The sequence below is a fragment of the Schistocerca serialis genome, chromosome 6 (assembly GCF_023864345.2).
Source record: "Schistocerca serialis cubense isolate TAMUIC-IGC-003099 chromosome 6, iqSchSeri2.2, whole genome shotgun sequence".
Taxonomy (NCBI): Eukaryota; Metazoa; Arthropoda; class Insecta; order Orthoptera; family Acrididae; genus Schistocerca; species Schistocerca serialis.
In genome coordinates, this window is record NC_064643.1 from 708,709,171 (window position 1) to 709,862,603 (window position 1,153,433).

Below are 1,153,433 nucleotides of genomic sequence, written 5' to 3' on the forward strand. Positions count from 1 at the left end.
AGTGAAAAGTTATATGGGAAAGACAAAGTTAAAGAGCAGATTATCTTTCAATAAACGGTTTTACATGTGAAATGTGGTGTAAACCTTTACTCTTCCTAGTACGCAGGGTTTCAACTGAAAAGCAGTTGTCATGTTTTATACGTCGGTAAGGAATGCTAAAATTTTTCTCAAGGTTAGCGTCTATGTTATTTTTCTCTGAGCCACCTGGCGCACGCGGCTGCCTGCTGTGCGAGTCATCGTCTGTCTCTTTGTTGCCGCCCGTCGTTATTGGGATTAGGAGACCTAACTTCTACAAATTCACTTTGACGGGAAGGCCCTGCCCTGTTTGAAGCTCGCCAGTTCTGATGGAATTCAGGTCTGTCGTTTTGTCGGTAGTTTACACAGTTTCTTTCTTGTCGGCCACGTGGTGGAGAATTTCTCCCTGAATCGTAACTGCGTGCTGAACTGTTGCGTCTGAAATTATTCTGCCTCCCTTGACAATAATAGTTCTGGTTACCATATTGTCTATTTCTATGGTTATCTCTGTCATATTCATTTCTACGGAAATGCTATCTTTCTCTGTAACTATTATTCTGCCAGCGGTTGTCATAAGGGTGGTGTCTGTTTTGGTCACGATTTGTGTTGTGAGAATAGCCTTGTCGTGTCCAGTTATTACTTCTGTCGTCACGGAATTGTGACGGGTGTGACCTGTAGTGATTGTTTTCCCGGTTTCGCGTTCCGCGATTGTCAGTGTCAATTTCTAATTCTTGTAAGAGTCCCTGAAATGCTTCAATGTCGTCTTTGCAACGTCCTGCCAAAATAATATGTCGTAAATGTTCAGGCAGTTTGATTAAGCAAATGCGGATGAGTTCTGAGGGGCTGTATGGGTTTGAAAGATACTGATTCTTATGCAACATGTCTTCAAAATATTTCATAAGACTGGAAAATTCATATTGTTCGAAACGTTTCATCATTATGATGCTATGTTTTACTCGGTCTTGTGTGGCTTGAGACCAATATGCTGAGAGGAAGGCATGGTAAAACTCTCCTTCACTGTGGCAATCGTGAATTACCGATCGCATTCTTACAGCTGGTTCATTCTCCAAGTAGCCACACATAAATTCTAATCTGTGTTCTAACGACCAGTTGGGAGGAAAACAATGCGAGAATTGATGGAGCCATGCTTGTGGATGAATGTCGTTGCCAGAATTCTTAAATGTTTTGAATTTACGTGTAGTAATGAACAGCTTATAGTCAAAATCATCATGCCGGCGAGTCGCATATCGGTCATTGTTAGGTCGTGTCGGCCGTTCCATATCAAAATTCGGTGCACATTGCCAATTTCTTTCATAACTTCCGAAATTCCCTGTGTTATTATGTTGTGGCTGTTCCGTATTTCTGTGTCCCTCTTCCCGTATTGGGGCGCGAGTATCCTCTGAAATACGTAATTCTTGTATTACCTGTGTCAGCTGATCTTGTACTTCCCGGATTTCTCTTTTGTACTGTGTATTGATTTGATTTTGATTCTGTTTGAATTTTCTAATTTGTTCATACTCTTCTGTGTCAGTGAAGGCTACAGGTCTTGTGTCATTCAGATCATCATCTACCTTTGTAGACAAGTTAGTGACCTGATCCGAAAGTTCGGCTACTTTCTCCGATAGTGAACACATTTCCTCAGTGTGTTTTTCTGAACCAAGTTTCAGAGTGTCCATTTGTGTTGAAATCGAATCTACTGTGTCCTTTAAGTTTTCATGAGTTATTGCAAGTTGCGTAACCGAATCGGTAGATGCAACTGAGTCAATTTTAGCCCACAAGGTCTCATGATTTTCATGAACAATGGCTTGCAGTTCTTTTATGGCTGCTTCGTGATTCTGTAATGCATTTTCATGCCGCGAAAAAATAGGTTGAAAATGCTCACAAATTTGTGTTTTTACGTCATTACAGACTTTTTGACATTTCGATTCAATGTTATGTAACTCAGTAGTTAAATCTTCACGTGTCTGTTCAAGTGTGGTGTCTAACTTTTTAAGATTTTGTTCCACTGTGTCTAACTTTTTAAGATTTTGTTCCACTGTATCTAACTTTCGAAGATTTTGTTCCATTCTGTCTAACTTTTGAAGCTTTTGCTGTGTTTGTCCCATTTGCTGTATTAATTGTAATAACAATGCACTGGTGTCTGGAACATGTTCCTCAGCGCTTTTCGGCAGTGAATTTGCACCGGAAACTTTCACATTTTGACAAGCAGAAAATGTGTCTTGACTTATTTGAGAAAACGGTGAGGATCCAAAACCTGAATCTACAGTATTTGCGAGATTGTTTCCTGTCATTTCGGATTCCTGAGGCGAGCTGTTGCCGACCGATCGACGATAATGCTTCCCTGTTCTCTAATTGTTTCACTGTCTACACCATTGTTTGCCGCCCGCTCCATTTCCCTATGCACAATTACCAAATTACTACTTTGAACATTAGTTAATTCATTACACTGCGGCGCTAACACACTGCTTTCGTCTTCACTGTCATTTCTCAATTTACTTTGGAGCCTAGTATTACGTTTTTCACACGCCATTATTGTCACAATATTTCACGATAACACAGAAAAGCACAATTTGAAGAGCAAAATTAAGAGAACACATTAACGTAACACTGAAAATAATATCTAGTTAATTGCAGCTGCGAAATACTTGGTGCAAATCTACATGCATGCCACAACTGTTTTACTGTACAACAATGAAAGACTGCAACTACAAAGGAGATTTTCTCTACAATTACGCGCTAGCAATAAACAAAAGCTACACTAATTACACAAACTACAAGAAAAAAAAAATCAGAAGATTCCAGTGAGGTATCCTCGGCTAAGGGTCGACATATGAAACGTCCCCTTTAAACAATTATACATGACTGTGCTTAACCTGACACACAATATTTTTAGCGCAACGCAATCTGACTTTCAGAAATCCCTACAAAAGAATGGCCCTGACTAACATTAAACTATACCTTTCACAAATCACTTACCTCACAAAAATCTTCGCTGCTCAAGCTACTGCAATACAGCGAGCGCCACTACTGCCAGCTAAATAAAAGATTCAAACTATGGAAGGCACTAACTACTGATAGGGATAGTTAGCAAATGAAAGATATTAATAGAGAACAAACAATGTATTTACCTTGATATCATCATATATATATATATATATATATATATATATATATATAGCAGTTCATGACAAATTTCAAAACTCCGCCATCTCTCTCCCCACATCCACCACTGCTGGCGGCTCACCTCCAACTGCGCAACGCTACGCGCTGTTCACATCCAGCTGCCGCTGCCCAACACTACAATGGCAGACAACAATGCAAACTGGCCACAGACTGCACACAGCACAGCCAGTGATTTTCATATTGAGCGCTACGTAACGTTGCCAATAAGAAAACATAAACAGCCTACTTACATAGAGAAAACATAAACAGCCTACTTACAACTATATCTCACATAACTCATGGCAGTGAAGTGATGCGTAGGGGTAGGCCGAGTTATAGCATCGATGCCATAAGCTGTGTCGACGTTGACACCTGAGAGAATGCCTGAAAGGAGCTATGATAAAACAGTGGTAGGAAATGCTTCATTACAGCAAAAAAAAAAAAAAAAAAAAAAAAAAAAAAAGAACAAGAAAAAATGTGGGTACTTAAGTGTTCTACGTGCACTTGACAGAAGGCGAACTTACCAGTTAGCGGAATAAGGCGAAATCACAAAACATTCAAGATATAAAACCAAGTATAATAAATTACGTACGTCATAACAATGATGAAGAAAGAGACAACACAAAAATCCTAAAAATAAGAGTGAATGTCGACGTGGATAATGCCCAATGTTGTATCGCTTGCGAGTAACTCGCGAGAACGTAGATCCACCAAATCCCTTTGACTATTAAATAGGAAATTTGGAAGATCCCCTACAATCTTACAAACACGTGTATTTGCTGCTCAGGCAGAGATCTGCTACAAATAATAATCTAATATTTACAGACAGCACATGACATTCATGACACAAAAGAATTATTTACATATTGTAGTGACAATGTTTCTTGGCAATTTGTGTACGGTTCCTGTGAGTGTATGTAAGCAATCGTTGCATTGCTCGTATTGAAGCAGCAGGTGGTGTAATCAATTTTAAATGGTGGTGGTGATCCAGAGAAAGAATGAGAGGACCTACGTACGACTATTACCGATCGACATTGAGGGTTTAACGCCTAATTGGACCAAAATTTTATACGACTATAATTCATATTTGTTTCATTAGAGTCGGTTCGTTCGGAAACATTTGTTACAAATGTTCATGACTGGCTTAACTCCATGTGGGAATAGATATGGCGCTCTATGTCTTACCTTCCCGTGTAGCGAAATGTTTCACCGTGAACGTCTCCGAATCTTCTAGTAGTGGCGGTCAAACTTCTTACATCAAGCAGTTGCGATTGTTCTCAGGAAACTTAATGTCTTCACTGATGTTCCCCATCCAATTGTTATCCCCGTTATCCGTGCACTCTCATAGTTACAGCTACGCAAGCGCCGAAACAACGCTAGGCAACGGCACACGTTGCTTCAGGCGGTATTCCATTGTTGAAAGTGTTGCCTGTGATCGATACTAAACATAAATTTACTACCCTTCAGAAAATTCCAAATTGTTTCACTTCCACGTTCATAAAAAGCTAAACGATGATGATGAATTTATCACTATGATCCGTGTGCGAGATAAAGAAATTTACAGCAAAAGCGGTTAAATTTCGGAACATAACCTCACAGACATATCCAGCGAATAATTCTAATCACCTATTAGATTAGTGGTCATGTAACTGCAATGCACTTAATGACGGCAGCTTGATGCCGTATAGCGTAGTTCTAATAAATATTAAGAAGTAACAAGTGAAAGAAGTTGTGAAATTATTTCGTTAATATTTTTGGCAATGTGCACAGCTCTGTAGTGCAAGTTGGCACGTCTATGATTTACTCGTAATATTTCATGAGATTATTAGTAGTCAAACTCACTGTTACAGCAGGAAGCAAGTTTTCGCAGACTAGAAAATAACTTAATTCGCATAAAAGTGGAAAGTCACCTATCCCTAAAGAGTTTCCTGTGGTTTCTCTAAACATGATGGGAAAAAATTTGCTACGCTTCTAGCAACGGTTTACCGTAGGCCCTCACGACTGGGAAAATGTACAAATGTTCAAATGTGTGTGAATTCCTAAGGGACCAAACTGCTTAAGTCATCGGTCCCCAAACCTACACACTACTTAAACTAACTTATGCTAAGAACAACACACACACCCATGCCTGAGGTAGGACTCCAACCTCCGGCGGGAGGGGCCGCGCAGTCCGTGACAGGGCGATTCAAACCGAGCGGCTACTCCGCGCGTCTGAGAAAGTACAGCTCGCTGTCTTTTTTAAGAGGAGACATCAGACAGGGGCACATTATTCTAGTCACTGACATAAATGTGTTTTAGATCTACACAACATGTATTATGCACATACTTTATGACGTTCCTAGAAAACCCAAACCAACCTCTGTAAATACGAACATGTATTCTATGAACTGAGATGTTGTCAATGTCAGCTCGCTCTGTTCGCCTTTGGTTGGCCTGGCCAAGATTTGCGCCACCGAGTCTACTGAGCTCTCAGTTTCTCCCACCACTCTGCTATTAGAAGGAGGCGTGCGGAAGAGAGGGCTTTATGCTAAGACTACACATGTTTGCAACACAGTGCGACCGTCTACAGCATGACTACGTTTTAGAAAATACATGGTAACTTTGTGGTATTGAATTTTACACTTTTATTCTGACCGGTTTCGGTTTTCAACCATTATCCAACGAAAAAGTACTATATTTCATATGTCATGCTATAAACGAATGCCATACTACATGGCGTGTGGCTTGTGACGTTATGAGGAAGGTACTGATATACATATGTGATGTTACAGATAGAAAGTTGTAACAAATCATGTTTCAGCAAAAACTGTAACGGACCATGCTACAGCAAAAATTGTAACAAACCATTTTACGGCAACAGTTACAATAAATCACATTACACCAAAAGTTGTAGTTCGTTGGAACAAATCTTGATGGAATGGTTAAGCTGGACATTTTTGTACCGAAAATGGTTACATTGGTAAGCAATTAAAATAGATAACAGTTACACAAGTTGCTGGTTACAATGGAAAACGGATACGCAGGAAGTAGTTAAAATTGAGTTACAGTGTAAAGCTGCTGAAGTGTAAAATGGTTGCACTGGAAAATGTGTACAACGGTTACACTGGAGGATAACTGGTTACAATTTGCCTTATGATAGGGCAGTTGGTTGCTGTAACATGACGATGTGACTTGTCAGTACTATCAGCAACTAGACTGACTACAGCATGGCTACGTGCCTCCGGATGCCATGAAGAGTACAGGGTGAAGTAAACGGCAGGTGGTGGCTCATGTCTGTACCAATGACGTGTGTCGCTTTGGATCAGAGGATATTCTTTCTGGTTTGGGGGGGCTAGTAGAAATGGTGAAGACTGCCAGGTTTGCTTGCGAGATGAAAGCGGAGTTCACCATCTGCAGCATCGTCGATGGAACCGACTGTGGTCCTTTGGTGCAGAGCCGAGTGGAGTGTCTGAATCAGGGGCTCAGCTTGTTCTGTGACTGTGTACGCTGCAGATTCCGTGACTTGGGCCATAGGGTGGTGGATTTCCGGGTTCTGATTAATAGCTCAGGAGTCCACTACATACAGGAAGCGACTACACGGATAACGGAGGCTGTGTGGAAAGCACTGGGCGGTTTTTTTTTTTTTTTTTTTTTTTTTTTTTAGGGCGGAGTGTCTCAGGACATCACAGAAAAGGCATCCGTCTAAAAGGAGGCAGGTAAACCACAGTAAGGTAGTTGTCGAAAAGATCGGTATTGTAGTTGTAAATTATCGTAGCTATGTTGGAAAAGAACCAGAGCTCCCAGCCCTAATAGAAAACACAAACTCAAATAATTACACGTAAGGAATTTTGGCTCGAGCCGGAAATAAGTTAAGCCGAAATTTTTCAAACTATCTGACATGTTCAGAGAGGATATATTAAATACATGTGGTGGTGACTATTTATTGCTGTCAGAAGTAGTCTACCTTGTAGTGAAACTGAAGTAGATAGTTCCTGCGAAATAGTGCAGGTAGAGGTTATACTTGAAAATCGGACTACAATATTAATTGGATCGTTTTACCGACCCACCGACTCAGAAGATATAGTTCTTGAACGGTTCAAAGTAAACTTCAGTCTCAGTTCAAATAGGTACAACTACAGTCGGTGGTGACTTCAATATACCCTCTATATGCTGGAAAAATCTTACGTTTAAAGCCGACGGCAGGCATAAAATGTCATCCGAAATTGTACTGAATGCTTTCTCAGGAACTTATTTTGAACAATTAGTTCGGGAGCCCACTAGATTCTTAAATGTATGTGAAAGCATACTTGACTTCTTAGCAGCAAATAATCCAGGATAAATAAGGAGTATCGTGACGAATTTAGGGATTAGCGGCCACAAGGCAGTTGCTGCTATGCTAAATATCGTAACATCTACAGCCATCAAAAAGAAACGCAAGGCATGTCTATTTAAGAAAGCTGATAAAAGTGCTTTTAACGTCTTTTTAAGAGACAGTCTTCAGTCCTTCAGATCTGATTATGAAAGCGTAGAAAAGATGTGGAATGATTTCAAAAACATAGTTTCGACGCCTGCTGTGAGATGTATATGGTTCAAATGGCTCTGAGCACTATGCGACTTAACAGCTATGGTCATCAGTCCCCTATAACTTAGAACTACTTAAACCTAACTAACCTAAGGACATCACACATCACCCAGTCATCAAGAGGCAGAGAAAATCCCTGACCCCGCCGGGAATCGAACCCGGGAACCCGGGTGCGGAAAGCGAGAACGCTACCGCACGACCACGAGCTGCGGACGAGATGTATATCATATACATTAGTAAGTGACGGTACTGATTCCCCATGGTATACAAAACAAGTCTCATCGCTATCGCAGAAGCAACGAAAAAGCATGGCAAATATAAAAGAACGCAAAATCCAAAAGATTGGGAGAGCTTAAAAGAGGTTCGAAATATAGCGGGTACTTCAATGCGAGATGCTTTTAATAATTACCACAAAGAAATTCTGTCTCGGAATCTGTCAGGAAACCCGAAGAGATTCTGGTCATACATAACGCACACCAGTAGCAAGACGCGATCAATACCTTCTCTGCGTGATAACAACCGTGAAGTCACCGATAACAGTGCCATTGAAGTAAATATTCCTTAATACCAATCAAGAACAACTGCCAAGATGAGAAACATAGAGGTAGATATCCACGGTGTAGCAAAGTATCTTAAATCACTGAATAAAGGCAAGTTCTCCCGTAAAGATTTTATACCATTCAGGTTTCTATCAGAGTATGCTATACAATAGCCCCATAGTTAGCAATTATATATAACCGCTCACTCACAGAAAGATTCGTACCTAAATACTGGAAAATGGCTCAAGTCACACCAATATCCAAAAAGGGAAGTAGGAGTAATACGCTGAATTACAGGCCCATATCACTACTGTCGATTTTTAGTAGGCATTTGGAACATATGCTGTGTTCGAACATTATGAAGTACCTCGAATAAATCGATTTGTCGACACATAGTCAGGACGGATTCAGAAAATATCGTTCTTGTAAAACACAACTAGCTCTTTATACGCATGAAGTAATGAACGCGGTCGACAGATGTCAAATTGTTTCCGTATTTTTAGATTTCCAGATGGCTTTCAACAACATTCCTAACAAGCGACTTCCAACCAAACTGCGTGCCTATGGAATATCGAATCAGTTGTGCGAATGGATTGGTTATTTCCTGTCAGGGAGGTCACGTTACTTAGTAATAGTCATGTAGTAAACGGAGGTAATATCCGGCGTTCCACAAGGAAGTGTTGTAGGTCCTCTATTGTTCCTTATCAAAGTTATCGACGTAGGAGACAACCTGAGTAGCCTCCTTAGATTGTTTGCGGATGATGCTGCCATTTACTGTCTTATAAAGTCATCAAATGACCAAAACGAATTGCAAAATGATTTGGATAAGATATCTGTATGATGCGAAAAGTGGCAATTGACCCTGAGCAAAGAAAAGTGTGGAGTTATTCACGTGAGTACTAAAAGAAATCCGCTAAATTTCCGTTATGCGATAAGCCACACAAACTTGAAGGCTGTAATTTCAGCTAAATACTTAGGGATTACGATTATAAATTAGCCTAAACTGGATCAATCACACAGATAATGTTGTGGGTACGGCAAACCAAAGGCTGCCAATCAATGACAGAACACGCAGATGGTGCAACAGGTCTAATACAGAGACTGCTTTCACCCCGCTCATCCATCTTATTCTTGAGTACTGCTGTGCGGTGTGGGATCCACATCAGGTGGGATTGACGGATGACATCGAAAAAGTTCAAAGAAGGGCAGCTCGTTTGTTTTATCGCCAAATAGCGTAGATGGTACACAGAGATGGTAAGATGGTTCAAATGGCTCTGAGCACTATGGGACTTAACTTCTAAGGTCATCTGTCCCCTAGAACTTAGAACTACTTAAACCTAACTAACCTAAGGACATCACACACATTAATGCCCGAGGCAGGATTCGTACCTGGGACCGTAGCGGCCGCGCGGTTCCAGACTGTAGCGCCTTTAACCGCTTGGCCACCACGGCCGGCAGATGGTAAGATAAATTGGATTGGTAATCATAAAAACAAAGGCGTTTTTCGTTGCGACGGGTTCACCTCATGATATTTCAGTCACCAGTTTTCTCCCCGGATTGCCAAGGCATTGTGCGGGCACCCACCTACATACGGAGAAATGACTATCAAGATAAAATAAGACAAACCAGGGTATAGCGTCTCCAGTGCTATATTACGAAAAGACTTAAAAAACAGTATTTATAAAGAAGAGACATTTAAAAATTGAATAATATATTTTTATCATGTAGCCGTAAAACAATAATTTCTCTGTCGAGAAATGCAAGGAAATGCAATGCAAAGAAATAATTTTTGACAAAATGATCTAAAGAGACGACAAGATACGCTTTTTTACTAATTTTTTTAGTCGATTTCACTTCCTATCTCGTCTTTGTTGTGTATAGACGGACATCTTTCGAGTGCTGGCAAATGTAAGCATATTTGTATGAGTTAAGCAGATAATATATTAATTGAATATTATTGTGCACTTTTAATTTGTAAGAGGTGATCCCGATTTCATGTCCGCCTTCCTTGAATTAAACTGCATTCAAGTAATTTACAGTTCAACAATCGCAGCGGCCGATGCAGCCAACGACGCCATTACGTGGCGATATTGACTTATGAAAAATTAGCGGAAGCGGAAAACACGCCCGCTATTAACATAATATTAATTTTTCTCCACAGCCGCACGAAGTTGCAGAAATAAGTAGCTTTAAGACTCTTATTTTCAGTACCATAGCCGAGAGCCAGAGCCAGGACTCCGACTACAATACAATGGTTAACGGAGGTAAGAAAAATACTCTCGCGCGTGTGTGGGCCGCAATTGTAATTAATAACTAAAGGTCCTTTGCTTTAAAGTGAGCTGACTAGCCGAGGAAATTAATATGAAAAGTTTATTCCAATGTTCAACTTATATGCTCATGTTTTAAGATTCTGCTAGTCTAACATTCATTAACGTAACAAATAATTTGAGATTAATATTGTTAAAAAGGAGAACTTCAGGAAAGCATTTAATCGTAAAATCAAAATTAAATGAAATATCATTTTTATTAAGGCCCACCACGTAAGTCGGCAACAATCAAAAAATAATAATAACAATAAAAATATATATTAAATTACGACGGCCGACGGACGCGAGAAGGGCTAGTGTAGAAAGATTTAGTGCTCATTTTTCCGGGTCGCCCTTACAGTGGAACGGTCGAGAGACAGCTTGAGGGTGGTTCATTGAACCCTCTGAGGGACAGTTTATTGTGAATAGCAGAGCAATCACGTAGTAGTAGATGTGTATAATATGTGTGGAAGTATGCCCCATGATATAGTCAAACATACGGAGCTACGAAATTTTAAATCTGTTCAACTAGAACGTTTTCTCGACTTTGTCAGTTTCATGACAGAAAAAAAGACGTTTGGATACATATGTTGCACCGAACACTCAAATAACTTTACAGCCTGTCTACACAGTAGAGGCTATTGCTCTCGTGATATCATTTTATAAAAGTCTTGTGAATTCCTGGGTTGAGCTTGGCGCTACACTATACTTCTGTCAGCTAACGCTCTACATAAGGAGGTGCACCAATAGCAGAAAACGAGAAAGGCCTCACAAGCAAATCGAAATCTGACTTCAGTCATGTAAAGTCTAGTTATCTCTTCGAGGAATTACGACGAAATTTTTCCATAACTGAAACGTAGTGGTCCACTAATGACTTTCTTGAGTTCGGGAATATGTTTCACAACACGATCTTGAAGCTGAGTATTCCGTATGATTAATTTCTGCTCGGTATCATCAGTCTTGTGCGCCATTGATTACCAAGTGATATTGCCCCTACATTAAGAGACTTAATGAATTCAAATACGTAGTTCTGTCCACCTTAACAGATTTTGTGAGTGTTCCGTATATCCTTAATTCGGTTCGTCAAAAGACAAGTCCAGCTTTATCGTATCTTGGGCTAGTGTTTAATGACTATTCAGTGAGACTTTTTTTCAGTTCACATTAGTGCTGTTGCATATTGATAGCCATTGTAACAATATGAAAATACAACAACTCAATTTTTTTTTTACTTGTTTTGGACGAATGAATAGATGTCATTGTATTCATAATATAAAAAGCACTCCGTCTTTAGGCTACGGGAGGCCTACCGGGACTATCCGACCGCCGTATCATCCTCCGAGAAGGATGTGGATAGGAGGGGCGTGGGGTTAGCACACCACTCTCCCAGTCGTTATGATGGTATTCTTGACCGTAGCCACTACTATTCGGTCGAGTAGCTCCTCAATTGGCATCACGAGGCTGAGTGCACCCCGAAAAATAACAACAGCGCCTGGCGGTTGCATGGTCACCCATCCAAGTGCCGGCCACGCCCAAAAGTTCTTATCTAGGTGATCTCATGTGAACCGGTGCAACCACTGTGGCAAGCCCGGTGCCTTGTATTCGTAGTGGGGAAAATAAATGTAATTTACCATCGGTAGTGCGGCTAGTAAAGTGCTTGGCGTGTGACAGGGCGACTGTCTAGCACCAACAGCGTCGAGCTGCAGCCATTTCCAGTTCCTTCTTCCCGCCCACTGCAGCGTAGCGCTTGCAGAACTCGGCAGGAGCACCGCCGAAGCGCCCACTTCCTCAGAACGCTGTCTGGCCAGGCCCGCTCAGTTGAACCCGAGGTACCGTATACAGAGGCATATACGTATTAGAAAATTAGTGACGCTAGCGACACTGTTAATGACCTTCAGTCTCAGTTACAGCTCCGTACAACCATTACGTGAATTTTGACAGCGCCATCAGTGGAGTTGTGTTTTTGTTGCGCGTTACGACAATGGAATAGCGGAATTTAAGTTTCATGCTATTCCGGTTCTTATTATACTTGGGGAATGCGTTCCGGCTGCTGTTTCCGAGCGGTTTTAGGCGCTTCAGTCCGGAACCACCCGGCTGCTGCGGGCTCAGCTTTGAATCCTGCCGCGGGCATGGATGTGTATGACGTCCTTAGGTTAGTTAGGTTTGAGTAGTTCAAAGTATACTGGACTGATGACCTCAGATGTTAAGTCCTGTAATGTTTGGAGATATTTGAACCATTTCAATTTGGGGAACGCGTGAGTGTGACCTTTGAAACGATGAAACAGGTCTGTGAAAAACACTCCTCAACAAGTGCTCAAATATTTCGCTAGGACAAATCATTTTTGAAAGACCGAGATCACGTCGATGATGAACCTCTCTTAGGGAGACCTTCAGCTTCAAAAACCGACGAAAACGACTCGCATGTGTGCGTTCAATTGTGAGATCGGACCGGTAATTGACAATGAGGATGGTGAGTGACCTGTTAAACACTTCCACTGTGCATCAAATTTTGGCTGAGGATATCCGCATGCTAGAGAATTGTGCCAAAATGGTGCCGAAAAGCCTCACGACTGAGCTGAAGGATAATCGGAGAAATGTGTGCGTTGATATTGAGAGGATCGCCAATAACCAGGCATCGTTCAGTTTTGTGATCACATGTGGAGAATCGTGGATTTTTTGGTACGATCCTGAAAGAAAGCAGCAAAGTGAGTAGCGGACACTGAGACGTCTCCTCGACCGAAGGAATTCGTAATGAGAAAACCAAATATAAGAAAAGCTGGTTTTGCGTTTTTGATAGTACAGGGTCTCGTATTTTCCTCCACATGAGTGTTCAAAATATGGCTCTGAGCACTATGGGACTTAACATCTGAGGTCATCAGTCCCCTAGAACTTAGAAGTACTTAAACCTAACTAACCTAAGGACATCACACACATCCCTGCCCGAGGCAGGATTCGAACCTGCGACTATAGCGGTCGCGCGGTTCCAGACCGAAGCGCCTAGAACCGCTCGGTCACAACGGCCGGCCCACGTCAATGTCAACCGAATGTTTTGCAAAGATGGCCTTGATAGGCTCAGGGAAATAGTGAATCGCCGGAGACTGGACATTGGAGGAAGTGGATGCTGCATCACGGCATCACGCTCCAAGTCTCGTGGCTACTTCCGTCCCGTAGTTTTTAGCCTCAAAAGGCTTTCCTGTTATTCTACAGGTCCCATAGTCACCACATATGAGGGCTTGTGGCTTCTTTATTTTCCAAAAATAGAAAAATTTCTGAAAACTGCGTAAAATGGGGCTCTAGAGAACATTCAAAAGAATGTGACCGACATGTCGAAGGGGCCTACCAGTTGAAGCCCGTAAGCGCTGCTGCTAATACTTGGATCAACGTCTCCGCCGGTACACAGCTGCCAAAGGGAACTACTTTCAACGGGACAATACTATTGTCGGAAAACTGAATACAAACTTTGGTAGATAAAAAATTAATCTCACCAATTTCTTCACGTATTTCGTTGTTCATTCCGTGAGTGTTCTTTAAATTTCGGAGGGCTTTCGATACTGTTGTTTGCTGTTGTTTAGTGAAAAGAATACGATCTTACTGAATATAGGAGATGATTTGTGAATTTATTCACATCTCCTCATCAGACAAAACACAATGCGTCGTTCGTAACCCTAGATTACTAAACCTTCGTAAGATTTACGATTGCAGTAGGGTATAAAGCAGGACATTTTGTACTTGTTTTGGTATGTAACATTCCAAGGAGATCTATCAACCGTAATTAAATAATTTCAAATTTTGAGTTTGTTCGAATAAAATATGGAGTAGTAAAATTTATAATCGTTTATATGATACTTCCATAAAGTAGGCTGTTAATATTGTTTGAAGTTGGAAGTGAGAAAAAGTGATTATGATGATAAGATGAACGACGAAAATCGACGAAGCCTATGTTGAAGGCCTGTCTTCAGCATTGAAAGATGATTAATCGGTTTTTGCGGTAGAATTAACTTTATAATGAAATGAGCTTATAACTCAGCATCGGATTTCGTATCGATTTAATTAAATGAAGCAAGGTTCGTTTCGTGGAACGTGCTGTGAGCAGTTAACGCTGGGATGAAGGCGGCCGGTCCATTGCATCATCGTATTACAGCGATCAGCAACAAATATTTGCTAAATAACATCAAAAATTAATCAGTGACTACAAGGAGTAAAGTAAATAATACAAATGAATAATTGCTCCAGTTCAGTATCTCTAAATTAATACCGTAAGACACAACTCCTTATTACATCTGTTCACTGAGACGGCTACGACAGAAAAGAGGGTACAACACAGTCTTGAAACACTAGAGTTTTTCGTTAAGGAAAATCATATCGTAAGTAAGTCACAGCACATCCTTGAAATTGGGGAGCTGAGATACTGTGAGGTTACCTTTAATAGCTATAAAGCATTTTCCCCCTTTACTGTTCTATGGTTAACGTGATGAAATGGCCAAATGTAGGTGTACTTTCTCGATGGAGTTTTATAGGCCCATTACTCCTTAAAATATACGTAAGTGATTTAGTGGAACTCGGAAGCTTCATGAAGCTGGTCAAAGATGGAAGTTGCATATAGAACAGTGAAACGAGAAAAAAGTGTAGCGGAATACTGGAACACCTACTTAGGATAGGCTGTCAGCTTACCCTGAACGTAAGTTAATGTAACGTACAGCGCTCAAGTAGGTGAAGAGACCTGTTCTTTTCCGATTCTGCTCTTAGAAATAATGCAATGGGAACTGTAACGATAATGTGTAATATACCTAGCAGTAATCATTTGGTGTGACCCAATGTGGAATGCTTAAATAAACCTAACTGTATGGAAAGAGGATGCCACCCTGAGATACATTACAAGAATACTAAGCAAATGTAATTCATCCATCATCCCGCGGCGTTCTACGGTGCAGGGAATGTGGCGTACCGGGTAACTTTTCCTTGCTGGCATGGTACCAGTCGCCAGTTCAAACCCGACCACCAGCAGTTATTTCTTATTTAGCACCTGTCACTTCACGTAAGGTCTTGAACCATCTTATGTTTGTATATTCTGGAATATTCGATGAATCTATAAATAACAGCGTTTGTGTAAATAGCTGCAGTCTCCAGCCAGGAGTACTACTGTGGCAGTGCGTTGCTGGTAGTAATTAAATGGGTTCCAGTTCTGAGTGCTGTGCTTCGTTGACGGCGCAGCCTTCGGATTTAGACTTTATTGTGATTTACACGTGACAATGCAAGGGGACTAGATAGACCGATTGATGGCTGATACATATTGGTGTGAAACCCTCACCAGATCGGATTAATAAATAAAGGAGACCCTTGAAAGACAGGCTCGTCCCCTTACGGGATGGTCTTGTGAGTACAAGAACGCTTCGGACTTAGAAAACATAATTCAAAAACAACGAGCACTTTACTTACATGAAGTGCTGAGTGCTATTGATATGGCGTTTCAAATTGATTCACTATTTCTAGGTTTCCAGAATGCTTCCTACAGTGTACCACACAAGCGGCTTGTAGTGAAACTGCGTTCTTGTGGAATATCGTCTCAGTTATGTAACTGGATTCATGATTTCCTGTCCCAGAGGTCCGAGTTCGCAGTAATTGACGGAAAGTCATCGAGTAAAGCAGAAGCGACCTCGAACGTTCCCCAAGGTAGTATTGTAGGCCCTCGCTGTTCGTTATCTATATAAACGATTTAGGAAACAATCTGAGTAGCTGTCTTAGGTTGTTTGCAGATAAAGCTGTTGTATATAATATAGTTAAGTCATCAAATGATCAAAAAAACTGCAAAACGATTTAGATCGGATATCTCTATAGTGCAAAACTTGACAACTGATCCTAAAAAAAGAAAAGTGTGAGGTCATCCACATGAACAATAAAAGGGATCCGTTAAACTTCAGTTACACGATAAATCACTCTAATCTAGAGGACATAAATTCAACTAAATACCTAGGAGTTACAATAAAATTACGAACAATTAAAATTAGAAAAAACCATACAAAATGTTGTGGGGAAGGCTAACGAAAGACTGAGTTTTATTGGCAGGACACTTAGGAAATGTAAAGGATCTACTTAGGAGACTGCCTGCACTACGCTTGTCCGCCGTGTTTTAGAATACTGCTGCGCGGTGTGCGATCCTTGCCTGACAGTGTACATCGAAAACGTTCAGTGGAGGGCAGCACGTTTCGTATTATCGCGAGATAGGGGAGAGAGTGTCATGGACATGATACAGGATTTGGGATGGACAACATCAAAACACAGGCGTTTTTCGTTGCGGCGGAATCTTCTCACGAAATAGTAAACACCAACTTCTGCCTCCGAACAGGAAAATACTTTTTCACGCCGACCTACACAGGGAAAAAAGATCATAATGATAAAATAAGGGAACTCAGAGTTCGCACGGAAGGTTATAGGTTTTCGTTTCTTCCACGCGTTATTCGACATTGGATTTACAGAATTATTGTGAATGTGGTTTGATGACCCCTCTGCCAGGTACTTAAGTATGATTTGCAGAGTGTCCTTGCAGATGTAGATGAAGATGTAGAATGTCCAAGAAACTACATTGGCATGCGCTACGTGGGAGACGTTAAGTCTGACGGAGATCTTTTTTTGTGGAAATTGCGAGAGCGCGTACGTCGGTGGAAAAGTTCATCAACCTATTGCTTTCTCCCACAAATTGCACACGAACTGATCACCACGAGTAAATAGAAGAAATCACGCTCCATGAGGTGGCTAACGGTCAGTCATTCTTACAATGCGCCATGCCCGAAGGAGCGCCGAAGGGTGACATGTCAGTCCCGTAAATACCAGCCGGCTCAGACCATAAGGTGGGTTGCAGGGTATAAGTGTAGATGTAGAAAGCAGAAAATGAAAATAAAGTCGGCAGAAGAAGACAAAGAAAACACTAAAAATCCATACTCGCGTTCATGATGCATATGAACCATGTCGTCCGGCATTTCACTCAACGAGAGCAGTGCTGTAGCGATAATCTCAGCATTTCTAGAATGAAAGACGGACACCATGACCTATTTTAACAGGTTTCTGAGAAGTAGTTAGAAGCAAGTACCACCCTGAATGAAGGTTTAGTCGATCGACGCGTGCCACATGGCTGCAAATACTCACCGATTTTGGTTTACGGCCGTCCTATCGTACATTTCGCAGCGCACTACTATCATGAGAGCAAACTGACGAACTTCTTTCTTCAGACAATGGCCATATTTCAACCCGACTCTGAACCACCATGTAAAAATATTTTACAATCTGTAACAGTGTTTCTTAGTGCTTTTCATTTTATAATTCCGACTGAAATTTTTTGTTAGCACTACACTAACCATAAGATCGTAGATCATTTCAAATACGATTAACTTTACAGTGAATTATAAACAATTTACTGTTATTCGTTACAGATGACAGCCATACTGGACATCAGATACATCGATTCTGAAATCGTTAAGAGAGTAACACTGGAAAAGAAAGGAGACTGCGTTACAAAATGAATCGCTACGGAAGAAAAGGCAGACATAGGGTAGCTAGATCGTTACGCAACGAACACACAGAAGACACATTGTGTCGGAAATGATGTACAGTAGATTTAAACTGTCTTCAAAATTACTACACGAAGACCCTGAGTGCCACAGGAGGGCAGTACACTTGATGGCAATTTTCTAAAGGACCTAAAGCATTCTTTCTGTGATATCGGCCAGCTGATGTTAGAATGGTAATCTCCGATTTTAGCCCCTTATCGATCGCAGTTGCCACATGTTTTTCACTATATTTCTTTTTTATTTTTAGTGCAGTAATCATTTGATTTTACGGTTCCAGTTCCCCTCTTCAGTGATACACTATTCGTCGGCATTGTAAATCTTTAATCAACCTCCCTTCCACTCAATGCTCATGAGCTTTATGGATGAATCATTCGAGAGAATCGAGGCATGGAAGCAGAGGTTGACATGCGCATGTTCTCGGTCTGTCTTTTCAAGGTGCGTTATTGTTCGGCACAATCAAGTAAAATTTACAAAGATAGATGTTGTTTTCAGACATCATCGCAAATATTTCTTTCTAAACAGTGTTCCTACATTCCTATACTTAAGTCACGAAACTTGGAGGCAGCGTAGCTAGATTTATCTTCTTACGTTTCTTCGTCACGTTTCACAGAAAATTTAGTAAACCTGGCAGAAAAAAGTATTGTAAGAAACACAATATTTTGTTATTATTTTCTGGTATTTGACCCTAACAGAATCATATCGCTATGTCATGTTTATTTTAGCTTGCTAAATTTTGGTGGACTAACAGTAAATTATACATACGAGTCTCTAATTAGAGCAAATCGCTACAAGTGTATTAATGCGTACCCATAAACGTAGTACTGAATGGTTACGACTTCAGATGTATGAGTCAACAGATATTCACGACAGATCATCGGACAATCTTTTAGGCCTACGAGCTTATATAATGGTGCGGTTTCAATCTCCCCAGTGTTTAATGTGGACATCAATTAATGCTCTTTGTCTGCTGGGAAATGTAATGGTCAGCAAACAGGAGTTATAATTCGTTTCATTGTTTCAGTTTGAATGGGTCTGGTGTAACAATGCGCCATTAACCTTCCCAGTGTCCGGGAGCAACAGCACACCATCGCCCGTGAGAGACAAATTGGTTGAAAAGCACAGCTCAGTAATCATGTTTACAAATGGCGCTTACATCAGATATATATGTTGATGATTCGTAGCCCTCTCACCAGTACCGCTTGTAATATTTTCCTCACTAATGCTCGGAAGGCAGAAGATAGGCAAGGCATTAGGTTATCATTCGTTATTATAACTGGAATAAGAGTTATGTTATAATGAGTTTATTTTCAGTAGCACCAAAGCGAGAGTAATGTACAGCGCATGCAACATCGTTTTTGTAAGTAACATTGTAAACAGAATGAATATTTCACATTTCAGTGGAGCCTTTGCTGATCTGAAACTTCATGGCGGATTAAAAGTATTACAGAAGTGCTAGACTAACCTGGAACGTTACTAATTGTGGACGGCACTGCTGTTACCAGTTGAGCTGTCCAGTTATAACTCACAACTAGATCTCAGAACTTAACTTCCACCAGGACCTCCCTCCTGACTTACAGTCTTCAACGACCACCGACGCGCAACTTATAGATCCAGGATTCGTGGAAGAAGGAATGCAGCGAAGAAATGGCTCACTCAGGAACCAGCGGATTTGTTCCGGGTTCAAAACACCGCACATTACGCTGCACAGTGAATGAATCATTGTAGAAAAAATGTTTTAGACTTCTTCAGGAATGATACTCCTGCACCGTTTGCAGGAGAGCTGCTGGGATGTGTCGAAAGCGGGATGGAGGTACTGGTGTAGGCTGAGCGAAGGGATCGTGAGTTGCGTGTGCGAGAACATGAACAGCATTTGTAGTAGGGTGGTCACGAAGGAAAGCCGTGTATCGTCACGAGAACCGACATGACTTCGATAAACGTTGATCACGCTTTATACCTCTATTGAAAATGTTCCCTGGGCGAAAAATTCAAGTTCCTTGTCTGACTCGCGCGTCGTTTGGCATTTCTCAGTATTGGACTCAAGCCGGCCGGTGTGGCCGTGCGGTTAAAGGCGCTTCAGTCTGGAACCGCGTGACCGCTACGGTCGCAGGTTCGAATCCTGCCTCGGGCATGGATGTGTGTGATGTCCTTAGGTTAGTTAGGTTTAAGTAGTTCTAAGTTCTAGGGGACTAATGACCTCAGCAGTTGAGTCCCATAGTGCTCAGAGCCAGCCAGCCCAGCCCCCGAGCCTTGGACTCAAAATTACTTGTGTGAGACTCTCGATATTGGTAAAGAACGGGATATTACGGCCAGTATCACCTGATGATACGCGACAGTGAACAAACACTCTTGAGAAATAACAAAGAAAAGAGACTGTGAGTAGGCTGTTTACGTTTTCTCTATGTAAGTAGGCTGTTTATGTTTTCTTATTGGCAACGTTACGTAGCGCTCAATATGAAAATCACTGGCTGTGCTGTGTGCAGTCTGTGGCTAGTTTGCATTGTTGTCTGCCACTGTAGTGTTGGGCAGCGGCAGCTGGATGTGAACAGCGCGTAGCGTTGTGCAGTTGGAGGTGAGCCGCCAGCAGTGGTGGATGTGGGGAGAGAGATGGCGGAGTTTTGAAATTTGTCATGAACTGCTATATTTATATATGATGATATCAAGGTAAATACATTGTTTGTTCTCTATTAATATCTTTCATTTGCTAACTATCCCTATCAGTAGTTAGTGCCTTCAGTAGTTTGAATCTTTTATTTAGCTGGCAGTAGTGGCGTTCGCTGTATTGCAGTAGCTTGAGTAGCGAAGATTTTTGTGAGGTAAGTGATTTGTGAAAGGTATAGTTTACTGTTAGTCAGGGCCCATTCTTTCGTAGGGATTTTTTGAAAGTCAGATTGCGTTGCGCTAAAAATATTGTGTGTTAGGTTAAGCACAGTCATTTGTAATTGTTCAAAAGGGGACGTTTCAAGACTTAATATTTAGCACGTTATTTAGCACGGTTTGTGAGTACATACCAAACAAGAGCACTACGAGGTGTGGCTAGAAAAAAACCGGACTAGTACTGGTGAAACAATAGAACGAATGCAATAAGGCTGAAAGTCGCGTGGCCTGTCACGTGACTCTCGCTCCGCCTACTGCTCGAGTTTCATCTGCCTCCTGCACTCAGTCTGCCCGTGGCGTCTGTTTCAAGTAGTTGACGTTTGGTCTGTGCGTCGGAAAATGTTGAGTGTACAGAAAGAACAGCGTGTTAACATCAAATTTTGTTTCAAACTAGGAAAATCTGCAAGTGAAACGTTTGTAATGTTACAACAAGTGTACGGCGATGATTGTTTATCGCGAACACAAGTGTTTGAGTGGTTTAAACGATTTAAAGATTGCCGCGAAGACACCAGCCATGACACTCGCACTGGCAGACCATTGTCAGCAAAAACTGATGCAAACATTGAGAAAATCGGTAAACTTGTTCGACAAGATCGCCGTTTAACAATCAGAGCAGTGTCTGAGTTAACAGGAGTTGACAAGGAAAGTGTTAGGCAGATTCTTCATGAAAGTTTCAACATGAACAAAGTGTGTTCAGAAATGGTTCCAAAGTGTCTCACAATTGAACAGAAGGAACGCCGAAGAATGATTTGTTCTGACAACCTGGAAAACATTGAAAGTGATCCCACCTTCTTACAAAATGTTATTACTTGCGATGAATCGTGGTTTTTTCCTTACGATCCCGAAACTAAACGCCAATCGATGCATTTGAAAACTCCCAGTTCTCCACGACAAAAAAAAGCACGAATGTCAAAATCGAAATTCAAGGCAATGATGATTGTTTTTTTTTGACATCAAAGGGATTGTGCACATTGATTGGGTACCAGAGGGACAAACAGTGAATCAGCATTACTACATTAGCGTCCTGGCTACCCTACGTGAGCGAGCACGGAGAAAACGGAACGATTTGTGGAGAAAAAAGTCATGGATCCTTCACCAAGACAATGCCCCAGCTCACAGTGCGTTGTCAGTGAAGACGTTTTTGGCAAAACACAACATTCCCATCTTAGATCATCCACCCTACTCACCTGATTTGGCCCCCTGTGACTTTTTTCTTTTCCCTAAAGTCAAGTCAGCTTTAAAAGGAACTAGATTTGAGACTGTTGAAGCAGTAAAAGAAAAAGCGGCGGAAGTAATGTATGGACTTACCGAAAATGATCTGCAGCATTGCTATGAACAGTGGAAAATTCGTATGGAGCGGTGTAGAGACCGAGGAGGAGAGTACATTGAAGGAGATAACATGAATTTGTAAATAATTGTAAATAAATGTTTTTTCCAGCAACAGTCCGGTTTTTTTCTAGCCGCACCTCGTATTTTGAGACCATCAATGTGTTTTTTTTTTCATGTCTTCATTTCAGTATGTATAGAGTTTAGTTAACTAAAATTTCCACAGGTCAGTTTTACCTACATAGCTTTGAAAAGATCAGTCATATTGCGAAGATAAATTTTACATGCTCATTCTCTCATAGAACACGTTTTTTTAAAAATATAAAGTAGATTTCGTTGTAATATTTACACTCCTGGTTACTAATTGGTCTAATTAGTGTTGAAAATGAGGTCAAATTATATATATACATAGCACACTGAAACTGAGGACCATTTTCACAAACGTGAGGAACTACAAAAAACAAAATTTTTGGTTAATACATTTTACTGAGTTACATAAACATTATACGTTGATTGTGTCCTACAAAATTATTTTCACAAATAAACTCTAGATACATAATACAACAGTAGCAACATATTGCCGTCAGCTTTCAATTGCAAATGAAAAATATACAAAATTGATGATTTTTCAAAACTGAACACATACAGATTAATTATTTTATAGGAATAATATTCTGCTTTATTTTAACATGCTGAAAAAATAATAATTCAACAGATTGGCTCATTAAAGTACGGTGCTTCATTATTTTCATTGTCATGTTCATCATAACACTGTAGAGCCTTCGAATATAATTTTCGGGCTTCCGATTATATCAAAAAATCTCTTTTGTTTCTTTAAATGGTCTTCTCGTCTGACACTATCGAGGTATCTAAGTTTCATTATAACAGCAATGACTTTGAAACGCTCTGTGTTAGTTTTCTTCATTTTAACAATGGCTGGAGAGAAAAGTATGTTGTTTCTCGTTCGCAGATGACACTACTTTTGTTAGGAACCAGAACTGTGGCTTCAGGCAAAACTTTGGTGACTCAGAACCTCATGATAGTGTGTTGCTAAGCTTGTGGTTTTAAATTATCTCAATTCCTTTACAATGATAACGAATACCCTGTCAGGGGACAAGTAACTGTCACCCAACCTTGCAACGTTGGGAACTAGTGAGCTGCTTTATCGAAAACTAACTATGAATGTATACCAAGTCACATTTGGCGATACTCAATATTTTTGCAAGTTGTCGGGTTCACAAAAACTTTCTGTTTTGTGTGCAGAATGAAACAGGCCACAGAAAGTTTTCGTAAAATCCGTGTACTGTAATGGATACGTCTCATTTAGAAGTACACTAATATACAGAGTGTCCAATTTATCTTGACCACCATAAATAACTGTTTGTCCAGATGCAAATTACAAAATGTTTGTTTCAAGCAAATGTTAATTAGCCAACAGGGGGATCAGCATGGTTGCCTTCGCTGTAGCTTTGATTCTTTTACAAAGATATGAACAGCGATATGACTTTCCTAAATGGCACCCTGTATTTTTTATTCGGTAATTAATTTCATCTCCTAAAGACCTATTCAAAAATGTATCACAGTGTACCATTCACTGAAACACAGCGTTATTAATTACATAACACCACATTGACGTTGACCCTCACGGTGCTTAGTGTAGGTACTCGGGATAATGGAACACATCCACGAGCTGACGTTGACAGAGGACAAATGTAAACATAAGCAGAATGCACACACATCATTCCGTCAACCATCGTCAGTTGAAGAGATGTGTGAGTGGAATATACACCAATGAAGGGAAGGTAGAAGTGCTACTCATCTATGGGGAATGTAAGATATCAGAACAGTAATTGCAATACTGTTTTCTTATGTATGGGTTTATTTAGTACAGTTGTTTCGTCCTTTTAAATACGGTCGTGTAGAGTAGTCGTACAGTAAAGACTGCCCTTCCTACAAACTGTATCGACATAATTTATCTTTTATTGTTGTTGTTGAATATAGAAGAAATGTTCCGCACGCACCATAACTGTGCAGGGAGCGTTATCCTGACAAGAACCCACCTTCCCGACGAACGTTTACTCGTCTTGTTGCGACGCTTCAGGAAACGGGAAGTTTCAACCCACGACAACGCAATCATAGTAGCACTTGCACAGACGAAGCAGCCAAAGTTACTGTTCTCGCTTCCGTTGCTATGAATCCACATGCGACCACACGGCAGCTTGAAGACGAGATTGGCATTCCTACAACCAGTGTATATGGTACTCTTACAAGTCACCGGTTCCATCCTTACCATGTACACCTACATTAAAAATTACATGGGAATGATATCCAGAATCGTGTACAGTTCTGTCAGTGGGCACAGCAACAAATCCACACCCACCAGAACTTCTTCTCCAATTTCCTATTTGCCGATGAATGTTCCTTCTCTAAAAAAGGACAGGTAAATACAAGGAGCATGCATTACTGGACCAGCGACAACCCACGATGGCTTAGACAGAGGAACATCAGCGTCAGTGTATAGTTAACGTCTGTTGTGCGTTGCTTGGTTCTACAATTACTGGCTCTGTTTCATCAGTGGTAGTCTAAAAGGCACAGCGTATGCCAACTTCCTCAGATTAATTCATCCTCCTCATGTGGATGAAGTGCCGCTAACAACCAGGATGCTTATGTGGTGTCAATGCGATGTATGTCCAGCACATAATGCCTTGCGTGCACGTCGTGTCCTGAACCGAAGGTATCCTGCCAGATGGATTGGTCGAGGGGAAACAGTTACTTTACCTGCTAGGTCTCCTGATTTCAATCCTCTGGCATTTTTGGTTTGGGGATGCATTAAAGACGTTGTCAATCGGGATATTCCAACAACTCCAGAGGACATGCAGGAACGTATCGTGCTTGCTTGTAATTCTCTTCAGCAGGCAACACTGGAAGTAGTAAATATTTATTTCATTCAATGAGTACACCAGTGCATAGTTATCCAGGGTCGCCACTTGGAGTATCTTTGAATATTCTACTCCTTGGCCATGGTACAGGAGAGTCAAAGTAAATTTTGTGTTATGATTTTACTTGGATTTCATCGGTTTTCTGATAACTCCAGCAAGTGGACAAGATTTTGTGCCCAGGCTCAAAGTCAACGTTGTATTATGTAATTAATAATGTTTTGTTTCAGTGAATGGTACACTGTGATACATTTTTGAATAGGTCTTTACGAGAGGAAATGGATTACCGAATAAAAAGAAAGGGCGCCAGTTAACAAAGTCATACCGCTGTTCATATCTTTGTAAAAAATAAAGCTACAACGAATGCAGTAATGCTGACTGATGTCCCCCTGTCGGCTAATTAACATTTGCTTGAAACATTTTGTATTTTGCGTCAGGACCAACAGTTATTTTTGGTGGTCAAGATGAATGAGACACCCTGTATCTATAACTCATTTTTTCCAATTTTGCAGTTTTTGAATTTTGTGTAAATGCCCATTTAATTATGATGAAGTAGAAAAACTAAATTAAGTTTCTATTTGTCATAATAACTATGTACTTTTCGTGGATACAGATTGAAACAGCTATTATAACTCTTCTAATATTTTATGTATTTAAAGTGAATAACTTGAAGGATGGATTGACAGTGATATGCTTTGTGCCAATATTTGTGCCACTGCGTGCCTCATTGTATTTCATCGCAATGAAATACTTTTCGCAGTATCCAGGATCCAGGGGTAATGTTTTAAGACGCGTGTGGTAGCCGTGCGGTCTTAGGCGTCTTGTTTACGGTTCGCGTGGCTCAACCCGTCGGAGGTTCAAGTCCTCCGTTGGGCATGGATGTGTGTGTGTTCTCCTTAGCGTAAGTTAGTTTAAGTTAGATTAAGTAGTGTGTAAGCCTAAGGACAGATGACCTCAGCTCTTTGGTCCCATACGAACTTAATACAAATTTCCAAATGTATTTCAGCAGTAATCAAAACGTCCTGGATAATAGGCTGAAACGTAGCCACTGGTTAAACTCTAGATAAAAATGGTGAGCATCTTTAGTCAAAGACTGCCTTTTGCTATCGTAGCCGTCGTTCTGCCAACGGCTTGTCAAGGAGGGTGGAGGAGCAGACAGAGTTTAAGGGCAATCTGCTGCCTTTGGGGGTCTAAAAGTATCTCTAAATTGATAAATCAGCATGAGGATGCAAAAGGAAATTGAAGCCACGAAGTTTATCCACAGGACTTGTGGCCCATAGTCAAAACGGGAGTTAAGAACGGATTATGATGTATCTCATGGCAAAATGTTACAGATTACACTCACATGCTGTTTTCCTGTATTCGATTGTAAAGAGGCAGGTAACCATGAGAAAAATGTTCGAAACCCAAGGTGAGGATGACATACAGCGTTTTGTAACGTGGAAGCCAAAATTTTGAACTTGGAGGTGATGTGTCCCATGCAAAGAGATGGCCTCCCGAAATTAAAGTTCAGGTAGATAACGGATAACCATTTTATTAAAATAAACGCAAAATGAAGTCTTTGGCATGGAGATTTAGACCATAAATTCTTTTTTTTTAATCTGCCGGCGAAAAGATACATAAAATGCGCTTACCTGGCAGAAGGCCAAACTGAATAACAAAAAGTCCTATTACTGGACACACTGAATTGAAAATATAATAACGCGGCCCAGCAATAGTCAAAACACCAACGTCCACAAATGTCCTCGCTACAGGCCAAGACTCAGCATATCTCAAAGCCAGATTCTGGCTGCTTCATGTTGTGCAGGGTCCCAGCAGAAAAAATTAGGCATCGGAGACATGGCTGCACAACGATTTCACTCAAGTGTTTAAATTCAGCTGTAGCAGCGAGCGGTAAGACCCTGACATCTCGTCCACAGTAACTGATTTGACACCTCCCAAGAGCCGGCTTAAATATGAGGGTATCACTAGTGTGCTGGCAAATCTATTTGCAAAAACAAGACCCCGCAGAACCAAGTAGGTACGTGTGGACAGCGAGCCTGCTGTCCCCTGCTGATCTGCCGTGGATTCGAAATTTCTGTGCTGGTGACTGTTGACGTAAACCCTGCCGCAAGCGTCATACGCCATCCGCAGTTCCTTACCATTACGTGCGTGGGGGGGGTGGGGGGGGGGTGGGGGAGGGGGTGTCAGCGAGGAGCTCAGATCTCAGATACGACATTCTCTGCTCTCCTACACCACCCCCCAACAGGAGAGAGATGGTGACAAATGTCAGAAGACTAGGAGGTGGAAGTCCCAGTGACAACGACCTGTGAGGTAAGCGAACCAGAGGGCTGTCTGTTGTCGAAGTCCAAAGACGGAGGTGCCAGGTCAGCGGGAAGATTGGTCACTTCAGTTCAGGCATCCATGCGGCCAAGAGTGAACCCGGCTTGTGTCCGCTAAGAGTGCTTCTGGGTGTCGACGTGTCCAGCGCTGGAACAAAAAATTGTGGGTGATTTCCAAACTGTGCAGTTGATGCCTTTGATGGTGCACGTGTTTGACACGTACTTTTCAGCGGGAGCCTTCCTAGAGTTGTATTCTGGTTAAATGTGTGTTCCATGAGCTGGAAACTGCTGTTGGCAACCATGGACAGAAATTAATACCGAGATATCATTCCGGGAGGAATACTGGTGTCAACTCAAACACTGGGGACGGGGGTGGTTAGTGATTGCATAGACAACAGAGACTTGGGAGCGACGCGTACTGCCATGGTATTTTTGTGGTTGGAATAGACCCTTCTTGTGGGGTAGCGAGGGACATTAAGAGGCCAGAAACGCAGTGAGTGCTTCACCAAGACTCTAGCGATGGAGCTAACTTTCCAGGTGCCTCTTGAACATGCGAAATAACTTACCTACTAAACCACAGGAAATGGGGTGGAATAGTGCCGTATGAATCAACACATTGCCTCGGAGCACAGACTAAAAAATGAAGCCGATGAGCCGGCCGGTGTGGCCGAGCGGTTCTAGGCGCTTCAGTCTGGAACCGCGCGACCGCTACGGTCGCAGGTTCGAATCCTGCCTCGGGCATGGATGTGTGTGATGTCCTTAGGTTAGTTAGGTTTAAGTAGTTCTAAGTTCTAGGGGACTGATGACCTCAGATGTTAAGTCCCATAGTGCTCGGAGCCATTTGAACCATTTTAAGCCGATGTTGACTGTGCGTCCTTTCTGTCACGATGGTTTAGGTGAGCCCTTCAATTGCAAAAGTGCGAGATAAGGTGTGATTGCTTAGTAATAGAGTGTCACACAAATCAAAAGGATGGGAAAGATAAGACAGTACATCCGAAAAAATTTATTCTGACCATATTTTAGTACTGTAATGAGTCAGTAGTGGGTAGTCATTTGGGGATTATGAAACCGAGGATAAATGTAAGAGATTTTTTAGCGGGAAGGTAACGGATAACGATATTCAGTGCATGGCTGGTAACTGTGACATTTGTAAGGTCTGACAACTCAGAGAATAAAATGATCGTATGACCTTTTTGGCCAGAAGAACACATCTGGGATTTTCAGTCTCTTCAATTGACGGCATTTCGGCAACTTCTACATCTACATCTACATCTACATTGATACTCCGCAAGCCACCCAACGGTGTGTGGCGGAGGGCACTTTACGTGCCACTGTCATTACCTCCCTTTCCTGTTCCAGTCCCGTATGGTTCGCGGGAAGAACGACTGTCTGAAAGCCTCCGTGCGCGCTCTAATCTCTCTAATTTTACATTCGTGATCTCCTCGGGAAGTATAAGTAGGGGGAAGCAATATATTCGATACCTCATCCAGAAACGCACCCTCTCGAAACCTGGCGAGCAAGCTACACCGCGATGCAGAGCGCCTCTCTTGCAGAGTCTGCCACTTGAGTTTATTAAACATCTCCGTAACGCTATCACGGTTACCAAATAACCCAGTGACGAAACGCGCCGCTCTTCTTTGGATCTTCTCTATCTCCTCCGTCAACCCGACCTGGTACGGATCCCACACTGATGAGCAATACTCAAGTATAGGTCGAACGAGTGTTTTGGAAGCCACCTCCTTTGTTGATGGACTACATTTTCTAAGCACTCTCCCAATGAATCTCAACCTGGTACCCGCCTTACCAACAATTAGTTTTATATGATCATTCCACTTCAAATCGTTCCGTACGCATACTCCCAGATATTTTACAGAAGTAACTGCTACCAGTGTTTGTTCCGCTATCATATAATCATACAATAAAGGATCCTTCTTTCTATGTATTCGCAATACATTACATTTGTCTATGTTAAGGGTCAGTTGCCACTCCCTGCACCAAGTGCCTATCCGCTGCAGATCTTCCTGTATTTCGCTACAATTTTCTAATGCAGCAACTTCTCTGTATACTACAGCATCATCCGCGAAAAGCCGCATGGAACTTCCGACACTATCTACTAGGTCATTTATATATTTTGTGAAAAGCAATGGTCCCATAACACTCCCCTGTGGCACGCCAGAGGTTACTTTAACGTCTGTAGACGTCTCTCCATTGATAACAACATGCTGTGTTCTGTTTGCTAAAAACTCTTCAATCCAGCCACACAGCTGGTCTGATATTCCGTAGGCTCTTACTTTGTTTATCAGGCGACAGTGCGGAACTGTATCGAACGCCTTCCGGAAGTCAAGAAAAATAGCATCTACCTGGGAGCCTGTATCTAATATTTTCTGGGTCTCATGAACAAATAAGGCGAGTTGGGTCTCACACGATCGCTGTTTCCGGAATCTATGTTGATTCCTACATAGTAGATTCTGGGTTTCCAGAAATGACATAATACGCGAGCAAAAAACATGTTCTAAAATTCTACAAGAGATCGACGTAAGAGATATAGGTCTATAGTTTTGCGCATCTGCTCGACGACCCTTCTTGAAGACTGGGACTATCTGTGCTCTTTTCCAATCATTTGGAACCCTCCGTTCCTTTAGAGACTTGCGGTACACGGCTGTTAGAAGGGGGGCAAGTTCTTTCGCGTACTCTGTGTAGAATCGAATTGGTATCCCGTCAGGTCCAGTGGACTTTCCTCTATTGAGTGATTCCAGTTGCTTTTCTATTCCTTGGACACTTATTTCGATGTCAGCCATTTTTTCGTTTGTGCGAGGATTTAGAGAAGGAACTGCAGTGCGGTCTTCCTCTGTGAAACAGCTTTGGAAAAAGGTGTTTAGTATTTCAGCTTTACGCGTGTCATCCTCTGTTTCAATGCCATCATCATCCCGTAGTGTCTGGATATGCTGTTTCGAGCCACTTACTGATTTAACGTAAGACCAGAACTTCCTAGGATTTTCTGTCAAGTCGGTACATAGAATTTTACTTTCGAATTCAATGAACGCTTCACGCATAGCCCTCCTTACGCTAACTTTGACATCGTTTAGCTTCAGTTTGTCTGAGAGGTTTTGGCTGCGTTTAAACTTGGAGTGGAGCTCTCTTTGCTTTCGCAGTAGTTTCCTAACTTTGTTGTTGTACCACGGTGGGTTTTTCCCGTCCCTCACAGTTTTACTCGGCACGTACCTGTCTAAAACGCATTTTACGATTGCCTTGAACTTTTTCCATAAACACTCAACATTGTCAGTGTCGGAACAGAAATTTTCGTTTTGATCTGTTAGGTAGTCTGAAATCTGCCTTCTATTACTCTTGCTAAACAGATAAACCTTCCTCCCTTTTTTTATATTCCTATTAACTTCCATATTCAGGGATGCTGCAACGGCCTTATGATCACTGATTCCCTGTTCTGTACATACAGATTCGAAAAGTTCGGGTCTGTTTGTTATCAGTAGGTCCAAGATGTTATCTCCACGAGTCGGTTCTCTGTTTAATTGCTCGAGGTAATTTTCGGATAGTGCACTCAGTATAATGCCACTCGATGCTCTGTCCCTACCACCCGTCCTAAACATCTGAGTGTCCCAGTCTATATCTGATAATTTTAAATCTCCACCTAAGACCATAACATGCTGAGAAAATTTATGTGAAATGTATTCCAAATTTTCCCTCGGTTGTTCTGCCACTAATGCTGCTGAGTCGGGAGGTCGGTAAAAGGAGCCAATTATTAACCTAGTTCGGTTGTTTAGTGTAACCTCCACCCATAATAATTCACAGGAACTATCCACTTCTACTTCACTACAGGATAAACTACTACTAACAGCGATGAACACTCCACCACCGGTTGCATGCAATCTATCCTTTCTAAACACCGTGTGTACCTTGTATGTCGATGATGATGAAATGATGATGACAACAACGCAAAACACAGTCTCAAAGTGGATAAAGTCTAGTACTCAGTCCGGAATCGAAACAGGTCCCCCACTTGACAGTCGGTTGACAAATGACAAGGATAACGCCTGTACAGAAGACAGACAAGAGCAGTGAATTGCATTTGTTTGGGACTGGTCTACTTCAAGAGAACGCAACAGACACCTTATTTTCAGAATAAAAGCAGTCTTGCCTGCGACATTTTTCAATTTCAGTGACGCGTTTCACACTTTTGGGTCATCATCAGAGAGTCTATGAAAACCAATTAGCAAAATATAGAAGAATGGGCATGGTTCTACCTTACACCACTTCACAAGTGAAATGAGCTGAAAGTAATACTTACGTAAAAGCCGGGGGATATATACCACATCCATTACATAAAAACTGAAACTAAACTCCGGCCAAACAGGTCATGAATGCCCAATTGTACAGACCGGCTACCGTGTCGTCCTCAGTCCACAGGTATCACTGTATGCGGACGTGGAGGGCTTGTAGTCAGCACACCGCTCTCCTGGCCGTATGTCAGTTTACGAGACTGGCGGAGCCGCCGCTTCTCAATCAAGTAGCTCCTCAGTTTGCCTCACAACGGCTGAGTACATCCCGCTTGCCAACAGCGCTCAGCAGACCGGATGGTCACTCATCCAGTTGGTAGTCAAGCCCGGCAGCGTGTAACGTCGGTGATCTGACGGGAACCGGTGTTACCACTGCAGTAAGGACGTTGACCCCTCCGTCATATAGCCATATAACATGAAAAATTGACACTTCACAATCTCTGCAATCAAGTATACTGCCTTAAACTGCATACTTATTCTTTTGGGGGCGTTCATTGTAAATGTAATTATGCCGACGATTATTACCAGTAGTGAAATCAACACAAAAACCCAGGTTCTTAAAAAGCTTAGCCAAATCATAAGAGACATTCTTCACGAATTTGGACCGCGAAAAATGCGAGACCTTTGTGCTCAGCTACTGATGTTTTCTCTTTGTATAGCCATCAACAGTCGCAAGACTGTACCCACTATTTACAGCGATGGATTTCAAATTCGCTAACCGTTTAGCAGTGGAGGTTTGACTGATCGGTGTCTCACTAATTCGATGCACCATAGATTTGAAAAAAAACTCACCTTGTACCAATGAGGGTTACAGGAGGAAGCATGGTGCGTGGAATCGTCAGTCGTGGGTTTACGGAGGATTTCAAACCGCAGCGCTGGCTAGCCGCGCAGTCTGGGGCACCTTGTCACGGTTCGTGTGGCTGCCCCCGTCGGAGGCTCGAGTCCTCCCCCGGGCATGGGTGTGTGTCTTGTTCTTAGCGTAAGTTGGTTTAAGTTAGAGTAAGTAGTGTGTAAGCCTAGGGACCGATGACTTCAGCAGTTTGATTCCGTAGGAAGTTACCACAAATTTAAAAAAATAAATAAATAAATAGATAAAAATTAAAAAATTAAAACCGAAAAAAAACATCAAAACGCTGTAGTTGCAAGTCTAAGTAATTAAGCGTTCTGTTATGGTCCATCGCTTCGAGAGTGAATACCATCTTTTCGAGCAAAGCATTAAATTCCTCAGCTAGCAAGGTAATGTCAGAAACAGGGTAACCAGACCTATGAGTTCTAATTTGGGCACGTAGGGCCGATGTCTTAGGTTTCATCACTTTCATTTGTAGCACAAGATTAGGACAAAAAGTAGTGGGACAACCGCCTATACACATATTGAAATGGTTCAAATGGCTCTGAGCACAATGGGACTTATCATCTGTGGTCATCAGTCCCCTAGAACTTAGAACTACTTAAACCTAACTAACCTAAGGACATCACCCACATCCATGCCCGAGGCAGGATTCGAACCTGCGACCGTAGCAGTCGCGTGGTTCCGGACTGAGCGCCTAGAACCGCTAGACCACCGCGGCCGGCACACATAATGAGTTCATTCGCGTATATTTCAGTGGGATCACACTCTGTTTGCTGGATGTTGTGTTCTCCCAAAAAATTTGTACTATTTAGTGATTTCCTATAAATGAGGACCGATGTATTGCCCTTATCAGCCCGTACAACTAAAGCCTCTTCTGACTTCAATTTCTTATTAGCATTTGGACCATCTGATTTCTAGTATCAGATTTTTTATGGGGCGCCTTTTCAACGAAATCACTGACCTTATACATATTTTCTTAATTTTTCTTACTTGTTGCATGCAGTAACATCTAGCGCAATTTTTAAATCTGCTACCAGAACCAGAACCATCCTATCATCTAGCCACGGTTGTATGTTATACTTAAGCCCCTCATTTAATAAGTTTTACTGTTGTGTATCAAATTCTATTCCAGTCAGACTTACTAGAAACTCAGCGAAGGGAAAGTCCGTATCGTATCTATAAAGTGGGAGACAGTAAACTTTCCTTAACTTTTGCAACTTACCTTCATGCGTCCGAGTAAAGAACTGAGTATTTTCTCAGACAGCTGCATACAATACCCTCCTCATATCATCTAATAGATACTTAGGCGAAATTTTCACTGAAGACAAATAAGCGTCAAAGGTTAAAAAATTGAGACTATCTTTTTCTTTATAAAGGGATCTCATTTCTCTACCAAAAAGTGTCCTTGCGCATTTCAGTACAGCCTTGCTAGGATATTGGTTTCTACGTATTCTGAGACTTTTATCGAGATAAATTGGGATGATATTCTAACTGAGTAACCGTGTATTGAACCCTTATATTCATAGAATCCTTCATTATCTTGAATTTAGTTGTAAGGACAGTATCACAAGCAGAATGATGATCTAGCCATGGGCAAATGTTTAGCACCGAATCTCACGGAAATTTTTGTCTGTCATCTAAAGTGTAAATATTTTCGACAGAAAATAGGCACAATTTTATCGCCGGTACGTAGATGGTATTATTATTGTCTTCAACGGCCGTATTTCTGATGTTACGTTGCTAACTGAGGAGTTTATGCTTTGCACGAAAAGATTTGATTCATTCACAAAGTCATGAACCATTATAGGACGATCAGTTACTTACACTTGCAAATTCAGCTTGTTGGAGGAGGTTATTAACTAGATAAAGAAAAAACTTCATAGCAGAGCACAGAGGTGTCCCCGTCCCGCTGTTTTCGAGGTCCACATTTGTGAGATGCTAATAATACATTACACAAAGAACTTTGCCTCGAAACTTTTCAGAAAATCAAAAGAGAATCTGGTCGTATGTAAAGTTTGCTAGCGGCAAGACACAACCAACGCTTTCTCTGACGGATAACAATGGAATTACTATCTATGACAGTGCTGCTAAACTAAACACAGCCGTTAGAAATTCCGCCACCAAAGAAGATGAAGAAAATACTCTAGAATTCGAATCACGAACAGCAGCCAGCGTAAGCAACTTAGAAGTAGACATCCTTGGAGTAGTGAAGCAACTTAAATCGCTTGATAACCCGTCAAGACTGTATACTAGTTAGATCCCTTTCAGAGTATGCTGATGCAACAGATTCTGTAACATATATTGTTTCTGACCATTATGACTTACCTGGAAGAGTACGACCTATTGTCACACAGTCTACACGGATTTAGGCAACATCGTTCTTGTGAAACACAACTGGCTCTTCAATCACATGAAATGGGGTCTTCAATCACACGAAATGGTGAGTACCGTCGACAAAGGATTTTATATTGATTCCGTCTTTCTAGATTTCCAGTAGGCTTTTGACACCGTTCCTCAAAAGCGGCTTGTAACCTAATGGTGTCTTTGTGGAGTATCGTCTCTGTTATGCGACTGGATTTATGGTTTCCCGTCGGAGAGGTCATAATTCGTCGTAACTGAGAAAGTCATCGAGTAAAACAGAAGTGATTTCTGGCATCCCCCAGGGTAGTTTCGTAAACCCTCTACTGTTCCTTATCTACATAAACGATTTAGAAGACAATCTGAGCATTCATCTTAGGCTGTTTACGAATGAAGCTGTCGTTTATCGTCTAGTAAAATCATCAGTCAAAACAATTGCAGTATAGTTTGAAAAGGTATCTGTATGGTGTGAAAATCGGAAAATCATCACAAATAATGAAAAGTGTGACGACATCCTCATGAGTGCTAGAAACAATCTGATAAACTTCCGTTACACGATGAATCAACCAAGTCTAAAGGCTCTAAAATCAATTATACATCTAGGAATTATTAATTATTCTTTTTTATATAGGGTACATTAAAGTAGTTAGGTTTCATGTGGTTGCTTAGGCATCCTTATATCTTTCTTATTTTATAAGGTTTATGTAGTTTGTTGGTTTAGTAAATGTACCTCACGCCGGTAGTGCAAGCCATATAGTCACCTCATGGCACACTAAGCGCACTGTTTGCATGTTGGTCTATCACAGTATTATTTGTGTGCACGCCAAAGGACATACTGCGTTTATTTTGTAAGCATGGCCCATTTTTGCACTACTACGGTGGTGACAGCTGGTGTTTTCCAGGTAATATGCGATAGGCGGTGAAATTTTTCTGCTAAGATTCTGCACATTCTTAACGACATAATTATCCTCTTCTTTTATTTTAACTAGGTGCTCCTGGCATCGTATATGTTTTAATGAAGGGCGGATTACATGTCCAGTTACAGATGAGTCCATTTTCAATTTTATATGGCTATATGAGGGATGGGTTTTATGTCCGGCTACTTTTCAGTAATTTTCTATTGATTTCAGTACCTTTTACTTGCGTAGTCGTGCAACATGGGACCTCACCCCTTACCCTCTTAGTACCTTGGTTGGTGACTACACAGCCTCCATTTAGCCTAGGAATCCGCAGCTATCTCTTCTGAGAGTGCTGTTCACCACACGATCACAGGACTCCTATCCGCAGTCCTCGATCGCTTGAAGAACAAATAGAAATTCAGAGGCTGAAGTGATACTTTATCACCACCGCGATCACAGTAGGTGGAATTAACCACAACCATGGATTAGTTTTGCGTTTCGCCCTACTGCTTATGAATTTCATAATACAGTTCATCTTGGCGTACATCTTCAACTCCCTAATTTCCAACTAACGGCCCACCATGATCATTTTTCTGAAGACAGGGCCCCAGTGTGATTACAGAAAACTGGAAGTGTGCCAAGGCCGATGTTCACATCACCCACGTTTAATAGACGTAATGAAGGCAGGCAGCCGAACTCGTTTCTTCTTTGGTAGAAGTGAGGCCGTAGGTAATTTAACAAATAAAAATAAAATAAAATAATAATAATTTTTAATAATAGTAATTATTGTTTGGATAAGTAATTGAGAGATCAAAGTTTGTTTCGCCTTTAGGATTGGAATTGAATTTCTTAATCTTTCATAAAATCGGGAATCTCAAGAAGGTCGGTGTTGAGAGTGCTACATCAACATCGATTGCACCCATACCATATTTCTATGCACCAGGGATTGCATGGCGACAACTTTGAACGTCGTGTACAGTTCTGCCACTGGGCAAAAGAAAAATTACGGGACGATGACAGATTTTTTACACGCATTCTATTTAGCGACGAAGCGTCATTCACAAACAGCGGTAACGTAAACCGGCATAATATTCAGTACTGGGCAACGGAAAATCCACGATGGCTGCGACAAGTGGAACATCAGCGACCTTGCCGGGTTAATGTATGGTGCGGCATTGTGGGAGGAAGGATAATTGGCCCCCATTTTATCGATGGCAATCTAAATGCTGCAACGTATGCTGATTTCCTACGTAATGGTTCATGTGGCTCTGAGCACTATGTGACTTGACATCTGAGGCCATCAATCCCCTAGTACTTAGAACTACTGAAACCTAGCTAACCTAAGGACATCACACACATCCATGCCCGAGGCAGGATTCGAACCTGCGACCGTAGCGGTCGCGCGGTTCCAGACTGTAGCACCTAGAACCGCTCGGCCACTTCGACCGGCTCATACGTAATGTTCTACCGGTGTTACTTCAAGACGTTTCACTGCATGGCAAAATTGCGATGTAATTGCAACATGATGAATGTCCGGCACGCAGCTCGCGTGCGGTTGAAGCGGTATTGAATAGCATATTTCATGACAGGTTCACCGCATCTGACGTCACCGGATTTCTTTCTGTGGGGAAAGTTGAATGACATTTGCTATCGTGATCCACCGACAACCCCTGACAACATGCGTCAGCACATTATCAATGCATGTGCGAATATTACGGAAGGCGAGGTACTCGCTGTTGAGAAGAATGTTGTTACACGTATTGCCAAATGCATTGAGGTTGACGGACATCATTTTGAGCATTTATTACATTAATGTGGTATTTACAGGTAATCACGCTGTAACAGCATGCATTCTCAGAAATAATAAGTTCACAAAGGTACATGTATGACATTGGAACAACCGAAATCAAATGTTCTAACGTACCTACGTTCTGTATTTTAATTCAAAAATACCTACCTGTTACCAGCTCTTCGTCTGAAATTATGAGACATGTGTTTGTGACTATTACAGCGCCATCTATCACAAAGCGAAAAACGTGGTCCAACTAAAACATTCATATTTCTTTACGTACTACACGAATATGTAATAAAAATGGGGGTTGCTATTTAAAAAAACGCATTTGATATCCGTTTGACCTATGGCAGCGCCATCTAGCGGGCCAACCTCCGCGCCATCTGGTTTCCCCCTGAAAGCTAGAATAGTTTCGTTCTTTCTAGTTTTCTCGTTTGACGCGTATTTCGTGAGTTATTTGGCCCGGTCACGATCAATGGTCCACCTTGTATATGTGTGGAATTAAAGTGGTACACACAAGAGTATCCGAAGTCACTGTAACAAGAGGTTCGCTTAAGGCTCTTCACAACGTTAAGCAACATTCCTTGTCAATGGGCCAAACAATTTCCTAACCTAAAACCTCCTGGCACATTAGAACGCTGTGCGGGATGGCGCACAGAGATTCAAACTCGGGACCTTCGCCTTTGAGTTGCAGGTGCTCTACCGACTAAGCTACCACAGCACGAACTGTCCCCATACTCTTACTTCAGTTAGTTCCTCCTCTCCTACCTTCCATCCTTCACTCACGTTCCCCTGCGAAACTTGCACGACTAGAAGCCAGGCACAAAGGCTGTGGCTAAGCCATGTCTCCGTAATATTCTCCCTTCGAGGGGTGCTAATCTTGCAAGTTTCGCAGGACAACTACTGTGGAAGTTGGAAAGCTGGAAACGAGATACTGGCGGAAGTACGAGTGTAGGGAGATATCCCGCATCGTGCTTTGGTATACGCGGCAGAGTAGCTCAGCATGTTTGGTCAGAGGGTTACCAGACCTCTGTAATAAAAACCTCACCTAATGGAACGACGGCGAACTTGGACAAGCGTTATGGGACGTCCGCCACGAACAAACAGAACGAATAATCACGAACAATATGCGATCAAAAAGAAAAAAAAAAGTCGGTAGAGCACATGCCTCTTAAAGGCAAAAGTCCCGCGTTCGATTCTGGGTCCGGCACACAATATTAATCTATCAGGAAGTTAACATCTCAGCACACATTTCGCTGTAGAGCGAAAATTTCATTCTGGGAATATCCAAACCTTCCGCTTCGACACTCGAACATTTCATATATATCGCTGGCATAGTGAGCGCAACTTCGATACTCCAGGCCTCTTGGAAATTGTCCCTCTAACGACGTTGTCGCTTGGATGGTCTCTTAACGGCGTGATGGTATTTTTGCTGTTTACGTTTATATATAGAGAAATTGTCAAATTTTTTTAATTTAACGTCGTGTCATTGTTAATTTTTGAACCTATATGGGAAAGAAACAGATATTAATGATATTATCATACAAGTGGTCCAGCAACTTCCACTTCTGAAAATAAATAAATTTTACTTCTATTTATAATTCTCAAGTGGAATTTCAAAAACTAGAATGCACCGCTTCCCAGACCAGTGCTCCCTGTCGACAATGGCAGCAGCGAGTTGTTTCATATTGGCGCCGGACAGTAGTTACTACGTACCTTTGTGGTATTGTCAATATATGAGTCATTCTCTATTTGAAAAATAAATGCAAGAGGGGAGACAGAGGGAATTATCGAGGAATAAGTCTAGTACACACAAGAAAAAAATTTATGAGGAAATTATTAATAAAATATCGCAAGCTGTGGCTGATTCAGTAATCTCAGAAGAACGGTCAGGTTCCAGAATGAGACATTCCTATAACGACCGTACATTTATAATAGAAGGAGAAGAGAGCGTCGGGAATTTGGCTTTATTAACTATGAGAAGGACTTTGATGAGGTAAAAAGAATCCTATTCTGGATAATGATTGAAAACAGAAAGTTGTCTTAAGTACCTTACTAATACCAGAAAGAGTCTGTATGTAAATACAAAAACAGTTATAAGTTCAGGATAGAAAATGTGGGATGACATTTTAATAAACCAAGCTGTTTGACAAAGTTGCAATCTATCAACCACTTTATTTATATACGGGTGTCATAGCTACGAAATGGAAACAAGAAATATAGTTAGGAATTGAAATACGGTCTAGCTTACCATTAAATTGTCTGTTATGTGCTGAAGATCAGATAATTATTCAGAAAACACAAGATAATTTACAGACAACAATATATATATATTGTAAGTAGGCTGTTTATGTTTTCTCTATGTAAGTAGGCTGTTTATGTTTTCTTATTGGCAACGTTACGTAGCGCTCAATATGAAAATCACTGGCTGTGCTGTGTGCAGTCTGTGGCTGCTTTGCATTGTTGTAATACTCGCCATTGTAGTGTTAGGCAGCTGGCTGTGAACAGCGCGTAGCGTTGCGCAGTTGGAGGTGAGCCGCCAGCAGTGGTGGATGTGGGGAGAGAGATGGCGGAGGTTTGCAGTTTGTCATGAACTGATATATATATATTGTGATGATATTAAGGTAAATACATTGTTTGCTCTCTATTAATATCTTTCATTTGCTAACTACCCCTATCAGTAGTTAGTGCCTTCAGTAGTTTGAATCTTTTATTTAGCTGGCAGTAGTGGCGCTCGCTGTATTGCAGTAGCTTGAGCAGCGAAGATTTTTTGTGAGGTAAGTGATTTGTGAAAGGTATAGTTTAATGTTTGTCAGGGCCATTCTTTAGTAGGGAGTTTTGAAAGTCAGATTGCGTTGCGCTAAAAATATTGTGTGTCAGGTTAAGCACAGTCATGTAAAATTGTTCAAAGGGGACGTTTCATATATGAAACGTCCCCTTTGAACAATTTTACATGACTGTGCTTAACCTGACACACAATATTTTTAGCGCAACGCAATCTGACTTTCAAAACTCCCTACTAAAGAATGGCCCTGACAAACATTAAACTATACCTTTCACAAATCACTTACCTCACAAAAAATCTTCGCTGCTCAAGCTACTGCAATACAGCGAGCGCCACTACTGCCAGCTAAATAAAAGATTCAAACTACTGAAGGCACTAACTACTGATAGGGGTAGTTAGCAAATGAAAGATATTAATAGAGAGCAAACAATGTATTTACCTTAATATCATCACAATATATATATATCAGTTCATGACAAACTGCAAACCTCCGCCATCTCTCTCCCCACATCCACCACTGCTGGCGGCTCACCTCCAACTGCGCAACGCTACGCGCTGTTCACAGCCAGCTGCCTAACACTACAATGGCGAGTATTACAACAATGCAAAGCAGCCACAGACTGCACACAGCACAGCCAGTGATTTTCATATTGAGCGCTACGTAACGTTGCCAATAAGAAAACATAAACAGCCTACTTACATAGAGAAAACATAAACAGCCTATATATATATATATATATAGTTAAAACGCGATGTATTAAAACTTTAGTATATCTGCAAATGAGACAAAGATTACGGCTTTAAAGTAAATGAATGCTATTAGATCGAAAATAATAATAAAATGATAACAAGCATTCCACTTCAGTTATCTACAACGTGATATAAGTGTTATCTATGCAAAAATCTTTGATAAGGGAGTTAATTAATATCAAGCTATCTGCCGAACAATTGAAGAACCCTGAGACGAGAAACATCGAAAGAAAACACAAACAAAATTCTGTCAAGTTCACTTTACCTACTGCTGTAAGTGGCTCGCAATGATGGCCAGTAACAGAAACGGAAAATGGCGTACACAGGCAGCAGAGATGAAGTTCATGAAATGTGCAGTGGGCTACAAAATGGACAAAATAAGCACTGAAACGATAAGATCAGATTTGAGAGTATTTTCGGTTAATGATAAGAAAGCAGCGAATACAGGGTGTGTGGAAATACCCGTCACAAACTTGTAGGAGTTGTAAAGGGAAGTGAAAAGACAATATTTTGAATTGGAGCCGTTTCCCGAAAATATACTGCGCTACAACCACTTGGTCCGACGCTCGTGATCTCGCGGTAGCGTTCTCACTTCCCGACCACAGGGTCCCTGGGTCGATTCCTACATCTACATCTACATCTACATCTACATTGATACTCCGCAAGCCACCCAACGGTGTGTGGCGGAGGGCACTTTACGTGCCACTGTCATTACCTCCCTTTCCTGTTCCAGTCGCGTATGGTTCGCGGGAAGAACGACTGTCTGAAAGCCTCCGTGCGCGCTCTAATCTCTCTAATTTTACATTCGTGATCTCCTCGGGAGGTATAAGTAGGGGGAAGCAATATATTCGATACCTCATCCAGAAACGCACCCTCTCGAAACCTGGCGAGCAAGCTACACCGCGATGCAGAGCGCCTCTCTTGCAGAGTCTGCCACTTGAGTTTATTAAACATCTCCGTAACGCTATCACGGTTACCAAATAACCCGGTGACGAAACGCGCCGCTCTTCTTTGGATCTCCTCTATCTCCTCCGTCAACCCGACCTGGTACGGATCCCACACTGATGAGCAATACTCAAGTATAGGTCGAACGAGTGTTTTGTAAGCCACCTCCTTTGTTGATGGACTACATTTTCTAAGCACTCTCCCAATGAATCTCAACCTGGTACCCGCCTTACCAACAATTAATTTTATATGATCATTCCACTTCAAATCGTTCCGTACGCATACTCCCAGATATTTTACAGAAGTAACTGCTACCAGTGTTTGTTCCGCTATCATATAATCATACAATAAAGGATCCTTCTTTCTATGTATTCGCAATACATTACATTTGTCTATGTTAAGGGTCAGTTGCCACTCCCTGCACCAAGTGCCTATCCGCTGCAGATCTTCCTGTATTTCGCTACAATTTTCTAATGCAGCAACTTCTCTGTATACTACAGCATCATCCGCGAATAGCCGCATGGAACTTCCGACACTATCTAATAAGTCATTTATATATATTGTGAAAAGCAATGGTCCCATAACACTCCCCTGTGGCACGCCAGAGGTTACTTTAACGTCTGTAGACGTCTCTCCATTGATAACAACATGCTGTGTTCTGTTTGCTAAAAACTCTTCAATCCAGCCACACAGCTGGTCTGATATTCCGTAGGCTCTTACTTTGTTTATCAGGCGACAGTGCGGAACTGCATCGAACGCCTTCCGGAAGTCAAGAAAAATAGCATCTACCTGGGAGCCTGTATCTAATATTTTCTGGGTCTCATGAACAAATAAGGCGAGTTGGGTCTCACACAATCGCTGTTTCCGGAATCCATGTTGATTCCTACATAGTAGATTCTGGGTTTCCAGAAATGACATGATACGCGAGCAAAAAACATGTTCTAAAATTCTACAAGAGATCGACGTAAGAGATATAGGTCTATAGTTTTGCGCATCTGCTCGACGACCCTTCTTGAAGACTGGGACTATCTGTGCTCTTTTCCAATCATTTGGAACCCTCCGTTCCTCTAGAGACTTGCGGTACACTGCTGTTAGAAGGGGGGCAAGTTCTTTCGCGTACTCTGTGTAGAATCGAATTGGTATCCCGTCAGGTCCAGTGGACTTTCCTCTATTGAGTGATTCCAGTTGCTTTTCTATTCCTTGGACACTTATTTCGATGTCAGCCATTTTTTCGTTTGTGCGAGGATTTAGAGAAGGAACTGCAGTGCGGTCTTCCTCTGTGAAACAGCTTTGGAAAAAGGTGTTTAGTATTTCAGCTTTACGCGTGTCATCCTCTGTTTCAATGCCATCATCATCCCGTAGTGTCTGGATATGCTGTTTCGAGCCACTTACTGATTTAACGTAAGACCAGAACTTCCTAGGATTTTCTGTCAAGTCGGTACATAGAATTTTACTTTCGAATTCAATGAACGCTTCACGCATAGCCCTCCTTACGCTAACTTTGACATCGTTTAGCTTCCGTTTGTCTGAGAGGTTTTGGCTGCGTTTAAACTTGGAGTGGAGCTCTCTTTGCTTTCGCAGTAGTTTCCTAACTTTGTTGTTGTACCACGGTGGGTTTTTCCCGTCCCTCACAGTTTTACTCGGCACGTACCTGTCTAAAACGCATTTTACGATTGCCTTGAACTTTTTCCATAAACACTCAACATTGTCAGTGTCGGAACAGAAATTTTCGTTTTGATCTGTTAGGTAGTCTGAAATCTGCCTGCTATTACTCTTGCTAAACAGATAAACCTTCCTCCCTTTTTTGTATTCCTATTAACTTCCATATTCAGGGATGCTGCAACGGCCTTATGATCACTGATTCCCTGTTCTGTACATACAGAGTCGAAAAGTTCGGGTCTGTTTGTTATCAGTAGGTCCAAGATGTTATCTACACGAGTCGGTTCTCTGTTTAATTGCTCGAGGTAATTTTCGGATAGTGCACTCAGTATAATGTCACTCGATGCTCTGTCCCTACCACCCGTCCTAAACATCTGAGTGTCCCAGTCTATATCTGGTAAATTGAAATCTCCACCTAAGACTATAACATGCTGAGAAAATTTATGTGAAATGTATTCCAAATTTTCTCTCAGTTGTTCTGCCACTAATGCTGCTGAGTCGGGAGGTCGGTAAAAGGAGCCAATTATTAACCTAGTTCGGTTGTTTAGTGTAACCTCCACCCATAATAATTCACAGGAACTATCAACTTCTACTTCACTACAGGATAAACTACTACTAACAGCGACGAACACTCCACCACCGGTTGCATGCAATCTATCCTTTCTAAACACCGTCTGTACCTTTGTAAAAATTTCGGCAGAATTAATCTCTGGCTGAAGCCAGCTTTCTGTACCTGTAACGATTTCAGCTTCGGTGCTTTCTATCAGCGCTTGAAGTTCCGGTACTTTACCAACGCAGCTTCGACAGTTGACAATTACAATACCGATTGCTGCTTGGTCCCCGCATGTCCTGACTTTGCCCCGCACCCGTTGAGGCTGTTGCCCTTTCTGTACTTGCCCGAGGCCATCTAACCTAAAAAACCGCCCAGCCCACGCCACACAACCCCTGCTACCCGTGTAGCCGCTTGTTGCGTGTAGTGGACTCCTGACCTATCCAGCGGAACCCGAAACCCCACCACCCTATGGCGCAAGTCGAGGAATCTGCAGCCCACACGGTCGCAGAACCGTCTCAGCCTCTGATTCAGACCCTCCACTCGGCTCTGTACCAAAGGTCCGCAGTCAGTCCTGTCGACGATGCTGCAGATGGTGAGCTCTGCTTTCATCCCGCTAGCGAGACTGGCAGTCTTCACCAAATCAGATAGCCGCCGGAAGCTAGAGAGGATTTCCTCCGATCCATAGCGACACACATCATTGGTGCCGACATGAGCGACCACCTGCAGATGGGTGCACCCTGTACCCTTCATGGCATCCGGAAGGACCCTTTCCACATCTGGAATGACTCCCCCCGGTATGCACACGGAGTGCACATTGGATTTCTTCCCCTCTCTTGCTGCCATTTCCCTAAGGGGCCCCATTACGCGCCTGACGTTGGAGCTCCCAACTACCAGTAAGCCCACCCTCTGCGACTGCCCGGATCTTGCAGACTGAGGGGCAACCTCTGGAACAGGACAAGCAGCCATGTCAGGCCGAAGGTCAGTATCAGCCTGAGACAGAGCCTGAAACCGGTTCGTCAGACAAACTGGAGAGGCTTTCCGTTCAGCCCTCCGGAATGTCTTTCGCCCCCTGCCACACCTTGAAACGACCTCCCACTCTACCACAGGTGAGGGATCAGCCTCAATGCGGGCAGTATCCCGGGCAACCACAGTCGTAGTCCGATCAGGGGATGCGTGGGACGAGCTGGCCATCCCCGACAAACCCCCATCCGGACCCCCACAGTGATGCCCATTGGCAACAGCCTCAAGCTGTGTGACCGAAGCCAACACTGCCTGAAGCTGGGAGCGAAGGGATGCCAACTCAGCCTGCATCCGAACACAGCAGTTGCAGTCCCTATCCATGCTAAAAACTGTTTTGCAAAGAACGTCTGAACTAATCTACAGAGAGCGCAAACAAATCGACAAAATTTAAACGGTTATTAAAATACAAGATTGCCTAGTAAATGCAGTAATGCTGCTACTTGCGCACTGCTGACACTGCTCGGCGGCGGAAGGAGACTAAGCGAAATTACACTATTCAGGTACTAAAACACGATGCTACACTCTCAAATACTATAATACGCCCGAAATTTATGAATTAAACAATGCAAGAACCAAAAACACGCAAAGAAATTAAGAATTAAACTATGTAACAAATGAGTGAGCTAGGAGTATACGACTTGCTGCTGCAGCTGCTTATCCAACGGCGGCAGGGAGCACACTGACTGCGACCAACCGACACTGGCCGTTCAAAACAAAACAGTAGACAAACGACTACGCGAATTTACACTATTCAGGTACTAAAACGCGATGCTACAACTCTCAAATACTATAATACGCCCGAAATTTATGAATTAAACAATGCAAGAACCAAAAACACGCAAAGAAATTAAGAATTAAACTATGTAACAAATGAGTGAGCTAGGAGTATACGACTTGCTGCTGCAGCTGCTTATCCAACGGCGGCAGGGAGCACACTGGCTGCGACCAACCGACACTCGCCGTTCAAAACAAAACAGTAGACAAACGACTACGCGAATTTACACTATTCAGGTACTAAAACGCGATGCTACAACTCTCAAATACTATAATACGCCCGAAATTTATGAATTAAACAATGCAAGAACCAAAAACACGCAAAGAAATTAAGAATTAAGCAATGTAATAAATGAGTGAGCTAGGAGTATACGACTTGCTGCTGCAGCTGCTTATCCAACGGCGGCAGGGAGCACACTGACTGCGACCAACCGACACTGGCCGTTCAAAACAAAACAGTAGACAAACGACTACGCGAATTTACACTATTCAGGTACTAAAACGCGATGCTACAACTCTCAAATACTATAATACGCCCGAAATTTATGAATTAAACAATGCAAGAACCAAAAACACGCAAAGAAATTAAGAATTAAACTATGTAACAAATGAGTGAGCTAGGAGTATACGACTTGCTGCTGCAGCTGCTTATCCAACGGCGGCAGGGAGCACACTGGCTGCGACCAACCGACACTCGCCGTTCAAAACAAAACAGTAGACAAACGACTACGCGAATTTACACTATTCAGGTACTAAAACGCGATGCTACAACTCTCAAATACTATAATACGCCCGAAATTTATGAATTAAACAATGCAAGAACCAAAAACACGCAAAGAAATTAAGAATTAAGCAATGTAATAAATGAGTGAGCTAGGAGTATACGACTTGCTGCTGCAGCTGCTTATCCAACGGCGGCAGGGAGCAGGGAGGGGTCAAGGATTTTCACCTGCACCGAGATGACTGTGTGTTGTTGTGTCGTCTTCATCATCATCATCATCATCATCATTAATCCCCCTTAATGTTGGGCCCGGGTTCGATTCCAGCCTGCGGACTGGGTTTTGGGCTGTCCCCATCATCATCATCTTCTCATCCTCATCGACTACAGGTCGCCGAAGTCGCGTCAAATTGAAAGACCTGCACCCGGCGAACGGCCTGCCCGACGGGAGGCCCTAGCCACACGATTAAACTAAAAAAGTCCCCCTTAAGGTAGGAGGAAGGGAACGGCAAAAACCACCTCCATCAGAACCTTTCCTAGTACGACGGTGCGGGTCTCCCGCATCCTTCCCCTACGCTCTGCCAAGAAGCATGGGACTTCATTTCCGTTCTCCACAACCACTTGAATACAAGTTGGTAACGCGACCACTTTTACAAGTAACTGTTTAGGGGTGACCCAATACATCACTTGTTTAACAGCTGTACTCATTATTAGCCAAAGAAACTGCTCGTGTACTCGATGACGGGTTCTCTTCAACGCGATGCAGTACAGCCTCTTCCAATTAAAATGTACGGCTTCGCCTTGGAGCACCACATTCACGTCTGTTGACGGTGAAGACACTTTTTCTCGAAACCGTTGCCTAATTGTGGCGAAATGGGTATGCGATGGAGTTCGACGTTGTGGTGAGCGATCTTGAGGCGACGAGCAGCTGTTTCATTACAATGGGCTTCGCCTTTCCAAAGGGCCGAGTCGCTTTGTTCTGTGAACGTGTATGCAAAATGGCTCTGAGTGCTATGGGACTTAACTCCTGAGGCAATAAGTCCCTAGAACTTAGAACTACTTAAACCGAACTATCCTAAGGACATCACACATATCCATGCCCGAGGCAGGATAAGAACCTGCGACCTTAGCCGTCTCGCGGTTCCAGACTGTAGCCCCTAAAACTGCTCGGCCACACCGAAAGGCGAATGTGTATGCAGCTATGTTGTAGTATCACTCACAGACACGTGAATGAAGCTCGAGACAGATCATAGAGGTAGGACAGATATCAAATGACATAAGCAGATCCGAAGTAACCACCCCACAACATCAGTACTCTGTTGCATAGCTGGCCAGCAAAGATGTTTCCTAACGGCTGTAGCTCGGTAACGGTACGTTTCCGGACAAGGATTCCTGTTCAGAATATTATGTGGTCACTCCCATCTACAATTCCTAGAAGCTTGTAATGAAAATTACTGAAAACACTGTAGAATAAAATAGAAAGATAATGTTGATAGAATTGCGGAAAATAGATAGCCAAAAAGACACCTTTATGAGTTATTGGCCTACTAGCAAGTGAGAATTGGGTAAATCTCGTAAGAGATGCCTAGATGGATGACGGAGACGGGATTTTGTGACTACATCATCTAATGTTGGATAGTTGCGGTGATGATTCTTTAAGGAAATTGTTACAGCTCATTTGGTTCAAATGGTTCAAATGGCTCTGAGCACTATGAGACTCAACTTCTAAGGTCATCGCTCCCCTAGAACTTAGAACTACTTAAACCTAACTAACCTAAGGACATCACACACACCCATGCCCGAGGCAGGATTCGAACCTGCGACCGTAGCGATCGCGCGGTTTCAGACTGTAGCGCCTAGAACCGCTCTGAAACCCGGCCCGCCAGCTCATTTGAAACCCAGGGACGAAGCAGGAGTATCGGATCTCAAGGGGGAATATATCGACTGCAAACTTACAATACGCGGCATGTCAACAGAAGGTAGACTGAATGACCACACACTATACTAGACTGCGGGCAGCATTTGACCAACTTGTGACCGTTGCTCCGGAACAGGTTGGCGGAATGAGCCCCCGTGTCGTTTGTTGTCGATTCCAGTTTCGGATTAACCGTCTAAGATGCGTATTAAGCCATTTAAGTGCACGTTGCTCACTATTACAACCGAATTTGAGATCTGAAACCCTGAGATTAATGACCTGGAAGACCGAATAAAAATGGTTCAAATGGCTCTGAGCACTATGGCACTGAACATCTGAGGTCATCAGTCCCGTAGAACTTAGAACTAGTTAAATCTAACTAACCTAAGGACATCACAAACTTCCATGCTCGAGGCAGGATTCGAACCTGCGACCGTAGCAGTCGCGTGGTTGCAGACTGAAGCGGAAGACCGAATAGTTGAGCATTGTGACAGAGTTAGGAATTTGTTAATTAACATGAGCTCGCGCATCGACCACGTACAACAGAACGTAGGTGATATTTCTCGAAGTGACTTACATGTAAATGACACACGCATAGTTTCCTCAGCTGTGTTTCTTTGATAATTTTGCAAGACTACCTAATCAGCTATTGCACCTTCATTAACGTGTGGGATATTTGCCAGTAGACTCATTTAGGAAGTTGTCTACCGACTACCGTTCAGCATCAGTCGCAGTCGAAATTCGCGCTACTGGGTTTACGTTATTTCAAGTTATTCTTTTGGTCAGTTGGTAATCAATATAGCAATTGTGGCTTGTGTGGTTTGACTGCGTGTTGTACAATTTCCACAACATTAAAGTAAAACTAGTTACTTATCGTTAATGTAACATGAGGTTTTATTTAATCACTGCTTTTCCTCACTACTGATCGTTATTTTGTTAAAGAAATCTACACCTGGGTACGTGTTGCGATGTAGTCTGTCAAGCAGTTGTCGGGCGGCGGGTGGAAATAATTGTTATTATAAAAATGTTCCTATTATTTATTTATTTAATGCTGTTGTTTGCCGTTCTCAACACTGGCCCTCTAACTACAATATTGGCAACCAGAAAGTGATTAGCAAAACGTGAAGCATGTAATTGGAATTCCTAGTGTCCACTTCATCTGAGAAATACATTTACAGCTGCAGCTTATAGCTCTGAGGAATTAAGAGATTGTCTGTGATTCATAATCAAAAACCATTCTCTCTAAAATATTGACTATATTCTGTAAGTCACAGACCAAAAAAAGAATCCACACAATCCAACTACAGAGCAGTTCAGAGTCTAATGCGTTAATGCAACTGTATCTGTTCAAATTAAAAGTTTAAGTGAATGCTCGCCATAATTTGATGATAATGTTTATCAAACGCCACGCTAAATAATGGTAGAATGTCTGTCCCACAGCGGCACGTGAAAATACGACATACGCAAACTGAAGATAGATCATTAAAGTCATCCCAGAATTAACACTTCACTCGAAAACGATTTCATGGTTACGCATATCCCGAGTAACTTATTACGGCATCCGAGGCTGTTTATAGCAATGATACCGACGCGACGCGACTCCCGGCACAGGTGGTGCGCTAATCAGCGTCTGGAGAGAACTGGGGCCTTTTTTTCTCCCGCAGCGTTCTTATATATACAGCCGCGGTGCGGGCGGCTAAGGGAACGCCTGATCAAATCCACTCTCCCGACTAGCCGCTGGGCTAGTAATGCACCACTTTAAGTTATCGAATAAATCATTGCTTCCTTTGCTGATGGCCGAGGAAGCTCTCAGTTTAAATGTGCAATCACCACACAGGTAAGTAATCATAATAAAAATCAGATGTGGCTAAGTCAAATATTTCGGGCGAGAGAGTTAATTTAAGTACACTACACACATTAGACGAGATCTGAACTTGTCCTTTGAAGATACGCTATAGCTATAGTTTTATATTTGTTCTGTTGAAACTTCTCACATCTTTATGATTATAGCGGATCTCCCTTCTACTTACATTTAAACATCCTAGCTTTATTTATTCGCCTACTTAATCTATCTTGCTTCCTTAATTTCTAAGACAAAAACCAGAAAATGATGAATTTCAACTAAAATTTTAATTTGTGAGATCCAGAATACTGTTTCTACTAAATTATTATGAAAAAGAAATCTAAATATAATTTTTTAAGTTTCTAGCTCTTTTCTGTTGCGCTAATGATTTTTACAGAAAAGCGTCCAAATATCGAAAATGGTTAAAGATATTGAACTGATATTCAACACATATTGATTTAGCATTACTCCTGACATGCTAGAAACGTTTCAGGTTATTTACTTGATTTTTAAAGTATTGTGCAACATTTATGACGTCAGAGCTAGTTACAGCGGACTAGGCTGGCAGACAAAATGGAAAGACTGATGTGAATTTTTTATGGCGTGAGTAGGCTGCTGCCCTACATCACCCTCTACTTAATTTTTTTATTAATGTAAATGGAAGAAAAAAAATTAATTACAAAAAGGGAAGCTAGAGTACAGTTTAACTCCTTATGAAAAATTAAAATTTAAATGTAAACATACAGAAATATTAAAGGAAAACTTATTACCTACTTCAATTATTTAAATTGCTGAGATGTTCACTGCTTAATAAGCAATAATATCACTCAAAATTTAAGCAAAATCAATGAAACACTTTGGCATACATATTGCCTTAGACAGACAAACACATAAAAATATGTAAATCTTAAATCCATTTAATACATTTTTACATACACAAATTCAAAGAAAAGAACACAGTTGTTCATAATACATAAACAGATAATTATATCTTAGCAATCTATTCTAAACCTGAACGAAAATTTCACAAATCATGACAATTTCATTTTTACACACGTGGTTGTAGCCGCTTTGGCTGGCGTTCTATACTTCCATTCACAAGGAAAGAGGAGGGGAAGTTGCTATCGTGTTCGTCATTCACGTTCACTCTAAATTACATGGGGAAAGGGGAGGGGTCACTGTCAGTTGCGTCCAAGTCACTCCACGCTTTCACGCAGCTACCAGGCTGCCATTATCTGGTTTGTCCTGTAGAACAAACAAAAAGAGTGCCTCAGACCCTGTTCACTTAATATCTAAGGGTGGGTCACAATGAAATGGGGATATATACATTTTATCTTTCAATATGTTACTGGAACAAAGTTAACAGAACTTTTTCAATTTTACTCTCGCAGTTACTTAACTGTTATAAAATCGATAAACAAATGGCTCAACACGCCGTTAGTCACTTACTAGAGAAAATTTATGCTGAAGGCATACAATCATAAATCCTATTTAATCTCAATTTATTATTTCTGGGCCAGAACACTGAACCAATGCTCGGTACATTCCTGACACATTTGCATTTTATTTACTTAACTGACTCATCTTTCATTACCTTATTCTTAGAGATATTATGAGTATATCTGATTAGTAGTTGTCTTCTCAGCTTCTTTGTGCATGTGAGTAACTTGTGGTAACAGTTCTGAGTGTTCAAAACACTCTACGTTTAGTTGACTACTAAATCCACTTATTGGTCCTCTGCTGCTGTGTCAGTTCCACATCTGCAATTATATACTTGCTTCATCGAAGTGTACTTATGCTGAACTATAAATAGTGTTTCACATCTGCCATTATGTTACTCAATTATATTGCTAGTGTATGTACTTATTTAACACTCACTCTATTAACATTTAACGCATAGGATAGCACATTTATTTCATATCTATAGTGTATTGTAGCTGATCAGTTTGCTCACGTGGCAATCCATTTCCACTCGATCGGACGCTGAAACCACAGGTAGTCTCTCTCAACCTACCACTAAAGTGCATTAAGTAATTATGGACGAGCGTAATGCTAAATTTCTTACACCTATAGGACACCATGAGCTGCTCTGTCTCATCTAACATAAGGGTACCTATGGTCGCATTCACGCCTCCTACTCATAACCTCAATACGTGTAGGTGTGTTCTGTCACACACTACACCAAATAACGGCCAGCTCCAACTTTATAAATATTTCAAGGACGTGTCCTTCACGTCTCAACCACAAACACTGTTCAATTCTATTACACTGCCATTCCTTGCTACACAAGGTGAGTTCATTTTTGCAACTTATCTGCATATTTTTCATAACACTAAGCAATCTCTTTTACTATTAATTAGTTAGCTCTACAGCATAGAATAGGTTTCACTGCCACTTCAGATCCTGCTTGTACACGAATTTGTATATCTTTTTAAATTACTGTTGGTGGACCATTTCCAATAAAACAACAACTTTGTACTTATAATATTACCAGGATTCTATACATACTTGTTACTCAAATACCTTTGTATCTTAATTACATCATACTTCTCTGTTGTTTATGTCACTGTTAGGTTTGTCACATTAGGTATTTTCTTCACTAATTGGAGGATAGAATGGTTACAGAACTCACTGCTTGATAGCCATGACGGAAAATTTTTGTATTGCAAAGAAGGAGTCGAAACTTTGGTAGATAGGAAAGATGAAGATTGAGTGAGACCTGAAAAGGAAAGAAGATCTCACACAGCTGGGACTGCACAGCTGCTACACTGTGTAGAGGTTACAGAACAACCTCCTCCCTACAGAATTCATTCACTACCTATGAACTTCTTTAGGTCGATCACGTTCCTGAGACCTAATAGCTTTTTACTCTTAGGTTACTCTAGCCTATATGCATTTTCATGTGGTTTTCCTATTATCCTGAAAGGTCCTTGGTATACGAACACGAATTTCTTTGTTTCTGCATTTATTTTCTCTGATTTTTCCTTGGTTTTGACAAGGACTAACGGACCTATTTCAAAACTGATGGGTCCAGCTTTTGCGTCATGACGCTTCTTCCTTTCCGATGCTCTTTTTCTTGTATTTGCCGTAGCCTTTAACTTCTTCTCCTCTGTGGATATTTGCGTTAGAATTGGGAATTCTACCATATCTGCAATCACATTGTGCGGTTCTTGGCCAAACATCAATTCGCAAGGCGCAAAACCAGTTGCATCATGCCTTAAGTTGTTAATTACATTCTCAAAGTACTTCATGTGCTCTGCCCAACTGAAGTGTTTCCGAGCACAATAAGTCCTGCAAAGCCTATTCAATTCTCTCATAATACGTTCACTCATATATCCTTGGGGGAAATACGCAGATATTTTCAGATGTTTCACTCCGGCCTTATCCAGACATTCCTTAAATCTATCGGAAGTAAATTGAGGCCCATTGTCTGACAGCAATTTCTTCGCAACGCCAACTTTCACGAAGAAATCTTTTTCCAACTTTTCTACCAACGTTTTTTCATTTGCTCTTTTAGTTGGGTATAGCTTAACATATTTACTAAATCCATCCACAACAACAAAAACATGGTTGCACCCGCCTCTCGAAGCAGGAAGAGGGCCAAACAAATCACAAGCCAGTAATTCTAGCGTTTCAGTTGGCTCTACTGAATGCATATTCCCTTGTATTCTGGCGTTAGCAGCACGGACTTTCTGGCACACTACACAAGATGCTAGACGCTTGGCAAACACGGCGGTACACGTTGTCAAACACAACTTTCTCTTTAAATTTTGCAATGCACTTCTTTGCACCGTAGTGCCCATACCTCAGGTGTACATAATCGATTAGTAAGTTTACATATTGTGAGGGAAAGCACAGCTTCCACTCAGAAACACCTACCTTTTTCCTTGTAAACAGAATACCTTTATGCAGACAGTAGTATTACGAAACCTTATAATAGTTCGCATCTCCCAAATAGCTCTTCACTAATTTCAGCTGGTCATCTGCTTTCCGATCACGTCTCAAGTTCTTAATTACCCTCTTTAATGCACTTTCTTCCTTTACTTCGTGCAACGCAAACATTCGTACTTCACTTAGGTCTGTTGCTGTAATTCCCGCGTCGTCACAGAGTTCCGCACTTCTAGATAACCCATCAGTTACCAAATTATCTTTCCCTTGAATATATCTAACCTCAAGGTCAAACTGCTGGAGATACAGTGACCATCTTACCAAACGAGCATTCCTCAACTTACAGGTCTTTAAAAAGGTCAACGCCTTCTGGTCACTGTAAACAATTATCTTGTGACCTAATAGATACTGCTCAAATTTCTGTACCCCAAATACAATTGCCAATGCTTCCAGTTCTGAGATGCCATAATTTCTCTCTGCTGCCTTTAAAGATTGACTTGCGAAAACTATAGTTTGTGCACTTCTTGTTCATTCTCTATTTCTACTTGGAATACCTCCACAGCTATACCATAGGCACTAGCATCAACAGACATACAGAATGGTTTTTCAAAATCAGGATGATGTAAAATAGGACTATTAATTAAAGATTGTTTAAGCACCTCAAACGCCTGTGGACATTCTGCTGTCCAAACCCAAGGGGTATTCTTTTTCAGCAGGAGGTGAACACAGGGCGCATTAAAAGCCTGATCACTAACAAAACGCCTATAGAAGCCGAAATTACCGTACATCGATCTCAACGGCATCTTGTTTCTGGGAGCCTCAAATTTTTCAATGACTGCTAGCTTCCCTGGGTCAGGCAGAATACCTTTTCCACTTATCATATATATCCCAAGAAACCTATTTCCTCTTTAACGCACTCTGTCTTTTCAATCTTTAGTTTCATGCCACCTCTCTCAATAGCCCCTAACACTTCCTCTAATAAAACTATGTGTTCTTCCCAAGTAGGAGTTGCTATTAACAGATCATCTACGTAGACTGTTATTTTATTACTTAAGGTTGGTCCTAAAACATGGCACAACACACGTGCGAAGGCACAAACAGAGACATTAATTCCGAAAGGTACCACACGGTATTGGTAACAACCTCCTTCGTACAAGAAAGCTGTGTACTTCCTTGAACTTTCCGCCAGGGGCAAATTCCAATATCCACACGTGATTTCCATAGAAGTTAAGAATTTTACTCCCCGAATTTTTGTAATAACTCGTCCATGTTCTGCGGTCTATCACTTTCCCTAACCACTATTTCATTCAACCAACGAGCGTCCAAGACCAATCTGACACTCCCATCTCTTTTTGGTACAACAACAAGACGATTATTGTACTCACTGAACGCTTTTTCAATCACACCCCACTCTAGCATTCTCTGTATCTCCTTTCGAACTGCCTCCTTCCTAGCTACATGTATTTGGTATGGCTTCCTGAAAAACACTTGGCCAGGTTTCACCTTTAATTGACATTCATAACCTTTGACCACCCCAGGTCGATTTGAAAATACCTTATGATACCTTTTTAAAACCTGTCTCAGTTCTTCCTTGTGATTAGCTGAAATATTATCGATTTCCTGCAATTTAACTTCTATTTTGTCCAAAATAATTGCTTCTTCTTCTTCTGTGTTTAGCTTACTTTTACTAAGACTAACACCTTCGTCCCAGTACCTCCTATTTTTCAGAACACGTATAGGCAGCTCCCAAGTTTCATCATTAGTTACTACATGTTTATCAATAAAAGGTACCGTAATTACTCCGGTTATCGGCAAGACCATTTTTAACTGGCTTCTTTCAAATTCAACAACACTCTGATATTTTGACAAGAAATCTATGCCAATTAAAACCTCAATGCTGAGATTGTGTACAATTAAGCATGGATGATGAATTAAATTACCATTAATATCAAAGGGCAGTAAAGCTTCTTGCTTTACCGTTTGTGACACCTTGCCAGTAGCACCAATTATTCTTAGTCCTGATACCCTCATTACTGTAGGCTTGTCTTTACCAGGTAATGCATCAAAGAAGGACTGAGATATCGCACTCACTTCACTTCCACTGTCTAAGAGACAACGTACATTGATACCCAACATATTCACTATTATTATAGGGTGGCTTATTCTAAATTTTACAGGTGGTTCCTCAAACTCATCCAATAGTTTCTTTTGGATTCTTCTGCAACTAAAGTGATCGACATCTGCCTTCATTACATTTAGGTCAAAGTGTGTAGGGGTTTCCTGAATTACATTTTCAGCTGCCTTTTCCTGTCGGTCTATTAATTTCAAATCGAAACACCACACGACTTCACTACATTTAGTTTGCTGAACAAGACCCAAATTACTGCAGTCTGAGCGATTCTGCGCCTCCAGACCGGGCATAACACTAGTTACAGCTAAACCACTTTCACTATTATCGTCGGGTTCCTTCTCAAGTGACAACTGGTCACAGCTACTGGGTTCATCGACCCCCAACAGGCTATTCTCTACATTTTCACTTACCTCCTGTTCTAAATCTATTAGTACAGTACCAGCATCCTTCACAGGCACTTTAGATAAGAGCACATCATCCTCATCGTAAATATAAGCATGAATTCCTTCTGCTTCTTCACCTGACAATTCAGTATTTTGTAGCTCTTCCCTACCGTTACACTGCTGCGCCTTCTCTTTCTCTTCCCACTTAGAAAGCCTCTCTAACACGGTATCTATCAAATACTGTGAGTGATCTAATATTTCTGCTGTATCCTTAGATGCTACCGACCCCTCATCCCCATGTTCAGTCTGAGTATTCTGATCTGTCTACCCATTACTGGCTTAGGTAAAGTAACCGCCTGGTGAGCTCCAGTGTCCTCATAGACGGGAACTTGTTTTCCTGCCTCGGCGTACTACTGTTTCCTTTATTTCCATTATAGTTAACTGGCACAGTATTGCTTTCCGCAATGTTGTTTACTTGCATAATTTTGTTCTGAACAAAATTACTATCATTTGGATGCCATTGTTGGTTGTAATAATTATTTCTCCAATTCCTACCTCTCTTAGGATGGCGAACACCTACTGTTCTGATGTTTACATTGCCATTCTGCTCGTTCTTAAAATTACTACTAGTGTTATTAGCATTTCTGTTATTACGTGCTTGCTCCTCATTGGCAGCCACACGCTCTACACGTTCCAAATATTCAATGAAACGATCCAGATTGTCTCTAGGGGCAGATATAATTCTAGTTTGCCAATACCATGGCAGTTTGGCTTCAAGAACTAGTATTATCATTTCAGGTTTTAGCTTTTCCGCCAAATGTGACAAGCGTGAGATCCATGACCTAGCAAACTCTTTAATAGATTCCTTGCCTGCATTGAAGCGTTTTCCACTCCAAAATTCTCTCAACGCTTCAGTTTGCTTATTACTAGACCAACACTCATTAATGAAAGCTGTTTTAAATTCCGCTAATGTTTTACACTTCAACATAACATCAGCTGACCAACGCATGGCGTCACCTGCTAAATGACTTCTAATAAATGAGATTTTCTCTCGTTCAGACCAAGTTGGTGGAATCACATCTTCAAAATCGTTGCCGAAATCTAGCGGGTGGATATTTTTAACAGGAGCGAAGCGCAAGAACTGCCGACACCCAATAAAAGCGGCGTTTGCAGCTACAACTTGTTGCATACTACCATTACCAGAAGTTACTGAAGCTACTTTACTCTCAATGTTAGCAATGTTAGTACTAATATTTTTTACTCTCATTTCAACATTATCTACTCTTTGCACAATATGAGTAGTATCAGTTTTGATTGCGTCTACTTCTGCTTGACATATGTTTACTTTTATATTAACATCTTTAAACCTATCTGAGCACAGTTCAGATTCCGCCGCGATCTTTTCTGTTAACTTGTGCTCCAGCTTCGCATCTTCCATTTGGAAGTCTTTGCGAACCTCAGCAACTTCGGATTTTTCTGTTTTATACATTTCAGAAAATTGTTGAGCAACCTTTTTCTTAATATCCTCATGATTGTAATCAATTTTATAATTCAAACTGTCCAGATCCTCTTTCAACTTATTGCATCCAGCCTTGAAGGTATTGTCCATTACCTCCAATCGTTTATTGAAATTAGTTTGGCTGGCCACAATCCTGTTATTTATCTCAGTTATATCAGATCTTAACTCAGCTGTCATTCTAGCATTACTGGCTGACAATTTTGCATTACTGCTTTTGACCTCAGTTATTTCAGACTTTAATTCAGCATTACTGGTAGCTATTACTTGTAATATAACATTCAAATCAATAGCCCCAGTATCTTTGGGTTGCTCACTAGCTGGCTTTTTATCACACTCAGGTGACGAAAAACTAGCTCTAACACCAGAATCATCAAAACTAAATGAAACTTCTGATTGATCAATCATATCTAACTTCTCCTTTTTAAATTCTACCATCTCTGATGACTGTTTCATTTTTAATTCATCAGAGAAACTATCATCCAATAACTTAACAATTTCTGTTTCTGCTTTACTACAGGGGTCTCTATTATTGAGTCATTGCCCCTTTTCACACTACTGTCAGGAGACAATACTTCAAATATCCCTTTAACATTACTATTTTAATGCATATTTACACTTGAACCGTTGTCTGGATTTACAGTTCCCTCAACAGACATAGGTTCTGATTTACAGGGTGTTTCAAAAATGACCGGTATATTTGAAATGGCAATAAAAACTAAACGAGCAGCGATAGAAATACACCGTTTGTTGCAATATGCTTGGGACAACAGTACATTTTCAGTCAGACAAACTTTCGAAATTACAGTGGTTACAATTTTCAACAACAGATGGCGCTGCGGTCTGGGAAACTCTATAGTACGATATTTTCCACATATCCACCATGCGTAGCAATAATATGGCGTAGTCTCTGAATGAAATTACCGGAAACCTTTGACAACGTATCTGGCGGAATGGCTTCACATGCAGATGAGATGTACTGCTTCAGCTGTTCAATTCTTTCTGGATTCTGGCGGTACACCTGGTCTTTCAAGTGTCCCCACAGAAGTCACAGGGGTTCATGTCTGGCGAATAGGGAGGCCAATCCACGCCACCTCCTGTATGTTTCGGATAGCCCAAAGCAATCACACAATCATCGAAATATTCATTCAGGAAATTAAAGACGTCGGCCATGCGATGTGACCATCTTGCATAAACCACGAGGTGTTCGCAGTGTCGTCTAAGGCAGTTTGTACCGCCAAAAATTCACGAAGAATGTCCAGATAGCGTGATGCAGTAATCGTTTCGGATCTGAAAAATGGGCCAATGATTCCTTTGGAAGAAATGGCGGCCCAGACCAGTACTTTTTGAGGATGCAAGGACGATGGGACTGCAACATGGGGCTTTTTGGTTCCCCATATGCGCCAGTTCTGTTTATTGACGAAGCCGTCCAGGTAAAAATCAGCTTCGTCAGTAAACCAAATGCTGCCCACATGCATATCGCTGTCATCAATCCTGTGCACTATATCGTTAGCGAATGTCTCTCGTGCAGCAATGGTAGCGGCGCTGAGGGGTTGCCGCATTTGAATTTTGTATGGATAGAGGTGTAAAACTCTGGCGCATGAGACGATACGTGGACGTTGGCGTCATTTGGACCGCAGCTGCAACACGGCGAACGGAAACCCGAGGCCGCTGTTGGATCAACTGCTGCACTAGCTGCGCGTTGCCCTCTGTGGTTGCCGTACGCGGTTCCCCTACGTTTCCAGCACGTTCATCAGTCACGTTCCCAGTCCGTTGAAATTTTTCAAACAGATCCTTTATTGTATCGCTTTTCTGTCCTTTGGTTACATTAAACCTCCGTTGAAAACTTCGTCTTGTTGCAACAACACAGTGTTCTAGGCGGTGGAATTCCAACACCAGAAAAATCCTCTGTTCTAAGGAATAAACCATGTTGTCTACAGCACACTTGCACGTTGTGAACAGCACACGCTTACAGCAGAAAGACGACGTACAGAATGGCGCACCCACAGACTGCGTTGTCTTCTATATCTTTCACATCACTTGCAGCGCCATCTGTTGTTGAAAATTGTAACTACTGTAATTTCGAAAGTTTGTCCGCCTGAAAATGTACTGTTGTCCCAAGCATATTGCAACAAACGGTGTATTTCTATCGCTGCTCGTTTAGTTTTTATTGCCGTTTCAAATATACCGGTCATTTTTGAAACACCCTGTAAGTTTAACCTCAGTTTCTTCTGCCGGTTCCATCGCCGACAGTCTTTTAGTGCAGGTTAGTAAAATTTTAAACAGCTTTTCGCTTAACTTAGTTCCTTCTGCACGACGTATGGCGTTGCCGGCGCAGCGTACCTGGATTACTCATGCCATGCGGCGTGTTGAACTGCAGACGGCACTTCGACGGCTGCTGTGTGTTTGCGTGGCCCACAACTGCAGGCGCAGCTCCGGTTGCTCCGGCAGACGACTGCGGTGAGGCGAAACTGGCTTCTCGCGATGCAGGCAACGACGCTAGACTCAGTGCCAGCTCCATCAATCCAGATGCATTGTTAATCCAATGGCGTCATCCACATGCACACGTAACACTATCACTGTTCTATTATTCAGTTGCATGTCGCATTTCTCTCCCGAATCCGAATATTTAAAAATCACTTTCACTTTTACTCAGTTTCTTTCACAGACCTGTGCACCATATGTGGGGCGGCGGGTGGAAATAGTTGTTTTATAAAAATGTTCCTATTATTTATTTATTTAATGCTGTTGTTTAACGTTCTCAACAATGGCTCTCTAACTACAATATTGTCTGGGATTCATAATCAAAGACGATTCTCTCTAATATGTTGACTATATTCTGAAAGTCACAGACCAAAAAAGAATCCACACAATCCTAATACAAGAGCAGTTCAGAGTCTAATGTGCTGATGCAACTATAACTATTCAAATTAAATGTTTAAGTGAATGCTCGCCATAATTTGGTGATAATGTTCATCAAACTCCACGCTAAATAATGGTAGAATGTCTGTCCCACGGTGGCACGTGAAAATACGACATACGCAAACTGAAGATAGATCATTAAAGTCATCCCAGAATTAACACTTCACTCGAAAACGATTTCACGGTTACGCATATCCCGAGTAACTTATTACGGCATCCGAGGCTGTTTATAGCAATGATACCGATGCGACGCGAAACCCGGCACAGGTGGTGCGCTAATCAGCGTCTGGAGAGAACTGGGGCCTTCCTCTCTCGCGCAGCGTTCTTATATATACAGCCGCGGTGCGGGCGGCTAAGGGAACGCCTGATCAAATCCACTCTCCCGACTAGCCGCTGGGCTAGTAATGCACCACTTTAAGTTATCGAATAAATCATTGCTTCCTTTGCTGATGGCCGAGGAAGCTCTCAATTTAAATGTGCAATCAGCACACAGGTAAGTAATCATAATAAAAATCAGATGTGGCTAAGTCAAATATTTCGAGCGAGAGAGTTAATTTAAGTACACTACACACATTAGATGAGATCGGAACTTGTCCTTTGAAGATACGCTATAGCTATAGTTTTATATTTGTTCTGTTGAAACTTCTCACATCTTTACGATTATAGCGGATCTCCCTTCTACTTACATTTAAACATCCTAGCTTTATTTATTCGCCTACTTAATCTATCTTGCTTCTTTAATTTCTAAGACAAAAACCAGAAAATGATGAATTTCAACTAAAATTTTAATTTGTGAGATCCAGAATACTGTTGCTACTAAATTATTATGAAAAAGGAATCTAAATATAAATTTTTAACTTTCTAGCTCTTTTCTGTTGCGCCAATGGTTTTTACAGAAAAACGTCCAAATTTCGAAAATGGTTAAAGTTATTGAACTGTTATTCAACACATATTGATTTAGTATTACTCCTGACATACTAGAAACGTTTCAGGTTATTTACTTGATTTTTAAAGTATTGCGCAACATTTATGACGTCAAAGCTAGTTACAGCGGACTAGGCTGGCAGACAAAATGGAAAGACTGATGTGAATTTTATGCGGCCTGAGTAGGCTACTTCCCTACACAGATAAAAGGGCACTACGTTCCTGCACAAACGTAATTATATATAACCAACAAACAAGCTACATGTATTATAAGTAATCTGAACTAAACGAAAGTAATGATTTTTAGTAATTTTCAGTGCTGCTGTATACAGTCCCTTTAGTAGTTGCAGATCGTTTATTGAATTTAACGCTCCTGTTATTCGAGGTGGCAACACTTTTCTTTAAGCAAAATGAACAGTTTTGTCACACAATATCACATGCACACAACACTATTTTTTCCTGTCAAAATATTTCGCAAAAGTAGTTAGGAATTAACCAGGCTTCATACATCAGCAGACAAGAATTTATATCAAGTAAGATGCCATTTGCATACATTTAAGTTCATTGTATTCACAGTCTAAGTGGAATTTATTACCTCAGAGTGGGTTCTGGGCCACCCATACACAATTAATATCGCAATTATGACCAAGAAAATTTATGCCTGTATAGAAAATCACTTTAAAACTGTCGCTGTAAAATTTTACCAAGATGGCGGACAACAGAAGACAATCACTTATTCTGCCTCAGGCCCCGCTTTACCACCAACAAATAACATATAATAATTCCTCTTGCACCTTCACTAGATGCATCAACATTTCAATCACGCATAAGCCCTATCTTTCAGATATTAAATTAACAACACCATACAGTTTTTTACCAACTTCTGTATTACAGTTTATAACAAGAAGAAGGATTTTTCTAGATGAAGAAGTATTTTTCTAGATGAGTCATATGTAACAAAAGACTGAGATTTTCGTTATCTTTTTCCACGGGTATTGTCTGAGATATAAGCTTTTACAAAATATTAAATTATGTTATTGACAATAATTACTTATTATTTTACTGACGATGAAGTCCTTTTTATTAATATAACGTGGTTATGATTGCTGTTCATTCACATTCCACATACAATGCTGTCATGAATATTATTCTAAATAAAATATAGGCGTGGATATTACAGTGCCCCTTTGGCTTAGAAAATAAAATATAGGCGTGGATATTACAGTGCCCCTTTGGCTTAGAAAAGAAAACTAGTTTCAGTATTTTTTTTTATCAGTCCACCATTGCTTATCGTTCGCTTTCACTTCATTAACACATTGTTCTCATCATACAAATGTTCAGATATAACATTGAGTAACTCACGAAACAATTAGTCTTTATGTGACTGCAAAATCTTGGAAAATGCGGCGGACACTTCCCGGATTACCTTATTCCCCCTTCCCCCTCCCAATCTTTGCTCAGGATTCACTGGATCCGGAAAACCGGGAACAAAACCTTCCAAGGGGCATCAAGAAAATACAGTTACCTACTCTTATGTGTCAGGCTTGACATAATTATAGCTGGTAATATTTTGAACACGAGTATGTTTATGTTTGGGGATAGTTCTATCAGAGCTCAAGGGATTCTTTCACCAAGGTTTAACATGGGAGTTTATGTTGTTCAAAATAACGGAAGTTCATATAAGGATTCCCCGACGACATCGCATAGCCTCCCCCGCGTCGAGTCGCTGGATCGAAGGCAGGTGGAGACCGCTGCTGGAACGCCCCCGACCGCGTGAATGGGGCGTCGGCTGCCGTCGGCTGCGCCCCGGTCTGGATCTGCTGCTGTCTGGAAGTGTTACTGCAGCAGGTCCTGCTTCGCTCTTTCCACGTCCCTCTCGTGCAATGTGGGTACATGAAATGTTGAAAAGGAGTATCAGAACCAAGTTATTTATTACATTCATGCTGTGGAAGAAGTGGTATTTTCAAGTTCACTTTCATTCACGCCGACTAATACAGTTTGTTTTCAGATGATGTCCTGCATCTTAACACCGTTCATTTAAATGTAGTGATTCATTGTCAGCCTTAATTAGATGTGTACATATAATACCCTGCACCGTGTTTGATTGTGGTGTCCGTCATATGCTCTGTTTATTTTCTGCTGTAAAGAAACATTTCCGCAAGGCACTACGTAGCCAGCGTTCCAGTATATTGTTGCCGCGCGGATGCCTGTACAGTCGGTCTCATAACATTTGACACGCGAAGATGACCCGTAATAACTTTTTTCGAGGTCTGAAATTTTACATCAATTTTTTTTATACTGTTAATAGTTTTTCAACGTCCATGTCGTTGCTGCCAATATTAATACTCTAAGAGCGTTCATATGTTCAATGATTTTAGCTACAATGACTGTTCATCACTTTCCTTAAAAGAAAATACAGTTGGTCCCGTGTTCTCCAGACTTTCGTAGTTCTCGTGAGACACGATTCATTGTCATGAATGCTGCTAGTGTTTCACAATCCACACAACAGACAATCTTCTATACAATTGTAACTTTACAAAGTAATGATTTTTGTTCGTGTTCACATTGTTCCATATTGCAATAACATGGTAACAATCATTATACGCTGCCACAAAAAATTTAATATGACAAGATTTTTGTTAGAATCCTCCACATTGTTCTGACCATAGGATCATCATTGAACTGTATTGATACCAGTACATTTCCACATTTGATGACATACATTTTATTTATGTTCAGTTATACGCATTCATTGATATTCTTATTAGAATTATCACCATATTATGGAATAGATGTCCACGTTCGGTTTACTTAAGAAGACAAAAGCTCATGAGAGCAGACGTCAAAGATAACCGCGTATGGAAAAAGTACCCAAAACGGTACACAACAGGAAAATGCTGCATAAAGATACAATGCGGATACAGACAAACACGAGAACTCATACGCAATTAACGTCCATCACATGCATTTACGTAGGTGAGGTTCATAGAAATATTCATGACTGATTTACCCTTGTACATGAATACACAAAGTATCTCTCTCTCTCTCTCTCTCTCTCTCTCTCTCTATATATATATATATATATATATATATATATATATATATATATATATATATATATGCAATAACATTTTCACTATAACTCCTATTTACATATTTATATTTGTGCATTTGCACTGGACATATTATTCTCTTCACAGAGACGTCGTTTCGTACTGCAATTATTTCTTAATGTCTATTTGACACTACAGTCATTTACGTTCACTGTACTGACATCTACTAGTACGTTACATCCGTCATGTATGATAGACATTATTTGAAATGGTCCTTTGTACAATAATTTCCATTTTCTATTCTTCCTTTTGATTAGCGATGTCTTTTCATGCGCTCTTGCAAAACCAATTCATCGACACAGTATTCCTGTTTGTTAGTAAGTCTTTTATCAAATTTCAATTTGTGGAGCTCTGCTTGGCCATGTATATTCTGTATGCAGTTTCTCCTGATGTGTTAATTTTTCTTCTTGGATCTTCCGATAAACTTGATATAATTGTTTGTTAATCTTTTCCCAGTGCTGCTGGTAGTTAACGTCCGGTTAGTAAACAACTCATACACTGCTAGGATATATTTCAGGCCCCCTCTAGCAATTGGTAGGGCTCCTGCAATGTCGAAAGCTGCGCTATGTCTCTGACGTCGTTCAATAATGGGATGCAATGCAGTGTCCCTGCATACATTGCTTGGTTTCACTTTCTGGCAAATCTTACATATCCTTATAGGATCTTGTATCTGAAACAAAATGGGATAGCAATAAAACTGATTAACGTTCATTGTGAATTTGATAATGCCGAAATGCCCCCATGTTCGAGTAGTTAACCAAATTAGGTCTTCATGTTGGTCAGATGGAATACACACTCGCCAATTACTGTTAGGATTATGTGATTTGTAGAACAGAATATTGTTGCTTATCTGATAACACCAGTGAAAAGCATTGTCACTTTTCTGACGCGATATGTCTTTGATGTTGTTCCACATCAGATAACCTTCTTGGGATTGCTTCGGTTTTCCCACAACACTGGATACTTTTTTTCTATAAAGTTTGTCCTTTACCAGCAGGATCTTATATTCTGTGGAGTTTTCGACTAAGGCTGCAAACTCTTGTAAACCTTGTGGTAGCCTGGATAATGCTTCGGCAACAACATTATCAGGTCCATGAACGTGCCTGATTTCACAGTCATATTCTTGTAGAGCTACAGTCTACCGTGCTAAACGGCCATGCAGTGACTTGCAAGTTAACGCAAAGGTCAAAGCCTGACGATCACACACGACGTTAACATGCTTCCCATGTACACTGTAACGGAATTTTTTAAAAGCAAATACAACAGTAAGTGGCTCGAGGTCAGTCATTGTGTAGGAGCGCTCACATTTGGTTAGTATTCTACTGGCAAATCCGATCATTTTGACTTCCAGTTTATCACCTGTCTGTTAAGTTTGAAAGAGGCATGCCCCGATTTCATAATTTAAGGCGTCTGATGCAGTGAAGAAATCCTTTGACATATCCGGCTGATGGAGAATCGGTGCATTAATGAGTGCTTTCTCGATATTGTAAATGTCTTCCCTGCACTTCTATGTCCTGCACCATTGTGCACTTTCCTTTAACAGGCTCAGTAACGCTTCGCTGTTAAGGTGCTAAGTCTTCAGAGCTCTTCGAAAAAATGCTAACGCAATTGAAACTTATGAGTCGTTTTTTCGTCTGTGGATACGAAAAATTATTGTCCAGCACATTCTGTATTAATTCAAGGTGTTATTTCCAAGTGTCTGTCGCTAGCAAAAGCTCACGCACATAATATGCTGTGACCTGATATAATAGCTGAGGTCCTAGTAGATTATCTCAGGCTGCTATGAACAAGTCAGCAAGCCAAAGAGAAGGAAACAGAACAAGTCAGCAAGCCAAAGAGAAGGAAACAGAAGTGGTAGATTCGGCCCCCAAACACAAAAGCAGGATACTGTCTAGATTCCTCAGATAATAGAATATGCCGAAATGAAGAATGCAAATGAAGTCAAATATTTCTTACCAAAGAACTTCTGAATATGCTTGTCGTGGCTTTCAGAACTCGTTCGCACTGTAACAATAATCCTGTTGATGTTTCGTGCGTTGAGAACTAAACGTATACTTTTATCTACCCCAATGTCATTCACGGTATTGGGTGCATGATTGTTTTGGTTAGTATGACACATTTGTGGGTGATCACCAACAATTTTTGTTTTCCGACAGATACATCTAATCCTCTTGTCAGCGGAAGGTTCGCACCGAACTCCCAATTTAGCTTCACCGTTATTGGTCGCTGCCGGTACTTAAATATACACGTTCTCCGGGTATATCTATTATAGACTCTCAGTCCCGTAAAAACTCAAGTCCCAGTAACGCCGGTACTGATAAATTTTCCAGGAACGTGCATATAACGCTATCATTTCCAAAGGAAACCTCAACCTGTGGCTGGTAATTTATAATTTGCGCCTTGTTTTCCAACGCTCCTGCAACATTGCAATTCGTAACAGGAGAAATCAGCATTCCTTTAATTTGCGTTACCTTCGTGAAAAATTATGCGTTCAACACTGATACACTGGCACCTGTGTCTAAGAGAATAATGGTTGCTACTCCATTGTTCCGTTGATAGTTGGTGAAAGAAATTGCCGGGGTAGTACAGACTGATTACCGAAACTTGGTCTATTATACACTGCAGTAAAGGTTGTCAGCAAATTTTTCAGTGGTCTTTTGCCTGTCAGTACCAGCGTCCTCGTTGCTGTGTGCTGACATGGTTTCAAGATTGTGCTTTTCGATGTTCAGTGCCTTGGCTACTTCCATTCGTACTAGTTTCTGTACTTTTATGGGAATATCATTCTGTACTGACTCCACAGTCAAACCTTTGAACTGGGTTTCTAACTTATCTACTTCGTTTTGAAGATTATTCCCTTGAGTTGGTGTCTTTGACGATGGTTTAATACTCCTGTCCAATGCACTGATTTCTTTGTTGAAATGGGTCGTAATTGCTATATCGCGATCGACTAACACCTGAGAATCTCTGGACACTTTCCTTATCTCCTTCTAAAAAATATTGTTTATTTCTTCCGTGAATGTCGTATCACACTCATGCTCCCTGTGCTAGCGTTGCTGTTTTTCTATAGCCTCTTGTTGCCTACGCTATTTCTTTTCCTGTTCAAATAATAATGCTAGCATTTTATATCCGGTAGTGGCATAGCTTGGGAATTGCTAATTTCGGTCCCTTGCCCGGTAGAAATATCATAATTCACTTCTCAAAGTTTAATTGACAACTCCTCAGTTTCATTTTCGCTTGGAATATCAGATAATAAATCGTTATCATCTATATTTACATTATCAAGGACATACACTTGCTTCTTCGGTCTAACCATGTTTGACACTAATATTGCACAAAAATATATCACTGACAATAACAATAAATCCCACAAAATATCTTGCAGCTAGCACATAAACAAATAATACCTAAATGGGTGACGTGTACGCACAAAATAACTGTCAGAAATATTGTATTTGAAAATATTACACTCGCAGCCGGAATACCAAAGCAGTGCTATTTAATACTACTGTCACTTCAATTGAACCATTATGATTGACATATCAGTGATCAGTGGCAGTTGCGTGAATGTGCGTCGTATTCGAAGATTAACATGATTATCTGCACCTACCTTAGTTTGGGTTGTCGGTTGGTAATTCAGCTCAACCGCTTAATTGCCGCTTGCAACATTTCGGATGCCTTATATGTATGCCCATACAGTAACCTCTCTCATGTCAGACACCCCATGGGAGTGGGGCGTGAAGCAACTTTAAAATTTCAAATGAGAACCCCCATTTTTTATTGCAGAATCAGATTGTACCATAAATAACTACGGACCTTCGTTTTGAATCTTCGTTGTTGCCGCTGTAATTCAAGAAAATCGATGTTCTCTTTTTTGCGTGGAAAATGGTTACGGATAAATAGAAAATATTTATGTACTTCGTAAATTTTGTTTCGCTAAAACTAAAACTCTCCCTGTAGGGTGGGGTTTGAGAGAGTGGAAAATAGAGTTTTTCAAATGTGGAGCCACATATTAATTTGTTGCGCAGATTCGGATAAGCTTTGTTTCTTTCGTGGTCATGAGGCCACACAATTTTTAATTATCAAACAAATCATATGTTTTAGCGAATCATTTGTGAAACTCTAATTCCTCTCTCTCAACCCCCAACCTACAGGGAGAGAGTGAGAGTTTTTGTTTTAGCGAATCAAAATTTACGAAGTAAATAAGTATTTTTTGTTTTTCCGAAGCCATTTTCCAAGAAAAATGTGAACATGGGTTTTTCTTGAATTACAGCGACAACTACCAAGAATGAAAACCAATGTTTAGAACAAAATGTACGTAGTTTTTATGTAGAATCTGATTCTGCAATAAGAAAAGAGGGCTCCAAATTGAAATTTTAAAGTTGCCTCCCGCCCCACCCCCATGAGGCTGGGGTGGCGGGCTAATTTTAGCACCAGCAGATGTTCCCCTCGAAAATAATCGTACTTGGATTCTACACATTTTTTCGTGTGAAGCTTATTTTTCGCGTTATTCTGGTTTGTCAACTTAAAATTTACACCCTGTATAATACACCCCATTGCACCTTCACTACATGCATCATCATTTGAAAAAATGACTTATTGTCAATCGCTTATTTTTCAGCATTTACCAACAAACCGCGCTGCACATCAATAACGCTAATGGCTGCGCTCCTTTGTATCTGAGCAGAAAACATAACATCTATATAGGACGAGAACTACAATGAAAACAATCTCCAAACAAAGAAGATTCATTTCAGTGACATATAATGTCTGTTTTACAAATATTGAATTAACAACATAATACAGTTTTTTACAGACGTCTATGTTACGAGATATCAATCACATCCTATCAGTACAACAGTTCGATCAAGAAGAAGGATTTTTCTAGACCAACAATAGAAAAAGATGCTCACTTTCATTATCTTTTTCCATGGGTATTTTCTGAGATGACTGACAATAATTATTATGAAGTCCTTTTCGTTAGTATCACGAGAATACGATTAATGTTCATTCACGTTCCATACACAGTGCTGTCGTGAATATTATTCTGAATAAAATATAGGCGTGGATACTACATAATGTCTTAGCTGTTTATCGTTTCCCCATCTTCTAAAGTCCTTTATTTATTTGTTGTCTATCTACTGAGTCGTCTGATAATTTGCTGTGTAAGTTGTCCAGTAACTTATACTTGTATTAAATAAAGTTTTCTGCTCTTTGTGTGTATCACGTACAAGTTCATAAACAGACATGTTCGGTTTGCCAAGCCACTGCCCTCTACAGTTCCAGTAATGATTACACCATATGGTGTATCAACTGGAAGCGAGCGAAGTGACGCAGTGGTTGGCACACTGGTCTGACATTCGGGAGGACGCTGGTTCTATCCCACATCCGCCCGTCAACATTCAGCATCTCCGTGTTTTCCCTAAATCGCTCAGGCAGATGGCGACATGGTTCCATTGAAAGGGCACGGCCGATAAACTAAAGCTTCGTGTCGTTTGTGCTGTGCACGGTGGCACTACACAGTCACAATTGGTGCCAGAAATTAGGTCAACATACAATGAGTCGCTGTGGGACACTTGAAGCCGAAGGTCACCGCCAGTATCTTGTGCTCAAGACGTCACTTCCGCTGACGACCTGCGTCCACATCACTAAACTGAGTGGCTGATAGCTTTACGTTTCACATCCTCCTTCTCCATGCCCCAGCAATGGTAATTCTCACGTGAAGGCAACTTAAAAATGAACGCAATGCAAGAGGCACTTTCGCAATATAATAATTGGTTTCCAACGTACGTAAGCAATTGACCTTTGTGTGAAAACTTCTGTTGTAATCTAATCTTGCATTTTCAGAGACTACTACGGATTATTTATTTAACAGCTAAAATCGTAAATTAAAATATACTTTATCTCACTTTTACATTCATTTTTACTCGAAAACCATTTCCCTTTTCATTAAAGCATGCACACCAACTACTGCCTTTTACTGTATTAGTAAACTATGTCATTTGTTGGACGAGAGAGGCCAGCAATACACAGCGGAGAATGCTTTTAGCCAAACAATGGCGCCTTTCAGAATGCTATTGTTGGAGTGGCTCCCAGCATCGTGCACAATGCTTATTGTTTGCCTGAGACGCCTGCTTAAGGAGGTTTCCAGATTTCGAGCTTCACATTTTATAAAGATCACAGATTTTAGCTGGCTAAATGTTACCCTGCTAAGAAACTAGTTTACAGATTAATCTTGCTGGGAAATGTGTGAGTGTGTGCGTGTGTGTGTGTGTGGTGGGGAAAGGGGGTGGGGGGGTGTTGGGGTGTTAGTTTCGAAAAGGATGGCGCTACAGAACAGCACTGAAACTGATAGCAAATAATTGTATTGGTAAGAGGATAACAGTAAGATGAGCAATTTGATGTAAAGACATGTCGAAAGGAAACGTTATTGCAGCTATACTCATTTCATGAGACGCATTCCTCTGGGACTCCTCAACATTTTCTGTATGGGCACTAAAGACTCCGGTTTTCGTCTTAAGCCGCGGCCATCAGATAGAGTGTTGCCGCTAACCTATGGCACTGTCAGACCACCGACCTCATGAAAGTGCATTAACTCCCAGACTCCAGAAATACCGTTTTCCTGAATGCACAGTATTAGTTGCTCTTCACCAGAACATCGAGAATGCACTTGTCTGATAACTGTAAACTACATAAATCATTTAAAAGTATTCAAATCAGTTTTATGTTACTGGAATAAAAACTAACTTGTAGGAAATAAACGCGGAACTAGGCCTTAATACATGGAAAATAATTGTTTCAGAACAGTATTGTAAGAGAAAACAACTGAGCCGTGGTACGCCTTTTCTGGCACACCAGCTTTTTGGCACGTCACTATCGATTACCCGGCTATGATACGATCTTTGACACTGTTGTGATCTGGGGGCTGATATGCCATCGCGGAGTTGGGGTCGGACTCGCTACGAGGCGGAAGGACGTGCTCGCGGGGACGGAGTAAAACACGCGGGCTCGGCCAGCAGCGGCGCGGCCGCTGTACCTTTCAAGACGGTCGCGAGTTTGTGGTGCACCTGCCTGATGTCACAACTCCGGGCGCTGTTAGTCGCATTGCCTTGGCGCCTGTTTTCTCGGAGAGACTCATCCCTCGATACCATCTCGAACAACGGTCTCCATCGAAGGTGTAAGTCATTTTGGTGCCTTCGTTTCATTGAACGATTTGCGTTGCAGCGAGTGTACTTGTTGGTCGGTTGCCCTAACCACCTGTTCCTGAAATAAGAGCAGCCGGCAAGGTGTGTGACTGCATGTAGAACAGCAGTCACTAGTACCTTTAAAAAATCAGTGTTCCCAAATGTGGTAGTAACTGAAAGGTATTGAAGTTATTAGGTCATAGTCTAGTTGTAATTTTCTGCATAACAAGCTAACAAAATTGGCAGCTACATTGCATACCTATGCAACCAAATTAAAGTGCACCAAACGTAGTATCATTGTGAAGTTGTGCATTGGAATAACGTAATATTATCTTGAAATTTTTTCCATTTATCTTTGTACACATTGTCGGCCTTAATCATATGTGGAAATATTGTTCGGCAAATTATGAGAGTGCAATAGTCTGATGCTATATTTTCAGCATTGTATTTGTGTACAGTTCTTAGTTTCAATGTTTTACAGCATTGATATTGCTGTAAAACTTGTCACTTGTATTGAAAGCATTTATTGGTTCTTCATTTATATTGTTGTTTAGAGAGCTCTTAAATTATATTAATTGATACGTGCTTGGCGTTTGCCGTGTTTTCTGCGATCTGTTTGTGTTTCAGTTTCCTGCGTGTTGGGGTGTGTGGGACACGCGCCACGTTCTGCTTCGGTGCACTTAAACTGTGACGTGTCGTCTTATGGGAAGTGACTCCCGGTTGGCTCCGGCACCTAGGTGTTGGTTTGGACGGCTGGTCTTCTGCTTCTGGCGTTTCAAGTTAAGTCAGCTTTTGCCCAGGGCAGCCTCGCGTCACTGCCCGTTTTGTAGACATTTAACCTGTCATGTATAGGTTAAAAAAGGGGTTTTTAATTTGCTTGTGAATCAGTTGTATTAATTAACATGTTGTGCTCCTTGTCTTATTTGGCTTCGCAACGAACTGGTGTGGATGTAAATCAATTTCATATTTCAGATTATTGCTTAAGAAAACGTATCTGTGCCACCTTTTAAAATCACCTTCAGATTGTAATTTATGTTTCTTAGGTATTTAAATCTCCGTGGCTCATCTTTTAAGTCATGTGATGGTGTATTTGATTTTGTTTTAAACACGGCCACGTGTTGATCGCCTCTTATCTGTTTTATAAAAGCTTGTTTTGAATAAATTGTCAATTATTGATTTGCTAGTTGTTGTGTTAAGGAGTGACATAGTAGGAGCCTTGGCATTCCATGCTAAGTGTACCCCTAATCCCGACTTTGTAAGTCACAACAAACATTACTATAGTTGTGGTAAAAATAAATTTCTTGTGAAAATAACACACATTACAATAAACATGAATTATAAATTGAAGGAAATTGAGAGGATTAGACTATTGAAGACCAGACCGATATATAACGTTGTCCGTAGAGATCTCTTTCATATAAAGGGACTAGATTATTAGACATTCGTACCTTTTAGGAGTTTGTGTTTCCTATAAAAAACATTGCATAAGAAGACCCCTACGGACACTAACAGGATCTTGCATTTATTGCAGCGTGGAAGCAAAAGTGTCTCAATATTACCACATGGAACTTGTTGTCATGACAGAAACATATGCTGTGTCATACCAAGAAGATAGCCCCGGGAGGGAGAGGGGGGGTGGGTGGTGGTGGATGGTTTGATAATACGCGCCTTCCCGCTTCGTCGCAGACCTCCTAAAAATGTGACATAATAGTGGACGGGGGACAGGCATTTGTACTGTGAAACGAAGCGTGAGCTGTTGCTGTATCCTGTTGCCATATGCACTTTGAGTGACGCAGGACGAGAAAACACTCGTCGCCACTGTAGTGGGTCCTTATATTTCCTTCTGGAGGGGGACGAGTTGTTACTACACACACCCAAAATATAAGAATACTTTACTTAACTTAAAAAAATGAAATACTTAACTTTGAAACAATTTATGTCCGCGCGGATGTCCTGTGTGTTTGTTACTGAACACTAACTTATCATTTGATAAGAAAAAATGTCTCTTCTCTGAAAGTACAACTGACAATATATTTAGATACACAGATGTGTGTCTAACACAACTCTCACATTGCTGGCACTGTAGTGAGACGACGCTGTAGTCTTCGGCGATGAATGCAGAGCGGGGGTTGAGCAGCACTCAGCTGTGACGTAAGTAGCATGCTGCAATCTTGGCCTATGGAACTCTTGGGGGCGTGCATACGCCAACGTCTGTCACACGCTGCTGCGAGATGCGGCGACTGGTCTTACTTGTGGTTCAGTCACGAGGTAGCAACTTTGCCATGGGGCCTCGTTCTCCAGACGACACCTCAGTTTGGCTCTCATGTCATGCGTGGTATGACGACAAGTTTCTCCATTTATACCACATATTGGTAGACATTAACATCCCTTCAATCATCTACGTGTACATACAAACCCCACAAGCCACCGTACAGTGCGTGGTGGAACGTACCTTGTACCTCTACCAGCCATTTCATCTCCTGTTCCCCTCTCAAATAAAACTAAGGAAAAAGACTGTGTAAGCATGTGTACGGATCGTAATTTCTACTACTGTATCTTCGTAATACCTATGCGAAACATATGTTGGCGGCAGTATAATGGTTCCGCAGTCAGCTTCAAATTTCTCTTCTATATATTTTCTGAATAGTGTTCTTTGAAGACAACGTCGTCTTCCCTCCAACGACTCTCATTTCAAATCCCAAAACATCTAAGTGATACTCACAAGGTTATCGATTCTACACGTAACAAATCTAGCAGCCTGTCTCCGAACAAATTCGATGTGTTCTTTTAGATCGACATAGCGAAGTATCCAAACACCCGAGCAGCACTCAAGAATGGATCGCAGTAGTTTCTAAACGCCTTCTCCTTTACCGATGAAGCACACTTTACTGAACCTCATCCAATTGAACGCAGTCGATCATTCGAACTTCCCTGCTACCATATTTCCCTGCTCGTTCGAGTTGCTTTGAGGCCTTAGGTCTCGATATTTAAGCTACGTGACTGACAAGAAGCACACTACTTATGTTGCACTCGAACTTTACTCGATTGCTTTTCCTTCTCATTTGCCTTAACTACATTTTCCTACCTTCAGAGCTACCTGCCATCCATCGCACCAACTATAAAATCTGTCATCCTGTATCCTCCTAAAGTCAATCAATGGCGAAAACTTCCTCTAAACTGTAGCACCATAAGCACATAGCAGCATGTTGCTGCTCACCATATCCATCATATCACTTATGTATACAGAGAATAAGAGCGCTCCTATCACACTTCCCTGAAGCACTTCTGACGATACCCTTGTCTCTGATCAACACTCGTCTTCGAGGGCAACTTACTGGGTTCTGCTACTGAAGGTTACGTCTTTGTGTGTTTGGAATTTCGGACGCTCAATGGCCCGGTTATCAGCGTACTTACAAATATAAAGAGAATCACTCAATCCCTCTCTCCTCACTCGTGTTGAAGAACTTAATCACTCTGTCTCACATGAATTAACACAACGCAAAAATTAAAAAAATTGTATTCATAGCTTTAAAGCACAAGTAAAATGACAGAGGAGCTCAAGTAAGGTCACAGGGAAATGTGACTGGCTGTCTGCTTACAAAAACCTGTGTGACACAGTCACCTTATTAACACATTAACAACATCTTTCTAAAATTTTTTGAAACGAGTTGGGCATGCAACAAAAACTTATAACTTCCATCACATTCGTTTGAACGTCACTTAAAATAGAGAGCAGTTATGTCGGCAAGGCTACCGCTGCCATCTTGTCTGGAAATATAACGCTGCCTAATAAAATGTGCCTCACAGTGACCTCTTCACCACAAACACCACACAGTGGAGGATCCTCTCGCCAGAGCAAGTAGTCACCAATCATGGTGCTGTGGCCATGCAAAGACGCTTAAGGAAGAGCTCATTCCGTCTTCGTGGCTGGAAGGACGCACGACACATCATCGCTGCGGACTTTACTAGACGCCGCTTAGTGTCTATCACTTCCAGCCGCCGGTCGGGGTAGCCGAGCGGTTCTAGGCGCTTCAATCTGGAGCAGCGCTACCGCTACGGTTCGAATCCTGCCTCGGGTATGGATGTGTGTGATGTCCTTAGGTTAGTTAGGTTTAAGTAGTTCTAAGTTCTAGGGGACTGATGATCTCAGATGTAAAGTCCCATAGCGCTCAGAGCCATTTGAACCATTTGAACTTCCAGCCACTCTCCTGCTCATCGGGGAGTGACTCTGTACCTCGACAGCGGTGCGGCAGCATGCAAGAGGATGGCACAACGCACAAGCTGAGGATCTCGCCACGCCTCCCTGACAGCGACATTCGTTCCGTGCAATACTCATGTGCCCTGGCACCCACCAGGAACCACCTCTTTCCTCTGCCTTTGTAGTAAGAGGAGGGTGTCCTGCATAGCATGGACTACGTTTTCCGCTGCCTTCAAGCGTTGTAGAGAGTGAAGGGCAGTCGGGGAATCGGAACGGACAAGGATTTACCTCTGGAAACACCTCACCCAATTCACTCTTTCCAAGATCGTGTATAATTCCGCGTCGAGTTCTGCGAAGAATGGCGGTGCTTACTAGTCCCCTGTACTGGAGCCGAAGGGTTTCCATGCCCGTACCCAGCAAATCAATGCTGAGCCTCTGACAGTTATAACTTTATAAGTCTTCGAGACACTCACATATCTGGAAACCTGCTCCACATGTTCATACTTTCCTTAACAATCTGCAGTGGGGCACCATGTGAAACGATTTTCGGAAGTCGGAGAAAATAAACTCTGCCTGCTCTGAATGCTGCCCTTATTCCATGGGACGCAGGCTATTACATGAGAAAACGGTAAGCTGAGATACGTGCAAGAGACGCTTTCTAAAACCGCGCAGATCTGTAGTCTGAACTGATTCCGTCTCAAGATAATTTATTACATTCGAACTGAGAGTATGTCAAAGAATTCTGCAGCCAAGCGATGTTAAGACTATTGGTCTGTAATGTATTCTACAGGAATGGAACCTTGAAGTATCAGGCAAGTACCATCTGGTTAAGTTTTACATTGTGTAACATTTTCACTCCCATAACAGAGCTCCTACAGCCGGCGCTTCTAATGCTTAATGTTATGTTTTTAACTGAGTCATCAGTCTACTGATTGGTTTGATGCTGTCCGCCAATACTTACCCCACCACCCCTACCTTTTCATCTTAGATTAGCACTTGCTACCTACTTCCTCAATTGTCTGCTGGATATAATCTAATCTCTTTCTTTCTCTACTATTTTAGTTCTACAGCTCCCTCAAGTACCATGAAAGTTATTCCCTGACGTTTTAGCAGATGTCCAATCATCCATATTTTCTAAATATTTCTTTCCTCGCCGATTCTGGGAAGAATCTCATCATTGTTAACTTTTTCAGTCCAACTAATTTTCAACATCTTTCTGCAGCACCGCATCTCAGATGCTTCAATTCTCTTCCGTTCCGGATTTACCACAGTCCATGTCTCATGGCCATACGATGTGCTGTCCTCCGGGAGGACATTCTCAGAAATTTGTTCTTCAAATTAAGAGCTATGTTTGATACTACGAGACTTCAGCGGTAGTTTGCTTTTTAAGTCCTCCTTGCTCCGACCGTCAAGCGTTGTTTTCCTGATTATGTAGTAGAGTTCCTTAACTTCATCTGCTTCGTGGTCACTAATTATGACGTTATTTTCCCATTTCTGCTACCTCTCACTAATTTCGTCTTTCTTCGATTTACCGGCAATTCATGTTCTGTATTCATTAGACTTTGCGTTCCATTCAAAGCATCCTGTAATTCTCCTTCATTATCACTGAGGATAGCATATTAAATTCAAGAGTGCAATTAAAATCCATTGCGAAGGGATATCAAGGATAAGATTCGATGATAACTTTCTCAGTCTCTTCATCGTCTGCTTGTGAGGGTCCTGAACTACTGTTGTCGGTGTTGGTTTCCTGTCGTTACTGATGAGAACAACATTGTCACTGAACTGTTCGCATTAATTCATTCACTGTCTTACCTTTCTGTGCATATTCAGTCCTACTCGTTATTCCAATTTCTGTTGATGTTGATATTACCCTACACTTATATAACCAAAAATTCTTTTCTCCTTTCTATTTCAATGCAGTTGTGTAGAGCGATCCTTTGTATTTTCATTTTCAGATTTTCTACTTTCACCACTACGTTGAAACTCGTGTTATTCCACGCCCCGAGTCGTAGGACATTATCATTTCGTTGCTTATTCAATCCTTATCTCATGATCACCTCCGCCTTGGAAATCCCCTCACGGAGAGCCGAATGGGTGGCTAGTCCGGAATCGTCTTCCAATGGAGAGATCGTCATGACCCTTTTTCAGTTACAGGGCACACGTGGCAGGTAACTGATATGATATTAATAGGAAATGGTGTAATGAAGTTCAATTGTTATGGTCAGTATATGTAATTAATGTAAACCAGCAACTCGAGCAAGTTAGGGATAAGGAATTCTTGTCCTCATACGGAGTGAGTAACATAATAAAATTAAAAGGCTCATAAAACAGCAGATAATCGCAAACATAACAACAACAAATGACCGCATTATGAAATAAGTGTCATTTCGATAGTAGTGAAGAGTTTAGATGGTCTCTCTTTTCTTCCTTTGATTTTTTTTCCGGGACTGTCCTATTTTTGCGTAAAAATAGTCCTTGCAAGTAGCAACACAGCCGAATGGGAAAACCAATTGTCACGACAGTCAGCTGTGAATTTAAGGAAATGTTAATGTACGGAAATCTATATGTTGTCTGGTTCGTCCTGTTTCGTAAATATTTTATTTGTTTTGGTTAATGTACGTCATTTGCCATGTCGCTTCCTCAGTTGCAAGCCCCGTACTGAAGTGGATATTTTCAGACTATTTAGAAAGCATGAGGCGTTGTTGTGGGCATCTGTCGCATTACTGCTTTGATACAGCTCTCCCAAGAGAGGAAGACTACATAACAGTGAAATTTGTATTGAATATTGCGAAATACCTCTTTTCCGGAAATGTTTTTCTTGCTGTTGATAGCCTGTATTCCTTCGGCCATCACCAGTCATTTTCCGGCCCGAATAACATTAGTCATCTACTTTTAGTGTCTCATTTTTCGTTACAATTTCCTCTGCATCATCTGAATAAACTACACTTCATTCCTTTAAATATGTTTTAAATTTATCGACGTCTTTTTTAATCTCTTTTCAAGGAAACATCCATAGAGCTCACCCATTCTTTCAAATCCTTTGTCATCTATGAGAGAATTACAGTGTCATCGACAAAGTCTTTTATGTCTTTCCCTGACCTTTAATTCCCTTTACTAATTTCTCTTTGGTTTCCTTTACTGCTTGCTCAGTATAAGCTACAAACCTGCCTCTCCATCTTCTGAAACACTACTTCGTTTTCATGCCGTTCAATTAGTAAAAATGTAGTCTTGTTTCTGTACAACTATTTAATAACATATTTCTCCCTGTATTTTATCATTGCTGCCCTCAAAATATCAAAGACGGTGGTTCAATAAACAAAACCAGAAGGTTCCTTTAAATCCAGACTTCCTGTAAATATAGGTTTACCCTTCTTAACTTGTTCTCTTTGATAGGCATAATGCATAGGATCTATTTTCGTGATTCGTTATATAAGAGAATGATTAGAAGCGTTGATGATAGACAGCTTCAACCACTATCACATTTTAGAAATCATTCATCCATTTAAAGCTTGTATGTTTTCCGGTTTATTTTAGGTATTCAATGAAAGTGATATGAGCTCTCTTTTTAATCGATGTATCATACTTCAAATTTGTACACAGGATATTTCTCACGTAGAAGTCTTCAGTAGTCGATATGTTACGCCACAGTGGTTAAGAGTCTAACAATGCGATCTTTGGTTGTCAGTAGCATTTTGGAAACGTGATTTAGTAAATATTGATTTCACGACTGCGAAGATTTTGAGACACTGTTGTTGCTACGTTGCTTGCTTACACCCAATTTATAACGTGTTTGGAAAGGGTAAACTTTGTATATTGGTTTCCTTTTTTGGTTAGAGTTTGTTTTATTGTTCAGACGTGATTAAACAAAGTTATTGGTTCACATAGCTTGCGCTCACAGCTATAAATGTACGACTCCCTTATCACTCAATTAACTCATTCCATCTCAGAACCACATTTATTGTTGAAAGGGTGATTGTTGTAAATATGGTGGCAGTTGTTAAGAAATCAGTCTTACTACAGTGTTTTAATTCTAGTCTCTTCTATATCAATCAGCAAATTCAGTTGGCCTAAGTCGAATTCAGGCCTCCATCTCCTCAAAAATATTTGGTTTTCCTATAGCGTGTCGCGGCATTACAATCAACGTAACACAGTTGCACAAAAGTAAAACTAAAGCTTTATGTGCTTGGCAATGTTGCATGTCATTGCATTGCACTACACAAAGCTTTCTTTTCTTTAATTTGTTTGCTACTGAACTGTGGTTTAATATTCATCTCTTCCTAGCGGTACGGAGATTCTGTGGCCACAAGGTAAGTCAAAAATTTTGTTAGGGCCAAATGAGCATCACAGTCGGGATACAACGAGTTAATTTACAATTTATCCTCGCATTTCAAATTTGTTACCAGGGCCAGTTAAGTACTTTTTCTTCAAATCTCATTGATCTTGGCAGACAGTCTTATCCTTACAATGCAGTGTAACGTGTTCGAGTGTGTATCACGTACTGTTCGGACTTATTTACTCAGTTTTGGTACGTAAATTTACAGGCGATATTCACAGAAGTATTTAGGACATTTAATGTTTCAAAATTCGGTAAGTAATTTTTATGTATAAGTTTTATCCTGTTAGTTTTATGTGTTGGACATGGGAGTGAAGTTCTGTAGTGAAAGATACTTTCACACTGTTCTCTGCATTGCACGATACAGAATTTAACAGGACAGTTTCTTTAGGATGCACTTTCAGATTTTCTAACTAATTTCCTAAACGTTAATCCAAATACAGTTATATACAGTTTCAGATAGTTTTGTTTACTCATTTTATCATACAGCGTTTACGTGATCACAGCACTAGCATTGTTCAGCTTCACATTCAACACAGACACTCGTCCGCAGCTTGTGGTCGTGCGGTAGCGTTCTCGCTTCCCACGCCCGGGTTCCCGGGTTCGATTCCCGGCGGGGTCAGAGATTTTCTCTGCCTCGTGATGACTGGGTGTTGTGTGCTGTCCTTAGGTTAGTTAGGTTTAAGTAGTTGTAAGTTCTAGGGGACTGATGTCCATAGATGTTAAGTCCCATAGTGCTCAGAGCCATATGAACCATTTTTTTGAACTTTGGTGTCAAAAAAATGTCGATTCTATTTCTGTGTTAACAGATGGTGTTCTGTTTACTGTCAACCTAGCCGCACTTTCCCGTTTCCTGTACTTGTGCTCAGTACAATGATTAATTGTGGTTGTAAAAATTCAGCTGACAGTTTTTACTATATTTGTGGTGAATTTGTGATTAAAAACACCAATGAAACATTACAGAGTTTGTGAAAAAGGTTTATATATCGTACTTTGGATCTAAACTTGGTGATCAAGATAAATTTTGGGCTCCACGTAAGGTATGTTATTTCCTATGATATGTAAGGCAAGATAAGAAGAGAGAGCAGCAATTTTCCAAAATTTTTCAACAAGGTGATTTAGTATACTGCTCAGACATTCCCGGCCTGATGAATGAGTTTGGAATTGAATACAAAAAGGATTCATCCAAATCTAGTTTAAAGGCTGTTTTATTACACAATGGTAACATGTATGCATAAGTGCCTATTGGACATTCTGTACATTTGAAAGAAAGCTATTACAACCTAGAAATAGTGCTAAATGAAATAGGTTATTCTGCTCATTGTTGCATGATACGAGGCGATCTAAAAGTAACATGCATGCTCCTTGGTCAGCAAGGTGGATTTACCAAATTTCTATGTTTCTTGTGTGAATGGGACAGTAGGGTTAGGGATCAACACTGGTGCAGAAAGAAATGGCCTGTGAGGAAATCTTTAAAATCTTGTGAGAAGAACATTCTATGCAAAAACCTCGTATACCCAAAAAACGTACTCCTACCATCCCTACATATAAAGTTATGTCTAATGAAACAGTTTGTAAAGGCTTTGCCTAAAGATGGACCATGTTTTAAGTATCTCTGACAAAATTTTCCACACCTTTTAGAACCTAAACTAAAAGAAGGCGTCTTTGTCGGACCTGACATAAGAAGAAGTTAACTTTGAATCAACAGTGACTTTAAATCAGAGAGAAGCATGGATATCATTCCAGTAAGCCGTTAAAAAGTTCTTAGGACGTGAAAAACTCCCAAAATATGTGTCTAATATAGCTATAATGTTAAAGAAGTTTAAAATTTAAGGATGTTTAATGAGCCGGAAAGTTCACTTTTTGAACAGTCACCCTGATTACTTCCTGGACGACATGGGAAATGCTAGTGAGGAGCAAGGAGAGCGCTTTCATCAGTACATTAATGTGACGAAAAACGCTACCAAGGCCGCTGGAACACCAACAAGATGGGAGACTTATGTTGGTCACTTAGCCGATAAGTTCAGCAAGCGGCTCACTGTAGAAAAAGCAACACAAGATGCTTCAAAGAAAAAAGAGAAAGAAAATACAAACCAAATCCACCTGACAAGTAAAGCCTCTATTAACACATATCATTGTTTTAAGCAGTTTACTGTAAATACAAAACATGCTTATGTTGTAACAAAGTGTTTTATTAATTTCCCCATTTACCTTATAGCATAGGATTTTTATACTATATAAGAAAAAGCATACAGCTCGAAATCTGTGTGTGGTAGAAACAAACTAAGGCTAGATTTGGATTCAGCTCATAAAAATCTATAAGGATCAAGCTATCAAAGCAAAAAAAAAAAGTTTTTCCAAAAAAATGTTCATTGGCCTGTGTTGTTATTTGATTGTGGAATGTGTATTGTAATTTTCACATTGGATTGTAATGCAGAGAGTATTTGGTATTTTGTGCATATTAGGTCTACAGCTTTGCTTCCACGGTTTTCACAATAGATGGCAGCAGTAGCAGTGGTATTGCAGGTCGTCGGTCGTAAGTGTTGTAGAGTAGGTGTAGGCATTTGTAAACACTCTGTCATCACAGTATTAGTCGATTTGTGATTCCATCATAAAACTGCTCCGTCATTTGGGGGAATTTTTTTATTTTTCTACTTTGACATGAAGAAATCTACCTGTGAGACTCATAATATGCTGCTTAAGACCTATAAAGAGGCAACTATTAGTGAAAAAAAGCTGAGAATGATTTCAGCGCATCATGAATGGCGGTTTTAATTTAATCGACCACCATAGAGGTGGAATAAAGAAGCATTTCGAAGCTACTGAAACGGATGGAAATAATCACAGCAGATCGTAACCGAAAGCAATCTATGGGTTTGAACCGAGTACCGAAAGAGAGACGGCCACAATACAGCGATAGGCATGAAAAGGTGATTTTGCTGCACGGAAATGTCGTAAAACCCGTCAAAACACTCTTGGAAATATTGCAACGGAGATACCTACTCCAGTGCCATGTTCCCCATACATTGCTCCCTCTTACTACCATCTCTTTTTTTTTATCAATACCACACGAACCGGCCGACCAGCATCGCTGGACATGTGATCAAGTGCAAAATTGGATTGATTCATGGATCTCTTTAAAACACGCCCAGTTCTTCCGCAGGAGAATCCTGTGCTGAAGAGAGAGGAGGAAATAGTGTCCAGTGGTGGTCAATGCTTTGAATTATAAATTTTGTATCAGTTTTGCGTAACAAAACGACGAATTTCGAGATAAAGCTGAGGGAGCTAAGTTGTTGACCTATAAGTATTTTGCTATGAATTGAATATTATTTGTATAATTATTGGAAATATGTTAACAAAGAAGGTTATGGCAAGAAATGAATTTTAATGAATGTTACACAGAAGGAAGTAATCACAATTCGGCTAATGGAAACAATGGAGGGAGAAAAGTTTGAAACTCACAGAATGATCCATATAGAACAGAATAATATACAGAAGCCGTTTACTTTTTTCCCTGCAATATAAACATCAAATTAGATTTTTCTCCTATATATATATATATATATATATATATATATATATATATATATATATATATAAATATGGCATAGTTTAACTTTTAATGTTTTAAGACGACGTTATGTAAACACATTTGCTTACAGAATTTAATGAGAATGAAATTCAGGGTCATAGGACATGGTGAATCTAGATAAGTAGTGTCTCGTTCCAAAGTGAAGTTCCAAGCTGGAGGAACAACAGACCAGTTGAAAATAACTTTACATTCTGTTTAGTGTGCTCAGGGAATTTAACTGTGGACTGTTGACAGACTAGAAACGTGACAGCGATTTAGTGAAGTAATTTTGTTATGGAATTGTAAATGAAAGTAAGAGTAGAAAAAGCCATGGTGATAAGAGGTACCGCTAAACAATGAGAGCAGCAATGGTAATAAGAGGTAATGATAAATGATAAGGAGGAATGTGATAAGAGTTAATGAAAGTAAAAGTAAATGAAGTTATGGTAATAAGAAGTAATATGCTTTGTAGTGAAGAGAAATACGATGCATATTTGTGAAAGTATATGGAAGAATGGTAATTTGTGGTAAGGAATGATGTGATAAAGATTGGCTAAAGAATTGAGAATGCATAAAGGTAGTGGACTGAGAGTGAACGATGGTTATTTCACTTCTGACTGTGCGTTACTATTGTCTTTAGCCAACTTATATTGCAATCATTCATTCTGGTTAGAAGATGAAGCAACAAAAAGATTATTTATAACATTATTCAATCAGCAAGTCAAGTTTACTTTTGAATACCATTTAAACACTTTCATTAGTCGTTGTTAGTATAAGACGATTTTTCTACATTTCTTCTTATGACTCACTGGTGACTAATTACTTTCTATCAGAATCCTTCTTGCATATAATTCTCTGAATGCATTCAATAAGCTTTCTGTAGTTAGTCGAACCATGGTTATTACCTCTTTTCTTATGTATTTGTAACTTATTTCTTCGCTGTCCTTATATGAATCTGTAGTGGGTTAGTAATAGTTTGTATTTAGCATTTAGCTGGGTGATGTGAGATATCTTAGATGAGTGCACATAAATAATATTTGTTTTTCAGTCTTTCTTACCATTAATTAATGATTTGTGATATTTTGACATTTATTGCTATGAATATTTTCGTGTGCTACTTGTTTCTTAACAAGTGATACATCTTATCCTCATTTTTTCTTTTTTCCATCGTTCCTTAATTGCTTCAAAATTCATGGAGGTACATTCCGTCTATGTAAAGAACTGAAGGCAGTTTGTCTACTGCTATACGCATTACGCTTCTTCTATTTGCGAAGCATTGTCAGTGGTCTGTAATACATGTTTCTTTTTATACACACAATAATGTATTATGTGGTAGTTACAATATGTTGCTATGTTACGTTTTGTTATCTTTTTCTCTTATTTCACTGACTACAATGACTGTTGTAGCACAAATTCCGTGATGTGAAATTATTGTTCGTTGTTACTTACGATTTCCTGCGTTCTTAGCCCATATGTGTGTCCCTGTACGTGTGTTCATTAGTGTCCAGTAGGCCGATTTCCACCCTTCTTTCACCCTCAGGTGTTTCAGCACAGCATCACTTCACTTTACGTTTCTTGTTCAACATGTGTCTGCCTACGGACTGTAGTGCTGGCAACTGCCGCTGTGAGTCTCTCTCTAGTCCTTTCTTTGTGTTGTGTGTGGTTTGATATTTTTCGTTTGTTGTGTGTGTATGTGTGTGGCGTGTGTGTGTGTGCGTGTGCGTGTGCGTGTGTGTGTGTGTCTCACTTTTACAATTACTTCGCATATCACTTTATCTCATTTCTCTTGTCATGATTACATCTGCAGCCTCACTTCAGTATCTTGTGGATGATTACTATACCAAATTTTTGTATCTGTAGTAAGTATTTATGAGCAATTTAGTTGTTTACACTTAGGTACACCTGTTACCGTACATGTCGATTCTCGCATTCCAGACCTTTATTTTCGTTTTATACAGATTAATTATTTATAGATTGTGACTTATGTGTCTTATTATGTTTCGTGGTAGTGTTTTCTTAATTTCAACACTTGCATTGTTCAGCATCGCAATACAGACACACACACGAAGTTAAAGAATAGGAATTCAGTTCAGTTCAGTTTCGTTAAAAATACACAACGACAAACCTAACAAATTACGAACTATGAGTATTTAGCCAACTTTATTTTGAACTGCATGTAGAGTAGCTATCTTCCAGTTTGCCCATGTAAAGTGACAGGCAGCGACACGGAGTAAGAGGGAGAGAGGGAGGGGGGGTGGTAGGCAGCCAGGCAGTAGTCTTGGCTCGCCTCGGCAGCTCTCGTCGTTAGCTGCGATACCTTTCAAGGCGCGCTCTGCAATTAGTGGTCGACGCAATCCAATTAAACCCGTGCCGCCCTACCCATTCTGCGCCCGCCGGAAGGCGGTAATTGAACCGACGCGTTTCCGGATGACAACGGCCAGGCGCTGATCGCGGAAACACCCTCGCCCGCGCGTGCCTTTGTTAACCAATGAGTACACAGCCTTAACGAGCGGCTCTGCGGATATAGTGGACACTTGCGGAGGAAATCTTCGCAGCCTCACACGGCGCGCAATAAGGCGCCTACGATCCCATCACTAGCCGATCGCTGAGTGTTCTTTATGGCTGCTTTCGTATAATCTACGAACGAGACACCGAATTACGGAGGTGGTGGTGTTCACACAGCATGAGTCGAAGACAGAACAGAAATACTAATCCACTATCTGTTAACAACAGTCGACGTAGTCTGAATTCAGTCAGCTTCGTACACATTGGGCAGTCACATCACTGGCTGCATGAATACAACAATTCAGTTAGCTCGACAATGAATCAAATAAGGGCCAGTCAAAAGAAAACGATAAAGACGAAAAATGTAAGTGAACGGTTTATTATTTCTAAAGCAATCACCAACGTAGTCGAAACGATGTCGTTACATTTACATGTTGCCAAGTTTGCTTCGGCTATGCTGCAGAAGTTTTGCTTTGACGCCCTTACAAAAGTTCCATACAGTTTCTATCTATCCAGACCCGATCTCTCATTCTGCAATTTAGATATATCTAGAGCCATGAAGAATGACATTGGTAGCCGTAGATTTTCTTCGGAGGTAGAGATCGACAGGGGTACAATCATGTTTACGTGGACAACCGCAAACAATTTTACTCGAAGGCATTGATGATGAAGGGTCACACAAAAAGACAAATACACTGAAGTGTGAAAGAAACTGCTATATGCATGCGTATTCAAATACAGAGATATATAAACAGGTAGAATACGGTGCTGCGGTCGGCGACGCCTAAATAAGACAAGTGTCTGGCGCAGTTGTTAGACCGGTTAGTGTTGCTACAATGCCAGGTTATCAAGATTTAAGTGAGTTTAAATGTGATGTTCTAGTCGGTGCTTGAGCGATGGAACAAAGCATCTCTGAGGTAGCGGTGAAGTGGGGACTTTCTGTATGACCGTTTCATGTGCGTAGCTTGAATATCAGGAACCGGTAAGACATCAAACCTCCGAAATCGCTGCGGCCGGGAAAAGATCCTGAAAGAACGTCGCCAATGACGACTGAAGAGAATCGCTCAAAGTGACAGAAGTGGGACCAGTCCGAAAATTGATGCCGATTTCATTGCTGGACCATCAACAAGTGTCAGCCTGCGAATCATTCAACAAAACATCATCGATATGAGCTTTCCGAATGAAGACACACTCTTGTATCCGTGATGACTGCATGACACACAGCTTTACGCATCGCCTGGGCCCGTCAACACCAACATTGACTGTTGATAAATGGAAACATGTGCCCTGGTCGGACGAGTCTCATCTCTAATTGTATCGAGCGGATTTACGTTTACAGGTATGGAAGCAACCTCATGAATCCATGGACCCTGCGTGTCATCAGGGTACTGTTGAGGCTGGTGGAGGCTCTGTATTGGTGTGGGGCGTTTGCAATTGGAGTGATGTGAGAACGCTCATACGTCTAGATACGATTCTGACAGGCGACACATACTTAAGCATTCTGTCTGATCACCTGCATCCGTTCGTGTACACTGTGCATTCCGACGGACTTGGACCATTGCAGCAGGACAATGCGAAGCCCCACACGTCCAGAATTGCTACAGAGTGGCTCCAGCAACACTCATTTCAGTGTAAACACTTCCGCTGGCCATCAGACTCCCCAGACATGAACGTTATTGAGCATATCTGGAATTCCTTGCAATATGCTGTTCAGAAAACATCTCCATCCCCTCGTACTCCTACGGATATATGGACAGCCGTGCAGGATGCATGGTGTTAATTCCCTCCAGCGCTGCTTCTGACATTAGTCTAGTCCAAACCACTTCGTGTTGCGGCACTTCTGCGTCTCGCGGGTGCCCTGCACGATATTCAGCAGGTGTAGCAGTTTCTTTGGCTCTTCAGTGTATCTTAACAGTAACGGCGATTACATTTGAAATAATGAACAGATTACCTACTTTTTCTATATGCCTTGTTTTCATTTCACTGCCCCATATATATTACACCTCATCTGATGTTTTGCCTACACGTTGATCCAACCTGTGGCAAGGGACAGGTACTTTAGAAACGACTTTCTGATGGGGCACCGTCCATGTTGGCGGAGGAGGTGTTCTCGTTCCAGTGATACCTATAGCTGATGAAATGGTTCCCCAAGCCTCAGAACTGTAGAGACACATACTGTGGGATCATATGCATCTGATGGTTTGCTTGTAGAGTGAATGAAGATAGATAAGGCTTTAGCGACTCGATAACGATGACATCTTTAATGTCAGACTGGCCTGGATGAAAGACGAAACCACAGTCATTCAGTAAAATCCATTATCCTTAAGCGATTTACGGAAACCTTAAAGGAATCTTATACGGAAGCTATTGACTTCTTATGTACAGCCATATTCTCAAATATGATTAGGAGAAGATCATAATAATAATAAGCAAAAATAGAGCGAAAAAATTAAAATTGACCCAAAACTACTGTATATCGTGCTCCTTAAGACTGGCATTCCTCACTAACATAATCTGCATGTAGCACATATGCTGTAAGTTAGGCTGTCTATCTTAAAGTGCATGAAATATTTTCTGGACCTGCTTTTTTTGTCCACATTGTAGTAATCATAGTCCGAAGAACCCTCTGCCAGGCACGTAAGTGTGAAATGCAGAGTAACCATGTAGATGTACGTGCCCATTGCGAAGATCTGTTCCAGACATTAGGGATCGAAGCTATAATATGCGAGTAAGTTTAGCAATAAGTTACGCACTTGAAAAATAGCCTTGATAAATACTAAAAAATGGTTCAAATGGCTCTGAGCACTATGGGACTTAACATCTATGGACATCAGTCCTCTACAACTTAGAACTACTTAAACCTAACTAACCTAAGGACATCACACAACACCCAGTCATCACGAGGCAGAGAATGATAAATGCTGCACAAACAGCAGCGAGAAGTTACTTTTACTTAGGAAGCCGAGACATATAAAGCGAGACAGAATTGTGTGTCAGTATATGAAACTCTAAAACAAAAGAAATTACGTATGGAGATTAAGGATATCCCCAAAAAATAAACTTATTAAAAAAGGCAGATAAAGCGAACATGTTCGGCAATACAGTCTGTACAGTGAACATTCGCTTACGTAAGACATGGTACTGCCGTATTAAACAAAATATAACAGAAATAAAAACGCTGCAATACGGAAGAAAGACGAACCACAAAGAAACTACCCGAATTTGGGGAACTGTTTGATGTGATGTACATTTATAGAGAAAAGAGTAATTACAACTTCGGAAAAAATGTATGATTTATTCAACAGAAACAGCATCACAAGGTCAGCAAGTCAGTATCGCGTCGTCCACGTCTGGTCTTTATGCAAGCAGTTATTTGACTTGTTATTGATTAGCAGGTTTATTGGATATCCTCCTGAGGGATATAGTCCCATATTCTGTCGAAGCGGTGCGTCAGATCCTCAAAATCCCGAGCTGGTTGGAAGGCTCTACCCATTATTCCCAAAACTTTTTCATTTGGGATGAAAAACGGCGACGATTTTGGCCTAGGTATGGACTGAGGAACCACGAAGACCAACATTAGAAACCACTGTGTGCGGACGGGCGTTATCTAGCTGTATTGTAAGTCCAGGATGCCTTGCCATGAATAACAATCAAACGGCTCTTAGGATATCGTCCTACCGCTATGATGTAAGTGCGTCGCGGGCGACAACCACAGAGGACCTACTACTAAACGAAATGACACTGGAGACCATCGCTACTGGTTGTCAGGCCGCGTGGAGGGTGACGGTCAGGTTGGAATCCCACCGCTGTCGGGAGCGCCCCCAGAAGGGTCTTCGCTGGTCATCGGGGCTCTATTCGAATGGGGGCTCATCAGTTAAGACAATTATACTCCAGTCAATGACATTCCGAATCACTACTGTTTCATCTAAGTACTGTCATATACACTACTGGCCATTAAAATTGCTACACCAAGAAGAAATGCAGATGAGGAACGGGTATTCATTGGACAAATATATTATACTAGAACTGACATGTGATTACATTTTCACGCAATTTGGGTGCATAGATCCTGAGAAATCAGTAACTAGAACAACCACCTCTGGCCGTAATAACGGCCTTGATACGCCTTGGCCTTGAGTCAAACAGAGCTTGGATGGCGTGTACAGGTACAGCTGACAATGCAGCTTCAACACGATACCACAGTTCATCAAGAGTAGTGACTGCGTATTGTGACGAGCCAGTTGCTCGGCCATCATTGACCAGACGTTTTCAATTGGTGAGAGATCTGGAGAATGTGCTGCCCAGGGCAGCTGTCGAACATTTTCTGTATCCAGAAAGGCCTATAAAGGACCTGCAACATGTGGTCGTTCATTATCCAGCTGAAATGCGTAATTTCGCAAGTATCCAATGACGGGTAGAGCCACGGGTCGTAACACGTCTGAAATGTAGCGTCCACTGTTCAAAGTGTTGTCAATGCGAACAAGAGGTGATCGAGACGTGTAAACAATGGCACCCCATGCCATCACGCCAGGTGATACGCCAGTACGGCGATGACGAATACACGCTTCCAATGTGCGTTCACCGCGATGTCGCCAAACACGGAGGCGACCATCATCATGCTGTATACAGAACCTGGATTCTTCCGAAAAAATGACGTTTGGCCATTCGTGCACCCAGGTTCGTCGTTGAGTACACCATCGCAGGCACTCCTGCCTGTGAAGCAGCGTCAAGGGTAACCGCAGACACGGTCTCCGAGCTGATAGTCCATGCTACTGCAAACGTCATCGAACTGTTCGTGCAGATGGTTGTTGTCTTGGAAACGTCCCCATCTGTTGACTTAGGGATCGAGACGTGGCTGCACGATCCGTTACACCCATGTGGATAAGATGCCTGTCATCTCGTCTGATAGTGATACGAGGCCTTTGGGATCCTGCACGGCGTTCCGTATTACCCTTATGAACCCACAGATTCCATATTCTGCTAACAGTCATTGTATCTCGACCAACGCGAGCAGCAATGTCGCTATACGATGAACCACAATCTCGATAGGCTACAATCCGACCTTTATCAAAGGCAGAAACGTGATGGTACGCATTTCTACTCCTTCCACGAGGCATCACAACAACGTTTCACCAGGCAACGCTGGTCAACTGCTGTTTGTGTATGAGAAATCAGTTGTGAACTTTCCTCATGTCGGCACGTAGTAGGTGCCGCCACCAGCGCCAAATTTGTGTGAATGCTTTAAAAAGCTAATAATTTGCATATCACAGCATCTTCTTCCTGTCGGTTAAATTTCGCGTCTGTAGCACGTCATCTTCGTGCTGTAGCAATTTTAATGGCCTGTAGTGTATAAGGCCTTTGTAAACAGTATTCAAAAACCGACGTGCTTCCCCAATAATAGCACAAACATTTTCAAGTTTTTTTTAGAATATTACGTGAACTCTTCTTTTTTCTACCAACAATGACCGATAATAAAATATTTTTGTGAACAAATACGTATTGAGGTTAATTAATGTATTTCTGTGAAATAATTAAATTCATACTAGTGTAAATATGTTCCAAGCATCGAACATATATATCCCAGCTTTACAGAAACTGTTAAAAATTAGGTACTCCTAGTATAGCGAAAAACTATTTATAATTTTATGAAGATGGTATCTGTTCTTTCGGAGATGTCCATTAGCATCCGCACGTCCGAAAGAACAGATACCATCCTCATATAGTTAAGGCTAACCGGCTATTGACCTTCTTCTTCCGTGCGGATGCACACGTATTGCCCGATCTCTTACGGGACTCGGTAAGATTGTCTGCCGCGAGTAATGAGTGTATTGGGTATGGGCACTACGAGTGTAGTGTGTGGACGTTAAGTTGGGAATGTGGGTCTCACTGGGAGCGTGAAAGGGATAAATCCCGGCAGTCGCTCTATCCTCTCCCCTCGGTGGCTCAGATGGATAGAGCGTCTGCCATGTATTCAGGATATACCGGGTTCGAGTCCCGGTCGGGGCACACAGTTACAGATGTCCCCGTTGATGTATATCAACGCCTGTCGACAGCGTAGGGTATTGATTTAATTATCATTTTATTTATAATTTATCTTACGACAAATGCATGCAGTCATGAGTGGAAGGATGTACAAGGAAGGTTAGACTATACCGTGAAACAATCGTCTAGAAACTAAGTTATAGTGATACTAGGATATTTTGTAAAATGATTTGCCCTATGCTAAATTCATGAGTCATACTAATGCATGCAATGTACAATTCTTCCGTTTTAGATATAATGAAAATTTTCTAAGGCGGTAACTATACAATCGCACATCACATAAAGAGAATGCCACTGAAGACATCACGAAATCTTTCACAAAACGTACTAATTCTTCATGAAATGGATAATATTGCAGCGAATTTTATTGTCATTACTATACCCGCCCAATAACGCTGGATACTAGATAGTAATTAATGGTGATTATTGTAAATGAATGACCTTACACCATGGGTGACTGAAACCTGTCTTACACTTCTGGCTGTAATTGATGTACAAGGTTCGTGTAATAGGAATTTTACGTACTGAAACGCAACTATGCTACAATACATTTTAGATTACACTTCATTATATTCACATCTTTTCACAAACGTCAATAGACTGCTTTCAAAGCTCCACCAGTGACGTTGCAGCAGAACAGAAATATGAGGAATTGGTTAATTGCTGTTTCTCCCATCAAAATATTCACACAAAAAAAGAAGAAATGTATCGTTCATGGGCTCCCTCCGTCGGAAGTTCAAGTCCTCAGTCGGGCATGGGTGCTGGCAGCGGTGGCCGAACGGTTCTAGACGCTGAAGTCTGGAACCTAGCGACCGCTACGTTCGCAGGTTCGAATCCTGTCTCGGGCATGGACGTGTGTGATGTCCTTAGGTTAGTTAGGTTTAACTAGTTATAAGTTCTAGGGGACTGATGATCTCAGATGATAAGTCCCAAAGTGCTCAGATCCATTTGAACCATTCGGGAATGCATGTGTGTGTGTTGTCCCTAGCGTAAGTCAGTTTCAATTACAGTAAGTAGTGTGTAAGCTTAGGAATGTAGTCGAATTAAGTCGGGTTATGCTGAGGGAATTAGATTAGGAAATCAGACACTTCAAGTAGTAAAGGAGTTTTGCTATTTGGGGAGCAAAATAACTGATAATGGTCGAAGTAGAGAGGATATAAAATGTAGACTGGCAATGGCAAGGAACAAATTTCTGAAGAAGAGAAATTTATTAACATCGAGTAAAGATTTAAGTGTCAGGAAGTCGTTTCTGAAATTATTTGTATGGAGTGTAGCCACGTATGGAAGTGAAATATGGACGGTAAATAGTTTGGACAAGAAGAGAATAGAAGCTTTCGAAATGTGGTGCTTCAGAAGAATGCTGAAGATTAGATGGGTAGATCACGTAACTAATGAGGAAGTATGGAATAGGATTGGGGAGAAGAGACGCTTGTGGCACAACTTGACTAGACGAAGGGATCGGTTGGTAGGACATGTTCTGAGGCATCAAGAGATCACCAGTTCAGTATTGAAGGGCAGCGTGGAGGGTAAAAGTCGTAGAGGGAGACCAAGAGATGAATACACTAAGCAGATTCAGAAGGATGTAGGTTGCAGTAGGTACTGGGAGATGAAGAAGCTTGCACAGGATAGAGTAGCATGGAGAGGTGCTTCAAACCAGTCTCAGGACTGAAGACCACTATAATAACAACAAGTTTTTGTTCCATGAACCCAGAAATGAAATGATTCTATTGGGTGTGGAACAAGTCAGGAAGTATAACATAAAAGACATAAAACATTTGAATATAATATTCACGACCATAATGACTTGTCACTAGATTGTCAAAATAGATGAATACATTACGATAAGCTGCAACTGCTGATATTTACATAATTAATACACTGTGAGAATGAAACATAGTTAAACACTTTTCATAAGTTTGTCACACACAAAACACCGAATTTTGATTCTTGTATTGAAGTACTGTCAAAACTGAAACGTAACAGACATTTTTACTGAAGTTGGTCTAACGGTCACTGTTAAGATAATCATTTACAGAGTGGAAGGATTTGCCTATCAGAAAGTCTTTCAAACTCTGCTTAAATTGCGCTCTATATAAAACCAAGTTTTTAATTGTTGCTTGCGTTCCTGAATGTTGGACCCCTTTTTGGACCAGGGCCTTCGTGTAGATTGATCTTAGTCCTGGTATTGATACTATCTATGGAGCTATTGTTTGGGAATAGAGATCTATTACTTGCAACAAATTTCATTAAGGGATAAATATACTGAGAAGCAGTGGTTAGAATAAAAAGTTCCTTCATCGGGTATCTACATGATGTTCTTGAATTTACACCACAAATATGTCTTAATACACGTTTTTGCACGCTAAAAGCTTTTGCTCGGTCGACGAGCTGCCCAGAATATTATCTGGTATCACACCCTAATAGCAAGCAAGCAAGAAAGCAAGAAAAGTTAGCAATTCTTTTGTATTTATATCTCCTAAGCCTGATATCGTTCTCACTGCAAATACAGACTTGTTTAGGCGCTTCAGCAGTTCTGTGTTACGCCCTTCCCAATTGAATTTATTATTGAGTACAAATCCCAGAAATTTAACACTGTTCGATCTGCATGTCTTCAAATGTTTTATACATGCAGGAAGGAAATCTACAGGTTCTGAGCTGCATCTTGTGGATCCTTCCAAAATTTAATGTCACTGAATTAGCTTTCAACCATTTGTTAATGACAGTGAAAATTTGATTAGCAGCCATTTCTAAACCTCTAATTGACTTCCTACTTATTGCCATATTTGTATCATCTCCAAACAAAACTATCTTAGTATACGGCAATGTAACGGACAAGAGGTCGTTAGTGTACACACAAATAGGCAAAGGACCTTAGACGGAACCTTGAGGTACACCACATGTTATTAATTCCTGATCAAATGAAGACTGTCTGCTTATTACACACGTATTTCGCAACGACACCTTTTGCTTAGCCAGTGACACCATAACATTCTAATTCCCTTAAAAGAATGCTGTGGTTCACACAGTCAAATTCTTCGACAGGTCACAGAAAATGCCAGTGGCATCTGATTTGTAGTCTAATGGATTCGTTGTAGCCCCGCTTGGCTAATGTTACGAAGAGAAAGATAAAACTGTTTCACAATCTGCTGTACAAATTTACTTTGCATTTCCTAATGCTCTAACATTACATGATTTTTCTTCGTGTTTACAACAACAACGTGTAAGCTTTCTTGGCGGATGCAAATTTGGTAGCACATGTTGGCGTCTGAAAGTGTTTAGTGCAATTTGCTGTGAAGAATGCGTCAAAAGTACAATCCCACATTTTCCTAGGATGGAACCTTGAGGTGGTTTACGATTTAACCACTGACATTCGCGCGTCATGTTCAGAAACCGTATGCGAAAACATTTTACCATTATCATATTAATAATGTCAGTGAATACCAGAGTTCAAACTTCATGGCAACACCCTGCCTATAACAACAAGTACAGAGTGCCCAACGAAGGAGTCCCTGATCACAGAATACAACATCCCGGAAATCAAGATCGATAGCCGACTGCCACAAGCTATTTTGAAATTTATGTACGACTTCTGTTTTAAATTCTTACAGCTTTCACGATAAACGTACCTTATGTACATCGATCTTAGTTTTAGAGATGTTTAATTTCGAAATCCGTTGCTCCTTCGCTGGACACCATGTAAGGAAAGTACAGATTACAGCTAAGTCTTCCTTTCTTAAGGCAACAGAGAGAGGATGTGAATGTACTTAGTTACGCAATTGTTCATCGTAAAAGGTAATTAATTTATATATTCACAGTGATAGCTACAGGACGTTCGTCGATCTTAATTACGAGAAAATGTCACCCCATACACAGCAGATATATTCAACGCTTTCGTACACATTGTCACGGTGATGAAAGTGCCCTACCTTAGCGTCAACAATCTATTTTACCCTACACGTGGTGACAATTATGCGAGAATGAAAAGGCGTAAGGGCTATATCAATGTCTGATATGCCTTCTAGCCATTACATCATCCCTTCTTACAACAAAAATTTCGAGTGTGACCTCTACAGTTTCTGTATTCAGTGCACTACACTATCGCCATGCTGAGTTTATGGACAGCATGCTAATTTACTGGCAAGCAGTCGAATAACCTACCTACCGTAGTCACGGTTGACATCAACAAGAAGGAAAGCAAAACAAAAAAATACCTCTGGTGATGTTATCCAGCGATTATCCTGTCACCACCTCCACATTGCATGGCATGCACTGTTACCAGTCGCAACGTAATGTTTTCCGGACACGCAACTGTCGTGCTACAACTTCTGTTGGCGACAAGAAAGAACTCTTTACTCAGAAGAGCTAATGAACCGCTAGAAATATTCAGAAGTAGAAGCGGCCCCCATAAAACTGTTTGAAACACATTTGCGATTATTTCTGTCAGAGTACATCATACTGCGTACTGCATACTGCATACTGCGATTGCAAAACTGGTTCACGAGATAACGTATCGTTCAGTAGGAACTTCCTTCGTATGTTAGCCTGTGGTAAGACAGTATTAATTTTCTATTTTGTGGTATCACTAACAAGTCAAATTCGAGTTCGTGGTTTATATACAACTGCCATTTTCATAAAACAAGTGTGTCAGTTTTCGTTGTGCTTCTACTGTCATTTGGAACAGTCAGTGTAGTTTGTCACAAAAAATAATGCGAAAGCAACAAATACCTAGAATTTGGTGGCAATAATACAGGGAAATGTAGAGAAAGTGAAACTAGTAGCCCGGGAATTTCGATGTATTTTTCGAACTCTGTATACATTTTACTGCTGTTGCAAAATGCGAACGTAAGAATAGATACCGGAGGAGGGAAATTACGCGAAACTGCGCCCGAGGAGTTGTTGGTACAAGGTTCAAATGGTTCAAATGGCTCTGAGCACTATGGGACTTAACATCTGACGTCATCAGTCCCCTAGAACTTAGAACTACTTAAACCTCAGGACATCACATTCATCCATGCCCGAGGCAGGATTCGAACCTGCGACCGTAGCGGTCGCGCGGTTCCAGACTGAAGCCCCTAGAACCGCTCGGCCGGGGTTGGCACAAGGAAGTCAGAATAAAAGTGAAGATAGAATATTGATCACATCTTCTCCAATCGAGGAGAACGATGAACCTCAATTCTGAAACCATCCTCCAACATAAGGCAATCAGCACCAGAACAAACAGCAGCGAAAAAACATAAATCTGATAACAAAACAAGTTCACTAAGAGCATCGTGAGCGATGTCCTACTAATTTTGCGGATAACATGCGTAAGTCGCATATTTATTTACCCAGAGACAGAGAGCAGAAGCATTAGAAACTCGTTTCCGACTAATGAGTTCATTTTGACTAATGTTTCACGATATTTACTGCAAAAATATTCACACTGTAGAATCATACTAATTCTGATGAATGGGGGAAATATCGACAGCGATTAGCACCTTAACTATCGCACATCTGATGAAAGATGCTTTTCACTGGAAGCAGGAATACTGCAAAGATCAAATCAGTCTTTAATATCTATAACGGAGGTGCAGTGACAGTTGTTTTAGTACTTAGTTTACGAGAAACACTTGACATTTACGCATTTAATAAAAAAAAAATATCGAAGCAGAAACAGAAATACAGGGTGTTCGAATGCGCAAGGGATATGACAGGACCGATCATTCGAAGCAAAAAGTATAGTATGAACTGATGAGCAAAAAACATTGTGACCACTGCCCACCGCAAATTTCTGATGCTGATGCTGCAGACACTTCACGCAGTAAGGAAAGAATGAAAGCGGAAGAGAGACCAACAGACAGTCACGATAGCGAAGATACGCAAATGCGAAAAGCCCGCTGATATAAGTGGTTTTCACAAAGGGCACGTTGTTGTGGCTCTGCGGCTGGAAAGAAGGATCTCTGAAACGGCAAAGCTGGTCGCCAGTTGGCATATTACAGTCAGAGCACCTATGGCAAGTGATTGAAGGATGGTAAACAACGAGTGTGCTGAGTTCGGCTTCCACGGGATCATGACAGCGGTGAACTACGTAAACGGTATGGCGGACCATCTGCAGCGCTTCACGCTTGATGTCTCCCCCTACGCAAATGACATCTTCCAGCAGGATAACTTTCCATTTTGTAGGGTCTGAATCGTGCTACAGTACTTTAAGGGGCGTTACTGCCAACTCACATTGATGTCTTGGCCAGCAAATGTGCCTGATCTGTAAGCACTGGAACACATATCGGGCGCCAGGCATGTGGCCGTAAAACCACCACACCTGTGGGTACACATCTGGTCACACATACTTCTCAAATCCTGTCAAGGACTTGTACAATCCATGCAAAGAGAAATCTCTATTCCATTGTGTTCGGAATGTGGAACAGCACGATGTTGAACAGGAGGTCATAATGTTTTGACTCATCTGTGTACATGGGCTCTAAAATGTAAACATTTTTAACAATGAGCAATTCATCGTCTCCGTTGCTGTGAAAAAATTCTCTTCTACTGAGGGTTTCTGGTTTACATATTTTGAGAGATTGTAGTATGGACGAAACCAGAAGAAAGAGTCCAGTAAATACGGGTTATAAAGCACATTTCTTAAGTGCTATGACCATTGGTTTATCTTCGCTACTGTGAAGTACATTTTTTCTACTAAACAAGGGCTCAAGGCTCTAAAGGGTATGTATTTTAGAATCGATGATTGCTGGACATATCTACTTGTTTTGGTCCATACCACCTACTCCCAAACTATGGAAAGCAAAAGAGCTTGTAGTTGAAGAGTGTTGTTTCACTGTATCGAAGGTGAAAATGTTCATACTACTTAAGGTATGCAACTACCTCTACATCTACACGGATATTCTGCAAATCACACTTAAGTGCCTGGAAGACGGTCCATCGACCCACCTTCAAAATTTTAAATGAACACCTACATTTTTCCGTGTGACCTCTAGTTTATTTTATTACGATCGTTTCTCCCTTTGTAGGTCGGCATCAACAAAATATTTCCGCATTCGAAGGGCAAAATTTGTGATCAAAATTTCTGATAAGATTTCACTGCAAAACACCCTTGTTTTAATTATGTCCACCGCAATTCCTTTATCGTATCAACGACATTCTCTCGACTATTACTGACTAATACAAAACGTGCTGCTGTTCTTCGAATTTTCTCGATGCACACCGTTAATTTTACCTGATAAGGATCCCACACCAAGAAGCAGTACTCCAAAAGAGGACGGACAAGCGTAGTGTAGGTGGTTTCTTTACTAGATCTGTTGCATCTTCTAAGTGTTCTGTTAATAAAACGCAGTCTTTGGTTTGCCTTCCCCACAACATTTTCTATATGTTTTTTTTCCTACTTAAGCTGTTCACAATTCTAATTCCTAGGAATTCGGTTGAACTCACGGCCTTAGATTTGACTGATCTATCGTCTAATAGGGGTTTAACAGTCTCCTTCTAACATTCATGTGAATGACCTCACACTTTTCATTATTTAAAGTCACTTGCCCATTTTCGCACCATACACATGTATTTTCAAATCGTTTTGCAATTTGTTTTGATCTTATGACGGCCTTGGCCGGCCGCTGTCGCCGAGCGGTTCTAGGCGCTTCAGTCCGGAACCGCACGACCGTTACGGTCGCAGGTTCGAATCCTGCCTCGGGCATGGATGCGTGTGGTGTCCTTAGGTTAGTTAGGTTTAAGTAGTTCTACGTTCTAGAGGACTGATGACCTCAGATGTTAAGTCCCATAGTGCTCAGAGCCATTTTATGGAGGCCTTATCAGACGATAAACAAGAACACCATCTACAAACAATCAAAGACGTTTGCTCATATTGTCTCCTAAATCGTTCATATTGATAATATAGTGCACAGGGCCTGTAACACTACCTTGGGGAACGCCAGAGGTCAATTCTGTTGCACTCGATGACCTTGCGTCACTTACTACGGACTGTGAATTCTCTGACAGTAAACCGTGGATCCAGTCACATGAGGCGATATTCCAAAAGCACGTAATTTGATAGCAAGCCGCTTGGGTGGTTGTTGTTGTAGTGGTCTTCAGTCCTGAGAGTGGTTTGATGCAGCTCTCCATGCTACCCTACCCTGTGCAAGTTTCTTCATCTCCCAGTACCTACTGCAACCTACAGCCTTCTGAATCTGCTTAGTGTATTCATCTCTTGGTCTCCCTTTTTTTACCCTCCACAATGCCCTCCAATGCTAAATTTGTGATTCCTTGCTGCCTCAGAACATGTCCTACCAACCGGTCCCTTCTTCTTGTCAAGTTGTGCCACAAGCTTCTCTTCTCCCCAATCCCATTCCATACTTCCTCATTAGTTATGTGATCTACCCTTCTAATCTTCAGCATTCTTCTGTAGCACCACATTTCGAAAGCTTCGTTTCTCTTCCTGTCTACACTGTTTATCGTCCATGTTTCACTTCCATACATGGCTACACTCCACACAAATACTTTCAGAAACGACTTTCTCACAATTAAATCTATACTCGATTTTAACAAATTTCTCTTCTTCAGAAACGCTTTCCTTACCATTGCCAGTCCACATTTTTTATCTTCTCTACATCGACCATCATCAGGTAATAGCAAAACTCATTTACTACTTGAAGTGTCTCATTTCCTAATCTAATTCCCTCAGCATAACCCGACTTAATTCGACTACATTCCATTATCCTCGTTTTGCTTTTGTTGATGTTCGTCTTATATCCTCCTTTGAAGATACTGTCCATTCCGTTCAACTGCTCTTCCAAGTACTTTGCTGTCTTTGACAGAATTACAATGTCATCGGTGAACCTCAAAGTTTTTATTTCTTCTCCAAGGATTTTAATACCTACTCCGAATTTTTCTTTTGTTTCCTTTACTGCTTGCTCAATATACAGATTGAATAACATCGGGGAGAAGCTACAACCCTGTCTTACTCCCTTCCCAACCACTGCTTCCCTATCACGCCCCTCGACTCTTGTAACTGCTATCTGGTTTCTGTACAAATTGTAAATAGCCTTTCGTTCCCTGTATTTTACCCCTGCCACCTTTAGAATTTGAAAGACGGTATTCCAGTCAACATTGTCAAAAGCTTTCTCTAAGTCTACAAATACTAGAAACGTAGGTTTGCCTTTCCTTAATCTTTCTTCTAAGATATGTCGTAAGGTCAGTATGGCGTCACGTGTTCCAGTATTTCTACGAAATCCAAACTGATCTTCCCCGAGGTCGGCTTCTACTAGTTTTTCCATTCGTCTGTAAAGAATTCGTGTTAGTACTTTGCAGCTGTGGCTTATTAAACTGATTGTTCGGTAATTTTCGCATCTGTCAACACCTGCTTTCTTTGGGATTGGAATTATTATATTAATCTAGAAGTACGGAGTCAATTTGAAATCCCTTGTCGACAGTTCTCAACACTTCCTGTGAGAAAATACACTCCTGGAAAATGGATAAGGAACACACTGACGGAAGTGAGTAAGACCTCCCGTACTTGCAATGGACACTAGGAGAGGGCGGTGCATGCGAAGATCAAACGCGCTGCGCTGTGGGCACACACGGAGCAGCATTATCGGTCGGGGAATGTTGGTAGCTGTGCAGCGGTTTGTCACCGCCAGCGCCATTGACAGACAGTTTGCCGTGGCATACGGAGTTCCGTCTGTGACTGCAACATTGTTAGCATGCCGTGACAGCGTGTACGCGAACCGTTTGAGCGAGGGCGTATAGTGGGCATGGGAGAGGCCGGGTGGACGTACCACTGAACTGCGCAACACATGGGGCGTGAGGTCTTCACAGTGCATCGATGTTGTCACTAGTGGTCAGCGGAAGGTTCAAAAAATGGTTCAAATGGCTCTGAGCATATACAGGGCGTTTCAAAAAGAAAGAGCAGATTTCAAACATTTATTTCTCAAAAACTACAAATGATAGAAACACAATTCAAACGTTTCTTGTCAGAGAAAGGTTCAAAGTTTTTCAATGGTCCGCGCAGAAGTTCCATGCAAATCCGCAGTGGCGCTGGCGTTTGTTTGTAGGAAAATGGCGACGACACCACAGGAACGATCATTTTGTGTGCTGCAATTTGCAAAGTTAGAGTCCATTGTTGGTGTGCAACGTGCATTCCGCCGTCAATTCAACAAACAGCCGCCTCGTCATAAGCAAATTTATGAGTGGCATCACAGATTCGTAGAAGATGGTTGCATCTGCAAGCGAAAAAGCACGGGTCGTCCACGCACATCGGATGAAAATGTCGAGCGTGTCCGTGCAGCTTACGAAAGGAGCCCTAGAAAATCCACGACACGGGCAAGTCACGAACTAAACATGTCTAAAACAACGGTATGGCGCGTTCTGAGTAAGCGTCTGCACATGAAGCCGTACAAACTGCAGTTATTGCAAGCATTGCGTCCTGACGACCACAACAAAAGGTTCGAATTTTCAACTGCAATTCTACAGGACATGGAAGAGGACAATTTTGCCGAACGATTAATTTTTTCAGATGAATCAACGTTTCACATTTCTGGTAAAGTTAATCGGCATAACGTACGAATTTGGGCGAGTGAAACTCCGAGGGACGTTATTCAACATGAAAGAGACTCACCAAAGGTTAACGTCTTTTGTGCAATTTCGGTAAACAAAGTTTATGGACCTTTCTTTTTCATGGAGAAAACTATCACAGGAACCATTTACCTGGACATGTTAGAAAACTGGCTATTTCCTCAACTTCAGGAAGATTCAAATCACTTCATCTTCATGCAAGATGGCGCCCCACCACACTTCTCTGAACCTGTACGACGGTACCTAAATAACACCATTCCAGGACGGTGGATTGGAAGAGCAGGAGCACAAGATCAATGTCATCGTCTGTGGCCTCCCAGGTCACCAGACCTTACTCCCTGCGATTTTTATTTGTGGGGGTACATAAAGGACTGTGTTTATGTCCCACCTATGCCCGCTACTCTTCAAGAGGTACGACATCGAATTGTTGCGGCCGTGAATTCGGTAACTAAAGACCAGTTGCGTCGTGTGTGGCAAGAAATGAGATACCGGTTTGATATTTGTCGTGTAACAAATGGTGCTCATATTGAGGTACAGTTTTGATATTTGTTGTGTAACATTTGGTACTCATATTGAGTGAAGGACCGTTGGAATTGTGTTTCTATCATTTGTAGTTTTTGAGAAATAAATGTTTGAAATCTGCTCTTTCTTTTTGAAACGCCCTGTATATTAATATATTAAATATATTTCGTATTATAAGATATTTTTAGTTTTGGCCGCTTTCTGCATGAGCAGAGCTTTAGCGAACGCTAACTTCTGCGTCTAGCGTTTTCCTAGAGCCAGCTGACACTAGCACATTCTAGCGCAAAACTAGAATTAGACAGATGCAAATAGTTCTGCTGTATGCCGTTAGACTGCGCGCGCTGCCTCTTTGCAGCTGACAACTGACTGTCACTTTACAAAGAAACTCGCATTTCAGACGACAATCGGCCATTGTTAATTTATTTCCAGTGCTTTCACAGACCGTAGTGTTTACATATTCAATAATCTGTATTAAAACAGTTGAGTTTTTAAAACGTAGTTTTTTCGGGAAGGTACAGTTCGCGTAGTTAAAAATGGACCGTTGGTTAAAAAGTGGGCATGCAGCTTTACTGTACGAATAAATGATGCCGTCCTCTTGGGTAAAATATTCCGGAGATAAAATAGTCCCCCATTCGGATCTCCGGGCGCGGACTGCTCAGGAGGACGTCGTTATCAGGAGAAAGAAAACTGCCGTTCTACGGATTGGAGTGTCAGATCCCTTAATCGGGGAGGTAGATTAGAAAATATAAAACGGGAAATGGATAGGTTAAAGTTAGATATAGTGGGAATTAGCGAAGTTCGGTGGCAGGAGGAACCAGACTTTTGGTCAGGTTAATACAGAGTTATAAATACAAAATCAAATCGGAGTAATGCAGGAGTGGGTTTGGTAATGAATAAAATAATAGGAGTTCGGGTAAGCTACTACAAACAACATAGTGACCGCATTATTGTGGCCAAGATAGACACGAAGCCCACGCCTACATCAGTAGTAGAAGTTTATATGACAACTAGCTCTGCAGATGACGAAGAAGTTGATGAAATGTATGATGAGATAAAAGAAATTATTCGGGTAGTGAAGGGAGACGAAAATTTAATAGTCATGGGTGTGGTGTCACCACCAGACACCACACTTGCTAGGTGGTAGCCTTTAAATCGGCCGCAGTCCGTTAGGATACGTCGGGCCCGCGTGTCACCACTATCAGAGATTGCAGACCGAGCGCCGCCACACGGCAGGTCTATAGAGACTTCCTAGCACTCGCCCCAGTTGTACAGCCGACTTTGCTAGCGATGGTTCACTGACAAAATACGCTCTCATTTGTCGAGACGATAGTTAGCATAGCCTTCAGTCACGTCATTTGCAACGACCTAGCAAGGAGCCATTACCAGTTACAATTGATGCTGTAAAACATGTACCGTCAAGAGCGATGTTCACCATTTATGAATAAAAGTTAAGTATTCCACAGCTACGTCCTTTTTTGCTAGTCTCATTTTCTAGACCTGTTCCAGACCTCACGCCAGCCTGCGTGAGCTAAAACGCGTGCCTTTCGGCTTCCTCTCATAGTGGGTTGGCTGTCTTGCCAATCCACAACAATAAGTGATTGGAATTCGAGAGTACGAAAAGGGAGAGAAGGAAACATAGTAGGTGAATATGGATTGGAGCTCAGAAATGAAAGAGGAAGCCGCCTGGTAGAATTTTGCTAACACTTGGTTCAAGAATCAGGAAAGAAGGTTGTATACATGAAGAACCCTGGAGATACTGGAAGATATCAGATAGATTATATAATGGTAAGAAAGAGATTTCGGAACCAGGTTTTAAATTGTAAGACATTTCCAGGGGCAGATGTGGACTCTGACCACAATCTATAGGTTATGAACTGTAGATTAAAACTGAAGAAACCGCAAAAAGGTGGTAATTTGAGGAGATGGGACCTGGATAAACTGAAAGAACCAGAGGTTGTAGAAAGCTTCAGGGAGAGCATAAAGGAACAATTGACAAGAATGGGGGAAAGAAATACAGTAGAAGAAGAATGGATAGCTTTGAGGGATGAAGTGGTGAAGGCAGCAGAGGATCAAGTAGGTAAAAAGACGAGGGCTAGTAGAAATCCTTGGGTGACAGCAGAAATATTGAATTTAATTGATGAAAGGAGAAAATATAAAAATGCAGTAAATGAAGCAGGCAAAAAGGAATACAAACGTCTCAAAAATGAGATCGACAGGAAGTGCTAAATGGCTAAGCAGGCATGGCTAGAGGGCAAATGTAAGGATGTAGAGGCTTACCTCTCTAGGGGTAAGATAGATACTGCCTACAGGAAAATTAAAGAGACCTTTGGAGAAAAGAGAACCACTTGTATGAATATCAAGGGCTCAGGTGGAAACCCAGTTCTAAGCAAAGAAGGGAAAGCAGAAAGGTGGAAGGAGTATATAGAGGGACTATACAAGGGCGATGTTCTTGAGGACAATACTATGGAAATGGAAGAGGATGTAGATGAAGATGAATTGGGAGATATGATACTGCGTGAAGAATTTGATAGAGCACTGAGACACCTAAGTCGAAACAAGGCCCCGGGAGTAGACAACATTCCATTAGAACTACTGACAGCGTTGGGAGAGCCAGTCCAGACAAAACTCTACCATCTGGTGAGCAAAATGAATGAGACAGGCGAAATAACCTCAGACGTTAAGAAGAATATAATAATTCCTATCTCAAAGAAAGCAGGCGTTGACAGATGTGAAAATTACGGCTGCAAAATACTAACGCGAATTCTGTACAGACGAATGGAAAAACTGGTAGAAGCCGACCTCGGAGAAGATCAGTTTGGATTCCGTAGAAAATGTGGGAACACGTGAGGCAATACTGACCTTACGACTTATCTTAGAAGCTACACTAAGAAAAGGCAAAACTATGTTTCTAGCATTTGTTGACTTGGAGAAAGCTTTTGACAGTGTTGACTGGAATACCCTCTTTCAAATTGTGAAGGTGGCAGGGGTAAAATACAGGGAGCGAAAGGCTATTTATAATTTGTACTGAAAGCAGATGGCAGTTATAAGAGTCGAGGGACATGAAAGGGAAGCAGTGGTTGGGAAGCGAGTGAGACAGGATTGTAGCCTCTCCCCGATGTCATTCAATCTGTATATTGAGCAAGCAGTAAAGGAAACAAAAGATAAATTCGGAGTAGGTATTAAAATCAGTGGAGAAGAAATTAAAACTTTGAGGTTATCAGATGACATAGTAATTCTGTCAGAGAAAGCAAAGGACTTGGAAGAGCAGTTGAATGGAATGGACAGTGTTTTGAAAGGAGGATATAAGATGAACATCAACAAAAGCAAAACGAGGATAATGGAATGTAGTCGAATTGGGGGATGCTGAGGGATTTAGATTAGGAAATGAGACACTTCATGTAGTAAATGAGTTTTGCTATTTGGGGAGCTACGTAACTGATGATGGTCAATGTAGAGAGGATATAAAATGTAGACTGGCAATGGCAAGGAAAGCGTTTCTGAAGAAGAGAAATTTGTTAACATCGAGTATAGATTTAAATGTCAGGAAGTCGTTTCTGAAAGTATTTGTATGGAGTGTAGCCATGTATGGAAGTGAAACATGGACGATAAATAGTTTGGACAAGAAGAGAATAGAAGCCTTTGAAATGTGGTGTTACAGAAGAATGCTGGAGATTAGATGGGTAGATCACGTAACTAATGAGGAAGTATTGAATAGGACTGGGGAGGAGAGAAGTTTGTGGCACAACTTGACTAGGAGAAGGGATCGGTTGGTAGGACATGTTCTGAGGCATCAAGGGATCACCAATTTAGTATTGGAGAGCAGCGTAGAGGGTAAATATCGTTGAGGAAGACCAAGAGATGAGTACACTAAGCAGATTCAGAAGGATGCAGGCTGCAGTACGTATTGGTGAGATGAAGAAGCTTGCACAGGATAGAGGAGCATGGAGAGCTGCGTCAAACGAGTCTCAGGACTGAAGACCACAACACCAACAACAGTTCGCGTAGTTAAAAATGGACCGTTGGTTAAAAAGTGGTTCGTTAAAACGAGATAGGCTTGGAGATGAAGAGGAAGATAATGCATTTGTTATACTAAACACGCAGATTTGAAAACAAAGATTTTGAGCAATAATCAAAAATTTAACAATAACAATGATAAAGCACTCCGTCTTCAGGCCACGAGTGACGTACCGGGACTATCCGACTGCCGTGTCATCCTCCGTGGAGGATGTGAATAGGAGTGGCGTGGGGTCAGCACACCGCTCTCCCGGCTGTTATGATGGTATTCTTGACCGAAGCCGCTATTATTCGGTCGAGTAGCATCTCAATTGGCATCACGAGGCTGAGTGCACCCCGAAAAATGGCAACAGCGCACGGCGGCCTGGGTGGTCACCCATCCAAGTGCAGACCACGCCCGACAACGCTTAAATTCGGTGATCTCACGGGAACCGGTATAACCACTGCGGAAGGTCGTTGCCACAATAACAATGATGGCTTTATTGAAAAAGTTTTAAGCTCAATATTTTTTCAATAATAATAATGTCAATGTTTTTTCTAAGTACCAAAAATAGAAAACGTATAAAAATACTCTTAATTTGGCTTTTCTAGGTACTTGATACTGTGACATTACAAAGTACCAATGATGCTCGAGAAAATTTTGTTGGGAGCCCCTGCGCCAGGGGTATCAGCGAGAACAATTCGCAACCGTCTCCATGACTGCAGCTACAGTCCCGCAACATCGTTCAGCCCGTCGCCAGTGGTGTCACGATAGGCATTTGTGGAAGGACTTTGATGAGAGTATGGTTCAAATGGTTCTGAGCACTATGGGACTTAACTTCTGAGGTCATCAGTCCCCTAGACATAGAACTACTTAAACCTAACTAACCTAAGGACATCACAGATATCCATGCCCGAGGCAGGATGCGAACCTGCGACCGTAGCGGTCGCGCGGTTCCAGACTGTAGCGCCTAGAACCGCTCGGCCACAGCGGCTGGCAGTGATGAGAGTAGCTTGTGCCTTGTTGCCAGTGATGTTCGTATGCATGTGTGGCGTCGTGCAGGTGAGAGCGAAAATCAGGAGAGTATACGACACTGGCACAAAGGGCCAACACCTGGCATCATGGTGTGGGGAGCAATATCGTACACTGGCTGTACTCCTCTGGTGATCATCTTGGCTACATTGAACATACCATCATCCAACCTATTGTGCTACCAACAGGACAATACACATCCATATGTATCCCGTGCCACTCAACGTGCTCTTTATGGTGTATGTCAACTACCCTGGCAACCACGATCCCCAGTCTGTCCCCCGTTGAGCGTGTTTGTGATGGGATGAAACATCATCTTGCACCGTCTTCACGCCAGGCACAAACTCTGGCCCAGCTGAGGCGCCAGCTGGAAACTGCATGGCACTCCATTGCACAAGACTACATTCAGCACCTCTACGATCGTCTCCATGGGAGTATTGCAGTCTGCATTGCTGCAAGAAGAGATTTTACATGGCACATTTTGCACACTCTTTTGATTGTACTCGTCTTCGTATGGCTCTGTCTGTGTTATCATGTGTTGTATACGTCCTCAGGGATGTGTCAATAAAATGTCCCCCTGCTGGGGCGACGAATGTTAATTATTCATTTTCCAGGAGTGCAGTTAGTTTTGTTTCACAAGAACGATGCCTTTTAGAGTCCATGTCCACTACACACTTTGCTTCGGATGGTCGTTGCTCTCGCATCCCTTAGGGTTGACCATTCATCCTTCGACACTCCGAACGTGCATTGGAGGAAGTGCTTCAGATTATACGACGGTACTGTGTTAAGGGGAGATTTAAATCTTTTGGTTCAGAAAATCGATTTTTTTTAAGTTGCATTTTTGGATCCATAAAAGTGTTTAGAATCCACCACTGAATTTCCGAATACGGAACGGAAATGTTTGTTATTCGCAGTTGAACAAACCAATGCACCTGCCTGAAATCAGCCTTTTTCAGGGACTAGTTTTTGCTTTCGGAGGACGTGTTCTTGTACCGGTGATTGGGAGGAAATACACTAAATTCAAATGAAAGTTTGAACGCGTGTGTTTGGCAGTTATCCCCCAAGCATTTGCATTCTGTTGCGAAGACTGTGGAGATTGCGACTTTCGTGGCAGTGAGCAGCTTCAACGAAGGGTATTCAGCAATTCTGAAGACTTTGACAACGATGGACGTCACCCTGGGATTCTATTCGACGTAGTTCGCCAAGCATTCGGATGACTACCGGATTCAAGCGGCCGAAAATTGCTTGTCACCGGCCGTACGAGTGGCTCTGGAGCAGCGCAGGATGGCCCAGATCGAGCATAACGCCATCTATGAGGGAGAGGAAGGACTAGTTTATGGACCTGGAATAGCAGATTGAACGTACGTTGCATAATATTGCATTTACATGTAGTCAAAGCTTCAAACGCGTTTTTCTCGGAGTGACTTTCATTTTAACGCGGGGTACGGTAACTTCAAATATACTGAACCGATTGGCACGATTCTTTGTTTCCGACGAAGATAAGTAAATTGTCTAGGAGTTGTATCACTTTTACTCATATCCATTGTCGTGTAACCGACAAACACCGCACTTGCCAAGTGGTGGCCTTTAATCGGTCGCGGTCAGTTAGTATACGTCGGACCCGCGTGTCGCCACTATAGGTGATTGCAGACCGAGCGCCGCCACACGGCAGGTCTAGTCTAGCGAGACTCCCTAGCACTCGCCCCAGTTGTACAGCCGACTTTGCTAGCGATGGTTCACTGGCTACATACGCTCTCATTTGCAGAGACGTCAGTTTAGCATAGCCTTCAGCTACGTCATTTGCTACGACCTAGCAAGGCGCCATATTCAGTTACTATAATTATTTCAAGAATGTGTTCTGAACAGATAATATTGTGAATCATGTACCGTCAAGAGAGACGTTTATCATTAATGGATTAAAGTTAAGTATCAAATTAATTACGTCCGCTTTCTGAATTCTCATTCCTTGTCATATTCCAGACCTCACGTCAGTATAGTTCTTCCCTCCTCACGCCAGCCTGCGTGAGCTAAAACGAGTGCATTTCGGCCTCCACTCGTAACACGGTGTTGGCTCTTCTGCTAAAACAAAATCCATCATCTATAAATATTTTTACTCGGCCGACGAAGTCAAAAAATCGACAAACCCCAATTGTTTTCAAATGGTCGCCATTTTGTTTCCTATGGTCCAAACAACTTAAGCGAGGTACAACTCCTAATGAATCTTGTAGACTTCGCTAACGTCAACTCAATTTTGATTTCAGACGAGCCGGCTGACCTTGTGACATGCCGCGCGTGGAGATCTACATCGAAACTTTGTTTCGTTCCGGCGGCACTTCCGCCTTCGCTCTTCGACATTTCTGGTCGAAAAAATTCCAGTTTGTAGAGGAAATATCAATAAACATTTTGACCAAATTTGACGTTGATATTTATAACACATCCAGAGCAGAAAAAGTCTCAAATAACATGCCTTTTACCGGCCAAAGATAGTAAACCTCCCCGTAAGAGTACTTGAATGATATTGCAGCGTTTTCCCTGCCGTGGTTACAGCAACAATCCGGGGGCAGGGATTCCCGCCTGCGCTTCTCGCTGCGAGGCGTGAGGATCCACTGCGTTCTCGCGCCTGGGATCCCCCAGCCACTGCGCATGCGCCGGCCAGTTGGCGACCAGCGGGAATCCACCGGCGCCTCAGTTGCGCTTCTGCACCCGGCTCACCAAGGTGGGGCGCTCGACGCAGGTTGGATATGCAACGTCATAAACTCACGGACCTGGAGCACTGCACACTAGCATGGTGATCGCGATCGCGTTACCACGTGCAAAAATAGAGTGTAGCCCCGTACTACACTGAGATTTTCGTTTAGCCTATCTGATAATTGCGAAGCAGTCTGCGAAGGAACCGCTAACAGCAGATAACAGCCGTGCTTGCGTGTGTCACAAACGGAACGCAGTTTTGACGATAATTTTTAAAGTAACATGGAGAGTGATTGTGTGTATATTACTGCAGAGGATTTGTAGACAGTCGAGAGGGAACAAGAACCAGGAAGAATGACACGGCTGGTATTCGTGTTCATCGCTGTCTTCGCACTTCACACGTGCCTTGATGGTAAGTTAATCACGACGCAAAAGCAGTGAGAAGTTATTGTACACCATTAATAATTTATTTGAAAGATATGTGTAATATTATCGAAAACTACTGCCGATATATTTCAAGCAACGTCACACTGCTAACGCCTGAAGTACTTGACTAATATAGTGCTTAAACATACAAGCAGTTTAGGTAACCTCTTCAGTAACGTACCGTAGTTCTGAACAGTTCGTCGATTTCGTTCACAGGTCGCATGAACTTAGTATATTTTATTTGGTACTCGTAATTGCTATAGATCTACAACCATACTTATAAAACACTTACTGCACGGACATGCACTACCAATAAAACCAAGACATATTGTTTGATAACCGTAATTAGAATTTTGAAATTTTTCGTTCTAATTCATTCCTCATTTAGAAAACTCAAAGAAGTTAATGATTTACATGGCAACCCAAGTAACGAGAACTTACCATTTCCGTGCTATAAGAAGAAACAAATTAAACGTAGCACACTTCTGCATCTGTTGTAATTTTGAGTGAGGCTGATAATTACCATTTTCAGAATCATCTTACATACATTTTAGCAGTTTTCATTGTTGAGGTACAGACAGATATCGCTCTCACGTGCCACATTACAAGGTTTCTTCGTCCATTCATTGCCTACATTAAGTTTGCCTCCTACGTATCAGTTAATTAGTTATAAATGTGGAAATTACTGCCTCCCTCCCACTGGATCCCGTGTCTTACGCCAGTTCTACTACAACAGGGAAATGGTACCTCCATTACACAACGTCGCACTAATTAAAACCACAACTCAGTAACATTCTTCCCGTGATGTTCATTGGTAAGTGGAGTTTGAAAATTTACTGTACACGAGAATCGTTTTAGAGAAAGCAGAAAATAGAAACGTATGTAACACTCCCACAAAGGACTGTAAACGCTATGTACCATTAGTCCAAATGAATCTGCAGCGCTCCGACGAGATAAAATAATTTGTAGAACATGTGTTCTTGCTACTCCTACGTAAGCCATTGTTACAGGACGTTAATCAAGACATTACAATGAAGATGGATGATATTCGCTATACCCAAACTCTCTCAATAGTTTGGACTTGACCATCACGCCAAGCGTTCATTGTTTTTGTAGAGACTTCGGAAAGTAATAATAGAATTTTAAGGCAACGTACGGTTGGTAATTTGAAAAGTGAATAACGGCGAGTACAATCAGTATTCGGGTAAAAACATGGATAAGCGCAAAAATCAGTCAGTCGGGCATTATGGTCTTTGTTAGCGAGACTCTTCATGTAAATCTCTAACGGAACAATGCGTTAAGGCGTAACATGCATATGTAAATTTGTTACTACATACAGACAGTAAACAGCTAGCTCCAGACGACGATCACCATGAAATTTTGAGTATGTACTTTCTTAAGAGTCGGAAATGAAAAATATAGTTCGCTATTTTACATGTAAAGCATAAAGGAATGCTACCTACCCTTGGAGTATGTTCGTATCTACTTTACTCTACAGAACACTTCTTCTAACATTCAGTTCTGGAATCGCTCAAATATCCACTTTCGTGGTTCAGAGGTCAGCGGTTTTGGCTCCTAAACTAAGACCGCAGGTTCTAATTCCGGAAATGGTGAGTATGCGTTGATGGGAGTACTACAACGTGACGCAGTGAGCCTGAGAGAAAACTTGGATAGTTGCTGAAGAAAACGTGCAGGCTATGAGTTTGAAAGTCGACAAGAGTGGCGGGAAGAGCATTATACTACCTATGTCTCTTCAACACTGTTACCCAGTGTTCTACAGGATGCTAATATGACTTGTTCGTTGGGTTGCTGAATTCAGGAACATTGGTAATTGTCGGGGCAATCTCTCTATCCACCGCCAGATTTAGAAAACAATGAGTAATATGATTACACAGTTCGACCGATATTGATTTCAATCATTATTTTAAACTACGTAACCTCTTCTGGCTCTAACGTAGTATTTAAGTTCGACTGTGCATACAGCATTCAGAGATGAGAACGAAGTTTTTCGCGGCGGCACTTATGTATAAAATATTCTCGGTATTCTTGCCACGTCAGTTCTGGATAAAATCTCGAGCTTTCGACGATTACCTCCATCGTCATCGTCAGGAGCTGACTGTCTCTACTGCTGCTATGGTAGCCTCTATATAGCCCGAAGACGGCTTCTGATTGGTCGGATTCTGATTGGTCGGCGATTACGTGCTGCTGTCTCAGACGGTGTCACTGTGTGCGCCGGTGGCGCCACCGCTTCCGTTTAAACGTAAACCTTGGAAGGAACGTCTCTGCTGCTTCTCTGCATCAAGCGCTCGTTTCCACGCACAGCTCAGATGGTATCCGCTATCGCGGTTAAAGTTCTTTTGGCTCATTCTGATTTCAACAGCCTCCTTAATAACAGAATCCCAGTACGTGGAGGCATGGGACAGAATTTTAGTTTCATCGAACAATATTTTGTGTTTGTTCGTGAGGCTGTGCTCCGCAATTGCCGATTTCTCAAGCTCTCTATTTTTAATGTGGCGTTGGTGTTCTGCACAGCGGTCGGAAACGGTACGAATAGTCTGACCTATATAATTGCTTCCACACTCACAGGGTATATTATAAACACCGGGGACCCTGAGGTCGAGATTGTCCTTAACAGGGCGCATCATCTCCTTAATTTTCTTAGGAGGACGAAAAATCGGTCTAATACCACGTCTACGCAGGACTCTTCCTATTTTGCTGGAAATTGCGCCACAAAAAGGAAGAACCGCAATCGGTGTTTCATCCTGTGAGGTTGCAGCATTATCACGTTTCCTTCTTTTGGAGAACGCTGCCTTTACATAGCGTGCACTATAGCCGTTCTTTCGGAACACGTTCTTTAGGTGATTAATCTCGAACCTTAAGTGGTCCTCGTCAGAAACAGTTTTGGCTCTATATACCAACGTGTTCAAAACGGCTCTCTTCTGAGCAGGGTGATGGAAACTCTGTGCGTTAAGATATAAATCGGTATGCGTCGGCTTACGGTATACAGAGTGGCCAAGACGCCCGTCCGTCTGTCGTTGTACTAAAACGTCTAAGAAAGGCAGTCTCCCTTCCTTCTCCATCTCGACAGTGAACTGGATGTTCGAATGGATGCTGTTCATGTGTTCAATGAATTCTTTAAGAGCTTCTTCGCCGTGTGGCCAGATCATAAATGTATCGTCAACGTAACGATAAAATAAGGACGGACGGAGGGGAGCCGAATTTAGTGCACGTTCTTCAAAATTCTCCATAAAAAAGTTAGCCAATGATGGAGACAACGGAGAGCCCATTGCCATGCCGTCTGTCATTTCATAAAATTTATTACCATACAAGAAGTAGGTGGTCGTCATCACGTGCCGGAACAATTTTATAGTTTCAGGAGGAAAGAGATCCGCCAGCATTTTCAAAGTGTCCTCCACAGGAACTTTTGTGAACAGCGACACCACATCCAGGCTGACTAAAATGTCATTAGGACCAACTCTAATATCTTTGATTTTCTCAATGAACATCTGGGAGTTTTTGATGTGATGTTCACACCGGCCAACTATAGGAGTCATCAACTTTGTTAAGTATTTGGCCAGCTTATAAGTAGGAGAACCAATTGCACTGACAATAGGTCTCATGGGAACATTATCCTTATGGAGCTTCGGTAGTCCGTACAACCTAGGCGGTCGAGGAGCTCGGACTCTGAGATTTTTTGTAATATCGTCTGGAAGCCCGGAATTCTTCAGTAACTTCATGGTTTTTCTGCTGTACGTCAAAGTTGGGTCCCGTTTAAGACACTTATACGTACTGTCCTCCAACAGTGAAGTCATTTTTCTATGATATTCGGTAGTATTAAGGACCACGGTGGTATTTCCTTTGTCAGCTGGTAATATGACAAGATCTTCATCCTTCTGAAGTAAACGGAGCCCCTCCCTCTCCTCTCTACTAATATTAGACCTGGGAGGCTTAGCTGAGGCCAAAAAGCGACTGGTAACAAGTCTCACTTCGTCGGCGTCGTGCTGTGCAAGATGCCGCACAGCCTGTTCTACTCCACTGATAAGATCCACGATGGGTATAGTACGTGGTGTAGGAGCAAAGTTCAAACCTTTATTAAGGGCCGAGATGGCTCCTTTGTCCAGGTTCTTGCCCGATAGGTTGACGACAGTGCGTGCTGGACAAAGGAGCCATCTCGGCCCTTAATAAAGGTTTGAACTTTGCTCCTACACCACGTACTATACCCATCGTGGATCTTATCAGTGGAGTAGAACAGGCTGTGCGGCATCTTGCACAGGACGACGCCGACGAAGTGAGACTTGTTACCAGTCGCTTTTTGGCCTCAGCTAAGCCTCCCAGGTCTAATATTAGTAGAGAGGAGAGGGAGGGGCTCCGTTTACTTCAGAAGGATGAAGATCTTGTCATATTACCAGCTGACAAAGGAAATACCACCGTGGTCCTTAATACTACCGAATATCATAGAAAAATGACTTCACTGTTGGAGGACAGTACGTATAAGTGTCTTAAACGGGACCCAACTTTGACGTACAGCAGAAAAACCATGAAGTTACTGAAGAATTCCGGGCTTCCAGACGATATTACAAAAAATCTCAGAGTCCGAGCTCCTCGACCGCCTAGGTTGTACGGACTACCGAAGCTCCATAAGGATAATGTTCCCATGAGACCTATTGTCAGTGCAATTGGTTCTCCTACTTATAAGCTGGCCAAATACTTAACAAAGTTGATGACTCCTATAGTTGGCCGGTGTGAACATCACATCAAAAACTCCCAGATGTTCATTGAGAAAATCAAAGATATTAGAGTTGGTCCTAATGACATTTTAGTCAGCCTGGATGTGGTGTCGCTGTTCACAAAAGTTCCTGTGGAGGACACTTTGAAAATGCTGGCGGATCTCTTTCCTCCTGAAACTATAAAATTGTTCCGGCACGTGATGACGACCACCTACTTCTTGTATGGTAATAAATTTTATGAAATGACAGACGGCATGGCAATGGGCTCTCCGTTGTCTCCATCATTGGCTAACTTTTTTATGGAGAATTTTGAAGAACGTGCACTAAATTCGGCTCCCCTCCGTCCGTCCTTATTTTATCGTTACGTTGACGATACATTTATGATCTGGCCACACGGCGAAGAAGCTCTTAAAGAATTCATTGAACACATGAACAGCATCCATTCGAACATCCAGTTCACTGTCGAGATGGAGAAGGAAGGGAGACTGCCTTTCTTAGACGTTTTAGTACAACGACAGACGGACGGGCGTCTTGGCCACTCTGTATACCGTAAGCCGACGCATACCGATTTATATCTTAACGCACAGAGTTTCCATCACCCTGCTCAGAAGAGAGCCGTTTTGAACACGTTGGTATATAGAGCCAAAACTGTTTCTGACGAGTACCACTTAAGGTTCGAGATTAATCACCTAAAGAACGTGTTCCGAAAGAACGGCTATAGTGCACGCTATGTAAAGGCAGCGTTCTCCAAAAGAAGGAAACGTGATAATGCTGCAACCTCACAGGATGAAACACCGATTGCGGTTCTTCCTTTTTGTGGCGCAATTTCCAGCAAAATAGGAAGAGTCCTGCGTAGACGTGGTATTAGACCGATTTTTCGTCCTCCTAAGAAAATTAAGGAGATGATGCGCCCTGTTAAGGACAATCTCGACCTCAGGGTCCCCGGTGTTTATAATATACCCTGTGAGTGTGGAAGCAATTATATAGGTCAGACTATTCGTACCGTTTCCGACCGCTGTGCAGAACACCAACGCCACATTAAAAATAGAGAGCTTGAGAAATCGGCAATTGCGGAGCACAGCCTCACGAACAAACACAAAATATTGTTCGATGAAACTAAAATTCTGTCCCATGCCTCCACGTACTGGGATTCTGTTATTAAGGAGGCTGTTGAAATCAGAATGAGCCAAAAGAACTTTAACCGCGATAGCGGATACCATCTGAGCTGTGCGTGGAAACGAGCGCTTGATGCAGAGAAGCAGCAGAGACGTTCCTTCCAAGGTTTACGTTTAAACGGAAGCGGTGGCGCCACCGGCGCACACAGTGACACCGTCTGAGACAGCAGCACGTAATCGCCGACCAATCAGAATCCGACCAATCAGAAGCCGTCTTCGGGCTATATAGAGGCTACCATAGCAGCAGTAGAGACAGTCAGCTCCTGACGATGACGATGGAGGTAATCGTCGAAAGCTCGAGATTTTATCCAGAACTGACGTGGCAAGAATACCGAGAATATTTTATACAGCATTCAGAGATTTATAACTGACGTTCTTTTAGGCGCCGATGCTAACTCTTGATAACTTACAGGAATCCTCGTCAATGTGAAAATCTCCATTAACTGGTATCGATTGTGGCAAATTGTTCTCGGCAATTTACTGATCGACATCCTACAAACATCTACAGCAAACAGGACGTGACAATGTGATTCCCGAAAACTCGTAGACACCCTCCGAATAGTAGCGGCTAAAATCTCGAGAAGCATTAGTCGTCATATGACGACAACCTCTACCAACACATTGGAGAAAGTTGAAGACGCATCCACAGCGGCTTCTACGGAGTCTTCGAATTTGATAGCACGAAAAGCAAGCACAAGGTGAAACCTGCACGAAAACAATCCTGAGGTACAGCCACGGCGGATACACTAATGATCTAAACTTTTTCTTCTGAACTTGAGAACTTCTCATTAGTTATCTAGACCAATATCCACAATATAATGAAGTATGCTGATTTTCACAGAAATAAAAATATCCCGAGAGCAAATCACGTTCACGCATCCTGGACAGCTGTTCGTACTTATTCAACTGACAGTATACTTTTCATTGACCTGTATTCATATTAAGAAAAAGAACAATGAAAAGAAATCCATTTCAGAGAAATGCGCCATTCCTCAACGCAGTAAATTAGTTCTAGCTCCGTGAGAGCGCCTGGGCATAATTTAGAGTAATACAGGTAATCCAGACAGACGTGACGCTACGACAAACACACTGACTCGCATCAGCAGGAGTGGCATTAAATTTATCACCTACAGAGTGAGATTTTTCTGTGAAATTCCCGTACAGTTTCAGGTAACAGATTAAGTAGCTTCTTTGACTGTTCATAGCTTCTTCCTTAATCCACCTTCTTGTCTTACAGCTTACGCTGCGTGTCTCATGACTAATTTATCGTCGTAACGCTAATCTCTTTTTTTCTTTACTTCGAGTACTCAGTCGATGTGGAGACAGCTTGCCATACAGTTTGTCGAATCAACATATAAAGGAGAGTCGGGTTGTTACGTTATTGTGATTGTGTCTCGATGAAGTATTGACTCTACAAGCTGACAAAATTGGCAGAACTGTCAGTCTTGGATAAGAGAGCCACGGAGGCAATGAAACATGGTATGGAAAACGTCATGGTAGTTGCCGAGAATGCCAACATACGTTTGAGCGTACGCGTTCTCAGCGCAATGCCGTAATCGTAAATTATAACTGAAGGGAAATTTGTGTTCTCATTACAAATTTGCGTTATTTACATCTGAGTGAGGACTGAATCTGTGTGCCGTAACGAAGTAGTGACACATGCGACGTAATTATGTTTCCTTCGGATACCATCAGTTGTCGCTCTAGTTGTCTTTTTAGCGTGCCTTTTCTTTCCTCCTTGCAGCGTTTTAGGGCGTGCCTTTTTTTGGCTATTGCAGGAATATACAAGACAGTGTAAGTACAGACGCAGTACGCTTATCCTCATTAAGCCCCTATTCGAGTCTGGTAAAACTCATAAGTGGCAATGGAGTTCTGAAACGACGCACGTGCCAGACTATTCATGTAAGAGGTCTGTGACAACGTATTTGGCGTGAATGAGAGATTTGGAATCATCTGGTGGTACTGAACGCAGTAGCTTGTAGTCACATGATTACTTACCACACCAGCAACCATAATCCAAAAAGTCACAGTCCGTGACAAAAGCTTTTCTGGTACTACCATCATATCCGTGCTTTACTATTCCGTTCTCGAATGTGGAAAGGTGTCACTAAATCGCTGTAAACTCTCGAACTTTACGTTTTTGGAACTTAAGAGATATATATACAAAGGGTAGTAATCAGATCGAAGCACCTTAAGTTCTGGTCCAGAGTGTAACCAGTTAGCCCCCTATCTGAATATGCTGATGGAACTACTCCATTTTTAGCTGGCCGGTGTGGCCGTGCTGTTCTAGATGCTTCAGTCCCGAACCACGCGACTGCTACGGTAGCAGGTTCGAATCCTGCCTCGGGAATGGATGTGTGTGATGTCCTTAGGCTAGTTAGGTTTAAGTAGTTCTAAGTTGTAGCTGACTAATGGTCTCAGATGTTAAGTCCCATAGTGCTCAGAGCCATATGAACAATTTTTTACTCCATTTTTTGCAATCATATTCAACATCTCGCTCCCAGCGCTACAAAAGAGGGGGAATAGAAGTAACCCGCTGAGAGTTAGAGACCCACATCATTAACATCAGTTTGTAGTAGGACTTTGGACCACATATATTGTTCCAGCTTTAGGGAATACCTTGAAGAAAACGATCTATTCATTCACAGTCACATGGGTTAAGAAAATACGGTTGTTGAGGAACACAGCTGTCTCTTTAATCAAACGAAGACATCTGTGCTATAGACAAGGATCTCAAGTTGATTCCATTTTTCTAGACGTCCAGAATGCTTCTGACACAGCGTCTGTAAACAAATGGCATGCTATGGAGTATCGCCTCACAAGGAGACAATCAGACCAGTTAATCACCGATTTTAAAGAGTCTTAAGTATGTTTTAGAGATACCCGTCTACAGCACCTGGCTAGTGGCTCTTCGTGCGTAGGCCCGTATTTTCCGAAGAAATCAATATTTAAGTTTAATACGTACCTTCTGTACCTGTGGCATTATGCAGTTTTTACTAACGCGGAAGAGAGTCAGTGGTTAAGATTCCTGGCTGTAGTGCTGGCGGTATAGGTTCAGATCCTGCCCGTGTACTTCCTTTTTCTCCTGTTCATGGCACAGAATATTATTAAATAGCAAAATGCTATATTATTGAAAAGAAGTCTTTTCGGGGTAGTAATATCACTAATAACTCAGTCATTGCAGCAAACGTTCTTCAAATGTTTAATCCGTTTGTTGTAGAATATTTTGCAGGATCGTCTTAGGCGCTACTGTTTGCCGTGCTAGAACAGAATTCCGAATGGTATCTGCCGTAGAAGTAAAATTGCTGCCTTTCAGGCACATGGATGTTTCAGACTCGATACCAGAAAACACAGTTCGTTTGAATTCAAAGAGTGTGTTCTTTCTTCGGTCAATTCCGATGCGAGTCACACGTATTTGATGATTACTGCGAAAGCAGATACAGTCAACTTAGGCAGAAACAAAGAATATCATTTTATATAATCTTCACTAGTATGAACACCTCCATTAGTCTTGAGCAAGTTGTGAGCAGTTAGAATTTTCTTCTGTTTGTAAAAACAAACATCACCGATTTGTCAAAGTGGGGTACATCTGGGTCAGATATGTTTTACGGTCTAGGTGCACGCTTTTCAGTCATGCCTGCCGTGTTTGCCCTACCCAGAATCAAGTGGAAGTTGTCCAAATGTTTGGAATATCAACTACGAACCACAAACGGAGCACACATTTGAAGAACGTTTGATTTATTGATGATTGATTTATTAAGAAAATAACAAAGTCAAAAATTAATATTTTTCAATAATTTAGCATGACATTTACCATGTAATAATATTCTGCAGGATGAAACTGAAGGAAAAGAGGAAGTACTCAGGCACAATTTACCGTAGCGAGTGGTCGGGTAGCAAGGTGCGCAAAAACTTCAGCATCGATTTTCTCTTAAACTAGGGACCTTAGGACGAAAACCCTCTAACTTAGTGGCTCAGTACAGGTCCATCTACGACATACTCGATCATCAAAATCCTTGACTAACATTACTGACGGTCAACTTGTCAATTGCGCCACTGGATCCGTGACTTCCTGTCAGGAAGGTCACAGTTTGAGGTAATTAAGGGGCAGAGACCGAGTGGAACTTAATTTATATCTGAGGTTCCCATTCGAAGTGATATAGGACCTCTTCGGTCCTTAATCAATATAAACGATTTCTGATAAAAACTGAGCTGACCGCCGATAAAGTTATCAGATGGAAATTGGAAATTTATGGTAAGTTCTATGCGACTAAACTACTACGATTCCTAGCCTCACACGCTGCTTAGTGTAACTTAAACTAACTTAGGCTTACGCTAAGAACAACACACACACCAATGCCCGAGGGAAGACTCGAACATCCGACGGAGAAAGCTGCGCGAACTGTGGCAAGACGTCTGAGACCTCGCGGCTACACCGAGTGGCGGTTAGCAGATGGAAGCTGTGGTCTACCGTCTAGAAAAGCGTTCAGAAGATCAGGATGAAATACAAAATTGCTTAGATGAGAGACATCATCTTACTGCGCAGACGGACAACGTTGAAGAATGCAGTAAGATCCCCCCCACCCCCCTCTTGGGTACTATTTCCGTAGATTTCAGTTACAGATAAATAACACAAACTTAAATGATATGGATTACGCTAAATACCTAGGATTTACGTTTAGGAACAACTGGAATCATCACATGGTAAATGTTGTGCAGATAGCGTATCAAAGACTGATATTTATTGGTAAGACACGTAGAAAGATACTGTCTGCACTTTGTTCGTCGTCTTGTGGAGTATTGCTGCATGTCCTTACCATGATTGACGAAGGACAACGGCCGGCCGGTGTGGCCGTGCGGTTCTAGGCGCTTCAGTCTGGAACCACGTGACCGCTACGGTCACAGGTTAGAATCCTGCCTCGGGCATGGATGTGTGTGTTGTCCTTAAGTTAGTTAGGTTTAAGTAGTTCTAAGTTCTAGGGGACTGATTACCACAGATGTTAAGTCCCATAGTGCTCAGAGCCATTTGAACCATTTGAAGGACAACGCTCAAATTTAAAGGAGGGCGTCTCCTTTTATATTATCACGAAATACCGTACCGCAAGTCTCTAGAGGAGCGGAAGGTTCCAAATAATTGGAAAAGAGCACAGGTACTCTCAGTCTTCAAGAAGGGTCGACGAGCAGATGCGCAAAACTATAGACCTATATCTCTGACATCGATCTGTTGTAGAATTTTACAACATGTTTTTTGCTCGAGTATCATGTCGTTTTTGGAAACCCAGAATCTACTCTGTAAGAATCAACATAGATTCCGGAAACAGCGATCGTGTGAGACCCAACTCGCTTAATTTGTACATGAGACCCAGAAACTATTAGATACAGGCTCCTGGTAGATGCTATTTTCCTTGACTTCCTGAAGGCGTTCGATACAGTTCCGCACTATCGCCTGATAAACAAAGTAAGAGCCTACGGAATATCAGACCAGCTGTGTGGTTGGATTGAAGAATTTTTAGCAACCAGAACACAGCATGTTGTTATCAATGGAGAGAGGTCTACAGACGTTAAAGTAACTTCTGTCGTTCCACAGGGGAGTGTTATGGGACCATTACTTTTCACAATATATATAAATGACCTAGTAGATAGTGTCGGAAGTTCCATGCGGCTTTTCGCGGATGGTGCTATGGTATGCAGAGAAGTTGCAGCATTAGAAAATTGTAGCAAAATGCAGGAAGATCTGCAGCGGATAGGCACTTGGTGCAGGGAGTGGCAACTGACCCTTAACATAGACAAATGTAATGTATTGCAAATACATAGAAAGAAGGATCCTTTATTCTATGATTTACTTCTGTAAAATATCTGGGAGTATGCGTAAGAACGATTTGAAGTGGAATGATCATATAAAATTAATTGCTGGTAAGGCGGGTACCAAGTTGAGATTCATTGGGAGAGTCCTTAGAAAATGTAGTCCATCAACAAAGGAGGTGGCTTACATAACACTCGTTCGACCTATACTTGAGTATTGCTCATCAGTGTGCGATCCGTACCAGATCGGGTTGACGAAAGAGACAGAGAAGACCCAAAGAAGAGCAGCGCGTTTCGGCACAGGGTTATTTGATAACCATGGTAGCGTTACGGAAATATTTAGCAAACTCAAGTGGCAGACTCTGCAAGAGAGGCGCTCTGCATCGCGGTGTAGCTTGTTCGCCAGGTTTCGAGAGGATGCTTTTCTGGATGAGGTATCGAATATATTGCTTCCCACTACTTATACCTCCCGAGGAGATCACGAATGTAAAATTAGAGAGATTCGAGCGCGCACGGAGGCTTTCAGACTGTCGTTCTTCCCGCGAACCATACGCGACTGGAACAGAAAAGGGAGGTAATGACAGTGGCACGTAAAGTGCGCTCTGCCACACACCTTGGGTGGCTTGCGGAGTATAAATGTAGATGTAGATGTAGAAATACGAAAATTCGTATCCCTGATATAGTGAGACGGGCTACCAGATAATAGAACGAAGTTGTTTTAGGTTGATGCGAGAGCTTTTCACAAAATTTCAATCGCAAACTTTCTCCTCTGTGGCGAAAATACTTTTTGATTCCCACCTACAAAAGGAAACATAGTCACTTAGGTAAAATTACAATAATCACAGCTCGCACCGACTGATGTAGGTACTCATTTTTCCCACGTAGGATTCGAGAGTTCGATAAATAGTCTGAATCTGCTTCTATGAAAGCTGTACGAAACACTTAAGTCTGAACTGCAGAATAATCGCCCGTTTCGAACGGTATATCTCGAATATGTTTACAGTAACCGTCTCCAAGATTGATAAATGTTCCGTTCACTAGTGTTCGATGGGTACTTTCGTAACTCTTTCCCTTCTGTCCAACGATCCTTCGACAGAATGCGTTACTCTTCTTTCGATCTTCTCTATCTCTCCTATTAATCCTGTCTGGTAATTATTCAAAGCTGATGATCAGTACTCGATAAAACGTCGAACGAATCTTTTCTAAAGGTTCTTATGTTATGGAAGAATCACTATTTCTTAGGAAATATCCGAGGGATCTGTGTGGCATAAACTATTTCGACAAACTTTTTCTGTTGCTCTTCCTCTTTGTAGCGCGAACAATGTATACTCCTAGATATTTTATGGTTATTGCTGCTACTATTGCTTGTTTGCCAATATTGTAATTGAAGAGCAATGAGACTTTACTCCTTACTTCTGTATGATGCGTTACATTTCAAGACGTCAAGGATCCAATGGCCGTCCCTGCACCATCCGGCGATCCTACGCAAGTCTCTGTGCTCTTTGGCGCAGTTTTCTGGTATTGTAACTTTGAAATACAGCACAGAATCACCCGCAAACGACATCAAGGAGATCCTTCGTTGTCACGACGCAATTTATAACCTATATACTGAACAGGGATGACCCTACAATACTCATTTCGAGTCCTTTGAAACTTCTTTTCACGTCTGGTAATTTTTTTCCCTAACACTTTTCAGTCGGGATCTTTCTAAAAGGGAGTTATGAAGGCAGTCACAAAGCTGAAACTAATTTCCGTATGTATAGCACCAGCACTTCGTCGTGAAAGTACTTTGTTATACCACTGTCGTTGTTCGCTTTCTGCTTTCGAGAATAACTAAGCCCCCTTCAAAGTGTGGAACGGATAACAGCCTGAAAAACTGGACTGAAAATACTTACAGAGCCAAACGAAAATCTGGTGAGAAATATTTAATTTGACATAGATTTATTTTGCTTATCAAATTCGTATGACGTAACAGTTCTGAATGCCAAAATACATCGAGACGAATAAACCGTTTCGAGAGTGAGGTAAGCACATAACTGAAGCTCTGAAAATAGTTCGCAGGTCTCGCCTGGGAAGCCCCGTATGAGACACGTCGGATTAGAGTCCTGGTTCCACTTTTACACTTTTATTGTTTCTGGAAATTTCAGTTTTACTTTTTTTTTATATAAATTGTTTCACTTATGACAAAGGCCATTTTCGGATCAATGTGCCAGACAGTAGTCGTAGCCTCTTTCTGACGTGCCAGGCTGCTAATCAATGTGAAGACAACTGTGCCACACACTGATGCGAAAGTGACGGTCTGACAAGGTTAAACCAGTAATATATAACTGAAAACGCAACTGCGCCTGCGAATAAAAGTTCTTTGAACAAAAATAATAGTATACATCCTTATACGAAGAAGTTCGTACTGCACCAGAGTTTCCACAGTTGGATGTTTGTGTATGTGAATTTTACAATAAGAGTGTGGCTGAGGAAGCACCATCATGTTTTTTTCTTTCTAAGTGGCCTGATAATTTAATTTTGAAGTTGAAGGGAAGTTTCTAATTCTCTAGTTACGTAAATTAAGGGAAAGCCATTCCAATTGCTAGTAAACTTATTAGCTGAAAATACAGGTGCATAATCAGCACATTCCGGGCATCAATAAGTTAATGAAGTATTGAAGTTAATGTATGATTCTTTTTCCTTCAGGCAGGTGGGTGTATGGACATTTTGTCGGATTGGCCATTCCATTTTGGCACTCGATATTTTGATAATTATAATGTACAGTATCCGATTCTGATCAAGCTGTCACTATGTAAAGGTTTGACTACGTCGTCGCGACGAAGATTGTGTGTGTGTGTGTGTGTGTGTGTGTGTGTGTGTGTGTGTGTGTGTGTGTGTGCGTGTGCGTGTGTGTGTTTAGATACAAACATTTCAGCTGCAAAATAAACGACGATAGTTGATGTCGAGAAGATACAAAATGCTGAGTGACAGTAGCAAGGAAAGCATTCCCGAAAAAAATATGATTCTTAACATTGAATCTAAACGTCAGCCTTAGGAAGTCTTATCTGAAATTATTTTCCTTGCTTTTAGCATTGTACGAAGGCAAAACGTGGACTACAAAGAGTTCAGACAACAAGAGAATAGAAGATTTTGGATTGTGGTGATTCAGAGGAATGCTGGAAATGGGTACATGGAATAAATAATATGGAGAACTGAATGAAATTGGAGAATAGAGGAAATGAGGGAAGAACTTGATGAAAGGAATGCTTCGCCTAATAGGACACATCATGAAGCATCAAGTGATAGCTGATTTGGTAATGACGGAGGGAAATATGTGTTGGGGGGGGGGAGGGAGGGGGGGGAGACAGTCATGGGGTGGTGTCGTAGGATGGCTTCACTGAAGTAACAGCTTCAACAGGATTTAGGTTACTTTATTTATGGAGAGATTAAGAGGCTCTTACAGGATAGGCAAGGGTTAAGAACTACGTCAAAATTAGGTTGTGAGGAGCGTTTAATGCTGATGGTGATAAGTATCGCTTTAATTATCACAGCAAATGACACCGTTCTGCGTAGTGATGTCGAAGACACTAGACTGCCTACAATGAATAGGATAGGTTCGAAGGCGTTGTTTTCGTGGCAATCCTTGCGTTAACAGAGGTGATACTGTTTCCAATGTTGGTACAGCGAAGAGTGTTTTCCCTGTTTTTGGCTTTTTAATGAGATAACCTATCGTTGAGTTTGAGAATACTTTTATGTTTATAATTGAAACACATTCGTATCCCTTTGGCACCATTCCTCCGCGATATATGTTGTGTCTTGAATTGTAATTGTTAGATGTAAATAAAACCCCGTGGCCATTTAATTATGGTGGAGACTGGAGATGAAATACATTGCCCACAAATTGTAAAAGCTGGGTTAACTCCTACAGAACAATTTAAAATCAACCGTCATGAGTGCCTTCACAAAACGGGATTGCGAAGAGGATTTTTTTTTACCCATGATATTCGTACACATTTTTGTGTTCAGTAACAGCGCCGTGAAAACCCTCATTCTTTCTTTCATTATGATGATGACTTAGAAGTAATAATGGCTGAAACGGCCCACCATTTTCTGAGTATACTACTTTATTCAGGGAGGTGAGTACGTAATCAAGAACCTAAAACTATGTCAAATAGACATTAATTGAATCATTGCACAGAATGAAGGGTATTATTCATTAATAAGTTGAGATTTTCTTTAGCGATTCTTGAAGCACTTTGTTTCTATGATAATCAAATCGGAATTCTGCATCACAGACGAGACAGATTTGGATGTGTAGTGTATATTTTCCCAATGATTAGTTTCCCACGACAAGTGCTACTTTATATCCTCGGAAATCCGTAAAGCTGCCCAACCTATTTACATACGGCAGTAACAACGGATAACTGTTTAACGTACCTATTCGGCCTGATAAGGTTTGCCACTGGGTACTAATTGCTGTTATTTCAATGCGGAATATAACTAATATGGAGGCGGATCAACAACGCAAGCCTTTTTCTGACAATAAATTCATTCTCTTAGCAAGTAAAATTTTTATCAACATTTTGCTAGTCATTATATTTTAACCAATATAATTGTAATTCGTTAATTTATTTCTTTAGTCTGGCATTTATTTCTTAACTGGCGATATAAAGGACAACGGGAAGAATTTGTTTTAGGTATCACGATAGGAAGTATTCACATTAAGCTGCTTAATTAACCCAGTATCTTACCTGTAGAGCCTGTATCCTTACATTATGTGTCTAGCTGTCCTTTCTATAAGGACATAAACTATAATCATGGTAAATTACAAGTAATCTTTTTTCTGTTGAGAAATTATAATTTTAATTTAGTAAGTAGCTCTAAAGCAACATAATTAAGACCAATGGAAATGGAAATGCCGTGTGGCTAGGGCGTCCCGTCGGGCGGACCGGTCGCCAGGTGCGAGCCTTTCGAGTTGACGCCACTTCAGCGACTTGCGTGTTGATGGGGATGAAATGATGATGACAAGGACAACACAACACCGAGTCCCTGAGCGGAGAAAATCTCCCACCCAGCCGAGAACTGAACCCGGGGCGAAAGGTACGACTTCTGCCTCGCTGACCACTCAGCTACCAGCGGCGAAAGTAAGAATAATGACCTATATCTGTGGTATCTGTTCTTTCGGACATGTCCGACAGTACTGACAACACATACATAATTAAGGTGAGGCTGGTCAGTGATCCCTGCAACTCTTACGGGAATCAGCGAAACGCCAAGAGTAATTAGGATAATATACAGGGGCACTACATCAGTAGTGGGTGGCATAAGTTGGGAATACTGATCATAGAAAGCAGCCACCTGCGCTTCCTGCCAGTTCTCTACTCTGATCTGCAGTTTGTTGTCTGTGCTAAAATGTTCTTTTCATAGTCAGAAGTTCATGTGGGCAGAGATTAAAATCAAATGCAGCCAAGTCCGGCCTATTTGGTGGGTAATCAAACACGTCCCATCGAAAACGCTGTGGGGGTGTCCTCATAGCACTATCAGTTTGCGGCCGAGAATTGGCATGAAGAAGGAAATGCATTACAGTTTCGTTGCGTGCGCTGCATTAAATCAGGCGAAATCTCTCCCAGGCATTCATACTTGGCAGGAGACACTATTTTCTAGGCATTTTTACGCACTCACTGTGCGGTCAGAACTGAAGAGATAGACGTGACACCATCGATCGGCATATGAGAGACACTACCCCATAAATCTGTGAAAAGCTTTATCGGATTTTCGCTGTGGTTTCAATTTCGTAATCGATCGGACGTTTCCTTCTGAATAGCCCTAATACTACTGCCCCTGCTACCACTGATGGTAATAATATTAATAACGGCAGTGATAGCGACAATAATACCAATTATCATAGTGGCAGGTATAAAAAGAATTTATAGTTGTACAAAATATATGTTTTCTGAATAGTGATTTCTGGTGAAATGAAATGTAATTAGACTGCACCAGCTAAGAATACTGTGAAATGGGGAAGATCTAGTTGGAAGGAAGTATGTACAAAGGTAACAAATGCGTACAGGGACAATGCTTATCATAGTTGTTGTTTTAGTAGATACGTCATTGAATGTCTCTTAAAGATGGAGATTTTATTCTCTAATGTAATAAGAGAGGTTTCCTGCTACTTAGAAGTAGTTTGAGAAAGTGTCTGAACGGTGGTGTGGGGCAGAGAGGATTTTACTCTGATGGAAACCGATGCTTCTGCTCTGTTGTTCAGATAACTGCGTTAAGGTCGAGATGACAGATGGTGGACGGTGTACGTTGATAGAACAGTAGAGAAGACAGAGCGTAAGGAAATATCTGCGCTTGTCTGCACGCAGGTAGGATAGCTGCTCATATGATGGTCAAATGTGACCAGAGATTCAAACATCGCAGATATAACAAACACAAGCATTACTATGGAGTTCCACGCGCACTAAGCTTTCCTCAGAGATACCTCGCAGGGTAACATCGCTGTGATGAATAATTGGAAGTAAAAGTTGCTTTACACGTTTCTTTTGCACGTCAAGAGAGAAGACAACATCTGAGTACATATGGCATTTAAAGTAGGACAAAATTCATGACACATCATTGGCATACAATGAAAAGCGTGTACTACTCAATACCGAATCCTGGGAGACGTCTGATATTACTACCTGCCTTCATTATGACTTTACAGTGGCCGACGTGGCACATTGCTTTCGAGACATCAGGTACGAGCGAAACCATTGTCCTGCACTTTCCGAGGGATTTTGGTTATTAAGTGTGGCAAGTAAGATTTCGAAGTCGACAATGTCAAAGGATTTGATGAAGTCTAAGAAGCACATAGTAATATGTTGTTGTGCATGCAATGCAAGCTTCAAGTCTATTCAATACCAGACTTCCGTTCATGATGACTTTGTGGTTCTAATTCTTCAACTGGAGAAGTGGGATATTAAACACTCGTTACACCTGTTATATTCATTAAGGAAGCTATTGTGCTGCGAGCTTTACGGAATCTTCCAGAACCTAACGTGTGGGAAACAAGTTTTAGTTTTAAAGAGCCGATGCGGTATCTGAGCTTCGATTTCGATCCGAAGCTTAAATAGCTCTGACACTTGAAAATTCGATCCCTCAAAACCTTTAACATTTTAAGATACGTCGCATGCCAGGTAAGGGTAACAGACTGATCATGTCTCCTCCAGTTTTACAGAACGTGTTTTGCTCCCAGTCTGAATATGAGTGCCTAATGTACCAGCCGGTTAGATCATCGTACCTAAAGGTACCAGGCTGAATCCACCTTGAAGGCCTTAGATGCGCAACAGGTGTGTTTACGATGAGCCTCATTCGCAGCGTTAGCGCCGAAGGTGACAAAGTCACCACTTCCAGTCACAAAACAACTACAAGGCTCACTGCTGATGTTGAACGAATAAGTGCATTGTCTGGAAAATTTTATCGTTGACGATGTAATTTGTTACTATGTGACAACAGTCCGCCGCTCGTGGTCTTGCTGTAGCGTTCGCTCTTCCCGAGCACGGGGTCCCGAATCCAATTCCCAGCGGGGTCAGGGATATTCTCTGCCTCGAGATTAGTTGTTGTTGTGTCATTTTCATCATCATCATTCATCCCCGTTACAGTCGGAGGAAGGCAACGCAGACCACCTCCATTGGGACCCTGCCGGGTATGGCGGTGCGGGTGTCTTGCATCGTTCTCCTACGCTCTGTCAAGAAGCGTTGGACTTCATTTCCATCTGATAACGGCAACGATTTGACGGATTTAATTATCTGAAGACCATTACTTCATAACGGCTCATGTAATGTTACAAACGATTTTATGAACTTGTTGATAGTCTGTGGACCTAAATTAATTATTAAATAAAGAAATTTTATCAGTGTCTGTTGGTGGTAATCAAGATACTCTTGAAAGATACTTAACAAGCTGATGTGGTACGTGATAAAATGTTTACGGATTTTCTTTAACCACTCCAGTTTAATAAAACTTCGTAACGGCGTTCAAGACCGCGATGTCGTGTACCCAGCAACATGTATCATAATCATGATCAATATCAACTTCAGTCCGAATACTGGTTTCATGCAGGCCTCTCCCTTAGTCCATTCTCTACAGATCTGCTGCACATGACATCCACTCTAAACTGACTACTGTAGACTAACACTGCTGTCACTCTACAATTTTCGCTCGCCACGCATCCAAGAACCTTGCGATGAATGGTGATGAGTATTTAGGATTCATTTCGAGCCTTTCCTGTTCTGTTCGTAAATGGTGAACGCAAAGTACTACAACTGTCGATAATTCTCTATCCTCTGACTCTTCCTGTCATGATCAATGGCAAGGTTCGTTCGAATAAATGCTTCCTAAATGACCTAGTCACGGGCTGCGCACGTCTCATTTCTGTTGTTTTCATCTCATCTATTCATCCTACCTAGAAAGGATGCCGGAATACAATAGTCGCGACTCGGTCTAACGAGTGTTTAATATCCCACTTTTTCCGTTGAAGAATTAGAACCACTAATGCATCATGAATGGAAGCCTGGTACTAAATAGACCTATAATGTGGAATGTTAGTTGGAGCTAGATGCGTGGGACATTCCATTTCCGAAATCTTTAGGGAGTTAAAATTCCGAAATCCCCAGTGTCAAGCGTGTGTGCTGAAAATACCAAATTTCAGGCATTGCATCTCATGCAGACAACGCAGTAGATGACGGCTTGCACTTAACGACCGAGAGCAATTGCTTTTGCGTAGATTTGTCAGTTCTAACAAACGAGCCACCTTGCTTGAAGTAACCACAGAAATCACAGTGGGACGTACTACAAACGCATCCTTTAGGAGATTTAGCGGAAATTTGGCGTTACTGGGCTATGGCAGCTGACGACCGACCCGAGTGCATTTGCTAACAGCGCGACGTCGCATATTATTTGGGCACTAAACGACTGGAAAACCGTCGCCTGCTCAGGTAAGCCCCGATTTCTGTTGTTAAGAGTGGTGCTAGGATTCGAGTGTGGTGCATACCCCACGAAGTAAGGGACCCAGGTTGTCAACAAGGCTCGTGCAAGCCGGTGGTGTCTCTATAATGGTGTGGGCCGTGTTTACATGGAATGGACTGGGTCCTCTAGTCGCACTGAACGGCTACTTGGGGACCATTTGCATCCAATCGTGGACTTTATGTTCAGAAACAATGATGGAATTTTTATTGATGACACTGCGCCCTGTCAGCGATCTACAGTTGTTCGCTATTGGTTTGAAGAACATTTTGGACAATTCTAGCGAATGACTTTGTCACCCAGATCGACCGATATGAATCCCGTCGTATATTTATGGGACATGACCGAGAGGTTAGTTCGTATACAAAAGCTGCACTGGCCACACTTGCAAAATTATGGACGGCAATAGAGGCAGCATGTCTGAGCATTTCTCCAGGAGACTTCCAACAACTTGTTGAGGCCTTGCCCCGCCGAGTTGCTGCACTACACGAGGCACATATACAAAATGTTCTTCAGCCAGTGCTGCTACAAGGACTGTATGAAAAGGAGTTGCTCGTCAGATCATCAGACGCACGGTGCAGGAAACGGCAATGGAATCTCAATGTAGACAAATGTAATGTGCTGCGATTACATAGAAAGAAAGATCCTTTATCATTTAACTACAGTATAGCAGGTCAGCAACTGGAAGCAGTTAAATCCATAAATATCTGGGAGTAGGCATTAGGAGTGATTTAAAATGGATTGACCATATAAAATTAATCGTCGGTAAAGCAGATGCCTGACAGATTCGTTGGAAGAATCCTGAGGAAATGCAGTCGGAATAAAAAAGGAAGTAGGTTACAGAACACTGGTTAGCCCACTGCTTGAATACTGCTCACCGGTGTGGGATTCATACCAGATTTCGTTAATAGAAGAGATAGACAAGATCCAACGGAGAGCAGCGCGCTTCGTTACTGGATCATTTAGTAATCAAGAAAGCGTTACGGAGATGATAGATAAACTACAGTGGAAGACTCAGCAAGAGAGCCGCTCAGTAGCTCGGTACAGGCTTTTGTTGAAGTTTCGAGAACATACTTTCACCGAGGAGTCAAGCAGTATATTGCTCCCTCCTACTTTAATCTCGCGAAGTGGCCATGAGGATAAAATTAGAGGGATTAGAAACCACACAGAGGCATACCGACAATCTTTCTTTCCACGAACAATACGAGACTGGAATAGATGGGAGAGCCGCTAGAGGTTCTCGAGGTACCCTCCGCCACACTACGGCAGGCGGCTTGCGGAGTATGGATGTAGATGCAGATGTAGATCTACAACCAGGCTTACCTAAGAACGCACAAAATTTGTATATACACTCCTGGAAATGGAAAAAAGAACACATCGACACCGGTGTGTCAGACCCACCATACTTGCTCCGGACACTGCGAGAGGGCTGTACAAGCAATGATCACACGCACGGCACAGGGGACACACCAGGAACCGCGGTGTTGGCCGTCGAATGGCGCTAGCTGCGCAGCATTTGTGCACCGCCGCCGTCAGTGTCAGCCAGTTTGCCGTGGCATACGGAGCTCCATCGCAGTCTTTAACACTGGTAGCATGCCGCGACAGCGTGGACGTGAACCGTATGTGCAGTTGACGGACTTTGAGCGAGGGCGTACAGTGGGCATGCGGGAGGCCGGGTGGACGTACCGCCGAATTGCTCAACACGTGGGGCGTGAGGTCTCCACAGTACATCGATGTTGTCGCCAGTGGTCGGCGGAAGGTGCACGTGCCCGTCGACCTGGGACCGGACCGCAGTGACGCACGGATGCACGCTAAGACCGTAGGATCCTACGCAGTGCCGTAGGGAACCGCACCGCCACTTCCCAGCAAATTAGGGACACTGTTGCTCCTGGGGTATCGGCGAGGACCATTCGCAACCGTCTCCATGAAGCTGGGCTACGGTCCCGCACACCGTTAGGCCGTCTTCCGCTCACGCCCCAACATCGTGCAGCCCGCCTCCAGTGGTGTCGCGACAGGCGTGAATGGAGGGACGAATGGAGACGTGTCGTCTTCAGCGATGAGAGTCGCTTCTGCCATGGTGCCAATGATGGTCGTATGCGTGTTTGGCGCCGTGCAGGTGAGTGCAGGTGAGCGCCACAATCAGGACTGCATACGACCGAGGCACACAGGGCAAACACCCGGCATCATGGTGTGGGGAGCGATCTCCTACACTGGCCGTACACCACTGGTGATTGTCGAGGTGACACTGAATAGTGCACGGTACATCCAAACCGTCATCGAACCCATCGTTCTACCACTCCTAGACCGGCAAGGGAACTTGCTGTTCCAACAGGACAATGCACGTCCGCATGTATCCCGTGCCACACAACGTGCTCTAGAAGGTGTAAGTCAACTACCCTGGCCAGCAAGATCTCCGGATCTGTCCCCCATTGAGCGTGTTTGGGACTGGATGAAGCGTCGTCTCACGCGGTCTGCACGTCCGGCACGAACGCTGGTCCAACTGAGGCGCCAGGTGGAAATGGCATGGCAAGCCGTTCCACAGGACTACATCCAGCATCTCTACGATCGTCTCCATGGGAGAATAGCAGCCTGCATTGCTGCGAAAGGTGGATATACACTGTACTAGTGCCGACATTGTGCATGCTCTGTTGCCTGTGTCTATGTGCCTGTGGTTCTGTCAGTGTGATCATGTGATGTATCTGACCCCAGGAATGTGTCAATAAAGTTTCCCCTTCCTGGGACAATGAATTCACGGTGTTCTTATTTCAATTTCCAGGATTGTATGCTACGTAGCACTACTGCTTGGGCTATTTCTGCTGAGACGAGGTCGACCGTATACAAACAGGGTTAAACGAATAGCACTGGACGTTATGAAGCGCCATATGTTGCACACACACACACACACACACACACACACACAGTCCAAAGTGTCACACCAGTCCGAACTCCCCGAAAGAGCAATGGTTATGGGCACCACGGAAAAACCAGACGACCCTTGCTTCTAGCCCTTGGGACTGCACGCTCTTGCTGTCTACTGGCCACGGCCAATTCGTTCCTCAGGTGAAACTCCAAATCCATGCTGTACCATTTTCCCACAGCATTCTCTCTCAGACTCCAAGGTAACAGCGGGCGTCCAGTCCTCCACACACACAGAGCCCTATCACAGCTTGCCAGCAGTCAACTCCCACTCTGCTCTTCAGGTACACTCTCCCACACTGCGCGACTCCGCTGCTGCGTGACCAGCTGCCGTTCCAGAAGACAACGGCCGACCAGTGCTCCTTGGACACCGGGCTACACACTTGTGTTGTTAGCTTTCTGACTACGACTCGTCTCCCCGCCCGTACTCCCAAGATCAGATGGCACTGCTGTTTACCAACCAACCCTGGAACCAGCCACTCTGGTGCGACACAACACTGGACAGCAGGCCCACCATGCGTCTGACGCCGACACGAAATTTTGTGCATCAGCTGACAGCCACGGCCTCGACACTAACGTCAAGTTTCTGATCCGCTGTCACATGTATGATTCACTGTCACGCACCAGATCCCTTAATACTGCCGTTTTTTTTCTGTTCGTCATCTCGAAGTGGCGCTGCAGCTGACTGCATTGCTGCCGAGAGTGCTGTCAGCCGTGGCAGGAGCTCATCACCATTTCTGCTACCAAATGGTGAGCGTACACTTAAACTGCAACACGCGGCGCTAAATTATGGCGCAAATATTAACCCACTGTAAACGGCGAGACGCTTTCCATGTGGGTGCTGTGTTAATCTGCGAAGATCTGACCGATGGTGAAAAGTCCTAAGTGACGTCAGCCGGGTGTCACTTATTAAACAATATGAAATAAAGTAGACATAATCACTGAAGGGTTAGCATTAGGACGTTCAAACAGCATCGTTGGCCTCGGGGCATGATGGGAATTTATATGCGCTTCATGGTTTGTTTTAGTGACGAAGTCCACTTTCATTCGGATGGCTACGACAATAAGCAGAATTGGCGCATTTTGGGGACTGAGAATTCAGGAGGTTCTCGAGAGCATCGATGGTCCGATTCTTGAACGGGTCATTCGGAATTTCGCTCTCCGTCTTCGCCACATCATTACCTATGATTGCAGGCATATGGAACATGTCATAACCCAAATCCGAATATCCGTAGTGACGTTTACATGTTGAATAACGTGTGTGCACGCCGTAGTCTGTAACTAATTTACAGTTTTTTCATAGAGTTCTTTAATTGTCATCCCGTGCATGCTAATGAGGATCATACACAGTAAAAGCGGCCATGATGACTTCTAGGTCATAAACTGCTGGAAACAGTCGCAACAGATGCTCAGTCGTATGTGCATAAGTTTAGTCAAAACTGTCATTATCGAACTGAAGGGAGAAATCATCTGCGTTAATGGATGTATTTTATTGTAATAATCGGTTTGGACATTTGAGGCACGTTATCCATAGATTCAAAAAACTAACTATCTTAGTTAAAAGGAAATTCGTCATATATTGTCAAGTAACAGCGGTCTCTTATAATAAAAATGTAATTATAATTCACTCTAATAATAATAAATACCACTTTCATAATTGCAAATCCCACCTTCATAATTGCAAAGAAGATGGCAGAACATTTGACTGCACGATAAGCAGTGGTAAGACGCGCAATGTAAATATATTTCAAACAGGTTTGGGACTGTAGAAGCCATAAAAAGTTAATTAAAGCAAAACACACGCAAACACACTCACTCACACACACACACACACACACACACACACACACACACACACACGAGACATAATACATTAACAATAATATCTCACAGCTAAACAGCAGTCACATACTTAGACAAACAGTTACAGCAACATAGTAAACAAACGATAAACACAATTCAAACAGTAGTGTTGAGAGTAGAAACTGAAAGTAAATAGTACCAAAATGTTAAATAACATCAATACAGCAAATACTTCATTTTATGTTTAATGCAATAATATTCGCTCTATGGAGAAGATGGTGCTTCATATACCTCTTTCCACTTGCAGATGAAAATTTTTTTGCGAAGTAACCTGCAGAAGACAGATAGCAAGACAAACAACAAAAATGTGTGCTTTAATCGAATGAACCATTTATTATCTACAACAAGTGCTTTAAAGATGTACATGTTATTTAAAGTTTTTGAATGATTTGATCACAATTCCAAACTAATATATTTCTACGTAACATTTACTTATTGTTCGACAGAAGCTAGCTTCGTCAGCAAAAATGTGGACAAAATTCCCGAAAAACGAGCTCATCAGGAAAGGAAATAGCTAGCATGAAGTATAACTGATCACCTGTCGTAAACCCTTCTTTTGGTAATCAGTTTCGACAGTGTTACACACACACATAATTCAAAACACTTTTTCAATATTAGAAAGAGTTTCGACATCAAAGAGCACAAAAATCGTGAATTCCTTCTGGACACCACGCTTTTCTTGTGTGTGTGCGATATTATTACTGTTATCGTGATTCCATGTGGGTGCATATGGATGTATTTGAAGCCATGATCAGAAATTAATGCTTCTGCAAATACTGCGATTGTACGAGTATACTTATTCAACACGTAACCAAATGGTTGACTTAATATGACAACCGCAGCGTTGATTCAGTAATAAATGTAGTCAGTATTGCAATATGCAAATGTTTTAATTAGACAATAAGCACAAATTCTGTAAACTAATCAGGTTATGTTTAGGTATTAAATTGTATATGGACTATAGACCACTTGAAACATGTTTTGAAGTTAACAGTTAATTTGTGTTGGGCGCCACATACTCTAGAGCAGGGGTTTACAACAAAATTATCTGGACGACCCCCTCATTGAGAATGATTGGTACCTTGTCATATCACAGTATCAAGTACCTTCTTCTTCTGGCAACAGCTACAATGGCAGCTTGTCTCCATTCTGTGCGTGTTTCAGCTTTTCTCTTTATTTCTTTATAGTACCTAAAAAATTCAAATTAAAGAGTCTTTTTATACGTTTCCTATTTTTGGTACTGACATATTCATTATTGAAAAAATATTGAGATAAGACTTTTTCAATTTAGCCATCATTGTTATTGTAAAATTTTTGATTATTGCTCAGAATATTTGTCTTCAAATCTGAGAGTTTAGTATCACAAATTCATTACCTTCCTCTTCATCTGTAAGCCTTTCTCATTTTAAAGAACCACTTATTAACCAACGGTCCATTTTTAACTACGTGAACTGTAGCTTCCCCAAAAGCAACGCTTTACAAACACTACCCTTTTAATACAGAATATTGAATATGTAAACAATACAGTCTGTGAAAGCATTGGAAACAAATTAACACTGGGCGATTGTCGTCTGAAATGCGAGTTTCTGTGTACACTGACTGTCAGTTGTCACCTGGAAAGAGGCAGCGCGCGTAGACTAACGGCATACTGCAGAACTATTTGCCTCTATCTAATTCTAGTTTTGCGCTAGTGTGTGCATTTGGCTCTAGGAAGACGCTAGACGCAAAAGTTAGCATTCGCTAAAGCTCTGCTCATGCAGGAAGCGGCCAAAACAAAAAAAATCTGTTATAATAAGAAATATATTTATTATGTTTTCTATTCTAATAGCATCTTGCGGACTCTCTGGCATAGCTCGCGGACCCCTGTGGGTCCGCGGACCACCTGTCGGGAACTTCTGCTCTAGAATATTCAAGATTATAAACGGCCCCAGACAGACGTAAAACAAGGTTCTTGCAGTTATTTGCAACATTTGGCCCAGGGTTCCTTACTACGTTTATATCTATACTCTCCATGAAACCTTTCGTTGTGTGGCAAAGGGTACTTCTGGTTCCACTATGATATCCTCCCCTTTGCAGTTCCTTTCACGAGTGACAAATGGAGGGAACAACAGCCAATAGTGCTCCGTATGAACTCTGACTTACCAATTATCCCGTCAAGGGCTCATGGCCCAAGGTCTCCTCGGTCCTACAAATCGGGCCTACACTGCAGACAAGGACCGCAGAGGAGGGTGGACCGCTGCTGACGCAAGTCGTGGATTCCAAGCGAGCGACAAAGTACTGTGAGATGTGGAATATAAAGCGGCAGTGTAAAATACGAGTGCGTGCTTCCACAGAACCATGTGGAACTCCGGTTCTACCCTTTCTGTTACCCACTGACTCACCAAGGCGTACACAAAATTCAATTAAAAATAGCAAGATCTCGTATTTCTCAAACCGGGTGCATAAATGCATCCAATCACTGCTCTTTGTTTACAGGCGTAGGCTTCTCCAACATTTTTAATGTGGATGAAGGTATGGAATTAAAAACTTTGTCATTTAGTGATGTCGAAAAACGATTCGGCTCCTTTGGCAAGCTGCTTTCATCAGGTTACCATTATGATAACATGGCGTGAACTACCATGGGCATAATCGTGTGCATGTTCCGTTCTCACCACAGCCATTAAGCTCCTGCACGAATGTAGTGCTCGTACGTCACGTCTTTAGGTGCGATAAATTTTCAGTTTCGACTAGTGTCATTCTGCAAATCTGGTAATGCAAACAGAGTTACCGTAATGTGTTGGCTCATTCACGAATCTCCAGAGCTAACAACTTCTAAATCAGTGCCGCCTATAACATTTGTGTTTCACGAAAATCTTGAAAATTTCACGTTCTGATTTTGGTATTCGTTACCGTCCGTTTTAATTTTACGCGATTTTTTAGATCTTTGCCAAGACTTTCTACTGTCAGCATAGTTATTGTTTCTTTGTAGTTTTTTATAGTCACGAAAGGTAAAGAGCTGCCAGTGGCGTGAGATATCTGTAAAGTTATAGTCAGATAGAACGTTTCACAGATGATGGATGAGCCAGGCCGTTGGTCTTACGACTCCCTAGTAAGAAAGCTCTCGCTCAGATAAATGATGAATCTCTCGAGTTAGTTTCTTCCAGGAAAAACAGGCGTCTTTCATCGTACGTAACTTACAGATAGAGCTACCGCAGTTTTTATAACTGTTTGGCTATGTGTTACGTGCACAGTATGTTTTGAAGATACCATGAGCAGCTCAAAACATACATTACTGTACATACCAGTTAAATTTGGATATTCATCGGGAGATCCGATGCGTTTAGAACGTCCTCTGCATATGCGCAATTGCAGCCAACGAAGAAATTGCCTAGGAAAATTGTTCGATAGATGAAAATTATGTCGTCTGTGATACGGAAGAGTCACAAATCTCAAAGATTTTAAATTAATCCACGTAACTTTCATTCTTCTCTGAAAATTTGAGACTCTAAACATACTACACAAAGCGAAAAGCCTCTGTCTTTTCTTCTGCCAATACTAAAATCGGATTTATTCACCATTTTCTTATTTTACAATGTTTCTACTTCATATTTAGGTCATGGCTAATTATTTCCTGCGTATGATGAGGTCGCAAATACTTTAATATCACTTAATTTTCTTTAATATGTTTTGTCGACTAATCATAAGTCACACTTGGCTAACCTGAATCAAAGCATTGTGCTTACTTCAATATGTCTAATTCATTTAAGCAAAAAGCAGTTTGTGAGCGCTTCTGGTACTCCATCATTATACTGACACTGCTTTTATTACGCTATATGACCGCGTAGCCAGCACATTACGTGCTAAACCACAAAATGAAACGTGCGTGGTGCTTCTGTATATTCGCTAACGTCCAACAGGAGCACCACACAGTTTGTATCACTCACTCAGCTATCAACGGTACGTAGGATGTAATTTTTCACTGTCCACATAGAAACAGATTGTATATAAAAGTGTTAAATGGCTACGAATGCCCTTTTGACTACTGCTACTCTATTTTTTACGTCGTTCTTGCTCAGACAGTTAACCGTTGTTTTTCCGCCACATAGTTTGTAAGAACTGGCTTCGTACTCTGGTAAACACATTTATATACTGAGACCACAATTCTGCTACGGAAGTTTTCCAGTGATAGCCTCACAAATAACAAGAGAGCAACTGATGTTCGAGTTAACGTAAACAATACGAGCACCACTACGCATCTTAATTAGCGAACAGAGCACATTTCTATAAAAATACTCGTCTGATTCTTCACATTATTCAAACCATACTGCAACAAAGTTTTTGTAGAAACATCATCACTCTCGGAATAACATGATTTACATTATGCGACGCCAGTGTGCAGCTGCTTTCGTGCGTCTTGACACCCACTGGTTGCAACGTTTTCGTGCTGGCGGCAATAACCAACTTCGACGACAAAGCCTCGAATCAAATTACAGGCGCCGATGCGCTACTTCATTACTCAGCTATTGCCTGAAGTGGGATGGCAGTACATTTCATTGCCCTGGAGTCATATTAACCCATCCTATCTTTTGTAGTTAACTTCGAATTTCATTAATTTTTATCTCTGACGCGGCGTATATAGATAAACTGTGACTTACATTGATAAGAATAGTTCGTCAAGCACTGAGTAGTTATGTATAAAGCATAACAGTTCGTGATGGGTGAGACATCTTTCCTCCAGGGTGTACAGTGATCGTAACCAAACTTCTCGTGGAACAGTCATGATTCATAAGGGATGTACAGTAATGCATTCCGATGCTGAATGAAACGTATCTGGCTATCAAAATGATAAAGTATGGAAACCTAAGCACGTACCTGAGCCGAATCTTATCAAAAGGTCTCTCACAAAAGCCAAATAAATGCAGTTCACATGTAAAGGCTTCGGTGGTAGTGCCCGATGGGACTGTTGTAAGATTCTCAACAGAATCTTCGGTTGAGCTACCTCGCTACAAGAATGAGAGCAGAAACGTTCCCCGGAACTGCCATTTAATGCAAGGTGGCCCAGAATAGGTGTTAGCATGTTTTTCTCTAGTACGACATACTAGAAGGTGTCCGAGTCATGTTAGGTTTATACTACAGCAGACAACCTGAAATTTAACATCAAAAGTTTTCAAAGAGCTTCTGTTCTGCAGTACTGATTGCGTATAGCCTGGAAATGAGTAGCGTCATGACTTTCTGAAGAACATAATTTTGGATCTCATGAATCCCTTTGTAAACTGGAGTGTTGCAGGTGCATCTTTGAAGAGTCTGTTTCTTAGATAACCTCCTATAAGAAGTAATCGCACGAGTTCCTATCAGGAATAAAATGGGGCCATTCCACACCACGTCCAGTGAATGCTGTGGTGTCCAAAAACAGCGATCCGATCTGTGAACATCGCCTGTAGGATATCGGAGACGTCTGAAGGAAAGCGTGGACGTGTTTCATCTTGCATAAACCAGTAGTTTCGGAGGTTTTCACGGCTCCCTGCAGCCGGGCAATATCATGTTCCAGTACCTTCCTTCATTCGTCTTCTGTAACAGGTCCCTCAGTAGAAATTTGCCCAACTATACAGTACGCATTGATTACTCACCAGACAATGACATTTTGCGGATGAAGTAGAGCAGTAGTTGGAACCTGTGGATTCCCAGTAGCCCAGTGGCGCCAGCTCTGTTTATCGACGTACCTAAAGCAGAACTAATCCCTGTCGACTATTCCATCTTCATAGGCCAGAGTCATCTAATTTGCAAAATAATGTCACCAACCCACACCCTTGTCCTTCAAAGATTGGTAAAGTTCAATTTTGTAAGGGTAAAGGTTAGGTTTCTGTTCCATTATGCTCAATAGAGATCGTCGTGATATCCTCAGTTGCTACGCTACATGTCTTGTTGATATAGTGGAATCCTCAGGGAACGGGGTTCTCACTCGATTAACATTCTCCAGAGTTACAACTGAGGCTGGTCGTCAAGAGAGGCCCTTCCTGGTAACAAGTTGGGATCCGATCTTTCCAAAGCGTTTCATCAACCTAAAAAATACACGGAAAACATTACACAGAATCCGTGGCAGAGGATATTTTCACTATCTCATCACAAATGGACTTCCATTACGTACTTAAATCAACCAAGAAATAATTATTTTGAGTGGTACTGGTCTTAGACTGAATATAGTGTCGAATGTACGTGTCAACGAAACGATATGTCCAGATTTGCATAACAGTCTTTAAGATAAATAAACGCTCTTCCATTGTTAATGTTTTCATTCCATAATGCGAAATGAAACATTGGTGAATAAGCTATAAAGTTTTAGGGGCTATTGTACAACAGTATCACAAGCTGTATCATTTACACTATAGAATTAAACTGCAGCAGACAAATACTTTATAATATCTATTTTGCTCCACCCTGTTTCACACACCCGTGGAAGAACCTTGAAAGCACTATCAGAATCCAAAAGCAATTATGTAGCTGAAAAAAATACCTCCCCCATGACGGATGGCATGGATTTCGAAAGCATCGAACGTGAGAAACACAGAGCGCTCTTTTCTCAAATGACATCTTGAGTCATGGGTTGAGAGAATCATACAAATGTAATGTTTCTTTGCTTTTAAAATAGATTTGAATTTGTTCCACGCCAACATTTAGCAACGAAAGTAAGATCTTATGGGGTATCAAACGAAATTTTTAACTGATGTGAGGATCTGTAGGAACGACAGAAGTAAAAGGAACATCAGGCGTTCCCCAGGGAAATTTATTAGCACTCTTACTGGACATGTTCTACATTAACCATCCAGTGGGCAAGGTTAATAGGAACTCCTGATGTTTTGCAAGTGATGTAGATACATATAATGTCGTACTATCTGAAGGAAGCTGCACATATATCAAATCATATCTCGTAAAAAATCCAAAGTAGTGCCAAATGTTACAGATAGCTTCAAATGCACACAAAATTAAAATTGTGCACTTCACTAAACCCAAAACATGTAGTATCCTATGACCACAACATCAGTAAGTCATTGAGTGACTCAGTCAAGGCATATAAATACTTGGCCGTAACTATTTCTGAGGATATGAAAAATAACGGTAGCACAGGCTCAGTCGTAAGAGACACAGGTTGCAGAATTCGGTTCACTGGCAGGATACTGAGAAAATACAACCACTCTACGAAGTAGAATGCTTATCGAACTCTCTTGCGTCACATCTTACGATATTCCTCAAGAGTGTGTAACACGTATGAAGTAGGACTAACAGGACATATCGTAAGCGTGCAAAAAGGACAGAATAGATGAAAGGCCTAATTTGGAAGATCCTTGAAAATAGCAGCTAGTTTTACCATGAAACCATACATAAATTTTAGGAATGAGTACTAAGTGAAAAATCTAATAATATACCACAGTCCAGTTTGTATCACTCCTGTAGAGACCACGACGTTCAGCGTACGCTCATGTATTCCACCCGCAAATGGAACGGTTATGAACCATCAAAGTTAAAATGGTACGCACGCTCTGTCGTGTCTGTAGATGTAGATGAATACAAATACAAAATTGTTGACTCTGTTAAGTGTTCCCACGAATCATGATTGATTAAGATAGTTGTTTAGAAGTATTTGTGAATGTAAATTAGAGCTTGGCAGTATTTCGACTTTGAAATGAATCTTTATGCTACCACAAATTTCATAGAAAATTATCATTTCAGCGGCACTACACATGCACTTTACTACTTATGTAAACTTTCGTTCTATTATGGACCTATAAACATCTGAGTATATTATAGCTGGGCACTAGACGAATGCAACATACACGCAGTCAAGTTTGTAGCTGTTCATGGTGAGTAGTGCCAAATGTAGAAGCGACCTTCACATAAAGGTTGGTTAGTACCTCGAAGTACGTATGGACAACACAAACCATTTCTATTCGTTTTCATCAGCTCAGGTACCGAAGTGTGGACGTCGGGACGCGAGAAGCGTAATCTATAATGGCAGCTTTATTCCACTTCACGGTGCAGTTACGACCTTGCAGAAAACAACAGCTAGTACCAGTGTGATGTGTTTGCGGGAAGACGGTTAGGTACAGAGAAAAGATCAACTGTCTCACTAAAGTGAGTATATAAACACTTAATCTTCCTTTTCACCTAACATTTCACCAGAATATTTGTTGTGATTATGAAGGCGTAATCAGACTCTTGTTGTTGTAGTCTTCAGTCCGAAGACAGTTTAGGTGCTGTTATTGACCCTCCACCCACTTGACACTACCTACTCCTTTGAAGCCTTGGTCTCACTGTATTTTCAGCACCAAAACTGATACTTGCTTGGTGCTTCTGGATGTGTTATACCACACGATCCAGTCTTTTAATCAACTTGTGCCACAAAATTTTGTTTACCCAAATTTGCTTCAGTATCCCCTCACTTCCTGGCCGATTTATTCATCTAATTTTCAACATTTGTCTGTAGCACCACATTTCGGAAACTTCTGTTATCTTTTCAACAGAACTGATTATCATCCACGTTGGCTTCCACATACAGCTGTACTCCACACAAATAAGTACACAAAATACTCCCTAGTAACTAAACTTGTATTCATTGTTAAGAAACTCCCCCTTCTTGGGAATGTTTTTATTACTAATCTGTATTCTATATCCACGTTACGTCAACTAACAATTATTTTACTGCCCAGAAAGAAAAACTCATACACTACTTTTAGTGTCTCATATCTCAATTTACAAGGAGCGTTCAATAAGAAATGCTAATCCACTTTTTTCTCGGCCGATTTCGGCTGAAAAAATGCGAAATTTGCTGTGGAACATCATGAAATATTCACATCGTGGAATAATACCTCTTCACCGCTATAGTTCCATCAAGTTTCGGCAGGTGTGACGCCATATGTAACCTTCAAAAAGGCGTTCTGTGACAATGGTCCATTCTACGAAGAGATCTGTCGTAGAATTCCTTTTGGCGGAAATCAGAGCGTCGCCGATATTCTTAGCCGCTTGCAGAATGTGAACAGGAACATGGCAGTGAACATATTTGTACAGTGTCGTGATGGGTGAGGCATGTTTTATCATCGTAACAAGATCGTGTAAACTTTGCCGATCGCCCGATTGCCGGGCGGCCGCGCACATCTGTGAATATCGCTATGTTGGAACGTGCCGACACTCTATTCGATACATGAAATTTATTCGCGGTTGCGAATATGGAAAACCGTAAACTGTGTAATGGAATGAAGCCAGTGTAAGCTTGTGTTGGTCCAGAACTCGATCCCGGATGTCTCGCTTATCGCGTATAGTGTAGTTGGGAGACACATGGTTGACGTCATTTGGAGGTTTGCGTCTGGTCGTGAGATGTGCTCCCATAGTCCAACGGTAATGCAACAGCTGGCGATAAGCGCGAAATCCGTGCTCGTGTTCCAGTCCGCCACAAGTTTTATTGTCATCATTACATTATATAGCTGCTGCTGATCCATATTCCCAACTGCGAGTACCTTAAGTGCTGTTCTCATGGCAGTGTCAGTTCCTTCCGATATAATTGCAAGTCCGAAGGAACATTACATCGCACTTATGAATAACACCAGCACTGCAACATCTCATATACTCCCATTCGATGTGAACGACGGTTTACAGTGCACACCTTGCTGCACAACTGGACGTCTGTGTTGGTAGTGCAGACACTCGTCCGCCAGTTGGGGTATTCAAAGGTATGTGCTCGCTGGGCTTTTGGCCGCATAACCAAAGACCATAAAGAACAATCAGTGACCATATGAGCGGAACTGATTGATTTTTTATGAGGCTGATCGTGACAGTTCTTTGTCGAACATCATCACCGGTGATGAAATATGGGTTCATCACTTTGAACCGGAATCAACACGGAATTCCATGGAGTGGTGCCAAGCCACCTCTCCACTGAGGAAAAAGTTCAAACTCGCACCATCAACCGGGAAAGTCATGACGATGGCCTTTTGGGGCTGTGAAGGGTTATTCTGTTTGATATCCTCCCTCATGGTGTAACGGTCAACTCTGAACTGTACTGCACTACCCTTATGAAATTAAAGAAACGTGTTCAGCGTGTTCGCCACCACAAAAATACAAACTACTTCTTCCAACATCCATCGGTTTGACCCAATGAAGAATGCGCTCCGCAGGAAGCAGTGTATGGATGATGCGGAAGCTACTGATGCAACAAGACGTTGGCTACGATGTTGACCAGTTGAGTGGTACCATGTGAGCATACAGGCCCTCACATTAAAGTAGGGTAAGGCCGTCACACTGGAGTTAAAAAATTGGGTTTAGTAGCAGAAGAATGGGGAGTAAAATGGTGTATTGGAATCCTGAAAGAAAAAAACCTGCTCGCAGAAAAAGATATGCTACATTACGTCCCTCCTGAATCCCTCAGCAGCGTATGATTTGTTTCACTACATTCTATTGCCCTCGTTCTGATTTAACTTCATCTTATAACCTCTTTTCAACAGATTATCGATTCCATTCAACCACTCTTCCAATTACTTAGCTCCCTCTGAAATTACAATGTCATCGTTAATTTTCGTTCTTTTTGTTTATTTCATCTAACTGAACATTAAAGCTCTTTCAAATTGTCTGCTTGGTTTCTTTTATATCCTGCCCAATGTTCAGACTGAATAAAATCTGGGATAGGATACAACCTGGTCTACCCACTTCTCCACTACTGCTTGCCATTCACTCGTTCGACTCTTATAACTGCAAAGTGGTTTCTGTGCGAGTTGTGGGTAGCCTTTCGCTGTCTGTATTTTACCCCTAATATCTTCAGAATTTTAAACAGTCCAGTCAACATTCTCGAAAACTTTCCCTAAACCTACAAATGTTTTGAAAGAGGGTCTGCCTTTCTGTAAGCGATCATCTTTGATAAGTCGTAAAGACAGTATCTCTTCGCGACTTCCTCGTGTCGCCAGAACCAAATCTCGTCTTTCCCGAGTTCGGTATCAACCAGTTTTTCCATTTTTGTGTACACAATTCCTTTTTAGTATGTCCTCATAAAAATTACAAGTGAATGTAAAACCACTGTGACGGGGATCGCTGTGGGCCTCCAGCACACAATGAAGATATGAAATGAAAAGGGTGTTGCGATACGCCAGAAAAGACATTCCTGTACAGCTGCAAAATAAAAAAAAATAAAACAGTACATTAGTAAAAGGTATGTTGCTACGTCAGAGAATAGAGAACATTTTCTTACTTGTAACTACAGTAGAAATCAGTGAATATCATTTTACGTTGTTAATAATTATATTAGGTCTAATGTAGGATAAGGAGACTCGCAAGTATGAAACCCCTTTACTGTTGATGGTTCGTCGCAAACTGTCATATAAATGTTATCATGTTACGTGGACGAAGAGTTATTTATGGTTCTTGTAAGCCATTAGTTTAACTGGGTCAAATTGATTCCGACGCCGAAGTAGGAACCATATATAGCACTCGGTAAATGCGTTTCGTGTGCGCCGTAATGCGTCAGCGCTGACCCGATGTGATGTACTACAGACCGGCTTTCAAATCTCATCGTTGTCCGACACAGCCATTAAACTCTTGTGGCGTCCGAGCCAAGGAGCGTTGTGCTTTTAGATCAGTACGTTCAAAAGTGGGAGCTGTTCTAGCTCTGTTTCCGTCATTATTCTGATAAAGACAAGTGAAATTTAGCAAGAAACGGTTTAGAGCGTCTACTACAAGCAGCCCGATCACGAATTTGTCATGAAAGGATCCGCAAACGTTTGATTCTTATACTGCTACAGTCCTCGGGATACTGTCCTCAAAATCTTCTATCGTTATGTTACAAACTGTGAATAACATTAAACTCTCCAAAACTGCTGAGTCAGTTTAATAAAATGGTTGTTCGTCATACAACAAGGCGTCAACAATCTCTCTTACACTCTAATCCAAGTAAAAAGGAAATTACATCAAAACAAAAGCAAGATGATCTCGTGGATCACAGTATAACAGCAGCGCATAGCCCCCACGCTAACTGGAAATATGACGTCTGCATTTGCCGATGCCGAGGAGAAAATAATGGAAATGTCGTGTGGCTAAGGCCTCCCGTCGGGTAGACCGTTCGCCTGGGGCAGGTCTTTCGATTTGACGCCACTTCGCCAACCTGCGCGTCGATGGGGATGAAACGATAATGATTAGGACATCACAACACCCAGTCCCTGAGCGGAGAAAATCTCCGACCCCGCCGGGAACCGAACCCGGGCCCTTAGGATTGACAGTCTGTCACGCTGACCACTCAGCTACCGTGGGCGGACACCGAGGAGAAGAAACCTTGTCAGATCATCAAGCTGGAGATCCCCGTACCAAAATTACCAAAAATAGACATAAATGATTCCTATTATCTATTAATTTGTGAAAAATTTTCTGGAACGAAAACATCCATACGAAGTTTCTTCAGTACATATTGAAATAGATAATGTCTCAAGGAAATGAATCGATCTGTCGTATTATATATTCTTCGGGGTCTACAAACATCAATAAGTCTGGTTATTGAGAATAATATCTACGTAATAAACATTTATGATCACATGATGAAGAAATGTGACATATCCTTAGTCCGTTGGTAAAATGAAGAAAACTTTTTCTCTAGCAGAACGAATGGATGCTCTTGCAGAAGGAATGTATTACCTTGGCGGCCGACTCACGCGAAATACGTGGGGAAACTCCTGCCAGATTTCTTCTTAGTAACCTCATTTTAGCTAATTGAAAAGAACAGGCTATGTTCTGGTACAAATGTTTTCCTGATCGCGTTTCCTATCGTCTTTGCCAGCAAAGAGCACAGCAATACACTTTACGAACACTCGTCGCTCTTATGTGATTACTGTGGAATGTAGTCTCTTGTAGCTGCAGGATCGCAATCTCCTCTGCCGAGAGGCCAGTAGGGGAAGAGAATTTCCTGGGCACTGTTGTCGGTGGAGGTGGTGATGTGGGGGGCGGTTCCGTCCAACTTTGACACTTCCTGCCCATCCTCCTCTCTGGCTGCACCGTCCTCACACGGAAAGGTTACTGACTAATTTGCGCAAATGGCCCCGTCCCCTGTAGAGCTAAATTGAAAACCCCTGACCCAGTTGACGCATTCACTCGTATTTCTACCGATTCTCTGAAGACGTAAGGGTAGCATCAGTCATGTAATTGTAAAAGATCACGTTGATCAGGAATCGGACGCTTCACAACGGCATTACGAATACAAAATGACCCAAGACAATGTAGTCAGTAAAATTCGCTGAGATAGCCTCAATTTTCGTACCTTTTTTACTTTCGTCGACATTATTTAATTACAAGTACCAAATATGCCGCCGATAAGCAGAATTATCTTTCTGTTATCAGCTATATGGCAAGCCAGTAAGATACAATTTTGTTGTCGTACATGGACCTAGGCGTTACTTTTGATAACCTTTCAAGAAATATTCAGTTTTCACATGCAGGATCAGCCTGTTAAATTCGGGACATGAAATTGTTATGAAGATCACAACATCGGTGCAGGAAGGCGGGAAGCGGTTTCTTTAAACGTACCGAGAATCCCAATATCATTTAACACGTCAGGAAGACGATTAAATTGTATATATTTTCTTGTCATTGGATTTTGTTGTACGTGACATGTAGCTATAAATTACGAAAGTGGTACAAACGACACTTAAAAATATTTTACGGAGTGCAGAGCACAGAGTAGCTGTTAATAACATATTTCGGCACCTGGAACTATATGCTGTTCTTTTAGGCTTGGAGGAAAAAAAGTTAAAGAATTAGCTCGGAAATGAAACTGTTAGATAATCAGGTATGCTTGCGTAAGGTAAATGTTAAGCATCATGTAGGTATGAGGGTGTCTTCTGCAATCCTATTAATTGATACCCAATGTTTTTGGTTGTAACCTGCACTTAAATATAAGTGCAGTAGAGCTTTTAGCTGCTGTACCTTTTACATTAATTAATGGTTGATTTGAAGCACCTAAAATCACCACTTTGATGTTGTGTCCCACGAAGGAGTTGCGATGTTGACTGTAGAGATGTCGGGGGAAATATCAGAGCATTGTTTTACTGGACGTCACATATAGTCTGTTCCGATATCGAATGTGTTAACCACGATCTCATAGATATGGGAGATAGTGGGTTTTATCACTGACGGCTTCTGCATTCGTTCCCGCTCTTCTCTGCCCTTGCTGTGCGCTCTCGATGAAATTAAGGCAGTGCTCACAGCATTCTATGACCTTCGAAAGACACTTACCGTAACCATCTGTTGAAGTTTCTGATGCAGTGGCATCTAGAAGAAGTCCAAACACGATGTGCTCGTAGTTCAACTATCTGTTGAATAATGTTCATTCGATAACGTGGAAGTGTGGCGTATGATGCGACTGTCGGAATTCACTGTTTAATAATCTCTCTTTATTAAAAAGTGTAACAGTGAATACATCGGACGACCGAACAACGTCTTATAGCGAAATTTTTAATATACTCGGTAACATTTTACTTTTACGTGCACGAATTTATAACTTCACGTTAGAAAGACAAAAAACAATAACGATAATAGGAAAATTTACTTACGTATTTCTAATTATGTATTCTGCTGCTGCGCATAATACATGGCACCATACCATTTATTTAAATATCACTCACACATATTCATTCAACCATATTACTTATCATGCACACATTGATAATAACGTACATGAAACAATGCAGCTAAAAATCTATTAGTTTACGGCAATGGCTGAAAGTGAAGTTCGTGAATCGACTTTATATTCTAGTGCCAAACTTTAGCATACGACCAACATAACTTTATGAAAAGACGTTGTAGTCAATAAAAGATGCAAGTTCTCCACACCCCATTTAATTTACAAATTTCGAATCTTGAACGGAAGACATATCGAGAAACTGCACTTGACAAAAGAGTGTCGGACTTAGGTAAAAAGTTCTCGTGTTGATGTGAACGTGACACATTTTGATAGAACCTCCGTGGCCTAACAAAATAAATTTCTACTTCTCTGACTAACATATCGCCTCTGCAAATTATGACAAGCTGCACTTCTCGTCCAGATAACACATTTTCATTCGCCTGTATTTCAATCAACATACATTGGCGGAAAAAAAATTCCAGCACTAAAGAATAATTAATGTGTAGTAATGAAATTTCGGGTATACAAGTGTCTCTGTAACATACTTAAGTGATTGTCGTTGCAAGTTCACAGGTTAACGTAAGCACCGGAAAAGTTGTAGCAATGTGAAATGCTGGTACACTGGTAAGCCGTATAACCGCCAGAATGCTGAATAAAAGCATGAAAACGTGCATGCGATGTGTCGTACAGCTTCCGGACGCCAGTTTAAGGGGTGCAGTTCTCTGCTGTTTGCACATGTACAGTCAATACCGGCCGGCCGTTGTGGCCGAGTGGTTCTAGGCACTTCAGTCCGGAACCGCGCTGCTGCTAAGGTAGCCGGTTCGAATGCTGCCTCGGGCATGGAGTGTGTGATGTCCTTAGGTTGGCTAGGTTTAAGTAGTTGTAAATCTAGGGGACTGATGACCTCATTTGTTAAGTCCCATAGTGCTCAGAGACATTTGAACCATTTAGTCAATACAGGTTAATGGTGACTGTAGTTGACGCTGGAGTTGTCGTCCGATGATGTACCACACGTCGTCAACTGGGACAGATCTGGCGATAACACAGACCAGGATAACATATCGACAACCTCTAGAGCAAGTTGGGTTGCAACGGCGGTACGTAGGCGAGTGTTATTCTGCTGGAAACCAAACCCTGGAATGCTGTTCATGAATGGCAGCTCAGCAGGTCGAATCACCAGACGGACGTACAAGTTTGCAGTCATGTTGCGTGGAATGGCCAAGAGCGTACTCCTGCTATTATATGAGATTCCTCGTCAGACTATAGCTCCTGGTGTAGGTCCACTGTGTAGGGCAAGCAGATATCTTGGTGGCAAGCTTTCACTTTGCCTCCTTCTGACCAACACACGGTTACCACTGGCACCGAGGCAGAATCAGCTTTAATCAGAAAACACAACAGATCTCCACTGCACCTGCTAACGACTTCTCGCTTGGCACCACTGAATTCGCAAATGGCGGTTGTTTTGGGATCAGTCGAATGCACGCTACAGGGTGCCTGGCACGGATTTGTAACTGAAGTTTTCGATTTTCAACAGTTCGTGGCTTCGCCGTGGTGTCAGCAGATTTCTGCTGCAGGTTCAGTACAAAGCGCCGCAGCCAGGAACCGAACACGACCGTCTTCCCTATTGGTAGTGCCACGTGGCGGACCGGAGCCCGGTTTCCTTGCGACCGCGCATTCCCGCGACCACTGCTGCCGGCAACCAAGTACACTGGCTACAGTCCTGCGAAGTCTTTTACAGCTTCTCGTAGCCTCTCACTGGACCTCGTTAAAACTCAGTGAGCTGTTGATAATGGCGTCTTCGTCGTCCTAAGGGGTGTAGGACGTCAAACGGGACGACTAGGTGCAGGAGAGGCACCACAGGACATTTTAATTTCCACTGTCTATACTTTCACCAACAAATTTATAAAACTTTGTCAGCATGACCAGGAAGGATTCAGGATTCACACTCATAGCAGTAGAAGTTCACAGACATGACAAAATAATTTTTTTTATACATGTAAAATTTCATCATTTTTTCAGTTACTGATGGCAGAATTTGTTGCTATAGGTACAATTTTCTTCATAACTGGGAGAGATTCTTCGATGAATTATGCACAGCATACAAACCATACTTACAGGACTATTAAACTCTAGAATTTATTTAATTTATGAAAAAAATGAATAAGCTGTTACATTTCAAATTTCATGTTTAGAACAAACTCAAATTTTATAATTGTATATCTCAATTTTTACCACAATTTTTAATAGATTTGGAAAATTCTAGAGTTTCATACACCTGTAACAATGGTTTGTATGCTGTGCAAAATTCATTGAAGAATTTCTCCTAGTTATGAAGAAAAGTGTGCCTATAGGAACAAATGCACCCAGTAATAAGTGAAAACCTGATGAAATTTCAGATATAAAAGATATTTTGTACTGTTTTTGAACTTCCATTGCTAATCCTGAATCTTCCTGGTCAAGCACCAAACTTTTATAGATCAATTTGTAAAAGTATAGACAGTGGAAATTAAAATGTCATATGATGCCTCTCCTGCTCCAAGTCGTCCCGTTTGACGTCCTACCCCCTTAAAGGAAATCTTCATTAACGTCAACTCACTACGTCCAGTCTCAAAGTTAACTGACGGTCACGACCGTTATAGCGGGTATGTGAAGCAAACCTGATTTGTATCTTCAGTGTGCTACCAAATGTTCAAATGTGTGTGAATTTCTAAGGGGCCCAACTGCTGAGGTCATCGGTCCCTAGATTTACACACTACTTAAACTAACTAATGCTAAGAACAAGACACACACACACACACACACACACACACACACACACACACACACACACACACTCATGCCCGAGGGAGGACTCGAACCTCCGGTAGGAGGGGCCGCGCAATCCGTGACATGGTGCTTCAAACCACGCTGACACTCCGCGCGGCAACGTGCTATCGAACGAATCACCACCAGCGGCTGTTGCCGTTGTAACAACGTATACCAGGTTCTGCCTGGTCAGAACGCTATGTAACCTTCTTTCACTTCGCTTACAGCCTTTGACGACAGTTGTTGATTAATGCGTATCAGAAGCAATCATAGTTACTACATTCGCAAAATACGCAGTGCTTGCCACTGCTTGAGAGATGGATCTTATTGTATAGTGCACCGCTCTTCCAGTTCCTTGTAGAGCGTTGACACATGGTTTCGGATCCGTCTTAAGCTTGAATACCCAGGAATCACTACTAAGGCTGTGTTCAAATGCTCAAACGTGTGTCAAATCTTATGGGACTTAACTGCTAAGGTCATCAGTTCCTAAGCTTAAAGTCTACTTAACCTACATTATCCTAAGGACAAACACACACACCCATGCCCGAGGGAGGACTCGAACCTCCGCCGCGACCAGCCACACAGCCCATGACTGCAGCGCCCTACACCGCTCGGCAAATCCTGCGCGGCACCAAGGCTGTCAACAGCACTAATACAGCGTTGAGAATCACGATAATTGTCTCAAAGGCACTCAGCTTGAATTGATCGGTGTGAGTCGGGCACGAAACACTGATCGGGCCGGCCGCGGTGACCGAGCGGTTCTAGGCGGTACAGCCTGGAACTGCGCGACCGCTACGGTCGCAGGTTCGAATCCTGCCTCGGGTATGGATGAGTGTGATGTCCTTCGGTTGGTTAGGTTTAAGTAGTTCTAAGTTCTAGGGGACTGATGACCTCAGTAGTTAAGTCCCATAGTGCTCAGAGCCATTTGAACTATCACCGATCGGTGCAACTTCCGTGACAACTGCAGTGGATACTGCGATGCCCAGGTTAGAAAACTTCATATTGGTGAACTGACTCCACAGACAGCAATAGATGTCGACCGAGGGCCCTCTCTTTATACAGTTAATCTATTGTAGGTGTTGTCAGGTGTACGTTCCCTGGCTTTTCACCAGATATTTACAATTTTGTGTAGTTGGAGTCAGCCCAAACAAATAGTTTTCGTCAGGGAACCATCTTAACAAACAGGATGATTCTGAAATGGGAGATTAACGTTCCAATTTTATAGAGCGGTCAAAGAAGAGGCTAGTGCGATATTCGCTTTGTCGATATGTATTTAACAGGGACAGTAATATACGAAGAGTAAACAGTACTCCAGCAGCGGCTAAGCAGCGCTGCAGCAATGGCGGCAGCAGTCGCTGTGAGCCAAGGCAGTGCTGTCGCCCTGGAAATCTGGGTCTTTTTCAAGTTTTACTGTCCCTCTTAATATATATTAATATATATTGATAAAACGAGTGTTGCAGCAGAATAATCTGGGACCGCTCTATCGAATGGTGACATAAAATTCGCTTTAAAATCATTTTGTTTCTAACGGGAAACAAACCAACGCTTTCCCGCGGCATAGGCCATCACATGAGGAAACGCGATGAGCACTCATTGTTCGGACTAATTCCAGATACACACTGAAAAAACGAAATTATAAATATCAACTGAAACGCCAGAGAAAAGCCAGACGGTGTGGCCGAGTGGTTCTAGGCGCTTCAGTCTGGAACCGCGCGACTGCTACAGTCGCAGGTTCGAATCCTGCCTCGGGCATAGATGTGTGTGATGTCCTGAGGTTAGTTAGGTTTAAGTAGTTCTACGTTCTAGGGGACTGATGACCTCAGATGTTAAGTCCCTTAGTGTTCAGAGCCATTTTACCAGAGAAAATTCACCTGATGACTCTTAGAAGAGACATTCTGTATGGCCAGAGTGTCCTCGTCCGACATCTATACGTCTGTTAACCATTACTGAATATTCATTCTATTCCGAGCATCACACCATCCACTGCAGTTGTCACGAAAGTTGCATCGATCGGTGATTCGTGCCCGACTCACATACAACGAATTCAGACTGCGTGCTCACGAGACGATATCAGTGATTCCCCCGTTTCAAAAAACAGACGGCAAGACAAAGGAGAGGACTTCGTAGGACGTAAGATTTTTCCAAAAATAACTAGAGCTAAGACTCTATTCTGAAGAAATGACGTAAGAAGAAAATACAACAAAGTAACATCCTTGCCTTTCTACTATTTCATCGTCATTTCAAACAAAAGATTCGTCATTCTCTTATTCTATTATTTTAAAAATTGCCGTGTAAATCGAAATCAGCCGGTTTGCTCAACTCAAAAGTACCCATATTCGAATCCTGGTCCTGAAAGAGTTTTCATCACAAGCAAATGGCCGGAAAGGGTGGGATAAGTGAAACAGGGTGGGGCCAATAAAAGTGGCCTACAGAACAGAACTGCAGTGTACAGCATAGTGAGCCGTGAGCCCGCGTTTAATTTCGCGTAATTCCCACCGATTTGGAATCTCTGTGGCCGCAAGAGCGCGTGTCGCCGGTAAGGGGCAGGTCGCCGTAGAAAGTAGATAAGGGCTGCTGCGACCTGGAGAGAAGAGAGTCTGACACGGACAGCGAAGAGCCCAAGTGAGGCGACGTGTTGTGGCCAAGTCTCTACCGCGACCCCTTGGCAAGTGTGGTGCATTTGCCCACTGTGCGTCTGGCGGGGACGAGTGTTTGTTACATTGCTCGTTAATGGCTACTTCGGCAGGACGCACAGTATTCTGCGTGTCCTCTACTATTGAAGTTGCGAGCAGTTTGTGTCCATTGTGATGGGTTGGAGTCCCGTCTGACCTTTGCAAGTACTGGACGCGGTGGCGTCTGCTGCATGATACCTGTGAGTTCTCGACTACGAGTAATCTTCGTTACATCCTCCTCCCGGCGCTCTCTTAGCAAGTGATTGTCAATGGACGTTGGATTTTACCAGACATTACGGTCAGCATCCGATTAGTATGCACTCAACTTGGTGTCGTGTGGTGACCATTTTAACTCCGTATCCTCGTTGCCCGTTGTTATGGTTATAAATGTGTTACCTATGAAGGTTTTGCCTGGTACTACCTGAGCTCAGTTCTGTCAATGTGTGTCGGATTTTGGCTGTTACTGTTTCAAACTGATAGTAGAATCTAAGGGTATTGAGAGCAGGTGAATTTCTGCTGATTTACGAATTGTACTTTATATGCAGTGAAAATTGTTGAATCTAGCTACCTTATTTCTTAGGAATGTCTATAGTTACATGTTGGCCAGTATCACGAGCTCGAGCAGTTTACCAAAATGTTTGCATCTCCAAAAGAAGCTAAACAAGAAATCTGCATTTGTAGTATCTTAATTTTTAATAAATAATTAACGAGTTGTTTCTGTGTTACAGGATAAGTGATTGTATCTCTTGTTAACTGTGGTCTTGTTTAAGATGCATGAGAACCATGGCTGAAGCCCGCCCGGTTGACCGTGCGGTCTAACGCACGGCTTTCCAGGCGGGAAGGAGCGCCTGGTCCCCGGCACGAATCCACCCGGTGGATCTGTGACGAGGTTCGGTGAGCCGGCCAGTCTGTGGATGGTTTTTAGGCGGTTTTCTATCTGCCTCGGGAAATGCGGGCTGGTTCCCCTTATTCCGCCTCAGCTACACTATGTCAGCGATTGCTGCACAAACAAGTTCTCCACGTACGAGTACACCACCATTACTCTACCACGCAAGCATAGGGTTTACACTCGTCTGGTGTGAGACATTCCCTGGGGGGAGGGGGGAGGGTTCACGGGGGGCCGAACCCCACCATAACCCTGGGTTCGGTGTGGGGCGGCGGAGGGGTGAAGTGGACTGCGGTAGTCGTCGTGGGGTTGCGGACCACTGCGGCTGCGGCAGGGACGGAGCCTCTCCGTTGTTTCTAGGTCCCCGGTTAACATAACATAACGTAACCAAGACTGAAATTTTTAATGAATGTTTCTTTTACTGTGGTAGCGTCAACCGCCGTTCTATGTTAGTAGAGAAGGAGTAATTAATGCTACTCGCGTCGCCTCTGCCACCGCATCTATCATCATAAATTTGAACCACCTTTATCAGTAATTTTTGCTACTTCGAAGGCAATGGCATTTTGATAATTACTGGCAATAGCCAATCGTTTATATTTGTGACATAATCATTTGATCCTACGTTTTGCTGCTTGTAATGTAAATGTATTGTTTTTGCTTCATTTAATATTCTATACAAAAAAGGAGCGATGTGTTGCCCTTTTGAGGTGTTTGCCATCAGTTACTCATTGGAATTTAGTCTTTTCACTTAATGTTATTCTTGGATGTTTGTTTTTAAAATAAATTCATTAGCGTTTTTGGAAACGTTAATAAGTTCATTGTGGCCTAGTATCTTTCCATTCAACACCAACTCACTACCGAATTTCACAAAGGAAGGGAAATAAGAGAAATGCAGAACTATTCGCACTATAACAGATGCTGAAAGTGGTCACCATTCTTCTCTAGGCACTTTTGGGCCCTGGTCACTCAGCTGCTGAAGGTGTATCGAAGCCGGACTGGTGGAATTGCTACAGTCTTAACCGAAATGTTCTGCTGCAGTTCTTGAGGACTATGAGGGTTGTTGTGGTACATCTAAGACTTGGCAGCTCCCGCGCGAAGTAATCCCACAAAGTCAGACCACGTGACATGGGTAGCTAGTTAGGTCTGCGATCAGACTGACCTCTGCTAAAAACTATCTTAGCCCTTAGGAAGGCATCCGACAGCACTATCCATGAATGCAAAGCCCAGTAACTACTTGCATAAGGGTCAGAGGTAGACCAACGCGACTCTTAAATAAATCACCCAACTCTTCTGAATTTGTTATCATTTGTTTGTCTTTACTTGTACGTCCAATCTGCCAATTCACATCCCATAAGGATACTTCCTTCATGGTGAGTCGTCTGTAAGATTTTCTTTGTCCTAGAGTGTATTATATAAAGTTCTAATCATGTGATTTTGTATTTGGAGTTACTGAAATCACGGTTATATAACTGTCAGCGTGCGTAATATCGACAGTCTAGTTGGAGTCATAAATTAACAGCTGTCGTTTTATGGGATTGGGATTGCTACTGATGATAACAGCTTGTTAGCGTACAACAATGTAAGTCTTTCTACACTGTACGATGAAATCTAATAAAATGTGGGCCGACATGTTGCACAAATGTCACAACACGAATACATGGCCGAGTTCTAGAAAGGAAGCGTCGGATCACACTTTCTTACTTTTTCCTCTCCCCTCTCCCCAAGTATACGTCGCTCTACCTCTCATTTTATCGTACCTAAGTTGCCTATGGCGTAATAACATTGACAATAGTAAATATAAAATAGCAGGATGTTATGACTCAAATCGCTCTGAGCACTATGGGACTTAAAATCTGATGTCATCAGTCCGCTACAACTTGAACCTAACTAACCTAAGGACATCACACACATCCATGCCCGAGGCAGGATGCGAACCTGCGACCGTGGCGGTCGCGCGGTTCCAGACTGAAGCGCCTAGAACCATTCGGCCACACCGGCCGGCTCACTATGTTATAATATATTACTACTTTACTACTAACTGTGTACAAACAAAGTTTTCATACAGTACCCTCATTATTCCAGTGAAATCAACCGCAAAATTTTATCGTTACGCGAGGCATAGTTAAGGAGGTGTGCCCCCATTTACATGAATCGTGAGAAAGTGCCGCATCACTCACGACGTTCTAATTTATTACTTATTTAATGTAATCAATATTCCCAACCCATTTTGCAGACATCACCGTGAATGTACAGGCAAAATTATACTGTTATACTACATATAGTTCAGCAGGTATTAAGTCATATACACTGAGTTGCGTGAGATATTGCTTGATCAAACATGACGTTTTAATTCAGTTCCTCTTTCCTACTAAGTCTGTTGGCAATGCGTTATCCTGACAGTATCCACATCTACATCTACGTGATTACTCTGCTATTCACAATAAAGTGCCTGGCAGAGGGTTGAACGAACCACCTTCAAGCTGTCTCTCTTCCGTTCCATTCTCGAAAGGCGCGCGGGAAAAACGAGTACTTGAATTTTTTTGAGCGGGCCCTGATTTCTGTTAATTTATCGTGGTGATTATTTCTGCCTTTGTAAGTGGACGGCAACAGAATGTTTTCGCAATCGGAGGAGAAAACTGGTGACTGATATTTCATGAGAAGGTCCCATCGCAACGAAAAACGCCTTTGTTTTAATGATTGCCACTCCAGTTCACGAATCATGTCTGTGGCACTATCTCCCCTATTTCGCGATAAAACAAAACGAGCTGCCCTTCTTTGCACTTTTTCGATGTCATCCATCACACCCACCTGATTCAGATCTCACACCGCACAGCAATACTCCAGAATAGGGCGGACAAGCGTGGTGTAAGCAGTCTCTTTAGTAGACCTGTTGCACCTTCAAACTGCTCTGCCAATGAATCGCAGTCTTTGGTTTGCTCTACCCAGAACACTATCTATGTAATCGTTCCAGTTTAGGTTATTTGTAATTGTAATCCCTAAGTATTTGGTTGAATTTACAGGATTCAGATTTTTGTGACTTATGGTGTAATCGAAATTTAGTGGATTTATTTTAGTACTGTAGTGAATAACTTCACACTTTTCTTTATTCGGGGTCAATTGCCACTTTTCCCACCATAGACATATCTTATTTAAATCATTTTGCAATTAGTTCTGGTCATCCGATGACTTTACAAGACGGTAAATGGCAGAATTATCTCCAAATATTCTCAGACGGCTACTAAGATTGTCTCATATGTTGTTAATGTAGATCAGGAACAATAGAGGGCCTATAACACTTTCTTGGGGAACGCCGGATATTACTTCTGTCTTATTCAATGACTTTCCGTCAATTACTACGGACTGTGACCTTTCTGAGAGGAAATCACGACTGAGGCGATATTCCATTGGCACACAGTTTGGTTAGAAGACACTTGTGATGAGCGGTGTCGAAGGGCCTTCTGGAAATTTAAAAATGTGGAATCAATTTGACACACCCTGTCGATAGCACTCATTACTTCAGACTTTCCCACTGAATGTGCCAGCAAAATTAGATCATTGTACGAGACATAGTTCAGAAGATATGACGTCATAAACACTGAGATGCGTGAGAAAGTAGATTTGCTTAAAACGGTTTGCAAATCGCCCAGATTATATACACTCAGTGTTTGATTTAAAGAGAAGTTATCGGCTTCAACAAACCTTGAGCACCGCTTCAAATCTTTTTTACAATTTTTCTTGCTTACATGCTTAATGTCAAATATTTAACATATTAAGTTATTTGTAAAATAATCAATGGTTTGAATCCATTTTACACAGCAGAGTTCGTTTCTACAAAGAACTGGGCGCTTACTGGTTACTTACATCTATAAACAAGCTGTGCGTGGTTAAGGACCAACTACATCCCACAGTTGTGGGAATGAAAACGTGGTGAACCTGAAGCACAACTCAGGAAGACTTGAGGGATTTAAGCCAAATTTGTTAGGTACACGACCTCTTACGTGCCTAAAATGCTGTGGGAGTAAGATTCCTCAGTGCCACTAAGTGTGGATGAAAGTATGAGATGTGGTGACGTAAAAGTGTTCGAAAATGACATGTTAGTACTTATTTCCTGTATTTAGTTGACTTCGAATGCTTTCAAAAGTATAGAATACAGTGTTTCTCTTACTTGTTGCATTCATTGTGTCAGCTACTAGGAGGGCGATGCAGTGAGCCATTAAATGCTAGCATCAAAACTAAACGGCTGAATACCACAGACAAATTCAAAATCTCCGGAGACCTGTGGTGTAAAACAGCGGAGATTCAGGCGAATATCTGCGGAATATACGAGTATGTCACATTCATGTTTCTTCAATATCTCCGTCTAAGGCCGCTGGACACATGTGAACCGAACTTGGTTCATAACTGAATATCTGAAATGAGATACTGAGGGGATAAAAATCATTAACTTCGCATTAGGGTCGGGATGGAAGTGATAACGGGGAGATGGACGAAGGAAGGGGGCGGAGGAGGTAGTCAGGAAGAGGTGGTGAGAAGATGGACAGAGGTAGGGGGAGGCGTTAATGGACATGAGGAGGGGGTGAGAAATGTACGGTAGAGGGGAGAGGGAGGAGATGATGAATGGTAAAAAGAGGACGGAGTAGGTTTACAGAGAGAGGGATGTGAGGAGGATCAGGTCAGAGATGGGGGATGGATAGAATGTAAGGAGGAAGAGGAAGTGGACAGAGAGAGTGGAGAGAAGGAGATTTACAGACAGACGGTTGAGCAGGAGAAGGCCAAGAGAGAAACTATGAGGATATTGACACAGAGAGAGGGAGAGGAGGGGATGGGCTAATAGAGGTCTGTGATAAGCAAGTACACTGGCAACACTGTATTTCTCAGTTAATACGTTAATAATAATACTTGCAGGAAAGATTAAATGAATGGAACTCCAAGTAACAGCTGACAGAAAGCAAGAGCAAAACTGTAGCAGTGATTATCTGTAAGGCATCTGCCGAGGACAATCTGATGATAAGTGGAGATAAAATTAAATGTTTGGACGATTTCAATTACGTGGGAAGTACAATATTAAGCAATGGACTGCTAAATCAGAAGCACGAAACACAGTGATAAGGGAATCAAATATTTTTCATCAAGCGCGAAACACACTGTGGAACAAGGGAATACCTGTGAGAGCCAAACAGACCACGCTTAAAACGTATCTTATGCCGATTATGACAGGCATTTTGGAGTGTTGTGTAATTAATAATGTTGCTTTAAGCTACAAGCATGAGAAATAAAGTTTTAGCAATCAGTCTTGGAGAAGCGTAGAAGAGATAAAATTAGAATGAGGACATCAGAGGAGAGATACAAGTGGATCTGTCAGTGACTAACAGACAGAGAACTGCACTACTCAAGTGGTTTGTACTAGTGAGAAGGTTGAAGGATAACGCCCACCAAAACAATACTTGGATATAAATGAGTTGAGGAAAAGACCTTTAGGGCGACCCAGAAAAAGATATCTGAGTCGGATTAAGAAATATCTGAACTGTACAGGGGAATACTGGGAAACTATATCAAGATAAGAAATACATCAAGGTAGGAAAAATGTAGGCAAATTGTTCGTCAACACCCTACCTGGCTCGCTGGAAGAATACGCAGAGGATGATGCTTACATTAATGCCTAGCGTAAGTTAAAGGAATAATACTTTAAACGATTTAAAATCAATGTGTGCTCTCACCATTATCTTTATTTACTTAGTCGAAGAATTATGAACACGCCTCCGCAAACTATAACTTACCGATGGTGTATTTGGTGGGAATATTGTTTTCTATAGTGAGGATAGGTAGCGTTTTTGTTATCAGCTCTTGGTGGAGGACCTTTTCCTTTCTGTTTTGCCCACTCAGCCTGCTGTGGTTTTCCGTGCGACGCTTTGAACGCAAGTAGCGGTGTTGATAAGCTTGTAAACGGCCTGCTGTTGCCGGCTAGCCTGTTCACAGCAGCCGGTGAATCCGCAGGCGAAACCATTTGGACCAGTCTCCAAAGAAATAACAAGGAAGTACCTTGCATTTAACACAGCTCGTAACATTCTACAACTGTTTACCTCTTTCAGAAGGTTATCTTACTACTTTATTTTTCGATAATGAGCTGTACGGCTTGGACACAATTATGAGAACACCGCGACAACTGCATGATCGAACATAAATGCCGTTGCTAGCCAAGCCTCTGCTGCTGTATTTGAGTACCAACGACACGTGCGCAGTGTCCTCAATATGTTGCGAGTATCAGTCGCGGTCAGAACAGTGTTCTGAGTAGTTATGTCGCAACTGCGTGAATTCGAGCGTGGGCAGGTTTTTGGTGCTCGTATTGTGGCTGCTTCCGAAACCAAGACAGCCGAAGTGCTTCAAGAGGCAACTTATCAAAAAATTATATCGCATTCAGGAGAAGCGGGAAAACGCAAACCACTGAGTCACAACGCGGACGAAGCAGTCTACTGAATGTTGGTGGCAGACGGTCATTGTAAGACAATGTGACGGAAAAATAAGAGGAACATTGTAACCTCCCCACAGTAAAATAATATGAATAATATTCACATTTAGTGTAACCTCCCAACAGATAAATTCCGTAACCTACCAATAATACAATGTGACTAACCTCTCAATAAAATTGTCGCTCACTTATAACCTTTCAATAATGACTATGAATTTAAACTGGTAAATTTTGGACGTCAGCAGTGCTGCGTCATTGCCCTGTAAGATCATTCTGAATAAATTGAAAATTCTTACCTCAATAAGGTCGCCGGATAGCGCATATATATCTGCTCCTATAAGAAATTTTTCTGGCACAGCCGAGTGCAATGCTGGCCGATAGATTTGTCATGTATAAAAAGAAACAACTGATTTTTCTTTTCAATAATCGGGAGGACCAAGGACTGGAGAAATTAGTAAATTCTTTAAATTGAAATGAATGATTGTCAAAAGTTACTTTTTATGAAAGAGATTATTATTAAGAGATTTCTTTTTAAAAACATTTACACGGGACTTGATATAACAATCTACATATGCGCGAGGCTGCTTTTACCTTATACTACAACGCTAAGGCTCTGCCATCGCTCCACACGACCGGCCCAGCCAACTCCAGACACAAGACTGCTCGCTAGCAACTACTACAACTGCCACACAGTTCCTACTGCTGACATCACTGCTCTCTGGTCTGAGATTCTCTTATACCTTTCATATCGCAGGCAGCGCGTGAGCAATCCATCGAAATTACATCTTCTCGAGTGCGCTAGCAATCAATTCCTTAATCATGGGCCTCTTACAACATGGCCGCAAAAGTCATTGCAGAACTGAATGTCCTACTCGAACACCACATCAGCAACAAAACAACACCAAGAGAACGTCGTCATCTTGGAATCCACGGTGAGATGTAATTAAAAAACCACAAACCGTAAAAGGGAAGCGTGGTATCGAAGCCACAAAACATGGCCTATGGAGCAATGGAAGCATGTCTCACTGTGATTTTTCAGTCGCTCCCGACGTATTTGTTGATCTGACTGTCCACTCATGTTCTAGCAGTTCTTAGTGTCCTAGGGGCACAAATTTAAGAGAGCAGATATGTCGCTCTGAGAACTCACCTCCTGATGATGCGTGGCGGACTCATATACCTCCATCCGCGAGCTGTTCCCTCCGCGATCCGCGCCCGCTTTTGCACGCCGCCGGTCGTAGAGACAGCAGCGCCTGTGCCTGTGGTGGCGCTGATGTTGCTATGTCCTCCCTGGTCACCGTATCATTTTATTTGTTGAGAGTCTTCTTAATTAAACTGGGTGCTGGTTCCCTAGCATTGCTAATATTATAGCCGCAATATCGTTTGATGAGATCTCCCCTGGTGCGAGTAGCTATGGCCCTTCTAATGACGCTGTCCCAGTATTTGGAAGTATTTCCCAAGATCCTTGTACGTTCGCACTCCATCGCTTGATTCTCGGACAAACAGTGCTCTGCGACCTCTGACTTCGTATACATCACTGGAGTGTACCACCGGCGGTCTCGGCAACGATCTTCAACGATGCGCTCTGTCTGTCTAATATGTCTTCCCAGTTTAACACGAAATCTCGTACACTCCGGCCTTCCGAAAGCCGTGATAATCTTCGACGCTTCGCAATAATGCTCGAGTTTTATTGGGAGGGCAAAAGACAAATTTTACTTTGTGCTTCATCAGCGTGCCTCCGATTTTTGTCGTTAGTGCCCCAATGTACGATATAAAGACAGCAGCTGCCTCTTCCTCGGTGACTTCTTCTGCCTGTAGACGTACTGTTGTGGTGGAGTGGAGAACGCGCCTAGTTTGCCATTCTCGGCATTTTTTTTTAAATAATAGAGTTATGAGGTGTTCCAGCTCCTGTGGCACACTCTCTGCTTCACAGACGGTGCGTGTCCCATGCACTAGTGTTATTAGTACCACGTCCCTCTGCAAAGTGTCGCAGCAGCTCTATACATGCAAACGCACGTCAGCGTACTTTTCCTTTCGATACACACCGTGGTCCAGGGTGCCATCAGCTCTTCTCTTGAACATGACGTTCAGGAATAGTTATCTTCCTTTTGCTTCTGTCTCCATAATCAATTTCATTTTGGGATGTAAGGAGTTCAAAGGCATCAGGACGTCAAGGATATCGTCTCGTCAATGGGGCCAGATGACGCCAAGGCTTCCTCGAAATACTCCACACACAAATCCACGGACACAGGTGAGAGTGGGCTGCCCATTGCAACTCCTCCTGTTTCTTCATAGTAATTTCCATTAAAGAGAACATATGGTGAGTTTATGACAAGCCTGAAAAGGTCGGTGGTCTTCCAGTCAAATTTGTGTCCAGTCAGCTCTAGTGACCTTCGTAGAGCTATCCTGGTGAACAACGAAACGACGTCAAAACTCACCAGAGTATCTTAGTCTTTCACCCTGAAATTGTTGAGACGTTTTACAAAAACCATAGAGTAGCGTATATGATGAGAGAATTTGGGTATTTCCATTTGATAAGTAATAATCTAACTCTCCATTCTTCTTCTGAGTCCACAGCTCGAGGTCGTGCGGTAGCGTTCTCGCTTCCCATGCCCGGGTTCCCGGGTTCGATTCCCGGCGGGGTCAGGGATTTTCCCTGCCTCGTGATGACTGGGTGTTCTGTGGCGTCTTTAGGTTAGTTACGTTTAAGTAGTTCTAAGTTCTAGGGGACTGATGACCATAGATATTAAGTCCCATAGTGCTCAGAGCCATTTGAACCATCTTCTTCTGAAAACAGTTCCTGGAAATGGGCTTGAAATCTTATTTATGCTATGATCCATCTCACTGGTGGACAGAACGGTAGAGAATAATTTCATTAATATAGGCTAATCCTTGACTGCCTAAGAAGTTGTTGTGTAGTAATGTCTTTAAATATTCATTCTGGAGAGTCTACATAAGTAACGCCAGTAACGGAGCCGTCAGAGTAAGTGCCGTATTATAATGGACACCAATAATATAAAATGACGTCGTTTGTGGCAGATGTGAAACTCCACAGGAAAACCTTGGGTTAGGTCATAGTGAGGATCGTTGGCTGTTCCATTCCAATGTTGGAGGTATGGATCCAAGGAACTGGGAGGGGGTTATATCCCCCTATCCTTAATTGCAAGAAGATATTATGAAAATCGTTTATACTTGTAAGTATATTATTTTTCAAGATACAAAAGGTGGGAGTAATATGTAAGAACCACAAACACAACACGTTACAACTCTTAATATGGTGTAGGAAAACAGTTAGCATTCAAAACAGCTTCTCACCGTCCCGGAATGGATAAATACAGCTGAGGTTTTAAGGGGGAAACGTATACCATCCTTCTACCGAAATAGTCGCAAGTTCAGGTAAAACGATGGAAGTGGATAGCGATAACTCACAATTCCCTTCAAGACAGACCTCAAATGCTTAAGAATATTGTGACTTTGTGACAGTGATAGCCATGGTACATGGTCCTGTGGCTTAAAAAACACAAAATCCCCAAGATTGTGCAAAGTTTTACAGAAGTTCGAAATATGGCACCTACTTCAATGCGACATGCTTTTAATAACTTCCACAACGATATTCTGTCTCGAAATCTGGCAGAAAACCCGAAGAGATTCTGGTCATACATAAAGCACGCCAGTGGCAAGACGCAATCAATACCTTCACTGCGCGATAACAACGGTGAAGTCACTGATCACAGTGCCACCAAAGTAGAGTTACTAAACACGGTTTTCCGAAACTCCTTCACCAAAGAAGGCGAGGTAAATATTCCTGAATTCCAATCAAGAACAACTGCCAAAATGAGAAACACAGAGGTAGATATCCTCGGAGTAACGAAGCAGCTTAAATCACTCAATAAAGGCAAGGCCCCCGGTCCAGAATGTATTCAAGTCAGGTTCCTCTCAGAGTATGCTGACTGATAAAATAGCTCCATATTCAGCAGTTATATACAACTACTCGCTCACAGAAAGATCCGTACCTAAAGACTGGAAAATTGCTCAAGTCACACCAATACCCAAAAAGGGAAGTAGGAGTAATCCGCTGAATTACAGGCCTATATCACTAACGCCGATTTGTAGTAGGGTTTTGGAACATATACTGTATTCGAACATTATGAAGTACCGCGAAGAAAACGATTATTGACACATATCACGGATTCGGAAAATATCGTTCTTGTGAAACACAACTACCTCTTTATACTCATGAAGTAATAAGTGCTATTGACAGGGGATGTCAAATTGATTCCATAGTTTTAGATTTTCAGACGGCTTTCGACACCGTTCCTCACAAACGTCTTCTAACCAAACTGCGTGCCTTAGAATATCGCCTCAGTTGTGCGACTGCATTCTTGATGTCCTGTCAGAAAGGTCACAGTTCGTAGTAATAGACGGAAAGTCATAGAGTAAAACAGAACTAAGATCCGGCGTTCCTCAAGGAAGTATTATAGGCCCTGTATTGTTTCTGACCTATTTCAACGACATAGGAGACAATCTGAGTAGCCGTCTTAGACTGTTTGTGTGTGGTGCGAAAAGTGGCAATTGACCCTAAATAAAGAAAAGTGTTAAGTTATTCACATGAGTACTAAACGAAATCAGCTAAATTTCGATTACGCGATAAATCACACAAATCTGAACGCTGTAAATCCAACTAAATACTTAGAGATTACAATTGCAAATAATCTAAATAGGGACAACCACATAGATAATATTGTGGGTAGCGCAAACCAAAGACTGCCTTCATTGGCAGAACACTTAGAAGGTGCAACAGGCCTACTAAAGAGACTGCTTACACCACGCTTGTCCGCCCTATTCTGGAGTATTGCTGTGCGGTGTGGGATCTGCATCAGGTGGAACTGACGGATGGCATCGAAAAAGTACAAAGTAGGGCAGCTCGTTTTGTACTATCGTGAAATATGGGAGATAGTGTCACTTGGAGTGGCTATCATTAAAATAAAGGCGTTTTTCCTTGCAACGGGATCTTCTCATGAAATATCGATCACCAGTTTTCTTCTCGATTGCGAAAACATTCTGATGGCACCCTCCTATATAGGGAGAAATGATCATCACGATAAAATAAGAGAAATCAGGGCTCGCACAGAAAGAATTAAGTGTTCGTTTTTCCCGCGTGCCGCTCGAGAGTGGAACGGTAGAGAGACAGCCTGAAGGTGGTTCATTGATCCCTCTGCAACGCACTTTGTTTTGAATAGCAGAGTAATCACGTAGATGTGTATGTTGGGAGCTATGTGAACAGGGGTCCTATTTTCTTGGAACACATCGTCAGCAGTGGGGAACAAATAACATGCTCTGGTATGGACTCGTTCAGCTTAAGTGGTCACAGGATCTTTGGCACTAACGCGATATTCCAGAGTAACCTTTGAGTCCATGGAATACCACGAAACGATATGACTGCCCGTATTATGACCGAACCCCCGCGATGTCTCACACTTGTGACATAAATGAGGCCAAAGGTTTGGAAAATATGTGCAAAATACTCATCCCATCGAATGTGCCCTTAGATTATTGCATATTTATGGCTTTCAGCACCACGTTTAACCGTTACGGAGATTTGTATCACTGATGTATGGTTTTGAACTTTCAGCTTGCCCTGGATTTCATACCTTATGGAGTTCCCTTGGTGTAGTTTTGGTGCTGAAATGTTCCAGAGTATGACATTAAGTCCTGTAACGACGTTTTCTGCTGCCGTCCTCTTATTTTTTCTTCTAGTGGATTTCAACGACCAACTGGCACGATAACACACACTATCGTTCGCGTTGTCACTTGGCGACTGATGTTTCTCCGCTTTCCCTGTAAGCGGTATCAATCTTTCAATCTTCGATATGGTTACACCAAGCACTACTTGGTTAAGGAAACATATACCATACACTCACCACTATACAGAACACTGGTTCTGACCACGTCTTACATTTGTACCGTATTGAGAACGTTGCTCTGTCACCGTTCTTGGTCAAATGCAACGGCGCAGGTTGGAAGCCCGAGTAGTATCTGCATTTATTCGAGAATGCATTTTCATGAAGTTTCCGGATTTTTGTCCAACCCCTGTAATGACTAAACATTTCGTAGTTGTTTATTGAAGCACTACATGTTGATTTACAGCAAAACGTACCATCGCAAGAGATGGTGCTTCATGTACTCAAGTTGCCATCTTTTGAGGCAATTCCTTGTAGGTGGACTTCAGTGGCAATGCCAGTCCATTAGTAGTGTTTCAGCTTGTCTCAATAATTTTTCGAATGAACAGCAGGCCCATTTTAGTATCCGTCCTCTACCGATTACTTCTCACAGTGAGGCATAATTTAGGGAATGGTATTAAACTCTCAGTTATCCAGTCGGAAAGAAACAGCTGTGACCATGAATCTTGATGATCTTAGTCCTTCTCTCCAGGTCCATGCTTCCTGGTGACACTCGTTTCCCATAGATGACTTGTCAGAGATCTCTGCGTAAAAAAAAACCATTTGGCTTTACAGGAAAAACACAACTTCGATAGTTGTCTCTTCCCATTATGGAAATACCTGCCACTGAACGATATGTCCATATGGGGAAGAGGACAAAAAGCACTGGACGTCAAATATGGAGATTGAAACGCAGGGTCAAAACATAAAAGTCCAAAAAGAAACAACCTGCGTGACTGACTGTGTGCTGCATTTCCGAAAAAAAAAATCCAGAAAATTTCTCTCTCTCTCTCCCAGTAGCGCAATGGCGGCACCGGAAGTCGAGCTTTCCATCGGATCGCGCATAGTTAAAACTCTAGCGCGATCCACCGAGCCCTAGCGGCAGCCAGGCGAAACTCGTTCAAGGTCACCCGCCTTGTGCGGCGTTATTGAACAAAAGCACACAGCCATAGAAAACACCCACCCACCTCCCCAGGGGTCGTAACCCCTGCAACCCACAGAAGATAAAGATGCTTCAGTAGCTGGATTTTTTTTAAGGAAAGGAACTTTATTATGAGTGGTAATACAAAGTAATATCTCCTTGTACAACAATATACTTGCTTAACACTCCACTGATCTTGCACCATACATTTAGTCTCTCATTAGCATTGATTTTCCTCCTATTCCTGCCGGCCGAAGTGGCCGTGCGGTTAAAGGCGCTGCAGTCTGGAACCGCAAGACCGCTACGGTCGCAGGTTTGAATCCTGCCTCGGGATTGCATGATGTCCTTAGGTTAGTTAGGTTTAACTAGTTCTAAGTTCTAGGGAACTAATGACCTCAGCAGTTGAGTCCCATAGTGCTCAGAGCCATTTGAACCTCCTATTCCTGGTATACAATGAAAATGGTTTGTCTGTGGTTACTACACATGTACCATAATTCCTGTTTGGTAATACACCAATAGCAAAAGTACGAAAGGATATTATATCTCTCTCATTATAACTCTCAAGTCCTCCAAGTGATGAATCACCTCCTCTTAATATAGCAATCGTCAACCACGAATTGCCACTAACAACCTATGTAGTTGTACAAGAAAATTGGATCTTGCAACCTACAAAGGTAATAGGCCCTTGAAGTAGGTCTTGTTGGCCAGTCTCATTTGGAGTAATAGAAAAACTATCCACACTCTTGTAGACAGGCATCTTGCATCTTCTTGTATATCTTCTCCTCCTGTAAGGCATGGCTCTGTGCTTCGGCATGAGCAGAACACTGTCCACTAAAGTTTATAGACTAAGTGTCTCAAGGGTACAAATACGCCGGCCGAAGTGGCCGAGCGGTTCTAGGCGCTACAGTCTGGAACCGCACGACCGCTACGGTCGCAGGTTCGAATCCTGCCTCGGGATTGCATGTGTGTGATGTCCTTAGGTTAGTTAGGTTTAAGTAGTTCTAAGTCCTAAGGGACTGATGACCTCAGCAGTTAAGTCCCATAGTGCTCAGAGCCATTTGAACCACTTTGGTACAAATACAGTGATAGCACAAATGTGCGTTTGCGCAGGAGATTATTTCTGCCCAAGAAAAAACAAAAACAAAAAAAAACAAAAAAAAAAAATCGTAAAGTGAGAACCTCCGCAATGTTATAGAAAATTCACAAGCAACCTAATGCCACAGGATATAGCCTCTGACTCTCGCAGTATTGTGATAATACTCCAAACATTTTCTAAAAAATATAATTACACTCATGGAGAACATTATAAGCATCACAATACGTTGCCTTATTTACCATAATCGAGATAGACAAAATCAATTTACAGTACCATCAAGGAACTGACTGATTAGAGGTGTCAGCATTGCGACACACGAGTAAAATTTAGTCTTTGTTATTGACTGGTAAATAACAGCTCAATTACCAATACTTAAAAAATGAGAGTGAACTGCAATGCTCAATTATATCATGTAACTCTATTTCGGAGTCTGTACAGATCCGACTGGCTACAAAATCCGGAATTTTATCTGCCCAAGTTTGGAGTCTTAATTACATCTATATGTTAAAAAAAAGCACAAAATTGTAAACACTAAATTTTACAACGCAAATTTGTGCATGTAACCTAATTTACGTATAACGTAAGTAAGCAGGCTGGGCAGAACTTATTTTAATGAATTACGGAAGCAGAGTCTATTACTTGTGACACATCTTACACGAACAAATAATTGAGTTCACAAAATTTTTAAAAACGTTACTCAGCCCACATTCGCAGTAAAATAAAATGAATCCAGTGGATTGTACTAGTAAGGTTAACAAAACCACATGGAAAGGTCACTTATGTTAAGTGCAACAACGACCTATTGCTCTGACGCCAAAACAAATGCCAGCAGTGATGCAGATTACGAAATTAACTGCAGCTGTGACGACCTCAAGGCTGGAACCCCAAGCCAGCATGTAAGCTTTCAGCCTAAATTGCCTTAAGTACAAACAAATGACAATGTTTAGTAACCAAGATTAAACAAAATTCTAACGTTTTGCAATATTACACTGTACAACTAGCTCCTTTGAATATACTGTCACATTAGATGGTAACTGTAATGATTGCCAGGAGCATGAAACACATCCCGTCGCCACGCTAGAAAGGACATTATTTTCAGAACAATTTGGGAAAGCGTCACCTGCAACTTATGACAACGGTTACAACAAAATACGCATCAGTACCACAGGTCACAACAGGCTGTGTTAGTTTTGAAGCATAAAGTTAGCAAATCAGCACATATGGCTGTACTGCACATGAACTTCAAACAGACTTACACTACGATAAAATGTTCTCGGTTTTCAAGTCGCGTCTCTTCAAATAAAAGTCTCGATTTCCGAAGGCTATCTGCGACATCGTCGTCAGGAGTGGAACCACTGCTTTCCGAGGCTGCTGCTAGTTTTTTTTTTCTTTATTGTGATTTCATTCCCCTGCCCCATATGGGCAGGGGAGGGCTGTCAGCAGCACAATCCGCTGCTCTTCAGCCGAGTGACATGACAACTAAAACAAGAATAAAATAATACATACATAAGGAGGTAAAAAAGGGGAACATAAAACAGAGTAAGGGGAGAAAATGGAGGTAAAAATACACTGACATGTAGACGTTCATTGGGGACAGTTAAAAAAGTCACCAGAAAGTTAAAAAACGCAGTTGGCGATTCTTAAAACACAGAGAAGACACAGGATGCGCATGCACAGGTTAAAAGTTGGCCACAGTATTAAAAACACTCCGAAACAACAAACTTAAAACCCACTTGGAGCACACACGACGAGGAATAAAACTACCAGGTGGGACCTGCCGAGGGAAAGGTCAGAGAGGATGGAAAAGGAGGGGAGAGCATGGGGCAACTGGGGAAGCGGCGGGATGAAGAGAGGAGGGGCAACCGTGGGTTCACGAAGAGGCAGGAGACATAGGGGGCGGGAGAGGAAAAGGGAAGACAGGGCAGGAGGGAGCGCAGAGACACTGAAAGAAGGCACAAGAGATGGAGGGGGAGTAGGAGGGGAAATCCGCTCAGGGAGGGGGGAGGAGAGGGAGCCCTGAGGAGGAGGCAGGAAGAGGGGGTTAGAGTTGGTAGGAAGGGTAGATGTCAGGGCGAAGCTCATCATCCGGGAGTGGTAGACGGTGGAAGTTGTGTTGGGAAAGGAGATGGAGGGTGTGGAGATGGAGAGAGGGAGGGACACAACGGTAAAGGTGCGGCAACGGGTTGGGAGTGGAGAGGAAGGGAGACACCAGGGGGTGAGGGGGATCAAGGCGGCGGACAATATATAGTGTGCGGATTTCAAGGAAAAGGAGAAGGTGGGGGAAGCGGATGAGGTCATAGAGGATGCGCGTGAGGGACGGAAGGCGGACGCGGAAAGCGAGGCGGAGTGCATGGCGTTCGAGGATTTGGAGGGCGTTATAGAATCGGGGAGGGGCGGAAATCCAAGCGCTGCTGCTAGGATCGTTCTCCACTTGTATAGCCACAACAGCGACTCCTAGCACCAATCAGAGAGTGCCAAAACGACGCACGCACGGAAGGTGATTGGGCAAGTGGTAGTGGCTCCGGCCCGCCGTGGGCTGAGTGACAGGTGCAGGCAGTGGCCGGGACCATGTTTGAGACTGCCGCTCCCGCCTTTCTACAAGGGTCAAGCATGTGTCGATGCTTCCTTTCCACGTCCAAAGCTCGCCCACCCCCCTGCTAAGAGTGTACCCTTGGTTTATGTTAAAATTGTTGCTGTTGTTGACGACACAGCTCCTCAAGGGCCAATTGTATGTGGTACAGCAGCATCTACACTGCTGGCCACCGTAAATGCAACACCAAGAAAGACAAGAGGTAGCACAACAAAATTTATTTTGTAGATAACATGTTGACCAAGTATCAAATGATTACGTTTACAGACGTCTGTGACATGTGGTTCCTGCCAGAATCAGTAGCCAGAGTAGCCGCCATTGTTGGAGATCACCGCTGCCACACGTCTCGGCATTGAGTCAAAGAGACGTTGGATGTGTTCCTGGGGTACAGCAGCCCAAGCAGCTTCCACACGTTGCCAAAGATCATCTGGTGTGGCAGCTGGGGATGTAATATGGATCACTCGTTGAGCAACCATAGACCACATGTTTTCTATCGGCGAAAGATCCGGAGAGCGAGCCGGCCAGGGAAGCTATTCAATCTGGTTATTGACGAAGAACCTTTGGACAATGCATGCCACATGTGGTCGCACATTATCCTGTTGAAACGTGGCTGTGGCCGAGCCCTGAAGGTAAGGAAGGACAACTGGCTCCAGCACCTCGGATATGTAGCGCCGGCTATTTAAAGTACCGGCAATGCGTACTAGAGGCGTGCGAGAGTAATATCCAATACCGCCCCATACCATAATACCCGGTGCAAGACCAGTGTGGCGGTGCATAATGGAGCTGTCCAGCTTCCTCTCTCCACGGTGTCTCCACACTCGAATCCGACCATCGTGGTGCTGCAGACAGAAGCGTGCCTCGTCAGTAAAGACAACGCCATTCCATTCTGCCGTCCACATCCGTCTCTCATCACACCATTGGCGACGGAGACGTCTGTGGTTCTGCGTCAATGGAAGAAGAAGCAATGGACGTCTTGCGGACAGACCACTCTTGTGTAAACGGCGTCGAATGGTACGCGCAGACACTGGATGATGCGTTACAGACGCAATGTGCTGTGCTATGGTTCGGGATGTCACCGAGCGATCCGTCACTGCCATGCGCACAAATTGCCTATCAGCACGTGCAGTGGTGCACCGAGGTGAATGAGATCGACCACGTCGGTCCGTCGTACCCTCCTGCATCCAACGGTCACATATCCGCATTACAGTTGTTTGGTTTCGTCCAACACGACTAGCGATTTCTCTGTATGATAATCCACAATCTAGGTAAGCCACTATCCTTCCTCTGTCGAACTCGGATACTTGATCAAACGATGTTCGCTGTTGTCTACGAGGCATAACTGATCGTCTTGTGAAACAACCACAGGGTAAACACACGTGCCGAACGTACACTCGTCGAAATCGCCAAGCCTTAAATGGCGCTATGAGGTGGCGCCACAGGCGCGCGTGATGTGCGTCTGCGCTGAAATTCTAATCAGTTGCATACCTCATCGCTGCAAACCCATGGTGTAAATTTCACTTGATTCGGATGTTTCCTTCAGGGTGTTGCATTTACGGTGGCCAGCAGTGTATATAGGTCAGAAAATTCGCACAGTTGCAAAACTTTGTAACGAGTACAAGCGACATATTTAACAGATCGAGCTTGACAAGTCCGCCTCAGCTGAGCATTTCCTGGAAGACGGGCACAAAACGCAGTTTGAAAGCACGAGATTCTTGGCTCATTCATCAACACACTGGGATTCCGTTATAAAAGGGGCGACTTGGCGCTCACTTCATACTCGAAACGACGAAATGGCCAAGCTATTCTCAGGCAATCACGACATCCAGGAAGAAAAGCGAGCTACACGTACCACTGCCGCGAGATACACAAATTTAAACCACGACCGTTAATTTCCCAACGGCTGTCTATCACGGGCTCTCCCTGTTCATCCAGATGCCTCTTGGATAGAGTACTCGAAACACCTGTTCCGCTCATCGCCATACTAATGAATGCATCAATGTATAAGCTGTATCGCACAATTGTGCATCAAAAACTCCCCATTCGACAACTTGCAACTATAAATCCTCTTAAAAGCTTGCCGCTGCCTCGTCAGATATCGAAGCTTTCCTCCCGAAACAATTTACCCCTTATGAGCGCCGTCTGGTGCCATCACACAATGGAAGAACCCCCCCCCCCTAACCCCCCCCCCAAAAAGAAATACTGCAGGTCGTCCCTTTGCTATCCTATTATTGTCTTCTAAATTACTAACATTTATTCTTTTAACACTCCGTTTCCTACAACTAACTACATTTTTCAGTTTTGAACTTGGCTGTGTTTCAGCACCGCATATAAGTTTCAATGGAGGTTTCGATACCTATTAACATGTCTTCATCAAAATTAAAATTTAAAAGCCCTATGAAATAATACATAGTAAAATGAGCTTAATAAAGACATTAACCAATGTGAAAACGTCTTAACATAGAAAGATTACTTACGCAGTGGTACGTTGCGATAAGAGATAGTCAAAGTTTAGAGCAGACACGTTCGCGTCAAAAAATTAAAAAATATGAACGTTGCAGCCTTTGATACCCCCACTTTATAAGGAACAACATCAGACTGAGTGACCCAGTAGCTTATACTGCTGCTACGAAAACAAGATAATTGGCGCAACTTGTATCTTATGTCTGTAGCAGCAGTGTAAGGTACTTGGTCGCCTCAATCTGATATTGCTTCTCCCTGGATGTACGTACCAAGGGCTGCAGCTTTTATAATTTTCATTCTTTTTGTTTAAGCATGTCTGCTCTAAGGTTTGATTGCCGCTTTCTAGCAATGTAACTTTACGTAAGTAACCTTTGATTGCTATATTTTCATCTTCTGTCAAACTTACTTACGGTGCAGTGTTTTATAGGACTTTTAATAATTCTGATGAAGACATCCTCAGATGTGTCGAAACTTAGGTAAATATATTAATCAAATACTTGAAACCGGTTGGCTGTATCATTTCTCCATTGCAATTACATTTGTGTACTAATTGTTATTACACCTGTTCTTATTGCTCAAAACAAAGTTTGCTAGTATTTTGGATCAAGATACTGTTACATGTAAAATTGTGTTAAGTACGACCTACTTTTTAAAATGTCACGCAGCAGATCTTCGAATTGCAATAAATGAAATGAATCCCAAAAACACTGTCACCTTCGGCCGATAATGGTTTGGTGTTCTCCATTCTCGGAGTGATGAATGCTCGTGTAGTCGTGGAACGCAGCACATGAAGACTCTTTCTTATCTTCAGAATGTCGAGCTAGGCGCTCGAAACAGATCTTTGACAGATCACTGCTTTTTCCGCTATCCTCTAGCGATTCCACGCCCTTCACCGATTTGTGATGTCTACAGTTTCGTCATTCAGACTTCTCTGACCCCAAGGAAACCATCTGATGGTCTAAAAACGGCGTGAGCATTATTGGTCTAGAGTTTTAAGAAGACAGTATGGAATATTCCAATGGTGTTCCCGTTCGAATACAGAAACGACTCATCACACGATATTCCACACTAAAAATATTTTTTTTTCTAATAACAATAAAGGGAAAAACCTAACAATGTTTTCGCTTCTCTAGTTATGGTACACATGCGCATTTATTGCAACGAGTGCCAGTATTACAAAAGTGTAGCCGAATAAAAAAATTTGAACAAAAAAAGTGTGAGGTGTAACTTAAACTTTTTTGACTACCCCTCTCATATTCGTAATACTCTGAATTGTTGTGGTTTCACTGCGAACACTGGGATTACAGAAATGTAACGCATTTAGGGGGATAGTGAGAGCTGGCGCTCGACAGTTTGGCGGGTTCTTCGTACATGTGGCGCCATTACATGGAGCGCGGCTGATTCCGCAACTCACGATGAGCGACGGGCGCATGCGCGGCCAGGTCGAAGATGCGCGGGAAGCCGACAGCTTCCAGTGGCGTTGCGGCGCTCGTCCCGTGCAGATGTATGCAGCGCGCGTAGTGAAGCCACACAGCAGCGGCATTCGCGACGCGTAGTATAGCGTTCAAAGTCTGCAGCGAAATCACACTCGTCGTAAGACGTTCGCTTTTGTCGTTCATATCGGATACAGACAGACCATTATTTATACGTATACAAGTTTACTCCCCTATCGTTTTGAAACAGCTGGCTGTCAAAAGACGTAGATTCCACTGCAGCCGTAACTCTTTAACCCGTCTCTCACACACTATGCGACTATGTAGAATCCACAGTGAGTTGTTACAGATGTGTTTGTAAACCCGAGGACCGTGAATCAGTGTCCAAGGATGAAACGCATTGTTGCCGCATTCACCAATCTGCTCGTGCTACAAATTCTCCTGGCCGGTAAGAGAGACCTTGTTTCATAGCCCGCACAGGAAGCGTGCTAAATGAACGTAATGTTAAGTGTAAATGATGGACAGTGTATCCTGAATATCATTATTACAATTAATATACCAGGTAAACAATTCCGAAATTTAAAACTGGGAACTTGAATCATAAATCTTATTTATTAAACAGTAGCGCTGGTTTCGTTGATTCAGGAGAACACCCAGTGAATCTCGACTTCATACCAGTTACATTTTCAGCATTTGATCATAGCTACATTCTATGATTATTCATGTTGTATACAGCTTCAGCAATTTACGACGGATGCTGTGATTGTTGGAAATGACTCTTTGACTCTTCCGTGAAATAGCTACATGGTACTATTACTGTTAAAGTTTTTGTCTACAACAGTGCTGAACTGATCTTTCAACGTGTAACACATTTCCACAAGGACAATGAATATCTAAGCGAAACTAATGAAAAAAATCGAATATTTTGCCACCTGTAGCCGTTTATTAGCATATTAACAAACATTATTTTATCTCTCAATCGTCTAATGTATCAAATTGATGTCATTGTTAGTTATTTAGCAAAGTGTTTTGAAATTCACCAACAGTCATTTGATATCAAATGCTTAATGAAGGCCCCTCTGGACTGTTAAAAACTTTCTGGTATTCGGTTGTGTGCTTCACAACACATCAAGTCATCGCCTCTGTCCTCCCTCCCCTCTTGAAATCCTAAAACGAATTTCCGTGATCTATGTAATGTGCCGTCGCATGGCTACAATCCCCGCCACTTTTTATTTCATCCAAAATTACGTTAAGCGCTCCAGTTTACTCCATGATCTGTTCGTCTCTCATCCCGTCTCTCCTATTAATTTGCAGAATGCGTATCATTATTGTTTGAACTACTGTCAAGTTTTGAACGATTTTTGTACTAAAATTTCATGTATCACTGCCGTTAATAAAAGCTGGTAATAAACACTGATTGTAACCATTCCTGTTCATACTAGAGTCCACTATCACTTTTCTAATTTATTCTTCTGTTCAGTAATTCAAACCCAAAATCCCATAAACTGATTCTGGGCCATAATTGTTTACCAGTACCATTTTCTTTCCAATGTATTGTTTATAAATTATAGTATTATTATTATTTATTACGTAGTCCAGTTTCAGATTTATCGCCTGTTGACACATACCGAACAGTGTCATGAAGAAAACAAAATTTTTGAAGATATGATCCACTGCACTTATTATGCCTTTGAATTTTTATCTGAAAACTTGCCCTGTGCTTTAGAAAATAATTTGGAGATTTGCAGTCCATTTTTAACTGAGTCCTTCTTCAATTCTTAATTTATCATTAACCTCACGAAGACTAATGGAAACTGTAACTCTGGCAGGTGGATTATTCAGCATAGACACGTCTACTACGTTATTGCCTTAGTCCTCAAGGACTGACTACTTCCCTAATTAAAAATAATTACGTAGTAATAGTCAACGGAACAGTATATTCTAAAAGAATGGGTTTCGTCCAAATTCATACCTACCACTAACTTAAACCCCAATAAAAAATTCTTATGTACGATTATCCATCTTTGAAAAATGGCATATATTGTTCCCTAATCGTTACAGTATTGTGAGTAAAAGTGATAATGCTGTTACAGTTTGCTGACAATTTAATACTGTTGAGAAAGAACACTATTAGTAACTGCAGACGTAGGTAATGATAAAGATCTTGGAAGCTCAGATTGTAGTTATTTCCTTGAGCTAAGGATTAAAGAATAATTCTTATTTCTACACTTAATACTTGGCAACAATTTAACAAAGTTTCTAATATTAGACATTAGACATCTGTAAGATGTACAGGAATTTTTTATATATACACATAGGGTCCTTCGATACGATGTTATTAGTTAATGCATCAACTACCGGTTACCTAAAAACGTAAAAAAATGGTATCGTCAATCTCATCCATTAAGAAGGCGTATTTTGTACTGAGTCAATACCTATCAGATACTGAAGTTTTTTTCTACAATGACGGTGTCCTTATAAAGTTTTTTTTAAAGTGAAATACGATAAGTTTCTTTTCATAATTACGACCGTTTATCTTTTGTGAATGAAATTGGTGTAGTATCATGCTGCTGCTACTTAACTGCTTCAATCATATTTGATATCTTGTGTGTACAGCTTCCGTATATCAGAAAAAGTATGTAGCATGGCAATGTGATAGTCACTTAATGTGTGGTATCACTCAGATATCAATGTAAGCGACAATAATCTATTTAGAGGATATCATTCAAAGTCGTCTTGTTAATTGTGAGTATTGCGATGAGGATAAGATTTCCAAAGACGTGACGCACTGTGTAGATCTATTACACGTGCTCATTTTTATTGCATTTCCATTTTCCCATATTCATTTTATCTTTGTAATTATTCTCTTGAACGAACAACGTTCCTAAATGGCAAATTTCCATACTGCCTTGCCTTCGGATATCTATGAAGACGACACCGAGAGGTGTTGAAACTCACAGTTAATATTACGCCGCAAGTCAACAAGTTTCATTGTTTAGTATTTGATATGTTTCTCTTTTTCTCTCTTTGTGTATGCAATGAGTCGCAGTCAGTGTCTCATTATATAAGCGTGAAGGATAAAATCTGTGATATATAAATTTGAGATGGCATCCTAGATGATATCAGAATAGATAATTTTTGTATTTTCTTTCTTTTTCTGTTTCGTTAACGACCTTTCCAGATGGGTTTCTTCTAATCATAAGCCTGAGAATGTTACTTTATTAGGTTCTCATTGAAAGAAAATTGTATAGCGGCATTGAAATTGTCCGGCTGTTTCTATGCTTACTGACTCCCACACTACACTCCATTTGTAACATTCGGAAGCAATGTGGAAAAAGTGGCTACTGTTACATTACACGAGCTAACGATCCTTTGATCCTCGACGTCAGGATGAATGTAATGTACATCATTTCTCCCATGTATTCCCACAAATACAAAATTTGAAGCTACGAGAACGGCAAACGTGCGTCCTGTGGAAATGATCCTCCACATGAAAAATATGTGTGATGACAGACACCAACCATTCCAACTCAAATTATATGAAATATCTGTTGGAACCATACTACGTGGAAACCAATGTAAGGGAGTGTACTCGGCTGGATGTTGCGTACTATCATTCAATGAGATTAACAGCAGATTTACGAGTATTTGTATGCCCAATGTTGTGGCGAGCCCCCCGGTTGCTGTTTGGCCATGAACTAAGTGCTGTGATGAAAATTAATTTTGAGTGGCACCTGCTGAACATAGTATGTAGTCTGGACTAGTACAACTTGTACTGTTCTCATATTAGCGCTATTTCTTGTTCAAATGTGTCGCTGTCTATGTTGCCACCCTGCCACTTAGTCTTAGAACATAGTTCTCAAAATTCTGTCTGTACTCAGCGGCAGTTCGTATTCGCTGCTCACTACTGCACTTCTGTCCAAAATTATAGCAACAAGCCTCTCTATTTCCGTCCCGCGTCGAATTCACAAAATAATCTTACAAACTGTCAACATATGTCCGTACGATCGTGTCCTGCACAGGAGATGGTATTCCCGTCAAAGGAAAACCACGCCAACAATGACGTTGTTGTTGTTGTTGTTGTTGTTGTGGTCTTCAGTCCTGAGACTGGTTTGACGCAGCTCTCCATGCTACTCTATCCTGTGCAAGCTTTTTCATCTCCCAGTACCTACTGCAACCTACATCCTTCTGAATCTGCTTAGTGTATTCATCTCTTGGTCTCCCTCTACGATTTTTACCCTCCACGCTGCCCTCCAATACTAAATTGGTGATCCCTTGATGCCTCAGAACGTCCTAGCAACCGATCCCTTCTTCTGGTCAAGTTGTGCCACAAACTTCTCTTCTCCCCAATCCTATTCAATACTTCCTCATTAGTTATGTGATCTACCCATCTAATCTTCAGCATTCTTCTGTAGCACCTCATTTCGAAAGCTTCTATTCTCTTCTTGTCCAAACTATTTATCGCCCATGTTTCACTTCCATACATGGCTACACTCCATACAAATACATTCAGAAATGACTTCCTGACACTTAAATCTATACTCGATGTTAACAAATTTCTCTTCTTCAGAAACGCTTTCCTTGCCATGCCAGTCTACATTTTATATCCTCTCTACTCCGACCATCATCAGTTATTTTGCTCCCCAAATAGCAAACCTCCTTTACTACTTTAAGTGTCTCATTTCCTAATCTATTTCCCTCAGCATCACCCGAATTAATTAGACTACATTCCATTATCCTTGTTTTGCTTTTGTTGATGTTCATCTTGTATCCTCCTTTCAAGACACTGTCCATTCCATTCAACTGCTCTTCCAAGTCCTTTGCTGTCTCTGACAGAATTACAATGTCATCGGCGAACCTCAAAGTTTTTATTTCTCCTCCATGAATTTTAATACCTACTCCGAATTTTTCTCTTGTTTCCTTTACTGCTTGCTCAATATACAGATTGAACAACATCGGGGAGAGGCTACAAACCTGTCTTACTCCCTTCTCAACCACTGCTTCCCTTTCATGTCCCTCGACTCTTGTAACTGCCATCTGGTTTCTGTACAAATTGTAAATAGTCTTTCGCTCCCGGTAATTTACCCCTGCCACCTTTAGAATTTGAAAGAGAGTATTCCAGTCAACACTGTCAAAAGCTTTCTCTAATTGTACAAATGCTAGAAACGTAGGTTTGCCTTTCCTTAATCTCTGACGCCAGGGCACCTATTAAGAGGGATGGTGTTTGTCGGGTAGTGGCACATCCCACATCCACAGTCGCTGTGCACACAGTCACAGACGGTGCAGTGCGGCACAGAGAAGACGCCCACCAGGCTCTCTGCAGTTAATGGTAAGAATGGCAGCAGGAGAGTCGCAAACTGATGTTGCCCGGTGGCTTAAGGTGAATCGTTCTGTTGTTTATCGGATGTGGCGACAGTTTACAGAGATCGAAACTGCACCCCGAAAACCAGGGCGCAGCCAACCGAGTGTAACGTCACAAAGAGAGAAGAGTTATTAGGCAGTAAGGGCACGATGCTACCGCCTTAGTACTGCACTGCAACTGACATCTGACATCGCTGTATGTGAGTGTCGAGGCAAACGGTGTACAGAAGGCTTCAGAGGGGTGGCCTTTATTGTGGGAGACCAGCTATATGTGTACCTCTGATGCGTCTTCACAGAAGGGAACATCTAGAGTGGAGCCGTCAACATGCCATCCGGACGGTCGAGCAGTGAGCCAATGTTCTTTTCTTAAATGAGTCGCGATTTGGTCTGGACAGCGAGTCTCAACGAATTCTCATCTGGATGGGACGTGGAAGACGATTTCGGGACCCAAACGTTGTGGAAAGAAACCGATATCGAAGAGGATCCCTAATGCTTTGGGTGAGGATTTTGTTGACCTCTCTTCATGAATCTTTATGGTGAATCGGTATGGTTTAACTGCTGTCAGGTATCGTGACGAGATCTTAGGACCTCACGAGAGGTTATTGTGAGGCGTGTGGGCCCAGACTTTGTATTGCTGGAAGATAAAGCTCGACTTCATAGAGCGTGGATTGTTGATGTTTTCTTGGATACGGAAGATTCTGCACGCATGGCGCGGCCTGCCCTTTCTCCCCATTTGTATTCTATAGAGCAATCCTGGGGTGCACTAGGGAGACGGGTTGCATTACGTCAAAATGTAGAAACTCACTCTTCACAAAACGTTCGGTTTGGAGGCTTGTCTGCTCTGTAAGGTGGAATAGATGGTGATCAGTGGCAACTCTGCCGAAAGAGCGGAGTGCTGGTGCACGCTCAATTGTTTTGGAGCACACTATTCATCGTACACGGAGCTCCGGTGCAAACCACATCAGCGTGTTCACATGTTGACCCAACGACTTCGTCGTATTACAGTGGACACGGAACCATCGGGATTCTATCATTGAGCAGCGGAAAACGTGTCGGTTCTTTGGGTGGTTTACATCTGTCCTATAATAGGTCAATGGTTGTCTTCACAAACGCCATCATCGAGGTGAAAAGTGGGTCGAAACATTCAGCGCGCCACGGACGCAAGTTGGTGGGAGCAGTACTTTGTTATGGGAGACGTTATCTTGTGCTTAGATTGGACTTTGTGTCAGCAATCGAAGACACGCTGACATGTACGGACCACCTGTATCCCTTCATGCTTGGTTTCTTCACCGACGGCCATGTCATCTTCAAGTGTCGTACCCAGAACCGTGCTACAGTGGTTTCAGAAGTGTTATAGTGAACTGACGTTGATGTCTCGGCGACCAACCATTTAGCGCCTAGTGGTTATTTCACAGTCCTTCTACCATATTCCGTAGACGCTCACAACAGTAGCACGTGAACATTCGACCAGATTCACCGTTTTCGAGATACTCGTTCACAGTCTACGCGTAATAATAATGTTCCTTTTGTCAGAGTCGCTTATCTCATTTTATTTCCCTTTTTCAGCCCATATGTTTGCTGAGGTGATACCCCGTTCGTGTCTGCTCCGCTTACGTACTTTTATTACCGCTCCATGTGCGCGCAACGACACCAGGCCGTATCCAACGTCGCGGTGTGCAGTGATCTTGTGGCTTATTAGTGTATACAAATGTAATGTATTGCGAATACATAGAAAGAAGGATCCTTTATTGTATGATTATATGATAGCGGAACAAACACTGGTAGCAGATACTTCTGTAAAATATCTGGGAGTATGCGTACGGAACGATTTGAAGTGGAATGATCATATAAAACTAATTGTTGGTAAGGCGGGTACCAGGTTGAGATTCATTGGGAGAGTGCTTAGAAAATGTAGTCCATCAACAAAGGAGGTGGCTTACAAAACACTCGTTCGACCTATACTTGAGTATTGCTCATCAGTGTGGGATCCGTACCAGGTCGGGTTGACGGAGGAGATAGAGAAGATCCAAAGAAGAGCGGCGCGTTTCGTCACTGGGTTATTTGGTAACCGTGATAGCGTTACGGAGATGTTTAATAAACTCAAGTGGCAGACTCTGCAAGAGAGGCGCTCTGCATCGCGGTGTAGCTTGCTCGCCAGGTTTCGAGAGGGTGCGTTTCTGGATGAGGTATCGAATATATTGCTTCCCCCTACTTATACTTCCCGAGGAGATCACGAATGTAAAATTAGAGAGATTAGAGCGCGCACGGAGGCTTTCAGACAGTCGTTCTTCCCGCGAACCATACGCGACTGGAACAGGAAAGGGAGGTAATGACAGTGGCACGTAAAGTGCCCTCCGCCACACACCGTTGGGTGGCTTGCGGAGTATCAATGTAGATGTAGATGTAGATGTATATTGAGCGATGGTGACCCTCTGCCTTTGACGTAGATTGTGAGAAAAGGTGAGAGGACGACAGCTGCTGCAAGAGTCCCAGCTGAACTGTCTCACTCGCTAAACCTGTCAGCATCAAAACAGAACGAGAGTGCTCTGTAAGCAACTAACCGCAGGCAGACATGGAATTCTGAAACCACACAGCAGTGAGGTAAATTCCAGTAAGTTAGTGCCGAAGGCATAAAACCTCGACCGTGGAGCAAGAGATGAAGGTCATTTGGTCGGATGAGTCATGCTACACACTGTTTTCGACTTCTGGCCGAGTCTACGTCCCAAGAGAGAAATATAGCGGGGTTTCGGTGATGACCTGGGTAGCCATATAGTGATATTCTACATGTCCCTTGGCTACTATGGAAGGCCGCATTACTGCCAAGGATTATGTGAACAATTTGGCTGGGCAGGCCCATCCTATGTCACAATTTCGGTTCCTCAATGGTGATGCTGTGTTGAAAGATGATACGGCTGTTCGTACAGCTCTCTTCGTTCAGGCTTGGTTTGCTAGCATGGGGATGAATTTTCGTATTTGCCCTCGCCACCACAGTCACCAGGTCTCAGCATCACGGAGGCTTTATGGGCCACTTTTGGAGAATGATCGCTACCCACCACCGTTATCGTCACTGAATCTGCACTATTTAGAAGGAGGAATGGTGTAACATTCCCTTGAAAATCATACATGACCTGTGTTAACCATTCTGAGGCAAATGGAAGCTGTTTTGGGATGCCAAAGGTTTTCCTTCACCGTATTAGACATGGAAACGTATTCTGCTTGTGGTGTTTCCCTGTTTTTGTCCAACCTCTTTACATACACACCAAGCCACTAAACAGTGCATGGTTAGACCCTGTATGTTACGAATATTATAGATTTTCTCCGCTATTTCATGCGCGTCTTGAGTAAGGGAGTGACAACTATGTGTGTTGCCTTTGTAGTGCGAACGACTGTATGCCTTCGTTGTGCGCAAACCTGCCTTCCCTTATTCTCCGGATCTTTAATGGAGACATAAGACGACGATAGCATGATGACCACACAGTCTTCTTCGAATACAGGGCCTGCCAGCTTAGGCAACGAGCTTTCGAGTGGACTTCGTAGTCTTCCTTCCAAGCATTCCTACATATGCAGACTGAGATTTTCACTCTGCAGCGGAGTATGCGCTGATATGAAACTTCCTGGCAGATGAAAACTGTGTGCCGGACCGAGACTCGAAATCGGGATCTTTGCCTTTCATGGCCAAGTGCTCTACCAACTGAGCTACCCAAGCACGACTCACGGCCCGTCCACACAGCTTTACTTCCGCCAGTACCTCGACTCCTACCTTCCAAACTTTACAGAAGCTCTACTGCGAACCATGCAGGACTAGTACCCCGAAAGAAACGATATTGCGGAGACGTGGCTTAGTCAGTCTGTGAGGACAGGTCGTGAGTCGTTCTTGGGTAGCTCAGTTGGTAGAGTACTTGCCCGCGAAAGGCAAAGGTCCCGAGCTTGGGTCTCGGTCCGGCATACAGTTTTAATCTGCCAGGAAGTATCATTCCTACTTATGCTCCCTGAGCATTCCTGTGAAACTTTAGTACGGGCTACTCAGAACTATTACAGCAACGCGTCTCTGAATTTGATCGATGTCTTCGCTCTGTTTACCTGATAACGTTTCAGAACACTCGAACGACTAAAACTGGTCGCCCTACTGTCTTGCATTCGATTTCCTTCGCAAATGAACAACATGTTCTCAGAACCCGTACTAAGAAATCCAAGTTCCACATTCGCTTTTCCTAAAAGTGATTTTATGTGACTGTCCCATCTCATTTCACCTCCCATTAATTACCCGTATACCGTTTGACGTGCATAAGGTGTTCACTAGTGCACTTGTAGTCAGACACTGTCGGGTTTCTTCCCTTTGTTGTAGGCATTGTCTTAATTTATTCATATCTAAAGATAGCTGCCTGAGACATAGAACCTATATAAGTCGGACGGCAGCGAGCAGATAGTTTCATTGATGAGTCATGGTTCTAGCACGACTGATGGGCTCTAACGATGCAGTAGCTCTTTATAGTTACGGCTATGGCCGGAACTTGTCAGTGTAAAATGGACTATAAATCATTTACAGTGAAAAGAGCATATTTTGGAAACAAAAATATATCTTCTGTGAAGATTATGACTTCTATTAATTACTCATAATTGCATTTTTTCAGTTATTAGTGAAAATGAACTGTGAATTCGAAGCAATGAGCGGAAACGAATACTGACATGTGTTTTAACTGAATACACGCTAGCGAGAGAACCGCGGCTGTGCAGAGCGTATCTGTCATATCCTTCCGGCAAATTTGTGAAATGTAATTCTCTGTTGTATGGTACTTGTGAAACCAAAAATATTTTACAATAGTTCAGTTAACTTGATATCTGTGATAATATGAAATGCTTTAAAGACACCGTTGTGAAGTCTGTCCATAAGAACCATGTAAACAGCGATGCCTCAGATTATCAAAGGAATCGGCCATGCCACAAGAACATAGGTGATCACAGCAGTCATGTAATTAAGCTTTAATATACGTACAAACATCTGTTAAATTTCTTACAATGTCAGTGTAATCTGATGATGAGGTACCACCTCGAAACACGTAGCTAAATAAAAAAAAAATTAGTTGTCAAGAAATTTTGTACACTGGTAGCGCTAATTGTAAACCTTGTCATATTTTTGATATTTGTGTGTTTTCTAAATTTATTCTTTTAATAAAATACTAGTAAAGGCTATTAAATTGAGACTGATCAGATGCAAATGACACAGGATTGCGCGATTTAAAACGAATAGCGGATTGGCTGCGATATATATATCAGCCAGTCAGAGCACAGCGTGCCCGAGCGTATTTTGTGGGCTAGAGAACTGCTTTGTGTAATCCAAAGAGCGCGGAGCATAGCCTTCACAATGATATGATCTGAGTGTAACGACCTCCTAGCAGATGGCACGATTTTGCGGAATAATGAGTAGAACTTGACCATGTAGTGCCGCAAAGTAATCGCGGACAAGTAGAAAAGGTGAACTCAAGAAAGTTTGTTTTTTATGTGTGAACTGTAACTTTTGAATCAATTAAAATCCTCGTCACATATTTTGCAAGTTGGGACCGAGAACTGAATGTTAAAAGCGATCGACTAGGATAATATTAGAGCGAGCCTATGATCATAGGTGGTCACTTTTGTAACATTTTTGGTAAATCGTTCTGTTAGATTCGCTAAGATGCCTACTACGAGTGACTCTGAGGGCGTGTGAATGTTAAATGTGTCAGTTAAGACTAGTACGGGCTAGGCAGTGTTCCTGTATGAAACGAGTAAGAATATATTGAAGTTTTCCCTCACATACTATCTATCTATCGTTTAATAGCTCAGTTAACCTGATGCCAGAAAGCAACTCATGCAACCTGCAGAGATGTGAAGTGCTGTTAAAGTGCGCGTCATATATCTTGGCGGCCGAGTTTAGGTTTGTTCTGCGCATCTGACGTCACAAAACACAATCAGCCAATGAACAGAGAACGACGTTGCCAGATCTCGACTGCAGTGCAGAGCAGGGACGAGTGTCTTCAGTTTTAGAAACGTTCAGTCATAAATAAAGTAATAGAACAAAAGCAATGTTTGATAGCAGACTTTCTTTTATAGAAAGTTTGGAAAAAGCATTCTTTATACCAATTGCTTCATATTCTATTAATTAATTAAACCAAACAAGCAATAAGACTCCTAATTCAGACGATATCAAGGAAAGGTGTTTGTTTCAATCTCACGAACTGCTTTTTCGCAATAAAGAACAGCGGTAATTGTTTATTTCCTATTGTACTTCGACGGAGCGTGAGTAATTCATAGTCATACCAACAGTGTTTATAAGTAGTTGCGTGAGCTGTTAGAGTCATTATTGAGTTACAGTGCTCGATGAGCTGATGTAGCGGAACGGTTAAGGTGTTGGGCCACGAAGTGAAAGGTTATGAGTTCAAACCTTGTACAGTGCGTAATATTTTCTTTATTTAAAAACAATATTGGAGTGCCTTAATTCACGAATTTTATTCGTTTGAATGAAATTTCTAGTGCTTTGCCTCTTCATTAACTTTTTCGCTGCTGCAGACACATACTCCCCGCATTCCGCGCTGTGCGCGATTTTGTCATCACTGCACTTCTTGCCTGTGCAGACACATGGTGTTCCCACTGCTTTGACACACTTATTATTCGATTTCACTAAAACTATTTGGCCAAAAAATTTGATTTTTACACGTCTTCTTGACTGATACCTTCCCCCCATAAATGACTTAATTTTGTTTTGATGTGCAGCATTAAATGTAGTAAACCATTGAACGAAATTTTGAAGAGTTTACAGACGTAAAAGTCCATAGCGTATAGTTCCCGTAAGGTCGATTTTAGTTGCCACAATGTTGAGAATGAAATGTGGACAAGTTACCTAAATTTCATATAATATTTACTGTATAACAATATCTCATTCAATTTAAGTACCACATAGGTGTCGTATGTAATATTGAGAAATATTCCGTCTTTCGCGGCTGTAATAAAAGTTTTATATACACACGGCGCGTTTGGCTTTATTTTAAAGCACTTCCATCGATGAAAGGTATGGCACATACACAATGGTATTCACGTTATATTTCTTGTTTCTGTTCCACAGTCGCAGTTTTACCAATGGTATTGTAATATATCCCTCTTCTGCAACTGTAATAAGCGACCTATATAGACCAGACGCGTTTCTCTCTTTTGAAGCATCATAAGAGGACTGTATTTTGTGTCCTCCATTGCCAAGTCACCTTTCGTAGTTTTGTGCTGCGGTAGCACAATATTCAACGTTTGTGTTGGCTCATCAGTGTTTTAGCAAATAAAAGCTGTTTGTGTGTGCCACACACAAAAATTATATTTGACATAGCTCTGAGCACTTCACTGACAGAAGGTATATTCAAGTCCTAATGTTTTTGTAAGTCCACAGTTTTGTTTAATGTATTTTGTCTACTTCCTTTTGATTGATTGAAGTGCTTTAAAATAAAGCCAAACGTGCCCAGTGTAAATAAAACTTTTGTTACAGTCGCGAAAGATGGAATATTTCTCAATGTTACATACGACACTTATGTGGTACTTTAATTAAATGAAATATATAGGTATCTTGTCCACATTTCATTCTAAACATTGTGGCAGCTCAAATCGACCTTCCGGAAAGTATACTCTATGGACTTTACCTCCGCAAACTCTTCAAAATTTCGTGCAATAGTTTACTATATTTAATGCTGCATAATAACTGCGTTGAACATCGAAACAAAATTAAGTCATTTATGGGGGGAAGGTATCAGTCAAGAAGAAAGGTAAAAATCTAATTTTTGAGCCAAATAGTTTTTGTGGAATCGAATGATAAAGAGTGTCAAAGCAGTCGGAGCACAATGTGTCAGCTCAGGCGAGCAGTGCAGTGACAAAATCGCCCACAGCGCGGAATGCAGGGAGCACGTCTTTGTAGCAGCGAAAGGGTTAATGCGGCTGTGGTGGCTATACTTCATGAACTGCGCGCTCCCCCCTAAACGTAAGCTTGCGAACTATGCTATACTATGGCGCTGCTTCTCTTGGCGCGTGCGTCGTGTGCAACTGGCAACGCAGCAATCTCCCGCGTCTAGGCGGGCATGCACGAGCCGCCAAGATAAAAGAATTGAACTATAGTTTCCGCTACAGTTTTCTCTAGTTGAGGAATATTGCGCATTTTCTAACAGTAAGGCGTGTGGGGGGAACCACAGAAAAAGAAACTCGCCGCAAGGTGAGAGGAGAGTTTTCAGTTGGAAGAACAGTTACTTGTGCCACTGCACGCCATTCAGAGGTTCTGCAGTTCTTTACTATCGTCCAACGACAGTACTCTCCTGTAGACAACGGGGGATCGTTAGGGAATACCGTTACAGTGTTCTACATCCTATATGATAAAAGGTTTACGTATACTAAACTGATTAGAGGCCTTCGGCACTCACCCGGTGTTAGTTTCGGTTCTTTGGAACATACAGCGTCCATTACAGCGCTCAAAGATCTATTCGTCAAATATTCTGAATGCCTCTCCTGCCCATTAGTATGCTCTTCCCAATTTTCTACGGTCGCAGGCTCGAATCCTGCCTCGGGCATGGATTTTTGTGATGTCCTTAGGTTAGTTAGGTTTAACTAGTTCTAAGTTCTAGGGGACTAATGACCTCAGCAGTTGAGTCCCATAGTGCTCAGAGCCATTTGAACCATTTTTCTTCCCAATTTTAGATTCTCAAAAAGTCTCTGTTGCGTACGTTTCATACACTTGGTTACACAAAAATCTTACTTGAACATCCTCACGACTTATTATCCATCAGTAGTCACACGGACACTTTGTACAGCTTCCTGTACCTTGTTTTAAAATATTTCATGGCTGCGCGGTATTAGCTGAGCGGTCTCAGGCGCTGCAGTCATGGACTGTGCTGCTGGTCGCGGCGGAGTTTCGAGTCCTCTCTCGGGCATGCGTGTGTGTGTTTGGCCTTAGGATAATTTAGGTTAAGTTATGTGTAAGCTTAGGGACTGATGACCTTAGCAGTTAAGGGGCTCCGGAACGCCCTATACTTGCAATGTTAAAATTACGCTTATAAATTACATCTTTCCTCACAAAGTATTTGAGGTAGGAAGTTGAACTTTTTACAGATTATTTATTGGAATATGGGCTACAACACAACTTAACACAGGGATTTTACAAAATTTTAGTTCAGCTATTAAAGATGATTATTTTTTCAATTGTAATGAAAATTCACAACATTTTTTTTGCAATTTTTTATTTATATATTCAAAAATATATAGTTTTTTGGAAAAAGGCTGTGTTAAATTATGCAGAAGGTACTGTGTAACATTAACTGAAAGTTTGAAACAAATATGTTTGGAAGATCCTTAGAAAACATGTAATTAGTATGAGAAAATAAAAGTATTGGGAATCGAGCGACAAAGACTGGATTAACTTTTTAGTGCATTCCAGGTCCATAGGATGGATTATCTTCATCCTCTGCAAACTCCTCCTCCAGCTTCCTCTTGTTCCTCCTCCTGTTTACTCTTGCTTGTATTTCTAGAGTCTTTACAGCCCTGTCTGCAGCCCGAAGGCGTTCCTTGTCTAAAGCAAGCATCGCTCGTTGTTGTGTTCGTAGATTTTGCTACCATTTTCTTCAGTTGCAGTTACTGCAACACTGTTCCAAAAGGTGGTCATGTATGAACACTTATCACATTTCAGTTGTATTTCACTAGCAAGTCCTACGTGATTTATTATGGAGAGTTCCAGACCAACTTCACTACAATGAATACATCTTACACAGTTTGAAAAAATTCCTTTGAGAACCGACATATCAAATATTTCATTCACATCCGATTCGCCCATAAAACATTCATAGTTTTCACTCATTGAACCAAGCTTCTTCTGTGAAGTATTTTCTTTCCCACTTTGACTGCTATGGGCAGGTGTACTTGAGAGGTTAGGTTCACTCACTTGGTTATGGCTCTGAGCACTATGGGACTTAACTACTGTGGTCATCAGTCCCCTAGAACTTAGAACTACTTAAACCTAACTAACCTAAGGACATCACACACATCCATGCCCGAGGCAGGATTCGAACCTGCGACCGCAGCAGTCGCGCACTCACTTTGTTATCGTCTTTATTGTTTACAGAATTAACACATACCTTTGGCTTTCCAACATTTCTCCTTTTCTTAAAAGCCTTCAGAGGATTTCTAATTACTTTTACTCATTATCATACTTCAACAAAACAGAGACTCAAGAAACAGAATTAATTACGAATATTTTCGAGATAACGACAGAGTAAATAAACATGAAACAATCGACAATCACACCAGCGATATATATTGAACCATCACAGGTTAGCCACAACACATACTTTATCTCACATCACTAAAATGTACCTGATGATCACGGACGTTAATAATAACACCATTTGACAGCAGTTTAACAGCGCCACAGTGGGTCAGGCCCATGTAGAACACATTTCAAAAAAAATTTAAAAATAGTTGTAGTCTTCGGAATTGAATAAATTATATATCTATTAAAAGGTAATAGTCTGCAGATTCAGAAAACGCAAAAAAGTAAAAATTGAACTTTTCATGATTTTGAGCCTTTCCGGGGCCCCTTAAGTCCCATAAGATTTCACACACGCGTTACAAAAAGTATTTCATGTTGTTATTTATATCCTAATAAAATAATTTCTTTTCACTTGAGAACGGACTAATTGCAGAAACCAGTTACGAAGCAAAATTTGTTATATGCAACTAGAGCTGCTATTTCATTAAAAGTAAATTACTCTCTAGTCATGATTGTTCGGTAAAAGTTATTGCCCCTTGGAGTGGCTAGTCACTAGTTGATACATAATTACAGGACTGAATCTTATAATGCGTCGATTTGCAAGGAAACTATCGGTGACACAGTTTGGTTGTCGCGAGTAGTTTACTGGTTACATTACCGAGTCTCGTAGCGCATTTGCTCCATCTTTATCAGTTATTAATTTAGCGTTTGATGCTGTTAGACATTCAGAAGTATGTTAACAGTAATAAATAAAAATGATAAACAAGTAGTTAGTTAAAATAAAGGGAAAAGTCAAATAACATTCCAGGTGTAACAGGGAGCTTCGGGGTGTTGAACCGAATTGTTTCGTTTTTCTGCACAATGATTCGATTACCTACCCATCCCTCTTCTTCAGGTGTTGCGGGTTTTGCTGCTGTGTGTACTGTCTGCTTGGACTTCAACCAGAATGTGCCGCTATTTACATCCGAGTACGATTCTGGATGGTCCTTTGTTTTAGACAGCATGCACTGGTACTCCGTGAAGGTCAGCGAGGATTTAATAAACTGAATGTGTCACTCCCAAGTTTTATTTAAATTGAAACCTCCATCCCTGTTTATTAGCTTTTTCCGACATCTTTATTTCGACAGACTCTTTAATTACACCGTCCCAGAAACTTGGCGTTTGAAGCACCACAGTACTGTTCTCTTTGTATTTCATAACGTGATTATACTCGAGGCTGCTCTCGATGGCAGATGATTTGCTTTGTGGCTTTAGTGAAGTGCGTCGCTGATGCTCCGTGCACCTAACCTCCACTGCTCTGGCAGTCTGCCCAACATAAGGCATGCCACGTTCGCAACACCTTTCCTCGACGTTTTACTTAAGACCGGACGGATCTCTGGGTCAAATTTTATACAGAAAAGCAGCACACAGTGACCTGTTCTGCACGTCTCAAGCCATCGCCATCCATCAGAAAAAAATTCGGTGCCTGTGGTCCATAGAGCTCGAATACTTTCAGACAAGGCGGACGAGTCCGGCGAGTTACAACACCTATGCGAAAGAATTGGTACTTAGAGTATAAAACTGAACGAGCGCTGCAGCGAAAGTAAAGAACGCCTCTGAGAGACAGGTCGAGACCGAGAAAGGGAATCCAAAAATCGCTTACCTGCTTTATTTTGTTCCAATATCCGGAAATACACTGATTAGCCAGAACATTATGTCTATCTACCTACTAGCCGGTATGCCCACCTTTGGCACGGATAACAGCGGGTACACGCCATGGCATGGGAGCAATGAAGCATTGGTATGTCGCTGAAGGGGTTCGGCCCAACATCAGCACACACTACTCACATAATTCCTGTAAATTCCGAGAACGGGGGCGATGAGATCTGACGCCACGTTCAGTCACCTGCCAAATGTGTTCTATCGGATTCAGATCTGGCGAGTTGGTGAGCCAGAACATCAATTGGAACTCGCCAGTGCGTTTTTCGAACCACTGCGTCACACTTCTGGCCTTGTGATGTGGTGCACTTTTTTTTTGCTATTAGGGCGGGGGTCAACTGTCTCCTGACTAGTTTGATGAGGCCCGCCACAAATTCCTCTCCTGTGCCAACCTACGTCCTCAATTATCTGCTGGATGTATTCCAATCTCTGTCTTCCTGTACAGCTCTCTAAAGTTCCCTCTAGTATCAAGACGCACTATCTCCTTGAATAATGCCAGAGGGACAGGGAAAGAAGATCGTCTTTAAGGGGTGTACGTGTTCTGCAACCAGTGTGCGATACTCCTTGACTGTCATGGTGAATGCTACCGAGAGCCGTCGTCAGCTTGTCTCCATCAAGAAGTATAGGTGCAAAGGAGCTTTCCCCCTGAAAGACGAAGGATTCGCGCTCTCCCATCGGCATGATGAAGATGGTATCGGAATTCATGAAACCATAAAATGCTCTGCCATTGAGCCAGCGTCCAGTGCCGATGATCATGTATGAGTTTCAGTCCTAGTTGCCGATGTCGAGGAGTTAATTTTGACACATACATGAGTCGTCGGCTGTGGAGGGCCATCATTATGAGTGTACCGTGCACTGTGTGTCCAGACGTGCCTGTACTTTGCCCAGCTCTAAGTTGCCTACCTGTCCTATTTTGTCAGTCTGCCCAGCCTACGACGTCCGACATATGTAATGAAGGGTGGCCGCCCAGCCTCACGAATGTCTGGACGTGTTTTCGCCTTGGTTTCGTCACGTTTTGAACACACTGAGCACAGCATAACTCGAACACGCGACAAGTTGCGCAGTTTTCGAAATGCTCGTGCCCTCGGTCAAACTCAGATGGATCGCACGTTCGCCATTCTACAGACGGACAGCAGTCTCACTGACGCTACATGCACCGTGTGTGTGTCTGACTAGCAGTCAGTTCTCGCCAGGTGACACCGCTGTCACCTCGATGGATTTGTATCGACGGTAGCTCGGTGTCCAAATAGTCTGATTGGTCAATGTATCTTCAGGCAAACATAGTATCCAGTGAATTTCGATTCCTTCAGCTAAGGCAAAAACTATTCTTTGTAATGTTAAAGACGATGTCTCCGATAGCCGTGTGGGTATCGCATTCTGTACGAATGTGGCGTGTCTTACTTTAGTCAGGTAGTCAGAGCACTCGAGGAGAGATGATCAGAACATCAGAAACCTACTCCATTAAAGACACCAAGCAAACCGGTTGTCGTCGATCACTGCCTCGAATATAATCATGGAATATATTACGAGGCCAGCATTGCAGTGCACACGCCAAGTTCCTGGGACAGTGTAATTAAGGAGTCTATCGAAATAAAGAACAGCTAAAAAATAAAACAGGGATATTCAATTTGTTGAACCCTCGCCGACCCTCACACACATTACTGTTGGAAAACGCTGAGGAAATTTGAGTTTCACGGTAGACGTAACAGTACAACATGTAGCACCAGAAGCGGAAGGCTGGGTCGGTCTTCAAAACATCGCGCAGAAAGTAGAAACAACTCTGCTGAACACCCGGAAGCTCACTATTAATCAGTCACGCCGGGAAAACCTGAGAGATCACTATCCACGCTATCCAATCGCTCAATATCTTTACAGTTATCTTTATATAAGTCTTCCAAGCATCCAGCGAAAGTAGTCTAGTCCGCAGCTCGTTGTCGTGCGGTAGCGTTCTCGCTTCCCACGCCCGGGTTCCCGGGTTCGATTCCCGGCGGGGTAAGGGATTTTCTCTGCCTCGTGATGACTGAGTGTTGTGTGATGTCCTTAGGTTAGTTAGGTTTAAGCAGTTGTAAGTTCTAGGGGACTGATGACCGTAGATGTTAAGTCCCATAGTGCTCAGAGCCATTTGAACCAAAGTAGTCTAGAGTAGCACCTCTCTGTTCCACATCCGAGTAGGCTCAGTTTGCACCAGGTAACGCGAGTAAATTAGAAGCCAGGGGCGTTTGATAGTTGTGTTTTCGACTCTTAATAAGCCTTGCTAGGTCTAAAGTTACCATTCCAATTTTTAGGCAGTCGCAGGACTGTACCTTCGAAGCTCCTTGGTGAGATTTCATTGGAATGTAGAATCTTGCTGAATGATATCAGTTACAACAAGAAACTGATTACTGTCCATAGCCGAGTGACAGTTTTCTTTCTCCTTAACTGAGGTGGAGTGATGCTGATCAGCAGCGAGAGCTACTGAACAGGCATAGGCAGAAGCGTACCAGGTAAGGTGTGTCTCATAAAGAACATAACTTGTGAGGGCATTACAGCATACAAGTTTATTGATGATACGAATAAATATACATATTGTTGAAGTGTATGCTATCTGTGATTATGTATGAAACATAAGGTTACTGAAATTCCCTCGACTACTCTGTAGGCACTTTCTTTCGATGAAATTTTTCACGCGTTTTCGGTATTTTTTTCTCTATATTTGAAATTAAACGCCGAATCTCAGACATTAACTGTGGAAGTGATCGCGGCTTGCTGGTGTCCTCACAAGATTTCAGATTCGTCCACAACAATAAATCTCGTGGTGTCAGATCACAATAGCAAGACGGCCAGCTTGCGTCACCGTTACGAGAAAGCAGTGGCCGAGGAACCTCGCTCGTAACAGTTCCGTTGTTGCAAACGATGTATGACAAGTTGCACCACCTTGTCGAAAGTAGACCTCTTCAGCATTCGAACGATCCGGTTCAAACCTGGAAACACTCTTACGATACTGCGTTAGAGTTCCTCGTCCCCTGTTAATGCGTTTCTTGTGGCGTCCTCGGAAAAGTACGGCCAAATTTCGACTAACACGAATATGTCCCCAGGTCTTAACGATTACAACCGAACTGCTTTTCTGAAATTGAACCATCAGTCGCGTCACAGTCGACTTACCTGGCGCATTGTATTGAACAAACATTTTACGGAATTTGTGAACAGTCTTTGTACATTTGCACTATGGTAACGTGCTGTTTCATCGTGAAGTGCTCTATAAAGAAGCACAAAGAAAAAAGAGAACAAAATCGCGCGACTTGAAGTGTTACCAATGTACCGGAAGAGAATGGCGGGAATTTAAAAAGTAGGGTTTTTTATGGGTTATCCTACGCAATGCGCGTATCCTGTCGAGATGAACCTTCACCTACATGTGTGTGGGAAATGCTGAGCCATGCGGCTGAACAGACTAATCAGCTGTTCTGGGGGCTACTGCAGGTTTTTTACGGAACAACAGCACGAACGGAATTCCTCTTCTGATAAGAAGCTATGAGGAATGAGGAAATGTAGGGAACATCACATATTCGTGCTTTCGATATCCATCTGACATCTTTAAAAGCCGCGATTCCATAATTGTTACACGATTTTAGGAACTGGAAAGACACCAACAACGAACTAAATTATTTTATTGAACCATATTGGCAATATGTATCTTACGTATACCAACTCGACCTTAAAAGGGAAGAGGGACTGGAAACGCCCTCTCCAGACCCTCTAATTGTGCCTATGAGATAATTTCAGTTTCACCTTAACTTCGATCTGCACATACTTTTCATACTGAGATCTTTGCAGAAGCAAAGAGAAGAAACATAAACATCCATTTGCCACTGAGGAAAAGATATCATGGAATTCTCCATAATGAGAGGGGTAACATTCTAGCATAGACCATACAGAAGGACATATCCATCCAGTACAGATCCCTCACACTGATATCAGACCTACGATGAAGAAAGCTCACAACTATGACCGGAAACGTAAGTGGGATGCATCACCTCGTCTTATGGGAAGACTGTTGGCGGCTGTATAGGAGGACATGTCTTTCTCGTCATGGTTCGACTATGCGAAGCTAACGTTACGTAGCGTCCTTCATTCGCACGGTGTTGGATACACATATTACTCTGCACTTTTACACACAGTCAGGATCACAGCGTCTGGAAGCTACCACTATCATCAAACGGATGAAGCCGAACTGAATCACATGATATGCGAATATGCAGAATACAAGAACGCACAAGAAGTACTGTATAGAAAATTGATTGCTACGGATTTTCCCTTACCGCTAGTGTTACATTCTTACTTACATAGAATCCGAAGAGTAACTTCCATTTCGTTGCGGAATGCTACAGATGATTCGAAATTTTATACTCAGTGTTCACTCGGTTCAAGTAATCTTAGGACGACAGCTCGGCTGATGCAATAATGTGTTCTACCTCTTGTAACTGTTTTGCTTTTTGCTTTTCGTTTGTTGTTGTCGTGTACGTAAACTGGTTTCCTACCCTTTAACTTTCATGCTTCTCAATATTTTAGCGCGAACCTGAAAAATGCAAGTACTGTGTTTACGGAAATGCTTTCTGATAAAAAGAGTGACCACATACACCAGGAAACGAGTAACTGTAGCGTAGTTAACTTTTCCTACAGTGGCACTCACCTGAAGATGGCCAGAAGACTCTGCGCTGAAATATCGTGGCAAGACGTTACTGATATCCGGCAGTCTCCCGCGTTTTTATGGAGAATCGAAGCCATTGACATGTGTTGCTACAAAAAATCGTTGGAGGTGGGGGGGGGGGGGGGGGGCGGAAAACACTGACAAGGAGAAGTGACAGGATGATAGGACATCTGTTAAGACACGAGGGCATGATGTCCATGGTACTAGAGGGAGCTATAGAGGGCAAAACTGTAGAGGTAGACAGAAACTGGAATACATCCAGCAAATAACTGACGACGTAGGTAGCAAGTGGTACTCTGATATCAAGAGTTTGGCCACGTGATAGGAATTCGTGGCAGTCCACATCGAACCACATGTATCTTATCTGTGTTCACTGCAATGCACGATACAGAATTTCACAGGACAGTTTTTGTAATATACAGATTTACGTTTCGCATTTATTCTTTGAAAAGTTAACTGCGCTAAAGTTACTCGTTTCCTGGAGTATGTGGTGACTCTTCTTATCAGACAGCATTTCCATAAACACAGTACTTGCATTTTCCAGGTTCGTGCTAAAATATTGAAACGCACAAAAGTTAAAGGGTAGGAAACCAGTTTACGTATACGACAACAACAAACGAAAAGCAAAAAGCCAAACAGTTACAAGAGGTAGAACACATTATTCTAACAGCCGAGCTGTCGTCCTAAGATTACTTGAACCAAGTGAACACTGAGTATAAAATTTCAAATCTTCTGTAGTATTCCGCAACGAAATGGAATTTACTCTTCGGATGCTATGTAAGTAAGAATGTAACACTAGCGGTAAGGGAAAATCCGTAGCAATCAATTTTCTATACAGTACTTCTTGTGCGTTCTTGTATTCTGCATATTCGCATATTATGTGATTCAATTCGGCCTCATCCGTTTGATGCTAGTGGTAGCTTCCAGAGGCTGTGATCTTCACTGTGTGTAAAAGTGCAGAGTAATGTGTGTATCCAAAATCGTGCGAATGAAGGACGCTACGTAACGTTAGCTTCACATCACAACAAAACATCGCTTCAATTCTCTTCTCCTCCGGTTTTTTCACAGCCCACGCTTCACTATCAAACAATGCTGTACTCCAAACATGTATTCCCAGAAATGTTTCCTCAAATTAAGGCCTATGTTTGACACTAGCAGACCTCTCTCGGTCAGGAGTGCCCTTTCTGTCTCTGGTAGTCAGCTTGTTACGCCCTCCTTCCTCCGTCCGTCATTGGTTGTTTTATTGCCTAGGTAGCAAAATTCCCTAAGTTCATTTACTTCGTGACTATAGGTCTTAATGTTAAGTTTCTCGCTGTTCTCATTACTGCTAATTTTCATTACTTTCGTCTTTCTTCGATTTACTTTCAGTCCATATTCTGTAGTCATCAGATTCTTCATTCCATTCAGCAGCTCATGCAATTCTACTTCACTTGCACTCAGGATAGCAATGTCATCAGGGAATCATATCATTGATATCCTTTCACCTTGAATTTCAGTTCCACTCCTGAAACTTTCTCCTATTTCCATCGTTTCTTCTTCGATGTAGTGATTGAACATTAGGAGAGAAAGACTACATACCGATCCAACAATTTTTCATCCGAGCACTTCGTTCTCCGTCGTCCACTGTTATTATTCCCTCTTGGCTTTTGTACATACCGTCTAATACCGGTCTCTCACTACAGCTTATCCCTACTTTTCTCATTATTTCGAACACCTTGCACCATTTTACAATGTCGAACGCTTTTTCCACGTCGACAAATCCTATGAATGTGACTTGATTTTTCTTTAGTCTTGTTTCCATTATCAACCGCAACGTCAGAAGTGCTTCTGTCGTGCCTTTAGCTTTTCTAAATGAAAACTGATCGTCGTCTAGGTCACCCTTGATTTTCTTTTCCGTCCTTCAGTATATTATGCTTATCAGTAACTTGGATGCATCAGCTGTTAATCTGATTGTGCGATAATTCTCACACTTGTCAGCTGTTGCAGTCTTCGGAATTGTACGGATGGTATTTTTCCGAAAGTCAGATGGTATGTTGCCAGACTCATACATTCTACACACCAACGTGAATAATTGTTTTGTTGCCACTTCCCCCAATGATTTTAGAAATTCTAATGGAATGTTATCGATCCCTTATGCCTTTTTATCTTAACTCCTCCAAACCTCTCTTAAATTCTAATTTTAATACTGGATCCATACTTCTTCTGTCACATCAGACAAATCTCCCTCAAGAGGCCTTGAACGTATTCTTGACACCTATCCTCTCTCTACTTTGCATTTAACAGTTGAATTCCGGTTTCACTCTTAATGCAACCACCCTTGCTTTTAATGTCACCGAAGGTTGTTTTGACTTTACTGTGTGCTGAGTCTGTCCTTCTGAGAATCATATCTTATCCGATTTCTTCACATTTTTCATGCAGCAATTTCATCGATCAAATAAAGTACTTCTTCTGTTACCCAACGTTTCCTCGCACTTGCTTTTTTGTACCTATGTTTCAATTTCCTACATCTATTACGGATCCTTTTAGTGACGTCCGTTCCGCTTCAACTGTACAGCCTGCTGAGTTATTCCTCATTGCTGTATCTATAGCCTTAGAAAACATCAAGCGTATCTCGCCACTCCATCTGTATACCACTTTGCGTACTGATTCTTCCTGACTAATCTGTTATACATCAGCCTACTCTTCATCACTACTATGTTATGATCTGAGTCTATATCTGTTACTGCGTACGCCTTACAGTCCATTATCTCATTACGGAATCTCTGTCTGACCATGATGTAAACTGAAATCTTCCCGTTTTACCCGGTCTTTCCATTTAAACCACCTCTTCTTGTGATTCTCGGACAGAGTATTCCCTACTACTATCTGAAACTTGTTACAGAACTCAATTACCCTTTCTCCTCTGTCATTCCTTGTCCCAAGCCCATATTCTCCTGCAACCTTCTCTTCTTCCCCTACAACTGCATCCCACTCTCCCATGACTATTAGATTTTAGTCTCCCCTTACGTACTGTATTACCTTTTCAATATGCTTGTGTACCTTCTCTATCTCTTCATCTTCAGCTTGCGACGTCGGCTTAAATACCTGAACTGTCGTTTTTGGTGTTGGTTTGCTGTCGATTCTGATAAGATTAGATTAGATTAGATTAGATTAGATTAATACTATTTCCATGGATCATGAATACGATATTTCGTAATGATGTGGAACGAGTCGAGTTTTCCAATACATGACATAATTAGGTTAATTTAACAACATACTTAAGTTAATATAACTACTTTTTTTTGTTTTTTTTTATTTTTATTTTTTATTTTTTTTATTTTTTTAATATTTTTTTTCTTAATTTATATCTAAAAATTCCTCTATGGAGTAGAAGGAGTTGCATTCAGAAATTCTTTTAATTTCTTCTTAAATACTTGTTGGTTATCTGTCAGACTTTTGATACTATTTGGTAAGTGACCAAAGACTTTAGTGCCAGTATAATTCACCCCTTTCTGTGCCAAAGTTAGATTTAATCTTGAATAGTGAAGATCGTCCTTTCTCCTAGTATTGTAGTTATGCACACTGCTATTACTTTTGAATTGAGTTTGGTTGTTAATAACAAATTTCATAAGAGAGTATATATACTGAGAAGCTACTGTGAATATCCCTAGATCCTTAAATAAATGTCTGCAGGATGATCTTGGGTGGACTCCAGCTATTATTCTGATTACACGCTTCTGTGCAATAAATACTTTATTCCTCAGTGATGAATTACCCCAAAATATGATGCCATATGAAAGCAATGAGTGAAAATTGCGTAGTAAGCTAATTTACTAAGATGTTTATCACCAAAATTTGCAATGACCCTTATTGCATAAGTAGCTGAACTCAAACGTTTCAGCAGAATAACCTCATCAGTGAACTGTCCACAGTAATACACTATGAGGTCTACCTTCCTATTCATAACGAATGCTACTCCCGTTATACCATTTTCTGCTGCTGTTGATATTACCCTACACTCATCTGACCTGAAATCTTCGTCTTCTTGCCGTTTTACTACACTGACCCCTGCTGTACATAGAATGAACCTTTGCATTTCCCTTTTCCCGTTTTCTAGGTTCCCTAGTTATCGTTTCATTGATTATTCAGTCTTTCTTCCTTGGTCACCCTCCCTTGGCAGTCCCCTCCCGGAGATCCAAATGGGGGACTATTCCCTAAACTTTTGTCTGTGGAGAACTCATAATGCCCCTTGTGAACTACAGGCCACATGTCCTTTGGATACACGTAACATGTCTTTAATGCAGTGGTTCCTATTTCATTCTGCATCCTCATGCCGTTGTTCATTGCTGATTCTTCCGCCTTTAGGGGCAGTTTCCCACCCCTAGGACAAGAGAGTACCATCTCTAATCGCTCTTCCGACCTCTTTTTGTCAAGGCCATTGAGGGTGACTTTTATGCCGAAAGCCTTCGGCTGCCAATGCTGATTATTAATCAAAATTTAAACGGTGGCTTGATTCTAACCGGGGACCAAGGACATTTTTGATTACTAATCAGAGACGCTAGCCCTAGACCACGGATCTATCACCTTCTCTTTACAGTTTCGTAATTACAAAAACTAACATCCTTTGCGTCTGCGTATTTGTGTTCTGCTACTTATTTCCAGACCGCTCAGCAGCGTGACCAACACCAGAGTCTCTCTCACTCAGTGAATGCCTCAGTCCCAAGGACAATGCTACTGACCACCAAAAATCACATTAATGATTTTACTGTTGTATGGAGCCACAGTCGTATAAAACTTTCTGAAAGATGTAACGGCGATTTGACTGTACAGCCTGCTGTACAATCATATTGCAATTATATCTTTCAGGAAGATCACATTGCTTGTACTAAGAACCTCAGTGGCGAGACATATCGACTATAGAAGACCTCTTCTACTTGTAAAATATACTATGTACGAATATGAAGTATGACACAGAGAAGAAAAACAGAGCTCACATGACTTTCAATTAAGACGAAAAATAAGCTAGAAACCTTACACTGTGAAGGTGACAGCAAACTATTCTAAGTTCTACATGCTGGAACTTGGAAACTATTTGAAACTCTGCTTGTCTCATCCCCTCTTTCGTATTACATTCGCGACTGCCACATAGACATGGTAGTCGGCAACCTTCCGAATTAGCTTTAGTGTCTCGTATTTTCTCGTTGTGGTCATTTCACGAGAGTTTTAAGGAGCTAAGTAAACAATGTTCAACTCTTCCCGGAACGTACACTCACGTTTAGAAAGAAACAGAACACCTTGAACAACGAGAGGGAGAGGACGTTCATATTCAACGGACGTGTGCAATAGTATGTTCTGCTAAAGAAATCAACATTTCAGTCATCTCGGTTCAGCATGTGTCCTGTTGCCTAGTAGGCACAGGGCCCCCATGTGCCCTGATAATTTGGTCAACCCCTGATGGCATCGATGCGTATAAGGCGTGAATAGCGTCCAGCGTCCTGTGCAATATCCATCCATGCTGCATTCACATGGTTCCAAAGATCGTCTGTGGTGGTTGGCATGGTTCACAGGGGTGCACCTGTCGTTTCACCATATCCCACACATTCTCGATTGGCGACCAGTCTGGTGATCTCGCTGGGGGGGGGGGAGGGGTCAGGGGGAAGGCTGCTGCCGTTCTGTGACACCAAAAAGGCATGTGTTCGTGCAGCAGCATGTGGTCTTGCATTGTGTTGCTGAAAAATGGCTTCTGTGGTGTTGTGCAGAAAGGGTATGGCTACGGCTCACACGACGTCATTGATGTAGGTCTCACTGGTCACAATGCCCTGGACACGCACCAACTGGGATTTGTGGTTTTAGCACCCCACACCATGAGGCACTGAAGTGGCGCTGCGAAACATTATCGATTTGACTTTCGGAGCCGAAGGCCCACTCGTGTACCCTTGATGACTGCACGACACAAAGCTTTACGCCTCTCCTGGGTCCGTCAACACTGACGTTTGACTGTTTACGATTGTGAACATGTTGCCTGGTCGGACGCTTCTCGTTTCAAAATCTATTGAGCGGATGGACGTGTACGCGTATGGTTAAAACCTCATGGATCCATGGAACCTGCATGTCAGCAGGGGACTGTTCAAGCTCGTGGAGACTCCGTAATGGTATGGGGTGCGTGCAGTTGAAGTGATACAGGACCCCTGATACGTGAAGATACGACTCTGACAGGTAACGCGTACGTAAGCATCCTTTCTGATCATATGCATCCATTCATGTCCACTGTGAATTACGACTGAGTTGGGAAATTCCGTGAAATGTGACACCCGACACGTCCAGAATTTCTACAGAGTGGTTCCAAGAACTCTCTTCTGAGTTTAAATACTTGCGCTGGCCACCAAACTGTCCAGACCTGAACAGTATTGAGCGAATCTGGGAAGGCTTGAAACTTGCTGTTCAGAGGAGATCTCCACCCCTCCTACTCCTACGGATTTATGGACAGCCCTCCAAGGTCCATGGTGTCAGTTCCCTCCAGCACTACTCGAGACATTAGTCGAGTCCATGCCGCGTCGTGCTGTGGCACTTCTACCTGTTCGAGGGCGCCCTACACGATAATGGGCAGGTGTACCACTTTCTTCGTCTCTTAAACGTAGGAATAATCCATGAATTTCATAAAAATGAATGTAGTATATTATCAATGTCATCACCTCAACCACAGGACTGATTTCGACGAGATATGGTGGACATATAATTTATTGTCTTGAAGGACTCACCATGGGGATAAAGACAACCCATCTGTCAATGGAATGAGGGTGGTCGATAAAAGCAGAGTCGCCCAAAAAGTGAGAATAATCGTATCCAGTATTTGAGAAAGAGAGCACTAAGAGACATGCAACAAATGTAACAAACAATTTCCAACTTCGGCAAAAGTTTTTCTCGCTTACGACCCCCACAAAATGATGAAAGGAAGAAAGTACATCACCACTTACTTAAATGATGCATGACGTTTTAACTCATTATTTCTTTACAACTAATTGTATTCGTGGTGTATTTTGCAATCAGCAAGCAAATATATAATTTTTTTTAAATGTACCAGAAAAATCACATCATTCTACGATAGTTAGTTGAGGAAATATGTCTCTATAAACTCTGAAAGCGCGAAGAACTAATGCATTATGCAAGACATTTAACTTTATAACTTCGTTGCCACTAATTTTAATCGCAAACCTTTTCACAGGCATTATCTGTATGCCGCTGATAGTAAATACCAGAATATATCATTGTACGACATATAGTTCAGGAAATGCAATGTAAAATACTGAGATGCGAGAAGAAAGTCCCGCATCATGTGTGACGTTTAACTCCTTCTTTTCTTCCAAATCTATTCACAGTACATTTCGCAAACAATGGGCACATATACCACTGGATGTACCTGCGTAATTATATCGCCGTACAGCTCATGGTTCAGGAGGTATGACGTCATAAGAATTGAGTCGCGTGAAAATGAAACTGCAGGACGAAATTCGCTAGACATTCTGGTGAAATATGTATAGAAATACGAGTGAAACGCGTTAAATACGAGGCAGTTCAATAAGTAATGCAACACATTTTTTTTTCTCGGCCAATTTTGGTTGAAAAAACCTGAAATTTCTTGTGGAATAATTTCAAACATTCCCGCTTCGTCTCGTATAGTTTCATTGACTTCCTACAGGTGGCAGCGCTGTACGGAGCTGTTAAAATGGCGTTTGTAACGGATGTGCGTTGCAAACAACGGGCAGTGATCGAGTTTCTTTTGGCGGAAAACCAGGGCATCTCAGATATTCATAGGCGCTTGCAGAATGTCTACGGTGATCTGGCAGTGGACAAAAGCACGGTGAGTCGTTGGGCAAAGCGTGTGTCATCATCGCCGCAAGGTCAAGCAAGACTGTCTGATCTCCCGCGTGCGGGTCGGCCGTGCACAGCTGTGACTCCTGCAATGGTGGAGCGTGCGAACACACTCGTTCGAGATCATCGACGGATCACCATCAAACAACTCAGTGCTCAACTTGACATCTCTGTTGGTAGTGCTGTCACAATTGTTCACCAGTTGGGATATTCAAAAGTTTGTTCCCGCTGGGCCCCTCGTTGTCTAACCGAACACCATAAAGAGCAAAGGAGAACCATCTGTGCGGAATTGCTTGCTCGTCATGTGGCTGAGGGTGACAATTTCTTGTCAAAGATTGTTACAGGCGATGAAACATGGGTTCATCACTTCGAACCTGAAACAAAACGGCAATCAATGGAGTGGCGCCACACCCACTCCCCCACCAAGAAAAAGTTTAAAGCCATACCCTCAGCCGGTAAAGTCATGGTTACAGTCTTCTGGGACTCTGAAGGGGTTATTCTGTTCGATGTCCTTCCCCATGGTCAAACGATCAACTCTGAAGTGTATTGTGCTACTCTTCAGAAATTGAAGAAACGACTTCAGCGTGTTCGTAGGCACAAAAATCTGAACGAACTTCTCCTTCTTCATGACAACGCAAGACCTCACACAAGTCTTCGCACCCGAGAGGAGCTCACGAAACTTCAGTGGACTGTTCTTCCTCATGCACCCTACAGCCCCGATCTCCATATGTTTGGCCCATTGAAGGACGCAATCCGTGGGACGCACTACGCGGATGATGAAGAAGTTATTGATGCAGTACGACGTTGGCTCCGACATCGACCAGTGGAATGGTACCGTGCAGGCATACAGGCCCTCATTTCAAGGTGGCGTAAGGCCGTAGCATTGAATGGAGAGTACGTTGAAAAATAGTGTTGTGTAGCTAAAAGATTGGGGAATAACCTGGTGTATTTCAATGCTGAATAAAACAACCCCTGTTTCAGAAAAAAAAGTGTTGCATTACTTATTGAACTGCCCTCGTATGTGTGAAATATATTAGACATATGTATGCAAACAACCTCATGGTTAAAAAGCTCACTCTAAAGTACTGGAATAATTTCAGTCAAATATGGTACATACATTAGTTAGAATCTGCTAAGAAATACTGTACGTGTAAGAAGCCTTCGTATTGGCATGAGTATGAAAACGTGAAGAGAAAAAAATGTTCAAATGTGTGTGAAATCTTATGGGACTTAACTGCTGGGGTCATCAGTTCCTAAGCTTACACACTACTTAACCTAAATTATCCTAAGGACAAACACACACACTCATGCGCGAGGGAGGACTCGAACCTCCACCGGGACCAGCCGCACAGTCCACGACTGCAGCGCCTTAGACCGTTCGGCTAATCCCGGGCGGCTAAACGTGAAGAGAGAAAGGAGGACGAGGAGATGGACAGACTGGAAAGGGACGGAAGAGATGGACACAATTAGGAGGATGAGGAGGAGCCGACAAGTTAGAGGAGGGAAATTAGAGAGAGGGGAGAGGAAGAAATGGACACAGAAAGAAACCAGAGAAGATGGATTGCGACAGGCAGGTGAAGAGAGTCCAGAGAGATGGAGGAGGAGGAGTTGAACAGACACAGAGAGAAGAGGAAATTGATGCCTAATGGGGGGAGAAGAAGATGGACAGAGATATGGGAAAGGAGGAATGGATAAGAAAGAAAAGGGGAGGATATGAACCCGGAGGTTGTGGAGGAGAAGATAGGTACAAAGAGGGGGAAGAGGAGATGGGCAGAGGGACGAGAAGAAGAAGGTAGGTAGAAGAGAATATTGAAAAAGAGTGGGCTGATGAAATGAACAGAGGGGGAAGAAGTAGATTTATTGAGGAAGGAGGAGAAGATTGACACAAAGGGGAGAAACGAGGAGATGGACAGGTAGAAGGGCAAGAGGAGATGGACAGAGAGTGGCGGTGGAATAGGCGGACGAGACGGACAGATTGAGAGGGAAGGATGAGATGGACTGATACAAGGTGGGAATAAAAACATATCCGGCCAATATAGGGTACTCTGCTTGTAGTAAAATAAAACCCTCATCTGAAGAACGAACTGAAGCCAGAGCAGCAGCGGACAGACGCAGTTGTATTGATATCCTGGACCTCATGACGACGACCTTGTCAGGAAACACGATCGAATAAACGTACGTCTTTGCCAGCTTGCTTGGGGCGTACAGGAAATTAGGACAACGGCGCCTGCGGAAGTCGCTGCGGCAGCCGGCGTTACTGCGCTGCTACGCGGGCTGCCTGCCTCAGCTACACGCGGCGTGCGCAGGGCTGCGTGGCGAGTGAAAGCAGACTCTGCCGGCCCGGCGCAGCGCGGCGCGTTGTTGGCTTATGCAGTGCTGGGCCCCGGCCGGCCAGGTGCGCTGCGGCGGCCGCTGATGGATCGAGTCAACAGATGCCGCGGCGTGCGATCCGCCGGCTAACACCGTTAGCGCCGTGTTTACACACCGCAGACACCGGATCATTACATACTGCGGCCGCGCCGCTCCGCTCCACTCCGCAGCGAAGCACGGTGTTCGTGGTGAGGGCGTTGCTACCGTATTCTGTGGTATCTCTTCGGCCGGCTAGAGGTAACTGCGTCAACCGGTCACACGCTGTATTCGTACGTATCGTGAAACTCACTGTTGTTGGCTCTAGTGTTAATTATAATCATCTCACTAGCAGGTGGAATGCATCTAAGTAATTTTTAAGAAATAAATCATTCATCTGAAACAGGGAAACCACAATTAGTAAATAAACGTAGCAAAATTTTTTATATTTGGATAAGAATCTTGAACGTAAGACAGTGATTGTACGTTAGACCGTATTCTTACTATAAGTAGACGTTTTCAACTAGCACTGCTCTCATATATTCATAAAACTTTAACTCCATATTTAATGTGAATTTAATGACAGAATTTGATTGTCTTCTCATGTTGAGAAATCAGAAGGAGCGATCTGTTTTACTTGATCAAAACGTCCTAGATCCTAAATCACATACAAATTTCTTTATTTGCAAGCAACCTGTTTCGACAGACTTTATGACTGAGAATTGTGCTGTGAGGCGGAGACCCTTTAAGTTGTAGCTGTGATTATATATAACCGACATTTTGTGCCCGTCCTCAATCTCCTTAACGCAATACCAACGAATTTATGTCATAAGCCGTAAGAAATTATTTCTGTATTCTTTTTCCGGGCTTGCGTGGATTTATTAACTGTTGCGAACGTGTGCAGTGACCAGGCTGGCGAACCATCGAAGGAGGATCAACGGAGTTTCCAGTTACAGATATTAATGTAGGTGCGATATGCCCATTAGTTACAAAAATGGTTCAAATGGCTCTGAGCACTATGGGACTAAACTGCTGTGGTCATAAGTCCCCTAGAACTTAGAACTACTTAAGCCTAACTAACCTAAGGACATCACACACATCCATACCCGAGGCAGGATTCGAACCTGCGACCGTAGCGGTCGTGCGGTTCCAGACTGTAGCGCCTTTAACCGCTCGGCCACTCTGGCCGGCCCCATTAGTTAAAGGAACAAAAATGCGATAACATGTTACTTAGATCGATACCATACAAAGCTGTACATGAATCATAGTTACTACATGCCGTGATCAAACACAAGTAGAGAAAACGTAAGATGTTATAAATAATATACATGAGAAATTGGATGCTCATATCGGTGCAAACACGCTGCAGATCACTAGTCGCCCATCGAACTGGTTACTATTCAAGTACAGGTGCTGCAAACGATAACTAACTGCAACCCCGAAATCAGTATTAGTTTTACTCGACAATTTGGACAAACATTATCGATAGTTAGTAAAGATACTAAGCCCACGAAACATTTACAAGATGCGCAATATAGCCCCGCGAGCTTGCCACGTAGCGACCAGCATAAGTTTTTAGAGTTAGCGTTTTCATACCAGAAGAAAACGTAACATTTACAAACCTGTATTAATATAAAGGTAAGCTGAAGATTTTTCTCCATGTACGTCAAGAATAATGGAGCATTACGTCACCAATACCAGAGCTTGCCATGTAACAAATGTAGGGCAGTCGCAATAGCTATTCTTCGTTCTAATGCCAACAATAGAGTGAATACCTATTAACACAAAGCGTTTACCTCCGTTTCCAGCAACGAAAGTCGTCCTCATGTTCCTTGACAAACTTCACAGAGCAAAACCAAACCCTAAAGCACGATTGACCTGTGACCGAACAATAACCTGCCGTCGGGTGTATCAGCTGTACAAATCTCAGTGTTTTCATACACTTTGCCTGATGAAGAAGTAAGACAAAACTGTAGTTGTTGTTGTTATTTTTGTTGTGGTCTTCAGTCAAGAGACTGGCTTGATGCAGCTCTCCATGCTACTCTAACCTATGCAAGCTTCTTCATCTCCGAGTAACTATTGTAACCTAAATCCTTCTGAATCTACTTAGTATATTCATCTCTTGGTCTCCCTCTACGATCTTTAACCTCCACGCTTGCCTCCACTACTACATTGGTGATCCCTTGAGGCCTCAGCACGTTCCTATCAGCCGATCTGTTCTTCAAGTCAAGCTGTGCCACAAATTCCTTTCCTCCCCAATTCCACTCAGTACCTCCTCATGAATTACGTGATCAACCCATCTAATCTTTAGCATTCTTCTGTAGCAGCACATATCAAAAGCTTCTATTCTCTTCATGTCTAAACTATTTACGTCCCTATATCGCTTACATTCATGGCCAGAAAGGATTTCCTGACACTTAACGGGCTCCGGAAAGGCTCAGAATCATTAAAATTTTACTTTTTTGCGTTTTCTGAATCTGCAGACTATTACCTTTCAATAAATTTATAATTTATTCAATTCCAAAGACTACAACTATTTTTAAATTTTTTTTTGAAATGTGTTCTACATGGGCGTGACCCACTGTGGCACTGTTAAACTGCTGTCAAATGGTGTTATTATTAACGTCCGTGTTCATCAGGTACATTTTAGTGATGTGAGATAATGTATGTGTTGTGGCTAACCTGTGATGGTTCAATATATATCGCTGGTGTGACTGTCGATTGTTTCATGTTTATTTACTCTGTCGTTATCTCGAAAATATTCGTAATTAATTCTGTTTCTTGAGTCTCTGTTTTGTTGAAGTATAATGATGAGTAAAAGTAAAGTTATTAGAAATCCTCTGAAGGCTTTTAAGAAAAGGAGAAATGTTGGAAAGCCAAAGGTATGTGTTATTACTGTGAACACTAAAGACGATAACCAAGTGAGTGAACATAACCTCTCAAGTACACCTGCCCATAGCAGTCAAAGTGGGAGAGAAAATACTTCACAGAAGAAGCTTGGTTCAATGAGTGAAAACTATGAATGTTTTATGGGCGAATCGGATGTGAATGAAATATTTGATACGTCGGTTCTCAAAGGAATTTTTTCAAACTGTGTAAGATATATTCATTGTAGTGAAGTTGGTATGGAACTCTCCATAATAAAGCACGTAGGACTTGCTAGTGAAATACAACTGAAATGTGATAAGTGTTCATACATGACCACCTTTTGGAACAGTGTTGCAGTAACTGCAACTGAAGAAAATGGTAGCAAAATGTACGAACACAACAAAGAGCGATGCTTGCTTTAGACAAGGAACGCCTTCGGGCTGCAGACAGGGCTGTAAAGAGTCTAGAAATACAAGCAAGAGTAAACAGGAGGAGGAACAAGAGGAAGCTGGAGGAGGAGTTTGCAGAGGATGAAGATAATCCATCCTATGGACCTGGAATGCACTAAAAAGTTAATCCAATCTTTGTCGCTCGATTCCCAAAACTAATACTAATTACATGTTTTCTAAGGATCTTCCAAACATATTTGTTTCAAACTTTCAGTAAATGTTACACCGTACCTTCTGCATAATTTAACACAGCCTTTTTCCAAAAAACTGTATATTTTTGGATATATAAATAAAAAATTGCAAAAGAATGTTGTGAATTTTCATTACAATTGAAAAAAAAATCATCTTTAATAACTGAACTAAAATTTTGTAAAATCCCTGTGTTAAGTTGTAGCCCATATTCCAATAAATAATCTGTAAAAAGTTCAACCTCCTACCTCAAATACTTTGTGAGGAAAGATGTAATTTATAAGCGTTATTTTAACATTGCAAGTATAGGGCGTTCCGGAGCCCCTTAAATCTATACTCGATGATAACAAATTTCTCTTCTTCAGAAACGCTTTCCTTGCCTTAACCAGTCTACATTTTATATCCTCCCTACTTCGACCATAATCACTTATTCTACTAACCAAATAGCAAAACTCATATACTCTTTTAACTGTCTCATTTCTTAATCTAATTTCATCAACATCATCTGATTTAATTGAACTACACTCCTTTATCCTCGTTTTACTCTTGTTGATGTTCATCTTGTATCCTCCATTCAAGTCACTGTCCGTTCCGTTCAATTGCTTTTCCAAGTCTTTTGCTGTCCCTGACAGAATTACAAAGTCGTCGGCAAACCTCAGAGTTTTTATTTCTTCACCCTGAATTTTAATTCCTACTCCAAATTTTTCCTTCGTTTCCTTTACTGCTTGCTCAGTATAAATACATCGTGGACGGGCTACAACCCTGTCTTACTCCCTTCGCTACCACTGCCGCCCTTTCATGCCCCTTACCTTATGTAACTGCCATCCGGTTTTCGTACAAATTGTAAATATCCTTTCGCTCCCTGTATTTTACCCCTGCCACCTCAAGAATTTGAAGTAGCGTATTCCCATCAACATTGTCAAAAACTTTCTTCAAGTCTACAAATGCTAGAAACGTAGGTTTGCCTTTCCTTAATCCATCTTCTGAGATAAATCGTAGAGTCAGTAATATTTCGCGCGTTCCAACATTTGTACGGAATCTAAACTAATCTTCCCAGAGGTAGTCTTCTACCAGTTTTACCACTCGCCTCTAAAGAATTCGCGTTAGTATTTTGCAGCTGTGACTTATTAACCTCATAGTTTGGGAATTTTCACACCTGTCAGCACCTGCTTTCCTTGGGATTGGAATTATTATATTCTTCTTGATGTCTGAGGGTATTTCGCCTGTCTCATACATATTGCTCAGCAGATGGTAGAGTTTTGACATGAAGGGCTCTTTCGAGGCTATAAGTAGTTCGAATGGAATATTGTCAACTCCCGACGCCTTGTTTCGACTTAGGTCTTTCAGTGTCCTCTCAGACTCTCCACGCAGTATCATATCTCCCATTTCATCTTCATCTACGTACTCTTCAATTTTCATAATATTTCCCTTGAGTACATCGCTCTTGTATAGACCTGTATACTCCTTCCACCTTCCTGCTTTCTCTTCTTTGCTTAGGTCTGGCTTTCCATCTGAGCTCTTGATATTCAAACAGTTTGTTGTCTTTTCTCCAAAAACCTCTTTAATTTTCCTGTAGGCACTATCTATCTTACCCATAGTGATATATGCCTCTACAATCTTGCATTCGTCCTCTAGCCACCCCCGCTTATCAATTTTCCACCTCCTGTCGATCTCATTTTTGAGTCGTTTGTATTCCTTTTCGTCTGCTTCATTTACTGCATTTTTATATTTTATCCATTCATTAATTAAAGTCAATATCTCTTATATTACTCAAGGATTTCTACTACCCCTCGCCTTTTACCTACTCGATACTCTTCGGCCTTCACTATTTCATTTCTGAAAGCTACCCATTCTTCTTCTACTGTATTTATTTTCCCTGTTATTGTCAACCGTGCCCTAATTTTCTCGCTGAAACTCACTACAACCTCTGGTTCTTTCACTTTAACCAGGTCACATTTCCTTAAATTGCTACGTTTTTGCAGTTTCTTCAGTTTTAATCTGCAGTTCATAACCGAAAAATTGTGGTCAAAGTCCACATCTGACACTGGAAATGTTTTACAGCTGAAAACCTGGTTCCTAAATCTCTTTCTTACCATTATATAATCTACCTGAAATCCTCTAGTGTCCCCAGGCCTCTTCCACATATACAACCTTCTTTCATGATTCTTAATCTAAGTGTTGGCAATAATTAGTCTATGCGCTGTGCAAAATTCTACCAGGCAGCTTCCTCTTTCATTCCTTACCCTAGTCCATATTCACCTACCACTTTTCCTTCTCCTTCTTTTCCTACTATCGAATTCCAGTCCCCCATGACTATTAAATATTCGTCTCTTTTAACTATCTGAATAATTTCTTTTATCGCATCATACATTTCTTCAATCTCTTCATCTGCGGAGATAGTTGGCATATAAACTTGTACTACTGTGGCAGGCGTGGGCTTCTTGTCTATCTTGGCTGCAATGCGTTCGCTATGCTGTTCATATTAGCTTATCAGCATTCTTATACTTTTTAATCATTACTAACCAACCCCTCCATCACCCCTATTTGTATTTATAATCTTGTATTCACCTAACCAGAGGTCTAGTTCTTCCTGCAACCGAATTTCACTAGTTCCCACTATACCTAACTGTAACCTATCGATTTCTCTTTTTAAATTTTCTAACCTACCTGCCCGGTTAAGAGATCTGACATTCCACGCTCAGATCCTAGAACGCCAGTTCTTTTCCTCCGGATAACAACGTCTTCCTGAGCAGCAACGGTCCGGCTATCTGTATCACTAAGGCACGCAAGCCTCCCCACCAACTTCAAGGTCCATGGTTCGTGAGGGGAAACTCTCAAGAGTTTTAAGACAAAACTATTGAGAGTTATCTCATATTCAGACATTTTTTGACCTATGTACGAATCCAAACAAATGACGGAAGGAAACAACTAGTTTGAAGTATTAGTACCATTTATACTTTTCCCATGTAACGAAATAATGTAGCGTCAACGTTTTCTAATGGTATACCTTTTAATACTAATTGAAGCATCTTGGAAGGAACAGTAAAGTTTTTATTTTTTAGCTGAGTACTAACTAATTCGTAATGTTGCAGGTATGCAGCCACAAAAACTCAAATTCTTCAACTGATATTTCAGTCGTATATTTTTAGCCCATCTTTCAACCACCGAAAGAGGTCCCACTGTGGTTGGCAAGCTATACTTGATTTCTGGAAAACGACGGTTCTAATCCTCGTCTGACTGTTCCGATTTAGGCTTTCCATGATTTATCTAAATTACTCCAGGCAAATTGTGGGATGTTCCCCTTGAACAGGGATGCAAAAACGTTCCCAGTACCTTTAAAATTCATCATAATCAGTTATCTGCTATATTAGCAGGTCCTTTGCCCCTCCATTTTCTGCGATCCATTGCTTCCTTCTTAAGGCTGCTGTATTTTGTACCGTCCATCATGTCATCCAGTATCTGGAATCTCTTCCTTCCTCGCATCCTTTTCCCTTCTGCATAACCATCTAAAACTGTTTTTATGAGTCCGTCATTGTTTCTTAATATATGCCCAATCCAATTTCTTTTTCTTCTCTTTATTACATCTAGTAACTGTCTTTTCTCTCCCACTCTTCTCAGTACTTCTTCATTTTTTACTCCGTCCATCCAACTTATTCTTTCGATCTTCCACCATGTCCAGATCTCAAAAGCCTTTCTCTGTCTCTTTTCCTCATAGTCCATGTTTCAGCGCCATATAAAAGAACACTCCATACAAGACATTTTATGAGTCTCTTTCTGAGTTCTCTGTGCAGACCGCTGCAGAAGATTCTCCTTTTCTTATAAAACGCCTCTTTTGCCATTACTATCCTTGCTTTAATTTCTGTGGTGCACTTCCAGTCGGTGTCTATCCTGCTTACAAGATACTTAAATTTTGCACCTGCTCTAGTGTTTCTCCGTTCAGCACAATTTTTATTTCCTTATATCCTCCTATTGCCAATACTTTTGTTTTATTTGTGTTAATTTTCATTCCATATTTTTTTCCGTTAGTGGCAATGGTGTCCACCAAATCCTGTAATTCTTTTTCCCCTGTGGCTAGAAGGACCATGTCATCAGCAAATCTCAAACACCCTACTCTTCTTCCTCCTATTTCTACTCCTTTGTCATCTAATGAGCGTTGGTCAATTATATTTTCCAAGTAGAGGTTGAAAAGAGTAGGTGATAAACAGCATCATTGTCTTACTCCTTTCCCTAGTCTGATCCAGTTTGTACTTTCTCCTCTCACTTTAACTGAAACTTTTTGATTAAGCTATAATGAGTTTATAAGTCTTCTGGTTTTCCAGTCCACTCTCTTTTCCCTCATAATATTCACCAGCTTGTCCCAAACCACATTGTCAAATGCCTTTTCTAAATCGATGAAGCACATATATAGGTCTCTTCCTTTCTCAATAAACCTTTCTCCCAAGATGCGTATGAGCCCTATTGCATCTCTGGTGCCCGTATTCCGTCTAAAGCCAAACTGCTCCTAACCGAGATTCTCCTCTATAACTTTTTCAAGTGTTTTATTAATTATTCTTAACATCACTTTGGCTGCATGTGAAATGAGGCTGATTGTCCTGTGCTCGCTGCATTTCTTGGCTCCTTGTTTTTTCGGTAATGGAATCATTACTGTTGTCAAAAAGTCCTCAGGCCATTCACCACTGTCCATATTTTTCTACATAACCTCAATATTTCTCTTATTCCACTGTGGTTCAAGCATTTTAGTATTTCTCCCGGTATTGTATCTGTACCTACTGCTTTGTCATTTTTCATTGCAGCAATGGCAGACTTTACTTCTTCCATTATGATGCACGGTCCTTTCTCTTCATCACTTACATTGTTGTGTGATTCAAGTTCCAGAGTTTCTGGTTTGCTATCTGTGTCATGTAGAGCTTTTATATATTCTTCTCAACTCTGGAGGACATCGTCATGATCTTTGTACACTACCTCTTCGTCTTTACTCAAAATTTCCATTGTAGCACTTCCAGCTCTGTTTTGTTCCCCTGTCATAGTGTTTACTCTGTTGTATAGTAAGTCGTATCTTCCCATCCTGTCCAGTTCTTCAATTTCATCACATTCCTCTTTTAGCCATTTTGTCCTAGCCTGCTCTGTTTCTCTTCGCTGTTCGTTATTTAACCTTCTTGTATATCTTTAAATATATACCTTTAAAATTACAGAATCAATATTTCACAGTGGCTACACATTTGCAAAATGAACCACTGAATTAACAGCTCTTGAATGCCTTATACCATTTCAACAAACGATATCTGAGATAATAACATTGCACTGTTAAGTATCGTACAAAAAAACTGCGTAATCGTATCTATTGTATTTCTTGCCTTATTGCGTTTCTTATATCTTTTCAATTTGTACATTTGTACATTTTTGTCACAACATTATATTCACGACAGCAACACAAAATTTACAGCACGAATACATCAAATCTTGTTATAATTCTGTATTTTACAAATGAATGATACTATTATTGCCACTTATTTATTTAAATGTTGATTACTATTGCTAATACGAAATCATGGAAATTTAAGAAGTTATTATTTACGTTTGTTAGTTGACGCCACTATTGAATAGAGAACCGAAAAACAATTCTATCAAGCAGATGTATATAATTGCCTAAACAATCTTTAACATCAGTTTCTGGCCGTGTAACATGAGTGTACTTGTGCAAGAATACTAGCATATTTATTTTTGAAGAAACCTTTATTTTTAATTATATGAATTATCTGAGTTTGACCGAATGTTTATAAAAGTTATTTATTTTAATATTGTAAGAATTTACTGCAGGAAGTGGTAGAGTCAAATCAAATCTGTAGAACTTAAGATAGTTGTATTCTTGGTGGGGATGACATTCAGCTAACGGAGAAGCAAGCAGTGGTGGAAGACCACAGGGGTCAAGCGAAGAGAAACTTTCTTTGTGGTGCACTTAAGGAGGTGATTCTGGACACTTTTAGTTCGGTTCTAGAAGAAGGAAAGCCTGTTGGTCACACGGTGGGTATTTCGGGCGAGTGAGCGATTGGTTGTAGGGGGTGAATATTTTTACTTTTGAGGCACTTTTAAGTCTGTTGTGGAAAAGAGCAGCTGTGACTGAACTAATGTGAGTTGTTCAGTCGTATAGGTGATTGTTCCTGGGGGGTGAAAGGCCGTTACCATAGTCTACGTTTTCCCGATTGCATTACGGTACTGAGGATAGACGTATTATGAGTTTCTACTCGGAATCTTGCCTGTGTTTATTTGTAATTCACCATGTTGCATTCTGAATAATTGTGAGCTGGTTAACTGCTCTGTAGTGTGATCGCAAAATAGACTTAATTTTCGCTCGTCTTGGATGACTATATAGCATGGGGCTTTTAGTGCTCTCAAAATTACTGCAATTGACAAGATTATTTTCTGTCCGTATTTCAGTTTGATATCGTACGACCACTTACAGTTTGTTTGAGCTTTACTTTCTTCAACGAACATTATTCAACATAATCTCTGTCGTGTGCATCAGTTACAGGTAGAATAGAGCCCTTTTTGTTAAGATATTTGTTTACATTTCATTTTATGCAATATTTCTGCTCGACCGTACGCCATTAGTGAATAATTGTACTGAAGAGCCAAAGAAACAGGTACACCTGCCTAATGTTGTGTACTGCCCTAACAGCACGCATAAGTGCCTCAACACGACGTGGCATTGACTCGACTGATGTCTGAAGTAGTGTTGGATGGAACTGACACCATGAATTCAGCGGCCGGCCACGGTGGCCGTGCGGTTCTAGGCGCTGCAGTCCGGAACCGCGGGACTGCTATGGTCGCAGGTTCGAACCCAGCCTCGGGCATGGATGTGTGTGATGTCCTGGGGGTTAGTTAGGTTTAAATAGTTCTAAGTTCTAGGGGACTGATGACCTAAGATGTTGATTCCCATAGTGCTCAGAGCCATTTTTTGAATTCAGTAGGACTGTTCATAAATCCGTGAAGATTACGAGGGGATGCAGATGTCTTCTAAACGGCACGTTGAAAGGTAACCTAGATATGCTCAATAATGTTCATATTTGGGGAGTTTGTTAGCCAGCGGAAGTATTAGAAGGGTGTTCCCGGAGCTACTCTGTACAAATTTTGGACCTGTGGGGTGTCGCATTGACCTGCTGGAATTGCCCAAATCGTTAGGAAAGTGCAATGGACATGATCAGACTGGATGCGTACGTATGTGCCACCTGTCGCGTCTAGAGATATCAGCGGTCCCACACCACACCAACTGCACTCGCCCCACACCATTATAGAGCCTCCATCAGCTTGAACAGTCCCCTGCTGACATGCAGGGCCCATGGAGCCATGAGGTTGTCTCCACACCTGTATACGTCCATTTGATCGATACAATTTTGAGACGAGACTCGTCCGACCAGGGGACATGTTTCAAGTCATCAACAGTCCAGCGTCGGTGTTGACGGGCCCAGCTGAGGCGTAAAGCGTTGTATCGTGCAGTCATCATGGGTCTGGAAGTCCATATCAGTGAATGCTGGTTACAGATCTACTACCTATAAGCAGAAAACCGTTAGGTAATGTCGGAAACCCTAATCTTCCTTCGATCCTCGTGTCTTCCAAGTAAGCTGAGAGGCTGAAGCTACTGCACTAAAGCTACAGCACTCTCATCCGTTACTTCAAACAAGGGAGCAGCGCCACTCCGATTGTGACCACATAACACAAATGATGATGTTCGGCGTCAAAGAGCTATGTATGAAAGTAATTTCTCGTTCGAAACTCGATCAGTGTTGGGATATCGATGCACTGTAACGACGTCTCGATTTGATTTTTTGCCTCCTTAAAAGAGAGAAGGAAAAGAATCATATGGACCTCGTAGGAGTTGCTGAGGTAAGACGGAATGGACATGGAGAGTTGCTGTCAGATGAATATGTATTCTACTTCTCAGGAGGAGAAGTAAAAGGAATTAATGGAGCAGCAATGATTATGACAAAGGAATTGGCTAAATGTATGGAATATGTAGACTATGCAAATGACCGGGTTATTGGTGTAAGGCTGAAAGGAGCACAAAAAGATTTACTGATTGTCCAGGTGTATATGCCAACTTCAGAACATGATGACCAAATTGTAGAGGAAACGTACAATGTAATAGAGGGAATAATGGACGAAAAGAAAACATGCTGCAAAATAGCAATGAGAGACTGAAACGCCATTGTGGGAGAAGGGAAATAGGGAAACATAGTAGGCAGTCATGGTCTTGGAAAGAGAAGTGACAGAGGCGAATGGTTAATTGACTTCTGCAGGGAAAGGCAGCTGATAGCGGCAAACACATGGTTCAAGAACCACAAGAGGAGGCTCTATAATTGGAAATCACCAGGGGATAAATACAGAAACCAAATCGATTTTATACTGGTAGAAGAAAGATACAGGAATGGAATCAAGAAGGTGCACACATTACCAGGTGCAGATATAATAGTGACCACAACTTACTTGTGGCATAAATAGAAATAAGAATGAAAAAACTGAAGAAGTCAACCATGGTAAAGAAGTGGGATTTAGAGAAGATAAGATCCTACAAAGAACAAATTGCAGAAATGCTGTCTCGGGAGTTTCTAAACACATTACGAGACAAAGAAGCACCTGATAATGCCAACAAGTACTGGAATATGCTGAAAGAAGGAATCATTAAAGCAGGACAGCATCCAAGGTGGAGGAGAGAAGAAAATTGTAAAACAAGAACACTGAAGATGCAAGAAAGATATACCGAAGCTTAAATAATGAACTGCGAAGAGGAAGAGAGCAGGCTATTAAAAAATGGCTAAAAGAGGAATCTGATGAAATTGAAGAACTGGACAGAAAGGGAAGATACGAGTTAATATACAACAGAGTAAACTCTATGGCATGGGAACAAAACGGAGCAGGAAGTGCTACTATGGAAATTTTGAACAAAGATGAAGAGATAGTGGACAAAGATGGTGACGATGTTCTCCAGAGATGGGAAGAATATATGAAAGAGCTATATGACACAAACAGCAAACCAGAAACTCTGGAACTTGAATCACACTACAGTGTAAGTGGCGAGAAAGGACCGACCATCATAATGGAAGAAGTAAAGTCTGCCATAGCTGCAATGAAAAATGGCCAAGCGGTAGGTACAGACACGATACCAGGAGAAATACTAAAATGCTTGAACCACGATGGAACAGGAGAAATACTGAGGTTATGTAATAAAATATATGACAGTGGTGAATGGCCTGATGACTTTCTGACAACAGTAATGATCCCACTACCGAAAAAACAAGGAACCAAGAAATACAGCGAGCACAGGACAATCAGCCTCATTTCACATGAAGCCACAGTGATGTTAAGAATAATTAATAAAACACTAGAAAAATTAATGGAGGAGAATCTTGGCGAGGAGCAGTTTGGCTTTAGGCGGAATACGGGCACAAGAGATGCAATAGGGCTCCTACGAATCTTGGGAGAAAGGTTTATTGAAAAAGGAAGAGACCTATATATGTGATTCATCGATCTAGAAAAGGCATTTGACAGAGTGGTTTGGGACAAGCTGGCGACTATAATGAGGGAAAAGAGAGTGGACTGGAAAACCAGAAGACTTATGAACTCATTATATCTTAATCAAAAAGTTTCCGTTAAAGTGCAAGGAGAAAGTACAGACTGGATCAGACTAGGAAAAGGAGTAAGACAAGGATGCTGTTTATCACCTACTCTTTTCAACCTCTACTTGGAAAATATGATTGACCAATGCTCATTAGATGACAAAGTAGTAGAAAATGGAGGAAGAAGAGAAGGGTGTTTGAGATTTGCTGATGACATGGTCCTTCTAGCCACAGGGGAAAAAGAATTACAGGATTTGATGGACACCATTGCAACTAACGGAAAAAATATGGAATGAAAATTAACACAAGTAAAACAAAAGTATTGGCACTTGGAGGATATAAGGAAATAAAAATTATGCTGGATGGAGAAATACTAGAACAGGTGCAAAATTTAAGTATCTTGTAAGCAGGATAGACACTGACTGGAAATGCACCACAGAAAGTAAAGGAAGGATAGCAATGGCAAAAGAGGCTTTTTATAAGAAAAGGAGAATGTTCTGCAGCGGTCTGCACAGAAAACTCAGAAAAAAACTCATAAAGTGTCTTGTATGGAGTGTTCTTTTATATGGCGCTGAAACGTGGACTATGAGGAAAAAAGACAGAGAAAGGCTGGAGGCTTTTGAGATCTGGACATGACGGAAGATGGAAAGAATAAGTTGGATGGACAGAGTAAAAAATGAATAGGTACTGAGAAGAGTGGGAGAGAAAAGACAGTTACTAGATGTAATAAAGAGAAGAAAAAGAAATTGGATTGGGCATATATTAAGAAAGAATGACGGACTGATAAAAACTGTTTTAGAAGGTTATGCAGAAGGGAAAAGGATGCGAGGAAGGAAGAGATTCCAGATACTGGATGACATGACGGACGGTAGATCATACAGCAGCCTTAAGAAGGAAGCAATGGATCGCAGAAAATGGGGAGGCAAAGGACCTGCTAGTATAGCATATAAGCGATGATGGTAATGATGAACGACGTCTGTTCGGGACGATCAAGGAATGTGGCGGATTCTATGATCTGTCCAGGCTGAAAGTGTTCTATTATTTAATTCTGTTAATACACTCCTGGAAATTGAAATAAGAACACCTTGAATTCATTGTCCCAGGAAGGGGAAACTTTATTGACACATTCCTGTGGTCAGATACATCACATGATCACACTGACAGAGCCGCAGGCACATAGACACAGGCAACAGAGCATGCACAATATCGGCACTAGTTCAGTGTATATCCACCTTTCGCAGCAATGCAGGCTGCTATTCTCCCATGGAGACGATCGTAGAGATGCTGGATGTAGTCCAGTGGAACGGCTTGCCATGCCATTTCCACCTGGCGCCTCAGTTGGACCAGCGTTCGTGCTGGACGTGCAGACCGCGTGAGACGACGCTTCATCCAGTCCCAAACATGCTTAATGGGGGACAAATCCGGAGATCTTGCTGGCCAGGGTAGTTGACTTACACCTTCTAGAGCACGTTGGGTGGCACGGGATACATGCGGACGTGCATTGTCTTGTTGGAACAGCAAGTTCCCTTGCCGGTCTACCGAGCGAGGTGGCGCAGTGGTTAGACACTGGACTCGCATGCGGGAGGACGACGGTTCAATCCCGCGTCCGGCCATCCTGATTTAGGTTTTCCGTGATTTCCCTAAATCGCTCCAGGCAAATGCCGGGATGGTTCCTCTGAAAGGGCACGGCCGACTTCCTTCCCCATCCCCCCTAATTGGATGAGACCGATGCCCACGCTGTCTGGTCTCTTTCCCCAACCAACCAACCAACCAACCAACCTTGCCGGTCTAGGAATGGTAGAACGATGGGTTCGATGACGGTTTGGATGTACCGTGCACTCTTCAGTGTCCCCTCGATGATCACCAGTGGTGTACGGCCAGTGTAGGAGATCGCTCCCCACACCATGATGCCGGGTGTTGGCCCTGTGTGCCTCGGTCGTATGCAGTCCTGATTGTGGAGCTCACCTGCACGGCGCCAAACACGCATACGACCATCATTGGCACCAAGGCAGAAGCGACTCTCATCGCTGAAGACGACACGTCTCCATTCGTCCCTCCATTCATGCCTGTTGCGACACCACTGGAGGCGGGCTGCACGATGTTGGGGCGTGAGCGGAAGACGGCCTAACGGTGTGCGGGACCGTAACCCAGCTTCATGGAGACGGTTGCGAATGGTCCTCGCCGATACCCCTGGAGCAACAGTGTCCCTAATTTGCTGGGAAGTGGCGGTGCGGTCCCCTACGTCACTGCGTAGGATCCTACAGTCTTGGCGTGCATCCGTGCGTCGCTGCGGTCCGGTCCCAGGTCGACGGGCACGTGCACCTTCCGCCGACCACTGGCGACAACATCGATGTACTGTGGAGACCTCACGCCCCACGTGTTGATCAATTCGGCGGTACGTCCACCCGGCCTCCCGCATGCCCACTATACGCCCTCGCTCAAAGTCCGTCAACTGCACATACGGTTCACGTCCACGCTGTCGCGGCATGCTACCAGTGTTAAAGACTGCGATGGAGCTCCGTATGCCACGGTAAACTGGCTGACACTGACGACGGAGGTGCACAAATGCTGCGCAGCTAGCGCCATTCGACGGCCAACACCGCGGTTCCTGGTGTGTCCGCTGTGCCGTGCGTGTGATCATTGCTTGTACAGCCCTCTCGCCGTGTCCGGAGCAAGTATGGTGGATCTGACACACCGGTGTCAATGTGTTCTTTTTTCCATTTCCAGGAGTGTAGGTTTTCGTACATCATCTTACAATATATATGCCAGTGTTGATGCAGTGCCCAGCCACAGCCAACTGATTTGGCAGCAAGACAACGTCGATTCTTCAAAATTATCGTAATCACTCTGGGACTCTAAATTTTCGTTAGGAAAGGATATAGTGGATGTTGATGGTGGTTTCAACCTCATCGACAGCTGCACAGTTGTCTTTTACATGAAGCTCCTACTGATGCATCGGATATCCCAGCATGGATCTAGCGCCTAACCATATATTCAACGGACATGAAGGTATTAGCCCTTTCGTATTCAGCAGCTACAAGCGACGTGATTCAGCTGTCGTGTTTGGAGTAACGCCTGCGGATGCTCTAACTTCGGTATGTCAGCTAATTCGTAAGATGGCCGAGAGGTATCTGGCCGAAATGTGAACTGAATATATGATATATTTGTAGCTGAAGCCCCTAAATGTAATGGATACAACTTTGGAAGGGGTGCAACCTTTTTTGCATGAATACGTACATGAATTTCAAAGTATAAATGGCAAGAGAGATTGGCTTGACACAGTTTTGTAAACCCCGTGGAAGTCCTTAAAAAGTGAGTGTTACAAGTGAAATTATTATGGTCTTCTATGTAATGTCGGACTAAACACACCATACTACTCGGTTTGGAAAGTTTGACGTAGTTCGTCATTCGTTATGGTGTAAGTAATGATGTGTGTTAATTTTCTCGGACAACAATATTTACTGGAATCTACCCACTTTAACTCACACAAAAACCTGAAAGGAGATCCTGAAGTATTTACGAAGTACCACATTTTTCACTTAATTCTCATTCCAACGGGTATTTAGAAAGAGATGATCCACAGTTCAGTTGTCACTCAGTTCTCAATCTATCGGATTTATTGAAACATTTGATTAAAGTATAATAAATAGGAGGAAGGAAGTATAAGTAAAGCTCTGAAGCTTCCAAGGCTTTTTCTCTGTTACTCCACGACCAGTGGCATACACTTTCCTGGTTAGACAACATGTTTGTTAAGTGAAGTTGTTACAATAGATATTTTTGCATTGTGAAGACGAATCATAATCGAAACTGGTAGTGAATGAATGTATTATAACATAGCATAGTGTGAATCGTGCATTTCTCTAAGTGTATCAATGCTGTTGATAGTTACCTGAAGAAAAAATTAAACTGAGTATACCACAACTGATATAAATGAAATGAAACCCAACGTTTTGCTTTTCTGCGCTTCGTAAAATTGAAAACTGCATAACGAGAAATAGGAGAAGGGGGATGAAATTTGATTCCAATGAAGCCACTCTCAGACTTTGCTAAAGAAGCCATGAAGAAATCATTCACAGGATAATGTTCGAAACATCCTGATGAAAGACGACATTCGTGTTAGGAATTGGAATCCATGGAAATCAAGATTACACATGTAATCTTGTTATTAGGATAGCTTATTAATTACGGCTAACAATCTAGCTATCTTCAGGTTATAAAACATTCTTGATTTGTGTTGGTGCCATTACGGCTTCAGACATCGTTACATTCTATTCTAAAATGACAACATCCATACACGTCGTGATTAAAAATAGCTTTTCATCTTTCGCGTCCAGTGCAATGCAACGATGGTCACAAAACGAAGACATCATTTTGTAACAGAGATACAGGTATCATCATATGCGAAAAGTACCACATCAAAGCTTTCTCTCTCTGTTCCTGTCTCTCCTCTCCTTCCCTCCCTCCCTCTCTCTCTCATATATATATATATATATATATATATATATATATATATATATATATATATATATATATACTGGCCATTAAAATTGCTACACCAAGAAGAAATGCATATGATAAACGGGTATTCATGGCACAAATATATGATATTAGAACTGACATGTGATTACATTTTCACGCAGTTTGGGTGCATAGATCCTGAGAATTCAGTACCCAGAACAACCACCTCTGGCCGTAACAACGGCCTTGATAGGCCTGGGCATTGAGTCAAACAGAGCTTAGATGGCGTGTACAGGTACAGCTGCCCGTGCAGCTTCAACACGATACCACAGTTCATCAAGAGTAGTGACTGGCCTATTGTGACGAGCCAGTTGCTCGACCACCATTGGTCAGACCTTTTAAATTGGTGAGAGATCTGTGAGAATGTGCTGGCCAGCGCAGCAGTCGAACATTTTCTGTATCCAGAAAAGCCCGTACAAGAGCTGCAACATACAGTCGTGCATTATCCTGCTGAAAGGTAGGGTTTCGCAGGGATCGAATGAAGGGTAGAGCCACGGGTCGTAACACAACGGAAATGTAACGTCCACTGTCAAAGTGCCGTCAATGTGAACAAGAGGTGACCGAGATGTGTAACCAATGGCACCCCATAACATCATGCCGGGTGAATACGCCAGTATGGCGTTGACGAATACACTCTTCCAATGTCCGTTCACCGCGATATCGCCTAACACGGATGCGACCATCATGATGCTGTAAGCAGAACCTGGATTCATCCGAAAAAATGACGCTTTGCCATTCGTGCAGCCAGGTTCGTCGTTGAGTACACCATCGCAGGTGCTCCTGCCTGTGATACAGCGTCAAGGGTAACCCCACACATGGTCTCCGAGCTGATAGTCCATGCTGCTGCAAACGTCGTCGAGCTGTTCGTGCAGATAGTTGTTGTCTTGCAAACGTCCCCATCTGTTGACTCAGGGATCGAGACGTGGCTGCACGATGCGTTACAGCCATGCGGATAAGATGCCTGTTATCTCTACTGCTAGTGATACGAGGCCGTTGGGATTCAGCGCGGCGTTCCGTATTACCCTCCTGAACCCACAGATTCCATGTTCTGCTAACAGTCATTGGATCTCGACCAACGCGAGCAGAAATGTCGCTATACGATGAACCGCAATCGCGATAGGCTACAATGCGACCTTTATCAAAGTCGGAAACGTGATGGTACGCATTTCTCCTCCTTACACGAGGCATCACAACAACGTTTCACCAGGCAACACCAGTCAACTGCTGTTTGTGTATGAGGAATCGGTTGGAAACTTTCCTCACGTCAGCACGTTGTAGGTGTCGCCACCGGCGCCAACCTTGTGTGAATGCTCTGCAAAGCTAATCATTTGCATATCACAGCATCTTCTTCCTGTCGGTTAAATTTCGTGGTGTAGCAATTTTAATGGCCAGTAGTGTATATTGACCAGTAGAAAACTGTTCCCAACGGGGAACAAAATATGGGAATATGTTCCTATTGATTTAAAAAATTCTAACTGAGAATGTCGGGTGCCAGTTGCCAATTTCTACCTTCCCCGGTACCTTTAAAATATTTCCCAGACATTTCGGAATGCGAAAATATACGCGATTTTTAAACAAGTGACATCTCAGAATCCCACAAGATCCCCTAACTACATCTCAGCCACACTCATTCGCTCACTCACACCCACTAGTCCATCGCTGTAAGTCCCTCATTCCAATCCTCTCCATATCTCATGCATTCATTCAGCCCAACTTGATGTCACTATTTCTTTGTGACTCTTTGTCGTTGTCTCCTACGACACAGCTGCAGTGCCCTTCGTTCTGTCCAACTACTATAGTCTCCTTTCGTTGTCGATTTCTTGCTCGTGCTCTCTCTTACAGCTGAGCGGTCTAGGGTGCCTTGTCACGGTTCGCACGGCTCCCCCCTCCGAGGTTCGAGTCCTCCCTCGGGCACGGGTGTGTGTGTGTGTTATCCATAGATTAACATAGTTTAAGCAGTGTGTAAGATTAGGGACCGATGCCCTCAGCATTTTGATCCGGTAAGACCTTGTCACAAATTTCCATATTTCTCTCTTACTGTTGATATCTCACTCCCTTTTTCTTACAGCTGTTGTCTCTCCTTAGTATTATTATAGCTCTCTTCATCTTTGCCATTGACATATACTCTGTGTCTCATCGTCACTGGCTCTTACCCACTTCCAATTCCCCACCCCCGGACACGGTTTCCTTCACTCTTTCCCTAGCACTGTTCTATCTCTGTCAACGACTCACACCCACTGTGTCACTCTCTGTCTCTCACTCTACCATTGTCTACTGCGCCCTTTCTATAACACGAATATAGCCTACTGTCTTCCAGTGTTTAGTAATTCCCCGCCTCTTTGATACTGCCACTGTCTTCTTCTCTCCCAGCACAAAGAAGCGCAAATATATTCGTAAGCTAAACGTACTGGGAAATTTTTAAAGGTGCTGACGAAGGTAGAATGAGCCAACTCGTATTTATAATGCCGCAGGTCACTGTAGCCGAGCGGTTCTAGGCGCTTCAGTCCGGAACCGCACTGCTGCTACGGTCGCAGGTTCGAATCCTGCCTCGGGCATAGGTGTGCGTGATGTCATTAGGTTAGTTAGGTTTAAGTAGTTCTAAGTCTAGGGGACTGATGACCTCAGATGCGAAGTCTCATATTGCTTAGAGTCATTTGAACCTATACTGCCAGCTGATACCCCACTTTCCAGTCAAACTCATTTAAACAGGACCATATTCGCCATTTTCGTACTCCGATAGAAGCATTTTTCCGCTGGTTCAGTTTTTCTCCCTGCTGCAGTAGGGCATGTAACATGTATGAAAAGGAAATTTTTTGTCAGTAAAATTTAGGTAATTTACTTACGTGAAATTGAAACAAAGCAAATATAATATTACGCCTCAGACCGAATTTTACGTGTAAAAACTTTTGCATATGCTTCAGTACTAAAACATGGTGTTCCCAGATGATAATGGAGACATTTTACAGCATATTTCCCAGTGCTACGTCACTTTATAAATTACGTCTCTACCTCACACCGGATTTCAAGTACGTACTCGTATTATACGTGTACAAGTTGTGTAACTTTGAACTTCTGCATCTCCGAAAAAGATAAGGATACGAAGAAAATTTACAAGGCTGTTCGTGATCGAGATCTTAGGAATACATCGTACATATTACGTCCATTTGCACTCTACAGCCACCTCGGAAATCGCATCTGGATTTGGGAATCCACCGCTCCTAAGCCTGCCCTCTCCACCCCGCCAAAAATAGTTTTTCCGGTGTTTCTCGATAAAGGATAAAGAGTTTTGAAAACGACGAGATGACTCATGTAAATAAATACCTAGGCAATACGATATTAAAATTTTAACCATTTATTACTTATATTTTACGTATTACCAGATTTTACGTGTACATGTAGGGTAGCTTTGAACATCTTAATCTTGGAAACGGATGTAGATATGAGGAAAATTTATAAAATTGCTCGAGACAGGTGTCTTAGTAATATATCCTACAAATTTCAGCCTTTAGCTGTGCATAGCCGTCTTATAACCTTCATCTGGGTGAAGGTGAAAATATAGTGAAAAAACCATTTTTGTGACGATTTACCTAGGAGCCGCCCATGAACTAATGGCTCCCCCCCATCAATACCACCGTAGATAACATCAGTTGCGAAAAGAACCAACTGATTTTCTCCGTTTGCCTGAACAAGAGGGGCCCGTTGATCTAGGACACTGACTCTGAAAGTATCGTTCTGTTTGGAGTTCAAATGCTTCCTTTTAAGCAATTGCTTCTACCTTTTTGTCAATAAAATTCCCATTTTTATGCGCGCGTTTTGGGAAACGTCTTACCCATACGAATTGTATCAGCTACAAGTTGTATAGCGTAACTCCTTTGTCTTGTGACAATCGTTGAATTACACTGACCACGAACGATGGAAAAACTGTCTTAAATTATGTCATGTAAGGATGTTGTCATTTTAAGGAAGATATTAACGATGTGTAAAGCCGTAGTGGCTACAAACACTAATCATGTGTGTTTAATAATCTGAAGATAGCTAGCCTGTTAACCGGAACTAGTAATCAATCCAAATAAGTAATCAATCCTAATAAAGAAGAGTTCATGTCCGATCTTTTGTCATTGGTTTTCAATGATGTTTTGTTTAATTTTGTAACTGTTGATATATTAACAACAAGAAAGAGAGAGAGAGAGAGAGAAGCTAATGGTCCACTAATGGCTGTCCTCCAGCTTCAGGTGGTTAAGACAAATCTACTGCGTTTCACTACACTCATTCCACCAAAATGTATTTCCGATTTCTTAGAAAAAAATATTACGTCGATGTAAAGTTTACGTGGTACCAAAATTGGATCATCTCAGCACGTCAAGGCAGATCACACTTTCATCATATCTTACGCTTTGAAACAGTAACAATTAGGTCAGCAAAACAAGATCAAAATTTCAAAATTTTAAATATCCATTAGCATCAGTTATTGCAGTTAGTCAGCTATAGGAGTTACGTAATTCGACAGCAGAAAACTGAGTGTAATCTGATGCATTTCGTTACTTAATGGAATCGGTGTACATTTGTAAACACAGGTATGCGATACGAATGATGTAATTATAATCATATCAGAAAAAACTATCGCTGGCTAATTCTAGCAAAAATTGACTCCTTCTCCATTGTAAATGTGAAACAATATACGGAATAAGTAACATACAATGTTAAATTTTCTAGCACCGTATAAGCGTCGGTAATGCTGACATGGTTGGTCAAGCTCTGGAAGCCAAATGATATGGAGATTCAAGCCGGATGTAACTATTTACGTGCAAATCATTGCACGTCTTTCATTTCCGTATTATTGCTTACAGAAAGAAAAAGAATTAAATAATACGTTTCCTGCGGAATCACGGTACTTTATTCTGGTACATTCCACGTGGATAAAACGTACATTACGAACAATTGTTTTTGCTATAAATCGAAAACCGATTCTTTTTAATTAAAAGCATCTCTACTTTTTCTGTAGTTTCTTTTCAGCGATTTTAGAATCCAGTTTATTTTCTGTCTCCCCCTCGCTGTGCATGGAGGGGTGGAGGGAGAGAGGAATATAGTACTCCGAGTTGTTGCTTACAGTTGTGGACAATTTAAGATCTGGTTCATATTAAACGCAGACAAGCATGTCAAGAACGGGAGGTGCTTGGGAAATTCACATTGCAATCAATTATTTCGTGTTCGTCACGGCGCATCGAGTATACACTTGGTGAACCCCAACTCCAGAGCAACTTTTCGTGGTTTTTTGAGGGATATTTTCAGTTCATTTCGGTAAAAGGGACGCGTGGTGTACGATCGGTCGTTACAGAGTAGTTTCATTTCGATTGCTTTCTTATACAGTTTCATCTTTGCACCTGTTCTGCTCTGAAAGTATCCTGAAAGCAGTGCTAATGCCGGCGGCAAGCGCTGTGCGTTTTGTTTGGATTCGAGTTTCTACCATCCACCCACAACACTTGCTGTTGACAACAGTAATGTTAGCTGTACTCTTAGCACTCGAGCTTGCTTTCAGTGCTGTTCGGTTTGTTTATCCTACGGTGTTGTACGTTAACAGTGGTAGACAACAGCATGTGTATGTTTACCGATCTAGATTTGGCCGATATGCACTTCGCCTGTGATTTCGATCAAAGCAATGGACGAACAGCTAACGACGCCATACTGATCTGTTTATTAGAGATGGCAATCAAAATACAGTACTTTTGCATCTGTCTTGGTGTTGTTGTACTATTCTTTACTTTTGTGTTGAACGTTTCGGTTATTGCACATAGGTATTTTATACAACAAATCAAATAAACCACAATTAAACCGTTACCGGAGGCAATGCGTCCCTCAGAAAATATCCCTGAAGAAGCTGCGAAATTCTAGCGGTAGGGTTTGGATCCACCTCGTAGATTAGACAGTAGCTATCATGTTGTGTTACCAATAAATGCGTTAACAAAATGAAATATGAAATTCAAAATACACCGAAATTTCTTGACCAAATTGTTCATTAAAATAAGCCTTCAAAAGACGTACGAAGAGTGTGGAAAACTTAACTGGCGTTATGTAATTCTGCATGCTGCATTAACGCGATTGTTTTTCGTTATGTTGTAAAACATGTATGAAAAGTATATATACAGTGTAAATTCAGTGGTGTATTGAGTATGCTGTCAGCTGTCAGAAAGGTTACAAGTATTTCGCAATTACTAGCCATTATTTCGTACCAAAATGGATCAGAGTATTAGTAATGAATGTATAAAAATAAAAGCAATGATGTAATTCACAGACTCATCACCGCCCAGCCTAAACCGCTAAGGACGGAAACTTGAAATTTAGAAAACGTGTTGTACTGTAGGCGTCGTTTAAGAGCTGATTTTTCGAAATTCCAGCCCTAAAGGGGTGAAATAGGCATGAAAGGATTCTTAAAAGTATATCGCTAGTAAGGTAAGTTTTGAAGATAAACTTACTAAAATTGGTATTCGTATTCTCATTGAGAAATGAAGGAAAGTGTTTCCGCGTTTTTGGAAGTTTAACCCCTAGGAGGTGTAATATATTCGGTGGAAACTTTTTTAAAAATAAGTCACTTTTTAGCACCTACTTACTTCTTTTTAAAGCTACATCTGTGACTACTGGTATTTGATTTCACGGGTACAAATAAAATCAAATTCCTGTTCCAGTGTATTACGAAATTCAGTCCTTTAGGGGTAAAGTAGTGGATGATATGTTCCATGGAACTAGTTCATTGTGAAAGCATTTTTAAAGCTACATCTATGAAAATAGGTATTTTACTTCTCGCTTCGAAATAAAAAATATACTTGTTTAAGAGGTTTTGAAATCCAACCCCCTAAGAGAGTAAGACAGGTGATGAAAAGTTTTATGAAATTATTTCATTGTGAACATATTTTCAAAGGTAAATGTATGAACATTTTTATTTGACTTCTGTGCTGTAAATTAAAAAATGCTAGTTCTCTGTTTTCGGAAATTCAGTCACTAAGCGGATGAAATTGAGGATGCCAATTTTTAAGAAAACGTTTATTGTATTCTATAATGGTTAAAGTTAAATCCATGAAAATTTCTGTATCATTTCTCGGTTAGATAGAAATATGTCTTAGGGAATGAATGTTTCAATGGAAATATCATGACCACGACGTAAAAGCATCATTAATAAAAGCCATGGACTCCCGCTACCAGAATCGCTTTTTGCCCAGAAGTACATTCTGAAAAGGCCATGCTTCTATGACCTTAATTAGATTGAAAACTTAGGTGTTGCAATTTGAGAATAACATAAAAATTCCACTAAAGATAAAAAAATGTGCAGACAATACGGTCTACGAGAGCAGTGTAGCGGACGTTACGCTAGTTTGGATATAAAAACGCAATAGGGTGTAGCAATGTTTTACAAATTTTACACGTCGATTTTAGTGGATCTGGCATTTACGAAAGGTACAAGCGTTTCGAAGAAGGCTGCAGAGACAAAGAGGACGAGCACCATGGAGGCCGCAGCCCAACACCAATCCAAGAAGTAGTAGAAAAAGTGAAGGAGAAGATTATATGAGCGATTGCCGAATAGGCAATCGCCAAATCACTATCACAGAAGTCACTGCTGACGTTGGTGTATCAGGTGGCTCATGCCCGGGTTTGGTATGAAATGTGGAACAGTGAACTTTGCTACGAAATTATTAAATGTTGAACATATACAACGACGAGTGCAATGTGGTCAGGAGTTTCAAGATGAAGTTAGCAACGATCCATAAACACTGAATGCTCCATTATAGTTGATGAGACATGGATCTATGGACATGACATCGAAACTAAGACCCAGTCATCTCAGTGGAAGAAATGTCTATCGGCAAGTTAGCTGTGGTCAAATGTGAAGTTTATGCTGTGTTCTCCGATTTTTTAACTTCATATTCCACCTTGAGTACTTTCTACAAGGTTGAACAATCAGTAAGGAGAAGTACCCAAAACTCCAGGGCCGTTTTCACGGAACAATCAGAAAAAAAGAAAAGTCGCTCTGATTTGTGGCTAACAGTTCAAGGCTTTTTTTCCTACGATAATGCACTTGAATTTAATCTGTTGTTTGATTGCGAATTTGTGGTAAAAAATAATACGATAATAGCGGACCAGTACCATATTCGCCAGATATGGCCACATATGATAATACCTGGTTTTATAAGCTTATACGAGATTAGGAACACTTCACTCAGAGAGTGAGAAGTTCTCCAAATAATCAAGTCCAAGAAGTGTTTTGGAGAATGGAAAAAGGCGCTCGCATAACTATATACACTGAGGTGAAAAGTTATGGGATACCTCATAATGTCGTGTGGGACCTGCTTTTGACTCACGTAGCGCAGGAACTCCACGTGGCATGGACTCAACATGTCGTTGGAGGTTTGCTCCAGAAATTTTGCGCCAGCCGTCCATAATTGCGAAAGTGTTGCCGATGCAGGATTTTCTGCACTAAATGAGCTCTCGATTATGTCCCATAAATGTTAGTTAGGATTCATGTCGGGTGATCTGGCTGGCCAAATCATTCGCTCGAAATATTCTGAACGGTCTTCAAACCAAATGCGAACAATTGTGGCGTGGAGATATTGCACATCGCCATCCATAAAAATTCCATCGTTTTTTGGGAACATGAAGTTCGTGATTGGTAGCAAATGATCTCCAACTAGCCGCACATAACAAAGGACCCAGTCCATTTCACGTAAACACAGCCCACACCATTTGGATTCACCATTAGCTTTCACAGTGCCTTTTTAACAACATTGGTCCATGGCTTCATTGAGTTTACGCCACGCTCGTACCCTGTTATCAGCTCCTACCAAATTAAATAGAACTCATCTCACCAGGTCACGGTTTTCCTGTCGTTGAGGGTCCAACCGGTATGGTCACGAGACCTGGAGAGGCTCTGTGTGTAAGTGTTGATCGCAACGGCTCTCACGTCGGTTGCTGGCTGCTGTAGCCCGTTAAAAAAAAGGTTCAGATCGCTCTAATCACTATGGGACTTAACATCTGAGATCATCAGTCCCCTAGACCTATAACTAGTTAAACCTAACTAACCTAAGGACATCACACACATCCATGCCCGAGGCAGCATCCGAACCTGCGGCCGTAGCAGCAGCACGGTTCCGGACTGAAGCGCCTAGAACCTCTCGGCCACAGCGGCCGGCTGGAATATTTAACAGGGCTCTTATGTAGACGAGTATAGCTATTTCCGTAAGTTTCCCGTTACTTTTCCAGCATATCTTGCAACTTTTTTGAGAAGTTTGTAGTACAACTGAGAAAGAGGCAAAGGAAAAGAAAGGAATCGAAAATAGATAGAGCTATCTGTCATTAACACACACGATTAGCGACGTACCTATCTTTTTACTCATTTACTGTTGCCCATAATACTGCTGTGTTTACGTGATCTGGACTGGGTCCTTTGTCATGTGCGGCTAGTTGGAGACCATTTGTAACCATACTATACATATACTCTACTACGCTGATTTTCAGGAACGCAGCCGTAAGCCGCCTGAAGAGACAGTGGTCTTGATGAGTCGCTCTAGATGATGCCAGTGATGTTGCACTTTCCATATCTTATGTCTGTAGATGACCTGATTTAGCCGAATAAAGCCAAAGTAATACTAATACATGAACTGTTCTTTGCTTGTAGAACTTACAATACATATTTACTTCCGTACATCAATTCATTCTCTGCAACGATCTGTATTCTAGAAATGATACCCCCATTTCTCAAGGACGGAAGTGTGTAGGTGATAGAGGAGCTGAGAGACTAGTCATAGAGATAAGGCCACTGCAATTGCAAATGATATGAGAAGACGCTTTATCAGTTGATTGTGACAAGGAATGTTGCTACGTCCAAGGCGTTCATCAAAAGAAGTTCGTACAAAAGATGTGTATAAACTAGGGGTTCCCACTGCGTGTGTATAGGCATGTCCTCCTGCGTCGGGATGTACATCGTGGTCATGACTTTTTTAACAACCTTAGCGTCAGCGCGATAGAATGTCAATCCGAAGGTCCCGGGTTCGATTCCCGTCAGAGTCGGAGATTTTCTCCGCTCGGGCACTGGGGGTTGTGGTGTTCTAATAAAAAAACGCTGGCAGCTGAGGCCGATCGGTTCTGGGCGCTTCAGTCCGGAACCGTGCTGCTGCTATGGTCGCAGGTTCGAATCCTGCATCAGGTACGGATGTGTGTGATGTCCTCAGGTTGGTTAGGTTTAAGTAGTTCTAGGTCTAGGAGACTAATGACCTCGTATGTTAAGTCTCATAGTGCTTAGAGCCATTTGAACCATTTGAACAGCCGTAGCTTACTGATTACGATATTTAACTATGAATTTCGGTTGAGGAGATCACGAAACGATAATGAGGACTACCTCCTGGAATAACAGATTTGATGCTTAACGAATTTCCGTTTAGGTGCAAAAGCCAAGGAAATGTACTAAAAAGAGTAAATGCTAGGAAAGCGGGTTAAAAGATACAAAATACATTACACTAAATTGAAGATATGACAGAATCCGCCAGGAAACACAACGAACTAGGACTAGGGGAAAGGAAATACTATATCATTACGATAAGTGAGTGAGAGACCGATTAAGTCTTCAAAAAGGAAGGCTGATCTATCACAACATTAACGAAATGTCAGCAGGTTTACTAGACACGACTTTTCTTCTGGGGAACATACAGGGTGGAACGGCGACCAACAAACAGCATTGACAAAGTATTTTTCACAGCTGATTAACTCTACTGCCTCTCAGTACTGCTTAGAATTTTTGGAGCTGGCTGGCTCTGAGCACTATGCGACTTAACTTCTGAGGTCATCAGTCGCCTAGAACTTAGAACTACTTAAACCTAACTAACCTAAGGACATCACACACATCCATGCCCGAGGCAGGATTCGAACCTGCGGCCGTAGCAGTCCCGCGGTTCCGGACTGAAGCGCCTAGAACCGCACGGCCACCGCGGCCGGCCCATCATTCCGTGATTTCATTGCTCGCGTTGTCCAAGATCACTCGGCCGTCATGTGAATATAAAATCGATGCGTTTAGCTGGGCCATACTTCACGCGATTCAGGATTACGACAACCCCACATGACTTGCGACGGAGATGGCAGACTCATTGCTCACTCACCCATGCTGGTCACAAAGCCACTTCACTTAGCTCAGGCGTCGCCTACGAGATACATCATCGCCTCTGCAAGCCTGCTTCCCACCCTTGGCGTTTGTCGTAGTTAAAGTTAAGCCGACAGATGTCATATCTAGTCCCTGTAGCTTAAAGCTGTGGATATACGATTCCTGTATATTGGGAAAGCTATGACTGCTATTTTTCTGATAGGGTTTTTAATGTTGCTCTCCAAGAACAAGATTATTAGTAAGCAAGCTGTTACGTAATAACAGATTCCCGAACTCGCGACATATTTTTGGTATGAATTATTATCGTAGCAAAATGCACGTGGAGTCAAACGCGCGTGTTTCTGACAAAAAGTCCAATCAGTTGATGTGTTAACTACATCCACACAGTACATGCATTAATAGCAAAATGCAAATAGTGATGTACGGTACCACTTACTGGACACAGGAGAGCGTTCTAGTTGCAATTTCCCACCCGCTACTGGGATAAAATCTCAGTATTTGTTTTCCATGTGTGTCGTGTAAAGGAAAACGTGCTGTTACAATATAATACACCACATGTCTCTAGACATTTAATCGAATTATTATTATGTCCTGTATATAGAATCAACCTTCTTAGTTTTCTGTATTTATTGCAGGACACTTAACGAATACAGTATTTAAATGACAGATTAGTAAAGAAGCAATAATGGTGTATTATTACGTTCCATTGTGTAAAAATGAAGACGAAAAAGTGGTCGAGCCGGTTTTGCCGAGCGGTTCTAGGTGCTTCAGTCTGGAACCGCGAGACCGCTACGGTCACATACTCGAATCCTGCCTCTGGCATGGATGTTTGTGATGTCCTTAGGTTAGTTAGGTTTAACTAGTTCTAAGTTCTAGGGGACTGATAACCTCAGAAGTTAAGTCCCATAGTGCTCAGAGCCATTTGAACCATTTTTGAGCCTCAGTCCATAAATTTCCAGCACATGACGACTTGCGTGAAAATGGACTAAAGGTTATTTCATGAGACAGAGTAGAGGAAAACGGTATTTGGTGGACTTCCAAGAAATCGGTAGTATGTAGTCAGAATTGATATGATAGTTGCGTTAGTATTTCTACAAATACTAGAAGGCTTCTTTCCTATTCTATTCCTACAATTTTCCTGGATACCCGTCACATAAACAGACAAAAACTGAAACTCCATAGAGAAAACTAAATTACTTCAGAGCTTTCTTCAGTGCGCACGAATGTAATCTCTGGCATTTGTCCAATGGTGCACATGATAATGTGACAATAGAAACGGCAGCTGACATTGTGAGACATGCTTCAGTAAAGCAGAGGCTGCAATTCAAGTTGAAATACGAATACCTTGTAAGTGTACCTCTCTTCTAGTAAGAATGTGAAAATGAGCGTTTGGCGTTTTTGGCCGGGAGGCCCCTTACGGGGCAGGTCCGGCCGCCTTGGTGCTGGTCTTATTACATTCGACGCCACATTTGGCGACCTGCGGGCCGTATGGGGATGAAATGATAAAGAAGACAACACAACACTCAGTCCCTGAGCGGAGATAATCACTGACCAAGCCGGGAATCGAACCCGGGCCGTTGAGGACGGCAGTCCGTCAAGCTGACCATTCAGCTATAGGGGCGGACAATAAGAGTGTGGGAAAGGATGGTTCACGAATCATTGAAAGGAAAAACAAAACTGCACACTAACGGTAAAACTCCAAGCTAAAAACGAAAAAAAGTTTGAACTCATAAGGAGCAATAAGGATAGTGTTCCGAATTAGTACAATATTATCCAGCATTTTAATTGTCTATGATTATATTTCACATTAAACTAATCTGTGCGAAAAAATAACGACCTGTACTACGCTCACTTTAAATTTTATGTTTTCTTTCGAAATATGAAAGATTTCCAATACTACGCCATTCTAACGCGTAATGAAGTACAGGGAAATAAGATGATGTCGAACGGCCGTGTCGGAACAGCAGGTGCGCTGCCAGTTACGGCTCCAAGAGGCAGCTCGATGCGCAGGCCTTACCGTACCTCGTAGGCAACGGCCCAGGTCAAGAGATCGGCTTATCAAAAAATGATTCAAATGACTCTGAGCACTATCGGACTTAACATCTGAGGTCATCAGTCCCCTAGAACTTAGAACTGCTTAAACCTAACTAACCTAAGGACATCACATACATCCATGCCCGAGGCAGCATTCGAACCTGTGACGCTAGCGGTCGCACGGTTCCAGACTTTGGCGCCTAGAACCGCTCGGCCACTCCGGCTGGCGATCGACTTATCAGCAGCAAGATAGGCACCAACATCGACAGTGTGCCGCCATATGTAGCACCACGTATTACCAGGCCGCTTCCCTTGAAAAATTAGCTGGAAGAGACGCCCCGACAGTGGTGCGATTAACGACAAGACTGGGAGCAGGACTCAATGCAAGTCGTCTTCTCAGACCAGTTGCTGCTTACAGCATCACGATCAACACACCCTAGTGTGGGATCTCCAAGGAAGTCGGTCTTTGCGACTTTGTGTACCTCATCGTGAAACGGGTGTAGCACTTGACAGTTTGGTGCCGTAGGATACACAACACGATCACCTCTGCTTCACGTAGCCGGTAGTCTGGAAAACGGCAGGTGATATATTTTTAATGTCTGAAGACCAGTGGCTTTGGCCCGTCTTTGAGGTCACCGTGACGCTAACGTTCAGCAAGATATCGCTAGACCGCTAGTTGTGTGTGATGTCCTATCGTCTCTGCATATACAGGGTGTTGGTCTATAAGTCTGGTGAGCAAATTCACGCTGCTACTCGCCAGCCACCACGATCTGCATGATTACTCTGCAGTTCACAATTAAGAGCCTGGCAGAGGGTTCTTCGGACCACGTTCAGACTGTTTCTGTACCGCTCCACTCTCAAAGAGCTCATGGGGAAAATAAATACTTAAATCCTTCTGTGCGAAATATGATTTATTTTATTACGCTGGGCCGCGCGGGATTAGCCGAGCGGTCTCAGGCGCTGCAGTCATGGACTGTGCGGCTGATCCCGGAAGAGGTTCGAGTCCTCCTAGGGCATAGGTGTGTGTGTGTGTGTGTGTGTGTGTGTGTGTGTGTGTGTGTGTGTTTGCATTTAGGATAATTTACGGTAAATAGTGTGTAGGCTTAGGGAATGATGACCTTAGCAGTTAAGTCCCATAAGATTTCACACACGTATTACGCTGGTCATTTCTTCCTGTGCAGGAATTTTCACATTCACTGCAACAAAAATCGCCTACATTTTCATAACTGCCACCCTAACTTTCTTATGAAACCCGTGATACTGTCTCCTGTTCGGCAATACTGCCCTTCCTTCGACTTTGTCGCTGTTCCCTGTCAATGCCGTCTGCTAAGAATCCCGTACCGCACAACAATACTCTAACAGAAAACGGACAAGCGCAGTGTAGGCAGTCTGTTTAGCCGATATATTAATTCATTAAAGTGTTCTGGCAATAAAACTCAGCCTGTGGCTTGCCTTACCCGCAGTATTTCCTAGGTGATAGTTCCAGTTTAAGTTGGTCGCAATTGTAATTCCTTAGTATTTAGATCAAGCAGCAACATGAAAAAATTTTTCATTTAATGTAGCTTTATTATCACTGTAAGCAACGAATAAAAGAAGAAACTGTCGAAAAGAAAAGAATCAATTTTTGAGAAGGTGGCTGCACTTTAGAATATAAATGTAAGATATTTTACAAACTAATCTTTATTACTATAGAAAGAAACTAATATAAGACAAGATTGGCAAAAGGAAAGCAATCTCTTGTTTTAAGGAGGTGGTTTCACTTTCGATCCACTTTTACACAGCACACGATCCCCCATCATTTCATGTAATGTGTCTAAAAGGAAATTCACGTTCTTCCTAGACAGTATCCCACATCTGGAAATTTTGAGGCACTCACTATGTGTAAAACAAATTTCAGTCCTAAATAAGAAACAAGAATATTCCTAAAGTGTAATAAATATTGATCACAACTGCGTACTCTTCCGGTGGTTTCATTTCGGAAATACTCATAAGAGCACTAATACGAACTCAAATTTACGATACAATAATTTAAATATAATTACTTAATCTGTCAGTCATCTCCTCAACTTTACTGTGGAAGAACTGCATGTCATTATCTTCTACAGTGACATATCACAAACCACGCGCCGACTGTTGCGTTCAACGTTGAAAGTGAGCGGAACAGTTCACTACATTCCCAGAGATACGTCAGTTTACCATCAAAGTCTGCCTCGCAGTAGCATCGGTGATTTCATGCGAAACGCATTGGTACTTGAAAAAAGAAAAAAATGTGGTTTCAGGAATAAACCATTGGGGCTCAAAGGGTTACATTTGTCTCATGTGTCGTGGAACAAAAATTTACAGCATTCCTTTTAGTACTAATGTGCATGACCTCACATTTTTCCTTGTTCAGAGAGAATTGACAATTTTCGCACCATAAAGATATTTGTCTAAATTTTGGTATTGGTTTTGGTGTTGTGATGACTTTACTATACGTTAAACGACAGCAACATCTGCCTACAAACAATATCCTGCTGAACATATCTCCTAAATTGTTAAATACATTTGGAATAGGAGAGGGCTTATAACACTTGGTTAGGGAAAGTGGGATATAATTTCATTTTTGTTCGACGATTTTCTTCATCTATTACTATGTACAGTGACCTTTACGACAGGAAATCACGAATCGAATCGGACCAGTGAAGTGATACTTCATAGCAACATAATTTGAGTGCAAAACATTTGTGAGAAATTTTGCCAAAAGCCGTCGGGAAATCTAAAAATACAGAATCAGTTGAGATTTAGGGCGATAGCTTTCATTCGTGCGAAAAAAGAAGTGGTCGTGCTTCACAAGAACGGTAATTTCTGAATCTGTGCTGAGTATGTATCAATACAAAGTTCTCTTCAAGGTAATTCATAACGTTAGAACACAGGATGCGTTATATAATCCTACCTTTGCCGATCTCTGATACAAATACCACGGAATGATGTACTCGCATCTGGTGTCCAAGCTACTTGTTACTATGTTATGCCGGATTAGATCCGTTATTGCGACCAGAGTCTGCAGATCTGTGTACAATATTTAACAATTTATTCACTCCAAAATCACTTACAAATTTAAAAAATTCACGCATTTAACACGATACGCTATTGACCCTGGCGTTCAATCTTAACTGCAAGCAGTGTAACCCAGAAGATGTGGATATGTTAGGTAGATACCCACAAACAGTATGTGACCTACTGCTAAATTTTATGAAATAATTTGAATTACTGCCAAAATTAGTTTAGCTAAGAGCCTATAGAAGAAACTGCGTGCCAATTAAAGTTACTCAAGAAGAAACTGAGAATTTGTACAACCACTAGAAAACAGGGACATCATGTCATATGTATTATTTGCCATTTTCTTTGAGGAGATTGAGAGAGGCTTTGCTGAAACTCCCCCAAAAGGGCCCCAACTATAGTATGTAAATTTTACTGCACTACCCAACCGGAATTATGTAACATTAAAGGGAAATTTGAGAGTACATGTAAGCAGAATGATGCATAACTGTATTCAAATTCCTGAGAAAACTGGACTGTGGGTTACAGAGGATAAGATAGAGCTCGAGGTCACAAATAAGAAAAACCTACACTACTGGCCATTAAATTGAACAACATGAAGATGACGTGCTACTGACGTGAAATTTAACCAACCGGTAGAAGATGCTGTGATATGCAAATGATTAGCTTTGCAGAGCTTTCGCACAAGTTTGGCACCGGTGGTGACACCTGCAACGTGCTGACATGAGGAAAGTTTCCAACCGATTTCTCATACACAAACAGCAGTAGACCGGCGTTGCCTGGTGAAACGTTGTTGTATTGCCTCGTGTAAGGAGGAGAAAAGCGTACCATCACGTTGCCGGCTTTGATAAACGTCAGATTGTAGCCTATCGCGATTGCGGTTCATCATATCGCGACATTGCTGCTCGCGTTGGTCGAGATCCAATGACTGTTAGCATAACATGGAATCTGTGGGTTCAGGAGGGTAATACGGAACGCCGTGCTGGATCCCAACGGCCTCGTATCACTAGCAGTCGAGATGACAGGCATCTTATCTGCATGGCTGTAACGGATCGTGCAGCCTCGTCTCGATCCCTGAGTCAACAGATGGGGACGTTTGCAAGACAACAACCATCTGCATTAGCAGTTCGACGACGTTTGCTGCAGCATGGACTATCAGCTCGGAGACCATGGCTGCGGTTATTCTTGACGCTGCATCACAGACAGAATTGTCTGCGATGGTATACTCAACGACGAATCTGGGTGCACGAATCCAGGTTCTGTTTGCAGCATCATGATGGTCGTATCCGTGTTTGGCGACATCGCGGTGAACGCACATTGGAAGCGTGTATTCGTCATCGCCATACTGGCATATCACCCGGCGTGATGGTATGGGGTGCCATTGGTTACCCGTCTCGGTCACCTCTTGTTCGCATTGACGGCATTTTGAACAGTGGACGTTATATTTCAGATGTGTTACGACCCGTGGCTCTACCCTTCATCCGATCCCTGCGGAACCCTACATTTCAGCAGGATAATGCACGACCACATGTTGCAGGTGCTATACGGCCTTTCTGGATACAGAAAATGTTCGACTGCTGCCCTTGCCAGAACATTCTCCAGATCTCTCACCAATTGAAAACGTGTGGTCAATGGTGGCCGAGCAAGTGGCTCGTCACAATACGCCAGTCACTACTCTTGATGAACTGTGGTATCGTGTTGAAGCTGCATGGGCAGCTGTACCTATACACGCCATCCAAGCTCTGTTTGACTCAATGCCCAGGCGTATCAAGGCCGTTTTTACGGGCAGAGGTGGTTGTTCTGGGTACTAATTTTTAAGTATCTATGCACCCAAATTGCGTGGAAATGTAATCAAATGTCAGTTCTTGTATAATATATTTGTCCAATGAATACCCGTTTATCATCTGCATTTCTTCTTGGTGTAACAAATTTAATGGCCAGTAGCGTAATTGATCCACATTTCACTGTTACCGAATTAACATTCAGATGATTTGACTTCTTCATGTACTTCGGAAATCTCTTCTGGTTGGACAGGTGGACAGATACAGATGTAGCAGGCAAAAGAACCGTTTAGAATGTTCTAAATAGCCCCATCAAAAAGCATACTTAGCACTAAACTTCTAAAGTCACTTATTCCAATTTATTATAATGCCGGTATAATTACACGCATCTTAAGTTTTACGAATTAGGAAGGAACGTGAGGAAAAAGCTGTCAAGGATCTATTAACATTGTAAAAGGAAATACGAAAAAAAATTTGGGAGCTGTAAGTGGTAAAAGTATTAGGGAATGGGGAGAGGCTGAAACAAGAGAAAGCTGAACTGGACTGTGTATATAGAATGAGGGCCCTAGAATTTTAAGTGTATGATAACATATTCTTGAGCAACAATTATTCTGCGAAACCTCAGTAATTGTCAGTGTAAGATAACATCTTCTGGAGCAATAATTAATCGGCGAAACCTCATTACTTATTGACACCAGATGCGGGATGACAGTATGGATGGATATCATCTCAAATGCGACTACGAGGGGCGTGGTGTTGACGTCAGTTTAGGTGTTAAGGAAGTAGGGAATAAATGGGAACGAAATAACGTAGAAAGACTTAACCACTGCTAGTGTTTGTCACGTAGATAGTTCGAACTTATTGTTCCTTGTTTATTCCTAATTATGTTCCCTACACATGCCCCAAGGGGCTACAGACTGCTCGGTTTAGTAACATGAAAATACACTGTATGAAATAAAGCAACTGGCCACAAGCTTTTTAATCACTTAAAAAAAAACAGCTTACCTGCAGCGTAATTAACGAAACCAGCTACGGTGTTCTCTAACCAAAATGGATAGTGCGACCTGAAAATACCCTGAAAGCGTTAAATGTAGTCGTCTGTCCTCCTTTTGGCCTAACGGAAAATATTTCTTATGGCATGGTACATGACAAGTAGGTATGGTTTCCATAATTTTAAGTCCATTCTGATAAAAGTGAGTACATTATATTTTCTTAATTCTATATCGAAAGCAAGCTGGTTACTAATGAATAACACACAGCACACGGCTGGTTTCAGAGTTAGAAGTCGTGCCACGTTTCCACTGTAGATGTTTGCGAATTTATCTGTTCTTCGGCCATTTACTTAAGCCAAATATTTCTTCTCTCAAAAAGTGGAAAGCTGCGGTGCACTTCATTCGCCACACGGTATTTCCAGAATGGCGGCACAAACAAACCTTCGCAAAATACCAAAATACAAGATAATCCGGTAACAGTCACATTAAAGCTCTTGTAAACATCACTCGAACATTCGGTTCCGGTAAAACACCAGATATTTACATTGACCCATTTGCGATACGAAAGGCACCCGAAGCTCCCGAGTTTCCTTTCAATGGCGAACTTCCACGGTGACCTGCTCTGGAACGCCTCCAGCAGTGATCATGGATGCGGACAGAAGCGGAAACAGAGGATAACTCTTACAAGGTCCAACAGATTAGTGGTTCAGAAAGTCATCTCAGAATACAATATTTTGAATAAGTTTCACAGCAGGGATTTTGAATTAATTTTAAATTTGTCTTTATTTGAAGACTGTTTTCTAAATAAACTGAACGAATTAGAACCCTCCACTGGAAAGGCTACGGATCTCTCCTTTCCGTATCGTGTAATTCTTTACACATTGCACTTTAAGAGATGGCACAGCTTCACGATTTTACATTCGGAATACGATGCAGAAATTTTTAGTTTTTAAGTTAAACCAAAAAGGATAGTTAATGTACATAGTTTTTCGTTCTCACACCAATTAGCATTTTACGAAATAAGCTAAGATATAATGACTGCATCTAAACAGTGTCCTCAGACTGATGTTTACTCGACCACGCACGTTACTAAAGTACCAAACTCCTAAATTCCTTTTTTTGTAATTCAACATTTTGAAAACTTATTTTTCTTAGAAGCTATCGATTGAACTGGCGTCCATCATAGCAGCTATTACTTTCACGTAAGGTAAAAGATATTAAGCTATATATTGATGTAAGTTAATGTCAGAGATTTTAGTGATGAGTTGCTACACAATCACTAGTTGTTAGCAGCGTGCTTCGGCATGCGCCATCTCCGACAACAGACAGGGGAAATCCCTGCTCTCGCGGCACTCAGTGACTATCAGCAAACAGACAGCGAATGATAAGCCATATTTGTACATACCATCGTATCACACAGAAAGAAATAGCCTAGGGTCGTGCAACATATGATCGTTAAGGCGCCCACAAGAAGAACTATATAAACTGTGTGACGGTGCAAAGGATCAGTTCCTGAGAACATGTTGTTGTGGTCTTGAGTCCAGAGACTGGTTTGATGCAGGTCTTCATGCTACTCTATCCTGTGCAAGCTCCTTCGTCTCCCAGTACCTACTGCAATCTACATCCTTCCGAATCTGCGTGTGTATTCATCTCTTGGTCTCCCTCTACGATTTTTACCCTCCACGCTGCCCTTAAATACTAAATTGGTGATCCCTCAGAACATGCCCTACCAACCGATCCCTCCTTGTAGTCAAGTTGTGCCACAAATTTATCTTCTCCCTAATTCTATTCAATATTTCTCATTAGCTATGTGATCCACACATCGAATCCTCAGCATTCTGCTGTAACACCACATTTCGATAGCTTCTATTCTCTTCCTGTCCAAACTATTAAACGTCCACGTTTCAATTCCATACATGGCTACACTCTGTACAAATACTTTCAGGAACGACTTCCTGACACTTAAATCTGTACTCGATGTTAACAAATTCCTCTTCTTCAGAAATGCTTTCCCTGGCATTGCCAATCTACATTTTATATCCACTCTACTTCCACCATCATCAGTTATTTTGCTCCCCAAACAGCAAAACTCCTTTACTGCTTCAAGTGTCTCATTTTCTAATATAATTCCCGCAGCATCACCCGACTTAATTCGACTACATTCGGTTATCCCCATTTTGCTTTTATTGACGTTCATCTTACAGCCTCATTTCAAGACACTTTCCATTCCGTTCAGCTACCCTTCCAGGTCCTTTGCTGTCTCTGATAGAGTTGCAATGTCATCGGCGAACCTCAGTAATTTTATTTGTTCTCCATGGATTTTAATTCCTACTCCGAATTTTTCTTTTGTTTCCTCTACTGATTGCTCAGTATAAAGAATGAATAACGTTGGGGATAGGCTACAACCCTGTCTCACTCCCTTCCCAACCACTGCTTTCCATTCATGCCCCTCGACTCATATAACTGTCATCTGGTTTCGGTACAAATTGTAAATAGGCTTTCACTCCCTGTGTTTGACCACTGCCACCTTCAGAATTTGAAATAGCGTATTCCCATCAACACTGTCAAATGCTTTGTGTAATCTACAAATGCCAGAAATGTAGGTTTGCTTCTCCTTAATCTATCTTCTAAGATAAGTAGTAGGGTCAGTATTGCCTCACGAGTTCCAGCATTTCTACGGAATCCAAACTGATCTTCCCCGAGGTCGGCTTCTAGCAGTTTTTCCATTCGTCTGAGAACATTTGACGACAAATACTTGATGAGGGGATCACCAAACAGTAATGAGGGCTACCCTTTTGATCCACTGAGTTTAAGAGGCCCAAGCAACGCCGAGACTTAGTCATCTTCTCGATAAAGTATTTCTACAACGAGAATCGCACGAAATCTGACCATATTTACAGTTATCTGTCGAGTTTCCAATACGTTGACCTTATCACCAGGAGCCAAACATTAGTGAAATATTGAATATGTGGATTCAATGTTATTTCGACGATCAATAGAGGGCTGTGTTGTTGACCTAACTTATATTTTCTCCCTTATACAAAAATATTTATCTCTTCTCCCTCTTCTTTCATCTAGGAGAAATCTAGAAACTTGACAGCGCACATCCTATCGTCACTAACTGATTGCCTCCCCCTTCTCCCTTTTTATTAAAGAAGATACATCATGCAGCCCAGATGTGTGTACCTTGATGGGACGACAGACAGTCAGTGAAACAACGCTCAACTCTACATAACGAGCTGTGTTTCGATCCAGGCCTGCGAAATATTTACAGATGTCAACTCTCCTGCTCGCTTCTTTTTATGTATATGGACTAATCTTAGGAACTGATGTGGACATTTTGGTACAGGTAGATGTATTTACGAAGAAGGATTGCACATATAATTTATAAATATTACGTAGCAGTTATCTGAGCTATGATGAATTTGCAAAACGCTCTTGTGAAAACGATACAATTACCATCTATCGGTGAAAGACAGAACTCCGTGGATCCACAACTCTGCATAGCGTTTTGCAGCCAAGGCTAAACTGAGAGCTCGTAAACGCTCTGCTTTGTTTGATGTACCATACCGACTACAAGACAAACGTGCTGGCTCAACAAAAAAACGCAACAATTCTCCAGGTCACGACTGCATCACTTATCGACACCATGAAGAAAACCCCCTCACCTTTCCCGTCAGCCTTGAAACCCTTTACGTCACTATCGTCTCCACAAGTTACTGTCTTCAACAAGGGAAAACATTCAAATTAATACGTTTCCTCAAACCACACAAACTTCCTAATGATACCCCCTCCTACTGACCCATCTGCCTCACTCTAGTGTTTATCTAGGTCATCGAACCATCCTCCCCAACGCCTGCATCAATACCATGACCAACACGACCTCTTTCCCGTTAACCAGTGTCTCATCCATCCCAATTTCTGCTCTGATGACCAGCTCCTGCGTCTCACTCATCTACTATCCCACTCACTCAAGACCCTTGAATCTGCCACTTTTGTCTCTCTCGACCTAGAGAAAGCCTTTTGACGTATATGGCATATAGGTCTTATTGTCGATCTCCACGCCTACGCTCTTCCAGTTAACTATGTCCGCCTCATTGCATCCGTCCTGTCTACTCTTCCCTTCTTTGTCACTATCACCTATAACAGTTCCTGTATCTTCCATTCAGGAGTGTAGCAGTGCCCAGAGGCTCCGTCCGTTATTCTCTCTCTCCTCCACTGCTAGTATACCCAAGCCACCCTTAAGAGACCACCTTCTAGAGTCCAATAACCGAATTGTCTACCCTCTGATCACCAAACTCGGTATGCTGCCGTGCCTTCACAAACACATCCCTCCATCCCTAAACTAGTACACACACAGACACACTCCATGTCCCATTTCGACGCAGTTTCATCCATTCCCTTCCTTTTCCTCTTGTAACCACTACCCTCCCCACATGACACACTACTCCTGACGCTGTCTCTCTCCCACTGCTTTCGCCCCATCCGCCTCACTTCCTACCTATCCTCTCTGTACATTTCCTACCTAAGAGCCCCTACCTCTTTAGCCGCACCCCTCAACCATATGAAACGTACCCTCTCCTCCGAAAACACTACTCACCCATTACAGACCCTTCTGATTTTAAGTTTATGTGATAGTGGAGTGCTTCAGTTTTCTTTTTTTTCTTTAGTAGAAGAATTTCACCTCTCTGTTACGGATTTTTAAAATGTATACATATTCGTTGTTTAGCTGTGTGTTTTTCATTTTTTTTTTAAATTCCGTTTCTCATTCCATATTGCCGCGTGGGGTAGCCGCACGGTTCGAGGCGCCGTACCTCGGTCCGCGTGGCTCCCCTCCTCGGAGGTTCAAGTCCTCCCTCCGGCGTGGGATCGTAAATTAGTTTAACTTAGATTAAATAGTATGTAAACCTAGGGACCGATGACCTCAGCAGTTTGGTACTATAGGAACTTATCACCACCATTCCATATTTTTTTAATTCACTTGGCTGTGAAGGGCGGAATATTGTACCGCATACATCCGTCCCCCCCTCCCGCCCGTTAGGGGCAAGAGAGATAAAATAACAACGAAGGAAAAAAAAAGAATGTTCTTGGCTCGGCGTAGTCACTGTGGACGCTACTTAACGTACTCAGATACTTCGAAATTAAGCTATATTTTATGTGCATCGACTGGAAAGTCGCAGCATTGCTCATAAAAGTTGATGATTCGTGAGCTTCTTAAAGAGGCAAGAAGAATTGCAATGATCTTCTTGACACCTTCAAACTAGAGAATGTTATGGCGTCCATCTTCTAAAGATGATTGAGGAAGGCATTTACAAAAAAAAAAAAAAAAAAAAAAAAAAAAAAAAAAAAAAAAAAAAAAAAAATTAATTCCAAACTATCAGTTTCCGCTTCATTCACATATCCCATCGCAATTCGTATTCATTGAGAACAATTGCATACAGAAAAAAATGGCTGAAAAACCACTTTAGCAAAGGATGCAATTTCGATTCCTTTATATAAATAAAGGTTTATCACTAGTGAAGCAGACGATTCAGCTTCAAACTTTCTGGCTCATTTGTATCAAACCTAGATGCAGACTCGATAAGTCTGACCCAACGAGTCAGTGACAGAAATGCGACAAGGAGTCTTAACAATATGTCAGTGAGTATTAAAGTTTAGAAGACGAGAGGTGTGTCGAGGCATACATTTAGATTTGGCATGTTTGTTTCTATTTTTTAATTTGTGGCCCACTGACATGATGCACTGAGCCAGCCTCCAATACATGACATGCTACAAATTCAAAGGCGTGTTAGAACACCCACACCCACCCATAAACCAACACACACACACACACACACACACACACGACTCAAATAGAATAGCTACATATTGATTAAATTATAATGTGCTCACATCTACGCCACGAGATGTCCCTCCAAACGTCAGTTACATATTGTATGCGGCAGGTAATCAGCTATTAGACAAAACTTCATAAAATAGGTGAACGCTGTCGAGTCAGTCCTGTACTTGCAAAATACAGAGATATGAATTCGACTTTCTTCTGGCACAAGGCTGTAATTTGTCAGTAAATGCAAGAGAAAGTTGAGTGAAATTATTTCATTGATAAAAGTAACTTTTTCTCACAAATAACCTCATATCAGGAGCTTCCATTTGAGGTGAGCACTATGATTATTCCGGACGTGTCTCCAGAAATATTGTAGTCAGTCAGTTGTACCTATATCTGTGACTGAAGGAATCTTCTACGATCATTTATAGTAAGGCGGGCATGTACAAGTTCCCAGTGGCTCGCAGAGAATCTTCGGAGATTTATGGAACGTATTCAAGTGCTTAAAAACCCACTCCCCCTCCAACCACTCGCTCTCCCTTTCTCACTCATTCTCTCACTTATTATCTGCTTGAATGCGCCTCTTCTCCCACCTCCTTTTTTTGCCATCGTCACCACGCCTAGTTACCTCTTTACGGACGGCTCTTTCAGAATCGCCCCACTTCTGTCGCCACTTGTTGAACACGAACGGCATCGCCTCCCCATTATTACCAAAGCAGTTGTCTTTCAGCACGGCACGCCGTCGGGGAACAGCCTATCCACAATGTCTTCAATGAATCGTCCCAATTCTGCTACTGGGAAGTGTAAACCAGATCAATTTCTTCGGTGTGACAAAATGAATTTGATGGCAGTCCCATTCACGAGTGACATGCTATTCACCATAACTCTCTCTCTCTCTCTCTCTTATCTTCTGACAAGTTTATTGCGCACTGGTTCTCCTGTGCCTACATCCTCTTCACAGAGTAGCATTCATGTCCAATGTCGTTCAGCATTAGTTAAGTATATATTCCTATCTCTGTCCTTCCCTGTAATTTAAGCCCTGTAATGCACCCTCTAGAACCACTGAAGTTACTTCTGATGTCCTAACTCATGTCCTAGTTTCCTGTTCATTCTTCTAGTTATTCATTCTGATTTTCAATTTGCTCTTCATTTCTTTTCTTATCATTGGTCTTAGCTTCTCTAAAACCTCATATTATTCGGTTCCATTATCTTCTTTTCCGGTCTCTGCTGTGATACTTCCTTTGAAAGCCCACGGTCGATCCCGTTCGCCATGTTTGAAACATTCATTTATTGTGCTGTCCCTCTAATGACCTCGATGTTGACGGGACGTTAAACAGCAATATTCCTTCCTTCCTGCCTTTTTCCAGTTTTCCGCAGAGCATGATTAATTTCCATTCGGCGTTGTGTTCCAGATGTATGTTCTCAGAAATTTACTCTGCAAATTAAAGCCTATGTTTGATACTAGTACACATCATTTACTGATGGCTAACCTCTTTGTTTATGGTGATCTAGTTCTCACGGCATCCTTATTTCGTCCGTCATGCGTTATTTTCTTTCAGAACTAGCAGAGTTCCTTAACATTTTCTACTATCTAGTCCCCAGTTTCGATGTAAAGTTTATTGTTTATCTCTTCTCTGCTATTTTCATCTTTCTTTGGTTTCCTTTCAGCCCATATTGTGTGTTCCTTAGACTTTTCATTCCATTCAATGGGTTGTCAATTTCCTCCTCGTCATCGCTCAGGGCACCGATGACATCAATGAATCTTATACGTTCACCCTGACTGCTAGTCAAGTTTCTGAAACTTTATTTTTCTTTTCGTCTTTGCTCCTTCGCTGTAAAATTCGAACATCAGTAGAAAATGATGACATACTTATCTTAAGCATCATGTAATTCGAGCACTTGTCCCATATTCCGTTCATTTTGCTTTCTTATTATTGTTCTCTATACACTGACTGGAGTAAACCCAAACAGCAAGAAGGGGCGGTGCGACATAAACGAAAGCTGGTAGGCACGTGTCTACGTCTGCAAGATGGTGTGCATTCGTACTTAGCGCCAGCCACGTAAGAACGAGGAAGAAAATAAGTTTTTCCTTAAATATCCTCTGCAACGGTCGTGAGCGTTATTTACCTTTGAGATAGGATGTTAGTCAAGAATGTCTTTAAGACGACAAGATGCCGTTACCAGCACATCGCTCAGTTTGAACGAAGTCGAGCAATAGTGCTACGAGAAGCTGGGTGTTCCTTCTGCAATAATGCAGAAAGACTTGTCAGAAATGTAGCCACTGTACATGATTGCTGGCAGAAGTGGTCACGAGAATTTACGGTCACAAGAAGACAAGGCTTCAGATGGCCACGTGGATCTCCGAGAAGGAAGACCATCGTGTTCGGCGTATGGCCCTGGCACATCGTACCGCTCCTGCAGCAGTAAAATGGCATCGGTTGGCACCACAGTGACACAAAGAACTGTTATAAATCGATTACTTCAAGGACAACTCCGTTCTAGATGCCCCGTAGCGCACATTCCACCGCCCCCAAAACAATGCCATATACAGTTTCAGTTATGTCAAGCGAGGGCTCATTAAAGGGCAGGGTGGAGGTCAGTTAACTTTCTGATGAAAGGTGGTTCTGCCTCGGTGCTAGTGATAGCCATATGTTGGTTAGGAGGAGGCAAATTGAGGACCGTCAACCAACTGGACCTACACCCGTAATTTTGGTCTGGGGTGCGATTTCGTATGTCAGCAAGACCACTCTCGGGGTTATGCGACGCACCCTGACAGCAAATCTGTTCAACCTGGTAATTCGAATTGTTGTACTACCATTCATGAACAGCATTACAAGGGTTGTTTATCAACAGAATAACGCTGCATACATGCCACTGTTGTAACCCAATCTGCTCTATCACGAGTTCTGCCTCTAGTTGAGCACTTATAGGTACATAATTAGATGACAACTCCAGCGTCATCCACAAACAGCATGAACCGTCCCCGTATCGACCGACCAAGTGCAACATCCATGGAACTCCGTCCCACAAACTGACATCCAGTGTCTGTACCACACCATGCATGCAGTGCTTACATTCAACATTCTGACGGTTACACTCGTTATTAGTGTGCCAGCATTTCACACTTGCAATGGCTTATCTCGCGCATACATTAACCTGTGGTCTTACAAAGTTAATCACTTAAATATGTTACCTAGATAAATGTATTCATGAAATGTCAGTACTCTACATTAATTTATTGGTGTTATGTTTTTTTCCGTCAGTGTATTAGTTCTTACAGATATATGCCCGTATCTTGTAGCAATATTTCGGAAATTTTGGCGTCTGAAATATATTCTCTGCGCCAACAAATCCAGAGAAACTGTTTTCATTTTTCATACGTCTGGGCTCCGTTAATAGGACCATATCTGATGCCTCTATCGTTCATAAGAACAGAATGTTCAATAGCTGACTGGACAGTCTTTTTTGTTTGCACTCCTCTGTATAATATTTTTTATCGTTATTTTGGTCAATCTCTGTCTTAATGTCCGTACACGACAACTCCGAATCATTCTTGTCAATCATTTTTATGTGTCTAATTTAGGACACCTGGAGTTTATCCATTGCAATGTTTCATTTACAGAAATGTTTATGCAGCTAACTATTGTGGCTCATACCAAGGAAATGATGGAGACTTCTTTCTCAAAACTTTGAGAACCATTTTCGGAACCTTTGGCAAACCTAGTGTCATCTATATTCAGTGAAACTACCGTGTTATGTCACTCAACGTTGACAACACACTGAGAATCTTATAAATTCTTTTTAAGGATACAGGGTACTTTTCTGGCTCAGTGTTATGTAAAAATAAACACCTTTTTCTTTCAGGCACTGTTTGTAATATATATGTTTTACAATGTTTTTGTTGATATCAGGTAATGCAGCACACTTTCTAAGCAAATTAGAAGTATCTGGAATATTTTTGAATCTGCTTAGGGTTATTAAAAAAGATTACAAAGAAATTTATGCAATTATTCTTGCCAAAATGCTTCCTCATATTGAGGTACCATTTAATCCAATGTTCTACTTTTGAAGGAGATCGAATTTTTACCACACATGCATGACATGATGGCTGAGGTATTAAATCTGTTTATTTCCGGCTATTATCTATATTACAAGGTTAAAAAATATCGCACCTTACAGTTTAATCTTTATAATTTTTTTCCTAATAAAAGTGTCATTATTTATATAATTTAGTTGATTCTTCAATAAAGCTTATGTCTACTACATAAATACGGACTATTTGCAGGTTACGGACAAAAATTAGAGCTATGCTTTATAAACTTTACGATATATTTATACCTGAATTCTGAAAAATACAATTTGCGGGAAGTTGGAAATGAAGATGTAAGCCCAATTAAACTGTGCCTCAGAACATTCCTGAAACATAAGTTTTCATCCTGCAGCATCTCTTCATCTTCAATCTTCCTCTTGGCATTCCTTTTAGCACTTCTTGCCTCTTTGGTAACTTGAAGAGAGAATCTTTCAGCTTCATGCACCCATTGTCTGTCACACGCAAGCAATTGACATTCCATATTAGAGCCACATTTTATGCCTAAATTTCTCAGGACTTCCAAGCTTCCTATAACTCCATCACTGAAACATATCATTGCATTTATTACACCAGCTTTTATTGTCTTCAGTCCTACAAAAACATTCTTGGGTAATCTTTCCCATATGCAATGGTTGAAACTTTCATTTGTATTCTGAGTTCCCCCATGAAGACTTTTACTAATAAAAACAGGGTCTCTGACGTCTTTAAAAATTGGTTTTATTTCACTTACAACAGGCTCACGAAGAGAATGCTTATGATGGTACATCTGACCATTTTATTTTGCTTTTTGGTAACCGCACCAAGAATCTGCTCCTATAGGGTAAAGTCCGTGAACAGGGTGGTCATCTGTGGACAACTTATGAAAGTAGGTGACCCATACAGCTTTTCTCAATGCTGTAACATCATTCAAAGGTGCAGTTCATCTAATGGCCAGTCCATAAAAACTCTGAAGAAGGTCTATTTCAGTTTCTGTTAATATGGCCCTGTCAGACAGAAATTTTTCATTAGATAACAACTTTCCTTTCATTTCTCTTCGTAGCTTCTTCAATCTAGCACCCATCCTCTTTTGCACATGTCCACAATACTCGAGTTTTGCTACCAAAATATCACCATAAAGATTAAACTCATTAATTTTATTGAAAGCTTTAGGTTCTTCGTTTATCTAACGTCGTAAACGGGTACCGACCCCTGAAATATTTGTAGAGCTCCATCACACTCCATACCCCCACTATAACCAACATAATTCCTAGAATACTGATATTCAATATGTCCTTCAGTGTTACCATGGCAGGTGTGGCAGTACTTAGATAAGCACTCAACATCAACAGCTTTTCCATTTTCCAGAGAACACCTTTCAAGGAACGATGTCCTCGACGTTGTCATGTCCTGCCAAGTGCAACAGCAGTGTCACTGGTTCCACTAATATTTACAGTATCTTCTACTGCACGTTTCATAGATGCTTTACACAAAACGGTCAAGACACCTAAAAGTATTTTTGTGTAGTTGCTGAACGTACTGGGAGGACAAGGAAGGTCCATAAAACCACAAAACGTCTGAGCAGTCTTTTTTCCTTTTCCTATTGCACGCATTGCATACACTTGTAACGCAGCAATTTATTACGAGATAACATTGGCTGCAGTAAGGTACGCAGCCGTATAGTACAGTAGCTGCAGGAAGGCTATTTTTTTTTTTTCGGTTTGCTCACAGCACAGCTGACGCTGTCTGCCGTGAGAACTGCATAGCGTAACATTCATTCGATACGAACATTCATACCCTCTACGAATCTAAATAATCCATATTAGTTATTATACGATTTTATTCCAATTTGGTACACAGCTTTTTGTTATTAATGGAATGATTTCAGATTTTTGTTTATTATAGTTCTGGAGATAAATAGAATTACCAGAAACTCCTAAAATCTGCGCTTGCTTTTAAACCCAAGTTAGGAACAATAACAGATTGACATTCATTATCATTTGAAGCCATAAAGTGCATAAAAATCAATTAATTAGTATTTTTTTAACTTTAGTCACTGTGCATTTCTTAATACAAGAATTGGTCAAAATTATTGTGCCAGCCGCTGAGGTGGACCGGTTCTAGGCGCTTCAGTCAGGAACCACGCGGCTACTATGGTCGCAGGTTCGAATCGTGCCTCGAGCAAGGATATGTGTGATGTCCTTAGGTTAGTTAGGTTTAAGTAGTTCTACGTCTAGGGGACTGATGACCTCAGATGTTAAGTCCCACAGTGCTTAGAGCCATTTTTGAGAATTATTGTTTGATTATATTTTGCCGTGTGATTACGTGAGAATGACAGAGAGTGTACGCGAGACATACGTCAAGATTTTAATATCACATTTCTCGTAAGACCATGTACAAACTGACCGTGGGAAAGTTTTGTTGCAACCACGATTCAGGGGCCTGTGTTGGTGTGTGCTTTGTTTTTTGTATAAAAGCATTCAGAATGGAAGTTAGAGGTGGAATAATTTTATTTATCAATTTGAGGACTATTTCGGTCTTCGCTTATTTTGATTAAACAAAATACAAATATTTCAAGTTTCGCTGACATTAATTACTGTCAAATTAGTGATCGGATATGGCAAGTTTTGCAGCGAGAATGATCTGGAAGGAACGTTCTGGTTGGTCATTTGGATCAGTAGCCTATCAGAATTAAGCTGTTCCCGTGCGAAGAGAATACTGGGCATATAGGAGAGTACTCGAGAAGAGTCCCTTGCTAGCCGGTCTACGGATAACACGATGTCAGATCGCTCCTTAAAAATAGAAGATGAGGAAACAGTGAGCTAATTTCGATTCGAACATATCGTGACGGAAGCGAGTGGTGTTACGAACATTTTAATCATAGTTTGGTGTTTCTAAATTAAAAAGTTTGAAAGGTATGAGCGTGTGAAATTTCTGGTCGTAGTAACAACTCTGCGTGGCGCGTTTCGTGCTCTGTACGGAATATTTTGGCGAACACCTCTTACGAAGAAGACCAGTGAAACGGCCGAATGTTTAAGTCGTGAATAGTTGTGGGTCCGTGACTGGTAGAACGTCAAAATTAGTCGGGTCGGACTTACTAAAATTCTGGCTTCTTTTCGAGTGAATATTTGTTATACAGACAGTAAACTTTGAATGGTAACGTTTTACCATATTAAATACGGACTTGATATCCATTTCATGTGTTTCAGTATGAATAAAAAGCAGAGTTAACGGGATTTTAAGCGCTTTTCTGCGAGTAGACTGAAGATCCCGAACGCCCGATTTTTTAATCATGAACTTTCAGGAACTGACTTTCAAGTATATTTACACGGCCTCTGTGTGGCAAGTATTAGGTGGTGGTTTCATCAACGTTGCTTTACACTGCCTAGCACGAATCTGCTACCTCACGGTGAAGGAACATCGGGCAAGAATCCAATCCACGTAGGTGGACTGAACGATAGCGTTAACAGAAACGTGGATTACCGACTCCGCCCCGCCGTACACTGACTTCAAATTCTTATCATATGAATTAGGCACAATGTTCGGGGTAGATTTATTGCAGAATCTACACAGAACAACTATTTTTGACGCTAAGCCCTTCCTGATACTTTGTTGTTCAGTTATTTCCAGACAGCCCACACCATCACATTGTTTACATTTTGCCACTTTCCTTATCAAAGAAGATGCCCAAATCAACAACAACAAATGCACTACAAACAGCGTCATTGTTAACAATAACATTTGAATCACCAGGAGGCATGCCGTGTGGGAGTTTCATCTCTGAAGAACTGATAAACAGGTTACTTTCAACAGTGTGGCTTGCTTTGTTTGTGAACTGGTTACCACGGAATTTCCTTTTACTGAATATCATGAACCGTGGCATAGTTAGTATTTATTGGACACTAAAGGATATGTACTTCCACAAATATATGTAGCACTCGGGCAACAAACTTTCAGTAACTGCTTCAGCGTAACAAAAGCAAACACTAGCAAAGATAGTCTGGAACCGCACGACCGGTACGGTCGCAGGTTCGAATCCTGCCTCGGGCATGGATGTATGTGATGTCCTTAGGTTAGTTAGGTTTAAGTAGTTCTAAGTTCTATGGGACTGATACCTTAGAAGTTAAGTCCCATAGTCCTCAGAGCCATTTTTTTGAACTAGCAAAGATAATCATTTACAGACACTAGAAATCTACACTGCTACCAACATATACAATGTATCATACGTATAATCGCTGGAAACAGAAAGTTCACAGTTCTTTTCGAAATAAATTGGTTCGTTTGACAGAAATAAAGGGGACGTGGTGGGATACATGACCGTAAAGTTAGGTATATATAGGTCAGTTTTCATTTGAAACCCTTCAATGCATATATCAATGTAATCAGGAAAGACTACAGAATTTAATAAAGTAAAATAATCTCTATTTTTCCACCATTTATAAGTACTCTAGCAACTGTATAATGTGTTCTCCTACAAAATGTTGTCGGGTAAATTATTTCCATACTAGCCTTGGGACGCCAATGTGTTAGTTATTTTGCGAGGAAGGAATAATGCGTCTGCAAGCAGGGTATTCATATTGTGTGCTATTGTCTACAGGACAATAACACTTGTGGAGTTCAGAAAATACAGAACGTGGACTGTATTTCCTATTGGTGCACTGTATATCAAGATAAGTATCAGTAGGGAACCCGGTTTCTGCCCGTTGCAAGATAAGCAATATGCCTCTCGTGCTTGTTACACCGTTTTGGGATGTCGGAGTAAAACTGTGAATATGTATTGATAGTTTTTTAATGAAAGTGTACTGCTTCAATAAACGGAATCGCAAATGAGCTCCTAGGACAACTATTCTCACGATCTGCTTCATGTTTATTATTGTCGCTCACTCAGCGTGTACGAACTGACATCTGAGATAGTCACGAAATCGTCTGAAGAAACGAGACATAGTTCACTCGAAACGCACAGTAGATTTGTGGAAACGGTATACGAGAAACATTGTGAAACGTTTCTGCGGCCTCCAACATACGTATCGGCGTACGAACCATAAGGCAAGTGGTATCACGTGGTGTGCTATTCCATGTATATCGTATTATAATGTATACAGACGAAAGCAATGAATTAAAATTTGCACGAAGGACACGATTCTAAACACGGTCTCTTTGTCACTAGGCAAATGCGCGAACCACTGCGCCACCCTGATACTGTGGCTAACACAACTGCACGAATTACCCTTAGTACGTTTCCTTCCATAACACAAACTTCCGCAATTGGTACAAATTTTAATTCATTGTTTTGGCCTATATTCATTATCACAGATAAAGCTCACACTTAATATGCCCCACATTACTTAATTTACGTGATTTTCTCTCTTTATCAACTCGAATAAAACGGGACTGAAGTTGCGAACAAAGGTGTAACTGTGCAATTCCCCAAACTTTCCTTCGTATGTGCGGATTTTCATTCGCGTAGTGCGCTATGGGGAGCAGCAAATACGTGCCCTGAGGCTACCCTCATTGATAGCCTCCTATTGTACACCTCTATCTAACAACAGCGTAGTCTTTTACCGCTGTCGGTCTTTCAGTACAGTATCAGACATGGCACACGCAGCTCCATAGGAAATGGTCGAAGACCTACCTTCTATTGACAACTGCATCGCCGGCTTCTGTGGCCGAGCGGTTCGAGGCGCTTCAGACCGGAACCGCGTTGCTGCTATGGTTGCGGGTTAGAATCCTACCTCGCGCATAGATGTTTGTGGTGGCCTAAGGTTAGTTAGGTTTAAGTAATGCTAAGTCTAGAGGACTGATGACGTCAGATGTTAAGTCACATAGTGGTTACAAGGGAACTTCCCCATCGCACCCCCCTCAAATTTAGTTATAATTTGGCACAGTGGATAGGCCTTGAAAAACTGAATACAGATCAATCGAGAAAACAGGAAGGAGTTGTGTGGAACTATGTAAAAATAAACAAAATATACAAACTGGGTAGACCATGTGCAAGATAGGCAACACCAAGGATAGCCTGAGATAGGGAGCGCCGTAGTCCCGTGGTTAGCGTGAGCAGCTGCGGAACGAGAGGTCCGTGGTTCACCTCTTCCCTCGAGTGAAAAGTTTAATTTATTTATTTTCAGACAGTTATTATCTGTCGGTCCGTCCGTCCAATGCGAGGTAACTGCGCCGTAGTATGGGGACGCTACACCTAAACAAACATCGAAACACAGGACGTCAGTCGACTACAGCGCACGGAAGGAAGTATTCATGCTATCGAGGTTCTCTGGCTGGCAGTTGACTGTTCGCTACTTTGGACGAGAGTGCATTAAATACATGAAATGTATTCCGTGGGCAATATGAATCCAGCAAATATAGTTTGCGACTTCAATAACAATCGCACGGTTGTGCGGTGCGGCCGCGAAACACAGACACTAAACTTATTACAGTGAACGGAGACGTCAATGAAGGAACGGACAGATCATAACTTTGCGAAAATAAAGAAAGTAAACTTTCACACAAGGGAAGACTTGAACCAAGGACCTCTCGTTCCGCAGCAGCTCACGCTAACCACGGGACCACAGCGCTCATTAACTCACACTCTCCTTGATGTTGCCTATGTTGCTCATGGACTACTCAGTTTACATATTTTGCTTATTTTTCTCATAGTTCCACACTTCCTCCTTTTTCCTCGATTGATCTATGTTCAGTTTTTAAAGGCCTATCCACTGTGCCACCTTATAACTAAATCTGAGGGGGGTGCGATGGGGAGGTTCCCTTGTGAGAGCCATTTGAACCATTTGACCGAGATTCACCTGGCTGACAGACGAATGGCCCATACGATGCGTCTGAACGTGATGACCGATTTGGTGACCATATTATCAATGTGGTCCCCCAACCCGACACGCCGCGCCTCTGAAGCATCCATTACACAGCGCTCAAGATTGTACAAAGGCAACCTCTACCATGATATACACTCCTAGAAATTGAAATAAGAACACCGTCAATTCATTGTCCCAGGAAGGGGAAACTTTATTGACACATTCCTGGGGTCAGATAGATCACATGATCACACTGACAGAACCACAGGCTCATAGACACAGGCAACAGAGCATGCACAATGTCGGCACTAGTACAGTGTATATCCACCTTTCGCAGCAATGCAGGCTGCTATTCTCCCATGGAGACGATCGTAGAGATGCTGGATGTAGTCCTGTGGAACGGTTTGCCATGCCATTTCCACCTGGCGCCTCAGTTGGACCAGCGTTCGTGCTGGACGTGCAGACCGCGTGAGACACGCTTCATCCAGTCCCAAACATGCTCAATGGGGGACAGATCCGGAGATCTTGCTGGCCAGGGTAGTTGACTTACACCTTCTAGAGCACGTTGGGTGGCACGGGATACATGCGGACGTGCATTGTCCTGTTGGAACAGCAAGTTCCCTTGCCGGTCTAGGAATGGTAGAACGATGGGTTCGATGACGGTTTGGATGTACCGTGCACTATTCAGTGTCCCCTCGACGATCACCAGTGGTGTACGGCCAGTGTAGGAGATCGCTCCCCACACCATGATGCCGGGTGTTGGCCCTGTGTGCCTCGGTGGTATGCAGTCCTGATTGTGGCGCTCACCTGCACGGCGCCAAACACGCATACGACCATCATTGGCACCAAGGCAGAAGCGACTCTCATCGCTGAAGACGACACGTCTCCATTCGTCCCTCCATTCACGCCTGTCGCGACACCACTGGAGGCGGGCTGCACGATGTTGGGGCGTGGGCGGAAGACGGCCTAACAGTGTGCGGAACCGTAGCCCAGCTTCATGGAGACGGTTGCGAATGGTCCTCGCCGATACCCCAGGAGCAACAGTGTCCCTAATTTGCTGGGATGTGGCGGTGCGGTACCCTACGGCACTGCGTAGGATCCTACGGTCTTGGCGTGCATCCGTGCGTCGCTGCGGTCCGGTCCCAGGTCGACGGGCACGTGCACCTTCCGCCGACCACTGGCGACAACATCGATGTACTGTGGAGACCTCACGCCCCACGTGTTGAGCAATTCGGCGGTACGTCCACCCGGCCTCCCGGATGCCCACTATACGCCCTCGCTCAAAGTCCGTCAACTGCACATACGGTTCACGTCCACGCTGTTGCGGCATGCTACCAGTGTTAAAGACTGCGATGGAGCTCCGTATGCCACGGCAAACTGGCTGACACTGACGGCGGCGGTGCACAAATGCTGCGCAGCTAGCGCCATTCGACGGCCAACACCGCGGTTCCTGGTGTGTCCGCTGTGCCGTGCGTGTGATCATTGCTTGTACAGCCCTCTCGCATTGTCCGGAGCAAGTATGGTGGGTCTGACACACCGGTGTCAATGTGTTCTTTTTTCCATTTCCAGGAGTGTAGCTATGAATGACGATCGGCTGCCTGGTGCAATCTGGCGACGCTGCCTGAGTTCATTTGACGAGCAATTGCTCAGAACCTCGAAATCTTTCACTTAGCGTCAGAGAAATGTATTTAAAGGGAGAGCATGGCGAGATCATTGCAACAATTCCTAAACCCCAGAATGCATTCCACTACAAGTACGATGTGTGTGAGAGCAACAGAAGAGTTCCTGAAAGCTGTGGATAGGGCGTAATAGCGTACTTCGTAACGGACGTTTCCAGGCCTACTCGCAAGAACCAACTGATTTCTGTGTATATATATGTATATCTTTTTTTATTTTAAATTCAGTGCATTAGTATTTGTAACATGATTCTTTCATATAGCGTTCATTAAGAAATGACGACCATGCCGCTTGGGACCTGTGGAATGGTACATTAGCTTACTTGTATGAGTTGTAAATACTTGTCATATATTGTTGTTTTTCTGACATGTTCTACATCCTGGAGGACCTCCTCACTACGGATCAATTGGAAATAAAGTAAATCTAATCTAATCTCGTACTGTTGTGGTGGTGGTGGTAAGTTCCTATGGGATCAAACTGCTGAGTTAATCGCTCCCTACAAATTCCTTAATGTAAGTTAAACTAGCTTACGCCAAGGACAACACACACGTCCATGCCCGAGGGAGGACTCGGCCCTTCTATGGAGGGAGCCCAGTGAACCGTGGTAAGGCCAGTGACGGAACGTTTCACCAGAGTTATCACTAACCACTGTCAGATTCAAACTTTCCGACGCCACAGTGTAGCACTCAAAGAGTTGGTTGGGATTTCATTGCCTCGAAAGATGAAGCATACAACAGACCTTTCTTCATTTTGGAGATGGATTCATTATCGTCTGCAGCTGGAGAAACAATTCCAGGTTACAATAGGATCCATTGTAGCACGTTACGACAGCTCACAGGGAGAAATAAAGAAATCCTCACTTAGCCTCACGGAATGTGGTGAATTTAATCCCTCTTTTGGAATCTGGAAGTACATATTGCATTTGTAATCGTAGTGTTATCCTCGCCAGCTGCCTAGAAAAGACCTGGATGAGGGTGGTTAACAGCCGTTTTGTCCAGACCTCAGAATCAGGACCTGCTTTCATTGTCGTCGCAGGGCGTAGCACACCACATTTGGTAACCTACTGGAAGCGGGTAAACGATAGGATTACGGGTGCTAGCATAATCTCTGCCATTATTTGGATGCAAAACCTCCTAGGAAATCTCCACGGACGTGTCTTCCTCATTGCGCCGTTCCTCTCCCTGCGTTATTTAAAATATTGAGTCGGTGGCATGCTCTCAGACTGCTTCGATCAAGAGGACGGTGTCCGTTAACAGTAGTACTCTAAGTGCGACAGTCCTTCGGGTAACTACTAATATAGTAGCAGCTGCTGTAAGACTTGACCACTGCCTAATATTCTTTGTTTGTTGACTTCTCCTCCGTCTTTTGATCGCCCTTCAGTCTTGCAATAGTAATCCGTAATCAAAGGAGACTTTTATGCTGGAGTAATGGGTGCTGACGTTTAGGTGCGTGAGCTAGAATCGTTGAAATTATGTTTTTAGCTATCTGCAATATAATTGAGTAACGCGTTCTTACTTCGAAACAAACGGCGTGGTTTAGAAGGCTGTTGTACATGAGGCTCCTGTCGTAGTCACAATTGAGACAAATGAAAGCATGTTCACAAAAGCACATGATTCAAATTGCATTTCTCTCATTTCAAGAAGGCGCAGATGTAACGTGCTCAGATTTTGCGGGGCTTTCTTGCGATCCCGGCTTCATTATGGATGTAGTGTATGTGAGTACCAATGATTAAAAATTTTGAAAGTGGTGCAGTATGAGGCTGTGGTGTGTTTCGGGAGCCATCGCTTTCTATCAGGCGGCGGGCTAATTAAACACTACACACGCAACGCTCCCGTGCGTATCACAACGTTGCAGGTAGAATGAATAATCAACACACTGCGACGAGTAAGGAAATTTTCGATCCGCAAAATTGTCCGTCTTTCATAGACGAGTGTGTCTGATTTTAAAGTTCTACACCAAGATTGGAGAAACGTTTTTCCTTGGATTCATAAGAGCGCCAGAATTAATTTAAATTTTCCAAGCTATAAGAATGAATGCACGTCACGTTTAACTTTCAGGTCCTTGTCTTATAACATTTTAGATAAGTGTAACAACTTTATTACCGTGGTTCGATGCAAAGGGACACCCCTGGCTCTTCAGGACGTAAACAGCAACCACGATAAATGGGACACCCTCTTCCAATTCATCGTCGCTGCGTACAATTCTAAATTCCATCAAAACATGGGCTTATCTTCCTATGACGTTGTTTTGGGAAAAAATGTCCTTCGCTTTCGAATTGTTCCAAGCTTTGTTTTCAGGATTCGATCTCCCAATGAAGACACTATATTAAAGCACTGGAACAGATAAGGCGCCATCAAGGCATGAAGTGTATCCTCTGATCAGATTCCCTTTTCGCACAACAAATGTTACATCGCATGTATCCAGCAGAGAAAGTGAAACAGAAAATACGAGACTGAATGCTGCTAAGTGCCAGAGCAGGTGGTATCTGCGGAAATCAGCAAACAGACATGCAACAGGAGGTCTTCAGGCTGCACAACGCGACGAGGTGTTCTGTTTCCCTGCCGGCTATGACCTCGCTGTTCGGTCAGGGGTCCATGAAACAGTGAAGATAAGAGTGACTGGCACTGGGGAATAGCACACTGCGACCGACGTATCTGACTATCCAGCCTCGGTGTACGGGCAGGAAGAAGTCATGATCAGACTCCGAATAGGATACTATTTTGATGGCTCCGTACTCTATGTAGACAAGCAGACAGTCTATGATACCAGTGTCATAATAATCGCTGTAAGATACATTTTGAGATAGTGCATTCCTTATTGTCATGAAAGGGTAAAATCAAATCCTAATGATGATCTACTCTCTGTTTTAGATGACGATGGGTGAGGTAATACGTTTATAAATTTTTATAATTAAGGGGGACCGGCTCATCCTGTAGTAGTCCAGTCATTAGCAAGACTCTTCTATCTCTTTTGGTAATTTTTATTCTTGTCAATTTTTGCTGTTCATCACTTTTAGACACCCTAGTCTTATCAAAGTAAAATATTGGGGTTAAAGATTTGAATGCGTAGGGACCATACCAACATATCTGCATCATGCCACCGCCGTGACTGCTAAATCCAGTTTACGTCAAAAGTAACAGAGAAAGTATGACAAACACAGGTTTACAGTTTTTGGTTTTTTAGCTGAGAATGCGTGTGTATCCAGCACAGAAGAAGAAGGTCAATGGCCGCGTTGCCTTAACTGTATTTAGGTGGTATCTGTTCTTTTAGGACCGGTAAGATTGTCTGCCGCGAGTAATGAGTGTATTGGGCGGGAGAACTTGGAATGTAGTGTGTGGTCGTTATGTTGGGAATGTGGGTCTCTCAGGGAGCGTGCAAGGGATAAATCCCTGCAGTCGCAATATCCTCTGTGCCCTCGGTGGCTCAGATGGATAGACCGTCTGCCATGTAAGCAGGAGATCGTGGGTTCACGCCCCAGTCGGCGCATACATTTTCAACTGTTCCCGTTGATGTATATCACCGCCTGTCGACAGCTTAGGATGTTGACACAATTATCTTTTCATTATTCACGTTGGTGCGTAGAATGTGTGTTAGTGGCGACATGCCATCACACTTTCAGAAAAAGTCATACACTCCGTTCCGAATATAGCAAGTGCCTACAAGGGCGAGAATTATCGCACAATCATTTCAACAGCTCATGCATTCAAAATACTGACACGAACAATACCAATAAAAATGGAAAAGAAAATTAAGGATTTGTCAGGTGACGATCGTTTTGGCCAGAAAGTGTAAAGGCAAGCAGACACGCAGTTTTGACATTGAGGTTGATGATGGAAGAAAGGCGGGAGAAAAATGAAGACAAGTTCATAGATTTGTCGACCTGGAGAAAGAGTTCGGGAAGGTAAAATGTACATCTACATCCATACTCCGCAAGCCACCTGACGGTGTGTGGTGCAACATGTGCGAAATTCCGAGAAAAATAGATTTAAGCTGAAGGGAGAAACGGTTAATATACAATATTACGAGGGCAGTTCAATAAGTAATGCAACACATTTTTTTTCTCGGCCAATTTTGGTTGAAAAAACAGGAAATTTCTTGTGGAATATTTTCAAACATTCCCGCTTCGTCTCGTATAGTTTCATTGACTTCCGACAGGTGGCAGTGCTGTACGGAGCTGTTAAAATGGCGTCTGCAACGGATGTGCGTTGCAAACAACGGGCAGTGATCGAGTTTCTTTTGGCGGAAAACCAGGGCATCTCAGATATTTATAGGCACTTTCAGAATGTCAACGGTGATCTGGCAGTGGACAAAAGCACGGTGAGTCGTTGCGCAAAGCGTGTGTCATCATCGCCGCAAGGTCAAGCAAGACTGTCTGATCTCCCGCGTGCGGGCCGGCCGTGCACAGCTGTGACTCCTGCAATGGCGGAGCGTGCGAACAAACTCGTTCGAGATGATCGACGGATCACCATCAAACAACTCAGTGCTCAACTTGACATCTCTGTTGGTAGTGCTGTCACAACTGTTCACCAGTTGGGATATTCGAAGGTTTGTCCCCGCTGGGTCCCTCGTTGTCTAACCGAACACCATAAAGAGCAAAGGAGAACCATCTGTGCGGAATTGCTTGCTCGTCATGTGGCTGAGGGTGACAATTTCTTGTCAAAGATTGTTACAGGCGATGAAACATGGGTTCATCACTTCAAACCTGAAACAAAACGGCAATCAATGGAGTGGCGCCACACCCACTCCCCTACCAAGAAAAAGTTTAAAGCCATACCCTCAGCCGGTAAAGTCATGGTTACAGTCTTCTGGGACGCTGAAGGGGTTATTCTGTTCGATGTCCTTCCCCATGGTCAAACGATCAACTCTGAAGTGTATTGTGCTACTCTTCAGAAATTGAAGAAACGACTTCAGCGTGTTCGTAGGCACAAAAATCTGAACGAACTTCTCCTTCTTCATGACAACGCAAGACCTCACACAAGTCTTCGCACCCGAGAGGAGCTCACAAAACTTCAGTGGACTGTTCTTCCTCATGCACCCTACAGCCCCGATCTCGCACCGTCGGATTTCCATATGTTTGGCCCAATGAAGGACGCAAACCGTGGGAGGCACTACGCGGATGATGAAGAAGTTATTGATGCAGTACGACGTTGGCTCCGACATCGACCAGTGGAATGGTACCGTGCAGGCATACAGGCCCTCATTTCAAGGTGGCGTAAGGCCGTAGCATTGAATGGAGATTACGTTGAAAAATAGTGTTGTGTAACTAAAAGATTGGGGAATAACCTGGTGTATTTCAATGCTGAATAAAACAACCCCTGTTTCAGAAAAAAAATGTGTTGCATTACTTATTGAACTGCCCTCGTACAAGAGCAAAGAGGGAAGAGTAAAAAGCAAGACAAGAACTAAGTGCTCGAACTGAAAGTGGTGTGTGGCAAGGATTCACTCCTTCGTCCCTAGTATTCAACATAGACATCGAAGAAACAATGATAGAATTAAAAGAAATGTTCAAGAATTTGATAAAAATTCAAGGTGACAGTATGTCAACGATAAGATTCGCTGATGACGTTGCTGTCCTTACTCAAAGCGAAGACCAGTTGTAAGGGGTGCCCCAGGGTTCTGCGTTGAGGCCACTCCTGTTCCTCATTTATATAAATTACATGCCCCATACTATTACGGGTAATTCTAAAATATTTCCGTTTGCTGATGACACTAGCTTGGCTGTAAATGATGATGTGTGCAACATTCTCTCTGTTTCAAATAGTGCAGTTCACGACATAACATCATGGCTTGTAGACAAATAAACTAACGCAAAACCACAGTAAGTCTCAGTTTTTCCCGTGTCTGACACGCAATTCAACAAAACCCGACGTTTTAATTTCACAGAATAGGCATATGGTCAGTGAAACTGAACATTTCAAATTTCACGGTGTTCAGGTAGATATTAAACTGTCGAGGAAAGCCCAAGTTAAGGATCTTGTTCAAAGACTTAATGCTGCCAGTTTTACTACTCGTACGGTATATGTAGTTAGTGATCGTTCGAAACGAAAATTAGGCTACTTTGCTTATTTTCATTCGCTTATGTCGTATGGTATTATATTCTGAGGTAGCTCTTCCCAATCTAAAAGGATATTTTTGGCCCAGAAATGGACAGTTCGGGCAATAAGTAGTGTAAGTTAGCGAACTTCTTGTCGACCTCTTTTCATTAGCGTGTGTATTCTGACATTCCCCTCTCAATACATACATTCTTTACTGTCGTTTCTTGTTAACAGTAACAGTTTGGCCGGCCGTAGTGACCGATCGGTTCTAGGCGCTTCAGTCGGGATCCGCGCGACTGCTACGGTTGCACGTTAGAATCCTGTCTCGAGTATGGATGTGTGTGATGTCCCTAGGTTAGGTAGGTTTAAGTAGGGGATTGATGACCTCAGAAGTGAAGTCGCATAGTGCTCAGAGCCATTTGAACCTTTTTTTATTGTATTTAGGTAATATTATGGCTTGACTTGTTTTGGGTACATAAACATTTTATGTTATCTAGTATTAATTTTATGTCGTAATTTCATGTACCGATACGCTCCATGGTCTTAAAGATTCGCTCCTCAATTTGGTACAATGGAACTAGACGTGCAAATAAAAATAAATAAATAAAGAATGAACAGTCTAACAATTTCATAATACGGAGACAGAGTAAATCGAAGAAAGACAAAGTCAACGAAAAGTATTAGAAATGAGAACAGCGATAAACTTAAAATCAGATTTGGCGATTACAAAGTAGAAGAAATTAATGAATTCTGCTACCTAGGGTTGTAGAATAACCCATGACGGATGGAGTAAGGAGGACGTCAAAAGCAGACCATCCCTGGCAAAAAGGGCATTCCTCGCAATAATAAGTCTACTAGTATCAAACATAGACCTTAATTTGAGAAAGAAATTCCTCAGAACAAAGATTTGAAGCACAGAATTGTATGATAGTGAAACATATGGTGAGGGGGAACTGGAACAGAGAAAAATCGAAACATAGGAGACTTGGTACTACAGAAGAACGTTGAAAATTAGGTGTACTGATGAGATAAGGAACGAAGTGGTTCTCCGCAGAATCGGTGAGGAAAACACTGGCATTTCGCCGCTTGTCATCGGAGGATGTCTTCCGCAGTCGAAGGCTAAACGATAGGGGAGAGTTTTCTGAATGGACCACGGCATCTGAACCCGAAAGTGTTAAGTGATTTCCTTCCTAAATTGTTTGTATAATTTAACACAACATTCCTGCAAACATGGTAATCTCTGTGTCCTGTGACTTGCAGTGAGTATAGATGGTATGCATTTGGAGAGGTGATTTTCGTGACCCGTGAGGAGGTGGTTTTATCTGGTACAGCTACTCTACGATTGTTGTCAAGCGTTTGTCAAACGTTCAAATGTGTGTGAATTCCTAAGGGACCAATCTGCTGGGGTTATCGGTCCGTAGACATACACACTACTTAAACTAACCTAGACTAACTTAAACTAAGAACAACAAATGACTCTTAGCACTATGGGACTCAACATCTTAGGTCATAAGTCCCCTAGAAATTAGAACTACTTAAACCTAACTAACCTAAGAGCATCACACACACCCATGCCCGAGGTAGGATTCGAACCTGCGACCGTAGCAGCCCCTCGGTTCCGGAGTGCAGCGCCAGAGCCGCACGGCCACCGCGGCCGGCTAAGAACAACACACACACCAATGCCCGAGGGAGGACTCGAACCTCCTCCGGGAATGGCCGCGCAATCAGTGACATGACGCCTCAAACCAGGCTGCCACTCCGTACGGCTAAGCGTGTATCTGGCGCTGTCTGTGCGCTGTCGAACTCCGCTCTAGATGAAGCCTACCCGCATTGCGGATGTATGATTGCCCCCAGAGGTTGACTGTTATGACGACGGTTTTCCTTGCTTTCAGGAGCCCATCGTGTAAGCTTCAGGCAGGGGCACCCAAATTCCGGTCGCCATCGTCTGCGCTGTTACAGCTCTTCGTATCCATCCTGCAGTGCAGTGTTACGGAAACGGCAGTGCATTTTGTGCTGACATCTACGTCACACAATAAATCGAACTGCAGGGCGTTTCAAAAATGTTATTCCGATTGCACGAGAATACACGTTCAACATGAATGAGATAGAAAAGTGTGGTGGTTTTTGACTTAAGCATAGAAGCTCGAAATTCACCTTGGCATCATTTGTGAGTTCCTGTTCGTGGTGTTTGCCAGTATATGCGTCCATGGGGTGGTTTCCACCATCAGAAGCTTTCTTGTTCAGTACCTCTCTCACTAGCCAATGTTGATCGAGACGATACGGCGGTAATACAGCAACAAGTGTGCAGCGCACTTTCGTCGAGAATGCCGGTATGAAAGCTCCTACAGTTCACGGCATTCTAAGACGCCACCATTATTTTCAAGGCACTAGTTTTAGATAAAGGGATATTCACACGTGACTCCATGCTTGAGTTCAAAACGATACCAATAGACTTTTGCATGCAGTCCTCAGAGGTGTACTCAACGTTCTAGCCGAGAGACAGGCACTCCTTTTGTGTCTGACTGGCACGTTTTGTGACAACTTTTGTGTTTCAAAGCGTACAGTATTCCCCTGTTACAGGCATTTCGTGACGAGAAAAAACGACGTCCTGAATACAAACGACTTTCTACGGAGGCCAACGACTGGACGGAGACATTTTGAATAATAATAACAACACTCTACACTCAATAACCAGTCAAATTATCGCCATAATTTTAAGAACTAAAGAGTCAAGGAAGATGAGGTGTTTCCAAAATCCGCATAGATGTATGGAGGTGGATTACTCGCAACTAGCGGTTTCACGTCGGTCTAAACGCGCCTCCAGGTTTATAATGATTATATTTCCACAATGTAGATGGACTGTTACGGAGTCCTACCTTTCTGGAACTTAGCCACGTAAAGAGTCAAACCACCATGGTGTGTTGTCATAATAAAGTTGAGTACATACAAAGATGCTTTTAAAAAGTACAAAGCGTGACTGCTGAATGGGACAGGTGGGACAACATCCTTTAAGATATATTATAAGATCCGGTAGACACCAGATGTATAACGAAGTGAAACTTAAAATCCCATGTAATTTGCGTACTTCCGACGCGTTGGTAGTAGGTCGTATACTGTTAACCTACACGGGCTTCTTAGACTACATCGGCCTATTAGCAATGCGCCGGAAGTAAGCACATAACATAGGATTATAAGTTTCATTCCATGTGCTCTATATATCTGGTTTCTACTGGATCTTATAATATATCCTAAGGGGGGTTATCCAGCCCGGCTCATTCAGCAGTCACGTTTTGTACTTTCTGACAAGCATCTCTCGATGTATTCATTCTTATTGTAACCAACAAACCATTGTGGTTTGATTCTTAACGTGGATAAGTTCCAGAAAGTTGGGACTCTTTAATAGTCCGTCTACATAAAGAATATATAACGATTATACACCTGAAGGTGCCTCAATAGTGACGTGAAACCGATATTTGTAAACAATACACCTTCATACAGCTAAGCAGCTTTTGGAAACATATCATCATTCATGACCTTTTAGTCGTTATAATTTTTATGATAATTTGATTGCTTATTAAGTATTGTTATTGTTATTCATAAATTACAGAAGTTTGTGAATTCACTCTAGGCGTTCAGTGCACCGCGATTTACGTACATTCATATAAAAGATGTGTTGAGCTAACGTTAACTCCCTCCAGAGGCTCGAGGAGCAGGCCAGTCGGTACTGACCGACTGCCGTGTCATCCTCCGTCAATGGCGTCATTGGATGCGGGTTCACCACACCATTCTCCTGTCGGTTTGCAGTTTTCGTGACCTCGAGCCGCTACTACTCAATCAAGTAGCCTTTCAGATGGTAGCATGAGATACAGTACGCGGAATTCCGGTCCTTCCTCCAAGGAATAATCGCTGACAAGTCCAGGTAACCGAACCTGGGTACTCCGCAATGGAGTCAGCCGCTCTTCCCGCTCAGGGGCGGAGGCAGGCTTGTACAAGGTATACCCTTCTAAAATTGGAATGTTCACCTGAAACTAAAAGCTATGTAGTCCTCTGCGTTTACGTTTTTATTCATTTACACGATTGAACCTTGTGAAATCGGATGAATCATTGGAAATACCATGTTGATCAGTCATCACGATGATAAGAGCGCTCTTTTCTTCAACGAATAAGTCATAACTCTGTCGCTAAAGACTATATAGAAGCAGTTTAGCTGTATGCCAGCTCATGCGAAATCGTTTTCTGCCTAATTCGTGTTTTGCCGTAAAATATAGCTGCGATTCGTTCTGTCATGCTGTAAACTGATCTCAAGAAAGTCTTTTGTGATCCAGATCTCTTGCTTATCAAATAACACGCGCCAATAAAACTTTATGGACTCTAATAGATATTGTTGTACTAGTAACATTGTTGATGGCCAGCAGACCCAAAGTGACGTCGTAAATGCATCTCAGTATGAATCGTAGATATAAAAATGCGCAGTCAGTCTATGATGGTAAGAGGCACGAAACATGAACGTGTATACTACCGCACTTAACTGACGACAGATTCTGGTAACTGACATTTAGAATTTAGAAATTCAAATGGTTCAAATGGCTCTGAGCACTATGGGACTCAACTGCTCAGGTCATTAGTCCCCTAGAACTTAGAACTAGTTAAACCTAACTAACCTAAGGACATCACAAACATCCATGCCCGAGGCAGGATTCGAACCTGCGACCGTAGCGGTCTTGCGGTTCCAGACTGCAGCGCCTTTAACCGCACGGCCACTTCGGCCGGCTTTAGAAATTCCTTCAGTATGCTAGCCACCTCAGTGAAAATTTATTCTTTTCAGCTTCTGTTGTGCTAACGTTATTTAATTTGCCATTCAGTCATAATGCAATTATTTATCCTTCAAATTTCCGGGTTTAAAGCGAGCCCAAGTTTCCTGATACCTTTTATTGGATGTATAAAATTGCTGTAGGAGAATAAAATTCTTAAAGGCAGAAAACAAAGAAAATTCATTGGCAACAACAAGCTCAATTAAAAACGGACTTTAAAGATGATGTCGTGCACTAGAACGTAGTTCTCACTTTAACGTATTTCCAGCACAGAGACTGTTTATGATATTTCGTTTACTAATGGGAAAGAAGGTTGTCATTATAATAGGCGATACTATAATCATTCTACGAGTGAAAAATGAAACAGGGTGAAGTACTACGTGGATGATCGGGCTAAGTATTGCACTTGACAGTACCCAAAAGTATTTAATGTTAATATACCTTAAATTTTCGAAATATGTAAGCTTACTTTTTGTATCACGTGTGTTCAACTACTGCTCGTATCGAGAATCTTGTGAGCCTCGAATCATTACCCGGTAATAAATATTTTGCAAGGCTATCCTCAGGAGCTATTTCTCCACATGATGTTCATGCTCACCAGGTCTCTAAATCTATCAATCTATCTATTTCTTCTTCTACATTACTTTAGTTTTGTGATTTCTTGCACTATCGAACAAAGATAGGAATATTTCTGCTTATTTTAATTCCAAACGAAACGAAGAGAGAGTGAGAGAGGAGGGGAGGGGAGTGGGGGAGAGGCCAGAGGAGTAGAAATATTGCGATTTCAGTCTATACCTCAAATCACACACCATTCTGTGGTACAGTTAAAACACTTAAATATTGTAGTTCATAAGCTCTAAAAGAAGTTGGAACAATTACGAATGGTCACATTATTTTCGTTCATATCGCATTCTCGATCTCCCGTTCACATATGCACGATACACCTTCTATGTCGTGTAACTTGGTGCGGAAACTTGTACCGGTTTGCGTGCTACAGCGACGACAATAAAGGCTTGTAGTGGTAATGCCTTGTTATTTGGGTGCCCTTTGAACGTCAGAAACTGCCCGAAGAACTCCAATTCAAAATAATGCGTTGCTTTCCATTATAAGCACGTGACAACGAAATGACAACGTACGCATTCTATAAAATTGTAGTGGCAGTTTGATAAACCCCACTCTGAACACCATTTTTTCTAGTGATCAATTTGGCAACGTCATATGAGAAAATTAATTATGTAGTGATGGATTATTTCATGTTATCATTCTATTCAACATAATTTTCGATAAACACTTATTTTTTATAATTTTACCAATGCATTTGTAAATAAGGTTCTTATTTCACAATGGGTTGGTTTCTTGGATGGTTGATTTGGAGGAGGGTACCAAACAGCGAGGTCATGGGTCCCATCGCATTATGGAACGATGGGAAAGGAAGTCGGCCGTGCCCTTGCAAAGGAACCATCCTGGCATTTTCTCTAAGCGATTTAGGGATATCAAGCAAAACCGATGGCCGGACGCTGGTTTGAACCGTCGTCCTACAGAATGTGAGTCCAGTGTGCTAATCAGTGCGCCAAACCGCTCGGTAATATTTGGTTATGATACTACTATGTAACAAGGTAACTGCCATCAGTAAAGGTGTACTCATGGTGTAAGAATTACTTGTCCGAAGAAAAGCAGTTGTGATACATATTTTGGTTAAATTTCTACAGCAGGTCACTTCACATGTTCATTTTCATTGTATTCAATGGCTGCACTCTCCTCTGATGCTTTGTGTTATGTATGACGCAAAAACCGATAAGCAATGTTATTACTCAACATCTGTCTATTGATCCACACACATTTTCGAAACAGTTCCTGCATTTGCCACAATGTGTCAGCATACACTAAGAAGAAAAGAAAAAAAGATTTACACAACGTCTTAACAACAATTTCAAGGTCATTGTGCTGAAAGTTGGTTACTACTATCGCTCTAAAGGGCACATTGACAAGCAGTCTTTCAGTGGCGCGTGTCAAAAAAATGGCTCTGAGCACTGTGGGACTTAACAGCTGAGGTCATCACTCCCCTAGAACTTAAAACTACTTAAACCTAACTAACCTAAGGACATCGGACACATCAATGCCCGAGGCAGGATTCGAACCTGCGACCGTAGTGGTGGCGCGGTTCCAGACTGAAGCGCCTAGAACCGCTCGGCCACTCCGGCCGGCAGTGGCGCGTGTCAGCGGATATCATTAACAAAAGGCAGTCCTCATGTTGACGGCATCAGCTGTTCCCTGGCGCTCATACTGCAGTATCTGCAAGTAACAGCTGACAAAGAACCCCTCTAGCGTGAGATCACGAAAAGCCAATGATATTTACGCATTCGACATGCCACATATTTTGGACCATGTGACCTCAATACTTGGTGGGCGCAGGACTGGAGGTATCCACTGATGAGCACGGAATGATGCTACGGATCGTAGTTGAACTATTTAGTCAATGTGTAACTCTCAACAGTGCTACATTCGTAGTGGTATTGATACAAAGCAAAGAAATGGCAAGGATAAACAGAGCAAACAATGCATTCAGTCTACAATAACAGCTGCCGAATTGACCTTTCCTCAGAAAGGAACCTATGGAATTTCGCAGAGTGAGAAAGAAATGGCAGATGAAATATTAGCTTTTCTGAAAATACGTCAGAGGAATGTGTGGTGTCACACACTGTCGACAGTGCGGGCAGTCCACTAGAGTAGTACAATGATGAGGACACGTTATTAACAAGCGAATGCGAAAGTGAAAGAGATGTCGAGCCTTGTCGGACAGGGAGCCGCAAATCCCGTCTCCAGAGAAACGCATTAAACAACAATCGTTGTCCTTGAAGCGAGTACGAAAGGTAATTACGTACACGGAGGTTTATACGCAGCGAGAAAAAGAAAAGTTATTCATAGATTTCGAATACGTGTCGACATAAGAAAAATTGGAGATATTTAAGGGAGGACAAGGCACACTTGTTACAAAAACTGGTGTTTTTCCGTTTCAAGGTGTTGTGGCGTAGGTTAACAGCCACGCCACTCGGAAGTAGCCGAAAGGCACGCGTTAACTCACGCAGGCTAGAGATAGGTCTGAAACAGGATACGTAATAATGCTATAAAGAAAAGTACGTAGCTGCTGGAATACTTAACTTTAATCCATCCTTGTTGTACATCGCTATTGACGATACAAGTGAGACTCTGTAGATTCAGGCAATAAACTACTAATGGCGCCTTGCTAGGTCGTAGCCATTGACTTAGCTGAAGGCTATTCCAACTATCTGCTCTGCAAATGAGCGAGGCTTCGTCAGTGTGCATCGCTAGCTACATCGTCCGTACAACTGGGGCGAGTGCTAGTCCGTATCTCGAGACCTGCCTTGTGGTGGCGCTCGGTCTGCGATCACTGACAGTGGCGACACGCGGGTCCGACATGTACTAATGGACCGTGGCCGATTTAAAGCTACCACCTAGCAAGTGTGGTGTCTGGCGGTGACACCACACAAGGTTTCTCGATACAATTTACAGGATGTGCATAATACTGACGTACTACGTCATGGATACGATATTGCTGGCGACATAGGTTACAGTGGTTGCATGGGAATCAGTGGATGGTTGTATAACTTCCAACATTGTTAGAGAATTGGAAGACACAAGATTACGTAGTTTCAAACAATGCTTCATCTTGCCGATGCACATGAAACTGCAGAATCGGCCGTAGATGAGATAATAAACTTATCCCATCGTTCAGTAAGGAACATGTTTTCAACTCAGACCTTCGGGATTTGAAGAGGAAATTACGTATGGTAGGAACCCCGGAAATGAGAGGTAGCAAGAGTATTGTATATAGACAAAGTAACATCAATGCCTTAAGGCATTCGTATACAATAATGCCGACTGTTAATCTGGATGGTTAATTCACTGGAAAGTTACTTCTTGTTCTGCGAGTAGTAGGACGCGCTCTGCTACTACGATTCTTTCTCATGTGCGTGATAAATAGCGAGTATTTACGTCACACCAAGCAAGAGTAAGATAATGGGCATAATATCTTACGAGCACTGCTTTTAGCCAGTAGTTAGTCAAATAACTTTCTTGTACTTGACTCGTAGACTGTATATAAAAATCATATACCTTTAAACCAAACCATCCCTCCTGAAAAATATGTGGCATTGCAGTTCGTACCACCTGGGACCATCGGACAAATTCAGCCTGTGAATGTTTGTTTCTTCCGTCCCTTTAAAACATATTACTACATTATCTACAGTTAGGGCTTGAAGAACAGCCAGTTTCATGATAGGATCCACGGCAGACTGTTTCGCATTTGGTTGCATGCTATCACATTCCATCAGTTCTCATCGTGCCGTTACAAGGACGTCACTGTATGTGTATTCTTTAAGAGTGGATACCTAGTGGAAGGCCCTGCACGGTTTGTAACTCCCAAGGACCTCATCTTCGATCTTCATGTTGCGAACCTTCGAGATTAGTGTGGTACGCCATTTTCCATTCGGTGCCCACGATCAAAGTTTTTGTTTGTTTTGAATATTTCTTGAATGTTGACGTCTATTTTGTGAAGTGTAATACGTATACTACATACGAGGTTGATTTCTGCATCTCCCGGACACAAATTTTTTTGTCACCCTCCTGATGCACGGGTTGAATCATTAGCAGCTAATACTTTTCCTGTAATAATTGCTACGACAACACTTTCAAATGAGCGTTACTAAAGACTGAACTTGCGACCTCGCACTCGATGTGTTCCTTCTGAGTCAGACTCAAGCTCAGTCAACTTTCACCATTGACTCAACGTGATCTGCTTCGATTCACAATAAAGATTTTAGGCGACCTCTCGGAAGACATTGGTTGAAATGGTTCTGAGCACTATGGGAGTTAACATCGGAGGTCATCAGTCCCCTGGAACTTAGAACTACTTAAACCTAACGGGCCTAAGCACATCACACACATCCATGCCCGAGGCAGGATTCGAACCTGCGACAGTAGCAGTCGCGCGGTAGCGGACTGAAGCGCCTAGAACCGCTCGGTCACCGCGGCCAGCTCGGAAGACACTGCTGCTATGTTAATGTGACACTCTTCAGATTGATCTATCACTCGCCGGGCACTTTCTAAAATTCTCTCCGGGGTTTGAATAGATTTGCCTTCCCACCGGAGGTTCGAGTCCTCCCTTGGGCATGGGTGTGTGTGTTGTTCTTAGCATACGTTAGTTTAAGTAGTGTGTAAGACTAGGACTAATAACGTCAGCAGTTTGATCCCTTATGAATTCACAAACATTTGAACATTTTTTGAATAAATTTGATTGGGAACGTTGATTCCTCGCGTCGCCAATAAAATTATTTCCCGCCAACTTTCGTTGCTCTTGAGTAACATTATATTTCAGTGTGTAACCTCCTTCCAAATAGACCTACTAGACCGAGCTACATCTGACTGTGATCGTGTATGCCTAATGAAATTTTGCAGTGAGTAAGGCTATCGTTACCGTAGGAAAATAGCAGCGGCAAGCTGGTGGAAAGTGTTCGACAGACTCTTGTGAAGGCAGAATCTGTTGTAAACTGAGGCTAAATACTGATGATAACTTCGAAATTGGTGGAATAAAGTGCAATCGCTCACTAACCACACACGGGGGACAAGGATACCACGTAATATTTACTAGAAAAGTTACTGCAAATACAAAGAAAACAATGATTAGCTAAGAAGGTCACCAGCCCGCTATGGCACTGAATCTCCAAAATCTTAAGAAAGGAAAGGGCAAAGAAATTTAAGTATATAATCACTGTCGTGCCAACAGAAGATGTTGACGCTTTTCCACAACATAGGAGTTCACGAGAAAATGAATTAGAATGCACTGAGTTTGCAGTTACTTACTCTGAAATACTAAATTTGGAAAGTAAAGTTACATGGAGTTACTGGTTAAATAAATTACTGGCTTAAATTATTGTTGGCTATGTAATAAGTGTCTTTCAGTAACTTCAGTGTAACGTAATGCGAAATTTAGAAAAAGGCAAGCAATTAAGTTTTGGTTACAGAAAGACTGAATAGAACTTACTTTAAGCAAATGAGCAACTAGTTTTACTTTTAAAACAGCGGCAATGAATTACACTACTGGCCATTAAAATTGCTACAACAAGAAGAAATGCAGATGATAAACGTGTATTCATTGGACCAATATATTATACTAGAACTGACGTGTGATTACATTTTCATGCAATTTGAGTGCATACATCCTGAGAAATCAGTACCCAGAACAACCACCTCTGGCCGTAATAACGACCTTGATACGCCTCGACATTGAGTGATACGCCTGGACATTGAGTCAAACAGAGCTTAGATGGCGTATACAGGTGCAGCTGCTCATGCAGCTTCAACACGAAACAACAGTTCATCAAGAGTAGTGACTGGCGTATTGTGACGAGCCAGTTGCTCGGCCACCATTGACCAGACGTTTTCAGTTAATGAGGGATCTGGAGACTTTGCTCGCCAGGGCAGCAGTCGAACATTTTCTGTATCCTGAAAGGCTCGTACAGGACCTGCAACATGCAGTCGTATGTTATCCTGCTGAGGTGTAGGGTTTCGCAGGGATCGAATGAAGGGTACAGCCACGGGTAGAAACACATCTGAAATGTAACGTCCACTGTTCAAAGTGCCGTCAATTCGAACAAGAGGTGACCGAGACGTGTAACCAATGGCACCCCATACCATCACGCCGGGTGATACGCCAGTATGGCGATAACGAATACACGCTCGAATCTGCGTTCACCGCGATGTCACCAAACACTGATAAACAGAACCTGGATTCGTCCATCGCAGGCACTCCTGTCTGTGATGCAGCGGCAAGGGTACGGGCAGCCACGGTCTCCGAGTTGATAGTTCATGCCGCTGCAAACGTCATCGAACTGTTCGTGGAGATGGTTGTTGTCTTGAAACGTCCCCATCTGTTGACTCAGGGATCGAGATGTGGCTGCACGATCCGTTACAGCCATGCGGATAACATGCCTGTTATCTCGACTGCTAGTGATACGGGGCGGTTGGAATCCAGCACGGTGTTCCGTATTACCCTACTGAACCCACCGATTCCATATTCTGCTAACAGTCATTGGATATCGACCAACGCGAGCAGCAATGTCGCGATACGGCAAACCGCAATCGCGATAGGCTAGATTCCGACGTTTATCAAAGTCGGAAACGTGATGGTACGCATTTCTCCTCCTTACACGAGGCATCACAACGACGTTTCACCAGACAACGCCGGTCAACTGGTGTTTGTGTATGAGAAATCGGTTGGAAACTTTCCTAATGTCAGCACGTTGTAGGTGTCACCACCGGCGCCAACCGTGTGTGAATGCTCTGAAAACGTAATCACAGGCATATCACAGCATCTTCTTCATGTCGGTTACATTTCGCGTCTGTAGCACGTCATCTTCGCGGTGTAGGAATATTAATGGCCAGTAGTCTACATGCCAAGCCAGGACAAGTCGCTCTCTAAGCGAAATACAGAATAAATGAAACAGCGCACCCTTAATTAGTGCTGCATCTTTAGTCATTAGTTTTACCAGTGGAATTTTAGGTTCATTTTAATGAATGAATTAATACACAAAACAGCAAATTATATGAGCCTCTGTTACGCAATGCAAGAAAGAACAGTTACTGAGGCAGAAGAGTTAGACTGAAACTGGTCATTAGCAAACTAACAAAATTGGCAGTAAATAGTTAGAAAATTTTCATATTCTTACGTCAGTCGGAAGTTGCATGGAGAGGATAGGACCATGCCTGGTAATAATGTCAACACCGTTGCGTACATGTCCTAACTATTACAGCTTATTATTCGATTTAGTCGTACTTTGTGAAAAAAATTTCGCTGGGTGATGCCTACGTAAGTTCTCAATTTTTCTCTTAACAGTCTTACGATGTTGTAGCTTTGCGGACGACGAAGAATGTAGCCGACGACAATGCTGAGCTGCCGCTGGTGCTACTGCTGTTGCTGGATGAGAACCCCGAGTCGTCTCGAGAGCGACGGATCATTATGGGACAGGCAGTAGTTAGAGTAGCAGCTTCCTGCCCACTCCTACCGTCCTCTCAATGGTCGCATGTTAATGAATCAGGCGGCCATACCCTAGCCCGATCACAGCTGCACCCCGCGTCTGCGGGTGCGCCCAGCAAACACTTCCGCACTCTTTCTCGATTCAGGCTTATCTGAATCCTCTCTGCTAACAACGATATAGAGGCTCTCAATACGCAAAGACAAACGATGGCACAGCTACTGCCATTTCATCGTTGCCATCCATACATTTAAAAAAAACGTTCTCTTGGCTATTACCCAGCAATTTGCAATATTTTCATCATGATTACAATCAATTATATACTGTCAGAAGTAAATACGTTATTACATCGATTACGTATTAAATACACTTCCTGTAATAAAGCTTACAGATTCAGAATCAGAAGTACAGCACAAATTATCAATGGATATTAAACGTCGAAAAATTTTCGATGGTCAGAAGGTATTATATCTGCAATGTTGGTGTTACAAGTGAACTAAAAAAAGGACATGGCTAGATATTCCTCTCAACAGCATTCCTGCATTACTACTCGCTTGCTCATATCACGAAAGTTCCTGTTCTGTTAAGTCATAAATCTTGAAATGTACTCTACGTCACTAATCTGGCATGTTTCCTCTCTTTCTGATGCCCTCCAGCCTGTCAATGGCCAGTCGGGAATAGTATAGTATGTCTCTAGTTTCAAGAAGTACTGCAATATATAGTCTGTTACTACTAATCCAAGAACATTTTAAATTTACTTCCTGCTCCGCCAGGGGAAGAATCCCTCTACACCTCATGCCTGCATCTACTTGAATCCCATGGTCGGATGCAACAGCGATTATCAAAGCATTTGCACATTGAGCCTCTGAGGCGGAACATAGGATCCAGGCCGATATTGTCCTAAATAGATGTGAAAATCCGCCTAAAATCTACTTCCAGGCTGGCCGCAAACAGGCGCTCAATCCTCTTTTGTCGTGCTTGTATGTATACATAAGCTGGCCCTTTAACGCGCTTCGTACGCCTATCTGCGCGAGTCTACTCCGACCTGTCTGCCGTGCATTACTGTCTTCATTGTTCTTGTTGTTGTCGTCTTCAGTCCTGAGACTGGTTTGATGCAGCTCTCCATGCTACTCTATCCTGTGCAAGCTTCTTCATCTCCCAGTACCTACTGCAGCCTACACCCTTCTGAATCTGCTTAGTGTATTCATCTCTTGGTCTCCCTCTATGATTTTTACCCTCTACGCTGCCCTCCAGTACTAAATTGGCGATCCCTTGATGCCTCAGAACATGTCCTGCCAACCGATCCCTTCTTCTAGTCAAGTCAATAACTGTCTTCATATACTGACGGAAAAGAAAAGATCTCTTCTATTTGCACAACACCTTAGCGGGGATGAGCGTGACATAGTTGTTTGGCGAGGTGATTCCTTTTCACTCCCTGCACTGTTAGCGACACATAAGAATGTGGGAAGATCATTCCTTTGATATTTATAGTACGTTTATGTAGCACGGATGGATTTCTGAAACCACAGCTCCCACAGATGTACACTGATGAGCTGAAATACCGTTTGGTGACATTGCGGACAAGTGACGAGGTAAGTAAACAATATAGGAGGAGTAGAAAAGAACGAGGAATCGTGAGGTCATTGTGCGGGAAGAATAGTTACGGTTCCGACCTGGCACTCAATGTAGCACCAGGTTGTACGCTCTGTAGAGGAAGCTGCCGCGTCATCGATCGTTGCGAGGAGTTAGATACGTCTTTCAGGAATTCTCTAGAGCCTGACGAAGATGTTATTAGACCAACATCGAACTGAGAAAAGACAGAGAAGAGATCCGACAGTGCCCTTTTCATATGTGCCGTACGGGACGCCCACCCACGACTCCACCAATACACGACAGACCTTCTCTCTTGGACTTGAAGCCACTGTGATTAAAAATCGTTTATGATTTATTTTATTTATTTATCTTATGATGAAAATAATCCCGGACAAGCTAATGAGAATAGTGAAACATGTTTGGATGGGTCAAGAGCAGCACTGCGTTTCCGAGGTGTCACGTAATAAACGTTCGAGACTCGTCCACGTCTCAAACAAGGGTACGCCCTCTCAAACGTTCTGTTCAGTGTCATCTTACAGAAAGTAATAAGGGAATTTAGGCTACAGGAATGGGCTGGACTTCAAATGGACAGTCGTTCCGATTGTCTCGAATATGCATACGATATACGAGGGCTATCCACAAAGTACATTGCGTTTTGGAATTAAAAATAAATAAAGTATTGGAAATTTTTATTATTATATACCGATGAAAGCCACACTTAAATACTACTTTTCTACATAGTTGCCATTTAAATTAAGGTACTTATCGTAGGGATGGGCGAGCTTGGAAATTCCTTCGTCGAAAAATTCGGCCGCCTGCGCCTTCAACCAAGTAATGACTTTTCGGACAAAAAAGGTGTGATTTTTGTGGATTTCCTGGAAAGAGGCACTACAATAAACTCTCAAAGGTATTGCCAAACTCTGCACAACCTCTGAAGAGCAATACAAAACAAGCGCAGGCGAAAGTTGGGCTCAAAGATCTTGCTGATTCACGACAACGCCCGGGCCCACACGGCAAATGCCACTCGTGAAGTTCTCGAATCTCTTAAGTGGGAGTTGTTTCCTCATCCGCCGTACAGTCCCGACCTGGCACCGAGCGACTTCCACTTATTCCCAGCAATGAAGAAGTGGTTGGCTATGCAGCGTTTTGATGACGACGCACAGCTTCAAGAAGAGGTAACCACGTGGATGAAGGCGCAGGCGGCCGAATTTTACGGCGAAGGAATTTCCATGCTCGTCCATCGCTACGATAAGTGCCTTAATTTAAATGGCAACTATGTAGAAAAGTAGTATTTAAGCGTGGCTTTCATCTGTATATAATTTAAAAAAATCCAAAACATAATGTACTTTGTGGATAGCCCTCGTAATATTGCTAAGTGAATAAAACAGTGAGTTGAGAGAAATGTACCAAAAAATGGAGAAATACGCATATATGTTTAGGCTAGAGGTGAATCAAGACAAAACGGAGCTCATGCAGTTAGGAAGATGAAAAGAGGAGCAAGAATTTCATGAGGCAGATGGCATGAGGTTCAACAGAGTTCAACAGTTCAGATACTTGGGATATTGGTTTACCTGCAACAGCATACAAATGGGCGTCAGGGAAAGATTAGCAGCGAGAATGAAGTGCATCCTCAGGAAGATGCTCAGCTGAAAATCAGTATCAGCAAATACTAAGATGAGAATATAAAACGCAGTGATAAGGCCAGCAGCGATTTATGCCTTAGAAGCCTGGAGCATGACAAAACGAGAAAAGGAAAAATATTAACTTTTTGTAGAAGATAAATGAGGAAGATAGGGGAATCGACCTTCGGTAAAGGAAAATGGAAAGGGAGGTAGAATGATGAAATCTACATCTTAATGCAAGAACAAACGATACTACAGAAGTTGAAGAGCTAAATAATTCTTTGGGCAGGCCACGTAACCCATAATCCAGAAGAAAGACAGGGCAAACCAACCACCAGACGCTTCAAAGGACGACCAAGACAGTGCTGGAAAGACGATGTGGCGAAGTACCTGGCAGGCCTGCGAATTCAAGATGTCTGAAGGAACCGAGCACAAAACAGAAAGGAATGGTTGACTGCAAGGAGGCAGGACAGTCACAGGCTACAGAGGTAGCTCATCCCCACTTGTGCAGCTGCCTTCTCTGTTTCCAAAGACGTTAGTCTTTGAAGATCGAAAACATGTACCCGCATGGAAGGGTTCTCGGCTAGATATTTGTTGACTACAGATGACTGGTCACTCTGGGGTTTCCATGAACTATTGACTTTTACTGAGGACGCAACTAGTTGTCTGCTGTGCACCACAACGGTTTCCTCGATTTAAAGCGTTGGTGTTCTGCTTGATCCTTTTCAGACATTCAGGAGAACATTTTTAGAGCTGGAAAATGAGGCCGTAGGGTGTTTGCTCTCCGAATACATCCAGTAGTTGTTCGTATAGTCTTATCGAGCTGAACGTTCATATTCTTAGTATGAGCACTGTTGAGCCACTTCGAACAGCAGCCGTCTCAGCAAAAGAGTATTAATGGGCTAAGGTCGTGGATATCACAAGACGAATATTAACTCACCATGAGGTACCAGCAAGTATATGTTGTTCGCTTCTTCTTCTTTTGACTATCTTGTTGGTGTTGTTGTGGTCTTCAGTCCAGAGGCTGGTTTGATGCAGCTCTCCATGCTACTTTATCCTGTGCAAGCTGCTTCATCTCCAAGTACATACTGTAACCTACATCCTTCTGAATCTGCTCATTGTATTCATCTCTTGGTCTCCCTCTTCGATTTTTACCCTCCACGCTGCCCTCCAATACTAAATTGGTAGTCCCTTGATGCCTCAGAACAGGTCCTACCAACCGATCCCTTCTTCTAGTCAAGTTGTGCCACAAACTCCTCTTCTCCCCAATTCTATTCAATACATCCACATTAGTTCTGTGATCTACCCATCTAATCTTCAGCATTCTTCTGTAGTACCACATTTCGAAAGCTTCTATTCTCCTCTTGTCCAAACTATTTATCGACCATGTTTTACATACATACATGGCTACACTACATACAAATACTCCCAGAAATGACATCCTGACTATTAAATCTATACTCGATGTTAACAAATTCCTCTTTTAGAAACGCTTTCCGTGCCATATCCAGTCTCTACTTCGACCATCATCGGTTATTTTGTTCCCCAAATAGCAAAACACCTTTCCTACTTTAAGCTTCTCATTTCCTAATCTAATACCCTCAGCAACAACCGATTTAATTCGACTACTTTCCATTATCCTCGTTTTGCTTTTGTTGATGTTCGTCTTATATCCTCCTTTCAAGACTCTGTCCATTCTTTTCAGCTGTTCTTCCAGGTCCTTTGCTGTCTCTGACAGAATTACAGTGTCATCGGTGAGCCACAAACTTTTTATGTCTTCTCCATGGATTTTAATTCCTACTACGAATTTTGGTTTTGTTTGCTTTACTACTTGTTCAATACACAGACTGAATAACATTGGGCATAGGCTACAACCCTGTCTCACTCCCATCCCATCCCTGCTTCTACAAATGCTAGAAACATAGTTTAGCCTTTCCTTAATCTATTTTCCAAGATAAGTCGTAGAGTCAGTGTTGCCTCACGGGTTCCAACATTTCTACGCAATTCAAACCGTTCTTCCCCGAGGTCGGCTTCTAGCAGTACCTCCTTTCGTCTGTAAAATATTCGTATTAGTATTTTGCAGCAGTATCAAATTAGATTGATATTTCAGTAATTTTCACATCTATCATCGCCTGCTTTCCTTGGGATTGGAATTATTATATTCTTCTTGGTCTGATGGTTTTTCGCCTGTCTCATACATATTGATCACCAGATGGTAGAGTTTTGACTGGCTCTCCTGAGGCTATAAGTAGTTCGAATGGACTATTGTCTACTCCCGACACCTTGTTTCGACTTAGGTCTTTCAGTGCCCTCTCAGACCCTTCACGCAGTATCATATCTCCCATTTCATCTTGATCTACGTCCTCTTCAATTTCCTTAATATTTTCCTAGAGTACATCGCTCTTGTATAGACCTATATACTCCTTCCACCTTCCTGCTTTCTCGTCTTTGCTTAGGTCTGGTTTTCGATCTGAGCTCTTGATAGTCAAACAGGTTGTTCTCTTTTCTCCAAAAGTCTCTTTAATTTTCCTGTAGGCAGAATCTATCTCACCCCTAGAGAGATACGCCTCTACATCATTACATTTTTCCTCCAGCCATCCCTGCTTAGCCAATTTGCACTACCTGGCGAGTTGATTTTTGAGACGTTTGTATTCCTTTTTGCCTGCTTCATTTACTGCATTTTTATATTTCCTCCTTTCATCAATTAAATTCGATATATCTTCTGTTACCCAAGGATTTGTGCCGGCCCTCGTCTTTTTAGCTACTTGATCCTCTACTTGCTTCACTACTTCGTCCCTCAAAGCTACCCATTCTTCTTATACTGTATTTCTTTCCCCCATTCCTGTCAGTCGTTCCCTAATGTTTTCCCTGAAACTCTCTACAACCTCTGGTTCTGTCAGTTTATCCGTATCCCATCTCCTTAAATTCCCACCTTTTTGCAGTTTCTTCAGTTTTAATCTACAGTTCATAAACAATAGATTTTGGTCAGATTCCACATCTGCCCCTGGAAATATCTTACCATTTCAAAACCTAGTTCCTAAATCTCTGTCTTACTATTATATAATATATCTGAAACCTTCGAGTATGTCCAGTCCCCTACCATGCATACAACCTTCTTTTATTATTCTTAAACCAAGTGTTGACTATGATTAAGTTATGTTCTGTGCAAAATTCTACCAGGCGGCTTCCTCTTTCATTTCTTACCCCCATTCCATATTCACCTACTACATTTCCTGCTCTTCCTTTTCCTACTCCCTTCACCAAGTGAATAATTTCTTTTGTCTCATCCCACATTTCATCAATCTCTTCGTCATCTGAGGAGCTAGTTGGCATATAAACTTGTACTACTGTGGTAGACGTGGGCTTCGTGTCTATCTTGGCCACAATAATGCGTTCACTATACTGTTTGTTCTAGCTTACCCGCACTCCTATTTTTTTGTTCATTATTCTACCTTCTCCTGCATTACCCCTATTTGATTTTTTATTTATAACTCTGTATTCACCTGACCAGAAGTCTTGTTCCTCCTGCCACCGAACTTCACTAAATCCCACTATATCCATTTCCCTCTTTAAATTTTCTAATCTACCTCTCCGATTAAGGGCATGGGACATTTCACTCTCCGATCCGAAGAACGCGAGTTTTCTTTATATTGATAACGACGCCCTCCTGAGTAGTCCCCGCCCGGTGATCCGAATGGGGGACTATTTTGCCTCCGGTACGGCTATCTGTATAGCTGAGGCAAGCAAGCCTCCCCACCAACGGCAAGGTCCTTGGTTCACTGGGCGAGGGGGGGGGGGGGGGGTTGAATACAGCAGATGCTTTGGAAAGATGCTTGTAAAGTTCTGTCTCGTATTATACTTGGGTCTTTTCGTGTACAGTTGTACGCCATGTCTTTCTCTGAATCTGACTTCTGGTTTGTAATTTGCCTAACTGGTAGCGTAGATGAAATGCAGATTTAAATTTTTTCTGAGGGTTTAGATGGAGTACTATTACTTAAGGATACATCGAAGACTTTAGCATAGCAAATGTTTTCATAATTTTATATAAAATTTTCTGAGAACAGCAGTCTTATTGTGACAGAGTTATTTAAAAGCAGTCTTCATCGTAGCCGATGTTAGTAAAAGTTTGTAGAATTGGACGGTCCTTTCTTATTACATTCGTTGATTTAATTCCGTGTCAAACGACAAGTGGAACCCCACTCTTAATGAAATGTTACGAAAACGAAAGTGGGGTAAGGCCATCGCACTGGCCACCCATTATGTTTTAAACTGGGGTTTTGTAGGCAAAGGAATGGGGAATAATTCTGTTTGTAGGAATCCTGAATAAAGCCAAACTGCTTTCAGGAAAAGAAGTGTGTTGCATTGCTTACTGAACGCCCCTCGTAAGTAATTCCTATATATTTCGTTGAACTAACAGCCTTCAGGTATGTGTGATTTATCATGTAACGTAAATCTATCGGATTCCTTTTAGTATTCGTTCGGATTATGATATATTTGTTGTTACTTGCGTAGCCTCTTTAAGTGCACTTCTGCCCTCCAATAATTGCGATGTTATTGATGACAGGCTTCCTATTCACTGTAAGGAGCTTCGTAAACCAATTCGATTCATACAATTGGACCTAATTTCTCTCCTTATTACTGTGACACCCTGTTTCCACGGACGATACTCTCATAACCCTGTTCCATTCTCACGAGGTAAGTGCAAGCCAGTCCCCACACATATTTTCAGAAATATCGACCACAGGGTCCGGCGGGTAACGTCCTTATGGTCGGCCTTACTGTGAGGGACGTGTTCCGGAAGGATCAGGTGAGAGTTACCTGTGAGCGGACCTGAAATCATGACACGAGCGGGCAGGTTGTCCGCCGCTGTAGCTCACGTTAATAAAGCCGATGGCCGGCCGGCGATCACTGTGCGCTTGACGCCGGCGAACCGTAGGGAGACACCGCCAGCGCTAGCCGATAGCTGGGCTTGCGCGGCAAGCGGAACCCTCGCCGATTTACCAGCGGACCATTAATTTGGAACGAAGGCTAATGAACGCGGACCTGGCGGCGGCGACGGCTCGAAAATGCGCTTATCTCCTCGCCGGGATTAAGCGCGCGCTCTCCGGCGATCGCAGAGAAAGGGGGGGGGGGGGGGGGGGGGGAGCGGTGGCGTAGCTTCCATCCATCCCACGCCATTCTGCTAGCTAGCGTCCATTCTGCCGGCGACTCCGGCCGCGTCACCTGTGTGTACTAATCCCCTTGAAAGCGGTTAATAATTATGCACGGATTTGGAGAGAAAAGCGCTAAGCTGTACTTATCGAAAAACCTGTATGTGCTGCTTCTTTATTACATAACGCTCTCTTCCTAAGTAATATAGGATACTTAAAATATCATCCGATTTCACAATATTACAGAGTCTACATCAGTTAAGATGCAAACTGAGAGTGAATTTTAACTCATGGACCTACATCTATACTCCACAAGCGACCCCCCCCCCCCCCCCCCGCCCGGCGAAATACCCTCAGACTTCAAGAAGAAAATAATAAATCCAATCCCAAAGACAGCAGCTGTTGACAGATGTGAAAATTACCGAACTATCAGTTTAATGGAAATGGAAATGTCGTGTGGCTAGGGCCTCCCGTCGGGTAGACCGTTCGCCTGGTGCAGGTCTTTCGATTTGACGCCACTTCGGCGACCTGCGCGTCGATGGGCATGAAATGATGATGATTAGGACAACACAACACCCAGTCCCTGAGCGGAGAAAATCTCCGACCCTGCCTGGAATCGAACCCGGGCCCTTAGGATTGACAGTCTGACACGCTGACCACTCAGCTACCGGGGCGGACATCAGATTAATAAGTCACAGCAGCAAAATACTAACACGAATTCTTTACAGACCAATGGAAAAACTGTTAGAAGCCGCCCTCGGGGAAAATCAGTTAGGATTCCGTAGCAATATTGGAACACGTGAGGCAATATTGACCTTACGACTTATCTTAGGAGAAAGATAAAGGAAAGGCAAACCTACGTTTTTAGCATTTGTAGACTTACAGAAGGCTGTTTAACATTGTTGACTGGAATACTCTCTTTCCATTTCTAAAGGTGGCAGGGGTAAAATACAGGACGTGAAAGGCTATTTACAATTTGTACAGAAACCAGATGGCAGTTATAAGAGTCGAGGGACATGAAAGCGAAGCAGTGGTTGGGAAGGGAGTGAGACAGGGTTGTAGCCTATCCCCGATGTTATTCAATCTGTTTATTGAGCAAGCAGTTAAGGAAACAAAAGAAAAATTCGGAGTAGGTATTAAAATCCATGGAGAAGGAATAAAAACTTTGCGGTTCACCGATGACATTGTCATTCTGTCACAGACAGCAAAGGACTTGGAAGAGCAGTTGAAGGGAATCGACAGTGTGTTGAAAGGACGGTATAAGATGAACATCAACAAAAGCAAAACGAGGATAATGGAAAGTAGTCGAATTTAGTCGAATGATGCTGAGGGAATTACATTAGGAAATGAGACACTTAAAGTAGTAAAGGAGTTTTGATATTTGGGGAGCAAAATAACTGATATTGGTAGAAATAGAGAAGATATAAAATGTAGACTGGCAATGGCAAGGAAAGCGTTTCTGAAGAAGAGAAATTTGTTAACATCGAGTATAGATTTAAGTGTCAGGATGTCGTTTCTGAAAGTATTTGTATGGAGTGTAAGCATGTATGGGAGTGAAACATGGACAATAAATAGTTTGAACAAGAAGAGAGTAGAAGTTTTCGAAATGTGGTGCTACAGAAGAATGCTGGAGATTAGATGGGAAGATCACATAACTAATGAGGAGGTATTGAATGGAATTGGGGAGAAGAGGAGTTTGTGGCACAACTTGACAAGAAGAAGGGACCGGTTGGTGGGACATGTTCTGAGGCGTCAAGGGATCACAAATTTAGCATTGGAGGGCAGCGTGGAGGGTAAAAATCGTAGAGGGAGACCAAGAGATGAATACAGTAAGAAGATTCAGAAGGATGTAGGTTGCAGTAGGTACTGGGAGATGAAGAAGCTTACACAGGATAGAGTAGCATGGAGAACTGCATCAAACCAGTCTCAGGACTGAAGACCACAACAACAACAGCAACAACTATGCCTCGCGGGCCTCCTTGTGCTCTCGAATTAAATTTATATTCATGATCTTTTTTTGAGACACATTTAGGGCTTAGACCAGATACCTGTATGGTACAGAAAGTGACATCGACATGAGTTCAAAAAGAAGTACGCTAAAATTCGTTTGCTCGATAAATCTGACAGATCTGTAATCTGTCAATTCAAATAATTAACTTGTGATAACACTTACGAACAACTTTAATTGGAACTATAAGACAGATAATGTTGCGGGTAAGATGAAACAAAGTGCGTTTTACTGGCAGAATGCTTACCAGGGGACTCCTCATCGCACTGTGGGGCGGCGGGTTGATTATCATACTAATCATTACAATTCATTGGTGGAAATTGGAATTATTGTGACTTTTGTTCTTCGTCTTTTACGAGAGCAGTGCAACTATATCTGCGGTCACTCAGAAAGCGACGGAGAACAAACTGACCATAGTTCCCAATTTGCAATTCCACATTCTTTACCAGAACACTGAAAGAATTGTTTCCATTACGTATTTGCTCAGAGGGGTGAGGAATATAATTACAAATGGAGATTTTTAAATCTAATTTATACTTATATATGGTGCAGTTTCACATTCCCAACATTGTAATATTCCTTTGTTCATACTGGCAGTAAATTTCCCCATCATAAACAGCACTACGAGCAGTTCAGAGGAGACCTCTACAGTAAGTTCCTCCTAAGTTGTCTTTCGCCGTGATATCTGATAATCAAAATAAATGCTCGCCACAAAAGTGGAAAATAAGTGTCACCAATAGCCATGCGGATTTGTTAACATTCCTTTGTCCATACCGGCAGTAAATTTCCCCATCATAAACAGCACTATGAGCAGTTCAGAGGTGACCTCTACAGTAAGTTCCTCCTAGATTGTCTTTCGCCCTGGTATCTGATAATCAAAATAAATGCTCGCCACAAAAGGGGAAAATAAGTGTCACCAATAGCCATGCGGATTTGTTAACGTTCCTTTGTTCATACTGGCAGTAAATTTCCCCATCATAAACAGCACTATGAGCAGTTCAGAGGAGACCTCTACAGTAAGTTCCTCCTAAGTTGTCTTTCGCCCTGATATCTGATAATCAAAATAAATGCTCGCCACAAAAGTGGAAAATAAGTGTCACCAATAGCCATGCAGATTTGTTAACATTCCTTTGTTCGTACTGGCAGTAAATTACCCCATCATAAACAGCACTATGAGCAGTTCAGAGGAGACCTCTACAGTAAGTTCCTCCTAAATTGTCTTTCGCCGTGATATCTGATAATCAAAATAAATGCTCGCCACAAAAGTGGAAAATAAGTGTCACCAATAGCCATGCGGATTTGTTAACATTGCTTTCTTCATACTGGCAGTAAGTTTCCCCATCATAAACAGCACTATGAGCAGTTCAGAGGTGACCTCTACAGTAAGTTCCTTCTAAACTGTCTTTCGCCCTGATATCTGATAATCAAAATAAATGCTCGCCACAAAATTGGAAAATAAGTGTCACCAACAGCCATGCGGATTTGTTAACGTTCCTTTGTTGATACTGGCAGTAAATTTCCCCATCATAAACAGCACTATGAGCAGTTCAGAGGTGACCGCTACAGTAAATTCGTCCTAAACTGTCTTTCGCCCTGATATCTGATATTCAAAATAAATGCTCGCCACAAACGTGGAAAATAAGTGTCACCAATTGCCATGCGGATTTGTTAACATTACGGGCGGCACGCTAACAGTTACTTTTGCGAAATCTAATTGAGCCGGGGAGGTGTACAGTCCTCGCGAGTTCACTTTCTTATTATTACTGAAAAAAAGCGTTTTGTAACAGCCTGTCTCTGATGTCATCCGAGGCAGCGCGCACTCTGGCGTTTGACAGACGCGGATATTAAGGTATTTGGGAGGGAAGTGTAGCCTAGGTTGCCTCTCGGGCTGTATTTAAATACGTGGCGCAGCGGACGCACAAGAGAACACCGGCTGTCATCCGCCTTATGCACACAGTAGCAGTCTCTAATTGACGCTTTATCGGACACACAATATGCATTAATTTTGAATCTTGGCGATTTTTGCATGCATGTAGGTATGTTGGTTAAAATCACAGAGAAAGTTTTAGATCGCATGCATTAACACTTAGCTTTCTAGAATTTTTAGAACGGAACTGACAGTAGGACATGTCCTCCGAACTATAACTTTAAGAGATCTTGTACTGGTTGTTACTAAAATCAAGGTCCTAAGGCTTGTTATATCTGTATTGTTTAATTATGTTCATCACGTGCTGTAACCAAAACTTTCTAGCATTAATATACCACTTGAGTCTGGAACCGAGCGACCTCTACGTCACAGGTTCGAATCCTGCGTCTGGCATGGATGTGTGTGATGTCCTTTTTTAGGTTAGTTAGTTTTAAGTAGTTCTAAGTTCTAGGCGACTGATGACCTAAGAAGTTAAGTCCCATCAGTTAATTACTCGAAAACTTTTAGAGGCAGCTAGATGCAGTCAGTAGTTATTCTTATATTGAAGAGAAGCGGCATACAAATTTTCACATTTCTAATTATCTAGTCAACAGCCATTTTGCACCAGGGAGCCGGCCGGTGTGGCCGTGCGGTTATAGGCGCTTCAGTCTGGATCCGCGTGACCGCTACGGTCGCAGGTTCGAATTCTGCCTCGGGCATGGATGTGTATGATGTCCTTAGGTTAGTTAGGTTTAAGCAGTTCTAAGTTCTAGGGGACTGATGACCTCAGATGTTAAGTCCCATAGTGCTCAGAGCCATTTGAACCATTTTTTTGCACCTTGGATGTGATACATCAACTAGTATGTATTTTGGTGTGTAGAATCCGAATATACCTTTTAAAACGTTCTAGCACGTACCAGTTTGGACTTTTTGAAGGTTCTTTATTTCCCGTGTTCAGTATTTCGATTTTTGCTGTTCTTCTGTTTTGATGTTTAATTGTTTTTTATGTGCTGAGGAGAGGTAGAAGACCCAAAAATCGTCTGTAAAATTCAGTGGTGTGAGAGAGATCCTCAGTGAGCGTTCCCTGTGACAGATAGTGCAAATGTTTAGTGTTTAAAACTTACAGTAAGCAAAATGGCAACTAGTAAATCTCGTTGCTGTCCAAACCACCCCGACAACATTCCGTATGTGTGTGAGCAATTCACTCTAAAAGCCCAAAGAAAACCAATCACTGGTTTGGTTAAGGAGGCGTATATATTATATTTTGATTGTCCTGTTGGTGAGCAACAAAATTTTGCACCTCGTATTGCCCACATAACCTGTACTACTACCTTAACCTAGTGGTTGAAAGGAAAACGCCGAGCCATACCATTTGCTGTTCCGGTGGTGTGGTGTGAGCCTAAATACCATTATTCAAACTGTTACTTCTGTTTTACAAATACTTCGTGTTATTAAAACAAAACTAGACATAAAATAAAGTGTCCAAATGTATCTTCAGTTCATCTGCCTGTGCCCCAAGAAGAGGGGTTACCAGTTCCTGTGTGTAACATGAAAGCCTCGGAACCAGACACCATGTAATGTGAATCAGAAAGTATTGAACATGTAGAAGAGTACTGCCCTCAATGTCATGACACTTCGCCACAGTTCTTTAGTCGAAAGGAATCGAACGATTTGGTTTGCGATCTAAAACTTTCGAAACAGGAAGCTGAACTCTTGGGGTTGAGACAGCAACAGCGGAACCTAGATCCAGGGACAAAAATATCCTGTTTTAGATCAAGAGGTGCTTCCTTCGCTCAATATTTCGATATGCAGAATTCAATGTGTGTTTATACCGATGTCAGTGGTCTGATGATGCAGCTAGGTGAACAACATAATCCACAGCACTGGCGACTATTTACTGACTCCAGTAAAACCAGCTTGAAAGCAGTACTACTGCATAATGGCAATGCATTTCCATCGGTACCTTCGGCTTACGCAGTAGACACGAAAGAAATTTAGAAACCATGGCTTTGCTCATACAGACAATCAAATATAAGGATCATGAATGGTAGCTTTCCTGTGATTTAAAAGCTGTGGCACTCCTTACAGGTTTACATGCTGGATCCACGAAATACTGATGCTTATTTGGCCTTTGGGAGAGCCGTCACACCAAGAACCACTTAACAGTTAAGGAATGGCCTATAAGATAGTCTTATGTTCCAGGAAACGTAAACCTGAACATTACAATATTGGTTGAGCCCCATAAAATCATTTTGCCTCACTTTCATATCAATTTGGGCCTTATCAAGAACTTTATAAAAGCTCTGGATAAAGAAAGTGAGGGCTTCAGTCACTTAAAAGAACAGTTTCCCAAATTAAGTGAGGCAAAGCTGAAAGAGCGTATATTTGTTGGACGACAAATAAGAAAATTTCTGAAATATCCAACCTTTGATTTCATACGCACAGATACCCAATTAGCTTCTTGGTCTGCTTTTAAAGCAATTGTGAAGGACTTTTTGGGTAACAGAAAAGACAAAAACTATGCTACCATTGTAAATGAACTGCTGGACAACTATGAGAACATGGAGTGTAGAATACCGCTTAAAATTCTCACCTTGATTTCTTCCTGGAAAATTTGGGAGCCAATAAGGGATGAGCATGGTGAACGCTTTCACCAAGACATTCTTACCATTGAATACCGTTACCAAGGCCATTGGAACCCTTCGATGATGGGTGACTACTGCTGGGGCCTTGTTAGGGAAAGTGATGAAACGGCAAAGAAAAGAAGAACTTCGTCGTCGCATGTTTCAAAAACCAAAGACGATTAAAGGTGAAAATACCTCCTGTACTAATTAGGACCTTTTATTGGCATCATGCCAAATATACGTACAAAATAATATTGATTTAAAACGTTCTGAATATACCTTTGTTTGACTTAATTGTGTCAGTTTTCGGTATTACCATTTTCTGTTCTGCTGTGTCTAGGAAATGTGACGCCCTAGTGAAAAATTGATTTTACCAGCGTAGTCAGTACCCCAAAATTAGGTAAATGCACCCATTTACAACCAGAAAAAAGTTTAAATTTGTTAACTAGTGTATTTAGCGCCTTCAATTTTTCTTAAAAACGTGTCTTCTGACCAAAATATTGCTTTAATCAGGTTGAGACTGATACTAGTTAATTTGCACATACATCTGCGCATTATGACCAACTTTTGGCTTCCTAGCTTTATTATTTCGCTTAATTTTTTTTTAATGCGATGTACTTTAGTAAAATATTAACTTAATCAGTCTGATACTTGACAGTTATATATTATTACACTAAAGCATATGTTGGCAAAGTTTGAAAAAGCAACGTTAACTTTTAATTTCATTTTTAATTGTGGTGCAATACTTGTGTGCAACTGGCCGCAGTGGCCGAACGGTTTTAGGCACTTCAGTCTGGAACCGCGGGACCGCTACGGTCGCTGGTTCGAATCCTGCCTCGGGCATGGATATGTGTGATGTCCTTAGGTTTGAATAGTTCTATATTCTAGGGGACTGGTGACCTCAGATGTTAAGTCCCATAGTGCTCAGAGCCATTTTGAACTTGTGGGCTACGCACAGACGAGTTATGGTGTCACGGCGCTAGTAGCTGTGGACTGGGGTAAGTCCCGGCACACTCACTTGTCTCTGTATCTCTTAATTGATACAGCGGTTATTTCGCCACAGCACCTGCCGAAGATTTAATGGTAAGATGGCCCAGTGCACTGCCCCTCAAAAACTGAAGATTGATCAAGCACGAAACAGGAAGACGGTGTACTAAATTGTGAAAAAAGAGGCAAAGTAGAAATAGTGAACGGTCCAAATTAAAAATATTGTAAGTGGGTAACGTTTACTTGTGTGTGTGTGTTATCGTAAATACAAACCTGCGAATGTAGACTGACAACGTAAATGTACTATTGAGCTCAGATGTTCAAATGTGTGTGAAATCTTTTGGGACTTAACTGCTAAGGTCATCAGTCCCTAAGCTTACACACCACTTCACCTAAATTATCCTAAGGACAAACACACACACCCATGCCCGAGGGAAGACTCGAACCTCCACCGAGACCAGCCTTACACTCCATGACTGCGGGGCCTTATACCGCTCGGCTAATCCCGCGCGGCACTGAGCTCAGAGCTACATCACTTACATTAAATTGAAAAGAATCCTGTGTGCGTGAAAACTGATGTCATTCACAAGCAAATAAATAAGCAAACAATAATTTCACGCTTAGTAGACTTGGTCAGTGCGAACTGTTTGAAGAATACATAACGGTATATTAGAAAATGAGTCTAATGTCGGCCTGTATAAGAATGTAACCTGAAACGTAAGGAAATTTCTGCGCTGACATATGGCCCTGATAAAATAAAGAAACTGACGGAACCAACACTGCTCAAATGAAGCGATACAATCACCTATTATGAATCTCACCTGCAAAATGAAGTACTCGCGGAAACAGCAACACAGTAAGACTCCGCAACAGCTAAAAAAATGTTCCTAAAAACTAATTACAGTTGGTCGAGGCATATTTGGTTCACAAACTTGACACAGAATGCCAATGGAACACATGACTCAACTTTTATGTTCCGAATTTTCAGTTAGGAAGGAACTTATCAAGGAAAACAATTATAGATATTACTATGAACATTCATTTAATCTAATAACTCCCGCGGTATTGGAAATTAACTCTTAAGGTCGATCAATAGAATAATTATCAGAAACTAAACTGTGACGAAGGTGAAGTTGACCAACAACGCAAGTCCACAAAAGTAAAAATGAACTTTTTAGCTCATCAAATAATACTTTGTTTCTCATTTCGAAACCCTTTTTACGTCTGTATGCCATCTGTCCAAGTTCTGAGTCATCATCCCTCCTCGTAATAAATCTGCAATTCACGTAGTTCCAAAAGTGCGTCCATGCATTGCACTTTACACACAACGAGCCCCATCTGCTGCACACCACAGCTATCCGCTACTGACTGTCAAATTCTACGACTCCAAAGTGCTGCCATCGAAGGCAAAGAGACTGTTGCCTAACATCTGTTTCTGTGACCACAGTTTCTTCAAATATATAATTTTCCTTCACAAATATTAAAACAGCCAATAACATCATCAAAAAATAGCTATTTTTCAATATGCAGCAGCAAGAATGCCTGCGTAGCCACGGCGTCGTGATTATGTGATTACGGTCTTGGACAGCGAAAGGGGAGTTTCACGTTTGAATCTCGCAAATGCCCCAATCTTTTTTTTTTTTCTCCTAAAATTATGAACTGTCCGTCCGGATACTGACGTGTTTGTTCGCTGTATTCAGATTTTTTCTGTGTTGTGATGTCACTTCCGTTTGCAACAGCGAGGTGTAAGAAAGGAGCCTTCAGATGTACGTACTTCCTATTTTTTTCTGCACAAGTGCCATTTGCTACGACTCTTGCTTTCTGGAAGTTTTGACTTCTGAATTCCTTTGTTCTAACATAGATCACACCCGCTTATTTGTTCTTTTCATTTCTGTGAAAGGTCGGTCCAGCATCTCCCCTGCTCTCACTGTTCATCACATTTACTTGCGACGCTTGTACAGGGTTATTACAAATGATTGAAGCGATTTCACAGCTCTACAATAACTTTCTTATTTGAGATATTTTCACACACATGCTTTGCACACACATGCAAAAACTCAAAAAGTTTTTTTAGGCATTCACAAATGTTCGATATGTGCCCCTTTAGTGATTCGACAGACATCAAGCCGATAATCAAGTTCCTCCCACACTCGGCGCAGCATGTCCCCATCAATGAGTTCGAAAACATCGTTGATGCGAGCTCGCAGTTCTGGCACGTTTCTTGGTAGAGGAGGTTTAAACACAATCTTTCACATAACCCCACAGAAAGAAATCGCATGGGGTTAAGTCGGGAGAGCGTGGAGGGCATGACATGAATTGCTGATCATGATCTCCACCACGACCGATCCATCGGTTTTCCAATCTACTGTTTAAGAAATGCCGAACATCGTGATGGAAGTGCGGTGGAGCACCATCCTGTTGAAAGATGAAGTCGGCGCTGTCGGTCTCCAGTTGTGGCATGAACCAATTTTCCAGCATGTCCAGATACACGTGTCCTGTAACGTTTTTTTCGCAGAAGAAAAAGGGGCCGTAAACTTTAAACCGTGATATTGCACAAAACACGTTAACTTTTGGTGAATTGCGAATTTGCTGCACGAATGCGTGAGGATTCACTACCGCCCAGATTCGCACATTGAGTCTGTTCACTTCACCATTAAGAAAAAATGTTGCTTCATCACTGAAAACAAGTTTCGCACTGAACGCATCCTCTTCCATGAGCTGTTGCAACCGCGCCGAAATTTCAAAGCGTTTGACTTTGTCATCGGGTGTCAGGGCTTGTAGCAATTGTAAACGGTAAGGCTTCTGCTTTAGCCTTTCCTGTAAGATTTTCCGAACTGTCGGCTGTGGTACGTTTAGCTCCCTGCTTGCTTTATTCGTCGACTTCCGCGGGCTACGCGTGAAACTTGCCCGCACGCGTTCAACCGTTTCTTCGCTCACTGCAGGCCGACCCGTTGATTTCCCCTTACAGAAGCTTTAAACTGCGCATACCATCGCCGAATGGAGTTAGCAGTTGGTGGATCTTTGTTGAACTTCGATCTGAAGTGTCGTTGCACTGTTATGACTGACTGATGTGCATGCATTTCAAGCACGACATACGCTTTCTCGGCTCCTGTCGCCATTTTGTCTCACTGCGCTCTCGAGCGCTCTGGCGGCAGAAACCTGAAGTGCGGCTTCAGCCGAACAAAACTTTATGGGTTTTTCTACGTATCTGTAGTGTGTCGTGACCATATGTCAATGAATGGAGCTACAGTGAATTTATGAAATCGCTTCAATCATTTGTAATAGCCTTGTATATTCTTACCCCACGACATATTGTATAACCAACTATCAAGACTACCTAAAGAGAAAAGACACATCAACGACTGGACGGAAAGTTCATAATTTTGTGGGGAGAACAAAATAGGAGCTCGGGCAATATTTCAACACGGGTCATCGCCTTTTGTAGTCCAACACCGTGACCACGTAACCACGACGCTGTAGCTGCACGTCTTTGCTCGTATACTGCACATCTTGAGCTTGGACCGTTCACTCTTTCTATTTCGCTTCTTTTTTCACAGTTCACTACACCTTCTTCCTGTTTTCATGCTTTGACCTGCGTTAAGTTCAGTTGACGGCCTACCCACTGGGCTGCCTTACGGCTAAATCTGACGGGATGCAATAGGAAGGTTCCCTTGTTAGAAGATGCAACAAATCCGGAAAGACACTGCCGACACTACACTTCTCCGTCCTCTGTACTGCTGTGCCGTAGGGGATCCCTACCACATACGTTGACACAGTTAAGTCCAAAGATGGGCAGCTCCTTTTCTGCTATCGCGAAACAGGAATGAGGGCGTTAAGGGTATGATACCCGAGCTGGGGTGTGAGATCATTTAAAGAATGGTGATTTTCAATGCCTCGACATGTTTTCACAAGACTTCAGTCACCAACTTCCTCCCCCAAATATGAAGCTATTTTAATGATGCACAAATCATTATGGTAATAAAATAAATCAGAGCCTGCACGAAGCGATTTAATTGTTCGTTTGTTTCGCACGCTTTTCGAGATTCCGGGGCTAGATAAATAATGTGAAATATCTTTGATGAACTCTCTACGTGGCACTCAACTTACAATTGCAGAGCAGTCATGCAGATGTAGATTTAGGACGAAGCAGTTAGTTGTTGACTCATATAGGAACATACGCTCTCGGAGCTTTAACATTAAACCATGCAGTGATGTAGAACGGCTGCCTTTGCAGCGTCTGCCTAAGGAGCAGTTTGATCATTTCTGTAACGCTTTCGCACTTACTGAATGAATCTGTAAGGAAACACGCTGCTCTTCTTTGGATCTTCTCTATCTTCCCTTTCGATCCTATCTGGTACAGACTACAGATTGACGAGCAGTATTCAAGTATTGGCCGAAAGAGTGCTTTGCAAGCCGCCTCAGATTTTCAAACATAATAACCATGCTGTTTTAAATATCTACCAGCTTCTTTTCAAATAATAATGAATTTATTTTCATGAGCCATTAGCTCGTTTCACAAAGTGATGGTGACTTTAAGAACGACTTCCCTTGAAAGAAACCTTAAGTTCACCAGTGCAAGACCTCGTGGTCTCCTGATCTTCATGGCTTACATATTCCGCCCTCACAATCATATTCCACAAATCAAGACGCTTCACTCGAACCCAAACTCGATAAGATAAAGTCAATGTTGTATGAATTCATGTAAACCATATGCAGATAACTAATAAATAGCAAGTGCGCACCGTGGTTGAAATACTCGAGGCTGGCGTACACATGTACATTCCAGACACGGAGCTTTTCGTTCGAGAGAGGCAACCGCACGCCAGGAGACCGGTCCCAACCCATCTACGTCAGGCGGTGACCGCCCGTAGAGCAGACATCGTTTGCCCGAGCGAAAGGGAGAACGACCCCGTGTTCGGCTTAAAAGCAAATTCTACTGCATTGTGTGGGAGCGCCGAGCCTACGCATTCTTTACAAACATAGCACGCAGTTTCAGAGATTTTCACAGGGAGACAGCAAACGCCAAAAGCCGATACCACATATTTCCGGACTGGTCGTCATTCTCCCGTTTTAGAAGAGCAATGTTGATTGGCAGACGATATTTCTGACGCCTTGAGCTGAAGGAGTAATGGGAGAAAGCACTCTGTCTTCAGGCCGCAAGCGGCCCATCGGGACCATCCGACCGCCGTATCATCCTCAGCTGAGGATGCGGATAGGAGGGGCGTGTGGTCAGCACACCGCTCTCCCGGTCGTTATGATGGTTTTCTTTGACCGGAGCCGCTACTATTCGGTCGAGTAGCTCCTCAATTGGCATCACGAGGCTGAGTGCACCCCGAAAAATGGCAACAGCGCATGACGGCGGGATGGTCACCCATCCAAGTCCCGGCCACGGCCGACAGCGCTTAGCTTCGGTGATCTCACGGGAACGGGTGCATCCACTGTGGCAAGGCCGTTGCCAGTAATAGGAGAGACCGAAAGATATACCCCTTGACGTCGGGCGTCGAGAGGGGCCGTTCCGTTGTCGCTCTTGGAGCGAGAACACGTAACGAGAGCGTGCGCGCTCGTACGTGTACTCAAAGAGCGAAGAACAAATCTCTCCTCAGTACTTCACTAGGAGAGAACCTCTGTCGAGAGTGAATCGACGTGTGGCTCTATACTGAGTCCTTACGATTAAGCGTTGTTCACTGTGTTGGCAGCCACACTTATTGTGCGGTGTGAACGAACAGAATTATAGTTAACCGCCTGCAAGCGAATTTTTGAGTGGTATCGCAGTGGACTGGTTATGTGACCGGTGTACCACGCCAATAGTTAGACTAGGGGCGAATAGGAGTCCTTGACTTCAACAGGGCGTAGGGGGAGTTTGATTGGCGAAGGTCAATCCAGATAGAACGGGAGTTATCATATTTGTCAGCAGCGAGCGGCATAGACAGCAGTAATTGCATTTTACGGTATTGTGAGCTACAGCTCTTGCGTGCCCCATATTTCCTCCACAACAGTACACTTCACTGCATTTCACACGCGACAGCCTCGACCATACCTAGCAACATTCTAACGGATAATTATTCAAGTTGAGTAGGCGCGGCTCTCAGCCATTCTGCCAAGCAAATAACAAATGGCTCTGAGCACTATGGGACTCAACTGCTGAGGTCATTAGTGCCCTAGAATTTAGAACTAGTTAAACATAACTAACCTAAGGACATCACAAACATCCATGCCCGAGGCAGGATTCGTACCTGCGACCATAGCGGTCTTGCGGTTCCAGACTGCAGCGCCTTTAACCGCATGGCCACTACGGCCGGCCAAGTAAATAACAATCTTTAACCTCCTATAGAACTTTCATTAGCGAATCCTATCCTTGAGAGGTAACTTAACATTCCGAAAAGAACCAGGAAATAACGTCTTCAGTTCATAACTAAAAGTGCCATTGTGATTTCTCAGAATTTTTGCAAAATAAATAATAACTTTCGTTAGTTTCATGTTTTTCTTACACTAACTAGCACTACTCCAGTACCCAAGTATCCCACTAGTTACGTAGGAAATTTTGTGAATTTTTGTGTCTTTTCCTTACAGTGGACGACTCCAGAAAATATTTATTGCTGAAAGTTTTTCAGGCATTTCTCTATAGAACGTTAGGAGCGTTTGTGTGACTTCTGTAGCAGTGTGGGGATGGAAATTGAATCTTGCAGGAGCCACAGGGTAAAGGGTACGTCTCAGATTAATCCGTTGCGCGGAATGACAGAATAGCAACCCACACGCTCACGGACCAGAAACTTCGCGATGAATTCGTTTTACTGAGCCTCCCTGTCTTATTGAAGCTAGTTAGGCGATCGACAACATTTCCTGGACATTCTTACAATGAATCTCAGCCTGGTATCTGTCTCGCCTGCAAATACTTCTTTGTTGTCGTTCCGCTTTTAGTCTCTTCGTGCATGTACGGCTAGATATTTTATGAAGTAATTGCTTCCAGTGACTGTTCTGCAATCATGCAATCATGGGTCGTTTAGCAATTTTGTGTGCAGTGTGCTACCTTCGTTTACGTTGGAAGTCAGCTGCCACTCACTACTCTAAGCGTCGAGAATGTCCGAAAAATGTTGGATTACGTTAATGTCGGGAAACGTGGGTGGCCAAGTCATTCCCTCGAATTGTCGAGAACGTTCTTCAGAAAAATCTGAAGAATTGTGGCCGGGTGAAATAGCTCATTGTCGTCCGTAAAAACTCCAACGTTGTTTGGGGATACGAAGTCCATAAATGGCTGTAGATGATCTGAAAGTACCAGAAAATAACCCTTTCCAGTCAATGATCAGTTCAGTTGGACTACAGCTCATTGTTGACTACCAGGTTCCATGGCACCGTGGGATCTGCGCCACACTGGACGCCTACCATCAGTTCATACCAATTGAAACCGGGACTCATCTGACCACGACACGTTTTTCCAGTCGTCTAGGATCCAAGCGATATGAACACGAACCAAGGATAAGTGCTGCAGGCGATTTTTTGCTGTTAGGAAAGGCACCCGCTTCCACCGTCTGCTGACATTGCCTATTAACGCCATATTTCGTCCCACTGCCCTAACGAATACGTTAGTCGTACGTCTCACACTGATTCCTGCTGCTATTTCCCGCGTTTTTGCTTGTCTGTAAGCACTGACAACTCTACGCAAACACCGATGACTTAATAGTAACTACCACATTACTTTCTTAAGCGGCAGGAACGCAACTGACGTGACTGGCTATCCATGACGTTATTCCAGAGACGGTGGGCGTTGCTTCAAGTATTTAATTAGCAGCTGGCGTCCTTGAAGTTGCAGTACTCCAAGAGCCACAAGCAAGAGGGTTGCCATACGCCACCGTCTCCGGCAGACATCTAGCGTATACCAGCGTTATTTACTGTTTTATCAATATACGAATTCATCCTTTATACGTTTATAAGGATTCTTGTGCATTGTAGGTCTGAAAATTATCTTAAAATAAGATCGAAACCGGTCACCGCATTAAAAAATTTATGCGATCAAGACCGTTTCCAGTTTATTTATAATAGTTATAGATCGCTGTTTCCTATAATAAGAAGTACTTTCTTTAAAATATTGAAATGTATGTCACACACTAAGTTCTACAGTACCTTGACGGTGTAAATAATTTAAGCTAAGATATGGCCACATGTCACGTATTTTGACACTCGGAAATTCACTCATGAAAACCTACAGATTGACTATCTACGAACATATTCATGTCAGGCCTGTTGGTCTGGCGGTGAGAGAAGAAACTGCGGCAACTATCTTGTCGATTTATATGGTAATGCTTTACATTTACACTACGTTACAAGATTCTGACGAAGGAGGAAGGAGGCTGCTCTCTCTCAATATCTCACGCAGGGCGTCAGCTTTGTATGTCCGACGCATGATTCTGACTGTTACCCGAGAATTGCATACTGTCACGTCACGACTCTTCATTGTCATACCGACAGTGAGTCTTGCTTCGGATTGTCCACGTAGGTAGCATTCGTTTCAGATTGCCTCACCTTCGATAATTTTACACTGCGGTACGCTATCAGGGGATTGCTCACGCCACCGACATTATCCTGAGATAGGTTGAATACTTCTTCTTTCGAAAGTCGTAGACTAATTCGTGATGTGGTTAATTGCTCATTTTGTACATTTCACTGTTGCTGGCGTGTGTGTGTGTGTGTGTCTGTGTGTGTGGTGGGGGAGGTGGGCAGGGGGGACCGATGACTTTCTGACGTACATTCTTATTGCGTATTGGGAGGCCTTGTGTTTGCCCCGATAGTGCGACAATTTTGCTAACACGTAAATTTCAAGTTTATCAGATATTTTGGAAAGCTGTTCCGCCTATTGTGTCCTGGTGCATATAGGGAAAAAGAAATATTTGGTTATCGTTGAGGCATTGTTGTCGGTTGATCGCTGGATCGAGTCCCACTCATACTTTTAATCTCCCTCTCTCTCTCTCTCTCTCTCTCGCTCTCTCTCTCTCTCTCTCTCTCTCTCTCTCCCCTCCCTTTCCCCTTCCCTCTCTCTCTCTCTTACTGTCAACATTTCTTGTGTTGTGTCGTACACCAAGGTGACATAAATCTTGTGAAATCGCTATGCTCATCTACTGGTGGCGGTAGTATACCGTACAAAAGTTATAAAAGGGCGGTGCAGTGGCGGAGATGTCATTTGTACTCAGGTGATTCTTGCGAAAAGATTTCCGACGTGATTGTTGCCGCATGACAGGAATTAAGAGACTTTGAACGCGGAACCGTAATTGGAACTAGACACGCGGGTCATTCTATTTCGGAAATCGTTAGGGAATTCAATATTCCGTGATCCATCGTGGCAGGAGTGTGTCGAGAATACCAAAATTTCTGGTTTCTCCTCTCACCACGGACAACGTAGTGGCCGACACCCTACTCTTAGCGACCAAGGGCAGCGGTGTTTGCGTAGGGTTGTCAGTGCTGACTGACAAGCAGCACTGCGTGGAATATCCGCAGAAATCAATGGGAGACGTACGACGAACGTATCCGTTAGGACAAGTGGGACGAAATATGGCGTTAATGGGGCAAAGGCAGCAGACAACCGACGCGAGTGCCTTTCCCAACAGCAAAACATCGCCTGTAGCACCTATTCTTGGTTTCTGAGCACATCGCTTGGATCCTAGATGATTGTGAAAACGTGGCCTGGTCGGCTGAGTCCCGATTTCAATTGGCAAGCGCTGATGGTAGGCTTCCAGTGTGGCGCAGATCCCACGGAGTCATGGAATCCGTTTGTCAACAATGAGCTGTGCAACCTGGTGCTTTTCCATAACGGCGTCGGATGTATTAACACGGAATGGACTGTGTCCTGTGATCCAATTGAACTGATAATTGACTGGAAATGGTTATTTTCTGGTTCTTTCAAACCAACTGCAGCCATGTCTGGACTTCATATCTCCAAACAACGATGGAACTTTTGTGGATGACAATGCGCCATGTCACCGGGCCAGAATTTTTTCGCTTTTTTAAGAACTTTCTGGACAATTAGAGCGAATGATCTGGCCACCCACTGGTCACAAAATCCTACATCGACAACACTTTCGCAACTATGGACTGCTAGAGAGACAGTATGGCTCAGTAGTTTTGCGGGGACTTCCATAGACTGTTGAGTCAGCCCCGAAGTCGATCTGCTGCAGTACGGCGCGAAAAAGACTGTTCGACGCGACGTTAGGATGTATCCCATGACTTTTGCCATATCTTTGCATGTATGGCATTTGAGGTATAGTGTACTGAAAGAAAAATCGCGGTAAACAGCGTAAACATGTGGTAGAACGCTAGGCTTGAAATGTAAAGGTTAAAAAAACCGTTAAATTCCGTGTATGGTAACCGAAGGACCACAGGATCCAGTGTTGACCCATGGATTTCTCAGTTTTTGTTTTAACCTACCATTCAACTCTCACCGATGTATGGAATCGCCAGAAACAACACATGGTTGAGATTCCACGTTAAACGACGTGTCTTCTCTGCCCGGTACGATAAATGGGTAGGTTAGAGGCATTCAAGTCGCTGAAGTGACGTCCACTAGAAAGACTTTCACCAGGCTGGTCAGCCACACGACATTATTATAAATGTTATCCATATACCGGGTGATCAATAAGTCAGTATAAATTTGAAAACTGAATAAATGATGGAAGAATGTACACTCCTGGAAATTGAAATAAGAACACCGTGAATTCATTGTCCCAGGAAGGGGAAACTTTATTGACACATTCCTGGGGTCAGATACATCACATGATCACACTGACAGAACCACAGGCACATAGACACAGGCAACAGAGCATGCACAATGTCGGCACTACTACAGTGTATATCCACCTTTCGCAGCAATGCAGGCTGCTATTCTCCCATGGAGACGATCGTAGAGATGCTGGATGTAGTCCTGTGGAACGGCTTGCCATGCCATTTCCACCTGGCGCCTCAGTTGGACCAGCGTTCGTGCTGGACGTGCAGACCGCGTGAGACGACGCTTCATCCAGTCCCAAACATGCTCAATGGGGGACAGATCCGGAGATCTTGCTGGCCAGGGTAGTTGACTTACACCTTCTAGAGCACGTTGGGTGGCACGGGATACATGCGGACGTGCATTGTCCTGTTGGAACAGCAAGTTCCCTTGCCGGTCTAGGAATGGTAGAACGATGGGTTCGATGACGGTTTGGATGTACCGTGCACTATTCAGTGTCCCCTCGACGATCACCAGTGGTGTACGGCCAGTGTAGGAGATCGCTCCCCACACCATGATGCCGGGTGTTGGCCCTGTGTGCCTCGGTGGTATGCAGTCCTGATTGTGGCGCTCACCTGCACGGCACCAAACACGCATACGACGATCATTGGCACCAAGGCAGAAGCGACTCTCATCGCTGAAGACGACACGTCTCCATTCGTCCCTCCATTCACGCCTGTCGCGACACCACTGGAGGCGGGCTGCACGATGTTGGGACGTGAGCGGAAGACGGCCTAACGGTGTGCGGGACCGTAGCCCAGCTTCATGGAGACGGTTGCGAATGGTCCTCGCCGATACCCCAGGAGCAACAGTGCCCTAATTTGCTGGGAAGTGGCGGTGCGGTCCCCTACGGCACTGCGTAGGATCCTACGGTCTTGGCGTGCAGCCGCGCGTCGCTGCGGTCCGGTCCCAGGTCGACGGGCACGTGCACCTTCCGCCGACCACTGGCGACAACATCGATGTACTGTGGAGACCTCACGCCCCACGTGTTGAGCAATTCGGCGGTACGTCCACCCGGCCTCCCGCATGCCCACTATACGCCCTCGCTCAAAGTCCGTCAAATGCACATACGGTTCACGTCCACGCTGTCGCGGCATGCTACCAGTGTTAAAGACTGCGATGGAGCTCCGTATGCCACGGCAAACTGGCTGACACTGACGGCGGCGGTGCACAAATGCTGCGCAGCTAGCGCCATTCGAGGGCCAACACCGCGGTTCCTGGTGTGACCGCTGCGCCGTGCGTGTGATCATTGCTTGTACAGCCCTCTCGCAGTGTCCGGAGCAAGTATGGTGGGTCTGACACACCGGTGTCAATGTGTTCTTTTTTCCATTTCCAGGAGTGTAGATAGAGAGGTACAAATCGACACACATGCTTGGAATGACATGGGGTTTTATTAGAACCAAAAAAATACAAACGTTCAAAAAATGTCCGACAGATGGCACTTCATCTGATCAGAATAGCAATAATTAACAAAGTAAGACAAAGCAAAGATGATGTTCTTCACAGGAAATGCTCAATATGTCCACCATCAATCCTCAACAATAGCTGTAGTCGAGGAATTATGTTTTGAACAGCACTGTAAAGCATGTCCTCAGTTATGGTGAGACACTGGCGTCGAATGTTGTCTTTCAGCATCCCTTGAGATGTCGGTCGATCACGATATACTTGCGACTTCAGGTAACCCCAAAGCCAATAATCGCACGGACTGAAGGCTGGGGACCTGGGAGGCCAAGCATGACGAAAGTGGCGGCTGAGCACACGATCATCAACAAACGACGCGCGCTAAAGATCTTTCACGCGTCTAGCAATACGGGGTGATTTTTATTGGGGGGGGGGGGGGGGGTTATAATAATACCCCTGTCATTCCAAGCATGTGCGTCAATTTTTACCTCTCTATCTACATTATTCCGTGGTTTATTGAGTTTTCAAATTTATACTAACTGTTTGATCAACCGGTACATAATTAAGTTTGTGGGGAACCCTCAGAACCGAGTTCTGCTAGTATTGGTCCAACTTTCTTGTCTTTGTTATCCGCAGTCTGTCTCCTGACTACCGGCCGGAGTAGCCCAGCGGTTAAAGGCGCTACAGTCTGGAACCGCACGACCGCTACGGTCGCAGGTTCGAATCCTGCCTCGGGCATGGATGTGTGAGATGTCCTTAGGTTGGTTAGGTTTAAGTAGTTCTAAGTTCTAGGGGACTTATGACCACAGCAGTTGAGTGCCGTAGTGCTCAGAGCTATTTGAACCATTTTTGTCTCCTGACTGGTGACGCGAGACTCATTACGATATTCGCTTCCGTGCCAGTCAGTTTCTTTCAAGTTCGCACCTACTCCCAACGTTCTACGTTAAGTAAGTGGTAGAAAGTCACGAAGAGTATTGTCCCGTTTAGAAGAAGAGCCATGTTGGATGCTCGAGTATTGATGCCATAATGCGGAGTACGGGGCTACTGTACACATGTTATCCGAGATACAGACAGGTTTGTAAGGAATCGCGTGGTGAGTTTACAGATTTTGAGCCTGGGACGATAAGTGTTGTAAGACGCGTGGATAGACAGTGGATTTTCATCTTCGTAGAGACGTTTCCAGACGCACCAACCACTGGTTGGAAACATGTGTTTAACGAACAGACGGAACGGCTCTTCTTCTCCAGAGCCATATTGTGCAATTGATGGTCTGTCGTCAGACTGCCGAAAATTTGAACGTTAGCCACTTGGAATCAATTTCTAGCAGGATTGTACAGACACAAAAGCACCGACACTTATCCTTTCGCTGACACCCCGACATGGAGCCCAACGATACGCGGAAGTTACATAAATGTTGTGTGTGTGTGTGTTTTAATTGATTAACTTTCGCATAGTGACCGTACAGCCATCTCTGGACAGGATATGTTGCATTACAATTTGTTTTGACACTCCATGGCAGGCATTAGTTAGTTGCATGGACTCAATATGGGACTAATTCGACATAAAACGAGTTTTACAGAATATACTAAAACGAGTAAACAGGACAAAATGTAGCACGAGACACACAGTGGTAGCATGCTTTAAAAATCCTACTGGTGTCACAATTAGAAATGAGAAATCTTCGTTGGCCCACTTACGGAATTCCCAATTCAGTACACATTAATGATTATATTAATAGAGTAATAGTGTTCTATGTATATCCTGTAAGAAATGTTTCAAAAGCTACGGATAATGAACTGAATATTCGTGCAGGTCTAAACGTGTCATCTAGACAAAAAGGGGGAAAAGTTTACAAGAACCAGATCTGTGTATTACAGCCACTCTTATACAGACAGATATTCAGACGCATACTAATAAGAGACGTGTAGTGACATATATTTAGAGGATGAGCGTTGCTTGTTCTGTTGAGTAGCACATGGTAATATTGTTCTTTAATTATGGTTTGGCCCTCCCCTGGCGTTGTAATTACGAGAACAATAGATCAACAGCTCAGGGAGCTATACAGGAACGTTGGCACTGTTGACGAACTCGTACAATAGTTTACACGATACTGTATCGTTTGATGCTCACAAGGTGAGGAGGTTGCTCGGGAACTGATGCGCAAGAGCCCGAAGGTTGCTTACAAGCCCGTGTATGCGATACGTGTTCCGAGGACATTGAAGAAATATATTTTTTGGATCGTCTTCCTGTCGGTAATAACATAGAGGTGTAGGACTTAGATTTAGTCGATAGGGGTGTTTGTTAAGCTTCCTGTGATTAAGTTGGAGCTGTGCTGTTATTGTAGGAAAGCTCCTTGATGTCTGTGCCTCTAAGAATAATGGAACTGCTTCGATTTTATTTGTCCTCGACCATCCTGTTACCAATTCGAGTATATCCGCTTTATGAGCATTGGTATCATATCTGTTAGAGGGAATTTATCACAGCCTCATGGACAGATGCCTGTTTTGCTAGAATATATATTGTTCATTTCCTGATATCCCAGTAACCCCGGTTTCAGTTGTGTACGAGCTGATGCGTCCATTGGAGTGTGAGGAATTCCCACCATGAAGCTATGTGATTTAAATGTAAAGATGATTGTGTCCAGGCAGAAAATGGCTCAGTGACGGTTTGGGCTATGTTCGCAGCGTCATATCTGTGCCAATGAGATCTGCCCGGCCACCGGATCTCAACCTAGTATTAAATTTACATGATGCTATCGACTGTTCTGTAATGTCGAGACGTTACGCTCACTAATGCTAACACCTCTGAACACAGAGCCGATATTAGTAGCAGCAGCTCGTATCAGGGATATTGACATTATTATCGAGGAATATTGGTAATAGGACTGAAAGGGTGTGTGACAGATTTTGTTATCGTGATGGGTACTAATAAACCGAGTCGATTATTTGGAAGGGCTCAAGAGTTTACTAGAATTTTGTAGTCTACAGAGGCACATTAAACATACATACTTCTGATATTGTCGCTACTATGACATTATTATGAAATCACTATCAAAAAGAAATTTATGTGTGTAGGGTTGTAACCTCCAAGACTAATACTGAAGAAGGCAGTTAATCTGTTCTCAAACTGAAACAGTGTGATATTTTTCAATGTTGGGCTCCATAAGGTGCCCTTTCTGTGCAGCGACTGTGGAATACACAGTTATAAAGAATGTAGCAACCAGTCGCGGAAACATAATTTATTTGTCTTGTTGCAAATCGATTTCGACTGATATCAGTCATCATCGGTGCATTTTTCTAACCGATACATGCCACAAGTGGAAGTACTGTCCTTATGGCATGTATCGCTTAGAAAAATGCACTAATGACGACTGATAGCAGTCGAAATCGATTTGCAACAAGATAAATAAATTATGTTACCCCGACTTGTTGCTAAATTCTTTATAACTGTGAGATATGTTCATGGGAAGCTCAGGTGTGTTTATAATTGGGTAGCATCCACACTGACAAGTTATGGGCCATATAGTAGTAAAAGAAAAAGAGGAGAGAGGTTTTTAACTGCCGTCTACATTAGCATCAATTTCGTCTTTCCGAATGCGACTGTCTACTGTGAGCTGCAACGTACGAGTGCATCTGCACCAGTATTTATGTACGCCGCAGCTTAAGACCGTCAGCCCGGCCACGAAATGTTCAGTTAGTGATTTTTATGCTCATCTTTTAATGAACGCTGCGTTTGTTCTTGTTACGCACGTAGTCTTACAAGCTTCACTCATCACGAAAGTCTAAAGCATTCGTAGGAATCTCGAACGGCTTTACACAGCGAGTCGAGAATTACTTTCGAGTTATGGGACCCATCACTATGAGAAGGAAATATTCGAAACATCACGACAGTGAACGGTTTAGTTCTTTACTACGGTGTAAGTGTCACGTACACTTGAGATTCTTTCATGAATCACACAAACAGATACTGCAGCACAGGAAGAAGATACGGCGTAATCTGTTTGCCTATACAGCTGGTGTTTCTCAGTTCGCTGTAATTGGGTTGCACAACGATAGAAGCAAAGTATTTGTAGATTACGTAGTAGAAAAATGCCACAATATCTTTTGCAGGACCATTAGTCCTCGGAAGGTTTCCGTATTTTCGACTCATTGCGAAGTTTGAGATTTCTCTGTTACAAAGAATTCACTCAAAGGTAGGAAACGCGCTTACAGTGAGCATAGATGTGTATGATGTACCAACATACCACAGGATCGGATCACTGTAGTCTATATACGTTGACGGCGTCTAACCACAAATCAAATAAATAAAATTTGTCAAAGAGGTGATACTGACAATAAATTAATTTTACGTGTAAATAAACTTTCACATAATGAGATTTTCACTCTGCAGCGGAGTGTGCGCTGATATGAAACTTCCTGGCAGATTAAAACTGTGTGCCCGACCGAGACTCGAACTCGGGACCTTTGCCTTTCGCGGGCAAGTGCTCTACCATCTGAGCTACCGAAGCACGACTCACGCCCGGTACTCACAGCTTTACTTCTGCCAGTACCTCGTCTCCTACCTTCCAAACTTTACAGAAGCTCTCCTGCGAAACTTGCAGAACTAGCACTCCTGAAAGAAAGGATATAGCGGAGACATGGCTTAGCCACAGCCTGGGGCATGTTTCCAGAATGAGATTTCACTCTGCAGCGGAGTGTGCGCTGATATGAAACTTCCTGGCAGATTAAAACTGTGTGCCCGACCGAGACTCGAACTCGGGACCTTTGCCTTTCGCGGGCAAGTGCTCTACCATCTGAGCTACCGAAGCACGACTCACGCCCGGTACTCACAGCTTTACTTCTGCCAGTACCTCGTCTCCTACCTTCCAAACTTTACAGAAGCTCTCCTGCGAAACTTGCAGAACTAGCACTCCTGAAAGAAAGGATATAGCGGAGACATGGCTTAGCCACAGCCTGGGGGATGTTTCCAGAATGAGAAACATCCCCCAGGCTGTGGCTAAGCCATGTCTCCGCTATATCCTTTCTTTCAGGAGTGCTAGTTCTGCAAGTTTCGCAGGAGAGCTTCTGTAAAGTTTGGAAGGTAGGAGACGAGGTACTGGCAGAAGTAAAGCTGTGAGTACCGGGCGTGAGTCGTGCTTCGGTAGCTCAGATGGTAGAGCACTTGCCCGCGAAAGGCAAAGGTCCCGAGTTCGAGTCTCGGTCGGGCACACAGTTTTAATCTGCCAGGAAGTTTCATATCAGCGCACACTCCGCTGCAGAGTGAAATCTCATTCTGGAAACATGCCCCAGGCTGTGGCTAAGCCATGTCTCCGCTATATCCTTTCTTTCAGGAGTGCTAGTTCTGCAAGTTTCGCAGGAGAGCTTCTGTAAAGTTTGGAAGGTAGGAGACGAGGTACTGGCAGAAGTAAAGCTGTGAGTACCGGGCGTGAGTCGTGCTTCGGTAGCTCAGATGGTAGAGCACTTGCCCGCGAAAGGCAAAGGTCCCGAGTTCGAGTCTCGGTCGGGCACACAGTTTTAATCTGCCAGGAAGTTTCATATCAGCGCACACTCCGCTGCAGAGTGGAAATCTCATTCTGGAAACATCCCCCAGGCTGTGGCTAAGCCATGTCTCCGCTATATCCTTTCTTTCAGGAGTGCTAGTTCTGGAAGTTTCGCAGGAGAGCTTCTGTAAAGTTTGGAAGGTAGGAGACGAGGTACTGGCAGAAGTAAAGCTGTGAGTACCGGGCGTGAGTCGTGCTTCGGTAGCTCAGATGGTAGAGCACTTGCCCGCGAAAGGCAAAGGTCCCGAGTTCGAGTCTCGGTCGGGCACACAGTTTTAATCTGCCAGGAAGTTTCATATCAGCGCACACTCCGCTGCAGAGTGAAAATCTCATTCTGGAAACATCCCCCAGGCTGTGGCTAAGCCATGTCTCCGCTATATCCTTTCTTTCAGGAGTGCTAGTTCTGCAAGCTTCGCAGGAGAGCTTCTGTAAAGTTTGGAAGGTAGGAGACGAGGTACTGGCAGAAGTAAAGCTGTGAGTACCGGGCGTGAGTCGTGCTTCGGTAGCTCAGATGGTAGAGCACTTGCCCGCGAAAGGCAAAGGTCCCGAGTTCGAGTCTCGGTCGGGCACACAGTTTTAATCTGCCAGGAAGTTTCATATCGGCGCACACTCCGCTGCAGAGTAATCTCATTCTGGAAACATCCCCCAGGCTGTGGCTAAGCCATGTCTCCGCTATATCCTTTCTTTCAGGAGTGCTAGTTCTGCAAGTTTCGCAGGAGAGCTTCTGTAAAGTTTGGAAGGTAGGAGACGAGGTACTGGCAGAAGTAAAGCTGTGAGTACCGGGCGTGAGTCGTGCTTCGGTAGCTCAGATGGTAGAGCACTTGCCCGCGAAAGGCAAAGGTCCCGAGTTCGAGTCTCGGTCGGGCACACAGTTTTAATCTGCCAGGAAGTTTCAAACTTTCACATAATTTGACAGATATTTTAATGCAGTGACGTAGTAGCGAGTAGTGTAAAACAATGACCTTTATACTTTCCATTCAAATGTTAAGCGTCCTTGCAAGCTCACAATAATTATAAATAAAATTGCGGTTCCTGGAATAACGGAAATAACACTGCGATTTTAATTAACTATTTACAAAACAATTTCTGCGTACAAAATATTGTTCTGCTGCGTTTGTGAATGCAGCAATCGAATGAATATTATTAATAGATAAGTAGCTTGTAATTAAAGTCGTCAGATGTGTTAAAGCAACTGGAATTCAGTTTCTGGTTTCGGTTATGAGTAAACAGTCACTATGCACACGGAATGCCAGCAAGCTAATCTGTAATTCATACTACGTGGTACAGTAACAAAACTTCCTATTATAGAATATATAACGCATAAACGAATAACAGCAGTTTCCGCTTGAGATATATTACTTCTAGCCCACTAAAATGTCAAATTAAACTAATTACGAAACAAGTAATTAATCTGAAAGTGTTTATGACGCTGCCGCCTACGAACGTGACGTTCCATTTCCCAGCGTCTCTCTTCGTATCCCTGGCTCCGACTCCCGATCTACGATGTCGTTATTTCCCCACCCGCTGAAAAGTTTGATCTACGCTTTTCGGCGCCAATCCATCATCAGTGACGTTGGAGAAAAAAAAAAGATAAGCGGCCAGACACGGACAGGAAATTAATTCCGATCACAGTGATAAATCAGGATTCCTCGCGTTTAGTTCCTTGACTGAGAAATACGACCAGAGAAGAACAGCGTCGAAATCGAACCCAGGAGCAGTAAAAAGATAAGGAGACAATATCCTGTCTTATGTGAGGACTTCTAGGTGGAAACCGCAGCCGCGCGGGATTAACCGAGCGGTCTAGGGCGCTGCAGTCATGGACTGTGCGGCTGATCCTGGCGGAGGTTCGAGTCCTCCCTCGGGCATGGGTGTGTGTGTTTGTCTTTAGAATAATGTAGGTTAAGTAGTGTGTAAGCTTAGGGACTGATGACCTTAGCAGTAAAGTCCCATAAAATTTCACACACATTTTTTTTTTTTTTTTTTTTTTGGAAAAAGCACACATATTGGAAAAACACGTAACGGTACGATAGACACGGAGAGCGTCCCACTGAATGCACATCAACCTGTAGCATAGATGCCGAGGGAAGCGACGGAGTGAATAAAACAATCGTCCCGTTACTCGCATCATTACTGTTGGATCATGGTTATCTCCTACAGGGTACGGCTTGTCGTGTCACCGTGGGTGCTTTAAATAGGCTACTTGCACGTTTATTCTTGTCTTTAAAGACCATGCCATCGAACAGAGATTAAAGGATAAATGTTCAGTAATGATTTATCCACAAAACTGCAGTTCCTACTGAGCCGAAATAGTTGTTATAAAGTGTCTCATTATTGATGGTGTGCACGAATCACTAGATTGCGGAACTACTTTTCGAAACAGTGATACCGACCACTGCGCGCGAGTTGTGCTACGCTGTGGAAGTCGCTGGTGTAAGAAAACAGTTACGGTTTAGTACAACCGCTGCGGTCTCAGGTTCGAATCCTGCCTCGGGCATGGATGTGTGGGATGTCCTTAGGTTAGTTAGGTTTAAGTAGTTGCAAGTTCTAGGGGACTGATGACCTCAGCATAGTGCTCAGAGCCATTTAGTACAACGTTGACTTTACGAAAGTGGTGATTGCGTGAGGTTAGAGGTTAGGTGTTGTGTCGGTAGCGCGTCATCAAAGTTCTGTATGAAATGAGGAACGGACAAAGTTGTCCGCTTCTCGAACATCCATGCTACGCACGGGTATTTGTGGAACTTCAGTGGTACTACAGTAACGAGCCGCCCCGTGTTCCTGCACATGAGACAATACGACGTGACATGATTCCTCGACTTGCGCCATAGGGTGGTGGGGTTTCGGGTTCCGCTGGATAGGTCAGGAGCCCACTACACACAGCAGGCGGCTTCACGGGATAGCAGGCGTTGTGTGGCGTGGACTGGGAGGTTTTTTTAGGTTAGATGGCCTCGGGCAAGTACAGAAAGGGCAACAGCCTCAAAGGGTGCGGGGCAAAGTCAGGACATACGGGGACGAAGCAGCAATCGGTATTGCAATTGTAAACTGTCGAAGCTGCGTTGGTAAAGTACCGGAACTTCAAGGGCTGATAGAAAGCACCGGAGCATCGTTATAGGTACGGAAAGCTGGCTGAAGCCAGAGATAAAATCTGCCGAAATTTTTTCAAAGGCACACACGGTGTTTAGAAAGGATAGATTGCATGCAGCCGGTGGTGGCGTGCTTGTCGCTGTTAGTAGTAATTTATCCTGTAGTGAAATAGAAGTGGATATTTCCAGTGAATCATTATGGGAGGAGGTTATACTCAACAAACGACCTAGGTTAATAATTGGCTCCTTTTACCGACCCCCCGACTTAGCAGCATTAGTGGCAGATCAAATGAGAGAAAATCTGGAATAAATTTCACGTAAATTTCCTCAGCATGTTATGGCCTTAGTAGGAGATTTCAGTTTACCAGATATAGACTGGGACACTCAGTTGTTTCGGACGGGTGGTAGGGACAGAGCATCCAGTGACATTATGCTGAGTGCACTATCCGAAAATTACCTCGAGCAATTAAACAGAGAACCGACTCGTGGAGGCAACATCTTAGACCTACTGATAACAAACAGACCCCGACTTTTCGACTCTGTAAGCGAAGAACAGGGAATCAGTGATCATTAGGCCTTTGCAACACTCCTGAATATGGAAGTAAATAGGAATATAAAAAAGGGGAGGAAGGTTTATCTGCTTAGCAAGAGTAATAGAAGGCAGATTTCAGACTACCTAACAGATCAAAACAAAAATTTCTGTTCCGACACTGACAATGTTGAGTGATTATGGAAAAAGTTCAAGGCAAACGTAAAATGCGTTTTAGACAGGTACGTGCCGAGTAAAACTGTGAGGGACGGGAAAAACTCACCGTGGTTCAGCAACAAAGTTAGGAAACTACGGCGAAAGCAAAGAGAGCTTCACTACAAATATAAACGCAGCCAAAACCTCTCAGACAAACAGAAGCTAAACGATGTCAAAGTTAGCGTAAGGAGGGCTATGCGTGAAGCGTTCAGTGAATTCGAAAGTAAAATTCTATGTACCGAATTGACAGAAAATCCTAGGACGTTCCGGTCTTATTTTTAATCAGTATGTGGATCGAAACAGCGTATCCAGACACTCTGTGATGATAATGGCATTGAAACAGAGGATGACACGAGTAAAGCTGAAATACTAAACACCTATTTGCAAAGCTGTTTCACAGAGGAAGACCGCACTGCAGTTCTTTAAATCGTCGCACGAACGAAAAAAATGGCTGACATCGAAATAAATGTCCAAGGAATAGAAAAACAACTGAAATCACTCAACAGAGGACATTCCACTGGACCTAACGGGAAACCAATTCGATTCTACACAGAGTATGCCAAAGAACTTGCCCCCTTTCTAACAGCCGTGTACCGCAAGTCTCTAGAGGAATGGAAGGTTCCAAATAATTGGGATAGATTACAAGTAGTTCCAGTTTTTAAGAAGGGTCATCGAGCAGAGGCGCAAAACTATAGGCCTATATCTCTTACGTCGATCTGTTGTACAATTTTCGAACATGTTTTTTGCTCGTGCCTAATGTCATTTCTGGAAACCCAGAATCTACTCTGTAGGAATCAACATGGATTCCAGAAACAGCGATCGTGTGAGACCCAACTCGCTTTATTTGTTCATGAGACCCAGAAAATATTAGATACAGGCCCCCAGGTAGATGCCATTTTCCTTGACTTCCGGAAGGCGTTCGATACAGTCCCGCACTGTCTCCTGATAAACAAAATAAGAGCCTACGGAATATCAGACCAGCTGTGTGGCTGGATCGAAGAGTTTTTAGCAAACTGAACACAGCATGTTGTTCTCAATGGAGAGACGTCTATAGATGTTAAAGTAACCTCTAGCGTGCCACAGGGGAGTGCTATGGGAACATTGCTTTTCACAATATATATAAATGACCTAGCAGAAGGTGTCGGAAGTTACACGCGGCTTTTCGCGGATGATGCTGTAGTATGCAGACAAGTTGCAGCATTAGAAAACTGCAGCGAAATGCAGGAAGATCTGCAGCGGATAGGCATTTGGTGCAGGGAGTGGCAACTGACCCTTAACATAGACAAATGTAATGTACTGCGAATACATAGAAAGAAGGATCCTTTATTGTATGATTATATGATAGCGAAACAAACACTGGTAGCAGTTACTTCTGTAAAATATCTGGGAGTATGCGTGCGGAACGATTTGAAGTGGAATGATCATATAAAATTAATTGTTGGTAAAGCGGGTACCAGGTTGAGATTCATTGGGAGAGTCCTTAGAAAATGTAGTCCATCAACAAAGGATGTGGCTTACAAAACACTCGTTCGACCTATACTTGAGTATTGCTCATCAGTGTGGGATCCGTACTAGATCGGGTTGACGGAGGAGATAGAGAAGATCCAAAGAAGAGCGGCGCGTTTCGTTACAGGGTTATTTGGTAACCGTAATAGCGTTACGGAGATGTTTAGCAAACTCAAGTGGCAGACTCTGCAAGAGAGGCGCTCTGCATCGCGGTGTAGCTTGCTCGCCAGGTTTCGAGAGGGTGCGTTTCTGGATGAGGTATCGAATATATTGCTTCCCCCTACTTATACCTCCCGAGGAGATCACGAATGTAAAATTAGAGAGATTAAAGCGCGCACGGAGGCTTTCAGACAGTCGTTCTTCCCGCGAACCATACGCGACTGGAACAGGAAAGGAAGGTAATGACAGTGGCACGGAATGTGCCCTCTGCCACACACTTGCGGAGTATTAATGTAGATGTAGATGTAGATGCAGATGTAGAACACGCATGGTCTGACGACAACTAAGCGGAAGAGCAAAATTCATTCTTTAGACACGTATAAAGTAACATATTTAATTAAAAATAAATCTTTAATACAACACGTCTTTAATAGGACTAAACAGTTCAAAACAATTTCTCTTAGTCTCATACAGGTTCCTTATCTCAAAGAGACAGTCCTGGAAATTCATGCTTATGAAATTGAAATAGTTACACGTTTAACGTTTATAACGAAAAGCATGGAAGTTGCAACACTCAACCAAGCACTGTATAAATATTTCACATTATAACTATTACCTACTGCAAGAGACTCATGACAGTTTGTATGGATTTAGAAATCTGTATGTTGCTATCACACACATTATAGTCCTATTTAAAAACGACTTACATGAACTATTATCTATTTAAATAACTATTTCCTGTTTCTTTGTCTAACGTGTGTGAATTTACTCAGGCGTTTAAAATGTTTTGTTGGGAATATATTTTTCTAAAATAATTATTAGCGTATACGCCAGCTTTTTACCAGTGGCTTAGTCCATGTATGCGGATCTTGTAAATGAGCTAGGTTTCAAATGTCTATTGAAAAAGCAAGAATGAATGTTTGTTTCGTAAACAGCTCACCTTAAATTTTGACTCTGTCTTCTTTGAGGTATGTAAAGGTTTGTTTAGTCTTTTTAAAAAGGCAAAAAGAATTGTTCGTTTCCAAACAACTCACGTTTTTATTCTCGACATAGTCTCCTTTTAGGGATAAACGCATTTGATAACTCTGTTAAAAAACAGCAAGAAAGAACTTTTGTTTCGTAAATAACTCACCTTACTTGGCGGCATTGTCTCCTTTGAGAGATATATAATTCTTACAAGTTTGTTTAAAAAAAGCAAGAAGGAATGCTTGTTTCGTATACAATTCACCTTACTTCTCTACATTGTCTCCTTTGAGGGATGTACACTTGGTCCAGCGATCTTTTTCATCCCATCGGAAAAATAGGTTCTATGAATCTACAACTACTACTTTCGTATTTGATGTAAATTTCTTCCTAGAAAGCCGAATTCTGATGTTGGAGAAGAGGAAGAAACAATGAGGAACTAAGTCGGGTGAATAGGTTGCATGTGGAGCAAATTCAAAACCCAGCCCATGCACTTTCGCCACTGTTATCGTGTGGGATGGTGCTTTATCTTGGCAAAAGACCATCCTTTTACGTAACAGACGATCCAAAAATGAACCATAATAGAGTGCTGTTGTGGTTGTGCCTTTTTACAAGTAGTCTATGAGAATTATTATTTGGGAATCCCGAAAGACAGTTGCCACTGCGAAGTTGACTAACTAATTGAATAGCAGCTTCAAGACTCGTGATTTGTATAGAAGCGTCAACTCCAATTACTTGCTTTGATGTCTATGTAACATGTACTTCGGAATTTTGATACTGAATAGATGTCTTATTTTGCACGTCGACCCGTGCTTGTGGCACATCTGTGTAACACGAAGTCAAATATTGAAATTATCATTTTGTAATAGAACTCATTAATACGATTTGTTTGAATGTTGTCTTGCGATCCGAGAAGCCAGGTTTCATAGGCGCCACGTATTTGACGATTAGGCTGGATGTAACAGATTAATTCAAAATCAATTACAAAACTTGTACCAAACTGACAGGCAGACAAGAAACCGATCTAATAAAAACTTGTCAAAATACGAGAAAGTAAAACATCTGGTTGTGGAACACACAACCTCTATTGCAGAGACAGAAAAGCATCGCAACCTGTGTGGTCAGAAGTTTCAGTTCTGCTGAAAGTATTACCCCAAATCTTTCTTCCTTGTTGATTCATTAATTTTATTATGAAGAAACGTGAGTTGCTCTGGTGATATTCGCAGATGGTTGAAATACCTTCTACGTAATTCTATACGTTTTCGATCAGCAACGTCACTGAGGGAGTGACTTGACGTCCGGCTTGAACCAGCCATTACTATAAACATGTCTCTTATTTCCTTTCTAAAGCCTTGATTTCATGCAGACTAGTATTAACTACACCTCCACTTGTGCAATAGCGTCAAGTTTCGTTTCAGAAGCAAATCCAGTTTAAACCAAATGTCGAAACTGAAGTGTAGACTGGTGTCGCTGTGTCTTTCTTGAAACGAGATTCGCATTTTAATTTCATCGTGTAAAATAGCCTCAACGCCTTTAAAGGACTGAGTTATTATTTTCGAATACTGTCGCTACCTTCTCCCACTTTTATTCTACTGCTTGGTTTTGACGTACTTTGCTACTATTATTGTTACTGTTGTACCAATGGGGATTACTTTGCTAGGAGAATTTTACATCTCTCTTTGTGGTTCTTGTTTCCCAAAGCTTTTCAGCAACGCGTTATTGTCTTCGTTGGAGTCAACCGATATCTAAATGTCATGCCACGGAAAGGCGATTAACGTAAAAAGTCAACGCAGTAGGTTGATCACAATTTGCATTTTTAATTCATGAATATGTCATTGTTCTACCTAGTACACGGGGAAAGAGTTTTTAACATGAAGCATTAATATTTATGGCCGTTTAGCGCTTGTTATATATCGTCAGAACTGTGGCTAAATTCCGAGCAGTTATTGCTGGAAAGAAGTCTATTTTCCGAGAAGAGCGGTTTTCTGCGATGTGGATTTTCTCTCTTTCTGTATCGAAACCTTTTTCGATCTATACACTCTCTCGCAAATAGCAGCACACGTGTTTACCCGTTCTGATAGTTAAGGTCAAAAGCTACATACGTTTTGAGCGCCATTTCCATGTTAAACATGAAACAACACATTAAAGTGAACTGCCTGGAGTTATATATTAGTTCTCACTTCCATATCCGTTTTCCTCAACACATGTTAATCGTACAGGGATGAATGAGGTATCGTTAGCTTGGTTTCTTAACCGGCTTCTAACGCTGAATACCGAAGTCGCTCTAAAAATTGTTATTTGTGGAAAATTCTAACTTCAAAAGATTTTTAACTGTTGTAGGCAAAATGGCATCTTGGCTGTCCAGCTTCATACCTATATTTTACGAAGCTACCTTACTAATCAAGAAAAATAGACTGCCTTTTAATACTATCTCATTATCAACACGATTTTATTTGCTTTGAAGCACTTATTAAGTGGATAAATTTCGTACTGCACTGTGACGGATAGTAGCCGTGGTCACTGCGTTAGTCAGTTATCTCTACCGGTTCCACGAGTTGACTTTTCTGAACGAATATACTTTCTCGAAACGACTAACATATTTGCCATCTTCGAGTTGAGCTGTGATTTACCTATTGCTACTAGGTTCTAATGTGCTTAATGTAAGTAACTGAAAATGTTTGTCACGTAACGTTATAAGTTACGTATCTCTGTTGATAACTCCTGATCATTGGCCGTCGTACAAGCCGGGACAAGCGTTTCGAATGCAAAACAAATTTTTTGACACAAGGTAATGTGTATACAAAGATGTATTATGGATTAGTGACTATTATTTCATGTCGCCTGCTTCAGTTTTAAAGACGTTCTCCCTTGATTCCCACAACTAACCTTTTCCCAGTAATTACAATTATGCCAAATACTGTTATTATGTAAAACTGTAAAAGTGTGAAAGTTTCGGACCGGTACCTAGATTAAAAACAAAAATCAAAAGTTATGATGAATGTGAGAGTTTGGAAGAGTTATTTTATGTATTAGTTTGTCCTTGAAAAAGGTGCAGATTAAAATAAATTACGGATTTCTGCCTACATAATGGCTTAGATAATGTATTTACTTTCCTCTCCTAGCAAGATTTTGACAATGGGGTCCTCGTTTGTATCTAACCAGACATTCTGCAGTTAATTAAAGACATGTAGATGAGCTGTGCGCTCTAACGGCAATAAACATCAGAGGAGAGATGAAAAAAAGAGAGGAGTGTGACAGAAACTCAGCAATGGGAGGGGAAACAAAGTGACGTGATTGTCTAGGAAACGAAACATGTTGCGAGCATAACTGGGAAAGGATGGGAATATTTGCTTTATACAGGGTGTTACAAAAAGGTACGGCCAAACTTTCAGGAAACATTCCTCACACACAAAGAAAGAGAGTATGTTATGTGGACATGTGTCCGGAAACGCTTACTTTCCGTGTTAGACCTCATTTTATTACTTCTCTTCAAATCACATTACTCATGAAAAGGAAACACACAACAGAACGTACCAGCGTGACTTCAAATACTTTGTTACAGGAAATGTTCAAAATGTCCTCCGTTAGCGAGGATTCATGCATCGACCCTCCGTCGCATGGAATCCCTGATGCGCTGATCCAGCCCTGGAGAATGGCGTATTGTATCACAGCCGTCCACAATACGAGCACGAAGAGTCTCTACATTTGGTACCGGGGTTGCGCAGATAAGAGCTTTCAAATGCCCCCATATATGAAAGTCAATAGAGTTGAGGTCAGGAGAGCGTGGAAACCATGGAATTGGTCCGCCTCTACCAATCCATCGGTCACCGAATCTGTTGTTGAGAATCGTACGAACACTTCGACTGAAATGTGCAGGTGCTCCATCGTGCATGAACCACATGTTGTGTCGTACTTGTAAAGGCACATGTTCTAGCAGCACAGGTAGAGTATCCCGTATGAAATCATGATAACGTGCTCCATTGAGCGTAGGTGGAAGAACATGGGGCCCAAACTAAAATGAGCTCTAACATGGAAATTAAGCGTTTCCGGACGCATGTCCACATAACATCTTTTCTCTATTTGTGTGTGAGGAATGTTTCCTGAAAGTTTGGCCGTACCTTTTTGTAACACCCTGTATAAACGTATTTTTTTTTAAAGTTCGTAAATTATAAAACACACGTGATTCGGCTTTTACTTGAATTCAACGGAGCATGGATCTGCACTTAGACATCATATTATCATGTTGTTGCAGTGGGACAGCAGTTACCGAGAATGAATTCGTGAATACTATTGTTTATGGATTTTCACGTATGGGTACTAGATAATGAAAACAGTGTCTTTTGTATGACTCTGTAGACCGATAATTAATTAATACTAGCCCTTTCTGACAATTCTGAAATGGCATTAGCATCCTGAAGGTATGATCATCGTAAAATTCGCATTAGTGATTTTAATGATTTGCCTGTTCCTTCGTTTGAGGTATTCCGTTTTCTTTTGCTATACAAATATGATGATGCAGATGTGAGAACCCCAAATCTGAATGGAAATTTCCGCGTGATGAGTGTGTAACACATCACAGACATACGTTATGGCTGAATATAATCTATGGTACTGTGATTTATTAATATTAAACCGATCGATAAGACACTCGAACCCAACTTTTAGTAGCCGTTTGTATGATGCAATATTACAGACCTACCAACGGATGTTTAAGCCATTAATCCAATGTCTTTAGGTCACTGTACAACTTGTTGTTAGCCCGTCAGTGCCCATGCATACTTTGCACAGTTTGCTAAACCCGAAAAATAACTGCGCGCAAGGAGCTTTGTCCTGTTATCGACCAGCCAAGAGAATTCCAGTATTTTCAGTGGGCCAAAATTCGTGTTTGCGTAGTCGAGGTTCTTTTTTTTTTAGGTACATCTGACGCAGTTATGACAGTTTAATTTGCTATGGGGATTGTCGGCCTTGAATGCACATCCGGAATCGGTGCTATAGATCGGTGGATAACAACGATCACCCATGTTCAGGATGCGATGTACAATTTTGTCCACAATATCTAATATTTTCCTCAAACTGGAGGGAATTTAATATTACACAACCAACGTAATGTTTAATTTCAGGGAGATCTCATTCGAACTCTCAAATGTATGCAACGTAAAGAGCCTGTAAACTAAAATTAATTTATCCATCTTTTTGATCTGCAGCGCCTTGTATTGGCCGTGTTTGCAGTTAAAATTTTTGGATGTGAGGTCCGCCAGTTATGCAAAACACCGTTTATCTCATTACCAAAATATGTTTCCGGACCACTGTGCCATCATCGGTGGGTTTCCGTTTTTATTTGTTCTTTACATTTGGTGTGCATGAATTTTCTGGATCACTTTTGTGTTAGTTACTACAGGTAGCTTGTCATGTTTTCGGGTGCCAAGCACTTCCATTCTCCGCATGATGCTGAGATGTTGTGATGCATACGTAACTAAAACAAGTGTATTGAAAAATTGTTTTCCTACGTTATTTGTGGAAAGTACTTGTTTTTGTTACGTATGCATCACAACATCTCAGTGTGATGCGAAGAATGGAAGTGCTTGGCACACGAAAACATGACAGGCTACCTGTAGTAACTAACACAAAAGTGATCCAGAAAATTCATGCACACCAAATGTAAAGAATAAATAAAAACGAAAACCCACCGATGATGGCACAGTGGTGCCGAAACATGTTTGGGTACTGAGAAAAACGGTGTTTTGCATAACTGGCGGACCTCATATCCAAAAAATTAAAACTGATTTGCCTGAAATATATTTGAAAATAGCCTACACCTCACCGCTCGCACCACCTACCCGATGTTTTACCAGTACCAGTAAAACTGTTCGTATGTTGCAACCTAACTGTAGAAATTTGTGCTGCCTCTGTTAAAACATCGCTCTGGACATAAAGGAAACAAGTCAGCTCTGAAACTGGACTGCTGGATTGAGCGTTCCGATCTGTTCAGCGGAGTTCACAGTAGTGTAACGCAGTTGTGTCCACGAACGAGTAACAAATAACTAGAGATAAATTTTATGGCAGTTTGAGAAAACCGAGTAATTTCCTAGCAGCTTGCTTGTGATACTTTAGCAAGTACAACAGGAAAAGACAACCAATCGCAACGTCATTCCACAACAAATAACAGTTAGCATATAAACGAAAAACGGTGGCTCTTATGCCCAGTGAGCAGTAATCATAGTCAGTGACGGTCCTTCGCTATTGATTTTTAGTGATCAAACGTTTGACGCACAAGGAAAGTGTGTGTGCTCCAACAAAATCATTTACACAACAACCCCGTGAGGGATCGTTTAAGTGCCCATACTGCACCGGCGATATTCGTTTATATCCAAACTCTGCATTCGTCCACTGAAGGCCGCTGAATATGCCATGCCAAATTCGACATTTGCCTGTCACTACCACAGAAGAGCCAGTAGGGTTACTACAGCGCGTATGTGAAGTTGCATTTAATGAAGTTATTAGCGTTTTGATATGCCAGATGGGTCGGCGATTGGGAATGAACACTACTAAACTATTGCTAATGTAATGAGGTGAAGGTCGGCCGCGGTGGTCTCGCGGTTCTAGGCGCTCAGTCCGGAACCGCGCGACTGCTACGGTCGCAGGTTCGAATCCTGCCTCGGGCATGGATGTGTGTGATGTCCTTAGGTTGGTTAGGTTTGAGTAGTTCTAAGTTCTAGGGGACTGTTGACCACAGATGTTAAGTCCCATAGTGCTCAGAGCCATAATGAGGTGAAGTTACGACGAAGCAAGCGGAAGAGGTACGACAAGCTCGGGAAGAGGCGACGGGGGCAGTGAAAGTGAATTTCAACCTTCTCCTGATAAAAAGTTTGAAGTCAAAAGTGTCATAACGGTGTTTTTTGTAACAACACGTTGGAGAAAACGTATGTGATCATGAAGCCGGTGGGTCCAACATATATGATCCAACATATATGACCAACTACTGATAAGACACCATAAGCGATGGCTAAAATCAATATTAAAAGCGTACTGGGTGATGTGGCAGAGAAAAGAAGCGTAACGACGAAGATTTATGAAGCATGAGAATGTGGTTCGTCCGTTCACAGTTGACATTTACAACAATGGGTCTAGGATGTAGCCAGAAACCTTGGGCGCACAAACATCTAAACATAAAAGGCAATTTCCTGACTGACTGACTCACTCATCATCGCCCATCTCAAACCGCTAAGGATAGAAAGATGAAATTTGGAGAAGGTGAGGATCTTATACCGTAGGCGTCATTTAAGAAAGGATTTTTCGTACTTCCAAAACTGAGAGGGTGAAATGTGATATGAAGGGTTCTGTTTGAGAAATGTCGCAATTAGAGCAACTTTGAAGCTGGACCTACGAAAATTGGTATTTGGCTCAAATGGTTCAAATGGCTCTGAGCACTATGGGACTCCACATCTGGGGTCATAATTCCCCTAGAACTTAGAACTACTTAAACCTAACTAACCTAAGGACATAACACACATCCGTGCCCGAGGCAGGATTCGAACCAGCGACCGTAGCAGTCGCGCAGTTCCAGACTGAAGCGCCTAGAACCGCTCGGCACACCGGCCGGGTGGTATTTGGTTTCTCGGTCAGAAATAAAGAAATATATGTTTCGGAATATTTGGAAATTGAACCATATGGGAGTGAAATATTGAGTGAAAGCTTGTTTTGAAAATATATCATTATTAAAGGACTACTAAAGATCGTAATGCTACATCTATTAATGTTGGTATCTGACTTATCGGTTACAATTCAAAATATACGTGTTTCGGTATTTTTTGGAAATTGAACCCCTAAGAGGGTGAAATGGGATATGAGACTTATCACAAAAATGTTATTATGAAAGCAGTTTGAAGACTAAGTCTATAAATATTTATATCTGGCTTCTCAGTTAGAAATAAAACAATATGTGTTTCACTGTATTCGGGAATTCAACCCCTATGGGAGTGAAAATGAGGACGCAAATTTTAATGGAAATACATCATTTTGCAAGCAGTTTTGAAGCTAAATATATGAAAATTTGTTCTAGCTTCTCTGTTAGAAGTGAAACACAAGCACATCACTGTTTTCAAATTCCACCACTAAGGGGATGAAATAGGGGATGAAATTTTTATAAACATATTTCATTGCTATAGCATTTTTCGAGCTAAATCTTTGAAATATAGTGTTAGGCTTCTTGATTAGAGATAAAAATTACTTGCTTCGATGATTTTGGAAATTTAGCCCCTAAGGGAGTGAAACAGGATGAGAATGGTCCACTGACGCTTCATCGCCCAGTCCAAACCGCTAAGGACATAAACCTGAGGTCTGGATAGGTTGTGGGTCTTATACTGTAGGCATTGTCTAAGAACAGATTGTCCAAAAATTCCACTCCTAAAGACGTGAAATGGGAGACGCTTTTTGAAAGTATGTCACTATAAAGGGAATTTTGAGCCTAGAACTACGAAAACTGGTATTTTGTTCCACAGTCAGAAAAGAAAAAATACTTGTTTCATCTTTTTCGGAAATTCAACTACTAAGAGGCTAAAGTAGTGGGTGAAAGCTTTTCCGAAAATAAATAATTAGTAAGGAAATAGTAAAGGAATTTTATGGCTACATTTGTGAAAATTGGTATTTGACTCCTTAGTTAGAAACAAAAAATACGTGTATCAGTGTGTCTGTAAATTCGACCCCTGAGGAGTGCAATAAGGGATTTTTAATAAAATAAATCCTCATATTAAAAAATTGTTAAAGCTAAATGTATGAAAGTAGGTATTCCACATCCAGTTTAGACATAAGGATATATCTGTTAGGGGATGAATATTGCCATGGAAACATCTCCACAAAAAAAGCAAAAGGCATAACGAACAAAACTTTGGGCTCCAGCTACCAGAATCGCTTTTTGGTCAGAAGTACATTAGGAAAAGACCATGCTTATATGGCCTTAATTAGTGTGAAGGCGACGTAATTTGTGAACTATATGAAAATTAAATACAAAGTAAATACGAGGAAAAAAATCTGTGCAGGCCATACAGTTAACGCTAGCGAAGCAGAGGGCGATAAGCTAATTTAATAATATTTTGAAAAATGTGTTTAAATGAATTAGAACCGTACAGCTATGCTCCAAGAACGAGAAGATAGGAAGGCGAAGAAGGGTTGTTTCATAGAGCTCAAATATTCGTTGCTGACGTCTATGCGCAGATTACTAGAGAAAATATCCAAATGGTCTTTATGAAAAGGTGATCAGAGCTAGTTCAGCTACGAGCTTTCTTCCGAAAGAACGCTATCCATGAGGGAGGAGAGAAACACTCCAGCGACGTTGCACTCAGTTAACAGTGCACACAACAGATGTTGCGGCATAAATAGACGGACGATTGGTGAACAAACTCTGTACCAAGTCATTTGTTAAAACGAAGAAAAAACTTACTTAATGACATTACTCCGAGTTTTCCATTCGAGAACACAGTACTGCCAGTCTTAATGACGATAATTGACATGAAAACACTTACAGTGAGCAAAATGATAATGTTATTATATTTTAGAAATGCCGAACCTGTACCTTTTAACAATTTTTGAATAAATAACACACATATAACTTTAAAAAATAAATATTGGCTTTTTAAAGCTTCTACCCTGTTCTACTGTTTAATTATGCTTGAAGAGGGAATTAACAAGAGAAACAAGTGTAACAAATTCTTATTATTTCTTTAATTTGGTATTATCTTCCATCAAAGCGTCCTTCAGAATATCATCATAAAATTAACTGCAGCTTTCATTTACATCGTGTACCGAACGATTTTGTGTTGGTTCTCAATCTTTTGCTTTTTTGTGTGCACTTTACCACTATAATAACATAATTCCTAGGTAGTTCAACATGCTGGCTTAGGTCAACATCAAAGGTATGTCTGGTCAGAAAATTGATGAATGCCCATCTTACAGTATAGCCAGGGTTGTTGGAATCGTAAATGAAGCGATGAAGTAAGCTTATGCTAAAGCGAATTCTCTTATTCCTTTGTTTGGACCAAGTTGCTATGGAAACAGCAGTACGCTTGTAGAACTGATTTAAGTTAAGAGACAAAAATATTAAATAGTTTGAAATTATCTGCAGTCATTGCAAATTACTTTAAAGTCCGCATTTTGACAGAGGAGTTCTTATAATGTGCTCCTCTCAGCCTTGCTTGCTTTATTATATTTCTCTTACAGCTTTGGGAGTTGGATTTCCTTGCCCCTCCAAGAGCACATCCACCTTTATCTGAGGGACTCATGGTGTTTCATGTGCTTTCAAACGGTAAAATTTACATGCAATAATGGGGATTTTATAATATACTTTTATGCTCTGATCTAAAAGGGGCCAAGTATTAACAACACATGGCTTTGGTGTGTTCTACACTAACGGGTGACAAAATTTGCTGCCAACTCAATAACAAAGTAACATTAAGTATTTTGTCAAAATCGCATATGTCCAGAACATTTGACTTTTAAGAAAATACGAGGAGATGCGAAGGAAATAACAGCATTTTAAAACTTACTTGCGATTTTTATATTTCTGCCCTTTCAACATTGAACGGTAGGCGTAACTTTATGGTTTCGTGATCAGTGAAAAAGTGAAAGCATGAAAAATGTGACGGCCGCCAACAAATGGCTGTTCATACATACTTCAGAGAACCAAATTCGGAGTATGGACCCCGTTTGTCAAGGGAAGTAGAAAAACGATACCCTCCCAATATTTGTGATTTCTCTTCTGGACATAAGGATTAACAAGTACTTCTGGAAGCCTCTCGAGGAACAAATGTTGTTTTAAACATCGTTCCGCCTAAGACTACAAAATATTCACTACTACTGGACGTGTATTTATTCGGGAAATATAAAACAAATGACAGGAAAATAACAGACTTTCTTAAACTATCTTGCAGGAACGTACTGTCGAAACAGCATAACGCATTCTGTCATTTACAAGCAATCTGCCGAAGTGTACAGACCGATGATGGCCACGATACTGGCGAATCTGTGGACAACTTCAAAAGTGTCTTTGACGTGGCGTTCAGCAGTGATGTGAAATGTGCAGTTATGACATGTGTTCAGCCTGCTTTTCTTCTCTGTGCGTTTGTAGTTACTCAAATTGATTTGAGCGGTTTACTGGAAGTCCTCGCCTGCATTTGTAGCTGAGATACCTGCTTTGTGTTTCGCTTCTACGATCACAGACGCAATATCATCTAGAGCACGTTTCCAGAGTCTTACAGTAAAACGACAGCTACCAGCACAATGAAAGGTACATAATAGTCCTGTAACCAAAACTGCGCAGAGATATATTCGTTCGAAAGCAAATACTTTTTTTCTCGGTTGGGAACTTGTCTAGATCGCCCTTTGTAATGCAGCTTAGTGTTTGCTCTAGATAACAATGTTTACACTGTTTGTCGAATTTAATACTGACAGTCACAATGCGTAACGTCATTAATAATAACCAGGATAGCTGGAAGACAACGTAATAACTGGAATGGAATAGTCTATCCAAAAATTAAGCGCAATCTTACACAGATATATTCGAATGTTTAGACCATGAAATATGGAATCTACTGTTGCTGATTTATGATAGAATGTGGTCACCCGGTTTCGACATGTGGGACTGAGACATAAAGCCTATTGTAATGAGCGGAGTTGGTATGCGCTCGTTAGTTGATCCCATCAAAACGCGCATCTACGTAATGTGGCAGGCTGACAGATTGAAACAGCAGAGTTGAGCTTATTTCCAACAGATTTACCTCAATTCTGCTGGGGACAGACAACAATATTAACGTCACATAACAAACTATGTGTATCAGCGTTTTTTACACGGTCAAACACAAAGTGAAGTTAATGCTCAAATGCTTAAACAGTAATGAGACGTAATAAAGATCTGAAACTATCATCTTATTCTTTAATACGACATACAGTAATTTTGCAATGACAGTTTGTGCAAACATTATATTATTTAGAAGTTCATGTACCTGCTACTATTTAACATAGATAAATGCTACAGATTTGTCGAATGTGGTATTTCAAAAATATTCTTTTGGCTTCCGTACTTTAAAGACGTATCAGCCGTGTCATTAAGTCAGAGCTGTTTTCTGGGGGGCTAATTTTACAACAGAAACTCAGCGAAGCCAGAAGCGCGAGATACAAACGTCATTAAATGAAACAGAACAAATTATGCTGGAAATTACTGAAATATTTCATATTTACGTAAGTACCAGAACATTGCTTTGCGCCTCTGAGGTTTGACTTGTCTCTCAACCTATGCTCCAATATTGTTCCTCTCTGGCGCCACGTCACACCATTGTTTTGATATATCGATTGGGTATTGATGGCCGAATAATTATAGCATAACACCACGACCGTTACGTAATTGCAAACGTCAGCTTACGTTTCTAGCGTCAGCGCGTCCCTTTTGACAAGACGGGCACACGTGTCTACGGGCAGTGGGCACGTGTCACCGCGGGAACGTAATTACTGGCGCGGCATTCGTGAATTATGCACGGTTTGGTCGACCTCTGACGGTCAAAGGTCGCTCACGTGAGCATGTTTGAGCACTTCGTATGAGGTTTACCGCTTTTACGTTCGACATCATTCTCCCTCGAATGACATGTCGTTTTATGTAACGACTGTAGTAAACTTCGCTGTTTCGCCCCGGATCTTATAGCGATAGGGAACACTGGAGACAAATCCTGGAGAAATATGAAAATTTCCAGTACTGTTAGTAGACTCTAATCCTGCCTCGGGTATGGATGTGTGTGATGTCCTTAGGTTAGGTTTAAGTCGTTCTAAGTCTATGGGACTGATGACCTCAGATGTTAAGTCCCATAGTGCTCAGAGCCATCTTTGAACCTTATCATGAAGCTAAAAATGTGAAGTAATTTTTTAACCCAGTTTCCTCTAGATCGATGCTCATTGTCACACATTTTCTCTTGAGCCTGTAGCAACCCAATGGCGCGAAACTGTAAGTTCTTTAAAATACCTGTATGTTGCTACCAGACCCACACGTTTTCACACCAGAAGTTTCGTTAGAAACGTGAAAATGTCAGTGCGTTCAGGCATGGTGAACAGAGTGAAAGTTAAAAAATTAGGTCTTAACATAGCTTAGTTCTCACACCGCGGATGATCATTATGGAGATAGAGCATAATTTTTTCCCATTCAGTTCTGCTTAAAACACAAATTTTTGGGGAATTTTTGTCATTCAGTTAGTGTAAAGCAGTTGCGTGAAAATTGTTTCATCCGTTAGCAGGTATTCAACAGGAATAAAATATTTTTCATCACAGATTCCAACGTTCTATTGGTCAGTTTGGGACCTTACCAAGCAGAACTAACGGAGAGGATGCAGATATGCATCGCACGTCTCCCCACTAGCCTATAGCCCAGACGCTACGAGAGGGATTTTCGGGCCTTACGGAGAATTTGCCATGAAATTGCTAAACAAGTCTAGAAAATATTACTTGCGCCTACGGGCATCATACTAAACAGCCACAATGACAGAAGTGAAGAAGATATCGTTCACACGGAGGCTTAACGGCACACCTTGTTGCAAAGAAAATCTCATGCATAAAACACAAAGACAAGAAAAAGACAGTGGTCCGTTTTGCGTCATCGTTGGCATTGTAGAGTCTTGTACCATGGTAAGCTAGGAGACGATGTTGTTTGGTACCCAGTATCCTTTTTCTGCGACACAACTGCACAGTTTGTTAAAAGGGTTCTTTATTTATCAGAACAGAAAGCTTCTTGCCTTTCAGCTACTCCAAGAGTTGTGGTACAAGCTGCACTGTAATCACGTTAACCTTACTGCTGACGAAGTACAAGTCCCACTATAGACACTAAAGTCTCACAGCTGGTGATGTGAACTGACAGATGCCAACTAGCATAGTAACTCAGCTAGTAAGCTGATTGCGACTGCGACTGACTCTGTCTGCGACTGGGCTGACTGTCTGTGACATTCAGAAACAACCGTAGCAGCCATCTTGCAGAAAGTCATTTCAGTGTTCGTTCTAATTTATTATCTTTTTAATCGCTGCTCATCCACCGCGCAATTTCGTAGATCATACACACAGACAGACAGAGAGAGAGAGAGAGAGAGAGAGAGAGAGAGAGAGAAGAAACAGAGAGAGCAAAGTCCAAGCTGTGGGCGTTGCATTAGCCCGCATTATCCCGGATACCTGCACTATGGGCTAGTACATTCGTGTTTACGTGAATGGTAAACTGTGAAACCTTTTTGAGAAGGTCTTGAGGGTAGGAAATGGAATACCAATTACAAAGGCACGGTGCTATTGAGAAAAAAGATGTATTGCTTTTCAAAGCTTTGTAATGCATAAAATTACAGCAAAGCTGCTCTAGTGGTTTAATGTCCCTCAGTAGATGAACAACTTGCGCTTGATTCATTTTAATTTTCTTTATGGAGAGAAACTAATTTAGGTCATTGACGATAAACAGGACGGTAAATGTCTTTCGCCAATCAAAATGAAAGCTTCTAAAATTTGTTTGGTTCTTGAAGAATTTGTTTTTAATAATTTTGTTAAATATAACTTAAGAATACGAGAACAGCTGTCAGAGGTAAAAAACCCAGAAATTGGTTTTATGTGCTGTAAGATATCTTACCTTGTAAGGCACAGACCGAGTTTGACATGACATATCTTACACGATTGTGACCATTTTAGAGGTCCTAACAGAGGTAACACACTGGCAACTTTTTCTAAGGCTCCTGCCAGTTTTGTCGTATTTACGGGTCCTTATTCGACTAGCATTATCTCATGGATCAGGCTAGTTACCTTTTCTAATGAAAATACGTCGAGAGGTACGTCACGGTTTCACGAAATGCACAACAATTTGGTCATATTTTTCATCACGTAGCCACGTTAATACGACCAACGATCCCCTGCGTCTACAAGGTAGGCCATGCGGGCAAGTAACCTCCATCCCTACATCCTCCATACTGCGTCTCACTGCCGCATAAAACCTTCACATTTCACTGGCTAACCCACTAGCAAGCATTTTCCCAATACTATCACCAAGACCATATGTCGGCGTCAGAAGAATCAGATATTTCCATTTTCAGACGTCGATGTTAATGGTGTTACTCACCGAATAAAATATCACCATGTGATAATACAGAAACCAGAGACTGATTATATTTATGAATTTTACTTCGTTAAGACTTCTCTACAGAGATTATTTAATCAGGGATAGATATCTATTGGACAAATCTGTATAGCAGCATTATGGTTTTATTCTCAGATGGTAAAGGGATGTGAAGGAGAGGGGGGGGGGGGGGGAAGGGAAGGGAGACAGTATGTGCTGTATGGTGTGCAAATTTTTGAAGGAGTAGTAGCAAGTGTTCTTTATGTATTTCCAGTTTACTTTATAACAGTTATTCACGTATAAAACAGCATTGCACAAATGTTTAAATCGTTGGGAAATTATCAGTAATAATATTCCTTATCCATATCTTTCTAGACTTTCAACTCTGTTGTATTGTAACATTTTAATTATCATTTTAGCAGTTTGTTAAAATGAGATACCTAAAAATCTTATTAAATTCGGTGCGAATAAGTAAACAACTGTCTTTCTTCTTCAGCATGAGGCACTAAAATACCAAATGAACATCCAGAAAATATACCAATATTGCTGGTCCCGTACGTCGTATAAGAATTTTACTTTGACAAAGGCTTTTCACGTCTTTCCAGATATCTACCTCCTCTGAGTCACCACTGATTATGTGCCACTGTTCCTGTTTGTAGTGAGAATACAGTACGCAGGATGTGCCTTTCTCCTCTCTGAGTGAAATGCATGGGGTTCCTGATAAAGTTGAGGATGGCCGCAGTCTTTTATGTCCGTTGTCTTGGGGATATAAAAAACTGTTACCGAGGAATAATATTACTTAAATGACTAATTCTTTAACATTTTTGGGATACCACTCGGATTTATTCCATAGACTCTGCGACTTACAACCTCCATCCACAGTCTGTTTAAGAATTCACACGTCATTAATAGTTTCAAAAGTTCCCTTTTTTAACACCAGCAATTGTTCACACAGTTACTTATTCTCTTCACAGTTCTAGAATTAACATTTCCTCAAAGAACTGGAATACAACCAACTGCACCAGACATTGTGTCTGTGTCTTATAAGTGCAGGGGTCCGATTGACAGGAGGTGCAAACCACTTCGATTGGGCGCTCTTATCAGGCGGAACCCGAAGATAACCGGTGTGCTCCGTCTGCGTTGTCATTTAACTTTTGCATTTGCGGCTGTTTTTTTGAGTCGTCAGTCTTCAGACTGTTTTGACGCGGCTCGCTGTGAGTTCCTCTCCTATGCCAAACTCTTCATCTCAGAGTACCACTTGCAACCTTCATCCTCAATTATCTGTAGGATGTATTCCAATCCCCGTTTTACTCTTCAGTTTTTATCCTCTAGAGTTCCCTCTAGTACTATGGAAGTCATTCCCTCATGTCTTAACGGATGCCCTATCATCCTGGCCCTTCTCTTTGTCAATGTTTCCCACATATTCCTTTCCTCTCCGATTCGGCACAAACCCTCCTCGTTCTTACCCTACCAGTCCACATAATTTTCAACATTCGTCTGTAGCACCGTATCTTAAATCCTTCGATTCTCTTCTTTTACGGTTTTGCCACAGTCCATGTTAAACTACCATACAATGCTGTGCTCCAGACGTACATTCTGAGAAATTTCTTCCTCAAATTAAGGTCTATGTTTGATGCTAGTAGACTTCTGTTGCCCAGTAATGCCCTTTTTGCCAGTGCTAGTCTGCTCTTAATGTCCTCTTTGTTTCGTCAGTCATTGGTTACTTTTGTGCCTAGGTAGTGGAATTTCTTAACTTCATCTACTCTGTGACTATCAGTTCTGATTTTAAGTTTCTCGCTGTTCTCGTCACTGCTACATCTCATTACTTTACTATTTACTCTCATTCCACATTATGTCCTCATTAGACTGTTCATTCCATGCAGCATATCACGCAATTCTTTTTCACTTTCACTTAGGATAGCAGTGTCATCAGCGAATCGTATCATTGATATCATTTCACCTTGAATTTTGAATCCACTCCTGATCCTTTCTTATTTTTTGATCATTGCTTCTTCGATGTACAGATTGGACACTTGTGGTGAAAGACTACATCCTTGTCTTACACCCTTTTGAATTCGAGCACTTAGTTCTTGGTCCTCTAGTCTTATTATTCACTCTTGGCTCTTGTACATATTGTATATTACCCGTCCCTCCCTTCTTTCAATGTTACCTCACTGACCCCTGCTGTAGCAAGAATGAGTATTTGCATTTCTCTTTCGAGATCTTCTAGCTTCACTATCACGCTCAAGCTCCTGACATTCCACACTCTGATTCATAGAACGTTATCTTTCTGTTGGTTATTCAGTCTTTTTCTCAAGATCACCTCGCACTTGAGATCCGAATTCGGGATTATTCTGGACACTTTTCCCAACCTAGGGATCATCATATCACTTTGTTCAAAACTGGTTGAAATGGCTGTAAACACTATGGGGCTTAACATCTGAGGTCATCAGACCCCTAATTTTAGAACTACCTAAACCTAACTAACCTACGTAAATCACACACATTCATGCCTGCGGCAGGATTCGAAACGTAACAGCAGCGCGGTTCCGGACCGAAGCGCCTCGAACCTCTCGGTCACAGAATCCAGCTGACACTTTATCATTTACAGGCCACATTTCCTGTAGATACACGTTACGTATCTTTAATTAAGTGGTTTCCATTGCCTCCTACATCCTCATGCCATTGATCATTGTTGATTCTTCTACCTTTAGGGGCAGTTTCCCACGCATACACAAGAGACGGCCCTTTACCTCCGTCTTCTCCTCCACCCTCTCTTGATAAGGCAGAACGAGGGTGACTTCTTATTCCGCAAGACTTCAGTCGCCAGTGCTGATTATTAATCAAAATTTAAGTGGAGATTGGTTTCGCACCCAGGACCGAGCACATTTTGATTGGTAATCGAAGACGCTATCCCCCCTTTTCTTTCACACCCCCTTGACCAAGGTTCCTTTCTGCCTAACGGGCCAAATATATACTGATTTGACAAACAACATGCACAGTTAACGACATTCACAGCCGGCGCTTACTACTGAACTACAAGTTTATGTCAGAGCCACGAGAACGCTGCAGCAGACTTTTATCCCCTTTCACTCGGCATAACTCCCGCTTGACGATAAAACATTCCTCAGATATGCCAATGCACTTACTATATAATAAAATTGGATCGGTTACCGGCATATATTATAATTATACTGATGAAGAACTTATTTTGTGTGATAGTGAATGAGGTATAGTATAGTAAGTTTGGGATTTTATCATACAGTAATCCATTTGAGGCGCTGATAACCGTAAAGCACATCATCGTCGATTGTGAGCCTGTAGCGTTTTTTCATGCTTCTAGCATCACTTAATCGGATGGTGGGCCTGGTTTATCTGTACTATAGGCCCACATTGCACGAATATATGAACATTCATGAACAGCTGTCTCACTGTTTACTCGGATATTCACTTAAATATGGGGTGGAAGACGGTATACTTTTGGCCCTTATGGCTCTCAGAGCTTCATTTGTGTTCTAGTTGAGGTGACCTTGGTGGTAGAAAGTAGTACTCGAATTTAATCACTTCCGAAAACGACAGTTTGTGCTTGGAGTTGCTTGTCTACTGTGCAGGAAACGGCTTTCCTGTGCAGCATTAACCTGTACTATGTTGAATCTGTTGTAAGTGCTCGCAGAAAACAAAATTACCGGCAAAACATAGCCATAAAGGAATTAGGGTCACTCAGGCCAGATCCGTTGTCTGAGAAAGTTAGGGCATCAAATGAGCGTGGCTATAAGCGAATATTTAACAAAGTAGTTAGGTAAGTTGTTGTGTGAGTGCAACGTGAGAATGTCTTATTTTAAGTCCGGAAATTAATTCGTTAACTAGTACATGTATTAGGGATCTTGTACATTTGTAACGAAACAAAAAAGCATGAAAACTCCCACTTGCAGAAAAATGCGAAGCGGAGAGTAGTGAAAGGTTAAACATTATTTTGTTCTTGCCGTCAACTGTACTTAATTATGTATAAAACATTAAAATTCCACAAAACTACTCTTTCTTTGTTGAGAAAAGTTATGCATATTATTACGGTTATTACTGACAGCGACTGAAGATATAGAATGTAACGGGACATTCCCCTACAGCATTACTTTTCCTCAACACTAGTTGTCGATACTAGTATTACATTTCGAATTTTGGACTGACCAGGATAATCTTAGTTGATTTTCTGAAAAATTCATATAATTTCATACCACTATGTTACATTTCAAGGTAAAATTTAAAATAAGTAATTGCTTTGTAATCATTTTAGTTTCGATGTTATAATCGGTAAGTACTAATTCTGAACGTACAGTTAAAATTATTCTTTTTTAAAACGTCTGAAATTACGAAATATTTCACACTTAAAATTTCTATTATTAATTATGCAATCCTGTAATGTTTACTGTGTTTATTTATGATTTAGTTTATGAAATAACAATCGAAATTAATAACAATGTAATTTCGAATTTGTTATTGTGGAAAATCAAAAGCCTGTATGATCTAGTAAATTTTGAGATAATATATTTATGTAAAACAAAAACTCTGCAATAACATTCTTCAAATTTATTTTGTTTAATTCAACCGGGAGGACCTAAAATGTAAGACGTTCACCTTCAATAATCACACCCCTAGACAAGATGAACTGGAGCCATCTCAAACTGACAAGCTAAGTACACTTGAAGGTTTATTGAAATCTCCGCTGTTCTCTAATGTTCATAAAAAATTAATTTAGACAATTGATGCAAGTAGGAATGAGAGGGTGGATTATAATAAATATATTAATAAGCATAAGTGCTATACACCACACGCTATTAATTTCACACCGTCGTATTTACCTGAATTTATAAATTTGTGAACAACCTGAATGTATACTAACGAGCCGTTAGTGAGCTTTTGTTCTTAGTTTTGCCTCTTATTATTATGAATTTTGAAATAACTGGGAGATTCCCTGCTATTTAGAGGTGCCTGTATTTGACTTTCGAGTAAATTTAATGCATAGATTTTGTAGTACAATTAACGGTGAAAAATTAGCGTTTTGGCTCCCTGCATCCGAACACGGCAGCCATTCGCAGTCTTTACCACGAAAGCGGTACCAGTCATACCATCTGCTACTCGCACCTCACACTAATTATTACGTCATCTGCTTTATGGTGCAATGTCAACTGCTCTGAGAAGAGGCTCTTGGAGGTGGATATGATGGCTGCTATACCCTGAAATATTACAACCAGCAAGCCTGTGGACGCTATGCGATCGAAATTCGTTTTCTATCCTGAGCGGTCTATTTATAGGTAGCCGCCCTCGTGCGCATCTCGAGATTCTGGTTCAGCTGCTATGCATACTAAGACGTTGATATCGTCTCTCTCTCTCTCTCTCTCTCTCTCTCTCTCTGTGTGTGTGTGTGTGTGTGTGTGTGTGTGTGTGTGTCCCTCTCTCTCTCTCTCTCTGTGTGTGTGTGTGTGTGTGAGTGTGTGTGTGTGTGTTGTCTGTGTGTGTCTCTCTCTTTGTCTCTCTCTCTCTCTCTCTCTCTGTCGCTCTCTCTGTCCCTCTGTCTCTCTCTCTCTCTCTCTCGCTCTCTCTCTCTCTCTCTATATCTGTGTCGGTCTTTCTCTCTATGAAGTGTCCCAATAACGCAATAATTCGTCTCGAGAGGTACGCTGTGATCCACGTGAACCAAGTCAGGGGATGAACGCACTCTTTACTCTCTCGGTAAATCACATTTCCCCTGTCAGCGACACAGCAGCGGTGATGCGCAGTAATCTTCATGCATCTCAGTAACATTCACAGAGATCTACGTCCACCGCAATGTAATACCTAGCACTGTATTGCAGACACAGTACTGTTCACCTTGTGTCCAGTATCGCTCTTTGAAGTAAACTATTATTAGCCGTAGCACTTCATTCTCAGTAACATCTCTGGCTTGTGATAAAATAGTTTGTGCAAAGCACCAGTTTTTAGGAACAGTGGATTGTAATCAGTGGAATGTGCTGCAAGGGATTATGAACAAACAGCCTGACTGTCTGGATCGTAACTTAATTGCTAGCTCTAAAAAAATCAGAAGTTGATCTCTACCACTTTTGCCCTTACCGATATTCTCTGCCAACATTAAAATTTCATATTTTCGTGATGAATGGGTTTACAGTGAAATATATCCCTTGAAAGGACATAATGCTATAGTTGTATAGGAGTTTTGGACTTAATTTTTTTGTAAAAGTGAAGAATTTGGTGAATTATTGATGTGTAACTGAAACTGCAGTCAGAATTTTTATTCTCATGAATTACACAAGCAACTATGTTGTAATTTTCTTTTATGTTTCTGAATTATGTAAGTAAGAGATGGACTCACGTCTACGTTCGCCTGAAGTAAATACAACATTTAATTTGAGTATATCAGGCGACTGGTCTCGTTATATTTCAAGTGAAATTCAAAAATACCGATTTCACGTCCATTCTGTGTTATTTTATACTGTGTGGTGTAGGATTTCGATATAATATTGTAAATATTGCCTGTGATTTTCTGACAGTCCACAATACCTAAAGATATAATCACCTCTGACCATACTCTTACTACGTAAATGTCAAACATGTGCGGTGTGAAGTGTAAACATATTACATGAAATATTTTCTATATATTACACGACACTGTATAAAACAGCACAAAATCGACATGAAATCGGTATTTTAGAATTTAACTTGAAATATAATTAGACCAGTCACAAAATACAGTTACACAAGACGCTATGTATATTTCAGGAAAACGCAGACGTAAGTATCCCTCTTACTTACCTACTTTAGAAATATAAAATTAATTACAACACACTTCATAGAATGAAGGCTTTCACGACCGGTTGACATAGCTGCTCGTAAACTTTTCGGGACGTGAGGTCGTGGTCCGAGAAATTCTTCCGTTCCTGACGTTTCGTCCAGGACTGCGTTGGACATCTTCATAGGTGTTCTTCCGGTGAGTCTTGCCGACTGATTGGTCGGACGTCCGAGAGCGACATTTGTACAGTAGGAAAGGGGGCGTGGTCGAAGTAACACGTAATGAGCAGAGATAATCCTCGTCAAATATAAAACTTAACTATGGATTGTCGTCTTGTCAAAGATAAGATTTTATCTTTGACAAGACGAAAGGTAGCCCTGCCTTTGATGGGATAGGTGATGTTAGTGACCGGACTTGAGTAGGTGGTGGTAGGATTATGTATGGGACAGGCCTTGCATCTAGGTCTATTACAGGGGTATGAACCATGAGGTAAGGGATGGGGAACAGGGGTTGTGTGAGTGGAGAAGTGTATTGTGTAGGTTTGGTGGATGGCGGAATACCACTGTAGGAGGGGTGGGAAGGATAGTGGACCAGACATTTTAGGGCACCACGAGAGGTAATCGAAACCATGGTGGAGATCTTAATTCAGTTGCTCCAGTCCCTGATGGTACTGAGTTACGAAAGGAATCCTCTTTTGTGGCCGAACTGTGGGACTTTGGGAGGTGGTGGGAGACTGAAAAGATAAGGCATGGGATATTTGTTTTTGTACAACCAGTCATGTGATTTACAAGCTAAGATGCAACCACTGTGCTGCATTATATGTAGGCCTGACAACCAACAAGCTGTCTGTCTCCATGAATGGCCACCATCAAACTGTGGCCAGAAGACAAGTGGACCAACATGTTGTTGAACATGCTACCAAACATGATATCCCTCATCTCAATGACTGCTTCACAGCCTGTGCCATAGGGATCCTCCCTACCAACACCAGCTTTTCTGAATTACACAGGTGGGAACTTTCTGTGCAATACATCCTACGGTCCCGTAACCCACCTGGTCTCAACCTTCGTTAGTCACTGTCCTCACCCATCTATTGCAGACAAAGGCCTTAATGGCCGAAAGTTATAATTGTGTGAATCTTTTTGTTGTGCCTATCGCGACCCAGCATCTCCGCTATATGGTGAGTATCAATTTTGCTCCTCCAATACTGTTATATATATATATACTTACGTTGCCTGCAAGAGAAATTAAGAACTCAGAAGGGTACAAGGAAACGAAATAAAACTTCTCAGGCTGAGAGGGTATGTAGTGTTATATTAGTGATTAAGATATCGAGTCAAATTTAAAAAGAACTTGTCAATATGTGCCCCCTTATCACCATGCCCTTGATACCCTAGAAACTGACATTGGGACGGAGTTGACAGCCGAGTTGGTCCCACATATGTTCTATCGGAGACAGATCTGGGGAGCTTGCTGGCCACTGGCGTATCTCAGCATCACGTGGAGATTTCACAGTGACAAGGACCATGAGTGAACGAGCGATGCCTGGTTCAAACATGGCACCTCGATATTGTTGCATGACTGGTAACACAGGAGAAGGCAAGAGGTGCATTATTTACCGTTGGGCCTTCAGGGTTCTCTCTGTCGCTTCCAGCCGTGACCTGAGGTCATACTGGATGGCTCCCCACTTCATAACGCCAGGAATAACACCACTGTGCATTCGATGAATGGAACCTCTCCCCAGATCGCCACCATACCCGCCGTCTGGAGTTGGGCAGAACGGCGATTGGATGCTGAACACTCTGCGACCTTTTCGAAAGCAGTCAATGCTTCTTGGTGACGGCACGTCTCCAGATGCAGCCGATTATGTTACGGTGTTCATGTCAGCCTATGCAAGTAACGGAAATGCCCCAGTTCAGCTGTTGATAGTCTCAGACAACTGGTTCAGGACGAGACAGAGTACTGCAGGGGGTCCATGATCTCTTTCTCGAATGACAGGCGGAAGAGTGAAGAGGTTACGACGTGTTTACAGCACAACACAGCCACCCTCCGTTGTGGTGGTCAGACATGGTCAACTTTAACCTCGACGACGAAGCTGCCTGCCTTTACGTTCTCTTGCAGTCCGGCATTGGACCACTGTCACATCGGAATGATCCACAAATCTGGACAGTGCACGATACGAACAGACGGCCAAATGAATATCCTCACTGGGACCCTCTTTCAAACTGCCTCATACGTGAATGCTGTATTTCCGTGTCTTTCACAGTGATCACTTACATATGACGCTGCTCGGGCCCCTTATAATCTCTAACAGGCATGGTAACTACACTGAAAACATGAGCAACACTAATACACCCTGGTGGCCATTCTGCCTCTAACGGAAAACTGCAGTTCTAATCATTTACGCATTCATCGATGGGGTGTGCATGTAGAAGGTTACGTTGACATCCGACCATAACCTCTTTATGTTCGTCTTTTTAGTCAGGCCATATATGTATACAACGAGGCGAATGATGTGAAAATTTCATCACTCCTTAGCAGCAGTCAGAATTACTTGCAAGTACAATTGTTTCAAATCAGATGATCGTTGAATACGGTCATTACAAAGCAGACATGGTCACTTTATGGATGGTATTCCATAGCCTTTTCCTGATCCTGGTGTTACTGGAATATCTGTAACATAATGTGAAATTCTGACACCGACGCCAACTGGAGAATTATTGACAGGTTAAAACTGTGTGCTAAAACGGAAAAGAATCTTGAACATCGTCTGTCGCTGTTAGTTGACGTATCCAGCCACGAAGCACGACCATTCCTCTCCCCTGTTGAGCCGTCTTCACAGAAATTCTCTTAAACATGGAGGTGGACATTTACTAGCGGAGGAGAGAACAACGCGAAGAAAGAGTTTAACCACACATAGAGCAACGGAGTGTTTGCTAATGAATAGAAGTGCATGTTGGGCTGGAAATGAGACCAGAAAACCGGCAACTGCACTCTCCCTAAATGGCAACATCTTTGTTTCCCGTCCTTTCTGTCGATAAGTATGAAAACGGCTCACACTCTGTTGCAAAATGAAAGATTCCTTCTAGAAACAACAGTTACAGGTTGTTTCACATACTCCAAGCATAGACACTAATACAAGTCAGCAACTAACAAAATGAAAAGAAACACAGAGCTTGCTTTCTTATGATCTTACCTAACTTCAATACTTCGTTCCTATAAAACAATTCCAGGTGCTACACAAATAAATAGGTGCAGTAGAACCATTCGGCAGGCTCCATGGCGTAAGTGAAAGAAACCTGTGACGTTCAACAAGCTGTGAACTGTCACATGAAGGTACAGAACGTGCAAGTTATGGAGACATTTTTGAGTAGTATTTCGCCGTAAAGGTCAGTGACCATGCATTTATGTTGAAGTTACAAATTACTTACCGAACCTTGATGTATGGAGCGAGACGTCTCCATGAGGCAGGTGCAGATTCAGGGTTCTGTGGTGGGAATTGGGACAACGGCACAGTCTGTCACTGTCTCCCCTCCCCCCCCCTCCCCCAATCTCATGAATAGCCCACTGTCAGCTCCACCTTTAACTTGCCATGACAATCCAGAATTTTAAGAAATAGGATACGTTTTAATACAATAATAATTTTTTTGTACTGTGCATAGTACATCTCTGTAGGATAACTTCAAGTGATTGAAAAGATTTAAATTAAGGGACATGTATCACCTGAAAGGCATTTACCCGAATATTTGATAGGCACATGTGTCATTCAATTCCTTTCTGAGCTGTACTACGAGGGCTATCCACAAAGTACATTACGTTTGGGAATTAAAAATAAAAAAGTATTGGAAATTTTTTTTATTATATACAGATGAAAGCCACACTTCAACACTACTTTTCTACATAGTTGCCATTTAAATTAAATCACTCATCGTAGCGATGGACGAGCTTGGAAATTCCTTCGTCGTAAAATTTGACCGCCTGCGCCTTCAACCACGTGGTTACCTCTTCTTGAAGCTGTGCGTCATCAAAACGCTGCATAGCCAACCACTTCTTCATTGCTGGGAATAAGTGGAAGTCACTCGGTGCCGGGTAGGGACTGTACGGCGGATGAGGAAACAACTCCCATTTAAAAGATTCGAGAACTTCACGAGCGGCATTTACCGTGTGGGCCCTGGTGTTGTCGTGAATCAGCAAGATCTTTGAGCCCAACTTTACCCTGCACTTGTTTTGTATTGCTCTTCTGAGATTGTGCATAGTTTGGCAACACCTTTGAGAGTTTATTGTAGTGCCTCTTTCCAGGAAATCCACAAAAATCACACCTTTTCTGTCCCAAAAGGCAGTCACCATCACCTTCCTTGCCGATATTGTCTGCATGCATTTCTTGGGTTTTTGGGGGAAATTTGTGTGCCCCCACTGCATTGACTGCAATTCTGTCTCGCAGTTCGCATGCTTAACCCATGTTTCGTCACCAGTAACGATGCGCTCGAGTAATGAGTCGCCATCTTTGTCGTAAGCGACCAAAAACGTTAACGCTGCAGCCATTCGCTGATTTTTGTGAATCTCTGTCAAGATTTTTGGTATCCATCTTGCACAAAACTTGTGGTAACCAAGCTTTTTGGTAATGATTTCGTGCAACAAACTTCGTGAAATTTGTGGAAAACTCGTAGAGAGTTTCGTTATTGTGCAATTACGGTTTTCACGGACCGCGGCATCGACTTTTTCCACTAGTTCGGCAGTCACTATGCTGGGTCTTCCACTTCGCTCTTCGTCGTGAATGTTAGTTCGGCAATTTTTAAATTTTATGACCCATTGACGCACTCCACCTTCAGTGATTATGTTGTCCCCATACACTTCACAAAGCTGCCGATAGATTTCTATCGGTGTACAGCTTTTTGCCGTCAGAAACCTTATTACAGCACGCACTTCACACTTCGCGGCATTTTCAATTAACGCTGACATTTCAAACTGTCACAGTAACTCAACGGAGTACAGCACGAACCTCTCACTAGCACGGCAGGATGCTGACTGAGCGGCGAAATGCCATGACACCAAGATGGCCGCGCTAGCCCCGCCCCTAACGGACACAAACGACAAAGTAATGTACTTTGTGGATAGCCCTCGAATTAGGAAACTTTCTCAACTTTGACAATGTCCGCAACTTGTGGTCTAGTGGCTAGCAGTGCTGGGTTTGATTCCAGGCCGGGTTGGGGATTCTCTCCGCCCAGGGTCTGGGGGTTTGTGTTGTCCTCAACTCATCATCATTCCGGTAGTGGCGAGACTGGAAATAGAATGATTGGAACTTGTAGAGGCGCTGATGACCACGATGTTGAGTGCACCACAAACCAACATCATCAACATTGTCGATGTTGTAATTCACTCGACATATGATGGTCTTCGTTATCACAGTTTTACTTAGCTGTAAAATAATTGAAGACATGGGCTGTAAACAGAGGTCATGGGGAAGCTGGTTGTTTTCAGAAATTACACTAACAGTATTTCCACAAAACATCGTAAATAAGTTATTTAAAAAGCATGAAATGTACTATTTTATTCGGAGATGTCATTATTTCAAACATAGTTACAAAAACAACATATTTTTAAAATGATAAATTTGCGCAAACTCTTATTCTTAAAAATCGTTTACTGGTAAATTACATGAGTTAACATTCAATTGGCACAGTTTACTTTCTGCACGAACTAATGAAACATTTTGCGAAACCTCAGAAAATTACAAACTGAGTAGGTCCAAGTTACTTCAGTTTTATGTATTAAGATTTCCATTCAAAATTTTTGCAATAATAAACCATAATTTATGATTCAGTCCAATACAATATTAATTTTAACAAGCACCTTGGTACAGTATTTAGACAAGATTAATGGTGGCACTTAACAATTTCACCGTCTCCTTGGTATGTAAATTAACGGAAATAGTAACAAGAAACACAACAATGTTTACGTGCTTAAATAAACTAATTACGACCAACTTGTGCAGAGCATTTGGCGTTCGGTAACATCAGAGTCGTAGTTATCTATATCGTCCTCAGATTCGTAAAAATCGCTCCATGAGAAGCATTTTACTGGCACGAGCACCGAATGGCTTAGTACTTATGGCAGTTACGTTTCTGGCACTAATCACTGTTTACATGCACATGTCCTAACAAAATCACCATTTGTGAGAATCTTAGATGAGAGCTGCCATTTCTCGGTATACCTTGGAAAACGAAGTAGCACGAATACAACATATCGTTTACCGTGTTTTTCGTGCAATATCTCTGTTTCTTTTCAACTGTCACTTACTGCTGTTCACAGTCGAGATCATTAAAAGTGCACGTAGGCTACAATTATGTTCGTGATTTCTTGTAATCTCCCAGAATTTCTCTTCATTTTTGGAACTACCAATTTTCATGCGACGTTATTCTTCGAAGGTTGGTTGACAAATTTGGAAAGTGATACACAAAACAAAATATAAATTCACTTAGAACCACCCCTCCTCTCGATCGTACCTGTGATAGCTACTATTTCAGTTATAAGATAGATGAGACAGTAAATATCTCTTTACATCTCTCTGAAGTCTATATTATATACAGATTTATACAGCTGTGAGATATCCCCCAGTTTACGGGTGAATTTGGAAGCTGATTAGGCTCGAGTACCTTTATAAGACCCTTTGGTCAGCTGTTGAACACTTCCCTCTTTGGTACGCACAGATACGCTCCTCTCCACTGCCGGTATGCAGGAAAAATATAGGGCCTCGCACAGCCGCCGAAGCCCCACTCCCCCCTCCCAACGCAACATGCGTGTGTGGAAGAGGAGAGCCGATTTGCTGAAAGCGGCTTTCCCATTTTCCGAGGCTGGCAGAAAAATGCGGCACCGCGGGGAGCAAATCACTTTAGTTGCTCTTTTGCGTAGTCATTGCACGTGGCGGCGGAATGTCGCACCTTACGCGAAAGAAAGGCGGCGTGGAGAAGGTGAAAAGGACGCGAAGAATGAACAGCGGCACAAGGCCGAAAAAAAACAGGAAGGAGTGGAATGAAGTCGAGACCAGAAAGCATTCTGCACACTGTGCACAAATCTGATTGTTTCCCTGAGGATTTACTCCACGCTTCGGCTAACAATGGCCCATGGAATGCTTTGAAACGGGTACAAAATCACGGCGAACAGGGAAGTAGGAATAAAGTATTTCAAATATATGTTAAGTGTTTTCAGGGCTTAATTACCGCCGTCAGACGTAGAAACTTTGGCCCTGGTGTTTACAAAATTTGTTATGAACATTGTATACAGAACTAATTGGAAATTCACTCGCAAAACGTCTGATGTTTTTCAGTGATATTTTCTGAATACTTTAATCTCAGGAACCCGTCATATCTGGTGGCTTGTTACAGAATGCTAGTGTAATTAATATTTATTCGGCTCTTGGTTGCAATTCCACAACAGTGTACTGCACAGTCATCAGAACATAAAACGCAAAATTTTCAGAAATGGATCTGCCTTCAGACAGTTGAAAAGTACTATGACGTGGTAGCCGACATTGCGGTAACATTTCAGCTTAGTGTTGTTGTAGCGGTCTTGCTATGAATTTATTGAACCCATACACAAGGTACATATCGGCCATGTTATCATCAGTGACCTAACCATATACCTGTGTGTCACCTTTGAGGCGCAACTAAGACTACCAGAGAAACAAACCCAAGACCGAACTGAGTAGTACTGAATGCAAGTTTCAGAGTTAACAGTAAATTTGTTATAACTCTTGCTAACACCAACTACCGTTAGTGAATGGAACAAGTGTACACAGCTCATACTAACGACATTTGCGCTGTTGAGCAGATATTTTCATTGTAACGCAGATACGAAGATAAGCAGGAGTAAATAAAACGAAATGCAGTTTGTCTGTAACGCGGCACTAGAGAACACGTGTCCCTTGTACTAAATATTTAGAAAATATCTCTGAACAACCTTCGAAATTTTCTCGGTGTGGTTAATGTTCCCCCCAGTAGATGGTACAGGATCCCGTACAGGATACACTGAAAGAAGGGAATTATGGTTGGAAAAGAGTACTGGGATTTTTACTGACATAAACTGCATTACTTCTGTAGTGAAAGGCAAAGCTCAATTACTTAACAGTGTTAGCCGCCAGCATACAGGGTTACAATTAGTGAACTATTTGCAATAAAATCGTCATAACTTCAGAATGGCCTCCATTAGGACGTTCAAACTGCACGGTTGGCCGCGGGGCATGATGGGAATTGGTAGGTGCATGCACACGCGGCTTCTCGTTGTCGGTCAATTTCATTTGGATGGGTTCCTCAATAAGCAAAATTGGCGCATTTGGCGGACTGATAATCCGCATTTCACGATCGAGAAGTCTCTTCACCCTCAACAGGTGACAGTTTGGTGTGCAATGTCGAGTCACAGAATAATTGGTGCGATATTCCTTGATGGCACAGTGACTACGAATGGTACATGATGCTTTTGGAAGATGATTTCACCCGCATTATCCAAAGTTACCTGATTTGGACAAGATGTGGTTGATGCAAGACGGAGCACGACCCCATCGAAGCAGGAGATAGTTTTATGTCCTGGAGGATCACTTTGAGGACTGAGTTTTGGCTCTGTGGTACCAAGAGGTCACTGGCGTGGACCTCGATTGGCCGCCATATTCTTCGGATAAGAACATATGCGGCACCTTTTTGTGGGGCTATATTAAAGACAAGGTGTACAGCAATAACCACAAAACAGAAATTCAGGTCATAGGAAACATCGATGTTCCGATTCTTCAGCGGGTCATACTGAATTTCACTATTCGTATGCGCCATATTATCTCCAGTAATGTCAGGCATATCGAACATGTCGTAAACTAAATCTGGATATCTGTAGTGACCCTTACATGTTGAATAAATTGTGTGCATGTCGTTGTTTGTAACTAATTTAGGTTTTTTACATATTGTTCAATAATTGTCACCCTGTATTAGCTACTTCCTGTTGCACCAGACGTTAAATACATGTCTTCAGGATCTGGACAAGCGAAACAGTTCACTCCGACAAATGTCAGGTTCCGTTAACACATCGATGACGACTTTCCAGAAACAAGTAATCTTACCGCCAAGTGAGACAATAATCTTGTACTACCGTTCTCCAAACAAAGCACAGTTAGCAGTATGCATATTTATCGACAGGACAGGTTTCAACAGAATTATACCATAAATAGGCACAAAAGGGTGCGGCCCATATGATAAGCAATGTTTTACTAGCAGAGTCGTAGCGATATTTTCTTTATCCACAGAAAATTCTTTTAGGAAACATTCATTAGATCGAGTGCTGATTTTAGCCAGACTATCTGGGACCACAACCGAGTACTGTTGGTGGGAAAGAATTGATTTACAAAGCGGGAGAGCGTTACGGAGATGATCACCAAACTCGAGGATATATACAAGCATTGTGCATCATGCTTGCCTTGAACATTCGCAAGCGGTAGTTCATAAAAACGAGTCCCTTCAGATTTAAATTTTTTCTACGTCCCGGCGGAGGTTCGAGTCCTCGCTCGGGCATGGTTGTGTGTGTTTGTCCTTAGGATAATTTAGGTTAAGTAGTGTGTAAGCTTAGGGACTGATGACCTCAGCAGTTGAGTCCCATAAGATTTCACAGACATTTGAACACATTTTTTTCTACTTATATACCACCAGCTAAAAAGTCATGATTAGAATGTCAGTGAAAACAGAACCCATACGAAGGAGTGGAATGGAATAAAAATTCTTGGCGAAAAGATACAAATGACGAGATTCACTGATGATATTGCTAGTCTGCGCAATAGTGTGGAACAGAGAACAACGCCTTGAATAAAATAAATGGGCTATGGAGAAAATAATTTCGATTATAGAGAGAGCCAAAGATAGACGAAAGTATTGAGGACTACTAGGTTTGAGCCTAGCGACTAAGGCGTGTGTCGGCGGCGATATCCAGCGGTAACCGGTATGGGACCAGACCATGCTTAGTCATGATCTTCACTGAAACACAGTTCCTTTTTATAGAAAAATAAACTTGGAGCAGTAAAAAAATTTGATTAAAGTAATGTTTTGCCACTCAGTCTGTCAGTCCACAACGCACATACCAGTCTGTGGATGAAGAGACTTGCTCAGGAGAGAAAGTCGTGGCTGAATGCATCCAAACTAGTTTGCGGATGACAGAAAAGAAAAGGAAAACTACAGAGAAAAATTTAAACGTGAGTAGGTACAGTCGCCAGAGAGAGCGAGGAATGTGTGGCTGAAATAACTTAAGAAACTGAGAGATGCTAACCACGGGTTGCGTAGTATGTGCGCAGAGGCAGGGCCGAATGACACCGCTTCGTACATTGTGGAGCCGCGGGTAAAAGGAGCGTGAACCCACCTAAGCAACTACCGTAGTTCCTACGCATATCCTAACGTGAAACATGCTGACCAAACCAACTGCCAAGGTGATGGAATGCAATGCTTGCTCACCAGAATGGCGATCGATCAATGCCGCTCTCTTACTATCTTCACTGTGTACTCACGCAAATTCAGCTACCGAATGGGGCTGGAGATTGTCTGTCCACCGTAGTGTGACTCCGCAATCGACAAATATGATCCCGCTGACAACATGACAGAGGGAGGGAACGATCCATAGGTGCAATCTCGCTCTAGCAAGTGACTACATCTCTTCGACCCTCATGTTGGTACAGCTGTTTGGTTGCCAATTCCCTGAATAAGGGATGAACTGGTATGTCCCAGTCACTGTGTTGTTTCAACTTAAATTGAAATGTAATGGGAGGGAACGCTTAGACGGTTTCGTTACAATGAGTATTTTCGACGTTGAAGAAATGTTGAATGTGCAAATTGCATCACTCTCTCCTTTTGCTAGTTCTCCATGTACCAATGCATGAGTAGTATTAGTTGACCAGGGAAACTTTTCCTACTTGCGTAAATTGATCGATTAATTTTTATGAGATTTTAATTAATAATCCTGCAAGTCTGACATTATTATCAATAAGCTTCAAATTTTGTAGCCAACCCGACACTGTGAATTATGAAATTCATTTTATTGTTCTCGCTTCCTCTGTAATAGGAATTTGCCTTGTAATGTAATAAAATAAAAATAGTTGTGACTCTTCTTCTATACTACCAGTGTAATGTAACAGAATGAATACGAGCCGCATCTTATATAAAAAGAAACACACATTAATTCAATGGCTCAGCGTTAAAGAGAAATAACTAAAGTAGGAATATTATCAACAGTGTAGTATGTTGTTTAATTTAGCCCGACGCGTATAAGCACTCAGTAAACTAGCTCAGTTCTCAGGGGTTACGGAATTGTAAATACTCATTAGTTTAACTATTAAAACACCACGGATAGTCCTCAATATATGCCTAGTCGACGTCAAGTTGAAAGTCGTGTGCTTATACCACCAGAGAATATTTCACCAGTCCGTTCACTGTACAACAATAAATTCCCTAACTTAAAATCATAGTTTTGTCTTGATTCCCAATATAACAACGGTAGCTTTTGCATATAAAATCTTATACCAGAACTGGAATCCTGTGACCAGGCCTTCCTGCCTAGGATGTTATCTTGCAACTTTGAGAAAATCTGAAAGTGAATCTTATTAAATTATTTTCAGTGACCGCCAGGCTCGTAGAATATTGGCTGAGACGACAAGATGAACCTTCGTTAAACGTTCCTTACGGTTCGCGTCCAGATTATAAACCAAGAAGAGGAATAGTAATGACAAAAGAGATCAGAGATCAAACACAGAATCTTAATTCAATGGAATAGGCATACATTGTAGTATAATATACTGTGCCTTGATAAAACCCGCACCTTACTCATACAATACTTATCGTAAAAGCATGTAATCTACACATTTCACATTCATGTCCACCCAGGACAAACAGTACAGCCTGGACAATTACTGTTGTGGCCAAGTTATGGGAGTGTCTTCAAAAACCCCGCATAATATAAAAAGATGACATTCGTACCAACATGGCGAAAGTTAGTTGCCACATGAACGAAAGTTGCTGGTCTGGCCATTTTATAATGGTAACGTGTGGGCTTGCGTATCACCTGTAGACTACAGTGGGATGAAAAAGTCATGGGATAGCGATACGCACATCTACACATGAGGATAAGGTCACGAACACAAGGTATAAAAAGCAGTGTATTTGTACTGAGGTGATTCATGTGAAAAATTTTTCACGTAATTATGGCCGAACGATGGGAATTAAGACTTTGACTGTAGAATGGTGCTTGGAGCTAGACATTCAATTTTGGTAAACATCATGGAATTCTATATTTCGAGATAAACAGAGTCAGGCATTACCCCCCACCTAAGAGCAAAGTAGTGACCGATGGCCTTCACTTAATGACCGAGAACAGCGGCTGTTGCTTAGAGTTGTCAGTGCTAAAAGACAAACAACACGGGGAAATAACCCCAGAAATCAATGTGGACGTATGAACGTACCTGTCTTTCGTTAATGGGCTATGGCAGGAGATGACGGGTGCGAGTGCCTTTGATAACAGCACGACATCCACTGCAACGGCCCTCCTGGTGTCGTGACCATATCGATTGCATCGTAGACATCTGGAAAACAGGGGCCTGGTCAAAGGAGTCCAGATTTGCGTTAGTAAGAGCTGAGTGTACGGTTCGAGTGTGGCGCCGACCCCACGAAGCTACGGTCCCAAGTTGTCAATAAGGCAGTGTGCAAGTTGGTGGTGGCTCTATAATTGCGTGGGTCCAACTGAACCGATCATTGGCTGGGAATGGTTATGTACGGCCATGAGCCATGTTGTCAGGCCACAGTTGTTAGTGACTGATTTGAGGAACATTCTGGAGAGTTCCAACCAATGGCATGTTGACCTCAGATGTTAAGTCCAATAGTACTCAGTGCCATTTGAACCAGAAGCCGTCCTAGTCACAGAAAACGGACACCATATCTTCGTGGGAGGTCTGTAGGTACGGAACAACTTCGGCCGTGGGGATCCGCTGTAGCGCCATTGTTTTTGTTGTTCCTTGGGTTCCGTGTCATGAATGTAACACAGACTTTCGCCGTCAGTCACTAACCTCGCCAAAATGTCTCTGGATATTCAAAATGGTGCAAAACGATTTGTGATGTCTCAATGTTTTCCTTGTGCTGATCAAATTTGAAACCTTTCGGCCTGTATTTCGCCGAAAGCTTGCTCATGTCTTGTATGGCGGTGATAACGAAACGAAAACGCTTCTATCAGATGTCCAGTAGCTCAGACATCTTCACCGAACGAGGTGACGCAGTGGTTAACACAATGGACTCGCATTTGAAAGGATGACGGTTCAAATCAGCGTCAGATCATCCAGATTTACGTTTCCTGTGATTTTCCTAAATCATTCGAGGAAAATTCCAGGATGGTTCCTATGAAAGGGCACGGTCGATATCCTTCTCCACCCTTGACACAATTCTAGCTGATGCTTCGTCTCTAATGACCTTGATGTCGACGAGAAGTTAAACCCAATTCTTCTTTCCTTCATCCATCTGTTTGGCGGATATTCGTCGGTCCTGAAGAATCAGCTCCTGGACAACATCGGATGTTGCAGTATCTGATGCTGTTTGAGTAGGAATACTGTGAGGCTCGTATTCAACAGTGAAATGGCCAGTCTTCAAACGAGATATCCAAGTTACCACAGTGCTCTTGGAAGCACACTTCTCTTCCAGTGTTTGTGACATCTCAGTGTGAATGTCTTTTGTCGACTCTCTTGGGAGAAACAGAAAATTCATAACGGTCTGAAACTCCAATGACGAGAAACTTGCTTTTGGCTCTGCCATCGCAGCAATCACCTGCAGCAGAATAAATTATACGAATAATGAACACGTCATATTTACAACAGTTCCATCAAGAGTTATAAGTTTCAAATGAGACCCCACCCTCATTTTTTATTTCAGTTACAGGATGGGGCAAATAAAAGGGGCCAGGAAGCATGGTCACGATTGGACGTGAATTTTTGCATATAACCACACCACGTGCCGCCCACACTACGTGTGCGCCCGCTACCTGATCCACACCGGTTCAGAGCGTTATGCAAGTTGTGTCAGGGTGAGTGGGACAGTGGAAAGGAGGCGATGGTACTCACAGTGGAGCAACGGGTGTTCGTTGTGAAGTTACGTGACAACAACGTCGTGTAATCGGTGTGGACAGTTGTTTAATGGTGCATCGCGTAGTCCGAAAATGGTGTCAGACAGGATATGTTTTGAAAAAGTCAAAAAACATTCCGATACGTGCCAGCACACCAGAAAATGCTGCTCTAGTTCACCAGAAAATGCTTCATAGTCCTTCCAGAACAACTAGAAACATGTCGCAAGAGACCAGCATATCACGTCGATCATGCTGACGAATACTCCACCTGGACCGGCACATACATCGCTACAAAGTGTGTGTTGTGCATTCATTAAACCGCGCCTGGTAGCCACGCGGTCTGAGGCGTCTTGTCACGTACCGCGCGGCTTTCCCCGTCGGAGGTTCGACTCCCCCCTTGGGCACGGCTGTGTGAGTCGTCCTTACCGTATGTAAGTTAGATTAAGTAGTGAGTAAGCTTAGGGACCGACGACCTCAGCAGTTTGGTCACGTAGACCTTACCACAAATTTCCAATTTCCGTGCATTAAAACCAGCAGATGCTCCTCAGCGCCAACAGTTCTGTGAGTGGATGTTCACTGATATAACAATTAATGGCTTGAACATGGATCTGTTCTTAAAGTCTGATGAAGCGTTGTTTCGCGGGAGTGGTTATGTCAACTCAAAAAATAACATGTTCTGGCCGCGCGGGATTGGCCGAGCGGTTTTACGCGCTGCAGTCATGGACTGTGCGGCTGCTCCCGGCGGAGGTTCGAGTCCTCCCTCGGGCATGGGTGTGTGTGCTTGTCCTTAGGATAATTTAGGTTAAGTAGTGTGTAACCTTAGGGACTGATGACCTTAGCATTAATGTCCCATAAGATATCACACACATTTGAACATTTTTTAACATGTTCTGGACTGCAGGGAATCCCGCTAACTTCTCCGAAGCACCATTGCATCATCAGAAGATAGCAGTTTGATGAGCAGTGACTGCACGCCGCATTATTTGTCCGATCTTCTTTCATCGGACGCTGACTTCGGCGCGTTACATTGCAAAGATTTTGAAACCATTTGTGGCAGTATTAACGTAGGAGGAAAAGACCGACAGTAAATTCGAACAGGATGGAGCAACTCCCTATGTAGCCGACCAAGCCTTGGAGGACATTTACACGCCTGGCAGAGTTGTTGGCAAAGTTCAGTCTGGTCGTTGCCCTAGCTGGTCACCCAAGTTACCTGATCCGTCAGTGTTCGATTACTTTGTGCAGGGAGGCCTAAAGTCTGGTAGTGTTCAAGAACTGCAGTAGAGCATTTCGAACGGCAAGCAATTCCGGCAGCCCAGCCCCGATCCGCCTCCAGTAACCTGCTGACCAGTGCCAAGCCCGCAGCTCGTGGTCGTGCGGTAGCGTTCTCGCTACCCACGCCCGGGTTCCCGGGATCGATTCCCGGAAGGGTTCAGGGATTTTCTCTGCCTCGTGATGGCTGGGTGTTGTGTGATGTCCTTAGGTTAGTAAGGTTTAAGTAGTTCTAAGTTCTAGGGGACTGATGACCATAGATGTTAAGTCCCATAGTGATCAGAGCCATTTTGAACCAGTGCCAAGAAATGAAGAATGGTCACTTTCAGCATCTGATATAGTCAAGTTAGTACTGTTTCCAGAATGAGATTTTTACTCTGCGGCGGAGTGTGCGCTGATATGAAACTCTCTGGAAGATTAAAACTGTGTGCCGGACCGAGACTCAAATTCGGGACCTTTGCCTTTCGCGTGCAATTGCTCTACCATCTAAGCTACCCAAGCACGACTCACGACCCGTCCCCACAGCCTCAAGGTAGGAGACGAGGTACTGGCAGTATTGAAGCTGTGAGGACGGGTCGTGAGTCGTGCTTGGGTAGCTCAGATGGTAGAGCACTTTCCCGCAAAAGGCAAAGATCCCGACTTCGAATCTCGGTCCGGCACACATCTTTAATCTGCCGGGAATCTTCAGGTTAATAGTGTATTTCCTTGCCTCTGCGGTGTATCTTCGTGTCCTGTAACTCTGTTGTCTGGGCCACTTTTACTTGCCCTACTGTGTATAAGGGTACAGACCAGGATCTTCTCAGCACCGTAGATACTGCAGAACCCACATCCGAACTTGGATTTTGGTCACTCCATACACCTAAGCTATTCAAATGGCCACTGACACCACCACGAGAAACAGACTGACCGCGCCAGCTGTTCGTAGAATACTTCCCCCAAATTCTTTCGCACAACGAACATTTCTTTCGCTGTCGGAGTAAGGCGGACCGTAAAGGAACGCTCAAGAGCGCTTGCGGCGTCGGAGAAGTTCCGGCGCACTCGTCTACTTTGAGCAACCTCTTTTCGTTTCTCCGCCTGCCACAAGCTTCTGAGGGGCTTTGTCGGTCATTATGCTCAAAGACTTTGCACCGGTGCACTAGTCTGGCGTCCTTTTAAACTGCCGGAGCAATTACGGCGCCATTCGCAGGCGTTGCCTCTGGGAGGAGAAACCTGCGGATGAACGGAAAAGAAGCGGCGGCACCGGAAGCGAACGGCGAGGGAAGGCCCCCTGGGCTGTGGGATCGCACGCGGCGGCGCTGTAGCGGCGCGGAGAGGCGGGAATTGCCGAACAAAGCTTAGAAGCGAATTTAATGAACGTTATTAAGCCAGCGGCTGGCGGGCAGCGAGCCAAACGGAACGGAGCAGAGCTGTGCGCGTCCGGCCCTGGCGGATCTGCACGCGGGGAATGTTCAATATCGGCCGCGGAGGAGTGTCGGCGCAGGAGGGATATCAGAGGTGCAGGGATGGGATGTGGTAATTGGGAACGGTGCTGGGGGGGGGGGGGCGCCCCTCCTCCCCTCTCTCTCTCTCTGTGCCTCCACCTACACCTGGCGCGCCTTGACCTCGACTGTGCACAGCAGCAGGCCGTTGCGAACGCGGCTAATGAACTGCTGCCACAGTAGCCTTTGTGCTGACGGATCTTTGATAAAACACAGTGTTGGCAGATGCGGTTTGGTCGGAAACTTCAACTTCCTCACCAGATGGAAATCTGTTAGTCGATAGTTTTAATGAGTGTAATACACATATGAACTAGTATTGTAACACCCCGGTACTTCTTGGATTCGTGTTGCTGTTCTGACGGTTCCTGTGCCCATCGGAACGTCACCCCTGACCTGTCATTGTAAGGGGAGGCGAGAAGAGCTGCGTTGTCAGGTGTGGATGGGTACCAGTAGAGTGGGTTGGAAAGGTGAGCTCGGTGACTTCGAACACAGACTAGTCTTTGGATATCATCTGAGTAACTAACCAATCAGGGAAATCTCAGCTCTTCCAATGCTGCCAAATTAGACCGTTGGTGGTTTGAGCGTGAGGCGGAAACGCGAAATAAAGACCACAGCTAAACCAGGATGTCAAATCAAACACCTTCCAGGCGTCTAATTTTCAAAATTATTTTGTTTGTCTACTACTTTCGGCGCTTTACTACGCCTTCTTCAGACTTCTGATCGACGTGTTGGAAGATTCTACCTCGGTTCTGGAGAACGCAGGTGCCAGCATTCCAATACTGGTATCTGCAAATTTCTTGGTGCTATAGCAATCACTTCAACCATCAAAGTTATTTTATTTGTCTACCGGTTTCGGTTCTTTACTACGTCATCTTCAGACTTCTGATCGAAGTGTAGGAAGATTCTACCTCGGTTATGGACGAAGCAGGTGCCAGCATTCGAATACTGGTATCTGCACATTTCTTGTTATTTTTATCAATCACTTCAACCATCATCATCCGAGTCCCGCAACCATATCCGAAAAGATGGACATGCAGAGGCAACTAAACCAACGCTAGGAAGGCCTCATGTACTGACGTATAGAGGTTGCATTGGATTGTTTAGGGAAAGAGACCAGACAGCGACGTCATCGGTCTCATCGGATTAGGGAAGGCCGGGGAAGGAAGTCGGGCGTGCCCTTTGAAAGGAACCATCCCGGCATTTGTCTGGAGCGATTTAGGGAAATCACGGAAAACCTAAATCAGAATGGCCGGACGCGGGATTGAACCGACGTCCTCCCGAATGCGAGTCCAGTGTCTAACCAATAATTCAAGAACAGTCTTAATCGCATTTATTATTGTTATAATACCGCTAACTGGTTTCAACCCGACGTAGGGGTCATCTTCTGGGCGTTTACACGATTGGTCGACTTCTGGTGGTGTCTCTCCTGTCTACATAACGGCAGGAAACTATGTAGACAGGAGTGCCACCACCAGGAGTCGACCAATGGTCTAAACGCAAGATGACCCCTACATCGGGTTTAAACCAGTTGGCGGTATAATAATAATAATAATAATAAATGCGATTAAGACCGTTCTTGTATTATTGATTAATCATACTAATCGCTGCTTCTCTCCACAACCATGTAGTCCAAAAATCTGTGTCTAACCACTGAGCCATTTCGCTCGGTTGACGGAGAGAGGCAGACGAGCATTGCTGGATGCGGGAAGAGTTGTAAAAAATTACTTGAAATCGGCCAAAAAATTCAGTCGTGAGTTCCAAAGTGCTACTAGCAGTCTAGCCAGGGTAGTGACTGTGTGTGTTGGTCAGCGCCACGTAATTCACTAATTTCTGTAGTACGGTTGAAGCTATGTAAAGAACGATGCCAGTGGACACTGAATGACTGGAAAGTAGTGATTTTGGGTGGTGAATGACATCACATCGTAACCCACCAGGGCAGTCGGAGCGCTAAGCCGCACGGAGTAGCCGCGTCGTCTGAGGCGCCTTGTCACAGTCCGTGCGGCTCCTCTCGTCAGAGGTTCGAGTCCTTCCTCGGGCATGGGTGTGTGTGCTGTACATATCATAAGTTAGATTACGTAGTGTGTAAGCTTATCGACCAATGACCTCAGCAGGTTGGTCCCATAAGACCACAAATTTAGAAAATTTTGCGAGAGCGCTAATGCGCTTCATCCTGGACTCGGGTAGGCGCGTTGGCCAAGTTTCGAATCAGCCTCGCGGATCACCGTCGAGGGCCGGTTTTGCGGGCCAGCCTGGATGTGGTTTTTAGGCGGTTTTCCACATCTCGCTAGGTGAATACCGGGCTGGTCCCAACGTTCCGCCTCAGTTACACGACTCACAGCCATCTGGAGACGTTGGCACTCTCTCGTGATTGACACTGGACGCCGACAGATGGGGTACACTACTTATATACCAGGCGGTTCGCGTGGCGGCAGGAAGGGCGTCCGACCACCTTCTGTCACTAACGCTGCCAAATCCGTCATAACACGGCCGACCCCGCAAGACGTGGGTCAAGGCCCAAAGAAAGAGAGAAAAATCACACCATATCCTGTGACAATATGATGAAAGTTTTTGTGTCTGCCGAATGTCTGGAGAACATTATCATCATGTGGAGTGCCAGCAGGGCCGCCTTGGTGACCATGCTTGTTAAAGGGCCAATTTTGGGAAGGCGACGGTCTGAGGCGCTGCAGTCATGACTGTGCGGCTGGTCCCGGCGGAGGTTCGAGTCTTCCTTCAGGCATGGATGTGTGTGTATTTGTCCTTAGGACAATTTAGGTTAAGTAGTGTGTAAGCTTAGGGACTGATGACCTTAGCAGTTAAGTCCCATAAGATTTCACACACATTTGAACATTTTTTTTTTTTTTTCGGGAAGTCCAGGGGAGCTGGAGGCGGTTTAACGACGAGGATTGGTGTGTCAGCCATACTGGATGTAGTTTTTAGGTTGTTTCCCAAATTCCAATAGGTGAGTAATGGGCTGGTACCCAAGACCCATCTCATTTACGACATTGGCAAACATTTAGCAACATTTCGCTCCCTTACACAAGACTATTGCTACAAGTAGACAATTCTGGAACACATATTCCGTCCTGGGGGTATTTAAGTGGCTTCAGGAACGGCATCCGGCCACCCCTTAAACTAACTACACCTAATCTGTTTATCGGCATGCCGACCCTGGGCCGATGCGGATTCAAAATGGCTCTGAGCACTATGGGACTTAACTTCTGCGGTCATCAGTCCCCTAAAACTTAGAACTAATTAAACCTAACTAATCTAAGGATTAAGAGTAAATCGAAGATAAACGAAAGTAATGAGAAGTAGCAGAGATGAGAATAGCGAAAAACTTAACATCAGAATTGATGGTCACGAAGTAGATGCATTTAAGGAATTCTGCTACCTAGGCAGTAAAGTAAACAGTGACGGACGGAGCAAGGAGGACATCAAAAGCAGGCTGACAATGTCAAAAAGGCATTCCTGGCAAATGGAAGTCTACTAGTATCAAACATAGGCCTCAATTTAAGGAAGAAATTTCTGAGAACGAACGTCATGGGTACAGCATTGTATGGTGGTGAAACATGGACTGTAGGATAACCGAAACAGAATAGACTCGAAGCATTTGAAATGTGGTGCTACAGACGAATGTTGAAAATTAGGTGAACTGAATAATGTAAGAAATGAGGAGGTTCTGCAAGGAATCGGAGAGGAGATGAATACATGGATAACACTGAGAAGGAGGACATGATGACAGGACGTCTGTTAAGACATGAAGGACTGACATTCATGGTACTAGAGGGAGCTGTAGAGGATAAAAACCGTAGTGTGGAGGAAGACAGAGATTGGAATACCTCCAGCTAATAATTGAGGATGTAGGTTGCGATAGCTGTTGCAATCGTCGGAATTGTGTTGATGATGCTTTTCCGAAAGTCAAATGAAAAGTCGCCGTACTCATACATTCTATTCACCAATGTGAATAGTCGTTGTGTTGCCACTTGCCCCAATGACTTTAGAAATTCTGATGGAATGTTATGTATCCCTTCTGCCTTATTTAATCTTAAGTCCCTCATAGCTCTTTTAAAGTCTCATTCTAATACTGGATCCCTTATCTCTTCTAAATAAATTCCTGTTTCTTCTTCTGTCACATCAGTCAAGTGTTTCCCCTCATAGAGGCCCTCAATGTATTCTTTCCACCTATCCGCTCTCTCCTCTGCATATAACAGTGTAATTCCGTTGCACTCTTAACGTTACAACCCTTGCTCTTAATGTCACCGAAGGTTGTTTTGACTTTCCTGTACGCTGAGTCTGTCCTTCCGATAATCATTTATTTTTCGAGATCTTCACGTTATCACGCAGCCGTTTCGTCCTAGCTTCCCTGCACATCCTATTTATTTCATTCCTCAGCGACCTATATCTCTGCATTCCTGAGTTTCCCGTAACATTTTTGTACTTCCTCCTTTCACAGATCAAGTGAAGTCTTTCCTCTATTACCCATGGTTTCATCATAGTTACATTCCTTGTACCTGTGTTTTCCTTCCCAACATCTGTGATCGGCCGTTTTAGAGATGTCCCTTCCTCTTCAACTCTACAACCTACTGAGCTATTCGTTATTGCCATATCTATACCCTTAGAGAACTTCAAGCGTATTTCGTCATTCCTTCGTACTTGGTGTCCCACTTCTTTGTATACTGGTTCGTCCTGATTTATCTCTTAAACGTCAGCCTACTCTTCATCGCTACTATATTGTGATCTGAGTCTATATCTGTTTCTCGGTACTCCTTACAATCCAGTATCTTATTTCGGAATCTCTGTCTGACCATGATGTAATGTAACTGAAATCGTCCCGTATCACATGGCTTTACCAAGTATGCGTCCTCCTCCTCTTGTGATTCTTGAACAGAGTATTTGCTGTTACTGGCTGAAATTTATTACGGAACTCAATTAGTCTTTCTCGTCTTTCATTCCTTGTCCCAAACTCATATTCTCCTCTAACATACTTTTTACTCCTTTCCAGTCCTCCATGACTATTAGATTTTCATGTACCTACCCTGAATCTTCGTATACTTCCTCTGTCTCTTCATCTTCAGATATAGATGTCGTCATGTGAACCTCAACAATCGTTGTCGGTGTTGGTTTTCTGTCGATGCTGATGAGAAGAACTCGGTCACTGAACTGTTCACAGAGTACTATCTGCCCAACTTTCCTATTCATAACGACTCCTACTCCTGTTACACCATTTTCTTGTGTTGTTGATGTTTCCCTATTGTCATCTCACCAGAAATCCTTGTCTCCTTTCCATTTTACCTCACTGACCCCTACTGTATCTAGATTAAGCATTTGTATTTCCCTTTTCAAACATTCTATCTTCCCTACCACATTCAAACTTCTCATACGACTCACTCAGAATCCTAGAATGTTATCCTCCTGTTGGTTATTCAATCTTTATCTCATGATCACCATTCACTTGGCAGTCCTTTCGCGGAAATCGGAGTGGGGGAATATTCCGGAATCTTTTGCCAATGGAAAGATCATCATGACGCCTTGTTATTTAGAGGCCATATGTCCACGTTATGTGTCTTTAATGCTGGGGTTTCTATTGTCTTCCGAATCCTCATGCCTTTGATCATTGCCCATTACTCCTCCTTTAAGGACATTTGCCGACCCCTAGGCCAAGAGAGCGCCCTTAACCTCTGTACACTCCTCCGCCCTCTTTGACTATGCCGTTGGTAGAAGGAGGGTGACTTCTTACGATAGAAGTCTTCGACCGCCAGTGCTAATTATTAATCAAAATTTAAGCAGTGGAGTATTCGAACCCGGGACCGAAGACTTTTTTCTTATTAATCAAAGACTCTACTCCTAGACCACGTGGTCTACTAAGCAGACGAACTTATTGGTAGAGAAGGAGCGGTTGATAAATATGTATGACCATACAGAAAAGTATATTATACTGGAACTTAAGTAATATATATTCGCTACAGCAAAACACGAAGTCAGGAGAATGACCTAACTAGCTGCGAAAAAGTTATTTTCTCTGCATTGAATACATAGTATGTATTGTGTAAAGATTTGTTTAAATCTGGGGATATGGGAGGGAAAAGTATCGGAAAAACCTACTCGTGTGTACTCGTTTATATATTAAATTTCCTCTCTGAAGTTTTCAAAAAATGGCTCTGAGCACTATGGGACTTAACATCTGTGGTCATCAGTCCCCTAGAACTTAGAACTACTTAAACCTAACTAACCTAAGGACATCACACACATCCATGCCCGAGGCAGGATTCGAACCTGCGACCGTAGCAGTCTCGCAGTTCCGTACTGAGCGCCTAGAACCGCGAGACCACCGCGGACGGCTGAAGTTTTCATTCTGAGCTACACGGTAAGGACGTGATATACATGCGAATATTTCTTTGATAATTCACATATTTTGTGTCTTGATATCACACGATGGTAAAGAATTCAGCACGTGAAGATTTATTTTTTCAGTCTGAAATATATAGAACCATATTCATTAACTGTATATTCAGATGAAACAACTATTATTCGTATTCATGCAGCGGTTGCAACGAAGTACTTGTCAGAGAACACTGGAGCTTAGAAGTATACGACAGAGTACTTTCATCCTCGATCCTACGTTTTTGGGCGTATCTCAGTCATTTCTAGACCGGTTGTGGAATCGAGAATCCTCCAGTCAGTAAAGATTTCTTTGCTTTTTTGACAACGAAGTCTGATGTCGTAGTTCCGTCAGAGCTGTTCTGTGTACATCGAATCTCCCCACCGCAAGATGTCAGGCTCTGCCGTTTTTGTGGTATCAGAGATACGGAAAATGGCACATTTGTTCGTGGAAGCAAGCAATACTGGGCTGCAGCAAATATTATTACGAATTTTTGTAACTTTTTATTCTTATTCTTATTACTGCTATTGTCATACTTCAGGTCCAGTATGATGTAACTGATGTTCGCGCCTTACAATAAACGTCTTGCATTTCAAAAAATGCGGCGACATTCCTTTGTTTCATACCATGGAGATACGCACTTTCACTGAGCTAGCTGGAATCAACTATATGGAACTAATAAGTTTATAATTTTATGGGCTGGTGTGTCACAAAGAAATAAAAATATAAATTCGATAACAGTAGTTTAATACAATTCATAAACAGGAACGTTAACATGCTTACCCGGCTGAAAAATTAAACCATGTTTTGTACAGAGTTCTCGGTTATATGAATATTTTTCTTGATTCGCGACTCCATGTTGTCTTGTGCACTACGACCAGGTAACAGGTATACTTCAAAAAAGAGACAGCATTGGTCGTATATTTTTTACTATTGCAAAATCGATTTTCTGTCACTGAGTGACCATCTTCAGTGCTATATTGTATAACTTAAATTGGGATGCACTGTTGTCACTAAGCTTACGGCAATCACATAGACTCATAGTCTATGTGATTGCCGTAAGCTTAGTGACAACAGTGCATCCCAATTTAAGTTATACTATATAGCACTGAAGATGGTCACTCAGTGACAGAAAATCGATTTTGCGATAGTAAAAAATATACGACCAATGCTGTCTCTTTTTTGAAGTATACCTGAATATTTTTCGCTACACATTAATATTAATGGCCTAGAACAAGAGATGATTTATATACCCTACTACAATGCTACAGCACTCACCGAATGGAGACAAGTAGCTGTTAGTTTCAAACAGTTGAACAATGTGGTCGTTGTGAACTATGGTCTTATGATCCATGTCTTGTGTGTTAAGGAGGAATTTGCTTCTAATAGGCCGGCCGGAGTGGCCGTGCGGTTCTAGGAGTTACAGTCTGGAACCGAGCAACCACTACGGTCGCAGGTTTGAATCCTGCCTCGGGCATGGATGTGTGTTATGTCCTTAGGTTAGTTAGGTTTAATTACTTCTAAGTTCTAGGCGACTGATGACCTCAGAACTTAAGACGCATAGTGCTCAGAGCCTTTTGAACTTCTAATAATATAATTAGCGGTAGACTATAGCATGTAGAGACCAACGAAAGAAATTTTTTACGTTAGCACAGTTTTATTCGCAAATGGTGTTTTGACCGAAGGAAATAGCGCGTTTAAAGGCAATGGAGATTGCGCTCTAAACTGAAGTAAAACATCCATACTGCAATAAACAGTCAAACTTATGTGTTTAAAAATGTTGTTTCAGCCAATGACGTAGATGCCCACTAGACACTGAAGTTCCTCTTCCTTCGAATTAGAAGCCATAGATGTGGATAACTGAATCGATAAATCGGCATCTTCGTATACAGCAGATCGTCAGTTAACTTCTCCATAGCTGACGATGGCGTCCATCAGACAGCTTGTTCTACCTGCCAACGGATACTGTCAGCAGAAGACAAATGCAACGCACCAGGCCCATTGTGTGTGGACTTTGTGCTCAGTACACAGGTTACGGTGACGTAAATAGCAAGTGTTTGCGGGACATCTGCCAACAGCGTTCCACGGCGGATGAATGACAAACGGCAAGTTGAGATCGATATGGTCTGCTGCATAGCAACGGAATTACTGTACATGCATCACGAAAGGTACAAATTCCGTAAATCAGAACAGCATGTAGTGATTCGATTCGTGCGCTTGACCGAAAAGTCGGCAGTATTTTTCTAGGAAATGGATCGTCAGTATTTAATATTCTCGATAATTCTGATTTCAATGGCCATGTTAGCTTCAAGAGCCCTTAACGACCCGTAACAGCAGTTGATTATATGTTAAGTAACTCTAATTACATACGAGAAATTAAAGAAAAAGAGAAAGAAGTTTGTGGTAGTTTCTAAGCCAGGTTGACGATATATATTAAAAGTCTTGGACGAAACATTAAAGGAAAAGAGTAAAACAGATGTTGCGAGCTAACATACTAAAGATGTTCGGGCTCACTTGCGGTTCCTCTTCGTCGAAGTGCCTTGGCTGAAACTCGTCTAGAGGCTGAACTGCACGCCCTAAATTAGACACTTGTGGCCCTTGGGTTAAATTGTCTGGCTGATGACAAGTTTGCGAAATACAAAGTTAACGTAACATATAATAATAGTGATAATAATATCGGGAACAAAATTTTTCTTTTTTTTGGTCATCAGTCTACTGACTGGTTTGATGCGGCCCGCCACGAATTCCTTTCCTGTGCTAACCTCTTCATCTCAGAGTAGCACTTGCAACCTACGTCCTCAATTACTTGCTTGACGTATTCCAATCTCTGTCTTCCTCTACAGTTTTTGCCCTCTACAGCTCCCTCTAGTACCATGGAAGTCATTCCCTCATGTCTTAGCAGATGTCCTATCATCCTGTCCCTTCTCCTTATCAGTGTTTTCCACATATTCCTTCCTCTCCGATTCTGCGTAGAACCTCTTCACTCTTTACCTTATGAGTCCACCTAATTTTCAACATCCCAAATGCTTCGATTCTCTTCTGTTCCGGTTTTCCCACAGTCCATGTTTCACTGCCATACAATGCTGTACTCCAGACGAAATTAATGACCCACAAATGATGTAGGCCACAAAGTTGCGATTTGGTTAGAATAATTAAGAACGCAAACGAATAGCGAAAACGGTCGTATGTAGAGCTACTGTTACACTCGAGCGCATATCCATTTGACACAGTTCGATCGTTCACAATCTCATCGCGAAATACATGTTATCTACGCGAAAAGTTAGAGTTCACACCAGGCGCGCAGCTGCTCACCACTCGGACCCTAAGTCCCGCGATACTACACAACGCGAATTCACTAAGTAGTTTCACTTCCCAGCTGCGTAAAGACTGACTGTCCGCTTTCGCGTCTCAATCCCAGCTGTCCCATTTCGTATCTGCAGCCGAACTGTCTGCTTCGCGTCTGCACCAGCAGTGTCTCTGCCCGTCCCCGGCCACGTTTTCCCGCGCGCCGAATATCTTCGCTGAAGTAAGGCAGTTCCCTTTCCTGAGGCCGTCCATCTGATTGCTTACAGCTTATTCTACATTATTTTGAATTTTAACATATGTAAAGAATCAAAGCTTGACGACTTTCACTTTTTAAATAAAGTAACAATAATATCCATTACCTCATAAACGTTAAATTCTATAAAACCAATACAATTTCCTTCTTAGCTTCGAATGTCACGGCCACTAGCCATGCATCCATGTGCTTTCTGATAAATAAATAAAGAACGTAAGTAAGTATTAATCACTAAACTCTACAGCAAATATTTTATTACCTAATGATTCAATAAGGTGTCATGCTATCTTCGTTCAATGTTTTTTGTGTGGAGGAAATGATGATCTGATTAACTGAAAATACTGATGATTTAAGTTTACTATATCTTTCCAACAAATAAAGTTACGGAGTTGATATTTACCACGTTTGTCATTTTAATGATGCGCTTCTATATGAAATGTAGATCTTAACGATCGACCAAAGCGTTCAGGTATTAGCATTCAGGAATTTGCAACAAAACTTGTTAATTTCACTTTAACAGTAAATCCTAAACTATTACAGATATGATCAGTATTCAAGTTTTAAGGCGATCACCATGAAAATTTATGGAGAATGGTACAGTAAAAGAACTGTGGTTTAATTACCGGCATTACTACAGAATTAAATAGTTTTCGTAAATGTTTACCTTTATGGCCGATCTTAGGTCTGCCTTATTTAACACTGCTACATTTCCTTGGCCACAAACGGCTTCTACTGGGTTTCCCTATGACGTAGGTTCTCATCTGAGTCACTCGCACACTACCGACAATAGACGTCTGTGAGTTTCCCCATCTCGTGGTTAATCTGCGCCTTTTGTGGCAGGCGGTCCTGGACAGCAGGGTTCATTTCACAATTCCTGTAGGCAGACTCTTTCAGCCATATATTTAAAAGAGAGCGCATAGCTCGTTAATCACAATGTGGGAGTTTCTAACACATGTTGACGATATGTATTAAAGGATATGAGTTACCTCAGTACCAAATTAGTCCTAACGTCCAATCCCTAACTTTATTACATGAAACTTGTATGATTAGATTCCTGCAAACCAACGAAAGGAATTAATATTCTACTTGGTGTAGGTACTGTTTTGCAGCTACCTAGTCTTTGAGTGAAATTGTAATCTTTAGCATAAGTAATGAGAATTTGTGTGGAAGCCGTCTAGGAGTGTTTCGCTAAGCGCTGCGAGCCGGTGGCTCCTGTTTATGACAGGTGGGTCACAACAACTGACAGGCGATTGGGATGTGAAGCCAGGATAGCTGAGCGAAGCAGAAAACTATACCGCACATTGGTTGCCGTGTTGCCAGCACGGGGTGTCACCACAGCAAGAAAGGTGTCGGGTAATGGGCAATGTGGCTAGTTATCATGCCTTAGTCAAACAAATGCACGCCAGAGGCATAAACAGGCTAGTCCATTGATAGTGACCGGGCCAAATATCTCACGAAATACGCATCAAACGAAAAAACTACAAAGAACGAAGCTCGTCTAGCTTGAAGGGGGAAACCAGATGGTGCTATGGTTGGCCCGCTAGATGGCGCTGCCATAGGTCAAACGGATATCAAGTGCGTTTTTTTAAATAGAGAAACCCCATTTTTATTACATATTCTTGTAGTTGCACCTGTCTCACCTGCTTTGTCAAAGATAACTGCAAGAATTTTCACTGTCATAACAGGTGGTGGTGCCTCAGATGTCGTCACACTATCAGTGTGGTTACTTTTCTTGCCGCCAAAAAGCTCGTTTCTTGACTCGCGTTATGTGACATTGCTGTACAATGTCGCCTGACCAAGCATAAAATATGTAAGCCCTATATTACGCAAGTGTAATGGGTCCATTGAGGTATTTTTCATAGGGTATTGCCGTCCTGAGCTCGTCGATTTTACATTCATGAGACAGTCAGATGATTCTTGTCACTGTGAGCCACAATATTGAGGAACCATAAACTGGAGTCCCGATACTCCTGCTGCTGTCGAAAGTAGCCATTGTTGGTAATCATTTATCTTCCTTTCTCAAGGTATAACACGATTTTCTCACAGTCAAGTTTAAAATTCAATTTCTGAATGTGAAATGCCTTTCTTGTACACACACTGATGATGGGGGGGTTACTTCTTCTGTCCTCTGGTAATGTTGCCTGGAGATTTAATAATTTACATAACAGAGCATGCCTTAGACTTCATGTCACTTTGAAGTTTGATGCAACCCACTCCTGACATGGCAGTTTAACGGCCTTCTCTAGAAATGCAACTGACCGTTATCTGATACTAACATTCCTGGTGCTTATATAACTGTATGCAACACATCAGCAAAGTAGGCAACAGATATAATTTGACATCGTGAAAGGGTAGGTGACAGTGGTCTTCAGCAGTGACAGCGTAATAAGGTTAGAGGTAATAAGCTGAGTTATTCTCATTTCACTTTTGGGATATGATACTTTAAATCTTGCAACACGCTCCACCTCCGTTAGCAAAATGAATAGACTGCCTCCCAGAGTAAGTGGATCTCTGAGCACATGATCTCAATGAACTTTTACAATGGTTATAGTGACATATTGTTTCCTAGGGCACTGAGGCGTAGAGAACCATTATGTATGAGGGTATAAAATACGAGGAAGAGCTAGTAGTGAAAGCACAGGTGGTAAGAGAGATTTAGTATGACACTTACGTGCAGTTCCTACAACAAATCTGCGTCACTCACAACGGGGGAAAGGAGAAGCGATTAGCGGATGAGTGTGTGTTCGCTGACTAGAAGCTTGTTAGACAAGTTTCTTTGATCTTTCATGACAGCGGCAGAGAAACTGATAATCGAAATTCAACAGTTAACGCATAAACAATGTATTCGTGAAAATTGTGCGTCTTTTGTGATCTATATAAAACAGACGATATTGTTAATAGTAAATATAAATTACAGCTAATGAAAGCTAGGGATTTTTGCAAAGAACGGCGTACATCAAAGTCCCAAGTAAAGACTAAGTGGATAAGATACTAACCCTTTACGCTGGGGGTCAGAGCTCAAAACACAATTTTGGGGTCATAGTTTATAAATATGTAGTTTCCTTAACATAATTTGCAGCATCTTACTAGCGTCATTCGTTCATTGTCTTTGTCTCCAACAAGATCATCATCGACAACCGGTTAATCCATGTACGTGTTTCGCATTTCAGCAGCTAGAGTATATATTTAGTTCACAACAATTCACACACTGAACACAGGAAACACACACACACACACACACACACACACACACACACACACACACACACACACATATATATATATATATATATATATATATATATATATATATATATATATATATATATGCTAGCCAAGCCTGAAGCTGGCGTGTCGTATTTGACGACGAACGGCACCTGTGAGCGTCATCAATGCTTTGCAAGCGTCAGTCGTGGCCAGAGAACAGTGTTTTGTGTAACTGTGAGTACATTATGTCACAGCAGACTAAATTCTAACGTGCGAAAACTGTGGGTGCTGCCGTCGTAAACAAGTTAGCCGAAGTATTTGGTGTTTCAATAGGCACTGCATCGAAGATTTGTACCACATACAGGGAAATCGGAGAAACATAATTCAATAAGTCAGAACGCATACGAAAATGTTTATGAGTGATCGTGACAGACGGTCATTGAAGAGGATCTTGACGACGACAACTTGAAACATCACTGCAGAACTGAATGTGGCTCTCGCGAATATTGTCATCACCAAAATAACACAATCGGAACTACAGTGCGAGGTGAAATGACAAAACAATACTTCAGTAGTGCAACTGCCCATAGTAGAAAAACGTGGCGCCGAAAAAATAAAACGTGGACTATGGAGAAATGGGAGAAAGCCCTTTGGTTGGATGAGTATTGTTTCACACTGTTTTCAACTTCAGCCCGGGGTTACGTCTCACGCATGTGTCCCAGGACTCCAATGGAGCTACCAAAAATGAAACTTGGCTGGGGTTCGGTGATGATTCGGATAGCCATTACGTAGTAGTCCATGTGCCCCGTCGCTACTTTCCAAGGTAGCTTTACTACCAAGAATTATGTGGCAATTTTGGTTTTTGAGATCCACTCCACATTAAGATATTTCTTCCCCAATGGTCATGCTGTCTACCAAGGAGAAATGGACACTGTTCACGCTGGTAGGATCGCCCAGGACTGGTTTTGTGAGCCACCACAGTAACCAGGGCTCAATATTGTACAGCCTTCGTGATTTACTTTGGAGAGAAGGGTTCGCGATCACTAGTCACATCATTCGTCGTTACCTGAATTTGCCAGCATTTTGGGGGAAGAATGGTAGAAGGTTCCCTTGAAAGCCATACGGGGTCTATATTTATCGATTCCGAGACGACTGGAAGTCAGTTTGAATGCCAACAGTTCTCCTGCACCTTATTAGGCATGGTAATTTATTGTGTCTGTAGTGTTTGCATGTTTTTGTCCACTCACTGTAGCTCGACCAGTCATCTAATAAACTACTGTCTTTTATTTATGAACTGAGCTCAGATATATAAACAGGTTCATGATCAAGTAATCATTTCGCTCTGGTGTGGAGCCACACTCATACAAAACTCTCTAAAAGATGTTACCGCCGTTTGAAAGTACACCAGGTTTTATTTCACAAGGCAGATATCGGCCATTGGCCATTTTAACTGTTACACGTATCGTAAATCATTAAACTTGAATAGAACACAAGTCACAGCGGAAATATCTATCTTTGGTTATATAAACCAATTTTGGAAAAATTTAATGCGAGAACGCTTATGTAATAGGCGAATTTACTGGAAATTAGCGTGACCTATTCACTTGATATGTTTGTGGAATAAAGTAGGAGACAAAACACAAGTTTTTAACTTCGCTAAATCGTTTCTACTCAGCCACTGACATAAACAGTTTGCACCATGTGATCTTGGGTACCACGATTTTTTTTCTTTTCTTACTGATCAGTCCTCTGCATGGTTTGATGCGACCCGCCTCTCCGGTGCCAGCTTTTTCATCCCAGAGCAACAGCTCCAATCTACATCCTAAATTATTTGCTGAATGGGTTCGAATCTCTGACGTTTCTCAACAGTTTTTCCACCCTACAGCTCCCTCTAGTACCATGGAAGTTATTCCCTGATGTCTTAACATATGTCTTATCATCCTGTCCCTTCTTGTCAGCGTTTGCCATCTTTTCCTTCCGTCGACGACTCTGTGGAGAACGTCCTCATTCCTTTCTTTATGAGTCCACCTAATTTGGAACACTCTTCTGTAGCACCACATCTCAAAGTCTTTGAATCTCTTATTTTCCCGTTTACCTATAGCCCACGTTTCACCATCATACAATGCTATGCTCCGAACGTAGATTCTCTGAAATTTCGTCCTCAAATTAAGGCCTATTTTTGGTACTAGGACACTTCTCTTGGCCAGATGGATGAAACGGTGGCTGACGGTAACAAGAACGTAATGACTTCCGTCTTTCAATCACTGGCGTTAGCGTAAGAAAGCTAGTGTGGAGGGTAAAATAATATCCAGATAAACTAGTTTATAGGTCACTGATTCTTTCGTTTTGATTAAAATGAGAACGTATGTAATGGCTTGCACGCTAAAAAATAAAACAGCTGTAGTTTCTAAGTGAGGAATAAGAACGTTGAATGTCGATGCAATGACTACTACGTATGATATCTCTTCCTTCTTTTCTTAGACTCTTATGACCCTTATCAGCAATATGCATGATCTACAAACCTCTCATGTTATATGTTGATTGGAAATTCAGTGTGGATATTCATTCATTCATGAAACATGGACGATAAATAGTTTGGACAAGAAGAGAATAGAAGCTTTCGAAATGTGGTGCTACAGAAGAATGCTGAAGATTCGATGGGTAGATCACATAACTAATGAGGAAGTATTGGATGGGATTGGGGAGAAGAGAAGTTTGTGGCACAACTTGACCAGAAGAAGGGATCGGTTGGTAGGACATGTTCTGAGGCATCAAGGGATCACAAATTTAGTATTGGAGGGCAGCGTGGAGGGTAAAAATCGTAAGAGATGAATACACTAAGCAGATTCAGAAGGATGTAGGTTGCAGCAGGTACTGGGAGATGAAGAGGCTTGCACAGGATAGAGTAGCATGGAGAGCTGCATCAAACCAGTCTCAGGACTGAAGACCACAACAACAACAACAACATTCATTCTAGCTGCGTCATCATAGATAGTTTCTACACAATGTACCTGTTGGTCTTTCTGTTCCTCCGTATCCATCAATTTATCTAGAGGATGCTATAATACATAGTCTCTCCTACATTCTCACTATATTACTAGACTTCACGTCTTCAGTTTTGTGAAAACGTAACGATGTTGGTACAGCTTCAATAGTTTTCTGGCGACATCGCCAGTTACATCTCCTAAAATACTTTAATGTAATCTTGTTACGAATGTTACTTGATTCTCTTCTCTTCTTCCATATCGTTAAATCTTCATATCCACACAACAACAAAAATCAGCATTATAAACGATTGCATAGTAAATTTTGAAGCTGCCGCTACGAGTTCTTTACCGTCTTTAATCCCACTCATATGACATATGAAAGAATACGGACTTGAAACGTTGTGGGAGGAATCAATAAGTGTCTTCCAAGAGATTATGAGACAAACAACGAGTAATACAGAGAAACTGGAATGCAGTCGAAAGAAACGAATCAATGCTGAGACAATTGGAAAAAAAAACCGGAAGTTTCGTCATTTGCCCAGCACAATAGCTCACAATGGCACGTACAGAGGATAACAGGTGCAAACCAGAGATAAAAAAAAGTGTCTCTGAAAAAGAGAAATATGAATTTAATCGTTAGGAAATCTTCTCTCAGGATGTATCTCTGTAGTGTTAGCTTGTACCGAAGTGACAGTTGGGCAACAAACACTTCAGATCTAAATTTTGTGCTATGAAGGTATGCTGGACATTAAATTGGGCGATCGTATGTCTAATGAAGCATTGTATTTAATTGGGGAGGTATGACATTATGGAATGATTTAAAGAGGACAACGGTCCATTTGACATATCTGCATCTAAGTCTATACGTAGCAAGCCTACTTATTGTGTGTGGAGGAGTGTACTTTTGCGTGACATTATCATTTCTCTCCTTGCCCGTGTCGGCCGCGAATTGCGTTTGGGAAGAACAAATGAGGGTAAGAATCCGTGTAAGCTCGAAACTAGCTTAATCTTCATGGTCTTTCACGAGATGTATTAGATGAAGTAATCTGTTAGTTTACTCTGCTGGGAAGGAAAGCACACAAAATTTTACCAGTAAATCACAGAGAAATCCACAGGCGCATATCGCTAATGTCTGTCTGCTGTGGAATGCCTGCCTTATTGCATCTGTTACTGGAATTTGAAGAGGATCTCCGTGACATTTAGAAACGAACCTGCGGTGAAACGTGCTGCTCTTCTTTCGATTTTCTCTATTTCTTCTATCAACTCTCTTCTGTATGGGTCTCATGCTGAGGAGCAGTACTGAAGTATTAGTTGTACAAGGGTTTTGTAAGCTGCTTCCTGAGAATTCTTCCAATGACTCTCATTCCGGCATCTGTTTCTTCATTGATTTCATGTGATCAGTTCACCTGAAATCGATCCATAGATTTACTCCAAGGTAAGTAAACGGATGTCGCTGCATCAAGTACATGTTTGGCAATTGTGTAGTAGTTGAATAATGGGCATTCCTGCCCCATCATGCACAAGACTTTAAATTTGGGGGGAGGGGGGGAGGGGGGTTGAGGGGAGAATGACCATCTCTGCACCAAGAGTCGATCCTCTTCAAGTCTTCTTGCATTTCAGCATAATTCCCTACCCTTGTAACATCTTTGTATAGAACGGTACCTTCTAAACACAGCTTCCTGGAGTTTCGGAAGTTACTCAGGAGTTTATTTGTATGTACTGGGTGATCCAAAAAGGAAGAACAGATTCCAGGTGTTTATTACAAATATAGAAACACATTGCGCTTGTCACTGTATAGTGGAACGTTCAGAGTTTTGGTACAACTACTTTGCTGTTTGTTTGTAGCAACACAGTCATAATATCACAAGAGAACCTAGTTTGCGAGAAGTCAATCCACTGTTCACGTGTAACGTGCTTTGCGCCTTCGATTGAGCAAGAAGACGCCTCTCCACAAGCAAATTTATGACTATCAAACAAAATTGTTGGAAGTTTGCTGCATATGCAAAGAGAAGAGCACTGGTCAGCCAAACACGTCTGATGAAAATGCCGAGCGTATCTGAGATCAGGTCGCAAGGTGCCCTTGAAAGTCCGCGATACGGGCAGCGCAGATTCAACTGTTCAAATGTGTGTGAATTCCTAAGGGACCAAACTGCCGTGGTCATCGATCCCTAGACTTACACGCTACTTAACTAAGTTGTGCTAAGAACAGCAACACATCCATGCCCAAGGGAGGACTTGAACCTTCGGCGGGAGCGGCCACGCAGTCCGGGTTATGGCGCCTCAAACTGCGGGACCTCTCCGAGTGGCGGGCAGCTCAGGAACTTCAAGTTCCTCAAACAGTGGTGTCGCGTGTTCTGAAACGACACCTGGGTAAGAAGCTAAATGAGCTGTAGTTATTGCAGCAGCTGCCTTCCGGAGACCATAACAGGAGGTAGATTTCTGAATTTCATTTCTCCAGAATATGGTACTTTTTTGGAACAACTCACCTTTTCGGACGAACCGAAGTTTCGTCTGTCGGGCAAAGCAACCCGCCAGAATTCAATAACTTCAGGGGCACAAAACCCTGGCGTCATCGTTCAACACAAAAGAGACGCAGAAACTGAACGTTTTGTACTGCTTCTGTTCACAAAGTTTATGGGCCTTCCTCTTTGGAGGAGGAAACTAAGATAGGAATGTCATACCTGAAGAAGCTCCAAAATTAGTTGTTTCTTCAACTTCACGGAGATTCCAAAGATTTCGTACTTGTGCATGACGGCAACCCGCCTCCCTTTAAACTTGAGGCACGGCGGTGTGTTAACGACACCGCCGAACGTTGGGTTGGAAGAGATGGACAAGGAGATCTTGTTCATTGCTTTTGACCTCCAAAATCAACATAGCTCACGCTTTACGATTTTTTCTGTGTGGGGGGAGGGGGGGGGACGTAAGGACAGAGTCTTTGTCCCACTTGTGGTAGCTTCTCTGAAAGATTTGAGAAATCGAATTTTTGAAGCTGTCGATTCAGTAAACAGGGACCTGTTGATTCGGGTGTGGAGTGAAATGGACTAATATTTCGATGTTTCTCGAGCAACAAAAAATGGTTCAAATGGCTCTGAGCACTACGGGACTTAACATCTGTGGTCATAAGTCCCCAAGAACTTAGAACTACTTAAACCTAACTAACCTAAGGACATCATACACATCCATGCCCGAGGCAGGATTCGAACCTGCGACCGTAGCGGTCGTGAGGTTCCAGACTGTAGCGCCTAGAACCGCTCGGCCACTTCCGCCGGCTCTCGAGCAACACATGGTGCTTACGTTGAACGTGTGGTATAATGCTTGTGCGAACATGGAACTTTGAAGCTTAGTCTGTCCAATGATATGTGCATGTGTTTCAGTCTTTCAATGTTTGAATGTAATAAAAAACTGAAATCTGTTCTTTCTTTTTGACGCACCCTGTATTGTGCTGCGAAAACTAATGTTTTTATAGCACGCACTTGGAATCGGTCCGAAGTTACTTTTACGTTGAGTTTATGTTAAGTGGCACGTTTGTCTTGCTCACCGGCAGAGAGTTATTGTTGTTGCGCTGGCGCCGTGAAAGGCTGCCCGCACCCACCCGCTGTTGAAGGAGGCAGCGCTGGCGCCGAGGCGGAGCTGTGATGGACGGATGGCAGTAAGTTGTCGCACGGTCTACAATGGGGAGCCTTCTCCAGCCTGGTACCATAAGGAGCTGTCTGTTGGACATCGCTAGCCATCAGCCCTGAGCGTGGCTGCTGTGTGGACTCAAACATACCGATTGAGTGGTTGGTCTTCTTTCTTAGGGAGAGAGGACAGCGATTCGAGTGAAGACGAAGATAAGGGTTTCTGCATTTCAAGATGTAGTTCTACCTGTATGATTTAATACCCGGCAGCTTAATACAACCCGCCTACTTGGCAACATAGCGCTTGCGCTTCCATCCGTCCCCTCTCCCCCCCCCCCCCCCCATGTGGCTGAAGCAGCACGTGAATCACAGAGACAGCGACCGCTCTCGAGTGTTCTTCTGTTCAAAATCTTATCAAGTAGAAATTGTTAACCTGGCTTGCTAGCATTCAGCATGACTAGGAAAGGTCCGGATTTAGGCATGCCATTTTTAATGGTCAGTGAGAAGGGAAGTCTGTTGGGAAAGCACTGTGGTGAATATGCCGATCTACCGTAACTACCGAAGCATCGACAGTGAGCCGTCACAATGAAAATAAATATTCCTCAACACACAAGGGATTGTGGACCGGAAAGGTGCAAACTGATCACTAAATTAAAACCACAATTGTCACAATGTCAAGCGTAAGCCTTCTCTTTACTTTTCATTGTCGAAAAAAAAAAATCTTTTTTTTTAATTCTAGTCATAGCAATACAAACTTACGATATTCCTCTTTAGATAATGTTGTTAAAGCAAATTATGAGACTGTCTTGTGTGATAAGATTTTAAAGTTCATTATTGCTGTTGTTGTCCTGGAGACATCTGAGCTGAACTGCACATCAGAAATCGCAGTTCGAGCAAGCGGTATTGTTGCACCGAAAATTGCATATGTGGAAGACCTTCCAAGAACGGCCAGTTTGTAAATGAGTGTTTTGTAGAATGTTCGGAGGTAATATGATCGTCTTTAGTGGCCCAATTAGAGGCGTTAAGCTTGCCTGACTGTACAGTTTCTCGAAGAGTGCAAGAAACTGGTGCGGAATTAAAGGAGCAGTTGCGCAATAAATGGTGTAATTTCGTAGAGTACTATATTACCCTCGATGGGACGACCGAGCTCAACTTGGAATATTAACAAGGGGCGTCGAAAAAGATTTCATTGTTACCGAGGAACTGTTGGGTGCTATTTCTTTGAAAAGTACTACAAACGGTGAAGGTATTTTTGAAGCTGTAGAAGAGGTTTTGAAAAATACGCATTTGTTACACGAGAGTCCGCAACTGATGGGGCCCCTGTAATGTTTTCTGAAGCGGTAAATTTTTTAGGGCATATGAAAAAAGTGCGCGAAGCTGGCCTTTCCCCAATTTTGACAGTACACTGCCTTTTACATCAAGAGCATCTACGTGCTAACTTTTTCACAAGTTTAGTGCAATCATGAATAAACTTGCAAAAATTTTGGAAATATACAAAGTAGATCCTAAATTGATACAGTTGCTAAACATTGTAATGAAAAATTGAAAAACCACACTTAATATCCAAACATATTCTAATAATATCACATCACAGCCAATACAGATTAAGTGTGGAATATACCAAGGAGACTCATTAAGTCCTTTTCTGGTTCTGCCTTGCTCTGAACCCACTATACTACATGCTAAATAATACAAAGTATGGATACAATATTACTGTAACATACCCACACAAAATCACACATTTGCTATACATGGATGATCTAAAACTATTGGCAATAACAAATCAACAACTCAACCAATTACTAATGATAACAGAAGTATTCAGCAATTATATAAATATGGCTTTTGGAACAGACAAATGTAAGAAAAATAGTATTGTCAAGGGAAAACACACTAAACAAGAAGATTACATATTGCATAACCACAGCGACTGCATAGAAGCGATGGAAAAAACAGATGCCTATAAATATCTAGGATACAGACAAAAAATAGGAATAGATAATACAAATATTAAAGAAGAACTAAAAGAAAAATATAGGCAAAGACTAACAAAAATACTGAAAACAGAATTGACAGCAAGAAACAAGACACAAGCTATAAATACTTATGCTATACCAATATTGACCTACTCATTTGGAGTAGTGAAATGGAGTAACACAGACCTAGAAGCACTCAATACACCTAAACGATCACAATCCCACAAATATAGAATACATCACATACATTCAGCAACAGAAAGATTCACATTAAGCAGAAAGAAGCAGAAAGGAAGGAAGAAGGGGATTTATCGACATAAAAAACCTACGTTATGGACAGGTAGACAATTTAAGAAAATTCTTTCTAGAACGAGCAGAAACTAGCAAAATACACAAAGCAATCACTCATATAAATACGTCGGCTACACCACTGCAATTTCATAAACACTTCTACAGCCCTCTAGATCACATAACATCAACAGATACGAAGAAAGTAAATTGGAAAAAGAAAACACTACATGGCAAGCACCCATATAATCTAACACAGCCACACATCGATCAAGACCCATCCAACACATGACTAAGAAAAGGCAATATATACAGTGAGACGGAGGGATTCATGATTTCAATACAGGATCATACAATAAACACCAGATATTACAGCAAGCATATTATTAAAGATCCCAATATCACAACAGATAAATGCAGACTTTGCAAACAACAAATAGAAACAGTAGATCACATCACGAGCGGATGTTCAATACTAGCAAATACAGAATACCCCAGAAGACATGACAATGCAGCAAAAATAATACATCAACAGGTTGCCTTACAACATAAACTTATAAAACAACACGTTCCCACATACAAGTATGCACCACAAAATGTAGTGGAGAATGATGAATACAAATTATACTGGAACAGAACCATTATAACAGATAAAACACCACCACATAAAAAACCTGACATCATACTCACCAATAAAAAGAAGAAATTAACACAACTAATCGAAATATCCATACCCAATGCAACAAATTTACAAAAGAAAACAAGAGAAAAAATTGAAAAATACATCCAACTGGCTGAGGAAGTCAAGGACATGTGGCATCAGGATAAAGTTGACATTATACCAATTATACTATCAACTACAGGAGTCATACCACACAATATCCACCAGTACATCAATGCAATACAGCTACATCCAAACTTATATATACAACTACAGAAACCAGTAATTATTGATACATGTTCAAAGTTCCTAAATGCAATATAACATATACCGTACAGTTAAATGGAAGTCACGCTTGATCAAGGTCCGCGTCACTTTCCATTTTTGACCAGACATAACGTCTGAGAAAAGAAAGAAATAATAATAATAGTTATTATTATTATTATTATTATTATTATTATTATTATTATTATTTTCAAAACCGGTACGCCACCTGACGCTCGATTCTTTTGCCCAGCCGTACTCACGAGACAACAACACGACGACACCCGTCTCGCTAAGCGCTGTCCTACCACTGGCACAGCAGTACCATGTCTGCCTTCCCCACCTTCCCCCACACCACCGGCGCTACAGCAGGTGCCGACCAGTGCTCCTGAAGCATTGGCCTGCTTGACCTAATGCGGGGGTGGACCTTTAAAAGTGGCAACTGTTTTCTTACAGCTCTTAAAAAATAGATACCTGTTTCAAAGTTTTACTGACAATGAGAGCAGTCACCAGCATTGTGTATAACCCGTTGCCCGCGATGTGGGAGACGTAGGTTACTCTTATCAGTGCCAGTTGTGTTGACACTTTGAGCGGCGCGGACTATTCCCCGACGACTTTGTAGCAGTTGTAAAGCGAAAACCGTGTAGTATTTGCTTCAGTTTAGATATGGAGCTGCACTTACGAGGGCTTAAGTCAGGGGAATGCAGTAGGTGTTATTGCACTGAGGAGCCCCATCAGCCAAAGAAATCTGTAACAGCTTGCACTGTACGTGCTTGAGTATTGTCAGAAGTGATGACACTTTCTGCAGGACCTGGCCATCATTTTCCAGGACTATGTTTGACTGATGGGGCTGCTAAGTGCTATACCACCTACTGCACTCCCCTGCATTAAGCCCTCGTAAGTTCAACTCGATTTCTAAGCTGGAGGAAACGCTTCACGGTATTCGCTTCAGAACTGCTAGAAATTCATCGGGCACTAGACCGCACCGCTCGAACTGTCAAAACAACTGGCACTGCTAAGAGAGTCCTACGACTTCCACGTCGATGGCAACGGGTTATACACAATGCTGGTGACTACTTTGAAGGTCAGTAATACTTTGAAACACGTATCTATTTGGTACGAGTTGTAAATAAATAGTTGCCACTATTAAAGTTTCAACCCTCGTATATCCTCTTACTGAAGAGTGATTGAAATCGCTTGCAAAGGATAGTATTACTAACAAAAATAAACCTGTGTTTTAATGTACTTGGCTTTCTATACACACAACTACATACAACCGATATACATCTCCTGTCAACCTGTCTCTGATGTGCTTACACGAGGAACACAAGACTCGTGATATGAAGCGGTGTGAAGACCTGGGACGTTACTGGGCCGGTGCTACCAGCGTCTGACAGCTGACGTGCCGCTGGTGCAGACCAGGACGACCTGGGCTGCGTCTGCTGATGTGGAGCACTTAGTCGAAACTGCTTTTACTGCCGAATGGTGGCGCTGGAACAGAACTCCTGTTGCGACCGAACGGAACTGCTGGTACTCCCGACTTCCGGCCTAGGACGTAACTGAATCTGAAAAGTCTGGCGGTGGCCTAAATAACTGGGAGTGGGTGGATATCCGCATGGCGCTGCGACGGAGCGTGACGTGTCGTAGCAAAATAGTGCCCTACCGATACTGCTCTCTGCTGAGACAGACACCCTGGCTGTCGGTGAGGTTGGTGCCCTCATACACTGTGAGAGCGACATGTACCTCCGTGGTAAACAGCGCAGGTCCAGCTGGGAAGTATCCTCGGTGCCTATGAAAGCCGTTTAACCACGTGCGGTAGCCGGCCTAAGTCGCCGTGCGGTTCAAGGCGCTGCAGTCTGGAACCGCAAGACCGCTACGGTCGCAGGTTCGAATCCTGCCTCGGGCATGGATGTTTGTGATATCCTTAGGTTAGTTAGGTTTAACTAGTTCTAAGTTCTAGGGGACTGATGACCTCAGCAGTTGAGTCCCATAGTGCTCAGAGCCATTTGAACCATTTTGAACCACGTGCGCCTTTCGGGGCGGCTGCCCGCACGGCAGCCCTGTATGCAGAGGAAGCGAGTACCAGACGGCAACAAGAATACGTTGGTGGTTAAGTTAACCAATATATAGTGTACAGTACAGAGTAGAAACGGTACATTGAGTGAGTTGGTTAACAAGTAATATTACATACGAGAAATCAGTTGTTATAGAGCGACAAAAACTAATTCCATTTTGTTAATAACAAGCGGTGAGCACGACTGATTAGTATGTTTTGTAAGAGAGATGATCTCGCTTTTATTATGCTTATGAGCATGATTGATTTTTTTGTCCCATTGGCACAAAGAAAGTTACTTTGTTACTTTGTCCTGTGGGAGTCCTTCATTTATATGTTTTGCAGTAAAGAAGATTGTATTGAGATTCCTGTATATGTGAAGGTACTGGTCATGAGAGTAGTTGTAGGTCAATATTTAGCTTCATGCTATGTGAGATACCTCAACTAAGCCTGAGAACTGTCTCAGTGTCATATGGTTAACTGCAGAAGCTGTATTTTTTGCCTTTTCCAATCTGTGACCTAGACCCATATATCCCTGATCTTATGTCCTGGATCAATTCTAATTTTAATTCAGTTTAACTGGATTTTATTTCATTGTGTTGAAGGAATTTGAACTGCTATTTCATGGTCGAGCCCTGCTTCCTATAAATATACTTGGCTGCAAATTAAATACTGTATAATTGTTATCGGTTTGTCATCAAGAATATGTTATTTTTGATATGTTACTTGTTAAATTAAGCCTACGCCTACACGAACCCCAGACCGAACCCGACTCCGCCAAATCCTACACTACAACGTTTACAATTTCTTTCTGTTACGAATGATGTGCAGTGTCCTACTGGCTAGCAGTTTTTCGAACTAATCAGAAACCTGCTGTGATACTACCCACGGTCATACTGTTTTCATTAGCCATCGATGCAGTAAGGTATTTAGTGCCTTTCACAGTGCAAGGAAACGAAATCAACAAAGGCGCCAGTACAGTAGTTTCCGCCTTTTGGGCCTCGTCGGTGAACAGAGCGAGTTGGATTTCGGACGGTCATTGTGGAATCCATGTTGATTCCCACAAAGGAGATTTTCCGTCTCCAAGAAAGCGTATACCCTGTTGTAAATTCTACAGTAGACTGAAGTCAGCGATATACGCCGGTAATTTTCTGTCTTTCTTCAATGATCCATTTTGAGAACGCCAATACTTTGCGGTTACTTATAACCATCACGAGCTTTTCGTTCCAACGACGACATATGGTAGACAGTTGCCCGAAGAAGAACAATGTCTTACTACATGGTAACAAGAATTGTAAAGATATGCTATTAATTTTTGAAATTCTTGATGAACACAATTTCCTCTTGTGTATCATTTTCTTCATGGGCAGCTTCAATCATTAGATAGTATTCACAGTGTTCTGCACGTAAAAAGAAACCAGTCAAAAATAGAGAAACCTTGAGATCACACAGTAATTCTTGACGAAAGCAGATGGCACTCATGCGTTTATATCACGAAAAGAACAATGAATGAGCCGGCCGAAGTGGCCGTGCGGTTAAAGGCGCTGCAGTCTGGAACCGCAAGACCGCTACGGTCGCAGGTTCGAATCCTGCCTAGGGCATGGATGTTTGTGATGTCCTTAGGTTAGTTAGGTATAACTAGTTCTAAGTTCTAGGGGACTAATGACCTCAGCAGTTGAGTCCCATAGTGCTCAGAGCCATTTGAACCATTTGTTGAACAATGAATGACCTTGAGAACCGTAAAAAAACATAAGTATTCTGCACTGCAGCACTGACTCATGTAACAACAAATAAACTACTGATAATCTAGTATACAAGTGCGATCTAACAGGTCAGAAAGTTAAAACAAAAATCATAAGGTCAAAGACAATCTCAGATGTACAACATGAAATTTCCACATAGAGATATAACATTAGTGAAAAAACGAACTATTAATCGAACGAGGATTGTACTTACTTTTTGTGCCATTTCTTTCAGTTGATCTCTCTCAATCTATCACACATAGTGTATGGATTGATCACTAATAGCTTAGAAGAACGAAGTTAGTTAGCAGTGGAACCTTGACAGAAATGTATAAAGATCTTAATTTTAAATGATGTTATTAGACTATTAGACGTTTTGCTTACATACGGCTTCACGTAAGAAATAACGTTATTATTGGCGATGCCCTGTGGTCCATGTCTCTTCATATATTCTCATTAAACTATATTTTATGTTATACCAATGCATAAATAGTTTTCCTATAACACCATCATAGATTATTTAAATCTTGATTCTCCTCGTACATCAGATTATTCGTTTAGGTTTACCTAGACTGAACATCTGAGCAATTTTTGTTACACATTCTTCATCATCTTTTATGTATAATCTAACTGTTTTATATGGAGATAAAATATTTTATTTTTGTAACATTACTTTTATTACTCTTCTTTTGATTTGTACACATATAAACAATATAAACAAAAAAATAAAAAATGACGTACCGAAACTGTTCTTGTTCGATTAAATGCTCAATTTTCCACTGATGTTTTTTCTGTCTGTGACAGTATTATGCTGTACTTCATTTAATGTTCTCAATTTGTCTTCACGTGTGGTGTACCTCTGTGCGCTAGATTTCCACACTCCTAAACATCCCTAGGTCCACTGTTTCCGATGTGATAGTGAAGTGGAAACGTGAAGGCACATGTACAGCACAAAAGCGTACAGGTCGGCCTCGTCTGTTGCCTGACAGAGACTGCCGACAGTTGAAGAGGGTCGTAATGTGTAATAGGCATACGTCTACCCAGACCATGACACAGGAATTCCAAACTGCATCGGGATCCACCGCAAGAACTATGACAGTTAGGCGGGAGGTGAGAAAACTTGTATTTCATGGTCGAGCGGCTGTTCATAAGCCACACATCACGCCGGTAAATGCCAAACGACGGCTCGCTTGGTGTAAGAAGCGTAAGTTTTCGACTTTTGAACTGTGCAAAAAGGTTGTGTGGTAACGAATCACGTTACACAATGTGGCGATCCAATGGCAGGGTTTGGGTATGGCAAATGCACGTGAACGTCATCTGTCAGTGCGTATAGTGCCAACAGTAAAATTCGGAGCCAGTGGTGTTATGGATTGGTCGTGTTTTTCAAGCAGGGGGCTTGTACCCCATGTTCTTTCGCATGGCACTATCATAGCACAGGCCTACATTGGTGTTTTAAGCACCTTCTTGCTTTCCACTGTTGAAGAGCAATTCGGGGATGGCGATTGCATCTTTCAACACGTTCGAGCGCCTGTTCATAATGCACGGCATGTGGCGTAATGACTAAACGACAATAACATCCCTGCTAAGTAGTGGCTTGCACAGAGTCCTGGCCTGAATCCAATAGAACACATATGGGGTGCTTTGGAAAGCCGACCTCGTGCCAGGCCTTACAGGCCGACATCAATACCTCTCCCCAGTGCAGCACTCCGTGAAGAACGGGCTGCCATTCTCAAAGAAATCTTCCAGCACCTGGTTGACCGTATGCCTGCAAGAGTGGATGCTCTCCTCAAGTCATAGGGTGGGCGAATACCGTATTGAATTCCAGCATTACCGATGTTAGCTTGGAAGTCATTTTTAGCTAGGTGTCCGGATACTTTTGACCACATAGTATAATTTTTAAGGTTTTTTATAGTCATTCAGTTTTCTTCAAGTCTTATAAAACCATTAATGACATGTGTTTCTGCCTGTCTAAATAATATTTCCTGTAAGTATTTAAAATCTTCGAGTACGATTCCTGTCTAAACTGTGTTTCGATTTCGAAGTTTCAGTGTTTTCTGTTACATTTGTTTTATGTGTGCAACACTATGATAATGATATTAAATCTGAAACCGACCGTGAAGAGATTGATGTACAAGACAGCATTGTGTTCAACATGCGTTTCAGCAAATATATTGCTGCTGCTAACAGTTGCCTCAAGAAAGTGTTTAATATACTATCAGATCCAGCTGATTTTTTTTTTTTTTTTCAGTAGAGCAATTTTAGTTGCCTTTCTATCCCATTGTAACATCTTTCGTAGTCTTTCATTTTGAGGTTTGTGTGATGATTTAAAAGACGAACTGCATTACGATCTTCCTCAGCGAAATAATTTCGCAAAAAGGTCTTTAATAATATGGTCCTCTTCTTTTCGATGTTATTATGATTCGTGAGAGACTGAAGAGATGATTTTGATCCGTTTGCTGTGTTACATGATACCAAAACTTGGTACAGTTGCTTTCCAGATTTGTGTATCAGATTTTATGTCTTGAGACCTTAAAAACGTCAAGTTGCGAAACCAGCTCTTCAATACAGCAAGCAGATTCAAATGGATATAGGTTTGAAAAGTTCTCTAGAGATGATGAGAGTTGTACAGGTCAGACTGTTGTGGATAGCTTGAAAAGTATCTGCTAGATGTGCGTATTTTTCAGCCACCTTAGATTCAATTTGGCAACGGCCTTGCCACAGTGGAAACACCGGTTCCCGTGAGATCACCGACGTTAAGAGCTGTCGGACGTGGTCGGCACTTGGATGGGTGACCATCCAGCCGCCGTGCGCTGTTGTCATTTTTCGAGGTGCACTCAGCCTCGTGATGCCAACTAAGGAGCTACTCGATCGACTAGTAGCGGCTCCGGTCAAAGAAAATCAATAACGACCGGGAGAGCGATGTACTGACCACACGCCCCTCCTATCCGCATCTTCGCTTGAGGATGACAAGGCGGTCGGATGATCCCGATGGGCCACTTGTGACCTGAAGACAGAGTGCATTTTAGATTCAATTTATTCTCCATGTGACCAGTGATCTCCATGTGGTCTGGAGTTCGACTCCAGATGTTTGAACAGGCCGGCGAAAGGCGGTGGTATTTAGTCTCTTGCATAGTTACTATATAACTACCACAGAAAGCCACGGAACGCAAAATGAAAATAATTTTCGATTGTGATCCCACATGATCCAATTATATCGGATGTTTACATGAAGTGAAACCTATAAATACGCAAAGAATTTAATCACATACAGATACTTCGGAAAAATTTTGTCCCACTACAACATGGCGGACTATGCAGATGAGAAGAATCTACCGGCACGCCGAAGTTGCATTCTTTCTGGTCGGACACACATATCAAAGTAGTATAGAGATCCACTGGTCTCGACTATCCGTGAGCAATGTTTGCTCTTGTCATCGAACCAACTGATCGACTTTCGCTGTGGTGTTTCTTACCAAAGTGTTTTTGCTGAACGGTTTATAAGCGTGAGCGGCCGAAGGGAATGAGGTAGAAGGCGAGCAGACAATCAAGCATGCTTTGACGTATTTACAAGGTGAGCTTTCTCACTGTGTGAAAAGATGCGGGCTTGAAAGTTGCTGTACATGTACATGACGACAAAAGTAGAAAGAGAGTAAATAGTATGAAAGAAACAAGGCGTTTGCATATACCAAGTGTTATACTTACAGATATATAGATCCTCTCGAAAATTATTCTGTATTACAAGGTAAAATCGTTACATAACTAAGTATTTGGTGAACCAAATTGGCTTGCCGTGAATTTGCTGCGTCCGGCAGTAAATATTGTGGCAGAGAGGCCGATGTGATTACCACTGAGAGGAGCTGATTTTGTTTACGAATTAGATTTAATGCGCGATCGGCTTTAGCCAGTCGATATTTTGCTCACTAAATAGGTTTATATTTTCCACGTCTTTTCTAACGCTGTTGTGAGTAACCGTAATAGGTTTGATCTATATAAAGTTTCGTAATTCTGGAGTAAAATAATAAATAGAAAGGTAATGCAGATCTCGTATCTTGATTTTAGATATGTATCTTTCATACTGTTAATTGGCTGAGGTACCAATTTAACCAGGTAGTAGAAGCTAGCTGGTAAGGGGCGCAGCACAATGCTTACGTGGAAGTAATTAAAATAAATATTCTCGTGCCTAATGGAACAGCTTTCACAGTCTAAACCATTTCTCTTCGAAGTGGATGCTCGCAAAGCACCACTCTTTGGGTTAGTAAACTATTTTCAGATCACAGAAGGTAAACTGGCTCGAAAACTGCGAGATGGCGGTTTATTCGACGTTTTGTTCACTGAGTTTGCTGTACAGTGGAGGTGCTAGGTCACTTCCACAAAATCCGATAATTTCTTATGAGAAAGCACAGTTCTGACGTTTTTTGCCTTGATTATTAGGGTAAGATGGCCTCCGGAACGGGAATGTTAACAAATATGCAACGTTATGATATTTCATATGTTACATTAAGTATGCAGTACGTAAGCGTTGGTGTCTCTAGAACTGTAAGTTAAAACAATCACATTGCATTTTGTTAACCACAAAGTGTAGCAGCTACGAGTAAGGTCGTAAGTAACAGTTGACCGGTTTAACAGACACCAGGAGAAAACCAGTGGTGAGACTGAAGATCACAACAACACCAAAAAAAAAAAAAAAAAAAAATTAAAATAACGAAACATAGTTTCCTAATTTAGTTAAGCATCTTTCTGTGCAAGAAGATGGTTCTTAAACGGAACGGTTTCTAGGAGGTAATTAGTCTAAAATCACTCAATAAGAATATTCACGATAGGGTGATACTTTCATTTGGGGGGGGGGGGGGGCACACTATGTTTAGATGACTTCCGCAGTGGTTCTCGCAACGCTCCGTAGTCCGACCCACATCCCTTACGTAAAAGCCTGACCACTTCCGCCGCGCTGCTGGTCCGTCATTCTGTATCCGCGAACATCGATCTGGCCGCCTCAATAAGCTAATAAAATCCGGCGCTCTGAGAAGCGGCTGACCTCGTCACGGCACGCCAACTGCCGACTCGAGTCGCCACGTCACCGCCCGTCCACAGGCAGGACGCGACCCGCGGGGCGCGTGACATTTACGACTCCTGTCAACCGCGTTGTCCACTAACGCACAACAGTATTTCTACTCTTCATCAGACTATACGATCGGATGATTACTTTTGACAAAACTGCTCGCTATGTAGCGACTCTAACTGGGATCTCTCACATCTGCAGGAATTTGAAGACAAATTGCGTTATCCGCCTCCTGAGAAGAAACGCAAGCATAGGAAAATCGAACCGAGGCGATGTGTGAGTCGTGAGCATTATGCAAAACTTATGTTTTCTTTTGAGGTTAAATTATTAAACAATGCACAATAAATATTTATGTCGATTGAGGAGATCACTGTGGATGACTTCTACAGTTAAGCCGTTGGTCCAGTGTGGACATGGGACAACGGCTGGTCAAATATGGTCAAATACTTAACAATGGAATTCCCCAAACAGCCGTGCAGTTGAGATATTAGTTTATTTTCGCCACCAGTTTCGGCAATTCGTTATGTCATCTTCAGGCCCTTATGTAACTCTAAAAAATTATCGCTATTTGCCTACTGACTTTATAGACATAGAATTAGACACCTATATAACACCAGAACAAGACTTAGAAAACAATGGCTTTCGACTCCTAGATGTAGATAACCGAACAATTATTCCAATAAATACAGAAGTACGAGTATTAACAAGAGCATCAGACGTTTTTCACTCATGAGCAGTACCTGCCCTAGTGGTTAAAACTGATGCCACACCAGGTCGACTAAATCAAGGAACATTTACAATAAACCGACCTGGACCATTTTTCGGCCAATGCTCAGAAATTTGTGGAGCAAACCACAGATTTATACCGATTGTAATTGAAGGAACTTCCGTAAATTTATTCAACAAGTGATTATCTAAGCTAATCTAAGGACTTAGTTAAAATATGTAACATTAGAGTGTCAATCTAAAAGAAATAAACAATTAGTAGACCTTGAAACAGATGACTGAAAGTAAGTAATGCTCTCTTAAAACAAACAATAGTAAATTAACGACTACTTCTTATTGGGACATTTAAATCCAAATCCCTCAAATGTCTCCTCCCATAGGATTCTCTCTATTCATTATATTTTCAGCTACTTTAATCCTATTCAATCAAACATACATTTTCTCATTTAAACCTAGCCTTATTAAAAGAGCAGAAAAAAGAACAAATGAGATAAAAAATCTAAACTGAAAATGGTAACAAACTTATTCTCAACATTTGATCCATAAACTTATTCTCAACATTTGATCCATCAACTTACGTCTTCAACTTCTCATGAAATTGAACTATAACATTCTTAGGATTATTATTAATCCCATCAATGTTCTGACCTACACCATCACGGTTTTATATTCTCTGAAATAAATAAACTTCACCTTACACAACGAATTTAAAACCTTGTTAGGACCTAAATAATTTAATGGAACAACATACATCTTTACTCAATTCTCATTATAATACTATTCAATAATTTCATAGGACTATTCCCTTACAATTTTACTAGAATAAGTCATTTAACATTAACATTTGCAATCGCTCTCTGTATATGATTAATATTTATATTATTTGGATGAATTAACCATAGTAATCACATATTTACACACCTTGTACCACAAGGAACATCCCATGCATTAATATCATTTATAGTACTAATTGAAACAATTAGAAATCTCATTCGACCAGGTACATTAGCAGTACGACTAGCATCAGATATAATTGCTGGACACTTATATTAGGAAACACAGGACATTCTGTTGCAATAATTATGTTTCTGAATGATGCAGTCAAATCTTGGAAGGAAGCACTTGACTCCAACATCCAGAAACATATGGCCCCAGTATGCCAATACAGATTTTTTTGAGAGGTGCATATGGGTCCTGAAGATGGTATAATGAATTGCCGAAACTGGCAGCAAAAGTAAAATAACATCTCAGTTGCTCGGCCGTTTGGAGACTTTCATTGTTACATTTTTATCTCTTCTGTCCTATAATGTTGTGTATTCGTCCAAAACTTACAATACAAATACCAAATGAAAGATGCAGCAATACGGAGTAAGGAGATTTTTAGATAATTCAAATCAATATGCAGCAAAATACTTTTTGAAAAACTTAATGCATCGTGCGAGGTACGTTCAATAAGCAACGCAGCATTTTTTTTTCTCTGGAACGAGGTTGGTTTCATTCAGAATTTAAATATACCATATTATTTCCTACTCTTAGGGCTACAAGTAACTATTTTGCAACACAATTTCCGTTCAATGCGACGGTCTTACGCCACCATTCTGCGAGGACCTGTATGGCCGTATGGTACCACCCCACTGGTCAACGTCGGAGCCAACGTATAGTCGCATCAATAGCCTCCACATCATTCACGTGCTGTGTTCCCGCGGCGTGCATCCTTCATTGTGCCATACAGATGGAAGTCGGAAGTTGCGAGATCCTGGCTCGTGTGACCTCGTTTCCGCTGCTCAGACTTGAGTGAAGCCTCGTTTTGCCGTGGAACAAGAGAAGTTAGTTGGCATTTTTGTGATGATCAACAAGCTGAGTCGTTTTTCAACCTCCTGACGGGAACACAATACACTTCGGAATCGATCGTTGCACCACGAAGACGGATATCAAAAAGAATAACGCCTTCCATGTCCCAGAAGACCGTCTCCATAACTTTACCTGCTGAGGGTGCGGCTCTAAACTTTTTCGTTGGAGGAGGTGTGGATATCGCCATTTCATGGATTGCCATTCTGCTTCCGGCTGGAAGTCATAAACAAACGATCCATCGCTTCTGACGAATTTTGCAAAAGACTGCCACGATCAGCCTCTGAACGTGCAAGAAATTCCATACAGATGGCCCTTCGTTGCTTTATACCCCAACCGATGGACGAATACGTCAGCGTTACCAACGGAGATGTCCCACTGAGCAGCGAGGTGTTTGACTGTGATCCATTGATCACCACAAATGAGTGTGACCTGTGAGGTAACGGGCGAGTTGTGGTGCCCTGGAAATATTCTAATTCGGAGTTTGCGTGGCCGCACGGGCCGCTCGGAAAGCCAGGACCCGGCAGCAAACACGTGATGCCCCAGCACGTGGTCCAGACCAAGCACGAGGCTGGGAATCCCTTGGTGATGATGTGTCGATGAAAGAGACTTGTATACCGAGAGTGCCAAAGACGGCGGACTTTGTGAAACCATCATGGCAGACATTTCACAGTTCCTATAGAAATTAATAATAGCCAGAGGAATAATGACACCTTAAATATAAACATGTACAATACCATTATTTGCATAACGATTCTGATGGTGTAACCAGATTTTCAATATCTTTAAGAGTTTAAGGTTTAGTACCTGCTGTAAATTATACAAGTAACGCCCAGCAACGAATTTCCAAATTTTAACGGTTCATCTCATTTTGTCGATCGACATGTCTTTAGAAAGCTATTAGTGTAAAGCTTAATTGGTATGAACAACAGGCATGTAACTTGAGTAGTACATGAGTTATTGGAGGTGAAAGTGGCCGATTGCTATTGATTACGTCAGTCCATAAGTACTCCACAGTTACACGGAAAAACGGTAGCAGCATGCTTATCAATACATTTATTCGTCTATGTCTTTGTTTATATCCGATTTATAATATTCATGAAGAAATTGGTTAAATGTTTACTGTGTCTTAGATAGCACAGAGACATTAGGCTACTGGTCTACCTTATCTTTCTATTCCTTTGATATATGTTTAATTGATTTGTTTATGTATTTGATTATGTGTATTAGAGAGTGTTTATGGTCCAGCCGTAGGAACATTTCTTTAATTTCAAGTTATCTAAATATAAATCCAGTATTTGTATTTGTTACTATATGATTGTAAGTGTGCGTTGGCTTCAAGACATGGCGGGAGTACTCTATACCAATCAGAGCGGTCGTGAATGGGACACTAGATGGAAGTGGGAGAAGAGCATCCTTTCGAGACAGGACAGAGGAGTTCTGGAGAGTCCGGGACAATATGGCGCGGAGGATCCACGGTCGCGGCAGAGACTTGGAGAGTGTGGAGCGCTTTGCGCGTGGTCGCGACGGATAGAAATACTTCGGAGTGCCGACTTGTGTTTTTCTGAGATTTCCGTGGCTTCTACAGTGTAGACGTAGTGTGTGGTTAGAAGTCAATACCTCGCGAGTAATGTTGTTGTTGATAACTAATTACGTGCGGTAGGAATCCGTTATTTCCCTGTTATTCAACTTGCTGTTGTTGTGATCTTCAGTCCTGAGACTGGTTTGATGCAGCTCTCCATGCTACTCTATCCTGTGCCAGCTTCTTCATCTCCTAGTACCTACTGCCGCCTACATCCTTCTGAATCTGCTTAGTGAATTCATCTCTTGGTCTCATTCTACGATTTTTACCCTCCATGCTGCCCTCCAATACTAAATTGGTGATCCCTTAATGCCTCAGAACATGTCTTAGCAACCGATCCCTTCTTCTAGTCAAGTTGTGCCACAAATTTCTCTTCTCCCCAATCCTATTCAATACCTCCTCATTAGTTATGTGATATACCGATCTAATCTTCAGCATTCTTCTGTAGCACCACATTTCAAAAGCTTCTATTCTCTTTTTGTCCAAACTATTTATCGTCCATGTTTCACTTCCATACACTCCATACAAATACTTTCAATATCGACTTCCTGACATATAAATCTATACTCGATGATAAAAAATTTTTCTTCTTCAGAAACGCTTTCCTTGCCATTGCCAGTCAACATTTTATATCCTCTCTACTTCGACCATCATGAGTTATTTTACTCCCAAAATAGCAAAACTCAATTACTACTTTATGTGTCTCATTTCCTAATCTAATTCCCTCAGCATCACCCGACTTAATTCGACTACATTCCATTATCCTCGTTTTGCTTTTGTTGATGTTCATCTTATACACTCTTTTCAAGACACTGTCCATTCCGTTCAACTGCTCTTCCAAGTCCTTTGCTGTCTCTGACAGAAATAAAATGTCATCGGTGAACCTCAAAGTTTTTATTTCTTCTCCATGGATTTTAATATCCACTCCGAAATTTTCTTTTGTTTCCTTGATTGCTTGCTCAATATACAGATAGAATAACATCGAGGATAGGCTACAACCTTGTCACACTCCCTTCCCAACCACTGCTTCCCTTTCATACCCCTCGACTCTTATAACTGCTATCTGATTTCTGTACAAATTGGAAATAGCCTTTCGCTACCTGTATTTTACCCTGCCACCTTCAGAATTTGAAAGAGAGTATTCCAGTCAACATTGTCAAAAGCTTTCTCTAAGTCTACAAGTGCTAGAAACTTAGGTTTGCCTTTCCTTAATCTTTCTTCTAAGATACGTCGTAGGGTCAGTATTGCCTCACGTGTTCCAATATTTCTGCGGAACCCAAACTGATCTTCGCCGAGGTCGGCTTCTACCAGTTTTTCCATTTGTCTGTAAAGAATTCGCGTTAGTATTTTGCAGCTGTGACTTATTAAACTGATAGTTCGCAAATTTTCACATCTGTCAACACCTGCTTTCTTTGGGATTGGAATTATAATATTCTTCTTGAAGTCTGAGGGTATTTCGCCTGTTTCATACATCTTGCTCAGCAGACGGTAGAGTTTTGTCAGGACTGGCTCTCCCAAGGCCGTCAGTAGTTCCAATGGAATGTTGTCTACCCCTGGGGCCTTGTTGCGACTCAGGTCTTTGAGTGCTCTGTCAAACTCTTCACACAGTACCGTATCTCCCATTTCATCTTCATCTACATCCTCTTCCATTTCCATAATATTGTCAAGTACATCGCCCTTGTATAGACCCTCTATATCCTCCTTCCACCTTTAAGCTTTCCTTTCTTTGCTTAGAACTGGGTTTCCATCTGAGCTCTTGATATTTATACAAGTGGTTCTCTTTTCTCCAAAGGTCTCTTTAATTTTCCTGCAGGTAGTATCTATCATACCCCTAGTGAGATAAGCCTCTACATCCTTACATTTGTCCTCTAGCCATCCCTGCTTAGCCATTTTGCACTTCCTGTCGATCTCATTTTTGAGATGTTTGTATTCCTTTTTGCCTGTTTCATTTACTGCATTTTTATATTTTCTCCTTTCATCAATTAAGTTCAATATTTCCTCTGTTACCTAAGGCTTTCTACTAGCCCTCGTCTTTTTACCTATTTGATCCTCTGCTGCCTTCATTATTTCATTTCTCAAAGGTACCCATTCTTCTTCTACTGTATTTCTTTCCCCCATTCCTGTCTGTTGTTCCCTTATGGTCTCCCTGAAACTCTGTACAACCTCTGGTTTAGTCAGTTTATCCAGGTCCCATCTCCTTAATTTCGCACATTTTTGCAGTTTCATCAGTTTTTGTCTACAGTTCATAACCAATAGATTGTGGTCCGAGTCCACATCTAACCCTGGAAATGTCTTAAAAATGAAAACCTGGTTACTAAATCTCTGTCTTACCATTATATAATCTATCTGATACCTTTCAGTATCTCCAGGGTTCTTCCATGTATACAACCTTCTTTCATGACTCTTAAACCAAGTGTTACCCATGATTAAGTTATGCTCAGCGTAAAATTCAACCAGGCGGCCTCCTCTTTCATTTCTTAGCCCCAATCCATATTCACCTGCTATGTTTCCTTCTCTCCCTTTTCCTACTCTTGAATTCCAGTCACCCATGACTATTAAATTTTCGTCTCCCTTCCCTACCTGAATAATTTCTTTTATCTCACCATACATTTCATCAATTTCTTCGTCATCTGCAGAGCTAATTGGCATATAAACTTGCACTACTGTAGTAGGCGTGGGCGTCGTGTCTATCTTGGACACAATAATGCTTTCACTATGCTGTTTGTAGTAGCTTACCCACACTCCTATTTTTTTATTCATTATTAAACCTACTCCTGCATTACCCCTGTTTGATTTTGTATTTATAACCCTCTATCCACCTGACCAAAAGTGTTGTTCCTCCTGCCACCGAAATTCACTAATTCCCACTATATCTAACTTTAACCTATCCATTTCCCTTTTTAAATTTTCTAATCTACCTGCCCGATTAAAGGATGTGACATTCCATGCTCCGATCTGTAGAACGCCAGTATTCTTTTTCCTGATAACAACGTCCTCTTGAGTAGTCCCCGCCCGGAGACCCGAATGGGGGCTTATTTTCACCTCCGGAATATTTTACGCAAGACAACGCCATAATCATTTAATTATACAGTAAAGCTGCGTGCCCTCGGGAAAAATTAGGCTGTAGTTTCCCCTTGCTTTCAGCCTTCGCAGTACCAGAGCAGCAAGGCCATTTTGGTTAATGTTAGAATGCCAGATCAGTCAATCATCCAGGCTGTTGCCTCTGCAACTTCAACTTATATTTTATTTAATTGCCGGACCATCGACACCAATAAGTGTTTTGAAGAAATATACCGCATTCTCAATAGTAGTTCTACTATCGTACTCACCATTTAAAGTTGTTAAGATAGTACCTGCGGATTTCATTTAACTGCACTCTTTATTTATAAATTACTATGTTGAATTAAACATTCGCAATTGTCGAGTGATAAGAACCTTGGACCATTCGATTCATGTGTATATTCATATTGTATACTGTATTTGGCTCGTAATGCGGCAAATACGCATCCCAGCCCCTAGACAACGACACCAGCCAAAACTTTTAGTGTTTCAACTCTGAGTCAGAGAGTAAGTAGGTGAGGGCTATCATCACCATTTTTCATTTATCTTTTGAAAGCCCACAGTCCCCACGTTTCAACATTGCGGAAGTCAACTGAATGCGGACGGCTGGCACGTGGAAAGTCAGACAAGTTTGCACGACCTTGTGGCGATGATGTTGGTCGCATCACCCAGCGTCCCACAGTGCTTTCGTTCACTGCCAGCTCTCCGTAGACACTCTGTAAGCGCCCGTAAATATTTGTGACGCCCTGATTTATCGCCAAAAGAAACTCCATGAGAGCTGTCTGCTTGGGACTCACCTCCATTAAAGACGCTATTTGCTATGCTTTCGACGAGCAGATCCATGGTTCTAAGCGATATTACTTCACTCAGAACATACACTGGTGAGACAAAACATTTGTCCACTAACCACGCAGAGTCTGAAGCCTCAGAGGGCACTGCGGGTACCTGACGAGGATAGGATAGTACGTAAGCGAAGCACAAGCGAAGGGCAAATCATTCTAGTTCCGGAACAGACCACGAATCGGGAGCTCCTCTAACATTACGAGGTTATAAAAAGGGCAGATTGTTACCGCCAGGCGTGTAACATGTGAAATTCTACCGAGTCCTGCCACCATACAGTGACGTCAGCAATCTTACATGGTGTCTTGCCGAAAGCTGGGAGGAGAGCAGTCATACATAAGATCCGTTACGCACAACACACCCCACGAATCGACATAAACAACATTAAATTTTATTCGATCTTTTTCAAATTCCACATACAGATTTCTATGAACAATAAAACTAAACTGTAAAAACCTCTGTTCAGTGATTTCAGTACTTTTTGAGATATAGAATTTACCTGAAAGGCATAACTTTGCTGGTACTTAAAAACTGAAGTATGGGCTGTACGGTATTTGTTTGGATCTCATTTGAAAGTAAAACCAAATATTAAGCTCATGTATTCTGTTTTGCTACAATTTTCTTTTCTTTCACTACAGTAGCTTGTTGACGTAATAATAACCGTTTTCAAAATTATTTAACTAGCTTAGCGGCCGCTGCCTCGCTCGCGTAGACCGTGTGGTCTGCATAGACTTTTTCTTTACGTACGTAATCAAATTTTTATATTGTTCAGAAATTTCAAAAAAATGTTCAAATGGCTCTGAGCATTATGGGACCTAACATCTACGGTCATCAGGCCTAACTAACCTAAGGACATCACACAACACCCAGTCAGAAATTTCAACCATCTAGCTTTTCACGCTAATTACGCCACAGGAATGTGGTCTTTTCCGTGACAAAAAAGCGATTGTGGCACCAGGAGTCCAAGGTTTCTTTTAATAACTCCTTTTGCAATCTTGTGGTGACATTCCATAGAAACATTCATCCCATAATACACATTTACTCCTATCAAACCGAGAAGTTAAATGTCAATTTTCTTAGATTTAGCTTTAAAAACTTTGTAATATAACGAAATAATTTCATAAAACTTTTCATCCCTATTTCATTTCCCTAAGGGATGAATTTCCAAAAACAATGATACACGTATTTTTTTTTATTTCCTACTCAGAAGTCAAATACCAGTTTTCATAGATGCAGCTTTAAAAAGGCTTTAATAGTTATTTAGTAATGATTTGCTTTCAAAAAAGTTTTCACTCACAATTTTACTCCGTTAGTGGTTGAATATCCAAAAATGCTCAGTCACGTATTTTTTAATACCTGACTGAAAAACCAAGAACCAATTTTCTTAGGCCCAGCTTCAAAATTGCCTTGATAGCGAAATTTTTTCCAAAGGCCTTTCATACCCTGTTTAGAGCCCGTAAGTGTGGAATTTGAAACAACACCGTCTGTAACTCGCCTACTGTATAAGATCAACCCTCATCTGTTCCAAATTTGAATTTCCTATCTTTACTAGTTTCGGCTGGGGCACGAGAGGTCAGCCGTGACACTACCTTTTATATATAGAGGTTATGTTTGGGTGTTTAAGTGTCGTGTAGAGACAGAGTATATGTAGCACATACGTAAAGTTTTGAGATCTTACTTTATTAAAAACTATGTGTAACGTATGTGTGGGGAAGTCATTGTGCAAACATGAATCATGTGACGTACGCCCCGGTGTGCATGCTTTTATATAAAATCGGCTAGAGGATAATTTAGATGTTAAATAAAATAATATTTCCTTTCTGGGGATAGTTCTCATTTGTTTTCATCCAAATTAAATTTGATTTCGTAAACACTGAACTTCTTCTATAAATTGCTCTGTGTAATCTTTTTGGAGGACTTAGGAATTATCGGTACTATCTGAGTGCTGCAGTTGTTATGACTGGCTGCCTAAATCATTAGCCAATACGAATTAAGCAGTTCCATAGCATTGAGTGGGGCTAAGTGCTATAATTGTGTGTTTCTAGCAGTCCCTCGGGAACCGTGTCATGGTACACATCAGTGTCAAACGGCAGGTGCACAAATTTATGCCAGGAAGAAGTAAATATTACATTTTGTCGGTTCTCGTGGCATAATTATAAAGCGACTTCAGTATTTAACATTTTAGTGGATGTATGGATTTTTAAGTGGTTTTGTTTGGAAGTTATTTGCGTGTGAACGTACCTGCCGTACACAAGCTCTACGTGGGGATTTTTGTGGACATCACTGAATATTTTAGCGAGAACTTCTTAAGAAATTATCTGAACGACTTGATGTGGTAACTCGCGAGTATCTGTGATTCAGAGACCGTCCTTAACGTGAAAACCATTAGAGTCGAACTAGAGAACTTCTGACTGCATTTGTGTGGAGAACCTGTAGTAAAAACAGTCATTAACTTGCACGACTGATAGTTTGGCAGTAAATAAATACTTGACAGCCATTTAAAAAATGTTCTGTAATGAATACATCCTAACTAGTTGAACTCTGAAACATTTTCAAGCTATTTCCTCAAATACTCAACACCAAAAATATTACGAACTTGTAGATGCTGTTTCCAAGCTTGAGTTACGCGGCCTTTGGTGGTAGATACTTGGTCGATGTTTCTTCAACGCTGCTATCATCAACTGAGCCAGTACCTATCAACGCAGAATGAAGGGGACGAACCGCAAGAAACTTAGCTAGGAGGGTGGACTATTTTGTCACATAAGGATGAGAAGTTATAATCCGCCACGCAAGAGGTTCCTCGACACGGACATCTCGGAACCGGCGACTTTGGTCGGGTGTTCGCGTTCTACTATCGTGAGCATCTTCGGAAAGTGGTTGAAGGACGGTGAAACCACTATATCGTCCGCCACGAAGTCCTACAGCATTGCCAATTAGTCATAATTGCAAATGTTAGTAAAAATTTTCCGACGAAAGTTAGGCACCTCTACTTTTAGTACAGAACATTTTGGAGTACTTTCCAAAAGAAAATAGTTACCAACTGCCAGCTGCTACGAAAAAATACATAAATATCAACTAAGGTTACCAGTAATTTTGAAGGAAAATTATTTTTTACTTTAGCCTGTGGAAAAAGCAGAACTATTGACATATTTGAACTGAAAAAATGTATAAATATTCTTAAAGTTTATTTATTTAATCGTTTGTCTCGGGCCCCCTGTCGGGCAGACCTTTCGTCGGGTGCCGGTCATTCAATTTGACGCCACTTCCGCGGCCTGTAGTCGATGAGAATGATTGTATGATGAAGAGGACAACACAACACCCAGTCCCTGGGCGGAGAAATTTCCCCGACCTTGCCGGGAGTCGAAGTCAGGCACAGAGGATTGACAATACGTCACGCTGACCATTCAGCTACCAGAGGCGGACATAAAGTTTATAGAGGCATGCGATACATATTTTAGCGTTTAAACGTGGAAGTATTCTGAGATAAAAAATAAAATACCATAACAAGTATGTTACTTTTCTGCCTGTGTAACAAAAAAACTCGTCGCTCATGAATTTCTATTCCGTTGGACTTTGTAAGAACTTCCAGCGAGAAAGTTGTTAAGAAACTATAAAATTAATTTTGGCAACGTCTGAGACTTCGTTATTGTACCGTCAGCTATGGAAGAACTATATTTGTGAGAAACACCATGCGCGAGAGCGTGCTAGTATTTGCGTGCCTCCGCCATGATTTTTGTTCCGTCCTCTGGCCTTAATAGGGACGAGAATATTCCCAACCTCCCAAAAATACTGTACCTGCAGCTCTCCTTGACCATTATACGCTTCACCCATTGCCCAAATTGACGATATATTCTATACAAAAGTAACTGGACATACTTTCAGGCCAATAATTCAGCTGAAGTCAAGCAACATATATTTGTGTGTATGCTTTTCGAAACCGAAGTTTTATGCAAGTATTCTATAAGACTATTAGTCTCAGCATGCAGTTTAGTGCATTCTAAACATAACTTTGTTTTTGCTGCTGCTAAGTCTGTGTACTCCACAAAAAATTTTGTCCATCACTTTCTGAATCGAAAACCAAGCTAGTGGAGTAGGCAAAGATCACAGGTCTCTGATCCAGAATAAACAATTTTTCACAGAAATATCTCTGTATTTTTTTATCAGTCTGGTAATTTCCTCAGTCGTAGTATGGAAGTAAAGTTCTACCCACTAAGATTTTGTCACAACCATCAAATTGTCTAACTTACGTTTTCTTTTATATCGCTTTCCTGGAGCATCAAAACACATGCTGGCGTCTAGAGATTCTGGCTATGTTACTATTCTGTTTATAAGGAATGTAAACGATTCCGTCTCAAGGTTCTGTTGTATTTTATGAACCTGCTCAAAATTTAATTATTACTGGTTTCTTCACTACTGTTGGCCATACCAGTAAAAAACTTCAGTATGTTCGAATGTCTTTTCGCCCTCTACACACACCGACTGGTGCAGCCCTCTTTACGTATGGGCCCTTACTCCTGTATTTCTCTCACTCATAAACACACTTGACCAAATGAAATTGAGCCGTGCTGCGGTTCGCGTTGGTGCTGTTTGTAGGTTCCTGTCCTCTGTTGGTGGCCAGACCGTACTCTTTAGGTGGCACGGTTGCTGTTGTTTGTCTTCTTCTCGTCCTGACTGGCGCCACTCGTTTAGATACCGTTGCCTGTCCGCTAGTGGCAGCAGCGGCGGTTATCAATATGTAGTAACTGTTGCCCCATATTTGGGGTGACGTCGTTATTTTTGCGGTTCGTGTGAGTGTGGCAGTTCGGTTGGGGACTCAGGAGCAGCCAGGTCCGTGCAGTGCGAGAACACTCCGGGACTGCTGGCAGCGCGCATGGATTGCTGTATGGAAGGGCTGTGGTCACGAGGGTGCACGACCTCTCGTAAACCGGATCCAGCAAGCTTTAAGATGACTGCATTTCAGTCCAAGCAGAGCGGAGTCAGTCCCCTGAGTGGACCCCGCAGTGCATATGTGATGTTGTGACAGATTATCATTGCACCGTCACATGCAGTTTGGTGGGTTTGCGTACCGCTTGGTACTTGAAGACTCTACTGTGTTAAAAGCACTTGGCTCAGCGATTAGACGGTGTGGTTACTCAACTGTGAGTTAATAAAGCAGTGAAGAGATTTGTGTCATTCTACCAACTGTCGTCATAGTTGTCACAGTCAAATCAGTGTGCGTTTGTGTACCTAATGAATTTGATGTCACTTATTTGGTTCTTGGTTTTGGTTCTCTTTGCGATTGTTCCCGGAATGACGCGAGGTTGCTGCTTCTGGTTGGCTACGTTTCGGTTTTGCCTCGCACGCAAATCGAGTGGGGGTTTAGCTACTGTTAGTTTCTCTGGTGTTCTGTGCTGTGACTTGTTTGTCCGGATTTTCGGATTTGTGGAATCGGACGGAAAATCTGGTAGTGGTTCCTTTCTCGCTCCGGGCGCTCTAAACACAGTATTCTGGGGACGTAGTGCAGACCGCTGGCTCCGGTTTTGGCCTATTGATCCATCGTTGCATTTGGTTTATCGGGCGTCAGATAGCTTCAGCAAGATTATCATTAGCCATTCATTAGACTGCCACTAGTCTGAGTTACCGTCTTGTGAAGTGAATGCAACTCTTGGATGCTTACCTCATCGCTCGCGAAAGTGTTGGTTGCCGGACCTTCTCAGAGGTAGATTCCTGGTCTTTGTATTTTACTATTGTATTATTTATTATGGTTATGTATGTCTGGTAAGTAGTTCCGGTCGCCTTCTGGAATAAATATAGAAGTGTAACGGTTCGGTTACAAGGTTACCATCATCTTATTTGACCGGTTTGGTGGTGTGTTGACTGTCTCTTTTAATTAATCTTTGCCTGTGTTTGTTGTTTTACTGCAGCTTTGTAAATTTTTTGTATAGTTGCCGTTCCTGACGTGTAAGGCCATCAGCCGTGATTGCGGTCATTTGCTTTGAAAAAAAAATTGGATATTTGTATTTTAACAGTGAGCCATTCCTGGCGCGTGATACCTTCTGCTGTGTTTGTGGCCACTTATTTTAATACTTCAATCCCTGTAAGTTGTAATTGAACCGAGTTCTTAAACATTGTTAATTTATTGCCATTCTTGGCGTGTAAGGCCTTCAGTCGTGATCACAGTGGCTTGTTGGTTTCTAAACATTATCTGTATTTTATGGTGATTGTAACGCATAGAAAACACTATTATTTACACAGTTGTTTATTCCTTAATTAATAAGGTGTGGTATTTTTTTTATTTATTGTTGAGTCTGAAATTACGGTTTTAAAAATAAATATGTGTAACTGTAAAAGGCAACCAATAGTAACTTTTTATGGCCCCGTCCGGAATCGTAACCGAATCCTGTCTTCTCTTGGGTGTCAGGGTTTAGAAATCGCATGGAAAGAAAGAGCAATAAGCTAGTGCTGATCTCCTGCACTGTTAACAGTGTACCTCTTATAGAAGTGTGAAACCGGAATTTCCCTTTAGATAAAGCTAGCCGTCAATATAGGGCCAGGGACACCATGTCTGCAACGTCATCTGCTTCCCGTAACGGCTAACGACGAATGTCAACACACCAGTAACCCAAGTTCCATACATCAGTATCTGTTTCAAACCCGTGTACATGTCGACTACAAGTCCTACGAACTACGATTTGCGGACAGCATTGGTTTTCTGTTCTCATTTGAAAAAAACTGCTGCAGAACCGCATCGAATGTTTGTCGAAGCTTTCAGCGAACATGGTTTTGGGAAAATGCAGTGCTTCGAGTGTTTCAAAAAATTCAGGAGCGGTGATTTTGACGCGAGAAACGACGAGCGCGGGAAACCTCAGAAGCAGCTCGAAGACAACGAACTGCAGGCCTCATTGGATTGAGTTGATACTCGGACGCAACAGTAACTCACGGAAGGATTGAATGCGATGCTGAAAGCCATTTCTCTCCGACTGAAAGCTATGCGAAAGGTGCAGAAAATTGGTTCCGCATGAACTGAATCAAAGACAGCAAGCAAATCGAAAGACCACTTGTGTAATGCTGCTCGCCAGATACAAAACAAAGTCGTTTCTCCATCGAATAGTGACAGTTGATGAAAAATTGATATTTATTATGAGAATCCTAAGCGTCGTAAATCATGGGTGAATCCAGGAAAATCATCGACATCCACTACAAGACCAAATCGCTTTGGAAGGAAGACAATGCCCTGTGTTTGGTGGGATCAGAAGGGCGTCATCTATTATGAGGTGCTAAAACCTAGTGAAACCGTTAACACTGATCACTGCCAACAGCAAATGAAGGATTTAAGTCGAGCTTTACGTGAAAAACAACCGGTATATGAACAAAGGCAACACATAGTCATTTTGCTCCATGATAACGCTTCATCACATACAGCAAAACGGATCAGGGAAACGATCGAGCCGTTAAGTTGGGAAATACTACGGCACGCAGCATATTCTCCCTACTTGGCTCCATCCGATTATCATCTATTTGCACCACTGGGACACACTCTCACTGAGCAACGCTTCAATTCGTATGAAAATGTACGAAAATGGCTCTTTCACTAGTTCGCTTCTAAAGAAGAACTGTTTTTTTTGGCATGCCATTCATAGCCTGCCGGAGAGGTGGGAGAGATGTATAAATAGCAGTGGAAATTATTTTGAATGGAATATTGTTAACCAAACAACAGAGGTGTGATCATTCCAACCAAATTCCGGTTTCATACTTCTACACCTGGTACATGCTGCAACTAATCACAACGCTTACCATGTGCGTACTGCATTCAGCGCTTGTGGCTTTGAAGTGTGTACTTTCCTGACTGTCACTCTAGTAGTCAAGTAGTTGTTAGACGTCCACACCTGGTGGAGTTAGCACTGGGCTGTGGAGAATAGCATCTGAACTTCCATGGGACGTAGTAATCGAGGCAGTGAACAAAATGAGCATTACCGTGGACAACCTCTATCCCTTTGTGCTTGATGTCTTGGTCTCGCCAGACATTATAACTGTCCATGCCACAAAGCCGTAACCGTGGTACAGTGGTTTCAGAGGTACGACAGTGAAAACGCCTTGATGTCTTGGCCACCGAATTCATCTCACCTAAACCCAATGGAACACAACTACGACGTCGACACAGAGCAGTAATTTGTGAGAACTGCAGATAGCCATCAGGCGCCAAGTACCATCGAAAACGAACAAAGGATGAATTCAATCCATGCCACGCAGAGTGACTACCATATCTCCTGAGGAAGATGAATCAACACGGTGTTATGCAGATGATCATATTGCCGTAGCTCACTGGTATACGTTCAAAAGCCAAAGGAAAATATCTGAAATGTAACCAAGCAGCTAATAAAGTTAGTAAGGGCGTTAAATAAGTAATATTAAACTTTGGTAAGATAAAAATAACAAAAAATAATAGAGCGAAGAGTAGACGCTACTGCTTTGCTTAAAGGCCACACTTGATGAGTTCAAAAGGCAAACGGCAGTACGTAACAAAATATTACATAAACAACCAGTTTAATGAGTTGTAGCAACAATTTTTACTTCCTCACTGTCCGTTTTTCGGAGTCTTATGTCATTTTCAGGTGACAACTGACTAGTGTAACCGTATGTGAGGTAACATACCACAAGCTTAGATAAAACTTACGATATTTGAAATCATTAAGTTAATGTTATACACAGAATTCGTAAAAGGAAAAATGCCACATTTTAAAAAACTGATTTTATTAAGAGTTATATAGTTATCTCGTACGTGCGTAAATGTAACTTAACTTAAGAAGAGGGTGAAGGTAATCAAGAAATAAATTTCCTTTTCGTACCACAGGAACTTTCAGATTGTAAGCGGAGAACTAAATTTCTCCATAGCTATATGAAACTTATTCTCCTTTATTTCACTGAAAGGAATTATACATCTTTTAGTATCTTCTCCGTGATATACCGCACATTAGCTAATACTATTACTAACTACACAGGAAAAATAACACTGAAATTTAACTACGCAGAGCGACAGGGTGGTGTTTGTTGTGGATGTAGCACGAAGATATCATAAAACATATAACTCACCGATACAGTGAAATATGAATTACCGTTTTAGCGGGATTTAGATGTTTTGGATGGCTTTCAGAAATCCGTAATATAAACATTTAAGAAACGAGTCACTGATTCAAAATGCAGTAAAAAATGAACAATATACACGCCAGTGCTACACCTTTCGTTGCAGTTCATTAGGATACAGAGAAATATATAAGTGAAAGAACAAACTTGGAATTATTATGTCGGAAAACTATACTATAGTGCCCTACAGGAACTATCGAGTTAACTGACAGAACTAACAGAAAAACATTTATTCAAAGAAGTTTCCGGCTTCCTGCTGGGCTTCTTTAACTGTAAATCACGACGATAATTCTGGACACATGTCAGCTATCTTCCGGAAAGCCAACGGACCTTCGAGGGCTCACCTCGAAATGACTGGAGGTCACAGTTAAAGACGACCAGCATGAAACCCGTAAATCTTTGGAATATTGAGATTGGCGGGAAAATTTTAAAATTTACAGATAAATACTACTTCACGGAACATATCTGAACCTCCGTTTTCTTGACATTGTGCTGTTCGGCACTAGCACTGATAAAACGCCAAAAGTGGAAGTTAGGACCTAATAGTTCAAATTACAAACGGAAGTTAGAGAACCGACTGCTGCTACTTTAAACTAAGAATGAAGTAGTAGAACTGTTGGTGAGTTTTGTTATAACATGAGCATTAGACTGAACTTTAACCCGAAAACCCTTAGAAATATTAGAAATTCTTAGCTAGTAATACAGACTGGGATTTTCTTGGAGAAATAAGAAAACAGTGCAATGACTCGGGCAACGGACTGGAGTGGAAATTGTAACTGCTACAACAACTGCAATAAAACGAAAGACTGGTCGAAAAATAGGTGGTAAATAAAGGATTATTATTTTTTATTTATTTACTTGTGGAGTCAAAAGATAAGGAAATATCTAGACGGTCTGAGGGGAGGCTAGGCTGATAGATATGACTGGAAAAACTGCGGTATGGATGCTTAAAGTGAGTTTAGTGGAAGAGTCTGGAAGAGAACTTTATCCAGCAGGAGCGTAACATGTGGTGATGACGTCAACCAGTGTGATCATAACGATGCTTATGGTGACGATGACGATGATGATGATGACCGTGGTGATGGTCACGTCGATTACTTCAGCCAATTGTCTTATTGATTAATATTGGTTTTAATCAACTTGTAGTCTGAATGATTAAAACGTATTTATCAGATGCTGCGTCTCGTTGAAGTGCAAGAAATTATTACGTTCACAAAACGTTTCCAGTGATTACCGGTGTCTCTGAATGACATAAAAATTGGTCCACTTTAAAATGTATCAGTTTCAGAAATCTCTCACAGCAGTACCTTCGTGTTTTGTGCTTTTATCCCTCACTGCAATGAAGCGAGATTTTCAGAGAAATATCTTGGGAAAAGGTGGGATATTTCATTGAAGTACAGTATTTTCTGGCTATATAGGATCGTTTCGTCTTCAAGCAAAAATAGGAAGCACCATAAAGCAAAGAAAACTGGGGTGCAGGAGTATAGCCAATGCAACATCTTGTACTATCATTGAATAAAAGGAGCAGTTACGCAAGAAACACCAAGATGTTGCTGTACAGTGTGGCGGAAAGCAGGCTGAAAAGCCTATAAGAGTGTTCAGGGGACATTTTGCTAAGAAATAAGTGCTAAGAAAAATATTCGACCCGATGCACCATTTCCAAGTCATTTAGCAATGACGTTAGCCAGTGAGATCGTCGCGCTCTCACATTCTAAAATGAGGGTATGCACTGGCATCCGTGGGTCCGTGAGTTACCACTACTTCAAATGATATTTACCAATTGAAATGTGCTTGTTCTGATGTGATAAATTTACATTACTGAGCAACATCCTGATTGATTGACGTTAATGCGAATTAATTTGGAAACTCCGGAATGTATCGAATTTTTCCTTACCAATTATTTCTCACCACAACCTTCACTGAAACCCCCTTACAGGCTTTTCATACTGTTTCTGACCACACTGTATATATGGCTGGCACATTAAAACTGGCAAAGAAAATATTTCGTGCGCCTTAAGGCAGCATCCCAATTTACGTCATCTGCCCCGAATGTGGATGACGTAAGGTGGTTAGCCTACCTCAATTTTTTTCCGAATAATATTTGTTCATAGACTTAGTAACTATATTAGTTTTCCTGTTTCTTCATTTATTTCTATTTATTTATTTGGACCAAGATGAGGTAGGCTTACCTCGTGTTTTGTGAGTATGAAATATAGTACTCCAGCAAGAAGAGTGACACAATCACAATGCACTATTTGAGAGAAATCAACTCAAAGAGTTCTATAAAACTATACTGAAATAATATATGCGTAATCTAAATTTCATGCAAGTAATTTTGACAGTAAATTCCATTATAGTCTATACAATAGTAAATTACATGTAACTCTATTCTAGTCGAATGTTAGGTGATCCAGGTAATCACTAATTACTTATTTGAGATATGTCACTGTACCTGATTTTGTAGAAATTATTTCTATATTGTTATGACCCTTCATGTAATATTTCTACCACTTTTCGGCACCAAGAACATTCATATATCCTTTGGAGAAAAGTAGTACTTAAGCTGAAATGCTAAATGGGAAAAAGAAGTTGAAAGTGTTGTGTTAGGAAACTACAAAATGCTAAATTGTAATTTACGAAGATTAATAAAACTTAATAAGAAACATAATTTATAGGCAAATTAAGGAACACAATGAGGTATGTATACTTTTTGCAAAGAAAAGGATTGAATATGAACTTTCTTCATAGCAGAGCTGTTCATTTTTCTCCTTGTACACTGCATCGCAATAAGTTCGTAATATTTACAACAGCTGTAATCGTCAAAACAGTGTCTGTTTCTCCAGAGTCACATGGATATGTGAAGTGCATTGAAATGTAAGGTACAGACACTGTGTAACTACTGAAAGAGCCACAATCAGTTATATTAACAGTTACAGTCAACCAACCAGTTACATGAAAAGTTTCACAACTCCGAATGTGCCGCTCTTCTTGAATAATACATGCAACCTGCCAGTTGCAACGCTGAAGTGACTCTCTCTCTCTCTGTCGTGGCACATCAGGAAATATCCTACATCGCTTCAGGGAGTATCCTACAACAAAACCGACGCAAATGTCAAGACGTAGACAAACCGTGATATAGAGATGTGAAGTTTTTCGTGTATAATGGGGCACTCCACACGTAGTTTCTTGTGACCAAATCTGAAAACTGCCGTTTTCTGACCTGTGCCACTTTTCTCGCCAGGGTGCGACATGTGATTAGATTCAATTTTAGTTCCGTAGACACATAAAATGAGATGATTCTCGTGGGTGTGGAACATGTCAGAAAGTATAACATGAAAACATAAAACATTTGAATATAATACTATGATCATTTGTCAGGGGATTGTCGAAATAGGTAAAAATGGAAATGTCGTGTGGCTGGGGCCTCCCGTCGGGTAGACCGTTCGCCTGGTGCAGGTCTTTCGATTTGACGCCACTTCGGCGACCTGCGCGTCGATGAGGATGAAATGATGATGATTAGGACAACACAACACCCAGTCCATGAGCGGAGAAAATTTCCACCCAGCCGGGAATCGAACCCGGGCCCTTAGGATTGACAGTCTGTCACGCTGACCACTTTTTTTTTTTTTTTTTTTTTTTTTTTTACTCTCATTTTGTTCGCTTCATCTGCTCGGGGCGGACGTCGTAAGACGTCAATTGAAGTTCGTTGTTGATCGATTAACTCAGTTTTTTATTACAGAGGGCAGCTAACCCTCTGGCCGAACACGCTGAGCTACCGTGCCGGCGAATTTCAAACTCTGTTTAAATCAAGTTTTATCTGAAACCAAGTTATGAATGGTCAAGAACTGAATTTATTATCGAGTTGTAAGCCCAGGAATTTAACACTATCAACCTCTTTGATCTGCATGGGCTCATATGTTGGAAGGAGATCTCTTACAGGTATTGAACTGCATTTAGTGGGTCTTTTCAAAGTTTAATGATAGTGAATTAGCCGTAACCATTTATTAATGTCACTGAAAATTTGATTAGCAGCTGTTTCTAAATCTGTACTTGACTTGGTACTTATTGCAATGTTTGTATCATCCGTAAACAAAACAAATATACCACCTGGCAACTCGGGCATGGATGTTTGTGATGTCCTTAGGTTAGTTAGGTTGAACTAGTTCTAAGTTCTAGGGGACTAATGACCTCAGCAGTTGAGTCCCATAGTGCTCAGAGCCATTTGAACCCCCCCACCTGGCAATGTAACAGACGAGAGGTAATTATCGTACACAAGAAAAAGCAATGGATCCCAGAGGGAGCCTTGACGAACACCACATGCAATTCATTCCAAACGAGATGAAGACAGACTGCTTACTGCATGGGCATGTTGCAACGGAACACTTTGTTTCCTCTTAGATAGATGAAACTCAAACCATATCGCAGCATTGACGGTGGCACAGTAATTTTCTAATTTTCTTAAGAGAATGCTGTGGTTAACACAGTCAAAGGCTTTTAACAGGTCTCAGAAAATGCCAGTAGCCTCTAATGGAATGTGCTGTACCAGAAATGCAAATTTACGAAACTAACAAGCCAACGTCACACTGGCGCTCTAAGTAAGAACCGAGGCGTCAACAAACAACACCCGCCTTGCCTCACAGTTAATACGACCAGCGCTGCCCTTTCAGATGGCAGCAGAGCCGCTCGCTGTGCACACTTCCTCCGACCTGAAGAGCCACTTGATTGATAGTCTTCCGACAGAGCGACTATTTCCTCCCTGCACGCCAACCAGGATCGCCCACGTGACAACGAACCAGGGTTATAGCGTCGCCATTTCCAGCTATCTGCGACAGCCATTTGTCACGGGTTGGGCGCCTGTCAGAGTGCGGACCAATGTGTTGTGGCCGAAGGGTCGGGTGGGGTGGGGTGGGGATGAGGGGGATGGGGAGAGAGCAGAGGGCTGGATCTATGGACGGTGCCATTGACTGCCGAACAAACAAGCGGTGCGTCGTTCTTCCGAAATTGCGTGCAAGCGATTTGTACACAAGGACAACGCTTGAATGTCTTTCTCTTCGATTTACCCGGCTGCTCTGCGCATAAATATTTCTACAGATTTCGACAAGAATTGTAGTCTTTGATTAACGACAACGTTGAAAAACCAGGTAGCTGGTCATGGTTACATCTCTTCAGTCGTAAAAACAGGTTACGTGATTCCTTGCATATTTTGAAAGAGGAAAACAGATTGAAAATGTCACTGGTGACTCCAAGTAAAATCGCAAGAAGTAGCAAGTGATATGTAAGAAGTACCGACAGTAGTAATGTGTCACATACTTTGTCTGCGAGATACGGCTGTCTATTTGTCAGAAACGCACTTACAACTCTTATTACTTAAGTTGTAGCACGTGTCTGAATCATTAGTGCATATTGATATGTAAGCTCGCATATCCATTTGCTGTGTGTGTTTCATATGTGTGTGAGCGTCTGTGTTTCGTAATGTGTCCTTGTATTCACGTTAAGGCTCTTGTTAAACTCTGTCGAAGCAGAAAATAAACATGTAGGCTGACGTTGAAGCGTTAGGTCTTGTGAATAGCGGTAGAAGTCATCCTAGGAAGTTTCAATTACCTTGACTGACGGAGTTTGCAATCAAAGTTGTCACATCAGATCAGTATGGCACATTTGAATCACTTTTGCTTTCAGATGGCACTTCCACTAATCTGCCGTTAACGTCTTTCTGCTTCGTGTGTATCGTTGCTACTTCTTCCTTTCGATGTGCCTTTGTCCTGCGTCTTCTCTGGGTCGTCATGGCTATGAACTACTTTGGCATGGTCAATTTAAGGGATGGCTGGATCTACATCTACATCTACATGGGTACTCCGCAACATTAAAATTAAGTGCCTGACAGAGGGTTCATCGAACCACCTTCACAATTCTCTATTATTCCAATCTCGTATAGCGCGCGGAGAGAATGAACACCTATTTCTTTCTGAACGAGCTCTTATTTCCCTTATTTTATCGTGGTGATCGTTCCTCCATATGGAGATCGGTGTCAACAAAATATTTTCGCATTCGGAGGAGAAAGTTGGTGATTAGAATTTCGTGAGAAGATCCCGTCGCAACGAAAAACGTCTTTGTTTTAACGATTTCCAGTCCAAATCCTGTATCATTTCAGTGACACTCTCTCCCATATTTCGCGATAATTCAAAACTTGCTGCCTTTCTTTGAACTTTATCGATATACTCCGTCAGTCCTATACGGTAAGGATCCCAAACCGTGCAGCAGTATGCTGAAAGAGGACGGACAAGCATAGTGTAGGCAGTCTCCTTAGTAGGTCTGTTACATTTTCTGAGTGTCCTTCCAATAAAACGCAGTCTTTGGTTAGCCTTCCCCACAACATTTTCTATGTGTTGCTTCCAATTTAAGTTGTTCGTAATTGTTATACCTAGGTATTCAGTAGAATTTACGGCTTATAGATTAGACTGATTTATCGTGTAACCGAAGTTTAATGAATTCCTTTTAGCACTCATGTGGATGACCTCACTCTTTTCGTTAATCAGGATCAACTGCCACTTTTCGCACCATTCAGATATTTTTTTCAAATCGTTTTGTAGTTTGTTTTGATCTTCTGATGACTTTATTAGACGATAAGCGACAGCGTCATCTGCAAACAACCGAAGACGGCTGCTCTGATTGTCCCCCAAATAGTTTATATAGATAAGGAACAGCAAAGGGCAAACACTACCTTGGGGAACGCCAGAAATCACTTCTGTTTTACACGATGACTTTACGTCAGTTACTACTAACTGTGACCTCTCTGATAGGAAAACACAAATCCAGTCACATAACTGAGCCGCTTGTGTGGTACAGTCTCAAAAGCCTTCCGAAATTCCATAAATACGCAATCGATCTGAAATCCCTTGTCAATAGCACTCAACACTTCATGTCAATAAAGGGCTAGTTGTGTTTCACAGGAACGATGTTTTCTAAACCCATGTTGACTGTGTGTCAATAGACAGTTTTCTTCGAGGAAATTCATAATGTTCGAACATAATATATGTTCCAAAATTCTGCTGCATATCGACGTTAACGATATTGGCCTTTCACCCTTTCGTCACCCCGTTACCCCACTACCTCCCCCTGACACGCGCCCCCAAACCCTCCTCCCGCCCCTACACAGTACGGAATATGTGTACCCCAACTGTCTGCGTGAAATGCTATTCATGTAAAAACAGAGAAATTTTCTCAGTGTTTGCGATTCCTGTAACAGGTTGAAAAAATGGCTCTGAGCACTATGGGACTTAACATCTATGGTCATCAGTCCCCTAGAACTTAGAACTACTTAAACCTAACTAACCTAAGGACAGCACACAACACCCAGCCATCACGAGGCAGAGAAAATCCCTGACCCCGCCGGGAATCGAACCCGGGAACCCGGGCGTGGGAAGCGAGAACGCTACCGCACGACCACGAGATGCGGGCCCTGTAACAGGTACCAGCCCAGTATTCACCTACGGGGATGATCGAAACCGCCTGAAAACCTCACCCCGGCCGGTCAGCACACCAACCCTCGACATAATCCGCTGGGTGGATACAATCCCGGACCAGCGGACCTCCCGGTCCCTGACGGGATGCGTAACACACATAGCTCTGCGCGTGGATTATATACATTTATTTGTCACATTATGTCTATATTGAGTACCTCATCCCATTAATGTACCTATAGTTGTGCAGATACCCACAGTTTTCATTTTCAAATATAATTCCAACGTCGGAATAGATCAATACGAGTACTGCACTACTGCTGTGTTGGTCACTAAACAAGAACCGTCTCCAATGACCTCGTTGTCGATGGGACGTTAAACACTAATCTCCTCCTCCTCCTAAACAAGTAGCCACAAGCTGATAATCCAATAACTTTATTTGACACGTTTCGGATAGAACCCATCATCAGATTGTCTGCAAACCAGAAGTACACAGCAAGTAACAGAAACTGTAACTATACACTGAATACACATTAGTGTGGAACTGGAATTATCGTCAAAATTAAACAGCTGAAATGCGCACCACGAACATCTTGATAATCAGTCACATAAACAGAGTATGTAACAACCAATTTTTTCGTTGTAGACTAGCTGACTAGCTACAACACGATAACCCATTCATGGTTTTGTAGTTTTATACTCCTGTATATTCTTTGTATCGCTACATTTTCTGCTATTTGCTATGCATGCCTGCTGCGAGCGCTGGTTCGAATCCTGCCTCGGGCATGGATGTGTGTGATGTCCTTGGGTTAGCTAGGTTTAAGCAGTTCTTAGTTCTAGGGGACTGATGACCTCAGATGTTAAGTCACATTGTGCTCAGAGCCATTTCATTTCCGTCCTTATATCCGTTTTGACGCTCGCTATTAGCTGAGGATTGTTTGTTGCTGAGAGGTGATTTATGTTTTCACAACCGTTTACTATTCGCTTGAGCTAATGAATTAACTACTCTAAATAATTTTCACGGAATGCATTTAGCAAAATTTCTGTGATGTGCCATGCGTACCTCCACATTTAAACATGCATTTTTGCCAACATATTAAAGGTAGTTGAAAGTCACCACCAACTATAGTTTTATGAGTCGGGTACATGTCTGAAATTAGACTCAAGTTTTCTTTGAACCTTTCAGCAAGTGTGGAGGATACTCTAGTGGTGTAATGAATGGCAGCGCTCTTCAAATGACGATAACTTCAAAATGATGCTTTTAACTAAGAGAAAAGGTCGACAGTACCCGATCACTAGATTTTCGGTGAACGTCTGGAGAATTCCCGTCGATCATACATATGTATTGGGGCTTACGGGCAGATTGTGATGTATGGAACCCCAGTAGAAGCCGAAGAGTGTGTGATTGATAGTCTGTTAGCTGTCTTTCCCGTTGTACAACAGGCAGCAGAGGTACTCGAGCCACCTTCGACATATTATATGAGCTGTTGTTAATGTACGGAATGAGACTTTACACAAGTATTATATCCGTAATGTTGTTAAGTGACGAATTAGTAAGGAAGCGAGAGAGTAATATTTTCTAAGTTCGAACAGTCGGCGTACTCAGTCAGTGGTAGTATCAACAGCTGCCAGCTACAAAACATAAACATTTCAACTCAGCTAATCGGTCATGAAGACAGACGCACTGACATTCTTGAGTGGGACTACGGCTGAGTTCAGATGGAACTCATTACAGGAGTGATGACGGAATTGCCTTCGGAACGTTATCTAAGAGACACTAGGCAGGCCGCAACGTCACCTAGCTTTGGTACTGGTAAGCAGTAAAGATAATGTAAAAGATTCATGAAGCACATTGAGCGAAACTGAAGATCGGTGATGACTCGAGAAGAGCAGAACCGTTTCGATCATTACGAATGACGTCGTAGAAGGGAGACTCTACTCGACGACATAAATACTCGACCCCCACCAGCCTAGGGCACTCGATCATCGATGGTGTTCGTGTCATACACACTCGATTCTCTGATTACGGTACGTTAACTTCTTGTGTGAGATTGTTCTGGCGTTGGTCTTACACTTGCTGCCTTACGGGATCAGCGATCTATAGCCACAGTTAAGTGCAGCACCCAGTACGGAGGTCTGTGCAGAACCAGCAGCGATGTTAGGACACCAAATTGCACTGTTGGCTAGTCCAGGAGCCTACCAACACGGCTCGGGTCCAGGGCAGAAGCTGCCCTAAAACTCTAGGGTTGCACAAGTCTGACTGTCTACCGTTCCAGTGGGCCAGGTTCAGCATTCAGTACGACATCACGGCACCCTGTAACCTCCCCCTCACTTACCGACCTTAATGACAGTGAAAAATGAAACCGCGTGTACCTAATGGGAGTTTTGGAAAAGCAATCGTCACCGAAGTTAACCTGTCGGTAAAGAGGGAGGAAAGGGTTACATCTAAATGAAAGGAAATGTGCTAATAAAACTGGTGGAAATTAATTTTGAAAAGGGGTAAAGTTAATAAAGAAAGTAAATGTGCGGCCGTTACGTTAACAATTAACTAGCGGTAATTAGATATTTGAGATTTGGGGAAATCACGGTCGCCAGTCCTAAGGACAATTACTATAGTAACTGAAAAAGAAAGGTTATTACACATATAATTAGCACTAGAAGCGTGGCAACTGAAGGTTGACACGTGTAGTGTGAAAACTGAAAGTTTGTCAGAAGTAATAAATTTCGCTACACTCTGACTTAATTTAGCAAAAGAATTAATAAAACCGGAAAATCGAAAGTTGATTTAGTGACTGAAGTTAATAGTGAGCTTTCTTTCTGAAGCACATCGAAATACAGTTAGTCTTGGACTACCTCAACAATCATTTCAAAAGCTACTTGAATCTACGCAATTTAGAAATAAGAGATTTAACTTTGATCTTGAATTAAATGATTCTGAACAATTAACAATAGTAAAATGTAGTACGTACCAAGCTGAGCTGCAGTCACAGGTAAGCTAAAATACGGTAACAAAGCTCGCACTCTTAATTCGTGCTTGTGTAATCTGAATATCGTAGCCAGCTCTGAGACTTTAACTGAACTTTGAAATTAAAGCAGTGAAATGGAATTATGCTGGCGTTTGAATTTCAACGATACTCGGGTTCATTTCGGAAAAGGAAGGGACCCTGCTTGGCAATGAAATTGGGACAATGAGCAACAAAGGTTCATGCTAAGTTGCTGTAATTTTGCGAGACAAATGGAACAATTTGAAAAGCTGAGGTCTGCCATACAGTTCTGAAACTTTACGTGCTTTTAGTCTTCCTTGTTGGTTGATTGAAGGTTTGAAGCCGTCGGTCGAGGAGGTGGCGACAGTCACTCATTGTCGACCGTCGCTGTTGCAGAAGCTGGATGTTGGCGCGCCTTCTTCTCGACACGGTCACCAGACGAAACGGGCTCTTGATGTGCGCTAGTTAATGTTTCCCGTCCGCGACACCATGTCAGAAACTATCATCGCAAGTCGAGCGCAATTACATGCTGCCAAACCCCGAAAGCGCGGCAACTCGCGGGAGCGTCACACAACACACCTGCTCCACTCGCTACTCCCGCCACACTCTCACTGCCCGCGCTCCACGCGGCAGAGTTCACACTACCAAAGGTCCTACACACTTTGATTCTTCACACGACCTATCGATGTAATCGTTCGATAGCAGTTTTCCCTAGGCAAGACCCAGCGTAAAAATACAAATAATATTTACGAAACAAACCAATTATACATCGACATGAGTGCATAAATATATATATACAAACAGTAAAACAATTACAATATATAAAGAGACAGAAATGTCATATCTTGAGGTAACAAAACAAGGAAAAAATAATAGTACAATAGATGGAAATAGGAGGATATGCATTTCCGGCGTTACACGTGCCCCACATTGTCTGAGGATGTTCGTGTAACGTAAACAGACTCAGAAAATGTCCCAAAAAAGAAACAGCGGAAATGCATATGCTCAAAACATCATTAAAATTTAGCATTCGTCTAATTAATCATAAATCAATTTTTAGACCATAATAATTGAGTGGAGACACTCCTAATCTTATTCCACTCTGTCATCTTGCACAAAATAAAACAGGTTGACAACGTATTAAAATTCATAGAAGATATAGAAAATGGTTTAGCTATTCCAAAATCGTCAAAATCCGTAACACTATCATGAAATGGAATACTATTTACAAAATTAATCAGAGTACATGGTCACAAAAACAGGTAGATCAAAATACGCAAATTAATTATTAATTACATAGAATACAAATTTTATATAACCTTTTCGTAATTAATACGCTTGCCATGAGAGTCCACTTAATGCTAAACAAGAAAATAATATTCAGTAGATCGAAAAAAACATAAGTATTGACAGCAGAATTCTTTCAGCTGTCCAGGAAGAAAAACAATTCCGCCTTCCGTACTCGCAAGTACAAAGAATGCCGACAGCGGCCCAAGAGCCAACAGCGGCACAAGAGCCGACAGCGGCTCGCCTCGCCAGTATTGTTGCGCCCGCGTGTGCGGCACGCTTGATCTCACTCGCCCTTGTGATGGCGTTTCCAGAACGTCCGTTCCACTGAATTCTTTAGGAAAAACTCACTCCCGAGTAATCTCAAGGAGTCCCTTAATACTATCACAGTGGATAACTCAACACTGTCCATCATCACACGCATGTACTAGCCTGAAACTTAAAACAGCGTCTAAGTACATCGGCAATGACTAGTAAATCACATATTTATGAAATCTTACAGCTATTTACAAAATCATATTTACATTCCTTAATCTACTGTGACTCAGCTGAAAACTTAAACTAGCAGCTTGGATTTTTCAGTTGATTAGATCATGATTAAATTGATTAAAAATAAATTGATTAATCAAAATTAATTACTTATTAATTACAACTTCTTTAATGACCTTGGTCAGTCAAAAGCATGGCAATCTAGCAAATCGTTAAATCTTACACTCTATTTTACATACTGTATAAATTACCCATTGTGTGGTATTAATCGATCCTAGGTTGGTACAATTTCAAGTCTACAATATTCCGTAAGCATTTGTGTGAGGCATACCAATGACTTTATATGGTCCATTATAAACAAACTTAAATTTAGAGTTTTCATGGTCTATCTCGCTCGATTTCTCATGAGCTTTTACAAGTACTAAGTCTCCGATTGCAAACTTAGCAAAACGCGCTTTAGCGTCATGACGACGTATGCGAGCATCGGCTTTTAGCTTCATTACTTCTCGCAAACGATCTTTTTTCACACCAATACTAATGTTAATCCGTGGAGGGAATTTGATTATCTCTTCCAATTCACTTTCTACACTTTTGTCAATGCCGAAATTCCTCATGTTATGGCAGTTCAAACTCATTCCTACGTCAATGTCATCCGGCCAGTTAACAATGTGTATAGGCTGGTATTGCCTATGCACACCGTCTCCTGCCTCGTCAAAACCAACTACCATTGTTTTATCCAGTGACATACATGTCAAAGTTTTGCTTTCGCAGTTAATCACTGCACGGTACTTTAATAGCCAATCTAACCCGATAATTACTTCCGTAGTTAAGTCTGGCACGACGACAAACTCTTGTTCAAATCGTGCCCCACATATCTCGAAGTTGACAAAAATCTGTTTTGTGACCGGTTTACTGGCCTTCCCAGTAGCACCGATAATTTTCACTCCTGTTACTGGCATAACTACGATGCCAGGTCTGTCTTTCAGTAACTCAAATATTTTCCCAGATACAGCACTCAATTCTGCACCGGTGTCAATCAACATGTTTAGTTGTAGGTCGTGCATATTAACAGACACTACTATCTGTCTACACTTGTCCTCGACTGTTTCTTTATTTTCCCACAGTAAATCCTCGTCTATATCCAGGTCATTCCAGAAAAAACCATCCGGCTTTGATCCTAAATCCGATTTATCTGGCGGCTTTTTCAGCCTCTGTTTACATACAGTTTTAATTTTAACACGTTTGTCCTGAGGCTTAGTCTGTAGCTTCGCCTCCAATACCGAAACCTTTTCCTGTAACTCGTCAACTAGTGAGTGTTGCTTTGCTATCAATTCACTAATCGTCACCTTCGTTGATTCCACTTTGGTCAGATTAATCTCATCCGCCAATCTACCTGGAGGAATGTGTCCAGTAGTTTCTGCAATTACTTCCGCTAGATCTGCGCAACCCACACTGCTATCGTCTGACCGTATAATGTCAGCTCTAACCTCATACACGTTGTAATCTATGTGCTTTTCTACCAATCGTGTCCGGCTATAACTAAAATTTTCGCAATCTTTCTCCTTAATACTCTCGCAATGTTTAAACTGGAGGTTTGCGTCGGATGGGTCGGTTACTTCTACCACTGAAACTTTCGGTAAGGTCTGCCGGTTAGGGCCAGAACTTTCCGTTACTACTTCAACATCTAACTCCTGCGGGACGAAACACGACGAATCTTGCTCGTGCTCCCCCTTAACATCAACTATTTCTAGTAAAGTCTGCCGATTAGGGCCAGAACTTTCTATCATTTCACAAACACTATCTTCCTGCGGGACGAGACGCGGAAAATCCTTCACGCGCTCCCCATAAACGCTTCTCCCATACAGACCCCTATAATCTCTTAGTTCGTCGTGTAAGCGACCGAACTGCCTTAACCAGACCTCATCCCTCTCTGCATCCCCTCGCTCGATGACGGACATGTTATCCGACATCTGATCTTCTCTCAACAATTGCGAATCATTCTTAAACTCAATCTCCAGTTCCGCTGTGGGTATTACAGCTGCCACTTTATAATCGATTTCCGGAACACTACTTAAATTGTTCTCACTGACAGTGAATGTACTACCTACTGCCGTGTATACTGCTGATCTACTACTTGTGGGCGCACTCCTTTCTCTTAACACTGGCACACTCTCCCGCCGTTGATTATTCCATACGGAATTTTCATAACGGCGACACCTGGGTTTTCTCTTGTTATTGGGCCGCCAAAATTTCTCCACGCCCGCTCGGCCCCTCACCGGCGCGGCTAATGGTTTCCCTGTCTCGTCCCAGCAGATACGCTCCCCGGATACTGCTGAGGCGGCTGGTCACACCCTCTGGCATTATTACTATTCTGTGCAGCCCGTATCACGCTAGTATGATACTGGTTTCCGTCATTCCGGTTATTATTTGCATTGTACCGATTGTTATTACGGTCCGAACCATTATTGTCATTGCTGCGGTATGCATTATTCCCATGGTTATCGTTGTTATGGTTGGGGTGGTACCCGTTGTTGTTACCACGGCCTCTACCACTGTCGCGATTATTGCGCCAATTGTCCTCGTCCTCAACTCTTTCCAGGAAATCATTGATTGTCCTGTAATTGCTTCCTACGTAGCGTTTTGTATCATCTGGAAGCTTCTTGTAGAGTTCCCAGACTATTTCGGATTCCGTGCGGCGATCACGCAAATATTCCAACTTGCGGATCCAGCCCTCACAAAACTCCCTCATCGAACCGCGCGAATTCGCATCGAAAGGCCTCGATACGACAAATTCGCGCCAGACACTTTGCTGTTTTTGCTCTGACCAGTATTCAGCCAGAAACAAATTTTTAAACTCGTCAAAAGTCAGGTTCGTAATGTCGAGGTTTAAGCCCCAACGCTTGGCATCACCAGCCAGCACATCAATAACCGCATTAATTTTTCTCTCATTAGTCCATGATCTGGGTAAAACTCTTTCACAATTCTTAATGAAATCCGTCGCGTGTATACCGCCTTTTTTCAAGGGGTCGAACCGCTCCTCTTTCGTCAACAATTCCGAACTATGTGCACAGATTGGCACATAGCTCTGTTTTTCATCAAATTTCTTTTCTAATTCCGACACTCTCGTAATCACTTGGCAAGTGGTTGTCGCAAGCGTTTCCACTTCCCTCTTTTTCTCTTCGCAGATGTTAGCCTGCTTCGTCACTTTGGTATCTACTTCGGATACTAAAGCCTTTAAAGTTTCCACCTTCTGTTGATCCTCTTTTCTCACTATTTGAATTTGTTCCGTCACCTTATTCTCGATGATCGGAGCAACTGCGTCTCCTACACTTTTCTCGATTCTGCTAATTTCGGAATCAAAACGAGTATTTATGCTCGCAATTTCCGCCTGAACGCCTATCATTTCCTGTTTAAGGTTACCGATTTCGGTATTAATCACGACAATATCGTCTTTGATTTTATCAACTTTTATGTTAACAACTTCAACATTGTTGTTAACAACATTAATAGCTTTGTTCTGATTGTCTAGCATTCGTACAATTTTTTCAGACTGAGCTTCTTGCTTGGCAGATAGAGCTATAATTTCTGCCGATTGACTCTTGATTTCATTAATCAAAACATTCAATAAATCAGTTAAATTCCCGGAAACTACCGGTTTCACTTCCGTAGCGGCTTCCTCTTTAATTGTCCCCCCGTATTCGTCATCAAGGGATTCAGATTTGATTTTCACTTCCGATTCCGAAACATTTTCTAAAGTTTGGAATTCCATTTCTGCCCTTTGTTGCGTTTCGGCGGTCGCGTCTTTCATGCTAGCCGCCTGCCCCTGAACAATGGGTACCGCGGTGCGCGTTTCCCACTGTTCGACCGATTGTTCCGTATCCAAGTCTACCAAATTTTGGTAATTGTTGCCTTCACTCATTTTAATAATTTTCAATATAAATGCCAAACCTCAAATATAATTAGGATTACTCCCACTACTTATTCTCGCTGACGTAACGGCCTGTACGTAACCAGTACTTTGTTACGAGATTTGCACAATGCAAAATTCGTGTCCAGAACAACCTCAAATCCGAAGATTGTCCTGTCACCAGGTCGCCACGTGTAACCTCCCCCTCACTTACCGACCTTAATGACAGTGAAAAATGAAACCGCGTGTACCTAATGGGAGTTTTGGAAAAGCAATCGTCACCGAAGTTAACCTGTCGGTAAAGAGGGAGGAAAGGGTTACATCTAAATGAAAGGAAATGTGCTAATAAAACTGGTGGAAATTAATTTTGAAAAGGGGTAAAGTTAATAAAGAAAGTAAATGTGCGGCCGTTACGTTAACAATTAACTAGCGGTAATTAGATATTTGAGATTTGGGGAAATCACGGTCGCCAGTCCTAAGGACAATTACTATAGTAACTGAAAAAGAAAGGTTATTACACATATAATTAGCACTAGAAGCGTGGCAACTGAAGGTTGACACGTGTAGTGTGAAAACTGAAAGTTTGTCAGAAGTAATAAATTTCGCTACACTCTGACTTAATTTAGCAAAAGAATTAATAAAACCGGAAAATCGAAAGTTGATTTAGTGACTGAAGTTAATAGTGAGCTTTCTTTCTGAAGCACATCGAAATACAGTTAGTCTTGGACTACCTCAACAATCATTTCAAAAGCTACTTGAATCTACGCAATTTAGAAATAAGAGATTTAACTTTGATCTTGAATTAAATGATTCTGAACAATTAACAATAGTAAAATGTAGTACGTACCAAGCTGAGCTGCAGTCACAGGTAAGCTAAAATACGGTAACAAAGCTCGCACTCTTAATTCGTGCTTGTGTAATCTGAATATCGTAGCCAGCTCTGAGACTTTAACTGAACTTTGAAATTAAAGCAGTGAAATGGAATTATGCTGGCGTTTGAATTTCAACGACACTCGGGTTCATTTCGGAAAAGGAAGGGACCCTGCTTGGCAATGAAATTGGGACAATGAGCAACAAAGGTTCATGCTAAGTTGCTGTAATTTTGCGAGACAAATGGAACAATTTGAAAAGCTGAGGTCTGCCATACAGTTCTGAAACTTTACGTGCTTTTAGTCTTCCTTGTTGGTTGATTGAAGGTTTGAAGCCGTCGGTCGAGGAGGTGGCGACAGTCACTCATTGTCGACCGTCGCTGTTGCAGAAGCTGGATGTTGGCGCGCCTTCTTCTCGACACGGTCACCAGACGAAACGGGCTCTTGATGTGCGCTAGTTAATGTTTCCCGTCCGCGACACCATGTCAGAAACTATCATCGCAAGTCGAGCGCAATTACATGCTGCCAAACCCCGAAAGCGCGGCAACTCGCGGGAGCGTCACACAACACACCTGCTCCACTCGCTACTCCCGCCACACTCTCACTGCCCGCGCTCCACGCGGCAGAGTTCACACTACCAAAGATCCTACACACTTTGATTCTTCACACGACCTATCGATGTAATCGTTCGATAGCAGTTTTCCCTAGGCAAGACCCAGCGTAAAAATACAAATAATATTTACGAAACAAACCAATTATACATCGACATGAGTGCATAAATATATATATACAAACAGTAAAACAATTACAATATATAAAGAGACAGAAATGTCATATCTTGAGGTAACAAAACAAGGAAAAAATAATAGTACAATAGATGGAAATAGGAGGATATGCATTTCCGGCGTTACAACCCAACATCGCTTTTCACCTTATGGGACAATGCTGTCAGTGATCTGTGAGGGACTGAGTACTCCCCGAAATGTCGTCTGAATGAAATCGCACATCGCGGTCACAACTATCACGGAATAGGTATACTGACGGGCGTTCCTATTTCGCCAGTGAGTGACAAACCACCGCACTACAGTGTGATCGACTTCCATTCCCAGCTGATGCAGCGTCCCCCGGAGCCGTGAGTCCGTTGCTGGATTCAGCGGATTCTTCTCCGGATTAAGTACCCACCAGCCGTCGCGGGAGACACGGAAAGACTTGCATTCCCAGTAATAATTATAATAACCTTGAATGCTGTTTCATTCCCTCTAGCGACGTCACATATGTCGTCGATCTGTATCCTGAGAACACTGTAGGCATTTCCACCCAAGCAGCGGGCGAACAATACAATTTGTTGCTGTAAGGTGTAATGACTAGGTGTCTGTAAAAAACATATGACAGTAGATCGAACGGTCGCTGTGTTATGCGTAAGTCGCGATATGCATTGACAGTGGTGTGGGTTACAGTATCCTTTTGGTTAGATGGTTAAGCGACGCACAAAAAAAAAAAACTGCCTGACAAGAAAATTGTATCACCCAAAGGGAAGGAGGAAGAGAAATGAAACACTAGGGTATGTACTTGTAAATTATAGAATGCAACAATCAGTCGTCCTTTTTAAATCTTCTTTTTACTGTGCAGATCTAGATTTCGGCCAGAAGCTAGCTATTCTCAATGCAGTATTATTTTCGCTCGGTGTATGTAAGTCGTTGTTGATCGGGTTTCACCCACAGTTCAATAAACCGTGGGTGAAGCCCGATCGGCGGCCGGGGTGGCCGAGCGGTTCTAGGCGCTACAGTCTGGAACCGCGCAACCGCTACGGTCGCAGGTTCAAATCCTGCCTCGGGCATGGTTGTGTGTTCTAGGGGACTGATGACCTCAGCAGTTAAGTTCCATAGTGCTCAGAGCCATTTGAACCATTTGAAGCCCGATCGACAGGGACTTACATACACTGAGCGAAAATAATAGTCCATTGAGAATGGCTAGCTTCTAGCCGAAATCTAGATCTGCACCGTTTAAAAACAAAACAAAAAAAAAGAAAACCACGACTGATTGTTGGAACGTCGTCGAGTATATTTAATATAACAGTATAGTCAATATAACAGTCGCTGAGTGCAACAGCTGTCTGAATGGAAGGTAACCTGCCATTAGCGTATATGTTAATCCAGTGACTGCAATATCGAGTGAAGTTTGTTCAGATTTAGGCAGTAAGGCGTCGCATCTCCTCTGCGCATTCAGTGATTCGATAGGGAGGGCTGTCAAACGGCCGTTCTATCTTCTCCTGACGGATACTATCCCAACACTGTTGTAACTGGTCCTTCATATATCGGACCTAGATTTGGAACAGAGTTCACGTCCCAGCTGGTACCACACAAGTTATATCAGGGACATATTTTGTGAAACTATGGCCATGGGAATACCTAAGCACCACACAGGCAGTTCATTGAGACACATTCAAAGTGTCGATGAGCGTTGTACTGTTGAGAAATAGCGTCACGATACTGTCACATGAGAGGTGACACAAGAGGGCTCAAGAAGTCCATGCCGTGCAGTTTGGACGATAGAGGTCCCTCAGTCATTACCAGCAGTCATATCCACAGTGGAAGTTCGCGCCACACCAAGATTCTAGAAGTAACACTGCTGTACTTTCTTCTTTTAACGATTCTCAGAAGTATATCTTCTGTTAGCCACAGTTTCTTCAAAGTTACCCTCTTTGAATCTAAACTTTTGTTTCCGTCTTCTGTGACCCCCCTTTTCAGTGATGTCAATTCTTCTTCAATTGAACTGTCTACTGAGCTATTCGTTATAACAGTATCTAAAGCCTCGGAGAACTTAGTACTTCCGAATCCCTCTTCTTTGCATATTGGCTCTTGCTGACTAGTGTCTTAAACTTCACCATGCTCTTAAACACTACTGAATTGTATGCTGAATTTACATCTGCTCCTGGGTACGCCTTACGACCCAATATAGGCTATCGGAATCTCTGCCTAACTGTGATGTAATCTAACTTCTCCCCGTATCTCCCGGACTTTTCCATGTATACTTCCTGCTCTTGTGATTCTTGAACAAACTATTCGCTATTACTAACTGAAATGTATTGCAGAAGTCAATTACATTTCCTCCTCTCTCATTCTTACTACCAAGCCCATATTCTCCCATAATCGTTTCTGCTACTCCTTCCGCCACAACCTTATTCCAGTCCACCACGATTAATAGATTTTCCTCTCCCTATATCTACTGAATAACACGTTCAATACAGTCACCACCTGCTTACTATGGAGTTGAGATAACCACTGCGTCACCCGAACATAGTGTTCATAGCAACTTTGCGGACTATTTCTGCACGCCTCTCAGACGACCCGAACACCCACACAGCAACAAGTATGCGCAGTCCCTGTACACGTCCTCCATGCTCGCTACCGCGAGATTCCCGCAGGGGGTAGGACGAAATAGTGCATCCGCACTGATTCCTAGCCCACATCAGGTCAAAACAATAACATGAATGTGTGGTGTCTGTTTTTTCAGACGAGTCCGGAGGAACAGACACTACACATTCATAAACAATGAAGAGCCAAGCAAACTGGTACAACTGTTTAATATCGTGTAGGGCCCCCGCGAGCACGCAGAAGTGCCGCAGCACCACGTGGCATGGAATCGACTAATGTATGAAGAAATACTGGAGGGAACTGACACCATGAATCCTACAGGGCTGTCCATAAATCCGTAAGAGTACGAGGGAGTGGAGATATCTTGTGAATAGGACTTTGCAAGCTATCCTTGATATGCTCAATAATGTTCCTGCCTGCGGAATTTGGTGGCCAGTGGAAGCGGTTAAACTGAGAAGAGCGTCCCTGGAGATACTCTGTAGCAATTCTGGAAGTTTGGGGTGTCGCATTGTCCTGCTGGAATTGTCCAAGTCTGTCGGAATGCACAATGAACGTGGATGGATACTGGTGATGAAACAGGATGCTTAACTGCGTGCCACCTGTCAGAGTCGTATCAAGATATATCATGTATCCCATATCATTCGAAATGCACACGTCTACACCATTAGAGATCCTCCATCAGCTTGAAAAGTCCCCTGCCGATGTGCAGGATCCATGGATTCTCGAGGTTGCCACCATATCCGTACACATCCATCCGCTAGATAAAATTTGGAATGAGACACGTCCGACCAGGCAACATGTTTCCACTCATCAATAGTCCAATGTCGATGTTGATGGGTCCAGGTGAGGCGTGAAGCTTTGTTTCGCGCAGTCATCAAGGGGACACAAGCGTGTCTTCACGTCTGAAAGCCCATATCGACGATGTTAAGTTGAATGGTTTGCACACTGACACATGTTGATGGCCCAGCACTGAAATCTGCAGCAACCTGCGGAAGGATTGCCCTTCTGTCACGTTGAATGATATTCTTCAGTCGTCGTTGGTCCCGTTCTTGCAGTACCTTTTACCGGGCGCAGAAGTGTCGGAGATTTGATGTTTTGCCGAATTCCTGACGTTCACGGTACGCTCGTGAAACAGTCGTGAGGCGAAATCACTACCTCCTCGCTATGTCGGAGATGCTGTGTCCCATCGCTCGTGCACCGACTGTAACACCACTTTCAGAATCAGATATTGATAACCTGCCATTGTAGCAGCAGTAACCGATCGAATAACTGCGCCAGACAGTTGTCTTATATAGGTGTTGATAACGCAGCGCTGTATCCTGCCTGTTTACATTTGAACACGCATACGTGTACCAGTTTCTTTGGCGCTTCAGTGTAATTTATTCGCCTGGATGGGCGCGATATAGGCCACGCAGTTGTCATAAACAGTGTGTCCGTCTGGCTCAGTGGTTAGCGCAATTGCCTAGAATGTAGATGATCAGGGGTTCGAATCTGGGTCCGGCACACATGTTCAATCGTCGCCGCTGATACCGCTTAAGGTCCCGATGGAAGTAACAACAGTGATCTCCTCCCTTTAGTTTTCCTCCTCCGCCTTCACTTTCCATAAAACGTATCACAGCTGCGGATTCCATGTACTATCTGTTTTCTCGGACATATCCGAAAGATCAGACACCACACATTCAAGTAACAAACGACTATTCGTGTTACTGTGTAGAATGTATGAAACTGGCGACATAACATTAGACTTTCGGACAATCATCATCCTCACATTTCCTAAGACTGAAAGGACCGACAAGTACGAGTATTATTGCACAACCAACTTAACATGTCATTCTTCCCAGTTCCTGACAAGAATAATACACAGAGGAATAGAAAAGAAATTTGAGGACCTGTTAAATGACGATAAGATTGGCTTTACGAAAGGCAAAGGCAGCAGAAAGGCAGTTCTGAAGTTGCAGGTTGATAATGGGAGCAAGACTGAAGAAAAATCAAGGCAAGTACATAGGGTTTGTCGCTGCTCAGCGCAGAATGGTGCAAGGTGTTCAAAATTTTGAGAAAAATCGGGGTAAGCTGTAGGGAAAGGTGGATGATGTACAATCTGTACAAGAACCTAGAGCGAACAATGAGAATGGAAGAGGAAGGACGAAGTGCTCGGATTAAAAATGGTGTAGGATAGGAATGTAGTCTTTCGCCTCTACTGCTCAATCGATACTCGAAGAAGCAACGATAGAAATAAAAGAGACTAATGACCTCCGCAGTTTGGTCCCATAGTCCTTACCACAATAAAATAAAGGTTCGAGAGTGGGATTAAAATTCAAGGGGAAAGCCTGTCAATGAGAAGTTTCGCCGATGACATTGCTATCCACAGGTATAGTAAAGAAAAATCACAGGATCGTCTGAGTGGAATGAACTGTGTAGTGAGTACAGAGTATGGATTGAGAGTAATTCGAAGAAGGATGAAAGTAATGAGAAGTAGCAGAAGTGAGAGCAGCGACATATATACCTTCGGGATTCGTGATCACGAAGCAGATGCAGTTAAGGAATTTTTCTACAGGTACACGGAAATAACTCATGGCGGAGGGAGGAAGGAGGGGATAAAACGTAGCCTAGGGGCGGCAAAATGGAAACTGGAAATATGTGGTAAGGTCTTATGGGACCAAACTGCTGAGTCATCGCTCCCTAACCCTACATATTATTTAATCTATCTTAAACTAACTTACTCTATGGACAACATACACACCCATGCCCGAGGGAGGACTCGAAACTCCGAAGGGGGAAGCCGCACGGACTGTGACAAGGCGGCAAAATGTACATTCGTGTCCAAAAGAAGTCTACTAGTGTGAAACATAATCGTTAATTTGTGAAAGGAATTTCTGAGAATGCACGTTTGTAGCAAAGCATTGTAGACTAGTGAACATGGACTGTGAAAAGTCCAGAAAAGAAGAGAATCGAAGCATTTGAGATGTGGTGCCACAGAGGAGTGTTGAAAATTAGGTGGAGCTGATAAGGCAAGGAATGAGGAGGTTCTCCGTAAAACCGGCGAGGAAAGGAAAGCATCGAAAACATTGACATGATGGAGGGATAGGATGGTAGGACATCTATTAGGGCATCACGGAATAAGTTCCATGGTCCTAGAGGGAACTGTAGAGGAAGACAGAGATTGGAATACTTTCGACGAACAATTGAGGACCGAGGCAACACTAAATACGAACAACACTAATGCTCTGAGATGGCCATTCTACCTCTTATGGAGAATAGCAGCTGTAATCATTTATATTCCCGCCAGTGACGTGAACGTATGCGATGTTACATTGAAATCACACCGTGTCTTCTGGATACTTCATTTTTATTATGAGGCTTTATAGCGCTTCAGGAATATGAATTCATTGAATGAAAACGTAATAACTATGGATCAATGTACAAAGAGAAATTTAGGGCATTTTTCACAATCAATAATGAAATTTTACAGAGCTTTATAATAAACGGGTAGATGTTCCTGTAAACGTGGGTTCTCAAACGAGCCGTTTGTTGGATATGTAGTTTCGTGTCACCACTGACATTAAAAATGAATATTGTGCCATTTAGTGCAAACATATTTGAAATGTGAACTGTTGGATTGAGTCCACCTTCCAAGTAGATTCAAATCCGTAACTTGACTTCGCAGGAAATATTATACTACTTTATCAACTTGCATGTTACAATCCGCTGTACAACCGCACCTGTTACAGGAGGTGATCCACGTGTCTCAGTTGCATTTGGATGCAGTACAGCACTTCATACACCATCGAATTCGTCCATACACCATCTAATCATCTCGTAAAGCTTATCAAGACGGAAACAACTAATCATGCGAGGAACAGTTTGGTTATTCAGTCACGACACGATTAAAATAATAAATGCAGGTAATAACAGCCCAAGGCTGTCTCATTCTTATAGACTAAATCGTTCGATACCGGATTCTCAGTAGATCAGTCGTCCGATACTTCTTGTCGTCGAATTCTCACTATCTTCAATCTTCGATCAGAAGCTAAGTTTTTAATTACTTTCGTCCTGGTTTGCTATTTCACTACACGTTTCATACATTATGAAAATATTTTAGTGTGATTTACATAAAAATACAGACACCAAATGGGTAATAATCATGATATTAATCACGATCAGTTTAAATAAAAATAAATGGAATGATAGTGTAGAAAGTAAAAATATATTTTAATGTAAAAAACTGTTACATGAAGTAAGACTGTCAATTTAATTGAATCAACTGTGGGTTCTTGGTGAAACGTTGTAAATTAACTAACAAACTTTTTTTTAGCCTGTTTTAACAATTTATTATCAATGCTATTGCACAACCTAGGTTTCGGGTTACAAGTCCCTTTTCAAGTACATTACTGACTCATGAAGATGATAATGCACAGACGAACACGATGACAAGGCAAAGATAATCTCAACTTCTGCAGGTATTGACCCATACTTAATGTACAATTACATCAATGACCATTTTTAACAAATTACATCCATTATCACACATTCAGTAATTATACTGCAATTACCTGACTAAAGTTATGCATCAGCCAAGATATTTTTACTACGGTGGACTGGGGCCCACAGTGTTGCTTCTGTCGTGCGGTTGCAATCTCATCAAAAAGAGGTGAATAATTTAATTGGGTTTGCTCGTTTAATAATAGGTTTCTCATCAACATCGTTTGGTTGCAGATGACAAGCTACCTGTAGTAATTAACACACAAGTGATCCAGAAAATTCATGCATACCAACTGTAAAGGTATTTACAAAAAGAAACGATCTGTTGTTTGATCTGATGATGCACATAATTTTATTATCATGTATGAAAAATGTTCACATTGCCGAATAAATAAAAACGAAAACCCACTGATGATGGCACAGTGGTCCGATATGTGTTTGAGTACTGATAAAAAACGGTGTTTTTGCATAACTGGTGGACCTCACATCCAACAATATAGAATCTTGTTCCAATGTTTGGTGTCTTTCTCAGGTAGATGTACAACAGACATCAGACGAATCCAGACCCGCAGTGGTAGGATCGCGACAGTTCGGGGTCGCCCTCAATAAAGTGTCACTGAAATGCTAGGGGATCTGAAATAGGAATTCGTATAAGAAACGCGACGTAGTTACTGCGAACTCCAGTCGGGTATATTTAGAAACATTCGAAGATTACTGTGTGACGATTATGTTTCCACCAACGTGTATCTCGCTTAAGGACCGTGAGAAAAAGGCAAAACCGATTATGGCGCGTAAAGGTGCACACAGACAGTTATGATTCCTCGTCCACAGCGTTATTGGAACGGGAAGGTAAAGCAATAATATTAGTACAATTAACACCACACCCCACCATGGATCGTGGCTTGCGACATATTTCTGTAGAAGTTGGCTACAAAATTTGCTTCTCCAGCTCTTCAACCATGTGTCGGAACACAGTATGGGAAACTATGTTTTAGAGGCCAACGTAAACGCCGCGATCGAGCTCTTTGTCTCAGAGCGTGCGTATTAGCGCGATAGATGTTGTCCTAGATCAGCAGCAAATTGTGATTGTGTGCAATCATGCGCGTTCTACATTGCGCAACCACGAATCATTGATGCGTTTCGAAACCCGATTAAGTGGACATATTATCGAAAAGTCTGTATTAGATGCATTCAAACAGAAACGAGCTGGAGGCTGTAAAATGAAAACCGCTGTAGCGATCGATATGTCATTGTCTACGTAAGAAGATGTGGTCCCTATAATAGCGCTGAAGCCCCTAACTCGCTGTTTGAGACACATTGGTCCACACCCACTTGACGATTGGTCAAGGACCCATGTGTCGACAGCCCACTCCTCCCAGCAGTGCTGAGAACAGAAAAATGGAGGTTTTAAAAGTAGAACAAAGGAGTGTAGTGCCCTTCCTTACAGGTAAAGGAGTGCAGCGAATGGAAATTCTTTAAGTGGGCTGAGACTCTGAATTTTTGTTGTTTCCGAGGCTCAGTCCGACCTACGGGGCAGTTTCTGACACCATAACTCTCCAGCCTTCAATAATGCGGGAATGTACCTGCTGAGCAATGTTGGTATCGGTAATGCCATGTTGGGTTCAAGATCATGCGACATCCAGAAACGACGTCAGCCCTTTCCAGAATTGCTTGTACGACACCTTGACGCTTGAAGTGGACACGCATTGGTCTCTGCGTACTTGTGTCATTATTTGATCAATTTTCGTTCCCTTCAGGCCTTACACTGTAAGGAAACGCACTGCATCCCTTTGCCCTTTCTCTGAAGCTTCCATTTCTCTGTTTTCATCACGGCCGAGTGCTAGGCGTCAGCGCTCTTATAGGAAGCACACCTTCTTCCATAGGCTGTGGCATTACATCTCCAACGGTTTTTATTTTACAGGCTTCGGCTCGTTTCTTCTTGAATGGCGCTAATATTTCATTACATTTGTAGTTCCTAGTACCATACTTCATACCGATGTCAGTGCTGTAGCTTATAGTACTCTAACGCTGTAGATATACCGATAAAGAATAGCTCAGCAGGCAGTAAAGTTGAAGAGGAATGGACATCTCTAAAAAAGGCCATCACAGAAGTTGGTAAGAAATACTTAATTACAAAGAAGGTAACTGTGAAGAAACCATAGGTAACAGAAGAAATACTTCAGCTGATGGAAGAAACAATAAAGTACAAAAGTGTCCAGAGAAATTGGCGAATACAGATATACAAGTCGCTGAGGAGTGAAACAGACAGGAAGCGCAGGGAATCTAAGCCGAAATAATTGCATGAAAAATGTGGAGAAATCGAAAAACAAGTGATGATGGGAAGGACTGACTCAGCATATCAGAAAGTCAAAACAAACTTCGATGGTATTGAAAACAAGGATGATAACATTAGGACTCCAATGGAAATGACACAGTTAAATACGGAGGAGAGAGCAGATAGGTGGAAAGAGTACATTGAAGGCCTCTATGAGCGGGGAGATTTGTCTGATGTGGTAGAACAAGAAACAGGAGTCGATTCAAAAGAGATAGGAGATCCAGTATCAGAATCAGAATCTAAGAGAGCTTTGGAGGACTTAAGATCAAATAACGCAGACATTCCGTCAGAATTTCTAACGTCGTTGAGGGAAATGGCAGCAAAGCGACTATTCACTTTGGTGGGTACAATGTATGGGTCTGGCGACTTATCAACTTAACTTCGGAAAAGTATCATCTCCACATTTCCGAGAACTGCAAGAGCTGATAAGTGCTGGGGTCATCGCAGAATCAACAGCTCATTCTTCGAAGTAGCTTACAGGAACAATATACAGAAGGATGGAAAAGAAAACTGAGAATCTATTAGATGACAGACAACCTGACTTTAGGAAAAGTAAAGGCATCAGAGAGGCAATTCTGGCGATTGTGAGGTAACGGGCGAGCTGTGGCGCCTAGGAAGAATAATATGTTCGGAATAGGGGCGGCCGCTCAGGACGCGCGTCGAAGCCGGGACCCGGCAGCAACCACGTGGTGCCAAACGATAGCCGGACGAGAGGGGCAGCCCCAGCGCATGGTCCAGCCGCGTGGCTGGGAATTGCGCTGTAGAGAGGACGGTGCTTTGTGTCGATGAAGGAGATGTCTACGCAGGGAGTGCCAAAGGTGGCGTATTTATGAAATCTTAATGGCAGACATTTCACAGTACGTACAGAAATTAATCGTAGCCAGATGAATTTGCACGACGATTCTGATGGTGTAATCAGATTTTCAATATTTTTATTAGTTTAAAGCTTAGTATTTGGCGGTAAATTTTACAAGTAACACCCAGCAACGAATTTCCAAAATATAAACATCTCATCCGATTTTGTCGATCACCTTGTCTTTAGAAAGCTATTAGTTTAAACCGAAATTGGTATGAGTTACAGGCATGTAATTTAAATAATACATGAGTTATTGGAGGTCAAATGGACCGATTACTATCGATCGCGTCAGGCTCTGAGCACTATGGGACTTAACATCTATGGTCATCAGTCCCCTAGAACTTAGAACTACTTAAACCTAACTAACCTAAGGACAGCACACAACACCCAGTCATCACGAGGCAGAGAAAATCCCTGACCCCGCCGGGAATCGAACCCGGGAACCCGGGCGTGGGAAGCGAGAACGCTACCGCACGACCACGAGATGCGGGCTAATCGCTTCAGGCCACAAGTACTACACAGTTACACGAGAAAATGATAGCAGCATGCGTATAAATATATTTATTCATCTATGTCTTCGTTTATATCCGGTGTATACTATGCATGAAGAAATTGGTTAAATATTAACTGTGTTTTAGAAACACAGAAACATTAGGCTTCTGGCCTATCTTTTTCTTCTTTTGTTTTGATGTATGTTTATTTAATTGTTTATGTCTTTAATAATGTGTGTTGGAACGTTTTTATGGTCCAGCAGTAGGAATATTTATTTAATTTCAAGTATTTAAATGTAAATCCAGTGTTTCGAATATGTTTCATTATGTTTTTGCGTGTGGGTTGCCTTGAAGACAGGGCGGGAGTGCTCTAGCCAATCACAACGATCGTTGCAAAAAGGACACGCGGAGAGACTGTAAGGAAGTGGGGGAGGAGCATCGTTTCCGGAGAGGACATGAGGGAGTTCTGGGCACGGCGGCAGGTCGGGGAGTACCGCACAGAACAGGGGAGGTGCTAGATCCGCGTCAGAGACTTGTAGAGAGTGAAGCGGTTTGCGCGTGGTCGCGGCAGATAGAAATACTTTGGAGTGCCGACTTGTGCACTTGTGAGCTTTCCGTGGCTTCTGCAGTGCAGACGTATTGTGCGTTTAGAAGTGAATATCTCGAGAGCTGTGTTGTAGTTTCTAACAAATTGCGTGCTGTAGGAATCTATTGTTTCCCTGTAATTCAACTTATATTTTATTTAATTGCTGGACCATAGGCACCTATGTGTTTTGCAGAAATATACCGCATTCTCAAAAGTAATCCTACTATCGTGCTCATCATTTGAAGTCATTTAGATAGTAATAGCAGATTTTATTTAATTGCAATCTTTCATTTATAAATTTATATGTTACTTTCATAATTCACAATTGCCGAGTGATAGAAACCTTTGATCATTCGATTCAGGTGTGTATTCTTACCGTATACTGTAGACTCAGCAGTATTTGGCCTCTAATGCGGCAATTACGTATCCCAGCCCCTAGACAACGAAACCAGCCTAAACTTTTAATATTGCAAATCTGAGTCGGAGGGTGCGTAGTTGAGGGTCACCATCAACAACTCATCACAATATTGATAGTACACCTTCACGATGCGGTTGATAATGGAAGCACGGCTACAGAAAAATGACACATTCATAAGATTTTCCGAATTGAAAAAAGCATTTGGCAATGTAAAATGATGTAAGATGTTCAAAATTCTCAGAAAAATAGGTGTAAGCTGTAGGGCGAGACGGGTAATATACAATATGGACAAGAACCAAGAGGGAATAATAAGTGTGGGCGACCAACAACGAAGTGCTTAGATTAAAAAGGATTCACTGGCAGTGATGTAGTCTTCGCCCCTACTTTTCAGTCTTTACATCGAAGAACCAATGATGGAAATAAAAGAAAGATTCAGATGTGGAATTAAAATTCAGGGTGAAAGGATATCAGTGTTACGATTCGCTGATGACAATGCTATCCTGTCTGAAAATGAAGAAGAATAACATGATCTTCTGAATGGAATAAACGGTCTATTGAGTACGGAATATGGACTGAGAGGTAATCGAAGAAAGACAAAAGTAATAAGAAGTAGCAGAAATGAAAACAGCAAGAAACTTGACAACAGTATTGATAGTAAGTGGATGGAGTTAAGGAATTCTTCTACCTAGGCGGCAAAATAACCAATGACGGAAGGAGCAAGGACGACATCAAATGCAGACTAGCACTGGAGAAAAGAGCTTTCCTGGCCAAGAGACGTTTACTAGTATCAAGCAAAGGCCTTTGTTTCAGAAAGAAATTTCTCAGAATATAAGTTTGCAGCGCGGCAATGTATGGTAGTGAAATAAGGACTGTGGGAAAACCGGAACAGAAGTGAATCGAAGCTTTAGAAATGTGGTGCTACAGACGAATGTTGAAAATTAGGTGGACCGGTAAGGTAAGGAACGATGAGGTTCTGCGAAGAATCGGACAGGAGAGGAATATGTGGAAAACACTCAGAAGGAGAACGGACTGGAAGGGAGAACATCTGTTACGACGTCGGGGAATGAGGTCGCGTGTTTACACCTATGCTGTTTTCGCAGTTCAATATGACTCAGACTCTATGTATAAAAAATGTTTCATTTTCCCTTAAAATTAAAGACCAATGTAGTGGAAAATGTGCCTGAAACAACATATCTCTCTCAAGTCTTGTCCGGGAAAGCTAAGACTACGTCACGCTAGTATGGAACTGAACTGGTGGATATTCAAGATCCACAGAAAATTGATCTGATGAAAATGCTGTCTTCCAAAGGAAGAACTTCACGAGAAAACACGTGCTGAGGCCGTCGGTTATCTGACATTTGAATTACTTACTTTTGAGTACAGATTAAATTTCCTATCGCAGAATATAAAATTTGATTACAGAAACATTTTCTCGGATGCGCCTTGTAGGCTAAAGATGCGCTTTCAGCACACTGGGCTCTCGGCTGTAATTCAGAACATTTCTTGATAAAGAATACGATAACACAGAATTTTCGTACAACATTGCGTGGAATATGGCTAACAGATGCTGTTTGAAAGTTCTGAAAAAATTTACTAGAATAATGCGAAACTTCTCACATAGTTGAAAAGAATGTACGGCTTAAAAGTAATTTTCATACAAGCACTAATGATGCTGAAGGCAGTAGACCTTATTCATTTGTCCTTACTATGCGCTGCACCAGTGCACGTTCTCATGGAAGCTCAAGAGACCATTGTTATGGAAATGTCCAATTATACTTAAGATGATGAATGGACATCATGTAAATAAATGTAAAAGTAGCGTAAAATGTCGATAGTTATCAAACCCCAAATGTCGCAGTTAATTCACAGGAAACATTACACTTACCATTACAAGAACCACGTGCTACCATACCGTGGTAAGAGGAGGGCTTTGTGTAACCAGCAGACAATCGCAAAAAAATTACGTGAATGAGCAACGCGTAAGACAAGCGCCATACAAATCATACCGAATAGGAAGGACGGAATCTGATCAACAGTGATCGGAATTACAAGTCCTCCTTTATTACACGTACTATCTACGCACCTACAAGAACCCCTCGTTTCAACATGACTTGCCAAACTTATAACTGCATCAAAAATGTTACCTCGTCCTCCGGCACTGATGTACAGAGAAATGCAGTTCCCAATTCGCATTGTAATTTCACACGTACAAACAATCATATATAATTGTGGGTCCTTTTGCGTATGTTTCAGAGCAGTCATGTTTCTTACCAGTCACATTACACATAATGACAGTACAAAACAGAACGTAGGATAGAACAGAGAATTCGAATCCTTTGTTCCACCGCAAAAGCGCAGGACCTACTGTCTTCCCAGAAACCTTCGAATTGGCTGAGCCCCTCGCACCTCCGTGACTTTTACTAAGACGAATCGTAGCTGGAGAAACCGAAGTGAAGATGCACACAGTCGATTAGTAGGTACAGCTACTACAGTAGAAGACAGGTCGCGAGTGACAGACGCGTAAAACATAGTACATGGAAACTGACAAATATTACTGAAAACTTCCAAGCGCTTCTTAATACCAGAAATTACGTAACTTCATTTCATCGCCTAGTTACGGTCGCTGCAGAGTATACTGTAGTTATAGCCACGGGTTATTCTCCCCCGTTTATTTTTCTTCTGTTACTGACGAGTAACATCCGTCCATGTTAGAAGCACTGAAAGACGTTATTTGCAAAGAACCGGTTTCCATTACTACTCACACTTTATAACAGTCCCTCGTCGCTTTTTCGGCGAGCCTCATTTTAACGCATATTGCCCTCTTACCGCATTATTACTCTGCCTTGTCATCCTTTTACTGCCGACAACTTCCATAGAATATCTCGAGTCTCATTTGGTACTCAAATTTGTCGCAGTCTTTCTTTAATGACATTCACTTTACAGATATGTCCAATGCTATGAGGAGTTTATACAATCAAAATTGACCTGAAATGCCTTCATGTTTTACAAACGATCTTATATAAGTTTTATTTCAAGCACTTATAGAATTATTAATCTGTGTTAGCGAACTGAAGATGGGCCAGTATCTTCAATTTAGTCCATTGTAATTTAATCAGTTATGAAGAGTACATCGCTGCCTTTTTCTCTCCTGAAACACTTATTGTAACTAAGTTCCACTCCCTATTTGTGTATTCTCTTAAATTTTGCTATTTGGTTTTGTGGCCATTGTATCATACATCAATGTGACGCCACGTAGCGCTCTGTATGAAAATCACTGGCCGTGCTGTGTGCAGTCTGTGGCTGGGTGGCATTGTTGTAATATTCGCTTTGTAGTGTTGGGCTGTTTGCTGTTAACAGCGCGTAGCGTTGCGCTGTTGGAGGTGAGCCGCCAGCAGTGGTGGATGTGGGGAAGTGAGATGGCGGATTTTTGAGAGCGGATGATCTGGACGTATGTCCATCAGAAACAGTACATTTGTGAGAATGGATGTCATGAACTGCTATATATATTATGACTTTTGAACACTATTAAGGTAAATACATTGTTGGTGCTCTATCAAAATCTTTCATTAGCTAACTATGCCTATGAGTAGTTAGTGCCTTCAGTAGTTTGAATCTTTTATTTAGCTGGCAGTAGTGGCACTCGCTGTATTGCAGTAGTTCGAATAACGAAGTTTTTTGTGAGGTAAGTGATTTGTGAAAGGTATAAGTTAATGTTGGTTCAAATGGTTCAAATGGCTCTGAGCGCTATGGGACTTAACTGCTGAGGTCATCAGTCCCCTAGAACTTAGAACTACTTAAACCTAACTAACCTAAGGACATCACACACATCCATGCCCGAGGCAGGATTCGAACCTGCGACCGTAGCGGTCGCGCGGTTCCAGGCTGTAGCGCCTAGAACCGCTCGGCCACTCTGGAAGGCGTTAATGTTGGTCAGGGCCATTCTTTTGTAGGGATTATTGAAAGTCAGGTTGCATTGCGCTAAAAATATTGTGTGTCAGTTTAGTGTTGATCAAAACAGATTAAGAGCGAAATGTCTGAGTACGTTGAGTTCTGCTCAGCTGTTTGAAAATGAAATAACGTAATGGATTTACCAGCGCAGTAATTTACAAATTTTTCTAAGGGGACGTTCCAAGTTCTCGCCTATGGCGGCAAAACACCTAACAACGGAAGTGGTATTATGTATATAACGACAGACAGAAAAAATAAATATTAATTGCAGCCGTTGGTTTGTAAAACTAAATAAGTTAGTTGGGTGGTTGATTTGGGGGAGCAGTCCAGACAACGAGGTCATCGGTCTCCCATCGGATCAAGGAAGGAAGGGGAAGGAAATCGGCTGTGCCCTTTCAGGGAACCATCGCGGCATTTGCCTGAAGTGGTTTAGGTAATTCACGGATTACCTAAATCAGGACGCGGGTTTGAAATGTCGTCCTCCCGACTGCGGTTCCAGTGACCAACTTCTGCGCCACCTCGCTCGGTATAAATAAGTCATTTGCATGTAACAACATGTATGCTAATAGTATGGTGGCAAGCTCAAAGGAGGTCATTGAAAATGCAGTAAAATGTGCTCTTGTTGCATGCATTTTGCTCGTTAAGTGACATCTCCAATTCTTTTAACACGTGTTATACATTTCAAGCACTACTGCATCATTCATTAAATTGCGTTTTAGAGTACGGTTAAATAAATGCTGACTGTCATGTATACTATAAACAATGTGTTTGGATGTAAGGTGCCTTACGGAAGTATATTTAGCCATCTCCGTGCCCCCAGAATGTTATTAAATTAGACGAAACTAAAAGACTAAGCACATGCAAGGGATAATACAGTTATTTAACCTTTGATTAATTTGTTCTATTGTAATAATTTGGTTTTAGTTATTTCCATGTATCATCGACAGACATATTCACAGGCTGTAACATAGTAGAGGATTGAAACAGTGATCCAGAGAGAGTAGAATAAATTTGTTTAATTTGTGTCAGTGATCACAAAGCCTTTTCATCGCTAGGCATCCGGCTTCTGACAGCGGTGACCGTCTTCAGATTTGAAGCAAATCAAGAAAAAACTGGCTCTGAGCACAATGGGACTTAACTTCTGAGGTCATCAGTTCCCTAGAACTTAGAACTACTTAAACGTAAGGACATCACACACATCCATGCACGAAGCAGGATTCGAACATGCGACTGTAGCGGCCACGCGGTTCCAGACTGTAGCGCCTAGAACCGCTCGGCCACCCCGGCTGGCGCAAATCAAGAGAACAACAAATACAACGACTGGAAAATTTACTTCTTAAAGCAATAAAGTGTGCCATAATGAAAAATACTAATGTCACCTATGTCAACATATGCTTTTAAAATGTGACGACGCTTATCAGTTTGAGGCCATAATGTTGTCGTCAGGCTATAGCTTGTTTGCACGGATTGAAAATACTGTGTAAACTCCGTCACAGTGACGGCGGATTCATACTGTTGACAGTGCTAATCTTCAGACCATACTGATTCCCAGTAACCAAAAACTATTTTTGTGTCACAGGCACGTCAAATGTCGCTGCTATGATCTTGATCATATTCGTCAGTTTTATCAATCTTCAAAATAAAAAATGCAGTAGGTAAATTGTATAATGAGATCGTGTGAAAGCTATTGCATTGATAAAATGTAACAGATTAAAACACGAATAAAGTTAAGTCTCAAAATTGTTAAAAAACAAAACAGACAATTTCTCATTCAGAGACACTTTTGTTTCGATTTTAGATAAGAAAATAATAAAACAGACAAGAATGATTTAGAACAAGTGTGTCCCACCAGCGGGCTGCATACGACTCAAAACAAGCATTAATCCGTCCCGTGAAGTGACCATAAATCAAACGCTCTGCGGAAAAAAATCCATAAAACTCTATTTCCTCGCACGATGCTATTCACTCATTGGTCCTTCCCGTTCTTCTCTCTCTTTCTCTCTCTCTCTCCCCTTCTTATTTACCAGTGTTGGTTGTTAGTGTTCAGTACATTACGTGTCACTCAGAAAGGCTAGTCACCTTCCAATGCGGCCCAGGTAGCTGAAAGGTTGGACGATACTGATTTAGAATGTTCCAAGTTTGCACAGCTAAAAAAAAAGCTATTTACCATAATTGTTATGTCGACGATATTTTGCTGCTGATAGACGGTGACACCAACGAGGCTTACGCATTTGCCAAAGCAATAGGCAGCATGCACCCAGAAACAACATTTACTACGGAATTAGAAGAAAACGACTGCATTAACTTCCTCGACATTACTATTAAGATAGTTGACAACAATTTTCGGTATTCAGAAAAGCAATGATTGCACATAATATCATCAATGGCATCAAAAAGCGTTCTTCTCCTCAGTGATTCGCCGGTTCCTTCACTTACCTTTCACCGACGATGGAATATGTAAAGAACTCAGAATTTTAAAGCAAATTGCAATAACCAGTGATTTTTCTGCAAACGAGGTTATGCGTTCGTAAGTAGGCTAAAGAAACAAAAATAAGTAGTTGATTAACGCGTGCTCACTCAGGGAACAGTACCTAATAAAGATACGATGAAAACTATCCTAAAGCAATATCTAGGCAATATGTCCCAGCAAACAGAGAAATGTTTCAGAAAATCTAATTTTAGGTGTGGTTTTCAAGTTAACAGTACCCTTAAACTTCGTCTGAAAAACGAGCTGCGAAGTAAAAATCAGAAATCTGATAGCTGTAGCTTATACGGGATTGACTGTAATAATACTGATAAGTATTATATCTCTCGAACTTTCAGGTCTTTTAAAATAAGGTTTACGGAGCATTTACAGCCAAGTAACAAACCTGCCTTGGGGTTGCATTTGCAGAAATCTGTCATACTATAGGGAGCATTGGGAAAAGTTAGCCTATTCTCCACAGGGAGCAAGAAGGCCGTACTCTCGATTGACTGTAAAAGCTTGAGACTTATAAAACAGAGAAATAGGAGCCAGAAAGAGTGTTCAGTGGCCAGCGTCATTTTGCACCCAATGCCTGCTTTGCTTGACAATGTTTTAAATTAACCACTGAACGCGCCTTGTTTATATATCTTCCCATGCCGTTACCTTGTATAGAGTGCATCATATATCTGTTTCATCTTCTTGTGTTGATCACATTACTCATGTGGTTGATGGTCCCTTCTCTCTTATACAGTGTATTTCCTAGACTATATAACCTTATTAATTTACTGGTACAATGTTTTATTATCTGTTTCTTGGTGTGGTTTGTCGGGGGCAGCGAAAGCCGCCCCGGTAGTTAAGGACCTGCAACTACTTCTCACATATGCTAGCGTCTGCGGCATCAGAGGGTGCTGATTACATATTTCGGCCTTTGTATCACCCACATCTCTTCATCTTCTAGTTATTTTGTTAATAACATTGTTTAATATTTGCATTTTGTACAATCATAAAATTGCTGAGGCTTACAGTAGCGACATCTGTCGATCGTATGACAAGTTTACGACCATATTTTGGCCGCTAAGCTTTAGTTCTTTGAACAGTAGCGTTGTTAACAGAATTACTCCTCAGGCACTGTGGTAGAGTTTACGAAATATTTTAAATGTGTACGACTAAGCTCAGTTGATTTTGCTGATTTTGTGCATTTAACATGTCGACGTCACTATGACTTCATTATATTACGACATGTTCGTAAAACAGTCCACTACTTGTATTTGTTTCTCCCTTTCTCTTCTGCCAATCTGAATACGGTCGTCGTTGAGCGAAACCGGCAGTCCAAGGATCAAAATGTTTTGTGATCATTGACGAAATTAGAAGGGGTGCCGGGAGAGAAATATATTAGTATACGGAAAGTAACTGCGAAAAAATGTTGGTTAACGCAATAAGAAATTACAGAAATGTCCAGGAAGTGTAATAAATACAGCAATATAAGTCACTTACGAACGCAATTGTGTCGGCAATCCATAGCCACGAGAGAAATATGAAGAAACGAAATGGAAATTGTTTTCGGAATGAATAAACTCAGTAAATACACTACCTGATGAAAGTACACCTGAATGTCTATTATCGGACATTAATGTGGCGTGCGTCAAACCTTCGTCTCTGCTGGTGACGCTTCATATGAGATGACTGAATGTCTGTGCAGGAATGACAACCCTTTGTTCCTCAAAAGCAGGAATCAGGCAAGGTAGTGATGTTCGATGCTGGGGTCTGGAGCTATTTCGACTTTGTAACTCATTCCCGAAGTGTTCCATTGGGTTCAGGTCGGGACTTCGGGCAGGTAAGTCGATTCAGGAGTGTTCTTCTTCACAAAGAATTATTTCACAGTTGCTGCTTTATGACAGGATGCATTGTCATGCTGACAAAAACCATCATCCTCTCCGAAGAGTTCCTCTAGTGTGTGCAGCACGCAATACTGTCAGAGGTCTTTATATAATTGAGTATTATGCACTTTCTGAAGTGAATAAGGGGTGACACCACAACGATGGGAAAAATCCCCATACAGTAACGCCACCTTCTCTATCCTTCGCTGTTGGCATTACACATGATGGCAGTAAGGTATCCAGCCATTTTCTCAACCCAGACTCACCTACAACATTGACACAGGGTATAGCGAACGTCTTCTTGGCCTTAGCTTACCTGTTGTCCCTTCGCACTTTTCACTTCACAGTTACATCACCAACAAGCGATTCAGGGAGTTTTAGAATCGTTGAAATGTCCCTGATACGGATGTAACGTTAAAAGACTATTCCCCGTTCAAAGTAACTGAGCGCACCTGTCCGTGCAGTTTCAGCTACTGTTTCTCTACTGACGAGACATTACTCGCCGACTCCTGTTTACCTATGATCATGTAGTTTACAAGTGAGTAACGAATCTTTGCTGAAATTAAAAAGAGATGTGTCAACACTAACGGTACGCAAGGAACTTCAGTTTTGAACGCATAGAAAGGGGCAGATTGGTGTAAGGAGTGTACTGAAAGCCTCTACGATAGAGTTGAACTTCCAGATGAGACGTAGCAAAAACTGGAAGTCGATTTGGCTGATTGGTAGACCAGTTAAAGACTTAAGAGAGATCAAGACGTTTTTAAAGGATTTGTCGATCTATTAATAGAAAAAGTGTTAGATGACGAAAAATGAAGCAAGATACTTGAAATTCTCAAAAATGAGGGTGTAAGCAAGAAGGGCAATATACACTACTGGGAGAAAAACTAGTACGCCCCTTTAGAGTTTCATAGTTGGTATGTGGACGAGTGTTATTCATTCGGAACAGCACCTCACTTTCCTGTTGCAAGAACGCACAAGAACAGGTCTAACAACACTCTTCACGTACCGATCTCTGGCTAGCGTCCCACCAAGGATAAAGGAGAGTTGAAGCACACATGACTTGCCTGGGGTGGAGCCAGTGTGACTTTGATGAATGCACTGTAAGAGACCGCGCTCACCAGGTCTATGTCGTACTCACAAACGACCACCAGTTTCGTGCATGCAGGCTCTGGTTTCATCGCTGAAGACCACGGAGTACCATTGCATCTTCGCCGGCCGGAGTGGCCGGGCGGTTCTGGGCGCTACAGTCTGGAACCGAGCGACCGCTGCGTTCGCAGGTTCGAATCCGGCCTCGGGCATGGATGTGTGTGATGTCCTTAGGTTAGTTAGGTTTAAGTAGTTCTAAGTTCTAGGGGACTGTTGACCTCAGATATTAATTCCCATAGTGATCAGAGCCATTGCATCTTCCAAGTGATCCGCTGACGGCACCAGTCGAGCCATGCACGTCGATGATGTGGCATGAGTTGAAGACGGGATAGAAGTGTACGTGCCCGTAGTCTCACTGCTATTGACCAGTTTGTGACAGTTCGTGATAACACGTCTGGGCTCATAAGCCCTCTGGTAGCTGAACTATCTGACACTGCTGCCCTTCCAATACGACGATCCTGGGGGGGGGGGTGTCTATACTGCTTAGACGTCCAGAACCTCATCTACAGGTGTGAGAATGATCACGTGACCACTGATACCAGCACAGTAGCACAACTGATGCAGCACGTGCAACTTGTGTGACAAAGTATCCCGCCACTCAAAAGGCCACAATTTGACCTCTTTCAGACGCGCTCAGTTGGCTGGAGGACGCACGCGTGCGTGTCTCTTGCATGGTTGCCTGCTTGCTTCACAAGTTTGCTCCGCACTGAATCTTCTGGCTGCAAGCATTCCCTATTAAAGACTAGAGACATATTGCGTTTTGGTAGCTGTGCCGCTACCCTATCTGTTGGTGGACGACGTTGAAACCATTATCAGTAGAGGAAGCGTATCAAATGTGGAATACTAAGATACAAATATGGGATACTAGTGTTCCATATTAGTGACACAACCATCTTTAAATTCAGAAACGCTAATAAAATTGTAAAGTAAATTAAAATAGGCAACAAACACCACATTTTTCTGCTTAATCTATTTGCTAAACAAGTGTTTACTAAATATATAAATAATTTATACGTTATTACAAGAATAACACTGGAAACCAGGAAACTGCAACATTTACGCCTCGTAGTGAGTTCATTAAAATGGCTTCAATCACCCGCATTGGCTGCCAACTGTAATATGAATGTATGCAAAAGCAGTCTGCAGTTCCTAAACATAGTTTTCGAGGAGATCACAGAAGTGCGGCACCTACAAGGCGAGAAATCAGAGTGTTCGATATCCTACCCGTATTCCACATTCGTACGTCTTCCTCTACAAAAAAATGGTTCAAATGGCTCTGAGCACTATCGGACTTAATTTCTGTGGTCATCAGTCGGCTAGAACTTAGAACTAATTAAACCTAACTAACCTAAAGACATCAGACACATCCATGCCCGAGGCAGGATACGAACCTGCGACGGTAGCGGTCGCTCGGCTCCAGACTGTAGCGCCTAGAACCGCACAGCCACTCCGGCCGGCTCTTCCTCTTCATCTGGTGGCGTATGTCTTCATCTGATCGACGTCGCCTTTCCAGGTGAACTTATTTCTTTATTCCTTGCAGAGTAGAAGAGGTACAAGAACCGTTAAGGTACCGGAGAAGGAACACCAGGAAGGAAGTGCTTGGGTTAGTGTAAGACATGTTCAAGACGGGAATTAAAATTCAGTGTGAAACAGTATCATGAAAAGGCTTGCTGATCACATCGCTCTCTCTAAGTAAATGTGGAGCTATTGAAACATTGAGTGTAATGTAAAAGAAAGAGTACATACACAGTTTTCTTACCTCGGTGTTAAACTTAAGAAAACACCCAATTTCATCACTTTCGTTTCATCTTCCGCGGTGGCGTCCCTGCCAGCAGAGATTACTAATAATGCTACCAATTAGTCACGTTTGGATTTTCTTTCATTTTGATCTGAACTGATTTAAATAAAGTATCCTCAAGGAGAAGATTGTCAAGCGATAAACTGCGCTTTACAACTGTCATGTAACTGCTAACTTCGGACACGTAAGAAATGAATATTAATGCTTTAATTACGAAATCAAGCAAACATTATAGCAATCGCTTCTGTGATACAATATACTGTAATTCTCGCCGATACATAACTGATATACAAACATAGGACGTGTGAAGCACAGACTATCACAAAAAAGAGAGACTGCTTTCTAGTGTTCTAATAAACAGAAAATTCTGCGATAAGCTTAAGGTAGATCTAAAAGGTAAGAGGCAGCGGCACTTGTTGCCACTGCGATAAGGGCCGCCGAACCGGACCTGCTTAGTCGTCACCGGTCACGCCAACTCTCCGCTCATGCTCCAGCTACACTCTGCAGTCTCTTACGGTGGTTAGCAGCTCGTTCTAGCAATTTCTGTTGCCAGTTTGTATGTATCTTGTAAGGGTGAGCTCCAACAAAGTATGAAGAAAGAGAAGTACGTCATTTAATTCAGTTGGTGATATTCGTACTCCGGAATACATTTTCATTAATATCTTTATCCCTAAACATAGAACATTGATGTAATCATCATGTTCAGATTCTATATTATAAACGAATGACACGAACACGATGTGTTTTTAAGACTAGGTGAATTCAAGCAGTGAGTGGATACATAACTATATTTTATTTATAGTTTTATTTAGTCTGATTATAGTGAGGCTATCACACCGTCTCAAGCACTGAACCACGAAATCTATGTATCTAACTTAATAAAAAACTGTTATAATTTCTATGATTACTTAACGGTCACTTACGTATCCCGTCGGTCCAGAAAGTTTCGAGACTGGATTAATAACAAATATAGACAAAAGTTAAGCCTGTTGGCTTCCGTTTCGGGATTTTTGGCCAACGCTTGTATGACAATTTTTCTGATATTTCACTGGCACAAGTGGTTGTCATTGTCAAACCTACACCCTGCATACCTGGCGGTAAACTGGAGTCATGTTCGCGGCCGTACATTATACACTGGAGGCCAAAGAAACTGGTGCACCTGCCTAATATCGTGTAGGGCCTCCGCGGGCACACAGAAGTGCCACAACACGACGTGGCATGCACTCGACCAATTTCTGAAGTAGTGCTGTAGGAAATTGACACCATGAATACTGCAGCGGTGTCCACAAGTCCGTAAGAGGACGAGGAAGTGGAGACCTCTTCCGAACAGCACGTTTCAAGGCATCCCAGATATGCTCAATAAAGTTCATCTCTGGGGAGTTTAATGGCCAGAAAAAGTGTTTAAACTGAGAAGACTGTTCCTGGAACCACTCTGTGGAAATTCTGGACATGTTACCTTGTCCTGCTGGAACTGCCCAAGTCCGTCGGAATGTAAAATGGACATGAATGGGTACAGGTGATCTGACAGGATGCTTACGTATATGTTACCTGTCGGAGTCGTATCTAGACGTATTAGGGTTCCGTTCCCACTCCATCTGCACACGTCCCACACCATTGCAAAGCCTCAGGCAGCTTGAACAGTCCGTTGCTAACATGCAGGGTCAAACGATTCACGAGGTTGTCTCCATATCCTTACACGTCCATCTGCTCGATAGAATTTGAAACGAGACTCGTCAGACCAGGCAACATTTTTCCTGTCATCAACAGTTCAATGTCGGTGTCGACGGGGCTAGGCGAGGCGTGAAGCTTTGTGTCGTGCAGTCATCAAGGGTTCACGAGTCGGCCCTCGGCTCCGAAATCCAGTAGCGATGATGTTTCGTTGAACGGTTCGCACGCTGACACTTGTGGATGGACCAGCATTAAAATCTGCAGAAATTTGTGGAAGAGTTTCACTTCTGTCACGTTGAACGATTCTCTTCAGTCGTCGTTGGTCCCGTTCTTGCTGGATCTTTTTCCGGCCGCAGCGATGTCAGAGATTTGATGTCTCACCGGATTCCTAATATTCAGGGTACAATCGTGAAATTGTGGAACAGGGAAATCTCCTCTTCCTCCCTATCTCGGAGATGCTGTGTCCCATCGCTCATGCCCCGTTCAATCTATCGTTTTGGTAACCTGCCATTGTAACACCAGTAACCGATATGTCAATTGCGCCAGCCACTTGTTGTCTAATATAGGCGCGGCCGACCATAGCGCCGTATTCTGCTTATTTACATATCGCTGTGTTTGAATACACATACCTATACCAATATCTTTGTCACTTCATTGTCTGTATGTGTGTGTCCATCGTCCAAGGGGATTTCCGTGATCATTTCCGGTGCGGTTCTCCTCTTGCTACCTGCAACGATTGTTCGCTGCAACACAGGAATCCAGGATCCGTTCAACTTGAAGCTTTCTTATTTATTGTTGAAACTTTTGTCATGTTAATGTATTTCTGTAGCTTCTCTGAACAAGCGTCTGTGATAGCTGCTTTCTACAGCCAGAACTTCCGTGTCGGCGAACTTTACTATTCTGTCGGTCTCAGATAGTGCATACTCCGCCACGGCCGTTTTCTCCACCTGTACCAACCTGCACCGTCGCTTATGTGTTGTGATCATGGTGTTGATTGATCGTCCAGTCATTCCAACATAAACTTTTCCGCATATGCATGGTATGCGATATACGTATTCTCGACATTGCAAGTGGGTCCCTTTCCTCCATTACAGATCCGAGACACACTTCGATCTTCTTCATCGATTTAGAAACAGTGTCACGTAGAAGAAGGTTCATTCAGCACTTGCATATATAAGAGCGCGGATGGAACGGGCTCCGGCCAAGACACATAGAGTATATATACAGCTGCAGAACATTCCAGTACAATGATTCTTGACATTTGTGGATACTTCTAGAATGTACTCGAACCTAATATAGAAATTAGAATTGTACAGTCAAAGTGAGTTCTGAACTCACGATCCTCCATGCGACAATTTAGTATCGTAACCACGACACCACGGTGCTATTAAGCTTCTTCTCTGAAACTGCTCCGTCCTTAAGAGAAACAGCGTCTCGGTGTTACGGCCTCCTAGTCCGGGTACGAATCATCGGTTCTGCATACTCCGACTCCCGATGACTAATTCTCGCCCTGGCGGTTATCTTCTTAGAATTTCTTTTGCCGCTACGCTCTTCGCCAACATTCCGCTTGTTGCCGGTCGCTGGAGCTTCGAATTTACCCTGTGATGCAGGATCCTTATAGGGCTTCATTCTAAGGACGTCGACAGTATCTCTGATCTTTCGTCGTCTTGTGTCGGGATCGAAATCTTCAACTTCATAAGTAACATCACACAACTGTCTCACAACCTTATAAGGTCGAAAGTAGTGCCTGAGGAGCTTCTCAGAGAGACCAACCTTCCGAACAGGAGTGAAGGTCCAGACGAGGTCACCAGGCTGCTAGACAACAGGGCGGTGGCTCGCTTCATACCTTCTGCGACCCTTTTCTTGAGCCTTCAGCGTGCGGAGTCGAGCCAACTGCCGAGCTTCCGCAGCTCTGGTTAACACCTGGCCGATGAAGTCGTCGTCCACGTCATCAGGATTTAACGGAAACACAGTGTCCATTGTCGTAGTTGCCTCTCGCTCATGCACCAGGAAAAATGGCGTAAGCCCTGTGGTGTCTTCTTTGGCGGTGTTGTAGGGAAACGTCACGAACGGTAGCACCTCATGCCAGGGGCTCTGCTCAACATTGACGAACATTGATAGCATGTCGGCCAACGTCTTATTAAGGCGTCCAATAAGACCGTTAGTTTGCAGATGGTAGGCAGTCATCATGTGATGAGTAATTCTGCACCGACAGTTTATCTCTGCCACAAGATTCTATTGAAAAACTTTCCCTCGATCCGTAATTAACGACCTTGGGGCACCGTGTTTTAATACAATGTATTCTATGACGAAAATTGTCCACCTCGAAAGCTTCGGCTGTTTTCACGGCTGTTGTTATGGCATAGCGTGTCAGATAATCAGTGCAAACAATAATCCATCCATTGCCACTAGCAGACATTGTAAATCGTCCGAGGAGGTCAATACCAACACGCTGGAAAGGCGTTTCGGCTGGTGGTTTCCGTACGAGTCGGAGAGGTGGTTTCTGGGTAACTACCTTTCTCCTCTGGCACTCTCGACTGTGCGACACATAGTGACGGACACTCCTAAATAAACATGGCCAGAAAAATCTCTTGCGGATTCTATCGTATGTCTTAATAAATCCTAAAGGTCCCTCCCTAGGTGTGTCGCCGTAATAATTGCGCAGTTCCGCCTGGAATACTTCCCAACTTGTCCCAACCTGTGAACTTCTCCTCGTTGTTCTCATACCATTGCTTGGCAGTGCACTCCAAGTAGAAAAATACGTTAGCCAAACACACGATGTCATTCCACTTGTTAGATTTGGCAATACGCTCATGTACCTTCAGCCACTTATTTGGAACTTGGCCATCGTCACCAGAGAACCCGGAAGGATGTGTATGTGGGAGCACATGGTTGCGTCATCGTAACGTTCTCTTCTGTCTCCGATCGATTTCGATCTGTTGAATATGGCTCGAACTCGGGTTTCTCACTACGTAAACGGCGGCTATGTCGTGGCCTGATGGGAGCCACTGTGTCGTTGATAATGTGTGCTATCACAAGTTCCAATACCCAGCGTCTCCACCAGAATAATGTGACGCAGAAGAAGGTTTATTCAGCACTTGTACATACGAAAGCGCGGAGCGAACTGCCTCCGGCTAGAACACATACAGTATATATACAGCTACAGAACATTCCAGTACAATTATTCTTGACATTTGTGGATACTTCTGGAAAGTACTCAAACCGAATATAGAATTTAAAATTGTACAGTGCAGATGAGTTCTGAACTCACGACCCTCCATGCAACAGTTTAGTGTCATAAAGAACACACCACGGTGCTGATCAGCTTCAGCCGCGACAATAGATTTTACATTACGTTTGCGCAGTATACGACCGATTCTGCCCGTCATTCTGGGAATGTATAGCAGAAAGATCGCACCACATATTTCCTTTTAGATATATCACTTTACTTAGTTTTTGACCCTGTTCCTCTTCTTATATACACTCCTGGAAATTGAAATAAGAACACCGTGAATTCATTGTCCCAGGAAGGGGAAACTTTATTGACACATTCCTGGGGTCAGATACATCACATGATCACACTGACAGAACCACAGGCACATAGACACAGGCAACAGAGCATCCACAATGTCAGCACTAGTACAGTGTATATCCACCTTTCGCAGCAATGCAGGCTGCTATTCTCCCATGGAGACGATCGAAGAGATGCTGGATGTAGTCCTGTGGAACGGCTTGCCATGCCATTTCCACCTGGCGCCTCAGTTGGACCAGCGTTCGTGCTGGACGTGCAGACCGCGTGAGACGACGCTTCATCCAGTCCCAAACATGCTCAATGGGGGACAGATCCGGAGATCTTGCTGGCCAGGGTAGTTGACTTACACCTTCTAGAGCACGTTGGGTGGCACGGGATACATGCGGACGTGCATTGTCCTGTTGGAACAGCAAGTTCCCTTGCCGGTCTAGGAATGGTAGAACGATGGGTTCGATGACGGTTTGGATGTACCGTGCACTATTCAGTGTCCCCTCGACGATCACCAGTGGTGTACGGCCAGTGTAGGAAATCGCTCCCCACACCATGATGCCGGGTGTTGGCCCTGTGTGCCTCGGTCGTATGCAGTCCTGATTGTGGCGCTCACCTGCACGGCGCCAAACACGCATACGACCATCATTGGCACCAAGGCAGAAGCGACTCTCATCGCTGATGACGACACGTCTCCATTCGTCCCTCCATTCACGCCTGTCGCGACACCACTGGAGGCGGGCTGCACGATGTTGGGGCGTGAGCGGAAGACGGCCTAACGGTGTGCGGGACCGTAGCCCAGCTTCATGGAGACGGTTGCGAATGGTCCTCGCCGACACCCCAGGAGCTACAGTGTCCCTAATTTGCTGGGAAGTGGCGGTGCGGTCCCCTACGGCACTGCGTAGGATCCTACGGTCTTGGCGTGCATCCGTGCGTCACTGCGGTCCGGTCCCAGGTCACGGGCACGTGCACCTTCCGCCGACCACTGGCGACAACATCGATGTACTGTGGAGACCTCACGCCCCACGTGTTGAGCAATTCGACGGTACGTCCACCCGGCCTCCCGCATGCCCACTATATGCCCTCGCTCAAAGTCCGTCAACTGCACATACGGTTCACGTCCACGCTGTCGCGGCATGCTACCAGTGTTAAAGACTGCGATGGAGCTCCGTATGCCACGGCAAACTGGCTGACACTGACGGCGGCGGTGCACAAATGCTGCGCAGCTAGCGCCATTCGACGGCCAACACCGCGGTTCCTGGTGTGTCCGCTGTGCCGTGCGTGTGATCATTGCTTGTACAGCCCTCTCGCAGTGTCCGGAGCAAGTATGGTGGGTCTGACACACCGGTGTCAATGTGTTCTTTTTTCCATTTCCAGGAGTGTAACTCGTGGAGTACGCGCTGCTCCTCAGAAAGCTTTCCTGGTGTTGCATCCCGCGTCTGAGTGCTGCGGTTTGCACGTTCGTCTTGCTCGCGTTACGAGCGTATTAATCATGACTCTTTTCTGGTTCTTGTAGTAATTTGACACTCTGAGCAGGTATCGGTTTGTATGTGTCGGTTTTCGATATACGCTATGTCCCAGGTTTTCGCCATCTCTTGTTATCACCACATCTAGAAAATGTGGCTGTTTGTCCTTTTCTACTTCTATGGTTAATTTTATATGAGCGTGGGAGCTGTCCAAGTGTCTGAGGAAGTGACCGAGCTATTTCTGTAGCCTATATGTTTCTGGTGTTCTACTCGTCGCCTCCGCCCCCCGCCCCCCAACCCCCCCCCCCCCCCCCACCTCCCCACTCACACAAATCCATTACCTCTTACTTCCTTACATCCCCCTCCAGTTGAGTGCAATGCACAAAACGTATCATGCAACAGTGTACAACTTCCAGAAAAATCCTATTATGTGATGTTGCTCGACTTACGTGTCACATTGTCTTCAGTGTAAATTATGTCAACGAGGCGTTGCACCTTCTTGTTAATTACACCTTGTTGTGTCCAGACAAGCCTTTGCTGCTCATACAGGCTCATTTTGAGGCGGGACACATCACCCAAGACAATTCTACTCCACGTAATGAAATTCCAGGACTAAGATGTGTCTGGAGAAGCCCCAGACTGCGGTGAGGTACCAACCATACTTTCGCTCGCTATACGACCCGAAAACCAGCTGTGATGGTCTGGATGCCATTTAATTTCGTAGCAGAATCCATTTGGTCATCCAGGACCCGTTTTATTACTCCTCATCCCAAGCCATCCTGGACTTACATTTCAGCAACACAATACCCGCCCGCACAACTTGAGAGTTTCTGCTAGCTCTCCTTGTGACTGCCAAACCCAACCTCGTCCACCAAGGTCGAAGGATCTCTCACCTTTTTGTTTGGTCATTAGCCTTATGACTGGTTTGATGTGGCCCACCACGAATTCCTCTCCTGTGCTAACATCTTCATCTCAGAGTAGCACTTGCATCCTGCATCCTTAATTATCTGCTGGATATATTCCAATTTCTGTCTTCCCCTACGGTTTCTGCCCTCTACAGTTCCCTCCAGTACAATGGAAGTCATTCCCTCATGCCATAATAGACGTCCTATCATTCTGTCCGTTCTCCTTATCAGTGTTTTCCACATGTTCCTTTCGTCTCCGATTCTACACAAAACCTCCTCATTCCTTACCTTATCAGTCCACCTAATTTTCAACATTCGTCTGTAGACCACATCGCCAATGCTTCGATCCTCTTCTGTTCCGATTTTCCCACAGTCCATGTTTCACTACAAAAATATGCTGTAATCCAGACGAACATTCTCAGAAATTTCTTCCTGAAATGAAGGCCGATATTTGATATTAGTAGACTTCTCTTGGCCAGGAACGCCCTTTTTGCTGGTGCTGGTATGATTTTGATATCCTCCTTACTGTGTCCGTCATTGGTTACTTTACTGCCTAGGTAGCAGAATTCCTTAACTTCATCCACTTCGTGAGCATCAATCCTGATGTTAAGTTTCTCACTGTTACCATTTCTACTACTTCTCATTACCTTCGTCTTTCTTCGATGTAATCTCAGTCCATACTCTGTACTCATTAGACTGTTCAATCCGTTCAGCAGATCGTGTAATTCTTCTTCACTTTCACTCAAGACAGCATGTCATCAGCGAATCATATCATTGATATCCTTTCACCTTGAATTTTAATTCCACTCCTGACCCTTTCATTTATTTTCATCATTGTCACTTCGATGTACAGATTGAAAAGTAGGGGCGAAAGGTTAGATCCTTGAATTACACCTTTCTTAATACGTGCACTTCGTTCCTGGTCGTCCACTCTAATTATTCCCTCTAGGCTATTGTACATATTTTACACGACCCGTCTCTCCTTATAGCTTACCCCTAATTTTTTTTCCAGAATTTCGAACATCTTTCACCACTTTACGTTGTCGAACGCTTTTTCCAAGTCGACAAATCCTATGAACGTGATTTGATTTTCCTTTAGTGTTGCCTCCATTAATAACCGCAACGTAAGAATTGTCTCTCTCGTACCTTTACCTTTATTAAAGTCAAACATATCGTCATATAGCGCATCCTCAATTTTCTTTTCCATTCTTCTATATGTTACTTTTGAAAGAGGTTTGGATGCATGAGACGTTAAGCTGGTTGTGAGTTAATTCTCGCACATGTCAGCCCTTGCCGTCTTCGGAATTGGGTGGATGATACTTATGCTAAAGAGTGTCATCAGACTCATACAGTCTACTCGCCAATGTGAATAGTTGTTTTGTTGCCATTTACCCCAATGATTTTAGAAATTTTGATGGAATGTTATATATCCCCTCTGCCTTATTTGATCATAAGTCCTCGAAATCTATTTTAAATTCTGATTCTAATACCGGATCCTCTATATCTTCTGAATCGAATCCTGTTTCTTCCTCTATTACATCAGGCCAATCTTCCCCCTCAAAGAGGCTCTCAATGAATTCTTTCCGCCTAACCACTCTCTCCTCTGCATTTAGCGGTGGAATTCCCGTTGCACTCTTAATGTTATCACCCCTGCATCTGATGTCACCGAAGGTTGTTCTGACTTTCCTGTATGCTGAGTGTGTCCTTCCGACAATCATTACTTTTTTCAATGTCTTCACATTCTTCCTGCAGCCATTTCGTCTTAGCTTCAATGCACGTCCTATTATTTCATTCTTCAGCGACTTGTATTTCTGTATTCCTGAGTTCCCCCCAGAACATTTTTGTACTGCCTCCTTTCATCGATCAATTGAAATATTTCTTCTGTTACCAATGGTTTCTTCGCAGTTACCTTCTTTATACCAATGTTTTCCTTCACAACTTCTGTGATGGTCCTGCCTACTGAGCTATTCCTTATTGCTGTATCTATACGCTTAGAGAACTTCAATCGTATTTCGTCATTCCTTTGTACATCCGAATCCCACTTCTTTGCGTATTGGTTCTTCCTGACTAATGTCTTAAACTTCAGCCTACTCTTCATCACTACTACACTCCTGGAAATGGAAAAAAGAACACATTGACACCGGTGTGTCAGACCCACCATACTTGCTCAGGACACTGCGAGAGGGCTGTACAAGCAATGATCACACGCACGGCACAGCGGACACACCAGGAACCGCGGTGTTGGCCGTCGAGTGGCGCTAGCTGCGCAGCATTTGTGCACCGCCGCCGTCAGTGTCAGCCAGTTTGCCGTGGCATACGGAGCTCCATCGCAGTCTTTAACACTGGTAGCATGCCGCGACAGCGTGGACGTGAACCGTATGTGCAGTTGACGGACTTTGAGCGAGGGCGTATAGTGGGCATGCGGGAGGCCGGGTGGACGTACCGCCGAATTGCTCAACACGTGGGGCGTGAGGTCTCCACAGTACATCGATGTTGTCGCCAGTGGTCGGCGGAAGGTGCACGTGCCCGTCGACCTGGGACCGGACCGCAGCGACGCACGGATGCACGCCAAGACCGTAGGATCCTACGCAGTGCCGTAGGGGACCGCACCGCCACTTCCCAGCAAATTAGGGACACTGTTGCTCCTGGGGTATCGGCGAGGACCATTCGCAACCGTCTCCTTGAAGCTGGGCGACGGTCCCGCACACCGTTAGGCCGTCTTCCGCTCACGCCCCAACATCGTGCAGCCCGCCTCCAGTGGTGTCGCGACAGGCGTGAATGGAGGGACGAATGGAGACGTGTCGTCATCAGCGATGAGAGTCGCTTCTGCCTTGGTGCCAATGATGGTCGTATGCGTGTTTGGCGCCGTGCAGGTGAGCGCCACAATCAGGACTGCATACGACCGAGGCACACAGGGCCAATACCCGGCATCATGGTGTGGGGAGCGATCTCCTACACTGGCCGTACACCACTGGTGATCGTCGAGGGGACACTGAATAGTGCACGGTACATCCAAACCGTCATCGAACCCATCGTTCTACCATTCCTAGGCCGGCAAGGGAACTTGCTGTTCCAACAGGACAATGCACGTCCGCATGTATCCCGTGCCACCCAACGTGCTCTAGAAGGTGTAAGTCAACTACCCTGGCCAGCAAGATCTCCGGATCTGTCCCCCATTGAGCATGTTTGGGACTGGATGAAGCGTCGTCTCACGCGGTCTGCACGTCCAGCACGAACGCTGGTCCAACTGAGGCGCCAGGTGGAAATGGCATGGCAAGCCGTTCCACAGGACTACATCCAGCATCTCTACGATCTTCTCCATGGGAGAATAGCAGCCTGCATTGCTGCGAAAGGTGGATATACACTGTACTAGTGCCGACATTGTGGATGCTCTGTTGCCTGTGTCTATGTGCCTGTGGTTCTGTCAGTGTGATCATGTGATGTATCTGACCCCAGGAATGTGTCAATAAAGTTTCCTCTTCCTGGGACAATGAATTCACGGTGTTCTTATTTCAATTTCCAGGAGTGTATATTGTGATCTGAGTCTATATCTGCACCTGTGTACACCTTGCAATCCAGTATCTGATTTCGGAATCTCTCTCTGACTATGATGTAATCTAACTTAAATCGTCCTCAGCTCGCAGTCTCACGGTCGCGTTCTCGCTTTCCGAGCACGGTGTCCCGGGTTCGATTCCCGGGGGGTCAGGGGTTTTCTCTTGCCTCGAAATGACTGGGTGTTTGTGTCGTCCTCATAATTTCATCATCATTGGTGAAAGTGGCGAGTTTGGTCTCAGCAAAGGTTAAGAATTTGAATGGGTGCTGATAACCGCGCAGTTCAGCGCCCCACAAATCAAACATCATCATCATCTAACTGAAATCTTCCCATATCACTCGTTCTTTTCCAAATATACCTCCTCCTCTTATGATTTGCGAACAGAGTATTCGTTATTAGCAGCTGAAACTTGTGACATAACTCAGTTAGTCTTTCTCCTCGCTTATTCCTTGTCCCAATCCCATATTCTCCTGTATACATTTCTTCTACTCCTTCCTCTACAACTACACTCTTGTCCCCCATGACTATTATATATTTTCATTCTCGTTTACATACAGTACTACTCTTTGAATATCCTCTTCATCTTCAGCTTGCGACGTCGGCGTATATACCTGAACAATTGTTGTCGGTGGTCGTTTGTCTCGATTCTGATAAGAACAACCGTATCACTGAATTGTTCACTGTAACAAACTCTGTGTATTACCTTCTTATTCTTAGCGAATCCTGCTCCCGCTATACCATTTTCTGCTGCTGTTGATATTATCCTATACACATCTGACCAGAAATCCTCGTCTTCTTTCCACTTCACTTCACTGACCCCTACTATATCTAGATTGAGCCTTTGTGTTTCTCTTTTTAGATTTTCTAGTTTCCCTACCACGTTCAGTCCTTTAACATTCCACACCCCGACTCGTAGAACGTTATCCTTTCGTTGATTATTCTATCTTTTTCTCATGATAACCTCCCCCTTGGCAGACCCCTCCCAGAGCCGAATGGGGGACTATTCCGGAATCTTTTGCCATTGTATTCTTGACACTTCTTCAATTACAGGCCGCATGTCCTGTGGATACACGTTATGTGACTTTAATGCAGTGCTTTCCATTGCCTTCTGCATCCTCATGCCGTTGATTATTGCTGATTCATCCAGAATTAGGGGCAATTTCCCACCCCTAGGACAAGAGAGTGCCCTGAATCTCTGATCGCTCCTCCACCCTCTTTGACAGGGCTATTGAGGGTGACTTCCTACGCCAGACGTCTTTGGCATCAAATGCTGATTATTAATAAAAATTTAAGCAGCGGCGGGATTCGAACTCGGGGCCGAAGACGTTTTTGGATATGAACCAAACACGCTTCTCTTAGACCACGGGTCCCATCCTTCGCAGTTGAGAATTTTTGGGGCATTTTGGGCAGGGCCGTCTTACCATCCCAGGATACTGACGATCCGATGCGCCAGTTGGGCAGAATCCAACAATTATATCAGTCAAGATCATGACAATTAACTGCTTACATAAGGACCAGAGGTGGATCATTTCGTTATTGACCTTCTCAATTTTCGAATACATAATACATTTTCGTGAAAGTGTAATCATTTGTCTGTCTGGACATGTAAATCACGTCTATCGATCTCCGTCCCATTCTAATAATTACTTTGTGGTGCTTTTTTGCCTGAGAGTGTATTAACAGCGAATAACAGTACGAATAAAAATAGTGTCATTAAGTTAGCAGTAACTTAGTTAGTGTATCACTTTGGAAGCTGTGTTTAGTATGATGGAAACTATAAGTGATGGGAGATGAAAAATTTTAAAATGCAGTACAACTGCTGTTACCTAAGAGTGGATTGTCTTAACAGAAAACTCTGTAATTAAGAGCAAGTTAAATATTCGATGATTATGGCCCAAGAGAGTGAACAGCATACGAATTTGTAGAAAAGGCAGAGGACGGGGATCGATCCAAAATCAGGTTTATGTTACAGAAAATGCTTACGACAGGATGAATAAGTAGGCCTATAGAGAGGTGTATATCTAATTAGTGTACTATTTGGTCTATATTGTTCAGATAGTTGTGTCGAAGAAAGATAATAGTGAGTGAATTGGTAGACTGTAGGAAACTCTATGAAAATCTGTATGGTTATCTGTTAATAAATACCGTAGTTGTTCACTGGCACGATTGATGTGGTGGAAAAAGGGACGTAACAAATTTCTCACACAAACTTTTCCGTGATCAGTTTCATCCGGCGTGAACTCTCATGTGAAAATCGACAAAGACAAACACCACCATTATCAAGACCTAGGATTACTAACGATTCAACTAGTTGGTTTTTAACTTAAACGAAATACACCTTTTTACTTCTGTCGTGTATGGACGGATATGATGTTATTTTAAAAACAAGATCTGTTGTTCTGTCCAGTCTACGTCATGGCCCAGAATAATTCCTAAGATGTGACCAAAAGAAGAGAAAATGATCTGTATCGTTTCTGATTGGGGATGTGAGTGATTTTCTGAAATTAGAGGTCATAAATATTTTTTGAACCATTACAGATGCTTGGTTATTAAATGGATTAAGTTTAAAATCTGGACTCTGTTCCCGTTGTAGCACTGCGAGTAACATAAACTAGGGACGCATGAAGGGAAGGGGAAGAGAGAGGATGTGCGGAAAATCGTGACGACTAGTCGCACGGGGCGTTGTGGTAAAACAATGATGAAAGGGGAAATTTGTGCTGACCAATACTCGAACCCGGATTTATCGCTTCGCATGAAGGTTGCCTTAACCGCTTTTCCTATCCGGATACCATCCCTGATTGACTAAAATTTCTGATTCGTCCTCGTTGCAGTACAGCGTCTCTTGTCTATTAAAGTGACTACTCGCAGACCTTGATTATAGTAGGAGTTCGGAAGATCTTTGGGCATTCGCACTGAAACAAACGTCGAGGAGCCACCCCTCCCTTTTTCAGAAATGTATATATCTAAATGATGTCTGTTCTTCGGACATGTCCGACAGACAAGACAAAACACAAATACATATACAGGGCAAGTTTACGTGCTGGATGACATGTTAACTGGGCTTTCATTTACTGTTAGATAATAATTGAAGGTCGTCAACATGCGGCCAGAACACTTATTGAGAGAAACGTTGACACATCGTATTGAGAAAATCCAAAGACTCTGTAGTCTTTCTTGAGGAACATCTGATACTGAATCCTTCTGTGGTGACCCTTTCCCTCCTTGCACAACACACTATTGGCTGGATGTAAGGTATGAGCGGAATCACTGTAAAACAGTTGAAAAAATACAGCAGTTTATTCATCTTGAATTTTTTTTTTTACAGTGACACAGCATTTGTAACAAAACAAGGAAATATCTCTGTCCTTTTAAATCACGCTATTACAAACCCAAATTCTTGAATTCTTGAAATGCACAGACACATCATGCCAACGGTTATGGATTGTCACAGGATGTAGGTGATGGAGGCGTAAATTCCACGTGTGTTTCTGTTTATGGATTATGTATAACTAACGTGATTGCATACTGAACCAACATTATTATATACGCAAACTAACTGCCAGGTCAAACGTAATGATAGAGTGGTCAGCGTACATCGTATAATAAATTAGGTACACTCGCCTCTCTCTAAAATTCTTGTACTTCTTTGTTTGGTTTCAACGCTTTATCTTCGAGTTTCAATGTCTCGTTGCGTAATTTCAGATTCGTCTTTTGGCTACCCCTGTACGTACATTTCAGTCGTTACCTCTTTACAGTGGTTGCATATGCTTAACGAGAGAGGTGACTCTTCGAGTTCTGTCCCCCTATAATGTCAAAGTTTTTTTCAGACAACTGCTAAACGAGCTGTTTGTGTGGCAGAGGTAATCTGAGGAACATTTTGCAAATGGTTTTGAATTCCACAATCTAACTTCCTACCGAAAGAGACCCTCGGAAATCTTGTACATAATCGGGAATGTTACCTCCCTTTAACTTATAATCTAGATAAATATCTTTTATACAAAAATGAGAAAGGTTAATGTAAACTTGACGTATAATGCTGAGTGAAGTCGATGGCTTGCTCGACAGGAGGCAGCATCTTCAGCAATGTAGCACTAGCTTTTTTTAAAGAAATTTTTAAGTAAGTTCTTTCCCAGACAGTGCTGGCACTGGCGATAAACCGAATGACATTGCGCTGTTCTAAAGAGACTGCCCTTGTATTCGGGAGGAAGGATACTCTGATTTCCATCCCGATTTAGGGTTCCCGTGATTCCCCAAATTCGTTTGGGCAAATGAAGGGATGGTTGCTACTAGGCCTATGGGGCAGCGACCTGCTACCAGTCCCTTCTTTGTAAAATAGACAAAAAGTATGTGGATGACTGTGTAAATAAACTCTCCTATTACTTTTCGTTCTTCAACTTACCATGACGTAAAAGTGATCCACAAATAAGGAAACCTACTACTACTACAACGACTACTATTACTATTACTAATACTGTTGCTGTTGTGTTGTGCAGTGTGCCTACACTATTTAATCGATAGGATATGGACAATCCTAAGTAACGGGAAATAGACTACTATGTGCCACGAGAAGCGGATCCGCCAGTATAAGTGGAGATGGGAATATTGTCACTAACGGCAGAGTGTTCAGTTAGGAGATTTAACCCTAGAACGATAGTACGGAAGAAAATTAACACTTGATAAACCATAGTGTACTTTGCACAATGGGGAACAGTTCACAGACGACGACTGTTTTTGTCAGCATATCAGTGCATCATGTCATATACCAGCATCTGGGAGGCAATGGTTTTGTCAAGAGTAGCATTCCTGACACGGACATGCCTGCCCACAGTCCCAAACTGAAATGAGCAGAACACCTTTTGGATTAATTACAACGTCGTCTTCACTGAGCGAGGTGGCGTAGTGGTTAGCACACTGCATTCTCATTCGGGAGGACGACGGTTTAATCCCGTGTCCGGCCATCCTGAATTAGGTTTTCCGTGATTTCCCTAAATCGCTCTAGGCAAATACCGGGATGGTTCCTTCGGAAGGGCACGGACGACTTCCTTTCTTAGTCCGATGAGACCGATGACCTGGCTGTCTGGTCTCCTCCCCCAAAACAACCCAACCCAACGTCGTCTTCGCTCCGAACTCCAACTTCCAACATCACAACCTACTCTTGTTTTGGCGTTCGTGGGAAAGTTCGTGGAAAAAAAGACGCCCATCCCTTCTAATACTTTCGGACGTCTTAGCCTCCCCAGCAGAGTTGAAGAGGTCATGAAGGAGAAGGGCGTACGCACCCATGCTGATGTCCATTAGTAGATGTCCGGGAATTTTTAACACGTTGTGGCTGGCGCTGACGATCACGTAGATGGACGACCACGATTGCACTTTCATTTATATCTCATATAAGGTTAATGTAAGGTTTCCTATTCCGTAGGTAATTATATTACCATATGAAACACTATTTTTGCCGTCAATGTTGCAAATATAATTATGTCATACTTCGGGCTTTGCTTTATAATCACATTATCTGTTGTGTCTAGACAAGACAGCCTAGACACAATGAGAGGAAGCCGAAAGGCACGCGATACGCTCACGCAGATGGGCGTGAGGTCTGAAACAGGATACGTAATGAATGCTATAAAGAAAAGTACGTAGCTTATGGAATACTTAACTTAAATCCATCCTTGTTGTATACATCGCTATTGACGATGTAAGTGAGACTCCATAGATACATGCAATGTAATGCTAGTGGCGCCTTGCTAGGTCGTAGCCATTGACTTAGCTGAAGGCTATTCTAACTATCTGCTCTGCAAATGAGCGAGGCTTCGTCCGTGTAGTCGCTAGCAAAGTCGTCTGTACAACTGGGGCGAGTGCTAGTCCGTATCTCGAGACCTGCCTTGTGGTGGCGCTCGGTCTGCGATCGCACAGTGGCGACACGCGGGTCCGACATGTACTAATGGACCGCGGCCGATTTAAAGCTACCACCTAGCAAGTGTGGTGTGTGGTGGTGACACCACATTATCTGCACGCAGTACTTACAGATGTGGTCAACATTCATCTTTCAGAAGTTGAGCTTTCTTTATGCTTCCGATCTGTTCCATGTCAGTTTGTACTCGGTCTTGTTGCAGTTGACATATTCAGTAACTTTCTTTAACATGTATGAGCTAAAGGGCTTCCTCTGATTTTGATTCTGTTGTTGTAAACACTACGCTATTTCATGTATTCATCTATTGTTTAATTTCACTTGAAATTAAAAACGTGAGTCTTTTGTGTCCTTTCTTTATAGAGTGGAACCTGAAGATGATGTGTATTGAATAAAATATACAATCAATAGTTTCATGAACATCACTGAGAACTAAACGAAAAGCAATCGCATATCTCTGGAGAGACCTTTTGTCTTATGTTTTCCAGATTGAATACACTACTGTTCACTGTCATTGCTACATAGAAGCATTAAGATTAAAACAGTATTGGGGGAATGAAATTAGTTTTTAATGAACGAGTGACATGCTGCACTTTCATATATTTTTTGGCATCCAATCGTAGAGGACCTGAATGGGTCTCTGAGGAATAGCGCCGCCATAACCTCTATATGGCCACATAAAGCGTCTGTATCGGCTACCGGACGAACTTTACTGCCTAATTGCCTTCCAACGAAATACCATAAAAGTTGAGCGGGCGACATATCGGAGGGATACGCAGACAAGAGACAGGGAGGCATCTGTTCACAGACAGGAAGACTCGAATCTTCAACATATGGAGGTACATATGCCTGCGTGATTAGAGTTTCTTTTGCGGAATGGCTCCTATTCAGATCGAATGTGCAAAACAAACTATTCTGATACTTCTGTGAAACGTCTACTTCGATTAGAATTCGAATAATGAACAATACCTCCAATATTACAGCCCGGTAAACTGCGTAACACGCATACATGGTGTTTGTTATATCATGTGGCACACTTCTAGAGGTTCATCTTAGCTACTGTGAAACGTATTTCCTCTGTTGAAGAGGTGCTCATAGCTCTTAAGCTATGCATTCAAAATAAGATGTTTATTAGACATTTTTTCTTGTTTTGGCCAATACTACCACCTCCGAAAGTTGCCTACCCAACAATGAAAGTTTAAACAAATGAGCCCTCGGTCACAATATTTAGTCAAAAATTCTGGCCAAGGGCTTATTTGTTTCAACTTTAATTTATAAACGGTCACTGAATCAAGCAGCCAAGTTTGAAACTACCCTACAATCTCAGCAACAACTGTACCAATGCATGTATTCCACCGTCAGAGGTATGAGAACGGTTTTCGCGATTAACTTTCGACTCGTTCTTTTCCGGTATAGGGACCCTTACGTCAAATTGATACATTTATTCTTCTCCATCATCCTGAAAAGTGTGTAACATCATCACGCAATCAATGTGTATATAAATACATACACAGGCACCGGCACATATATTTTTGACGTCCTGTAGCGTCGTTGAATAAAGTTTGCGGACGTAAGTTCCTGTGTAAAACTTGATCTAGTAAGCCCCTCTAAAACCGCTACAAGTGTGTAACATAAATTACGAAACTCCCTGTATATTAAGACGCGTTATTGTGCCACTTTGTGTCGGTATCGTAAGACACTCTAGGACAGTGGGCTACATTAAAATGTAATTTCCTCTTAAAAATTTGCTTAATTAAGTGTAACCCAAATTGATTGTGCTGTGTACTAAATGTTATGCATCATGTAGCGAGACATGGTTATCACACAAAAATTAGCGCTTGCTAAATAATAAAACATCACATTAAGAAATTGAAATTGGCTGTAGCACATGTGCACGCAATGTTATACTGGGCGGTAGGAACTGAGATGTGTGTTTGCTTCGTCGATTCACAATACGGCTTTCATTCGAGTTCGAAGACTTCGGTCCTAGACTGTAAGACCATTCCCGAAGCTAATTGTGGAAGTGATCCGCTATCCATGAAAATGCAGGTTGATTAATCTACCAGTGAGGGCGGCGAAAGACAAGTATGTCTCACAAACAAGGAGGTGTTTGGTAATTTGGTGAGTTTCTAACATTAATACTTGCTTGGTCTCAAGCTTATTTTTGCTATTCAAGGAAAGTGGTGTGGTCTCTAAATTTCCATTCGCTATGTCATGCTTTACATTTGTACACTGGACATTTTTCAAACAGCAGTGTTAATAGTTGCTATGCTACGCCACAGAGATTTCGATTACAAGAAATGTGATCTTTGGTTGGCAGTGTTATTGTCATTCGCAACAGTATTCTCTGATAAGTTAGTGAATGAGTCGTGTGGGGTGACGCTACTGAAGGGTCCTAAAATTGTTGACAGTGCACAGAGATGAAGATGCAGAGGATCTTGATTTCGGGAAGTATGTTTTTGTTAAGACTGATTTGAGAAGTGTGCAGATTTTCAGGTAATTTCGCTGCAATGCTTCACTGACCGTAATTTGTGATTTGCTTAAAAAATGTCAAATTCTAGCGTGATTTTCCTTTGTTGTTTAGGGTTTGTTAGTATCATTGTTTGGACGACATTAATCAAAGTTATCTGCTTACATTATTTGCACTCAGAATTTTAGACACGCCATTCCTTTAGCAGTTCAGTAACTAATCTCATGCTTGACTTATATATATTTTTTGTAAACCTGATTGACGTTGTTATAGACATAGAGTTCCAGTATAGTTTTTGAATGCTAGTTTCTTCTGTATCATTTAATAAATGAAATATCCTCCACCGTCCCGTCACAAAAACTTGGATTTTAGTTGGTGTCGCTGCATTTCACCCCGCGGAATACAGTGGACTTAACTGAAGCACGATTCTCTTAGTACAGTTGCACATCCTTGCATTGCACTGCGCAAGACTTTCTATCCTTTTGGGCTGCTTTTCTGCTTCCCTGTCTTTTAATATTCACCACCTTCGAACACTACAGAGTTTCCGCTGCCACAAGCAAGCCATCAAAATTTTTCGGGGAATGTTTCACATCACACTCAGAACAACCATATCATTCATAATTAGATGTTCCATTTCAAAATAAATGACAGGTTCAGTTTAGGTAAAATTCAAGTCAGATTTCACTTCTTTGTCAGACAATCGTGTTCTTACAATACAGTGATACATTTGCTTGCGTATCGTCTAATTTTTGTAATTTTATTTAGTCAGTTCATGTACGTAAAAACCACAGGGTACCTTCTCAGAAACATTTTGGTTATTAGTTGTTTCTTTATTCGGTTTGTAATTTTATGTAGAACTTTTATTCGTTTGCCTTGTGTGTTGAAACTGTCTGGCATTATGCTTTGTAGCATTGTTCACTGCACTGCATAACGCAGAAGTTTAAAGGGACAGCTTATATGGGACACAGTTTTTAATGTTTTCTTATTTTTTCAGTAAAAGTTAATTAAAATTCTTATGCAGTTTCAGATTGATAGGGCTACTCATTTCTTCAGAAAGTTGTGCGTAAGCACAAGTATCCTTTTTCTGGGTTACAACGCTCGAAGTTAAAGATAAGGAAACCAGTTCAGTTCACATTACAATAAACAAGGAACCCAGCAAGTTACTAACTCCACAACATCACTCTTGATAAGGAGGCACTAGCATCACAAACAAGCAATCGAATGATGGAGGTTATTTCCTCGTCACCTCTGGCATCAGAACGACCACAAAATTGGAAATACCCATGGATATCACAGAACAAACTATAATTAATTGAAGAGAGAAGACGTTCGAAGGAAGTTGGTAACAACATAATCAAGGATCAAGACGTGTATAGGAGCCTGCGGAGGGAGAGAGACAACGGAATTGTTGAAGGGTCAGATACTACCTCCTTAAAGATTTTTGTGGCAAGGTAGAACAACATCATATCACAAACAAATAAGTTAAACTCAATAGCATCACCCGTCATTTTTGCACGTGGATGGTGGACGACGAGGAAGGAAATTCTATCGGAGACAAGGAAGACATTGTTGCGAGGTGGAAACAGTACTGTGAAAAACTATAGTCTGGAATTAACAAAATTACCAACAACCAATCACTTGAGCAACTTACAATGAAAACTAAAATATTAGCCAGCTAAACAGAGAACGCAATTCAGTGCCTGAAGAATTATAAATATCTTAGTCTAGACGGTGCATCTGAGGAGATGATCGAAGAAATGGGCCAGGCCCGTGCTGAAATGCTGCATTCATTGTGTCTATAAAGATGGGAAACTGTGGAGTGGTAAGAAGACTTGTCGATCTCTCCATTCATACCCTTGCACAGAAAAGATCAATCATGAACTACTTCAACTACCGAACAATTGGTCTCACCCAAGAAATTTTTTTTTCTACATATCGAACCGGCGTTGGGAGTCGTACATTCAGCCTCACACATACACAGAAAAAGAGCTCGTGAACAAACACCAAGCAAACTAAAAATACCCGAGAATTCGAGAGTGTTCTATGTTCCTGGTTTTATGTGTTTCGTTGACAATAGGAATGCCTTTGACTGTGTCATGTGCGAAAAGTTGTGGGAGGCGCTTGCAGAGTTCGGTGTCACACTATACTTGAAGAAGCCAATCGAAAGTGTCTACAATAATGACCTCGCAGCTGTTAAGAGAATTGCTGGCAGGACTGAATGTCTTAAGGGAAGCTCTAGGTAGCTGGACGAAAGACTTTTCAGTTGGTAGAAGAACGCTTAACAACCACTGATTGGCTGATGACACCATGCACTCAGCTTACAGCACAGATGAACTTGCTGAACTACCAACTAAGGGACTTATCATACGGATTAGAAGCCGATCTCAGCAACTTAGAACTCATAATACTTGATTGAGGAACACAGATCCTTCACAATTGACGATTAAAGGAACAGGAAGTCATGCATTCTCTCTGTTGCGTACGACGTACACAACGGTAATGAAAGGTGGGCTGCAGAGATATGTAGCAATTGTCGTCCTGAGCAAGTTGGAGAGAAGCATAAATGTTTAGCGAACGAATTAACTCAGTAAACTGAAGATTTACTTAGCTTGTATTTCTCCAAAGCTCCAAAGACTCGTTACAAATAATGCTGCAAGAAATAAGTCCAGCTATCTAAATGTCAACAAGGATGCAGCAAAAAATAATAAGAAATAAGTCCATACATCGCAATGTAAACAAAGATGCAGCAAGGAATAACAATGCAGCTAGAAATAAGTCCAGTTATCTCAGTGTCAACAAGGATGAGGCTCTCTGATCTAAAGCACAAACATTAGTGTCAGAGCCATGGCCAAACTGCGTCTGCGTAGCTTAACAGAGCGAATCAGCTTCAAGCGCACAAGTGGACTGTATGGCTGCAGCCAGCTGTCATGTAACACAGCTGGAAGCGTGGCTCAGAAGGTGTGCGTTATTGTGCCCAGTGGATCCTGTACGACCGCTATCAGCGTCTGAAAGAAACTTGCAATTCCGTTGCCAACGTTATTGCGCGCATGGTGTGGTACCACACTTTTATTTATCTTATGTTAGCCATCAGTGACATGTTTTTTCTGAAAGTTATATAAAAAGGCTGATCACGCTAGGACGATTGGCTCTGAAGAAGCTTAGCAAGATCAGGTAGAACAGAATGATAACGAACACCACAAAGCTCATTCTTGATGATACTATCATGTTTTCTCTCTTCTGTCATGGATGCAAATAGGGACACTTAAAGCCAGGAGAAAGCAGTATACAGGAGCACTTGAGCTTTGGTGGTGGCGCCAGACCCTGCACACAAAGTGCACTGAAGTAATAACTAATGAGTCCACTATTGATCCACTCATTATCTCCAGGTACCTTTCATCTCATGTCAACCAAAGTATTCTCCTGTTCTCTGGCCATATCGTAAGACGAAAAGCATAAGATGCAGATAAAACACTCAGGAAGATATGGTGGAGGGTAAGAGACTGGGAGTGAGAGCAGTGAGCCGGTGGCTGCATCAAATCAGAGTCATCTGTAGTCGAACACTTCAACAGGCTCTAAGAGAAGCTGATTACTGTGCGGGATGTAGACACCTGGTTCATGGAGTCACGACACTCATCGGTGAGCACAATGACGCATGATGATGATGATGATGACGATGACGGAGATTATGATGAAGATGAGTAAGATCTCATCACATGAAGCACGGTTGTCAGGATGAAACAATGAAACTCGGTTATCCAAAAACTGTCGCCAGTGCAACTGCAGTTCAGATACACATTGCAGTAAAAAAAAGTGCATTCTGCTTTGCAGTGAAGTGGGCCAACACTGTGATATCAAATATAGTGAATGGCCAACAAACCTGTTTTTGTCAAAACTGTCATGTACCTTATTAAATTTCAATAAAGTAATAAATATAGACATAATAAATTAACCCACAGCTAGAAATGTGAGTAGAAGCATGACTGATGTTAATTTCATTGACTGCCAAATCCAGTCAATATACTTCCATATTAAGTTCCTCTCCTGGAGGTCCGTCTAAATGTAAGTCAGAGTTTTATCGACTTGAGGTTGAGCAGAGACCGACAGCGTCCAGTCATTAAGAGGGACCGTGGGCGTTTTCAAAGAACGAGCATCACCAGGATAAGGAGCAGTGCTGGTAGAACAGAACACTTATAGCGTATGGGCTAACATCCGTCAAAGAGGCGTCGTCCGTGTTGTGTGTTTTTTGACTTGGGTAGTCAGCCAGCGCGGAAGAGACGATTCACGGGCAGACATTAAAGGACAGCAGTGTTGCAGGAAGGCAGTATTCTGGAAACGCTAGACGCGAAGCTATAAAAAGATGGAAGTGAAATGGTGGGTTGGGGTGGGTTGGGATGGGGAGGAGCCTTCGCTTTGTGTTTATGAACACAGGACCTGCAGTGTCAGGCTGGCGACAAAGTAATTGCTTTGCTGTGGACTGCGTTAAGAAATAATAAGAGCAGTTGTTACTGGAGAATATCAATAAAACGTAAGAGTGAGAAGATAAATTGCTATACGTACGTGGAAAAGAGCTTGTTGCCTAAGACCCGAGACTAGGCAGATGGTGGGAGATAGGAGCTTCTAGTTTCAGAGCTCCAGCAGAAAAAATCACACGACTTGTTAATTACATTTAATCTGAGTGTGGAATTGAGAATGTGGCATTATTCTAACGTACATTGATTGGTTGGAACTTGAAGGAACACTGTCTTTGATGTGCAAAATCGTGCTCAAGTAAAAGTTGTGTTTTTGTTCGGAGTGCTATGTGGAACCTACATTCACTCGAGATACTTCAGCCGAGGGAGAGATTTCGATTCTGGAAATGCAGCGTTCGGTGCAGGCTAGATGGCTTAGATATTTCAGCCACCACAGTCACCACTCGCAAGCACCTGTAATGCTAAGTATGGTGAGCCACTGCAGCGTTCACAAACCAAGGGAGATGTGTAGGTGGAATATTCAGACCGACCTTAGGTATTTTATATTTCTAATTCAAGTAATTTTATTAGCAATCTCGAACTCACTATGTGTTCGGGTTTACCATGATTCTGTCTGCAACTCTTTCTCACCACCTCCGATTAACTTTAGCAAATCACTGTGCGATCTCTGCGAACTTAATTTCTCCCACAAAGTAATTTTGTCTTCAGTCAATTCACTTCCATTATATTAGCTGACTATTTGGCCGGCGCTGATATTTAATTTACGTTGTAAACTTGTATTAATATTTAATAAACCTAACGTCTTTCTGTACACCTGAAATCTATAGCAAATTGTAATGAACGTGGTTTATTGGTGACCATTGTTCGACTGAGTACTTGGATGAAACTTCCTATTTTACCGTCTTGTGAGCTGCAGCTCTCATGTTGCATGTATGTCCGGGGCCACCCGCGTTTAATAATGTGAGTTAATTAAATATCCAGTGCACAGCCCTTGTAATTAAATTCCCAATTTTCTGTGGTGAGTGAGTTGATTATCAGCACGGTCAATCAGTACAGCTCTTTCTGACACCCACAGGGGTATGCCGATGGCTCAGCAGTAACCTCACAAAGGTACGGTCATGTGAATGTGTGTCGTCGTTGGCTGCGGAAGACTATGCTCTACTTCGGCGCAGTCCTGATAGATATGGATTCCTGACATCCAGCATTACAAGTGGCGCAGTCTGACCCGCTTATCCGCTCTTCCTCTGTATTTGACACTGGAATTCCAATTGGCCACTCGTTTTTAATTTCACAATAGATTGCTTCGACTTTTCTATATGTCCTCCGGACAATCATTTCGTTTTTGATTTCTTCACATCTTTCCTACAGCCATTTCGTCATGGGATTACTGCAGTACTATTTGTTTTGTTCCTAGGGGATTGGTATTGCTGCATTTTTGCTTTTTCCTGATCATTTGGATTCTCTCTTCTTTCGTCGATCAGTTGAAGTATTTCTTCTGTTATACCTTCCTTGTTAAAATACTTGCACAAAATCGTTGATTGCCCCTTATAGAGAAGTCCACTCTTCTCAAAATTAATAGCCTAATCTGGCATTCTTTATCGCAGTATCCACGTCCTTAGCGAAAGCCGCGCTGTGTAGCCGCGTGGCCTAAGACGCTATGCCAGGGTTCGCACGGCTCCCCACGTCGGAGGAGCGAGTCCTTCCTCTGGCATAGCTGTGTGTGTTATCCTTACTGTAAGCTATCTTAAGTTAGATTAAGTAGTGTGTAAGCCTAGGGACCGATGACCTCGGAAATTTGGTTCCATGGGAACTTACCACCACTCCATTCCACTCTTTAGCGAACTTCAGACATGTCTCGTCATTCCACGGGGCTCCAGTATTCTGCTTCTTCCCAAACTGAATCTTCTGGACGATTGTGTTAATGTGCCGTCCGATCTCCATCATTTCCAGCTTGTGATCTGAAAGGAACGCCATGAGTGCGAGATCGCAGACGGCCATTAATGCTTAGGCATTCCACGCCCCACATATTTCCTACGATGCAATCGTAACAATGGCTGGTAATGACAACAGGGGGCAGGACTGGAGGTATCCAATGGCGAGCAGAGCGTGAGGCTACGTAGAGTTGTAGAGCTGCGTAGTCTACGAGTAGGTCACAACTGTGCTACAGTGCTAGTGGTACTGATACAGAGCAGAGCAATGGTACAGATAAACAAAGAAAACATTGCTTTATATCCAAAACACTTGATGAAGTTGACATGTCGTTAGAAAGCAACTCAGGGAATTTCTCCGAGTGAGAAAGACGCGACAGATGAAACATCAGCGTTTCTGCAAGATGAGTCAGTGGAATGTGTGGTGACCTGTTTGACGGATAGGTAAATTGCACCAAAATGTGAAATAAATAGTAAAAGTATGTACGTATGCCAGGTCAGTGAAGATGCCTTGCAGAGAATAAAGGAGAAACGCGTATGCTACGAAAATTGTGTTTCATTCAACTGTGGTTAGAAGGTCCAAAAGTAAAAATTATTAATATACCGTAATGTCACACGCAAATGAGGAGGAAAGTACTACAAAAGTTAAAGATATTAATGACATATCTATATTGTATTTCTTCATTAAATTATTCTGTTTCATCAAGTTATCATCTCATGTTTTTCATGTTATTTCGTTTTCTAGGCTATTTAACTAATGATGTATCTCAGATCTGAAGTCTTCCTCGTTCTGCTGCAACTTCTCATATTTGCAAATATTGATGAAATTTTAGAGTTAGCCAGATAACGATCATTAAGGATCGCTTTTCTGTATTCTCTGACAGCTTGTGTTCTGGAGGCAACTTTTTTTCAATTTTTTTTTATTTTTTTGCATCCGACCTGCAAATAGCGCCTATGTCATTCCGTTGTGTTTTTCCATGATATGTCAGCTGAGTATTGTCCTCTCTACGCTGCCATGCTTTCGGTAAGACATTTTTAACATGGGTAGCATTTGCCAATATTCGCTGTTAGTGATGTTACTGTGGACTTCGGGTAAGCAACAGAAACAATCATTGCTCCGGTACAATTGAGAAATTAAGCACTGGAAACTGTCGAATCTGGAACTGTAACATGTGATGTAATCGACATATGGCTGGGCTTATAATGGTCAAATTGGACTAAACTTTTATGAACAACACTGTCATTGGTCACCTAGAAATTTGAAAATTTTTATCTAGTTAATGCTTCGTAGAGCATAGGGGGCAGTGCAGTTGCACGAACACGGACGCGTATTTATTCAAGTGTTTCAGACAACAGTATGCAACACCAGAATATAGCGACTGTTACGAATCGTGTGTCATGCCGTTAGCGTTACTGCACTTCAGAGCACAATGCAATGATGAATGCATCGCGATTCGAAATATGTACACACTGGCCATTAAAATTGCTACACCAAGAAGAAATGCAGATGATTAACGGGTATTCATTGGACAAATATATTATACTAGAACTGACGTGTGACTACATTTCCATGCAATTTGAGTGCATATATCCTGAGCAATCAGTACCCAGAACAACCACCTCTGGCCGTAATAACGACCTCAATAGGCCTGGGCATTGAGTCAAACAGAGCTTGGATGGCGTGTACAGCTTCAACACGATACCACAGTTCACCAAGAGTAGTGACTGGTGTATTGTGACGAGCCTGCTGCTCGTCCACCATTGACCACACGTTTTCAATTGGTGAGAGATCTGGAGAATGTGCTGGCCAGCGCAGCAGTCGATCATTTTCTCTCTCCAGAAACGCCCGTACAGGACCTGCAACATGCGGTCGTGCAGTATCCTGCTGAAATGTAGGGTTTCGCAGGGACCGAATGAAGGGTAGAGCCACGTGTCGTAACACATCGGAAATGTAACGTCCACTGTTCAAAGTGCCGTCGATGTGAACAAGAGGTGACCGAGACGTGTAACCAATGGCACCCCATACCATCACGCCGGGTGATACGCCAGTATGGCGATGACGAATATACGCTTCCAATATGTGTTCACCGCGCTGTCGGCAAACACGGATGCGACCATCATGATGCTGTATACAGAACCTGGATTTATCCGAAAAAATGACCTTTTGCCATTCGTGCACTCAGGTTCGTCGTTGAATATACCATCGCAGGCGCTCCTGTCTGTGATGCAGCGTCAGGGGTAACCGCAGCCATGGTCTCCGAGCTGATAGTCCATGCTGCTGCAAACTTCGTCGAACTGTTCGTGCACATGGTTGTTGTCTTGCAAACGTCCCCATCTGTTGACTCAGGGATCGAGACGTGGCGGCACGATTCGTTACAGTCATGCGGATAAGATGCCTGTCATCTCGACTGCTAGTGATACGAGGCCGTTGGGATCCAGCACGGCGTTCCTTATTACCCTCCTGCACCCGCCGATTCCATATTGGGCTAACAGTCATTGGATCTCGACCAACGCGAGCAGCAATGTCGTGATACGATAAACTGCAATCGCGATAAGCTACAATCCGACCTTTATCAAAGTCGGAAACGTGATGGTACGCATTTCTCCTTCTTACACGAGGCATCACAACAACGTTTCACCAGGAAACGCCGGTCAACTGCTGCTTGTGTATGAGAAATCGGTTGGAAACTTTCCTCATGTTAGCACGTTGTAGGTGTCGCCACCAACGCCAACCTTGTGTCAATGCTCTGAAAAGCTAATCATTTACATATCACAGCATCTTCTTCCTATCGGTTAAATTTCGCGTCTGTAGCATGTCACATTCGTGGTGCAGAAATTTTAATGGCCAGTAGTGTAGGTGGATCTGCTTGACTCTTCTGTTCAGCACTTGTAAGTTATTAGGGTCGGTGGAGCAGTTTGTAACTCTGAGATTTATTCCGCCTGACTGCCATTTTGACGAAACAGAATGCTGGAATGTGATACACTATGTGATCAAAAGTATTCGGACATCCCCAAAGACATACGTTTTTCATAATTCTTGCTTTGTGATGCCACCTGCTGCCAGGTACTCCGTATCACTTGTGTCATGCGCCTGTACGCGAGAATTCCACATTCCCAAACATGTTACTTATGTGACACTGAAGTGGAAACATGAAGGGACACGTACAGCACAAAAGCGTACTGGCCGACCTCGTGTGTTGACTGACAGAGACCGCCGACAGTTGAATAGGGTCGTAATGTGTAATAGGCAGACATCTACCCAGACCATAATAGAGGAATTCCAAACTGCATCAGGATCCACTGCAAGTACCATGACAATTACGCAGGAGGTGCGTTCGATTTCATGGTCGAGAGGCTGCTCATAAGCCACACATCACTCAGGTAAATGCCTAACGACGCCTGGCTTGGTGCAGGGAGCGTAAATGATGAACGACTGAACAGTGGGAAAACGCTGTGTCGAGTGACTAATCACGATAAACCCTCTGACAATTCGGTGGCAGGGTGTAGGTATGGCGAATGTCCGATGAACGTGATCTGCCAGCGTGTGTAGTGCCAATAGTAAAATTCGGAGGCGGTGGTTTAATGACTTGGTTGTGTTTTTATTGGAGGGGGCTTACACTCCTTGTTGTTTTGCTTGGCATTATCACAGCACAGCCCTGCAGTTATGATTTAAGCACCTTCTTGCTTCCCACTGTTGAAGAGCAATTCGGGGATAGCGATTGCATCTTTCAACACGATCGGACACCTGTTCATAATCCACGGACAGTGGTGAAGTGGTTACACGACAATAGCAACTCTGTAATGGACTGGACTGTAAAAAGGACTGACCTGTATCGTAAAGAACACCTCTGGGATGTTTTGGACCGCTGACTTCGTGACAGGCCTCACCGACCGACATTGATACTTCTCCTCAGTACAGCACTTCCTGAAGAATGGGCTGCCATTCCCCAAGAAATTTTCCCGTATCTGATTGAACGTATGCCTGCGAGTGTGGAAGCTGTCATCAAGGCTAAGGGTGGGCCAACACCATATTGAATTCCTGCATTACCGATGGAGCGCGCCACGAACTTGTAAGTCATTTTCAACCAATTGTCCAGATTCTTTTGTTCACATAGCGTAATGAATGCATGAGCCTGTTGCACTCTACGGTCGCAGGTTCAAATCCTGCCTCGGGCATGGATGTGTGAGATGTCCTTAGGTTAGTTAGGTTTAACTAGTTCTAAGTTCTAGGTGACTGATGACCTCAGAAGTTAAGTCGCATAGTGCTCAGAGCCATTTTTGTCTGTTGCACTCTCATTTATTTATTTTATTTATTTATTTATTGTTCCGTGGGACCACATTTAGGAGAAGTCTCCATGGTCATGGAACGAGTCAATACATGAAATTATAACACGATTGTAGAAACAGATAAAATGAAACAAGTCGTTAGTTTAAATAAAGAAAATCAAGAATGTAACACTGGAATTTGCTTAATTTTTTATCTCTTCCAGGAGCTCCTCGACAGAATAGAAGGAGTGAGCCATGAGGAAACTCTTCAGTTTAGACTTAAAAGTGTTTGGGCTACTGCTAAGATTTTTGAGTTCTTGTGGTAGCTTATTGAAAATGGATGCAGCAGAATACTGCACTCCTTTCTGCACAAGAGTCAAGGAAGTGCATTCCACATGCAGATTTGATTTCTGCCTAGTATTAACTGAGTGAAAGCTGCTAACTCTTGGGAATAAACTAATATTGCTAACAACAAACGACATTAAAGAAAATACATACTGTGAGGGCAATGTCAAAATTCCCAGACTATTGAATAGGGGTCGACAAGAGGTTTTCGAACTTACACCATACATAGCTCGAACAGCCCGTTTTTGAGCCAAAAATACCCTTTTTGAATCAGAAGAATTACCCCAAAAAATAATACCATATGACATAAGCGTATGAAAATATGCGAAGTATACTACTTTTCGTGTTGAAATGTCACTTATTTCAGATACTGTTCTAATGGTAAATAAAGCGGCATTTAGTTTCTGAACAAGATCCTGAACATGGGCTTTCCACAACAGCTTACTATCTATCCGTACGCCTAGGAACTTGAACTGTTCCGTCTCGCTTATAACATGCCCATTCTGTCTGATTAAAATGTCAGTTCTTGTTGAATTGTGGGTTAGAAACTGTAAAAACTGAGTCTTACTGTGATTTAGCATCAAATTATTTTCCACAAGCCACGAACTTACTTCATGAACTACATTATTTGATAATGTTTCAATATTACACACAAGATCTTTCACTACCAAGGTGGTGTCATCAGCAAACAGAAATATTTTTGAATCACCTGTAATACTAGAAGGCATATCATTTACATAAATAAGGAACAGCAGTGGCCCCAGCACCGACCCTTGGGGAACGCCCCATTTAACAGTGCCCCATTGGGACTGAACATCATTACCACTCTCAATATTGCGGAGGATTACCTTCTGCTTTCTGTTCTTAAAGTAGGAGGCGAACCAATTGTAAGCTAATCCCCTTACTCCATAATGTTCCAACTTCTGCAGTAATATTTTGTGGTCAACACAGTCAAAAGCCTTCGTTAAATCAAAGAAAACACCTAACGTTCTCAACCTTTTATTTAATCCGTCCAAAACCTCACAGAGAAAAGAGAATATAGCATTTTCAGTTGTTAAGCCATTTCTAAAACCAAACTGTACATTTGACAGCAAATTATGTGAATTTAAATGCTGCAGTAACCTTGTATATACAAGCCTCTCGATAACTTTAGCAAACACCGATGGCATAGAAATAGGTCTATAATTGTCAACATTATCCCTGTCTCCCTTTTTATAAAGTGGCTTCACTACCGAGTACTTTAATCGGTCAGGAAACCGACCACTGCTAAAGGAAAAGTTACAGATATGGCTAAGTACTGAGCTAATATACGTGGAACAATACTTCAGTATTCTGCTAGATACCCCGTCATATCCATGAGAGTTCTTGGTCTTTAGTGATTTAATTATTAACTCAATCTCCCTCTTGTCAGTATCATGGAGGAGCATTTCAGGTAACAGTCTCGGAACACTTTTTTCTAAGAGCGCTATATGATTCCCTGTTGGGACTAGGTTTCTATTTAGTTCACCTGCTATATTCAGAAAGTGATTATTAAGTACTGTACATATATGCGACTTATCAGCAACACGGACATCCCCACTACGCACTGATTCTATATCCTCGACCTGTCTCTGCAGACCAGCCACTTCCTTTACGACTGACCATATGGTTTTAATTTTATCCTGAGACTTAGCTATTCTATCTGCATACCACATACTTTTTGCCTTCCTAATAACTTTTTTAAGCACCTTACAATACTGTTTGTAATGGGCTGCTGCATTTAGATTTTGACTGTTTCTAACGTTTTGATATAATTTCCACTTTGTTCTACAAGATATTCTTATCCCTTTAGTCAGCCACCCAGGCTGCCTGTTTGTGCTAGTACCCTGTTTTAAACGTTCTAACGGAAAGCAACTTTCAAAGAGCACGAGAAAAGTCTTGAGGAAAGCATTATATTTATCGTCTACTGTATCAGCACTATAAACATCTTGCCAATCTTGTTCCTTGATAAGGTTTACAAAAGTCTGTACAGCAACTGGATCAGCTTTCCTAAAAAGTTGGTAACTATATTTAACATGTGTTGAAGCACAAAAATCTTTTAGACTTAAAATTTGTGCATCATGATCTGAAAGGCCATTCACTTTTTTGCTAACAGAATGCCCTTCTAATAATGACGAATGAACAAAAATATTGTCTATGGTTGTTCTACTGTTCCCTTGCACTCTCGTTGGAAAGAATACGGTTTGCATAAGATTATATGAACCGTATTCTTTCCAACGAGAGTGCAAGGGAACAGTAGAACAACCATAGACAATATTTTTGTTCATTCGTCATTATTAGAAGGGCATCAATCCTTACACTTAACAACTAACTGTTTCCTACCCAGGGTGGAATTCTTTCACAAATAAACCTCAATTCTGTATCATATAACCATAATTTAAATTGTCCTCTGACCTTTGTCAGGAATTCCTTTTCCGTGAACGCTGTTGTTACAGTCTCGATTGTGCATGTTCCAAGCTATGAATCATACAGTTATGCCACATCTGTGTGTTCTTCTAAAGTTAGAGTCCATTACTTTGCTATTACCAAGATATCTATTTAACCTCAACAAAACTTGTTGGTAAAGGCTTACATTATTTCCCTCACATATTCTTTGCTATACTTGTATTTCGAGTACTCATATAGTGCCATTTAAAAATGGCGTACAGTAATTTGTTCAATGGATACCTAATGAAAAACTGTGCTTGTTGGCTGAATCCAACATGCGCTTTGGTAGAGGTCCCTAACTTTCCGTAACAATTAATAGCAAGTCACTCCTCTTACGTTTCTGCTGGCAAATTCATAACTATATCTGACGGACATTGCGTGACCCAGCCTCTTATCACTTCATATTTCGTCGACGATTTAATTTCTGTGCAACTACTTTATTATAATAGCTCTCTGAACAAACCTTTACTACCTTTGCATATCAGCATTTTTTTTCATTTGTACTGCACCTTTATTTAACACTTTCATCTAGTTTCAGCTTATTTCATCTTATAACCTTACCACCTCAGCACGTCTGGTCACCTATCTCAGCTCTTATCATAACTTAATATTTATCTTCATGCACTTGGCTCTCGTCGCCAAGGAATAACCATAAAACGTTGACATACATCAGAGCATGTCATTACTCTTTCATAAGATGTTTCTACCACTTATCTTTGCCAACACTCATTACTCTCATTCTCATTGTTCATATACTATTACAAAAAAGTTTATCCTGTACGTACGTCTTAATTCTACTTGGTTCTGCTTACAGTCTCTCAAACCGCAAGAATTTCTATGGATTATTGGGATGTGGAGAGGAAGGGGGACGAATGGTCGTGTAGGACGAAGAATCTCTTTCGACAGCTGGATATGCACGACCACCAGATCGTGAATCAGTCACAGAAAGACCGATCTCCTACGTAACAAGTTCTCACTACTCAGCATATACTTCAGCAATTCCACAATGCTTCTGGTACGAAATATTTTCCAGGATTTTGGATACATTAACTTATAAGCATTCTCAAGTTGAATTGATTCCACCACCAATGGACCATGATACACCAGGAGAAACTTCTTAATTTCGTTCTTGATCGTTGCCCAACAAATAACCCTGAAGTCTTCTTTCTGGCTTCCAAACGAAACTTGAACATTAGCTGCCTTATCCTATATTATTTCCTAAGTATCCTTTCGTTTAGGTTTTTTCTGTACATTGCAAATGCCTATTTCTTTTGGTCCTTTATCATCATGAAACCGATCAATAAAGAAAATACCAGAGTTGTCCCTTTCACATCTGAATTGGATTTTAAATGTCACATAAAATCAAGTCCTTGGACACACAGCTTCATTCCCTTGAATTCGAAGTTCACTGAGCATTTAAATTCATTTAAAAATCTATCCCCACCAAACTTTTTACACTCAAAGTTTCAATAATTAAGAAATTATGTTCTAACATTTTTGCATTCAGAATCATGCGTAACCACACTTCATGTTTAATGGTTCAAAATTGCTCTGAGTACAATGCGACTTAACTTCTAAGTTCATCAGTCGCCTAGAACTTAGAACTAATTGAACCTAACTAACCTAAGGACATCACACACATCCATGCCCGAGGCAGGATTCGAACCTGCGACCGCAGCGGTCGCTCGGTTCCAGACTGTAGCGCCCAGAACCGCCCGGCCACTCCGGCCGGCTCATGTTCAATGGCTCTGGAAAGTTTCCCTGTTGCACCTACAATTTTCACACCCGTAACTGGCAAAACTGAAACATTTTCTTTTTTTGGGCTTGCGTCATAGAATTCTCTGGACATAGCTGAACCACTCTCTACGAGAATATCTGCCTTGACACCTACTAATTGGGCAGTAATAATAGGATTCACATAAATCACCACATTCTAATTTTCATCCTCTTCATCCAAAAGATCATTAAATATTTCCCTTCTACTAAAATCAGAACAATTTCTTCAATCCTTACTGTTGGTAACAATACGTAAGCAACGATGAAAATCGGCCAATGAAGTGATAAGTAGGACAAGTTTTGTGCCTGACGCCACCGATCACACTGTTATTAACACCACTTACGTCCCTTAAATCATCTTGTAATTCCTCTTAATTATCAGTAGACCACAAACTGCATTCCTTATACGTGAAATTAAGTGTACCCAATGTGCCATCCCTTGGTCCTACGTTAAACATGTCTTCAGTCAATGGTTCTTTAAACACCGCAGAAATATCAAAAATGCAGTCCGAATTCTGTTTTCCCATCAACTTAATACCCTTTACTTACGTGCCAACTTTCATTGTCTGTTAAATGCTGAACGGAGATGAGTTCCTCTGAATGGGCTGCGACTGGATTAGGTTGAGCGACAGTAGCATTGACCCAGTCATCCCCACCCCCCCACCCTTCACCCATCCCCACCACCCACAGCCTCAGGCACGTAATGCCCTTGTTCGGGTATCCTGGTTGGACTGCTGCGCCTCCCCCAGCCCAAATTACGCGACATTTCATGTCCCGTCACGGGCCGTTAATGACTTCGTGGGACCTCAGATACCTGTATTGTCCTGCAGTCGATCCCACACTGAGAAAGCTCTTACTTTAACTGGCCATCTTGTGTGATATTCTTGTCGAAATTTCGATTACGTGCGTGCTGTGGTCCGCTCCGTCCTCTGTCTCTGTATGTTCACATCTTTCGGTGCGTTCCCCTCGGCGGCTGACTGCCTCGCTGCCTGTTGGTCGGAACCTGTAATCGCTCTACTCTACTAAGAGAGCGATAACAATTCTCGTACGTATCACGCGGTGCTGGTAGCATCGCTTCCTGTACATTGTATGGTAAGAGGCGTGCTACTTTACAACTGAACGACTTAACATCCAGGCCTATTTCAATTAATTTCAATTTTGTCTACCAGTGTTCACAGAAATCTTTTAACAAACCGTACTGTGACTGATACGGCTTTCCACATAGAAAATCCTTCATCAAATCTTTTTCTATTTCTTTAGTCCAGTATTTCTCCAAAAACCTATCCTAAAATCCTTTACCATTTTACATGTATCTGCGATGCCATTTGCCCATATTACGTCATCTTCCTTTAAATATCCCACTAGAAAAACTGTTTGTTCCTACACTTCCCATATGGCAGGAATAACCATGTCAGAACTTTGAATAACTACTTTTGAATGCACTTTACCGTTTGGAATAAAATAATCAGACATCCTTCACTTCATTAAAGCTGCAACTGCAGATCCAGAGGTTGGATAATGAACTACTTTATGTGATTATTTACTGGTTTCCTCAGCAAGATTAAATACTTGCTTCTCAACTACTTTGTCATGAGCCATTCGGGTGGCCTGAAACGATTGCCTACTATCACGTTCCACACAAATTACGCGATTCATCTCAGTTACAGCACCCTTAAACATCTCTACATTTTCTTTGCTCACTTCTATATGCAAAGTTACTAATTTTTTCGTCCATAGTTTGCTCGTGTTCTACCTGTCTAGCAATGATCATCTGCTGAAAGTAATCGCATTCTTTCTTATGCTCTTTAAACTGCGTAATTACTGTAGATGTGGATTCCGTAATTAATTCAAGTATGAGATATTCATTCTGCAGCGGAGTGTACGCAGGTATGAAACTTCCTGACAGATTAAAAAACTGTGTGCCGGACTGAGATTCGAACTCGGGACCTTGGCTTTTCGCGGGCCACTGCTATACCAACTGAGGTACTGGAGCACAATTCACGTCCCGTCCTCACAGCACGGTTTTAATCTGTCACGAAGTTCCGTAATTAATTGTTTGCAATCATTCTGAACAAAAGTTAATGTTTCCGTTACTTTAGTATCTATTTCCGATAATTTTGTTTCCCATCCCTGTCTCATTCGATTCGAATGCTCAATAAAACGAATATTCAATTTCTTTTTCTATTTAGTCATTTCCCCGGTAACTCTAGTTTCTACCATTTTAGCTAGCTTTTTACCTCAGAATTTACTGATTTCACGTCAGATTTTACAGATTTTACATTTGTATTTTCTGTAAACATCGGAGTGCTTGAGGCACTTAGTATTGACAAGGTTATTTCCCTCTCCATCAAGTATTTGTTATGAAACCTTTTCAGGATTTGAATTTTCCTGAAATCGAGTACTCTCAGCTCTAAAAATACCTGTATCATCCAGAATCCATTCCTCTACTAATTTCTATTTCGTTTTATGTGAAAGAAGAACACTGCCATCACAAAGATGCTGCTTTGTTGATTAAGTGCACCCAAAGGCTTACAAGACACCTGAAAGGTCTGAGATCATTTGAATCATATTCCGTAATTGCCAAATTGGTATTTTCATGTATTTCATATGCGGTATGAACTACGTTTCAGAGACATATATATTTATTGGTACTGTAACTTCTTTGAATGTTAAGAGTATGATTTATTGTCGTAGAGCCTAATAAACTACAGATGTTAATGTAACATTAGTCAACAGGAGAAACGTCAGGATAAAGTAACGTAATTACTTTGTGTTGTTATTACCATTAATTCAAACGCAGTATTAGGAACAGGAAAGGTAAATCAAAAACAATCACCAGTGCATTATTTATATTATAAGTTGAATGCATGTAGGATTGATAGGTTGGACACCAACGTTGATTGTGTATATATTGCTGTTAAAATCTCTGTTATATTTAATTAGAAAATTCTAGGATCCAGTCGCAATATAATTAGTTGAAACTAAGCGTCATAGATGAATCAGGAATGAATGAACCACATATTTCCATCGCCAACTGTAATGCTACAACGTATTTTACCCTTTTCTTGATGTATGCTCACGGAATTAAGAATTCCATGAAAACGTACGATTAGTTATATATAGTTAAATCATAAATGCTGATAATATTGTCTTTTAAAAGCTTTGGTAATACTATTATAGATATTCTCTGCGACCGTAGTAGACCAATATTCAGTGAAATATGACGGATCCGAGTCAAGGGAAGGTATTTATGAAATGCTTGCGCAAGTGTTACGCATTAAAATGCCGCATGGAAGAGCAAAGGGAAGCTAAGAATTAGAGGTGCCATTATCCTTCTCATCAAGTGTCCAGACGGCGAAGATATGGGCCATATACTTTGACTGTCTGAGTTGGAGAACCAGTCTTACCACGACCTATACGTCGCAACAGAGACGAAACAGCTATTACAGTGACACACTGTCAGACTGTGACAGCCTGTACTCACTTCATTAAGAAACAGCTATACAAGATTATAAATTCAACCTTGCTAAATAATTTTACCGACTAAATTACAAACCTACGCAACTTTTCTGTCACATTTTTCGTTGTCATTTCAAATGTTTAAAATTTAATAATATAAAACTGATCCGCAACATTGCATAAGCACAGCGTACAAATTTCTATAATTAATTGAACCAGGTAATACACCTGGCATAGCCAGGAGTGACAGAAATTTAACAGTCGTATTTAATAAATTGTATTGTCATGTATCTCTAGTTTCCTTCGCTATGAAAATGGGCACATAAGTGCATTTTGTTCCAGTTTCTCGTTATATTACGTTCGTGACTGTCATTGCTGCTGTGAGCTACCTTGTGATTAGGGTATTGGCCAACATGATTGATCAGGGTGTATTATCTTAATCTAAACTACGTCTTTGTTAAAAAAAGTGTGGTGCATTATCTATTGAATAGTTTGCTATTGTTCTGAAGTTTGATTCAGAGTAAACGCCTCTCAGGTAGATGAGATTGCTTCCGAGGCTTCGATGGGAAAAATTTCTATTTATGAACACCTGTATGTAATTTTAAATTAGCAGCTAGCTTTTCAGTGTAACATTTTTATCAGATTCACTCCTAGGGCTGAATTCGTGCAACTGTTGGACTACTTGCAGGCCATATTAGCTCTGATGCTGATGGGTAATTATAGCACGAAGTTTTATGATAAGTGTTAGACTGTGTGTTTTAGATATAACGTTAGACTGAGTAGCTTAAGTTACGAAATCCCGCCATTACGTTAGAGCATTCACATCAAGTACTGGAGGGGTGCGTCCTTTCTAAAAGCAATGGAGAGAAGCAATAACGCCCCTAAAGCATAATGCAGGGATAGGCATTTTCGTTTCCGAAGTAAAGAACATTCCTGTAATTATATTGAGCAGTGAGGTAGATAATCGTTCCACTGCAAGTAACGTATTATGCTTGTAGGTTACACTTATGACCGATGTTCTCTATTGTGTGTAACCGTAGGTTGAACGTTAAGTCTGTAAAGATTCGACGATTTTCGAGGTAACAAGTGGAGCATTAAAATAATTACGTGAGCAACCAGCAAGGGATACATAATCTCACGTAGAGAGAACGAATAATACATGAAGAAATGTTCAAATGTGTGTGAAATCTAATGGGACTTAACTGCTAAGGTCATCAATCCCTAAGCTTACACACTACTTAACTTAAGTTATCCTAAGGACAAACACACACAGAACCGTGCCCGAGGAAGGAATCGAACCTTTGCCGGGACCAGCCGAATAATACATGACTGACATACAGAAAACTCTAGGTCATGTTCTAGATAAGACTGTACCGACAAAGATAGGGAGAGACTTCGACCTATTATGGTTCATGCATAATAAAAGTAGTGTGCAGCAAAAGAAGAGAAGGTTGTACACAAGATTTAAAAAAAATGTTTTCAACACGCACTATGGTGATTGGGAAAAATCCTTATTTCATAGGAAGAACAGAGCAGATAATGCCACGGAAGCTTGTTCAGACGACGAGTCTGCCAGAAACGCGTCAGACAAAGGAGACGGCGAGACATCGCAACTGACTGGATTCGGTTAGGAACTGGAGGCCAGCAACGTGTAGCGCCGAGTAGGGAAGACGATAAATCACGAAGGATGCATCGCGGCAGAGTGGGGCTGGGGACACAGGGTGTGGGTGGGAGCGGGCAGCGTACCAGAAGCCTGGAGAGATTGTTTCGCCCCCCTTCCACCCTTTTCCCACCCCTCACCCCTTCCTCCATGCTTATCCCACTCCTCGTGCCCTCGCGCCTAGGCCCCCCTCGCAGTTTCGAAGCCCGCTATATAAACTTTGCTTTTATTTCGCTTTCTGTTTATCTCCTCGTGGGACGCCGTCCAAACTGTCGGGCTCAATTCTAAGCTTCCAGCTTTTTACGTAATTCTATTTACTTTTTTTCCGCATTTGGCAATTGTCGTCCGCCTCAGTCTTTTTCCCGCCGCTGCTGACCATAAGCTGCTTTTCGGCCGAGTTTGGGAGAGCGTCCTTTAATAGGTCGGCATAAGCCCGTGTGCTCTCCAGAGTCAGTAGATACTGCTTACAAACGAATTCCATTCCCAATTTCCTCGATCTGCATTCTAATTAAAATTTTGGCTCGTAATCACGGCTGTGCTGCTGGCTTAATACAACACACAACGTTACATTCCAACTCTTTAAATGCCAACTCTTTAAATGCTCGCTGGTTATTTCTTTGGGCCTAGAACTTTGAACATCGTATGCTCACACATCATTAAACCAACATTTCAAGATTGCACCGGCATATATTTTTATGTTACTCTCGTGACAGTATTGGTTGTATTGACTGTTTTCCTACTGCTTTAACACATGTCCCACAGTTAATCTCTCCTTCTCTTTATATTTTCGAGGAGTATTCTTCGCTTAACGTTCCTCTTACCTTTTGGCGTTATTTTGTAGCATCGTATCTCTAGCTCTGCGATGATACTACCTTGTTGGTTTTCGTACAGTCCAAGATAAGCCAACATATTTGTGCAACGCTGTGCTCCAAAAGTACATCACTTCAAGCCATTTCCTACCCTAAGACCTTTAGTTTGCCTCCATCGTAGAAGAAGTCCTTAATTTCACTTACTACGTGATGCCCAGTGGTGGTGCTGGTCTCAGTTCCAAAACTCCTCAACACTTTGAATTTTTCTATTGTTGCCTTGTAATCCGCAGTCCGTTTTCAGTAAATATTCTACCTGTTTTTTTACGGGCAGTAACAATGACATCACTGGAACTTATCGTTGATATCTTTCCACACTGAATTTTAAAGATATTCTAAAAATTTCTTTCACTTCATTAACTATTTATTCGATTTAATGGTTGAACGTTAGACGAGAAATTCTGCGTCACTGACTTCGTATCCTTTTTAAACCGAGCACTTTTCACTTAATCTGCCATTCATACAGTATCTCGTATATTACTGTAAGCTTTGTATTTTATTCTTCTTGCCCTTCAGCTTCTAACTATATTCCTGAGCATTTCAAACATCTTGCAATACTTTATATATTCCAGCGCTTTTTCCATGTCAATAAATCCGAATACAGTGTTTGATTTCTTTTTTAATTAATATATATATATATATATATATATATATATATATATATATAAAAAACAAAGTGTACAAAGTGTAATCCCAGAACTGTCTCTCCAATGCATTTAACTTCCATAGAATCACCCACAGTGCCGTCTAACGCATGTACAATTTTCTTTTCTTTTCTGACTGTTGTGGTCATAAATGTCGAAAGATGCGCCGTCACGCTGAATGGAAACCTATTGTACCAGATCGTCTTTATTTGTGATTAGTTATTGGTTATAAAACTCACCACAGGCCATGGCATGCATAACAGCAAAAGCAGCATCTCTGAACCGTTCTCCAAAAGCGAATCTGATGGTTGTTTTAACAGAAACTGGCGATTTGAACACTTTGGTAAGTATTTTACTAAATAAAACCGCTACAGCTACACTATTAATGAAACATTATTGTGATGAGCTATGTTTCCACTTTCACGAACCATGTTATCATTCTTTTCATTTTCACATCGCCCTGTGGCCAGATTATTAATTTTTTTTTTGAGGCATCATTTTTTTCTGCCTGGTTTGGTGCGACCCATCAAGGATTCCTCTCCGTGCCAAACTTTTCGTTCCAGATTAGCACTTGTAACCTACGTCCTCAAATATTTGCTGGATTTATTCCAGTCTCTGTCTGCCTCTACGGTTTTTGCCTTCTGCAGCTCCCTCTAGTACCATGGGAGTCATTCCCTGATGTCTCAAAAGATATCCTATCATCCTGTCCCTTCTCCTTGTCAGTGCTTTCTACATATTCCTTTCCTCTCTGATTTTGCGCAGAACCTCCTCATTCCTCATCTTATCATTCCACCTACCTTTTAACATTCGTCTAAAGCACCACAACTCAAATGCTTCAGTTTTCTGTTTCGGTTTTCCCGCAGTCCATGTTTCACAACCATACTAACCCATTATTATTTATTTATTACAAGAACCCTAACATAAAATGTTATTCGAACAATCTGAGACCATTAAAGGTCAAAATCACATTTTATTTTCATTCATCAGTCTTCCGACTCGTCTGATGCGGTCTGCCTAAACCCCTCTCCCTTCCATTCATCTTCATCTCAGAGCAGCACTAAATTATTTGCTGGATGTATCACAATCTCTAAAGTTTTTACCCTCCACAGCTTCCTCTACCATGCAAGTTATTCCCTGAGTTCTTAACAGATCTCCTAGCATCTTGTTTCTTCTTCTTGTCAGTTTTTCCATGTATTCTTTAACGAGGATACTGGGAAGAATCTCCTCATTCCTTACCTTGTGAGTCCACCAAGTTTTCAGCTTTCTTTTATAGCACCACGTCTCAGATGCTTCTATTCTCTTCTGTTCCGGTTTTAACACTCCATGTCCCATTACCATACAATTCTAAGAGCCAAACGTATATCCTTAGAAATTTCTTCCTCAAATTACGACCAATACTTGCTACTGTTAGATTTTACTAGGCCAAGAGTGCCCTTTTTGCCAATGCTAATCTACTTTCTATGTTATCTTTGCTCCGTCCGTCATGGATTACTTGGGTGCCTAGGTAAAAGAATTCCTTAACTTCATATGCTTCGTCATGATCAACCCTGATGTTAAGTTTCCAGATGTTCTCAATTGCGATACTTTTCATTACTTTCGTCTTTCGTTGATTTGCTCTCAATCCAAGTTCTGTACTCACTAGACTGTTCATTCCGTTCCACAGATATCATCCCACTCTCGGATCTTTCTTTTCTTTCCATCATTGCTTCTACGATGTATAGATTGAACAGCAGTGGCTGTCTTACAGCCTTTTTAATCCGTGCACTTCGTTCTTCATCTTCCACTCTTATCACTCCTGCTTTGTTCTTGGACACATAGTATATTAAATACATTTCGCTGTTGCTTACCCCAATTTTCCTACGGATTTCCAACATCTTGGACCGTTTGACAGTGGCGAATGATTTATCCACGTCAACGAATGCTACTAACATAACTTAATTTTTTCAGTCTTGCTTCTGTTATCAGAGGCAACGTCAGAACTGCCTCGCTGAAGCCTGTATCTTTACTAAAGCCAAACTGAACGCAGTCTAACATATCCTCAATTTTATTTACCATTCTTCTGTGCAATATTCTTGCCAGCAACTGTGATACACGAGCTGTTAATCGGATTGTGCGATAATTCTCGTACTTGTCATGTCTTGCGATCATCAAAATTCTGTTTATGATATTTTTTCGAAAGTTGACTGCATATCGCCAGTCTCATATATACTCTATACCAACGTAAATAATCGTTTTGTTGCCATCTCCCCCAATTATTTTATAAATTCCGATGGAATATTCTTCTGCCTTATTTGATTTTAAGACTTTCGAAGCTCTTCTCAATTTTTTTTCTGATTCTGAATCCCCTGTCTGCTCACAATCAACTCTCGTCTCCTCTTCAACCACGTCATCAGATTTGTCTCCCATCATAGAAAAGGTCAACGTACTCTTTCCATGTATCTTCTCTCTCCACTGTATGTAACAGTGGCGTTCCATTTGTACTCTGTATGTTGCCGTCTTTTCTTTTAACTTCACCGGAAGTTGTTTTTACTGTTCTGTATGCTTTGTCAGTCCTTTAGACAATCATTTCCTTTTAGATTTCTTCACATCTGTCATGTAGTAATTTCGTCTTAGCTTCCCTGAACTTCCGATTCAATTCTTTCCTACGTTAATTATATTTCTGTAATCCTAGCTTCACGGAACATTTTGGTACTTTCTTCTTTCGTCAATCAACTGAAGTATTTCTTCTGTTATTCATGGTTTCTTCGCAGGTACGTTCTTTGCACCTATGGTTTTCTCTGCAACTCTGTGATCGCACTTTTGGACATGTCCATTCCTCTCCAACTGAACTGTGTAGTGGGCTATTCGTTATCACTATATCTGTAGCATAAGAGAATTTCAAGCTTAGTTCCTTATTCTTCAATATTTCCGTATCCAAGATATTGATAATTTAAATGGACATTGCAATACGGATATGCGCACTTTGCGATGTGCAATAGTCTAACAACTGACTCGATGAATGTATACATATATTTAGGTTTCTGATTGTATGTATGCAGTTACGGTAGACACATGTATTGCCGTACAACTGTGAAACTTACCAAATTACAAAATCTGTAGAAACTTGTTGTGGTAATCTTAGCAACATTTGATACTTTTCAGTTATTTGCTTCCTGAGGTTTTTTTTCTCTGTCGTTAAAATACCGCAGTCTGAACGCAAGTTGCCCACAGTTTGGTCTACTCCATTACATGTTCACGGTGCATTTACAGTTGTTTTGAACCGTTTATCACTTTCAGTTATCCACGGCAATAAAATTTTCTCGTAACGGTAACTTAATCGTTAAACGTTGTGGCATTGTAGCAAAACACCGTTTCGCGTGCCCACCGTTTATAGTTCGTTGTCACACATTTTGCTATTTCTTCCTGAACTCTTGTATCAGATTTTTTCTTGATTGCACTTATAGGTAGGTTGCTGTAAGTAATTGGTTTCTGGGAGCCAACTCCTCTCTTAGCTAGATTGTCCATCAAAATTATAACTGTCATTTGGGCTACTATAACCTTCTTCTTTTGAACCGTGTTCCTTCAATCAACAAATTAACACTGTTAGGATTTTTTTAACGAATCCAATGTTATCCCGCTGTCGGTGTGGATTACTGCAACTCTGTCACTATTTTACATTTCCAGAAAGGAACTTTCACTCTGGTGCCGAGTGTGCACTGACATGAAACTTCCTGACGGATTAAAACTGAGTGACGGACATAGACTCGGGATGTATCTGCCATATTCTTTCTTCCAGAAGTGCTAGTCCCGCAAGCTTTGTAGGAGAACCTCCGTGAAATCTGGAGTGTAGGAGATGTGGTACTCGTAGAGGTACAGCTGTGACGACGTGCTGTGAGGTGTGTTGGTGTATCTCGATTGGTGGATCTCTTGCCTGCAAAAGGCAGAGGTTTGCAACACACTGTGCATCTGCTAGGAAGTTTGTTACATTTTGTTATTGATCCAATCGCGTTTAGAAAGGCAATGTGTTATGCTCCATCGTTTGGTCATACTCTTTATAGTTCGATTGGAAACTGATGTGTAAATTTGTGCTCACGAATATTGCTTTTGTTACACCCACTCTGGTGTCTTATTTGCTTCCATCCGTATATGTTTCTTGAATTTGAACCTACTATCGATTATGGCTCGTTGTTATTTTAGGTGCTTCTTCTAATGAAGTTATTTGTTCCCAAAGTAAATGCTAAATTTTGATCTTTCTCATCGCCCTTTCCTTGTCATGAGCGTAGCTTCTGATTTCGGTGTGTTGAGTTTAATTTTTTTGCTATCGGATCAATCTGCGATTCGCTGGATATCTGTGTTGCAGATGTTCTAAGTTCAAAGAACCCTCCTTCCTTTTGTTAGCAGAATTAGATCGCCTGCAAGGACGGTCATGAGAGATTGTTTCGAGTGAGGCAACCTAAGTAACGCATTATGTAATGTATTCCATAGGTCTGGAACGCAGCAAAATCCTTAGGGGCATTCTGTTGTGGCAGTTCTCTCGTTTCGAGGCTTGTTGACAGTTGCTGTTATGTGGCTAAAGCAGATACGTGTCATGTTATACTGATTTCCGGGGGTTTCATACTCATTCACTGTTTTTAGAGTACTAGGCATACCAAGCTGCCTCGGAGGCTCCACGTACATCACGACGCAGCATCGTGATACACATTCTGGCTGTGAGCTTCCTGTGGACAAATTTTTTGAATGCCATTAACATATTAGTCGTAACGGTTTGTGGGGTTAAATAGCTTTGATTTTTATACAGAAGATATCTGGAGTGAAAAAAAGTTCATTACCCGATTTATAAAAAAATTTCCAAAATATTCCTTCTTATCAGGTGGAACTTAGTGATTTAGTTGCTTCCACAATTTTGGAAATACGTCTTGAAGACAACTAATTTAGATTGTTGTCATGTACTGAGGGACCGTGTTAAATACTCTAGCTGGAACTCCACTACGAATGCCACTTTCTCCTGGCGTATTTTTGGGATCCGTCTGTTCTAGTACTTCTGGAATATCCTGTTGCGTGAAATCTTCAGTTTTGCAGCTGTTGCAGTAAGTCGTCAAACTTTCTTATGTCATTCACTATCTTCGTCTTCTGTTATCTGCTGGTATACAGTTGCTTCACATGTAATTCATTGTATCTTCTGAATTTATTGTCATCGTTACACTTATTGTGTATAGTCGTTATGAATAAAGCATTCCTTGTTTTGCCTAATGCTAAACGATAGAAAGCATTCCATGAACTGTTTCCAGACGTGAAACTGCATAGCTCCTCCCATGATCGTAGTTTTTCTTTACGAACTGCCTCTGCATGTTCTTTCTTCTGCTTAAGACGCTCCTCTCCGTATTGAGATCTTTGTGTCTCGTTTCTCTTCCTTCCTTGATGCAGTCTTCTTGCAGCATTAGCTTTCTTTTCCTTTGAACTGTTAAGTCGGCTATTCATCACAGGACAGACCACCTTTCAGGCTCAGTGAGTGACGGTTTCTTTGCTATGAAGACCTTCATACAAGCAGCAGCTAATCTGTATACAGCCCTTTCTTTTTCCACGAACCTAATAAGTTGTGTGTCCATATTTTTTAAAGTGATTGCTGTAGTTGGATTTAGAGACCTCTGTCCCATTCTCCGTTTAATATACTCTTCAAAATCGTTTATTTGGTTTCTCTTTGACCATGTAACACAGTGTACCGCACAAACACTGTAATGTAGTGAGGGTATACCTCTAATAAAAGTGATAATTCAGCGACCCGAAAATACGTAATTCTAAACAGCAGCACAAAGGTCGACTATGCAATACACTTCGACGCATTTGCTAAGCACAAGGAAATCGACACACAAAAGCAGTAAACGAACAAACAAGGTACAAAGTGAAAATCACAGTCGCGTAATTTCGGAAAGTGCACATGTCCGTTCACTTCAAAAGCCACCACTCGAATGTAGCATTAAACCTAATGAGCTGACCAACTGAAACTTTCTTATCATTCCTTTCTGACGTTCCATTATGTAAATTTGTTTGCATCGTGCACTAAGGTGCCAGATGTACGTGGGCGTGTAGTTACTGTTACCTACGATACTGCAGGAAAAATGTTTATTGAACTGTGTCAAAGAAACGTGAACATTAAAGTCTTTTGACAGTGTATGAAATGGTTCGAAAGCCACCATGTGGAGCTGTAATCACAGCGCCAAGGAGCTTTGAAAGCTTGACGCTACTGAAATGTTCAAGTAAGAATTAGATCCCTTAACTCAGCATAAAACTAAATTTATAAATTCAAATAAAGTAGCCAGACCTCACCGCACTTAGGGAACTATTTCAGCGTAAACAAGTAGAGGAATGTTTAGTGTTCCCAACTGATCCTCTGAACATTTGGAAAATAAGTCATAACCAAAGGTTCCCTGTCTGATCATTATGTACTCAAATTAGCTCAAAAGTCTAACGTATGTAAAACAGCAGCTCATTATGCTTAAATAGTTATAAACTATGGTGGGTAATGGACAGAAATTTCAGGATTCTGTGTCCTAAATGGGGAATACCACCCCACCCTTTGGCATTTTCTTGATTTTTTTCTTTGTTGTGCAATAAGAAAGAGAAGATCTCGAAATACGCACATATGCTAAAATACAGTACATTGTCGCTAAAAATACTGAAATATGCTGTAAAACGATTAGTATTGCTGCAGTGGTTATGTATAACAGTTTACTTGGCACATGATACAACATAGATACATGTAGAAAATACAGACATTATGCATTCGAAGCAACTTATTTTTTAATGGACCAAAGGTAGAGAGAGGAAACTCTGTCAAAAGAAGTGTGATAGCTCTTCTTATCTATGGAAAACAACTCTACTTTTCATCACCTACGAAATAATGGATTTCGTGGTAGTATTATATAGTGAAGTATAGTACTTCCGAAACAGCTGTGATGGAGGTTTGACCGCACGATTATGTAGTAGGAATGTACAAAAGAAACATGATTAATAAGTGATCAGCGCAGAGATAATGAGGGGATAAATTTTTTTGAATCAAAATACTTGATGTACTGAAGTCACAGAAAACATCAATCTGCATAGAGACGAATTCCGTTCCTCTTGAACAGACTTCCACTGTGAAAGTGAACAGTCTTCGCCACAGTCTTATATTTTATACATTCAAAGAATTGTCTCTTTCTCTGTGACTGCTGAGATCGTTTCGATTGGCAAGTTAGCTACCAACCTGTCAATTAGAGGATCTTTGAGACAGTGAGCTAGATTCGCTGATCTTTTGCTATGCATTTGTAATGAATTTAATTTATAACTGGATTTCAGTCAGACTCAACAGTTGTACTGGGTACTTAAGAGTTCTAAATAATACAATACGTACTTTTTAGTTTTGCTCAGTTTCTCTTCAGAGGGGTAAAACACGCCCAAAAAGGTAACTTGGACTATTAGGATCAGAGGGAATATCTTTGAGACCATGACATACAAAGAAATATGTTTCTGGCAAACGCTGAATTGTAATTAAAATTCTTGAAAACTGTATAACCACCTTTGGTAGTAGTTCGGAATTTTGCGAAATACACCAACACATTTAATGAATTTGGAAAAATAAAAACTTCTGTTGCAATATGAATTTACGAAGCCTTCATGCTACATCCATCCAACTGCAGTGAAGTTTGTTTTTGAAATATAATTTTTTGGAAAATTAACTGTACACTATGTACTGTCAGAGTGATTTCAGCAAACTTAATTAAAATATCTAAACATTCAAGTGTTGGAATTGCTTGATGTACTTATTTTTGTTTTATGTTTTGAATCGTTATTTTATGTTTTAAATTCATGTTTTTCTTTTTGTTCTCTATTTACCATTTCATTTATCCTTATTTCGTTGGCTGAAAATTATGAGTAACTTATTATTATCATACAAGTTCATTACAACAAACATAATCTGTAAAGAAATGCTTAAGGCATTGAATGAATTAAATTTCCTCACACAATATGAGCGGTGGACGACACAATGCAAAATTAGGCGTGATTTGAAACTGCAGTTGGAGATTCTCATATCCCGATTTTACAGATGTATTTCAGTATATTGGAAAACGTTGGTGCAGAGAGTTGATTATGTATTAGTGGCTGCAGCTTGATTATGTTCTTTTCCAAGTGGATATTAATACCACATTAATTCATGAGAACTAGTTCTGAAAATCGTGTCACAAACTCCTTCCAGCATCGAAAGCCATATACATCCAAGGTCTGTACATGTCCTGTTGGCTTTTGGAATCACCAGATGGACAGGTTCCTTGTCCTCACGTACATTGCTCAAAATAGGTTTCTCACTCTGACCTCCCCTGATCACAGTTTTAAAAGAAACTGATTTGGAGGTTGGACAAAAATTTGACAATCTCCTTTTGAAGCCACAAATGTTCTTGTGACAGAATATGAATCTGTAAACAAACGTCTGAGCACATATAAAGATATTTCTATCCCAGTGATCTAGAAAAATCGGTATTATTGATAGATACTGAGGCAATCAGTGTGAAAGAAACATTTTTAGTGTCATAGCTGAGGACAGGGAATTTGTAGACTTTGTGATGCCAGAAGGTCTGATGGAACAGTTACAGCAGCTACACATATATGACTTATGATGTTGGAAGAACTTTATGAGAAGATTTTCAGATCTATTTCTGTCGAATGGTCATGAAGTCAGTCTGCATCTGGGAATAAATATAATGAAACAGCAGTCACATAATGTATTGTAATTGCCAGTGTCATTCAACATACTGAAATATGCCTAGTACAAATCAGCATACTTAGAGAAGCGCCTGTCACAATTTCAGAATACTGCTGAATTTTATTTTATGTTGATGTGTCTGTCTTATATTATGAGAAGAATTTTTTTTTTCTTTTTATGCACTTCATGTAAAACAAGTTAAATTTTAAGAATTTCTTAACAGATTATCATTATTGCAATGATACTGTATTGAAGTAATGAGTAACTTGTAATTTTCAGTTAACAAACTATACATATATATTAGAGTAAACTATAAAAACAAAAAACACAAGTTCAACTGTAGAATAACTATTTAAAATGTGAAATAAAACTAAGTAGACAAAGAAATATTTTCACTGGGTATGTTGAAAGTACTATGACAACATGAATTGCATAGCATATCTTCGAAAAACACAGCATCAGAAACCAGCTCTGTTACACATGGATGAAAGTAGATTGAAAGCTTCTTTAATTTATTTTGTAACAAAAGTTTTCACTTTTCAAAATTAATTAATATATGTTGGGTATGTTGCAGAATTCCCAAATATTACAAAAGTACCATAAACAGTTTTCAAGAATTTTAATTGCATTTCAACTTTTATGTGAAACACACTTTTTTATGATTTATGTTTTCAGCGACATTCCCTCTAACTATAAGATTCCAGATTACCTGTCAGAGTGTGTTTTACGCCTTAAAAGTGAAACTGGAAAAAATAAACCATTCATATTGCATTATTTTGATGAATAGCTGCTAAGTTTTATCAAGAAAATTTATTATCACCTGGAATGTTCTTTGTGAGTACCATTGGAGTCACAAAGACCAAAAGTAATTTACACCAGATATATGGGTAACATATTGTAACCTCCCCACCGAAATTTAAAAGATATTATTTTAATAGAAATGCGAGCCAAGCGTAACCTCCCTAGCAAATAAATTTAATGACAATGACAATTAAATAAAAATTAGCAATCTGTCCCTAGTGTAACCTCCCCACAAAATGAAAGTCAATTCAGTGATAAGACAATCTCAGTGATAATGATAACTCAATTAAACAGAAATATCGGTCTTTGGCCCTGTGCAAAAAATCATAATTAATTTCTTACCTCATTGAAACTGCTTGTCAAATTTCTGCTCTTATTGTTGGCCACGGCTTGGAGGAACTGCATTGCAAGTAATATATTTTTTTTTTTTTGAAATTTAACTGAAACTTTTCTTTAAAGGAAATGGAAGGAAATCGTTCGTTCAATTAAATAGTTCTTTTGTTAAAAATATTGCTTTGAAATCAAAATTATTATTGGGGCACTTGTTGAGAATTAATTACAATAAATAAACTTTACATTATCTGATGGTTACCTTAATTAACAATATACCTCATTCAGCATCTTGACCAGAGACCCATGTCGACGCCTGCGACTGCGTCCCGCTCGCGACCGTGACAGGACTAGACCATTACTGCCGACAGACTACATCACACAACTGCACTGGGCTGCTACTACCGACAGACTGCACTGCTCACAGACTGCCCACTGACCACTGCTCGCAACTGTACTGCACGACTACTACCGACCGACTACTGGACGCAACTGAACTGAGCTACTGCTACCGACAGAGTGCACTGCACGACGACTACTAGCGTACTATACTGCGCGACGACTATTGACAGACTACCGCTCGCAACACTCGCGCGGTCAAGCGCAGACTAACTACTATAAAAGGCTCTCTGGTCAAAGATTTTATCATGCCTCACCATCGCTGCTACGTTACATACGTGTTTCATAACCCTCCACTGGGGGGGCAAAAATTTGGCAGCGATGGTGAGTCATTTGGACTTGCCATCGCAAGAAATTTTTACAATATACAGAATATTCAAATGTAGTACATAAATTAAATGTGGTGCACACGCACCAAGTACAAAATATATCAGACAGAGACAAAATGTTAGTACAAAACATAGTAGCAAATCAGAAAAATGTATATACAAATTATTTGACAGATAACAGAGTGCACACGCACTGAAAAAATTCTTTAGCATTTTCAGAACAAATAAACAGAATGGCAGAAAATCATGTTGACAAGTGACATGAGTGTACTCGCACTGGAGTTGAGAACATATCAGCAAATGACGAAATGTGTATACAATGAATAACAAATGACATAAGTGCATACGCACTGAAGTATTGAACATACAGAATGAGTACAAATCATATTAAAAAATGAGAAAAGTGCACAGGCACTGAAGTTCAGTAGAAAACATATTAACACATAAGTGCACATGTACTGTAGTTCAGAACATATCATCAAAATAAAAATGTATATACAATATAAAAGACAAGAGTGCACATATACTTTACTTCAGAACAAATCGAAAAAATGTCTTTAGCATTTTCACAACAAATAAACATAATGGCAAAAAAATCATGTCGACAAGTGACATAAGTATACTCGCACTTGAGTTCAGCAAATCGAAAAAAATGTATAGCCCATGAACATAAATGATGTTAGAAAAAAAAGGTTTTCACTATTAGGATAGGAAAGGGAAGGATTGCATCATGGTTGTAGCACTTTAGATTGCACACAGCTGTTCTGAAAGTCCATATCTTTCCACAGAAGTACAACACCAAGTGACACAATTTGAAGTTCTTTTCCCATCAGAATTTATCAGCGTAGCCAAGACACTGAACTGTCGTAGTAATATTCCATGTTTTCATTTTGGCAGTACATTAGGTACACCAAACAGTGGGACCATAATAACGTCTCCATCGCTCACAGTGGTGGACAGCATGTCGTGTCAACACCACGCTCTTACAAGGCACACCAACGTAGAATTAGTGCAAAAACCAAATCTAGTGCTCCATGGTCATGAGGATGGACAGGACAAATGGACATTGCAGTAATCCAGGGTAGTTAGGTCAGTAGTGGAAGGACATTAAGTCACATAATAGGCTTCATTGAGAATTACAGTAGTAGTTTGCGGCATTCATAGCCCAGTTATTGAACATTTCTGTACCAAGTATGTAGTATTACAGAAAAATGTTCATTAATTGTCTTACATAGAATCAGTAACCTTCTTTTCCTAGTTACAAAGCATTATTAAATAATCGCATTCTTTTCCAGTTACAAAGTATGGCATAGTTAATTAATCATTTGTCATTCCAATATAGTAATAATCATTAGCCTTCTCCTAATTACAAAGCATTATGAAACAATCGCATTCTTTTCCAGTTACAAAGTATGGCATAGTTAATTAATCGTTTGTCATTCCAATATAGTAATAATCAATAGCCTTCTCCTAATTACAAAGCATTATTAAACAATCACATTCTTTTCCAGTTACAAAGTATGGCATAGTTAATTAATTATTTGTCATTCCAATAGTAATCTCATTCTTTTCCAGTTACAAACCATAATTAATCATTTGTCATTTCAATATAGTAATAATCATTAGCTTTTTCCTAATTACAAAGCATTATTAAACAATCACATTCTTTTCCAGTTACAAAGCACAATTAAGAATCATTAGCCTTCTTCTAATTACAAAGTATTATTAAACAATCGCATTCTTTTCCAATTACAAAGCATAGTTAATCATTTGTCATTTCAATATACACACCTGGAAATTGGTAAGAACACCGTGAATTCATTGTCCCAGGAAGGGGAAACTTTATTGACACATTCCTGGGGTCAGATACATCACATGATCACACTGACAGAACCACAGGCACATAGACACAGGCAACAGAGCATGCACAATGTCGGCACTAGTACAGTGTATATCCACCTTTCGCAGCAATGCAGGCTGCTATTCTCCCATGGAGACGATCGTAGAGATGCTGGATGTAGTCCTGTGGAACGGCTTGCCATGCCATATCCACCTGGCGCCTCAGTTGGACCAGCGTTCATGCTAGACGTGCAGACCGCGTGAGACGACACTTCATCCAGTCCCAAACATGCTCAATGGGGGACAGATCCGGAGATCTTGCTGGCCAGGGTAGTTGACTTACACGTTCTAGCGCACGTTGGGTGGCACGGGATACATGCGGACGTGCATTGTCCTGTTGGAACAGCAAGTTCCCTTGCCGGTCTAGGAATGGTAGAACGATGGGTTCGATGAGGGTTTGGATGTACCGTGCACTATTCAGTGTCCCCTCGACGATCACCAGTGGTGTACGGCCAGTGTAGGAGATCGCTCCCCACACCATGATGCCGGGTGTTGGCCCTGTGTGCCTCGGTCGTAAGCAGTCCTGATTGTGGCGCTCACCTGCACGGCGCCAAACACGCATACGACCATCATTGGCACCAAGGCAGAAGCGACTCTCATCGCTGAAGACGACACGTCTCCATTCGTCCCTCCATTCACGCCTGTCACGACACCACTGGAGGCGGACTGCACGATGTTGGGGCGTGAGCGGAAGACGGCCTAACGGTGTGCGGGACCGTAGCCCAGCTTCATGGAGACGGTTGCGAATGGTCCTCGCCGATACCCCAGGAGCAACAGTGTCCCTAATTTGCTGGGAAGTGGCGGTGCGGTCCCCTACGGCACTGCGTAGGATCCTACGGTCTTGGCGTGCATCCGTGCGTCGCTGCGGTCCGGTCCCAGGTCGACGGGCACGTGCACCTTCCGCCGACCACTGGCGACAACATCGATGTACTGTGGAGACCTCACGCCCCACGTGTTGAGCAATTCGGCGGTACGTCCACCCGGCCTCCCGCATGCCCACTATACGCCCTCGCTCAAAGTCCGTCAACTGCACATACGGTTCACGTCCACGCTGTCGCGGCATGCTACCAGTGTTAAAGACTGCGATGGAGCTCCGTATGCCACAGCAAACTGGCTGACACTGACGGCGGCGGTGCACAAATGCTGCACAGCTAGCGCCATTCGACGGCCAACACCGCGGTTCCTGGTGTGTCCGCTGTGCCGTGCGTGTGATCATTGCTTGTACAGCCCTCTCGCAGTGTCCGGAGCAAGTATGGTGGGTCTGACACACCGGTGTCAATGTGTTCTTTTTTCCATTTCCAGGGGTGTAGTAATAATCATTAGCTTTTTCCTAATTACAAAGCATTATTAAACAATCACATTTTCTTCCAGTTACAAAGCATAATTAAGAATCATTAGCCTTCTTCTAATTACAAAGCATTATTAAACAATCGCATTCTTTTCCAATTACAAAGCATAGCATAATTAATTAATCATTTTCCAAGTGAAATATTAATCATTGCTGATCAGCATTACTCAGAACTCTCTTAAACTGGTATCATTATTTGGGTCTATTAATAAATTTTTTGTTAGCAATGCATTGCGTTGGGTAATTATAGGGGAAAGCAAGAGAGAAGAATTTGCTTCTCAGTTGTTGGTATAAATGAAAATGTGTAACATCATCCGTTATAAGTCAGCTGTGGCAAGATTATGAAACAAGTAGAGTATATGTAACCACATTCATAGATTTAATGAACAAATGCTTATAGCACATTAATCTCATAAATAATTTCTCCTGCAAAATATATAAAAATGGATTATTAAGCTGAAAAGAGAAATGCATTTTATGCTGAAAAGTAGTGAACTTCGAATTAACAGGTAGTGAAATGTGTACAAAAAATGTGTTCCATAGCTGTCCTTTCCAAAACCTTCAGTCATTATACTGTGCAATATAACACCTGCTGTCAAAACGAACCGCAACAAATACTTAAATAACTACATAGCCTAAATATAACTTCAACATTATCCTCATCTGCAAACAAAACTTCATTATCCATATCATCAAAACTCCATTATCATCATCACCTGTAAAGAAAAACTTCATTATTCATAGTAGGATATTCTTCATCATTATTCATCAGCATTCATTATCATCTGCAAAAAATCTTTTCATTACTCATTACACAACTATTCCTTATCTCGAGCATATTTCATCACTAAAACTAAGATGTGTAGTTCTGTCTGACAGCCTGCATCAATCACCTTGTATTCTGAAAGAAAAAATTAGTTAAGACCGCTATTCTACGATGTGTATAGTATATTCTTGTTAATGCTTGTTAATCCTGATCCATTTACTCTTCCTCATAAAGTTATTGCATCTTCTTTCGTTTATTCCGTACGTGAAATTCCCATTTCTGTTGAATTTATTTCTTACACGCATCATTTCTTTCTGAAATTGATGAACAGAGATTAATGTCTTACATTTAAATCATATACTCATTAAGTAATGTCTGGTTTATGGTAACATAATTAAGCATACAGCATAACATGACAGAAAACGTAATATGTGAAAAGCATAGCCAGTGTTCAAAGGCAAAATGTACAGAGTATATCACAATGCAGCAAAAAAAAAAAGAAAAATGTAAAATAGTCACGATGTTGAGATATCATAGGGCAAAAAAATGTCAAAGTCGTCAACTGGTGTGTGTTATATCTAAACTATTTCACAGTGCATACAAACAAAACTGGAATACAATCATACACACAAAAAAACGGAAAATGTGCACGGTCTGATGTGTAACGACAAGAAAAGCGACCTGCTAACCTTACCTTGCCGGGCACTTGCCAAGAAAAATACGATAATCATCAATAATTAGTCATGTGAATATAATTGCATAAGTGGTCAAAAAAAAATTAGTAAATGGCATCATAGTGTGTCGAATCATCAAGTGTCTTCATTCAATAAAGGGTTTAATATTTGACCAATGGTGGTTGCCTTTCGATTTTCTGGTTCTCAAAGTTTCGACGTGTACAACATTGGGGTGAGGGATGCTTCGAATCCGATATGGACCTGCGTATAAAAGTTCAAATTTACTGCACTTACCTTTTAATTTGCTGGATAAATAGTGTGTACGCACTAATATCTTCTGTCCAACGTGAAAGTCGCGGCGTGTACAAATCTGTTTTTGCTGTCTTCTCCGGCGCTCTGCGGCACGTTTGATGTTGTTCAGCGCAATGTCAATTATTTCATAGTGTCGTAGGCGACGACATTTAGGGAAGTTTACTAATTCTTTAATTTTGTTTGGTGGTTCAACGTTTTTCAGTATAACAGACGGAGATAGCATAGTGGATTCATATGGAATGAAATTAATTACATCTTGGAATGAGAGTATGTGTGTATCCCAATCAATATGTCTTTTGTGCCAGTATATTCGGCACAGCTTACCAATTTCTTTCATTAACCGTTCACAAGGGTTCGAAGAAGCATAGTACTTGGATATATAAATCGGAGAAATGTTTCTAGCTCGTAACATGCGTGTCCATATGCTAGAACGAAATTGTGATCCATTGTCAGAAATTACTTTCAACACATGCCCTACATGAAATAGAAAATGTTTTACAAATGCTTTCGAAACAGTTTTAGCAGTAGCTTTGCGTAACGGAGTGAAAGTAACAAATTTTGAAGTGAGCTCAACAGCGACAAAGATGTAGCAAAAACCTCTGTTAGTTCTCGGAATCGGACCAAAAATGTCTACTGCGGCCATATGTCTTAATTTAACAGGTACAATGGGATATAAAGGAGGAATATGTGAAGTGGTGTCTGATTTAGCTTTCTGGCAAATTTTACAAGACGCTAAAACTCGTCGTATACGTTTTCCCATGTTGGTAAAATAACAGTTCTGTCTCAGTATAAGAAAACATTTTCTTGCTCCGTAATGTGCGTAACTTAAATGAGTGTACCAGATTAATTTGTTAACCAGTTCATCAGGAATGCATAATAACCAATTGTTGCTGTCAGGAAGAGAGCGGCGAAACAGAATGTCATTGCGTACAGTGTAATGGTTTCTAATCGTAACATTATTCCTATCTTGCCAAAGGTGTTTAATTTCTTTCCACACGTTGTCTTTATTTTGCTCTTTTGCTATGTCCTGTAATGACGATGAAATAAAGTTTTCAAATGCAACTTGCTGAATGTACATGACACTGAAATTTGCTTTGCAGAAGTTGGTTGCTACGTCTTGCTGATTGTTGCTCAGAGAACGCGATAGTGCGTCTGCTATAACATTTTGTGTGCCGGGAATGTGGACATTCGTAAAATTAAATTCTTGTAAATAAAGTTTCCATCTACTTAATCTGTCGTGAGTGAATTTAGCCGAAAGTAAAAATTGTATTGCTCTGTGGTCTGTGTAAACGGTGGTATGTCTGCCATAAAGAAAATGCCTAAATCTCGTAAAAGCCCATACAACACATAATGTTTCAAGTTCTGTAACAGAATAATTTCGCTCAGCAGGTGACAAAATGCGGCTTGCAAATACGATGTTTTTAATTACTGTAGAGCCATCTTCTTCAATTTCCTGGAAAATGTGTACGCCTAAAGCGGTGTTGGAACTGTCGGTGGCAATGGAAAAATTTCTAGTAAGATCTGGGTGCGACAAAAGTGGAGCATTCAACAAAGCATGTTTCCGGTTCATGAATTCAGAATGTGCTTGCTTATCCCAAGACCAAATAGTGTTTTTACCTGTTAATTGGCATAATCTGGGTGTGTCTAAAGCAGAGTGATGAATAAATTTACGAAAAAAGTTAATTAAGCCCAAAAAACTGCGTAGTTGCTTTTTCGTCGTAGGAACAGTAATGTCACGTAGAGCTTGAAGTTTTTCCGGATTAGGTGCAATGCCTTCTGCTGAAATTACGTGTCCAAGAAATTTTATAGAAGTTTTGCAAAAGTGCGATTTACTAAGATTAACTGTAAGTCCTTGTGCATGAAAAGTTTGTAAAAGTTGTTCAAGAATCAGATTGTGTTCAGACCAGTTAGCTTCTGCGATAAGAATATCGTCTACGTACGTTGTAATTCTGTCTTTAAGTTCTGTCGGAAGTATTGTGTTCAAACCGCGAATAAAAGCTGCTGAAGAAATAGTTAAGCCGAATGGTAATTTGCAAAATTGATAACAGTCACTAAAACAGAGAAAAGCTGTGTACTTTCTGCAATTCGGATGAAGTTGAATCTGCCAAAATCCCGATTTCAAATCTAGCGTAGAATAAATAGCTGTACCGTGAAATTTCTGTAAAAGTTCCTCTAAAGTCTGTGGTCGATCTGTTTCATTAATAATAATGTCATTAATGTGACGTGAGTCAAGTACGGGGCGAAGTGAGTCATCTTTTTTCTTAACAATATGTTGCGGGTTTATGTACGGACTAACTGCCGGTTCAATAATTCCTTGGTCGAGCATATCCTGCAATTCTTTTTTAACTTGTTCTCTGTGTATATATGGAATGGGATAATGCTTTGCTTTAAATGTGTCGTGCTGTTTCACTTGAAATTCATACATAAAACCGGACATAGTATCAGGAATGTTATCAAAAACTGGAGCTTGCTGTAAAAGAATTTTGTGTAACTGCGTGCGTTCGTCGTCTGTAGTTGCACTGCTTTGTTTAACCTTATCAGAAATCATCTGTATTACGTCGTAGTCAGTTTCGTCTGGAGTATTATAGTTGTGTACGTACGTATCTGTGAACAATGTGGGATTACAGTCTATGTTACGTGATACGGAAATGACCTCTGTGCGATTTATTATTTGTTCTTCCGCAGATAGTGAGTGCTGAAATTCTAAAGCAAGTTGTACATTTTCATCCTTTAGCATTAAATAAGAATTTTGAAAATCAATTACTGCGTCGTGTTGTACCAGAAAATTCGTACCTAAAATAACGTCTGTTGTCAATAAAGGAACAATCCAAAAATTAGAGTGAAAAGTATGACCTCCAATACAAAATGATAAATGCGTCTGTAATTTAACGTCTACTCCTTTACTCGATACTGCTCCCTTCACTTTTGTTTTGCCTAAAGGTAATGTCGGATAGGTATTCTCTTTGTTGCACTCGTTGAAAGTCTCCTCATTTATTACTGATATAGGTGATCCGGAATCAATTACTGCTGAAAATTTCGATGAACCAATTTTAATTTCGATGACAGGATGTGAAATGGTTTTCTGAATAACTGGTATTTCCTGTAAAAGAGTGTCTCTGATGTCGTCAAAAGTAATTACATTTTCGTGAACAACATTTTGCGTGTCAAAGGTAGTGCTTGTGTTATTGGAAGATGCGTCCTGTACAGTATCTAGTCAGATTCTATCTGATGTGTTACTATTTTCAGCTGGATGTTGTGGCATTTCTACTATTTGAACTGTTCTATTACTTCTTCCAGACGTATTACGTTCTGGATGGTACCTACTGTCGGGTTCATTCATGAGAATATGCTCTTCCGTATGATTTTGCTGTTGGTGAGACCGACTGCTATTATATGTACGCTGATAATTGTGCTCATCGTTTTTACGTCTGTCGTGATAGTCATTCCTATACGGTGCATTACGATAGGAATTGAAATACTGTCTTCTCTGTACGTAGTTGTTTCCTTGCTGCCGTACGTTACTATTTCTTGTATCAGGGACTATACGTGCACGCGGCTGAACATTAAAGCCTGGTTGACCTTGTGCATTACATTGTTGGTTACGTATGCTAACCGGTTGACTTTCATGCTGTTGCGGTGGAAAACTTCTATTGTTACCAAAATGTGGTTCCTGTTGCTGATGATTTTGACGATATTGATAATCAGAATTCTGTCTGTGATTTAAGTTCTGGTAGTTATCGTTCCTAAAACGTCTGTTACTTTTCCTATTGAAATTACGTCCCTGATCATAATTACTGTAAGTTTGTTGACCTTGGTTATTATACGAAAAGTTTTTGTTTACAAAAGAATAATCAGATTGCTGCACTTCTAAAAGCTGCAACAGATCCCTGAACGCCGAAATGTTTTCCTTTTGCTGGCCCGTTAAAAGTGACACCCTTAATGACCGAGGTAATTTAGAGATGCATAATTGTATAAGTGCGGATTCACTGTACGGTTCGCTGAGGTACTGGTTTTGTTGGACCATATACTCAAAAAATTGCGTGACACTGGGAAAATTGGAGTTCTCATTATTTGGTAAACTAATTAGCTGATCTTTAATTCCACGCTGCGTCGTCTTCGACCAGTACGCTGATAGAAAAGCATTCTGAAACTCTTCTACCGAATAGCTTTGCCTCGCGATCGGTCTCATACGAGTTGCCGGTTCGCCTTCCAAGAAGCTGCAAATAAATTCAAGTTTGTGTGTTACGGGCCAAGTCGGTGGAAAAGCAAAGCTAAATTGTTGTATCCAATCCAGTGGGTGAATCTGTGTTCTGTCGTTTTTAAACACTTTAAACTTTCTCACTGACAGAAAATGTTTGTAATCAAAATTATCGTCTCAGAGTGATGGAACAGGTTCAGGATTGTAAGAGAATCTGTTGAACTGTGGTTGTTCGGAATCTAAGTCCCATACTCTCTGTATATTACCCAAATTATACGCGTTGCGCGAGTCTGACAGATGTTCGCAAAGTGGCGTCTGCTGTGATGTGTTATTAACTGAAATACTTTTCATCTCTGTTACTTCTTGTTGTAGACTCGATAACTTTCTATGCAACGTGTTATTAGACGAATCGATCTCATTAATTGTCTGCTGTAAATTTTGAAATTCAGGTGTTTGGTTAAATGAAATCGGTGCAGTATCGTCTGACTTATTGTCATTACTACTTTCTATAACGTCAATACGACTGGCCAATTCATCACATTTTTCAGTCAGTATTTTAACCTGATCATCGGTTTTAGAATCGGACTCATTAATCTGTTTTTGCAACTTACGTGTAGTTTCGCTCAGTTTTTTAACATCAGCTTTGATGACATCGCAATCCTGTGTTAGTTCTAATTGTTCGAATCTGTCTGTCACTGTTTGAATATTTACTGTGTGTGTATCTGTTTTTGATTTAAGATCAGATATTTCATCACGTAATTCCGCGTTCAACTGTTCTATGGTATTAATTTTGTCGGACACTGTAGTAATATTATTGTCTACATACGTCTTTGCCTACGCAAACATTTTACGTTTGTCTTCTTGTCTTTGAGCAGTGATTGTTTCCATGACTTGACGTTTGACTTTGTTTTCATCCTGAATAAATTTGCGGAAACGCGTATCACTGTTTTGTATGTGGTGACTAAATCGCTCGTCAATTTGAGTGTTCTGCTGCTCGAATTTCGCGTCAATCTTTTCATCCATTGTGCGCGAAAGTTCTGCTGTCATTGTTTTAAACTCGTCGCGTAATTGTGTAGCCTTTTCAGAGCATTGTTTAGCGACTCCGCTAATTTCGTCTCTGAGTGTTTCTGTTGCAGCTGTTTGCATTTCCCTTAATTCCTGAGCAACAGACCTAATTTCTTCCTTACTTTTTTTTGAACAAGCCTCAATTTCCACGCACAACTGTTCCTTAGTGTCATGGCACTGCGCGGCAACGGCTCTAATTTGTTCACTAAGCTGTCTGGAATTGTCGTCTAATTTTTCATTTAACTGTCTGGAATTGTCGTCTAATTTTTCATTTAAGTGTCTGGCATGTTCACTAAGTTGTTTGAGATTTTCGTCATTATTGTCAAGTTTTTCACTTAAGTGTTTGTTATCTTCCCTAAGTTGTCTAAAATCTTCACTTTGTTGTTTGACCTGTTCACTAAGTTTGTCTTGTTTTTCGTTCTGTTCGTTCCTAAACTGTAGCATTATTGCTATAAATTGATCCAAAGTAACATTACCTACTCCATTATCTGTGCTGTTTGATTGTGTACCTGGAATTGTCGCGCTTTGTGTGACCATTTGGTCATTCTGCAATTTACAAAAAGGATTATCAGTCGGACGTACACTGTCACTCACTATTTCGGAATTAAATAAATCCGTCATACTTTGTGTATCCTGTTCATTTTCATTAGACAAATTTGTCTGTACGTCACTTGGATTTTCCAAATCGGGTGTGTTAAGCTCGGCAGCGCTCATTACAATAGAGTGCCCCGCGTAATCAATTGTCGTCACATTAACAGAGGAGAAAATTGAGTTCGTTTGTTCATCATTAAGATCTACATCATTATTGGTGGTTGGAATGCACTGATTGTTAATGAACGCAGGATTGTCATCATTGCACTGCGTGTCACAAGTCCTATCGGTGAAGTTATTTAAGTCAGTAATATCGTTCGTAATACCTCGCGATACACTATTCACTGTCTTTCGCGTCATTTTTGCAATATTCACAATTATTCACAAAACAAATAAGCACAATGCAAAAACAACACACAAATACAACAGAGCAACGAATTGCCGTTGACCTGTAGAAAGAAAGTCACAATATTAGTAAAAGCGTTGCGCCAAATCCTAATTATATCTAAGCATATGAGAGCAGATATCTGACTGTTTTTCAAAAGATTCTCAACGAAATACGATCCTGGACTGGGTGTCGCCAAGTGTAACCTCCCCACCGAAATTTAAAAGATATTATTTTAATAGAAATGCGAGCCAAGCGTAACCTCCCTAGCAAATAAATTTAATGACAATGACAATTAAATAAAAATTAGCAATCTGTCCCTAGTGTAAGCTTCCCACAAAATGAAAGTGAATTCGGTGATAAGAAAATCTCAGTGATAATGATAACTCAATTAAACCGAAATATCGGTCTTTGGCCCTGTGCAAAAAATCATAATTAATTTCTTACCTCATTGAAACTGCATGTCAAATTTCTGCTCTTATTGTTGGCCACGGCTTGGAGGAACTGCATCGCAAGTAATATTTCTTTTTTTTTTTTTGAAATTTAACTGAAACTTTTCTTTAAAGGAAATGGAAGGAAATCGTTCGTTCAATTAAATAGTTCTTTTGTTAAAAATATTGCTTTGAAATCAAAATTATTAATGGGGCACTTGTTGAGAATTAATTACAATAAATAAACTTTACATTATCTGATGGTTACCTTAATTAACAATATACCTCATTCAGCATCTTGACCAGAGACCCATGTCGACGCCTGCGACTGCGTCCCGCTCGCGACCGTGACAGGACTAGACCATTACTGCCGACAGACTACATCACACAACTGCACTGGGCTGCTACTACCGACAGACTGCACTGCTCACAGACTGCCCACTGACCACTGCTCGCAACTGTACTGCACGACTACTACCGACCGACTACTGGACGCAACTGAACTGAGCTACTGCTACCGACAGAGTGCACTGCACGACGACTACTAGCGTACTATACTGCGCGACGACTATTGACAGACTACCGCTCGCAACACTCGCGCGGTCAAGCGCAGACTAACTACGATAAAAGGCTCTCTGGTCAAAGATTTTATCATGCCTCACCATCGCTGCTACGTTAAATACGTGTTTCAATATCTTTTACTTTATTTAATTGAGATAACAACAGGCATTACTGAAATGAAATAAAACGAAACTGTATAAGCACTTTTATATGTCTCTATCCTTTACCTTAAATATTTTTGCATTTGTAACGAGGCAACTCTGAATGTTGCTTACAGCAAAAGAAAAACATTATATATACTTTTCTTGTACTCCTTCGTAAATAATCCATTTTCAGAACTGTCAGTCATCTTTTGAGGTCAGCATTTAAATTTCACAGTTCTGAACAGGTTCAACTATTAGCCTATCCACTCTCTTCTTCTTGTTGTTGGAATTATTCTTGTCCCACGAAAAAGCATTCAAATACCCTGTTACTTTTAGCTTTGTTATATCCTGTATTTTTTATGTATTTGACATCTCTATTACTGAATCCATGATAGTTAACATCTGCCATACATATCTAAATAGTCTGCCTGTATCATAACTACTCTGTCATTGTTGGGTACTTCAAATATACTATCATTATTCAGTACCAGATATGCGGCTCTTAAACGGCTCATCTGTGGTTCCCATTTGTCATATTCCTCATATAAACGTTGTATCATGTACTGAAGATCACACCTTGTGTTACGATGGCTTCATCATTCGCAAATCTAAAAAAAAAAAAAAACGCCAATACACCATTAACAGTGATTCCCATTCCTCCACAGCAGTGGTTCTGACTTCGGAGACACACTTATAAAGTTAAATCTCTCTAGATAAATTTGATAATATTAGTAACCTACCAGTTCTTCGCAACTGCTAAATATGTGCAGATCATCTGCTCTCTGCAGACCTTCTCTCTCGGTCGATAACCCCCTCCCCCTGACCAGGTCCCCCACCCCCTATGTCTCTCCACTTCCTTGTCCCCACACTCTCTCTGTCTATCTCCTACTTTCGCCTCTCTATGTCCATTTCCACCCAGCCCCTCTCTGAGCCTGGGCCTTGTTTATTGTTACTACAAAGTAATCTTTGTTGGGAAACAGAAGACACTTCCGATGAGTGAGTAAATCAGTTGAAATCATTCCGTGTGAGGTGTACATGCTTTTCATACCAGCAGGCTGCTATTTCCCACCTTTCTACTACATCCAGTTCAACATCCCTCACATATCTGTGTCTACTGTCGCCATGCGATGCCTCTCCTGTTGCGGAGCGTGGGAAGCCCCATGCTACTCACTACAGTAGCCCTTCCTTTCCTCTGTACGGTGTATGAACTCGCGCACGCTGCCGAAATGGAGTCTGTTCACGAGCCGGTGTGTGTGTGTGTGTTGCAGGTGGCGGCTGCCTGGCGCTGCGCGGCGTCAAGCTGTGGGTGCCCGAGGCAGTGCGCGCCGGATCGCGCGTGCGCCTCCTCTGCGACTACGACCTCGAGCAGGCGGCGCTCTACTCCATCAAGTGGTACCGCGGCGACCAGGAGTTCTACCGATACGTGCCCAAGGAGAGCCCGCCCACCAGGGTCTTCGCACTGCCGGGCGTCAACGTCGACGTGAGTCCCAGTCCCATACTTCCTCACTGCTGCTCATTCATTCCTAGAGCGTTACACGTAGCGGGCTGTTTCGAAAAGATACACGTCATTCCACAAGTCTGTATTCTGTATATGATGGAAGCTAAGAGTGAATTTTAACTTACAAGGACAGGCCACGGTGTTGGCATCACAGATTTACTTCAAACATTGTACAACTTTAGTACACCATTTACCAACATAATGTCCACGTTCACTACTGCCCCTTAAAATTGCTACACCACGAAGATGACGTTCTGTAGACGAAAAATTTAACCGACAGGAAGGACATGCTGTGATATGCCTATGATTAGCTTTTCAGAGCATTCACACAAGGTTGGCGACGGTGGCGGCACCTACAACGTGCTCACACGAGCAAAATTTCTAACCGATTTCTCATTTTTTTTTTTGTCATCAGTTTACTGACTGGTTTGATGCGGCCCGCCACGAATTCCTTTCCTGTGCTAAACTCTTCATCTCAGAGTAGCACTTGCTACCTACGTCCTCAATTAGTTGCTTGACGTATTCCTATCTCTGTCTTCCTCTACAGTTTTTGCCCTCTACAGCTCCCTCTAGTACCATGGAAAATTCCCTTATGTCTTAGCAGATGTCCTATCATCCTGTCCCTTCTCCTTATCAGTGTTTTCCACATATTCCTTTCCTCTCCGATTCTGCGTAGAACCTCCTCATTCCTTACCTTACCAGTCCACCTAACTTTCAACATTCGTCTGTAGCACTACATCTCAATCGCTTCGATTCTCTTCTGTTCCGGTTTTCCCACAGTCCGTGTTTCACTACCATACAATGCTGTACTCCAGACGTACATCCTCAGAAATTTCTTCCTCAAATTAAGGCCGGTATTTGATATTAGTAGACTTCTCCTGACCAGAAATGCCTTTTTTGCCATATCGAGTCTGCTTTTGATGTCCTCCTTGCTCCGCCGTCATTGGTTATTTTACTGCCTAGGTAGCAGAATTCCTTAACTTCATTGACTTCGTGACCATCAATCCTGATGTTAAGTTTCTCGCTGTTCTCATTTCTACTACTTCTCATTACCTTCGTCTTTCTCCGATTTACTCTCAAACCATACTGTGTACTCATTACACTGTTCATTCCATTCAGCAGATCACTTAATTCTTCTTCGCTTTCACTCAGGATAGCAATGTCATCAGCGAATCGTATCATTGATATCCTGTCACCTTGTATTTTAATTCCACTCCTGAACCTTTCTTTTATTTCCATCATTGCCTCCTCGATGTACAGATTGAAGAGTAGGGCGAAAGGCTACAGCCTTGTCTTACACCCTTCTTAATACGGGATGGTTCCTTCGAAAGAGCACGGCCGATTTCCTTCCCCATCCTCCCCTCACCCGAGCTTGCGCTCCGTCTCTAATGACCTCGTTGTCGACGGGACGTTAAACACTAATCTCCTCCTCCTTATTAATACGAGCACTTCGTGCTTGATCGTCCACTCTTATTATTCCCTCTTGGTTGCTGTACATATTGTATATGACCCGTCTCTCCCTATAGCTTACCCCTACTTTTTTCAGAATCTCGAACAGCTTGCACCATTTTATATTGTCGAACGCTTTTTCCAGGTCGACAAATCCTATGAAAGTGTCTTGATTTTTCTTTAGCCTTGCTTCCATTATTAGCCGTAACGTCAGAATTGCCTCTCTCGTCCCTTTGCTTTTCCTGAAGCAAAACTGATCGTCAGCTAGCGCATTCTCAATTTTGTTTTCCATTCTTCTGTATATTATTCTTGTAAGCAGCTTCGATGCATGAGCTGTTAAGCTGATTGTGCGATAATTCTCGCACTTGTCAGCTCCTGCCGTCTTCGGAATTGTGTGGATGATGGTTTTCCGAAAGTCAGATGGTATATCGCCAGACTCATATATTCTACACACCAACGTGAATAGTCGTTTAGTTGCCACTTTCCCCAATGATTTTAGAAATTCCGATGGAATGTTATCGATCCCTTCTGCCTTATTTGACCGTAAGTCCTCCAAAGCTCTTTTAAATTCTGATTCTAATACTGGATCCCCTATCTCTTCTAAATCGACTCCTGTTTCTTCTTCTATCACATCAGACAAATCTTCACCCCCATAGAGGCTTTCAATGTATTCTTTCCACCTATCTCCTCTCTCCTCTGCATTTAACAGTGGAATTCCCGTTGCACTCTTAGTGTTACCACGGTTGCCTTTAATGTCACCAAAGGTTGTTTTGACTTTCCTGTATGCTGAGTCTGTCTTTCCCACAATCATGTCTTTTTCGATGTCTTCACATTTTTCCTGCAGCCATTTCGTCTTAGCTTCCCTGCACTTTCTATTTATTTCATTCCTCAGCGACTTGTATTTCTGTATTCCTGATTTTCCCGGAACATGTTTGTACTTCCTCCTTTCATCAATCAACTGAAGTATTTCTTCTGATACCCATGGTTTCTTGGCAGCTGCCTTCTTTGTACCTATGTTTTCCTTCCCAACTTCTGTGATGCCCCTTTTTAGAGATGTCCATTCCTCTTCAACTTTACTGCCTACTGCGCTATTCCTTATTGCTGTATCTATAGCGTTAGAGAACTTCAAACGTGTCTCGTCATTCCTTAGTACTTCCGTATCCCACTTCTTTGCGTATTGATTCTTCCTGACTAATGTCTTGAACTTCAGCCTACTCCTCATCTCTACTGTATTGTGTTCTGAGTCCATATCTGCTCCTGGGTAGCCTTACAATCCAGTATCTGATTTCGGAACCTCTGTCTGACCATGATGTATCTAATTGAAATCTTCCCGTATCTCCCGGCCTTTTCCAAGTATACCTCCTTCTCTTGTGATTCTTGAACAGGGTATTCGCTATTACTAGCTGAAACTTGTTACAGAGCTCAATTAGTCTTTCTCCTCTTTCATTCCTTGTCCCAAGCCCATATTCTCCTGTAACCTTTTCTTCTACTCCTTCCCCTACAACTGCATTCCAGTCGCCCATGACTCATATACAAACACCAATTGACCAGCGTTGCCTGGTGAAACGTTGCTGTGATACGTCGTGTAAGGAGGAGAATTGCGTACCATCACGTTTCCGACGTTGATAAAGGTCGGATTGTAGCCTATCGCGATTGCCATTTATCGTATCACGACATTGCTGCTCGCGTTCGTCGGGATCCAATGACTGTTAACAGAGTATGGAATCGGTGGGTTCAGGATAGTAATACGGAACGCCGTGCTGGATCCCAACGGCCTCGAGATTACAGGGATCTTATCCGCATGGCTGTAACGGATCGTGCAGCCACGTCTCAATCCCGGAGTCAGCACATAGGGACGTTTGCAAGACAACAATCATGTGAACGAACAGTTCGAATTCGTTTACAGCAGCATGGACTATCAGCTCGGAGACCATGGCTGCGGTTACCCTTGACGCTGCATCACAGACAGGAGCGCCTGCGATGGTGTGCTCAACGACGAACCTGGGTGCCAGAATGGCAAAACGTCATTTTGTCGCATGAATCCAGGTTCTGTTTACAGCATCGTGATGGTGGTATCCGTGTTTGGTGACATCGCGGTGAACGTACATTGCAAGCGTGTTTTTGTCGTCGCCATACTGGCGAATCGCCCGGCGTGATGGTATGGGATGCCATTGGTTACACGTGTCGATCACCTCTTGTTCGCATTGACGGCACTTTGAACAGTGGACGTTACATTTGAGATGTGTTACGACCCGTGGCTCTACCTTTCATTCGATCCCTGCGAAACCCTACATTTCAGATGATGCACGACCGCATCTTGCAGGTCCTGTACGGCCCTTTCTGGATACAGAAAATGTTCGACCGCTGCCCTAGCCAGCACATTCTCCAGATCTCTCACCAACTGAAAAAGTCTGTTCAATGGTGGCCGAGTAACTTGTTCGTCAAAATACGCCAGTCACTACTCTTGATGAACTGTGGTATCGTGTTGAAGCTGCATGGGCAGCTGTACCTGTACACGCCATCCAATCTCTGTTTGACTCAATGCCCAGGCGTTGTTTTGGGTACTGATTTCTCAGGATCTATGCACCCAAATTTCATGAAAATGTAATCACATGTCAATTCTAGAATAATATATTTGTCCAACGAATACCGGTTTATCATCTGCATTTCTTCTTGGGGCAGCAATTTTAATGGTTAGTAGTGTAGCAAGGTTCATTACTCTGTCAATTCAGAGAAAATCGAAAGAGAAGTTTTACGCGTCTCTTATGTAACTGAGGTATCTGTGCATAGATGCCGAACGGTATTCCTGTTGTAAGAAAATGGATGGCCTACAACCGTCTTTATGATCTTATGTACTGTTTGGCTACCTGCTTCGGTGCTTCATTGCACCATTATCAGGCCGTAGTTGTTGCTCAGCCCCTTCATCGTCAACTAAGGACTAAAGGTGCACAATGAAGCGCTGCAACTGGTACCTACACAAGAAATGATCATAAGGACGGCTGTAGACGTATCATTTTCGTAGTGACGTGGACCCCAAGACCTCCACCCAAAACTATCGACAAACAAAAAAGAGTTAAAGATCCTGGTGGTCGAGTGGTTAGCGCTACAGTTTCAGAAGACAAAGTTGTATGAGACGACGGTTCGACTCCCGCTCAAACCTTTATTTTTTTTAGTACAAGTGTAAAGTCTGCGATATTCAAAAATCTGCACCTACGCTATTCGTTCTTGTTACATCAGCAACGTCTCACCGCTAAGCAGTCATAAACTCCAGTGGAAGACTGTGCAAGACATACGCTCAGTAGCTCGGTACGGGCTTTTGTTGAAGTTTCGAGAACATACCTTCACCGAGGAGTCAAGCAGTATATTGCTCCCTTCTACGTATATCTCGCGAAGAGACCATGAGGATAAAATCAGAGAAATTAGAGCCCATACAGAGGCATACCGACAATCTTTCTTTCCACGAACAATACGAGACTGAAATAGAAGGGAGAACCGATAGAGGTACTCAAAGTACCCTCCGCCACGCACCATCAGTTGGCTTGTGGAGTATGGATGTAGCTGTAGATGTAGATGTAACTGCCAAATGAGGCCTCCATCTGTCTCTGCAGCTCAAAGTGGCCTGGTGCAAAGTAGTTTCGTGGACTTTACCAGATTTCAGTGTAAGAGATTTCGCAAATCGCGACAGGTATACAACTTCAGGAAAACTCTATGCGTTTCTCCATTTACTGGTCGATAGTTATAAATATGATTGTACTAATAAATAATTGAAATACTAAGTAGCCAAGTAATATAAAATTCACTAAGACTTCATGGAAATAAATGAGATTTTTAAAGTTATATTACCTCTCAAATGACACATAAATTAAATAATGTGATCAGTGATGAAAGCACTAGATAAAAAACTAAGTTTTGGTGAGAGTCGAACAGTCGCTACATACACGTTCATCTTACGAATCTCGAAAGTCAACCACCTACCTACCATGAACTCTAACGCCCAGCATCTACGCACAGGTGCGCCAGTTTCGTAAGAGACGCGTAAAATTTCTCTCGCGATTTTCTCGGGATTGCCAGAATAGAGCACCTTACTGCTTGCACCCTATGTTGTTTTAATGACAAAGTAAATGCGTACAAAGCTTGACAGAAATCTGTGATCCCAATGTCGTGGACTCCCATAGTTTGTACGACGCATATTCGGGAACTAAGATCCAGTAACCAATATTTAACTGATATAAGGCCTGAATGACGTTTCACTCATGCAGCGCTGTCAACCGATTGTTTAAGAAACCACCGCAGTATTGGTTTGATTCAGTAGTTGTTTCCATATCGGCTAGCGCAGATCACATTGGCCGAGACAATGGTGGGTCAGCAGTTACTGCCACACTGTGAAACGTTAACTACACTGAGAAGTGCGATTAAAAATCGACGCAGCAGAAAACTGTCGTCTGATACAATCCTCCTTCACGACAACGTACACCCTCACACGGCTGAAGAAGAGACCCAAGGAGATGATTCAAGATTTTGTTTGGAAACTTTTTTATCAACCTCCGTAAGGTTTCGATCGTGTGCCAACGACTATTTCCTCTTCCTCCATTTGAAAATGTGGCTAACCGGACAACGATTTCAAAACGATAATGAACTCAAGACTGACGTTAACAACTGCTACAATTCCCAGGCGGCAGACATCTAAGCTGACGGGCTGAAGATACCTGTGAGGCGTTACAGGAAGTGTATAGATGTGAATGACGATTATGTGGAAAAATAAAGAAGTTGTTGATCTTGTGATCTTCAGTCCAGAGACTGGGTGGATGCAGCTATCCATGCTAATCTACACTACTGGCCATTAAAATTACTACACCACGAAGATGACGTGCTACAGACGCGAAATTTAACCGACAGGAAGAAGATGCTGTGATATGCAAATGATTAGCTTTTCAGAGCATTTACACAAGGTTAGCGCCGGTGGCGACACCTACAACGTGCTGACATGAGGAATGTTTCCAACCGATTTCTCATACACAAACAGCAGTTGACCGGCGTTTCTTGGTGAGACGTTGATGTGATGCCTCGTGTAAGGAGGGGAAATGCGTACCATCACGTTTCGATTTTGATAAAGATCGGATTGTAGCCTATCGCGATTGCGGTTTATCGTATCGCGACATTGCTGCTGGCGTTGGTCGAGATCCAATGACTGTTAGCAGAATATGAAATGGGTGGGTTCGGGATGGTAATACGGATCCCAACGGCCTCGTGTCACTAGCAGTCAGGATGACAGGTATCTTACCCACATGGCTGTAACGGATCGTGCAGCCACGTCTCGATCCCTAAGTCGACAGATGGGGACGTTTGCAACACAACAACCATCTGCACGAACAGTTCGACGACGTTTGCAGCAGCATGGACTATCAGCTCGGAGACTATGGCTGCGGTTACCCTTGACGCCGCATCACAGACAGGAGCGATTGCGATGGTGGTCTCAACGACGAACCTGGGTGCACGAATGGCAAAACGTCGTTTTTTCGGATGAATCCAGGTTCTGTTTACAGCATGATGATGGTCGCATCCGTGTTTGGCGACGCCGCGGTGAACGCACATTGGAAGCGTGTATTCGTCATCGCCATACTTGCGCACCACCCGTCGTGACGGTATGGGGTGCCATTGGTTATACGTCTCTGTCAACTCTTGATCGCATTAAAGGCACTTTGAACAGTGGACGTAACATTTCAGAAGTGTTCCGACGCGGGGCTCTACCCTTCATTCGATCCCTGCGAAACGCTAGATTCTCAGCATGATAATGCACGACCGCATGTTGCAGGTCCTGTACAAGCCTTTCAGGATACAGAAAATGTTCGACTTCTGCCCTGGCCAGCACATCCTCCTGATCTCTCACCAACTGAAAACGTCTTGTCAATGGTGGCCGAGCAACTGGCTCGCCACAATACGCCAGTCACTACTCTTGATGAACTGTGGTATCGTGTTGACGCTGCATGCGCAGCTGTACCTGTACACGCCATAGAAGCTCTGTTTGACTCAATGCCCAGTCGTATCAAGGCCGTTATTACGGCCAGAGGTGGTTGTTCTGGGTACTGATTTGTGAGGATCTATGCACGGTAATTGTGTGAAAATGTAATCACATGTCAGTTCTAGTATAATATATTTGTCCAGTGAATACCCGTTTAACATCTGCATTTCTTCTTGGTGTAGCAATTTTAATGGTCAGTAGTGCATCTGTGCAAGCGTCTTCATTTCCAAGTAACTACTGCACCCGATATCCTTCTGAATCTGCTTCGTGTACTCATCTCTTGATCTCACTCTACAATTTTTACCCTACACACTGCCCTCCAATACTAAATTTGTCATCCCTTGATGCCTCAGAACAAGTCCTTCTAACCGATACCTTCTTAGAGACACGTTTTGCCACAAATTCCTCTTCTACACAATTCTTTTCAGTACCTCCTAATGAGTTACGTGATCTACCCATCTAATCTTCAGCATTCTTCTGCAGTACCACATTTCGAAAGCTTCTATTTTCTTCTTGTCTAAACTATTTATCGTCCACGTTTCACATTCGTACATGGCTACAGTCTATACAAATACTTTGAGAAAAGATTGCTTGCGCTTAAATCTATACTCGATGTTAACTAAGTTATCTTCTTCAGAAGCGTTTTTCTTGCCATTGCCAGTCTGAATTTTATATCCTCCCTACTTCGACCATCATCAGTTATTTTGCTTCCCAAATAGCTAAACTCTTTTACTACTTTAAGTGTCTCTTTTCTAATCTAATTCCCTCGGCATAATTTGATTTAATTCGACTACATTCCATTATCCTCGCTCTGCTTTTCTTGATGTCCATCTTAAATCCTCCTCTCAAGACACTGTCCACTCCGTTTAACTGCTCTTCCAGGTCCATTGCTGTCTCTAACAGAATTACAATCTTGTCGCAAACCTAAAAGATATTATTTCTACTCCATGGATTTTAATTCCTACTCCAAATTTTTCTTTGGTTTCTTTTACTGCTTGCTCAATGTACAGAATGAATAACATTGGGGATAGATTACAAACCTGTCTCACTCCCTTCCCAACCACTGCTTCCCTTTCATGTCCCTCGGCTCTTATAACTGCCATCTGGTTTCTGTATCAGTTGCAAATAGCCTTTTGCATCCTTCATTTGAACCCTGACACCTTCAGAATTTGAAAGAGAGTATTCTAGTCGACATTGTCAAAAGCTTTCTCTAAGCGTAAAAATGCTAGAAACGTCTGTTTGCCTTTCCTTAATCTATCTTCTAAGATAGGCCGTAGAGTCAGTATTTTTTCGCGTGTTCCAACGTTTCTACGGAATCGTATCTGATCTTCCCCAAGATCGGTTTCTACCAGGTTCCCCATTCGTCTCTCAGAAATTCGTGTCAGTATCTTGTGACTTATTAAATTGATGTTGTTGTTGTTGTGGTCTTCAGTCCTGAGACTGGTTTGATGCAGCTCTCCATGCTACTCTATCGTGTGCAACTGATAGTTTGATAATTTTCGCACCTGTCAACACTTGCTTTCCTTGGGATTGGAATATTTATATTCTTTTTGATGCCTGAGGGTATTTAGCTTGTCTCATACATCTTGTTCAAAGGATGGTAGAGTTTTGTCAGGGCTGGCTCACCCAAGGCTATCACTATCTCTAAAGAAATGTTGCCTAGTCCTGGATCCTTGTTTCAACTTAGGTCTTATAATGCTCTATCAAATTTTTCACGCAGTATCGTATCTCCCATTTCATCTTCGCCTACATCCTCCCCCTTTTCCATAATATTGCCCTCAAGTACATCGTCCTTGTATAGACCCTCTATTTACCTCTTCCAAATTTCTGGTTTCCCTTCTTTGCTCAGAACTGGTATACCGTATGAGCTCTTGACATTCGTACAAGGTTTCTTTAATGTTCCGATATACGGTATCTATCTCAACCCTAGTGATATACGCCTTTACATCCCTATCATTTGGTCTGTAGCCATCCCCGCTTAGCCATTTTGCACTGTCTATCGATCTCATTTTTGTGACGTTTGCAGTCCTTTTTGTCTGTTTCATTTACCGAATTCTTATATTTTCCCCTTTTATTAATTAAATTCAGTATATCTTCCGTTACCCAAGGATTTCCACCAGCCCTCGAATTCTTACCTACTTGGCCCTCTACTGCCTTCACTATTTCATCTCTCAGAGCTACCCATTCTTCTTCTACTGTATTTCTTACCGCCGTTCTTGTCATCCGTTCCCTAATGCTCTCTCTCAAATTCTCTGCAACCTCTGGTTGTTTCAGTTTATCCAGGTGCCATCTCCTTAAATTCCTACCTTTCTGCCGGTTCTTCCAACCAATAAAATGTGGTCAGAGTTCACATCTACCTTTAGAAATGTCCTACAATTTAAAACCTGGTTCCTAACTCTCTGTCTTACAATTACATAATCTATCTAAAACCTTCCATTGTCTCTTGGCCTCTTACACGTATGTATCTTCTTTCATGATCATTAAACCAAATGTTAGCTACGATTAAGTTACGCTTTGTGTAAAATTCTTCCAGGCGGCATTTTCTTTCATTCCTTACCCCCATTCCATATTCATCTACCACTTTTCCTTCTCTTCCTTTTCCAACTGTCGAATTCCATTCCCCCATGACTGTTAAATTTTCGTCTCTCTTTACTATCAGGATAATTTCATTTATCTCATCATACATTTTTTCAATCTCTTCGTCGTCTACGTAGCTAGTTGGCGTATAAAATTTTTCTACTGTGGTACGCGTCGATTTCGTGTCTATGTTGGCTACAATAATGCGTTCACTACTTTGTTCGTAGTAGCTTACCAGCGCTCCTATTTTTTATTCTTTATCAAACCTTCTCCTGCATTACCCCTATCTGATATTCTGTTTATAACCATGTATTCTCCTGACCAGAAGTCTTGTTCCTCGTGCCACCGAACTTCACAAATTGCCACGATATCTATAATGTGCCTACCCATTTCCCTTTTTAAATTTTCTAACCTACCTGCTCAATTAAGGGACCTGACATTCCACGCTCCATTCCGTAGAACACCAGTTGTGTTTCTCCTGATAACGACGTCGTCCTCAGTAGTTCCTGCGAGGCGATCCACCAGTGGGGGACTATTTTACCTCCGGAATATTTTACTCAAGACGACGCCATCATCATTTAACCATACAGTGAAGCGCCACGCCCTTGGGAAAAATTACGTCTGTAGTTTTCTCTTGCTTTCAGCTCTTTGAAGTACCAGCACGGCAAGGCCGTTTTGGTTAACTTTACAAGGCCAGATCAGTTGATCATCCAGACTGTTGCCCCTGCAAGTACTGAAAATGCTGCTGCACCTCCACAGAAACCTAAACTTTGTCTGACCTCTCAACAGATACCCCATTGTGGTTACACCTACAGTACGGCTATCTGTATCACTCAGGCACACAAGCCTCCCCACCAACGTCAAAGTCCATGGTTCATGGAGCTCATGTACTAAAATAATATTTATAAAACCTATTTCAGGCTCCTATTTCCGTATGGCCAAACAGATATTGGTTTTGGAATACATCTCGAATCCTGTTTCCACCAAACAAGTGGGTCACCCAACATAAAAGGTAGAAGGTAGAGAATCCTCTACCACATAAATGTAGTTGCTTTATTTCTATGGCGTGCTTGCACACTTGCAACCAGACTCGTCACAGTCCTAGTTATCTTAGGACACAATTAATGTTGTCAACTACGTAACACTGAATTTGAATTATTTCTGAAAACTATGTACGAGGTGTGTTTAGTAAGTAATGCAACATATTGTTTTCATTTGCGAATTTCACTTTAAAGACGGGGAATTTGTTGTGGGACATCGTGGAACATTCCCGCTTCATCCTCTATACTATAGAGTCTATAGTATCATGCAGTTCCAAAAGGGGAGGCGCTATACGTAGCATTCAGAATGGGGTCTGTAGAAGAGGTGCGTTCCAAGGGGAGAGGTATTGAGCCTCTTTTGGAGGAAACCGAGAGCATCGCAGGCGTTTGTAGAACGTCTACGGAGACCTGGCAGTGAACAAAAGCACGATGAGTCACGGGACGAGGCGTCTTCAATCATCGCAACGGGGTCTCACAACCATGTGGAATCTCCCGCGCGTCGGCCTGCCGCTCACAGCTGTGACTCCTGCAACGCTTGAACGAGCAGACAGTCTCATATGTGGTGATCGACGGATCGCGATCAAACACTTCGATGCCGAACTAGACGTCTCTGTTGGTGAGGCTGACACACTAGTCCACCTACTGGGGCACTAAAAGGTGAGTGCCCGCTGCGTTCCTCTCTACCTAACGGAAGATTGTAAAGAGTAACGAACGACGAACTGTGCGGGATGGATTGCGCATTACAATGCTGATCGTCACAACTTTTTGTCGAACATCTCACAGGCGATGGAACATGGGTTCATCGCTTCGAACAAGAAATAAATCGGCAATCCTCGGAATGGTGCTGCATCGCCCCCCCCCCCCTCTCCTATGAAGGAAATGTTCAAAGCCACACCATCAGCCGGTCGAGTCATGCCAACGGTCTTCTGGGATTCTGAAGGGGCTATTCCGTTTGATGCCCTCTCTCATGGTGCAAAGATCAACTCAGAGGTCTACTGCGCTACCCGCAGGAACTTCAATAGAAGACTTCGGCACAAAAATTCAAATCAACTTCTCCTTCTCCATGACAGTGCAAGGCCTCACACTAGTCTACAGCCCGGAAAGCAGCTCAGAAAACTTTATTATAGTCAGAATGAGATTGTCACCCTGCAGCGAAGTGTGCGCTTATATGAACTTCTTGGCAGATTAAAACTGTGTGCCGGACGGAGGCTCGAACTCGTGACCTTTGCCTTTCGCGGGCAAGTGGCTCTACCAAATGAGCTACCCAAGAACGACCCACGACCCGTCCTCACAGCTTTAATTCTGCCAGTACCTCGTCTCCTACCTTCAAAACTTCACAGAAGCTCTCCTGCAGATCTTGCAGAACTAGCACTCCTGGAAGAAAGGATATTGCGGAGACATGGCTTAGCCACAGCCTGGGGAATGTTTCCAGAATGAGAGTGGAAATCTCATTCTCAGTTGGTAGATCACTTACCCGCGAAAAATAAAGGTCTCGAGTTCAAGTCTCAGTCCGGCACACAGTTTTAATCTGCCAGGAAGTTTCGTTTTATTATACTGTTCTTACTTATCCACCCTGCAGCCTCGATCCCGAACATTCTGATTTCCATCTATTTAGATCAATGGAGGATGCGGGAAGCAGTCCGTCGATGATGCAGAGGTCATTTGATCAAGCAAGAAGCTGCCTCCGACGTCGACCAAGAGTGATCCATGCGGGCATATAGGCCCTACTAATTAAGTGGCATATGGCCGTCGATTTGAACGGAGATTATTTTGAAAAATAAGGTTTTGTACTCAAAAGAGTAATGTATAATATGGTTTATTGGAATCCTGTATAAACCTAACATGTTTCAACAAAAAGTGTGTTGCGTTACTTATTGAGCTCATAAGACAAGGCACTGAAGGAAAATTTTTTAACATTGATCGAACCAGCTCAGTGAAATCTGACTGTCTAACGTGACAGCTATTAAGTCTGGACTGCAAGAGGCAGTATATTAAATCAGACTCGAATAACGATGAACACTTTGACACTCGCCGTTCGCTATCGAACGATCACAGTTCGGTTGCTGCTGGGCTATAACTGTGCCAACGGTAGTTGACTGGAACTGATCGGCTAGTGATCAGAAACAGAATAACTGCGACAACCAGCTGTGTGAGACTGTGCAGCTGCTTTAATCCAAGAACGACAGTGGTACGTTGCATCCGTTAACTACCTGCCAGCTGCAGCAGGTAGTCGCTCACGCCTATTCCCTGTGTGGAGGGTGGCATAAATATTGGAGGATGGAGGTGGCTGTTAGTGAGTCGTTCCTGTTACGTGCACCATGTACAGGGTGTTTCAAAAATGACCGGTATATTTGAAACGGCAATAAAAACTAAACGAGCAGCGATAGAAATGCACCGTTTGTTGCAATATGCTTGGGACAACAGTACATTTTCAGACAGACAAACTTTCGAAATTACAGTAGTTACAATTTTCAACAACAGATGGCGCTGCGGTCTGGGAAACTCTATAGTACGATATTTTCCACATATCCACCATGCGTAGAAATAATGAAATTACCCGAAACCTTTGACAACGTGTCTGGCGGAATGGCTTCACATGCAGATGAGATGTACTGCTTCAGCTGTTCAATTGTTTCTGGATTCTGGCGGTACACCTGGTCTTTCAAGTGTCCCCACAGAAAGAAGTCACAGGGGTTCATGTCTGGCGAATAGGGAGGCCAATCCACGCCGCCTCCTGTATGTTTCGGATAGCCCAAAGCAATCACACGATCATTGAAATATTCATTCAGGAAATTAAAGACGTCGGCCGTGCGATGTGGCCGGGCACCATCTTGCATAAACCACGAGGTGTTCACAGTGTCGTCTAAGGCAGTTTGTACCGCCACAAATTCACGAAGAATGTCCAGATAGCGTGATGCAGTAATCGTTTCGAATCTGGAAAATGGGCCAATGATTCCTTTGGAAGAAATGGCGGCCCAGACCAGGATGCAGGGACGATGGGACTGCAACTTGGGGCTTTTCGGTTCCCCACATGCGCCAGTTCTGTTTATTGACGAAGCCGTCCAGGTAAAAATAAGCTTCGTCAGTAAACCAAATGCTGCCCACATGCATATCGCCATCATCAATCCTGTGCACTATATCGTTAGCGAATGTCTCTCGTGCAGCAATGGTAGCGGCGCTGAGGGGTTGCCGCGTTTGAATTTTGTATGGATAGAGGTGTAAACTCTGGCGCATGAGACGATACGTGGACGTTGGAGTCATTTGGACCGCAGCTGCAACACGGCGAACGGAAACCCGAGGCCGCTGTTGGATCACCTGCTGCACTAGCTGCGCGTTGCCCTCTGTGGTTGCCGTAAGCGGTCGCCCTACCTTTCCAGCATGTTCATCCGTCACGTTCCCAGTCCGTTGAAATTTTTCAAACAGATCCTTTATTGTATCGCTTTTCGGTCCTTTGGTTACATTAAACCTCCGTTGAAAACTTCGACTTGTTGCAACAACACTGTGTTCTAGGCGGTGGAATTCCAACACCAGAAAAATCCTCTGTTCTAAGGAATAAACCATGTTGTCTACAGCACACTTGCACGTTGTGAACAGCACACGCTTACAGCAGAAAGACGACGTACAGAATGGCGCACCCAGAGACTGCGTTGTCTTCTATATCTTTCACATCACTTGCAGCGCCATCTGTTGTTGAAAATTGTAACTACTGTAATTTCGAAAGTTCGTCCGCCTGAAAATGTACTGTTGTCCCAAGCACATTGCAACAAACGGTGTATTTCTATCGCTGCTCGTTTAGTTTTTATTGCCGTTTCAAATATACCGGTCATTTTTGAAACCCCCTGTATGTGGTAACCGATCTTAACGCTGTATGGCACCACACTGGATACTGCCCGGCGTGTGGCAGGTAGGTGACGCTGTAGAAACAGTACTTACACATCAGCACTAAAGGTTTACCTTGTCGCAGGTCCTCGTGGTTGCCTCGGGGACCTCCCCATAAAGACTGCTCGCTTCTTGGTTTGTTGTCTATCAAATGTACCTCGAGCGATGACAGCAGCAATACTGCGTGAAGGACCGTTTGCACGGTCCACCGCTGAGAGGCTGGAGGAGCCTTAGTTTGGCTGGTAAGGATGGCGGAGCCAGTCTCCCACTTGGGCATTGTGGATTGATCAACGAGTGAGATAGTCACGAGCGTGCGAAAGGTTAAAATGGACGCAACAAGATTGACGATTTGCAGTAACATATCATACAGATACGTTGTACAATAAGAGATATAACCTTATAAAATAGGAGGCTTCTTTTGAAAATGTTGTCTTTCTGTGTAGAAGATGAAATATACTCCCAATTTTCTCTCCATTCATGTAGAGGGGAGTGTCGTAGGACCGTTACTATTCACAATATATATAGATGCCGTTCTGGATAACATTGGAAGTTCACTGAGGCTTTTTGCGGATTATGCTGTAGTATATAGAGAGGCTGTAACAATGGAAAACTGTCCTGAAATGGGAGGATCTGCAGCGAATTGACGCATGATGTAGTGAATGGCAATTGAATCTCAATGTAGACAAGTGTATTGTGCTCCGAATAAATAGAAAGAGAGATCCTTTATCATTTAGCTGCAACATAGCAGGTCAGAAAATGGAAGCAGTTAATTCCACAAATTATCAGGGAGTAGGCATTAGGAGTGATTTAAAATGGAATGACCATATGAAATTAATCGTCGGTACAGCAGATGCCAGACTGAGATTCATTTGAAGAATCCTAAGGAAATGCAGTCCGAAAACAAAGGTGGTAGGTTACAATACACTTGTTCGCCCTCTGCTTGAATACTGCTCACCGGTGTGAGATCTGTACCAGATAGGGTTGATAGAATAGATAGAGAATATCCAACGGTGAGCAGAGCGCTTCGTTACAGGATGGTTTAGTAATTACGGGAGCGTTACGGAGATGATAGATAAACTCCAGTGGAAGACTATGCAAGACAGACGCTCAGTAGCTCGGTACGGGCTTTTGTTGAAGTTTCGAGAACATAGCTTCAGCGAGGAGTGAAGCAGTATATCGCTCCCTCCTACGTATATATCGCGAAGAGACCATAGGATAAAATCAGAGAGATTGGAGCCCACACAGAGGCACACCGACAATATTTCTTTCCACGAACAATACGAGACTGGAATAGAAGGGAGAATGGATAGAGTTACTCAAGGTACCTTCCGCCAGACATCGTCAGGTGACTTGCGGAGTATGGCTGTAGACGTAGATGTAGAAGATACTGGCTTTTAAAATATAATGAATCTTTCTGAAACATCTCGAAGATTGACAATAAACTTTTAGCTGGTGCTAATAAATGACATTGATGGTAACAATGGGGAAGTTGGTGTGTGTGTGTGTTTGTGTGTGTGAATTCCAAAGGAACCAAATTGTTGAGGTCATCGGTCCCTAGACTTACACACCACTTAAACTAATTCCAACTTACTTATGCTAATAACACACACACACACACACACACACACACACACACACACACACATACACATGCCGAGGGAGGTACCGAACCTCCGGCGGGAAGGGCCGCGCAGTCCGTGACAAAGCGCCTCAAACCGTGCGGGCATTCCATGCGGCAGGGACAGTTGGTATCCTACTCAGTGTACACCTGTAGAGTGTGCTCACAGGGGAAGTGTTGCTCAACAGTTGCTCCACTTATAATGTGTATCGTGGGATAATGCATCATGGGTGACGATTTCAGGAAGGGGCCACTCAATTCCCTGTAGATATGTAGTTGCTACATCGTCACCTAATGCCTCTCAAGTCAAACGCGAAACGGCAAACATGTTCACTGCATGTAATACATCACATTAATCTTCCTTGAAACCAATAATTACAGGCCAAATCGACTGACTTTAAGTATCGCTTCATGTATAACAAAGGGAAGTGAGACATGGTCCCAATGGTGGATTAACTGAAGCACGTCTGGCAATGCTTGCAGGTAGCTTAGCGTGGGCGAGGATTCTCTGCTGAGGAAGGATGTGTTGTACATGTCAGCGAGGACCGCTGATGGTTACAATGGCATCTTTATTGAAGGTACGTGTTTCAGTCTCATTAAGTGACCACCGTAATTGTTCAACGTCAACGTGCTATAAAATTTCACAGACGGCAAACCGAAGCACTTATAGTGGAGGGCATATAAAGCGTGGGTCCAAAAGGGAATGATCTTCGGATTTCGGGAGATTGGTGTAAGCATTATCGAAACGAGTTAGTCTGTAAACTGTTCGCGTGCCATCATATTAATGTATACTGTGGGGGACAAATTGGCTCTCTCCCTAACCAGTGTAAAGGCCTGTGGTGCAGCAGGGGCCATACATGTCATGGGCGACGACGGCTGCGGAGGGGTTTACAGGCAAATAGACGTACAACTGATGAACAACTGACCGCCGAGGTAAACCAAGGGACTACCAACAGTTTCTTCTCAACGATCGGTCAGCTATAACTCAAAAGAGAATTTTTTGCTAAGGAATAAAACTGCACAACTAATTACCAAAAGAGATTAAAGAAATTGCAAAAATACACTTACTTAAAAAGGAAGTTAAAAGTACCTGTTGTGCAACACATTTTATACATTGAAGGATTACTTAGATAAAACACAGTAGGGGTCGATAAAAATGTTGTAAAAATTAATAATAATAATAATAATGATTATAAAACATCCAACATTCCACATAACACCTTCACATTACGATTTATCCTTCTTTTTCCCTTTCTAGAAATACTTCTCCCCAAGCTAGGCATAGCACAATACTAACACCTCTTCCACTTCTGAGCTCAACATCTCATTCATTGTGGAGGAATGCTGACTCAGTTTTTCAGGATAGCAAATGGGAAGTTGCAGTACAGAAAATGGCCCAGAGATCACCGGTGTGTGTGTGTGTGTGTGCGTGTGTGTGTGTGTGTGTGTGTGTGTGTGTTCATGCGTCCATGCTGGCTACCGTTAATCGTCAACGAAGGCTGGGATTTGCACTCCAGTACCGCATCTGGACGTCCACTGAGTGGCATCTGGTGGCCTTTTCTGATCAATCATGTTTTATGCTCGATTGGACAGCGGGCCATTGTGATGTATGGCGTTAAACGTATGAAAGAAAACACCCTGCAACAATCGTCGGCAACGTCCAGGCCTAAGGAAGGAGCCATATGATCCGTGCAATGTTTCTGTGACACTTCCTAAATGAACTTGTCATTCTGGAAAGCACAATGGATCAACGTAGTTATGCATCTGTCCTTGGGGACCATAACCAGCACCACGAGCAGATTCATTTTCCTGGGCACGCCGGCATCTACCAGCAGGCCAATGCAATGTGTCCCACAGCTCACAGTGCACGTGCGTGGTTCGAAGAAAACCGAGATGGGTTTACTGCACTCCACTGCCTACCAAAATCCAAGACATTAAATCCAATCGGGAATCTGTAGGACCACGTCGATTGGGACGGCGGCTAAATGTAGGACTACTGCGTGAATACTGCTGTCCCCTGATGGCTTCGCGATAACGGCTACGTTAGAGAGTCATGCTGAATTGTCTGGAACAGGACGAGAACATAGTTGTTGTACTCCTTCTGCGGTACTCCCTACAGGCTGCCCCAGCGTCGACACCCGTGGCCTGACGTCACAGAGACTTAGTGAAGCTACTGACCATGCATTCCACTGGGGGATCACGGACCGACTTTGTCAGTGATTTGATTTCTTACTGCTTCCCACAAAGAAAATTTGCTCTCCAATTTTGCTGGAACACAATGGTTTACATACAGTTATATACATTTCACATTTACACCTCCACTCACAGTATTATCTTACCCTTTGCACTATTTGCATTATCAATGCGACTTCATTAGCATTTGGCGTATACAGAGTTCTTTGTTCATAGCTAATCTTGTCCCTCGTCAAATCGCTTCTTGTTGGTGCCGTTGTTGCTAGTTTGCACCCATAGTTTGAACAAGGGAGAACCATACACATGAGTATAAATATTGAATAACAACCGCTTGGCTGCTCTTTTAAATCATTTATTTAACGAAACTAGTCTTTCAATTAATTATTTACAAAAGCAGCTAAGAAGTTATCATTCATGACGTCGTAGGTTGGCAGGGATGGGATCTGGGCAACTTTTCTCTTGAATTGGTGGTAAACCATTCCAATTACTACGAAAATCAAATAGGCAATTAACACTGTGCGTCAGATAACTATTTTCACTGCGCTGATGCTCATTGTGCTACTTTCTTACTTACTGTAACAGATATTCCACTGGAACTCTACCAGTCTGCATGGCTATCATTTGTCCTAGGGAGATGAGCAGGGTCGGATCTAATGTAATATTTATGAAGGTTAAATTTTCTGTGGGTAAAATTTCAGAGGGTAGGTAAGGTAATGTTATAACAATGCGTGGTTCCTGTCACGGAGGTGGGTAATCAGAAGATCGCTCGGGATATGTCACATGGGGATCCATTAGTATCAGTCCCTTGTGTTTCTATTCGTTGCAGGCTGATTTGTCGACTTTGCCTTGTTTTGCTACAGAGGATAACCAATGCGGATCCACACAATGGAAAAGCCCCCTTTTGTCTGAAATTAGCTCTTCCGGACATCGTGTAGCAGTATTTTGCTAGTGGAACTCACATACCTTGGAATGATAGGTCTTGGTAATTCGGTTTGCATTTTTTAAAACCCTCCCAGGAAATGACCTGGTGAGAACAGTATTGTTGGAACAAGGCTTCCCATAATACCATGGTCTCAATGGATGCATGCGTGATACTATATGTAAGGCTGCGGAATAATTCTGCAGTCATTAATAGGATATCTATGTTATTCAGACGGCCCCAAAGTATGACCAGGCCGTGGTTAACAGCATCATCTGCAGTCTGAATGTTGGACATTACCATTGTGGCCAAATTGCGCCGTTTTCTGGTGTTGCTTATTACAAGTTTTTTCCAGACTGCATAGCCGCGTAGAGTACAAGTGTACTTTCTGTTGGGTGCCTTTTGTATGCACCTGGCTTATTGTAATGTCTTATTATTTAATATTTTATATGTCCTCTACGTGGGCAATTCCGAAAAATGTGTTCCATTTTTTACTGTAGGCAACTATCAGCCTCTTTTTCGTCACATTCGTACAAGTATCTTCATAATCTGACGTAGGTGTGCCTGCAGCAACCCATACTCTCCCTGTGTGTCGCAGCGCTTTGTTTAGTTATTTAACATTAGCTGTAATTTGCCAAACGTGTCTTCCAGCCACCAAATTTCGTTCACTAGTGCCCAAGTATAGCAACCTGATCTTAAGGTCTATTGATGACATAATCACGTCTGTTTGTTATGTAAACAAGACACCACCAGTTAGAGGATATATCACGTGGCTTCCGTCGCCCTGCAACATCCCAGTAGAGTTAGTATAAAGAGACAGTTCGTGTTCCTTTACCCTTTTCTCAGAGCTTGATGCTTGTTTCTGGAACTGCTTGTTCTCGACTTGGAGTATAACCATGTGCCCTAAAGGAAGAGGAAATCTCGTTGTTACTTTATGACTCTCGTTCATGTAAAAAATTGTAAATTTGTGGTAAGATCTTACGGGACCAAACTGGTTAGGTCATCGGTCCCTCAGCTTACACACTACTTGATTTTACTTAAAGTAACTTACGCTATGGACAACACACACCCATGACTGAGGGGGGACTTGAACCTCCGACGGGAGAAGCTACGCGGACCGTGACAAGGCGCCTAGACCGCGCGGCTACCCTGCGCGGCTCTGGCTCAGGGCCTAAGCGTATATTGATGTGTCATGTTAACTACAGAACTGTTTCGTTCACCTTTACTCAATGCTACATTCTTTCCCTTTCCTCAGATTCAGCACTCCTCTCATTCGAAGACGCCACAGCACCTCTATGGTTCCCTTATAATGACGAATTGGACTGACGTGAACTATCGAGTCAGCTGAGAGCAATAGCTTAACATTAAGAGGCAACATCGCTTCTATGACCCGAAGGGGGCCCTGATAACGTGTCACAAACTTATTGGGTTTTCCTTTTGGTACATACATGTTGGTCATCATAACTTATTCACCTATGTGGTACTTGGGTAAAATTTATTTGTTATCATGGTTTCTGTCTTGCCGTCCCTTGGCTTTGATATTTTTTTTTCATCCGTCTCAAACTAGTTTTCTTCCTCTTAGTCTGAATTTTTTACTGACGAAATATTACTTTCTGAGCCAGGCTTACAAACAACAAATGGAGACAGCATCTTCTCAACAAAATCAACCTCATTCATGTACAACCCTGTGCTCTCATGGATTTTCGATTTATATACTCCCGTGATATGTGCAAGTAGAACATCCCAGTAATTATTCTGTGAGTTAACGCAGCAGCTTAACATCTTTGCTGTAGCCCTATAGACGCCCTCTGTTCGACCATTTGCCTGCGCACATAAAGTACTAGTCCTAACTTTCTTGATGTGTAATAGCTCGCATAACTACTTCATTAAATCCGACATAAGGGTTGTTCCTTGGTTACTTATTATTGTTTCAGACTCTCTGAATTTTAGTGTCCAAAGGTTGACCATTGCATGTGCTACTGTTTCAGCCTGCTTGTTCGGTACGACTATCATACAAACCAAACGAGAAAAATGATAGATTATTGTCAACACAGTATTTGTGTCCTGATCGTGTTTGCGTAAATGGCGCGAGAATATCCATCCCAGTTACTTGAAACACACACATAAAAAAAAGTTTTGCATCACACCCTTCCCAGAACTCATGAAGATAGACGTTGACTGTGGATATTGTATCACAGACACAGTCCCTTAAGACTGCTCAGAAATATCACTGCCGGCCGCTGTGGATGAGCGGCTCTAGGCGCTTGAGCCCGGAATCGCGCGACCGCTACTGTCGCAGGTTCGAATCCTGCCTCGGGCATGGATGTGTGTGATGTCCTTAGTTTAGTTAGGATAAGTAGTACTAAGTCTAGGGGACTGATGACCTCAGATGTTAAGTCCCATAATGCTTAGTGCCATTTGAACCATTTTCTTAAATGTCACTAAACCCGCCCAAAGATGTAAACAACCATGCATGAGAAGCTCCTATTAGACGGAGGGGGTCCGACGGCCGATCAGTACCAGTCATTCCATCATGTAGGAGGTACATAGACTGTGTTGTCTGTAGTTCAACCATGTCTAGACGGTCAATGCCGCGCTTAGATAGCGTCTGCATCGTTACTTTGTGTGCCAGGGAGGGCTGTCAACAAGGTAAGTGTCTCGGCGTCACGCAGTGAACCAAAGCGATGTTGTTTGGATATAGAGGAGATCCAGAGAGACTGGAACTGTCTATAACATGCCTCGCTCAGGCCGCCCAAGGGTTACTATTGCAATGGATGACAGCTACCTACGGATTATGGCACGGAGGAAACCTGACAGCAACGCCACCATGTTGAATAACGCTTTTCGTGCAGCCACAGAGTGTCGTGTTACGACTCAAACTGTGCGCAATAGGCTGCATGATGCACAACTTCACTCCCGACGTCGGTTGTGAGGTCTATCTTCGCAACCACGACACCATGCGGCCCAGTACAGATGAGCCCAACAACATGCCGAATGGACCGCTTAAGGTTGGCATTACGTTCTCTTCACCGATGAGTGTCGCATTTGCCCTCAACCAGACAATCGTCGGAGACGTATTTGGAGGCAACCCGGTCAGGCTGAACGCCTTAGACACATTGTGCAGCGAGTGCACCAAGGTGGAGGTTCCCTGATGTTCTGTGGTGGCATTATTTGGGGCCGACGTACGCCGCTGGTGGTCGTGGGAGGAGCCGTAACGGCTGTACGATACATGAATGCCATCCTCCGACCGATAGTGCAACCATATCGGCAGCATATTGGCGAGGCATTCGTCTTTAAGGACACCAATTCGCGGCCGCATCGTGCATATCTTGTCAATGACTTCCTTCAGGATAACGACAAGCTCGACTAGAGTGGCCTGCATGTTCTCCAGACATGAACCCTATCGAACAAGGCTGGGATGGATTGGAAAGGACTGTTTGCAGACGACGCTACCCATGAACCTCTCTGAGGGATCTACGCCGAATCGCCGTTGAGGAGGTGGACAACCTGGACCAACAGTGCCTTGATGAACTTTTGGATAGTATGCCACGACGAATACAAGCATGCATCAATGCAAGAGGACGTGCTACTGGGTTTTAGAGGTACCAGTGTACACATCTATCTGCACCAACACCTCTGAGGGTCTCGCTGCGTGATCGTAGAACATGCAATATGTGGTTTTCATGAGCAATAAAGAGTGCGGAAACGATGTTTATGTTGCTCTCTATTCCAGTTTTCTGTACACTTTCCGGAATTATCGTAACTCAGGTGATGCAAAACTTTTTTTGGTGTGTGTAGTTTACCTGTCCTGGATAATCATTTTTTGTGTGCATGGTCGTTCTAGACGAAACGGTCGACAATTTGTCTACAAGTTACCCACAAGTAATTTAGTGTATTCTACATTCCATTACCTGCAACTAATATGTCCTATAAAAACCGTATTATGAGCCTGCCTCAGTACCTCATTTGTAATTCTCTGGAACAACTTTGTGTAGCCTACATCTTGTCCTCCTGCATAACACTGCATCCTCTATACTGAACTGTTGCTGTCTGGCGAACCACTGACAATTTGAACCAATACTTTGGGCTTCCTTCCATTCGACCTTTTCTGTGCCAGCACATTCTACAGTGTGTACTTTGTAATTCAGACAGTTTGCATTTGCATGTGACATTTCTGAGTAATTTATTACTTGGAAGTCAAGTGCCCATCTAGTTAACCTAGCAGTTTGATCTTTAAATCTTAGTAACCATTGGAGTGCAGCATAATAGATTTATACTTTGAATAGTCATCCATACAAAGAACACCAGAAGTAAGTTATTCTGAATATTAACGCCACCATTTCAGTTGTTGAATAATTCTTTTTCACGCTATTAAAGTGTCTGAATACATTTGCTATGGAGTGTTCCCACACATCAATTTTCTGACTCAAAACGCAAGCTAACCCAAAACAGCTGGAGCCACATGAGAGTATACAATTTTTACTGGTAATATGGAAAGGCAAGAATTGGACCAGACGTTAATGTATCATTTAGTTTTATAAATGCGTGTTCACAGTCCATAACAACTCTTTGAGGGCTCGATTCTGGAATGAAAATTCGACAATAATTAGAAAAGCGTTAATATAAATGCAATACCTTTAAGGTAGTGAGTATCGGAACGTTTTTAACAGTGTCAGCAAGTGGTTGTCCCCAGGAAATGGCGATTTGCCTGGCTCTGGGCTGCATGCAGACTAACCGAAACTTCGCATGGACGCACTATACGATACTGGATATATCTGGAGAGCACTATTATGACATTTAAATGAACGATACACTGCTTCCACTCTAAGCCCCACCACACAGCAGTCAGTAAAGTAACTGGTGTGTTTTTCATCCCAGAAGGCATGCAACAATATTGATCAACTAGGTGGGAATTGAGAATTCTGTCTTTAAACAATCTTCAGGTGCTACTTATAACTGATGGTATCCACTTTAAATGTCCGTACATGCACCCATGGTGTAGGTCTTGTGTCTTTGGTTAGTAACAAAACGTCCTCGCTCCCTGGTTCGAAACCAACCGCAGCTTATATTTTGGTTAATAATCAGTATCGTCGGTCGAGAACTTTCGGCAGAATAAGTCACACTCATTCTGCCAACGGCCATGTCAAAGAGAGCGGAGTAGCGGATAGTGAGTGGTTCAGGGCAGTCTCTTCTGTTTGGGGTGGCAAACTGCCCCTAAACGCGCAAGAATCAGCAATGATCAGCGGCATGAGGATTCAGGAGGAAATGCAAACCACTGCACTAAAGACAAATTTCGTCTTTAATTGAAAAGGTGTCACGATTATTTCTCCATTGGCAAAAGATTACGGAATAGCCCCCATTCGGAAATCTGGAAGGGGACTGCCAAGGGGGAGGTGACTGTGAGAAAAAGGTTGAATAACCAATGAAAGGATAACATACGAGTGAGAGCGTGGCATGTCAGAAGCTTGTATGTGGTAGGGAAGCTAGAAAATCGAAAAATGGAAACGCAAAAGCTCAGTCTAGATATAGTAGTGGGTCAGTTAAGTTAAATGTAAAGAAGACAAGGATTTCTGGTGAGATGAGTATGGGGCAATATTAACAGCAACAGAAAATGGTATAACGGTAGTAGGATTCATTATGAATAGAAAGGCAGGGCGGAGAGTGTGTTACTGTGAACAGTTCAGAGATCGGATTGTTCTTCTCAGAATCGACAGAACACCGACAACGACCGGTCAGGTATACACGCTGACGTCGAAAGCTTAATATGAAGAGATAGAGAAAGTGTGTGAGGAAATTGAAAGGGTAATACAATACCCAAAGGGAGATGTAAACGTCATACTCATGGTGAATGCAGTTGTAGGGGAATGAGTAGAAGGAAAGTTTACAGGAGAATACGGATTTGGGTCAATGCATGAGAGAGTAGAATGACTACTTGGCTTCTGTAATAAATTTCAGGTTACGGGAGAATATGGTTTCGGCACAAGGAGTGAGAGAGGAGAAAGACTAATTGAGTTCTGTAATAAGATTCAGCTAGTAGTAAAATCACAAGAGGTGGTGGTATACTTGGAAAACACCGGGTGTTATGGAAAGATTTCCGTGAGATTACATCATGGTCAGACAGAGATTAAGAAATCGGATGCTGCATTGTAAGCCGTACCCAGGAGCAGATACAGACTCAGATCTGAATGTAGTAGTGATGAAGAGTAGGCTGAAGTTGAAGAGATTAGTCAGAAAAGATCAATACGCAATGAAATTGGATACAGAAACACTAAGGAATGACGAGATACACTTGAAATTCTCTAAGGCTATAAATATGTCAAAAAGGAATAGCTCAGTAAGGCGGTATAGTTGAAGAGGAATGGACGTCTATAAGAAGGACAATGTCACAAGCTAGATACAAAAACATGGGTAAAAGAACGTAACTGAAAGAAGCCATGGGTAACAGCAGAATCGCCGGCCGAAGTGGCCGTGCGGTTAAAGGCGCTGCAGTCTGGAACCGCAAGACCGCTACGGTCGCAGGTTCGAATCCTGCCTCGGGCATGGATGTTTGTGATGTCCTTAGGTTAGTTCGGTTTAACTAGTTCTAAGTTCTAGGGGACTAATGACCTCAGCAGTTGAGTCCCATAGTGCTCAGAGCCATAACAGCAGAATCACTTCAGTTGATCGATGAAAGAAGGGACTACGAAAGTGTTGAGGGAACTTCAGGAATACAGAAATAAAACTGCTTTGAAATGAAATAAACAGGAAATGCAGGGAAGCTAGGACAAAATGGCTGGATGAAAAATGTTAAAAAATCAAAAAAGATATGACTTTCGAAAGGACTGACTCAGCTTACAGGAAAGGCGAAACACCCTTCGGTGATATAAATGGCAAGGATGGTAAAATTAAGAACGCAACTGGAATTCCAGTGTTAGATACAGAGGAGAGAGTGGATAGGCGGAAAAAGCACATTGAAGGCCTCTATGAGGGGGAGATTTGTCTGATGTGATAGAAGAAGAATCAGGAGTCGATTTAGAAGAGGTAGACGATCCAGTAATAGAATTTAAGAGAACTTTGGAGGACGTATGACCAAATAAAGCAGAAGAAGTAAATAATCGACCATAATTTCTAAAATAATGTGGGTAGTAGTAACAAAACGACTATTCATGTTGGTGAGCAGAATGTATGAATCTGGGACATACCATTTGACTTTCGGAAAAATATCACCCACACAATTCCGAAGACTGCAAGAACTGACAAGTGCGTGAGTTATCGCACTATCAGCGTAACAGGTCATGCATCCTAATTGCTTACAAGAATAATATATAGAAGAATACAGTTAGCAATTGTCTGAATGTGCAAGTTTGAACGAATGGAGCCGCAAAATTACAGACTATTTTTTCTAACTTCGGTTCGCTGCAGAATCCTTGAACATATTCTCAGTTCGGATGTAATAAACTTTCTGGTGACTGACGAGCTTATGTCCATGAATCAGCATGGCCTTAGAAAGCATCGCTCATGCGGAACTCAGCTTAACCTTTTCTCTCTATTGGTGACGGCGACAGGCACCTCTGTATTTCTAGATTTCCGGAAAGCAGTTGACACGGAGCCCCTTTGCGGGCTGTCAAAGAAGGTACGATCGTATAGGATAAGTTCACAGATATCTGAGTGGCTCGTAGACTTCTTAAGTAATAGAATCCAGTATGTTGTGCTCAAACGCGATTGGTCACCAGAGACGAGGGTACTGCTAAGAGTGCCTCAGGGAGGTGAGATAGGACCGCTGTTGTTCTCTGTATACAGAAAGTATTCGGCCGATAGGGTAGGCAACAATCTGCGGTTGTTTGCTGGTGGTGCTCTGCTGTACGCTAAGGAGTCGAAGTTGAGTGAAGATAGATAGAAGGCGACTTGGATAAAATTTCTTTTTGTTGTGATGAATGCCAGCTAGCTGTTAATATGTAGCCGGCCGAGGTGGCCGAGCGGTTCTAGGCGCTACAGTATGGAACCGCGCGACCGCTACGGTCACAGATTCGAATCCTGCCTCGGGCATGGATGTGTGTGATGTCCTTAGGTTAGTTAGGTTTAATTAGTTCTAAGTTCTAGGGGACTGCTGGCCTTAGAAGTTAATTCCCATAGTGCTCAGAGCCATTTTTTTGTTAATGTGTAAAAATGTGAGTTATTGCGGATGAATAGGAAGCAGAAACCGGTAGTCTTCGGTTACAGTGTTACCAGTGTCCTGCTTGATACAGTCAAGTCGTTTAAATATCGGCGTGTAACATTGCAAAGCCATATGCAAAGGAAAGACCTTGTAAGTAGGGAAGGCGAATGGTCGATTTCGGTTTATTGGGAGAATTTAGGAAAGAGTGGTTCACCTGTAAGTGAGACCACATACAGGACGTTTGTGTGACCCATTCTTGAGTACTGTTCAGGTGTTTGGGATATATACCATTTTGGATTGAAGGGAGACATCGAAGCAATTCAGAGGTGGGCTGCTAAATTTGTTATCGGTAGGTTTGAACAAGACATAAGTAATATGGAGATGGTTCTGAACCTTGGGAATCCCTGGAGGGAAGGCGACTTTCTTTTGGAGATGCAGTATTGAGGAAATTTAGAGAACCAGCAGTTGAAGCTGACTGCCGACCGAGAGTGCAGAAATTAGGGCTCATATGAAGGTATATTGATAATCGTTTTTCCCTCGATCTATTTTCGAGCGAACAGGAAAGTAAATGGATAGTAGTGGTACAGAGTACCCTCTGCAAAGCACAGTACGTTGGCTTGCGGAGTATCTGTGTAGATGTAAATGTAATTTTAAAATGTAAACTAAAACAGAATCTTCCGTTTTCAAAATCGTTCCATAAAAAGCATGTCAGTGTTTTCGAGTCCATTTGAGAATTTGGTACTTCATGATATTGAAGTCGGCCACATTTATCTCACGGTTATCACGTAGTATTTTTCACATCCGGTTCCAGTTATCTGACACACATGCAGCGATACGCAGTTCAGAAATCACTTAAATAATTGAAAACGGCAGTGTTGCTAAGTAGCATTCCAAATTAACTGTGAAATGTGAGAGCACCTCAGTATTCGTCTGGTACACTATCATTGGCATACAGATTCGGTTGACTCTCCCGAATGTAGAGTTGTAGCTATTACTGTTAAGCGTTTTTCGTGGTTAATGATCGATATCCCTTTCAGCCCCATGAGTGTTCGCTGTTCCATTTTTTTTTCTCCTTCTTGATAGAATTGTGTTCGGAAATGTCAAAAGTTATCAACAAATATGTTTCTTGACTTCCAGAACCGGCCGCGGTGGCCGTGCGGTTCTAGGCGCTTCAGTCCGGAACCGCGGGACTGCTACGGTCGCAGGTTCGAATCCTGCCTCGGGCATGAATGTGTGTGATGTCCTTAGGTTAGTTAGGTTTAAGTAGTTCTAAGTTCTATGGGACTGATGACCTAAGATGTTAAGTCCCATAGTGCTCAGAGTCATTTGAACCATTTGATTTCCAGTTCCATAGGCTTCATTGACCATGCATCCGGTCGTACTGTAGCTTATACATTCGATACGCTCCTGCTTCGGCTACAGCAAATCTCTGATTTATTATTATTTTTTTTTTTTTGCTTTATTGATGGGCTGTAGTGGCAGTCGCATCTCACCTGCAGTTGGGTAGCCGTAAGCTGAAGATTGGCGGTGTATTTTTTGAAGAGAGGAGAAGAAATAGCTGGTTGGTTGGAATTCACTACCTTATTCAGCAAGCTAGTGTAAATTAGTCATACATCTTGCAGAACTGGCCCTTAGTAGTGATACTCCGTATGGTTGCTGACGTTTATTCGAACATTTTTAGCGTAGCTCTGTATTCCATATAAGCTGTGGAATTGCATCAGATCCTTGTATCAGTTTCTTCATCAGTGCTTTCAGTCACGTAGTTTCAGGTGTAAAAGACAAATCCTGTGATCTGAATCATACACTGTATTTCCGTAGCGGAACACACCAGTGTTACGTAGGTATACGATGTTTATACGACGTTCCAGCGGTCGGTTCGTTGTAGCTGCTATTTGGTTTGGTATTTTGTTCTGTTGTTCAGGTTCAGTTTCGCTGCGTTGACTTCTTAAATTATCAAAGTTGATGCCGATTTTCTGCTGCTTTGCGAATGATCTGATGGTAGAATGATCCAAAGCGTGAATCCTTGAAAGCGACTGCTTTTCTTAGATGAATGTATTCGTGAAGACCTTCTTGCTTACAGTGAAGAACTGCTGAGTCGTAGAGCGCGTGAAAGAGCTACGTAGCTCATTGAGTTTTCGGAATACAAAAAACGATATCGAGTAGGACACTGTTCAAGGTTGAACGGCGAATGCTGATTGCATAGGCAGGGAAGAGTGGGATGTGGCACCTGTGCTGGATGTCGAACCTTGCTATCTCTCGTTCTATTTCTGTTACTTTTGCGACATCATCGAATTCAACGAGGATCAGACGCTGCCGTAGTCCTTTTTTTTCCACTTCTGAGCTTAAACTTCCACTGATCTGGTCTTTCTTTGCATTCGGCAGAGCATTTCTTGGGCTTCATCTCCTATGAGAAATTCATCTTCTAACTCTGAAGTGTCTGAGGCCTTCTTTTTCTTGTTCTTTTCGTTTTTCTTACTTTCAAATTCTTTTGATTATGCACCACTAAATCGAAAGATTTGATTTTTCTGAACCACGACCTCCGTCCGTTGCGTTGCTGCAACGAATTATTCAACTTGTCTGTACAGCGGCATGATGGCGATGCTATTCGTTTTGTGTTCTGAAGGGAGGTCTGCAGCTTCTTGCTAGTGCAATAAATGTATGCACATTTCCTTTGAGACGACTTTTAAGTAGTTATATGTCTTGTCGATGTGGGTAGGCTAGGTTTACTGGATTTAGCGTCCTGGCACACTGAAATTACTCTCGCTACCGCATGTTTTCGATCAGTTCAGCGAACGAAACAGTGATCCCCAAGGGAATAAAAATGCGCTGTTGCAAATTTCCTTATTGTGATTCAGTGTCGTTTTCTTTAATAGAATGCTGCTTTCACTGTTGGTAATTGCAGAAAACCTCCGAACACGATGATGTTCATACTGTCAAAGCCGAGATCAAAAATCTCCAAGTGCGTCAGTGACTTGGCTGTAGATCATTGCAAGTGCTATACGTCATAGAATGTTCATCAATGATTATTGATCCGATTTTTGTTCACTGTCGGTCGAATTCGATGTCATCGCCCGGGAGAAGTTTCCAATATTCAGATTCGCTTTTGTCGGTGTGTTGCCACGATAACTTGAAAAACGTGTGCGTCGTAACACCGCCGATGATGTACGCAGCTAAGCTTGCTGGTGCTGCGGTTGCTACCGCCACTGAATCACTGTTGGAGATAAATCGGATCTTCAGTGACAGGACATTGATCAAAAAGTTTTTCCAGTTCCAGAAACACCGCTGATAAGCATGCGGATTGGATCACTGGGCTGGCCAGATTCTGCTGCAATGATATGTGGCTGCTTATTTTATCAAAAATTGCTCGTTGTTCTTTATTCAAATTGCTTATGTCTTCCTCCAGCTAAACTTGACTGATGATTGCCGGTTGTTTTTCATTTATAGTTTCATTTGACGGTGTGTTCTGCTTCTTTCCGCCATGGATTAAACACCATCAGATGCTGCTCGTAGCATGCTACATCGCTGGTGCCAGTTTTCAGATCGAAATATGTTGTTCTGTGTACACATGGCTTCTAACATTTTCGGAATCATCCGAGATTTTCTTTCATTTGCTGTAAGTGCCATTTAGCAGCTTCGGCCAAAGAATATTTTTCTAATTTTTCGCCTCTTTTCGGCTAGTAGTTTTCGAGAAAGGTTGCACAATAGAGCTTGCATGATTCTTCATCAATTTCATTGAGTTCATTCAGTTTCAATAACCGTCGTTTTCGTGCTGATGGGATGCAGCTGTTTACATATTTTTCTGAGTCACTATCTACAAGCAATTCCAACCCAAATAGACCATCGGCATCTTCGTAAGTGCCAGTTTAACGTTTTTTCGCATTTATGGCGGCAGTTATATACAGCTATTTGCATAATGGAAGCTCATGATGGATGGTTGCGCACAGTTTTTCTCTTAGTTTTATTTTCTGCTTTGGTGATGTATCAGTAACACACCGGTTCAAAATAAAACTGGTTTTACTGATGTAATGAATGTCCGTGTTAGTGCCCCAGTCTAACAGCATCCATGGGTTGTAGTATTCGTTTTCGTTTTAATTCAGACATTTTCTTTATTTGCCTTCTCCTGCATCCTGATTGTACTATAGCCTCTAGAAATACAATTTCAATTTTTTCTGTTGGTTTTTTGGGTTATGAAGATATCATCTCATTTGGCACCTTTGGCATCTCTGCTAGCATGTGCTCATTTGGAATTTCTTTACGAAATCATGGAACTATGCGCTTTTTCTCCCGATTAGAAGACAGCAAGATATATGACTGTCGATGAACTTTTCAGGTTCTTCTGTGGCCAATGACAGGATCATTTGTCACTCGCAGCTTCATATTAATGTGAGAAGAGTATCTTCCATGGTATACGGTTCTTCCAAAACGATGGATTACTTCACCCAATATACCATTCTTTCGAGTATAACATTGTTCATGAAAGCAGTTAGTCGCTTGCTAAATTGTTCTGCAACTGGTGATATTCAGTCCATCTCGCTTTATGAGCTTGAGGTAATCATATATGTCTTCCCAGCTGTACTCAGTGCAAGACAGTGTTACAAAACAAGTTGGTGGGCTAAATGTTTCATCAAAACTTTGCATGTCATCAAATTTTTGGATGTAGTGTTCTTTTGTTCCTTTATTCTAAGTGAACGTGGGATTAAAACTGTTTGCAAGGGCCTGGCTCCTATTCTTGATTTGCTCCTTCAGTTCATGACATGTCAAGTTCGGGTTTCTGCTGGTCTTCGGTAGTGCTTACATGCCTTGCTAGACGAAAAGATCGTATTTTCGGCTACGTTCATCGAGCAAGTATTGTTTATTTCTTCGAAAACGGTCACCAGCACTTCTAAAGCGGTGTTTTAAGATGATTGGGTGGTGTCACCCTTGTCGGTGCAGCTCTGGATAGTTTTGGCTTACAAAACACTCGTTCGATCTATACTTGAGTATTGCTCATCAGTGTGAGATCCGTACCAGATCGGTTTGACGGAGGAGATAGAGAAGATCCAAAGAAGAGCGGCGCGTTTCGTCACAGGGATATTTGGTAACCGTGATAGCGTTACGGAGATGTTTAATAAACTCAAGTGGCAGACTCTGCAAGAGAGGCGCTCTGCATCGCGGTGTAGATTGCTCGCCAGGTTTCGAGAGGGTGCGTTTCTGGATGAGGTATCGAATATATTGCTTCCCCCTACTTATACCTCCCGAGGAGGTCACGAATGTAAAATTAGAGAGATTAGAGCGCGCACGGAGGCTTTCAGACAGTCGTTCTTCCCGCGAACCATACGCGACTGGAACAGGAAAGGGAGGTAATGACAGTGGCACGTAAAGTGCCCTCCGCCACACACCGTTGGGTGGCTTGCGGAGTATAAATGTAGATCTAGATGCTGATCACTGTTACATGGTGCATCACTTGTTATTCGTTGGTTTCTGTACATGTGCAGAGTGAGGACCGACTGCATTTTGGCTCCACTATAACTTCAGTATACGGTTCGATTTCAGTGGTATGTTTCAGCTCTGAATCAAGTTGATGTTGCTCCGAATTTTCAGTTACCCTAAATGGAACATAGTCCTTATTTTCCAATTGCTTTTAAAATACTTGTGGCGTGTTCACAATCATACCTTTGTGTAGTGGGTTAATTTCCTTCAGTTTATAAATTGTTTTGTAAAGCTTCTTTACGTCAGCCAAGCATTGCCAAAAGACATCGATTGTGATGTTATCTCTCTTAGCTGATGGTAGTGTTTCTTCCAAAGAGGTATGTATGCGTTGCAGACAGTGCAAGCGCCAAATGAACGGTGAGACATTTCAGCGCATTGATCCATGTGTCAGAAACGATGGTTTTGCTTTTCAAGGGTTTGAAACGCTTGTCGGCTTTTTACCAGATTCATTTCAATTGGGATTAGACATTTGATTTCTTCCGGCACATTTTGTTATAGCTCCAAAACACGGGGCGTTCTACCATTAGCTATGCCTTCACAACACCAGTTGCAAAGCTTGGCCGGTAGCTACAGGCTATTCATATTTTCCATTCTGTGCTGGTTCAGTTGGTTATCGCGTTCGGGAATAGTTGCGATTGACTCATACTGCTTTATTTCTTGAACCACATGCTGCATTCGCTTCAGGCTGAGCTCGTAAAATCGTCACGATCTTGCCGACAATTATTCACCTACTTCCATAATTTTCATTAACTGTTCTGTCAAGGTAATTCAGCAGATCTGCGGCTTCTGCACTTTTTCGTTCTATTTTATAGTCAGTTTTCCCTCACCTCTTTTCTATAGATCTAAAAAATGAACCGCCGCTATTTGCTGCTACATTTGTTTCAATGACCCAGTTAGTTGCTGCACGTATCAGTGTTCTTTCTCGCACCCAATGAGGCTGATCTTGGCGCAGAAGTTAGATATTGTCCCGGTATTCTGTGGTGGGAGCGCTTTCTGAATACGACCCACTCATACATGCTTCGTGTCCTTAAAATTTCAGTATTTCTTCTATTATTTTAGGAAATTTGATACGTATTTAGATGATCAGCTGGAATCGCGTGTGCCAGTGGCTGGTCCAAAGCACTGGCAGAATGTATTATTTGTCGAATGTCGAGTTGTACTATAACTTTCATCAGCAACACCGTTTTCTTCATCATGTAAGAGAATTAAACACGTACAGCCGTCTTTATGATGTCACTTATTGTATTTCTACCAGTTCCGCTGCTTCAGTGCCCTATCTTCAGGCCTTAGCTGATGCCGAGAGGGTTAACGCCATCCGTATACATTATGTATCAGTGGTCAACATCTATAACTTTCTTTCGCAGATTACCTGTAACCGCAATGTTGTCTTTCCAACCAGTTATAGACGTCGGCCACTGATACATAGTGTATACGGATGGTGTTAACCCTCGCGGCATCAGCTAAGGCCTGAAGATGCTACACTGAAGCACCAAAACTGGTAGCCATACAATAAATGACATCATAAGACGGCTGTAGGTGTTTTGTTTTCTTACATACTGGACGTCATAGTCCCCCTGAACTCCAGTCTCAAGGATGGACACACAAAAAATATTCTTCATTTTCTGGGTTATCGAGATTTTCGCAAATACTGGTAGCATGTTTGTCACAACGCCTTTGACCTTTTGGTAGGTTTTTCTATCTTCGTTCTAGTACCGTTCAAGTTTCTTGAATTCACTGCAACTTTCTTCAAGATCTATACAACTTGCTGTTGACTTTTCAGTGCCATATATTTTGGTACCTTCGACTACCATATGTACTTTGAGGACTTTCATCCAACTGATTTTCGTTCATTTGTTGATGATTTATGATTGTGACCTGGCTGATATAAGTAGCATTTTCGATCTGATTCAAACATTTGTAGAGATCACCAGTGCTAGCTGTCGCGTGTGGAACATTACGGCACTTAGTGCTAGAATCTTAGCGGGTCTCATGAGTAGTTCATCTGGATTTTTTTACCATGTTTGTATTTTATATATTTTTTAGAAACCCTCAAGTGATGGCCTTTTCGAGTATTGGTTTATATGTATCTTTTCCTTCGATTCTGTTATTTTTTTATGAAGAATTGTGCATAACATGACTGCCAATATTCTTTATGATTGTTCTTGAATTCACTTTTCATCGTTCGTGTTGATATGGTAAAACTGGTGATGATGCATTGTGAATCATCAATTTCAATATCTTGCAAGCTGGCTATCTGAGGACTTCGAAAACTTGTAATCAAAGCAGTTTGTGAGCTACTGATCTAGTAGTTCACGAACTAATGGTACTCTTTATTTGTTGTACGTTCTGTGGGACCAAACTGCAGGGGTCATCAGCCCCTAAACTTACATAACACTTAACCTAACTTTAAGTAACTTACGCTAAGGACCACACACACACCCATGCCCGAGGGAGGACTCGAACGTCCGACGGGGGGAGCCGCGCGAACGGTGACAAGGCGCCCAAGACCGCACGGCTACCCCGCGTGGCAAACTAATGGTACTAACATCTCCATTAATGACTCAATGACGCTACAATTACCACGACCATTTTTCGTAGTTGTTGCAGCAAAAGCAAAACATTGAGCTGTGTGAAGTCATTATATCAATTTTTATCAATAAAACTGAGAATCCTGCTTCAAAGCCATGCCCAGAATTTAGATATTACTTTCGTTTTCCCTTTCGCGACTTAAATAACACTTTTGCTTATTGTTGAAATTAATTGTACACATGATACCCCACATTTATATTAGGTTTTCAGCTCCCTCGAAACAGACAAACAGCAACTTCCAAGCTACGTATATACTTAAATACAGTCGATACAAATGCTCAATTCGTTGAACGATATGTGTTTGCTCTTTTATGACAGCAGGAATCTAGCCAGTTTTTAAGCTTATGACTTTGGTGTACTGTAATATAATTGCGGTGGCTAGTGAATAGCGTATTTCGGTGTTTTCTGTGCTGACAGCCTAACTTGCTGCATCTAATGACACAGTGTTTTTGCCTTTTGAGAAAATTTTGTTGTTCTTACTGTTGAAAAATTAGTGTCCTAAAGTTAACTGATAAATGAGTGTGTCGAAAGATGCAAATGCTTATTATCGCAGTGATTACTCACCTGACTGTTATCCTTTTGATCTTTTGTATTCGGAATTCCTACGTAAATGATTTAAACCCTCCTAGAATTGGAAATTTACCTCCTTTCCAGAAAACTTTTATTACTTGGAAATTATTACTTACCTTTAGTTGGTTTATTCATTCGATTCCGTCAAGGTATTTCATTTCTTCTAATCTAATTCGTAGATACTATATGGATGGTGCGTGTGTCTGATTAGCAGTCATTCCTCACCAGGGGACGATGCTATCGCCTGGACTTATTTATATCAATTGTAGGTCGATGGTCATAATGTTCTAGCTGATCAATGTAAGTGTCTAATTTCCATCCTCTACGGCAGCCGAGTTTATGTCCTTCATATGTATCACACAATTAAACAGAACTACTACCAAGATAATGGGTACAGTATTTAGCCTGGGAGTCGTCACATCATTTGCCACCTGCAGTCTTCGATAAATTACTCTCGCTGTTACATCACAACTTCGAACAAAATAAACTTGGAAATAGTGATAACTAGTTTGGTAGGACATACAGGCAAACGATGTGGCAACTGCTACACATTGCCTTACACCTGAACGTGCTTGTTTTAGACAATTTCAATGTTGTTCCAGTTCATTTGTGGTAGCATTGTTCGTATGTCATAGTATATATATGAAACCGAAACATTATGACATTTTTGAAGAGCGAGATGTTTGCTTTCGAGAGCAATGTTTCTGAATTTGTGTACATGGTATAACTCGTGATGAAACACTGCTAATCTTTTATCCTGGGAAACGATTGAGAATATTCAAAAACAAAGTTTACTGTAAATGACAAAACGCAGAGGGCGCTTTCTGTGTTTGCACCCCTTAAATCCGGTAATAGCCGAGTTACGTAAGAAAGTACCGTTTCTATTTGTAATGAAGAACATACTTTTACTGACGACTTCAGAAAGCCCTTGGAATGACGAGTACATTGAAACAACGCCAGTTAGGTCTGACGTAGAAATTTTGACAAAAATAAGGAAGCAATGTTACGAAATGGAAAGAAAAGGCGGCTGTAGCCTATTTCTGTGGTGTAAATACTGCCTAGTGCGGGTCATGGTCTTTATGTGCAGCAACAAGCTATATTGAAGCTCCTTAGATAAAAAAAAGTATTTCCTCTTCGTCTTACTTCGATACAGAGTCAATCGCGATTATTGAAAATGGAACTATACACCAATTTCTAGTGAGTAAGGAGGGAGTCACGAAATTTATTTGATATGTTAGTGCGTCTTCATGTGCAATTTGACAGCTTTTGTTTAACCAGTTAGTACTTGATATGTCTAATGCGAGGGCGGAGTCTGACTTGGAAACCCCGCTTTGTGTTAACACTGCAACAGCCTTTTCTTTCAACATTATCACATTTCTTGGAGGTTTGTGCAGAATCTATTGACGCCAGCTTTAAGGAGCGTTAATGAACTGTACTCGTCTTTTCAAAAGCTGTCAGAGATTTTCTCTGCCTCGTGATGACTGGGTGTTGTGTGATGTCCTTAGGTTAGTTAGGTTTAAGTAGTTCTAAGTTCTAGGGGACTGATGACCATAGATGTTAAGTCCCATAGTGCTCAGAGCCATTTGAACCATTTTTCAACAGCTATTAATAGGAAGACACTTGTTTTATTATACACGGTTTTCTTCATGGGTGATTCTTCTTGCTGCTGTACGCTTCAGTAATGAAACTGGCTTGAAACAGCTCTCCAAGCAGTTCTGTTTTGTGCAAGCCTCTTCATCTCCACCTCAGCGTATCTACTGCAACGTACATTTAGTCGAAGCTGCTTAGTGTATTCAAGTCTTGATCCATCATCTATATTATTCCCCTTCACCCCCCCCCCCCCCCCCCAACTTCTACATTTCCTTCCTTTACCTCAGTAACGATTCCTTGACGCCTCATGATGTTTCCGTTCAAATGAACACTACTTTTATTCAAGTTGTGCCACAAATTTCTTTGTTCCACAGTTCTGTTCAGTACCTTTCCGTCATTTGTCTCATCTACTCATCTAATAAATTTTTTTCATTTGTATCAACAATTTCAAAATCTTGTATTTTTCTCTCTCTGAAATGTTATCATCCATGATTCAATTATCTGTGAAGCTGATAAAACTAAACTTTATGCGAATAGGCCTTGGAACACCCAACAGTACCGATCGGCCGTCGTGTCATCCTCAGCCCATAGGCGTCATTGGATTGCCGATATGGAGGGGCATGTGGTCAGCACACTGCTCTCCCAGCCGTATGTCATTTTAAGAGACCGGAGCTGCTATTTCCCAGTCAAGTAGCTCCTCAGTTTGACTCACAACGGTTGAGTGCAGCCCGCTTGCCAACCGTGCTCGTCATACAGTACACTTGTTAGGGCTTCACTTCGTAAAATACCTTCTGGAAAGACTTCCTAATAATTTATATTCGATTACAAGAATTTTTTCTTATTCATAAATACTTTTGTTGTTATTGGCAGTCTGTATATTATAACGTTTCTACTTTGGCAATTGTTAGTTATTTGTTGCCCAAACAGCACAATTCATGGACAATTTTGGATGTCTTATTTCCCAATCTAAATCCCTCAATACCACCTTATTTCATTCGACTGCATTCGATTCACTTTGTTTTCATTTTTATTTCTGCTCATTATAATCTCTTTTCTACGTTTTCCCCATTTTGTTCAACTGATCTTCCAAGTGCTTTGCCGTCTCTAAGAGAGTTCCGATATTATCAACAACCCTCAAATGTCTTATTTCTTGTCCCTGAACTTTAATTCCCTTTCTATATTTCGCCTTGCTTTCCTTTAGTGCATGCTCAATGTACAATTTTTCGTGACATCAGTGACAGGCTCTCTTCGACTCTTATGACTACAGTCTCCTTTCTGCTGAAGTCGTAGATAAATTTTCGCCTTCTGTGTTTAGTCACTGCGACGTTCGGAATTTCAAAAAGCATATCTTAGTCAACTTTGTTAACAGTGTTCCCTGTATCTACAAAAGCTAAAATCGTGTATTGCAACCACAAGTTACGAAAATGATGTCCATACAGTCAGTAAGTTCCTCCTGTGAAATAGTGTGATAGTGTTTGGAAGGTTAAACATACAATGACATTATTTCCCCTGTCCGTACTACCATTTCGTGAAAACGTCATTTCGATATCATGACCGTTTGGAAAGTAAGAGTGTTGTTTCATCGTACGCAACTTACCCACTGAAAATGAGAGGAGGATTTGTGGTAATGTGGAACCGGGCTTATGTCCTGGCCTGTTGTGAATATCAACGCAAACTTTCTCCAGTGATTTATTATGTTTTAAACTGTGTCTCTGCAGTGGTAATCTCGAAGTTGATATAAGAATTTGGCTTTAGAGCTTAAGTAGTTGCCAACCACCTTCAGATTACAAGAGTGCATAATTTTCTAATATCGTCTTTCACCTTACAAAATGATGGTAAATAACTGGATTACATGCAAGGAAAATTACGTGGCCGACTAATGAATTGTTGCTATAGAATCCTACTACTGGTACCTAGGCAAATAACTTATTCATTATTTTAAGGATGAAAATAACAATTGGAGTTCTGTTCCATTAACATTTATTTATTGTTACCGATTTTCTTCATAGCATTCACGATCAGATAATAGTAGTTGTTGCCTACTGATGATGTAGTAAGATGAAATCAGGTTTTTAATAAACGAATATGTGGAGAGAAACAACATGTGTTTACATTTAATCATTAAACAGGAAATTTTTCTACCAAAGCCGGCCGAAGTGGCCGTGCGGTTAAAGGCGCTGCAGTCTGGAACCGCAAGACCGCTACGGTCGCACGTTCGAATCCTGCCTCGGGCATGGATGTTTGTGATGTCCTTAGCTTAGTTAGGTTTAACTAGTTCTAAGTTCTAGGGGACTAATGACCTCAGCAGTTGAGTCCCATAGTGCTCAGAGCCATTTGAACTTTTTTTTTCTACCAAAAATTAATGGAATAAACCATTTGGGTAATATTTATTAAGATAGAGAAATCACTACTCCACAACCCATAATGTATGTCCCAGTGAGCCGGCCGCGGTGGTCTCGCGGTTCTAGGCGCGCAGTCCGGAACCGTGCGACTGCTACGGTGGCAGGTTCGAATCCTGCCTCGGGCATGGATGTGTGTGATGTCCTTAGGTTAGTTATGTTTAAGTAGTTCTAAGTTCTAGGGGACTAATGACCACAGCAGTTGAGTCCCATAGTGCTCAGAGCCATTTGAACCATTTTATGTCCCAGTGAACACAGGTTACAAAGTCCCAACACTCTGCATAGTTGTTAGTGCACGACACTGCACGGTTCCAGTATATTCGATAACGCCGCGCGCGAGTAAGTATTGTTTTTTAATCGGTCATATCTCGGGTTCCATTGATCACAGGGATAAAGGGTCAAGGGACCAATCGTACACCTATAGGAAGAACGGGCATAATGTAGCTAGGGCAAAGTATGAACATTACACAATTCCATCGGCCTAGGCAAAATGTGAAAATCGGTTCGTTCTTTTGCTTACGTGTGATCTACAGCGGACCTTTGGCGGTTTATAAAAGCACCGTTTGTTCATCGGCGGTTCCTGAGAAAGTCCCGAATGACTGTGATCTCTGGGTACTGAAAGTATCAATTGCGGATATGGCCACTTCTATCAGTTCTCCTCATGGAAGGTTGTACAAAGTTTTACCATATGTTCTTTAGATGATATACTTAGTGAACGTCGACGTCTTCTCGATATCATTATCTGCTACTGAGGACCGGAGGGTCAAATTTAGAATACTTATCCACAAATCCGCAAAATCTGTTCTTAGCCATTTTTGCACATTGGGCCACATTTAGCCAAATAACTAACCGCACGAAATGGCTCGAATTTTAACTGTACACTCTTTAGGTATTCATCTAGAAATGAGATTTTCTTGTTTTCGAAAATATTTATTCATTATGAAAATACAACAGATAAACCACGTTCTTTTTCGATACCGTAAGTACTTACTGTGAGAATGACCATTTTCATCATTCCAATTGCTACCAAACCGTCGAAATTATTAGTATATGCAATTACGGTGGTGTTCTCAGGGAACATTAAAACTTTTTTTCAACATCATTGTCCGCTACTGAGATCCAGAGACTCAAAATGACATTACTCGTGCATATAAAATATGCACATAATATTCGGTCTGTGGCGTAAATACAGTTATAAGTGACGTAGTTGACACATGATAATTTTGCGATCATCGCACGGTTCTGAGGTCACGAAACTATTTTTAGTAGACATTTTTTGACTAATAAAACGTTATGTCGCTCTGTCTCTGTATACTGGACACTTCAAACTTATACAGACTGTCTTGACCTCGAAACTATTCGATGGTACCACCTGGTGGGGTAAGCCCCTTGCAAAAAATTGTTCTTTCATACGAAACTATTTATACCTGCAAATCAAACACCAGGTGTTTTGGTGTACTGTAGGTCTAGCCTAAAAATGTTGTGCCTTTGTATGTACAGAAGTGTAAAGTGAACCTGTCTTTCGACGGCGGTACTCCGCTCATTGTAAACAAGACGAAGGATCTGTTTTGTGGCGTGGTCGCTCCACACCGTACATTTGTAGTACCACTTTGAAGGCTTTTGCTTTTATTCGTCAGGTGCTGGTTTTATTTCTTTCTTTATTGATTTATTATTAACTTAACATACGACTCAATTTGTACACCGATGAGCCTAAATATTATTACCACCTGAATGAGATTGTCACTCTGCAGCGGAGTGTGCGCTGATATGAAACTTCCTGGCAGATTAAAACTGTGTGCCAGACCGAGACTCGAACTCGGAACCTTTGCCTTTCGCGGGCAAGTGCTGTACCACTGAGCTTCCCAAGCACGACTCACGCCCCGCCCTCACAGCTTTACTTCCGCCAGTTTCATTATGACCACCTCTTAATAACTTGTTTGTCTGTCTTTGGAAAGAAACAGATCAGCGATATTGCGTATCATAGATCCGACACATAGTTGGCAGGTTTGTGGAGGTAAGTGGAATCAGATGTCTACGTACAGGCCATGTAAAACGTGTAAATAGCGAACCCTCTTTTGTTTCGCAGTGGCGGGGCCTGATAGCGACCCAGATGGATTCCATAGAACTTACATCAGGAAATTTGGTCGCCGGGACTTCAATGTGAGTTCACTATAACGCTCATCAAACCACTGTAGCACGGTTCTGGCTCTGAGCACTATTGCACTTAACATCTGAGGTCATCAGTCCCGCGGGCCGAAGTGGTCGTGCGGTTCTTGGCGCTACAGTCTGGAGCCACGCGGCCGCTACGGTCGCAGGTTCGAATCCTGCCTGGGGCATGGATGTGTGTGATGTCCTAAGGTTAGTTAGGTTTAAGTTGTCCTACGTTCTAGGGGACTGATGACCTCAGATGTTAAGTCCCATAGTGCTCAGAGCCATTTGAACCATTTTTTCATCAGTCCCCTAGACTTAGAACTACTTAAACCTAACTAACCTAAGGACATAACACACATCCATGCCCGAGGCAGGATTCGAACCTACGACCGTAGCAGCAGAGCGGTTCCTGTCCCAAGCATCTAGAACCGCTCCGCCGCAGTGGCAGGCCACGGTTATGGCTCAGAGACACAGACAATTATACTGCTGAAAGATGACATTGCCGTCGGAGAAGACTTCAGCCATAAAGGGATGCAGATGGATCGCAGCTGTCAGCGTGTCTTCGATTACTATCACAGGTCCCACGCAAGTTCTGGAGAATGTCCCCATAGCATAATACTGCTCCCCTCAGCTTGCTCTGCACGTTTCGATCTGCTGTTCACTTCGATGACGGCGTTGGTGGAGAAGACAATCGACCTAGTGTAGTAAAAATGTGATTCATCCAAAGAGAGGACACGTTTCCATCGATCGGAGGTCCAGTACTGATGGTCCCTGCCCACTGCCGTCGTAACCATGTCGTTGGTTCAACATGTCAACACGCAGGGGCGGTCTACTGCGGAGCTCCATGATAACAATGGACGATGAACCCCGGTGTGCTCCGAAAGACTTGTGCGAGAACCAGCAGTAGCCTCTGTTGGCAGAGATGCCACAGATATCCGTCTTGTCTCCTTTTACAGAGTAGACAAACCCCGAACCCCACGTTCTATGAGGAGTCGCGGACGTGCAGCCATTAAGCGTCCAGTCCAAGTTTCATTGTTCGTCTACCTCTTTCCGTAGATGCTGACGACAGACACACGTGAACATTCGACGAGCTTCATCGTTTTAGAGATACTCGTTCATGGTCTCTGCTTTTTTCAAAGTCGCTTATGTCAATGGATTTTCCCAACAGCATCCCATATTTCCGCTGGAGTGATCCACCGCCCGTGTCTACTCCGTTTACATACTTTTGTTACTGCGTCACGTGACCGCAACGCCACTAGGCGCCAACGAACGTCGCAATGGGCAGAGGTCATAATGTTTTGGTTCATCAGTGTACTTACAAGAAACGATCGGCGATTTGTAATTGGATGGAATTAACGCCTATTCTGCGTTCTGGGGAAACCTTCGAGAGGTGGGATTTGTCGCAGAGGAAACGTTTCGCGACGTTTGGCTAACGAGAAATTGTGTCCTTAAAGGGGAAGTTTGTATATTTACTTGTTGTACCTGTCACAAAGCCATGCCGGCTTGCCTCGCAGTGTAACGTGCTGCCTCCCGAGCGGGAAGGCGTGTCGGTCGCCAGCACACATCCACCGGCGGATTAGTGTCGAGGTCCGGTGTGCCGACCAGTCTGTGATTTGTTTTTGAGGCGGCTTTCCATCTGCCTCGGTGGTAGCTGGCTGGTTCCCCTTATTCCGCCTCAGTTATATTATGTCGGTGATTGCTACGCAAACACCGTCTCCACGCAAACATTTGGGGTTACACTCGTCTGGTATGAGACGTTCCCAGGAGTGGGGGGTCCACTGGGGGCCGAACCGCACAATAACCCTGGGTTCGGCGTGGGGCAGCGTGTGGTGCGTGGACTGCTGTAGCCTGTTGGGGGTTATGAACCACTGAGGGCTATGGCGGGGACGATGAATCTCCGTCGTATCACAAATCCCTTACATGTCGTTTGGTATGGAGAATTTAGAACTTGATCCTAGTATTATCGTCAGAAATCGATGTAAATCACGTCGGCGACGAAATATTTTATAGTTTTGACTGGGGTAGCCGACACATATCGCCGTCATTTGCGTCTGTAACGAATACTTTTATAGCTTCGACGACGGGTATACCCATCACAAATCACCGAAACTTGTGAGTAACAAGAAACTCTTTGAGGTAAGCGTTCACCCTTATTCCCTCTGTTGCATGTATGTACCAATTGTACGTCGTTTCGTCAGAAAAATGTGAAAGTTGTTACCCCTCCCCCGCATTCCTCGAATATTCGAAAAAACCGACCACAATGATCCACAATGCCTCTGCCAATGGCAGAAAATTTGTAATATCACTGCGATCTCTCTGAGTTTGACAGAGGGCAGATTGTGATGGCTCGGAGGCTCGGCACGAGCAGCTTGGATACTGTACGGCCTGTCGGGCGTTCGAGGAGTTCTGTGGTGAATGTCTCCAACACGAGGCGAAACCAAGGCGGTACGACGTCAGGACGTCGTGGAGTTGGGCATCCACCACACATTACAAATTGTCTGATGTTTTAGGCGGCCCTGGCTGGTAAAACCGAACAGGCGGCAAACTGTGGCGCAACTAACCTCATACTTTAATGCTAGGTAGAGCACAAGTGTGTCTGAACATACAGTGCACCGAACACTCCTAACGATGGGCCTCAGCAGCCGACGACGCATGAGTGAGCCAACGATAACACGTCGACATCAGCAACTACGACCGAAATGGGCACGTGACCATGTACTTTGGCGCAGTGGAGAGCGTTGCATGATCTGACGAATCCCGAAACCTTCTTCATCATGCCGATGGGAGGGGGCGAATCCATTGTCTTCCAGGGGAACAATTCTTTGACCCCTGTACCGGGGGACGGAGATAAGCCGACGGCTGCTCTGTTATGCTCTGGGTAACATCCACATGGGCATCCATGGATACAGTGGAGCTCGTGCAAGGCACCATCACGGCCACGGAGTGTCGTACCCTTGTTGCAGACCACGTACACCCCTCCATAACGATCATGTATCCCGAAGGCAGCCGTATTTATCAGCAAGATAATGCATCATGTCACACATGGAGAGGGACGTGATGAAATGATTCGAGGAACACAGTAGCAAGTTTCAGTTGATGTGCTGGCACCCCGGCTCGCCACATCTGAATCCAATCTAACACATCTGTAATGTGACTGAAAGTAATGTCATCGCAAAACCCTCCCTACACCCTCCCCCCCCCCCCCCACCCCCAGGTTTCCCAAAATTTGTGAGTGCAGATGTTGTGCCATTTCCCTCCATTGACTTACCATGGCCTCATTGCTTCCAGGCAACGACGCCTCGCTGCTGTTATCCATGCCGAAGGTGGACACACCAGCTATTAGGTCCGTGTTAATAGTGTTCTGGCTGTTCAGTGTACACGCGGCTAAAATACAGTTCCTTGCCGCTATTAAAGCATGTGAGGCTTAATATCCTTCTTATGTAATAAACGCGGCCTATAGTGTTTAGTATGGCTGCATATCCATTAAGTTAGATCACAATTGCTGGCCGGTGTGGCCAAGCGGTTCTAGTCGCTTCAGACAGGGACCTGCTACAGTCGCAGGTTCGAATCCTGCCTCGGGCACGGATGTGAGTGATGCCATTAGCTTAGTTAGGTTTAAGTCGTTCTAAGTCTAGGGGACTGATGACCTCAGATGTTAAGTCCCATAGCGCGTAGAGCCATTTGAGCCATTTTTTAGATCACAATTTAGTGGTTTAAATGGAGAGACAGCGCCATATACAGCACCACCGTACAGATAAACACATCCTCGTGCGTAAGGGCATGTGTATTAGACAAGATTGTCGCTACGGTATGTTGATGATTTTCACTTATGGACCGTCTGACAGCAACTGAATAAAACACAATTTTAGTGCCATACGCGTTTCGCCTTTATTTTCTGCAAGGCATCATCAGTGGCCTGTAATATGTACATATGTTAGCTATTTTATTTACATTTTTGTCAATGTGCCTATAGGTTATAAACAGTTCTGGTGGTTGGTATTTCCTATTAAGTAGTAATGTTTTGAACTGTACTTACAGGTTGCGTAGACAGTTTCTTACATGTTACGCTCCTGTTGCATTTTTGGTCTTGTTCTTCTTCCTATGAGCGCCAATTTGCTGTTTTTTCTGCATTCCACAGCACTATGCACTGAACGCTTGTTTTAATGCAATGTTTTGGTTTCTGTTGCCGACTGTCAAATGTTTTTGCCAAAGATCGAATATTACTGCCAAACTTATGAGTGTAACTATCGAAGTATTACGCGCAACTGAGGAGGACAGGACCAAAAAATTGAAGAGTGTCGCTCCTTACTGCAGTGGTAAGTGCACGTAAACTAAGTTATTACGTACTGTTTTTGTCAATGAGCCAACGTCAGTGGCACGTAATCTTGCTCGACGAACCTATTACCTACACACAGAATTACAATAATTATTATATATTATTACGTAAGGTACTTGTGAAAATATCCTTCGTTTATTGAGATATAAATTCGTATCTACTACCAACTGGATGATTTCATAATTGTAGCAGTGGATGGTAAAAGTAATGAGATTAGAATGCGTAAATATATTTATACGGAAGAACTTATGCGCTAAGAAATGTAATACGCGGAGGCTCCATAATGAGAAGTGTACATGTTATTTAAAAGCAATGTGGTGAACAACCTGCTTTTCATCACCTTTAATTCTCGTGGTACATGCGTTAACTTCAAGATCCTCTCATGAAACTGGGTAAGGAAACACGGAATATTTGATGATGCAATGCTTATTTCGGCCTGCAGCCCTTGCACAGGGAGAGGCACAATGGCAGTCATAGCCATTTATTATTCACACCAGATGGCCTCTGTCGACATTTCGCCAGCCATAACGGTGATGGAGACCCGGTCAGATGGGCTATAGGCAGCCAGCGTGGCTGTTCGAAATGCATTTTGTATCAACCCCCTCATAACACCTTACATGGCCCTGCGTGGAAAGGAGGGCAATCCGCTTTGAGATTCTGAAGGTGGAATAACGTGCTTCTACTACCCCACCCTACCCCAAAATATGCCTCTGTGTGCGTGTGTGTGTGTGTGTGTGTGTGTGTGTGTGTGAGAGAGAGAGAGAGAGAGAGAGAGAGATACAGTGAGAGACAGACGGTGACGAAGCGGTAAGGAGGGAAAGTAGGAAAGAAATATGGTTTTCACTGATACAGACGAACCTCAGTTGTTTTACTGCTCAAATTTTCCCTTATTTTATAAACGGACGCCTTTCGCTTATGAGAGTAACTTATTTAATCAATATTTCTTGAACCATTGAAGTCATGAATGCTCCCCGATGATAAATAATTTGCCAGAAACACATCTTAGACAGATTTACCATTCCGTTGTAAATTTTCGATTTCCGATGTTGGTTCTTAACATTTTAGGCAGTTCAATCTGCGCACATGTATCGATCATTCGTGTACTGATATGATGAGATGACACAGTAAAATTGATATAGTAAAACCCTCCGTACGCTTGGGCGTCTATACAGTCGAGGGGACATTGGGCGTAGTCTGTCTGCAATGAAGATTTTTCGACTTATAAACGAGGGTTGCCAAGAATGTAATGAACGGCCTTTTTTTCTTTAACAATTCCTTAATGAACATAATGAGAATTACATAAACGAAAGAATGGTGTTTTATGTACACATTTTATTTTTCCACGTAATCTCCATCCCGTTTTATGGCCTTCTTCCAGCGCGAAACAAGGGCGTGTATGTATTGTCAATACCAGTCCAGGTCCTGGTGGTGGAGCCAGTGCTTCACTGTGTGAACCGCCTCCTTGTCGTCTTCAAAATGTCTTCCACGAATGACATGCTTTAATGGCCCAAACAAGTGAAAGTCCAGGGGGCTAGGTCAGGGCTGAAGGGTGGATAGGGTAACACTGTCACACCCTGTTTTTGCGACGTGTTCAACAGTCCTCAGACTTGTATGGGGCCGAGCGTTATTGTGTTGCAGCAAAATACCTCCTGGGTTGCTGTGGCGCCAAAGTCACCGAAGGCGCCTCTTGAGTTTTGTTAATGCGTTGACTGCCTCGTGGCATCACATAAGCAGAATCACACCTTCAAAGTTCCAGAACAAAGTTATCATGACCTTACTGGTGGAAGCTGTTGCTTTGAAGTTTATCTTCTGTGGGGAGTGGGAATGGCGCCATTCCATCGACTGTCGCTTTGTTCCGGGAGCAAAATGGTGAATTCAGATTTCATCAACTGCCGCAATACAGGACAAGAAGGCCTCACCCACAGCTTCAACCGTGGCAAAAAATCAAGTCAAATATTTTTTCTGTGCGATTTTTGATCCACCGTTAGACACTGCGGGACCAATATTGCACACAGTGTTGAATATCCAAGACTGCTGATAATTCCATCCCCACTTCCCTTGCTGATTGACAAATGCAGCGCCTACTGCCGAATCGTAATGCGTCTGTCCTCGCTAATGACATCATCATCTTGCTGCAACACGTCAGGTGTGACAGCCATGGATGGTCTCCCCGACCGCTGCAAATCGTAGAACTCCTCCGAACCTCCTTCTGATGACCTCGCCCCCCGTGCCCAGCGACTTCAGTCGTCAGCAGATGCTCCGTAGACTTTGCACAAGGGTTTGTGTATACACCCCGTTACTTTCTCTGCAGTGAGCTATTCAATGACGTCCCGTTGCTTGTAACGTATATCGCCTACAGACACCATTTTGAAACTTTTCTGTAGCTACGCTATCTGTCGGAAGTGACGGAAACTTGGCCCGCTCACTCGGGAGGCTTCAAACAAAACATACCTAACGTTTCGTACTGGTTGCACTGTTTTCGGCTGAGAGAAAAATGCGGTGTATTACTTCCTGGGCAACCCTCGTACTACCACTTCGCCACTCGGGACACCTCCATGTTCACGCACAATTATTGCACGCTTAATGCAGGCATCCGAACTCTTCAGTTTGGATACATGCGGTCGAGCGATTCTTGAATTTGTTCAAGTTGATCGACGCATCATGTTCAATATGCTTCACTTGCTTAAAATCTTTTGTTGTTATACGAACGACATTAAAACCATCTTAGTTGCAATGTCTTACTCAGAATCATTCACATTGTGTGATTTGATACGTTAAATGTTGATCATGTTGATAAAACACTTGAATTCTTCAGTAAAGACAATATCAAAGAGATAAACAAAGATTTAACTAACAAGATCCAATATCTCATTCAAAAGGAAGTTACAAAACACTATTTTTACAGAAACAGAGAAGAAGTTTTAATTATGATGACTCCTAACTCATGGATAAATATCGTAAAGTTGTACAGCTCATTCAATTAGTAAAATGCTTAATTGTATGCTTAACCAGCACTACACGTACAACAGTCATTACCTATTAAAAGATCAAAATGAACTTTTCAAGAGAGCTGAAGACGTGAAAATTCTTGATAGTGACAAGTACTTTTGTTTCAGTGTTACCAATATTTACATACTCGTATGTTTACCGGTAACTGAAACTGTAAACAACATTAGCGGCAAATTTTCGAAACACAGTAGACTGACTCATGCTGAAATTATTGAGCTAACTGAGTTTCAGGAAGTAGTTTTGTCTCATAATTATTATAGTTTTAGGAATAATATACGCATTCAGAGTGCTGGACTAGCAGTGTGGCGCTGTCTTCAAGCTCTAAGGCAAATGCATTTTTAGATCATACGGAACGCATGTTTCCAGGCTGAATCATATCAGTCGGAAGATGGTGTACTGCTGTACATCAACGATGCCTTTATCTTAGTTGATAGTAAGGATTTTGAGAATTTCATAGTTCAAAATGGCTCTGAGCACTATGGGACTCAACTGCTGTGGTCATCAGTCCCCTAGAACTTAGAACTACTTAAACCTAACTAACCTAAGGACATCACACACATTCATGCCCGAGGCAGGATTCGAACCTGCGACTGTAGCAGTCGCACGGTTCCGGACTGCGCGCCTAGAACCGCGAGACCACCGCGGCCGGCAATTTCATAGTTAATTCAATTTTAATACTGAAGAATAACTCGTAAAGACTATTAATTCTCTGGATACAAAAATTATAATAATGATACCATGCATGGCTTAACGTACACATGAAGAAGATCACTTCACGTAGTGTCATTCATGCCGATTTATCTCTTCCGCGTGTTCATAAATATGCGTACGGTACCTTAGAAATATGATAGATGCTATTATTCGACTACATTTATCGGATCGTGATGTATTAAGGTTAATAGCAAGTATGAATGGATATGATCCAACAATGGGCAATAAAATGTGTAATTTGAAAGTGTACTGTTTATCCTCTAAGCATAAGAGGGAAATTATTTTGCACAAAATTACATCTGACAAAAGTAAAACATATATAGCAATCCCATACGTGGGTGAAGTTTTTGAAATGGTTGCTTTCGCTTTCTGTAACGTTAAGGTTAAAACTTTCTTCAGAAGTAATAAAAAATTTAGTTCCTACCTTTTGCATGGTCTCTTATCATTTAGCTGCAATATAGCATGTCAGCAACTGGAAGCAGTTAATTCCATAAATTATCTGGGTGTACGCATTTAGTGTTATTTAAAATGGAATGATCATATAAAGTTGATCGTCGGTAAAGCAGATGCCAGACTCAGATTCATTGGAAGAATCCTAAGGAAATTCAATGCGAAAACAAAGGAAGTAGGTTACAGTGCGCTTGTTCGCCCACTGCTTGAATACTGCTCGGCAGTGTGGGATCCGTACCAGATAGGATTGATAGAAGAGACAGAGAAGATACAACGGAGAGCAGCGCGCTGCGTTACAGGATCATTTAGTAATCGCGAAAGCGTTACGGAAATGATAGATAAACTCCAGTGGAAGACACTGCAGGAGAGACGCTGAGTAGCTCGGACGGGCTTTTGTTGAAGTTTCGAGAACATACCTTCACCGAGGAGTCAAACAGTATATGGCTCCCTCCTACATATATCTAGCGAAGAGACCATGAGGATGAAATCAGAGAGATTAGAGCCCACACAGAAGCATACCGACGATCCTTCTTACCACGAACAATACGAGACTGGAACAGAAGGGAGAACCGATAGAGGTACTCAAGGTACCCTCCGCCACACACCGTCAGGTGGCTTGCGGAGTGTGGATGTAGATGTAGATGTAGAAATAGGTGTTGTCCCCAAGTTTCGTCAGTATATACAAGATCAAATGTAGTGATTGCGAATCTTGCTACGACCACGACAGATGGCAGAATGTCATCAAAAGGTAAAGAGAACAGCTTAATTTAAGAGAGATTAATAATTCGGCTTATATACGGTTAAAGATCACACCTTTTGTCGAGATACGAGCCGGTGAGGGGAGGGGGGGGGGGGGGAGGGATCACCAGAGGCAATGATAGCGTCCACAGCACAACACGGGAGGACAGGGCAGCCGCTGTTCTTCACGACGTGTACAGCGTGTCTGAGTAATCATAGTTATAAACAAGAGGACCGATTAGAGAGCAGTGAAACAAGCAAGAAGTAGTAATAAACATAGGTCCCGAAACTTACTGGAGGAGGACGAGGATTAGTTTTTAACGTCCCGTCCACTACAAGATCATTAGAGAAGGAGCACAAGCTCGGATTAAGCCCAGCTGGGGGAAGGAATTCGGCCGTGTCCTTTTAAAGGAACCACCCAGGCATTTAACAAAAGCGATTTAAGGGAATCACGGAAAACCTAAGTCAGAATGGCCAGAAGCAGATTTGAACAGCACTTCAAAAATGGTTCAAATGGTTCTGAGCACTATGGGACTCAACTTCTAAGGTCATCAGTCCCCTAAACTTAGAACTACTTAAACCTAAGTACATCACAAACATCCATGCAGGAGGCAGGATTCGAAGCAGAGACCGTAGCGGTCGCACGGTTCGGGACTGAAGCGCCTATAACCGCCCGTGAAAAGCAGTCCTCCCGAATGCGAGTCTACAGTGCCAACCAGTGCCCCAGCTCGCTCGGTCCAGAAACAGTTTCCCCGATACGATATATTCAGATATGCAGTTGTGCCATTGTTACACCACTGTTAATGTCTAGGATAAGTTTATGCTGCAGCTATGCCCGCTGGCACATCGCTATCGATTAGCAGAGTACTTTATTGTCATTGGTGTGAAGCGAAGAGTGGCCTTGAAGCAACCGATCACAGGTCAAGTTTGGGGCCGTGTCTGGGATGTGCGAGCACCAAGGCTGCGGCATAACCACTGACTTATGTTCCAGGAACCAGTTCCCACAGTGAACAATAAACACAGTGAGGACTTGTAGCATTTTTAGTGGCTACCGTGGCTCCACACTCATTTTCAGACGAAGAAATTTCTGATGTACACTTCGTACTCGTATACAGGCGTGCTAATAGCAACGCACGAATGATAACAAGATTATATCACATACCTTTTCCTAAGAGAAGACAGCCGATAGCAGAGCGTCCGCTGTATTTCATCACCGTCAGCGCGGGACAGGTTTATTTAAACCCAACAAGCAACAGGTACATAGATCAAGGAGAGTGTGGACACAACGAATTTGGGGCGAGTATTACAAGTGGACGCAGTGCTAGCCACAAGTACTAGCAGTACTGCAGGGGCAGAATTCTGCAGAAAGCGTTTCGCTCTCCATCATTCACCGAATAATGCATGAGGGGCAGCTGTACCCGTATCACATACAAAGTGTGCATCGCATGGCCGCTCATGACTTATCAGAGTTGTTGTCTGTTAATGGAACCCAACACAGTGTGGGGGTGACCCACAGTTCCTCGTGCACGTTTTATTAGCAGAAGAAGCATTCTGTATCCCATACGGTGTTGTGAACATCCGCAGCACAAATTTTAAGAGCTTACGGAAACCCACATGCTACCACTGAATCGTCACATAAGCAGAGATATTCTGGAAATGATTGGGCAGCGGTCATTGATCATCGGTTCATAAGGCCACATTCCCTTCCTGGCCCACATACAGGTCATGCACACCTTTATTTATTTCAGCACAAGCTATACGACTGTCCGGATTCTGTTCGTATGGTGAAAGGATGCGAATATAGCACTGGTGGTGACGAACCGGTGCATTTTCATATGGATGTTTCGGAATACCTAGCAAGAACGTTTGACACCAAGTGTGTTGGGAATTCCTCGTGGTTCACAAATAACGTGGCCTCCCGATGGATTTTTTATTTTCTTTTATTTTGTATGTATATATTTTTTGCTTGGGAATGTTTAAAACTTTTGGTTTGTTGACATACTGTTGACTGTGTCGAACTCTGGGATAGTATTGTGGACTGTTGTCAGTGCTTTCGAAACACACCTGGAATTTTTGAACGTATATGGGCATCAATGAGGAGACATCCTTAAACCTCATCTCAAGTAGGTGGTGGCCAGATGAAATACCTGTTGCAATGTATTTGCCCTCAAGAATACGTCTGCAATTTTGTGTCTAGAGGATACTCTTGTGAGATGTTTACGTACTCATTGCTTCTGGACCTATATTTATCGTGATTATGTGCTTCTTTGATTTCGCTCGCCTATCTTTGTACCTAGATCATGTATACTCTAACGAGCCAGAACGTTATGATCACGGACCTACTGTTCATATAAGCCCGTGCAGGCCGTAGCAGAGTCACCTGGCGAGGAATGACTGATAGACACACGCACGTTGCGTGTAGTATCAGCGTGCGTGATGTCCGTGTGTATAATGGGCAAAGCGCGCGAACTATCTGAATGGGACTGGGGACAGATGTGATGGCAGGGAAGCTCGGCACGAGCATTTCGGAAACTGCACGACTTGTCGGGCGTTCAAGGGGTGCCGTGGTAAGTGTCTTCTACATGTGGTGAAACCACGTCCATATATATGGGGTTGGGCGGTCACCCCCAGTTACAGATGTCGGACGTCGTAGGCTGGGCAGACAGGTAAAATAGGACAGGCGGGAAAATATGGCGGAACAATTTTTTTCGGGGGGGGGGGGGGGGTCTTCAGTCCTCTGACTGGTTAGAGGCTGCGCACCACGAATTTCTCTCCTGTGCCGGCTTCATCATCTCAGAGTAGCACTTGCAACCTGCGTCCTCAATTATTTGCTGGTTGTACTCAAATTTCGGTCTTCCTCTGCAGTTTTTGCCCTCTGTACCTCCCTCTAGTACCCCGAAGTCATTCCCTCATGTCTTAACAGATGTCCTATCATCCTGTCTCTTCTCCATATCAGTGTTTTCCACATGTTCCTCTCCTCTCCGATCCTGCGCAGAACCTCTTTATTCCTTACCTTATCAGTCCACCTAATTTTCCATATTGTTCTGCAGCACCACATCTCTAATGGTTTGATTCTCCTCCGTTCCGGTTTTCCCACAGCCCAAGATTCACTACCATACAATGCTGTGCTCCAGACGTACATTCTCAGAAATTTCTTCCTTAAATTAAAGCCTGTGTTCGATACTAGAAGACTTCTCTTGGCCTTTTTGCGATTGCTCGTTTGCTCGTGATGTCCTCCTTGTTCCGTCCGTCACTGATTATTTTATTGCCTAGGTAGCAGTATTCCTTAACTTCATCAATTCCGTGACTATCAATCCTGATAAATTTCTCGCTGTTCTCATTTCTGCTACTTATTATTACCTTCATCTTTCTTCGATACTCTCAGTCCATATTTTGTACTCATTACACTCTTCATTCCATTCAGCAATTCATGTAATTCTTCTTCACTTTCACTCAGAATAGCAATGTCATCAGCGAATCATATCATTGATGTTATTTCACCTTCAATTTTAACTGCAGTCCTGAACCTTTTCTTTATATCCATTATTGCTTCTTCGATGTGTGGATTCAACAGGAGAGGTGACAGACTACATCCCTTTAATACGATGCGATTTTAATACAAGCACTTTGTTCTTGGTCGTGCACCTCCCTCTTGGCTGTTGTACATATTGCACATAACCCGCCCCTTCCTATAACTTCTATTTCTCAGATTGTCGAACATTTTACGCCATTTTAAATTACCGAACCCTTTTTCCATTTCAATAAATCCTATGAACGCGTCTTGATTTTTCTTTAGTCTTGCTTCCATTATCAAGTGCAACGTGAGAATTGCCTCTCTCGTGGCTTTACCTCTTCTAAAGCCAAACAGATCGTAATGTAGCACATCCTCAAGATTCTTTTCCATTCTTCTGTTTATTATTATTGCCAGCAACTTGGATGCTTCAGCTATGCAGCTGATTGTGCGATAATTATCGCACTTGTCAATTCTAGCAGCCTTCGGAATTCAGTGAATGATATTTTTCTGCTAGTCAGATGTTATGTCGCCAGACTCATACATTCTACTCACCAACGTGAGTAGTCGTTTTGTTGCCGCTTCTTCCAATGATCTCATAAATTCTGATGGAATGTTATCTATCCCTTCTGCCTTATTTGATCTGAAGTCCCCCAAAGCTCCTTTAACTTCTGATTCTAATAGTGGACCCACTATCAATTCTAAATCGACTGCTGTTTCTTCTTCTATCACATCGGACGAATCCTCCCCCTCATAGAGGCTTTCAATGTATTCTTTTTAACTATCCGCTGTCTCCTCTGCATTGAACAGTGTAATTCCGGTAGCATTCTTAATGTTATCACCCTTACTTTTAATGCCACAGAATGTACTTTTGACTTCCCTGTATGTTGAGTCTGTCCTTTCGACAAATATTTCTTTTCCGATTTCTTCACATTTATCATGCAGCCATTTCGTTTTAGGTTCCCTGCAATTTCTATTAGTTTCTGTCAGTGAGCTGTATTTCTATATTCTTGAGTTTCCCAGAACATTTTTGTACTTCCTCCTTTCATTTATCAACTACAGTATTACTTTCTATGTACCTATGTTTCTCTATCCAACATGTGTGATTGCTCTTATTAGAGATATCCATTCCTCTTCAACTGCACTGCCCACTGAGCTATTCCTTATTTCTGTATCTATATCCTTAGAGAACTTCAAGCGTATCTCATGATTCCTCAGTACTTCCGTCTCCCACATCTTTGCGTAATACTTCTTCCCGACTAATCTCTTAAACTTCAGCCTACTTTTCATCACTACTACATAGTGATCTGAGTCTATATATGCTCCTGGGTACACCTTGCATTCCAGTATCTAATTTCGGAATCTCTGTCTTACCATGACCTAATCTAACTGAAATCTTCTCGTTGCACCCGGCCTTTTCAAGTATATCTCCTCTTGAGATTCCTGAGCAGAGTATTCGCTATTACTAGCTGAAATGTAGTACAGAACCCAATTAGTCTCATTTCTTGTACTAAGACCATATTCTCCCGTAACCCTTCCTTTTGCTCCTTCCCCTATACCCGCATTGCAGTCCCCATGATTGTCAAGACTTTCACCTGCCTCTACCCTTTCAATTTCTTCATATACTTTCTCTGTCTCCTCACCTTCAGCTTGTGACCTCTGCAAGTATACCTGAACTATCATGTCGGTGTTGGCTTGCTGTAGATTCTGATAAGAGCAACCCTGTCACTGAAATGTTCACAGTTACACACTCTCCGACCTACCTTCCCATATATAACGAATCCCACTCCCATTATACCATTTTCTGCTGCTGTCGATATTGCCCTATACTCATCTGATCAGAAATCCTGGTCTTCTTTGCATTTCACTTCAGTGACCCCTGTTATATCCATTCCGCTCCGTTAACTCAGTGGTCAGCGTGACGGATTGCCATCCTACGGGCTCGGGTTCGATTTCCGGCTGGGTCGGAGATTTTCTCCGCTCAAGGCCTGGGTGTTGTGCTGTCTTCATCATCATTTCATCCCCATCCGACACGCAGGTCGCCCAATGTGGTGTCGAATGTACTGTAATAAGACCTGCACCAAGGCGGTCGGACCTGCTCGGCAAGGGACCTCCCGGCCAATGACGCTAAAAAAATGGTTCAAATGGCTCTGAGCACTTTGGGACTTAACAGCTGTGGTCATCAGTCCCCTAGAACTTAGAACTACTTAAACCTAACTAACCTAAGGACAGAACACACATCCATGCCCGAGGCAGGATTCGAAGCTGCGACCGTAGCAGTCGCGCGGTTCCGGACTGCGCGCCTAGAACCGCGAGACCACCGCGGCCGGCAATGACGCCAAATACTCGTTTCAATTTCCATTAGTATATCTAGATTGAGCCTTTTTATTTCCCTTTACAGATTTTCTACCTTTCCTACCACATTCAAGCTTCTGACTTTTGACTCCCTTACTCGTTGAACGTTATCCTTTCGTTGATTATTCAATTTTTTTTTTTCTTATTGTCGCCTCCCCCTTGGCAGATCCCTCCCGGAGACCCAGATGGGGGACGATTCCGAGATCCTTTGCCAGTGGAGAGATTATAACGACACATTTTCAATTACAAGCCTCATGTCGTGTCGATGAACGTAACATGTATTTAATGCAGTGGTTTCCGTAGCCTTCTGCATGCTCATGCCGTTGACCACTGCTGATTCTTCCGGCTTTAGGGTCAGATTCCCACCCCCAGGGTAATAGAGTGCCCTGAACCTCTGTCCGCTCGTCCGCCCTGTTTGACAAGGCCGTTGGCTGAACGGGGGCGACTTCTTATGCCGCAACTTAAGGTGCGAAAGTACATGAATAGATCCAATAATAATGCATTGCTCCATCAGCGATAAGTTGCCGGAATAAATGAAAACCTTTGAGTATCTTTAAGGATAAATCGAGAACTATTTACAGTGGAATAAGCACGTAGATGTAGCAAGGGGGAAGGAAGGCGACGAACTCAGTTTTATTGAAAGAGCATTAAGGAAATGTTATTTAAGCATGAAATAGATTCAGTGCTAATTTCTTGTTCAATCATTCCTTTGATATTGTCCCTTGGTCTGCGGAACTAGCCACATTAGACACACTGAAGAGAAAAAATGTGTCACAGAACGGATGCACATATCGTCACAGGTTTATTCAGCTTTAAGATTCTCACGGTGGTCATCAAACTAACATCAAAAGAAGGAAACAAAATGGTTCAAATGGCTATGAGCACTATGGGATTTAACTGCTAAGGTCATCAGTCCCCTAGAACTTGGAACTACTTAAACCTAACTAACCTAATGTCTAGAATCGCTCGGCCACTCCGGCCGGCCACAATAGAAACCTACTGAGTATGGAGACTGCATTTTACCGACAAATCAGGTAACATGGAAACATGTTACTTCCAGCAACCTGTTATAACTGCTTCACGAGTAGTCTGCTGTTACAGGAATGACGGAAATGTAAAAGGAAGGTTCCACCGCGCCCGTTTGCGAGTGGCAGGTGCGCGACATGTGTAACAAAATCTTTGAGGCCATCTTCAGGTGCCTCTTTGCTGTAGTGTTAATAGTGCGGGCTGCAGCGTCGACGGCAGCCGTCGTGGATACAAGATGCTGGACTTCTTCTGGTGCACATAAGCTGGTGCAAAACGTTGGGCCGAAAATAACTTACGCATGATCTGTTACTGCCATGTAACATACACTGACGAAAAAATATCACAACGCCAAGAAGCAGATGTGCGTCGTAAGACAGTTGGTAGGTGTGTTTCTGCATGTGAAAGGTGGTGGCCATTCCAATTTCGCGTCAATCGCGTTAGAATGGTGCTATTAGTGCCACTGTGAGAAAGTAAATCAGGTTCGCTTGGAATGCACGCTGTAACTGTAGTGAGCGTAAGTTACCTTTGAGATAGGAAGTGGTGAGCTGATGTGAGCAAGGAAAGCGTTTCTGAAGAAGAGAAATTTGTTAACATCGAGTATAGATGTAAGTGTCAGGAAGTCGTTTCTGAAAGTATTTGTATGGAGTGTAGCCATGTCTGGAAGTGAAACATGGACGATAAATAGTTTGGACAAGAAGAGAATAGAAGCTTTAGAAACGTGGTGCTACAGAATAATGCTGAAGATTACATGGGTAGATCACATGACTAATGATGAAGTATTGAATAGAATTGGGGAGAAGAGGAGTATGTGGCACAACTGGACAAAAAGAAGGGACCGGTTAGTAGGACATGTTCTGAGGCATCAAGGGATCACAAATTTAGCATTGGAGGGCAGCGTGGAGGGTAAAAATCGTAGAGGGAGACCAAGAGATGAATACACTAAGCAGATTCAGAAGGATGTGGGTTGCAGTAAGTACTGGGAGATGAAGAAGCTTGCACAGGATAGGGTAGCATGGAGAGCCGATTCAAACCAGTCTCAGGACTGAAGACCACAACAACAACAATGAGCTGATGTTAGTTAAGAATGCCTTTAAGGCGACAAAAACGCTGTTTGTTTGAACGAGGTCGTGTTGTAGGACTACGAGAGTCTGCGTGTTCCTTCTGGGATATTGCAGAAAGGCTTGGCAGGAACGTGGCCATTGTACCTGATTGCTGGCAGCGGTGTTTATGAGGACGTACGGTCGCTAAAAATCTGGGCCCTGGGCGGCCACGTGACACTCCACGCTGCCCTCCAATGCTAAATTTGTGATCCCTTGATGCCTCAGAACATGTCCTACTAACCAGTCCCTTCTTTTTGTCAAGTTGTGCCACATACTCCTCTTCTCCCCAATTCTATTCAATACTTCATCATTAGTCATGTGATCTACCCATGTAATCTTCAGCATTATTCTGTAACACCACGTTTCGAAAGCTTCACCATCATGGAGACGTATGGTTCTGGCTCATGGTACTGAATCTGCAACGGCAATTTTGGGCAGCAGTTGGCACCACAGTGACACAACGAACTGCAAAACATCGGTTACTTCAAGGACAGCTCCGAAGCAGACGTCCTGTAGAGCGCATATTTCACTGGTCCCAAACCATCACCGTTTGCGACTTCAGAGGGCAGGGTCGAGGCTTGTTGCATTCTACCTCACTAACGGTAATGGCTGTGTGTTGATTAGGAGGAGGCCAATTGAGACCTTGCAAGCTTCCTGTCTGTGTCTGGAACACTGGACCTGTGGTTTGAGGTGCGATTTCGTATGACAGCGGTAGTACTCTCGTGGTTATCCCCCGCACCCTGACTGTAAATGAGTACGTCAGTCTGGTGATTCGACCTGTCATGCTACCATTCTTTTCCTTTTTCCAAGAGGATAACGCTGTCTCTCATACCACTGTTGCAACCCAACATGCTATACAGAGTTTCGACATGTTATCTTGGTCTGATCGATCAACAGATCAGTCTTCAATCTTGGACGGAAATTATCGGACGTTAACTCCAACGTCATCCAGAAACAACATAACGTCCCAGTACTGACCGACCAAGTGGAACAGACATGCAACTTCATTGCAGAAACTGACATCCGGCACCTATACAACACAATGCATACACGTCTGCATGCTAGCACTCAGCATTCTGGCGGTTGCACCGGATATTAATGTACCAGCATTTCACATTTTCAGTGCCTATTAGCGCATTAATCTGTTACCTTGCTATGTTAATCACTGAAACATGTTACCTAGGCAAATGTATTCCCAAGATTTCATTATTGTACATTAATTGCTTTTTGGTGCTTCGTTTAAGACTTCTTTCCGTCAGCGTATTTCGATGAAACTTGAACCACACAAAGTAAGAACCGCTACAGCACAAGACACTACAATACAGAAGGTAACTGAAAGAAATACACAATGAGAAGAACAGAATTTACATTTTTATTCAAGGACAATAATTACATTAAATTTTTGATAGACACCTGGAGATCACAAAACGTGTGATGTAGTTCTGAATAGAGTGTGTGATCACCATGAACGAAAACTAGGCTGTGTAACAAGCTGCAGGGCGTACCAGTATATGAAACATAGCCCCTTAGAAAAATTTATAAATGACCGTGATGGAAAACATCTACGTTATTTGATTTTCAAACAGCTGTGCAAAACTGACCGTACTCAGACACAACAATAAACTATACCTTTCATGAATCACTTGTCTCACAAAAATCTTCGTTACTCGAACTACTGCAATACAGCGAGCGCCAATACTGCCAGCTAAATAAAAGATTCTAACTATTGAAGGCACTAACTACTGACAGTCATAGTTAGCAAATGAAAGATTTTGATGGAGAACTAACAATGTATTTACCTTAATGGTGATCAAAAGTCATATAATCGGTTCATGACATTATCTTTACAAATTTCCTTTTTTCTGACGGACACGCGTCCAGATCGTACGCTCTCAAAACTCTGCCATCTCTCTCCCCACATCCACCACTGCTGGCGGCTCACCTCCAACTGCGCAACGCTACGCGCTGTTCACATCCAACTTCTCAACACTACAATAGCAAATACTCCAACAATGCAAACCAGCCACAGACAGCACTCAGCACAGTCAGTGATTTTTACGCAGAGCGCTATGTGGCGTTCCAACATAAAAACCTAAAAGCGTACTTACAATTACTCCACCAGAGCGACTGACAATTGCTGGATTGTCGTTGGTGCATGGTGACGTATTGCAGCACGTGTTCCCACCTCATCTAACACGTGCTCGATAGGATTTCGGATGGGGGAACGGCCAGGTCAATCCATTTGCCGGATAATCTCTCGATGCGAGAGCTCAGTCACCAGCGCTGTTCAATGCGGTCGCGCAATGTTACACGTGAGAATGAAGTCAGCGCGGAATACAAATGGTCGAGGGGCTCACATAGGGAAAGAGCACAATGTGACAATAACAGTGACGGTAAGTGATCAGTACTCAAAGATTTGTAGCTGAGTAACCCCCATGCTTCGTTGTACCTGACTCCCTCATAATACATAGACCCATCAAAATGTTTATGGTCGGCGATGCTCCTGGGTACATTACACGTTCTCGACTCTCGCATTATGAGGACGCATCCTCGGTTAATACCTAGACTGAATCTGGTCTCACCCGGGCACAGCAGGCAACCTCACTCATCGTTGGTCCAATTCCTGTGCTCTTAGCATCATCGCAAACGGTGCAACGATGTGCGGGTCTCAGTGAAACACAATGCACTTGTGGTCGGACAAAGAGACCAACCGCATGCATTCCCACTGGCACTGTGGAACGTATGATTGTGTGCGTCGCAATTACACCCGCTGATTGACGTGGGTTCTTTCTTACCTGTTACACAATGATGTAGAGGACTGTGGTCGACCATCTCCTCTCCATCGGGCATCAGTACCTGTGGTTTGGTACACTCTCCAAGCACGTGAAACATTGCTGTGATCAGTACCGAACTCCTCTGCTACACTCGTCACACTTCGTCCTTATTTCAGTTCCACTACTGTTCTTCCCCATCTGAAGGCATCCAGATGTTGTCTCTGGGCCATTTTGTTCCTTCAACTGCCTCGTGTTGCAGTGTCACCCACATTTGGCACTATAGCCACGCTGACCTCAAGAAATGTGACGTCCAGCTTTCTGCGCACGACTCGGAGGCCTCTACAAGAATCTGCCACACTTTCATTCATTTTGAATGGCTAGTTAATATGTTATGTTACTTTATTCGTCTAGTCCTTATGTTTTGCAGAGCAGTTTTTCTGGGTTCCGAGGGTGAAATACGAAGCAGGGGACAAAACACTGGTACAGCATTGACACAGAACGGTTGCTTCATCAATACAGATGAAGATGTAAATGATAGTAGTTTCCCGCTGCCTCTCAGCTCCAATTTTTTGTTTAAATCTTTTAGTAGGGAAAAGGATATTGATCCGTTTGCGACGCTCCGACGTCAAACAGTGACAGACGCTGTCTGCAGCCCTATGCTTTCAGGTAATAAACTTATTAAATTTCTCCCTGTCCAGCACCAACATCTAGTCACTTGAACGCAGTTCCCGCCGAAAATATAGAAACTTCTTCTCCAGCCCCATTCCTTTCAGCTTTTAGGTGAAGTGATCATCCTGTGTACAGTTTGTGTGTGTCTGCTACTAGGTTCGAGTGGTACTGTGAATTATTTTTCTCTGCAGGGTAACGGCAGTTGTATAACATGATCCAAAATTCAAACTTTTGCAGTGCAATGGGAGACAAATACGTGGTTACGAAAAAGTGATTCTTTAATTTTGTTGTGCAGTGTGGATGCTTACGTCGCAACGGCCGGCCGGTATGACCGAGCGATTCTAGGCGCTACATTCCGGAAAAGCGCGACCGTTACGGCCGCATGGATGTGTGTGATGTCCTTAGGTTAGTGAGGTTTAAGTAGCTCTAAGTTCTAGGGGACTGATGACCTCAGAAGTTAAGTCCCATAGTGCTCAGAGCCATTTGAATCATTTGAACGTCGCAATGGTAGACGCTTCTCGTTTAATGTAGGCTCTCACGGCCGATATTGTCGTCAGCTAAAACTTCCGGGCTGAAAGGTCGTGGTCGATGTATAAAACTCTCCCCTGACGTTTCGTCTCCGACTGTGGGAGACATCCTGAGAGGCAGTTCGCCGCTTTACCTCGGATGATGTCTCCCGCAGTCGGAGACGAAACGTCAGGGGAGAGATTTATACATCGACCACGGCCTATCAGTTTGAAACTTTTAAGTGACGACACACTTCTCAGTTTCACCAAAATTCTAAAGAAAATATGACTTAGTACTAGCTTCAATATCTTGTTGCATCAATCGAATATTATACAGCTAACATTGTACGTATGTCTTGCATTAATATTTAGGCAGGAACATAAAGGCAAACTTTATTAGAAAGACAAATACAAAGGAACCTTTTTAGGCCTGTGAGAGAATGAAAGTAACTTGGTATGAAAGATAAGAAATTAATGAGGAATTAATAAAACTTTAAAGCCCCATGACAACGTTGAAGTGCTAAACAAGGGAAGATTGAACTGGGTGTAAACCGTCGATATATTTACTCTCTCCATCATATTTGAAACCCAAAGTCCTCATCAAAGTAATACGCGTTTTATCCGCTATATATCTACTTTTCTGTGACTTATGGAATTGGTTCCCCAACATTAAACGTTATAGAAACATACTCGCTGCGGCAGAACGAAATATTGAGAACACTATAGGTGCAAATCAGGCATTTCCCTATACTACCGCTAGACTCCTGTACGGGTTTAACAGGACACAGCATTCACTTTTCACGGACCACTGTGTGTGTAACAGCCGGACAGTAGAGGAATCGCGTAGCGTGTGCCTCAATAATGAAGGCTCAGATTTCCTCGTCGCGTTCGATTTGGACGGGTGACGTTTCGTGTGAAGGCACGCAAGTCAGTCTGGAACAAACGGTTCGCTGGGAATCAGATGACGGGCCTATTCACCGTGCCTGACGTGTAAAGCTTGGCTATTGACTACTAATTGGGTACGCAGCCTGAATGGTCTACAGCGGCTGCGTTACAGTAAGGTCGTACTTCAGCCTCTTCATATTTCAACTCACTTTCAGAGAAAAGAGGATATTCGAAAACATGACATTTCGAGTATTTATATTTTACTAGCGGCACGCTAGAGGTTCTGCATGACATTTAGCCAAGATGGTAGTCTTTCTGATTGACGAAGTTGTTTGTTCCCATTAATTCAGAAACATGACCCCGTGAAAAGGGGAATGCGAGTGCATGAAAATGGGAACGGAAAGCGGTAAGTACTGGTTAAGGAAGAGAAAAGTATAATTACAAGCCGCGCGGGGTCGCCGCGTTGTCAGGGGCGTCTTGTCACGGTTCGCGTGGCTGCCCCCGTCGGAGGTTCGAGTCCTCCTTCGGGCATGGGTGTCTGTGTTGTCCTTAGCATAAGTTAGTTTAAGTTAGATTAAGTAGTGCTTAAGCCCAGGGACTGATGACCTCAGCAGTTTTGCCCCATAGTCCATCCCACAAATTTCCTAATTTATAATTAACAGAGATAAATCGCGTAACGAGCAATGAAAAACGTGTATGAAAAATTTGCGCTATAAAAAGTACCGGACAGAATCAGTGAGTCTAGGCTACGTCTATTTGCCATACAGTGAGACAACTATTCACCGAGTTGTAAGTACAATTGAAAGCTTTCTGACGGTGTTGAATATTTTGGTTCAAGAGGTCTGACATCTGAATTGAGGAATATGTCTTCCGCAAGTGTTTATCTGTTTGCGGAACCCTCAGTTTCTCGTCATATTTACACTACAGTACCTGAGCTACCTGATAAAGTGAAGGTGAATAGGTAATCATTTCTCCCTAAGGATACCTACATTTCCTCTTTGTAAATAAACCAGTTTATGGGTACTATCTAATATTTCACAACACTGGTATCTTTACATTATATTTTTGTGCATCATATGGTTTTGAAGCTTTTGCAGCAACCGTGTTTGCAGACAATATTACTGGATTGCAGGTCCGCCTATCATGCAAGAAACTGTTTTTTATACAAACCCAAACACGTTTTACGTACCATCGTCAGCGGGGCTGTTTATTCAATTTTGTAAAATGTAAAGATGTTTTAAGTGATAATTTTGTAAGGAAATTAGATCTTGGAAACAGTTTTTGTCGGTTTTTCCCATAACATTTATTTTATCTACAGTGTGGGGTTATGTAGGACCTTCCACAGGTCACTGTATATCGGTAGCTTGTCATTTGCAGTTAAGTTACCGTAAACTTATTTGGTTAGTTAACAAAGCAGCATTCCAAAAACTTCATTTTGTCATGTGAAAATATTTCGAGACTGCATTTTGTAATTACTTACATTTAATTTAGGAACATCCATCTTCTTCTTCATTCTTATCTGTTGCTGGAATGCCCACAAAAACACATCAGAGGCTTCTGCCGAACTTCATTCCCAGAATTCACAGAACATAGTGTATTTTTAGCTGCGGTGTGTCGAGTCGCTGTCGATTTTCACTTGTTAGTGTGAAATTTGATTATCGCTCACTTTCTCTCTCCCTCTACAGACGAACTGTAATTGTAGTTCTCGAATGCTCATTTCGCCACAGTTGCTTGCTGTGACCTGAATATTCCCTACTGCCCTTGCAAGAACAAGCGCACGAGAAAGAATGGTAGGGGGCAGAGCATCTCCAACTCTCCTCCAGCACTGTAAATAACTTCACAGCCAATGTACCATCTACATAACAGTCGGCATAATTGTATACGAATGCGTTAAGGCATTGATGTTTGTTGATCCTGATGCAAATCCCTTGCTACCTCCAATTTCCAGAAATCCTTTCTTACACAGTTCCTCATCAAATCCCGATTGGTCGACGTTGAAAGCATATTCCTTACTGAACGCTGCTGGAAGTTTGTTTCTCTCATCTACAAATTTCCGGGACGATTCTGCAGTTTCCTATGCATCTTCATGTTGGCGCTTTGTTTGACGTTCCGTTATCTACGTCTTCCAGTTCTGTAGCACAGTTTGAAGCTATGCAATCGTTGGCAACTTCCCTTGAAATCATTGTAATCTGGTGACGCGCATTTTGATGTGCATAACGTAATAGGTCAACATCTTGCACATTCTGTAAATTGTATCGAGAATACTTGAAACGCGCAAACAAGTGCTCCTTGCCCACCCTTCAGTATCTCTGGTTTTTTTATGCATTACATGGTCACATTGCTGTGGGCTTACTCTAAATCGCTGTTGGTTCGTCATGGCCAGGGACATCAGCTGGTTATGTAATGGCCAATGTCAATGAAATTCACTAACAGCGTGTACTTTAAGGTATCACTTTACTTTATTGTGAAGTTCACCAGTTTTGGCATTTCATTATGCCATTTTCAGACGCCATATGCAACTATCCACATAAACGAACTTGTCGTGTAGCGCCTGGATTTGCTATCACGTCTTCGAATGAAACAATTGTTTAACGATCGAATTCAAGACATCCAATGATTTATGAGGCTATACGACAACTTTGTTTATTAGGATAGATGCGTATCGGGTCTGAAGACGGCATAATGAATTGTCGAAATGGTAGCCTTCACAACAGAATAAAATCATATCGTAAAGCACACGGCTGTTGGTGAATTTTATTGACACTGACAGTTACTTTAAATCTGTTCATAATTGCTTTTTTCTTTTACTATGCCGAGGGTGACATTCCATGTATGTAATTACGTTTAGTATCCGTTCCTCGATCCACGATTGCACTGCACTACGTTTCACTGGAGACGGGATTTATGGCTCCCTGTCCGACAAGGACGATAATCTACATAGTTCGATATCTGTTTCAGTATGTCTTTCACTTGTTAACCACATATCGTCATCATTGTACACTTCATGCACACTGTCCGCAAATTCGAGCGTATACGACACCACTGCCACTCCCATCTGACTCTGTCAATCTTCCTGGGGTCCTTCTGACGAAATGTCAGCTTCGGCAATTGTTGCTGTAGATATAATGGAAAGTTTGCTTTGTTTATCGTTGGCTCATCTTGCAGAAATGCTAATATTTCATCTGCCACTGCTGTTTCGCTCTGCGAAATTCCTTAGAGCCCTACAGACTAAATGTCAACTTCGGCAATTGTTGCTGTAGATATATGTAGCGTTTGCTTCGTTTGTCGTTGCCATTGCTCTGCTTTGTAACAACACCACTAAAACTGTAACACTGTTTTGGGTTACTCATCGACGAAGCAGTTAATCTACGTTCCGAAGCCTCATGCCGTGTTCACCATTGGATACGTCCAGTCTCCCGCCCTGTCGCCATTAGCAGCCAATACTGTGGTTGCATGGTAGATAAAATGGGGAGGGGGGGGGGGGCGTCGAATTTTGTAAACATCATTGGCTGTTTGCGAGTAAAAAAAAATGGTTGAAATGGCTCTGAGCACTATGGGACTTAACATCTGTGGTCATCAGACCCCTAGAACTTAGAACTACTTAAACCTAACTAACCTAAGGACATCACACACATCCATGCCCGAGGCAGGATTCGATTTGCGAGTCGAACTCAAGGGGTTCCTTGTCACAGGTTACCTCACCATCTAAGGTTGTGTCTTCGTCTTCCTTTACTTCCAGCTACTGATATGCCAAATAGTGTAGCGGATTAGTATATATTCCATCATTCTTGCCGTATGGCCCGCCCATTCCCTCTTTCTCTTCTTTAGCACTTCGACGTTCTCATGGTGGTTCTAGAGTTCTCTTAATTCTTCACTTTTTCTTATCCTCCATCTCAAGATTTTTTCATTCGTACATTGGTCTACAAATTTTCGTTAGTGTTTTAGTATCAAATATTAACAGTTTTCCTTTATTTACCTGCCTAAATATTAAAGCTGCACGTACGTAAAATTCTACCTTTCAAATAGTCGGTTGATACAAGCCGACATTAAAGCTAGAACTAAGTGATATGTTCCTTAGAACTTTGATGAAACTTATAATGTGTCGTCCACTGTTGCGAGGTGAGCGTCTACACTGCGCAACAAATTAGAGGATCACTTTGTCGAAACAGCGCATTTGTCTTCCATTGCAATGCATAAGTTCGAATTTTGGCTCATAGATGCCGACTGCCTTGCTCTGTAATGGTGCAAAAGTATGGAATCCTGCGACTTCACCTTCCACTTGGCGACGCTTCAAACTGCAATGGAAAAATGAGCGTTTGGCGTCATTGGCAGGGTGGCCCCTTGAGGGGGAGATCCGACCGCCTTGGTGCAGGTCATATTACATTCGATGACACATTGGGCGACCTGCGTGCAGGATGGGGATGAAATTATGATGAGGACAGCACAACACCCGGTCACTGAGCGGAGAAAATTCCCGACCCAGCCAGGAATCGAACCCGGGCACGTAGGACAACAAACCGTCACGCTGACCACTCAGCTATCGGGGCGGACTTCAATCTGCAATGTGTCGGCACATGAGTAGAAAGGACAGTACCGCAGAAGTTCATACGAGCTGTAAGTTGGATGAATGATTTTACACTGTCATCCAACTTCACTGGAACTCTGCTCTTTGCCACTGCGGATGTGTCACACAATGAGAAAGTCGTCACTGACCTTCTTATCCCAAATTCACTTGTTTCTCTGACGCCTCTGCGATGGCGGTCATCACCGTGACACACATCGTTGACACCACTCGGTTTTCTTACGGGTGTCCGAGGAAAACATTTCAGACACACCGCGGGACAGAAGCGACACGTAGAGGCTTCAGGGGGTACCAAAATTGACGTCAACGAGACCACCCCTTCTCTTGTCTTGTTGATTCCGACTGATTTCAAAGTCGAAAACGACAGTTCGTAGTGCGACATTCTTGTCACATTTAACTATTGGTGCCATTCCCTGGGCGTTTCAATTCTATTCTAACGACATCGCAGTGCTGGAACTACACCCCTCTGGAGTGGAGGGTGGCAGCCGCTTTTGCTGTGCCATTCAGGGTGGAGCCACTCGAACCATTCGAAGAGATTTTAATGTGATCCGAGGCAATAACGTATTTTTTTCCTTTTTCATCCCTCCTTTTTCACGCCCTCCTGGGTTGTGATAACGGTTGAGTTCGACAGTGACAGGTGCGTAAACAAAATAAAGGGTCCTTCTAATATAGCACAAACATATTATACTAGACCTAACATGTGATTACATTTTCACTCAATTTGGGTGCATAGATCCTGAGAAATCAGTACCCAGAACAACCACCTCTGGCCGTAATAACGCCCTTGATACGCCTGGGCATTGAGTCAAACAGAGCTTGGATGGTGTGTACAGGTACAGCTACCCATGTAGCTTCAACACGATACCACAGTTCATCAAGAGTAGTGACTGGCGTATTGTCACGAGCAAGTTTCTCGGCCACCATTGACCAGACGTTTTCACCGTTTTCAGTTAGTGAGAGATCTGGAGATGTGGAGGGTGGCAGCTGCTTTTGGTGTGCCATTCAGGGTGGAGCCACTCGAACCATTCGAAGAGATTTTAGTGTGATCCGAGGCACTAACGTATTTTTTTCCTTTTTCATCCCTCCTTTTTCACGCCCTCCTGGGTTGTGATAACGGTTGAGTTCGACAGTGACAGGTGCGTAAACAAAATAAAGTGTCCTTCTAAGACCAAGCAGTTCGCAGATGCCCTCGGCGCCACCCAAGCACCTTTCTTGAGTACATTAAAAGTGAACATGTCAGAAACTTTGACATCAATTCGGCCTCGAGCCTACTCTTTCGTCTGAGCATTAGGCAACCTCTTAGACACCTTTAGTTTGAGTTTGCCTAACTTCGCGGGCTGGAGCAGCACTTTGGATCACAACCAAATTTCGTATATTTGTTTTGAACGGTCCCTAGTAGTTCCATCCTGTATGGCGTAGCAAAACCTGCTATCATGCTACGCTTCAGTAGGGAGCTACCACGTTAAGTGGAGCTCCAGCCCCCAAATGCCCATGGTCAGGGTTGGCGCAGCGGCGGTCAGATTTGCCAGAAACTTCGACCTGTTGCGCATCACACTGCGAACTGTCGTTTTCGACCGCGATATGTGTGCAACTGAACGTGCCAAGAGAAGCGGTGGCTCCATTGACGCAATTTATGTGACCCCTGAGGCCTTTGCGATTCGATTCTGAGCGGCAGTATTCTGAAATGTTTCTCTCTGCCATCGTGGAAACCGCGTGATTTCGAGGGTGGGTGTCGCGGTTGTCACCATCGCACATGTGTCAAAAGAAGTGGTAATAGGTGGGTAAAGACGGTCTGTGATGACCCCATCGTGTAACACTGGTGAAATTTGGTACCAATTTGACAACAATAACCTTTCTTAGGTGTGGACTTTGTCCCGCTTTTGTCGACACCTCGTTGTCTGAATTGTCGCCGAGCCGGAGGAGGAGGAGGAGATTAGTGTTTAACGTCCCGTCGACAACGAGGTCATTAGAGACGGAGCGCAAGCTCGGGTTTGGGAAGGATTGGGAAGGAAATCGGCCGTGCCCTTTCAAAGGAACCATCCCGGCATTTGCCAGAAGCGATTTAGGGAAATCACGGAAAACCTAAATCAGGATGGCCGGAGACGGGATTGAACCGTCGTCCTCCCGAATGCGAGTCCAGTGTGCTAACCACTGCGCCACCTCGCTCGGTCGCCGAGCCGGAGAGTGAAGTCGCATGGCGCCATGATTACGAATGGTTACTGAGGAGCGTTGTAGGACCTTTAAGCTAAATTTCAAATCTATGCACCTCAGTTTGAGACGTTAACAGGATTTCGAAAGAGTGACACCTTAATTTTGTGTCGAATTGTATATCTGTATCCGTTCCATTGTTGTTAGTGAAAGATACATTAAGTACTTCAAGGCGGTCAATAGCCATGAAAATGAATGCATGCAAATGTGCATCACTTCTGATTTTCTTACTTATGACGAGATATTCTGTATGTTCTTCATTAATACGTAATCCTGTTTTCTCATCGTTTTTGTAGTAGTTTAGCTTCATTCTCATTAATTCTGTTTTGGAACTAGTTATTTATGATACATGCTCTGTGTAAACAAGTCTAGTAACGTTAATTTCTAGCCCGCTCGGTAAGCCTCGCGGTCCAACGCACTGCTTTCCGGGCGGGAAGGCGTGCCAGTCCTCGGCACGAATCCGCCGGCGGATTAGAGCAGAGGTCCGGTCTGCCGGCCAGCCCCTTATTCCGCCTCAGTTACACTACGTCGGCGATTGCTGCGCTATCACTGTTTCCACGTACACCATAATTACTCTACCACTCAAACATTTGGGGTTAAACTCGTTTGGTGTGAGACGTTCCCGTGATGGGGGGAGTGGGGAGGGGGGTCCACTGGGGGCCGAACCGCACAATAAACCTAGGTTTGGTGTGGGGCGGCGGTGGGGTGGGTGGACTGCTGTAGCCAGTTGTGGGCTTGTGTACCACCGGGGGCTACAACGGGAACGACGCCTCTCCGTCGTTTCTAGGTCCCCAGTTCAATACTGTACAATACAATGTTAATTTCCTGCAGCTGAATCCTTGTGGTTGGTTTTACTAATTGTCTATCGAATTTAAATAAAATAGAGTAGATGACATCCCTTGTGTCATCATATCATAGACCTTAAAGTGTTCCTGCCTCGTGATGACTGGGTGTTGTGTGATGTCCATAGGTTAGTTAGGTTTAAGTAGTTCTAAGTTCTAGGGGATTGATGACCATAGCTGTTAAGTCCCATAATGCTCAGAGCCATTTGAACCTTAAATTGTTCAGTTTCTCCTACCGGTGCGTGTAAGGACATAAAGTTTAATCCATATAAATTTCATCTGATCTGATTCACTTGTAAGATATTTCAAATTCGCTCATTATATTTAGGAGCGGATGTCGATGTATGTTAGCTAATGCTTTTTTAAAATCTATAAATTATATGTGGACGTCTAAACTGAATACGCATAGCTTCACATTTATTTGTCTTAGAGCGAATGAATGACCTAATGCCGATCTTTTTCGGTGGAAATCACATTGGTAGTCCCCAAGCAATCACTTATTCGGATCAGTCTATTTAACAGACAAAGCGATACGCTTTTATGACATACGTAAAGCAGTTCCTCTCAACATATCGATCACAAGGGGATCACTCTTCTAATATGTGGGACATAAATTGCGGCTTTCCAGTTTGCAGGTATGGTTTCTGCCTTCTAAATTGTTTACATTAAAGACTGTAGCTCTAATATCAGTTGTGGTCCCTCCATTAATTCGTAACTCAGCGTACATCTGCCTTTCCCGACAAGGCTCTTTATTCTTTAATTTCCTTACTGCTTGCTGTTTTTTGTTTACCGATGGAGTGGTGCCTTGTGCATCAGTTGTACCAGTTTCTTCAAATTTAAAGTAAGACTGTGGACCATTGCTTTGGAATAGTTGCGAAAACTATGCTTTTATCTCTTTTCCGATGCTGTTAATGTACAAACTGCTCCTTTTTGGTTGATTTACCAAAATAATTTTTTTATATTCTGATACGTGTGCTTTGCTCTTTGAAGGGTGATACCATCTTCTGCTTCTCTTATCATATTGCTGTAGTGTTTCCTTTTCTCTTGTCTTAGGAGTTATTATTTATCCTCGTGGATTTTGTAGTATCGTCCCTTAAGTATCATATTCCTCCTTTCTTGATTCCATCATTTCCTTGCGTTGCTTCTCTCCAGCACTTTTCTTTTTTTGGCGCTTTAGTTATAACTAATTTTGTTAGGAGTTTTTCTTTCTCCTGTTGCTTCATAAGCTATTTCTTGATTACGGAAGGCGTCTCCACCTGCTTTCGACATCTTTTTGTTCCCTATTGACCAGTATAGTTTTTGATAGAATAATTTCCATTTCTTTCATTACGTTTGCTATGTTATATGTAGCAACTTCCATTATACTTCAGTTTACATTAGTTTTGTGTTTTATTTTTACTTTTGATAAGCTTAACATATACTTCCCAACCTAATGAAATCTATGTCTCTAAATGAATGCGTTTGTGTTGGCTTTTTGTGTTGCTTTGAGTGATACCATTTCCCACGGCAATTTTTATAAGTCGAAGCCCATAACCTGAACTTTCCTCAAGTAAGCTGAAATTTGCAATGGCTGGTTTATAGACTTCTTCCTTTCCTGCATTGGCATTAAAAACTCTTAACACTACTTCTACGTAATGCCCACTTCTTTAGTTGTACTTGTCTTCCAAATGACTGTAGAGACCTTCTTTCGTATTGTCACCCTAATCTTCGGTGGGTGCAGGTGCATTTTGAAATATAATGCCTAAGCATTTAGTCTGTATCATTATGTGTGACATTCTCTCTTATTAATATGTAGGAATTCGTTTAGTTAGTTCATTAATTATTTATGAATGTGGAATCCAGTTCGCCGGCCGAAGTGGCCGAGCGGTTCTAGGCGCTTCAGTGTGGAACCGCGCGACCGCTATGATCGCAGGTTCGAATCCTGCCTCGGGCATGGATGTGTGTGATGTCCTTAGGTTAGTTAGGTTTAAGTAGTTCTAAGTTGTAGGGGCTGATGACCTCAGATGTTAGGTCGCATAGTGCTAAGAGGCATTTTCGAATCCAGTTCAAAATTCATGGCGTTGTCAGAGATTTCCGTATATTTCCGTCAGATCTGTTATTTTCCTTGCCATCTTACTTCTTGGAGAACTACCAGTTGTATAATGTTTACTAGTATTTGGATACTTCCAGGTCAGATACTGCAAGAACCACACAGAGAAATTTCTAGTTATGACAATTTTGTTCCAATGAATTGTGTCCTTGCGTTGAGTTCCCTGACTGGTCAGCGTTTTACGTGAGCGAGTTGGCAACTCTCTGAATGACCCACACCCTGACAGGCCAGGGTTCTAGAACTTTTGGTATACTACCTCTGTAGAATTACGTGTGAATTAAACGTGACGCGATTGTTGGTGTATTTTCAGTTAAATTTGATAATAATGAGGTTCCACACGCTGAGGAGCTTAGGGGACGATGCGGGAGACCAGGACCACAGAATAGGCTAGGTTCTAGCGGAAGTGGTTTGCCATTGCCTTCCTCCGATGTAAATGGCGATGAATAATGGTGATGAAGACGATAGAACAACAACCTGCCAGGAATCGAACCCGGAGCCCAGTGCGTGGGAAGCGAGAACGCTACCGCAAGACCACAAGTTGAAGAGCAGTTAAATTTACCGGGGAGTAAAGGAATAAGCTCGAATCACCCCTTCGTATTGTATTTGCCTAACTAGAGAGGAAGGCCAGCCTGGAGACGCCTCTGGCAAGAACCGGCTGTGGAGGAACGAGGTGGCCGGCGGCGTTAATGGGAACAACAGCAGCAGCAGCAGCAGCAGTAGCGGTAGCGCGACGTGCCGCCCGGGACTCCAACTTGGGTCGTTAGTGGTTGCCGCCGCCGCGTCCATTGGTCGGCGTGCCTTTGCCGACGCCGATTAGTAAAGAAACTTGTCGTGGAGAACTAGACACAAATACAGGCCCCTCACCCGTGTCTCTGCCCAATTCCGTTCGCTTGAAGGTACTAATAATCGCACTGCGCATGATTGATACCAAATGGAATTGACTGCACTACAAGTTTTACGCCAAGGTGGCAGCAAAATATTTCGCAAATCGTGAATACTCCTTTTTATTTTTTGCAGAGTAATGCTTCAGAAACAGCAAATAATTACCGATTGTAGCGCCGGAAATGCATATTCTCCTATTTCCATCTATTGTACTATAAATTTTTTCCCTTATTTTTTTTACCTGAAGATATGACGTTTCTGTTCCTTTGTATATTGTAATTGTTTTACTATTTGTATATATATGCATTTATGTCGATGTATAATTGGTTTGTTTTGTAAATACTATTTGTGTTTTTACGCTGGGTCTTGCCTAGGGAAGACTATGCTATCGAACGAATACATCGATAAGTCGCGCGGAGAACCAAAGTGTTTAGGATCTTTGGTAGTGTGAACTCGGCCGCGTGGAGCGCGGCCAGAGCAGAGAGAGTCTGGCTGGGGTAGGGCGGTGGAGCACGTGTGTTGTGTGACGCTTCCGCGAGTTGCCGCGCTTTCGAGGTTTGGCAGCATGTAATTGAGCTCGACTTGCTATGATAGTTTCTGACACGGTGTCGCGGACGGGAAGCATTAGCTGGTGCAGATCAAGAGCCCGTTTCGCCTGGTGACACTGTCGAGAAGAAGGCGCGCTAACATCCAGCTTCTGCAACAGCGACGGCCGACAATGAGTGACTGTCGCCACCTCTCCGATCGGCAACTGCAAACCTTCGATCAACCAACGAGGAAGACTGAAAGCACGTAAAGTTATAGAACTGTATGGCAGGCCTCAGCTTTTCAAACTGTTGCATCACCAAAATACAGCAACTTAGCATGAACCTTTGTTGCATTACCAAGCCGGGTCCATTCCTTTTCTGGAATGAACCCGAGTGTCGTTGAAATTCATATGCCAGTGTTAAAGAAATATCATTCCATTTCACTTCTTTAATTTCAAAGTTCAGTTAAAGTATTCATAGCAGGCTAAAATATTTAGATTACGCAAGCAGAAATTAAGAGTGAAAGTTTTGTTAGCATATTTTAGCTTACCTGTGACTGCAGCTCGGCTTGGTACATACTAAATGTTACTATTGTTCATTGTTCAGAATCATTTAATTCAAGTTCAAAGTTAAATCTCTTATTTCTAAATTGCGTAGTTTCAAGTAACTTTTGAAATGATTGTTAAGGTAGCCCAAAACTTACCTTATTTCACTGAATTTCGTAGTGCTTAGAAACAAATCTCACTATTAATTTCAGTCACTAAATTAACTTTCAATTTTCCGGTTTTATTAATTCTTTTGCTAAATTAAGTCGAGGGTCGCGAAATTTATTACTTCTGAAAAACTTTCAGTTTTCACACAACATGTGTCAACCTCCAGTTGCCACGCTTTTAGTGCTAATTATATGTGCAATAATCTTTCATTTTCAGTTATTATAGTAGTTGTCCATAGGACTGGCGACCGTAATTTTCCCCAAATCTCAAATATCTAATTAACGCCAATTAATTGTTAACGTGACGACCGCACATTTACTTTCTTTATTAATTTTATCCTTTTCTCAAAATTAATTTCCACCGACTTCATTTGCATTTTTCCTTTCATTTAGATGTAACCCTTTCCTCCCTCTTTACCGACAGATTAACTTCGGTGACGATTGCTTTTCCCAAATTTCCATTAGGTACACGCGGTTTAATTTTTCACTGTCATTAAGGTCGATAAGTGAGGGGAAGGTTACACGTTGAATCTGTTGCTTCAAACAGACCATCACTCGTCCTTGGTATGGCAATAACTCTGTCGACTAACTTCTCCACTGTTGGCACAGTCTTTAATTAACCGGCTTTCGAGTGAAAGCAACCTGTGTGCGAGACAGGTGTCGAGGCCACTGCCTCACAGTAAAACTGAGGCACCTGGAAGGCATGGTCAGATGTCAGTACAGCATCTTACAAAATGGTTCAAATGGCTCTAAGCACTATGGGACTTAACATCCGAGGTCATCAGTCCCTAGACTTACAACTACTTAAACCTAACTAACCTAAGGACATCACACACATCCAAGCCCGAGGCAGGATTCGAACCTCCGACCGTAGCAGCAGCGCGGATCTGGACTGAAGCCCCTAAAACCGCTCGGCCACAGCGGCAGGCCAAGATCTTACACTTTCACACCATGTGTAGATGATTATAGTTGCAATTCTCTGCGATACATGGTACGACTGCTACAGTATAGTGTTGTTAATACTTCCTGAAGGGTATGTAAGGGGTGCCTGCCAGTGTGACCGAGCGGTTCTAGGTGCTTCAGTCTGGAACCGCAAGACCGCTACGGTCGCAGGTTCGAATCCTGCCTCTTGCATGGACGTGTGTGATGTCCTTAGGTTAGTTAGCTTGAAGTAGTTCTAAGTTCTAGGGGACTGATGACCTCAGATGTTAAGTCCCATAGTGCTCAGAGCCATTTTTGTAAGGGGCGAGTATAGCGTCAGATTATAGCGTACCTATACTCTCCCGCGTATAAAAATGATTTTGTGATACGTGTACCTAATGATCTGAAAATACTGAAAACAAGGCATGGAATCCGAAGATCAATGCTAACCGATGGGTTGTAGATTGTTACAACCTGATCGTCATCGCACATGTGTTTACTGGGTATTACAACGATCTAAACTTAAAACAAAAAATCCTAATAATATCTAGATTCATTGCAGTTAGATGTAAATTTGTAAATCCACGAAAAATTAAATTTTCTAAATGGCTGCAATGACTCTGAAATCACGCATGTACTGGGCAATAACGACACTGCGGCAACCGAACAAAATGCACTCGGGCGAGCTTAGATGTAGGAAACACTTGTAACATGAACACTAAAGACGTTAATTGTGAACGCAATGATGTAAATTACAATTATGAAATTCAATAATGTGGAACGACTAGAGACACTTGACTAGCAACACTTCATCGATATTGTATCGTATTACTTAACTCACTGTAACGTTGTCTGTCTAGATGTTTCCATAAATGGGACGAAATTTAACAACTGTTCTTTACTGATAACATCTTAAATGATGCAGTAACTTTCGCTCGTGATAGCAGCTATTTTTCAATACTTTAAGTAGTATCATTTACAGAAGACAAACTAAAAATTACATAAACTTGCTTTGACTACAGTAGATGCAGCATACGTTCCTCATAGAAGTATGGTCTACATTTAAATCTCTTTTAATTCAATCGGATTGTCTGCAGTAGTAGCGCAACACAGTATGAGCTGCTATAATTACTACTGTTTTTTATTACAATAATTACTTGATAGAAAATCAACCCTACATTAACTGAATCTGTTTTCTTTTAACTATTTCTCTTATTCACGACTTTCTCGGGCGCTGTAGTCAGGGCGGTAGCACCCTGGTGATGTTTGATGATCTGGGTCAATTAAATCTAATGTTTACGCTTTGGCTAAATACGCTCTAATATTTCGAAAAGGTTACTATTACACTGGTATGCATATAACACAGCTGTAATAATACTGGGTGGATCTGACTCTGCAATTAGCTGCTTGTGGTGTGATATAATACTTATAGCGAAATTTATTTTTGGCAATAGGTTCTTCTTGCTTAGCGAGCTGCTTCAATATGTTTTTTTTCTATACATTTTGCCTTGCCGTGAATTATATCATTATTTCAAGCAAAATCTTCCTTTGGCATTTGCGCGCCAATACACACGTCTGTACCACACCACAAATGCTTCGCAACTCTTCTCTGCCCTTACTTTTAAGACCGGGTGAATTCTAGCCAACGATGCTGTTGCATGGAAGATATTCCTTACATTTCATACAACATGTGAGTACCTAACAGTGTCAGCGTGTTTACTACAACAACTTGACTCACTTACTTCTTACTGATCCTTTCAGCATACTCGTACGTTAAGTTTTCATAAACACTAATTAGTGACAAAATTCAGAAGTACGTACAGTTACAAATATAGGCCTGGTGCAAGTACGATTCGAACTTTTAGGGTTCCGTTCAAATAGCTCTGAGCACTATGCGACTTAACTTCTGAGGTCATCTGTCACTTAGAACACAGAACTAATTAAACCTAACTAACCTAAGGACATCACACACATCCATGCCCTATGCAGGATTCGAACCTGCGACCGTAGCGGTCGTTCGGTTCCAGACTGTAGCGCCTAGAACCGCACGGTCACTCCGGCCGGCTAGGGTTCCGTACAAACTTAGTTATGTATATAGACTGTTTGTAAGCCCCGTAACTGAGAATATCAACGATTTTTGCCTGATATCCACATTGCTACTGGTGACATATCGATCACAAAGGTACTTCTGAGGATGTTCAAATTACAATACTTAAACCAGATAACAAGTGCTTAATAAAACTTTTTTTCGTGTTGTATAATTAACATTAATACTTTCCGTACTTTTTTCCTTTACTTCTACTGTTAAATCTTGCTTCTCTGCCAAATTTCGTGACTGTAGGTCGACGATAAGTGCCTAATAAATTGTTATGAGTGAGTTTCTGGGTGACAGAAGTTGCTGTATCTTTTTACTGCATCGATTTAGAGGCTTAGATTTATTACATCGTCAAGGAACTATAGACATTAGTCTTCAAGTTGATAAGTACACCAGCCCCTGAGGAAAAGGTATCTGAAGGGACGGTGGGATATACAGTCACGTAAGAAATGATAATTATTTTATTGTGTCATATAATTACAAAAGTTAACAATGTTCGTAGTTTTGCCCTTACTTGTACTATGAAACTGTGATTTTTGCTAAATTTCGTGATTCTAATCCAATGTAAAGTGCCGTATAGGATTTGATTAGTTTATTTGCGAGTATCAAAACGTGTAAAACAAATGGCCGTATCCTTTGATTGCATTGACTTGCAAGCTTAAAGATTTTACAACGCCATGGTATCATATGCCATAATATGTGACATAAATTTCAACTTGATATATCTACCCTTTCCCCAGAAAAAGTGTTTTTAACAAGCGGACTGACACACAGACAGGCTGACCAACAAAGTAACCATATAAGGGTACCGTTTTCACCGATCGAGGTAAGGAGTCATAAAAGTTAAATCAATTACCTGAATACTATGTGGGGCACTAGTTTGTTGTGTTAATATGTTTTGAGTATTCATTGTCAGGAAGTCGGAGATGCACGTACGTGTTTGTGACAGTGTTATCAGCAGCTGGCCGAGTTTGAAAGACGCCTCGCGATCGTATTGTGTAATATTCAGATTTTTGGGGAAGTTCTGACGTAACAGTGGCCCGATGTTGGACTATATAGGAAGGTGGGGCATGAATACTCGTCGCTAGAGTTTTGTCCGACCACCACAATGGCCGCTAGCCGTAATGTGAAGCGAGCAGGTGTTAGCTCCTTGAGAACCGCACCTGGCATACGAGAACAGTAATGGACTGTCTGCCGCATCCTGTGTCATGCCGAACCATTGACTGGAGTCCAGTAGCAGCAGCCAGACCGGGCAATGGCCGTCGCATTTGTAGGGTTCTTTGAGCACATGAACCCACATGGCTGCGTTCTGAGTGAGCGGGGAAACATGGACTGCTGATGTATGGCATCTCATTGCGTTCGGCATAAATCGTGATTCTGCACTGCCACGGATGGCTACCATCGGCATAAATGGCGTCGACTGCGGAAGAGGTCCCATTCTTCCAATGTTTGGTTCACGCACAGCTGCGTTACTTCTGGTGTTGGGAGCTATCGAGTATGATTCCAAGTCACAGATTGACAGAACGTTGACGTCACAACGATACGTCAAGGACATCTTGCATCGTAATGGGCTGCCTCTCATGCGTTATCGTGGTTGCGTTTTTGACCTTGGCAATGGACGTTCACATACGGAACGTGCGTCAAAGAACAGTCTGCGATGTGTTAAGGTACACCCGGGCAGACAAGCAAGGACCAGCTACAATAGCTGTGGGGTAGCTTATCTCCCGTCGGCTTCATGACACGCTTGCCAGCCGAATCAGTGCATACATCCAGCCTGGTGGCCGTTCGTCGTTTAATGAACAAAGTAAGAGCATATGGGCTATCAGACCAATTGTATGGTTGGATTGAAAAGTTTCTAGATAACAGAACGCAGCATGTCATTCTCAATGGAGAGAAGTCTTCCGAAGTAAGAGTGATTTCAGGTGCGCTGATGGGGAGTGTCGTAGGATCGTTGCTATTCACAGCACATATAAATGACCTTGTGGATAACATCGGAAGTTCACTGAGGCTTTTTGCGGATGATGCTGTAGTATATAGAGAGGTTTGAACAATGGAAAATCATACTGAAATGCAAGAGGATCTACAACGAATTGACGCATGGTGCAGGGAATGGTAATTGAATCTCAAAGTTGTTGTTGTGGTCTTCAGTCCTGAGACTGGTTTGATGCAGCTCTCCATGCTACTCTATCCTGTGCCAGCTTCTTCATCTCCCAGTACCTACTGCAACCTACATTCTTCTGAATCTGCTTAGTGTATTGATCTCTTGGTCTCCCTCTACGATTTTTACCCTCCACGCTGCCCGTCAATGCTAAATTTGTGATCCCTTTATGCCTCGAAACATATCCTACCAACCGATCCCTTCTTCTAGTCAAGTTGTGCCACAAACTTCTCTTCTCCCCAATCCTATTCAATACCTCCTCATTAGTTACGTGATCTACCCACCTTATCTTCAGCATTCTTCTGTAGCACCACATTTCGAAAGCTTCTATTCTCTTCTTGTCCAAACTGGTTATGGTCCATAATTCACTTCCATACATGGCTACACTCCATACAAATACTTTCAGAAACGACTTCCTGACACTTAAATCTATACTCGATGTTAACAAATTTCTCTTCTTCAGAAACGATTTCCTTGCCATTGCCAGTCTACATTTTATATCCTCTCTACATCGACCATCATCAGTTATTTTACTCCCTAAATAGCAAAACTCCTTTACTACTTTAAGTGTCTCATTTCCTAATCTATTCCCCTCAGCATCACCCGATTTAATTTGACTACATTCCATTATCCTCGTTTTGCTTTTGTTGATGTTCATCTTATATCCTCCTTTCAAGACACTGTTCATTCCGTTCAACTGCTCTTCCAAGTCCTTTGCTGTCTCTGACAGAATTGCAATGTCATCGGCGAACCTCAAAGGTTTTACTTCTTCTCCATGAATTTTAATACCTACTCCGAAATCTTCTTTTGTTTCCTTTACTGCTTGCTCATTATACAGATTGAATAACATCGGGGAGAGGCTACAACCCTGTCTCACTCCTTTCCCAACCACTCCTTCCCTTTCATGCTCCTCGACTCTTATAACTGTCATCTGGTTTCTGTACAAATTGTAAATAGCCTTTCGCTCCCTGTAGACAAGTGTAATGTGCTGCGAATACATAGAATGAAACAGAGCGAGGTGGCGCAGTGGTTAGACACTGGACTCGCATTCGGGAGGACGACGGATCAATCCCGCGTCCGGCCATCCAGATTTCGGTTTTCCGTGATTTCCCTAAATCACTCCAGGCAAATGCCGGGATGGTTCCTCTGAAAGGGCACGGCCGACTTCCTTCCCCATCCTTCCCTAATCCGATGAGACCGATGACCACGCTGTCTGGTCTCCTTCCCCAAACCAACCAACCAACCAACCATAGAATGAAAGATCCTTTATCATTTAGGTACAATATAGCAGGTCAGCAACTGGCAGCAGTTAAGTCCATAAATTATATCGGACTAGGCATTACGAGTGATTTAAAATGAAATGATCATATAAAATTAATCGTCGGTAATGCAGATGCCAGACTGAGATTCATTGGGAGAATCCTGACGAAATGCAATCCGAAAACAAAGGAAGTAGGTTACAGTACACTTGGAACATACCTTCACCGAGGAGTCAAATGGTTCAAATGGCTCTGAACACTATGGGACTTAACATCTGTGGGCATCAGTCCCCTAGAACTTAGAACTACTTAAACCTAACTAACCTAAGGACATCACACACATCCATGCCCGAGGTAGGATTCGAATCTGCGACCGTAGCGGTCACGCGGTTCCAGTCTGAAGCGCCTAAAACCGCACGGCCACACCAGCCGGCTCTCATTTTGCCAAGCTCTTCGTAAATATCACTTGACTGAAATAAGATCCCTAGGACATAGCGATGGAGGCAGATGATCTGAAGCTGGTAGCGTAGCGGACTAGTGGGGACAACTGGCATTGGAAAGGGAGGGGGGACGGTTTGGAGGGACCACTGCCATGGTCTGAAAGAGGTGTGGGGGAGGTGCTCCACACACGATGCATTATATATGCAGACGTGCTGACGGACGTGTTTGCTAGCGGTACGACAATAAGCCGGTGGGGCAAATAAAGCGCTGAATTACCTCACGACAGACCTCGGCTTCCGCTTCATGCTGTGTGTCTTATCCGAGTGCTCAGTAGTCATCTGCGTATGGCCGCCGCGTCTTTAACCCCGTGCACGTCTTTACGTGGCTTCGGATTTCCCGCATTTCCATTTAACTGTCTGGAACGGCGAGTTTTCATTTCCTGTCCTGGAGCACTACGGCGAAATGGTTGCCTGATAAATGAAAACAAATCCAAAAAGAACCGACTGTCGGTAGTGCAGACTCAGGGTATACAAAGGACAAACAACCTTTCGTAAAATAAAAAGCAGGGGCCATAACATGAAGAGTGCAATGGGAATTCCACTGTTGAATCCAGAGTAGAAAACGGATAATTGGAAAGAGTGTACAATGAAGGCCTTTTTAAAGGGATGGACATGCCTCATGACCTGATAGAATAAGAAACAGGAGTTGACAGGAAAGAGATAAATGATCGAGCATTAGAATGGGTATTTAAATGAGCTTTTGACGACTTAAGATAAGAAAAGGATACATAGCATTCCATCGGAATTTCGAAAAATATTGTAGGACGTGGTAAGAAAACGACTATTCACTTTCGTGTGTAGGATGTATGAGACTGGCTATATACAATTAGACTTTCGGAAAAACGTCATCCACACGATTCCTAAGGTAGCAAGAGAGGCGACATGTGAGGAAATTATCGCACAACAAGCTTCACAGCTCATGCATACTTGTTGCTGACGAGAACAATAAACAGAAGAATGGAAAATAAAATCAAGGATCTGTTAGATGGCGATCTGTTTGGCTTTAGCAAAGCTAAAGGTGGCACCAGAGAGTCAGATCTGCGGTTGTAGTTGATAATAAAAGCCGGACTGAAGAAAACTCAGGACACGTTCATAGGATCTGCCGACCTGGAATAAGCGTTCAACAAACGCAAATGGCATAAGATTAATTTCTGAGGAAAACTGGGGTAAAGTGTAGAGGAAGACGGGTGTTATACAGTATGTACAAGAACCAATCTTGAATGATAAGGCTGGAAACGAAGAAGGAATTGCGCGGTTTAAAAGATATGTAACACAGGGATGTAGCGTTTCGTTCATTATCGTTAGCCTCTGCTGTTCAATCTACATGAAGGAGAAGCAGTGATGGAAATAAAAGAAAGGTTCAAGAGTGAAATTAAAGTTCAAAGAGAAAGAGTGTCATAAGATATGTTGATGACATTACAGTGAAAGAGAAGGAGAATTACAGGATCTGCTGAATGGAATGAAGTCTAATGATTACGTAATATGGAGTGCGAGTAAATTGAAAAAAGAGGAAAGTTTGGAGAAGCAACATATGAAAACAATGAGACACGTAACATCTGAACCAGAGACCTCGAAGTAGAAGACGCTTAGGAGTTCTGCCACCTACACACCATACTATTTGAAAATGAAAGGGACAAGGAGGACATAAAAAGTAGATTAGCACTCCCGGAAAGGGCATCCATGGTCAAGAGAAGCGTACTACTGTCAAACATGTGTCTTAACTTGAGGAAGACGTTTCGGAGAAGATACATTCAAAGCCCAGCATTGTACAGTGGCTTGGGCCGAAAGCGTTGTTTAGTGCCGTTGTGAGTCTTGTCCAGATATTGAACACCACATATCATGTCAATCCACGGAGTTTCATTTCATTTCCTCCTTCCCTTCTCGATGCTTCATTCTTGTTTTCAAGCAGTGTATTCTGAACTGTAATAGTTCTCCGGAGAAATGTGGGATGGAGGCTGATCCGTCTGTGATGAATCGTGTATCGAAGTTGAAACGTTCGTGGAAATTGGCGCCAAAAGATTTTAACCAGATTGGTATGCTAATGTGTATGTTGGCTCTTGTAGGAAACAGCCGACATACAGCGAGAAGAAGGTGGCTTCAAAATAGGACTATTACACTGATATTTAAATTTTATGGCAGGGTCTGGTGAGTGAACACTCCACTAAAATCGCAGGGTTAGATAGATTTAACGTTGTAATAATTTTATCAAAATATTAGTTCAGTATTACAAAAATTAGCACTTTAAAAATGTTCCTGATTAAAATAAATATGGCGCATATTTAGCCAAAAAATAGCCGTCATTGTAGATAAACATTGTTTAAGCTTTACTGGCAGACACATGCTTCAGCATCGCTACCAATTGCCGGGACGGCATACTACACCACCCATAAATCTCATGTGCAGTTCACCTAGTCTCTGACAGAAGTACACGAAAGCATGGCTGCATGAGAACTCAGCTTTACATCGCCTCTCTTTTAAGTAAAAGATAATAGAACTCATTTCGAAATGAGAGCGAACGAAGAGCAGTAGGCGAGTTCGGTTTGCTTATCATTAATTACGAAGCGCCAGCCAGTCGTGGGGGGCTAATACATGCCCTGCCCCTCTTCCTGCTTTTGTGTTACTATTCAGTGCTTGCTTACGAGATTATTAAATTCCTTTTTTATTGTGTTATATAATACTTTTAATGTCAAATTAGAAACAAAAGCCAGAGGTAATTCTGAGGCTGTCACCTCCGATCACTGATGGTCAACCATTTTATCAATCCTTCCCTGTCTTTCTTTCATTCCCTTCCAGATTACAAACATTTTCACTTAACACCATCTGTTTCTTTTACCTATATTAAATGATTTATTTTCGTTAAGGTTATTTGTAAGTCACTATTTTAAATTTGATTCTTGTTATGTTGCAAACAATATCTGCTTCTAATATGGAACAGCTTATGTTATTACATGATGAAAAGTGCAAAATCTACGGCAAGTTTTAAATACTTCGTAATAGATCAAAAAATATATAATAAATTTTCAAACAACTACGGAGAGGCAGTAGGATAACGTCTTCGACAACTGCCGCTATTTCGCTATTTATTTATTTATTTACTTATTGCTCCTTTTAGACCAACTACCTCTGTTTTTATAATTTTTTAACAATATCTTTTGTACTTGTTAAATATTTCAATTGATTACAAATTTGTATTCTACCATTGTAATAATATTAATAATAATAATAATAAAAATAATAATAATAAATAATAATAAGTTAATAATAAAAATTATGTTGTGTTGGTAATAACATTTGTTTAAAGAATCTATGCGTGTCTATCGGCTAAAATTGAGTAAGTGGACGTCTAAAAAGAAGAAAGAGTACTGGAAGCATATTATTAAATACTAAGAGCCACCTTACACCTTCTTTTGAACAAATAAGGGTACGGACAGGGAGTTTCAGTTAGACAGTATAGTCACCTTTTAAGAAAAGAGTGTGTGGTAGTGTGTGTGTGTTTGTGTGTGTGTGTGTGTGTGTGTGTGTGAGTGCGCGCGCGGGCGCGCCGGAATGGCGCCTGAACACCTCTGCAGTACCAACCACAGCTTTCATTCACTTAGAACAGCTGAATTTTTTAAAACAAGGGTACTGACTTTTTTAATGGTCTGACGTTCCCTGTTGTTTACTGCCATGTGCGGAATTGACCGTAGGTGCGACTTCATTACAGTCAATCACCAAATTTTACCAAATGTTTTGCAGTTTGTGTTGTTTAGCTTGGTTTTCGAATGCTCTCTCAATTCTTCGAGATTTCGTGTCACGGAACGCCAAAAAGACTTTTCTATACAGTTTTACTTTTACCACAGTACTTCACACATTTGTAAACTTGCGGCATGATATACGTTCTTTGTCGAAGAAGTTGAGAGGCGAGTAACTTTATTAGAATTAATTCTTTTTTCTTATTCTCTGTAGCATCCATAATACGTATCTTCGATAGACCAAGAATGAAATAAATGATAACACAATATATATATAATTTTTATCAAGGAAGATCACAAAACAGCCACACGTATTATAGATGTTATCTTATTTTGACTGTCAGTTTCTGCATTATGTTATGCATTCTTCAGGTAGTCATATAAGCCATGTGTATCGATATTGGCATACTGAAGCCATCTGTGTCTGGATATTGTGGGTATTGAAAATTCGTTATTCGAATACTTCCTTCGAAGAGTTCGCTAAAATAAAAAAAGGTAATTTTTTAAAAACTTTAAGTTTTCTTTTTTGTAAAACTTAAATATTGTAATAGAGAGGAAAATTCTGTAAATATTTTCAAGCAGTTGGTTATGAGGTTAAATCTAAAGTTTGCATCCAGGAGATACATCATCAGGAACCTCATGTATATTGGAGATAGTACAGCATATTTCCATATGGGACATTCTGTGGCTGTGTGGTGTATTCTTTGTCGTTATTATCTGCAGTCAAACTTGACACTTTCATTGATTTCCCGCTTCTGCTTCAAGTCCTGGCATCATCCGTACTTGGTGCGTATGATATTTAGGGCGGTTCACAACCTGCTAGGTAGGTCGAACTCAGGAAGGGTTCTTGTAGGATCGAGAGTGAGAACTGGCTTTGCACCACTCAGCTCGCGACGCTGTTTCTTGTTGGAATCCTTCAGAAGTGAACCTTTTGCCAAGTCCCCAGCAGAGAACATATACGTAAGTCCTGTTGTAGTGTTTTTTCGGGCGTTCTGCAACATTTCTTGCATTCCCTTTTAAACTACTCGTGACATCGTATCCTCGGTGGTTCGATATTAGACAGAACAGGTAGCCATTCTGTGGGTGTTGATTCTATTGCGCCAGATATACTTTCCATGGCGACATTCATCTGTGTATCAACCATGGCTGTACCAGCAATATTCAATCGTACTCGGCAGTAATTTTTGGCAACAGAATACAAAACTAAGAAGGCAGCTGTTTTCAGAACTGACGCCTTAGCTCCACAACTTACTCCCGAGAGTTTGTGTAATACGTTCTTTCTGTTTCTCATTTTTTGTAAGGCTTTCTACGTATGTTAGGGAGTGATCCAGGGTCCCGCCAAGATAGTTTGGGAACACAATATGCTTTTTATACCAGCATGCCTGTTACTCAAAAGGAAGGTGGAAGATTAAGTTTGGTTTTCATTTACTTTGAGTCATTAAGAAACCTATCCAGATATCGCAATCTATAGTTAAATGTTGTTACGTTCGCTTTTGTTAAGTTAGCAACATGTAAATGGAAAAGTAATGGAGCCAATATGGATACTTACGGTAGTTCGTCTTTTAAATTGTACATCTTGCTTACTTGTCCATTTAGGTGAAATTGGAATTTTCTATTTCGCAGCATCTTACTGAGCAGAAGTTCAGAACTTTTACATGGGACTGTTGTTAAGAACTTTAGAAACATGCCTTTATGCCATACAATCATACGCTGATGTTAAGTCAATGAACATGGCAATTGTTTATCTCCTGATCTTTGAAACCCTTGTTTATGTAAGTTGACAGACACTTCATCGATGTAGCTGCGGTGAGGTTTAAAGTCAGCTTGTTCTGAAGGAATGTCTTTCGACCTCTTCTGGAGTACTCTCTTCATCAGTTTGCAGCCGATAATAGTGGACTGGCCTACCATATTGTACACCAGAAAATGTTGCTAAATTACTAAATTGGTTCAAATGGCTCTGAGCACTACGGGACTTAACTTCTGAGGTCGTCAGTCCCCTAAACGTTAGAGCTACTTAAACCTAACTAACCTGAAGACATCACAGACATCCATGCCCGAGGCAGGATTCGGACCTGCTACCGTAGCGGTCGCGCGGTTCCAGACTGTAGCGCCTAGAACCGCTCGGTCACCCCAGCCGGCGCTAAATTACTACTATATAATCTACAGATACAGCCTGCTGGACCTCTGGCGATTCATAATTACCTAAGGATATCCCACACCTTAAAGGATACATACCAATGAACCAAAACAGGATGAAATATAACCGACAGATAACGTGAGGCTGAAGCACATGTTCCCGTTATTGGTTGCAGCCAGAATGCTGTTTCCAAAGAAAGTGAGGCTATGGGAAGACAAAAGATGTTTCGCCTCAGAAAGTTTCAGCTGTGGTAGCACTTCTTGTTGAAAATCGCAATTCACAGCAAGAAATTGCTGACAGAATGAGAACATCACATGAGACTGTCAGCAGAATCACACTTTCGGTGCAGAAAGGTGGGGAATACAAGCCAAATAGGAAAGGAAAATGTGGACGTAAAAGAAAAATCTGTGCTAAAACTATGAGAAGACTTACAAAAATGGCAACAATGAATCATAAACTTACTTCTACAGACATGAACCATCAGCTGAAAGGTATGGGTGTTGAAGTTTCACCTGTCACAGAGAGGAAGAGGCTGTCTGAATGTGGTTTAAAGGCACGCCGACCAAGGGAAAAACAGAAAATCACGCCTCCCATGAAATCCAAACGATTACAGTAGGTTAAACAACTGCAGCAGTTTGGAAAGTGAGGACTGGGTTAAGTTATATGCAGTCATATGGTAAATTAAGTGAGTCTAATCTCTTAAGTTAGGAGTTTTGGCTTGAAATTGTGATGTTTTATAGATGCTGAAGAAATAGACATTTGAATTTTGAGACTTTTGAGGTCTCCTGTGCTACTATTCCCTACTTTTCTAAATTGAAATTTTGCCCAGATACTTCAGGGATGAATCTGTATTCACTGTGATGGAAGAAAGCAGCCAGTATGTTCACTGCAGATCTGGAGAATAGTTCAAGGCTGAGTGTGTGCAGCAATGTGCGAAGCAGCCAACTTTCGTTATGGTATGGAGTGTGATGTCCGTGAAAGGTCCTGACAGGTTACACATTGTTGAAGGGCAATGACGCAAGAACAGTATAGCGAAACCCTTGAAACGGAACTTTTCCTCCAATTAAATGAGTGGTATTCTAATAAAGCTGCCATTTTTATGCATGATGGGGCAACTTGCCACAAAGCCAAAAGTGTTTCCAAGTACTTGAAAGAAAAACAACTGAAAGTGTTGCCCTAGCTAGGGAATTGCCCTTATATGAATTCCACTGAAAATGTGTGGGCTATTGTGAAATAGAGGACAAAGAAATTTACAATAACCACCAAACAAGATCTCATGGAGACCATGACAATGATATTAAAATGTCATGAGGAAAGATGATAAAAACTATGCAAAACCGGATAAAATGTTGGTTAATAACAAAGGCATGCATACAAAGTATTGAATGTACAAATACGAAATGTATGTGAATGAAAATGTGTAACAAATGTAAATTTTTGGAAATAATGTCTTTAGTCTAATAATTTTAACACGCCTGTATAGCGGAGATGTTCGGAGGGATACCGCCAGTTCGATCTTGTAAAGGAATAGGCAGATGAGTCAGTTGATATAAATTTTCCTCTTTACTCAGTTTGGATAACTTGTTGTGATATCTGCAACCAAACAGCAATGAATTCAGCTTACTGAAACATTTCCAAATTTATCCGTCCCCTTGGATAAAACCAAACCTTGAGAGAAATCATGTAAGTATAGGAACAATAAAATATTGTGATTTCTTCAAACGTATGTATGACACGAAAATGGGGTCATCATACATCGGACATGGTCTTGTCAATTTACTTTAAACTAAACAAAAAAGTTTTCTAAAGTTTCCGTGCAGTTTTGTAGCATAGAGCGCATAGATAGTTATTTCTGATGCCACGTTCGAGTAAAGGTGAAATAATTTAGAGTAGTGTGTGAAATTATTGAATTGCCATATACACATTCACTTATTCTAAGTCACTCGGACTGCCGTTCTTAGTAGGAGAGATCCAGTCCGCTAAACATGGGAGAAATTAGCTGTGCTGGAGAGCCAAAGGAGACGTATGTACTTGTTCGAAGTGAATAGCGAACCCAATGGAGTGGTTTCTTGATACGTCTAGCATAACGGCCCGGCACCGTTGGATGCCGATAATTATGACATATAGAACTATACTGGAACTAAGACTCTGCTGATAATGCATTTCTACACATTACATGGGAATTTGTTGTTGTTAATGATCATGAGGCTAACTGTAATCACGTCGGAAACCACTGAACTTATCTCTTGATATTAGTGGACATAATAATACAATGCCACCATAATGATATAGCCATATGAAAACATGATTCGTAATTGGCATGTTGCTTAGGCTATAATTTAACTTCAATAGTATAACGTCACCATAACGATATAGCCATATGAAATCATGATTCGTAATGTAGCTTACAAAACGTATTTGCCATCTTGCTTAGGCTATAATTTAAGTACATTAGCGTGTAAATGTAATGCTACGAAAACTGTTAACAAAATTCAAATGTATTCATAAAAGTACTTGTTTGTCTACGCAGCTAAAGGAATGCACTGCAAAACTGTAAGCCCAATAACACAGTAAAATCATAACATTCTCGAGCTACATTGACACTCCGGAACATGACAAGGAAGTGTGAGAGTCACGAGACGAAAAGTTGTCTCCTCTAGACATCGGCAAGCACTTTTCCTCGAACGGTCTTGGCTTACGTTTATTTAAAAGAACAAGATATACCTTATTGAAATTGAAGTTGCCATGTTACAATGGAGATCAAGATATGGGACAATCATTTAATCTTTCATCAAAATCATTCCTATTTGGAGCCACGCCAATGGTGAAAAGCCTCACATTTCATCTGCCAGATAAAAAATATGTAGTGGTCATTGCGGGCATTGACCTCTGTTTTGAGAGCACTGATGTTACTAAAACGAACTGTTGTTGCACAAACTTAAATTCAGTTCATGTAATGCCATAGTTAAATTCTGTAACTCATTCGCTATGGCGTCTAAGATTAGCCCTGATGTGTATATTTGTGAGAACAAAGACAAGGCGTTACCATGCGAAGGTAAGCATGGTACACTGTAACGTCTTGTCGGCGTCGACAGGACGATACAGTGCCTAATCTCTAGTTGTGATGTAGAGAACTTGCAGATATGTGGCTGTTGTAAGTTTCTGTCATTCGCTTGATGTCATTTAAACCATAACAAACATAAGCAGAATGTAAGGTAGGTGACTAACGCCCCAGTCCTATCGAACGTAATTCCACTGCTACATCGATATCTTGACTCACATCCCATGCGGGTGTGTCCTCAGGGTCGTCAGCGGTAGCATGTCTGCGTGCAATATCTGCCGTTTACAAGTCACGTCGCTTCGAGTAAAGCACTCGAACTTTTAACAGCTGTCTCCACAGCAGAAGTAAAACCACTGACAACTAAACCTCCAGGTGTTAGACACTCAGTTCAGTACCAAACGCTGTAAGTCGTTAGAGTGTCAACCAAAATTTCGATTTAGTTTGTTCTGTGTGCTGTTGTCCAGCAGAACGGGCACAGGCGTTAATTAAAAGTAACACCAGATTTACGGAGCATAGGGAAAGTATAACTGTAAGTAGCTATCCCTATAGTTTCCGTTGGGAAGTTTGTAGAGCGTCAGATCATCGTTAGTAAGGTGCTGGGTCCAAACCTTTCTGACGACAATTTTTCTTACTGTATTTTGCGTAGAAGTGTTATATGGGGCAACATGCTTATCACAAGCAAAAGGGCTGTTTGGAGTTTACAGTAATGGTCTCTTGCCAGTCTTCTTTCGCTTCGTTTCTTTGAAAGTAGTAAACCTATAGAGTACATCTGGAGTTTCATAAAACTACAATCACACAGAAATATAAAGAAACAATTGCATCACACGCGTCGAATTCATGCTAACCACAATAATAACGACAATAAAAAATTATAGTAGTAATAATAAACAAAATAATATCAATAATAAGTGCACAACTTTCAACTAACGAAACGAAAGCAGACTGCGAAAAGGACATTGCTACGAACTCGTTTAGAAGTCAGGAAAATGTTCTCCCACACAACAGTTCCACGCGTGAACAGTTTAAGAAAATTTGAACGCGATACGTGTGGAATCACGGCCGCACGCTCTACCGACTCACCCATGTGACATCTACAAATCAGTGGCTCACAGATACACTTTTCCTGTGCTCCATAGTTTTGGTGTTACTTTTAATTACCGTTTACGCGTGTTGTACTGGACGACTACACATAGCACGAACTAAATCGGTGTTTTGGAGGATACTCTATCGACGTACAAACTTCGCTACCAATCTCAGTGTCTGATATCTGGAGGTTTGGGTGTGAGAGCTGGGGTTGATTGGCACTGTGTTGCGTTTATATAGGCGCCACACCAGCGTTTGGAGTCTTCCAGATAGGGCCGAAGTGACGCATGCGCGGAAACAATAATTGCTGAAAACAATAATTGCTCTTTGTTGTATGGAATATGCTTTGTAATCTACGTGAAAAGCTGTAAAGTGAACGACCAGCTATAAATCGTAAGGCAATAGGGCTCTAAATGAGCAATAAATCAAATCAAACCAAATCGTGCGCGGAGACTGGTTGGTCAGTTCCTTTCCGATGTGGGACCAGTGTCTTCAGATGACGTGAGAGGCCAGCCCCGCTTGAAACTGCCACCCCCGCCACCCTACATGTGTCATGAATCCGTCTTTGTGGTCGCTGGATAGCCAAACCACGCTCCGAAGTACGACAAAGTGTGTGTCCGTTGTCTCTGTTTAAATTTTCTCTGTTCATTCTAAAATCGGCTGCGTCCTTTATAACGGGATGCCAATAGGCTGTCGCATGAGCCAAAGCACTTGTTTTCTCAGATTGTGATCTGTGTGAGTTTTCTAGGCAATGTCCAGCTACGGCCGACCTCGCAAACTCCCTTTGTTTAATACGTAGAGACTGCTGAATGTAAAGCTCCATAACAGTGCAACTAGTATTACCCACGGATATCCTGCCGCATTCGCGGGAGCACAGGGCACAAAGAGTAACTGAAGAACTGTGTTGTCTTTAACGTGGCGTAACATGGCTAATATCCTGTGGGTGGAAGAATACGCTTGAGTCAGTCGACGTCTCGTGACCGAACTATTAGGATTCTGTGATATTCCAATTTTTATTTTGATGTGGAGACCAATTGCATACAATTTCATAAAGTTTCTTACACATCAGTTACAGATATTACTGATACTTTGCGACCAGTTGGTCTGACTTTCTGTTTCGTTTATTAATATCGTTTAAATACATTAAGTGCTGCCAAACTTTTTATACTGGTCTACGAAAGGCGCTGTTCCGCATATTACACCACTACACTCAAAATCGGACGATACACGAGCCGTCTATGAGCTCGTGGCACGCGAGCTTGGTTTTCAAACAAATCACAAACTGTAAAAACAGAGATAATAATATTATTATCTGCCCAAGTAATAACAGTGCAAATACACCAATGATCACAAACTAGAAAAACAGAGATATTAACATTATTATCTGCCAAAGTAATAACAGTGCAAATACCCCAGTGAGTTATAGGGAAAAGATACATGTTAGCAACTGCCTCCAGCAATCATGAAAGCTTCTCCCTATATCTCAGTGAAGTAAATGCACTGTTATTACTTGGGAAAATAACGTTATTATCATCAGTGTTTTTCTAATTTGACCTGTGTGTGCTGTAACTAGATTCTTGATAGACAGAAAAAGCAGATCGACTTCAGATTGCCACGTAACTGGTGTATATGAGGTCCCGACCGCATATTTCAACTTCTATTACAAAAACACTGCGTTAAACGTAGCACTGCCTGCGTTCAGTGTCGTTTACACACGGTGATTGCATCCGCCAGTCCTCCCTGTAGGCACGAGGAATAGATATTTTTGTCTCATTTTATTAAAGTTGCTGAAATGAATATTATGACTAGGTTTCAGAGTCAAAGGAGGAAATTACTTTATTAATTCCGAAAGGTATTTTACGTTATTACTAAGTTCTGTTAAAATTATTTGTACATGCAAATTTCAAGGTAGAAACAATCAATGAAGTTTCTAATGCCATGTTTAGGCAGCCGGCATTAGAACTTTTACTTCAATAATTCCTTAAAGTAATTAGTTGAATTCCGAACTTTCTTTCGGCAAAGTTAACATCAGGAAACGGAAAAAAGGCGCCTAGTCCATAATTCTTACATCTTAACCAGTTTCAACGAACTGATAAATGAAGTTCACACTCTGAAATTCTAAATTTTCAGAAAATTCAAATACGACCCTTGACATCGTAATTTTAACACACGCGACTGTTCCTGCAATAAATGACTGGGGAATAACGACAGAGAATTTTCTATTTGATAAACTAAATCAGTTCTATGTTAGTAAACTGTGGTAGCCAAAATATTTTCAAATTCACTCTTGCACTAATATGACTGCTACCCATAACAGTTACGAGTCTACTAAACAAATAGGAAGTCCAACTTTGTTGTAGTTGCTTCGTCGTAAGAGTGGTGGCCAATAAGCTCACACAGCTTCTTCACGACTCTGAAAAATTTTTAAACGCCGGCCAACATGGCGCTTTACAGAGACTTAGTTCCAGCGGCAGCCATGGTTCACGTAAGTTCACAGAATAATAAGTACGGAAGTTCCTGCATCCGCGACTTCGGAACTCAGAGACGACTTAATAGCATGCAGATAAACGCCACACGTTTTTAGGAATATTTCGACGCACAGTTTATCACAATATTAATTTTACGTTTGCGACCTTTGACAAAGTTCTCCTACCCGCTAATGTTGCGCCATACCACGAGCACGCCAAGCCAGTCTTCCAATTAATACGTTTGACTTTCGCAACAACATGTTTAAGGCCTTGTAGTAGTGCAATAATTTACAATTCTAGAAATGACTGTTGCATCTTTTCAACTTTACAGTGTAATACACATACAAAACAGCTCACTTCATATGTCATGAAGATATCTACATTTGCAACATACACAGTTCGACATTAATCCTGTGGAAGTAACACCGCTTGTTACAAAGTTATTTATAATGTTAGTTTAATTTAGGCATAGTTGTTCCATTATAGTCTCTGCAGTACACGTCCTATCTTGCTGCTCTTTGCCCCGCAGTGTGGAGGGAATTCATTCGTCTTACTCTGAGCCAACTGGCGTTCTTCATCTCTGGCACCTAAAAACGCCAGCGGTGTCCGCTTACTGTAACAAATTTTATATGAACGCAATACTTCAATTCCGACAGCAGGTGGTAGTTGTCAGAAATACGTGGTTTGGTAGTAATGTGTTCAGTAAAACTATTTGCGTCCAAGTGTCGGTAGGGTGCGTTGTTTCCTCGCAGTCTGAATTACCAAGCCGGTGCTTTTCCTACCGATTAAATAATTTACATATAAATCTCCATCTCAATAGTAAATTTAATTTTATGATAGGCATTGTTCATGTTATCGCCGAATTGTGGCAGTGAATTTTCATTGAGACGCCATGCACAAATGGGTTGTCAACATACCATAGGAAGCACGACGGACGCAGCATTGCAGAGTTCAAGCTTTGCTCCTCAAAGTGCCCCATGAAGTAGTTTACGACAGTTGGAGGCGCTGGAAATCCCATAGCTGTACCAGATGTTCGAATTTTTTCGTGATGCCGGAAGTATGTTGTTGTAAGTGTATGGCGGAACAACAAGATGATCCCAGGCGGAAACCGTTGGTCAAAAAGATCCAGCGTATCAAAAGTGTAACTACGGCCGGACTAATCATAACGTCTAATTGTATGCGGATTCCTACGGCTCGAGTGTTTTATTAGCAGTGAAGCGCCTGATAAACCGATAAGATTTTAGTCATCCCATGTCGATGTTGGTATAGAGGTAGGACTACGGAGATACATTTATGTAGTGTGAGAGAAGCGAGATCTACCGGCACAGAAAATAATTGCTTTCTGCCGTTTTCCCACTCGTCTATAGCTACTGTTTTTATTTATTTGCAATCAATTTCGATACAACTACAGTTTCATCTTGAGCCAGTTTAACATTGTTGTCGTTGTGAAACACCACTGCAAGTACATTCCGTTAATGTAACCATTAACCTGTCAAATGATACTGTATCGTTTGCAGTGCTATGGTGCCTGTAGATGAATCTGAAATCGAGTGCTAATAAATTAAACGATAAGCACATCCGAGAGAAGGAATAGTAGTACACAATGAACAACCTCTGTACTCCATAACAAAATGCAATGCAAGCCACAAGAATAGAGAAATCGATATCCCGGCAACAACAAAACAAGAAAAAAAGGGTCAAATGGCTCTGAACACTATGGGATTTAACATCTGAGATCATCAGTCCCCTAGATGTTAGAACTACATAAACCTAACAAACCTAAGGACATCACACACTTCCATGCCCGAGGCAGGATTAGAACCTGCGACTGTAGCAGCAGCGCAGTTCCGGACTGAAGCGCCTAGAACCGCTCGGCCACCCCGCCCGGCCAACAACAAAACAGCTATTGCACTAAATCGTGGTAGTATGAAATATGCTTGATTCATTATACTGCAAAAGTTTGTCTGATAAGTTTAGTATTAACTCTGTTAAGGGTCGGTAAGCCGTTGTGAATAAAATCTTCCTCACTGGCTGTTAAAATACTTTTATGAGTAACTCGCAACCGGTTTTGCACCAACACAGTTGTACCTTCAAGTAATAGGTTTTTTGAAGAGTCATAGCGCGACAAAGTGTTGGCTTAGTGCCAAGACCTATCGTTCATCGTCAAGATAAAATCACATAGCACGCATTTGGTCATGCTATCTGCTTTAAAAGCTTGCTGTTTGATTTTGAAGTGCACTATCAGATTTTATCTTGAACATGAAGGACTTGGCTATAGGCATTCACTTCCTCGCACCATGAATGTTTATGAAAAACAATAGTCAGAAGATACATCTCTGTTAATGCGAAATCGGTAGTGGCATTTTAATATAAGTATTTTAACAGCCAGTGCGAAGATTTTATTCACCTTGAGTTATAATTAGCTTGCGTACTGAAGTTCGTGTAATAAGAGTCCTTCAGATAACCTAGTTCATACCTATCTTGCACTCGAATCAGATTAAGCTCGGATGTGTAAGTTCCCTCACATTACAGCGTGGCCTTATTGTTCTCCGTCAACACCTCTGGCTTGGCTTGACGCAAGGTGGAGTGAAACAGTCGGGCCCTACGCGCTCCCTGTACGCGGAGATAACGAATGGCGAATTTAGCCCGGCCGTAAAGCGTGGCTGCTGTTGCGCATCTACAGTGGCTGGGAACAACGCCGCCGGTGGATAAAGGCTTGCGAGCGGGCGGGGGAGGAGGTTGGGGTTGGGTGGGGGGGGGGGGGGGGACGTGTCTGGCGGTGCACATTGTAATAAACGGAGGTGCTCGGCGTATAGAGCCTGCCCTGCCTGCGCTGGGCTCGGCTCGGCTCGGCTGCTTGTGTGCCGCGGGCTAGCCGAGGCTGCAGGCGCACCTGCTCTCCTGAAATACGCCACCTCCGCAGCCCCGCGACTGCTGGCTCCCGACCGCGGAACATGCATCATCGCCGCCCCGGCGCAATATGTGGCCACCGCGGGAGAGGGCCGCGCCGTCTCGCCCGGCTATCCTGGACCAGCGCATCTTTCAACTCCGCCTGCACGTTTAGCTGTGTTAGCTTCAGAAACCCGAACGCCAAGGTACAAAGCGCGTGGGGATGTATCAGTACTACCGACAGATGTCAATGCACTTGCATTACGAGGGCAGAGACGACGGGCATACGAAATTTTGTAAGCAGGTTCGTCTTTATCAGTTATGAACTTTCAACTTCGAATCGATGCTTTTACACCGTCAGTCTAAAAAGTGTCGAGACCGGAATAACAGAAAGTAGACAAAAGTTAAGAGAACTGTTTTAATGCTCCAGGTGACCTATGTAGCTTACAATTCACTGGATGTGAAGCCATAATCACACACTACTGGCCATTAAAATTGCTACACCAAGAAAAATGCAGATGACAAACGGGTATTCTTTGGACAAATGTATTATACTAGAACTCACATGAGATTAGATTTTCACGCAATTTGGGTGCATAGATCCTGAGAAATCAGTACCCAGAACAACCACCTCTGGCCGTAATAACGGAATTGATACGCCTGGGCATTGAGTCAAACAGAGCTTGGATGGCGGGTACAGGCACAGCCGGATAAGGTAATACAACTCAACGTATAAAGGTGGCACAGATGGGTGAGGAGGATAAAATACAGTTACGGTAATATCTTCCGGACACGACCAGTCACTGTTTAGATTGTTAATTTGATATATAAATTAAATGGAAAGATGGAAGTGAACACCGTTACACTTCCAGAATGCGTATTGAGACCAACAAGCTGCATGCTTTACTTCAAAATCGCGGATTCGCTTCTTCAGAGGAGCGAGTTAGATTCGATTCCACGCTGCTTCAGCGGACGTGAAAACGACCACCTTTACAATTTAGTAGTGAGCAAATAAAAAAGGTGGAGGTGGCTGCAGCTCAAAGATGTGACGTCAGGCCTCCTACAGAATTTAGAATTGAATTATCGACATCTTCCTAGAGGTAGGAAGGGTCGCCTCATCACCTATCTCTCCTGTTCAAGTCCTAAATAAAACCCAACAGTGATCGAAGACCTAAAGCAAAGAGCTTATTTTACAACAACTTGACAACATCTTTTCGACGATCCCTCTGAAACTCGTCTGCTGCCAGAACTCGTAATCGCCGCCTAATGAACTCGAAGATTCCGATTTCCAATATATGAATAATTCATAAGAGCGTTAAACAAACTCCTACTCTTTTCTGTGATATTGCACATCAGACAACCGCTCAGAGACGGGAAGCTGAAGCCAGCAGATTTCTCCCACTCCATGACATGATTTTGAAATGGACAAATTAAAATCTGCACGCTCACTGACAGCGTGAGCCAATCAGGAGGCTATATTTTGAATGTTTAAACTGGACATTACTTCGAGGGGTCGTGACGAATATTCACACGTCTGGAGAGCAGCATACCTGCCCATAGATTTGATACCTGTTTAAAAGGACTTGGGCGAAGAATTCGATGTTTCCTTTGATGAAGAAATACGTGCTCTGCAACCCTTCTGGAGAGCGTGCTAGAGAAATGCCAGACTCGCTACCTACTTAAAGCGCAACATTTTTACAGCTGCAATATATTTTCATTTCGTACATCCATCTTGTGAGTTTTGCATTCTTTGAAACCTCCAATGGTCACATAAGAAGCTCATGAGTGAATAGGAAAAGTATTCACCGGCGATGTTAATCTACATCTGGAATTACAGAGCAGTGTACTGACCGGCTACTTGGTTAAGGAAATTTGGATATCAGCCTCTGAAATATATTAATGGACAGTTCCAGCCAAAAATCACCCCGTTACATTATGCTCTCGTTCCTGAATGCCTCATAGGAACGTAACTTCTTAAGATCTTAGCACCACACTATGGCAGTCGTCAAATGCACTCAGCGTCTCCTTGCCAGATGTTGGTTGACACATTCGGTTGCGGTGAATACTCATGTTTGAACCACATGCTTTGATCCTCTGTCTCAGTGTCATAATGGTACACCCAGCAGACGTGCACGGTGGTTAACAGGCTAAAGAAATCTTTGGGTTGGCCTGACAGCTGCAACATTTTCGCTTGAGCCCCAATCAGACGTAATTTTTGGATGGAGGAGAGCAGACATAGAACTCAGGGGGCGATGACCTTCGTCATGTTCAAAACGTCGTGCAAGATGCTAGAAACAGAAATCATGATTGTTTTCTCCACTTTAGCTGCTGCTTCGACTGCAATTTTTCATCAAGAGCAGTGGTTCCGTTCATACCTAACATCTCGCCAACAGTGAGTAATAACTGAAACATAATGGTTACACTGGAGGGATATAGATTCAGTAGTCACACAAGGGTCAGAATTGGGCTCATTACTCTTCTCATTATATGTGAATGACGTGTCAGCTATTCTCTTTCACCTCAAATATCAGCTATGCGCTAACGACGTTCAGTTACATCGAAGTGCTAGTCCAACAAACCTGTGCACAGCCATCCAGATGAAGATGCCTGTTTACTTGCTATGGTCTGTGTGGGTGAGGAACATACGTTTAAACTCAACCCATCTCAAACGCAAGCAATCTTAGTCGCTCACAAAATAATTTTTATCTCTCAATTCTGAGTTTCTTTTCCTCCATTAATTCTGAACAGCACAGTAATAACCTCTTTTCTACTGCTAAGAATTAAGAGATAAAAGTGGACCATCATTCAGACTGGACTGAACACACAACTACAGTTCGTAAGAAGATGTCAGCGTCGCTTCTGTCACTACAGACATATAAAGAAGTATTCCCCTTCGAGCTTTAAATGAAACTCGTATAATCACTAATACTTCCCATAGTTGATTATGGTGACGACATTCTCCAATTTCTTTTGTACGAAAGGTCACGCTGCCAGGAACTGGCGATGAATACTTGTGTACGATATATTTTCTACGTACGCTTTTACGCATTTTACACCATTCCGTACCAGCCAATGAACTAGGTAATGTGCCGATAAGCGTAGAGACTATCGTACTATACGTCTGCTTTATAGTCTTCTCAATCATTGACCCCTCTCTCATTCATCGTTAACTATTACTATACCATCTGAACAATACACCATAAATACTCGTTCTCTACAAACCAAAATTCTCTTTATACCTCACGCAGCACTATCATGTTTTGTAAATCACTTTCTCTACTAGGAATCCGACCTCGGAACTATTTTCCTCAAAATTTCAGAGAAATTAAATACATTCTTAACTTCAAAAAACAGCTAATGGTCCACCATATATCACATCCTTCGTACACTCTGTGCAGCCAATTCTCTTCAGTCTTCCTTCCACAGAATTTTTCCCTTGCCCTAGCACAGGAGTTTTATGCTGATATTTGATTCTTTCCTAACAGCTACTGTCGTTTTCATTTTAATTTTCTGCTCTTTCTTTATCCGTTCCGGTTCTGATAACAATAAACCTGAAACATGCCTTCTAAAGTGCTAAGCTGGTCTATATCATTCTAACCATTATTATTGTCACCATTAAGATCATTATATTATTATTATTATATTCAGAATGTTTCTTAATATGTTTGGTAAGTGTTGCTCCTGGTCAGATGTACGAGAGGGCCTTAAGGTTCAAAATGGTTCAAATGGCTCAGAGCACTATGGGACTTAACATCTATGGTCATCAGTCCCCTAGAACTTAGAACTACTTAAACCTAACTAACCTAAGGACATCACACAACACTCAGTCATCACGAGGCAGAGAAAATCTCTGACCCCGCCGGGAATCGAACACAGGAACCCGGGCGTGGGAAGCGAGAACGCTACCGCACGACCACGAGCTGCGGACCGGGCCTTAAGGCCCTAATCGAGTCGGGCTAAATACGTAACACATAAATATTTTCTTTATTATTTTGAGCTTTTTCTCATTACAGAGGCTTATCTCCAACATAATAATTTGCTCGGAAATTACAATACAAAGAATAAACGTTCTTAAACTATGTTTTCAAAATATTCCTCCAGGTGTTTCGATCATGTGTGTCCTCTTCCTCGGCGCCCATTCTCCTCATTGTGTGCTGTACAATTTGGAGCCAGGTGGTCATAGGTCGTCCTCTTCTTCTTCTCCCCTCCGGTTCCCACTCCAGTATCAATTTTGGTATTCTGGTTTTCTCCATTCGTCGTACATGCCCGTACCACTGTAATTTCTTCCTATCCATTATGTCATATATTCTTTCTTTTATTTCCATTCTCCTTATTATTTCGGTGTTCCTTATCTTTTCTTTCCTGGAGATACTTGCTGATCGTCTCCAGAAGTCCATCTCTAGAGCTTGTAATTTTTTAATGTGTTTCATGTTAATTGTCCAGGTCTCCGTTCCATACATGACCACACTCTCTAATATGGATTTGTATATTAAATTTTTAGTTATGCTCATTACATTCCTGCTCCATAAGACTGAGTTATGCATCCCAATTACCTTCCGTCCACTACTAATTCTTTTATTGATTTCTGACTCTGATTTTCCCTTGTTTTCTAAAATGGATCCCAAGTGACAGAAAGTGTTTATCTTTTTAATTTTCGTTCCTTCAATGTATAGCTCATCTGAATCATTAGGCAAGTACGACCGCATGTTGCCGGTCCTGTATGAGCCTATCTGGACACAGAAATTGTTCGACTGCCAGCTCATTGTCTGAGCAAAAATTACTGTATGATTATTAGTTCTTAATAAACTGTAGTTGAGAGCTAACCATTGAAATGTAATCAGGCAAGAACGGAAGCATTGTCACCGATTCTAGCTTAGATGTAAGAAAACAATTTTGACCATGAATTAAAGTCAATCAGGAAACCAGCAGAATAATTTCTACCGAACACTTGCATGTGAAAGTTAATTGTTTGCAAAACAGTCCGCTTCGTTAGCAGTTACTCACTGTAATTCAAGCTGTTACTGATTATCGAAATGCAGATGTTGATAAATACATGTTCTCTGTCGCAGTAAGTTGTTTCTAGAATGTTCATAATGTTTCATTTATCGAAGAATAAGTAATTTTATACTACATAGTTACGTGATTTGCAATTGTGCCTAGAAATTCCACTGCATAAGAAAAACATGAAGTCCATTATTCTGAAGTAATATTTTGTCAGTATTCATTTAAATTAAGCTTTTATTCTTTTACTGTTACACATTATTCCGTAACCAGTTGTTCTGCCAAGCAACAACGCTACTTCTAAATAACACCTTTGAAGAGGTCTCAGGTTTCTAAATTGCATTTCTTTATATTAGTTACTGAAATTACATAAGCTCATGATGTCCAATATTTTACTATTCTTACATTGGTGCTATTCTCTGAATCAGTAATGGTGAGAATGTAGGATCCTGTTAGGTAAATGATTGCATTAAAGTTCATTTACACTATAACAGTTGCTGCACTAAACACTCTGCTATTCAATTAATAAAACCTGGTTCACAGGGTGTCCTTGTACAATCTAAAAGTGAAGCTGATCGAATTTACTTTGATTAGTTGCTGCTGCCGTAATGTAAAGCATTATTTGTCGACGATGTATAGCAACAGTCTCTTCTTCATCGTCGCTTCATGTAACAAGTTTCGGCCCACAGTTCTCGTCTTGAACATTAATTCATCTAAATCTACATACATACTGCGCAATCCACCACACGGTGCGTAGCGGAGGGTACCTCGTACCACAACTAGCATCTTCTCTCCCTGTTCCACTCCCAAACAGAACGAGGGAAAAATGACTGCCTATATGGCTCTGTACAAGCCCTGACCCCTCTTATCTTATCTTTGTGGTCTTTCCGCGAAATGTAAGTTGGCGGCAGTAAAAGTGTACTGCAGTCAGCCTCAAATGCTGGTTCTCTAAATTTCCTCAGTAGCGATTCACGAAAAGAACGCCTCCTTTCCTCCAGAGACTCCTACCCGAGTTCTTGAAGCATTTCCGTAACACTCGTGTGATGATCAAACCTACCAGTAACAAATCTAGCAGCCCACCCCTGAATTGCTTCTATGTCCTCCCTCAATCCGCCCTGATAGGGATGTCAAACGCTCGAGCAGTACTCAAGAACTGGTCGTATTAGTGTTTTATAAGCGGTCTCCTTTACAGATGAACCACACCTTCCCAAAATTCTACCAATGAACCGAAGACGACTATCCGCCTTCCCCACAACTGCCATTACATACTTGTCCCACTTCATATTGCTATGCAACGTTATGCCCAAATATTTAATCGACGTGACTGTGTCTAGCGCTACACAACTGATGGAGTATTGAAACATTAAGGGATTCTTTTTCCTATTCATCTGCATTAATTTACATTTATCTATATTTAGAGTTAGCTGCCATTCTTTACACTATCACAAATCCTGTCCAAGTCATCTTGTATCCTCCTACAGTCACTCAACGACGACATGTTCCCGTAAACCACAGCATCTTCAGCAAACAGCCGCACACTGCCATCCACCCTATCCAAAAGATCATTTATGTGGATGGAAAACAACAGCGGACCTACCACACTTCCCTGGGGCACTCCAGATGATACCCTCACTTCAGATGAACACTCACCATCGAGGACAACGTACTGGGTTCTATTACATTATTCCTCTTGATGACAGTGTATTGTGCCCATTTAGAACGAAATAATATGCGGGATCATGCATTGAAAGTCTTGCAGTTTATTCCCTATATTCCCACTTACTGCATCTGCATTTGATCACTTGTCGCTAACAACTTCTCTCCGCCGACTACTTCTGCCCGATATATGAAATGTATTAGAAGTTGGTAGTATGGGCAACTATCAACTGTATAGCGGAAAACGACAGTGAAAATTTCTGTCGGAGGAGGACTCCAACCTAGATTTCTCGCTTATTGCTAGCGGTCGTCTTACCATTTGGGTATCCTAGCACGATCAGGGGTAGACCTACCCTTCCATTTGTCGTCAACGATGTGTCTACAACCTGTACTCGTACATCCTTCGTGTATATTTCTGTACAGGGGACAACCTTTAGTTGAGTCGGCGAACCAATTTACATTGACGTCATTCCATTATACAGCTGATGGTTGTCCATATTCGCAACTCCGAATACATTTCTTGTATTTCGTAAAGGCTGCAATCGCCGCAGTGCCTGTTACTTCCGACATGCATGCAAATGAAAAAAAGTATCGCATCACATCGGTTCCGAGAGTTCCGGGCCTGTACTAAAAATTGGAGTAGAGATCAACATAAACGACATTTCCACCCTTTTTATTGCTCATGAAAATCACGCATTGAATGTTGTACCAACATACAGCGAGACCTTCACACGTGGTGGACCACACTGCTGTTTACACCTGTACCTCTAATACCATGTAATACGTCCTCTTGCATTGATGCGTGCCTATATTCGTCGTGGCATAATAGACACTGTTCCTCCAGATTTTCTTACTCCTCAACAGGGGTTCGGTGTAGATACCTCAGAGTGGTTAGTGGCTCACGTCGTCCATAATCAACACTTTTCAACCATACCTATCCCAGGCATGTTCGATAGGGTTCATGTCTGGAGAACATGCTGGCCACTCTAGTCTAGCGATGTCGTTATCCTCAAGGATGTCATTCAAAAAATGTGCACGATGGGGCGCAAATTGTCGTCCATGATGACGATTGCCTTGTCAATATGCTGCCGCTATGGTTGCACTATCGGTCGGAGGATGGCATTCACATACCGTACAGCCGTCACGGTGCCTTCCATGACCACCAGTGGCGTACGTCAACCCAACATAACGCCACCCCAAAACAGCAGGGAACCTCCACCTTGCTGCACTCGCTGGACGGTGTGTAAGGCATTCATCCTGACTGGGTTGCCCCCGAACACGTCTCCAGCGATTGTCTGGTTGAAGGCATATGCGACACTCATCGATGTAGAGAACGTGATGCCAATCCTGAGCCGTCCCTTCGGCATGTTGCTGGGGCCATCGGTACCGCGCTGCGTGGTGTCCAGGTTGCATAGATGGACCTCGCTATGGACGTCGGGAGTGAAGTTGCGCCTCATGCAGCCTATTGCGCACAGTTTGAGTCGTTACACGACGTCCTGTAGCTGCACGAAAAGCATTATTCGACATGGTGGCGTTGCTGTCAGGTTTCCTCCGATCGATAATCCGTAGGTAGCCGTGATCCACTGCAATAGTTGGTCGGCTGGAGTGGCCGAGCAGTTCTAGGCGCTACAGTCTGGAACCGCGTGACCGCTACGGTCGCAGGTTCGAATCCTGCATCGGGCATGGATGTGTGTGGTGTCTTTAGGTTAGTTAGGAATGATTAGAACTGATCGTCTGTAAGTAAAGCTAACGAAAACATCCACTTGAACGATAGGCAAATAGAAAAAGAGGAAAAACTGAAGATAGCAGTCAGTTACAAAAAGCTTCAGGAGTTTTAATTCTGATGTAGATCTGCAGGCATTTCCGGAAATATGACGACATGGTGAATAGATCTTAATTTTGTAAATGATCTTAAAAGTAATTACGAAAGAAATTAACAGTTCCAGAGATTACCCATCTTATAGAGATATAATTTAACACTAAGCTGTGTGTCGCAATAATCAGGTAATAATTGATGGGACAGTCACCGCTGATTTTTAATTTACCTTTGAGGTGCAAGAATAAGTAAACTGTTTGGTGAATTTATTCTTGAACAATGAACGTAATGGTAGTCTATGTAAGGCACAGGCATCACAGATCCAGTCCAAACTATCTAACAAATCTCCACTGAGATCTATTGCTTGTGATTCAGAAGCAAGTCTCACTGGTAAGTCCTCTCTCTTAAAGTTGTAAATGTTTCGTAACGAGATATATCTACGAGCTAACGACTACTTTTTTTTAACATTTTTGCTTCAGCTACACTTCTCAGCAGTTTCTGTTCACGTAGTCTTTTCCATTCTAAAGGTTTAAGCTCCTTAGGGTATCACAGAAAAATAACTGATGATCCCATTTTGCATATGCATGATTTCTGCTATGTTTCCAGATTGTCCATAGTGTCCAGCCTTATGCTCGTTGTGTCTTCTCTTCCTGCCACCAAATGCACCCAGTAAGATTTAATGGACTCTCTTCAGTCAGTCAAAAATTTTCTAGAACTACAGATAAGATTCTATTGTGGTTCATTAGTGATCATAGTTACATGTCTCAGCCTACCATACTTGTACCCTACACTAACAGGTGCCAGAGTTTTCTTCGCTAAGTTCTATACCTTCCTAGACATATGTCCTATGTGTACCATGACTGCTTGCATATGTTCCATGGATTCCAGCGCTATGCTGGAAAAAAGCCATTGACACCAAGCTTTTTTGAGTACCATGTTTTTAAGTTGGTTAGTATCTAGAAGATGCATGGCAGCTCAGCATCAGATCAGGTGTTGAAGTGTGAATGCATGGACACAAAACGGAAAGCTTTACCGACAGACATAGTCCACTTGTCGTACGGTAACGACCATGCAGAAATTGTAAGGTAGTATATTATGTGACTGTTTGCAGGAAGACCGATAGACACAGAGGAAAACGACTAACATGCTGCATTCTGTGGGCTACATATTAAGGTAACAGCTATCACAATAGCTAACCTGTACCGCTAATACTCTGTGTGTGTGTGTGTGTGTGTGTGTGTGTGTGTGTGTGTGTTGGTTCATGCAACGTTTTCTGTATGATATGTAGGAGTTGGTGAAATTATATAAAAACCACTATAAATGCATGCTTTAACATAATGCAGATCCCAGTCAAACCTGCAGGTGGCGCAGTTGTATTTGACCACGAATGGTGTCTGTGATACGCTCTCAGTCTGTTGTAAGTGTCAGTCGTCTTCTGAACAGTGTTCGGTGTAGTCGTGACTGCATTAGGTCAGAGCTAAATGAATTTGAATTCGAGCAGATTGTTGGTGGTCGTATGATGGCAACTTCCATTGTCGAGGGAGATAGTGTTCCGTGTTTGTAGAGGAACCGATCGAAGATTTACACCGTATACAGGGAAAGCGGCAAAACATCATTCGCTAAGTAGCAACGTGGACAAAGTGATTGTGACAGACCTTCACTGAAGAGGACTGCGACGAAATATACTAGGACGACAGCTGCAAAGACTCTGTAAAACTAAAAGCAGCATTTAAGAACCCGGTCGGCACGATAACAACAAGAAAGGAGCTCCACAAGCTCTTCAGCTTTGAGGACGAGCCGGAATTCCATAACCCACATCAGTAATTCAAGTTCCCAGAACAAGAAAACGTGTTGACGACGCCGTAAAACTTGGTCTATGCAGCAATGGAAGAAAGTAATTATTCACACTTATGGCCAAGTTTACAGAGTGAGACATGGCGCGAGGTGTGTAGTGATTTGGGGTACCATATTGTGATATTTCATGATCTCCATAGATAATCTGCTAGGTAGCTGTATCACCAATGAACATACAACCAACGTGGCTGATCAGGTCCACCCCATGGTACATTGTTCGTTCTCCAATGGTTATGTTGTGCTCCAAGATGACAGAGCCCCTATTCACACAGTTCGCATAGTTCCGGGCTGGTTTCGTGAGCATGAAGTTAATTGTCACATCCTCCATGCCCACTGAAGTCCCCAGACCTCAATATTATTGAGGATTTATGGTCTACTTTGGAGAGATGGGTGCGCGATCGCTATCCAACTCCGTCGTAGTTACCTGAACGCTGTACTATTTTGCAAGGAAAACGGCACAGGACCAGTATTTACTCATTCAGAACGAACTGGAAACTGCTTTGAACGCCAGCGGGTTTCCTAACCTTATTTAGACATGCTAAAGTGTTGTTTTTTTAGTGTTTTCATATTTTTCCTTACACCGTGTATATCCAACTGAACCGCGTTGCCGCTGTGGTCGAGTGGTTCTAGGCGCTTCAGTCTAGAACCTCGCTGCTGCTACGGTCACAGGTTCAAATGCTGCCTGGGACATGGACGTGTGTGATGCCCTTAGGTCGGTTAGGTTTAAGTAGTTCTAAGTCTAGGGGACTGATAACCTCAGATGTTAAGTCCCATAGTGCTCAGAGCCATTTGAAAGTCAGACAAGTAACCACCACCAGCACAGCCATTCACAAACATTCCAATCATCCGATTATACACAAACTAGCCGATTTCCAATATCTGCTACACAGACTGAACAAAACTTCACTCACTGAAAGCAACTATAACAGTGAATAACAGACAACCAGAAAAATAGCTGTAGAGAATGGATATGACACTAATACTGTAGATAAATTAAACCACAAAATTAAAAGAAAATTAAAAAAGACACCCAACACACAAAAGACTTCTCACCAACTTACAAACACACAGAAGACACAAACGAGCACACTTGAACAAGAAGCACCCACAGCATCAAACAAGTGGTTCACTCTCACCTACAACAACAAAGTAGCCCACAGAATAAGCAACATACTCAAAAACAATGGCTCAAAATAGCTTACAGGACAGACAACTCAACACAGAGGAAACTAAGGACAACCAGCACAAGTACAGACAAACACAACACATCTCGTAATTACCAACAAACGTGTCAGGACTCCAAATTAATTAATATAGGACAGACAAGCAGAAACTTTATTAGCTGATACATAGAGAAAGGAGAGCATTAAAAAGTAACTTGCCGTCACCCCACATTTGCTGAACAACGTATGGATAATAAACATGTCCCAACAGACATCAGCACTGATTTGAAAATTCTCAAATGCAGCAACAGCCCCTCACAAAAACTAATAATTGAGGAAAATTATCAAATACAAAAATAGTTGACGGGAAGCAAGTAATAAACGAATACACAGCTCTCTGCAGTGGAACTCTTTTCTCTGCCCTCAAAGAATTAATAGATAATACACACACATAAAACTGAAAATAAATAAATAAATAAATATAATTATAATAATAATGATAAATCCTCAAACCTACTCTCTCCCTCCCCCCCCTCCCCTCTCTCTCTCTATCACACACACACACACACACTCACACACACACACACACACACACACTGATAAACTCAAAACAAACGCCAATGACATCTTCAACTGTTTCACTGTCTGCCATCTTGTTTTCACACCTTCTACTGTTCCACTATCCACCATATTGTTATCACAGCTGATAGACAGTGACAGTGACAACTCAAAACAATGAACTTGACAATGAAGAAGATGACGAAAAAAGAAACTGTAAGTCAAACATAATGTAAAAGATACACACACACAACCTTTCAAATGAAATATTAATCTCAGTCATAATCAAAACAGTTTAGAAATGGTAATTTCTGCGTAAATGTTTTGCCTACATTAAGTTGCATATAGTTGGAGGTGACAAACTGTAAAGAAAAACAGACACTATAAAAACGTAGTACGACAGGTAAACCACACCATGTGGTAAGGAGGTATGAATACACAATTTTATGTGCTCCTCAAGAAACCTGTAATTACGATTTAGAAACTGATATGTATTTAAACAGTAAAGAACATTCATTATGTTTAATAGCCATAACAATAAAAAAAACCACTGATGATGCTGCAACTCCAGTGAAATATGTCTGGGACAAAGAAGAAAATTTTGTTTTGCTAAAGGCGGACCATACACAGAAACATATGTTATTGTTAAAGCAATCACAGACATGAAACTATTAGCAATACCAAATGAGGAAGAGCATAAAACAATTCTCATTTAAATCAGGGGGGCTGTTAATGATCATACTCTATAACATCACTGCTCAGTACAGGGTCTTCATGCTTGTGCATTAACCAGCTTCTACTAGAACACAGTAAACATTCATTCCCTAAGCTCGTTTTGAAGCAATTTAACAGAATGCAAGTCTAACTACCCTGGCACAACAAACTATAGCTCTTCAGATAACAAATGTGGTCTGATAAGCGGTGTTTTAACCTAATAAAAATAAAGTTGGCTGTGCAATGCCAACACAATATTAAATTCAAGCTCAAGACTTGCTCCTGGAATGAACATTGACAAAAAATTGTTATTCTGATCAAAGTGCATAAATGCAACTATTTATACTCTTTCTCACGTCAGTTCAACTTTACTATTTTCAGGCAGCTTTTCAAGTATGGCAGCTTATTTAAGAAAAGACGACAGATTTATATAAAATTGCACTGGAAGCGGAGTATTTCTCAAATTATAAAAATGAACTTTAAACACAATAATAAGTCTTTCCATATTAAATTATGACAACCGGAATTGAATTCACTAGGCTAGGATTCCTGTCCTCGTTTGTGATTTGGGATAATAAGGGGAGTAAGATAGAGTTTTTAGCAACACCACGTTTTTTATCAAAATCAACCAACTTTCACAAATACCTGGCCCTTTTACAGACTGCCAAATATAAACAATTTAGTGGAAGGCTAGTGGTACTGGTGTCGTAATTTGCAGTGCTGTCAACATGGCGGCGACGCAGCCGAGGCATTACTGTTGGCCTCGCCATGTTACAGGTCTTCTTGGCGTCGGAATTGTTTTTTTATAGGAACAGAAACCATGCCATGATAATAAAATCACCAAATACCCTTAAATACTGCTCTTAATCTCCTCTGGCCTCAAAACTCCAAAACTATGAGTCACAATGGTCCAGTACTGCTAGCGAGATGTTAGCCATAGCACTCCTTAGCCCAGAATCCTTACCTGTCACAAAGGACGAGTGGCCACTTGCGCACTAGCCACACCTTTTCCGTTCCGCTAGACTACTTCCGTAGCTGCGAGACTTCCCCAGATCTTTTACATTGAACCCTACTTTCCATAACTATGTACCAAGTAATATACAGTAGAATATATAACAAGCATTCGAGTAGTTATTTAATTGCATAAACATATTTTAAACAACATCTTTCAAAATTTTACATAACTGAAATATGTATGCATAGTCAAAGAATTTCCATGACAGATACAAAATAAGTCGAGAATAGGTGTTACAAAGTGTCTCTGTAGGAAATGCGGAACTTGGAAACTCCAATGTTATTGCACAGTAAGCCTGGCGTGTTCAGAAATGTGTAACCTACTCTTTGAAGCCCATACGTACTTGTGCACTGAAATATATAACTAATCTAATATGTATGTACTATGCAACAAGTCAAGCGCAATTTGTTTGAAAATTTTACGTGTTCTGTTAGAAATATTAACGCCATGGGCACGACACATTGTATAACGGCGCATAAAACACAGTCGTATTGGCATTTTATTGAAGAACTAATAGGTGGCGACAACCCTGTAACGAAAATAATGTATGTGTCGATTGGAGTTTCATAAATTAGACCCTCAACAACCCATAAATCTGCACAAATTAGCGTCACCCCTGGGAGCACAGCTATCCGCCGAACGAGAACACCACGAATAATCTGTCCCCCAACAATTACAGTGACCCGGAAACTAACGTTATTTTCGACGTGTGTCGTCTCGGCAGAAAACGGTGTAAGTGTTTCAGCTAGAGGCGGCACTTATAGCACATATCAAAGCACAACTCGTTCGATAGGCGTTTCGTACATATGTCCGTTCAGTCTCTCTCCAAAAAGCATATTTGACCGTAAAAAATCATTGAGTACTCAGAGAGCGTCCACTAACATAATGTAAATATGACCTTAAAATTCTCATAAACTCATTGTAACGAAATTAATTAAATATCACATTACCATATGAGAACACAAATACTTAACCATTTTTAAATTTTACACAATTTTATGTATTTGTATCATTACTGTTGGCATTATATTCGTAGTGCAAATTTCAGTTTGTGTCTGTTAATGTGACGACGTACACTACTGGCCATTAAAATTACTACACCACAAAGATGACGTGCTACAGACGCGAAATTTAACCGACAGGAAGAAGATGCCGTGATATGCCAATGATTAGCTTTTCAGAGCATTCACACACAGGGTTGGCGCCGGTGGCGACACCTACAACGTCCTGACACGAGGAAAGTTTCCAACCGATTTCTCATACACAAGCAGCAGTTGACCGGCATTGCCTGGTGAAACGCTATTGTGATGCCTCGTGTAAGGAGGAGAAATGCGTACCATCACGTTGCCGACTTTGATAAAGGTCGGATTGCAGCCTATCGCGATTGCGGTTTATCGTATCGCGACATTGCTGCTCGCGTTGGTCGAGATCCAATGACTGTTAGCAGAATATGGAATCGGTGGGTTCAGGAGGGTAACACGGAGCGCCGTGCAGGATCCCAGCGGCCTCGTATCACTAGCAGTCGAGATGAGAGGCATCTTATCCGCATGGCTGTAACGGATTGTGCAGCCACGGCTCGATCCCTGAGTCAACAGATGGGGACGTCTGCAAAACAACAAGCATGTTCACGAACAGTTCGACGACGTTTGCAGCAGCATGGACTATCAGCTCGGAGACCATGGCTGCGGTTACCCTTGACGCTGCATCACAGACAGGAGCACCTGCGATGGTGTTCTTAACGACGAACCTGGGTGCAGGAATGGCAATAAGTCATTTTTTCTGATGAATCCAGGTTCTGTTTACAGCATGATGATGGTCGCATCCGTGTTTGGCGACACCGCGGTGAACGCACATTGGAAGCGTGAATTCGTCATCACCATACTGGCGTATCACCCGGCGTGATGGTACGGGGTGCCATTGGTTACACGTCTCGGTCACCTCTTGTTCGCACTGACGGCACTTTGAACAGTGGACGTTACATGGCAGATGTGTTACGACCCGTAGCTCTACCCTTCATTCGATCCCTGTGAAACCCTACATTTCAGCAGGATAACGCACGACTCCATGTTGCAAGTCTTGCAGGTCCTGTACGGGCCTTTCTGGATACAGAAAATGTTCGACTGCTGCCCTGGCCAGCACGTCCTCTAGATCTCTCATTAATTGAAAACGTCTGGTCAATGGTGGCCAAGCAACTGACTCGTCACAATACGCCAGTCACTACACTTGATGAACTGTGGTATCGTGTTGAAGCTGCATGGGCAGCTGTACCTGTACACGCCATTCAAGCTTTGCTTGACTCAATGCCCAGGCTTATCAAGGCCGTTATTATGGCCAGAGGTGGTGGTTCTGGGTACTGATTTCTTATGATCTATGCACCCAAATTGCGTGAAAATGTAATCACATGTCAGTTCTAGTATAATATATTCGTCCAATGAATACCCATTTATCATCTGCATTTCTTCTTGGTTTAGCAATTTTAATGGCCAATAGTGTAATGTCAACGTAAGTCTGAAATGAGGTACTACCACCTTTTCTATCCAGATAGGCTTAAGAAGCTGTATTATTTCATCATTACACTTGTCAAACAAGTCGAGGCAATATGTCCGTATCACCTTTAGAAGTACAACCTCAATTTGGGATCAATAAGTTTGCAATTACATGAACGTGGGAGCTAAAAATATTATCGTACTTTTCATCAGTGATCTTACCTATCCACAGTACATATGGAACATCCAGATATAATACAAAATCCAACATAATCCAGAGTTTAACAGTTATAATGTTGTTCTCCAAACGTGAACTGCGGTAGAGAACATAAAGTTCTTATTACTGTTTCTGTGGTACAGTCGCTCAGATGTCCTGTTACAGCACTAACATTTTGTTCGCTGTCAATAACATTTTCTTATGCATATGCAAATCTTGTTGCGGAAGACTGGACACTTCATTCATTCGAAGGAAGGATCCAGTTTTGCTGTCATTACCTTAAACGACATATTAATGTTGCATTGGTGACTGACTATGAAGACAATTTAGCTGAAGTAATTTAATTATCCAAGGGAAGTATGTGCACCACCGTTGACGTGAATTAGTGCAACCAACTAACGCCTCAAAATTCACAAAACAATGCAAAAAATGGAAATGGTAGTGCTTTTCCTGACTGTTTATACTTCTGCAGAGAACCTGTGCTACTACCACTACGTGGAACATGTGGAGTGCCATGAAACTCAGAATTAAGGTGGGTGTCCTGATGTCATGAGGGGAGAAAATGGAGCTTAGAGCTTTCCTTCTGAATCAAAAAGTGTCTCGATGAGAACTAATATGCGTGCGTGTGTGTGTGTGTGTGTGTGTGTGTGTGTGTGTGTGTGTGTGTGTGTTTGTGTGGTTTCTTCTCTTTCGGACACGTCCGAAAGAACAGATATCATTTTGATCCAGTAGCCATTGTGAATTATGATGCAAAGGAATTACAGACATTGGCTGCGAGCCGGTACGCCACAAATTTTCAGCTTTCCCATTGAGTTCCTGTAATACCTTTGTATCTTCTGTTAGAAGCAGATCTTGTAATATTATTACGCATTTGCCTGGACCAAAAAATCAAGCTTGTATACAACAGGCAGAAACGGAAATTCTGAGTTTGTTCTTGGATGAAAACATAATAAGCATTATCGCAACAAGCACTAATATATCTATCAGTGAAGTTCATGGTAACTTCTCTAGGGAAAGGGATGCTAAAGAAACATATGCGATAGAGATCAGAGCTTTCATTGGTTTGTTATATCTGTGTGGATCTTTAAGATGTTGTAGGAAGAGTATACCGAAGTTGTGGGATAACTCAAAGGGAAACGGACTTGAATCATGTTATTTATGCATAAGTGAAAACCGTTTCAGGTTTCTGGTGTGATGTCTTAGGTTTGATAATATTCGTGATAGAGGTGTTCGCAGAGAGACTGACAAGTTGGCTCCTATTAGAGAGGTACTTCAATTATTCACGAACAATTGCTTTTGGCATTTAGAGGAAACTGCCCGTCCCATTCAGGCAATATATCCATAGCAACCCAGCGAAGTATGGGTTAAAAGTGTTTGTTTTAGTTGATGTAAAAACAGCTTACACTTTGAATTTAGAACCGTACGTTGGTAAGCAACCAGAAGGACCATCTAATGCCAGTAATTCAACTGAAGGGATTGTTCTTCGAATGGTCCAACTGTCTCAAACTATAGAATATATTATACTGTGTTCAAATATTACATGTATTATATTTGGATTTAATAAAAAATCATAAAATCAGTCATAAATACCGATCAAAGTAATCAAATAGACCGCTTGCTTTGTGGATGACACCTATCATCCGCGCGAGTGGTCATGTCACGAATTTTCGCGCGAGTAATGGATGGTTAATTTCTAAAATGGTCATACGTAAGAACATCGTACAATATAAGACACTGCTGGACATTGATGCACAAACATGTGCTGATTTCACCATCAGCTACTGACATCAGTGTGCCTTACCGTCATAACAAGGACCTGACAGCTCACGCTAAGTAATCACATAGTCATGAACCTGTTGAAAGACAGATCTGAATATACTCCTGTGTGGAAACAAGACCACTTTGATCTATATGAAATATAGCATGCACATTTTGCACAGTCTCACATGAGCCCGTGTGAATAAATAAGACAGAATATAAACAGCCATCAGAACATACAGAAGATGAGAAAACAGCATACCAAATTATACCGAACTATGAGACGTAACCATCACCATGAGTCACATTACCGACAGTAACGCACTGGTCCTACGTGCAGCTCGCAACATAACACTTAGCGAAGAAATCAACTAAACACCAAGAAATACAAATTAATTGCCTGATTTTCCACGATTGTTAGCGAGGAGGCGGTACCTGTACAGATAAACAAAGTCATTTGACATAAAACCTGGCTGGCGGCTGGTCGCTGTAGAGTCAAGCTCCGTGCCGATAGCGACACAGAACAAAAACCTTGGCCAGGCTGAGAATTCTCTATATCCCAGCTATCTGCATAAACTGGAAACACTTCAGCTTACGGCAGTTTCTGTAGTACGTCTTGTCTTCTGTTCGAGTTGTCATGCTACGTCTGTCGATATGGTGTAGAGGTTAAGCCCGGCATCTTGTGACTGCAATATCCTACAGAATGAAACTGCTCGAATGCTACGCCTTTTATAGTGCCTTCCGTCCGAATGCTGAACTTCTGCGTGTGATAGTAGTTCAGCTACTTTGCCTTCTGAGACACTGGTAAGAAGCAGCTCAGTCGAATAATGTTTTTACGAAAGATTTCTTGGCAGACAGACACATCTGGGACCCATCTGCTAGCACATGCCAGCAGCTGGGATGACAGTGTCCCCCCCCCTCCCCCCCCTCACCGTTTTTCGAAGGCAGCAGCTACCGAGCATTGCTTTGGAGTGAGCAAGTGAGCAGAGTACATTACTGTTGTTGAATGACGCTACACAAAATATGCCTACAATTTGCATTTCACCTTCGATAGCAACAGAGACAGAGGACCCATTTTAATGTGAAGAGCGTTGTGTTTCACTAATGTACAATACATTAGTATTGCTCAAAATTAATTTTACAGTCTGTGATCCTATCAGAAGTACGTTGGTTAATGTTATTATTGATGATTTTATCTCGTTCTCTTTTTCTGTTTGAAGCGACTCTTCTCGCAGTTACTTTGTTACCATATCGTCTGTTTTCGTCAAACCACATTGAGGAACTCCGTCGTAATGATTTTTACAACTGATTTCCCACGGTAAATGTAGGCATTGAACTGTGTGAACACTTGCTGTGCAAGCCTATCACAGCACATTTGTATGTCCACCTATGGGTTCTTGGAGAACTTTACATTGATCGGAAGTGCTGAATTAGTTTTAATCTAATAAAACTGCCCATCTTCGAAGCTAGCCAGAGAGGAAGGAAGTTGATAACGACGGTATCGGCAAATACCGGCAGAGTTGCTTTATTGCTACTTCATACATACAGCACAAAGAAACTGCATCCATTTCATAAATATTCCCATGAGATACGGGTCCTACGTGACGAACAATATATATTTTCTTATCCTTGACGGTCGACTCGAAACTCTTGAAGGATGTTTGTATAATGAGGTAACTTTTTATTCATAAAATAAACGTCTATGACCATTACACAGCTTACTGAGTCGAGAGTGTGGTAAGATATATTGTTTAACTTTTTTAACACATTTTGTTAAAGAGTTTCTTCTGGCAGTTTGCAGCTCCATTACATAAAACAGTAGATGAGAAGCTAGAATTTACTGGTGTGCACCGCGATTAGAACTAACAACTCACACCTCCTCTGCATCGCTAACGCTAACAAGACGTTGCTGACAGCAGGTCTCACTCCCATCGCTGAGCTTCATAAAGCAATGTTAAAGATAAGAACAGTTGCTACGTATTTGAACTACGTCATTCCTGAGGTTAAAAGCTTAAAATTTATGTCCAGTGTGTTAGACGAAAATTGTGTAACATAAGTCATCGAAGTGGAATTGGGAATGGCAAGCGAATTTTGCGGAACAGTTCAATCGCTCGCGGTACCAAATGCACGGTCACAGGGTTGCCAAATACAGAGAACGTTTTTGCCAGATCTTAGCTGTGGTAGGGGCAGTTATGTCTCGAAATACTTATCGTGCTCCTCTTATACGGGCTCTGAGAGTAAATAGGCGAGTACATCGGGCTTTCATGCAGCTTGATCTCCCGACATTTTCTAACTTCACGTTTCAGGCCATCCGCATTTCAGGCATTCAATTTGGTACTCAATTTCTGAAATTTTCTGGCGTGGAAGGGGATGTTAACACCAGCGTTATATAGTTTCTGAGCAATTATAGCAATTCTAGTGATATTAGTTTACTCTCATACACTATACAGCATGTAAAACAGAGAAGTTTATAATTTTGCCAAAATTCGTGCGAATAAAACTTTCACTTCGATAGTTTCCAACGAGAACTTATTTCAGTGCAATAAAAAGTAATTGCAAATATTCCTTACCCCGACTGTAACGATACAGTAAGCTGTCAGACACTTGTAACCTCGTGGTCGACTGTGCTTAACAGCAGTCTTGGGCCACATAGAAACAGAATTTCACAGGTAGCACGAAAATGCAGACATATGTTGGTGAGAATGGAACCTAGAAAAAACGCAGTTAACTAGTTATTCGATGCTACGCAGCAATCAATTCTTTTGGGGATTCAGATAAAAAGAAATTGAAAACTATGTTCATTAACACAGAAACTGTACTATATGTGTGAGCAATCTGCAGTTCTGCGCCTTTATATTTTTTAAAAAATATACGCACATACGATGCCTAGTAACGAGCATGTACATTGCTTTCGTAATCTTCCCCTCCTATTGGTACGCCGAATGATGATGAGAATGAAGATCCGTGTAACTGATGGTCATTTCTTATCATTCCAGTGACTTTATTTTGTATGGTGTTGCTGGGTTTTCGTGAAGCAGACGACTATGTCTGGCTTGTACGATTTGTTTTCGAAACGTACTGAAACAAGTGGAAACACGAACTTGATTCCCCGGAATTTCCTTTTTACCTTATGTAGCTTTGAAAAGAAAAAGACAAGGAAAAAAAAACTTCTTTCACCCATTGGCCCAACTCAATCGAACAGCAGCAGAACAAAATTGCCAATAATAATCTTGTGTTTCAAGTTGTGATACTGTTATCAACACCTAATCCAAGAGTAAACCATGGTTGTACTAGCAAATTCGTAGCTATATATTGTATTAGTGGCCAGCCTACGTTCCATCCTTCCGGGTTCACCGGTCATGTGCATCGGTGCCTAATAGCGACAGGAAAGTACTTGCCGGTGAACGAATAACAACAGTAATAATAACAACAGAAATCTAATTATGAGTGAAATATAGTACACTACGAAATAATGTTGACGATTACAAATAAAAATGAGCTTATTGTACACTTGGTCCAATGCGAAAGTTTTCTTAGCGTTTTGTTACTGAATTCCATTCCGGCTATTTACATGTAAAGAAAGGAAAGAAAGAAACTGAAGCGATACTCATGAGTAGACAAACGAGATGTGAACATGCCGCCACGGAGCAAACACGACTCTGCTTCCTTTAGCTCTCTGCCATTGTTCTGGTGGTAGGTTATGCAGACAGTTTACAGCATGACACAGAAAACCAGTTGAAATATAAGTGACAAATGACTTTCCTTGGGTCGAAAACATAAATTTGCGTTCTCTGTATCATATAAACGAGGTGACCAGATTATTTAATCAGCGTGAAAAGAAAATTTTGTAAGAAATTAACAGGATCCTTCAGCAGTAGTCTCGGAAATGTGTCACTAATCATGAGATGCCAGACATCTCAGCAATATTACCAGGTCGCAACCGCTCTTTCAATGTTAAGAACAACGTGGACAGCTGACTGTGCTCACTGCTGCCCAAAGCCAACTCCAGCCAGCCGTCAGTGGACCTGCGCTACCATACTCCGAAGGGAGAGCTTGAAACTGACAGTAGCTTGCATCATTGCAAAACGTAAATGAGTTGCACACATTCTGTCCAGCTTGTCACAAAACCTTTTTTTAACGAAACTAAAAATGTGTGAAACACAATCTTGTCGAAAATGTCAAGAAGCAGCAAGAGACCATACACTGTTCACCTCAGACAGAGTATACCTACCTCGAGGTCTACCGTAGTGGAAATGGAAATGAGCGTTGGGCGTCATTGGCCGGGAGGCCCCTGACGGGGCACGTCCGGCCGGCTTGGTCCAGGTCTTAATACATTCGACGCCACATTGGGCGACCTGCGCGCTGGATGGGGATGAAATGATGAGGAAGAAAACACAACACCCAGTCCCTGAGCGGAGAAAATTCCTCGACCCAGCCGGGAATCAAACCCGGGCCCGTAGTACGGCAGTCTCTCACGCTGACCCCTCAGCTATCTGGGCGGACTACCATAGTTAATGTTAACAAACCTGTTCAGTGCTTTCATAACTTTACCCCATCTTATTTGATACCCATATGACGAACAAAATAAACATTCGTGTCACTGACAGTAGCTTCCAATCTATTTAGAGACTTTCTCTTAATTTTTGTTAATGTTACTTGGTAGTCACGAAGCAGACGACTATAGCTACTCCTGCAAGGTATCCAGGAGACATATGACATAGAAGGTTAAGATTCGACGCTTTCTTCTTAAATGAACACACCGCCATTTGACTGTATTGTTGTTTAATTACAACCAAGGCTTCGGCCTTTTATGCCATTTTCAAGAGACTGACTTTATGGTAAATTTTGAGCATGATGTCTTGAAATATATATTAATGACATAAACTCAGTCACTTGAAAATTACATAAGAGCCCGAAACCTGGCTCGTGATTAAATAAACAACACTAAAGTCATATGGCTGTGGGTTCATTTAAAAATTATTGTATGACTGTTGCTCAGCAACATCAGAAACTGTTTCTTATGAAAGTTCGCAGAATAATTGAAGTAGTAGAGATAAGATACAGCTGTTGCAGCAGAACTGGAACAGATTTCGAAAGCAGCTACTGATTTCGAAAGTGAGCACTTTACAACTATGCGAACAAGACATTCCCACAATCGTAATTGAGGCAGATAGCAAGGTGAAAGACGTGACTAGGGATAATTTATGCGTGAGAAGACCTTCTGGGAATCAACAAAGTATACTTCACAAATTCCATGTGAACTGGCAATACCGGTGTAAATATTTGGCAACACTGTGACAGTACTTTTACGTTCGCAAGTGGTCCTGAATTGCTCCGCAATATTCACTTGGCATTCCGTTTCCACTTCGACTACTTATGCTACGTAATCCTGGTGTAAACGAGACGCTGAGAGAGAGAGAATTAAATTTCTGGACTCCAGGAATGCCCGACTTTACGTGAGTAACAGATATTCCGGTCCTTAACTTGCAATTATCGCGATGAGAGAGACCTGCTCCCAGAAGCGCCTCTTTAGCCCTGTGGTTCCGCACATGTGTTGCTTTGCAAGGGCGGTGCGAGTAGTCAGTTTTAATCACGATGCAAACCAGTGCACTCTGAGTTCTTATTTACAGTTTTATTTAATAAAGTCATAAATTTCAAGAAGAAAGGCTTTAACAGATCTAAAGAAAAGCTTCACGTATTAAGACGTCTAACAAGTTCGGCTTAATAGGCTGCATTAATGGTCATAGGTGTCTGCTTTGTATCAAGCCTCTTAACTATATAATGCTCCTAACGTAGCAGACTGTCATATGAGACACCTGCAGACATTTGGTGACAATGGCGCTAGTAACTTCCTTCCATTCTGGATGTCTTCAAAAACGGACAATTTTTTAAATCCAACTAAATACCCTAAATATGACTTCAGATCAGCGGTAAGTTTTCCATGAAAACTTACGTGGACCTCAAAATGTGCAGTGTACTTGCGTTGTTGTAGGGATGCACTCCAAGAGATTCACACAGTTTGCCGCATAATTTTACCGTAAGAAATAAAACGACATCTGCGAAGTACGTTATACCACAGCAACTCGCTATGGTATGATGTAAATATACAAAATACTGACGAAAATACTGCATGATGGAGCGCTTCTAAGAGGAAAATAAACGAGATATACATAAATTACGAATAACAGAAAACAGCGTAAGTATACGTGCTGAAATGTTACAAAGGAAAGATATTCAGCAAGCATGTATGCGATATTATGACTCAACTTCACTGAACATAAAGTAACGGCTTTGAATTTACATGAGAACCAATTTATAAAAATCAAATTCTAAGAAATAAAATTATCCACTGTCCTCATAAAAATAGTTCAAGTTCCAGAACTTAGAACTACTTAAACCTAACTTACCTAAGGTCATCACACACATCCATGCCCGAGGCAGGATTCGAACCTGCGACCGTAGCGGTCCCGCGGTTCCAGACTGTAGCGCCTATAACCGCTCGTCCACCCCAGCCGGAACACTGTCTTTATACTCCGATATATAGTGTAATACATAAATGAATTTAAGCTAACCATGTACAACATTATTGCTAATCAATGGGTGGAATTAAGACTTTAAAACAAAAAGGGAAGTAGATTTGAGGTCTCCAGGCCTCATTTCCTGTCGTTGGCAAGAGCTTTACCGACTTATTATTCGCCAGGCGAAAGGCAAAGGTCCCGGATTTGCATGACAGTCTGGCACACACTTTGAATCAGCCAGGAAGTTTCAGATCAGTACACATTCGGCTGCAGAGTAAACAGAATAGAAATTGGTAAGTATTACCCTACTAAAAAGGAGGCAGCCATAAACACTGCATGATCTAGACGGATAGCGATCTAACATAGCAAACAAGGATTGTGAAAAAGCAGAGCCATTGTGTAAACCACTTCCCAGATGCGAGATTCAGAGAAATCACTATCGAAACTACCGCTAGAGACTTCATCCTATATCAAAGATATTAGACAATAGACACTACTAGAGTTGGTGACGGAATAGTGACCACTGATAGCGCCTAATGTAAGTATGTTCTCATCTAATAAGTCCTGATTCTACATCTACATACATATTCCGCAATCCACCATACAGTACGCGGCGGAGGGTCCCTCGCACCACAACTAGCATCTTCTCCCCCTGTTGCACTGCCAAACAGAACGAGGGAAAAATGACTGCCTATATGCCTCTGCACTAGCCCTAATGTCTCTTATCTGATGTTTGTGATCTTTCCGCGAAATATAAGTTGGCGACAGTAAAATTGTACTGCAGTCAGCCTCAAATGCTGGTTCTCTAAATTTCTTCAGTGGCGATTCACGAAAAGATTGCCTCCTTTCCTCCAGAGACTCCCACCCGAGTTCCTGAAGCATTTCAGTAACACTTGCGTGATGATCAAACTTACCAGTAACAAATCTAGTAGCCTGCCTCTGAATTGCTTCTATGTCCTCCCTCAATCCGACCTGATAGTGATCCCAAACGCTCGAGCAGTACTCAAGAATAGGTCGTATTAGTGTTTTAAAAGCGGTCTCCTTTACAGATGAACCACTTCTTCCCAAAATTCGACCAATGAACTGAAGACGACTATCCGCCTTCCCCACAACTGCCATTACATGCTTGTCCCACTTCATATCGCTCTGCGAATGTTACGCCCAAGTATTTAATCGACGTGACTGTGTCAAGGGCTACACTACTCAGTCATTACGGGATTCTTTTTCCTATTCATCTGCATTAATTTAGATTTATCTATATTTAGAGTTAGGTAGACCGACAGTAATTCTAACAGTGTAGAATCCTTATACATTCACCTTTGCAAGTGATCAATGAGGAGAGCGGAGGTGTGGTTGCTGTGCCGGCAGGTGTCGCTCTCTGACGAGCGCGAGGTGACGCTGGAGGACGTGCAGCCGCGGCTGACGGGAGAGTACAAGTGCGAGGTGTCCGCCGACGCACCGCTCTTCCACACCGACATCAAGACCGCCCACATGACCGTCGTCGGTGAGTACCGCCCCCTCTCGCCACAATATACCAGAACACTGCACTTGTTCGTACTGAAAACACTTGTAACTTGCAAAATGTTTGGCGATACATACACATAGGATGTTTCAAATTATTTGCATGACACGCTTAGAGCTAATAGATCATGTCAAGCGGAACAATTTTTTCCACAGACTACATGTTTGGTGACAGTTTGTGGCGACACTAGGCGTCCTTTTGTATAGGTTATGCCTCTGAGAGGAGACAAACGCATGAACACTCTTCAACGTCTATATGACTTTTGTGTTGCTTATAACCAAGTGAAAGAGGGTCGCCAGAGGTGTTAGCAATTTCTTCCTCCTTAATAAACTTGTTTCGCATGACACGATCAATTACCACTAGATATCGGATATGTCCTCAGTCACCTATTCACCAACACAAATACTTGATATATAAAATGTTTATGGGTGACCACCCTCAGTCACCAAGTCACCAGCACTATGTGTGTGTGTGTGTGTGTGTGTGTGTGTGTTAGTACATCCAAGAACATACCAAGAGAAACCTATTAATGTTTGTTTTCCCCTGGACAGCATGTTAGGTACTGAAGTGTAGACACATGGATGCATAATGGTTAGTCTACATTGCAGGTGTAGTCCACTTAGTGATGCATTTGTGACTGTGCAGAGAACAACAGGTAGTAAGTTTTGTGCCGTGTTTGATGGAGAGAGAAAATAACAAGCACACTGATCTTTGCAGATATCAAGGAACAACATATAAAATATCTGTACTTATAACTGTAACACCTTGTATATATAATCACATATGCACTTCTTAATCTCATAACCAATTTCGAGCATCAATTGCCGTTCTTCACACTGCTACGAGATACAAAGATATCTAAAAGAATCATTATAGAATGCATGAAACCTGCCAACTAAATACTTACGTGACGGTAACAAAGAGAAAATTTATACATAAAGGTACGTGCTGCAAACGGTTCCACATATGTTCCAACAATACGAAAGGAAACAGCTGGTGGAGGCCAATATATTGAAAGTAGACAAAACTCTGTTTTAGACTGTTCATATATGCCTGTATTAGGACAAAAATATCTATTTCTGCAGATTTTATAGTTACATTCACGATGTGAACAATTTTACAGATTACCTTCAAGAAATTAAAAAAAAAAACAACTGGAAACCATTTTCAAACTTTTGCATATTTAGCGACAGGAGGAAGGGTTGGCTGTGAGTTGGGAGTGGCTCATAGGTACATGATGATGCGGATACTTCTAACAAGGAATTATTGTTTAGACTTATAATTAAATATACTAAATCAATGTAGAACAGGAGAATATGTAATTACTTGCTTTCATATTCGTCGGTAAAAAACGAGGTCTTTTTATCATTACGAAGATAGCTACTAGGCAAATACTATATATTCTATGGTGATATTTTGTCTTTTCCTTTTGTGTATTGACAGTCGGAGAACGACTACTGACTAGCAGAAAATGGTTACGGTATTCAAAAATTCTCAAAGGAGTATATTTGAAATGCTTTAACTTAAAACTGGTACATAATCTCCGTAAATATCGTTACCAGACATAGATGAGTTTAATACACGATGGTCAAAAGATGATGCGATTTGTGGTAAGGACACAGTCCTTGAAACTGAGGTAAAATAAACACTCCCTAGTAATTATGATGATCTGTAGTGTATTGCAACCCTATTAATTAGAGTAATCGTAGTGTTTAGTGATTATTGGTACCTGTTACCTTTTAAAATACTCATATTACAACCAAATAGTATGTCAAAACTTCAAAAGCTGTTCCCCACACCTTGGAGGACAAAATACGCTGCGTCGAGTTGTTTGAGTTTTCAATCTTAAGCTTACAGTAGTCCAGCCGTGTCCTGGGTCTATGACTTCAATCCCCGCCCTTAGAGCCAACTATTTAATGTATTCATTGGTACCTCAGAATGCCAATGAACCCCTTTCTTTATTGAAGTTGTACCATAATAAACCGATGTATGCTTGAACGATTGTATTGGTTTGTCATCCTTCAATAAGACGGCGCAAACATTCACTCTGTTTGGTAGAAAAGAAGTTTAAAATGCACCCACAACGTAAAATTAGTGATTTTAGCTTGCCGAAAGTTGAGATAAATTTTTCGTGTCCACTTGTCAGAATACGTTAGTTAGTAGCAGACTGATGTTAAGACTCATATAAAAATGAATCTCCGTAACGTAAATAAGACACTTGCTCTAACAGATAAGGCAGAGAAACTTAGGCCTTTGCAAGCAGTCACCAATTACCGAAAAGGCAATTCTATCATTTGTCATAGTATTTATGCACTTACATGTTTACCGTAAACAATATGCTAGGAATAACTGTAGAGAAGTATTAGAACAGGGATATGAAATGTTTCCTGACACACGATCAGATAACGCTTTTGGTTCTTCTTTCTATACCAGATGTATCTCGAAAGTTTTACCGTACCTCTTACGCTCTATGTACATCAATCCGCACACATGGAGTTCACTGAAAAACGATTTCTCTTGGAACTCTGAGAACACCATAGGTTCTTCTGAACTATTGTTTTCTGCAGTCGCCCAGAACTACACAAACTGCCTTAAGTATCCCTTTTTTGTGATTGTTCCCGACCATGCATAATTCAGTAGCCCCCATTTCCTCATAATATGTAAATCTCCAGTGTTCAGAGAATACTTACACTTATTCATCTGCAGACGTGAAATTCACATCTGAACGACAATTACTCGGCAATTACCAATTAAATTTTCTCGGTTCCCTGTCACACCATAAAGGTGAACTGAACACGGCGTTCCCGTTGCGTACCGGAGACGTAGGAGCTGTTCAGCATTAACACCAGCAGGTCGGCTATTATGCAGATGAGGTCGACACAGGGCGTAGACTGCTCCTCAGGAGGGTGCTGGGCCCTGGAGCTAGACCGGCGAAACCATGGCGGCATCTTCTGGTCCCCGCCGCCGAGGCAGCTGGAGAACATTTCACTAGCCGAGGCACAACGTCCGTAATGCTAATGGATCATGAAAACTTTAGCAAGTTGGCCCGAGGTGGGCCAAGGTGGAAAGCTGGCGAGTCCATGAATGCTTAGACGCGGTAAATTAGCTCGTTCCTTATTCAGAGCGGCGCTAACTTGGCCCGGGAATCTCTTAGCAACGATAATCGCATTCAGAATTACTTTCTGCAGCTGAGAGGTGTCTTCGACATCGAAGTGGAGGCAGACCATCATTAACCCCGTTCGCGAGAGGACTTCAGCAAAGTATTCAGCGTGTCAGAATGGTAATAATGACTGCCTCACCAGTTAACTGCCTTCTCCAGAGTATTACTCCTAAAAGTAACGTGATATATCGTTACATTGTTCAATCAACTAACGATTCGGCCAAAAGATCGCCCATTAACCAACTATAACCTGCCTGTATCATAGTTCAGATTTCAACGACTGCCGTCAGAGTTCATCGAATGTATAGTGTATTTTCATAGTTATATTGCAAATAATACTGATCTGATACGTGGAACTGAAAGAACACAGGATGTGAGGAGGTCGGCAGTTTAGAGACAGCGAGTGGTCGTTGGACACCCCCACCATTGGGTACCGGTTTGTTAAAATGGATGGGTATTCAGAAAAGAAGTTGCAGAGTTCAAGAATTTACGTCTGACAAAACACCAAATACAGAAACATAGCGCCAAAGATCACAGACAGAGAATACTTACAAGTTTTGAGCAGACCTCAAAAAATTTAAATTAAATACCGCAGTGGTGCTGTTGCCTCTTTGTAGGAAGATGACGACACCGCAGATACGATAGTCTAGAGTCCTGAAGTTACGAGAAGTAGACTACATTGCGAATACGCTAAGTGCATTTCGTCGACAATTCAACAAAGAGCTGGAAAATTTGAACAAGGTGGTTGTATATGCAACCGGATGAAAATGTCGAGCCCGTCAGTACGACTTACAAAGAGAACTTTTGGAACTCCACAACACCTCCAACCAATGATCATAGAACCCCTCAACGTCATGAAGTGTTTTGAAGCAGCGACTACATCAGAAGCTGTACAAACAATAGTTACTGGCATATGTTATCTATTTGTTTGAAACAATACATGTTTAAAGCCGCTGGCAGACATAAATCTTCGTCCGAGATTATACTGAATGCTTTCTCAGATACGTATTTCGGGCAATTACTTCAGGAGCCCACTTTGAGTGTAAATGGTAGACCAAACATACTTTATGTCTTAGCAGTAAATAATCCTGAGTACATGGGGAGAATCATGACGGATACAGAGATTAGTGACCACAATGCAACTGTAGCAAGACTGAATACCGTAACATCCAAACTACCAAAACCAAAAGCGAAGTACATCAGTATAAAAAAAAAGAAAAAAAAACGCTTGACGTCCTTCTAAAAATCTGTTTCCACTACTTTCGCTCTGACTACGAAAGCTTAGACAAGCTGCGGTTTGAATTAAAAGGAATAGTATCGACGGCAATTGACAGATGTATACCACATAAATTAATTAGAGATGGTACTGATCCGCCATGGTACGCAGAAGTGGGACAGATCACTGTTTTAGAAGGAACGAAGAAAACATGTCAAACTTAAAGAAAACCGCAAGATACCCAAGATCGGCCGAGTTTTACAGAAGCTCGAAATGTAGCTGGAACTTCAATGCGAGATGCTTTTAATAGTTTGCACAGACGCAATCAATACCTTCGCTCTGCGATAACAATGGTGAAATCACTGGTGACTGTGCTAACAAAGCAGATTTGCTTAATATGCTTTTCCGAAATTTCTTCACCAAAGAAGACGAAGTAAATATTCAAGAATTCGAGTCTACAGCTGCCAGCTTGAGTAACGTAGAAGTAAGAACCTCAGTTCGGCGAAGAAATTTAAATTAATTAATAAGGGCAAGGCCTCCTGTCGAGATTGTACACCAGTCAGCTTTCTTTTAGTGAATGCTGACGCAACAGCTCCACACTTATCAGTCACATACAAACGCTCACTCATAGGAACATCTGTACCTAAAGTCTGGAAAGATGCACAAGTCACTCCAATACATAAGAGACAGAGTAATTCGCTGAATTTCAGACCCATACCACTGACGTCGATTTTCAGTAGGAACTTGGAACGTATAGTTTGTTCGAACATTGTGAATTACCTCGAAGAAATTAGTATGGATTCAGGAAATATCGTTCTTGCGAAACACAACCAGTTCTTTATTTGCATGAGTTAAAGAATGCTTACAAGATTCTTTTAGCCGAACCGCGTGCCTGAGGATTATCGCCACAGTTGTGAGATTGGACTGTAATTTCCTCCCACAAAGCACACAGCTTGTAGTAATTGCCGGGAAGTCACCGAGTAAACCAGAAGTAATATCTAACGTTCTCCAAGGAAGTGTAACAAGCCCTCAGCATTTCCTGATATACATAACTGACATTGGAGACAATCTGAGCAGCAGGCATTTAGGATCTCTTGAAGTCTTCAGATAATCAAAACCAAATGTATAATGATTTAGATAACATATCTGTACGGTGCAATAAGTGTCAGTTGGAACTAAATTATGAAGAGTGTGAAGTCTTACACATGGGTACTAAAACAAATCCGTTAAATTTCAGTCCTACAATTCTTCACACTAATCTAAAGGCTGTAAATGTAAGAATTACATTTATGAATAATTTTAATTGCAGCGATAACATAGATAATGATGTGGATAGAGCAAACCGAAGATTGCTATTTATGGCCAGAAGAAAGTGCTACAGATCTACTAAGACACTGTTTACGTCACACTTCTCTCACCTCATCTGGAGTATTGCTGTGAGGTGGGCGATGCGCATCAGATGGGACTGACGGAGAACATCGAAAAGGTTCAGAATGGAGCAGCCCGTTTTTCGCTATCACAAAACAGGGGAGAGAGTGCTACGGGTATGATACATAACTTTGGGTGGCAATAAATAAAACAAAGGCAGGAGCTTCTCGTGAGCTTACAATGATTATCTCTCCCCTCCGATTGCGAAAATATTCTTTGGCACTCACCTTCTCAGGGAGAAATAATCATCAGAATAAAATAAGGAAATCAGAGCTCACACAGAAAGATTGAAGTGATCACTTATCCCGCGTGCCATTCGGGAGTGGAACGGTAGAGAAATAGCTAGAAGGTGATCAGACGAACCGCTTGCCATCATATTAAATGTGAATTGCCGAGTAATCGTGTGGATGCATATGTAGATTAGAAGCTTTGCTTCCTCACAACTACATGGTTTCCATGCTGCACTGTATTTGTAGAGGACGTGAATGATGGCAATCTTTATGAACGATTACTTTTTTCACGTGAATCCACTTCTAATGCTTCTGGTGTGCTTAATAGTTATAATACTGGATTTTGGGCAACTGAAAGTCGAACGGTCGTCATTCGGCAGGAATTTCCGAAGGATAATTCCCTATTTCCCGTTTTTGTAAACAAAGTTTATGGACCATTCCGTTTTACTGTCTGCTCTACCACAGGAATCCCTTATCTAGACAAGCTAGATAATGGCTCTTCGTCCAACTCTAAAGGAACTGACGCAAATTCATGCACCGTGACGCGTCGCCATACTTCTCCTACTACGCCTGGCCTTGCCTGAAAAACACCATTCCAGGACGTTGGATCGGACAGGCAGGACAATAAAATCAGTTTTATGGGTGGTGGCTTTTCAGGCCACCAGACATTTCTTTCTGCGATTTTCATCTGTGGGGGTACATAAAAGAGAGTGTTTCCATCTCAAATATCGCTACCACCCTCCAAGATCTGAGATATCGAATCGCTAAAGCTGCGTAGTCGATAACTAGAGACCCGTTGATTGGTACGTGGTAAGAAATCATCGTCATGCGCCACATCGCGCACACATACAGCGAATAACAGTTTGAGCCTTCCAATATCAACTTTTTACTGCCATGGAAGGTTGGAGCTGTGCTTCTGCTATTTCCAGTATGCGAGGAATAAGTGTATATTAATAATTGTTCATTTTGATCACACATTGTAATACAAATTGACAATATCATCGCCTTCGACGTTTAACCGTTATCAGATGTTAAAACGAAATGGAATAACTCTAATAGAAGACAACAGATTTACACTACCGGCCATTACAATTGCTACACCACGAAGATAATGTGCTACAGACGCGAAATTTAAACTACAGGAACTAGATGCAGTGATATGCAAATGATTAGCTTTTCAGAGCATTCGTACAAGGTTGGCTCTGGTGGCGACGCCTACAACGTGCTGACATGAGGAAAGTTTCCTACCGATTTCTCATACACAAACAGCAGTTTACCGGCGTTTCCTGGTGCAACGTTGTTGTGATGCCTCGTCTAAGGAGGAGAAATGCGTACCATCACGTTTCCGACTTGGATATAGGTCGGATTGTAGCCTCTCGCAATTGCGGTTTAGCGTATCGCGACATTGCTCCTTGCGTTTGTCGAGATGCAATGAATGTTAGCAGAATGTGGAATCGGTGGGTTCAGGAGGGTAATACGGAACGCCGTGCTGGATCCCAACGGCCTCGTATCATTAGCAGTCGAGATAACAGGCATCATATCCGCATGGCTGTAACGGATCGTGCAGCCACGTCTCGATCCCTGAGTCAACAGATGGGGACGGTTGTAAGACAACAACCATCTGCACGAACAGGTCGACGACGTTTGCAGCAGCATGGACTGTCAGCTCGGAGACGATGGCTGCGGTTACCCTTGACGCTGCATCACAGAGAGGAGCGCCTGGGATGGTGTACTTAAAGACGAACCTGGGTGCAGGAATGTCAATAAGTCATTTTTGCTGATGAATCATTCTGTTCACAGCATCATGATTGTCGCATCCGTGTTTGACGACATCGCGGTGAACGCACATTGGAAGCGTGTATTCGTCATCACCATACTGGCGTATCACACGGCGTGATGTTATGGGGTGCCATTGGTTAAACGTCTCGGTCACCTCTTGTTCGCATTGACGGCACTTTGAACAGTGGACGTTACATTTCAGATGTGTTACGACGCGTGACTGTACCCTTCAGTCGATCCCTGGGAAACCCTACATTTCAGCAGGATAATGCACGACCGCATGTTGCAAGTTCTGTACAGGCCTTTCTGGATACAGAAAATGTTCGACTGCTGTCCTGGTCAGGACATTCTCCAAATCTCTCACCAATTGAAAACGTCTGGTCAATGGTGGCCGAGCGACTGGCCAGTCACTACTCTTGATGAACTGTTTTATCGTGTTGAAGCTGCATGGGCAGCTGTACCTGTACACGCCATCCAAGCTCTATTTGACTCAATGGTCAGGCATATTAAGGCCGTTATTACGGCCAGAAGTGGTGGTTCTGGGTACTGATTTATCAGGATCTATGTACCCGAATTGCGTGAAAATGTAATCACATGTCAGTTCTAGTGCAATATATTTGTCCAATGAATAACCGTTTATCATCTGAATTTCTTCTTGGTGTAGCAATTTTAATGGCCAGTAGTGTAATATGGCTGATGGCCAATTTACAGAAAAAAAATTAGCAGTACATAACAATGTCTACGTATCTGCCACCCACTACGTGCGAGAGAGAGTATCCTGATACCAATATCAACATCATCGTTTTGTTCACGCAGGTAAACGAGTGAGTGCTTAAAATGACCTGAGGTCATCCTATACAGGGTAACGCAAACTATAGTCAGTAGAGAGCGCTAATTATGAGGTAACTTAAATGTCCAGCATCGTCGATTCGGTAGCTTAAAGTAGAATTTTCATGCTCATGAGTGTACTAAACATTGAAGTTGATATCGTATCAAATCAAATAGTTCAAATGGCTCTGAGCACTATGCGACTTAACTTCTGAGGTCATCAATCGCCTAGAACTTAGAACTAATTAAACCTAACTAACCTAAGGACCTCACAAACATCAATGCCCGAGGCAGGATTCGAACCTGCGACTGTAGCGGTCGCTCGGTTCAAGACAGTAGCGCCTAGAACCGCACGGCCACTCCGGCCGGCTGATATCGTATCCGGATGGTCCTTACGGTACCGGTATACGAGGGTTGTCCAGGAACTAAGATCCGATCCGTCGCGAATTGGAGACCACTGGGAAAATCCGGTAAAGCTTTGAACATATGTGTCCCTAGTGTGCCCATCAATCGTGTCGTGGCGCTCTTTCCAGTTTTGAGTGAACAGTGAACACGTAAAGATGCGTAGGTAATAGCATCTCCCGCCAAGTATGAGGGCCTTGTTAGAGATTTCGCGTGTGTCATGCAACCCACATAACACAACTGTCGAGCAGTTTCTACTTCATGCCAATTCTCGGCCGCACATTGCAGGGTCAATGAAGACGCTCCTGCAGCGCTTCCGATGAGAAGTGTTTGATCACCCACAATTGGCTCCTCCTGAGTCTCATCTCTGGTCACACGAACCGCTGTCTATGAAGACAAAATTTTTCCACCGACAACGAGCTGCAGACCATTGCATATAACTCGCCGAAAGCACAGGTGGCTGCTTTCTATGACTAGGATATTGGGAAGTTGATACAACACTACAACAACACTCGAGTTTGGAGAGGCGACTGTATAGAGAAGTAGGTGGAAGGTGTACCTAACTGCTGCAAATAAAACGTTTCTGGCTTTCGTTGTGGTTTCACTTTCGCGACCGATCGGAACTTACTTTCCGGACAACCCTCGTATTATGGCCGTCAGCCATGTCATCTTCATTACCTACTGTTAGATTTTTTTCTGTAGACCTGTCCTTTATCCAAATTGTATCTTTCAAGTTCAACTAATGTTTTTCAATTTTGTTTAAACAGACCGGAATATGTCAGAAAGCCGAAACCGCTAATATTTTGAATTTTGTAATAAAGAGCCGTGAAGATGGACAATCATATTAAAGAATAAATGTGATCGCCGACTCATATACGTATCTTATTTCTAGGATTGATAAATGAATTCTTGAAATCTGCTCCTTCTTTTAGAACAACCCTATAAGATAATCGTTTGTTATGATGATCAGCTGATCGAAACTTGCAGTTCATCAGCAACAGTTGGTGTTTCTTAAATATGACCTTGTGTCAGGCGTGGCAGTATTTTGCGTAGGTTTTCTAGGTTGACACTACTTCCTGAAGTTTCCCACTGGCTATGGTAGGGAGACCCTCTGTCGGATCAGGTGTTCATTTGCCGGCGCACAGAGCTGAGTGAGAGTACGGTGAGCAGAGAAACTAGCGTTGACGGTGCTTCCCAGCTGCCAGTGGAAGTTTGGAAGCAAATCGAGAGCGGGAGTATTCATGTGAGGTCGCCCTTATGTACAGTAGTTATTGTTGGCCTTCTGAAATGAGCAAACTTGGGGCCCTGGAGTCTGTAGCTTACGGATATAGTTGTAGTGTGCCTGTATTCCTTGCATGTCAGACACACTGAGTTAGACTATGTCCTTTATGTGTACAAACGGCACTGAATGAGCAATACAATAAACTTTTTTATGAAAGCCGGTTGTTTTTTTGAGGATTCCAATACACCATATTATTCCCCGGTTTTTTGGCTTCGGAACCCTATTTTTCAACTTAATCCACGTTCAATGCGACGGCCTTACGCCACATTACAGGAGGGCCTGTACATCCACATGGTAACACTCTACTGGTCGATGCCAGAGGCAAGGTCTCAATCATGCCCCCATCTTCCACGTACTGCCTCCCGCGGGGTGCAGCCATCATTCGGCCAAAGTTCGGAAGTCGGAAGGCTCGAGAAGCAGGCTGTAGAGTGGATGAGGAAGAACAATCCATTGAAATTCGGTGAGGTTCACTCGGGTGAGCCGACTTGTGTGAGGCCCTGCGTTGTCGGGGAGAAGGGAAAGCTCGCTTGCATTTTTGTGGCGACTAACCCACTGAGTCGTTTCTTTAATTTCCTGGTGGGTATCTCAGTATATTTCAGAGTTAAACATAGTACCATGTGCGAGGACATCAATCAAATCAACTCTTCAGAGCCCCAGAAAACAGTCGCCATGACATTAGCGGCTAAGAGTTCTGCTTTGAATTTTTTTTTTCGGTGGAGAGGAGGTGTAGTACCATTGCCGTTTTGTTTCCGGTTCGATGTGATGAACCCATGTTTCATCGCCTGTGACGTTGTTTGACAAAAAGTTGTCACGATCAGCCTTGTAACGCGAAAGCCATTCCACACAGATGGTCCTTCGTTACTCTTTATACTCTTGTGTTAGGGAGAGAGAAACACAGCGTGCACACATCTTTGAATACTCCAACTGGTGGACGAGCGTGTCAGCCCCACCAACAGCGACGTCTAGTTCTGCAGCGAGGATTTCGACTGCAATTCGTCTATCACCCTGAATGAGAGTGCCCGCACGTTCCAGCATTGCAGCAGTCACAGCTGTGTGGTGACAGCACGCGGAAGATCGGACAAGTTGGCACGATAGTCTTGTGATGACAAACGCCTCGCTCAACCATTCACCGTACTTTTGTTCACTGCCAGGTCTCATAGACATTCTGCAAGCGCCTAAGAGTATCTGTGACGCTCTGGTTTTCCGCTAAAAGGAACCCAATGACAGTTCTCTTGTTGGCATGCACTTCCGTTACAGGTGCCATATAAAGCCGCCAGCACCTGCAATTTCATGAAACCATAGCGGCTAAAGCGAGAATGTTCCAGAATGTCCGACAACAGATTCCTGGCCAAGAAAACAAAGTGTTCCGTTTATTGGTGAATGACCCTCGTACTTAGCTAGTTGCTCCAAGCAGCATTATTCATGGTGTTTCCGTGATGATGTCACAAACTTTTCAGGGATAATGGAGATCGATAAATGTATGAACCTGGCGTTAGGAACCTGGGCTGCAAACGATCGAGTCGAAAGCGATTAGCAAAAATCGTTCTGATGCCTCTGGTAGTGGACAGCTACTACTGCAACCTCTCTGCTTTCCATATTTTAAGAGGTGATACTGTGGACGAAACCAATGCACACTTTAAGAGTAGTGGGCACTTGTCCATCTTTGCTACCGTAAAGCACAGCTCTTCTACTGAACATGAGCTCATAACTCTAAAGGGATGTGTTTTAGAGTTCAAGACTATCAAGCATTTTTTCTTGTTTTTCTTCATACTATCACATCCCAAAAGTACGGAGAGTAAAGAACTTGAAGCAGAGGAGGTCTACTGTTGGACGTTTTAGATTATCTTATGTAACTTTCGACTCGAAAGCATCCGGACCAAATTGAACTTCAAATTGATACATTAACCCTACTCCGCCAGCGCAGAAAAACTGTAACGTCTTCAGAAAATCACCCCGCATACTTAACAGGTACTGTTATGTAGTGTTTGCCAAAACCGGAATTACCTAACAACTACCCACAAACACTGCGACGCTAGGCTGTGTTAACGACTGGTGATGTGATGTGGCTACGCACAGTTTATTAGGTTTCCTATATGATATTGTACCGATTGTATGCTATCAGTTGGAAACGAAATATGCTAGTCGTTTTTATACACTACAGTTTGTAAAACTCGCAGCATTGAGAATGCAGCGTGTACAATGAAACACTCGAAACTTGGAGGATGTGTAGAACAGTGGAAACATAATAAGTGATTAAGATTTTTCGAAAGTGATCTGCCTATGGACTCAGCCGTATTTCGATTTGTATGTCCAAACAGGTCTGTGTTACGCCACGCCGATCTCGTTCAACGCGGTCCACCAAAGGGGAAACGTACATGCAATTTCCGGAACGCCTCATAAATGTCAAAGGGTGCAATATCAGCGTGTAAGTGAGCTCAAACAGGGCAGAGTGGTCAGTCTCCGGGAAACAAGTTTGTTGTGACATTGCAGCTTGTACAGGGGATACTGCCATTACAGTGATGGTGTGAAGGTCAAAACTGAACACGGGATGGTCGCACACAGCAACACGCGGGTACTCGACCTCACAATGTGACCACAGCGCAGGATGGCTGCCATCTTGTCAGTGTCGCCGTAACTGAGAAAACAGCTTAACTAATCCACTGTGGACTCGACATTAGAGCACTGCAACGGAAATGGCCATGTGTGGATCGACGGTTCCTTCCTCTGAGGACAAGACTAGGTAGTGGCAGGTATGCTACTGAGTGGGCCAACCACGAACACCTCAAACTAATGTGGGCACGTAAACGCCGTCACTGGCGTTGTGAACAGCTCAATTTAGTGTTTTGAGGTGAACCCCGCTCCAACTTGTTCCACACAGACAATAGCACATGTGTTAAATGCTGCCGTGATATCAGCTACCTGGCAGATTGCACCGACGAGCGACACTCCTGACAAAAGCGTAAAGTGATGGTTTGAGGTGCAATTGGCCATAACCTCTAAATCCTCTTTCTACGTACTGAGGGCAATGTGAAGAGCAACTGCTATGTAAGTGACGTCTTAGAGCCAGAGGCTCTGCCCTCCTGCAGGCAGCTCCACATGCCATATTTTAAGCCTCCTTCAAAAAACGACGTTCACAACTGCTTCCCTGGCCTTGATATACGTGTGATAAATCGCCCATGAAACATTTCTGGGATATGGTCTTTCAGTAACTTGTGCCTTCTGGTCCTCTTGCAGACTTCGACATCGCTTGATGGGTGCTCCTACAAACTGCGTGACAGAGAGCTCCCCGACAGCATATCCAGGTTCTCTTTGATTCCCTGCCACAACGTCTAGAGGTTCTGACCGCAGCATGTGACAGCTGATAATCAAATTGCATGTACAATTCTGTTATTACACTCACCTGTGTATTGTCATGTACCTAATACCTAATCAGTGGAATAAATAAGTTTCCTTTAGTTTACGTCTCTGGTTACAAACTTTTTGTTAACAGATTACCAGTTTCGTTCTATAATGACCGTCATCAGATCAGTTTTATAAAAACAAAGTCCTAATGTACTGCAGCCATAGTGGCATCGTTTTTATAAAACAGATCTGATGATGGTCATTATAGACCAAAACCGCTAATCTGTTAACAAAAAGTATGTGACCATAGACGTAAATTAAAGGAAACGTATTGTATATACGGGTCACTGTTTTATTCGCGACAATGTCACACATTGTGAGTGAAATATGTGTCGTTGTAATCATATATATCGTTGGCGTTACAATTTTTATAAGCAGTTATAATTATCGGTATTGTTATAGTGGTCGTGCACGCCGCTAGTAGCGTATCTTATTGAGAAACTAACATATGATACTTTTCTGTTTCTTATAAGGATCTCTTTCAGGTTAGTTTCTGTGGTATTTTCTTATGATTGTCTGTGCATATACTGACTGAGGTTTGTGTAGCAAGATGCATGTTTAAAGCAGTTTGCAAACGGAAAATACCTATCGTCCGTCGAGAGGGGAGCTAATGTCGTTAATTGTTACAGTCTACTAATTTTGATAAACATTTGATTTTTTGGACTGAATGTATTTCTGATGTTGCCTGTCACCGGCTTGTTTCCTTAAGCTTTTGTTATAATTATGACATAAATTCAGTTAAATTTTATTTAATTTGTGACTTGTATTAATGAATACTTGCTGATGAATATTTTACGTTACAATCAATCCGTTCATGAGTCCGTTGGTTGTAACAGGTTGTTCCGAACAAGTTAGGTCTGCAACTATATGATACTATTGATCCATGCGGCCGGCCAGTGTGGCCGAGCAGCTCTAGAAGCATCAGTCTGGAGCCTCGCGACCGCTACGGTCGCAGGTTCGAATCCTGCCTCGGGTATGGATGTGTGAGATGTACTTAGGTTAGTTAGGTTTAAGTAGTTCTACGTTCTTCGGGACTGATGACCTCAGATTTTAAGTCCCATAGTGCTCAGAGCCATTTGAACCATTTTTGATCCATGCTATCAGTAAATATATAAATACTGTATTGGTAACCCAAACTCACTCGATCGGCTGCACGCTTTAAGCGTAATGTCCCAAGTGTACGTACCAACCTTTTGCTTCAAAGTGGAGATTGAAACAGAGAGGAATAAGGATGCAATAGGCCAACCATTGTTTAATAACAATATTCTGAAAATGCTCAAGAAGCAAAGATTGTTGCTCTCTTGGTTGGAAAGAGGATCCGCAAATGAAGACGGGCAAAAGTTAGCAGAGATTCGGGCGTCCGTGCAAGAAGCGACAAGCGCCGCATAGAACAACTACCACCATAATATCTTAGCATAATACCTTGCCGAAAACTGAAGAAAATTCCGTCCTTCGTAAAATCTCTAACCTGGTCGAATGTATCTATCCCGTCACTCGTTGACCAGTCTCGTGTCCCAATATAAGATAGCAACAGGAAACAGAAGTTTAAATTTCGCTCTTAAGAAATCTTGCAGGGGGATCGTCTGAGTATTGCACAGACTCGGGTATGGAGGACATAGTAAAAGGCATCCTTGGCGTAGAGAGGCAGGTGAAATAGTTGAAAACAAATAAATCACCAGGTACGGATGGAACCCCAATTCGGTTTCACAGAGTACTCTACAGCACTGGCACCTTATTTAGTCTGCATTTATTGTGAATCTCTTCGCCAACACGAAGTCCCAAGTAACTGGAGGAAGGCGGGAGTGACCCATTTATATAAGTATGGTAAATTAACGCACCTGCAAAATTATAAATCAATAAGCTTAACACTTGTGTACTGCTGAATTCTTGAAAATATTCTCGGCTGGAGTATAGTAAATTTCCACGGTTGTGGACAGCATCGCTGGAGCGAAAGTCTGATTTCCCTTTTCTCGCACGATATCCTGCGAACAATGGATGAAACAAAACGGGCAGATTCCATAGTTCTAGATTTCCAAAAAAACTGTTTGACACAGTGGGTCTCTGAACACTGGTAAAAAAGGCACGAGCATATGGAATAGATTCCCACATGTGAGTGGAGACTTTTTAAATAGTAGATCACAGAACGTTGTCCTCGACGGCGATCGCTTATCAAAGACAATAGTATGGTCAGGAGTGGCAGAGGCAACTGTGGTAAAACAGCTGTTATTCTCTGTGTACATAAATGATCTGATGGACAGGGTGCACACTAATCACCGGTTGTTTGCTGACGATATTATCGCGTACGGGGAAGTCGTCGTGAAGACAGATATAAAAACGTAGAAAAATATAAGGTAATCCAGATGAGTAGGGAAAAATCCCGTAATTTTCAAATACAGCATCGATAAAATATCAAGAAGTAACGTTGTAAATGGTTACAAAATAGAAGGAGCTTGTAATTAATGTAGAGAAGAAGGCGAATGGTCGACTTCAGTTAACTGAGACAATTTTATGAAAGTGTGGCTCATCTACAGAGGAGACTGCATACACAGCACTAACGGCGACCTGCTGTCGAGTACTGCTTGAGTGTTTGGTATCCCCACCACGTCAGATTAGAGGAAGACATCGAAGCAATTCCGAGGCGGGCTGTTAGATTTGTTACCGCTACCTTCGATTAGCACTCAAGTATTACGAAGGTGCATTGAAATCCCAAATGGGAATTCCGGGAGGGAAGGCGTAGTGTTTTTTCAAGGAAGACTGTTGAGAAAATTTAGAGAAGCTGCATTTGAAGCCAACTGCAGAACGATTCTACTGCCGCCACCTTACATATCGCGGGGGGACCACGAAGATAAGGTAAGAGAAATTCTGACTCAGTCGTAAGCACAGGAAGGTATGGAAAGCCGTTTCTGCTTGCTCTATTTGCGATTGAAACAGGAAAGGAAATAACTTGTAATGGTAGAAGGTACCCTCCGCCACGCACCATACGGTGGCTTGCGGTGTATGTATGTAGATGTAAACCGAAGAGCCAAAGAAGCTGGTACACCAGCCTAATATCGTGTAGAGCATCCGCAAACACGCAGAAGAGGCGCAACACGACGTGCCATGGACTCGACTAATGTCTGCAATAGTGCTGGATGGAATTGGCACCATGAATCCTGCCGGGCTGTCCATAAATCCGTAAGAGTATGAGGGGCTAGAGATCTCTTCTGAACAGCACGTTGAAAGGTAACTCACATATGCTCAATAGTAATTATGACTGGGAAGTTTGGTGGCCAGCGGGAGTGCTTAAAGTCAGGAGAGTGTTCCTGGAGCCACTGTATAGGAATTTTGGAAGTGTGGGCTGTCGAATTGTTCTGCTAGAATTGTTCAAATGGTTCAAATGGCTCTGAGCACTATGGAACTAACCATCTGTGATCATCAGTCCCCTAGAACTTAGAACTACTTAAACCTAACTAACCTAAGGACATCACACACATCCATGCCCGAGGCAGGATTCGAACCTGCGACCGTAGCAGTCGCGCGGTTCCGGACTGAGCGCATAGAACCGCTAGACCACCGTGGCCGGCAGAATTGTCCAAGTCCATCGGGATACACAATGGACATAAATGGATGTAGATGATCGGACAGGATGCATACGTACGTGTCATCTGTCAGAGTCATGTATAGACGATAAAGGGTCCACATCACTCCAATTGTATTTAGCCCACACCATTACAGAGCCTCCAGCAGCTTAAACAGTCCCACGCTGAAATCTCATGTTTCTGGATTCATGAGGTCGTCTCCATACCCGTGTACATCTATTCGCTCGATCACTCGACACTATTAGAAACGAGACTCGTCCGACCAGGCAACGTGTTTCCAATCATGTACAGTCTCAGGCTAGGTGCAAATTGAGACGCGTATAGCGCGACGTAGCGCAGCGCTCATTTTTCTAACTTCACAGGTTGAAAAGGGACCGCGCAAATTGCGACGCGACGCGACTGGGACGCGACACGCGCCTGCACCAGGTCGCGTGGCGTTGTGGTTGTGGCACAGTTTCTCGCGCCGCGCGTCGCGCGTGCCTTGCTAGCACCGTGGGATATTTGGGGCGGGAAGCGGAAAAGTAGCCCGGCCATACGCTCACACCGGAACGGCGCATATGAGCAGTGGTAGTATTGCCTATACGATAAATTTTGCGGTACTGTGTACTAAATTTTATTGCCTTTGGGTAGTGTTTCGTTTTTTGCCATTTAAACGCTTCAGCTTTCTTCGTTTGTACATTGTATTTTTCTGTTATTTATATCGGTATAGTTTTGTTCTGTTTTTCTTCTGTCAAGAAAAATGCATATTCTGTCAAGAAAAATGCATGTAACTGATGAGCCATTGGCCACTGGCATTGTATCATATGCCTTTGCGATGTTTTCAGGTCTCAAGAAGGGACATAAGGTAGTGAATAAGGAAGCGAGGAATATTATAAAATCATGTCATTAAGAAGCAAGGCAGGAAAGTAAACCAAGGTTATCTTCTCGCTGCCTAGTATGCTGGCGTATCTGTATGAGCTGTTACAAAAATTTAGAAAGGATCTGAAGTATAGAAGTCTCAGTGTGATTACTTGGATATGGATGTAATAATGTAGTACGACACACTGTACTACATGCATTTGAACATCACATTTCCTCTCTAAGCTAGAAACAGTCGAAAAGCAGTCACAAATAACAATGTTTTAATTGGTTCGCCGTGATGAGAAAAAGCATTTCAATTGTTGCATGCACGTTATCAACATTAATAAACTAATTATACAAGAGGCTATACAATCGAAGAAAATGGTTGGTATTATTACGAAAGTAGGAACATCCTAAAAGAGTGTTATGATTAGATGTATTTAATTTGTTGAAATGTACTGGTGACAAAGGCAGATCTACATTCATGACAATGTTTATCGAACTCCATCTCACAAGGCATACATGGCTAGCTTGTGCATTTCCGTCGCTCGCATTAACCTCCGCTGCTGACGATACACTGACCATTGTGTTGTGCGACAGATCAAGTGTTTATTTTTCTCAAAAAGAACTATTTTATTCATGATCACACGTTGTCAGTTTGGCAAGCCGTAGGTGAGTAAACAGTATCTGGCATGTGCCTACCATACCGCCTGAAGGAACGCTCGTCAATATTTTAATAATGCTCAAATCAAGAGAAGGAATAAAATCCTTTGGTAAGTTTCCACTCCAGTCGCTCAGTGTTAAAAATAGGATGGGTTACGGGGACTCCACCAAAATTCCAACAGAATTAGCAATCTATTTTTGTGTGAGTTGTTAACCTTTTTTCATTCAATGAAGCATCACCGTTTGTGAGTAAGGGCCACATTTCTCTTGGTGACTGGTTTAATTGTACCTCCTATGTCACAATGTAATTTGAAAAAACTCATCTCACAGCAGCTATTGCGACGGAATTCCGAAACGGAATGCCTCGTTAAACAAGTAACTGGCAATCACAGAGCTCAATAGCTTACTAAAAACCTCATAGTGTCGGTTTGCAGTAACATAAAAGAAGAAATGTCATGTGTATTTTCATACTAGGAAACTGAAACTTCGCTAGCTGTCGATAACTCTTAAAAAATTACAGTTACTAGAGTGAAATAAATAAAAAGGGAAGTATAAGTACTGATATACAGATAAATTTAATAGTCATGGATGACTGGAATTTGAGAGTAGGAAAAAGGAGAGTAGGAAACATAGTAGGTGAATATGGATTGGGGCTAAGAAATAAAAGAGGAAGCCGCCTGGTTGAGTTTTGCACAGAGCATAGCTCAATCATAGCTAACACTTGGTTCTAGAATCATGAAAGAAGGTTGTATACATGGAAGAAAAAATGGTTCAAATGGCTCTGAGCACTATGGGACTTAACTACTGAGGTCATCAGTCCCCTAGAACTTAGAACTACTTAAACCTAACTAACCTAAGGACATCACACACATCCATGCCCGAGGCAGGATTCGAACCTGCGGCCGTAGCGGTCACGCGGTTCCAAACTGACGCGCTTAGAACCGCACGGCCACACCGGCCGGCTACATGGAAGAATCCTGGAGATACTAGAAGGTATCAGGTACATTATATAATGACCACAATCTATTGGTTATGAACTGTAGATTTAAACTGAAGAAACTACAAAAAGGTGGGAATTTAAGGAGATGGGACCTGGATGAACTGACTAAACCAGAGGTTGTACAGAGTTTCATGGAGAGCATAAGGTAACAATTGACAGGAATGGGGGAAAGAAGTCCAGTAGAAGAAGAATGGGTAGCTCTGACGGATGAAGTAGTGAAGGCAGCAGAGGATCAAGTAGGTAAAAAGACGAGGGCTAGTAGAATTCCTTGGGTAACAGAAGAAATATCGAACTTAATTGATGAAAGAAGAAAATATAAAAATGCAGTAAATGAAGCAGGCAAAAAGGAATACAGACGTCTCAAAAATGAGATCGACTGGAAGTGCAAAATGGTTAAGCAGGGATGGCTGGAGGACAAATGTAAGGATGTAGAGGCTTATCTCACTAGGGGTATGAAAGATACAGCCTACAGGAAAATTAAAGAGACCTTTGGAGAAAAGAGAACCACTTCTATGAATATCAAGAGCTCAGATGGAAACCTAGTTCTAAGCAAAGAAGGGAAAGCAGAAAGGTGGATGGAGTATATAGAAGGTCTATACAAGGGCGATGTACTTGAGGACAACATTATGGAAATGGAAGAGGATGTAGATGAAGATGAAATGGGAGACACGATACTGCGTTAAGAGTTTGACAGAGACCTGAGTCGAAACAAGGCCCCGGGAGTAGACAACATTCCATTAGAACTACTGATGGCCTTGGTAGAGCCAGTCCTGACAAAACTGTACCATCTGGTGAGCAAGATGTATGAGACAGGCGAAATACCCTCAGACTTCAAGAAGAATATAATAATTCCAATCCCGAAGAAAGCAGGTATTGACAGATGTGAAAATTACCGAACTATCAGTTTAATAAGTCACAGCTGCAAAATACTAACGCGAATTCTTTACAGATGAATGGAAAAACTGATAGAAGCCGACCTCGGGGAAGATAAGTTTGGATTCCGTAGAAATTTTAGAACGCGTGATTCAATACTGACCTTACGACTTATCTTAGAAGAAAGATTAAGGAAAGACAAACCTACGTTTCTAGCATTCGTAGACTTAGAGAAAGCTTTTGACAATGTTGACTGGAATACTCTCTTTCAAATTCTAAAGGTGGCAGGGGTAAAATACAGGGGGCGAAAGGCTATTTACAATCTGTACAGACACCAGATGGCAGTTATAAGAGTCGAGGGGCATGAAAGGGAAGAGGTGGTTGGGAAGGAAGTGAGACAGGTTTTCAGCCTCTCCCCGATATTATTCAATCTGTATATGAAGCAAGTTGTAAGGGAAACAGTTGAAAAATTCGGAGTAGGTATTAAAATCCATGGGGCAGAAATAAAAACTTTGATGTTCGCCGATGGCATTGTAATTCTGTCTGAGACAGCAAAGGACTTGGAAGAGCAGTTGAACGGAATGGACAGTGTCTTGAAAGGAGGTTATAAGATGAACATCAACAAAAGCAAAACGAGGATAATGGAATGTGGTCGAATTAAGTAGGGTGATGCTGAGGGAATTAGATTACGAAATGAGACACTTAAAGTAGTAAAGGTGTTTTGCTATTTGGGGAGCAAAATAACTGATGATGCTCGAAGTACAGAAGATATAAAATGTAAACTGGCAATGGCAAGGAAAGCGTTTCTGAAGAAGAGAAATTTGTTAACATCGAGTTTAGATTTAAGTCACAGGAAGGCGTTTCTGAAAGTATTGTATGGAGTGTAGCAATGTATGGAAGTGAAACATGGACGATAAATAGTTTGGACAAGAAGAGAATAGAAGCTTTCGAAACGTGGTGCTACAGAAGAATGCTGGAGATTAGGTGGGTAGATCACGTAACTAATGAGGAGGTATTGAATAGAATTGGGGAGAAGAGGAGTTTGTAGCACAACTTGACAAGAAGAAGGGATCGGTTGGTGCTGCATGTTCTGAGGCATCAAGGGATCACTGTTAGCATCGGAGGGTTGCGTGGAGGGTAAAAATCGTAGAGGGAGACCAAGAGATGAATACACTAAGCACATTCAGAAGGATGTAGGTTGGAGTAGGTAATCGGAGATGAAGAAGTTTGCACAGGATAGAGTAGCATGGAGAGCTGCATCAAACCAGTCTCAGGACTGAAGACCACAACGACAACAACAACAACAATAGCAAACATATAGATAAGTACCGATATATAGATAATAAATTATTGTCAAAATTCTCACCTCCTTGTCTGCTATCATTCGCCAAACTTTTGTTTCGATTTCTCGAGCGGTTAAGAGATATGAGAGATGTTTCGAGTATTTCATTCTCCCGGGCGTGAGATCGGAAATGAGCGCACTACATTGGATCCATTTTCTCGAGATCGGAGCCAGATAGAGACCTCCTCCCAAGTCTAAACTAAAATTCAACAGTTTAGCTAAATTTCATACGCAGCAACATAAGGTGTAATACGCACCAAACGCAAAGTCACAGCGACCCCTAATTTTCGTTGCAAACTTTTTGAGTTTTGCGTAGTGTCTTACTAAAATGTGTACATCACAATAATAATGGTCATTAGCGAGATGATGTGCACTTCGCCACGAAGCTGCCATATAACGCTACAAGTAAGGCAACAATCAAATATATTCAGTGAATAGTTTCTGTAAAATCGTTTGAGAAAGATAAAACGTTGCGCGCGCTTTGTGGCGTGTAGTCGTCAAAGGTGCACGAGTGGGCCTTCGGCTCCGAAACCCCATATCGCAGATGTTTCGTTGAATGTTTCGCACGCTGACACTTGTTGACTGTCCATCATTGATATCTGCAGCAATTTGTGGAAGTGTTGCTATTCTGTCAGGTTGAAAGATTCTCTTCTGTCGTCGTTTGTCCCATTCTTAGAGGATCTTTTTCTGGCTGTAGTGATACCAGAGATTTGATGTTTTACCGGGTTCCTGATATTCACGGTACACTCGTGAAATGGTAGTACGGGAAAATGTCCACTTTAACGCTACCTCGGAGATGCTGTGGCCCATCGTTCACACACCGACTGTAAAACCAAGTTCAAATTCACTTAAATCTTGATAACCTGCTATTGCAGCAGCAGTAAGCGATCTAAAAACTTTTATAGACGTTGCCGACCGCTGTGCCATATTGTGCCTGTTTATATATATCTGTATTTGAATACGCAATGCTTCAGTGTAGATGTAGTTGGATGCTGCGGCAGTCGACACTGGTTTCTCTAATAGTAACTCTGAACCATCGTCAGTGTCCTTGCGCCAATGCCAAGTATTGTTTTGACGCAGAGAGGCGGTGGAGATGGGGTGACCTCTCTCGAAACACACTCAGTGGCAGATGCCGCGCGTTGCCTCTACTGCCGCACAGCTGTGGTTTCGGCAGCCGCCAGGTGTGGCCACGGACGGCGTGTCCTCCTCCGGCCCCGCTGTCCTGCCCTGGCCGCCTGCTCTGTTCTGTTCCGCTCTGGCCAACCCTGCGCGCGTCGGCCGCGCCTCTCATGCAACTTCCAGCAGCAGTCTGCCCGATGATGCAATATGCATGCGACCCGGCCGGCGCTGTTTCCAATCCCAAACGCGGCTACATAATGTGCCTGTTTCTTGGTCCGGAATTCTATTACAGGCTGGCGTTCTGCATCTCATTTTGCACCTGTGATCCGTCACTCTCGCGTAAATAAAAACCGAGTGCAGCAAACTACATAACAGTACGTGGCACCAAAGTTTCCTTCATGTTTCAGCACAAATGTTTCCAGACGCTCTCAGTGCGTGGCACTCCACAAGCAAATACAGAAACAAACTTAATCCACGAGACATTACCAGGTGCGCCGATACGAAATGAGTGTTTTTTTGTGAACGTGAAACACTAATTTTGAATTGAAAAGTGCAAACATTTTATTCAAAGTACTGACTATTGCTTCTATATATTTTGACCACCTTTCTCGCAGTTTGTTGACACCACGCAAACCAATCAGACACCCAATTTTCGACATCTTCGTAGGAATCGAAGTGTTCCTCAGCCATTGCGTGTCCTATTGATGAAAACAAATGGTAGTCGGAAGGGGCCAAGTCTGGTGAATACGGCGGGTGGGGTAGCAGCTCCCAGCCAAGTGTTTTGATTTTAGGCTGAACCAGTTTTTTTTGTGTGTGTGCAGGTGCATTGTCATGCAAGAAAATTACTTTTCCATGTCTTCTGGCCCATTCTGGCCTTTTTTCGATCAATGCATAGTGCAAATTGATCATTTGCTGTCTGTAGCGATTAGTATTCACAGTTTCACCGGGTTTTAGAAGCTCATGTTACACCACACCTTTCTCATCCCACCAAACACAGAGCAATGTCTTCTTGCCGAATCGATCTGGTTTTTCAGACGTTGTTGATGGTTGTCCCGGATTAAGCCATCATTTTTCCCGTTTAGGATTCTTAAAATAAATCCATTTTTAATCGCCAGTAACAATTCGATGTAAAATTGATTTTCTTTCGAGTATTTGAAGCAAAATTAGACAAATGATTTTTCGATTTTCCATCTGTCTTTCATTCAATTCATGTGGCACCCATTTTCCACACTTTTGGATCATTCCCATAGCTTTCAAATGGTGAGAAATTGTTTGTTGTGCAACATTTAGCATTGCTGCCATTTGCTTCTGACTCAAAGTATCATCTTAATTTTTTTGGTGGTCTTCACGTTCTTCATTTCTTACATCAAAATCATTACTTCTGAACCGTTGAAACCATATGTTGCATGTTGCTTCTGATAGAGCATGATCACCATATGCCTCAACAGGCATTCGATGCAACTCTGCAGCACGTTTTTTTTCAAATGGAAACAAAATATTAATGCTTTCCACAAATCATCACTTTCTGGTACAAAATTCGACATTGTTAACACGATGAAAACATATGATGTTGTTTGTTACATGACTTGATGTATACTAAATATCTTTGACACATAAAAAAAATTAGGGCTCGTTCACTACAAATTTATCCTATCGACACATTTGTATCTTTACGCTCATTTCATACCGGTACACCTGGTATTCATTTCATTACATCTCATGAAAATGAACGAAATCAAACTGACATCCAAAAACTAATTAATGAATGTGATAAATACAGTGGCTTGATCAGAAATTAAACAATAATAAGGGTGCTCACAGCTGAGAGCTGTTTCACATATACAAACAGAACTAATATCAGGACACAAAAGAATGTCGTGCGTTTTCCGTCTCCCTTTTTTATACGGTCCGCTGAGAAGTATTCTCCAGTGACAACTTCTACTTCCTCAATTATTTGCCAGATATATTCGAATCTCTGTCTACCCCTACAGCTGTTAATACAGCTGCCTTTAGTATCACTGAAATTATTCCGTGATGCCTTGACACATACCCCGTCGTCCGATCCCTTCTTCCTCTCAGTCTTTTCCCCATGTTCCTTTCTAAACAGATTCTGCGGTGAACCTCCTCATTCCTTACCTTATAAGTCCACCTAATATCCAACATTATTCTGTCGCACCATAGCTCAAACGTTTCGACGCTCTTCAGTTCCAATTTCCAACAATCTATGGTTGAATACCATAGAATGCTGTGCTGCAAACGTACATTCGCAGAAATTCCTTCCTCAGATTGACGCCTATATTTGCTACCAGTAAACCTCTATTGTCCAGCAACGCCCTCTTTGACTGTGCTGGTTTGCTTTTTATGTCCTCCTTGCATCTTCCGTCGTGGGCAATTTTGCTTACGACGTAGCAGAATAAAAATGGTTCACATGGCTCTGAGCACTATCCACTTAACTTCTGAGGTCATCAGTCGTCTAGAACTTAGAACAAATTAAACCTAACTAACCTAAGGACATCACACATAACCATTCCCGAGACAGGATTCGAACCTGCGACCGGAGCGCGTAGCAGAATACCTTGGTACCGTCTGGATCACTTTCAATGTTGAGCTGCTCGCTGTTCTGATTCCTGCTACTTCTCATCACTTTTGTCTCTTTCCGGTATACTCTCGATCCATATTTATGCTCGTCAGACCATTGCATTCAACAGGTGTTATAATTAGGCTTTCGTGCTTCAGTGTGTGACAACGGGACCCTTATCAGACCGAATTGCTTTCCGTCTGTCTGTTTGTCAGACTGTTAAGAACTTTTCTTCGCTGGAAGGAGTAGACTTCCACGTTCAAATTTCTCTCTCATCTCAAGGGCCGCGCGGGATTAGCCGAGCGGTCTAGGGCGCTGCAGTCATGGACTGGAAGTTCGAGTCCACCCTCGGGCATGGGTGTGTGTGCTTGTCCTTAGGAATTTAGGTTAAGTAGTGTGTAAGCTTTGGGACTGATGACCTTAGCATTTAAGTCCCGCAAGAAATCCCACATACTCGTTTATCTCAAGGTCTATGATCACTTGAAGGAAAGAAAATTTTAGGCTTCTAAAGCCAAATCGTTCGAAAGATATGCTCATTTATGTGAGATGTTTTGACACTCGAAAACTTACTCACCAAAACCTATAGAGAACTTTCTGTTGACCTACAATCATAAAAATTGGCAATAATCAACGTTTCACAGTACACGGAAAGGAAAAAGTGAGGAAATCATTAATTTGTAGCTATAGAACAAAACTTTTTTGTATTTTTAAGCGTGTGTCTGTTCGTCTGTTAAGAACCCTTTTTCTCTAGACCTGGTGCAAAGAGTCGCTTGCTTTAATCATAAATATATGTCCAAGTAATGCTATATGTTATTATCCTTACGTAAAAAAAGTTTTATCTTCTCAACAATCTTTAAACCGTGAACTATACCCTTAACATTTACATATGAGAGTAGCGAATTTACTCTTGGCACTTTTGTTGCCTACGTTTTCGGTCACTTTCAGAACTCAAATTAATCCTCAAATTAACTAGTTTATTATGAATGCATTTTGAATTGCTGGTGTTTCCATGTACCACCACAATAAATAAAATCAGTGAATGGTGGATTGATATGAATGAGAAATATAGCGCCTTTAACTGTACAAAAATAATGGCAAGTTTTTATTCATTCTTTTATAACTACGAACAAGCTGATAAATCTTACAAAAAAATGATAAACATAATGCAGAAAAAGGGATGGTGCTTGATTGGCAAGGCATTCATTCGGTTGGAAACTATGCAGATTTCCCCCCTGAATTAATCCCTCTTACAATGCTATTCGAGTTCGTTTATATGAATCCATTGTGAGGCCGATTTTTGTTCAAATGTCCGCCTGCTTAGCTGAGTGCTAACGTGCTTGCCTCCCATGCAGCGGGCTCGGGTTCGATTCCCGGCTGCCAGTCCGGCTTTCGCCGCCGTGCAGTGCGGACGTGTTGTTATTTCCGCCTGCGGAGCGCGCGCGCTCGCTGTTGTTTACATTTCAGCGGCCGTCACTTACGTGTCGCTTACGTGCACTAGAACCATGGCCAACCGTTTTCGAAAATCAACTTTACGTTTCAACTTCTGCAACGACTACGCACGACCAAAGGCCTTGGAAGTGGAACGCTTCCTACGCGACGTTGCTAAGATCCCAGCTTCTGACATCTTGGGCATCCATTTGTCCATATTAAGCAGTACTGTGTACGTCAAAGTCGTCAATGACGCGGTATGTGAAAGAATACTTCGTGACACCAACCATGGATTACGCTTTTGCCACGCCGACGGCAATGTCGGAGCGGTCACTGTCGACCATGCCGGCTTAGGAATGCGCACCATACGAGTTTTCGAACTCCCGTTCGAGCTCCCAGCGGAAGACGTTATCGCGGCTTTCCGCCCCTATGGCACTGTACACGGCCACACTGCCGAACGCTGGGCGCAATTCCAAACGTACCCCGTTCTTAACGGTGTACGGCAGATCACCATCGACCTCCATCGCCACGTGCCATCTTACCTGCAAATTAGCGGGTGCCGCGCGGTTGTCATATACGACGGCCAACCCAAGACCTGTTCCGGGTGCGGCAAAGAAGGCCACCTCAGATCTGAGTGTCTTCAGCGACGAATCACCCAACTGCCAGCCGCTACCGTGGCACCTCCGGCTCCGACGACGGTTTTACCGATCACCTACGCATCGGCGCTCTGTTCTCCTCCCACCGGCCGCCGCCCATCGGACCATGCACCGGTGACCCTTCCAGCTGCTACGGATACCGCTGGGGCCGACGCGTCGTGCTCAAAGCCTGACGCTACTCCGGCGCCACTACCAACAGCGACGACTTCCGACACCCATCCGCCTGAACATATGGACGCCCCTTCATTTGACGTTCCCGCGACGGCCTTCCTCTCAGAGCGACGCGACTCCCTCCCGTCTTCCGACGCGGAGGGACGAACCCGCAAACAACGTTCACCTAAGAGGCGCAAGAGGAGGCGCCGTACGGTCTCGGAACGAGACGGATCACCACCCCCCGATGCTCCAGAGGCCGTCCGACCCGACGGGGCCTCGGAGAACCTACACGACGATATGAATGACGACAACATGACGCCGACTGTGGATACGTCGAAGCCTACTCTACTGGCTCGCTCAGGTGCTCCTGAACCAATGGACTCCACAGATGCGACTGCAGCCGAGACGTCCTCTGCCCCTACGACCGAAGTGGAACGTACGACCATCACAACGACAACGCCTTCAATGGTGTGGAGTGAGAACGTCGATGAGGAGCCGGACCACACGCTGGGGACAGAGCTACCCCAGACGGAAGCATCGTTACGCCGCTGATAATGCCGTCAGGTGGCGTACGGCACGACTCACCGTTGCCTCGTCCCTCTTCATCCTCCGCCGGTGGAGTTCCCCTCCACGGCGGGTTACGGCTCCAAACCTACCGAATAGCGACGATCAACACTAACACCATTAGCTCACCCGTGAAACTTCAACTGCTGCGAGAGATGATATGGGCGTCGGACGTCGATATCGCATTACTACAGGAAGTACACCTGGCCACACTACCAGACGTCGCGGGATATAACACTTATCCTTCTCCTGGTGACCACCTGGGACGCGGCGTAGCCATCTACGCCAGAGAAGGCATTCCAGTGGCCGATATCACATACCTTCCATCTGCCAGAGGCATGGCCGTCACCGTCATGGGGACGCGTATCATCAACGTTTACGCTCCGTCAGGCTCCACCCGCAGACGCGACAGGGCCCTCTTCTATTCAGAAGAAATCGCTCCTTTGTTTCTTGGACGCTGCGACCATTACTTGCTTGGGGGTGATTTTAATTGTGTCTTGCACCCTAAAGATCAAGTGCCCCACTACAACACCTGTCAAGAACTGCGTCTTGTCGTCCGAGATCTGTTGCTCCGCGACACTTGGGAAGTTCGGCACGGCGACGCGCCTGGACATACTTACCAGACGAGTCACTCCGCGAGCCGCCTTGATAGAATTTACGTCTCTCGGGAACTCACACCTGCAGTCCAAGGTGCAGAACTTTGGCCCCTGGCCTTTTCGGACCACTGTGCCTACATCTGCAACATTCTCTTCCCCAAGCAAGTGGTCTGGCGTAGTCGTGCACCGTGGAAGCTAAACACCTCCCATCTTCATGATCCCGAATGTCTTCAACGTGTTACCGAGACATGGGCCACTTGTGAACGTCGCTTACCTAAATACTGCACGACCTTGACCTGGTGGCTAGAATGTGCCAAACCTGCCATTCGACGTACTTTGATTCAGTATGGAAAGGAAATTGCTATGTGGCGCCGGCACACTACCGACTATTTCTACGCCGTTCTCCGCGACCTGGACGCCCAACCGCCCACCCCCGACACCCAGAGGGAACGCAGCAGGATTAAGGCGCAAATTGTAACTTTGACACGCCGTAGACTGCAGGGGGCTATGGTGCGAACCCGACGACAAGATTCGGCGGAACAAGAACATCCGACTATGCATCATATCGCCTCCGATAGGAAACATCGACGACGACAACTCATCACCGAGATCACCACCTGTCGCGGCCAGCACGTCACTTGTCAGGCCGAAATCGTCAGTGCCTTTGTCGACCACTACCGCACAATGTACCAGGAGGAGACTACCAACAACCACGCTGAGGAGTCTGTGTTACCACACGTAACTCGCACCCTCACCAGCGACGAAGCGGACGAGCTGCTGGAGCCCATTACGCGTGACGAAATCCACGATGCAATCAAAAAAGGTGCTCTGAATAAGTCACCTGGTGTCGACGGATTGCCGATAGAATTTTATAGCGCTTTCTTCACACTAATGGCATCACGGTGGACAACGATGTTTCATGAACTGCTGACGATAGGGAACGCCGTACCGCCGTCCTTCGTCACGGGAATTATTATACCCATCCACAAACCGACACCAGGTGTGACGACAGCACATTACCGTCCCCTGACTCTGCTTAACGCAGACTGTAAAATTTTTACACGCCTACTGGCAACGCGATGCCGCAAGATCCTGCCTAGCATTCTATCCCCGGAACAGACAACTCCGGGCGGCTCAGTTAACATACAAACGGCCACAGGAGAATGTCGCGATTCAACTGCACTGGCAGCGGCGTGCAGACTCCGCGCCGCAGTGGTTGCCATTGATTTTGACAGCGCATTCGACAAATTGCGGCATCTTTTTCTGTTCTCAGTGATGAACCGCATGGGTTTTCCACCAGCCTTCATCGACGTGATCCGGCGCCTGTACGGCACCGCCGAATCTCTGATTCAGGTTAATGGCCGTGTGGCGGGACCAGTGGCGATCCGGCGTTCCGTACGGCAAGGCTGCCCACTTTCGACCCTACTGTATGCCATAAGCCTGGAGCCACTCATCGGGAGTCTGACGAGCCACCTTTCTGGTCTCACTTTGCGACAGCACAGTTTTCGATGTCGTGCGTATGCAGACGACCTCCTCCTCTTGATCCGCTCACGGAGTGCAACACACACGGTACTTGATTTGATATCAACGTACGGCACTGCAGCGGGCAGTAACATGAATGTGGCTAAATCCGCGGCGATGCCCATTGGACGCGGCCTCTCACACGAAGACTTAGCACCTCTCCCGTGTGTACAACAACTACGATATCTTGGTATCATTTTCACCTCCACCGTGCGCCGCTCCGCTGCCATCAATTTTCGGCGTGCACTCCAAACTATCCGCACGACGGTGCGACAAAATCTTCTCCGACGACTCGATTCTTTACAACGTGTCCAATACCTCAATCAACATGTGGCGGCCAGAATGTTCCACATCGCACAGGTCCTCCCGCTGCCATCAACTATTGGACGCAGCCTCCAGGCTGCCCTTGGATACTTCCTTACGGCCGGTACGATCTTTAAGGTCCGCTGCGACACGCTCACCCTTCCCCCGCGAGCAGGAGGCCTCGGCCTTGTCAATGTGCGACTCCGAGCGGCGTCCTTGTACATGTCCACCATGCACAAGCAGTGGCACGGGGGCACCTCCCTTACGCGCAGCTTGCTGGAAATTCTTGTGCCCGCGACCATAACACCACCAGTACCAGTCGGACACATGAAGCACCATTTGACGCACATTTCTGATTTCATCGTCGACTTCAGTTATGCTCACACACACTTACCGACCACGCGTTCTCCTCGACCTAAAGATTTTTACACCCCTCTCCTTCGTTCCATATCCAGCAACAATATCGAACTGAGACATCCGTCCACGCGGTGGCCAACGGTTTGGCGTCACATCCACCAGCCTTTTCTTCCCTCCAACGTCCGGGCAACATGGTACCAAGTCGCAAATGAAAAATTCGCCACAAATCATCGCCTTCACGCCATCGGACTACAGGACTCTCCACTTTGTTCTATTTGCCACCTCGTGGATGACGATGTCCATCAACTGACTTGTACTGCCACCAGTGACGTCTGGAAACTTGCCCGACAGTTCGTTGCCTGTTACCTCCGCGTTCCGCCGGACTCGATTGACCCACGGACTTTTATCCATCCTGAGAATACTTATTTCCCCGCCTCCAAAAATCATGCGATTGTGTGAGTCAAAGGATGGACGATCACCTACATGTATAATGGTGGCGACAAATCACGCCTTGATTTCTGGCAGTACTTACAAACCGCCCACAGTGAAGTCGAACAGCAACCGCGCTACCGCACCTTCTTCGCCAATTACCTACACGCGATCTTTACTTCACCCCCGCTCAGTTGGATGGTGCCACACGCCGACAGCACTCCCGCCCCCCCCTGCTGACATCTGAGACTCCCCGCGCTACTTTCTACATTGTAACCCACAGTGGAATAGGCGCATGGACACGCGCCTCCTTTCTTTAATGCACTACACCAGACAACACTGGTCTTTCCCTCACTCCACTGTATATTGCTTCACACCTCTTAGATTACATCAGACTTATTATTCTTTTTTTCCCTACACCATCTTCATAAAAAAAAAAAAAAAATTCCTCGCCTTGTACGAGTATATTGTCTCGTGATATTTTCGCCGGAAGGATGGCATTTCTGTTGTATTTAAGTTTGTACCAATAAAGATCTTTTTTTCATTTACCCTTTTCCTGGTAAAAGAAAAATAAATAAATAAATAAAAAAAATAAAACAAAAAGCTACTTTGAGGGAGTGATTCAGGGACGGGAGGGGGGAGATATGGCGGCCAGGCCTCGGGTTTCGACCCCTGCCCGCCTTGTCTCCACCTACCCGTATCTGAACACTCTTATAATAAAAAGTGGTCAAAAAAAAAAGAAATAACAAAAAAAAAAAGTGCTAACGTGCTTGCCTCCCATGCAGCGGGCTCGGGTTCGATTCCCGGCTGGGTTGGAGATTTTGCCCACTCGTGGACTGGGTATTGTGTTGTCCTCGTCATCATTTCATCCTCATCATGGACAGGCAAGTTACCCAATGTGGCGTTGACTGAAATAAGACTTGCACTTGGCGGCCGAATCCGAATGGGGCCTCGACGCCAACAATGCCATAAGATCATTTCATTATGTTAAAATGGAATAAACTACGACCAAGTGCACCACAAACTGTCGTTCACCCGAAAACAGGGAGCTGTGAATATTATTTAACAACCATACGCCGATGCAGCCATACTTTAAACTCTCACCGTGATTCAGGCGGCAGCAGAAAGCAGCGCGCTGTGGGCGAGGAGCGGCGCACTGTGGCAGCTGTTAAAGTTCAGACGCATCCACGAAAATTTGCAAACTATGCGGTCTGGCGTGCTGATTATCAGAACACGAGACACTTCCCTATCAGAGCCCTGAATTTCCGGAAAATTTCAGTATGAGGAGAACCCGTTGGCTGGTCTGGCCAAACCAATTTGACCCACAGTCACGACGGTGGGTGCTGGAATTGTCAAACATCAGACAGCCGACTCAGGACGAATAAGCTCAACCCCTCGTCACACGATATTTGCGAGATGAAGTTTGGAAGGTAGGAGGCGAGGTACTGGTGGAATTAAAGCTGTGAGGACGGGACGTGAGACGTGCTTGGGTATCTCAGTTGGTAGAGCACTTGCCCGCGAGAGGCAAAGGTCCCGAGTTGGAGTCTCGGTCCAGCACACAGTTTTAATCTGCCAGGAAGTTTCATATCAGCGCACACTCCGCTGTAGAGTGAAAATTTCATTCTAGAGATGAAATACAGTTCCACTATCGGTACAGTTGGAATCTGTCACTGGCTCCTAGTTCACCAAAAGTTTCAGACCACAGACTAGGGAAAAACCTGGAGTTCTCCACTAGGGCAGGAGCAGAAGGCGAAGAAAGCAAAGAATCAGAATCACCTTCCACTAAACCTCGTTACAGGACTCAAATTAGTAGAAAAACACCCGCCTCCGTGTTGTACAAACCAATCGAACTATCCGCCACTCACTGAACCCCCCTCTTGCTTTCTTGATTGTTCCGCTGGCCTGGTAGCCAATCCAGACACGGCACAGGCATTCCCACGCTGTGGGATCAGGCCTCCACTTTTCATTCCTGGTGGTAAATCATGGACTTAAGCTCTCTCATCTCTGAAAAAAAAGGCTTTAGACCAGGGAGGCGTCGTTCCCACGGTAAACATGGCCACGTTTCGGTAAAAATCGTCTACCTACACGGGACAAACCATTTCCAGTTTCTGAAAGAAGACTGTTTAGCTTCCCTGGCAATTATGTCCATGAAATATATGTTTTTGCCGCTCGCTAAATGAACCTGGCGTCTTTCTGGCGTCAGGGGAGCTACAGTCTTGCCGCCACTAAACACGTGCATCGGCCGTTCTGTCCGTATCGTCCTATCTTCTAACATGAAAATTCTTGCAGTTTTATGACCGTCCATCTGTTTGCACAAAACCTCAGATTATAGCAGTCTTTCTTGAATGGCTTTCTCCACCAACTTTGCGCCAGCTGGCCATCTTCGCCACAGTGTGTCGCCCGGCCCAGGTGAAAGGTGTTTCGTGCAAGAACACTCCTGCTCCGCCCGTAAGTGGAAAGAGGGCAGTGCCACAATCCGAAGTCCTTCTGCAGGTACAGTTCACAGAGCGCTGATTCCCCGTATCACTCACACAGTCAGGTCACTAGAAATAGCATTTGTGGCCGGCAGTCCATCTTTCTCCCCGTTCTCCGTTGCTTCAGCTACCGCCCCTCGGATGCAAGTTCTCTCCAGGCTACACATGCGGTTATATGTGAACATTCTGCCCATAATTCCCTCCTGTAAAAAAAAGTAGTGAACCATACTTAACAAATGTAGTACTAGGGAACACGGAAGGTCTGACACCTTTCATGGATAGACATTTTAAGTTGAAAGTTATGTTACATGGTCCCTTGGCAGTGCAAAAATTTTAAACTTCTTCGTCAATGAAATCGAAAGGTCTGGCTATTTATGTCATATAATTTGACACTCGAAAACTCACTCATCAAAACCTTTAGAGCTGTTCACGTTGGCATAGAATCATGAAATTTGGCGAGAAAAAAGGTTTCACAATACAAGTAAAAGAAAAAAATCAGGAAATTATTAACTGGTATGTATATAACACGAAAATGTATTTTTTTTCAGATTTCATCCACCTGTCTGCCTATCCGTCTGTTAATATCATTTATATCTGGAAAAGGTTAGCGTATCAAGTGCAGATTTAGCAGAAGAAGTATATGATATTGTAATACTGTAAAGAAATTAAAGCTTCCATGCAGTCAAAAGATTCGGTGACTCATGTCATATATCTTGATAGTCGCAAACTCTCACCAAAACCTGTATGGTATTTCCCTTTGACTTATAATCATGAAATTCGACTAGAGTACACAGTACAAGTAAAGCAAAAATTCGTAAACATGTTAAGTTGTAGTTACATCACATAAAAAATACATTTTTTCCATTTGAACCTACATTGCATTAATCATCAGTCAAAAGCCTAATGGCTTAACTTTATTGCACGTCAACATTAAATGCAAGTAGTATTCATTTTTACTGAGTAAATATAACTTTTCATTAGATCTTCTCTCTCTACATGTATGATCTGAAATTCCCAGCTCGCTTCTATCTGTCCGTCTGGGCTAGTCTGAAAAATGCCTGTAGATATTTTGATACGGTCTTGGATTTCACGGGACCAATACCTTACCAGTATCGATATCGGTAATAGGCGAAAATCGTTGAGACCATCGATTCTCAGGATGGGTAAACTAAACTTATATACATCATTAGGCTTGCACGGAAACCTAAATACGCGAGCACTTAGCCATATTCTCTTCTTCACTTTCACTGAGCATAGCAATAACGTCAGCGAATCTTACCATAGGTACACTATGTGGCCAAAGGTATGCGCACTCCTGGCTGAAAATGACTTACACGTTCGTGGCGTCCTCCATCCGTAATACTGGAATTCAATATGGTGTTGACCCACCCCTAGCCTTGATGACAGCTTCCACTCTTGCAGACATACGTTCAATGAAGTGCTGGAATGTTTCTTGGGGAATGGCAGTCCATTCTTCACGGACTGCTGCAGTGAGGAGAGGTATTGATGTCGGTCGGTGAGGCCTGGCACGATGTCGGCTTTCCAAAACATCCCAAAGGATTTCTGTAGGATGCAGGTCAGGACTCCGTGCAGGCCAGTCCATTACATTATTGTCGTGTAACCACTTCCCCACAGTCCGTGCGTTATTAACAGGTGCTCGATCGTGTTGAAAGATGCAATCGCCATCCCCCAGCGCCAACAACGGGAAGCAAGCAGGTGCTTAAAACATCAGTGTCGGCCTGTGCTGTGATAGTGGCACTCAAAACAACACGCGGTGCAAGCCCCATCCATGAAAAACACGACCACACCATAAAACCACCGCTTCCGAATTTTACTGTTGGCACTACACACGCTGGCGGATGACCTTAACCGGGCATTCGTTACACCCACACCCAGCCATCGGATCGCCACATTGTGTACCGTTAATCGTCACTCCACGCAACGTTTTTCCGCCGTTCAATCGTCCAGTGTCTACCCTTGTTAGACCAAGCGAGGTGTGATTTGGCATTTACCGGCTTGATGTGTGGCTTATGAGCAGCAGCTCGACCATGAAATGCAAGTTTTCTCACCTCCCGCGTAAGTGGCATAATACTGGCAGTGGACCCCGATGCAGTTTGGAATATCTGTATGATGGTCTGGATAGATGTCTACGTATTACACATTGCGACCCTCTCAATTATGTGCGGTCTCTGTCAGTTAACAGATGAGGTCGGCCTGTACGCTTTGGTGCTGTATGTGTCCCTTTACATTTCCACTTCAGTATCACATGGGAAACAGTGGACCTAGGGATGTTCAGGAGTGTGGAAATCCAGAGTAAAAATGTATGACACAAATGACACCCAATGACCTGACCACGTGCAAAGTCCGTGAGATCCGCGGGGCGCCTCTTTCTGCTCTCTCACGATGTCTAATGACTACTGAGGTCATTACTATTAAAACCAGTCTTGATCACGATTTATTTAACAAGGTGACCGGTTTCGACCACTACTGTGGTCATCTTCAGACCACTGAGTAGGGGTTCCTACTCAATGGTCTGAAGATGACCACAGCAGTGGCTGAAACCGGTCACCTTGTTAAATAAATCGTGATCAAGACTGTTTTTAATAGTAATTATTTACAAGACATTGATCACTGCTGTTCCCGTAATGCATTCAAAAGTAATACTACTGAGGTCGCTGATTTGGAGTAGCTGCAGTAGGTGGCACCACAATGTACCTTATATCAAAAACGTATGTTTTCGGAAGCATCTTTTCGCCCTGAATTTTAATACTGCTCTAGAACCCTTGTTTTACTTCCGTCATTGCCTTCTCGATATATAGATTTGACAATAGGGGCGAAAGACTGCGGCACTGTGATAGATCGCTTTTTAATCCTGTAGCTTACTGCTATTTTTAAATGAGTTTCCAACAGCAGTCGTAACAATTACGCATGCTTGTAGAACTGACTCAGACCTTTATTATCACTGATGTTTTCGAACGCCAGAGTCTCTTGTCCTCCCACTTTTCTTGTGGCAAAGCACCATTGTGGTGAAGTGACCTACCTTGCCAAATGTGATAACCATCAAGGGAATGAAATAAATTCAAATAATGTAGACGGTTGCAATTAAATCAGTGTGGGCTGAAGGATGCGAAAGTGTATTACTGATCTGGACTCGATCCGTGTGCTATGTTATACCTCCATATCCCAACAGAAAATGACTAGTTGATTCCTTCCGAAATAAATTACTGGCCATTAAAATTGCAGCAACTAGAAGATGCCATGCATCAAGCGTCACATTAGAATGATGTGTACAACGTTACTCAGTGATGCAAACGACCAGCATTTCAGCAAGTAGGTAGGAGTAATACCATCAGTATTCTCTACATAAGGAAAACTTAGGCAGCGTGTTTCCCATTCGGATATCACATTTGAATGTTGTTTGTTTGTGAGAAGATTGTGTTTTGCCTGGTTAGCAAGGAGAAATATTGCTTTTGTAGCAATTCGATAGTGGCGGAATTCTCGTTTCTCTGGGCTGTGATTAATGTTTCGTCGATATTGCTGCTCGCGTTGGCCGGTTTGTCACTACTGACATGTTAATCGCTGACGACAACTACTTCATGCCATTTTTCGACCAATTCGTAATCTATATTTTATGTCTTGCAACTTTTTCTCTTTAGTAATAACCAAAATAGTAAACAAGCAGTTGCTCTATACTTTAAAAATGGTTCAAATGGCTCTGAGCACTATGGGACTCAACTGCTGTGGTCATAAGTCCCCTATAACTTAGAACTACTAAAACGTAACCAACCTAAGGACATCACACACATCCATGCCCGAGGCAGGATTCGAACCTGCGACCGTAGCGGTCGTGCGGTTCCAAACTATAGCGCCTTTAACCGCTCGGCCACTTCGGCCGGCCTCTATACTTATGTCATTACCAAATGTCTTCCCTTATTAGAATATGTAGTTAAGCTGCCGTGTATAGTCTTAAAGATTTAGTTAGTTGAAAGTTCCAACACAAGCTGGTCATGAAGTAGTACCTGAGTAAATCATTCCTTTTATCAAGTAGTATACAGCAGTTGGAGGTGCTCGCACTGTTGTTTAACAGTAACCACACACGAACTATCAAAGCTCTCTTTTGCTTTTGTTTCCACTTTGAAACTGCGCAATGTGGTGCGTTACGGTGACACTACGTAACTCTTTTCACAAGATACCACAATTACAACAAGCAAACGAAATTCTTGTCAAATAGAACACTCTTAGTACGACAAGAGAAACGACTATATGGTAAAATCAGAGCCCAGTGATTACAAACAGGCTTGTAACAATGTATTAAATTTTTCTCAAATACGAGAAGAAATAGAAGAAGAAAACACCATCCGTCATTCTAAAACTAAAGGAACGCTCTTGCCTCATTAGCTCTGAAAAAATTTACGTTGTTTCCAGTCAACAGATTGCACCATCTTTGCGAATTGTCCAAGCGAAAAATTACCCTAGCTCGACAAGAGTAGTCGCTTAGTTTAATCTCGTTGCATTCCCACAGTACTAATTTTCACCCTTCATCACTGTATTGTGGTGCGAGCTTCAATATGGTACTATTCCCTCATTCTTCTTTCCGAGAGAGTTTATTATTCGTATCGCGTTTTCCCTGTTTTGTAAACCTCCCAGCACTTGAAGCTGACTGACTTGGACGCTGACTAGACAGAGACTGCCTATGTTCTGCCTGTGCGCGTTGGTGTCGACTAACTGAAAGTGTTAGTACTTCTTCTATCTCGTATGAGACAACTACGTTCAAAATACGATATTTTTCAATCACGATAATATCGGTTTCTACAGAATTGCAGTAACATACTAGGGGTTCAATTTCATAACAACTATCACAATACCTCTTTCGCATGAGAAACACAAAATACGTTACATCATAGATGAACGTTTGAGTGAAATGGCAGTGATGCACGTTTCCACGTCTTTAAGATCTACCTCGTAGACATCGAAATTTTCGTCGGTTTCCAAGTAACTATAGCGAAAGACTAATTGTGTGCTGCAATAAATTCCAGTGAGAAATAGCCATAATCTGTTCAAGAATCACAAGAGGAGGAGGTATACTTGGAAAACGTCGGAAGATACAGGAAGGTTTCAATTACATTACATCAAGGTCACTAAAAGACTCCGAAATCAGATACTGGATTGTAAGGCTTACCCAGAAGCAGGTATAGACACGGATGACAATTTAGTAGTGATAATAAGTAGGCTGAAGTTTAAAAAATTAGTAAGGAGGAATTTAGTGGATCAGGTTGTCTAGAGGTTGCGTCTTTAATAAGTAATCAAAACGTTCACGGTCCCGGGTTTAAATCCCGCCACTGGTCAAATTTTGATTAATAATCTGCACAGGCAGCCGAGAACTTCCGGAATAGGAGGTCACCCTCGTTCAACTAGTGGCCTTGTCAAAGAAGGCGTAGAAGCGGACAGAGATTTTTGGCACTCTCTTGTCCCAGTGTGGGAAACTGCCCCTAAAGGAGGAAGAATCAGCAGTGATCAACTGCATGAGGATGCAGAAGGCAATGTAAACCACTGCATTAAATACACATAACTTGTATCCACAGGACATGTGGCCTGTAATTGAAACGTGTCATCATGATGTCTCCATTGGCAAGAGATTCCGGAATAGTCCCCCATTTGGATCCCTGGGAGGGGACTGCCAAGGGCTAGGTGACCATGAGAAAATGACTGAATAATCAACGAAAGGATAACGTTCTACGAATCGAGGCGCGGAATGTCAGAAGCTTGAACGTCGTAGGGAAACTAGAAACTCTGAAAAGGGAAATGCGAAAGCCCAATCTAGATATAATTGGGGTCAGTGAAGACTGGAAAGATGACAAAGATTTTTGGGCAGATGAGTATAGGGTAATATCAACAGCAGCAGAAAACGATATAACGGGAGTAGGATTCGTTATGAATAGGAAGGTAGGGCAGAGAATGTGTTACTGTGAACAGTTCAGTGATAGGGTTGTCCTTAGGAGAATCTACACCAAACCAACACCGACAACGATTGTTCTGCTATATGTGCCGACGTCGCAAGCTGAAGACGAAGAGATAGACAAAGTATATGAGGATATTGAAAGGGTAATACAGTATGTAAGGGCAGACAAAATCTAGTAGTCATGGGGCCTGGAATGCATTTGGGGAAGGACTAGAAGAAAAGGTTACAAGAGAATATGGGCTTGGGACGAGGAATGAGAGAAGATAAATACTAACTGAGTTCTGTAACAAGCTTCAGCTATAAATAGCAAATACTCTGTTCAAGAATCACAAGAGGAGGAGGTGCACTTGGAAAAGGCCGGGTGAAACGGAAAGATTTAGGATAGATTACATCGTGGTCAGATAGAGAGGCCAAAATCAGATACCGGAATGTAAGGCGTACCCAGGAGCAGATATAGACTCAGACCACAATATGGAGCTGATGAAGAGCAGGCTGATGTGTAAGACATTAGTCAGTAAGAATCCATACTCAAAGAAGTGGGATACAGAAATACTAATGAATGACGAGATGCACTCGAAGTTCTCTAGGGCAATAGATACAGCAATAAGGAATATATCAGTAGGCAGCGCAGCTGAAGAGGAATGGACATCTCTAAAAAGGGCAGTCACAGAACTTGGAAAGAAAAACATAGGTACAACGATGGTAACTACAAAGAAACCATGGCTAACAGAACAAATTCTTCAAATGATCGATAAAATTTAGAAACACAAAAATGTTTGGGAAACTCAGGAATACAGAAATACAAGTCGCTGAGGAATAAATAGGAAGTGTAGGGAAGCTAAGACAAATTGGTTACATGAATAATGTGAAGAAATCGAGATAGAAATGATCGTCGGAATTACACTCTCAAGGTACAGGAAAGCCAAAACAATCTTCGGTGACATTAAAAGCAAAGGTAGTAACATTAAGAGTGCAACGGGAATTCCGTTGCTAAATGCAGAGGAGAGAGCGGGTAGATGGAACGAATACATTGAAAATCTCGATAAGGCGGAAGATTTGTCTGGTGTGATAGAAGAGGAAACAAGAGTCGATTTAGGGGAGATAGGGGATCCTGTATTAGAATCAGAATTTAAAAGAGCTTTGAGGGACTTAAGATCAAATAAGGCAGAAGGGATGTATAACATTCCATCAGAAGTCCTAAAATCATTGGGGAAATGGCAACACAACTACTATTCACGTAGGTGAATAGAATGTATGAATATGGCGACATACCATCTGACATTCGGAAAAATATCATCCACACAATTCCGAAGACTGCATGAGCTGACAAGTATGAGAATTATCGCGAAATCAGCTTAACGGCCCATGCATCCAAGTAGCTGACAAGAATAATATAGAGAAGAATGGAAAAGAAAATTGAGGATGTGCTAGATGACGATCAGTTTGTCTTTAGAAAAGGTAAAGGCGCCCGAGAGTTAATTCTGACATTTCGTCTGATAATGGAAGCAAGACTAAAGAAAAGTCAAGGCACGTTCAGAGGATTTGTCGATCAGGAAAAAGCATTCGACAATGTGAAAATGTGGAAGATGTTCAAAATTCTGAAAAATAAATATGGGTAAGCTATTTGTAGAGGCGGGTAATATACAAAATTTACCAGAGCCAAGAGCGAATAAGAAGAGTGGACGATAGAGAACGAACTGCTCGGGTTAAAAAGGGTGTAAGACAGGGATGTAGTCTTTCCCCCCTACTGTTCTATTTGCACATCGCAGAAGCAGTGATGGAAATAAAGGAAAGGACTAGGAGTGGAACTGAAATTCAGGGTGAAATGATATCAATCATACGATTTGCTGATGACATTGCTATTCTGAAGAAGAATTACATGCTCTGCTAAACGGAGTGAACAATCTAATGACTGCAGAAGGTGGATTGTGAGTAAATCGAAGAAAGACGCAAGTAATGAGAAGAAGCAGAAAGGGAACAGCGAGAAACTTATCATCAGGACTGATGGTCACTAAGTAGATGAAGTTAAGCAATTCATCTACCTAGGCAGTAAAATAACCAATGACGGGCGGAGCAAGGAGGTCATTAAAAGCAGTATCAAACATAGTCATTAATTTAATGAAGAAAGTTCTGACAACGTACGTCTGGAGTACAGTATTGTATGGTAGTGAAACATGGACTGCGCGAAAACTGGAAAAGAAGAGAATCGAAGCATTTGTGATGTGGTGCTACAGGCGAATGTTGAAAAGTAAGGGGACTGATAACGTAAGGAATGAGGTTGTTCTTTGCAGAATCGGAGAGCAAAGAATTATGTGGAAAACACTGATAAGGAGTAGGGACAGGATGATAGGACATCTGTTAAGACACCAGGGAACGACTTCCATGGTACTAGAGGGATCTGTAGAGGACAAAAACTGTAGAGAAAGGCAGAGATCGGAATGCAGCCAGCAAATAATTGAGGACGTGGTTTGCAAGTGCTTCTCTGAGATGAAGAGGTTGTCACAGGAGACGAATTCGTGGCGGCCCGCATCAAACAAGTCAGAAGACTGATGACCCACAACAACAGGGATACGGAAATACTAAGGAATGAAGATAAACGCTAGAAATTCTATGAACCTATAGACGCTGCCATAATCAGTAGCTCAGTACGCACTTCAATTGTTGAGCAATGGACCCACCTAAAAACGGCAATCACGTAAGTTGGAGAGAGGAACATAGGTACAAAAAAGATGACTTCGAAAACCAAGGGTAACAGAAGAAATACTGTAGTTGAATGATGAAAGAAGGAATTAAAGAAATGTGAGGGAAATACAGGAATACAGGAGCACAAATCACTTCGGAATTAAATAGATCGGAAGCGCAGAGAAACTAAGGCGCTATGGATAGGTGACAAATGTGGAGAAATGAAAAAAGAAATTACTGTGGGACGGTCTGATTCAGGATACAAAAAATTCAGAACAACCTACAGTGAAATTAAAATCAAAGGTACTAACATTAAGAGTGCAACTGGAATTGCATTGTTAAAAGCAAACGAGAGAGAAGAAATGAGGAAAGAGTGAGAAGAAGACCTCTATGACGAGGAAAACTTGTCTGATGAAGTGACAGAAGATGAAACACCAGTCGATATAGATGAGGGATCCAGTATTAGAACAGAATTCAAAAGAGCTATGGAAGACTTAAGATCAACAAGACGGAAGGGATAGTTAACATTTGTCGGAATTTCTAAAATCATCGTTCGAAGTGACAACAAATATGCCTATTCACATTGGCATGTAGAGTCTATGAGTCTGACGATAAACCAATCAACTTTCGGAAAAACATCATCCCCAAAATTACGACGATTGCGTGAATTATCGCAAAAGCAATTTAATAGCTCATGTATCCGAGTTGCTGACATGAATAGTATACAAATGAAAGGAGAAGGATCTGTTGGATAGCTATCACTTCACCTGTAGGAAAAGTAAAGGCACAAATAGTGGCTATACTGTTTGAATACGAAAAATGGTGTAGGATGTTCGAAATTATCAGGAAAATACCGATAAGTTATAGGGAAAGACGGGTAATATACAGCGCGTACAAGAGCAAAGACGGAAAAATAAGAGTGGAAGACCAAGAAGGAAGTGCTTGGATTAAAAAGGCTGTAGGACTGGGATCTAGTCTTTCGCCACTATAGTTCAATCTATACATCCAAGAACCAAAGAAGGAAATAAAAGAAAGTTTCAAGAATGGACTTAAAATTCAGGGTGACAGGATATCAACGATAAGATTCGCTGCGACATTGCTACCTTCTGTGAAAGTGGAGAAGGATTATGGGATTTTCTGAATGGAATGAACAATTGTAGGGGTACATAGCATGGACTGAGAATAAATTAACGAAAGACGAACGTAATGAGAAGTAGCAGAAATGAAAACAGCGAGAAACTTAACATCAACATGAAGTAGACGAAGTTTAGGAATTCTCCTACTTTGGCATCAAAATAATGCATGATGGATGGAGCAAGGAGAACATAAAAACCAGGCTACCACTGGCAACAATGACATTGTGGGCCAAGGGAAATACACTCCTGGAAATGGAAAAAAGAACACATTGACACCGGTGTGTCAGACCCACCATACTTGCTCCGGACACTGCGAGAGGGCTGTACAAGCAATGATCACACGCACGGCACAGCGGACACACCAGGAACCGCGGTGTTGGCCGTCGAATGGCGCTAGTTGCGCAGCATTTGTGCACCGCCGCCGTCAGTGTCAGCCAGTTTGCCGTGGCATACGGAGCTCCACCGCAGTCTTTAACACTGGTAGCATGCCGCGACAGCGTGGACGTGAACCGTATGTGCAGTTGACAGACTTTGAGCGAGGGCGTATAGTGGGCATGCGGGAGGCCGGGTGGACGTACCGCCGAATTGCTCAACACGTGGGGCGTGAGGTCTCCACAGTGCATCGATGTTGTCGCCAGTGGTCGGCGGAAGGTGCACGTGCCCGTCGACCTGGGACCGGACCGCAGCGACGCACGGTTGCACGCCAAGACCGTAGGATCCTACGCAGTGCCGTAGGGGACCGCACCGCCACTTCCCAGCAAATTAGGGACACTGTTGCTCCTGGGGTATCGGCGAGGACCATTCGCAACCGTCTCCATGAAGCTGGGCTACGGTCCCGCACACCGTTAGGCCGTCTTCCGCTCACGCCCCAACATCGTGCAGCCCGCCTCCAGTGGTGTCGCGACAGGCGTGAATGGAGGGACGAATGGAGACGTGTGGTCTTCAGCGATGAGAGTCGCTTCTGCCTTGGTGCCAATGATGGTCGTATGCGTGTTTGGCGCCGTGCAGGTGAGCGCCACAATCAGGACTGCATACGACCGAGGCACACAGGGCCAACACCCGGCATCATGGTGTGGGGAGCGATCTCCTACACTGGCCGTACACCACTGGTGATCGTCGAGGGGACACTGAATAGTGCACGGTCATCCAAACCGTCATCGAACCCATCGTTCTACCATTCCTAGACCGGCAAGGGAACTTGCTGTTCCAACAGGACAATTATCGTCCGCATGTGTCCCGTGCCACCCAACGTGCTCTAGAAGGTGTAAGTCAACTACCCTGGCCAGCAAGATCTCCGGATCTGTCCCCCATTGAGCATGTTTGGGACTGGATGAAGCGTCGTCTCACGCGGTCTGCACGTCCAGCACGAACGCTGGTCCAACTGAGGCGCCAGGTGGAAATGGCATGGCAAGCCGTTCCACAGGACTACATCCAGCATCTCTACGATCGTCTCCATGGGAGAATGGCAGCCTGCATTGCTGCGAAAGGTGGATATATACTGTACTAGTGCCGACATTGTGCTTGCTCTGTTGCCTGTGTCTCTGTGCCTGAGGTTCTGTCAGTGTGATCATGTGATGTATCTGACCCCAGGAATGTGTCAATAAAGTTTCCCCTTCCTGGGACAATGAATTCACGGTGTTCTTATTTCAATTTCCAGGAGTGTATATACATCTCAAACAAGGAATTAATTTGAGAAAGATATTTCTGATAATGTACATTTGAAGTACAGCACTCTGTGCTAGTGAAACATGGACTGTGGGGATACCAGAACAGAAGAGAACTGAAGCACTTGTGGACTTGTGCAACAGAAGAATGTTGAAAACTAGGTGGACTGATGAGGCAAAGAGTGAGGAGGTTCTCCACAGAAGTGGCGAGGAAAGGAGAATATGGAAAACGGTTACAAGAAATAGTGACGCTGTGACAGGACACGTTTATATCACAAGGGAATAACTTCCATGGTGCCAGAGGGAGCTGCGGTGTGTAAAATCTGTAGAGGAAGACAGATATTGGAATACATCCAGCAAATAATTGGAGACATAGGTTGCATGTGCTACTCGGACAAAGAGAAGTTGACACAGGAGTGGAATTTGTGGCAGCCTGCATCAAACCAGTCAGAAGACTGATGAAAAAAAAACCGCAAACGTTAAAATTAAAAGTTAGATTATAAAATGAAGTCTTCACAAAATCTGATACGTCATGGGATGAAAGTGTGTCTTTAATTCTGTAACCTGTTGTGGCCGTCTAAGTGACCCAGCCATTCAGTAACTTTGTCTCTGCTTTGTTTACATAGAAGGGAAGATTCTTTAGGTGGTTACTGTGGTGTCACCGCCAGACACCACACTTGCTAGGTGGTAGCCTTTAAATCGGCCGCGGTCCGTTAGTATACGTCCGACCCGCGTGTCGCCACTGTCAGTGATTGCAGACCGAGCGCCGCCACACGGCAGGTCTAGAGAGACTTCCTAGCACTCGCCCCAGTTGTACAGCCGACTTTGCTAGCGATGGTTCACTGACAAAATACGCTCTCATTTGCCGAGACTATAGTTAGCATAGCGTTCAGCTACGTCATTTGCTACGACCTAGCAAGGCGCCATTATCATTTGCTATTTATCTTGTGATGCATGTACCGTCAGACCGATGTTCACAAATTATGGATTAAAGTTAAGTATTCCAGCAGCTACGTACGTTTTTTACTAGACTCAACTCCTTTAACTGTTCCAGAACTCACGCCAGCCTGCGAGAGCTTAAACGCGTGCCCTTCGGCCTCCCGTCCTAGTGTATTGGCTGTCTTGCCAGTCCACAAAAGTTACTATTCAGAAAGTTAGAAGTACTCCCCTGGGAATGTCAAATTTCGAGTACGTCAGAGAATTTGGCCAGTCTCAAATGGGTATACATTTGGCGAACCGAATGTTGTTGATTTAATCGCTGCTGCTCACGTCGTCTTGGGCCATGCAATGTCATGGAGTTCCCAGTCCTTATTGTATGGGATAAAAAGGCGAAAATGGTCGAGAAACGTAAAAGAGACGAGTGAAAAGACTGTCATAAATTTATCAAAAGCTATGACAACCGTATTAAAAAAATTATTAAAAAATTGAATCTTCGCGTAGATAGGGAAGAGAGTAGTGAGGTGAAACTATTGGTAGCAAGTAACTTTCGGCCACATGCACAATCTAACTGCTATGGACTTGAGCGGATATTAGAGACCCCGCCTGCGCTCTGTGCCTTCTGTGATCGGTGACCAGTTTTTAAAGTAATATGTTGCTTGCTTCCGAGCTTCGGGCTCCGTGCAACTATATCTACAACTGGATTTGATAATTAATAGACCAGTCTGTCGTGTAATATTGCGCTATGTAGGCGAGCAAATTGGCATCCTAAAGTTGGTAGAAGATAAGGTGAATTTATAATCAGTGAAGAAAAGTGTGGATCGCAATGGTTACTTGGTTGGTTGATTTGGAGAAGGAGATCAAACAGCGAGGTCATCGGTCGCAGCGGATTAGGGAAGGATGGGGAAGAAGTCGGCAGTGCCCTTTAAAAAGAACCAGCCCGGCATTTGCCTGAAGCGATTTAGGTAAATCACGGAAAGCCTAAATCAGGATGGCTGGACGGGGGTTTTGAACCGCCGTCCTCCCGAATGCGAGTCCAGTATGTTAACTACTGCGCCACTTCCCTCGGTCATCGCGATGGCACTGCATTAAAATGAGCGGTTTCGGCCTATGCTTGTGCCATCTTCAGACAGCACCATCAGCGGCAGTTGACGATGCGTTCAACAGCCAGTTGACCACTATTTCTGACAATGCTCGCAGTTTATTTAAGAGCCTTCGTTTATTGCAAATGGTCTGAATGTAACCGAATGTTTATAAAATTTATTTTATTCAAATATTTTTATATTACTTTAGTGCGGCAAAGCGGTCATGTTAAATGTAATCAAGTCTGCAGAAGTTGAGAACGATGTGTTCTTGGTGGGGATGGTCTCCAGCAAATGATAGTTGGACAGTGGCGGAATACTGCTGGAGTCAAGTGGAGATTGGGACTTCCCTAGTGTAGTGATCTTGATACTTTGGACGAGTTCTGGAAGAAGGAAGACCTGTGCAGAGTAACGGGAGCTATTTAGTCATACTGCTGATTGTTTCTGAGCTGTGAACGGCTGCTATCATACTTCTGAACGGACTTTATAATTCAAGAGGTCTGAATGTACATCAGAATAAGACTCGCTTTTTGCGCTTGCTATACAGAAATGCGCATAGGAAGAGTATGAGTTATTTTTCTTTGTATCGCGTGTGTTAATTTGGTAATCTTCGTGTTGAACGATGAAGCAATTTGAGCTGGTAAATCTTTCGTGCACTGTGATCACGAAATGGACGTAGTTTTCGCTGTACTTTGATGACTATTTAGTTTGGTGAAACTCGCTACTATTCTCGTACTGCTCTCAATGTAGATTTATTGCGTCTGATAACAGAATTCTTGTCTGTACTTTAACTGAATGTCGTAGGACCAGTTCCGGTTTATCTGACATGTCGTAGCCGGCCGGTGTGGCCGAGTAGTTCTAGGCGCTTCAGTCTGGAACCACGCGACCGCTACGGTCGCAGGTTCGAATCCTGCCTTGGGCATGGATGTGTGTGATGTCTTTAGGTTAGTTAGGTTAAAGTAGTTCTAAGTTCTACGGGACTGATGACCTCAGATGTTAAGTCCCATAGTGCTCAGAGCCATTTGAACCATTTTTTGAGATGTCGTTTGGTAAACAAACATTATTGAACATAATTCTCTGTCGTCTATATCAGTTACGGATGTTAGACGAGAAGATTTTTTAAAATTACTCATTTATCTTTTATTATATATTTCTGTGTATTTTATTAACTCTCAGTTCTGGCCAATGCATCGAATATTTGACTGCATTTACAACGAATTATCTGTAGGGCGTGCAAGCAGACGTACGCGTCTAGACACTAAGCCTACATCGAGCTATTGTATTCGAAACAGAGCCGTGCATAGCCCCAGTACCTAACGTAACTAAAGACGCATCTGGTTGGCTTGTATGGACTGCTGTTTGGACGAGCAACTACACTCAGCAGCAACCGTTAGGCACTATCGCAGTCTGTTAATCTAGGTACGTTTTTACACTGCTCCAGAGTATTTTGTAAGGCCAACAAACGACGCATCCATGGTTGATTTATCCGGATGAGACGGAAATCAATAGGTGGGATGTACATGTAAAGACAAAAAGGTGATTACAATTCCAAAGGAATTTCGTGATTTATTCAATAGAAAGAGCTTCACAAACTCAACAAGTTAATAACCTCTGGCCCATATGAAAGCAGTTGTTTGCCTTGGCATTGTTTTACAGAGTTCTTGGATGTCCTCCTGAGGGATATTGTGCCAAATACTGTCCAACTGGTTTGTTAGATAGTCAAAATCCAGGGATGGTTGGAGGCCCCACCTAGACGTTCCCAATCTGGAGGAGATCTAGCAGACTTACTGGCCAAAGTATTGTTTGTCAAGCTAAAAGACCAGCCATAGAAACTCTCGTAGTGTGCGGGCGGGCATTATCTAGCTGAAATGCAGCCCCAGGAGGGCTTCCCACGAAGGGCAGCAATATGGGATGTGGACTGCCGTCGACGTCTCGCTGTGCTATAAAGGTGCGGCGGATGACAACAAAAGAGGTCCTACTGTGTAAATAAATGGTGTTACAGACTATTACCAGCTTTCACCCCTATTTCTCCCCCATAGGTTTAAATTTTCAAAAATGCTGAAATACATATTACTTTATTTCTGACTGAGAAATCAAATATCAATTTCCCTACTCTTAGTTTCAAAATTACCTCAACTGTGACATTTCTCCAAATAACCCTTCATCCCCTATTTTCACACACTTACGGTTGGAATTTCTAAAAATCCCTTCTTGAACCCCGCCTACAGTATAAGAGCCACACTTTCTCCAAATATCAGGTTTCTATCCTTAGCTGTTTGGCCTGGGCGATGAGTCGGTCAGTAGTTAGTCAATCACCACGTCGCTTTTATATAAAGATATACACCATGTTTTGCTAGCATAATATATGTTTCATTTAGATAATCAGCATTTCGCTTTATTTCAAAGCATCTTCAGTGTCAGGCCAAATAATTTGCTTTTTGTTACAAATCTGTTTTCGAAGATCTCAACCAGTTCTCATGTTCCACTAGATTGCTATTAAACAGTATCAAATTACAATTCGTAGTGGCCTACCAGACATAGGTGATCGAATACGGTTCAAAGACACGTCACTAACAAGAGATATGTGCAATGTTGTAAAAGTTGAGCACCTATGTGTATAAGATGCAGGCTTTCGTGGCTGTTGTCACCAAAGAAAAAATTTTCGGGGTTGTCAGACGTCGTCAAATTTCATTCCTTTTTTTGGGTCTTCTTCAGGATGTTTCGGAATCCACTGTTGGTAGAACATATTTCATACTAAAATAATCGAAGTTTCGACGCCCTGACACCGAAACATCCTGAAGAAGATCCCAGCAGAGGGGTCGAAACGTCTGTTATTTTAGAAGGAAATATGACGCTGCCTAACTACCCAGATATTTTATCTTAAGATTAGGAACTGTTGCATCCTGCCTAGTCGTAGAATATGGGGTGTCTAGGAAACCTGGTTCCTCGGATCGCTAGACAACATTCAAACAATTCGCATTAATGAGTTGTATTACAAAATGGAAAATATTACAACACCTAACTTTGTGTTGTTGTTGTTGTTGTGGTCTTCAGTCCTGAGACTGGTTTGATGCAGCTCTCCATGCTACTCTATCCTGTGCAAGCTTCTTTATCTCCCAGTACCTACTGCTATCTACATCCTTCTGAATCTGCTTAGTGTATTCATCTCTTGGTCTTCCTCTACCATTTTTACCCTCCACGCTGCCCTCCAATACTAAATTGGTGATCCCTTGATGCCTTAGAACATGTCCTACCAACCGATCCCGTCTTCTGGTCAAATTGTGCCACAAACTTCTCTTCTCCCCAATCCTATTCAATACTTCCTCATTAGTTATGTGATCTACCCATCTAATCTTCAGCATTCTTCTGAAGCACCACATTTCGAATGCTTCTATTCTCTTCTTGTCCAAACTATTTATCGTCCACGTTTCACTTCCATACAAATACATTCAGAAATGACTTCCTGACACTTAAATCTATACTCGATGTTAACAAATTTCTCTTCTTCAGAAAAGCTTTCCCTGCCATTGCCGGTCTACATTTTATATCCTCTCTACTTCGACCATCATCAGTTATTTTGCTCCCCAAATAGCAAAACTCCTTTACTATTTTAAGTGTCTCATTTCCTAATCTAATTCCCTCAGCTTCACCCGACATAATTCGACTACATTCCATTATCCTCGTTTTGCTTTTGTTGATGTTCATCTTCTATCCTCCTTTCTAGACACTGTCCATTCCATTCAACTGCTCTTCCAACTCCTTTGCTGTCTCTGACAGAATTTTAATGTCATCGGCGAACCTCAAAGTTTTTATTTCTTCTCCATGGATTTTAACACCTACTTCGAATTTTTCTTTTGTTTCCTTTACTGCTTGCTCAATATACAGATTGAATAACATCGGGGAGAGGCTACAACCCTGTCTCACTCCCTTCCCAACCACTGCTTCCCTTTCATGCCCCTCGACTCTTATAACTGCCATCTGGTGTCTGTAAAAACTGTAAATAGCCTATCGCTCCCTGTATTTTACCCCTGCCACCTTTAGAATTTGAAAGAGAGTATTCCAGTCATCATCGTAAAAAGCTTTCTCTAAGTCTACAAATGCTAGAAACGTAGGTTTGCCTTTCCTTAATCTTTCTTCTAAGATAAGTCGTAAGGTCAGTATTGCCTCACGTGTTCCAGTGTTTCTACGGAATCCAAACTGATCTTCCCCGAGGTTGGCTACTACTAGTATTTCCATTCGTCTGCAAAGAATTCGTGTTAGTATTTTGCAGCTGTGACTTATTAAACTGATAGTTCATTAATTTTCACATCTGTCAACACCTGCTTTCTTTGGGATTGGAATTATTATATTCTTCTTGAAGTCTGAAGGTATTTCGCCTGTTTCATACATCTTGCTCACGAGATGGTAGAGTTTTGTCAGGACTGGCTCTCCCAAGGCCGTCAGTACTTCCAATGGAATGTTGTCTTCTCCGGGGGCCTTGTTTCGTCTCACGAGATGGTAGAGTTTTGTCAGGACTGGCTCTCCCAAGGCCGTCAGTACTTCCAATGGAATGTTGTCTTCTCCGGGGGCCTTGTTTCGTCTCAGGTCTTTCAGTGCTCTGTCAAACTCTTCACGCAGTATCGTATCTCCCATTTCATCTTCATCTACATCCTCTTCCATTTCCATAACATTGTCCTCAAGCACATCGCCCTTGTATAGACCCTCTATATACTCCTTCCACCTTTCTGCTTTCCCTTCTTTGCTTAGAACTGGGTTTCCATCTGAGCTCTTGATATTCATACAAGTCGTTCTCCTTTCTCCAAAGGTCTCTTTAATTTTCCTGTAGGCAGTATCTATGTTACCCCTAGTGAGATAAGCCTCTACATCCTTACATTTGTGCTCTAGCCATCCCTGCTTAGCCATTTTGTACTTCCTGTCGATCTCATGTTTGAGACGTTTGTATTCCTTTTTGCCTGCTTCATTTACTGCATTTTTATATTTTCTCCTTTCATCAATTAAATTCAATATTTCTTCTGTTACCCAAGGATTTCTACTAGCCCTCGTCTCTTTACCTACTTGATCCTCTGCTGCCTTCACTACATCATCCCTCAAAGCAACCCATTCTTCTTCTACTGTATTTCTTTCCCACATTCCTGTCAATTGCTCCCTTATGCTCTCCCTGAAACTCTGCACAACCTCTGGTTCTTTCAGTTTATCCAGGTCCCATCTCCTTAAATTCCCACCTTTTTGCAGTTTCTTCAGTTTTAATGTACAGGTCATAAAAAATAGATTGTGGTCAGAGTCCACATCTGCCCCTGGAAATGTCTTGCAATTTAAAACCTGGTTCCTAAATCTCTGTCTTACCATTATATAATCTATCTGATACCTTTTAGTATCTCGAGGGTTCTTCCATGTATACAACCTTCTTTCATGATTCTTAAACAAAGTGTTAGCTATGATTATGCTGTGCAAAATTCTACCAGGCGGCTTCCTCTTTCATCTCTTAGCCCCAATCCATATTCACCGACTATGTTTCCTTCTCTCCCTTTTCCTACACTCGAATTCCAGTCACCCGTGACTATTAAATTTTCGTCTCCTTTCACTATCTGCAGAATTTCTTTTATTTCATCATACATTTCTTCAATTCCTTCGTCATCTGCAGAGCTAGTTGGCATATATACTTGTACTACTGTAGTAGGTGTGGGCTTCGTATCTATCTTGGGCACAGTAAAGCGTTCACTGTGCTGTTTGTAGTAGCTTACCCGCATTCCTTTTTTTCTATTCATTATTAAACCTACTCCTGCATTACCCCTATTTGATTTTGTGTTTATAACCCTGTAGTCACCTGACCAGAAGTCTAGTTCCTCCTGCCACCGAAATTCACTAATTCCCACTATATCTAACTTCAACCTATCCATTTCCCTTTTTAAATTTTCTAACCTACCTGCCCGATTAATAGATCTGACATTTCACGCTCCGATCCGTAGAACGCCAGTTTTCTTTCTCCTGATAACGACATCCTCCTGAGTAGTCCCCGCCCGGAGATCCGAATGGGGGACTATTTTACCTCCGGAATATTTTACCCAAGAGGACGCCATCATCATTTAACCACACAGTAAAGCTGCATGCCCTCGGGAAAAATTACGGCTGTAGTTTTCCCTTGCTTTCAGCCGTTCGCAATACCAGCACAGCAAGGCCGTTTTGGTTATTGTTACAAGGCCAGATCAGTCAATCATCCAGAGTGTTGCCCTTGCAACTACTGAAAAGGCTGCTGCCCCTCTTCAGGAACCACACGTTTGTCTAGCCTCTCAACAGATACCCCTCCGTTGTGGTTGCACCTACGGTGCGGCTATCTGTATCGCTGAGGCACGCAAGCCTCCCCACCAACGGCAAGGTCCATGGTTCATGGGGAGGAACTTTGTGTTAGACGTAGGTATTGCAAGCAAAGGGTGACAGACAAAATAAAAAATCTCTTCATTATAAAATCCCAAGTTTGAGCTACATAGAGTGTACAAGCAAAATAATGAGGTTTGACTCTTACTCAGGTCGCTAGTCTTGAAGCTTCTGTAGAACTAGGCGCGGCTAGTCGGGGGCAGCGCTTATGTTCTCTTTGCAAAGAGGTCACTGCTGCCGCGTTGTCGTCCTGGAGAGAGGTCGGTCAGCGTGCAGTTGGCTAACGTCTTCTTAATAGCCTTCTCAGTTCTCTCGTTCCCGGCTGGCGTCCTGGCGATTGACTTTACGGAGTACCAGGAACGAAGTAGAATAAGAAATATTTGAACAATAATTCTAATTTAATGCCGTTTATGATTAGTAATGTAAGACATGAAACTGTGTACGAACTTGACAAACACATTTGTAAGAGGGACGAAACTGTTATAGCTCCTAACGAAGATGCTTTGGAAGAAAGAAAAACGCTGATTGTCTTAACTAGACTTTGGTTACGATCGTCCAAGAGAGTTGACAACCAGTTTTAGTTGGAAAACTTCGACTGCGGAGAAAAGGAGGCATAAAAAGAAAAAACTCCAACGTTTGTCTGTGTGCAGCTGTCTGTAAAGTAGTGATACTGGTTTCTGCATATCTTCGTTGGAAGTCGATATTTTTCGATTTTATACTAATGTGGCATATTAATCTCCACATGGTAATCGTACCATAAAGTGAACCTCAAGGAGAGCTGCTTGTCGCTCAGGAAACAGTGCAATCAGCGATGCACCTACATCTTTCGCTGTTGTTCTGCACTGAGTCTCTTTCAAAGAACGCAGGGTGACTGCTAAAGCCCATCTCACATGGAGTAAGAATCGCTGTAGGGTCACTCTCCAGCTGGCAACTCGCTCGCAGGCCCTCTTGTCAGCCAACTGGCTGCCCAGCAGGATCTGTGCCAGTTTCCAGTTATAGCTCCGGTGCTATTTCCTTTCTGAGACCTTGTAAGGTTCCCTGAGTGCTACCTGCGCTGTCCCCTCGAGACGAAACAGAATGTAACGGGCGCCGACCGATCTGAAATGCTTCTCGAACGATTTTGACGGATTTGAAGATAGTAACTGTTCGCGAAAGAACAGATACCATTGATGACCCTGCACCTTCTCTAGAATAAATGATAATTAATTGAAACCCTCAGCTGTCCTCATCGAGGTATATCAACAACACGTGTCGGCCGCTTAAGGTTTCAATTAATTATCATTTATTCTAGAGAAGCTGCACGGTTATCAATGGTATCTGTTCTTTCGAGAACAGTTACTATCTTCGTATATACCGGGTGCTCAAAAAGTCAGTATAAATTTGAAAACTGAATAAATCACGGAATATTGTAGATAGAGAGGTACAAATTGACACATATGCTTGGAATGGCATGGCGTTTGTGCGGGATGGCGCTCCACCCCGTATTGCTAGACGCGTGAAAGATCTCTTGCGCGCGTCGTTTCTTGATGATCGTGTAGTCAGACGCCACTTTCGTCATGCTTGGCCTCCTAGGTCCCCAGACCTCAGCCCGTGCGATTATTGGCTTTGGGGTTACCTGAAGTCACAAGTGTATCGTGATCGACCGACATCTCTAGGGATGCTGAAAGACAACATCCGACGCCAATGCCTCACCATAACTCCGGACATGCTTTACAGTGCTGTTCACAACATTATTACTCGACTACAGCTATTTTTGAGGAATGATGGTGGACATATTCATCATTTCCTGTAAAGAACATCATCTTTGTTTGTCTTACTTTGTTATGCTAATTATTGCTATTCTGATCAGATGAAGCGCCATCTGTCGGACATTTTTGAACTTTTGTATTTTTTTTTTCTTTTTTTGTTCTAATAAAACCCCATGTCATTCCAAGCATGTGTGTCAATTTGTCCCTCTCTATCTACATTATTCCGTGATTTATTCAGTTTTCAAATTTATACTAACTTTTTGATCACCCGGTATATAGTTAAAGGCTACCCAGCCATTGACCTTCGTCTGTGCGAATGCGCACGGGTTGCCCGAACTCTTACAGGAATCGTCACCTTAGTTGACGCGAGTAATGAGCGGATGGGCAAATATTAGGAACAATACGAATGTAGATTGTGGACCGTTGGGAATGTGGTTCTCACGGGAAGCGTGCAAAGGATAAGTCCCTGCAGCCGCGCTATTCATCTGTGTCCTCGGTAGCCCAGGTGGATAGAGCGTCTGCCATGTAAGCTGGAGATCCCGGGTTCGAGTGCCGGTCGGGGCACACAATTATAGCTGTCCCCATTTAGGTATATCAATAACATCTGTTGTCAGCTGAGGATTTCAATTAATTATCAATGATTTTAAATGATCCTCGCACGCATTGTAGCGTCATTCGTCATCTACGAGGTAAACTGCCTACCATCTCGTTACTCGTCATAGTTATTGTGATGTTTCGAGATTAAGTAAATTACCACAAGAAATCTTTGACGTTTTCTGTGAAAAACACTGGTCACTATGAATTTGCGTTTGGTGGATGTGAAATTATATTTTGCTGCATATAAAATGCTGATAACATAATCAGTTACGGTTCAAATGGCTCTGAGCACTGTGGGACTTACCTTTGAGGTCATCAGTCCACTAAAACTTAGAACTAAACCTGCCGGCTGTGAGGTCACTGGTGCTCGCAGCAGCGCCGTGTAGGGGCATACTTATGCTCGTCGTTCGACGCAGCCCGCTTCAGCCGTGCAATCGCTGGATCTCGAGCCGTGCTAATCTGCAGTTCATCGTCTCTCACTACGGTGTTAACTGTGATTTTTATTGAAATGGATTGCGTAATTACGCAATGCCAGATGCCGTTAACGCGATCCACGGAAATTTCGCCAAATTTTATCCGGTGTCCTTTTTCTACAGCATGCTCAGCTGCCAGCTCATTATTAAAAATGCACTGGGGTATAAGATTCCACTGAAATTTCAACAGATGAAGCTGAACGTGCTTCAGAAATCGGGTATAGTTGTTGGTTCTGTACACGAATTAGGTATTTATGTTCTTCATTTCGGGAATTAATTTGTTTGATGTCCGTCATAGATCTCACCCAGGAAAAAACAAAATTGCTAAGATACAAAGACACAGGCATATACAGAATCAGATGTCAGGATTGCAATAAATTTTCGGTAGGACGAGCGTGGTCCAACGAGGGTATAAGACACCGAGAGCAGAGGAGGATAAGAAATCTCCACTCTTCAACCACTTAAACAACGATCACCGTAACACAGAACGAATGGAATTAGCAATGAAAATTATAACATGTTACCTAAATGTTTTACAATGAACGACCATGAAGAGATAGAAATCTATATACCGGGTGTTGTAGTATGAAACCGGAGTTTGGCTGAATAATTACGCATCTGTTGATTTAAACCGATTAACAATATTTTATTCAAAATAATCTCCATTGCCATTTATACATTTCTCCCACCACTCCTCCAGGCTATGAACGCCATGCCGAAAGAACAGTTACTCTTTTGAAGCAAACCAGTTAGCGAGCCGTTTTCGTGTATTTTCATACGAATTGGAACGTTGTTCAGCGAAAGCGTGTCCCAGTTATGCAAGTAGATGATAATCGCACGGAGACAAGTCTGGAGAATAAGCCGCATGGCCTACTATTTACCAGGCTCAAAGCCTCGATCGTTTATGTGACTCATTTTGCTGGTATGACGGGGCGTTATCATAGAGCAATATGATTCTGCGTTGCCTTTTTCCGTATTCCGGTCGTTTTTCAGGTAATGCTCCACTTAAATCGATCATTTGCTGTTGGTAGCGATCAGTGTTAAAGGTTTCACCAGGTTTTAGCAGCTAATAATAGATGACATCCTTCTGATCCCATCACATACAGAGCATTGTCTTCTTTCCAAAGCGATTTGGTCTGCAGTGGACGTCGATGATTTGCCTGGATTCACCAATGATTTACCTGACACTATTCTATGGAGAAAATACTTTCTTCTGTATGTTCCGAAGAGCATTTGACAAGTGGTCTTTCGATTTGCTTGCTGCCTTTCATTCAATTCATGCGGAACCCATTTTTCCACATTCTGCATCTTCTCCATAGCTGTCAACGAAAGCGTCACATCTTCAAATAGTACGGCCTGCGGTTCGTTGTCTCAGAACGTTTTCGATGGTTTTCCGCGCCCGTCGTTTCTCAAGTCAAAATCACCACTTCTGAATTTTCCAGACCACTCCAAACACTTGTGGTTTCCCAAGTGAATGCTAGCCGAAAGCTACGACAAGCGTACTATGCTATTCTGCAGCAGTTTTCTTCAAATGGTAACAGAAATACAGTGCGGTCCACAGATCGTAGTTCGTAGGCACAAAACTCGACATGTTTACAGGTTTGGATTAGATACCGATGTAAGGAACTTGAATTAACGTGTGTTGACGTTCGTCGTCACCCGTTACAGGAAGCAGATGGCGCTGCAGACGCGTTCTCACGGCCCTACACTGATGGCTACGACACTTACACACCCTGATGGCATTTTAAATAAGGAAACGGATTGAAAACATAAACGTTCCATTCAATATTTTATTGAACTCCAAAGCAACGATAACGGATTAACACAAAAAACTACTCTTTGACACATCCAATACAAAGATCATACATACAGCCCAAAATGATTACATCAACACCCATTGCAATTCTAGACATACAGCACCTTTAGCCAAGTGTCACAACAGCCAGTCTGTCGAATCTGACGATAAAACGTCAGGTTATAAAAATTATACAAAGAGGTGACTAAATACAGGAGAAAAGTACAAAACACCGACAGAAATCCGCTCCTCGGTCACACAGCCATTCTACGAAACCTTTGTGTGAACCGGGTCTTCGTTGGAAAATCTCTTTCCCTCACATGTTCTTTCAGCTTACGGAAAAGACGTAGATCGCGTGGTGAAAGATCTTGACACGTCGATCAACTTCTGCCATTGTCAAAGCGTTGGCAGCTTTTCTCTGCGGCTGGACGCAACATCTCGTGTGGACCATACACCGACAGAATTTCATGGTGAATCCCATTTCCGATTTAGACCTTTCGCCCACAAGTCTGGTAATATCCTGCACATTCCATCTTTGTAGTTGGTTCCAGTTACCATACCACTCCACTCTCACACTAAGAAGCACCTGTTAACGCTACTGCAGCAGAAGTATGCCTGCGCGGGCAAACCTGAACATGTACTTCTTTCCGACGGTGCCTCAGTCCTGTTGTAGAGTGGTCTTAGAGTGGTGCGACGTCTGCAACTTGACTGTTGAAGTCCCGGCGTAACACAGAGCCCTGTAAGGTAGCGTAATCACGGGAATCAGGACAACATTATGTGAACTAACGTAAATAGTAATGTGGTTTCAAGCAAGCAAATAAAGTAAGTCTTCTGGAAATGAGTTACCGATAAATATTAATGTATTGCGTCAAATGGAATTTCTCTTTACCTATGTGGGTAATATGTGCCTCTTGGAATATCCGTTTGGACGTAGTAAATATGTTGGGTCACGTAGGACTGTGGCTTCAGTAAAACGCTGAGACATTTGGGGTGAGATAGAGAGAGAGAGAGACAGAGACAGAAAAGTACCGCAGCCTTTTTAAGCTGTGAGAAACGACTTCTACGTGACGTGAGAGCGCGCAGGGATTGGCTGGTTCAGTCGGCACAATTCCAGTGGGTTCGACGAGAGGTTTCCAATTTTCTCCCACAGTGCACATTGTAAACAAGGGAATACGTGGGATGTTTGTCGCTCCATCCGAAAATCACGAACGAGGAAGGGAACAGACAACCCCGTACTTTTGTTCCTCAAGTACGCTTCGGCATAATAAGAAAGGCTTCAGTAGTATGCAGCACAGAAATATCGTTGCTATGTTAGAATCTCTAGGACGTACTCGAGCAAAATCAGTGACAAGAGGCTGTGTTAATGGACAGAAATGAGTCGGATAGAATTTTTGAGCATATGAGCAGCAAATAGATTCCTAATACTAAAACGTTTGGAGGGTACATTAGAAAAATACACTGTTCAGCAGAAATTACAAATTAGTGTAACCAGCATAAAAGAAAGAGTTAGACGATAAGAAGAAAGACGGAGCACAAGGTATGTTCGTGTCAAATAATCGGAATTACAGCAAGAATGTTCCGATTTCCTTTTTCTACTTCTAAAGAAGTACACTGTTAGAATTTACGAACAGTTACAAAATACAAGAAAAAACAGGATACCTGAAGAAAAATTCGTAGATATACGTGTGAGGCTAGGAGTCCCACTAAGAATGAAATTATCGGTGAAGTTCTACTATTTGTCTTCGATTAATACAATGCATGTATCTCGGATCGCTGTTAATTACATAAACTGCACAAAGAGATAGGCACACGCTACGTTTGTAGATCCTGCACTGAAAATGTTGCTGTTTTTTTTACGATACTTTGGATGAATACCGACAGGCATCAGGTTGTCCGCCCCTTTACTCTGCAATGGTAGAAAATGGTATAGCCGACAAAAGCAGTGTTGCCTAAAATTCGTCTAAATACCTACAACGCAAAGGCCACATAACTCCAGTCCATGGGCAGTATCTGAATGTCAAAGTATCGAGTGTTCGGGATTCTGGCTTGACTCATTTAAAAACATGTCTAAAATTTCCTTGTAGTTGGTTTGTCGTCTCTAAAACCAGGAAAATGGCTATCAAGTCAATATTTAATATCCCGTCATTAGTTATGCAATTTTACTTACTGTCTCAGTAACAAATTCACACCCAAAAGCAGCTAGAAGATGTCTGGTCCGACCTGATATTTTAAACTCGTACACAGTTTCTGACCTACGACTAGTTGCGAGTTGACACAGTCAGTCATTCAGCAGTTTTCTTGTCCGCCCCCGGCAGCTGAGTGGTCAGCGAGACAGAATGTCAACCCTAATGGCCCGGCAGGGTCGGAGATTTTCTGCGCTCAGGGACTGGGTGTTGTGCTGCCCCAATCATCATCATTTCATCCCCATCGACGCTCAAGCCGCCGAAGTGGCATCAAATCGAAAGACTTGCACCAGGCGAACAGTCTACACGATGGGAGGCCATAGTCACACGACATTTTTGTTTAGTAGTTTTGTTGTACAGAAGTGCTCGTCATAATGTCCCGCAGTTTGCGCGAAACACGCCACGCCAGGTTTGTATACAATCTGAAATATTCACACGCGAAACCCCCTAAAATAAATCACTCACAAAGCTGAAACTTCCACAAAGTACTCAACACAATAGTCACTTTTCATGAACTACACGAGAACCCATCAAACGCCCGCATTTCTTCATTTTGGTATAGATTTGATCAGCGCGATATAACATTGGTGTTTACCAGAAAAAAAAAACACTGCTACCAAACGACTATCTCGAGTCCTAGATCAAAAGCACAAAGCCGTACTCAAAAGCACGAGAAACGCTGAATTCTTATCGGCTAGTATGTTAAGTCGTCAATCAGATCACTTCCAGCACTTCTATAATCGCGGTACTTCTAATGTAGCCCAATTAGATTACCAGAATTATTTTAGACAAGAAATCTCGTAATTCCGAAAGTTAACAAAACTTAATGTAAACAAAACAGATTCCTCTCCACAAAATTAATTTCTAATACATCTAATACTCGACGCTCTTTGTGGCTGCCTTTTACAAAATCAGGCTCACTAGGACGTCAGAAATTCCCCTATTGCACAAAAAGTATTTCACACTTACATTTACATAGTTTTGATAAAATATCAAATTCTCTCTTTACTTATGTCCTCCATTCACTCTCCCAGTCTCTCCAGAACACTCACACAACCAATACACAACGAAATAATTATTTTTCAACATCCTTTTTAATTACGTCAGACATCTGTGTTAATGAAACTAGAGAAAATTCCAGAAAAATAGATCATACGAACCTCTCCTCTTCGTTGTAGCATCAAATTGATACTGTAGTTGGACACGTTACTGTACCTAACTCAGTTTCACAATGGCAGCGCAGTTATTGTGTGTTTTAGGCGAAAATTTGTATCTCCGCAATTATTGATCCGAGATTTTAATAATATGGTTGTGTCATCCGTATAATTTGGTACACTTCGTATGAAAAAGGTCGATTTATATTTTATAGTACTTCTTCAGATTAATAGAGAGATTGTGTAACGTACTGCACGCGGCGTTAAGCAAGTACACAGTTTGCCTGGACCTATAGCCAGCGTCAGCTGTAAGAGCGTGAGAACCAAACATCTGCTCTCCTCCCGGCTTCTCGGCAGGCTACGCTTTCAATGCAAGATGACAATCAGTAATAATTTGCTACGTTACAAGATGAAGTACGAAATGGAGAAGCAGTGAAACTGTCGGCAAAGAAAGAGGTCTTTAGAGGAACATTACCAGAATAATGTTCAGGTACGGCGACGTCTGCTACGTAATCAAGGAATAGTTAATTGAGAGGGGTAGTAGAGTGGAGAAATAATTGGGGCAAGGAAACACTCGAACAAGTAAGTAGTATCGGTGAAGCTTACTATTTCAGTATGAACAATAAAAATACCAAATGCAAAAATTATTATTATTATTATTATTATTTATGGATGTTGTAATGTAACGGACTACTGAAACTACCGATACCACCGGCTGGCGAGGTGTGCTCTGCCGCCAATCAACTTGAAGGAGCAAGTGAACTTAAACTACGTAAACAAAAACTGAAATATTATTATTTTGTTACAAAACTGTTAATATGAGGACAATCATGAGGTATATTGCCACAGAACTATATTATAAACACTTTTCATTTTTCATACTATGTTTTTCATATATGTATACGTGCGATGTGTAAAATATCGATATACAACCAAGGTTGGCAGTACTGCACAGATTGTAAGCTCTGTGAGCAGGAGACGGTTGTTGGCGGGTGTAGAGACAATGGGCAGTTGGTGTTGAGACGTCTTGTAATACGCTTGCTTTGAGAAGGTCAAGGATAGGGGGAACTAAATGATGTACTGGAAAAGCTGTTACATTGAAAATTATTGAATATCGTCACGATCAGCATTTGTAAAATAAAAGTTGGAAGTTTAAGTATGTGTGAGCTCTTACGAAGCAGAATACACACCCTGGACCTCAAATTGATTTAACAAACAGCGGATGCGAGATTCATCACTGGACCACGAGCGTGCAACAACGACCAATAAAGGTAAGAAAGTTTTATTAGTCTAAAATTCAAATCGTGATGTCACCTATCTTTCTCCTTCTCTTCAACCCTGTATGTACTCCGTTGTTAGAGTGAACAGCGTGACGGGGACCTGTGGTCAACTAGGCACACCAGGGAGACCACACAGGTTTAAAATGATAATTTGTAGCTTAATATTGTACTACTGATAATAATTAATATTTGTTCCCCGCAGAAAGAGGTGCATTACAATGTCCATCTTATTGCATGGGCGAGGGACTTCAGCTGGTGAAATATATGAGAAAGGTACAACCACCACTCTTCATTCCATCACACGAGTAGTTTCGGCGGCACATTGCTGCCATCCTCATGCTCCACCACTGCGAAAAGAGTATACTCGACACCGTGTTGTCTTCAATGCTTTTGCAGTGGTGGGGCGTGAAGATGGCGATAATGTGACTCTGAAAATAGCCGTGTGATGGAATAAAGACATTCTCATAATACAGCTGTGTTGGTGCTTTTTCTCAGATATTATTATTATTATTGTTATTATTATTATTACGCAAGTTGCTAGTAGTTCTCTTTACTTATTTATTTACTTAACCTGATCAGATTAGGGCCATCAGGCCCTCTCTTACATCGGACCAGTGTTCCACACATGCAGCATTTCACACATCAGAGTTACATCATGACCATAGCTTAAATAAGAAAATTAGCTTACCCTAGTGACAATATGAATAAAGAGTAGTGACTAAGACCTAATAAAGTAAATGCGGCAGTATTTTACAACAGGTGTTATACATACAGATTATGATAAAAGCAATAATAATAAAAGTAAGAAATCTAATAATAATGATAAACATGACTAAGACCTAATAAAGTAAATGCTGGCAGTATTTTTACAACAGGTGCTATACATACAGATTATGATAAAAGCAGTAATAATAACAGTAAAAAAATTAAATAATAATGAGAAACATGAGAAAGATTGGCAATAGTAATGAAGATTTGTGCAGATGTACATGAATATCTTGGTGTGTAAAGTAGATGTTTACTAGTATAGCGAATTTTGGGGAAGAGAGATTTAAGGAGGGGGAAAGAGGGAAGTAATGAGGTGAAGTGCATTCATGTACAGAGGAAGGCATTACTGTCGCTTAAGTAGATACGTAATTAACTGTTTTTAGAAGCTGGACGTGTTTTTAAGTACTCTAACATAACGAGGGAGGTTATTCCAGAGTCGGGTTCCCGCTACTGTAAAGGAGAAGGTGACTTAGCGATGCAGTGGAACGGAGAGGATTTTATTATAATGGGAACGTGTGTTTCTGTCATCTTGTTCCGACATGAGCGTTAGGGACGAGGAGAGATATGGGGGACAATGTACATTTATCAGGCAGTAGATGAGACAGAGTGTATGGAAATCTCTGCATTTGTCTGCACGCAGCCAGGACAATTTTGCATATGCTGGTGAAATGTGATCAAAAAGTCAAACGTCACAGATATATCGGACTCAGGCATTCATGATCAGTTCTAGACGTCGGGAATTTTCCTGAGAGAGGCCTTCTGGGATAATATCGCTGTAGTCAATGATTGGGAGTATAAGCGTTCGTACTAATTTCTTTTTCAGATCGAAAGGGAAGAGTTTTTTATATTTTTGTAGGGCATGAAGGGATGCTGATGCTTTTTTGCACACTGCCGTTACGTGCTCTGTCCAATTTAGATTTTCATCTATTATTACTCCCAAACTCCTTCCTGAGGGAGAGAAGTTAATATTTGTTCCATTCAGAATAAGAGGTGGTACGGATTCCCGATGTTTTGGCTTAATGAGCTTAGAGTGACCAACAAGTACCGCTTGGGTTTTAGATGGGTTTAGTTTTAGACCTATGTCCTGTGCCCATTTTGACAGTGCATCGAGGTCAGTATTGAAATTTTCAATAGCTTTCTTGAGATTGCTTGGTTTCGCACTTAGATACAACCTAAGGTCACCAGCATACATATGATATTTGCAATAGGTCAGAACCGATGACACATCATTGACATACAGAGAGACGAGTATAGGACCTAATACTGAGCCTTGGGGAACACTTCCTGCCGCCATTGTGATTTTATATTCCGAGACAGGACGCATTGCTGACGAGACGTCATGTATGAGCGAAACCATTGCGCTGCACTTGGTGAGAAATTTAGACCGCTAAGTTTGGCTAGTAAGATGTCGAAGTCCACAGTATCAAATGCTGTGCTGATATCTAAGAAGCAAATGATAGTCGCTTGTTGTCTGTCCATGGCAAGTTTCAGGTCATCTGTCACCTTTATCAGTGCGGATGTTGTGCTTCGATGTTTACGGAAACCTGATTGGTATTCTTCTAGTACGTTGTTAGTAGTTAGGTAGTTGGTGAGTTGGTCATGAACTATATATTCTAAGGCTTTTGATAGTGCAGGAAGAAGGCAGATGGGGCGGTAGTCAGAGGGTGCTGTGGCGATGTCCTTTTTAGGCAGTGGCTTAATTTGTCCCAGTTTCCAGGCGTCAGGGAAACACTTGTGATTAATGAATCGTTGCAAATGTCTGTTATAATGTCAATAATAAGTTTTACCATCTGGATAGTGATACCATCATGTCTAGTAGATGCTGATCTAATCCGCATTACGGCTTTCTTGACAGTACTGCAAGTGACGTGCTGCAGATAGAATTTTTCTTTGCTACAGTCGTTCATTCCCATGAAGTAATCAATGATTCTCTGTTTTTTTTTTTTGTGGTTCAATTTTGGTTGTAGGTAATGTGAAGAATCGGTTTAGTTCTTCAGCTGGGACCATGGTATTTTCTGCTACTTTTATTTTGTCTAAACCGAGACTACGGAGATCTTTCCACAGGATAGCTGGTCTACATCTATTGTCAGCTAATGTACGGGCATGTCTGAGCTTAGCGTTTCTCACCGCTTGACTGCCTTTGTTTCGTTTCTGCATGTATAGAGTATGATTTTCAGGTGTAGGGTGTATCTTGTATGCTCGATGTGCAGCATCCCTGAGATTCATGAGCTGTGTTAGTTCATCAGTCAGCCGAGGTGCAGGTTGCCTTTGTACTTTTCTGGTCTTTATTGGAGCATATTTGTCATATAGTTGAGTAATTTTGTTAGTGAAATCCTGGAGTTTGTCGTTTATGTCCATGAGGGGAGTAGAGGTCATCCCCCAAACTATTTCTTGTGCCTCAGTTTCGAGTTCAGGCAAATTTATACGTTTGAGGTCTCGGTATGTAGACAGTTTTTGTTTTTTTCTAGAGCATTCTAGTGAATACGTCATGGAAATGATGTCATGGGCAGACACGCCAGGCGCAGATATTTGAGAGGTGCGGATTATTCTGTTCGGAGATTTCGTTGCGAATATATCTATGAAAGTGTGACTGGTAATCGTGTGATGAGTAGGTGCGAGCTGAAGTAGGGTCATATTTGAGGAAGAAAGCATCCTCCTAAATTTCCCAGTGGAAGGACTATTGCACAGAAAATTAATGTTAGTGTCACCTGCTATAATTACATGTTCATATTACTATTCGAGACTAGAGAGGGCAGTTTCGAAGCAGGCGAACCCACCTACTTTGTAAAGGATACATATTAAGCACTTTCTGTTAAGTGATTTGATCTCTATGAACATATATTCCACTTGTTTATCTACATTGTTGTCGGATGTGTGTAGTACTGTAGGTGACAAATCAGAGCGTATGTACGCCCCTACTCCGCCCCCTCGTCTGTTGCATCTGTCGTGCCTGAGAAAGATATAGCCATCTAGGTTTACGGGAGTTGTAGGAATACTTGGTTTGAGCCAAGTCTCTGACAAAAGTATTACGTGTATATCAGCAGTTTGAAATATATATTTGAACTCGTCGAAGTGAGCTGGCAGAGACTGGACATTTGCATGTGCAATATGCAGCTTGGTGCGTTCGAGTGTTGATTGCCCGAGAAGGCTGCCGACCGATGTTTGCGGGTCGTGATTAGCGGTGACAAGAGGGTCTGGCATGAGGAATGCGGAAAGCGTGTGAAGGAGGGGGGGGGCGGGGTTGAGGGAGTGTCCTCTCAGTTCTGTGCAGTGAAAGCGGCCGGATGGGGGAGGGGGTGGGTCCCCGGGGAAGCAACGGGAACTGCGGCCAAGGTCAGCGAGGTCCGCAACGGTTCTGGAAGTAGCCGTGGGCTGGCAGGGGAAGGAATTTCGCTAAACACAACGGGAGTAATCTGCACGTTACGACAGAGTGTGATATTAATTTCACTTATGGGGATAACAACTAAAGTATGATGGTGGATTGCTAACTAAGGATGGAAGTGAGACTACCTTATGTAATAATTAACAAAATTACATGAGAAAAACAATTAAATATGAAAATAGGTATGTGGAGAAACGAAAAGTTGATAATACAAATAATAACAAAAATTATACGAGAAAAATAATTAGAGATAGTTAAGATATGGTTGACAGTGTAGACAATATAAACATACAGGTTAGTGGCAGCAAGATTAGACATGATTTAGCTTCTAAAGCACAGGCTTTCGAGTTCATTAACACTGCAAATTGTTTTCTTTCCGTTTTCGGTCTTAACCATTATCCTGCCGTCATTTGTCCATACCTTCTGTAGCCCAAATTTCGAAATGGCGCTCTTTCAAAGGTCAGATCCTCGCGTACTGTCAGACCCGACTTCGCGAGATTCTTCTTTGCTCTGAAGATTTCAGATCTTTTCCTATACGACATAAATTTCACAATTATAGGTCTTGGTTTAGTAGAACCTGGCGACTTACGACCCACTCTATGACTTCTGTCAATGTCACTCAGAGTCACCTGCACGCCTAGCTTTTCTTGGACAAGGTTTATCACAAGTTCGTCTGTGTTCTCTCTGCTGCTCTCTGGAATGCCGAACAGTCTGAGATTATTGCGTCTCTGATATTGTTCGAGCTCGTCCGTCTTCTCGATCAATTTCTGTTCGAGCAGTCGTACTTTCTCCTCATTTGCTTTTAACGATGTGTCCAGTGCACGGACCTCGCTCGCATTCGCCTCCAGAGTTTTCTGTATTTTGTCCGTCACTGCTGCAGTGACAGCATCAGTGATGGTTTGAACAACGAGCCCGAGCGTCTCCTTAGCCTGCAGCGCGGCACTCGCCTCAGCCTTCACGAGTGCGGCGTCAGCGATGCCGGGCGGAGCGGCCGCAGCTCCCGGTGTAGACTCCAGGCCTGCGCTGTCGCCGGCCTCGCCGTTGGCTGCACTGCGCGTTGTTCGGCGATTTTCCTTTTTAAGTGCGATTCCGTGTAATTGGTGCTCAGTATTTGATGTAAAATACGACACTCGGCGGTAGATATACGGCCTTAGTATATGTAGACTAGCCTAACTGCTTAAAACACCTCCAGATTTCACGTAAATTTGCGATGCAAGCTAACGCACGTCACTCACTCGCCTTCTCTTTAGTACAATCTCCCAGAAATTGGAATTTAGAGAAACACAACATTTCAAAAAGTTTGGTGAGAAAATTTTGGAAGTAAATCTGTCATGGAGTTGATTTAATACTATAACATGAGCAAACTGAAAGTTTCTTCTATTTAATAATCTGCACAGTAAATATAATTTCATGCGTCTTAGTAGCTGATTGCAAGTCTTCCGATCACGCACCACATCGGCATTTTGCATGTCGTTAATCATCAGGCCTGACCTCCAGACGATAAAAAATCGTTCTGTGGTATCCCATTATCAGTATTCACTTAACTCTAACGGTGTAAACACTCTCCTACACATAGTCGCTACACAAGTGTGTAGATGGGGAGAACGATCTGCAAAGCGAGACTATTATATATTCGCCTTAGAGTAGGGAGGGAAAAAGGTGGGAATTAAAGGAGACGGGACCTGGATAAACTAAAAGAACCAGAGGTTGTACAGTGTTTCAGAGAGAGCATAAGGGAACATTTGACAGGAATAGGGGAAAGACATACACTAGAAGAAGAATGGGTAGCTTTGAGGAATGAAATAGTGAAGGCAGCAGAGGATCAAGTAGGCAAAAAGACGAGGGCTAGTAGAAATCCTTGGGTAACAGAAGAGATACTGAATTTAATTGATGAAAGGAGAAAATACAAAAATGCAGTAAGTGCAACAGGCAAAAAGGAATAGAAATGTTTCAAAAATGAGATCGACAGGAAGTGCAAAATGGCTCAGCAGGGATGGCTAGAGGACAAATGCTCGGATGTAGAGGCTTATCTCACGAGGGGTAAGATAGATACTGCCGACAGGAAAATTAAAGAGACCTTTGGAGAAAATATCAAGAGCTCAGATGGAAACCAAGTTCTAAGCAAAGAAGGGAAAGCAGAAAGGTGGAAGGAGTATATAGAGGGACTATACAGGTGCGATGTTCTTGAGGACAATATTATGGAAATGGAAGAGGAGGTAGATGAAGATGAAATGGGAGATATGATAATGCGTGAAGAGTTTGGCAAAGCACTGAAAGATCTAAGTAGAAAGAAGGCCCTTGGAGTAGACAACATTCCATTGGAACTACTGACAGCCATGGGAGAGCCAGTCATGACAAAACTCTACCATCTGGTGAGCAAGATGTAAAAGACAGGCGAAATTCCCTCAGACTTCAAAAAGAATGTAATAATTCCAATCCCAAAGAAAGCAGGTGTTGACAGATGTGAAAATTACCGAACTATCAGTTTAACAAGTCACAGCTGCAAAATACTAACGCGACTTCTTTACAGAAGAATGGAAAAACTGGTAGAAGCTGACCTCGGGGAAGATCAGTTTGGATTCCGTAGAAATGATGGAACACGTGAGGCGATACTGACTCTACGACTTATCTTAGAAGAAAGATTAAGGAAAGGCAAACCTACGTTTCTAGCATTTGTAGACTTAGAGAAAGCTTTTGACAATGTTGACTGGTATACTCTCTTTCAAATTCTGAAGGTGGTAGGGGTAAAATACAGGGAGCGGAAGGCTATTTACAATTTGTACAGAAACCAGATGGCAGTTATAAGAGTCGAGGGACAAGAAAGAGAAGCAGTGGTTGGGAAGGGAGTGAGACAGGGTTGTAGCCTCTCTCTGAAGCTATTCAGTCTGTATATTGAGCAAGCAGTAACGGAAACAAAAGAAAAGTTCGTAATTGGTATTAAAATCCATGGAGAAGAAATAAAAACTTTGAGGTTCGCCGATGACATTGTAATTCAGTCAGAGACAACAAAGGAGTTGGAAGAGCAGTTCAACGTAATGGACAGTGTCTTGAAAGGAGGGTATAAGATGAACATCAACAACAGCAAAACGAGGATAATGGAATGCAGTCGAATTAAATCAGGCGATGCTGATGGAATTAGGTTAGGAAATGAGACGGTTAAAGTACTAAATGAGTTTTTCTATTTGGGGAGCAAATTAACTGATGATGGTCGAAGTAGAGAGGATATGAAATGTACACTGGCAATGGCAAGGATAGCGTTTCTGAAGAAGAGAAATTTGTTAACATCGAGTATAGATTTAAGTGTTAGAAAGTCGTTTCTGAAAGTGTTTGTGTGGAGCATAGCCATGTATGGAAGTGAAACATGGACGATAAATAGTTTGGTCAAGAAGAGAATAGAAGCTTTCTAAATGTGGTGCTACAGAAGAATGCTGAAGATTAGATGGGTAGATCACATAACTAATGAGGAGGTATTGAATAGAATTGGGGAGAAGAGGAGTTTGTGGCACAACTTGATCAGAAGAACGGATCGGTTGGTAGGACATGTTCTGAGGTATCAAGGGATCACCAATTTAGTACTGGAGGGCAGCGTGGAGGGTGAAAGTCGTAGAGGAAGGCCAAGAGATGAATACACTAAGCAGATTCAGAAAGATTTAGGCTGCCGTAGGTACTGGGAGATGAAGAAGCTTGCACAGTATACAGTAGCATGGAGAGCTGCATCAAACCAGTCTCAGGACTGAAGACCACAACAACAACAAAGTAGAGAGTTACCTTCCCGTCTGCGGTTACTGATATTCGTGTAGTATGCGGGCTCCACCTGTGGACTCATGAACCGTGTTGGATTTGTTGTTGACAGCAGTTGGTTCAGCCTGTGAATGCGTGCCTTTCTTGTCCTGAGTGTTATATGCACGAGGATAGGCCACAATCCCGTCCACATTCATATATCTTCTTATTATCCTACATTAAACGTAGCCCGGAAATTCTAAGAAGTTTCAAGATTCATATTTTCTATTCTACTTTGTTCCCGGAAAGTTTCCTTAGGGATTAGGTGGTCGATTACGTGGAGATGACTGGCACAAGCTAGGAAAAAATGGAGGTGAGTATCAGCCCATTCTAAAGGGTGGTAATCTAAGAATGAAGCTACATTATCTTCACCAATGTGTTGAATTCCCCTTTAGAACCGCTTTATCAGGGTTTGTAACAAATGAAACCGACACTAAAGAAACAAATAATTGACTTCACTACATACTTAAGGATCAGCGGGGTTAACAGAGGATAAAAGTACGAGGATCACAAAATCAGTGTCAAATTTGGTCAAATGTTTATTGATATTTCCTCTACAAACTGGAAATTTTTCGAGTGGAAATGTCAAAGAACAAAGGCGTAAGTGCCGTCGGAACGCAACAAAATACGATATAGACCTCCACGCGCGGTATTTCACAGGCCAGCCGGCTCGTCTGAAATCAAAATTGGGTTTACGTTAGCGAAGTATATAAGATTGTTTAGGAGTTGTACCTCGCTTAAGTTATTTGGCGGCAATCTGAAAAAAATAGGCTTCCTTTCATCGATTTTTGGACTTCGTCAGGCAAGTAAAAATATTTGTAGTTGATGGATCGGTGTAAAAGTGGTACAACTCCAAGACAAATTTGTTAGCTTCGTCGTAAACGATGAATCATGCCAATCGGTCCAGTAGATTTGACGTTACCATACCGCGCGTTAAAAAAGGCCATTTCAAGAAAAACACGTTTGAAGTTTTGACTACATATAAATGCAATGTTATGCAACTTACGTTCAATATGCTATTCCGGGTCCCTAATCTAGACCTTCCTCTTACTCATAGAGGGGTTCTGCTCGATCTGGGCCATCCTGCGCTGCTCCAGAGCCACTCGTGCAGCCGGTGATGAGCGGTTTTCGGCCGCTTGAATCCGGTGGTCGTACGACTGCTTGGTGAACTGCGTCGAATAGAGTCCTAGGATGACGTCCATCGTTGTCATGGTCTTCAGAATTGCTGAATACCTTTCGTTGAAGCTGCTCAGTGGCAACCTCCACAGTATTCGCACCCGAATGCAAATGCTTGCGGGCAAACTACCAAACACACGCTTTCAAACTTTCATCTGAACTTTGTATCTCCTCCCAACCACCAGTACAGTAACTGGTCCTCCGAAAGAAAAAAAAAATTGGTGCGTGAAAAGGGCCGATTTCATGCAGGTGCATTTTTTCTGTTCAACCGCGAATAACAAACATTTCCGTTCCGTATTTGGAAAAACCGTTATAGGGATGGATTCAATTTAAAAAAAATCGGTTTTTTAACCAAAAGATAGTGCACCTGCTCTTAAGGTGACTGAATGGTAAGACTGAAACGTCGCGTCACTGTCAGTAGAGACATTTTGTTAATCACGTACAATCTGTTGCGTATGCACAGGCTGGCTCTCGTTCTCCCAGTCATGGAACTGGTAACATTAATGAACTAATCCTCAGAACATTCTTCCTGTCAGTCCCTGATCGGATAGCACATACTCTACTTGCTAATAAAACCAACGGTTTCGTGTAGACCACATTCTTCAGTAGCAGATCGGAATCAGTTGTTTCGTTGGATCTCTTTCATCATCATCATTATTCGTCACAGTGACTAGATTTGACTGTGAAAAAACTTGGACTTTGTAAAAATTGTGACTTTGTACGGGCTCTGACGACCGAGCAGTTGAGCGCCCCACGAACCAAACATCATCTCCCTCATCACCGTGGAATCTCTGCGTCAATGCTTCTTCGTTGATAATTCTAAGCTAAATACATTACCAGACACTTTTCATACAACATACACCGTACTGATATTAAAACGGAATGATACGCAGAAAAATACATATATTTACAAGAATATTGAATACATTTAGACAGGCATCCAACAGATGTAGGTACACCCACTATATGTCTTTATTTTTGTACTATACGTCTGTTCCTAATGAATAAAACAGCCAAAAAAATTATTCGGTGGGTGTGAAAACGGTCCTCGCTGAGTTGTTGGCAATTAAGCTTATTTACAAAACAGTGTTAGGAGGTTTTGCAGTAGCATAACGTGAAACACACTGAGGAATACACTATCAGAATACTAAATACAGCCATAGATCTAAAGGAACTTTACATTGACGAAGTCCACTACCTTGTTGTGTCTGCTAGAATGTAAAAGCTTCTCTAGAAATCTGTGCTTTCCATGGAGAGAGTAAAATGACTCGGAGTATTATAGTTCAACCAACTCCTCAGACGTAGATGTGAGAACGGTACCCTCTTTACGAGGTGCATTCGAGTTCTAAGGCCTCCGATTTTCTTTCTAATTAACTACTCACCCGAAATCGATGAAACTGGCGTTACTTCTCGACGTAATCGCCCTGCAGACGTACACATTTTTCACAACACTGACGCCATGATTCCATGGCAGAGGCGAAGGCTTCTTTAGGAGTCTGTTTTGACCACTGGAAAATCGCTGAGGCAATAGCAGGACGGTTGGTGAGTGTGCGGCCACGGAGAGTGTCTTTCATTGTTGGAAAAAGCCAAAAGTCACTAGGGGCCAGGTCAGGTGAGTAGGGAGCATGAGGAATCACTTCAAAGTTGTTATCACGAAGAAACTGTTGCGTAACGTTTGCTCGATGTGCGGGTGCGTTGTCTTGGTGAAACAGCACACGCGCAGCCCTTCCCAGACGTTTTTGTTGCAGTGCAGGAAGGAATTTGTTCTTCAAAATATTTTCGTAGGATGCCCTTTGGAATGCAATGGGTAAGAATTACGCCCTAGCTGTCCCAGAACATGGACACCATCATTTTTTCAGCACTGGCGGTTACCCGAAATTTTTTTGGTGGCGGTGAATCTGTGTGCTTCCATTGAGATGATTGGCGCTTTGTTTCTGGATTGGAAAATGGCATCTACGTCTTATCCATTGTCACAACCGACGAAAAGAAAGTCCCATTCGTGCTGTCGTGGCGCGTCAACATTGCTTGGCAACATGCCACACGGGCAGCCATGTGGTCGTCTGTCAGCATTCGTGGCACCCACCTGGATGACACTTTTCGCATTTTCAGGTCGTCGTGCAGGAGTGTGTGCACAGAACCCACAGAAATGCCAACTCTGGATTCGATCTGTTCAACAGTCATTCGGCGATCCCCCAAAACAATTCTCGCCACTATCTCGATCATGTCGTCAGACCGGCTTGTGCGAGCCCGAGGTTGTCTCGGTTTGTTGTCACACGATGTTCTGCCTTCATTAAACTATCGCACCCACGAACGCACTTTCGACACATCCATAACTCCATCACCACATATCTCCTTCAATTGTCGATGAATTTCAATTGGTTTCCCACCACGCAAATTCAGAAAACGAATGATTGCACGCTGTTCAAGTAAGGAAAACGTTGCCATTTTAAGTACTTAAAACAGTTCTCATTCTCGCCGCTGGCGGTAAAATTGCATCTGCCATATGGTGCTGCCATCTCTGGGACGTATTGACAATGAATGCGGCCTCATTTTAAAACAATGCGCATGTTTCTATCTCTTTCCAGTCCGGAGAAAAAAAATCGGAGGCCTTAGAACTTGAATGCACCCTGTACTGTGTTCGTTTCGTTTGTGCCACATTAAAACTTCCGAAAACGAGCAATTTTACCAGGAATTGAAAACAGGAAAGATATTTTTGGCAAGTTATATGTTTTCAGTAATTCTGATCATACTGTACATAAGGAGGCACAATTCCTCTCTCAAACGTTGGGAAGCTAGGCATATCAAGCTACTGCATTCATTAAGGTACATATCCTTAAAAACTACCGCAATACGACAGAAATACAGTATGAATTAATGATCTAGAGACGTAAAAAACGGTGACTAAACTTAAATTCACGACGGCAACCAATCAAACGGAGTGAAAGGTAGCCACTCAGGAAAATCCAAATTGGTCAGACAAATTATAGAGCAAAAATGTAATTAATAAATGGCACGCTGAACAGACGTACAATAAGTTCTAAGAAACCACTGAAGATGCTAGCCCACTGAAGATGCTAGCCCACCTGAGTCACAAATGACTCTTGGGACAACATGAGTAAGTTTACAGCGCTGAACACAACGTCATATTAATGAGTCAATTCACAAACATTACGAATTTGAACTATTTGATTTACAGTACTATGAAAATCAATCTTTCACATTAACGTAATTACATTCTTATGTAAATTGAAGGTCGATGGGGAGACAGCACAGGTAAGGAACTGTTGCTGTCAGCTGCATCGTGACTGTATGTGGAGTCAGTGGCGACGAGGAAAACGTATGCCAGACCGGTATTCGAACACGGGATCTCCTGCTTACTAGAAGGTTGCGTCAAATTTCGGTCCAGCACAAATTGTCACTCGTCGCCGCTGATTCTGCACAAAGTCCCGATGCATCTTACAGCAATAGTCCCTCCCCTTTCATTTGTCCCCCCCCATCCACATTCCATTTACATTAACCTACAACACAGCAGCGGATTCCTCGTCTCTTCATGCAGACTTATCCGAAAGAACAGACCCAGCGCACTAATATAAATAATTATATCCAACCATCTGTCATTCAGTGTGGAACAAAGACCACCTCCGAACTTTTCCACGCATTTCGATCTTCAGGTGTATGCATTAGCATTGATCCAGCAGTTTTACCAATTTAATTCTGCTCAGTGTCCACTGTACATCACACGATTCTGAAGAATATCCTAGCAGAGAGACCGAAACGTTGATCGTTTGAAGATATACGACGCGGCCGAACAGCCCAGAGGCTTTTAACCGTATGTCGTCTACCCACTTACCATCAGGTAGGTCTTTTCTTATCTGTCGGAATGCAGTCACGTATTTCCGTTGTCTGCCTTTCAACCTTTCCCCGAGTAAATCTCCCACATACTACCGTTTCGCTTTTATTAGCGGTAATTATAGCTCCTGTTTGTTACATGACCACTTTTTTCTCATCCTTTTCCCTTTAATTCTCAGTATTCATTTTAACATTTTTCGGGGAGCAATCATTACATTTCGATGGTTTCCACATTAAAAATCCACATCTCACAAACACCTGATGAAATCCATTATCTACACTGTCTGTAAAAATCTGCTATCAGTAAATAAACTATCTAACAAAAAGTATCGGGAAACGGTAATGCGGAATTGACCAGTAGATGTCATGAGAAGAGGAAACAGCAGTATAAAAGAAACCGGGATGCACTGTCTTGTGAGTAGAGAAACAGTAACGGCAGTATACGTCGTTCAGGAGAGCTCATTAACTTCAAACGTGGACTTATAGTCCGATTAGAATTACTTAATAGTTGACATTTGTCACTTGGCGCTACAGTCTTGCCACGTTTGCTATCATTCGATTAAAGGCCGCATGCAAACACGAACTTCACAAATGCTGAAATGCTGTTCATGTAATGCGGGGCGATGTTGGAAGACACTCATTTCCTAACCAACCACAACCTCTTGATGAGCAACGTATCAGAGGAAACGGCGGTCAGCGATCTGCGAAAACACTGTTAATCGTGCTCGGTTTCTCTCAAAGCAGCTCAGGTTGACTTATACGAGCAAACTCAAGACAGAAAAAAATTCAGTTTCAACGCTAAAAGCGAATTTTAACATATCACTTTTGCTACGTGAGCTGATGCAATATCGATCGATGAGCAGTACTGGTTGCAACTCATTTACAGGTTATACGCGAGACAGGTGGGCTCCAAACGGAAAATAGAAAAGACGAGAAATAAAAGCAAATGAAAACCAGTAAGATGATGAAAATACCACAAAAGTTTAAAATTAAAATAATTACAGTACAACCAACTACTTTACGTTTCCACCTCAGATATTTGAAATAACTGACAATTACGTGGAGTGAACAAGGAAACTAGTTTCCCTGTGAAGTTTATGCCTTCGTCAGTTATCCTGTGATATCGGCAAACTGAAATCTCAACTACTGTGTTCCAATAAATAGCAATTGTTCCTTTAAAATTTTCGTAATGAAATGCTTGTATCAGTTTCGCTGTTTGTTAAAACAAAAGTTTTAACAACAGTGGAAATAAAGAAAACAGACTGCAGCCCATGTAACACGAAATGCATCATAAACAGCTCATTATGCATTCAATGCAAAGAGCTGTCGGTACGGTAGAACAAATCATGTGCAAGGTGACGCCATGACGTGATTCCAGCAACGAAAAGTGCAATTCACATTGCCCTTAAAGTTTCAATTCAATAATTTCATGTTTTTTCGGTCGGAATCGTGTTTAATTTCATTCAACTATTTCTACTCTAGTCCACTATAATAACTAACATAGGATGTCTTTTGTAGCGATGTGTCACTGTCGCCATATTAAGTGAGGTATACCGGTGTAGAAAACTGAAAGTCGAAAGTAAGTTTCACACAATGTGTGTCACTCACAGGTAACATAGCTCGATGAAACTTCTACCATACATAGAACTATTGCAGTATACTACAGAAGATAAAAGGAAAAAATACGCAGTAAGACGAACTGAAATGATACTTGTATTCAAAGATAATAATTACATTGAAAGTTCCTCAGTTGTTGATTGTCCACTGGACATTACGAACGGTGGGACACTGTTCTTAATAGGATTTGTTTTCACCAGTGATGCCAATGCATGCATTGCACCATGGTACCACGATGGTACTTGTTGTTGCAGAACGTTCCATCACTCCACAAGCGTGTTTGACAGCGGCTGGACGATCATTGGTAGATGTGGTTATGCTGCAATGCGTTTCCCACACTTGTACAATGGTATGTCGGGGGAATGCGCTGGTCAGTCTATTATCCAAATGTTCTCTCGTTCCGCGAGCTGTTCCACCTGGTCTGTTCGGTACACTCGGTTATTGTCATTCATGAAAATGAAGTCCTGGCCGAATGCACCTCTGAGAAGACACACTCGGTGAACGAATGCAGTGGAATAATAGCTTTGACCAGTGATTCAAAGATATGGAGGTCAGTACGTCCATGCAACATTATGCCTCACCACACAGTAGCACCTGCACGACCAAAACTCTTGTTTTCGACAATGTTACTCATACGGCGAGAGGTGTGAACACGTAATGTACCCAGGGAGATTGTCGAACGTGATAATATTGGTGGTCCAGGTGTTACGGTGTGGGTAGGGATAATGTTGCATCGTACTGACCTCAAAATCATTAAGCTGAGTACACCCACCTCTCAAAGGAATTGTGGCACTATAGTCCTTCCCCATGAGGGTCTTTTCAACTGTTCATTCTATCCTGACTTCATTATGGAAGACAATGTTCGACCACATAGGACATCACAGACAATGGAGCTCTTTGAACGAGAGAATATAAGGCGAATGGATGTCCTGCCCTTTGTATCGCCTTACAAGTACCAGTTATTGAACTGTTTGAAACAAAATCGTCATAGCTTCTGAACTGTTTGGGTTAGGACCTTCAAAAAATGATTCAAATGGCTCTGAGCACTATGGGACTTAACATCTGAGGTCATCAGTCCCCTAGAACTTAGAACTACTTAAACCTAACTAATCTAAGGACATCACACACATCTGTGCCCGAGGAAGGATTCGAACCTGCGACCGTAGCGGTCACGCAGTTCCAGGCTGTAGCGCGTAGAACCGCTCTGCCACACCGGCCGGCTTAGGACGATCAAATTACAGTGTTCGCCACGGGGCTTGTTGGGGATTAGCATGTGCATCCATGGTTTAGTTGACCGACGAAGCCGACTTTCATTTGGATGGGTTCGTCACTAAACAAAACTGGCAGATTTGGGGGACTGAGAATCCTCATTTTGCGATCGAACTGTCTCTTCACCCTCAACGGTTGACTGTGTGGTGTGCGATAATCCTCGATGGCACAGTGCCTACCGAACGGTACGTGAAGGTTCTGGAAAACGATTTCACCCCATTTATCCAAAGTGACCCCGATTTCGTCAAGATGTATTTCATGCAAGACGGAACTCGATCCCATCGAAGTAGGAGAGTGTTTGATGTCCCGGAGGAGCACTCTGGCGACCGCATTCTGGCTCTGGGGTAACCAGAGGCCACTGGCAAGGGTCTCGATTGGCCGCCATATTCTCCGGATCTTAACACATGCTAATCCCTTTTGTGGGGCTATATTAAAGATCAGTTGTACTTGCTTTCTCTCATTAGTCGTTTTAATCATTGCTGAGTATCGTGACCTAATATTCTCATTTATTCTTACGTAGTTGAAACTTCAGACCGATGTCTCCATCCACAGCGATCTTCGGCCTTTCTTAACATGTTGCGACGAGGCAGGCTGGTAATCTTCTTCGCTTGATCCAATCATCTGCTTGCTGCTTTCCCACGTGTTCTGCTACCTTCAATTTTTCCCTGCACGATGGTCGTCTCAAAATTATCCCCTTTCTTTCTCAAGATGTGCGCAAGGAACTGAAGGTATCTTTGGCTGACACGAGAAGGTAACATTGTTGTGATTTTCAGTTCCTCTGTTAACGAAAAATTTGTTATTTTTTTGTGTCCACGGTACACGTAGCATCCTCCGCCAACACCACATCTTGAAGGCATAAATGCGGCTCTTACCACTATTTTTCACGGTCCAGGTCTCGCATCCGTATAAGAATACAGGAAACACCAATGCTTCTACCAAGCGCATCTTGATTGTCTTGTATATTGCCCGATTCTGCCATATATTAGTGAGTTTGATCATTGCAGCTCGGTCAAGAATGATTCGTATCTTATCTCCTCATCACACATTCCTGTGAAATTGATCATATAGCCTAGATAAACGTAATCACTCACTATCTCCCGATTCCTTAAGCATCCTGTAATCTGCTTTTTATCGATGCCTTGGCGATTTATAACCATTAGTTTTTTTTCATGTTTATCTCTAAGCCAAGGTTTAGACTAATATCTTTAACTCTTGAGAACAGATTACCAAGTTTTTCCTCACTTCCTGCTATTAGTGCAGTAACATCTGCGAAGCGTAAATTGTTGATTTTCCTGCCGGCAGTTTGTATCCTACCGTCTCAGCCATCCAGCGCTTTCCTGATTACACACATTGCATAGATATTGAGCTGAGGTGACAGTATGCAACCTTGTCGGACCTTGTCTGGCGTCAGACAAAGTGTACAGCAATAACCCCCAAAACCTTTGATGAGCTTAAAACAACCGTTCGGGAAGTCATCGACAGCATCGATATTCCGACACTCCACCTGGTCATGCAGAATTTCACTATTCGTCTGGACCGCATCTTGGCCAATGATGGCAGGCATACAGGATGTGTCATAACCTAAATCCGAGTATCTTCAGTGACGTCTACATGTTAAATAAACTGTGTGCATATAGTTCAGTATTTCTCACCCTGTAAGTACCACCGAGCACTTTCGGGGAACATGTTGCAGCATGCACAAATGCACCGATGTCCATCCAGCAGCTGTGCGCTGCTGCTGGAGTAATGGAGTGCCCTACCACAAGAAAATCTTACAATCACGTGGACAATGTGGAAGCAAGCTGCACATTATGCACTGCCAGCGTTAGTGATCAAACACACTATGAAGAACCCTGCCTCCCCCTTGTAATGTTAGGGCACCGTAAAGAATCGCTTTGCTTGCTGGGTAATTATTGTCTTTAAATAGAAGTGTCATTTTAGTTCGTCTCATGGCGTATTTCTTTCAGTTCAGTTCTGTACTGTTCCGTAGCAGTTCTTTGTATGTATGGTTAAGTTTCACCGAGCTATGTTCCTTGGCAGTGTCACATTGTGCGAAAGTTACTTTCGTCCTTGAGTTTTGCACACCGTTGTTGTAATACACTCCCCTGAGAGTCCTACAATGTGCAGGGTGCTTTTTAGGATGTGAAATCATCGCTTCAAACGGAAAACAGAGGGATAAAGAAAAAATTAAAGTAGTTTTATACTGCAGGGGTGAATGGAACGTGTGTGGGGTTAAGTTAGCACCGTGGTTGCCATGTGACAAGTGGACATATTGGAAGTAGCTCGTAATTTTTTAATGGAAGAAAGGTCACTCGATATGCCAAATACAAATGGAGATTCACGAGAAAAACAATGGTCTCTTCCATTTGAGCAGAGTTTTAATAATTCTCCAGCTATGTCGCATTTTGTACAGGACTAGGAAAATCCTGGTGATGACACGTACTGTCTCCCAGCACATTTGTGGAAGTTCTTTCCTGCTTCACACAGTTCTCACGGTCTTTAACTAACAGTTGCACCGGAAACAAACACAAGTACCAAGATACCACTCTCTACGGTATGCAATGTTCCTCATCTTCACTGCATACACAGTTGGCTTCACAGGTCTGCACATATAGAAATGTAATGGACGCAAGTCCGGAGAACGAGGTCGACACTCCACCCGACCCCTACGAGACATCCACCTTCCGGAGAAATTGGGTATCCAGGTATAAAGTGACAAGTGTGCCTTAAAATAGGGACCTCAATCCATTGTCTTCAGGCAGAAGCGACGAAAGAACGTTTTCGTCTAATACCGATCATTAGTTACTGTTAGTGCGCCTTGAATAAAGAGGAGCCTTCAAAACGACAGTCTGAGATATCACATCAATCCACCACCTTCGATGCGACATATAATTACCATAGATCCATTAAGTCAGGACTGATCACTGACCAATACAGTGTCTGCTCAAAAACTCCATGGGCTGATTTTATTCGCGGCGTATAAGCGACTTTAGCGCAGTAATTACCATGGCATCTTGAACTTGAATCAGTGAATTCGAGCACTCGTTGAGAGCAAGCCCTGTTAACTAGTGGACTTGAGGTCTTCGTGTGCCAGATTGTCGTCGCCAAACGAAACACAGAAAAGTCTCTCCATCATGTGTCGTAGACATTCTCCGGACTGGTCTGATGAAGATAAATGTGTATACAAAGTTTGTCCTGCACACTCTGTCTCCACAGCATAAGGAGCGATGCAAGAACACCTGCAGCAAACTGATAATTCTTATTTGGAAAAACTTATCACGGGCGACGAAACTTGGTGTTGTCAATGTGCGGAATTCGGATGAAAGGTGCTTTGGAGATATAACCGGCATTCAGAAATGTGACACGCGAGTCGGACAACGACCCAAGCAACAACTTTTCCCACAGTTTTCCTTGATTGTATGATGTTTCAGTACAACAGCCGAAGAATTAAAACGAACACCTCTTTACCTTCTTCTCCGTCCATACAGAAATTAGCTTCTTCCGTAAACATTACCATGTAGGGGAAAGTATGGTATATGTCCAGCTTGCGTGCCACCCACTCTGCACACTGAACCCGACGACTTTTATGGACCTCGCTGAGCTGTTGTAAAATTTGCGTTTTGTAACGACGTCATTTACTGACGTCATTTACTGACGTACAGCTCAGACCAGTTTCCTGGGTAAGGCGGCAAATGCTATGCCTTGACTTCGTGATCGATTTTGCTTCATTTGTTGCCGTTTCCGATCGTGCACGTTTCGCTTTGCCTACGATAGACCTAGATTCAGGAAACTTGGTGAGGCTTTTGGTGACAATACTTTACAAAATCAAAGATAGATACTAATCAGCCAGAATCCTATTACCACTTACGTAATAGCCTGTGTGTGCACCATTGGCAAGGATAACGGCGACCAAGCGTCGTGGCGTGGAAGCAATCAGGCCTTGGTAGGTCGCTGGAGGAGGTTGCTACAACAACTGCAGATACAAGTCGCCAAATTCCCGTACATTACAGGGAGAGGGGCGGTGTGCTCTATTGCCACGTTCAATCGCATCCGAGGTGTGTTGGTAGGGGTTCAGATATCACGAGTTGCCGGCTAGCACATCTGTTGGAACTCGCCACTGTGTTCCTCGAACCGCTCCATCACACTCCTGCCCGTGTGACATGGCACATTAGATTGTTGAAAATGCCATTGTTGTCGGGAAACATGGTCGTCACGAAGGGGTGTACGTCGTCTGCAATTAGCGTACGATACTTCTTGGCCTTGATCGTGCCTCCCATGAGTTCATCTGGACCCGTGGGTGTCCACCTGAATGTTCCTCAGAGCGTAATGTCACTGTACCGCAGTACAGGCGTCAAGGAGCTGTTCCCTGGAAGATGTCGGATTCGCACCCTCTCATCGGCATGATGAAGAAGGTATCGGTATTAGACCGCGCACTGTGCCAGCGTCCAGTGCCGATGGTCATGTGCAGGTTTCAGTCGTAATTTACGATGTTATGGTGTCCCCACTGACACGTGTATGGGTAATCGGCTGCCGAGGCCTATCGTTGGCAGTGCTCGGTGCACTGTGCATTCAGACAGACGTCCACTCTGCTCACGGTTAAGGTGTGATGGTAGTTCCGCGATAGCTCGCCGCCTGTCCTGTTTTACCAGTCTGCCCAGCCTACGACGTCCGACATCTGTAATGGAGGGTGGCCGGCCAACCCCACGACATCTGGGCGTGATTTTACCTCGGTTTTGAAGACATGTCCGATAGCAGTCCTCAAATACCTGACAAGTTGTGCAGTTTTCGAAATGCTCGTTCCCAAACTCTGGGCAATCACAATCTGCCCTCAGTCAAACTCAGACAGATGGGACGCACACACCGTTCGTGTGTATGACTAGCAGTCATTTCTAGCCGGGTGACACCGCTATCGCCTGTATGGGTTTATATCGATAGCAGGTCGGTGACCATGATGGGCCGGCCGGAGTGGCCGTGTGGTTCTAGGCGCTACAGTCTAGAGCCGCGCGACCGCTACGGTCACAGGTTCGAATCCTACCATGATTGTGTAGTGTCCATTCTTCTGGACATGTCCGAATGAACTGGCACCATGCATTCGTATAACTGATTCGCCTCGATGGGCAATGAATCCACCACAATAAATGAGGATGCACTGTTACGTCCGTCCTCCCGCGTGGATCTCAAAGTAGCAAGCAGGGCGGACATGGATAGCGACTGCAGACACGTGGGGCCGGCTGAGAATGTGGCTTGGCCGTTGAAGGGTGCCGAGATAGTGCGCGCCGTTGTGGTGGACACTGTGTCTGGGTGGCACATTGTTTAACGCAACTATCTAATAAGCAGGAGGCAGTAGTTCGAATCCTGCTCCGGTACACATTTTCACTTTTTTTCCGCTGATATTGCGCAAATTCCTGAGGCTGCTGATATGAATAGTTCCTACCATTTAACTTTCATTTGTTTTCTCTGCCTTCCTCGTTCAGTTTACATAAGAGCTAACTTCAAGTCAAAAATTTTATAATGCAGAATTACAGCTAATTAAAGCATACAATAATGGTCACTTACCAAGTACTTTATGTCAAAATTTTATGATCACCTAGTAAAAATGTCTTTAAAACCCCTGCCAAGTAACGCCCACAATGAAAGCTGGAACATCCGCTAGTTGCCGGTAGGGACCAGGTTGACAGCCACTGCACCGGCCCACAACTCCACAGCAACACCCAAGAGAAACCCGCAATACTGACAAAAATTCATGAAAAGTTATGAGTGATGCCTGTAACTAACAGATCGCACAACCATAAGGGAACATTAAAACTGGAAAACCAAGAACGAGGTGCTCGGATTAAAAATGGTGCATGACAGAGATCCAGTCTCTCGTATCTAGTATTCAATTTATACATAGAAATGAATAAAAGAAAGTTTCAAGAGCGGGACTAAATTTTAGTACGAAATGACATCAATGATAAAATTATCTGACGACATTAATATCCTCAGCGAAGGTGAAGCAGAAACAAATGAGATTTTGAATGGAAGGTACAGTTTAATGAGGACATAGTACAGCTTGAGAGTAAACCGAAGAAAAACGAAGATTATGAGTATTAGTAGAAATGAGATTATCTATAAATTTAGTATAAGTATTGGTCGCCATGAAGTAGACGATGTTGGAATACTCTGCTAAGCTGGCAGCAAATAATACATGAAGGACGAAGGAAGGAAGACATAAGTAGCCTTACACAGGTAAGGAGGGAGTTTCTTAACGAAAGAAGTCTACTAATATCAAACCAATCAAACCTGTGCTTTAATTTCGAGAAGAAATTTCAGAGAATGCGTGTTATGACCATGGCACTGAACCGTAATGAAACATACATTGTGGAAAAACAGAAAAAGAAGAGATTCTGAGTGTTTAAGATGTGACACTGTATATGAATATGAATACTTAGGTGAACTGATAAATAATGGAGAGGTTCTCGGCCGCATAGGCGAGGAAATGAACATATGTAAATAAGTGACAAAAAAGAGACAGGACTATATAGCGTATTAAAAATATATAAGGGTATCTTTCATAGCATTAGAGAAAGCTATGAAGGGTAAAATCTGTCGAGGAATACATCCAAAAAATTAATGAGAACATATGGTCCATGTGCTTCTCCTACGAAGTGGCCGTGCTGTTCTAGGCGTTGCAGTCTGGAACCGCGAGACCACTACGGTCGCAGGTTCGAATCCTGCCTCTGGCATGGATGTGTGTGATGTCCTTAGGTTAGTTCGGTTTAACTAGTTCTGAGTTCTAGGGGACTAATGACCTCAGAAGTTGAGTCCCATAGTGCTCAGAGCCATTTGAACCATTTTGCTTCTCCTACATGAAGAAGTTAGGACAAGAGAGGAATTTGTAGCGGACCACGTTAAACTACTCAGAAAGCTGATATGACCAAAATGTGAAATACTTCTGTCGTATGTTATGGATCCTTCTTGGTCCTGAAAAAAAAATTAATTTTGGAAGTACTTGGAAGTGGCCAGCAGATCTGTCATCGGCTTCTACACCTTTTCCAAGCTAATTGGTTATAATACATTCATAGTTTTCGTAAAATTTTCCTTTCTATCTCTCTTGAAGTAGGTTATCACAGTTCTCTCCTAATATCCAACCAACGGTGTTCCGAAAGGTAAGGGTAAACACGGTTGGCGGTGGCGTGTTTGTTGGTGTTAGAAGTAGTTTAACTTGTCGCGAAATTGAAGTAGACATTTCCTGTGCGTTAGTATGGACAGAGGTCATTGTTGGCAAACGGAATAAAGTAATACTAGGACCCTTTAACCGACCTCCCAATTCGGATGATACAATTGCTGAAAGGTTCAAAGAAAACTTGAGTTTGATTTCAAATACGTACCCGACTCATACGTTAACAGTTTGTTGTGACTTTAATCTACCCTCCATATATTGTCGAAAATAAATGTTTAATTCCGCAGGTACGCATAAAATATAATTCGAAATTGTGCTAAACGCATTTTCTGAAAATTATTTCGAGTATTTAGTTCATGACCCCACGCGAATAGTAAACGATTATGAAAACACACTTGACCTCTTAGCAACAAATAATCCTGTCAATAACGAGCATCAAAACCGATACAGGTATTAGTGAACACAGGGTTGTCGTAGCGAGATTGAATATTGTAATCACGAAATCCTCCTAAAATAAGCGAAAAATATGTGTTGTTGTTGTGGTCTTCAGTCCTGAGACTGGTTTGATGCAGTTCTCCATGCTACTCTATCCTGTGCAAGCTTTTTCATCTCCCAGTACCTACTGCAACCTACATCCTTCTGAATCTGCTTAGTGTATTCATCTCTTGGTCTCCCTCTACGATTTTTACCCTCATATACCTATTCAAAAAAGCTGATAAAAATTCACTTGACGCCTTCCTGAGAAAGAATCTCCACTCATTCCAAATAAATAACACAAGTGTAATCCAAATGCGCCTTAAATTCAAAGAAATAGTATCGGCAGGAATTTGGAGATTCATACCAAATAAATTCACAAACGACGGAGCTGAGCCGGCCGAAGTGGCCGTGCGGTTAAAGGCGCTGCAGTCTGGAACCGCAAGACCGCTACAGTCGCAGGTTCGAATCCTGCCTCGGGCATGGATGTTTGTGATGTCCTTAGGTTAGTTAGGTTTAACTAGTTCTAAGTTCTAGGGGACTAATGACCTCAGCAGTTGAGTCCCATAGTGCTCAGAGCCATTTGGACGGAGCTGATCCTTCTTGGTACACAAAACGGATTAGAACGCTGTTGCAGAAACAACGAAACAAACGTGCCAAATTTAAACAGACGCAAAATCCCCAAGATTGGCGCTCTTTTGCAGAAGCTCGAAATTTTGCGAGCACTTCAATGCGAGATGCCTATAACAGTTGCCACAACGAAACTTTGTCTCCAAACCTCGCAGAAAATTAAAAAAAACAGATTCTGGTCGTATGTGAAGTACGTTAGCGGCAAGAAACAACCAATGCCTTCTGTGCGCGATAGCAATGGAGTTACTATCGAAGACATTGCTGCCAAAGCAGAGTTACAAAACACAGCCTTTCGAAATGCCTTCACAAAAGAAGTCGAAGTAAATATTCAAAAATTCGAATCGAGAACAGCTGTCAACATGAGTAACGTAGCAGTAAATATCCTCGGGATGGTAGAGCAACTTAAATGAATTAATAAAAGAAAGTCTTGTAGTCCAGACTGTATACCAATAAGGTAATAAGGTTTCTTTCGGAGTATGCCGATGCATTATCTCCATACTTAACAATCATATACAACCGTTCGCTCGACGAAAGATCCGTACCCAAAGACTGGAAAGCTGCACAGGTGACAGCAATATTCAAGAAAGGTAGTAGTAGTAATCCACTAAATTACAGGCCCGTATCATTAACGTCGATACGTAGCAGGGTTTTGGAACATGTATTGTATTTCAAACATTATGACTTACCTCGAAGAAAACTGTTCATTGACACACAGTCAACATGGGTTTAGAAAACATCGTTCCTCTCAGAAAGAACTAGCTCTTCATTCACATGAAGTGTTAAGTGCTCTTGAGAAGGGGTTTCAGATCGATTCCGTATTCCTGGATTTCCGGAAGGCTTTTGACACTGCACCACACAAGCGGCTCGTAGTGAAATTGCGTGCTTATGGAATAACGTCTCAGTTATGTTAATGGATTTGTGATTTTCTGTCAGAGAGATCACAGTTTGTAGTAATTGACAAAAAGTCATCGAGTAAAACAGAAGTGATTTCTGGTGTTCCCCAAGGTAGTGCTATAGGCCATTTGGTGTTCCTAATCTATATAAACGACTTGGGAGACAATCTGAGCAGCCGTCTTAGATTGTTTGCAGATGATGCTATCGCTTATCGACTAATAAAGTCATCAGGAGACCAAAAAAATTGCAAAACATTTTATGAAAGTTATCTGAATGGTGCGAAAATTGGCAGTTGACCCTAAACAACGAAAAATTTGAGGTCATCCACATGAACGCTAAAAGGAACTCATTAAACTTCGGTTACACGATAAGTTGGTCTAATCTAAAAGCCGTAAATTCAACTAAATACCTAGGTGTAACAATTACGAACAACTTAAATTGGAAGGAACCCATAGAAAATGTGGGGAACGCTAACCAAAGACTGCGTTTTATTGGCAGGACACTTTGAAAATGTAACAGACCTACTAAGGAGACTGCCTACACTATGCTTGTCCGTCCTCTTTCCGAATACTGCTGCACTGTGTGGGATCCTTACCATATAGGACAGACGGAGTATATCGATAAAGTTCAAAGAAAGTCAGCACGTTTTGTATTATCGTGAAATATGGTAGAGAGTGTCACAGAAATGATATACGATTTGGGCTGTACATCATTAAAAGAAAGGCGTTTTCCGTTGCGACGAAATCTTCTCAAGAAATTCCAATCACAAACTTTCTCCTCCGAATGCGAAAATATTTTGTTGACACCGACCTACAAATGGAGAAACCACGATACAATAGGGGACATCAGAGCTCGTACGAAATACGAGACTGGAATAATACCGAATTGTGATGGTGGTTCGATGAACCCTTTGCCAGGCACTTAAATGTGATTTGAAGAGTATCCATGTAGAAGTTGAAAAGCATGTACGATATGTAGTGTAATTCGAGATGCCGCGCCTTGTAGACGGTGACAATTGCACGCACATTATTCAACATGTAAACGTCACTACAGATATTCGGATCTAGGTTATGATATGATTGAAATTCTTGCCATCATTGGGGATGATGTGGCGCAGACGAATATTAAAGTTCTACATGACCAAATATAGTGTCGGAATATCGATGCTGTCGATGACCTCCTGAATAGCTGTTTTCAGCTCAGCAATGGTTTTGGAGTCAGTGCTGCACACCTTGTCTTCAATATAGATCCACAAAAGAAGCCGCATGTGTTCAGATCCAGAGAATATGGCGGAAAATCGAAGTCCATGAAAGTGGCCCCTGGTTACCTCAGAACCAGTAGGCGGTCCCCGAAGTGCTCCTCCATGACATCAAACGCTCTCTTGCTTCGATGGAGTTGAACTCCGTCTTGTATGAATCACATCTTGTCGAAACCAGGGTCACTTTGGATAATGGGGATGAAACCTTCATGTAGCTTTCAGTAGGCACCGCACCATCAAGGAATATTGAACCGATTATTCCTTGATTAGATTAGGAAATGAGACACTTAAAGTAGTAAAGGAGTTTTGCTATTTGGGGAGCAAAATAACTGATGATGGTTGAACTAGAGGGGATATAAAATGTAGGCTGGCAATGGTAAGGAACGCGTTTCTGAAGAAGAGAAATTTGTTAACGTCGAGTATTGATTTAAGTGTCAGGAAGTCGTTTCTGAAAGTATTGGTATGGAGTGTAGCCATGTATGGAAGTGAAACATGGACGATAAATAGTTTGGACAAGAAGAGAATAGAAGCTTTCGAAATGTGGTGCCACAGAAAAATGCTGAAGATTAGATGGGTAGATCACATAACTAATGAGGAGGTATTGAATAGAATTGGGGAGAAGAGGATTTTGTGGCACAACTTGACAAGAAGAAGGGACCGGTTGGTAGGACATGTTCTGAGGCATCAAGGAATCACAAATTTAGCATTGGAGGGCAGCGTGGAGGGTAAAAATCGTAGAGGGAGACCCAGAGATGAATACACTAAGCAGATTCAGAACGATGTAGGTTCCAGTAAGTACTGGGAGATGAAGAAGCTTGCACAGGATAGAGTAGCATGGAGAGCTGCATCAAACCAGTCTCAAGACTGAAAACAACAACAACAACATATTTCGTGACTGGACATTGCACACCAGTCACCCATTGAAGGAGAAGAGGCTTGTCGATGGCGAAATGTGGAATCTCAGCTTCCCAGATGCGCCAATATTCTTACTGACGAACGAAATGAAAGTGGACTTAGTCACTAAACCAAACCATGTACGCGCATTCTCCTCCCCCCATCCACCCCCACCCCCCACCCTCCCCCACCCCCCCCACCCTGGACCAAGAGCCCAGTTTGAACGTCCTAACGCAAACCATTCAGATGTTATGACAATTTTATTTCATTTAGTTCCATAATTGTCACCCTGTAACTACGATCAATAGTTTGGAGATGAGATACATTTATTATCACCCGCCCAATCTCAGTTCCTGAGAGCTATTATATGGACAGTTAACTCTCTTGAAACTCCCTCTGTGTCGCCAAATGCGTCTGAAAATTGGTTGAGTGTCGAATTATGCACCGACTTCATTTAATAAAACATTACTATGTTACGAACGTCAGAAATATTTATCATATGTTCTTTCTAATGTCGAACATCCACTGTTAGTCCGATCTTAAAAATAATACAGAAAATGCCTATGATCATTGAGTTTCCGGTTTATGAACCTCAGACCGGAACTTTGCCACACTGCGTGCACCTTCAGTGTACAGAAACAGTGGAGAACTTCATCGATCCCATTTTACTTGTTGCGTGCGCGAATAGCGGGGGGTGAGAGCGCAGATAGGGGCGGTACGCCAGCGGTGGTTGCGCTCAAGTCGGTCAGTATCGACGAACACACGGTGATCCGTCATGATTCTATCTGACATATTCTGCTGCTAGCCTTCCGGCTTTCCTTTTGTTGCGGCCGCCAAAGAATAAATATCCTTGCCTTATGTATATGGTGGTAAAATATATCACACAGAGACGTCAGATGATAGTATCATCACCGTAGCCAAGCAACGTTATTTAATGTATCGCTTTGCATATGGCCTCACAGAGGCGTAAGCGATCTGTATCTGCGTCTATAGATGAAATCAGCTGAAACTCAATTTTATGTTTGCAGTAACAAAAGAGTTCTCCATCTTCTTCTTCTCCTTCTCCTTTTCCTCGCTGTACTTCGTCTTCTTCTGCCAGAACTAACAAGAGATAAAAATAGAAACCAGAATGTGAAATAGGACTCCGATCATTTGTACGCAGGATACCGTTAGGTGATATGAAATCTGACTCAGAAATACAAATGACGCAATTCAGTTTCTAAACCCATTAGTACGATACATTTCTCCCTAAAAACGGTAAACGACCAAAAGATAGTGCATTTCGAGGTTAAAAAATACTCACAGTTCGAGTCAGTAATATAATTGCCACAGTTGTAATGCGAAGCATGCGTTGATTGTTGTCGAAGTGCGAAACAAATCTCTTACTATGAAACCCTTATCCGTTCTATTTATTTCAGCATGAAAGGTGTATGAGACATTGCGGTTACTGACCACTTCATAGTTTCCACGTGAGTCGCGTTTATTCCTCCTGGCACCTTCATTCAGCAGCATTTTCTAGGAGTATCTCATGTACTTCATTCCGTCATTGTGTTGTTTCCAGCTGTATTTATCCAAACGGACACATTGATGTGAAAGGAATTTAATGCCGCATGAATATCATCGCGTGGGGCATGATACTATTTGGGCAGCCCTAAACTGTTTCTCGGAAATCTCTTTCAGATGACTGGAGTCATGATTACTGTTGTCCCAAGAGATTATACAACAGCACAGGAAAGATCATCGCCATTTAAAATTTAAATCCTGGCAGCTTTGCATATTATGTATCACGCTAGAGTAAAATCGGCTTTCTTGGTTGTCCAAGACACACAAAATTCATTGGGCACAGTTCTAAACATCAAACAGTGGAGATGTCTGCAGCAGTCGCAGTCATATGCCTTTCTAAGGCAAAACGTTCAACTTAGTGTAATGACCTGCAATAAAATACACGGGGTGAGAATGGTAAAATAATGGTTGTTTCAAATTGCACACACCAGTCACACAGATTACATTTATTTGTGCAATAAGTTTCCACTAAGGTCATGAAAGACCCACATCAAACCTTCTTTCATAATTATTAATCATCAACACGCAAACATTAAACAGTAAGTTTCCATTCCACATAACCACAAACCCCCTTGTTATTCTGTCTTAACCCTGAGCAAGCAGCACACAAAACTAAGCACAATTTTGGAAAGATAATTAAAGTTCAGTAGGTAATAAATAAAAACTGGATGGTTTTCTGACCTTATTACAATCCTGGCAGAGACTGTAGTTTTCCTGGATGATCAGTTGAATGATAAGGCTATTTACACAGGGATTATGAATGAAAACGCTTGCAGAATTTCGGACGCTGTGCTCCCATCAGCAGGTGCGATTCACCTGATATGTAATTAACATTCGCTCGCGAGTTAGGTGAAATGCGTGTTTCTGCTACGAAAAAGCTAGATCTTAAATTTAGTATTTCAGGAAACAAGTATGAAAATATATGAGAAAATGTGTAAAAATCTGCAAAAACTTACCAAATAAAGAAGGAAGAACACTTTTAACGTTTTGAGGTCAGCATACACTAGTTTATTTATTCTATTGTCGCACATCACGTTGGTTAAGACGCACATTTGTTTACACATTTTAAAAACACTTCACAGATTTAGGTTAACATGATACGATCAAAGATGACGTTTATCATGAACTGTCAGAATTCTGAGTAGTAAGAAGGTCACATATGCAAGGTATAAATTCTTTGAGATCACTAAGTTAACAATGACTACCATAACATGTGGAAGGAATAAATTTAAAGGCAGTGTTTTGTTTCTAAATCATTTCAGATCTTAACTGAGTATGACATATCGAAAGAGAGTAGTGTTTCACAATATCATTCAGTAACTGAGAGATTTTTTAAGGAATGTGTAGTTTTAGAAATAACAACAGGTCTCTCCAACTTTTGTAGTCCTGTCTTCCTCAGTTGCGTGTAATATTACGGTATATTGATAATTTTTACTTATGGACCGTCTGACAGCAACTGAATAAAACACAATTTTAGTGCCATACGCGTTTCGCCTTTATTTTCTGCAAGGCATCATCAGTGGCAGGTTGCGTGGACAATTTCTTACATATTACGCTCCTGTTACATTTTTGGTTTTGTTCTTCTTCTTATGAACGCCAATTTGGCCGGCCGGAGTGGCCGAGCGGTTAAAGGCGCTACAGTCTGGAACCGCACGACCGCTACGGTCGCAGGTTCGAATCCTGCCTCGGGCATGGATGTGTGTGATGTCCTTAGGTTCGTTAGGTTTAAGTAGTTCTAAGTTCTAGGGGACTTATGACCACAGCAGTTGAGTCCCATAGTGCTCAGAGCCATTTCAATCATTTTTGAACGCCAATTTGCGGTTTTTTCACATTCCAGCACTATGCACTGAACGCTTGTTTTAATGCAATGCAATGTTTTTGCATTGCATTAAAACAAGGGTTCAGTGCATAGTGCTGTGGAATGTGGAAAAAACCGCAAATTGGCGTTCATAAGAAGAAGAACAACACCAAAAATGTAACAGGAGCGTAATATGTAAGAAATTGTCCACGCAACCTGCCACTGATGATGCCTTGCAGAAAATAAAGGCGAAACGCCTATGGCACTAAAATTGTGATTTATTCAGTTGCTGTCAGACGGTCCATAAGTAAAAATTATCAATATACCGTAATACAACAGGTCTCATTGGAACAAAACGTTTATTGGTTGTAGGTTTAGCTCTCAGTCATGGAGGAGTGTGATTCATTATAGTGCATATCATTGTCTGTTGTTCTGTGAGCAGGGAACAGCATTTATTAATCACTTACTGATTTTGGTTGGAATTTTGCTATTGAATCTAGTTTAAGGTTAATTATGATTTCTGAAAAGAAATTCAGTTTTTAACAATGTCCTCATTTTAGTTCATAATTACTACAGAATTACTTTTGTCAGGTTTCTCAGTCATGTAGTTATTATTTATTGGGTTTCATGTCTGTGCTGTTAGTTGCTAAATCAGTGTTTCAGTGTTGTAGTTATCATTGTCCATGGTTATTACAGAATTGCTGTAGTCAGATTTTACAGTCATGGCATTATTTTTATTGAGTTTCATATCTGTGCTCTTTACAAGTTTTCTCCCTTCATAAACTGCTTTTGGGTTTCCTTCATTAATAGTGGCTTTGTGAATGATTGTATTTATATTTGTTCTAGGACAGTCTGTTCAGTGTTATTTGGATCATCTAAGTCAGCTGCCTTTTGAGTGTGTATGATGAGACTTTTTAGGTTAGTGTTGATTAATCTGTGATTTACATTGTGTTATAGCCCTTTCATGGGTAAATGTTGTTCTTTATCACTTAAGGTGATTTCAATTTGATTTATCACTCTTTCATAAAACTGTGCCTTATTGGTTGGTTGGTAGTTCTGTTGTTGCCGTAGTTGAAGCAGTATTAGGGCAGGCTTATTTTGTATCAGTAATTACTATTGTGTGGGTTTCCTCCCCATTATATCAAACAAAGCTAGTACACTGTAGCTCAGTTTACCAAAAGGGAATGTGAGGTACAGTAGATGAAATCAGAAATAAAATCTTGGTAAAAGGAAAGAGATGAAATTGTTCAGTGTTGTTATTACACATATTTAGAGCTACCTACTATACTACACCCATCAGAACTAAAGTCAGTTTAAGAATACGTTGAAAATACTGTAAAGGATGCCAGCGGAAATCACACACTGGCGCCAGATGAAGTTAGAAGTCGTACAAGCTTCAGCAGCTAGACAACCAACCATCCTACAAATCACTGTTTTATGAAAGATTCAGTAGTCAAAGTGACATCACCTTCAGTGCAAAATAATAACTTTACTAAAGAAACGTCTAAAACACAATGTATAACCCATATTAATCAGCATTAACCTAAAAATCCCCATCTCACTTACTGATAAAGCAGCTGACATAACTGATCTAAACAGCAGTGAACCTACTATCCTAGCACACAACATAAATTAAATCATTCAGAAAGGCACAGGTAAAATCAAATAACTCCAAATCAGTTTATGAAGAGAGAATACTTGTAAATGGTACAAACATGAAACGCAATAAAAATTATGCCATGATTGTGGGATATGGCAACAGCGATAGTCTAGTAATTATGGACAAAAGTGAGTACATCACTAAGAAACTGATTTTCTTTACTGGAAGCAAAATAACTGAGTTTAAACAACACACAACAATAAAATCCCGAAGCAAAATCATAAAACTGTTTAACAAATTCAATTTTCTATTCATTCAACAACAAGCAGAGGCATTCATTATAACGAATCCCATTGCTCTGAGACTGAGAGCACAACCTAAAACTCCTTTCTCGCCAAGTCATAGTTACACCAAATGAAAGTTCCTTTCGTCTTTATCTGTAAACTCTCGACAAATTACTATCATCCTCTTTTAGGGGTGCATACTTTATTCTGATCACCAGCTTCTACTTTAAAATAAGCAACATAGGCTTATCTGACAAATGTATTGATACATTTCCTTTGACTAGGAATGGTAAGAAGAGTCACGTAGATAACAATACCAATCAGAGCTATTTAAGCACTTAACACACAAACTACCAGAGGCCAACATTACGAAATTTTTCTGGTGACACATAAATAAAAATTAAACACTGCTCATATACAAACGAGAGCTCGGATTGTAAGTCGGAATGCGCTTCACTGTATCGCAAGCGACCACACTTTAGAAAACAGCAAAGCTGTTTAACTCTAAAACAGCTCAAAAATTGAAATCAACGTAAACTGTGTTACAAAATAGGTCCCCTGATAATCATTCAGTAGAGAGTAACGAGCATAAGTAAGCGTTATATCGGAACGAGATCTGAAACTATCTACATCATCTAGATGACCTATATGACACTGGCGTGGCATGTTGCATCGTATTTGTGTTGCCTAGCTTTCTTCTGCATGGACAACATCACTAGTTAAATAATGAGTCTGACGTCGTATCATGTGATACAATCTGTTACGGTTTGCGCTGTAAAGTGAAGGCGCAACAGGTATTAGAATTGTGGTAATCCTGTTGAGGTATAGAGTTCTCTTAGTGTGCGATCATCACTGTCGCAATATGTACCATCCAACATGCAATTAACACGTAACGCAATTAACAGAGCAGTAATTAGTTATTTGCGGAATACAGATATGCGCAGGTAGATTACGCGCTGACAAACGCACGAAGAGGCTGGCGCTGGGTAAACTCGTTATCATTATACGTGCTGCAATATCAAACCAATCATCGGTTTTTAGTTTGCAAGGATAAACTTTGCTTCTCGTTGGTAGACCACTGACATCACCGAATTTCATTCAGTCGTCCTGATCACGAAGTCCTCACCGTGTAGTGGAATCGAGAATGAAACACATACTTCTGGGTGCAATACCGGTCGCCATCGCTTAAATTTACTCTTACTCTGGATTGACAGCATGCATACTCGTTTGTTAAGGCTTACGATCTTGTCGACTGAATGTATCGTATCCATCGTTATATTCCTTGTTATTCCGAGGCAGTTTTAGGGTACATTTAAATCAATTAAAGCAAAAATTGTTGTCCCTTCAATTAATACAGGAAATACTCTCTTATGATAAGCCAAAACGTATAACCATACGCCAGAATCAACGTGATATTATGAAGCATACGTGCTGTAGCTGGTTGTATCGCAATACATCGACAAAGGTGATCGGCCTGTGTTTCATATGGATGTCCTCACGGGGATTGTGAAGCAGTCTATGAAACGTATTGGAACGTTATCGCCAGTAGGCATCATGAATACCAAAGCTGTATCCCAGTTGTCATTATTTTATACCTTATAAGTCCATTTCACAACGGCAATAAGAGCCGGCCGGGATGGCCCAGCGGTTCTAGGCGCTACAGACTGGAACCGCGCTACCGCTACGGTCGCAGGTTTGAATCCTGCCTCGGGCATGGATGTGTGTGATGTCTTTAGGTTAGTTAGGTTTAAGTAGTTCCAAGTTCTGGGGGACTGATGACCTCGTAGTGCTCAGAGCCATATTTTATTCATTAACGTAATAAAATGGAGTTACAGTTCCTTTGTGCCACGTCATTGAGCAGTCGAAGAACCCACAGTTATGGCCGCAGGAAAGTAATTTTATGTGGTCATAACATGTAAAGATTCGAAACTAGAAGTAATAGAACGTAATAGGTTCATTCATCCGTCGATCACTTTTTAAAGGATATTTGACACGGCTTTAGAAGGCACCGCACGTGCGAAACCCAGGTTGTTCTTTTCTTACGTGATATACTGCGAACAACGGATGGAGGGCAACAAACAGGCTGCTCCATATTTCTAGATTTCCGAAAAGCGTTCCACACGGTACCCCACGAAGGTACGTGCATACAAAATAGGTTCACTGATACGTGACTGGCTCGAAGACATCTTAAGTAACAGATAACAGATCTCAGTATGTTATCATCGACGGCGAGTGTTAACCGGAGACTGTGGTAACAGCAGGAGTGCCCCACAGAGGTGTGATAGGACCGTTGCTATTTTCTGTATACAAAAATGATATGGCAGACAGGGTGAGCATCAGACTGCTGTTATTCGTTGATGATGCTATGGTGTACAGGAAAGTGTCCAAGTTAAGTGACTGTAGATAGATACAAGATGACCTACACAAATGTTCTAGTTGGTGTGATGAATGGCAGCTGCCTCTTAATGTAGAAAAATATAAATTAACGTAGATGAGTAAGGTTAACAAACCCGTAATGTTCGGATACAGCTACAGTAGTGTCCTGTGTTAAGAGATGATCGACTCTGCATTTACAAAGCAAATAACTTTACGGTGTATGATGGACTATATAGCGAAGGGTCATCCGAGTCCTACCACTACAATCGCTCTTTTGAATATATGGTTGTAGACCCTGTTTCACTTTTTAACGACTAGCTAATGTGTTTCTCCTTGAAATTGCCAAACTGAAGAACAGTAAAGAAAAGTCTAATGCATATACGATCACATTTTTCACAGAAATGTGTCGGGGGACAAGATATGATGGCGTCTATAATAAAGCTGTCGCATGACTATAGTTACTGGTACAACTATCTCAGACAAGGTACCCACATGTAAAAAGGACCACATCCGAACCTTGAGCTGGCTTCGTCACAGTTCATGATACATTTAAATGCTTTGTTATATCCATTTAAAAGGAAAATACACATGACACGGTAAGCGCTTTACTGTCACTTCCCCCGTTTCGTATTCCAGTTGCAAATGGAGCTCGTATTTCTCTAATGTTTTGGTCATTGCCGTTTTTCGAGCCATTCCGCAAACTGATTTTCGAGAGAACTGGAATAACTAATATGCGCAACTGTTACGTACTAGCTACACCATTTGAATAGTTCCACTCCATGATAAGGCTCCATACGAGAAAATACGTCAGTGAATTTTCTTTTCAATTTATAGTAAGTCATAATATGTTTCGAAATTCAGCGTATGTTAAATACTATTGTTGATGCGATATGTAGAGAAAACATATATTCTGCAAAATTTCCAATGTCAGTAGCAAGAAGACTACAAGTCATACCCGAATCGCACAACGCTTTTGAATGAGTATGAGAGATGATGGCCTCACGTGTGCTACCTGTATATTGGGAAAGTGCTATATTTACATAAATTACCATGACAAATACTGCTTAGAATATGTAGTTAGACGAGACTACAGCATTAGGATTCACTAGAGAAAACGAACTTATGAGGATCGATAAAAGATGTTTAGTGATCTTAGTGCAAAGATGAGTGTTTCGACAAAAACGTAAGAAAGACAGAATTGATGAACTACTGGTTCTAAAAAGGAATTGTGGAACTAAATATTGCAAATATTTCTATAAATGTCGTAACTGTGCATGTAGCGGCATAAGAAAAGGAAACTTGCCATAGGAGGAGAATTAATCTGTGCATCAGATAGTGACTACCCTTTAAATAAACAACTTGTGTATAGATATGGGTGTTATACCGTATTTCAAAAGATGTTGGAAAGATAATAGGCGAATATTACCGCATGCCAGCATGAAATATATAGTGTAGCCTTGTTTTAGTAGTAAGTAAATTAAAAATGTTGTATTCTATCTTCTCTCTCTACATATACAAACTGAAGTTCCTTGCTCGCTTCTTTTAGTATTTACGGGGAAGCCTGTGGAAATTACTATAGAGATTTTGGTACGTTGTTGGAATCCCCGGGACCAATATCTTGCCTATATAGATATCGATAACAGGCAAAACTCATTGAGGTTCTCGATACCTAGGGTAGAAGAATAAAGCACTGATCAGACAGAACATAATGACTACCTACCAAATAGCCAGTATGTCCACTTATGGCATGGATAACAGCGATGACCCTTCGTGGCATGGAAGCCATGAAGCGTAGGTAGGTCGCTGGAGAGAATTTGGGCCGCATCTCTACTCACAGGTCACCTAATTCCCGTAATGAGCTCTGACGTCACGTCCAATCTCATCCCAGATGTGTTCGAATGGATTCAGATCTGGCTAGCTGGAGGCCAGTACATCAATTATGAAACTGCCAGTCCATCACACTCCTGGCCTTGTGACATGGCGCATTACCTTGCTGAAATATGAAGCAGCCTTCGGGAAACACGATCCTCACGAACGGGTGAACGTGGTTGGCAGCCGGTATACGACACTCCTCGGCCGTCGTGATCTCTTGCACTGGACCCATGGGTTCCCATGTGAATGTTCCCCAGAGCATAATGTAGCCGCCGCCAGCTTGTCTTCGTCCTGCAACAAAGGAGCTGTTTCCCTGGAAGATGACGGATTCGCGCCCTCCCTACTTGTCGTCTATCAAGTGGGGAAACTACCTCAAATTCGCTTACAAGAACTACATAGGCTATAGCGCATGCGCATCGAGAGACACTTCCGGTATTCTCGGTCTCTCTTCGCACACACTATTAATCCTAGAGAAAAGAATAATCAGGCCTATTTTGTAGGAAATTTAATGTAGTTTAATTTTGTACTGTGACTCATTTTCGCCGGAGGGTTCGGTTTTAGAGTTATTCAAGAAAAACGTGATATTATATGTTTTCTATCGCGGAAACCATTCCGAATAGGGTAAAAGTCCGTCTGAAGTTTTCCGTTCAGAATCACCACCATCATCTCTCCTGAAAGCGTTTTCCTTTCCTAGGGCCTCACCGTGGATAGTCATTACTAATTTGATGTTACTCTGGAAAAAATAACAAAGAATTACTTTCTTTTTGATCAGGGTGTGTACTGTGTCTTCACGACACGTTGAAAATAGCGTTTGAAGGCAAACAGGCAAACGCTTCCACAGAATTACGATTAATCTCCTGCCTTATCTTTCTTTCCTCAAATAACTCGTTTCACCTTACTACCTACCTCAGTCTCTAATTTAATCCAGTTTCGCATTCGCTTAACTGCCGCTCTGTTACGACCTTCTTATTCTCATCATTTTACTTGATCTGCATATAGTAATGCAAGAGAATTCCATCCCTGCAGACTCCATTTCCCTCAACGAGATATAGACAGCTATCCCACCACAGTGCGTTTAACGTTTCATTGATATTATGTCCATAAAACAATGCAGTTCCATTGCTACTGTTCTATATTGCGTTATTAACACCTCATTATAATTCTGAATTTAGCTCGTAAAGTACCTTTATGTGGGCATAAGAGTAAACCTTCATGTCGGCGGGGAAGAGTCCCATAAAACGGACGGAGATCTGTGGGGCGGGCATACGACAGCGATAGACTTGACGAGCATAAAGTGGCGTCGCCGCTTTGCTGCTATCGGACAGCTGCAACCTAAGGGTGATTCGTCTCGAAGAACTCATGTAGGCGGTTCTGCCTTGCAGTTGCGTAGCGCCGGCCTCGAGGAAGAGCGCAGCTGTCAGTGTTTTATGGGTAAATCTAACAACAGTGTAATCTTCTAGTTATAAATACGTCTTAATAAAGCTTTTAAAGCGTTTACGTTTCACGAAGGTTCATTAAAACGTTAAGCCTAATACTGATACCCTCGAGAATAGAGCCATGTTAGTGGGCAAGGTAAAGACTTTCAGGGGATCTACACTCATGTTCATAAATTAGGGATATGCTGGTACATGGTGAAACTACGGTCTGGTGGGCGGTTTACGGGATTGAATCACCTCGGAGTATGACCATGCGGTGTATTTGCCTTGAGGTCGTCGCACGGCGGCCCTGGCAGCAGTCCACGTTCGTAGAGCTGTGTTGGTGCATGTCAGAGTACGGTGCAGTGAGTAAGTGTTCAGACGTTTTCAGACGTGCTGATGGTGACTGTGTGTTGAAAATGGCTGAAAGAACACATATTGACACCGTTATGAGGGGTAGAAGATTAGAGCGACTGGCGGCTGGTCAAACACTGCAGGTCGTAGCATGGGCCCTCCGTGCGCCACAAAGTGTGATCTCACGATTATGGGAACTATTTCAGCAGACAGGAAACGTGTCCAGGCGCAACAGTACGGGACGTCCACAGTGTACAACACCACAAGAAGGCGATATCTCACCATCAGTGCCCGCAGACGGCCACGGAGTACGGCAGTAGCCTTGCTCGGGACCTTACTGCAGCCACTGAAACAGTTGTCTCCAGACACACATTCTACAGACGACTGAACAGACGTGGTTTATTCGCCCTGACATGTGCAAGGTGCATTCCACTGACCCCTGGTCACAGGGGAGCCCATAAAGCCTGGTGTCAAGAACACATGGAACTGTGGTCCCTGGTTATGTTCACGGACGAGTCCAGGTATAGTCTGAACAGTGATTCTCGCCGGGTTTTTATCTGGCGTGAATCAGGAACCAGATACCTGACCTTTAATGTCCTTGAAGGGCACCTGTATGGAGGCCGTGGTTTGATGGTGTGGGGTGGAATTATGACTGGTGCATGTACACCCCTGCATGTCTTTGACACAGGAACTGTAACAGGTCAAGTTTATCGGGACGTCATTTTCCACCAGTATTTCCGACTTTTCAGGGTTGTAGAGGGCCCCACGTTCCTCCTGATGGATGATAATGCACGGCCCCACCGAGCTGCCATCGTGGAGGAGTACCTTGAAACAGAGGATATCAGGCGAATGGAGTGGCCTGCCTGTTCACCAGACCTAAACCCCATCGAGCACGTCTGGGATGCTCTCAGTCGACGTATCGCTGCCAGTCTTCAAACCCCTAAGACACTTCAGGAGCTCCGACAAGCACTGGTGCAAGAATGGGAGGCTATGCCCCAGCAGCCGCTCGACCACCTGATCCAGAGTATGCCAACCCGTTGGGCGACCTGTGTACGTGTGCATGGTGATCAGATCCCATATTGATGTCGGGGTACAAGCGCAAGAAACAGTAGCGTTTTGTAGGACATCTGTTTCTGGACGGTTTTCTCAACTTTTCGGCAATAGCATGGTGTTACAGATTTGTGTCGTGTGTGTTCCCTATGTGCCTATGCTATTTGTGGCAGTTTTGTGTAGTGCCACGTTGTGTGGCACCACATTCTGAAATTATCTCTAATTTAATAGCATGAGTGTACTTAATGATCATTTTGACTATTCAATATGTATGGCAGGTCTAGGAAACAAAGTGGACAAGATGGAAATTTTAGCTTCCTGAAGCCTTTTGCTGAAGGTTCCAGATAAAGAAATACGGCTCCAGAGGAAAATAACCCATATTTTCTGTTGAAAACGTGCACTTGCGTAATCTGCTACAGCATTTCGCTCCTCTCTCTCTCTGTTTTTAACTACTATTTAGTATCATGAGACGCGATCTAGATCAAGGTCTTTTGCCAGTGCCTGGTAGGCCAAGAAGAGTTATCTGAGAGCAGCGCCGATATGCGGTACAGTGACTGCAGCATTTGTTCCAGCAACTGACTAACGCAGCAACAGTCTTTCACGTCCAATTATTATTACGGTGTCGGTAGCAATCGAGTGCATCACAAGCTACAGTTCTGTCCCGATAATGGCGAACAGACTTGCACGAACATTGTATCACGTGTATATTTCACCACCGTTATCAACGACAGAAGAACCAGGTTGCTACACAAAGACGGTCAATAGTTCTCTTTGTTATTAAATCGTAAAAATCCCGAGCTGGTTGGAAGGTCATGTCCATAATAATCCAAATGTTCTCAGTTGGCCGGCAGATGTGGCGGAGCAGTTTCAGGCACTTCACACTGGAACTGCGCGACCGCTACGGTCGCAGATTCGAATCCTGCTTCGGGCATGGCTGTTTGTGATGTCCTTAGGTTAGTTAGGTTTAAGTAGTTCTAAGTTCTAGGGGACTGATGACCCAAGATGTTAAGTCCCATAGTGCTCAGAGCCATTTGAACCATTTTTTCCTCAGTGGACGAGAAATCTGTGGTTCGGCAAGCACGAAGACAGGCAGTAGATACACTCGCCGAGTACCGGAGGGTGTAACCTTGCTGAAATGTAAGTCCAGGATGCCTTGCCACGATTGGGCGTAGAATATAGTCGAGGTACCACTGTGCTCTAAAAGTGCCTCGAATGACAGCCAGAGGGGTCCTGCTATGGAAAGAAAAGGCACCGCAGACATCGCTCCTGCTTGTCGGGCCTTGTGATGGGAGACAGTCAGGACATCTCCAGAATCATATTTAGGTTGGAATCTCATTGACTGAAGTAAAATTGTCCTTCGGGATTTGTCCTGATTTGAACTACGCTCCGATTACCGGCGAAGGTGTGTCTGGAATAACCTCGGAGAGAGGTGGGATACCAAGCTCTCACCCACCATATGTCTGGAATACGAAGGCGTTACCCATCATATGGTCCGACAACCAGGAGTGATGGTATGGTATGCCATTTAATTTCGTGGCAGGACTCCTTCTTTGGTCATCCGTGGCCCGCTTACTCCACAGTGGTAGGTCGACGATATTGTACGCACCTTCATGACAAACCATCGCGGTCTTATATGTCAGAAAGGTAATGCCCACGAACAAACGGTGAGGTAATTACGTATCATCTTGCTTGCCAAACGCTGCCTTGCTCAGCCAGGTCACCAGATCTCTCCCCAACTGTAGGAACGTCTGGAGCATTATGAGCAGGAGGCCGGCAGCGGTGGCCGAGCGGCTCTGGGCGCTTTAGTCCGGAACCGCGCGTCTGCTACGGTCGCTGGTTCGAATCCTGCCTCGGGCATGGATGTGTGTGATGTCCATAGGTTATAGTTAGGCGTAAGTAGTTCTAAATTCTAGGGGACTGATGACCTCAGATGTTAAGTCCCATGGTGCTCAGAGCCATTCGAACCATTATGAGCAGGACCCTCCAACCAGCTCGGAATTTTGACGATCTAACGCACTAGTTGGACAGAATTTGGTGTGATATGCTAAAAGAGGACATCCAACAATAGCCGAACAACTTGCTTGCTTAAGAGCCATAAGTGGACCAACGCTTTCTGACTTGCTTAATTTAGAGTGTACACGTACGTATACTTTTGTCGAGAGAACCAGCCATCGTTCGCAACTATCAAACCAGTGACAGAATAAGCACTCACAAATGAGAAAAGGTCGATCCCAAATGAAGTGGATAACTTCTTGGATCTTCTGGATGGAACGCTGGCAAAACAAGCAGATACAGTTGAAGCTTCTTATCGGTGATATCAGTTCCCATCTTTGTCGGGACCAAATGTACAAGAAAGTGATCGGAAAATATCCTGCTCATAGAAGAGGCAATCAGAATGGCAAGATATTCGATTCCATGGTGTATGTCATGTCGACTCATATTCGACTTCCACCCAGAAACCAGCCAACTTGATGGTATCGGTAAAACATATGCCGCACTAGACTAATTTTGGGCTGTTGTATCGAATGGGTACGTAAAATACCACTTCAAAAGTGATTTTGCCTGTAACGGTGTCACTTTCTAGTGACACTACGCGTTGGAAGAAACGTATGATAGGCGGTATTTATTGGAAATATTTGCCGAAATACTAGAGGAAATGCGGCTGACGACTTTACGAGAGACGCCCTTTATACACTGGTGTACAGAATTAAAGCAGTAAACCGTTATTTGCGCTCGCTGTGTCTAATTCACAATATAATCGTAGAAACTGTCAACAGATGCCCGCACGGTCGTGTTCTGCACGTAAGATGGCATTCCGGTCAAAGGACGACCACGCCAGCGATGGCGTCAAGGCAACCATCAAAATGGGTACTATTTCTCGTGTAGTCCCACATCCACAATCGCTGCGTACATAGTCACAGAGTGTGCAGCATGTCATAGAGAAGACGCCTGCCAGACTCTTCAGTGGAGAGGCATGGCAACAATGGAAGTTACTGGAAGAAAGTGATGTGGACCGATGACTTAAAGAAAATCGTTCTGTTGTTTCTCGGATGTTGCGATAGTTTATAGAGTCCGAAACTGTATCCCAAAGATCGAGACAGGGACAGCCACGTCTGGCATCAGAAAGAGAAACCATTATTAGGTTGCGAGGGTCCAAATGTACGCCTTAGTCCTCCAGGGCTTCGAGACAAACGCTGTACAAAAGGCTTCAGAAGAGGTGGCCTTTATTGTTGGAGACTTGCCGTATGTCTACCTACGACGCGACGACGCGTCTTCACAGAAAGGAACGTCTAGAGGGGAGCCGTCAATATGCCACCTGAAGGGTCGAACAGTGGTTCAATGTATTTCTCACACGTGAGCCCCAATTTGGTCTGCAGAGTGATTCTCGACAGATTCGCCTCTGCAGCGAACGTCGAATACGATTTCGGGGCACATACATTGTGGTAAGAATCCGATATCGAGGAGGATCCCTAAAGGTGTGCGTAGGGATTATGCTGACCACTCGAACAGCACTTCATGAAATTGTACGGGTGAATCGGTAAGGCTTAACTGCTGTCAGGCACCGTGACGAGATCTTGGGACGTCATGTGCCATTGCTGCAAAGTGCTGCGGGCCAAGACTTTGTATTAATGCACAATGTTACCCGACGTCATGCAGCAGCGATGGTTGATGTTTTCTTGGAAACGGAAGATACTCAACGCATGGCGTGGCCTGCTAACCCTTCCGGTTTGAATTCCATAGAGCATGTCTGGGATGCGCTGCGGAGACGGGTTGGATCACCAGCTACTCCAAAAGACTTGCGAGCGGCTCTGTAGGAAGAATGGGCGTTATTTCCTCGACTTGAGATTGATGATATCATTCACTGCATTCGTCGTCGTTGTCAGGCCTTTGTTCCTGCAGAGATGGCCACAGCCCATATGGAGCACATTAATCATTTGTGGGAATGTGTGTGCAAATCGGTTAAGTTGCAACAGTTTTGTCTGCCGTTACGCATCTTGTAGTTGTTCACACTGTGTATTCTTTGTGTTATTTCTACTTTACTATCACCTGTTTATACTGTTGTATGACAAAATAAAAGCAATCCTGCAAAATTTCTGTTTCTTGCTTTAATTTTGGACACCAGAATATCCATTTGCCCATATGACGCGAAGTCATCTAGCAGTGGAAAATTCAAGTGAAGTTCTAGGTTCCTACTGTTTTCCACTCTGCCAGCACAACAGACCAAGAAATGGTATTATCTGTCTACGATTGCCGTTGAATAATTACATGTATCTGGACGGCTTTAACTTTTTCTATATGAATAGATTTACACTAAGACGCTTTGATGATTTCCCCGCTGTTTAGATGTTTTCTTCGGTACCTCAAAGGATGGAAAAGACTGATACAGATCCTGATGTCGTAGAGTTCAATACTTTACAGAAAAATCCCCGTTGATTGAGAATGGGACAGAGGAGTTTAGTAGAGGAAGTCCCAAAGAGGAGTATTTGGGACGAAATTTCCTGTTCCAGTACCGGCCTTGCAGCGAAGGGAAACATCCCCAACAATTCAGAATCGGGACAGGAGACCACTTTTCTTTAATTATCCAAGTCTGAAATACAGCCTGGTTCGTATGAAATTGTGGTTGTCTATGAGCACTCTAAGATGTAATGTTAATGACCCATTAGCAGGTGTATTATATCCAAATATACGCGCACAGCGTATCGTTCCTAAACATGTAGAAAACAAGTCACTAGAGACTGCAAGAGTTACTATTATAATGATTGGAATACCGGCATCAGAGAATAGTGTAACGGGAGTACGATTCGTTATGAAATGGAAGCCAGGGCACAGAGCGAGTTACTGTGAACAGATGAGTGACAGGGTTATTCTCATCAGAATCGACAGCAAACCTACGCCTACAATGATAATTCATGTGTACACACCAATGTCGCCAGCTGAAGATGAAGAAATAGAGAAAGTAGTGAGGATACTGAACGATTCAGTACGTAAAAGAAAATAAAAATCTAATAGCCGTGGGTGATTTAGTATGCGATTTCAGAGGATGGAGTAAAACAGACGGTTGCAGGAGAATATGGGCTTGATAATAGGAATGAGAGAAGAGAAAGACTAATTGTATAATGTATTTCAGATAGTAATAGCGAATAATCTGTAAGAATTACATGAGGAGCACGCACACTTGGAAAAGACGGGAGATGCGGAAGATTTGAGTTAGATTACATCATGGTCAGGCAGATATTCCCAAATCAGATACTGGATTGTAGGCGTACTCAGGATCAGATATAGACTCAGGTCACAATTGAGAAGTGATAAAGAGTAGGAAAAGTGTAAGAGACTAGTCCATAAAATCAATGCGCAGAGAAGTAGGATATGGAAATTCTATGGAATGAAGAGATTCGCTTGAAGTTCTCTGACATTACAGATATTACGATAAGAAGTAGCACAGTAGGCATTTAAGATGACAAGCAATAGACGTTTCGAAAAAATTCAGTTACAGATTTTGGACAGAAAACCATAGAAACAAAGAAGGTAACTGCGAAGAAACCATGAGAACACAAGAAATTTTTCAGTTGATCGACAAAAGAAGAAAGAACAAAAATGTTGAGACAAATTCTGGAGTACAGAAATACAAGTCACTTAGGAATGAACCAAATAAGAAGTGCAGGAAAGCTAAGGCGAAATGCCTGCATGGAAAACGTAAAGAAATCTCAAAAGATATCATTGACAGAAAGACTCACTCAGTATATAGAAAAGTCCAGTCAACCTTCGTTAAAATTACAAGCCAGGATGGTAATATTAAGAGATCAATGGGCATTCCACTCTTAAATTCAGGAGAGAAAGTGGATAGGTAGAAATAGCATACTTAAGGCCTCTATGTATGCGAAGATTTGTCTTATGACGCTGTAGAAGAAGAAACAAGAGCCGTTTAGAAGAGAGAGGGGATCCAGTATTACAAGCAAAATTTGAAAGTGTTCTGAAAGACATGAAATCGAATGAGGCCGAACGTTAGATAACGTTGAATCAGAATTTAGACTTAGAAACGAATAAGGCAATAGGGATGGCTAACATTCGATCAGAATTTCTAAAATAAGGGGGGGGGGGGGGGGAAATGGTAAGAGAAAACGATTATTCACTTTGGTGTGTAAGATGTAAGAGTCTGGCGATATTCCATATGACCTCCGGAAAAGCATCATCCTCGCGATTCCAAAGATTCAAAAAGCAAGAAAGTGCTAGAATTATCACACTATCAGATTAACAGCTCGTTTATGCAACTTTCTGACAAGAATGATATACAGAAGAATGGAAAAGAAAGTTGCGGGTGTGTAAGGTGAGGATCAGTTGGACTTAAGCAAAAGTAAAGGCACCACAGGGGCGTTCTGACATTGCAATTATTAATGGAAGCAAAACTAAAGAAAAATCAAGACATGTTCGTAGGATTTGTCGACCTGATAATCGTTGGACAATGTCAAGTTGTGCAAGATGTTTAAAATGCTGAGAAAGGCAGGGGTGGATTGTAGGGAAAGACGGGTGATATAAACTATATACAAGAGCCAAGCGGGAACAATAAGGATGGAAGACCGAGAACTAAGTAAACAAGGGGTGTAGTCTTTTGCCGCCAATGTTCAGTATCTGTATTGAAGAATCAGTGACTGAAATTACAAAATGTTGAAGAGTGGGATAAAATTCAGGGTGAAAAAATGACAATGATAAGTTTAGCTGATGGCATTGCTATCGTCAGTGAAAGTGAAAGGGTCTGCTGCATGGAATAAACAGTCTGATGAGTTCAGAATATGGATTGGGAATCAATTGAAGAATACGAAAGTAATGAAAAGTAGCAGAAATGAGTACAGCGAGAAACGTAACATCGGGATTGGTGATAATGAAGTACAAGTAGTTAAAGTTGTCTGCTACCTAGGAAGCAAAATAACACATGACGGACGGAGCAAGGAGGACATAGAAAGCAGACTCTTGCTTGCGAAAAGGGCGTTCCTGGCCAGGAGAAGTCTACCAATATTAAACATAGTTCTTCATTTGAGGAAGAAATTTCTGAGAACGTACATCTGAAGGACAGCATTTAATGATAGTGAGATATGGACTGTGTAAAACCGGGGCAAAGGAGAATCAAAGCATTTTATATGTAGTCCTACAGAAGAAAGTTGAAAATTAGGTGGACTGCTAAGGTAAGGTATCATGAGGTGCTGTGAAAATCGGCTAGGAAACGAATTCATTGAAAATATTGACGAGAAGAAGGGACAGGATAACAAAAAATGTGTTAAGACACCAGGGAATAACCCCGTTATATAGTGACATTTATGGAGGGTAAAAAGTGTAGAGGAAGACAGAGACTGAAATGCATCAAGCAAGTGATTGAGGACGTAGGTTGCAAGTGCTTCACTAAGATGGAGAGACTGACAAAGGGGAAGGATTCGAGGCGGGTCGCATCGCGTCAGAACAGTCAGAAGACTGACGACTCAAAAGAAAAGGTAGAATATATTCCTGAATTCAAAACTACCTTTATTTAATATTTTATAGCGAATACAGGTACTTTAGGTGATTTACCTTAATACTTCTTTCAAGCTTCCAGTAAGCCATAGTATAAGTTCTTTTGTCGTTAATCGATCCGTGTGGATGTTTTGTTTAGAAGGCGATAAGGTCAGCGAGCGAGCATATCTTGCCTAATAAAGGCCTTCCTTATGTGCTTCTTGTTTCGTTTTCAAACGACAACATTCCCTATGATCCTGCTTCAGTGTGAATATGCAAGTAATTATTTAGTTTTTCGGTTTTACCCAAGCATTCTCCAACGCAACGTATTTATCGTATGCCAGAATTTAAAAACACGCTAGTAAAATGGAATGTGAGTACGAATTTTTCTTTATACAAGTGTGATACTAATGTGCTGAAGTTTCCGTAACATTCAAAAACAACGAAATTCAATACATACTGGTCGCTCACTAAACCAAAGAAAAATAATTGAATTGCAAGAACCATGGATTCACACTACTTCTACAATAACGTCTTACATAGTTCATTCTTCGTAACACAGAAATTCTGTTTTTAATTGGTCTCTTAGTTCTACTGCGCGTAAATCTTGTCTCATAGATTTGCCGCTCGTCGTTCTGTTAAACGAATCAAATACAACTTTAAAATCTAATGGTCCTGTTATTATAAGCTCAACTAAAGTACAAAAAACACCAATACAACTGGTGTTCTCCTTCGATTACTTCTCTGTCAATGAGTGGAATCTTATGGGACTTAACTGCTAATGTCGTGAGTCCCTAAGCTTATACACTACTTAACCTAAATTATCCTAAGGATAAACACACACACCCATGCCCGAGGGAGGACTCGAACCTCCGCCAGGACCAGCCCCACACTCCATGACTGCAGCGCCCTAGACCGCTCGTCTAATCCCGCGCGGTACTTCTCTATAGCTTCCGGATTTATCTAATACAAAATATAACTTAAAATGTAAAGTTACTTGGACATGATTCTTCAATGTCGTTACATGACGATTGAACATCTCATTAAAATACTAAATCAATAACTCACAATAGTATTCACCCATAGGAAAATTACGTGAATTGTTTTACAGTTGCTCCAGATATTTCGTAAATATTTACCGTGAATATTTGAGGGAAATTCTTGTAACTTGATATGCAATATAAAAAAAGCATTCCTTCGATATGTGGAAGATTGTTCTTTACTTGTATATTCTAAAATTTACTTTAATAAGATTTGCCTTAATAATTACGGTACATCTTAAATACGTTTTTCACACGCTATACATCAGACAGTCGACGCAGTACAGATTATAGTTTGTTGCGCTGTACTTAACAGACTTTTCCAAATGGAGAATACATTTTACACACTTATAGCAGTGCGTAATGCTATATCGTTCTTCTCAGAATACGCTGTGGTGTCAAGAATCACTTTGCTGATGAATCAGTCATCACAAGTTTTGCACATTGTTTAGGATACTACGTGTTACCTTCAGTTCCGCCAGAGACGTCGAAGACGGGGCTCTTGTTGTTGTCCGGAGGTACTCAAATAGAGTAACAGAGTCAACATTCGGGCAATGGACCATGCAGTTTGACGAGCTTCTACTCCGCTTGACTCTGAATTAATGATGCATCGCGTACTCCATTCGCAACAATCACACTCTCGCATTCCAACTACGTCCCTTGAAGTCGTTGACAGATACTGTATTTGTTCTCAGCAGCGTGGTGATCAGGATGCTCATTCATTCTGCGTAGAAATGATACACTCCGCGTTTAAAAATGCTTTCTGGCATCAGGATGTTGTCTAAGGCATATTTGACTGTCGCACAGAGTCAGAAAAGAGAGATATCGGTACTAGCACTCGTGATTTAGCACCCGACCAAACAGTCAAGTCTTTTTAGTTCTGATGTTTCTTTCAGTCAAATGAAACAACTCAGATCATGACAATTGTACGATTTGAGTGTTTGTATTTAATGTGAGCCGGCCGGTGTGGCCGTGCGGTTAAAGGCGCTTCAGTCTGGAACCGCGTGACCGCTACGGTCGCAGGTTCGAATCCTGCTTCTGGCATTGATGTGTGTGATGTCCTTAGGTTAGTTAGGTTTAAGTAGTTCTAAGTTCTTGGGGACTGATGACCACTGAAGTTAAGTCCCATAGTGCTCAGAGCCATTTGAACCATTTAATGTGAGACAAGTTAGTTAAATCTCTGAAACTTACGGCATTTGTATGAGCGTTTTCACTCATTGCTCGAGCTTGATTGATATATCTTAAATACTTATTCAGCGTTTTCTAGAGAAAAATAAGTTATCTGATTTCAAGGAGAGGTGAATAAAAAATATATTTCCGTAGATTAGGTATTTATTTACTTAAATACGAATATTTCGTATATCTGGCATTAAAATGGACTTTACGTTTGTTTTAAAAGGCTAATAACTCGTGCTACATGAGAAGTTTATATTTAAATAAATGAGAAACTACTTTTTTATTTCAATTTACTGAATCTCTGCCTCTCTCTTGGTGCTCGCTTTGCATCCAGACTGATAATTCTCTTTCGGAAAATGATGAGGTGACACAAACGGAAGGCGTGTAAGTAGCTTTTTAAATTTTTTAGTCAGTTAGTCATTTGCATCTTTACCCTGATGTACTGTGCGTCACTTTCTTTCTATTTTTTAGTACTATTTACGATCAGTCGATAATTTTCTTTAAAGGGACCGCCGTTGAAGATACTATATATCCCACTGTATTTATCTTAAGCATCACTTTTCATCCCGTCGTATGATTTCTTCCATTTCCGCATCTCTGAGGGTTTCGGCATTGTGAACGAGACGCGATAACCATTGTTAACGAAACACTTATTCATAAACAAGGACGGAAAACTCAACTATTACCTATAGGCACCCATAAAAAGCAAATATTGGAACGATAATAACAGTGTCAATAGGCGATAACAGAGTGCAGTCAGCAATAATGATCTCACAGCGGCAAAACGATTGATGATTTCTGCTCATAACTGAATGCGCCGGACTGGATCGCCTATTTTCGTTTGGCTGCTCCCACAGACTAGTTCCACTCAGATGAATGAAGGAACAATTCAACCGACGCATGAAAGCACAAGCGATTGAATCGACTGCCTTCCACCCACCAACTAAATCGATTATTTCACTTTCAGTTGTCCTCATCACTATGTAATAACTGGATTATGGAAAAACCAGTGACTATGTAAAGGATACACAACACCAGACCGTGTGCTTTTTGAGTTTAATTTTTGCACCGAATACTCTGCGGAAATAGCTCCTTCCCTAGGCCATTCTTGTCTGTAGAGAATAGCTTGCGACAAGAGTGTCACAGGTCACTGCAGTTTACAAACAGCTAACACACGTCTGTTGCGCAGAATTACAGACGTATTACGCTCACGTCCCTCTCTTGCGGGATACTGGACAATACATGAAACTCAAACAATAAGACTTCCCTGAAGAGAACCTGCAGTATGAATTCAGGGAAAAGTATTCGCGTTGAAAAGGGTTGCTTTAATCATACTCGACCCCTGCAAACAATACATGCAGGGAGTAGATTCTGTCTTCCGACATTTCCGAGAGTCGCTCGAGGTTGTTCCACCTCGCCAGATGTTAACAAAAATAAGATCATAGACAGTAACTTACCAGGTATGTTACTGGGTCGAAGAATATTTAACTCGTAAATGCCAGTATGTAACGACACATGGCAAATGTTCTACAAAAACGAAGTTTTCGTCGGATGTGGCTGAATGAAGCATCGAAACACGTTTATTATTTCAGTATACATAGTTATTTAAATAAAATATTTTTAAAATGCACTATAATGGAGTAAATTTCTTATAACCCATAGAGATCCCTAACCCATATAGATATTCCTCAAAAAATATGATTGTGAATTTTTGGTAGCTATGACAATACTTTTAAAATTTCAAACGAAAAACATGGTGCTCTTGCAACAGATAATTAACGCACGAATATTTCTCCTAAGGCAGTAGAAATTTTATTGCACTGTAAATGATATGAACTTTTGTATGACTTTACAATTTTCTTTTGCATACTCGTCAAGTTTTCCGTTTTAAATTTTACAAATATTGTCATAGACATTAATACTTCACGAGCATTAATGTTCGGGAGTACATAGGAAAGTGCATGGAACTAGGAGAAAACTGTTCTAGGAACGTCTTAAATGAAAAATACTTTAATTAAGTAATTATTTTATATTTTAGGCTAATGTGAGTAAAATTTTTCGATCGATTTTAAACATTTCGATAACAACAGATACATGTGGTAAACTGCGATTTTATTTCGCTATCCTTTTACCTGAGTCAACCCATGTCCAACTTCATGCTACATGTATCTCGCGAAAATTCGGTGAAGGTAGAAATTATATAGAAGGGAACTCACACAGAGACTTTGCCGGAATCGTTCTTACCGTTGAACACTCGCGACTGGAGCTGTACAGAGAGGAAATACCAGTGGTAAGCAAAGTACTCTCCGCCACACACCAGACAAGAAAGCGAGTCAACGTGTGTATCAGCCATTTCAGAGCTATGTTGAGAAATTCAAGTCTCTAGCTCATTAGTAAGTTATATTAAAATTAGTTGCAAAATTTGTTCCGAACAGAGAAACATAATTTATAGGAAAGCCACCTTATAAAAACATGTTTAGAAATGATTCATGAGATAGCCTCGGAAGTGGTTTAAGACAGTTCGAGTACGATGCTGTTGTGTTTAGAAAAGTATCAACGTTGGACGATCGTAAGGCAATGCAGAAATAAGAAAATACAGGGGTCATTCAATAAGGAATGCTGCACATTTTTTTTTTAAAAAAAGCCACTAATGCACAAAGACAAACGTCCTTGATGATGGTTGACGCTTGATATTCTGTGAGTCGGTGATGTTTCGTACCATTCTGGCTGATGGCAGAGCTGTAGTACAGTCTCAAAATTGCGTCTACAAGTGACTCCGGTAGAAGCAGCACGCTGTTGAATTCTTGTCTGCAGAAAAACAAACCGCGGTGAATATCGATAAACGTTTGTGTGCACTGTATGGCGATGCAGAAGTTGATAGGAGTACAGTTGGGCGATGGGTAAAGACAATTACAGCCTCAGGAGTTGCAGGGACAGAGATCCATGATCAGCCACTCACGGGACGTCCTGTCACAGGCACTGTTCCAGACATGCTGGATCGTGCACCCTCGGACTTCCAACTCTTTGGGCCGCTTTAAGATTTTCTACGGGGAACACACTTTGCAGATGACGAGAGTGTCGGTTACGTAGTGAAAACATGGCTACGCCTACAGGACAAGAGTTTTTACCAGCAAGGAATGCATGCTCCTCCACAATGTTAGCGTACGGCCATAGAACGCTATGGAGACTACGTAGAAAAACAGGACATGGACAAGAGATGTTGATGTATATCGTCACCAAATTCTGACTCTTAACAATAAATATGTTCTGAGAAAAAAGTGGGACATTACTCACTGAACGACCCGCGTACACATTTTTTTTATTTTTATTGGTGGTGACCGGTTTGGCTTTTTATGACCCTCATCTGACCATAATTTTCCCAGGCCACATCAGAAGCTGGTGCTAGGAGCTATTGTGTACAGGCAAATAGTAGCCCTCAGCAACTGCTGACAGGATTCCGTCTCCACTCCCCAAAGATTTACCGATAACTCGTGGATCCGACTAAGGCTAAGCTCCCGGTGTGTTGTTGTCGGTGACCTGCATCGCCTACGAGCCTATGTGGCAGGGGTCAGATCCTGGTTTCCCAGCAAATCGAACACTCCATCTACAACGTGGTGGAGTCACTGGGCGTTCCAAGTTCAACCGCGTCGTACTGTCAGTACAACGATTCATGTGAAAACATGACCGAGAGTCGGTCGCCGTGGGAAACTTCTTTTTGATGGGAGAGATCGTTGTCGACGGCGTCTTCTTGAGGGTTGGGGTTGTTTTGGGGGAGTAGACCAAACAGCGAGGTCATCGGTGTCATCGGATTAGGGAAGGAAGTCGGCCGTGCCCTTTCGAAGGAACCATCCTGGCATTTGCCTGGAGCGATTTAGGGAAATCACAGAAAACCTAAATCAGGACGGCCTGACGCGGGATTGAACCGTCGTCCTCCCGGATGGGCGTCTTTTTATATCAGTGGTTAGAGGAAAACGTGATCACTATTCGAACACAAATTCATAAATGGGCAATGAGAAATGCTTGTGAGGTGTGTGCAGTGATTAGAAACTGATCTACTTCCAAGCAAGTTAGATAAAGTTCTAATCATTGAAGGTTAGCCCTAAAATATGAATTATAATCCTCCCGTATCCAATTTAAAATGCGATCTGATTACAACTAATTACAGAATTTGTCACAGTAAAACACACACACACACACACACACACACACACACACACACACGTAGAAGTGAGCAACGATAAATAAATTTGAATAGATGTGTGCTTGAGCATCAGTAGTAATTAAAGTACTCATGAAGTCCAACATAAGAAACATATAATGCTGACACATTTAGCTTGTAACCAATAGCAGTACTACATTTTCTCGTGGATGTCTACTGAAAATGAACTCGAAATTATTTAAATGCCTCGTCAAACCAACAGGATCGTGTTACAATTCACAATCAAAATCGGCACACATTAATGAAGGTGGTAGACGCCCCACTACCACGTACTGGACAAAATATCTCATAATTATACACACACACTGTTCCCACAGAGGTCTGCATTCCGGAACAGGGTGCAATACATGCCGTGGCACACATGAAAATTACTGTTGCATGGAGCGAGATATTTACTATTAATGAGCTGAAATGGCTGTGTACAAATGAAGTATCTGATTGTACGCACGCTCAATTACTGGTGGCACAAAGATTTTAGCAACAGGCGTCGACAAGAAGGCGGCCCAGCAGCATGTAGCTACCTTATGTTCAAGAATAAAAGAGTGGCTTAGGAAGAGCGACGCAATTAACAAGACATCTGTTTATAGATATTATAGTGTTCTGAGATTGTGCAGATATATCAAAGACAATTAATTACCAGTACCCGTAAAATGGTTTGAAGTTCTAGTAAAAACCGTGGAAGTATATACTGTTTTCTCTAGATACGTCTACTAGAAAGGCTATCAACTATTAGCAGTGTAGAAGATTATACGATTGAATATGTAACGCAATGGACTGAAGAGATATCACCTCATCGGGTACATTAGCTTTCACCTTAGGAAAAACAATCTCAGCATTCGTGATAGCATGCTCATCAATACCACAATAGTTTACAACTCGCTGAAAGTTCTGTGCATGGAATATTTATATCATGTGATTGAAATGATCTCCACGTTTCCTGTTCTTCACCACAACAAAGTAATTGGAACAATCTCACTCAAAAACTACAAAATTACAGACGTCCAAACCTCCTAGCGCCGACTCCAGAACACAGAGTACAAATACAATGTAATGCTCATCCAATTGTCCACAGAGTCGTAGACCCGACAACTGCCGGCCAATCTCATTAGCTGAAGATGCAAACACACTTCAAAGGTGCCACAAAGAGATAACTCAAAGAACTTGTACACCTAACTGAAGGTGCCCATTCGATGTCCTTGCAGATACTGAGATGACCATTTCGCAATTTTAGAAAGTAAAATAAAAAGATATGGGCCAAAATGAAATTTCAATTTCACAAGCAGTTTTCATAGTGAGTGAGTATCTTGTCCTTCTCCTCCTCCTCCTTCTTCTTCTTCTTAGCGCAATTCTCGTCTAGTGTGGAGTCCATTGCACTCAAGACATGGCAACTTTATATAACGTTATGGCCACATGCCCTTCCTGTCGCTGCAGTTCTGAATTATCTAAGGGCAGAAAGTCGTGTTTTCCACCGGTTTGAGAAGTGTGTTAAACTTGTTCTTTCGTACCTGTATTTTAACTGCTGGTGTTGAGAGGTGGTGCCCAGTAATAAATGATTTGTAGTTCTGTCTTATGCGTTTATTAAAGGCTCAAAATGTTTAAAAGGTTTAAGTTTGTGTAACATTTAGATGCCATTGGATTTTACAAGGGCCTGAAAACATGCTCACGAACAACTAGTAAGTCCTGGAGAGCGTGATGCTCATAATCTTTGGAGCACAGGTTCAAAACCCACTCGCCGAAACTGAAATTTCCGTATACCATTAACGTTTTTCCTATGGTACTCAGCACTCGATACAATTCAGAGACGACTTCTGCTCATAGTTCCAATTATCTATCGCACATTTCATTATGTCAACTTAATTGCTCACCTTTAGAGTGGAGAAAAATTTCAGCCATTTCCCATACGGTTTTCCTTGATGTACTGATCGGCACATATCGAGAACGAAACAGGAGCTTTTCAGTTAAATTATTAATACAGCTTAGTTCACTTTTACTCAGTTCCGATAGATAAATGAGATACCTCATTCGACCGAAAAATAATTAAATCAGTCGTCAGTAATGCTATCCGGAGCTAAGTAGACGCGGTCACGTGACCCATCACGTATGACGGACGACGATCAAATAACCTCCCAATTGAAGTCACGTCGGTATTTAAAGTGTCGGAGTGGATGGCAAACGAAACATCTGCTGTTATACCGCTCCCAGCATCGGCAAGAGTGCCCGGGAGGTTCCTTTTTCACTACAACAATCTATACTCGGCTTTTGTTTTACAACAATTTGAGCCCAATAACTTTAAAAACTGTAACCCCCAGAATTTTTCAAACGGAACTGAGGGTAGATAGTGACTTCTGAAGTGTATGTTTTCTAATTTCTGTAACTTTGTTGAAATGAGATATCACCACTTAAGTTGTTGCAGCTTCATTATTACATTGTTGTTGTTGTTGTGGTCTTCAGTCCTGAGACTGGTTTGATGCAGCTCTCCATGCTACTCTATACTGTGCAAGCTTCTTCATCTCCCAGTACCTTCTGCAACCTACATCCTTCAGAATCTGCTTAGTGTATTGATCTCTTGGTCTCCCTCTACTATTTTTTCCCTCCACGCTGCCCTCCAATGCTAAATTTGTGATCCCTTGATGCCTCAAAACATGTCCTACCAACCGATCCCTTCTTCTAGTCAAGTTGTGCCACAAACTACTCTTCTCCCCAATCCTATTCAATACCTCCTCATTAGTTACGTGATCTACCCACCTTATCTTCAGCATTCTTCTGTAGCACCACATTTCGAAAGCTTCTATTCTCTTCTTGTCCAAACTGGTTATCGTCCATGTTTCACTCCCATACATGGCTACACTCCATACAAATACTTTCAGAAACGACTTCCTGACACTTAAGTCTGTACTCGATGTTAACAAATTTCTCTTCTTCAGAAACGCTTTCCTTGCCATTGCCAATCTACATTTTATATCCTCTCTACTTCGACCATCATCAGTTATTTTGCTCCCCAAATAGCAAAACTCCTTTACTACTTTAAGTGTCTCATTTCCTAATCTAATACCCTCAGCATCACCCGACTTAATTCGACTACATTCCATTATCCTCGTTTTGCTTTTGTTGATGTTCATCTTATATCCTCCTTTCAAGACACTGTACATTCCGTTCAACTGCTCTTCCAAGTCTTTTGCTGTCTCTGACAGAATTACTATGTCATCGGCGAACCTCAAAGTTTTTACTTCTTCTCCATGCATTATAATACCTACTCCGAATTTTCCTTTTGTTTCCTTTACTGCTTGCTAAATATACAGATTGAATAACATCGGGGAGAGGCTACTACCTTGTCTCACTCCTTTCCCAACCACTGCTTCCCTTTCATGCCCCTCGACTCTTATAACTGCCATCTGGTTTCTGTACAAATTGTAAATAGCCTTTCGCTCCCTGTATTTTACCCCTGCCACCTTCAGAATTTGAAAGAGAGTATTCCAGTTAACGTTGTCAAAAGCTTTCTCTAAGTCTACAAATGCTAGAAACGTAGGTTTGCCTTTTCTTAATCTTTCTTCTAAGATTAGTCGTAAGGTTAGTATTGCCTCACGTGTTTCAACATTTCTACGGAATCCAAACTGATCTTCCCCGAGATCCGCTTCTACCAGTTTTTCCATTCGTCTGTAAAAAAATCGCGTTAGTACTTTGCAGCTGTGACTTATTAAACTGATAGTTCGGTAATTTTCACATCTGTCAACACCTGCTTTCTTTGGGATTGGAATTATTATATTCTTCTTGAAGCCTGTGGGTATTTCGCCTGTCTCATACATCTTGCTCACCAGATGGTAGAGTTTTGTCATGACTGGCTCTCCCAAGACCATTAGTAGTTCTAATTGAATGTTGTCTACTCCCAGGGCCTTGTTTCGACTCAGGTCTTTCAGTGCTCTGTCAAACTCTTCACGCAGTATCTTATCTCCCATTTCTTCTTCATCTACATCCTCTTCCATTTCCATAATATTGTCCTCATGTACATCGCCCTTGTATAAACCCTCTATATACTCCTTCCACCTTTCTGCCTTCCCTTCTTGGCTTAGAACTGGTTTGCCATCTGAGCTCTTGATATTCATACAAGTGGTTCTCTTCTCTCCAAAGGTCTCTTTAATTTTCCTGTAGGCAGTATCTATCTTACCCCTAGTGAGATAAGCCTCTACATCCTTACATTTGTCCTCTAGCCATCCCTGCTTAGCCATTTTGCACTTCCTGTCGATATCATTTTTGAGACGTTTGTATTCCTTTTTGCCTGCTCCATTTACTGCATTTTTATATTTTCTCCTTTCGTCGATTAAATTCAATATTTCTTCTGTTACCCAAGGACTTCTATTAGCCCTCGTCTTTTTACCTACTTGATCCTCTGCTGCCTTCACTACTTCATCCCACAAAGCTACCCATTCTTCTTCTACTGTATTTCTTTCCCCCATTCCTGTCAATTGTTCCCTAATGCTCTCCCTGAAACTCTCTACAACTTCTGGTTCTTTCGGTTTATCCAGTTCCCATCGCCTTAAATTCCCGCCTTTTTGCAGTTTCTTCAGTTTCAATCTGCAGTTCATAACCAATAGATTGTGGTCAGAATCCACATCTGCCCCTGGAAATGTCTTACAATTTAAAACCAGGTTCCTAAATCTCTGTCTTACCATTATGTAATCTATCTGATACCTTTTAGTATCTCCAGGATTCTTCCAGATATACAACCTTCTTTCATGATTCTTGAACCAAGTGTTAGCTATGATTAAAATATGCTCTGTGCAAAATTCTACAAGGCGGCTTCCTCTTTCATTTCTTCCCCCCAATCCATATTCACCTACTATGTTTCCTTCTCTCCCTTTTCCTACTGACGAATTCCAGTCACCCATGACTATTAAATTTTCGTCTCCCTTAACTACCTGAATAATTTCATTTATCTCGTCATACATTTCATCAATTTCTTCATCATCTGCAGAGCTAGTTGGCATATAAACTTGTACTACTGTAGTAGGCATGGGCTTTATGTCTATCTTGGCCACAATAATGCGTTCACATTGCTGTTTGTAGTAGCTAACCCGCACTCCTATTTTTTTATTCATTATTAAACCTACTCCTGCATTACCCCTATTTGATTTTGTATTTATAACCCTGTAATCACCTGACCAAAAGTCTTGTTCCTCCTGCCACCGAACTTCACTAATTCCCACTATATCTAACTTTAACCTATCCATTTCCCTTTTTAAATTTTCTAACCTACCTGCCCGATTAAGGGATCTGACATTCCACGCTCCGATCCGTAGAATGTCAATTTTCTTTCTCCTGATAACGACGTCCTCTTGAGCAGTCCCCGCCCGGAGATCCGAATGGGGGACTATTTTACCTCCGGAATATTTTACCCAAGAGGATGCCATCATCATTTAATCATACAGTAAAGCTGCATGTCCTCGGGAAAAATTACGGCTGTGGTTTTCCCCTTGCTTTCAGCCGTTCGCAGTACCAGCACAGCAAGGCCATTTTGGTTAATGTTACAAGGCCAGATCAGTCAATTATCCAGACTGTTGCCCCTGCAACTACTGAAAAGGCTGCTGCCCCTCTTCAGGAACCACATGTTTGTCTGGCCTCTCAACAGATACCCCTCCGTTGTGGTTGCACCTACGGTACGGCCATCTGTATCGCTGAGACACGCAAGCCTCCCCACCAACGGCAAGGTCCATGGTTCATGGGGGGAGGCATTATCACATATAATAAATGTAGTGCTGAGAATCATATCTTTTTAACGTAATGAAAACTGTTAGGTACTCCAGATCATTTCTGCACATTTTGGTACAAAAAAATTTTTTTTTCTTTATCGAATAATGCAACAAGTAAAATATGTACAGAATGTTTTATAACAAACAGTATCTAATTCCAAACGTACATCTTTCTAAATTTAATATTAGTCTGTTTTGGAAGTTCATAAAAATTGGAATTTTTATGGTAATTAATCAGAGTACCGTGCTGTGATTGAAAACATTTGATACTGACATAATTTTATACAATTTGGCAAAGTCTTGTAACAATATTGAAACATTTATTTTGAGTTACGTTTATTGCAGCAGTAGGCAGTTCGCGGCATTCATCATGCACTGCTGGCTTGACCTTAGTAACCTTAGCCGAATAACAGTGAGGCGTGGGAGGGGGCCGCTGTGGGGGGGGGGGGGGGCATTGACAGCGGGAAGGGGGGGGGCGCAGAGATACCTGTCACTCACTCGTCATCGGCAAGCTCTTGCTTCCTCGCAACCTATCCTATTTTCTTTCTCGAAAATTGGGGAGCACCTCAGCTTTTGCGTAAAAGAGCTTTGGAATCCGCCCAAAAACAACATAGCGATTGGCTGGTGTACCAGCCTACACTTGTTAATCAGCAGCCTAGATTTGACTCGAGCCTGTATTACTGTCTTACATGTCAGCGCGTTCTGAGTTAAGCTGTACAAGAAAGTAGTAGCGTGAGAAGGAGTACATAGACGCTGTCGACTATAGAATCATGGCCCATGCATGAAGTCACGCTAGAAATGTACGATTTTCTATTTCAATGCTCGTGAGCTTTCAAGCAGTAATGGAGTCAGTAAGTCGCATCGTGAGAGGTGGTAGGCGGGTAATGAATGGAACAAATCAGAACAGAAAACTATAATCCGAGCCACGAAAGATGGTGGTTTGCGCAGCTCAAGACAAGAACTGGGATTGCATTATTGCCTGTTGCAAGCGATGGTTGCCGTAAGAGCATACAGGTGCTCTCCGCTTGAAAAAACGATGCATACTGCAAATTATGCCTCTCGCTCCCTTTTTCAGAATTTGTCGCTTACCACCATTATCAGCTGCAACAATTCGCAGCAAATGGAATGAAAATTCACTAAACAACTCACTAAGATGACGTTAAATGCTCCCAGTGGCTGCGCTATGCACAGCAGAGCGCTGAGAATACTATTGAACGCTCACTGGTTATCGGTGAATCCGTGACGTAGATGCTCATAACAAGCCGTCACTGGACCGCTACGGTTCGTGAATCCAACTATAGTGAATATTAAAGTGGGATTAATGTGTCGATGGAAGGAAAGAAGTGGAAGTAGATAGGAATATTAAGTAAAGAATTCGGAGAGAAATGAAAATGATTAGAAATCATTTGGGAAGAGCGTCCATATTCAAGTACCACAAGTTCTGTAAGTTAACGACAGCGTCTCCATGATGTGAAACAGAAATTACACTATATGAGACTGCATCTAATCTTTCGTAATTCTCATAAGGAAATTTACAGAAGGGCACAAACCTATTTAAAAGTTCATTCCTTTTTGAGCCACCAGCCTTCTGGTTGGTCTGAGTTCTTCTCCAGTGACAATGTTTTCAGATCAAAGTGCCAATTCCAGCTTACGTCCTCAATTATTTTCTGGCTGCATTCCAATCTCTGACTTCCTCTACAGTTTTTACTCTGTTCAGCTCCACCAAGTGCCACTGAACTTATTCCATCTTTTCTTAACACATGTCGTATCATCCTGTCCCTTCTGCTTGTAAGTGTTTTTCATATTTTCCGTATATACATTTAGTCGCCGATTTTGCCGAGGACTTCATCATTCCTTACCTTTTCAGTCCACTTAATTTTCAACGTTCGCCGGTAGCAGCACGCCTCAGACGCTTCGAATCTCTTCCATTCTCGTTTCTTCACAGTGCATGATCACTGACAGACAATTCTGTGCTCCAAATATACGCTTCTTCCTCGAATTATGGTATATTTCTCATACTAGTAGACTGTTCACCAGGAGTGTTCTTTTACCAGTGGTAATCTACTTTTTATCCTCCTTGCTCCACCAAGCAAGGGATATTTTGCCAGCTAGATAGCAGATTTCCCTATCTTTGTCTAATTCGTGACCATCAATCCTGAGGTTAAGTTTCTCGTTGTTCTCATTTCTGGCACTTCTCATTACTTTCATCTTTCTTCGTTTTACTCTCAGTACATATTCTATACTCATTAGACTGTTCATTAGATTCAACAGATCCTATAATTCTTCTCCACTTTCACTAACGACAGCAATAACATCAGCGACTCTTATCGTCTATATCCTTTCTCCTTGAATTGTAATCCCTTTCTTGAAATTTCCTTTAATTTCCGTTTTGCTTCTTCGATGTATAGATAAAACAGCAGGTGTGAAATACTACATCCCTGTCTTACACCCTATTCAATTCGGGCACCTCGTTCTTGGTCTTCGAGCCTTATTGTTTCCTGTTCGTGATAGTACATATAGTATTTTACCCGTCTCCCCCTGCAGCTTACCCGTATCTTTCTCAGAATTTCGAACATCTTGATCCATCTGAAAGTGTCGAACGCTTTTTTTAGGTTCACAAATCCAACGAACTTTTCTTGAGTTTTCTTCAGATTTTTTTTTTTTTTTTTTTTTTTTTTTTTTTTTTTTTTCTTTCAGTGGAACGGTGACGAGGAGGGTGAGTGCGGACTGAAGTCCTACTGAAGTCCTGCTGCTTTGAAATTGTTGGCGAATAAACAGCGACCGTAATTGCAAGTGGGTAGTCATCACAATTTCGGAATATATACTTTATACTTGGAAGTCATCATGATTTAACAGACACTGGCGTAAACATGATGTCTTTCAAGAAATTTCAAATGACTGTGAATCCCAGTTATGAAAAGTTAATATACTTTGTACGTTCTATTATTTGTATAACTACATGTCAGGCAATCAGGGTTAAATCATAAACCGAGAAGTGCGATAAGTACTAGGCACGCGGCCACAGGGTTTAACCTCACTTTTTTACAGGCATGTGGGTTACTTGAGAGCATCCGTAAAAATCCGAGGCCCTTCTACTAAATTTGCGATATTATATAAACATCTAAATACAGCGAAAGCGGTAGAAGCCTGTATCCTCTGCCGATTGGATGTCGATGATGCGAAGATTATTACAATGGAATACCGTATTAGGAACACGGATAAAGGTCGCTGTGACTGATGACATTTACACGTGCCTTAAGCAGGGCACGATTCACCGAAACCCATTTCAAGCGATTCATCCTGCTTGGCAACATTCACTTTTAATGTGGGCGGTCGAAGTATTCCTGTTTGAGGGATGTTCACACAGAATGAACTGAAACAATGATGTGTCCGCCATCGCCTCTTACCAGTGAACGGTACAGGAACATGTTTACCGTGTGTTCCTCTCCTGTACTTAGCTGGCGACTTGCACATGCAACTGGCTAATGTAATACGAGTTGAAATTTCCTGTTTTACCCGTCGGTGAGGCCTCGGCTGTAAAATATTAGCTAAACATTGAGCTTTGTCTCCACCACGCAAATTTCTTCGTAAGATCATAAGTCGAGCGACGCCTTTCAAAATATGCTTCAGGCAAAATACACCACAAGATAAGAGACTGAATTTGAATCGCTAAGCGTGACTGATGAACTGATAACATATTTTATGTGGTTGAGATCGACACGAAGTGCAAAATGGCTAAGCAGGGATGGCTAGAGGACAAATGTAAGGATGTAGAGGCATATCTCACGAGGGGTAAGATAGATACTGCCTTTGGAGAAAAGAGAACCACTCGTATGAGTATCAAGGGCTCAGGTGGAAACCCAGTTCTAAGCAGAGATGGGAAAGTAGAAAGGTGGATGGTGTATATAGAGGGTTTACACAAGGGCGATGTTCTTGAGGACAGTATTATGGAAATGTAAGATGAGGTAGATGAAAATGAAATGGGAGAAATGATACTGCGTGAACAGTTTGACAGAGCACTGAAAGACCTAAGTCGAAACAAGGCCCCGGGAATAGACAGGGTTCCATTAGAACTACTGACAGCCAGTCCTTCTGAGCAAGATGTATGAGACAGCCGAAATACCCTCAGACTTCAAGAAGAATATAATAATTCCAATCCCAAAGAAAGCAGGTGTTGGCAGATGTGAAATTTACCGAACTATCAGTTTAATAAGCCACAGCTGCAAAATACCAACGCGAATTCTTTACAGGCGAATGGAAAAACTTGTAGAAGCGGACCTCGGGGAAGATCTGTTTATATTTCGTAGAAATGTTGAAACACGTGAGGCAATACTGACCCTACGAAGTATCTTAGAAGAAAGAATAAGGAAAGGCAAACCTACGTTTCTAGCATTTGTAGAGAAAGCTTTTGACAATGTTGACTGGAATACTTTCTTTCAAATTCTAAAGGTGGCAGGGGTAAAATACGTGGAGCGAAAGGCTATTTACCATTTGTACAGAAAGCAGATGGCAGCTATAAGAGTTGAGGGACGTGAAAAGGAAGCAGTAGTTTGGAAGGGAGTGAGACCGGGTTGTAGCCTATCGCCGATGCTATTCAATCTGTATATTGAGCAAGCAGTAAAGGAAACAAAAGAAAAGTTCTGAGTAGGTAGTAAAATCCATGGAGAAGAAATAAAAACTTTGAGGTTCACCGATGACATTGTAATTCTGTCAGAGACAGAAAAAGACCTGGAAGAGCAGTTGAACGGAATGGACAGTGTCTTGAAAGGAGGATATAAGATGAACATCAACAAAAGCAAAACGAGGATAATGGAACGTAGTCGAATTAAGTCGGGTGATGCTGAGGGTATTAGATTAGGAAATGAGACACTTAAAGTAGTAAAGGAGTTTTGCTATTTGGGGAGCAAAATAACTGATGATGGTCGAAGTAGAGAGGATATCAAATGTAGACTGGCAATGGCAAGGAAAGCGTTTCTGAAGATGAGAAATTTGTTAACATCGAGTATAGACTTAAGTGTCAGGAAGTCGTTTCTGAAAGTATTTGTATGGACGTTAAATAGTTTGGACAAGAAGAGAATAGAAGCTTTCGAAATGTGGTGCTACAGGAGAATGCTGAAGATTAGATGGGTAGATAACATAACTAATGAGGAATTATTTGGTAGGACATGTTCTGAGGCATCAAGGGATCACCAATTTAGTACTGGAGGGCAGCGTGGAGGGTAAAGATCGTAGAGGGAGATCAAGAGACGAATACACTAAGCAGATTCAAAAGGATGTAGGCTGCTGTAGAGACTGGGAAATGAAGAAGCTTGCGCAGGTCAGAGTAGCATGGAGAGTGTAAAATAATTTTTGCTTCTGTTTTTCGATAAATTAGTATATTCGATGTTCTGATTTCATTTCTTGTTTGTTTCATGCCATTATGTTAAAGGAACTGTAAACAATTTTCGATGTGAATATTAATGTTTATGTCAAATTGCAAGCAATATTATAACAAAATTGAAATGTAAGAAGTGTTGAAACTGTTGTAACATGTTAAAGTTGTAATTGTGCGCCTGGTCCATACGTGGGCAATGTATTAGGATGTGTGGAGTGCAAAACCTTTGGTGAATACCCTGTCTGTAATGGAGCGGTAAAAGGTGGATGGCAGGCGAGTGCGGGAAAATGCACACGGGCGCGGCACGGCGTAACGGGCTCAGCAGTAGTAGTCGGAGTTGGGCATCGGTCTGAGAAACACGTTCTGGACCGAGGAGGCTCTCCTGGAAAACGTGATTTCGTTGAGCCTCGGATGGGTCATTTCCGACGACTATACAGCATGGCAAAATTCCATAGGCACTAAATGGATAAATATTGCGACGCTATGAAGAAGTAAAGTGCCGATACACCAAGAGCCGTAGCTGTGCTTGTATGTGTGCTCTGCACCTCGCCATGTCGCCGCCTGCCAACCGCCGCATCGACACGAACAGGTTGAAACTTTTAGTACTGTATTCGTGTGGACCAGTGTTACTTTTGTTCCGTACTGTTCAATAACAACTTAACTTTCACCAGAACTGTCCTATCATTTAATTATCCTCATCACTATCCTAGACAGGGTCCTTTCCACATGTTGTGCAATCCGAGTGTCCCCAAATGAAGATTTAAAGTTTATGTTAATAAGAATTACCTGCAGACCTATCTATGTTAGAATGATGTTTAAAGAACTTCGTTGTTAATGAATATATAAATAAATAATATATGTCTGAAAAAGTTGGAAGATATTGTTGAAATTGGTTTAGTAATGAAGGCTAATTAATTTGAGACAAAAATAATGGTAGTTAAATGAGCAAGAAATAAGACAAAAAGAGTAGTAACTCATATATTGGAAATCTTGAGTGCTTAACGATTTAGATAATCAAAAATTTCAGTACAGTGATCATAACAGTTTCAGGGTCCCCCCCCCCCCCCCCCCCTATTTCTTTTCTATTCATTTAAATTCTGAAGTGTACTGAACTGATTTGAACAGCAAAGTTAAAGTCAATATAAAACCAAAATTTATTAGTGTTTTACCTTTTTCAAAATTGACATTGTATGTGTGTTTCGAAAGTGCAATTTCTAGGGTAACCTATGCCCGATTTCAATCAGATCAATAGACAGTACGAAGTTTGTAGTAAACAATATAGTGTATTGTTGTGTATTTATGGCTTGTCCATATTAGTACAGAAAGTGAAATAATTAGTTCAGTAGCTTTTCTGGTTCATAAATTTTCCATATTATGCAGTGTTATTACGTGCTGTTTTGTATGAACGTACATCAACTTGTACTGGGAAGAAACTCAGTTAATGCATAATTAGGCTGGCGACCGTATTATTAACAATTTGGTAGCATCTGCTGTGTTGTTTCTTGTCCGTCCTAACGTGTAGTTGCACTTCAGACTTGCTTGACGTATCATTGTTGTTACTGAGTGGGTGAAAGTCTGATTTTGCCTCCATTCAGGTACCGGCGGTCAACATATATACCAAAATCCTTTCCTATAAGGTGAAGCCCGTCAACTTACCATAGTACAGGCTTTAATAAGTATCGTGCTCCCGATCGTAGTGTTACAAGAGCTGCATCAAACCAGTCTCAGGACTGAAGGCCACAACAATGACAACATGTAGTTGTGTCAACTTTTAATATTTTAACCACGGCAAAAGCGTATTTCTCCTCAGACCTAAATACAGAAGTCTGTTAAGGACGAAACGAAGGTAGGTTAGAATGTTAATTTTTACGTCCGTTGATGACATAGTCATAAGAAGCTTCGACTGGAGAAGGAAACTGACGGGGTCTTTTCGAATGGAAACTCTGTCCAGTTTACGTTAAAATGATTACAAATTAAGAGGTATACCTAAACCAGAAAGGACATCTGAGGATCTGCAATCTGACCCTCCCTAATAGCAGTCCGGTGCTCCGGTAAGCGTGGAAGAGAAGGTGTTTCTATATTACTCTGCTCACTCGACATTAGTTCTTTTGAGCCCATCTCGAATGCTGTCGAGCGACGTGTGCTGTCTTTGAAGCAAGAGCTGGCCAATTTTGCAGCTGTAGAAGACAATGGCTTTCCAACAATTTCCCAGTCTTTCGGAGTGTATTCCACTATCGTAATAGCAAGAAGATGTGCTGTTAAGTAGGTATCTATCATTTAACAGTCCATGAATGTAAGACATTCATCATCTTCCAGATCGTCATGTGTACAAGTCTGTGAGAATGCAAGTTTGTAGCGCCATAACATGACATGTCAAAGAGTACGCCAATTTGTAGCCACGGATCATGCTCCTGTGCACAATATAACAAAAGTGAACAGAGCTACATTGGCTGGTACCTAAGCAATCATTATCTCTTATGTTGCCTTTCGATTCCACGTTCATTCACAAGACGCAGTGTGGGAAGCCATGTCATCAGAATGGTAATGTGGCTCATAGTGTCAGGATTGGATGTTATATCTAATACTGTCAAACTAGTCAAAACATGTTGGTTGGCTGTGAGCACTATGGGACTCAACATCTGAAGTTCGAAATGGTTCAAATGGCTCTGAGCACTATGCGACTTAACTTCTGAGGTCATCATTCCCCTAGACTTAGAACTACTTAGACCTAGGACATCACACACATCCATGCCCGAGGCAGGATTCGAACCTGCGGTCGTAGCAGCAGCGCGGTTCCGGACTGAAGCGCCTAGACCCACTCGGCCACAACGGCCGACTCAAATCATTTAGTAGTGGTTTCAGCAGCCTTTGTCAAAGCATGCACAACGACCTTAAATAGTTTATAGATGTAACAGACAGATCAGCGTCCACACGTAAAGCGTCCATGAAGTGTCTGCAGAGACGTTTAGGCATCAGATCACACCCAAATGAAAAAACGGAGTTACGTTCTCAGCTAAGATAAATGCACCCACAGATCACTACTTACGAAATAATATAACTGTACTTCAATTTCTTATTTCTTGTTTTTCCCGGAAAGGTTAAAAGGATAATGTCATCTGAAATATATACTAAGACTTTCTCCATATGTTATCATTGGGACCATAAAACACACGTGTTACTACAGGTTTTCCAGTTAGGAAGGGATTCCAGTACCTAGAAGCATTGGTTCATAAAAGGGAGGGGTTTCGGTGGAGGGGGTGGGGAGTTTGAAGGGATAACACTTGCACCAACCCCTCACCAGGAATCCAGAACACAGAGGTTTTTTCCCATATGTTGAGGGATAACCATTGATTATTTCTGGTACTGTGACGTAATAAGAACTGGGAGAACTAGCAAGTGAGCATATCTTGAAACTTCCATTTGTTAACAAAAAAAATTTAATTATAAGTTTCCAAAACATAAAACGATACTTCGATATACTCCACTAACCAATTATTTTACACAATAAATAATCTGTGACAGATTGATAGCCTCTCAGTCAAGCCAAAATACCAGAGAGTTACAACAAATACTCTCAAAGAAAAGAAAGTATGACACGCCACGAAGGAATTAACCGAATACGACAGGTGTCGGTAGATATATTTTACATGTAGAGGTACAAAGATGATTAGAGTTTCAGAAATATTTGATTACTTATTCAAGAGAAAGAGCTTCACAAATTGACCAAGTCAATAAAGCCTTTGTCAACCTCTGGCCCTTATGAAAGCAGTTAACAGGCTTGACATTGCTTCATAATGTTGCTGGATGTCCTCCTGAGGGATATCGTACGAAATGCCGTCCAATTGGCGGGTTAGATCGTCAAAATTGTAAGCTGGTTGGAGGGCCCTACTCATAATGCTCCACAGCTTCTCATTTAGGGAGAGATCCGGCTACCTTATTGGCCAAAGTAGGGTTTTGCAAGTAAAAAAGACAAACAGTAGAACCTCTTGCTGCGTGCCGACGGGCGTAAGCCCAGGATGACTTGCTATGAAGGGCAACAAAACTTGACGCACGATGTCCCCGACGTGCTGCTCTGCTGTAAGACTGCTGCGGGATGGCAGCCAGAGAGGTCCTGCTATGAAGTGAAATGTCACCTCACGTCATCACTTCTGGTTGTCGTGCCGTATGGCGGGTGACAATCTGGTTGGTATCCCGCCACCGTCCAGTGCGTTCCCAGACACGCCTCCGCTGGTCATACAGGCTCAGTTTGAAGCGAGGCTCACCAGTGACGTCAGATCTACTCTATTCAATGAGATCCCAGCCCGAATAATACCAACCAACCTACTTATTCATTTTCATTACCGTTCCAGTCAAAGTTTACTCTCCAGTAACAGTCAACAAGGTTCAAGGCCAGAGAGACGAGGAGAGAGAACAGATAAACAGAGAAGTTGTAGGAATTGGACGTACGTAGGAGGAAGGGGAAAATGGACAGAGAGGGGGCGAGGAAGTGATTAACAGAGAAGGGTTATGAACAAAGAGAGCTTGAAAGAGGACATGGACAGATAGACGGGGGAGGATAGTACAAGATTATGATGTAAATCTCATTCAAACACACATCTAGCAAACTGAGAAGCTTTGCTGGTTTCGCTAGTTCATGTATATAGCGATGGAAGCCAGTAACACTTTTGTCCATGGCTCTCTAATATTCAATCCATTGAATGAAATATCATAATACTATTATTTTAAATCATTGTAGTGTCATAATTATTTATTTAAGCATAACTGAAGAACCTCAAAGAGAAGCAAATAAATCAACTAATAATTAAGCAATGTAGTTGATTGGAAATATTAGCAGCTATAACATAAACTTAATAGCTTTTCTTAAACTTTTTCAATTTGTGAATTGTAGGAAAAACTATTTATGTTGGCTCTGAGCACTATGGGACTTAACTGCTGAGGACATCAGTCCCCTAGATCTTAGAACTACTTAAACCTAACTGACCTAAGGACATCACACACATCCATGCCCGAGGCAGGATTCGAACCTGCGACTGCAGGGGTCGCGCAGTTCCAGACCGTAGCGCCTAGAACTCCGGGCGGCCAACTATGTTTGTATTGACCCTCTTAATGGAGAGTTTTACGGTAACTTGAATACTCTGTATCGCAGTCATGAAAAAGGTCTCTGCTCCGAGCGCGAAGCATAATGTATTTCATAATTTTACTAGAACGTGATCCGAGCGGAATAATTTATTTTCCGTACCTGTTGCTTAACTCCCTTTCAGAGCGATAAAGAGGAGAATTCGAGTGGCTAGTACCGTTTTAAAGTCACGTCTGTATGACTTGGCTGCAGAGTAAAGACAACGGGTATAAAAGGCAAAGGATTGGGTCAAATAAAATTTCTCAACGTGTTGAATTCTATTAAGAGGTACGTTCATATGTGATTATTGTATTTGCACCTAATATCTAGGAGCATAGAGTGTATATCACTGCAAAAGAGGACGTCGATATCCTTTTTATATCCGGCAGTTTGGCGTCTTGTTCCTGTCTGAGGAAATAAGGGAATAAAGGCTACGAGTGGCAGTAGAAAATCGCTGTCCATGACTTCTAGACACCACCGCAGCTTATCTAGGAGTACAGGCTTCCAGGGACACAGATAGTTGAAATAAAGATGATGTGGCTGTGTACCCACAAATCTTTCGTGTTGACTATCACTGCAGGGTTCCCACCGTGGCCTTACTATCCCGTAAACTTTTTCTTTTTTATTTTAACCGATCTGTTACGACTCTCCACCTTCGCTTATTTGTATCTGTGGCAAAGACGTTGTATGATCCATGCATACAGGGGATAGGCAAAATAATGTGAATAGTGGTTGTAAAGGGACGGTTGTGTTTGATGGACAATAACGCAGGCAAGGCACGCGTCGCGCTGGACTATGTGTGTTCATTACGAAAAATGATCAAATGTGTGTGAAATCTTATGGAGCTTAACTGCTAAGGTCATCGGTCTCTAAGCTTACACACTATTTAACCTAAATTATCCTAAGGCCAAACACACACACCCATGCCCGAGGGAGAACTGGAACCTCCGCCGGAACCAGCCGCACAGTCCATAACTGCAGCGCCTGAGACCGCTAGGCTAATCCCGCGCGGCGTGTTCATTACGGACTAGGCATCGGTGCAGGTTATTTACGAGTAGTGCACATTTCGTATTTCCATTCAGAGGCCGCGGTTGACGTGCAGTGAAAGTCCTAATAGAGTTCCAGAGAGGGCAGATTGTGGGGGCTCTATTAGTTGTCGCATCAGTGACCGAGAAACCCAACTTATTGAACGTTTCAAGAGCAAGTATTCGAACAGTCATGACAACCTATACAAAACATGGAAAGACATCATCACGTAAACGTAACAGTGGGCGAAAATGAAAACTATATGACAGAGATCGCCGTACGTTAACATTAATTGTGTAAAAACAACACAAGACAACGGCGGCTAAAGTGACTGCAGAGCTCAATAGCCACCTTCGAGACTCCGTGTCTATCGACATTGTCCACCGAGAACTCCATAAAGCGAACATTCATGGACGAGCTGCTATACCGAAATAATAAGCGACGAAAACCAACACAAATAAGCGCAAACCATGGTGTTAGGGGCATAACTCCTGTACGGCTGGTCAGTGGAAACAGTTCATATGGTCCGACGCGTCAACGTTTCCGTTATTTAGAACATCGTGCAGGGTTTACGTCTGTAGAGCCCCAAAAGAAGCCTACAATCCTGATTGCTTGATTCCAACGGCTACGCTTGGAGGTGTAAGTGCAATGGTGCGGGCAGCCATATCATGGTATTCCGCTTGTCCCGGTCATTACTCGCAAAGACCGTATAACAGCCAACGATTATGTGAACATTGTAGGTGATCAGTTGCACTCTCTGATTCAAATGTTCTTCCGCTACAATGATGCTATATTTAAAGACGATAACGCACCCATTCATACAGCCAGGCAAGTACAATCGTGGTATGAGGAGCATGCAACGAACTGCAGCGTCTTCCCTGGCCAATACAGTCCCCGGACTTGAACATTATCGTATCCTTGTGGGTGAAGTCGGAGTGCAGACTCCGGAACACATTTCCGCCTCCCTCGGGGTTACAGGAGTTACAAGAGGTTCGGATCGAAGAGTGGCATAACATTCCACTGGAGACTGTACAATAATTATATGCCAGTATTCCCAGAAGAATTGGAGCTGTATTACGGGCAAATAGGGGCCCTACTCCTTATTAACAACCCATTCCCAAGTAAGTGTCCACATCATTTTGCCTATCCCCTGTATTTCTTCTAGCTGCGTATGCTACACGACAAAAGTAATCACGTAGTGTCGGTAATCACGCTACAGAACTGTCTTAAAAGAGGAAACTAACCACCAGAATTAATCTAAATACGGCAGATCAGTGATGTTACTGGTAATACGTCTATCACTCCCTTATCGGAACTCACTGACTGTGGCTGGAATGAAAGAACTTCACCCAGCGTGAAGAAGCTTCTGTCTTGTTTTGTTCTGCTAAAACATATCTTATTAGTGTGCAGCAGGCCATAGGAAACTGACAGTTAAATTTGCGAAACACACACAGTCAAATTTACAGTGTGTTTCCTCCACTAGTCTTACTCTTACCTGCTGTACACATTTCACCACAATCAGTTATGGTACGAATGATCTTCTGCATAATAGCTCTAGACTTGAGGTCTACTGTGGTATCCATTAGAACAGTGCTTATATTTATGGACTAATTATTGAACAATTACATCGTTTGTTAACTATTCCTGGTCATGTCGACCGAGAACTGTATCGCTAGTGCGAGGCCACTTCATGCCGCTTGTTTTAGAAGATGTTCCTCCTCTGCGTTTCGAAGACGCGACAGTTTTCCTCGCTTGCCAGCAGAACTGAATCATACGCATCTGTTGAATTATAGAAGAAGTTATGACACAACTGCTGATTGTTGGTCGTCGCGCAAGATTGAGAAATAGGGGTTTTCGTGAACATAGCTTTCAATCAAATATTTTATTAAATATTTATAAGTGAAATTAAAATTTTTAAATATGTACTGCCGCTACGCTGCAACTTAAATCTCTTTTAATTGTTTCAACTGTGATTTTTTGTTGAAACAGTGTATATTGTTTTGATTAAATGAAGCACTTGCTAAGCCATGTTTCACATGCCCAAATAAGTAAAAATTTAAATCTGTGTTACACGGAAGGTGTGTGCGAACGTTATTTTCTGCAGCTGTTGTCATCAGCAGTACAGCCTGTCGTATGTGTGCTTGTATGTGACAGCTTCGTCATGTTGTTACACTTAGAGCCTGATTCTCTGCATACGAAAATTACAAAAGCGTAAAGAACAAAGTGTATTTATATGTAAATTTGTGGAAGAAATTTTACGGCAGAGAATGTGAGTTCCGCGTCACAATTCTGACAACAATCCATATTTAACACGGTGTAATTTTTATAAGAAGGCAAGATAAAGGAGTGCACCACAACAGATGAACTATAGGCAATTATTAAAATGGAAGTTGTTGGTGTTCGCCTTAGGTGTAAAATTCAGGAAAAAAAATTAAGAGTGGAACGTCACCTTTGACTTTTTCGTAGTATATGTACGATATCCGAGAATAATATGCATCAAAATATTCGTCAGATACTTTTTCATTAGGTAATACATGTTTTCTGAACTTATCTTGCAGTTTTGACTTCTATGGTGGAAAAGGAGTTAAATATGGCAATGTGCGTTTAATATGGCATGAACGTTAACATTAGGCTAGGCTATAGATGAATCTGTTGGCACGAAATTGAAATAACATTTATGTTCGTCGGGGTCGTCAACTCACAACCAAGTTATCACCTTCATGCACAACCTATACCTCGAGCTACGCTAGATATCAGTCTTTCATCACAATCAGTATTTCCAGGGGAAGGGGAGAATGGTTCCAGAACCATGCTTTAGGCAACTGAAGAATGGAGGAAACAGCTGACGATGAATCGGTAAACATGTAGGCAGGCATGAATGTCTGGTAACAGAACAGCGTCGATAGTTTCTGGCAGATGCGTCTTTAAAAGATAAACAGTAAACTTGTTTCTGTGTCAAGCAACTGCGCGTATTTTGTGCAAGATACACCGTAATTATTGGTAAACGAATATTAAGCTATAACTGCACAGAATAAAAGTAGCAAACAAAATCGAATACACTTGTTCCCGAAATCAAAGCTTCCATCTCGAGTGTTCGAACTCAGTTTCCTATCCGCTGTAGTAACTGCCCAGATTTCCTACTCTGCACTAAACGAATTTACAAGCGTTAAGTGCATTACCAAACTGCTATTTTCTACCAAAAGCGCGCACAAGACGAAAATTCGTTCAAGACATTTTTGTATCTATAACATGTGTAGAACACTGATGCGAGGAGGACTACACGGATTATCCTTCACCCTGTAGACACTAGTTTCTTCGACTCTAGTTCGACTGACCATCTGCAAGTTAGCGTGCTTATTACTGGGGCAGTGAACCTGTCGGTAAGCTACTCATTCTTGGACTGAGGGTACTGCTCTAGTACACAAACTGAAATCTTGAAAAATTTCTCAGTTTTCTAAATAACATACCTCAAAGAATAAGAGCTGTAACCCCGTGTAATGTTTACCATCTTTTAGTATATCTTAATCGAGCAGTTTCGTGTACGAACGACAGCTTTTGACCTCACTCTTTTTTATGAATTGTGTTTTGTGTTCCAAAGTAAAATTAAGCATACTTATTATTGATGTAGAGCGTATATGATTTTTTCTGAAATTCATGTTGTTATGTTTAAAGAAGAGCTTTAAAAAGATGTTGTTGTCATAGATTATGACTCAAAACTGTTTTTAAATGATGATTAGCGATAAATTCAGTAATTAACTCACAATTCTTCTTTAAAAATGTCTTCCATTTTCGAATTTAAGTCTTAAGAACCTCCTACACTTTAGTTAACTATGTTTCAAGACAATTTACAAAATTTCTCTGCTCTGTCTGTAATAGTTCTTAACCAATGTGTACCAAAACGCCAAAAAAGTGAACTTTCGGGAAATTGCATCCCAGGTCTTTATTAATCTACTTTCGTTTCTGGTGTTGTTCTCCCTCCATTTCCTTTTTTAGACTGCTTCTTAGTCTTGTTTCTGTGATGGTTTCCAACTCTCATTTCTCTGCTTCGAAGAATCTCGTAATGTCAGTGGCAATTCAAGTTCTTTGCATACTATGTCTGACAGGCGCTCACATCAGTTCCAAATCCTTGAACCTTGGCACTTCACCATAGGTGAAACACAGCAGATCATCCAGTACACCAATATTCTAAGTATTCAGTCCTACCTGAACACTTTTCGGTATACATTTTCGTACACAGTTGTTAAAACTCTCGTTTGGGTTCTAAGCACTATCATGCAATTCCTTTTTTGTACATGTTGTCCATGGTCAGTAGTAAAAGAGGGCCTTATGGCCTCAGTCTGGTCAGACCAAATAAGCAATAAATAAATAAATACTTCCCAAAGACTCTTGCGTCACGAGGATATTAGAGGCTAAGCAGTCGTAAAACACAAACAATTAACATACAACTTTTTTTTAACAGATCTTGTAACGGGACACCCCTTCTCTAGCATTATTTTGTCTCAACAATAGTTGATGATATCAGTATTATTTTTCGAATTTTCGAAGGTAAATATTATCTCAGTTGGTTTTCTGAAATTTTTCATATAATTTTGTACACAGTATGTTATATTTCAAGGTAAAATTTACTAAAAGGAATTACTTTACTCTGGATGTTATAATCGATAAAAACTAGTTCCGAATGTACAGTTAATATTGTTTTTTTAGAAACATTTGAAATTACGAATTATTTGGTACACATACAATTTCTGTTATTAATTATTTCTGAATTCATTTATGAAATAATAATCGAAACTAAAAGAGATTTATTTGTCGAGAAAACTTGTAAACACTTTGGAATATTGTTATATCCGCTGAGTGAGACAGTAGTAAGCATATCTCTGATGTGATCGGACGTATTTTTGTGTTTTGTGCTGACAATGTAATTTTGGCTTTGTTACTGTGAAAAAGCAAAACACTGTATGATCTACTAAAATGTGACAAAGTATATTAACGTAACAACTAAATATATAAAAAATCTCCAAAATAACAGACATGCGCATGAGAAGAATCCAATTCATGGGGCACTTAGAAAGAATGGACTCAAACAGGTTAACGCACAAAATCCATACATTTTTACAGAACAAAACTACAAGACCGAACTGATACAAACAGACGGAAAAAGACATGATAGAAATGAAATCAGGATAATCACAAGCACACGGGGTTTTGAGGAAGAAGAGAGAAAAACTAACCGACATACATGGTCTGCGCTACGAAATCTAGACCATTCGTTGTTTATTAAGGAATACTGGGCGAAAAGGAAGGCCAACAAATGTTGATTACGCGTGGTCCTAAGTGATCCATCCGCGAAGAAGAAGAAGTAACAACTAAAATTCTGCAACAACAATCTTCAAATTTATTTAGATCAGTTATTCATGAGGACCTAAAATGTCAGAATTTCGCCTTCAGGAAACAGACTCCTAGACAAGAGAAACTCGAGCCAACTCTACGTGAAAAGATAAGTAAACTGCAAAGTTTATTGTAATCTTTGCTCTTCTCAAATCTTCATAAAAGACTACTGTGGACATTAGCTGCAAGGATGAAGGGGCTGTTTACAAGCTGTCTGCGTGAGGTAGGGGCGTCATCATGTATGCAGACACGTTTAAATTCCTCTAATTTTGGGGCTTTCTTCGTTACAATTTCCTCGAAGTAGACTCTTTCTTGTCCTGAAAACTACAGATAATTTTAAGGCGAAATTGAAAATGGTTTTTTGAGGAGTAGCCACTTGCTAGTCCTGAAGTCACCTACGAGAGTGGAATAGCATGCACCGATGAGGCGGAGTCACCTATTAGCACAAGCCTAACGGAAAACGGGAGACGTAAGCGGCTCAGACAACATACAAAGTCAATGCTAGCAGAACGTACAAATGAGTGATATACACTATACAGTCGTGGAAAGCTCGTGTAAAAATTGGCCTGTGACCTGCCTGCAGGAGATGACACGACAGGTGATGCAACTATGGAACAGTCGCCAACACCACTGGCAGTGAAGGGTTCTGACTCCAATCATCTTATCATCTTGGTTGCTGGCAGTTGCCGGAGTGCTCGCGTACGGTGTTCCCGAAGCCAGCCTATCATGCGCGGCAGTAAACACAGCGAACGGAGGTCAATAACACAGTGCGTTGTCTCGGCGGGGGTGGCAGCCCTCATTCGTCAATATTGGTCAGTAGGAACTGGAATAAAAGCTACAACCAATAAGTGACGTCAGTTCTGTATCCTCGATAAAGCTATCCAGTCGAAAAAAAGAGTTCGGCGGCAATCTTGAAAAAATGACTCCAGGAGCAGGATGAAATAGCACTATAAAGCATTTATACGTGGGGCTCTACCAATAGTAAATACGCTATCCTGATGAACTTTACTTGCACTGGTCGTCGTAACGCGGTATACGTAACATGACGACGTTGTCACATCCCAAACATCAACTGCTTTAACGGTAGCTTGATAATTCTTACTTTTGGACCGTGTAAAACACACACACACCCACATCCACACACCCACCCACCTACCCACACAGACAAACACACAAGCGCGCGCGCGAGCATGCATACACAAACAGATAACGGATAGCCCCAAACTTACGCTCGAAAGTTGGCAATATCATTCGATCTTCGGCAGTAGTATCCGACAATCGGCAACTCGCATCAAAACATAGCATCAAAACAAGTGTTCAGTTCCTAGTGCTGTGAAGTGTGGAAAACAAAATCCCAAATAGCAGTTATAAGAAGAACAACAACACCAAAAATGGAAGAAAAACATAACATGTAGAACATCATCCACGGAACCTGCAAGTAGAATTTAAAATATTGCTACGCCGTAGATAAGCCAACCACCAAAACTGTTTAAAATCTATACATACCTAGTACCAACAAGCAAACTCAGTAGTGAAAATATGTGCATGTTCCAGGACACTGGACATGCTTTGCAAACAATAAAGGGGATACGCATATGACACACAATTTGTGTTTCAGTCAGTTGTAGTTAGTCGCTCCAAAATGAACAGTTTTCCACATTCCGTAATATTATTTGCAACTGAGGACAACGGGGCTACAAAAGTTGAAAATGTTATCAAATGTTTTATTGATTTAGGAAAGCAGCCCTCGGGTAAATGTAAAATACAAGCAAAAGTATACAGTTCTGACACATAAGAAAAGAAATTACTCTGAACGGTTTGCCAAGGCAACTTTTGGAACTTTCATTTTCTCATCATTATGCGACAGATTTCATCTTTACAGAAGATCCTCAGGGTGGCATTTTAGGTGTATTATTGTTCCTGATGTGTGTGAATGACTTTCATAAAAGTGTTAGTCATGAGAAATAAATGCTCTTCGCTGATGCAGCTACTGAGAAAGCAAAAGAACCGCTTTCAAAGAAAGCAAATGAAACCTTCAAGGAAGTTTACCTTTGGCCAGCAGCAAGCAATTTTAAAATGAATACAAAGGAAAGAGATCCCATTAACTTCAGTTTGAAGAGGGAAAATATACCTGTTAAATTAAATTACTTCTGTAGTCTATACATATCAAAAACACTTAATTTCTAGTAATGGGTATTCATTTTCAGTCAATGTGCTCTGATCACACATAGATACTTGCAAACAGAACACCATCAGTATGCTGTGCAATTAGTCGTTTCATCAGAGTGTAACAGGCAATGTCTTTCAATTACTCAATTTTCATTTGCACACTCATTTATTAGCTGTTGAATTCAGTACTAGAGTACCAATGCACATGTATGGAACAGAGTTTTCAAACTACAGAAAAGGACCTTAAGAATAATAACCGTAGTTAGTAATCGGACTCATTGTAAAAATGTGTTCCACTTTTAATCAAACGTTAAGACAACTTTTTGAGTCTATTATGTACATAAAAATTAACTTTGATAATTTCTGCAGAACCAGCTCTATCAATTACCACGGAAGAAGAGCATTCTTAGTGAGAGTATATCATGCTCAGAACAGCATTTTCTGAAACTGAATAAAATTGAACAACAATTTGCCCAAGGAGATTAAAAAGAGCAATAAGTGAAACTTATTTAAGAAATCAGTTCAAGAAAACCGGTTAAGCAATACATTCTATACAGTGACGCATAACTTACGTAACACAGGTTTCTGTTTCGGTAATAATGTAACACAATAAATAATAATAACAATAATAATAATAAAACATCGTAAATTTTAATAATAGTAATAATAAAACTTATTAACATTTAACATATCACTACCGAACAGTAATCTAGTTTTGATTTACTCTTTTCTAGAATATGTTACTCTCAAAGTGTATAACACTAACTGCTTATTCTGCTTCAGAGATCAGCATCACACACGTGATAGAGTTTATCAGACACGTAGCTGGAAGTTGCCCAAGAAATGTAAAGCATTCGCTATCGCTATGGTTTGAAAGTCAGCTTATGCGTTACTTTACGTTGTAAGGTAATGCCTGCATAGTGTACGTAGTGTATGCAGTGGCCGATAGTGAGAAATAATTGATGGACCAAAATATTATCACAACTCCAAACTTAGAAACTGAATCCAACGTGATAGCTTTCGCGCCATTGGACGCGGTAAGGGAAGTACTTAAATTGGTTGGAGAGGTATGGATAACGATACTAACAGTAAATGGGGAGACCTGCACACGACTTTTGAAAAAGGTAGACTGTTATGGCCCAGTTCCTGGGAAAGAGCATCTCAGAATCTGTGAAGCTGTTCGGTCGTTCTCGAACTATTGTCGAGAGCATCTCTGGAATGTGGTTTAAGGTCAGTGAAACCACCAGTAAGCGACAAGATATTGGGCCTACTCGCTTCATCACATAATGTGGAGGACGGAGAAATACTCGCTCTGTAATGCAGGAAAGGCGGCGATCCTGACGACGGGGTACAATGGTGGAGCAGGAACAAGTGTTTGGGGGCACACCGTTCAGCTCATACGCTGAACAGCTCAGCAATGGGCGTCTTTAGACGTTGGCCCAACATCATCGCCAATGATGATTATAGAACGCTAAGGATCATCGAGATTGGACAGCGGATCATTCGACAAAGGTTAACTGTTAGGCTGAATCCCGTTTATGGTTACACCATATCGGTAACAGTGTAGACATAAGCCATCATCCCAGGCTAACGTCTGCACGAAAAATTCACCGCCTCTTGGACACCGGCCGCTGGGTGTAATATTATGTCAGGTGGCACATTCAGCTGGGATTCCATGGCAGCTGTGGTGGTAATTGAAGGCACCATGAGAGTTGAGGACTACGTCAACGTTATTGCGGACAACCTGCACCTCTTTATGCTTGTCTTATTCGACGACGATGGCATTTACCGTGTCACAAGGCCGGTATCGTTCTACAGTGGCTCGAGCAGCGTGATAGTGAACTCTTGTTGATGTCTTCTGTCACAAATTTGCCTGATCTGAACCCGACGGAACACATCTGGGACGCTACCGGCCTCCAGATCCACGTTTACAAACCACCGACTAGAAATTTAAGGGATATGAGCGACTGCTCCATAGACAATTGAGTCCAGGTACCGCCTAAAACCTATGAAGGACCTTTCGAATAATTACCACGCACAATAAGTGCGGTACTCCAATCCAAAAGTGAACCGCCGTGCCATAAGTCATGTTGTCGTTGGATTGTGGCTCATTAGTGTAAACTGACCATGTAGCCATAGCTTCTTGCATTATTTAATAATTTCTCTGTACACTAGGGAATACTGAATGTGGTTGGGCTTTTTAAACTAACTGGCTTTGTCATCGGGATGATGGAGTTTCCAATCTTGATGCGACCGTCCTTTCCTGGGGCTACGTAAATTACTTCTGATAAATTCCCGGATGATTCCTACCACCTGCCCCAACCTTGTTAAACTAGACCTGTAATTATGTATATGCATGTATATATAAATTATACTTTCATTTCTTTGTTAGTTAACTGGAATAACATGCTTCATCGTACAGGGAAGAAAAATTCCTTCATTTGCAACTCTGGTTTTGGTTCTAGTAAATTTATTTCATAAATTCGTTCTAAGTATCGTCAGTCATCTATGTTATAAGCCAAATTATTTATGCTTACATATTCTGACAGGACATACGTAGCGATTCTTGGCAGCTCGTTTAACATATCTAACCATATGCAAATACGTGTTTCCTTTTTTCTTTTTCTGCGCTTGGATTCATTTATATATTCATTTCATGTATCAATGTGTTTTTCTGTATATAATAGAAACACACAGGACAGATTTCCCAAAGTAAAACCTATTTTAACATTTCACTGCCTATTGCATGTGAAGAATCTTTCGTCACCTTTTTGCTAGTCCTACTCGTGTGCCTTCAACCAATCGACACGTTAGTTTTTCGGATTTGCCAATGTTAGTGGTAAAGGGTCGCCCGATATCCGTCCTATCGCCACCACCCCTCTCCAAGCCACCCACTCCATCACTACTCTCCGGTACCGAAGATTTGTACATTATACGTCTGTGTCTAGTGTTATCCATGTCGCTCCTAGGTTTATCCACGTTGAAGTGAGAGAACGTTTGCCAAATGTTTGCGAATCGAGTAAATTAGGCAGCAATTGGATTGTACTCTTGTAGTCACCTAGTAGCATGTAGGAAACCGACAACAATCCTCATCCAAGATGGTCAACACACCAGCCCTCGTCATTAATCCATCGGACTGATTCCATCACGGGCGTGTCCGAGTCCCCGGATCCAGGAGCTGGAGTGGGGCTATCCGCGGGGGGAAGGGGGGGGGGAGGCAGCGGTCTATCCTCAACATAATTATAAAAACACAGCCAAATATTTGTATATTGGTAGGTTTTTTAATTGAGCAACCAAGAATCACTACAGATCTACTGTCAAATTATGTATAATTCTTTACGTTATAGATCGATTACGATGAAGTGGCGAAAATGTTTGATAAACATAAACGAAATATTCAGCTACACAAGACGTAGTATTTTCTTATTTACATGATGAAGTATAATTGAAACAACAACTAAGGAACATGGCTGGAAATACTAACAGCATTATAATAACAGGACATCTACATCTAAATCAACATGCATACACCGCAAGCCACCGTACGGTGCATGGCGGAGGAGACCCTCTACCACACTAGTCGTTTTCATTCCCTGTTCCACTCGCAGTAGAGAGAGTGGGCAATCACTAAATAAATGCCTGCGTAAGTGCCCCAGTTTCTCGTATCTTATCTGAGTGGTCCCTACGCGAAATGTATGTCGGCGGCAGTACGATCGTTCTGCAGTCAGCTCCAAATGCTGGTTTTCTAAACTTTCCCAGTTGTGTTCTTCGAAATGAATGTCTTCTTCTCTCCAGGGACTCCCACTTGAGTTCCTGAAGCATACTCGGAACAGCTGCATGCTGATCGAACCTACCAGCAACAGATCTCGCTGATCGCCTCCGAATCGCTTTGATGTTTTCTATCATACCGACTCGGTGCGGATCCCACAGACTGGAGCGGTAGTGAAGAACAGGTCGTAATACCGTCCTCTATGAAGTCTCCTTTACAGATTCTCCCGATAACATCTATATCTACATCTACGTGGTTACTCTGCAATTCACACTTAAGTGCCTGGCAGACGGTTCAGCAAACCCTTTTCATACTACTTCTCTGCCATTCCACTCTCGAATGGCGCGTGGGAAAAAGGAACACCGAAATATTTCCGTTCGAGCTCTGATTTCTCTTATTTTATTATGATGATCATTTCTCCCTACGAAGGTGGGCGTCAGCAAAATATTTTCGCAGTTGGAAGAGAAAGTAGGTGATTGAAATTTCGTAAATAGATCTCGCCGCATAGAAAACCGTCTTGCTTGAGTGACTGCCACCCAAGCTCGCGTATCAAATCAGTGACACTCTCACCCTATTGCGCGATAACACGAAACGGGCTGTCCATCTTTGCACTATCCTACCTGGTAAGGATCCCACACCGCGCAGCAATATTCCAGCAGAGGACGGACAAGTGTAATGTAGGCTGTCTCTTTAGTGGGTCTGTCGCATCTTTTAAGTCTTCTGCAACGAAGCGCAGTCTTTGTTTCACCTTCCCCACAATATTATCTGTGTGGCCTTTCCAATTTAAGTTGCTCGTAATTGTAATTCCTAGATATTTAGTCGAACTGACAGCCCTTATATTTGTGCGATCTATCGTACATCCAAAATTTATCGGATTTCTTTCAGTACCCATGTGGATGACCTCGCACTTTTCTTTGTTTAGTGCCAATTGCCACTTTTCGCACCATACAGAAATTCTCTCTAGATCATTTTGTAATTGGAATTCCGCGTCTGATGATTTTACTAGACGGTAAATTACAGCGTCATCTGCAAACAGTCTAAGGGGGCTGCTCATATTATCACCTAGATAATTTATATAAAACAGGAACAGCAGGGGGCTGTGACACTACCTTGGGGAACGCCAGATATCACTTCTGTTCTTCTCGATGATTTGCCGTCTATCACTACGAATTGTGACCTCTCTGAGAGGAAATCACGAATCCAGTCACACAAATGAGACGATACTCCATATGCACGCAGTTTCATTAATGGTCGCTTGTGAGGAATGGTATCAAAAGCCTTCTAAATCTAGGAATATGGAATCGATCTGAGATCCCTTGTCGACAGCACTCATTACTTCATGGGTATAAAGAGCTAGTTGTGTTGCACAAGAACGATATTTTCTGAATCCGTGTTGTTATGTATCAATAAATCATTTTCTTCAAGGTGATTCGTAATGTTCGAGGACAGTATATGCTCCAAAATCCTACTGCAAATTGAAGTCAGTGATATGCGTCTGTAATTCAATGGGTTACTCCTATTTCCTTTCTTGAATATTGGTGTGACCTGTGCTAGTTTCCAGTCCTTAGGAACAGACCTTTCGTCAAGTGAGCGGTTGTATATAATTGCTAAGAAAGGCCCTATTGTGTCTGCATACTCTGAAAGGAACCAGGTTGGTATACCATCTGGACCCGAAGACTTGCCTTTCTTAAGTGATTTGAGTTGTTTCGCAACACCTAGGATATCTACTTTTTGTCACTCATGCTAACAGCTGTCCTGGTTTCGAATCCTGGAATATTTACTTCGTCATCTTTTGTGAAGGAATTACGGAAAACTGTATTTAGGAACTCCGCTTTAGTGGCACCAGCATCGGTAACATTTCCATCGCTATCGCGCAGTGACGGTATTGACTGTTTTTTGCCACTGGTGTACTTCACATACGACCATCATCACTTTGGGTTTTCCTCCATATTTTGAGACAATGTTTCATTGTGGAAACTATTAAAAGCATCTCGCATTGGCGTCCCCACTAAATTTCGAGTTCCATGAAACGTAGCCATTCTTGGGGATTTTACGTTCTTCTGAATTTGGCATGCATTTTTCGTTGCTTCTGCAACAGTATTCTGACGTATTTTGTGTACCATGGTGGATCAGTCCCATCTGTTATTAACTTATGCGGAATGAATTTGTCGATACTGTATCTTTGAATTTGAGCCATATCTGGTCTACACTTACATAATTAGCTTTGAAGGACTTGAGACTCTCTCTTATGAAGGCATGAAGCGAAATTTTATCTGCTGTTTTACATATACTTTGCGTTTGTTTTTAGTGGTTTTGGTTGATATGATTTCGAGCCTCGCTACAATGACCTTGTGTTCACTAATCTCTGTATCCGTCATGACGCTCTCTTTTAGATCAGGATTATTTGTGGCTAAGAGGTCAAGTGTGTTTTTGCAACCATTTGCGATTAGTGTGGGCTGATGAACTAACTGTTCAAAGTAATTCTCAGAGAAAGCATTTAGTACAATTTTGGAAAATGCTTTCTGTCGACCACCGGCTTCGAACATGTGTTTACGCCAACAAATCGAGGGCAGATTGAAGTCTCCACCAATTATAACTGTATGAGTGGGTACTTATTTGTAATGAGATTAAAGTTTTCTTAGAACCATTCAGCCATTATATCACTTGAGTTGCGGAGGGGGGGGGGGGTCGGTATAAGGAGCCAATTATTATTTTGGTACGGCTGTTGAGTACAACCTCTACCCATAGTAATTCACAGGAACTACCTATTTCAGCTTCACTACAAGATAATCTACTACCAACAGACACAAACACACCACCACCTACTTTATTTAATCTATTCTTTGTGAACATGGTTTGCGCCTCTATAAAAATTTGGGCAGAATTTATCTCCGGATTTTGCCAGCTTCCTTCAGGGCTTTCTATCAGCGCTTGAAGCTCTGGTAATTTTCCACCACAGCTACGACAATTTACAACTACAATACCGACTGTGGCTTGGTCGATTCGTGTCGTTTCTTTGTCTTGGACCTTTGAGACTGGAGCCCTTTTCGGTCTTTCCCAAGACTGTCTAACCTAAAAAAACCTACCAGTCCACGCCATACAGCCCCTGCTACCCTCGTAACCGCCTACTGTGTCTAGTGGACACCTGACCTATTTAGCGGAACCAGAAACCCTACCACCCTATGGTGTCGAGAATTCGCCTTAGCTACCACAATCCTCACATCCTCGTTCCATTTCGCATCGCTTCGCAACTTTACGCCCAGATATTTAAACGATGTAACTGTGTCAAGCACGACACTACGGTAGCTGTATCCGAACATTACAGGTTTGTTTTCCTTACTCATCTGCGTTAATTTATGTTTTTCTACATTAAGAGCCAGCTGCCAATCGTCACACCAACTAGAAATTTTGTGTAGGTCATCTTGTATCTATCTACAGTCACTTAACTTCGACACTTTCCTGTACACCATAGCATCATCAACGGATAACAGCAGATTGCTGCTCACCCTGTTTGCCATGTCATTTTTGTGTACAGGAAGTAGCAATGGTCCTTATCACACCTCTCTGGGGCACTCCTGCAGTTACCACTGTCTCCAGTTAACACTCGCCGTCGATGACAACATACTGGGTTCTTTTACTTAAGATGTCTTCGAGCCAGTCACGTGAACCTATTCTGTATGCACGTACCTTCGTGGCGTACCGTGTGGAACGATTTTCGGAAATCTAGAAGTATGGAAGCAGCCTGTTTGTAGCCCTCCATCCGTTGTTCGCAGTATATCACGTAAGAAAAGAACAAGCTGGGTTTCGCATGTGCGGTACTTTCTAAAGCCGTGGCAAATAACCTTTAAAAATGATCCAGGTTCAAATGACTCTGAGCACTATGGAACTTAACATCTGAGGTCATCAGTCTCCTAGACTTAGAACTACTTAAACCTAACTAACCTAAGGACAACACACACATCCACCCCCGAGGCAGGATTCGAACCTGCGACCGTAGCAGTCACGCGTTTCCTGACTGAAGCGCCTAGGACCGCTCGGCCACCGCGGCTGGCTTCTTTCTGTTACTTCAAGTTTCGAATCTCTGCATTTTACGACCAGATGAAATTTCCTTTCTCCGGCCATAGCTGTGGATTCTTCGACTGCTCAATGAGGTGGCACAGAGGAACTGTAACTCATGATGTATGAGTCCATTTTATTACGTTAATGAATAAAAGATATATTTAACTTTGACATACATCTCTGCCACAGGAGTACTGGATAATTTACAACTGCCATTGACAAGTAAAGTATCATTTGATGGGCCGGCCGGAGTGGTCGAGCGGTTCTAGGCCCTTCAGTCGGGGACCGCGTGACCACTATGGTCGCAGGTTCGAATCCTGCCTCGTGCATGGGTGTGTGTGATGTCCTTAGGTTATTTAGGTTTAATTAGTTCTAAGTTCTAGGGGACTGACGACCTGAGATGTTAAGTCCCATAGGGCTCAGAGCCATTTGAACCATTCTTTTATCATTTGATGCGGTAATTAACAAACTGTTTTCTTGACGTACATGTTCAACTTTGACTAAAACGTAAATTCATCAAAAAGTTCAATAGCTCGTTGGTACCACACTATGATGTTGATTGCTTAACATGACGTCATGAAAGGGGGGGGGGAGGGGACGTGGCCTTCTGGAGTGCCTCACATTGATCGTCGCAGATTGCAGCAAGCCCATGCTAATGTCCGTGGTACCAAATCATGTTGCCGGCTCTGGTGTGGCAGCGTTATCTCTGGACGGTACCACACTACTAATGATCACAAACTATCAGTTTACAATCTGAGCACTCCAGTAACGACGTCTTCTTCGTTAGCAGTCACTTAAAGAACGAAAGCGATTGGTAAAGTTTTTAAGCTTATCAAACGAGATCGACAGGTGATCGTTGCTTTCAAAAGTAGTAACGAAATGAGTCTACACAATTCTGAGTTTCTTCCACTGGCATTTACTCCGAGGTTGCTTAGGTGCTGCACCAATTTCATTCACCTCACGATGGACCATAAGAACACGCCAGTGGAAAATTATTCACACTTATTTCTTTCATGTAAGACTGTTTATTTCAGTTAAACACATCATTCTAAAGTTATTCAGGGGTGTACATATCACCTAACTGAGGTATCATCGGGTGGATGGTCTTAGGATGTAAACCATTCATTGTAAAGTAGTACAGGACTGAACTTTGTTCACCTAACTCAGATATCGCAATACTTCCTAATACCATGTACACTACGATGTCTCAGTTAGGTGAATGATGTTCACTTATGCTTTACTTCACAGTGATATGTTTAACTAAAATAAACAGCCATGTGGTTGTCGTAGAGGATGATACTGCATACCTTAGTGGTATGTATCTTTACCATCAGTTACCTTTGAACTGGTGTTGTGTTTTGTAATGTGCACAGTACTCACTATTTGGTTCCCGTTTTATAGGCTGAGTTGATAATGAGATTAGGGCTTGAAACTAGTCATCAGTGAAACATATTAATATTGTAACTTCGAGTGCATAACTTGGTAAATCATACAGTTGGCTGATGCCTTGGTTCCTGAACCTCGGAAATTAGTAAATATTTTATATTCCTGTTTTAGTGCTACATGTTTCGAAATTACAGCTCCATTTTCAAGGACACCAAGGACCCCAATTTTAGGGGTTACATTCGCTTCAATTTATCAGATGGCAGTAAATCCCAAGTTGTTGTTGCTAGTTTTAAGCGAAAAAATCCCATTTGTGATAAACGAAACGAAGTCACATAAAATAATTGTTATTAATGGATACCTCCATTAAGTTAATGAGTATTACTTATATTTAATTTGTCTCGTCTGAAATGTTTTCCACGTGAAGCAGACCCTCACGTCACTCATATACTGCTAAGTGATGAATTGAACTAGATGTAACGCATTAAAAATGGTAATCTAGTGCTTAGAAACAGGGTTATAGCATCGAAACGTGCCCGACTAAAACGGAAAAATAAATTATTGTGACTAACGGCGGCTTATTGTTGACAACAGTATTCCTAATCAGTCATAAAATGAAGGCTCTCAGGATCGGATGTCTTAGTTCCTGGTGAGTCTTTCATTAAACTCTTCCGTCGCTAACTTTTCGTCCAGAGCTGTGATGGCCCTCGTCAGAGATGTTTCTAGTTCCGCTGAGTCTTGCCGGCTGACGGGTCGGACGTCCGAGAGTGACATAAAAACTATGGTCTAAGTTTATCCGTGACAGGCACAGTTTGTCAGACTAAAACTTAACTATTGATTGTCGACTGTCAAAGATAAAACTTATTTGTCGATTCTGTAGAATCTGTCCATATAGCACTAAGTTTCAAGGTTCCTTCCTGAAATGTCCCTTTAGAAAAATTTATGAATAACAGTGCTGATAAACCTCTTACATTATTTGATTTTCAAACAGCTGAGCACAACTGATCGTACTCAGACATTTCGCACTTTTCCTATTCTAATCAACACTAAACTGACACACAATATTTTTAGCGCAACGCAATCTGACTTTCAATACTCCCTACAAAAGAATGGCCCTGATTAACATTGACCTATACCTTTCACAAATCACTTACCTCACAAAAATCTTCGTTACTCGAACTCCTGCAATACAGCGAGCGCCACTACTGCCAGCTAAATAAAAGATTCTAACTACTGAAGGGACTAACTACTGATAGGCATAGTTAGCAAATGAAAGATTTTGATAGAGGACAAACAATGTATTTACCTTAATAGTGTTCAAAAGTCATAGTATGTATCAGTCGATGACATCCTATATTAAAAATTTACTCTTTCTGATGGACACACGTCAAGATCGTCCGCTCTCAAAATTCTGCCATCTCTCTCCCCACATCCACCACTGCTAGCAGCTCACCTCCAACTGCGCAACGCTACGTGCTGTTAGCAGCCAACTGCCCAACACTACAATAGCGAATATTACAACAATGTCACCCAGCCACAGACTGCACACAACACAGCCAGTGATTTTCATACAGAGCGCTACGTGGCGTTACCACTATAAAAACCTAAACAGCCTACTTACATTCATTTCTGGTAAATTTATCCCCATGCTTAAGTCAATTAGTTAATTACCTGTTACATAGATCATTTGAACGGTTAATTTATAAAAATGATGTGGAGCGAGTCGGTTTAGAGGACATGTATACGTGATGAGTGTTACCTTTTATGTCTTTGTCTTCTTTTCTTTTCTCTTCGACGCTACTGGTTTGTAAAGAGAAATTCATTCATGAAATAGAGTGAGTTCTTCAGGTGAAATTATTTTAGGATAAATTTAAAATATCCTTTGTTACCTGACGGAGATTTTGTGTTCCTGGACATGTTGAACCACTTTCCGAGCAACTTACAGCTTGAATTACAGGTAATAAGGGCAGTTTTTCCCTCTAATGTTGCAGATATCGGCCTCACTATTCGTCTCAAATTGAGGGGGATGTTTATGAGGTATTTCATTAGCGAATGTATGTATGTGATGGCACAATTAAGATGTATAGCTCCTAGAGTAGACGACGTCCGTTGCTGAATACCACATATTATTCTTACTGCTCGCTTTTATACAATTAGTACTTTCCAAGTGGTGAGTATGCCCAATAAATTATTCCACAAGATTTTACTGAATGGAAACATGCAAAATATAGCAGGAGGTAAAGTCTTTTTTTTTCCAAGATTACCTATTATACAAAGATCAAAAGTAGCTGGATTTAATAGTTTGAAAAACTCCTTCGGCCTAATGTTATTTAGTCGCAGAACCATATTTACTAATTTCCCTGGACAGCCGTTCTACTTGAAAGCCTGCTTCAGATGTTTTATTTCGGTGTTCAGGTGCTCCGTATGCAAATTATTTAGCCCCGTTGACAAGGCGTTTTATGACACCCCTCTTTTGTTCTGGACAATACGCGTGAGTTTCCAACAAACTTTGTTTCAACCTTCCATCGATCTGTGTCATAACTAAAACTTCTAGAATAGATAGTCAGTTATAATTTTTCGTTGCTGTGATAACCTGGATTTTGAATTTACGTTACTGAGATGAGACCAGAATTCTGCTAAAGCTTATTTATCATGTGAACAAGCCACAAATGTATCACCTAAAATCCGATTTTATCGAAGTTTTCGTATTTGCTTTTTTTAGACATGGTTGTTCCAGTATTTTCAAATGAAAATTACACATCTCAGGGCCCTATTAGTTACCTATTGCAACACCATCAACTTTTCCATAAAATTCATCGTTACGCTGGGACTAGCTTGATGTAAGGCAATGTCCGGAACGGGCAGTAAGATCCCCCGTGGAAAAAACCGTTATACAAATCATAAAATCGTTAACTTGAATCACATAGAACAAATACACTATGTCAAAACTTACAAGAATATCTTCAGGAGTTAAGCTAGTCCTTCAAGTTTCTCGATAAGATGATGTAAGTATTTATAAATCAGTTATTCCAATATTTTTGTAAACGAGGTGCCAGATATCTTACTATTTGATAAATAGGGTAACTGATAGCATTAACAATGGTTCTTGAGTCTCAGAGGAAGGTCAGTTTTATTCATTTTCGATGGGTCATTAAGTTTGGGACACATATTTTCAACCTTCAATAAGGCTTTTCTCTCTTCTTTTTGCACTGAAGTAGGTGATTTTACCAGAGTAATTGTTTTCTTCAGTATGCCGACTGTAGTACCCTAATTTTTTTTGTTTTGTCCTGATTTTAAATGTTGCTCTGGTATAATCCTCGTGGTTCATGGTGTGGGTTCCTGTTGTCATATCCTAGTTCATGAACCACGGGCAACGTATGAGTGGCCAAGTAAGTGGTCCTGAAAGTCGGGATACCAGTTACTTTGGAATAAGGCTGGGCATCTCTGACATATTCTGAGTCGTGGTCACCTTTGTGCTCAGACGACAAAGCTACCAAATCCACCGGTTAGTCCCTCAACCGTTAGGGGTGAAGCTCAATGGGACACGGGGCAAGTAAGGCTAGCAACCTGCTTCATTGGTACTTTAAATATGATGCTGGCAACAATCAGAGCAAAATGCCTCGGACCTTTGGAGGTGACGGAGTCCCACCTCCAATTGACAAACCAGAGACTCCTAAGATACCACTCGGCAAACGAATGGTAACGAGATGGGGAGCTATTAATATCAATGGGGGCTACTCTGGGAAGAAGGTAGAGCTGGCAGAGGCTGCAAGTAAGATGGGGTTGGACGTTTTAGCTGTTAGTGACATTCGGGTAAGGGGTGAGAAAGAAGAGGAAGTGGGAGAATACAAGGTCTACCTGTCAGGAGTCAAATCACGAATAGCACAATGGGGTGTAGGGTTTTACATCGGGAATGAAATGGAACCCACCGTAGTTGCAATAAGGTATGTAAACGAACGACTGATGTGGATAAATTTGACAGTGTCTACCAAGAAAATTGTGATTGTGTCAGTATATTCGCATTGTGAAGGGGCAGATCAAGATAAGATGGATAGTTTTTATGACGCACTCAGTGATGTAGTTGTTGGAGTAAAGGACAAGGACAGTGTTCTGCTCATGGGTGATTTTAATGCCAGGATTGGAAATCGAACAGAAAGGTATGAAAAGGATATGCGTAAATTTGGAGAGCCTAGGGAGGCCAACAGGAACGGGAAACAACTCTTGGATTTCTGCGCCAGTATGGGATTAGTAATCACAAACTCCTTTTCTAAACATAAGAACATTCACCGGTATACTGGGGAAGGCGAGGGAACCAGATCTGTCATAGACTATATAATAATAGATCAGGAATTCAGGAAGGCTGTGAGGGACACACGTGTATTCAGGGGATTCTTTGATGACATTGATCACTATTTAATCTTCAGTGAAATTGGTATTGTGAGGCCGAAAGTGCAGGAGGTAAGGTCCATATGTAGGACGATAAGAGTGGAGAAACTTCAGGATAAGGAAATCAGGCAAAAGTACATAACAGTGATCTCAGAAAGGTAGCAGTTAGTTGAATGTAGTCAATTACAGTCATTGGAAAAGGAATGGACAAGATACAGAGACACAGTACTAGAAGTGGCTAAAGAATGTCTTCGAACAGTAGTGTGTAAAGGTAGGATGAAGCAAACAGCTTGGTGGGATGACACGGTCAAGGCATCCAGTAGAAGGAAAAAGAAGGCGTATCAAAAATGGCTACATACTAGAACTCAAGTAGACAGAGAAAGTTATGTTGAAGAAAGAAAAAAAGCCAAACAGATAATTGCAGCATCCAAGAAGAAATCTTGGGAAGACTTTGGATACAGGTTGGAGACTTTGGGTCAAGCAGCTGGAAAACCTTTCTGGAGTGTAATTAGCAGTCTTCGAAAGGGAGGTAAGAAGGAAATGACAAGTAATTTGGACAGGTCAGGAAAACTGCTGGTGAATCCTGTTGATGCTTTGGGCAGATGCAGGGAATATTTTGAAGAGTTGCTCAATGTAGGTGAAAATACGATCAATAATGTTTCAGATTTCGATGTGCAATGGGATAGGAATGGTGATGGGAATAGGATCACATTTGAGGAAGTGGAGAAAATGGTCAATAGTTGCAGTGCAATATAGCGGCTGGGGCGGATGAAATTAAGTCGGAACTCATCAAATATAGTGGAATGTCCGGTCTAAATGGCTGCACGGGATAACTGAAATGGCGTTGGAGTCGGGACAGGTTCCATCACACTGGACGAAAGCAGTAATCACATCGATCTTTAAACATGGAAACAGAAAAGATTCTTCAATTGGTTCAAATGGCTCTGAGCACTATGGGACTTAACATCTGAGGTCATCAGTCCTCTAAAACCTAGAACTACTTAAACCTAACCAACCTAAGGACATCACACACACCCATGCCCGAGGCAGCATTCGAACATGCGACCGTAGCGGTCGCGTGGTTCGGGACTGAATCACCTAGAACAGCATGGCCACACAGGCCGGCAGAAGAGATTGTAACAACTACAGAGGTATCTTTTTAATCAGCGTTGTGGGTAAAATCTTCTCAGGTATTGTTGAAAGGAAAGTGCGAGTATTAGTTGAGGACAAATTGCATGAAATTGAGTGTGGGTTTAGGCCTCTTAGAGGTTGTCAGGACCAGATCTTTAGCTTACGGCAAATAATTGAGAAGTGTTAAGAGTGGAACAGGGAATTGTATCTATACTATATAGATTTAGAAAAGGCATATGACCGGGTTCCTAGGAGGAAGTTATTGTGTGTTCTACGAGATTATGGAATAGGAGGCAAACTTTTGCAAGCAATTAAAGGTCTTTACATAGATAGTCAGGCAGCTGTTAGAGGTGACGGTAAATTGAGTTCATGGTTCAGAGTAGTTTCAGGGGTAATACAAGGCTGCAACCTGTCTCCACTGTTGTTCATATTATTTATGGATCATATATTGAAAACAATAGACTGGCTGGGTGAGATTAAGATATGTGAACACAAAATAAGCAGTCTCGCATATGCGGATGACTTAGTTGTTATGGCAGATTCGACTGCAAGTTTGCAAAGTAATATTTCAGCGCTAGATCAGAAATGTAAGGACTTTGGTATGAGGATTAGCATCTCCAAAACAAAAGTAATGTCAGTGGGAAAGAGATATAAACGGATTGAGTGCCAAATAAGAGGAACAAAGTTAGAACAGGTGGACGGTTTCAGGTACTTAGGATGCATATTCTCACAGGATGGCAACATAGTGAAAGAACTGGGAGCGAGGTGTAGCAAAGCTAATGCATTGAGTGCTCAGCTACGATCTACTCTCTTCTACAAGAAGGAAGTCAGTACCTATACTTAGTTATCTGTGCACCGTTCAATCTTTCGACCGACTTTGTTGTATGGGAACGAGAGCTGGGTGGATTCAGGTTACCCTATCAATAAGGTTGAGGTTATGGATATGAATGTATGTAGGATGATTGCGGGTACTAGTAGATAGGAACAATGGCAGGAGGGTGTCCACAATGAGGAAATCAGAGAAAAACTGGGTATGAACTCTATAGATGTAGCAGTCAGGGCGAACAGGCTTAGATGGTGGGGTCATGTTACACGAATGGGAGAAGCAAGGGTACCCAAGAGACTCATGGATTCAGCAGTAGAGGGTAGGAGGAGTCGGGGTAGACCAAGGAGAAGGTACCTGGATTCGGTTAAGAATGATTTTGAAGTAATAGGCTTAACATCAGAAGAGACACCAATGTTAGCACTGAATAGGAGATCATGGAAGAGTTTCATAAGAGGGACGATCTCCAGACTGAACGCTGAAAGGGATAGTCAGTGTTAAATAATGATGATGTAGATGATGATGATGATGATGATATAATCCTCATTACTCATAGGAAGACTTGTGTTCCCTCTGTCAGCAGAAAAGACTTCTATTTCTTCATTAGCATTTCAATCTTTGAGAATCTTTCAATCAGCTTTCGTTAAATTAATGTTCCTAATTAATTATAAAAAGCTGAGAAATCTTTCTACTAGCCTGTGTACTGCAGATCGTTATGATATACACACGTTAACAAAATCTAAAACCGTCCATGGGTTGTCTGACAGTAGATCATGATAAGCACATAGCACACAAAAACAAATCGTTTTGAAAAGTGTATGGAAGCAAATAGAGAGTACTATTAAACTATTCGAAGATAAGCTTGACATGTTAAAATTCCTGACTATCTTTGAATAGAAAATTGTACTGCTTACACGCAGATAGCTACAGTTGTTTACATCGTCACAAAGTTCATACAGATGAGTAGTGGTACATGGCTCATTTATTAAGCACAATATCCATGTTAGACAGAACACAAATACAGCACCCAAGACCAAATCGAGCTATAGTCGAGTATGAGCTGTAAGTGAAACACCTGGCAACAGGTGTTGCCGTACAAGCAACAGTCAGATCGCAGGTTCAGCGCATTTACAAGGAAAAAGTAATAAAAGTGTTGTGCCGCTAGGGTTTTGGTATCATAAGTGATCCTATGTGACGCCGTAGGGTGTGAACACTAGCTTGTAGCACAGCTTGCTATGCGAACGTGGTTATTTGCTATCTGCTGCTCGTGGTGTGTCGACATCCGAATCGCTGGATTCAGCAAATAGATATTGTTTTCTGTAAATTCACTGACAGAAAATAGACGCAACACAAAAGTATGTGATGTAGAGTACTGAAAGTTCATATATATTCAACTGGAAACAGTTCTGGTGATCGAGGAGGCCAAGGCACATGTCGAGACACTGTAGAGCATGTTGAGTTACAACTGCGGTAGGTGGGCGAGCGTTATTCTTTTAGAAAGCTGTTCGCGAATTGCAGCACACCAGGTCGAATCACCAGATTGACGTACGATTTTGCAGTCAGCGCGCTTGGGATAACTACAGAAGTGCTCCTGCTATCATACGAAACTGGACGCCACACCTAACTCTAGGTGTGGATCGAGTGTGTTTTGCACCTGAATGATTGGTTGCAGGTCCTCAACTGGCCGCTTTCTGACCAACACACACGGCCATCACGGAGACCGAGGCAGTACCGGCTTTTATCATAAAACACAACAGACTTCATCCCGTCCTCCACTGAGTTCTCGCTTGACACCACTGAAGCCGCACATGGCGGTAGTTCGGGGTCAGTGCAATGCACGCTACAGGACGTCTGACTCGGAACTTCCTCGAAGTAACTGATCTGTAACGGTCTGTTGTGTCACTGTGATGCCAGCTGCAGGTCAAATTGCTACTCCAGATGCAGTAATATGCGCCATAGCCATGCCCCAAACACGATGGCCTTCCTTCTCGGTAGTGTCATGTGGCCGTCCGGAGCCCGGTCGTCTTGCTACCGTATGTTCTCATGCTACATCTACATCTACATCTACATACATACTCCGCAATCCACCATACGGTTCGTGACGGAGGGTACCTTGTACCACAACTAGCATCTCCTCTCCCTGTTCCACTCCCAAACAGAACGAGGGAAAAACGACTACCTATATGCCTCTGTACGAGCCCTAATCTCTCTCATCGTATCTTTGTGGTTTTGCCGCGAAATATAAGTTGGCGGCAGTAAAATTGTACTGCAGTCAGCCTCAAATGCTGGTTCTCTAAATTTCCTCAGTAGCGATTCACGAAAAGAACGTCACCTTTCCTCTAGAGACTCCCACCCGAGTTCCTGAAGCATTTCCGTAACACTCGCGTGATGATCAAACCTGCCAGTAACAAATCTAGCAGCCTTCTCTCGTGACCACCTTTGCGAACAGTGATGTACAGTGGTTACAATCCTGCCAATTGTTTCTGCAATATCGCAGAAGGGGTATCCAAATTCTCACAGGCCAGTTACACGATACCGCTCAAACTCAGTGAGGTGCTGTTAATGGCCTCTTTGTTGCCTGAAAGGGGTTCCTGTTCTTGACTAACGTCAACCTACCATGTCCAGTCTCGAAGGAAACTAACACTAACGACCGTTACATCGTGTGTTTAAAGCAAACCTTATTTGTTTGTATCCTCATAGTGGCGCTACCAGCATCACTCGTAAACTGAACAGACATCATCTTTGAGAAGTAGAAACACGCATATGAACTTTAGTTAACGTCGTCCAACTCCTTCTTGGTGTGGGGATTTTTGATACTTTAGTTTATGTCGCAAAACACCTTCTTGGTGTTGGGATATTTTGTCTGTCAGTATAAGAGTTAAGCATGTTTGGTGAAATTTTTCTCATTTTCAGGAAACCGCACAATGCCATAAAAAGTCACAAACTAATACGCCTGGAAAAGCTGTCAGTGAATGAACACCATCGTTTATTTTGCGTCAAGCTGTACAAATCTACAACTGCTTCAATTTTGTAACTCTACTGAATGATTAATGTACAGTGTTACCCTTGCCGTTCTGCAGTTATCAGTTGACTTTAATTACCTAGTGCAAACACGCAAAAAATATTCTTCAATTCTTTCCACAGATGTAGAAGCTCTATAAATCATAAATTGTCGCAATTAACGTAATACCACAAACCGTTACCAAGTATTTCGTATGTTTCCACGACACGATGATTAAACATCGCTACATTAGTTCGTTCCAGGCGTGCCCATACGAAACGAAACATAGAATGAAACTCAGATGAAGTGGCTTCCCAAAATCTGGTCTTCCATTTCATGTCACCTATGGCAAGCAGTGCCCAGAAGAGCATTTCCAACACTGAATAAGATGTTCTCTTGTTTCCTCATCCATTATCCTCATGTATGCATAATTTGTCCTTACATGCTGTAGAAGACAATGAAACGTACTTATTTTCTTGGACTCGAGATTTGCTCAATTTTTTACCTTTCTTTACGAAATTATTTTATTTTTCAATTTATTTACACGTCTAATTGACGTTCTTCATCTCCAGTTAGGATAAAAATTTTAGCTTTGTTCTAATGTGGAAGAGGAAGGAACAAATACGACATTTCTTACCCAACTAGCGAGAGCTAACGCAGGACTCGGGAACTCAGCGATCGGAGTGCTGGACCTGAAATGGCGGGTACGGCGAACGGGCAAAACGTTTATTGGAAATTCATTAGCGCCATCCCCCGCTTTATGCGCTCGTTATTATGGGCCAAGTTTAAGGTCTCTCCTCTTGCCCCTCTGGCCACCATCATCATTCCTAATTTCTTTGGTCTACTCTGACAGCCTCTCTCAGAGTCCCTAACATATTCATTGTTCTGTCAACACGCTCCTTCACTCGGACTATCTTTTGATAATCCTACAAGTAAAGCCGGCTCTGTCTAAACGTGGGAGTCTCGCTGTGCGAATGAGCGGTTGGATGCGTGCGGGCAATAGAATGCAACAAGTCACAGTCACGTACTGAATTAATTGCAAAATTCAATACCGTATTCCGCAATACCCGTACAATGAACAGTGATTACTTGTTGAATTACCTGTAACGAATCACGTCTAGGTATTAAATTAATTCCAACATTCGTTTTCTATTATTTTTCGCAGTGTCATTCCTCTAAGAAGGAGTGCTACTCAGAGTATTAAGAAATTTAAATCAACTTTTTCTCGACGACGCTCTATGAAATATTTGCTTTTCAACTCATAATTACAGTAAACTAGTCGTTTCTTGTCGTTTGACGTAGAAGACGTCGGCTTCGTTATTTTTCTGTTTTTGGTTTTATTTTCGACCAGAGGACCCATGTGCTACTCTCGCCGTTTTATAGCTTTAAATGATTCCTGCATTTAGATTAACTATAGTCGTTGGGATTAGGGTACTTGTGGGAATGATGAGAAAACATCGTTAAAATGAACCGAACGACGTGAAATAATAACAATGAACTTATCACACATCCTTATTCATACATTTCCATGCACCAGAAAAAATATTTTACATTCGGTGTGTTTGTTCCGGCTTGCACGTCGGACGTAGATAAGGGAGGGTCAGTGGTGCCGCATGACCTATAACTGTATCTCAACAAACATTTTCAGTTACAGTAAGGACGCTAGGCCTTTAGCAATTGGTAGATCACACAAAATTCATGGGGACAATGACAAATATATTTGTCGATTCTGATAGTATATTCGTTTAGTCAAGTCAGCTTGTAGCACGAGCAGGGACAGTGGATTACTGCAGTGGACAAGGTTATTATCTATGACAATGCTCCCTATACAAAATATCCAGTTAATATATACTTTAAGACAAATAAAATGCTATATGTAATATGATAGTATGAAAAGGGACAGTTTATTTGTGACTAATAAATATTTGTATGATGCTGGACACCCATGATACAATTTTGTCTGAGGTAATTAAAAGTCTGTTTTATGCTAAAATTGTTACAAATAGCACATTTTAGGGGAAAATCGGTATGCAGCATCAGAAGTCCGATAAAAAACTTTCTAACAATACCACATTTATTCCTGTTCGATTACAATGTGTTGCAGGAAAGCATGTTGGCTCGAGAAAAACTATATGATAGAAAACACGAAACAAAAGAAACCAAAATAACTTTCTTAGACAACAAAGTTGTGTGAGTAGTGAAACATTCCCTTAGAAAAAATTATAAATGACAGTGCTGGAATACATGACATCCAGTCTTACAAATTTCCTTTTTCTGACGGACATACGTCCATATCGTCCGCTCTCAAAACTCTGCCATCTCTCTCCCCACATCCACCACTGCTGGCGGCTCACCTCCAGCGCTACGCGCTGTTCACATCCGACTTCCCAACACTACAACAGCGAATATTTCAACAATGCCAACCAGGCACAGAGTGCAAACAGCGCAGTCAGCGATTTTCATACAGAGCGCTACGCTGTATTGCAGTAGTTCGCGTAACGAAGATTTTTGTGAGGTAAGTGATTCATGAAAGGAACAGGTTATTGTTAGTCAGGGCCATTCCTTTGTAGTGATTATTGAAAGTCAGATTGCGTTGCGCTAAGAAAATATCGTGTTTCTGTTTAGTGATGATCAGAATAAGTAAAGAGAGAAATGTCTGAGTGTGTTGAGTTCTGCTCAGCTGTTTGAAAATAAAATAACGTAGAGGTTTTCCAGCACTGTCATTTATAAATTTTCTAAGGGGATGTTTCAGTAGTTTATGTAGATCCACATGGATTAGACAGCTTTTGTATACTTCACTGTTACTGCAGTAATTGTGGTTCACTTTTTTCTCAGTTACTGGGAAGTATTGTACAGTGGCAATACAAATATGATTTGTTGATACATGAATCATAAAAGCTGGGACTCTCCAATCAGTTCGTCAATAAAACAGTTTCCGAACATCTACATAGGTATCTTAATCGCAACATCAGTGCTGTTACATCTTGTATCAGTTCTAAATGGTGTACACTGTATGTGCAATGTACACACAACCGTATGCGAAGAACGGTACGTCACAGAGGGGACGACGGAAACAGGGCGGCTACGTTGGGCAGAGATCGAGAAACAACCGGCGGCGTGTGAATACGTCTACAGGCCGCCGGCCCTGACCGTAAACAGCGCTGCCAGAGCATGACTTCTGCAGGCTGGTCGACGAGGCTGCGGCGCCCGAATCGGATCCTACGTCTTCTGGCACTTCATAATTTACGAGGAGTTCGGAGAGAACAGTTCAGTGACCACACCTGTCCAAGCGTCTGTTTCCTCCTTTACCTGACTAAGGCTAGTTAGTCAAATATTACGATGTTCTGTGTATTATGAGTTCCTCGCTTTGAGGAATAACGTGTCAGCTTCACATTTATACAGGGTGTTACAAAAAGGTACGGCCAAACTTCCTGGAAACATTCCTCACACACAAATAAAGAAAAGATGTTATGTGCACATGTGTGCGGAAACGCTTGATTTCCATGTTAGAGCTCATTTTAGTTTCGTCAGTATGTACTGTGCTTCTTCGATTCACCGCCAGTTGGCCCAATTGAAGGAAGATAAAGTTGACTTCGGTGCTTGTATTGACATGCGACTCATTGCTCTACGGTACTAGCATCAAGCACATCAGTACGTAGCATCAACAGGTTACAGTTCATCACGAACGTGGTTTTGCAGTCAGTGCAATGTTTACAAATGCGCAGTTGGCAGATGCCCATTTGATGTATGGATTAGCACGGGGAAATAGCCGTGGCGCGGTACGTTTGTATCGAGACAGATTTCCAGAACGAAGGTGTCCCGACAGGAAGACGTTCGAAGCATTTGATCGGCGTCTTAGGGAGCACGGAACATTCCAGCCTATGACTCGCGACTGGGGAAGACCTAGAACGACGAGGACACCTGCAATGGACGAGGCAATTCTTCGTGCAGTTGACGATAACCCTAATGTCAGCTTCAGAGAAGTTGCTGCTGTACAAGCTAACGTTGACCACGTCACTGTATGGAGAGTGCTACGGGAAAATCAGTTGTTTCCGTACCATGTACAGCGTGTGCAGGCACTATCAGCAGCTGATTGGCCTCCACGGGTACACTTCTGCGAATGGTTCATCCAACAATGTGTCAATCCTCATTTCAGTGCAAATGTTCTCTTTGCGGATGAGGCTTCATTCCAACGTGATCAAATTGTAAATTTTCACAATCAACGTGTGTGGGCTGACGAGAATCCGCACGCAATTGTGCAATCACGTCATCAACATAGGTTCTCTGTGAACGTTTGGGCAGGCACTGTCGGTGATGTCTTGGTTGGGCCCCATGTTCTTCCACCTACGCTGAATGGAGCACGTTATCATGATTTCATACGGGATATTCTACCTGTGCTGCTACAACATGTGCCTTTACGACACAACATGAGGTTCATGCACGATGGAGCTCCTGCATATTTCAGTCGAAGTGTTCGCACGCTTCTCAACAACAGATTCGGTGACCGATGGATTGGTAGAGGTTGACCAATTCCATGGCCTCCACGGTCTCCTGACCTCAATCCTCTTGACTTTCATTTATGGGGGCATTTGAAAGCTCTTGTCTACGCAACCCCGGTACCAAATGTAGAGACTCTTCGTGCTCGTATTGTGGACGGCTGTGATACAATACGCCATTCTCCAGGGCTGCATCAGCGCATCAGGGATTCCATGCGACGGAGGGTGGATGCATGTATCCTCGCTAACGGAGGACATTTTGAACATTTCCTGTAACAAAGTGTTTGAAGTCACGCTGGTACGTTCTGTTGCTGTGTGTTTCCATTCCATGATTAATGCGATTTGAAGAGAAGTAATAAAATGAGCTCTAACATGGAAAGTAAGCGTTTCCGGACACATGTCCAGATAACATATTTTCTTTATTTGCGTGTGTGGAATGTTTCCTGAAAGTTTGGTCATACCTTTTTGTAACACCCTGTATTACATTTTCGCAACACCGAAAAAGTAAATCAGGTGGAGTAGTGAAATTTCGGGAACGCGTTTGTCTAGGTGACATATTTAAGTGATTAACATTGCAAGATCACAGGTTAATGTAAGCTCGATATAAGCCATTTCAGATGTGAAATACTGGTACATTCATAACCGGTGTAACTGCCATAATGTTGAATACAGGCACGCTCTCATGCATGGTTTGTTTCTACAGGTGCCAGATGTCAGTTTGTGGGATGGAGTTCCTAGCCTGTATCATTTGGTCAGTCAACACATATGCGTTTAACGCTGGTTGTAAATGAAGTTTAAGTTTTCGTCCGATGATGTTCCATAGTGGTCGAATGGTGACAGATACATTGATCGAGCAGGCCAAAGAAGCATGTGGTTTGATGCGGAACACCACGAATTCCTCTCATGTCCTAACCTGTTCATGTCAGAGTAGTACTTGCAACCTACGTCCTCAATTATTTGCTGGATGTATTATAATCTCTGTCTTCCCCTACAGTTTTTGTCCTTTACAGATCCCTCTAGTACCATGTTCGTCATTCCCTCATCTTTCAACAGATACCCTATCATCCTGTCCCTTCTCCTTATCAGTGTTTTCCACATGGTCGTTTCCTCTCCAATTCTTCTCAGAACCTCCCCAATCATTATGAGTTCAACTAATTTTCAACATTCATCTGTAGCACCACAACTCAAACGCTTCGATTTTCTTCTGTTCCAGTTTTCCCACAGTCCACGTTTCACTACCATACAATGCTGTACTCCGGACGTACATTTTGAGAAATTCCTTCCTCAATTTAAGGCTGATTTTTTATATTAGTAGACTTCTCTTGGTCAGCAACGCCCTATTTGCCATTACTCGTCTGCTTTTGATGTCCTCCTTCCTCAATCCGTCGTTGGTTATTTTACTGCCTAGGTAGCAGAATTCCTTAACTTCATCTACTTCGTGACTATCAATTCCGATGTTAAGTTTCTCGCTGTTCTCATTTCTATTACTTCTCATTACCTTCGTATTTATTCGATTTCCTCTCAGTCCATACTCTGTACTCATTAAACTGTTCATTCCGTTCAGCAGATCATGTAATTCTTCTTTACTTTCACTCAAGATAGAAACGCCATCAGCGAATCCTGTCATTGATATCCTTTCACCTTAAATTTTAATTCCACTCCTGAACCTTTCTTTTATTTCCATCATTGCTTCCTCGATGTAAAGATTGAGCAGTAGGGGCGAAGGGCTACATATTTTTTCTACACCATTTTTATTACGAGGAATTCGTTCTTGGTCGTCCACTCTTATTATTCCCTCTTGGCTGTTGAACATATTGTATATGAGCCGTCTCTGCCTATAGCTTACCCCTACTTTTTTCAGAATTTCGAACATCTTGCACCATTGTCGATCGCCTTATCCAGGTCTACAAATCCCACGCAAGTGTCTTGATTTTTCCATAGTCTTGCTTCCATTATTAATGGCAACGTCAGAATTGCCTCTCTCGGGCCATACCTTTCCTAAAGCCTCACTGATCGTCATCTAGCATATCCTCGATTTTCTTTTAAATTCTTCTGTGTATTATTCTCATAAGCAACTTGGATGCATGAGCTGTTATTCTGATTGTGCGATAATTCTCGCACTTGTCAGCTCTAGCCGTCTTCGGAGTCGTGTGGATTATGCTTTTGAGAAAGTCAGATGGTATGTCACCAGACTCATACATTCTGCGCACCAACGCGAATAGTTGTTTTGTTGCCACTCCCCCTAATGGTTTCAGAAATTCTGATGGAACGTTATCTATCCCTTTTCTATCACATTAGACTAATCTTCCCCTTCACAAAGGCTTTCAATGTATTCCTTCCACCTATCCGCTCTCCCCTTTGCATTTAGCAGTGGAAATCCCGCTGCACTCTTAAAGTTATCGCCCTTGCTTTTATTGTCACCGAAGGTCGTTTTGACTTTCTTGTATGCCGAGTCTGTCAGGCGACAATCATTTCTTTTTCGATACCTTCACATATCTCCTGCGGCCATTTCGTCTTAGCTTCACTGCATTTTCCTATTTATTTCATTTCTCAGCGACTTGTATTTCTGGATTCGTGAGTTTCCCGGAACATTTTTGTACTTCCTTCTTTCATCGATCAGTGGAAGTATTTCTTCTGTTACTCATGGTTGCGGCGCAGTTGCCTTCTTTGTACCTGTGTTTTCCTGCCCAAGTTCTGTGATGGCCCTTTTTACAGATGTCCATTCCTCTTCAACTCTACTGCTTTCTGTGCTATTCGTTATTGCAGTATCTATAGCCTTAAAGAACTTCAACCGTATCTCGTCATTCTTTGGTACTTCCGTCTCCCGCTTCTTTGCGTATTGATTCTTCAGACTAATATCTTAAACTTCAGCCTACTCTTCATCACTACTATATTGTGATCTGAGTCTATATCTGATCCTGGGTACACCTTACAATCCAGTATCTGACTTTGAAATCTCTGTCTGACAATGAAGTAATCTAATGGAAATCTTCCTGTATCACCCGGCCTTTTCCAAGTATACCTCCTGCTCTTGTGACTCTTGAACACAGTATTCACTATTACTAGCTAAAACTTGTTACAGAACTCAGTTAGTCTTTTTCTTCTCTCATTCCTTGTCCTAAGCACTTATTCTCCTGTAACCGTTTCTTCTACTCCTTCCCCTGCAACTGCATTCCAGTTGCCCATGACTATTAGATTTTTATCCCAGTTTACATACTGTATTACCCTTTCAATATCCTTATACACTTTCTCTATCTCTTCATCTTCAGCTTCTGACGTCGGCATGCATACCTTGTTGGTGTTGATTTGCTATCGATTCTGAAGAGAACAACCCTATCACTGAACTGTTCACAGTAACACACTCTCTGCCCTACCTTCCTATTCATAACCAATCCTGCTCCCGGTATACCATTTACAGCTGTTGTTGATATTACCTTATACTTAACTGACCAGAAATCCTTGTCTTCTTCCCACTTCACTCCACTAACCCCTACTACATCAAACTGTTGTAACGATGAAAAAAATATTTTAAAATAAAATATCAGATAAATATTAGAATTCGAGACCTTACCCTGTTTTTACCAAATTATTGGCTGGAGAACGAAATATACGTCTCTAATGTAGATTTAAATCATAAAAATATATTAACTGGATATTGCAAAAACTACAGAAACAAGCACAAAGAAAATGTTGTGTCCTGTTTGTAAATATATAAGCAAAAATTGATAAAGTTTCTGTACAAGAGTGTTTGCTTTCCTATTCGCTGCCCTACTAAGGAAGCATCCTATTTACATTAATTCAAATGTGTCTTTTGAGTTGAGCGGAATGGTAGTTTGGTGACCTTGAATAGTAGTCGAAAGTAGGCAGGTGAAAACGAAGTGAATTGAATCTAAAATTTTATTGAAATTTGTAGACGTAGCGCAATAACACAGTTCGCTGCCGCTGGCCTTACTGGTGATACGAGAACGAAGCATGTGAGTGCCTGAAGTGAAAGATGGGATGCCTGCAGGTGGTGCTACTCCTCCTATTTCCGCTTTGCAGACATGAAAATGGTCTAAGAAATTATTTGACACAGGTACGTAGACTACTATGATAACCAGTATTTCATTTAAGACTACGGAGTTGTGACGATACATGGTCACAAAATCAGTTTATGCCTGGAATGGATGCATGCTATTGCTGTAATGCCCCATCAAAAGATATTGGTGAAGTCCCAATGACAGGTATTCGTTACAGACGTATATAGTGGATAGAGCAACATGTAACCAGTTTACTGCATTTGCAGCATAGCTGATGTCTGCTGTTTTGAGACAAATACTGCTGTCTGTATGCACTTACATTCATTCCTGGCCTGATCGATCTGTAGTATTCTGTTGAGGTTAGGAACACTGAGGTGTTTTACACATTGCAGTTCCTAACCCAAAAGTGGCAACAGGCAGAAACTTGTATTTTCGGCTTCCTGTCACCTAATCGACGTATTACACTGAACAAATTCTCTACATTGTCATACACTACCTCTAATGCATATTCACAGCATTCGTATATTAATTTTAAATGTGCAAGACGTAACTCCTTGTACCAATTGCTATACATTTACACCAATTTAAAGTTCTTTGCTACTGGACGCAAGGGCCATTCCAGCAAATTTGGAAAGAGCAGTAGCGCGACAAGGCATAACTGTTGATTAATTCACGTTCTTTTGACTAGGACAGCAGTGTGCGTTGTGGCATTGTGGTTAGTTCTGGCTGAAGTTCTGGTTTCAGGCGAAGAACTACATTTGACGTCAGGCATACGGTTACATACATTGCTCACATCTTTTCCTCCATTTACTCAGCAGGCATGTAACGTTAATATCTATATCACCTATTCTTGCTTCAATTACTTCTTTATCTGTTTTTACTTGATGCTACATCTGTATAACCGAGTTCTTTGATGCAGCCTGTACGTAAACGTTTTGCTAATAATTTATGTCAGTATAATTAATCTATGTATGTAATTTTAAAAGTAATGTTCTGCGGAAGTCATTCAATGTTAAAACTGTGATACATTTAGGATAGTCAGTTCGATTTGGCAGTCGAACTACATGGCTCCTTTGTGCCAAGAGTTAGTTGGTGACTACCACGCAAAATGTTCGCATCTTGTGTGCTACATGAGACGAGAAGAGCAGCAAGCTTATTTAATATATCCTAAGATGGGGAAAAATTTGGGATCTGTATTGCGAAAATCCGACTCTAAGAAGAGAATTTTCATACCCTCTTATACAGCAACAGCAGTGGGCACCTTTGCTGCCTTTTTGAGTAGCCACAGGAAATCGCCACAGCCACCACCTTCATCTCAAATAATCAGATGAGTGCGATGTAACTGCAAGGCCAGTTAAGTAGTTTCGTATTCACTAATAAGTTTGTGTTCTTTAAACTTTCTGTTGAGCACCCATATTTCTCATCTTTAGTCATTCACCTAGACAGGATCCTATTGCAAGGACTGCGATATTTCCGAGTATCGTATTTTGCTGCACTGAAAAATAATTCATAAAAGGTATTCGCAGCTGCGAATAGGGACAAACATCAGCTGTGTAATGAAATAACGACAGTGAAAATTTGACGTGATCGGGGACTCGAACTTGGATTTTCCATCTATCGCGAGCGGCTGCCTAACCATTTTTTTTTTTTTTTTTTTAATAATAAGGAACCGCTGCGGGAGCAGGACGACGGGTAGAGCAGGGGTCGACACCCAAAGCCTGGCCATCCCGGCGCCACGCCCAAGCAGCGTGTTCGAGGATCGAAGGATCAGGACGAGGATGTTGTGGGTTGGTCTATGTTGTTTTATTTATTTATTTCCTTAATTTTTATAACATTTCTTATTACAAAAAAGATCCTACAACTGCCGTAGTCGAGCGTCCGAGTCGTCTTTTCGTCTGTTGGGAGGGGTTCCCCCTATTCCGTCCGTAGAGGATCAATATGCTCGAGGATTCTTCTTCATTTTCAGCGTCTCATACGCGGAACGCTCCAGTGAGCAGAAGGATCCGCAAATAATGAAGCTAAATAATTTGCGAAACGGGTTCTGTACTTCAGATCGCGGCTGAAAGCTGCATGTGTCGTTATCAATAGGGACCAAAAGTCGAGTGTGCCTTTGGGAGCATCGCAAAATATGTAGTAAAGGGCCATGCCTCTTAGCCAGTTAACGGCATTCGTCCTGGTAGATGGATAGTATACGCCGTCGAGGCGCAATATATCATCAGGGGAGACAGACTCCGGCAATCGCCGCAAGAGTAATGCCAGCATGCGCCGCGTCAGTAGCCAGCCAGCACTCGCTGGTCGCGGCACAAGTCAGACGGTGTGCATCCGAGTCAGCCATTAGGCTAACGAACCACAACCCACGTCCTGACCCAAACTTCCATACTTCGTCAAGCACATATCTACAACATGCACTCGTACATTCATTATGAATATTACCGTGAAACGGTGAAAGGTAAAAGGGCATGTCCGGCGTTGGCGGATAACTACAATACTGCAGGGCCCATAGTGAATAGCAGTACGATGTTCCTATTTTTTCATAAAAGGATAGTAAGGGTTTACCAAACTACAACTGCAATGAATTTAATGTGTTTGCTTAATTATTAACCTAACTTGATCTCATTTCGTCACTGATGTTTCCTGCATAAATCTGTGATTAGCCAGAATAGATACTGGCTTTCTAATTTGGAGGTCCACCTCAAAGCAATAATTATTGCTCAGGTATGTAATAATATGCATATTTCATGTTTTTGCACTTAATAGTGTTTATCATACCGTATTGTAACAAACCTAGTCAGCCTTGATTTCGATAATAAATTCAGTTGGGAAGGAGATACCACAGAATTGCCTAAGCGCCTAAACAAGTCTGTATTTTCAGTGAGTATGATGTAAGATGTAGGAGATACAAAAAAAACTTCCATACTTTGTTTACTTTCATTGCATCATGTCATACGGGATCATATTCTGGGGTAACTCATCAAACCGAGCAAAAGATTTTAGGGTGCAAAAGCGTGTGATAAGAATCATTTGTCGTGTGAATTCAAGAACAACATGTAAAAACCTATTCAAGGAATTCTGTATTCTAACCAATGCTTCTCAGTATATCTATTCCTTAATGAAATTAATTGCAGGTAATATATCTCTATTTCCAGCCAATAGCTCAGTACATAGTATCAATACGAGGGGTAAGAACAATATACATTTACCTTGGTCCAAAAAGGGGTCCAATATTCAGGGACACACCTTTTCAATAAATTGCCAGCAACCGTTAGGAACTTGGTTTTAGATAAAGGACGCTTTTAACAGAGTTCGAAAGGCTTTTTGATAGGCAGCTCCCTCCAAACTATAGATGAATATCTTAACCTGGACTATTAAGCCAGTTTTGACCGCACTGAGACACAACAGTCAAGATTGGGTATTTTGTGTATGATAAATGTATTTATTGGGCATAACAATGACGACGTGTTAGTTCTGTAAATACGAGCGGTTCCAGTTTACCATATTGTATTCACCTTCTTCGACAATCTCCTGGGAAATGATCTGAGGGGTGTGTATTATATTCAAATCCTTTGTGTTATTATGTTATACTTTATGACATGTTCCACACCCACGAGAATCATCTCAATTTTTGGGTCTATGGAACGAAAACTAAATCTAATATAATGTAATCTCTAATCTTAGTCGCTTATATAATATTTTCTGGGCCCCCCATACTAGTTGTAGAACCAGCTTTGCTTTCCATATTATATTAACAGTACAAATCATGTAACTATCAATTTTATAACATTTGTGTGCTGTAATACATAACTAGCTACATCTGTTCAATCTATAAGAGTCTCTGCGACTCATGTTCCATTTGTGCTCTAGCTAGTATAAATAAATGAATGCTCCATGATAAAAAAATATAGTAGTCAGTACAGACAATACGACTATCTAAAATTCGTACCAACAAAAGATTATCATGCTCCAGTTAGTCACGCTCCACCAACGGCAATGTATTGCTTGTTATCATCACTAACTTTTCTGCTTCATCACACATATCCATGCCCGAGGCAGGAACGAACCTGCAACGGTTGTAGCACCGCGGTTCCGGACTGAAGCGCCTAGAACCGCTCGGTCACAACAGCCGGCGACTGCCTGTCAGTCCATATAAACTCGATGTAGAGTGCTGTTGCTCTGTCTCGTGGAAGACCTGCTTGATTCAATGTAGATTAGATTAGAAGCTCTTGGGGCTCTCGACAGCTGCTGCTGTGGCTGTACTACCACACAGTCGATCGACAACTGACCAGCAGACATCCTGAGGCACTACTACGTCATAAAGAACACTCATGACCCCTGTCTGTAACAGGCTCATCTGTGGAGAAGGAAGCAGTGAATGGCTGCCACGTACGCGGAAATGGCCTGGGTGTGTCTCAAAGCCAAGTAGAGAGCAATGTGTCCACATGACGAGGTGTGTACGGTGTTTACACCAGTGTAAAATGCTGCACTAGTCGGCGTAATATACTACGCCAACATATACTTTGCAGTGGCGCCAAGTGTGTGTTTTTTCAGGATAAAGCAGAGAAGTATGTAATACTTATTGATGAGTATTTATAGTACAGCTCACAGCTGCTTATTGCGTGGTCGGAGACTGAACATACATTTTAAAATTAGTGCGGAATTCCAGAAAATGTAAAACGGGTGGAGGTGGACCCAGTTTAGGTAAAGCATCTTCTTACAGTTCTGTTGCAAAGCCATATTTCGTATTTCTTGAACAGTATTCCTATTGTCTACAGTCATAAGCATCTGTCTTATCATGCGAACCATTCTAGATACAGAAAGCTTTAAGCAAATTTCTCTGATATTGTCTGCAACAAATACAGTTCATAATATCTTTCCTGCTGAACGCCAGCATGTCTTCAACTGAAGGCATGAGACCTGGACGTGCAGTCGTGGACAAAACGAGCGAGACACTTCGCCTTTTCGTTATGCTGATCCGCCCAACTGTAAAGTCTGCTACACAACATAACAGGCAAGGCGACGTAGTGCTACCAAAATACACTCCTGGAAATGGAAAAAAGAACACATTGACACCGGTGTGTCAGACCCACCATACTTGCTCCGGACACTGCGAGAGGGCTGTACAAGCAATGATCACACGCACGGCACAGCGGACACACCAGGAACCGCGGTGTTGGCCGTCGAATGGCGCTAGCTGCGCAGCATTTGTGCACCGCCGCCGTCAGTGTCAGCCAGTTTGCCGTGGCATACGGAGCTCCATCGCAGTCTTTAACACTGGTAGCATGCCGCGACAGCGTGGACGTGAACCGTAGGTGCAGTTGACGGACATTGAGCGAGGGCGTATAGTGGGCATGCGGGAGGCCGGATGGACGTACCGCCGAATTGCTCAACACGTGGGGCGTGAGGTCTCCACAGTACATCGATGTTGTCGCCAGTGGTCGGCGGAAGGTGCATGTGCCCGTCGACCTGGCACCGGACTGCAGCGACGCACGGATGCACGCCAAGACCGTAGGATCCCACGCAGTGCCGTAGGGGTCCGCACCGCCACTTCCCAGCAAATTAGGGACACTGTTGCTCCTGGGGTATCGGCGAGGACCATCCGCAACCGTCTCCATGAAGCTGGGCTATGATCCCGCACACCGTTAGGCCGTCTTCCGCTCACGCCCCAACATCGTGCAGCCCGCCTCCAGTGGTGTCGCGACTGGCGTGAATGGAGGGACGAATGGAGACGTGTCGTCTTCAGCGATGAGAGTCACTTCTGCCTTGGTGCCAATGATGGTCGTATGCGTGTTTGGTGCCGTGCAGGTGAGCGCCACAATCAGGACTGCATACGACCGAGGCACACAGGGCCAACACCCGGCATTATGTTGTGGGGAGCGATCTCCTACACTGGCCGTACACCACTAGTGATCGTCGAGGGGACACTGAATAGTGCACGGTACATCCAAACCGTCATCGAACCCATCGTTCTACCATTCCTAGACCGGCAAGGGAAGTTGCTGTTCCAACAAGACAATGCACGTCCGCATGTATCCCGTGCCACCCAACGTGCTCTAGAAGGTGTAAGTCAACTACCCTGGCCAGCAAGATCTCCGGATCTGTCCCCCATTGAGCATGTTTGGGACTGGATGAAGCGTCGTCTCACGCGGTCTGCACGTCCAGCACGAACGCTGGTCCAACTGAGGCGCCAGGTGGAAATGGCATGGCAAGCCGTTCCACAGGACTACATCCAGCATCTCTACGATCGTCTCCATGGGAGAATAGCAGCCTGCATTGCTGCGAAAGGTGGATATACACTGTACTAGTGCCGACATTGTGCATGCTCTGTTGTCTGTGTCTATGTGCCTGCCGTTCTGTCAGTGTGATCATGTGATGTATCTGACCCCAGGAATGTGTCAATAAAGTTTCCCCTTCCTGGGACAATGAATTCACGGTGTTCTTATTTCAATTTCCAGGAGTGTACTATGCACAGGCGTGAAATTGAGAAACTATTCCAAGTCTGTCAGACTGTTAGCAATCATGTATAAGACTAATTTGTGTTAAACACAACGCGTAAATGTAAGATATAAATGAAAAAACAACCGTTAATTAGTGTGAACTGTGCTAATAAAAATGAATTTCGGCTTATTGAGATAACATAAGTGTTTTAGTAAGACAGAGTACCCCAGATGGTTATGAATTAGCAAAATAATTTGCAAAATTCGGCCGCAAAACAGTCTATGTCAACGTTCAGACCAGTCATACTGGATTACCGTTGTTGACCTACCATGAAAGTGTGCACATTTAGCTATGCAATGAAATTCAGTTAAAAATTTTCCAATGCCACACTTAAGTCAATTCATTTATTGACAGAAGTGGAAGAAGTAGGCAGTAACAAGTATGAAATTCTGCAAGATTTTCATATTTACATCCACAGGGCGCCGGTACACAATAAAGGTAGCAGTAAAACGTATCGGGGGCGGGAGAATTTCTTACAATTGCTTTACTGGTAGTTTATCTGCCTACATTGAGATTAGAAACGAAAACAAACCAAACCTCCCTTGCAGTAGCAAACACCTTTCACTACGCTAGCATACAACCCAGGCAAACAGCCCTTTATTATTACCCCACACATGAATAAGCCAGCGATTACGCAATGAAAAGGCAAAATAATCTGCAGTTTCTGTTGCATAGAGCTTTCTGGACTCAAAAACATTACTTTTCTACCTTTATGCCACATCTTATATGACAATCATTCGGGATGTTTACCGAAATAACAAAATACTGTTATTAGCGAGAGAATTTAGTACGATAATTCTGCACCACCCCAGGAAATAAACGACTACATAGCTGCCAAACGTATTCTATAATGTTTACAATTCTCCATTAGACTCGCCCCAGCCAGAAAACGTTCACTAGCCGAAATGTTTCTTAAGCTAGCTAGCAATGGGAATGCTCGCACTTCTAAAGCGCCGTGGCATTAATACTGGGATCTGAATTACTACGTGTATGGGCAATACCTGTAAACGTGATTTGGATCGAAAGCCTAGCTACGATTGATATACTGATGTATCGACTGCAACTAGAACATTTCGAATAAAGAGTAGGGGGAATTACCTATGCGGTGCTCATCTTCAGTAAGTGTAGTAGTTATTTTCGTTGTTAGGATTTCGTCACCTAAATCGGTAAAAATGGAACCCTACTGGTCTCACTTTCTTGACCGTCTATCTGTTTACCCTACCCTTAACACCCTTTTACCTCGAGTACAGGTAGACCTCATAAGCGGAAATGTATCGCACTTCCTGCGATATACGGTCCCTTGGTTGTGTAAAAAATTCATTTTTATTAGTAGAGTTCATGCTAATTAGCGTTTCTTCTTTCATTCACATCTTATATTTACGTGTTGTTTAACACACTAATCAGCATTAATATAGTCTTACGCGTGATTGAAAACAGTCTGACAAACTTCGGATAGTTTTTCAATTTCACGCCTGTGCATAGTACGTTGGTAGCACTTCGTCGCCTTGCCTTGTATGCTGTGTAGCAGACTCTAAAGCTATGCGGATCAGCATAACGAAAAGGCGAGGGGTCTCGCTCATTTTGTCCACGACTGTACATGCAGACAACAAAGAAACGACGGTGCTCGTGGAATCGAATTACAAAAATTCAATTTGCTCGTGTTGTGGGGTACTACACTTGCACCTTGCTGGCCACTCCACGTTTTGGTAAATCCTGTACCGCCACTGACCGCAGGTATGAGGGGAAGGGGCCTAGTCTTGGAGCAGTGTCATTGCCCCAGTGCCTGAAGCTCGCGTCAGTGATCCCCGGAAAAGATCTGATCTTATTTGTTCCAGGAATGCTGCTGCTGAAGTCAGTGATTTGACTCAGAACATCAAGTGATTATATTCTCATCAACTAGGTAGTAACAAATTACGTGGAACCATTTTAACAATTGCTAAGCATTCAACTCGCTGTAGCCTCAGAGAAATCTTTATATATTATGTTCTTTATACTATTAACAAAAGCGTTAACAACTGTATACCAATAAGATTGTAACAATTAGATAACTTTGCTATTAGATTAAAAAGCAGCCGACCCACCTTACGTTCCAAGGCGGTGGGTTACTGTATACTGTTAATGAAATGAATAAAATAAATGATCCTACACTCACATACTGTCTTCTGACAACGGGCCGCTGTTGTTAGCGTCGTACAGCATGAGTAACCTACTTTCTAAAATCCCTACATATGAACAATGGATCATGTTGTTAAAAAAAAGAAAAAAAAAGTTCACAAGAACACAGAGCCTCAGTTTCGACATTGTTTTCGCGAGAGTTTCGTATATGGGAAGTTCAGTACTAAGAAATGGGAATCACTTCCGGTACATTCACCTCATGAAATTACCTACAAATTATGACTGTACATCGAAACCGGAGTTGAACTCCCGCTTGCGGTCAGCGGACAGTGATCTAATGGAAAGAGCTGTCCAGCAGTGGCATTTTATACCTCTTCATATCTCCAATCCTGCCACAACATCTCTCCTCATTCTAAATTGTACAGAGACTGTTAATGAAGCTTGCCGTGCATGGGTAGCTTACCGGCTGAGAACAACACCTGAGAACGCCTAACTCGCACCTCATTTAGCATGTATCGGCAAAAAGTGTTAATAATATCAGATATTGTAATTTGTTTGAACGTTTAGCTTCTGTGTTCACTCCAGATGTGATATTACCAATAAAGACTTCCGTAATACCACTGAGATGTTAATAGCGTCATAAATGGTAAACATTTTCTGTAAGCGATGTGCCACATTTGACATAAATTTCAGCTTTATTTGTACAGATGTTAGTTGAATCTTGCTGAGAAGTTTGAAACGATGGCATGGTGATATAAGATCTTTAACTTGTTGAGTAGTATACAGATAGAAATGTACTGCATTTTACTTCCTTTTCAGCCAAGTTATTGGTTAACCGCTGACTTCGTTCTTTGATGAGTAGCCGTAAACAGTGTGTCATCATACGGTCTATTACATAAAGGGTGAGGACGGATGTATCGGTGTGTCCGTGAAAATTTGTCTTCTCGTTGAATATTTAGCTGTGACCAATGAAATCTGATTCAGAAAGGAGTGGGACTGATTGTGTTGCACGCACAATGCATAAAGAGAATACTGGCCAGGTAGCTTTAACACCATAAGCAGGTGGTAGCGTGACGACCTTTGTAGCCGTTTGGATTTTGTATGAGGGTCTCCAGGTAACCTGTTATGAGAAATACATTCGGTAATATGCTTCCCAGAACTGTAGGCGACGGCAGGCGTAGTTAGGACTGTGCTTCCTGTTTGCTGCGCACAGATTGAAAAGCTGTAGATGTGAGGCGATTACACAGGGAAAAGGGAAGAAGCTGATTAATATCAGGTACCCATAAAATATATGAAAGAAGGAAAACGTCTGATAATTATCGAAGACTGAAATTTAATATTTCGGAGAAAAACACAAGGAACAAGTGTATCCTCATCTTCAGCTATAAATGACGAACGAGCTGACACTGTGTGATGGCGGGTACATCTGGAAGCACTAATTGATTCCCTCTGCCCAATTCCGTTCGCGAATGGAGCTTGGGTGGAATGACTGCCGGTAAACTTCTGTATTAGCCATAATTTCCAGAATTTTCTCGTTTTAATTATTTCGCGGGAATGTGAGAGGAAGTACTTTGTTAACAGGTTCTTCCTGAAACATACTCTCTCGGAATTTCAGTTGTACAGTAAATCTTTCCGTGATGTAGAACGCCTCTCTTATACCGTCTCCCGCTGGAGTTCGTTGAGCCTGTCTGTAACGCTAATGTGATGACTAAACGATCCCTTGACGAGACGAGGCCGTTCTTCGTGCGATCCAGGAATCGGTGGAACAAATAGTTTGCAACCCACACCATTCCGGGATGAAACACATTTCCTTGAGATACTTCTTACGAGTCTCAGTCTAGCACCTACCCCAACAATTTGTTTTACTTGGCCATCCGACTGAAGGTCAATCCGATAGCCATTCCTAGATGTTTTACAGTAGGTAAGGTTTCCAGCAGTTTGTCAACGATGGCGTGATTGCCCATTAGTGGATTTCTTATCTTACGAATGCGCAATATTTTATATTCGTCTGAATTAATTGCCAACTGCCAGTCTCTTCAACATACTTCAAACCTCTGCAGCTCTTCCAGCAAATCATTAGATATTTCTGGTGTTGCTACTATCTTATAGAAAGCCGCATCATCGTTAAAAACTCTTAAAAGTTTTCCGAATCTTTCTACTAAACCGTTTATTTCGGGTGATCAAAAAGTCAGTATAAATTTGAAAACTTAATAAACCACGGAATAATGTACAGGGTTATTACAAATGATTGAAGCGATTTCACAGCTCTACAACAACTTTATTATTTGAGATATTTTCACAATGCTTTGCACACACATACAAAAACTCAAAAAGGTTTTTAGGCATTCACAAATGTTCGATATGTGCCCTTTAGTGATTCGGCAGACATCAAGCCGATAATCAAGTTCCTCCCACACTCGGCGCAGCATGTCCCCATCAATGAGTTCGAAAGCATCGTTGATGCGAGCTCGCAGTTCTGGCACGTTTCTTGGTAGAGGAGGTTTAAACACTGAATCTTTCACATATCCCCACAGAAAGAAATCGCATGGGGTTAAGTCGTAAGAGCGTGGAGGTCATGACATGAATTGTTGATCATGATCTCCACCACGACCGAGCCATCGATTTTCCAATCTCCTGTTTAAGAAATGCTTCTGCTTTAGCCTTTTCCGTAAGATTTTCCAAACCGTCGGCTGTGGTACGCTTAGCTCCCTGCTTGCTTTATTCGTCGACTTCCGCGGGCTACGCATGAAACTTGCCCACACGCGTTCAACCGTTTCTTCGCTCACTGCAGGCCGACCCGTTGATTTCCCCTTACAGAGGCATCCAGAAGCTTTAAACTGCGCATACCATCGCCGAATGGAGTTAGCAGTTGGTGGATCTTTGTCGAACTTCGTCCTGAAGTGTCGTTGCACTGTTATGACTGACTGATGTGAGTGCATTTCAAGCACGACATACGCTTTCTCGGCTCCTGTCGCCATTTTGTCTCACTGCGCTCTCGAGTGCTCTGGCTGCAGAAACCTGAAGTGCGGCTTCAGCCGAACAAAACTGTATGAGTTTTTCTACGTATCTGTAGTGTGTCGTGACCATATGTCAACGAATGGAGCTACAGTGAATTTATGAAATCGCTTCAATCATTTGTAATAGCTCTGTAGATAGAGAGGTAAAAATTGACACACATGCTTGGAATGGCATAGGGTTTTATAAGAACCCAAAGAAAACCACCCCATATTGCTAGACGCGCGCCGTTTGGTGATGATCCTGTCCTGTGCTCAGCCGCCACTTTCGTCATGTTTGACCTCCCAGGTCCCCAGGCCTCAGTCCGTGCTATTATTGGCTTTGGGGTTACCTGAAGTCGCAAGTGTATCGTGATTGACCGACATCTCTAGGGATGCTGAAAGACAACATCCGACGCCAATGCCTCACTATAACTCCGGACATGCTTTACAGTGCTGTTCACAACATTGTTCCTCGACTACAGCTATTGTTGAGGAATGATGGTGGACATATTTAGCATTTCCTGTATAGAACATCATCTTTGCTTTGTCTTACTATGTTATGCTGATTATTGCTGTTCTGATCAGATGAAGCGCCATCTGTCAGACATTTTTTGCACTTTTGTCTTTTTTTGGTTCTAATAAAACCCCATGTCATTCCAAGCATGTGTGTCAATTTGTACCTCTCTATCTACATTATTCCGTGATTTATTCTGTTTTCCAATTTATACTGACTTTTTGATCACCTGGTATGTCTTCTAAACAGTAACGGTGCTAACATATATCCTTGGAGTACTTCGTAAATTACCTTTACATCTCTCGATTTTGTTATATCTATGACGAAGAATAGAATCCACTCGTAAATCTGGTCTGATACTCGGTAAGCACAAATTTTTGTTTTCACTAAATGGCAGTGCATGATAGTCTCAAATGTATTCCTGCAGTCAAGGAACACGGTATCAACCTGAGCGCCGTTGTCTTCGGCGCTATCGAGAAACAGAGCAATATCTCTGCTTGCGGGATCCTTGTGGATTTTTATAGAGGAGATTTTCGTTTTCTAAAAACGTCATAATACGTGAAGGTAAAACATGTCCCGTAACTCTGCACGAGATTGACGCCACCTATATGAATTTAAAAATATGAGCATTGACCTCATGACCCTTCTTGAAAACCGGAAATAGCTGCAATTCTTTTCTGTCAGTAGATACCCTCCGTTTCGCTGTCGACCTACAGTAAATCACTGCTAGTGGGCGAGCAAGTCCTTTCGAATAGTCCCTGTAGAATCTTACGAGTATCCCAACTGGTTCAGAGGTTTTCCACTACCGAGCGGCTGTAGTTGCTTTTCGGTTCCACGATCACTTATCTCAACATATGTCATTCCGGCGTTCGTACGATTGTTGAAAGAAGGTACCGTGTTACGTTCTTCCGCTGTGAAACAAATTCGGAAGACAGAAATCAGTAGCTCCGCCCTCTGTCTACCATCTTCCTTTTTTGCGCCTGTATGGTCATTGAGCAACTGAATAGATAATTTCGAACCACTTGCTTATTATTCGTCACACCTAAACTTCTTATGCTTTTTAGTCAGATCGCTTGCAAAATTTAACTTCAAAGTCGTTGAACGCTTCTATCATTGATCTTCTTATCCTCATTTTCGTAGGATTCGGCTTTGGTTTTGCCTTCTCTTGAATCTGTGATCAAACTCTCTTTGTTTACGTAGCAGTTTTATAACGCGTCTGTTAATCCACTGTGAGGCTTTGTGATTCCCTAAAACCTTGCTCTGAACATACTTTACTGAGATATATTGATCAACCTTTTCAGTTTTATACATTTATACTCCACTTCTTGTCCTCAGCACTGAATACTTGATGTTGACCGAGACACTCAGCAATTTCTATCTTGTCACTCTTTCGAAGCCAAAATATTTTCCTACCTTTCTTAGCAGGCCTTACAATACTCGTGTCACAGCGTTATGGTCACTGATGTTCTCTACTACATTAACTAATACGCCATGTTCAGGTCGTTTTCTTTCCAGGACGCCTCAGACGTTACCCTCACGACTCGGCTCAATATCTTGTGGACGTAATTTTCAGATAAGATATTGTGAGTAATGTCACACAAATCTCTGTCGCTAGCAGCAGTTTTGATAACATGACATTCCCAATCTAAACCTGGCTAGTTGTAATCTCCCCGCTATTACAATAGCGTGATAAGAAAACGTATTCACGGTGTTCCCAACTTCTCTCTGTAGCTCTTTGCCACTACAGCTCATGACGCAGGCGGTCTGTGAATGCATCAGATTATCATGTTTCAGTCACCTACTATGCTTAACTTCAGCCAGATAATTTCCCACTCCGAACCCCTATAACCTCGTTAGATGTAATCCATCAACCTCTTTACTGCAATAAATACGCCGTCACCAGTATTCTTTATCTAACAGCAATATATCAGCATAACAGCCTGAACTTTCTTATATTAATAGTTCCAGTTGTTTGCGTGGAAAAAGTAGAAATGCAACCAAGGGCGGAAGTAATACCGGTGCGAAATTCGAAACGGCTGCAACATCTGAGATACACTCTGCGATGGAGACCTATTTTTTTCATAACCGAGAGAAACAGACTGCACCAGGCCGTCAGATAATTTTTATTTACTTACTAGTATAAAACCGTACACGATTCAATAATTCGTAAGTTGCTGCTTATACTCAGTTAAGTATGTGAGGATTATCTCGATGAAAACATCGTTCCACAATGTGTGTACTTCAGACTTTCAGTTAAGATGGTTATAGCGCAACAGCTTACGTGATAACAATACGTTACGTCTACTTAATCATATATTCAGTATGCACTCGACTACGTACCTCCCATGACGAAGGTACGTTACCTCATCCCATCTGTAACACAAGGTCTCATTCATTAATATGCAGCAATGCTTATCAATAAAATAAAACCAATCTCAAACTCCTTCTTCATTGCTTCTGTCCACATCTGGAACACACTGTTCTACATTATGTACATATTTCGATGCCCTCTTGCACGGCAAGAAGTAGAAGCACTTCCTACCATCATTCTCATAACGTAAAAACATATCTCTCTGTAAAAGGTGAAGGAAATGCCTCCTTCTTCTCTCAGTCGCATTTCTTTATTTTACAATTCATCTGTCGGTGACATCTTTCTTTTCCTCTTGTTTTCTGTGCTAGTCCATTACCGTGTTGATATATCTCTCCATTTCTAAATGCTACTTATATGTTTACTGCTGCCACATTCCACAAACTAAATCAACGACCCTGTAAACTATTTTGATGGGTCTGCTCTTGTAAAACAAATATAAAACGTGTTTTCTATCGGCTTTTATCATTATCACAGCTTTTTCCGAAACTGTATCTAAGCAAGGAATTCAGTCATTGACACAGAATGTGTATTTATTATTAAATATCATGTAAAATACGGAGGGTACCTATTTAAACATAAGAGATCACCTCAAAGCCTCAAAGCAGTAACCATGACAAATTAACCCTCAAAAAATTAGAGAATATTAGTTCATATTAGTAGAAAAGCTTCCATGCCCTGCTGGTGAAAGAAAAAAGTTTATATTCGCTTCCTGTTAACGGCCGTACTGTATGTCTATATGCTGCTGTATCATTCACATCTGAGTGATTGTGTTTGAACTGCTGTGACGCTGTACCTTGTCTCTTCCTGACGTCTCCCCAAGGTAACTCCTCCTTCATTTTAACCGCCATTCTTTATGATTGTTTTATCACATTCTAATATTGGTTCGTGGCTACAGCTTCCCTCTACCTTACTCTTCCTAGCGTCAGGTTCTGAATACCGTAGATGGTCTAGCGAGTGAGCTGAACTTGGATTCGGGAGTACGATGGTTCAAACCATCGTCCAAACATAAAGATTTATATTTTCCGTGATTTTCCTACATAGCTCAAGGTAAATGCCGGGATGGCTCTTTTCAAAGGGCACCGCCGATTTCCTTTCATATCCTTGACACAATCCGAGCTTCTGCTCCGTCTCTAATGACCACGATGTCGACGGGACGTTAAACCCAATCTTCCATCCTTCCATAGATGGCTCAACTACCTATCTCTTCGTGTACTAGCTGCTTTCCAGTGGTTCCTCTCCTCACCTGTTCTGTTTAGTATGTGTTCATCCCGTTCCTTGCCAGCTTATTTAACTTTTAATGGTACTTCTATGTTCTTGCATTTTATACTATCGTAGTTTTTTCTCCTGCTATTCATTTTTTTCCGTACCTTTGACTCAGTGCCTTTCTTTGGCTAAGCTTTCGGGGACCTGTTTCTGAGACGTCGCATCATCACGAAATATTAATCAGGAAATATTTGATAAGCTCTTTTGTTCAGTAATGTGGTTCCAGCCTGCGCCAGTCTACCTCTAATATCTTCCCTGTTTCAGTTAGATGGGAGAATTCTAACCCTTCTTCTCTTGTAACAGACAGCTGGTTGTTATATTTTCTTCCTTCACTTAACATCACCAACGCCTTAGACTTGCTAATCGTTAGCTGTATTTGCTCTTCTCTCCATTCGGCAAGTCTAACGCTTCTTTATTTTCGACTATAGCTGCTATTACATTCTCAAGGCTTAGCACTGGTCTCCATTCTACTTGGTCTGTTCTCGTTTTCGGTCTTTCCTTTTACGATCTTCTAAATTCTTCCATCTAGACGCAGTGGTGATAACGCTTCAGCCCTGACGTACAGCTCTCGTAACACGAATTCATCTTCCTTGATTTTCAAATTTGCTTAATTCCTTAAATGAAACTGCAAAATTCCATTTCAACCCTTTTGAAACAGTATTCGTTATAATACGGTATTAGTACCATTTTTAAGAACTGTAATTTAGGTCATAATCCAAAATTATTTAAAATATAAACATGCTTCTTATCCGAACTTACTGGTACAAGCTTATTATTCAACTGGTATTTCACCTTCAACTCGTTTCTGATGTTAAAATAAAATAACGTGGAACATCTGTGAAAGGTGGCTCTTTGTCTCCTATGAATAAACGTTCTTGGGAATTATGGTAAAAACCATCTCAGTTTCATTTCCGGTACATTTATTAGTCTAGACGGTTTCATTCTACAATACCGGTCGTGGTGCAATAAACGTATCCGTAAATACATCTGTGATGGTTTCTGTTAACATTTGTATTATTCACCTGCGAAGCACGAAATGATCATGAATATTATACTCATGGGATTTAGTTCCTACAATGTAATTCGACTTCGTATTGGCCATATTGCCAAGAGTCTCTTTTAAATTGCCGATAAACTATTATTAGTTTATGAATTCGAGGAAAATGATTTCTTGGAGTTATATTGTCCATCCCTTCAGTAAGTACGGTGCTAAACTATTCGTTCTCTCCTCTCGTATAGGACTGTACATACAGATATCCAAATCTTTGTCAACCTATATTGGTATTTATTATGTCATTCTAATTTGCAACAGACTATTGAAACTTAAGTCATTTGAATAATTAAAGCCTATCTCCACGAAGTCCGATATTTGTGACGGAATTCCGAACATCAGACTTTAAAACCCATGAAGGTTATGGCTTAATCTTGTGCGATAAATTCGGTACTGGACCTTAGGCATATTATAGTTCTCTCGGTACACACATTATCGAAGTAAGACAGTACAGCCTCCAAGGGAACACCAAAAGTTCTTCCCCATACGTCGTTTACTAAATTACTTCAACCACTAAGTGGACATTGGAAAGGGAAAAGTAGCAGCTGATGAGGTATTACTAGAAATTAACAAATCAGTGAATGCCCGTGCACATGTATTGCTTCAAAGGCACAAGGAATAATGGCTGAAAAAATCTCTAGAGATTAGAAAACAATTCTGATTGATAATCTTCGTCCATATGTGATTTCTCTTGTGCCCGCGTATTTTCACCAATAATGTAATTCTCGATCCTTATTACAAGCCACAGCGTTGTAGTGGTAGATTACATTTACGTAACCCAGAAGACAACTGCTGTTAAAATTTTGTAGAATAATTGAACAACCATAAACGGAATGAAGGAGACGAAGATGTGTCAATATTACTGTAAGAAGAGTGTGAAAAATTACAGCAGGGGAAAGGCTGACCGCTTTAACCCGACTTACGTAGATGAGCCAGCTGCAGACTGTCACAGAACAACACAGTGCCAATAGAACATCGAAAATTTATACCCCGTGGCGGGTCACTGCCATCACGGATTTCACCTGTCCAAATTAGATGTAGTTACGTAACGCTTCTGCGCTTCGGGGACCACCGTGCGAGCATCTGGCGGAAAAACTCTGAACAAATATCTAGCACAGGAAATAGCTTTACTGAGAGAATGAGTAATCACTGAAAGTAAATGTTTCCACTACATTTTAAAGGTTACTCGTTATTTTAGTGTTTACAAGTCTAGTACTTCTGACTGTGCTACTTAGAAACAGATTTTCATATTAATATGAGACGCAGCAATGGAGCATGATTTTATTCATCAACAAGTTTCTCCTTTTGTTTCAAACTAATGACCCGCCCTGGCTTTGTACGGTTAGCACTAAGTTTCTATAGACAGACGACTTATCAGCCGCAGCGGTAGTAACTTATATACATAAAACTTTTTCTTGAATGAACCTATTAGTACAAATCGTATCAAAATCCATCCAGCAGTTCCTGAGATCAGCATCACATACAGACACAAAAAAATGTTTGGGACTTACATTTAAAATATGCATATAAGAAGAAGATACGTAAAGAACAATACTGTCTAGTAATAATAATTTCCCGTGAGTCAATTTCCTGGTGCTAGAATTTGAATTGGACGCCATTTCGGCGACTAATGTATCCCAAAAGTACCCCAATTATAAAACTGGGGAAAGTAGACTCACAGTTTAATGTGGAATCCAAACTAAGAGCCCCTTCTGGTGCATTTGCACATTATTGAAAAATGGATCCTAGGTTAAAAGGCAGAACAAAATATCTGTGTATTTTGTAGGATGCGATTCCGTAACTTTTCGATTTCCAGACAAGAGATCTACCGGTAGCCCACTTAGATTTTGCTCAATCTGGCTTGCTCTTTGGCAGGTATGTACAGAACTGATTTTCGCCCGAGATAGCGCCTCCTCTGTACGTGACCTGCTCGTAGTTCCCATCAGTGCCACAAGATGCCACTACAGACAGCAATTAGGTATGAAACAGACAGAAATTCTTATTTTACACACTCAGTATTACTTTTCGGCAATGAATTATACATACAAACCTTCCTCGTAATTTATACTATCCATTAAAGAAAACCGTATCTAAAGCCTTACAGTACTTCCCGAACCGTTTATCTGGTCAAGGTAAAGACGATTATTAATTGTTGTAGACTTGCGTTACGGACGAAAGAAACATCCTTAGAAGACAAACGAAAGCAAAAAATTACAAGAAAATGAAATCAGTTATCACTGATGACGATACGAATTAAGCATCCGTTTACGTTAACGTCCAATAATATCGTGGGGCAGAAGAACATCAGGTCATTGAAACGACTGCCAACGTCATTGTTCGACGGTAATTGACCGATCAGCCTTATATTATTCTTATGTAAAGATACACATAAGAAATGAAAAGAAATTATCGGCAATTCGATCTCAGGGTGATTTGTCTTACAGATACATCCATAAGTAATGAAAGAACATGTAACGTGATCTATCGTTCTACCCTCGCACAATTTGTCAGTAATCCTTTCTTTACTTGCTGTGAACTGAAAGATACATTCATACCAAGTAATAGTTGGTATCAAAGGAATCAATGAGAAGAGCTTTTCTAAATATACTGGTATTGCACATTTCAGTGAAATATAATGTATTTAACAAAATATAGAGGCACATAGAGCAGAATCCAACAGAGAAAAAGCACCAGTCTGGCGAGAATAAATGAAGTACATAATCATCGCTTGTCTCCATGCCCATACTATACGTTGTTCGTTCCGCTTGCCTCTCTTAGCAGATGTCTCTGGTCAAACTATATCATTACGAGTTTATTTGAAAAACACATTCATTTATGTACAAAAACAGAGAAGATTATTTGCCTGTAAATTACAATATTACTACATTTCTATAAATACGGTTTTGATATTACTTTCGGGGAAGGCATAAATGTGTTTCATAAACAGCGATCAAATATAACATTTTATTCCTGAGCGTATCCTGAAAAAGCATACAAAAGCCGCAACGATGGACTTTAATTTATATGTGCGGAAGATACAGAAGATAGCAGGTGAATAGGTAGTAGGAGATAGAGAGCCGCGCTGGATTAGCCGAGCGGTGTAAGGCGCTGCAGTCATTAACTGTGCGGCTGGTTCCGGCGGAGGTTCGAGTCCTCCCTCGGGCATGGATGTGTGTCTTTGTCCTTAGGATAATTTAGGTTAAGTAGTGTGTAAGCTTAGGGACTGATGACGTTAGCAGTTAAGTCCCATAAGATTTCACACACATTCGAACATTTCTTTGAGGTAGAGAATAGAGCACTAGTCATTCATGCGGTAACGGGATTTGGCCTATGTTACGTATTCTTCTCCCCGGTTAGATGTGTACGAAATTCTCCCAGTCTAACAAGGTGCACACGCGTAGATGAATCATTAATCCCTTACACGTGCTCAACCGCGCTCACCTCTGCGTGAGCACATGAAAGTAGCAGAGAGGCATTTATATCTCAAGCGGGCATTGTTCGTAAATATGCGTAAGGACGAGACTGCATCTCAAAAAGGGGCAGTCGTTTTTGACCGACACCATGGCCATACTGTAAGTGAAGTTGCTGTAATTGTTGGTGTTTCGCAGCGGACAGCTCAGCGTGTCTACAAGCAGTGGTACAATACACGTGACCACGAAACAGAACATCAGAACGGTGGTTGGAAAAAGATCCTGACTGACAACAACTGGAGGCACGTTTCATGGCTTGTGGATCATAATCGTTTCCAGACCCGACATGAACTGCTGCAGAAAGTGAATGAGCCGGCCGCTGTGGCCGAGCGGTTCTAGGTGATTCATTCCGGAACCTCGCTACTGCTACGGTCGTAGTTTCGAATCCTCCCTCGGGCATGGATGTGTGTGATGTCCTTAGTCATGTTTAAGTAGTTCTAGGCCTAGGGGACTGATGAACTCAGATGTTAAGTTCATAGTGCTTAGAGCCATTTTAACCATTTGAACAGTGAATGAAAGTCGATGCCAACGTGTCACCGATAGACTACTGCGGTGGGAACTGAATGTAGTAAATACCTGGGTTCGGTAACCTCTCAAGAGGCCATTGCTTTCACCACCACAACAAGCTGCAGGTCTTCAGTGGGCTAGAATTCTCGAACATAGACTGCAGCTGATTGACGGGACGTAATGTGGTCTGATGAAGCACACTCTTGCCTATATCCAAGTGATGCACGTAATGATGTGTATCGAATGCCAAAAAAAGCACTTCATTCTGAACGAGTGGTGCGTCATGCGCACGCAGTAGAGGGGTCTATCATGTTTTTGAAATGTTTCTCTTATCGCGTATTGGGCCCGCTAACTGAGGTGACCACCAACACGAACCAGAATTTTTATTTAAACCTTCTGAATGATGGGGTGTTGCCTTTCAGTTAACATTTGCATGATGAGTTCGCTGTTGATTTAAAGACGAGAGCAGCAAAGTTCATCGGGTACGAAGAACATGTGTCTGGTTTTCTGAACAGTAGTCCACCGTATTACATCTCGAGTGGCTTGCAAAACTACCAGATTTGAACCCCATGGAAAATCTGTGGTATACGTTGTAATAGTTGGCAAAATGCTAACATCAGCATCTCGCAATTTGATGGAATTTCTCGATTAAATTCTCATCGGGTGGCTTAATCTGGTTGCAACGTGCCTGCACAGTCTTGTGGACTTTTCCTACAAGAATCCAGGCGCTTGTCAAGTCCAGGGCCGGAAGTACGTGGTATTGAATGATGGCTGCTATGATTTATCTGGGAGGGACCAATTTTTTGTCGGTGAGATTATGTTTCATTTTATCCGAAACTGGGTAACACGTAAGCGTAACGCGAAGCACGCTCGGTAGCAAATCAGGAATGTGAGTTAGTCCCGGATTAGTGACCGTAGTTTGGTATACTGGCCGCCTGAATGTGGCATTTAGCCGGTTTCCCGCGTTCGATTAGGCGAATTCTGGGTTAATTCTCGAATTCCGCCTCAGGGAATACGATATACCCCAATTTAATGGCTCAAATGGCTCTGAGCACTGTGGGACTTAACATCTGAGGTCATCAGTCCCCTAGAACTTAGAACTACTTAAACCTTACTAACCTAAGGACATTACACACATCCATGCCCGAGGCAGGATTCGAACCTGCGACCGTAGCAGTCGCGCGGTTCCGGACTACAGCGCCTAGAACCGCATGGCCACCGCGGCCGGCTACGCCCATTTAAAACACGATAACACAAACATCAAAGTCTGCACGCTTAACAAGCAGGTGGATCGCGTAAGTTTCGTCGCTTATGTTTCCTTGACGATTGTGGTGTCAGGAAGGGCATCCGACTACGAAGTTAAAAACTAAAATAAAATCTTCCATATTCTGTAAAAGCGGACGCTATACTAGATGGGATACATGATATGGAGGAGAGGAATAGGCATGCAACATATAAAACGCACTTCTGCTTTTGCTTTCTAACATTTGGTCTCGTTCACTCAAAATAAGTGCGTGATTTGGTGATCCATCTTTTGTTTGTCTTTTACTCTGATTTTACACGACAGACATGCTTAATGTTTTCAAAAGATGATACTTTTGTAGTACTTCCTCTTTTCACAACTTTTCAGCTTGCTCTATGGTGCGATCTGAGCTGGTCACTTCGTGCTTTGGGAAGTGGGGGATCGTAGGTAAGAGAATGTAGTTGAGAATTCTGGTAACCGTTCGCATTTGGCTATTAGGGACGATTACATAATCGTATAGCTAAAAAATATTTTTAGTTCATTATTTCTAAGAATTTGTGAGGATTTTCTGTTTTAATCCTTTCTTTCATTAGCTGCCGATATCGTGTCCTTGAAAATAAACAAAGGAGCCCCATTAACAGTCATCCGGTCGCTCAACTTTATTACCCTTGTACACCTTGGACAGGATTCTCCCACTGTAGTTTCGGTATTCGGAAGTATTTCTCTTCCTGCTTCATTGTCCACTAATGGCTTGACATAAAACGAAACGAACACTGTGATGCTAACAGTAATGATGACATCGCTGTATGGAACAAAAAACGTATCAATGAAACTACGAGAAGCCTACATTTAGATATTTCTAAGCCCAGGTGCTCTTAACTACTGATTTTACATCAATGAACTGCGGTGTCGTCTCAGGATAAAGATGGTGTAAACAAGCTCAAAATACGCTGATTACTTCATAGTAGGAAAGTTATGGATGAGGATCATACCAGGTTTTCCTCATTTACTTTTTTTTAAATTTTCTGCCTTTGAACAATATATGTCTTAAAAGCAATTCATTATCGCTCAGACGAAGTCAACTACTTTTCCAGCATATTGTTAGTAACTGACAGTCAATAACTACAGAGTGCGTACAAATTAAGAAAAGGTACTTATAAAATTATGTCATTGCGGAGATTTTACTTGTGTGTTGTGGTGATAGAAACGCTTCATTTTATTTCCACGTATAGACTGTCTTTATATTGCGTTACAAAAGATCGCGGCGTTGTAGTTTATGTTATCGAAAACTTAATCTTCATCTCAACATAAGCAAAGGAGAATTAATGATTTGAACGCAGCCCAACGAACCGTCCCTGATATAACAAGGATTTTGTTAGTATTCAAGTTGTAGGTATATATCAACCATTATGAGGTTACTCGTCAAAAGCATAGTTATTATTTCTAAGGGAAACAGAACACCAGTTACAGCACATATAGCAATTAAATAGTCTTTGTATCTGAGGCTTAGGTTGTATATTTATTACATGAAATATAGTGCAGTGGATTCTATTTTTGGTTAAATGCTTTGTCCTTGTAAGCCAAAGAAAGTTTATTACATGCACGAGCACGTAACGTAAGTAATTACCAAAGTATCATGGTGCATCAAATTAACATCCACAAACACATATCAACCTCGAAGCAACTGTAGTACCGAAGAAGTATGGGTAGGATGTATCCTCTAGCAAACCTACGTTGGTGCAGTTGAGTTTTGTGTATTGTTCTGACTGCCAGAATTGTATATTATAAACAGGGGAATGGTTGTTAACAGAGATATAGCTGCACATGTGCCTCGCCACGTGTCGTGTAGTGTAGGTCTTGACAATTTCACTGTAAATGGTCACACCACTTTAAATCCTGCTACTGATTCCACCAATGACTTTTGTCGAGAAACATTTTACAGCGTCAGAGAAGAGAGTTGTGATAACGGGATTATAGGAGACGGTACCCATTTGTAATAGGTACATGGAAAAAGGGTGAATGTGGAAGCGCTAATGTCGTTGAACACACAGATACGATATTTAAGGAATATAAAATGCTGGCTTATTGTTAGCGAAAGAAAATTAATAACAAAGAATGAAAGTAGTATTAAAAGTGTAATGACCTGTGTCCTCTACCCCAAATCTGAATGATTTGGCGTTAATTCCACAGACCAAATTCTAGTTTAGTGTCCTTAAGCACTGCAACAACACTTATAACATAAACAGCAAAATGGACATATTACGAAATTATAGTTTTTTAGCATGTTTGAATATCGGTAAGAGCGACATCCAAATAGACATGGGGAAATCGTTTAGTACATGTTGGAGAAGCCACCTTTAAAACTAGAGGACAGCTTAATGGAGCAAGTTGATGCAGACCTAAGTGAGAGAACTGATTGATAATAACGTCTCATTTCTCGTAATCTGCGTAGAAGTGGATTGTCTATTTTTCATTATGTCAGTTGATCGAAAAACAAGAATGTCAGATGTTGTTGCTGCTGAAAAATCTTCCTTATCATTGCAGATACTACAAAGTCGGATGGTGAAGCTGATGATCATCGAAGTATAATTTCTTAAACTGATTAGAAGCATTCTACGTGGGTTCCAATTGTTTCAAAATATTTCCCTACTTTTCTGAAGGATCTTAGCTCAAATTTGCATATGTTAGAAGTATAGGATTTCAGTATACTGTATAAGCGTACAGAACCCTTTACATACCGTCTTTGGATCGATTAAGCGCAGGTAAGAGAGAGTACGATGGTAACTGTTGCGGGGTGACCGGACTTGGAGGCAGTAGCGTTCAGGAAGAGCTGATACGACGGTTGCGCATAAAGTAATGCACCGCTTTGTTCCTCAGCATAAAACAATGCTACGAATACGAAACTTTACGTATGTATTACTTGAAGTCTCCTGAGTGAGCGCGCCAAGTTTCTGTCACTTCCGACAGATAGTGTAGCAGCATGACAGTTTCAAAATGGTGTCTGTAGGTGATGTACGAAGGTCATGCAAAAATTAAAGAGACAAACTAGTCTGGAGAAAAAAAGCGTTTATTTTTACAAAATAATACTTTTTCAACTTTTGAACATAATCCCCTTGAATACTTATTGCACTTTTTACAACGGTCTACATGCTTTTTTATTCAGGCTGCAAAGAACTCTTTATCTTGATGTTTGAACCAATTTCCCACAAACTTTTTCACGTCCTCGTTGCCCTGGAACCTCTTTCCACGTAAGTCCTCCTTCAGAGCACCAAACAAATGGAAATCACTAGGTGCTAAATCAGGACTGTAAGGGAGGTGAGGCGGTACTTTCCAGCCCATTTTGTCGATGGTTTCACGGATTAGTTGAGCAATATGACGACGTGCGTTGTCTTGCTGGAGAACCACACCTCTCCTCTGAGATCCACGACGCCTCTCTTTCATGGCTGGCTTCACCTTGTTCAAAAGCAAATTCTAGTAGTATTTGCTGTTCATTTTACGCTGCTCTTCGAGATAACCACAAAAAACTGGACCTTCAGCATCCCAAAACACCTTCAACATGACTTTTCCTGCTGCTGCTTGGGTTTTGAATTTTTCCTTGACAGGACAATTGGTGTGCTTGCACTCCATGCTTTAACTTTTTGATTCTGGCTCATAACAGACAACCCAAGTTTCATCACAAGTTAAAATTTTGTTCAGGAAGTGCTCACCTTCTCTTTCATAAAGTTGCCTTAGCTCTGTGCACACTCTCAACCATATTTCCTTGTGTAGCCGCGTCAACTCATTTGGGACCCATCTTGCACATGTTTAGCGGTACTTCAGCTTGTTACAGATAATGTTATGAACTGTACCAGTGCTAACTTGAACTTCATCAACTGTCATTTCCACAGTCACAAGGCGGTCGGTACGAATAATGTCATCGATTCGACTTTCAAGTGATGGAGTTAAAACTGCAACTGGTCGGCCAGAACGGTGTTCCTCAGTAACTGAGTCGCGACCATTTTGGAAATGCTCTACCCATTGTAAAAATTTTCACGATTCATACAACCCTCACCATAAACGTTAGACATTCTACAGTATATATTCACTTGTTTCTCGCTTCAGCAAGTAAAAAACGAATAAGAGAACGTTTTTCGACAAATGTGGACATTTCAACCGGACTTGCCATCTTGAAATGTGCTTTCGAGGTTATAAACAAAGCAATGTTGATACATCATCTGATCTGGTCTCATCCCAGTGATGCCAACCTAAAGCCATAAAAGCACCAAACTTGCCCTACTATCAGCTTTTTCCCCAGACCAGTTTTTCTCTTTAATTATTGAATGACACTCGTAGGTTACACGCAACGTGCCGTGATTGAATTTCTCACTGCAGAGAAAGAAACCGTGGGGAATATTCGCAAACGCTTGTGCAAGGTCTGCGTAGCATGTGCTGTTGATCGAAGTACAGTTAGTCGCTGGGCTCGGAGGGTGAGGTCTCCAGAAGTCGGTTCGACGAAGCACCACGATTTGCAGCAATCGGGGGTCAGTCCATGGCTTCAAAACCTGCAGTATTGCAGCAAGCTGATGTTGTCATTCGCCATTAAAGGATGCAGTTCGTGGAAGACTTTTGAGGATGATGAAGAGGTGATTCACACAGTGAAACACTGGCTCAGCCACCAGGACACGGATTGATACCGACAGACGATACACACTAGAGAAAGGCCATAGAACGGGATGGAGATTACGTGGAAAAGTAGGTTGTATAGATAAACACCGTCGTTTCGTTTGTGTAATTCTCATTATGTTCAATAAGTAATTATTGAAGAAAATATTTCGGTGCGTTTCTTTCTGGGCGACCCTCATAATCGCTTATTGGGAACAATACCGTACAGGCAAAGCTTATAATCATTCACGCATACGGCTATTGTGTAATGGCACACAGTTAGTCTGAAGTGACTGTTAGTATCAACGCTCATGTATTTAACGAAATATATGTCGCTCCTTCAAATATGCCAATTCCTGATCTCAATATCATATCGCTCAGCATCACTTAATAATGAGAAAAGTTTACGGTACAAAATCAGCATTTTCATTCCACATCAATTAAATTCAGGCCACCCATTGACAAATCACGAGAGAAGCCCACGGGAGTAACTGAGACACGGCGGGGCGTGCAGACACGGCGGGGAGTAGCCTTCCCTATGGCGAGCGCAACCTACTTCGATTCCAAAGCAACTTGAGATAAGACAGAGGAGACGCACAGCTATTGGTGAGTCCGCAGCAGTACAGCTCAGCAGCGCTTCGAGTGGAATTCAGTTCAACGTTGTGTAGGAGTGCCTGAAAAAGGAACAATAATGGTGTTAATAACATCCAATTACGCGGAAGAACTTTTTTAATTACTCGCAAGCTGTAACTTATTACAAAGAGTGACTGTTGACAACACTGTTAACATGGCTGACGCAAAGCAAAACGTTATGTTGTAAATGAGGAACGGGAGTTTAACGGTTCAGTGAACAGAGAACGGAGTGAAGTGTAAGAAAATACCTCAGTCGAATCAACAAAAGATAGCGGTATTGTTAGCTTTGTTCTGCCCAAGCTTAGTTCAACGTCGTTAGCTACTCAACAGACTTGAACCACTATTGTCAATAATGACTCCTTTACTCGGTTATTAGAGAAAATAGAATTAGTCATGATGAAAAAAAAATACCAAAGACAATTAGAATCTGTTCGGAAGAAAAGCAAAAAACTGCGGGTGGAAAACAAAGAAATGCGAGAGGAACACAAATTCAGTAGAAAATCGAAACTAAATTGAACTCATGGACAGATACTGTTAATAATTTGCGAACCGAACTTACTAAGACGTTCGACGAAAAACTTGAGCAAGTCAGAGAGGGACGTGAAGTCAATTATGAAGATATGCAAACGGAAATCCTAGAATTTCAGACCCAATGTGAAGAAAAATCCAGACAGACAACCGAACAGGTTACAAAAGCTCATGAAAACGTACGGGTGCAAAATGGCGAAATCATTAAAATCGAGAATACGTGCAAAGACGACGAAAAGTCAATCAGTATATGGTTAACAGCGCACGGAGGCAGTGGAACGTACTGAAGAATGCAGTAGCTAATATCCGTAACATAATTACAGGCAGTGGCGAAAAGTCGATAGCATTTAATAGAGAGAATTTGCGTGACGAAATTAGTTCTCTGTTACTCGAAGCAGGTAGCAACTATGTTTGGACACATGTAATTCTTGACAGTGGACTGAGCTCTAGAAATTTCCAAAACTGTGATCCGAAACAAGATACTCATTCTGTTGCCTTTAGCTATTTAAACACATGTTTTCGAAGCCTTATCATGAGCGCACTAAAATTTAGACTTACGTCAGACACATGAAAGGGGAAGTGCATGTATGCGATATCCGAGAGTTCGAAAATTACCACAAGTATGGAGAATTTGAGTCTGCGTTTTTAAATAAATACTTCTCTAAAGAGAAGAAGTAAGACGTTACATGAAAAATTATTACGTCCCTCAGTTACACAAATAGTCACAGTACAGAAGTAATGGAGCTACAATCCATATTAAGATGATCCAGCCAAGGAGGAAGAACTGATATTGATTTTAATACAGAAATTACACTTTGCAGTTCGCGAAAAGCTAGTGCTTACGTCGCAGTCAAAAGTGGAAGAAATGTTTTTGTTAACTGACCAGGCAGAAGCACTTAACACGGAAGGAGAACAGCGAGATCGTAATAACAACAGTAATTATCAGAGTCTAAATAATGACCCGCTCTGAGAGAATTCCAAGGGCACGGGCTGCCAAATATATTTGGCCGCCGAGATGATGGGAGGCATCGAAGAAATATTTATGACGCACGTGATCGTTTCGACCAAAACAGTTTGCCAAACAGGCTACCTATCAACGGAGAAGAACACAATATCGACCACCAGAACTTGTTAGAAGCTGTGACCGTTATCAGTGGAATAACGAACCGTTAAACTACACCAAGTTTAGGAAGCGACTTGCTCCGAAACTCATTTAGAAACGCACGGGTCGGAAATTATGATGCATGCTTTTCAGTGTGAATAAGCCGATGCAGTAGAAGAAGATTTGTACTGGGAAAAGAAAAAAACAGAAAAAGAAATTTTGATGGCTGTTGTTGAAATCGAAAGTTGTGGTATAATTATAGACTGTGTAATATATTCAACTTGTGAAACTATAGCAATTTCTGAAAGCTCATTTACAGAGTTAAATAATGACGTTCCATGTTAACGACGTACGTACTGTCAGTGCACTAGGTAATAATAGCAAACCCATTAAAGGACAGGCCTTTCAGAAGTTTCGGATTAAAGAATACCAACAAAGTGTACCAATTGTTGGCTTTCTTAATGTTGGACTGGTTCTCGGAACAGATCGTGTAACCGAATGAAGTGTTGATTTTGTAGAAAATTGGCAGCGGATTAAGATAAATAATGCAGAGAAGATTTTGTTTAAAAGATTAACAACTGAAGTTGATTGTAGCGCTGAGTGCGTCAAGATAAGGTTAATGCTTTTCCGAAGTGAAAATGAAATCGTAAATGTTAGTCATTCTGAGAACGATGATAAACTGCAGGAGATAAATGATGACGAGGACGGACTCTCTAAATAGTATGCAAATCAACAGTCGATCGTTAATGGAATTGTATGAAGCGAAGCAAGATGAACTGATTGAAGTGTTAAAATTTTATGCTGACTTATTTTGACAATCATCTGCAGTAATTAAATGATGTTTGCAGAATTACAGTGAGGGGCCGTGAGCCTTTCCCCAGTAAATAATGTGGAGTGCCACCAGCCAGGAGCGAAGCCGATAATAAAGAAATGACGAGAATGCTGAACAATCAAATAACTGAGCGCTCAGATAGTGAATGTGCCAAACCAATACACGATACTCCTAAGAAAGACGGTAGCGTTCGTATTGTTCTGGATGCACGCGCGATTAATCACATAATTCTGCCGCAACGTTATCAACATGAAAACTGAGTGTTTGCTACAAAAGTTAAAAGGAGTCAAACATTTAGGTAATCTTGACCTGACTAGTCGCTACTGGCAGCTACTCCTAGACGAAGATAGCAGAAGATATACGGCATCCCTATACAATGGAAGACGTTACCAGTTTTATAGGATGCCGTTCGGTTTGACCACATCTTTAGCAGCTTTTATGCGAGAGCTTGATGAAGTGTTAGGATAAAATTTATTAAAGCATTGGAGACTTTACGTTGATGACATTGTAATTAGTACTGCCTCCTGGGAGGAACACCTGGACGTTCTTTGACGAGTACTTGACGCTTTCAGAGTGACTAGTGTTGTGGCGTAACAAGCTAGCTAAGCCACACTGAGAAGGGAGCCGAAAGGCACGCGTACACACACGCCGACTGGCGTCAAGTCTGGAACAGGATACGTTATGACTGCTATAAAGAAAATACGTAGCTTTGGAATATACTTAACTTTATTCTTTGTTGGTTTACAACGTTCTTCTTGAGACATTTATACGATAACTCTCAAACTAGGTAAGGCTAATGGCACCTTGCTGGGTCGTAGTCATGGACTTAGCAGAAGGCTATTCTAACTGTCTCTCGGCAAATGAGAGGAAGGCTTCGTCCGTATTGTCGCTAGCAATGTCGTCCGTACAACTGGGGCGAGTGATCTATCGTATCTCGAGACCTGCCTTGTGGTGGCGCTCGGTCTGCGATCACACAGTGGCGACACGCGGGTCCGACATGTACTAAGTGGACCGCGGCCGATTTAAGCTACCACCTAGCAAGTGTGGTGTCTGGCGGTGACACCACAACTAGAGTTACCATTAACTTGCAAAAATCAGAATTCGCTAAATCACCAATTACGTATTTTGGCCATGTTATTTCGTCGCGTGGAACTGAAATGTATCCAGCGAAAATGGACACACTGAGGAGTTTTCCGCTACCGGAATGCCACAAGCAGCTGAAATCTTTTATCGGCTTCTGTAATTTCTATCGCCGTTTTCAGCCTGGATTTTGTTTATGCTTTCCAGTGTTAATGGATCTATCAAAAAAAAAAAAAAAAAAAAAACCATTTGGAAGCAGGGTAAGGAATATCAAGACGCGTTCGAGTTGATTGAAAAGGAACTATATGAAGCACCAATACTGCACCACCCTGATCTAAATAAGAAATTTTGACGGGGAATTCATTCAAACCATTATACTATAGCCGCAGAATTATGTCAGCTAATAAAAATTTACAGATTAAAACAGCATCACAGAACTGCATTCTCGAGCCTCGCCCTCACTAACTGTGAAAGGAAATATACTCTCACAGAAAGAGGAGCACTCGCTATCATGTGGACTTTGAAAAGTTCCGCTTTTACTTGTTTGGAACACGCACAGTAGTAGTGACGAATCATAAAGCCTTGTCATTCTAACTTAATTGCAAACTGATGCACGATAGGCTCACCCAATGGACAGTGGATCTTCAGCAATATAGCTTCGAAATACAGTATATACCAGGAAACAAAAACAAGGTACTGAATGCACTGGCAAGGTTATCTGAAGGTCACTAGTCTGTTAATGTTGTGCGGCCGTGGCAGAAAGACGTAATGATCTCTTTTATGAGAGACGTGTAACGTGAACGTTCCATACGGAAAATACTCCGAAACATAAAACGTGAACAGGACGCCGACGAAACACTTAAAATGATAAACGAGAAATTTGATGTTTCGAATGCTGTAGGTGGCGATAAAATACGTCATTTTACTTGAAACAGGATGGAATTTTATATCAAATGAAAGTGTTAACTCATATCAGTGGAGGCTGTGCATACCTAAACATGTTTTAGACGATGTAATAAAATATGTGCATGTGAACTTTGCTCATTTTGAACTATGTAAGTGCATGTGGAGTTTAAAGAAAAATGTTATTTTCGGAAGTATGGAAAGGAAAGTTAACTCAATACTAAAGTCTTACGAACTGGGTCAAAAATAAAAAATATCTACTATGCAGCATAAAGAGTTTATGCACGGTGTAATATCTCAAAACCCCAGACGAACCTCTGCCCTTGATCTCTACAGTTTCCTGCCTCGATATAAAGGAACATTCACTCATATTCTAGTTGTGATGGACGTTTTTTTTTTTTTTTTTTTCAAAATCCATTCCCTTGTACCCACTGAGGAAAGCCAATAGTAGGATTATAATCAAGAAACTGAGAGAAGAATACTTCATGAATACAGTAGCAGTGAACTATTTTAGCACTTAATATCAGTGTTAAGATACAATGTCATCGTCGACTTTCCATTGTGAAATCAAAGCCGACTGTGAGTACCAGCAACTGAATCTTCGACCCTAACCTAAACTAATGTTCCGCAAATTCGATTTTTTGCGAATGAGACGTACTTGCAGCAACAGCACTACATTACTGATGGTTTTCTGATTAAATAGGTACTATACAATACTTCTGTAATTATATCTTATGATTCAAAGAATGTATCCATGTTTTGAATGTTGGAACCATTTAAATTTATTACCCGATATTTTACTACCATGAACCGAGGATGTGTAATGACGAAAGATCATTATGGAGTAATAGCTTTAATGAGGGATCTTGCTAATGGCCAATTCCTTGGCTAGTTTCAAAACTGTATCAAGTATCAGCTAGACAATTTATAATACAATACTGAAATTAAACTAAATTACTGTTTTCAAAAGTAGCGAACACTCAGCGGATGATACAGAACAACGGATCAAATTTTGCACGTATATCTGTAACCTAAACGTATCGGGCATATTAATATTAATAAAACATGTGTCACAAAATTAAAATCTTCCTAACTTTGGAAATATTTCCGATTCGAAGGATGTAAGCCCAGTTATCGAAATTCCTGGAAGATGAGATACTTTCCAGATCATTTCACTGGCGTTATAAGTTTCGTGTATATGACAGTTACTAATTTCTTTTGTTAAGATTAAACATGGAAAGGCTGAAGGAATAGTGGACTCAATAATATTACTATACATCATGTTTAAAATTTAATGGAAAGACTCTATTATTTAAAAACGAAAACAAATAATAATACTAGGCATAAGCCAGCTTAATTCTATCATGAATTTTTATACTTGGTTTTTGTGATCTCACATCCCTTAAACGGTTATGGAGTGGGATATCTGTATATAGATTTTTAAATGACACCATAGGCAGTTCTGCGTAATCTTAAGTTCAAGTAAGTCGGTAGGCCTCAAATACTTTATTTTTCCTGAACGCCTAAATAAGTTAGGTTAGCAATATTCAAAATACATCAGAGAATCATATTAATAACTGTGACTGTATGTAATCTGTTTTAGCTTCTATCGGCGTATACATTGTTCAAATATCATACGGGAATGCTGCTGGGTGACATCGTCGGCAACCACCTATATTTCGACAAGAGCACCCCCTGCCATTTTCAAGGCAAATAAATGTTATTTATGGAGATATTTTCGATATCATACTTCATACATGAAACACAAGTGAACCTTGAAAGCAAACTCCTGGAATTGACTGCTGGCAGACTAATTAATTCATCTGTAACTGTCAATGAAGTCCATATTATGGATCTGTGGCGTAATAGGACACAGCTTCTATTTTAGAAGTTGACCTCAATTTTAGGTATCAGCACAACGTTTATCTTACGGGTAGTACCTTGTCTTACGGCTGGGCCTTGAAATGCTGATTAGCTCCATGTTTTTGTCACCATGCGTATAGGTGACACTTGACGTATCTGTCAACGTCACCCTCTAAGATAACTGGTCTCTCTTTGCTATCGCACCCGAAATGGGTTTCCTAGGACAAAATATTTAATATACATACACGTAATTTTAGTTTTAACAATGAGAGCTATTGTAGTATCACAAAGATTCCATAGTTCCTAATGGGTGGGTAGTTTTTAATTTTTAAAAAGTGATGAGTATTCGGAAATAATCAGTTACCTATCTGTTCACGAAAATACCATTAACAGAAATTATTTGCCTAACAATACTTTTAAAGGTTTATTTAAGTTCAGTCAGCTGTGGTGCGTAAGTTAAATGCTTTTAAAACGTCGCGCCCAGCGTGAATTATAGGTTGAAGGTTTGTATGAGTGAATTATCGAAAATGTATTTACACTAAGCCAGTGAAAACTTCACATAAAAATGGATATTAAACTTAAAACCCTTCTCTCTCCAATATCAAGTCAATGTCAATAGCAGAAAGTACTTACCAAAAACTTTTTACTAATGAAATTCCCGTCCAGCGTAATTTTCACTCTTTTGTTCTTTAAAGAATATCGCAGCCTCACAGAGGTTAAGCTACTAGCCAAGTCAGTGATATATTTTACTACCAACATTGGATTTCTTTTATGAAAATAAATCTAGTGTTCTTTGCCATTTATGTTTGACAAGTGGTGTTAATTTTTTTATATTAATAATCCAGTCAGAATATATATATATATATATATATATATAAAAATCTCAAATCACTCTCTTTAAAATCGTATTTATTTAATTCTTGAAATTGTATAGTCGTAATATAACGAAACACTTTGTGTAGAATTTTCCACAATTATGGCTAACTACAATGCATTGTATAACTTCACTTGTAAGGCCTTTTGAAATCATTATTTTCAACAAATTTGTTTTGGTTTAGTAAAAATCTCGTTGAATGGCAATTTATTTTCAGCTGCATTTCGCGAATCCAATTTTGAGTTAAGTACCCTAGCTTTATAATATTTCTTTTCATTTAAATATCCAGTACAGCCAATTCGTCGTAGGCGTACGAGTCCCAGAAATATTTTAAGACCCCACAGACAGACAGTAATCATCAACAAAACGGACAAAAAGCCTAGAGGCCACCAACACTTTCGTCCATTCAATTAAAAACATGCACTAATGGTTCGTTAGAAAGCGTGGCCTATCTTTAACTATACTAGGGCAAGAATTCGCCAACTCGCAGGCAAATTTCACTGTAGGAACAACATAAATTTCCGTTACCAATTGCTTGAATCTGCCGCCGTAAGTGAAACGCACCCATGTTATCATCTCGCTTAAGGCCCAAATGTCCATTTATACACAACAACGAAACAGCAACCACTGAATCCTCAGGGTGTGCCACAGGGTAACAAAAAGTGTGACAACTGAATTACCTCTGGGCGTGCTAGCGCTATTGCTATTGGTTGTGGTAACACGGAAGAGTACGTGTTTTGGTCAGTTCTACGAGCCCAAACTGCTGGTGTCATCGGACCATAAGCTTACACACTTAATCTAACTTACTCTAATTTACGCTAAGGACAACACACACACACACACACACACCTGAGGGATGACTCGAACCTCCGATGGGGGGAGCAGCGCGTACCGTGACATGGGGCCGTAAACAGCGCGGCTACCCCGCGGTAGCACGGTTTCCAGTCCACTACCACCAACCAACAACTCACAATCACATACATTAAGTCTTGTTCCATATTGTGCATAAGCGTATTATCATACCAATAAATAATTACTCAAGCCTGTTGAATATCAGCCCGCTAATAGAGATATCCCCTTCTCCATTTAAATCGTTTGGTGAATCCTAATTTTTTGATGCACGATACAATAGAAGGAGGTTCTCCAAAAATCGACGTTGAAAGGATAAGCCGAGCAATATAAATCGTCGGCAGGCTCTTCCAATTACGACTTACCGCAGTCAGTAGCTCGCTCCCGACAACTTTCTTACCCAAGACTATCCCTTCACGACTTGAACCGAATTCTCGTCCAGTTGAAACGGTACCGCCTATCTAGACCACGTTAAGCACGTTGGAACCACTAATTTCGACAAATGTACGGCGCAACTGTTCCTTTTAAGAATTTAATTATTGATGATGACGGCCGTCGGCTGCGTTCTGAGCTACCAGCTCCGACTCTAGGCTATAACCTCTCTGGACTGCGCGGTGGTAGGTTGTAGCTCTCCGCTGTAACACTCGTGCATGTACAGACTGCATCTCAACTTTATGATATTAACACCACAGTTACAACACTACACATTAGAAAACTTTTACAAGCACTGTATTTACGTTTCCTTGTCTATTAGACCTATTTCCGTGTGGTAATTCAGTCAGTAAAGGCGACAAAAAGTAAATTTGCGTGTTTTCAACTTGACACAGCATAGTGGCGTCTACTGGTACAGCACAGCTGCGAGGGCTATTCAGAAAGTAGGGAACGTTTCCGTCTGACGCCGCTAGGCGCGCTCCGATCGCGTACATTTTGATACGTGCGTGCTCGGCAGCGCAGTCGGCATCCATCCGTCACACCGGGAACTTCTCTGAGCGTCTGGTTTTTTCGATATTCGAATTTCAAATGTGCGCTGCAATCGAAAATCCCGCCAGTTGTGAGGTGCGGCCTGTGATACGGTTTTTGTTGGAAAAAAACCTAAAACCTATAAAAATATATCGTGAACTCTGCGAAATGTACAGAAACAACGTAATGAGTGAATGTTCCGTCCGGAAATGGTGCATTCGGCTTAAAAGTGGACGAACTAACGTTCATGATGAAGAGAATAGCACTGTGACTGACGATCTTGTCGCAAAAGTTGATGAAACGATTCGTGAAAACAGTCGCTTCACAATAACGGAGGTTCCGCTTTCTTTTCCACAAGTTTCACGGACTTTGTTGCTTGAAATTGTCACTCAAAAGCTACGCTACCACAAATTTTGTGTACAATGGGTGCCCAACATGCTTAAGAGCGCCATAAAGAACAGCAAATGGGAGAAACGTTGACTTTTTCGGAGGCCTACCACAAACATGGTGATTTATTACTGGATCGATTCGTAACCGGTGACGAGACTTGGGTGAAGCACGTCAATTGAGAGACAAAATTACAGTCCATGGAGTGAGGGGCACACAAGGTACCCCCTAAAATCAAGAAAATGTTTGCAAACCTCGTCAGCAAGGAAATTTATGGCGACATAGTTTTTCGATGGGCGAGTTGCGCTTCTTATTGATTTTCTCGAACGTGGAGCAACCATAAATTCTGCCCAGTACTGTCAAACTTTGCACAGCCTTAGAAGAGCAGTTCAAAACAAACGCCGAGGAAAGCCGTCGTCCTAAATTTGTTTTTCACGACAATGCCCGACCTCACATGGCATACCGCACTAAAGAACTCCATAATTCATTAAAATGGTAAATTTTCCCTCATGCGCCCTACAGCCCCTATCTTGTACCAACTGAATTCCACTTCTTTCCCAAGATGACGACGCCGAACTCCAGGCGGGCGTGAGTCACTGGCTGAAGTCTCTGGCGGCAGAATTTTACGACGAAGGTCCTTCAAAGCTCTTACACCGCTATGATAAGTGCCTCAATGTGATTGGTGACTATGTGGAAAATTAGTATGCCAGTCGCTCTTTCAGATGTATGTAATAAGATGTATTTCTTGTACTTAGTTTCTTTTTAATGCCAAAACGTTTCCTACATTCTGAATAACCCTCGTATTACGGGCGTTTAACAAGCTCATCGAGCCGTACCACACCAGGAATTATTTTCGAGATCGACTGTTTGCAATGAAGGGGAATCAGAAGAGTGGCTTAATATTGACTCCTGAATCGCTGTGTCTTTGTCTCACACATATGCTTTGATGCACCATTAATCCTCATTTAGTATCAATGTTATGAAAGTGTTAAACATACTTTTTGGTTTTTAGCACTGATAGTTCTATCCACTGTACAAGATGTGTGCTAAGTTTGTAAATGTATCGCTAAATTGCACTAGGATTCGGTATCGCAAGTGCCACATCCAGGTGAAAGTTTTAGGGGCGATTACACGAAACAAGTGCGCGAAATATGAACCGTTACACTCATTTGCTAACACGTTCCTTGCCAGATAACGGCGATTGCTTGATAATGGGCCGTATTTTCAAGTTTCCACCTTTTATCTACATCTACATCTACATCTACATTTATACTCCGCAAGCCACCCAATGGTGTGTGGCGGAGGGCACTTTACGTGCCACTGTCATCACCTCCCTTTCCTGTTCCAGTCGCGTATGGTTCGCGGGAAGAACGACTGTCTGACAGCCTCCGTGCGCGCTCTAATCACCCTAATTTTACATTCGTGATCTCCTCTGGAGGTATAAGTAGGGGGAAGCAATATATTCGATACCTCATCCAGAAACGCACCCTCTCGAAACCTGGCGAGCAAGCTACACCGCGACGCAGAGCGCCTCTCTTGCAGAGTCTGCCACTTGAGTTTATTAAACATCTCCGTAACGCTATCACGGTTACCAAATAACCCAGTGACGAAACGCGCCGCTCTTCTTTGGATCTTCTCTATCTCCTCCGTCAACCCGACCTGGTACGGATCCCACACTGATGAGCAATACTCAAGTATAGGTCGAACGAGTGTTTTGTAAGCCACCTCCTTTGTTGATGGACTACATTTTCGAAGGACTCTCCCAATGAATCTCAACCTGGTACCCGCTTTACCAACAATTAATTTTATATGATCATTCCACTTCAAATCGTTCCGCACGCATACTCCCAGATATTTTACAGAAGTAACTGCTACCAGTGTTTGTTCCGTTATCATATAATCATACAATAAAGGATCCTTCTTTCTATGTATTCGCAATACATTACATTTGTCTGTGTTAAGGGTCAGTTGCCACTCCCTGCACCAAGTGCCTATCCGCTGCAGATCTTCCTGCATTTCGCTACAATTTTCTAATGCTGCAACTTCTCTATATACTACAGCATCATCCGCGAAAAGCCGCATGGGACTTCCGACACTATCTACTAGGTCATTTATATATATTGTGAAAAGCAATGGTCCCATAACACTCCCCTGTGGCACGCCAGAGGTTACTTTAACGTCTGTAGACGTCTCTCCATTGATAACAACATGCTGTGTTCTGTTTGCTAAAAACTCTTCAATCCAGCCACACAGCTGGTCTGATATTCCGTTGGCTCTTACTTTGTTTATCAGGCGACAGTGCGGAACTGTATCGAACGCCTTCCGGAAGTCAAGAAAAATAGCAGCTACCTGGGAGCCTGTATCTAATATTTTCTGGGTCTTATGAACAAATAAAGCGAGTAGGGTCTCACACGATCGCTGTTTCCGGAATCCATGTTGATTCCTACAGAGTAGATTCTGGGTTTCCAAAAACGACATGATACTCGAGCAAAAAACATGTTCTAAAATTCTACAATAGATCGACGTCAGAGATATAGGTCTATAGTTTTGCACATCTGCTCGACGACCCTTCTTGAAGACTGGGACTACCTGTGCTCTTTTCCAATCATTTGGAACCTTCCGTTCCTCTAGAGACTTGCGGTACACGGCTGTTAGAAGGGGGGCAAGTTCTTTCGCGTACTCTGTGTAGAATCGAATTGGTATGCCGTCAGGTCCAGTGGACTTTCCTCTGTTGAGTGATTCCAGTTGCTTTTCTATTCCTTGGACACTTATTTCGATGTCAGCCATTTTTTCGTTTGTGCGAGGATTTAGAGAAGGAACTGCAGTGCGGCCTTCCTCTGTGAAACAGCTTTGGAAAAAGGTGTTTAATATTTTAGCTTTACGCGTGTCATCCTCTGTTTCAATGCCATCATCATCCCGAAGTGTCTCGATATGCTGTTTCGAGTGACTTACTGATTTAACGTAAGACCAGAACTTCCTAGGATTTTCTGTCAAGTCGGTACATAGAATTTTACTTTCGAATTCACTGAACGCTTCACGCATAGCCCTCCTTACGCTAACTTTGACATCGTTTTGTCTGAAAAGTTTTGGCTGCGTTTAAACTTAGAGTGAATCTCTCTTTGCTTTCGCAGTAGTTTCCTAACTTTGTTGTTGTACCACGGTGGGTTTTTCCCGTCCCTCACTGTTTTACTCGGCACGTACCTGTCTAAAACGCATTTTACGATTGCCTTGAACTTTTTCCATAAACACTCAACATTGTCAGTGTCGGAACAGAAATTTTCGTTTTGATCTGTTAGGTAGTCTGAAATCTGCCTTCTATTACTCTTGCTAAAGAGATAAACCTTCCTCCCTTTTTTTATATTCCTACTAACTTCCATATTCAGGGATGCTGCAACGGCCTTATAATCACTGATTCCCTGTTCTGTACATACAGAGTCGAAAAGTTCGGGTCTGTTTGTTATCAGTAGGTCCAAGATGTTATCTCCACGAGTCGGTTCTCTGTTTAATTGCTCGAGTTAATTTTCGGATAGTGCACTCAGTATAATGTCACTCGATGCTCTGTCCCTACCACCCGTCCTAAACATCTGAGTGTCCCAGTCTATATCTGGTAAATTGAAATCTCCACCTAAGACTATAACATGCTGAGAAAATTTATGTGAAATGTATTCCAAATTTTCTCTCAGTTGTTCTGCCACTAATACTGCTGAGTTGGGAGGTCGGTAAAAGGAGCCAATTATTAACCTAGTTCGGTTGTTTAGTGTAACCTCCACCCATAATAATTCACAGGAACTATCCACTTCTACTTCACTACAGGATAAACTACTACTAACAGCGACGAACACTCCACCACCGGTTGCATGCAATCTATCCTTTCTAAACACCGTCTGTACCTTTGTAAAAATTTCGGCAGAATTTATCTCTGGCTTCAACCAGCTTTCTGTACCTATAACGATTTCGGCTTCGGTGCTTTCTATCAGCGCTTGAAGTTCCGGTACTTTACCAAAGCAGCTTCGACAGTTTACAATTACAATACCGATTGCTGCTTGGTCCCCGCATGTCCTGACTTTGCCCCGCACCCGTTGAGGCTGTTGCCCTTTCTGTACTTGCCCAAGGCCATCTAACCTAAAAAACCGCCCAGCCCACGCCACACAACCCCTGCTACCCGTGTAGCCGCTTGTTGCGTGTAGTGGACTCCTGACCTATCCAGCGGAACCCGAAATCCCACCACCCTATGGCCCAAGTCGAGAAATCTGCAGCTCACACGGTCGCAGAACCGTCTCAGCTTCTGATTCAGACCCTCCACTCGGCTCTGTACCAAAGGTCCGCAGTCAGTCCTGTCGACGATGCTGCAGATGGTGAGCTCTGCTTTAATCCCGCTAGCGAGACTGGCAGTCTTCACCAAATCAGATAGCCGCCGGAAGCCAGAGAGGATTTCCTCGGATCCATAGCGACACACATCATTGGTGCCGACATGAGCGACCACCAGCAGATGGGTGCACCCTGTACCCTTCATGGCATCCGGAAGGACCCTTTCCACATCTGGAATGACTCCCCCCGATATACACACGGAGTGCACATTGGTTTTCTTCCCCTCTCTTGCTGCCATATCCCTAAGGGGCCCCATTACGTGCCTGACATTGGAGCTCCCAACTACCAGTAAGCCCACCCTCTGCGACCGCCCGGATCTTGCAGACTGAGGGGCAACCTCTGGAACAGGACAAGCAGCCATGTCAGGCCGAAGATCAGTATCAGCTTTAGACAGAGCCTGAAACCGGTTCGTCAGACAAACTGGAGAGGCCTTCCGTTCAGCCCTCCAGAATTTGAGGTACAATGTGGGGCAACGTATATGCCAGGTAGGAATGTCAAAAGTGATATCTGGTGGGGTCAAAACATTGGTAAGACTCTTCGTCGGTCGAAAAGCTTACGACTTTGGAAACAGGTTCGCAGCCTTCTACAGTATAGAAACCACAAGCACTGTTCCTCATTTCATGTTCCATAGCAGCAAGAGTAATTCACCTCAGAAGTTATAAACACAAGGTGATAACGATGGACATGTTTGTAATGCCAGAGTTTTGAATTCAGTGTATGCGATTAGTGCTGTACGAAAGTCTTGGGTTAAATACGTGCGCCATAGGCTATTCATCCTATAAAGATAATTCTGATCTACAATATATTAATTGATGTAATATACAGACGATTTCGGTAAGATGGTCTGTCAGAAATAGCTCCCATTTCGTAGAATCTTTAGAACTCGGGTCTTCTTAACAGTGTGTGCTGCAACACAGTATGGGTTTGATGATGACCGAGACCATGGAAGATTTGACCACTGAATGAGTACTTTATGAAATCAAGGCTTAACAATTACGAAGCTAATTGTTTCCACCTAAATATCAGACGTACAAATTATCAACTGAAAATCTCTTTCAAGCAACTCAATGCTGAAACGCCAGAAGCACCCTAAATAGAGAGGAATGGCTTTGGACAGACCCTTCTCTTTCAAACGACACACGGCAAATACCGCCTGCAAGATCAGGAAATGTCACAGAATCCAGAAACTTAGTGGCCGTATTGAAACACGTTACGAACCTCAGAGCTTTAATATAGTGATAAAAAATTCTCAAAATGATATATGGCTTATACAAGACTCTCCCTCCCCCTCCCCTCCCCCACCCGTACCAGTAGCTGAATGGTCAGCGTGATGGATTGTCAATCCCCTGGGCCCGTGTTCGATTCCCGGCTGGGTCGGGGAATTTTCTCCTCCCAGGGAATGGGTGTTGTGCCGTCCTCATCATCATCGTATCATCTTCATCGACTGCAGGTCACCGAAGGGGCGTCAAATTGAAATACCGGCACCCGGTGAACGGTTTGCCCGACGGGGGCCCTAACCAGACAATTAAATAAATAAACTGTCACCTTCTGTGTTTGAGGAATGAGCTACAGGCGCTGAGTTCACTGCTGGATAGCAGTAAGTCGGGTGATGTGAGACAGTGTGAAATTTCAGTAAATTCTATGTTAAATTATCGCAGAGCACAACAACCAAAGCTCAGACTTCGATTTAAAATAAATCAGACTGTCCGTTCCAAAATCAGCAAAGTAATAATTCACAGCGGAAAATGAGAGTGAAACAGAAATTACGATCACATAAGTAAACATGAATACAGGATAGGATAATCAAATGAATATATATATATCTCAAAAATGTGCCAAAATTACGGTAATTATTGCTATTTAACTTAAGAGTAACAACGTATATAGTAGACTTGTCGTTTGTTTAAAAACAGATGAACGAAATTACGGCATAGACACTCTATAATCTCACAAGAAAATCGTAAAGATATAGCGCTAAATCTGATAACCTCTGTTGCCGAATATTGTGCATGGGTCTTGGTGGACAGTGTTCGTTCCGAAACGATAGACGTCCAGTCCCACAAGGAGAAGAAAACGGATACGGGAAGTATTAAATCTTCTGCATTGTATAGGTTTCCAATACTGAGCCATGTAGCACGACTCCCTGCACAGAATAGAAGCATTCAGAAAAAAATACAAGGAAATTATGGCATTCGTCAACTATCCATCAACAAAGACACAACCCCGTTGGTAAAAATCAGCTACGATCAAGTAACTCATCATAACATCTCGTCCAACAGCTTGTAGGCGACAGATTCAATGCTATTGCCGAATTGTTGGAATTATTGAATGAAAACTCTCCCTACTATCCACGTGACATAATAGGTTCATCAGAAATAACCACTGTATTTAAAATCCCTCATCATATATGAAAATTCGCGTGGCACATGTTATTTGTGGAGGAAATGAAGAGCGGTTTTGGTCGCTCTCGTCATATATCGGGAAGTTTGAACGGCGTTTGCGAAAGAAATGGAGGAATGTGGTCATGGACAGTCCATCCGCCATTTTGTCGAAGAATGTGGCCTAAGAACATTCCCTGGTTATCTTATGGAGTTCTTTGTTACAATATCCTTGCACACTGATAGGCTGTTGGTAACTAATCTTGGCATGCACAATCAGTACTTTAAATTTTAAGTGGCTCTTTCTTTAAATATTTTGTAAAACTATGACTACCAGACATAAAGTAAATAATTAAATACTTTGTAAGATTCACACTAAATTGTAAGGGTAACGCTCCTGAAAGTAATAGTGTTTTACTGTCCTTGTAGTCTTCGAGATCGTGTGAATGATATACTCTCTAGTGTCTAGTCTCTTAGGTTCTACAGGCAAATGATTGTATATCACGTTTCACAGCGATTTTAGAAATCACGCCGTCTTTGTTAAGAGGTTTTTCGAAGCTCTAACTCTCAGTAACACGAGGGCTGTCTGAAAAGTCCTCGGCCTCTGCCAAGAATCACAGCAATACCCGCGTGATTTTTTCCTCCTTCGTTGGTACATGTGTTAGTTGACGTCACGTAAAGCTGCAAGTCACTCCAAACAGCAGCTGACCGTAAGCAGTCGTTTGAAGCAGTTATTTTGCGCATGGTATTGAAAATGGGAAAAAATAACGAGTGTCGTGCTGTGATGAAATTCTTCGTAAAATATGGTTGAACACCTACTTAAATTCATTTTAGGCCTGCTAATGTGAATGGCACCTCTTCACCTCCAATTCCTATCTTGAAGAAATGGGCAGCGGCATTTGAAGCCGTCCGTGAAAGAATACAAGATGACCCACGCGAAGGACATAGCGGAAGGGCTAACAAACCGGAAATCATCTACAAAGTGAATGATATGACTCTGCAAGATGGGCTTATAAAGGTGCGTGGAACTGCAATTGTTATAGGGATATCAGAGGAACAGTATGGTGTCATCTTGCAGCAGGAATGGATAACGAGAAAGCCTAGCTCACTACAGTTTTCGAAAGGGCTTGGTCTGTTTTAAGAACAACAGAAGTGACATTATGCGTCGATACATGATAGTGCATGTAACACAGATTCACCAATACACACTAGAATTGAAATAGCAGTCTATGCAGTGAACAGAAGCCTGTTCTTCAAGAAGGCAAGGACGGTAACATTGGTAGGTAAGATTGTTGCAATATGGCATATGTGATTTGGGACGCAAAAGAAGATTTGTTGATTGACAATCCTGAAAAAGGTAGAACCACAACTGGAGTATACTACTCTCAACTTCTAATAAAACTGGACGCAAGCATTCGTGAAAAACAGACCCTGCCTTAAGAAGGAAAAATCATCTTCCATCAGGACAATGCATCTGTCCACATACGTGTATTGACATTGGGTAAACTGAAGGATTTGGCTTGTGAAGGACTGGAACGTAGACCTTATTCGCTTAATTTCGCTCCCTTGGACTTCTATCTGTTGTCAAAACTAAAGAAATTCCTCGTTGGTCAGCGTATTCGTCCTGTCAAGAACCCACTGCGACTGTAGAGAGGAACTTTGCAGCACTTCCGGCGGAACATTATAGATATGAGATAATGAGATTGGAACATGGCTGGATAAAATGTATTGACAGTAGAGGAGATGACGTCAAAAAATAGAAGTTCGTTGAAAACATGGTCGATTTCACTATTAGGGTGAGAATTGGTCAAACTATCAAATCCATTCCTGCCTCCATTGACTCCCCTCCTTCTTCTTCTTCTTAAGGTGTTTCTACCCTCCTAATGGTAGGCCTAAGGTTCAGCGACATTCTCGCACAATGGTCCTGAGTTTGACTTATTCGAATACAGGTTGCACTCCCGGCAGTCGTACATTCATTAGTGGTGGTAAGGCGGTGGTGAGGTTGGCCACTGGACAGCTATTAGATCGTAGGCGGCGCGGCGGTGGCAGCTCGCGTACCCGAGAGAAGCCCGTAATCCGGGCTGAATTAGCGTGATTGCCGCCGCGGTGGAGGACTCTCTGAAGGAGGCTCTTCAAAGGTCTGGCCCCGGCCCCGCAAAGGGCTCCTGAGCCGCCCCTACCCGCGCTGGGAGGGGGACTGCGGTGTGCCGCCCCCACCTGGCCTCCGCCCCAGGGGACAACACCCTGCTTGGCGGCGCTCTCTCCAGCTGCGAACTCGAGTGCAGGTGCTCGTTTCCACGTTACCGGTACCGGGAGGGTCAACGCGCGGTGACATCTGAAGGAAGTGGTTCTTGAGACTGACCACTGGTTGAAGACATAGTTGTGATTTTCACTCCGAAAAATGCACCTCTGCGTGTTAGTCATTCCTGTGCATGCCTATTCATCTCTGTAAGTATTCCACCCCTACAGATTCCCCCCCCCCCCCACCGCCTCTTCTCTCTTCCATCTTTAGCAAATTTACTGTTTCTTGGTGCCTTACAGTGTCTCCTGAATGCCAATCCCTTCATTTAGTGAAGCCGTGCCACAAATTCCTTTTCTTCCCAAATCGATTAGATACTTATTCATTAGCTACCCTACCTACCTACTGCCTACCTACTATTCAGCCGGCCACTGTGGCCTAGTGGTTCTAGGCGCTTCAGTCCTGAACCGCGCTGCTACTACGGTCGAAAGTTCGAATCCTGCCTGGGGCATAGATGTGTGTGATGTCCTTAGATTACTTAGGTTTAAGTAGTTCTAAGTCTAGGGGATTGATGACCTCGGGTGTTAAGTCCCATAGTGCTTAGAGCCATTTGAAAAATTTTAACCTACTATTTATCAACCTTTTATAGCACCACATTTCAAAAGTTTCTCGTCTTCTCTGTACCAGCATCCAGTTTCCAACACCTGCACAAAGTCGCACTCCACACAAATATCTTCGGAGGAAACTTTCCACTTCAGTTTATCACACACTGGAAGAAAGCCACGTGACGCAGTATTTAGCACACTGGACTCGCATTCGGATGGATGATGGTTCAAACTCGCGTCCGGTCATCGTGATTTAGGTTTTCCGTGATTTCCCTAAATCGCTTCAGGCAAATGCCGGGATGGTTTCTTTGAAAGAGCACTTCCTTCCCCATCTTTTCCTGATCCGCTGGGATCGATTACCTCGCTGTTTGGTTGAAGGCTTTCATAAAAATGTTCAAATGTGTGTGAAATCTTATAGGACTTAACCGCTAAGGTCATCAGTACCTTAGCTTACACACTACTTAACCTAAATTATCCTAAGGACAAATAGACACACCCATGCCCGAGGGAGGACTCGAACCTCCGCCGGGACCAGCTGCACAGTCCATGACTGCAGGGCCCTAGACTGCTCGGCTAATCCCGCGCGGCGAAGGCTTTCATAACCCAACGTCTCACCTTATAGTAAATGATCTTGGCTGTATTATCAAGGTCCACGAAACATTTCAGTTCCTAACATTTCGTCCAGCGATGCGACTGGGCATTTTCAGACGTGTCTGTGGTTCCAATGAGTCCTGTTGACTAACAGGTAGGACTTTTGGGAGTGATATAAATACTGTGAAAAGTGGTATGCTTCGGAGGGGTCACATGCGTCTCATATTAGTGGGACCAAAACAAGATGTGCACCTATGTATAGCCAGCAAAGTGTCGACAAACCAGGGCTTTTTGATGCGTTCAGAGTTACAAGTGTCTTATTTATGGTTTACAGAGGTATGGGTTGCAGATGTGCCATTTTGCTGTCGAACTGGTACAGCTCTGTAGCAGTGGGCTGCTGAGAATAATGAAGAAAGGGCGGTCTGAAATGTTGAAGAAGAAATTGTGTCATATATTTAACAGTAACCGACATGGTAAATTCTCTAGGATGAGTTGCCTCGCTTAAGGTAGCAACTTCATGTACACCACTATTACCATATGACTCTAGAATATATCGGATGCTCGTCCTAAGATTTTTAACAAAATTAAGATGTGTGACTATCTACTCTCAAACCATGGCTTCTGTATGGATGGAGACTTCCACGGTTAAAAACAAAGTGATTTAGAATAGTGACAAAACAGTTGGAACAGACAGTTTCATGTTGATCATCTTCAGTGTATGAACAGACATGTGTAACAGATTTAAATATCAAATAAGTTGCCAAGGAGTGAAAACCGGTATCTGCAATCATATTATTGATTTTATAAACTTCCCTCTATGCAACTGTGAAAAACTTTTACATCTTGCTTGACTGAAGAACACGTTATCAGACTGGAAGCTACAGTTAATTACAACAGAGTTTATAGTGAATTTAACTTTTTGAAACACTGTCTAAAAATACTAAACGCCAACAAACTGTCTTTGTGGGTCCGCAGCTCGTGGTCGTGCGGTAGCGTTCTCGCTTCCCGCGCCCGGGTTCCAGGTTTCGGTTCCCGGCGGAATCAGGGATTTTCTCTGTCTCGTGATGACAGGGTGTTGTGTGATGTCCTTAGGTTACTTAGGTTTAAGTAGTTCTAAGCTCTAGGGGACTCATGACCACAGATGTTAAGTCCCATAGTGCTCAGAGCCATTTGAACCATTTTTTTGTCTTTGTGGCAGCCGCTTCTATGTAAACTGTCGAGTAGCTTACAGAGCAGTTGGTGTGTTGAGTTTACCATTTATTGGGTAGATGAAGGGGGGCATAAGACTACCTGTTAAGTTGACTGGTGTACCAGTAATCAAGACTGAGAAATAAATAAATATGAAACGTCCAGGCATTTTAAAACGGTGGGCCGTATTGGAACTCGAACCGGAAACCTCCGACTTTTGGGGGCAAGCCTTGTGCCGACTGAGTTGTCCACACATGATTCACAACTGCCCTAACACACGAGAAACTTATACAGGAGAATTTCTCTGAAATTTGAAAGGAAGCAGATGATGTATTGGTCGGAGTCAAACTACGGCGTCAGGTTGTGAGATGTTTTAGTCTCGGTCTGACACTCAGTATTAACCTGCCATGAAGTTTGAAATCAGTGCATACTCTACTACACAGTTGATTCTGAAAACGTCCCACGGGCTGTGACTAAGCCAATGGCTCTGCAGTATCATTCCTTACACGAAGGTTTGTTCCACAAAGTAGGCAGGAGAACTTTTTCGAAATTTTTAGGGTAGGTGAAGAGATACTGTGGGAAATAAAGCTGTGAGGTGAGGTCATGTGACATGCTTGGATAGCTCAATCAGTAGAGCACTTGCCTCTGAAAGCAAAAGTCTCAGGTTCGAGTTCCAGTCGTAAACATGGTTTTAATCCACAGGAGCCTTCAAATTAGTGCACACTCCTCTACAGAGCAAAAATTCGTTTCAGAAATTATAATGCCCTTTCTGCCTGTGGTTTTTAATAGTTACCTGTAAAGTATATGTAAATTGTTATCAAGCTCTCCAATAAGGATAAAAACAAAGGTTATATTAAACCTGGATATATATATTTTTCTCAGTCCAGGACATCGTCCTGTACAATAGTGTCAAACATAGATATTGTCAGATTGCGACTGACTCACAAGAATAACGTTATTCCAAAGATCGTAATAAAAAATAAATAGGCCTAATGTTTTGAACAGACTTTTACCATTCCTGTAACAAAATTACTCATTTAAGTACAGCTAATGTTTTATATGTGCACGAAAGATGTAAATTGAAGAGTTCAAACAAAAAAACTAAATTAAAAAATGAAATGTCAGCTACAGTGTTTGGCGAAAACAAATAACGTAAAGAAAGAATATAGCCTGCCACTGGAAAAGAATGAGGCCTTGCTGGAGTGTTCGAAGAAATTAATGGATTAGGCGATATTTACTATGCAGGAGGATATTCGGAAATTATCTTCTTGTAAACGTCCATTCCCATACGGATCTGCTTAAAAGGTGTCACTAAACTTTATCTGAATGTTGCAGCCTTCGCAATTTGCAACTATCAATCAGAGAGCTTTTACAGAGTTTAAAATAGAATAACAATATTGAACGATATTTCATTTGCTAAAATGGTAAACATAATGTTCTGTGCGCAAATTCCGCTTCAATGAGAAGGCGGGTTGGTAATATACACTCAAAAGGAACTGGATTGTCTTAGCAGTATTAGTGGGCAGAAACAGAGGGCGAAATTAAAATTCTCAAATGCTCTCAGCCAGACGAACTGTTGTTCAGAGTGTACATAAGTGCCTTGCCCAGTGCTGTGCGGTTTCCAGCACTGCTGGAGGCAGGTTCCTATCACTGCACACGCTGTGCCCTGACCACCACACTCTGGCGGTGGGTGTACTGGTTTTATCCGGCCTAAGACGAGTTGTTGATAAACAATACAGGCAGTTATTCTTCCCTTTACTGTATTAATTTAATTTGCATTAAAAAATGCAATCTTCATTGTGATCAGGGATCGAGTTTACCTATTGGTGATGAACTTTGTCCAAAGACAAAACGCCTCCTGAGACTTGAAGTAGACACTAAGCCATTCAGGCAGTCTGAACAACCACCATGCTGATCTCAGTATCATATCATATTTATTCCTCTTCGTGACTATACTTGAGTATTAAGAGAATATACAATTTAAGAGATAGAAAACCTTACAGATCTCTCAAAAATGCGTCATTCTCAGTACGATTTTTTGATCTACAGTGTCAAAAATGTGAAGCCGGTGGCTAAACATGATAGATCTTATCCTGGAATCAGCTCTTGGTATTATTTAGCAGCTGGCTATGAAAATCTTCAACTATTTTTCTAGAGAACAACATTATCTCCTTCCCCCCTAAAATGTTGTCTGATGACGTGAATCGTTACTGGGAAACTTCTAGAAATGTCAAGTTATGAATGTTCTGTCTTTGTACCAATAGTGAGATTGCATCAATTAGGCCTAAGATCGAAAATAATAAATCTCTGTAGTAGCCCATTAATAAGATCAACGATAATATGTACCTGAAGACCTTTCCACCCTTGAAGTATATGAGTCACAGTGTCTTTGCATTTGTGTCAAGTGTGGATACACACACACATATATATATATATATATATATATATATATATATATATATATATATATATATATATATGTGTGTGTGTGTGTGTGTGTATTTGTCATGGAAATAACACAGTGGCAATTACTTTGAGAATGCCTTGCACCAGTGTCACCGAACAGCAGCCGAAAGTATGTGGCTGAAGAGACAACGACCCTTCTTTCTGATAAGGAATGAACACTGGGTATTTGATAGCATTGGAATGCCCCTTATATTTAATATCCATATGAATAACAGCTTGTGGATTATAGTTTTACAGTTTATTATTGCCATATCTATCGAATCTTACCTGATAAAGCCTTTTAGTGAATTTAATAACTGAGTTTGAAGTAGGGGTATGAGCTGCCAGACAGCATTTTTTACCAGTTTTGTAGTAGCCAACATGGTGTGTCACATAATGGGTATCACATAAATCATCTATAATTTATGAATCTGAAGAATATTTGGACAAATACAAGTATTGCATAGGCACTATTTCAAAGGTGCAGAGAGGTGAATTGCGACATTTATGTCTGCTTTATTGATTATCAGAAGGCTTTCGACAGAGTAAAACACCAGAAGATTGTTGACATTTTAAGGAGCATTCATTTGGATGATAAAGACCCACGTATAATTGTGAACCTGTAATAGAGTTAGTCGGCTTCAGTGAGGCTGGACAGAGAAAAGACAGAAGACACAGACATTCTACTAGGGGTAAGGCAGGGTTTTATATTATCCCCACTGATTTTCAGCAACTATTCAGAACACATCTTTAAGGAAGCTCTGTGCGAAGTAGAGATGGGAGTGCTCTTCAACGGAAAATATATCAACAACATCGGATATGCCGACGACACAATAATATTTTCTGATAGTGAGGATAGTTGCAGTACCATTTCGATAGACTTGCACAAAATAGCTCTGAATATGGTCTAGACGTCAACCCTCAAAAAACGAAAACAATGATAATCAGTAAAAGCAGAGTCCCTGCATGTCACATTGAGATAGGCCAAAATCACATACTGCAAGTACATAAATACACGTACCTTGGCACTACAATAAATGACCAGTGGGATCCTTCTCATGAGGTGAGAATTCGAATTGTCCTCAATAAGATGAGTAACCTTTTAAAGAATCATGACTTAGCAATGACGACGAAGATCAGACTTCTATGCTGCCATGTATTTTCCACCCTGTTCTATGGTGCTGAAACACTGACTCTGACAGTATCGTTGGGTAAGCGGTTGGTGGCTTTTGAGATGCGGCTGTACAGGAGAATGGTAAGAATACCGTGGACAGCGCACGTCACATATGTCGAGGTTCTACGAAGAATGATGAAAGAGAAAGAAGTACTGGCCGCAGTGAAAGGAAGAAAGATCCAATGCGGAACAACAACAGATTCCATCTCATCCAGACCATCCTACAAGGAAAAATACCAGGGAAGAGAAGCGTTGGCCGGAAAAGACTATCCTGCCTTAAGAATATTCTAACGTGGACCTCTAAAACACCTACAGAGCTATTTAGAGCTGCAAGTGACATGAAAAGCACTACAAAGATGGTTGCCAACATCCGGAATGGATAGGAACCTGAAGAAGATTAAGAAGTATTGTTACCGTGGATTGTTTTGCCTAATGGAAATTTACTGTACTCGTCCAGTAGCATACACCCACTGTCAGTTACAGCATACATGTTGTTAGGCTCCAGTGTCAGAATACTATTTGAGTTCTGAACGCCTATTTCTTAGTTAAGAACAGCCAACTATAACCTTGTCTGATTATTATATTATTTCAGCCACATGTATTTCGCACTGTTATAGATCAATTATACAGTCAATATGGACACTGAATAAAATTGAGACTCTTGAGGATCCATTGTACCTTCCACCAAAGTGGGTGCAACAATCGAACAACACTCATGTTTCGTTGTGTGAAGAGGGGCTAATGAGAGAAAGGTTGCTAGCTTTAGGGTGGACATGTAGATACGGTGCCTCGTTTTAATGGCTGGCAAAGTGATTGGGAGAGCTGTATGTGACAGTGTGTGTGTGTGTGTGTGTGTGTGCGTGCGTGCGTGCGTGTGTGTGTGTGTTTGTGTGTTGGCTTAGAAACTCTCTGACTTCTTTATATCGAAGAATGCTTAAGAAGGAGTTTGGGAAAGGGAAATGTGTGCTTGCGTGTGTGTTTGTGTGTATGTGTGTGTGTGTGTGTGTGTGTGTGTGTGTGTGTGTGTTTGCTCAGGAGCTCTCTGACTGCCCTATTTCCAAGAAAGTAACCTGGTGGAAAAACGAGCCACCCAACGTGCCCTGGTCGTCTTGAGGTGTGTGTACCATGGGCTAGAAACCTCATAGCCCAACTGCCGTCAACTGCCAGTGACGATCCACCAATAGTCACGGATGCTTTACATTAAATACTTTGAAAATATCGTTCAATAACTTCCGAAATTTTGTGGCTGGCGCTGTACGTAAGCTTGTAAAACACAAGCACTTCAGCAAACCGTATAAAGTATATATTTAGCGTATTAAGCTTATAACTGCCTTATTATAATCTCCATTTGACATCAAACCCACTTCCGTGCGAGGCTAATATATTATTACTTTTATTTGTTCGAGTCTGTTATCTACTGAATACCTACAGTACACTCAGCAGTTACTTAATTCTTCCGATGGAAATCAGTATCCTTGCAGAATGAGATTTTCACTCTCCAGCGGAGTGTGCGCTGATATGAAACTTCCTGACAGATTCAAACTGTGTGCCGGACCGAGACTCGGTCCGGCACACAGTTTTAATCTGCCAGGAAGTTTCAATATCCTTGCAGTTGTAATGCTTCTTAATTTTGTTTATGCGTATCTCATAAACGTACTGTCGATTTCAAGGCAGTATTGTCTCATATTCAGGAACTCGACGGGGACTATCAATCAAAATACCCCTGTAGTTTCTTATAATCTATGCTCTTTATTTATCAAATAGGAAAATGGTATGGGGGATTATTTTCGAATACTAATGGCGGAAACCAGTGGACATATCCACACACTCCTCTCCTACTTTATAGAAGCTGCTTCGTCTGTTCAGAGTGGCTACCTGCAAAATCCAGTAACCTTTTTAGTGATTACAGCTATTGACGGTAGTGTTAAATTGAGCCAACCTTCAGTAGTTCATAAGGAAGCAAATATTCACTGTTATTGGATTTGAAATGCTCCGCCATAGAGAAGCAGATATATTCGTGTATGCATGGCATGTTGTCACGAACAACGAATGTAGCTTACGGCGGACTACAGTGTTAGTGGTCATAGTAGCCGGTCTCAATAGGCAAGTCTAAAGTGTCCAAACTGGAAGAATTACGTTCGCCTTACCCTCTCAAGTATATATACAAGTTACAGAGTGGAATGCTCCGCCATAGCCGGCCGAAGTGGCCGTGCGGTTAAAGGCGCTGCAGTCTGGAACCGCAAGACCGCTACGGTCGCAGGTTCGAATCCTGCCTCGGGCATGGATGTTTGTGATGTCCTTAGGTTAGTTAGGTTTAACTAGTTCTAAGTTCTAGGGGACTAATGACCTCAGCAGTAGAGTCCCATAGTGCTCAGAGCCATTTGAACCAACCAGCTCCGCCATAGAGAAGCAGATATATTCGTGTATGCATGGCATGTTGTCAAGAACAACGAACGTAGCTTACAGCGGACTACAGTGTTAGTGGTCATAGTAGCCGGTCTCAATAGGCAAGTCTAAAGTGTCCGAAATGGAAGAATTACGCTCGCCTTACCCTCTCAAGTATAAATACAAGTTACTGAGTGGAACATTGCCGTTAAAGAGTGGAACATTTCCGTGTGAAGCAATTGTCAAGAAGTCTGGTTCACGAAGAGGTCGCCTTTTATGTTTATGTTTCAGACGCCCCGACAGAGGCGCCGCTGATCTCTGTGGAGCGGCAGCGAGACTTCATCGTGGCCAACTGCACGTCGCGACCTTCCGTGCCGGCCGCCAACATCTCCTGGCTCATCAACAGCCACCAGGTGAGTCCATCACGTACCTCGTAACGCACTTGTAGCGAACCACTAAACCGTAAGTGAATATTCCGCGGAAGGCCGTAATGAGTTTCTAAAACACAGGTCAATATCAATCCATATTGAATTTTTGTCATTTTCCTTTGGCAGTGTAACCAGACAGACGTATGTACTTCTGTCATGTGACATTGTAACTGAATTTTCAGCTGGTGAACCCACTATTGAGCAGAAATTTAGACTTTCCTTTACTCCGTTTTCATTCGTCGTATGTCAACGCTGTCATTCCAGGTTTTTATGTTTCAGTTGCAAGATAATAATCTCGTGTTTGGCTATGTACCGCCTCCTAATGTCCTCTTCATTCCTCTGTTACCTTTGAGCCCCCGTTTAGGGTTCTCCCATGAAGAGAATTGTAGTATAAATAAGTTAGCATGTACTGGTCACGCACAAAAGGGGAACAGAGCAATTCGAAAACGAAGAGGGACCATGAAATGAGAAAGTAGACATTTCAATTTGAGCTCCTGGTAGTTATGGTTTTCTATTCAAAGACTGGTTTGAAGTAAATCTCTGTGTCTGTGTTGCGCATGTTTCACATCTGCGTAACAACTACAACTTCCATTCATTTGAAAATGTTCGTTGTACTTCAGGTTTGGGCTGCCTTCACAATTTCGATAAATATAAACGTACATCTATTGAATAATTATGTATTCCTTGCTGCCTCTGTTTGTATCCTCTCAATTTATTCTGTCTTTTTATTAGCTTTTGCCACAAAGATACTTACTCCCTGGCTGAATTCATTACCTTTACAGTGGCTTCTTATCTACTTCTTTTCAGCATTCTTCTGTTAAAGTTTACGTAAAACCTTCTGTACTCCTCACGTCTGTACGTTTTATCACCAATGCTTTATTATCATGTAAGGCTGTATGATTTTTTCAGAAAGGTTATCCCAAGAGTTACATTTGTGTTCCATGTTAACAAATTTCTCTTCTTCATAAAAGTTTCTTTTCTACCGCCAAACTCCGGTCAACCTTACTAAACACGTCGTCAGATACTCTGTTGCCTAAGTAGTGAAGCTCATTAACAATTTTTTCTCATTTCCTATTCTGCATCCCTAAGCACCACGTAATTCAATTCGCCTGCACGTCTTGTTCTTATTTTTGTTACTGCTCATCTTAAAACTTCTTTTCAAGACGCTATCCATTCCATTCAATTGATGTTCCTAGTTCCTTGTCGTTTCTAATTTTATTTCTTCTCTCTGATTTAATTACCTATTTGTATCTCTCCTTCACTAACTTGACTGCGTGATGGATGTACAGATGGACTGACCTTCGTGGTAGGCTATAACCGAGTCTCACTGCCTTTTAAACCACTGCCTACATTTCGTACCTTTCGACTCTTGTAATGTTTCTGTATTAATGATGTGAGTGTGGATATTTCGTTCCTCAGTTTGCCTTCTATTATAAGTATTGCCCCTCGGTTTTCTACATTTCTCCTGAACCAAAACATATCAATTCACTCCATTCTACTACAGATATTTCGTGTTTAGTAGCCATAACTTATTAAATGGACTGTTATGTATTGAGGCCTGTCAACCTATCTTTTTTTGGAAATTGATTTATTACATTATTTTAGAGGTCCTAGCGTTTTTCCTCTGTCTTATTCATGGTGCATGTCGAGTAGTCGTTATTGGCTTTCTCTAGGGTATCAACAATTCCGGAAAACTTCATTTACTTCAATCCTTTGTTTCGAGTTATTGCTTACGAGTTCCGTAAATATTGTTCACTTCCTTGATCATTTTTGGAGCTACTTGCAGTTTTATGTTGTACAACTGGTGTAAGTCTCAGCATGATTCCTGCTCGGCGACGACAGTGCCTTTGCTAAGCTGTTCATGGTATTTCAATAGCACATCTCTTCTCCTGTTCATCATTAGATATTCTCCTGCATAACCTCCATTTTACTGCATTTATGACAGTTGTATATTCACCAGATTACATATCCTGTTCATATACTTCGATTATAGGAGAACAAATTTGTGGGCTATAAACCGTATAAGTGAAGGTATGAAAATAATCTTCCGCATTTACTTTGACGTATGACGTGGGAGGAAAAGCAGCTTTATACAGTCTCTGTAAAGTTCCACAGTCGAAAAATTAGTCAAGAATCACTGACCTTATGATGCAACAGACGTGGTATACTCTACAGCGGGGATTCTAAAGAAGTTTGCACATGAAAAATCAATTCAGATTCCAACTACAACTGCGTGAGTGGGAAGATATGACGAAAAGAAGCTTTATTACTAAAAACTATTTAAAACTTCTTGCTTATAATTATAGATTTCCTTCTTGTTAATATTGGTAGTTTATGTAATTGCCTCGGTTTCTAACAACTAAACTACATTGATAATAACGGGTGATTTTCGGGACCCGATGCATTAATCAACAATTCTTGAAAATAGTAATAAATTAAAGAAATGTTAATTTTGGAGAAAAGTTTTCATATACTGCTATGACTTATTTAAGTAAGATACGATGCAAAAATTTCTCTGATTGAAGTTCCTGTAATTAACGATTTTTAACAATTATATTCCTTCAGTTAAGAAATAAAAGACATTACATCAACGGAATTTGACATGTAGCTTTTACATAAAATACAGAAGAAACGCTCATGGACAACATACCTTTCATTCTCAAAATGCTCAAGCTGAAGCGTTATATTTTGGCATGCTGCTATTAAATACTATAATATAAAATGGAGTGGAAAATATTTTCAATTATTATATATCAAAAGGATGTGAACCGAAATATATTCAAAAGAGTGATGATTCGTATTCCGCACATCTTGGAATAATTGCAAGAATTTTTCAAATGAAGATAGTGAAATTGTGATAAACTCTGTTGTATAATAGTTTTCTGAGATATTCTTACAGAAACTATAACTTTTTTGGGGTACGGATTTCTGGAGAAGTGCGTGTGTCTTTGCTTGTTATAAGGAACGAAAATTTTTTTAATGGAAGAAGCGAAATACAAAAGCTTTCCAATATATGTTACCTCATTTTCTCTTCCCAACTGTGCCAAATTAGTGACATTAGCTTACGAACTGTAAATGTTGAAAGAAATATCTCATTTGAGACTTTTCACTTGAGATATTTTATTTAGAATCCATAATATGCATTATTTCTCCATATGTAAGCAGAAACTAATTACTGTGTTACGTGACAAGTATGGAATCTATTCCTTAGGAGGAGCAACTGATCTACTGTAGCATTCAACTGCCACCTATCAATACCCGTGAAGTAAAATGTAATGCCCGAACGGTTTTGTAAACTCACTCCAATCCAGGAACAGTAAACACGATTTGACATACTTTTACTTACCAATTAACTAACAGAGGGTAGAAATTACTCTTACAGGAATGTCATTTATTTTCGTACGATTCACAAAGTTGTGCGGACATTTCGTAGGAACTTTGAAGGACTAACAGTCCTCCGGCTCAAGGCACTTACATACACTTCTGTTTAACACTCCAACAATGTTACCAAATTTCTTTTAGTACTTGATTGAGTTAATAAGGGAGTGCGTGATCTTTGTTGGAGGTCCTTCACAGAAGTGTGTATCTAGAGTGGTCAAAAACTGCGTGTACAAACTGACAGATATTACAACAGCCGACAGCAAATATATTTCGTACAGCAACCAGGTGGCGAAAACACATAAGTAACAATTAAGCATGCATATGTAAGCCTGTAATGAAGAAGGTAAACGGCAAGGGTCATAGTTGTTAACCCCACAACTAAGGTGTGCAATGTGCTGACTGTTGTTTGCAAGAGCATTTGCTGATCTTGTGGGCTGAGATACGTCTGCGTATCAGAGGAAGGACGTGATTGCAGAATTTGGTGGTCACAGATCAGTTTTTGGCACTTGGTGAAAAGCCCGGGAAGGGTGTATAAATTGGCCAACGAGGTCCGCGGGCCTCATCCCATTCTACTTCTTTCTCCGTAGATACTTGGAAACCGAAGTGGATTCTACTCCTTGCGAGGGTACGAGATTTTTCAGATATTTTACAGCCAAAGTTTGGAAATGAATAATTTCGTTGAGTGGAATTGAAATCTCGTACTAATTTTGAGTATAAATGGACAAGCTTTGTTTTTAGAATTATGCGCATTTTTTGTTATCCAGGATAATCGTTCAGAATATAGAGTTTTAATCATTATGTAAGAAGATTTCTTTGGGGACAAGTCCTTTTTTGTGTATTTTATCATCTGCATAAGGCATTTCGCGTGGTTTCCGTGGCGTTATAAGAGAATTAAAGAGGTACTTGGACCCTAATGGACAATGTAGTCAACGGAGGAAAGAAACTTCTGCGCCAGCCACGTTGTCAAGTAATACCAAGGATCAGACGTTCACATCAATAATGTATATGTATTGTGGAAGAGCAACGGTCGTTATTCGTTACACAGAAGGTCTCCTGTAACAAGATATTTACTATCTAACGTATGCTGCAATTAAAGGCGCAATAAAAGCCTTAAAATACCAGAATTGCCAAGTCCTGATTTTTAGTAGAAACTAAGTTATTCTACAGATAACAAGAATAATTAACAAGTAGGCAGGCTACTCCGAGCTGAAGATCGCAAAGAGCTGAAAATATAAACGAAACCTGTGGACTTAGACGACGAATTTTTTGTAAGAACACTTTTAGCAGCGACAAACATGCAGAACACCCACATATTTTCATTCCAACACGCGAAGCCCTGCTGCGTCGATACCGGCTCTGTGCTGAAACGCACATTTGTAAGATCGATCAGAAGAATAAAGAACAGAAACACTTTTGTTTTTTCCATTCTCAACCACACGCGCTGGTCCCCTGGATACTGCAATAATGCCTTTCCAGCACCTGGATGCTTAACAGAATTTAATTACAGCCTCCGAATCGTAACATCGGATTTTGGAACATCCTGTACAGCTTCATAAAGAAGTCTCTCACAGTGCCTTACGCTTATTTACATTACACTGCTGTTGAAATCTGAAATGTTGTGTCTAGGAATCTTGCATGCTCAGTTCGCTAGAAAAACAATGGAGCAATGAGTTTTATTACAACAAGACAATTACAGATGCTTAACTTCGATAAATGTGTCGCAAACAAAGGGCGACATACAAAGAATCAGTCTTTTTTAGAATAGGCAAACACAAGTCTGTGCTACATAGAGATTTTCTGATGACAGAAGCTGCGATGCGTCGGCTAACGAAGTGGCTAACGTAGAAGCTGCTATCGAGGTGGGCTCCACCAGTCGGGCGAGGCGCTTATGTACTCTGCATCCAGGGTCCACTGTTGACGCGTTGTCCTCCTGGAGGGAGGTCGGTCAGCGTGCAATTGGCTGACCTCGTCTCATAGCCATCTCTTCTCTATCCTTCCCAACTGGCGTGTAGGCCCTGAATTTAAGCCTTAACACCAGACTGCAGCGTTCCAGCAGGACTTATTACTTTTCACACCCTATCCATAATCGCAGAGAGGGCTGGTCGCATAACGGCTCTCTCAAGGGCTACGGACTTTTCAGACAAACAGTGGGCAGGACGGTATAGGAGGAGCAGAGGGAGTATCATTTGGGAATATTTGGAAGAGATTTTTCAGTTCCGGCATTTGTGGAGATGGGAACTGTTTTCAGTTTAATTTACACCAGGCAAAAAATTTCAAGCACAGTCTATGTAAACTTATGGGTGTTAATGTGTTTACAGAGTAGAGTCGATAGTGGTCCGAGTCGAACTGTGAAGATAATTACTTACATAAGCCTCTGTATTCGAGTATTCTGTCTGTGTACCGTTCTGTATATTACTCTCCAGCGTCACGTTATAAATGCTACGTACTTCATAGCCACAAAGGATTGAGGAAGAAAGTACCATACACTCCATCTGAGAAAAAGCGAAATAGCCAGAAGAAATGGTAGGACTTCACTAACTACGGACACGTGCACACCACTGGAGGGTACGTCAGCGATTAGAGAAGCAATTGCCTGTGGTTTGTGGAACGACCGCCAGGATGCTTAAGTGACGACCGGGTTTAATATTGTTAACGGGCCCGGGTACTGTGTGTAACGGGAGTGAAGAGCGTCAAATGTTGAGTGACCTGTATGCGTGAAATGGAGATGCTGCGTACTCGTCTGAAGCAGCGGTACTTAAGAGAGTCCGAGTGGGCTCTCATTGCGGGTCTCCATTTAACGGGCAGGTCGAATCGTGCCGTATCCGCATTTGTGGGTGATTCGAATGTGACTGCGGCCCAATGTCCGACCGCCTGCGGACGAGGGACATCATACTCGCCGTCAAGATTCCGGCCGACCACGTCTGACCACCACCAGAGAGGATGGCCATTTTGCGCCAAGCACATGGTAACCCTTCGCATCTGAGCCTGTCGTACCATAACAAGTAATGGATTCCCTGCAATATTCCGTGTCATCACTAAACATTGGTCGGACACTAGCAGAAGCTGGATTACGGAATTACACCGCATTTGTGGTGGTCCTGTGATGGGGAACGATATATTGCTAATGAATGGCGTCGCGTTCTTTCCAGCTAGAACTCGCAGTTCTGTACTACCCCTTCTGACTAACGTCGACCCGTACCGGTACGAGGATGTGCCATTCTTTGCATATTTTGAAGAGGCACAGTACTGTTACTCCTGGTTTCAGGTCACGGCTGGTAGTGACCGATGAAGCTGTGACGACACAGGGATGCGGTATGGACAACCTGCGTCCTAATGGGTTAGCTCTAAGTAACATTATGGTGGCGCCATTTTTCAGCAGGCAATTGATCAGTTACACAGTGGCAAGTGTCTGTATGAACCCCTACTAGATCTTCAGTTAGCCACGTGACCAGCTATATACCCAGGTCCCCCTCCAACAGAAAATTTGCAGATCAAACTCGGGCGTCAACAGTGTCCCAGTGGCAGTATCCAGTATATCAGGGACCAGTAGCATCCGTTGTGGGTCATCTTGCTTAGGGAGGGGATGCAACGCCTGTGCCTCAACCTTCCCAATCCAATGAGTGCATGCGTCTAGGTCAAAGGGATGAAACGTCATGCTGATAATTGGGATCATACCGACAAATTCCTTGTAATATTCTTACGACAGAAGATATTAAATTGCAGTAAATGACGCAGTCGAAAGGAATTACAGGTGACTAAAAATGAGATGGCAAGTAATCAAACTGGCTATGTAGGAAACACTAAAGGACAGTTGTGAGGATTTAGAAGAATACTTCACTAAGGGAAAGATAGGTACCGCCTACAGGAAAATTATAGAGGCCGTTGGGGAAAAGAGTAGCTGCTGTATGAATATCAAGAGCTTAGATGGAAAACCGGTCCTAAGTAAAGAAGGGGAAGCTGGAAGATCGAAGGAACTACAGAGTGTCTGTACAGTAGAGATTAACTTGAAAGCAGTAGCATAGAAAGGGAAATGGGCATGGATGGAGATGAGATGGAAAATACGATACTGCTTGAAAAATTCGACAGAGTTCTGAAAGACCTAAGTCGAAATAAGGCTCCGGGAGTAGACAGCATTCCATTGGAACTACTGACAGGCTTCAGTCTGGCGAGCAAGATGAACGAGACAGCCGAAATACCCTCAGACTTCAAAAATCATGTAATAATTCCAATTGCAAGGAAAGCAGGTGCTGACAGACGTAAAAATTACCGGTTTATCAGTTTCATAAGTCACCGTGGCGAAACAGTAGCAGGACTTCTTTACAGAAGAATGAAGAAACTGGGATAACCCAACCTAGCGGAAGATCAGTTTGGATTCATGAGAAATGCAGCAACCCGTGATGGAGTATAGACCCTACGACTTCTCATAGAAGCTAGGTTAAATAAAGGAAAATCCACCTTTATAGCCTTTGTAGACTTAGAGAAAGCTTTTGACAATGTTGACTGGAGTACTCTCTTTCAAACTCTAAAGGCGGCAGGGGTAAAATACAGGGAACGGAAGGCTATTCACAATTTGCAAGAAACCAGTTACAAGTGTCGAGTGGCAGGAAAGGGAAACGGTGGTTGAGAAGGGAGTGACAAAGGATTGTAGGCTACCCCGATGCTATTCAGTCTGTATACTGAACAAGCAGTTATTTATTTAATCGTATGGCTAGGGCCCCCCGTCGGGCAGACTGTTCAACGTCTGCCGGTCTTTCAATCTGACGCCACTTCGGCGACCTGCAGTCGATGAGGATGATAGGATGATGATGAGGACACCGCAACACCCAGTGGGCGGAGAAAATTCCCCGACCCAGCCGGGAATGGAACCCAGGCCCAAAGGATTCCCAATCTGTCACACTTGAACAAGCAGTAAGGGAAGCAAAAGAAAAATTTGGAGTAGGAATTAAAGTCCAGGGAGAAGAAATAAAAACTTTGAGACTTTCCGAAGACATTGTAGTTCTCTCGGAAACATGAAAGGACTTGGAAGAGCAGTTGAACGAAATGGACAGCGTCTTGAAAGAGGAACATCAAGAAAAACTAAACGAGGATAATAGTACGCAGTCGAATTAAATCAAGTGATGCTTAGAGAATGAGATTAGGAAACAAGACACTTACAGTAGTAGACGACTTTTGCTATTTGGGTAGCAAAATAACTGATGATGGTCCAAGTAGAGAGATTATAAACTGCAGACTGGCAATGGCAAGAAAGATGTTTCTAAGGAAGATAAATTCGTTAACGTAGAGTATAGCTTTAAGTGTCAGGAAGTCCTTTCTGAAAGAATTTGTGTGGTGTATAGCGATGTATGGAAGTGAGACAGGGACGATAAATAGTTTAGACAAGTTTTCGAAATATGGGGCTACAGAAGAATGCTGAAGATTAAATGGATCGATCATGTAACTGATGAGGAGATCCTCAATAGATCTGGGGACAAAAGAAATTTGTGCACAACCTTACTAGAAGAAGGGATCGGTTGGTAGGACACATTCTGAGACATCAAGAGATCACAAATTTAGTAGTGGAGGTAAGCATAGTGGGTAAAAATCGTAGAGAGAGACCAAGAGATGAATGCAGTAAACAGATTCAGAAGGATGTAGGTTGCAGTAGTTACTACGAAATGAAGCGGCTGCCACAAGATACAGTATCATGGAGACCAGCATTAAACCAGTCTTCAGACTGATGACCACAACAACAAGAACAACATTGCAATCACTGAAGTAACTACACATATAGATCCAACCCTTGGACTTTCAGTGCGTTTCCTACTCCCCTTCTGAGTACTTCATTCTTTTACGCAGTGTATTTAGTACGCCAGTGGGTACATTGATGTCGACTAACGGCGTAGTAGTGCGTTTCACCTTATGCGTATATTCTTTACGTGGATTTTCCTCAAGAAAATTATGTGTAATGTCTTCGTTTCCAGAGTTGTCTATTGTTACTAAAATATGCACTTGTCTTACAGGTTTCTGACTCTACTGTGACCGAGACATCAACATTATCCAGTATTTGGAGGCATGATTAACCGTTTATCTCTTAGTCAAATTACTAGTACACAGTAATGAAACATAGGGAGATTACAGTGCTACGTAAATAAGAGCTGAAGATAAGCTCAGCTTGACAGATGTTTGCAATAAGATCCTCTGTTACAGATGCAGCAAACTCACCTACTCGATTAATGTGACAAGCCTTTGCTCAAATGCGTGACAAAGCGAGCTTAAACCTTTCAACCTTCACAGTTACTGGATCGGATGTCACCGATAGGTCAACAGGGGCAAATAATGTACAAGAATTATTGGAGTACCTAACTAACTGATTGGAGTTCAAGAAATGATGATACGGTGGTAGCCGAACATTCAGCATTACTTAATTAGCGATGTGGCCTGGTTACTTTCGTACTTTCAAGTTATCACCACAAAACTTTGTTAATCTACTTGCGGGTTCTAGCGAGCCACTAGATGCTCAAATGGGTGTCTTAATGATAATTTTCTTTCAACATCTGAGGCCTCAGTATTAGGAGCATTACTGAAATATGGCACGTCACCTTCTGGTTCATGTAGCGCAGAGGATACCTAACTTCTTCACGATGGTCCAAGACGTGAGAGCCACTGTGCTTGTTCTGGGTGCTTAAAGACTTAAGTTTCCAAAGTAGCTAATCGATAAACCTACACTTTATGTTCCATCTAACTATGTCTTTTAATAGTAGAACTACTCTGGGACGCTAGACACTGCCGTCTTGCAACTGCCAGCCTAAACTTGAACGTTCATCCTTTATCGTGAAAGCGTTCAGTTTCATACAAATGCTTGGTTTAAACGGAATTTGCAACGTTTTCAATAATTAGTAACTTTTCAATGGCAACACAGCTAAAAACGCAGCAGTGTTTGCTCAACGTGGAAGTGCAAGACAAATAGCCGTGATCACAATAAAATTTATTCCACCGTTTAAAGAGATGACACTACACAAGCGATTAGCTTTACAGACCTGTACGAGCACTGTGACTGTGGCAATTCAATAGGGAGTATCGCCACCTCGTGCTGCAATAAGAACCTTTAGACTTCGTGGTGTCGAATTAAAAAAGCCCTGAATTAGCTGCTGTGGAAAACTCTGCCATGCGGTTTGAGGGTGCGTCCACAATGCATCAACTGTTGCTGCAGGAGTACCTGAACGAGCAAGTTGCCGACCGATCATATCCAGGCTCTTTCGATGGATGACATGTAAGCCGAATGGACAGCCTAGGGAAGCAGGGATACCCGTAGTTCTTCGAAGAAGGCTTGCGCATTCCTTGGGACTCGCATATTCCTTGCCACAAGCGGCCGGAATTTGTCCTGCTGAAACCTGGCGCGTGGAACGGCCTGCAGGAGGGGCAGTGCCCCGGGCTCTAAAACATCCCTGATGAAGCGGTAGCTGTTCAGACTGCCCTCAAGGCGCGAGAGGACAACTCTTGTGCTATTGGCGATGGCATCCCAAACCACCGCACTTGGGGTTTTTCGGCGATTCCTCTAGTCAAGTCAGTCTCCCCGATTGCGTTCACCACGACTGCATCGAACGCGTATGCGGGCATCACCGTAGGACAAGTTTAAGCGGCGATCGTCCGAAAACACATTTTGCCTCTCAGTACGCCAGTGTGGGCGTTCACGTGCCCATTGCAGCATTCGTGGGTTCTGGTCAGTGAAAGCTGACGCAATAGAATGCTAGCCACCAATCCAACCCACACAAGACGGCGTCGAACCGTTGAGTCCACACCAATTAGCAGCGCTCCAATGTCGCGCCAACAGTGTGGTCAAAGCTGTTCTATCCATTACGGCTTAGCGGGCATCCCGCGCCGTGGTCGTACGTGTCATCCTGTACGCTGCCGGCGCTGTGTACGGCGCTATTCTCTCATTGGTTCTACATACGCCTCCCTGCCGGCCGGAGTGGTCGAGCGGTTCTAGGAGCTACAGTCTGGAATCGCGCGACCGCTACGGCCGCAGATTCGAATCCTGCCTCGGGCATGGATGTGTGTGATGTCCTTCGGTTAGTTAGGTTTAAGTAGTTCTAAGTTCTAGGGGACTGATGACCTCAGAAGTTATGTCCCATAGTTCTCAGAGCCATTTGAACCATTTGAACGTCTCACTGATGAAAAAGCATGCCCTGTACGTGCCGCAATGTCATGGAACGACACGCCCGCCTTCCGGAGACCAAACATTCTGCCCCATTCTAACTCGTTCGCATGTCGATATTCCACCCTGTCATGTCGTCGAGGCATAGTGGCACTTGGTTAAGCGTTTCCGCTTTGTATGACGGCTCCGCACCGACTGAGCGTTGTTTAATACTGACCTATCGGGTCACACAACGGTGGGCGCTGTTGGGACTTGGTGCACGCCACCTCTTGGCCATTTAACTCACTTATTGTGTTTCAGCTGTTCTACACGACCTCTTATCGTGTCGTGTTGCAAAGTATTGCATCTGAGTTTTTTCACATTTTTACAAATACTAGTGTGCTGTTACATCCACGTGTAAAGTTTCCTGTTGACCATCTTTCAACTGCCCTCGTAACACACTTGAAATTGATATAAAAATTAGTCCACCCACTAATTGCCAGAGGTTCTGAAGAAATATTGGGACTCATGTCCTTTTTTTTCTCCAATCTAACCAATTACTAATATTCATCGTCTTATCTCCATTCCTTGAGAAGATGGCATTACAAGTCAATAAATTTAATTTTTCCAGTAAGGGAGATGATGTCTTCCCTTTCACCTAATTTGAATGACTTTCCATTAATGTGTAGATCGAGGGTTTTATGATGGAATTGTTCAATTCATCTGATTGAAAGAGGTGACACAAAATTGGTTTAAAGATCCTGTAACTTAGCAATGTGTCTTGTGTTGTTGAGTTTGTGTGGTCAGTATTTTGTCAATATATGAAATCGAAATCACGAAGAAGTTAGGCCTTCTCAAAATGAAAGTTTCACAATGGAATATTAGAAATTTGATTACTACGGTGTACGGTGTACTAACACGAATTAAATAGAGAAGAATGGAAAAACTGATAAAAGCCGACCTCGGGAAAGATTAGCTTTGTTTCCGGTGAAATATAGCAGCACTCGAGGCAGTGACTCTGCAGCTTATCTTAGGAAATAGATTAAAGAAGTTCAAACCGTTTCTAGACTTAACACAAAGGTGTACTAAATGTGGTTTCCTTTATGAAAACATGTGGCCTCCAGCAGAATGAGCACTGAAATTTTGCATTATTTCAAATCTTTACTAATGACACGCATTGTAAAATTACTCCCTTTTTATTTTACGTTATCTAATGGTACGTAAAGCTACGCTACTTGTTTAGCAATGGAGTTCTTACCGAGTTGCACTGTCCGTTTTCAAGTAGTGGTTGTCTCCAAACCATGGCTAACAGCATTCACACTAGTGGTGCATCCGCATGCTGTTTCCAATACCTGATCTATAGATTTTTGGGACGACACATCATGAAAGCGGATGCTGAGCGTCACATGATTTATAGGCAGCGCTCTAAAAAACCTTGCCTGTGTCTGCCTGTGTATTTGAAACTTGTAGGAAATAAAATCTTGCATTGAACTGACGCTGTAAGCAACACTAGGTCTGTTTCGGAATCATAAATCGATCGTTGAGCAATTTTGGGGAGTTTCCCAGTCTCTGGATGCATGAAAGCTTATGTCACCTGTCTCTCCTGCGGGCGTTATAAAGTTATGAAGTTCCCGTGCACCTTTCCTGTTTGCATTTGTTCTCAATTAATGAAAAATCATCCAGTGACATCGCTTTGTTTAAAATCTGTGACGGAATGTTGAAAATACTGTGTCGGCCACACCACTTCACTTGACAGTCCTGTATATAATTTAATCAAAAATTTACCAATTTTGAAGGATTCTAAATGGTTGGACTCGCTAACGTTCTTGCTTCAGTCGAAAATTAACCTTATTTCGAGACATTGTCACAGGTGTCACTGGAGGACAGAAATGACGTGTTGATTCCGCGTCACAGTAAAACCATGCAGTCACCCCACCACCCCACACTTCAAATGGCGTCGCTGGTGCAAGTAATGCAATCACACGGCCACATTAACGTGACTACGGCCTATGTTCGACGTCAACGTGCGATCACCACTCACAGACGGTAGATGGCAGCACTAGCAATCGAGGGAATATAATGGGTGTCGGGTGACATGCGAAACAGTGCCCATCCAGCTTGGATCTCCGCCTCCCCTACCTTTTACAAATCCCTCCAAATCCTTGAACGCCATGCTCTCCGCCTCGCCTATCGCATCCGTCTACCCTCCCCTACGCGGATCCTGTATGATCTCATCCCCTTCCCCCACCTGATCCTTTTCCTTGAAAGGATACGGATCGTGTACACCTCCCGTAAACTCGATCCTCCTCACCCGCTCATCTCCCAGATCCTCTCCCACCCCCGCCCACTGCCGTGGCTGTATTCCCACGTCCCACCCGGTCTCCATCTCTCCACCCTCCTTACCCTCTCCTAAGGTGGCTTCCGCCAGCTCCCCCTCCCTGATGATGTCCTCCTCCCCTCCATCTACCCCTCCTATCAACTTTGACCCTGCCCCACCCCCCACTTCCGGTGTCCTTTCCTTTAGGCACCCTCCCTCCCTTCTCTTCCCTTCCCTTCTCTTTCCTTTTCCCCTGTCCCCTCCCTCCACCCCTCTTCCCCCGGGCTTCCTTTCCCCCTTCCTCCCTCCCCCCTTTCTCCCCTGCCTGTGGCATCTCTGCTCTCCCATCTCGCTCTCCCACTCCCCTTCCTCCTCCTCCTCCTCCTCCTCTCTTGGCAGGTCCCCGGACTCGCACACGCATAGTGAACATTCGCGCGCCGGAGATCATCGCCATCAGTGTCTCATGTGTGTGCTTCGTTTTGTGTCTCTTGTTCTTTCGCAGTTACAACTCCACTGTTCACATGTGCCGTCGCCGTTCTCCGTGTTTTGTGCGCTGTGTCAACAAGTGTTAGTGTTTTTATCGTCCAGCGTGAACGGCTTCATGTTTATTGTTTTTTGAATCTCCATTTTTTGCCCGCCATTTTTTGTATTGTCGGCATCACCTCTATGTCATGTTATTGTTCACTTACGGCTGAAGAGCAGCGTAATATGCTGCTGGCAGCCCGCCTGTATAGGTGATTAAAATTACAATAAAGGAAAAAAAAATGCGAAACAGTGCAGCCGTTGTCGCAATGCAACCCAGGAGAGGAGAAGGGAACGAATTGAAGTTTATCAGGCTGGGAGGATATGAGACATTACTTCAATGACTACAATATGGTATGAAATTTACAAAGAACTGCCGACAGTATCTCCTAGACAAGCGTTCATCGGCCTTCTCGGACGAATCACATCTTCTTCTCCATCGGACAGATGCCCGTTAGATAGTTTGTTTGTTAGTTGGTTGGTTGCGTGTTCCATTGATCAATCGCACGGTACGGTAGCCGTTATGATGTGGAACGTGTCAAGTGCAGAAGCAATGCACATATGAAACAAAATTTAAAAATATATATATACAGGGTGTCCCAGCTATCTTGTCCACCCAAAATATCTCTGGAACAATAACAGCTATTGGAAAACGACTTTCAGCGGTATCAATGTAGGGCTGGGGCCCATGAATGTACATATTTGGAAAAATTCTGAAACGAAAGCATAAGTGTTTTCTAACACAAACTTATGTTTTTTTTAAATGGACCTCCTATATTCTTTCTTCAGCAATCTATAGCATGACAAAGCACATACACAGTGGCTTTGATTGCATTGCAATATTCCCATTACATCCCGAGATATTGAGACGCGAAGTTGACGCTTGAAACACCCGACATGCGCTGCTAGCGCACATCCAGAGGCTCAGGCGGGAACCCCATGCTGCCCGTAATCGCAATGTGATTGACATGTGTAATCACACCTCCATACTTATCAAGAGGTCCGAAACAGCGGTAAAACTTTTAGTCTACTTGCTCGTTTCACTAAAACCATCAACATGATTTTTACTATTACGAGTGAATGATTAACTGTCACTTGCGCTAGATCTACAGTAATGTAAAGTTTTAACGTTGAACGGCATTCCCTTTGTAGTAACGGATTAACGATAAGCGAAGTTAACTTTGTGACTAACTTTGCGGTACACATATATGTTACAGAACCGCATCACCCCTAGCCTATGGGTTATATAGCTGTTGGAATGTATGACGTTAATGCAGGATGGGAGCAGGCCGTATTATTCGTTTTGGACCTCTTGACAAGTATGGAAGTGTGATTACGCATGTCAATCACATCGCGATTACGGGCAGCATGGGGTTCACGCCTGAGCCTCAGGACGTGCGCTAGCAGCGCATGTCGGGTGTTTCAAGCGTCAACTTCGAGTCTTAATATCTCGGGATGTAATGGGAATATTGCGATGCAATCAACGCCATTGTGTATGTGCTTTGTCATGCTATGGATTGCTGAAGAAAAAATATAGGAGGTCCATTTAAAAAAACATAGGTTTGTGTTAAAAAACACATATGCTTTCGTTTTAGAATGTTTCCAAATATGTACATTCATGGGCCCCAGCACTACATTGATACCGGTGAAAGTCGTTTTCCAATAGCTTTTATTGTTCCAGAGATATTTTGGGTGGACAAGATAGCTGGGACACCCTGTATATTAGAATACAGAGTTAAAGATTAATATTACTTTTATTTACCCCATTCCCTTAATGGCACAAAATCCATATACTATATTTATAGATCTATTTAATCCTATTTAAGTATTCATCTATGGAGTAGAAGGAGTTGTTAAGGAGATATGATTTCAATTTATTTTTGAAGCTATTACTGCTGTCTGACAGACATTTAATTTCATCGGGTAATTTGTCGAAAACCTTTATAACAGCATATTTTACCCCTTTCTGTGCCAAAGATAGGTTGGGTAAAGGGTAGTGTAAGTCTTTCTTTTTTGCTGGTATTTTAATCATGAATGTCACTGTTGTTTTTAAACTGGTCCATGTTGTTGAGAACAAATTTCATTAGCGCGTAAATGTACAGTGAGGCTGTTGTAAAAATTTCGAATCTCTTAAAAAATGCCTACAAGATGTGTGACTATGAAACCCACACATTATTCTAACCACTTTCTTTTGAGCAGTGAATACTTTTTGTCTAAATGCTGAGTTACCACAAAATATTATTCCGTCTGACATCAGAGAGTGAAAGTGTCCAAAGTATGTTGGCTTACTAATTTCTATATCCTTTAAATTGGCAATTATTCTGATTGCAAAAGTTGCTGAACCTAGTCGCTTTGGAAGATCCAAAATATGAATTTTCCAATTAAGATTCTTATCTATATGTACACCCAAAAACTTAGTGTGCTCTACTCTGTCTACTGACTGCTGTTGATGTGTCATATTTATTGAAGGACCTTTACTTTTTGCAGCAGAAAATTGGATGTACTGTGTTTTTTTCAAAGCTTAGAGCAAGCCCATTTGCATAAAACCAGTTAATCACTTTTCAAAAGACCTTGTTTGCATCATTTTCCATTGTATTTTTTTTTACTGGATTAATAATTATGCTTGTATCGTCAGCAAACAGTGTCGGTTCAGCTTACTGTTGATGTGCACGGCGGGAGACGTCTAAAAGGAACCCCCTATGACCAGGAGGGTGCGTTATGATCTGGGAAAAGTTTTCGTGGTATTTCCTAGATGATCTTGTCAGTCTGGAAGGCACAATGGCTCAACACAAGTTTACATCTGTCCATGGGGACCAGATCCACCGCTACACGCAGTTTCTATTTCCTCGGTAGGATGGCGCCTACCAGCACGACAATGCAACGCGTCACACATCTCAAAATGTACGTGAGTGCTTCCGGATGAGCTTACCGTACTCTCCTGCCACTAAACTCCCCACGTTTAAAACCAATCGAGAATCTGTGGCAGAACCTCTATTGAGCTGTTCGCGTCATGGATTCTCAACCGAGAAACGTAGCGCAGCTGGCGGCGGAATTGGAATTGGCACGATCCTCATCCTTGTCGGTGCCTTCCAGAAGTTCACTGACTGCACGCCTGGCAGCGGTCGGTGCTGCAAAAGTTGGTTATTCAGGCTTTTGAGGGGTGGTCACATTGATGTGACTGCGCAGTGTATAATGACTGCATGTGAGTCAGACAGTGAGAGAAGGTTAAAATAAGCACAGGATTGATTTGTGAAAATAGGTTCCGTTTCTATAGTACACTAGGTTCATAAGAAAATGTACTAACGGTTGTGAAACAAACTAAATTGTTTAGGATCGTATGTTGTTGGATTCTCTCATATTTAGGGGGTAAAATGGTGTCGGATGTGCTCTTCCTTTTTCTTTTAGACTGAACAAATACCAATAACGTTTATTTATTTTGAGATTTGCCGTTTTACGTATGCCCTTTCTTGATTCTGAGCAGGCTTGTTCTAAAGTATACGTAGTTGCTGTGGTGGTCTTTGGTTCGATGCAACACTCCACTGGTCTATCCCGAGCAATCCTCTTCATCTGCGAATAACTGCAATTTCCACCCGTTTGAACCTGCTTATTGTGTTCATCCCTTGACCTCATCATACAATTTTTACTCTCCACACTTCCCTCCAGCTCCAAGTTGATAATTTCTTGATGGCCCACTATGTCTCCTATAAACCGATCGGATGTTTTACTCAAGTTGTGCAATTTTTACAGCTATTTAGTGCATGAACGTGGAATGAAATACTTAAGTTTCTAAGATGTTAGGTAAAAAAGTTATTGGATACTAATATTAAATTTTAAATACCACTAAGTGACTTGTTGTCCTAACAGTCGTGTATAACTTGTGTTCTTCACCACAGTACCTCATCTTTAGTCACGCAATCTACCCATTTAATCATCAGCATTCTTCCATAGAATCACATTACAAAGAATTCTATCCTTGTCTTCTCTGAACTGCATATCACCCATTTTTCTCTTCCATGCAGGGAAACATTCCCGATAAATACCTTCAAAAAACATTTCCTTTCATTTAAATTTACATTCGATGTAAAAAAATTCCTCTTTTTCACAAATGCTTCCTCTGCTACAAGCAGTTTTTAAGGTTATACCCCATCTACTTCATTCATCATCAGTTATTTTGCGGCCTAAACAGCGAAACTCATCTACTACTTCCATTATCTCATTTACTCATATAATTCCCTCATAACTTCTCTTCCAAGTTCTTTGCGGTGTATGACAGCATTACTATGTTATCATTGAATGTCAAGGCGTTTAATTCTTCTACCTGAACCTTAATTCCCCCTCCACATATTTCTTTGGTTTCCTTTGCGGCTTGCTCAATCCACAGATTGATAACACCTCTAATATGATACAACTCCGCCTCCCTCCTGAAAGCTGTCATTCCTTTCGACTCTTGTAACTGCAGTCTGGGTTTTGTACAAGTTTTATGTAACCTTTCACTTCCTGTATTTTATTCTAATGCCTCCAAAATTTCAAAGAGAGTATTACAGTCAAAACACCCAAAAATTTTATGTAAGCCTACAGATGATATCGATATAGATTTAATTTTCACTAGACTACCTTCTAAGATGAAGTGTATGTTCACTGGGGCTTCGAGTGTTGCTACATTTCTCCCGGACCCGGATTGATCTATCCCGAGGTCTGAATTTAGCAAATAATTTGTGTCAGTATTTCGCAACCACACACCGTAGTAGTAAGATTTCCAGTGTTCCGTTGTGTAGCTTTCGCACTGAAAAAAGATTTTATCAATTTCGATTCCGTGTATCGGAAGCTTAAAGACCACCCATACAGAACGACACATACATATAACTAACTTAAAGGCTCTTAAAACTAATTACGTTTTGTGTCCATCAGTCACACGAATGAATTAGGGAACTGTTCAATCAAAAAAGCTGCCATTCATTCCTTAATGAAAAGTCTTTCAAATTGTCACTTACTTGGGAAAGGTAAAACTATATTCAGTATTACCGCACATTTGTTACTGCGAGCTCACCAAATCAACTGCCACCTTGCATCCATGCCGATCATCGTGACTTCCCACAAGTCTCAGCAAACATCTCAACTGCCACACTGCCGGAAAGCGTTACTCTCTCCCCTTTGTTGAAAGCGCCAACGACCAGAACCCGACAAATAGATTTTCACGGATCTCACTCGTCGATTAGTGCGGAGTGTGTAAGACTCCGTGTCGACATTCTACGCTGCCCGGTATCTTTTAAGCTACAGCTAATTTGTACTCCAATCTGACGCTCTTCCTTTATCTTGCTTTAATAAGTCATTCAAAAACTTACACAATGAAAATCGGTTTTCTTACTTGTGAGAGCCTTTGAAGCCATATCAGCTGACCTACTCCACAGAAGTTGATATTTGGCTTTCATTATTACAGAAGAAATGCACACACAACATTCATTGCTATTTGTGGTGTCGTATAGCACACCAAACTTGGCAACGTAAATAGATACTACAGACATTGGGGAAGGCTCGCTGCAATCCACAACGAGTTATGGAAGCTGCACCTCAAGTACTCACCTATATGCACTGCAGCGCCCTGACGTTGCTGTCAATATAGTGTCCAGCATGCCAGAGCTCGCGTAACTCGAGACTTGGGCTACAACAGTCAGCATCGTAGTATAAAACCAACGAGCGGCTAATGTTTCAGCTGCACTTGTAGTATTCTGATTCTTTAGTTTCTCCCCGGCGTTCTTTGTTGATCGAACAGTGCACAGGTGTCCTGATGATACACAGTGTAATCACACATGTCGCCATCGTCAGGTACGTTGACGAACAAAATTCGGACGCAAACTGAAAAAGCACCACGTAAGACCTGTCTTTTTACCGCCTAATAAAACATGGGAGTTATTGGGGATTAATAAGGATGACCTCTGTTTGAGGAAGGCTGGGGTACAACGGAGCCGGCCGCGTTGGCCTTGCGGTTCTAGGCGCTTCAGTCCGGAACCGCGGGACTGCTACGGTGGCAGGTTCCAATCCTGCCTTGAACATGGATGTGTGTGATGTCCTTAGGTTAGTTAGGTTTAAGTAGTTCTAAGTTCTATGGGGCTGATGACCTAAGATGTTAAGTCCCATAGTGCTCAGAGCCATTTGAACCATCTTTTGGTACAACGGACAGAAAGTGCACAGCATCAAAAGTCCTAGCCGACAACTCCAGCGGCACAACCGACTAATGTACTCCAAAGAGCCGGCGGTCGCACATACTATCAGTCTGAGAATCATCCCATGAAATACCAACGTACCGGAAATATAGCGTAGTGGCGTTAGAGAAGCCATGTAAATTCTCGCCAGGGATAATCTTATCATTTTGTTAGTAGCTGTAGTTCAACAGCTGCAGAATATTTCAAGAAGGACAAAAATTGAGTCTTCAGCTGCACACGGAAACCCTTAGTAGGTTCACTTTGACGGTGTCGACAGTTCAAACTGTCATCTACAGAAGTCGAAGAGGCTCAAAGCATTGGTAAACCTACTTCAAAGTAAGAATCGGACGGTAGTGTCCTCTGTTAGAGAATCAATAAAACAGAGTGACAACGCAGAAAATATACAGGGAGAGTCACTAACTATTGCTACCTAGAGAAACTCCGAAAATATGATAGTAGGTGAAACGTTTGTGGAACAAATGTTGCATGGGACAACCGGGGCCATAATATGGCGTTGGTTTTTTGTTGCTAGGTGGGCTAGCGTCACAGATATGAGGTCAACTTGCTTTTTATTTTTTTTTGTTCGTTTTTTTAAAATGGGATGCTGTAGGTTGGCACTTATTTTCTGATTGTTGCTATCGAGACAAATGCAATGATGTGTTACAGTAACGTCTGTGAAGGTCAACGAAGGTCACATGAACGTCCATTTACAGAAGGTGTTCGAAGTGATGACCGTTGTTATCACTGCAGTGCTGCAATCGTCTTATAATGGATTGAATGGTAATCCTTATCACATGCATTTATCGAAGCACATGCTCTGGCAATTCGCTCTGGCATACCTTCAGGGGTAGTTGGAACGTCTTTATAAACAATGTGTTTTACGAATCCCCACAAGAGAAAAAAAAACCAAAGGCGTCAAGTCTGGCGAACGAGCCGGTCACGACACATCTCCTCCGCGTCTAGTCCAACGATCTGGGAAACGTGTCTTCGACTCATTTATAGCCATCAGCGAAAAATGTGCCGGACACCCACAACAAATAAATATAAATGTCGTGTGACTAGGGCCTCCCATCGGGTACACCATTCGCCGGCTGCACGTCTTTCGATTTAACGACATTTCGGCGTGGGAATGAAACGATGGTGGTTAGGACAACACAACTCCCACTCCTTGAGCGAAGAAAATCTCCAACCCAGCCGGGAATCGAACCCGGAACCTTACATTGACATTTTGTAGAGCCGACCACTCAGCTACCGTGGGCGGACACATCTGTTCCTTGCTTCTAAAGGTGTTTCTTCCAACAACAGATCTAATGTTTCTTGCAGGAATGTGCTGTACCTCCTACCATTAAGATTTCCTTCTATGAAATAGGGACCTATAATTCTGTCCTCCAGAATCCCACATCATACATTCACCGATCACGGTTCTTGGTGTGCAACCTGCCGCAGCCAGCATGGATTTTCAATTGCCCAATAACGCATGTTATGTGAATTAACATTTCCATAGTTCGTGAATCTAGCCTCGTCAGTAAATAAAATCAAATTAATAATAGTGTCATCCCTCTGAATCTTAAGTTGAGCCCATCGGCAGAATTCAATGCGACGCATACAATCGGTATCAGTTAATCTTGGTGGAGAGTGATATGGCAAGGATGATATATATGGCGATGCAGAACAGGAACAACACTACTCTGGCTCATGCCAGATTCCCTTGCGATTTGACGCGAACTGACACAAGGATCTCGAAAGACAGTGGCAAGAGTACCAATTTCCGTTTCCTCTTTAGTAACTGTCCTTTGCTGGATATGTATCCAATGAGTTAAAGATATAGTTGTTCTCAGTTTATCGTACACATATTTGAATGTACGACGCTTAGGGTGAGTACGTTGACGATATCTTTCAGCGTATGAATCTCTAGCTCTGACTGAATTTCGTTGGCATTCTCCGTAAATGAGAAGCATATCGACTTGTTCTTCGAAAGAACACATCAGTCACATTCGCTACAGCAATGCCTCGGCGACGTGCATGGCGACGTCGCTGGCGGCGCAGCTTTCCTGTGTATCGTAGTCTAAAGGCTATTGACATTGATTTCACTGAACAGTTCAATAAACAACAGTTAATTGGAGGTCCGAATGTATTTCGAGGACTCCATTTGAACTTTACATGTGATGTACAAGCTGTATTTGGAGGGAGTACATGGCTTACTCTTGTTGTCGTATGGGGCAACCATGCAGACTATGGTGGCCTTGAAGCTTTTCTAGATGGAAATATCTTAACATGGAAGACATGGAGTATAGCAGAGACAACAGAACTTTTGGCTAAGCAATATTATGGTACAGTTGTTCCTAGTGTAAGTAAGCTGTTTAGGTTTTCTATTGGTAACGCCACCTCTGTATAAAAATCACTGGCTGTGCTGTGTGAAGTCTGTGGCTAGTTTGCATTGTTGTCTGCCATTGTAGTGTTGGGCAGCGGCAGCTGGATGTGAACAGCGCGTAGCGTTGCACAGTTGGAGGTGAGCCGCCAGCAGTGATGGATGTGGGGAGAGAGATGGCGGAGTTTTGTAATTTGTCATGAACTGCTATATATATTATGACTATTAAGGTAAATACATTGTTTGTTCTCTATTAATATCTTTCATTTGCTAACTATCCCTATCAGTAGTTAGTGCCTTCCGTAGTTTGAATCTTTTATTTAGCTGGCAGTAGTGGCGCTCGCTGTATTGCAGTAGTTCGAGTAATGAAGATTTTTGTGAGGTAAGTGATTTCTGAAAGGTATAGTTTAATGTTAGTCAGGGCCATTCTTTTGTAGGGATTATTGAAAGTCAGATTGCGTTGCGCTAACAAAATATTGTGTGTCAGGTTAAGCACTGTCTTATGTATAATTGTTCAAAGAGGACGTTTCATCATTATGATGCTATGTTTTACTCGGTCTTGTGTAGCTTGAGACCAATACGCTGAGAGGAAGGCATGGTAAAATTCTCCTTCACTGTGACAATCGTGAATGACCGATCGCATTCTTACAACTGGTTCATTCTCCAAGTAGCCACACATAAATTCTAATCTGTGCTCTAATGACCAGTTGGGGGGAAAACAATGAGAGAATTGATGGAGCCACGCTTGTGGATGAATGTCGTTGGCAGAATTCTTAAACGTTTTGAATTTACATGTTGTAATGAACAGCTTATAGTCAAAATCATCGTGTCGGCGAGTAGCATATCGGTCATTGTTACGTCTTGTGGGCGGTTCCATCTCAAAATCCAATGCGCCTTGCCAATTTCTTTCATAATTTCCGAAGTGTCCTGTGTTATTACTTTGTGGGTGGTCCGTATTTCTATGTCCCTCTTCCCGTACTGGAGCGCGAGTGTCCTCTGAAATATGTAATTCTTGTATTACCTGCGTCAACTGATCTTGTACTTCCCGGATTTCTCTTTTGTACTGTGTATTGATTTGATTTTGATTTTGTTTGAATTTTCTAATTTGTTCATACTCTTCTGTGTCAGTGAAGGCTACAGGTCTTGTGTCCTTCAGATGATCATCTACCTTTGTAGATAAGTTAGTGACCTGATCTGAAAGTTCGGCTACTTTCTCCGATAGTGAACACATTTCCTCAGTGTGTTTTTCTGAACCAAGTTTCAGAATGTCCATTTGTGTTGAAATCGAATCTACTGTGTCCTTCAAGTTTTCCTGAGTTTTTTCAAGTTGCGTAACCGAATCGGTAGATGCAACTGAGTCCAATTTAGCTTGCAAGGTCTCATGATTTTCATGAACAATTGTTTGCAGTTCTTTTATGGCTGCTTCGTGATTCTGTAATGCTGGTAGGTTGAAAATGCTCACAAATTTGAGTTTTTACGTCATTACAGACTTTTTGACATTTCGATTCAATGTTATGTAACTCAGTAGTTAAATCTTCACGTGTTTGTTCAAGAGTTTGTTCCAATGAGTCTAACTTTCTAAGATTTTGTTCCACTGTGTCTAACTTTTGAAGCTTTTGCTGTGTTTGTCTCTGATTTTGTTCCATTGTGTCTAACTTTTGAAACTTTTGCTATGTTTGTCTCTGATTTTGTTCCATTGTGTCTAACTGTTGCTGTGTTTGTCTCTGATTTTGTTCCATTGTGTCTAACTTTTCAAGCTTTTGTCCCATTTGTTGCATTAATTGTGATAACAATGCACTGGTGTCTGAAACATGTTCCTCAGTGCTTTTCGGCGGTGAATTTGCACCGGCAACATTCACATTTTGACAAGCGGAAAATGTGTCTTGACTCATTTAAGAAAACGGTGAGGACGCAAAACCTGAATCTACAGTATTTGCAAAATTGTGTCCTGTCATTTCGGATTCCTGAGGCGAGCTGTTGCCGAGCGATCGATCGATAATGCTTCCCTGTTCACTACCTGTTTCACTGTCTACGCCATTGTTTGCAGCCCGCTCCATTTCCCTATGCACAGTTACCAAATTACTACTTTGAACGTCTGTTAATTCATTACACAGTGGTGCTGGCAAGCTACGCTCGTCGTCACTATTATTTCTCAGTTTACTTTGGAGCCTAGTGTTACGTTTTTCACACGCCATTATTGTCACAATATTTCACACGTTATCACAGAAAAACACAATTTGAAGAGCAAAAATAAGAGAACACATTAACATAGCACTGAAAATAATATCTAGTTAATTGCAAGCGCAGCTGCGAAATACTTGGTGCAAATTAACATGCATGCCACAACTACAATGAAAGACTGCAACTACAAAGGAGATTCTCTCTACAATTACGCGCTAGCAATAAACAAAAGCTACACTAATTACACAAACCACAAGAAAAAATCAGAAGATTCCAGTGAGGTATCCTCGGCTAAGGGTCGACATATGAAACGTCCCCTTTGAACAATTATACATAAGACTGTGCTTAACCTGACACACAATATTTTGTTAGCGCAACGCAATCTGACTTTCAATAATCCCTACAAAAGAATGGCCCTGACTAACATTAAACTATACCTTTCAGAAATCACTTACCTCACAAAAATCTTCATTACTCGAACTACTGCAATACAGCGAGCGCCACTACTGCCAGCTAAATAAAAGATTCAAACTACGGAAGGCACTAACTACTGATAGGGATAGTTAGCAAATGAAAGATATTAATAGAGAACAAACAATGTATTTACCTTAATTGTCATAATATATATAGCCGTTCATTACAAATTACAAAACTCCGCCATCTCTCTCCCCACATCCACCACTGCTGGCGGCTCACCTCCAACTGTGCAACGCTACGCGCTGTTCACATCCAGCTGCCGCTGCCCAACACTACAATGGCAGACAACAATGCAAACTAGCCACAGACTTCACACAGCACAGCCAGTGGTTTTTATACAGAGGTGGCGTTACCAATAAAAAACCTAAACAGCCCACTTACACTAGTATGCCATTCACTTTGAGTAGCAGAAGAAGGAAGAAATTAAATGCTGATGAGTATATATTTTTATGGTGCAAGATTGGTAATGGAAATTGTAAAATAAAGATCAGTGGTGATTGTATGTTGTATTACAGACAATAAAGATTACCCTACCCGAGAACCATCCTTATCTCTCCCGTGAGATTTTTTTTTTTTTTTAAATTGAAAACAATATTCACTTACAATTTAACCACGGTCGAGTGGTATTAACATGTCAATGGCACGTTAGATGGATGCGCCGTATTCGGCTGATATTTACTATTTGCACGATATTGGCGAGAGAATTGTCAGAGCATGTGCTTCGATAAGTGCCGAAGTAATAAGGTTCAAATGGCTCTGAGCACTATGGGACTTAACATCTGAGGTCATCAGTCCCCTAGAACTTAGAACTACTTAAACCTAACTAACCAAAGGACATCGCACACATCCATGCCCGAGGCAGGACTCGAACCTGCGACCGTAGGAGCAGCGCTTAAACCTAACTAACCAAAGGACATCGCACACATCCATGCCCGAGGCAGGACTCGAACCTGCGACCGTAGGAGCAGCGCGGTTCCGGACTGAAGTGCCTAGAACCGCTCGGTCACCGCGTTCGGCTGAAGTGATAAGGAATACTACTCAGTCCATGATAAGAATATTGTAGCCCTGCATTGATAACAATCGTCATCTCTTCTAACACCTTCTGTAAAAGGACGTACATGCCACCTTTGTGACCTACGTTGACCTTCAAAGACCTTACTGTTACACATCATTGGTTTCGTCTCGATAGCCGCTATCAGAAAATAAGCACCAAACTACAGCCTCCCGTTTTAGATAAACCAAGTTGACCTTCATATCTCTGACGCGATCTCACCTAGCAACCAACATTTGTCCCACAAACTTCTCAGCTACTATCATACTTTCGGAGTTACCCTAGGTGGCAATGGTTAGTGACTAACCCTGTGTATGTGCGACGAGTAGCGAACAATTAACTGTCAAATCTCACATCGTACGTAGTGTGTGCGACGAAAGACTGCCAATAAACTACTCATGCTACTCATCGTACGTATCATATATTTTCAGCGCTGTCATTCTGTTTTGTTGATTCTGTAGCAAGGAGCGCTACTGTCTGATTCTTATTTTGACGTTGGCTTTCCAATGATTTGAGGCTATTTCATTTCTGGAGGTGACAGTTTTAACTTGAAATCGGTAAAGTGAACCAATTAAAGTTTTCCTTGTAAAACTGACGACTGACTTTTTATCTTCGTTGAGATAATCAGATCAATTGGGACAGCGGCTATAATCTCATCTAGGCTTTGGAACCAGAACTGGATGGAGAGAAGGAAGGACTCAGCAAACACAACGATCGAAAGACGAGGGCGGATAGAGCAACTACATTGACGCTACCACAGACACAAACAGAAGCATCTCTGCTACAGTAGAGAAGCGCCTACGGGCGTGGACCGAGGATTGAATGGACTGCGTGAGTAGATAATATAAGTCCGTTTCGCGCCCATAAGAGCTCAGTTCAACATCGTACCTGAGGCTGACAATATGTCCTACCGGCGAAATATTGTGGCCATTGGACACTACGGACCGGCAGTATATCCGTGGTCTGTTTCGTCGAATGTTAATGTTGAACAATGTATCTCAGTAGGACAGATTGTCAATTAGCACATCTGGTGATGCTTTGCTAGTCCCTGACAGCTGAAAATTATGCATTATTACTGTCGCTAAGGTCACAGGTTCGAATCCTGCCTCGGGTTCGGATGTGTGTGATGTCCTTAGGTTAGTTAAGTTTAAGCAGTTTTAAGTTCTAGGGGACTAATGAAATCGGATGTTAAGTCCCATAGTGCTCAGAGCCATTTGAACCATTATTCCTGTGGCAAATAAGCGTGTGGAAGTTAAGTACATCTTTTATTCATTTGTGTAATACAGTGAACTAATATTCCATGTGTTCTAGCATGCCTCCTGCCAGAGCAGTCAACACGCGCACGGTTGTGGCTGGACGAAATTACTTTCGCCTGATCACAGCAATATCTACACTTTTTTTAAAAAAATGAAATCATTCTGACTTTGGCTGTTAAACCATTATTTATTACAATTACATTTTCAACCTGCAGTCATTCTCAAGAATTGTGGGATGTTGTAACGCACTCAGTAATATAAAGCTGTGACATGCAGTTTAAGAGTAGTAGCATCAGGTGCTGTGAATTTATCTGCTGTTGCCTATAACATATAAGTTATAGAGGTGGTGAAATAACTATGAAAACACTGAAGTATAAATCTCGTGTAGTAGGCGTGGTAACTGGGTCACAAAAGCACCAAAGATGCAATATCCCATACTGCTTGAGAATGAGTATACATCGAAATTGCAACCGCAGTAAGTATTATTTTAACAGTCAAAAGCGGAATGATTTCAGTAAAAAATTTCACGAAGCCTTTGGACCCAGTTGTGTATGATGATTCTTCTGAATATTTAGTCAGTCACTATGGCATTTTGATATATTTTCACGCAGCCCACGCAGCATTTGTCTGTCGCACTGGTATGATATCAGCAAGGAACAGAAGAATGTTGTGATATCAGTTTCTAATACTCAGGGTCAAATTTCGCTTAAGTATTTCTAGGATAGAGCCAAGATGTGATCTAAATGAAGACTGAAAGGAAGAAATGTAATGCTCAGCCTTATTATTCGTTAGCAGTTGTGATCCCATCAGCCAGAAAGAAGGCGAAAAAGTGCGCCGAGCAGAAGTGAAGTTGGCCAGAGCGCTGTGCTGGGCTTCTGACCTGCGGCGGAAACTTAATTTGCCAGCCGCGAGTTTCCACTCGGGCGCGCCCGACCTGATGCCGCGTTCCCCTGGGAGGAAAGACTCGGAACTCGGCGCGCCACGGCCGGGATGAAATTGGCTCGATTACTGCAGGCGGCTTTCCAAGTGTTGCATCATCAAAGGCCGCAGCGGCGCGGCTGCGACGTCCGCTGTGGTGGCAGCCAAGTCATCAGGGGTATAGGGCACCGACGCTCCTCAGAACATATCGAGAGAAGATGGTCTGTGACAGTATATTAGTAATAGGCGATTACGACGCTAGGGTGTTCCCGTAACACGAAGGCCAAAAGGCACCAGCACTTGGTGTGGCTGTGTAAGACAGTATTACACGAAATTCAGCCAAACTAATTGAATTTTTGGAGGGGTTTAATGAACTCAAGTCTCAGTACGTTCCAACATTGCAGCCTCCCGGCAAGCGGGAGATCGGACAGGTTTGCACGGCCTTATTGTGATGATGCCACATGCCTCGCCCAACGACTCACCGTGCTTTTATTCACTGGCAGGGCTCCGTAGACAATCTGCAAGCCCCTATGATTATTATCTGCGATTCTCTGGTTTTCCGGCAGCAAAATCTCAGTGACAACTCTCTGCTCGTAACGGATCAACGTTACAAACGCAACTTCGATGGCTACGTAAAGCGCCGCCACTTATCGGAAATTCATGAAACTACATGGGCAGCAAGAAAATCCATGACTTACCAGGACGTATTCCACATCTTTTGTGCCGAAACTGGGTGAAAAAAATATGTGCTGTATTACGTACTGAATGCTCTTCACAGATAGTTCTAAAAGCACAGAGAAAGAACCCAGTTTTCTCCAATTAAAAGACTTTTTGGGCATATTTCGACCAAGTCCCACACTATGACTATTTGGGTATAATCTACATCTACGTCTACTTCCACGTGACTACTTTGCTGTTCACGATTGAATACTTGGTACAGGGATCACATAACCATTTTTATTGTACAGTCAAGAGCCACGGAAACTCGTACACCTGCAAAACATCGCGTAGGGCTCCCGCGAACATGCAGAAGTGCCACAACACGACGTGACATGGCTAATGTTTGAAGTAGTGCTGGAAGGAACTGACACCATGAATTAAGCAGAGCTGTCCATAAATCCGTAAGAGTACGAGTGGGTGGAGGCCTCTTCTGAACAGTACGTTGCAAAGCATCCCAGATGTGCTCAATAATGTTCATGTCTGGGTCGTTTGGTGGTCAGCGGAAGTGTTTTAACTCAGAAGATTGTTCCTGGAGTCACTCTGCAGTAATTCTGCACGTGTGCGGTGTCACATTGTCCTGCTGGAATTGTCCAAGTCCTTCGGAATGCACAATGGACATGAATGGTTGCAGGTGATCAGCCAGAATGCTTGTTTACGTGCCACGTGTCAGACTCGTATTTAGACGTATCAGTGCTCTCAAATCACTCCAACTGCTCACGCCCCACATCATTACAGAGCCTCCACCAGCTTGAACAGTCCCCTGCTGACATGCTGAGTCCGTGGATTTACGAGGTTCTGTGCATATCCGTACACGTCATACAATTTGAAACGAGACTCGTCCGACCAGGTGACTTGTTTCCAGTCATCAACACTCCCATGTCCGTGTTGACGGGCCCATGCGAGGTTTAAGGCTTCTTGTCGTTCAATCATCAAGTGTACAAAAGTGGGCCTTCGGCTCTGAAAGCCCGTATGGATGATGTTTCGTTGAATGGTTCGCACGCTGACACTTGTTGACGGCCCAGTATTGAAATCTGCAGCAATTTGTGGTAGTGTTGCACTTCTGTGACGTTGAACGATTCTCTTCAGTCGTCATTGGTTCCTTTCTTGGAGGGTCTTTTTCCGGCCGGAACATTTTCGTAGATCTGATTCCTGATATTCACGTCATGAAATGGTCGTACGGGAAAATCCCCGCCTCGGAGTTGCTGTGTCCCATCGCTCGTGTGTCGACCATAACAGCCCGTTCAAATTCACTTAAATCTTGATAACGTATCATTGTAGCACCAGTAACCAATCTAACTGCGCCAGATACTTGTTGTCTTATATAAGTGTTGCCGACCGAAGAGCCATATTCAGCCCCGTTTAAATATCTCTGTATTTGAATACGCAAGGCTGTGCAAGTTTGCCGCCTCAGAGTATAAGGGGAAGTCAAATGAGAACCGAACACCCGCCACAACGGGACCATGCAATGTCTCTATTTAAAATTAATCACCGCATCTGTTAAGAAATTTATCCGACTGAGAAACGACACGATAAATTTTCGTTTCGTACAACGAGGCCAGCCGCTGACAATTGCACATCCGCAACCGCTATTGCACTTTCCTGTCTGGCTGAAACCGACGTCCACGCTCGCCTTTCTTGAGGTCGACAAACACGTGAAAATCACACGGCGAAAAGTCCTGGATGTGTTGAGGATATCTCAGTCAATGTTTCCCAAACAAACTGCTAGGGGGTAGTCCTCGTCCGATAGGTAGTGTGGTGACGGGCGTTATCGTGCGTCAAGGTGATTCCTTTCCACAAAACTCCTGGATGTTTTGACTTTATAATGCGGCGCGGGTTCTGCAAAGTGTCTTCATAGAGCTGCGCACTGATTGTGGTTCTACGCTCGAGAAACTCGGAGAGCAGAGTACCAGTGCAGTCGAAGAATAAGATCATCATGGCCGTACCAAACTTGTGTGAATAAGTTTCGATAACTTTGGCAGGGGAAACGTGGGATGTTTCCACTGTAGGCTTGGCCGTTTGCCCTCTGGATAAAAATGGAGGCACTACGCGAGGTCATAATTCCATAATTCTTCGACTGAAGATCCAAAGAAGAGCGGCGCGTTTCGTCACAGGGTTATTTGGTAACCGTGATAGCGTTACGGAGATGTTTAATAAACTCAAGTGGCAGACTCTGCAAGAGAGGCGCTCTGCATCGCGGTGTAGCTTGCTCGCCAGGTTTCGAGAGGGTGCCTTTCTGGATGAGGTATCGAATATATTGCTTCCCCCTACTTATACCTCCCGAGGAGATCACGAATGTAAAATTAGAGAGATTCGAGCGCGCACGGAGGCTTTCAGACAGTCGTTCTTCCCGCGAACCATACGCGACTGGAACAGGAAAGGGAGGTAATGACAGTGGCACGTGAAGTGCCCTCCGCCACACACCGTTGGGTGGCTTGCGGAGTATAAATGTAGATGTAAATGTAGATGTAGATTGCAGGAGCTCTCTTCTCGTTGATTTTCTCGAACATGGAACCACAATCAGTGCGCAGTACTTTGAAGATACTTCGCAGGAACCGCAACGCACTGTAAACTTAGAGCACTTTGCTGTCGGACGAAATCATCCTGCTGCACGATAACGCCCGTCCCTACACTGCTAATCAGACGAGGGCTTCTATTCAGTCACTTGGTTGGGAAACACTGCAACATACTCCATGCAGTTCACATCTTTCAACGTATGATTTGCACATGTTTGATAGCCTGGAAAAAGATACCATATGTGTAGACACAGGTTCAGTAGGACGAAGAAACGCAAGCGTGCTTACCGTTGTGGATCCTTCAGCGGGCGAACCTCGTTCAGCGAAACTGGAATTGATTATCTCGACTCCATGTTGGAGAAATGTCTTAACGTGAGTGATGTTTATGTTTGAATGGACACATTTCAGTGTCCCGGTGTGGTGGATGTTAGGCTTTCAATTGACAAACTAAATTAAGTAGAAGTAAACTCCGTCCGAACAGCTGTCGGTAGACCCAAACGGGACCGACAGACCGCCGTGTCATCCTCAGCCTTTAGGCGTCACTGAAACTTCCTTGAAAATGAAGCAGCATGCGTATACATAACAGCATTTCTCTTTGGTAGTACGATTCTATTAATTGTTCATTTGATTTATCAGAAAATACTTTTCGCCTACACATACAAACTACAACCACATGGTATTAAACTGTCTTTGGTTGGCAGAGCTGTAAGTTCCGGCTAGTAGGCTCTCAGGGCTACCTTTTTATTAAACACCAAATATAGTTCTTTAATAAAACATTCAGCTACCATGGGTTACGTCCAGCATGAACAACAGTATGTAACGTCTCGTAGTATTTGAAACCTCTCTTCATAAAGATTTGCTTTCTTAAAGTGTTGTTAAAACATCGTCTTTGCCACAGATTCTATCAGCACACACAAGTACCATGTTTTTATGTGAAATTCTTTGAAATTCTACCCACTCTAAAGAAGTATTATTAGTATTATATATTTTTTTAAAACAAGTTTGAGTTGAGTACTATTAATTAGTTCAGAAACATAGAAAAGAAAGTCATCGGTCTTAAGGTGGCCTACAACAGTATGAACAGCATCTGCGCCTTTCGCACGTTATTTAAAATATTCACAGACACTTCTTAAAGCGTAGGCTGGTGGGATTAGTAAATCCTACAATAAGAGAGTACAAAATTGGGTAAAATTCTCTATTGCTTGAAATTACCAAATTACGCTTACTGCAATCACGTCTGGCCTCTAGCACGCTCAAGATTAAACATCAAAAATCGAAGAAGAAGTGACAGCAAAAATATCATCAGAGGATGTTTTCTAAGAATGACAATGGTCATAGATATTAATTTCCCGTATAACAGTTATTTGTAGGTCACGACGCATTTAATTAATATTTTTCGTAATGTTTTCGTAAGAAAGTTCTTATTTATCAGTTTTTGGCACCTTATAACTCGTAACGAAGTTTTCCGTGGTAAATAAAGTTCACTTTGACTAAAGTTTATCGCACAAGTGTCTGCTCCAAGAGGCAAGCACTGCAATAAGCTGTGCTTTTGTGACCTTGCTCTGAATCTTCCTTATGCACCTTCTGTAACTGGCCGTTCTACAGATCATGCGCGTTTTATAAATAAGGTATAGTTTATTTACTGTGGATCAGACCCCTAATTTTAATGTCAGTAAGGTACTAGACGATTTGTTACGTTTTCGAAAATACGAGATTCTTGGGTCTGTCAATATCCCGCTCTCGTCAGGTATACGCATTTTGTAACTACTTCCAGCAGCCGACTGGATCACTGTTATCTTTCTGACTCTTTATGTGGACAGTTGTTCGCGTAGACGTGATAACCGCTCCTTTCACTGATCACTGTACCGTAACTGTAACTTTAAATCATGTGCCGCAACCACTGAACCTGTATCGCCTCACCTGCATGTTGAACACATCTCTCTTTAAGGATCATTCCCTCGACATAATCGTTCGAGACTTTTGGACCTGTAGCCTGCGTTCGAAGGACCGTTATCCTTCTCTTATGGATTGGTGGTCAGGGCACGACAAACCCTTGCTTCGGAAAGCGTTATTGCGCGATGGCGCTGAAAGGGCGAGGGCTCTTCGTAGCACCCAGGCATTTTATTATTCTGTCTTGCGACAATTTTATGACGAGGCCCGTCCCCTATGGATTATGGATACGCGACAGGTTAAGGTCTAGCTTTTTCAGTGAAGAAGACAACAGATGGAAGGACTCAGGGTGCGATCAAAATTCCTCTCCTTCGTACAGGATGAAACGACCTTATAGCACCTTATCCGATTGTCACGTACTGATATCCTGAAATTAAGTTGCCAGAACGATCTACTGTTACTTTACCGACCTTTTAGGTGGCCCTTATACTGATAAGATTGTCCCTGATATATTTACTTCTTTCCTGTATTGCGTGGTGAGCCCGAATTAAACGATGAACTTGTAAATGACTTTACTTAATTGTTGCTTCACCATCGGCAAATTCTGCGGAACTCGACGGTGTTCCTCAGGAGTTTTATGTACATTTTTGATCTCTTAGAAGTTATATTACTTCAGTGGTAAATGAGGTGATTCGGGGGCGTTGATTTCTGACCCCCACAAAGTCTGTAAAATTTTTCTAATTCAGAAGACAAATTCTGCCCTTTCACACTACTTGATTTCGATCACAAGACTGTCGCCTGGGCGGTTGATAGCCCTTTGTCGACACACCTAGAAAAAATTCTGGGCGTTTACCAAACCAGTGTTCCTGAGCGTATGATCCTGATTTCTGTAGTCGAATGCCGGTACGTTGTCTCGATGGCTGCCGAGACTTCTGCCTCTGGAGCCTTTCTTTTTGTTGGTTTCAGTAAGGCATTTGGCCGAATCAGTCGCGGTTTCTTGACGCAGGTGCTCAAGGCAACCGGTCTCAATCATACTGCGTATTAAATATTATCTAATGTTTTTACAGGTATTCACTCATCTGTCGTACTGAGTAAACAACCTACTCCCCAGATCACCATTCGACATTGCTTACCGCAGGGAAGCCGCCTATCCATGTCACTCTTTGTATTGTCCTTAGAACCTCTGCTTCGCTGTATTGCTGATCAGTAATGTGTCTGGGAGATATTAGGAGAAAAGTTCTCGTACGAGCGAACGCGGATGATGTTATGGTGTTGCTTCTCCATATCGATGACATATCCTTGCTTAAGCACATATTGAGTTTCTTTTGTTCTCTGTCTGGGGTAGGAATAATGAACGGAAAAGTACCTTATTACCATTGCAGGGTTTTCAGCACGTTATGATTCCATGAGCAACGGTGGTTGCTCACCGCAAATCGTTGAGGATTGCCGCGGATCGCTGTCAGATGAAAAGGGCTGCACTGCATTGGCGGGAGGCGACGTATCGAAGCCAAGGGGAAATTCATGAACTGGAGCGCCGTTCACAAAGTGATCTTCAGGAAGTGCGGATCTTGGATCCATACATTTTCACCCAAGACGTTTCTCGTTCCGACGGGATCTCCTCTTGTAGTTTCAATCACTAGTTTCCTCCTCTGGTTGCGAAAACATTCTGTTGGCATCCACATACATGGGGAGAAATGATCATCATGATGAAATAAGAGAAATCAGGGATCGCACAGTCAAATTTAAGTGCTAGTTTTTCGCGCGCGCCGTTCGAGAGTGGAACGGTAGAGAGAGACAGCTTGAAGGTCGTTCATTGAACCCACTGCCAGGCCCTTTATTGTGAATAGCAGAGTAATCAAGTAGATGTAGATGTAGAGATGTAGAAGAAGTATACTGTCTTGCACAAATATTCTCGCCCCCGCGATGGTTGCGCACTAATTGATGGATATGTCTGGTAGTTTCCTTCGGAAAGTCATATTTTTCGACTTCGTTATGTAGTTGGGAGAATCCGTCCCCTTGGAGGGTTGGGACTTCCTATATCAAAGTGGAGGCTTCAGTATTGTTTATAATGTGTAACGTTCTAACGCGTACTCGAGCTACTCATTCCATTACGTGTTTTCTACTTACGTGTCCTCGACCGGCCATTGTGACTCCTCCTGCCGATGCTGCCCAGATCAACTCTAAATTGCGGCACGTATGTGAATTTTGTATCATAATTCTAAGTTTTATAGGATCCGACATTTCATCGATGATACACCTCACCACCAGATCTCTGCTTTCTCGATGGGGAGAAAGATCATCCCCGTCCCCAGATTAAATGCGCACGCCTTTGACATCCTGGAAAATAGTGTGATTTCTCTCTAGTCTTCCTATCCTCACGACGGAAGTCGCCTCATTGTGCTATGGGGTCATTCAAATCTGATATCGACCAACGAACGCCTCCATCGAATTGGTCTTAGTCCGAGTGGTCTTTGCGATACATGTCATCAACCTTAAACATTACCACACAAGCTTGTCTCTTGCGGACGAGAACGCTGGCACTGGATTTGCTGACAGCTGGCTTTCCTTACCTGATCATCCGAAGCTGCTTCCTCCGCTGAACTTCTTCTGTGTCTGGACGTTTCCGTCTTCCCTCGGACCAAGACTAATTGGATGGTATCGGTTTTCGGACACCATACACATTACGAAGTCGGGCCCAACGATCACGACCCTCGGAATTTTCGCCAGTGTAAACGCTCATTGTAAGTGACAGAGGCTTCCACGTTATTCTTCCTCTTTTGAGCATATGTGGCACTTTGTCTTTAATCGTCAAGGAACTAGATAACTTTATTTTTCCCTCTTGTTCTGGAGCCTTTTCTCATTGTTCTTCCTAGATAAAAATTTTGTTTTCTTTTGAATCCTGGAATTATCGAATATATGTCATAAAAACGAAAACTAAACTAAAGACAATTTAAAAAATATAAATAATTAACATACTAAAAGGAATAAAAATCATAAAAAACAACCTAGTATCACGCATCGTGGCTAGGTCTCTGGTTTCGACGTCTGTCCTCCTTCTCTCCACCCAGCCTGAAGCTGACTGTGTCCGCCCATACACAAGGAGGACATAAAAAGCAGACTTGCGCTTTCAAAAAGAGCATTCGTGGCCAAGAGAAGTGTGCTAGTATCGAAAATAGGCCTAATTTTGAGAAAAAGGAGTCTGAGAATGTATGTTGGAACATAGTGTTGTATGGTTGTGAATCACGGAATGTGGGAAAACTGGAACAGAAGGGAATTGAAGCATTTGAGGTGTGGTACTACAGACGAATGTTTGAATATTAGGAGCACTGATAAAATAACAAATGAATGGGTTGTCCACAGGATCGGCCAGAAAAGGAATACATGGGAAACACTGCCAAGAAGAAGGGGCCGCAGGATACGACATCTGTTGAGACTTCAAGGAATAACTTGGATTGTACTGCAGTAAAAACTGTAGAGGAAGATAGAGATTGGAATACATGGGGCAAGTAACAGACGATGTATGTTGCAAGTGTTACTCTGAGATTGAAAGGATGACACAGGTGAGAAATTCGTGAGGGGCCGCATCAAATTACTCAGAAGAATGGTGACTCAAAACAAAATCGGGCGCCGGAAATGAAAGTTTTGTTCACGGCTCACCTTCTGATTGCAATTATTGCTCCGTGCTCTTCCTGCATTTCATGATTTTCCCAAAGATTAGCTGGCTGGGAATTGACACATTCTTGTTGCTCACCAGTCAATTCGTCTCTAAATAATACTAAGCATCGGGTTGGACCACTGCAGAGACCCATATATCGTTGAAAGAGGCAGCACGTCGTGACATGTTGTTTCCTGTGAGAGAATTTGTGGAAAACAGTCACCGAATAATGTAACCATAATATAGAGAGCGTAATTACCCTGCTACGACTGGAGGAATACTCCCGAGGATAAGGTGCCTCAGAAATTTTTCAAAAAAGAGAGACAAAATGAGTAGAAACTAAAGGGGAAGGATACGGGAAAATTTAATGAAGTCGATGAAGGAAAGTCTTTTGCTTTGTTAAAATAGTGAAAAATTATTTTGGAAGTCATTCAGAGGTAAATATATGCGAATCATTTACCCGGTTTAACAAGCTAAAGGAGCAGTCACACAAGTGAGTTGAATACATGAAACGAAAGGGATCAGAGACGAGAAAGAGTTTCGACCAAGATTATAAAAGAGCATCCGTCATGAGTGGCGCAAAAAATTTCAAGACACACTTTACATATAGTCCTGAAAAGCTGTGTAGTTAACAAACTAATCAAGAAACAGGCCTGTTTTTCGAACAGATTTTTTGGCTACAGCATGAAATGGTGGGACACGGAAGTAGCCAAAGAGGGAGTCAACATACGGCCTAGCTGCCATGTAGTAAAACTGGTAGATACTTTGATTTTCAGTCATACGACGAAAAGTGACACGCACTATCAACAGTCAACCAAACCAAAAGAGGATCAAACTACCGATATATCGATAGCTTAAACAGCTGTCGTCCATCCCTGTTCTATCCAAGACCAACTACTGTACATTTTTGGTCTTATTTGCGTTGTTGCTATACAGTGCCCTCTTTCATCTACAGCAAACAGTCTCTTAAATGTCACGGTAAGAGACTGGAAACGAAGACTTTTATTACGATTATCAAATATATATCTGTGGTATCTTATGTGCCTATAAACAAATTCAATGTTATTTAAGAAAATTAGTGACAAATTTTGACTACAGCAAACATATTTTTAAATAATTAAACTGTCTAAGAAGAATATCTCTGGGCAAATCAAAATGTTCTTTACTTGATAGAGCTCTCTAATCTTTAACCAATGGTCTGATTTATATGATATGAGCAGTGTAAGAAAATTATACTCACATTTAGTTTTACTACATTAAGGTATTTTTAGTTGAATTGGTTAACTCCGTTCATAATTTGCCTGTTGCTATAATGTACATGGATAGAATATTGCTTTAATTTATTTAAAGTTAATCAAATTAATTATTTTTACTCATATTCTTTTGTTGTGTAGTTGTTTTTTTTTTCAGATGTTCTGTTATTATCTTGAAACTGTCATGTTTATAAGTCGTAGAAGTAATGATATAAAAATTTTTCGTTACTTTTGTAACAATAATTGTCTTGAATTTAGCGAATACTAATTTATTTATCGAGCACACAGTATGTAATTTATTGCTGGTTTGCGTAATATTTTGACAATATGCGTAGTTCAGCGATATTTAGATTGGAAGATGGCTAGCGAATGTCACATTGTACTACGTGTCTGTGATTGATGATAGCTCATTCGTGGAATGACGATAAGTTACGTCGTCAAGTTTTACAACAAGAACGAAGTTTTCTATGAAATATCCTGTTCGTAATATCCATATAACAGTCAGTCCCACCATCACAACTCTAGCGTATTAGTGAATGAACACCATACGAACAACAGCATATGTCGTACATCATACAGGAGCTTATTAGTATCAAAGAATGTATAACTGATATTATCATAAACAAATACATACTCACTTATGAGGTCGCATATATTACAAGTCATGTTGAACTCAGTGTGTGACTTAGTGTTAAGATTCCAAAAATATAGTTCATAATATTAGTGTACAACATTTCCTTTTATAAACAAATTTGATTTCTATTTACCAAGTTGGTTTTTGAAGTAAAAATTTTAAATGAAATGTTCTTCATTCCTTAAGCAATTTTAACTAAATGAACGTATTTAAAGAAAATTTGAAACTGAACTGAGGACCTTCTGATGCTTTGATGTGCTGAGGGAATTCTGACTTGGTTTCACAAATGTCTGGATTCAGATTTATTGGTAGTAGCAGTAGCAGAAAGGTAGCTACTGTTTAAAGACATTTGAACACATTCACTTTATAAGTTATTCGACCTAACGTTAAGTTTTTTCTGCTCTACGAAAGTACCCTTATACTTGAATATGGAGCCGTGTTTTGTTAGCAAGGAAGCAATACGTTGTATTAGAACTGTAATTCGTTTGGCAATAGGGTGAAATTATCATATGGCCAAATAAAATTATATTTAATTGTACATTTTGGTATTTCTCAGATGTTGTTTTTGTTGTTCAGTTCAGAGACTGGTTTGATCCAGATCTCCATGCAACTCTTTCCTGTGCAAGCATCTTCATTACCAAGTAATTGCTGCAACCTACAGCCTTCTGAATCTGATCATTGTATTTATCTCTTGGTCTCCCACTACGAGTTTTACCCTCTACACTGCGCTCCAACATTAAATTAGTGATTCCTTGATGTCGCAGAACATGTCCTACCACCCGATCCCTTCTAGTTAAGTTGTGGCACAATTTCCTCTTCTCCCCAATATTATTCAGTACCTCCTCATTAGTTATGTGAACTACCCATCTAATCTTCAGCATTCTTTTGTAGCACCACATTTAGAAAGCTTCTACTCTTTTCATGTCCAAATCATTTATCGTCCATGTTTAACTTCCATATATGGCTACATCCCACACAAACACTTTCAGAAAAGGTTCCCTGACACTGACCTCTATACTTGATGTTAACAAATTTCTCTTCTTCATAAACGATTCCCCTGCCATTTTCAGTCTGCGTTTCATATCCTCTTTACTTCGACCATCATCAGTTATTTTGCTCCCCAAATTGCAAACCTCATCTATTACTTTAAGTGACTCATTTCCTAATCTAATATCCTCAACATCACCTGATTTAATTCGACTGGACCATTGACCAAACCGTTGGTGGGGAGGCGTGCGTGCCTCAGTGATACAGATAGCCGTACCGTAGGAGAAACCACAATGGATGGGTATTTGCTGATAGGCCAGACAAACGTGTGGTTCCTGAAGAGGGGCAGCATCCTTTTCGGTAGTTGCAGGGACAAATTATCTGGCCTTGTAACATTAACCAAAACAGCCTTGTTGTGCTGGTACTGCGAACGGCTGAAAGCAAGGGGAAAATACAGCATTAATTTTTCCCGAGTACATGCACCTCATTTCTCAGATACATACAAAAATATGTTTTTGTAATAAATATAACGTTTCCTTTAGCAAATCCGACCAAATCCGAGCAGCGTTCTTGGTTGGAAGGACTGATAAAACTCTTCTGTATTCCAAGTTAATGATAACCGAACCAAATCCAGTGTGTTGGCCTGGTAGAAAAGAATACTTAGAAAGTCTTTGGCATTCTTAAGGCTCCATAATACATAATCCATAAGAATAACAAATGTATCGAAAGAAGTATAGCAAGATGGCTTTTAGAAATAATCCTACACTTTGTGAGAACTCTCCCCCACATCCCGCGCCTCTTAATTTTAAGAGATCTGATCGTCATACTAAAGATTGGGTATCGTACTACATCGGACTACACGGTGGTAGATTGATCACAACCGCGGCCGCACACGAAAATTAAACTGTAGCCCAACTGTTGGCGTAACTGTAATTATTTAGAGACAAAAGTAGCCATAGGTGTTGGTCTGGTGCCTCTGAAGTAAAGGATGACGCCCTTAATATTTTTTGTTGAGTCATCAACCTTCTGGATTTCCTCTCCTCTTTCAACCTCTTCATCTCAGAGTGGCACTTGCAACCAACGTCCTAAATTATTGGCTGAGTGTATTCCAATCTCTGACTTCCTCTACAGTTTTTGCTGTATACAGCTCCCTCTAATACCACGGAGGTGATTCCCTGATATCTTAACAGAAGTCATATCCTCCTCTTGTTAGCGTTTTCCAAATACTCTACTCCGATTCTGCCTAGAACCACGTCACTGCTTATCTTATCAGTCCAACTAATTTTCTACATTCGTCTGTAGCGCCACATCTCAAATGCTTCGATTTTCTTCTGTTCCGATTATCCCACAACCCATTTTCACTACGTTACAACTCTGTTCCAAAAGTCATATTCTCAGAAATTTCTTTGTCACATTAAGGCCTGTGTTTGACACCAGTGACTTCTATTGGGCAGGAATGCCAGTTTCGCCATCACCAGTCTGATTTTGATTTCCTCCTTGCTCAGTCCGTCATGGGTTATTTTGCTGCCGAGGGAGCAGAATTCCTTAATATCATTTACTGCGTGACCATTAAACCTGATATTGAGTTTCTCGCTGTTCCCATTTCTGCTTTTTGCTTGCTTTCGACTTTCTTCGATTTACTCCCAAAGCGAATCCTATCTTGAAGTCCTTTCACTTTGAATTATAATCCCACTCTTAAACCTTTCTTTCATTTTGTCATTGCTTCTTCGACGTACAGATCGAACAATAGAGGCGAAAAAGTACATCCCTGTCTTACACCCTTTTTAATCCGAGCTCTTCATCTTGGTCTTCTACTTTACCGTTTCTAAAGCCGAACTGATAGTTATCTAACACAAATTCAATTTTGTTTTCCATTCTTCTGTAAATTATTCTTGTCAGCAACTTGAATGCATGATCTGTTAAGCAGATTGTACGATAATTGCTGCGCTCGCTACATCTTGCAGTCTGCAGAAGTGTGTGGATGATATTTTTCCCAAACTCAGTTGATTTTTTTGCCAGACTCATGCATTCTACATACCAACGTGAACAGTCGTTTTCCTGCCATTCCATCCACGATTTCGATAATTCTAATGGAATGTTATCTAGGCCTTCTGCCTTATTAAATTTTAAATCTTTGAGAGCTCGTTTAAATTTGGAACTAATACTGAATCGCTTACCTCTTCTTTATCGACTCCTGTTTCTTCTTCTGTCACATCAGACAAATTTTCGCGCTCACTGAGGACTTCAGTGTCTTCTTTTCACATACTCACTCTCTTCCCTGCATTTAACAGTGGAATTCCCATTGCACTTTTAATGTTATCACCCTTGCTTTTACGTTCACCTACGGTGGTTTTAACTTTTCTATATGCTGAGTCAGTCTTCCGACAATTATTTCTATTTCGATTTATGAACATTTTTTATGCAGTTATTTCGCCCGAGCTTCCCTGCTGGTATTTCTGTATTCCTGAATGTCCCAGAACATTACTTCCTTGTTTAATAAATCAGCTAATGTATTTCGTCTTTTACCCTTGCTTTCTTTTTCAGTTACCTTGTTAATAACTATGTTTTTCTTTCCCACTTCGTTCATTGGTTTTTTAGAGACATCCCTTTCTCTTCAACTGAACTGGGTACTGAGCTATTACTATTACTCATGAATGAAAGTAGTATTTTTGCAGTTCAAATACGTAAACGAGAAAATAAACAATTTGCTCGATAGCGAAAATTACTGGTGGAAAAATGATTTCACAGGATATTTGAAAAATCGTCAACCTGAGCTAAAGAAGTGTTCGGATCTGTTATCGAGGTACCTAGACAGGGAGAGAAACAAGCGGAAGGAAAGAACCATCCACAATACCTCTCCTGAAGTTTGTTACAGAAGAGCAGTACTTTTGTGGAAAGAGGGCAACTAACAATATTGCACATAATTCCTCCTCTGCACACCATAAAGTGGCTTGTGCAGTGTAGACGTAGATGCAGATTTAGTGCAAGGAGAGTTCTGAAATAGAATGAAAATATTGCTCCGTAATGGCATTTCTAGTGGTGATTAAGATTTAGATTCTTTCTTTCGCTCACGAGGAGACCACGTGACATTTGAACCCTTAAGTACGATCGATGTTTCGATAACCAGCCAGGTGCGATGACAGCGAACTAGCCTGCCATGTGGGTAGCTTATAACATGGATGTCCGAATTTTGCAACTTAATGGTACCGATTTATGCAAAAACGTGACCGTGGGCATAACACTACCCACCACCGTGCTATAAAAAATTTCGAGTACACGGAAATATACTGTTTCTTGAGCATGTACTGACATTATTCTGTAATTAGTAAGAAGGAACCAGCGACAGCATTGCAGTTTTGGCGAAAGGCTCCAAATTGTATTGCTTACGTCGCTTTGGATTAGACAGTAACTTACAATTATAGCACACATATTTATCACACACATCGTTACCCATACAACTACACTACTAATTACGAGTTAAGCAAAATAATTACTAGTACAAGGAATACTGCCAAGTTTATAATTTTACCAATTTACTGCAATGGCAAAACATACGTTCAGTTCGATTCACTCCCAAATGTTTTATGAAAGTGGGTTATGAAAATAGTCACATAACACACGGATGCATATTACTTACTTTAATGCGCGGGAGTGCCTACATTGATAGTGAAATGATTTATATTTCTAGGAAAACTGCTCTTTATAAAAAAGGGGTCATTTACTAGGGTTGTTGTTATCGTCGTGGCCGTGTTTATGAGCAGTAATCTTCATGTCTTTTAGTGTTTATTTTTATGGCAATATCATATCAATGATTCCATAGTACCCTTTCTGATCTTCTACTAGTTCCGTATATGGCCATGTTCCAGGTAAATTTACCTTGTGCATTCCTTAATAATCACAAAGACATGCTGTTGCTGTATTCCGCACACATCACACAAGAACAAAAGTTCCACAGATCGTACCTGTACTCAAAACTATTACAAAATTTACCGCTCTGCTTAGTGCGTGCAGCTCCCGTACAGCTATGTTAATTTGTTATACATGATGCATTTTCTGTCATTACACCTATAACGGTTTCTACAGTATTAGTGTTTTGAAGGAATTAACCGCGAAAATAATAGCAGGACTGACGAATTTCTTCATACAGGAAAATGACAATATTTGTCCAAATAGTTCTTTATACTTCTAACAGTTGCCGTTAGTTGTTACATTCGTAGACTACTGGCGTCTGCTTTCACATATCTCAAATCCGTTATGAGCTGAAATTTGCAGATATACGAATAAAATTTGTGCCGTGTCTTCAGGTTCTAAAAGGGAGTGCATTTAAGTTTGCGTTACTGTCTATATTTAATTGTGTCATTACAAGTGTGGGTTCAATTTCTTCCTGTGGTAAACTTTTAAACACAGTCACATACTCTATGTGCTTTTCTGCGAAGAGTGAAGCACTGAAAGAAAAAAAAAGTTTATAATACTTATCTTTAATTGAATCAAACTTAATTAACTATCTTCCGTAAAATATTTATAATAAATATCACTGTTGGAAAAGGGTTCTGTTTCTGATATGAAAGTGTATGCTTCTAAACCTGTGTATCACAGGTGTATTACTCAAGAAGCATTTTTAAATTGTCAGAAATGCCACGACGTCGTGGATGTCGATATAAACCTGACAACTTCTGCTATATCTGTGGGAAGTTCATCTTTGTCAGAAGTAGGAAGAAAATTTCAACAGTCATCAAGAAAGCATATAAACATTACTTTGGAGTAGAGGTAGGAGACCAAGATAAGGAATGGGCACCACATTTTTGTTGTGCTACATGTTACTGCAAACTAATTCAGTGGTGGAAAGGTAAAGAGAATGTAGCGTTGTTCGCTGTACCCGTGGTGTGGAGAGAGCCCCGGGATCACAAGTTACTGATTGTTATTTCTGTCTAACAAAAATTCAGAGTTTTGCAAACAAAAAATCGAAGAGGCACATTGTTTACCCAGATCTGCCTTCAGCAAGAATGCCAGTGCAGCATTCTGACAGCCTTTCTGTAACTTCATGAGCTCCATATCGAATTCGGAGTGACAGAGAAGTAAGTAGTACTGAAGAAATCACAGATGATGCAGATCACTGCAGAAGTGAATCATTGCCACATTTCTTAACAATAGCAGCATTAAATTATTTAGTACGTGTTCTAGGACTAAGTAAACAAAAGGCGCAGCTGTTTGGTTCAAGATTACAAGAGTATAACCTACTCAACCAAAGTACTAAAATCAGAGTGTCCAGGAACAGAGAACATGCCTTTATTTCCTATTTTGTAACTAATGGAGCACTGACGTTTTGCAATGACGTCGCTGGCCTAATGAAAGTGCTGAACTTCACCTATACTTCACAGGAGTGAAGACTTACCGTAGATGCGTCCTAAACAAGTTTCAACGGTTCAAATGGCTCTGAGCACTATGGGACTTAACAGCTGCGGTCATCATTCCCCTAGAACTTAGAACTACTTAAACCTAACTAACCTAAGGACATCACACACATCCATGCCCGAGGCAGGATTCGAACCAGCGACCGTAGCAGTCGCGCGGTTCCGGACTGCGCGCCTAGAAGCGCGAGACCACCGCTGTTCCGGTAGCTTACGCCACCTTGACCAAAGAGAATTACGAATCGTACAAAGGATGCAAAATTCATTACAATACAATGAATACAAATGGAAAATATTAGCAGATTTCGAAGTAATTGCTATGATACTGGGAATGTAACAAAGCTACACGAAGTATGCCTATCTTCTTAGTGAGTGTGATACTCGAGACAGAAACTCTCACTACGTGAGAAAGAAATGGCCTAGGCTGAGATGGGAAGTTGGTGAAAAGAATGTACAACGTGAAAGTTTGGTAGCTACTGAAGATATATTACTGCCATCGCTTCATTTCAAACTTGGCCTAATGAAACAATTCGTAAAGGCCAAGGATCCAACAGGCAGTGGATGTGCATATCTAGCTACCAGATTTCCCCGTCTTTCAGCTGCAAAAATAAAGTAAGTTTTATTTGTAGGACCACAAATCAAGGAGCTGCAGAAAGATGCAAAATTTTAAACAAGTTTAAGTGACAAACAAAAAACAGCATGGGACTGTTTCAAGACGGTGTCAAAAAACTTACAAGGGAGAAGAAGAGCTACTAACTACAAAGCAATATGATCGAAGCATATCAAGATGTGGGGTGCAATGTATCTTTAAAGACACATATGATGGACTCTCATCTGGAGTACTTCACAGAGAATTGTTGTGACGTATCGAATGAACATGGTTCCATAAAGACATTTCTACCAAGGAAAGGCGTTATGAAGGGAAGTGGGTACCTTCTATGTTAGCAAATTATTGCTGGAATATCATTCAAGAAGAAAGATTCACAATAAAAGTGAAAATAGTGATGTGCGTTACAATACACTGGCTCATTTTTGTCAATTTTCTGTAATTTCTCATGTCAAATAAATCCTACTAGGCGTATACACAAAGATTACTGTGTTATATGTTAGTTCCCACCCTCCATTAATGTGATGAACTTGTAACATCATAAAAACGTGGATTTGTTTATCGAATTTCACCACATGTTTGCTGCACTATATCAGAAACCTAAAATAAATAAAATTGCGATTACTCATTAACTATCCCTGAAAGAAGAAAATTCAGTACTCGAAGTACAATTAGGATCACAATGCATTTTTTGAGAAATAGAAAAAAAGAGTTTTTTAGCCCAGTGTAATTTACACTTGCAATGAAAACTGAATTTTTGTGCGTTGCATGTGATTATGAATAAAATGTCGACCATTTTTCATGAAAATGACAATTAGACATGTTTTAATTATCTGTATTTGATGAATTTTATATTTAGATAGAACTCAACGGGAAAACGCGAGAAAAATAATGACCGATACGAGACTCGAATCAATGATTACCAGTCTCGAGCACTACCGACTTATTTTCCGTCGGCCTTCGTTTTTGGCTTATCGTAATTGCACGTATAAGGTGCATCTTTGTTTAAAAATTTATATCGTCCAGGAATCGACCTCAGCCACACTGCCTGCTTGAAAATCGAAGCTACTTTCTGGTACTAAAACACTCGGCACACCTCAAGACTTCAATGGCAATTTTCGCGAGAATTTTTTGGGGTTGCTTCGAACTGTCATAACTAACTGATATTTGGCCTCTGAACTTCATGTATCATAAAAATAAAAGAATCCAAAAATCCCATTGCCTTGTAGTATCACTGTCAATACAGTGACGCGGAACCAAACTGTTAACCAGTCGCATCTGTAATACAATATATTCGATGACTTAAATACAAATTACCATGATAATTCTGGTAGCACGTCTCGCGTTTGTCGTGTGCTGACCGCACGCACGCTCAAGTATAGAACACTAGAGAGAATGCGGAGTGGTTCAGGGATTTACGTAATAACGGTCGATAACCCCACTCGAGAAGGGGAGAATGATAATATGCTATGCGTGTAGAAAGGGCTCCATTCAACAACTCGCAGTGCAGGCCCTGATTGAGGCACGCAGGGCTCTATCGATTAGCGTACCGCATATGATAAATTAGTGCCCACGGGCTGGCCTGAGGACGCCGTGAATAGAAGCAGGCGTGTGAAGGAAAACACGGCTTCCAACACGTAGCAGACAGAGTTCTCGATTTTGAATGTCAGCATCGACAGCTGAACGAAGCACCCCTAGAGTATTTGCAGCTTCAAGTATTCTTCAGTTTCCAAAACCGCATGAATATAAACCAAGAATAAATTTATTTGGTTCGAAACACACTGATGTACTTCATTAAGAAGTATGAGTTATTAAGCATGTTTACAAATTTATATACAGGGCTATTACAAATGATTGAAGCGATTTCATAAATTCACTGTAGCTCCATTCATTGAAATATGGTCACGACACACTACAGATACGTAGAAAAACTCATAAAGTTTTGTTCGGCTGAAGCCGCACTTCAGGTTTCTGCCGCAAGAGCGCTCGAGAGCGTAGTGAGACAAAATGGCGACAGGAGCCGAGAAAGCGTATGTCGTGCTTGAAATGCACTCACATCAGTCAGTCATAACAGTGCAACGACACTTCAGGACTAAGTTCAACAAAGATCCACCAACTGCTAACTCCATTCGGCGATGGTATGCGCAGTTTGAAGCTTCTGGATGCCTCTGTAAGGGGAAATCAACAGGTCGGCCTGCAGTGAGCGAAGAAACGGTTGAACGCGTGCGGGCAAGTTTCACGCGTAGCCCGCGGAAGTCGACGAATAAAGCAGGCAGGCAGCTAAACGTACCACAGCCGACGGTGTGGAAAATCTCACGGAAAAGGCTAAAGCAGAAGCCTTACCGTTTACAGTTGCTACAAGCCCTGACACCCGATGACAAAGTCAAACGCTCTGAATTTTCGGCGCGGTTGCAACAGCTCATGGAAGAGGATGCGTTCAGTGCGAAACTTGTTTTCGGTGATGAAGCAACATTTTTTTCTTAATGGTGAAGTGAACAGGCACAATGTGCGAATCTGGGCGGTAGAGAATCCTCACGCATTCGTGCAGCAAATTCGCAATTCACCAAAAGTTGTCGTGTTTTGTGCAATCTCACGGTTTAAAGTTTACTGCCCCTTTTTCTTCTGCGAAAAAAACGTTACAGGAAACGTGTATCTGGACATGCTGGAAAATTGGCTCATGGCACAACTGGAGACCGACAGCGCCGACTTCATCCTTCAACAGGATGGTGCTTCACCGCGCTTCCATCATGATGTTCGGCATTTCTTAAACAGGAGATTGGAAAACCGATGGATAGGTCGTGGTGGAGATCATGATCAGCAATTCATGTCATGGCCTCCACGCTCTCCCGACTTAACCCCATGCGATTTCTTTCTGTGGGGTTATGTGAAAGATTCAGTGTTTAAACCTCCTCTACCAAGAAACGTGCCAGAACTGCGAGCTCGCATTAACGATGCTTTCAAACTCATTGATGGGGACATGCTGCGCCGAGTGTGGGAGGAACTTGATTATCGGCTTGATGTCTGCCGAAACACTAAAGGGGCAGATATCGAACATTTGTGAATGCCCAAAAAAACTTTTTCAGTTTTTGTATGTGTATGCAAAGCATTTTGAAAATATCTCAAATAATAAAGTTATTGTAGAGCTGTGAAATCGCTTCAATCATTTGTAATAACCCTGTATACCTTAAGTAGAGTTATATCTTAGTATTATAGAAATACTATATATGTACGATATCATGTCTTGAAAATTTATCCCCAATCGGGGCTCTAACGTGAGTTTCCCGTTTTATGGGAGCAATCGCCTTAATCACTTTGTTTATCCGTGAGCACTCACCCTCCGACACAGTTTCTCAATTTATCGCATACTACGAATTAGCGTCCCTGTCCATCTACCTCATTTCCTCGCAACGTTTCTTTTATTCCTGCATCCGGACCGAGGATGCCATAGCAGTCTAGCTTACAGATACACTTTGTACGTGTGGTATCTCTTCTGCCGAACATGTCTGACAGATATTTTTATATTACTACGATCTGATGTTTTCCTCGTGGTCGTACTGTGGACCATACTTATCACTACAGACTTATCATTTTGCGTCCAATTTCAACAACTAATCTTCTGTCCACAGAAACTAGGCATTAACAGTTTTAACACAGGATTATACTGTCAATCGATTGCAAATAACTGTTTCGTACACTGACGTAAGTTTCAACACCTACTAAGGGTGCCCTCATCAGTATGAAATTTTGAAGTACCCTGTAAAATAGTATACAGAAAATTAAGTGTGACAGAAAGCAAATTCACCAAGATGAAAACTGTTACAATGTACAAAGGTTACTTACTTAAAATTACATTGCGAGAAAGCAATGGTCAAAATTCATAGCAGCTATGCACAACTCACAAATACAGTAAAACACGTTCCAGCCTTTCCTACGTGTGCTCACAAGGAACAACAGAAGACTGATCGGCCCAGCGGATCACATTGTATTGTATATACACAGGTGACTTCATATATTTACTGCCGACGTAAATTACTGTATAGAATCTGTCAGTTCAAAAAAGTAGCCGGATTCAACCAGACAGATCTTAGAAACATGCGTTCAAATGATTACTTCTACCATTGGCCATCTTTCTGATCGATTTTAAAACCTTTACGGTACTATAACCCCAAAATCTGCAGAGCGAGCACGACTTTTGAACGATATCAGTCGCTATTTAAGTTCATTCTATATAAAAAAAAAATATTTATATCTGAAAAGGTCTTATGTTTGTGTTTGCGATAAGTAAGATGCTAAAGATCACGTGCTAGTTATCATCTCCATCATACGTGTACATGACGTTTGAGTTTACTGGTTTCATTTCCATATTGTGCACCATCAGTTTCTAACGTCGCAGCCAAATTATGTCTATGATCAGCTCAAGAGCTTCATACTTCATCATGTCGACGGATATTCTTGTTTGGCGTATTATTTGAGCCGACAGGACGATAGATCTTAATTAAATTATGATTTAGTGTGTTGCATCATCATCGTGTTAAAACAGCTGTAACTTTTTTTTCGGTGCTACTGTATCAGAAATTACTATTGTTCGTCTCGACGATAGACAGGGTGACAATTATTGAACCAAACGCAAACAACGTAAATTAGTTACAAACTCGGAGTGCACACACTTTATTTAACATGTAAACATCAATACAGATATTCAGATTTAGATTACCCTCTGTTCGACATGCCTGCCATGATTGACGACGATTTGGTGCAGACAAATAGCGAAATTTTGCATGACACACTGAAGTGTCGGAATTTCGATGCTGTCGATGACCTCCTCAAAGTCTGTTATCAGCTCAACAATGGTTTTGGGGGTTATTACAGTATACTTCGTCTTTAACACAACCACACAAAAAGGAGTCTCATGTGTTCAGATCCGGAGAATATCGCGGCCAATCGAAGTCTATGGCAGTGGCCTCTGGATACCCCATAGCCAGAATGCGGTCCCTAAAGTGCTCCTCCAGGCCACCAAACACTCTACTGCTTAGATAGGGGTCGAGCTCCACCTTACATGAACAACGTATTGTCGAAATCAGGGTCACTTTGGATAAGTGGGATGAAAACATGTTTCAAATCCTTCATCGGTAGCCACCATGCCATCAAGGAATATTGCACCGATAATATAATGTAGGAACAACGTTAAGCTATTTACAAATTATATAAATTTGTTTGCTTCATCACCAAGTTTACAGAATTATTACAGGCTGGGATATTTGCAATCATACTGATTTAAAAGTATTTAGAGAAAACAATTTACATTTTCGTTTAAAAAATGCGCTAGCATCAAGGAATAACAGAATTTGTTGGTAAAGACACAGTGTTAGCAATTTAAACATATACACTTCCTTACGATTATATATAACAGTACAACAACAAAGTATGTTAAGACAAATTATGTAATTACCACGTATTATAAAAGGTACGTTGAAGACGTATTACTATTGTTCAGTGGATCCTAAATTCAGATTCGACCGTACCTTGCAAATCCAAATAACATGCACCTAAAGATGAAATTTACATTCGAACTCCTTAGACCTAACAATCAGTAAACGAAATGGTGAACACACTTTTAGCATTTACAGGAAACCAGTAGCTTCCGACATCGTTATAAATGCTAATTCGTGCCATCCTGAAAGGTACAAGATGAGTCTCTCTTTAGCTACGATTCATTGGTCCTTAAAACGTCCGATTGACAAGGTCAATGTAGATAACAAACCATCTTGAAACAAATCACCGTCGCTAACGGTTACAGTGAAGAAGTAGTTAACATAGGTTACAGGAAATTCAAGAAGAGTCACAGTAAAAAGCCAATACCCAAACACGAAACAAAATTACTGCTAATACAAAATTTGTCAACATAAAATATAGACTGAAAATTTCTGATAAAATCGAACACAAGATTCTAAAATTTAATATGCAGTTAGCCTTTACTACATCCAAAACTTTGAAATTTAAATTCCCCCTTCGCTTTCATGAGGTAATGAGGCATGTTGATACTTGTTTGGGAGTATACAAATTACAGTAACCGCGACCTAACATATTTCACGTAGGGCAGACTGGGCAGATCTTTTCTACTAGATTCCACAAGGACACTAATACACAAAATAAAACTTCGTTTGGAATACACATAAAGATACAAAGCATAAAATGACAGAAATCCGAGAAAACCGGAAAATACTACATGAAGCACCCAAGGGAAGGAAATTGGCCTACTGGAAAATTTACATACAATTTACAGCAGGGGTAGAAGATTACCTCATAAAATATTAAATGACCAATTAGTAGTACATCAAAAATTTGTATATATTTTGGATGACGTTTTATAGCTTTATTTCACTGTGTCTGTTATTGCTCTCCATATCATAATTCCTTCTAACCACATCTTCACAGTTTATGTGCTACCCACTTGCGGGGTTCGTATTAAGTCTTGGCATAACGTAGTCTACACTTTAACTTACCTAGACTTCGAGGTCAAAGTGTTGGCATTTCTACATGTATAATCTGAATTTGGCTTGATGTTAGTTGTGAAGCTTAAGTTGATTTTGTCTCCGACCTTGCTGTGCTCGTGTGTGATACCCGCTCATTCAAGAGATACTCTGCGTGGTAGTGTCAATGTTACATCTGAATTCACCTAGACCTCGAGCACTAAATTGTCATATACATTTCAAATTAATAATCCAAATTCAGTGTCACTTTAGTTGTTGACATTAAGTGCTACAGTTATTTTTATACCTTTAACATGAGTATCATTTGCCATGTGATACACTATTATCAAAGATTCATTCAACAAAGTCCTTATGCCTGAGCTCACCTAGAATTCTCTTTCATAAGTTGTTTTACTCACTGCTGATTATCATGACCTTATTTCTTCATTCATTCTTACGTAGTTGAATCTTCAGAGTGATGTCTCCACTCTCAGTGATCTTCATCCTTTATTAATATGATGTGAAGAGGCAGGTAATCTTCTTCACTTTATCCAGCTATCTCTTTGCTGATCTCCCACGTGGTCTTCTGCCCTCAGTTCTTACCTGCACAATGGTCTTCTCTAAATTATCCCCTTTAGTTCTCAAGTACGTTGTCCTCGATGGTGAGTGTTCCTCAGAGGTGAGGGTTTCATCTGGAGTGCCCCAGGGAAGTGTGGTAGGTCCGCTGTTGTTTTCTATCTACATAAATGATCTTTTGGATAGGGTGGATAGCAATTTGCGGGTGTTTCCTGATGATGCTGTGGTGTACGGGAAGGTGTCGTCGTTGAGTGACTGTAGGAGGGTACAGGATTTGTGACTAGTGTAAAGAATGGCAACTAACTCTAAATATAGATTAATGTAAATTCATACAGATGAAAGGAAAAAGAATCCTGTTATGTTTGAACACTCCATTAGTAGTGTAGCGCTTGACACAGTCATGTCGATAAAATATTTGGGCGTAAAACTGCAGAGCGATATGAAGTGGGACAAGCATGTAATGGCAGTTGTGGGGAAGGCGGACAGTCGTCTTCGGTTCATTGGTAGAATTTTGGGAAGATGTGGTTCATCTGCAAAGGAGACCGCTTACAAAGCACTAATACTACCTAATATTGAGGACTGCTCGAGCGTTAGGGATCCTAATCAGGTCTGATTGGGAGAGGACATAGAAGCAATTCAGAGGCGGGCTGCTAAATTTGATACTGGTAGGTTTGATCATCACGCGAGTGTTACGGAAATGCTTCAGGAACTCGGATGGGAGTCTCTAGAGGAAAGGAGGCGTTCTTTTCGTGAATCGCTACTGAGGAAATTTAGAGAACCAGCATTTGAGGCTGACTGCAGTACAATTTTACTGCCGCCAACTTACATTTCGCAGAAAGACCACAAAGATAAGATAAGAGAGATTAGGGCTCGCACAGAGGCATATAGGCAGTCTTTTTATCCTCGTTCTGTTTGGGAGTGATACAGGGAGAGAAGTTGCTAGTTGTGGTTCGAGGTACCCTCCGCCACGCACCGTATGGTGGATTGCGGATTATGTATGTAGATGTAGATGTGCCCAAGGAACTGAACGTATCTTACGCTGACACGAGAAGATAACTTTCTTGAAAATTTAAGTTCTTCTATTATGGAAAGATTGGTTCTTTTTCGTGTCCACAGTACGCAGTCCACGGTCCACCTAGACTTAGAGCACTGAATAAATGATTGGAATTCTGTCTTATGTCAGTGCCTCTCGTAACAATATTCTCACTTAGATCTAGAGCACTAACCATTCGGCATATTTAAATAATGACCAGAATTATATTTCATTTAATTATAAATCGTAAGTAACATTTGTTTCTACGTGCTATTCACTTGGTTTTTCCCTACTGAGTTGACCTGTGCACCGTGCAATCCGAGTACATTTGACACTTAGGCTTTCCCACATTGCAAGAACCCAACTTTTGCTAAATTTATGTCAATAATTTTAGTCAGTTGCACATTAAATACAACCATAGTGCTCTCCTACTTTCTGTATGCGATAAGCATAAAACCAGTCACGCTATGTATTGTTAAGATGTTGTATTCGAGTAGGTTTGAAAATTGTATCTTATCACTGTGACGGACATATGTCACTACCCTGACCTAGACCCCCAGTGACATACGTTTTGGTTTCATATAGTATAGTGACGATGTGTAACATCACCTAGTTTAAATGCTGTTGCCTGTTTGTGTATTTTTTTACATTTACATTAACCCAATTACTAGCTGTAAAATGTAATATGTACAATGTGGATCTAACTCACATACCATGAGGTCTGCATGAATCAGAACTCAGGTTACACATCGGACTCTTCTACACAGTAAAATAGGTAGCTCTTATTTTCGTTCTTATGACATTTATATTCACGTCTTCCTTGTATTATAAATATTTTTAATACAGGTCATTGCAAGACTTGTCATGATCAGATTATGCTGCACATTAGTAGCCTACATCTCTCATTACTTCCACTGATCTGTGACCTAGTCCTTGGGATACTTGACACTTGTCAAGTCCCAATGTCTGTCACGTGTTTAGTTAGCACGTAAATTTGATGTATAGATTGGCTTTCAATAAATTTTTATGTTGCACATATTTTTATATTGCCTTGCTCATATTCTTGGTGCTATTTTTTTGCTGTTTAGTCAATGTTCTTTTTATTACTTAAGTGGTATTGACAAATTTTAAGCGGACATGCTCATGAAACCGACCAAAAATTTGAAAATATATTCTTGCTCTATAGAAAAGAGCATTTCATGCTGATTTAAAAAAGTGTGTAGTTTATCAGCGTTATCATTTTCTGTTCGTTCTAAAATTTAGGTTGAACGTAATGTTGCACAGAGGCCACGCCCACCTGTCAGTTTGAAGTGCGTCAGAATACGCGCTGCATTATTTTGTTCTTCCGTTTTTTCCATTGTTAATTACGGATCGTTAAAACAGGTGTATTCTAGAAGGCACTGACTCCCGGAACCTTAGTGCAGGCATATCTTAAAGGCTAAGGTTCGAACGTAAACAAATATCTGAGAATATATGGTTTCGGAATTACATACACTTGTGGTTTTGTAGTTATTATGTGTTGTTTTGCTTCGGTGTGTGTGTTTCCTATGCTACAAATGCTGTGAGTAAAGACATTTTGCCCCAAACGAAAGTTTCGCGGCAACCAGTTCCATATGCAACTGAATAATACACATCAGTTGCTTCAGAAGTCGACCGTGGAAACTGTGTCTGCAGGCAATACTTCTAGACGTAAACTTTTCCTTTCTTAATGTAATAAGAACAATCGTAGTAGTATTGTGTGTAGCAATAAAGAAGGAAATATTATTACAAAGCTTTATATGCTATCAAGACTTTAGAAGAGAGCTTGGAAATGCAAGTACTGCAATTGCGAAGATAGTAATGACGTTTCTGAGGACGTTTCAGCAAGGAAGGGCCTTTCGAGTCGGTTAGTGATTGCCTATAACTTGTGTAAGATGCACAGTGATACCATGACATCGCCAGTAACTAATAGTCGCCATTACAGTGTAAATATAAGCTTTCTTATGCAATGCGATGTATTGGAAGGGGAAGGAGAGCTGCCCATATTTTCTGTGCAGTGACGAATTTACCTCCACCTCCACTGAGATTTGACAGATGCAATAAACTAATACTTAATGCTTCATGTGGTGTATGTGAACATTTAACGAAAGGAGCAGTAGAAGAAGCAATTTCCTTGTCTGAGAATACATACATTGTAGCAGCATTTGATCGATCTTGGCAGAAGAGAGGTCATACTTCTCTGAATGGGATTGTAACTGCAACGTTTATTGAAACTGGTAAGGTACTAGGTTATGAGTGTCTAACAAAGCACTGAGAGGTTTGTTCAAGTATATTTACTGGCACCTGTATTTGTATAAAGGACTTTGATGGCCGAAGTGAAAACATGGAAACGAAAGGAGTTCTAAATATTTTTAGAAGATCAGTCATTGTGTGAGGTATGTAGGCTACTTTGGGGGTGCAGAGTGTAAAGGACACACTACTGTTGTTAATGACACACGATATGAGGACAATGATAGAAAAGCTTGAATGTGTTGGGCATGTACAAAAAAAATGGGAGCTCGGCTGAGGAAATCATGTAAAGACTTCAGTGCAAAAAAACTGTCAGACAGTAAACACTTAGGTGATCCAGGTCGTCTTACAAAAAGTGAAATGGATTCTTTGACTCAATATAATGGACTACCAATAAGGAGAAGTGTAGCAGATTTGGAGAACATGTGACGAGCTGTTTGATGATACAGGCATATGGTATACCCACAGGCATTCCTTACCATTTGCTGTAATGAAGGCAGTTAGGCATATATTAGGCATATATATATATATATATATATATATATATATATATATATATATGGAAATTAAAAATCCACTTAGAAAATGTATACATGGTCTCTCTCATAATGGAAATGAAAGCTTCAACAGCTGTGTATGAGAGAGACTACCCAACACTGTATTTGTTGGGCTGGCAGTGCTGAAGATTGGTGAAACGGATGCAATAATAATATTCATAGATGGTACAATTTCAAAAATCAATGTTATGAAGAAATTGAACACCAAGCCGGGAAGGAATATGGCTTCAGCTATAACTGCTTTTGATAAGCGGCAGGTAACCGAAGCAGAGACAGCTGCACAAGCTGCTACCAAGGAGTCAAGGATAAAGAAAAAAATGAAGAGAAAGAATATGGAGTACAAGGAAACAGGAGGACAACTGGAGTATGCACCCGGAATGTTGTAAACTGTTATAGTGGTAAGGTAATAAACCTCTAAATCTTCTTTTGAGATTTACCGAAAACTTGAATTTTCATCATTCAGTTTCACTTTTCTCCTAAATGTCAGAAGTTAAACTCACAAAAATTGGTGCAGATATTTGGAATGACCTCCTATACCTCCCTTGCCTACTATTTCTAGAAAAATTTATAAGATGATGATGATGTTGGGGATATTTGAGTTACATTTTTAAATATTTTTGTTGTAGTAAAATAAATTCCTTGTATTTTTCACAGATCAGCATCAGGGTAGGAAATTGGAGGCATGAAACACTTACATGAATCTGGTCTGTTCTCTGACTCTTTTTCCAAACTGTGCAGTCGTTGGTCAAATGTCAAAATGGTACCACAGTGAAATAGTGTTCTGTTTTTTTACTGTTATAAATATTGTTGTTAGTACCAAAATATAACAATATCTCGATGAGTTTTTGGGAAATGCTTTGACAAATGACCCTAATTGTGTGTAAGAATTTTGAGATATCTCCCATTTACAGATCAGTTGCACTATGAGGGTGAAAATAATGCTAAAAATGCAGCCATTTCAGGGGCATATCCCCTTAAGTCAGCTTTATAAAGTGTAATAACCATTTTATAACCAGAATCTTAGGTAAATTTGCACATTAGCATAGCCTGGTTAGGACTTTTATTAGATGTATGTGGTTTCACTACAGCTTGCGTTATAATCATGTTAACAGCCTTAATACGTATTTCAATATCTTTTCACATTTTGTAACATTGGTTTCTAGTCACTATTACTATCTTACTGCATCTGGTGGAAAATGTTGACCACTGATAATCATGGCTCTAGCTTCAATGCATATTGTGAATGTACATTCAGTTATAGTGTTCCTCTATCATTTAGAATATTTTGGAACTGTATGACATCATGTACCTCAACATGATTTATTTTCGTACTGTTTATACAAAATTGTAAAAAAAGTCTTTGTGTATGTATTGCTATCATTGTATTTTATTTTGTGATTGTTTTGTTCCTTGATGCTAGTCCAACTCTTCAGACGTAACGAAAATGCTAATTACTTTGTCTAAATATTTTTCGATCAGTATGATCGCAAAAATTACTATCTGCTCTATAATTTTGCAATAATTTTTAAGCTTAGTGCTGATGAAAAGATAGTTTTCTATATAGCGTAACATTGTTCCTACATCCTAAGTTTGGTCAGGACTGCTACCACCATGAAACTTTCTTATTTAAGTCCGAAACTGCTGAATGCAACTGAACCTACTGACCTACAGAATTTACCCTGACAAATATATCTCAGACTTATCATATTCATTTATGACCCACAATATCCAATTGCAACGCAATCTGTGTGCTGAAAAATGACAACCTGCACTGTAAAATAATTATCTCAAAAGACAGCCCTGAATTACAAGAAATTCTAACAATAACCCATACATTTCTTAAATCACTATCTCACAGAAACTCTTCCGTAGTGCCATATTTCATGAGCTACTGTTCTCTTTTTTTCTCTGTATTTTTTGTCGTCCATATTTCATGTGAGTAGAAGACTATACGATGCACATTATTCTTCAGAAATATTAACCATATTAAATTTCAAAATGTTTCTCTTTTTCAGAGACGCTTTGATAGTAACTGAAAAACCGGCTTTGTCTGAACTAACACTATTTCTTAAGTTTATATTGCAATTTCCTCTTTAGTAGCTATATAAAAAGGCTTCATGTGATATAATGACCCTAATATTCCGAAAATGAAGTTGTACCATAGCAAACTCAGTTCACCTCAACAGACTGAAAATATCTGAAGATCTCCCGAAACATCGGGACTCAACGTCAATCGTTAATTCTCAGCGGAGGAAATGAAAATTTCTCTCCCACGCCGAAGAGTCTAGAAATTATATGTTCCTCACATTGTCAGGCTGAGGGCGAACTGCTGTGTATGATAACTGAAGGAAACGTCACAAACAAAGATCGCTAAAACAAAATTCCATTGGGGGACCGGTTTCGACAGAGATATTCCGTCATCATTCCATCTTATGCCTACAAATTTATACAACATATCCAGAGTTGAAAGTCGCGATACCTTGCATTTGCACTTCCCCCTACCATGAAGGTCGACATTCCAAGACGTCTATAAGTACATAGACGAAAACCTAATTGACCTGAGGAAATAATTACAATCGAGCTGAAGGAGAAACTTTTACAGAGACTAGTATTCAAAACTCTTAACATAATTTTGTTTTTACTTACTTAAACTGAAATAAATGAGTAGGTGAAACCTCTATGTTTTTACTTAAATTGCTTAGTGCAACTAAACCTTCTAAAACTGCTGGGTGAAACTGAGAGTACTGTGACTTTGCTTGTCTTTATCGTTTGTACACTGATCTACAGAATTTTCCTGACGAATAGAGCTCCAAATTTTTCTATTCATTAATGGCTCACAATATATAAGGTTACCGAAATCGGACTATTAATTAACAAAAAAGAATGGCCCTCAATTAGAACCGATCCTAACAATAACCCATACATTTCGTAAGTCACTTACCTCATAGAAAATATACAGCAAGTATACAGCCCGCTAAATAAAAATATTCTATCTACCGTAGGCTCTAACTACTATTAGGCTTGAGGTAAGCAAAGGAAAGATTTTGTTGCAGAGCAAACAATGGATTTAGCACATTTTACCTAAATCATGTGACATCCAGTTCCAAAAATTATATAATCGACAATAATTCCGTTAACCACACTTTACAATCCATGTCCAACCAATATTATATCTCCTGACGGACACACGTCAAGACCGTCCGCTCGCGCCAACACTGCTACTAATCTTCATCACTGCTATTAACAGCCAACTGCGAGTCAAACCAGCCACAGAGTTTCTTACCGAGGGCGCACAGCACTGTCAGTGATATTAATGCAGTCTAAAGCTCTGCTAAAATACAAACATATAACAGGCTACTTACAGTAATTCTAGTTGTTGATTACAGGTCTTTCTGAGGAAATGTCATGGTGACATACGAGTCTGAACAAAAATATCGATAAACAAAGAAATACAAGACATTCCCATCTCTAATACGGTTTGGGAAACCCGTCGACATTCAACACTACTTCAAAATTTCCCCGTATGGTGATGAAAGGAATCTTTTACCGTTCTCCCTGCAAAACTGCAGGAAGTTGAGGGAACAGTTATAGAGATGGATAGCCATCACGCACCCTTCTCTGAAAAGCAGGCCACAAAAATTCAAAAACAAAGAGATCTATTGACTGTGGTGGCCATGGAAGATGAGACCATGCATCCAGATGTTCACAAAACTACTCCAGGGCGATGTGTGCTGGATGAACAAGCTCCGTGTCGTCTTGAAACATAGTGTGACCGTGGGGAACTAAAATTGTACAGTGGTATGGACCTGATCAGCCAAAGTGATAACATAGTTCTTGGCAGTAATTCAACCTTGAAGAGCAACAACATGACCCATGGAATGCCACGTAATAGCTACCCAGATCGTCACCTAACCCCGCCATGTCTCCCTCTTGGGGAGTAAACTCTCCCAGATGCTGAAAACTGTTTGAAACAAGGTTCATCCGACTAATGATTTTCATCCATTGATACAGAGCTCAGGTTTATCGCTTCAACACAACGTTATCTTGTCACTGGCAATCGCGTCGCTGATGAGTGGTTATGAAATTTAAACTCGCTCAGCAAATTTCTGTTTATGGAACACGCTTCGTGTTGTTTGGTGCTAAAAGCGTTTGCAAGTGGGACAGTGTTTTGCAGTTACTTTGCAGCTGCCGTGCTCCTGTCTCTCCACAATTCTCGTCTACGACTGTCTCTCAAGATCACTCAATACACACTTTCCACTTTAAATAATGTTGACACTTAACTGACGGTATTCATCCCTTTTGCCTGCAGTGGTATTGGATACGGTGCCACTTGAAACACAAAATACTTCGGCTACCTTGATCACGGAGAAACCCACCAAACGAGCACTCATAATTTTCCCAGTTTCGAATTCACTTATCTGCGACATAAAACAATCAAAACAACACAGAACACTCTCCAGGACACGACTGACAGTTGAAACATATTGAGGACATTGCACAAGTGCCGTTCGTGGTCAATCACAACAGCTCAACCTGCAGGCTTGGCTGCGTTATTTTATGTTGAGACATGTTCTTCTCACGGTGTTCCCATATGTTTTTAGAACCCCTGCATACCTGTGACGTTCGGCATTTTGGTAATTTTTCACGACTCGTATTACGCACAGCAATCCTAGTTTAGTTCCGGCAGGCTAATATATTTCCAATCACTTTTTCTAATGTACCATCTTATAAACGTATACAGTCCCTCACGCCTATCCTCGAGCTGAACGCTCTAGTCTGAAAAACAGCAAAGAACGCAGAAAGGTTCATCTCCAGTAGAACAAGATTCTTTATATTCCAATCTGTCACTTATCAGGTTTTTCAGAAACAGGAACCCAACTCTGGAACGATCTCACTCACGGTTTTAGAGATATTAATAACATCTGCAGCTTGAGAATGAAATATTTACTAAAATAACATTATAGTCCGTCTTTTTTTTCGTGCGCGCATCCCTCACACCATTTAGTTCTTAATTCTTTCCTTTCCATCTAGACAATAGCTAAAGTCCTTAGCTCGCGAAGTCTGTCCCATAACTCTCTATATTAGAAAATATAACCTTTGCATATCTACAAAAATATCTTTAATATCTGCTAGTAGATACAGATACAATACTAAGATAAATGCTGAAATATTTGACTACTGACGTTACTGGTATGTAACAAAATGAGTGATGGTAGTGAATGGCAGGACAACTTTCTCATAAGAATAGTAAGTCCAGTGCCACAGAAACAAGGAAACAACAAATGCAGTGACAACTAGCATCGTTTCATATGCAACCAAAGTTATTTTCGGAATCATTAATAAAAGACAGGAATATATAATGGAGGAAATGATGGCTGAAGAGAAATCTGGCTTTAGACGGAATGTAGGTGAATGAGATATAATACCAGTCTTGCGAATTTTCGAAGAGGCGTTTACTGAAAATTGAAGAGAGCTATGTATGTGTTTTACAGATCTTTAAAAGACTTTGGCTAATGAGGCCAGGGGTAAGCTTGCAATCGTAATAAGGAAAAAGACTGTGGATTGGAAGACCGGATGACTAATAAAGTTATAAGTTTTAAATCAAAAAGCATCAGTAAAAGTTAGAAGGTATAATACACATTTTAATAAAAAGTTGCTGAAGATTAGATGGGTATATCACATAACTGAGGAGGAGGTACTGAATATAATTTGGGAGAATAGAAATTTGTGGTACACATGGACTAGAAGAAGGGATCGGTTGGTCGGACCTGTTCTGTGTCATCAAGGGATCACCAATTTAGTATTGGAGGGCAGCGTGGAGGGTAAAAGACGTAGAGGGACACCTAGAGATGAATACACTAAGCAGATTCAGAAGGATGTAGGTACTGGGAGATGAAGAAGCTTGCGCCGGATAGAGTAGCATGGAGAGCTTCATCAAACCAATCTCTGGAATGAAGACCACAACAACAACAACGACAATAAAAAACTACTTCCCGTATAAAACTTTATGTAAACTTTCGCGACCAAAGGGTAGATGTTTATATTTGTTTATCTGTTTAATGAATGAAGGTGCAGCATTCAGAGTTTTTTGAGGCCAGCCAGGTGGGGTCCGGATATTCGCACTTGTCTTTCTGGTTTCAAACTCCGCAGTGTAAGCATCGTGGACTGTGTTTGCTGTGATTTCACAACATGTTAACTTATTTTCAGTTACTTAAGTACTGTTTTATTATTTCACATGTTTATCTTAACATCCATTGTATTATGGCCTTATTATTGAGCATTTCTAGCAGGGAAGACGCCACATTTTGACGCGGCAGCAATGCGCCATGGGCGTAATTTCATTAATAATCTGCAGTGTCGGTTTTTACCTATTGTATGTGCGGAACCGGCAGCCAATCAGAAAAGAAATCCGAGTTCCTTTCTCTTTCAGTCATACAGCGTAGAGTTACTAACAAATCGCAATATGCAAACTACATTTAATGCCATTCAGTCTGTCCACGTCCTATGTTAAGCTGCTCCCAACATCAATATGGGATCACAGTCTTCATCCTGGTAACGAAATTTTAATGTATTTGCGTTGGTAGAGGTGAAAGCCAATTTACAAGAAGACAACTGGATAGAACATGGAAAAGGAGTAGACTAGGATGCTGTCTGCCTTCTACCCCCTTCAATTTGTACTTCGAAAATGTGATTCACTGCAACCAACTAAATAACAAGGGAGTAAAAATAGCAGGGAGAACAATATGGTGTTTGAGCTTTGCAGGTGACATGGTGTTCCTAGCAACAGGTTAAATAGGATTGCAGGATGTAGTGGATACCACTGAAGCTGAAGGAAAGATTTGTGGAAGGAAAATCAGTACAAAAGAAAGAAAACTATGCGCACTGTGAGGAAAGAGAAAGCTAAAGATAACGCTGAATGCAGAAGTACTATATTATGTGCAATGCCTTAAACACCTCGGACGTAGGATGGAAGTCGACTGAAAGAGCACTCCAGAAATTAAAACCAGAATAGCACTTAATAAGAATAGAGGAATTTTCTGCAGCAATATAGACACACACTTGAGGAAAAGGATAATATTAAATGTTGTTTGGTGTGTCCTCCTGTATTACACTGAAATGTGGTCACTGGGGAAGAAAGAGCAAATCTGTTGTACTGCGGAGATGGTGGAGAATGGAAAGAATAAGTTGGATAGATAGAGTGAAAAATGTGGAGGTACTGAGAAAAGTGTGAGAGCAAGTGGATGAAACAAAACAAAAAGAAACGAAACTTGATTAGGCATATTATAAGAAAGCAAGAAAGGATTATAAAAACAGTTTCTGAGTGGAGGGGCATGTGGAAGGGAAAAGGATGTGAGGGAGGAAGAGATTTCAGATGCTGTATGATATAATAGACGGCAGCACCTACAGCAACATTACGAAGGAGTCACCAGATCGCAAGAAGTGGTGACGTAAAGGACCTGCTAACACTGCACAAAACTGGCGATGATGAGTACCACTTTTATTACCATAATTGTTATTATTGCTAACAGCAGCAGCACTAGGAGGGCTAACACCGCTGGTATTGTTGTTAGTAATTAGCCAGTTCCTATAATCTCGTTAGATAGATTGAAATAAGGTTTACAGTCATTTTATTTCTATTAACATTAACTACTGAACTTCTGCAATACTGGTCTCATGTAAGAGACGGCTAGAAGGCCTTAATCTGCTCAGGCTGAATAAACAAATTGTGTTCCAATCGCCATAGCAACAAAGACTCAAATAAGTAATCGGTCATAAAAATTGTTTTATTCTGACTATGAACGTTAGAAATGTTCTCCTCTTTTTCGGTTTTCTAGATTTTTCGGCGTTTTCGTTCGCGCTGTCCCGTGTTCCAGGTGATGTCCTCGGTGCAACGGTAATTTTCTCTCCGGTCACGCGCCCTGAGGAGGCAAAAAGTTGGGACTTGCTTTGGTCGCCAAACAAGAGTCGCCGCTTAGATTAAATCTCTTCTAAAACACGATGGAAGTTGTACCGGGCCTCTGCTTGCGTGACAGGGACACATTAATTTGCAGGCTTAGATTAAGGACATTTCGATTCACTGTGGCGGCCTGTAGCGTGCCTTGCGGCGGGATGTGTGGCAGGCTTGGTTTATTAGGTCGCAACTCATTTAGCAGCTCAGGCGCTCTCTGCTTGGATAAAGCTTCATTCTAAACAATTGACCACTGATCAACATACGAGTATCAATTTCGCAAAACAATGTTGTGTTTTATTTATGGACTCATGAAAAATTTCGCTAAAATGAATTACAAGAAATTCATCAGTTAGTGGCGCTGCTTTAATATTTCTGAAATACACCACAACCCTTGTTTCCCAAATAAGCTTCCTTTTTTCCCAACGTAATTACCATTAATTGGGTAATATTCATATCGTTGTCTTTTTCGTTACGGGGAGCTCTACTTCATTGAAAGTGAATTTCTTTTCTTTTCTTTCCTTATCCATGGCACAAGTCAAAAAATATGTTGTTACACCGAAAAAGCTATAAATAAAACCAAAATTATCCCTCAGCTCAAAATTAGTTCTTAAAATAGGATGTTTAGCTACTCTTCGTTGCTTGCATAGTGATAAATATCGCCCACAGCCAACAGACGTCCTTCAACAGTTATTCACTTGTGACCTGCTAGTTCATGTTATTACGTGTGCAGGTTTTTATATTTATTTTTGTCATTGAAACAGGATTTGCCGTTAATTATTACATGCTTTACAAGTAAAAGCATTTGCATGCTATCCTTTATAAAGAATGGATTCCCTAGTGGCTCTGAGCACTCTGGGACTTAACATCTATGGTCATCAGTCCCATAGAACTTAGAACTACTTAAACCTAACTAACCTAAGGACATCACACAACACCCAGTCATCACGAAGCAGAGAAAATCCCTGACCCCGCCGGGAATCGAACCCGGGAACCCGGGGGCGGGAAGCGAGAACGCTACCGCACGACCACGAGCTGCGGACAAAGGATTCCCTAGACAAATAGGTGATACAACACGGCTTTTCGGGAGTGTTTTGCTGTTTCAAACCTTGCAAAGTTGTTGAAGAAATACCAAACATTCCTAACCTTCACTCTCTCAGATTTTAAAAAAATTAACCCGCATTATGTATATGACAGGTAGATGAGGAATAAGAGAGAGAGGATGTTAAGGAAATGATAGTGATGGTAGATAGTGGTAAGTTCGTATGGGACCAAACTGCTGAGGTCGTAGGTACCTGGGCTTACACATAATTCATTTAATTTCAACTAACTTACACTAAGGACAACACACACACCCATGCCCAAGGACGGACTCGAACCTAGGACGGGGGTAGCCGCGCGAACCGAGGGAAAACGCCCTAGACTGCGCAGACACTCCTCACGGCAGAGATTATAGTCCTTAAAGTGATGCTGTCAGCTCTGCCTGAGGTTTAAAGGAGCTCTGTTTGGTTCTCACAACAGACTGTGGTACAGATCGGGCTGGGAGACATTATCTTTTAAATTTAAGGTTGAATAGGAACTGCATTGTTTTTGTTTTGCTAACAGAAAAAATGTACTTGTTAGTATAACAAAGACAGTGTACTTCTTATTCAGCCTTGAATATGGAATTGTTTTACTAAGAAGTAACCGAAGCATCCATAAACAAGATTAGTCTACCTTTACTTTGAAACTTACATAAACAAATTTGAGAACTTAGTGTGTAGATACGTCCAATTCGGGAGTTTGAGTGTCGCAGCAAGCGTTAGCACCTATACAATGCCTTACGCTTCTGTCTAAGTGACAACGTTTAGTCTATTGCCAGCACCTGCATCTAAAATACTTTGTATTAGATTACAGTTTTAGATGATACTCGTATTGTGTTTTAGTGTTTTCGGCCATATAAATAAATAAATAATCTCTTTTTTATGACGTCACTTCTCCTGAACTATTTGTCGACAATTGTATCATTTTGCAGCTATATTCAGTGGTATACATGTATAGGTCCGCAAAATTTCTGTAAATTGACTATGTAGTAAAGTACAATGTCAACTGATGCGACACTATTACTGCATAAAGCGCGAAAATGTAGTAAGCGATAAATGTTTTTCCTTTCATAATATTGTCGCAAGTGTCAACGAGAGAAAGCTTCGCAAAGCTTTAAACTTGTGTGTAAAGTATTGCCAGAAATCGCTATTTGCTTTCATTCTCAGATACTGGATTAATATAATCTCATAAAGAGGTAATGTAGTACTTCTTTGTGAGTAGGTTAAGACAGCATTTTAAATATTTAAATGCGGTCAATTATTGTGCGGTCTATCGAAAACAATATTTTTGTTCTCTGTGGCAACCTTTAAATGTGACCGTGAAGAATGGACCGGAACGGCTGTTTAGCAATGCAGGCTGCAGTGATGTATCTTCACTCTGCCTGCAGGCCACGATCGTGTAGTGGCACTTCTTGATCTCTCACTGTTTTTCAGTTAATCTCTGACAGTTTGGCTTAGTAGGCTATTTGGTGTGTCAATGAATTACTGCATGGAAATGGTTTTGCGTGTTATACGCGTAGACAGGACGATCTGCTGCATCTTGTGATACACCCGAAGGTGACTGGTGGACTGCGACGTATTCGAGAATTTCTAAGTCGAAGAGGGGTTTTTGTACTAGCTGTGCGGCAGTCCTCTTAGGTTTTAGCAGCAGATGTGACGCGCTCGCATACGTGCTCGGGAGAAACCACGGCTTCGGACTTAAGACCGATGTACCTGCCAAGTCCAGACGGACAACAACAGAGAACTGACTAGTTGGCATTGGAAGCTGGGGAAAGTGGCTGGCAAGACAGTCACTAAGGCCAGTGTGTGGATATAGTATGCTGCGAGATTTCGTCGGAGTTATGCTGGAACACCAACAGGCGGCTGTTTAGAAATAGCTGCAAATTTTGCCGCATAGAACCAGCCGCCTGCTTTCCAGGAACCATAACCGGTTATTTTAGATAGCTGTCTGAACTGGTGAAAGATAACTTCCCACGGAGTGTGAAAGCACGGATCGAGCTTGTATCACAATAAAATTAACACATCACAGCTCTTTGGTTTGGAATTGCGTCTGTGATTCAAACCAGAACCTCAGACGTCATGTAACTACACATGATCTTGATCTGTAGTGCTGTATGGATGCTAATGGTTGCTAACTCATCTACACAGACCTGAGGATGAAATATGTTTATCGAAATTACTGGTATCATAAAAATAAGTGTGGCACTGCGATGCAAAAAGGAACGATAAATATTAAAAATAAAACTCTTCGATTCTGTTGTTTTCTAATTTTCCCAAGATTGACGATTTTCTTTCATATGGCGTTGTGCTCCAAAGGTACATTTTGAATCGTACAAAATGCTGGCACATTAGATCGTCAAACCGCCGGAACGCCAAACGGTCTCAGTTGGGCAGCCGCAGTCTTGCTGGCGAATGTAAGATTTGCCAAGCACAAAGATAGGCCATAGAAACTCTCGACTTATGCTACCGATCCTTATCGTCGTGAAATGTAAGCTCGGATTGCTTGCTACGAAGGGCAACAAAATGGGGTGTAGAATACCGTCGACGTACCGCTGTGCTATGAGACTGTTGTTGTGTATGACACCGAAAGCACTCCTGATATGAAACGTAATGGCGCGCTTGACTACCACTCTGGCTGTCGGGACGTATGGAGAACAACAGTCAGTATGGTATCCCACGGCCGGCCGGTGTGGCCGAGCGGTTATAGGCGCTACAGTGTGGAACCGCGCGACCGCTACGGTCGCAGGTTCGAATCCTGCCTCGGGCATGGATGTGTGTGATGTCCTTAGGTTAGTTAGGTTTAAGTAGTGATATGTTCTAGGGGACTGATGACCTCAGATGTTAAGTCCCATAGCGTTCTGAGCCATTTGATCCATTTTTGGTATCCCACGGCTGTCTCGGCCGTCTCCAGATCAATCTTCACTAATCGTCGGTTCTTAATTTGAAGTGGGACTCGTCACTGAAGACAATTCTACTCGAGTCTATGAAATTCCAAGCCGAAGACGTGTCTGGAGACGCCCACGTCAACGATGGGATACCAACCCATTGTCGCCCACCACTCTGCCCGTCATCTGGGATTGGTGTTCTGGGAAGCCATTCCTTTGCAGAGGAGGACCCCTGCGGTTTTCATTTGCAGTACCCTTACAGCACAACGGCATGTCAACGATTTTCAGTTCCCTTTCTGTTGCCATTCATGGCATGCCATACGCGGCTTAAATTTCAGCAACATAAGGCCAGCCCTCATACGGTGAGAGTTTCTACTGCTTGCCTTCGTGCTTGTCTAACCCGATCTTCGCGAGTAAGGTCACCCGATCTCTCCCCAATTGGGGCGTTGAGAGAATTATGGGAAGGGCACTCCAACCAGCTAGGTGTTTTGACGGTATAACGCCAGTTGGATAGAACTTGTCACCGTATGTCCCAGGAGGGCAGCCAAGAACACTATCAACCAATTCCAAGAAGAATAACTGCTTACATAAGGACCAAAGATGGAGGAATGCGTTATTGACTAGCTTCATTTATGAAGCTCATTCTTTTGAATAAACCATCAAATTTTTCTGAAGTTGTAATCATTCGTTTGTCTCTTCATGTACATCACATCTACCGATATCCGCCCCATTCGGATAAATCTTTCGTGATGGGTCGTCTTTCATTTTTATCTTAGAATGTACTTTTGGTGATATAGCGTACACTAGTGGAAATCAAAAATTATATTCCTCACAAACATCATCTGAACGCTATCAAAATGATAGTCTTTTACATCCACTTCCATAGGTTGTCGTACTTAAAATTTCATTCCCATGTGAACTCAGTTTCAGCGTTTTCGGTACTGAAATTATCTGGCCCCAGAGATAGAGAATTTTGGGAATGCGTGATTGGTACTATATCTAACATTACTGGAAATACCCAGGTAGATGTCGCAACGCTGTATGCCTGAAGAATGTACTTGTGGAGCTTATCTTCATCTTCCAAGTGTGGGATAGGTCGATTGACTGCCACGAGACCACGGTCGTAGGTTGCAGGTCGCAGCGACATTTAGAAGCAGTGAATGAACGAGTTGTGAAGAGATAGCCTCAGGACAGCAATGTAGCTAGGTGGGCGCACGCACTCACCATTCCACATGGTCACGGAATTATCCGACTGGTTATGATCAATATGCTGTTTAAAGCAACTTTCGTTGCAGGCACAAACCGACGGTAGGAGATCAGTCGAGGCTTTGTTGAGATCTTGAGTTACCATCCTTCGTTTAACACGTACAACTGAGCAAAGCATGATGTGGAGCCAGAGACAACTGAGTCAATGAGTGGTTCTATGTAGTGATCAGCGATGAGCCTAGCTTCTTTACTGGTGATCAGATTGACGTCAACAAGTCCGTAGATGATTTGGTAAAAGGTCAGAAAACCCAGCGGTTTGCGAGACCTGTGCTCTGCAGTTCCTAGCATTATAGTACCGGGAACTCTGTGGCGTGCGACTATTGTGGTTTCATTGCGCGTTGTACAGTTTCAGTAAGATTACAAAAAAACTAGTTACTTATTAACAAAGTAAGATGAGGTTTCCTGAATGAGATTTTCACTCTGCAGCGGAGTGTGCGATGATATGAAACTTCCTGGCAGATTAAAACTGTGTGCCGGAACGAGACTCGAACTCGGGACCTTTGCTTTTCGCGGGCAACTGCTGTACCAATTGAGCTACCCAAACACGACTCACGCCCCCACCTCACCGCTTTACTTCTGCCAGTACCTCGTCTCATACCTTCTAAACTTTACAGAAGCTTTCCTGGGAATCTTGCAGAACTAGCACTCCTGAAAGAAAGGACATTGCGGAGACATGGGTTAGCCACAGCCTGCGGGATGTTTCCAGAATGAGATTTTCACTCTGCAGTGGAGTGTGCGCTAATATGAGGTTTTATTCAAACACTGTTTTTCCCGGCTAATTTAACGCTACTGTTATCCGAGGTAGCAACACTTTTCTTTAAGCAAAGTGAACAGTTTTCTCACACAGTACTATGCGCGCACTACACTAATGCATTTTTCCTGTCAAAATATTTCATAAACGTTATTACGAAGTAACCAGGCTTAACATATCAGCAGAAGAGAATTTATATCACGTAAGATGCCATTTGCACTATATTTAAAGATTCTTCACAATCTAAGTCAAATTTATTTCCTCAAAGTGGGCTCTGGGCGAGCAGTACACAATTATTATCGCAGTTATGACCAACAACTTTCATGTCCGTGTAGAAAATAAATTTAAAACAGACGTTGCACTTTTTCAATAAGATAACCGTTAACATAAGGCAATCACTTATCGATTCGGCTTCAGGCAATGTTTTACTATTCACACATGATATATATTACATCATTTTGTAACTTCACTATACGCATTAACGTTTGAAAATGTTTCTCAATTTTAATCGCTTATTATTCAGCATTTACCAATCAACCGCGCTGAAGAACAATAGCGTTAATGGCTGCGCATCTTTTGTAGCTGAGGAGAAAACTTAACATTTATGTAGGACGAGAATTACAATAAAATAAAACTTTAAACAAAGAAAAGTCATTTCATTGATACAGAGACTCCATTTATCAAATATTAATTAACAACATAATACAGTTTTTTCAGACCGCTGTGTTGCGAGACATCAATCACATCCGAACATTCCAACAGTTCAACAAGAAGAAATATTCTAGAAGAATCACAGATATCAAAAGATGAATATTTCCATTATCTTTTTCCATGAATATTGTCTGAGATATAATTTTCACAGAAAATTAAATTATGTCACTGACAATAATTATTTATTTATTATTATTTTAATATCGATGAAGTCCTTTTTCATTAATGTCACGAGAATGTTCTCTCAAATTCCACACACAGTGCTGTCGTGAAAATTGTTCTGAATAAAATATAGTCGCGGATATTACAACTCTTTGTCATGCTAACATGGAAGCTGGATGTTCGCCAGCAGGTAGAAAGAATGATAAACCTTTTCGCCACGCCGTTCATGACCAGGGTAGAGATGGAACATTCCATCACGATAATGTTAGAACTCGAAATGGAGTTCTCACCGCGGATTCTTAGACGAATACGCGGATACTGGAATTGCCTACTGGGTCCTGTGACTTTTCACCTGTAGAGTATGCGTAAAATGGAGTGGGAGTATGTTAACTTCATACGAATCACCAGCCAGCAATCTTCATGAACTGCCACAGCGATTGTGTCAGGAATGACAAGAATATTCGAATTTAATGAAACTAATCACTCAACACTCATTTTGTCATTAAAGTCACCGCGAAATTAGGTAACATTATTGGACTGATGCTTCGGGGGTTAAAATAGATGATGCAGATCATACACTACGTTGTTACAGAGGCGGCCGGGGTGACCGAGCGGTTCTAGGCGCTACAGTCTGAAACCGCACGACCGCTACAGTCGCAGGTTCGAATCCTGCCTCGGGCATGGATATGCGTGATGTCCTTAGGTTAGTTAGGTTTAAGTAGTTCTAAGTTCTAGGAGTCTGATGGCTTCAGAAGTTAAGTCCCATAGTCCTCAGAGCCATTTGAACCATTTGAACGTTGTTACATTGAAATCAATATCATGATCAGATGATTGCTGGCAGCATCCATAAGCAGGCTGCTGCTGAAATACCATTCCATTTACCTTTATCATAATTTATGTTTGTGGTAATTGTAGTATTTTGTCTACAGATTTCTTAATTAAGATGGTTAAATCTTGTACAGCTGCTGGTCCCACTGAACAATATGGGAAAGGAAGAAACATTTCGCTCCTCAAGTAAAATTGTATTAAAAATTAAAGTTATGAACACATTTTTGGAGATTCAGTCTATGTTGTCTTCTCCCCAATTCTATTTACCTCCTCAGTAGTTACGTGATCAAGCCATCTAATCTTCAGCATTCTTCTGCAGCAACACATTTCGAAATCTTCTGTTCTCTTCTTGTTTACACTGTTTATCGTCCATATTTAACTTCCATACATCTCTTCACTCCACACAACTACTTTCAGAAATGACTTCCCAACACTTAGTCTACACTCGATGTTAACAAATCTTTCTTCTTCAGAAAGGCGTTTCCTGCCATTGGCAGTCTACATTTCACATCTTTCCTACTTCGACCATCATACGCTATTTTGCTTCCCAAATAGTAAAACTCATATCCTAATTTAATTTCCTCTTTATTACCTGATTTAATTCGACTACGCTGCATTATCCTCATTTTGTTTTTCTTGATGTTCATCTTACATCCTTCTTTCAAGATACTGTCCATTCTGCTAAACTGCTCTTCCAAGTCCTTCGCTGTCTCTGAGAAAATTACAATGTCATCGGCAAACCTAAAGGTTTTTATTTCTACTCCCTGTACTTTAATTCCTCCCCCAATACGTTTTGATTTCTTTACTGCTTGCTCAGTATACAGATTGAATAACATCGGGGATAGTCTACAAGCCTGTCTCATTCCATTCGCAACCACTGCTTTGCCTTTCGCACACCTCGACTCTTATAACTGCCATCTGACTTCTGTACATATTGTAAATAGCCTTTCGCTCATTGTCAAAACCCTTCTCTGGTATAGACGCAGGTATTCCTTAACCTATCTTCTATGAGAAGTCGTAATGCCTCGCGTATTCTTACATTTCTCTGGAATCGAAACTGGTCTTCCCCGAGGTCGGCTTCTAACGGTTTTTCCTTTCATCTGTAAAGGTTTTCTGTTACTACTTTGCAGCTGTGACCTATTAAACTGTACGTGTGACTAAAAATCGTTGGTACTAGGTACACAATAGTACGCGCGAAGAAAAGGAAGAATTATAGAACGTAGAATACGTTTCAAAACAGCTTTGATGTTTACCAGGGCCAGGCGAGTAATGTAATAATGCTTCCACCCGAATAGCGCCGTGCAGCTGCTGGTCCCGCACGAGAAAAGCGCACTTTCAGCGGACGTTAAAAACGGCAAAAGTACCCCAGATTTCCATCGACCCAGTAAAACGTGTTTTATGTTTCTTTTAATGGCCGGACGCTGCGCGGATACGTGGCGCTTTTGGCAGCGCCCGGCGGAGCGACGGCGGCCTTGGAGCGTCTACGGCCTTTATGGGGTGTGGGCATCGCCCCGCCTCACCCGGCCTTGCTTCCCTTCGCACGCGGGTTGCCACTATCTGTCCGCCCCCGGAAAAATATCATTTCCAGGGCTGGCAAATCTGCGCGTCTCGCCTTTGCCAGATTCCGGGCGCTCTCAAACTCGCCAGCTTCAATATAAACGGACCTAAGAGAGGGCGTGGTGGCACACGTCTCCCTCGCGTCCTCACACTCGCGCACTCGGAGACACGCTATAAGATGCGAAATAAACGTCGAAAACTTTACGACTGATGTTCGATAAGAAACGTATTTTTTCTGAGTTTCAGACTCCTTCATCTCTTTTTACGTACAAAGAGTTATTGATCCAACTTTTATCTGTCACTCCTTCCACGTTTATAGTGTTCCGTTATCTAATTATGGTAGTTCGTGCTCCATTTCGATATTCTTTCTCTGATCTCATCTGACCTGAATTCTTACTTATAGTACCTTACTAATATTAAAAGAATTAATCAAGACATACACCTCCTTCCTTTCCGAGAAAATTTCCACATGCGGAGAGCATTAACACAAAATAAACAGTTGCTCAGTGACCAAATGAATATCGGAATCCAGGCTCTATGTAAAGTAACTAATTGCAATTACACGAAGAAGAAAAGAGCCTTTTCTATCCTTAAACCCCTCATACTCTCCCACTCAACCTCTCCCTCTCAGTTTCATTTCACTGCTTGCTACTCACCTTCTCCTCCAACTCACACTCCATCACACTACTATACACTTAAGTTGTTGTTGTTGTGGTCCTCAGTCCTGAGACTGGTTTGATGCAGCTCTCCACGCTACTCTATCCTGTGCAAGCTTCTTCATCTTCCAGTACCTACTGCAACCTACATCCTTCTGAATCGGCTTAGTGTATTCATCTCTTGGTCTCCCTCTGCGATTTTTACCCTCCACGCTGCCCTCAAATACTAAACTGGTGATCCCTTGATGCCTCAGAACATGTCCTACCAACCGATCCCTTCTTCTGGTCAAGTTGTGCCACAAACTTCTCTTCTCCCCAATCCTATTCAACACGTCCTCATTAATTATGTGATCTACCCATCTAATCTTCAGCATTCTTCTGTAGCAACACATTTCTAAAGCTTCTATTCTCTTCTTGTCCAAACTATTTATCGTCCATGTTTCACTTCCATACATGGTTACACTCCATACAAATACTTTCAGATACGACTTCCTGACACTTAAACCTATACTCGATGTTAACAAGTTTCTCTTCTTCAGAAACGCTTTCCTTGCCATTGCCAGTCTACATTTTATATCCTCCCTACTTCGGCCATCATCAGTTATTCTTTTCCCCAAATAGCAAAACTCCTTTACTACTTTAAGTGTCTCATTTCCTAATCTAATTCCCTCAGCATCACCACACTTAATTCGACTGCATTCCATTATCCTCGTTTTGCTTTTCTTGATGTTCACCTTATATCCTCCTTTCAAGACACTGTCCATTCCGTTCAACTGCTCTTCCAAGTCGTTTGCTGTCTCTGACAGAATTACAATGTCATCGGCGAACCTCAGAGTTTTTATTTCTTCACCATGGATTATAATACCTACTCCGAATTTTTCTTTGCTTCCTTTACTCCTTGCTCAATATACACATTTAAGAACGTTGGGGATAGGCTACAACCCTGTCTCACTCCCTTCCCAACCACTGCTTCCTTTTCGTGTCCGAGGCTCTTATAACTGCAATCTGGTTTCTGTACAAATTGTAAATAGCATTTCGCTCCCTGTATTTTACCCCTGCCACCTTCAGAATTTGAAAGAGAGTATTCCAGTCAACATTTTTAAAAACTTTCTCTAAGTCTACAAATGCTAGAAACGTAGATTTGCCTTTTCTTAATCTAGCTTCTAAAAAAAGTCGTAGAGTCAGTATTGCACTATATACTTATACAACTTATATATATATATATATATATATATATATATATATATATGTATATGTATATACAGTATATAGGTACTTACAGTACCTTACTAATATCATAAGAATTAGTCAAGACAGACACCTCCTCCCTTTCCGAGAAAATTTCGACATACACAAAGCATTAACACATAATAAAAAGTTGCTCAGTGACCAAATAAATATCGGAAACCAGACTGTATATACAATAATTGATGCAGTTACATGAAGAAGAAAAGAGCCTTTTCTATCCTTCAACCCCTCGTACACTCCCACTCAACCCCCTCCCTCCCAGTTTCATGTCACTGCTTGTTACTCACCTTCTCCTATAAACTCACACTCCATCACACTACTATACACCTATGTCCACCTTTCACCATTTCTCCTTCCCCACCCAATAAAAAAAACCTCCATCACTATTCATTCCCTTCTCTTCCACGATATATAAATACACACTAACAAAATTAAATGGCATTGTGACACACATATAATTATCCAAAAAAAAAATATTACAGACAAAGTAGTACCAAGGTTATGTTGGCAACACTGCAAAACAAAAAGCACAACACATAGTAGAAGTATTCTAGAAGTATAAAAACGAACGAACACAGCGCTGTGCAAGCAAGTGTGCTGTGAAAACCATATGAAAAGGATAGTGCTGCAGAACAACTAAAAATTGGACAACTATTAGTGTCTGAAGAAGAAAAACATCAACGATGTGCTAGCAGACGACATTTCCCGATGTAAGCAAGAATCAAGCTAAAATCCCCGTAAATACAAACCAATATATGGTTAACAATCTGTTTTTCGATCCTAAAGCAAATGAAAATCTAAATAACTTAATTTCAGACCACTGATGATTCTTTACCTCAATAAATCGAAACGCGTCTTTTGAAAAAAAAGATATCACACATTTTTGTAGTTCCAGCGACAAAACAAAAATACCCTCAAGAATTGTAAAGCAACTACGGACGATGTGGCCACATAAAGGAAGAAGTCATCCTATATAACGTTGAACAAGAAGTCCCTCAGGAGAGCTAGGGGCATCTTTAACACTAAACGTTAGTATACTGATCTTGGTCGCCAATATAAGTTTAATTGGTCACTTTGTGACGCCCTTAGGTATACCACATCATCAGATCTGTCATACAAAATACGTAATAAAAGACAGTATATTAAAAAGCATGTATCAAAACAAAACTAAAGTTGAAAAACATGTATGCGGAAGTCCGTGAAACGTACGCTGTAGCCTCCAACACTGTTTTTAACCCCTTAATTGCCTATACTGACACAGGCACTTTAATGTAGGCAGATACATTTTTCATCTTCACTGAGTTGCTCCACTCTGTGCCTTTTAATTTCTTGTCTGATACTCTATGCTTCATATCACAAACCTGATGGTAGTGTTATCCCGTAATTTGTCTTAAGATGATAATTGAAAAGTATATAAGCTACCAAGACAATTGTATTACCATTAGATACTCCTGTTTTTCATTTTCTTACTACTAACTTTGTGCTGTCTCCTGACGTCTTATGAGGCCAGTCTCATCTCAGAACTGAACGTCCATCAACCTTAATTATTTGTTCTATATTACAATTTGCTGCATATTCCAATCTCTGTACCCATCTACTATTTTTGGTTAACACCCTGTAGCTCCGCATAACAGAATAGAATATGTTCCATGTGCCCTATAAGGTGTTCAGTCAACCTCTCTCTTCGGTAACAGGTATTTTAGACGGATTCCCTTCCTCATTGTGTCAGCTGGGAATCCCTCTGTTAAATATTTATGGAGTCTTCCGTAGGTACTTGGAGGAATATGAATGCTTCAAGAAGGCTAGGAGATAATTTTTCCTGGAAAGAGCAGTTGCTAAAACCCACGCAAAAAATGAGTGGAGAAAAAGTGAATGGACATGATTTAATTCCAGTTCAATGGATATAAAGAAATTACGGACTAAGTTTAAAAGGGATTATAAGTTACGTCCTGCAGAAGTATGTGCCGCGTTAGTGGATCAAGAACGGAAAAAAACCCATCGTGTTTTATTAACAAAATTCGGAAGTTGCTGAGGAAGAGCAGGTTTTTGTACTCTCGGCTGAAAACAGAACGCGCAGGTACGCAAAATTAATATAAATTCGTGCGTCTGTAAGAAGATAGATGGCCAAAGCATGCTACAACAACAACCTTAGGAAAACGTCTTACCAAATCCTGAGAAAGTTCTGCTCCTATGTAAAGTCGCTAAGCAGGTCTAAAGCTTCTGCCCAGTCACTCACTGAGGAGTCTTGTTTGGTGTTAGAAGACAGCGAAAGTAAAGTTGTGAATCTCTCAATTAAAAACGCATTCACTCAGGAGAATCGTAAAAACTTACCATCGTTTAACCGTCGTGCTAACTCCCATATGGAGGGCAAGGTAATAGGCAAGCCTAGCGCAGAGAAGCAGCAGAAAGAGTTAAAAAAAGTATGCCGTCACGTGCGCATGAAGGGTACCGTACAAACATTCCGTCATTTGACTGTCGTATGAACTTCCATATGGAGGACAAGCGCAGAGAAGCAACTGAAAGAGTTTACCAAAGGTTTAAAATACCGCTACAGTTGTAAAGTTCTTTTATTATGACATGGCCGGTATCAGGTTCTCATAAGCCCTTCTTCAGGTGTCGTAACTTGGTGTTGTGACTCACGAACGCCTCGGTGGGCATGTACAAGGCGAGGTGTGCTACCTACGAGCGCAGAACTGACTCCTGTTCGACCACATTAGACACCTGAAGACGGGCTTATAAGAGCCCGAAACCGGTCTGTATAACGAAAGAGCTTTATAGCTATTTCGGTATTTTCAACCTCTGGTATAATACTCAGTTGCGGATGTTCCTCTAACAGGACTGTTTGTGAACGAATTTAAAACAGTAAGTCATCAGGTCCTGACTGAATGCCATTGCGGTGTTACAGATGGTACTCTAATGCATGGTCCCCTTACTTATCTAGCACTCATCGCGAATCTCTCTCCCAGCGCAGTCTCCAGCCACTGGAAAATGCGCAGGTGACTTCTGTAGCTAAGAAGGATAGAAGAAAGTATCCGCAAAGTTACAGACAAATACCATTAACATTTGTGCCTTATAGAATTTTTTAACATGTTCTCAGTTCGGGTATAACCGATTTCTTTGAGATGGAAGATTTTCTGTCCACAAATCAGCATGGATTTAGAAACCATCGCTCATGCGTAACTAACATTTCCTTTCTTCACATGAAATCCTGTGAACCATGGATGAAGGGCCACATGCAGATTCTATATTCCTAGATTTCCATAAGGCGTTAGACACAATGCCCTACTGCAGACTTTTAACAAGCGTGCGAGCATATGGGATAGCTTCCAAGATATGTGAGTGGATGGGAGACTTCTCAAGTAACAGAGCCCAGTACGTTGTCTCCTACGGCGAGTGTTGATCACACACAAGGGTATCGCCAAGACCGCCACGGGAAAGTGTGATGCGCACGCTACTATTCTCTACATACGTGAACGATTTGAAGGACAGTGCAGGCAGCAATTTGTGGCTGTTTGATGATGACATTGAGGTGAACGGGAAGGTGTCGTTGTTGAGTGACTATAGGAGGATACAAGACTTAGACCAAATTTCTAGTTATTGTGATGCTTTAAATGTAGAAAAATATATGTTTAAGCAGATGAGTAGGAAAAATAATCTAGGAACATTCGAGCATTAGTAGTGTGCTGCTATCTGTCAGTTACGTTCGTAGGCAGAATTTTAGGAAAGTGTTGATCATCTGTAAAAGAGAGCGCGCACAGAACACCGGTGCGCACCATTCTTGAGTACTGCTCGAGTGTTTGTGATTCCTACCAGGTCGGATTAAAGGAAGATATCGAAGCAGCAAGCATGTATTTCGGAAACGCTTCGTGAACTCAAGCGGGAATCCCTGCAGGCATGATGTTCTTCTCGCGGAACAGTACTGAAAAAATATGGAGAACCAGCCTCTTAAGATCTTCGGAACGATTCTACTCCTGCCTACATATATTTATGGTACAGAGCACAAATGTAACATAAGAAAAACTGGGGTTCGTACGGATGTCTACGGACAGTTGCATTCCCTCTGTTTGCGGGTGGAACGGGAAAGAAGTGGCTAATTGTGGTACAAGGTGCCCACCGCCACACACCTAAGTGTGGCTTGCGGAGTACGTATAGAGATTTAGAAGTAGATATTAAAAACTTAGATACACAGTATTGCTGTTTCACAATAATATTTACTCAACAGCTCGCTATGATCCGTATTTCGGCTTTTTAGGCTGTTGTCATAGCTACTAATACTTGACAGGTAGTCTACACGGCATCGTCGAAAGTACACAGCTGTACAACAATTATTTTTCTAAGATGTGTGGCATTTCACTATTACATATCGATACAAAACACAAGCATAATAAAGTTCACAAAGTAGCTCTGCTCAAATGAATTTGGCACTACTTTAAACACAAAGATTAAAATGTAGGAATCTATAAGCCAAAAATTTTGTACAAGTAAGTAATGGCACAGACTGCTATTTTATATATATAAACTGGTGAACGTGATGAACAGGCAAAAAGGGGGGTGGCGAGGGGGCGACAAGAGAAAGGAGTCTATAGAATGTGGATGTGAAACAGTTATAACAAGAATATTACGTAATGGGGAGAGAAATATTACCTGTATTCTGCTACTTTGGTAAGGATGAATAATGAAACTGTGTTTGGTCACTAAGTCTGATACAGAAGTTCTTTCCTCCTCAGAAAGCACTAAATCACATTAGTAAAACATGGACCCCACCTATTACATGAAGTAGACTTCGTAGGTGCTTATGAGCAACCTAAAATCCAGAAAATACAGTCCAGCTTTTTAGACTGGGAACACTTGTTGCTCACATGTTCAACAGTTAAGACGTGATCTCACCTCTAGAACAGAGTGGAATTTATAGGATTTCCTGTAATCTGTGTCGGAAATAATATGTAGGTCACTCAGGTGTGGCTGTCGTATCACCCTGTCAGAGCGTTAAAGGCGTTCGTAACTGAAAAAAGAAAGATTGCAGCTTTGCCGATGAGATTCTTAATTAATGTCTTTCTTATTACATTATGTTATGTTCTACATAGAAGAGCAAATGGCAGGGAACTAACAATGATCGAAAATCTTGCTATTAACAAACAACAGTCAAAGAATTATCAGTACCATGTTTCTTCAGTTTACTCTCAGTCCATATTGTTTATTCCTAAAGGACATCAATAAGATTCTCTGATATCGTTGCTATTCCCAGTGAAAGTGAAGAAGAATTTCAGGACCAGTTGAATGGAATGAACAGTCTAGGCAGTACTGTATTTTATATGGAGAGCAGGCAGGTAGTTTGGAGTGCTAAAGTTCCAGAACACGAAAAAGAACAATTCCTAACAAGGATATTTGCACAAAAAATTTTCCTAAGCTAAATTATCATGACCTTCTCAAAAAACCGTCCTTACAGAGTTAAAACAATGTTTTCTTCGTTACCGTACCTCGACATTTACTAAATGAACAGAACAACCTTTATTCATTTCAGTTGCTACACGATATTTGTGAAATTACTAAGAAATAAATTCCTTGGAATGACTACTTGAATAATTAAAATAACTCTTACTTCAGCACTATTAAGGGAACATAATTACATTGATACTTTATTAACACAGACAATTCGCTGAAATAATTAGATTCACGGGCGTTCATGTTAGCATTAAACCAGGCAACATGATGATAGTCAGGATAACAAACGACTCAGAAATATATCGGAGAGAGAGAAACACAATTAAAAAGAGAATTAAAATTGTTAAGACTCTACTTTAGACAATCAGAAACATTGGGCTGTAGAAACACACGGGGGCTGCCAATTGTACTTCGTTAAACAACCCAATGCTTAATATGCCAGATATCCCTATTTAACACGTTGTAACACGGAAACTAATTACCGTACGAGTACCACACTTGGTAGCATTATGTCCAGAGTATAGGGTGCATGAATTCCATGCGTCGCAGCGCCACCGGTCAGTTCCAACAATGGCCACCAGATGCCGTGATTACTCATCGTGATTCATACTCTTACACACCTGACCAATAGCAGTCCACTGTCTGACGTGTGAGCATGAGCTTGGACAAAAAGAGTAGGGCATTATTTGTGTAGCTGTATTATCAAAACAACATTAATGCTGGAGCTGCCCTTCGAGAATACCGCCGGCTGAACGGACTACAGAAGGGTCCACTTTCTGCGCATACTTCACGGAGCACGATGAAGAAGTTCGAATCAACTGCAATACTGGACGTTTCTCCGGGAAGAGGCCGACGACAGGTTGCACCACATGTGGTTGATGAAATCGCTGTTGCTATAGCAGACAACACTGCACGCAATTGCCGATCGTCAGGCTGCGCGTGCTGTGTCACGACTGTTGAACATTCCGTGGTCCACTGTACGGTAGGAGCTTCGAAGCATACTCGAATGGTACCCGTACAAGATCTATACCCTAGAGCCGCTTGCAGCACAGTACACGCAACGACGTGTTGACTTCGCTCTCCACTTTTACGCAAGGATTTAAATTGACTAGGGCTGGCCTTGGACCATCCTATGGACAGACGAAGTTCAGTTTTCTCTGACGGGTGAGGTGAACACACAGAACTGACGAGTGTGGGGGTTCTTCAGCTTCAGTCACTGCGTAACAAGTTCCTCTGTATGGTGAACATGTCACCGTATGGTGTGGCTTCACGGCTACGTTCGCATTGGCCCATTCTTTCTTGAACAGGTCAGCGCTCAAGAACCAAAGACGTCGCCGGCTGCTGTGGACGACCAGTTCTAGGCGCTTCAGTCCGGAACCGCGCAGCTGCTACGGTCGCAGGTTCTAATCCTGCCTCAGGCAATGATGTGTGTGATGTCCTTAGGTTAGTTAGGTTTAAGTAGTTATGAGTCTAGAGGACTGATGACCTCAGATGTTAAGTCCCATAGTGCTTAGAGCCATTTATGAACCAAAGACGTCCAGTGTGACTGGTCAGCGTTAGTGCGATATGCTTCGGCAGCGTATCGTACCCGCCCTACAGGAGAGAGACGCATTGAACTCCACAGTTTTCATGTAAGATGGGACCTCACTACACATTGATCGTGGAGTTCACTTGCTTCTACGGAACACATTTTGAAATGATCGAATTATCTGCCGACCGTTTCCAGATCTTTGGCCGGTACCATCACCTGATCTCACTCCCTGTAATTTATGGTTTTTGGGGCTACCTCAAGGACAGAGTTTATCATGGGAACATTCACACTTGTGTTGATATGAAGCGCAGCGTACCAAGAGAATTAGACAGCGGACCTACGGACATGCTACGTTCTGCTGTTCAGAACGCAGTGCTGGGCATTCAGACTCTTCTGGACACTGATGAGCGCCGTATTGTAGCAGTAATGGTACCGTTATGTAATGGTATGATGTACCGTAAAGCATATTAAAAGTGTTTCAACTGAATTGATTCTGCATTATTTCTTTTCCCCATGCCCTTGCCATTAACGCTACCAAGTTGGGTACTCGTATGGTAATTAGTTTCCGTGTAATAACGTGTTAAATATGGATAGTTTTACTATAATAACTCGGTACAATGAAATCATTAAAAATGCTAAAGCAGAATATGAAGAAAAGGTAACTGCGATTGCGTGGCGCTAATACTACCCAGATTTAGTACTTTCTAAATTATCACAATAACGTAATGATTATTGAAGGTCATCACTTGAGATAATAAGTTAGGATGGTCAAACACGGTATTCAACTGATAACAGAGGAAGGCGAGCCGTATACGCCATATATCGGTCAAATGTAATTGCTAACAATAACATTTAAATAACATTCATAAACACACAGATAAGATATTAACCATGACAAGCAGGAAAGATAAGCTGCCAGTGTCGATTTTCGCCCGACATTCGAAGCGACGGCAGCAACAACTTCAACATAATGTTGTTACTGAATAATTTTCCTCTGTGATCGTCCTGAAGTAACAGATTCGTAGCTATCGTTGTCGTGTGCCAGACTTAATCCACTCAAGCTAACTTCGTTCTCATGGCGCTTCAGCAAGTTAGCAACCAGGCCCGGACTGGAGGGAACGCACCGGAAGTAGACAGGCTTGAAGAAGAACTTGCTGACTCTGCCACAACACGGAGTAATCTGTCAGTGTACCACGCCTAGCCCATGACCGCTGATACTGGCACAAAACACTCCAGCACATGATTCAGACGTCGGTTTAGGCCGATACGCTTATGTTGGCGTTACACTGCCTGCCCGTGGGGGTCGCGGAAAATGTAAACAGGTTCTCGCCAGTTAACAAAGACACACTGAAATGTAATTAACAATTTCCTACTTTCCTTTCACTCCAGTGGACTTTACTACAACGTCTGTACCGTGTGAGAAGGATACCAATTATATTTGATTAATGTTCAGGGGAAGCTGGAGAGGAATTCCGACTTACGGGAGACACATTTGTAGTTTTGTTTTCATACAGACGTGTTTCAGCACTTACTGTGCTGCCTTCAGTGCGTTTATTTGTTTATTTTCTTTCTCACATGACGTTGTTGCATGTTCTTGACAGCCGGCCGCGGTGGTCTCGCGGTTCTAGGCGCGCAGTCCGGAACCGTGCGACTGCTACGGTCGCAGGTTCGAATCCTGCCTCGGGCATGGATGTGTGTGATGTCCTTAGGTTAGTTAGGTTTAAGTAGTTCTAAGTTCTAGGGGACTGATGACCAAAGTAGTTAAGTCCCATAGTGCTCAGAGCCATTTGAACCATGTTCTTGATAGCAGCTTTAGGTCTGCTACACAGTCTAGGGGCTGTCAAACTTTATGATGTAGTGATGCTCATTTCTTTGTTTTTGCCGAGGCAACACAGTTATTTCTTTTACTTTTGTGATTACTAAAGTGTTTTCTATGATTTATTCCCTGCGATTTCGTGCAACGCAATCTTGGGAACAAATTGTAGGAAATAGATGTGTTGTAATGTTCTTTCTATATTTCTTTAGTGTAATGTTATTTCTTGATTCCTTTGGAACACATTGAATGAATGCCTGATCTGGAAACTTTGTGCTTGGGAACAAATTGTAGGATATACATGTGTTGTAATGTTCTTTCTATATTTCTTTAGTGTAATGCTATTTCTTGATTTCTGTGGAACACCTTGAATGAATGCCTGAACTGGAAACTTTGTGCTTGGAAACAAATTGTACGAAATACATGTGTTGTAATGTTCTTTCTACATTTCTTTAGCCGGCCGCGGTGGTCTAGCGGTTCTAGGCGCACAGTCCGGAACCGCGGGACTGCTACGATCGCAGGTTGGAATCCTGCCTCGGGCATGGATGTGTGTGATGTCCTTAGGTTAGTTAGGTTTAAGTTGTTCTAAGTTCGAGGGGACTGATGACCAAAGTAGTTAAGTCCCATAGTGCTCAGAGCCATTTGAACCATTTTATATTTCTTTAGTGTAATGTTATTTCTTCATTTCTTTGGAACACCATGAATGAATACTTCAACTGGAAATGCAAACAAAACTTGAGTTATCGTGCAGCGTGTTGTAACTGTAGATGGTGTGCTTACCCTGTGTTACTGTTAGCAAAATCTTTACAGGAAGCGATTCGGAAATGCAACTCCCAGTGCCAGTAAAGAAATACAGTCACCGAAATATACATTCAGCCCCTTAAGTACTGAATCCTCTGGCACTGTTCCAAACTCATAACTTTGGTCCCTGTGCACATAACAAATAAATACAATTGTCTTACCTCCACCAACGGTGGATCGCGATATGTTCATGAAGAAGAACAGAATATACTAGCTACAGGCTCAGCGGTGTGCAATGCTGGCAGTAATACTTTGAAATATACGAGAAACTCTTTTGGCTGATAAATGAAAACATTTAAGAAAATTCGATGTCTAAAAACATATGAACAGGACATGGAGGCGGTAGTGACTTGGATGAATCACTAACACTGACTTTTTAAATAGTGGAATTGTATTCGAAATGAACCTTGACATTTCAAAACAACTGACAATTGAAATTACGTTACTCAAAGAAATTACTCCCTTTTTACTAATTGAGTCACAAGCAATGACATTTATACAGCAAGTATTATCTAAACTCATTAAACAAACATAATGGCAAATCATCACACCATGTATAAGTAACTGAGTCATCAAATCATAGAAACGTTGCAAAAGCGAAATATCTAACTAGCCTATACATCAAATCTGTGTACGTACATTCTGGAGTTACTCAACATAGAACTCGCTGTTACCAGTTGTCAGCCAACACATTTACACTAAAGTGCTGGCAAAATGAAAGTCATAAAAATTTAACTTCTTTACCTTGCCTCCGAGAAGACTTCTGTTTCCACGTTTCTATTTGCAATAATACATGTACTCATAATTCCTACATTATAATCTAATACTTGGTGGCTTTACAGAGCACAGCACCACTGCCTACTCCATCCTCTTTCTGTCACAGCCAGCTACCCACTGCTGCGCGCCAAGTGCTCTCCTACTCCAACACCACAATCTCAGACCAGAAGCAGTATCTTTGACTCCGCGGTCGCGCACAGTCAGCGATTCACTTTATAGAGCCCATCAGAGACATATATGGTTTGTAATGTAATAGTTTCAATTTAGTTTACGTTAGTATCATTACAATATTCGTGTGCCACATTTGACTTCACCCCAGAAGACTCGTTTCAGTGTAATGACAAAAGCAGAAGAAGTGAGCATGTTACTACGACCAAAAAACGAAAAAACACTAGAGTAGCAAAAAGTATGACAAGCTGTAGACTGCATAGTAGACGCAAAGCTACTATCATTAACATCCAATTGTTCATGTGAAAAAGAATATAAACAAATAAACGCACTGAAGATAGCACAAAAGTATTGAAGAACGTCTGGATGAAAACAAAACTAGAAATGTGTCTTGTATAACGCGGAATTGCTCTCCAATTTTCTTATCAACCACTTCAACATTCACAAAATTATTAGTTAAGTGGAAGGTAATTCACATGTATTAGTAATCTGTGTTAATTCAAAAGCAATTATTGAGGGGACTCCCTTTGTTACTTGTCCAATCACTATAACTGTTTCCTTCCAACACTGCTTGAGATCTTCAGCACAATATCTTTAATTCAACGCAGTTGTCTGTAAAGCTGCGAGGCTAATCGGAAAAGTAAGGTTAAAAGAAATTTTTGAAGTACAAATGTTTCAAATGGCTCTGAGCACTATGGAACTTAACTGCTGAGGTCATCAGTCCCCTATAATGTAGAACTACTTAAACCTAACTAACCTAATGACATCACACATAACCATGCCCGAGGCAGGATTCGAACTTGCGACCATAGCGGTCGCGCGGTTCCAGACTGTAGCGCCTAGAACCGCTCGGCCACCCCGGCTGGCTTTTGAAGTACAAAAAACGAATTTACTTTAATAATCTTTACATTCATTGTAGTAGAGGTGTTGCAACAGTTTTGCACATATTCACCATTTATCTCAATACATTTTGTCATTCACGGAACAAGCTTTTTGGGTCCTGTGTCATCGACATTGGCCACGAAGGTGTTTCTTCGGTTTAGTGAACAGATGATAGTGACTAGGTGCGAGATTGTAGATATGAGATGGATGGCTTTAAACATCAAAACCAAACGAAGTCAACAACTCTTGTGTTGCATGAGAGGTGTGCGAACGTGTGTTGTCATCAAGGAGACGCGTCCCGTTATAGCATCCCGCGACATTTGTTTTGTATGACTGCGAAGCTTCTTCATGTTCTCTCAGTAACTTACAGCATTTATTGTTTCACTTCTGTCCAAAACATCAACGAGCAGAACCCCTATTCGATCCCAAAACACTGACAGGAGGATTTTCCTCGCTGTTTCCTGAGCTTTGAATTTTTTGGCTGAAGGAGAATGAGTATGGCGCCACTGCATTTATTGTCATTTTCTCTTTGAAGTGGAAATCCCAAATTCCATATCCTGTCACAATAAAGTCTAGAAGTCTCGGATTCAATCTCAAAACGGTCAAGGAATTCGCGAGCGACACTGACTTCGTCTATTTTGTGTACTTCCGTTAGCATCTTGGGCGCCTATCATGTACACAGCTTGCGATAATTTAGTCAATCAGCTACGATTTCATGAACAACAGTTCGTAAAATGTTTGGAAAACCTGCATCCAGGACGTCAATCGTCGATCGGTGATCAGAGAGACGTTCTTCAGTATTCTGCACTAAATCCTAAGTGACAACGCCGTCCGTTGTGACCGAGCGGTTCTAGAAGCTTTAGTCCGGAACCGCACGACTGCTACAGCCGCAGGTTGGAATCCTGCCTCTGTCGTGGATGTGTGTGTATTGTCCTTAAGTTGCTTAGCTTTAAGTAGTCTTAAGTTCTAGGGGACTGATGACCTCAGATGTTAAGTCCTATAGTGCACAGAGCCAGCCATAGGTGACAACAATCTTCTGTCGTCATCGTGAGTTTCCGTTCTTACAGAATTGAAATCCCGTACCCATTTCGTCATATGCTGCTTTGACATTACGTCCTCTCCATAAACTGAAACAATTTCGCGATGAATCGCAGCGGCGTTCATGCCCTTAGCATTTACGTAGCGAATTACAGCGCGCAGTTCGCACTTCGCGGGAGCTAGAATGAGAACGCTCACTTCTAGCACTCAGCAGAACACTGATCGACCAGCTACTGGCTGTTGGGAATGGTCGTTCCTTCCGCTGGCTTCCCGCTACACGGCAGTGGCACCAACTACCGCCATGGACATTTCACGCTGAAGCTACATGCCACGTAACCTTACGTAACGTTACGTAGAAATTCGATGACACTTAAGTTTGTCTAAGATAGTAACATGCCCTACACAGTCAATCGCCTTGTGCCGTTCGCAGAAAATACAAGCTGGTCGTATTTTATTCTTCACAGCTCTTAATATTTTATATGTGAATGTACATACATCATTCTCAGTCGGGCAAACTTGCTCGAATCCAATCTACGTCGTGCCAAGTAAATTGTTTCTGCTTAAATGTGCGACTACTCGTGAGTACTGTTCTATTTCTAACATTTTGGAGAAAGGACTCTGAATAGAATTTTATAGTAATTTTAAGTGTTTCTTACCACATTTGTTACGAACAGGCTAAGCCGTAGAACCCCGACTTCTCTAAATCTGATGAGGCATAACAAATGGCGTAGCACCACTGGATTATGCGACAGGTACGTTTGAGTAGAGTGAATCACGAACTGGTCGTTGTCGGTCCGCAGATCCCAAACTCGGCGCCGACGGTGGTGTCGGACGCCGGGGGCGGCCGGAAGACGTCGTGGTCGTCGCTGCAGCTGGCGGTGGCGTCGCTGACGTACCCGGAGGCGGTGATGCGCCTCCGCTGCGTCGCCGCCATCTTCAAGGTGTACCGGCGGAGCAGCGAGTCCGTGGAGCTGGTCGACGACGTCCCGCAGATCGCCTCCGTGCTGGGACACAGCCGATCTGGTGAGTCGCACCGTCTGTCTGCGAACCCCAACAACACGGGCAAAATTTTATAGGCTGTTCATTGATGCAGGGGATCCGTGTTGTCCGATAGCCCATTAGATATCAATAACATCGTCTCGGGCTTCCTGCGGCATCAGGTGGTTGAAATTCCGCGAGCCTTCGACCAAGCTCTCCTACGCCATTGCCAAGTGGTAAAACACTGCCGCATCGCCGTGTCCTCGCCGTTATACAGCCGCACTGCTGGCTGAGACGTCACTGGTGCTCTCTTACTCCCCCGATATGGTGATGTTTTCGTCCTACACCCGCCGTTCCAGTTCTAACATCGCGATGGCCCCGTCCCAGTTTCGAGTTGCAGACCGCTGTCCTTCTTCATGGTGTTTCCAATTTCTATAGTTTCTTTTCTGAGGCTTTCCCAAATTCCCTTCCTCCTCATAATGGCAGATGTCGATTTTCTAAATCGTGTTCTGCCACCACTGATTTTTCGGAATAGCGTAGGCGTAAGCACTTCTCGTGTTCTGTCCGGAATAATGTTTGGCCGGCGTAGTAGCAACTACACTGACATGATTTCTTGTACACTCCAGGTGTTCTAAACCCCAGATCGTCCTTCACAGGCCTCATGAGACGTAGTATTTTTGCAGGGAGAGTGAAAAGTAGTGAAATGTTGTGTCTCTTCAGGAACCGGCTAATCTTTCTCCTCACTGTGCCACAGAAAACTGAAACCGCAAGTTCCTTGCTCTCTTTTTAGGTGGTGTTTCTCCTACCTCTCCCACCAGAAATAGCCGGTGAAACCTGGCGGGGACTGAAGCCAATTTCCCTGAACACTTTTCGGAGGTGACTTAGAGCTAGTGGGAGATCTTCAGCATCTGAGACGACTTTAGCACGGTGGACGAGGGTGTTCTTAACTCCACATTTTTGTGGTTGATGGTGACGGCTGAGAGAGTGGAGATACATATCCGATGCCCATTGGTTGTTCGGCGAACAAAGATGCCTAGGAAGGGCGATGCACCACCTGTCTCTACTTCCATCGCAAGTCTAATGTGGTCGTGACTGCCGTTCAGGTGTTGTAAGAATTCTCCCCATTTGTCACGTCCATGGAGCCAAATGATAAAAGTAACGTCGACGCTAGACTAACAGCAACTTGGCTCAGCTGCAGCTGCGTCCAAACTAATCTCTTTAAATTTCTTCATACAAATGCTGGCTGGGACTTCCCAACGGCACACTGTCCTACTCGTCGAAATACTGGCCACCATATAGAAGATACCACGATCTCAACGTGTCTTTATTCAATCCTACACCTGTACTTATCACGTGAGACCCTGGTTTCATGTAAACTATATTTGGTTCAACTTCTCATCCCCTTTTTCTTTTTATTGCGACTCTACTGTTATTAAATGAAAATACAAATGTTTGCTCTTCAAACTGTTCCCTTTCAACTGGAAGAACTATGAACTGAAATAGAAAAAAGTTTCCTGGTTTTCATAAGGCGTGGTTGGTCTTCTAGATTTGGTTACGTTACTGCCTAGAGGCACCAAACGTATTTTTCGTAGTTACCCTTGATAATTTGTCACAAAAGTTCGGTAATTAAATAGTTAGTCAGGATTACCGCATGAAAAAAAGTTAATGTTAGCAACACACAGTACTTTTGATTTAAATAAAAGCTCCTTATTATCTTTTTAATACTGAACTGCCAAAGGACTGTGATAGATCTTAAAATAGAAGGATTCCAGATTAGTATCTCACTCTAACTAACGCGCGGATCCCGATAAAATCTCCGAAGGTGTTAAAAGTTCATTCAGCGCATATTTTAAAATTAAAGTTCTACACTGGGTAACAAATTAAATCCACAGGGTTAGATCACTCGCAAATAATGGCGGAAAGGGTTTTAAAGTTCTGTCTTATTTACCTAGTGTAAACTGGCTTCCCACGGTAGCCTAACTCGCTGAACTTTTTCTAAGTTTTCGCTGCCAAAAACCCACCGAAAAAACTAGCTCCCAAGGTTAACACATCTAAATGTTTGGTACACTACCTAAATTCGACCTAATAGCTGCACATACGTACTTTTCCAGTTCATCCAGATGAACGTTCATCCAATATTGCTCAATGACTAAATAACAAGATCAAAATGGCTGCTGGCTACTTAAGCACTGACAATGCCTCTAGCCTAGGAACACAGCTTGCGTCTTCCAGTACATATTCACAAACTATTAATTTTACGACATACAGATGCAAGATACATCATTTAGCATGTAAATTTACTCTGCTTTACACTCTCTTCTCTGATTTTCTGTCAAGTTAATCAGTTTGTCCAATAACTGGTATTTTGTTTGTGTAAACGCTGCTTTAAGCTGTTCAGTTGAAAATAAAGAAATAAAACTGAATACATCAGAATCCATGTCTAGTTAAATATCCTGCCGCTACTTGCACCGTTTTATTAATTTGTTTGGTGAAAACGCGTATTGTATGTACAGAATGCATAACTGGATCTATAACTTAAGATACATATTGTTTACAGAAGCTTCCTACCTTTTTCTCGTAAAGCTCTATGAGCCCTATGTCTGTAGAGTCAGTTAATGAAAGTCGAACAAGCCATTGTGGAGAAATTTATTATACGGGCGTGGTTTCATTGATTGTAGATGCTTTTTCAAACACGCATTCGTCGTATTTTTCTGTTTGTAACTATATAACTGGCTTTCTGTAACTATTCTGTGTCAGTGTTTATTGAATTCTGGTAGCCCTTCCATTCTATTAGCTAACGGCTGCCGCATCCGGGTTTTCCCAGACCACTCGCCAGAGCATTCTGTCGTAGATATGATGTGCCTTTACGGTGGTGAATATGAAAATGTAAGCGCCTCTTCAACACCGTATATACCCATCGTGTCTACGACACAACACCGTATATACCCATCGTGTCTACGACACAACGGAAAGACCTTTTGTTCCTGAGCGGATTCTGCGGACACGGAGGCACTTGGCAAGAACCGTAGGACACTTTCTATCAACTAAGTAGCAGAATGCATCGAGACGAGTGGGATGAGATCGACAGCATCACCCACAGGAGCATGCAGGACGAACTCGGGCGCTGTTGTGAGCGACAGGAAAAAAGTGTACAAGATGCCGAAAGTAGCCTTCCAAGGCGATTTCCGACGTTTCACGCACTGTGGTCAACCTCGCTAAACAACAGTTGATCAAAGTGGAACAGTCTGTCCTTCATAAACGAGGGAATTTCGCTATCATAACAAGAACTATACCTTTGGTGGACATCATTACTAATAACGAAGTGGCCTTTCGTTGCGAAAGAGCTAAAGGAAATAGGCACTGAATCAGACAGGATACTGCACCGAGCAAAACCGCCAGCTTACAACCTGGAGAAAGAAGAGGTACAAGTCATCAAGAGTCTTAACCCTGACTTGAGTATATTGATACGGCATGCCGATAAAGGAAATGTGATAGTCTTAATGAATACCAAACATATAGAGCAGAAGATCCAGGTCCTGTTAGATCAGACGACGTACAGAAAACTAAGCGCAGATCCGAAGCAGAGGACAGAGGGAATACGAATCGATAGTCAAGGCGTCTTCTATCTCGTCGCACATACATAGCAACCTGCGCAACACAGGAGCCCTACCACCTCGGCTGTAAGGATTACCAAAGATCGATAAGATTAATGTTCCATTAAGATTAAGACCGATTGTTAGCGCTCATCTCTCACCGACGTATTAGCTGGCATAACGCTTGGCCTCTCTGCTCCAGTGGCACGTGGGGAAGACTGACACGTACATAAAGCACTCAGCACATTTCACTGAGAAGCTGAATACACTAAAACTATGACCCAACGACATCCTGGTCACTTTCGTGTTGCTTCTTTACTAAAGTGCCATACAGTGACTCTCTGGAGCACATCGATTCCATCCTCCCGCGAAACCTCATCAAGCGCTCTTATCCATGTCTCACCATCACCTGCTTAACGTGTAATGACAACTTCTACGAACAACTTGAAGGCGGCGCCACGGGTAGTCTTCTTAGTCCGGTGGTGACCATCTCCTTCATGGAACATTGTGATGCACAGACACCGGACGTGGCACCTCGTGAACCTAAGGTGCGGTACAGATACGTTGATGATACCTTCGTTGTGTGGAGCCATGGTGAGGAACAGCTCGGTGACTTCCTAAGACACTTGAACAGCCTCCATGCCAACATAAAACATAAGAAGTAGAAACGGACTAACAGCTACCCTTTCTACATGTGCTGGTCACAAGAGATGGGTAGAACCTGGACACAGCGTGTATCGGGAAACTGAGACACACGGACCGATAACTGCACAAACTGTCAGATCACCACTCAAGCCAGAAAAGAGGCATGATTAATATGCTCGGAGCGTGAGCAAGACAAATTTGTGAGTCGCATCACCTGAGACGCGAGATGCCACACTTGTAAAGCGTTCTGAGGAGCAATGGGTACACCCAAAAGTTATATAAGAAGCGCAACAGATTGAAACAGTCGGAGAAGCGAAACATCGGAAAAAGAAATGTCGTGTGCAGTCTCCCCGCTATACATACCCAGGTTGACGTACAGAATCGGCCGGATATTGCGAAAATACGGCGTGAAGACTCTTTTTAAAACGAAAATCCAGATAAAAGAAAGTCTCAGATCGGTAAAGGAAAAAAAGGGACCCATTTGCAATGTCGACAATATACCGCATGCTATGCACATGCGTGAAAGTTTATGTTGGAATAACGGGACGACCAACCGATACCATGTTTCACAGAACATAAGCGACATTGCAGGTGGGGGCAGGTGGAGAAATCGGCTGTGGCAGAGCACGCACTGAGTAAGACCGGCCGCATAGTAGAATTCACCTATAAGTAAGTTCAGGCTGCATGAAATAGCTATCACACCGGCTTGTTCAGAGAAGCTATGGAAATACACAAACATGATAAAAAATTCAACCAGAAAGAAGTAGGCCTCAAGGTGAACGGATCCTGGATTCCTGTGCAGCGGCGAACGACCATTGCAGGTAGCAAGAGGAGAACGGTGCAAAAATGACCAAGGAAAAGCACTTGGACGTTGGCTCGCCTGGTACATATAATCTTTGGCCGGGAGTTCGACTCCAGTCCACCACCAGCAATGGAGGGTGAAGCTTTGACAGTACCAGCCGCTTGTGCAGGGGAAACGTCAGAAAAATCGTCAATCAAACATTGGCCGAAAAAAAAGGACATTGGAATTATCCGAATGGAACGGAAATCAATAGATGTGGTGTTCAAGTAGAGACAAACAACTCATTACAATCGATGATTTATTCTAGAGAAAGACCTTCACACATTGAGCAAGTCAATAAGGCGTTTGTCCAACTCTGGCATTTAGCAGTTACTGGGCTTGGCACGGATTGATAGACCAACAGAATCCCGAGGTGGCTCGAGAGCACTGTTCATAATGCTCCAAATGTTCACAGTTGGGAGAGATTCGACGACCTAGCTGGTCAAGGCAGGGTTTTGCGAGCACAAAAACAAGCAGTAGAAACTCTCGCCGTGTGCAGGCGGGCATTATCTTGGTGAAATGGAAGCCCAGGGTGGCTTTCCATTATGGGACACACCTATATAAGTGGACCACCATGCCAGATCCGGCAGTCAGTCGTTATTACCCATGATGGCGAAGGTCTGTTCGTCGAAATCGGGAACGTTTTACTCAAAATTAAGCGGCTTGTAAATTAACCAGGAGCGGCGACGGGAAGGGATTTTTCCAACGTCTACCTCTAAACTTTCCAAATCCAGATGAACATTCCAACCTCATGAAGGCCGGGAAAAAGGAAGATGGCGATCCCTTGAGGGTGTAGCTCCGTAACTTGGCAACATCTTCCCAGACTATCATGGTTTACGATTTTACAGAAGCGACGTATGTTATGGGAGCAGACATGGAAATTTTGTCAGTTTGGTGGCCTAGGAAGAGTATTATTTCTATGTAAATACGAATAATTTCTCTAAATATGTCATCATCACTCCTGCCCCTCAATGAAACTTGTTACTGACTGCAGCGAAGTTCGAACTTTTGCCTTCTCGCGACCCAACGCTCTGTGTCACATCTCTGAGTATCGGTGTTAGCTGCTCTCATACTCAGACTGAAACACTTCCAAAACATTGTAGATAAAATAATTTTGGATACTAGTATGCATCATACTGAAACAACTAAGTTGGTGAAGTTTCTACCGACTTGCTGGGGTCCTCTTCACTAACGGCCCTGATGGAGGCGATAGCAAGTCGGTCGGAACATCGGAAATTTAGTTGTTTCAGTAGTTATAAGGCGGCAGCCCAATACCCAAAATTATTTTATTCGAGAAGACACTGACCGTGAAAGGCCTAAGAACTTCCCAAAAATATTATAAAGACTTCCACAAAAAATTGGGATTACAGTAACTGAAATAATAAACATTATGGCTGGCGTTTTGTTCACAAAGCTACAATGCCTGTCGGGTTACAAGTTTCAGATCAAAGAGCAACGAATGCTTACGAAATAAATGCCTGTAGGGAAAATTCTCACATGTATTACTAACAGATCCTACTGCAGTATTTATACCAATAGCACGAGGTGACTGGCGAGCTGCACATTAACACCTGTCACAACGGAACAGTGTGACTAGAGACAGGTACCGTGCACCTGTGCTTCCCACTGGTGATGCAATATGAAATAGTTCTTCAAAACTATAAAATGTTGTGGCTTATCTTACTATCTTCAATACTACCGAGGTGGTGTTTAGAGTGGTTTGATGATGTCCTACCTTACGCTGATCTCCCTATTCCTAATTGACTAATACACTCAATATCCTCTATAATAAATGTCTGTAAATTATATATATATATATATATATATATATATATATATATATACAGGGTGAGTCACGTAACATTATCGCTGGATATATTTCGTAAACCACATCAAATACTGACAAACCGATTCCACAGACCGAACGTGAGGACAGGGGCTAGTGTAATTCGTTAATACAAAACATAAAAAAAATGCACGGAAGTATGTCTTTAACACAAACCTACGTTTTTTTAAATGGAATCCCGTTAGTTTTGTTAGCACATCTGAACATATAAACAAATACGTAATCAATGCCGTTTGTTGCATTGTAAAATGTTAATTACATCCGGAGATATTGTAACCTAAAGTTCACGCTTGAGTACCACTCCTCCACTGTTCGATCGTGTGTATCGGAGAGCACCGAATTACGTAGGGACCCAAAGGGAACGGTGATGGACCTTAGGTACAGAAGAGACTGGAACAGCACATTCCGTCCACATGCTAACACCTTTTTATTGGTCTTTTTCACTGACGCACATGTACATTACCATGAGGGGTGAGGTACACGTTCGACGGGCGTTTCATAGGACGTGGAGGACGCATAAATTGGCCAGCCCGTTCTCCTGATCTTACACCTCTGGACTTCTTTCTGTGGGGTACGTTAAAGGTGAATGTGTACCGTGATGTGCCTACAACCCCAGAGGATATGAAACAACGTATTGTGGCAGCCTGCGGCGACATTACACCAGATGTACTGCGGTGTGTATGACATACATTACGCCAGAGATTACAATTGTGTGCAGCAAATGATGGTCACCACATTGAATATCTATTGGCCTGACATGTCGGGACACACTCTATTCCACTCCGTAATTGAATACGGAAACCACGTGTGTACGTGTACCTCACCCCTCATGGTAATGTACACGTGTGTCAGTGAAAAGGACCAGTAAAAAGGTGTTAGCATGTGGACGTAATGTGCTGTTTCAGTCTCTTCTGTACCCAAGGTCCATTACCGTTCCCTTTTGATCCCTATGTAATTCGGTGCTCTCCGATACACACGATCGAACAGCGGAGGACTGGTACTCAAGCGTCAAATTTAGGTTACAATATCTCCGGATGTAATTAACATTTTACAATGCAACAAACGGTACTGATTACGTATTTGTTTATATGTTCAGATGTGCTAACAAAATTAACGGAGTTCCATTTAAAAAACGTAGGTTTGTGTTAAAAAACATACTTCCGTGCATTTTTTTATGGTTTGTATAAACCAATTACACTGGTCTGTGGAATCGATTCGTCAGTATTTGATGTGGTTTACGAAATATATCCAGCGGTAACGTTAGGTGACTCGCCCTGTATATATATGTTCTGAATGGAAAGGGCATACGAATTCCTCTCTCTTTAGTTGTTTGAATCTGCAAGACAATAAAGAGGAAAGTTGGGCCAGAAACACCGTCAATATTTTAAGAAGTGACCATGTAATTCGTCTGAAATAATAATAGGAAATCAAGAAAATCTATCACATAGTGGCACCAAATCATTTGAAGATGACTACTTCGAAGTCGTAAACATAAAGACACAGTCCTCTACAAGCGCTTATCAAGATATACAATAGTAGCTGACGCATTAGGTTGTAGAGAAACCAGATAATGATCCAGATCTGATATTGCGCCGACCTCTACTGGAAAACAGCGAACCATCACAGAAATGAATGATTGCTCCTGTGATGAGACCATCGAGGACTGTTGGTTGTGTTGCAGGTGCCGGCCGCGCGTACCCCGCGATGGTGTTCGCGGCGCTGCTGCTGTCTGCGACCAGCAGGTAGCAGTGACGTCACTGAACAGAAGAATGTCGACGGTCGTCGCCTCCTTCAGTGCGGTGGCGAACCCGCTGCCCGCGTTGTGTGCGAGCACATGCTACAACTGTGTTTTAGAAGGACCTCCTATTTACATTGCAGCAGACGTAACAGTTTACCGTGTTCGCTACGTACCAGCTGCACTGACTTTGTCAGTGACGAGACGTTTCGCAGGTCTTTCGTATTTTTGATATATACATGTTGTCAGACGTTTATCTTTCATACGACTGCTTTGTACGTGGCGTTGCAGTATTATTGACGAGTTTTCGTTTGAGGAAATTAAACTGTAATTCAGAATACCAATCGCATCTCAATGTTACTGACGATCCTCTGTAAATAACTGTAAATGTAATTGTAGTCTTTGTTGTTTATACTGTTGTGCAAAATACATATCGAATGTTCTCAGAACCTGAGTAAGGAATACGTGTATTCAGCTGTGTCATAACATAGACATCAGCCTCCTCTTTAATAGGTGACGTCTTAAAGTCATTATATTTATTTTAAAATATGTAGATAAATTTAATGGTAGTGAAACTACATCTGTTCATATAAACAAAAGCTTTGCCATCAGTGTTGCTGTCTTTCGAACACTGAAGCACAATATTACCTCCCTACGTACAAAGCAGTCTCAACAGTCAATCAGTATTCCAATTGTGAAACGCAGCTATACAGTTATCATTTAAGCAGGATATGTGTGAGTGGTAATTGTCCACGACAATTGTTTGTACTTAGTTTGTTTAATTAGTTTGGTCTGTTCAGCTGGTTGTGCCTTCTTCTGCAGTGGTGAAATGTTTTCCTTTTTCGATCCATAGTAAATAAGGTAGCTAAATATTGTCACATCATAATACATAGTCTTGTTATTTTCTGAAAATCCTGCACTGAGCAGTATTTAATAGGATATGTCAGTTTGAAATCAATTCGAGGGACGATTTATTGCCGAGAACACCTATTAAATTCGTAACAGAGGAGCACTCTGCGAAACAAAACATTCGTATAGTTAATTGTATATTATCAAGGCAACTTTGTTGGTATCCAAGGTTCACTGCAACCTTCGAACACCCTTCTTGATACGGTGTGGATTCAAACACGATTTGCTTGAGATATATGGTCTTCGTGATATATGGTCTTTGCTGTATTTGATGGTAATCGAGTCATCATTTGAAAATGAGTTTTAGCTTAACTGCTGTCAGGCAGAATCCGTATTTCCTCTCTGATGTTAATACTACTACTTCAACTGACTGCACGTCAGTACGGACAGCTTCTGATGTATTTTAGCGTCCTTCCAGTCTATCTCGAGAATTATTTCCAAGGTAATATGGTGAGTAAATTACGATACTGTCTTATAAGACGTCGTTAATAGGCCAAGAAAAGTATTTTTCTTGCGTAAAATACGTTTTTGAGCCACAACACTTCAAAGCTAGAGGTATCTGGCATTAATTATACATCAGTTCCATCATTCTGGATACCAGTATATTCCTTTACATTAGAAGTACATTATGTCCCATTTTAACTAAATATACAGTTGGACGTTTCACACATAGTATACATGTCAGATACTGAGATGGTGACTATCAGCAATTTCAAAAGTGTCGAAACTCGCGTGTGTTTGAAGCAAATAGAATGTCTTAGCTAACGCCTTCAGACATCTTAAGGTGTGACAAAGAGAAGTGCAGTACCTACTTCTGTGTAGTTTGTGAGCTGTAAGAGTAGACAATCTTAATACCAGGAGAAGAAACAAATTAAATGACTAAATATGAAAGAGATCGGCATGAAATCACTTTACTGTCCACTGAATATTCTCTCACTGTATCGCAAATTCCAACGGAGTTGAAACCACCTCCAGATCCCTGAAAAAGATTACTTTTACGTAATATAAAGTTACAGGAAATTAAAATATTCCATGGGATAGCGTACCATTGTTCTATTATCAATATATCATCTGGAATTATTTTATTCAATTTTCATTTAAGTCTGTTGTCACGTAGATGATATTGCACCATATCTTTTGCTATAGAAACATACCTTTAGTTAACTGAGCAGCGATTTTCAACCCGAGTATAGAGAAGGAAACTAAGGTAATTCTTGTGTTTGCTCGTAAGCCATGCCGCATGCCCCTCTCATCACTATTCGAACCGCAACCAGCTGGCCAAAGCGCGAAAGAAACTGGGAACAAATTTGCTTTTGTAAATCTGCTAACCCCTTGTCCTTAATTTTTGTATCTCTTATATGGACGTCTGTAAAAACTTTTCATGTGTTGAGATTTTGAAATAAAGTGTTATGTATGAAAACTCTAACTGCCTTGAAACAGTCAGTGAATTCCCAGGATATACGCTGACTGGTTAGTACATAAAGCAACACCTTTTCAGTGAAATTTGTGCAAGTGTAGCTCACATGACTTTCAGTACGAAAGAGATGCAAGAAATGCCCGGACCACGTAGGGATTATTTGTGGTGGAAGTTCGACCAGGAAATGTTGAGTTCTGTCAATTTAACCAACTAAATGCTGAGACGATTTAGTATTTGACAGTGGCACTCGATTTAAGAGAAGGCCACGTTGGAGTTTGTGTGGCTTTTCATTGTATCTTCCAAAAGTTAACAAGTGGGGCGTGACGTCTGATGCCCAGGAGCCGTCGGACGTGAAAGGCTAAGGCCTAACCCCAATCCTTTTTCAACTCTCGTGACTCTGTAATCCTGAAGAGGATATTAAATATTCCATGACCAACTACACTTTACAGTACGACGTTTGCAGAAGAGAAGCTCAATAACAGAAGACCTAAGGAGACATCATCAGGAGCAGATGATTCAGGTTAGTCTACAATTCTTGTTCCATGTGTGGATAAAAATCATATGTCAAGATTGCTAATTTTCTATATTTGTTACAAGTTTCGCCTCATTGATGAGCCATTCTCAGCTCTAAATTACGGAAAATTGCATACAAAAGTGAACGGTAATAAATACATTCTCTATTAGAATTTCCATTACATCAATGTAAGTTGTTGTTGAGTGTGTCACAATTATTACACATCGTCGTACTCTTAGAGCTAGGTCGCCATAGTTAAATACAGTAATCATATAGGCATAACGGGGAAAATATGAAAACGTGGCACAATGAAAACATGCAAAAATACATGGTGAGTGATATGAAATACCTTACCCAAAATGTTGAGTCCCATAGTGCTCAGAGCCATTTGAACCTTACCCAAAATTAAAAATCTTAGTTTACAACGTTAATCACTAATCAAATATTGTTACGGTGTCCATATTGCCACATATGTATACCAACGATCGACTGCAATGACAGCTGCCTCACCCATGAGTGGACATAAAAGAGATACCACCTCTAGCATTATAACAGGATATGGAAGTGTCTGAGACAGCTGTCAGCCAATTGGCTGAGGTATGACGTCATGGCTACACGAAAACACTGACTGCCAGATGGCGCTATCATCCAACTAATTTAATACAGGCGTGACTAATAAGACATTTACATTACATAAATGACAGATATATTCATATCAATACATTTGTAGTAAATAACCACTAAGTATATCTGTTGGTTAAATACTAAAGAAATAAAAAAACAGGTAACACTGAATGTCAGGGAATTATGTCCAAAGGCACTACCAGGCCTTGTGGCCTGATCAAATAAAATAAAACGTTAATATTGAATATTAGGACGAAAGAGGTGCCAGATATAAGGGGCTCGATCAATGGCTATGATAAGCAACCAGTATAGAGGGTGTTCAAAAAAGGTATGGAATTCTTCGACAGGTGGTAGTACTAACCGAAGCAAGAAAAATAAGTCCAATAAACATGAGTCTGGAAATATATACTTATAAATGTAAACAGTGTTTATAAGAATGGCTGTGCGACGCTTGATTGCGGATGTTAGCACAGTCGTTGCACTGGAGCTACACCAAATGTGTCGCCAGGGTGTTGTGATGTACTACTCACAGTACTCTGCAGTCGTTGTGTGGTTCGAGTCGTCTTTTAGGCTGTGTTAGTTTTCGTCCTGTTTGTATGGCTTATTGTATAGTGTTTGACACACGGGTACGTATCATGGTGTTTTACTTTCATCCAAAGGGGTTCCCAGCTATGCGCTTACAGTTATTTCCGACGATTGTACATTTTCTTTCTCTCTCTATCTGTTAGCAACGGAAGCGTACTACTCGACAAATGAAATGGGGGATATTTTATTCTGCTATGGTTTAACAAATGGACGTAGCCCACTAGCCCGTGTCCTCTACACTGGAAACTATCGACAGCGCAGAGTGCTCTCTGATAAGCTGTTCGGCAGACATTTGCAGCGTCTGAGAGACGCAGGTGGCGGTGCAGATTGGTAGCGGAAGGCACCGCACAGTACGTTCGCCTGCATGGAGGAGCGTGTGCTACTTTCGTTGGCAGGAACCCCTGGGACCTGTGTGCGACGATGGACAGCAGCAGATGGAGTGTCTCATTCTCTTATCTGGGAGAGTTGGGAGGAGGGGAAGGGTACTTCACAAACAAGTGCTGTACCTGTATCATATACAGCACGTTCAGGCCTTAAGGCCACAGTATCGTCATGGAAGACGGCGGTTCTGTCAATGGTTATTCCAGAAGTGTGACGGGGATCCATTGTTCACATAGAAGACCTTATTTGCCAATAAGGTAGGGTTCACAACAGATGTCGTGAATTTCCATAACCAGTATGCATGGGCAGACGCAACTCCCAAAGCCATTCAGGAAAGAGGGCATCAACACCGATTCTCAATCAACGTATGGACAGGCGTACTTGGCTATAGATTAATAGGGTCATACGTGCTACCACGAAGGTTAACTGGAGCGCATTTTCTGGACTTCCTCGTAGTACCTACATTGTTGGAGGCTGTGCTATTGCAGCAACGAATACAAACGTGGTTCATGCGTGATGGTGCAGTACCACACGTTCTTCAGAATGATGTACGTGATCATCTGACGCAGACATTTCAGGACCTCTTTATTGGTCGGTGTAGGGGAGGGGGAGGGGGCCTACACCTTGTGGCCTGATCGTTCCCTAGACGTTTAGTAATGAGGACACTTGAAGGAACTGGTCTACAACACGACAATCAACAATGTGCTGACACTACGGGGTCACGTCTTCAATGTGTGCCATAAGGACAACAGTCACCATATTTACTTCAAATACTGAGTCATTCCTGTCATTCCTTACGGCGGACGGCTGAGGGGTGCATTGGCATATGGACGCCACGTCACACTGTAAACAAGTGTTTATCTCAGAAAGTATGCATTTCCAGACCCATAGTTACTGGACTTATTTTTCTTATTTCGCTGAGTACTACCATCTCTGAAAGTATTCGACACTTTCTTGAACACCCTGTGTATGTGGCTAATCAACAGTAGCACAGTTGAGTCATTAAGTGTTACAGAAGATTAAATATAATATTGAAAGCAAGAATTTTTGTTAAAGTGACCTTATACTTAGCTATTTGTTGTAGAATATGTCATCAATTGCTGACACGTTCAATACATTTCAAAATAAGCCTATGAATAATGAGCAATTCTCCAGTTTATTCCGTAATATGTTCGTAAAGTCAATCACATTCGAAATCCGAACGCCATAAAATAGATACATAATACACATCCAGCTTAAGGTCTTGCTGTTTCGTTCATTGCCAATGTCAAAGAATAATAAATCCTGTTATGCTAATCGTTGTCTCCGGAGTAGTCACATTCAGGAGCATTACGCGATCAACAAATACCTCGCACAAGCACTCAGGTCTGTGGTGATATGTCAAAGAAATATGACGAATCTGTCTCTCTCTCTCTCCGTCAATCTGTATCTCTCACCTTCCATCTGGAGGCGCACTCAAAGTCGCTGTAGGCAGTGGCCATAATGTTGTGTCCCACCAATGTAAGCATGTTAGTGTACCCCACCAGAAAAAGAGAGAGAGATCAGAAAGAGAGATAGACATACCACGGAAATTTCGAACTCTTTGCATCAACCATCCAGGTATGAGAGATCACCGTATGGGGAATTACTTCTGTTACGGACAAAATGTTTGCTAACACTTCCTAGTGACACTAGGCATCCTTCTGTACTGGTTCAGTGCATGAGAGGTGAAAAGGAGAATCAGTCTGCTGCATGTGTGTGCAATGTGTGTTGCCTATAAACCCGTCATCTGCTCTATGTCAAAAGGGTTGGCCTGGGGAAATTAAATTTCCTAATTATTTTCTAAAATAACTTTCCCTACTTACAATCAGTCGTTGTTTGCTCCATCTGGTTGAAACTCAAATTACTAGGGTATGTGGTACGCAACGTAACTGGTTAATAGATACTGCAAGGTCGAGAAAATCTCGTTCGCCTATGGTCCGAGGGCCAATGAATATAAAAGAACTTGCAACGTCCTTAGTGGGGGGAGGGGGGGGGGTCAACGGACACTTTATTTATTGTAAATAAAGCTGTTTCCCATGATGTGATATGTCACTCGTGAAGTTAGATGCGGAGCGAAGCCGTTCAAACAATCGATATATTCAAACAATCGACTTAATACATATCGTTCTTCATAAAAAGCCCCTCTCCAGAAATTGACCATTCGGATATAAAATATATTTGAAGATTACTGTCACATATCCCGCCTCACGCTATACACAGAGACTGTGTCTCCTCCATAGAAGCGCTGGGCAATTTGAAGAAGTTGTGATAGTATACTAACGTCCCAGCCCTGTACTTCGAAAATGATCAGACTTTTCTCTCAGTACAAAAATTATTTTTTATTTGGTTTGATAACTCGTATCAGCAACCTTAATAGCGAATACCTCTGGCTGACATTTGTTTCATAAAAGTATTCCAGATTATATTGGTTTCGTTTCAAGTTTACTGTAACATGCGACTATTATCCTGTTAATGGTTCAAATACTCCTTATGTGCCAGCTTCACAATCAAACACTGTATGTGCATTTGTATGCAAAGCTTTAATAATTTACACTAAAATTAATGAAATCGCGTAATTGTCACTTAGATAGATTACAGGTCCAGAACTTCACAGATTGAGCAAGTCAGTAAGGCGTTGGTTCACCTTTGGCCCTTATGCAAGCAGTTATTCGGCTTGACATTGGTTGATAGGGTCGTGATAAGCGATATCGTGTCAAAGTCTATACGACTGGCGACTTAGATCGTCAAACTCCGGCTCTCTGCCCTTTATGTTTCCACTTTTCTCAACTGGGGAGAGATCCGGCGAACTTGTTGGCCAAGGCAGCGTTTCGTAAGAACGAATACAAGAATTAGAAACTATTGCAGTGTGCGGACGGGCATTATCATGCTGAAATGTAAGCCTAGGATGCCTTGCCATGAAGGGGAACAAAATGGGGCGTAGAATATCGTCGACGTACCGATGTGCTGTAATGGTGCGGCAGAAGGCAACCAAAGGTGTCCTGCGATGAAGTGAAATGGAACATTGTTTGTCCTGTTGCTTGAAAATGCAAGCTTCACCAGCAAGATCGTCAGATTTCTTCCCAAGTGAGAGTGTTTGCAGCATTATGGGCAGTGCCCTCCATTCAGCTTGTGATTTTGAAGGCCTGACACATCCGCGGTCTACGGCAGCGTTTCGTAACCAAACGTCCTCGGTCCCCGATGAAAGCCCTCTGCCGCTTAAATTTTGAATAAACATCATCAGCATTGGTTGCCGACAACTTGCCCCGATCTGCCAACCCCTTTGCCTAAGAGGGCGGACGAGCGAACAGAGATTCAGGGAACACTCTTGCCCTCGGAGTGAGATACTGCCCCTAAAGGTGGAGAAGTGGCAACAAAACGACTATTCGGGTTGGTGTGTAGAGTGTATGAGTCGCGGGATATACCATTTGACTTTCGGAAAAATATCATCCTTACAATTCGGAAGATTGTATGAGAATTATCGCACAATCAGCTTAGCAGCTCAAGCATCGAAGTTTCTGACAAGAATAATACACAGAGGAATGGAAAAGAAAATTGAGGATGGGTTTCATGACGATTAAATTGGTCTTAGGGGACGTAAACGCACCAGAGAGTCAGTTCTGACGTTCCAGTTGCTAATGGAAGGAAGACTAAAGAAAATCGAGACACGAACATAGAATTTATCGACCTGGGAAAAACGATCGGCAATATGAGATGGGGCACGATGTTCGAAATTCCGAGGAAAATCGGGATAAGCTATAGGGAAAGGCGGGTAATATATAACATGTACAAGAACCAAGCGGGAATAATAGGAGTGGAAGACGGAGAACGAAGTGTTTGAATGTAAGAGGGTGTAGCAAAGGATGTAGTCTTTCGCCCCTATTGTTCAATCTATACATCGTAAAAGCAATTATGGAAATAAAGGAAGGGTTCAACAGTGGAATTAACATTGTAAGTTAAACGATTTCAGTGATACGATCCTCACTAAAAGTGAAGAAGAATTACAGGATCTGCTGAATGGAATGAACACTCTCATGAGTATGCAACATGGATTGAAAGTAACTCGAAGAAAGACGAAAGTAATGGGAAGTAGCAGAAATGAGAACAGCGACAAACGTAATATCTGGACTGGCGATCACGAAGTTAAGAAATTCTTCTACCTAGTCACGGAAGCAACGAATGATGGACGGAGCAAGAAGGACTTCAAAAGCGGAGTAGCAGTGGCAAAAATGGCATTCATGGCCAAGAGAAGGCTACTAGTATCAAGCATAGGCCTTAATTTCACGAAGAAATTTCTGAGAATGTACGTTTGGAGCACAGAATGGTACGGCGTGAGACATGGACCGTGGGTAAGCCGGATCAGGAGAGAAACCGATGTTTAAAATTAGGCGGACTGATAACGTCAGCAATGAGGAGGCTCTGAGCACAATCGGAGTGGAATTAACATTGTAAGTTAAACGATTTCAGTGATACGATCCTCACTAAAAGTGAAGAAGAATTACAGGATCTGCTGAATGGAATGAACACTCTCATGAACATGGGCTTCATTGGGGCCTACTGTAGGCACCATTACACCTATTGACTACGTCAGTGTTATTGCGGGATCACATCCATCCCTTCGTAGTTGATGTGTTCAACAAGGGCACTGTCATCTTTCAGCAGGATAACAGTGATAAACACTGTCATGAAGAAGGGACAGGATGGTAGGACGTCTGTTAAGATATCACGGAATAACTTCTATGGTCCTATAAGGAGCTGTAGAAAGGAAAAACTGTTGAGGAAGCCAGAAATTGCCATACATCAAGTAACTGGCGATGAAGATTGCAGGTGCTGCTTGAGAGGAAAAGGTTGGCACAGGAGACGAAACTCGTGGCGTCGCATCAAACCAGTCAGAAGGCTGAGGACTCAAAAACATCGCGCCAATTGGACAGAATTTGTCACGACAATCATCATGAGGACACACAACCGTTCTCCCCATCAATGTCAAGCCGAATTATCTGTTCAATGGGGACCAAAGATAGACAAACGTGTTACTGGCTTGCTCGATTTCTGAAACTCTTTCTCTTGAATAAATTGCGATTTTTTACGAAATTGTAATCATTTGGTTTTCTGCACGTGTTCATCACATCCATCGATTTCCGTCCCATGTGGATAATTCCTTAGTGATACGTTGCTTTCTTTTTCCATGGACTGTATTCTTAATGGGAGAAGACGCAAATGAGGAATCATTGCAGCGAAAAATGAAATCCACTGACATTGGTAGTTTTTGCCTGGGAACGAGCTTCTTGGAAATGGGGAAGCTGGTCATGAGAACCACAGCAAAATGGTTGAGGAACGGTGAAACCACGATGATGTTACAATTTGTCTGATCTGGATCAGTTTTGACGAAAGAGTACGATGCTGGTGATGGCACAAATTCAGCTTATTTTGCAAACGAGGGTCCCAATAGGAGAAAACCGCTACGAATAGCCACGCAGACCCAACGGTATCGAAATTTACTGCTGCAGTGGGCAATGAGTCATTGAAATTGAACCATAGATCAATGGAAACGTTTGTCATTACAATAGGGCGGTGATCGTGAACCTATATAGTATCATCCAAGCGAAAAATTGCTCGAAACGTGCGCTGCGCCACGGACTGATACCGATGGTACAGCATTATGCTTTGGGCTACATTCGCCTGGGCTTCATTGGGGCCACTGTAGGCTCCATTACACCTGTTGACTACATTAGTGTTATTGCGGGATCACATCCATCCCTTCATCGTTGATGTGTTCAACAAGGGCACTGTCATCTTTCAGCAGGATAACAGTGTGTGTCACAAGGCAATAATCGTGCTATAGAGATCCGAGAAACGAGGTAGTGTACTCGCCTTGACGTCTGGGACACCAGTTCGTCTGATCTAAACTCATTTGTTTGACGCTATAGTAGATCGCCATTTTCGTGTTCTCATTTCACCGGCTCGTACCATACAGGAGTTACGCAACCTGTGCGTAGCCATACTGTGTCACGTAGCTTCTAAAGCGTATTAAGAATTCGTATGTCAACCAGAACTGCTACTGTAATCGTTCCAAGGGTGCATCCATAGGCTAGTATTTTGACTTTTGACTGTAGAACAATTGCATACCTTAGCGTCACATGTGGTTGCCTGACATTTACGGTACAATTGATGTTCTACTCCAAGATGGCAGAACAGGTAAATATCTGATAAACAGCAACAAAGTGAGAGTTAAAAAGCACAGTTTACACGCCCTCCAGAGAAGTGTGAACTGTGCTTCCCTCTACAGGCGGAATTAGTACTATTATTATGTACACTCGATTTACATTCACAGCGCTTTCCACCCATCCTTCGCAACTGTCACTCGCCCATTTACGTAGCTCAAAATGGCTCTGAGCACTATGCGAATGTTCTCAAAAATGACTAAAATTAGACAGACAGGAAAAAAAACAAAAGTTTCATCTTAAGTCTAATATTTTGGTAATTATACGAAATATAATACCGAAAAATCCGGATTAATTTTTAATGAAAAACTGCAGCTGGGCTGAAAATGTAAGCAGCCACACAAAAATCATTGTGTGGCGCTGAAATATATGCATTTTCTTTTAATAATTTTATAAATTTAGATACCATATCTAAAGGCTAATATGTATTATCATAAATGATTTCTTTACATGTAATTTGACAAAAAATAAACTCACTGACGATGAAACTTCACCGAAATATTTATGAATGTTGAAGAAGAATAATTTGTGCTTCCTCAAGGCAGAGTCTTATTTCCATAAGCGTGTATAAAATCGTATTCCATGTGACCTTTTTTGTTCATAAAATCTGCATAACAAATTTAAAAGCTTCCAGTCTGCAGAAAACATGCAGTTTGTAGGCGGAGTATGAGTGCTTGTCAAAATTTAAACAACTGGATCTGAGATGGAGCTAAACTCAGCCATATAATTATTATTTTTGTTCAGTTCTGTAAGTTTCTCAGTAACTGAATTGAAGTAACGAGTGATCTGAGCAGTAGTCGATTTTATACGCAAGCTTGATAAAGGTGTGTTTCTTTCAGATGGGTAACCTGGAATGGCGGGGAGTTACAAAAATCACCGTTTCTTAATTTTCGCAAACTGAAGTTCAGCCAGAACGGATGAATTTTGTCCTTCACATCCAACGATTCAGAAATGATTGGCTGGGCTCGAAAGTGGTCAGCTTCCCTTGAGGACTGCACGCAATCCGGAAGTCGGAAAAACGTCTACAGGCGACAACACCGAGAAAAAGAGAGCAGTGCGTTGGGCTTTTTACAACTACAGATGTTTCAAACAGACGACCACATTAGATTTTCGTAAGAAGAATATGTCACACAGATTTTCGCAAGGTAGATACCGAATTTTTTGTAAGCTTCTAAAACGAGATTTGAAAGCGTATGTCTCAGCAGCTTGCAGAATTTTCTATAATGTCACATGGTTATTATATGCCATCTGGTGTTACTATGGTCGAGGCACTGGGAAACTCGTCTCAGAAAAGAAAAAGTAATAAACAATGGATGGAAACTAGTGGCCCTATCCCAAAAGAAAAGGTAAGCTCGGTATAAAGACTTCTGTGAAAGTAACAGCGAAACGTCAGAAACTGTGTGCCTCTCGAAAAGTAAAGTACAACAGCGTGCTGAAGAGTTATGCCTCCGAAATTTTTATGCGAAAACTCGGAAGGCTTTTTTAATAAAACGAGCGTTATTAACATTCTACATCTTTGTTCTTCATATCCACGTATTTGCAGCCCTTTGCCTCTAGAGGACTGCGAGCTGTAGCGTGTAACATGACCGTAATTGTGAGAAACAGCGTTCAGTAATCGAGTTTAGATTTCGAAGAGTTCATCCACACAGGAGCTCCCAGTCCTTCATATGAAAATACCAGATATTACGCAAGCCCTGCGACATATGCAACAATCGGACGTCTTTGGTTCACTGTCTTATATGATCCTCCATACAGTCCCGACATGGCCATCAGTCTCGAAAACGCAAAAGTCACTTTCGAAGACTTCTCTTTGATAGACATGATTCGGTGTAGCAGAGGTAAGGTTGTGTTTCCGTCAACGAACTCATGCTTTTCACAGTGACGGCCTCAACAAAATGGTCTCCCGTTGGGAGAAATATGTTCGACACCAGGGTGACTACGTGGAGATATAAATATGTAGAAGTGAAGCGTAAAGATATTGGATGTTAATGACGTTGTAACCTCCCCACAATAAATAATAAAATAATTGTTACGGATAGTGATTCTAATTTTAGTGTAACCTCCCCACAAAATTCATTCTTTCACATTTAACCTCCACACAAAATTTGTTTCCCATTTAATGTACCCACAAAATTCTTTTCTCATTTAATGTAAGCTCGAAACAGAAAAATTCCTAAACCTCGTAATAAAAAATAAATTCTGTAACCTGGTAAATTTTGGACGACAGCAGTGCTACGTCATGGCCCTGTAAGATCATTCTGAATAAAAAAGGAAAAATTCTTACTTCAATAAAGTCGCCAAATATCTGCTCTTACAATATATTTTTCCGGCACAGCTCTGTGCAATTCTGGCAGATAGATTTGTCATTTTATGAAAGGAAACAAGTGATTTTTTTTTGCAACAATCGGAATAATCATGGATTGGAGAAATTAGTAAATTCTTTAAATTGAAATAAATGCTTGTTAAAAAAATTACTTTATATGACAAAGATTATGATTAGGACATTTTTAAAAACATTTAGATGGGAGTTCAGATAACATTAATAGATATGCGCGAGGCTGCTTTTTACCTTATACAATAACACTCAGGCTCCGGCATCGCTGCACCGCGACCGGCCAGCCAACACAATACACCAGACCAGACCAGAGCAGACTCCAGACTAGCGCAGACTAGCAACAACTTACTGCTACAGCTACACAGTACCTACTGCAATCGACACTGCTCTCTGGTCAGCGATTCTCTTTTACCTTGCATATCGCAGGCAGCGCATGAGCAATACATCGAAATTACATCTGCTCAGACCTCTTACAACGTTTGTTTTATTTAACAATCTTTCAAGAGTTTTTACATGAGAAATTCGGAGGCATTGTTTTTCAGGAAGTCCTCGTATTAACAGGCAAGTGGAAAGTAACTCTTTTCGATCAACTGTTTGAAAACATACGCGTGGATTTCAAGAGCCATGCATCATCTTGTGGATGAAGCATCTGCCCTTAGAGATTCTTATGTAATGAGTACATTAAGGATTATGAAATAAAAATGTTAGGCTCCTGCGGCTTGTGTAGTGCTGTATGACTGCCACCGATCCCCACATGTAATTCGTCACTGAAAACTGAAACTGTCTGCTGTACACGTTATATGAAGGTACTGGAAGAACCTGTTGGCAAAGTGCACTGAACTGAAACGAGGCTACACTTTAAAAGAAATAAACTATTGATCTTCAGTACCAGGTCGTGCTATTTTTACCCTGTTCCTTTATTTCTGATCTTCGTACGTCCATATCTGAAATGGAGGACAGTGGGACGTGCTCCACTTCCATATCTCACCACGGACTTCTAGTATCAGCCGCACGCATTTGACGTCAACAAGTGTATGGGCCTGAAGATGACGTTGTTATAACTTCGAAACTAGTTGCCAAATTAAAATCGACACCTTAAATACAGCTGGAGGAATTTCTTCATTAATAATATAAACTTTATGTGGTGGGTTGGCAGGAGAGCCAACACCGGGTATGAGAGGAAGCCGAAAGGCACGCGTTTTAGCTCACGCAGGCTGGCGTGAGGTCTGGAACAGGACAAGGAAATTAGACTTTAGAAAAACGGACGTAGCTGGTGGAATACTTAACTTTAATCCATTAAGGATGAGCGTCGCTCTTGACGGTACATGATTACAGTACCAATAGTAACTGGTAATGGCGCCTTGCTAGGTCGTAGCAAATGACGTAGCTGAGGGCTATGCTAACTATCGTCTCGGCAAATGAGAGCGTATTTTGTCAGTGAACCATCGCTAGCAAAGTCGGTTGTACAACTGGGTCGCGTGCTAGGAAGTCTCTCTAGACCTGCCGTGTGGCAGCGCTCGGTCTGCAATCACTGATAGTGGCGACACGCCGGTCCGACGTATACTAACGGACCGCGGCCGATTTAAAGCCTACCACCTAGCAAGTGTGGTGTCTGGCGGTGACACCACACTTTATTCCTCAGGCTTAAATTATGGCTGGGTTTCCTATAGAAAGGGGTAGAGAAGTTTTATGTAGTCTAGGAACTTAGCTAGCTTGTACTAGCAACACCATGCTTGTTCAGTATTCCTTCCCGGGTCATCATGGCAACCGAACGGAACCATCTCCCACCACTCTTGCCGGGTTTTCACCAGCAGCTGCCTCACCGTGGCTGTTATCCAACGCCTCCCGCTGGCCTTTCATCCCCAGTCGCTCGCTCCAACTCTTCAGGATGATTGGACGGCTGCTCATAAAGCGAGACGAGCCTCTGGAGTGGAGTGCCGATATTTCAGCGACCGACCGCCGTCCCTCTCGCGGCTGCAAGAAATATCCCCCGCTGCGTGCCTCGCCAGTGGTGCTCCGCGGTGTGGCAGCGGCTGAGTGGCGACCGCCAGGGGCAGGATTTATGTCGGGTGTCGGTCGGGGCCACAGTTATTTCTGGTTTGCGTCCACTGGGTCCCTCTCTCGTCGTGTTATTACCCATTTCCCTTTCGTTCCCCACCCACCTGCTTGCCCGCTCACAAGAACGTGAAGATGACGGGTACTATAAGAATAGAAGGGGTCCGTAGATGAATCACTAGAGCAAAGACTTGAGAGGAAGTTTCTACTTTCACAGTTACAGCCAAATACCAGCATGCATCTGACTGTGTCTTCGTAAGAACGTGGCTGCATAGTGATACCCTTGGCTTTGTTTACTATAAGCTACCGTTCTGTTTATGGTTCTGTCATCCAGCACTGATTTAGAGTCCACTTCACTTCAGTGATTGTCTGTACAATGACTGCGGTTTACTCGCTTTGGAATGTTAGTACTGAAAAGGAAAGATTTAGCAGCAGCTTTGGGCCTGAGGAGTGGAAGATGCTGGGAGTTCTGAGAGCCCAAATATATTTTAATAATTTTTGGAAGGTGGCTATTAAATGCCGTCGTTTTGTGAAATAGTAACACTTATACCTCTGACATTCTTTTCAGTACTGCTTTGTTTAGCATTGTCATTAGTATGGTGCGTGGTACACTTTAATTCATGAAATGCTCTTCACATGAGACGTTGTCATTATTTAAGTAATGACAGGTGTGTTGTTACGGATTAAATTGGTTTAAGCCTGTAAGTATTCATGTATATTTGGCACTTCCTTGGAAAGAATTTGTAACGTATCCTTTATATTACATGTATTTCTTTGTATCTTTAGATATAATCGGTGAAGATGGATTGTAACTGAAAATGGTCGATATTTGAGTTTTAATAAAAAAACCAGCTGCTGGTCAGACATCCATATAATACTTTATCCAGACATATTTTCCTAATTCACACAAAATTATTTCGAAAGATTATTCGGCTATAAGCGTAACATGTTTTTACACAAGCAATTTTCCTTACTTTACGAAACAGCAACAACAAAATTCAGGAAACATAAATCTTGGAAACGATACGTAGTACTGGCTTCTGCAACCAATTTCAACACGAAATTTCATTCAGATCACTGCTAAATACAATACGTTAACTGAAGTCCAGTGTTTGACATCAAACCAGGCCGCCAGCGAGTCACTATGGAGATTTTCACCTAAGATGCGAATAAAACTGGCAGCCCCTCTCAATCATAAGTCCGGCAATGTTGGATGCAGGAGCTTCCGGAGGAGGAGAGAAACATAAGGCAGTGCAGATGCAGAGTCCCGATTTTGTGTCCTCTTTTATTTTTTAAACATCTTTTTGACTGACTGCTACAAGTATGTCTGATTGAACCACAAGGATAATTTGCTTCACTCTCAAACCCACAGAAAGTACCAAATCTTCCAACAGCAGTTCAAGAAAGGAGTTCACGGCAGCACTAAGATCACAACAGTTAGTACTCCAACACTTTCTTAATTTATTGGGTTTCGGAATGTGCTCTTATTTGCATCTCAGCACTGTAAATCTTACACTACAGATTACAGTTTGTCCTGACAATTCAATGTAGACTTTAGTTTAAGTCATTCCCTGGTGCAAAGTTACATAAGATTAACAACATAGGATTTTACAACCACAGTACACTGAAACGAGTTATCAAGACGAAATGTAACACGGAAATACGAAGAGGTAGTTTGCTATAAACACCCCACTGGTAACACAATAAGGAAAAACACAGGGTGACAAATATTGAACTGTATGATTAAAACGTAAATTGGTTACAAACAACAGCGCGCACACATTTTGTTCAACACGTAAACGTCACTACAGATATTCATATTTAGGTGATGACATGATCGATATGCCTACCATCACTGGTGATGATGTGGCACAGACGAATAGCGGAATTCTGCATGACTCGTTGAAGTGTCGAAATATAGATGCTGTCGATGACCTCCTGAACGGTTCTTTTCAGCTCAGCAATGAATTTGGTGTTATTGCTGTACACCTTATCTTTGATATAGCCCCACAAAAAGTAGTCGCATGTGTTAAGGTCTGTATAATATGGCGGCCAATCGAAGCCCGTGCCAGCGGCCCCCGGGTGCCCAGAGCCAGAATGCGATCCCTAAAATGTTCCTCCACAACATTAAACACTCTCCTGCTTCGATGGGGTGGAGCCCCCTCCTGCATGAACCTCATCGTGTTTAAAGTGGGTCACTTTGGACAATGGAGATAAAATCATCTTCCGAACCTTCACGTACGTCAGGTAGTCACAATGCCATCAAGGAATATCGCAGCGATTATTCCGTAACTGGACACTGCACACCACACAGTCACCCGTCGAGGGTGAAGAGACTTCTCGAACACGAAATGTAGGTACATGAGCCAATTTTGCTTGTTGACGAACCCATCCAAATGAAAGTGAACTTCGTCGCTAAACCAAATCATACAGCGCATACTAACTGCCATCATGACCTGCGGCCGACAATGCTGCTTGAACGTCATAGAGCAAACCGTTCAGAACATATGATGATTTATTTCATATAGTTCAATAATTGTCACACTGTAAATTATTGATATTATAGATATTCCCAAATCAATTCATATTACTTAGTATACATGTAAATTAATAATAAAATGTTCATTTGTATGTCCTGGAGAAATTGTTTCAAAAGCTGCAGATAGAGAATTGAGTATCGGTGCAGGTCTGTACGTACAACTAGACAGAACAGGAGAACAGTTTACTAGAACCAGATATGGGCATTACAGCCATAAATATAGCTACACCAGCATTCAGACCCACACTTATCGCAGGTACATAATGACAGACATTTACAGGTTGAGCATTCCAGATTCTGCTCAGTAGCACGTGTCAATATAACCTGGTAATTTAGTTTTGGCCCTTCCCTGGCATTCGGACTAACAAGAGCATTAGATTAGCAGTCCAGGGAACAATATCTTGATATTACCACTGTTGACGAACTCTTAAAGTAATTTTTCGTTGTTATGTCTAATGGTAACACGATTTGGAGACTGCTTGGCAACTGATGACGAAGAGCCCGAAGATAACTTGCTATCACATTTATGTGAAACGTTTTCCGAGAACATTCTCTCTGCAAACACACAGAGAGTTGGCGCCCTGGTTGAGCGGATAGAAGTGTTTGTTGAACTTCCATTGATTAAATATCAGCCATGCTGCACCAGTCATGAAGCACCTTGATGTTTTTGCCTCATTATACCATCATATTCTTGAAATTCTGCGATGAATCAGTGCCTAGTGATTGTCTTCAATTTTAGATATCCGCGACAATATCTCTTGCCAATCTAAGGTTGGTTTGTTCTGAGCACTATGCGACTTAACTTCTGAGGTCATCAGTCGCCTAGAACTTAGAACTAATTAAACCTAACTAACCTAAGGACATCACACACATCCATGCCCGATGCAGGATTCGAACCTGCGACCGTAGCGGTCGCTCGGCTCCAGACTGTAGCGCCTGAACCTCACGGCGAATCTAAGGACATCTGATTTAGGAGCATGAGTATCATACCTATGGAGTTCATCGTTTTTAAGAGCCCCATGCGGAGAAGCCTCCTTTGCTAGGGCATCTGCTTCTCCACTTCCTGGTATCTCAATCTGGCCTTTCATCTACACCATCACGATGTTGCGACAGCAGTTCTGCACCGGAAACACAACGTCGACAACTGCCCTAACTATGTGGTTGATACTATTATGATGGTTTCCGTCCATTGGAAGCGGTGCCATATTATCAGAGACGATGGTTATCGTGTCAGTTGTCTTTGTCTGTGCCAGTAGCAGAGCTTTCAAATTGGCAATCAGCTGGACTATCGTAATAGTGGAATGTGTATCCAATCTGTATAGGCCTTGTTGTTTGCTTGGGAATGCCACATAAGCACTACCAAAGACTTCACTAGACTTGGGTCCACCTGTATACATAACGCACACGTATCATGATAGTGAGACATAAATTCCGTTGTCGTTGCGTTCGTTGGGTCCCTGTTTCGGAACCTAAAACTGGTCCTGGCATTAATCCGCAGAGTCGACGTGTTGCATGGCCTGTTTAAGTGCGGTAGAAGAGGACTTTTCCATACCTGGTGGCTTATTGTTTGCATCTCCATGCATTCAGTCATTACGTTTGGAATTTTCTTCTTCACCCAGTATCTTCAGCACTCGCAGTAGGATGTTAATTCCCGGATTTTTACGTCGAGTGGCTCATATTTATCGAATTACAATCACAGGAGGGATTTCTTGAAGAGGAATATTCATCTCAAGTTTATCAGTGTTTCGGGTGTGATTGACATGAACGCCGCAGTAACTGTACTCACGGCTTTGTAGGCGTAGTGTCGAGTCATTGGAGCGTGATTTCTGATGCTGATTCGTGACAAAGACGTCCGTAATTGGAATGTGTCCTTATTGGGGACCGGAATACGGTCATGGCTACCCACTGCCCACCACACTCCAGCCGTAGCTCTGGTGACATTCCAGCTTTTCACATCTCGTGATGATACGTCGCTTATGAAGAGCCCATCTTAGTTTATCATCAATAGTCGTCCAAACATACTGAGTTGTTTTCGGAACTGGAAAAGTATTTTGTGTCAGTTGCATCGTTTGAGGAACTGGAATCCTTTGGCGAGTAAAGATCATAAACAGTAGAGTTGGTGCCAGACATTAGGAAGCCACTTATGTACAACAGTAACACACAATTATGAGAGCGGTGGGCATATTCAGATGACAGGACTGAATACTCTCTGCGGAATATATCCATACGCGTCTGTGTATGGTATTATTTGGATGTCACTGGCAAAGAGGTCATGACGGTCTGCAGGATAGAGATTGAGTAATAAGGCAGTCAGGACCGACCCACGAGGGAGTCCTCTGCTAGTTTCTCCGACCATCAGCGTAGTTCTGTGTTGCAAAATGATTATCTTCCTATTGCTCAGAATGCTTACAATGCTAAGCACCAGTGGTGTTGGAATCGTGAGTTTCTCCAAAGTCTGACATGATGACGTTGTTGTAGGCTTTAGCGAAGTCTGTTAACGCAACTATTATACAATTATTCCCAGAGATATTTGCTTTTATTGCAGTCACCAACCGTAAAAGGATTAGAGTTGACCAGTTTCCTTTTCGAAACCGAAGCTGATATTTTCTTGTTTTTGACACCACCATTCTAAGCGCAGCTTAGTAATCCTTCCCATCCCCGTCGACTAACAGTTTTAGGCCAATACGACTCATGTTTACCATATCTTTTTTCCGATTTGTGGTTGAAGACGACACGACATGTTTTCAGTGAGTCGATATTCATCTCATGTGTCCATACACTATTGAATATTTCAAGCATCAGAAGTTTCCCTTTGTGTGGAATGTGTCGTAGAATTTGGTAGTCAGTAAAACGTGGGCCAGATGTAAGACCCTTTCCTTGCCACTACGTAAACTGGAGTTCTTCCAATAATGATACTAGTGTCCACTTCATATTCAGCCTCTTCTTCCTTTTCTACTACGTCTGGTGGAGCTCTCATGCACGATTCTAAAAGTCGTTGGTTGGTGGAGGTGTGAGCTCGTCCATTGGCAGACAGTTTTTTATATTCCTTATCACATTTTAAATCCTGGTTATTTTTGTTTCGCTCCTGACGGCAGTGGAAAAATTTGGTCAGGATATTCTTTTCCTTGTAACTGAAGACTCTGGTGTAGCTTGTGGTTTCTTAAGACCAAGAAAGTTCGTATTGTTTGAGAGATTTTTATAATTTTTCAGTGCCTCCCTTCGTTCGTTGAGGACTACGTCACATTCTGAATCCCACCAATAGGAAGCTGGTCGAAGAGTAGTCCACTTCTTTTTGAATCGCTGAGACTTCCATTGCCCCGTTGAGCTATACATAGAAACCACAGTCTTTTTCTGGATCCTCCGTTTTGCAGATCGAACCCAGGAAGTGTTTTGTTTAGGCTACAATTGACTTTGTTTGTGTTTCATTTCCATTGGTTGCGTGTGGGACAGTCTGCATAGGCTGTGTTTTTATTACGATTTAAATTGGCAAGTGATTCGAAACTAAATTACCCGGTGTCACTTTCCATTTTGTACCGGTTGGAACTACAGGGGACGTTATGCTCCCTCAAGTCCACTACCGTCGGGTCGTCTTTTGGTCGGAAAATTCGTGTGGGTCAGTCATCATTTAGAACTAAAAGTTTTGGTATTTATGTAGTCAAATAGTGTACAGTGGCCATTAAAGTCACCACTTAGTAGCAGGATGGATTCTCTGATGCAGTGGTGGGAAAAATCTGTCAGTAGGTGCTTTGTACGCTAAAGGAAAATTCAGATGGAGACCTTGATACACAGGCAGATATCTACTGGTTGTTATGTATCACGCTGAGTGCCAGTATGGACAAAGAAAAAGTGGATATCTCGTTCTGTCTCCAATGCCGCATCGCCATAGCTATAATCACTATGTTCTCTGTACATACATTAGCCCGGGAGTGTGGACGGTTCGTTCGGTTTTGTGATGCCACAAATATCTACATTAGTTCCTAGATGTCTTTGTTGAGAGATTATTGCGTTGCACTGGATGACTGTATAGGCCGTTTTGAGGTGTAAGGAGAGGAGTCAGAACATTTTTGATTGACGTCGGGATCGAGTCTCTCTGTCGAACGGGAGTGGGTCCATTAGTACAGTGCTGGTACGATATTTCGTCCATCACAACCATAATTCCAATTAAAATATTGTTAACAAGGTAGCGGTCAACATCACTCTGTTGGTTGAGTATGTGAAATTTTGGTGGGAAGAGATAGGCGCCCTTTTGAGGGAGGTGAAGGAAGATTTCTGTTTGGTACAACTGGTCTCGAGGAACGATGTTTTTGGTAGGACCCTTTATGTTCTATATAATTTAGACGTTGCTGATGGACGTTCTCTGTGAGAGGAGGTGGAGGGTGGGGGATATCGGCGTTCAATCCACTGGAGTCACCGTTCCTTCCGTCTCTGGCATTGTCACGTGGAATGGATTGGTTGCTGCGGACCGTTCTTAGCGTTATGGTAATTGCATTGAGACTATGTTGAGTCGGAAGGGACAGGAATTCTGCATGCTGTCTTGTAATGTTTGGGAGGAGAAATAACTGAATTTGCATGAGGCCCGTTCTGATACTCAGCTGCTACTTCTCTGAAGGAAATATTATTGAGTTACATAATTTTGCGAATTTTCTTGTGTTTGAAAGAAATTTGGTAGGTTTTGAATAGGATATCGTGATCGCCGGTACAAGGAATACAGATTGGTTGAGTGGCCTACCAACAGACCACTTCTGTGTGCGCCTGCACAGTCTGTTCTTCTGCACTGTTTGCTGCCTTATCCAAGAATGCAAACAGTGATAGCACCTTAAGGCGGAGGGTACAAACACGTCAACGAAATAAACATTTAAAAACTGTGGGGACCGATGTGATCCAAATGTCACAACACAAACTTTAGACGCCTTTGTTACCCTTTCCCCCTTCAGGATTATAATTTTACTGAATCTCCTGACGGCAATAACTTGGTAGAAACACGTTATCTCTGTTAGTAATTCCTCCTCCCCAAGGAAGGTTTCCCCATTATTGATGATGACTTGTTCAGCAGTGAAGAACTTCGAAACCTAGGCCTCCAAATTTTCTATGTCTACGAAATGACATTGAATCAAGGCATTGGCAGCTAATCCTGACACAGTCTCCATCTTAACACAGTTTTTCCGTACCGCCGTAATACTAGTTATGAGCTAGAATAACGGCTCCCATATCCGTCTAATAAATTTGCTTAGTGGCACAGGAGTGCCGTAGGGTAGAGCCTGCCAAAGTTTCTGCTTTCAACAAATAAGATGAAATACCCTTGTTGACAGTGGCGTATTATATATCAGTGCAACTTACTTGTTTGTAGGTGATGGCACCTTCGTGGGGGGCTTCCGGAAGTAGATCATTTTCCATTTTGTCTCGTTGGACGTTGCCGCCTTCCTCCTCCGTGCGGTCCCGTTGACGTTCTTGCGAGGCCTGCACGTCTCTTGCTGAAGTTACATCGGCAGGTTCAACATGCTGTTGTGGGACACGATGATTGCCTCGCTAACCACTTCGCTGATGAGCAAGTGAAGTGCATCAGTCTCCAGTTGGTTTTGCGAAATTTGTGTGGCAGGGGGGTAGCTTCAATCACCTCAGTACATGGTGGTGATGCAGCGCAGCGAAAGTTTTAACGATTTGGCAGAGCCTATGGAAGTAGAACAAGTACCGGAATGAACTATCGCTTTGTACGCTGCACGAGCACTAGCAGAATGTGAAGTCTTTACATCACAGAACGCCAATGTTGTCTCTTCCTCTCCATGGAGCGAACTGTGTGGTCGAAGGTCCTTTACCATGTAGCGGCCACGAACCACCAACCAGTTTCCACCGGCCACCGGTCTTCGCCAAATGGACTCCAGTCGGAGACCGTAAATGATAGCGTCATGTGGCGCGCTTTGGGCATGTACATGCCCTACAATTCGCAAGCATTGGTCATTACTGTAGATTGATTTCCCGAACGAAATAACTTCAATAAACGGATTGAAAACCGAACAGTAGCATAGAATACGTAGGTTGGAATGAGTAAATCGGTTGTTATTTTTTATTTTAAGTTCTATTATTTTTCTTGCAATTAAGTACTGTATTTTGCATACTGGAACGTCACAAATGTTGTTTAAGAGAAATAAAATAGGTTCGCAGTGGAAAAACCTTTACGCTTGTTACAAGCTGTTTGCTTCTGTTTAGCGGCGAGGAGAAGGCAGCTCGAAACATTTGTATTGTGTGAGGGCCGAGTACCATCGGATAAATAACGTCAGGAAAGGAGTTTTTTGTTGCAAGGAAGTCATTCAGGCCTGAATGATTTTAATATCCAGAATATCTCGATAATTGGCATACGCGACTAACTTCGACCATCTAAACTTTGTGCGACATTTGCATTCAGTTGGCAAGGTTTACAAGTTTGCGTGTAGAAGTACTGGATGCTCTAAACTATAACAAATAGCAAAAGGTGACTGCCACTGAATTTTTATTTGCCTGTCATGAGTTCGCTCATTGAGCTTTCGTATACAACATCGTCACTGGTGACAAGTTATGGTGGTTTTATGTTAACTGATTAAGAAGAAATTAATGGATGTGCCCTAGAAGGACATTAGTGCAAACATAAATATTTTCCTTCTAGTGGCGCAAAATGGTGTGCACTACGAACTGTTCCGCCTGCTTGTGTCCATCGGATGTGGCGTTTGTTGCCAAAAGGTGAGATTATTTCGGTCGCAGTGTAAGAAAAACGACGAAGAAAAGTGTATCAAGTGTTTCTACTGAACGATAACACCGTCTACACTCTGCCGATTTCACAAGGATTGCTTTCCCATGTCTGCTTGGGATGCCATCCCTCACGCACTTATTATTCTAATATAGAACACTCAAACGTTTACTTTTCACATTCCTCATAGCACAACTGTCAAGAAAATTTGAGAAAATTCCTATCCGGAGAAAAATATGGCTCAAACCTGGCTTCGAGACACTGTTATCTCAGAACCTAGAAGTTACTACTGACTGACAAATTTGGACAACACGAGGGATTATACTGATGACGATCAACTTTTATCTCTTATGTTTACTGCTGTGTTTATTAAACTAATGAAAAAAACTGTTAAAAGTTAAACGTACTAATATAGATAAATTGAAACGTACCACAATAACACTACAGCAGAAGTCCATTTTAATCAGTCATAAAAACTAACCATAACACGAGCGTGCTTAGAGAGATATACATCAGCACTATGTAGAGTAAGTCACCGAAACCTTGCACCCCGAATATTGCAGAAAAGGAAAGTGATTTTAACGTACAATTTTCACACGATGGCTTGGTATTCAGGGTCTCGTGCTGTTAGCCAATAAGCAGAATTTAGTAATCCTTAGAAAGTTTATTTTTGTGCTAACATACACTTTTTTAAAGGTATCAGTGTCTATTTACATTAACGAACCAAAAGTAAGATAAACTGGAAAGTCAGCGATTTATGTTGCAGGTTTCTTGTGCGGGTCGTTTACGGGACACCGTGTTTTGAAAAGTTAACACACCGCCATTTGCATAGTACCTGTGTTAGCACGCACTAATTAACAACACAAATGCATATCCTAGTCATGTGGATCCTGACCAGTAATTAGACAACTGACCATGACAGGTTGATTTCAAAATGACCACCGGGAGGGGCAGTACATGCTTCTAGTCTGGTATGGAACGACTGCTGCATTTCAGTGCAGACGTCCGAGCAGGCTGCAGAGATACGTCGTTGCACATCATCGAGTGCGGTTGTTCTGTATTTGTAGACAGCGCGCTTCAGCTTTTCCCACAAAATATGTCTACAGGGATCAAATCCAGGGAATGGAGCGTACAAGATACAGGTCGTCTGCGTCCAATCCAACGACTTAGAAACAAGACATTCTGCTAGTACTTCGTGCACTTTGGACTAGAGAGCCATCATGTTGGTACCAAAGTCTCCTCTTAGTATTCAGAGAAACGCCTTCTAGCTTCCATGGTAGATTGTCTGCTAGGAGGCTGCGATACTTCTGCTCATTCAGTGTTCCATCTATGAAAAACGTGTCTGTGAACTGATGATTTATAATCCTACACTAACCGTTTAGACGCCATGGACGCTGATGCACTACCTGAGGAAGCCAACGAGTATGTCAACAAACCAATACTGCATGTTTCGGCGGTCTACATGGCCATGATTGGTAGATGTGGCTTCATCACTAAACAAGATACATGATACATCAGGAGTATCCTGTCTTAAGGTACACACAGAGAATTTAACAAGATTCTCATAGTCGTTTCCATGCAGCTCTTGATGGACAAAGATGTCATAAGGATGGAACCTGTGCAGATGGTGAATGGATAGGACACTTGCCTAATTCATGCTACTTCCTCATGGGATTGCACAGGAGTTAAAGTGAAGGTCAACAGCAACAGCAGCAAGAATATTAATTTCCCCCTTTTTGGCCGTAACTTGTTTCCTGATGTTAAGTTGTGTAGGTGTTTCACTACCACTTCACGTAACTAGTTGAAGAGGTCGATGAGTAATTGCCGAGACAGCTGACGTCTATTTGGATATATTGTCTCATAGACCATACAAAAATGAACCGCTCGGCTTTTCTGCATTGGTAAATCCCAAGGTCCAATTGCGAGCTAGTGCTTGGACATTCACACACTAACTGACTAGCAAATCGCAGTGCACTTAAGGAACATACAAGGGCACTGCGAGCGAATATAATAACAACGTGCCTAACAACTACGCAGGTTGATTGGCACAAACAAGTGTGAGAGTGGAGACTTTGCAAAATACGAAATCTCGTTAACGACTCGCACTAGAATGTGTTTTCCTGTGTCATATGTAGTGTGTAAATGTGACAGTTGGAGTACATGTGTAATGAATCTCATTTAATAAATTACTCATTTCCACGATATCATAAATAAAATTGTATAGTCAAAAGACGTGAATGATAAGCATTCAGACAAAGAGACAATAGAAGTTTTTGAAATGTGGTGTGCAAGAACTCTGAAGAATTCATGACACGATCATGTAAATAATGACTGAGGTACTGAGTCAGACTGGGAAGAAAAGAAATTTACAGTAAAACTGAAAAAAAGTGGGGGCCAGTTTATAGAACACGTTTTGAGGCATCAAAGAATTGTCAGTTTGGAAATGGAAGGAACTGTGAGTGGGTAAAAACTGTAAAGTGAGATCGAGGAATGAATACAGTAAGCAATTTCAAGTGGATGTAGTTACTCCAAGATCAAGAGGATAGCCTAGTGTAGGGAATTGCATCGAAAAGGCTTTGGGCTGAAGACCACAACGACACCACTCACAAAATTCTAAAATTATGTTGGTGGAGACAGAAAAAGTAATTATGAAGTATGCAGCGTCATAATTTTCGGCCTTGTATAAGGCGTACTTAAAATAGCACGACGACTTAAGATGAAAAAAATTTTATTAAGATTCCTTTATTGATTTTCGATCTATCTGACCGTCTTAGTCTCTCTAAATGTGGCCTCCATGAAGATTGGTACCCAAAATCAATGCCGCTTTCGCTTTACGCTGCAATCTCATTACCTCAGAGAGAGCGGGCAACTACGGCATTCATAAGTTGATAACCCAGTGTCATACCTTGTGTTAGAATCACCAACATTAATCAATGCAAATGCCATGAAAATATCAAGTTCATTTGGCTGAATGATTCTGTGCCGTTAGAAAACAACACGGTGGTCGGGAATTACCAAACGTGATCTGGATTGTGGCCAAGTTTCATTTAAAATAACAGCAGGATGAATACGTTTACACAGCTGATGTGTTTCTTGAGTGGGCTCGGAAGTGAGTCCGGCTTACATCTGGCAACCGAGGCCAGGAATACAAAAAGTATAAAAGCAATGAGCTCTAGTCTCATTTCTGTAACTGGATTTTTGGACTGCAACGAAGTTACCAACAATACTCGGAAGCACTAACTATAAACTAATAATCACAACTGGATAACTGTCACAACTATTTCTGTTTCTCTGCCTTAGACATACCGAAAACGGAAAAACCTCATTGACAAGACATGATTATATTTCTTGGAGCATCTCCAGTGATTATACCATGAACGTTACGAATAACCAACATATCCTTTAATCATTACTGTTATACAGGCCGTTCGGAAATTCCCGTTGTGAGGGGAGTGAGTGCACAATATTTTGAACAGGAACCTATGACCGGAAGCATAATGTTTCAGTGCCTCAGCCGTTTGAAAACATGTTTGCTAGGTTGGTATGCAACAGTTTAGTCACAGTGGGGGAGAGGGGGGGGGGTAGTTACGTAGTATCAGCTGATGACGTTTGACGGCTATCCTACATCTATGACCTTGTTCGAGTCTCATTCACGCCTCGGTGAGAGAGCAACATGGTTGAATGCACTTTTGCAGAATTCATCCCCAAGGTGCTTCTAAATGGCGAAGTTCACGGTTGTGAAATTACTGCTCGTCGCCTTTATCGAGATCATATTCCACAACGTTCGACTCCATCGCATAGCCTTCTCGTCACAGTCAGGCAACAGCTTCGACAAAGGGTCCTTCACCGTCTGCAGCTCCTGCAGGCGAGTCTGTGGTGATCCAAGGAGACGCCGCACACCCGAACGGGACGGCGGTGTAGCGCATCACGTTGAAGAGAACCCGTCAACGAGTACACGAGCAGTTTCTTTGGCTATTAATGACTGGAACTGCAAAACAAGTGATGTACTCTGTCCAGCCTAATCAAGTTTTCGCAAGAGTTGACGCATTACCAACACTTTTTCAAATGGTTCGAGCAAGGAAAAGGTACGTTTTCGGACATGGGTTCCAATTCAAAACATTATCTACTCACCCGTCTCCACAAGTCCTACAAGTTTGTAACGGGAACTCCCGATCATCATGTAGGAAAAGCTTTTCTTAAGAATACTGTCAGTGGCACTATCCATAAAATATACGACAAAAATCAAAAGACAGCACTACAGCACTGATTAAGTAATATTAACACCCACAGAGAGACTTCGCAAGCTGTGGAAAACATACATTTATGAATCAAGAAAGTCTACTGTGCAAGTACCCAAAAACCCATCTAGAAGAGCCGAAAGGAAATGAACGCGGGCAGTATAACTTCAATTCGAGCTCCAGCTAATACGAAAGGAGAAGTAGTTTCATCACAACATGGAACAAAGAGCACATGACACTGTCAGTAACGTTTACAAAGACACATCCTTAACCGAAACAGTTGTTAGACTGTTCGTTTATATTGCACACATCACGAGTAGATGATGTTTCTCGTTATTTAAGTGTTTATAGACTGAATTGGACCAACGACTTGGTCACAGTGGTAACACCTCTTCCGTCAAACATCGAAGTTAAGCGATGTTGGCCATGGCAAGCAGGGTGCATTCACCTCTTGTGAGGAAAATTGAGGAGCTACTTGACTGAAAAGCAGCGGCTCCGGTCACGAAAACTGACGACTGCCTGGAGAGTGCTGTTCTGACCACATGCCCCTCCATATGCGCAACCACTGACGTCTATAAACTGAGGATGACACGGCGGTCGGTCAATACCGTTTGGCTTTCCGAGGCCTGCTCGGACGGGGTCTTATTAGGGTGAATTACCGTTTTGCTTAAGGATGACGTAATTATAACTGTCAGCGTTTAGCTTTCCTTGTTCCACGTTCTAATGACAGCTGCTCCTTTCAGTTTAGCAGATGCTGGAATCGAGCTTGCTCCGTCCTGAACACAGAGAGAGGACTGCGTACTGATTTGGCACCACCACTAGAAAGGGTCTAGACTTCCGCTGTGTCACGAGTATCACAGCCCTGTGTGTTAAAGCGCCTTTCTTCGTGATATGTGGGAACATGCTGACACCGTTTCGAATCCACCATGTCTGCCTACATGTGGTTTTACGTATCTCAGAAGGTGGGAAATGGTCTGGTACCAACTTCCCGACTGAGATACACGGTACTGAGAAAGTTAAGTGATCCATTATCGTAAGTAATGACAAAATCAGCTACAGCCACGAAGTCACTGTTTATTCCTCATGACACGGTCAGTAAGATTCCAGTAGATAACCCTTCCATCAAAAGATAAAAAAAATTTAAGGGATTATTTACAGACCATAACCTTTGAAATTATAGGGGCACAATAGTACGTGAACGAATCAGATGGACGAAAACGTACCTATATGCAAGCAAGTAACGATGTCGACAGCAAAGGCATTCAATAATAATAGCACAGCGCCTGAATATGAAAACACAGCCCCTGAGGGTCACACAGTTGAGTCACGTCATTCACATAACAGTCTACTTTAAGGCCAAAAATAGTCTGCCCTAAACACCCAAGATTACATAATAGCAAATGTTACAAAACATTAGTATTTCCAGATAGTTGCCGCCTCTAAAGATAACTATCTGCAAACGTACGCTCCAAAAGATCACTTCTTTAAGTTGTCCAAAGGAACGTTAAAGTCAGTCTTCGAAGTACAAATTGTAACAGTCACTGTTCGGTGGTTTATAAACGTAATGCCGTGCTGCCTGGAAGAAATTAAACCAATTATACCCACAAAAGCAGCAACTATTAGAAATTAACTGTCCCTAACACCGTATAATCGCCACACACACACCGAGTTGACAAAAGTCATGGGATACTTTCTAATATCGTGTGGGCACTCCTTTTGCCACACGTAGTGCAAATGGACATGCCATGGACTCAACAGAACGTTGGAAGTCCCCGCAGATGTACTGAGCCATGCCTACCGGTATTGACCATGGTATATGGGTAGCGTCTTTGATTACTAATAAATAAGGTTTCGGTCCCACATTCCACAAACGTCACTACTTAAATTTGGAATAAAAACTGTCAGCAATGGGGGCCGAAGACATCCAGCACAAGAAGGTACCCTCGTTCAGCCTACGGCTTTCTCAAAGAGGGCGGAAGAGTGGATAGAGATTCAGGCCACTCTTTCGCTCTTGGGGTGGTAAATTGACCCTGAAGGCGGAAGAATCAGCAATGATCAACGGCATGAAGATGCAAGGCAATGGAAATCACTGCATTAAAGACACAATGTGTATCCATTGGACATGTGGCATGAAATACAAAAAGTGTCATGATGATCTCCCCATTGGCAAGAGATTCAGGAATGGTGACCCATTCGGATGTCCGGAAGAGGATACCAAGGGGGAGGCGACCATGAGAAAAAGATTCAATGACCAACGAAAGGATAACGTTCTACGAGTCGTGGAGATGAATGTCAGGAGTTTGAACGTGGTAGGAAGTTATAAAATCTCAAAAGGGAAATGCTAATGTTGGATCTAGATATAGTATGGGTCAGTGAAGTGAAATGCAGTAAAAACAAGGATTTCTGGTCGAACGAGCATAGGACAATATCTACAGCAACAGAAAATGGCGTAAGTGGAGTAGAATTCATTATGTATAGGAAGGCAGGACACTGAGTAAGTTACTGTAGACAGGTCAGTGATAGGGTTGTTCTCATCAGAATCGACAGCACACTACCACCGACGACAGTATTTCAGGTATTCATGCCGTCTTCGCAAGCAGAGCATGAATGGATACATATAGTATATGACTATATTGAGCTAGTTATTCAGCACTTAAATGGAGATGAAAATCTAGTAGATATGGGGGACTGGAACGAGGCAGTAGCGGAGGGAGTAGAAGAAAGGGTTACGGAAATATGGGTCTGGTAGTAGAAACGAGAGAGGAGATAGGCTAATTGAGTTTCGCAATAAATATCAACTAGGAATAGCGAATACTCTGTTCGACAATCACAAGAGGAGGAGGTATACTAGAAAACGGCCGGGAGATACGAGAAGATTTCAGTTAGATTACATCGTGGTCAGGTAGGGATTCCAAAATCAGATGGTGGATCGTAAAGTCTACCCAGCAGCAGATAGACTCAGATCACAATTTAGTAATGATGAAGAGTTGGCTGAAGTTTAAGATATCACTGAGGAAGAATTATTGCTCAAAGATACGGAAGTCCTAAGATATGGAGAGAAACGTTTTAAGATCTCTAAAGCTATTGTTACTGCGTTAATAAATAGCTGAGTACGTAGTATATTTGATGCGAAATGACATCTCTACAGAGAGCAGTGACAGCAGGTGAAAGAAGAACCGTAGGTACAAGGCGGGCGAAGGAACGATGGGTAACAGATGAAGTACTTAAGCTGATCGATGGAAATAGCAAGTAATACAATTTTAGCAGAAATTCAGAAACACAAGCTAATTTGAAACGAAATAAGTACGAAGTGCAATGAACCTAAGGCAAAATGGATGAAAAAAAAAATGGTTCAAATAGCTCTGAGTACTATCGGACTTAAGATCTGAGGTTATCAGTCCCCCAGAACGTAGAACTACTTAAACTTAACTAACCCAAGGACATCACACACGTCGATGCCCGAGGCAGGATTCGAACCTGCGACCGTAGCGGTCACGCGGTCCCAGACTGAAGCGCCTAGAACCGCACGGCCACACCGGCCGGCAAAATGGCTGCATGAAAAACGTGATGGTATCGAAAAGGAAATGACTGTCTTAGAACGGATTCAGAATGTAGAAAAGTCAAAACAGCCTTGGCTGAAATTAAAAGCAAGGGCGGTAACATCACGAGTGAAATGGTAATTCCACTGTGAAGTGCAGAGAAGACAGACGATACGTGGAAAGGGTACACTGAAGGTCCCTACGAAGGAGAAGGCTTGTCTGATGACGTGATAGAAGAAGAAACGGTACTTGAAGGGAAAGAGATAGCGAATCCAATATTAGGATGAGAGCTTCGGAAGGTCGAATAAGGCAGCGGGGATAGATAACGTTCCATTGGAATTTTTTAAATCATTGGCATAAGTGGCAAAAAACGTCTTTTCCCGTTGGTGTATAGAATGTATGATACTAGGGATATGCCATCACACTTTCGGGAAAACATCATCCACACAATTCAGAAGATAGAAAAAGCCAACTAGTGTGAGAATAATTGCAAAATCAGCGTAACAGCTCATGCATCCAAGTTGCTGATAAGAACAAAATAAAGAAGCATGGAAAAGAAAATTCAGGATCTGTTAGATTAGGATCATTTTCAGAATGAGATCTTCACTCTGCAGCGGAGTGTGCGCTGATATGAAACTTCCTGGCAGATTAAAACTGTGTGCCCGACCGAGACTCGAACTCGGGACCTTTGCCTTTCGCGGGCAAGTGCTCTACCATCTGAGCTACCAACGCACGACTCACGCTCGGTACTCACAGCTGTACTTCTGCCAGTATCTCGTCTCCTACCTTCCAAACTTTACAGAAGCTCTCCTGCGAACCTTGCAGAACTAGCTAGTTAACATTACAATTGGGATCACGAAGTAGACGAAGTAAACAAATTCTGCTACTTAGGCACCCAAAATAACCTACGATGGAAGGAGCAAGGAGGATATAGAAAGCAGACTAACGCTGGCGAAAAAGGCATTCGTGGCCAAGGGAAGTATTGTAGCAGCAAATATACGTCTTAGCGTGAGGAAGTAATTTCTGAGACTGTATGCCTGGAGTACGGTATTGTTTGGTAGTAATAAATAGACTATGGGAAAACTGGAACAGACGAGATTAGAAGCCTTTGAGACGTGATGATAAAGAAGTATGTTGAAAATTAGATGGGCTGATAAGGTAAGGAATAAGGAGGCTCTCCACAGAATAGGCGAGGAAAGGAACATGTGGAATCATTGACAAGAAGAAGGGACAGGATGATTGGACATCTGTTAAGGCATCAGGGGATAACTCCCATGGTACTGGACGGGGCTGCAGAGGGTGAGGCTGTAGAGGAAGAGAGAGACTCGAATACATCTAGCACCTATTTGAGGACGTAAAGTGGAATTTCTACACTGAGCTGAAAAGGTTGGCACAGGAGAGGAAGTCATGGTGAGTAGCATCAAACCAGTCTGTTGACTCGAAGAAATATTTGGAGCTATCGTGTCACCATAGTCTGAAAGGAAGCTGCTTAGCATACAATATGGATCGGAAGTCTTGTTAGTAAGTGTTGTAAGCTGCTTCTCTACACCGAAAATATCTGCTTTTAAATTACTCATGTCGGCAGTTGTTCTTAATTCGAATTCCAGAATATTTATTTCGTCGTCTCTGGTGAAGAAATTTCGGAAAACCGTGTATTGTAATTTTCCTTTATTGGCGCTGTCATGGTTAACATCGCCATTGTTACTGCACAGTGACGATATTGAATGCGTCTTGCAGATGGTGTATTTTACATTCACCCAGAATCTCTTTGGTCTCGCTGTCAGATTTCGAGACAGTTGCGTCCTGAAAACTATTAAAAGCGTATTGCACGGAAATTCATGCCAAGTTATGGTGTTTTCTAAGCTTTGCCAATCTTGTGTCTTTTACGTTCTTTTAAATTAGGCATGTTTCTTTTCGTTGCTCCTGCAACTATGTTCTGACCTGTTTTGTGTACCAAGGGAGATGAGGACTATCCCTCATTAAAATATTTGGGATACATCTCTAAATTGCTGTCGATACTATTTATTTGAATTTAAAACACATTTGGTCTGCGCTAATATAGCGAGACTGAAAGGAATGGGGACGGTCTCTTAGGAACGCGTCAAGCGAATTTTTGTCTGCCTTTTTAAAAAGATGTATTCTGCGTTTAATTTTGATGAAGTTTGCATGTTATCGTATCAGTCTTATGTTATGGTATTCAGTCTCGCTACAACAACCTTGCGATCATAAATCACTGTATCCGTCATGATGCTGCCTATTTGATCGGAATTGTTTATTGCTAAGAGATCAAATACGTTTTCGCAACAATTTACACTTCGAGCAGGCCTCTGGGCTAACTGATCGGAGTAATTTTCTGAGAAAGCGTTGAGTACGATTTTGGGCGACTTTTTGCGCCTACCACAGACTTTAAACAAGTGTTTTCCCCAAGATATCGATGGCAAGTTGAAGTCATCACCATACGTAATTTTGTGAGTGGGATACAAATTTTAAATGCGACTCAAGTTTTCTATGAACTGTTCAGCAATTATATCATCTGAGCCGATAGGTTGATAAAAGGGACCGATAAATTCCGACGAAAATAAACACTTCACTTCCACCTGTATTCAACCTTTAATTTCAGAACGTCTTAACTTATCTCCGGCTTTAGCCAGCTTTCCATATCTACGACAATTTTATCTTTACCACTTAGTAGTAGCGCTTGGAGCTATGGCTCTTTCCCAAACAGTTTTGAGAATTCGCAACGATGGTACTGACTGTTGCTAGGCCTAACCTCCTATGTTTGCCCCACAGCCTTTGAGACTGCGCACTTCCTGCAGTCCCTTCCATACAGCCCCTGATAACTTCGTGCCCACTTCCTGTGTGTAGCGGACTCCTGACTCATTAATTGGAATGCGGAGACTCGCCACCCTAATGCGTAATTCGAGGAATTTGCAGCCTACAAGGTCGCAGAGCTATATGAGCATCTGCTTCAGACCCTAAACTCTGCTCTGTAAGAGCGTCGATTATGTCGACGAAGTCACAGGTCACAGGTCTACTTTCATCTTGCGAGATGAAAGTCTTTACGACCTCAACTCTCCGCCCAAAACCAGGAAGAATCTCTTCCAATCTAAAGCGACATACGTCGTTAGTAACGACAGGAGCTACCATCCGCAACTGGTTGCATCCTGACCACAGCATCCGAAAACAGCCTTTCCACATAGGGAATGACTCCCTCCCCCCCCCCCCCCCCCCCTCCACGGTATGCACGCAGCGCACACACAGAATTCCTTTCTCTCCTTGGCAACCGTATCGCTACGATGCCACGTTATGTGCCTAATGTTGCAACTCCCCACACTCTGTGAATGTCCATGCGTTGCCGGCCGAGAGGCTTTCTCTGGAATAAGGCAAGCCAATGCATCAGGCTGAAGGACTTCCTCAGTCACAGACAGCGCCCGCAACCTGTTCATCAGATGAATTGGAGAAGACTTCCGATCTGCCATCGCCCCCCCCCCCCCCCTCCCCCACGTGCTGTGGAGGTCTTTCGCAGTTTCACTTCGGACCGATGGTCGACTGGAACACAGATGAGGGGCCAAATCTCAGTGCTGGCAGTACTCTGGGCAGCCATAGACGTTGACTGGTCGGGGGGACACGTGGGACGTGCTGTATGCCCATCAGATCCCCACATCAGGTCCCCCGAAGTGATGCCCACTGGCAAAGCCTCAGGATACGTGATCGAAGACAACACAGGCTGTAGCTGTGAGCGAAGGGTCACCAATTCAGTTTGCATCTGAACACAGCCCTCACAGTTCCTTTCCATATTAAAAATCTTCAGCAATATACACAAGGCAGTAACCACACAGATAACTGAAAATGAGTCACTCCTGTTTGAAGGTCGTGAAAATGCAGTAAACGAGCTGTGTACTCGCATTACCTGCCGCACGAACGCAAGGTGCTGCTTCACTAACGGTCTAGTTAACACTACCCTTCGCTAATGCGTAACTACTGCCCTCACTGTTCGCGGCAGGAGCCCCCAGTAGTCGATAAAAGGTTTGTCCATTGGTTGCTCTCTTCAGTTCGAGTTATGTTCACCTACTATTGCGTTGGAGTTCAGTTTACCTTTTATGCTTTTATGCAGTCCTCACATTGTTTAACCATTTTACGTACCTCGCCATTAGGGGTAGGCCACTTCACATGTTCCTCTATCCTAGCAACGGTCTTGTGTATTCCCAGATGGCCACTGCATAGGAAGTGATGAAAATAATGAAACACAGAAGTAATTACTTCTCTCGGCAAATAGAACTTATCTTTACTATCTTGGAGTGTATAGTATCAAATCAGCCCAAGTCTGAGGAAATAACCACACACCATTTTTCCCACATTTATTTCTTCCTTTCATTCGTGCAATTGAAGCTCCTCATCTTGCTTGTCAGCTAACTTCTGAAACAGGTCAGGTATCTCTCTCAAAACCATTTCAACCACTACCAGACCATCCTGATCCTCTTTTCCCCTTATTCAACTTCTTCCCCCTCGTATTGGAACATCTCGCGATACGATTATTGGTTTTTCTTATTTTCCAGATCTAGAACCTAAATGCCGAAATTCTAACGGCCTACCTAGCGATACGCTCCCTTTTCCTAGGTCTCGCAAGAACGCAATTCCAAGCCCGATTATGTGTCTCCAGCAGAAATCGTTTGTGTTCTAAGACAAATTGAAACGCTCAACACCGAACAACATGACTAAGGCTTCTGCTCATACACAGAAGACTTAACTTCCACCATTGACAGAGCCCCTGAAACAAATTCAGTAGGTCTATATTCCACTCCGTTCACTCGCAGCACCCCAACGTCGATACCTGAATTAAAAGCATCGGTTTGGAGGACATCTTGTTGGTCAAAGTTCGGCATCGCCAGTACCAGAGCAATAGCTAAAACTCTCTTAATGCGTCAAATCATTTCTGCTAGGTGTCACTCCGCTGAGATCTTTCACACTTCTGCCTCAGGCGGTTAAGCAGAACAGCAAGCCGAACGAAGTCTGGGATGAATTTTCGGAATAAACTGATCATACCGTTGAATCGGGCAACGTCTCTCTTCTCTCTTGACCGCGGGAAGGTATGATTCACCGTAGTGCTCTCATGATTAGTCTTGATATGTTCCCTTAATCCAAGTCCCCAGGAAGCAGACTTACCTTCTATGTCTTCACAGTTAAGTTCAGTCTCAAGGAGGCAATGCAGCAACTCCGCGACGTAGGTCAGATGATCCTCGAAATTCTTACTGTGTTTGACCAGACGGGATTGTACCCGAAATTTTTCCAGTCTGTTCAGTAAGCAGCTAGTGGCTTTGACTATTCCGCTAAAGGTACCTGGTCTTAAGCTTGATTAAGATAAAGTATCGTAAAATACCGAGAGCTGCAAAACACTTAGGGTAGTTATGTAGGTCTGGTACCGGTACTGACTCCTGGGCAACCTTTCGGTTATGAGCCCGTCAATCCATGACAGGAGTGCAGCCCTGCCTATTTGGTTCAGCAGCTACAAACGATGGAGAGGCATAAGGTGAGACGGACGGCCGAATGACTCCAACAGCTAACCAATAATTATTCACATACCTCTTATCTTAGGGTGACAGCCTTACCGGGATACCAATTCTATTCTACACAGAGTACGCGAAAGAACTTGCACCACTTCGAACAGCCGTGTACCGCAAGTCTCTAGAGGAACGGACGGTTCCAAACGATTGGAAAAGAGCAAAGGTAGTTCCAGTTTTCAAGAAGGGTCGTCAAGCAGATGCGCAAAACTATAGACCTATATCTCTGACTTCGATCTGTTGTAGAATTTTAGAACATGTTTTTTGCTCGAGTATCATGTCGTTTTTGGAAACCCAGGATCTACTATGTAGGAATCAACATGTATTCCAGAAACAGTGATCGTGTGAGACCCAACTCGCTTTATTTGTTCATGAGACCCAGAAAATATTAGATACAGGCTCCCAGAAAGATGGCATTTTCCTTGTCTTCCGGAAGGCGTTCCATACAGTTCCGCACTGTCGCCTGATAAACAAAATAAGAGCCTACGGAATCTTCAGTTGAAACTTCCGGGCTCAGAGGCCGTGGTCGATGTATAAAATTTCTACCTGACGTTTCGACTTCATCTGCGGGAGACGTCTTCTGAGGTCATCCGGCTACTGCCGCAGATGGAGACGAAACGACACGTAGAAATTTTATACATCGACCACGCCCTCTCAGCCCGGAAGTTCCAACTGAAGACAACACCGGCCGTGAAAGCCTACATTGTTTGAGCCTACGGAATATCGGACCAGCTGTTTGGCTGGTTTGAAGAGTTTTTAGCAAACAGAACACAGCATGTTGCTCTCAATGGAGAGACGTCAACAGACGTTAAAGTAACCTCTGGCGTGTCACAGGGGAGTGTTATGGGACCATTACTTTTCACAATATATATATATATATATTATTATTATTATTATTCACGTTTGGGCCCTACTGGACCACGCGAAGTACAATCACGGGGCATTCAGTTATTTTCTTTTAGACTTTCTCTCTGCCCAAATTGTTTTCATTCTCTCGGAATGAGCTCTTTTCCTTTCATCAGACCATGTGGTTCCAGTTTTCTTTGGTTGTTCAGCTTGACCAACTACCCAGTCATGAATTTTTTGCCTAAATAATTTTCTGTCTTGAATTTCATCTTGTTTTATATCTGCCTCTTTCATGTCCTCTTTTATAGCAGCAATCCATTTTATTGTCTCAAATTTAGCTTTACTTCGATTTTCGTAGAATTCCACTACTTGTTTAGTTAGTCTGGTAGCATCCATTCTTTTAATATGCCCATAAAATTTTAATCTGCGTTTTTTCATATCCGAATATATGCTGGTGTATTGTTGAATTTCACTATTTGCTCTTAGCCTGTATGTTCCTTCTTCAGTATATTTTGGACCTAGAATTTTTCTGATTACTTTTCTTTCTCTTTTTTGGATTTCTTGAATGTCCTTTTTTCTGTTTAAAATTAGCGTTTCAGCCCCATAAAGGCACTCTGGTTTTATGACCGTGTTGTAATGTCTCAATTTAGAGTACCTCGAGAGACATTTTTTGTTGTAGATGTCTTTTGTAAGTCTAAAAGCTGTCTCCATCTTTTGACAACGAATTTCATTTCCAATTTTTTCTAGACCAGTCTCTGAGATTGTTTCACCTAAATATTTGAATTGCGAAACTCTTTTGATTTTTCCATACTTAGTTTCCAAAAGTTTGGATGCCAGTTTGTTGCTAGTCATATACTGTGTTTTTTCAAATGAGATTTGGAGACCTACTCTTTCTGCTGTTTCTTTAAGAATTTCTATTTGTTTCTGAGCAATTTGGATGTCCTGCGTTAGAATAACCAAGTCGTCTGCAAAGGCCAAACAGTCTATTCGAATATTTGTTCGTCCTAATTTCACTGGTTGGTCAATTTTGAACTCCAATTTTCGTTCGCGCCACTCTTGTATTACTTTTTCTAGAACGCAGTTAAATAGCAACGGAGAGAGTCCATCACCTTGCCTCACGCCTGTTTTTATTTCAAAGGATTCTGAAATTTCTCCTCTGAACTTTACTTTTGATTTTGTACCAGTTAGCGTGTCTCTGATAATTGCCGTGGTTTTAGGATCCAGGCCTTGTTCTTTCACAATTTGGAAAAGAGATTCACGACCCACTGAGTCATACGCCTTTCTAAAATCTACAAAGGTACAAACTAATTTATTATTGTAAATATTTTGATGTCTGAGAATTAGTTTGAGGACTAAAATCTGTTCTGGGCAAGATCTATTTGGCCTGAAACCTGCTTGATATTCGCCAATTTTCCATTCAAGTTGTTGTTGTGCTCGGTTCAGAAGACATTGAGAGAGGATTTTGTATGTGACTGGAAGAAGAGAAATTCCTCTGTAATTATTAACATCAGTTTTGTCTCCCTTCTTATGAAGTGGGTGAATCAAGGCGGTTTTCCATTCATCAGGAATTTTTTCAGTTTGCCAAGTGTTTTGCATGATTGAAGTAATTTCTTTAACGGTTTTTGGACCAGCTGCCTTTAAAGGTTCTGCAACAATTCCATCTTCACCAGATGCTTTGTTGTTTTTCAACCTATGAATTTCTTTAATGATTTCCTCTTCATTTGGTGCAAGTGAAACTGGATTGCATTGTTGGGGAATTTTTGGTGGAAATCTTTCTGTGGACTCGGGGCAATTTAGAAGATTCTTAAAATATTTAGAAAGTTCTTTGCAATTTTCTTGGTTGTTAAGAGCCAACTGTCCATTTTCCTTCTTGAAGCAAAGATTCTGGGGTTGGTACCCCTTTATTTTGGTTTTAAAAGTTTTATAAAAATTTCTGGTATTGTATTTCTGAAAATCTTCTTCAATTTCTAAGAGTTGACTATTCTCATATTGTCTTTTTGTTTGTCTAATTAGTTTTGAAGTGTCTTTTCTAGTTGTCAGGAATGTATCATATGTGTCTTCTGTCTTGTTGCTATTCCATGCTTTAAATGTCTCTTGTCTGGCTTTGATTGCATGATCACAGTTTTCATTCCACCAAGCATGTTTCTTGTGTTTTCGTAAAGGAATTTGATCTTGAGCTGTTTTGATAATCTTGTGTTTGAGTTGTTCCCAATTTTGTGCACTTGTTTTGTCAAATTCGTCTGCTAACAATGATGGTTGGATTTTGCTGGTGTCAAATTTGGGGATTAATGGTGTCCTTTTGTTGAAATTTTGGGGTTTTAGCTTTAGTTTCACACGGGTTAAGTAATGGTCTGAGTCAATATTGGCGCCTTTACGAACTTGAACATTTAATATTTCTTTGTGACATGGATATGAGATTGCAATATGGTCAATTTGGAATTCACCTATGTCCTTGTTAAGTGATCGCCATGTCTTTTGTTTTGAAGGTTTTTCCTTAAAATGACTTGACATAATTTTGAGATTGAAATTTCTGCAAAATTCTACCAGCCTCTTTCCATTTTGATTGGTCCATTTATGTGCAGGGAATTCACCGACAGTTTTTCTAAATTTTCTCTCTTTCCCTAACTGTGCATTAAAATCACCCATTAAAATCTTTACATAATTTTGAGGAATTTTGGAGACTGTATTCTCTAACACTTCCCATGACTTATTTACTTTTTCTGGATTTGTTTTATTCTCCTGGTTGATAGGCATGTGTGCGTTAATTAAACAGTACATTTTATTTACACATTTCATGGAAATTGTCATTAGTCTGTTGTTTACTGGATTTACTTCGATTACGGAGCCAAGAATGTCTTGCAAAATTGCGAATGCAACACCCAGATGCGGAGTGTTTTTAAGAATTCTTTTGTCTGTTTTACTTTTAAACAATCGGTAGTTTCCAATATCCATGGTATTCTCATCAGGCAACCTTGTTCCTTGCAGGGCTAAAATTTTGATATTTTGTTCTTTTAGTGTGTCTCCTAATTTATAGAGTTTTCCTGGTGTCAAGAGAGAGTTAATATTGATAGTTCCAAAAAATGTTTCGACCTTGGGCATGAGTCGGTCAAAAGACTTCGATTTCCTCCGGTTTGGGATATAGCGTTTCAGCCTAGTCTCCCCAGAATCCGATAGACTAGTTGCGCCACTGATGGCGGAGGATTTGTTACCACCTGGGGTAATTTTGTAATTACTAAAACGCTCCATAATAGTACTTAGAATCAAAGGGTTGAGCTCAGAAAAGCTCAGTGGTTAAGACTGGAGTGGTTAGTTCCAGAATTTGTATTACGGCCGCACCTCTGGTGAACAGACGCCGACCACAGTGCCGCTTGTTACAAGTCAGACGCAAGGTGGATTTATTGTATATATATATATATATATATATATATATATATATATATATATATATATATATATATATATATGACCTAGATGACCTAGTAGATAGTGTCGGAAGTTCCATGCGGCTTTTCGCGGATGGTGCTGTAGTCTACAGAGAAGTTGCAGCATTACAAAATTGCAGCGAAATGCAGGAAGATCTGGAGCGGATAGGCATTTGGTTCAGGGAGTGGCAACAGACCCTTAAAATAGACAAATGTAACATATTGCTAATACATACAAAGAAGGATCCTTTATTGTATCATTATATGACAGGGGAACAAACACTTGTAGCAGTTACTTCTGTAAAATATCTGGGAGTATGCGTACGGAACGATTCGAAGTGGAATGATCATATAAAATTAATTATTGGTAAGATGGGTGCCAGGTTGAGATTCATTGGGAGAGTCCTTAGAAAATGTAGTCCAACAACGAAGGAGGTGGCTTACAAAACACTCTTTCGACCTATACTTGAGTATTGCTCATCAGTGTGGGATCTGTACCAGGTCGTGCTACAGACGCGAAATTTAACCGACAGGAAGAAGATGCTGCGATATGCAAATGATTCGCTTTTCAGAGCATTCACACAAGGTTGGCGCCGGTGGCGACACCTACAACGTGCTGACATGAGGAAAGTTTCCAACCGATTTCTCATACACAAACAGCAGTAGACCGGCATTGCCTGGTAAAACGTTGTTGTGATGCCTCGCTTAACGAGGAGAAATGCATACCATCACGTTTCCGACTTTGATAAAGGTCGGATTGTAGCCTATCGCGATTGTGGTTTATCGTATCGCGACATTGCTGCTCCCGTTGGTCTAGACCCAATGGCTGTTAGCAGAATATGGAATCGGTGGGATCAGGAGTGTAATACCGAACGCCGTGCTGGATCCCAACGGCCTCGTATCACTAGTAGTCGAGATGACAGGCATCTTATCCGCATGGATGTAACGGATCGTGCAGCCACGTCTCCATCCCTGAGTCAACAGATGCGGACGTTTGCAAGACAACAACCATCTGCACGAACAGTTCGACGACGTTTGCAGCAGCATGGACTATCAGCTCGGAGACCATGGCTGCGGTTACCCTTGACGCTGCATCACAGACAATAGGGCATGCGATGGTGTACTCAACGACAAACGTGGGTGCACGAATGGCAAAACGTCTTTTTTTTCGGAAGAATCCAGGTTCTGTTTACAGCATCAAGATGGTCGCATCCGTTCTTCATCGTCATACTGACGTATCACCCAGCGTGATGGTCTGGGGTACTACTGGTTACACGTCTCAGTCACCTCTTGTTCGCATTGAAAACAGTTTGAACAGTGGACGTTTCAGATGTGTTACGACCCGTGGCTCTACCCTTCATTCGATCCCTGCGAAACCCTACGTTTCAGCGGGATAATGCATGTTGCAGGTCCTGTACGGGACTTCCTGGGTACAGAAAATGTTCGACTGCTGCCCTGGCTAGCACGTTCTCCAGATCTCACACCAATTGAAAACGTCTGGTCAATGGTGGCCGAGCAACTGGCTCGTCACAATACGCCAGTCACTTTTCTTGATAACTGTGGTATCGCGTTGAAGTTGCATGGGCAGCTGTACCTGCAAAGGCCATCCAAGCTCTGTTTGACTCAATGCCCAGGCTTATCAATGCCGTTATTACGGCCAGAGGTGGTTTTTCTGGGTACTGATTTCTCAGGATCTATGCACTCAAATTGCGTGAAAATGTAATCTCATGTCAGTTCTAGTACAATATATGTGTCCAATGAATACCCGTTTATCTTCTAAATTTCTTCTTGGCGTAGCAATTTTAATGGCCAGTAGTGTAGTTGGCAAGAAAATACTCGTGTATTTATTAATTAACTTATATACTTAAACTAATTACTATTTTCTATTTATATTATCAACAACGAATCAGTCTCGCTTCCATTTTTTCTGGCACCACTTTATCACATTGTTGGTGTTACTTGTCAGTAGCACCACTGACATATACAGCGCTGTCTGTCACCATTCCTTATAATTCGCTTACATAACTGTTATACGCAGATTATTTTTGTTCCTAGCCAGGCTAGTTTTTGTGACTCCACTTGTTTGTCACATAATTGACTCCATCTCCCACATCCTCAGACCACACTCCGAGCGGGCGTGTCGAGCAACAGATACTTGTCGCATCTACCGGTGGTATGCCCGAGCCTTCTGCAGCTAAACGCACAGTGTTTCCATGTCACTCACGTAAATGTTCAGTCACTTCCAACTCATCTCGACGAACTCCGATATCTGTTTAAAATTAATGCAGTAATTGAATCGGACGCCTCCCTCACACAGACATGCCTCCGCTTCCGTAAACATAGACTCCAATGTTGCAGATCACTACAGAAACAACAGGCGGGAAACTGGGGCAGCGGCACACAACACTTTAACTTATTACCTACAGTGATTACTGGAAATGCTACATAGATCTGGCCGCAAAGGAGACAAATCCAAGATGTCTGTAGATATCAAATCCCGTAACAAGTGCCAACTGCCCTTTCAAGATTGTAGTCAACATAGGAGCATAATATTGATACCGGTAACACTAACAAATCTTTTCTACCCCCTTCATACAGAGACATTAATCGCTTCAGTGTAATCTGCAACAGACGCCCAAGAGATAGTTTAGGAGACAACTTCCATTCCATTCCTGGACATAAAAGACAAACGTCTTGGATTTACTAATAATCTAATTTAACAGCATGATAAATACGTTCCCCCAACGACCGAAAACATGAAGGGAAAACTGCAGCTAATGCAGGAGCTAAGACAGTTCTTGAATCTCAGAGACTCTGCACTTCGGACTTACAAAGGATCTCCTAAGCATGAAATTCAAATTCATTACGAGCAGAAAGGGAACAGATTAATCAATCTCAGAGAAACGATAACTCAGGTATGCCGAAGCATTAATCTACATGCCATAAAGGACTTGTGCACAGGTGTTTAGCTGCATTTTTTTCTTATGAGATAGATTGTATAGAGTGTACAGTTTTTCTACAAATATCTGAAAGCTGTTTATTCCATAGCTGTCCCTGATTAACAGTTAGCTCTAGCCCATAGCTGCTGCAGTGCCAGATTATAATAAGGAAATAAATTTTTATATTGTCCTCCTACACTACTGTTCTTGCCTATCATATCTGACGCACTCTCACATGATAAATACATAAGACATGCTATTAAATCTCTGTTGATCCACTGTGGACGCGCGACAGCGGCTGGCCTAATACTTGCCAAAGACAATCACCGGACAGCTGTAGGTTTTGAGAAGTTATTTTATTTTATTTTGACAACTAAAACCTAAACTCTGCCCGAAGAAGCCATGAAGGTCCAACGGAACCGACCGGCCATCGTGTCATCCTCAGCCCACGGGCGCCACTTGGTGCGGATTGGACTCACATGTCATTACACCCCTCTCCCGGCCGTATGTCTGTTTACGACGCCACTTCTCAATCACGTAGCTCCTCAGTTTGCCTCGCAAGGTCTGAGTGCATCACGCTTGCCAACAGCCCTAGGCAGACCGGATGGTCACCCATCCAAGTGCTAGCCCAGCTCGACTGCAGTTAACTTCGGTTATGGGACGGGAACCAGTGTTACCGCAGCGACAAGGCCGTTGGCTTATCGAGCTTTGGCATTTTAGTATGGCATTATCTGGCACCACATCAAGCACATGTGGCGCCTGAAGGTGGCCTACTGAAATCCAAAAAGCTGGTAGTCAAAATAAAGTAAGAAAACTTCTCAAAACTTACTGAAGTTTGGCGACTTTCCTTGGAAAAAGTATTAAACGTTCTTCATTCGTTCCGAAGAAGTTGAGATTTTTCAGAAGGGCAGTAGTAGTACTTGGAGTGGTTCTCTAGTTCTATCAGAACTAAATTTTGTGCTTGTTTGCTGCAGTATGTTTACGATCATTTCACGCATACTTTCAGCTATATGTGTTGTGATATTAGAGCGAGAGAAATTTGTATCAAGCATTCTTCCAAAACTGAGATCGTTAACCGATTGGAGATCACTATCAATTGGCATAGCACTATGCAATTTTGTAATCTGTCCTGAAAACACGAGCAATGGTTTAAACAGTTTGTTTTTGCATTGTTATAACTCTTTTTTCTAAGTATTATTTTTTTCTTAATTCTACTATTCTGACGAACGTATGTTTGATTCACATACTTTTCGCGATTTGTTTTCCTCATGTTATTTTGTTGACCTTTTGTGTCACTTCCATAGCAGTTTATTTTCCCTGCATTCATTCCTGCGAAATGTGAAGTCCGTGAGGTTTCTTGCGAATAAAATTTGCTCATGATCAAATCTTACATCCTAAGTTACCTTTATTAATGACTATCCATTGATTCTCAGCACTAAAATAATTCCACTGATTAGGGTCCATCAAGGAGGCAAAACAGTGGTGTCATTGAATAAACCCAATAGTTAACTTATTTCAGTGCTTTCGAAGAACTTACTGAACGTTCCACTGAACAGTGTTTTTCACTGCACTTTCGGCACTATCACCACCTTTATTCGAAATTTTTGCAGAATGACTTTCACCTTCACCGGTTGCCCCGCAGTTATTTTCTTTCTTATTTCATGACCACATAATAACATATGATTTCTAGCAAGTCACAGTACCTGCTGGTATTGTAATCGAAATTCTGTTTCAAATGTAACCTAATTTTAAGTACAACAACTGTCGTTAACATGAGACATATAGTAAATACTTGTTGCAATACTACGAAGTAAGGTATTATGTCTACTGTTACCGATTAAAATTGGCTTGGTGGAAACGGACGAAAACTTTTAACATCAATCTAACTACCTCAATTTTGAATGTAAATTTACCTTTGTAGTATTTCGTAACGCGGGGCAAAAAGAAATGTCTTTAACATTAACAACTCACTCATTATTAGGTCGGTCGTATGAAATTTCTTTATCACGTGACCGATTAAGTAAATTTAAAGCACTTTCAACTACATTTTCAAACAACTGTAGCCTCGTTACTTTAGTACCTGCTCCATGCCGCAACAGATTTGGAGGTTTTAGAACTTAAAGTTCCACATTCGGACAAATCTGTATCTACCGGTACTAAGTGCCGGTGAGTTCTGGACCATCTAAAGTCCTCAATAAGGACGAAGGAAAGGCGGAAAGATCGATAATTTCAACCAAGAGGGCGTAATAGGCAAATGCCTAATGCATACTGAAAGTAGGAGACACATAACTTGCAAAATGTTATGATTTTTCAAGTGTAACAATTCTGATACATTACTCAGTAATTAATTACTGGAAAATCAGTAACCGCACGTCTACGTTGTCCACCATTCCACTGACCTGGCACCCAGTGGATCGAACTGCGAGCTTCCGCCACCAGCGCACCCATAGTTCCTCCCGCTCGCATTATGACGCGCCACTTTCGCCGGATGATTAAATTCCATTGCCGGAATGTCATTACGTAGGAACGCTCGCCGCACAATTGTTCGTTTCAGGAATGAGTTTTCTTTTCCTGGCCAACAAAGGGCGCTACCGGCAGAAACAGAAGGGACGAAAGACCCTAGGCTAATAACTGCATGCGTCACTTGATAACATTCTTCCTTTGGCCACCTACCAATTGGATAGTACCTTTATGACTCAAATTCCAGTTTCATTAACTTTAGTGTTATGATGCTTGATGCTGTGGGAGGTAGGTATTTGGTTAGCTGCAAGAACTTTCATAACGTTCTTTACTTGTTCCCTTAGCTGAAAATGCCACCCAAATAATCCGAGAATGTTTTGATCGTATTTTCTATAGTAATGAACAATCATCGAGGGGACGCATTGCAGGCCAAATGGTGATGGAATCCAGCGCCGAAGCGTTTGCAGCACTCTGTTATTAGTGACCACAAATACGAGGTCTGTTCAGAAAGGAACTCAGGTTTTGGTCCACTTCAGCGGCGAGTGGGGCTACAGCCTCCATCCTGCTGCTATAAAATTCCCATACTGAATACAAATCCAGCCGCGGTACAGTGTGGTCTTTGTCTCTTATACTTTCCTTTTTGTGATATGTTAAAAAATCAGCGCTGCAATAGAAAATCCCTCCACTTCAGAGGTGCTTTCTGCGATTAGGTTTTCGATGGCAAACAGCTGCAAATCGATTCACATTTATCGAGACCTTGTGATGTGTACATGAGAGAAATAATGAGTGAATGTTGAGTGATGCCGTGGTGCATTGAGTTTAAAAATTGCCAAAACATTCTTCACGATGAAGGCCGCAGTGGTAGACCTAGTCTTTGACTGACGAACTGGTGATGAAAAACAACGACAAAATTCGTGAAAATCGTCTTCTGACGATTATGGAACTTTAGAAACTACCGCTTCTTCCCAGCATGACGTAATTTTGCCTATACATTTAAAGCACATATATATCCTCTTAATGTACGGATATAACGTATACATGTACATCCTTTTAATGTATGGATATAATCACTTGCATATACGCATACACACACACACACACACACACACACACACACACACACACACACACAAGCGCGTGCGCGCGCGCGCAAAGAGAGGGAGAGAGAGAAACAGAGAGAGAAGGGATGGTTGTTCACCAAAAAAAGACAGTAGTAAGAACAGTAATATCCGCAGCGGGTTTGTTCATAAAACATTCCTGCCTACAGTCTCTTTGTTTCTCGGGCGGAGTAATTCGAGAAGTGACTCCCATTTTTACGAGCATTTCCTGTGTATTATACCATACTTGAGTAAGGTACTACATTGTTATGTTGCTTTTACTGTGATGTATAAACAAACGCAGTTTCGTAATTAATGATCGAGCACCGAAAACGTAACGCGAAAATTGTATAATGTACGGAAAACGAACTTGGAAATGGGAATATGTCGTCGAAGATATAAGTAAAAAGAAGAAGGTGATTGGCAGTGGGAAGAAGGCATTCTACGAGCAAACCAATTATTTCTATAGTCTTAGGATTTCATCACCAATTTCTAGCAGATAAATTAAGACGCAATGCTTTGAACGCAAATTGTTCTAACGACATGAAGACGAGGAACAGAGAAAGCAAAAAGAGGTTGATTAATTTGTACATAACTAAATAGGCCGATTATTAAGGTTATATCATCTGTTACAGGTCGGATATAAATGATATACAGTTAAAATTTTATTTAATTAGACATTCCTTTTTAGATAAATAAATATTTATTATTCTGTAGATTACGGAAAACAATTGCCAAAGAGGTAAATAGGCGTATACATTGCTGCAAATATTTCTTATCACACTTGCTTCTATATGCCCTCAATGGCAAGTTTGATTTGTGGTGACTAGATATATTACACGTGCTTCGCAGATTTCTCCGTCGGACTTTGTTAACCCCATTGTATATTATCGCTGCTGAAACTGTTGGTTAAATGAGTTTCACAGCTGACCAATTATGGTGTCCCAAAGCTTTGCAAGGTGAGTTTGTTTCTCATTTCAGCCATAGTACTATTCCGGCTCTCTTACTCCACCTCTCACTTTTTTACAACTGGAGTTAATTTTATTCGGCTGGTAGTTTTATTTATTTAGATATGATTATATATGTGTAGCAGCAAGTAAATTGGTACATGGTAACTATTAACTTTGCTTTACGATATTAAAGTTTGGATTTGCACTGTTCAGACTGATATAAAACTGAAACAGAGAGCACATGGCAGTACACTAAATAATTTGTAGCAAGCTGCTATGGTTTTGATTCAATGTTATTACACTGTCTTTACTTAGTAATTCTTTCTTCATAAAAGCAAGTAACTTTGAGTAATGTTGAATAAATAATTCACTTTGGCTGTATGAGTTGCACTAGCACACATATGTTAAGTTCAGACAGGGAGAGGGAATAAACACTTTTATCATAAATGTCGCACACCGTGGATCAAATTATTGATTTTCCACATCTGCTCTGGATAATCATGTAGGGAACATTCACTTGCTACTGTAACGTAATCAAGAAAGACAGAAAACTGTATCTGAACTCACTACCTTGAATCGTATTCAGAAAAGTCAGTAATGAAATTCAAATGATCGTTACAGCACTGAATGTTGGTTACGTTATGCAGTGGATTTTTGATTACTGTTAATTAGAACAGGCACGCGGCTAGCCCGCGTTCTCTTAATCTCAGGGGAAAAAATGTAAAATATAGCTTTAGTTTCACAGAGCAGACCTTGCCACAAAATGTGAAAATGATAAAGTCATAACACAGTTATTCGATATATTTTTGTGCCCGCATAGAACACGTCGCACAATACCTTCCAAATCAAACTGAGAAATGCACTGAATAATATGATATAATCTACCGGCACTGCTAGAAGCTGTAAGAAAATGTTAAATATTATTATGTTACCTCGCTTTACCGGCGAGACGTCTGCGATGCCTGAAATAAATATTTTTTAAATGTGCCGCGTCTGCGGCTGTTGCCCTAGCAGATTGTTACAGCGGCTTCCGCTGTATTAAATGCTGATAGTGTCTAAATTATTTACGGGACGAATGGCTGGCAACTTTACAAATTACTTTAAAAACATATTTGCTCAAACTCTATATTTTCAAACAAAAATGCATTAATTTTACACACCTTTTTACAACAACTCGCCTAATGGCGGATCTCAAGCTTCATGAACAAAAGACTCACGGCCAGCGAATATATTTGCTTAATACGCAGGTGTTACTCGTAGCGAAACCCAAAGAGAACAGAGAAATTATTACAATGCTTTTTACTATTTATACATGTACTGAATTGTCCTTTTTATCTGAGGAACAGATCATAAACACTAATTTATTTAACAAGAATACGATTTTCAAAGATAATAATATGTCATGGATTCAAAGTTAAAAAATGTATAAAACGTCAAATTATTATGAATGTTCTACATACACACATAATACATTCGTGAAATGCTTACACAGTCTTACTTTATTGCTTCACTTGGTCATGTTTATTCGTGTTTAAATTATTTCTCTTTCGCCGTGTGCGTGGCACTATATCGATGAATGTTAACTGGTCTTATACGCACGGAATAAATTCTATCACACGCTTTTTTTGATGACTGACCAGGAGACGCTACAGTACATATAAGTCTTAAGAGTTATGTTCCTAAGAGTCCGAAAGAGAGAGGAGGGGGAAGAGGAGGGGGATGAGGAATTTGGAAATATACACATATTACTTATTTTATGACAACTTTTAAACTTCCCGGCCTCTACGTAACACGAATCACGAGCTGTCCTTCTAGCTTCACTTCCGCCAGGCCACTCTCTACCGCTAACACTGCCAAATCCTGTTTAGTATGTAGTCACAGTGAACACACGGGATCAAGGTCAAAACACAGACTGACGTTCAGCTAAGAACTGCTTTTCGTTGAATGTCGTGTTTGCGTGAATTCTTTTCTTTCTAATAATAAATATTTATGCTTCTGTCAAACCTGCCTTCTGTGGACTTTCAGTAAAATTTCTTACCTGACGATAACATGTTTTAAGTGTACTCTTAGACTCTAACGCATTACAGCCACAGTCCTACTACAGATGGTAACAGGGTTTTGACCATGCGTAATCATAGTCGCCTTCTCTGTACTGTCTCCCGTTATTTAGATTAAGGATGTTTCAATCTGTGAAGCTGTTCACATATCAGGCCTACTTTCTGAGACTTCGTCTGACAATTGGCAATATATGTAGCAGAGGAATATCTACCAATTGTAAGCGTTACCGGAGACCCCCTGTTTCTGTACCTTACAGCATTTCTGAGGGACGGCTGTTGTCTACGTCTACATCCAGATACATATTCCACAAGCCATCATACGGTGGATAACGATGGATACCTGCTACTATTGCTAGTCATTCCCTTTCCTTTTATTCTAGGAAATGGAGCAAGTGCAAAACGAGTATCTAAATGCCTCCGTAGGGATCCTAATTTCTCTTACCTTCCTGTTCTTTTCACGAGATATAAATTAGTGTTGTGGCACTGGGAACACGAGATAACCTTGACCCTTACCTGTGTGTCCTTCTGAGAAATCTCAGGCAGTTGTACATGTCATATTCCGCTGATGATGGCACCAGCACTTCTTTATCATTCTAGCAATCCTACCACGCACATGCCGTTGTGCTTATTATATTTCCCTCACATTAGCATGAGCACATACAGCAATTAACCAAGGGCAAGGAAGGGATCTCCTTACACTCGCATCTCCACTCTAATGGAAACAGTTTGCTTGTACGTTACCAGCATGGAACTACCCACCACTCCAGTGCCCCAGCTCTGCAGCCAATTGCAAGCAAGCTCCGCGCCACAACCTTTGGGTATTTTTATAATAATAATAATAATAATAATAATAATAACAATAATGACTGTGTGTGCATCATCATTTGCTGTCCAGCATGAAGCACCGCTAGCAGTAGCTATCAGCTCTGACGAAAAAGACGACTATCGGTATGTATTCCTACAATCCATGTCTAATTATTAATACTATATGAGTATGCAATTTTTTCCTTCATTATGTATTAGTTTTTCTTATTATTATCACTGTTACAAATGATGGTGCATCACAGTATAACCATGATCCCATAGACCACAGAACGTCTTTACTACCAGTTGTTGCTAGACTACGCCATAGCATGGGCAGAGGAGCTGCAATGAGTCCCTAATCCAGTGTTGGACGAGGACCGACAGCTGCAGTCCACAGGATGTCTTCCTGACCTGTCGAGCCTGGTGTCAGTTAACTGTTCCGCAGTAAAGCCTTAACCTGAGTCTCAAATAATACTGATTTTCACCAGTACATACAGTTTAGCTACCAGTGCTTCTAAACGTGTAAATGTAGGTCGAGAATGGTTTTGAAGTAGTCATAGACGCAAAAAATTCACAATGTTGGCGCTTAAGTGCAGTATTCATGATATGATTGTGACTATTTAGGCAGCATTGAGGTGAGTATAGAAGATGGACGAGTGTGATCTATCTCATACTCCAACGTTTCTGTGAGTGGACCACAGGTTTTATGAGCTGATATGCATGGTGAGGCAATGCATGAAATAACTTCAGGCGACATGCACATTTACGTAAGCATTTGAGAGTTCTGAATAAGAAAGAACTGTACCATGCACTAGCATTTGCAGTAGATGGACTAACAAGCTGGTGTCATTACGTAACAGGCACGTACTACAAATCTGGCGAATTATTACGGAACAGCGGTGTAGCTATGGCACAAGTCGAGAAATCTTACAGACGATATCTGTTCGTCAAAGACTGTACTTCAATATAATGATTGTAAATAAATCATTGTTGTTATTTTCTCGAACCTGGCTTATGTGTTTGTCAGCTGTTAAAAAGTCAGCTATGTAGTTGTCTGTAGCAAGACACACATAAACCATTAGTATACGGATTACAATTTGCGAAACTACATGCAGGTGATTGGTTCAGAGTACAGTGAGAATATTGTACACTGTGGTGCCAAAGAAACTGGTACACCTATGTAATATCGTCTAAGGCGACCGTGAACACGCAGAAATGCAGTATCACGATGTGGCATGGACTACTAATGCCTGCAGTAGTGCTGGAGTGAACTAACACCATGAATCCTGCAGGGCTGTCCATAAATCCGTAAGGTACGAGGGGTTGGAGATATCTTTTGAGCAGCACGTTGCTCAGTAATGTTCATTTCTGAAGAGCTTGGTGGCTATCGAAAGTGTTTAAACGCAGATAAGTTTTCCTGGAGACACTTTGCAGCAATTATGGGCTTGTGAGGATGTCGCATTGTCCTGCTGAAATTGCCCAAGTCCGTCTCAATGCACAACGGACATGAATGGATCCAGGTGACCAGGCAGGATGCTTACGTACGCGGCACCTGCCAGAGTCGTATGTAGACGTATCAGGGGTCTCATATCACTAGAACTGCACAAGCCCCAAACCATTACAGAGCCTCCACCAGCTTGAACAGTACCCTGCCGACATACAGGGTCTATGGATTCACGAGGTTGTGTGCATATATGTACAGGTCTATCTGCTAGATACAATTTGAAACGAGACTCGTCCGACCAGGCAACATGTTTCCAGTCATGAACAGTCCAACACTAGTGTTGACGGGTCCTGGAGAGGCGTAAAGCTTTGTGTCGTGCAGTTGTCAAAGGTACATGAGTAGGACTTCGGCTCACAAAGCCCATACTGATGAAGTTTCGTTGAATGGTTCGCACACTGACACTAGTTGATGACCCAACACTGAAATCTGCCGCAATATGCGGAATGGCTGCACTTATGACACGTTGAACTATTCTCTTCATTCATCGTTGCTCCGTTCTTGCAGGATCTATTTCCGGATGCAACGATGTCATAGATCTGATGTTTTAACGGACTCCTGATATTCACGTTACAATCCTGAAATGGTCGTAAGGGAAAATCCCCATTTCATCGCTACCTCGGAGATGCTGTGTGCCATGGCTGGTACGCCGAGTAGAACACCATGTTCAAACTCACTTAAATCTTGATAACCTACCACTGGAATAGCAGCAACCGTTCTAACAAATACGCCAGACACTTGTTGTCTTATATAGGCATTGCCGATCGCAGCACCATATTCTGTTTACATATCTCTGTATTTGAATACCAATGCCTATACCAGTTTCTTTGACGCTTCAGTGTAAATACTGTTGTTGTCATTGAAGCATGAATAGTTACAACGTAAAAATCGAATTAGACGCTGTGTTAAATCACTTACAGAGGCATTGTCCGTGTAAAAGCTGAATTTGCTTTTCTTCGACGCCTAGCAAATCATGGGTGATGGTGGAGGGGACACACATCCCCCAAAAGTTTTATAAGCCAACAGCGAGCACGCAGTGTTTGAAGCGCTCCTTAACTGTAATAGGTTTTCCATCTACAAAGGCCCATCAGTGAGTCTGAGGGCTGTCAGAAGCAGCAGCATCAGTGTTAGTCTGAGAGTAGGGCCAAGTATGGCATAGTCTTTGAGTACCAGTAAGGCTGCACTACAGACGGTCTATTTGTTGCAAAAGAAACAGTTGGTGATAGTTGAAGAAGTGTGATTGCATTCTACGTCTACATATACATGGTTACTCTGCAATTCACACCTAAGTGTCTGGCAGAGGGTTCATCGAATCATTGTCATACTACTTCTCTGACATTCCACTCTAGAACGGCGCGTGGAAAAAGGAACACATATGTCTTTCCGTTCGAACTCTGATTTCTCTTATTTTATTACGATGATCATTTCTCCCTACTTCGGTGGGTGTCAAAAAATATTTTCTCATTCGGAAGAGAAAGTTGGTGATTGAAATTTCCTAAGTAGACCTCGCCGCAATGAAAACTGCCTTTGTTTCAATGACTGCCATCCCAACTCGCGTATCATATCAGTGACATTCTCACCCCCATCGCGCGATAACACGAAACGGGCTCCCCTTGTTTGCACTTTGTCAATGTCTTCCGTGAACCCTTTCATGGTTAGGACCCCATACCAATCAGCAGAGGATGGACAAGTGTAATGTAGGCTGTCTCTTTAGTGGGTTTATCGCATCTTCAAGTGCTCTGCCAACAAGACGCAGTCTTTGTTTCACCTTCCCCACAATATTATATGTGCCGTTTTTCCATTTACGTTGCTCGTAATTGTAATTCCTAGGTATTTAGTCGAATTGACAGCCCTTAGATTTGTGGGATTTATCTTATATCCAAAATTTATCGGACTTCCTGTAGTACCCATGTGGATCACCTCGCACTTTGCTTTGTTTAGTGCTAATTGGCACTTTTCGCACCATACGGAAATTCTCTCTAGATCATTTTGTAATTGGAATTGATCGTTTGATGATTTTACTAGACGGTATATTACAGCGTCATCTGCAAACAGTCTATGGGGGCTGCTCAGATTATCACCTAGATCATCTATGTCAATCAGGAACAGCAGAGGGCCTATGACACTACCTTGCGGAACGCCAGAAATCATTTCTGTTCTACTCGATGATTTACCGTCTATCACTACGAACTGTGGCCTCTCTGAGAGCAAATCACGAATCCAGTCACACAACTGAGACGTTAATCCATATGCACGCAGTTTGATTAATATTCGCTTCTGTTGAACGGTATCAGAAGCCTTCTGGAAATCTAGGAATATGGAATCGATCTGAGATCGCTTGTCGACAGCACTCATTAGTTCATAAGAGTAAAGAACTAGCTGTGTTGTATAAGAACGATATTTTCTGAATCCGTGTTGGTTATGTATCAATGAATCATTTTCTTCGAGGTGATTCATAATGTTTGAGTACAGTATATGCTCCAAAATTCTACTGCAAATTGAGGTCAGTGATATGGGTCTGTAATTCAATGGGTTGCTCCTATTTCCTTTCTTAAATATTGGGGTGGCCTGTGTGATTTGTTGTTGTTGGAGCTGATAGCCTCGTAATGCTGGGTTAAGTTCTGAAAAATGGTTAGTGGTGAATCAGCACTGGCATGGCAATGAATCAGCTGGCATTCCACTGGAGACGGTTTTGGATATGTACAGTATATGCTCAGTTATTCCTGCTGAGTGGCGTGTCCTTGTGAAGGGCTTGGAGGAAGTAAGATGGGTTACACATTTATCACCGGAATATAATGTATACAGTATCAAAGACGAGGCTGTTCCTCATTCGTGCTCTCTGACAGGGAATGTGCGTTGGCACAAATGAAGCAGTGACTGCCGAGTTCAATGTGATATTTTGCATGTGTGGTGAAGAGCCCAAACGCAACATTTATGAGGTACTCCGTCTGTGCTCTGCTAGCAATGCACTCAAGTTCTCTATCCCACGCTGCATGCTGCACGATCTCAGTTGCTGCATCATCATTTTTTATACAATAACCATCCAGCACAGGATGTAAGAAGACTGAAATATGTAAATACGTACAGCTGTAGCTACACACTACCCATCCATCGCAGCGGCTAGAAGGAGCACAATATGTAAGTAGGTACAGCACTTTTCTTGCCACAGTAACACAAGTCTCTATTAGAGTAAGAGAATGGACGTCATATTTCGAAAGAGGCATTTTCTTTTCATAATCTTAATAACACGTGAAGTGGGACCAACCATTAAAGGCTCATCAACTGGCTGTCGGAATTTCTTCCAAATGAGAAGTATTTGTACTCAGGGCGCTGAAAGTATCTCCACCTTATGGGGAGGCTGTGCTTCTCGAGCTACCAGTTACCAAGATGTTTCTACCGCCACGTTTTTCACTTACAAGTGAATAATATAACGTTTTAAACAGTGGAAGTGTAAATCTATCTTTTATTAGGAGGATCTGAGGAATGGAAACAGATGAATTTAAAAAAAAAGTTGTATTGCATAAGCCAGTAGAAAGAAACATGGTAGTGCTAAACTGTAAACAATCATTTTTATCAGCACAATTATCGATATATTACGCCTGAAAAAGTAAACCTCCTATCTTAGTGGAATGCATTTATGCAATCTCTGTTGTGAAAAAATGTATTGTAGCTGATAATAAAAAAAACATGAAATAAATTGCTATGTCTTTGCTCACCATTAAAGTTATTGAACCGTGGTAGCAAAAAAAGGGCAACTTTCTTTTACATAACATTTTTCTACACACACACACACACACACACAGATTCAGTTTTACAATACTGTCCCAATAGTGTTTTCTTATATGTTCTGAACTGCAGTTACACGTATTCGCTTTCCTTCAATAAATTAACCCTGCACTGATTTTATAGTAACAGGTTCTACACTTTGTTATAGGGAGTTTACAGGCACTGACACACTGCTCTACTTGACCTATATTTACACTGTTGTTGCGCTTTACTCAACAAAATCATAGTACGCTCCTCTCACATATGGACGCCAAAGACACATTCTATCTGCGCCAGTTGATAATGTACAACAACTGCCTTTCTGTTTCACACACTTGAATGTTTTAAATATATATTTGCATCCCATGAGGTCAACTGTAGCAATCCTGCATCATACATATCTACTATAGATACTTAAGAAACGTACAAATACTCGGCCTCCGTATATCTGTTCCATCACACTGCACAGATAATCCCAATCATCGCATGAATACTGCACCTTACTAAGGCCTGTAGCGTATTTTCCAGCTCTATACATTCTTCAAAGGCATTCTCTGTTGCCAGACCAACCCTTACTAGTTTAGAACCACTGACAGTTACATTGTAGCTGGTGTTGAATAACAACACTATAGTCGTATTTGGATGCTATGGTCGTGCTATAGCATAATCGAACGTCACCGGGTTCAATAGGTCAGGACGACATCCTGTGGGCTGCCACTGTGGGTAAATGTGCGAGCCCTCATCCCGCATTTGATCAAGGGCTGGTTCCTGCTGCTCTGAGGGTGCTACAGTGTGGTCTAACAGCGACAGGTTGGGAAGACATCCTTTGAGCTGCAACTGCTCCGGTGCTGCAAGAACAGCTGCTTGCTAGTGTCTAGCACTAGATCAATCTTCTCCTTCTTCCTTTCTTTCTAACCTAAAGTCTGTTTCCCTTCAGTACACCTCTTCCCCTTATCTACCCTGAGATTATCGTTCCATCTTTTCCTTGGACAACAAATATTTCTTTTACCAGCTGGTGATTTATTTCTTACGATTTTCACAGTCTGCCGTTCATCCATCCTATCTATGGCGTCTGTACCCCTGACACTTTGCCTTATGTATGCACTCATTAATGGAGTCCACTTTACATTCTTCTCTAATGCTTGCACTTGTCTCTCATCTCTCACTAACTTCCCTGTAATGCTTCGCAGAATTTTCATTTCCGTCGGTTCCAAAAGTCTTTTTGTTTTTGACGTTTCGGGTTGTAACCTCCCCACAAAAAATAATAAAATAAATATTATGGATAGTGATTCTAATTTTAGTGTAACCTCCGAACAAAATTCATTCTTTCAAATTTAACCTCCACACAAAATTTATTCTTTCACATTTAATGTACCCACAAAATTCATTTCTCATCTAATGTAAGCTTGAAACAGAAAAAATTCCTAAACCTCATAAAAAAAGAAATAAATTGAGCTACCTGGTAAATTTTGGACGACAGCAGTGCTGCGTCATGGCCCTGTAAGATCATTCTGAATAAAAAAGGAAAAATTCTTACCTCAATAAAATTGTCGAATATATCTGCTCTTAGATTAAATTTTTCCGGCACAGCTCTGTGAAATGCTGGCCGATAGATTTGTCATTTATGAAAGGAAGCAACTGATTTTTCTTTTGCAACAATCGGAATGATCATGGATTGGAGAAATTAGTAAATTCTTTATATTGAAATGAATGCTTGTAAAAAAATTACTTTGTATGACAAAAATTATTATTAGGGCATTTTAAAACATTTGCATGCGAGCTCAGATAACATTGCTAGATATGTGCGAGGCTGCTTTTTACCTTATACAATAATACTCAGGCTGCGGCATCGCTGCACCGCGACCGGCCCAGCCAACACGATACACCATACCAGACCAGAGCAGACTCCAGACAAGCGCAAACTAGCCACAACTTACTGCTACAGCTACACAGTTCCTACTCAGTCAACACTGCTCTCTGGTCAGCGATTCTCTTATACCTTGCATATCGCAGGCAGCGCATGAGCAATACATCGAAATTACATCTGCTCAGACCTCTTACACGGTATTGTCTCAGCTGTGGGTGTCACAATTGGTCTCACTATTGTTTTGTACTTTCTTGCCTTAGCATCTTTTACTTATGTGCACGATTATCCAAATACGTAGTACCATTTGAAGACCCTGTCACTGTGTTCGCTTTTGTTACTTGTTCCCCACTTCATTTTCGACAGGCAGATAGTTCAATACAAAGGTATGTAAATGTCATTAACTGCCGAAAATTTTTTCTACCCACTTCCAGTATGCATATAACTGATTCCACAGATTCCTACAGCCGGTTTTGTGAGTGAATATGGCCATATTTAGGTTTTCGACTGTCATGTTGAATATACGTAAATGTTTCTGCGGATTATCTTTACTGTTTGCCAGCAAAACTCCTCAGTCAGCATAGTAAATGATATTAATTTCTTAATTCCCCATTCTGTAACAATTACCAGACAATATTTTTCTTACCTCCTTGTCCATAACTATATTAAAAAGTAGTGGACTCAATACGTCACCTTACCTAATATCACTATTAACTACCACACAGCTAGTTAACCTGGACCAAATTTTGGGATGGATGTAGTTGTTAGAATAAACATCCTCAGTTATTTTTATTAAGATGGAAGGAATATCCTGTTGTAGAGCAGGTTTGAAACATCTGTTAACTGAATCCTACCGAAAGCCTTCTGCAAGTCATTAAAATAAAGATAAGCTAGTCTTTGATATTCAAAGGACTTTTCTACAATTTCAGTAAGAATGAATACTGTATCTCTGCATGACCTATCGGATTAAAACCATACTGTTCCTCTGCAAGCGCTGTACTGCTTTTTGTTTCCTATTTTGTGTGAGTTTGAGAAATGAACTTAGCAGATTTATCTTCCTGCATTTTGACGGGTCTTTGTTATCTCGTTTTCTGTACATGGTAATAGTAAAACTAGTTCTATGTACTTTTGGAACTTAATTACCCGTAATAACATTGTTAACCAACTTCGCTAGTTGTTCTGCCAGTGGGTATCCACCCCATTTCTGTAATTCATTGGGAATCCTATCTTTCCCAGAAATATTCCTATTTTTTAAGAGACTTATAGCCCTGTCTACCTCTGCATGTGAAACAGTTATGTCATCGTCTACTTGTATACTTCGTTTCCTAGCAATTTATTGCTTTTATAACTCTTTCACATGTTTAACCCATGATTCATCGTTCATGTCTTTCACTTCCAAAATTTTATTTAATTCTTGTCTCTGCTGTTCTATTACTCTCCAGATTTGTTTCTGCAACCCACAGAAGTCATGTTCTCAATTTTCAGAAAATATTTCCCAGTGTTCCTCTTTAAAACTATCCATTGTTTTTTTGTCTCATTATGAGTTCTCTTGATATCTTCATAAGACTCCTGTGTTTTAAATGTTTTATATTTCAAAGATGCAGACAAATTTTTTACGCATTTCTTTAACCTCTGTGAAAAACATTGGCTTTCTGTTTGTTTTCCTCTCTTGCTTTATAATTCATGTTCCTGGGTCTCCTTGAGCTGCACCTCCAGGACTCTCTTTAATTTCCCCTCAAGCCTCATCTACGTTATCCTCTCCATTAATGTGTTTATCTTTTATTTTCTGTGCTAATTTTTTCTGGTACAAAGTTTTTGTAGGTTCATTCCTTAATGTCTCTACATTACATTTTTTTCTTCGTTTATCGTAGGTACTTTAGCAATATCCTTTCTTCCTATCTGGCAATTATTTGGTACTCACGAAATAATGGAATGGCTCTAACGTGCTGAAAATCCGACGCCTAGGAGAGATTTTATAGCGCATTCGCACAGCAAGAATCGTCAGTAAATTTAGCCGCCGTTTCGCCTGTCACTAATCTTCGCCACTGCTTCACAGACTTCATACATCCAGTTACATAATATACATTGGTATGGGCCAGTTAATTTGTGTTTTGTTTCAATAAGAATCACATAAAACATTTTTTTCATTCACTTATAATTTCACCACTTCATTTAACTCATAAGGTTACCATTAAGCCATCGAGGCACAGTGGTCACCGCAACTGCGCGGACTACCCAAGCATGGCCCCCGTCACATTCAAATTCTCATCTTATCCACACACTGCTTCTGTGGTGTCTTTTTCTCATTATCCTCATTACTCGCGGCGTTTCGCCGATTTCCGTAACAGTTGGAGCCTGGTGAGCTTCCGCAATGAAGAGATCGTTGGCCGTCTTCGCCTTAATTATCCTGAGTAGTTTGCAGAAGAGGACACTCCTTTGGTAAGATCTGGAGGAAGGGTCCAGAGAAGCACAGCGGGGCAGAGGAAAATAGTGCATCACACAGCTATTCATTGTCAAGGTGATAGGAGACATACCGTCGGATGTCATTCTGAAAGTTGTAACCTCCCCCTCACTTACCGACAGTGAAAAATTAAACCGCGTGCACCTAATGGAAATTTGGGGAAAGCAATCGTCACCGAAGTTAATTTGTCGGTAAAGAGGGAGGAAAGGGTTACATCTAAATGAAAGGACAAATGCAAATGAAATTGGTGAAAATTAATTTTGAGGAAATGGTAAAATTAATAAATAAAGTAAATGTGCGGTCGTTACGTTAACTATTAATTGGCGTTAATTAGATATTTGAGACTTGGGGAAAATTACGGTCGCCAGTCCTATGGACAACTACTATAATAACTGAAAATGAAAGATTAATGCATCTATAATTAGCACCAAAGGCGTGGCAACTGAAGGTTGACACGTGTTGTGTGAAAACTGAAAGTTTGTCAGAAGTAATAAATTTCGCTACACTCTGACTTAATTTAGTAAAAGAATTAATAAAACCGGAAAATTGAAAGTTAATTTAGTGACTGAAATTAATAGTGAGATTTGTTTCTGAAGCACTACGAAATTCAGTTCAGTCGTGGGCTACCTCAATAATCATTTCAAAAGCTACTTGAATCTACGCAATTTAGAAATAAGAGATTTAACTTTGAACTTGAATTAAATGATTCTGGACAATTAACCATAGTAACATTTAGTGCGTACCAAGCTGAGCTGCAGTCACAGGTAAGCTAAAATATGCTAACAGAAACTCGCACTCTTAATTTGTGCTTGTGTAGTCTAAATATTGTAGCCAGCTATGAATACCTTAAGTGAACTTTGAAATTAAAGCAATGAAATGGAATGATATTACTTTAATGGTGGAGTTTGAATTTCAACGACATTCGGGTTCATCCCGGAAAAGGAAGGGACCCTGCTTGGTAACGCAATTGGGACAATGAGCAACAAAGGTTCATGCTAAGTTGCTGTAATTTTGTGATGCAACAATTTTAAAAGCTGAGGTCTGCCATACAGTTCTAAAACTTTACGTGCTTCCAGTCTTCCTTGTTGGTTGATTGAAGGTTTGAAGTCGTCGTTTGAGGAGGTGGGGGCAGTCACTCATTGTCGGCCGCCGCTGTTGCAGAAGCTGGATGTTTGCGCGCCTTCTTCTCGACACTGTCACCAGGCGAAACGGGCTCTTGATGTGCGCCAGCTAATGCTTCCCGTCCGCGACACCGTGTCAGAAAGTATCATAGCAAGTCGAGCATAATTACATGCTGCCAAACCCCGAAAGCGCGGCAACTCGCGGGAGCGTCACACAACACACCTGCTCCACCGCCCTACCCCAGCCAGACTCCATCTGCCCACGCTCCACGCGGCAGCGTTAACACTACCAAAGATCCTAAACACTTTGGTTCTCCACACGACCTATCGATGTAATCGTTCGATAGCATAGTTTTCCCTAGGATAGACCCAGCGTAAAAATACAAATAATATTTACAAAACAAACCAATTGTACGTCGGCATAAATGCATAAATAAAACAATTACAATATATAAAGACACAGAAATGTTATACCTTCAGGCAACAAAATAAGGAAAAAAATTTGCAGTGCAATAGATGGAAATAGGAGGATATGCATTTCCGGCGTTACAAAGTGGCGGCAAGGGAGTAGTCGATGTCAGTTATTAAAATATTAAAAGCAATAGCAATTCTTAAGATAGATTATGTGACGTCACAGACACCCGGGACGGGAAACAGTGGGAACTTACCATCATTGTTAGGAAGAACACGGCTGCTAGTTAGAGTGATCGGACGTGCAACGAACGTCAGCTCCACACTTACACTACAGTACGCTTTCGTTTTGTGCTTACTACTCAACAACGTCTCGGCGAGTAAGGTCATATAGGAAGTAAATTTGCTTAGTGCTACCAAAGTATATTTTTATTTGTGACGACATCCGCAGACTAAGGCGGTGTTAGAGGATACTCAAAGCGTTTGCCAGGTTCTACGCCATGTCTACAATTCACGTCGCTAAGTTACGTTTTGATTGTTCCAATGCGAACCGCCTCCAAGTTGCCATTGTATCGTCACTGATGACCACTTGGTTCTGACTGGTAGATTACTTTACGATTCTGGTTTTCGCGGAACCTCGGAAAATTGCCAATAACCACTCGCCTATCCTGTCGTTGTGACGAAAGTCTGCGCGTGGTCGGTAGCAACATTCATATGTCACAAAACGTAGTATAGTTGTGGCAGTTCACAGTGAAATTAGTGCGTGAGTAACTTTTTCTTCGGAGTCGGTATTGTCGCGTCGAGACTAAGAAACATTACTAGTGTGAGCTCCGTGAATTCTAATCAACGCATTTGTAACTATTGGCAATTCCTGTAACGTACGTCCAAACTACAAAATTGGAGGACGCTATGGCTCGCCAGTGTATCAAGTTTTACCGGATTTATCTGTCACTAATTCAAGTGTGTACCAGCTACCCCCATAGTGTGGTTGTCACACCACAACTCTTCATCTGAGTACAAATGGTGGAGAGCAACGATCTGGAAGCTGAACTGCAGGTAAGATCAGGTGAGTATAACAGCTCGAGGTTGTGCTGTTGGACTTCGAAGATGCAGAGTCGAGAGGTACGTCTGCTATTTACTAGCACCGCACACCGCTACTAGCTTCCTCTTCCTGATGTAAACAATTTGTTTATGGTAAATCGTTGTTTAGGGTTTGTATATAGGTTTTTTTCTCTCCTCGTCAACTGACGTGTTTCATTTCTTTTGACACTAAAATGTCCAAGTCAGATTAACGTAAAACACATGAGGCAGTATCGGAGAAATTTACTTTCGTCCTTACGTTTTCCGTGTATAATGTAGTAGCAAATTGTGACTATCGTTAGATAAAACTAAAATACATAAATTGAAGCAATAGTCTTTTAAAATTTTTAAATTTTATCAACACTTCTGCATTTATAATCTCTGGCCCCTCCTTTGAATTCCATTTGCTGCTCCTGTCTCCTATCACAATTTAATTACATTTTGCTTAGACCATTGATGAGATACTACGCATGATTTCACTTTAATGAAACTCACAACGCGACCAATTGATGAGTGACGTCTCGAGTATTAAGTAGAATAGAAGCTGAGCACATGAATATATGGAAATGAAATCCCATGCGTCTTTACAGAGCGTAGGGGAACGATGTGGGAGACGCGCACCGCCGTACTAAGCAAGGTTCTAATGGAGATGGTTTGACGTTGCCTTCCTCCGACCGTAATGGGGATGAATGATGATGACGAAGACGACACAACAACACCCAGTCATCTTGGGGCAGGTGAAAATCCCTGACCCCCTCGAGAATCGAACGCGGAACTCCATGCTATATATATATATATATATATATATATATATATATATATATATATATATATATATATTTGTGTGTGTGTAACTCCTGGAACGACTAGAGACAGGATGTTCATATTAACAGGAAATGTGTACAACGGTACAACGGTATGTTCTGCAGAAGTAATTAATAATAACCATATAAACCAAGTCAGCCCTCAGGTTCAAGGTCAACATCGACATCGTGGCGCAACACCACCTTCCGACTAAATGTGTCTGCGGCTCTGGTTGTCGCTATACACCGAAGGTAATGGATCAGAGTGACTTGAGCAGAATTGCAGACGTAAGTGCGAATGGTACTGCCAAATCAGTGAGTTTCAAACAGGGCGCATTATTCGCATGAGGGAATGTGTTGCATCCGTCCGGAAAATTGTTGCTCATGTGGGACGAAATGTTTCGGCAGTGCAACAAGTCTGTGCGGAATGGTTCACGGAAAGCCGCAGAACACGACGGATGGGTCATGTGGCTCCAACCAGAACATCAGCAAAGAAGTTCGATACCTCATCCGAACGGCATTACAGGACAGATCTGCGTGCTCCCCCGCTCTGGAGCGACACTGTTACAGTGGAACACATCGCATACTGCGTGGGGGACATCCCGACCCCATTTATAACGACATGGGTTACGTGAGCATCTCCATTTCTCCGCCTACCTGTGACGAATATGCAGAAATATTCTAGATGGCAGTGGTATGTGGATCGACGTCATTAGGGACAGGAATGGTATCAGACAGTGTTTTTGAACGAATCCAGGTTCTGTTTGTTTGATTATGATGGTCGCATTTTGGTTCGCCGAAGACAGGGGGAGCGCAATCGCAGTGACTCCTTTCGTACAAGGCATACAATATCAACTCAAGGCGTTATGTTGTGGGATGTATCGGGTACAACCGCAAATCACTGTTGGTGCGTGTCCAGGGCTCTGCGACCAGTGTGACCTAAGTGAATGATATCCTGCGTCACATAGACATACCCTTTCTGCACTACGCCCCAGACATTACTTTTCAGCAAGATGCTGCACAACCACATGTTGCTGCACGAAAACATGCATTCTTGGTATCACAGGATGTCAGCCGTTTCCCCTGACCTGCCAGATCAGCAGACTTGTCGCCAACCGAAAATGTCTGGGGTATGGTGAAATGATTCGTACAGCACTGTAACCCAATGCCAACCACCACAGATGAACTCTGGAACCAGGTGAATACAGCACAGATGGCTACACTGCAGGACACTATTCGGGCCATTTACGCGTCGTTGCCATTACGCATAGCAGTCCCTGTGACTGCTACGTAACAGGACAGATGCTGAAGCGAGGTGACTGAAATACTAATCGTTTCGACAGAACATACCAATGTACATGTCCAGAGAGCATGAATTTCCTATCTCTAGTCGTTCAAGGTGTTCAGCTTTTTCTGAACACCAGTGTATGTTCTTTGGTGTGATTTCTTTGTACCACAGGAAACAATTTCCTATTCAATTCCATTAGGATGTTGAGTGACAGAAAGATGACTTATCCCTGCCACAAGCGGTTTCGGATTGCTTGAGTTATCACTGACGTTTCCAGATAAAATGAAGATCGTTGATCATTTTCCATGAAAATTTGCTCCTAGATCTCGCTTGCACTGTGTGTTGTACATTTATGATATTCCCGCAGTTGATGGGTTTATGTCCAACACAAGACTAATTTTGTATTCACACAATTCTGGTCATTTGAACGAACAAGTTAAATGTACTATGACAGCCTTCCAGATCGAATACCAAATCAACATACATTTCTTCCGTAATTCTTAGATGGCATAAAAAGCTATTCATTTTATTGCCAAGAGTGAAGTTCCTTGCTAGACTGTATAGTGAAAACAAAAGTTAAGTTCTGAAACTATGCTACATTGAAGCGCCAAATGAACTGGTATAGGTATGTGTACGGAAATACAGAGATATCTAAATAGGTGGAATATGGCGCTGCGGTCGACAAAGTCTATATAAGACAAGAAGAGTCAGGCGCAGTTGTTAGATCTGTTACTGCTGCTACAATGGCAGGTTATCAAGATTTAAGTGAGTTTAAATGTGGTGTTATAGCCGGCGCATCAGCATATCTGAGTGAAGTGGGGACTCTCCCGTTCTACCTTTTCACGAGTGTACCGTGAATATCGTTAATCGGGTAAAACTTCAAATCTCCGACATCGCTGCGGCCGGAAAAAGATCCTACAAGAACGCTACCAACGAAGATTGAAGAGAATCGTTCAACGTGACAGAAGTGCAACCCTTCCGCACATTGCTGCAGATTTCAGTGCTGACCCATCAACAAGTGTCAGCGTGCGAACCATTCAACGAAACATCATCGACATGGGCTTTCGGAGCCGAGGGCCCAGTTATGTACCTTTGATGACACAAAAGATTTACACCTCACCTTGGCCCGTCAACTCCGACATTGGACTGTTGATGACTGTAAACATGTTGCCTGGTTGGACGAGTGAGTTTCAAACTGTATCGAGCGGATGGACGTCTACCGGTGTGGGGACAACATCATGAATCCATGGACCCTGCATGTCAGTAGGGGATTATTGAAGCCGATTGGGGTTCTGTAATGGTGCGAGGTGGGTGGAGTTGGTGTGACATGGCACCTCTGATACATCTAGATACGACTGTGGCAGGTGTCAGAATCCTGTCTGATCACCTGTATCCATTCATGTTCATTTCTCATTCCGACGGACGTGGGCAATTCCAACAGGACAATGAGACACTGCACACTTTTAGATTTGCTACAGAGTGACTCCACGAACACTCTTATGAGTTTAGACACTTCCGTTGGCCACCAAACTTCCCAGACATGAACCTTACTGAGCATATCTGGGATGCCTTGCAACGTGCTCTTCAGAAGAGATCTCCACCCCTTCATACTGTTAGTAATTTATGGACAGCCCTGCAGGATTCATGTTGTAAGTTCCCTCCAGCACTACTTCAGACATTATTCAAGTCCGTCGAACGTCGTACTGCAGCACTTCTGCGTGCTCGCGGGGGTCCTGCCATGTATAGGTGTACCAGTTTCTTTGACTCTTCAGTGTAGTCTACTTGTCTTAATTGGTAAGGTCATTTACGAGTGCGAATGATGTCAAATTAAATATCCTCACAAAAATCTGCAAAACGATGTCCTAGTCCAACCGCGCCTAGTTGGTAGTGCCCGATCATCGGCAGCGCGACACCTTGGTCAGAAGAGCGGCGGTGAACGTTGGACTGTGCGACGCCAGCTGCAGTAGCGGCGGCTCTGGTGATGATCACCAGTACTGGGCAGGTGGAGACACACTGGGTTCTGTTTTTTTTTTTTGTGGGACGTTGGAATACAGATTCACCAGAGGCTCACGGTCTCACTGTCTTGGTGGATGATAAAATTGTTCCATTCGACAATTACGTCATTCCAGATAATACATCACAGGATTGCACGTTGAAGGTGCGGCGTTGGGTGTTGAAGTCCCATACCACTCTCCGACGGTGGCAGCTCAGGTTGCAGGAAAGAGGTAACATAACTACTAACTATATTACATATCAAAATTGGTGGTTTACGGTAGTCGACAACTATCGAGGGGTCAAGTCAAAACTAACGCTTCATGAGTGGCCGTAACAGGAGTATCGTTACCAATGGTCGGAATCGGAGTCCTCAAATATGGTAAGAGGAACAGGGTATCGGTGCCAGTGCTGGGGAGTCGTCATGCCAATGTTTTGTAAGCCAGAGACCGTGTCGTGTGGGACTTCAACTTTGGCATAGCGACGCCTTGCTTTCTCTCGCATGGACGTTTTGAAAGAGGCCGTCTCCGTTTCGTCGTAGTGGGTAACTACCCTCGTGAGGGGAGGGGCAAGCACCTTAATCTGCGGCTGCTGGATGGTGTGCATCCGGGAGGCACTAATTGTAGCCCATGCAGTGGAGTCGTAGGTGAGGGAATGGTGGACAACCATCTGCTACAGCTGGAGACTGATGTCGAGGCTCAGTTCCCTGCTGGTGAACATTGGGTGCAATGCTTTTATCAGCTTGAGACCATTTTGGGTTACGTATTATACATGGCGATCGATGAAAAGTTTTTCTATCCATCTAGACACCTAGTTATTTGGTACAGGGTACCATGAGACATGGACGCCTGTAATAGTTATATTGTGGAGGAGGGTGGTGCGCCTTTGAGTGAAGTATACTACCGTAGTTAGGCGGCATTGAGGGAAATCTTGTTGGAACGACACCAGGCCACTGTCACGTCCACCTGCCGCTGGAGGTGAACAATGAGCTGGTACGCGTTGTAGACGGTGGTATAGAGCGCCGTATCATCGGCGAATTGCGCCAGGTGATAGTGTGGAGGAAATTACCCACGACCTTCACGTAGCTGTCTGGGATGGTCGTGCCTTCTGTTGCTTCAGCGATAGCTTAAATACTCGCTTCGTGGAGGATTATTTCGCTTTGGCTGCAGTCCGGAAGCACAACATAGCGGGGATCTGCACACGCCCATTCTAGCTGCGCGTAACGACTGCGGTGTCGGCGCGACCACCGGAATCACCCTCTGCTGACCTCCAGGACGTTTGCATATTACGGCCAGCAGACATTCGGTCGCTGGCGCTCTATGGTAGGCGACCACAGACAGATGATTTCACTGTTACATGTTGTTTTTCCATATTCTATCAATAGTTTCACAACACTCGGGGTTCTCGTGAAAGTGACACGGAATGTGCACACGTAAAAAAAGTTTTGAATCACCTCGGTTCCGAGAGTTCCGGAACATACACAGAAAATTGGACTAGAGATCAACATAAACATCATTTCCGCCCTTTTTATTGCTCAGGAAAACCACTACCATACACCGAGACTTTCAGGAGTGGTGGTCCAGATTGCTGTACCCACCATTACCTCGAATATCCAGTACCACGTTCTCTTGCATTGATGCGTGGCGGCATTCGTCGTGGCATATTATCTACGAGTTCTTCAAGGTCCTGTTGGTCCAGATTGTTGTACTCCCGAACAGCTATTCGGCATAGATCCCTCAGACAGATTGGTGGGTCACGTAGTTCATAAACAGACCTTTTCAATCTATCCCAGGCATGTTGAACAAGGTTCATGTCTGGAGAACATGCTGGCCACTCTAGTCGAGCGTTGTCGTTATTGTGAAGCAAGTGATTCACAAGATGTGCACAGTGGGGGCTCGAATTGTTGTCCATGAAGACGAATGCCTCGCCGGAATGCTGCCGATATGGTTGCACTATTGGTCGGAGGATGGCATTCACGAATCGTACAGCCGTTACGGCGCCTTTCATGACCACAAGCGGCGTACGTCGGCCCCACATAGTGCCACCCCAAAACAACTGGGAACCTCCACCTAGCTGCACTCGCTGGACAACGTGTCTAAGGAGTTGCCTCCAAACACGTCTCCAAAGATCGTCCAGTTGAAGGAATATGCGGCACTCATCGGTGAAGAGAACGTGATGCCAATGTGGGGCGGCGGGTGGAATTGTTGTTATTTAATGTTTTGTTGAAACGTCTCACATCTTTATGATTATAGCGTATCTCCCTTCTACATAAATTTAAACATCCTAGCTTTATTTATTCGCCTACTTAATCTATCTTGCTTCCTTAATTTCTAAGACAAAAACGAGAAAATCACGAATTTCAACTAAAATTTTCATTTGTGAGATCCAGAATAATGTTTCTACTAAATTATTATGAAAAAGGAATCTAAATATAAATTTTTAAGTTTCCAGCTCTTTTCTGTTGCGTCGATGATTTTTACAGAAAAACGCCCAAATTTCGAAAATGGTTAAAGTTATTGAACTGACATTCAACACATATTGATTTAGTATTACTCTTGACATGCTAGAAACGTTTCAGGTTATTTACTTGATTTCTAAAGTATTCTGCAACATTTATGACGTCAGAGCTAGTTACAGCGGACTAGGCTGGCACACAATGGAAAGACTGATGTGAATTTTATACGGCGTGACTAGGCTGCTTCCCTACATCACCCTCTACTTAATCTTTTTTTGAATGTAAATGGAAAAAAGAAAAAAAAATAATTATAAAAAGAGAAGCAAGAGTACAGCTTAACTCCCTATGAAAATTAAAATTCAAATGTAAACATATAGAAATATTAAAAGAAAACTTATTACCTACTTCATATATTTAAATTGCTGGGATGTTCATTGCTTAATAAGCAACATTATCACTCAAAATTTAAGCAAAATCAATTAAACACTTTGCCATACATATTGCCTTAGACAGACAAACATATAAAATATGTAAAATTATGAAAATCTTAAATCCATTACATGCATTTTTACATACACAAATTCAAAGAAAATAACACAGTTATTCATGATACATAAACAGATAATTATATCTTAGCAGTCTTTTCTAAACCTGAAAGAAAATTTCAAAAATCATAATAATTTCATTTTTACGCACGTGGTTGTAACCGCTTTGGCTGGCGTTCTGCATTTCCATTCACAAGGGTACGGGAGGGGAAGTTGCTATGGTGTGCGTACTTCACGTTCACTCTAAATTACATGGGGAAAGGGGAGGGGTCACTGTGAGTTGTGTCCAAGTCACTCAACGCTTTCACGCAGCTACCAGGCTGCCATTATCTGGTTTGTCCTGTAGAACAAACAAAAAGAGTGCCTCAGACTCAGTTCACTTAATACCTAAGGGTGGGTCACAATGAAATGGGGATATATACATTTTATCTTTCAATATGTTACTGGAACAAAGTTAACAAAACCTTTTCAATTTTACTCTCGCGGTTACTTAACTGTCATAAAATCGGTAAACAAATGGCTCAAAACGCCGTTAGTCAAAAATGGCTCTGAGCACTATGGGACTCAACTGCTGTGGTCAGAAGTCCCCTAGAACTTAGAACTACTTAAACCTAATAACCCAAGGACATCACACACATCCATGCCCGAGGCAGGATTCGAACATGTGACCGCAGCGGTCGTGCGGTTCCAGACTGTAGCGCCTTTAACCGCTCGGCCACTGCGGCCAGCAAACGCCGTTAGTCACGTACTAGATAAAATTTATGCTCAAGGCTTACAATCATATATCCTATTGTTATTGTTATTTAATGTTTTGTTGAAACTTCTCACATCTTTATGATTATAGCGTATCTCCCTTCTACTTAAATTTAAACATCCTAGCTTTATTTATTCGCCTACTTAATCTATCTCGCTTCCTTAATTTCTAAGACAAAAACCAGAAAATCACGAATTTCTACTAAAATTTTAATTTGTGAGACCCAGAATACTGTTTCTACTAAATTATTATGAAAAAGGAATCTAAATATAAATTTTTAAGTTTATAGCTCTTTTCTGTTGCGCCAAAGATTTTTACAGAAAAAAGTCCAAATTTCGAAAATGGTTAAAGTTATTGAACTGATATTCAACACATATTGATTCAATATTACTCTTGATATGCTAGAAACGTTTCAGGTTATTTACTTGATTTTTAAAGTATTGCGCAACATTTATGGCGTCAGAGCTAGTTACAGCGGATTAGGCTGGCACACGATGGAAAGACTGATGTGAATTTTATACGGTGTGAGTAGGCTGCTTCCCTACACCAGTCCTGAGCGGTCCATTCGGCATGTTGTTGGACCCACCTGTACCGCCCTGCATGGTGTCGTTGATGCAAAGATGAACCTCTCCATGCACGTCGGTAGTAAATTTTCGCATCATGCAGCCTGTTGCGCACAGTTTGATTCGCAACACAACGTCCTGCGGTTGCACGAAAACCATTATTCAACATGGTGGCGTTGCTGTCAGAATTCCTCTGAACCATAATCCTAGTTAGCTGTCATCCACTGCAGCAGTAGACCTTGGCCGGCCTGAGCGAGGCATGTCATCGACAACAGTTCCTGCTTCCCTGTATCTCCTCCACGTCCGAACAACAACGATTTGGTTCACTCCGAGACGCCTGGACACTTCCCTTGTTGAGAGCCCTTTCTGGCACAAAGTAAGAATGCGGACGCGGTCGAACCTCGGTATTAACCGTGTAGGCATGGTTGAACTACAGACAACACGAGCCCTGAAGCTCCTTCCTGGTGGAATGACTGAAACTTATCGGCTGTCGGACCTTCTCCATCTAATAGGTGCTGCTCATGCATGGTTATTCGCATGTTTGGGCGGGTTTTGTGACATCTCTGAACAGTGAAAGGGACTGTGTCTGTGATACAATCTCCACAGTAAACGTCTATCTTCAGGAGTTCTTGGAACCAGGGTGATGCAAAACTGATTTTGGTATGTGTATATACATATATGAAACTTACTGACGGTCTGGAGGCTCTGTATTGGAAACGGAAAGAATAGTGGTCCTCTACAGCAGACGTACAGTGCAGTGTCTGTACTACATGAAAGGGCATATTAAACAATGTCTGTCACAGTGCCATGTATGCTTTTCGAAAAAGTCGTAGCTATGTACTGTCGCTTTAATTTTTTTACATTTGCAATAGAATGTGTGATATAGTAACATTGTTGAAACTGAACCATATGCTTTGCAGTCGAATCTGAGTTAAAGAAGTTATGGAAGAGTAGGCATCGAATATAGAATGAGATAAAGGAATGGTAAAATTTTCTTTTCCCAAAACCAACAACAAACGCAGTGCAGTTCTCAAAATATGCAATGTAAGCTGCTATTTCTTAACCAGATGTTCTCAATCTACACAGTCTTAAATAATTCACGTAATGTGATACACGCAAGCTTATGAGATGAGTATGCATACCCCCTAAATCAGTGATTGGTGTTACTTTAATTTCAAACCATAGCAGAAATATTTGGTTTCTTATTTCATACAACAAATTCTTTGCGTAGCCTATATTGTCATTCATAACAACACATATTACGCTGTCAACTGATATCGTTGTTGTCATCCTACGCCCACTCTCTACGTCTCTCTGTCTGTCTGTCTCTCTCTATCTTTACAGGTACGAGGATACGTATGTAACTACATCCCTCCCATACGTACATCACCTCTATGAGTGGTTTCGAATCTCATCGTTAAAAAATGCCCTTTACCCCTATGCCATTCTCCATACTCATTTGACAAAGCAGATGGCACAGTCTTAGTACTCGTAACACCAAGCCCCACGAGATCTGATTTGTATCCATATGAAGCGCGGTAGCAGACGTTAGACCTGCAAACTGTAAAGTGAGAAGTAAAGGTGACAAATATTACAGCTCATTAGTCATGAAGTGTGAAATCATGCAGAGAAAAAGATTAACTGCGCAAAGTCACAGATTAGATGCAGAATGTACGAAACCGAACCTAAAAGGTAAATTGTAAGCTGAGCCAGAACGTATTGCACACTTACCCAAATGCAATACAGCATTTACAAAACCAAAACTAACAGGCAAAGGATAAGACGTGGAAGAACGTGTTGTTTTAAAATCATTATTTACCTTAGCTGTAAATTACAGCTGTGTAGTTCCACTTGTAACGAAGAGGCAAAAAAAGGGAAAAAGTTGAAAACAGCCCTCCTACATCTTTGGGAAGAGGACGAAATCTCATATGAACAGCACTATCAAAGTTCCATGTCGATGAAAGTATTCCTTTACCCTAACAAATTCAAAACAAATGATACACAATTGTCGCATCGAAGCGTCTAGCGGCTACGGAAGCTTCTATTCTCGCCTATAAGCTGTGCTGAATAACATCTACATCAACGTGGTTCCTCTGCTATTCACAATAATGTGCCTGGCAGAGGGTTCAATGAACCACCTTCAAGCTGTCTCTCTACCGTTCCACTCTCGAAAGATACTCGGGAAAAACGAACAAATAAATTTCTCTGTGCGATCCCCGATTTCTCTTATTTTATCGTGATGATCGTTTCTCCCTATGTATGTTGGTGCCATCAGAATGTTTTCGCAGTGGGAGGAGAAAACTGGTGATTGAAATTTCATGAGAAGATCCCATCGCAACAAAAAGTGTCTTTGTCTTAATGATTGCCACTCCAACTCACGTATCATTTCTGTGGCACTCCTCTATTACTTCGCGATAGTACAAAACGAGCTGTCCCCCTTTGTACTTTTTTGATGCCATCCGTCAGTCCCACCTGATGCGAATCCCACACCGCACAGCAGTACTCAAGAACAGGGCGGGTAAGCGTGGTGTAAGCAGTCTCTTTAGCAGATCTGTTGCACCTTCCAAGTGTTCTGCAATGAACCGTATTCTTTGGTTTGCTCTACCCACAATATTATCTATGTGATCGTTCCAGTTTAGGTTATTTGTAACTGTAATCCCTTTCAGCACGATCTAGCACCTACTTAATAATACACGGCCTGTGGCGGAGTGGTTACACGACAATAACGTCCCTGTAATGGACTGGCCTGCACAGAATTTTATAGACCACCTTTGGGATATTTTGAAACGCTGACTTCGTGCCAGGCGTCACCGGATGATATCGATACCTCTCCTTAGTGCAGCACTCCGTGAAGAATGGGCTTCCATTTCCGAAGAAACCTTCCAGCACCTGATGAAACGTATGCCTGCGAGAGTGGAAGCTGTCATCAAGGCTAAGGGTGGGCCAACGCCATATTGAATTCCAGCATTACAGATGGAGGGGGCCACGAATTTGTAAGTAATTTTCAGCCAGGTGTCCGGATACTTTTGAACACATAGTGTATGTAAAGAGCCAACGGCCTTCCCGCTGTGGTAATAACGGTTCCCGACGGATCACCGAAGTTTAGCTATCGGGCTAGGCTTTGCTTGGTGGGCGACCGTCCGGTCTGCCGAGCACTGTTCAGAAGTGGGAACCACTTAGCCCTTGTGAGGCAAATTGAAGAGCTACTTGTCTGAGAGGTAGCGGCACGAAAACTGACAATGGCCGGGAGAGCGATCCGCATCCGGTGAAGCCTATAAGCTGAGGATGACACGGCGGTTGGTCGGTGGGCATAGGTCTTCCCAGACCTGCTTCGACGGAGTTTAGAGTTAAACATATATAAAGAGAAGAGAAAGCACATTAAATATGAATAGTCAGTAAAGACTGTTTTCTGCAACAGTTTGTCGGAGTTTATTGGTGTTAGGCAGCGACTTGCTGAAATTTTTCTTCGTTAAGACGTTACTCTTCAGAATGTAAAACAGTAGTCGTCCGAATTTGATAGGCAAATAAATCTGTCCAATATCCTGTCATTTAAACCGAACGAGAACTCCATAGGTCGAAATGATCATCTGATACGCTCTCTTTCACCGAAATACCTTTGTCAAGATGAGATGAACGTGTTGTGTTGAGGACTGTGGTGCTGTATGCGAAAGACTTAATAAGTCCTACATGCTGAGATACGGAAAAAAATTTTTGTTTTCAAATGACGTACAGTGTTATTACATATTCGACGTCGAGGTACGGTTGTTCTGACAATTTCTAGATCAGATTCTAGCAGACCGTATATATACTTGCAGCACACTACTGTCCTACTAGGAAGCCGGGGAATGTTATTGCATATTTAAATTGCTACGGGTCAAGCACAAAACGCAAGATAAGTTAGTGAGTATGACGCTCTCAATACTATAGCGAAATATCCGTAATGAAATTCTTTGTACGTGAATTTGAGCCTCTGCATCTTGCAGAAAGCGCAAAATAAAGCATCCCCAATCAACTTTCCTAATGCAAAAGGTAAAGTGTTGCATGAAGTTGGGAGAAATAAATGACGAGATATTTTGTTAATTTTATTGCACGTGGGAAAAAATTACGGCGTCCTTCCATTTTACTTTGCTACTAACAACTTCATTTGCAACTATTCTTTAAGTTCGTTTCAGTTTCCGTAGAGTTTTTCTGAAGAATTCTCGTCGTACTCTCGCCTAGGGTTCTGCAGCTTCTTTCAGAAGCTATGAGCTAAAAGAATACATTAAAACAGATCTTACAGACCGCGCGGAACCAGTTCGGGTGCTAGTACGACGTTTCCGATGGAATATGGATGACACTCGTTTAATTGGGGAAAATGAGAAAAAGTTCATAGAGATAAAAGAATTTCCCAGCGGAAATGAGACTCTGCCAGCAGTTGTTACGTAAAACATCCTTCTTCGTCGATCCGCACGATCTATGAATCGCCGAAGGATCTGACAACCGTGAGTTTGTTCTTTGTACGTTTAAACCACCCAAGTACATTGTGTATACTAAGCAAATTATGTTGTGGGATGAGCAGCACACTTTTTCCTTATATGTGCGACGCAGTTTCTGTGATAATTAATTCGTCAGAATTAAGATTAACATAAACTTAAATTTCCGTATAGGCGGTTGCCAACGATATTTAGGTCACACAAGAGAAGCAGGCTACGATCCATCGATCGACTCGTTCGAATTCTAAGACAGAAGCGCACCTCCACGTCCACTACATTGGAATTACTCTAACCCAGATCTGTGACTGTAATAACACTGCTGACGGTAATATCAGTCACAACCTCTTCGCGCGTGCGAAATGGGAGACGCATAGACAAACTTCTCAACAACGATTACCTAATACTGCTGCTGATAACAAAGAGTTTTTCAAAATTTAGAGCTGCCAAGATATCTTTGTTATAAATAACCCCGCACATAACTACTTTAACTAAGTACACAATAATGTTAATTTAACCCTATTATGGCATTAAGTTGGCTTCTCTGACCTCAGGTTCCATACATCAAATTGTTCAGTGGAGATTCCTCTACGTCCTGTTAAATTTTCGCACGCTCTTACGGAAACACCCTGTATAAACAACATCATACAAAGGTATTCAGTATACAGGGTGTTACAAAAAGGTACGGCCAAACTTTCAGGAAACATTCCTCACACACAAAGAAAGAAAATATGTTATGTGGACATGTGTCCGGAAACGCTTACTTTTCATGTTAGAGCTCATTTTATTACTTCTCTTCAAATCACATTAATCATGGAATGGAAACACACAGCAACAGAACGTACCAGCGTGACTTCAGACACTTTGTCAAAGGAAATGTTCAAAATTTCCTCCGTTAGCGAGGATACGTGCATCCACCCTCCGTCGCATGGAATTCCTGATGCGCTGATGCAGCCCTGGAGAATGGCGTATTGTATCACAGCCGTCCACAACACGAGCACGAAGAGTCTCTGCATTTGGTGCCGGGGTTGCGTAGACAAGAGCTTTAAAATTCCCCCACAAATGAAAGTCGAGAGGTTTAAGGTCTGGAGAGCGTGGAGGCCATGGAATTGGTCCGCCTCTACCAATCCATCGGTCACCGAATCTGTTGTTGGGCAGAGTATGAATACTTCGACTGAAATGTGCAGGAGCTCCATCGTGCATGAACCACATGTTGTGTCGTACTTGTAAAGGCACATGTTGTAGCAGCACAGGTAGAGTATACCGTATGAAATCATGATAACGTGCTCCATTGAGCGTAGGTGGAAGAACGAAACCAAAATGAGCTCTAACATGGAAATTAAGCGTTTCCGGACACATGTCCACATAACATATTTTCTTTCTTTGTGTGTAAGGAATGTCTTCTGAAAGTTTGGCCGTACCTTTTTGTAACACCCTGTATTTTAGGTATCATTCTTTATTTTCCTTTCTTTTCAGTGGCTTTTCTCAGTCATGTGACAATTCTGGCGTGCAGCTGCGCTGACCTGTTTCTGCGACACCAACGACTTCGAAATCCCGTGCACCGGCGCCAAAAAGCGGAACTGCCGCCTGCCACTAGAGGAAAGACCACAGACGTATCGTAAACAGGAAAATTTAAAAAAAATTGTGACTGGTTACTCTGTGTTCCTTATTTACATTTATTAATTTTATCCTAACTTTGATAATAATAGCTCGGAGGCTAGCAGCAGCACATGCGCATCACGGTCCGCGTGCGAACTGTGTTTTGCGTGTAATGGAGAACCGTAAAGTGGGCCTCAGAGATGCACACAAGAAAAGCGGCAGCCTGCTGTAACCGCGTTGCCCCGCGCCACCTCCCACAAGGAATAGTTGATTCGCTGCCACAGACTGCGCCCTCTGCGGTACAGACGGCGCACAGTAATGCACACACGATGGCGTCGAGAATGTCGAACTCCGCACAGAGTAACCAGCCAGGATTAAACTGTGTGCATGCCTGTCAGCGCAGCGAGTAACCGTAATGAAGAGGACACACTTGCAGAAACGAATGAATCCAGTTGCGAGCTTAAATTCCACCAGATTTACTTTAATTCCATGCAGTATTAGAATAACGCCATAGGTGCGAACACAGGTGTGTCTTAGACGGGCTCTGAAATTTGACTGTGTAGATGCCTGCATATTAGTTAAGAACTAAAAGAATAGCTGCAAAGTTAGGAGAGAAGAATTCAGAGTAATGTCCTAAATCGTCCCCTACGCTTTAACAAAATAGTCATAATTCTAAAAGCGAATTCTTGTTGAAACTGACAAACCAGGAAAATGGTTCGATGCTCGGTCCAGCGCACTGTTTCAATCCGCTATGAAGCTCAGATCAGCCCATACTACTCCGATGCAGAGTGAAAACCAGAACCAGACTACGGCTCTTCAACCATTTTTCGCAGAATAATCATCATGGTCACTACCTGCCACTTTACATCCACTGCTAGATGAAGAATTCACTTAGGCTTTTCAGCCGGCAGTGGTGGCTGACCGCTTCTAAGCGCTCCGTCCGGAACCGTGCGACTGCTGCGGTCGCAGGTTCAAATCCTGCCTCGGGCATGGATGTGTGTGAAGTCCCTAGGTTAGTTAGGTTTAAGTAGTTCTAAGTTCTAGGGGACTGATGACCTCAGATGTTAAGTCCCATAGTGATCAGAGCCATTTGAACCATTTTTTAAGGCTTTTCAATTGCTTTACGTTACTCCGTTATGAGCGCCTTAATGCTTCAGGAAGTTTTCTAACGTCATTTTGAACACATTACTTTGGACGTCCTTCACGATCCCATCTGGTTTCTTGGAATCCAGCAAATTTGTTCCCCAGTTCTTCTGAGACACGTTCGCTTGATTACATAACCTGCCCACAAGCACATTTTACTTTTATTTTTTTTTATTTCTTTTTGCATTTATAGTTCACTTAGCACTGCATTCAGTTACTTAATCCATCTGTTGATTTCCCTACCTCTTAGTAATTCTCAAGATGCTATTATCTTTATTGCTCTATTGCTCTATAAACAACTCTGATTCTTGATTTTTTTCACATAAAAAGTCTGTGTTCAACTGCTATTAATTCGCACTGATTAACTTCCGCATACAAACTTATAGGAAGCCTAATATTCAAAACTTCAGTTTTCGGAAGAATTAAGAATAATTTTACTCCTGAATTTGTTCCTATTATCTGTCACGCTGTAGTCTTAGAACTGTCTTAAGAACAAGAGCTATCAGCTGGTTTTACGAATTTACTGTTAATTTTTAATATTTTCGTTACGATTTGTTTATTGTTAGTAATTTTAGTCTTATTACAATTGATTTTCAAGTTTGTGACTCTGCTACTGTATTAATTTCGTTCCTTTGGTAGCTGATGTTTATTTGAATTTCAGCTCAACAGTACAATGCCATTAATGAACTCCAGACAGCTGCGATATACGCCTAACTAATTCCACAGTATTCATTTATTGTGTTCTAAGTTTTAGAAAATGGTAAGACCGTCTATGATAGCTGGGAATGTTTTGGGTGTTGTTGTTGTTGCTGTGGTCTTCGGTTCCAATACTGGTTTGATGTAGCTCTCCATGCTACTCTATCCTGTACCAAGCCTGTTTTTCTCCTAATAACGCCGCGAGGAGTAGCCGTGCGGTTTGAGGCGTCGTGTCAAGGATTGCGCGACCCCTCCCCCCGAAGTTCGAGTCCTCTCTTCGGCATGGGTATGTGCGTTGTCCTTAGCGTAAGTTAGTTTAAGTAGTGTGCAAGTCTAGGGACCGATGACCTCAGTAGTTTGTTCCCTTAGGAAATCACACACATTTGAACATTTCTCCGAATAACTACTGCGACACACATACTTCTAACTCTCCTTATTATATTCATCTCTTGGACTCCAGCAGCAATATTTACCCTACACGCTTCCATCCGGAAGTGGCGATCCCTTGATATCTGAGACTGTGTCCTATCAGCTCATCCCTCCTTCTCGTCAGGTAGTGCCACAAATTCCTTTTCTCCCTACTTCTGTTCAGTACCTCCTCATTAGTTATGTGACCTAATCACCTAATCTTCAGCATTCTTTGGTGTTCTATATATGACAACCTTCTACTCTCTTCTCATCTGAACTGTTTATCGGCCATGTATCATTTCCATACCAATAGTTTCAGAAAAGACTTCCTAAAACTCAAATCTATGTTCAGTGTTGAAAAATGTCTCCTCTCGATAAATAGTTTTCCTGCCATTGCCAGGCTACATTGTACATTCTCATTACTTCGGCCACCACGATCACTAATTTTTCCTAATCTAACTCTTTCAGCACCGACCGACTTACATTCATTATCCCTGTTTCTCTTTCCCTGATGTTCATCTTTTATCCTCATTTGAAGACAGTTTTCATTCCATCCAAGTGTTCCTTCAAGTCCACTGCTTTCTCTGACAGAGTTACAGTGCCATCAGCAAACAACAGTGTTTATATTTCTGCTCCCTGGACTTTAATTACTGCCTAAATTTTTCTTTTGTTCGTTTACTGCTTGTTCAATGTACAGATTGAATGATATTGGGTGTAGGCTACATTTCTATCTCACTCCCTTCTCAAAATTGCTTCCTTTAAGTGCCCCTAGACTCTTATACTAACTTTTCCATTCTTCCAGTAAGAATTCCTTTGGCATTTTGTAACCATGATTATTAAAGTGATAGTTTAGTAATATTAACACCTGCCCATGCCTGCGCTTCTTGGCATTGGAACTATTACATTCTCCTTGAAGTCTGATAACGTTTCACCTGTCACATGGAACTTGCACATCAGATGTAACTGTTTCGTCATGGATCGCTCTCCCAAGCTATCACCAATTATTACAGAATGATCTCTAACTGTTTCAACGTATGACTTCCTCTGCTCTGTCACAATCTTCTCCCAGTATCATTTCTCCCATCTCATCTCCATCTATGTCCTCTTCCATTTCTATAACACTGTCAAGTACATTTCCCTTGTATAGATCCTATGCTTACTCCTTCCACCTTTGAACTTCCCTTCTTTGCTAAGGAATGATTTTCCATCTCAGCTCTAGGTATTCATACAGGCTCTTTTCTTTCCTCCAAAGGCCTTTTCACCTTCCGGTAGGCGGTATCTGTCTTTTCCCTAGTGACATGTGCTTTTAAATTTTTACATTTGTTCTCTATCCACTTCTGCTTCGTCCGCAGCTCGTGGTCGTGCGGTAGCGACTCGCTTCCCACGCCCGGGTTCCCGGGTTCGATTCCCGACGGGGTCAGGGATTTTCTCTGCCTCGTGATGACTGGATGTTGTGTGATGTTCGTAGGTTAGTTAGGTTTAAGTAGTTCTAAGTTCTAGGGGACTGATGACCATAGATGTTAAGTCCCATAGTGCTCAGAGATTTGAACCATTTGAACCACTTCAGCTTACCCATTTTGTACTTGCTGCTAGTCTCACTTTTAGACGCTTTTGTTCAATTTAACTTGCTTCATTTATTGCATTTCTTGTCTTCTCCTTTCATCAGCTGAATTCAATACATCCAGTGTTAACCAAGAATTTCTACTGACCCCTTTCTTTGTACTTATTTGTCCCTCTGCTTCCTTCACAATTTCATCTTTCAAAGCTCCCCGTTCTTCTTCTGCTACATTCCTTTCCCCTCTTCTAGTCAATCGTCGCCTAATGCTCTCTCTGAAACTCTCACAACTACTGGTTCTTTCAAACTGTCCGGGTCCCATATACTTAAGTTCCTACCTTTTTGACCTTTTTGCAATTTCGTTGTCTTCACTATACAATCCATAATCAATAAATCTTGGTCAAATCCTACTCCTGTCCTTGGCATTGTCCTACAATTTAAAATCTTATTTGGGACTCTTTGTTATTATTATAAATTCAATCTGAATCCTTCCAGTGTCTCCAGGTCTTCTTCCGTGATTCATAAACTGTCTTTGATATGATTAAATTTTACTCTTGGCTAAATTCTATTAGGTAGCTTCCTCTTTTATTCCTTTCGTCCATTCCATATCTTCCTGCCTTATTCCATTCTCGTCCTTTCCAACCATCACATTCCAGTCCGCCATTCGAATGAAATTTTCGTCTCCCTTAACAATATGAATAATTTACCATTCAAAGATAAGGGAAATTAGAGCTCTTACTGAGGCGTTCAGACAGTCGTTATTCCCTCACACGATCCGCGACGGGAACTGATGGGTGGGGGGGGGGGGGGGGGGGGGGAATATGACTTCGGCGCGAATTGTGCCCTCCGCCACACGCCGCTTGGTGGCTAGCGGAGTATATACGTAGACGTAGATATGTAGATGTAGAATTTCTTTGTCATACATTCTTTCAACCTCTTCATCTCCTTCAGAGCAAGCGGAATGTAAACTTGTAGTGCTGTGGTGGGTACACACCTTGTGTCTATCTTTGCTACAATAATGCATTCATTATGCTGTTTATAGTACATTACCGGCATCACTGTTTTTCCAAGTCGTCATCATACCTACTGCTGCATCATCCTATTTGATATCGTGTATATAACCCTGTAATCGCAAGACCAGAAGTCCTGTTACTCCTGACACCGAACTTCACAAAGTCCTTCTGTATCTTAATGTAATCTCTCTTTTTCAGTTTTTAAATTTTCTAACCTACTACCCGATTAAGCGATATAATATTACACGCTCCGATCCGCAGAATACCAGTTTTGTTTTACTGACGACGACATAAACCACAGTAAACACAGCCTGTCGATCGGAAAGGCGGATTATTGTATCTCCATAATATTTTACCTAAGAAGACGTCATTGTCGTTTAGCCGTACAGTGGAACTGCGTGCGATCGGGAAAAGTTGCGGCTGTAGTTTCCCCTTACTTTCAGCACATCAGGATCGTCATCATTTAATGTTACTGGGCCAAATCAGTCACTCATCCACACTGTTGGCTACGCTACTACTGAAATGGCTGCTGCTCCTCGTCAGGAATTTTCTGGAATATGTAAAATTATTTTTACACTTGTCTTTCTTACCAGAATTTCTTACTATCATAATGGTCCAAGAGAATATGATACATTAACGTACTCACAATCAAAACCAGGGTGATTCAGATACAACAGACATCCCTCCGCAGAGTTTGTATTTTAAGTAACTGAAGCTATCATGTAGTACTATTTTGAATGTATTTTATGACGTGAAATCACCTTACCTGACTTCATCGTCAATCTTGAATATGTCACTATCCTGGAGAAGGAACTATAAGGTTTAACTCCGACAGAAAGCCTCTTCAGGATGTCAATATATGTTTAAACAATGTTTTGCTTACAAAGGGCTGTTTGTACATATTTTGTTGAGAAGTGTGAATAGATTTCTCAAAATCTGGCCTCCTAAATTACCATCTAATGCGTACACAAAACCCAAGTACAGACAGAAACTCTCAGACATAGCCTGCACAACGTTTCCAAATACTATAATACGAAATTCAGTGTTTCCTGAACATGATGACTATTTTTACTATGAACACAGCCTCGGGGAATCATCTGAACGACAATAACTTTGCTACAATATTCTAATGCCAACTGTTAATGCTGTATTTCCATTGTACCCTATTGTGACCCCTCAGTGTCAACAAAAATACTGCAAACAAGCTTCTTGTATCTACCACAGCCATCTGCTTGCTTTCACCACACGAGATCGATATGATTTCAAAAATTGGTTCAAATTGCTCTGAGCACTATGGGACTTAACATCTGAGGTCATCAGTCCCCTAGAACTTAGAACTACTAACTAACCTAAGGACATCACACACATCCATGCCCGGGGCAGGATTCGAACCGGCGACCATAGCGGTAGCGCGGTTCCAGACTGAACCGCCTAGAACCACTCGGCCACGGCGGCCGGCCATTTCAATTAATAGCAGTACACTGCTCCAGTTTCGTACTTATCACTGCAAGTTTTGTAGTCTTGTGGCAAAATAGCAGAACTTACAGACCTGATTCAGTTTTTCTTAAGTCATTTTGTGTACTCGGTATACACCCGTAAATATAGTGTTTCAGAATTACTCGCACAAAAATATCTCGCGACTTCAGATCGAGAATATATGGTAAACCACTAACAGATTATCTTTCCCCAGTTCCTGCACAGAGGAAATATTCGTTTAACGCAAGCAGCAGAACACTTCGCGAAAACACGTTGCGCTCTGAACTGCGTACTTGTTATGTTGATACTACGTGGTCCTCCGTGATCGTGAAGATTTGTCTTTTAATATAGGCGGAAGAACCCATTTGGGAAGCTGACATATTCACTGGCACTCAGTGAGTGTGACCAATGGTCAAATCATCACCACCGTATTACCATCACACTTTATTAATGACTATATATCACGAGAATGTTGAAGATTAAGTGGGTGGATCACGTAACTAATGAGGAGGTATTGAATAGAATTGGGGAGACGAGAAGTTTGTGGCACGACTAGAAGAAGGGATCGGTTGGTGGGACATGTCCTGAAGCATCAAGGGATCACAAATTTAGCATTGGAGGGCAGTGTGGAGGGTAAAAATCGTAGAGGGAGACCAAGAGATGAATACACTAAACAGATTCAGAAGGATGTACGTTGCAGTAGGTACTGGGAGATTAAGGAGCTTGCACAGGATAGATTAGCATGGAGAGCTGCATCCAATCAGTCTTAGGACTGAAGACCACAACAAGAACAACACCACGAGCTGTTTGTACTACAACACGATTGACTGCGGTTCGAATCTCTTATTGAACGTGTTATTTTGAAAACTGGGAACTATACTATTTGCGAAAATAATGAAATGGGTCTACAATACCCCAGCTAAGCTGCGCAATGGCCTCAGTGGTACTTTCAGAAGATTCATCTTACTCGGTTAGACCAGTTTTGCATTTAATAACTCTTCTTAATGTTTACTTAAGTGTTGTTGTTTCAGGACATATCTTGGTCCAATATGTATAGAACGTTGCTCCTATTGAAGTACACGTCTGAAAGAGATTCATTCTACTAACTATCAAAAATTATAATGTGACAGGTTCTACATATACTATTAGGAAAACAGACAGCGCTTCGCGAACGAATTATCCGAATGAGACGCAGATCGATAGATCTGATATGTACGTACAGACAAAAAATGGCTACAATTTAAGAAAAAATTGTATGATATACTTAAAAGAAAAGCCTTCACAAAATGAACAAGTTAGTAACGCATTCGTCTACCTGTGGCCTTTATGCAAGCAGCTGTTCGGTTTGGCGTGGACTTTTTCTTTGTGGGTAGGAATTATTTTGCTGAAATATAATACCAATTTGACTTTCCATGAAGGGTAAGCAAATGGGACGTAAAACACCGGTGATGTAACCCTGAGCTATACGCGGACCGCGGATGGCTACCATAGGCGTCCTGCTAAGAAACGAAATGGCAGCCCGCATCATCAGTACTGGCTGTCGAGTCACGTGGCGGGTGATAATCATGTTGGTATCCCACCGCTGCCCAAGGCGTCTTCAGACACAACTTCGCATTCCATTGGGGCTCAATTGCAAGCGGCACGTATCAGTTAAAACATTTGTACTCCCGTAAATGAGATCGAAGTCACTGGCCCCGTGGACCCACTTATTCACGAGTGGGTGACGTGGCAGCAATGAGATCGAGCTGTATCCTGGCGACACTCAAGTATTTAGGAGGGCTCCTAGCCTCTCCAGGACAGTCACTGTAGTCATCCGTCTGTGAGAACTCCAGCTACGCAAAACATCTGAAGCGTTGAAGCTGTACTGTCCATGGACATAGCAGTGACTACCTCAGGCATCACCAGGGAGGGTTTTGGCATTGGTCACAGCCGTTATCTCACGTTGTAGCTGTTCCAGTAATGACTGAAATCTGACTTTGACTTTAACCTTCATTGGGGCAATGTACCTATACTCGATCTTGTGTAACTTGAGTGATTGCCTGCAACTACTACAAACAGTTAATGCGATTACCTACACCAGAAAGAAGGTTACTTCATATATTTACTAATAAACTTGGTTTGCTCTCCATTGTTTACCTAGTTTATTGTGCCTGAACAGGCGCGGGACATGTCTGAATGTCTGTGAGTAAACAGCAGACCAGGTAATGAAAGCAGTGATACTGAAGGTAACTGGTAAGAAACTAAGTTTGTGGCAAATCTTGCGTAAAATGAAGATTAGGTTGACAGGACACATCCTGAAACGTCGATGTCTCATCAGTTATGTAATGGAGGCAAGAATGGTGCGCACAGAATGAAGATGGAGACTACCCACTTGACCACAGTATGGAGGCTAAACTGGTATAGGTGGCAGCAACTATGAGAATTAAAGTGACCTGCAAAAGATAGACCTGTATGCGGAGTTACACCAAATCAATATCGTACCGATGACGACAACACTGAAAAAACAAATCCTCTAAGTGACCGGTCTCATACAGCCATACGATTTCAAGGACGATACCATAAATGTTAACTCACAGAGTACTAGGTTACTATACCAGCTATAAATCCAAAGTCCCAAAAGAAAGACATCCCCATTAAGCAGAAAATACGTACGAAACGTCCTCAGCAGCACGAACGGGGAGTAATTATGTCAGTATCAATCTGAATAGGCCCTAACCCCTAACAGATTCAGAGCAAGACAGATACGAGAGAACGAGCAAGAGGCTGCTTAGATGATGACAACGTAAACTGAAATGATATATCAACACAACAGTTAATTAGAGGAGACAATCAGTGTAAGAAACAGGGAAAGTGAATATCATTGGAGATAACACAATTAAGTGTTCCATTAAGTTTCGGGTATGCAGCCGCAAGAAATCTCCTTCTTCTTCTAAAATTTCGGCCGTATAACATTCAGCCATCTTCAGAGTGAGCCGCAAGACTGCCGCTCCAGTTTTTTTTTCTTTATTGTTATTTTGAAACCTGTTTACAGGCAGGCCTGCAGCAGCATGCTACGCCGCTCTTTGGCAGCAGAGAAACGCAAAAGATTCAAATGGAGACAATTAGAGAAAAAGATATGGTGGACATATAAACGGAGACAAACACTTTTTAAAATACATGGAGCCGTTCACGGGCGCAGAGTCCAAGATAAAATTTGTTCAGACACTTGGACCCATACATAGACGAAAATTGTCACACGTGAACGTAGGTGTACAAAACGAATAACACTGAACCACTTAAACACAAAACGACGGTACACACTGAAAGACGAGGCGTTGATCTCCGGCGCGCGAATGTTCACTAACCGTGTACGAGTCCAGGGACCTGCCAAGAGAGGAGGAGGGGGGGGGCGGAGAGGGAGAGGGGAAAGCAGATGCCATGGGCAGGGGAGATAGGGGGAAGGGAGGAAGGGGTAGGGGAAGCCCAGGGGAAGAGGGGTGGAGGAAGGGGACAGGGGAAAGGGAAAGAGAAGGGAGGGAGGGTGCCCAAAGGAAAGGACACAGGAAGTGGGGGTGAGGAGGATGAAAGTTGATAGGAGGGGTACATGGAAGAGTACTTCATCAGGGAGGGGGAGCTGGTGGAAGCCACCTTGGTAGAGGGTAAAGAGGGTGGAGAGATGGAGACCGGGTGGGACATGGGAATACAGGCGCGGCAGCGGGTGGGGGTGGGAGAGGATGGACGAGACAAGCGGGTGAGGAGGATCGAGTTTGCGGGAGGTGTACAGGATCCATATCCTATCAAGGAAAAGGAGAATGTGGGGGATTGGAATGAGATCGTACAGGATCCGCGTAGGGGACGGGAGACGGATGCGATAGGTGAGGCAGAGAGCATGGCGTTCAATGATTTGAAGGGATTTATAAAAAGTAGGGGGGCAGAGATCCAGGCCGGATGGACGTAACAAAGGATAAGGTGGATGAGGGATTTATAGGTTTGGAGGATGTTGGAGGGGTCCAGATCCCACGTACTGCCGGAAAGGAGCTTGAGAAGACAGAGTCAGGAGTGTGTCTTGGCTTGGATTGTCCGGAGATGGGGGGTCCAGGAGAGGCGACGGTTCAGGGTGACGCCAAGGTACTTGAGGATGGGGGTGAGGGCGATAGGACGGCCATAGATGGTGAGATAGAAATCAAGGAGGAGGAAGGGGGGGGTGGTTTTGCCTACAATGATCGCCTGGGTTTTGGAGGGATTGACCTTGAGCAACCACTGGTTGCACCAAGCGGTGAACCGGTCAAGATGGGATTGGAGAAGGTGTTGGGAACGCTGCAAGGTGGGGACAAGGGGAAGGAAGGCGGTGTCATCAGCAAATTGGAGAATGTGGATGGGGGATGACGGCGGTGGCATGTCCGCCGTACACAAAAGTTATAGAAGGGGGGAGAGGACAGAGCCTTGTGGCACACCGGCGGAGGGAATAAAGGTGTAGGAATCCGTGTTATGGATGGTGACGTAGGAAGGACGGTGGGAGAGAAAGGAGCCGATCAGACGGACGTAGTTAATGGGAAGGGCGAAGGTATCGAGCCTGAAGAGGAGACCGGAATGCCATACACGGTCATAAGCACATTCGAGGTCCAGGGAGAGCAAGATTGCGGAGCGACAGGAATTACAGTGTTCGGAAAGGAGATGAGTGAGGTGAAGGAGTAGGTCCTCGGAAGAGAAGGACGGCCGAAAGCCACACTGGGTAACGGAAATGAGGTGGTGCTGGCGGAGATGCTGGTGGATGCAGCGGGTGAGGATAGATTCCAGGACCTTGCTGAAGACCGAGATAAGGCTGATGGGACGGTAGGAGGAGACGGCGGACGGCGGTTTGCCGGTTTTGAGGAACATCAGGATACGGGAGGTTTTCCACAGGTCAGGGTAGTAACCGGTGGACAGGACTACATTGTAGAGCCAGGCCAGGGTGGAGCGGAAAGAGACAGGAGCTTCACGAAGGTGACGGTAGGTGACACGATATTGACCAGGAGTGGTGTTGCGTTTTGTGTGGAGTGTAACAATGAGATCCTGTGTACTGATAGGGGCATTGAGTTCTGTGTGTGCAATGTTGTCCAGGTACTGGAAACCACGTGTGAGGGGTGGTACAGAGGTGTCAGTTCGATCGTGGACATCCGGGAAGAGGGAGTAATCGAACTGGGGATCATTGGGGATGGAAAACACATTGGAGAGGTAGGAGGCAAAGTGATTGGCCTTACTAGGGGTGTCAGGAAAGGGGTTATCATCATGGAGAAGAGGATAGTAGGGGGAGGGTTTAGTTCCGGTAAGGCGACGGAAAGTTGACCAGAACTTGGACGAGTTGATAGGTAGGGTAGCATTAAAACGAGTGCATGTCTGTCGCCAGTCCCGGCATTTCTTAGCCGCGAGCAAATTACGAATGTGTCGCTGTAGTTGCCAGTGGCGTCATAGTGTGTCCGGGTCATGCGTGTGGAGAAAGGCACAGTAGAGACGATGGGATTCACAGAGGAGGAGGACGGCCTGTGGGGATAGGGTAGGACGGTGGGGGTGGATGGTCACAGTAGGGACGTGGGCCTTGACGGCCTCAGACAAGGTCTGCTGGAGAAAGGTGGCAGCATGGGTCACATCGTCAGGGTGGCTACCGACCTGGGTGGAGAGGGTATCCCGGTAGGTATTCCAGTTGGCACGGGAATAGTCATGGACGTACTTTGGGGGAGTGACAGTCCGAGGGTTGGGGCAGGGACGACGACCATCTGAGACGGTGAGGAGGACAAGGAGATGGTCGCCACCAATAGGCTCCAGGACATCCACCGTATTGCGGCCAAGGAGATTAGGGGAGGAAAGGATAACATCGGGAGTGGAATTGGATTTGAGACGGGTGTGCTGGGTATGGGGATGAGGTCACCTTGAAGGGAGGAGAGGAACCGATGCCACCGCCGTAACTGGGCGGCGGAGCGCCAATGGATGTTAAGGTCGGCGGCGATCACGTAGGAGGAGAAGGTATGGTCAATGTGGGAGGGGAAGTCGAAGGGAATAGGGGCGTTAGGGCGGACATAGATGGTGGTGGAGGTGACGGTAAGGCTGGGGAAGAAGTGACTAAGGAGCAGTGGTTTGGTTGGGTCGGGAAGGTTGGAGCCGAACCGGGATCTGGCGGTGGTGACCAATGGCAACTCCACCACACACAATCGGAAGGGGATTATCGGAGTGGTGAAGGAGGTGGGGCGAAGCGTGGACGGTGTGGGGGGTTCGAGGAAGGTTTCATTGAGGAGGAAGGCATCCACGTGGTGGGTGGCAAGGGTGTGCAGGAAGAGGGTTTTGTTGGCGGGAAGGGAGCGGATGTATTTGAATAGGATACGGTGCTGTCGCGCCGTGACAGGGATTTAGTCGAGGGTGTCAAGATGGGTGATGGTGAAATGGGCCTGGTTGTTGGAGTAGGTGGCATACATTTTTAGGTGGAAAACGGAACGGGCGGCGAGGGATATCTGTTGGAGGGTGTGGGGGCGCTGAAAAGGATGAACATTCTGAAGGATGATGGTGAGGAATCTGATGATGTCCTCAGCGGTAGGGGGTGGGTGAAGGGAATTGCTGGGAGGGGTGGGGGCGTCCAGAGGGCGGACAGCAGTGGTGAGTTCAGGAGTGGTAGGAGGGGGTCGGGCCTTACATTTCTGTTAGTACGTAGGATGAGGTAGATTACAGGTATTACTGGAGGGGGGTGACTAGAGATTGGGGCACTGCCATAAGAAGTAGGCTTGTCTACAGTGCGGGCAGGTGGGGGCCTCGCGGCACTGAGATGTAGTGTGTGCATTATACCGCAAGCACCTCTGGCAGCGGAGGGATTGGGGAGGGGAACGAGAAGGGTCAACTGGGTAGCATTGGTGAAAAAGTAGGGCACCCTCCTTCAGGAGACGGTCTATGGAGGGGGCGTGTTTGGGAAATACCCGCATAAGGCGGGTAGGGCTGGCTGAGTTGTGGATGTGGTAAACCGCATGCACCTCCAGATGGCGCTGCGCCTTGAGCTCTGCTAACACCTCATCCTCCGTGATCGGCAGACTAAGCCGAGTGATCATGGTGGTGAGGGTCGGCGAAGCGGGGGTTGGGGTTGGCGGGAGGGAGGCGGGGAAGGAGCAGGGGTGAGGGAGGCATTAGGGCCAAAGCAGGTGACAGGGATGCCGGAAAGAAGATCTGTGTGGAGGGTAGGGCTGGGGGAGGAGATGAGCACCGAATCACGGCGAGGAGTGAGGAGGGAGATGGGGGCACCAGGAAAATTCTGGCGAAGGAAGAGGGTGAGGTTCTGGTCCTCCCGAAGGGAGGGATCAGGACGGGAGAGGAGATAGCGGTAAGTGGAGGGGGTGGAGGAGGAGGCAGAGGAGGCAGGGACAGGTGGGGAGACATCCACGGCATCATGGGCTGGGAAAGGGGGACGAGGCAGAGCCTTTTTGGGAGTAGAGGAGGCAGGGGTGCCACTGGGGCTCTTGACGGCGATGGAGGAGGTGTGGGGGATCAAAGCGACTGGAATGTGGCGGGGAGTGGCAGGTCCCGGTGCTGGAGTCGGTGCCAGAGGTGGTGAGGGCGATGGTGAAGGCAACGGTGAAGACGATGATGATGATGGCGAAGGGGAGAGTTGAGTGTGGGCCGTAGCCCTCCTGGCGACCTCCCTAGCGGGGGCCGCAGAAACGTAAGCAGCGTAGGGAGGGAGTGGAGGGAAGAGATCAGAGGAGGCATGGGATGGAGGAGCCGGGGATGGGGTGACAAATAGTGAAGGAGATGGGAGAGTGAAGAGTGGGGGGATGGACTGAGGGGGGAGTGATGTGGCATACCACGTGGTAGTGGTGGCGGCAGTGGAGGGGGATGTGTATATGATGGCAGTGGTGGTGGCAATAGTGGTGGTGGTGGGGGTCGACATTACGAGAGCAGGAAAAGCACGGGACAGGACAAAAAAGCAAACGAGGGACGGACAAGGCGACGAGAAACACAGAGTAAAAGGGGTAGAGAAACTATGAAGGAGATTGGGGCCAAAGCCCGACTCTGCTGCTGCTGGTGTGGGAGGCGAAATGGCTGGCCGGCCGGTGGGGACGCTGCTGCTGCTGCTGGACGCTGCTGCTGCTGCTGGACGCTGCTGCTGCTGCTGGACGCTGCTGGCTGCTGGACGATGCTGGCTGCTGGACGCTGCTGGCTGCTGGACGCTGGCTGGGACCGCTGCTGGACGCTGGCTGCTGGCAGGAACCGCTGCTGGCTGCTGGCTGGGACCGCTGCTGGTTGCTGGCTGCTGGCTGGGACCGCTGCTGGACGCTGGCAGGAACCGCTGCTGGCTGCTGGCAGGAACCGCTGCTGGCTGCTGGACGCTGGCTGGAACCGCTACTGGACGATGGACGCTGGCTGGAACCGCTGCTGGACGCTGGCTGCAGGCTGCTGGCTGCTGGCTGGGACCGCTGCTGGCTGCTGGCTGGACCGCTGCAGGGTGGCTGGCACCTGCAGTATACCTAACACTTCGATTAGAACCGAAAGGCCAATCGAAGGGCGGTACCCTTCCGTATTACCGCCGGAGATGCCGCTCCAGTGCTCGCTTCGTCCCTTTATACTCGTGCACCGAGCGACTGCGCATGCGGCCACAGATGCAAATGCGCCAGAGACGTTGGTCGGCGGCAGAGACGTGCATAAAGCGCGAGTCGTATCTATGACTCCACGGTCGATCTGTGTTGTCATAGCGATGTATCATTGTGAGCTGCACTGTGACGACGTCTTTGTGAGTTTATTAGAGCATGTGCCGGATTCCATGATTTATCAAGATTGAAACCACTATCTCTATTTATTAAATTCGTCGTCAAGCGGATTTCAACTGCCTCCTTCACCATCGAGTCCCAAAAGGATGATGTAGTTGCCAAAATTTCGACGTTGTCATACATCATACTGTGACCATTATCAATACAGTGCTCGGCCACTGCCGACTTGTTAGGTTGTAGAAGCCGTGTGTACCTCCAGTGTTTTGTACATCTTTCTTGGACAGTACGAGTTGTTTGTCCGATGTAAGAAAGGCCACATTCACATAGAATTTTGTAAACTCCAGATTTTCGGAGCAGCAAATCATCTTTGACGGAGCCCACGAGTGCAGCTGTCTTGGGTGGAGGACGAAAAATCACTTATACTCTGTGTCTGCTGAGAATCCGTCCTACTTTTGATGAGAGGCTACCCTCATATGGAAGGAAGGCCATCGATTTAAAAGTTTCTTCATGTTCTTCTGCTTTCTTTGTGTCCTCTTTCGGTTTCTATTTCAGTGCCCTCTGTGTTTGTTGTGGAGAGTACCCATTGTCTTCAAACACTCTTTGTAAGTGGGAAAGTTCATCTTGCAGACTGCTTTCGTCAGAAATAATATGCGCTCTGTGGGTCAAAGTTCGAAGAATATTCATTGTGTATGTAAGTAAAATATGTAATATAGTAACTACAACAAGTAAATAATTGTAAAAGTGAAATATCTTCATTCGTTACCTAAAATCCAAATGTACTCAAAATAGCCTCTGTCTTAGTAAATCGATATGATTCAATGCATAATCGTAATATTCATTTTGTGATAATGATATCTTCCACCAGATCACTAAAATAATTCCCAAGCGCCCCTTGTTCTACGCGCTTCCTCTATAAGGTGACTAGCACGCTACAGCCCCCGGTCTCGTGCCCTCACAACCAGTACTTGATACCCATTCCTCTTGGCAGAGCAAAAATGACTCAACTACTCTCTGTATGGCGCTGCATCTCTGACAAGGCTGCGCGCACATAACTAAATGATACAAATATCACATGCGCTTCCTAAGGCACCTAAAAACCAGAAAAAATACACATCTGTCATATATGATGGTCATTTAATTTCTGGTTATTGTGGAGGAGCGGGTGTGAAGGATGCAATAGTAAAAAGTGAGCCTCACTTATCACTTGCAGCCGTATCTCATAACTGCTACGCGACATAGGCGTCATGTCGCTGCTCCTGGAAGGTGTACCTCAAACCTCGTCTGTAATGGAGCCGCTAGTGATGTTACGTGGACATGCAACATCATTGCGGTGATCGACTACTAGAACACCATTATCGATTATGGAGGACACTGCAGATATCACTGGCAGCTAGGTCGGGACTCTATGGCAGGTGATCGGAAAGGTCTTATTGTTGTTGCTCAAGGGGCCATCGGGGTACACGAGCACTGTGAGGTCGGGCTTTGCCATAGATAATTACAGATAACGACACGACTTTTCCTTTTTCCTGAATTGCTGCCGGCCGCGGTGGTCGTGCGGTTCTAGCGCTGCAGTCCGGAACCGCAGGATTGCTACGGTTGCAGGTTCGAATCCTGCCTCGGGCATGGATGTGTGTGCTGTCCTTAGGTTAGTTAGGTTTAAGTACTTCTACGTTCTACGGGACTGATGACGTAAGATGTTAAGTCCCATAGTGCTCAGAGCCATTTGAACCATTTTTAACCTGAATTGCTCTCTGAAAACGATCGTAGTGTTTCATAGTAAACAGTTGGATTAATGACTGTTCCTGGTTGCACTAACTTTACATTCAACACACCCAAAGCTTCGTTAGAAATTTTAGCTCATAAAACAACTAGAAACTCCGGGAATTTCCATATATTATGTATGGTGAACCCACTATTTTCTCTAAGTAATTCCACAAGTCATTGAACAAGAATGACTGTAGGGACAGATATGCGTTGTTGATATCCTACGTGAGATGCTTCAGTTCAACCATCACCTTACTTTCGACACCATACCTGCACAACACCATCACTCATGATGTTAACTAAGTGGACTCGGCTCATACGTCTATGAGTTTCTGTTACACTATTTCCTCCTGCTTGGACGGTGGCCATGTTTATGAGGCTGCAGCTTGGCACAGACTATCGTCTTGTACTGCACAATGACAGAACGTGTGCTGCAGGAGATGCGCAGTTGCCTCCTGCGCACACCACCCGCCGTCCCTTGTCTGGCATTTATGCTGTGAACTTGGAGGCTGAAAAGAAAACAAAGGGACCATCATACAATTGTCACTTGGTTCAGAAGCTGTGGTTCCTCCCAACGTCATCATCGTCATCATCAATCATCATGATCAGCATCATCGACTTATCATTCACTGGTAGAACAGGCAGCTTTCAGACTCCTCCATCATTACGATCTTTAGTTTTTGGTATACACGTATGTGTTGCACATTTCTTTTAATATAAGATACCAAGTATGGCAGAGATCTGTGAGCTCATTGAGCTACTCACCTTGATATTGTCATACAATTACTTCAGTTCTAATAACAAAATATACAGATAAAAATATGGGTTGGTAATGGGTAGCAGCCTAACTGCGATCACTTAGAGCAGACATTTCTTGAAGCTAACAGCCACATCAACAGCAAAATCATCTACTACAAAAGATATGTTGATGATACAATTATATTTTTTGATGGCACCAGTGCCGAAATAGACACATTAGCAACAAAACTAAGTAGCATGCACAAAATCATTAAATTCATCGTTGAACATTGGACCAACAGCAGCATCAATTTCCTAGATGTAATAATCCACAAAAACAATAAATATCATTTTGAGATTCACAGAAAATCAATAACCACTGTTGTATGTATCAACAGCTCATCTTGTCATCCAAACCAGCATAAGATGGCATATTTTAGATCTACGCTGTACTGCCTACACAGAATTCCTCTAGAACCAGTTAAAAATGAAAACGAAATCACTATCTTTAAAACCATAGCCTCAAACAATGGATACAGCCCTCTCATGATAGACAACCCATCACAAAAACATGCAAAAACCATCAGCCAACAAAACTACACCAGGCAACCATGCAACTTACACAAGACACAGTAGTAAAGAGTAGAAAATATTTTGCATTACCTTTCTTAGTGAGCATATCCTACAACATATGCAACCTATTTAAAAACACCAGTATTAAAATAAGCTACCACACAAACAACAAACTGCAGCAGTTAGCTGTTCACAGCTTAACAGGACCACACCCTGCCTATCTTACCCATGTTAATTCAGGCAAGTATCCGACCCATTTCTGAAAAAAACTATTTGATGCAGGACCTTAATATTGTTACTGTATGTTACATGATACTAATAGAGTCAACTGTACTAAAATCCACTTTACTCATTTTATAGTTTTTAAGAAATGCTTTTAAAATTTATCAACAAAAATATATTAATTTTTTGTGCAGAAAATATTTTTTGTGAACTACCTAATCGGGGAATATTAATGAATGTAGTACCAGAGGTGGATTTTTATGTTAGGTAGAGCCTCTGAAAATTTCATTCATTTAACTTTGATAATTTCTGATATAATGGGGTATATGTACTAAAAATTTTAGTTTGTGGGAAATTGACTTTAAAGAAAAAACTTTTGAAATTCGATACTTATAGTTAATTAAAACTGTCTTACTGCATATGATGGCCCTTCTTTGCCCCTATCAGATTTAACAGCTTCTTTTTCCCCTTTCTGGACGTTTGTCTTACTTTCTTGTCCATATTAGATGCAGACCTGCCTGCATCAGCTATCCTCAATTTATCGCAATGTTGCAGCCCAGTGATCATATTTTCACCAGGATTAATTCCCAGGTTTTTCAGTACCCAACACATTCCAAAATTACCACAATTGAGTCTAATAACAGCATCATGGACTCCTAGTTTCATTGTATGCATGCCTACAAAGACAGTTTTAGGAAGGCGGTTCCAAATTATGCTGTTGAAAGATTCTTTTGGGTTCGGTGTCTGCTCATGCAGACATTTCCTTAGTATGTCAGGATGAACCAAGTCACTGAAAATAGGTTTAGCTGCTGTAATAACAGCAGCAGGAAGAGAATGCTCGTGAAAATAAGATCCCCAGTTGACTGAGCCCTATTGCATTTGCACCACGAACTTTCCCCTGATGGACACAATCTATGACTTGTTTCTACAGAGCGATGAAATATGTGTAGTACTCCATGAACTTCCAAACCACCACTTCTTCTTCTAAATTTAGCCACACAGTTGTGTTCTTTATATACACTGACTTTACAACATTTGCAATATTTAGACATAATCTCCACATCTAACACTTTAACAGTGTTTACAGTCTTGGCAGCCACTATTGCATTCAGAGAAATGTGTCCTCTTTTCTGCCAACTTCCATTAACTGTAACTGCAATATCCGAACATCCATCATTTTCTTCCACTTCCTCTCTAGCAGCCAGTTTCATGCTTTCCTCTCTGACCTGACATATAGCTTTCTCTAAAGTAGCAGTCAATTTTTCAAATCTATTTGGTGTTTGATGTAAGTTCATCACTGAACAAATGGTTCTTCTTGCAGCCATGCACTTGCCAATGGATCATAAGGCATAAACTAATCTAGTATGGATTTCATAACGGCCACTGGCATCTGGTTTTCAAGAACTCATAAATGAAATCACAGTTGAGCATTTAGTGCAAATTAAATCCAAAGCGTTTACTAGGCCTTCTCTCCCACTGGCTCTCTCACAAATTCTCACACTCTGTTACTCACCACACTGCCTAAATTGTGCAAATTTAGAAAATACATCTGATAATATTATCAATTTTATAATAGTGTTACTGCACCCCTTGTCACTTACAGCAAATTCATTGTAACTCTCTTGAAATGGTGAGAGCTTCTTTGATGATGCACTTGTTGAAGAATTACAATTAGAAACATCATTGCCGAGAGACATAACCTCATGTACAGAAAGCTAAAACCTGTATCCTCTAAATTGTCATTTCTTGAAAATGCCTTTACGTTTCGTCATCTTCAATAAACACAAGAAAACACACGTAAATAAGCACTGCAAACGTAAGTATAACTACTACTCGCAATCACACTTGAACAAAACTAACTGTGTGTTTGAAAGCATGTTGTTTACTAACAGCAGAAGCAAAAGAATACAGACCGTTGCATTCCAAGGATAGCCAACACACTCGGGAGAAAAAAAAATCCCTAACGTGCAATGTAGGGGATATAAAGATCTAAAATATATGCAGAAAAGTGGGTGACAGAAAAGTGGGCGTGGCACGTAAGCACAGATGCTAGGAAAACGCTCTTTAAATGCTCGAAAAACAAATTTTTCATAAAAATCCTTTTTAGAGTACTTAAATAAAACCGTAATCTATCGAAATATGATGAAAACCGAAAATCGATTGCTTTCGACCTGAACCACGGTGTGGTCCCCTTAAAAAACAACCCCAACACAAAATCTCCGGCATTTACAAACTCAGCTGTCAAAGTTGCCCCTCTTACTATGTATGACAAACTGGAAGAAGTATTAAGACATGGTTCAAAGAACTTATTGATGCCATACGTTTGAAGAACATTTCAAAATCTACATTTGTCATGCACACAACTACCAACAGTTATGGAAGGAAGAACATTGAAGACCATGTCAAGGTATTGCACCATGCTGAGAAATGTAGCCTTATGAATTTGCTTGAGGAGATTGAAACATATGTACATAAAAGTAAATCACAACAAAATCTCTTCAATGAACAAACCGAGTTAGCCAATTCAGCCTTTCTTCAACATTTCATTCACCTGCTTTCCAATTCTAAGTAAAAAACAAAAAGTCCACTTTTTAATATTTGTAATATTTATATATGCATATCCATCCCAACCTCATTTACTGTGCTTTCAACATATGCCATATTGTTCTATTGGTAGCGTCCTCTTGCGCCAACATTCTGTCAGTAGCCGTCCAAGTTTCGCTTTCACCACCGCCTCTCTTATTTTTATGGCTTCTGATATACCTTTGTTCTCACGTGTTGCTATTCTATCCGTAAACGAACTGATATGGACGTCAAATGGCATCTGCGCTACATATATGCCTGTTGTATTCGATTATCTCTGTTACAATCTTCTCATTACATTTTCGGATATCGAGTAGTTAGGTCTATGAATAGTTCAACTGCTGTCTTCTGTTATCATTAACATTCAGCTACTTCCATTTTTTCATCAGCTATCTTTTGTCCTTGGAAATTAAGTTTTGTTGGTCTCTTTTCACTCCAACCGCTCCCATTATCAAGGGACAAATACTAACAAAGAAGTTAGCTACAAATATGAGACCAAATAGTTTGCTCGACCTTTGAATAATTTTATATGGATAAGAAAGAGAGTGGTAAAATAGTCAACATGTTCTTATTTTATCCATCATGGGTAAATTATTTCTTCTGTGATAAGAATAGTTTTGACAGCACCTCTGGAGTCCAGTATGCGTTGCTTATCTTTCACTGATTTCGTCATTCTGTTAGCTACATCCACGATTCTCATGAATCATAAAATAATTTACACACATTTGCACAAAACAGCTCGGTAAAACTAGATATAGGTATGGTATATAAGTAGTGCACCTGTCAGTTTCATATTCATTTGCACATTAACAGAATAAGAAGTAAACGATGTAAAAGATTGTTTTCTGTTATCGTACGATGTCAACTGTGTTAATAGCGCACTTCTCTTTCCCGTTATGGAAGGAAGAACCACTATGTGGGGTGTCGCTGATAACGTTACACCTTTTTGTCTAGAATTCAATTTTTTGGCTCAGAGACTACAGATGTTAACAGGATCGGAAAAACCGCCGATGGGAGCATAATGGACCACAGTCGACGACACCTTCGTTTCATTAATGTAGTTTAATACGTTGAACAGTGAACAAAGGCTAATGTAAAGCGCTCAACAAGGTACTATGACAGAATTTAATGTTTTGTATCTGACAAAGATTAACAGATTATTAGCAGTCCTTGACTCTCGTCTCGTAGTATCAGACACATTCATATCATTCCAAATAGTTCAAAAATGAAGAATTGCCCCAGAAAGGTATATTAATTCTCAGGCATTCTCCAAATTTCGAAGCGTAAATTAAATTTCTACACTGATTACAAAGTAGTACTGCAATGAAAAGATTATTTCACCTACCTTCCATTGGGTTGACATATAAATGAATATTCTGAGAATTTTGTCGTCTATATTTACTGAAATATTATATAATAACATTTAGCTGCTATCCGGAGAAGATCACATACATATTCGATTGAAGTGTGGACTTAGGTCAGTGAGGAAAGTCAACACCCAAAACTATTATACAGTTTTGGAGGTTTATACATTCACATTATGTTATTATTAATTTTTGTTACTCCTTTCAGCATTACATAATTGGATTAACGCTAGAAGTACGACTTAAATTCACACCGAAAATACAAGAATTTGACGGGGAGACGAATTATTTTCTGAACGGTTTTTCCATGAATTATCGTTCAAAAACATTTTATTTCTGTTACATATCTTGCGAGAGAGAGCTCGATTAATGAACGGTTTTGGAGTAGGATCTCGTAGCTTTTGTCTCTAGAAAGCTCAATGCACAAAATAAACACACAGCAGTGCGAATTATATGTTCTGTTTTCGCAACATTTCGCACTGTTGCAGGCCACAAACACTCATTAAATATGAATTCACTAACGTAACAGTCAGAGAGGTCGAGTTGAAATTAACGAAATGAAGATCGGACATTTCGAGAAAAATAAGATCGACAAAGTAATGTATGATATTATTTTACTTAAGGGGACAATTGCAGAAGTACTTGATGGATGGGCTCTGCCAATGCAGAATCTATGAGTTACAGCCCCCACTCGAATTTATAACATAATTCAATTTTGCGTAACACTGTTGCTATCCAGAGTAATAGTATCAAATATTATTTTCGGATCGTAAATAGTGTAAATTTGTACAGTAAGTGGGAGACAACCGACTTTTCCTGTTGTATATTATGTTGGTGTAAATCAACTGTGGTGAGAGCCTAGAAGTAGGCTAGTGTGCTTATATCAGATCATGCACACTTAACAAAAGCTGACATATATTTCACTGGAAAATATTTTTAAACTCATTTATTTCGCTAATTTCATACACAATTAAAATAACACCAACTACACGCAAATATGAAAACAGTGCCCAAACAAATCATAACCAGTAGTTATTACGTTAATATGAATATTTCATTCAATAGCTGTTCATTTACTGTGACGTTATTTTTTCTACCCTCTCTTAAAAAGCGAACAGTAAACGCTTTAATTTAGTCATCTCGTTTATTTTGGCGCTGGACTGCGCTTTTACGACTTTCGGTTACATTAAATCATATACTGTTTTTTTCTTCATCTATGTCAGACCATGTACTTCTCTTTTCAGTCGTGTAACTGCTTTATTTTTACACGCACAGATTAATCTGATTCTAGTTACTCTTAAAAGTCACAGGAGCGACTAATCTTCGCAGTCCTCCTCACAAATAGTCGGACTGCAAAAGCTGAGCAGCAATCTGGAACCAACATGAGGAATACGTCTGCAGTATTGGGAATGTGTAAATAAAAATCGTGATATCAAATTTGTATATATTACTTACATTCAGAAAGTATAAAAATAGCTCGATTGTAATTGACAGAATTTAGACTTCTGATGAGTTATAGACACTAAAATTACGTAAATAACCTGCAATTAATTCTTAAGTGCTTGGCAGAGCTCTTATAGAACCTTTATCAAACAATTTTTTGGCAATTCCACTCTCGATGACCACGGGGGAAAAGCGAACAACTAAATCTTCCATCTGAGCACTGGTTGGCTTTGTTTTATTACGATGGTCATTATACCGTTGTCGGAAAGAAGCCAAAAAAATATTTTTGGAGTCGTAGGGTTGAAATCTCGTGAAGAGATATCGTCGCAATGAAAAATGGCTTTGTGAAGGTGGCTGCTACCCCAATTTGCGTATCATGTACATGACACTCTCTCCGCTATTTCGCTACAGCACAAAACGAGCTATCTGGCTTTGAACTTTTTCGAAGTCGTCTATCAACTCAAATTTATAAGGATCCCACACCGCGCTTCGATATTCCGTAAGTGGATGGACAAGGTTAGTGTCAGTCCAATATATTCCTTGCGACGTATAAGTGTTCCTCGAATAATCCGTAGTATTACATTGAACTTTCCCGCAATGTTTTCTATGTGATATTTCCAGTTTAAGGCGACGGTAACTATGAACCCTAGGTGTTGTTGTTGTTGTTGCTGTTGTAGTCTTCAGTCCTGAGACTGGTTTGATGCAGCTCTCCTTGCCACTCTATCCTGTGCCAGCTTCTTCATCTCCCAGTACCTACTGCAACCTACATCCTTCTGAATCTGCTTAGTGTATTCATCTCTTGGTCTCCCTCTACGATTTTTACCCTCCACGCTGCCCTCCAATACTACATTGGTGATTCCTTGATGCCACAGAACACGTCCTACTAACCGATCCCTTCTTCCAGTCAAGTTGTGCCACAAATTTTTCTTCTCCCTGATTCAATTCAGTACCTGCCCATTAGTTATGTGATCTACTCATCTAATTTTCAGCATTCTTCTGTAGCACCAAATTTCGATTGCTTCTATTCTCTTCTTCTCTAAACTATATATCGTCAATGTTTCACTTCCATACATGGCTACACTCCAAACAAATACTTTCAGAAACAAGTTCCTGACACTTAAATCTATACTCGATGTTTAGAAATTTCTCTTCCTCAGAAACGCTTTCCTTGCCATTGCCAGTCTACATTTTATATCCTCTCTACATCGACCATCATCAGTTACTTTGCTCCACAAATAGCAAAACTCATCTACTACTTTAAGTGTCTCTTTTCATAATCTAATTCCCTCAGCATCCATACTACTTGCTCAATATAAAGATTGAACAACATCGAGGATAGGATACAACCCCGTCTCACTCCCTTCCCAACCACGACTTCCCTTTCATGCCTCTCGACTCTTACAACTGCCACCTCGTTTCTGTACAAATTGTAAATAGCCTTTCGCTTCCTCTATTTTACCCCTGCCACCATCAGAATTTGAGAGAGAATATTCTAGTCAACATTGTCAAAATTTTTCTCTAAGTCTACAAATGCTAGAAACGTAGGTTTGCCTTTCCTTAATCTATCTTCTAAGTTAAGTCGTAGGGTCAATATTGCCTCACGTGTTCCAACATTTCTACGGCATCCAAACTGATCTTCCCCGAGGCCGTCTTCTACCTGTTTTTCCATTCGTCTGTAATGAATTCACGTTAGTATTTTGCAGCCGTGACATATTAAACCGATAGTTCTGTAATTCTCACATCTTTCAACACCTGCTTTCTAAGGCATTATAATTATTATATTCTTGTTGAAGTCTGATGGTATTTCGCCTGTCTCATACAGCTTGGTCACCAGATGGTAGAGTTTTGTTAGGGCTTTCTCTCCTATGGCTGTCAGTAGCTCTAATGGAATGATGTCTACTCCCAGCGCCTTGTTTCGACTTAGGTCTTTCAGTGCTATGTCAAACTCTTCACACAGTATCATATGACCCATTTCACCTTCATCTGCATCCTCTCCCATTTCCATAATATTGTCCTGAAGATCATCGCCCTTGTATAGAGCCTCTATATACTCCTTCCACCTTTCTGCTTTCCCTTCTTTCCCTAGAACCGGTTTTCCATCTGAGCTCTTGATATTCCTACAAGTGGTCCTCTTTTCTCCAAATGTCTCTTTAATTCTGTTGTAGGCAATATCTATCTAACCCCAGTGAGATATGCCTATACCTCCTTACATTTGTCCTCTAGCCAAACCTACTTAGCCATTTTGCACATCCTGTCGATCGCATTTTTCAGACATGTGTGTTCGTTTTCGCCTGCTTCATTTAGTGCGGTTTCATATTTTCTCCTTTCATCAGTTAAATTCAATATATCTACTCTTACCCTAGGATTTCTACCGACTTGATCCTCTACTGCCTTCACTGTTTCATCCCTCAAAGCCACCCTTTCTTCTTCTACTGTATTTCTTTCCCCCATTCTTGTCAATCGTTCCCGAATGCTCTCCCTGAAACTCTGTACAACCTCTGGTTCTGTCAGTTTATCCAGGTCTCTTTTCATGAAATTCCCACCATTTTGCAGTTTCTGCAGGTCATAACCAATGGATTGTGGTCAGAGTACACATCTGCCCCTGGAAATGTCTTACAATTTAAAACATAGTTCGTACACCTCTGTCTTACCATTGTATAATCTATCTGAAACCTTCTAGTCTTTGCAGGCCTCTATCACGCATACAACCTTCTTTCATGATCCTTGAACCAAGTGTTAGCTATGATTAAGATATGCTCTGTGCAAAACTCTACCAGGCAGCTTTCTCTTTCCTTTCTTACCCCCATTCCATATTCACCTACTCCGTTTCCTTCTCTTACTTTTCCTACTATCGAATTCCAGTCACCCATGACTGTTAAATTTTCTTCTGTCTCATCATACATTTGATCAATCTCTTCGTCATCTGCGGAGCTAGTTGGCATATAAACTTGTACTGCTGCGGTAGGCGTGAACTTCGTGTCTATCTGGCCACAATAATGCGTTCACTATGCTGTTTGTAGAGGCTTACCCGCACTCCTATTTTTTATTCATTATTAAACTTACTCCTGCATTACCTCTATTTGACTTTGTATTTATAATCCTGCAATCGCCTGAAGTCTTGTTCCTCCTGCCATCGAACTTCACTAATTCCCACTACATCTAACTTTAACCTATCCATTTCCCTTTTTAAATTTTCTAAGCTACCTGCCCGATTAAGGAATCTGACATTCCACGCTCCGAGCCGCTGAACGCCAGTTTTATTTCTCCTGAAAATGACGTCCTCCTGAGTAGTCCCTGCCCGGAGATTCGAATGGGGGACTCTTTTACCTCCGTAATATTTTACACAAGAGGACGCCATCATCATTTAAACATACAGTAAAGCTGCATGCCCTCGGGAAAAATTACGGGTGTAGTATCCTCTTGCTTTCAGCCGTTCGCAGTACCAGCACAGCAAGGCCGTTTTGGTTAGTGTTACTAGGCCAGATCAGTCAATCATCCAGACTGTTGCACCTACAACTAATAAAACGGCTGCTACCCCTCTTCAGGAACCACACGTTTTTCTGGCTTCTCAACAGATACCTCTCCAGTCTGGTGGCACCTACGGTACGGCTCTCTGTATCGCTGAGGCACGCAAGCCTCCCCACCAACGGCAAGGTATTTAACTGAATCGACAACTTTTAAATGTACGTAATGTATTTGAAGTATTGTATTTTAATAATGTGGAGGACCTAATAGATTTTCTTGTTTACCGGCAATTCTCGCCTTTGACGCAAGACTGATTTTTGTCTAAATAATTTTCCAGTAGGTTTTAATTTTATACCATTACAGTTTTACCATTACGTGGTGAATGACAGCATCTTCAGCAAACAATCAAAGAGGGTTGCTCTTATTGTGTACTGAATCGATTATATCTATTAAGAACTGCGAAGGGCTTGTAACGCTTCCTTGGGGAACCCGTGATACCACTTAGAACTAAGTAGATGGTGCCTCGTCAGTTACGAAACTGTGAGCTCTCTGACAGAAAATCACAGATACATTCGCACAGTAGTTGCACAACTAATACTGCATATGCAGAGCATTTGATTAGACGGCCCTCTTGAGAAAATGTGCCAAAACGTGAAATACTCATGCGATAGCACTCTGCATGTGGATAAAAATCCAGCTGTATTTCGTGATAATTTCAGATTATTCTTGGTGATGCTTCATAATGTACTATCACAGTAAGGCTATATGTTACAGAATATTAATATATATCGATGTCAGTGGTGCTGGTCTACACCGATGAGTCGAAACATTATGACCACCTCCTTAAAAGCGTATTGGTTCACTTAATGGAGCCCAGTTCAGCGGTGATTCCGCGTGACATGGATTCGACAAGTACTTGACAGGTTTCCAGAGGTTCCTGGCACCAGATGGCTACGCACAGGTCAGACACATTCCGTAGTTTACGGGCTGTTTGTTAGTGGGCGACGAATGGCGCCCGATTGAGTCGCAGTTGGGTTTCATCGGATTCAGATAAGCAGAATTTAATAGCCCAGACATCAACATGAGTTCACTGCAGCACGAGTCTGGCCTTGGGGCAACGACAGTTGTCCTGCTGGAACATGCCATCGCTGTTGACTAAGACATCAAGCGTAACTTGTTGCATGTGATCCGTAACATTATACGATTAGGCCACAGCTGTCATGGTGCAACTGATTACTATCGCAACCCATGGAAGCCCAGGTGAATGTTCCCCATATTACGATACTGCTGCCATCGGTCTGCATCCGTGAAACACTGCATGTTTTGTAAGAGGAAATTTATTGCTAGCGCAATGGACCAGATGTAACTTCGATGGATTGCTCACGCTCTGCTTGCGACATGTAAGTTACGATAGAATCGCAGACCAGAGAGCAGTGTTGGCAGTAGTGGTAGTAGCTCGCAGTCGGTCTGTTGGGTCAGGTCGCTCGTAGAGCTCACGAGTTATGGAATTACCAAGGCCGGTCGTGGAGAATGATGGCGGTGCCTCAAAATGTAGTACAAGGTAAATGCTAAAATGATTCTTCTTTACCGCCGCGTGCATATGTTAATTGCTACAATTGATTTTTGTACTATTGTTATATCAAAGCCCCATGTAAATGTTTTCAAAAATTTTTCAATATCAATCTTTCTTATAAAGATAATTTTTGACAGTCACTAATATGAATTTAAAGTTTGTACTAATTTCTCCTATCCATAGTCATGCCGATTATCGTATAGAAAATCAGTTGTTTCTCGTACATAACAAAATCTAGTGGCCAGCATTGCACTGGGATGTGCCGGGAAAATTTCTTATAGGAGCAGATATATACGCGTTATCCGGCGACATCATTGTGTTAAGAATTTTCAGTTTATTTAGAATGATTTTTCAAGGCCATGACGCAGTACTGCTGATGTCCGGATTTACCAGTTTAGATTCACAGTCAGTTAATTTTGAGAGGTTATGTTACGAGATTTCTTATGAAAGATTATATATGAGTCACATTTTTGTTGGGAGGTTACTCACTTTTTATTGGGAGGTTACGGAATTTATCTGTTGGGAGGTTACGGTTCCTAGCAGCCGTTCGCCTGGATGACAACGTTTCTGGATACGACCATCGACCTGAATTAACAATAAACAGGATTCATCTGACCAGCGACACCATTCCATTAATCTGCGGCCTAGTATAGATGGTACCGTGCCCACTGTTATCATAATTGATGATGTTGTTGGGTGAACATGGGGACACGTAGGGGTCCACTACTGCGGAACACCATGTCCAACACCGCGCGCTGAACTGTGTACTCCAAATCACTTGTGCCTGCTCCGGCACTGCACTATGTTGTTAGACCTGCCACAGATTACCTCCTATCCTGCTTCAGGGAGCTGGAAAGCCACTGATCCCTACGTTCTGTGGCGGACTATGGAAGTCCTACTCCTTGTAGCCTAACCGTGTTTTCGGCATTCTTCAAGCACTTTCCATAAACGCTCACCACAAAGCACGCAAACAGACGACCAGCTCCGCAGTTTCCGGTATCCTCGCTTCCAGGCACAACGCCACAAAAATCTGGCTTTCGTCAAATTCGTTCAGGTCGGCGGATTTCCGCATTTGCAATATTTAACGTAGGTAGAATGATTCCCTATTCGTCTCTGCTCCCCTCATATACTTCTGTTATCGCGTCACGTGCTCTAAGCGATCCAGCCATCATACAAGCAAGCGGTGCGCGGTGGTCGTACTGTTATGGCTCATCATCGTGTAATTCAGTGGATTAATTTCTTTCCATTTTTGCGTATCTTTGTCACTTACACAACGTTTCGGTCTTTAGATATGGATCTCTCATCGAGCCAACAGTTGTAAATAACTGACATCCGTGGTAAGATTTTTCAAGCTTACGGCGAAAGGAACGTAAGTGACGTACAGTATGCAATTGAAGACTTGCTTTTATTAGACGAGGTATCTTGATTCGCTGCACAGAATTTATCTCCTTCTAAATTATCTGTGCTAGTAGCTGTTATTGCTTCGATATTATGAAATATTTACTGCATCTTCTTTGGTGAAGAAATTTACGAGGGTCACTCCAAATGAATGCACACTATTTTTGTAAAAGTACAGCTTTCATTCTGCGTGTGTGAAAGTTTTACAATGTGTAGATACATTCTTCCCGCTTGTTTTCAAACTTAGTTCAACCTGTTCCCGTGAGTGTCGCCGTCACAGCATGTCTTCAAGATGACTGCTACAATTGACGGTCGTCAGGAGCAACGTGCTGTCATAGAACTTCTGTGCTGTGAAAACGAGACAGTGGTAAACATCAACAATAGGTTGAAAACTGTGTATGGAGATGCTGATGTCGATCGCAGTACAGTTAGCCGGTGGGCAAGCAAGGGCACAGCAATATTGAGGATTGTCCTCGTATCGGCAGGCCTCGTACTGCACACAGTCCGGGCAATGTGCAGAGATTTAACGAATTTGTCACTGATGACAGACGAATCACAGTGAACGAATTGTCACGCTACGTTGGGATAGGGGATGGAAGAGTTTGCAGAATACTGAAAGTGTTGGCGTTAAAATAGGTTTGTGCAAGGTGGGTTCGCAGGATGTAGAGAGTGGCTCATAAAGAAACAAGAAAAACGGTATGCAGCGAACTTTTGGAACAGTACGAGAGCCGGCGGAAGTGACCGAGCGGTTCTAGGCGCTACAGTCCGGAACCCCGCGGCCGATGCGGTCGCAGGTTCGAATCCAGCCCCGGGCATGGATGTGTGTGATGTCCTAAGGTTAGTTAGGTTTAAGTAGTTATAAGTTCTAGGGGACTGATGACGTCAGAAGTTAAGTCTCATAGTGCTCAGAGCCCTTTGAACCATTTGAACAGTACGAGAATGGTGGAGATGAATTTCTTGGAAGAATTGTAACAGGTGATGAAACATGGCTCCATAATTTTTCACCAGAGACGAAGAGGCAATCAATGGAATGGTATCGTGCAAATTCACCCAAGAAAAATAAATTCAAAACCACACTTTCAGCTGGAGAAGTTATGGCTACGGTGTTTTTCGATTGTGGAGGACTCTTGCTTGTGTACATCATGGCAAGTGGAACCACCATAAATTCTGATGTATTCGACCGCATCGGCAAAGCAAGATGATTTGCTGATTCTCGTGGTCATACGGTAGCGTTCTCGCTTCCCACGCCCGGGTTCCCGGGTTCGATTCCCGGCGGGGTCAGGGATTTTCTCTGCCTCGTGATGGCTGGGTGTTGTGTGCTGTCCTTAGGTTAGTTAGGTTTAAGTAGTTCTAAGCTCTAGGGGACTGATGACCATAGATGTTAAGTCCCATAGTTCTCAGAGCAATTTTTTGATTTGCTGATGCACGACAATGCACGACCACATGTCAGTCAAAAAACCATGGTAGCGGTCACAGCACTCGGATGGACAACACTGAAATACCAGTCTTACAGTCCCGAGCTGGCTCCATGTGACTATCATCCCTTTGGGAAACTGAAGGACTCTCTTCGTGCTATAAGGTTTGAAGATGATGAATCCCTTGTGCACGCTGCCAAACAGTGGCTCCAACAGGTTGGTCCAGAATTTTACCGTGCGGGTATACAGGCGCTGGTTCCAACATGGCGTAAGGCAGTTGAGAGGAATGAATGTTATGTGGAGAAATGAAAATATAGTTCCTAAAGTATGTATCTACACACTGTAAGACTTTCAAACATGTAGAATAAAAGATGGATTAAAAAAAATAGTGTGAATTGCTTTTGGAGTGACCCTCGTATGAAAACCATATTTGGCACCTTCACTTCAGTGATGCTATCATTAGTAACATTCCCATTAATATCGCCCAGTGAAGGTGTTGATATTGTCTTTTCACTAAGATACAAACAGAATCTCTTTCTGCAGTACACCATATTTCGAGACCGGGCCTCGTTGTATAAACTAGTGAAAGTATTTCATATTGGGTGCGTGCTACGTTTCAAGCTTCTGTAAAACATCGCCTGTTTTGGAAATTTAACGTTCTCTGATATATTTTATGCTTCTTTCCCGCTTTTGTTGTCCTGTTTCCTGTACTGTTGAAATTCTGTACCATCTTTTATTAATGAGCTTGGCATGAAACTTTCAACAACAAAAGTTGAAATGACGGTGAATTTTGTACCATTAATTGACTCTGATCCTAATAGGTTTCTGAATCTATAATGTGAGGTCTGGTTTACATTATTTCAGATAATATTTATCTGCGATGATGTTAGTCACCCTGCGAAGGGTTTAATAACGGTCCTGAGAATGATCTGGTTCAATTTACTAACAAGTCATAGATGTAATTTGATGGGAAAAGCGGCGAAAATAAAATTGTTATAATTTTCAAATTAAGGTCTTTCTTTCAATCATTCCTTTTTCTGCTCTTTTAATAGGACTTGATTTAAACAAAAGAAAGTTTATTTGATAGAATAAAATTAATACAATAGAAGATACAATAAAGATAGAATATCATATTAGTGGTAATATTTTAGGATTTTGGATTACCATAATTTCCGATCAGAAGTAGGTATTAATTTTCTATTTGTTGGTTTAAGAGACCATTACCTACTTTCAGTCATCCCATTCCTCAGATGTACAAAATTTTTAGTTATATTAGATTATATTATTTTTAAATAGCTCCTTAGTTTACCTTACATAATCACAAAATAAATAGATTTATTGGAGTTCTTTGTATTACAATGGAAAAAAATCTATGTTTTGAAATATTATCCACAAATTTCTGTACATTGGCCAAAGAATCATTCACGTCGATTTATATTGGATGTTCCTCGGTTTAATCGTCCATGTGAAGAAGCAATTTACAGTCAAAGTGCAGGTACTGCTCATGAATGTGGGATTTCCAGTGCACAAGTCAGAACTCGAATTTGTGTATTTACGGCTAAAATTGTTAATTTGTCTAGATCTAATAGTCGGAATCTGCCAGCTTCTAAATCTATTCCTGTTGTTATGTAATTATCAAATTCACCATGTTCAAAATCTGAAGATTCCTAACTTCAGCATCACTGATATCCAGTTCTTTCAGTTGTAATTATACAAACTACTGAATCATCAAGAAGGTGGTGAAATCTTTGTGCTATTAATACTATACAAATTAAGGTGATAGGAAGAAGAGCTGTTCAGATTGTTTCAGTGAAGTGTCAGCGAAGTATGCTTCGGTTTTTATTATCGATGACTGATATACAAGGTGTCTCTCTTAAGAGTCGTCAGGCGCATATTCTCTGGAGTTTCGGCCGATAGTTGTAATTTCCTTTTGTACAACGTGTAGTTGGAGTCAGCCTAGACAAATACTACTAATTACGTCTTTAATGCGACGTGCGGCGCCGATAGAAAGCGTCGGTATATTTCCCGTTACACACAAAATGATTCTTAAAGTGGAATATACTGTGCCCATTCGACAGAGGGGTCGCAAATTAGTCTCGCGCGATATTCGTTTTATCGATGTGTATTAACAAAGACAGTCAAACAAGATGAATAACCGGTACTCCAACAGCGGCTGAGCAGCACTGCCCTGGTCCACGCTGACTGCTACTGCCATGCACCAGTGCTGCTCAGCCGCTGTTGGAGTACCGGTTATTCATCTTGTTTGACTGTCTTTGTTAATACACCTCGATAAAACGAATATCCCGCGAGACTAATTTGTGACCGCTCTGTCGAATGGGTTCTTAGAATTCGTATTTAAATTTTTTTTTTTGTAATTGAAAACATAGCTATGCGTTTCGTCTATGCTGGGTATCATATGACAGTCGCGATGAGCATGGTTTGTTTTGGGCTGACTCCAGCTATACGCTGCAAAAACCAAACTGCAATTATCTTCCGAAACGCCTGAGAAAATGCGCGTGACGACAAATAAGACAGACATTCAGTACGGCTAAGGGAATAGCCTATGAGTACTGTACTGAATAAGTAGTACAAACATGGTACTGTCATAGAAAAATGTGAACTGCTCCAATAATGGTGAAGCTCCATGTTGTAATGATCCAATCGATCATGTTGATATTAAAGATTACTAACAAAAGGAAAAATATTTATTTGTACTGCTTAAATCTGCTCCACTAATCTGCCATATTAGAATCTATAGATCGATGGTTATTCCAAGTACTGTATTTTTGCTTTGCAGCGTTTGTTTACATACTTACATTCAAATGGTTCAAATGGCTCTGAGCACTATGGGACTTAACATCTGAGGTCATGAGTCCCCTAGAACTTAGAACTACTTAAACCTAACCAACCTAAGGACATCACACACATCCATGCCCGAGGCAGGATTCGAACCTGCGACCGTAGCGGTCGCGCGGTTCCTGACTGAAGCGCCTTTAACCGCGTGGCCACACTGGCCGGCCATAGTTATATTAACACTAAATATGACATCTCGGTTTGTTATTACTCTTTATCACGTAATTGGAATGAATTTAATAATTCCAGAAATTGAGATCATAGCTCCAGTACTTGATAATTTATTTCATGAATTATGTGAATCTGGATAATCAGAGTATCGTCATGGTATACTAGCTAATCCTAGGACGTATAGATGGGAGGATGTTCAATTTATTCCAATAAACGCAATTGTAAGCCGAATTTTTAATCTTGTATTATTTATAGTTAATCCTGTAAGTAAAGGGTATCATTGGATAACAACGCCTATAATTGCAAATACTGCTGCTGGTATAGATAATGCATAACGCAAATGTGCAGCAACGTAATAATTGTCATGGAGAACAAGAGATGAATTTGCTGATATTAATTAAGTTCGCCCTCCAATTGTTAACAAAATAAATAAATCCAAAAGCCCACGATAACGGATGACTAAACTTGAAATTAGTTCCACATACTGTTGCTAAGCATTTAAATATCTTAATGCCTGTTGGTACGACAGTAATTATTGTAGCTGTACCTATACTCATCTTCACTGTGAGCAAACTATGTGTTTACTCAGTTACTCCTAATACTCTAATCTAAAATGATGTGTAGATTATAACAAACAAATGATTCGATTTTTCCAATTTTTTACATACCGTAAGTTAAATAATACCAAATGGTAGTAAAATTAGAATATAAACTACTGGGTGACCAAAGAATCAGAATTAGTGTTGGTATAAAATATGACCTCCTACTGCAGGGTCAAAGAATGAAGTACTTAGGTTTCGCTCAGTTAACAGTATAGTAACAGCATCTGCTAGAACTTGAAGTGATGAAACAAGAATAAATGCTGCAACGGCAGTTGACCATAAAAATAAAGGTGTATAATGTAGAGTTATTCACTCTGGTCGTATCTTAATTGCCGTTGTCGTAAAGTTTATTGCTCCAGAATAGGTGAAACAACTGCTAAGTATTATGAGAAAATATATAAATCTATTGAGGCCCACAGATTGGCTACGGCTCCTCCTGGTGGTGGCTAAACTATTTTGTGTACCATGAAGCACCTATGTTGACTTCACTTACCTGCTTGGTATGAAACTATGAAACTCTCAGTTGTCGTCAATAATATTTGCTTCAGTGCAAGTCACCTATCGTCGACGCTCAGATTTTTGTTTTGCTGCCGACTTTGAACATAACACTCTTTAGTCAACCAGTAGCTACCATGTGGTTCGTAATGCATGTATTTGTCCCCACGCTCTCTATTTACTGATAATTGTTTGTGGCCAAGAGGTCTCACATATTATTGGAACCATTTGGACTTCTTGTCTGCTCTTGAATTAATAGCTCAAAACCATTTTCATAGAAAGTATGTAGTACAGTTTTGCAGAATAGTTGATGCCTATCACCGAGTTTGCAAATAAGGCCGTGTTTTCCTCAGAATGAAGTTACCACCAAACGTAGTTGTATGAGTGCGGTATCTGTTTGAAATTCTACTGAAATTTTGCTAGAACTCTTCAGCAACTATATCACGAAACTCGTGGCGACAGGCAGGGGGTGAGGGTTGGGGCGGCTTCTTCAGGTTCACTAGAAGATGAGCTTCTGAAAGCAGCAAACAGACCACCACCAACTGAATTTCATCTGTCCTTTCTGAAGAGCAAAGGGCTTTTGGTAAAAACTTGAGCTGAAACTATCTCTGCCTTCATCCAGCTTTTAGTGTCTCAGATCTTGCTACGAGCGCTTGAAGCCTTCGATCTTAAAAACACAATTAAGAAAGTTTCCTAGTTCTTCCCTCGTCCTGTGTTCGAGTTGCACGCTTTGATACTGAACCCCTGTTTGTACGTATCGAAGACCCTTTAACCCAAAAAAGTGACCAGTCCATTCCACACAGCCTCCGATACTCGTGTAGCTGCATCATCTATTGTAATGGACCCTTAATCTATTGAGCGGATCCTGACACCTCTCCATCATAGGGTGCAAGTCAAGGAATCTGTAGCCTACAAGCTCGCAAATCCATCTGAACCCTTCATTCAGATCCTACGTTTCCTTACAATCAGCTCTGTACCAAGCTTACGCAATGGCTTGTATTACCGATGCTTCAGGTTGTGAGATACGTGTTCGTCTTGCAAGCAAGACTGGCTGTTACCTCGTCAGGTAGTCTTCGGAAACCGGAAATCTATTTTGATCCAAAGCAACACACTGTTCATACCGTCTCGAGCCAACACCCACAACTGGTTGCATCCTGTGGTATTTATAATGGCCCGTTCCGCGTCAGGTATGACTGCCCCCGTTATGCACACAGAGTATACACTGGATTTCTTCCCCTTCCTGGCAGCTGCATCCCAAAGGTGTACCAGGACACATGTAACATGGGAGCTCCCACCTAACAATAACCCCAACCTCTGTGGACATCCGCAACTAAGCGATGCATCAGAGGACACCGCGGCGCTCGGAGTCACAATACCAAGTTACGACACCTGAAGATGGGCGTACAAGAGCCCGAAACCGGTCTTATGCCAAACAGAAAGAACCTTACAACTGTAGCGGTATTTTCAACCTATGGCTCTGTGTATGTGCAGACCTTTCTTCCGGTTCCAGAGGTTTCCTCTGAAACAGGGCAGACGGTTGCAGCCCTAGACAAACCGGAATGACGTTGTGACCAGTTTCTCGGAAAGTCTTTTACTACCGGCTACACCTTGAAACGATCCACCACTCGACCACAGGTGAGGGATCAGCCTTAGTGTGGGCAGTAGCCAGGCTGACCTCAGCAGTGGAGGGATCGGGGGACAAGTGGGACGTGCAGCACTCTTCTTGGATCCCCTCGTCCGGCCTCTCGTTGTGGCACTGGCAACAAGATGCAAATACATATTATATGTATAACTGGTATAGTCATGCGTATCCAAGTACACAGATATGTAACCAGGCAGAATAAGATACTGCGGTCGGCAACGTCTATATAAAACAGCAAGTGTCTGACACAGTTGTTAGATCGGTTACTGCTGCTACAATGGCAAGTTATCAAGATTTAAGTGAGTTTCAACGTGGTGTCATAGTTGCCGCACGAGCGATGGGACACAGCGTCTCTGAGGTAGCGATGAACTGGGGATTTTCGGGCACGACCATTTCACGAGTGTACCGTGATTATCAGGAATCTAGTAAAACATCAAATGTCCGACATCGCTACGACTGGAAAAAGGACCTGCAAGAACGGGACCAACGACGACCGAAGAGAACCTTTCATAGTCACAGAAGTGCAACCCTTCCGCAATTTGTTGCAGATTTGAACGCAGGGCCATCAGCAAGCGTGAGCGTGCGAAACATTCAATGAAACGTCATCGAATGTGATTTCGGAACCGAAGGCCCATTCGTGTACCATTGTTGACTGCGCGACAAAAAGCTTTACGCCCCGCCCCGCCTGGGCCCGACAATGGACTGTTGATGACTGGAATCATGTTGCCTGGTGGGACCAGTCTTGTTTAAAATTTTCATCGAGTGATGTACGGGCATGGATACAACCTCATGAATCCATGGACCCTGCTCGTCAACAGGGGCCTTTCAAGCTAGTGGAGGCTGTGTAATGGTGTGGGACGCGTGCAGTTGGAGTGACCCCTGACACGTCTAGATATGACTTTGACCGGTGACACATACGTAAGTGTACCGTCTGATCGCCTGCGTCCGTTCATGCCCATTGTGCGTTCCAACGGACTTTGGCAATTAAAGCAGGACAATGCAACACCCCACACTTCCAGAATTGCTCCAGGAACGCTCGTCTAAATTGAAACCCTTCCGCTGGCTACTACGTTCTCCAGACATGGAAACTATTAAGCATATCTGGGGTGGCGTACACTATGCTGTTCAGAAGAGACATCCACCCCTTCGCACTCCTACGGATGTATGGACAGCCCTGCAAGGTTAATGGTGTCAGTTACCTCCAGCTCTACTTCAGACATTAGCCGAGTCCATGCCACCTCGTGTTTCGGTACTTCTATGCGCTGGCGGGGGCCGTACATGATATTTTGGAGGTGCATAAGTTCCTTTGGCTCTTCAGTGTATATAAAGAGAGGAGTGGGGCTCTAGGATAGTCCGTGCAGTAGAGGAAAATCATTGTTCGAAGATCGAGTAGTGGCTACAGCATTTGGCTAGTGAGCAGGAGATCACGATTCGATTCGAGGACCAGGGGCAAATTTTCAGTCATTACTGCAGTCTGCATATGTACATCAAAACTGAGTGAAATGAAGGAATAAAAGTTATGAATTTCCAAGCACGCGAAGACCATGAATAAACTTCGTCTAGCGTGCTACAATGCAGCTTAGAAAGCAGCAACTGTAAGGAAGGCAATACGATTTCGGAAAAATTAATTTTACCACTGCCCTAGGTACGGTGTCCATTGTGGTTGGGGAGTATACGGCAAAACAGCTTTTGCCCCGTTGCTTTGTATAGCACTACAATCAGCCATCTTATTCCAGAATTTAGCAAAGGTTGTTCGTGAGTAAATTACAGAAAAAATTATAAGGTATTTTGGTTTGCAGTTTTATGATGCCATCGATAGGAGTAGAGGTGCACGTATACTTTCCTATGTGCTACTTGTTGTTGAAAAAAATTCAGGTACGACAGGCAAAAAGTTTTTGGATTTAACTGTCGACATCGTAACATAAATTCAAATTGCCTGTGCTCACTGCATTGGTGTGTGTAGTGAGATCCGTGCATTACAGTGTAAACAAGCACTCATCCGTGACAACGCTCCCAACATTATATGGCATCAGTGTGTTATTCGTAGAGAAGAACTTAATTCGCAACATTTGAGTGTTTATTTGAGTCATGTACTGTGAAGTGTCATGAATGTGGCTAACTTTATTAAAACTTACCCTCAGAAAGCTGGATTTTGCAGACGAATGTGTCACGATATGGGGGCTGTACATTTATCTCTCTTCTTCTATAGCAGCATCCGTTGGCTTTCTATGGAAAACGTATTATCACGCATTTCGTAAGTTAGGCAAAAGTCTATTCTAATCTGGAAGAGGAATGTCATTTTAGTTCCAAGTGCTCTCTGGACCATGACTTTCTATTAAATGCTGTATACTTATTTGATATATTTGAGAATGAAAGTCACTGAATGAGATCCTGTAAGGAAGTGAAACTGTTTTCATTCAGGTTATTGACAAAGTTAGTGTCCTCGAAGGAAAGCTCCTTCTTTGGAATAGGAAAATGAACGATGGAGGAGAAACGGGCTAATTTCCTGTTTGCAGCATTTTATAAACGACAGTGAGATAGGTATTAATGCCGATATTTTTTCTGTAACTGAAGGACATTTATCTGAATATCAAATTTATTTTTAAAAACAATTCCCTGAAAACTGTGAAAGGTTTCCCTGGGTCCCAACTCCCTTCAGTAATGATTCTATTTCGAGTTCAGTACTGGAGAAGAGGATGAGTCGATAGAAGTATCATCAGATTCTTCACTTAAAGTGAAGTTATCCCCAGTGACATTGTCAACATTTTGGTATGTAGTAAGACAATAGTTTCTAAGCTTGATCAAAAAAACGTTGTATGTATTCCTTGTTTTTGCAGTCTCCTATGTTGGAATGAGTGGGTTTTCGGCAGTGGCTGTAATTAAAACCAAGTACAGTTCAAGACTTCATGTGCAGAATTATTTGAGGGTAGCTATATTTCATTTGGTGCCAGGTGTTGACAAGCTGTGTAACAAGCACTCAGGTGTATCACTGGGATGAGTAGTATTTTATTCGTAGTATTTTAGTGTTCCTGTATTAATTGCTTGTGTTTTTACAAGCTATCTTACAGGGGAGACACAGAAACAACATGGTTGGTCAGGGAAGCCATGAACTCAAAAAGGTTGAACACAATGGCTATGGAGGATATTTGAGAGAGGATTTCCGATTCTGGCCTTCAGTTCACCACATTGAGAAAAACATTGTCGGAATGAAAAATAGGAACAAATTTTATTACTTGGTGAGACAATGAGATGATGGTATAACTCTTTTGTCTGGTGTTGTTAGGTTACTTGATACAAGTCGTTTTATTTGACGCTACTTCGGCGTCTTCCACGTCGATAAAGATGAGGTGAAGTGATTAGGATAATACAAACACACAGATCCCGACCGAAGAAAATCTCCGATCGTGTCGAGAATCAAACCCAGGTCTACGTGACTTCAAGCAGTGACCTCGAACTGCGGACCTGAGACAGTGTAAGAGCACTTGATAGTGTTACTGACATTTTACAATGAGGTTAACGGGGAACATCCCTACGAGTTTCTATTTTGAAGACAGTACCACACTCACCATTTCTCGTTAGTACTAGTAATGTAATCAGAACTGTTCCTCACATACATGAAATACTCTTATGGGACATTGCTTATCACACTCTACGTTCATTCAATTGTACTTCAACTTACTGCAGATTTGCGCCTCCGGAAATGCGGATTCAGCGACGGTGACTGACGTGAGGAGGACTCGGGTTCGATTCGCGATGCCAAGAGAACTTTTTCCTTGGTAGAAGGAATCATACAGGATGCCCTGAGCTTCATGCGGCCAACTGAGGAGCCACGAGACGGATTAGTACCGGTTACAAGGTCATGAAACCCAACGACAAGTGTGTTCTGAGCACATGGCCCTCCAAACTGTGCCAGATGACGCCACTCTCAGAGGATGACATGTCGGTCGGTCGGGCCCAATTCGCCCTACTTTCACCTCATCGACGAAACATTTAAATAAATTGCCACCTGAACACTCCTTTCATATACAATCATTGTAGCTTACTGAATATTCGGTCATCGTTAAGTTTTATTAAATCACGTTCCAGTTAGTACACAGCCATAATCCGTATGACTTCTTCTTCCAGCTTGGCTCAGACTTCACCACCTTACAGGCTGCGGATACAGCTGCTGAAACTTAACTTCTCATTCTCTCCACCACATAAATAAGAAGTGAAATTCAATTAACCTTATTACATTCTCTTCAAAACTACAACTCAATATATGATGAATGAGGACAGCTACCAAATCGTATTGTGCATCCTGTGCTACGTACATAACAGATCTGATATTCAATTTGATAATTAACAATTACAATACATTTATTACCTTTAACATTTCGTATTCTTATATTTCTTGGAGCTCTTCATTCCGCACCGCCCGTTCCATGGAACTCCTGTCTCAACATCAGCAGGTTGGGTCGTCTGACTGCCATCCACTTCCGTACAGTCTCTACATCGTTAGCTCTGGTATCAAGATGCACTATTTAAAACACCACCGAGCACTGTTGTGCTCATCACTTATCGACTACTCTCAGTTGCAAAAAACATCTATTCTCTGACATATGTATTTAAGGACGTGATACCTCTCATTCAAGGAAAGGGCTATATCAATACAATTCTAACACTCAAAACGTACGTCTCCTGAATAGTGAAGAATGCATCTTCACGGTCTGGAACCTTATTTTTCCAATATAATGACCACACCCCCCCCCCCCCCCACACACACACATACAAAGACACACACACACACACACACACACACACAAAGAGAGAGAGAGAGAGAGAGGAAATTATTATTATTCCTATTATTATTTTTTTTTTTGTAAGTACGGATCAGTTACAGTTTGATATTAAGCTAACGTGAATAATGGAGGATTAGTTTTTTTGACAGGTAATTATCTTATTTCCTTTTAACACACTATTCTTGTAAGATAAAACATTTTTTCAAATAAACGTTGTTCATAATCAAACGTAAAATGGTAAAAATTTTAAAAACTTTCTACAGAACTTTTTAAAACTTTCAGTAGGTTTTACATATCGTCTCGATCGCACCTAACGTTAAAAACATTTTTACAGGGCAAATCTCTGATTGCAGTAACTAGCTGTAACGAAAGTTCTAATATGGACGCTTCAACGTATAACATTTTTTACGACACTGTAAAGGCTTTCTGTATGAACTGGTGGCACACTTAGCGTGGCAGCTCAACGATCTAATTTTTCCTCAAAATAATTATTCTCTTAATTTTTCCGGCAGTATACAACATATTGATTTGTTTCAGAATGTACGCAGCACATTTTACCTGTAGATATAAAGTAAGAGTGTTATGGACGGTTGTAACGTGTTGTTCACTGCGAGTGCATTTATAATACCATACGTGGTGTGTTAATTCCCTGTAAATTTTTTAAAAGGTAGGCCAGTAACGATTTTTGCATGACTTTGTTACTTAACGCAATTTTGCTTCTGGTTTTTTTGTTCTCAGTTCTGAAGATAGTAGTTAATCTACCGAAACTGATCATCACTGTCTAGAAACAAAATTTATGTGAAATGCGATTGAGACATACACATAGTAAATTTTTGCAAGTTTAAAAATGTTTTATGGAAAGTTTCTTAAATTTTTATAATATAAAATTAGATTATCTGCTTACGGGCGCTTTCTCCCATTCTGACGAAGCTGAATATATTCAAATATTGTTAATTTTCTGCAGCCATATAGCAGTCGAGTTGTCAAAGGACCAAAGAGGGTCCCAGCGACGAATATTTGGAAGGAAATTTCCAGCTACGTCATTTGTCTCAGAAAGGAAAGAATTCTGCCGTGGAAGCTGATATTAATTTTAATTAATTATCTCGACCAAACATTTGGTATGCTTTTACAGTATGTGTATGTGCGTTGCAGAGCTAATTCCATATCTGCTTGACGTACACAGGGCATCTCATGTTGTTATTAAAGGAAGTGATACAGTTTCTCTCTGCGAGAGCCAGTATGGTTGTCAGTCGGAGACATCACAGAGTTATGAGTTGCTTCTGGAAGAGTGGCTCTTAACAAACACCTTCCGTTTTTCATGTCGCTGCGCTTCCATCTCAGGTGTAAAGATGTTGCAGCTTCCCTTTGTTAAACTCGATATATAACTTTCATATATGGTGGATAAAATGAAGTTAAGACATCAGCGTCAATTTAATGCAATCAATCGCATGGAGAATATTTATTTCAACATTGAAATATAGTTTCTAAATTAGATACTCTCTTTCATAACTTTGTTATATAACTTTAATGGGGCTGGGAAATCTAAAGTGAGTGGTATATGCGGAGCTACAATGGCATTTCACGTAAAGTACACAATTATCATGAAATAACACTGTTCGTGTTATCGATGAATGCTCTTCAGTACTGTAAAGTTAGATTCTGCAGTTGTTTTTCTACACTGCTTGTTCGTATTAGGTACGGCGATTGTGCTCGGCTTGTAAGGCACGTACGAATGCACTACCTGCCCTGTTGACTGCATATAACTGTTTGTAATCATTGATATGCGAGTTTCTGAAGCAACTTCTGTTGAAATATCTCTTGAATAAACGTAGCGTGTTGTGCCTCCTCTCAGCATAGAAACGTTACTGTTACGTAATTTCAATGCAGTGCCGTTAATTTACACTCTTCTAAAAGGTCGAAACTGTAGTATACGTGTATTTGCCTCGTCGTAAGGCTTGGAATGGTTAATTGGTGTTGCTGCTGCGGAAACTGTGAGAATTTCTTGATGGGAGGTAACTGCCCATAGGAAAGTAAATATATTGTAATACGAGATGCTTAACACGTCAAGACACAATATAATAATTGCATAGTATCAGAGGTTTGTTTAGGATATGAACATGTATTTAAGAGACAAGACAAAAATAAATTTAGTATTTTGGAACTTTGCTACGATTAATGGTTTTTAATACCGTGAAGTTGTATTACGCATTTCTTCCTCTTCACTCAGTACTCATAACAAGTCTGATGATTTTGCTCATCTTTCAAAGCAAACAGATACATTCCCCGCTGTTTTGACTGACCACAGCAGTTTTTAATATGTAATAAGTTAACCAGCTGTTAGTAACCGTTAATATGCACTGACAGACAACTCTACAAGTTGAACGAGACCAGTGAGTCAAAACTCTAAAACAGAGAGACTGTATAATGAAACAAGGGTGTAATAATGTAAGAATAATATCCAGGCAATGAAATGCCAAATAACATAAACAATTAACTAGGAAGTTATATGGAAGTGTTAAATTATATCTCAAGCAAATCTAAGAAAATATCTGAAAACAATTTGCCTAATATATGGTCCACAAATTCTATCCACCAAAGTAGAACATCATGAAATTAACATTAAAATACTTCATGAATTTGAAATATAAGTGACCAGAATAATTAAAGACCCTGTATTTTTTTGCCTTCTACAATAGTTAATGGGATGCCTTAGGAAATATTATTAAAAAGAACCATAGAAATACACAACATGGTTTAAATGCTATCAATAATTGGGGCTAATGTTCTACACTACAACGCTTGAAAATCTATGACAATGATACACTTCTTGTACCGAAAAAAGTTTCAGGTGATAAGTAACAACAGAAATGACCAGAATTAAGATTCTCAACGTTTAATCTCATTTCAGCTCTCAAGTACTCTAATACCCAAATCGCTATCCGGAACTAAGATTTCCACTGACAAAACCCTTGTGTGTAATGCTAATGAAATGCTAATGATATTGCAGAATCAATGTGATTTTGTACCTAAGTGAGTAAATCGTAAATTTTTCGTAAAATTAGTTAAACAACGGGCTGTTTATTGATAGTAAAAATTTTCACAAAAAACCAATACTGTTGCATTCACTTTGACCTAGGTATCGACGCATCCAGAAAAAGAACAGTTTATGTGCTCCGAGATGACTCTTTTAAGTATTCCATAAATATTTTAAGAGCCATAAGAATATTCTTACACCTCCACAAACACTTTTTTGTTATTAAACGTATCTTAAGTTGTTATGGCAAAATCTTTCTTTTTTTAGTTGTGATTTTTAATGTGATAGACTTCGCCATATTCTTGTACAGAAACTTCATGCTGCGAATTATAGAAGGAAGTTGTGTGAATGTTAACGAAATGAGCATCACCTTATCAGAGGCGACTCAGTAAATTACTCAGATTCTCCAGAATAGCGTGAAATATACTGCTAATCTTCCTGGTGAAAGTAATTTCTCGATGGACCATCTCAACTACGTCTCGTAGTGAATGGACACCATATCCTCTTTGTGAGAAAGTAACACAAAACAGATTCCGCCTTGTTATTGGAGCCAATAAAGGCACGCTTTCGAGTTCCACGGCCGTGGAATGCAGCAGTTTATACCTGTTAACGCGGCAGGCAACGACTATAAAGAACAAAGCATTCCCTTCTCTTCTCTGTTACTACATCGGTAGCGGAAGCATTCGCCTATGCAAGGAATTTCGGATACGAAGCCAGTTCATTACAAAACAAGGTTTTCACTGATGAGGCTGCCTTACATCGAGAACGGAGCCACTTCATGAAGGAATATTTTATCAGCTGGTGATTCATCAGCAAAGACGTACTCAGAGAAATACTCGCGTAGAAATATATTGATGAGTTAGTCATTCAAATACATTGAAAGCTACGATGCATATCGCTTAACGTAGAGTGGTATGTGATGTGGAAGAAGCAATTTCCGAATATATCCTCACTCACTTTCAAATATGTGTTTACTGCATACTCCATTACTTGTTTACGCACTATGGCTACACAACATGTTGACATAAACAAAAAATGCGAAGGTAATCAGACCCATGAGTAGCTGAAACACCTACCCAGCAGAGTTCAGCTACCTTTCCTCTTGAAGTTCGCGGCAGCGAGTCGTGGAATTAATTACGCAAGACTGTGGAAAAGCTGAAAAACCATTCAGGCAAATGAACGTTCTACCATTGTCCGCAACTCACGATTTTGGTTGAGGTTGTACCCGTGGGGCATAGATGACGCTTGATGGTGTGGGGGACCTATTCGTTAAGACTAAGGTATGGTGACCATTTTCCTTAGTTCGCTCATCACATAGTAGAGTTATATACTTACGAAGTATCCTCAAGAAAAATTCACAGCCTCACAAAATATATATATATACACTCCTGGAAATGGAAAAAAGAACACATTGACACCGGTGTGTCAGACCCACCATACTTGCTCCGGACACTGCGAGAGGGCTGTACAAGCAATGATCACACGCACGGCACAGCGGACACACCAGGAACCGCGGTGTTGGCCGTCGAATGGCGCTAGCTGCGCAGCATTTGTGCACCGCCGCCGTCAGTGTCAGCCAGTTTGCCGTGGCATACGGAGCTCCATCGCAGTCTTTAACACTGGTAGCATGCCGCGACAGCGTGGACGTGAACCGTATGTGCAGTTGACGGACTTTGAGCGAGGGCGTATAGTGGGCATGCGGGAGGCCGGGTGGACGTACCGCCGAATTGCTCAACACGTGGGGCGTGAGGTCTCCACAGTACATCGATGTTGTCGCCAGTGGTCGCCGGAAGGTGCACGTGCCCGTCGGCCTGGGACCGGACCGCAGCGACGCACGGATGCACGCCAAGACTGTAGGATCCTACGCAGTGCCGTAGGGGACCGCACCGCCACTTCCCAGCAAATTAGGGACACTGTTGCTCCTGGGGTATCGGCGAGGACCATTCGCAACCGTCTCCATGAAGCTGGGCTACGGTCCCGCACACCGTTAGGCCGTCTTCCGCTCCCGCCCCAACATCGTGCAGCCCGCCTCCAGTGGTGTCGCGACAGGCGTGAATGGAGGGACGAATGGAGACGTGTCGTCTTCAGCGATGTGAGTCGCTTCTGCCTTGGTGCCGATGATGGTCGTATGCGTGTTTGGCGCCGTGCAGGTGAGCGCCACAATCAGGACTGCATACGACCGAGGCACACAGGGCCAACACCCGGCATCATGGTGTGGGGAGCGATCTCCTACACTGGCCGTACACCACTGGCGATCGTCGAGGGGACACTGAATAGTGCACGGTACATCCAAACCGTCATCGAACCCATCGTTCTACCATTCCTAGACCGGCAAGGGAACTTGGTGTTCCAACAGGACAATGCACGGCCGCATGTATCCCGTGCCACCCAACGTGCTCTAGAAGGTGTAAGTCAACTATCCTGGCCAGCAAGATCTCCGGATCTGTCCCCCATTGAGCATGTTTGGGACTGGATGAAGCGTCTTCTCACGCGGTCTGCACGTCCAGCACGAACGCTGGTCCAACTGAGGCGCCAGGTGGAAATGGCATGGCAAGCCGTTCCACAGGACTACATCCAGCATCTCTACGATCGTCTCCATGGGAGAATAGCAGCCTGCATTGCTGCGAAAGGTGGATATACACTGTACTAGTGCCGACATTGTGCATGCTCTGTTGCCTGTGTCTATGTGCCTGTGGTTCTGTCAGTGTGATCATGTGATGTATCTGACCCCAGGAATGTGTCAATAAAGTTTCCCCTTCCTGGGACAATGAATTCACGGTGTTCTTATTTCAATTTCCAGGAGTGTATATATACAGGGCGAGTCACCTAAAGTTACCGCTGGATATATTTCGTAAGCCACATCAAATACTGACGAACCGATTCCACAGACCGAACGAGAGGAGAGGGGCTAGTGTAATTGGTTAATACAAACCATACAAAAATGCACGGAAGTATGTTTTTTAACACAAACCTACGTTTTTATAAATGGAACCACGTTAGTTTTGTTAGCACATCTGAACATATAAACAAATACGTAATCAGTGCCGTTTGTTGCATTGTAAAATGTTAACTACATCCGGAGATATTGCAACCTGAAGTTGACGCTTGAGTACCACTCCTCCGCTGTTGGATCGTGTGTATCGGAGAGCACCGAATTACGTATGGATCCAAAGGGAAAGGTGATGGACCTTAGGTACAGAAGAGACTGGAACAGCACACGTGGTTTTCGTTTTCAATTACGGAGTGGAATAGAGTGTGTCCCGACATGTGAGGCCAATAGATGTTCAATGGGGTGGCCATCATTTGCTGCACACAATTGCATTCTCTGGCGTAATGAATGTCGTACACGCCGCAGTACATCTGGTGTAATGTCGCCGCAGGCTGCCACAATACGTTGTTTCATATCCTCTGGGGTTGTAGGCACATCACGAACACATTCTCCTTTAACGTACCCCACAGAAAGAAGTTCAGAGATGTAAGATCAGGAGAACGGGCTGGCCAATTTATGCGTCCTCCACGTCCTATGAAACGCCCGTCGAACATCCTGTCAAGGGTCAGCCTAGTGTTAATTGCGGAATGTGAATCAGCTGTTTGGGCCCCTGCAATGAAGTGAGGACCAAAGAGGTGGTCGTCAATGATACCATACATTTACAGTCCACGGTCGCTGTCGCTCTACCTGTCTGAGCCAGCGTGGATTGTCCACGGACCAGTAATGCATGTTCCGTAGATTCACTGCCCCGTGGTTTGTGAAACCCGCTTTATCGGTAAACAGGTAGAACTGCAACGTATTCTCTTTTAATGCCCATTGACAGAAATGCACTCGATGATTAAAGTTATCACCATGTAATTGCTGATGTAGCGACACATGAAACGGGTGAAAGCGGTGACGATACAGTGTGCGCATGACACTACTTTGACTCAGTCCACCGGCTCTCGCAATGTCCCGTGTACTCATGTGTGGGTTCATGGCAACAGCAGCTAACACACCAACTGCACCCGCTTCTCCTGTGACGGGCCTGTTACGGACCCGTTTGCGTGCTACGACCATACCTGTTGCATACAGCTGGCGGTAGATGTTTTGCAATGTGCGGCACGTTGGATGCTCTCTGTCCGGGTACCGTTCTGCATACACCCTGCAGGCTTTAGCTGAGCTGCATATCGTCGACACTCGCCATAGATGAGTATCATCTCCGCCTTTTCAGAGTTCGAATACACCATGGTCACAGTTCCTACAACTCTACACTATCACAGAGTCTGGTAACACGGTGTACTACAGTTGGTCTGCGTGCGGAGACGAATGCAGAATAACAATAGCAGCAAGCGCTACATGTGGACACTTTATTTATTTATTTATTTATTTATTTATAACGCCGGAAATGCATATCCTCCTATTTCCATCTATTGTACTATAATTTGTTTTCCTTATTTTTGCTACCTGAATATATGATATTTCTGTGTCTTTACATATTGTAATTGTTTTACTATTTGTATATATATATATTTATGCATTTATGTCGATGTATGAGTGGTTTGTTGTGTAAAGATTATTTGTTATTTTACGCTGGCTCTTGCCTAGGGAAAACTGCTATCGAACGATTACATCGATAGGTCTTGTGAAGAATCAAAGTGTGTGGGATCTTTGGTAGTGTTAACTCTGCCGCGTGGACCGCGGGCAGAGCAAGAAAGAGTCTGGCTGGAGTAGCGAGTGGAGCAGGTGTGTTGTGTGATGCTCCCGCGGGTTGCCGGGCTTTCGGGGTTTGGCAGCATGTAATTGCGCTCGACTTGCGATGATAGTTTCTGACATGGTGTCGCGGACGGGAAGCATTAGCTGGCGCACATCAAGAGCCCGTTTCGTCTGCTGACCGTGTCGAGAAGAAGGCGCGCCAACATCCAGCTTCTGCAACAGCGACGGCCGACAATGAGTGACTGTCGCCACCTCCTCGATCGACGACTTCAAATCTTCAATCAACCAACAAGGAAGACTAAAAGCACGTAAAGTTTCAGAACTGTATGGCAGACCTCAGATTTTCAAACTGTTCCATTTGCCTCGCAAAATTACAGCAACTTAGCATGAACTTTTGTTGCTCATTGTCCCAATTGCATTGCCAAGCAGGGTCCCTTCCTTTTCCGAAATGAGCCCGAGTGTCGTTGAAATTCACACGCCAGCATCATTCGATTTCACTGCTTTAATTTCAAAGTTCAGTTAAGGTACTCATAGCTGGCTACAATATTTAGATTACGCAAGCACAAATTAAGAGTGCGGGTTTTGTTACCGTATTTTAGTTACCTGTGACTTCAGCTCAGCTTGGTACGTACTAAATTTTACTATTGTTAATTGTTCAGAATCATTTCATTCAAGTTCAAAGTTAAATTTCTTATTTCTAAATTGCGTAGATTCAAGTAGCTTTTGAAATGATTGCTGAGGTAGTCCAAGACTAACCGTATTTTACTGAATTTCGATGTTCTTAAGAAAGAAAGCTTCTTATTAATTTCAGTCACTAAATTAATTTTCAGTTTTCCGGTTTTATTAATTCTTTTGCTAAATTAAGTCAGAGTGCAGCGAAAGTTATTACTTCTGACAAACTTTCAGTTTTCACACTACACGTGTCAACCTTCAGTTGCCACACTTATAGTGCTAATTATATGTGTAATTACCTTTCTTTTTCAGTTACTATAGTAATTGTCCTTAGGACTGGCGACCGTAATTTCCCCCAAATCTCAAATATCTAATTACCGCTACTTAATTGTTAACGTAACGGCCGCACATTTACTTTCTTCATTAACTTTACCCCTTTTCAAAATTGATTTCCACCAGTTTCATTTGCATTTTTCCTATCATTTAGATGTAACCCTTTCCTCCCTCTTTACCGACAGATTAACTTCGGTGACGATTGCTTTTCCCAAGTTTCCATTAGTTACACGCGGTTTAATTTTTCACTGTCATTAAGGTCGATAAGTGAGGGGGAGGTTACATATTGCCAAATTATAGACCTGTTACCTGATGTTTAAAACAGGTCGCACATCTTACAATTTTCATTTTTCATCTTTTTACCGTTTTCTTTCCCTTTGTTTTATCTACAACATTTACAAAGAATGATTCAAAATAACAAGAATTTGAGGTTGAAATTTAAATAAAATTTTGTTGTTTTTAAGAAGAATATAAAAAGAAGATAGGATAGATGAGATATTTGTTAGTACCATCACCGAGTGTGGCTGACGGTGAATACCTCGGAATGGTTTCATCGAGCCGTTGACCGCCAGTCACACACACACACACACACACACACACAAATGGTTATTAGTAGGCAAATAATGTTTCTTATCCTTTTTGTTACTAATCCTATGTATTAACTGCATAAGGTGCGCATCCATGTACAGCATTTGGTATTTTCTTGACTAGATTGCCAGCAATTTGCTTATTTATTGTCACATTTCAGCTTCCTCCTCCTGTTCCTCCTCATTGTCACTATTTTCGCTGTCACTGTGGGTATCGCTGTCCATCCTCTGGAGATTTCTGTTACGCTGCACATAGGCATGTCTGTGATGTCGTGTCCGCATATACTCTTCATGTGTTGTTTTTGAAATACTGTTTGTCACTGCGTTTAATTGTGCCCATCGTTCTTTGTCTCTAATTGCTGTATATATATCTATGTCTGTATCTGTGTAATCTAAATGTAGTGTATGTCTATTGTTCGCTTATTGCCCGCAGAAAAAGACAGTGTGTTCTGGGGAACCTTCTTCCCCGCATGTGCATGTAGGTGTCTGCCTCATACTCACGCGGTTTAAGTGCGTGGGATAAGGACCGTGCCCGGTTAAGTAATGTACCATACCGCGGCTGGGATCGATATGTCTCATTCTCAACCGCTCCCTTATGTCAGGGAGGAAGTCGTGCAGTCTACGTCCCTTATCACTTACATCCCACTCACCTTTCCATGTATCCAAACGCCAACTTTTAAGGTGACGTATCGTCTCTATGGGCACACCGGTTATTGTGTGTACCTTATCTAGTCTCCCCACCTTTAACCAGTACCTTGCAGCTCTGTATTTGATCGTGATATCTATGGGGCATATTCCGAGCACCACACACAGTGCATCTGCTGAGGTGGTACCGAAGGCTCCAGATAGCCAAAGTAGGACACTTCTCTGCCCTCGTCTGACGGATGCTTTCTTGGTCACCACGTTCAGTCTATGTGCCCACGTGCTAGCTGCAAGGCTGAGTACTGATTCGAAGAGCGCACAGTGGTATGTACGTATGACTGGTAGAGGTAGTCTGTACTGTTTTGAATTTAGCCTCACCAGTTTGTGGAGTATTTTTTCTGCGTTGCCTGTTGTTAGCCTTATGTGTTCGTGGAAATTCAATTTTTCATCTATGTTTACCCCAAGATAGCGCGTAATGCGTGCTCGTTTGATGTTTGTGTCCCCAATTTTAACCGAAGGATTCCTTTGGAGTGATACTTTCAGTAGAGTATATATTGTTTTCTTTTCGGCTATCCTGAGTTTGTCGTTGTGACACCACTGAGTAATTATTTGTAGTAATCCACTGGCTTTCTCTTCTAACTGGGCTCTGTTGTTTGCAGTGACTAAAACTAATAGGTCATCTGCGTAGGCGACAATTCCGTCTGACCTGTCATCCCCATCCAGAATTTGTAGGAGGGGTTCGATTGTTATGTCCCAGACGATGGGGCTGCAGATCGACCCTTGAGGACAGTCTTTGGTAATTCTTTTAATTACTTTCCGGCTGTCCATCTGCCATTCAACTACTCGGTCTTTACAGTAGTCCAGAAAACTGTTGTACAGTGATTGCGGTACCTCCAGATGTCTTAGCCTCTGAAACAGTGCTGGCCACCAAAGATGATCAAATGCTCCGGCAATGTCAATCATTATGGCCATGGCGTATTTCTGTTTTGTGGTGTTAACTATGTGCAGGGCCTGGTTGATGGCATCATCTATTGATCTGCCAGATCTAAAGCCGAACTGGTGTTAGCTCATACTCCTGAGAGCTATATGTGTTTGCAGGCGCTTACACAGTAGCTTCTCCTGAATCTTTGCTAGGGTGTTTATTAGGCAAATTGGCCTGTAAGTCTTTGGATCTGAACGATACCTGTCCGCTGATTTCTTAATAATGACTGCTTTGGAGGTTTCCCATACTGTAGGTACCCTGCCCAGCCGTAAGGCATCGTTCAGTAACGTTGTTAGGAACGGGGTGATCTGCAGTGCTAGTTTTTTCAGTGTTTCCGAGTGGATACCATCTGGTCCAGGTGCTTTTTTGTTTTTGAGCTCTGAGGTTGCTAGTGCAACCTCTTCTTGCGCAAAAGGACAGGTGACAGTTGTAGTGTTGTATGGTGTGTGTAGGTTTTCTCTTAGTGTTGCATGATATTGTGTGTCTGTATCGATAACGGCGTCAGGGAGCAGTTCATACAGCAGAAACTCCGCTGTATTCCTCCATCCCCTCGTCATTGTGCCGTCATCCTGCCTTAGTGTTCCCAGAACTAGTGGGTTTTTTATCTTCTCTGTCAGTATTTTGTATGGTTCCCCCCATATATTTTGCTCTGTTTGTGTTGTTACAAATAGCTCCCATTGTTGTCTACGCGTGTTGTATAGGGTCTGTCTGTATAAGTCTTGTGCATGCCTATATGCTTCAAGTCTTATTCGTCGGTCCCTATCTGCTATCGCCCTTTGATATAATTTTCGTTTGCGTCTTGCGTCTTGTTTGAGTCTCGTAAGTTCGTTGGTCCATAGTACTGGTGAGCAATTTGTGTTCTTTGCTGTCGGTATTGATGTGTTTTGGGCATGTTGTATCACCTGTGTTAACTTGTGTGCTCTATAATCGATACTTCCATTGATGTTTTCTAGATCGTGTAGTTGGATAATTTCCGTTAATTTGTTCCAGTCTGCTTTGTGCAACAGTCAGTGTCTGGTGTGTGATTTGGTCATTGTGTTCTGAGTGTGAGTTAGTGTGTATCTTATGACATTATGATCACTACTGGTTATGTTGTCGTGTACAGTCCAGTTTGTTACGAATGCCATTGCTGCATTATTTGCTAGCGTGAAGTCGATATTACTGCGCGTACCATCGAACCCTGCATATGTTGGTATAGGTCCTTCCGTATTCATTACATGTAATTGTGTTTCTTGTATTAGATCGGTGATTATGCGTCCTCTGTCATCTGTTCTGTCTGAGTACCAGAGGGTCGATCTGGAATTAATGTCAGCACTTATCACTAATTTTTTGCCTCTGGCATACATTACTAGGTCTCTGATGTAGTCTGCATACGGCTTTATTTGATGGCTGTATTGGGCGCACATGGATGCAATAACTCATGTGACGTTCCCATTAGTTATCTCTATGGTAACCAAGTGTTGATTGCATAACTGTGTTACCTTAACCCTGTTATAAGTTCTATTTAGAATTACTATTGCAGCCTTACAGTCATTGCTGCCTGTTACTTTGGTAGAATGTTTTGGTAGACATATCAGTTGCCCGTTTCTGTTATAAGGTTCTTGTAAGCACATGATGTCTGCCTGCATATCTTGTGCTATTTTAGGGATTTCCGCGCTGACTGTCGTACTGTTTTTTGTGTTATGTTGTAAGATATTCATTTTTTGTCTATGTGTTCTGGGTGTTTTACAGGTACAAAAAATTTACTGCCAGTCTGTGAGTAATCAAAATATGTTCGTCCGTGTTCTCTTACATGATCTATATATATTTTGTCCAAGTCGAAAGATTCTGAGCTGCACAGGCAGACCTGGAGCATGAGGTGGAGCTGATGTAGGAATATTTTCTGTTTTTAGGATGATTCTGTCTGTTTGCTCAGTTACTGGAAAACAGAGAGAATCTCCCTTTGGATGGCACAATCGAAGTAGCATCCGCTGCGCTGACTGCAGTATCTCTTTTTTTCTCTAGCCTACTTAAAAGTAAGTTAAATTCTAATTAGGTGTAATAAGTGTAGCTGGCTTGGTGTTAGTCCTGGTTTCTGTTGCGGTTTCTGAGGTGGTACTAGGCTGATTGTGGCTCGGTGTTGGCCGCTGATTGGGAAACATTTTAAGACCTCTTTGGGATGTCACACGGTTACATTCAATTTTGTCACACGCTTCTTCAATGTTGTTTGCAATCACACGTTTTTCACAGATGTTGGTGGTGCTTGCTGGCGTGGTGTCGGCGATGGTGGTGATTTGTATGGGACTGACTGTATGTGTTGCGTTGTCTTTGTTGATGTTTGGAGTGGAGGTTGTTTCTAGACGCACTTTGACATAGCTGCAAATGTCGTACGTGTCTCCCTCAGATTTGTCCTCATCTAATTGATCTACTTTTATAAGTCTGGGTCCGGTAGTTTTGAGTTTTGTGTTGGTCTGTAGCCTGAGTGTTTCGATGTGTTTTGATTCAGGGACTGCGTGCCTGTCTGTTCCTTGTTCCTTTTTCCCGGGGTGAAGAGTGCGTCCCGAGACAAATTTGACTGGTTTGATGTACTGTTCACATTTACGTGTGTCGTAGGGTTTTCCATGTGATGATGATTCTGGTTTGTGTTCATACTGTGTATGTGTGGTGTGATGTACTTCGGCTGGGAGAAATTGTGAGGGAGTATGTCGGTTTGGTTTGTACATTTTCTTGTGCACAATATATGTAAGCTCATCTTCCAACTCATCTATCCTCTGCATTAATGTTATTTGGAAGTTTATCCAGTGGTGTAATTGTCTTTTAATTTGCTTTGCCACCTCGTAGTGGATGGAACCACAGATTGTCATGTCATCTATATATTCTATCGTATTAATGCAGCTATCATATAACGTCGTTGAGTGTGTTAGGGGCGGGATGGGTTCATTATCGACGTAATTCTCCGGCAGAAGATTCATTTGTCTTCTCCAGGAAATTGCTCTTTGGTAACTTCTCTGTAATGTTGACGGTGATTTGTATTTATGTATTTTGGGTGATTGGCGTTGGGCGTTCACGTTACTTATGTGTGTGCTGAGTTTGGCTGCCATAGTCCATACTGTCCAGGCGCCGGTCATGCAGCTGTTTACAGGTCTGACAATCACCTCCTATTGTTTTATTGCAGACGCGGCCTCTGTGTTTCCAAGGGATACAGACGCAAACCGCGGACCTGCACTCACTGCGCTTGTGTCCTTGGTTGCCGCACTTGGCACACGTGACGTCGGCTTTTCTGCAGGTTTTAGTCGTATGTCCTAGGTCGCAACACTTACAACACTTGTTTACTACTGTATAGTCTTTCACAGAAAGTGATTCGAAGTCTATGTAGACTCTCTGTTTTCTTGTAAGGACTCTGTACGGGTGTGGGCTGATCTCCAGTATCTGGTGACTGAAACCCCTTCCCCTAGGCCCTGTTTTGAATCTTATTTTGACCTCTCTGTCGAAGTCTTCTTTCGTGGTGTCACCGCTTCGATTCTGCTCGTAAAGGCTTTCTAGAAACTCTTAGTCGGTAAGTGTACCTGGCACGTGATATACTGCCACGAGTGGCTTGCGTTTTCGCGGTCCTTCACAGGCAATGGTGTGCAGGTCTTTAGTCTTTCTATTATTTTTCGACAGTCCTCCTGTGTCTCCGTTTCTACTATAACTGCAGTCTGTGTGGTTCTGATTGATTTTATATGTATATTCTGTTTCCTGGGACTTATATTCTTGTTGATGGTCTGTCGGAGAGCTTTGGCGTCTAGATTTTCTGTCGATTTGATATAGAGGCTTGTGGCCAGTTTCGTTTTAGCCTGTTCTATTCTTCGAGCCTCTTTGGTTTTGGGATCTATAGTTAAGGCGGCAGCATATGTCAGTGTCTGTGCTTGTGTCTGTGCTTGTTGTGTGACTTTATTAGTTAGTTCTCTTATTTGTTGCTGCAAGTCTTGGTTCGCTACACTCAATTCCCTATTTTCGTTCTCTAATTTCTCAGCCTTTTCTTGCAAAGTTTGTATTTGTAAGTGTTTGACTGGATTAGAGGCTCTCTGTAGTTTTAGTCTTAGTCGCCTACTTTCATCGTTTAGGAAGGATAGTTTAGCTTCGAGGCTAGTTATTTCGAAAGCCAAGGGAAACACTTTGTCTCTAATGACTGTTAATAGGGTAGATGAAACATGCTTAGCTTTTAACTCTGCTCCTATTTCAATCAATATTTTGTCTATGGCTGCTATCTTTTGGCTGGAGGACATGGGCACAAGTTCTTCCTCCGTGTGTTCCATACCGGGTGTGACGTTGACGGCTCGAGCTAGCGTCTTACCCCATGCTTTCCTTCCTCTTCCGTCGGCCTCTGGTGTGCTGGTGTCGCTGCTTCGTCGGCTGAAATCCAGGGCCGAAGGTAGGCAGGCGGTTGTTTACCAACAGCAGGGAGCACAGCTGGTGGCCGCTACTGCTGACGTCGACGGCGGGGCGCGGGGCAGCCGGCGCCCGCTGCCGACGCGTCGGATTCCGCTGCGGCTGGCGAGGTGAGGTGTGGCAGCGCGCGGCGCGGAGTGCTGACACGCGAGAGCCGGCGCGGCTGACTGGAGAAACCGACACGCGCTCGGCCAGCGGGAGGGCGACGGCCTCTCCGTTGACGAGTTGCACACGACGAACGCACTAGAAGTACTTTAATCACTCTCACTGCTTTATTTACAGTATTTAAAGAGTAAACGAGAACGGACTGTGTAAGATAACACTCCCGGTACACGATAATTAAAAATCAGTGTCCACAATCAAATTTTTACCGAGAAAATCTGCATCTGAATGCGGAGCCACATCACACTGCAACCTACTCGGCCGCCCTCTTACACGGGTAGCCACATGCGCACACTGCGACAGCTAGACCAAACCACAACAGTGCACTACAGCCACACTCGTAAACACGGTCGTCCTCGTAAACATGTCCCTGCAGATGCTGCTAGCCGACCGTGGCCCGTGTTTGTTACAACACGCAACTGAACGTCGGAGGTTTCAAGCGTCAACTTTAGGTTACAATATCTCCGGATGTAATTAACATTTTACAATGCAACAAACGGCACTGATTACGTATTTGCTTATATGTTCAGATAGGCTAGCAAAACTAACGTGGTCCCATTTAAAAAAAGTATGTTTGTGTTAATAAACATACTTCCGTGCATTTTTGTATGGTTTGTATTAACCAATTACACTATCCCCTCTCCTCACATTCGGTCTGTGGAATCGGCTCGTCAGTATTTGATGTGGTTTACGAAATATATCTAGCGGTAACGTTAGGTGACTCACCCTATATATATATATATATATATATATATATATATATATATATATATATATATATATATATATATATATATTTTGTCTTATGCCTTTGAGGAGCGCATTTAGACTAAACTTCATGTCCATTGCCCTGTTATTTTCACTTTACGTTCTGCCGAAACTTCCCTCATTCGTGTGCTGTATTTCTGCTTCCGTTCATCGGTCCACTTTAGGTCCTACGTTCTCTCGAGCTTCTCTTTTTTCCTGTTCGCCCAGTGTTCCTTCATCCTCAGGCTGTGCTCTTGTCTCTGTTCGTTCCATTGTGTTAGTTGTTGTGTGGTGTCTCTTGTAGTCTGTTTCTTTCGATCAGGTTCCTAAGAAATGTCTTATTTTGTATTATTTCCTGTGTAATGTTGAGCTGTTCCATGTTATTTCTTACTTCATTCATCCGTTTTCCGTTTTTCCCTTGTGGTAACCCAGTCCAAGATCTGTCTCGTTATCCCATGTGGTGACATTCTGCCGTGGTGTCCGTAAAACTGTAGTCTTCGTTTCCTGATTTGGTTTGTTATTTTCTCTGTGTGTTCATGTAGTTCTTCAGCTGGCATCTTTATCCACAACCCGTCTTTTTGCGTCGCCACGTTCCGTTTTCTCTATCTGTTTGATTCGTGTTCGTCCATGTCCTACTGTGGTCTCGGCTGCGTATAGTGCTGCCGGTAGTACCACAGTGTCGTAGTGTCGTAGCTTGGCCTTTCGTGAGACAGCTTTCTTATTGTAGTGATTCCAAGTCAATTGTGTGTGTGTGTGTGTGTGTGTGTGTGTGTGTGTGTGTGTGTGTGTGTGACATCTTATGGGACTTAACTGCTAAGGTCATCAGTCCCTAAGCTTGCACAGTACTTAGCCTAAATTATCCTAAGGACAAACACGCACACCCACGCCCAAGGGAGGATTCGGGCCTCCGCCGGGATCAGTCAATTTGTAGGCCTTCTCTACCTTCGCTCTTCTCTCTTTATTAGATATCTTGTTTCTTCCTGTTATCTGTATTGTTTCTCCTAGGTGCTTGAAATTTTCTGTTCTGTGTATTATCCCATATAGTGTGTGTAGTGTGGGTGTTTTTGGGTGCTCATGAACTGTGTTTTCTCGTATGATATCTGTAGTCTGGTCTCGGTTGTGATTTCGTGTATTTAATCTATGGCTTTTTTTTCGTTACGATGGCTAAATCGTCTGCAAACGCTAGGCACTTGACTCTTACTTTTCCTCTTTCGTCCAATACTATGTCGAACAGCAATGGCGAGAGGCCGTTGCCCTGTCTAACTCCTGTTATAATTCCGAATTGTTCTGAGAGCTCTCAACAGAACTTCACTTTAGATATCGTGTTTGTTCGTGATTGCTGAATAAAGGTTAGTGTCAGCCTATCTACTCTGTTAGCAGAGGTGCCATTGAATTAGTGCACTGTTCTGTCTTGTGCCACTAACTAGCGTGTAGTACCGACTATCCGTCCTGCTCCCCCATTGCCAATGGGAAAATGGAAATGAGCGTTTGGCGTCATTGGCCGGGAGGCCCGTTGTGGGTGGGTCCGGCCACCTTGGTGCAGGTCTTATTACATTCGACGTCACATTGGGTGACCTGAGCGTCGAAAATCATCGACCCAGCCGGGAATCGAGCCCGGGCCCGCAGGATGGCAATCGGTCACGCTGACCACTCAGCTATCGGGGAGGACCTCATTGCCAATGCGTATGAGGAAGAGTTGGTATTTGTGGGTTGTGTCCTTAGAAGGTCTTTGCTTGCCGATATACATACGGGGTCCACTGGGCCGAGAGAGGACCAAGTTTGGGGATTGGCGGTAGCGTCGCGAAAACAGTCGATCACGAGGTCCGAGCGGGCGAAACCACGAGCTACGCAGGAAAGGCCTCCGCAGCGTAATGATACCGGAGTACTTCACCGGGGTCAGCGTCGACTACAGGCAGCAGGCCGTCATCCCGTCGGTTGGTTGGCAACATTCGCGTCGGACCACCGCTCGTGGGCTGGCTGCCCCCTTCTACCTCGCTGTCATTAACACTTCTCGGTAACTGCCGCGACGCACCGTGGATCCATGGGACTGCTTGCTGATAAAGGGGAGTAACAGACTGTAACCCTCGTGGTGATTGGTGTCATTGTCTACCCGACCTCCTAATTATTTTCTGGTTTGTATTTGACCCTCAAAGTTTTACTCAGTCGGCGCATTGTTCGTAAAGAGAACCCTTAGTATTGTACTAGACACTAGCCGTCTTCTGAAAATTTGTTCTGATATTATCTTGCCTTTCCTTTCTAGTTTATACCCAATCATTGTTTTAATGAATCAGCTCCTGGTTGGAAATACAGCCGAAACAATTGTACAAAGGCACAGGTTGCCTTTAAACAAACAAGGATCTTGTGGTTAGATTAACCGGTTCAATTCCTTGATTGTAATTTCATTAGTTATGATCTCAACTAACTGTTGTACTAAGCTGTGCGTTGCTGCCTTTGGAAGACAGGGTCATTATTGGTGTACTTTTAACAGGATCTTGTGGTTCTGCCAAGTGAGTACTTTTGTAATAAGTGTTCCTACGAAATGTTTTAAAACGTTCCTTCAGAGCGGCCTTCGTAACTGACAAGCAGTTTATCTTTTGAAATATTGACAGCCAACTGTCACCCGGTCTTCAGTCAGAATAAGATTCTCAAAATGGGTGGGTTGGGATTCAGTCACACCTTAGTTGCTGATTGAAATTAAGAGGTTGCTTGCGTTGAAGCAAGCCTTACCATTGTCATAATTGTTTCCTAATCTGTTTAATGTTTAAGCACGGGAGTGCATCTTCAGCCCGGAACCATCGACATCCAGTTTCCAAATTAAAGAATTACGTAATCTCTTTGAGTAATTGAAAAACTTTTGTCATCAATATTGCTTATATGTATTCGTGTGATGCAGAAGGGCATTTAATGAGAGAAACTGTGTCCAGTGCGGTAGTAAACACCGCTGTTTCACACGGTAATGGGTGGGCTGCAGGTCCGGTCGCCTTTTAAATTTTGTCATGTTGTTCTTGTTTTGATTTCTCCTGCAAAAGCTTATTCATTTTACAAACTGGTTAATTTTGTAAAGAAAACAAACATACGATTATATATTGTTAAATAAACAGGTTGTGTTTAAAGGAAGTTACATTGGTAAGTTCTCCCTTCCACGTTTCCTTAATTCCAGTAAATACTACTACTCACTCTGTAATCTTTCATTATTTTAGAGGGTTTCTCTGTCTGTTGAGTCGTACGTCTTCTTGAAGTCGACAAAGCTGACGGTCATGTTCTCTTTGTGTTGTAGTATCATCATAAGGTTCCATCTCTGTTCAGCGAACGACCTGTGTTTACGAAACACAGCCTGGTATTCGCTGATCAGGTGGTCTGTTTGCTTCTTTAATCTTTCTAACAGTGCTTCCGAAAGTATCTTACATGTGACAGGTAACAGTGATATGCCCCTGCAGTTGTTTGGGACCGACTTATCCCCTTTCTTGTGTAGAGGGTGTATCAGTGCTGTGCGCCATTCTTTCGGTATTTCTGTTTCCAATATCTCTTTCATGATGTTGTGTATGTGTTCTGTTAGATCCGAGTCTTGTCACTTCCAGAATTCCGCGATGACTCCATTCTCTCATAGTGCTCTATTGTTCTTGAGGTTCTTCATGATTTCTCTTACTTTTTCTATCAGTGGTGGTTCGCTATCTGCGTTTGGTGCTGGTTCCTCTGTGTCCAGTTCGTCTGTTGGTGGTCTTGTAAGGCAAAGGTTCGGTGCTTTGTATTTCATCATATTTTCTCTGAACGGTCTGTAGAAATTCCTCGTGTTGTTCCTTGTGAAGTCTGCTTGTGTCTCTTCTAATTTCTGCTTGTCGTAGTTTCGTTTTTCTGTACCGATAATTTTACTTGTCTGTTTCTGTGCTTTGAGAAATTCGTGCCAGTTTTCTGGTGTCTTGCTGCTATTGAACCTCTTCCATGTGCTGATCCGTTTTTCGATTACTGGGTCACACGTATGGTTCCACCAGCAGTGTTTCCCGATTCTCGGTGCTACTGCTTTCATGGCTTCCTGAAGCTTTCCTGATAGCTGTTCCTAGTTTTGCGTTGTTCCTATCATAATTTTCTCCAGTACTTTCTCTTGGTTGAGTTTTGTCATACTCCGGGTATCGTCTAACTATCTTAATTTTCTGTGATTTCCTCTTAGGGATTAGATGTGTCTTTAAATGTAGTAGGTAGTGATCCCAGTCGAAGAACCGCTTCCGTGTGTTGATATTCTAGATTTCCCTCTGTTCTTGCCATTGTATTATGACGTGGTCGATCTGTAATTCTCTCTTGCCATTTGGGAGTTTCCATGTGGCTAATTTTTGTATGGGTTTCTTGAAGTTCGTTGACATGATTTTGAGGTAATGGGTCTCGCAGAATTCTATCACGTGTCTACCGTTTAGGTTTGTGTTACTGTATGGTGTGTATCTTACTGTAATGTGTCTGTATTTTTCTTTTCCTAGTTTTGCGTTGAAGTCACCTAGAATAATTTTAGTTCAGTGTGTAGGTATTTTCTTGATTGTCTCCTATATTACTGTCCAAAAGTCCTCAATGGCGTGTAAGTCCTTGCTTTTGTGGGCGTTTGTTGGTGCGTGTGGGTTTATGATCGTGTATGCCCTATTTTCTGACTTAATTATCAGTGTGCTGATTCTTTAGTTTGGCGACGTCAAGTCCTTTACTACGTCTGTAATCGTCCTGATTACTGCGAAGCCTGTGCCACAGAACCAGAGGTTCCTCCCTTGTACCGATGGTTTTCCCTTCTGTATTCTGTAGTTCTCTGTGTTGAAATGGTCTACATCTGGGAATCTTGTTTCCTGTACAGCGCAGATTTTGATCTTGAACCTATCTATAGTATCTGTGAGCTGTTCCATCTTGTCCGTCTTGAGTAGTGTGTACAGACGTCGAGATACTGGGACAGCGTTGTTAGAGAGGCCATCGAAATTCGCACCAATGACGACCTCATAAACCGTGACTGTGGCTATGATCTTAGCAAGGCTTGGGAACCAGCGATCGGGTTAATAAAGAGTAAATCGAGCAAACGTATAGTTGTGACGACCACGGCGGACAGAGCCATCACTCCGACGTCATCTCAGACGCCGTCGCAATCTGTTCCACCGCGCGACCGTGGCACGGGGCGCGGACGGCGGAGGGAGCGCGCCGCGGGCGGAGGGTATTTAAATCGGCCGCCGCCGCGACCGAACCCAGTTCCCTCTGAGCAGCCATAGCGTACGGATCTCCGTACCGGCACGTTCACAGGAGCTCCGTCAGTTCACCTGATGATGGCGACATGTATGATCGCCGAAATATTGTGCCCGTGGGACACTATAGACCGGCAGCACACCCGTGGATATTTTGTTGTGTATGATGTTTAACAAGTGTGAGATCCGCACAAATGGACCATAAGAAAACTGTAAGTACAAGTAGCCTCAAATTTTGCCAATAACTACATACAAAAATCGATAACTAACAATTGCGATTTTTTCATATATTGCAGAAAAGTCAACTAAACGAAGCAGAACCTCACGCATAGAAAACTTTGCGTAAAATTGGCACAGTACAAAGAAATACATGCTAGAAAATGAGAATCATTCCCGAAACGTGTCGTGAAAATGTGAATAAAAGAAAATCGTCATTGGTATCAGAAAAATTATTAATAAAGAAACCCATTGTTTTCCAGTCGCATGCTTTCAAAAACAAAACAAAAATACAGTGCTCAAAATCAGGTCCCATATATGTTCTATCCGGATCGAATTTAGCACTGGGGGAACGTCAACATCACACAGGCAGCTCACAGCAACACGTTCCATGTGTGGACGAGCATTTTCATTTGTAAAATAGCAATCCGATACTAACGCATAAGGGACAACACCTTAGGACGTAGCATATCCCTGACGTACCTTTGTACCATCTGTATTCTCTCAATCACTACTATACCCGTTGGCCCCCCACACCAAGTCGCCAGAACTGACACCATCGTAACTCTACAAAACACCGGGAGCTTAGGGCCTCTCCTCAAGTCCCCGAGATACTCGACAACTATGGTCACCTAGGACAGTACAGAATCGTAATTTATTACCGAACACATTGCGATGCCGTCCATCAGCAATCCTTGCTTAGAGGTCACGGCATCGCTCCAAATGCAGTCGTTTGTCCTGGGTTATTAACGGCAGCCAATCTATGGGAAGTTAATCTCCTATTCAGGCTGCTGTTACTCTCTGAGCAAAGGAGCCGGATGACAGAGAATATTGCAGGAAGCCCATTCCTTGTGTTTGGATACCAGGTGCAGATGTGATGGATTTGCTATCTGCTTGGTGCACGATACGGCGGTCTTACTTTGAGATGGTGACATAGGTCAACCAGGACCTGGACGCGGAACATGGTTACTCTCACATTTGCATACACGGTTCAACGTCGGGCCACTATCGCATCGAGTACGTCTGCAGCTCGTCGTCTAGTGGCGAGCGTTGCTGGGTTCACGGGGTCCCGGGTTCGATTCCCGGCTGGCTTGTGATTTTGTCTGCCCGGGAACTGGGTGTCTGTGCTGTCCTCATCATTTCATCATCATCATCATTCGCGACAGGGGGTAGATTGGACTGGGTACAAACATTGACTGTGTATAAATTGGAACTTCGTACGGATGCTTATGATAATGCAGTTAATTACCCGAAAAAACAAACAACATAATCATCACACAAATTAGGATACTGCATGATTCGAGGATACAGCAAAATACAAAATACATACCGTCAAAGAAGCCACTCTCAAACTCTGTCAGGTGCTGATAAAACTGCCTCTCACGAGAACTCGTCATGTACGACTACTTCACACTGATTACTCAACATCTGATTCTGTTCACGCCTCATATATACATACCAGGCCTGATAACGACAATAAACACGAACAAAATTAATGAATCTTATGGAATAAAATGGAAAACCTACGGCCATCTTATGAAGTTATTTATTATATGGCTTCAAGTTTCGTTGCTTCAGTGCATTATCTTCAGGCCTTACCTCCAGTCGTATACTCCATTCGTCATTGGCCAACATCTGTGAACTGATTTTCCCAGGTTACCTGTAAGGACATGTTGTCTCTCCTACCACGAACTATCAATTCAGCAGGATTTGTCAGACTACCTGTAACATGATGCTGTGTCTACAACCAGAAACTATCAACTCCAGTTGATACTTGCAGACACAGCGTCATTGTTACAGGTAGTCTGCGAAAACCAGTTCAAGGTTGTCAGCTACTGATGGTTCACGTATTAGATTGGAGTGAGACCCCTCAGCGTCAGTTAAGGCCTCAAGATGATGCACTGAAGCACCGAAACTGGTAGCCATACAATATACACTCCTGGAAATTGAAATAAGAACGCCGTGAATTCATTGTCCCAGGAAGGGGAAACTTTATTGACACATTTCTGGGGTCAGATACATCACATGATCACACTGACAGAACCACAGGCACATAGACACAGGCAACAGAGCATGCACAATGTCGGCACTAGTACAGTGTATATCCACCTTTCGCAGCAATGCAGGCTGCTATTCTCCCATGGAGACGATCGTAGAGATGCTGGATGTAGTCCTGTGGAACGGCTTGCCATGCCCTTTCCACCTGGCGCCTCAGTTGGACCAGCGTTCGTGCTGGACGTGCAGACCGCGTGAGACGACGCTTCATCCAGTCCCAAACATGCTCAATGGGGGACAGATCCGGAGATCTTGCTGGCCAGGGTAGTTGACTTACACCTTCTAGAGCACGTTAGGCGGCACGGGATACATGCGGACGTGCATTGTCCTGTTGGAACAGCAAGTTCCCTTGCCGTTCTAGGAATGGTAGAACGATGGGTTCGATGACGGTATGGATGTACCGTGCACTATTCAGTGTCCCCTCGACGATCACCAGTGGTGTACGGCCAGTGTAGGAGATCGCTCCCCACACCATGATGCCGGGTGTTGGCCCTGTGTGCCTCGGTCGTATGCAGTCCTGATTGTGGCGCTCACCTGCACGGCGCCAAACACGCATACGACCATCATTGGCACCAAGGCAGAAGCGACTCTCATCGCTGAAGACGACACGTCTCCATTCGTCCCTCCATTGACGCCTGTCGCGACACCACTGGAGGCGGGCTGCACGATGTTGGGGCGTGAGCGGAAGACGGCCTAACGGTGTGCGGGACCGTAGCCCAGCTTCATGGAGACGGTTGCGAATGGTCCTCGCCGATACCCCAGGAGCAACAGTGTCCCTAATTTGCTGGGAAGTGGCGGTGCGGTCCCCTACGGCACTGCGTAGGATCCTACGGTCTTGGCGTGCATCCGTGCGTTGCTGCTGTCCGGTCCCAGGTCGACGGGCACGTGCACCTTCCGCCGACCACTGGCGACAACATCGATGTACTGTGGAGACCTCACGCCCCACGTGTTGAGCAATTCGGCGGTACGTCTACCCGGCCTCCCGCATGCCCACTATACGCCCTCGCTCAAAGTCCGTCAACTGCACATACGGTTCACGTTCACGCTGTCGCGGCATGCTACCAGTGTTAAAGACTGCGATGGAGCTCCGTATGCCACGGCAAACTGGCTGACACTGACGGCGGCGGTGCACAAATGCTGCGCAGCTAGCGCCATTCGACGGCCAACACCGCGGTTCCTGGTGTGTCCGCTGTGCCGTGTGTGTGATCATTGTTTCTACAGCCCTCTCGCAGTGTCCGGAGCAAGTATGGTGGGTCTGACACACCGGTGTCAATGTGTTCTTTTTTCCATATCCAGGAGTGTATAAAATCGTAAGGACGGCTGCTGGTGTTCCATTTCATAAGAGAGGGGCCAAAGTCCCTCAAACCTCCAGTCAGAAGGATGGACATAGAAAAGCTGAATGCAGTCTGGTGACCGTTTAACTTGCCACAGACAAGTGCAACTTTAATCATTAACATACACACAAATGGTTTGTGCAGCATGAAGTTATATTGACAATCGAACATTTGTTCCGATTGTTTCACTTTCTTTTGTGAGACTGTTTGAATTGAGGGACAGAACGAATAGAAGAAGATACACGTTATTAGTTTTTTCAGAAGGAGTAAAGACACGGAAGTTCCCTTTCTGATGTTGCAGTTAGTAACGGTGACGGTAGGAAGCTGGTTAGAAAGTGATAAGGTGCTCGTTGGCAATATTATGTGTGGTTGAACTGTAGGTAACTAACAAAAAACAATTGAACAATTTCATATTACTCGAATATGTAATTTAATAGAGATAGCACTGATGACTAGTAAATAAGAAAGTTGAACACAAGGCTAACCACGTCAGTAAATACAATTCTCAAAATGGGTGAATGCATGGCGACAGATAAAAAAGAAAGAAAGATCGCCGCACGTTGGCGAACCCAGAATAAATTTTCCTTCCTTTTCTCATCGAAATAATTTAAAATACTAAGCAACTGTGCGAGGAATTATTAATTTCCATACGATTTCGCTCATCAACAGACGATTACAGATAAAGAATCAATTGATCAGATTACTACTCATAGCAGCTGCACCAATGATAAATACAGGGTGTTTCAAAAATGACCGGTTTATTTGAAACGGCAATAAAAACTAAACGAGCAGCGATAGAAATACACCGTTTGTTGCAATATGCTTGGGACAACAGTACATTTTCAGGCAGACAAACTTTCGAAATTATAGTGGTTACAATTTTCAACAACAGATGGCGGTGCGGTCTGGGAAACTCTATAGTACGATATTTTCCACATATCCACCATGCGTAGCAATAATATGGCGTAGTCTCTGAATGAAATTACCCGAAACCTTTGACAACGTGTCTGGCAGAATGGCTTCACATGCAGATGAGATGTACTGCTTCAGCTGTTCAATTGTTTCTGGATTCTGGCGGTACACCTGGTCTTTCAAGTGTCCCCACAGAAAGAAGTCACAGGGGTTCATGTCTGGCGAATAGGGAGGCCAATCCACGCCGCCTCCTGTATGTTTCGGATAGCCCAAAGCAATCACACGATCATCGAAATATTCATTCGGGAAATTAAAGACGTCGGCCGTGCGATGTGGCCGGGAACCATCTTTCATAAACCACGAGGTGTTCGCAGTGTCGTCTTAGGCAGTTTGTACCGCCACAAATTCACGAAGAATGTCCAGATAGCGTGATGCAGTAATCGTTTCGGATCTGAAAAATGGGCCAATGATTCCTTTGGAAGAAATGGCGGCCCAGACCAGTACTTTTTGAGGATGCAGGGACGATGGGACTGCAACATGGGGCTTTTCGGTTCCCCCTATGCGCCAGTTCTGTTTATTGACGAAGCCGTCCAGGTAAAAATAAGCTTCGTCAGTAAACCAAATGCTGCCCACATGCATATCGCCGTCATCAATCCTGTGCACTATATCGTTAGCGAATGTCTCTCGTGCAGCAATGGTAGCGGCGCTGAGGGGTTGCCGCGTTTGAATTTTGTATGGATAAAGGTGTAAACTCTGGCGCATGAGACGATACGTGGACGTTGGCGTCATTTGGACCGCAGCTGCAACACGGCGAACGGAAACCCGAGGCCGCTGTTGGATCACCTGCTGCACTAGCTGCGCGTTACCCTCTGTGGTTGCCGTACGCGGTCCCCCTACCTTTCCAGCACGTTCATACGTCACGTTCCCATTCCGTTGAAATTTTTCAAACAGTTCCTTTATTGTATCGCTTTTCGGTCCTTTGGTTACATTAAACCTCCGTTGAAAACTTCGTCTTGTTGCAACAACACTGTGTTCTAGGCGGTGGAATTCCAACACCAGAAAAATCCTCTGTTCTAAGGAATAAACCATGTTGTCTACAGCACACTTGCACGTTGTGAACAGCACACGCTTATAGCAGAAAGACGAGGTACAGAATGGCGCACCCACAGACTGCGTTGTCTTCTATATCGTTCACATCACTTGCAGCGCCATCTGTTGTTGAAAATTGTAACTACTGTAATTTCGAAGGTTTGTCCGCCTGAAAATGTACTGTTGTCCCAAGCATATTGCAACAAACGGTATATTTCTATCGCTGCTCGTTTAGTTTTTATTGCCGTTTCAAATATACCGGTCATTTTTGAAACACCCTGTACCTACCACGTCGGAACCCTGTTAAGTAATTAGATTTTATTTATTAATTTAATTAAGTAACAAGATGCCTCTTCCCTTAAAACTAGCTTACAGCAACAATGGCGAATCTTACCTGAACAAAATAAAACTTCTCTGAAAGCTTTAATAATATTGAAGACAAGCACATGATAACAGAATCAGCTGCCAGGCAAACAATTTTTACAAAGGGCGAAAGTGGTTTAGGATTTACAGTAAATTTGGTTAAGAATATAAGATGAGCATTACCAATTATTTTAAGGGACCTCAAGCTTACGTAAAAACATGTCTCCGCAGGCAGAGAGGGTATCATGCTTATAAACGCAGTGAGCCATACAGCGCAATGGCCCACAAAAAAGTACAGGGCGCCGCAAACGACCGAATGAAACTTACGCTGAAAGCTGCCTGCAGACGGTGTTGCTTGGATTCGATGAAGAAGGATTTCGATGGAATCAGCTGTATTAAACCATAAAGGAAATTAACTATAAATATAAAGGGCCCATTGTCGGTATTATGCACAAGTCAAATGTAGATGACCAAAGTAAAAAGCAAACAATGGCTGCAGCCTAACAAATATACGCAAAGAATTAACGAAGCCCAGCAGACAGAAATGGTAAACAAACAAATCACAATATAATCATTAGACAAGTGGTCAGTAGGGCAAAGAGCTATTAACAAGTAATATACATTTGTCAGAATCAGCTGGCCAGCTGTCTTACGAAATAGATGCCCTTCTTTCCACAGATGCGCAAGAAATTTACGTTACCCAAAATGATCTGACTGGAGCTACAGGACCAACTAAAGCACACATCATCGCCCCTTTCCGGATTCACTGTTGAATTCAATATACAAGTTAGTAAGCGATGGGTTGTCCGTCCTACAAGACGCTCACCCACACACACACACCCACACACACACACACACACACACACACACACACACACACACACACATAAAAGCAGAATTAAACACTGTTCAAAGAAAACAAAAAAACATCAATAAATAAAACACGACTTGCCAGCAATGAATATGTATCATGTCAGACAAGTACCCAAAAGAAAATTCTCAATAGCAAACACGGGTTTGCGCACACAATCAACCAACCCAACCTACTCAGCAGCTTGGTAAGTAGGAATCCAAATCCAAATTACAGTCCACGTCCGCCACAAATCTCGAATTTGTGTCCAGACAATCGACTGTACGCAGCCTACCAGAAAAACCCAAACGAGGACCTTCCTTACAACAGAATGTCGGAGGAGCTATTAGAAATCCTATGCTATATTCGGAAGGGACCAGGATGCAGAGGGTCACACGTCACTAAACAACAAAATTACTGCCAGTTACGGGGAATGGATCAACATAAACAGTACAGGCACGCAACGTTACCCCGATCAGGCCCGCTTCCTCCAACGTTCCAGTGTCTGACAGTAAAACTCGTACTGACGAGGTCTCCACCTTCCAGCTATGTTGGGCACTACAGAGTGCTCACACGTCTTTGGTACAACCAGGCCTCTAACTCTCCACTAAGCTACCAGCAAGTCTCCTTCTACCCGTCTTACACGCCCCTTCATCCACACCCGGCGCTGCTCGTGTCCTCACTTACTGGCTTGCGTTCTCCCGATCTCCAGAAACGTGTCAGAGAAATGCAAAGGGCTGATAACTGAGCGTCAGGAAGGTCCTGCTCGCACGGTACGGTATTTAAAAGACAGATGAAGGAATAATTTGTTCCTGTGATGTGCTGAAACAGCAAAAAGTGAAATACGATGTCCAAATGGCTCTTATAATCAGGGCTAAGGTACGGAGACGGTTCGACATCAACTAAACCGCACTGTAAGTACCAATACTGGAATCTAAAAAAGAGTACATTCTGAGACGAAGTAAGTAAGACAGGGGTAGCGTATTATCATCACTGTAGCGAATTTGAACATTGAAGAAGCAATGTCTGAAAATTTTCAGAGACAAGAGTGCAAGGAGAACCAAGTGCAATGATAGGATGACAAATGAGAAAGCCACTGTGACTCGAGGTACAGGCCACATACACTGTGTTTTCGGAAGTACCCAGGCACTGCTATGTAAAGCAGAATTAACCTCTAGGTGTCACGAAACCGCCTATAAAAGAAAGCAGGCAATATTGTGCCGTCAGTAAGGAAGCAGTCACAGCAGAAGTGGGTTGGGGAGGAGAATTCACTGGTTTTGACCACGCAGTAGTGCTTGAATACAAACTAAGTAACAAATCCATCAGACATTTCAGTCAAATAGTGGACGACCAAGAACGGGGTGTAAGACAGGGGTGTAGTCTTTCGTCTCTACTGTTCAATCTGTGCGTCGAAGAAGCAATGATGGAAATAAAATAAAGGTTCCAGAGTGGGATTAAAATTCAAGATGAAAGGATATCAAAGATACGATTGGCCGATGACATTACCATCCTGAGTGAAAATGAATGGAATGAACAGTCTAATTAGTATATGAATTGAGAGTAAATCAAAGAAAGACGAAAGTAAAGAGAAAAAGCAGAAATGAGAACATCGAGAAACATAACAGCAGGATTGATGGTCACGAAGTAGAGGAAGTTGAGGAATTTGCTACCTCGGTATTAAGACAGCCAATAATCGACGGAGCAAGAAGGACATCAAAAGCAGACTGACACTGGCAGAAATGACATTCTCGGCCGTGAGAAGTCTACTGGTATCAAGCATAGGCCTTAATTTGGGGAAGAAATTTCTGAAAATGTACGTTTGTAGCACAACATTGTATAGTAGTGAAACATGTACTGTGGGAAAACCACAATGGAAGAGAATCGAAGCATCTGAGATATGGTGCTACAGATGGATGTCGAAAATTAGATGGTCAGGAAAGGTAAGAAACAAGGAGGTTCTGGGGAACATAGGGGCGGAAAGGAATATTAGGAAAGCACTGACAAGAAGAACGACAGGATGATAGATGATAGGACATCTGTTACGACAGGAATAACTTCCACAGTACTTGCTGGAACTGGCGGGGGGGGGGGGGGGGGGGGGCAAAGACTGCAGAGGAAGACACAGATTAGAATACATTAGAATACATCCAGGACGTAGGTCGCAAGTGCTACTCTCAGACGAAGAGATTGGCACTGGAGAGGAATTTGTGGCGAGCCGCATCAAACCAGTCAGAAAACTGATGTCTCATAAAAGCAAAAAGCACAAAAAAAGTTATGAGACTTTCAAGTGGAATCTAATAGGGACAACTACAGCTAAATGAAGACGAGGTAGACATCATGTACTGATGGATAGGAGGAGGAAAAGGATGGTTGAAAAACACTGTACGACATCAGTGGAAGAGAAGTTCCAAAATGTGACATGCAGTCCACTTAGCAGAATGACTAAGAGGACTGACTTATGAAGAATGGGGTACAAGGATAAAGCAGCAGCTAATAAGCCACATGTTTCTGCATTATTTGCTGCGGTGTAAAGGACGACGTCTCCGGTCAGTGAGTGACTGTAAACGATGAGAATCACGCTGTACCCTACAGCAGTTCGATGGAGCTGAATTTGACGTATGCCTGGAGAACGTTACGAGCGATTACGTGCACTGCAACAGTGGAGTGTTCAGTAAAAAGTGTTACAGCACACAGTTTTCTGTGGTTACAGAGTGTTCTCCTTACTGCACGTAAGATAATCCTAAACACGGAAGAAGATAAATATAATTTATAGCATTGTGCACCGTTTACAGTAGAGAAACAGTCCACAGATGATGACTGTATAAGCATGGCAGTGTACCCTCTCATCAACTAGCATCTGTGACTCATTGGTTTGCCGTCATAAACATTCCTGAAATGGACTGACCTGCTCAGAGTCCGCACCAGAACGCAGTAAAATATACTTGGCATGGGTTACAACGTGGCTGGGCTCCAGAAGCCAGCGTCCTAAATTATTGCCGAATCTTGTGTCGGCTCTTGAGGAAGATTGGATGTGGAGACTGAGTATAACATGAACGTCAGTTCGTCCGTTTTGATTGATGTCTTGAACGGACAGACTGTTTTTCGACGAAGTCGTTTTGATTTTACTTTTTCTGTTACTGACAGTCCAGTCGGTCAATGTTGGTTGACTGTTGCAATAATTCGTATTGATACTAATACTAAGTTTACAGCTACGTCTCGGAACAGATAGCTTCTCGTGATGTTCTCGATTACCGGACGTTCATGATCACTATGTCTCAAGTTCGTGGAGTTGGAGAAACGTCGACAAATTTTTTTACTGATAAACCAATGTGTGTTCGGACAAGGAAGTCTTGAAAACTATTACATGATGATAATATTTCTATTTTTATCCGTGGGAGAGGTGTTGATATGAAATGTAAAATAGTTAGTGATATGACTGTATATAATAGTATATAATAAATTAATTTATTCGTTAATCTATAATTCTTTTTTTTATTTTAATATACACGTGACAGCAATTAAAGAGACCTGTTGGGTCAGCATGAATGACCCATCCCAAACAACCCATTCTTGAATACTTATTTTCTAATTTGTGTGTTTTGTGTGCGCTGCGTGAGAAGTTTTTAATTGAGTTTGGCTGTGTGCCAGAGGCTGGCGACTCTACCTTATCGAAATTGTCTCCAGCAGACTTTAGGCTATCATAACGACGATGGGTTCCTAAACACTATACTAATGTCACGTAATTCCTGTACAGATACTTTTGATAGAACTGCATGCTAGCGTAGACTCTTGCAACATTGTCATCTTTAATAAAGAGCTTTCGGGAATGTACTGTGTGAGTTATCGTTCTTAAAACTAAGATTTCGGCCACTGTTGTAAAGTGGTCTTCAACATACATGTGCCCTTGAACCCTATGTGGAGAACGTCGGTGAAGGCATGGGGAAATCCTTCACTGGGTAGTTTTAAAATCTACCTAAAGTTCGGAAAAGATTTAGTGCTAGATCCTACGAAGGTTGCTATCTGATAGCAGCACATGCTAGCTGCGAGTGTAGAATTGTGTACATTGTTGACTGAGGAATCCCATAAAGCTGTGCCTAATGGAATACGAAAATTGAGACACAGCTCGGGTGACACAGGAAATTAACAGCAGCGGAACATCACAACCAGTGCTTCGAAAAGATACCGTTCAAGAAAGCTCGCGCATTTAGAAGTTAGCCGTTTTCCATTAAGCAGAGGGTACGACAGGCGATAAAAATTGTTAAGCAGACCGGAATATCCCCAATAGCTTATAACAAAATAGCGATAGAGCGATGCTTAGCTGAAATACGAATATCTAGAACAGACAAAAAAAACTACTACCTTCTTTCTCCCCAGTGTTCTCCTGCTCCATTTATTTCCAACAGTATTGAAAATTAAATGAAGGGGAAGAGACATGCATCCAGCTGAATACAGGTGGACAGGGTGGAGCCCCAACCTGCAACCAGAGAGGAGATCAGCAGAGCCACCGTGGCTTATAGTTTCTATGCAGACTCCGTTTAGTTTAGTTACTTCTAAGCAAACTAGCCTTTACAACCGTACTCCAATTTTTCTGCTTAAATTTCGGTACCTATCTTTGTGTGACGCTACTTTTTCTGGTAGCTTACTGCTGCGAAGAGTACCACAGCACTCCGTTTAAATCTCGTGTTAGTAGACAGCATGTAGTACAGATTAGTGCTTTAGAGATTGCGTATTTATTTCCTGTAGTTTTTTTTATGGAAACAGGGTTTCCAGTAAAAACTAGCTGTTGATACACCAGTTTTTAAAAGAGGCATCTGTTTTAAGAGTATGAGATCTTGCTGTCTTAGGTTATGGTGAGAACTCTGCACTGGAGATTTTTAGTATTGGTTTACTCACCTCGTTTTACATATTACGTATATTCCAAAGTCAGTAGCGCCACAGCTGGATAATTTTCTTGTTTGTGGTGGTGTTATGTACCTTCTCGGCCACTCGTGACTGCTATGTTTCAGTTTTTTGAGATCGTATTCAGCTTTCTGCACAGTAGGACATCGACAGAAACTGTGCCTGTGGTGAGCGGACACAAGGAGGATTCGCTTCTTCCTGTAAAAGGCTGGAAGCTGCAGTCGCCATGGTCAGTAAGCTTCTGGCCCGTGATCAAAGCTGCGGCGGCATTGGGGCACCATTGACGGGACTTATGACACTTTCGGTGCCTGTACCCCCTCGTAAAGGGGTGTCGCTGCGTCTGACGGTGCGCAACAAATAACTGATCTGTCTTCAACAGAGAGGGAGTGATGGAGGTAGTGGGTTCCCGAGTCATTGGAGGAAGGAAAAAGAGGTATCCGACCGCACGGCTGGCTTACGCCAGCCCATTATTGACAATATTATAATAGAAATAAATACGAAAGAGCCCTGTGGCTTAGTAGACACACAGATGACATAGGCCAGAAGGTTTTAGACTTTATTCAAGAACCTGATCTGTCGGTGGTCAGAGATGTGAACTGTATAATATACGTGTATTTGAAATGCAAACACAAATTCAAAATAGATATGTTTATTCTGCATTTGAAATAATTTTTTTCAGAAATAATTTTCTATTTCATTTGAAATACTTGAGACAGAGGTATTTTGTATTGTAAAATACAAAATGCTTCTCTTGAATTTTTTTTAAATTCGTGGATTTAATTTATTTAATTAGCTCTTTGTTTAAACAAAAGCAGTTCCAGAAGTGAGTATGACCATGACCCCAATTATTAGAAAAGGCAGTAAGACTTGAATACAAGTTATATGTTGACCATTATTGTTTTATTTTACTGCAAAACGTACCGCGGTAGTTGGATAACGCCATAGGAATTGAATGAAGGAGGGAGCGAGGTCACACACATTACATTTAATGGCTTCAAGATACATATAAGGCCAGATCTGAAAGTAATTCATGCGAAAAAGTGTATGATGCAGGCATATAAAAATGTCAGGCATTTGAAATCTTTGTTCAAGCTCTCCTAAAGCTTGTGAAATCCATTTAGGATCAACTATAAAATCTCCTACTTATCCATGTCCAAGACGATGGAATTCATACTGTAATTCTATTCAAGGTCTTCTAACGGTCAAGCATATTCTAAATGAAATTTTAAGAAAACTCCGATTAGCAGCTTCTAAAGAAAGTTAAGGAAAGAAGTTATCTAAGGATGGAAGTTATTAAAAAACGTATTCATAGGCATTTTAAGAAATTTTATAAATTAGAGTAGCAAAAGCAATGGATGGCGTATTGGCATTAATACCGTCTCCTTTTTCAAACTGAAAAGGGTACCGAAGGCTAGCAGAGAATGTGTTAAAAAATGTTTATTTCGGAAAAGATGAAACAAGAATAAGAAGAAGATATGAAGAAATTGCAACATTCCTGACAAGAAAAGGTTGAATCTTATTACTGTATATGTTCATTGGTGGATTCTTCAGTAGGCACTTACAGTGACAAGACTACAATAGATCTGGAAACACTCCAACATTTAAGACGTAATGACAGTTGTTTAGATTACTTGAAAAGAAAACCAAATGTAATCTTTTTCCCTTAAAATTAATATTTGTAAACTGTTGAACGATTTTTTTCATTTGGTGGAGTAATAACGAGGCCACGTAAGCTGAACTTGAAAGATGAACTATTTCAAAATTCTTGGTGTTAAAATCAGTGGAATAAATGACATGTGAAATCAGTTTGTTTGCGTGTCCATCCTCTGCAGCAAGCATTGAAATACTTGTTTTGTAAATAAAATCACCTTTTCAACAAGATACATAAGAATATAAAATTCACAATTGAAAGAGAACAGAACAATAAAATTCACTTTCTGGATATAACAATCAAAAAACAAAACAGTAAGCCTACAGTTGAAATTTACCGTAAATCCACATCAACGGACATTATTATTCCTCAATCTTCGAACCACCCACACTAATAAAAGCAAGAAGTACTTCGACACATGATCCATAAATTCAACACAGTGCCACTCACCAAAGAAAGCTACTAAAAATAAATGGACATAATAATGCAGATAGCACAAAATAATGGTTACAATAATAACATAGTCACAACGCTAAACAACAAAATTAAAAGTAAAATTAAAACAGAAATCACCTTAACCACATACAACAACACAACAGAGTCAAACAAAAACTTGCAGTCCCACAGTACACAGTACACAGGATAATGAGAAAAAGATGAAAGAAATCGCAAGATGGTACACAATAACATACAAACACAAACTCATTCATAAAATCACCACCGAGCGAGGTGGCGCAGTGGTTAGCACATGGGACTCGCATTAGGGAGGACGACGGTTCAAACCCACGTCCAGCGATCCAGATTTAGGTTTTTTGTGATTTCCCTAAACCGCTTCAGACAAATGCCGGGATACTTCCTTTGAAACGGCATGGCCGATTTTCTTCCACATCCTTCCCTAATCCGAGCTTGTGCTCCGTCTCGAATGACTTCGTTGTCGAAGGTATGTTAGACGTTAAACTCCTCCCTCCTCGTAAAATCGCCAAAATTTTCAAAAGACAGGGGAAAAAACATAGCATACACAACAGACAATTCTATACAAAAATACACCCCAAAACTGACAAAAACAGTGGTATATACCAGAAAGTTGGTATATACCAACCACAGTGTAACACTTGTGAAGGTATACATAGGAAAACATACGTAGGAAAAACAGATGGAACAATTACTGTCAGATACAAAGAACACATAAGAGCCGGGAAATATGGGACCAACCACTCCCCCATTTACAGAGCACCTAAGAGAACATGACCACAAACCAACCACTAGAGAAGATGACACGAAAGAAAATACAATCAACAATAAAAAACACCTAAACCTACAAGAAAATTATCACATGCAGAAAACCAAAGCAGAAATAAACTCTGTTGAATGATCATGTACATATGCCAAGCAATTCATTATTTATCCCAATGGATAAAAAAATGTTTCAAATGGCTCTGAGCACTATGGGACTTAATTTCTGAGGTCATCAGTCCCCTAGAACGTAGAACTACCTAAACCTAATTAACCTAAGGACATCACACACATCCACGCCCGAGGCAGGATTCGAACCTGGTTCCAGACTGTAGCGCCTAGAACCTCCCGGCCACACCAGCCGGCCCCAATGGATAAAATAAATGGATTACGCTCCCAAAGAGGATTAATATAATAATATCATCCCATATAAGAAAAATACCACCCAACAACTTTATACTCAATTATCCATGTACTCCTCCACACAGAATAGTAAAACGAAAAGTAAAAACAGCTGGCGCCAAAGCTTTCAACCACTTGCTAACAGATAGTACATTCATATTCAACAACATACAATCCAAACCACCAACCTCCTCCCTCCCCCCCCCCCTCTTTTGGAAAAGACAGCACCGTTCGTCTCTCTCTCTCCCTCTCTCTCTCTCTCTCTCTCTCCCCCACCCTCTCTCTCTCATACACATGCACACGGTATAAACATTTAACCATTATGAATTGAAGTTAGTCTTGAACATATACCTCGTTTGGTTTTCAACAAGAAGGTAAACGCGCCAAAGAGGAGGAAGCGTGTAATGAAGCTGTATTGTTTACGTTGTTAAAAGCAGTTTCCGACGAAATAGTTACATCGAGTGGCAAAAAAAATAATAGTACACCACAAAAAGGAGGGAGAAACATGGTGAACAGTGTGAAGAAGGTCAGAACGCGAAGCTGTACTTATGTCAGTAATAAAGTGGTAGTGCGACCTCCAGACCAAATGAGAAGGAAGCCAAGCGTGATCGCTGATTGGTATGCAGACCTTGTATTCAATTGATAATTTCGGTATTTAAATCTCACAAGTGAGGTAAGTCGCGCAGTATGATGGACCACTGACTTCAACGGTTTATGGACTGGTCTCTTCATGTAGACACTCTGTCGAGACTAACTTTCAGAAACATTTTTTACACATTGCTAAAATATATGTATAACAATTGTAAGATAACGAAAGAAGCGTAGTGCATTGTAAGATAGCAAAGAGAAGGTGAACTCCAGAAACAGATATCCTGCTTCTAAACAAAGCAGGTACAGCAGGCGTAAAAGCGTGACGTTATCAGCGTTATATCAGGAGAAGGCCACTTAATGAAAATTGGGGATTCTGAAACCCTGAGCGTGGCAATTTCTTTTGAGGCACTTTTTATCTCGCCTACTATTTTCACCGTTCTTTGATTGTTGCTGCATATATGAATAACATTACTCGAAGGAAGTACCCCTAGTTGCGCTATCACTTTCTGCCAAGAAATTTCAGTTGGTCGCAGTAGCGTGTCAACGAGGTATTTACTGCTTCCGGTTTCCGTATTCCTGTGAGCGGTAACTTATGAGTTATTACGGCGTACATGACACATGCAATAACGAACTAAGAATCTTAAATTTTTAATCTATTCTGTTTAATATTTTATTTTGTCTTTGTTACAACGCACAAAATTCTTCGAAAAATCTTACATTTCAGCACAGTACTGTAATTGGTTGGTTGGTTGATTTGGGGGGAGGTGAACAAACAGAAAGGTCACCGGTCCCACGCACTGTAGTATTACATGTATGAACCATAAAATTTCCGTATGAACATTGCTGGCTTCAAGTAAATTTTGTGTTCCTTGGTTATTAAACTTCATTTCTAGCATTGCTTGGGACAGTTAATATCCTTAAACTCTGAATCTAGTCAGCTGTGACTGTAGCAGAGGCTTCTGTTACGTAACACAAGTAGGTTAAACTGCCAGTGTCTTCCATAAATATTCTGTTTAACGTCAGGATTTCCTGACAGGTGCTGAGTAGGCGCTAATCTTCCAAATCACTTCACCACCGTTGGGAACGTTCGTTACACACAAATGCGGAAGTGAGCAACGCCGTAAAAAAATAAAAATAATTCCTCGCTGCACTATCCTCAATTTACGATAAGCGATATGGCTGGCCTACAGAAAACCGTACTGCCACAAACGGTTTCATAACGTTTGCACTGTTCAGTTAACGTCAAATTTATGTTGTGAACGATTCATAAACAATTCTTTCATGTGCGATGTTTGCTTCTACCTCTTGAAGAACTTCGACATTTTCTTCATTGGTATGCTTACAAATTTCGACCCTGCTGATTTAATATTAATTTACGAAATCATCCATTTATCATCCTGAAACCGCAAGAATTTAATTCTGCCGAACATTAAGATACGATGAAAATTATATTGTACCTAAAATATTTAATTAGTCAATTTTTATAGATAATTTTGCTTAATAAATGTGAAAGTATTTTGTAAACATTAAACTCGTGTTTGCAAGTGTAAGGTTGGTATCTGACAAATGTGTAAAACTGATTTTGATATCGAAGTGTGTAAATTTCGGTGCAGAGCAACAGTATCGTGCCAAATTTATCTTTGGGTGGAAATATGTGAACTCACGCTACATGATGCAAAATCCAGACTAGAAGGTACATCAAACAGTGGCCTACGAGAAAGCAATCCGTTTTCATGAAACTTAGATGTACCACCTGTCTACAAAACAGAATGATTCAGATCAAAATGTTGTCCAAGAATATTATTAATGCGTGTCTTTAGTGTAGCAAACAATCACTGTACCAAAACTGTCATTGTAATTACGCAGCAAATGAACATACAAAATTAACACATCTGACGATCTGATAAGATTGCCTGGGAATCTACAAGATAGCACTTACTGATATCTTTTACTGGTATTAATACTATGAACTGATATTATTTTGACATAAACACTTTGACAATCAGTTTACCTTACAGTGGACATGAATTTTTATGGTAATCAAATTAAGTGATGTACCTGTGCACACAGAACGCTCGTCTGCTCTGCAACCTCTACTGTAAGTGTGATGATGATACCGTCAAAATTCAAATTTTATTTTCCGTACTTCAAATGTGAAATGCAAGACGGTATATTACCAATTTTCATAGAATCCTAAGGGCATAACTCGAGATGGGCAGTACGAGTGTACAAACACGCTCATAAAAGTAAATGAAAATACGAGTACGGAACTAGCCTTAAAGACTGATTGAATGAGAACGAGACTCCAAGTTGAGCTATACTTCATTAATCCATGACAACAACTTTCCAGAAAGTTCTCACACCTAAACAAGTCAGCCTAAATATTTCTCAATAATTTTCCTATGTACAATTCCATGACGATTGTTTCAACTATCAGACAAGCCAATGTGAATCACTATAACATTTCAACGGTACACATTAACCATACAGAATGTTCTAACAATAAGAGGCTGTTTTACAAAACTATAAAGAAACTGGATTACTTTAAAAACGCTTTTTGACATTCGTCCACTAATATAGCCTCAGTTTGTTTCCTCATAACGTATTAGCACAAAATCCAGTTTTTTAAAATAATGCTGACTCCACTGTATGGCAGGTCAGCTTCAGTCCTTTTGTAACCAAGTAGACAGACAGACTCTCCAGTACACACTACTACTCTCTTCAAAAGAAGTAACCATGGTGACCAACATTGTGGTCTCAAAACCCGACTTATAAAGAACATGTTTATATCGACACTACATAGGTTGAATACATTTATCGAATTCGCAACTTCATTCATATTTTTATCCAAAACCTCTTGAGAATCGTCATGACAAATAAGACAGCCCTTTTCCAAGTGAGCTGCCATAGTAAATTTTATAAGGATCTTCGTTCGTATCAAATACAAAATTTTTTAAATTCCTGAACTAAAGAGTAGGCATACCTGCACAAAATTTACCATTATTTTTTCGGAAGGCTGTATTTACCTGTCTGATGTACGTGACACTTAAATATAATTTTCTGTTATTAGCACAAATCGGATCCTAGTCGACTAGGGCTGACAGGAGATTCACCAAAACAAATGAGAATAACAAATAAAATATTATTAGAAAGTTTTTGGTGCAAGATATCGCTCTAAGTCACTCATTTCGACATGCCTCTTGCATTTAACCCTGCAGGACTTGCACCCCAAAGTGAAAGAATATCATCGACAGATGTTGCCTAGATTCGAGTCCATTGTATCAGTGGGCCATAACACATATGACCAGAAAGATGCAATGTACCCAAAAGATGGTTTATGCAATGATCATTCTCATGCCCTATGTAGTGCCGCGACAACGTCTTTGAGCAGAAAATTATTCTACCTCAACAAAAGTAAGTAGTAGCAGCATAGAAGAGCCATAGAGCCTTATCTTAACAGCCGCGGGTCGGCAGCCGCCAATGTCGCGAAGAATGGGTCATCGTAATAGGCACAACAATATACTTCGTAGTGAGGGTAACCGATGTTGTTGTTGTTGTGGTCTTCAGTCCAGAGACTGGTTTGATGCAGCTCTCAATGCTACTCTGTCCTGTGCAAGCTGCTTCATCTCCCAGTACCTCCTTGATCTCTTGGTCTGCCTCTACGATTTTTACCCTCCACGCTGCCCTCCAATACTAAATTTGTGATCCCTTGAGGCCTCAGAATATGTCCTACCAAGCGATCTAGTCAAGTTGTGCCACAAATTTCTCTTCTCCCAAATTCTATTCAATAACTCCTCATTAGTTATGTGATCTACCCATCTAATCTTCAGTATTCTTCTGTAGCACCACATTTCGAAAGCTTCTATTCTCTTCTTGTCCAAACTATTTATCGTCCTTGATTCACATCCATACATGGCTACACTCGATACAAGTATTTTCAGAAACGACTTCCTGACACTTCAATGTATACTCGATGTTAACAAATTTCCCTTCTCCAGAAACGCATTTCTTGCCATTGCCAGTCTACATTTTATATCCTCTCTACTTCGACCATCATCAGTTATTAGGCTCCCCAAGTAGTAAAACTAATTTACTACTTTAAGTATCTCATTACCTATTCTAATTCCCTCAGCATCACCCGACGTAATTCGACTACATTCCTTTATCCTCGTTTTGCTTTCGTTGATGCTCATCTTATATCCTCGTGTCAAGACACTGTCCAGTCCGTTTAACTGCTCTTTCAGGTCCTTTGCTGTCACTGGCAGAATTACAATGTCATCGGCGGACCTCAAAATTTTTATTTCTTCTCCTTGGGTTTTAATTCCTACTCCTAATTTTTCTTTGGATAACCGATCTCACCGGTAAAAGTCACCACGTATCGGTAACCGTCTAGCAAGTGTGGCAAGTGTGGCGGTTTCACCACACCAGGGCGAGTCTTTGGTTATGGCAACGTCACTGGGCGCCGGGTTTTAGTGCCACAAATGAGCACTGGCAGCGCATCAGTAACTCTGGATTCTGAGGCAGGGATCACTTGTCATCGGTGGAAGCCAGCAGTTCCACTGTGACGCGAGAACGACGCCGGAGAGGGAGACAACTGCTCTGCAGCATTTGCAGCGATGGGTTCGAGACCAGGCTGCATCTGCTATCTGTACAAAGTCCTTCACGAGATTTTTTTGTTTTTATTTCTCTTAGAAAACTGTCAACAGCGTCCATATACTAAGAGAAATGCATGATCCACACTGTACTGTCTCACAACACATTTATTCACTACCGGTTTCGATCGTGGATTATCTCTGCATTGCTAGCACAAAAGTTAAAGAGGTCAAACTGTGAATATCAACACAAATTACATTTTAGTGGGAGTTATTAGTCGCATAACTTAAGTGTACCTACGAAAAATATGTAATGTGGCAAGTTCATGTGACAAACAAAATCATGTTAAACCACGAAAATATACTCCATTGCTGATTTGGAAACGTAAGGAAATGATACGTAACGCTTTAATACAGGCTTAACCAAGGAGAAAACTACGAAAAAATGTGAAAACATGTAAGAGCATTAAGTTGTCACGTCCATTGCTCAGGCACAGCAAGACCCAGTAAGCCAACACACAAGAGCTCATCAAAGAAGCTGCCGACCTAAGTCAAAGATTATAGGTCAAAGAACAAGTTTCAAAATATTTGTACACTATGGTACAACAACAGAGACACACACAAACAAATTACGTTAAAGCAATACAATAAAAGAAGATACCATCAATAAGAATATTTTTCTCTTACTAGAATATTTTCTCCTTGTAGTAATATACTAGCCAAATGATACTATCGTATTGTTACGTCATATTATAAAGTCACGTAATTAAAACAAAACAAGCATTTGGTGAAAACTACCCAATATGAAAATATACATATACAATATTACACCAACAGTACAGTCATATGATGCTATAGCAATGTCACATGATATTACAATGCCACGTGATAAAAAAAAACCCACCACTTGGTGAGAACTACCATCAACTGGATGTCAGAATAAACTCTTCAGCGGAATACGGGAGTCTGGTAACTATCAGGCAGCTCTTAAAAGATACTTTGGTATTTGTTAATTTCCTAATAGGCTAGGACAACGTATTGAAATATGTCTTCCTGAGAAATGCCTATATTATATTTTGGACCAAGTTGAGCACAGGTTGCCGCGCGGGAGTAGCCGAGCGGTCTAGGGCGATGAAGTCGTGGACTGTGCGTCTGGTCCCTACGGAGGTTCGAGTCCTCCCTCGGGCATGGGTGTGTGTGTTTGTCCTTAGGATAATTTAGGTTAAGTAGTGTGTAAGCTTAGCGACTGATGACCTTAGCAGTCAAGTCCCATAAGATTTCACACGCATTACCATTACATTGAGCACAGATTACTTTCATTTCTAATATTACATTTGTGACTAAGCGGTTGAAAAGGGGGTTACATAAAAACTGGTACTTTAAGAAATAAAGTTTTCGTGTTTTCTCTTAAGAATTTTTCTTCTCTTTCACAGAAAATGTCTTGTGTATTCTGGCAGTTTTTAAAACGAAGTCCCACTAATACAATAGCTTATCTCAGAATATCATTGCTAGATTTGATTCATTCAGTGAGACAAAAGCTGTGAACTTTGAGCCAAGTTAGTGTTCCTCTGTATTGTTCGTAATATCATAGAAATATCTGCTAATAACACATTTATGTGTATCGTCATAAGGACCCAGTCGGCTCGGCAAAGTGAACTCTCTGCATCAGTTTGTAAGCCAACTACAGCCTTCCAGCTCGTGGAGTATAAGCTTTCTGCTTTATCGCCCTTGGTACAGTTGCTGCGACGTCACACGCTCAGGTTACCCACATGCAGGGGCGGGTGTCGGTGATAAGGCCGGCGGGATGGGAGTTGGCAAATGCACACCACGCGCACACATACGCTCACACACACACACACACACACACACACACGCACACACACACACACACGCGCGCACGCAATCGCTCTTCCAATCACTGCAGAGAAATTTACTGCCATTAAAATTAGACAGCTATCAACCAACCAGAACCGTTGTAGTGTGCCAGTTGAAAGAACTTATTTTTCGTAAAGTTTGCATTTTCCAGCCAGGTACCTGCAAGCCATAGATAAGGTGAACATGTAGTAGTTCAGGATCCCGTGCAGTATCCGCTGCTGTTTGCTAATCTCATTTGAAAAAAAAACTGGTACTTTGCTTTCTATTTAACTTATGTCCAGCAAGCATACATGGCTTGTGAACACACACGATTCGTTATTTACGCTTAGCAATTTCTACGAAATACTGTATAGCAACGTACTCTGAAACTCGTTCTCACCAAGTATTAAAAAACAGAACTAAGATTATTCTTTGTGTCTGTGTATGCCGGCCAGAGTGGCCGAGCGGTTCTAGGCACTACAGTCTCGAACCACGAGACTGTTACGGTCGCAGGTTCGAATCCTGCCTCGGGCATAGATGTGTGTGACGTCCTTAGGTTAGTTAGATTTAAGTAGTTCTAATTTCTAGGGGACTGATGACCTCAGAAATTAAGTCTCATAGTGCTCAGAGCCATTTGAACCATTTGTGTCCGCGTAGGTGATTGCATAAAAACTTATGTCTTGCGTCATGGTCAAATGAATGTATTGAGATGCTTGATGGTAGATTTTACAATGTCCTACACATTCCCAGCTATCTGGTGTCACTAACTTTCTGAATAACGTGTAATTATTAGTCTCTTTCGTAAAACCATACCTGCACCTTGACGAAAAACTCTCACTTCACAGTTTGGAATAAAGTAATAGTTATTCAGAGCATTACCACCTGTTAGTAGAATATATGTGGTCCATTAGAGCCGCAGTCTTGTTCCCATAATTCGACCTCTCTACCAGCTTCGCCGCAAGCACAAAATCCAACCCGCCTTGCCTCCATCCACATAGACCGATAAACCTCGGTGTGGCGAATTGACCAATCAGCAAGGCGAAATTTCAGTGTGGCTAGACGCCTCAGCCAGTTAGATGACAGAAGAGACAGTTCTCAAAAACTTCCATAGGCTAAACACCTAAAATCTGAACACATGCCTACATTTTCGGTTCTTAAGGCGGGCGACCCCTACCTTGATATCCCATCGCCGTGCGGGACGTCTCTAGACACATCTTCGCTGGTCGTCGAAGGCCAGTTCGTAGCAGGACTCGTGAATTAACACAGTTCTGGTCCAGCCAAAGACATCCCATGGAAAGACGTGTCAGGTCACATCCCGGACACCTCCTTCTCTAGAGTAAACCATCCAGCTTTCTGATATTGTAATCATTTGTTTGTCTCTACATGTACACATTTCGGTCCCGTTCGTATAATTCATTGATGGTGCGTGGTTTTATTTAATTTTTTAACTTTTTTGTCTTAGTGTGTGTGTGTGTGTGTGTGTGTGTGTGTGTGAGGTAAATGATTGACTCTTTTCTGTACATGAGTTGTTAACGTTAACAGGAAGATTACCTACAACGCTCAGTGGTTGCTGTTTTGGACGTAAGTAAAATGGTACATAAACTGATGAGCTGAAAAATTATATCTATTGTGTACCCCAAGATGGAAAGCCGTCTGGTGATGTTGTGGAGAATTGCTGAAATGACGTTTCCACAATGCGTTATATCTGTGAACAGTTAATGACTGTAGTATAGACATCTGTGCATATAACGTTACTTATGTTCGACATTTAAAATTCACTTTCCACTTGTTCCCCAACATTTTCCCGTACCGAAAGTCGGGAGCTGACGACACCGTCGGGAACTTTAAAGCACGTGGACGTCGAAGACGCACCGAGTGAACAGTGAGCGACCACTTGCCCCGCCAGCTAAGATATTCAAGCAATGTGTCATTTTGTTCATCTACATTCATTATTGAAACGTATTACATTAGTGCCTCCATGCTACTAGTTAAAGTAATAGTTCAGTAGAACACAGGAGGAAAAGTGTTTGCATAACAAGCATAGTTGATCCCTAGCGAGGTGGTCAATACTGAAGCTTTCCGAGTACTGTTACGGATAATGGCTACGAACATTAAAACAGCAGTGTGTGTCTCCAGCAAAAACGCGTACGATAGCACAGTGTTCTAACGCTACACACGTGTTCAACCAGATACGTTTGTTTAATGACTTCACGCCCAGAAATAAGGTGGAACATGTTAGCAGTCGTCTGCAGGTAACTTTAGCTGATTTGATAACCTTGGATGACACTACTGGAGATCTACTCGATGACGTAGAATAAGAAGTGGATGTAGCAGCGTGTGAAGAATACACAGACACGGAAATATTAATTATCCAGAAGGCAAAACACGATATAAAGGGAAGAATTTCAGACGGCACGGCCGCCATGTCAATTTCGGAGGTTCCTACGAAGTTGCACAACAGTGTTCAGTTACTACAGATTAAGCTGGAGCTTTTCTCCGGTAATATCGAGCCGTGGACTCGCTTCTGAGAACGGCCTGAACGTTCCATTGACGTAGACCAAGACTTGTCAACTGCCAATAAACACTTGTTTCTCATAAGCTACCTTGAGGGGGATCCCCAGAGTTTGACAGAAGAAACTGCTGTAACTGTAGCTTCTTACAAACACACTAAACAAATGATTATAAGAATACATACACCAAATAGCTACTTACAGTAAATGATTGTTAATTACGACGGACTATTTCGGTTAATCGCCAGTTCCAAGTACGACTAGACTGATGTGACGTCCATATTGCGTCGTTAGTGGACTGTTCTGTGGCTCTCCCTGCTTTAATAAGATCGTAAATGATGTCAGCATGCTGAAAATAAAATGTTAATTACGATGTGACAGCAGTTTGACAGTTCCACTCTTATATGTTTGCGCTTTCTCAGAGCGCGTATTTCTGCGCTGGATAATCCATCCCGAAGGTACTATTGTCGGAAACATTCTGAAACTAATGAAATTTTTGTCAGAATAGATAGATGGAGTGCAGATGGCGCAAAGTATTCGACAGAAACCGACACACATCAGTTACCATTGTACGGTCTGTGGCAGCCCTCAGTATTTTCTCTAAGCCATGATATATAGTATGTAAATCTATACGGAAGGTGGAAGCCTACTGTGTGTTTTGCAAGCAGCGCGGTCACTGGAACACTGGATCACAAGACTGAGAGACATAAAGACTGCTCATGATCACCTCAACATTTTCAGATCCAGTACTAGGTGCTCTCTTTCAATTAATCAGGGACATACAACGGAAGACTGCAGTAAGAAATAAAACTTATTTTGTCTCTTTTGCAAGAAAGGTCATCACAAATCAGTCTGTACAAACTAGGAACATTCTGCTTCGGCAGTGACTCCTGCCGAATACAGTTCAGTCAGTGATGTGGACACCGGACATCCAGGATCCACATACCTCCACACAGCTTACGATATCTCCCATGGGGGAGATGCTTGATAAGAAATAAAAAGACACAGATAAAGAAGAACATATGTTTAATATGGCCACAGTAGAGAGATTTAATAAGAAAGGAAAACTCTTCTCGCGATAACAGCGGTGAAGTCACTGATGACAGTGCCACTAAAGAAGAATTTTTAAACCCAGTTTTACGAAACTTCTTCACCAAAGAAGACGAAGTAACTATTCCTGAATTTCGATCAAGACCAAATTCCAAGATGAGAAACCTAGAAGTAGATGTCCTCGGTGTAGCAAATCAGCTCAAATCATTTAATAAAGGCAAGATCTCCGGTCCAGATTATATACCACTCAGGTTCCCTTCAGAATGCTGATACAGTAGCTCCATATTTAGCAATTATATACAACGGATAGCTCACAGATAGATCCATACCTAAAGATTGAAAATTGTTCAACTCACACCATTACTCCAAAAGGGAAGCAAGGGTAATCCGCTAAATTACAGGCCCATATTACTAAAGTCAATTTGCAGTGGGTTTTTGGAACATATACTGTGTTCGAACATTATGAACTAACTTGAAGAAAACGATTTATTGTCACATAACCAGCAGAGCCTTCCAACCAAACTACGTGCGTATGGAATATCGCCTCAGTTGTGCAACTGGATTCGTGATTTCCTCTCACAAAGGTCACAGTTCGTAGTAATAGACGGAAAGTCGATTAAAATAGAAGGCATATCCGGCGTTCCCAAAGAAAGTGTTACAGACCCTGTATGGTTCCTGATCTATATTAACGACGTAGGAGACAATCTGAGTAGCCGTCTTAGATTGTTTGCAGATGATGCTGTCATTTACCGTCTTGTAAAGTCATCAGATCACCAAAACGAATTGGAAAATGATGTAGATAAGATATCTGTATGATGCGAAAAGTGGCAATTGACCCTGAATAAAGCAGAGTGTGAAGTTATTCACATGAGTACTAAAAGAAATCCGCTAAATTTGGATTACGTGACAAGTCACACACATCTTAAGGCTGTAAATTCGACTAAATACCATAGACTGCGATTCATTGGCAGACAGAAGATGCAACAGGGCTGCTAAAGAGACAGCTTACACCACGCACATCAGCCCTATTCTGGAGTATTGCAGTACGGTGTTGGATCCGCTTCAGATGGAACTGACGGATGACATCGAAAATGTTCAAAGGAGGACAGCTTGTTTTGTGCTATGGCGAAATAGGGGGATAGTGCCAAAGACATGATAAGTGAATTGGAGTGACAATCTTTAAAACAAAGGCTTTTTGTTGCGACGGGATCTTCTCATGAAATTTGAATCATCAGTTTTCTCCTCCGATTGCGAAAACAATCTGTTGGCACCCACCTACATAGGGAGAAATGATCATCACGATAAAATAAGTGAAATCAGAACTCCCGAAGGAAAATTTAAGTGCTCTTTTTACCGCGCGCCGTTCGAGAGTGGAAGGGTGGAGAGACAACTTGAAGGTGGTTCATTGAACCCTCGGCGAGGCACTTTATTGTAAATAGCAGAGTAATCACGTAGTGTTGATGTAAAAAATATATTTTAGGCACTAACAGATATACTCCAGGAACACACAGTGAATAAATGTTGTGGGACGTGAAGACTATGCCACTGATAACCCCTAACATCTCGGGATATCGCTGGAAAGTCGTAGGTGGCACTTCCGACAGGGCTCTGACTGACGGGCTGCTAAGAGCCGACTCATGAATTGGCCCAGAGCGAACTGCTGACGTGTTGGCCTGCACCGTTCTATATAGCCGGGGCGCGGAGGAATGCTTGCCGACCCTGTATTGCACACATGACACGGCAGAGGGAATAGGTGACTGGCACGAAGGACCTTTGGTGGCGCTTTTCCTGCCGTCTGTCGTCGTCGTTACCGGCGCACTTAGTGGAGGCAACGCCTTGTATTTATGTAAACCGGTCACGGTTAAGTATCTGAGGGGTTGCCTACCATTTAGGTGAACGGCGTACATTAGAGACGGCCTGCGTGCGTGTTGATTCGCACGCTACATTGTAGGTGGTGCCAGACAATCTGGTTTGACCAGCAGAGCACTGATCGATAACTTAAAACTGGAAGTCATTGCAACTCTGATTGTCGATGCATTTGAGTCTTCATTCGCCACATCACACTCTCGACGTGCAGTCCGACTGACGCAGGAAGCCATGCTCACATTGAGGTTAACACGTTTGATAGTTTTCATTCCTTTTCAAGACATCCACTCTTACTTGAAGATTTGAAAGGAAACACAAATTATTAACTTACCATGTAAGTAGGCTGTTTAGGTTTTTATGTTGGTAACGCCACGTAGCGCTCTGCATGAAAATCACTGATTGTGCTGTGTGCAGTCGCGGTCTGGTTGGCATTGTTGGATTATTCGCTATTGTAGTGTTGGGGAAGTGGGATGTGAACAACGCGTAGCGTTGCACAGTTAGAGGTGAGCCGCCACCAGTGGCAGATGTGGGGACAGAGACGCCAGAGTTTTCAGAGCATACGGTATGGACGTGTGTCCGTCGACTTTTGAACATTATTGAGGTAAATACATTGTTTGTTCTTTATCAAAATCTTTCATTTGCTGACTATGCCTATCAGTAGTTAGTGCCTTCCGTAATTAGAATCCTTCATTTAGCTGGCAGTATTGGCGCTCGATGTAGTGCAGTAGTTCGAGTAACGAAGATTTTTGTGAGGTGAGTGATTCATGAAAGGTATAGGTTATTGTTAGTCAGAGCCATTCTTTTGTAGGGATTATTGAAAGTCAGATTGTGTTGCGCTAAAAATATTGTGTGTCAGTATATTGATGATCAGAATAAGTAAAGAGAGAAATGTCTGAGTACGTTCAGGTGTCTCTGTATCAAATAACGTAGAAGTTTACCAGCACGGTAATTTATAATTACAACTACACTGGAAGAAGCATATGATGCTGTTCTCATAGAGTTACTAATTGGAGCAGATCATTATTGGCGAATTGTTAAGGACCCAGTATCCATATGCACCTCTTTGTCTCTAACCTCGCTACCTTCGAAATCAGGACGCAGATTCAGCATTTCCACAGACCGAACCGTCGCTAATCTCAGCAACCTGCTTTGTCATCAAGCATTTTAATACACAGTCACGAACATTTGGTGTTTACATACAGTAGGAATATGAAACGATCAAGATAGCATGGAGAGTCCTAGAGATTCATTACTTCTCGAGAAATTTCATGATTCTTATTCTTTCGAGGGTCAATGAACAGTAATATGTGTTCCACGAAAATCGTAAGTCCTTCATACAAATAAACTCAGTAACACTGAAGATGCTCGCTTACGTTGCAGAGATGTCTAGAGTGAATGACGCCCTTCGCCCCACATATGAGACTGAGATGTCAAAATACAGCTAAATCGAGCACGTCGAACTGGTCCACCACCAATCAACAGACGCATTTTGTTTGCCTCACCAAATAGTGAGGTGGGAGAAAAATGGAAACACGAAGTGGCAAATTGTTATCGATGCTTCTTCACAAGGAAGGGACTGTTCGTCACTAACCTGTTTCCTGAAATAAACGCACTACTAAATGGCTTTGGAACGCGACGTTTCCCCACTGTCACCGATATTATCCAACTACTCTTACAGTTACTTCCTCATCCGGCTGACAGGGGCCAGACCCAATCTTCTGGTACAGTGACGATAAGAACGAAGTAAACGAAGGAAGCGGCAATCGAAGGACTGCTACGTACTGATTTAAGAGACTTCCCTTTGGGCTTAAGTGTAGCCCGTTCCTGCTTTCAGCAGCTCTGAAGTAATTGGCAAGTGTGTACTCACTACGAAAGTTCCTTGTTAGACAACAATACTTACGTGGTTGATTTTTCAGCAGATGCTGTAAACGAGAATGGAGCGATGACTCTTTATTATGAACTGTCTTCACTCATGAGTGAAATTAGCCTGTGTCGAAGTGGCCAACACACTCAGAAAAGATAATCGTAATGTGGAAATCGGAAGGCCGAGAACCCACAAACATTTTTCACGTTTGGGAGTTCATTGGAACACAGTAGACGACATGTTTTGTAAATATCAACAGCAAGTTATCAAAAAATAAGTAAGACGGTGGCCACCGAAAGGAGTTACTACGAGCAACCGCTAGTCTCTATAACATTCTGGGCTTAGTAACCCCAGTATCCATAATAGGAAAGATTTTATTTAGAGATAATTGGGTGCTTGGTTAAGTGTGAGAAATGATTGTCTGCCCCTCTATCTTGCGACTCGACCTCAATCTTGGATCTCAGTTCTTCCAAAACTATGACACACGTACGTAAACAGGCGGATACAAGACTCCAAGACGACAATAACCAGTGTCTTTCGTGATGCTTCAGAGAGAGGATATGGCACAGTCTTGTACGTCAGCTCAACAGCTAAGAGTAAGCAGAGTTGGGCAAACGATACTCACGTTCGCACAGGCTCGAGATTTCCCGATATGCCGCAGCATTCGATATAGTATCGAGCTTGTTCGAACAATCAAATGACAGTTGTCTCATGTGGCACGAGTTCAAGGGATACGCAAAGAAGAACGAGCTACCCACAACAGTGAGCTATAACTGTGCTTAAAATTTGATTTTTTTATGAAACAATGGAAGAAATTGCATTAAATCATACCACTGTAAGGACTCCTATTGATTTGAACAAAATTGTAATCCGATACCTGATACAGTGCCGGTATGTATGGGTATACCAATTTACGCCGATTTTTTAGTAAAAGTAACAGAAAATTACGAAAATGTTGTCCTTCAAGAAATGTTTGTTGACTGAATCCAGTACAGTATTTTATTTGTTTATGAGAGACGATTGCAAATGAGCACATACGCAGATACTTTAGTACTGAGTTTTACTTAAACAGTTTTCACTGATCACGCAGTTATTTTCTTTCCGTATTTAATTACATCAATTTTCATTATTTCAAATTCAGTATTTCATTAAGATTAAAGTTTTATTTTCACAACACTGTCCACATGCGCAACAAAGGGCCATCCAACAGTCAGTATTGTTTATCAATTGAAGACGATATATAAAGTACACCATATAAAGACAGGAAGTTTTTGAAAAAAAAAGAATATTCAGAATTTCGTATATAAATCAAATTTCTATACATAGCTTATAGTATCAACGGCTCGATAAATACGGGCACTAAGAAGATTTATTGGTCGACGCAGCATGCTACACGCCATCTGCAGTCATACTGTTCAAACGTTCCACAGCGCCAACAAAAAAGTGAAGGAATTGTGGTCAACAATATCTGCTGACAAAACTCACCAATACTTCGCCCATAACTTTAAGCTTAAAGGTCCACGTGCGGCTTGGGGGAGAGGATTCTGGGAGACAGCCGTGAGCTCCATGGGACGATGTCTCAGAAAAGTAAACGGTCGCTCTACTACAGGCGAAGAAGGGCTTCACACTGTGCTCGTGAACACGGAGGGCGCCCTGAACTCACGTCCGTCTCATTTCTCAAACTGAGGACGATTTACTCACTCCAGCACACTCCCTCGTGGGAGAGAGACTTAGACTTACGATACTGCCAACGAGACGTGAGCCATTGACCGCAGAAGACTTGACGACAGCGAGTTCAAACTCCGTCATAAAACAAGACAAGATTTCTGGAAGCGCTGTCTAAGAAGCACCTTTTGCTCTTGCGTAACTTTCACCGTGTTAAACGCCCTCGCAGAGAAGCGTTGAGAATCCGAGTTGGTGACGTCGTTCTCCTAGATGAAGCTCTTCCACCGCACCTGTGGAAGAGGGCAGGGGTACAGGAGGCCAGAGGAGGCAGAAATGGACTCCCATGAACAGCCATTCTCGTGACTGCAGATGGAAGGCGCATCACTAGAAATGTCCCACTACTCGTATCTGAGGAGGGAGACCAGAGTGGGGACGAGGTGGAAATTCACTGAAATAACACCTCTGATTTGTGTCATATCTCTGAATTAGCTAGCGCCCACTGCTTCGCTCCCGTAGACTATACGGCTTGCAGATATTTTTCATTTTATTTAATCGAATGTTAATGTTCTTCACAAATTGCAACATCTGTAAGCTTTCCACGCTAATTGAGCCCATATAAGCACGATATTTTCCAACTGTACTTCTGATCAAAAAGCTGTTCTTGTAGATGGAGTGCAAAGTTTGTGTTAATCAAGACTTTTGCGTTCTTGTAGTGGTATTTCAGTAGCAACTTTCATTATCTAACGTATGTTTCCTTATATCTAAACTGGAAGTTTAGTCTCAGAGGACCATAGACAGGGGTTCCCGGGTAGATGCCGTGTTTCTTGACTTTCGCAAGGCGTTTGATACAGTTCCCACAGTCGTTTGATGAACAAAGTAACAGCATATGAACCATCAGACCAATTGTGTGATTGGATTGAAGAGTTCCTAGATAACAGAACGGAGCATGTCGTTCTCAATGGAGAGAACTCTTCCGAAGTAAGAGTGATTTCAGGTATGCCGCAGGGAAGTGTCGTAGGTCCGTTGCTATTCACAATATACATAAATGACCTTGTGGATAACATCGGAATTTCACTGAGGCTTTTTGCGGGTGGTCCTCTAGCATATCGAGAGGTTGTAAAAATGGAAAATTGTACTGAAATGCAGGAGGATCTGCAACGAACTGACGCGTGGTGCAGGGAATGGCAATTGAATCTCAATGTAGACAAGTGTAATATGCTGCGAATACATAGAAAGAAAGAGCCTTTATCATTTAGCTACAGTATAGCAGGTCAACAACTGGAAGCAGTTAATTCCATAAATTATCTGGGAGTAGGCATTAGGAGTGATTTAAAATGGAATGATCATATAAAGTTGATCGTCGGTAAAGCAGATGCCAGACTGAGATTCATTGGAAGAATCCTAAGGAAATGCAATCCGAAAACAAAGGAAGTAGGTTACGGTACACTTGTTCGCCCACTGCTTCAATATTGCTCACCAGTGTGGGATCCGTACCAGGTAGGGTTGATAGAAGAGATAGAGAAGATCCAGCGGAGAGCAGCGCGCTTCGTTACAGGATAAATTAGTAATCGCGAAAGCGTTACGGAGATGATAGATAAACTCCAGTGGAAGACCCTGCAGGAGAGACGCTCAGCAGCTCGCATGGGAGTTTCGAGAACATACCGTCACCGAGGAATCAAGCAGTATATTGCTCCCTCCTACGTGTATCTCGCAAAGAGACGATGAGAATAAAATCAGAGAGATTACAGCCCACACAGAGGCATACCGACAATCTTTCATTCCACGAACAATACAAGACTGGAATAGAAGGAGAACCGATAGAGGTACTCAAAGTACCCTCCGCCACACACCGCAGGTGGCTTGTGGAGTATGGATGTAGATGTAGAAGTGAAATATTAACTTTCATAAATTTAGCTTAAATTTTTTTTTTTATGTAACGAAACATGTTCTTAAAAATTTTCATACCCTATTGCATCCCCTTAGGGGTTGAATTTCCAGAAACATTCAACACGTCGTTTTTGATGTTTTTTTTAAATTTCTAACCCAGAAGTAAAATATCGATTGTCATTTGTAGTTGTTTGGTAACGATTCATTTTTAAAAATCTTTCACCCACTATTTTACTCCCTTAGTGGTTGACTTTCGAAAAACCCGGAAACAATTTTTATGTTCTGATTGAGAAACCAGCTACCAGTTTTCGTAGCTATAGCTTCAAAATTCTCCTAATACCGACATACTTTCAAAAAGCGTTTCATCCCCTATTTTACCCCCGCAAACACCAATTTTCAGATATTTAATTGTAAAAATGGTTTTGCAATGAAATATTTCCATAAAACGTTTCACCTCCTATTTCACCCAGATGGGGGTTGAGTTTCCAAAACAGTTATGTGCGTATGTTTTACTTGAACAGAGAAGCCAAAAACAAATTTTCATAGATTTTGCTTCATAAATGTTTCCTCAGTGGAATATTTGCATGCAAACTTTCATCCCTCGTTTCACCGCCAGAGGGGTTGAATTTTCAAAGACAGTAACATGCTTATCTTTTTATTTCTAATTGAGAAGCCGAAGTTAAACTTGCATAGATTGATCTTTAAAACGCTTTCATAAAAAATATTTTCGTAAGAAATATCATCCCCTTTTGCGTTCCTTTAGGTGTTCAGTTTCCAAAATCACTGAAACACGTATTTTTCTATCGGTAACCGAGAAGCCAAAAATACTAATGATTATAAGTGTAGCTTTAAAATTAATTTAGTAGTTCCTTAGTAATAATATATTTTCAAAACAGATTTCAAACGCTATTTCACTCCCACAGCGTGAAATTTCCAAAAATGCTAACACACATATTTCCTTATTTTTGACCGAGAAACCAAATACCACTTTTCGTAGGTCTAGCTTCAAAATTGCCTTAATAGCGATTTTTTCAAAAGAAAAAAGGAAAAACATCATCCCATATTTCATCCCTTTAGGGTTGTAATTTCGAAAAATTCCTTCTTAAACGGCGCCTACAGTTTCTGTCGTTAGCAGTTTGGCTGGGCGATGATGAATCAGCCAGTGAGTCCGTCAGTCAACCAGGAGACTGCCTTTTACATGCAAAAATTGTTAATGTAGTGTTGTGCAAACTCTGTCACACAGACGCTCTGTGCAACTAAAGTTACTTGTGTTTTAAGTGTAAAATTCACTTTCCAGTTGTTCCCCGCAGATTTTGAGGGTACGTCATGTGATCTGTAACCGAAGCAGAGACAAAACGAGAGACATTGCTTGGACAACACGGGTCATAAATGGGATGATTTCCTGTTGTGAATGAATGTGATTGGGTAGGTAGTCTTTAAGCACCCGGGCCACGAGCATCCCGGAACCGCCGAAGCTGGTCAGATTATCGCAAGCTGCTCCGGCGAGCACAGTTGCAAAGTGGTTTAGGGACGCTGAAAGCACGAGTAGCGCACAGGGTTTCGGCTGTCCACGCCTCAACACTGTACATAGAGCTCGGAAGCTTGTCCACTCAGTATAGCAAGACAGATGAACGATCGGTGGCAGAGGTGACGAGAGAGTACAGTGTATGGTAATCTAGACTGTACCACGCACTGTTTAGAGATTCGCTGAACCACGTACAGTTGAAAAATATTGCTATACATCCTACGGAAGTTATGAGCATCCAGAAGAAAACGACAGTTGCTGTCGTGAAAGAGATATACACTCCTGGAAATTGAAATAAGAACACCGTGAAGTCATTGTCCCAGGAAGGGGAAACTTTATTGACACATTCCTGGGGTCAGATACATCACATGATCACACTGACAGAACCACAGGCACATAGACACAGGCAACAGAGCATGCACAATGTCGGCACTAGTACAGTGTATATCCACCTTTCGCAGCAATGCAGGCTGCTATTCTCCTATGGAGACGATCGTAGAGATGCTGGATGTAGTCCTGTGGAACGGCTTGCCATGCCATTTCCACCTGGCGCCTCATTGGACCAGCGTTCGTGCTGGACGTGCAGACCGCGTGAGACGACGCTTCATCCAGTCCCAAACATGCTCAATGGGGGACAGATCCGGAGATCTTGCTGGCCAGGGTAGTTGACTTACACCTTCTAGAGCACGTTGGGTGGCACGGGATACATGCGGACGTGCATTGTCCTGTTGGAACAGCAAGTTCCCTTGCCGGTCTAGGAATGGTAGAACGATGGGCTCGATGACGGTTTGGATGTACCGTGCACTATTCAGTGTTCCCTCGACGATCACCAGTGGTGTACGGCCAGTGTAGGAGATCGCTCCCCACACCATGATGCCGGGTGTTGGCCCTGTGTGCCTCGGTCGTATGCAGTCCTGATTGTGGCGCTCACCTGCACGGCGCCAAACACGCATACGACCATCATTGGCACCAAGGCACAAGCGACTCTCATCGCTGAAGACGACACGTCTCCATTCGTCCCTCCATTCACGCCTGTCGCGACACCACTGGAGGCGGGCTGCACGATGTTGGGGCGTGAGCGGAAGACGGCCTAACGGTGTGCAGGACCGTAGCCCAGCTTCATGGAGACGGCTGCGAATGGTCCTCGCCGATACCCCAGGAGCAACAGTGTCCCTAATTTGCTGGGAAGTGGCGGTGCGGTCCCCTACGGCACTGCGTAGGATCCTGTGGTCTTGGCGTCCATCCGTGCATCGCTGCGGTCCGGTCCCAGGTCGACGGGCACGTGCACCTTCCGCCGACCACTGGCGACAACATCGATGTACTGTGGAGACCTCACGCCCCACGTGTTGAGCAATTCGGCGGTACGTCCACCCGGCCTCCCGCATGCCCACTATACGCCCTCGCTCAAAGTCCGTCAACTGCACATACGGTTCACCTCCTCGCTGTCGCGGCATGCTACCAGTGTTAAAGACTGCGATGGAGCTCCGTATGCCACGGCAAACTGGCTGACACTGACGGCGGCGGTGCACAAATGCTGCGCAGCTAGCGCCATTCGACGGCCAACACCGCGGTTCCTGGTGTGTCCGCTGTGCCGTGCGTGTGATCATTGCTTGTACAGCCCTCTCGCAGTGTCCGGAGCAAGTATGGTGTGTCTGACACACCGGTGTCAATGTGTTCTTTTTTCCATTTCCAGGAGTGTATTTAACTAAGAAGAGCATTAGATGAGGAACAGAAATTTCAGTAGAACTGATAAGCAAGTCCATCAGTCATTTAGTGTGAAAAATCGTTCCCAAGGTACTCGTACTGGAAGTGGCATAAAATTTCCTATCGCAGAAATAGCATAGACACATGTGTAACCGCAGTTTCTTTTGATTCATAACAAGTAATGGTACTTAACCAAAGGTAACAAATGAAGGCGTTGACTTCCCCTGGTAGTAAGGTATGAGGATATATCGAAGCACATTTCCGCCCCGGCTCTCGAAACTTTTCGTAGAAATTGACTACTGCAGTGACACCAGCGGGTGTACAGACTCGCAGGAAAGCGTTCGCTACAACTACTACAGGCGTGAGCTGTCGGTAAGTCTTCCCGATCAGTATCTAAATTTTCTTAACTAGACCGAGAACGACATCATTCACAGATACAAACGCCACATAGTACAGCGCAAAAGAAACCATCGTACTTCGAATTTGTATCACATTTATGATCAGGTGGTATATTGTCATACCAATTGACCTTCTTTCTTACCCTAAGCTTTCCGTACGAAGTAATTCACTAAGAAGATTTATATTTTGTGGCTGGAAGCGTTCACTCACGACAGATGAAGCCATAACCTACCTCTAGGGATTGCTAAATCCGCCTGATGAATACAGCATCTATCTTACACACTACACTAAAGTACTATTGGACTACTCATACAAAATTTTCAGCCAGATCTTAAAATGAATTTCAGTTCTGTTACTCTATAAGCATGAAGAATGAATGTTTAACTATACAGGTGAGACGAGTGGTTTTGAAATATCCTGGGGTACTACACTTAAGTTGGAATACGTGAGGCAATACTGACCCTACGACTAATCTTAGAAGAAAGATTAGGAAAGGCAAATTAACGTTTCTAGCATTTGTAGACTTAGAGAAAGCTTTTTACAATGTTGACTGGAATACTCTCTTTCAAATTCTTAAGGTGGCAGGGATAAAATACAGGGAGCGAAAGGCTATTTACAATTTTTAAAGAAAGCAGATGGCAGTTATAAGAGTAGAGGGACATGAAAGGGAAGCAGTGGTTGGGAAGGGAGTGAGACAGAGCTGTACCCTCTTCCCGATGCTATTCAATCTGTATATTGAGCAAGAAGCAAAAGAAACAAAAGAAAAATTCGGAGTAGGTATTAAAATCCATGCAGAAGAAATAAAAACTTTGACGTTCGCCGATGACATTGTAATTCTGTCAGAGACTGCAAAGGACTTGGAAGAGCAGTTGAACGGAATGGACAGTGTCTTCAAAAGGATGGTATAAGATGAACATCAACAAAAGTAAAACGAGGATAATGGAATGTAATCGAATTAAGTCTGGTGATGCTGAGGGAAATAGATTAGGAAATGAGACACTTAAAGTAGTAAAGGAGTTTTGCTATTTGGGGAGCAAAATTGCTGATGATGGTCGAAGTAGAGAGGATATAAAATATAGATTGGCAATGACAAGGAAAGCGTTTCTGAAGAGGAGAAATTTGTTAACATCGAGTAATGATTTAAGTGTCAGGAAGTCGTTTCTGAAAATATTTGTATGGAGTGTAGCCATGTATGGAAGTGAACCATGGACGATAAATAGCTTGGACAAGAAGAGAATAGAAGCTTTCGACGTGTGGTGCTACAGAAGAATGCTGAAGATTAGATGGGTAGATCATATAACTAATGAGGAAGTGTTGAATAGAATTGGTGAGGAGCTTGTGGCACAACTTGTCTAGAAGAAGGGATCGGTTGGTAGGACATGTTCTGAGGCATCAAGGGATCACCAATTTAGTACTGGAGGGCAGCGTGGAGCGTAAAAATCGTGGAGGGAGACCAAGAGATGAATACACTAAGCAGATTGAGAAGGATGTAGGCTGCAGTAGGTACTGGGAGATGAAGAAGCTTGCACAGGATAGAGTAGCATGGAGAGCTGCATCAAACTAGTCTCAGGACCGAAGACCACAACAACAACAACACTAAACTTTTTACGTATCGTCACTCTAAGTAAGAAACTTTCCTTCCGCGGTCAGTGCGCTTGCCGTCTGAGCTATACAGGCTAAACTCGGGACCCACCCACACAGCTTCAGATCTGCGAATTATCTAGTCAGTGAGCAGCTCGCAACGTAACATCCTGTGTGTGTCTAGGGAAGAATGATCAGTATTAAGGGATGTGGCAGGAACGAGCTTCGGAAGCAGAGAAGGTCTAGTAAACATTGCATCTAAAACACATAGCTTAAGAGCTATGAGCACTTTTTCATCTCAGATGCTACGAAACCGATGTCGTCTACTGCAAGCTCTTTGCTTTCTACATTTTTAGAGGAGGTAGCGTGAACCAAAACAATAAAACATTGTCCAGTTAGCAAGGTACTTAAAATCGGTGGCCTAAGAGATACCCGAACCTTTCCACTACACGAGATGTGTTTTACAACACCGAAGAAGAGCAAGTGCACACGCATTTTAAATCTGACGTTTATTAGGCTTCTTTGCTTTGAATGATCTGTCTTGTCATACCCCTAAATTTTTTCGATTCCTCATCGGACACCATTTATGGATCAGGAGGGGTAACGTAGAAGTTTCCGTTTTAGGATGTTCTTGCACCGTATATGCAAAGTAGTTCGACTCAGGTATGGGTATACCCGTATAAACACCGAAATAAGCCGGGGGATCAGTGTGACATTCTTGTATTTTCGACGCGCGTGCCATAAATGCGGAAAAATGACTTATGACAGCGTTATAACAAATGCATCCAAACAGGATCAGGGTGCTGCCATTCTTTTCTCGGCTGCTGAGGACAAACAGCGTCAGACACCCATCGGGAAATGAGGAATGTGTACGGGGCAGCACGTCTGCCGAAAACCACCAATGTAGAATCCAGCGCCAAAGTATGCTGCTGCTTGAAGACAACTCACGTCCACATGACACAAATGTTGTGACACAGAAGTTACGCCAACTCGACACTCGACCACCTGCCATATAGTCCCGATCTGTCCCTCTCACTTTGCGAATATCACGCCTTCGACCCCTTAAAAAATGCCTCGAGGGTTCTGCGATTCCTATCGGACGATGTTGTGCAGCAAGCAGTTACGGACTTCTCGCAATAGGTCACGGTGTTTTTCCAAACAGGTATCTCCAAGCCAGTGGGTCGGTGAAATGATGGCCTCAATGTTCAAGGCGAGTTTGCCTGATTGACGTAAAGATTCCGAACCGCACGCTCTTCGAAAGGAAACTTTTCTGATTGCTCCTTATATATCTTGCTATTGTATATGAGTGCTTATGGGACCAGTTTACATTTAGAGAAACAAGATGTAGGGCTAAAAGATTCATCCGACTTAATACGGAATGGTCCAATAAGACATGTCAAAACCTGCCCTGATATTTTTCACGCGGGAAGAAGGCAACGAAAGAAATGCACTGCCAAAATTTTAGTGGCTAAGAGGTACTGCAAATATTTAAAAAAAGTAGCTGGCAACCCGATCGTAATTTGTAAAGGACGTTTCCGGTTAACGTTCGTTGATAGTTTCTTTTACACTAAAGTACATGGTTACCATTCTCTCGATTTAACCAGAGAAGTAACATCTATTACAAATTATCTGTTGCTTTTTGCAGTATTGGTAAGTATTGACAATACAGATAAAGGTGAATTAATGTTCATTGTGTTTTCGTAAGGCATGCCTGTTAATAGGACCTTTTCTTCCTTCCAGTTTCACAGTTATGTGGAATCCAATTTATTTTTTCAATTTATCAGTGATGAAATATGAAAAACGTGGTTTCCAGCCGAAATCACCTATTTCTCCTGAGGACGTGCATATGTATAATTTTTAGTTGCTTTTTGTTTGAAATTGAGGATACGTTAGAGGAAATAGGAAATAACCGTGACGATTCCATGAACTGTGGTTCGGAGGACGTCTGTTGTGCCAGTAGCAGTTTTGAAGAAGAATACCTTCAAATCCTAAAAGAAAAGAAAAGAAACCACTTACTGCAATGGCTTTCAGAGAAAAAGAAAATGTAGTGAAATACTGGTTAAAGAAAAACGAGAAAAACGCTTGAAGTGACACAGTGTGCAAATGCGTTTTGGTTTCGTAATATTGGAGCGTGAACTGTACAAATGGAAGAAAGAATTACATGAAGTAAGAAACGTGCACCAAACTGAAACGCGAAACCATCTGAATAAAAAACTGCTCGAAAGATTTAGAACTACTCGTGAGAGGCTATGCAAGTTACCGGTGGAGATCTATGAGACTGCAAATTGCATCTGACATGAACATTGCTAATTTCCAGGATTCGTCGACTTGGCTACGCAATTTCAAGAAAACGTACAGAACAAGAAGTCGCGAAACTACCAAGTTTACGTCACGTAAACCTGTAGACCAGCTGCCAGTGACAGACAATGATATAGAGAAATTCATAGCTGACGTAAAGGCGTAACTTGTTGTTAGCCCGCGACTGCTCTTTTAATGCTGATCTGTCAGGTTCCGTGAAAGAACTGCGTGCACACCGCACTTTACCATTTCGTGGTGAAGAAAAGACAGAGTCAGTTACCCAATCGATGAATGCAATCACACGTTCGTATACGATAATGCCAGTGGTAAGCATGAGTGGTTTACTGTTTCCGCAACTGCAATCTGTCTTCAAGAATCACAAGGCAAATTAAGACAAAAAATAGAAAAATGGACTGTTTAGTGACAAAATCTAGAAAAATGGGAAAGAATAAATATCAGACAATATAAATTCCCAGATCTCTCTCTCGTTTCAGGTTTATCAGCGATACAGTATTCTTAAGCTCCAATCATTTGCGCATTACCAGCTTTCTTCGCCACGCATTGCGAATTTGATAAAGTATGCCTGGTATGCAGCGAAATATGCAGAACAACGACCCGGTCTCTTTCTGATTCCACCCCAGTTCTATATAAATAGGAATAGTAGTTACTGCGAAGTGCCTGACTGCATCAATTTTTGTTTTGTCCGATGTGCCTGGTGCAAGAAAAATGTTTGTTTTTGTCATTCAATAGACACTTCTCTTTTTTGTGTCGACTAAAAGGAATAAACAAAGAACTGTTTCACTGCTACTCGAATGTACAACATTCAAACATTATTTTAAGGAATGGCCTACCTAATCGAAAAATGGAGACCTGCAGTTTAACGTGGAATCCGAACCACATGTCTTTCGTGGCCACTCCAACATCTGTGAGAAGTGAATGCTCGGTTAAAAATCATAGTGAAAAAGTTGTGGTCTGAACGGGATTAGATCCCGCGCTCTCTCGATCACGAGATACACGCTCTGCCACTATACTATTTTTGTATTAGGGAAAGAGAAAAAAAGACAAGAAAGAACATAATCATTAGACCTTACATGCATAGTGGAAACAGCTGTGTCACCTCTTGAGATGATGCTAGATGCTGGTAATTAGTGTTCTGTTTATAAATTTCCCCTCAATGGCTATGAAAATCCAGGGAAAATGGCAGCCGACATACAAGAAAAATTTTGGACTGTGCAATTCCGTGTAAAGACCACGATCTCAACGCATGTCACGCCTCCATACAAACTATGACACTTAAATTCTTCCTTCCCTGCGCCATTTAGTATACTCCGTCAAGAACAGTGCGGTCGCCATGCAAAATAATCCTCACTGAATTGCAAGGTTTCGCATTGTGGCTCTAACAAGGTAGACTTGTATCCTGTATGCCGAATATTAGCTCTAAAAACTAAAAACTAATAACACAGTGTTCACAGTCAATGTTCGCTACCTCGTGTTCTCTTCCGCTCCTTGTAGTACAAACGATCCTACCCATATACAAGCGAATGGTAGTGAATTATCTGCAAATGCTCAATCGCACATGTTCTCTTCCATTCTCTCCATTGCAAACCAGGCTTTAGGTGCTTAAAATTGGTATCTGCGAACTTCGGATAATTCCACTACGCGGCGCTGCGTGAGCGATTCGCCGAGACCGCGCTATGTGGGCAGGGCTGTACAATCCGCTGTTATAAGCTGTCCTTCGAGTGGCAAAAGTGTGTAACTTCATCATTTTTACAGAACCGTTGCAGTGTCTCTTAGCAGCTAACATTTTGGCAGTGCACGTCTTTCGTTGTCTTCTTCCTGTGTAAAAAATTTCAAGGTAGGTTTCGACACGTCTTATTGGACCATTCCCTTCTTAGTCAAATGCAAATTTTTAAGAATATCCAGAAGAGTAAATCCGTATACACTAGAATAAATTAGGTTTAACTTATGCACACTTTTAATGATGAAAATGGGACAGAAGATATGTTAAATTTTCTCCAGTGAGTGCTGAATGCGTTATAAGTAAAAATTTATGACACGCCGTGGAACCTACAGAAACTGTATTTCTTATCACTGAATTCATAAATACGTTGCCAGCCAGGGCGGCTTGAACAGAGTTCTTACCTGTAGTGGCCTGAAGATAAATTCCGTGTGTATTGTAAATTTATTTTGTTGTATAATTTTTCCTATCGAAACTGAATTTATTTAACACTATTTATTACAGTTTACTGTGTAGAGTGTATAGTGTAATAAAACTTCATACGTTTCATATATTCATAAATGTTCTGAAAACTGACACAGTGCCACGAATCAAAGAAAATTGCTCATTATGGAATTGCCGTCGGGTGTTTCCAGTCAGTTACATATGCCATGAAGGTGAGTGCATCTGACTTTGTAAACTTACTACCTACTACCTTGAAAAGAACCGTTGTTGATTCCTATAGCATTGCAAGATGATCCACTAGGACTATTACTGAATGAATGATTATCTGCAGCTCAAATAACAACTCAAATCCAACTACGGTGCAGTCCGCTATTAAGGGTTTCTAGAGGATCAACATACACAAATGTTCTAGTCTTAGAGTATAGACGAATTATAGACTTCATACATTGACTTCCAGGACTGTCTTACCTTTGAGAACAGTTTCATGCATTCCATTTTGTTATAAACGTCATGCAAACACAATGAGGAAATTGTGGTGCTGCCTTAGATACTAACATCATAACATACGAAGTGTACCCCTTACTGCTAACAGCTCTTGCGACTACAATGTTTGAGATATAGGTCAAGAGTTATGTAAATATCAAACATTGGGAACTCTACGATGGGATGTAATAGTATTATGAGAAAGAATGTTGCTACTCACCATACAGCGGAGATGCTGAGTCGCATAGAGGCACAACAAAACTCTCACAATTATAGCTTTCGGTCGTTAAGGCCTCCGTCTATTGTTGACAGGCATACGCAAACACACACACACACAAACACAAACAGACGCAAACGCTACTCACACACAGGACTGTAGTCTCAGGCAACTGAAACCATTACATGTATTTCATACTACTAAACACACCCATAACTTAGTAGCACGAGAGTAAAAGAGGGAAGAGAATGTAGGTCTTTAGTATCTGGGACGATATTACGTCTGGTGCCATGAAACTGATTGTATCAAAAGAGAATTACAAAATTTCTTGTGTGCTGCAGGAAAAAGGGATTTATTCTCTCTGTAAATTTTTTGAATGTTTCGGGAAACTTCAATAGTGTATGTACTGCAAGTGAAACGAGATCAAAAGAATATTGCGTCTCAATCATATACATATTTACGCAGAAGATGATGTCACCAGAATGCCAATCGTATCAATTTTGTCCGGCTGTATTTATGCAGCAAAATCTTCGAGGTTTCCGTAATCACCAGTGAGCTCAAATACGCCTAATTTCGTACTCACACGTCGGTTTGCTCGTCTGCAAGGTAACTAACGTTTACCGCGCGTGTTTACCACATCTGCTTTCACTAATTAAATTTCTCGCTATCAAC

The 1,153,433-nt window shown here is 42.1% G+C and overlaps 1 protein-coding gene across 2 annotated transcripts; it reads left to right on the top strand.

Annotated features, from left to right (window-relative positions):
- The first annotated feature begins 112,279 nt into the window (after positions 1 to 112,279).
- On the top strand, positions 112,280 to 969,374 carry LOC126484104 (uncharacterized). 2 transcript variants are annotated; one of them, XM_050107481.1, is made up of 6 exons: positions 112,280 to 112,661; positions 520,210 to 520,421; positions 645,374 to 645,509; positions 868,391 to 868,512; positions 958,229 to 958,451; positions 967,013 to 969,374. In XM_050107481.1, the coding sequence occupies exons 1-6, from the start codon at positions 112,604 to 112,606 to the stop codon at positions 967,075 to 967,077; spliced, it is 816 nt and encodes a 271-aa protein (XP_049963438.1). In that variant the 5' UTR covers positions 112,280 to 112,603; the 3' UTR covers positions 967,078 to 969,374. The 2 variants fall into 2 exon arrangements, with proteins under 2 accessions (XP_049963438.1, XP_049963439.1); XM_050107482.1 differs by lacking the exon at positions 112,280 to 112,661 and adding an exon at positions 180,099 to 180,480.
- The last annotated feature ends 184,059 nt before the right edge of the window (positions 969,375 to 1,153,433 follow it).

What these genes read in the sequence shown, in the direction of transcription:
- LOC126484104 (XM_050107481.1), top strand. Translation starts at nt 112,604, where the DNA reads ATGACACGGCTGGTATTCGTGTTCATCGCTGTCTTCGCACTTCACACG. An exon ending in ACTTCACACGTGCCTTGATG is followed by an intron (nt 112,662 to 520,209) that starts GTAAGTTAATCA and finishes TGTGTGTTGCAG; the next exon opens with GTGGCGGCTGCCTGGCGCTG. An exon ending in CGCCCACATGACCGTCGTCG is followed by an intron (nt 645,510 to 868,390) that starts GTGAGTACCGCC and finishes TTTATGTTTCAG; the next exon opens with ACGCCCCGACAGAGGCGCCG.